At 41.5% G+C, this 1,153,433-nt stretch overlaps 11 protein-coding genes, 9 non-coding genes and 1 pseudogene across 39 annotated transcripts in view; 15 read left to right on the top strand and 6 right to left on the bottom strand.

The window, feature by feature from the left end:
- SMAD6 (SMAD family member 6) overlaps nucleotides 1–19,933 on the bottom strand; it is a 109,967-nt gene extending 90,034 nt beyond the window's left edge. Inside the window, exons 1-3 of the mRNA XM_043981352.1 lie at nucleotides 18,007–19,933; nucleotides 8,801–8,860; nucleotides 2,729–2,806 (exon numbers count right to left, since the gene is read on the bottom strand). Of these exons, the coding sequence (XP_043837287.1) occupies nucleotides 2,729–2,806; nucleotides 8,801–8,860; nucleotides 18,007–18,829 (961 nt within the window). The 5' untranslated portion in view covers nucleotides 18,830–19,933. The remainder of the gene's footprint in view (nucleotides 1–2,728; nucleotides 2,807–8,800; nucleotides 8,861–18,006) is intronic.
- A 223,760-nt stretch (nucleotides 19,934–243,693) lies between these two features.
- Nucleotides 243,694–281,241, top strand: LOC122738415 (annotated as a pseudogene).
- A 10,216-nt stretch (nucleotides 281,242–291,457) lies between these two features.
- LOC122744899 lies at nucleotides 291,458–291,564 on the bottom strand. The gene has a single exon (XR_006355234.1). It is a non-coding gene; the product is annotated as a U6 spliceosomal RNA (small nuclear RNA).
- A 37,623-nt stretch (nucleotides 291,565–329,187) lies between these two features.
- LCTL (lactase like) lies at nucleotides 329,188–353,744 on the top strand. Of its 2 annotated transcripts, XM_043982605.1 has the most exons (7): nucleotides 329,188–329,277; nucleotides 329,664–329,759; nucleotides 334,312–334,366; nucleotides 334,462–334,623; nucleotides 349,082–349,356; nucleotides 349,655–349,781; nucleotides 353,629–353,744. In XM_043982605.1, the coding sequence occupies exons 1-7, from the start codon at nucleotides 329,188–329,190 to the stop codon at nucleotides 353,742–353,744; spliced, it is 921 nt and encodes a 306-aa protein (XP_043838540.1). The 2 variants fall into 2 exon arrangements, with proteins under 2 accessions (XP_043838540.1, XP_043838541.1); XM_043982606.1 differs by lacking the exon at nucleotides 329,664–329,759.
- Nucleotides 351,100–380,485, bottom strand: ZWILCH (zwilch kinetochore protein). Of its 3 annotated transcripts, XM_043982601.1 has the most exons (19): nucleotides 380,302–380,485; nucleotides 378,282–378,321; nucleotides 376,987–377,082; nucleotides 373,265–373,383; nucleotides 372,322–372,521; nucleotides 371,236–371,315; nucleotides 370,732–370,887; nucleotides 369,765–369,836; nucleotides 367,484–367,577; nucleotides 366,885–366,934; nucleotides 365,769–365,874; nucleotides 365,008–365,087; nucleotides 364,650–364,806; nucleotides 364,008–364,036; nucleotides 360,387–360,523; nucleotides 358,769–358,864; nucleotides 358,579–358,691; nucleotides 354,858–354,972; nucleotides 351,100–353,840 (listed from the first exon to the last, which is right to left on the bottom strand). In XM_043982601.1, the coding sequence occupies exons 1-18, from the start codon at nucleotides 380,352–380,354 to the stop codon at nucleotides 354,884–354,886; spliced, it is 1,767 nt and encodes a 588-aa protein (XP_043838536.1). In that variant the 5' UTR covers nucleotides 380,355–380,485; the 3' UTR covers nucleotides 351,100–353,840; nucleotides 354,858–354,883. The 3 variants fall into 3 exon arrangements, with proteins under 3 accessions (XP_043838536.1, XP_043838537.1, XP_043838538.1); XM_043982602.1 differs by lacking the exon at nucleotides 378,282–378,321 and having other exon boundaries at nucleotides 380,302–380,452; XM_043982603.1 differs by lacking the exons at nucleotides 376,987–377,082; nucleotides 378,282–378,321 and having other exon boundaries at nucleotides 380,302–380,423.
- A 346-nt stretch (nucleotides 380,486–380,831) lies between these two features.
- On the top strand, nucleotides 380,832–386,855 carry RPL4 (ribosomal protein L4). Its single transcript, XM_043984699.1, has 10 exons — nucleotides 380,832–380,906; nucleotides 381,847–382,018; nucleotides 382,348–382,454; nucleotides 382,840–382,978; nucleotides 384,335–384,459; nucleotides 385,156–385,285; nucleotides 385,725–385,881; nucleotides 386,103–386,186; nucleotides 386,317–386,437; nucleotides 386,518–386,855. Exons 1-10 carry the CDS (start codon nucleotides 380,904–380,906, stop codon nucleotides 386,758–386,760), a joined length of 1,281 nt encoding a protein of 426 aa, XP_043840634.1. The 5' UTR covers nucleotides 380,832–380,903; the 3' UTR covers nucleotides 386,761–386,855.
- LOC122745056 lies at nucleotides 381,665–381,765 on the top strand. Its single transcript, XR_006355349.1, has one exon. It is a non-coding gene; the product is annotated as a small nucleolar RNA SNORD16 (small nucleolar RNA).
- Nucleotides 382,193–382,265, top strand: LOC122745053. The gene has a single exon (XR_006355346.1). It is a non-coding gene; the product is annotated as a small nucleolar RNA SNORD18 (small nucleolar RNA).
- On the top strand, nucleotides 382,676–382,775 carry LOC122745055. Its single transcript, XR_006355348.1, has one exon. It is a non-coding gene; the product is annotated as a small nucleolar RNA SNORD16 (small nucleolar RNA).
- On the top strand, nucleotides 385,000–385,070 carry LOC122745054. Its single transcript, XR_006355347.1, has one exon. It is a non-coding gene; the product is annotated as a small nucleolar RNA SNORD18 (small nucleolar RNA).
- LOC122745052 lies at nucleotides 385,931–386,002 on the top strand. Its single transcript, XR_006355345.1, has one exon. It is a non-coding gene; the product is annotated as a small nucleolar RNA SNORD18 (small nucleolar RNA).
- Nucleotides 386,856–387,967: 1,112 nt separating the features above from the next.
- On the top strand, nucleotides 387,968–394,161 carry SNAPC5 (small nuclear RNA activating complex polypeptide 5). Its single transcript, XM_043984700.1, has 3 exons — nucleotides 387,968–388,188; nucleotides 390,632–390,721; nucleotides 391,830–394,161. The coding sequence occupies exons 1-3, from the start codon at nucleotides 388,099–388,101 to the stop codon at nucleotides 391,944–391,946; spliced, it is 297 nt and encodes a 98-aa protein (XP_043840635.1). The 5' UTR covers nucleotides 387,968–388,098; the 3' UTR covers nucleotides 391,947–394,161.
- Nucleotides 394,162–395,929: 1,768 nt separating this feature from the next.
- On the bottom strand, nucleotides 395,930–496,626 carry MAP2K1 (mitogen-activated protein kinase kinase 1). The gene is made up of 11 exons (XM_043984913.1): nucleotides 495,976–496,626; nucleotides 453,532–453,742; nucleotides 452,635–452,781; nucleotides 443,750–443,827; nucleotides 443,123–443,174; nucleotides 407,893–408,017; nucleotides 403,817–404,018; nucleotides 402,556–402,620; nucleotides 398,943–399,004; nucleotides 398,040–398,085; nucleotides 395,930–396,957 (listed from the first exon to the last, which is right to left on the bottom strand). Exons 1-11 carry the CDS (start codon nucleotides 496,053–496,055, stop codon nucleotides 396,844–396,846), a joined length of 1,182 nt encoding a protein of 393 aa, XP_043840848.1. The 5' UTR covers nucleotides 496,056–496,626; the 3' UTR covers nucleotides 395,930–396,843.
- Nucleotides 496,627–527,622: 30,996 nt separating this feature from the next.
- On the top strand, nucleotides 527,623–539,522 carry TIPIN (TIMELESS interacting protein). Of its 6 annotated transcripts, none has more exons than XM_043980017.1 (8): nucleotides 527,623–527,728; nucleotides 529,024–529,161; nucleotides 529,506–529,590; nucleotides 529,791–529,866; nucleotides 531,489–531,611; nucleotides 532,296–532,359; nucleotides 536,224–536,430; nucleotides 538,911–539,521. In XM_043980017.1, exons 2-8 carry the CDS (start codon nucleotides 529,029–529,031, stop codon nucleotides 539,084–539,086), a joined length of 864 nt encoding a protein of 287 aa, XP_043835952.1. In that variant the 5' UTR covers nucleotides 527,623–527,728; nucleotides 529,024–529,028; the 3' UTR covers nucleotides 539,087–539,521. The 6 variants fall into 6 exon arrangements, with proteins under 6 accessions (XP_043835952.1, XP_043835949.1, XP_043835948.1 ...); XM_043980014.1 differs by having other exon boundaries at nucleotides 527,651–527,810; XM_043980013.1 differs by having other exon boundaries at nucleotides 527,651–527,810; nucleotides 529,027–529,161; nucleotides 538,911–539,520.
- Nucleotides 533,155–533,290, top strand: LOC122745111. The gene has a single exon (XR_006355400.1).
- Nucleotides 539,523–543,225: 3,703 nt separating the features above from the next.
- On the bottom strand, nucleotides 543,226–585,963 carry DIS3L (DIS3 like exosome 3'-5' exoribonuclease). 2 transcript variants are annotated; one of them, XM_043989344.1, is made up of 17 exons: nucleotides 585,452–585,963; nucleotides 583,033–583,186; nucleotides 573,434–573,562; nucleotides 570,835–570,970; nucleotides 566,064–566,240; nucleotides 565,092–565,170; nucleotides 564,274–564,453; nucleotides 563,551–563,720; nucleotides 557,306–557,467; nucleotides 556,041–556,288; nucleotides 555,285–555,377; nucleotides 552,253–552,786; nucleotides 550,065–550,219; nucleotides 549,781–549,959; nucleotides 544,728–544,873; nucleotides 543,649–543,823; nucleotides 543,226–543,561 (listed from the first exon to the last, which is right to left on the bottom strand). In XM_043989344.1, the coding sequence occupies exons 1-17, from the start codon at nucleotides 585,588–585,590 to the stop codon at nucleotides 543,250–543,252; spliced, it is 3,168 nt and encodes a 1,055-aa protein (XP_043845279.1). In that variant the 5' UTR covers nucleotides 585,591–585,963; the 3' UTR covers nucleotides 543,226–543,249. The 2 variants fall into 2 exon arrangements, with proteins under 2 accessions (XP_043845279.1, XP_043845280.1); XM_043989345.1 differs by lacking the exons at nucleotides 570,835–570,970; nucleotides 583,033–583,186; nucleotides 585,452–585,963.
- Nucleotides 585,964–639,270: 53,307 nt separating this feature from the next.
- Nucleotides 639,271–1,105,293, top strand: MEGF11 (multiple EGF like domains 11). 10 transcript variants are annotated; one of them, XM_043986260.1, is made up of 28 exons: nucleotides 639,345–639,394; nucleotides 639,569–639,696; nucleotides 708,712–708,880; nucleotides 794,694–794,817; nucleotides 801,075–801,176; nucleotides 807,168–807,268; nucleotides 865,826–865,918; nucleotides 1,009,815–1,010,061; nucleotides 1,014,025–1,014,145; nucleotides 1,022,319–1,022,455; nucleotides 1,025,852–1,026,064; nucleotides 1,035,134–1,035,308; nucleotides 1,064,301–1,064,421; nucleotides 1,066,607–1,066,770; nucleotides 1,067,185–1,067,287; nucleotides 1,074,832–1,074,978; nucleotides 1,076,086–1,076,220; nucleotides 1,080,861–1,080,989; nucleotides 1,082,020–1,082,148; nucleotides 1,083,602–1,083,730; nucleotides 1,085,171–1,085,299; nucleotides 1,086,562–1,086,795; nucleotides 1,089,474–1,089,589; nucleotides 1,092,873–1,092,939; nucleotides 1,093,863–1,093,964; nucleotides 1,097,426–1,097,482; nucleotides 1,103,533–1,103,739; nucleotides 1,104,453–1,105,293. In XM_043986260.1, the coding sequence occupies exons 4-28, from the start codon at nucleotides 794,702–794,704 to the stop codon at nucleotides 1,104,611–1,104,613; spliced, it is 3,435 nt and encodes a 1,144-aa protein (XP_043842195.1). In that variant the 5' UTR covers nucleotides 639,345–639,394; nucleotides 639,569–639,696; nucleotides 708,712–708,880; nucleotides 794,694–794,701; the 3' UTR covers nucleotides 1,104,614–1,105,293. The 10 variants fall into 10 exon arrangements, 8 of the variants coding, with proteins under 8 accessions (XP_043842194.1, XP_043842193.1, XP_043842197.1 ...); XM_043986259.1 differs by having other exon boundaries at nucleotides 639,271–639,692; XM_043986258.1 differs by having other exon boundaries at nucleotides 639,271–639,696.
- Nucleotides 767,555–767,785, top strand: LOC122742195 (NADH dehydrogenase [ubiquinone] 1 alpha subcomplex subunit 3-like). Its single transcript, XM_043986267.1, has one exon. It carries the CDS (start codon nucleotides 767,555–767,557, stop codon nucleotides 767,783–767,785), a length of 231 nt encoding a protein of 76 aa, XP_043842202.1.
- Nucleotides 985,745–985,851, top strand: LOC122744915. The gene has a single exon (XR_006355249.1). It is a non-coding gene; the product is annotated as a U6 spliceosomal RNA (small nuclear RNA).
- Nucleotides 1,105,294–1,115,929: 10,636 nt separating the features above from the next.
- On the bottom strand, nucleotides 1,115,930–1,135,351 carry RAB11A (RAB11A, member RAS oncogene family). Of its 2 annotated transcripts, none has more exons than XM_043985521.1 (5): nucleotides 1,135,225–1,135,351; nucleotides 1,126,273–1,126,468; nucleotides 1,125,846–1,126,039; nucleotides 1,123,910–1,123,990; nucleotides 1,115,930–1,117,727 (listed from the first exon to the last, which is right to left on the bottom strand). In XM_043985521.1, exons 1-5 carry the CDS (start codon nucleotides 1,135,298–1,135,300, stop codon nucleotides 1,117,588–1,117,590), a joined length of 687 nt encoding a protein of 228 aa, XP_043841456.1. In that variant the 5' UTR covers nucleotides 1,135,301–1,135,351; the 3' UTR covers nucleotides 1,115,930–1,117,587. The 2 variants fall into 2 exon arrangements, with proteins under 2 accessions (XP_043841456.1, XP_043841457.1); XM_043985522.1 differs by lacking the exon at nucleotides 1,135,225–1,135,351 and adding an exon at nucleotides 1,134,834–1,135,053.
- Nucleotides 1,135,352–1,135,444: 93 nt separating this feature from the next.
- On the top strand, nucleotides 1,135,445–1,135,516 carry TRNAQ-CUG. Its single transcript has one exon. It is a non-coding gene; the product is annotated as a tRNA-Gln (tRNA).
- Nucleotides 1,135,517–1,153,433: the final 17,917 nt, after the last annotated feature.

Here is a 1,153,433-nt window from a genome sequence, read left to right as displayed (position 1 = left end):
CAAGTCACTTAACATGTCTGCCTCAGTTTTCTCAACTGTCAAATGGGGATAATAGAGTTGTTTTAAGGATGAGATATTATTTGTAAAGTGGTTAGAACAGTGCTTGGTACACAGTGGGTACTAGATAAATGTTAGCTATTTATTATTATCAATATTATGATGATGATGATGATGACTGGTGAGGCAATTGGGGTTAAGTGACTTGCCCAGCTAGTAAGTGTCAAGTGTCTGAGGCCGGATTTGAACTCAGGTCCTCCTGACTCCAGGGCCAGTGCTCTATCCACTACCCCACCTAGCTGCCCCTATCATTATTATTATTAATTTCTCTTATCCCTGAGGACCATGAGTGGCACTGCCAGAAACTCAGTGCCACTTTAGAGATAGGGAAAATGCTACAACTACACTAAGCCAGCTCTAGATAGTTCCCTTTGTACATGTGCCATATACAATTAGCTACAGGCTTTGTGATGATGATGATGAGGCTGTCTGCACTTATGTGCAACATCTACGAGGCCCAAGTATCTGGCACTTGACACACTCTACTGAAGAGTAAGTGACACAACACAGCAATGAAATGCCCAACCCAAAGACAAACCTTACAAAGGTCGGACCCTTCCTAGAGTGACACTCCATGAGCCTCCAAGGATACCCACTATCCAAGAGCATGACCTACTTCTCCAAGAGTACTGGTCCCACTTCAGATCAACCAATCATGGGGTCAATGGTCCTTGTTGGCCCCATACGGGCCATTGGTGTAAGAAGGCATACACTCAGTGCCAACTTGTTAGCTATGGAACTTAATCTCTCTGGGCCTCAGCTGCCAGGTCAGTAAAAGGAGGAAGCTGGATTAGATGACCTCTAAGGTCCTGTTCAGGTCTAGAATTAAGATCCCAAAACCTTTCTAGCTCTTATAACAACCCAGAGACCATCTTGGATGTGTGTGTGTGTGTGTGTGTGTGTGTGTGTGTGTGTGAGAGAGAGAGAGAGAGAGAGAGAGAGAGAGAGAGAGAGAGAGAGAGAACCAATATCACAAAATCCTTAAAACAAAATTAAGCACAATTCCATTTCTTCTTCTTCTTCTTCTTCTTCTTCTTCTTCTTCTTCTTCTTCTTCTTCTTCTTCTTCTTCTTTTTTTGCAGGGCAGTGAGGGTTAAGTGACTTGCCCAGGGTCACATAGCTAGTAAGTGGCAAGTGTTTGAGGCTGGATTTGAACTCAGGTACTCCTGAATCCAGGGCCAGTGCTATATCCACTGCACCACCTAGCTGCCCCAATTCCATTTCATTTATATATATACATACATATATAGTTTGATTGGATAGAAATTAATATTCACAAATAAAAACTTAATTAAGCCAGAAGTGCCTTTCACCAGCCTTGCTGAAATGCCAAATGAATGAATGGCTTGCTTGTTTTATCATCTTGTGATTGTCCTGCCCATTTTCGAGGGGAAGGCGAATCCTCTTAAACTCCTGAGGGTCTTAGAAAACAAAAATTGACTTTGTTTTAAGATTTTTTTTTGGAGGACACCTCGCCTTTAAGAAGGTGGAGAATGAGAAGGGGAGGAAGTAGAGAATGAATGGACAGGGTAGAAGGAGATGGGGATCTCTTCCAAGGAAGCTACAGAATAAAGAAGTGTCCATAGGGTGAACATCATCTGCTGTCATGTCTCTAACTTGGACTTGCTACTACTCCAAGGCTTGCAATCTATCAGCTGGTTCATTGCCACTGAAAACAAAATCTCCACTGCAAGTCATTTTCCCAGTTCAACATGCTTCTCCCTTTTGCCCCATGCAAAGACCTCATCTACCATGAGGATCCTGCACCCACAGTTCAGCATTTCACCTCAAGCCCTAATGTTTTTTGACAAAGAAATTGTAAGGAAACATTCAATACCAATGTGATAGAATATAATCGGATTAACATGGCCAACTTGCCACTTCTAGGGCTTCTCACTCATGCCCTGCATCATTCCGATGCTTTCTCAACGCTCTCCACACACCAGCATCCATTTCCCAATACTTAAATTAGTAACACTGTGGTCTGCTACACTTGTCATTCCCTCTGTAGGGCCTGAGCCAGACCTGTTCCTTCTAGCTTTTGGCAGCCTGTTTGATGCACGTGAAACCTTCTACCACAGAGGGGGTCACTGGGGAATATAAGAAAAGCTTCTGTGTTCCTTTTCTTCTTCTAAGATGGTGGGTAAAAGGAACTAATAGCTAAAAGGAAGACGTAGGGTGTGTGTGTGTGTGTGTGTGTGTGTGTGGCAAGTGTTGGATTGGAATATATGCATAACCTAAAATATATACACCAATATAATTATGCACTCATGACTATATCCACTTATTACTGAAGGTCTAAATATGTAGCAATCTTAGGAGTCTCCACAGAAAGAAAGCTCACTTACACACACAACCCACAAGTTTTGTAAGGGACTAGATGGAAACTACTGGCTAAAAGAAGATTTTTCAGGTTTTTTCCTTATGGAATTATCTGTGGATTTCACTAATGTGGGCTCCCCCTCATCCCCAGAACCTGTAGCAATTAAGAGTTGGCTCTATTTAATTTCAACATTTGGCAATTCTCCCACTTGAGAAAAAGGTGTGTGTGTGTGGGGGGGGATATTGAGAGAAGAAAAGTGAGAATTTTTAAACCATCCAACCTAACACCACCTGTCCCCTCTTATATATTTTAACAGAAAAGTAATATCCAATGATGAAAATTCCCAACCTGAGAATTCACCAGGCGTGATGTTTGGGGAATTGGTGGTCTCTGCTTCAGTGTAAGACAACGTGGAATCAGATAAATCTGCAAGAGGAAAAGAAGAAAAAAATTAGTGGTTTATGTTTCTCTCTCGTGAGTACATGCTCTGTGTGTGTGTCTGTCTGTCTGTCTGTCTGTCTGTCTGTCTTCCCCTCCCTCCTTTCCCTCTGTCTCTCCCTCTCTCCTCAAAAAGGGCAGGGTGGCCCGAGTAGGTTCCTGACAACCCTTCAGCCCCATCCCACAATGGAGCCAGACAAAGCCAGCCTGCCCCCCAACTCTTCGGGGAAAATGCTGACGTTCTATTTATTTCACTGCCCTACAAGCTGAATAAGTTTCAATTGCTTTGACCACAGAAATAAATGAGGTTCAGGGGATCAAACAAGTAGAAACTTGGTGCTTACTTGAGTAAGGTTAAATTAAGCCCCTAAACAATTCATAGTTGCTATACTTAATTACAACCATTAAAATTCTTGAAGCTGTTTCTTCTTGTTTCCTTACTTCCTTCCTTCCTTCCTCCCCGCTGAGGCTGAGGCAACTTTGTTTTAACAAGTTAACAGTCATCCTTACTCTGTCCTGCTTACACCCCTCTAATTAAGCGCTCAAGTGTTTGCTCCCAGATTAACTTTTTTCCTTTTTTTTTCAATCAAACCGACCCACAGAGCAGATTTCAACCTCAGCCCTGTTGTTTTAACAAGTTCATATGCTGTTCATTCTTTTTCCCCCCTATCTGCAGCATAATTAGGATTGGAAGGGAAATTCTTTGCTTTGAGTGTCTGCTTCTTGGACAGTCTCTGTTTACTTAACAAATAGATTCATTTCAGGGTAAGCTCACTTGGAAAAATTTTCCTGGATCACATGGTGGCCTTTGCTACCAACAGGGGTGTTCCCCTCACCCAAGGCAGGGTACCAGGGCTTGCTGGAAAAGTCTTATCTGCAAGGACTTCCCTCAGGAATACTGTTGGCATAACTGCAGTCTTGTACACTCACTCATGGGTACCTTGTATCGCCAGATGGCTAACCTCACCCTCCTTGGAAAGACGATTTGGGTTTTAGGCCACATTGCCTAGTCTTGCAACAGAGTTGCCTAGGATAGGCATGAGCTAGTTGGAATTCCTTTGGTGTTCTTTGCATTTTTTCTTTTTACCAAATGCCCTGGGGGTGGGGGTGGAGGAATGGGGGGTGACCAAGAAGATGAAATATTAACCAATTTGTCCTCCCTCGGTCCCATTTGCCAGATGCGATGATGTTTAGTTATATGTTTTTATCTCTTCCTCCTCGTGGGATCACAGTGGCTCAGAAATAAACTAGCTCCCTTTGGTTTACAAAAAATAATAATAATGTGGTTTAAAAATAAAAAAAAAACCTTTTAAGATGTTTATCAAAAGACTAAAAACTTACTTGCTGTTAAAAACATCTTGACTTGTATGGGGCAGAAAATTAAAACTAGAGGACACAAAAGAAGATGCTAAGAAATACTGTTTTCTGAGAGCTGGAGGTAGAAGAGATCTCAGATCACGAGGTCCAGTTGTCTCATTTTACAGATGAGGAAACTGAGACCAAGATGAATAAAGTGACTCGCCCAAGGTCATGCTGCTTATAAAGGAGTAGAGCTAGCATATGAACCCTGGTCCTCCCAAACCAGTGTTCAACAGGATGTTGCCTTTGAGTACATGGGACCACACTGTAGGCTGAAGCCTAATTATAGTCATAGATTCAAGAATCACACATCATCTAACCCAACCCTGTCATTTTATAGATGATGAAAGTGAGACCCAGGGGAGATGACTTGCCCAAGGTCACACAGGAAGTGGCAGAACCAGACTTTGAACCTGGGTCCTACAATCCCAAATCCAGCATCCTTTCCCATGGCTTCACAGTGGCTTCTTAAGACCAGAGGGTTTTTCAATCCCCACCCCCAGGCAGCCAAGTGGGTGCAGTAGATAAGAGCATCAGCTATGGATTCAGGAGGAATTGAATTCAAATCCTGCATCAAGACACTTGACACTTACTACCTTTGAGCCCCTGGACAAGTCAGAACCCTGACTGAGAGAGAAAGAGAGAGAGAGAGAGAGAGAGAGAGAGAGAGAGAGAGAGAGAGAGAGAGAGAGAGACTCCCCTTCCCCAGCCCCCATGGTTACTCTTTCCAATGAGCCAACATCACAGAGGATACTACCACTCTTTCAGATTTTCTTATTTACTTATTTCTGAGTACACACGCAAAACACCATGATTACACCAGGGATCAATGATGGCAGTGTGTCATTTTTTAGAGGCATCATGTATCTGGTCATGAACTCATTACTCAATTGCCTTCATCACTATGGGATCTAGGACCCTTTCCCATAGGCTAACATCACCTTTTTTTCCCCCCCCAGGGCAATGAGGGTTAAGTGACTTGCCTAGGGTCACACAGCTAGTAAGTGTCAAGTGTCTGAGGTCACATTTGAACTCAGGTCCTTCTGCATTCAGGGCCGGTGCTTTATCCACTTCACCACCTAGCTGTCCCCTTTAGGCTGACACTATCAATGGGCATCCCACAAGGCTGTGGAAATACACTCCATGACTCTGGGTCATGTGGACCTGTTAAGGGTCAGAACTCTCAGAATGGCATCCTCTGACCGCCACATTTGTTTGCTTTGGTTTTTTTAAACTTACTAAAATGTGTACATACCATGGGAAAACAGGGGAAGAGGCTTTGAGTGTGGGGACAATATGTGACATAAGTCTTTATTTGTTTTTCCTCTGGGCACATCACAGGGCCCAGAGCTGGAAGGGACTTTAGAAATCTTTACCAACTTCTATAGTTTACAAGTAAGAAAACTGCAACTCAGAGGTCAAGTCACTTGCCAATAGGTTAGCAGAGGTAGGCTGTGAGCCCAGAGAAGGGCTCCAAATCCAGTATTCCCTCAATTATACTAGTCTTGTATTCTCCTATTAGTCACGGGAATCATTGTACTAAATAAGAAAGTAATTATTTTGAGTATGGGATGAGAGGAAGAAGGAAGACAGGGAGTCAGGAGACCTCGACTCCAGGCCTAGCTCTAGGGATAGGCTGTGGCCTGCTCTTGGGAGGGGTGGGGGGTGGGGAGTGGAAGAGGTCCATATTTGCTCATTCCTTCCATCAGGCCTGAGTCAGGCCAGATCCTTCCAGCTTTGGGGGCCTATTTGGTGCTCATGAGAGCCTCCACCACACAGGGTAGACATTAGGATATAAAAGATAAGTCTCTATGTTCCTTCCTCTGGTTCTGATACCAGAGTGAACGCTATGACCTTAGGCAAATTACTTTTCTTATCTGGCCCTCAATCTCTTCTTCTGTCAAATGAATAGGCTGGAAGGTTTCTAAGCACATTCCACAGTTGTATGTACCTTCATCTTTTTGGAAGGAACTCTGTTCTTTTTTTTTTTTTTTTTGGTAGGGCAATGGGGGTTAAGTGTCTTGCCCAGGGTCACACAGCTAGTAAGTGTCAAGTGTCTGAGGCCAGATTCAAACTTGGGTCCTCCTGAATCCAAGGCTGGCGCTTTATCCACTGTGCCACCTAGCTGCCCCATATGAGCTCTATTCTTTTTTTTTTTTTGGCGGGGCAATGGGGGTTTAGTGACTTGCCCAAGGTCACACAGCTAGTAAGCGTCAAGTGTCTGAGGCTGGATTTGAACTCAGATACTCCTGAATCCAGGGCTGATGCTTTATCCACTGCGTCACCTAGCTGCCCTGAGCTCTATTCTTACATTCACTTTAGGGCATTTACAACATCCTCTCCACTAGGCTATGTTCTGGAGAGGTCAAACTTCAACACATACCACTGAAACAGAAATGGGAAGGAGCCTTTAAGAGAAAGTACAATTTTCAGTTGTTCATTAGAATGTATGTCATCAGTGCTTTCCTTTTGACCAAATCTGACTTGATAAGCTCTGGTCCCTTAAGGGAAGCCCACTAAGCTGTTCTATTGGTATTCAGGAAAATGCAACAACTCACTTCAGCCACCAGGGCACCAATCTATCAATTCCTACACCAGAATACACAGTCCCCCTGATTCTGTCCCAGGGTTCTCTAGTCCACTGCTAATTGATGAGGTTCTTACTCCTATTAAATAAGAGACCAAAATCCATAATGCTTTATCTCATGAACCTACTGAACCTCCAACATTTTAATTTGCTGGACCTGAATCATGCCTCGTACTTCGTTGTGGTTTTTTGTTGTTTTAAAACAATATATAGTTATCCCTTCCACATCACAGCCAGCATGAGAAATTAAATGGGAATTTGGGGAGAGTTTTGTGAAAGTCACAGATGACACTCAAAGGCCAGCAGACAACACAGAAAGGAGTTTAGAAACTCAAAAATGCATAAAATATAGGAACAATGTTGTAAAATATCAAAATATTTTATCACTTAATACTATAATAATTCAGACTTCCTAGGAAGGGAGGGCCAAAAAATTTTTCAAGGCTTTTCTAGATTGGGAGGAAGAACCTCACCCCTAGCCCCTGCCACATGGAAGGGATAACTATGTTTTCTCTCTCTCATAACAAATGTGCCTATATAGTGCTATCTAGCAACATGTAGGTCTATTTATATGTACATTCATATAGTCTAAGCCAGTCATTTTATTTACCAATCAGCATTCTTTTCCAGATGTTCCAAAGCTGTTTCCGCTCAGGTGAAATTCTTGGCATAAATCAAAGGGAATAAACAACCTCTTTCAACAAAGATTTAATGCCCTACATATTTAGTCTAAATATGAACTCAGGAGCAGAAGTACAAGTACACAAGATGGGAAGAAAAGGCAGGACTAACCCTACCCCCCATGGATGGAAAAGCTGAAATACATTCATCTATGACAGGCCAATGTTTAAAGGTCATACAAAGGTTAATGATGAGCAAAGGAATTCCAGGCTGAGGGAACTATCCCACTTCAGAGGCTATAAGGTAGTGAGATACTTTAGTTGTTTTGTTTATTTTCCCCTCCAGGACTACTTCAAAAGTACAAAATCCAGTAGCCTGGCATTTGCTCCACGCTTTTGGGAAAGAGGGGGGCCATCTGCTTATAGTTAAAACTTTATTCACATGGGAATCAAGTTAGGGGGAGAGGAATACAGAGAAAGATAAAATTCAAACACTTAAAGGCAAGGAGACTCAACTGAGAGTTTCATATTTAAATAACAACAACAATAATCAATAATAATAACAATCATAATAATTAATAACAATAATAAGTGTCACTCCACTGTGAACCTCCCCCTTAGGACAGCTGTATTTGTTGTTCAGTTGTTTCAATTGTGTTTGTCTCTTTGTGACCCTGTAGACCTCTGTCCATGGGGTTTTCCTGGGAAAAATACTAGAGTGGTTGGCCATTTTCTTCTCCAGTGGATCACCGTTTTTTGACAAGGTAGTGATACACAGGCAAACAGAGGTTAAGTAACTTGCCCAGGGTCACAAAGATAGGAAGTTCCTGAGGCTGGATTTGAATTCAGGTCTTCCTCACTCCCTCAAGGCCAACACTCCATCCACTGTGCCACCTAGCTGTTCCAGAATAGGTCTATAGGTGCCTAAAGGCAGTATGGTGTATGCAGACCTTCATTTCCAATAAGGTCCTGTTGCCAATGATCCTTAGCTTCTGACCACCATCATCAGCTTACTAATGAATTCTGGGATTTCCAGGGGCAGCTTTGAGGTATGTCCACACTTCAAGTTGGGGGCAATGGATGGGCAAGAGGAGGGAGTTTTTACAAGTTTAAAGCATGTGGGAATTTCAGCAAGATCACCTTGTTAGTTAGGTGGTCTAGCAAACATGGTGAGGGGGCGAAGAGTAAATATGCCAAATATGACAACTCCTTAATATTAGAGTATCAAGGAAGGAGATGGGTAACACTGGACTAGTTCAGATACCTGGGTTCTAGTCCTGGCCCTACCTCCCTATTTGTGATTTGGCTGCTTCTCTGAATTTGCCCCACTCTTCAAGGTCAAAGGCGAAACCTCTAAGGAGAATCCTGAAACAAATATATACTTTCCATAACAATTCACAGAGAAAGTTGACTTACCCAGGGGCTTTCGCTCATCATGGGGAGGAGACAGCCGAGAGTAAGGGGGTGGTGGAGATTCTGGAAAACAAGACAGATCACTGTAAGGGCTGGGCATAGTGTAAGTCCAACCTCTTGGATTTCATGTTTCTCTGGCTTTAGGTAGGAAATACAAAAATAGTCCAGCGGAATGGGATGCTGCAGGCTGGTTTCTAGTTTTGCATGAACAATCAGACCCAGATCTACATGGGGTCAGCAACTTACTCTTTGACGCCAGGAAGTCCTTATTGTGCTTTGCTGTGTATACCATCAAAGTGAATTATTCTTTTGGCATAAGGTTATACATTACAACAAGAGATACAATAGAACCGTAAAGCCAACTATGATTGAATACTGTTGGGTAAAGTATTAAAAACAAAACAAAACTAGTCTTAACTGGCTTAGAGTGGTAAGAGCCTAAGACCAAGACTAAAGAGACCAGAGACCATAGTGCTAGCTCTTCCATTAACAAGAAATGCGACTTCATACAAGTTGAAATCCCTCTACTATTTTCCCATTTGGAAAACAAACACACACATACACACACCAGGGGTAAAGGGGAGAAGCAGAGCTAAATGATCTATGATTCTCTTCCTGCTCTAAAAAATTCTATCTCTTTATTTTCTATGGGGTTTTTTGTTGTTGTTGTTTCCATTCATTTGCTTAAAATACTCCCCTTTAAAAACATATACTTTGCCTTCAGAAGAATTCCTTGGGCTCTTGTTTTAAGGGAAGTAACAATTTGCTAAAGTAAGTAACAATTTGCATGAATGAAATGACCCTTCATTTGGGGTAAATGAAACTAAATGCCATCAACTCCCTAACTCAAACAAAACCTCAGTGGTAATAACCCAGTAATAACTATTATTAGCCCGAGTATCAGTAATGACCCAAGGGGTAATAAGTATTTTTCGTAATTATAATAGGCACAATTAGTAGCAGTAGTAGCAGTTGTTTTGCTCCCTACATTAAATGAAGTTTCCCCTCTTTATAACCTTGACTCTACCTGTTTCAAGAAAGCAGCAAGGAAGGTAGATCTATGGGTCCAGAAAATCATCCAGTGTGCAATGCCTGGTTTAAGTGAGGAAGAAACCAAGGCCCATAGAGATGAAGTGATTTGTCCACAGTCACACAAGAAATAAGTCATAGACCCTGGGATTTTAACTCAGGTCCCCTGATTCCAAATCTGGTGCAGGTTATCCCACTGCCTGCCTCTCTCAGGTAGTATACTAACAAGGAAAAACGCTAAGCAAGCCCCCTCCTGGTTAAGCATGGTGATTTATTCATTTACTCATTCCTTTAACAGACATTTATTGAGTGCCTATTCGAAATAATCAAGGTACCATACTGAAGGCTGGTAGGGCCTGGAGGAGGGATCCAAAATAGCGAAGATCTGGTGTCTCTGCCCACAAAGAGCTTGCAGCCCAGGAGCTCAGCACCAAGCCCACAGGGCCATACACGGAGCAGGAGCTCAACAAATGTTTGTGGCCGATGCTGACAAATGACAGGGCTGTTAGTGGACAAAGGCAAACAGGCAAAGCACCTAAAAAGGTTTTTCCCAAGTAGAGCACCTGGTTTTAAGGCCAGACAAGACATCAAAAAGAAGAGACTAAAAAGAGAGCCCTTGGGTCAGCTAGGTGGCGCAGTGGATGGAGCACTGACCCTGGAGTCAGGAGTACCTGAGTTCAAATCCCACCTCAGACACTTAACACTTACTAGCTGTGTGACCCTGGGCAAGTCACTTAACCCCAATTGCCTCACTAAAAAAAAGAAAAAAAGAGAGAGCCCTTAAGAGAAAAGGCTGAAGAACTGCTTCATCTATACTATAAGGTCAGGCATCAGGCCCTCCTCATCCAATACATTCAAGTTCTTCTGTTACGAAGTTTCATAGAAGACTGGGGACCAGTGAGGATTGAGAAACTGCCTGTAGGTAAAACAGCTGTACCTAGATAAGCAAGAAATACCAAATAGAAAGGGCAGAGCCACTGCAGTCAGATCCTGTAACTTCAGAATTTGTTCGTGTTTTTTGGCTATTAAAAAAAAACACAAAACCTCCTCATTGGATTAAAGCCATCCTATTTCACAGAATAGCAAAAAGGAGGCTGTGAACCTTCCTCTAGATGCCTATGGCACAGAATTGGAAATGGAAAACTTGGCAATAATGGATGTGGCCTAGAGTCAGAAGTCACTCCACAGCTACTTATAAAATCACACTTTCCTCCACTGCCCAAGGCTGAACATCCCTTCCACAGGCTTGAGAAATGGAACACCCGGGGCCAAGATGGACGCCTTCAGAATCTGCCCCCCCCCTCCCTTGCCTGGAGTTAAATCACCAGTGTTGTGACCACACCAGCTCCTGAGAGCTGGGCTCAGCCTGTGATATTAAAACCCAACTAAATGTGTGCCAGACAGTGGTTCTGATGTGGTAGTGGAGGGAGAGGGAGAAGGAGAGGAAGGAGAGGGAAGAAGGGAGGGAGGGAGGGAGAGAGAGAGAGAGAGAGAGAGAGTTAGTTATGTAACTTCAAGTGTGAATGGGTAACTGAGGCCTTTGCAATAAAACTCTAGAAGAAACTTCTGTCCCACATCTACCTTACCAAGATGGTGCTCAATGAACCATTTAATAAGTGCAGAGGTGGGGTAACCAGTAAGTTCTCTTAGGGGCACATAAAAAGGCAGGGAGTGGAACAGATTGTATTGCAGTGACCTAGACAAAAGCTTAGACTAATAAAGCCTAGAGAGGCCAGAAGACCTATTTCAACTCTTTCATTTTCAAGATCAGAAAAGTGAGGCCCAGAAAAACAATGTTACTTGTCTTGTCTATTAATCATTAAGCACCTACTATGTGCCATGAATTGGGGAGCAGGTGGTTAAAAAAAATAAAAGTAAAAAAAGCAAGACAGTTAGTGCCAGGGCCAGGGACCTCCATCTCCTGACTCCCAGTGAGGATTAAAAAAGAACCTTTCAGCCTCCTCAAGTCAGAATTATTCTTCCTTAACTGAACAAGAAAGAAAGGGAGAGATCCAGGTTTGTGCTAACACTGGACGCTAATTTTCACATCCTCTGAAGGGGTCACCAACAAGAGAATTTCGTCAAACCACACTCTCTCATGTCCTGGATACCTGATTTTCCATGATGACACTCAGATGGCTAAATAGTGACACAAGTTCAAGGAGTAAGGTTGGGTGGGTGAGGCATGGAGACTCTGAACTGCAGGGAGAGCCATTATTACAGTTCTAAAAAAGTCTGACTGTTGCAGCTAAGGCTGTGGGCTTATTTTATAGGAGAATAAAAATGCACAAGCTTTTAACCTTAAGGGGGAACTCCCAGAGTCCTCAGGGCCTCTCTAAATGCAAGCAGCAGTGTAATTAGGCAATCCTCCTGCATACTCAGACAGCTATCCATCTGCATAAAATCCAGGAATCTCTTCCAGCTACAGGGCTCTACAGGAATAAGTCGAGGCTACAGTCAGCTCGAAGGAAAGCATTCATCACAGATGTGACTTTTGTTAGCTCCCGGTGGAATTTTCGCCTTTCAGGATCTGGACCTCAAGTAAGCCAGGAGATAGTTAAACTCCTTCAACTTACTGGTGTGGTCTGTGTTTTCGGGACTTTCAGTCGTCTTCTGCCTTTCCACCCCTGCATCTTTCACAGGAAATGATCCATGCCCCCTAGCCCGGGGCTTTTCCACTCCCACCCCATCCTGGGGCCGGTTTTCAGTCCTCAGCTAGCGTACCTTCCCCCACCATCCCAGAGAAGCCAGTGCCTCCGCAACAAAGGAAGACAAGTTGGAAAAGAGACACTGCAGCTTTAAGAAAGGCAGGCGTTTAATTGCCTAGATTCCCCCGTCAGTCAGATAAACAGCTAGTCCGGCTGGCGCCAGCAATATGCAAACTGCATATTATCACCACTTCTTCACCTAAATAGCAGAGGGGACCTCCTTAGGAAAGGGGGGAAGGGGGGAAAAAAGGGCTTTTTAAGCACAACTTGAAATTGATCTCATTTCAAAGGGATAATGCCAGGCCAAATAAAAGAAAAAAAAACTTTTTAGTCTGTTTTAATTCCTATATTCTTTGCCTGGGAAACCTGTGTTTTTCTAGGCTGTCTTCTAAAGTCATTTAAAAGTTCTCTCTCTGTGTCTGTCTCTGTCTCTCTCTCCAGCGTAATTTAGATAATAGTCATTTACTGAATATAATTACAGAAAAAAAAAGTGGTGAAGCCAAGAGCCCGAGATTTATTCCAAAGTTAATGGATACTTTGAGTAGAAAGGAGTTTTAAACACAGGTTAGAACCGTGATTAAAGTATTCCTTCAAATTTCCGTCCACATAGGCACCAAGCAGAGAGCAAGCATTTCCCTGGGGACAGAGAAAACAGGCAGATCTAGAGGGATCCCATCCCTAGGTAGGAAGAGGCTAGCAATTCGGGGTGGGGAGTAGGGGTGGTGATCTAATATTGCTTTTCTTGGTGTTCAGTAGAGTTCCACCCTCTTGTGATCCCATCTGGGGTTTTCTTGGCAAAGATACTGGAGTGGTTTGCCGTTTCTTTCTCCAGCTCATTTTACAGATGAGGAAACTGAGGCAAAGAGGGTGAAGTGACTTGCCCAGGGTCAGTGTCACAGGCTAGTGTCACAGGCCGGATTTGAACTCAGGTGTTCCTGATTCCTCCAGGACCCTCGATAATCTTCTATCACTACCCAGACATAAGTGTTCAGAGAGGGTGTACCAGAAACATAGGCAAGTCTAGTAGTGTTGCCTTGATTCTCATTGTGCTTATAAGTGTGTTCAAATATGTACGAGTTTGCAACTATGGATGTATTCTGGTCTTTAATCTGTTGACCTATGTGTGTCATGGTCAAACATACATCTGTGTTATCTAGGGTTGTTATCAGTTGGGTGTTAACTGTTTCCTTGCTCTTGTATCTGCATGCATATTAATCTATGTTCTCAAGAGTGTACATATATATGTATGCATCTTTACAGTGTGGTGGTACCTGCTGATCTGGGTTACCCACCTGAACTCTTCATGCAAATGGATCTTTGTGGCATCTAGGTGACATTGGCTATGCATGCCACTCTGGGTGGGTCATCCTCTGAAACTGTATTTGTGCCTAGTATATGTTCCTGCGGTGTGTACACTTCCATGCATTAATATCTATTTAGAAAAAGCATACTGTGTATTGCTCTGTGTATCATTTTCTGACTGCCCACGCCAGACAGTACAAACCTCTCTACCTCCTCTTATCATTGTCCGACATGGGCAGAGGCCTCACCTCTGTGTCACTGCTTCTCGATCCTCCTGCAATGACATGAATAAGGAGGGCTTCCAAGTGCCAGCTAAGGGCCTGGTGCAGCTGTGGGACCTAGGCTGGCAGTACTTCGATAGGGTGGGAGATGGAGAAGTGGCTGGGAGGGGTGTCATCCATCTCTCCGCCTCCGGCCTCAAAACCATCAGTAAGGACAGGAAGCTAAACAGACCCAAGTCCTCCTCCATAAATTTCCATTCCTCTGTGTTACTGGGGGAGAGGTGGCTCTGGGTTATCTGTCCATCCCTCAAGGCCTTACTTTTTAAGTCATAAAGCACTAAATAAATGTGAATCTTCTCATCACCTGTGATCCAAACTATCTTGAAAACTGCTGGAATGAGGCCCAGGACCGACATGTTGGTTTAGGGGTGGCAGGATTTGGTAAGCACTCTAGTAGCCTATAACAGCACCTCCTACAGGCAAACAAGACTCCATGCCCATAAGATCCATTTCTAACACTTCATTCTCAGCCCTAAGGCCTCCTTTATCCTTTCCCCATCACTCCCCCCCCACCAAAACATCAAAATCAAACTATCTAAGATCTGGCCATATTTAGAAGAAGGGGAACTTGTATCTACAATTGCAATCATATTCCATACCAACCAGACTTTGTAATCTCTCAACATCGGAAGCCTATCAAGAGGCAGCTAGGTGGCCGGTGGGTAGAACAAGGGACTTGGGGTCAGGAAGACCAGAGTTCAAATTCAGTCTTAGACACTGGCTAGGTACGTGATTCTGGACTCTGGACTCTCTGCCTCAGTTTCTTCATCCATAAGATGGGGATACAAATAGCACCCACACTTCCCAGGATTGTTGGGAGGATCAAAGACTACCTGAAAAGTGCTTTGCAAACCTTAAAGTGCTACATAAATGCTAACTGTTGTTATTATCATTTATATGATTAGTATTATATCCTGAACACTCCAACTATCATACCTTTACAAGCTTCCAAGCTTCATTTGGAATACCTCCTCCTTGGAGGCCAGGCTACGTATTGCCTCCTTCTATACTATAGTCTTGAAAGTCTGTATTCCTCACTTTGTACTTATCACATACTGTCTCACTTTATTAAAATTTGTATTCATTTATGTCTTTCACATATATGCCTCTCCCAACTCTTCACTGTAAGGTCCTTGAAAATAGGAACTTTGGCTTATACCGCTTTAAATCACTCAAAGAACAGTGCCTTACACAAAGGAGGTGCTAAATGGATAGATTTTTAAAATTATTATTTGATATGAAGAAAGAGGAAAAGTCTGCTAAGGAGTCAGCCCTGGATGAGGGCAAATTCAGAGATTTCCTGTGCCCAAGTGATGAGAAAAGAACAAACTCCTAGAAGCCCATGTCAGTACTAAGGAGATGTGTGGCTCTGGGAAAGTCCCTTCCCTTCCCTCTCCTAGACCTCAGTTTCTTTTTATGTAAAAAGAAGTGGCTTAGACTAGATGGTGTCTAAGATTCTTACCGGCTGGAAAATTCTTTGCCTCTTCTAGAAAATTGTCAGGGACAGGACATTAACCATGGAGTCAAAGATGGGATCACCCCCTTCAAAGACTTGGAGGGGAAACAACGGGTGGAGATGGGGGAAAACCACACTTCCAGGGGAAGTTGTTGGTTCAAAGTGGGCTAGGGGCATCTGAATCCCACAATCAACAAAGAAACAACAAAGTATGTGTTTCGGAGAATCCAGAGGAGGGAAGCCTGGGGTGACTGTAGCCAGAGACAGTAAGAAAAGCAGCATTTAAAACTGGATGTTCAAAGCCACTCACCAGCTCTTACCCACATTTCCTTCTCCCACCCCCCCACCCCCACCCAGAAGAATCAATTCTCATACAGGCCAAAGCTGAGCTAACCACTTCCCACACTGCCTGTCAATGAAGTATATGAAGGTGCTGCAGAAACAGCCTTCCTCTCCCCTGAATCCACCAGTATTCCCCAAATGCTGAAATGAAACCTACATCCTGAAATAGAAGAAGGTTTAAAAAGCCAAAGCCCTCCCCCAAATGAATGAAGATGGGTCAGATCCCTGGACTGAGAAACAGGAGAACTGGATTCTGGTTTTAGATCTGTAACTCTGTGTATGTGACTCTAATCAAATCCTTTTAAGCTCTTGGGTCCCCAATTTCCTCATCAGTAATATGAAGTAATCAAACTAAATTATCTTAATCCATTGATTTTGAGAGCTGGAAAGGATCTTTAAAGATGAGGATGCAATGGCTGGGAGGGTTCCCATTTTCAGCAGTTCTAAACCAAAGACCATGAAAAAGGTTTGCCCAACTGACCACCACCAACTAGGGAAAAAAACCCTCAACTCTTAAAAATCCTGTGAATTAAGTTAGTCAATGAAGGGCAGGATGGAAAGTAGAAGAAGGGGAAAATGATAAGCACATAGTGAGGCTGGCTTTCTTTTCCGTTTCCTACCTCAGTCCTCACCATCTAACTCAGCTGTGGGCCAGTATGATCCAATTACTAGTTGAAGCACAAGACACAGGTTACCATTGCCAGTGATAGGAAAGCAGAGAAAAAGCTTGGGTTAAACCATCCCATCCTTTCTAGAAAGCCTTCCAGGAGATGAAGAAAAGGAAAGGGGACAGAGGGGAGTGTCACGGGAGGTTGGGAAGGAAAACAGAAGGAGTTAAAAGTTTAACAACAAAATACTCAGTTCCCCATCTCAGAGATAGATTCAGGTTCCCCAGTCAGGAACCATAGCCCAGAGGGTCTGAGGTGTGTGTGTGTGGGGGTGTGTGTGTGTAAATCTTTCATTTTAAAGCAAAAGTTTTGAAACTAAGGATACTGGGCCAAGGTGTGTATCACTCCATGTAAAGAGGCATACCGGGAGACTTCTTGAAAGTCTTTTGGATAATAGTAGAAGGAAGACTGTTACAGAATACAAAGGCACACTTAAGAAAGGGTAGGGTATCGTATGCATGGAGCACAGAGGGGATGCGTCCACAGAATGGCACCGAATAAGAGTGTAGACACAGGAAGGAACACTTATTCGGTGCCATCCCCGTGTGTAGTCACAGGAAGGGACAAATACACAGGAGGAGAAACAAATGCAGAACCATACCATAACCACTGTGGGCAGTTAGAAAGAGCAAAGTATTTGCCATAAAATCAGCGTTAAGAGACCTAGCTCCAAAGATTATTTTAATCCTGTATGACCTTGGGCAAATGATGTCTCTCAGCCTCAGTGTCCTTATCTGTAAAATGGGACGAATCCTCCCTGCTTCATAAAGTAGGCGTGAGGAAAGCATAGTTGAACTACATAAAAGTAAACTATTATTATTCGGGTTGATTCCCCGGTTTGGTCATTCATTATAGTCTACCCCTCTTAGCCTGTTTTTCCACTGCCTATTTCCACATTCACATTCACATTCATCATCCCTGTCAGCAAGATGAGGGTAGAAGAGAGAAAATTAAGATGACAAACAGCACCCTTTTCCTAAAGTGGGTTCATATTTCCCCGGTAGAAATTCTCCTGAAAAGTGAGGCTGAATACCTGGCCTAAAATGATTTTAAAGTGTATTTCGACTCAACTTGCTCTCTCAACTCCATAAAGATCAAGAACGGTCTCCTTCGCACCTCAATCTCAAGTATACTGGGCGCGGGTATGTATACGATGTATATACCGAGCCACACAGAGTACCCCACTTACAAGAGAACATCAATGAAAGCCCAACTGCATTAAAAGGATCCTCTCCCCCCCCCCCCCCCACGACGCTGCTGTTAACCAAATACACACCTGGTCACCGAAGGAAGAAAGATTCCCCCGGGGTTGCCCACGGGTTTTCCCAGTCCTTCTCCGAAGGCCCCCCCCCCAATCCAGATCCTGCCTCCAAACTCAGCCCCTGGATTACCCCAGATCATCCTCACCCCCAATTCCCCTCACCTGGCCCGCAGAGCCTGCTGAAGTGGTAAGGGTTGCAACACACTGTGGGGCTGTCGACGGCGCTGAAGCTATGGCAACCACACAGGGGCTTGAGCTCCACGGCGTGCTGCAGGTCGGGCCAGCGGAAGAGTCTGCCCAGGAGTAGCTGGGGCGGGGCGGGCTGGCCGCCCAGCCTGAGGTCTGTGCGCGGCACTAGGACGCAGCCGCCAGGCACCCCACCGCGGGACTCCACCGCCTCCAGCAGCGTGTCCAGAGCGCGTTCCTTCAGCCGCTTCAGCAGCGAATAGGTGACCGTCTTGAGCTCCTGCTCCAACAGCAGCAGCCGGGAACGGGCTTCCCGGCTCCTCCCGCCGCCAGCCCCGTGCTCCTGGGGCGCCCCGGCCAGAGGGTCGCCGGCGTCTCGGGGCGCGCCAACCACGTCCCGTTCGGAGAAGAGGCAGCAGGTCACGGTCTCGCAGTCGCTTTCCGGCAGCCAGCCAGGGCCTCCCGGCTCGGCCACCTCCAACGTGGAGCCCCCGGCCCCAGTGCCGGCCCCCGGCTCCGACATGGGCCTCAGGGGGCCCCCAGCGCGCCGGCGCCTCCCTGCGCCCTGGGCGCCTCGCTGCCCTGCTGCCTCCCGGGGCCGCCGCGAGGTTACCGGGCGGATTTCGGAGCGGCTGCAGCCTCCCCTTTCTCCTCCCCTCGGGGCCGGCTCAGCGCGGCTCCCGGAGCTCCCATCCTCGTCGCCGCCGCCGCCGCCGCCGCCGCCTCCTTCCTCCAGGTCGGGGACCACACGACTTCTCCAAAGTCGCCGCACCAGCCCCGAGCGTTTGGACCTGAACATACGATATCCTTTGGCGCCAGGGGTGGGGGGGGAGGAGGAGGTCTCCAGTTACTGGGGGTCCGTACCCTCAGCGCGGCGGTGACTGTACGGGTCGCAGTCCCACATGAAGCTCCGCCGCGCTGCGCCGTGCAAACTCTGCACAGCCTGTCGCCGATAGATCGCAACAGAGCTGCAACATGAGGGAGCTCTCCGGGGATGGGGTGACCAGGGGATAGGGTGACCAGGGGATGGGTGGGGAGGGGATAGTGGGGAGGGGGTGAGTGGGGAGGAAAACTTTGAGAGAAAGCAACAGCAAGTGGCCAAGGGGGTGGGGTGGGGTGGGGGGCGCTACATTGACCCCGGCTATAAAGTTGCTCCCGCGGTTAAGCACCGGCCCCCGAGGTTAAAGGGGGCTGCAGGAAATGCCCAGTGAAAAACACCGAGCATCGACCACCAATTCTTTAAAAGTTGTGTGAAGGGTCCAAAAGCAAAAAATGCACACACACACACACACACACACACACCCCGAAATATTTAAACCCTTTCTTTAAAAAGGCAAAACGCTTTTTAAAGCAAGAGATTTGCTAAATCCAAAAAGCAGATTGAGAGGAAGAATCACTCACCTCCCCCCTCCCTCAGAAAAAAAAAGGAAAAGAAATAAAGAAAAGTTAGAAGACAACGCACACAAACAAAACCCCAAACCCTGAATTTTTGTGCGGAAAAAGGCCAACTCCGTATCAGGTCCCAGACTTTGGATGCACTTGGAGGAGTTTCCCTTTAACGCTGGTTTCAACACATGAGTGGAAATTGTAAATATCCCAAAGAGCCGCTGGAAATCCTTAATTAAAAATGCAATCCACCGAGGCAGAGGTCGCTGCCCGTTCCGCGCTCCACACAGACGCTGCAAGAGCAGCAACCCAAAAAAAAAGTGACTCCACTTCGCCCCGTGGTCCCTCCGAGGTCTGGTTAAACAGCGCTCTGCGTTTCTTCCTTTTCGCTTTTCTCTGTCTCTCCCCCCTTCTCTCTCTCTCTTTTTTGTTCTTCTCAAACACACACTCAGGGCCCCCGGAGGAGAGCCTCGGAGTCATTGGCTGCCTCCCATCATATGCCAGTCTAGACACTTTGGCGGCTCTCTGCTGCGCCGCCGATTGTTGCGCAAACAAGGTTTCAAGTTTCTTAACTCTTAAAGGAGAACACGTCCCATTGCAAAGAACGAGGCACAAGAGGGGTTGGCTCCCGGGGCGGGCCCGAGCCCTCGCCCCCACCCCCTTCACCACCCCCACCCCCACCCCCTAACCATCGGCCTGACTGCGCTGGCTGTGCAAGCACTCTCGCACACTTGCACAGGCACAGATGGGTGCATACACTTTGGCAATGGGCACACAATTACACAAACAGTTGTTACACATGTAAACACACTCACTCACTTGCTGAAGCAACACACACAAACACACCCCAAATTGCCCTGACTCGGGATCCTCAATCCTAGGAAAGAGATTCCGGAAACTAAAGATGAGAATCATGCCGCCGGATCGCTCCACTTTCCCCCACTACCCCCTGACTCCTGATCACGGACAGATTTGAGAATCAGGGCTTTCAGCGTGAAGTTACTAGTCCCAAATCTGCAGATTAACCGACAAGTGTCCGCTCAGTAAGGAAGAAGGAGCAGGAGTTGGGGGTGTGGTAGGGCTCAGGTGGGATAGTCTGGGAAGCACCCGGAATTCAGGGCTGGTGGGAAGTGGGCGTGGAGGGGGGGGAGGCCGAAGCTTGAAGAGGGGCAAAAGCTGTGCTCACCTTTTTGGGATAAGCCCCCAGAGGCCTGAGCCCTGCGTCCTCTCCCAGTGGGGTGGAATGATGAAAAGTAAGCCTCTTCCCATTGCCCCCCCCCCCCCAGCAACCACAGCACCATGTGCTCCTGATTGAAGTTATGGTTTAGGGAGAGGGGAGAGAGGAGAGAGAGAGAGAGAGAGAGAGAGAATGAGAGTGTGTGTCGGGGGCGGGGGGGGGGGGGTACAGTCTTTCCTTCCCTACTCTAAGACCCTCACTCTCCTCTCTCGCATCCCCTGGACATCTCAGCGGCTAGGCCACCTCAGCTCCCCAGGGGCTGGCTGATCACCCCCGACCCCCGATCTTTATTAAAAGAATACTTCTCAGCCCGCTCCCCCACCCCAAACACACATCCCCGGAAAAAAAAAAATAAGGTGAAGAATTGGGGGAGGCGAGGACGGGCTTAGGGTTTTCTCCTCACTCTTCCCTTTTGCAATTTGCTTTTCTGTTTTTATTCACACACCCCCGACCCTGCCGCCCCAAGAAGGAGTTGGGTACTTTTGGGGATACTGTAGGACAGCGAAAATATCCGCAATAGAGTAAGCGTCCCCAGGGTTATTGAGAAGGTAACCCGCCGGACCGGCGCGGGAAGGGTTAAGTCCGCTCCTGCCCCTGGAGCCGGCGCGGCGGGGGCACCTCCCCGGGCGCATTCACTCGTCCTAGGGTGGCAAAAGTTCAAGCTTGTAAAGTCGGGATTGGTCCGGGGCGGAGAAAAAAAGGCCTGGTCCCCCCTCCCCCCCTCCCCTTTGCTCTGATTGGCTAGGCTGCAGAATGAGGGCCGCCTTTCTCCCCCTTCACATCCTCCCCACGGCTTTCCGGGTAGGAACCGGGCCGACACTGAATGAAAGAAATTCCGCTACTCTCATTGGCCCGGGGCTGAGCGCCATTCACGACCTAAGCGGGGGGGGGGGGGGGGGACCGCGGAGGGGCGTAGCCCATCAGTGCGTGTCTCTCCCTGTGTGCACGTGTGGATTGTTGTATTGTGTAGATTTGTCCCTACTGGGATGGTTGGGCTCCTGGACTTAGAGGAATGTGCCCCGGGGGGAGGGGAGAGTGTAGAGGAGGTATAAGTTACTCAACCTCATCTGCTTTTTAAGACAAGATAAGAAAGCTTCTGGCTTTGGGGCTCCGGCTCCACTTCATCTTTCTTGGACAACCTCAACATTGTTAGAGAGGCAGTGTCTGTGTTTTTTCGTTGGGTATTTCTGTGTGCAGGGACTGGAGAGGGCGAGGAATTGGAGTAGGGGGTATATTGCATACATGTGCATAATACCGTTAATATTATTTCTTTAATTTGCTTGGTTGCCTTATATGCCATGTTGTGTTTTTGAACTGAATACTTACGATGGGTGTATGTATAGATGTATGACTAAATGTTTATTGTGTAAGATATATGTGGCACCAAAGCATTTTGAAGAAGTCGAGGGGGTATGCCTGTGCATTACATTATAGTCCTTGACCTATTGTATGGTATATGGAGATCTCAAGGTTGCACACACTCTGATGGCCCAGAATTGAATTTAAATCATTTCATGGTTCAATCTCTGTTCATCCTCTATGATGCATGAATCATCTCTATTTTGACGTTCTGTAAACCTCCCAGAGCAGAAAGAAACCATGTCTCCAAGTACAAAATAAAAATTTTGAGCATTTGTCTGGATAGGGAGCAAGCAACAATATCTTTTTCATTATTCAAGTTATTCACAGAGAATTTGTAAGAAGGTATCCTAAATCAATCAACAAACATTTATTAAACTATTACTATGTGACAGGTACTGTTTAGCAGTCATTAAATCGGTCAGTAAAAGTTTATTAAGTGCCTACTATGTGCCAAACACTGGGTTAAATACTGGGAATATTTAAAAAAAGGCAACAGGCAGTCCTTGATCTCAGGGAACTCATAGTCTAATGACTACCCTGAAAAGCACTTGAAGATACTGACATCAGCACATGTCTAGAAGAGAATAACTAGGATGACAAGAGAATGAGATATAGTATAGGAGGAACTGTTAAGAAAACTGGGAGAAGAGAAGACTGAGAGGAGAGCCAATGAGGTAGGCCTCGGTTGTTTCAGAAGGCACAATTAGGACAATCACACATACTGACTGTGACCATGAGCATTCACTTCTTTCAGCCTCTTCAATTTCTCGGTATTGTAGGTGTCACAGACTAGTTGCTGCCTGCACAGATGGAGGAGTTCCCAACTAGTATTCCCTACACAGACAAAATCACAGCTCTTTTCCCAGTCCCCCCCAAAAACAATAGAATAGGCTGTGTTGTAAGGTAATGAATGAATTCCCCATCACAAAGAGATCATTCAGGAGAAAGGGGGTTAACTACCCTGTTAGTAATGTAGAAGAGATCCTTCTCCCATGTGGAAGAGTCACTTTCTAAGTCCCCTCACACTCTTCTGATTTTTTTTTTGCGGGGCAATGGGGGTTAAGTGACTTGCCCAGGGTCACACAGCTAGTAAGTGTCAAGTGTCTGAGGCCAGATTTGAACTCAGGTCCTCCTGAATTCAGGGCCAGTGCTTTATCCACTGTGCCACCTAGCTGTCCCTCTCTTCTGATTCTTTAAGTTCTGGGTTCGAAAGCCAAAGGACCCTGGGGTTCAAATCCCAGCCCTGCCCGATTTACTATCTCTGACTTTGGGCAAATCACTTCCCTTCTCTGGACCTCAGTTTCCTCATCTAAGATCCCTTCCAGCTCTAAATCTATAAGGTAAGAAGGCAAGGGGCAATTGGATGATTGTCTAGGATCTGTAGGATTTGCTGAGACTGCAAGGAATATTCTGGCCACTAGAGGGTGTCTAGAGCAGTCCACCAAGAGAGTAAAGTAATTTTCTGATGAGCAATATACAACAAAATTCGGTTTTCCCCATTGGATTTGGGGGATGGGGGCAGGAAAGCATGGGCAGGAATCTCTAGGAAAAAATCAATTGGGATATACCTTAGTGAACATGCTAGCTCAGGAAGTTCTAAAGTGAATTTCTAGAATAATTTATTTTTTCAGTAGCACTAAATACTTCCAGAGGAAAATGGTCATTTAGTTGGGGTGGTTGACAAGGAGAAGGGTATTGGTGAGCCACTGCTGGGGCTGGGAAGAAGAAAGAGGGCACTGGAGACCCAGTGTCCTAGATACCGTGCCCTTCCCACTATTGTCCAATTCCTTCCTATAACTTCACATCCCATTTAGCCATTGGAAAGCTGAGTTGATAGGGTTTCCAGAAACCCAATCAATGAGTTTTCATTCCCTTGGCTCTGTACAGAAACACATAAAAAGTGGGTGCTGCCCTCAAGGAGCTTACAGTTACTGGAATAAAAATAATCCAAGTTGATATTTATATAGGTTTTCAGATGAACAAAGAGCTTTACTTACACTATCTCATTTACTCACAATAACCCTGTGAATTAAATTTGAAAGAGGGAATGATTATTTGAGGGTTGTTTTTTTTAGCAGACGTGTAATTTTATCAGTCCACTGTTTGAAGCAGTAAATCAGGAACTATCATATCACCTTACATAGTTAGTTGCTTGGGGGTACTAAGAGTGACTTTTCTATGCTGATAATATGTGAGACAGGACATAAAGCCAAGTCTTCCTGACTTTGTCTGGCCTCTGTGTCCTACACTATACTGCCTTTCCTGAGGTAGATGCTCAGGAATATAGATGAGGAAATCGAGGCTTAGAGAGTCATTCCATCCTGTCTTCTCATCCATGTCTCCCCTTAAAAAACACCCACTCGATCCATCCATCTATTCTCTCTAGTTATCACCCCATATCACTCTCCTTTTTCTGGCTAAACTCCTTAGAAGGCTACCTAAAACCAATGCTTCTACTTCTTTCCTCTTATTTTTTTCTTAACTCTGCATTCTGGCTTCTGATCTCATCATTTAACTGAAACTGCTCCCCAAAGTTACCAATGACCTTCTCTCAACCTTCAATCCTTCTTGACCTCTTTTCAGCCTTTGATACTGTTGATTGATTACCCTCTTCTTTTTGATATTCCCTTCTCTCTATGTTCTTGTGACACTTCTCTCTCCTGGTTTTCCTCCTGCCTGTCTGATCCCTCCTTGGTCTCCTTTATCCAAGTCACACCCGTCAATGCTGGTTGTCCCCCATGGCTTTCTCCTAGGCCCCCTTTTTTCTCTATATACTATTTTACTTGGTTGTCTCATCATGAATTCAAGTCTCATCCTATGCAGATAATTCTCGGATTTATTTGTCTAGTCCTGATCACTCTCCTTACCTCCAATCTAGCATTTCCACCTGCCTGTTGGGCATTTCTACCTGGATATTCCATGGACATCTTTAAGCTCAAGATGTAAAAAACCAAATTTATTAGATTTTCCCCCAATCCCTTCTCTCTTCTTAATTTCCCTATTACTCTGGAGGATACCACCATCCTCTTGGTGACCCAGGCTCAAAACCTAGATGCCATCCTTGATTCCTCATTCCTTCACCCCCATATCCATAAGTTGCCTAGTCCTGACCATTCTACCTTTTTTTTTTTTTGCCTTGGCAATGGGGGTTAAGTGACTCTTGCCCAAGGTCACACAGCTAGTAAGTGTGAAGTGTCTTAGGCCGGATTTGAACTCAGGTCCTCCTGAATCCAGGGCCAGTGCTTTATCCACTGAGTCACCTAGCTGTCCCCTGACCATTCTACCTTCATAACATCGTGTATATTCTCCCTTTTCTCCTCTGACACTTCCACTGGTACAGGCCCTCATCACCTCATGCCTATTGCATAATACTATTGCAGTAGCCTTCTGGTTGGTCTTTCTGCTTCGTCTCTCTCCACCCTGGTCCATCCTCCACTTAGCTGTCAAACTGATCTTCCTAAAGCACATTCATCCCCCACCCCATTCAGTCAACTCCAGTTGCTTCCTATTGCTTCCAAAAGTAAGTATAAAATCCTCTCTTCGGCTTTTAAAGCCCTCCCAAACCTTGTCCTTCCCTACCTTTCTGATTTTCTTCTACCTTACATAGTCCATTTCCCAGCGCTGAGCATTTTCACTTGTTGTTCCCCATGTCTGGAATTCTCTCCCTCCTCATCTCTGTCTCCTGGTTTCCTTGACTTCCTTCAGATTTCAGCTAAAGGGTGGCAGCTAGGTGGTACAGTAAATAAAGTGCCAGCCCTGGATTCAGGAGGACCTGAGTTCAAATTCGGCCTCAGACACTTGACACTTACTAGCAGTATGACCCTGGGCGAGTCGCTTAACCCTCATTGCCCTGCCAAAAAAAGTTTCAGCTAAAGTTCAAACTTTTTTCATGAAGCCTTTCCTGATCCTTCTTCATGCTAATGCCTTTCTTCTGAGATTCTCCCCAGTTTAGCCGGTATGTATCTTGGATGTACATAGTTATTTGCTCTCCCCATTAGATTGTAAACTCCTTGAGAGCAGGGACTTTTGCCTTTCTCTGTATCCCCAGCATGTTGCACAGTGCCATATATAGAGTGTTTTTGTTTGTTGTTCATTCATTTCATGTCTCACTCTTCGTGACCCCATTCGGGTTTTTCTTGGCAAAGATACTGGAGTAGTTTGCCATTTCCTCATTTTACATATGAGGAAACTGAGGCAAACAGGGTTAAGTAACTTGCCCAGGGTCATATAGCTAGTAAGTGTCTGAGGTAGAATTTGAACTCAGGAAGGTGAGGCTTTCTGACTTGGCACCCAGCACTCTATTCAGCTGCCCTTGACATAATTCAGAGGTGAAGTAACTTGCCCGTCACCATGTAGTTGATAACAGACTGGATTTGAACCCAGGGCTTCCTGACAGGAAGACTATACGCTACAGACACGAGGGAGAGAGTGCGAAGAGATGGGGACAGTGTTAAACAAGGGCATTGGTTACAGGGACAGCTACTTTTCTGTCCTAAACATGTCCTTAATAAACACTTTGGAGAAAAAACAAGAAGTCTCCAATTCATTGAATGATATCAGGATCCTGCCTCCCCAAATCTGAATGAGCTGGTGTCCTTCAGTACTCCTCAGCCTCCTTTCTCAATCATCCATCCTCTTCCCAAGTACTGTGACATCCTAAACCAAATAGAATCACTGCTGTAATTGTTAAACTTGTCCCTTGAATAACAACAACAACAAATGCTTTGCAGACTTCAAAATACTCTCTATAGTTATGTCTGACTCTTCATGACCCCATTTGGGGTTTTCTTGGCAAAGATACTGTTTTGCCATTTCCGTCTTTAGCTCATTTCACAGATGAAGAAACTGAGAAAACCTGGTTTAAGTGACTTTCCCAAGGTCACTCAGATGGTATCTGAGGCTAGATTTGAACTCAGGAAGATGAGTCCTCCTGACTCCAGGACAGGCAGGTCTATCCACTTCAGCGCCTAATTGCCCTTAATGACTTCTTTGCACATGTTCAATACACAAATAAATCTGTGAACTCTCATTGGAAGTTCCCTGCAAAGATGTAGATTGCAACCCATCTATGCCTGCCCATCCTGGGTGACACTTGTTCATATCCTGCTACAGCAGATCCACCCAGTGTGCTGGAGGCCTCTCTCAATTTCTCCTGAGCAATTGAACACTGACTGTCACACCTTACCCATACTGTGTAAACAATTTCTCTTTTTCCCATGATAGAAATTATTATTATCCCATTATATTAATAGCCAATTATTAAATTGGGATCCAGGCTTTTCTCTATCTATTTCTTCATTAAGGTTCAGCTGTTGTGAAAGTCAGTCTCTGAAGGACATGACTGATTGATGAGATTGTCCTAACCCTCAAGGAATATACTCTTCAATCTTGGGCAGGACCCCACTCAACTAGAACACATAACTTCTGTTTAGGGCATAAACAGAATCTAGTCTGGGTGGGTTTTTAGCCTGAAGGAAGGAGCTCCAATCCATATACCTCTCCATTAAAGTTTCGGATGATCCAACTCATGAAGGAGAAAGTCAACCAGTGTGGTCTCTAGACCACTGGAGATAGATTCCACCATCCAGATTGTTGGAGGGGGTCAAGTCTCATGATCAAGCCACATTCCCAGCAGGAGGAGCTAAATATTTCTAGCCCACCTCCTCATTAAATGTCTACCAATCAGGGTTAATTTTCACTTGTCAGGGGCAGCTAGATGGCGTTGGATTCAGGAGGACCTGAGTTCAGATCCAGCCTCAGACACTTGACACTTAACTAGCTGTGTGACCCTGGGCAAGTCACTTAACTTTAATTGCCCTGCAAAAACAAAACAAAACAAAAAAACAATTTTCACTTGTCAGGGGCATTCCCTTTTAGAAAAGTATTTAAGGCTTTCAGGGTCTCCACTGGGGGTCTTTGGTTACCAGGAGAAACCACTGACCATCAATTTATTGATTGCCAGCTAGCCTAATTAATAAATTGATTATTAGTTACCCAGAAACTCTGTCTCTCAGGGTTTTTCATTTGTTTCACCCATCCTGTTTCTCCAATAACATCTTTTATTTGTGTTCTTCTTCAAAATTCTCTAGTGGTTGCATGTTGCAGCCTGATCACTCCCATTGTGTCCTTCTCCATTACCCTCCGTGGGATGCTCCTTTTTAAATTCTATGTTGTTTCATGCTTGGAAAACATATGACCGTACTAGCAGAAGAGAGGTATCAAATTTAAATAGAATGAGAGCCACTAAACATACATAAGAATCCCTCCAGGGCCCCATATTAACTTAGTTTTAAAATGTAATATCTATATTCTACTGTATTTTTGTTCATTTTGTGAAATATTTCCCAATTAAATTGAGGAAATGCCCATCAATTGCAGAATGGCTATATAAGCTATGGTATATGACTGATAGTAATGGATGTGCTAAAGAAATGAGAAGCAGGCAAATTTCAGAAAAACCTAGAAAGATTTACATGAACTGATGCAGAGTGAAGTAAGCAAAACCCAAGAGAACATTATAAACAGTAACAGCAATATTATACGATGATCAACTGTGAGTAATGTAGCTATTCTCATCAGTACAATGATCTAAGACCACCCCAAAAGACTCTTGATGAAAAATACATATCCACATCCAGAGAAAGAACTAGTAGAGTCTGAATGTAGATTGAAGCATACTATTTTTAGTTTATTGTTTATGTGTTAATGTGGTTTTTTCCCCTTTTGGTTTAGTTCATCTTTCACAACATGACTAATATAGAAGTATGTTTTACATTACTACACATATATAACCTATATCAAGTTGATTACCACCTTAGAAAAGGAGGAGGTAAAAAAGGGAGGAAGAAAATTTGGAACTCAAAATGTTAAAAATTGTCTGTATGTATAATTGGGGGGGGGGAAACAAAATATTATTTTAAAAAAAGAAATTTCTCCCAATTACATTTTACTCCCAATTACTGCACTTGGGAGTGTTGTGGGTCCAACATGAGCCTCTGACCAGGCCAAAATATTTGACACTTCTGATCTAGACCAGCCTTCTTGATTTACAGAAAAAGGATGTGAAACTCTAGGTAAAATATCTTGCCCAAGGTCAACAACTACCGAATTTCAAAGACCAGAGGCTATTCCCTAGAGGATTTATTACTTTCAACTCTGTCATTCTCATCCCCAGTGTGATTAGTGAATACCTTTTGTGGCCCACTGTGTCAGGTCATCTCAGCCATACTTCACCTCACCCATTCCTGGCCATCTTCTACCAGCCTAGTGCTTACCCTTCTCATATCCTTTCCAGATCTAGAGCCATAATCAAATCAATATTGTCCTAGCTACTGGAAAAAGTATGTCAATCTACTCTCTTAGGCTCTACTCTGCACCTCGGTAACTTTCCTTTTTTTTTGTTTTTGTTTTTTTAGTGAGGCAATTGGGGTTAAGTGACTTGCCCAGGGTCACACAGCAAATAAGTGTCAAGTGTCTGAGGCCGGATTTGAACTCAGGTACTCCTGACTCCAAGGCCGGTGCTCTATCCACTGCGCCATCTAGCTGCCCCCTCAGTAACATTCCTAATCAAAATACCTTCTCCCAGGACACCATTCCCCTAAATATTTTCTCCTCTTGTTAGAATGTAAGAGCTCTTTCAGTACAAGAAGGAAAGATTGATTCCATATGGCTCTTCTGCCAGTTGTGGAAAAGGTTGTCTGTCTCCAATGCCAATACCTTCTAAAGTCCTTTGTAACCTGGCCCCTTCCTACCAACCTTTCCATTCGTCTTCCCCTCACCTCCTTCTCCTTTCAGGTATTGTATAACCCCACTTTTGTTATATCTTAGAAAGGAGCAGCTATGTGATGCAGTAGATAGAGCACTGAGAGTCATGATTCCTGGATAAAGGAAGATCAGAGTTCAAATCCAGCCTCAGACACTTCCTAGCTGTGTGACCCTGGGCAAGTCAACTTAACCCCCTTTTGCCTCAGTTCTTCTACAAAATGGGGACACACTGGAGAAGGAAAAGGCAAACCACTCCAGTATCTTTGCCAAGAAAAACATTGCCATCTGTAGTGCCCCCCTCTCATTTTTAATTAACAGAACCCTATTTCCTCTCCCTTCCATCCCATTATGGGAGAAAAAGGAAAAGCAAATTTCTTGTGATAAATACACATGGTCAAGTAGAGTTGGACAGGGCTCAAGAACAGCAACCAAAGAAAGCAGGGATTGTTTCTTTCTTGCTATTTGTATCCTCAAGTCTAGCACAGGGCCTGGAACATAATAGGTGCTTAATAAATGTTTGTTGATTGACTGCTCCCCAGAGCTTAGCCAGGTCCTTGGCACAGGGTAATTACTTATTAAATGTTTCTTCATTCAATCATTTATTCACTCATTCACACTGGTGCTAATTAATAAAGGTAGAATTCTAACACAGTATCTCTGACTCCAAAGCTAATGCTCTTCCCATTGTCAGGGTTTGTGTCCTCTCTCCTAGACCATAAGCTCCACCAGCTCAGAGATCCCAAAGGCATGCTTTCCTCAAGACATACCTAACACATTGTTCTACTCACTCTTGTTGTTCAGTCATTTTCCAGTCTTGTCCAACATTTGACAAATGAGGAAACCTGGGCGAACAGAGTGAAGTGACTTGCTCAGGATCCCACAGCTAGTATCTAGGTCAGATGTGAACTCAGGTCCTCCTGACCCATCTCTCTTTGCCTTGGTTTACTCATCTGTAAAGTTAGGAGGCTGGAATTGATGACTTTCAAAGGTCTCTTCCACCACACACACCCACTCTCTCCACTATGCCCACTCTAGCTGCTTAATGATTGTTGAACTGAATCAAATTGAATTGGAATTGGAATAAATGTTCTTGGAGAATAAAAATAAATGCACATAATAATGGACTGCTTCTTTGTTGTTATCCCCATCTGTAAAATGGGAATAATAATACTTGACAGGGTTATTGTGAGCATCAAATGAAATACCGTTTATAAAGTGCTTGGCATATAGTAGGTGCATAATGAATGCTTATTCCCTACACTTCCCCCCCTTTTCCTTTTCTGTTAACCATTTTGTAATATCTCTCATGTGCATCTTATATGGTTACATCTGCAAGAGTTATTTCCAAAAGTCTATGATTCTTGCTTTCTTCTCAGTAGTTTTTTGAATAATGACAAAGCCAATTAAAGTTACATTCACAATGAATTAAATCTATAAAAAGGAATCTCAACATACAACACTGATCTCTCTCACAATTTACCAGTCCCTCCCTCCCTTATGTCTGTTTCCTCTACTTCACATAAATCTTCCCATAGCCCTAGCTTTTCCTATGTGTATCATAAAATTTTAGAGTTGGAAAAGGACCTTCAAGATCCAGTTTCACCTCCTAATTTTACATATGAGAAAGATGAGTCACAGAGAGGTGGAGTATTTGTCAAAGATCCAAACTTGCTGTAGTCTGTAGGGCCTCTCAATCTGGGGTCTGTGAATTTAAAAAAAAAGTAACTATATGTAAGTGTAATTTATTTCTTTTGTAATCCTTCATATTTTATTATATGCATTCAAAATCAAGGGGTCCATGTTGTTGTTTTTGAGTTGGTTCACTTGTGTCTAATTCTCCACAACTGCATTTGGGTTTGGATTTTTTTTTGCAAAGATACTGGAGTGATTTGCCATTTCCTCCTCCAGCTTATTTTACAGATGAAGAAACTGAGGCAAACAGGGTTAAGTGACTTGTTTAGAGTCACATGACTACTAAATGTCTGAGACTGAATTTTTTTTGGGGGGGTGGGGCAATGAAGGTTAAGTGACTTGCCCAGTGTCACATAGCTAATAAGTGTCAAGTGTCTGAGGTCGGACTTGAACTCAGGTCTTCCTGAATCCAGGGCCAGTGCTTTATCCACTGTTCCACCTAGCTGCCCCCTGAGGTTGGATTAGAATGCAGGAAGATTCATCTTCCTGATTCCAAGCCTGACACTCTATTCACTTTACCACCTAGCTGACCCCATGAACTTGGTTTTCAAAATATGTTGGTAACCTTGCTTCAATATTATTAGTTTCCTTTGTAATCCTATATATTTTATATATAGGATTTTATATAATCCTATATATATAAAATATAAATAAAAATAAAATCCTATATATAAAAAAAAATATATATTTTATATAATCTCATAGTCTGATGCAGACTATGAGATTAAGGACCCCTGCCCCAGATGAACAATATGTCTCCCCCTGCCTTACACCTAGTAGGTACTCAATAAAAGGCTGTAATCCATGTCGGGGAGAAGGGGAGATTGGCATCTAGGTGGGGCATTCAAAGCTAGTAGTGTTCTGTAGATTTGGAGAAAATCCATTTTCTGTGGGCAGCTCAGGGGACATGGCCAGCTTACTGTCAGTACTCGATCTGTGTCGAGTAATAATTATATCAGTAATGATCATGCAGAATACTCAGCTCCAGGTTCAGGCCTGGCACCTTCCAGGCGACTCAGTTTCTCAGGTTTCTTCTGCCCCAGACCCTGTTCCCTGGGTTGAGGAAGGTGAATGTCACCTGGGCTCCTCCACCTAATTGTCTGGTAAAGATAAATAAGGATCGCAGTACATGGCCCAAACTTCCTTAAAGATTCAAGCCATAGTTTAGCTGCATAATGAATTATACCTTGTTGCTAAGGGGATATAGAGTGCTCTGAGGGATGGCCTTGTCGTCCAGCAGCCAAATACTGCTGGTGCAATCGTCCAAATCCTTCAGCAAATTTAATTCATTTCAACAGTTGTTAGATAACTGCTGGATACAAGGATCTGTGCCTGGTGCTAAGGATTCAGAAAGGGAAAATGATCCAGTCCTTGTTCTCAAGGACATTATGGGGCATCTGAGGGGAGAGGGAATAGACATCTGGAATTAGTGGCCTGGGTGTAACACTTTATCTGTTTGTTCCACCGTGCTCCTGGCACTGTAATAACAGGAATGTTCCACACGGGTTAGTGGGTTGCCTTCCTTGAGCCTACAGAAAGTCACTTTGTCACTGGGTTCAAATATTGCTTCCAGTATTTACTCATTGCTATATAACCCATCTCTCTTTGCCTTGGTTTGCTCATCTGTAAAGTGGAGAGGCTGGATGACTTTCAAAGGTCTCTTCCACCTTTAAATCTTTGATCCTGTGATCCTGTACTAAGTTGAAATTCACATTAGCTAGATCCTGAATAAAGACTAGGGGATAAGGAAATTTTTATTTAGAACTATTTTTTTAACTACAGCTCTTCCCCTATCCTAGATCTGAACATTTTGCTCTCAATCTGAATAACAGCCTCGCTATCAGGGGGCACAAGTAACCAGTAGACTGGAGAGGCATAATTGACTTAATATAGTGAAAATGCAAGGAAAAAGATTTCTCAACTGATGTGAAGTTCTGCCTCCAATCAAATTCCAAAACCTCCTCCAGCCAGCCCTCCCAACTTTTCTATAAAGGGTGCTGGAGGGACAGTTCCCTAATCCTCAAATCCAAAACCACTCTTGTGGGGAGGGATTACAAATCTGGGACTCTGCCTCTGGGACTGTAGGCAAAGGAAACCAGGGGGCTAATGACCTCTGGATGATGACATGAGAAGAGGTCTCTTCATCTCATTAAGAGTCACAGTAGCTGTCTGTCTGGCCCACCCCAGACCCACTGGGTACTGCAGAAATCTCTGATTTTCCTATCAGGGCTAATCTCTTCAGAATCTAGTCCTAGCCCCAGGTACTTTCCATTGCTGGCACATAAAGTCTCAGACTCATCATCTCAGGCCAAGGAGAAAAAGCAATCCTGGACACTAGCAGCCAGATTTCATGACTTCCTTCAAAGTGGTGACTTCCTGTCTATTGTAGCACTATTGGGACAATCTTTCAATTTCAGTGGAAAGTTGAAAGTGATCTTCAGAAACATTTTGGGTACCCACCAATTGGGAAATTGCTGAAGAGAGTGCGGTAGATGAATGCAATGGAACAAGACATGATGAATATAATGGATTTGGAGAAACATAGAATAATTTTACAGATCTGTATATACATCCATGTATATATACATACACATATACATATACATATATATATACATATACATATAAATACACACATATTTGTGTCTAGTGGTAGCCATCTCTAGAGAGGGGAGGGGAGAACAAAAAGGAAAGAAAAGAGAAATTTACATGGTAACTTTATTATATATTTAAAAGGAATTGCAAGTTGTACATAATAGATCTGCAGTTTCATGTATAATCATCTTTTTTATTGTACTATTATGAAAATGCTTCTTTTATCCCATAAATTTAAAATAAAATAAATCAATCAAATTTAAAAGGAATGTTTCTGCCAGTCCTCTCTGTGTTCCCCAACTTAACATTACTAGGGGCTCTGAGGTAAATTATAATCTGAGAAAGATAGATGTTATGACATGGACTAAAGGTGTGGCATGAACATAAAGCATTATCTTGGGCACCCATTACATGTAGAAATAAGAATTATTCAAGGTATGAGCAAAGAGAGCCAAACAAAATGCTCCAGGGAACTTTGAGGAGAGAGGAAGAGAAATCACCAAGGGCAGAGTCAAGGAGAAGGTGGTACCTGTGCTGGGCCTTGTGGGATTAGAATTATTTTTGACACTATGAAGACATGAAAGGAGTATATTCCAGATTTGGGGGAATCACCTGATATGGAGAAGTAGGAGAATGCATGCATGCAAGATAAAGCAGAAGGATAGCTTGTAGGTAGTCTGTTCTGCAAACTGTATAAAGAAGAGTATTATGAAATAAGGCTGGAAAGATAGGTGGGGAGCCAGACTGTAGATGGATGAAAATGGGCAGAGAAGTTTATATTTATTTTGTCCTAGAAAAAATAGGAACCCGCTGAATATTTGAAAGCAAAGTGACATGGTCAGATTTTGGCTACTGTTTTGGAGATGACTTAAAAAAGAGACTGGGTCAAATATAAAATTCTCTGGTGTTCAAAACCCTTTTATAAACCTTACATTTCCAGTTTTCTTACAACTGACTCATCCCCACATACTTTTTAGTCCAGTGGCCTTCTTGTTGTTCCCCAATGACGTACTCCGTCTCCTGACTCAGTTGTCTTCTTACTCTGGAATTTCCCTCATGATGTGGATAAAGCTCTAGCCAAGAAGTAGTCAGACATGTAAGAGGAGAACCAGGAGAGAATAATGTCATGAAAACTTAGAAGAGAATGATCCTTTTGATTTTTTGGGAGGCAAGTGGGGTTAAGTGACTTGCCTAGAGTCACACAGCTAGTAAGTGTCTGAGGCAAGATTTGAACTCAGGTCCTCCTGATGCCAGGATCAATGCTCTATCCAGGATCCAGGTTCTCTATCCATTGAGCTACCTAACTACTCCTAGAAAAGAATGATCTTAAAGAGAAAAGCATGATTGACAGTGTCAAAGACCTCACTGTAGTGAGGTCAAGAAGGAAGAGGAATAAGAAAAAGACCATTAGAGTTGATAAATAATAAATCATTGATAATTTTGGAAAAATTAATTTCAGATGAACAAGGTCAGAAGCCAGATAGTAAAGAGTTAAGATGAGAATGAAAGTAAAGGAAGTGGAGGTACCTATTGCAGATTGCCTCCTCCAAGAGTTTATCACAAAAGGGAGGAGAAACAGGATGATAGCTAGAGGGGATGGATAGATCAACTGACCATTATGGGAGGATATCAGAGACATAGGCATGTTTAAGGAGACAGGGGTGTGATTATAGGAAGTAGGGAAGCAGCCAATAGATGGTTGTTGTTTGTCCTTCAAAGAGGACCATATCATGGGGGAAGTGATGTCATAACTTGCAGTGAATTGGATTTCAATAGATTAGGGAAAAATTGAAGATAAGTGAAAGAGTAAGGAGTGACCCGGAGGCAATCTGATGGAGAAGATGGGATGGGATGGAATAGGATCACTTTTGCATGTCAAATTCTTCTTGGCTAGAAGAAACACCACTTCATGTTTATTGTTGAGTCATTTCTTGTTTTGAGTTGTTTCAGTCATGTCTGACTCTTTGTGACCCCATTTGGGTGTTGTTGGGGTTTTTTGGCAGATACTGGAGTGGTTTGCCATTTCCTTCTCCAGCTCATTTTACAGAAGGGGAAACTGAAGCAAATAAAGTTTAGTGACTTGCTCAGGGTCACTTGGATAGTAAGTGTCTGAGGTCGGATTTGTACTCACGAAGATGAGTTTTCCTGACTCCAGTCCCAGCACTCTATACACTGTACCACCTGGCTGCCCTCTCTTCATGTTAGATAGGGTGTAAAGGAGGAGGAGATAATGGCAGAAGGCATCTGTATGACATGAAATAAGGAGGAGAGAAGAGGGAGCTCTCAGCAAATGCCCTCAATTTTTTCAGTGAAATATGAGGCAAGGTTCTCAGATGAGAGGGTGGGCCAAAGGGGAAGTTATGGGAGGACTGAGGAAGGATGGAAAAGTTTGGAAAAGTTTCTGTGGTGAGTGGACATAATGAGTCAAGTAGGGAAGTATAAAAAGATTGCCTTATAGCAAGGTGGTTCAGTAAATACTGCTCTTGTCCTAGAGTCAGGAAAATTTGAGTTCAGATCTGGCCTCAGATACTTCCTACCTGTATAACCCTAGAGAAGTCGCTTAGTCTTTGCCTCAGTTTCTTCATCTGTTGTGAGGCTCAAATGAGAAAATAATTGTAAAGCACTTAGCAACAGTGCTTGACACATGAATAGGAGCCAAGGCAAGGCTGCAGGGGGCAAGGACCTGGTTGAGAAGAAGACTACATGGTTGACCAAGGGAAGGGATCAAGATGAGGAGAGTATAGCCAGTGTGAAAGTGATGGCTTGGGAAAGGACTGTGGGGCAGGGAAGGATTGGAGGTCACACTGAAGACAAGCAAGGTTTGGGACAGCAAGGCTGAGGGAGAGGTGGGACAACAACAGACTGTGATCAGATAAAGGAATTTCAGAACTTGCGAACATGGGAAGTGGTGAATTTGTGGGTGATGGCAAAATCAAGGGTATGACCCTCTCTATAGAAAAATGGTTCATATAAAAAGAATAAGTCGAGGAACTGGGAGGTGTGGGTGTTTGAGAGAATGTCAGTATCTATGTTGAACTCCCCTAACATGAGAAGAGGAATTGGGAAAGAAAGATTGTAGTCCAGGTATGGAACTCATTGAGGAAATAAGGTGAGTATTCTGGAGGTCAGGAGATAACAGTTATTAGAATTTTAATTGGATGGTAAATATGGATGGAGTGAACCCCAAAGGAGGGAAAAGGTATTATTATTTAAATCAAAGACCCAAAAAGTATTTCTTTGCTAGAAGATTTTATCAAGTTTAAAGAGAGATCCCAATTCCTTGAAATGCTCTAAAACTATTAGAGAGCTTGTCTTGTTTGAAGGGACCAAACTAAGAATAGGCAAGTCTTTTTGATTGATCCAATAAAGAATGGTATCACTTTTTTCACTCTTGACCAGATTAAAAGCTGACTTTGACTAGTCAGGGATCTTGGGTCAGAGAGAATTCTAATTAGCAAGGGAAATTCTGCCCTTTGGACCTACCTCCAAGCAGAAATGCTTGTATATTAGTAAATTGTCTCTGACAGACTTTGGCTAAAACCCAAACTGTGGCTAAAATACAACGTTTTTCTTCCACACTAGAAATTTTATGTCCAGGATGAGTACCACAAAATGGTAGAGGAAAGGTATGGGAAGGAACTCATTCCAGTACAAAGTTTAATAAATTCCTCTCTTAACTAATTGTCTTACTAACTATGTGCTAAGATCTGTTACTTCTAGTCTGCTGAAAAATTGCCAGTGTGGTCAAAACTTAACACTCTAAAATTTGTGTTCTGAAGAAAAATCCCTTATCTTCTCACCCTACTTAAAGCACTAGTGAGAGGTGATAAAGGCTTGAATTAAGATCAGTGGCATAATGAGTACTAAGAAGAAGATAAATGCAAAAGATGGTATGGAGGGAGAAACAACAGAATTTAGCAAATGACCAAAACCTGATAAAAATCTTCTAGTAAAGAAATACTTTTTAAGTCTTTGATTCAACTAATAATAATAACCTGTCCCTCTTTTGAAGTTCACTCAATCCATATCTACCACCCAATTAAAATTCTGGTAACTGTTACCTACTGATCTCCAGGACACTCACCTTATTTCTTCAACGAGGTCAGTGCCTGGATCACAGTCTGCCTCTCCTCTCCAACTCCTACTCTCATACTAGGGGACTTTGTTCAACATACACACTGACATCCCCTCAAGGTAAAGAAGGGAGAAGGAAGAGTCAAGAATCAAGAATGACTCAGTCACTGTAGATATCTTTATATAGACATGTGGGAGGTGTGTGTTTTGTGTTACCCGTGTAGGTTATGTGTATCTACATGGGTTTATCTAAATGTGGGAGGCATGGAAAGATATCTTTAGAGTCTCCTCATCCTACCCTTCTTCAAGGGAAACTTTGATTCCTGCCAGGAGAGAAAGATTGGCTCCAAAAGCTGGCCACTTTGATCTCCTCTTGGAAGGGTACTGGGCTAGAATTATACCTATCTACTCCCACTAAATATTCTTAGTCTGGGGAAATAATTTTGGGGTTCAAGCTACACCTCTTCTCACTATTCCTTAATGGGGATGGTGTGCCCCCAAGCTATGTATCCAAGATTTGATTCTCTTCCCACCAAATTCCAGTTCTACTAAAACTAAGAGTAATGAAGAGCAAAAAAAAGAAACAAAAATTTATCCCAGTTAATAGCAAATAGAAATCAGAGAAGGCATACAGATGAGAATATATCAGACAATACAAAGATTCACACTGGGAGGAGATATCTCAGTTCAGGAGAGACACACAGACAGAGAGAGACAGAGACAGAGAGGAAACAGAGTCCCATATCTCACCTAAAAGGAAATTCCCTGAAGTCTCTAGAGTAGTAAGCTGGGGGTATGGATATGATAGATTGAAGTGCTTAGCTTTTTTATATGTTGGTTTCTTCCCAGAGTTCTTACATCCCTTCAGAGACTTTCCCCTAAAGATAATAATTATAAAGCATTTAGCACAGTGCCTGGCACATACTAAGTGCTATGTAAATGCTAGCTATTATTTTGGGGGTTTTTTGTTTGTTTGTTTTTGTTTTTTGTTTTTTGCAGGGCAATGGGGGTTAAGTGACTTGCCCAGGGTCACACAGCTAGTAAGTGTCAAGTGTCTGAGGCTGGATTTGAACTCAGGTCCTCCTGAATCCAAGGCCAGTGCTTTATCCACTGCGCCACCTAGCTGCCCCAAATGCTAGCTATTATTAACTATTTTTGTTATCATTAAGAGAATTTGGAATAGTCTCCATTCTTGAAGCTAGAAACCAGAACAGGATTTGCCTTCTTCCAAACTCTCAACGGCTCCACCACTCACAAAGGAACAGTGTTGAAAAATCAATCTCTACCAAGGAAAAGAGTCTGATGCAAATGGGCTTAGAGCCTCATATTACATTCATATAGGTAAAAATATGATAATAATGATGATACAATTGTGAGCAGCCTATTATAGTGGACGAAATAAGCCCTGACCCTCATCTTGCTTTAAATACTTACTATGTGTGACTCTGGGAGAATCTACTCTAAGAACTGCTCTGTACCTCAGTTTCCTCCTCTATAAAAATTATAAAGCCTATCTCACAGGATTGTTTCAAGGAACAAATTTGATAATAGATGTAAAGCATTTTGCAATCTCTAAAGTTATATAAACTCTGGTTATTACTAAAGATGTACATATGTATGACACACTGCTTTAAGGTCTGTAAAATACTTTGACATCATTATTTCATTTGAGCAGCACAAGAAGCCTATGAGAGAGGTACTATTCCTATTTTACAGGTGAGAAAACTGAGGCTTGGAGAAGTTAATATGGCATCATTAATAATTGTCAAAGTTGAAATTTACATTTGAATCATTCATCTCCTAGTCTATCTTCCTTCCACATCAGGGATCTCAAAATCTTTTTGATTGAGCATTCATATCTGTAAAAAGCAACAACTTGAGCATGCATCCCCAAAATATGCATATTTACTTATATAATTATCTTAAATATATATGTATATGTGTACTACTGTGCTAATAGCTATGTATGTTATAAAACTTACACAAAAATAGAAATAAAAAAGGATGAGATAAAGATTAAATTATATTTGATCTTAGAGTCAATAGGGAGTTACTGGATTTACTGAGTAGTAGATTCACTTTAGGAGAATTATTTCAGCAGGTAGATTGAAGAAACATGAGAAAAGTAAATGGATCAGGAGGCTATTGCAATGGTCTAGTTGAGCTGGAATTAGAGCCTGAACTGGGGGGGGGGGGTGCAATGTGAGTAGGAGGAAGGACACAGATTTGAGACATGGAGGTAGAAATGACAAGATTTAGCAACTGATTGGATATGCAGAATTAGGAAAAGGATGAAGCTAGGATGATGCCAAAGTTGCAACCCTGGGTCACTGGAAGGAAGGTGGTTCCCTCAAGATAAATAGGAAAGTTCAAAAAAGGGAGAAGTTTGGGGTGGGGGAGAGGGGAAAGGAATGTAATTGCAACTCATCTATACTTGCTTAATCTATACTTCTCACTCTATCCCACCATAAAATACCATATGCACCAGCTATTAACTTGAGTGTAGAGCAAATAAGAAATGACGAGCAAGATGATTTCAGAAAACCTTGGAAAGACTTACGTGAACTGATACAAAGTGAAGTGAGTAGAAACAGGAGAACATTGTACACAGCAACAGCAATACTGTATGATGAACAACTGTAAATAACAGCTATTCTCAGCAATACAATAATCCAAAACAGTCCCAAAGAACTCATGATGAAAAATGCTTTCTACCTCCAGACTGCATAGAGACCAAAGTACTCATTCTTTCCTTCCTTCCTTCCTTCCTTCCTTCCTTCCTTCCTTCCTTCCTTCCTTCCTTCCTTCCTTCCTTCCTTCCTTCCTTCCTTCCTTCCTTCCTCCCTCCTTCCCTGTCTCCCTACTTACTTTCTAACTTACTTTCTTTCTTTCATTCTTACGTTCTTTCTTTCTTTCGTTCATTCATTCATTCTTTCCTTCCTTCCTTCCTTCCTTCCTTCTTTCTTTCTTTCTTTCTTTCTTTCTTTCTTTCTTTCTTTCTTTCTTTCTTTCTTTCTTTCTTTCTTTCTTTCCTCCTTCCTTCCTTCCTTCCTTCCTTCCTTCCTTCCTTCCTTCCTTCCTTCCTTCCTTCCTTCCTTCCTTCCTTCCTTTCTTTCTTTCTTTCTTTCTTTCTTTCTTTCTTTCTTTCTTTCTTTCTTTCTTTTTTCTTTCTTTTTCTTCCTTCCTTCCTTTTTCTTTCCTTCCTTCTTCCTTCCTTTCCTTTCCTCTTTCTTTTTAGTTTGAGTTTTCTTCCACAAAATGACTAATATGAAAATGTTTTACATAACTGCTAATGTCAGATTGCATAGTATCTCAGGGAGGAGGGAGGGGAGGAAGAAAGGCATAGAATTTGGGACTCAAAACTATTTAAAAAAATAAAGAAACAACAAGTGATAAAAAGTGTTTTTACATGTGATTGGAGGGAAAACAATGTTATTTTTTAAAGTCTAGAGCCAGCCCATTGAGGGGTACCTGCTGCCAACACAAAGTGATCTATGGGAAAGAGGGAAGGGACTTAGGGTAGATTAAGGAGCAAGTAAATTTGTCCATTCAATTGCTGAAGGTGCCTGAGCCAGTTTAGTTTATAACTGCACTAAGGAGCCCATGCCTGGGACAGCCACAGAAATAAAAGGGGTAGAGTGAGGGATTATTAAAAAGTGTACAGTAGTTATGTAGAAGATAAGCTATTTGCTATGGAGGAGTGAAGGTGTGATGCAACCCTTTTTCTCACTTTCCAACTGGTTGATCATACAATCCTTAGAGTCATTCTGCAATCCTATAGTCCCCACAAAGGGAAACACTGCTCTATACTGTACTGTCTCTGGAGACCACAATGCCCTCAACAAAAAAGAGGGAAATTTGAAAAGAAAGATAACCGGTTCCATTTTAGACATGTTTTGTTTAAGATGTTGCACCAATGAGATATATTCAGGAGTTCCCTAACATACAGGAGTCAAGGAGCAATTAGAAATGCATATACAGCTATAGGAGGCATATTCGCTGAGTTTTATCCTGAGTCCTTGTTGCTCACTGATGAAGACTTTATTCTGACAGTGATTCCTGTCTCCCTATCGAAGTATAGAATTCTCTTAGCAATGTTAAACACTGGTTTCATGTATAAAACTGCTTGGCCTTGAGTACTTATTACTCAGTTGAAACCACAATAAGAATGATGTAGCTTGGAGATGATGCATAGCTAAATCATACACCTGAGCTATACGCTTGGGATCCAGTCTTTAGTAGGAGGCAGAAGAACCAGACTAAAAGTTTAGACAAAAGAGAGGTAATTTGGTGAGAATTTTCCATGGAAGAATCTAGGTTTATACAGCCACGGGGCCCCTCCAGGGAGCCATGTAAACCAAGATGGTAGCAGGTAAAAGGCTATAGAGGATCAGTGAGGCATCCCCAAGCCAAACCAGAAGCTGAAAGAATGAAATTTAGCCACAGTGGAATGTCATTAGTGGAGCCACAGAAGAATTTCTGGACCAGGTTCAGAGTTTTGTCTGTTACTAGTTCTGTGAGTTATGTGGACTGTGCATGTACTGGGGAGAAGGATCAATATCTTAACAAGTCAGAATTCTTTCTCCATCTGGTAAGGGAAAGGTAATTATGAAGGTGATGCTGTAGATGCTTCAGGTTTGGAACTGGAATGAAATGAGACAAACATAGGCCATCTAACAGTTAACCAAAGGAAGTTTATAGAGCCATATCAGCAAGGTAACAGCATTGGTTTAGATGGACGTGGATTTCTGGTCTCTGTGCTAGCTGTGCTGGTCCACCAGTCAGAAGCCTTTGGGAAGAACTCCTAACTTCTTTAGCACTAGTTTTTTTTTTTTTTTTACTTGGGCCCTCCTGGGAGTTTGTGTCAATGGTTCTCTGTGATTTGAACCTTGGTCTCTTCAGCCAATTAAATCTGAATGACAATTTCAATACCCTTTCAGGCATAACTAGACTAGCCTTCATGGGGTAGGACCTTATAATATTGTTCAAATGACACTGAGGTAGTAGTAGAAGTCTGGAAAATTATATAAGTTCCTGGGGAAATGGGGCTCACCAAGAGAGGATGATTGCTTAATTCTTAAGTAATTCCAAATTCTTCCCTTCTGAAGGGCTGGAGAACCCTATCAAGGTGGTAGTACTTCAAGTCTAGAGCATTATATAGGTTCTTCAGAGACCCTCAAAGGAATGGCTGGGAAATAGAGTGGAAACTTACCAAGTGTGGTCATCCTTGGTGCTTTCCCCTCATCCAGTCTCATGCAACAGGAGGGTAGCATGTGGATAGAGTATGAGAATTAGGATCAACAGGTCTGGTTCAAATCTAGCCATGAGCAATCATGGTATTAGCTTCAAGAAAAACAGAGAAATTTGGACAGGTTTAGAAGGGGAAAATACTCATTCATAATCTCTCTGAGCCTCAGTTTCCTCACCTATAATGGGGGTAATAATATCTATAAATTCTACCTTTAAGGGTTTTTATAAAAAGAGGAAAATACTTAATGTTGCTAGAAAGTAAAGTAATTAATCTTATGGTAAGCCTCAGTTCCCTGAGGAATTCATGTAGTACTGTAGACTTAAAATACTACCCTTGAGTTGAGTGTTCTTGACAAGGGAAAAGTACTTGCAGTTGCTAGAAAATTGATCCCAGTTGCATCACCACCACCATCATTGCTAACATTTATATAATTTTTTAATGTTTGCAAAGTACGACCCCGAGAGTTAGATGCTATTATTATCCCCATTTTACAGATGAAGAAACTGAGTCTCAAAGTGGTTAAGTGAATTGCCCAGAGTCACACCTATTCCTAAATAATCAATCATCAAGCATTTAAGGGCCAGCTACATGCCAGGCACAGACTGGTTATCAGGGTTGTAAATACAAAGAATGCAACATGGGCAAAGTGAATGTTTGCTCTTCTACTTCATGGGCTTGTTCTTTGCCTCCCTAGCTTTGGCTCCTGATTGATCTTCCTCTGAATCCAGGAGGCTTGGTCCTGGAATTCCCCAACTTGTCCAGGAAACCTTCCATCCCTGCACTGCTGCCAGCTCATTCCAGAAGCTCCTGGCTTGGCTCAAGGACTTCTTGTTACTCTAATGCTGCCTCCAATCACTGCCAAATCTAGAGCTATGTGGTTCCCTAGAGAGGCCCAGGAGATGTACTGGCTTTGCCTCTAGGGAGCCAAGTCCAAGCCTCTGCCTTTTACATTCTTTTTCTTCCCTCCTCCCCCAGCTCCCTTCCTGAGGCTAGGTCAATTCCCTGGAGGGGCCTCCGAGATGTATGGGCTTCCCTCCAAGGAATTGAATCAGCTCTCTGGGCATTTGTCGGTTCTCTCATGTTCAAGACCAAGTCCAAGGGCATAGCCCAGCCATGATTCAATCAATCAACTATAGTGAGATGTAAGTGGGCCAAAGAACCCAAAAGCATGAGTCCACACTTATTAATAAGATTTTTATCAATGCCAGAATAAAGGCCTCATCCCTATTAACCTTGTTAACAAGGAAGCTAACCTTGTCAAAGGAATCTCACTGGAGGGCTTTGCCATGATCTCCATTACCATAGCAAGGAAGGGGAGACCACAATGTAGGCTACTTTTTGCCCTAGAAGTTTAGGAGAAAAGGTTAAGAGAGAGATAGAAGGATAGCTTGAGAGCAGGGTCAAGAGAAAGTATTTTAGGATATGGGTGATTTAGCATGTTTAAAGGATGTGGGGGCAGCTAGGTGGTGCAGTGGATAAAGCACTGGCCCTGGATTCAGGAGGACCTGAGTTCAAATCCAGTCTCAGACACTTGACACTTACTAGTTGTGTGACCCTGGGCAAGTCACTTAACTCTCATTGCTCAACAAAAACAAAATCTGTTTTGGGGCAGCTAGGTGGCGTAGTGGATAGAGCACCGGCCCTGGGGTCAGGAGGACCTGAATTCAAATCCAGCCTCAGATACTTAACACTTACTAGCTGTGTGACCCTGGGAAAGTCACTTAACCCCAATTGCCTCATACACAAAAAAAGAAAAGAAAAAAAAGGACATGGGAGGGAGTCAGAGGGAGTGATTGAAGAAGGAAATTGGCATGATCAATGAAGCAAGGTCCAAGAGGAGATAGGAAGGGAAGAAATCAAGGCTACAAGTGGGAGGATTGGCTTTGGCAAAGCGTCTTCTCAGTGTCTCAACTGGGAAGAAAAGATTGTTGTTCATCTTTCGTTCTTGAAGAGGACCAATGACATCAGGAAGGTGATATCTTGACTTGCAAGGGAGTTGGTTTGGAGTGAGGCACAGCTGTGCAGTCATCAACCTTACTCTTTCTTCCAGAGTCCTTGGGGTCCAGTGGCAAGACATAAGTCAAGGGGATTGGCAATGGCCCCTGGGAATAAAAGAAGAGAAGATGGATAACGACCATAGAGAGATTTTGAAGTATGGAGCATAAGAGGTAAGGGGGTTGATTATGAAGCGGAAGAAGAGAGGGTCTCAATCTTCTCAACAAATTAGGAAGTAAAGTTATCTATTGAGAGGGGTTGAGAAAGAAGTGGACTTGGTGACTTAAGGTCAGAAGATTTTTCCCTAATACTGGAAAATCAACCAAGGATGAATAATATAATTCAGTGCATTAGTGGGGCATAGCTGAGGCTAAATAACACAGATTTCCAGTGGACCCAATCAGGATGATTTGTGACTTTCTCTAAGCAGCACAACCTAAGAATGGAGAAAGTAGCTAGTGGAGGGAGGTGTTTTCCATGTCAGAGTTAACAGTTGGGCAACAAAGAGGAAAGCCATTTAGATAAAACTGAGAAAGTCTCCTTTGATTGCTCTTTCTTTCCTCAGTAATCACATACACCTTTCCCTTAAGAAGGACACAAAGCTGGGGCAGCTAGGTGGCGCGGTGGATAAAGCACTGGCTCTGGATTCAGGAGGACCTGAGTTCAAATCCAGCCTCAAACACTTATCACTTACTAGCTGTGTGACCTTGGACAAGTCACTTAACTCTCAGAGTCCCTCCCCACCCCCCAAAAAAAAGAGACACAAAGGTGAATCCTAAGTAAAGGGAATAATTGTATTGGCAGAAATTGGTCCTTAGCCGGATGACTCAACATTGAATTTATACTAAGAGAATCTGGAGCACCAGCCCTGGATTCAGGAGGACCTGAGTTCAAATCCAGCCTCAGACACTTAACACTTACTAGCTGTGTGACCCTGGGCAAGTCACTTAATCCCAATTGCCTCACCAAAAAAAAAAAAAAAAAAGCATAGGATATATGAGGGAAGAGACTGTGTCATTTCCTAATCTTTTTTTTTGGGGGGGGGGAGGGCAGGGCAATGGGGGTTAAGTGACTTGCCCAGGATCACACAGCTAGTAAGTGTCAAGTGTCTGAGGCCAGATTTGAATTCAGGTCCTCCTGAATCCAGGGCCAGTGCTTTATCCACTGCGCCACCTAGCTGCCCGCTCACAGTTCATTTTCTGAACCTAATCTTGTCACCCATGTGACCTTACACAAGCGCTTAGCTTGTCTGGGCTTCAGTTTCCTCATCTGTAAAATGAAGTCGGACCAGGTGACCTTCTAGAATTCTCTCCCTGGTTCTATGTGTCTATGACTTCTCCTTTCTTTGCCGTTTTACTCTGGCCCCCTCTCCACAATCCTAACACACCTCCTTCTTCAACCCAAGTGTTCCCTTTCCTCTGTGCTCTTCCCTGCATTCCCAACCCTCTGCTCTCACTCCTTACAAACCTTACCCTCAACCCCTTCCCTTCTCTCATTGCTCACAAATCCTGCTCTCCACACCTTCTATAAAGTACAAGAGCATCTGAGGGGGAAATGACTCAAAGAAAAGACAGAGGTCTCCTCCTGCTGCTTTGGCAAACAAGCCACAACACTTCCCAGAGGGGCCTGGCATAAGCATGAAGCGTCTTCATCCTGGGACCCAGGGCAATGGCGTCATCAGAGAAGCTGCAGCCTGCTCTCCGCGTCCGCAGAGGAGGACCATGTCAAAACCCAGTTTGACTCAGTGGCATCCTCTCTTTTCTTCCTCTTCTTTTTCTTTGCCCAACAAGAGGCCATTGTTTCGCGCTCCCACAGAGGACAAGACAAAACAGAGGGCTCAATTGTCCTTGTCATAATGCGTATATAATTTATAATAATGTTGGTTATTAAAGGATTTTGAGTAATTATCTGACAGTGGTGCGTGATTTCACTGCATTTCTGCCTCACATAATGATCCAGAACTTCATAAGGCGGCTTTGAACTTGTTCTGAAGGCTCTCAGATATAATAAAGGGCAAATCTATTCTGAGGGAGGGGCCGTCCTTCAGGTCACACCAAATGAGACATTTCCTCCCACTCACCCAGCAGCTCAGCCTTCACCAAATATAATGGAATGCTAGAGATGGAGGAGAGGCCTTAAGAAATGCACATTTTACAAAAAAGAAAATCCAACATCCAGGAGGGTTGACATGCCTTCCCTGTAGTCAGACGACTAACTGTCAACAAGAGGAATTGTACATACTCTCAGAGTCGAGGCAGATTCCGTGTGACCTCCCCCAAATCCCTGCTTTGCCTACCCAGAACTGGCTATTGGAATATTAATTCTTCATCCTTCAGACTTTTCTTCATCAGTCATAATCATCCATGTTCCTTTATTCTGCTTGCCTAACTTCCTAAGTTTTCCACTCTCTCCATGTCCCTTCCCCATGTCCCCTACATTCACTGTGACACCTATAGAGAACAGATAGGCAGCCAGTTCAACAAATCTTCAGGCACAATGTTAACACTTAATAAATTCTTGTCCACTGATTATTGCTTTTAAGGCACCAGAGAAAGAAAACAAAACACACACATATACACACATACACAAATGACACAGTCTCTTCCCTCATATAGCCTATGCTTTTTTTTTTTTTTTGGTGAGGTAATTGGGGTTAAGTGACTTGCCCAGGGTCACACAGCTAGTAAGTGTCAGGTGTCTGAGGTCAGATTTGAACTCAGGTCTTCCTGAATCCAGGGCCAGTGCTTTATCCACTGCACCACCTAGCTGCCCCATAGCCTCTGCTTTTTTTTTTTTTTAATGTGGATACTGAGATTTTCTCTGGCTAAAATATACCACTAAAGCACTCAGACACTGCTGCTGGTAGATTGGCTTTATTGAGACAGGATTTGGGGCTGAGTAGGTAGAGAATGCTAACCTTGCTTTCTTAGTCAATGTTTTTTTGGCGCTCAAATCTATCTGAAGCTACGCCAGAGAGGATCTTTGGAGGGGATCAAACTGTCTAAAAGGTCTAAACCAGATAGTTATCTGAACAGAAGACTTTGAACTTCAGTGGAGCTATAGAAGTAGAAAAGACCTAATCTGCTTTGCCTTTGTTATCTGGATATGGCTATAACAACAACAATAATGTCATTTTGCTTTACTCATGTTATCTAATTTTATCCTCACAACGGCCCTATGAGGTAGGTGTTATTATGATTCACATTATACAGTTAAAGAAACTGAGGCTGAGAAAAGTTAAATGACTTACCCTGGGTCACATAACTAGTAAGTGTCAGAGGTCAGATTTGAATCCAGGTCTTCCTGACATCAATTTCAGCAGTCCATCCCTGTACTGCCTAGCTGCTTCTCAGCAGCTCTTGAGGAGAGGTAGTAATAGAAGCTGATTATTCTCTATTTGAGGGATACTGAGGCAGCTATTACTCAGCCTGATTACAGTAATAGAGATGTCTATTGTCTTCCCAGGGCACATATCCAAGACTTAACAAAGAACCTTCTAAGACTTATCAAAACAGATGACAACTCCTTGCTTCAACTAATTTACATGGGCACAAGTTATATTACCAGAAGGAAGCTAAAGTGGGTTACCCATGTCTTGGGTGAGAAATAAAAACCCTAGAGGCAAAGGTTATGTTTTCCTTACTATTGTCCATTGAAAGCAAAAGATGCAGAAAAGAAAAAGTGATTTGGGAAGTAACAGCTGGATAAGAAGATGGTATCTGAGAATGGGATGCAGACTTCTAGATTATGACTGGGATGACATAGGGCTGATAGGTTCCTGGCCAGAGACAGGGCACATTTATTAAGGGCTAAGAAGAATGTATTTGACAGGTGCCTTGCAAAACCAATAGAAAGGTTTTAAACTAAAAAGGTTGGGGGAGGAAAGGGGAAATGGAGAAGATTGTCCATGTATATTCCCCAATCTAGATACCATAGAGAAGAGGTATAATAAAGGAAGAAAAATAGTCATTCAGATACCCAGGAGTTAACAGGAAACAAAATCCTAGAAAGGAGCCAATAGTAAAAACAAACAAACAGACAAAGTCACTTGGACTCAAATGTTGACACATAAAAGCTTGAAGAACTGGAGGCTTTAACTGAAGAAGGCAAAGTTTACCTTATGGTTATCACTGAGACATCGTGGGATGAAGCCCATGACTGGCCCAAGGATGAGGCCAAGTCAACATTTGACTCCAGGTGGAGTCAGGGCTCCAAATCTAACACTCCTATTATATAATCAAAAAGAAAACCAACATATTTTAATAGCATTTATTTTATTTTTTTCAATTACATGTAAAGATAATTTTCAACATTCACTTTTGGAAGATTTTGTGTTCCAAATTTTTCTCCTCCCCCCACTTCCTGAAGCCATCAAACAATCTGATAATAGGTTATATATTCCATTCATGTTAAACATATTTCCACATTAGTTGTGTTGTGAGAGAAGAATCAGAACAAAAGGAAAAAAACCCACAAGAAGGAAGAAACAAACAACAACAACAAAAGTAAAAACAATATACTTCAATCTACATTTAGACCCCACAGTTCTTTTTCTGGATGTGGAGAGCACTTTCCATCATGAGTCTTTTGGCATTGTCTTGGATCATGGTATTGCTGAGAAGAGCTAAGTCTATCACAGTTGCTCATCACACAATGGTGTTGTTACCGTATACAATGTTCTCTTGGTTCTGCTCATTTCATTCAGCATCAATTCATGTCTTTCCAGAAGAAAATCATCATACTTCTCACCAATATCATCCTATGACTGGCCAAATATAATTCTTGATTGGTATACTTTATTCAAAAGAAACAGGATAAGTAAAGGGGTATGGGGTAGCATTATATGGGAAGAATGTATGTTTATATGATATAATCCAGGAACCAGAGGAGGGGAAACATAACAGAGTATTTGAGTGAATGGAGAGAGCAAGAGAAGTTAATTTATTATTAGATCATACTCCAGACCATCTAGGCCAAAAGAGGAACTAGATAAGGAGTTTGGGAAAATAGATCACAAGTGTGGCACAGAGGTATAATATAAGTATAATAAAGGACCTTGGTTATCTAAAACATCAAGAGTGTCTCTCTTTCTCTCTCTCTCTCTCTCTCTCTCTCCTCTCTCCTTCTTAACCTCTCTTCTTTCTCTCTTCCTTTTTCTCTCTTCCTCTCTCTCCTCTCCCTCTTCCTCTCTTTCCCTCTCAACCTCTCTTTCTCTCTCCCTTTCTTTTTTGTTTTTTTTTTGGTTTTTTTTTTTTTGGCAGGGCAATGAAGGTTAAATGACTTGCCAGGATCACACAACTAGCAAGTGTCAAGTATCTGAGGCTGGATTTGAACTCAGGTCCTCCTGAATCCAGGGCTTGTGCTTTATCCACTGTGCCACTTAGCTGCCCCGCCCCCTCCTTTTCAACCTCTCTCAAAAAACAGAGTAAGCTAATAACTTTTTTTTGTTTTGTTTTTTGTTTGTTTTTGTTTGTTTTTTGGTGGGGCAATGGGGGTTAAGTGACTTGCCCAGGGTCACACAGCTAGTAAGTGTTAAGTGTCTGAGGCTGGATTTGAACTCAGGTCCTCCTGAATCCAGGGCTGGTGCTTTATCCACTGTGCCACCCAGCTGCCCCCAGCTAATAACTTTTTGATTTACATTACTGAGATCTAATGGGGAAAGGAATCTCATCCTCTGGCAATCCCAAATTCGCTTTCCTTGGGAGCAGCAGAAAAATCTCAATCTCTGGGGTGGTACTATATTAGAGGAGGGGGAACAAGCATTTATTTAGCCCCCACTGTGTGCCAGGCACTGTGCTTGTCATTGTCCAGTAGTTTCAGTTGTGTCCAACTCTTCATGACCCTATTTTGGGTTTTCTTGGCAAAGATACTGGAGTAGTTGGCCATTTCCTTCTCCAACTCATTTTACAATTGAGGAAACTGAGGCAAACAGGATGAAGTGATCTGCCCAGGGTCATACAGCTAATAAGTGTCTGAGGCCAAATTTGAACTCATGAAGATGAATCTTCTTGACTCCAGGCCTGAAACTATCTATTGTGCCACCTAGCTGCCCCAGAGGCAATGTGCTTTACAATGATTATCTCATTTGATTCTTACAACATCCCTGAGAGATAGGTGCTATTATTATCCCTTTTTTACAGTTGAGGAAACTGAGGCAAGCAAAGGCTAAATGACTTGCCTAGGGTCACACAGCTAGTATGTGTCTGGGACTGTATTTGAAATCAAGTCTTCCTGACTCCAGTCCCAGTGCTCTATCCACTGTGCTACCTAGCTGCCACACTGCCTAGACATAAATGCATCCATGAGATTAGAGGAGTCTCATCAGAATATCAGGGGATTTCCTCTGTAGCAATCCACAATTTGTTTCTCTTCCGAGGAGTGTCCAAACCACAGGGTCATACTTTGAGTCTGGAAAAATTTTTTGGAGCCTTACAGGGAAATGTGGACACGTGAGAGACAAGAAAGTTGTATTGATTATGTTTTAATGTGAGTCCTTAATTTGTTTTCTGAATTTTCTGCGGAATGGAATAAATACTGTTCCGTATCCAAAATGCCATGTTACCTTGAATGCTTATACTGGAGGGTTTTTTTTTTTACCCTTTTACCCACATAGTTGATGACCCAGAAATGAGTTATATTTGGAGATTTCCCAAAGAGAACTCTGGGTGGAGGCAAAACAAGCCAAAGAGATAGGATTTTTTTGGAGGAGCCCCAAAGATGGAGTGGCTAAAATGTAGTGGAAATGTAGGTCATGGGAGTTTAGGAGGTTGATGAACTGGAAGGCCAATCTGTTCAAGGAAATACCAAAGCCTCCAATTATTAGGAGAGAGGTTGGGGTTAGAGCAGAGACTTTAATGCAGGTGCTATACTCTTTGAGGAAGGAGAGAGGTTGACCTAAAGGTTGGCAAATTCTGACAACAAAGATTTAAAGTGGGTATTATAGACAGATGAAGGGAATCTCAAAGGAAATGTGTGAGTGATGGCAACAAAAGGAGGGTCTGGAGGGAACATCAGGTTTGAAAGATTAGGTCAACTATTCTACCTGGCCCATGAAGCTGAGAAGCATTGTTGGTTTTGTTTCTTCTTGTTGTTTGGTTTTTGTGGTTGTTGTTTGTCCTTCATTTTCAAAGAGGACTGATGACATCACAGGTGATGTCTTATTTAAGAATTGGCCAGTGATGCAAATAGCCAGTTTTATTTTTCTTCCTTTAGTGCAAGATGATGGAAAAATATGAAAGGAAGGAATCTAAGTTGTAGGAAAGTTTCTTAAACATAGATCATGGGTTAAAAAAAACAATTGAAAAGAAGGCTGAGGGACTGGGAAGGCTTAGGTCTGAGCTGAATGAACTTGAGACAGGAGGAGTGGTACCAAGTGAAGTTTCCTCTTTCTTTCTTTCTTTCTTTCTTTCTTTCTTTCTTTCTTTCTTTCCTTCCTTCCTTCCTTCCTTCCTTCCTTCCTTCCTTCCTTCCTTCCTTCCTTCCTTCCTTCCTTCCTTCCTTCTTTCTTTCTTTCTTTCTTTCTTTCTTTCTTTCTTTCTTTCTTTCTTTCTTTCTTTCTTTCTTTCTTTCTTTCTTTTCTTTGGCTTCTGCAAAAGGCAGCTCCGAATCATAGGGATTTAGGGAAGGGAAGGTACAATCACTTTCATCCGTGTAATGATGTTGGTTCTGCCTTTGCTCTTTAACTCTTAGATCAGTAGTAGTGTTTCAATGCCTGCTCATCTACTTCAATGATTTGGGGAGTTCGAACTACTCCCTACTTAAATTTGTCTCCCTTGATAGAGTGAAATGCTCACCATTAGATTCACTTCATTGAGTGACCTAGTGTGCACCAAAGGGACCTTATTGAAACAAGAAGGTCCCATGTTAACGCAATAGCATGCATTGACTCATAGATTACTTTATCAAATTAGGTCTTCTGTCACCTCATCACCTCCAAAAGAGCAGGGTCCTTAAAGGATGTGGCACAGAACTGGTCAGTTTTGATAGGTAGGCAGCAGGATAGACCCAGGTTAGTGACCAAAGCTCAGAAAGAGCTAGGTTCAGTGAGACACTGCAGTGATAGAAAATAAGAAGTTGGGGCAGCTAGATGGCACAGTAGATAAAGCACAGGCCCTGGATTCAGGAGTACCTAAATTCAAATCCGGCCTCAGACACTTGATGCTTACTAGCTGTGTGACCCTGGGCAAGTCACTTAACCCCCTTAACCCCACTTAAAATGGGGAAAAAAAGAAAATAAGTCAAAGGGACCTGGTGGGAAATAAAGGACTGCTAGGACAGGGATAACAAAGGAAAGAGAGTGAGAGAGTCCAAAGACCAACATTGTCTACTTCCTGATTTTTCTTTTCTTTCTTTCTTTTTTTTTTTTTTTGGTGAGGCAGTTGGGGTTAAGTGACTTGCCCAGGTTCACATAGCTAGTAAGTGTCAAGTGTCTGAGGTCAGATTTGAACTCAGGTCCTCCTGACTCCAGGGCCAGTGCTCTATCCACTGTGCCACCTAGCTGCCCCATACTTCCTGATTTTTCAAGGCCACCACTTCCCAAAGGCTTCTGAAGTCACGCAACAGCTCAGAACCTGGCAGAGGATTGATTTGGTTAAAAAATAACGGAAGAATTTTATACTATCGTCAACTCTCAGTTATCTGCTGGAATGGAAGACAGCAATGGTGTAGTTAATCCCCCCAAAATGACTGATACATTCCAAAGCCAAATAAATATTGCTTTTGCAATATGTGATCTTCTTGGCAGCAGATTCCCCTTCCTGTTTATGTTTTGCTAAGGCTGATGATCACATGGGTTTGACTTTCCTGAGCACCCATTGAGTGGAAATGGGGGGGAAGAAGCTCACAAGCAAACTGGGTGGCAAGGAGCCAACCCAGCTCTAAAGAGTTTGCCAGAGAGAGCCAGAAAATGGTTAGTTTGAAAGCTAACTGTGTTCTTGCATCTGGATATCTTGCCATCTAAAAAAATATTCATGGAAGGGACTTTAGGGGCATCTAGTTCAGCCCCTTCACTTTACATGAAATAACCTAGGTTCAATTCCCAACTCTGATCCATGCTGGCTGTGTGACCCTGGGTCAGTTGTCTAACTTCTCAGTGTTTCCAGGTAATTCTCTAAGCACATTTACCACAGAACAGATTAAGATCTGCCCTGGTACACAGAATTCTGTCCCTAGAGTCCCCTTATAACAATAAAGTCACTGGTCTGACTAAAATCATCCTTATCCTCATTCATCATTTTTAGGGGGCAGAGGTGAGATTTGAACCCACGTCTTCTTGTTCACTCTTCTACATTACTGTTCTATGCAATTATTATTAATTCCACTTTATGATTGACAACAGTCAAGCCCAAAGAAGTGAACTGCTCAAGGTCACCCAGCTGATTAAGGTAGAACCAGGGCAAGACTCCAGGTGTCCTGATTTCCAGTCCACTGGTCTTATTGTCACATTATACTTGAACCCCATCAGTCCTTTCCCAGAATTCTTAGGTGACTTGTAGGCAAAGAAATTACTCTTCTCTTCCTGAATTAAAGATTCAGAGAAGCCATAAATAGACTACAGACTTATTTGAAACAGTCTTTTTCCTCATCCCACCCACATCAACTCACTTCCTCTCTTAGTTCTCAGCTCTACCACTTTGGGACCTCCCTGGACCTCTAAACCATCTGACCCCTCTGTGTCTCATGTACTCTATAAAATGGGTACAATTATAAAAAAATCCACAGATTTATAGACTGTTTGAGCTGGAAGAGTCCTTGGAGATCAATTAGTTCAGCCCCCTCAGTTGATAAACAAGAAAGCTGGGCAAATACCTCTCTGATTCTAAAGGTCACACAACAAGGTGGCCAGCAGAACCTCTCCCCCTTCCAGTTCTGCTCTGGACTGAGAATTAAGGAAGTTCTGTTCTGAGATCATGAGGAGACTGATATATTGTGGAAACTAACAAAAAAACATTCTTTGCAAATCTGTCAGTAGCTATCTCTTGAACTTCTGCTGTGTTCCCTCAACATGTGTTTGGTGCTATGCATGATAGCAAAATTTTGGAAGGGGTCCCTGGGCTGAGGGATTTGACTATCTAAGTGGGGGAGACAAGAGAAGGACATATGGAGCAACAATGAACAATCTCTGACAAAGGACTAAATTGTCTGGTACAGACTCAAGGATATCTTAAGTGTCTTTAGGATTTCAGAGATAAGGGAGATCAATGAGAGCTGGAGTCATCATCATACTGATGTAATGGAAAGAGCCCTGGGCTCAAGCCAGGAGTCTTCCTTACAGCTGTGTGACTGTGGGCAAGTCACTTCACCTTGATGATCCTCAGTTTGCTGGTTTATCAAATGAGGTTGAGGGCATGTGAACTATTACCTCAAAGGGCTAATGGGAGAAAAGTGCTTTATACGTCTTAACGTGTTAGAGAAATACAGTAAGAGCTGTTTATAATCATCCCCATAGAAGGCTTTCCCACCAATATGAGACTTAAGCTGGACCTGGAAGGAAGGATAGGATTTGTAGAGGTGGAGGGATAAAGGGACAAGTAGAGTGATAATGAGCAAAGATGGGATGATAGAGAAAGAAATGAGCACAGTCAAGGTGGGAGACAATAAGGAAATTGGCATGACTATAGAGGAAGCAATAATTCCCAATAGATAAACCAGAAGCTATATGGTCTTCATGGTCTTCAAAGTCTACCTTTGATACTAACTACCTGTGCAAGTTACTTAATGGCTCTTGGCCTCAATTTCCTTCCCTGTAAAATGAGGGGGTCTGAGGTCTCTTCCAGATGTGTGTGTGTGTGTGTGTGTGTGTGTGTGTGTGTGTGTGTGTGTGTGTGTGTGTGTGTGTAGAGAGAGAGAAAGGTTTTATTCCCAGTACATTGTTACAAAATCCCCAGAGGACCAATTTAAATCCATTTTGTTTGCCCCCAGTCTTTTCACTCCTCTATGTTCAGTTTCTTTTCCTTCACCTCAGAGGTGGCCTCCCTTCTTCCCCTTTTCATTTTCTGCTTCCCACTCCATCCCCCATTAAACTCCCTCAATTCCCTGTGACCCAGGGAGAAAATTTCTTCATAATTGCCAAAATATTCAGGCCTACTCAGTGCATATCTGTGGGCAGCAGAAGAAAAACAAGGGAGCCGAAGACTGCAGACAGCCTGGGGTGAAGAAGACGTCTCCCTGTCTCCATGTCTGCCCCCGCCGTTGCCTCAGTATCAGGCTCCGACTCCAGGGCCAATAACTCAGCCAGAAGTCGTTTAACCCCCACAGTTCATAGCTGGGGTTTGTAGTTCACCCAAGCAACCAACACAGCTCTAGAAGCGCTGGACCCTTTTCAAGGGCTGGTTAATTTGCCGGTCAAGTCCCAACCTAATATTAAATGTATTTGAAGAAGGGCTAGGGACAATGGTCTTGAAAAGGGGGTGAAGGGGGATGGGGTGCCCTGATTCAGTTCAGTACTGAGTTTTATAGAGAGGGAGGGGAGGGAGAGGAAGGAAGGAAGGAAGGAAGAAAGAAAGAAAGAACGAACGAAAGAAGAAGAGGGGGGGAAGAGAGAAGGACGAAGGAGAGAGAGAGGGAAGAAGGAAGAAAGGAAGGAAGAGAGGAAGAAAGGAAAAAAGAAAGAAACAAAGAAAGAAGAGGGATAGGGAAAGAGTGATGGGGAAAAGAGTAGGGAAGAGAAAAGGATGAAGGAGAGAAACAGGGAGGGAGGGAAGAAGGAAGAGAAAGAAAGGAAGGAAGAAAGAAAGAAAGAGAAAGGAAGGAAGAAAAAAAGTAAGAAAAAGAAAAGGGGCTGGGAAAGAGAGTGGAAAAAAGAAAAGGATGAGGGAGAGAGGAAAAGGGAAAGAAGGAGGGAGGTAAGAAGAGGGAGGATAAGTGGAAGAGGTAAGGAGAAAAAGAGGGGAAAGAGAGTGGAGGGAGAAAGAGGGGAAAGAGAAGGAAGAAGGGAAAAAGAGAGAGAAGGAGACTAGAATGTGTGTGTGCTGCTGCTGCTGCAACATTAATAGATAGAATGAGTTTAAATTCTACCACCCCACCCCTCCCCTCCCCAAGCGAGTTTAGAGTTTGACTCTTACTTCTGACGATCAAATTTTAAGCATAAATTCTGCCTCTGACAAATGACCTTCAGGCTGTAGGACCATAGACAAAATGCTCACTCTCAAATTCCTCATCTGTAAAATGGGGATGTAACAATTGCCCCATGGGGTCGTTGTGAAACTCAAATGAGCTAATGCCTGAAATGTGATTTCCGAACTTGAAATCACTGTATAAATGTCTGCTGCCATTTTTAGGGGGCTTATATACTGAGTAAACTTTACAGGTGAAAATCCACAATTAGAGCTGGAAGAGACCTTAGAGTTCATCTGGTTCAACCATCTCCATTTTACAAATAAAGAAAATGAGGCCCAGTGAGGTAAAATGACTTTCCCAAGTCAGTGGAAGTGGCAGAATCAAGATGTGGAATTGGTCAGATCTGTCTGACTCTTTCTTCCACCAGCAACTTGGGAGACACATCACTCACTTGCCAAAGGATTCCTTGCTTTAGCTAAGGATGTTTCTCCTCCCCAACCCCATCTGAGCCCCTCTAGAAATCCTTTAAGGAGCACAAGCTTCTTCTCTGCACTGGAAACATGATTCTGTTAATGAAAATATAATTTACCCCCAGTTTCCTCGAGGCACTTTTCTCTGCCTTCCCCTTAAGATCTTGGGTCACACTTAACGATGACAGTATAGTCTGGTTTTTGTTTGTTTGGTTGGTTTGGGGGTTTTTTAATTTGTTTTTGTTGGAGGGGGCACTGAGGGTTAGACGACTTGCCTAGGGTCACACAGCTAGTGTGAAGTGTCTGAGGCTGGATTTGAACTCAGGTCCTCCTGAATCCAGGGTCAATGCTTTATCCACTGTGCCACCCAGCTGCCTCCAGTATAGTCTGTTTTAATGCTGGTGTTGGAAAAAACGACAACAACAATAACAATGACAGCCAGCAAGGTTTGCAGGGCCATTTATAGCCTTTATTCCATTTCATCCCAAGCATCTGTCATCCCAAAATAATGAAGTACTGTCCATCTTTCATTGTGGGTGGCAGTTATGCTCCAGGACATAGGATTTTAGAGAAGTATATTTAAGAATTGGGTTTTTATACCATTGTGACATCTTGTTACATGCAGATTTAGATTTTTTGTGGGGTGGAACAATGAGGGTTAAGTGACTTGCCTAGGGTCACACAGCTAGTAAGTGTCAAGTGTCTGAGGCCAGATTTGAACTCAGGTCCTCCTGAACCCAGGGCCAGTGCTCTATCCACTGCACCACCTAGCTGCCCCAATTTAGATATTTAAGTTAGAAGGTGGGACTTCCTTGCAAAAGCATGAAAATATATTAACTTTGAAGAAAAATTAAGGAATCTCCATTTTTAGAGACTTTTCACACAAAAATCAAATCGTAGAGCTTAAGAGCTAGCTGAAAGGTCCCTTGGAGATCATTGGTTGAAAGGTTATAGATTTAGAGAAGGAAAGAACCTTGAAGCTCATCAAATTCAATCTCCTCACTTTCATGATGGAGAAACTGAGGTCCAAAGAGTTGAAGATTCCACAGCCAGTACCTAGCAGAGTTAGCATTTAAACCTATGTCTGCCAACTCCAAATTCAGCATTATTTCTTATCCATATGAGGAAACTGAAGCTAAGAAAAGTGAATGACCTGCTCAACATCTCAGAATTAACCAATGACAAAGCCAGGACTAGAACCAACATCTTCTGACTCCCCTTGCATCACCCTGCCCAGGATATCGAGCTGTAGTCCTATCCTGAAGCAGGGAGATGGAGTAAGCAACCCTCCAAGTCCCCTTTCAGATATATGACTCTTGGGAATATGTGGGCATAGCCCTATCCCAGGAGCCATGAGTTTGCAATAATAAAGGCCACTGGCTTCCACCTACCCCCAGCAGGAGAATTATGGGGAATTGCCTTCACAACCCACAGTTTCCTCATTGCATATGTGGTAGGAGTTGGAAAGAAATGTAATTGCTCTTTCCATACTTCTAGGAGACTGGCCCTAAAGCTGGGCATTGTTCAAAACTAGAGTGTGGCCTGATTCCTAGCTGATCCTGGGCTTCTTGGAGACTTCCCTGACACCCACAAGATCTCACTCCTTTGGTCTGCTGAGTCATCAAGATCAGCCCCGGAATTTGTTGGAACACTGAGCTATTTTTAGGGGCACTGAAGTTGGCAAAACACAAAGCCACCCAAGCAAAGCTTGTTGGTTTTGGGGGGTTTGTTGTTGTTCTTGTTGTTGCCCATTTGTGAATGAAAACAAAAAAAGATTTCTTTCTTTAGCTTCCTCACCTTCATGCCTCGCTAAAGATTTCAAGGTTCAAGGCTAATGCAATTGAATTCAATGATCGCCTACTATGTGTAAGATCCTGTAGAGAATTCAAAGCTAAATAAGATATGGTCCCTGCTCAAAAGAGGTTGGAGTCTGGTAAGGAAGATAAGATATGTATACAGACGTACATATCACATACATCAGTGCGGGTATAGATGGGAGCTCATCCAAAACAATCCCAGGCCCACACACTCCTATCAATTCTTCATCCAGCATCTACAGTGGGAGGTCTTGTAACATTCCATAGATGTCAATGGATGGAATACCTTGTGTTATCTCTGTTAGGCTTGAATTTAACTACACAGCAAGCCCATTTCCAACTCTTCATGATCCCATTTGGGGTTTTTTTGGCAAAGATACTAGACTGATTTGCCATTTCCTTCTCTAGTTCATTTTACAGATGAGGAAACTGAGGCAAACAAGGTTAAATGACTTGCCCAGGATCTTATAGCTAGTGTCTGAGGCTGGATTTGAACCCAAGAAGACAAATCTTCCTCACTCCAGGCCTGGGGCTCTATCTACTATGCTACTTAGCTGGCATGAGAAAGGCTGAATGAGCAAGATGAGAACAGATTGTGGAAAGCCTTGAATGCCATGTTAAGACTATAAAGTTTGAATTTTACCCAAGATAAATAGGGAACATGTGAGGGACCCTGAGCACAGGAGTGGCATGAACAGATCAGTGCATAAAAAAGTTTAGCAAACATATGAAAGATCAATTAAATCAGAGGGAACAGATCAGTGCATAAAAAAATTTAGCAAAGATATGAAAGATCAATTAAATCAGAGGCTATTAGCCTTTTTGAGTGTCATAGACATACCCTTTGGCTGGTGAAGTCTATGGATCCCTTTCCAGAAAAATGTTTCAGATACATAAAATAAGGTAAAATTACAAAGGAAACTAAAAGTTAGTAAAAATAAAGATGTTTTTTTTCATAGTGCTCTACACCTGTTTGGGTGGGGGGAAATTCTTTGATTAGATTGCCCAAAGCTGGGCAGTTTAAAAATAAATGACATAGTAGGGGCAGCTAGGTGGTGCAGTGGATAAAGCACTGGCCCTGGATTCAGGAGGACCTGAGTTCAAATCCAGCCTCAGCCACTTGACACTTACTAGCTGTGTGACCCTGGGTAAGTCCCTTGACCCTCATTGCCCTGCCAAAAAAAAAAAAAAGAAAAGAAAGAAAGAAATGGTCATTTGGGGCAGCTAGGTGGCACAGTGGATAGAGCACCAGCCCTGGAGTTAGGAGGACCTGAGTTCAAATCTGGATTCAGACACTTAATATTTACTAGCTGTGTGACCCTGGGCAAGTCACTTAACCCCAATTGACTCACCAAATAAATGACATAATCAAAGTCACAGTCCCCTGTCCCTCATTAGAATAGGCCCACTTCTCATTGTAATATTCATTCTTTTTATTGTTAACCAATTACAATTGATTGCCACCCTGGGGAACACCCACTCTTCCAAGGGCATATAAACAAACTGTGAACCCACCACCATGATTAGTCTCAATTACCATGATTGGCAATTGAGAGTGTCACTGGTCCATTTTATTAACAAAATGATTACTCAGAAACTATGTCTTGAAAACTTTTAAATGTCACAGAAAGGAGTGGGATGTAGGCAGGGGTGGGTTGGAGCCAGCTCAGACAGGCTAGTGAGACCTGATTATTACATTTTCTGTTTGAGTTTTTATATTTCATAAGTCAGCAATACTACAAATTAGATTCTGATTTATTGTTTTGTTGATTGTCACTCTAGATTTAAGAAAGTGATGGAGAAAATGATAGCAATACAAATTGAACTGAAAAGTGCGTCATGTACTTTTCTCCCCCAGAGAACAACTTATTAAACATTTACCAGGATGCCCCTGGACATAGGTAAGAAAGATTTCTTGACTGATTCAGTTTGAAAAGAGGGAAGAGACAAATATAGCATCCCATACCACTATAAATAAGATCAGAAGGGGCAATGTTTAAGAGTAAAAAATCATTAGCTTTGCTTTGGACACATCTAGTTTGAAGTACTTGCAGGGCATCCAGCTGAGATGCTGGTCTGGATCTTAGATAAAGGTCAGCTCTAGACATATCTTTGGAAGTAATATGCATAAAGATGATGACTAAAAACTTGGGAATTAATGGGGCTTCCAAGGGAGACAGAACTTTGAAGAACTCCTTGCTTAAGGAGTTGGGGAAGGGACAAAAAGCCAGAAAAGCCAGAAAAGACTAGTTAGGGAGATAGAACTAGAAGAATTCAGTATCTGGAAAACCAAGGGAGAAGAGAGTATCCAGGAGAAAGTGGCTGGTCAATAGTTTCAAATTACACAGAGAGTTTAGTGAGGATGAATCCAGAAAAAAAAAAAAAGCTAATGGATTTGACATCTCATAGGTCATTGGTGATCCTTGAAAGACCAATTTCAGTACAGTAGTGTGAATACAAGAGGCTGAGGAGAGAATGCATACAATTTTAAAAGAAAGGTTGGCAGTGAAAAAGAGAAGAGAAATGGGATAGTAGCTAGGTCAAGTAGAACGGTCAAGGGAAGGTTTTATTTAGGATTAAGAAAGTCAGAACATGTTTATAGACAGACAGAAAGGAATCAGAGGAGATGGAGAGATTATAGAGGCATGAGAGTAGAGGATGGATTTTTGGAGAAAGGTCCTTGGAGAGGCTAGTGGGAAGAAAGGGAACTAAAGATATTGGTAAGGGCAGCTAGGTGGCACAGTGAATAAAGCACTGGCCCTGGATTCAGGAGGACCTGAGTTCAAATCCAACCTCAGACACTTGACAATTACTGTGTGACCCTGGGCAAATCACTTAAGCCTCATTGCCCTGCAAAAAAAAAAAAATACTATTCAAGATATTGGTAAAGGGATTAAAGTCGTAGTCCCTCTTCCCTTGGGTTCCATTATGATTATTTTGCACATGACTCCAAAATCTACATATCCTCCCTAATGTCTCTCCTTACCAATCACCTAATGAACATATCCATCTGGGTGTCCCATAGACATCTCAAATTTACCATGTCCAAAAAAAAGTATAATATCCACATATACCCAAATCTACCCTAGATTTCCCATTTCTATGGAAAGCACTACCATCCTTCTAGCTATCCAGGTTGACAATCTTTCATCTTCTTTGATTCCCATATCTAATCATTTACCAAGTCTTAGAGACTCTACCTCCAGAACATGTCTCATACCCAACTTATTTCCACTCTCTGGACTTTCCTAGTTCAAGTCTTCATCACTTCTTATCCAGACTATTACAGCAGCCCCCTACTCACTCACTCACTCTCTCTCTCTCTCTCTCTCTCTCTCTCTGTCTTTGTCTCTCTCTGTCTCTGTGTCTCTGTCTTTGTCTCTCTTTCCCACTCTGTCTCCCCCTCCCCAGTCCAAGTACCACATAGTTGCCAAATCAATATATCTAAAATACATATTTGAAAATATAAAATCCTTAGTTTGGCATATAAGGTCTTCCCCAACCTGGCTCTGACTTGTTGTTGTTTAGTCGTTTCAGTCATGTTGGTCTCTCTGTGGCTCTAACTTACCTTTCCAATACTCTTTCATAATGTTTTCCATACTCTCTGTTCCAGGCAAACTGGCCTTTTATCTAATCCCCCCTTCATGAAATTCCACCTCAAGGTTTCTTTTCCCAGGTGGGCCTCAGGTCTGGAATCAGTGGTATGCTGCTAAGTATTAACAATCAGCTTTCTCTCTCTCTCTCTCTCTCTCTCTCTCTCTCTCTCTCTCTCTCTCTCTCTCTCTCTCTCTGTGTGGTGGTGGTGGTAAGAAAATATACTTATGACACACTTTTCAGCTTAATAGGCATTATTACTCCTTCATATTTATCCTTCATTTTCTTAAGTCTAGAAATCAACAAAATAATAAATCAAGCTCTGATTTGTAGCATTTGCTGTCTTCTGAGGCACAGATATTCACCCTGCAAATCTGGCAATCTGTCCCTAAAAGCCAGTCCATACTCCTTTCTGGAATGCTCTTAATCCTCAACTCTGCCTTTCCAAATCTTTACCTTCATTCAAGTCACTGCTTAGGAGTGACTTTCTATACCAGGCCTTTCCTGATTACTTCCCTTCCCTCTTCCCTCTTCTTATCCCACCCACCCCATATTATTTGGCTTAGACTTTGTATTGACTTATCTATACACTTGTTGTCTGTCCCCACCAGAATGCAAACTCCTTGAGAGTAGGATTATTTCATTTTTGTCTTTGTTTAACTTAGCACAGTGTCTTCTACATCACAGAAATTTAGTAAGTGGTTGTAAAATCAATGTATTGAATTTTTTTGATATAGAAGAGAAAGAGGAATGTCCACAGTTCTCTTCAATAAAGAAAAAACCCAGTAATTCAGATCCTTATATTCTTCTCCAGTGGTAATTAATAGTCCCTTGAGTTGGTGGCATTAATATCTATCTTTTTTTGGCTCTTATAATAACCCTGGTAAGGTAGGCATTACCCTTATTTTATTTGTAATAGGTATTTGGTTAGCCACAGAGCACTGTGGTTCAAGAGACTTGATAGGAGCCAGCTGCCTCAGGTATTGACTTGAACTCCCCAGCTGGCTGGCCTCTACCTCCTTTTACACTTGGGGATACAAGAAGCCAGAGAATTATGGGGAACGAAAGAGGCAGAAGTGAAGAAGCTGCCATCAGAGTGGAGAGTAAGTAGGCCACCAGCCATGGGGGCTGCTAATGCCAAGACAGGCTAGATAAAGCATATGGGATGCATGTCCAGCACATGGAGACAGAAGACAAGGGCCTTCATTTCCCTGCCTCTTTCCCTCTTTCTCATAACAGGTGAATGGACTGCCTTTGAACCATGTGCTTCCTGATGCTTAGGAGGTGTTTAAAAGTTTACTTTGTTTCTTAAGCTAGGCAATAGTATAAAGCTGTTGATGAACTCATTTGCTAAGTGTACAGTGCTTTTGGTTCAATGTATCTTTCAAAGGGCACTGGGGAAAGATAGGACAGGGAAGAGAGATTTAAAACCACTGTGTCATATCAGCAACATTGTGTGATGATCAATTGTGATAGAGTTGGCTCTTCTCGGTAGTGCAATGATCCAAAACAATTTCAAAGAACTCAAGATAGAAAATGTTCTCCATATCCAGAAAAAAGAACTGTGGATTCTAAATGCAGATTGAACCATAATGTTTCTACTTTGGGGTTGTTGTTTTTTCCTTCTTTTTTGAGGTTTTCCCCTTGTGCTCTGATTCTTCTTTCACAATATGACTAATGCATAAATATGTTTAATGTGATTGTACATATATGACCTATATCAGATTGCTTTCTGTCTTGGGGAGGGAGGGAGGGAAGGGAGAAAAATTTGGAACTAAAAGTCCTATGAAAACAAATGTTGAAAACTATCCTTACATGTAACTGGAAAATAATAAAATACTTTAAGAAAAAATAAAACTACCATACCTTTTCAGAGGGAGATTTCTGGCTGGGGACTCAGAGTCAAAGGAGAAAGTGATTGATTTATTATTCACACACACACACACACCTCCCTTAGGCAAAGAGAATATATATATTCACCATGGTTTCCCTGGGCATCAAAAATGAGTCAAGAACACTGAAGGAAGCCAACTGGCTGGATGAGTCAGGGATCTACCATTACCCACAGCCTGGTTTGAAAGGAAACCACTCCCACAGCGGCGGGGGGAGTAACTAGAAAGAAAGTTACACCCCAAGGGAGTAGTCCAGCCCAGAAAAAAAGTGGAGGAAGAGAGAATAAAGTGACTGACAGCTTTGCCTGTTCACCAGCCCAGCTGCAGTTATATATGGATGAGGAAACTGGCACTTTGAGTTTTGTGACTTGGCCAATGTAAAAACAGCAAGTTAGTTGAAGAGCTGGGAGTAGAAGCACAACTTCCAGCCTCTTCTTTCCACAAGGCATCCCAAAACAAGCCTCAGTTTTCTTTTCAGACATGAACTGATTGGAAAGATGTAGATTCTACTTCTGCCCCTTCTCCATATTACTTATGCCATCTTAGGAAAGTCACTTAATCTCTCTGCTTTTTCATCTGTGAAATGGAAGGAGGCTGGTGGTGGTGGATTAAATGATCTGTCCTAGTTTCATAGGACCTACATCTGGAAGGGAATTTAGAGATGATGTAGTTTAATTCCTTCCTTTTTATCCCCAAGGGCCTTTTCATCTTAAAATTCACACCAAATGATCTATGAAAGGGCAGTCCTCCACAAGCAGCTTCATTAACTGAATTCTACCTATTCACATTCTGCCTTCCCTACCTGACTTTCTACTCCACTACTAATCATATGCCCTTCCAGTCTATCTCTCAATCTTCTGTTTCCCTAATCCCTTCATCTAGAATTAGACCCTACGTGCAAACTCATTCTTTCCCCTACCTGCTGGGTTATTCTCATTATTAACCAGTTTAATTCTGTCTCTGCCTTTCAAACCCAATGTGGCCCATTCAGCCCTCCTCTAGCCCTTTTCACTCTGTCGTTTGGAACCCTTGTTCTATGGCGAGCAGAAGCCTTCATATGTTCTGCTTTTTCCCCAAAATATTCCTTCTACTTTATAATAACTAAAAGCTGGCATCCTTGGGCAAGACTATTAACACCCTGGACCTCAGTTTCCTCATCTGTAAAATGAAGGGACTGGACTAAATGACCGACTTTATAGTAGTTCTTTGATTATCTTGATTGAAATCAAGTCTCCATAGAAAACATGGTAAAAGCAGAAAAACTTGGAAAGACTTACATGAACTGATGCTCAGTGAAATGAGCAGAACCAGGAGAACATTGTACACAGTAACAGCAACATAGTGAGATAATCAGCTATGATTGACTTAGCTTTTCTCATAATACAATGGTCAAAGATAATTCCAAAAGATTCATGATGGAAAATGCTCTCTACATCCAGAAAAAGAACTATGGAGTTTGAATATAGATCAAAGCATACTATGTTCACTTTATTTTTTTAAAGTTTTTTCTTTTGTTCTATTTCTTCTTTCATAATATGATTAATATGGAAACATGTTTTACATGGTCACATATACATATATGTGTATATGTGCATACACACATATATGTATATGTATCAAATTTCTTACCATCTTAGAGAAGAAGAGGGGGAGGAAGGGAAGGAGAGAATTTGGAACTCAAAATTAATATTAAAATTGTCTTTATGTGGACATGTTAACTTAAAAATTTTATGTATAACTTTGAGAGAATTTGGATATGTTAATGAACTAATTCCAAAATGGCATGGATAAGAATTAATCTATCACACCCCCCCCCAAAATAACCTTTTAAAATGAGACCTTGGGGGCAGCTAGATGGCACAGTGGATAGAGCACCAGGCCTGGAGTCAGGAGTACCTGAGTTCAAATCTGACCTCAGACACTTAACACTAACTAGCTGTGTGACCCTGGGCAAGTCACTTAAGTCCAATTGCCCCGCAAAAAAAATAAAAAAAATAAAAAATAAAATGAGACCTCAAATTCCTGCCCCCCCCCAAGTACTCTTCCTTCTCCATAGGGTTCAGGTTGCCTGAGTGATATACTTGCCTCTCCCTCTCCCCCACACTCTTCCTCTTGCTGCCTGACTTCCATCACCATTCCAACCCTGTTCCCACTTCTCCTTTTGCTTTGTCTCTCTCTTTATGTGATTTTTGCCCCCATACCCTTTGTGCTTAATTAAAATATTATTGCCACCAAAACATTGTTTTTATATGTAACTGGAAAAAAATACTATTTTTTAAATGGAAAAAGAATACACGTAGTCTCTAATTACTTACTACCTTGATAAAACAGAAAAGAAGCATATACCTAAGATACCTAAGACATACCCCTTTGGATCCAAGGCTCAGGTAACTGACTCTTATGATGACTGAGATGCAATTGTATCTTTTCTTCTAGGGTGATTGACCCACTAGCATCCTTTGACATAAACCCCTTTTCTTCCATGGTCAAACCTTTGACTTTCCCAGATTAGGAATTATGCCTTCCTTTAGTGAGTTAAAATTTGCCGTAATAAAAGCTATTGCTTTAAGTGTTAATGAGTGGCCTGCCTAGTTCTTTGTGAAAGCCTCTAAATTCCTGAGGAAACTGAGACTGTATGGCATTCTAATAACTTCTGCATCATGGCACATGGGGGAGAGAAGGGATTTCTCTGACAGTGACATAGTGAAAATCACTGGATTAGGATTTGGGAGACCTGAGTTGTAGCCCAGGCCTTGATACTAAATGGCAATGAGACATTAGGCAAGTCATTTTCTCCCTCTTGATTTTGGATTCCTCATCCACAAGATGAAGGGTTTGGTGAAACTGAATGATATGTGACTGGCTTAACCCAAGGAAAAGAGATGAGAAAAATTCACCTTGGCAGGTGGGGGACTATGGGTATGGAACCATGTATATGCTGTCAGACTCCATCGAAGTGTTGTTTAGTTTGGCTAAAGTGCTTTTTTTCCTTATTTTTTTTTACAAGGGATGACTTCTAGCTAGAAGAGGGGAAGAGATATATTTGGAAACAGAGAGACTGTAAAGAACAAAAGCTATCACTAAAAAGCAAAAATGTTAAAGTAAAAACAAGATTAGGAGTTTGACCTTACTTATCTTCTTAGCTTTAAGAAACTGTGGTTCTCCCTTCCATACCCACTTAGCTAGGACATGGGTCTAAAGCAATTTGTCCTCAGTTTCCATGAAGTTCCTTAGAGTTCTAAGAAGGGAGACTACCATAAGAGGCAGCTTGTATTCATCAAAAGCCAACCAAAGTTAAAGTGGTACAGGCATTTATTTTTTAGTCCTGATAGTACTGATTTAGGTAACTGCCAGTGTGGAAACATCCCTCTTCTACTGCATATCTACAATTTAGGATCATAGATACGTGATAAGGGCAGCTAGGTGGTGAAGTGGATATAGTGCAGGGCCTGCAGTCAGGAAGATTTGTCTTCCTGAGTTCAAATCTGGCCTCAGACATTTACTAGCTATGTGACCCTGAGCAAGTCACTTACCCCTGTTTGCCACAGTTTCCCCATCTGTAAAATGAGCTGGAGAAAGAAAAGGCAAACCACTCCAGTATCTTGGCCAAGAAAACCCCAAATGAGGCCACAAAGAGCCACACTTGAGCAATATTGTTGCTCATTCATTCAATAGATAAACATTAAGTGCCTACTATGTGCCAGGTACTGTGCTAAGTGTTGGAGATACAGAAAGAGGGAAAAGATAGTCCCTGCTCTGAAGGCACTCATAATCTAGCATGGGAGACAACACGAAAGCCAATATGTACAAACAAGTTATGTACAGGATAATTAGGAAAAAATGAATGAAGGGAAGTCATTAAATTGAAAGCTATTAAAGGCCTCCTGTGGTGATTGGAACTTAAAGGAAGCCAGGGAAGTCATTCAGGAGAGTTGAGAAAGAATATGCTGGGCATGGGGCACAACTGAGGACTTCAGAGGCCATCTAAACCACCCCCTCATTTTGTAAATGAGGAAACTGAGGTCCAATGAGGTTAAGAAGTATACCCAGGGTCATACAAGGAGTGAGCTTCAGAAGCAGGTTTGAAACCTGGGTCCCCCAGTTCCAGACAGAGCCAGTGTTCTTTCCTTTGTAGTCTTAAAGTTAAATGGAAGAACTGAGATGCTAAAGGAGGCAGGACTGCCATGACTCGAGCATAGAACTTGAATGGGGCATTCCTGTTTAAGAGGCCTTTATGACCTGCTCCCCCACCATGTAGGCATACACGAACATTAGACTGACTCAAATGATGTTTAATGTTTAAGAATTCATTAAGTACCTACTATGTGCCAGGCACTATGTGGAGTTCTTTACAAATATTATCTCATTTGATCCTCAAAACAACCCTGGGAGATATGTGCTGTTATTTCCCCCATTTTACAGATGAGGAAAACAAAGGCAGAGAGATGTTAAATTATTTGCCCAGGATCACACAGCTAGTGAGTGTCTGGGGCTGGGTTTAAACTCAGGTCTTCCTGACTCCAAGTCTGGGGCTCAATCTGCTATGCCACCTACCTGCCCCATCGAATCAGATGGGATTCATCAGGAAAGATTTCTGTACTATAGAATGAGATTTATTCTTTAGTTTTTAATTATTGGTCTCCAAAGAAGGGGTTGACTACAACACAAACCCCTTGAGGTTCCAGACCATGTCTTATCTAATCCTTACATTGCCCCTTCCCCATCGCCATCCCCAACCTGTACATAGCAGGCAATTAGCATCATAGGACAGCTTTATAGCTACAAGGAACTTCAAAGGCTAATGCAGCTAATCCATTCTTGTCATTTTAGAGTTGAAGAAACAGGTGGAGTGAGGTTAAGGGACTTGCCCACAGTCACACAAGTAAGTGTCAGAAGGGAGAAACTGAACCAGCACTCCTGACTCCAGAGCCACTGATAAATTGTTTGTTGTACTGTGTCATAATACTTACACAAGGTTAACTGCTTTAATATTTTTCTTCTGTCCAACCCCGAGCTCCAGCCCAAATCTCTTGGGCTGTTATGGCATAGGAATGAGATGATATCGAGGAAGACAGACACTGTTTCAATAAGAGGGAGGATGCAGCTGAGCCCCGTCCACATGAGGATCCGCTCTCCAGAGATACCACCCATCATAAACACGCCGAGTTTTGTCCTCTTTATCAGCACTTACTCAGCCCGGACTGGAGACAGTCTGCCTCTCTAGGAGTCTCAGGGAAACAGATAAGCCAGCTCCAATGGTCCGAGGCCCCGGTTTCTGGCCTGACTGTCAGCCTGGGCCTTTTTTTTTCTTTTATCAGAGTGGTTCCCTAAATTGTTTTACTATCACCAAGGCTGGGGTTGGGAGCCCCCTCCCCTGGGGCAGGGTCAGAGGCAGCCAGGGAGGGATAGAGGAGAGGGAAGGCTTGGACTTTAGCGTTGAAGACCAGTTAAGATTGCTTGCCTACTCCTCCCTACCCTTACCTCCTCCCCACCCCCTCTGATGGTCTTCTGTGGGGGTGGGGAGCATAGAGGGAAGGGTAACATGAGAGGGGCCTGAGGGACTAAAGAAGAGGGGGAAAGGAAAGGGAGGAAGGAGAAGCTCAGAGAGATGTGTCTTATATTAGAAAGAACACTCGCTGAACTTTGAGTCACAGAACATGAATTCAAATCCAGACATGGCTGTGCAAAAGCCAGCTCGTGTGGCCTCAGAGCCCATTGTTAAATTTTCAGTGTGAGCATTATTTATACCTTGGAAATCAGCAAAATCTATAAGTGAGGACTTGGTTTATTGTTTTGTTGATATTCTAATTTTTAATTTTTTAAATTTTGTTGAGGCAATTGGGGTTAAGTGACTTGGCCAGGGTCACACAGCTAGTAAGTATTAAGTGTCTGAGGCTGGATTTGAACTCAAGTCCTCCTGAATCCAGGGCCAGTACTCTATCCACTGCGCCACCTAGCTGCCCCCCAAATGTGTATTCCCTTCCATCACTTTTTTTTTTCCCGCAGGGCAATGAGGGTTAAGTGACTTGCCCAGGGTCACACAGCTAGTTAAGTGTCAAGTGTCTGAGGCTGGATTTGAACTCAGGTCCTCCTGAATCCAAGGGCAGTGCTTTATCCACTGCACCATCTAGCTGCCCCGATATTCTAAACTTTAGAAAGTGAAGGAGAAAATGTTTGAAAAACAGATTAATATGAAAAGAGTGTCATGGATACTTTTCTCCCTGCAAAGAGCCAGTTGACTGAACAAGCTGTGGTGTATGATGGTGATGGAATGCTACTGTGCTATAAGAAAGGATGAGCTCGACAATCTTAGAAAAACATGGGTAGACTTGCACAAAATGATTTAGAGCAAAATGAGCAGAACCAAGGAAATATTGTATACAGTAACAACATTACTGGTGTGGTTTTTTTTCTTGCAACAAAGATTTATTTTATTTTTTCCAGTTACATGTAAGGGTAGTTTTCAACATTCATTTTCACAAGATTTAGAGTTCTAAATTTTTCTCTCTCCCTCCCTCCCTCCCTTTCCACCCCCCTCCACAAGACAGCAACCAGGTTATATATGTACAATCCACAAGTGCTCTTTTTATCAGTTCTTTCTATGGGGGTGGATAGTAAGTTTCATCATTAGTCCCTTGGGATTGTCTTAGATCATTGCATTACTGAGAGTAGTTAAGTCATTCACAATTGCTAATTGAATAATACTGCCACCACTAAACAACATTGCTGTTTTTTTGTTTGTTTGTTTTTTGCAGGCAATGGGGGTTAAATGACTTGCCCAGAGTCACACAGCTAGTAAGTGTCAAGTGTCTGAGGCTAGATTTGAACTCAGGTCCTCCTGAATCCAGGGCCGGTGCTTTAACCACTGCGCCATCTAGCTGCCTCAACATTGCTGTTTTAAGAATGACTTTGAGCAAATAAGTCATTTTGACTATTATAAATACCCCCAAAAGAAAAAGAAAAAAGAATGACTTTGAGCAGATGTCATTTTTACTATTATAAATACGCCAAAAAGAAAAAAAAATTACTTTGAGCAAATAAGTCATTTTGACTATTATAAATACCCAAATGAACCATAAAGGATATATGAAGAAAGGTGCTATCTGCATCCAGAGAAAGAAGTGATAGCTAGAAGTATGCCTAGAATGATTTTACATATGTACATATTTGTGTCTGATGGTAGCCATCTCTAGGGGGAGAAAAAAATTACATGATAACTTCATTAGATATTTAAGAGGAATAGCAAGTTTTACATATTAGATTTGCAGTTTCATCTGCAATCATATTTTTATTATACTGTCATAGAAATGCTTGTTTTATGCCATAAATTAAAGAGAAAAGAAATGTTTAAAAAAATTTAAAGAGCCAATTGTTAAACATTTACCAGGACATCCTTGAATCCAGTCAAGGCTCTGCTCCATACTACCTAAGTAACTTTGGGCATACCTGTGATGCTCTGTCACCTCCCTTATGCCTCCTGGCTTCCTTCAAGTTCAAACTCCAACTCCAACTTCTTCAGGAGGCCTCTCCCCGCACCCCCCCTACCCCCCACCCCCCCCCTCCACTGAAGGGCTTCCCTCTGAAGTTTATCTTCTATTTACTGAATATATCTTTCATGTATAATTTTTATATGTTGTCTCTCCCATTATAATGTGTACTCCTTAAGGGCAGGGACCTTGTCGTCATCTTTTTTTTATCCCCCCAAATTAGCACAGTGTTTGGCACATAGTAGTAGTTGTTGTTACTGGGTCATGTTGTTGGAAGGGATTTCAGATTTTTGTTCTTTGTTGTTCAGCCATTTTCAATTGTGTTTAACTCTTCCTGACCCCATGTGATGTTTTCTTGGCAGAAATACTAGAGGGGTTTGCCATTTCCTTCTCCGGCTCATTTTACAGATGAGGAAATTGAGACAAACAGGTTAAATGACTTGTCCAGGATCACACTAGTAAGTGTTTAAGGTCCCATTTGAACGGTCTTCCCAACTCCAGCCCAGCATTCTATCTACCTCACCAACAACCTGCCCAGGCACATAGTAAGCACTTAATAAATACTCATTGACTTCATTTCTCTGAACCTCAGTTGTTTCATTTGTAAATTGAAGAAAGCAGCCTCAATAGCACTGGGGGTCCTTTCCAGGTCTGGATCTGTGATCCTAGAATGAGGAGGGCAACAATGTCCTCAAATACTATCCATTGCTCCTGTAAGAGAGGAGGGAAGGAGGAAAGGAAAAATCATGGAATGAGAGGTCAGAACAGCAGGTAAAGGGGTTAGGGGAAGCAGGAAGTATAGGGTACTCAACAAGCCTCAACAGCTATAATTTACTTCTGTGCAACATTTTACATTTTTCAGAGGACTTTTTTTTTTTAATGAGGCAATTGGGGTTAAGTGACTTGCCCAGGATCACACAGCTAGTAAGTGTCAAATGTCTGAGGCCAGATTTGAACTCAGGTACTCCTGACTCCAGGGCCGGTGTTTTATCCACTGTGCCACCTAGCTGCACCACAATTGTCCTTTTTATAAAAGATATTAGAAGGAAAAAGTACACAAAGTATTTATAGACTTTTGAGGGGGGAATACCGGACCTGTGATTTTATTGATGAAGCAAAGTCAGGAAGGGCACATCTTTAGTTCTTACATAGTCTTTGAGAGAAGGTGGCCTGGGACCCTGGGAGGAGGATGCCCTTGCTCAGGGTCACACTGCTAGTCTGTGGAGTCTCCCTGCCTCCAAAGCCAGGTCTCTACCCACTAACCTAATGCCTTCCATTTATATAGTATACATATTTATAATTCTTTTCCCACCACCAAACACATTTTATTTATTTTTTTTTACAAAAGGCACAGTAACACCTCAATTTCAATGAAAGAAACTCAACAATTTACTCTTTAGTCTTCTCTTATGTTTCTTCTTCCTTTTTCAATAGCTGGTATTTCTATACTACTTTAACATTGGCAAAGGGGCAGCTAGATGGTGCAGTGGATAGAGCATTGGCCCTGGAGTCAGGAAGATCTAAGTTCAAATCTGACCTCAGACACTTAATAGTTGTGTGACCCTGGGCAAATCACATAATCCCAATTGTCTCAGACATCCAGGGCCATCTCCAGTCATTATGATGTATACCTTGCCACTGGACCCAGATGGCTCTGGAGGAGAGAGTGAGGTTGGTGGCTTCAAATAGCCCTCCCTCCCTTAAATCCAGTTCACTGCAAGTCATGACATCACCCAATGTCACTGACCTCTTCAGGAATGAAGGACAAACAACAACAACATTGGCAAAGCATTTCACACAATATCTCCTATGATCCTCACAACAAGACTAGGAGGTAGGTGCTATTATCATCCCCATTTTAAAAAATGAATATATATATTTAATAATAAATATTTTTATTTATAGTTTTGAGTTCCAAATTTTATCTCTCCTTCCCTCCCTCCCCTGTCCCCTCCCTGAGGCAGTAAGCAATCAGATATATCATCCCCACTTTACAGAAGAGAAAGCTGATCCCTGAGGCTCAGAGGTCAAGCAACTTGGCCAGAGTTGCACATTAAGTGTCCGTGGCAGGATTTGAACCCACATCTCCCTGAATCTAAACCCAGTGCTCTGTGTACAACTCCAACTGCCTCTTTGCCAGTTGTTCTTCTGTCTCTTAGGGAAGGTATTACTACTGCATACTGGCTGTTTACGTGCTACCCTCAACTGTTCATGTAGCCTCTTGGTGGCCCAGCCAGCTCTTGCTTGTAGAACAGGGGACGAGAAGTGATCTCACTGGCAGTTCTTTAGACTAATGAAGTCACCAGTTCAGTTCAACACATGTCTGGATATTATGCATGTACACCCATGCATATACGTATGCACCCTCAAGGACCCTACATTCCATTAGGAGACTATCACAATCTGGGGAGCTGGAGAGGAGGAGGGGAAAGGAGAGTCAGGGCCAAAACTGCTACGGAGGATGTGGAGGAGTCTAGAGTTAGTGGAGTTGGGAGCATCGAGATGGAAAGGAAAAATCTGGCCTTCGGTTCAAGTCCCAGGTCTGACACATATCTTTGCTCTATCACTTTAGCCATATCACTTCATGTACCTGTTCTCCCAGGCAAGTCTCTGGGATTAGAAACTGGAGATGAGATGATGCTGGAGGAAGCTGCTCACTGGGAACTCCCTATGCTGATGAAATCACAGGTCTGGAATACCTCTCTCCCCTCCTTCCTTCCTTCCTTCCTCCCCCCTCCTCTCGCCCCTCCCCATAGCATCTGATCCCAAAGCCCTCTTGTGATGCCCATCCAAGTAGGAGACACCAGTTTCCCAAGCTATGCCTGAGAGCTCTAATTCTGACAGGTCCTACCAGACTGTAAGAGCTTCCCAGGGCAGATGCCAGGCTGGCTCACGACCTGCCTAGAGAGGTACAGAAATGCTGACTGGCACTAGATGAAGAGTTTTCTGGCCACAGGGACCTACAACCCAGGGTGCTCTCCCCTCTGACCATCCTTCAAGGAATAACTTAACCTGCTTCATCCCAGAGGTCTTCCATGATAACTCCAGCCCATACTATCTCTTCCTCCTCCTCCTCCTCCTCCTCCTCCTCCTCCTCCTCCTCCTCCTCCTCCTCCTCCACGTAGAACCTAATAACTCCTGTCTACGCATTTAATTACTCTCTGTTCCAAGTAGGTTAGTTTTGTTGATTTTTTAAACTTCTTCTTTCCTTCTTTCCCCCTGCTCCCAACCCTACCCTCTTTACCACTTCGGGCTAAGGATTTGGCTACCTAGAGGCAATGTGGATTTAGAGGAAGAAGAGTTCAAGTTCTAACCTTATAGTCCTAACTGTGCAACCCAAGGGCAAGCCATATCACCTAGATCTCAGTTTCCTTATCTGGAAAATGGGGATGATGATACTTGCACCTCGAAGACTTGTGATAAATGAAATTCTTTTTGCTATATAAATGTTTATTGAATGACTAATATAGAATTGTTTTACATAATTATACATGTATAACCTATATTTGATTTCTTACCATCTCCAGGAGGAAGTAGGGAAGGAGGGAGGGCTAGAATTTGGAACTCAAAACTTTTTTTAAAATGTTAAAAAAAAAAAAAGGATAAAGCACCGGCCCTGGATTCAAGAGGACCTGAGTCCAAATCCATACTCAGACACTTGACACTTACTAGCTGTGTGACCTTGGGCAAGTCACTTAATCCTCATTGTCCTGCAAAAAGAAAAGAAAAAAAAGAAAATGTTAAAAAAAAGTTTTAGCAAGTAATTGGGGGGGGAGAAAGAAAAAATATTTTTAAAAAATGCTTATTGGGGGCAGCTAGGTGGCACAGTGGATAGAGCACGGGCCCTGGACTCAGGAGCACCTGAGTTCAAATCCGGCCTCAGACACTTAACACTTACTAACTATGTGACCCTGGACAAGTCACTTAACCCCAATTGCCTCACTAAAAAAAAAAAATGCTTATTGGCAATAACTGACCAGCCAGTCTTTCATAACCAGTGTCTTATAGCTTTCTTCCCCTACACTCAAAGGATTTCCTCCTTCTCTACCTCAACACAGCCAAGGGCCTTATATGCAGTTTGAGACTTCAATCAAGTAGCATAGTAGAATGTTGTTATGTCAGCCTTGGAATCAGGATGACCTGAGTTCAAATGTGACCTCAGACACTTACTAGCTGTCAGACCCTGGGCAAGTCATTTAGCCCTGTTTGCCTTGGTTTCCTCATCTGCAAAAAGATCTGGAGATGAAAATAGCAAACCACTCCAGTATCTTTGCCAAGAAAATCCAAATGGGGTCATAAAGTGACCAAATGGGGTGAGACACAGCTAAAAAGACTCAACAACACTTGGACTTGGAGTTGGGAAGACCTCAGTTGGAATATAACTTCAGACTCTTAACTATGTGACTCTGAGTAAGTCATTTAACCTCTGCCTCAGTTTCCTCATCTGTGAAGTGGGTATATTAATAGCACCTACCTCATAGAGTTGTCATAAGGATCAAATGAGATAAAATTTGTAGTGCATCACAAACCTTAAGGTGCAATATAAATGCTAACTATTAGCTATTGTTTTTTCAGGCAATGGCTGTGATCACTGGGTGTGTAGAGTGAGAGAAGGATTGAGTCTTTCCCTTGCCTCCAAGCAGTTTAGGCTTAAGAAAGCCTCAATTGGACCCTAGGGGACCATTTTCACCCGCAGCTATGACTGAGCTCTTAAACAGTATTAAACAAGGGGTGATTTGTAACCAGACCCTGCCTTTCCTTCCCAGGTCCTACATTCCTCTCCACCTGCTTCCTGACCAGTGGCCTTGGGGCTGGGAGCACCATATGAGATAGGCTTGCCAAGGTGTGCAAACAGCCAAAGTCCCCAAAAGATCTCCCGAAAGCACCATATGTGATTCCACCCCCAGCCATACTGAAGCAAAGTGCTCTTCTCCTATGATCTTACTACATTTAAAGGAGAACGTTCACCCCTCTCTCCAAGCAAATGCTACTTACTCAAAGGATCATAGAGCTTAGAGCTATAAGGGACCTTAGAGGTCATCTCTTTTGGAAGAAGAGACAATTGAGACCCTGGGAGGTAAAAACCACTTACCGAAGTTCACATAGATAATGAATGAGTAGCTTACCTAGGATTTGAACTCAGGGCATGTGACTCCAAACCTTGCATGCTCTCCATGGTGCCATGCTATCTCTGATTTGAAAGAGTGCTTGGCAAATCCCATCTCCCACACTTATCAGCTAAGGGACTCTAAATATACTCACTAACCTCCCCAAGCCTCTATTTCCTCATCCATAATAGCTATTTTTTTTTTTGGCGGGGCAATGAGGGCTAAGTGACTTGTCCAGGGTCACACAGCTAGGAAATGTAAGTATCTGAGGTCAGGTTTGAACTCAGGTCCTCCTGAATCCAGGGTCAGTGCTTTATCCACTGCACCACCTACCTGCCCCCCATAATAGCTATTTAATGGAGTGGTTTTGTCACTCACACAAGATAACATACGTCAAGCACTCACAAACTATAAAATGCCCTCAAAATGTCTGCATTATTGTTTTGTAAATAAATTTCAGCAGCAGCCTACCATGCAGATGAATTATATAGCACTTTGGGGTTTGCAAATTACTTCCCTCATAAGGTGCTTCTCATAGTACATCCCTCACATCCTACCCCTCTGTGATAATGAAAATAACTACCTTGGACGCTCACTCCTATGAGAATAACTACCTTGGACGCTTACTCCTTGGGCAAGTTATTTTACTTTTCTCTGCCTTAGTTTCTTCGCTTGTAAAATGAGGGAATTGAACTGGATGGACTCTGGCATTCCTTCCAGCTCTAGATCTGTGATTATTTCCATTTCTTGGAAAAGCTGAACTTTACTGAAATTCTATGATCCCTCTTGTCTTGACTAATGGGGCAGGAAGTCGCCCAGGCCAGCAAGCCAAGAGAAAGGGGTAGGCAGAGGAGGAGGGAGCCAGAGGCGGGTATATCCGCAAGCTTCAGCTGCCAAGGGTGCAAATGTGCTAAACAGACCTATTACTAGGGTGGGGTAACTGGAGCTTTGCCCCAGGATGGGGAATGTACAGGCCACCTGACAAATAACACCAGGGTAGAGCCTGGAGGTCCAGTGGGGTAGAGCTATGACCAAGTGTAACTGGTGCCTGAATAGTGAGAGGAGAAGATGAAACAGACTCCTTCTGGGAGATTAGCTTCATTTTCTCCTAGAATTACTTGAGGAAAAGCCAAGGATGGCAGAGACCTCAGCTCTCACCAGTCATGGGGTGAGGAGGGAGATATGACTAGGGCAACAGTCAGTGGGCAATCTTAAAGGAATGATTTCATAGCACCAGTGAGACAGGGCACCCAGGACAAGGCAGGGGAGGGAACCAAGGCTTCCTGTGAGTGTTTCTGTCTACACTGTCTCCCTTAAAGCTTTGTCTTCCACTCTGTTTAAACTTTTCCAGGGTGTTGGAGATAGGGAAGGGTTGAGATCATGGTGAGCTTGAAGCCAGGATGCATTTCGAAGGATACAAAAATCCCTAACTGCATAGGTACAGACCTCACTTTGGCTCAGCCTTGATTTCATGAGGAGCTGAATTTGCCTTTCTCTGCATTCTTCCTCTGCAAACCATTTCCATTTCTAGGGCTTCGATTTTCTCCTTTGGAAAATGAAAGGATTGAGGAACTGTGAGTTATCTATTTGCCACGTGTTTCTCTAAGCATGAGCCCACTTTCCCCGGACTCTCTATGTACTTGTGTGTGGTTTTGTTGTTGTTTTTTGTGAGGTAATTGGGGTTAAGTGACTTGCCCAGGGTCACACAGCTAGTAAGTGTTAAGTGTCTGAGGCTAGATTTGAACTCAGGTCCTCCTGACTCCAGGTGCTCTATCTACTGCGCCACCTAGCTGCCTTCTCTATGTACTTGTGAGAAAGTATGTCTCCAGTCTGGGGAAATATTTTGTACTAATTGTTCTTACTCTGCCTTTCTTAGTAAATAAAATTTATATTATATGTTATATAATATTATATATTAAATGATATAAACATAATCTACAGATTGCATTTCTATATCAATATATTATAACTAATGAATATAATATATTTGAATATAATATAATAAATTATATTATTAGAAATAATCCAATGTTAATAATATAACAAAATATTAATGTCATAAATATGGAATAAATTAAATACAACATGATAAACATGCTATAATAGGCAATCATGTATTATATAAATATGATATAGGTATATGGTAGAATAATAACTGCATTACATATTATATATCATATATCATATTATATATTCTTGGTATTATATAGTTATAATACTCACTACTAAGAGACTATTATATATAATATACCACTAACAAAATATAATACTAACTATATTTCTATAACATATATAAAATACTAATTGTTCTTACTATACCTCCCTAGTAAATAAAATAAAATTTATATGATATATGAATTATATAAATATAATTTGCATATTATTTATATAATATATAACATAGTATAATACAAGAAAGGGGTTGGACTAAATCATCCTATGGTTCCTTCTAGCAATTACATGATTTTTTGGTCCTCTTTTAGTCCCTATGTCCAAAAGGATCCGTTTGTTGCAAAGATTATCATTTCACATTTTAAGCTCTGTTTAAATGGGAAACACTCTAATGGTGCTCCTCTACTGAGGGGTGAGTGGGACGGACAACCTCCTTAGGCCTGGCCTTTGGTATTCGGGAGTCTTTGTTTCCACACACAGCGTGGTATGTCCACTGCCTTCCACTCCCACCCCACCAATCCCCCAAATGAGGATGCCTTGTTCATGTTGTTTGCCCTGGGTATGTTTTGTGTTGTTTACCCCAAATACAAAAATTCCCAATTACAGCTCTGTTTTTAAACGGAAATGATGGAGGAAATTTTAGGAATGAAGGACTGGAAGAGCAATGGTGGGCATAGGAAGAGTTTCTTTTTGTCTGGATTGACCACTGACTCAACTCCTCTAGGAAAAAAATAAATGGGCCCCAAGGAGTCAGACTAACAGTGGTCCTAATTTCATAGAATCATAGCCTTAGAGTTGGAAGGCATGTTGGGGACCATTGTCAAAAAACAAAAAAGAATACTTACATAGTACTATGTGTTTAGGCATCAGACTTCCAGAAAGTTTCATTTAATTGAATACCTTCTTCTATATCTAAGCTTTTCTAGCTTGGAGAGAGATATCCAAACTGGCATAGTCCACTGTGCCCTACAACACAACTCTGCCCTAAGACAATTTCAGTAGCATTTATAAGGATCTTTAACAAGGAAAAGCTATCTTAAAATATAACTTGGGTTAACATTCCAGAAAGAAACAACCACATCTCTCTTCCCTACTTCCTGGACCACCCTCCAGAAGAGATGGATGGGTTTTCTCCCACAGATCAATATCCAACTTGAATAGGAGGTGGTTTGAATACCTCCCTTTAAAATGGAATAGTTGAGGGGCAGCTAGGTGGCACAGTGGATAAAGCACCAGTCCTGGATTCAGGAGGACCTGAGTTCAAATCCAACCTCAGACACTTGACACTAGTTGTGTGATCTTGGGCAAGTCACTTAACCCTCATTGCCCTGTCCTCCCCGCCCCCCCCCCAAATGGAATAGGTGGCTACTAGTCTAATCTCTTCAGGGAAATTTACCCTCCTGGTCACCAAAGAAAAGACCATGTTATTTTTCAGACCAGAAGCAGTCTTTGTTAAATTTCTGATTATCACCCTCAATCCATTGTTGTTGTTGTAGTTATTGTCAGGAGGACCTGAGTTCAAATCTCACCTAAGACACTTACTAGTTGTGTGATTCTGGGCAAGTCACATAACCCCAATTGCCTTGAAAAAAAAAAAAACATCCAGGGCCATCTCCAGTCATCCTGATGTATATTTTGTGAGTGGACCCAGATGGCTCTGGAAGAGAGAGTGAGGTTGGTGAGCCTTCTCTCACTTAAATCCAATTCATTGCAAGTCATGACATCACACTTATGTCATGGTCCTCTTTGAGAAAAAAAAACAAAAATAACCAAAAAAACCCCAACAACAACACATAACCATGTATATATATAAGTATATATGTATATATTCACACACATATACATGTGTATATTCTTGTGTATGCTTATATACCTATGTGTGTATGTGTATATGCATACATATATATGTGTGTGTATGTGTGTGCATGTGCATATACATATATCCTCTACATCCTCTTTTTACAGGTGAAGAAATAGCTCTAAGGAAATTAAGGGACTTGCCCAAGGTGACACAGTCACTAAGTGTCAGAGGATAGATTTGAACCCAGACCCCCTAACTCCAGAGCCAGTGATCCTTCCATTGTACCATGCTGATTTGGTAGGATTGAGATCTACCAGAACCTACACAAACAAAACTACTTATTTTCCCCAAAGCACCAAAGACAAGTAAGGGATGTGAGCCCAGGGAGATGGTTTTCTCTAGACATGGAATCTGGGGCTAGCTCCACCTCAGATCCAGATTCCTACTTCTTTGTCCTTTCCATGCCAGCACATAATTGATCCCCTGTCTATTTGATGTGAAAACAAGAGTCCTTAAAACCCCCATCCCTTAAAACCCTACTCCCTCTCCCACTCCCCCCCCCATAGTCACATCTGGGTGGATGGGCTTTGATTTGGGAACATCTTGTCCCATTTTGGACCTGCTTACCCCTATCTCTCACAGTCACTGGTTTGTTTTGATTTTCATTCCCTGGTCAAAGTCTGCCCTGGCTTGACTCACCCCTTGTAGCTAAGGTTGGAACCAGCCAGGGTTAGTCATTCTGACTGCCAGTCGCCACTCACTGAGAACCTGCTGAGGTCACTTCCAAATGGCTGGGCTCACAATGACAACCCAGTCGGGCCAGGGAGCCCAGCAGGAAGCCCAGCAGAGATTCAAGACAGAGATAGTCACTTGCAAAAGTACATTTGAAGAATGTGCTCTATGTTCTGTCAACACAGTCTCTTCCTTGCTGAAGATTGCCTCTTTCTATTTTGAGTCTATTTTCAGATCAAAAATGACAACCCCCTGGCTGAGGGAACAACAGCCAATTCCTAGCCTCTGTAGGCATGGTATATGATCTTAGTTCAGAGAAATTAACTTTTTTTTTTTTAATAAGGACTCTTGTTTTCACATCAAATCCATTTCCAAACACATCTTCTTCCCTACCCCTAATGTAGAAAGCCATCCCTTGCAAGAAATAGCTTTTTAAAGAAATACAAAATAAGCAGTTCCCCCAAACTAACACGCCTGCATTTGATAATACATAAGCATATTTCATAGCCACAGTCCCCCAACATACACACATTTCAATAAAGGGAAGAGGATGCATAGAAATTAATTTTCAAAGCCTTCCCTTGGTTACCAGAGCCGTTAGAGAATCTTTTTAAGGAAGTTTTATTCCTTTCTTTGGTGAGGAAAGGGATGGGAGAGTTATGGATGAAAATTAGGTTGAAAGTCTCACATTCGGGGGCAGCTAGATGGCACAGTAGATAAAGCACAGGCCCTGGATTTAGGAGGACCTGAGTTCAAATCCAGCCTCAGACACTTGACAGTTACTAGCTGTATGACCCTGGGCAAGCCACTTGACCCTCATTGCCCTGCCCACCCCCAAAAATCTTACATTCTATGAACAAACCATGCAAACCCCCTACCCACTATTCACCTCCTTCATTCCTATTCATGTACTACTGAATGGAACAGAAAGAAATTTTGAAACCAAACTGACTGGGTCCACCACAGATTTACATGATCTATTTCCACTGGGTTCTCATTGTGTCAAGGCAAACATTCTCTCCCTACCTATTTGATTTGCTATCCCACTCTCCACAGTGGCTGTTCCAAAGTTCTCATTTCTCTTCAACCCTTTCCTAAAAGCTTCTTCCTTCCACTCTCTCAGCTGAGGATGTCACATCAAACTACACTAAAGAAAAAATTAAGACTACTTCCTTAGAGCTCCCTTGTCTCCCTTCCTCATCTCACATCATTTAGACAGCTTCTCAGGCTATCTCCTTCACTCTAGTGTCAGATGAACCGATGACCCTTCTTGTCAATGCTGACCCTTCTACATACAACCTTATTCCCAACCTCTCCTGACTTCTCCAGCAGATCGCCCCACACTATCATATCCACTATCTCATTTTAAATCTCTATCTACTGAATCCTTCCTTGATGCCTACAAACATTCCCATCTCTTGACAATCCTTACCAGCCCTTCACTTGATCCTACCATGCCCGCTAGCTGTCACTCTGTATCTCTCCTCCCCTTCAAGACTAAACTTCTTGAGAAAGCCATCTATACTCAGTGCCTCCACTTCCTCTCCTCTCACTCTCTTCAAAACCTTCACATAATCTGGTTTCTGACCTAATCATTTAACTGAAACTGCTCCCTCTGAAGATATTGCTGATTTCTTAACTGCCAAGTTTAATGGTGTATAGGGCTAAAATTCTAGCTAGTCTGTCTAAAATATCTAATGAGTGGTTGCCAATAAATTATAAGCTTTAGCAAGAGTTAGACTTTTAAGCATTTATTAAGGAAAATAAGAATTTGGTGAAGAGAGAGAGAAAGAGGCCTAGATTCAGCTATCTATCTCAGGAAGCCCGCATTTCTGCTCCACTCTCAATGAGAGTCCTGATGAAAGAGAGGCAGCCTCACCCCTTCTTCCTCCCACAAGCCTCCTGTGAAACTGGGAACATCCCATCCACACACTCACACACAGCTCCAAGCTAATTGGCTGGTAGCTTTGATAGACAGTACCCACGAGCAAACATCACTTCCTGATGCCAAGGAAAAGTCGCATGGCTTGCCCTCAGACTCCTTCACCTCATGGAGTATCTTTCCTACAGCAACTCTACAGCAGGTGGCGTCATTCCTATCATTACAATGGACTTATCAATTCGCATCCTTTCTTGATCCCTCTACAGTATTTAACACTGTTGATAACCTCCTGAATACCCTCTCCTTTCTAGAATTTATGATATTGCTCTCTCCTAGTTCTCCTCCTGACTTTCTGACTGCCCCTAAACCTCCTTTGTAGATTCTTCATCCATATGACCATCATTAATGATCAGTGTTCTAGTAGGCTCCATCCTGGGTTCTTCTCTTTTCCCTCTACACTATCTTGGGGATTTCATAAGTTCCCATAGATTTAAATATTATCTCTATACTGCTGATTGACAGATCCATATATCCAAATCCAATTTTTCTCCCAAGTTAGAGTCAAGAATCATCAACTGCCTCTTGGACGTCTTGAATTGTCTATCTTATAGACATCCCAAACTCAGCAAATCCAAAACAGAACTCATCTTTCCCCCACAAATATGTCTTTCTCCCCAATTTTCTTATTACTGTTAAGGGCACCAACCTGGCTTGAAAACTTGGTGTTGTTCTCAACTCTTCATCACATCAAATCTTGTCATTTCTACCTTCACAACCTCATATGTGATTTCCTTTTCTCCATTCAGATAGCCGCCACCCTAATCCAGGCCCTCATCACCTCTCACCTGGACTATTGTAATAGCCTTCTAACTGGTCTCCCTGCCTCATGGCTCTCCTTACTCCAATACATCCTCCACCCAGCTGCCTAGGGGATTTTTCTAAAACAGAGTCTGATCATGTCACCTCCCCATCCCCTGCTCAGTGAGTTCCAGTGACTCCTTATCCAGTCTAGTGATTGCTCAGTGACTTCCGATGACTTTAAGATCAAATATAAACCCTCTGTTTGGCAGTTTGACCTCTTCATAATCTATCTTCTTTTCTACTCTTTCTACTCTCCTTTACGTATTCCACAAATCACCTACAATGGGCTACTTGCAATTCCTCTAACGTGATACTCCATTTCTTGCCTTGGGCCCTTTGCACTGGCTCTCTCACATGCCCCTTCACCTCTGTCTCTTTGCTTTTCTGGCTTCATTCAAGACTCAGCTCAAGTGCCACCTGCCTTTCTCTACCCCAGTATATTCCATCTATTCTGTATCTATTTCTGCCCAGACTAATTATTTATCCATTATCTCCCCATTAGAACATAATCTCTTCGAGGTCAGGGACTATTTTTGCCTTTCTTTGTATCCTCAGAACTTAGCCCAGTGCCTGGAACAGAGCACTTTTAAAATGCTTGTTGGTCAACCAATACACATTAAAGTTCCATCCACCACAAAAAATCCATTTATATCATGATTTCATTTATACTCAGGGTTATAATTTCTCTCTCTCTCTTTATATATATATATATATATATGTATACACACATATGTGTTATATGATACCTCTCAATCAATCAACAAATAATAATTAAGTACTCCACTATGTAAAGAATACTAGTGTTTGATAGGAATGCCAAACAGTATAAAGCAGAGCCCCTCCTCTCAAGGAAACAGTCTCCTTGGGAAGACACACACACCCCATAACACAAATATCCAGTTTGAGATGTCTAACAGGTAGTTGGGGATATGAGACTAGCAATTAGGAGAAAGGTCAAGGCTAGACATGCAGATCTGAGAGTCATCTGCATAGAGATGATCATTGAGGAGCCAAGATGGCGGAGGAAAGGCAGTGAGCTCCCAAACTCATGACATGATCGCTCCAAAAAACATCCAAATAAGGTCATAGGAAAATGCCCAGAGCAGCAAAACTCACAGAAGAATGTGTTGAAATCATCTTCTAACCAAGAATGGCTTGGAAGGTCAAAAGGAGGGAGCTGCTGTGCTGATACAGGAGTTGAACCCAACCCCACAGTCACCCTGACACAGATCCAGTCTCAGGAAGTCCTCACCAGAGAAGGAGACCCCCAGAGCCTCTGAATCAGCTGAAGTACCAGTGTCATCTGGAACTAAGCTCACAGTCTGCTGAGTGGGCTGAGCCCTGGGCAGGGGAGAGACTACAGGGGTCTATGCGGGTGCTGAGGCAGAACTTGGATTTTACACCCCTGCTGAGAACCAGGAGGTAGGCTTGAGTAGCAGGGGCACAGGTGGGGGAGGGGCACAGGCTCATCAGAGCTAACAACCACAACACACAAAGCTGGTTGATTAGCAAGTTGGTCTGGGGTCATCTAGGACCAGGAAACAGGCCGGGCGAGTGAAGAACCTGATTTTCCTTAAATCATACCACCTGGGACTTCTTAAGCTTGGGATACTGCAGCCTGGAAACAGTGCCCCACTTTAAGGAGCTAAAAGTCTAGTAAAAGAAAGGGAAGATGAGCCGACAGAGAAAGGTGAGGACCGTAGAAAGTTTCTTCAGTAACAAGGAAGACCAAGGGGCACCCTCAGAGGAAGATGTCAACATCAGGGCCCCTATATCTAAAGCTTCCAAGAAAAATACAAATTGGTCTCAGGCCATAGAGGTGCTCAAAAAGGACTTTGAAGATAAAATTAGAGAGGTAGAGGAAAAAATGGAAAGAGAAATGAGGGTGATGCAGGAAAGACATGAGAAAAAAGTCAACAGCTTGAAAAGTCAAATGGAAAAGGAGGTACAAAAGCTCTTTGATGAAAATAATTGCCTAAGAATTAGGATTGAACAAATGGAAGCCACTGACTTTATGAGAAACCAAGACACAATAAAGCAAATCCAAATGAATAAAAAAAATAGAGGGCAATATGAAATATCTTCTGGGAAAAACTGCTGACCTGGAAAATAGGTCCAGGAGAGATCATTTGAAAATTATTGGTCTACCTGAAAACCATGATCAAGAAAAGAGCTTAGACACCATCTTCCAAGATATTCTCAGGGAAAATTGTGCTGAAATTCTAGAAGAAGAAGCTAAAATCGAAATTGAAAGAATCCACTGATCACCTCCAGAAAGAGATCCCCAAAAGAAAACTCATAGGAATATTATAGCCAAATTCCAGAGCTCTCAGGTCAAGGAGAAAATATTGCAAGCTGCCAAAAAGAAAGAATTCAAATATTGTGGAGCCCCAGTCAGGATAGCACAAGATCTAGCAGCTTCTACATTAAAGGACCAGAGGGCATGGAATATGATATTCCAAAGGGCAAAGGAAATGGGATTACAACCAAGAATCACTTACTCAGCAAAACTCAGCATTATCTTTCAGTGGAAAAAATGGGGCTTTAATGAAAAAAAGACTTTCAGATATTTGTGATGAAAAGACCTGAACTGAATGGCAAATTTGACTTTCAAATACAAGACCCTAGAGAACCATAAAAAAAATTGGAGCTGGGGGACATACCTGGGGTCGTACAGTGGGTGACTGTCTTGTATCTGAGGTCAGGTTTTAGCTGGGATCACCCTGGGTCCAGGGGTGATGATTTGTCCACTGTGTCACTTAGCTAGTTGATAACATCTTTAGGGTTAAGTTGAGGGGTGGAGGGAATTCACTGGGGGAAGGGGAAGGGCAGAAGTGAAATCCTACATGAAAGTAACAGGAAAAGGCTTATGGAGTGGGGAAAGAGATGGGAGAGGAGCAGGGCAGTAAATGAATTTTACACTCATCAGAAAAGGCTCAAAGATATTAAACTCATCAGAGCTGCCTCAAGGAGGGACTAACAGACACACCCAACTGGGTGGAGTAATCTATTTAATCTGGGCAGTAAATGAGCCTAATACTCATCAAAATTGGCTCAAAGACCTCAATCTCATTAGAATTGGCTCAAGGAGGGAATAATATACACACTCAATTGGGTGGAGTAATCTCTCTAACCCTGCAGGAAAATAGGAGGGGAAGGGGATAAAGAGAGAGGGGCAAAAGAAGGAAGGGCAGAGTGGGGGAGGGGACAGACAGAAGCAAATCCCTTTTGAAGAGTGATAGAATGAAAGAAGATGGATAATAGAATAAATATCATGGGGAAGGGAATAGGATGGAAGGGAAACAGTTAACAATAGTAAACATGCAAAAGAGAAAAGGGGGAAAAATTGTACAAAAAATATTTATAGCAACTCTTGGTGGAGGCTAAGAATTGAGAATCAGGGGAATGTCCATCAATTGAGGAATGATGGAAAAAGCTGTGTTATATGATTGTAGTGGAATGGACTTGTGTTACAGGAAATGACAAACAGGATGATCCCCGAAAAACCTTGAAAGACTAATGAACATCTATGTATAGTGAAGTGAGCAGAGCTGAGAGGATATTGTGCGTAGGGACAGCAGTATTGTTCAATGAGCAATTGTGAATGACTTAACTACTCTCAGCAGTGCAATGATCCAAGACAATCCCAAGGAACTAATGAGGAAGCTTACTATGCACCCCTATAGAAAGAACTGATAAAAAGAACACTTGTGGATTGTACATATATAACCTGGTTGCGATCTTGTGGAGGGGGGAAGAAAGGGAGAGAGGGAGAAAAATTTAGAACTCTAAATCTTATGAAAATGAATGTTGAAAACTACCCTTACATGTAAATGGAAAAGAAAATAAATGTTTGTTGAGATGGTCATTGAGACCATGGGAGCTGATGAAATCATCAAGTGATAGAGTATAGAGGGAGAAGAGAAGATGGTCTGAGACTGATCCTTGGGGGAACCAACATTTTTAATGGGTAGGATGTGAATAAAGACAACTTTCTTGGAAGGAGGATCTCTATGGCCTCATCTATATGGCTGAGGGTAGAGAACCCTCTTAGAACCCTTACAAACTATCACACTTGCATTTACAGTGACTATTCCCTCTACCTGGAATGGACCTGCTCTTCTTCTTCATTGCGTCTCTTATTTCCAAGTTCGGCTCAGACTATTCCACATCAAAAGTCAGCAAAATATGGCAGACTGGAAAAGGCAACAGGTGGGATTTGGATCTCAAGACATAGTTTGCCAATCTTGTTCCTACATGAATGGTGCCCTACCCCTCTCCAAATTACCTTGTGCTTATCTGGTATGTACTTGTATAAATTGTCCGCAACATAGACTATAAGCTTTTTAAAGGCAGAGACTGTTGCATTTTGTCTTTGTATCACCAGCACGTAAACATACTAAGCACTTAAATGCGTGTTGATGAATGGATCAATTTTATTTGGCTCTCCATACTCTTCATGATTCACAATACCAGTAAAAGAATACTGCAGGCCTGGGTGGTTCTTCCATTTCATGGCTCCCTACTGTGCAAATTTTTCTTTTTATGCCTCTGGCAATGACTCTTTCTCAACTGGATCAGGAGCAGATGGAATTCCTATTCTGGTCTCCCTCTATTTCTCAGTGCATGTCTCTGTCTTGTTCTGTTCTTTCCCTCTAGATAATTTCTCTGGACTTCCTAGTATCTTCTTCCTCAAGAGGATTTGAACCCAGGATTTCTGATCCCAAATGCAGCACATTTTCTGCTATAGCAAGTTGTCTCTCCCCTGAGATGAAGTTTTGACTGAGTAGGCCAGGTCATGGGATACTGAGGCTCAAATACGGGCCGTGTCTTTGTCTGGGCCTGACTAAGGTCAGTTCCCCTGGTAATTTATATTTGATATTGGAATGAAGAGGGACACTCATTCAACAGCTAATGCAGAGAAAATCACTTAGCCAGAGTTGGAGAAGGCTATTCAGAGAGGCCATGCATCAAGGACAACTTGAATAGATTCAGCTGACTGAAGTTCTCTGACTCTGAGTTGCCCATTGTGGTTTGCTAGCCAGTCATCAGGGTGCATGGGTAGGTAGGGTGCTGTTCTAGAAGATGTTTTCTACTCAAGTAACCAAAAAGTAAAGTCACTACTGTGAACATTCAGTTCCTTGAGTCAACGAAGTCTAATTTGCTTGGGGACACGGCTTCACACTGAAGACTATCAAAGTCATAAACAGCCTCAACATAGAATGTGGACTATCCATACCTGGGGGTAAACAGGAAGTGAGATAATTAGCCTATGAACTGGGTTCCTGTCTGCCAAATTAAACAATTCAGGCTCCCTAAATTTACTTAAGGACCAGAATCATCTCCTTTGTTGTTTTTTTCCTTCCCTGTGGCTCCAATTCACTGAATACTTGGCCCTTTTACCCCACTTGCCCCTCCCAGGGTGCTGTGTAGACACTACCCCAGCCTTGGAGAAGGGTGATGGCTCCAGCTGACCGGACTTTCTGGGTGGCTTCTTGAGCAGATGAAAGAGCAGAGCAGAAAATATTGAATCATCTCCTGCTCCATTCATGAAGTCAGCTCAGCCTTGGATGGAGGGCAGCACCAGCTGTAATGGCCATGACCCATCTCCCTCCTTTGCACCACACCTCCTCCTTTTCCCTCCCTGACCTTGGGAGGGGCAGATGGACAAGGCTTTGCTCTGGCCTAGATCATCAGGACAGACCCGGTCCAGCCCAGCCTCCTTCTCTCTGAGGGCTGGCGTGACTTGCCTAGGATTACAAGCAGCCCTCCTTGCGCTTCTGGGACAGCGTACAGCTCTGACCAAACACATCGGGATGAGTTCAGCGTAAATGAATCAGCAACATATGGAGTGCATTTCCCCTGAAATACACACGGGTTTTACAATTCAGGGGGAAAGTGCCTGGCAAACAAACAACTTTGGGGTATTGTTTCTTGTCGGTGTTCTACCCTCTATCCCCCTACCTCAATAATGGAGAAATAGTGTGAGCCGCTCAGGCACATGCTAAGCGCCATCACATTAACCTGTCCCCAGAAACAGACACTAGCTCCCTCACACTCGCTGATGTCTTTACATAACTCTAGCTCCTCTTAATGGAGTCCATCCATGGAGACAGAGGCAGAGAAGGGGGAGGAGGAAAGCAAAGGAAGGGAAGAGGAGGGCTGGAGGGGTAGCCTCCTCCCACCACACAAGTGACTTCCTCTTCTAGATGCACACATCTCTAAGTGAAAAGCTCAGGGTCCTTCTAAACGTCTAAAAGGAGACCCCAAGAGAAAACGCTAGACAGGATTACAATCTATTGCCCAGTGCAGTGGATAAAGCACTGACCCTGGATTCAGGAGTACCTGAGTTCAAATCCAGCCTCAGACATTGACACTTACTAGCTGTGTGACCCTGAGCAAGTCACTTAACTCCCATTACACCGCGCAAAAAAAAAAAAAAAAAGGATTGGCCTCACTATAAATTATGTTTTCTAGCCACAATTGGGTCTTCATTGCATCAACATGGTCCTTTTACTCCTTCCTAATTGCTTATTCACCACACTCCCTGTAGAAACTCATCCAAACCTTCTCCTGTCTCTTCAAATACTCAACCGTTCCTCTCCTTGTCTTTCTTCTGGCCTTCTTGATGTCTGCCTCTTAGAATTCCTTGCTTCCTTAATGACTCAGCTCAGATACCCACTCACAGATGAAGCCTTTTCTTCATCCCACAAATTCTAGTACTCTCCCTTCCTACCTTGTATTTATCCTGTGTACACACGCACACATATATACATATGTATACGCACACATATCCTTATACATGCACATGTTGTCTCCCCTGAGAGAATGTAAATTCCTTGAGAGCAGGGAGAGAGCAAGGAGTTTCATTTTTCTGTCTTCATCTGCCTGACTCAGGATTGTTTAACAAAGTTCAAGATCAGAACGAAATGAGCTACTTGTAGACCATTGAAGTACTTAAAAAAAAAAAAAAGCTTATTTAACAATAACATGAAAAGGATATGCAGCAAGGATGCATGACTAGTTTGGGGAGAGGCAGTCCCTCCCCCTTGTCTCCATACATAAATGCATCTGATCAGAAATGGACTTGGTGTCATCAAGACATGAGTTTGAATCCTGCCTCAGATATTTACTATAGGTGTGGCCTTAAAGTAAGTCACGTATACACCCTCTCTCAGCCTCAGTTTCTTCATCTGTAAAATGGGTAAAAAATGGCACCTACCTCATAGGGTTGTGGTAAGGCTCAAATATGTAAAACTCACTCAATAAATGCTAGTTACCACTATCATCATTAATCATTAGAAAGGAGTGCGCATTCTCATCTATCACATGTGAGGGGCACCAGTTCCTCAGGGGATGGCCTTTTTATGTCCTAGGCAACTAGGAAAGACATACCAATGGCTTTAAGTTTTAGTTCCCTGGACCAATCAAGTCTCAAGAACAGCTTCATAGTCTGGGATTTTGGGGAGGCAATTGAGGTTAAGTGACTTGCTTAGGGACACACAGCTAGTAAGTGTCTGAGGCTGGACTTGAACTCAGGTCGTCCTGACTCCAGGGCTGGTGCTCTATCCAATGTGCCACCTAGCTGCCCCAGCTTCCTAGTCTTTTAAGGAAAAAATTAGGGTAGCCTGTTTGGCAGATTCCAGAGTAGATGTTATTCTTGGCAGAGTAAGAATAACAGCCCCAGGGCCTGGCACATGCTAGGGACTTAATAAATATACTTATTGATAGATTAGGCAATTCCTGTCGTGTGCTTTCCTCCCTGTCACTTAATAATTTTATCAAAGTGAAATTAGGTTCCTCTATTCAATGGAAACCCAAGATTAAACATCAAGACAGTTCTGAGAGAGAGGGTGTTATGGTGGGGGGGGGGGGAGAAATCACAGAATTTCAGCATTAGAAGGGACCTCAGAAGGGGGCAGCTAGGTGGTGCAGTGGATAAAGCACTGGTCCTGGATTCAGGAGGACCTGAGTTCAAATTCAGCCTCAGATACTTGACACTTACTAGCTATGTGACCCTGGGCAAGTCACTTAACCCTCATTGCCCCACAAAAAAAAGGGACTTCAGAAATAAATCTAATCAATCTCCTACCTGTACAACACCTTTGGAAGACTATCCTTCATCCTTTGACCTACTTCTCCCACTCCTGAGGCATTCAAAGACAATAAAAAGAACTAAGGTCCCCTCTATAAATATCTAGCTAACATTTCTATTGTGTTTGCCATGTGCCAGGTTCTGTGCTAAGCACTTTACAATTATTACCTCATTTGATCCTCACAATAACCCTGGGAGGTAGGTGCTATTATTATCCTCATTTTACAGATGAGGAAACTGAGGCAAATAGTGGCTAAATGACTTTCCTAGGGCCACAGAAGTAGTAAGTGTCTGAGGCCAGATGGAACTCAGGTCTTCCTGACTCTAGGCCTGGCATTCAATCCAACATACCACCTAGCTGCCCTCTACCACAAAATATTAATAGCCTCACATCCTGTGATGACAAAGAACTAAAAACAAAGTGGGCAGCTAAGTGGCACATTGGATAGAGTGCCAGGCCTAGAGTTCAAATTGGCCTTCAGACAATTACTAGCTGTATGACCTTGGGCAAGTCACTTATCCGTGTTTGCCTTGGTTTCTTCATCTGTAAAGTAAGCTAGAGAAGGAAATGAGAAAACCACTCCAGTATCTTTTCCAAGAAAACCCCAAATGGGGTCATGAAGAGTCAGACATGACTGAAATTATTGAATAACAACAACAGAAACAAAGCAGGTACCCATCAATCGTGGGATGCCTGAATAAAGCATAGTAGCTGAATGTAATGGAACATTATTGTGCAGGAAGGACAAACATAAGGAATTCAGAGCAACATGGGAAGATTTATTTGAAACTATGCTGAGTGAAACAAGGAAATCCAGAAGATCAAAGTGCACAATGACTACCGAAGTGTAATGAACAGGTCAGTAAGAGAAAGCTAAATTCTGAGTAACAAAAACCCAATATATTGGTGCTGAAGAACAGTTAATGAAACACACCTTCCTCCTCTTGGCAAAGAAAGCAGCAGCTTCTATGGAGAATGCTATGCTCATTGTGGGCCAGTCGCTGTATCAGAGCCTTGGGTTTTCTTTTTCCTGGACTATTAATACTACAAAGGAGGCCTTAGTTGTCAGGTGGAGAGGAAGCTACTTCCAGAAATGACTGTAACATTTTAAAAAATTATCAATAAATATATTTTCAATATAAAATACATGTTTGATGACTGACCATTCAGCCTTCACTTGAAGATCACCAGTGATGGGGAGGTCACTACCTGATAAAGCATCCCCTTCCACTTTTGGATGGTTCTCATAGTTAGGGAGTTTTTCTTTTACTCAAAGCTGAAATCCACCCCATTCCTCCTAGTTCTGCCCTCTGGGGCTAAGAAAAACAATTCCTAATCCTTCTTCCACATGACTTCCATAAGAGGTAGCCAACAGGGCAACATGCAGCCTGAAGGGTGTGTGTGGAAGGAGGGAGGGAACTTGTCTGAGAGCCAGCAGGAATCTTGCCCAGAATGCTCTGGTAGTGTTGGAAGGGAAGCGGAGGATAACCTATAGGTTGACTGTATCTAGGAAAAATGGCTCAAATTTTTTTAAATGGCTCAAATCATGAATCTGGCACCACCTTACCTCTCTGCCTTGTCTCATTCTATTCCCCTTTCATATGTTCCTCGTTCAAGCCAAAGAAGACTCACTATATAGCCTAGACTTTCCTCTCCCTTCTTCTTTGCTCATGCTGTCCCTCTGCCTGGAAAGTACACCCTGCTTGGTAAATTCTTTTGTTGCTGTTGTAGTGGTTTGCCATTTCTTTCTCCAGCTCATTTTACAGATGAGGAAACTGAGGCAAACAGGATGAAGTGACTTGCCCAGGGTCACACAGCTGGTAAGTGTCTGAGGCCAGATTTGAACTCAGGAAGATGAGTCCTCCTGATTCCAGGTCCAACATTCTATTCACCTAGCTGCCCCTGGTAAAGTCTTACTTGTCCTTAAAAACCCACCTCCAATTGAGGAAAAATAAAATACTAAAAAAAAATGTTTTTTAAAGCAAGTATCTTTATCTCTTTAAAAAAAAAAAGCTTACTTCCTTCTAGAAGCTTTTCTTGATCCCACCATTGATCCCAGAGTATTCTACACACAGTAACACCGTTAATAAGTATTTGTTGGGTTGCATAGAGGATGGAGTGACTGCTTCAGTCACTTATTAGTTGTATGATCCTAAGCGAGTCACTGAACATCTCTCAGATTCAGTTTTCTTATCTGTAAATTGGGGATAATAATAGCATCTATTTCACAGGGTTGCAAGGATCAAATAAAACATATTAAATATATACATGTACGTGTATGTATATATATATATGTTGAATTGGATCTAATGAAATTGATCTGCATGTGTAATTTGTCAAAACTACAACTCTAAAGCACTATTTAAATGTGTTATCATTACTATTATTCATGTTAATAAGTACTTTGAAGTTACATTAATTTATAGTCCCACCTCACAGTGGAGTCCCTGACTTTTTTTTAAGTATTATTATCTAAGAGTACCAGAATCTTCTCCTCCGAATTATCCTTTCTGAGTCACCAAGAAGCTTCAGCTACTCAGTTCTCAAAGGCAGCAACCAAGGCCTGGGACATTTGTCATGATTTACCACATTTAATGATAGAGCAGCAGTCACAGAAGAGAATGTGTTGCCGCTAAATTATTCTGAGAGACCTGGGAACAATGGGAAAACAGATCTTGAGTAATGTTTGTCTCATGAGAGAAACACCCTGAATACAGGCTGAATCATGGCTTCAGTGGGCCTGGCCTAGGAAGAAACCTGACCAGGGAAATGAGGCCCCTCTTCAAAGCAAAGTGCTCACCTCCTTGAGGTCAATGACCACTGAAATGGTCCTTGAACGAAATAAATGGGAAGAAGCAAGGGAAAAGAATGCTAGATTTGGTATCAGAGGTCCTGGGTTCAAATTTTCAGTCCTTTCACTACTTAAGCAACCTTGGACAAATCACCTTACCTCTCTAGGCCTCGGTTTTCTTAATTGTAAAAATGAAGCAGTTGTGGGGCAGCTAGGTGGTGCAGTGGATAAAAGCACTGGCCCTGGATTCAGGAGAACCTGAGTTCAAATCTGGCCTCAGACACTTGACACTTACTAGCTATGTGACCCTGGGCAAGTCACTTAACCCCAATTGCCCCGCCAAAACAAACAAACAAACAAAATGAAGCAGTTGTACTGGATGGTCTCTGATGCCACTTGCATGCTGTGTATTGAACTAAATGAACTCTGGGGTCCTAGAAGCAACTTGGTAATGCAGTGGATAGAGAGCTAGGCCTGGAGTCAAGAAGACCTGACTCAGTCACTTACCAACCCTGTGACCCTAGCCAAGTCAATTAACCTCTGTCTGCCTTGGTTTCCTCAACTGTAAAATGGGGGTAACAACAGCATTAATAAGATAATATCTGTAAGACACAACACAATGCCTGGTGCATAGTAGGCACTTAATAAATGCTTGTTCCTTTTCTTCCTTTTCAGCTCTAAATCTATGATTTACTCCAGGCTTGCATATGTGATTGATACAAGCAAGCATAAAACGTTATTTCCTATTCTGTAGTAGAGAAGAGCAAACAGATGCCAGATTTCTGGATTATCTATGTCACAGCGCTGTTCCCTATTGCCCCAGATAACAAAAAGTTGACTATTATTTTATCCTCTGGCTTCTTATGGGTGTGAGGAGGGGGTATTCTGTGAAGTTAGTTAAGTGCCTTCTATAAATCTTGCTGCCGACCCCTGGATCTCAGGGATTCAGCATCTCTCTGCCCAGGAGCTCTGGGTTGATGCTGTGGAAGGTTGAATCATTCTTATGTCCTAATTATTGGAGCTGATCTCTCTGCTTGTTTTTTTTCCTCCCACTCCTTCCAATTCCTCTGCTTTTTGTTTCTTCAAGAATGGATCAGTGCCAGTGACCTCATTTCAAGGACCACAGCCTAGCGCTTCTTCCATCTGCCAAAACCAGTGACCCACAGGCAGCTCGGACCTCCTATTATCCAAGGCATCATGAGCACGGAGAGCGAATTCAGCATTGTGATTCCCCCTTCCATTGCATGTGAGATTGACCTGATGAAATCCAGCCCACACTATTCCCAGCTTACTTCCTGGGGCTGGAGCCATTCAAATGCCACACAGTTCCCAAGGGGAACACTAACTTTGGGAAGACAGAGACCAGCACTGGTATACTCCCATTGACCAACCCACTGAAATGCTGTAGAACCTTGTAAATTTGTTTCTAGAAAAGAGGATACAGTTTTTCCAATCTTATCTCCCACTACTCACTGATTCAATGCTTTCTTCAATTTTTCTCCCCTCCCCCATCCAGGTCAGTCTCATTTCTACTCCTAGGCCATTGTTCCTAGTGTGTGAGTATTCACACTAATATGTACACACACACACACACACACACACACAGAGGAATATTCTTCTTTCTTTGTTCTGCCTACCCAAATCCTATGCATCCTCCAAAGGGCTAAATGACATCTCCTTTTGAAAGCTGTTTCTAAAAAACTGTAACTAAGGTAGGGTGACTAGGACCCTGCCCCAATAGCACCAAATTTAGAGGGTGCTAAAAGCACTTGTAATTCTTTATCAGGAGCAATATCTGAGTTTAGCACCTAGTTAATAAGATGAATTAGTTAAAATAAGAAGTTATCTAATGGCTCAGTACCCCTCCCCATCACAGGTAAGATTTTTGACATCATAACTCTGCTTTTATACAAGGAAACCACCCCATCATCTGCCTAACATGGTATCCCAAGGCCTCCACTTATCAGGACCAGGGTCATAGTGGTGTAAGGATGCTTTTCTTGCTGCCTACCATAGGCCTGGTTTGTGCTAACCCAAACCCAAAAGTTGTTAAGTAGAATTTTAAGTTGTTTCAGATGCTACCACTAAATAGTTCGACACAAGCTTTGAATTTGGTAATCCCACCTCCATCCCCTTAGAGTCATCTGTAGATTCTGAATTTACCTCCCCCCCAAAAGTCATGAAATTATTAATTATTAAATTATTTCCCAGTCACATACAATCAAGCCATTTGACTTAAAATGATACAATTTCTTCACTTGAATCAACACTGTCTTCTATTTTCTTTATTTCATGTTGTGTTTCTTTGAAATTTCAAATAGACTGGAAGTTCCTTGAGCAGAGAGATAGTGTTCTATACCTGAGAAGCCAGTCATACAAGGCCTATATTACTCAATAAACAGGGACTGACTTAGGTTAAAGTGAGTTTAAACTGACTTGGGTTAGGATACACTGGTTTGAGTTGAGATGGATTGAATTGAATAGATTCAAGCCTATTCTTAGCTACCTGTGTATGGGAGCCTACCTCTCTATCTGCCAGTAAGGCCCTGCTCATTTTTTTGAACCTCACTTCCTGCCTGTACCCCCTGAGCCACTACTCTGAGTCCATGGGTGCTGACATTAGCCTGCTTGCTTATATTTTCATTTCCTGTCTGCTTGCTCCAGGATTTTTTGTAATCTCCTCAAGCAAGATCAAAAAAATTATTAAAACACTGCTCCCTGCCTGTCCTTTCCTATTGTCATGGCACATCAGATTCTTCATTTCTTTATTGACCCTTTGTCTTTGCCTACTCATGTAATTAAATTCAACAAACATTTATTAAACACCTACTGTATGCAAAGCACTGTCCTAGGTGCTGAGGGCAATACAAAGACAATGAACAAACCAATAGAAGTAATTCTTGGAAAAGTCTAATCAAGGGTTTTTGTAATCTATGAAAGGCAGCAGGAAATAATGGATAAAGGGCTGGCCTTGTTGGAACCTGGAAGATCTTGGTTCAAATCCCACCTCTCACCCAGACTAACTGAGCCTCTCCTCTCCATGCTTTCCACAACTCTCTAAAACTTTAAGTTGCAGAGAAGGTGGTGACCTGCACTGGTAGAAGGAGTTTCCTCACCTGGGAGTCCCTTATACTCAATGAAATCACAGGTCCAGTCCCTGTCCATACCCATATGAAATGTAAACAAGTGTGATACTATTTAGAATGGCATAAGAGCAAAAGAGAGATCCAGGAAAAGCATGGTAAAAAAAATTGAAGAAGAGATTGCTTTTGGCTGGAGGTATCATGGAAGACTTTATGAAGAAGATAGAGTTTAAGCTGAGCTCTAAAAAATGGGTAGGCAATAGTCCCACTACTAGGAGTTACGTCACTTTAGGCAACACAAGATTTCTAGATTTTGTTTGTGGATCAAGGTAACCTGTCTATAAACTTATTGCATTGTCTTAGAAATTTTGCTTAGACTCAGAGATGTTAACTGACTTTCACATGGTCACAGAGCTATTTCCTTTACTTCCTTCCTCCCCCCCCTTCCTTCCTTCCTTCCTTCCTTCCTTTCTTTCTTAGCAATCAGGGTTAAGTGACTTGGCCAGGGTCACACAGCTAGTATCTGAAGCCAGATTTAAACTCAGGTCTTCCTGACACCAAAAGTCCAAGGTCTCTCACTGCATCCAGGGCCATCTCTAGTTGTCCTGATATATATATATATATATATCTTGCCACTGGACCCAGATGACTCTGGAGTGAAGTTGCTGACTCTGCACAGCCCTTCCTCACCTAAATCCAATACATCACCTCCTGATGTCACAGTACTCTTTGAGAATGAAGGACAAAGAACAACAACAGCAGCATTATATAACATTGTTGTATATATGGACCCCATGGACTATAGCCTTCCAATACTGTTGATGGGGTTTTCTTGGCAAAGATCCTGGAGTGACTTGCCATTTCCTTCTCCAGTGGATTAGGGCATTCAGATGTTACGTGGCTTGCCCAGAGTCACACAGCTAGTGTCTGAAGCTAGATTTGAAACTCAGGTCTTCCTGACTCGATGTACATTGTATATATTATGTCTCCAACTCAAAGGGGGATATTTACTGGAGGTATGAGGGAAATCAATCTGTTCAAAAATATTTCCCACAGCACAATTCATAATAGAAAAAAAGACACCCACCACCACCACCACACACCCCCTACCCCACCATCATCCCTGCCATCCCAAAGACTGGAAAATGGTTGGATGTTATGATATTAAATGTAATGGAATTTTATTGCTCTGTAAAAAAAAAGGACAAATGTAATTTCAAAGAAATATGAGAAGACATACAAGCAGTGACTCGATGTGAAGAGAGCAATCAATTAAGCCTTTATTAAGTGTACTATATGCTAGGCATTAAGGATGCCTAGCTCATAAAAAGACAAAAGCAAAAAGTCCCTGCCCTTGTTGGGAAATTTCTCAGCCTGGATTCTTTGAGAGCCCAGGAATATTCTAGGCTAGCAGTAGGTCTGCATGACTGGAGGTCAAATAAAAGAAGTCAAACCAAAAAGGAGAAGAAATGTATTTGTTGTATATGAAAAAACTCCTCCTTATTAGCAACTTCAACTACCTGGGCTTACTTGTGCTTCAGAGCAGGGCTTCTTAAACTTTTTCCACTGGTGACTCTTTTTTGCCTGAGAAATTTTTCTGCAACCTCAGATATATAGGTATATAAAATAGGTATGCTTAACTTTTTACTGTTGCCAAATTTTTTGTGACCCCTACATTCAGTTACAAGACCCCATATGGGATTGCAACCCACAGTTTAAAAAGCTAGGTTTTAGAGGACAAAGTCCATCAGCAACATTCCATGGCCTTGGAATGGACCAATGGGATACAATTTGTCTCTATAGGAAAGTTGACCTGAAAAGTCCTTAGTTGCTTCTTGGGAACATTTGTGGGATCCTGGGAGGCTATAGAGTGCCACAGAAAGCAAGGGTTTGTGTATTCAGGCTTAGGCTGGAAGTAGTTGAATCAGGTTGTTTGGTATTGTTGTTTTTTATTCAATCTACAGGGGAAGGGGGTGGTGGAAAGGGAAAGAATTCAGTTATTTAGTTAGTCTGGGAATGGTGGGCAATTAGGTCAAAATGCACATTCTGATAACCATATTGGGTGTTTTCTCATCTACACCCTCAAGAAGCTTACATTCTAATGGGGGGAGACACATACATTTATAAGGATATACAAGATATATACAAAATAAATAGTAATTTTTTGGGAGTGGGAAACACAGTAACAGTCAATAAACATAAATTAAGCACCTACTATGTACCCCGTTCTGTGCTTAAGTACTGGGGATACAAAGAAAGATTAAAAGGAGGCAGCTAGGTGGCACAGTGGATGAAGCACCGACCTTGGATTCAGGGGGACCTGAGTTCAAATCCAGCCTCAGACATTTGACACTTAATAGCTGTATGACCCTGGGCAAATCACTTAACCCTCATTGCCCTGCCAAAAAAAAAAAAATTAAAAGGACAGTTCCTGCTTTCAAGAAACTGGCATTTAATAGAGAAGATAATACACAAATGACTACATACAAACAGGCTCTGTTACAGGATAAATTCGAAATATTGGACAGAGGGGAAGACCCTGGAATTAAGGGGGATCAGGATAGGCCTTCTGGAGAAGGTGGTATTACCTGTGCCAGGCTTTGAAGGAAAGTAGGGATTCTAAAAGTCAAAGATGAAGAAGGAATATATTCTTCCCTTTCCTACTTTCTTGATCTAAGTCCATTCCCCCTCATCTGGTCTCCATTCTTCATATTTATACCTGTCAGATTCCTACTCAGTCTACTAATTTAAAATATTTTTAAATTTAAATGGAGAGAAATTAGGTCACCAATGATTGAGGAAATGGTTAGACACATCATGATACAGGAATGTGATAGACTGACTCTACACCTAGTGCCCTTTGTTCTATAAGAAAAGACAAATTTATTTCTATATCACATCTCTCTATCCATCCCTAGTCTATCTATAGAACTCCAGTCCCACATCACCAACCACCTACTGAATATTTAAAAATGGATGTCCAGGAGATATTTCAAACCCATCATATCCAAAACAGAATCCATTCTCTTTCCCCCTCTCCTACAAAATCTCTTGCATCTACCCCATTTTCTCCATTTGAATTGCTACCACCCCAGTTCAGACCCTTATCACCTCTTGCCTCCTGCTTAAACTATTACAACAGACTTCTAATTGGTCTCTCTACTTCCAGATTCACCCCATCTCCAAATCATTCTCCATACTGATGCTAAAGTGATATTCCCATGTAACTCAATCCCAAAGCCCCTTGGTATGGGACTCTCTCCTCATTGGTGGAGATCAATGTTCTGTGCCTGCATGAAGGACAGAGTTGGCCAGAGCCAGAGAGAGTGATTTGATCTCTTCAAATTCTTAGGTTTCTTCAAGTTTCAAGTCTCTTTGGACTCTGCAATCATTTCAGGTTCTCCTGTCCTCCAACTTCAAGAAACAAGATGGATGATGCCAACCCCACTTTAGGTTGCTGAAGGGAGAATGATGACTCTGGGAAGAAACTGACATGAGAGGAGCTAGCAATCGTGTCCCTATCCTTAGCTTTCTATGCTACATATTTGGGATTTCCCATTGGGTGAGATCTGGGACTCTCTTTCTTGGTTAAACTGATTTACCTCACTCCCAAAGGGAGGGCCCCTTCACTCTGTACTGTCTGGTATAAATGTACACTTTCTCTGATTTCTGTTTTACTATGAACTTGAATAAATGAGTTTCTTTGCTACTTCCTGTTTCTTCATTGTGGAACTGGTATTTTATGGGAAGCGAGTCAAGTCTTAGATATAAAGCATGAGTCCTCCTTTCCCCATTAAGAAATAGCAATCAAAAGCTTAGCTTGAGCCTAAAAACTACATCCCCTAGACTAATGTTTATAGCAGCAGATAAAATACTTTCTGATAAAAGTATTTTATTTTTTTTCCAGTTACATGTAAAAATAGTTCTCAACATTTGTTTATACGAGATTTCCAATTTCAGATTTTTCTCCCTCCCTCCCCTCCCTGCCCCCTTCCCTAGACAGCAGGTAATCTGATATAGGTTATATATATACATAATAACATTAAACAGATTTCTGCATTAGTCATATTATAAGAAAAGAATCAGAGCAATGAGAAAAAACCTCAAAATAGAAAAACAACAGCACCAAAAGCAAAAGAAATAGTATGGTTCAATCAGCATCTCTACTCCACAGTTCTTTTTTTTTTCTTCTGGATTTGGAGATCCCCTTCCATCATGGGTCCCCTGGAACTCTTCTGTACCATTGCATTGGTGAGAAGAATCTAGTCCATCACAGTAGATCAACACACAGTGTTGATGATACTGTGTACAATGTTCTTCTGGTTCTGCTCATCTCACTCATCATCAGTTCATGCAAGTCCCTCCAGGTTTCTCTGAACTCCTCCTGCCCATTGTTTCTTACAGCACAATAGAATTCAATTACATTCATATACCACAACTTGTTCAGCCATTCCCCAATTGATGGGCAACCCTCAATTTCCAATTCCTTGCCACCACAAAAAGAGCAGCTATAAATATTTTTGTACATGTGGGTCCTTTTCCCTTTTTTATGATCTCTTTGGGGAAAAGACTGAAAAATGGTATTGCTGGGTCAAAGGGTATGCACAGCTTTATAGCCCTTTGGGCATAATTCCAGATTGCTCTCCAGAATGGTTGGATCAGTTCACAGCTCCACCAACAATGCATTAGTGTTCCAATTTTCCCACAGCTTCTCCAACATTCATTATTTTCCTTTTTTGTCATATTAGCCAATCTGATATGTATCAGGTGGTATCTCATAGTTGTTTTAATTTGCACAGATAGATAAAATTCTAATCCAGTACCCCCTCTCTCTGAGGAGAGCAGAATGATCAAGCTTTTGGCCCCAACCGCCTACTTTCCCTGCTAGTAGGAATTAAACTTTCATTTGGAGAAGGATGGGGGAGAGGGGAGAAGAGTCTAAAAATGTCTATCCTGCCTCCCTTTAAGCCACACAACAACCTGCTACAACATATCTATATCTATGTCTATGTCCATGTCTAAGTCTATGTCTATGCCTATATATGTATATGTGTGTATATGCCTATATATGTATATGTGTGTATATTATATATATATATATATATATATAATCATTCATACATACTTCTATCAGTTATTTCTCTGGATGTAGATATCTTCCTTCATAGGTCCTTTGTAGTTAATTTGGGTATTTATAATAATCAAAATACTTTACTCCCTTTCTCTAGCTCTGAGATCCAGCCACACTGGCCAACTTGACATTTTACTCATAGTACTGATATGGGCCTGGGGTACCTCAGAAGTTTTCTGGGGCAACTCAGAGAACTTTCTCCTTGAGAAGCTAAACTAAAGGACAGACATACCTAAGAAGCAAGGGAGATAAGCATCGCCCGCCTGGAACTGAGATAACTCCAGAAGTCAGGACACCACCCCTCATCCAGCTTCTCCCAACCCACCCCCAATAAGTGGCATTCCACTCTCAGGTGGTAGCCCCATCTACCCCCTATAAAATAGTGGTTCCTGGGGCAGTTAGGTGGCACAGTGGATAAAACACTAGCCCTGGATTCAGGAGAACCTGAGTTCAAATCCAGCCTCAGACACTTGACACTTACTAGCTGTGTGACCCTGGGCAAGTCACTTAATCCTCATTGCCAGCCCCCCCCCCAAAAAAAAATAGTGGTTCCTAATCTGGTTGGTGGAGGGAAAAGTTCTAAACTTTCCTCCCGGTCAGGTTCCCTAATACTGAATAAAACTGTTCCTTTATCTTTAATCAGCATGTGCCCAAGAGTGTAATTCTTTACAGAGGAATATCTAAGGACCCCCACCACCTATTTCCTGTCACAGTATCCTCCAACTGCAGTCTCCCTGTTTCTTCAGTGGCCATCCTCTGTGCTGGGAATGCACTCCCTCCCCACCTTCACCTCTTGTAATCTCTGGCTTCCTTCAAGATTCAGTTCATGCTCTTCCTTCTTCATGAAACCTTTCCTCCCCCCCCCCCAAAAAAAAATACCTGGACATAGATAAAGATATAGCTTTCTAGATGTATAGTATGTATACAGATATATATAGATCTATCTATCTATCTATCTCTCTATATATGTATCTATATACACACACATATATTCTGTATAGGCTCACATGTATATAAAGTGTTTTCCCATTAGGTTGTCAGGTCCTCGAAGGCAAGAACTATTTCACTTTTGTCACTGTCCTTACCCTAGTCTTTATCTTTGGGTTTAGCACAGTGCCTGACACAGTCCTTAAATAAAAGCTTGTGGATAATTTTAACATCCTACTTTTTTTTTTCTTTTTCTTTTTTTTGAAGGCAATTGGAGTTAAGTGACTTGCTCAGGGTCACACAGCTAGTAAGTATCTGAGGCCAGGTCTGAACTCAGCTCCTCCTGACTCCAGGGCTCTATCCACTGTACCACCTAGAGACCCCTTTTTCTTTCTTTCTTTCTTTCTTTCTTTCTTTCTTTCTTTCTTTCTTTCTTTCTTTCTTTTTTTTGAGGAGTGAATAATTTTAACATCCTTTGGGAAGTACAGCTATTTAACTATATAAATGAAAGTCTAAGGGGGGAACCCTTTAAATCTACAATATGACACCCCCAAGCCAAAAGCTCTTTGGAAGGTTGTTTGATTTTTGTCTTTGTAGCCCTAGACACAGTAGGACTTAAGAAATGTTTGTTGAATTGTTGAAAGTAGGAGCAGGGAGGGATCAAGGGTAGGGGATTAAGATGAAATAAGAATAAAATGGAGCCATTATCTTCAAAGAGTTTCTAATCTCCTAGTGGGACTGAGACGTGTACAAAAATTTTTCTAAGGTAGGTTCCATCATTCCTGGCAGATCTGGTCCAGTAGCTGCCCACACCTAGCTGCAGCTGGGACAAAGAATGCACTGAGGGTAGGGTCTCAGCCCCTGTGTAATCCAAGGCCAGCTTTTGGGAGGTGAGGGAAAGAGAAGCCCCAGAACAATTTTAATGTTAAGAAGGATTTTTTTTTTGAGGTCTTAATTACTCCACTTTCATAGATGTCCATTCCTCACTTTTGCCCTTGCTGGCGGGGTAGAAGACATGATAACATCTAGATGTAGGTTTTAAGTATGTTAACACTGTAGGGAAAGAACCCTGGGACATTCATGAGCTGGATGAGTGAATTGTTTTGAGGACTTTAAATAATGCTAATATTTACCAGGCCTGGATCTACTTCCCTTCAGGGTAGAATGAAGGCCTCAAAGTGGGTGCCGTTGTAAAAGATCTCATGATTTGGGGAGAATAAGAGAATTGGGAGAGGAAAAGGTCACCCAATGGGAGCAGATCTTCCGTGGCTGTGCCAGGAGGAAAGGATGGGCCATCCAAAGTCTTCCTAGCTTAACAGACTGGAGCTCGGCTTTCCTTACAGAATAGAGAGCAGATTGCTTCTGGAAATTCTATGGATTAATTCTTAGGATTTAAAATTGGGAAGACCTCAGGGATCAAATACCCCCCCCCCCCTTTGCAAAGAAGGAAACAAGCCTGAAGCAGCTGTGCTATTCATAGATTTAGAGCCAGAAAGGGACATTTGAAATCCTCATTCCTTTCCAGGCTGCACATTGGATTTTCTCTCCTCTTCTTCAGCATGAAGAAGCCTTACCCGGGCCCTGGAATCCACAACCTTCTACCCCTTTGACCTCTTTCTCTGATTGGATGACTCCTCTGAGAAACTCCAATTAAGACGGGGCACCTGCCATCTCTTTTTCCTTGATAGACTGTACAGGGAATTTCTTCTACTATGTCCAGGCCATATTTTTGTCTTCCCACCCACCCCCACCCCCTCCGCTTTTCAACTTCCTTTTATGTGCTATCTTTCCCCATTAAAATGTATGCTCCTTGAGGGCAGGGCCTATTGTTCTTTCCACTTGTATTTTTGTTGTCTGCCCTGTGTCTAATACCTGGTAAGTGCTTAACAAATGCTTGTTGACTGATTGACTGAAATGATGGGTTCCATCTCCCTCATTTTACAGGTGAAGAAACATAGTTCTAAGTCTGGTGCCCTTTCCATCACCTCACATGGCCTCTCCACTAAAGGAATAGCTTTGGGGCAGCTAGGTGTCACAATGGATAGAGCACTGGCCCTGGAGTCAGGAGGACCTGAGTTCAAATTCGGCCTAAGACACAACACTTACTAGCTGTGTGACCCTGGGAAAGTCACTTAACCCTCATTGTTCTGCTAAAAAAAAAAAAAAAAAAGGAATATCTTTGTGACCCACACTTTTCCACAGTATCTGAATTTATAAATTCTGATCTACTTCAAAACAGCCATTAAAGATACAGTTATGTTGGCCATTCATACTGGTTTTAAGGAGAGTGGTTTTCATGTGAAACAGAAAGATGGACTTGGAACCCCATAAAGAAACAGACCTTGTATTGCCCATGTTGTTGAATCATTTCAGTCGCATTAGACTCTAAGACCCTATTGTGCGGTTTTCTTAAGGAGGGTACTACCATTTCCTTCTCCATCTCATTTTACAGATGAGGCAAACAGGGTAAAGTGACTTGTCCAGAGACAAACTGTTTCTTTAAGTGTCTGACTCAGGATTTGAACTCAGGTCTTCTTTGACTCCAGGCCCAGCCCTCTATCCATTGCATCACCTAGCTGCTGCACAATTTGTCTAGCCATTCCCCAATAAAAGGACACCCCTTTGGTTTTCAATTTCTAGCTACCAACCCCCCCCTACTCCCACCCCACTATAGAAAATTTTTATACATAAATCCTTTTCCTCTTTCTTTGATTTCCTTAGGATGTAGGGATAGGCGGGTTATCGCTGGGTTAAAAGGTATGCAGAGTTTGGTAACTTCCTGGGAATAATTCCAACTGTTCTCTAGAATGTCTGGACTAATTCCTAGCTCCACTGACTATCCTAATTTAAAGTTTTATGTATCTCCATCTAACTTCTGGCCTCCTTGTGCCTTAGGAAAAATCGGTATATAGGAAATACTGAGGTAAAAGAAATAAATAGAATATATTACTGTGTCTGCTGGTAGAGGGACACATGGAGGGGAAGTTGGAGAAAGAGGAGACCTTTTGGGAAAACTTCCCTCTGTCCTTGAAAAAGTGAGAAAAACTGAAAGCCTGGGTCCACATCCTTGATTTCAAGATGCCTGCAAGGCCTGAAAACCCACCTTGATCACTCTGTACACTTTAGTCCTCTTTACTGTCTGCTTTTCAGGTAGCCCTTTCACCTTTTGCTCTAGTGATACCCATCCTTTCCAGCTCTGCTTGTCCTGGGAAGGGCTGGGGATGCTATCTCCTGATGGCAGCGGCAGCGGTGGCGGTGGTTGCTGCTGCTGCTGCTGCTGCTGCTGCTTACCCCTGCAATCCCAGCTCCATCCTTTCAGTCCTTCTAAATCTGTGTGTCCTTTTTAAGAACTCTCAGGCATGACTCAAGTTTGCCTTCTGGCTCAAATCCTGCTAAGGTCCCAAATCATTCTCAGCGCTGAGAGGGAATCCTTGACCCCCTGAACTATAAATCCTAGAATTCCAGGCAGTTCTCAAAGCTTTCTTATACCTGAATTACTGTTAAATCTCCAAGAGACTTTTCTGGCTCTTAGGCTCCTCCCCATCATTCAATCCATCCTTGACACAGGTTCTAGGGCCACAGGATCCTGAATCTAAAGCGCTGAGGGGTCACAAGGCCCTTCATCCAACCCCCTCATTTTATGGGTGAGGAAATGGTGGCCCAAGAGGCTAAATAACGTGCCCAAGGCTGCATAAACAGCATCAGAGGTTGTCTTGGATTTCACTCTGACCCCAGAGTCAATGTTCTTTTTGCTCTACACCAATTCCTCCTGAACCTAAGAGCTGGAAGAGACAGACACGTTCATAGTTTTATAAGATTTAGAGCTGAAAGGAACCATACCCATTGTCTAGTTCTCAGATGAAGAAACCAAAGCCCGGGAAAGTTATGTGACTTACCCAAGGTCACAAAGGAGATCCAAGATTTGAATTTTTAGATCCTCTGACATCAAAACCAATCCTATTTTCTCTATATAATACAACAAGATCACAGAATCATAGATTCTCAATGTCAGGAGGCAAACAGGATTAAGTGACTTGCCCAGAGACATACAGCTAGTATCTGAGGCTGGATTTGAACTCAGGTCTTCCCGACTTCAGGCCAGACACTCGATCCACTGTACCATCCAGAGGCTATATGTCTACCAGGTACCTGATGAAGAAGAAATACCCTTTAAAATAGTGTTGAAAAGTGATCATCCAGCCTCTGGCTGAAGACCTGGAGTGAGGGGAAGTCTTCTCCCTCCAGAGGAAAGTCATTCCATTCTTGGATAGCTGTTGGGAATTTCTTTATAATGAAACCTAAATCTGCTTCTGTGTAACTTCCCCCACTGAAGTCACAGTAACTACCCTCTGGGCCATGATGAAGAAGAATGAGGAAGAAGAAAAAGAAGAAAGAGAAGGAGAAGGAGGAGGAGAAGGAGAAGAATTTCAATGCATCTTCCACATGACAGCATCTTTGAAGCCATCCCTCCTGTCCCAAGTCTTCTCCAGGATGAACACTGCCAGGTGACTTCAATTCATCCTCTTAAAACATGGTCTCTAGTTCTCAAGTCACCCTCATCACCCTCTTCTGGATGCCCTCTAACTTGTCTCTATCCCTCCTAAAATGACAGAGCATAACAGGATTATTATCTCCATTTTTATGATACCACATCTCTCTTAATGCAACCCAAGAGAATGTTAGCTTTTTTCATTGACATGTCACAATGATGATTCATATTGACCTTGCAGTCCACTAAAACTCCCCTGTTTTTTCTCATTGTTATCTAACCACACCTCCCTGTCCTATAGTTGTGAAATTGACTTTTTGAACCAGAGAGTAGAACTTTACATTTGTCTCTGTTACATTTCTTTTCTTTTCTTTTCTTTTTTCTTTTTTCTTTTTTCTTTTTTTTTGTGGGGCAATGAGGGTTAAGTGACTTACCCAAGGTCACACAGTTAGTAAGTGTCAAGTGCCTGAGGTCGGATTTGAACTCAGGTCCTCCTGAATCCATGGCCAGTGCTTTATCCACTGCATCACCTAGCTTCCTCCCCCCTCCCCCCCCCCAGCCCCATTACATTTCTATTGGGTGCAATCCATTGTTCTGGCCTGTTGAGAACTTTTTGAATCTTGACTCTATCATTGACCCATTAAAGACTACTCTCTGGTTCTAGTCATTTAACCAGTATTTGCTACTTCTTCTGCCTTCATGACATCTTCAAACTTGAAAAGGATGTCATTTACGTCCTTTTAATTATAATGATTGAGGATATAGCCCTTGAAAGTTTACAAAGTGCCCCATCCATATTATGTTACTTGATTCTCCTAACAACCCTCTGAAATAAATTCTATTATTAATTCCCTTTCAGAAATAAGGAAACAGTCTGAGTGAGATTAAATGACTTGCCCAGGATCACATAGTTAATAGACATCTAAGGGAGAACTCAGTCATGTCTTCCTCACTCTAGGGCTTGCAGTCTTCAGACTATACCACTTAGCTACCTCCATTCAAGTCACTGAGGAAACTATTAATTGTGCAGTGCCAAGGACAAATCCCAAGACCACTCCTCTCCAATTTGACATTGACAAATTAAAGATACTCTTTGGCTCCAGTCATTTAACCAGTTGTGAACCCATCTATCTAACTGTACCATCATCTACCCATATCTGTCCAACTAGTCCACAATGGCCCTTTGAGATATGTCTAATATTTTGCTTCATGAAGCCTTTTACTATATCTATAGAATTCTTCCAATTTACTAGTTTCATTACCCTGCCCCAAAAAGGATCTATTCTTGATGAAGTTATACTTACATGTAACAGATTGCTTTCCTTTCTAAAGATTCACAAACTATGCCGTCTATATTTTCATTCAAATCATTGATAAGCATGTTGACTAGAACAGGGCCAAACACAGAACACTTGTGACTTTCCAATAGAATGTCAATGCATTAGTCACCATTATTTGTGTCCAATCATTCAACCAGTTATGAAGTCACTTAACTATATGAATATCGTGTCCACTTGTTTTCACTAAGGGTTCTCTGATAGACTTTGTCAAATGTCTCACAAAAATCCAGGGGAATTGTGTTTGCTACATTCCCTGATCTACTTCCCTAGTAACTTTGTCAACAAAGGAAATGAAATCAATCTGGCAGAACTTGTTCTTAGTGAACCCATTTTCATTAAAGATCATCCTTTCCTTTCTAAGTGTTCAATACCCCTCTTAATAATCGATTTTAGTATTTTGCCATAGATTAACATCAAGTTCATAAACCAATACTTAAACATTTTTACCTCCTTCCCCCCATTTTTAAAAAAATTGAGATAATATTCACCTCTCTCTAACCATAGGGCACCTCTTCCACTTTCCATGATTCCTCAGAAATCACTGGCAATATTTCAGCAATTATATGAACAAGTTCTTTTATTAGCCTGGAATGGAATTCATCTTGACCAGGTGACTTGATATTTGCTTGATGCCTCACTTGGGTATTGAATCTCTCTTTTTTTCTTTTTCGTTTTCTTTTTCTTTTTCCTTTTCTTTTCTTTCTTTCTTTTTTTTTTGGGGGGGGGGGCAGGGCAATGAGGGTTAAGTGACTTGCCCAGGGTCACACAGGTTGAATTTGAACTCAGGTCCTTCTGAATCCAGGGCCAGTGCTTTATCCACTGTGCCACCTTGTTGCCCCCTCAAATCTCTTTTAAGGGTATTTAGTGGTGGTGGTGTTACATTCCACCCTTCTCTGTGTGAGAACCATTGTTCTATATAATAGTATCATATAATAATATACTGCTAACCTTAATCATGTTTCTTCCTTACTCAAGGATTCTCAATGACTCCCCATTGTGTACAAGGCAAAATGAAAACTCCTTAGCCTGGCATTCTAGATCCTCCACAATGTGACCTCAATCCTTCTTTCCAACTCTACTGAACACTACTTTCCTACAGGAATTATCTCCTATAGTCACACTAACCTACTCATCTGCTAAACATGCCCTTCACTTTTCAACCTTTTGGCTTTGTTCATATGATTCTATCTAGAATGCCCTTCCCATAAGTTTTACTTGCTCCCAGAAGCCTTCCATGACTACTCAAACATTGCATGATCTCTCCTTCCAAACTCCTATAGCAGTTATTGCTTGAATTAGTCATGTGGCAATTATTCATGAGCTGCTACTCTCTTGTAACAGCTTTTCTAATGTCATCTTTGATTTAAAAGAAAAATAAACAGTGATTGCATTTTGTTTTGTTGTTTTTGTTTTTTTTATGTCAGGCACTGAAGATTCAAAGATTAAATAAAACAATGCCTACCTGCTAATGGAGGGGAAGAGAAAACAACTTAGATATTCACATTTAAGTAAATATAAAATTTATACAAAGAAATTTCTGAGAGGAGGGTACCAGTCTAATATGAAGGATAACTTGTTAACAATGGAAGAGAGGTTACAGAGGGCACAAGAGTAGGGTAAGGAAGAGTACAGTTGGAATACAGAATGGGTAGGACTGACATGGTTGGGAGCAGGGCTTGGTCATCAGGGAAAGAAGCTTTGACCTAGGCAGTTTACAATTCAGAAGCACAAGGTTTCTGAGCAGTCATTGGAAAGTGAATTGTCATGCCCTGTGCAAAAGCAATGTTAATGTTGATGTCATTATCAGTTCCTACAATGAGAGGTAGAGAAGACTTGTCAGCCTGCCTAGCAGTCAAGGGCAGGTCTTGATTTAGCTTCCCAAGAGTATGTCTTTTCTTGGACCTAAATTATAAAGTTCATGAGAACAGAGATGATGTCTTGGATTCATAGACTCTTAGTCCTCAAAAGCACCCTAGAGATGACCTTAATCTAACCCTTTCATTTTACAGATGAGAGGACTGAGACTTAGAGAATTGAAATGTTTGCCCAAGGTTATACAGTTAATAAATGTCAGATACTGACCTCTACTTCAGCTCTTCTGACTCCAATTCCATTGCCTTTTCCACTAGGCTCTACCATATTGTTTCCCTCTCTTTAATACTGGATTGTCTCATCATGCCTTGCACATAGCAGGCACTCAAATGCTTCAGATGGTTTATTTTGGTTTTGTCTCTTGTAGAAACTCTTCTTGGTCACCCTCTGACCTGCAGGGACTAGAACTTCATAGCATTCTCACTTCCTCCCGATACCCTCACTTTGATCATAGCTCTCTATTTGCTCAGGGCACTGAGCTATGGGGACCTATGCTCCTTGCCCTGCGGGAGCATACAGATTCTGTGATTTCTCCTTTGTTGAAGGTCTGACTCAGCTCCCTAGATCTCTGGATTTCTACTGACTATGGGGAAATACTTGGGCAGGGCAGGTCATTGGCAAAACTTTGAAATGAGTGAAATTTGTCTTTTGACACCTTAACTCCCACTCCCAGCCCCCTCTGTTTTTTCTGTCTTCAAAAATATTCCCTCCTTATCCTGTCCCAACCCACTCCCCTCCGAGGAGAGTCTTCTCCAGTGTCCTCATTCTGTCTCCTCTCCCTCATCCCATTCAAAATTACTCTCAGGAAATAATTTAAAACTCATTCACACTGAGATATCCATGACTAAGAATGGTTTTTTTAAGAATCCCTCCTAAGAGGGTTTGCATTATAACAGAAATCAACACTTGAAATTTGGTACAATTTCTCTCATCTAAGTAGGTGAGAGATGTTTTGTTTTGTTTTGTTTTGTGGTTGGTTGGTTTGTTGTTTTTTTGAGATGGGGTTCTGAAATTGAGGTATTATGAAGGTTGACTAGTGGTTTGGGTGGGAGAAACAGAATCTTCAGTTTTTCCTAGGCTGATGAGAGAGGTGGAACCTTTGTGTTTCTCAGGAAGTCTCTAGTGGCCGTCTGATGTTGAATGTTGAGTTGGTTGGGGGAACAGGGTGAAGTCTTGAGGGGGAAACTTGGCACAGGATTCCTGGATGGGACTGATTTTCCAATCCTTTCTTCTTTAAGGTTGGGTGGGAGCAGAGGCACAGGGAACAATCTGCTACTAATAAGGAAATCAATTAGCTGGTGTTTGTGTCACGAAATATTTCAATAAAGATTTTCCTCCTCCTCCCCCCCCAAAAAAAAAAATGTCCACAGCGGCCTGTCTGGTGCCAGAAAGTATTTCCAATGTCATACTCAGCTCTTGAAGCAAAGAAAGTAAATAGCGGTTCTGGCATCTGGAGTTGATTACCAGGAGGAATTTGTTTGAGTTGCTTGCCTCTGTTGTATCCATGTGCAACTACAATGTCAGAGCTTCTGCTCCTATTGGGGCCACACCCACACGGGGTTCGGGAGATGGGAGAGGAGGGGAGGGGCCACTGTCACAAACCTGGCTGTCTCTGCCTTTAGCTGCTTTTGAGAAGGCTGGTAGACAGGGAAAGAGATTAAGAGATTTAACCCCTACCTCTGCCCCCCTCCCCCCCCCAAATACTTAAAAGGCAGATACAGCCCTACTTCAAAAGAAATCAGGATACATTCATGGTGGAAAGGAGAAATACATTCATGGAAGGGGAAAAAAAGGGGGAGGGTATCAGAGATTTTGCCACTAAATAGCTTTATGACCTCGAGCCAGACACTGGACTTCTTCTCTCTGTTGAATGAGGAAAGTGGAGTAGATGAACTCCAAAGTCGATAACAGCTCTAGGATTCTCTGAAATATCCCAGTGCCAACAGTGGCTCTGGTTGGATGGGTTAGAGATGGTGGCAGCTTGGGACTCCAGCCCAGAGTCTCACTGGTCCCCATGTGGGGACTGGAGGCTAGGGGTAGGGAAACATTCTCCTGCGGGAGGATTTGCTCTCAGCCCCACCCACCCCTTAGCCCCCTAGCAGTCCTGGGGAAGCTGGTATTTCAAATATTTTACTAAAGCTCTCTAAACAGTTTAGAGCCACTCTAAGTGCTTTGGCTGCAAGCCGGGGCTGCTCTCTGCAACCGGCCAGGGCAGCCCTGGGTGGGAAGGGAGTCAGTCAGTTGTCTCGGTAACCATGGTGTTTTCATTTTCCCAGGAGGGCAGTGAGCTGCCTTGGGTAAAGGAAGACGGCAAGGCCTGGCCATGATTGTGTGTGTTTGTGTGTGCACGCGTGGGAGTGTATGCTGGGATGAGTGTGAGGGTGAGGTGTGCCCCTGGACATATATGGCTGAGAATCTAGGACTGTGTATGAAAATGTGAGATCAGGCTGGGAGGGTGGACATCATGGTGCAATAGAAAGAGCCAGCTGGAATCAGTCTGAAGACCTGACTTTGACCTGAGCTCTGCCACTTACTTCGTGTGCCTTTGGGCAAATCAATCTCTCTCTCTCTCTCTCTCTCTCTCTCTCTCTCTCTCTCTCTCTCTCTCTCTCTCTCTCTCTCTCTCTCTCTCTCTCTCTCTCTCTTTCTCTCTCTCTCTCTCTTTCTCTCTCTCTCTCTCTTTCTCTCTCTCCCTCCCTCCCCCACCCCCTCTGAGGGCTTCAGGGCGCTTGTCTGTTCAATGCAATTCAAGAAGCATTTTTCAAGCTCCTCTTTTGTGCTAGGCACTGAGCTAGGCATGTTATGGAAAATGAATCAATCAATTCAATCAATCAGCAAATCTGCTAAGCTCTTACTGTGTTCCAGGTCTGATGCTAGGTAGTGAGGGTGCAAATACAAAGAATAAAATAATCTCTAATCACACAAAGCTTATATTCTAATAGAGATGGTCTTTAAAGTCCCTTATCTCTGGAATCCTGTGGGGTTTGTTCCCCAGTGTTCACACCAGTGAGTCTGTGCATATGCCTCTTTGTACTCAGAAAGGTGGTGTTTTTTTAAAGTAGACATGGGGGTGGGGCAGCTAGGTGGCACAGTGGATAGAGCACTGGCCCTGGATTCAGGAGGACCTGAGTTCAAATCCGGCCTCAGACACTTTACACACTTAACTAGCTGTGTGACCCTGGGCAAGTCACTTAACTCCAATTGCCTCACCAAAATAAAAAATAAAAATTGAAAAGCATAAAAGTAGACATGGGGTGGGGGGAGGGGGTGGGGGGAGGGGGGAGGGGGAGGGGGAGGGGGAGGGGGAGGGGGAGGGGGAGGGGGGCAGCTAGGTGGTGCAGTGGATAAAGCACTGGCCCTGAATTCAGGAAGACCTGAATTCAAATCTGACCTCAGACACTTGACACTTACTAGCTGTGTGACTCTGAGCAAGTCACTTAATCTTCATTGCCCTGCCAAAAAACAATCAATCAATAAAGTAGACATAAGGGAGCAGGTGAAGAGGGCTTCCATACACATTATCTCAGAGTTAGAAAACACCTCAGGAGCCAATGGACCAGTCTAGGGAGCTTTTCTTATAACATCCTGTGAGGGCCAAATTTAATATATGGAGAGTTAATTGAGTGACTCACCATAATATTGGGGTCCCAGAAATAATGAGGGACCCCTAGGTCCAAAGCTCCCTCCCCTCCAAACTGCCTTTTTAGATATTTCTCCCAGGCCAATAAGAAAGGAGCCTAACAGTCTCTTTTCCATAAATGAATCAGGTTTTATTAATAGGAATGAAATAAACAGCAAAGGTGAAATTAATAAAATCAAAGACAAGGGAATAGGGAAAAAGAAATACGGATAATCCTCCTAACTCTAACCTAAGTCTATACAATCCCCAAACTCGCTTCCAGTTCAGCTAATTCAAAAGAGCAGGGCTCATATGTTAACTCACCACCTGGGATCTGTAGCTTCAATGGAAAACCAGCCTTGCAGCCAGGGCCCACAGGACTCATCCGCTCCTACTGCTCACACCACCAGAAAAGAAAGTCACTCCAGAAGAGACTGAGCTCCCCTCACCAAGCATTTAGTCTTCCTCCCCCAAAAGGGGAGGTCCTTCAAAACTGCCTGTGGAGAGTGGTTTCTCCTGCTGACATCAGCAGCACACGTCACTCAGGGCAGGCCAGGTGTGACTTATCCCAATCAGTCTGCCAAATTCCAATAATCTTACCACAATCCCCCCAAAATGGTCTGTGGTAATCCAGCCTCTCCCAAAAGACCTCCAGCAGGGATGAGGTAACTTACTTCTTCCTGAAACAGCCCATCCCACTTGTGGGTGGCCCTAAATTGTTAGAATGAGAGGCAGCATGACTATGGAGGAGATGGGGCTGGTCTTGAAGTCAGTAAGGGTTCAAATCCTGTTTCTATTCACAGACAAATCACTCTACCAATGAAATCACAGATCCCTTACCTCTCACTGCTGACACCCCCCCCCCCAGTTATTCCTAACTATTCCTTGTTCTTGTTGTTGTTGAGTAGTTTCAGTCATGTCCAACTCTTCATAACTCCATTTGGGGTTTTCTTGGCAAAGATACTGGACTGGTTTGCTATGTCCTTTTCCAGCTCATTTTACAGATGAGGAAACTGAGGCAAACAGGGTTAAGTGACTTGCCCAGAGGTCACACAGCTAGTAAGTGTCCAAGGCTGAATTTGAATTCATGAAGATGAATCTTCCCAATTCCAAGATCAGTGCTCTAGCCACTGTGCTACTTAGCTGCTCTCTGGGGCTAAACAGAACAGGTCCAATCCCTCTCCTATTCTGGTTGGAGTCAGGAAAAACCTGGGTTTGAATCCCTTAAGGGTAAATAAAAGTGATAACAAATAGGCAAGTTAATTTAATCTTTGAGTCTTAGTTTCCTCAACTGTTAAAAAGACATCAATCAGCAGGGTAGCTATGTGGCACAATGCATAGAGCACTGGCCCTTGAGTCAGGAGTACCTGAATTCAAATCCAGCCTCAGACACTTAACACTTACTAGCTGTGTGACCCTGGGCAAGTCACTTAACCCCAATTGCCTCACTTAAAAAAAAAAAGACATCAATCAGCCAATGTTTATTAAGAACCCACTATAGGGGCAGCTAGGTGGCGCAGTAGATAGAGCACTGGCCCTAGATTCAGGAGGATCTGAGTTCAAATCTGACCCCAGACACTTAACACTTACTAGCTGTGTGACCCTGGGCAAGTCACTTAACCCCAATTGTCCCACAAAAAAAAAGAAAAAAGAACCCACTATATCAGGTGCTGTACCACTAGGCCTTGGGAATGCAGAGATATAAATCCAATGGTCCTTGCCCTCAAGGAGTTTATACACATGTATCATAGGTTGGCTCTTAAATCCTAGTCCATAGGGATGCAGGGCAGTCTGGGTGGCAGGGATATATTTAGATAGCTGGCATCTGATTTACCTCATTTCTAGGGAAACTTCTATTTCTGCCATTGTAAAAAGTAGGAGAGGCAGCTAGTTGGCACAGTGGATAGAGCACTGGGCCTGGAGTCAGGAAGATTCATCTTCATGAGGTCAAATTTGACCTTAGATACTTACTAGCTGTGAGGCCTTGGGCAAGTCACTTGACTCTGCCTGAGTTCCTCATCTGTAAAATGAGCTGGAGAAGGAAATGGCAAACTACTCCAGCGTCTGCCAAGAAAACCTCAAATGGACTCATGAAGAGTCATATATGACTGAAATGACCCAACAACAACAAAAAGTGGAAGGGTCTTGGCTATCTTGTAGGGAACTCCCCCTTTTCAAAATTTCCTGGAACTTAAGGATTTACTGCTGTTGCTTTTTACTCTTTCTCTTCCCCTTCTCTTCCCCTTCTCTTCTCAAGCCCCTTGTGTCCTCTGATTGGCCGAAGGTCTATCAACCTTACAGGCAGAGTCAAGTCAAAGGCTAATCAAGGGAAGAACAGTGCAATAAGGTACACTTATAAAAATATTATGCATATATATGTGTGTATATATATGAATGCACATATTTTAATGCCAAAAATATCTTCAAGTAGGCATTTACTTGGCAATAGATTACAGTGACAGTTGTACTGGATACAGCTGGGTACAGTTTCCAACTTTGATTCATGTACATGCTTTGCCCAGGTTCTGCTCTCAAGATTATGGTGCAGCCAACTGAGATGACATAAGGAAAAGATTTTAGGATGCATTATCTACCCTACCCCATCTTCCATCTGAAATTTCCAGGATACACAGGCTTCTAGACCATCCCTGGCAGACCAAAATCAGCAGTGATCATCACAGTCCCTCAACTGTCTTTCTTTTTAAAAACATTTTGTTGAAATCTTTTATCTTGACTTTCACATCATTGGGGTTTGTGAGAAATTCTCCCTCCCCAACCAGATTGAAACCACCACCACCACCCCTTGCAACAAAATCATTTAAGTAAAACCACTAGGTAGTGATGGGATAGAATGATTTCATCTGACAATGAAAGAATCATAGAAAACATCATGAAGTGAGTGGTGTCCATAAGGGTGCAGTGGGACTTTAGAGAAGAGAGTGATCCATGTTGGCAGTAGCAGTCAGGGAAGACTCCACTAAGGAGGTGAGACTTAAGAGGGCCTTGAAGGACAGGAGGATATTCAGACGTGAGAGGTTTGGGTAGCTTGGAAAAAATGGTAGGAATGAACAGGTTAGAGTCTAAGGAGAGTGAGGAAGCAGATGAGTATTGAGAAATAATGGGAATGACAATGTTGATTTCGTTATCATTCTGGATCAGATATGTGGAGTCAGATTATCAAGGACCTAGAGAGTGGTGGGCTGAATTGCTAAAAGAGTCACTTTCTATCATGGCTACCCATGAAAACTTTCTAACTAGCTGGCTAGTCATCTATCTTTTCAAAGAAAAATCATTCCTCACTGGCCCCAAAAAGGAACTGAAAATATTCTCCTGCCCAGATGAACTCGGTTTGAATGATTGCTCTGCTAGCCTCTGCTAGAAAAGTGAAAGCTTTTGAATGGATATTAATCTAAACTAATGTCATATGATCAGAAGAGAGGACGTTGTGATGTCAATTTCTGTCTTTGTGTTATTGGACTTGAATCAGCTAAATTCTACTTTTAAAACTTGTACCTTACAGCTTTAATAAATGTTTGTTAATTCATTCAAAAGAATCCCTTTCTAGAAGTTGTAATAAAGCACTGAGTTTTTCAGGTGGATAAATCAATAAACAGATGCTTGCTGGGTTTCTGTTGCATTCTCTGAGATATAATACCAATAGTATTATAGTGGACATATTAAAAGGAAAATATTTGCTTCCATTTAATTTCATAGGATGAGAGTGTGTAGACACTGACTGGAGAAGATGGGAAAAAGATGAAAGCTATTCACAGGGAAGGTTTTGGATGATGAGAGAAAGAGAAGAAGCAGCAGCAAAAGCACTGACTGTCAGGGCACCTAAGCTAAGAATTGTAGAAATCATTCTTACTCTGGCTATGCTGGGCAAATGTGAAGGGCATGCAAGACTGGAGCTGAGATGCATACAAATCAGGCATGCAGATGTTTGAGTAAGCCCCCTGGAACTGGGAGAGAAAAGAGGGCATCCAGATGGGCTGAATTTATAACATAGGACTCAGGGAGACAGCCTTCAAAGTTTCCATTGCCACTCAGGCTATTGAGATTTCTCCTATTGGTGCCACGAGTTTTGTCCCTTTGTGAGATTTAAAATTGGATATTAGATCATAAATCTCCCCTACTTAACCTTTCCCTTAATTTATCTCCCAAACTAGTAAATGGAAGCAGCTTTTGGTTTTCTAGATAGACCTTTTTATTTATAGTTATGATAGTCACAAGGTGATGTTGATTAGAAGGATAGGAAAGTAGAAACACAATACAAATCGTCTTAAGTCTAAGCTTAGTCTATATTCCTTATAAAAACTCACCAAACCGAAAAAGGCCACCTTTGGAGAGAGAGTCTGTGCCCGCCGTCAGGAGTCCCGCCAAGCAGGCAAAAGGCCTCCTCTCGTTCTCTCCACCCTGGAAGTCAAAAAACCCGGCAGGCAGTCTGACATGCGCAGCAGGCGGCCTGTACCCGGCAGGCAGTCTGACATGCGCAGCAGGCGGACTGTTCATCTCCTCCCCAAAAGGGTGGTCCTTGAAAAACTGGCGTCTTTCAGTTATCCTAACCGACTGTTAAAAACTTTCATATTTTACCACACCTTGCAACCCTGACTTGAGTGTGAGATCCATTTCTGTTTCTTGTATGCTTTGTAACAAACAGGCTTTACATTCAAATGCGTATTAATAACTTATTGATTTCAGATGAAAAGAATACCACCACAACCCCCAGGGAAGAGCTAAAAATGAGTCAAAATCATAAGTTTTCACAGGGAGACTTGTGAGTTGGGACAAACACAAGCCATATCTGATATTAGGGGAAATTTTCTCAAGATCAAACCCGGGGAAAATGCGACTCCTCCCTTTTGTTAGACAGGTGATATGGAATTTGATGTCTCTTTGATCAAGATTTGGGTGATCCAAGTCATGTACCCCAAGATCCTCATTGTAATACAACCCACCCTCTCATTGTAATATCCATTCTTTCATTAATTGTTAAGCAATCAGAGTTGATAGCCATCCTCAAGAACCCTACTCTTTGAAGGGCATATAAACTGTGATCCCACCACCATGAGGGGTCTTTCATGTAAGAGAGAGGGTCAAATGACCATTCTTTTATTGATATACATGCTGGCCTTATTAATGAAATGAATAAATTACCCAGAAAAAAAATCAAACCCAGAACAATTGCCAAGAATAGATGGATCTACAGAGAGAACAAGGAGAAAGGGGATGCATGTTTATTTACTACCTAGTATGTGCCTGGTTGCTAAATATTTTTTTTAATTGATCAGACTTAATTATTCTCAGCAATACAATGCTCCAAGACAATACCAAAGGACTAATGATGAAGAATACTATCCACCTCCAAAGAAAGAACTGATATTGATTGAACACAGACTGAAGCATGCTATTTTCACTTTCATCTTTTTATTCAAGTTTTCTTATACAAAATGACTAATATGGTAATGTTTTACATCATTGCAGATGTATAACCAACCTATATCTGATTGCTTACTGCCCCAGGGAAGGGAAGGGGAGGGAGGGAAGGAGGTATAAAATTTGGAATTCAAAACTTTAAATAAAAATGTCTATTATTAAAGCTAAAATATTATTTTTTTAAAAAGAGTAACAGGTCTACTGTTTGGGGAGTAGGGGAGGTATACACATGCAAAACAATAACTTAACAAAGTAAAATGTGATAAGTATAAAAAGGAGAGAGATCAAGACAAAGTGCTTTAGGACAATATGAGGAGAGATACAAGAAAGGATCCTTGCTTTTGAGGAGCTTGTGACCTAGAAGGAGAAATGAGACAACAAAAATTAACAGTACAAGAAAGTATGCATTAAGTGCCCAGTGATTGGATGGTCCAGAGAGAGTAAGTAAGGTTCACAAGAACTCAGGAGAGGGAATTGGTACTTTAGACTTGGTTAGTAAGGGAAGGCTTTACAGAGAGAAGGGCTGCAATAGAGGGGTAGGATTTAACAAAGTAGAGAAAAGGTGGGGGGTGTATTTGAAGGGGAAGATCAACATAAATGAAAAATTGGGTGTGAATATTTAATTCTGATGGTAAGGGAGAATATAGTGAAAATTGATCCCAGACTGGGAAGTTTTCTTGTTATGTTGATCAAATATTAATATAAGGGTTAAAGCTAAGGATATAGACCCCCTCTGGAAATAACAAGTCATGTCCAACTTTTCATGATCCTATAATAATAATAAATTAATAATTATTAAATAATTATATTAAATAATAATAAATTAATAATAACAATAAAGTGATTTGCCTAAGTTAACACAACTAGTTTGTAAGAAACAGAAGTAGAATCCTGGTTTCCGATTTCAAGCTTAAGGCTGTTTCTGTTTCTCCACACAACTCTGAGCTGCTTTTAACAGTGACCTCTGGCTTTGGTAGCATCACCTTAAGACGATGAATTACTAAAAGAGTATCTTTCTCCTCTCTTCCAGGAAGTCTTCTGAGATTAATGTGGGAAAAGCTTCACTTTCTCAATTCTAATTAGATTCAAAAATTCCTATAACTATACTATTCTCTTCTTAATTGTTATTAAGAATTGATATACCTATTTCACAGGATTGTTGTGAGAAAAACCTCTTTTTGTAGACCATGAATTCAATTTATGTCAACAAGCACTTTATTAAATTCCTACTATGTAATGAGAGGCAACAGGGGTTAGTGGCAGAGAGTTGGTCTTGGATTCATAAAGACCCAGAGTCAAGTCCCATTCTGGACATGTGACCCTAGGTGAACCTTTAACTTCTTAGTGCTTTAAGCTAGAGGTGTCAAACAAGTAGCCTGCAGGCTGCATGAGGCTTCCAATTGGGAAATATTTAATAAAAATAAATAAAAGCACAATAAAACATATAATGTGACTTTGTGGTTTTCTGAGTCTGATGTACCCCTCACAGGGATTCTTCCTTTTATATGGTTTAGCAATCCATTTTTATTTGAGTTTGACCCCACTTCTCTAGGTAATTCTCTGAGACTATATGTTACAAAGAAATGCTGATCTGTATTAGTAGAGGGAATTTCCTCTTCCTAAGGTTTCCAGTGAGAGATAGAACACTGTGTAGAGCTCTGGACTTGGTATCAAGAAAATCTGAGTTCATATGTCCAAAGGGCTATAAAACTGTGCATACTGTTTGACCCAGCAATACCACTAATAGGTCTATATCCCAAAGAGATCATTAAAAAAGGGGAAAGAACCTTTATGTACAAAAATATTTATAACAGCTCTTTTTGTGGTGGCAAAGAATTGGAAATCAAGGGGATGTCCATCAATTGGGGAATAACTAAACAAGTTGTGCTATATAAATATTATTAAATACTATTGTGCTGTAAGAAATGATGAGCAGGCAGATTTCAGAAAAACCTGGAAAGATTTACATGAACTGATGCTGAGTGAAGTGAGCAGAACCAGGAGAACATTGTACACAGTAACAGCAACATTATGTGATGATCAGCTGTGATAGACTTAGCTCTTCTCAGCAATACAATGATCCAAGACAATGTCATAAGATTCATGATGGAAAATGCTCTACACACCCAGAAAAAGAGCTATGGAGTCTGAATGCAGATGGAAGCATACTATTTTCACTTTTTTGGTTCTTTTTTTGTTTCTTATTTCTTGTGGCTTCTCTCTTTTTTTCTGATTCTTCACTCACAACATGATTAATGTGGAAATATGTTCAATATGATTGTACTTTATAACCTATATAAGATTGCTTGCTATCTTGGGGAGGGGGAGGAAAGAAGGGAGACAAAACTGGAACTGTAAATCTTACAAAAATGAATGTTGAAAACTATTTGTACATGTAACTGGAAAAAAAAAAGTAAAATACAATTTAAAGAAAAAAAGAAGAAGAAGAAGAAGAAGAAGAAGACCCAAGTTAAAATTCTGCTTCAGACACTTACTAGCTGGGTGACCCTGGGCAAGATGCAACTTTTCTGCTCATCTAGAAAAGGAGGAGACTGGACTTGATGGCCTCTTAAGGTCCCTTCAAGTTCTAGATCTATGATCTTAATGAAATCAAGCACCCAGGCCCCACCTCTCTATCCTTATGTACAAATTGAGATACATGATGACACAGAGAATTGAAGGCAGACTTTGGAGTCACAAAGATCTAGGTTTGAAACTCGCTTCTGACACTTAACAGCTGTGTAATGATGAGCAAGTCACTTAACTCTTCAATGTTCCAGGCAGTGCTTTAAGATTTGAAACTTGGCTATGATGTTCCTATAAGTTTTCCTTCTGAGATCTCTTTCAGGTGGTGAACATTAATTTTTTTTCCTATTTCTACTTTACCCTCTTGTTCTAGAACTTCAGGGCAATTTTCCTTAATAATTTATTGTAATATATCCAGATTCGGAGATTGGTATCTCAGAATCACACTCTGTGCCATGCCTTCTCCCCATGAGAAGTCCAAGGATTTCTCTCTTGGTTTCCCTTCCTCAACCCCTAAATAAATTATTATCTTATTCTATTAGATTTGTGTGCAAGAGGGTGTAATTCTTTAAAGAGAAATTCTTAAGGACCCTGACCCCAACCCCAACCCCTATTCCTATCCCAACGCCCCCCCCCCATTTCCTCATAACATAACTAGAGCCCAATGTGAAGGGTATGGGAAATTTCCTCTTTCCTCTTGGCACACAAAACCTGGAGGTAGGAACCCCCCTTTTGGGGTTTCTTTTCTCCCTCTCCCACCTGACTCAACCTCCCGTTTGAGTCACAGAAAGGTAGAGATGGTCAGCTTTTGCATGAGACAGCAACGGGCAGCCTGGGTCTCTCTCCCTTGCCAAAAGCTCAGCCAGATGCGCGAACCCACTTGGACCCTCAGACTCCATGTTTCTGGTCTGTTCCATCTAGGCTCAAAGATTCAACCTCATGGCAGCTACCCACTGTGCCTATGTGATTCCTCCCACCCTCTGGACCTCACATCTCCTCACACTCTGGACCAGGCCTTCTCCACTTTTCCCCACTCCCCCCCTCCCCCACGCCATGATTTCTTCAACCCCACTCAGCATGAAGCAGTTTAAGAAGAAGAATCTTTGCCCTCTTCCTTATGTAGAGAGAAGTAGGGAATGTTATAGGACCAAGCACCCCAAAAGTTCTCTGGGGTACATCAAAGAACCTTCTCCTTGAGAAACTAAACCAAAGGACAGACACACCTAAAGAGATAAGTGGAACCAGATCTGGACTGAGCTAGCTCCTAGACCACCACCCTTCATTCCAATCTCCCTCACCCCTGGGGAGATAAGATTGGGTGTGGCTGCTGCCTTTGTGGCGGGAGGAGGAGAGAAATGGCTTGAGAGATACGCAGTCACCCCTCACCCAATTCCCCCAGCCACTACCAGTGGGGGATGGTCCTCACTCAATAAGGGAACTTTCCACAGTCACCCCCATAAGTCCTCTATAAATGTACCTGCCTTGTCTCCTGCTCAAGGAGATTGGTATCTCAGAGTCACGCTCTGTGCCATGCCTTCTCTCCATGAGAAGTCCAAGGATTTCTCTCTTGATTTCCCTTCCCCAGCCCCTAAATAAACTATTATCTTATTCTATTGGGAAAAAAAACATTATATCCAGATCCTCTTTTTGATCACAACTCCGAGGTAGTCTGGCAATTCTTATATTCTCTCCTCCATCTGTTCTCCAGATCAGTTGTTTTTATAATGAGATGTTTCAGATTCTCTTCAATTTTTTCTAGTTTTATTGTTTCTTGAGGTCTTATAACATCATTTGCTTCCTCTTCCCCAAATTCTAGTTTTCAAGGAGTTATGTTCTTAAGATTTTGGATCTTGGGGGTGGCTAGGTGGCGCAGTGGATAAAGCACTGGCCCTGAATTCAGGAGTACCTGAGTTCAAATCCGGCCTCAGACATTTGACACTTACTAGCTGTGTGACATTGGGCAAGTCACTTAACCCCCATTGCCCAACAAAAAACAAACAAACAAAAAAAGATTTTGGATCTCTTTTTTCCAATTGATTCACTTTTCATAATTTTTTCAGGTTGCTTTAATTTTTTTCCTAATTTTTCCTAGATCTCTCTTATTTGATTTTTTAAATTCCTTTTTAAATTCTTCCAAGAACTTTTTTTGGCCTTGTGACTGGTTCTTTTATATGTACTTCATTCCTCAATACATTGGTAGAGGGAATTTTCACATACCTAAATCATAGGTTCAGACAAAAATTACCCACCCACCCACCACCACCACAGATCCTGTTCTAAACTGTTTCACAATATATTGTGGAGAAAGATAGGAGATAGAGAGAGACTGTACCTGTGATTTCACTGATATAGGGAATTTCATGTTAAGGAAATTGCCTCTGCCAATGCAGGTGAGCATTTTCTGTGATTTATAGTCTTAATGAATTGTCTAAAGCACTTAAAGTTTAAAGTAACTTGTATAGGGTCACATAACCAATATGGATCGCCAGTAGAATTTGAACCCAGATTTTCTTGGCTTCCAGGCCACATCTCTTTGTTGATTGCTCCAAGTCACCTTTCCCATAAGAAGTAAGCATGGTAGTAGGGAATAAAGAGCTATGAGAAATCCTAAGAGGGAGAAATCACTTTCTCTGGGAGGGTGTCAAGAAAGAGTTCATAGAGTAAGTGGTCCATGAACTGGGCCTCAATGGGAGAGATGGAAGAAGAGAAAGCATCCATTCCAAGCATGGGAGACAGCATGACCAAAGACAGAGATATGACAGGGAAGGAAGAAAAGAGGGCAAAGAGTAGTAAAATCTGGCTGAATATAGTACATAGGAAGGGAAATAGAAGGAAGAAGGGTAGGTCAGAGCCAGATTTTGTGTGTTTGAGGAGTGTCAGCAATGCCAGGATTAAGAGCTCACAATTTATTCAGTGAGCAATGGGGAGCCACCAAAGAAATGATGAGCAATGCGTTAGGAATACTACTCAGGCAGGTCAGCAGTGTAAAGAATGAATTAGAGAGGGGATAGGTGGTAAAAAATGAAGACTAACTAGAAAGCTATTATAATAGTCTAAATGAGAAGAGATAAAGAACTGAACTAGGGGGTGGTTGCAATGGGAGAGGAGAAAAGGAGATGCATTCTAAAGATATTTTCCAGGAAAATGTAGAAAAGATTTCAGAAGGAATCTAGTCTGAACCCCTCTCATTTTATAGATGAAGAAACTGAGACCCAGGTATGTCACATGACTTGCCCAAGGTCGTGTACCAAGTACTAAGCATCAGGTTCAAAATTTTTACCTGAGCCCTCTGACTCCAGAGCCAGAGTTTGCCCCACTGTACTCTGGATTTACGAATTGACCAATTGATTGGGTATGCAGAGTGAGAGATGAGAAGAGTCAAAGATGACAGCTTTTTTACAAGATAGAGGTATCAAAAGAAGTAGAGAAGTTAGAAGTAGAGGTTTGGGGGCATTTTGAATCATGAGGTGAGGGCAATAAAGCTCTATATGTGTATTAGTTATAATTAATATGTTTGTGTAGCACTTAGGACTTCCTTTTCACATCCATTATTTCATTCAATTCTCTCCAACAATCCTGTGATCATAAATCAGAATTATTACATGAAAGTGCTTTGCAAACCTTGAAAGTGCTATATAAATGCCAGCTATAATTGTGTAACCAGGGGCTCAAAGCCAGTTTCTATAAGACTTTCCTCCTTGGTGGAGAGCTATTACTCAGTGCTGATCTCCTGGTTATAATTATTATTGTTATTATTATGTCCTTTGGCCTTAGGAGAAAATGGGGACACAGGGAGAGTAAGTGACTTGTCTAAGATCACTGAGCATGGAAACAATACTAGAAACCATGTCTACTAGTTCCTATTCAAGGACAATTGTACGTCTATTTCTCCTGTTCAAGTTGGCCAAGGAAAATGAAATACTTTAATAAGGGTTTTGAGAATCTACTACGTTGATTAGTTCCTTCTTCCATGCAAGTCATGATGTAATTAATGTCTTATCCTTGAATGGAATTGGGTCCTTCTAAGAGTTAATATTTATATAGTGTTTTTTAGTTTACCAACCATTTTAGATAGGGTTAGGGACTGGATCTGGGATTTCATTGGGTTGGGGAGCTTCCAAGTGAGAAACTCCTTCTACCAATGTATATGGGCACCATCTCTGCAACTTACATTCTTACAGAGAAGCCTTGAGCACGAAGGGGCCACCCAGTCAGTATGTGTCAGACAGGGGACCTATTTGAGCGTCATGCCATAGATATTATGATCATGGCCATTTAGCAGACAGGAAACCCAGACACAGAAACAAAATTACTTTCCCTAGTCATACAACTAGTAAGCATTACTTCAAGGATTCCCACCCAGTCAAGGTTATTGGATCCAAAATAATTGCTCCTATGATTCTGCCACACACACCAAACCACGGATGCCTGGAGTCCAAAGGGCAGCCAAATTAAATTCTGAGAGGCTCATCACCAGAGGGTGAGCCACTAGCTGAAGAATTTTTAGCCTCATCAACTCATTAAATTGTCTACTGAGTCCTTTAAAAAGTTATAATCTGCCTTGGTGAAGGGAGTGCCAGACACATCAAGAAATTCGGGACATTGTTCATTCAACTAATAGTAATTTACCACCTACACTGCACGTGAACAGTGTGCTAAATGCACTGGAGAATATAGATGTATCTGAGAAAAAGTGCCTACAGGGGGCAGCTAGGTGGCGCAGTGGATAAAGCCCAGGTCCTGTATTCAGGAGTATTTGAGTTCAAATCCGACCTCAGACGACACCATGTAACCTTAAGCACGTCACGTAACCCTCATTGCCCCACAACACAAAACAAAAAAAGTGCCTACTCTCAAGGTGTTTGACCATGTCTCTGCATAACTACAACACCAAGTAGGATGTGATAGGTAAGTACCTAGGAGGTGAATGGGGTCTTGGCTTTGAGGAGCCTAGATCGTGTGTGTGTTTAAATTCTACCTGAAGTTTTCCTAAAGATTCTGGTCTTGAACCACCAACCAAACCCCTCATCCCACACACCCACACACACTCCCAACACAGACAATCCTTCGGCCTCTTTTCTTCATGGGGAAAAGATCAGCTGTGTTTTATCATCTTTTAATCTGCAGCCTAGCACAGGGCCTTAGCAATGACTAGGTGCTGAATCGATGTTCCTTGACTGGAATTCTTCCTTCAAGAGCTCTTGTGATCAAGAGCTCACCCTCGATCTGCCGTTTCTGCCTCTAACCCGCTGTGAGCCGGTGGACTAGTCACTCCCCATCTCCGGGCTTCAGTTCCTCCTCAGTAAAAGGAAGGGGTTCAGCTGGACGATGTCTGAGGTCCTTTTCAGCTCTCACATTCTCTGAACCTGATTCATAGACCAGGAGGGAGAGCAAGGTCAGGGTGATGCCCAGCCTTATGCCTCCTCCTCCCGTCCCCCTCACCCCCAGGCAGAGAGAGTTCACGCTGCTTCCAGCCAAAGCCGGGACAAAGTAGCTCAAATCCACTCTCCTGGCAACGTTCTGTCCCCTATGGGGTTAAATATTAACCCTCGCCTTGGGAGACTGCAGCTCCCCTGGGCCGAGGATGGGACTGTGCCATCCCTGCCCGCCAGGGGCATTAAAGCTGGCTCCTTTCCCTTCCTCCTCCCAGCCCAGGCCGGCGGCTTCCCCCTTCTCTGGACTCTTTCCCTTCATCTCTCTGCCCCCACCCTCACCAATGCCACTCCCCAATCCCAGCTCTAACACAACTGGACAACCATGCCCAGGCGAAGGGGGCAGCGTCAGGTGGCAGGGTCCCGACCCCGCACCCCCTGGCCCGCTGGAGCGCCAGCGATGCCTTGCCCCTGGACGGGTGCCGGACGCTCCTCCCGCCCCGTGGCCCCCACCCCCGTCCCCAATCTTCCCCTCCACCCGCAGAAGTGTCGGCACTGAGCCCCCTCCCAGGCGCACCGGCCGGAGCCTGTTGGCTGACGCGGGAAGCCAGGCCAGACTGGGAGGCCAGGCCAGCGAGACAGCGCGGAGACTTTGCCGAGATAAGAGGCGCTCGGGCTCAGCCGGGGCCGGCCCCTCCTCTCCCCTCCGGCTGCAGCGCCGGCCCCCCAGCCCTGGCACTGGGTGGGTCAGTCACGTCCCAGGCCAACAAAGCAAAAGAAAACTTCCGGCAGGCGGGAGGGGAAAGGGTGCCCTAGAGAGGAGACGATTCACCAAGCAATCTGAGGCCGGAGACTTTCTTGCATCTAAACCCCAGCCCCACATCTCACTCCCCTAGAGGAGGGACCCACTCCTACTCTTGGACGTTAGGAAGGGAAGGCTTTGAAGATGGTGTAGGATCAGATTAGGGAAATTCCTCCGGTCCTCCAATTAGGGGGGAATTCACTCGACAGGGGCCTGAGATTGTGTCCTGAACCTGTGAGCCAGGCTCTGGAAGCTCCAAAGACTTGGGCCCTGTCTCAAATTGGCAGACTTCTGACCCCTCGTCTGATTTTAGGAAGCTTTCCAAATCCCACTGGCCAGGTAGCAACTGTAACTTTAGCATAAAGCCTGGTGAGTCCGGTAGTACAAGAATTGTAATCTCCACTTTGCAGATGCAACTGTTGCAAACTAAACGAGAGAGCTTGAACTCCGGTTCAGACCTCAGAGAGGTTACTTATTTGTCTGGCATAGTCAATGTTGCTGCTGGGACTTCGGCCTATACTGGCCATTTCCAATCCAGAGGCGGCCATTGATGGAGTAAAGTGGAAAAAAAGAGCAATAGGTTTGGACTCAGAGAATCTGGCCTCGAATTTCAACTCCACTCGTATGACCTTGAAGGAGTGGCTTTACCTCTCTCTGGTCTCAATCTCTTCCTTGGTAAAATAAGCAGTTTGTCCAGGAGGTGTGCTGGACTTGGGGGGAAGGGCTGGGTTTAAACCCCACTGGTTTGATGATCATGCTCATAGCCCTTAACCTTTCTAAGTTTCTTTATCTGTAAAATAGAGATAATAATGCCAGCAATGCCCTCCTCACAGTTTTGTTGCTAGGTTCAAAAGAAATCGGAAGGCACTTTGCAAACTTCCAACTACTTTATAAATGTCAATATTACTAAATGATCTCTAAGGTGCTTTCTAACTCTACATCCTATTATCCTAAAAATGCAGTTCCCTACTTTCCCATCCTCCTAAAGGATGATTCTGAAGTCAGCCCCTGTTCAAGAAACTTCAAGGGTTCCTATGGCCTATATGATCAAATACAGAGTCCTCATCTTGGCAGCATAATCTGGCTCCAGTATCCCTTTCCAGGAACATTGCACATTACTTCCCTCTACAAACTGTGCTCCAGCCAAACTGATCTGCTTGCTGGTTCCCAAACCAGGCACTTCTTCTCCCATCTCCAAACCTTTACCTATAATTCTCTCGCTCGTCATCTCTACCTCTTGGAAAACCCAACTTCTTTCAAGGCTTAGCTCATGGCCACCTCCTAATGAGAAGCTTATTCTGATCCCCCTAATTGTTAGTGTTTTCTTTCCTTCTCAATCGTGTGTGTGTGTGTGTGTGTGTGTGTGTGTGTGTGTGTGTGTGTGTGTGTGTGTGTGTGTATCTTCAATAACAGAGACTGGACCCATGATTTCATTCTTATATGGAATTCTAAAGTGAGGGAACTTCTACCAATGCAAGTCAATGACTCCTCTTACAGAGTAGCCTAGAGGACTCTAACTGACTCTGTTCTTAGAATCAAGAAGACTCATCTTCCTGAGTTCAAATCTGGCCTCAGACAAGTACTTACTAGCTATGTGGCAAGTCACTTAACCCTGTTTGCCTCAGTTTTCTCATCTGTAAAATGAGCCAGAGAAGGAAATGGCAAATCACTCCAGTATTTCTGCCAAGAAAACCCCAACTGGGGTCACAAAGAGTTGGCCGCAACTGAAAAATTACTAAACAATAACGAACTCTGTAAGTGACTTGCCCTGAATGATGCTGTCAGTGTTTGGCAGAATCAGGACTTAAAGCCAGGTCTTTCTAATTCCAAGGCCAACTCTCTACCAATCCACTATGCCAAGTTACTTCTTACCCCAAGCACATGGATTGTTTTGGTTAGGTTTGGTTTGGTCTTTGTAAGCAAAGTGTCTATCGAAATTCAATACACAAAGTAGTCACTTAAATCCGTGTTGTGTTGGTCCGGATTGGTATGAAAAAAGCCCTGTGAAGCTACCTAACCCCAGCTAGTTGGAGTATCAGTTCATTCTTCAACCTTCTCCTCCCTGGTCTCTAGTCAGTCAAAATTTAGAGATTAAGCATCTATCTATGAGTACTGCTGTCCGGTGTAAGGTTCACATGAGATGTCCCTGTTCTGGATAAATTAACACCCTAAATTGAATATGCTCTACAAAATTCTTGTTAAGAAAGAATCGGGGCAGTTAGGTGGCGCAGTGGATAAAGCACCAGGTACCTTGGATTCAGGAGGACCTGAGTTCAAATCCAGCCTCAGACACTTGACACTTACTAGCTGTGTGACCCTGGGCAAATCAGTTTACCCTCATTGCCCTGAAAAAAAAGAAAGAAAGAAAGAAAGAAAGAAAGAAAGAAAGAAAGAAAGAAAGAAAGAAAGAAAGAAAGAAAGAAGGAAGGAAGGAAGGAAGGAAGGAAGGAAGGAAGGAAGGAAGGAAGGAAGGAAGGAAGGAAGGAAAGAAAGAAAGAAAGAAGAAAGAAAGAAAGAAAGAAAGAAAGAAAGAAAGAAAGAAAGAAAGAAAGAAAGAAAGAAAGAAAGAATCAAAACTGCTATTTCTGTCTCATTCTCCCCCTTCCTGCCCTTGACCTTTAGATATCTACCTCTATAATTCCATCATTTATTCTTTCAGATGAATAAGCATTGGCTTCATCCAGAGATCTACTACTAGACTTATACCCCCAAAGCATCATTGATAAAAAGAAAGACTCCATATGCACCAAAATATAGCAGCACTTTTTGTGGTCTCAAAGTAAATGTTCATCAATTAGGGAGTGGCTAAATAAATTGTGATTCATGAATGTGATGGGATATACCTGGGTTATAAGAAATGGTGAATGTGATGAATTTAAAGAAGCCTGCAAAGATCTACATGAACTGATGCAGAGTGAAGTAAACAGAAGCAAAACACTATACACAATGTAAACAGAAAGAACAACCACAGAACAATCTAAAGTGAATTATTCAAAATGACAAAGATCAAGCATGGCTCCAAATAAGAGATAGAAAAAGACACCCTAACCCAGGGATTTATTAGAGCCAGCTCATACAAACTTGTAAGAGCTGATTGTTATATTTTCAGAGTGAGTATTTATACCTTGGAATTGATTTATTGTTTCATTGATTGTCTAGACTCAGGAAAATTATGGAGAAAATGTTAATAATAAAGATTAAATTTAAAAGTGTGTTGTGCTTTTGAAGGAGCTGGTTGTTAAATAATTACCAGTGCATTCCTGCCTCCACCCCATTCCTTTGTAAAGATGAGAGGTCTATGGGTGTGCTGCCTTGCACATGTTTTGGGTTTTTTTAGATTTTTTTGATGTATTGATCAATTTTACTGATTTCTTTCTCTTTTTTTCCTTCAAAATATTATTTGTCATATGAAATGACACTCTGGGAAGGGCAAGAGAGAAGGATAGAGGGAGAAATAACAGTAAAAATGATTTTTAAAATAAGAATCACCTTTCATGAGAAAACTTATATGAATTAAGAGTGAAGTAGAGCCAGGAAAATAATATACATAACTACAACAACTTCAGTGAAACAAGACAATTTAAACTAAAAGCTGTGGTTACAATGATCACAGTTGGACACCCCCCCCCAAGACATCTCTTTGCAAAAGTGAAAGAATATTGAGGGCAGCTAGGTGGCACAGTGGGTAAAGCACCAGCCCTGGATTCAGGAGGACCTGAGTTCAAATTTGGCCTCAGACACTTAACACTTACTAGTTGTGTGACCCTGGGCAAGTCACTTAACCCTCACTGCACCGGAAAAAAAAAGTGAAAGACTGTGGATGTGGAATACTACATATAGTGTTAGACTTGAGCAACTGTGTTGATTGATTTTACTGAAATGCTGGGGTGGGAGCTATTTTCTTTTTACCCTTTATCATAAGGCATAGTTCTCTGGGTTGAGCAAAGGAGAAAGATCGATTACAAAGTGAAGCCCTGAATGGGCTGGATCTCATCTGATCTTGGGAATTCAGGAAAATTGGTCCTAGTGAATAATAGCAGTTGGCCTGCCCAGAGCACTTTAAGGTTTGCAAAGCACTTTACACATGTTCCCTTATTTGAGCCTCACGACCCCAGAAGGCAAGTGCTATTACTAGCCCCATTTTACAAATAGGGAAACTGGGGTGGACAGTGGTTAAGGTGACTTGCCTAGAGTCATAAAACTAGTGCCTGAGTTAGAATGTGAACTCAGCTCTTCTTGATTCCAAGTTCAGTGCTCAATTTGCTGTGCCACCTAGCTGTTGGGATAGTACTTACATGGGAGAACACCTGGGATTTACAGCTACCATAGTTTTAAACAGGGCTGCTAGGTGGCACTGGCCCTGAAGTTGGGGTGAGTTCAAATCTCACTTCAGACACTTACTAGCTGTGTGACCCAGGGCAAGTTACTTAACCTCAATTGCCTTAAACATCCAGGGCCATCTGCAGTCATTCTGATATACAACTTGCCACTGGACCCAGATGGCTCTGGAGCAGAAAGTGAGGTTGATGACCTTGCACAGTCCTCCCTCACTTAAATCCAATTCAATGCAAGTTATGACATCATCCCTATGAATAAAGGACAAACAACAACGACAGTTTCAAAAAGAGAGACAGCATGAAGTCTTGGATAGTGAGTTAGCCTCGACATCAAGAAGACCTGGCTTCAAGTCCAATTCCTAACACATATTGACTGTGTGACCTTGGGTAAGTTATTTCAACTCTCAGCTCCTTCAGACAAATCTCTAAGACTAAAATGCACCCAATTATATTGGTAAAGGAAATTTATCACCAAGAACTCCCCATACCAGTGAAATCATAGGTCTGGTCCAAAAAGTAAATGGCAAAATATATAATAAACAACAATATATAATATTATAATGCATAACAATATAGTATATTAGCATAATATATTATATATACATAAATAATAAAATGAAATATAGAATAAGTATTGCCCTCTCCAGTTCCTCTTTTAAAATACAAATATCCTTGGGGGGGCGGGGTTCCTAATATATGAATTCTCTCACACTTCCAAGCAAACGAAGTTTTTAAACCCTTTGAACAGGATCATCAGTCAAAAAACATGAAACTCCCACTACATGGCAGGCACTGTGCTAAGCACTAGGGATACAAAGCAAGACAAAATAGAATACCTGCTCTCAGGGAGCTTACAGTATTCTGGAGGAGATGACATGTAAACAACTATGTACAAATAACATATGTGCAGGATATTAAGATAATCAATAGAGAGAGGGCACTAGAAGAAAGCTTTGACTAAGGATTTAAAAATGGGGAGGAAGGAAAAGAACAGATACATTTCATTTTGCCAATAGGGAGCTAGGTAGTGAGGTGGATAGAACACTGGACCTGGAGACAGGAAGGCCTGAGTTCAAATCTAGCTTCAGACATTTACTATCTGTGTGATGCTGGCCACTCCATTTAACCTCTGTCTGCCTCAGTTTCCTCAACTGTAAAAAGAGGATAATAATAGCACCACTTCCTAGGGTACCTCAAGTGGGGTAATATTTGTAAAAGCACCTAGTACAGTGCATGCACACAGTATGCGCTTAATAAATGTTTATTCCCTTTGCCCTAGCTGCTACACTATAGCCCCAAAATGAAAGGAAGTACTTAATACATGCTTTTTTATTCATTCATTCTTTGAACTACCAGACATCCCAAACCACAGAAATGTAAGTGAACAATGGCAGACAAAATGGTCTCTCTCTCTCTTTTTTCTAAAATGGTCTTTTCTTTACCTTCCTTCACTAATATGTCTACTGTTGCCACAAATGCTTGTTCATTTGCAGGATAGCCAATTCAATAAACATTTATTAAGTGCCTACTATATGCCAGGTTAAGTGCTGGGAATACTAAAAAGAAAGGCAGTATCTGCCCTTCAATCAGAGGAGAGAAGCAACTGAGAGTCAAGAAGGTATCGAGCATCAAAACTAGTCAGTTCTCATGGTATTTAGATTTCATGTGATCAGCTTTATCCTGGGGGAAGGCATGATGTTCCATGGAGTTGAAACCAAGCAGAGCTGATGATGGAAAATGGGGAGTTACCAGTATTTAGTATTGCATCATCCAAACCAGGCAACAAGGAACATGTCACACAACTGTGCTTTCTTTTAAAGCAGTCTATAACTCAGATGTTTTGACTGATTGAGAACATCTCTCTGTGTAGTTAGTCAAAATAATCAGTTGTAAATCTCATTCCAGTGAAATGTAAGTTCCTTTGGTTTTGTTTGTGTAGCTCCAGTCCCTTGAACATAGCTGCTTGATAAATGCTTGTTGGATCAGAGTGGATCGACCACAGACCTCATATATCTCTGTCACTGTTCTAAAGCTCCGACTACAGATTAGTCAGTCAAGAAGGCTTTATTACTTACCATTTACAGGGCACAGTGCTAAGCACTGGAGACACAAAGAAAGGCAAAGACAGGACTCCTTCCTGCCCACAAGGAGCTAACATTCTAAAATGGAGGAATTTGGAGGAAAAACAACCTCTGAATCAGACGGTGAAATTTAAATAAGTACTTCCTCACTAAACGTTTCATTCTGCTATAGAATAAGTGTAGTAAACTTGTAAAAGTGCCCTTCCTGGAGCAGCTAGGTGGCACAGTAGATAGAGCACCAGCCCTGGATTCAGGAGGACCTGAATTCAAATCCAGCCTCAGACACTTGACAGTTATTTGCTGTGTGACCCTGGGCAAGTCACTTAACCCCAATTGCCTCACACACAAACACACACACAAAAGTGCCCTTCCTCTACCATTCTGTCACGGTAGACCAAATACACAAAACCAAAATCAACTGCCTCCATCCTGCTTAGGTTAAATATACAAAGCCTTGCTGCATACAGCACTCAATAGCTTCACATGACCCCACAGATATGACTTTAATTATTTAATTATTAATATTATTCTAGTAAGGACCCAAATTTTCAGAATCCATATGAATGAGCCTATTTTAAATTATCCATTAGTCATTTGTGCATAAACTTACATAAACTAAGGAAATGGAAAAGTCATTGGGATTAATGCTGTTACTCAGTGGAATTTGCCCAAAGTCACACAGCTAGTCAGAATCTGAGGCTGTATTTGAAATGAGAAAAATGAGTCTTCCTGAATCCAGGTCTGGCACTCTATCCACTGCACCACCTAGCCGTCCATCATATTCATGGTTTTCCTCATATTGAACCAGCCCTACATTTCTGGTGTAAATCTAGCCTGATCTAGATATAGAATCTTTCTCATCCCTCTCCTAACAGAACCTTGAACTTTGTCACTAGGACTCTGGCCTCTGATAGGTGAACTTTGCCTTATATTGTCTGAAACTGAGCCTCACATTATTTCTGGGCCACTTCCAAACCATGTTACTGTGCATGTATTCCATTACCCCCACCTTATCAGCTCCCCTTTATGTGTTATATTCCCCCATTAGAATTGAATATAAGCTCCTTGAGGGCAGGGATTCTCCTCTTTGCTTGTATTTTATATTCCATTTAGTACAATACCTAGTACCTGATAAATGCTTATTAAATGGTTCCTTATTCACTCATTCAGATAAAATGGATAATTTTTATTTCATCAAATTAAACAGTTGTTACATATATGAAAGGAATTCAGTTTCATTGAGAAGGGAAACAGGTAACTGAAGAAAAATCTTAGCAGTCAATTTCTCTAATAAAGGTCTGATATCAAAATATATAAGGATTTGATTCAAATATATAAGAACAGGAGTCATTCCCCCAATAGTCAATCAATCAGTAAATATTTATTAAATGTCTACTATGTGCCAGGCATTGTGCTAAATGCTGGTGATTAAAAAAAATAGTGGCAGAGCCAAGATGGTGAAGGAAAGGCAAAAAAAAAAAAAAAAAGAAGCAAAAGATAGTCTCTACCCTCAGGGATTTTGAAATCTAATAGAGGAGACTATAGACAAACAAATACATAGGAACAATTATATACAGAAAAAATAGGAAATATTGAGAAGGAAAGGTACTAGAATTAAGAGGAGTTGGGAAAGGATTCCTGCAAAAATAAGTTTTCAGTTGAGATTTAAAGGAAGCCAGTAGGCAGAGATAAGAAGGAAGAGCACTCTAGGCATGGGGAACAAGAGAAATGCTCAGAGTGGAGTGATGGAGTATTTTGTTCTTGGAACAGCCAATATATCAGTGTCATTGGATCAAAGACTAAACAGGGGAATAAGGCTGAAAAAGACTGGAAAGGTAGGGGTGGATCTAGGTTATGAAGGGCTTTGGATGAGTAGACACAATTGTACCTATACTTTAGGAAAATCATCTTGGTGGCTGAGTGGAGGATGGATTGGCGTGGGGAGAAATTTGAGACAAGTAGACCAGCCAGCAAGCTGTTTCAATAGTCCATGGTGAGGGCCTGCATCAGGGTGGTGGCAGTGTCAGAGAGAAAGGGATGCATTTAAGAGGTGTTGCAAAGGTGAAATCGAAAAGCCTTGGCAATAGATTTGATGTGGAGAATGAGAGTTAGTGAAGAGTCCAGGATGACTTCTAGGTTGTGAGCCTAATTGACTAGGAGGATGGTAGTACTCTTGACAGTAAGAGGGAAGTTTGGAGGTAGGGAGGAGGGGAACGGGAGGGAAGAGGGTTTGGAAGGGAAGATGATGAGTTCAGTTTGGGACATGTTGAGTTTTCAATGTCTACTGAATATCCAGTTTGAGATATCTGAAAGGCATTTGGAGATGCGAGATTGAAGGTCAGCAGAGAGGAAAGGCAGATTTGAGAATTATCAGCATGAAGATATTAAATCCATGAGAGCTAGGGGGCAGCTAGGTGGTGCAGTGGATAGAGCATCAGCCCTGGAGTCAGGAGGACCTGAGTTCAAATCTGGCCTCAGACACTTAACACTAACAAGTTGTGTGACCCTGGGCAAGTCACTTAACCCCAATTGCCTCACCCCCAAAAAAAAATCTATGAGAGCTGAGACCACCAGGCCTCTAGAGGGGAAAGAGAAGGACAGAATGCTGTGGGATACCACTAGTGAGAAGGCATGATTTGGAGGAGGATCCAGCAAAGGATCAGAGAAGAAGTGGTCAGATAGGAAGGAGGAGAACCAGGAGAGAGGGGTGTCCCAGAAACCTAGAAAGAAGAGAATAGTAAGGAGGAAGAGGAGATTTCAGATATACTTACTGGAGATCAAAGGATCAAGTGAGGGTTTTTTTTTTTTTCTGGATGGAGGAAACATAGGCATATTTGTAGGTAATAGCAAATAAGCCAGTGGACAAATGTTCAAAAAAACATGAACAAGTAGTTTTCATAGAAAGAAATACAGGCTATCAATAGCAATTTTAAAACACACTCCCAGTCGCTAATAATAAAGAGAAATCATATTAAAACAACTCTGAAGTTCCATCTCATATCCATCAGATTGGGAAAGATGACCCCCCCAAAAAAGTCACATAATCAGCCTTTAATTAATCCAAGTTGATCAATGGATGGCTTACAAGAATTAAAGAGCAACTGTATTAGTACCTGACTTGGAATCAGCAATCTGAGATGTGAGTCCCCACTTTGACATCCTTCCCTAGCTATTGGGTGCTTGGACAAATCTCTTCACCTTTCTGAGCCTGTTTCTTCACATGTGGAATGGAATTACTTGGGCTACCTTGCTGTCAGAATTGTTATGAGGAAAGACTTTGGAACTTGCCCAAAGCTATAGAAATGGAAGCCATTCGGAGGAGGAGGAAGAGGAGGAAGAGGAGGAAGAGGAGGAAGAGGAGGAAGAGGAGGAGGAGCTAGCTGAGGCCTGCTAGTAGGAAAAAGCCAGCTTCCCTGTAACAGGGCCTGACAGTCCAAAATTGGTTAGCTGGGCTTCTTCTTTCTCCGGGCAGTGCTTAGGGCCCTCTTTGAACAGTCTTCCCCAGGAGACCCATGAACACACAGAGCCTGGAAACTGCAGGCCGGTTTGCTTGGTGACCCGGTCAGATGGCTGCTGGGTCTGTCCTCCTCCCTCCCCACCCCACCACCCAAGGGTGTGGTCATAGGCTCCAGACCATCAGCCGTACCCTCCCAGGCCCCAACATCCCCATTTTCCTGGGGCCCCTCCCCATGTTTCCCCAAACTGAGGCTGCATTGTGTGAAAGTGTAAGATGCCAAGGCCTCTGCCAAGCCAAATAAACGAAGGGCTGCACTTCTCCAGAGAGGCAGAGCAGCAGCAAAGATTAACCTAACAACCCCACCAGTCAGAATCCTAGAGGGTCACAGATGGGAGCCTTCTCCTGAGACCTTGCAGGGCAAATCCTTCATTCTGGAGAGGTAGAAACTGATGATCAGAGAGGGGAAGCAACTTACCCAAGGTCAGTCAGGTCACTTGTCTGAGGGCATCTTCCATGGCAGCAATGGGAATAATGCCAAATCTTCTGAGCTACTTTCTGAACTACTCAGCTCACAACAAATAGGAAAGAGAAACGTTTAGACTCAGACTCAGAAATCAATGAGGCCTTAAAGACTATCTAATCTGATCCCCTCATTTTTACAGATGGGGAAACTGAGGCCCAGAGAGAGAAGGAGACATTACTTTTATGACGAATGGTAGGACAGGGATTTGAACCTGGGTTTTCTGACACCAGATATGGCGATCGAAAGTCAATCACACCACACTTTCTCTCAGGGGACAGTCAGAGCCAACCCACAAAGCCCAGCTGACTGCCACAAAGCGGGTCAGAGATCACTAAAGCCCCAGAGGCACAGAGACAGACAGGGATGGGGTAACACTAAGATAATAAAGGCCTCAAAGTTGAACGGAGATAGTTAGAACTGTCAAAAGCCAGTCAGAGATAAAGAGACACAGAGATAGCCTTCTTGCTGCCCCTTTGAAGATTGCCTCATTTAAAGATACTACCCTGGGAGCAGAGAACCAGCATTGGCACTGTGGATCCATGCCCAGCTCTGATATCAGAAGCCACGCTCTTCTCTACAGTGTTCCTACTCTTCCTCCCACAATGGAAATCAAGTCCCTGGGGCAGCCTGCTCCTTGAGCCAAGCAACAGAAGCATTTTAAGGACATTAAAAGAACTTGATGTGGATGGGGAGGCCTCTGATTCCAGAATGCTCCTCGAAGACCTCACCTCCTACTTTACTGAGAATCAATAAATCCATCAGCATGCATTTATTGAGCATCTATTATGCACCAGGTACTACTCTAAGCACTGGAATGCAAAGAAAAAACCAAGGTATCTGATACAAGCTCTCTAGATCAAAGACCCCATATGGGGTTACATAACTGAATGCCGGTTGCAAATATTTGATGGGTGCGGGGGGGCAATGAAGGTTAAGTGGCTTGCCCAGGACCACACAGTTAGTAAGTGTCAAGTCTCTGAGGCCATATTTGAACTCAGCTCTTCCTGAATCCAGGGACGGTGCTTTATCCACTGCGCCACCCAGCTGCCCCCTAAATGTTTGATTTGTATACTTATTTTATATACCTATATATCCAGGGTCTCATAAAAATTTCTCGAACAAAAAGGGGTCATGAGTAGAAAATGTTTAAGAAGCCCTGGTCTAAATCATCTCTATTCCATACCTCAAAACCCCTCAACATCATCACCCATGCTCTCCTTTGCTCTTGTCTCTGAGGAAGAAACAGCTTTTCTTCTTGCCAAATCCCAGCCTTCTGCCTATGTCTCTGATTCCATCCCTTCCTGTCTCTTCACCATTTTGACCATTCTCTCTACCTCATCTTGAATCTCTACCTTTCTACAACATTTTCTCCTTTGCCTACAAACATGTCTGCATCACCCCCTCCTTAAAAACAAAACAACAACCAACCCTTACAGGACATTTCCCAGAAAACTGTCCTGACTTCTCCCTTTCATGGGCAAACTCCTAGAAAGAATCATCTATGGTTCCTTAAGTCCAGTATGTTCCCAGAGAAAGCACTATGGTACATTGGAGTCACAATCAGTTGATAATCACTTATTAAGTGCCTACTATATTCCAAGAACTGTGCTAAGTCCAATCTCCAACAAGTTCAATCTGTATGACCTTGGGCAAGTTGTTCCTCTTCGGTCCTTGATTCCTCATATGTAAAATGAGGAGTTGGACAAAATGACCTCTAAAGTCCCTTGTGGCTCTAAATCCATATTCTCTTGAAATCTGACTCCTGCCCCTACCATTCTACTAAAATTGATCTCTCAAGGTTACTAATAACCTCTTAACTGTTAAACCTAAGGGCCTAGCTCAAGTCCTTAGCCTGATTAACCTCTACTTAGCTTTTCTCACTGTCAACTGTCCCCTATTCTTGGATGTTGTTCAGTCATTCGGTCATGTCCAATTTTCCATGACCCCATGAACCATACTGTCCATGGGGTTTTCTTGGCAAAGATACTGGAGGGGGTTGCCATTTCCTTTTCCAATCACTCCTGAGATCTTTTTCTCCCCTGGTTTACTCATTTTTGATTTTGCTAGACCATCAGCATGTCCTGTCCCCAAACATGGATGTTTCCTAAGTTTCTCTCTTGGACCTATTTATTTTTTATCTTTTTGGTCCTCTGTCAGTGATTTCATCAGCTCCCATGGATTAAATTACCATTTCTATACAAATGATTCCTCTACAACCAGGTCTAATATCTTCTTAGGCTTCCAATTTCTCATCACCAAAATACCTTTTGGACAACATCACCTGGATGTTCCAATTCAACATGGCCATAATGAAATGGATTGTCTTCTTCTATGCCCTCTAAACCTACCTATATTTCAAATTTCCCCCTTTCATTTGATGTTACCATCATGTCAATCACGAAGATTAGCAACCTTAGAATCATCCTTGGTACCTCCCTCTTCCTCAAAATTATTTAATTTTTTTAAACTCTGAATATAAACATCAGATAAAATAAATAATTTCCATTTACAAAGTAGAACAGACAAAAATTGGATATGAAACTATGAATCTATTGTAGCTTGTTTTTCCTTATAGTTATTCCTATATAGTAATATAAATTCAACATGCAACTTTTAAAGTTGTTCTTGTTGTCTGTATTTTCTTATGGCCTTCCTTATAGTCTTTTCTTTTCAAAATGCTTTGGGGGGCAGCTAGGTGGTGTGGTGGATAAAGCATCGTCCCTGGATTCAGAAGGACCTGAGTTCAAATCTGACCTCAGATACTTGACACTTACTAGCTGTGTGACCTTGGGCAAGTCACTTAACCTTCATTTCCCCACCCCCAAAAAATGCTTCAGTGACCTTTTGGGGGGGGGGAGGCAACTTTATTACTAACCTGATTGTCTTGATTCTTCTTCCAAATGAAGAAGAAAAACAAAACCCTTGTAAACAAATATGCATAGTCAAGAAAAAATTCCTCTATTGTAGTTGTCTGAAAATGTATGTCTTGTTCTATACTTTGAGTATATCACCTCCTTGTCTGAAGCGTGTAGCATATTTCATCATTAGTTCTCCACAGTCCAGTCCTAGTCATGTACACAGGTATAGTCTCTGGAGTTTGCCCCAAACATCCATTGCTATGCATCCTGGGATTGCTTTACCTTGAAAGGTGGGTTACAGTCATATGGGTCCTTTTCTTTTTGCTTTTCTCTCCTCCTTTCCTCTTTTCCCCAATTCTCCTTTCCCCTCCCCCCTTCTCTTCTCCTCACCTTTCTTCTCCTGTTTTTTCATCTCTCCTCTTATCCCCTCTCCTCTTTTCTCTACCTCCTTTCCTCTCATCTCTCCTTCTCTTCTCCCCTCTCCTGTCCTATTCTTCATGAAATTCTCTAAGACTCTAAGTTGTGAGAATGGGTCAATCTGCTTTGATAGAAAGAATTTCCTCATGCTGGAATTCCCTATAGTAACAAAGTGGCAGATTCAGTCTCTATATACTTGGAATACTCTTCCAAGTACACTTGCATATATGCTTTGGTCCTGATGCTCCTTCCATGCATTCCCAATGCCCTTTCTTATCTTCTATCCTTAACAAAAATCTATCCACTGACTAAGACTGAGCTCAGATTCTTATTCCTACAAGAAACATACCCTAACTAATATAGTACCCTGGTTCATTGGCTTGCTGATTAAGCACTGGAATCAATAGACCAACAAGTAGATGATAAACACATGCCCTGTGTGGGTTGCAGTGGACATTAGCATTACAGTAACAGCTAATGTGTATATAGCACTTACGATGTGCTAGGTACTATACTAAGCTCTTTACAGTTGTTATTTAATTTGATCCTCACAACAACCCTGGGAGGTAGGTACTACTAATATCCCCATCTTGATGAGAAACTGAGGCAAATGGGTTCCATGACTTGCACAGGGTCACACAGCTTGTAAATATCTGAGGCTGGATCTGAACTCAGGTCTTCTTGATTCCAGGCCCAGTGGTCTATCCACTGCACCATGTATCTGTACAAAGAGTCACAATGTGCTTACATTTGAATGGGAGAAACAATTATATGTGGGTGTGTTTGTGTGTGTATGTGTATATGTACATGCATGCATACACATATGTGTGTGGTATGTGTGTACACACACATATAGTCATGGAACTAGCCTTAGAGTTAAATGACAGAGATAAAACTATACTTACCCTAAAGGAACTTCCATTCTAATGAAAGAATAGATCATAAATACATAGATATATGCTTATCTATGTATTTATGTCTGCATTCAACTATACATCAGTATAGTTGAATATAGACATTAGAGGGAACTACCTGACTGATTCCCAACTGACCCCAAAATTCAAGGTCCAAACTGGTTTCTGTTTGTTGCTGCGCTTGGAGCCTGCTGTGCCCACCACTCCTCACCAGTCTTCTCTATGGACTTTAAGTTGTTATGCAAAACAACTTATGTAACAGCTTCTCAAACCTGTGGCTCCCATGAGACTTCCTCCTGGTTGAAATATATTTAACCCTGCCCCACTCTGTCCCTCTTTGAGACTCTAGTACTTGGTGCTGCATGGTACCCCAAACTGCAATTCCCTTGCCTTGATTAAAAGACCCTAGTTTTTGCTGTTTTGGCAGTCTTCTTTATTTCAGCTTGACAATATATACACACATATATGTATGTATGTGTATTTATATATATCTATATGTATCATAAATATAAAGTGAATAAATACAAAAACATACAAAGTAGTTAAATACATGATAGTTTGGGAGGGATGGTACTAGCAGTTGGTAGAGATCAGGAAATGCTTCCTGCAGAAAATGGTGCTTGAACTGTATGCTAAAAGAAGATAGGGAATCTTTGAGGTAGATATAAGAAAGAGGGAATTCCAAACATGGGCACAGGCAAAGACTCAGAGAGTGGAGATGCAAGGTTCTGTGTAAGGAATGGAGATAGACACTTTGGCTAAATTACAGAGTGTGGGAGGAATAAAATCCAACAGGGCTGGAAAGAAAAGTCAGGGCCAGGTTGTATAAGGCTTCAAAAACTAAATAGAAGGATTTATATTTTAACCTAGAAATAATAAAATGAAAAATAGGAAAAAATAGGGAAAAAAATAATGGAAAGCCACTGCAGTTTGCTGAATAGGTAAATAGGGGAGTCACATGGTCAGATCTGCACTAACACAGCATATAAGAGATGGTAGAGATCTGAGCCAGAGAACCCCATTTAGGAGGCTGTTGCAATAATGGAGGCAACTATGGTGAGAAAGGAGGGAAGGGGTCAGATGTGAGAGCTGCTTAAGAGATAGAAACTGCAAGATTTATCAACATATTTTTTTAGCTCTATGGAGTTGGAGAGTGATGAGTTCTAGATAATGCTGAGATCATAAACCTAAGCAAATGGAAAGATGGTGGTGCCTTAGACAGAAACAAGAATGTCTGAAAGCAGGGAGGTTTTAAGAGTGCAGTTTTAGATATGCTGAATTTAAGATACCTCTGGGACATTCAGTTTGAAATGTCCAATGTGGTAACTGAAGTTCAGGGGAGAGACTGGGGCTATATACTTGTGAGACATCTGCAAAGAGATGATAGTTTTGATGGTGGAGTTATTTTTGGTTGTTTTTGTTTTTTAAGCAATTGGGGTTAAGTGACTTGCCCAGGATCACACAGCTAGTGTCTTAAGCTTGATTTGAACTCAGGTCCTCTTCAGTGATCTATCCACTGCACCACCTAGCTGCCTCCAAAGATGTGATAGTTAAACCCGTGAGGACTAGTGTATGTGTGTGTGTGTGTGTGTGTGTGTGTGTGAGAGAGAGAGAGAGAGAGAGAGAGAGAGAGAGAGAGAGAGAGAGAGAGAGAGAGAGAACAGAGATAGGAAGGAAGGAAGGAAAAGATGGGGGAAGAAAGGATGTCCTCAGACAGAACCTTGGGGAAAATCTACAGCTGGAATGCATGATATAAGCAATGAGCCATTAAAGGAGACTGAGAAGCAACAATCAAACATGTAGGAGAGGAAGCAGAAGAGAGTAGTGTCATGAAAAGCCACAGAGAAGAGAGCTGGATTGGATCTTAGAGGCCATCAAGTCCACCCCTTTTAGTTTTTTATTTTAAAAAAAGTTTTATTCCAAATCCTGAGTGTATTTCTGTATACTGACTCTCCATCCTATAGTGAATAGTCCAACCTCCTTATTTTATTTTATTTTTATAAATAATATTTTATCTTTTCCAATTACATATAAAAGTTATTTTTAACATTCATTTTATAAGATTTTTGAGTTCTGAATTTTTCTCCCCCCTCCCCAAGAAAGCAAGCAATCTGATATACAAACCCCTTCATTTTAAAGGAGAAACTGAGGCACAGAGAAGTTAGGGATTTGTTCTGTGTAACAGTCAGTAAATGTCTGAGGTGAGATTTGAACTTGTCTTTTTTTAAATTAAATTAATTTGGGGGGGGGTATATTTTAAGTTCCCAACTGTCTCCCTCCCTCTCCACCCCACACTAAAGAAGACCACCATTTGATACAGATATATACATATATGTGTATATGTGTATGTAAAATGCATACTAAGCATACTTCTATTTATCAGTTCTTTCTCTGGAGGGGGATACTATCTTCCTTTGTAATTGATTTGAGTATAATACTCAAAATAGTGTAATCATTCACAGCTGTTCTTGGAACATTGCTATTACTATATACTGTACAATGTTCTTTTGGTTCTGCTCATTTCTCTCTTCATTATTTCATGCAAGTCTTTCCAGGTTTTTCTAGAGTCTTCTTGACTCCAATTCCAGTATCCTAAAGCCTTTATTAGGGGTAGATAAGGTGGCACAGTGATTAACAAGACTGGAGTCAGGGAGGCTCATCTCCTTGAGTTCAAATTCAGCCTCAGATACTTATTGGCTGTATGACCCTGAGCAAGTCACTTAACCTTGTTTGCCCCATTTCCTCATCTGTAAAATGAGCTGGAGAAGAAAATGACAAGCCGCTCCAGTATCTTTGCCAAGAAAACCCTAAATGGGGTTAGGAAGAGTCATAAACTACTAAGCAAAATAAAGCCTTTATTATTTTGATTATTAAATCCCATAAGCTACCTTTCATTGTTATTCTTTCATTTTATTCTTTTGCTACTGAACTATAGCCCAGAGAAACCCAAGTTATATCTGTAAAATAAGGGGTTTGGCCTAGTCGATCTCTGACTTCTCTTCCAGTTCTGGTATTCTGTGTGATTCTATGATTGAAGCTAATCAAGCTCAGTCACAGTCCAAGTGAGGATGCACCAATGGATAATCAGTGGGAAGGTCTTAGAGGCATCAGATGCTTCAAGAGGCATTCAAATCTCAGCTCTGACATCTACTTCCTGTGTGACCTTGGCCAAGTGACTTAACCTCTGTGGATCTCAGTTTCCTCTTCTGTAAAACAAAGGGGCCTGACTAGACTGCCTCTTAAGGTCTAAATCTATTAATCTATGAACTGAATTGTTCACTCTATGGACCCCTAGTGGTAAGAGAAAGCAACTGCTGCTCCCCTGGGTGCCTGACTCCCAAGCAGCAAGTTAATGGTCCCTTAGGGAGTGGGGAGAAGCAAGCAGACAGGCGAGGAGAGAAGGTCGGAGAAGTCTGTCCCTGGCTCTGCCTGCACAGGGGTCTTGTCTAGGGGCCAGACTGGCCAAGACTTTCTCTAGGGGATTTGGAAAAAAAAAAAAGGGGGGGGGAAGGAGGAAGAAAAGAAAGAAAGAAAGCCTGGAAGGAAACTCCTGCAGACAAAAGAGGGAAGAGCTTATTGATCCCATGCAGGGCAGGCCAGACTGGGGCTTCCCGGGGAGTCAGTGGCGGCAGGTTGATTGGAGCCAGGGTGGATTATTATGATGCCTTTGACCTTTCTCACTGCGCCTTGCCTCGTGACTGTGCACCCAGGGCTCAGAGGGATGCAGTCTGTGCAGCCAGGCTGAGTGTCTGGGAAACTTGGGAGTCCCTAAGGCCAAATGTTCTCCAGACTAAGCTTTTGCTCCCAGTCAGTCTCACTGGGTTCCAGTAGCTGCTTCTAGTTACTTAGAAAGTGCAAAAGGAAGGAGAGATTCTGTATGGATGGGATTGGACCCTTAGGGGAGGGAGGGAACCCCCTCAGGTCCAGTTTTATCTGTGCTGCCTGGAGGACCATGCTGATCAAAACGGGCTTCTCAGATAGCCAGCCACTTATCTGGATTTTCTGATTAATAATGTTATATTAATGTATCAGCAGTCTGGATTTCTATAGTGCTTTACATCAGATTCAGTGTTATAGCTCTGACACTGACTAGCTTCTGGTCCTTTGGCAAATCGCTTAACTTTACTGAGCCCAAGCTTTCTTTTCTGTAAAATGCGGGTGCTTCTATTTGTACCGCCTATCTCATCTAATGGTAGTGAAGAACGGTCTTTAGATTCAACAAATATTTGTTAAACCCCTGTATTTATTAAGAGGACTCAGCTAACTGCTGAGAACATACAAATTTTAGATTGTCTTCATACAATTTACACTCTAATAGTGTTTTTGTAGTCCAATCCCTTTGTGTTATTGAAAATTTCTTAAATTTATTAAAATGTCTTTATTATAAAATTTTATTTATTATATTACAAATACAGTATTATAATTCTTTATATTATACAGTTCTGTTATTTTGATATATTATTATATTTTATAATATATAATAGAAATTATATTCTATATTATAATATTTATTGCAATTTAAAATTTTTTGCTTTGTACTTAAACACCAAATAAAATTACCTTTTCCACATACATAATAGAACAGAAAAAGATGATTATATATTAAATGGCAGGTCTCTATTTAGTACAGTTTGCTTTTTTTTTTTTCAGTACATAACTTCGGCCTATAGCTTTCAAAGTTATTCTGCCTGTCTGTTCTTCTTTCTAGCTTTCTGTTCTGTTTGGTAAAAAGATGCTTCAATGACTGCTTTCTTTCTTTTTTTCTCCCTTCCTTCCTTCTTGCTTTTCTTTCTTTCTTTCCTTCCTTCCTTCCTTCCTTCCTTCCTTTCTTTCTTTTCTTTACTTTATCTCTATTCCCCTTAACTTCCTATCCCACCCTCCATTGAAAAAAAAAGAAAGAAAAAAGAAAACAACAAATATGTAATGAAGGTAACAAGCATGCATAGTCAAGACCTGCCCCAAAGGGTATGTCTTATTCTGCATCTTAGGCCCATAACCTTTCTGTCAGGAGCCAAAGAGCCTGTGTCCTCTAGAATCATAGTGGTCATTGTAGTGATTGGAGTCTTTCAAAGTTATTTTTCTTTATAATGTTGTCATCGTAGAAATTGTTCTTCTAGTTTTGCTCACTCTGCAACAGTTCCCTAACCATGTTATAAGTACTGTCAGTCTCCAAATTGAATGTCTTTGCTGGTATCAACACCCGTGCCTGAAATGAATTCTCCCTTCTTTTCCCCCACCTTTTTTTTTGGGGGGGGGAGGGATGAATAAAGCCCTAGCTTTTTAGTCATGAAGATGTGAGTTCAATTCCTGCCTCAGACATTTACTAGCTATGTGATCCTGGTCAAACTGTTTCATTGGGCCTCAGTTTCCCCAACTGTAAAATGAGGGGGTTGGATTTGGGAGACTTTCAGGGTCCTTCTAGCTGCCCTAGGCAGGGCTTACAAAGTATACTGCCTGCATATTATTGTCCTCCAGAGACACTGAGTCTTTACTCTCACACTAAGGACCTGACGGCACAAGATAACTAACACCATGCCAAGGAAAGTGGAACCTTTGGGCATTAGAAACATGTGCCTGTATAAGAAGTTTTATTTAACAATGACCCTTATTGTGCCCTCATGGTGAGGTGGAGGTTTTCGGTCTCACCTACCCCTAGTCTTAGTTAGATCCGTCCTCCCCAAGCAAGGACATCGCCCCATTGCCTCCCCCTGCTCACAGCCCAGTCCTCCACTCCCACTGCTTCTTCAGACAGTTAAACTTTTCTTTCAGAAGAAAAAAGGGAGAGAGAGAAAGAGAGAGAGAAGTGCTCATCTCCAAAAACACCGAAAAAGAAGGGCGGAAAGGAAGCAGCACATATTCTTCTTGGTCCCTGGGGTCAGCAATGGGAACAATGACTCTTTGAGGAGGAATGACCCTCCAGATCCTGCCTTTAGCAATGGAAGGAACCATCTTGGCTGCAGTCCTTCAGGCTTCCTCCCAACGAGAGAGAACTCTGTGGTGAGGGCAGCTAGACCGATCTTGGAGCGTCTTCTGGACCAGTTCTGCTCCCTCACCTCTTCCTCTGACCTGGCCCTGGATGTTGGCCCCTCCCTCAGGGACCTGGACATCCAGATGTTTAATTCATGGTCATTCATTCAGCTTCAACAAGCCCTTCCTGAATGTCCTGTACTCAGCCAGACTGGGCTAGGCCATAGGAGAGAGACAAAGGACAAAGACAGGATCCTCCAAGGATCTAGTGCCAAAGAAGATTGGAAGGGGATTCAGGAGACACCTGGGTTCACCACTTGTCTCTCGCACTTAATAGCTATGCTAGAGGCAGCTAGGCAGCATTGGGACTGGAGTCAAGAAGACCTGAATTCACATCTGGCCTCAGACATTTACTAGCTGTGTGATCCTGGACAAGTCATTAAGCTCAACTTTCTCATCTGTAAAATTGGGGGTAAAAATAGTATCTATCCGTCCAGGATTGTTGTGAGGATTAAATGAGATAATAATTATAAAGCATTTAGCATAATGCCTGGCTATTTGCATAGTAAGTGCTACACAAATTTTATCCATTTATTATTATTATTATTATTATTATTAAGCTGGGCAAATCTTTCACCTTCCCAAATTTCAGTTTCTTCACCTGTAAAATGAGAATAAGAATACCTCATAGGTAATAAGACTGAGACAGTGGAGCACCCTGGAAAGAACACTGGGTCTCCTGTCAGAAGGTCCAAATGCCACCTCTGATGCTTATTACCTGGGTGACTTTGGACAAGCCACTTAAAGTCCCTGGCCTCAGCTTCCTCACCTGTAAAATAGGAGTAATACTGCTTTGCATACACACCTCGCCTGGCATGTGAGCCTATGTGGCACGCTCCAGAGTCAGAAGGCCAAGCTTTAAAGCCCACCTCCAATGTTTGTTATCTCTATGACCTCTTACCCTGCTCAGGACAGAGTTTCTCATTTGTTTAAAAAAAAAAAAAAAGAAAGGTTGACTAGCTGGATTTTCTGCTTTAGATCTATGAGGTTTAAATAGCATAATGTAAATAAAGTGCTTTGTAGACATCAAAGTGAGACAAATGTCAGCTGTGGTTGTTATTATTTGGACAATTAGGTAGTGAAGTGGGTAGAGCACCAGACTTACAGTCTGGAAGACCTGAGTTAAGATCCAGCCTCAGAAACTTATTAGCTGTGTGACCCTGGGCAAGTCACTTCACCCTGTTTACCTCTATTTCCTCATCTGTAAAATGAGCTGGAGAAGGAAATGGCAAACCACTTCAGTGTCTTTTTTTTTTTTTTTGCAGGGCAATGGGGGTTAAGTGACTTGCCCAGGGTCACACAGCTAGTAAGTGTCAAGTGTCTGAGGCCGGATCTGAACTCAGGAACTCCTGAATCCAGGGCTGGTGCTCTATCCACTGCTCCACCTAGCTGCCCTACCACTTCAGTGTCTTTGCCAAGAAAACCTCAAATTGGTTCATGAAGAGTCAAACATGACTGAACAACAACAGTAACAGCAACATGGATTATTATTCATTTGGGCAGATGTGAAACAATATGGCATGAAGGAATATCTATCATCCATCCATCCATCTATCTATCTATCATCAATTGGATGGAATCAGTCATTTCATTGGTACAAGGAATTCCCATGGAGGGAGCTGTTCTGCCTTTTAGAGTTTCAGAGACTTGCCCAGGGCACACAGAGGTTAAATGACTTTTCCAAGAAAGTCAATCTATCAAGCCAGTGTGTCAGAGGTAGGATGACTTCCTAATCCCTAGTTTGGCTGTATAGCTACTGGATCACAGTGCCTCTGACAGGAAGGGGGAAATGACATTTAAATACCTGTCTACTTCGTTCGTCTCTTTAATGATTCCCCTGAAGTAGTCTCAACATTTTCAGTAGGTTCTCCTATTTCGGTTGCTCCATGCTTTTTCACTACAGAGGAAAGGAGCTATGGGGCTATGAAGAGTCCCTCACTCCTTGTAAGGATGTTACATGGAGCGTTCCTTGAACATAACACTCTGTCTCCCCACAGCAGGCATTTTCACTGGCTGTCCCCCATCCCTAAAGTGCTCTTTCCTCATCTCTGGCTCCTGCAAGTCTCAGCTAAAGTTTCACCTTCTGCAAGAAGCCCTTGCCAGTTCTCCTTAGTCCTAGTGCCTTCTCTCTGAGATTATCTCGGATTTATCCTGTGCGTGTTTTATAGCTAGTTGATTGCATGTTATCTCCCTTATTGGATTGAGGGCCCCTTGAGGGCAGGGACTATTTTTTCCCCTTTCTTCGCATTCTCAGAGCTTAGTATATGATAGGCACTTAATGTTGTTGGTTTTTTTAACTAACTGAATCAATTCGCACTCTCCTGAATCACTGGGACTGTCTTCAAGAGGTGCTGGCCTGGGACAGAATGTTAAGGGCCTCTAGATACTGTTGCTTCCTACCCATTTTAGCTGGACTTGGGTGCTGCTAACTAGTTAACTAATTATTTGTTAATAATAATAATAGCTATTATTATTAACTAATTAATAGCGAATTATTATTTAACTTAATGGGTGTTAAGTTGTTGTTTAATCATTTCTAACTCTTCATCACCTCTTTTTGGATTTTCTTGGCAAAGATACTGGAGTGGTTTGCCATTTCCTTCTCCAGCTTATTTTATAAATGAGGAAACTGAGGCAAACACGGTGAAGTGACTTACTCAGGGTTATATAGCTAGAAAGTGGTGCTGAAACCAGGCCTGAGTTTTCTGATTCAAGGCCCAGCACTCTACCGATTGTACTACCTAGCAACTAAACACCATCTCGATTCAAAAGACATTTACTAAAAAAAAAAAAAAACAAGGCACTGGAGAGAGAAATATATACATACATACATATATATATATACACATATGCATATACCTATATACACACATACACGTGTGTACACACATATGTGTGTATACACATGTGTATGTGTGTATGCATGTGCATATATACTGTATATGCATGTGTGTGTGTGTATGTATAAATATAAAACATTGGTTCTGCCCTAAAGAATCTTACAATCTAATTGGGAGAAGGATAGCTACCCAAATACCTGATACAAAAGAGCATCATGAAATAATCACAAAGGCAAGAGACCTTCAGAATGGTATGAGGAATCTGGGGAGTAGAAGATCACTTTGGTGGCAAGAGGGGGATATTAGGGAAGTCTTCATGAAAAAAGTAAAGAAGCATCAGGATTGGGCCTTGAAAGAAGTATTAGTTTTCTTATCTATACAATGGGTATAACAATATTTACACTACATAATCACTCACTATCCCTGTATAAACCCAGTACTTTCTTGTCTTCATGCCTATGCTTACATTGTACCTTATGCCTGGAAGGCTCTCCCCTCCCCCGTCTGTCAAACTCCAACCCATTTTTTTTAATTATTATTTTTTTTGCAGGGCAATGAGGGTTAAGTGACTTGCCCAAGGTCACACAGCTAGTAAGTGTCAAGTGTCTGAGGCTGGATTTGAACTCAGTTCCTCCTGAATCCAGGGTCAGTGCTTTATCCACTGCACCACCTAGCTGCCCCCCAACCCATTATTTAAAAACTCAACTCATGGGGCAGCTAGGTGACATAGTTCTGGATTCTAGTCCTGGATTCAGGAGGACCTCAGTTCTAATCCAGCCTCAGACACTTGACACTTACTAGCTGTGTGACACGGGGCAAGTCACTTAACTCTCATTGCCCCTCAAACAAACAAAACCTTCAACTCTTATGTCAACACAACTCTCTCTAAAGAACCTTTCATGATCTCATATGGCATTCTGTTTTCACAGCTCTGATATATTTATGAATTATTTCGTATTAAATTTATTTGGGTAAGGGAGAGAAGGGAGGGGGGAGAAAAATTTGGAACCAAAAATCCTATGAAAACAAATGTTGAAAACTATCCTTATATGTAACTGGAAAATAATAAAATTCTTTAAAAAATGTATTTGGGTAAATGTAATAACCCCCAGCAAGAGTATAACTTGCTGCTTCTTATAATTCCTTGTTGGAAAAAAAAAAAAAGAAAGAAAAAAAAAATTGGGGCAGCTAGGTGGCACAGTGGATAGAGCACGGGCCCTGGACTCAGGAGGACCTGAGTTCAAATCCGGCCTCAGACACTTTACACTTACTAGCTGTGTGACCCTAGGCAAGTCACTTAACCCCAATTGCCTCACCAAAAAAAAAAAAAAAAAAGATAATTCCTTGTTGGTATCTTAGAAGGGGCACTGCATTTGAAGTCCAAGGATCTGGGTTCAGATTGCAACCCTTCTTCTTACTATCTATGTGAAAAAATTACTTTCCTTTTCTGGGCCTCAGTTTCCTTACTTGTAAAATGAGGTGGTGGGTCAAATGATTTCTCAGGTCTTTTCCAGGTCTGGCTTTGCATGATCCTATGAGATTCTTAGTGTCCTGCGTTTCCAATGAGTCGTTCAGTCAATAAATATTTATTAAGTGCCTACTTGTGTACCAGGTACTGTGCTCAATTCTGGGGATACAAAAAAGGTGAAGGACAGTCCCTGCCCTCAAGAAGCTTACATTCTAGTGGAGGAGACAACAAACAAATATATACCAACAAACCATATGCTGCTTTTCCAATGAGCCATAAGACAAGTGAGAGAAAGAGAAAAAGTTTCACACCAGAAAAATGCTGTTATCTCAGAAAGATGAGACAGGGAGGGAGTCTGGGTAAGAAAGGAGAATTGCAGAAAGGGACCTTAATGTTAAAAGAGAGTCTTGCAGGTGACTAAAAGTAGATATAGAAGAGAACTTTAAGGCTAGTAGTCTAGCTAGTCCAACTATGACAAAGGTTAAAGCTAGTTTGTACTGTGCTTGCTTAATTAGCTTATGCATATTAAGTGCCAACACTCCCAAGGGTCAAGTGGACACTGCCACTATTTTCAAACATGTGATGTATGTAACGGGAAGGGGGATGTGTTAAAGGGGAATACATAGAGATACTTAGGGAAGATTGTACATCTCGAGCCCTCAACCAATGAGGCAAAGAGGGGAGAGACCTTTGCATTAGGTTTATAGATAAAAAAAGTTTAGGGGGCAGCTAGGTGGCACAGTGGATAAAGCACTGGCCCTGGATTCAGGAGGACCTGAATTCAAATTCAGCCTCAGACACTTGACACTTACTAGCTGTGTGACCCTGGGCAAGTCACTTAACCCTCATTGCCCCACCAAAGAGAGAGAGAAAGAGAGAGAGAGAGAAGTTTGCTGTGGCAAAGTGCTCCACTTTTCTTTATAATGCATGCCTATTCTTGCAAGAATGGAACAAAAGCCTTTATATATTCACCAAAAGGGAAAAGTCCAGTATTTTTATTTCCGACACAAGGATTAGAGGCTTTTGGGAGGCAGCCACAAAAACCCAAGGTGGGAACACCAGGCCCAAACCCCACCCATCTCACTGTTCACACATCCTCCTACCTTACCTACTGTTCCCTAGTCATTATAGCTGACTACAAAATATCTGTGGAAGAGAGATTGGACTTCATTTTAACTGGTCCCAGAACATAAGATTAGTACCAATGGATGGAGATTGCACAGGTAGATTTTTTGACTCATTATAAGGAATAATTCTAACTGACATTTTGCAAATCAAATTACATATAACTTCTTTGAACTTCACTATGATCGTGTGGATGGGTGGGTATTATTATCCTCATTTTAGCAAGAGGACCTGTGATTTCACTAGTACAGGGAACTCCCATGTGAGGAAATTTCCTCTACCAAGGCAGGTACCCTCCTGTCTTAAAGAACTGCCTGGAGCACTAAAAGTTTAAGTGACTTACTCAGGGTCACTCAGTCAGTATTTGCCAGAGGCAAGTGTTGAACCCAGGTCTTCCTGGCTTCAAGGGCAACTCTCTATCCACTACTCCCTGCTACCTGTATTTTTACATCCCCATTTTATGTCAAAACTAAAGCTCAGCTAGTAAGTGACAGGCAGGATTTGAACCCAGGTCTTCCTGATTCCAAGTTCAGTACTTTAACTCTTAGCCCTTGCTACCTTTGAAAGGAAGATATTCCTGACCATCAAAATTGACCAGGGGCAGCTAGGTGGCACAGTGGGTAAAATACCAATCCTGGATTCAGGAGGCCCTGAATTCAAATCTGGCCTCAGACTCTTGACACTTAGTAGCTGTCTAACCCTGGGCAAGTCACTTAACCCTCATTGCACCATGAAAAAAAATGACCAGAATTGAAGGAACTGATTTTTTGGGAAGCAAGTTTTTTGACATTTGGAAGTGACAAAACAGAGGGTAGATGATGATCTGCCTCTGATTGAAGTAGGGACATACTGGGCCAGGGGCGGGGGGGGGGGGGGGGGGGGGCAGGGAATAGGACTAAATGACCTTTCACTACCTTTCCAACTGAGAATTTCTGATTCGGGAAGTTTCATGGAAACTCTGAGGGTCTGTGATTTTAACTCATGGGCAGAGAAAAAGGAGAACATCTGAAGTTTTCTTTGGGTCCTGCTCACCCGGATGCAGTTGCCCCGGGCCATTCATTGTAAAGGAAGGGTGCAAGGACATGGATAAACCAAAACCACAGATAAGCTGCAATTATCTCTGTTTGGCTGGAGAATTGGCTCTCGGAAGATCTGTGTAGCACTACTGCCTTCTTCTAGCTACCAACAGATACAGCTTGTCACACAAAGACCCTGGGACCTCATTTGGCTGGGGACTTCAAAGGAGGGAGGGAGGAAGGGAGGGAGGGAAAGGGAGAGAGAGAAAGAGAGAGAGAGAGAGAAGGTAGGAAGCCCGGACCAGGATGCAGAATTTGCTGTAGTAATCCCCAGAGGAACAAATCCTAGAGTGGGCAGTCCTTTCAGGACTGGCTCCTGAAGCCGCCCCCAGACAAGAGAGGAAAGGCAGGAATCCCCCTTAAAGGAAGAAATGGTCCTCCCTCCATCCACTTTGTGCCAAGGTTGGAGATGATGCAATCTTGGACTTGAGAGGAAGAGACCTGAGTAACTGGAAAAGCTAAAGAGCTGAAGTTGATGGTGGGGGACAAAGGGGTTCGGGGAGGTTGTAGTTAGAAGAATTTTTTAAAAACACACAAATAAATAACACACATACACATGCACCCCTCCAAAAGGAAAAGTCCAACGTCGGAATTTTAAACAGGAAGAGCTTGGCGTCAGTCTCGGGAGATGATAACAGAGGGCTCCGCTGAACACACAAACAACAAAAAAAACCATAACAGGGGCGGGCAAAAACATTCCTGCTGTAAAGCCACAAAACCACTGTGTGGCTGCTTACCCAGCCCTGACCCCTGCCTTCTCCTGCCTCAACCCCCCGCCCAGCTGCTATGGTGCTAGGGTTGCTCTGTCATGGGCACAGATCAGAGTCAGGGATGCTCAGGGGATCCTGGGAAAGAAGTCCAGCTCAGCTCCCTGGCCCTCCTTGGATACTCAACACCAAGCTCTCCCCCTCCATCCCACCTTTCCCCTAAACAAATGTCTTGTCACATGACTGGGGAGTATGTCAGAGAGAGAAGAGGACTTAGAGACCATGGAGTTCAACCTCCTCATTTGACAGAAGGAGGCCCAGAGAGAGAGAAGGCCTCAGCCCGGGTCAAACAGCTGGTGGTGGTAGGCCTGCTGACTCCCAACTCTGGGCTCTTTCCATGACATCAACCAGCTGAAAGGGAAGCAGCAGCTTAAGGCTAAAGGACACCAGATGAACTGTATGTTAATTATGTTCTTGCCCAGGCCCCTGCCCAACCCGGTGTCCCACTTGGTTAATACCCCCATGATACAAACCCTTTCCTTCCTAATTTCCTCTCTTATTGAAACTTAACTGCTTGAGATTCCAGTCCTCCAAGCCCTAACCCAAGCAAATCTGATAAACTAATTTGCGCTAAGGAGGTGAGTAAGTGTTTAGAAGTTAATGTGTGGGGCAGCTAGGTGGCGCAGTGGATAGAGCACCGGCCCTGGAGTCAGGAGTACCTGAGTTCAAATCCGGCCTCAGACACTTAACACTTACTAGCTGTGTGACCCTGGGCAAGTCACTTAACCCCAATTGCCTCACTTAAAAAAAAGAAAAAAAGAAGTTAATGTGTAACCCTGCTGAGAGAACTTGTTTACAAGGCTATGAGAGCCTTCTGGAGGCTTTAACTCAGAGGATTGACTTGACAATGGCAGTGTTCCCCAGTAGGCAATGCCAGGCTAGTATTCCTCAGAGGGTTCAGAGAAGTTAGATTTGGGGCTAAAAAGGACACGAGAGGTCATCTGGTAGAACCTCTTCATTTTTACAGATGAGGAAACAGAGGCCAAGTGAGACAAATGATTTGACCCGAGTAATAAGCGGCAGAGATAGATTTGGCTTGAGGTCTTCTGACTTCAAATACAGTACTCTTTCTGCTCTACCAGCATAAAATAAGAGAACTGCTGATATCTAAGAGTTGGTGGGAGGGGAAAAGGGATGGGAAGGTGGAGAGGACAAGGACACGGTGGTAAGAAGTGTGATAGATTGTATAACTGCCTCAACTCTGTATTATATGGGTATAAATCCTCCAAAAGGGGGGGAATGTAATATTATATATATATATATATATATAAAGTTTGAGTATGAGTTATATTGTGAAGAACTCTCATTGTTTAATTTGATCATTTATAATTCTATGCTAAGAATTAGTGAAAATCCAGCAGTTCAACAGCTAAAGAAGTGAGTCCAGAGACAACCAGAGTCCAGAGCAGAGTCCAGTTTTCCGGATGACATCCCACTACTCCAAGAAGACAAGATCTCAAAGACTTTGAATGAACAGTTTCATTTTGTTGTTTTTCTTTTTCCCTTCTGTTATTATATATACCATTTGTAATATGTATTCTCTGCAGAGGCCCTCCCTCTGCAGGCCAGTGTCAAAGCACTAGTTCATGAGGGACTGCCCTTCTGGACAAAATTTCCTCTTTCTTCTTTTCCTATATTATTATTTACATATTGTTTGGTAGCATAGGGTGTGTTTCATCAAGGAGCACCCTGTTCCTTGAAGAAACAAAGGGGGTAATGTGTCAATATAATGGAATGTGATAGATGAGATTTAGCAGATACTCAGGGGCCCACCTGGAGATTACTATATCGTAAGCACATCTGGCTGGTACTTAAGGGTACCTAAGAAGGCATGGTACTTAAGAAGCTAAAAACTTTGAACTTTACATCAAGACCACCTTTGGGTCCAGTGAACGAATGAATTTGAATGACACTAGCCAATCAGCTTGAAGAACCTCCCATTTTTGGGAGGGTAACATGAAGCAGGAAGCAGACACTGGGGAGAGTCTTCTTCCTCTTTTGGTGCAAGACATCAGAGTGGTGGCAGAGAACTTCGGAAGTGGAAGGTTTAGGAAGGCGAGGATTGCCAGGTTATAGGAAATCTGCTCTCAATCTTTCTCTTTCTTTTACTATCTTTCAATAAACCCTTTTAAAAACCTAAACTTGTTTATCAGTGATTTTAGTCAGTTTCCCCAAAAAACTGGGGGGACAGATTAGAATCCACATTTAGAATTTTAAATTACACAACAGATAGGGAAAACTGAAAATTAGAGAGAGACTTACCCAGGATCACACTGCTACTAAGTATCAGAATCAGAATTTAAACCTGGTTGTCTAGAGATTTCAGATCTAATATTCTTTCCATGACACCTCAACTGTCTTTCTCCACTAGAGTTAATAGGAAGAGTTGTTCCTGGCATGCAAGGAAAGAGGGCCCAGAGTATCCACTGGGGGACACCTGTCATTGATGTAGGGAATTACTGGCACTTATACAGTGTTGAAGAGGGAGACATGGGGGCCTGATGACAACTTCCTACCTGATTCACCTTCCATATGTCACTTCTACCTCCCAGTCTGTTTTCTGACTTCTGTGTAGTGGGCACGAGCCAAGAAGAGTTCAATAAGCCCCTTTCCCAGAGCAAAAGGGACAAAAGAAGACAGTGTCAAATGTTTGAGGGACTGAGCCTCATACAGAGCCAGGCCTCTGCTGAGATGGGAACTGGCACTGGACAGGGGAAAAGCTGGGTTGGAGGTAGTGGGGGAGAGATCACCATGGCAGGACACCATGGAGCCAAAGACTTAGAGGAGGCCAGAACCAAGGAGCAATGAGGCGTAGATTTGTTACAAGAAATTTGTTTTTCTTTTCTTTTCTTTTTCAGTAGGATAAGGAATAGGAGGGAGAAAAAGATTTCTCTTAAGTCGTTTTAAAAATAGAGGCATGGGGGGTTATTACAGATGTGAAATGTTGCATGCACTTTCAGATAATGTCACTGTATTATTAGTTTTATTTAACTTTGTTCCAAGAGACTTCTCATGAAGTGGGAGTAATCTGTAAATATTTATAATATAAAAACAAAACGCATCAATAAAACTTTTTTTAAGGAGGCACAGAGCCACAAGGTGGAGAAACAAGCTCAGACCTTGCTCCATGCTGGTATTATGAGGAGGTCTATGAACTCTATCTATAAGTGCCGGGAGGAAGATATAATCTCTAATAAGCCCAAGCAGCACAGTGTGGTACTCCAAGTTAGAAATATCACATAGGTCCCTGTAGGAAAACTACAAGAAGAATATTCTTGATTGTATATGGATTTAGGAATGAGTCCCTTTTATACTTTTGTCATGTAAATAAAACTTTTTTATGCTTAATGCTTAGTTCATTTGATTGCTTTCTGGGGATCTGAAGATCCTTTGTGTGGGGTCAAACAAATCAAATACTGGAGTTACCTGAGCTTCCCAGGGTAGAGGCATCAGCCAGAAAGATTATATAAGAAGCACACCCAAGTAAAGGCAGAGCTAAAATGACTGAGTAGCTGGACTAAGCTCACTGAGATTCTCCCCTCTCCCCCCCCCCCCCCGCCGGGAAAACACCCTCCCTGGAAAAAAAAAAGTACTCTAGAAAACTCACAAAGATTGAATCCAGATCAGGAATTCCAAGGGAAAAAAAAAACTACACTGACTTATTTTTCTAGCCAGGTCAGCATAGGGAGAGAGAGAATTGAGCATGATGTTCTGCCCAGTGGGATGCCTTAAGTTTCATTCCAAAGGAGAAAGAAGCCATGGACCAGGGCAAAGAGGGGTCCCAGATCCAATATGGAGGGACCTGACTTTTTGTATGTTGCAGAAATAGATACCCACTTTTAGCTCTGTTATTGACTATCCAGATCCAGGTCCTAGAATCAGGGCAGACGGAGGAGGGTATGTGCACTTACAGGTGGTGGTCCAAAATAAAGGAGTGGTCAAGGCTATGTGCCCAGCAAGAGATAAGCCTATAAGTAAACTGTAGGACTCAGACCCCAGGATCAGAGTAGGACCTCAGTTCCAGCATCTAGCTCGGTCTGAAGCCTACCGAGGAATAATCAGGGCAGAAATTTGAGTCTATCATTGAAAACCAGCAGAATTTTCCAGCTAACCAATAGTAGCTGAGCCCAATAGCAGTCCATTCAAATGCCAAATGGGACAAGCGCACAAGTCTATTGCTCACATGCAAGCCCAAGTCAGGAGCTGCAGAGCTCAGACTATGGTAAGGGTCACTGATCAGATATCTCTCTGGATCAAACAACTTTAGCAATACCGAAGGCTTGCAGGTCCTTAGACTGAAATGTACCTGAGATCCTGAAATCACACAACACTAAATACCCTAAGAAATTAGCTACAGGACTAGCCCAGCCAGATATTCCCTACAGAAGTTTGAAAAGCCTGGCCTTAACATAAAATTTGAAACCAGGAAGCAGGCTGGAAGTATAAGCAAACAAAAAAAGAATTACACCATAAAGAACTATTATCATGAGATGGACACTCAAGACACAAATCCAAAAGAAGAGAAAGACTACAAAACACATGCAGAGCCTTAGAGAAAACCATAGGTTGACCACAAATTCAACACAAATTCCTGAAAGAGATGAAATGATCAAAATGTTTTTTATAAATGAAATGAAAGTACTAGAGGAAAAATTGAAAAGAAAGGAGAGTTATAAAAGAAATAAGTGGAAAAGAAATGAACATCTTGACACAAGAGAAACAAAACCTTGCCCAAACAATAAACTCCCTGAAAATTAGAATGAACCAAATAGAAGCAAATGACTCAATGAGACATCAAGAAATATTTAAACAAAGTCAAAAGACTGAAAAAAATAAAAGAAAATATCAGGTATCTCATAGCAGAACAACTGACTTGAAAAACTGAGAAAATTTAAGAATCATCAGACTACCTGAAAGCCATGAACAAAAAAATCATATTTTAAGAAATCACTGGGGGCAGCTAGGTGGCGCAGTGGATAGAGCACTGGCCCTGGAGTCAGGAGTACCTGAGTTTAAATCCGTACTCAGACACTTAACACACACTGACTAGCTGTGTGACCCTGGGCAAGTCACTTAGCCCCAGTTGCCTCACTAAAAAAAAAAAAAGAAAGAAAGAAATCATTAACTGTAGCCTTCTTTGGGAGTGGGTTGAAGAAGGGGAGGAAAATAAAGTGAAAAGGGCATGGCAGAGAACAAAAGAAAACCTACAAAGAAGAAAAGAAAAACTGGGTAGATTGGTAAACAATGTGTAGTGTTTATTATATTGGTTTTCTTGAAATGGAAATCTATTACTTTATATTGAAACCTCTCATGTTCTGCTGTGTACATGGCAATGTATGTTTTTCTTTTCTTGTTATGTATCTAAGTTAAAAATGAATAAAAATTTTCCAAAAAAAGACTTAGGAACTCTGATCAGCTTATTGACCAACCAAAATTCCAAAGGACTAATGGTGAAACATGTAATTTATGTGCTGATAGAGAAATGAAAGACTCATAATATCAAATGAGACCTTTTTTTGGACATGGACAATGAGGATATTTGTTTTCTTTAACTATACATGTTTGTAGAAGGGATTTTGTTTTGGTTTTTTCCTCCTAAATGGGAATGGAAGAGAGAACAAAAAGAATGAAGAGTTTTGCTGACTGAAAAAAAGTAAAATACATAATTTTGAGGGGATCATCATGTTAAAAGGAATGCTCTGGGGGCAGCTAGGTGGCACAGTGGATAGAGCACTGGCCTTGGATTCAGGAGAACCTGAGTTCAAATCCAGCCTCAGACACTTAATACTTACTAGCTGTGTGACCCTGGGCAAGTCACTTAACCCCAATTGCCTCAACAAAATTAAAAAAAAAAAAAGAATGCTCTGACACCAGAATTATATGTAAATAAGAAGATTAGACTAAGACAATCACTAAGGTCCCTTCTAGCTCTGTTTCATAAAGAAAGAGAATGAAAAAAAAGTGCCAAAAAAAGACTAGAACTATTCAATGCAAACAGCCTTTGGTCTGCTTTTAGAGTCTCCTTGACTTTCAACACTCTACCTTTAACAATCAACTCTACAGAATTTTCTTCTTCTTTTGCTTTAGACTATAATTGGATAGTTACCTTTCTTTTTTTTTTTCTTTTTCTTTTATTCTTTTCTTTTTTTTTTCAGGGCAATGAGGGTTAAGTGACTTGCCCAGGGTCACACAGCTAGTAAGTGTCAAGTGTCTGAGGCTGGATTTGTACTCAGGTCCTCCTGAATCCAGGGCTGATGTTTTATCCACTGTGCCACCTAGCTGCCCCATTAGTTTTTCTTTGTATCATTTCTACTTACAAGTGAGACCAGTTTCTGCAACAAAATTTTGCTTTTTTTGGATGCTCATATACTGATATGTGTTTTGTTTTTAGACAGCTAGGAGGCACAGTGGATCAGCCCTGACCTTGTCATCAGGTAAACCTGAATTCAAGTCTGACAAGTCCCTAATCCCACAAATTCTGGAAGCTCTGAAAGAACCAGACTTTCCCTTCTAAAGAATGAAGGATTAGGGGCAGCTAGATGGCACAGTGGTTAAAGCACTGGCCCTGGATTCAGGAGTACCTGAGTTCAAATCCGGCCTCAGACACTTGACACTTACTAGCTGTGTGACCCTGGGCAAGTCACTTAACCCCCATTGCCTGCAAAAAAAAAAAAAAAATGAAGGATTAGGGGGCAGCTAGGTGGTGAAGTGGATAAAGCACTGGCCCTGGATTCAGGAGTACCTGAGTTCAAATATGGCCTCAGGCACTTGACCCCTACTAGTTGTGTGACCCTGGGCAAGTCACTTAACCCCCATTGCCCCGCAAAAAAAAAAAAAAGAATGAAGGATTAGTTTTCTTTTCTTTTCTTTATTATCATGTTATAGAACACCTTTGCTAGTAAACTAGGATATAATGTATAAGGAAAATGTAAAATAATGTGTTTCATTATATCAACATGTATTTGGAAGCATTTGGGAAAATGTTAATTTTCAGATTGTTTATGCCACATAACTTTGCCAAAAAGCACCCTCGTTGATATGAGGAGGATAGCAAATGTTTGACTGGGGCATAAGGAGAGTGGCCCAGTTAAATCCCAGATCAGATGTTATAATAATAAAAAGTGAAAACTTATTTTATTAGGTCAAGAAGGCAACGGCTTGATTGATTAAGAAAACAAGACAGCCATACTTCTGGAGGTTTTAAATAGTTGGATAAATTTTAGTATTTTGAATTCCAGTTCAAGAGTCATAGAACTGGGGTGGCTAGGTGGCACAGTAGATAGAGCACCGGCCCTGGAGTCAGGAGTACCTGAGTTCAAATCCGGCCTCAGACACTTAACACTTACTAGCTGTGTGACCCTGGGCAAGTCACTTAACCCCAATTGCCTCAATTAAAAAAAAATTTTTTTAAAGAGTCATAGAACCAAAAAGTGGAAGAAGAACCAGATTTTTGGAAGGGAGTCATGGGGGTGGAGGGTGGAAAAGGAGTATTCACTTCTCTTCTTGCCCCAACATCCATATCATCAGTACTAATAGACCAGGGGAAGACAATGCATCCAGGTAGAAGTAGAGATACATGCCTAAGAACAAATATAGACACTGAGAGCTAGTCACTTGAGTGACAAAGTGGCTTTAAGGGGTATGCCTACTCACAGCAGACAAGAATATCAAATATGGATTCAGGAAAGGAGCACATCTTGGGAGCCCAGCTCCCAGCCTACCCAGGAGAGATGCTGCACCTAAAGGGAGGTGTGTGAGAAATCTACAAAGAGAGAAAGGACAGCCTTGAAGTACCAAGAGTTGTGAGTTATCTTTCACCACACACTTTTTTGCCACACTTATACCTCTTTAATATTGCCTTTTACTTTGAGTTCATTTTATTATGGTCCAGGTTTTGGAGGTGATGTTTTGTATCGATTGTTCTTACTGTAACATCTTAGTAAATACCTTTCCTAAAAGTTATTTTGTATACCCGCTGATTGTTAATGGGAAACACACAAGTTGGGACTTGACCTACAGGATTACCTTTAAAATACCAGAGTAGTAGCCTTTCTCTGGACTCAGCCTGTGAAGGTAAGTACAATTTGGGTGAGTATCCAGGGAATAGGTGGCTAACCTGAATTTAGGCATAATCAGGTCTTTGGTATTCAGCTATAGATGTCATCTACTGGTATATTCTGCCTCTCTATTACTCATCTGACCTCCAGACATCCAAAAGGTTACTTTCCCCAAAGTCAGTTGAGAAATAAGGAACCAACTTCTTCAGTCTTCCAAAATAGAGAAGCAGTTTTGACATTTAAAAGAAACTGCCTAAGTTGAGCTCTGTTGTCTGGAAAGACCAAAGACCACAAGTTCCTCAATGTGTGAGATTTAACCTGGACTTAGATCGGGCATCTTTCATATGCCACCTCTGTAACTTTGGGCTAGTTAATTCTATGGAGGGATTGGATTAGATAGGGAATTCCAAATATTTTTTGGCATTCTTCTAATTTCCCATTTTCCTCTGATTTCAGTAATCCTTTCTTTTACCCATTCTGGAGGTTACAATGCATAAGCACATCTGAAATAAAGAGTTATTCATTAATTTCAAAAGTATTATTATTTATTTAATAATCCCTGTATCTCCTTGGCAAGTTTATCATATGCCTGGGGAGTATTGTTACTGCATGTTGAGGAGACTTGGGTGAAATCATTTGTAATGTCCTTTTCCATTCTCATTTGTATGATCCTGAATTGAGAAGGGGAAAGACAGAGGTATCAGGGCTTGATTCAGCTATAAGAAGTTATTGTTTATTATGGGAGATTTCCAAACTCTGTTTAAAGTGATTGGGACCCTGGAGAGGCACTGTGTTGTACTGAAAAGAAGAGGAGAGGAGAAGAGGAGAGGAGAGAAAGAGAGAGAAAGAAAGAGAGAAAGAGAGAGAAAGAAAGAAAGAGAGAGAGAGAGAAAGAAAAGAAAGAAAGAAAGAAAGAAAGAAAGAAAGAAAGAAAGAGAGAGAGAGAGAGAAAGAAAGAAAGAAAGAAAGAAAGAAAGAAAGAAAGAAAGAAAGAAAGAAAGAAAGAAAGAAAGAAAGAAAGAAAGAAAGAAAGAAAGAAAGAAAGAAAGAAAGAAAGAAAGAAAGAAAGAAAGAAAGAAGCGGACTTGGGGATCAAGAGGCCTAAACTCTACTTCCACCTCCCACACTGACTAGCTGTGTGACCTTGGGCAAGTTCCCCTCACTAGACCTCAATTTCCTTATCAGTCAGATGGTGGAGTTGAGTAAAAATGAAATCTCAACTCCCTTCCAATTCTAATAGCTTCTAGTTTTTTGATTCTACTGATAAACTGATTACTACTGCAAGCCTAAAGCTGTAGCAGAGCAAGAGAATACAAGATAGGGCTCCTGCTCTCAAAGAGCTCACATGTTAACTAGGGAGGCAAGATTCCTACACACATGGAACAATTAGAGAACCAATGTATTTGGCTACCGTCCCTAGCCTAGGGAAAGTCTTTCCAACCTCCAGCTGGAACTCTGGCACATCCCAGGCCTCCCGGGCCTACTTTGTCCCTCAAGCAGTACTGAAGGAAGACTGGAGGTAGCCAAGCATGGAATTCCTTCCCTGCCTGGGGTGGAGGGGAAGCTGCATCAGCCCAGTTTTACCTGGCATGTCCCATTCAAAGTGAGCAATTTGGGAATTTAAGAAAAGGCAGTAAATAGAATATGCAAGAAACAGGAAAAGCCATTATCCAGCCCATAATAGCCTTCCTACCTTTCTCTCTCATCGTTTTTCACAAACACATACACACACACTCACACCCCAGCCTCCATAGGAAGTATTTCCTTTGTAACCTTCTTTAAAACTACCTCCAACCCTCTCAGTTCTTCTCAAAGAACAACACAATGGAAAGAGTGGTACAATCTGTTTAGGCCCTGGAATCAAGCCCTACTTCCTACTTGTATGACTTTTGACAAGTCACATCACCTCTCTGGGGCTCAGTTTCCTCATTTGTAAAATGAGGGTACTAGACTTGAGGTTCCTTTCAGTTCTAAATCTATGATCCTATTATAAGACTCATTGATTCTAGCACTACTGGTCACCATCTAAGCTCTGTCATTCAACAGTAGTCCCTGCTCATGTTTGTATTGTTTGCTGTAGACTTTTCTTTTCAATATGATTTTATTGTTGTCTTTTGTTTTTACACCACCTTCATTTCAAAATATCCCTCCCCTTCCACTTCCCAATGAGCCATTTTGTGTGACAACAGCAAAATTAAAAAGAAAGAAGGAAAACAAGGCAATTCAGCAAAATGGACTAACACTCATCAACCAAGTCTGACAGTACATGTGATACTCCAAAACCACTATCCTTCTCCTCCAATGGTGAAGAAAGGAGGGAGGTCTATCTTCTTTTCCTTGGGGCCAACTTTAGTCATTATAACTACTTTTCAAAGCACATTCATTTTCATTATCTCGCTAGGTGCTCCTTACAGCATCAATTAAGTTAGGCAGGGCAGGTGTTAAGGGAGGAAAGTGATGGGAGAAATTAAAAACAGTATTGAATTTGGAATCAAAAGGCCTGGGTTCAAAGCCGAGCTCAGTTATGGTATGACTATAGGAAAGTCACTTAATTTCTCTGTTTTCCTCATCTGTAAAATGAAGGTAAATCATTAATACTTGTCCTACATACCTTACAGGGATATTTTAAGAAAAGATTTTTGTAAGCTATTTTATTGTTATTCAGTTATGTCTGACTCTTCATTACCCCATTTGGGGTCTTCTTGGCAAAGACATTGGAGTGGTTTGCCATTTCCTTCTCCAGCACATTTGACAGATGAAGAAACTGAGGCAAACAGGGTTAAGTGACTTACCCAGGGTTGCACAGCTAGGAAGTTTATCTGAGGCCAGATTTGAACCCAGGAAGATGAATCTTCCTGACTTCAGGCCTGGTGCTCTATCCACTGCACCACTTAGCTGCCTCTGTAAACTATGAAGTTCATTATAAAGTGCTACATAAATACATGCTTTCTATATACGTTTTCCGAAACTAAGTCCTAGATCGGTTGAGCGATTGGCTCCAAACTAATGATAGAGCTAGCTCCTGATGCCTAGTTCAGTGCTCTTTGCCCCCTCACAGTTTCTCAAGCACTTGGAAGGGAATTCCTAAATGAGCAGTTTCTGAGCCAACCCTCCCAACAACAGAAGTCGAGCCATCATTGGGGCTCTCTGGAAGATATTGTTGCTCTTTGGCAAATATTATTAAACTATAAAGAGGCATATAAGGGCAGCTAGGTGGCACAATAGATAAGCTGCCTGGTCTGGAGTCAGAAAGACCCATGTTCCTGAGTTCCAATCTGGCCTCAGACCTATTAGATGTCTGACCCTAGACAAGTTACTAAACTTCTTCCAACCTCATTTTCCTCTTCTGTAAAATGGGGGTGAGAAGAGCGTCTATCTTCTAGGGCTGTTATGAGGATAAAATGAGATAACATTTGTAAAGTGCTTTTCAAACCTTAAAGTACTTTATCAATGGGGCAGCTAGGTGGCACAGTGGATAGAGCACCAGCCTTGGATTCAGGAGGACCTGAGTTCAAATCCAGCTTCAGACCCTTGACACTTACTAGCTGTGTGACCCTGAGCAAGTCACTTAACCCCGATCGCCTCACCAAAAAACAAAAAACAAAAACAAAACCCCTATATCATTGTTATGACTCTTTTTGCTATACCACTTGTTTTTTTAGACTACATCTTCTGGGGCAGCTAGGTAGCTCAGTAGATAAAGTACTTGCCCTGGATTCAGGAGGACCTGAGTTCAAATCTGGCCTCAGATACTTGACACTTACTAACTGTGTGACCCTGAGCAAGTCACTTAACCCTCCTTGTCCCACAAAAATAAAAAAAATTCATCTTCCTATCTCACCCGGGCTGAAAGTCCAGAGGCTACTCCGGGACTGGATGCCACTGCTGATCAGCCTGGGAGCTTTCACCTGCTCCATTTCTGACCTGGACTGGTGTTCCCTTCTCCCAGGAGCTCACCATGTCAGAGATGGACTTAACGAGGACACCTGCTGCAGTTCAGAACTCCCAGGCTCCAGAGTTCCACCAGCCTTGACCACCCCAAGTAGTAAGGCTTACATGGCATATGCTAGGCCAATACACCACATTCAGTCCAACTCAATTCAATTTAACTCAACAATCATTTATTAAGGGTCTACTATGTGCTAGACCCTAGAGGTAAAAAGACCAAAATGAAAACAGTATCTGTCAACCATTTTCAACATCCTTGGAATTTTCCAGAATCACATCCCCCACCTCATCCTTAGACCCTTTTTGGCAAGAGCTACCTCCCTAAGCAATGCTAGAGATACTCGAGTAAGTGTCTGAGGCCAGATTGGAACTCAAAAAGATGAGTCTCCCTGACTCCAAGCCTCGTGCTGTATACAGCACAATCCAGCCGCCCCAGAGGTATAACTTGAATCCAGGTCTTCCTTATTTGTTGTTACTCAATTATAATCTAGGGATGTGAGATCAGTTCTATAGTCAGTAAATAGTAACAATAATAACAAAAACAACAACAATGACGATGATGATTTGATTCAATTCAATAAATACTTATTAAGTGCTTACCATGAGTCAAGCACTGTGCTAACATCTGGGGATACAATTCAATAAATATTTATTAAACACCTACTATGCGCCAGGCATCATGCTAGGTGCTAAAGATACCCAAAAAAAAAAAAAGGCAGTTCCAGGGGCAGCTAGATGGTGCAGTGGATAGAGCACTGGCCCTGGAGTCAGGAGTACCTGAGTTCAAATCCGGCCTCAGACACTTAACACTAGCTGTGTGACCCTGGGCAAGTCACTTAATCCCAATTGCCTCACTAAAAAACAAACAAACAAACAAACAAAAAAAGGCAGTTCCCCATCCTCAAGAAGCTTCTGATCTAATGGGGGAAGACAACGCCCAAAAATAAGCTGGAAGGGGGCGGGGTGCAGGAAGGGGACACCAAGGGGTACCAGGCATATGGACATTTTGTTCCATGGGATTGAAATTGAGCAGAGCTACAGATGGAGACTGGGGTGATGATGATGCTCTATATAATACTAGTATATGAGTTATTATTATAGTAAAAGTAATTCTTAAAACATAGAAATCATAGAATTATGAGAGTTTGAGCTAGACAGGAGTTTAACAAATATTCCTTCAAATGGACTGAAAAGAAGAATGGACTGGAGTCAGGAGAAAGACTGTCATTTGTAATCCTTCCTTTTGCAGAAGAAAATACTGAGTCTCATAAAAAGACTGAGGAGAGATTGTGTCCTACTGGAGGTCTCACCTAGGTCTCCTGACTGTAAGGCCAGCACCCCACTACTCCATATTGCTTCCCGTTGTCCCCAGTTCTTTTTTTGTTTGTTTGTTTTGGTATGAGGCAATTGGGGTTAAGTGACTTGCCCAGGGTCACACAACTGGTAAGTGTTAAGTGTCTGAGGTCGGATTTGAACTCAGGTCCTCCTGAATCCAGGGCTGGTGCTCTATCTACTGCACTACCTAGCTGCCCCTGTCCCCAGTTCTAATACAAATATCTACAGAAGAAAAACAGGGGTTTACAGGAATGAGCTTGGGAGCTCAGGAGAGCCAAGTGTTAAATTCTCAGTATAAGCATCTACACTTTGGAAATCCAGTACAAATCAAAGCTTGGCTTATTGTCCTGTTGAATATCTAGACTCTAAAAAGTGATGGATAAAATCTTAATAATGCAGATTCAACTTAGAAGTGTGCGTCATAGGTACTTTTTTTTCCCTAGCAAGTCAGTTGTTAAACATTTACCAGCACACTGCTAAGAGAGATAGTATATTATCTTGGTTATTAACAGTAATAATAAATTTAAATAGCACTTTAAGATTTACAAAGTACCTCATATATTTTATCTCATTTGATCCTCATAACAACCCTGTAATTAAGGTACGATCATTATTTCCCATTTTACAGATAAGGAAACTGAGACAGGGAGAAATCAAATGACTTTCTCAGAGTCACACAACTAGCAATTGTCTGAGGCTGGATCTAATCTCAGGGCTTCTAGATTCTGAACCCAGCACTCTTATCTATCCATTGCACCACCTAGCTGTTTTAGCCCGTTAGAATGAATTTGCTATTTACCAGCTTGGAGGAGGGCATGTTAGGGTGGAGGACAGACAAGTAAATTTAGATCAGCTGGCCCTGGCCAGAAAAGATAGGCCTGAGTAGGGTGGTGAACTGGACAGCCCCAGAGGACCAAAGGCAGCATGGCATTCTTATAGGGTGCAGAGTGCCTTGAGGTGCAAAGTGTCCTCAAACAAATAGTCCAATAGCACTGCAGAGGATACTTAAGGTCATTGTGCCTCCCAAAGCCAAGAATCCCAAGTCTTTCTGGCTTGGAAGCAGAAACTCACAGGATTTCAATCCCTATCTTACATTGGCCAAGAAATGGTTAATTTCCTTGCTGGGCAGTCTATATTCCCCCAATCCCCTCCCCAGGTTCCTCATTCCAGCTGCCCCACATCGATGCTGTAACATCCATTCTGTAATTAGAAGCATATTTCCATGACTTTGAGGTAAATTTTGCTAAACCAACCCAAAGCATCAAACTCCAGCATTCATGCCAGAAATACCCACCGTGTAATTTCTGCCCCATCAACAAAAGTCGTCTTTTGTCCTTCCCAAACCACACGAAAGAACAGTTGGGGTGGGGGGTGGACGTGGGAGGGGGGGGTGAATGCCAAAGTTCAGAGGGAGGCCTTGATTTATCAAGTGGGCAGGGCTGTGTGGCTCAGAATGAGTTTGCTGTGTAGGGGAGATGAGATCGGGTTCTTGAGGAAGGCAGGGCCAGGACCAGAATGAAGGACAAGTTCAGTTTGTTGGATGGCAGAGAACAGCTAGGGGTTTTGTTTTGTTTTGGGGTGTTTGGAGTTTTTTGCTCTCCCTTCTTTTTTTAACTCCACCTTTCCTAAAGTGAGCATCTCAAATCAATAAGCAACCCCTAAGCACCTACCAAAAGCAGGGCCTATATGGGATATCCTCAGGGAGCTTATGATATAATAGGAGAAATGAGATTCATTCCCAAAAAGTTAAAAAAAATAATTCAAGTCAGTCAAAATAAATTTCAAAAGAAGTAATATGGATAATAAATACTAGAGGAAGTAAGAAGAGAGAAATTCCTATGGGGCAGTGTGATATTATGGAGCCAGGAAACTAAAATTAGATCTAGGCGTTCTTCACCTGTGGATGGATTTCATCTGGGTGGCCCAGTGGAGAGAGTGCTAGACTTGAAGTCAGGAAAACCTGAGTTCAAATCCTCTATCAGGCACTAACTTTGTGACTGGTTGTTGTTATTCAGTCATGTCTGACTCTTCATGACCCCATTTGGGGTTTTCTGGGCAAAGATACTGGAGTGGTTTGCCATTTCCTTCATTTTAAAGGTGAGGAAACTGAGACAAACAAGATGAAATGACTTGCCTGGGGTCACACTGTTAATGGCTTGAGGCCATATTTGAGCACAGGTCTTCCTGACTCCAGGGCTAGCACCCTATCCACTGTGCTACCTCACTTCAATTTGTGACTGAGCAAGTTGTTTAACTGCCTGTATGCCTCAGTTTCCTTATCTGTAAAATTAGAATAATAATAGCACCTCCCTCTCAGATTTGCTTTAAGGATCAAAAGAGAATATATGTTATCTATAAATTTATATAATAATATTTGTATAAATAAATCATTTATAATAGCAAATTAGTATAGAATACTTTGTAAAATGCTATGTAAATGCTAGCAATTATTATTAGCTCTCTTTGAACTTGAATGGGGGGAAATTGCATCTTTTTTTTTTTAAGTGAGGCAATTGGGGTTAAGTGACTTGCCCAGGGTCACACAGCTAGTAAGTGTTAAGTGTCTGAGGCTGGATTTGAACTCAGTTACTCCTGACTCCAGGGCCAGTGCTCTATCCACTGCGCCACCTAGCCGCCCCGCATCTTTATTTTCACTAACTTCTAATTAATATTTAGCTTTTTTTTTAATTCTGAGGGATTTATATAGGCTTTACCAAGACTGCGCAAGGGATTTGTGAGTCAAAAACCAGTAAGAACCACTAGATTAGAAAATAGGCAAGTCATTTAAATCCTCTAAACCTCTGTTTTCTTATTTTTAAATTGGAGATAATAATTTTGTTGTTGTTCAGTCATTTTTCAGTCATGTCCAACTGTTTGTGACCCCATTTGGGGTTTTCTTGGCAAGGATGCTGGAGTGATTTGCCATTTCCTTCTGTAGCTGATTTTACAGATGAGGAAACTGAGGAAAACAAGGTTAAGTGAATTGCCCAGTGACACTGAGCTAGTCAGTGTCTGAGGCCAGATTTGAACTCAGGAAGATGAGTCTTCCTGACTTTGGCCCTGGGGTTCTATCCACTGTACCACCCAGCTGCTTCCCTGGGAATAATAATACATTATAAACATGGGGACAGCTAGGTGGCTCAGTGGATAAAGCACCAGCCCTGGATTCAGAGCACCTGAGTTCAAATCTGACTTCAGACACTCGACACTTCCTAGCTGTGTGACCTTGGGCAAGTCACGTAACCCTCATTGACTCCAGAGGTAGTAATGGCAGAAGGCACATTGGGGGACAATGAGTAGGCCCATTTGACTTGGGCGGGGGTGGTTCTTGGGAAGTGGGGAGTGGAGATGTGTCCAGAAAGATAGGTTAAGGCCAATAAGAAATCCTGAAGGAAAGAAGACGACAGCCTTGAATAGAAGGGTGAGCCGTGCCGGCCTACGGAACACTCCACCCACTAGCTTGCAGTCCTCATGGACAGCGAGGCCAAAGGAAGGTCCTGATGACCGAATCTCTCTGGGAGGCTGCCTGAGTGAGCTTCAGCAGCATGAGATGGAAACTATTGGACACAGTTGAACTACAGAGGGCACGGGAGGAGAAAGGGAGGCAGAGAGAGGCACACTTTGGGAGAATGAAGCTTTTCCTTTCCAGCACAGAGGATTGTTGCTGGTTTTGTTCTGGCGTTTTTTTCCCTTTAAAAAAATGAACTCCAACTCAAGATTTTTGGTTCTAACTCAACGTGGTGCCCTCAATAATTGTCTCTTTGTAGCCATGCAAGGAAATCTATTTTTTCTGTCCCTGGGGGTAGGGGTAGGGGCAGCTCAAATATAAAACCCCTCCCCAAACACTACTTGCCCTTTAACATCCCAAGCGGTCCCCATCACTTCCTGCAATCTTCTTCAATCACGACTTTCTCACACTGAACTGCCCCTCCCCTGAAGTCCTACAGCAGTCTGTAGTTAATATCATGATATTAGCAATATGACTCAATTAGCATTTAACCCATAGAACCTCAGGCCTTTTGCTTTCTTTTTATATAATTCACCATTCATGAAGCACCTACTACGTTCGAGGCACTGTATTGATCCCCGAGGAAACAAATAAAACCCAGACCTGGCTTTAGAGGGGCTTCCAATATGATGGGGAACACAGATAACTATGAGGGTAATTGGAGGAGGAGGAAGAGAGCCCTTTCAGTTGAGGATTGGAGATTCAAGGAAAGTCTCATGGAGTTGAGATGTGGGGAAGGGAACAAGCATTTAAAAACTCCTATGTGTCAGGCACTGTGCTGAGGCTTCACAACTGTTATCTCATTTGATCTTCACAACAACCCTGTGAGGTAGGTGCTCTCAATATCCCCATTTTACAGTTGGGGAAACTGAGGAAGACAGCGGTTAAATGACCTGCCTAGTGTCATACAGCTGCTAAGTATCTGAGGCTGGATTTGAGCTGTGTCTTAAAGGAAGAAGGGATATCTAAAGATATACATGGAAATTGGGAAAATCCATTTAAGGCATGAGAAAAGGTCGAGGGGCAGGATGTTAGAATGATGGCTAGGGAGTATTCCAATTTTCTATAAAAAAAACTACATTGAAAATTTTAAATGAAGGGCAGTGATACAACATAAAACTGGAATGGTAGCCTGGATATAGACTGTGGAAGTCTCTGAATTTTAGGATCTGATATTTATGATTTGCTGGGCAGTCAAGTCAGTCAGTCAATAAGCATTTATTAAGTTCTTACTATATGTCAGGTAAAACAGGTAGGTGGTGCAATGGATAGAGCAGAGGACCTGAAATCAAGAAGACCTGAATTAAAATCTGACCTCTGACACTAACTGGATGACCCTGGGCAAGTCACTTAACCTGCTTTGCCTCAGTTTCCTCTTCCGTAAAATGAACTGGAGGAGGAAATGGCAAACCATTCTAATATCTTTGCCAAGAAAACCCCAAAAAGGAGTCAATAAGAGTCAGACACAACTGAAATGTTGTTTTTGTTGCTCATCCTTCTTTCTCAAAGAGGACCAGTGACATCAGGAGGTCGATGTCTTGACTTTCAAGTGAATTGGATTTAAGTGAGGCAAAGCTTGTGCAAAGTCATCAACCTCTCTCTCTCTCTCTTCTCCAGAGACATTGGAGTCCAGTGGCAAGACATAGGTCAGGACTCACAGCTAAAATGACTGAACAACAACCACAAAATGTGTCAAGCATCGTATTAAGCACGGGGGACATAAAGGAAGGCCAAAAAAAAAAAAAAGGTTCCTGTCCTCAAAGAGCTCACATTCTAATGGGGAGAGATAACAGCCAAACAACTAAGTGCCAGCAAGATATATACAATGTAAATGAGAGGTTACCCCAAAAGGAAGGGACCAGGAAAGGCTGGGATTTGAACTGAGTCTAGAAGGAAGTCAGAGAAACTAGGAGAAGGTGGTGAGGAGAGAGAACGTTCCAAGCATGGGAGATAGCCAATGAAAAGGCAGAATCGGAGATAAATGAATGAGTGGATGGATGGATGGATGGATGGATGGATGGATGGATGGATGGATGGATGGATGGATGGATGGATGGATGGATGGATGGATGGATGGATGGATGGATGGATGGATGGATGGATGGATGGGTGGATGGGTGGATGGATGGATGAATGGATGGATGGATGGATGGATAGATGGATGGATGGATGGGTGGATGAATGGATGGATGGATGGATGGATAGATGGATGGATGGGTGGGTGGATGGATGGGTGGATGGATGGATGAAAGAAAAAACATTTATTAAGCATTTACTTTGTGCCAATCTGGAACTTACCTTCTAATGGGGGAAAAAACAGCAAATATATGGAAGTGATGGACAGAGAGAGGGATTTTGGTTTAGAAAGTTCCTGGGATGGTGAATGGAGTGGTACACCCATTCAAGTAGCATCAGTGGTGTTGATATGGTTATGACTCCAGAAGTGGAAAATGGGTGCAGGGGAGGGAGAAGAGAGGTTTCTGAGGAGATGAATGATATGATCATCACAGTGGATGTTGAAGACTTCTCAGGCATGAGAAATGAAGTGGAACAGGGACGGACTGGAGGCAGGGATGGATACCAATTCAAAAGCTATGGCAATCATATGGGTGAGAAAAGAAAAGGGCCTGAAATAGGGTGGAAGCGATGAAAAAGCAGTAGGGACCATGGAAGAAAAACTCAGCACTCTGTGCCTTAGCCAAAGACTGTCACAGACAATTTATTAATATACAAGCATTTCTGCTTGAAGAGAGGCCCCAAGTGGCAGTTTCCCCTGCTAATTGGAATTCTCTACCCCGAGCCAATGTCCAATTCCATTTCATAATAATCAGGAAACAAAAGACACGATCCCACAATGTGGTAAAACAAGAGAACATAGTTTAGGTTCAGATTTTGGGGTTTGCTTCAAAAGAACTATAGTAATGTCAGTGTCTGTCCACCCTTAGAGAAATATTATCCTGAAACCAGTTATTACTTACTCCCTCTTTTAATTCCCTTTTCAATCTAGTCAAAGGTATACAAAGAGATGCTTTTCTTAATTGGATAAAACAAGAAGACAGTCCCCATCTGGTTTGGTCTCCATAAACAAGTCCTCAACAAGACTAAATCTCTTCTTTCAAGGACCCAGTATCTCTCCCTAAAACTGATTAATCCTTTTATTAAAAATATAGAGAGAGCTAGGTGGTGCAGTGGATTAAGCACCAGCCCTGGACTCAGGAGTACCTGAGTTCAAATCTGGCCTCAGATACTTGATAGTTACTAGCTGTGTGACCCTGGGCAAGTCACTTAACCCCCATTGCTCCGCAAAAAAAAGAGAGAGAGAGAGAGGGGCAGCTAGGTGGCACAGTGGATAGAGCACTGGCCCTGGAGTCAGGAGTACCTGGGTTCAAATCTGGCCTCAGACACTTAACACTTACTAGCTGTATGACACGGGGCAAGTCACTTAACCTTCATTGCCCCACAAAAAAAAAATTTAACTTTCTTTAAAAGGGGCAGCTAGGTGGCACAGTGAATAGAGCACCAGCCCTGGATTCAGGGGGACCTGAGTTCAAATCTGACCTCAGACACTTTACACTTACTAGCTGTGTGACCCTAGGCAAGTCACTTTGCCTCACCAAAAAATAAAATTAAATTAAATATATATATGCAAGGTGGGCAGCTAGGTGGATCAGTGGCATGGAGTCAGGAAGACTCATCTTCCTGAGTTCAAATCCAGCCTCAGACACTTACTAGGCTGTGTGAATAGTGCAAGCATATTAAACAGATGGGTGCTTGTTTCTGAAGGAAACTTGGGGTCATGAAAGGGGCTTGTGAGTGAGTTATCATCATTCATTTATTCAACAGCCTCTTGCTGAGTGACTACTAAGTTCAAGGTGCAGACTACAGGAATCAAATAAAGATAATGAAGATATCAGATCATGGATATAGAGCTTGGAAAGGGTCTCTGAGGTCCAATCCCCTCATTTTACCAATAAGGAAAATGGAGCCTAGAAAAGTTAATTAAGTTGCCTAGGGTGACATAGGAAGCAAGTGAGATTTGAACCCAGGTCTTACGACTCTACAGTATTTCTATTGAGTCACATATGATGGTTGCCTTTCAAATTTGATTCTGTGATAACTAGGTTGCAGGTGAGTTTGCAACTACTCCAAATCAGCAAAACTAGATAAAGTAAATAATTTGTGTCTTTAAACACACAAACACACACACACACACACACACACATTGGGAATTCCCAGCCAGCTATATTAAGCTAGTCCCCAATAGATGTGACCCTCTGCAGAGCTTGGGTTTCAAATATTTGTACTGAGTTATGCCAGAGACTGAGTTAGACCTTGAACAGATCACTCATCATGCCTGGGTGAGCTTTGGGTAGACAAGAGTTTGACTGTAGGCCTAGATATCCCTATGGAAACCATGTGTTTAAAGGTTCATTTAAACCAGAATTCATTATTTGTAGATTTCAAGAGGATGCTAGAATCATTATCCAAATTGCTTCAACTTTCTTTCCTAGAGACAGATTAAAACTTTGTTTTGGCTCATGTCTTTCTCTGTTTCTCTTTGTCTCTTCCTCTTGGCATGTTTCTAGGGTACACGGTGCACTGTCGTGGAGTACGCTAGGAAAGGGGTGGGGGACATCACAGGGAAATTCCATCAATTACTGAAATTTATTTCTTCTCTTTGGGTTGCCTAGACCAGGGATGGTTCTGCCCTCTTGATCCTTTTCCCAATAGTGAGGGGGGTAGTAGGAGAACTAAATTTGGAAATGGAGAATGTAGGGTATAGCCCTAGATCTGCTTCTTGCCAACTATGAGCCTTTCACTTCATCTTCCAAATAAAGACGAATAATTCCTGCTCTGCCTTTCTCCCAGGATAGAAAATGCCTTAAATCACACCCATCAGATTGAAAAAGTTGGCCAAGAAGGAAAATGACAAATATTGCCTTGTAAATCAGATTTTGTGCAACGCTGGCTCCCAGTGTCTCCAAGAAGAGGCCACACCCTGCTAAAGCCATATTGGCTTAAACAAGGTTGAGGGTAACCATCAGGCCTCAAGCCCATCGGTGAGTTAGGGGGATGTCTATGCCAAGCATGTGAAGACTTCACTCCTGGCAGAATGGGTGAGCAAGAAATATTTGTTCCAATGGCCATGAAGGTGGCTGAAGTAGGCTCTGTGGAGCACTTGGAGCTTGGTCAGACATGCACTGCATCGTGCACCATTGCCAGTCATCTTGAGGGCTTTTTTTAGTCTTGACACTGAGCTTCGATGACTCTGGAAGAGAAAATGAGGTTGATAACTTTTCACAACTCTGCCTCACTTAAATCCAGTTCATGTGCAAGTCAAGATATCACTCTGTAATGTCATTGGTCCCCTTCAAAAATGAAGGACAAACAACAACAGGTTGCTGGTAAGAATAGAGAATTGAGAGAGATGTTGGAGGGGCTACAGGAAAGCAGACACATTAACATGTACTATTGATGGAGCTATGGATTGGTACTGGTATTCTGAAAGGCAATTTGTAACTATACCCCCAAAGTCACAAAACTGCAAATACCCTTTCACCCAGAAATATTACTCTTAGGCCTATACTCTGAAGAGATCACAAGGATCTATATGGACAAAAATATTTATAGCAGTTCTTTTTTATGGTGACAAAGAACTGGAAACTAAGGGAGCACCCATCAATTGGGAAATGGCTGAATGAATTATGGTACAGGAATGTGATAGAATACTACTATTCTATAAGAAATGATGAAGGGGATGTTTACAGGGAAACATGGGAAGACTTCTATGAGTGAGGCAGCTGGATGGTGCAGTGGATAGAGTGCTGAATCTGTAGTCAAGAAAATTTGAGTTCAAATCCAGCCTCAGATATTTCCTAGCTGTGTGACCCTAGGCAAATCACTTAACCCTGTTTGCCTCAGTTTCCTCTTCTGGAAGATGAGCTGGAGAAGGAAATGGCAAACCACTCTAGTATCTTTGCCAAGAAAACCCCAAATGGGGTCACAAAGAGTGGGACACGACTGAAATAATTGAACAATAAATCAGGGGAAAATGAGCAGAAACAGGGGAACAATCTATCCTTAGACATTGTAAAGACAAATGAATTTAATGACTTAAGATCTCTGATCAATGTAGTGACCAACCTTGCTTCCAGAGGTGATGAATCATGCTACCCATCTCCTCAGGGAGAGGTGCTGGGCTCATTATGAAGAACGAAGCATATAGTTTTTGGACCTAGACAATGTGGGATTTTGATTATTTTTTGTGGCTTGACTACAGATTAAAGACTTTGTAGTTTTTGTTTTTCTCAATTTGGGGTGGAAGAGATGGAAAAGAAAGAAAAAAATCAATGCTTGTTAATTGAAAAAAAATGTTCATTTAAAAAATGCCTCGGGGCAGCTAGGTGGTGCAGTGGATGGAGCACCAGCCCTGGAGTCAGGAGGACCTGGGTTCAGGTCCGGCCTCAGACACTTGGCACTTACTAGCTGTGTGACCCTGGGCGGGTCACTTAACCCCAATTGCCTGACCAAAAAACAAAACAAAAAAACCAAAAAAATGCCTCAAATGCTATAAGTAGTTACCAGTCATCCATCATGCTCATCTCTTATTGCCCGAAGCATCCATCCCCTTTCCTCTCTGCTAAACCATGTAGTTCTTCTCCATTAAGACTCTGGATCAAAACTTCTCTCTTACAGATTTTTCTCATTCCTGCCATCTTCTCCACTGTCATTCAGCCAATGGCTCCATCCCCTACCCAATTCCTATACTTTGTTCTTACTTCACTCTTGGTATTCATTTGGCTTTATTTCTAGACTTAAAGATCTATGATTTCATTATTTCTAGACTTAAAGATCTGTGATTTTATCAGGGTGGGTACTCTTTTCTCCATACAGATAGCAACTCTTCCATCCCTTAGTAGGTATATCATGAGTTGTTATAATCATCAAAAAAATTTTCATTAACTGTTGTCTAGGTTTCCAGTGATGCGCCTCTTTGAATTTAGCTAAACTGGTCCTTGGACAGCAAACATAAGAGTCCATCACCAGGCTCAGACTTAGGTAACCATTGGCATCTGTCATCTCCTCTGGACTCAAATAACTACCATTCATGCCAGTTCATGCCCTTATTATCTCTTACCTAGATTATTACAATGGCATACTAATTCTTCTCCCTTATCTCAATTTTATCCCAATTCCCTCCTGATCCATTTCTTTGTCTTCATAGCTACTAGTGATTTATCTAAACTCCAATGTCTCCCTATTGCCCTGAGGATTCAAATATAAGCTCCTCTATTTAGTTTTTAAAGCCCTTCACAACCTAGCCCAAACCTACATTTCAAACTTTATATCTCACTCCCTTTCTCACAGTCTATTGTCTAGCTAAACTGGCTTTCTTGTTGTTCCTCAATGTGACACTCCATCTCCCATCTCTACACCTTTGCACTGGCTGTTCCTCATGTCTGGAACGCACTCCCACCTCACCCCTGCCTCTTAGAAGCCCTTTTGTCTTTCAAAATTCTGCTCAAGGTACACTTTCTTTTTTGCTGTTGTTTTTTTTCAAGGGACACTTCTTTCTTTCTTTTTTCTTTCTCTTTTCTTTTTCTTTCTTTCTTTCTTTCTTTTTGTGAGGTAATTGGGGTTAAGTGACTTGCCCAGGGTCACTCAGCTAGTGTCAAGTGTCTGAGGCCGGATTTGAACTCAGGTCCTCCTAACTCCAGGGCCAGTGCCCTATCCACTTCGCCACCTAGCTACCCCTAAGGGACACTTTCTATGGGAAACTTCCTGATCTCTCCAGCTGCTAGTTCCCTCCTGCTCCCTGCCCCTCCCCCAAAAAACTTTTTATTTATTCTGTATATGCCTTGTATGTACATGTTACCTAGTAGAATAAATGTAAGTTCTTTTAGGGCAGGGAATGTTTCATTTTTATCTCTATATTCCTATCCCTTAGCAGAATGCCTGACACATTGTAGGCACTTAAATGTTTGTTGATTTATTTATTGATTGGCCCCAAGAATCTCTGGCTTCACACAGACCACATATCTCTGAGGCTTTTCAGTAACCATACTCTGTGGTCTTCTAATAGTAGGCACTTAAAACAAAAATCTATGCACTCCCTCACCCAGGGTTTCCACTAGGATCTTCTGAATTTGGCCCATTATCAGCAATCCCCTAGTGATATTTATTTTTTCACTTAAATCAACTTAGTTAGAAGGCACATGCAAAAAACCAAACAAACAAACAGAAGGCACATGCAGAATGGAAAAAGGAATGATTATGGGTGGCACCCCTTATGATGAACCCCCAGTTCCCTCACCCGCAGTCTGGGTCACAGCACAGTCAAAGGCTGGCATCACTAAGTGATTTCACTAAGTGAAGTTCCATTAACCTGCTTTGGTAGGTCTTTGTTTCACAGACTGCCTTTATCAGAGGTCTAGCCCTTGCCACCACCTCTTGTTGCTTCCTCTCAGACTGGTACTAGAGATCCTGATCTTTGCTCAAGCAATCTTCTCTTTGTTGTCATCCCAAAAAATCTTCTCAAGGAGTTCTCTGAAGTTCCCAGCTAGTCTCGGGACCTCAGAACGTAGCCTGGCAGAAATTGTCTCCACTCATTACCACCAGTTGGAATTGTTGCTGGGCTTCCCCCAACCAAAATGGCTGCCAACATCTCAGAAGCTTCTTCTTCGAATAGTTCATTGTTCTTTGGTTCTGGCTCCTCTACATGTCTGGGGTTCTCTGAGATAATAACTTCTCTTCCTCTCTGGTGTTCTACTGCCCCAATACCACTTTTTTTAAGTACTCCTGGTTCTATCTCTTTCTCTGTTTCTGCATCTCTGTCTGTCTGTCTCTTATCTCTCTTCTTTCTTTCTTCCCTCCCTCCATCTTCCCCTCTCTCTTTCTCTTCCTCTTTCTCAGTCTATTTCTGTCTGTCTCTTTCTCTTTGTCTATGTCTCTCTCTGTCCCTGTCCCTATGTGTTTGTGAGTGTGTGTGTGTGTGTGTGTGTGTGTGGCCTACATGTAACTTGGTATTTCTCAGGCTCACACTAACAAGTTGAGGAAAAGTGAGCAGAGTCTTTGGAGACTGACCACCACCTGTTTCAAACTGAGATAAGGAATAACAATTCTAGCCTTCTCTCTTATTAGAGCCTAGGACAGTACTATAAGTCAGTGAGACTCTTCTTTCTCGGAGGGAAAGTAGTTTTAGTGTATCTTCTCTACATTTTACTCTATTCTCAGATACCAGTTCTTTCTGAATCTATTAATTTGTAAGTAAATCTGTGATATGTTTTTTGAAAATGAGTACTTGTAAGGGGAGCCAGTAGTTTACCCACAGAGATGTGCCACATATTTATGTTCCCAAATTCCACCTGGATAGGAGCAATGTCAGATAATGAGGTGACTCCAAAATACATTTGCTTCCTTTGTATGTACCATTACAACTTCACATCCATGAGAGTCTCTTAAAACTGTGCTTCCTTTTTTTTCCTTATTGGAATTATTTCTGGTTTTATGTCATCAGAATTTTATTTTTGGAAGCACCCTATCCTTCTAAAGCCACTTCATCCCACAAAATTTTAGGTCATGACATTTTATCTTCCCTTTCTCTTAATTTTGAAACCTGTTCTCCCAAAGTCCATCCCTCAAGGCTTTTAAAATCATGGGATGTCCAATACAGATTTCTTTTTCAAAGATTTGATCTGATCTGGCTGCTCTCCCTATCTTTGCCCTTTTTGGGTACTATGTCATCTTTTTAATATTATACATCAAGCATTAAGGTGTTAGTACAAATGTGGTAGTTTTACTATCATTGACATTGAAAATAATCTGCTATAGAAATGATAACAGATTTGCTCTATTTTCCACCAATTTATTGTCTTCCTTCTAGTTTCATCTATAAACATTCTTGAAATGATATATCTTAGCTGGATCTTATGCCAAGCTTTCTGCAGACTTGTTTTTCCCCTCCATTCTTCTTCACTCTTTTATGAGGCAAAATTCCTCATAATCTTCTACCCTCCTCTTCTGAAATGTTTTGAAAATGAGTTATGTTCTAAACTGGTATTGCCCTTGGCTGTCATGTCTCACCACTTGACAAAGAGATCAAGTGTTTGCTTGGGGGAAAAGAATAAGCATTTATACACTGCTTACTACGTGCCAGACTCATAATATTATCTTTTTTAAAAAAAAATAATATTGTCTCATTCAATGTGACTGTTATCCCCACTTTACAGTTGAGGAAACTGAGGTGGACAGAGGTTAAGTGACTTGCCCAGGATCACACAGCTTGAAAGTGTCTGAGGCCAGATTTAAACTCAGATCTTCCTGATTCCAGACCCAGTGCTCTGTCCACTGTACCACCAGATGTTTCCACTTAGCTTAGTTTTATTTTCCCCCCAAACTTTTGGGAATTACTTTATACTGGTTAAATGTTTGTAGAAAATGGTGTAGATCCATACTGGTATTTTCTTCTTTGCTTATTTCCCATTTCCAACATCAAAATCTTATTTGAATAGATCAGGTTGGAGCTGTTGTGGTTATTTGTGAAATTTTCTTCTCATCTGGATCCATTCTTCTAGTTTGGCATTAACTTGGACTTTTGTTCTAATTGAATAATGGGAAGGCAAAGAAACAAGAACTTAATAAGCTCCTACTATGTGCCAAGTACTGTGCTAAGTGCTATAATAATAGCTAACATTTACATAGTGCTTACTATGCAGGGCAGAGAGATGGCCCATTGAATAGAGTGCCAAACCCTGGAGACAGAAGGACCTGAGTTCAAATCCAACTTCAGAAACTTCCTAGTTATGTGACCCTGGACAAGTCACTTAACCCTGTTTGCCTCAGTTTTCTCAACAGAAAAATGAGCCAGAGAAAGAATTGGCAAACCACTCCAGTATCTTTGCCAAGAAAACCCCAAATGGGGGCATGAAGAGTTGGACACAACTAATAAGCAACAACAACATGAGCTAGGCACTATACTAAGTGCTTTGAAAATATTATCTCAGGGGTGGCTAGGTGGCGCAGTGGATAAAGCACCAGCCCTGGAATCAGGAATACCTGAGTTCAAATCCACCCTCAGACACTTGACACTTACTAGCTGTGTGACCCTGGGCAAGTCACTTAACCCCCATTGCCCCGCAAATAAAAAAGAAAATATTATCTCATCTGATCCTCAAAATGGCTCTGGGAAGTAGGTATTATTATTATTATTATTATTCTCATTTTATACATGAGGAAATTGAGGCAAACAGATTAAATAACTTGCCCAGGGGCACATAGCTAGTGTCTGAAGCCTGATATAATAAAGAATAATAATAAATAACATTTTATAGCACTTACTATTTTCTAGATACTGTGCTAGGTACTTTACAAATATTACCACATCTGAGGCACTATTATCATTCTCATTTTACAGATGAGGAAACTGAGGCATGCCAATTAAGTGACTTGCCTAGGGTTACACAGACAGTGAGTATCTGAGGTCAGATTTGAATTCAAGTCTTTCTGACTCCAGGCCCAGCACTCTATTCACTGAGCCACCAACTGTCTCAATGATCTGATTGAATACAGAAGTTCATTCTTAAATGACTCCCCTGTTGCTATCCAGTTGTTTCCTGTTAAGATACAGGACAGTTAATTCCATTTTTTTTTGAGACATTATTTGGTGCTGACCATGCCCAATGCCTTCCATCTTTTCTTGAAATCATTCATGATATCCAGATGTGAGACTCTGGAGTCATCTATAAGTGCTTGGCCTCTTTCATTTCTTAAATTCGTGTCATATTTCCCCCAAAAGTTTTTCACTGTCCTTTACAGTAAAACCTCTGGGTATCACATTTTACCTTGATTTGGTTTGGAGGGGCTTGTCAATTTCATCACAGAATTTCTTAACTTCCTCATCCTCTGCAGTAGCTCTTGGCACACAAGCTATGATCCTCATCCTCATGGTCGTCAAGAGACGTAAGAACTTCTTACACTCCTCATGAGTCCTGCATGGCAAAATGACCAAGAGTCATGAGAAATGATGGATTTTGTTGCCTCTGGGTGCTCGATGAAATCAATGTCACCACCCTGTTTATTTACCTCTTTAAGGAGTATTTATGAACCATGCTCTTATTGAGCTACAACTTCCTCATATGTTTTGCCTTTATCCCAATATAGTCAATATAATACGATTCAGTTCCTACAAGAGTATGTAAACTCACCCAATCATTGATCAAGGATTCCACAAATATGCTAGCCATTAAATTAATATTTATAGAGAGCCTCCAAAGCCCTCCACAAAAACCAGACGTAGACGCCTCATTGCAAGTTGGAGAGGACCCTGGGTTCTTGAAATGTATGCCAAGAAATAGCAAGTTCTGGCAAGTCCTGCTAAGCATTGAGCACAGTCTTGGTGACAGATGGTGTGTCTGTTATTTGAGGACCAACTTAGCTAAAGTCAGAGAGTTTCTTTACCTGTCTGTTAGCTGCTAGGCAATGAATTCTTTGGCCACAACAAGACATGAAATGAAAATCATAAAAGGTCCCTTGATCCTGCACATGTTCTTGCAGTTTGGGTGGTAGAGTCCTGGGGAAATGGACAGAGAAGGCTAAGATTAACACACTTTTTCTGCCAGCTCTAATTCCCATGTGGTTTGAAAGAGCATGCCTTGGAGTCAGGAAGATCTGGGTTCAAGCCCTGCCTCTGCTATATACCTGCTGAGTGACCCTGGGCAAGTCACTTAACATCCCAATGGCCCTGGAAAACTCTTTAAGGCTAGATTTCACAAAAAATATCTGAACCTGGATAAAGCACTGGCCCTTGATTCAGGAGGACCTCAGTTCAAATCCCGCCTCAGACACTTGACACTTACTAGCCATGTGACCCTGAGCAAGTCACTTAACCCTCATTGCCCTGCAAAAAAAAAAAAAAGAATATCTCAACCTATGTTGGTAGAGAGACTGCCTCCTTTCAATGTTCTCTATCTTCATGAAATTGCAGATCCTTAAAAAAATTTTTTTTTTTAAATAACTTTCCCATGAACAGCCTTTCAGTCCCTGAAAACAATGGTCAAGTCTTCCCTTGAGGCTCCGTAAATTGTTTTTTCTCCAGGTTAACCGTTCTCAGTCCTCAGTGTGACTTGAGATTGAGATCACCCACCATCCTGGTTGTCTTCCCCTGAACGTTCCCCTTAGAACGTGGCACCTCAAACTGAGCATAAACATCCAGATGGGGTCTGAACAGCACAGAACGTAGTTGATTATTACCTCCCTTGATCCAGACATTCCATTGCTATTAATTCAGTTTAAGATTATGCTACATATTTTAGCAGTCGCACTCCACTCATCCAATTAAGCCTGTGGTGTGTTGAAACCCACACATCTTTTCCCCATAAACTATGACCAAGCCAGGCCTCAGCCATTCCAAATTTGTGTATAACTGATTTTCTTGAAAATAAATGCAGGGGTAGCTAGGTGGCGCAGTGGATAGAGCACTGGCCCTGGATTCGGGAGTACCTGAGTTCAAATCTGGCCTCAAACACTTAACACTTACTAGCTGTGTGACCCTGGGCAAGTCACTTAACCTCAATTGCCTCACTAAAAAAAAAAAAAGAAAAGAAAAGAAAAGAAATGCAGAGGGAGGGCAGCTAGGTGGCGCAGTAGATAAAGCACTGGCCTTGGATTCAGGAGGACCTGAGCTCAAATCTGACCTCAGACACTAGCTGTGTGACCCTGGTCAAGTCACTTAACCCTCATTATCCCGCAAAAAAAAAAAGAAAGAAAAAGAAAAGAGAGGAAAGGAGAGGAGGGGAGGGGAGGAAACAGAAAAGAAGGGAAGGGAAGAAAGAAGACAAGACAAGACAAGACAAGACAAGACAAGACAAGACAAGACAAGACAAGACAAGACAAGACAAGACAAGACAAGACAAGATGCTGGCTCTGGTGCATCTTTCCAACTTTCACGATCCCTTTGAATACTTGAAGTCAGAAAGAACTGAATTCAAATCTAGCCCCAAACACTTATTGGCTGTGTAGTCTTGGGCAAGTTATAATCTCAGTCTCAGTTTCCATAAAATTGTAAAATGGAGATGATAATAGCACCTACCTCACAGGGTCTTTGTGAGACTCAAATGAGATAATTGTTTGTAAGGTGCTTAGCACAGTACCTGGTACATAATGGGTACATAATAAATGCTTGCCTTCCCACCGTTCCCACTCCCACATTCTCTCATCCACTTTATTTAAATTCAGTCCAAGTCAAATCAAAAAACAATAAAAATCGCCAGCATTTATCTAGCCCTTTGCAAACACTTTACCTATTCATAGTAATCCTGTGAAGTAAGTACTGTTGTGATCTGCATTTTGTTGTTGTTCAGTAACTTTGGACTAGGGTTTTGCTATGTAGTAAGCTACTGAAGCCTGAAATTCAGTAAGTGTTCATGACTGGGTCTCCTCCATCAGATTGGGAGTTTCCTAAGGGGATGGACTTTTTTATTCTCTAAGAGACCTGGAATTGCTCCCTACTTCTTTATCCTGCCCTCTGCCCTCCCTGAGCACATGGCTCTGAAACGGTTGTCATTGTTGGTGTTGTTCAGTTGTGTCCAACTCTTCATGACCCCGTTTAGGGTTTTCTGGATCAATGGATCAAGAGGCAGGAGTCCTAGCTTCTTGTCTCAGTTTTGCCACTACTGAATAATGTGATTTTGGTTGAGTCACCTTTACCTTGCTGGACCTCGGTTTCCTTCTCTGTAAATTGGGGATAATAAAATCTGCATGACCTACTGGATACTGGAGTGGTTTGCTATTTGCTTCTCCAACTCATTTTACAAATAAGGAAACTGAGGCAAACAGGGTTAAGTGATTTGCCATGGGTCACACAACCTGTAAGTATCTGAAGCCAGATTTAAACTCATCAACTTATTGATTCTAAGCCCAGAGCTCTATCCACTGTGCCACCTAGCTGTCATAACAGAAGAGCTTAGGATCATATATTCAGAGCTGAACAAGAGTGTTATATAAATTCTAGCAATTATTATCATTAGGTAGCATAATGAATGGGGAGCTAAACCAGGATTTAGGAAGACCTGAGTTCAAATCTTTCCTCAGACACTTACCTGTGTCTGTGTGACCTTAAGCAAGTCAGCTGATTTAAGTCTTAGATTCCTTACCTGTAAATTGGGTAGTAAATAGATGGATGGATGGATGGATGGATAGATAGATGATAGATGACAGACACACATATATATATATACATACATATATTATATGTAATGTATATATACATGTATATATTATATATAATTTATATATATAAGTTTTGTCAATCTGCAAGTAGTATATAAATACTAGTTACTATTATCTGTAAAAAAAGAGACTGGGATAATAGTAACTAGCATTTTTTATATAGCACTTGCAGATTGACAAAACACACTTTAAGGTTTCAAAGTAGTTTACATATATGATGTCATCTGACTTCCCCCAAAACAACTCCTTGAGATAGGTGCTATTATTATCCCCATTTCATAGATGAGGAAACTGAGGCTAAGAGAGGGTAAGTGATTCTCCCAGGACCACATCATTAAGAAGTGTCTGGAGAACTGATTCAAACTCAGGTCTTCCTGACTGAGTCAGACATTCTATCCACTGTGAGCCATCCAGCTGCCTCAAAGAAGAGGTTTTCCCACGGTGATACAGGTGGAGCCTCCACTCAGTGGAGCCGAGATCTGAACACGGGCCCCACTGACTCCAAATGCAGATCAGGAGCCACTGTGCCATGTTGCTGCCGTCTGCCTGAACAGCTGGGCCCACTCTGGGGCAGGAGTGGGAGTAGCTGCTGCCCTGGAGGGTAATAGGAGGGTGGGGGCCCTTTATGAGCTGGCTGGCTGGAGCCTCTTCCCCTTGGGGACTTCTATCTCTGGCCAAACAAGCCTGCTGGCTAGATAAGAGTGCCAAGCTTTGAAGAGTGTCCTTCCTGCAGGAGGCTCCTATCTCTGGGAGCCCTGGCCAGGGTCTGCCTGTGCTTCCCTCTGACAGCAGTTCCCTCCACCTCCCCCTCCGGCTCCCTCCTCCACCTCCTCACCAAACAAGATTCCCAGTGACCCCAGTGACCGCAGATAAAACCCCAGAGCCTGAGTCCAGGAGAGCTTCTCCTTCCCAAGCCTCTGAGGTGGAAATCCCTGGTTGGCTGAGGGTTTGGAAGGAGCCCAAACCAGCCCTAGCACAGACCTCAGGCAGGAAGCAAGGTTAGGAGGTCTGGTCTAGCTTGTCTCCAGAGACTAAAACCCTTCCCCCTGGGTAGGCTGCAGATTCAAAGGGGACTAACCCAAAGGGATCTGCTTCCAGGTGAAAACAGGCTTTCAATAAATTATACAAACCAGCTTAGCAAAGTGGAAAAATCAATGGACCAGGAAGCAGGAGTCCTAGGTTCTTGTCTCAGTTTTGCCACTGCTGAATGATGTGGTTTTAGATGAGTCACTTTTACCTTGCTGGGCCTCAGTTTCCTCCTCCATATAATGACCTATACAATCACAGGATTGATGTCAGGATAGCACTTAAAAGGAATGTGAGTCGTTTTTATTATTTAATGTGTTTCTGTCTTCTATTGTCAGCTCTCAGAAAGTAAACAGGGCCTTGAATCAGACCTGTGGATGAGCTGATAACAAGAGCAGAGATCCAAAATCTAGGGCTGGAAGAAACCTTGCAGACCTTTCAGTCCAGTCCTCCTTATCTTATAAATGGGGAAACTGTGGGCCCCAGAGAGAATACCTTCCCAAAGTCACACAGACATTAAGTGTTAGTTAGAGGTGGGAAATTATATCGAAACAAACTTGCCTTAGTCTCTGCACACACCCCACAAGGCAGGCTGGGAGCCCCATTCCTCAGGTGGGCTCAGATGAGTTGATCTGTCCAGGTACAAGTCTGTCTGAATAATGATTACCGCCCCCAAACCCCTCTGTGTGGAGCAGAATATAGCATATCAATATTGTCAATACTTACATTCCAAAATTTAACTTCTTGAAATTTTCTTCTACCTTGACTAAGCAATCGTGCAATTCTTCTCTGATTATTATTGGTATTGGTACCAATAACAATAATCCCTTACTTTGTGAATAGCATGGTTCACTTTTCCCAAAACAATTTTATATCTATTATTTTCTTATGCTGGGAGATAGAGTAGAAAGTGTTCTTCGGTTCACAAGAAAAAAAAATTAGGCCTAGAAAAGTTAGGTGACTCACTCAAGGTCACACAGCTTGTTAGTAGCAGAGGTGGGCTTAGGACTCAGGCCCTCTCACTTCCAGCTCTGAGCTCTTTCCAGGAAACGACACACAACCCTAGCTCCTTTGTCTTTCTTAAACCTGGACAGCCTGGGTGGCAAGTCTGACCCACCTGGAAAAACAGGATGACTACCTCCCTTTCACTTCTCCCCTACCAAAAGCAAACAAACAAAACCCCCACCAATCTCCCAATCCTACTTCCATTCTGAACTAAAGGGAAGTTGGGGTGGCTTTCACTAGGCTTTAGCTACCCCTTCTCCAAGAGGAGCAAGACATTGGCCTGGTAGGGATGGGGGTGGAGAGGTGCTGGGTCTCTCAGATAACTCAGCTGTGTTTTACTCTGTCTGCTGCTCAGGCCCCAGCAAGGCTGGGGGCAGGAGGGTCGGATGTGATCCAGCCCTGGGCAGCAGACATACTGGCAGCACCCTCTTCCCCTATTCATGCAGTGAGGCGTCTCACGACTAGCCTCAGCAGATCAAGCCCAGGAGTTGGGGACCAGGGAGGGGGAAACCTCAGGGTTTTACTTATTACAGAGAGGAGGCCAAATCAACTCTGGAAAGAAAAGGGAGAGTCCCTCTGTTCTCCGCCCCAGACAGACCACATATGGAGTGGTCTCCAAATTCACGGTTCTGGGCCCCACATTTTAGGAAGGACATTGATTAGCTGGTGAGTGTCACACAGAGGAGGGAGACCAGAAGGGGGAAGGGCCTTAAGGCAATGTCATATAACAATCATGTGAAGGCATTAGCGATGTTTAGTCTGAAGAAGAAGAAAAGACTGGGGGAGGATATAATAGCTATCTTCAAGTGATTACTGGTTATCATATAGAAGAGGGATTAGATTGGGTCTGTGTGGGCTTAGAGGGGAGAACTAAGCCCAATAGGTGGTAGTTTCATGGAGGCAAATTTAATCTTGAGGTCAGGAAAAACTGCCCAACAAGAAGGGCCGTGCCAGGTGTAATGGGCTGCCTTGGGAGGTAGCAGGTTCTTTAAGTAGAAGTTGGGCCACTACTCATCAGGCATGGGTTTTTTGTTTGTTTGTTTCTTTTTTAGTGAGGCAATTGGGGTTAAGTGACTTGCCCAAGGTCACAAAGCTAGTAAGTGTTAAGTGTCTGAGGTCGGATTTGAACTCAGGTACTCCTGACTTCAGGGCTGGTGCTTTATCCACTGCACCACCTAGCTGCCCCATCAGGCATGTTTTAGTGGCGATACATCTTAGGTATGGGTGCTGAGGTCTCTTCCAACTTATAATTCGATAATTACTGAATTCTGTGAGCATTACAATGAATAGAATGTGCATCTGCCCTGAGCTGGACCTGACTCAGGCTGATTACCTGGTAGTTTATGTTCAACACTGGAACAAAATGGGGCATGCATTGGGTATTCACCAGTTAACAAAAGAAGATCCACTTAACCATAGTAGTGACTATCTCAAACATATATCAATAAGGAGGGGCAGCTAGGTGGTGCAGTGGATAGAGCACTGGCCCTGGAGTCAGGAGGATGTGTGTTCAAATCTGGCCTTAGAAACTTGACACTTACTTAGCTGTGTGACCCTGGACATGTCACTTAACTCTGATTTGCCTCAAACATCTGTGGCCATCTCCAGTTGTCCTGATGTATATCTCGCCACTGGATCCAGATCGCTCTGGACAAGAGAGTGAGGCTGGTGACTTGCACAACCCTCCCTCACTTACATCAAAGTACCTCCTTACATCATAATCCACTTTGAGAAAGAAGGACAAACAACAATATCAATAAGGACACAAACTGAGGATGTCTTGAGTAGATTCAGCCAAGCGAATCTCTCTTGCCCCAAACCCTGTGTAGCCCATCTGCCAAGCAGCTGAGCACACCTGGAGTTCCTCATGGCTATTTCTAACACAGGTGACTAAGAAGGAATATCAATAGCCTGAACTTTTAGTCCCTTAAGCCAACTTAGTTGAGAGGATGGTTTCAATACCTTTTGTTTTGGTTTGGTTTGGTTTGGTTTTGCGGGGCAATGAGGGTTAAGTGACTTGCCCAGGGTCACACAGCTAGTAAGTGTCAAGTATCTGAGATCAAATTTGAACACAGATCCTCTGGAATCCAGGGCCAGTGCTTTATCCACTGCGCCACCTAGCTGCCCCAGTTTCAATACCATTTATGAAAATATTAGCTTAACTTACATAGAAGTGAGAAGAATATGCTATTGATCCCACCACAGCATCTTAGTTTCCAAAACCTCCAATGGGTGAATGATGATGAAAGGCTGGGATTAGGTGCTCAAGTATCTATTTGAGTGTACCTGACCAACCCTTCTTCATCTCATTTGCTAAATCATCACTGATGTCGTGCCAGCTAGGAATCGCTGGCCCCCAAGGCTCTGTCTTTTTTTCCATTTGACTTTTTAAGTTCAATTTTACTCTATAGACAACTACAGACATAATAATACATAGTTTGAAATTAATATCCTTTGTCACTTTATACAAATCAAGATATAGTACATTAGAAAAATTATATTATACAATTGTTACATTAGATGAAAGGGTTGAGTTGTTGTTGGGTTGGGTGTTTGGGGTTTTTTTGTATGGTTTTTTTGCCATTTCTTCAGGGGAGTAACTTTTTATTACTTCTTTGATGAACTGCTCAAGTGCAGTGAAATAACTTTGGCACTGCCATGTGTCATTACGAGTTCCATCTGGAAAAATTACTAATCTTTTAGTAGGAGACAGGGATAATTCATAAAGCTGTTTCATCATTACTGTTGGAATTAACTCATACGCATAAAGATGAAGAGAGAAAAGCATCCTGCACTGAGAGAATTTTTTTCTGTAGGAGAGGAATTTATTTTTGGAGCACCACAAAGTAAGATATCACGTTGGAAAGAAAAAAAGAAAAGAAAGTTGTGGCCATAAGTTATGGCCACATATGGGATATTTAGAAACATATTCTCCACCATAATGGCTAAAATCCTATGTGAATTTTCATTCCCCAAAGGAATGGCCAAAAAGAAAAATTTTGCTTTATCAAGATCAGGCCTCTGAAGTCATTCAGCTTCAAAATCTAAGCAAAGTCCTTCTTCACTTACTTCCTCTTCCCTTTTTTTCCACGTCTATAATCAACAGGTAAAAGGCTGACTTTCAGGTTAACCATAAGCAAAGTATTTGGCAACCTATGACCAATACTGTCTGTTTCCATGCAAATAAATGATAGTTGAGAATATATATTTAGTCATTTCCAATGTAGCTCAGAAAAATAAGATTGAGAAACATTTCATCTTTGGTTCTGATGAAAATGTTTTCATGTGAAATATGTGAAAATATGTTATGCTGTTGTTCAGTTGTTTTTCAGTCATCTCTGATTCTTCTTGACCCCATTTGGGGTTTTCTTGGCAGAGATACTGGAGCAGTTTGCCATTTCTTTCTCTAGCTCATTTTACAGATGAGGAACTGAGGCAAACAGAGTTAAGTGACCTGCCCGGGGTCACACAGCTAGTAAGTGTCTGAGGCCAGATTTGAACTCAGGTGGGTGTAGTGACATGCGAGGGGTGGGGGGGTGGGGGAGTGTGATGGTAGCTATTCTGAAAAACAAAACAATATATCCTAGAATTCATATGAAACACCTACAATCAATACAAAGGTTAACAGAGGTAAGGTAATGCTTCTGCACAATTGGAAAGTCACTATGAAAGGTAAAAGAAAAATATGGCAGAGAGCCCAAGACCATGAAGCTAAGATATCTTTCAACAAGCTCTACATAATCCATGACTGTTCCATTGTAGCTCTCCTTGAACATATATGTGTGTGTATGTATATATCTATATATTTATCTATCTATATACATATATGTGTATGTGTATACATATACACATACATATCTTATCCATAGATATAGGATTATTTTTTGAACAAGTGGAATAGGTTTTGCTTTCTCCAACATGCTCCTCAGCCAATGAGGTGGCAAGACACATTAAGCCAAGAATTGTGCAACATCCCTGATTCTTCTGAAGCTCTTCATCCTCTTTAAGCTGGTTGGCTGTCACCTCCTCCAGAGCTCCTATGTCCTGTCCTAGGCCTTCTTCCTTCTCTCTCTACATTCTCTCTCTTGTTAATGTCCTCAACTCCCATAGGTTCAATTATTATCTCTACCCTGCTGACTCTTGTATCTATATATCCAACCCTTGTCTCTCTTATGCTCCAGTATAGATAGCATCAGAAACTACCTTCTGGACCTCTCCTCTTGGATTTTCTGTAGGCATATAAAATTGAACATGTTCAAAACAGAATTAAGTTTCCAAAGATGTCAATAGAAAGAACAACCACAAACATTTGAAAATGAATATTGCAAAATTACAAAATACATTTGGCTTCAGTGAAGAAATATGGGAAGACACGTCCTCCCATTCTCTTGCAAAAGGTGCATGTATGAGGGGAGAGTTGTGCAAGGATGTTGAACATTGTCAATATAATTTTTTAATGTGTGGGTTAGTTTTGCAGATTTTTATCCTCTTCCTTTTTAGTAAAAAAAAATTCTTTGTTATAAGGAATAGGTCTCTGGGAATGGGAAAAGAAGAGATAAATTTGTCAAAAATGTTTGTAGAATTCAATTGAATTGGGGCAGCTAGGTGGCGCAGTGGATAGAGCACCGGCCCTGGATTCAGAAGGACCTGAGTTCAAATCGGACCTCAGACACTTGGCACTTACTGGCTGTGTGACCCTGGGCAAGTCACTTAACCCCAATTGCTTCACCAAAAAAAAAAAAAAAAAGAATTCAATTGAATCGAAGCATTACCCATGTGACTTCATGTCTGTGTATATATGTCTAATCATATATGCCTCTGCAGTTCTTTATTTGGGTTACATACACACACACATGTTCCTACATTCATGTCTCTATTGTGTCTACATGGTTGGGATCCTCTGGTTTTACATGTTGATTTGTGCACTTGTATACCTGGGTATGCATGTGTTTCCAAATGAATGCCTAGGAGCATACGTGCCTTTATGTTAGAGTGTGTGTATCCATAGGTATACATACATATCTGTGTATCTACAGATGCAGAGTTGATCATGCATGTCTTTGCACTTGTGTGTCTGGGTGTATCTGTGGGTCTCAGCACATATCTGAGTGTGCATGACAGAGGCCTGTCCATTTTTAACCCAACTACAAACATTTGCGTGTATTCAAGCTCTAGCTTTGGAGGATAGTACTTTCACCATCCCCAGGAGAGCAACAGGGACTTCAGAGACCCAGGTGATGTTCTGGGGCTGGAGAGGGTGTCACCTAACAACCCCTCCCCTCCCCCCCCACGCCCTGCCAAGCTCCATCACACATTGACTGACTTTGAACTGGCACTGCCCCAGGGCCTGCAGTCCATGTTCTTCTCTACAGCTGTGTGACAGATGTGACCCACACTCAGTAGGAGAGACAGAGCACCAAGCATGGCATCGTCTGCTCCTAGAGAAAGAAAAGAGATAATTTTAGGCCTAGGAGGGTGACATAAAAGCATGAGTCAAAGGGTCAGATGGGTCCTTCCGGTTTCCTTTGCTGCAAAGATGAGAGTTTTGTTCTGCAGGGAAGCACTTCCTCCCACCCCCCACCCCCCAGAAAGGGCCATGGGATTAAGCATCCAAAGTCTCAGATCGCTGTTAGTCCCTACAATCCTGGGTATAGAGCAGTAAGAATACTTCAGTGTAGAGGCCTCCCAAGCCAGGATACTACAGTCCGGCCCCACCCCAGCATCTATACCACACCTCAAACTGTCCTTGGGTCATGATTAAGAAAAGTCTGTTTCCACTGTAGGGGAAAAAAAAAGAAGAAAATAGAAACTTTTCCTTTTCATAGCTGAGCCTAACTTCCCCAGCCTCATCCTTGCCCCTTCCTCCCCACAAGAAACCTTTGACTCCATCCAGGCCTTTCTTCCTGTCTCCAAGAGTCCTGCATACTCTTCTCTGCCACAAAGCTGCTATTGGTCTCTTAGCCTGGAATGTCCTCTCCTCTTCTTCCCCTCCCCCTTTCCTTTCCTCTCCCTTCCCTTTACCCTTTCCCTGGTCCCTTCCCCTCCCGCCCATTTCCCTTCTCCTCTCCTCCCTCTCCCCTTTCCTGATACCAGTGAAATTTCAGATCCAGTCCCCATCGCTACAGAATCCAGTATAATACATGGAACATTAAGCGCCTAATACATAACCCTATGATAGGTGCCAGAGCTAGACAAAAGGAAGAAATGCCGCCCTCAAAGAGTTTATAATCTAGGGGCGTGACTGAAGTTCTTTGATGCTTCATCAAAAGGTAAACCTTGGGTTGCCAAATGCCAGCAAGCAGGAGCCATAACAGGGCTAATGAAGCTGGCAAGCCTTTGAGGATGGGTCTGATAACAGACTGTGTGTCTATTGTCTCAGATCATTTTAGACAGCCTCGTCCCCAGGAGGCTGGCTGACAGATAAGGATTTTGTTTGGGGTCAGAACTCATAAAAAAGATCCACTGAGGTAGGAAAAGGATGGGATCTGCCTCCAGAGGAAGCCTCCCCCATGGATGAAATGCTGGATTCTTGCTAGAAAATTTGAAGTGATAGGGGCAGCTAGGTGGCACAGTGGATAAAGCACCGGCTCTGGATTCAAGAGGACCTGAGTTCAAATCCGACCTCAGACACTTGACACTTACTAGCTGTGTGACCCTGAACAAGTCATTTAAGCCTCATTGCCCTGTCCCCTCCCCCCCCCAAAAAAAAAGAAAAGAAAAGAAAATGTTAAGTGATAGAGAAGAGCTAAGGAAGTTCCCTGTCCAGGGTACAACTGGATGGCTCTCTAGTTTCATCAATGTACCTTAGGGTACCCACCCATTCATAGAGCCCATATATATTTTTTTTTTAGTGAGGCAATTGGGGTTAAGCGACTTGCCCAGGGTCACACAGCTAGTAAGTGTTAAGTGTCTGAGGCCGGATTTGAACTCAGGTATTCCTGAATCCAGGGCCAGTGCTCTATCCACTGTGCCATCTAGCTGCCCCAAGCCCTATTTTCTAAACAGGCCCATGAGCCTGCCTTGGTCATTCATCTATACTCATGCCACAAATCACTGAAAGATGGATATACTTCATCAGCCAGTTTCACCCTGAAAACTCCCAAAACACACAATTTATTCAAGGAATGTTATACACAGTAAGCGTTCCTGAGAGTCCAAGAAAATATTAGCATATAGGATCACAGGCTTTAGAGCTGAAAGGGAGATTAGAGATGAAAAGATTACATAGTCTAATTTTAGAGTTGAAAGAAGTGTCAAAGTGACTTGCCCAAGGTCACACAGATAGGAAGTAGCCAGGCCAGGATTTGAACCCCAGGTCTCTGATACCTGGATAGAGAACTTTAAAAAAAAAAAGTTTTCATTTTTAAAACTAGGAACTTAACAAATAATAAAAAATATGAATATTTTGATATACAAACAATAATAGAAGAAGGGATTGTATGAAACCATGAAATTCTATTACATAATTTGGGGATTTAAAAAATGCTTTTCAATTTAACATGGTAGCAACAAAAAGGGCCTACTTTTCTATTTCTACCACTGAACTTCCTCTGCTCTCTTGGGTGTATTTTTTTAATGTCCCAATGAAGCTTTTTCCTTTCTCCTTTTTTTCCCCCTTACATCACATTTCTTTCTACCACTTTTTTTCCATTACACCAAAATGTTTCCTGTGACAAGGCAATAATAATAGTAGCATTTATATCGTGTTTAAGGTTTGCAAAGTGCTTTACAAATATTATCTCATTTGATCCTCACAAAAACCCTGGGAGATAGGTACTATTATTATCCCCATTTTACAGGTGAGTAAACTAAGACAGACAATCTTTAAGTGACTTACCCAGAGTCAAACATCTAGTAAATATCTAAGGCTGGATTTGAAGTCAGGTCTTCCTTACTAAAAGTCCAGTGCTCCATCTAGATGCCAATGTAGTCCTAGAGAATTGTTGGAAGATTACTGGATAAATTGGGACTTAAAGAATGGGTAGGATTAGAACCACGAGTAGACACAATGGGAACAGAATATTAGGAAGATTTTCTGAGCTGATCCCTTCCTTTTATGGATGAGGAAACTGAGGCCTGAAAGGTCCAAACAGCTTCTGGGAAGCCTTAAGGATGAATCTGGGGGACAAATAGCATGCTGGAGGGAAAAGAGCAAAAGAACCACAGGATTACAGCGTGCCTGAATTAGAACCACACACACACACACACACACACACACACACACACACACACACACACACTATAGCTGGGATGTCATCTAACTTTGCTTGAAGATTTCTAACAAGCAAACCTCTTAAGGCCATTCTTGCCACTTTTGGAATGCTCCAGTTGTTAGGAAGTTGTCTCTTTAACCTAACTGAAAACTGGGAAATGGGGGTCTCCAGTCAGGAAGGAACCTTGGAATTTGAGGAGGGGTAGAGGAAGTGGGTCTGGGTCAGAGCTACCTAATGAATAATTCTTTCCCGCCCCCAAACATACATACATACACTTACACACACACACACACACACACACACACACACACACACTACATCCCCACCCCCCAGTTTTCTGCAGCAGAGCCAGGCCAGGAGGGTGTCCTGTGACTGGCTGATAAGACGCGTGGGAGTGGGACAGCAAGCTAGTCAGCTGCCGGTGGGCCCCAGGCCTAGGGGAAGGCAGCAGTTGGGCCACAGATAACTGCAGGGCCTCCCCAGACTCTGTGTCTGCAGGGCCCAGCCTGTCGGGAGATTAGACACTGGGAATGACTCCCATCTCCCCCATGGGCCCCCTCCTTTCCTCCCTCCTTCCCTCAGGCCCTGGGGCCAGCACCACCTGACGCTAAGACAGGATAAAGCGGCTCCTCTGGACTGGCTGCTCTGGCTGGAGCCTGGGCAGCTAGAGACACAACCATGGTTGAAACACAGCGAGCAGGCCACCCCCAGCTCCAGCTGCTTTGGGGCTAGGGATGAAATCCAACCTATCTGTTCAATCAGAGCCCCACACACACACACAGCCTCCATCTTCCTAGTTCAGAACCAAGTTCAGAACCTTGCTCAGAACCTCATTGTTTGCCATCTCAATGGGTGGAAGATGGGGAAGATTTTGGAACTCAAAAAAAAATTTTTAATGAATGTTAATACATACATATATACACGTATATATATATATGTATATATATGTGTGTCTGTATATATATACATATATACACATATATATATCTTCCAGATATGAGGCCAAAATATAATATATATATATATATATATAGTAACCTAGATCAAAATGCTTACTGTCTTAGGGGAATGGGAGGGAAGGGAAGGAGGGGAAAATTTGGAACTAAAAACTTTATTTAAAAAATGAATATTTAAAATTGTCTTTACATGTAATTGGAAAAAATAAAATACTATTTTAAAATGAGATAAGTATATATACATACATACATATATATGTTTTTTAAAAGAACCTTATCACCCCTCCTTGGGCTACTGAACTAGCCACCTAATTGGCCTCCCTGCCTCTGGCCTGTCCCCATTCCAAGCCATCCTCCACACAGCTGCATTATTTTCCTAAAGCAAGTCTGACCATGTCACACACACTCCCACTCAAACGCACACTCTCAATAAATTCCGGTAGTTGCTTATTATCTCTAGGATGAAACAGATTCTTCTGTTTGGCATTTACAGCCCTTCAAAACATCGGAGCTCTTTTCATGCAGCCTAAGATAATAACCTTTTTTAGCTTCCATGTCACACCACTGACTCATCGCAGCCCAGATTTTTTTCATGTGAATTATTGAGCGTCATCTCCCCCATCTCATACCTAAGGAGTTTTTAGGCCCAAATGGAGGACTTTACATTTATTGCTATTATATTTCATTTATGAGATTCAGCCTAGTTGGATAATCTGCTGAGATCATTTTAGATACTGATTCTGCTGCCAGGTAGACTAGTCAACCCTCTCAGGTACATGTCATCTATATTTATTGTGTATATATTGGGGCTGCTAGCTGGCTCTGTGGATGGAGTGTTGGGCCTGGAGTCAGGAAGACCTGAGTTTAAATCCAACTTCAGACATTTAGTAGCTATGTGACCTTGGGCAAGTCACTTAACTTCTGTTTGCCTTAATCCCATTAGAGAAGGAAATGACAAAGTGCTGCAGTATGGTCAATAAGGTACACGGGGCCATGAAGAGTTGGAAATGACTGAACAACATTTATCCTGTATTATGTTATAGTCCATAGCAGAATAGGGAATGTCTCATTTTTCATATTTGTATCCCAATCACCTAGCCTAGTGGATAGAATACAGTGGGAACTTAATCAATACTTATTGATTGACTTAAATTTGATCAGGAAGCCATTTATGCCTTCATCCATGTCACTGATACAAATGATGAACTGCAAACAGTCCAAGACAGTATTTGAGGACATTGTTAGGAATTTCCCTCTTTGTCGTTATCGTTCACTTGTTTCAGTCACAACATTTCAGTTCATGACCTCATTTGGGGTTTTCTTGGCAGAGATACTAGAGTGGTTTGCCATTTCCTTCTCTAGCTCATTTTCCAGATGAGGAAACTGAGGCAAACAAGGTTAAGTGACTTGCCCAGGGTCACACAGCCAGTAAGTGTCTGAGGCCAAATTTGAACTCAGGTTTTCCTGACTCTGGGTCCAGTCCTCTGTACTTTGCCACCTAGCTGCCCTCCCAAGTGGTCATCTACTCTATTAATAACTACTCTTTGATCATTCTCATCTACTCTATTAATAACTACTCTCTGGTCATTCAGGCCTATTCATTATTACAGAATATAGTTCAGGCCTTGTGACTCAAACTTATCGTAGTCACCTGGATTCTCTCTTATTATGCCTCTACTTATCAAAGGACAATAGATTTAGACCTGGCAGAGACTGTAGAGGCCGTGGACTCTAGTTGTTCTAGTCTTATTCTATCTTTTCATATCATACTGGAGAGGAGGGAAATGATATAAACTTGAGCTATCCTCCAGCCCTCCCCAATCTTTCTTAGTGTCTATAATGTCAAACCTGCTACCAGGGAGAAGCTGGTAACACCCTTTTACTCTACATTGTTTTCTGTTCTCTGAAATATTGGCTCTTTAAGCCTTACGTTCTTGATCTGATTCAGAACTGGAAAAGACCTTAGATATCATTGAATCATCAAATCGTAGAATTAGAATTAGAAAAAAAAGCAGTGGGTTCACTGAATCCAACCTCCTCATCAGATAGATGAAGAAAGTGAAGCCCAATGTGTGCCACATGTGCCAGTAAGTGGAGGATCCAGTATGTGAATCTAATTCTTCTAAGTCTAACATTCTTCCTAATACCCTATATATTGTCATTATCCACATCATTGTTGTATAGTATAATTTATTATTCATAAAGACTGTACACCCCTTCCTTCACCCTCATTCACCTCAATTCCTAGGCCACATTTCCATAGTCAGTGTTTTGGTTCATCTGTGGTATATCATAAAAACATAGAATGTTTGAGGCAAAGAACAAAAAACAAAAAACAACAACAGCCACAACAAAAACAAAAACACCAGGAATCAACTGGTCTAAACTCCTGCCCAGAGTTTGAACCCACTCTCTCTACAATTGGATAATTGGTGATCCAGCCTGAACATGAACACCTCCAGTGACAGAGGACTCACTACTTTAAAATAATAATAGGTAGCATTTATATAGCACTTTAAGGTTTACAAGGTATCTTACAAGTATTATTTCATTTGATTCCCATAACACTGCTGGCAGGTCTGTCTGTCCTAGTGTTATCCCCACTTTACAGATGAAGAAACTTGGGCTGAAGAGGTTAAATGACTTGCCCAGGGTTACACAGCTCGTTAAGCAACTGAGGCTGGATTTGAACTCAGGTCTTCCATTGTGCCACCTCTCTGCCTAGCATTCCCATCCCATTTTTGGACAGAACTAATTGTTGGGACTTTTTTCCCCTTGTATTTCATCTTTTTTATAGTTCTAAGGCTTCAACAAATTGGGTGGTCTTCCCAGTACTGAATATCACAACCTATCCATACCTTTTCACATGTGACTCTTTGATATGTCTTCCCATAAGTACCTAGTCATTCCTTGGATACCAATGGAGTACACATATAATGAATTTGTGATACCTTGCTCTATTACTCCATGACCACTTCACCTCCTTTTCTTCCAGATATGAGGCCAAAATTTCTAATACTGAAGTCTTCCTGTAACTCCCACCTATTGATTCTTCCTCTGTCCACTGAAGTCTAACACAACAAATCTACCCCTACTTTCCACAAATGTGAAAATCCACCACTAACCTACCCCACCCCTACTACTTCAATCTTCTGCAGGTCAAAGGGTGCCGTGCCAGTTCCTTCACACTGATCAATGGTATCATTTGGCCATAGTTTGGTGTCTTCTTTTTCACTGTCTCTCTTTCTGGGTTTGGAAGGAATTATATCGTGTCCCAATTAAAACAAAACAGAAGCCTACTTATTTCACAAATATAAGCAAAAATATAGCATATGAATATAAATGCACCATGCCCCACAGAGAATTTTAAAAGCTGCCAAAAATATTCCTCCAAGTCCCTGCCAAGGTTAACACTGGTGGACTTTTCCATGGAAAGCCTTGGGGAAATGAAGAAGGGGAGCTAGAGTGGGAGGAGGGTATGGTGTTTCCCTACTGCTCCCTCTCACACAAACCCAGCTGCCAATTAACAAAAGGTTCTTTTTCATTCCTTGTTCTCATCCCCCCACCCTCTCCAGCAAAAAAAGGTTAATGGCCCCAAGACTGGTTTCATCCCCAAGTCCATGACAGCAATTAACTGCACCTCATGTTTACAAGAAAGTTATGATTAAAAGGATTGTTTTAATATTAATAGAAGGGATAGCTTCATGAAATTGACATGGAAGGATGAGCTAGCAGTGTTGATCAAAAGGAAGTATACTAACTTGGGGTTAGAAGTCCTGGAATCCCCGAGGGGACAGCTGGGTGGTGCCGTGGATAAAGCACAAGCCCTGAATTCAAGAGGGCCTGAGTTCAAATCTGACCTCAGCCACTTGACATTAGCTGTGTGACCCTGGGCAAGTCACTTAACCTTCACTGCCCTGCAAAAAAAAAAAATAATAAAAAGTGCTTAATAAAAGAAGTCCTGAATTCAAAACTCAGGCTCTGTTGCTTTCTAAGTATGTGACCTTGAGCAGCATTATGATAAGAAGCTTGTTGGGTCTAGAGCCCAGTCAATGCCCAGTATATGTCTGGGATCTACCACATCCCCTTAAAATTTTATTTAATGTTTGTTGTTGTTGTTGTTGTTGTTTTTAGTGAGGCAATTGGGGTTAAGTGACTTGCCCAGGGTCACACAGCTAGTAAGTGTTAAGTGTCTGAGGCCACCAGATTTGAACTCAGGTACTCCTGACTCCAGGGCCAGTGCTCTATCCACTGCGCCATCTAGCTGCCCCTTAATGTTTTATTGATGTTCTTTTTTTAATAAAATCATTGTGGGGGGCAGCTAGGTGGCACAGTGGATAAAGCACCAGCTCTGGATTCAAGAGGACCTGAGTTCAAATATAGTCTCAGACACTTGACACTTACTAGCTGTATGACCCTGGGCAAATCACTTAACCCCAACTGCCTCACAAAAAAAAAAAAAAATCATTGTCACATCTCAATGACTCACCCCATTCCACCCCAAACCCAATAGAAACCTCCTTTGTTCCAAAGAAACATAGCTAAGCAAAACAAATCAACCCAAGGGCCCTGACTGAAAAATGTAAGCTTTACTCCATACTTCATTTATTAGTCCTCTGAAATCACTATTGGTCACTGTATTGATCAGTTTCCTTAAGCCTTTCAATGTTGCTTTTCTTTGGACAATTGTCATCATCTTTTAAATTGTTCTTCTGGCTCTGGCTTGCTTCACTCTGTATCAGTGTGTACAAGTCTTCCCTAGTTCCTCTGAATCCTTCATAGTCATCATTTCTTAGGACACACTAATAGGTCACTAATTTCACCTTTCACAATTTGTTTTGCCATTTCCTAATTGACATCTCCGAATTTTTTGCAACAACAAAAAAGTTAGCTACAAGTATGTAGGGGAGTTTTCCCTATCTTTGACCCCTAGGTGGTATATGCCTAATAGTAATACTGATGAATCAAAGTTCATCACATGTCTACCAAAAAATGGAAGGTGAATTAATAGGAATAGGATATTCCATGAGAAGAACCCTAAATTTAGAAGTCAGGGGACCTGGGGTCAATTTCTAGCTCTTCTACTTATTGATGTGGCAAATCAGCTCATCTCTATGAGCATCAGTTTCCTCATCTGTAAAATGGGCCTGATAGGGCTGTTTAGAGGAAAGTGGTTTGCAAATCTTAAAAGCCAATAGAAATGTGAGCTTTTGACTTATCCATAACAACAGCCAGGACATTTTCTGAGTCATCTCTCCCCCTGGTGGTCTGGAGGTGACATTGCAGGACCAGCACCCAAGAAAATGGGAGTCAATTTCATTTAATTATCTATCCATCAATATAGATATATCTATCTAAAGATCTCCATATACAGAGATCTGTAGATAGATATATAGACATATCTATGTATAGATAGATTTTTAATATATGGATATTTTGTATATCCATATATTAAATATTATATATCACATATATTATTTGTGTGTACTATATTAATTGATATATTAATATAATTATATATAATATGTGGTTATATATTATTATATATGTGTGTATGTAAAATCCAAGTCTATTAACTCTTTGGTTTGGGTAAATCTCAGTGAGGAAACTCCCTCTCCCAATACAATTCTGTAATTTATAACCTTAGAGAGATGCTTGGAGCACTAAGAATTGAACTGACTTTCTCAGGATCATCCAACAAGTATGGGTAAAAGACAGGATTTGAACCCAGGTCTTGCTAACTCGAAAAGCCAAGGCTCTATCCAATGTGCCACATCAATTCTCTAATTAAACACAGGCACTGAGGATCCCAGATGACAAATAAATGGGGGGGGGGGGAGTATTTCCTGGGTCAGTGGTCATGATCAGTATCATTCATTATGTCAACACATTGCCCCATTTGATCCTCATTAGAATCTTCTGAGACAGATGGTACAGATATAATTATCCTAATTTTTCAGGTGAGGAAATCGAGGCTCAGAAAGGTGAAGTAATTTCTCCAAAGTTCTATAGCTAGTGTCGGAAGCAAGACTTGAACACAGATTTTGGGGGGTTCCAAATCAACTGCCCTTTTCAACTGCAACTTCTTTGCTTCACTTTGAAGCTAACTCAAAACCTCTGAAGAAAACTGTATTCCTCAGAGAATTGGAGAATGCTGAGTTGGAAGGGATCTTTAGAGATCATACTATCACTGGCCTTGAACAAGAAGGGACCTTAAAAATCAGTTTGTACAAACCCCTCATTGTACACTTGAGGAAACTGAGGCACAGAGAGGATATTTAGTTTGCCCAGAGTTACACAGGGTGTGAGTAGTAGAGCCAGGAACACAACCCAGGTCCTCTAACTACAAATCCAGTCCTGTCTCCAAATGAAGTGAAGGTATTCAAACTTTTCTCTTCCTTCCAATCCAGCCATGAGGTAACTTTGGAGAGCTATGGTGACTCAGCCATGGTTGGGACTTGTGGAGGACAGTTAAAAGTCTTCTAGGTGACTTCAGAGAAAGAAGAACTGATGACTCAGGACTTGACTTAAGCCTGCATACAAAAGGGGAAATTCTCAAATTTCTTAAGATCTTTCCTTGGTAGCCAGAGTAAGGACAAGTACTTTGAGCTGGTCTTTAATTGCTGGCTTGGTTAGGAGTAGAGGTCAGAGGGCCCCATTTACAATCAACCAGTTGAATTTCAGGGCAGCTAGGTGGCACAGTGGATAAAACACAGGCCCTGGATTCAGGAGGACCCGAATTCAAATCAGGCCTCAGAGAATTGACACTAGCTGTGTGATCTTGGGCAAATCACTTAACCTTCATTGCCCCACACAAAAAAATTAATTAGTTAAAATTTTTTTTAAATAATAATTTCACTGGCCTAAAGAAAAGGTATTTACTGAGAAGGTAGAGTTGTTACAGAACATTTTCCTCCCCAAAAAGTCAGGAGCACACACTTCCCATGCAATCAATCAATCAATAGATATATATATTTATGAAGCACCTACTATATGCCAGGCACTGTGCTAAGTGCTGGGGATACAAAAAAGAAGCAAAGGACAGTCTCTGCCCTCCAGAAGCTTACAGTCTAATGGGTGAGACAACATGCAAGCAAGTCTATACAGAGCAAGCTATATACAGGATAAATAGGAAATAATTAAGAGGGAAGGCACTGGAATTAAGAGGTGTTGGACAAGGTTTCCTTTAGAACATGGGATTTGAGCAGGGACTTAAAGGAAGCCTGGGAGGTCAATAATCAGAGCCAACAAGGTGGAGCCCTCCAGGTGCAGCTGATAGCCACAGAGGATGCCCAGAGCAGAGAGATGGAATGTCTTGTTTGTGGAACAGGCAATGGGCCAGTGTCACTAGATCAAAGTGTATGTGTTGGGGAATAGGTGTAAGAAGACTGGAATGGTAGGAGAAGGTTAGATTATGAAGGACATTGAATGCCAAACAGAGGATTTTGTATTTCTTCTTGGAGGCAATAGAAAGATACTGGAGTAGGGGTAGCTAGGTGGAATAGTGGATAAAGCACCAGCCCTGGATTCAGGAGGACCTGAGTTCAAATTTGACCTCAGACACTTGACACTTACTAGCTGTGTGACCCTGGGCAAGTCACTTAACCCTCATTGCCCTGCAAAAAAACAAAACAAAACACCACAATCTAGAAAGATACTGGAGTTTACTGAGTGGGGGCGGGGCGGGGGGGGGGGGGAGGTGTGACGTGGTTGGACCTGAATTTTAGGACAATTGCTTTAGTGGATGAATGGAGGATGGGTTGATTGGATTAGGGAGAGACTCAAGGAAGGCAGACCCACCAGTGGGCTATTGCAGTCATCAAGGTGTGAGGTGATGAGTGATGGCAATGTCAGAGGGGAGAGATGTTCAGAAGGTTGAATAGATAGGCCTTTGCAACTGCTGAGATATGAGATGATGAGAGATAGTGAGGAATCCAGGATGACTCCTAGGTTTCTACCCTGAGGGATTGGGAAGATGGTGTTGCCCTCTACAGTAAGAGGGAAAGTGAACAGTTTGGGGTGGGGGGAAATGGTAGTCAAGCACAGATGTAGAGAATACACATGGTAAAGAATACCTCCTGATTCCTGACACAACAAAACCTTTTCTCCCTGCACGGAATCCTTATGAAGTTGAGGGGTCAAGTAGACTTGGTAGTAAATTACTGGCTTTGATGCTGAGAGAGGTTTTCTCCTTGAAGACAATGTCATCTCTGCTGAACAATCCTTGGCTGGGCTGGGCTGGGCTAGGCCTTGTTTGCCAGTGGGCCAAGCTAGGGCTGCTTTCCCACTGCAATTGGTAATCTCTCTCCCACGGACATTTGAATACCAAGAATCGGGAAGAAGCCTGTGGTCATCTTACAGCCTCTCGGGACCATGCTGTGCTCATAAAGTTGCTGCCATGCCCTGGCACATTCATCTCAAGGTTGTTGCTCAAGGTATTTCTCCACTGTTAACAGCTCCAGTGTCCTCTGCTGAGGCCAAGGGGAGAGACCTCTGCGGTGACCTTAGGATCTCCAGAAATCACACAGCTTCTGGGTCATTCTCCAATCAGAACATTCATTCGCTTAAGATCAGGAGAGAATAAACACAAAGAAATAAGAGCTTCCATGGGAGCCTAGGGAAGAACTGGGGCAGAGTGGGGGAGTTCAACTAGCTGCCTGTCCCTCTTCCCCTTGGCAGCTCAGAACCACTTCCAAGCACTCCTCAATCTAAGCTACTAAGGAAAGGAATTTGGAAATGGGTGATCAGTCCCTATTGTGTCCAGACCCACTTCCAGCTCAACCCTCCTGAGTCACCAGTTCTGGCTCTGAAGCCAATTAGAAGATTTTTCATCATCACGCATTCCTTAATGCCTGCGTCATCATGGATGGAAACTGGCTCCCCAAAGTTTGCATGTGGTTGGATTGAGAGCAAGGAGAGAATATCTGCTCTAACGGCTGGGTCCTCATCGGCCATGAGGCCATAGGCTATGAGCAGAGAACTGTGCTAGGAGCTCTGGGTACAAAGACAAACACAATTAATTCCAGCCATCAAAGAGCTTTTAGTCTAGTAAGGGAATATACTGTTGTGGTTCAGTCTTGTCCAAGTCTTCATGACCCCGTGGACCACACTAATCCATGGGATTTTCTTGGCAAAGATACTGCAGTAGTTTGCCATTTCCTTCTCCAATGGATGAAGGCAGAGGTTAAATGACTTGCCCAGGGTCACAGAGCTAGTAAGTGTCTGAGGCTGGATTTAAATTCAGGTCTTCCTGACTCCAGGTCCAAGGCTCTATCCACCCAGCAGGGAAATTCAAGGTAAAATGGGTTGAGGCACAAAAAGGGGGACTCAGAGGAAACATGGGTAGAAGAGAGAAACAGATTTGGAAGTCTTCATAGAAGTGCTCATGCTCATGGGTAGAATTTTTTTTTGGTTTTTTGTTTTTGTTTAGTGAGGCAATTGGGGTTAAGTGACTTGCCCAGGGTCACACAGCTAGTAAGTGTTAAGTGTCTGAGGGTAGATTTGAACTCAGGTACTCCTGACTCCAGGGCTGGTGCTCTATCCACTGCGCCATCTAGCTGCCCCCATGGGTAGAATTTTGAGAGGCAGAAGTACAGAGAAATAATTGTGTCAAATAGCATGAGCAAAATTTGAGGTGAGGGGAGCAGGAAAGACAGGCACTTCAGGGGAGAATGAGAATTACAGCTTGGCTGGAGTATAAGAGTATATGGAGGGGGAGCTAAGTGGCGCAGTGGATAGAGCACCAGCCCTGGAGTCAGGAGGACCTGAGTTCAAATCCAGCCTCAGATACCTAACACTTACTAGCTGTGTGACCCTGGGCAAGTCACTTAACCCCAATTGCCTCACCCAAAAAAAAAAAAAAAGGTTTACCTTGAAGATAGATTTTGAGCTTAGGAGACACATAGAATGGTGGAAATAGGACATAGAGAAGGGAAGCAAGTGGAGGGAATGGGGGTGGCTGAAAGGGGGAAAGACGATAAGTTCTTTCAGGGTACAACCTTCTGATCTAGTAAGCAGAAAAAAGAAAGTCTGTTCATTAGGCAACAACCTGCAAATGGGATTGTTGAAGACCCTGTCACCAGGCTGCATGCAGAAAGCAAAGGAAACCAAACTTAGCCAATTGGCTCTTTTTCCATCCTAGGACTGATAAAGGAAATACTTTTTCCTGGTTCGTCGTCTGCAATCCTGAATGCCCAGGCTAAATTGGAAACATCCTGCTTTCCAGTCCAAGTCCTGCTCTTACCCAAGCATAGATGCGTGGGGGGGGGGGGGGGGGCGGGGGAGCTCAGAGTGTCATCATCCCCATTTCACAGATAGTGGGGCTAAAACCCAGGGGGATTAAGAGTTAGCTGAGTTCCCACATTAAATCAAGGACAGAAGGAGTTGGGAACCCTAAACCCAGGGGCACCTACTCTCAATTCAAGGATTCCCATCTCTAAAAACTTTAGTCTTAACAAAAAACAAACAAACAAAAACATTGCAACTTCTCAGCCTAAAAATAATTGAATATTACTTAATTATTTAAATATTATTATAGCATCTCCATAGCACTATAACATTCACAAAGGGTTTCATGTTATTTCATTTGATCCACACAAGAACCCCATGAGAGGGGCAATTAGGTGGCACAGTGGATAGAGCACTGGCCCTGGATTCAGGAGGACCTGAGTTCAAATCCAGCCTCAGACACTTGACACACTTACTAGCTGTGTGACCCTGGGCAAGTCACTTAACCCCAATTGCCTCACCAAAAGAGAAAAAAAAGAGAGATAGGTGCTACTATTATCCCCATTTTACCCATGAGGAAACTGGGACTGAGTGAGGTTAAGTGACTCCTCCAGGGTCATGCTATTCGTGTAAGTGGTTGAGGCAAGATACATTTTGCTGACTATAAGTTCAATACTCAATACACTAAGGTCCTTTCAATTATTACCCAGCTCTCCTAGACCATGCTAGGGCTTTGGGGGGGGGGGAGGGGAGTAAACTTGCCAAGAACATCTCTTCCAATGACTTGATGAAATGGCAACGCCTTCCCCAGCATGGGAAAAGTAGTCATTGAAATCTTGATTCCATTGTTAATTGCTAATGTTTGACTTTGGGCAATTTACTTAGCTACCTGGGCCTCAGTTTCATCAATCCCAAAATGAAGGAATTGGACCAGATTATCCCTATGCTTCCAGCTCCAGATAGAGAAGGTGCACCCCAGTACAGCGTTAGTGGATAGGACCTGGAAACACTGATTTCATCGGTTTAGCCAACTCCCTGGTGAGGAAACTCCCTCCTCCGATATAAGTCTCTGCACTTTTTCTGCAACTTCGAGAGCTACCTAGAGCACCGAGAAGTTAAAGGACTGGCCCAAGGTCACACGCCAGTATGTATGGAGGCAAGACTTGAGCCCAAGGGAGTCTTCGAGGCATCCAGGCCACCTCTCTGTTGGGTCACACTGCCTCTCAAATCTCAGATACTTTGGAGAAAATCCGATTTCCAAAAATCTGATCCTCCTGTTCTGTTCCCTCTCCTCCCCCCGCCCCCCACTGGCCCCGCACCCCTCCAGACTCCTCCTCTCGCTCAGAGTAGGCGATCGCCTTAGGTGGGGGGTTATTTATAAATTCAAGCTGATTATGAATCACGGGAGGAACTGCTCACAGACTTGGAGACAAGAGTCTGCAACGGCTGGGACAAATAGGAAATGCCCTTCCCCCTTGGCTGGGCTTCCCCTCTGTTTGCCCCGCTCGGCTTTCCGCCCCTCGCCCGGGCTCGCCCTGCGCCCGCCTCCCTCGCTGGGTAAACAGAGCCGCGCAGTGACCGCCGCCGCCGCCGCCGCCGCCAGAGCCCCGGAGCCCCGGAGCCCCGGCGCTGGAAATGATAGCGCTTTCCTTAGGACTGGCGCTTCCTCCGCCCGGCGACAGTGGAAAGTTCAGACGCGGGCCTGGACAATTGGGCGGGGGAGGGGAACCAGACAAGTCAAAGGACAAATCGTTCTCAGTGCAAGCCGAGCCAAAGACATTTTTTAACATCTCTTCCCGCCCTCGCCGCCGCCGCCGCTGCCGCCGACCCCACCATCCGAGCGCCCCAAGGGCGCTGATGGGAAGGACCGCCCCCGTAGAATTCAAGCATTCCACAAGGACAGATTGAGCGTCTACTGGGTGCCTCTGAGGCCTGTGCTGGGTGGGAGACGGGGGAGACGCGGAGTTGGGAGAAGCCCGCCTGATAGATTGTCATGTTGTCGGTCCACGAGTAAATAAAGCACTTGCTACACTCCATCCCCAACTGCGCCTTTGCACTCGTGGCGATTTCCCATGCCTGGAATGCTTTGGTCCTCACCCCTGACTCCTAGCGACCCTAACTTCCTTCAAAAGTCCTCTCAACCCTACCACCTTCGGAGTCCTTGCACACACACACACACACAGAGTTATACATCATAGTATAATGTCTCCCTCATTAGACTGGGATCTCCTCAAGGGAAGTTCTAGATCTTGCTTTTAATCCTTAGTGTGACCTCGGACAAGTCAATTCCCCACTGTGTGAACCTCAGTTTTCTCTGGGCTGGACAATCTCTTCAATTCCCTTCCAGCTCTGATAGTCTGTGATTTTGACTTGCCCTACAATATCGATTCTGATTTATTTCAACAGGGCTCTTAACCAGGACTAATTCACACAGAAGAAAACACTTTCCCTTTAAGCTATCTGTCTCCATGATACCTCTTCCATTCCCTATTTAGGAACCTCAATTGTGGCACAGCTGCCCAGAAGCAGGCTTTGATATAGACAGAGCAGGACTTAGACTAGGAGGCATGGTCTTTCCAGTCTTAAAAGGCCCCTAGGGCTCTAAATTACCTCTCCCCCCGTTCCTGGGGCCTGAAATTCCATTTTTAGCAATTTACCATTAGTGATTCATTCCTTTGGGGCAAGTGTTTCTGCACAAGCTTTCAAAATGCAAAATTCCATTGCTGGGGCTAGACAGATTTGATCAGATAAGCGCTGTCTATCCCTTAAGGGGGAATAAAAAGACACAGAAAGGTGAGACTGGGGTGCCAGGTAATTTGCGATTTTGCTAAGATCCAGCACTTTCTGGTGGTGGAAAGAATGTCATTATTATCGTTGCTATTATTTTTTGTATTCAGAAGGCAGTTCAAGTGCAAGGCTTAGATTCAAAAGGCCAGCTATGCAACAGGTCACACTGAGCAAGTCACTTCTTCCTGTGTTTTAGTTTCCTCATCAATAAATTTAAATTGTGTTATGCTATCTAAAATTCCTTTTAGGAACTGTGGAGTCTGGATGTAGATGGAACCATGCTATTTCTATTGGGTTTTTGTTTTTGTTGTTGTTTTTCTTTTTTGAAGTTTTTCCTTTTTGCTCTAATTCTTCTTTCACAGCATGACTAATGCAGAAATATGTTTAATATGATTATACATATATAACCTATATCAGATTGCTTGCTCTCTTGGGGAGGGGAGAGGGAGGGGAGGGAGGGAGAAAATCTTGAAACTAGAAATCTTATAAAAACAAATGTTGAAAACTATTTCTAAATGTAACTGGAAAATAATAAAATATTTATATGGAAAAAATAAAGTTCTTTTTAGCTCTATCTTTTTTTTTTTTTAGTTTTGTGGATTTTTCAAACTGCTTTCCTGGCAATTGGTTTCCAATACTCATTTGGTGATATCTTTTGGGAGAAGTCTGGCCTAGGGACTGCTAGGCTAGAGCAAAGCTTCTTAAACTATGGGTGGAGACCCCATGGACTTGTGTAACTGAATGGGAGGGTCAAAAATTTGGCAGTAAATGTTTGATTTTCTATACCTATTTTCTATATCTATATACGTGGTATCACATAAAAATTTCTTGGACAAAAAGGGGTTGAGAATAGAAAAAGCTTCAGTAGCTCTGGACTAGAGCACTGACCCTGAAGTTAGGAGGACCTGAGTTCAAATCTAGCTTCAGACACTTACTAACTGTGGTACCCTGGGCAAGTCACTTAACCCCAATTGCCTCCAAAAAGAAAAATTTTGCCTAGGTCGCTAACCCTAGGGAAACTTATGGGGTTTCAGACTTTTGAGTTGGCCTCCCACAGCTCCCCCTGAAGAAATCATCCTCCCCAAAAAAGTTTCTAAAGATAATATAGAGGGGACAGGTAGGTGGCGCAGTGGATAGAGCACTGACCCTGGATTCAGGAGGACCTGAGTTCAAATCCAACCTCAGACACTTAACAATTACTAGCTGTGTGACCCTGGGCAAGTCACTTAACCCCCAATTGCCTCACTAAAAAAAAAAAAATATATATATATATATATATATATATATATATATATATATATATAGAAACAAGAATCTGAGGACACAGGTCTGAATCTCAGCTCCAAAACTAGCTGTGGGACCTTGCTCAAATTGCTTTGCCAATCTAGGGTTCAGTGTCCTTACCTCAAAAATGAGAGAGGGAGCCTAGAATACGTCTAAGATTCTTTCCAGCTCTAAATTTTTGACCCTGTGAATATGTAACTAACCACCTGTGATAACTTGGCCAAGCCTATGAATGGAAACAGACATACCCAGACATACTCATATAACACATGCAATCTGGGCAAACCTACACTTAGGAAACCATTGTAGGAACTGAAATTCATGATCTTGAGGGAATTTTAAAAATATTTTTCTACTTACCAAAGAGAAATGTCTATATCGTGTGGGAAGGGGCAGAGCTCAAAGGGCTTGCAGTAGCTTTCTCTAGCAACATGTGGATGTTTGACTGTTTGCTTGGGGGGGGCAGGGGTAGTACTCCACACCTCTCCCATCTTCAGAAAACAGTCTACAGAACCCTGAAAGAGAAACTGACTGCCCAGCAGATGAAAACCTGCTGTTCATGGTCTGCTGGGAGAGGACCAAAGAAGACTGCAGCAGGAGGGATTCAGGTTAGACATACAGCAGGACTTACATTAAGAGGTAACTAACAGGTTACCAACAGGTATCTAAGAGAGACTGAGGAGACTCCTTCACTAATTTTTTTTTAACTTAGGAGGCATTGATTCCTTTCTGTCTCTGTTCTTTTCTTCATTCATTTTCCCAGCCCTGAAAAGCTCCCATCCATACCTTCATCTCTGAATCCTCTCCATCTTTTAAGAGTTAGCTCAAATCCCACCTTGAAACCTGATGTATTGGGAAGAATGCTAGACTTGGAATCAAGAGATCTTGGTTTGGATTTGGCTTCAAACATAAGTACATCATTTACTCTCCGAAAGTCTCAGTTTCCTTATCTGTAAGATGGACATAATCAATTAATCGACAAGTATTCATTAAACTCCTACTATATGCTAGGCCCTGTGGACACTAAGATAAAAATGAAAGTCCCTGCCCACAGGAAGTTCACATAAGGCAAAAAGTGTTGGGGTTGGGGGGCAGGGAGTAGTACCCAATATGTATGTACATAAGCATATACAATATATATACAAAAAAATGCAAGGTGTTTTTAGGAGGGAGGGCACTGACTCCTACAGGGTTTGAGGAAAGGCTTCATATAGAAAAGTGAGCTGAGTTTTGAAAGAAATCAGTGATACTAAAAGGCAGAGGTAAGGAGGATGTGCATTCCTAGTATGGGGTGTGGAGGCAGTAAATGGAGTGTGATATGTGAAGAAAAGGGTAGCTAGATGGTGCTGCAGTAGATAGAGCACTTGGCCTAAAGTCAGAAAGATTCACCTTCCTGAGTTCAAATCTGGCCTCAGACACTTACTAGCTGTGTGACCCTGGGCAAGTCACTTAATCCTGTTTGCCTCAGTTTCCTCATTGGTAAAATGAACTGGAAAAGAAAATGACAAACCACTCCAGTATCTTTGCCCAGAAAACCCCAAATGGGGTCATGAATAGTCAGAAATGATGAAACAACAACAGCTCATTACAGTGTGGAGAAACAATAATAATAACACCAAGCATTTATTAAGCACCTACTATGTGCCAGGTATTGTGCTAAGCTGGGGATAACAAGGAAAAACAAAAGCCATCCCACCTCTCAAGGAACTCATAATCTAAATAGTAATAAAGCCAGTCAGCCTGAACTCATTGTGAGAAAGGGAATAATATATAACTATCATTGGAAAGGTAGGTTGGGAGCAGGCTGTGAAGGGCTTCAGAAGATAGAGGAATTTATTTTACAAAGAATAGGGAGCCATTAGAGTTTAACAAATGGGGAAAGGGCATGTTTGGACCAGAACTTTAGGAAAATCACTTGGTCATCTGAATGGAGGCTTGCTTAGAGAAGGGAGAGAAAAAGAAACCAACTGAGTCTATCGCAATAGTCCAAGATAAGGGTGATTTTCACATTTTCACTGTCCCCCATGCTTGGAATGCTCTTCCTCCTCACCTCCATATCTCAATTTTCCTGGTTTCAAGGCTCAGCTAAAGTCCCATTTTTAGCAAGAAGCCTTTCCCTCTTCCCCTTAATGCTAATGCCTTCCCTCTGAGATTACCTCCAAGTTATCCTGTCTATCTTGTCTGTCCATAGTTCTTTGTGTGTTGTCTTGACCATTAGATCATGTGATCCTTGAGGGCAGGAACTGTTTTAGACTTAATTTATATCCTTAGCACTTAGCACAGTGCCAGGAAAATAGTAAGCACTTAATAAATCCTAGTTGACTTGATTTAAACTGAATTGACAAATGCCTGAACAAGGCAGCATAGGGAGAGGGGCATGGATTTGAGAGATGCTTTGAGTAATGTACTGTTTGACAAACCCAAAGACTCCAGCTTCTGGGATAGGAACTCAGTATTTGACAAAAACTTCTGGGAAAACTGGAAGAGAGTATAGCAGAAACTAGGCATAGACCAACATCTTACATCTTATAATAAAATAAGGTCAAAATGGGTACATCATTTAGACATAAAAGGTTATACCATAGGTAAATTAGCAGAGGAAGGAATAGCTTACCTCTCAGATCTTTGGAAAGGAGAACAGTTTATGACCAAACAAGAGAAAGAGAATATTATGAAATGCAAAATGGACGATTTTGATAACATTAAATTTAAAAGGTTTTGTACAAACAGAAGCAATGCATCCAAAATTAGAAGGGAGACAGAAAGGTAAGAAACAATTTTTATAGCAATACTTCTGATAAGGGCCTCACTTCTAAAATATATCAGGAACTAAATCAAATTTATAAGAATCCAAGTCATTCCCTAATTGAGAAATGGTCAAAGGATATGAACAGGCAGTTTTCTGATGAAGAAATCAAAGCTATCTATTGCCATGTGAAAAAATGCTCTAAATCACTATTGATTAGAGAAATGCAAATTAAAACAACTCTGAGATACCACCTGACACCTATTAGATTGGCTAATATGACAAAAAAGGAAAATAATAAATGTTGGAGAAGCTGTGGAAAAATTGGAACACTAATGCATTGTTGGTGGAGCTGTGAACTGATCCAACCATTCTGGAGAGCAGTTTGGAACTATGCCAAAGGGCTACAAAGCTGTGCAAACCCTTTGACCCAACAATACCACTATTAGGTCTTTTCCCCAAAGAGATCATAAAAAAGGGAAAAGGACCCACATGTAGAAAAATATTTATAGCTGCTCTTTTTGTGGTGGTAATTGAGGGGTTGTCCATCAACTGGGGAATGACTAAACAAGTTGTGGCATATGAATGTAATGGAATACTATTGTGCTATAAGAAATGAGATGGCACAGTGGATAGAGCACCAACCCTGGATTCCAGAGGACCTGAGTTCAAATCTGGCCTCAGACACTTAACACTTACTAGCTTTGTGACCCTGGGCAAGTCACTTAACCCCAATTGCCTCACCAAAAAAAAGAAAGAAAGAAAGAAAAGAAATGATGTGGAGGCGGATTTCAGAGAAACCTGGAAGGACTTACATGAACTGATGCTGAGTGAGATGAGCAGAACCAGAACATTGTACACAGTATCAACAACATTGTGTGTTGATCAACTATGATAGACTGGATTCTTCTCAGCAATACAATGGTCCAAGATAGTTCCAAAGGACTCATGAAGGGAAATGCTCTCCAAATCCAGAAAAAAAAGAACTGTGGAATCTAGATGCAGATTGAACCATGCTATTTCTATTGTTTTTGTTGTTTTTCTTTTTTGAGGTTTTTCCTTTTTGCTCTGATTCTTCTCTCATTACATGACTAATGCAGAAATATGTTTAATGTGATTGTACATATATAACCTATATCAGATTACTTGCTGTCTTGGGGAGGGGTGTAGGAGGGGAGGGAGGGAGAAAAATTTGAAACTAGAAATCTTATAAAAACAAATGTTGAAAACTATGTCAGGGCAGCTAGGTGACGCAGTGGATAGAGCACCAGCCTTGGATTCAGGAGGACCTGAGTTCAAATCTGGCCTCAGACACTTTACACACTTACTAGCTGTGTGACCCTGGGCAAGTCACTTAACCCCAATTGCCTCACTAAAAAAAAAAGAAAAGAAAAAGAAAGAAAACTATGTCTACATGTAATGGAAAAATAATAAAATATTTTTATGAAAAAAAGAGATGTTTTGGTGGTAGATGGGACAAAATTTAGCAACTGAATAGATGTGTGGGTTAAGGAAAAGGCGAGTATGATGCTGATGCTGAGAATGTGGATAACTGGAAGAGTGGTAGTACTTTAACATAAACAGGAAATTTGAGAAGAATGAGTTCTGTTGTATATGTGTTGAGTTGTGATGAATATGGGGCATCTAGTTCAAAATGTCTGATTGTTGGCCATAGACGTAGTTGATTATAGTTGACTAGAAGTAAAACTTAGTCTGCATATATCGATCTGGGAATTATCTGTACAGAGATGATAACTAAGCCTATGGGAACTGATGAGGTAACCAAGTAAGAGAATATAGGAATAAAAAAAGGGAAGATGAGCCAGAATAGAGACTTAGGATACATACACTCATAATTAGGGGTCTTGAAATGGGTGATGAAGCAAAAAAGGAAATTGGAATGGAGCAGTCATACAGATGGGGCAGCTAGGTGACACAGTGGCTAGAGCACTGGACTTGGAATCAGGAAGACTCATCTTCATGACTCATCTTCAAATCTGGCCTCAGACATTGCCTAGCTGTGTGACCCTGGGCAAGTCACTTAACCCTGTTTGCCTCAGTTTCCTCATCTGTAAAATGAACTGGAGAAGGAAATGGCAAGTCACTCCAGTTTCATTGTCAAGAAAATTCCAAATTGGGTCACGGAGAGTAGGATACAAGTAAAGCAATTGAACAACAAAGTCAAACAAATAGGTAGAAAACCAAGAAACAAAACTGTCATGAAAACCCTGAAACTAGAAATTTGTTTCCATGACTACACATATTTTTAATGGGCTCTGCTTTCCTTGCCATTCAGTTATCTCAGTTGTCAAATAGGATAATTCTACTTGCACTACCTAATCAACACAGTTGCTATGAATATAAGTGATGTCTATCCAGCACCATGTAAAAGTTAATATATTCACTTTTTCTTCTTGTATTATTTTCTACATCCCTACTCAAATCCCTGGTAACATAATTGCCTTTTGGCCTTCTAGATTCAGTGGAGTGAATAGCAATTTCAGGTTCCATAATCACAGCTAATGTGGAAGATATTTGGAGCAAGTGAACTCTTCCTCCGAACTGAATCACATCCCATTGGTAGCTATTTACTGATTAAAAATCAGGCCCAGAGGCCCCATGGTGTTTCAGATCTATCCTTGCTTTTTGTTCATAAGACCATTAGGGTCCAATTCTTTATCATGGTGTAGTTCTTGAAGTCTATGCCAGAAGAGTATAAGTTGAAGTAGTTCTTACCAAACTGAAAAGGCTTACGGTCAATCTGTGTTAGACTATAGATGTGTCATCTGAAAACCAGTCCAGCTGAGTGAAGAGAAGCTTGTCCAATGCCTAGCACCATGCTTTGCTCATAGTAAGTACTCGATAAATATTTGTTGGTGGACTCCACTGTGATCTGACTCAGTGGACTGAGCATCCACCCCACTGGATGAAGCCAAGGGGCTTTCAAAGCACCAATGTCAAGTTAATTTCTGAGGTAGCTGGTCACTGCCAAGTACATGTTAGATAAGAAGGAAACTTCTTCCCTGGCTCTACAGCCACAGACACAAGTCAGACAGAAAGACACACACATCGGTCAAAAACACACATACCAGCCAGTCTGTGCTCTGGGCTGAGCCAGGTTTATTATACCTCTGTGACTCTCGGCTTTGCACCCCAGCTCATCAAAGCCAGAGAAACTCCTCCTCACTGCCAACCCAAACTTCACTGGTAGCATGAGCCACGTCCAAGAAAAAGATCTAGGGAGAGTTGGGGATTTTTTTCTGACTGCATTAGCAATTGTTGATTAATGCACGTCATCGGTTGTTGGAGTCAAAGGGGACTTTGTTTATAAATATCCAGGTAGCAGGATCCTGACCTGGGAAGGGAGCTGACCGTCAGTGTGAACCAACACAGAAGATGGAGTGAGAGGGAAATATTCCCTCTGAGGGTCAGCCAGGGACACGTTAACCACTTAGAGGGTCCCTAGGGAAACTTTTGTGCATGGGCCATGGCCCTGTTTGGTTTTTTCCATGTTGACCTCCCATGTTAGAAAGAAAATATTTTAATTATGTTAAGATTGATCTCAAAGAATACTTTTTGATCATTGTGATTCATAAACCTTTCAACAAGGGCTATGTCATGGAGTCAGTGAAGGACACCCTTAGTGGAGCTCATTATGGAGGACTTTGTGAAATGATTTAGGGATCCACTCTTTGGACCATAAGTTGTGGGTTTGGGGTTTTTTTCATTAAACATTTTATTTAAAAGTTAATATTGAGCATCAATCAACCAAGTAAACTTGCTTAGTAACTATTCCCAGTTTAGTTCGAATGTACAAAATATCATCATTTTCCAGTTGCTCCTTAGTCCTTTCCTTCTCATTCATTTTTCCTCTTATGTAGTAGTAGATAGTATGGTGGGCAGTTAGGTGGTGCAGTGGATAGAGCACCAGGACAGGGTTCAAACTCAGATCTTCCATACTTCGAATCTCATGTTCTATTCACTGCATCAATGAACTGGGTCCAATATTTGCCTGAGATGACCCAAAGAGTCAGAAGCATCTTTGTTCTTCTCCTGGTTCCCTAGGGGGGAGTGTGGAGAGCCAAGATGGAAAGGAAGAAGCACAAGGTGATCATACGAGAAGGTAGAACTATGAAGAAGCTAGGATCTTTAAGAAACATTGAAGATACATACAGAGTAAATGGATGGCAACTTTCTTCTCCAAGATTACTTTTCATCTATTCTATATTTAGTTCATATGTATGTATCTGTTTATATGTCCTTCATATGTGCCTGTTTGTATGCTGTCTTTCCCTATTTGAATGTATACTTTTTGGTTTTTTTGTGGTGCAATTGGGGTTAAGTGATATGCCCAGGGTCACACAGCTAGTAAGTGTTAAGTGTTAAGTGTTAAGTGTCTGAGGCCGGATTTGAACTCAGGTCCTCCTGAATCTAGGGCCCGTGTTCCATCCATTGTGCCACCTATCTGCCCCCTGAATGTAAGCTTCTTGAGAGGCGGGGTTGTTTTTGCCTTTCTTTGTATCCTAAGTGCTTAGCATAGTACCTAGCACAGGCCAATGCTTACTAAATGCTTGTTGAATGTTTGATTGAATGATTGATTGATTGATTGATTGGTTGATTGATTGAAACAGACCATAGAATGCTCACTGGAGAAAGCTATAAAGCAGAAAGAATTCAGGGGCACTGGTTCCCCAGGAAAGGGGGAATCTATTGAAGTGAAATTTGGAGGCTAGGATCCAAGAGAGTCACCTAGTCAGGGTTCAGGATGGTGTAAAAAGAGCAGGGCACCTCTGTTTGCACTTTTTACCTTTCTAGGGGCATATTCTACTTTGTGTTAGGGGCATTTCTCTATGCACCTTATCTCTTCCACTAGAATAAGAGTCCATGAGGGCAGGCCCATCCCTGACTCTCCTGTGAGCCTCACCCCCTCCTTTTCTCTAGTTAGTGGAACATTCACCCCTGCCTTCTTCAGAATTCCAATCAATAAACAAGTATTAAGTACCTACTATGTGCCAGACACCAGCTTGATGTGCACACATCTTCCTCTCCCTTATCCAATCCTGCCCTCAGGAAATGTTTGGATATCAATTACTTATTTTCATTTAAGTTTTATTATTTTTCAGTTAACAAGCCTTTTCTTTTCTTTCTCTCTCCAGACTTGCCCCATACACACCAATGAAAAGAAAAAGAAAAGTCTTGAGGCAATAAATATGCTAAGTCAAGCAAACAAAAAAATCCTACTTTTGTTCATAACCAAAAATGTATCTCATTCTGTACCCTGAGCCTATCACCCCTCTGTCAGGAGGTCGGAGTATATTCTGTTCCTTCCTCTGTCTTCTGTAACTATGGCATTGATCAGAGTTCCTGAGTCTTTCAAATTTGTTTTTTTAATGTTATGATTTAAATTGTTCTCCTGGATCTGCTCATTTTACTCTGCATCCATTCATTCAGGTCCTCTCGGTTTTCTCTGAAAGTGTTCTTTTCACTGTTTCTTATGCTGAAATAATATTTTATTTCACAAATATTTACATTCACATAGAATTTGTTTAACCATGTCATACTAGATGTGTATCCATTTGCTTTCCAGATTTTTGCTACTACAAAGAGAGCCACCATAAATATTTTTGTGCCTCTGGGTTCTTTCCTTCCTTCTTTGATCTTTTTTTGGGAATATAGGTCTTGTAATACTCAGTCACTTTTTATACTTTACACATTGGAAGAGATAGATACTGTGTTGCCTCTTTTCAGGGGATTTTCTGTATTTCATGTTTACAAATATGTCTTAGGTTGCCTCTCCCCACACTCCAAGTTCCAATAAGAAGAAATAGATTGTTGAGATATTGGGGGAATGGAGGGACCTGTATAAGGGCAGCTAGACGATTTAATAATGTCCTTTGAGTTTGGAATCAGAAAGATCTGCTTGAATCTTCTAACAGTTGAACCTTAAACGAATCTCTTAACCTTGATTCCCTCATCTGTAAAAAGGGAATACCTCACAGAGATATTGTAATCAATAATAATAGTTACAATTGGTATAGTTTGCAAAGCATTTTATGTTATCTTGTCCTGCAGAACTTATCTCTAGGGGGAGGCCTTGGGCTCGGCCCTCCCAGACCCCAGCAGCTACCGCTGCTCCTCCCTTGGCTCTCTCAGTGTCCCACCTAAGCCTCTAACTAGCAGTAGCAGCAGACAGGAGAGGAGAAATCCAGATTAGGAGGAGAATTACACACTTCAGACTGAGCAGAGGTCAGCAATGGAGAACTGTCAGATGCTGGAGGGAGGCAAATCCTGAAACTAGAAACTTTTTGAAAAGTTCATCAGCTTTGAGATGGAGGGACAAATTAGATAGATAGATAGATAGATAGATAGATAGATAGATAGATAGATAGATAGATAGATAGATAGATAGATAGATAGATAGATAGATAGATAGATAGATAGATAATAGAATTATTTAGTGCTTTGTGCTTAGCACGGGGACATACAAAGTTGATACAGTCTTTAACCTCAAAAAGCTTATTAATGGGAGAGACAATGTTGCAAAGTCCGGTTGGTTTTACTTTACTAACATTTCTTCCAAATGTCCTGTTTTCTTCCCTGATACTGCTACCACCCTGGAACAGACCCTTATCCCACATGCCTGGACTATTGCATTAGCCGTTTGATTGATTTTCTCGTCTGTCTCAAGTCTCTTCCCACTCCAATCCATTCTCCATTCAACTGTTAAATTAATCTTCCTAAAAATTAATCTGACCATGCCACCCCCTTATTCAATAAACCTCAGTGGCTCCCCATAACCTCCAGGATCAAATATAAAATTTGTATTTGTCATTCAAAGCCCTTCACAACCTGATGCCCTCCAACTTTCCAGTATTCTTGCCCCTGAATTTCTCCTGGCCCCCAATCTATGCACAATGTGATGTAGGGATTCCCAATCTGGGCAAGCTTTGCCTGGAATTCTCTCCCTCCTCATCGCTGCCTCCCGGCTTCCTTCAAGTCCCAGCTAAAATCCCACCTTCTGCAAGAAGCCTTTCCCAAACCCCCTTAATGCTAGTGCCTTCCCCCTGTTGATTATCTCCGATCTATTCTATGTTTATCTTGTTTGTATATAAATGCATGTTGTCTCCCCCATTATACTGTGAGCTCCTGGAGATTAGGGACTACCTTTTGTCTTTCTCTGTACCCCTAGTACTTGGGACAGTGTCTGGCACATACTAGGCTCCTAAATGCTCATTGACTGAATGACTGAAGATACACATATATAAGGGATTAATGGACAGGAAGGAGATTTTTCAGGAAAGGTCTGAAAAGTGACAAAACAGCGAATGGAACATACACTTTTCTGACACAATAGTAGTGATGATTTGATTACTGAGAAAGAACTCGAAGTTGAGCAGGAGGGTAGGGACAAAGAGATAGAATGTACCAGGCAGCAAATAGCCACAATAGAGACAGGAACACATGATTACATGGGATGGAGGGGAGGGGAGGATCATTGGAGATGGGGGGATGGTAGGACAGCCTAAACTTACTACATTTCCTTTGTTTTCTATAAGGTATAAGTTCTTTTCTCTTAGGAGAGTCACAGACACACAAGTCTGTCCCCTAATCTTTCTATAACCCTGGAAAGCTTGGGAAGGCCTGCAGAAGCAAGTTTTAGTTTTAAGCAATGGTTGGAATAGTTTCCTTTTATTTTTTTTATACAATGAAATATGTAGCCATAGAACACTGTTTGTTTGTTTTCTATGAATGTGTGGGGTTGAAACTGAGAAAGAAAATTCCAGATGTGGGGTGGGAGGTGGGGTGTAGCAAATCAGAGATTTTCCTATTGGTATTTTTGGAGCCACATGTCCTATGGGCCTAAAATCTAGGCCCTAGATCATGTCCTTTTTATTTAATTTATTTAATTTAATTTTTACAATTAACAAATTTATTCTTTGCTCCTTTCCACCTTTTCCCATCTCCCCCTCCCCCTTTGGTTTTGTTTTTTAAACCTGCACAGCCTTTGGGCTAAACATGAGACTGGGGAAAGTTTTTTTGAGCATGCACCAGAGAGACCTTGACAAGACCACTGGGCTGGTGGCTCAAGTATAGTGCCACCTGCTGGGCAACTCTTATATTATGCTTCTCCCTTGATGATTAATCAATAAAATTACACTTTGCTTTTCTGTAGGCTTAAGGAAGAGCCAGCAGATGGTACAGTGGATAGAGTGCTAGAAAGCCTCATCTTCCTGAGTTCAAATCCAAATGACCTCAGACACTTTACTAGCTGTATGACCCTGGGCAAGTCACTTAACCCTGTTTGTCTCTTTTTCCTGATCTGGAAAATGAGCTGGAGAAGGAAATGGAAAACCACTCCAGTATCTTTGCCAAGAAAACCCCAGATGAGTTAGTTCATAAAGAATAGGACATGACTGAAACAACTGAATTAAACAACCTGACAAATTAAACAATAGGACAAACTGAAACAACAGATTAAAGGAAAACAACACAAAAACCAATGTTAGCTACTTGTATACTCCATTAGCCTAAATGTCATGTGAGAGGCCCCACATAGGCATCTGTATCACATTTTGCTGGAGACAGAAAGCTTCTGTGCCATGGCATAAGAGCATAGATTATAGGGCTAGAACAAAACTTTGAGATTATCTAGTCCAACACCACTCACCCTCATTTGATAGATAAAGAAAACTTTAGAGATCCACAGCTAGATGGCACAGTAGACAGAGCTTTGGAGTAGAGTCAAGAAGAACTGAGGTAAAATCCAGCCTCAGATTTACTGGCTGTGTGACCTTGGGCAAGTCATTTGACCTCTGTCTCAGGTACCCCACAATCTAAAATGGGGATAATAATAGCACCTGACTCTGAGGGTTGTTGTGAAGATCAAATGAGATAATAATTGTAAAATACTTAACTTAGCACAGTGCCTGACTCATAGTAGGTGCTTAATAAATGTGGTTTCCTTCCTTCTTATATTAGAGCCTTCTTCAGGGGCCCTGAAATCATCTTCTAGGCAACTGGGAACCCTATTTATAGGCAAAGCTGGTTCCCATTAAAGGAGAAAACCTGTAGTCATGCATGACTAATTAACCAGGGAAAGAAAACTGAACTGGGAGTCAGGAGACCCAACTTTGCTTCTTGCTTCCATCATGGGTAACTTACTCAACATCTATTAACCTCAGTTCCCTTACGTACAAAACGTACCCAACTCGCTGGGTTACTGTCTGTATTCGATGAAATAACACAGGGTGTCCCAAAAGTCTGAGCCTGGTACTTACCTTAGCTTAAAGGAGCTGGGGGAGGCCTGGGCCAGCTCAACTTTGTAGTTGTAGTGCCAGTGCTTCAGTCCAGTGCTTGACACCTAGTAAGCTTTAATAGCTTAAAACTGTACTAAGATTTTTGGGACACCCCATAAGCACTTTCCAAACCTTGAAATGTTACATAAACATCAGCTATGATTAACTGGCCCCTGTATGTACAAACCCCACAATGTGGGCCTCATTGGTCCTGGGCTATAACCACTGGCCTAAACAGCCTCTTTCAGGGTGAGTCTCAAGGGGAGAAAGTGAACTGGCCACTTCACCAAGTCATGAGTGAGCATTTGTTTCCCTATGGGTTTTGGTTGGGGAGAACTGTGTGGTGAGAATGAATCAGAGAGCTAAAGTTCTCCCTAAACCAGCCCAAACAAGGGAGAGGAAGGAGCAGGGCCCAAAAGCCCAAGCCAGAAGGATACCCTTGGAATTATCACAACCTCACAAGAGATTCCTTAATAGTAGAGGACAGAGGAGGGAAGGGTTTCTCTCGTGCCACTGCCCAAACAGCGGCAATTGGTCTTTTTTCTTTTTTATTTATTTTCTTTTTAATTTATGGAATAAAACAAACATTTCTATAACAATATTTTTTTTTTTGGTGAGGCAATTGGGGTTAAGTGACTTGCCTAGGGTCACACAGCTAGTAAGTGTTAAGTGTCTGAGGCCGGATTTGAACTCAGGTACTCCTGACTTCAGGGCCGGTGCTCTATCCACTGTGTCACCTAGCTGCCCCTATAACAATATTTTAAATTGGTCTTTGCCTAATTCTCTTTTTCTGGCAGGTAGTGGGGTGATTTGGTAAGCAATTTCTCTTCTCAGCTCTGATGATTTGTTGTAAATGGTTGCTCTCCCTTTCACTCCCCACTCCCCCAGGAAATTACCATTATTCCAAAAGGTCCCTTACACTGGAGCCAGTGGGGTGTTTTGGTCTCATGCTCTCTCTTATGTGCCCCACCAAAGTATCCACAGTTGAGTTTTTCTCTAAATGACACCCCCACACCCCAATGCTTCTCACCCATCCACTCCCACCCCCATGCTGGTCTCAGGAGGGGGTCTCTAAGGAGACAAGGAAGGGAGACCAGAAATGAAGAATCCAATCCCTTTTCCACACAAGAGCAATTTATTCACATGTTTGAAAACAGCTAGTCTATCCCCCGTAGGTCTTGTCTTTTCTAGGCTAAGCATTGTCCCATTTCCTTTAACTGACTTCCTAAGTTCTCCAGGCCTCTTCCTCATCCTGGTCTCCCTCTTTAGAAATGTTCTCTAGCTTGTCCATGAGGACATGAAAGGGGAAGTGGGAGTTAGGCCTAAATATTGATGATGGAGATAACAACAACAATGACAATAATAATAGTAGCATTTGAATAGTATTTCAAAGTTTGCCAAACACTTTCCGTGTTATCTCACTTGGTTTTCCTAACAACCCTGAGAAATACTCCTGTTTCCAAAATGTGGAAACTAAGACAGAGGTTAAGTGAATTGTCCAGGGTCACAAGTGTCTGAGGCAGGATTTGAACTCAGGTCTTCCTGATTCTAAGCCCAACATGCCAGCTTGCCTGGTCCCTATCTCAATAACTTAGCCTGTCTATTGGGCCAAATTGAACTTTCTGAAAGCATCAAGCCCTAAATGGCAAGTGTTCTAGAGGTGAGTGTCCTTCTTGGCTATCAGTCACCCCAGATTGGATTTCCCAAACCCCTCCCTCTCCTCTCTGGGAAGAGATCTCTCCTTTTCTCCTCCTTTGGGTTCCAAAGGAAACTCTCTTTGTTTCTCAGAAATGTTACCTTATTGCCCAGAAGACAAATCTGCTCCTGGCTGGAGAAATACCCAGATGGTCCATAAAACAACTACCTTCCTTCTTTGCCTGCTCCAAAAGAAATACCTTCTACGCTTATTGCAGGAGGGAACCCAGAGTCAGTCCTTCTAGCTAATCCAGCTTCCTCCTTGAAAAACAGTCTCTGTCTCTCTCTGTCTCTGTCTCTGTGTGTGTCTGTCTCTTTGTCTCTGTCTCTCTGTCTCTGTTGCTCTCTCTGTGTCTGTCTCTCTCTGTGGCTCTGTCTCTGTGTCTCTGTCTCTCTGTGTCTCTGTCTCTGTCTCTGTCTCTGTCTCTCTGTCTCTCTCTCTCTCTCTCACACACACACACACACACACACACACACCTCAACTTTAGTTGGAGAGTGGAGGAGGATGAGCATAGTCTTGGAGCAGGCAGAAAGCTGGCTGTGGGAGAAAATATGAGGGAGTAGAAATGGAGGATTTTGGTGGAGTCAGAAATTGGTAAAGTGGGGAGGCTGGGAATGGAGGGTACTGGGGAGTGCTTTATGGAGGTGCAACAAGGGAGGTTGGGAGGAGTATGGGAGAACTGACAATGGGGGCAAGCTGAGGGTAAGACAAGAATGAGAGTTTGGGGAGAGCTAGGGACAGGAGGAGGTGCTGAGATGGAGGGGGAATTCAATGTAAGGATTTAGCTTGACTGTGGGGCCTTAGCAACCTTAGCAAACTCCGTCTCTAACCCTGTAATTAGAGAGGGAACAGTATTAATCCCAGGCTGTGCCCCAGGGGATGGGGGCGGAGACTGGGAACTGTGACCAGTAAACCTCCTATTGATGAGGCTGGATTCCAGGCATGCCTGGGTAAAAAAATGAAGGAGCCGAGCATTTCATTCCCATGCCCTGCCTTTAGTCTGGCACCCCCCACTTCGGACACTCTCTGTTGCCAGGCCCAGATTCCTTGGGGAGTTCTCAGTGGGGGTGGGGTAGCTGTGTGTGAGCACCGGCCACTCAGATCACTTCTCCAGGCATCCACTTGCCCAGCTCTTTCTGTATTTCTGCATCTTGTTGGGGGTCTTCCTATCAGCTGCCTTGAGAACTCTAGTCCTTCCTTAGGTCTAATTTTAATCCAATTGTTATAATACAAAGCAATTTCCACTTGCCTGGCCTTTGAGAGAAATTAAGAAGTTTTCATTCATTTCCACTTCTTTTTGCTCAGGAATTATTACTTGGTTGCTTATCCATCCTTTTCTTCCCCAAGTTAAATAGTTCCTTTGGCCCTTCCGCAAACTCAGCAGCCTTTTGAGGGAAGAGTTTAGTGACTCCTCATAGAATTACTTTTAGAGCTGGAAGGGATTGTAGCGAATCTAGTTCATCTGACTTATTTTACAGATAAGGAAACTGAGGAATCGTTGTTGCTGTTGTTTTAAGACTAGGTCACCAGACTGAGGTGGTGAAGTGGATAGAACAAAGGGCCTGGAGTCAGGAAGTAGTTGTTCAGTCTTTTCAGTCATGTCCAACTCTTCATGAGTTCTCCCTCTCATGAGTTTCCAACTCTTCATGATCCCTTGTTGGGGTTTTCTTGGCAAAGATATTGGAGTGGTTTGCCATTTCCTTCTCCAGCTGAAACTGAGGCAAACAGGGTAAAGTAACTTGCCCAGGGTCACACAACTAGTAAGTGTCTGAGGTTGGATTTGAACCCATGAGGATGAATCTTCCACTGTACCATCTAGCCACCCTATGAGTCAGGAAGACCTGAATTCAAATCTGACCTCAGACACTCACTAGCTGTGTGGCCAGGGGAGGCAAGTCACTTAGCCTTTGTCTTCCTCATTTACCTCAACTATAAAATGGGGATAATAACAGAACCTATCTTGCAGGAATTTTATGAGAATAAAATGAGATAATATTTGTAAAACACTTAGCACAGCACCTTGTTATTGTTGGTGTAGATGCTTACTCCTTTCTTTAATTACTAAGGCTGCAAATGCAGTGGCTACTCACTGGTTGGTCCCACTCTGATTATTATGGGGGCTTTAACCTGCTATGTTTTGGACCTGGGCCATCTCACTCCTCCCTAAGCAGCCTGGTGCCCTCTCTATCCCCAGCTGCAGGGGTGCAATGTATTGGTGTCAGATTAGTGCAGATGTCCATTCCACTTAGCCCACTGGAACTTGAGAGATCTGCCAGCATCAGCCTCCCCTGTCGCTGGGATGACAGGCTTGTTCCACTCCATCTCCGGAGATTCCGTTTTAGAGGTGTGGAGTGTCTTGCCAGAGGTGACCCAGGTAACCCTCAGGGCTGGCTGACTCTCGGGCTCAGTCGTTTTTGTTGGCTGTCTTTCTGAAGGTGAAGACTAAACCATCATTGACTGTCAGAGCTAGAAGAGATTTTTTAGAGCATTTCATCCAGGCCTTATATTTTACAAAAGAAGAAACAGAGGCACATAGGAGAGGTAAAGAGAGTTACCCATGATCACAGGGCCATGTCCCTAATTTCAGAATTGTTGCTGCTACACCTACTGCCTCTATCAGTCTCTTTGGGCTCAAACTCTCAGGGAACAGGAACCCACTTATCTTTACAGAGCTGGGTTGGGCTAGGTGGTCTCCACAATCCGGGGAACCCATGGCTGGATTCTAAGGCACTTGAACTTCTTTGGTGTTCTTGGCTTCCTCCAGAACAGCCCAGGGACATCTAGGTGGTGATGGGAAAGGGGAACAATGGAGAACAGGAATACCAATTTGCTAACAGTCAGTCCCAGGGGCCATTAAATCCATATCATTCAGCCTCCCTGCTAGGCCTAGGGAAGACTCCAACTCCATCTCCCCTTCCCCTCCCTTCTTTTCTGCTCCTCCCATTTCTTGTCTCCTCCTCCTCCTCCTCCTCCCTTCCACTCCCATTCTCCCTCCCCTCTCTCCTCATTTCCCTCCCCTCTCCCCCACTCCGGAGGGGGGGCTGGGGGAGTGTTGGGGGCAGGGTCACCTCCACAATTTGGAATGTTTCTCTTCTTCTCCCTCCCAGGGGCCTTCCCTTGATCCCCAGAGCTGGGGGAGCTTATCTCTAAATCAATTCCCCAAACTTCCAGGCATGCATCTTTGAAATCTGAGCCCCAGCAGCCTCTCTAGCCTGGCCCGGGCCTCAGACCCGCCAAACTAGGCCCTAATTGGTTGATTATAGCCAGAGCAGCATTTTTGTTTCAAGCTTGGGGAAGCCCCAAGGCTGTCGGAGGTCAGGAGGCCCTGTGGAGATTTCTTTCCTGGCAAGGGAAAAGAAACACGTTAGTTACCCCATGGAGACCTGAGCTGCCCCCACCTAAGCTGGGGCCTACTGGCAGAGGGTTCAGAGGCTCAGGCCCTACTAGGAAAGGGCCAATAGAACAAATGCTAGAATTACAGTAGTTCTTGTCCCACCCTGTTCCCCAAAAGTTACCTGAAATCAGGGTGCAGGCACCATCATCCTTGGGTACAATCTTAGGCTTGCCAATTCTAAGGTCTGTGGAATCACAACACACAGGGACAATGAAAAAACAGCCTCACAACTTAGGATAAATTGTGTGTGTCCTGCCCCCTCCCCACTTTTTTACCTGTTAAAATTCCGCTCTTTTATAAATGAAAACACCACTGGGGAAGTATACCCAGATCCCTAACACTTCAATGTGAATAATCCCCAGTTTTCTCTTCCTTTCAATTAGATTTTTTTTCAAAGAATAAGTATTTATTTTCTAACCCATAGGGGAAAAGCATCTTTCCCTTCAATTAAATATGTTTTATTAATACTTTTTTCTTCCTTTTTTCACATCGCTATCACTTCCCAATGACTCTGCCAACCCCCAGAGATCCCTCCCTTGTAACAAAGAACATAGTCAAGTAAAAAAAAAAAAATCAAGCTGTGAGCCACATCTAGAAGTGCAGGCCTTGTTCTGCACCCCACCTCCTTCCCCGCTTCACCATTTGTCCTCAGATGTGACTTTTGGTGAATTCATTGATCAGAATTCTGAAGTCTTTCAATAATGTTTTTCCTCCTCTGGGATACTTCCCAAATAATTCCAGTTTCTGGGTTGGATTCTCCCCTCAATCCCCACCCTTGGTAGACAACTATCCCAGCTTCAAGGTACTCTGTGGGTCTACACTGCTTATCTTCAGTAGTCAGCTACAGGACATCATTAGCTCAATGCAAAGTCTTTTGTTGATGTAATATAACTAATGGTGTGCTGGTAAATGTTTAAGAACCAGCTCTCTGGGGGGGGAAATATACCACAAAACACTCAAGTTTAATATGCATTTTTAGCATTTTCTCCATCACTTCCTTAAGTCTAGACCATCAACAAAAGAATAAATCAAACCCTGATTTGTAGTGTTTGCCAATTTCTGAGGTGTAAATTTTCACACTGAAAATTTAACAATTGTCCCCCATTCAAGTTGGCTCCAACTCACTCCTAATATGAAAGATTGGTAGCTATAAAATATTACCCCCATAAACCTGTATTCCACTACAGATACATACAGAGTAAGGGAGACGATTGCCGCATGTGTAAAATGAACGAATAAATGGATGAACAGATAGTAAGCATTTACTATGAGCCCGGCACTGCGCTAAACTTTGTTTTAAAAAACAAAAATCAAGACTGTCTCTGCCTTCAAGGAGATTATATTCCAGATGGGAAGACAACTCTTAAAAGAAACTGATGATGCATTTGGTCTGTAACATTACTGGGACATTGAATGGAGCCAGATGGCATAGACTGACATACCATTTCTAAGAGTAATGGTAAGATTGGTTAATTATGGTTCCTAAACTGGAAAGCCATAGTTGGAGAGGAAGGGAACAAGCAGAGGGCAAGATTAGGTAGCTGTCAAGAAGATGCCTGAGAACAGAATCAAACATAGCTAAGAGTCCTCCATTTCAATTGTGTCTAACTCTTCATGACCCCATTTGGGGTTTTCTTATCAAAGATTCTGGAGTGGTTTTTCATTTCCTTCTCTAGTTCATTTTACAGATGAGGAACTGAGGCAAACAGGGTTAGGCGACTTTCCCAGGGTCACACAGTTAGGAAGTGTCTGAGGCCAGATTTGAACTCAGGAAAATGAAGCTTCCTGACTTTAGACATGACACTCTATACACTATGACATATAGCTGCCCCATTAATTTAAATACTAGCCATATTAATTTTGTTTATAAAAAAGCTTTTTAATTTTATGTGTACTTATATGTATTTTTTTTTTTTTAGGCAATGGGGGTTAAGTGACTTGCCCAGGGTCACACAGCTAGTAAGTGTCAAGTGTCTGAGGCCGGATTTGAACTCAGGTACTCCTGAATCCAGGGCCGGTGCTTTAACCATTGCGCCATCTAGCTGCCCCCACTTATATGTATTTTTAAACTTTTTCTTTTCTTCATTTATTTTAGTTTCCTTAGCAGGAAGAGCACAAGAGATGAGGGACCCCTATAAAAATGAGGAGTATTAGACTAGCCAGAGGAATCAAACTCTATTGGAGGTCCATAAGGCCTGCCAGGACTCCTGAGAGCTGCCTAAACCAAAGGAAAATATAATTGGGAAATGTTTAACAAAATAAAGAAAAATACAATACAACACACCTAATGTTGATCTGTGGTTTTCTACGTCAACATGCAGAATATGCAGGAATCTTTTCTATTTAATTTGGCATTAGCAGACTAGAACATTTCTAAGGTCCCTTCCAGTACTAACATTCTGGGACTCTGGGACTCTTCCCTCTGCACAAGAGAAAGGAGCTCCAGAAAAATTGGAAGGGATAGGGTGAAAACTATCCCTGAAGGCAAGTGAAGTCTTCCAGGGGCTTGTGACTTTAAATTTCTTCAGGGGGGCAGCTAGGTGGTGCAGTGGATAAAGCACTGGTCTCAGATTCAGGAGGACCTGAGTTCAAATCCAGTCTCAGACACTTGACACTAGCTGTGTGACCCTGGGCAAGTCACTTAACCCTCATTGCCCAGCAAAAAAACAAAAACAAAAACAAAAAATTACTTCAGGAAAGGATTTCAGTGAGTGGGGGATCTATGCTCTTGGGGCTCCTGATACAGATCAGAAGAGCTGCTTTTTAAAAAAGAAAAAGTATTGCTTAAAAAGCAAGTCTGGGGGGCAGCTAGATGGCGCAGTGGTAAAGCACCGGACCTGGATTCAGGAGTACCTGAGTTCAAATTCCGCCTCAGACACTTGACACTTACTAGCTGTGTGACCCTGGGCAAGTCACTTAACCCTCCTTGCCCTGAAAAAAAAAAAAACACAAGTCTGTCCAAATTGTGACCATCAGACAGCCTCTCCAGAACCAGTCAGACCAGGTGGCCACTGGGCAAAGTGTTCCAGTTGGGGGAGAGGTGCTCTGGCCCATGTACATTAATAATGCTCTAATATTTATATAGCAGCTTTTTAGGGTACGCTTGTGGGTAGGGTATTAGACATGGGATCAGAAAGGTCTGGGTTCAAATCCTGCCTTTAACTTAATCTGAGCCTCAGTTTCTTCATCTATAAAATAGAGAAAATAATACCCCTACCTCTCAGAGTTGTTGAAAAACTCAGATGAGATCGTTTACATAAAGCACAAGTGTTTGCCAGTTATTATTATTAAAAAGCATTTTCACATCGATTCTCTAACTCCAAGTAGACCGCTGGTGTAAATATGTTTGATGCAAGCTGTTTAGACATATTGGGAGTTTCTACACTAAGATTCAGTCCAAGTAGCAGCCTCCGATTAGGTATGATTTCAGGGATGCCAGGAAAGCCCCCTTCTAAGACTAAAATTAAGGTCTTCCTTCATTTTAGTTCTCTGTCTGTGAAATTGTATCCAATTTATCCTGTATATATCTTGTTTGTCCATAGTTGTTTTCATATTGTCTCCCCATTATTAGTCTGTGGGCTCCTTAAGAGCCACATTGTTTTTTGCCTTTCTTTGTATTGTAGGTGCTTAGCACAATGCTTGGTGCATAGTCTGGTATATATAGATACATACATAAATACATATACATATATACACATACATATAAATATATATATATATGCCTGTTTATTTGACTTGACTAAGAAATGCTTTGATATCTTAAAAGGGTAGAGGGAAAACACCAAATCTTTAATTCCCCAATGGGAAAGCAAAATTAAAGTGCAACTGGTCCTAGAAGAGTCAAGCCATCAACAAGCATTTATTAAGTCCTTATGTATGCCAGGCATTGTGTTAAGCACTACAAAGAAAGGCAAGAATCAGTCCTCACTCTCAAGGAGCTTGCAGTCCAGTGGGGGACAACAACATGAAAACCACTATCAACAAAGGAGTTAATACCAGATAAATTGGAGATAACCAGCAGAAGGAAAGAATTAGCATGAACAGGGATTGGGGAAGCTTCTTCTAGAGGGTAGGATTGTAGCTGGGAATTGAAGGAAGTTAGGGAAGCCATGAGGTAGAAATGAGGAGGTAAGAAATTATAGGAGCAGCTAGGTGGCGCAGTGGATAGAGCACCGGCTCTAGATTCAGGAGGACCTGAGTTCAAATCTGGCCTCAGACACTTAACACTTACTAGCTGTGTGACCCTGGGCAAGTCACTTAACCCCAATTGCCTCACCAAAAAAAAAAAGAAAGAAAGAAATTATAGACATGGGGGACAGCCAGTGAAAATCCTCTGAGTTGGGAGAGGGAACACAGGTAAATGAAGTTTACGTTCAAGTATGGGCATCAGAGCCTTTTAAATCTCTAGGCTTTTGTGGTGGCCATGGTCCCTTCTTGTTAAAGCTCTTTTTCTTCAAGATACAGCTGAAGTGCTACTTCCTTACCTCTATGATGAGTTGCAACTCAAATCTGGGGTGGACTAGACTTGATGACAGCTAAAGCTTCTCCAGATATAAATCTTTAATTTCATCTATAGTCTATGAAACCTTTCCTTGATCCACCCAATTGAATATGATCTCTCCCTCCTTGGATTTTCCTAGGGCCCTTTGTCAATACTTGTCTTTTGTTCCTCACACATTTGCCCTTGTATCATATTTATTTGTATAGGAGAGTCACAAGGTCAGATCTGCATTTAAGGGAAATAACTTTGGCTGCAGCGTATAGGATGGACTGGAAATGGGAGAGACCTAAGGCAGGGAGACCAATTAGGAGGCTGTTGCAATAATCTAGGCAAGAGGTAATGAGGGCCTGAATTAAGCTGGTAGCATGTGAGCATAGAGAAGGGGTCAGATGTGAGAGAACTGAAGGGAAAACTAGCCAGATTTGGCAACCAATTGGATATGTGAGTGTGGGAGAGTGAGGTGGCCAAGATAATGGTGAGGTTATGAACATGCTGAGGTTATCTCAGGATACTAGAAGGACGGTTGTGCTTCTTTGACAGAGATAGGGAAGTTTGGGAAAGGGGTGGATTGCAGAGGAACAATAATGACTTCAGTTTTAGACATGTTGAGTTTCAGATGTCTTAGAGACATCCAGTCTGAGATGTTCAATAGGGTGCTGGTGATGGGAGCCAGAAGCCAAGGGGAAAGACAGTGCTTAGCACAATGTTTGGCACAAAGTAGGTGCTTAATAAATACTAGTTGACTGACTGACTAGATCAATAGATCTGGGAGTCATTTCAACATGCAATAAAAATAACATTACACTGCTCTTTGTCATAGGATCTTATATTTAGTAACAGAAAGGACCTTTGAGGTCATCCAGTCCAACGACTTATTTTGTTTCTCTGTTGTTTCAGTCAAGTCCAACTTTTCATGACCCCATTTGGGGTTTTCTTGGCAAAGATACTGTATTGGTTTGCCATTGCCTTCTCTAGCTCGTCTTCCAGATAAGGAAAGTGAAGCAAACAGGGTTAAGTGACTTGCCCAGGGTCACACAGCTAGGAAGTGTGTGAGGCTGGATTTGAACTCATGAAAATTCATCTTCCTGACTCAAAGCCCAGCACCTATCCACTGGGCCATCTAGCTGCCCTACCACTTATTTTATAATTGAGCTAACCAAGACTCAAGAGAAGTGTCTTGCCACACAGGAGTCAAGTGACAGAGCTAGGATTTGAACTGAGTTTTCTGACTGCCAGGCACAACTCCCAAAGATAATATAGAAGGCACAATGTCAGCTGATCTCCCCTTGATTCTTTAACGCTCTGAGACAGCACAATAAGATACCTATGACAAGTGTGAAATTGTTGACCCTCTCTCTAGCAGGGTCTTGGCTATGCCCCAAGAACTTCCTTCATTTGGGGAGGAGGTAGAAGGGATGATTTCAGGACAACTACTGAAACCAGCACTAAAAGAACCTGGGACAGGAATTGGAAGTACTCTCCAATGCTAATGCCTTACCCACTCAGAGAGCTTTCCATCTATTGACTCCATATATATCTTTACCTAGTCACTGACATGTTGTCCCTCCCATTACAACATGAGCTCATTGGAGGCAGGGACTGGTTTTTTTTTCTATATATTCCCAATAATTAGCACATAGTAAGAGTTTAGTAAATGTTCGCTGACTGACTGAGCTGTAGCCATGAATGCCAATCTCCTTCTGGTGGATGATTTTGGCCCTTTCCCTGTGTTTCGAGGTCTTCCACAAAGAAAGTAGGAGAAGAAGATGAATGCCCAGAACCTCAGTATGGAACCATCTGGGACTTAGGGTAGGAGGAAGGCAAGGGAGCATCAGCAAAGAAAGGTTTCCCCCTACTTGATTGACCCTCGGCCATTTTCCATCTAAAATAAATTTGCCCTCAGTTGCAGTGACTGATCTGAAATGTGTTTTCATTGAAAAAAAAGGGGCGGGGGGCGCAGGTAGGTGGCACAGTGGATAAAGCACTGGCCCTGGATTCAGGAGGACCTGAGTTCAAATCCAGTCTTAGACACTTGACACTTAGTAGTTGTGTGACCCTGGGCAAGTCACTTAACCCTCATTGCCCTGCAAAGAAAAAAAAGAAAAAGAAAAAAGTTGAAGCATTTTTGTATAAGCTGTACTTGAAATTTGTTAATAGTTCTGGCCCTTGCTCTACCCCACTTCCCACCAGGGTTGCATTCCCCACTGGGGAGTGCATGTCACAGTTTGGAAAATTCTGCCCCAGGCAATCAGTCCAAGGACCTGGGAAAGTTTGGCCCAGAGATGGAAACCTTAACATGGTAGCAGTCTTTGCACATGGAGAGTACTGTCACATACAAGAGGGGTTAGATTTGCTTTGCTTGGCCTTAGAGGCAGAATGTCATGGATTTGATTCCACAAACGTGTTAAGCACTTGTTGTATACAAAGCACCATGCTAGCCCATGATGATCCAAAGACAAATGAAAACCTAAACAATCTTTGAGAGAGAGGGAGGAAAGAACATCAATATTTCTTTTTTTAACAGTATTTGATCCAAATCCAAGAAAAAAAAAAAAGAACTGTGGAGTATAGATGCTGATTGAACCATACTATTTCTTTTGTTTTGGGTGCTGTTGTTTTTTTTTTCTATTTTGAGGTTTTGCATCACTGCCCTGATTTTTTCTCTTATAACAGGATTAATGCAGAAATAGGATTAATGTTATTATGGATATATATATGTGTGTGTATAGATATATATATATATATATGTATATGTATATAGATATATACACATAACCTATATCAGATTACCTGCTATCTAGGGGAGGGGGGAGGGAGGGGAGGGAGGGAGAAAAATCTGAAATTGTAAAGCTTGTATAAACAAAAGTTGAGAACTATCTTTACATGTAACGGAAAAAATAAAATACCTTATATGTAAAAAAAACAGTATTTGAATTTTTCTAATTACATGTAAAAACAATTTTTTAATATTTATTTTTTAATAAAATTGTGAATTCCAAATTTTTCCCTCCCTTCTCCCTAAAATGGTATGCAACTTGATAGAGGTTATATACGTGCAATCATGTAAAACATATTTCCATATTAGACAGGTTGTATTGGAGGAAAACAGAACAAAAGGAAAAAAGGACAAATAAAATAAAGGACATCAAGAATACCAATATTTCAATGGTTCTGTGATTCAGTGTGGATATTTCCTCCCTTAAATGAGCAATCCAGCTATGCCTGAAGCATACTGTGTGACTTTCGCTCATGTTCTCCCATAAGCTTCCCCCAACATTCTGAAGGCATTCCTCACATCTTCTTTACATTGTGCTGTGGTCAAAAATCTTAGTCAGGTTTTCCTAAATAACACCTTGCTTGTAGTGGGTTTCAGCCCTCTCACTTGGACCAAGTGGCTCTCTATTACTCTTTGGGTGATCCTCAGCTTCAGTTCTTTGAAGACCATAATGTTCCATGACTTATAGCCATAAAACGTCCCTGGAAGAATATTGTTGTGAAAAATTGACCCTCTGTTTTAGGGAGGAATTTGGGCTCATTAAAAGAACTTTGCAATTTCCCTAAGGCAATTCAGTCTACTTTGCTCTTCCTATTAAAGTCTGGACCCAACTAATTGTCTAGTTCCACTATAACAGGAGGCTATGACAGACAGACAGACAGGCAGGCAGGCAGAGATAAATATAGATAGATCATAGATGTAGATAGCTAAAGATAGAAATATAGAGATAGAGGTTTAGAGATAGATAAGTAAGTAGATAGAAAATCAGATAAATAGATGATAGATTGATAGACATATGATATATGAGATAGCTGATAGAAAGATAGATGTATAGAGACAGCTATTTAGAGAAATGGTAGATACATAGATGCATCATTGTTGTTTGTTGCTCATCCTTCATTCTCAAAGAAGACCAATGACATCAGGAGGGTAATGTCTTGACTTGCAAAGTGAATCAGATTTAAGTGGGGCAGAGCTGTGCAAAGTCATCAGCCTCACTCTCTCCTCCAGTCATCAGAGCCCAGTGGCAAGATCAAGATGACTGGTAATGGCCCTGGATTGATTGATTTGATGCTTTTGTTTTCAGGGGATGGCCCCAGATGCAGTGGGAAACCTTGAACTTTTTTAAGCTAAAGTCCTTCCCAGTTCTCAGTTTCTCTGAGGCAATGTCCATGCAGTGATTCTTTAATCACTGGCTAGGTAAGAACTGAGACAAAAGATGCCTAGTTTGCTTTCAGGAAAGAATCCATCTGGGAGGGGAAGACTTCAGAGTTTCTGGCCAGACCAGAAACAATTGCTATTTATGCTCACTCTGAGTCATCAAAACCTAAACAATGAGCAAATCTGATAGATACATAGATAGATAAATGGTCAAGTTCTATAGGTTGCCATCCAACTGAATATTATTATTTAGATAATATGCATTCTTCATCCACTTGTTTTTTTCCTGTGTAGTTAAAGCAAATTCTTTTGAGTGATCATGGATTCCCAGCAATGTCCTGGAATTTCATGCAATCAGCCTATCCCCTGAAAACAAAAGCATCTGGAGGACCTTATCATTTATAGGGAATCCATCTCCAATCTGGATTCTGCACACACACAAAGAAAACACAACACATGGCAAACTGAGGAGAGAGAGATCACTGTCAACTGGGGGGGAGGGGAAAGAGGGTATCTGGGAAGACTTCACAAAAGAGAAACTGAGTTTTGTTTTTGTTTTTTTAGTGAGGCAATTGGGGTTAAGTGACTTGCCCAGGGCCACGCAGCTAGTAAGTGTCAAGTGTCTGAGGCCAGACTTGAACTCAGGTCCTCCCGACTCCAAGGCCAGTGCTCTATCCACTGCACCACCTAGCTGCCCCAAAACTGAGTTTTGAAGGAAGACAAGTATTCTGAAAAGCAAAGATGAGAAAGGAATACATTCCAGGCATGGGGTATATGACTGAGCAAATGTATGGAAATAGGAGAGTGAGTATTGAGGTAAGAGAACAAATTATCTTTCAGTTTTGATGGAAGATAGAGTTTGTAAAGGTGAGTATAGAACAAGTAGAAAAATTGGGATGTTACTCAGAGAACCCCACAAAGTTTGAAGATGGCTTTCAGTCTGTGACAAAGCAGTTTGACCTTTCCTGGGCCAAATTGCAAATTATTCTTGTCAGCTGTTGTACTCCTGATGAGAAAAAAAAAAAAACAACAGATTTTGTACCTGGCTATACAAATGCGTGATGAACACTCACAGATTGGGCCGGGGTCCCTGGAACAAAAGCAGTTCCAGCTGTGGATCCAAAATGGGATTATCATGATAGGGTAGACTAGGCTAGCAGAGACCACATGATTATTTGCCTCATTGAGGGAATGAGAAGGGGGATTAAGAATCATGTCAATTATGAGAAAATAAGAGAGATTACCCAGGAATCTGACGAAAACCCAGCTTTATTCATGAGTTGCCTCGTGGACTCTCTGAAAAAATATACCAATCTAGCCTCAGAAAGGGATGTTGGAATCACTGTACTCGATATACATTTTATTAGTCTATCTGCTCCTGACATTAGGAGAAAACTCCAGATAGACTTGGGTCCCCAAACCCCACCTTCACAACTTCTCGATGCTGCTTTTAAGGTTTTTAATAACAGGGATATTGTGGTAGCTGAAGAGAGAGAAAAGAAGGATCATGCCCAATCCATAGAGCAAGCCTCACTAATAACAGCGGCCATAATGTCTGCTACCAGCCAGATCCTGGCAGCTGTGGTAAACTGGGACATTGGAGTGGGGGTTGTTCCTCAAAAGTGAGGCTACCTCCCCAACTCCTCGTACCCAGTGCAGTGCCCCAAGAGGTTGGCCAAGTGAAAACCCAGATCCCTACAATGCAGTCCCCTGTGGACTTGGAATTTCGGGGGCCGGGGACTGGACAGCCACCTGTTACTGACATCTCTGGCCAAAACCAGGGTCACACTGGATGTAGGAAGTAAGTCTATTGATTCCTTAATAGATATAGGGGCAATCTCTGTCTTGCTCTCTCATTCAGGTCCTGTTGTTCCATCAACACAGCAGGACGTTGCCTTTAATATGTATGCATGAGGATCACAAATTTTATCATCCATTCCTGGTTTTACCATCCTCACCCTGGCCCTTATTGGGGTGGGATGTCAAGACAAAGCAAGCTTCTCATATACCTGATTGGTAATTAATTGGTTTTGTTTCAAGTTTTTAAAATTCCTAATATTGTTTTAAGTTATTATGTTTCTAAATTTCCTTATAATGTATAAATTGGTGAACAATTGTATCAGCTATAGTGGAAAAGCAATTTCTCTTATATATCTGGATATCAAAGTTAAAAAAACAAACCTCTTATAATGGGAAATCTGAGTTTCCTTAATAGTTAAATCCATGAGGCTCTGATTATTAGAACTTCCCAGTTAAGACATTGGTGGGGGGGGGGGGGAGGCCAGCTAGGTGGCACAGTGGATAGAGCACCAGCCCTGGAATCAGGAGTACCTGAGTTCAAATCCGGCCTCAGACACTTGACACTTACTAGCTGTGTGACCCTGGGCAAGTCACTTAACCCCAATTGCCTCACTAAAATAAAAAAAAAATTATAAAAAAAAAAAAAGACATTATGGGACTGTTAATTGATCTGACTACCAGGTTTTTTGGCTTGTGTTTGGTCAATACTACATTACTCCTGAGCCAGTGAATAGCAGGAGGTGGACTGCCTTGGGAAAGTCTGGGAAAACAACTTTGGCAAGGGCTGAGGTAGAATTCTCCTGACTTATTTTTCCCAATAAGCACATCCCACCTAGCTGACTTTGAGCCTGACTCAATCAATACACCTGGCTGTCTGCAGAACTTCTTCCTGGAGTGCACATGAAGCTCCCTGAGAGCTTGGTCCCTCTTCTTCTATGGTAAATTCCTATAATCACGTCATTTGATCAGCATGAACACAATATCGGATTTTAGGTTGGTACTACAAATGAGTTACTATAGCGAGATGCAGATATAGAAATTCTAGTCATTTTATATTCAAAACTGAAGTGTATAAGAATCTGGCTTTTTCATCTGTCTGCTATTAGTTATGCATTTTAAAACTGAACCAGGGGGCAGCTAGGTGGTGCAGTGGATAAAGCACCGGCCCTGCAGTCAGGAGCACCTGAGTTCAAATCCGGCCTCAGACACTTAACACTTACTAGCTGTGTGACCCTAGGCAAGTCACTTAACACCAATTGCCTCACCAAAAAAACAAAACAAAAAAAAAACTGAACCGGAAACACCTTAAGTACAATTTATTTGACATGCACTCTTATCACCTTAAGTCTATTGATTTTTTTTTTTTAGTGAGGCAATTGGGGTTAAGTGACTTGCCCAGGGTCACACAGCTAGTTAAGTGTCAAGTGTCTGAGCCTGGATTTGAACTCGGGTCCTCCTGAATCCAAGTCCAGTGCTTTATCCATTGCGCCACCTAGCTGCCCCCCCCAAAGTCTATTGATTCTTAACTTCTTGTTAAAGTCTGTTCCATCCAGGCTCAAGGCTCCAATCTCATGGCAACTACAGCCAGTGCCTATACATCTCCTCCCACCTGCTGGACCTCACATCTCTTCTCATTCTCCAGACAGGCTCTTTCCTTCCCCACCCGCCCTGTGATTTCTCTGACTCCACTCAGCTTGAAGCAGTTTCAGAAGAACCCCTTTTCCTTACATAGAGAAGTAGGGAATGTTATGGGGTTAGGACATAGGTCTGAGGTAACTTTCCTTGAGAAGACAGACACACCCTGAAGCAAGAGAGATAAGCCCATTAGGCGCGGCTGCTGCACCAGGTGGACTGAGATGCCTCAAAAGATCAGAGCTGCCTCTTGCCCAACTTCTCCCAGCCACCACCAGTGGGGGACATTCCACCCTCAGGTGATCACCCCCAATAAGGGAACTTTCCATAATCAGATGATCAACCCATCTGTCCCTCCACCATCCGTCCTCTATAAAACCTATGGCCTTTCTACTCTTCAGAGATAAATATCTCAAAGAACCAAGTGTGTGACCCATCTCTCCATGAGAAAAATCCAAGGATGTCTCTCTTGGTTTCCTTTCTCTAGCACCTAAATAAAATATTATTTTACTCCAATTGGATTTGTGCACAAGAGGATGTAACTCTTTAAAGAGGAATACCTAAGGGGGCAGCTAGATGGCACAGTGGATAAAGCACTGGCCCTGGATTCAGGAGGACCTGAGTTCAAATCCAGCCTCAGACACTTGACACTTACTGTGTGACCCTGGGCAAGTCACTTAATACTCATTGCACCACCAAAAAAAAAAATGGAATACCTAAGGACCACCACGCCAATCATTTCCCCCATGAGTCTGGAAAGGTAGATAAGAGCTAGAATATGAGCAAAGGGCAGAAGTTGTAAAAAAAAAAAAAAAAGAAAGAAAGAAAGAAAGAAAAAATAGATTTAGATGTGGTATATGAATTTATCTTTCATTAGACCAATCCAAAAGTAGAATCAGCTGCCTCTGGAGGAAGTGAATGTCCAGTTGGTCATGTATGAATTAGGATTCTTCTTGTTTGTCTTTTGTTCTCAAAAAGGACCATGACATCAGGTGATGTCATGACTTGCACTAAATTGGATTTAAGTAAAGGAGGGCTATGCAAGCTCACCAACCTCATTCTCTCTTCCAGAACCATCTGGGTCCAGTGCTAAGATTTATATCAGGATGACTGGAGATGGCTCTGGATGTTTAAGGTAATTAGGGTTAAGTGACTTGCCCAGTAAGTGTCTGAGGTAAGATTTGAACTCAGGTCCTCCCAACTTCAGGGCCAGTGTTCTACCCACTGTGCCACCTAGCTGCCCTTTGGGTTAGGATAGACAGTTTTAGAGGTCCCTTCAGACATTTCTATGACAGTCCCTAGAGAATTCATCAAAACGTCCACAATTTCCTAACTGTGTAGTTGATGGACAGAAGTTGGGTTATAGGGGCAGCTAGGTGGCACAGTGGATAGAGTGCTGGACCTGGAGTCAGGAATACACATCTTCATGAGTTCAAATCTTGCCTCAGCCACTTACTAGCAATGTGACCCTGGGCAAGTCATTTAACCCTGTTTGCCTCAGTTTTCTTGACTAGAAAATGAGTTGGAGAAGGCAACGGCAAACCACTCCAGTATCTTTGCCAAGAAAATCCCAAATGTGGTCAACAAAGAGTCAGACACAACTGAAACGACTGAACAACAACAGGACTAGATAGCCTCTAACATCCTCTCCAGTTAGGGGAAAGACACTGAATTTGGAGTCAAAGGAACCAGGTTTGAATCCTGACTCTGCTGTTTACTACCTGTGTGGCCTTGAATGCCACTTTATTTCCCAGGCCTCATTTTTCTCATCTGTAAAATAAACAAGTTGAGTAAGATGATTTTGGGGGACCCTTCTATCTTTAAGTCTCTGATCCTAAACTGTGAAGTCTATGGTTCAATTCTCCATTCCGGGAACACTCAGAGACAGTGGAATTTCAGAAGGAACCCAACACAACCAACTCCCAGGTGTCTCTTCGAGCCTGTCCTTCATTTTACTGTTCCCAGTATTGGCCTCCTGCTCCCAACGTGGAGGTCCTCGCTCTGCTAGGATTCATTAACTGGCCCTCTCCCCACAAAGGACACAATCTTCTGCTCTGTGGAGGCCTGGCCCTTTTTATTAATTCCTGCTGAAAACACCCGCTGGCCTGAGGCCCAGCATGCACAATGCACCTGTCAAAAATGAACAGCTTTTTTATACCTGCTGCTTTCCATCCAGCAGCGTCTGAAATGAATCATCAGTGTTTGCTTTGCCCCGCCCTGGACCAGGTTTTGATTCTGCCTGACTAATTTTGGCCATTTTTATTTTTTATTAAGCCAGCACTAAGGCCCCAGTATAGCCTCTTTGAGTGAATAAGCTGCTTGGGCATCTGGACCCCTAATTAGCCATGGTTATGGGTAACGGCATGGCTAGGCCTCTGTTTCCTACTAAAAGCAGGTGGGATATTTCAAGGGAGCAGAGACTTCCAGGATCGGTGTCATAGTGCACAGGGGCCTAAGAGAAGGGGGCTGAGGTCAGGGGGAAAAGGTGGGGGGAGAGAATGCTTGCATCTGCTCTGAATTCATCCATCCAGGTGTGCCCAGAGATCTATCATCTACCTGGGGCCCTTTCTCCTTTTGCAGATGGCTTGGCATGTGGAAGAGACAGTTCAATGTTTCTCCTCTATGTCTGACAGTATAAAGGAAAGAGGTAGAGGCCTTCCTGGTTCTGTTTGGGCCAAATAATGAACACAGGTTAACTGTTCTAGGGCATAAAGTGCTGCTTTCCACTTTCCTACAAAGGACCACTAGACCAATCATCTCCCAAAGGCACATTCCCCATGAAACTAAAGAGAACCCAGCCTTGAATAAGAGATGTGCCTATCTTTTCAAAATGCTAGTACTGGAAGGATCCCCTTGAACATCCAAAGTGAGAAATTTAGTACTACAGCATACACAGCAGGAAATAAACTTGAAGAACCTAAGTGATAATGACCCAAACCATAAACAAATTCAAGAAGGGTTTAGATTAATTTCTGGTTGACAAGCCATACTGGATTATTGAAGGAAGCTTGAGACAGGTCCATAGCACTCAGGTTGATATCAGGGGACCAATCATGCCCTACCCTAAATTCATGCTGAATGGTGAGACCAGTGTTTTAACTTCTGGTTGGTAAAGAAACTACCCAGTCAAATGCTTTTCTGTAATCAAAAAACAATAACATAATTTGTATCTATGCATAAAATCAATCACTATTCCTTGAAAGATATAATAGAAATAACCCTGTTTAATACAATAGGTGAGGCATAAAACTTGAGTCCAAGTTGAAAAGAGTTCTTCTGTGGATGATGAGGTTATCGAGATGGTGAGATCCTCCACTTGTAAATGACATTGTGTGGATTCTATCAAATCCTAAAATATTGCAGAGTCTCCTGGAAGAGATTTTTAGCCATTTAAAACAGCTTGAATTGACTATGTACACAAGAAAGACCAAGTGGATGAAGATGTCTATTGCCAAAATCATGACATGTATTTAGATGGAAATCCTATAGAAGTTTCCATATATATATATATGTATGTATGTATGTATGTATGTATATATATATATATATATATATACATACACATATATGTGGGGGGGGCAGACATAGATGGACAATGACTTGGGAAAAATCTCCTGCACAAAAGAAGAGTGGGCTTGATTGATTACCTTTAGGAACCTGAAAAGCTCCTTTAATGACCCAAAGCTTTCCATAGAAACAGGCTGATCTCATTGATACCAACATTCTACTGGTGTTGCTAAATTGCATCAAGACATGGAATAGGAGAGTCTCTGAAGAATTAAAAATTAATTTCACATAGAGCATAATGGAGAGTTGCATGGTGGGTATAACATTGGTTGTAACATACAACCAATAAGAATCTTCTAAGAACAGGAGTAAAAGATGCCATTAAGTAAATATATTATTGAAAAAGAAGATGAGCTGGTCATATGACAAGAGCAAGAGATAACTGGTGAGCAACCAGAGTGGTTCACTAGTATCCTCTTGATGTACCAAAGGAAGATCCCTAGCACATTAGATGGACTCCTTGTAGTGAACCTGTTAGAGAACATGAACACAAGATGAATAGGCATGGGTGGGTTGGAAGAACTTCCAAAATGATGAAATCACATACCCATTTGTATGTTTATTTTAATTCATATTGATAGATTTTGGTTTTATATTACATTCATTTCTAAATATATCCCTACCCTGTGGGTCACTCTTTGTAGCAAAGAAGAAAAAGAGGGAAGATGTAAGTACTTAATTAGGAGATCCTTGATCAATTGATTTTCCCCACCCCAGTTGAAGAAATTACAGAATATATGGAACATATAATGGAGACAACAAGGTATTAAAGTCTCAGAAATGTTTCCCCTTTATTATCTCTTCTTGGAATTAAGAGGGCAGGGGCACCTAGATGGCACAGTGGATAAAGCGCTGGCCCTAGATTCAGGACCTGAGTTCAAATCCATCCTCAGACACTTGACACTTACTAGCTGTGTGACCCTGGGTAAGTCACTTAACCCTCACTGCCCCGCCAAAAAAAAAAAAAAAAAAGCAAAGTATGCTTCATAGGGGATCAGTCTAAGCAAGACTCGGTTCTGAGGGAGGGGTATAAGCCCAGGCAGTGAAGAAAAAAGGCAGCTGTAGAAGAAGAACTCAGCCCCTGATAGAGAACTGCTCTTCATTTCTTGGAGGAAATGAGATTTCTCTCTCCTTTCCCAGCCTACCCTCATCAGCCAGAGTGTCTTGTAGTGGAACCCAGTAGGAAACAGCATGACCTGTGGAACAGTATATTCAGGGTGACCAGTATGAGGATATTCTGAAAAAATCAAGGACAGTGAGGCCATGAGATATCAGAGGTATGAGTCACCTTGGCTGTAGGTATTACCTAAGCACGTACCTCTATCAGTATATAATGTGTGTGTGTGTGTGTGTGTGTGTGTGTGTGTTCGTGTTGTTTCCATTCTTCCCACTGACACTGTTTGTGGAGGTAGGAAGGTTGTAGCTACTATTCTTACAATGCATCTCAGTAAATGGTTTTCCTTTGAGCTAATTGTGTCCCTTGTCTGACAATTAAAGGCAAATGAATCAGTGGGTACTTATGGCTTTAGTTTTAGGAATGTGTTTAGCAGAGATAAGCACAGTACCTGGCACATAGTAGGCACATAATAAATGTTTATTGACCGACTGTGCCTTCGTAGTAATTTGAACATATGGTGGTGGCCCACAGAGGACTAACCTACCTGCAAGTTGAGAAGGAGCTAACTTGGAGGGTGTACTCTACAGTAACTTGGGCAGAGCCTCAAAAGATGAATTGGCTTTAGATAAGGAGTAGTGAAGGGGATGAAAGTTCAAACCCTAGGGATGGCGCAAGGGAAGGAATGTGCACAGCATGTTGTAGGGATCATGGGAAGATCAGTCTGGCTAAAACAAAGAGTTTGTATAAGGGACTAGCTTGAGATGGGTCTGGAAAAAGAAGCTGGTATGATTTTGTAAGGCCTTGAATGCCAGGCTAAGGAGTTTGGATTTTAGCCTTCAGAAAATGGGGAGCCATGGAAGGCTTTTGAGTAAGCAAAAAGATTTTCTATGGACAAATCTTTCCTCCCCCCCTCCTCCCCCCGCCCCAAAATGTAGATTCTTGTAAGCCTATCATTCTAAGCGTGGCTCTTCCTGACTTTATCGAGAAACATGGGAATCCATCTTGCCCATGGGATTTGTAGTTTTCTCTCTACTGCCTATAGTGCAGAGTTACTATCTATTTCATACAGAGATTACAAAATTTCCAAGAATGAGGGTACAACTATTTGTATTTAATTCTAACACTGAGGGGACTCCATAGTGGAATAGAGGGTTGGTCTTGGAGTCAGGAAGGCCACAGACACATACTAACTGTATGAACCTAAGCAAGTTACCTAAGCTCCTAATGTCCAGACAAATCTTTTAGACCATAATTCCCGAAAGAGTTGCAGACTTACATCAGTGCAAGGAGTGTCCCACATCAATAAAATCCCAGGTCTGGAACAAACACTAAAATTAGGCTGCACATAGTTTTACTCCATCTAATGATTCTGAACCTCAGAATCATTACAAACACCAACAGCCACTGTCCTAGAGGCCAGAAAAGACCCACCAAGAGGCAGGGTGGATGGAATTCCAGCGGCATGATGCGCTTGGAGGATAGAGCAGTTAGACAACATGGTCAGGTCAGTAAATGGTCTGAGGTGTGGAACAGAAAACCACACACACATACAGCTCTTTTGATGAGTCCCAACTAGTTCCCAGGTGTCTAATGCAAAGAGCACTGTATTCAGAGTCAGAGAGCTAGGATTCAAATGCTTTTTGTTGTTGAGTTGTTTCAGTCATGCCCGACTCTCTGTGACCCCATTTGGGGTTTTCTTGGCAAAAATACTAGAGTAGTTTTGCCATTCCCTCTTCCAGCTCACTTTACAGATGAGGAAACTGAGGCAAACAGGGTTAAGTGACTTGCCCAGGGTCACACAGCTAGTAAGTGTCTGAGGCCAGATTTGAACTCAGGAAAACTCATCTTCCTGACTTCAAGTATGGTGTTCTACCCAGTGCACCACCCAGCTGCCCCTATTCAAAAGCTAACTCTTTTAATTAGTCCCTGTGTGACCTGGACAAGTCATTTCCTATTTATGAGAGTCAGTTTCCTCATCTACAAACCAAAAAGGGTTGGGCTAAATTATCTTTAAGGTAACTTCCAGTTCTAAACACTCTAAACACTCTCCTGGGCACATCCTGTGTGGGAGGGGCCTCTGGCAGATGGCTTACAGACCCTTCCAGGGCCTGAATCAGGCAGAACCTAAACCTCTCCTCCCCACCCCTCCACCCCTCCATCACCATCACTGCCATGATCTTAGTCACATGCTTGTTTCTCATCCAAGGAACCAACAGCTTGAAGTCCAATCTCCTATAACCTTTATCAGAGCAAACTCAGTCACACCTGATAAACATTTTATGCCTCAAGGAGATGAGGAGGATGGAGGTTGGGAGAAGGGGGTTGGACAGAAAGAACAAACATAGCACAGTCAAGGATGGACTTACAACATGTGGAAAGAAGGCAAGAGAGCCCCCCACCAGCTGCCAGTGACCTCTCCCCTTTTTCTATATTATTTATAAATCCAATCTACAAAAGCTGAGCTATTTCTTTAGAAAAAAAAAAAAGAAATTCAGGGGCAACTAGGTGGCACAGTGGATAGAGCACCAGCCCTGGATTCAGGAGGACCTGAGTTCAAATCCGGCCTCAGACACTTAACAATTACTAGCTGTGTGACCCTAGGCAAGTCACTTAACCCCAATTGCCTCACCAAAAAAAAAAAAAAGAAAAGAAAGAAAAAGAAAAAGAAAAGAAAAAAGAAAGGTTATTCCTTTCTAGGGAAATGCGGAAACAGGTAACCCTCCTTTCCCTCCAGGCTCTCCTTCCCTTGTATAGGCATCATGGCATGTGAAACAGAATAGGCTGGAGACCTGGTTGCTAGTGATACCCCCACCCCAACCCACCCTCAGTATTGAGAAATCAGTGACATAATGATGAAAAGTTGAAACTCAGTAACCAATCATGACTTCAAAAGGCTGATGATGGGGGCCACTAGGTGGCATAGTGGATAAAGCATCAGCCCTGGATTCAGGAGAACCTGAGTTCAAATCAGGCCTCTGACACTTGACACTTTCTAGCTGTGTGACCCTGGACAAGTCACTTAGCCCTCATTGCCCTGAAAAAAAAAAAAAAAGGCTGATGATGAAACATGTCTCCCTACCTCTTGGCAGAGAGGCGACGAGCTGGAGGTACAGAATGAGTTGATACCATCTGCATCCAGAGAAAAAGCCGATAAATAGATATATGTATAGAATAATTTTACATGCAGACATACATACAAATATACATATGTATGTATATACACATTTGTGTCTATTGGTAGCCATCTTGGGGTGTAGAGGAAAGAAAAAAAGGGAGAAAAAAGAAATCTACATGATAACTGTTGTATATTTAGAGGGAAGAACAAGTTGTACACATAGATTTGCAGTTTCACATGTAACAATCTTGTTTGTTGTACTGTGTTATAGAAATGCCTCTTTAGTTCCATGAATTGAAAATTTTTTTAAAGAATGAGACTGGCATTTTCAGACATGGCCAGTGTTTTGATGTGTTTTGCATGACCATATTTATTTGTTCAGAGGGATGCCTTCTATATGATGGGGAGGGAGTAACTTCATGGGAGGCAATAGAAATTTTAAAAAGAGCATTATTAATGAAACATTAAAAAATACAGAAGACAGTGGATAAAGCACCGGCCCTGGATTTAGGAGTAACTGAGTTCAAATCCGGCCTCAGACACTTGACACTTACTAGCTGTGTGACCCTGGCCAAGTCACTTAACCCTCATTGCCCCGCCAAAAAAAAAAAATACACACACACACACACACAGAAGAAAACAAAAAAGTAGTCCAGATAGGGACAAAAACAAATGGCAATTTGTTACTACTTTGTTAAAGTGAACATAATTTTTTAGTCTTTTTCATGAATTTTTTCAATTAAAGAGTATTTCTTTTTTCCCCCTCTCACCTCCTTCCCCCCACCACTGAAAAATAAAAATGAAAACAAAACCCTTTTAACAAATATACCTAGTCAAGTAAAACAAATTCCTACAATGTCAATGTACAGAAATGTGTCTTGTTCTGCATATTTAATATAATGTTAAAAACTGTAACAGTTTTCACATACAAACAAAATAATGAAGAATAGATTTTTATCTGGTGCAACTTAGCTAAATTGTGGGCATTTTAGCTTACCACCAGATTTCCATTTCAGGGATTGATTGCATGCTGGGTGTTAGAAAGGAGGGGAGTGTTAGAAAGGGAATCAGCTTGGCCTGAATCACCAGGGCACCACCTGAGGTGGTTTAGCCTCTTGGGGAGAATCCTAAGTGCCTCTAGTCAGAGAAGGGAGTTGTGTTCATAAGGAAAGAGATCCCTGACCCTGAAGTGACTCACTTTGTGTCCCAACTCAGCTGTGGGTGATCTATTCAGATTCACATTATCCACTGGGAATGACCAGAGCCAAGGGTGGCCCAAATGATCAGATAGGAACAACCTTCAGTGGTTTCCAAAGTTGGACAAAGTGGCCCGGCTCAGATTCCGAGCCTTACAATGCAATGTATGACTTCTTCTGAAGCATTGAAAATGGACAATGAAAGAATTCTTTGCTGTGGTCTTGCCCTTCCCTTCACCCCTCCGAGTAATGCTGTGTGGAGGCCCAGTAAACACAGGGTGCAGTATTTCCCTAAATAAAGCAGAAGGAACAGAACAGATCAATGTCCCAGCCGCCGCCAGCAGATATGCAGTCAAGTTAAAAAAAAAAACAAAAAACCGCTCAAATATACAATAACTTAACTCTTTTTATTGACCCCAGAACCAGGAGAATCAATTCAGTTCCTGGGACAGTTCTGGTGGGGCTGGACAGGGTGGGCAGGAAAGCAGGGGAAATTTCTATCATTTCATAAAATACAGAACTCTGGTCTAGAAAGTGGGGGGGGGGGGTAGGAGAGGACACAGTCCCTATCCTTTGGGACTTCCCAGTCTGGTGAGGGACATATAGCCCTGTATGTGCTATAGCTGTGTTATGATCAAGATAGCTGTGATTAGTGGAAAGTGAGTTAGTTTTGGAGTTAGAGGACCTCTCTTGAAATCCCAGATTTGTACTTACCATCTGTGTGATCTTGACCAGGTCACTTAATTTCCCTGTGTCCTGCCTATGTGCACCACCACCCCAAGCTGGTTGTTAAACATTTATCATCATCCCACTGCAAGCAATAGAGATCTTAACCTTCTCCTCAGAAATGATTATCCTGTTTTGCAGATTAGATGCCTGAGGCTCTGAGAGGTTAAATAACATAAAAGGTATTTTAAAGAATCAAAAGGAAGTATGCAACAGTAAATAAAATGTAAGTTACTTGAGGCAAAGGACCATTTCACAGTTTTTTTGTCCCCAGTCCTCAGTATAATCAGTGTGTAATATATAGTAATCACTTTATAAGTGATTATTGAATTGAATTAAATTGATATTGGGCATTTTTTTTAAAAGAATAAAACTAAAGCTAGCAAGATTACTTGCTAGACTGGATTACTTTTTGGAGGTGGGAAGACAATCTTCTGTAGAGGACTTTACCAGCAGGGAGGAATGCGTCTTTGCTGAATTAGGAAGGGGCAGGGATGTGATTATGTCTATGGAGGGTTTACTAGGCTATGGAGCCTGAGATTTTATAAATTAATAGCACCTCAAAGCAGAAGTCAAGGTACTTTTCTTTTTCTCAAAAATCAACCCCAGGGGCTGATTTGACTAAGCATGTGTGGATTGGCTGTCCCTAGCTCAGCTGGCCTAGCCCCAGGTTGCTCCTGTGCAAAGGGTGCTAGCCAGCCCCAGAGGCACAAATGAGGTCCCTTTGGCCTAATCTGCCCCTTCCCCTGTGCCCGCCTTCCCCCCTCCCCACCACACACACACACACACACACACACACACACACACACACACACACACACACACACACACTGAGCCTAGGGTTCTTGGTAGGTGCCCTGCGCCAATTCTGTTTGGGGGTATGTGTGACTGCCAGCCTCACAGCAATTCTGTTCTTAAGGAGACTGGACCTAGAGGGAGGGGGAATGAGGCACCAAGCTCTCACTGGGGAAGAATGAAACAGTTTTTCCCCCATCCATCATCTGTAATTTTTTCAGATGACTGCATTCCTCCTCTCCGTCAGCAGTGAGTCTTTTTTTCATCCCACTTTCATATATGGTACAGTATGTCTCTGAGGGCTGACCTGTCTGGGGCTCCTGGGCTATATATTCTACATACACACAAGGTTACCCAAGAGAACAAGTCCCTGTTATACATGCTAATGAAGAGGCAGCGCAGGTAGCCCCATGTCTGGATGCAGTTTTAGTAGACAAACTTTTTTAAAAGGGATCTTTAAAAATTCTACATCTAAGGGGCAGCTAGGTGGTACAGTGGATAAAGCACTGGTCCTGGATTCAGGAGGACCTGAGTTCAAATCCGACCTCAGACACTTGGCACTTACTAGCTGTGTGACCCTGAGCAAGTCACTTAACCCCAATTGCCTCACCAAAAAAAGAAGAAAAAATTCTATATCTATCTCCAGCTCTGAAAGATATTATGAGCTTCCTACCCCATTCCCTTCATTCATTTCTACCTGGGAGACTTTTTTTGTGAAAAGACCCTCTCTCCAAAATGTGGCTATAAATTTAGGACCCACCCCCCTCCCCCACAAAGGGGATCTATATTTTAAAATCTATACTAGATGCCAATGGGAGCTGCCCTAGAATGCACAGACTTCTCTCCCTTCTTTGCAGAGAAAAATGGGATTGTGGGTGTGGAACATTACGTATACCATCTGACGGACTTGAGGTGTTGATTAGTTTTGCCAAACTACATTTTTCCCCTCTTTTTAATTTTTTTTTTTAATAAGACATGGCTCTCTGGAGAGGGGATGGTGAGGGATATATTTGGAAATGAAAGTGATGTGAAAGAAAAAGATAGCAATAAAAGATTTAAAAATCAAATAAAATGTATGCATGCTCTGCAAATCCTTAAAGAAAGAAATTGTAAAGGGATATGATGATGTCTCTCTTGGGAGGTAAGACCAAGAACCATCCTTCCATGGTGGAAATATCCCCACTTTTTCTATTTGGAAGATGAAAGAAAAGAATCATAGAATGTTAGGACCAGAAGGAACCTTAAAAAGTCATCTATGCTAGGGGCAGCTAGGTGGCGCAGCGGATAGCACATTGGCCCTGCAGTCAGGAGGATCTGAGTTCAAATCCAGATTCAAACACTTAACACTAGCTGTGTGACCCTGGACAGGTCACTTAACCCCAATTGCCTCACCCCCCAAAAAAGTCATCTTTTCCAACCCTCTTGCTTTATTGTTATAAAAACCAAGTCCCAAAGTGGGGAAGTGATTTGTTCAAGTTCTAAAGATAATTACTGGCTGAGATCTAAACTATCCTTTCTCCTCTCCCTGTTTCCCTCTCTCCCTTCCTTCCTTCCTTCTTTCTTTCTTCCTTCCTTCTTTCTTTCTTCCTTCCTTCTTTCTACTATTCTTTCTAATTTTTTTCACTGATAGCTTTTAAAGATATTACTTTCATTTCCAAATATACCCCTCCTTCTCTCCCTATCAAGAAAGTAATCCTTTGTTAACAGAGATGCCTATCTCTTACCTCAAAGTATTCGGCAAGCTAAAGAGGGAATTCCCAGATCAATCAGAGATGAGATGGGGGAAGTGGCTATGCCCAAATTGTCTTAATGCTCTTAATCTTTTATTCCTCAGGCCTGATATTAACTTCAACTTTCATTCATTAAGCCCCTAGAGAAGATGGCCCTGGACACATTCTGCTTGACAGAGGGAAGCTGACCTAAGATTTTAATATTGCCCTAGGGAGGGGCAGCTAGATGGCATAGTGGATAGAGCACCGTCCCAGGAGTCAGGAGTACCTGAGTTCAAATCCGGCCTCAGACACTTAACACTTACTAGCTGTGTGACCCTGGGCAAGTCACTTTGCAAAAAAAAAAATATATATATATATATTGCCCTAGGGAAGTGTTAGTGCCAAGAAGTAGGCCCCTAGGGGGGCAAAATGAAAAATGAACTTAATGATTGAGACCAGGAAAGCAAATCCTATGGAGGATGAGGGGGCCAGCTATTTGTCACATCATTTGAGGAAAGTTACAGCATGGAAGATTTCAGTTTGGCATAGAGAAGAACTTCCTGGCAATAAATGCTGTAATTACTAAAATCATTGCTACCAATTGCTAGCATTCCCTATAATCCATTCAGCCCCATTAGTCTGAGCTGGAAGACAAACAGTCTCATCAACCACACCAGAACTTGCCTGGTCCTTAGTATTCCCTGGGACACTCTCTATACTCTGCTCTCGCTCTCTCTCTCTCTCTCTCTCACACACACACACACACACACACACACACACACACACACACATCTCTTTCTATAGGATCAATCAATAAATAAACATTTATTAAGTGCCTACTATGTGCCAGAGCACCTAGGTGGCGCAGTGGATAGAGTACCAGGCCTGAAGTAAGGAAGGCTCATTTTCCTCATCTGTCAAATGAGCTGGAGAAGCGAACCGCTCCTGTATCTTTGCCAAGAAAATCCCAAATGGGATCATGAAGAGTCCGACACAACATCATGTGCCAGATACTTGCTAAGCACTGGGATTACAAAAAGGGACAAAAGACAGTCTCTGTCCTCAAGGAGTTTATAGTCTAATGGGGGAGATGACATGCAAACAAAGTAAGCTATATACAGGATAAATGGGCAATAATTTATGGGAAGACCCGAATGTACAAGTCCCTGTCACACACAGGATGGGCAAACCTTAGCAAACTAGTTAATCTCTAACATTATGTGTTGATCAACTGTGATAGACTGGATTCTTCTCACCAATACAATGGTACAAGAAAATTCCAGGGGACTCATGATGGAAAAGACTCTCCAAATCCAGGAAAAAAAAAAAAAGAACTGTGGAATATGGATGCTGATTGAACCCTACTATTTCTTTTGGTTTTGGTGCTATTGTTTTTTGAGGTTTTTCCTTATTGCTCTGATTCTTCTCTTATAGCATGACTGATGCAGAAATACATTTAATGTTGTTATGTATATGTATATATACGTATATATATACATATATATATATATTAATAACCTATATCGGATTTCCTGCTGTCTGGGGGAGGGGGAGAGGGAGGGGAGGGACGGAGGAAAATTTGAAATTGGAAATCTTATCTAAACAAATGCTGAAAGCTATCTCTACATGTGACTGGAAAATAATAAAATACTTTTATTTAAAAAAAAAAAAAGAAAAATGGCTGATCTGCATTGGTGAGGCATTGACTCACCAGGATCCCTAGACAATAAAATCATAGACAGGAACCAAATGAAATAAATCTCTATGTAACTAATATATAATCCAAGTGTAATATTCATACTGTCTCTTCTTTCACTCCTAACTCACTATATGAAATCATAATGGTAACTGAACAGTCAGGAACCCTGCATGTGACTGAGTGATACCCTTCTTGATACCCTGCCCTGCTCCCCCACAGCCCTTTAATCAACAATAAACAGGGGGCAGCTAGGTGGCACAGTGGATAAAGCATTGGCCCTGGATTCAGGAATACCTGAGTTCAAATCCGGCCTCAGACACTTGACACTTACTAGCTGTGTGACTCTGGGCAAGTCACTTAACCCCCACTGCCCTGCAAAAAAAATAAATAAATAAAATAAACAGGCATTTATTTCTTGATTTATTCACCCATTCTGAAATTAATAAACACCAAATAAAATGAGCATTTCTATATACAAAGTAGAAAAGGAGGACTATACACAAAACTTGCCTTTTCTTTTATGTATATAATAAATCCAACATGTAGCCTTCTCTCTTTTTTTTTTAAGAACTTTTTCAAATTCTATTTTATTTTCAGGTTTTCATTCCCTCCCTTCCACCTCCTTTCCCAATCCCCACTGAGGAAACATTAAAAACAAAACCTGTTACAGGGGCAGCTAGGTGGTGCAGTGGATAGAGCACTGGCCCTGGAGTCAGGAGTACCTGAGTTCAAATCCAGCCTCAGACACTTAACACTTACTAGCTGTGTGACCTTGGGCAAGTCACTCAACCCCAATTGCCTCACTTAAAAAAAAAAAAACCCTGTAATTGGGGAATATTTAATACAAAGTAAATAATACAATAAACAGAACCTATTACAAACATGAATAGTCAACCAAAACAAAAGTCCCGTATTTACCAACCCAGCTTTCCCTTCAAAATAGATGTGCCTCAATTGGCCCTCTAAGTCTATCACCTGAGCTATTGTGCAGAGGTGGACAGTGTGCTTTTGTCATGATCCCTACAAATTCTGATTAGTCACTGGATTAAGCAGTTCCTAAACCTTTCAAAATTGTTTGTCTTTGGGCAGCTAGGTGGAACAGTGGATAAAGCACTGGCCCTGGATTCAGGAGGACCTGAGTTCAAATCTTACCTCATATATTTGACACTAGCTGTGTGACCCTGGGCGAGTCACCTAACCCTCATTGCCCCGCCCCCCAAAAAATGTCTTTCCAATATTCCAGCATTTTTGGTGGACTTCCTTTTTTTTTAGTCATAAAAGTATTTTATTATTTTCCAGTTACATATAAAGATAGTTTTCAACATTTCTTTTTATAAGATTTTGAGTTCCAAATTTTTCTCCCTTCCTGAAGACAGCAAGCAATCTGATATAGGCTATATATGTACAATCACATTAAACATATTTCTGCATTAGTCATGCTGTGAAAGAAGAATCAGAACAAAAGGGGAAAACTTCAACAACAAAAAATCCAAAAACAAAAAAAGTAGTAACAGTATGGTTCAATCTCCATTCAGATTGCACAGTTATTTTTTCTGGATGTGGAGAACATTTTCCATCATGAATCCTTTGGAATCGTCTTGCTTAGAAGAACTAAGTCTATCACAGTAGATCATCATACAATGTTGCTGTTACTGTGTACAATGTTTATTCCTGGTTCTGCTCACTTCACTCAGCATCAGTCCACTTAAGTCTTTCCAGGTTTTTCTGAAATCTGCCTGCTCATCATTTCTTATAGCACAATAGTATTCTGTTACATTCATATACCACAACTTGTTCAGTCATTCCCCAATTGATAGGCCTTACCTTGATTTCCAATTCTTTGCTACCACAAAAAGAACTAGCATGCAACTTTCAAAACTTTGCTGCTTGTCTGTCTCCTAACCTTCTCTCTGTGCTTTTCTAACAATAACTTTTTTATTGGTTTCCTTTGTCTTTATATTGCCTAGTTATTTCCCTATGGCCCCTCATAATAAGTGTTTTAAAGGTCATGCTTTGGTGACCTTCTTTTCTTTCTCCTTTCTTTTTTGGAGGGGTCGCACTTTGTCTAGTCCCCTCTTTGTCCCCCCCTTCCTCCCCTGACTGAAAACAACAACCAAAAAAAAACAACAAGACCCTTATAACAAATATGTATATTCAAGCAGAATAAATTCTACATTGGTGTCATCTGAAAATGTCTTGAGTCCATTACCTCTCTCTTTCAGGTGGAGGGTAACATGCTTCACCATTAGTCCTTTGAGATGGTCATTGCATTGATCAAATCAGCAAGCTCTTTTTGTATGCTAGGGATTGGGCTAAGAATTAGTGATACAAAGAAACAGAAAACAGTCCTTGCCCTCAAGGGAGCTTATATTCTAATGATACATTCAACTATGTAGATAGGTACAAGATAACTTTAGCATGAAAAGTGCTAGCATAATGGGTGAAGGCAGGAAAGACCTCTTGCAGAAGGTGCCAAATGAGCTGCCTTGAAAGCAAGCAGGGGTTAAAAAGGGCAACTAGGTGGTGCAGTGGATAGAGTGCCAGGCTTAGAGTCAGGAAAGACTCATCTTCAAGAGTTCAAATCTGAGGGGCAGCTAGGTGGCACAGTGGATAGAGCACCAGCCCTGGATTCAGGAGGACGTGAGTTCAAATCCGGCCTCAGACACTTAACACTTACACTGGACAAGTCACTTAACCCCAATTGCCTCACCAAAAAAAAAAAAAAAAAAGAGTTCATATCTGGTCTCAGACACTTAGTAGCTATGTGACCCTGGGCAAGTCACCTAAACATGTTCGTTTCAGTTTCCCCATCTGTACAATGAACTGGAGAAGGAAATGGCAAAACATTCCAGTATCTTTGTCAGGAAAACCCCAAATGGGGTTGGATATGACTAAACAATAACAATACCCGCAAAAGGTTACAAGAAGCCAGAGGTGAGCAAGGAGAATATTCTAGGCAAAGGAGAAAACAAGTGAAATGAAATGGAGACAGGAGATGCAGTAAAGTATGTGAAAACCACAAGCCGACCAATATGGCGAAGCTATAGAGTACATGGAGGCAACAAGTGGCCTCCCCTCCTGTTTTCCCAATACCACTCTCTAATTTCACTGAGTAAGCAGAAGGGAGGATGGGGCAGACGGATAGAGGCCTTTGCTGAAGCTGGTTCCAAAGCTTTCCTGGCCTGCCTGGGTCCCCAGGTGCTGAGGTGCAGATGATGTAATCACACCTTGTGAATGCAACGTTTAGTCTGTAAGAAGTCGGGAATCTCTGCAATGTAGGCACTAGGCACCGAGCCCACTCCTCCCTCCATTCAGCTGCCAAGCCCATGCAGCCCCTGTAGTCCCCACCCTGAGAGATTTTAGTTCTCCTGGGTCCTAGGACAGCTCCCTTCCCTTCCCTGCCTTTCATTTAATACTTTGAAATTTACAAAGCATTTTTCTCACAATGATACCCTAGACAATAATAACCAAGAGTTATTGTGCACATTTTATAGATGAGGAAGTTGAAGCAAAGAGGGGTGAGGTGACTTATGTAGGTCATCTGACCCTGAGATCAATTCTGCTTCCTCAATACTACGCTATCGTAGCTCATGACTTTTGGTCAGGGAAAGAGGATGTAGAGAGATAGAAACGTATTATCTGAGAGACATCTACTTCCTAAAGAAGCCTATATTATGCTATATTCCAAAGCTGAGTAACAACAATAATTCTGAGTGTGTGGGGGTGGGGGTGTTGGGGAGGGGGGTCATGCTGTGGTTTGTCTCCATTGTATCACATGGCCCCCAACACCACATATCCACTTTTTCAAACCAGGTGGGATTTTCTCTTTCTCTGGCCCCTCCTGGGTCATCAGAGGCAGAGACTTGAAAATGCTGAAACCAATCCCAACGAGGTGCTTAGCCTTGGACAGAGGAAAAACAAAAGAAAACCAGGATTAAAGTAGTCCCTGCCTTCAGGTAGTTTACAATCTAATCAGGAGGACAATGTATTCCTAGCCATTCAGAAGCAGTGTGGTGTGGTGGATAGAGAACTGGACTGGGGCTGGGTTTGAATCCCAGTTCTGTTATGACCTATGTGGTCCTGAATGTCACTTCCTATCTCTGGGCCTCAGTTTCCTTCTTATAAAATGAGGGAATTAGATTAGATGATCTCTAAATCTTTCCAGCTCTGATCTTACAGAGTTTTTCATAAAATAAAAAAAACAAGACAATGTATGAATTAAGACAATAACAAAGACTGAACGCATGGCTACAGCCCATAGAGATGCTAGAAGCTAAAGGAAGGAATTCATCAAAGAAAAATGGTGTGGTTAGTGGAAAGAACACCGAAGATATAGGTTTAAGCCTCAGTTCTGATGTTTGGGAAAGGTAGGTGGTGCAGTAGATAGCTGGGTCTGGAGTCAGGAAGACTTTTTGAACTGAGTTCAAATCTAGCCTCAGACACTTACTAGCTATGTGACTCTTGGCAAATTACTTCACTCTGTTTGCCTCAGTTTCCTCCTCTGTAAAATGAGCCAGAAAAGAAAACAGCAAACCATTCCAGTATCTTTTCCAAGAAAACCCTAAATGGGATCATGAAGAGTCAGACATGACTGAAAATGATGCAATAGCAACAAATGGTAAGACAAGTATTAAAACCAATATGGTAGCAGGCAGTTATGATAGTGGTCTGTGGTAGCCAGAAACAGCTGTCATACCCCTGCCCTTCCCTGTATCTTGAGCATAGATCTGCACACAGGCATAAATAAAAAGTTTTCATTCTAGTAAAGGGTTAAGACAAATGAGGGGATGGGGGGGGGGAGGAGACAGCTAGGTGGCACAGTGGATAAAGCACCAGCCCTGGATTTAGGAGGACCTGAATTCAAATCTGACCTCAGACACTTGACACTTACTAGCTGTGTGACCCGAGGCAACTCGCCTCACTTAACCCTCATAGCCCCACCAAAAAAAAAAAAAAGTTAAGACAAAGCTACAGGGCAGCTAGATGGCACAGTGGATAGAGCACTGGCCCTGGAGTCAGGAGGACCTGAGTTCAAATCCGACCTCAGACACTTAACACTTACTAGCTGTGTGACCCTGGGCAAGTCACTTAACCCCAATTGACTCACTAAAAAAAACAAAAACAAAAACAAAAACAGACAAAGCTACAAAAGAGGTCCATAGTGGTAACATGGTATGAGAGTTGTCTCCAGAAAGTCCTTGATTAAAATGAAAAGCTATAGATTATCTCAGATACCAAGTCACTCAGCCCCACATGTTAGCATAGATTTGTTTGTTAGATTAGCTGTCACCTTGGAGAACAGGTAGCAGTAATATCTGGATAGATAAGGCTGGATAAAAGTACATGGCGAGGAGGTTAGTCCAGTGCTAGAGTATGAAAATCTGCCCCAGGGAGAATTGTTGTTAAGCCATTTCAGTCATGAACAACTCTTTGTGACCCCATTTGGGGCTTTTTGGCCAAGATCCTGGAGTGGTTTGCCATTTCCTTCTCTGGCTTATGTCACAGATGAAGAAACTGAGGCAAACAGAATTAAGTGCCCAGGATCTCATAGCTACTAAAACTCTGAGGCTGGGTTTGAACTCATGAAGGTGAGTCTTCCTGACTCAATGCCTGGAACTCTATCCACTATGCCACCTACCTGCCCCCTAGAGACAATAGGCCTGTCTTAAATGCCCACAGTGAGGGAAGTAGAAGAAACCTAGAGCCTTCCAGAGGACATTGAACACCTGGGTTCTGTGTCAGAAAAGGCAGCAAAGAAGAGAAATAGAAAGAAGATGATTAGGGATGAGGAGAAACAAGGAACCTCTGGGTCCAGAGAAAAAACCATCTAATTTAGAAATTTCCCTAAAGCTGATTCTTAGGGTCAAGGGGTCCTGAAGTCAGAAAGAATCAAGACAGACGAGTATGGGGGTGACATGATGTAAAGAACCTTGAACTTAGAATCCAAAGTTCTGAGTTCTCCGAGCTCTGCTCCTAGCCTCCAGCACTTTGGGCAAATTACTTCCAATTTCAGAGAATTAGGGACATGACAACATTGGCGATTAGGGAAGAGACCTAGGAGAACATCTAGTCTGGGCCACCTGTCTTCTAGAGGGAAAAACTAGGTCCCCCAGAAGTACTGACTCAGCCAGACTTCCTCAACCTCAATTTCTCCCCTGTAAAATAATATAGTTGGCCTAGATCAGGGTCTCCTAAACTGGGGTGATAAATGTGGTTTTTAAAAAAATATTTTTAAACTGTATTTCAATATAATTGATTTTCTTTGTAATCATCTTTATTTTGTTATGCCTTTAAAACATTACTCTGAGAAGGGGTCTGTAAGCTTCACCAGACTTTCAATGGGGTCAGTGACACAAAAAAGGTTAAGGACCTCTGGAAGAGATGAACTCCATAATTCTGTGTAAACCAGGTTACATTTCCCCCAATCTGTTTTGTTGGTCATTCCAGGGAGAAAAAAAAAAGAGATGCCCAACTCATTGATAGATGGCGCCCTCTGCTGGAGATGAAGCATCATGTCCCTGATGTTAGATTCAGTTCACAAACACCCCCCCACAAACAGGACAATATGGGCCATAAATTTATTTGAATGGCTTTCCTTAGTAAACAGGGCCTTGTAGATGCAGCCGGATTAAATGTCCTCTTGGCCCCACGGAAAATAGCGTCTAGCCAGAATGATGCCTTATCTCTGGGAGTTTATGTTTCGGGGAAATAAGCTAAGCACATTGCCTCCCCACTGAGAAGTGGGACAATGGCCCTGCCTGAGCAGTCCCTGATATTATATCTGCTGTCTGGGGGGAAGGAGAGCCTGCCACATAAACAATTCTTCAATAAACATTCCTCCCAAGGTCTGGGAGATACCAGGGCCCTGGGGGTGGAGGGCTCCTTCCGGAAACTTGGGCAGACAGCTGAAATTCTCATACACACATAGTGAGGTGCTAGATGGGTTGTCTGAAATGGAATTCTAGAACAAAAAAAGGGAAAGGGAAGACTTGAGGAAAAAAGGACCCCTTCTGAGGCTGCCACTTCTGAGGACACGATTTTCATTGTGTTATTCCCCTGCTTAAGAACCTACATTGGCTCCCTATTGGCTTCTAAATAAAATTATAGAGTCATAGTATATTATGTTAACATATAGTAGTAGTAGCATATTATAATCAGAGCATCTAGGTGGCACAGTGGAAAGAGTGCTGGGCCTCGAGTCAAGAAGACCTGAGTTCAAATCCAGCTTCAGACATTTAGTTGTATGAGCCTGGGCAAGTCACTTAACCCTGTTTACCTCAGCTTCTCATCTGTAAAATGAGTTGGAGAAGGAAGTGGCAAACCACTCCTGGATCTTTGCCAAGAAAACCCCAAATGGATGCTAATCTACTGTTGGTAGAGTTGTGAAAAGATCCAACCATTTTGGAGAGCAATTTGGAACTATGCCCAAAGGACTATAGCTGGGTTTATATCCCAGAGACATTCCCAAAAAGAGAAAAAGACCTATTTGTACAAAAATATTTATAGTAGCTTTTTTTGTGTAAGAATTGGAAATCAAAGGAATGCCCATCAATTGGGGAATGGCTAAACAAACTGTGGTACATTACGGTAATGGAATATTATTATGCTATAAGAAATGACAAGCAGGATGACTTCAGAAAGGTTTAGAAAAACAAGTATGAAATGATGTATTGTGAAGTGAGCAGAACCAAGAGAACATTGTGCACAGAGACAGCAATACTGTTTGATGAAGAACTGTGAATGACTTGACTATTCTCAATAATAAAATGATCCAAGACAATCCCAAAGAACTATTGATGAAACATATTACATACCTCCAAAGAAAGAACCAATATTGATGTAACAGACTGAAGCATGCTATTTTCCACTTTCTTTCATTTTTTTCTTTTAATCAAGTTTTCTTGTACAAAATTACAAATATGGTAATGTTTGACATAACCATACATGTATAACCCATATCTGATTGTTTGCTGCCTCAGGGAGGCGGGAGGGAAGGGAGGGAAAGAGGGATAAAAATTGGAACCCAAAACTATAAATAAAAATGTTTATTTAAAAAAAAAAAAAGAGGGGCAGCTAGGTGGCACAGTGGATAGAACATGGGCCCTGGAGTCAGGAGGACCTGAGTTCAAATCCAGCCTCAGACAATTGACACTTACTAGCTGTGTGACCCTGGGCAAGTCACTTAACCCCAATTGCCTCATCAAAAAAAAAAAAAAAAAGAAAGAAAGAAAAAAAAGAAAACCCCAAATGGAGTCACTAAGGGTCAGACGTGACTCAAATGACCAAATACCAACAAATGTTATCCTCATAGTATGAGCTCACAGGACTAAACTCTGCCTGTCATTCAAGGCCCTCCTGAATAATTGACCCCCAGTCTTACATTTTGCTATTCTCTGGTAATAACCATCTAACGCCATTCAGTCTGCTCTTCTTATTGTTTCCTTGGTACCCAATTCTCAATCCTATCTCCCCTGTTCCTCCTGTTCCACCCATGAATGTTCCCCAACTTAGAATGAGCATGTCTGAGCATAGTGGCTGTCTGCATATGCTTGTGTGTGTTTGTGTTTGTGTGTGTGTGTGTTTCTCCTGGCACTGGTGTGTCTGTGTGAACATAGGAATGCACATCTGACTTAGAAGAACGCTATTCAAGACAACTTTACTGTAACGGCAGTGGTTTGAACACCTCCCTTGGAGGAACACTGACTTCTGATGGGAGGAAGGTCATCACAGGACATTTTCAGGCCTACCTTTGAGTGCTTGTGAAATAGCCTAAGTCCAGGATCAGAGCCTGGATGACAGGCATTGTCCTTGCAGCTGGGGGGGATTTGGATCTGCTGAGTCAGAGCCCTTTAAGAGAAATGCCCTTATTTTCACAGGTGAGAACCTCAGCCCCTCACTGGGTCACGGAGAGTTTATCACCATGGGGTTTGGAACAACCTGAAAGAGGGGGAGGTGAGGGCACATTCTCCAGAAAGCAATGGGGCCTCTGTGGACAAGGCAGCCTTGGGCCTGAATCCCTGGATTGAAACCAGAGAGGCAACCCAAGACAGGGGGAAGAACCCTCAGTCTATACCAGAGGGTATGAGTTTAAATCCCATTTATCGCCACCTAGTGGCCCGCATCTGATACTTCACATCTATATGACCAAGAACACACTTCCCTTTACCTTTGTTTCTCAATTTCTCCAACTATAAAATGAAGGATGACATGGGTTCAACTCCCGACTCTGCCATTTAATAGTGTTGTGCTCTAGGGCAAGACATTTACATCTGTTTCTCAGTTTCTCCATCTATAAAACGAGGGTATGGACTAAATGATTTCCAAGATCCCTTCCCTTTCTAAATTCTGTGACCTTGCTGAGTCAAATGGCTCTGGCCACGATTCAGTCAGTCCCTTATGTTGAGTGCCTGTTGGGTGTAGATGCCTGTACTTGGTGCTGGGGAAAGATGTGGCGAGAAGAGACATAGTCCTGGTCCGCAGGAGTTTCTAGGTCCAACAGAGTAAAGAGTCCCCACCCTGAAAGTGGTCTCCATTTTATGGGGGAGACAGAGCATACACAAACAAAAACTCCTTTGTATGTTACTTTATAAGCATTCACGGGTGTAATTTCATATACTGCAAAAAGAATCCCCCTAGTATTTATCACCCAAACCGCACAATTCAGCCCCTGATTAGACACAAGCCTAAGACAGTCTGGTCAGACCAGGCCCCTTCCCCCAAGGGCAGGAAGGAGGGACAGAAATGGTAGAAATAGTAGGATGAATCCATAGGTATAACCACTGTGTGAGCACTGGATCAACCCCAGTATGAATCTTTAATTAGGTTACTTATGATTGGTAGATTTATTCTGGGGTGCTGGGGTCTGATTACCCTACATTGGTACATTTGTAAGAGGCTCAGTTTTGTTTCAGTAGTTTCTGAATATTCATAATGCCGTTTCAGGTTTCCTTAGCAAAGATACTGGAGTGGTTTGCCATTTCCTTCTCCATTTACTTTTACATAGAAGAAAACTGAGGCAAATAGGGTTAAGTGACTTGCCCAGGACCACACAGCTAGTAAGTATTTGAAGCTGAATTTGAAATCAGGTCTTGGGGCAGCTAGGTGGTACAGTAGATAAAGCACTGGCCCTGACCCGAGTTCAAATCAGGCTTCAAACACTTGACACTTACTAGCTGTATGACCCTGGGCAAGTCACTTAACCCTCATTGCCCTGCCCCCCCCCCCAAAAATAAAAATTAAAAATTAAAAATCAGGTCTTCCTGACTCCAGGCCCAGGGCGCTCTGTCCACAGTGCCACCTAGCTGCCCAAAAGACTCAGCACCCTTGCTTTATTCTTAGGTATAAAAATAGGTTGGGTTTTTTAAAGAGGCCAGCTAGTATAAGTGGATAGAGATCCAACAACCAAGAAAACCTTGCTTCAAGTCTGCTCACATACTGTCTCTGTGACCCTGGGCAAGTCACATAATCTTAGTGCTTTAGTCAACACTTTAAAATGATAAATGGCAGAGAAGGTGTCAAACTGCAATGTTAGAGGGAGTTCCCTCATCTGGGAGCTCCCTATTTCAATTAAACCAAAGGGCCCAGTCCCTCTCCATATCCCTATCAAAATATCATCAGTTCTATAACAGGAAACAACTAGCACAGGGTTCTCCCAAGCTGTGGCCTCCTCCCCTCCCTAGGATTCATAGAACATCTATTCCAACTCCTTTGCCTAAACTGGTGATTGACATCCCTAGTGACAATGAGACCCCTCTCTGGGAGCCTGGTGACCTATGGTCAGCCACATTGTTTCTAGTCCTTTGCTACCACAAAGAAGGATGCAATAACTTTTTTTGCACATATGAGTCCTTTCCTTTTGTCAAAACAATTTTATCTGATTAGCATCGAAACAACCAAAAAGAGTAAAGGATGTTTTCTCCTCTGCTCCCTAGGTCATTACAATTGACCCGAGTTCAGTTACTTTATTATAGCCATTATGGATCAAGTTCCCCTGGTTCTGCTTTCTCTGCTTTGAATAAGTTCATATAAGTCTTCCTATGTTTCTCTAAAGTACCTCACATTCATATTTTTATACTATAATAATATGCCATTACATTCAAATACCACACTTTGCTTGATTATTCCCCCAAACATGGGCAAATACTTTGTATTCAATTTTTTGTACTACCATAAAAACTGTTGCTATGATTATTCTGATATATATATATATACATATATATATATACATATATATATACATATATATATATACATATATATTGTAATGATTGGAATGACGCCACCTGCTGGAGACTTACTGTAGAAGAGTTCTGCCCATGAAGCGAAGGTCTTTGAGGGCAAGACCAGGAGTCAGGAAGTGACGCAGGCTAGTGGGAGGAGGAAGGAAGAGACTGGCACTCGCTCTCGCACTCTTTCCTCTGGACTCTGGTGGAGAAGGGAGCTAGAAATGTGCTCTCCCTTTTATAGATAGGAATCTAGGCCTTTCTCTCTCTCTTTACCAAATTCTTATTCTCCTTAATAAATGCTTAAAAGTCTAACTCTTGCTAAAGCTTATCATTTATTGGCGACCACTCATTAGATATTTTAGACAGTTTAGCTAGAATTTTAGCCCTTAACAGATGGCTGACCACGAAGAGGAAAGCTAACCCTCAGTCTTCTTCTGATCTTCTGGTTGGGTAAGAAATTTCCCCTCCCTCTCCCTTTAACTGCTAAGTACTGGTGTACTGGCTGTGTTTTCCTTTAAATTTTTTCGAATGGACCTTTTAAACTCCCTAATTATCCTATTTTTGATTTTAGTCTGTTTAACCAGACAAATGGGGGATAAGATCATGTTAATGCTTTGTTTTTGTGGATTTTCTATTTTTCTTTTTATTTTTGTTAAAAGAGCCAGCAACTTACTCACACAAGGAAATATCTCTCCCTCTCCCAACCATGCTTTTTTAGAGAAACCTGAAGAGATTCCTGCAGCTTTTCCCAGTTCTAACACTAATTGTTGCTTTAATTTTGCATGCCTGGAGGCAATGACCCACCCTCTAGAAGCTTTTAATCCCCTAGCACCTGGAGGCAAAGTGGGGGAAGAGGAATCCAGGCCTGAGTTCAAAATCAAGTCTGATTCAGATTGCTCTGGTCCCTCCCCTCCTCTCCAAACCCCACCCTCTACTCCTCCCATGGCCAAGCCCATTGCTTCCCCTGCCTGGGAAGTCCAGAGAACTGATGCGCATGCTCAACTTTCTCTAACTACATTTGCAGCTTCAGGCTCAGCTCTTCCCCAGCCTGGGTGTGCTTCTGAGACAACCTTAGAAAACCCTTTAAATTCCAGATATGCTTGTTTTGTTCATAATTTTGCTAACCTGCTTTTGTCTTTAATTAGTAATCTTATAAAGCATTTGTATGGTGAAAAGACTGACAGACAATATAGAGGGGTTAAAGAAGAAAAACTTAAGCTGAATAAGAATGACAATCATCAACATAGTTCAAGACTCTGCTTCTTTTGCCATGGAAGGGTATATATTGTACAGAAATGTAGAAGTAAGCAGCAAGGTATTGATATGAGTGTTGGGGATTTTAGATACCGGAATCAAAAGTGTTCTGAATTCACTCAGAGTAATAGTATTAGTTCAGAGGTTACATAGGATTTCTATGCTATTATATATACATTTTGAAATTAATGGTATGGGTTTATTTTCATAGAGATTTTCATTCTTTTGAGATTGTGTCTTATACTTAGTTTCTAAAACAAGGAGAATATTTGTAAAGCTTTTTATAGTCATATGATCAAGTTTATATTTTATAATACTCTTATTAATATTAAGTTCATATTCATTTAGATTTCCCTAGTTTGAATTTCATTGTCTTTTATTGTTCCATGTGTATTTTTTTCTATTTATTCATCTCTAATTTTGAAACATTGTAAGATGGTTTTGATTTCATAATACAATGTTAATTCTAGGAGTATTGTGCTGCCATATTCTGAGTTGTTTGTTTTTGTTATTTTTTCTCAACTGATTATTTGATCAAACTCTTTAAAGCATTTCCTTGGCAAATTGGTTGCCATGGCAAGTGTAAATTGATTCTAGAAGTATTATTTTTGATAAGCATATTTTAAAAAAAAAGAGGGGAACATTTGTAAAAGTTTTCTTTTTTCAAAAAAAAAGTTTTCTTTGAGATTCTGTTGTGCTTTAACTTGTATTTAAATATGTTCTGATTTTTCACAAAAGTAATTGTATACTAAGTAAAAAAAAGGGTATTATTTGAAATTGTTGCATAATTATATATTATATTTTGAGTCAAGATGTATTCACATTTTTGCAATCATTTATTATCCTCAATTTTAAATCCATATGAGACTTGGATTATGGGAACTTATCATTTAAGACATTAATTGCCTTTATTCTGAGTTATCAGATGCCAGTTGGCCAAGGTGCCATCCAATCACAAGAGGAATACATGCAAGAGCAGACACTGAACTGTCACATGAGGGGAGACATGCATGAAGTCAAGGTATGGCTGAGAGAACGGCTTTTGACAAATGTTGAGGTTGGATTCTCTTGGTTTAATATTTTATTTTATTTTTCCCCACAATATTGTACAGATGGCTGGAAGTATTGATCCCACCCATCTCACTTCTACACCTAGCTTCTATGCTCCCTCCTATATGCCTGATGCCATGGACATCTCAATCCCATGCATCTGATTAAGTCTGACTCAGTTTCCTCCAATATGTTCGGTGGCATGGACATGTATTCCATCCACCTATTTTAAGCCTGGCATACTGTATGGGCAGTACATATTGCTCAAGTGTGGGAATGCTCATATCCCATCATTTCTCTGTTCTTTTATGGTAACCCCCATAATTATCTCAGGTGTCATGATAAATATAGTGTTGAATTTGGCCTTGACACCTGTTACCAATTATATTAGATTTTTTAATTTCTCATAATGGCATGAGGATAATTAGGCAGATGATGCAAAAAGTGATGAAACACAGATAAAAAATTATTTTTTTAAAATTAATATCACAGCAATTGTCTTCTCAATTACTCTCCATAAGGGGGGACTATAATAATATTATAATTTTAAAGAATGTTTCAATTTTTGTTTTATTATATGTTTCATGTGTAACAACTAAGATTCTGAATTCCCTTAGACATATTTTTGAGAAATTTCATTGTTTGATTTGATTATTGACAAAGCTATTTTAAAGTTGTGTTAAGCTCAATTTTGTAGGAAATTTCCTGGCTGATTACCAGTATCCACACATCAACCCCTGAAAAGACTTCCATTCCACGACTACACCTAGAGGACATCTGAGAAAAGACTTTCAGAGACTTTAAATGAACAGTTTTGATTTGTTGTTTTTGTTGTTTTTTTTCTCTTTCTGTTATAATATACACCATCTGTAACATGTATTCTCTGCAGAGGCCCTCCCTTTGTAAGACTAATGTCAAAGCGTCGGTTCATGAGGACAAAAAAAAAAATCGCCCCTCTGGACAAAACTTTCCTCTCTTCCTTTTCTATATTGTTGTTCACATATTATTAGTTAGCAATAGTTATTATATTGTTTTTACTGTTCCATCAAGGAAACATTTTGTTTCTTGAGGAACAACAGGGGGGACTGTAATGATTGGAATGACGCCACCTGCTGGAGACTTACTGTAGAAGAGTTCTGCCCATGAAGCGAAGGTCTTTGAGGGCAAGACCAGGAGTCAGGAAGTGACGCAGGCTAGTGGGAGGAGGAAGGAAGAGACTGGCACTCGCTCTCGCACTCTTTCCTCTGGACTCTGGTGGAGAAGGGAGCTAGAAATGTGCTCTCCCTTTTATAGATAGGAATCTAGGCCTTTCTCTCTCTCTTTACCAAATTCTTATTCTCCTTAATAAATGCTTAAAAGTCTAACTCTTGCTAAAGCTTATCATTTATTGGCGACCACTCATTAGATATTTTAGACAGTTTAGCTAGAATTTTAGCCCTTAACTATATATATATATATATATATATATATATATATATATATATATATATATATATATATATATATATATATATATATATATATATATATATATATATAGGACCTTTCATTCTGCCTTTGACCTTAGGGGTATATGCTAAGGAATGAGATCACTGAGTCTAAGAATATGAACGGTTTAGGCACATTTCTTGCCTAGGTCCAAATTTCTTTCCAGGATCCTTAGACTAATTTGCCAGTGTCCGAAGTCATTTAACTTCTCTAAGGCTGTTTCCTTATCTATAAGGTGGGAATAATTTGTACTACCTACCTAATGAGGCTGCTGAAATGACCAAAATGAGATAATATATGTGAAAGTGCTTGGTAACCAGATCCCACTAAGACCTACTAAATCAAGTCAGACATATGATGATGTCCTACCCAGTGGGGGCACTGTCTTCAGATCACGTGTGGTGCTTTGCCTGCCACCAGCCCACATGGAAAAAAGCCAGGGAGCCTGCTTCTGGAAAGGAGTGATGATATATAATGGAAGGGTCTTGCTTCCTGATACCAAGCACCTGTAGATTTCTGGCCACTTTACAACATAAAAAAGAGGGATCCTTCATTTGGCTGCTGAGCTGAAACTGAGGATGCTTACAAAGCCAATAACCAAAAGATCTGACCTTTTCCTTCTTTGGTGGTCAGGAGGTGCCACTATGAGCCTTCTTAGGGTAGAAGAGGAGATTCAAGTCTTCTCACCTCAAGAAGCTAGGTAGCACAGTTCATAGAGCACTGGGAATCAAGAAGATGTGAGTTCAAATAGGAGTTCCAACACTTACTAGCTATGTGATTGCCATCCCCTATAAGGCAAATCTGGAATCAGGAAGATGTGAGTTCAAATCTGACAGATACTAGTTGTGTGGGACCCCCTCCCCAATCACTTAATTTCTATATGCCTCAGTTTCCTCAACTATAAAATGAGGATAATAGCACCCCCTACCTCACAGGATTGTTGTGAAGATCCAATAATCAGTGGCTGGCACATAGTAGGTGCTTGAAAAATGCTTATTCCTCCCTCTTCCCTGAAGTCAAGACTGAACCTGCTAGAGGGATAGTAGAAATGTTCTGCCTTCTTCTCTTCAGTCCATTGCTACTTAATACTCTCTAATCTTGCCCCACCAAGACTCAGCCTTAGATTACTTTTACCATCTATAGCGTTTACTCTTACTCATGCTGCCAGACAAAGCTGGAGAAGTCATGAAACTTTGCTGACTGGGTCCACTACAAATTTATGTGACATAATCTCAACTGGGTCCTCAATATGGCAAAGCAATCTTTTTGTCCTTCCCTGATTGACTCACTATCTTGCTTACTACTGCAGCTTTGCCAACCTTTTTATCTCACCTCAAACTTCTCACAGTTCCTCCTTCTCCCCCAACCTTTCAGCTGAGAACCTTGCCATATATTTCACTGAAAAAATTGAGGGCATTCACCAAGAGCTCCCTCTTCTCCCCTTCATCCTCATCTCCCATCACCCACATTTCTTCTACCACTATCTCCTCTTTCACCTCTGTCTCATATGAAGAGGGGAGACCTTCTCCTTGGCAACACAAACCTCTCTCTGTATTCATAAGTAATCCTATTCAATCCAGCAAGTCAGAAAATGTTTATTAAGTTCCTACTATATGCCTAGTACCATGTCAAATGCTTGGGATAGAAAAAGAGGCAAAAGGGGGCAGCTAGGTGGTGCAGTGGATAGAGCACCGGCCCTGGAGTCAGGAGTACCTGAGTTCAAATCCGGCCTCAGACACTTAACACTTACTAGCTGTGTGACCCTGGGCAAGTCACTTAACCCCAATTACCTCACCAAAAAAAAAAGAAGAAGAAAAGAAAAGATAATATAGAAACAAGAAGGGGACGGCTAGGTGGTGCAGTGGATAGAGCACCGGCCCTGGAGTCAGGAGTACCTGAGTTCAAATCCAGCCTCAGACACTTAACACTTACTAGCTGTGTGACCCTGGGCAAGTCACTTAACCCCAATTGACTCACTAAAAAAAAAAAAAAAGAAAAGAAAAGAAAAAGAGGCAAAATATAAGAAATGACAAGCAGGTGGATTTCAGAAAAACCTGTAAAGACTAACATCAACTGATACAAAATGAAGTGAGCAGAACCAGGAGTGTACACAATAACAGTAACATTGTATGATGATCAACTATGAATGACTTAGCTATTCTCAGCAATATAATCATCCAAGAAAATTCCAAAGGACTCATGATGAAAAATATCATTCACATCTAGAGAAAGAACTGTTGGAAGCTGAATGCAGATTGAAGCATACTATTTTCACTTTATTTTTTTCATGGTTTTTTTCTTTTGATCTGTTTCTTCTTTCACAACATGACTAATATGGAAATATGTTCTATGTGATTGAACATATAATAACCTATATCAAATTTCTTAGGGAGGAAGTGAAAGAGGAAGGCAGAAAAATTGGAACTCAAAATTTTTTTAATGAATGTTAAAATTTTTCTTTATATTTGGAAATAAATTTGAAAAATTGGAATTGAAAAAATCTTATTTTAAAAAGAAAGCAAAAGGGTGGAGACAACAAACAAATACTTACAAACAACCTAAATATGGGATAAATAGGAAATAATTAATAAAAGAAAGGCACTAGAATTAAGAGGAGCTGGGAAAGGCTTCCTGTAGAAGATGGGATTTTAGTTGACTTGAAGGAAGTCAGAGATACCAGGAGGTACAGATGAGGAGGGAGAATATTCCAGATGCAGAGGAAAAGTAAGGAAACGAATATTACTGGATTGAAAAATAAGTGGCAGGAATCAGGAAGTAAAGTGTAAGACTAAGTGGGGTGAAATAAGGTGTAAGAAGACTGGAAGTGAAGGGTTTAGGTTATGAAGGGCTTTAAATTCAAAATAGAGGATTTTTGTGTTTGATCCTAAAGGTGATAGGGAGCCAATTAAGTTTCTTGAGTAGTGGAGTGACATGATCAGACTGTGCTTCAGGAAAAGCACTTCAGTGACTGAATAGAGGATGGCTTGGAATGGGGAGAGACTTGAGGCAGGCAGACCCACCAGCAGGCTATTGAAGTAGTCCAGAAGTGAGGTAATGAGGGTTGGGAGGATTTAATAGTACCTTGGACAGTAATAAAGAATGCAGGAAGAAAAGAAAGAAAATTTTAAAATAGGGAATGCAGGAGTGAGAGGTGGCTACTTCCATACTGTCTCCTTTCATGCCTGTCTCCCCAATACTAAAAAATGCCCTTACATCCTATATCTCTCTTCCCTTTCATAGCTAAACTCTTTAGGAAGGTCATTGAAAAGGCAATAGGCTCCTCCACTTCTTTTCCTCTCAACTCTCTTCTTCACTTTCTGTAGCCTGGCTTCTGAATTCATCATTCACCTGAAACTGCTCTTTCCAAAGATACCAATGATCTTTTTTTTGTTTTGTTTTTTTGTTTTGTTTTGGTTTTTGATTTTTTGTTCTTTTTGCGGGGCAATGGGGGCCAAGTGACTTGCCCAGGGTCACACAGCCAGCAAGCGTCAAGTGTCCAAGGCCAGATTTGAACTCAGGTCCTCCTGAACCCAGGGCCGGTGCTTTATCCACTTCTCCACCCAGCTGCCCCCACCAATGATCTTTTAATTGCCAAATTGAATGGCTTTTTTTTTCCCCTGACTCTCATCCTTTTTGACCTCTCTACAGCCTTTGACAAGGTCAGTCACCCTCTTCTTTATCCCTGTATTCTCTCCTCTCCAGGTTTTCAGGATGCTACACTCTCCTGGTTTTCCTCTTACCTGTCTCCTTTGCTGGATTTTCATCCAGGTTATACCCATTAACTCTGAGTGTCCACCAAGGTATATACTGGTGTGTATATCTTGTTTGTACTGTAGGGGCCAGATTTATTATGAGAAGAATTAATTGGGTGGTTCACCATAATATTGGGGTTCAGAAAATAATGAGGCACCTCTAGGTCCAAAGTTTCCTCTCTTCCAAACTGCCTTTTTTAGTTATTTATCCCAGGCTAATAAGAAAGGAGATTAACAGCCTCTTTTCCACAAACAAATCAGGTTTTATTAATGGGAATAAAAGATATAACAAAGGTGAAGTTAATAAAGCCAGTGACGAGGAAATAGGGAAAGAGAAAAATGGATAAGCTCCCTGGCTCTAGAAAAGACTGATTCAATCCCCAAACTTGCTTCCAGCTCAGCTAATTTGAAGAGCTGGCCTCATTTTTATTAACTCACCACCTGGGGTTCATAGTTTCAGCTGTGCAGCCCCTCTCCAGTCCGCTCTCAGAAGTTCACCAACAGAAAAGGCCAGCTCCCAGCCTCAGCATTCTCTTTTCTACCTTTTTTTCTCCCTCCCCCAAAAGGGAGGTCCTTCAAGCTGGATGGCTGAGAGAGTAGTCCACCTGCTGACATTAGCAGTATACGTCACTCAGGGCAGGCCAGGTGTGGCCTGTATGTAATCATCCCAACTAGGTACTTAGTCAGTTTCTTAAACAATACTAAATCAGGTGGGACCCCTGGGTGTCTGCCAAATTCCATTATTTTATCACAGTACTTTATTTTTTTTTCGGTGGGGCAATGAGGGTTAAGTGACTTGCCCAGGGTCACACAGATAGTGTGTAAAGTGTCTGAGGCTGGTTTTGAACTCAGGTCCTCCTGAATCCAGGGCCAGTGCTTTATCCACTGCACCACCTAGCTGCCCCCCACAGTACATTCTTGTTTCTGTTTTGTCTCCCCAATTATATTGAGCTCCTACTGGTTTTTACCATTCTTTTGTACCCCCAGAGCTTAGCCAAGTACCTAGTACATAGTAGGTATTTAATAAATGCTTTATTAACTATCTCCTGATGCCAGAATTTGTTCTTTCCTGCTCTTAGAAGAAGGAATATCAGACTAGATTGTGATGTTGTGAGGCTGGGAGAGTGCTAGGGCATCCAGAGGTCTGAGAATTGGAATCAATGTGAGATTGTGAACAGTGGAACCTGAAAGCTTTGAGTGATTTGCCTAAATCAGAGATAAGTGGATCGAAGAAGCTGATCCATTGGTTGTTTTTATTCAGTCATTTTTCAGTTGTGTCCAACTCTTTGTGACCCCATCTGGGGTTTTCTTGACAAAGATACTGGAGTGGTTTGCCATTTCCTTCTTCTGCTTATTTGACAGATGAGGAAACTGAGGCAAATAGCATTAAGCAACTTGTCCATGGTCCCACAGCTGGTAAGTGTCTCAAGCCAGATTTGAACTCAGGAAGAAGAGTCTTCCTGACTCTGGGGCTACTAAGCCACCTAGCTACCTACTGGTTATGCCACATTAAAAAAAAAAATTAGCTTAATGGGGGCTAATGCTCTAGAAGAAACTACTGTTAAGTTTGAGCCTATTCTCCCCAGGAGGGGCAGCTAGGTGGCTCAGTGGATAGAGCACCAGCCCTGGATTGAGGAGGATCTGAGTTCAAATGCAGCCTCAGACACTTTATACACTTACTAACTATGTGACCCTGGGCAAGTCACTTAACCCCAATTACCTCACCCAAAAAAAAAAAAAAAGATAGTATAGGGGAAAATGTGCCCAAGGTATTGGGAGAAACAGTTTTTCCTTCTGTTCTCATTATATCTTCTCAGTAAATTATCTCTTTGCAAAAGCTGACTTTGGTTAATTAATTAAATGAAACTGCAGATGTTAATCAATGGTGATTAACATTGAGAAGAAAGCTCTGGAATGGGGGCTTGAGCCAATAGCACTAGACAAAAGCCTCCAACCCCTCCAAGGTACCCTTATTATCCTGAAAGAGAGCTGTAGCCTTGTTCTGGGGGACCTGACTCATCAGTGCCAATTGGGGTAGGGATAAGGACCCTCAGAGATTCTATGGGCTATATAAGAAAAGTCCAAATCCCACCTTTTCCCCTGGCCACTATAGGCAACAAGGATCTTGCCTTCCTCTGAACTCCTACCAACCTTAATATCTGTACTACTCACTTAGTGGGCTCTTAGAATAAATGACTTATTTCATTCATTCATTGGTTCATTCAATTAATATTTACAAAAACCTACTATGTGTGAGGCACTATAAAATACTCTTCTTTCCTTGAACACTGGATTTGGAGTTAGACCTGCCCTATCTCAAAACATTGTGTCACTCCCCTACTCAATAACCTGCACTAACTCTCTACTTCTCTATAGGATCAGGTTACAAAATCTGCCCCTTATCTGTATGACTTTGGGCAGATCACTTAATCTCTCTGAGTCTCAGTTTCTCTAAAATGAGAAAGTTGGACTTGATGGCCTCTGAGATTCCTTCTGGCTCTGAATCCAGGATCAGTGACCAATGACCTTTTCACGAGTATATTTCTTCATTCCTCAGGCCATTAGCCTGCAGAAAGCAAGATCTGTGCTGTGTACTTCTCCCTAACCAACCAGCCCCCTAACGCAAGGATACATACATACATATAACAGGTCTTCAAAAAGATTTGTTCTTTGTGTCTCCGGGAGGCCCCACGAGAGCAGCTGCTTCCACCCGAGGTCTTCCCCGCCTTCACCAAGTCGGCCCATCTGCACTAGATGGTCCTCCAGAACCTCTCCAGCTTTCTCATCAAGAGCAACAAGCAGACATACAGCACCGAGCCCAACGACCTCAAGGCCCGAAACTCTTTCCACTACAACGGGCTGATCCACCAGAAGACGGTGGGCATCGAGCCGGCTGCTGATGGCAAGGGCATCGTGGTGGTACTGAAGCTGTGGGAAGGTCAGAGGAAGCCTGCCACTTCCTATGTGAGGACCACCAGCAACAAAAATGCCCAGGACACACTCAACAGCGTCTGACACATCATCCGCAAGAATAAATACCAGAAAGATCTCTGCATGGCTGCTCTGTCCCAGGCCAGTGCCATCCTGCAGAGCCAGAAGCCAGTGGTGGTGAAGAAGTGAACCTACCTAAGAGCACTTAGGGTGCCAGGCCTGCCTTTGGCTAATAAAGTCAAACTGCCCAACCTGGGGAAAAAATTAAAAATAAAAATAAAGATTTGTTGAGTGATTAGCTGTTCTCATCAGCCTATAGGAATTTAACCCTTTCCTTGGATTTTTTTTTTTTTTTTAGTGAGGCAATTGGGGTTAAGTGACTTGCCCAGGGTCACACAGCTAGTAAGTGTTAAGTGTCTGAGGCCAGATTTGAACTCAGGTACTCCTGACTCCAGGGCCGGTGCTTTATCCACTGCGCCACCTAGCCGCCCCTTTCCTTGGATTTTAATGACCCAGCACAAGAGTGAAGATTTTTTTCCCCACTTTTTCCTTAGCTAGAAAGCAAATCCAGGTCCTGTCCTAACTTAATTCCTCAAGCCTATGTAGTATTTATGTTCTCCATCAGTGTTCATGTTTTCTTCTTTCTTTCATTGACCTCTCTGTCACAGAAGAATTTAGAATTAGACAATTAGGTCATGAGGGAAAAGATTATCAAATCTAATGTGGCTAGCTAGGGCAGCTAGGGGGAGCCGTGGATGGACAACTGGGTCTGGAGTCAGGAAGATCTGAGTTCAAATCCAGCCTCAGAAACTTACTAGCTGCATGATCCTGGGCAAGTCACTTGACCTCTGTTTGCTTCAGTTTCCTCATCTGTAATATAGGGATAATAATAGCACCTCCCTCCCAGGGTGGTTGTAAGTATCAAATGAGATCGTGGTAAAGTACTTGGCACAGTTCCTGTGTAAATGTTAGTTATTATTATTAAAAGTGTCAAATACATAAGGATAAAAGCTAAACCTGTCATTTCATTAGTATAGAGAGTTCCTGATGAGGAACCTGCCCTACAGTTGGCACCCTCTCTGCAATGCAGCATCTTAGAAAGTTGCTTACAACAGTCCTATAGAACTCAAAGGGATCCATCATGGGTACATATTGATTTAAAAAACCACAAGTTAATATTAGCCATGGGCAGCTGGGTGGCACAGTGGATAGAAAACGAGGCCTAGAGTCAGGAAGACCTGAGTTCAAATTTGGCCTTACCAGCTGTGTGATCCTGAGCAAGTGGCTTCAACCTGTCTGCCTCAGTTTTCTCATCTGTAAAATGAGCTAGAGAAGGAAATCAAAGCACTCCAGTATCTTTGCCAAGAAAACCCCACATGGGGTAATGATGAGTTGGACACAACTAAACAGCAACAACAAATGTTATCTTATGTTGTACTGTAATTTTATTTATCTCAATAAATATTTTTCAACTACATTTTTATCTAGTTTAAGCGTGTAGGGAGTTTTTCAGCCTGAGAGTTTGACCCCTCTAACTTAAAGCATTTAGAGGTTCAGTGACTTTCCATGGGTCACACAGTATGTGTGAGGGGCAGGGCTTAAACTCAGGTCCTCCTGGTTCTGAGGCCAGTTTATTACACCATGCTGCCTCTCACCAAATATGTTCAATGCTGCTGGATTTCTGAAAGTGCAGGGTCCTTTAAAATTGAAGAGAGGAAGAGGAGTACTAGTGGTGAGTAGATGGAGCACTGACCTAGGGTCAAGAGGACCTGAGTTCAAATCCATCCTCACTTGCTAGCTATATGACCCTGGCCAAGTCATTTAACCCCAATTGCCTCTAAAAAAAGAAAAGAAAAGAAGGAAGGGAAGGAAAGGGAAGGGAAAGAAAAGAAAAGAAAATTGGGGGTAGCAGAAAAATTTTCCAATACAGTCCTAGGCAGTGTGAGAGGATACCAAATTGAACTCAACTGAGATTAAGGCCTGGCTATTGGGTTTTTAAGAACTATGGTTCACATATCTGAAATAAGATCTGCCAAGAGTCCTGTGATATTAAGAAATAAGCAAGACAAAAAGCCAGGAGGTCAAGCCCTTAATTTGTCTATTTCTCCAAATGAACCCACATCCTCCAGAGGAATGCCATGGTTGGTACTACACCTGAGTTTCCGTTTTGGTGACCTTGGTTAGCTAAGAATCCTTTCTCAGCACAATCAGAGTAAATGGTATACCTGCTCTGGGAGGTCACAGGACCACTGTGATAAAAATCACAAATTTAGCTGAGAGGTAATCTAGTCCAACCCAGTCATTTTACAGAGTTGCAGAGTTGCAGAGCTCTGTGTTTTGTAGTGAGAAATGTATCCCTGGGGCAGCTAGGTGGTGCAATGGATAGAGCACTGGCCCTGGAGTCAGGAGGACCTGAGTTCAAATTTGGCCTCAGATACTTAACACTTACTAGCTGTGTGACCCTGGGCAAGTCACTTAACCCCAATTGCCTCACCAAAAAAAAAAAGAAGAAGAAGAAGAAGCCCTGATATAGTTCAACTCCTTCATTTTACACATGAGGAAACTGAGACCCATAGAGTGGGTCCCCCCCAAAGTAACTTTCCCAAGATCATACAGATAGTAAAAAGCCAAACCAGGATTTGCTTCTGAGTCCTCAGACTCTTAACTCTAGAGCACTCTTCCCTTCTACCATATTGTCTCTCACAAGGGAGGACAGGGTCCCAAGAAAAATGGGGAGTTTACCCACAGATTACCTACAATAAAATGTAGCTTCTCAGATTTTGCCTTCTCTGGAACCCTATAGTTTGGTGGGGTTTGGGGGTTTTGTTTTTTTTTTTTTTTTTTTGCTGTTGAATCCTTGATGGTCTAAGGGATAGCCCAGTGGTACAGTGGAGAGAAACACCAGGCCTGAAGTCAGAAAGACTCATCTACTTGAGCTCAAATCTAGCCTCAGACACTTAATAGCTGCCTGACCCTGGGCAAGTTAGTTAACTCTGTTTGCCTCAGTCTCTTCATCTGTAAAATGAGCTGGAGAAGGAAATGGCAAATCACTCCAGTATCTTTGCTGAGAAAACCCTAAATGGGATCACGAAGAGTCAATACAACTGAAACAACTGAACAAGAACAACAACTACAACTCTGATGGTCTGAGTACTGGGTTGTGAATGAGCAGACCAGAGTTAAGTTGCCATGTGAACCTCAGGCAATCCATAATCTAAGAATTTTCAAAGTAGAAGGGACCTTCAGAGGACATCTGGTCCAACCCCTAACTAAAATATGAATCCCCTCTGCCACATCCCAGACAAGATGTCTGTGTTGAGGCCTCCAGTGTCAGGAAACTCTCTGCTTCCTGAGGCAGTTCATTCTATTTTGGGAGAGCTCCAATTAGTAGGAAATTTTTCTTTATATTCAGCTGAAATATGTCATCTTGTACCCATTGGTCATGGTTCTGCCCTCTGGGACCGAGCAAGAATAAGTCTAATTCTACATGAAAACTCTTCAAGTGTTCGAAGACAACTATACTGTCCTCACCTCCCCCCACCCTCCATCTTCTCTTTTCTCAGCTAAGCAGACTTTTATAGAAGTCCAGTCACTAGGGCAAAGTGAAGAATTTATAATCAAAGGTCCCAACTTCAAATATACTTACTATGTGACTTTCTTTTTCTTTTTTTTTTTTTTTTTGGTGAGGCAATTGGAGTTCAGTGACTTGCCCAGGGTCACACAGCTAGTAAGTGTTAAGTGTCTGAGGTCAAATTTGAACTCAGGTCTTCATGACTCAAGGGCCTGTGCTCTATCCACTGCGCCATCTAGCTGCTAACTGTGTGACTTTGAGAGATATCAACAACTAACATTTATATAGTGCTGTTAAGTTTCAAACATTATCTTCACACATATTATCTCGTTTAAATTTCATAACAATGCTGTAAGGTAGGTATTGATGTGGGATGGGTTTAGGGTCAAATTGATCATGAGTCGTCCCAAAAGAATTACAAGACTCAGTGACTCAATTTCCCAAGTTTTATTGCAATCCCTTGTGGGTGACCACAGGGAGAGAATCAGAAAATGGAAAGGTATCTCTTGAACAGAGAAAAGAAAGTTATATTTATAGTATGGATAAATTGATTATCAGTCTCATAATAATCTCCACTTTAGAGAGGTACAGGGGAGGGCCTATCCTAATTTGAAGTTCCTGGGGGCTTGAGCCAACCCCCAAAGTGGGTATCTTTTACAAGGGGGTTGTGTTTTGGGGGTTTACATGTCATAAAGTGAATCTGGGGACAAATTTGGCCTTTTCTGCACATGTCACCTTTTCATTCCCATGCCTAGTTTCAAAATATTTTTATTTATCAGTTAGAATGTCTATACTCTATCTGTGTATCATTGTTATAGTTAAAGTCGCTATGACCTGCCTCTTTATGTTCTTGTTATGAGTGCTGATTAATGTGGGTAACAAGAACCTAGGCCCTGACTTGTAATAATGAAGACTCAAGTCTTTAGATATCTATTAACTGGGGTCTGAATTCCTCTTAGAGCTCAGATCTAAATTAGAGCATGGGTCTTAGGTTTTTCTGTTAACCCCTTTTTTGCCTCCTACATCAATTATTATTTGCATTAGGTTAAAATAAGCTAAGTGACTTGTCCAGGGTCACACAATTAGTGTTAGAGATGAAATTTGAACCTGTCTTCCTGAGTCTAAATCTAGCCCTCTATCTAGTAAAGCAAGTCACTTAATCTCTCTGGGCCTTATTACTAGGCACCTAGGTGATGCCCTAGTGCTTGGGGCCTGGAATCAGGAAGACCTAAGCTGGAATCTGTCCTCAAACACTTACTGTATGACCCTGGGCAAGTCACTTAATCTCTGACGGCCTCTGTTTCTTCCTCTGCAAAATGGGGATAATAAAAGTACCTACCTTCCAGGGCTGTTTTTGAGAATCAAATGAGATCATATTTGCAAAGCTCTTAGAACAGTGTCCGGCAGATAATCGGTGTTCTAGAAAGACTTATTTCCTTCCTTCCCTATAAAATAATGGACTTGGACTAGATGACCTCTAAGTTACCTTCCACATCTAAATTATGATGCCGTGTTCCTGGTCACCTCTCTCTGGATGATCCTGAAATGTGCTTTGTGTTGTTTGGAATGAATTACTATAGACTCTAGTTTGGGGTAAATATGTGATTAATTTATCAATATTATACCAGTAAAGGATTGACCACAGGTCTCCCTAACTTCTCACAGTCTCAGGTGGCACGGTAGAGAAAGCAGGGAGAGAGCTTTGGCATGCCAGTTAGCAAGAGTAGGAGAAAAGTCCCCAAGAGACCCTTGTTGTCTCAAGGAGACCCAATAGAGAGCATGAGAAAGCCCATGTGGTTTCAGAGAACCAAGAGACCCCTAGAAGACCCAGAAGACATAGAAGACCTTGCAAAGTGGTTTTTAAGAGTTTCTATCATCCTTTGATAGAGGCTGGTCACCATATAACAAAGAAATTTAATTGGTTAGTTAGCATCATTCCCTTCTATTGATTGACCTGGTCGACATTAAAATGAATGCCACAGATGACATGGGGGGGGGCGGGGAGGAATGCAAAAGATGCTCATTCAAGTTGCTCAAGGCAAAGTCCATTAGCTAGGTGTGGTTTAATGCCATCAGTCCTTCCCAGATCTAGACAAAAGAATCTATAGCCATTCCTTTTGTTTACTTGGGTTTGTCCCAGATGAGATCTGATGAAGATTTTCAAGGAGAGCTCAACTTTCTGGAGGGGGGAGGGGAGGGGAGTCTGAGAAAGTGATCTCTGGGTCCCCCAAGCATTTGATTATTAATAATTATTTTTTCGGGGCAGCTAGATTGCTCAGTGGATAGAGCACAGGCCCTGGAGTCAGGAGTACCTGAGTTCAAATTCAGCCTTAGACACTTAACACTCACTAGCTGTGTGACCCTGGGCAAATCACTTAACTCCAATTGCCTCACTAAAAAAAAAACAAAAAAAAACAAAAAATAATTATTTTCTCACAGGTTCCAGAAACTGAATGCAGTACTCCACATGTTATCTGATCGTGGCAGGGTCTAAAAGTGATCCCTCTTCCTCTTTCTTGACCTTGGTTTTGTTTTTCAGTTGTTCAGTCATGCCCAACTTTTTGTGACCCCATCTGGGGTTCTCCATTTCCTCCTCCAGCTCAATTTTTACAGATGAGGAAACTGAGGCAAACAAAGGTTAAGTGCCTTGCCCAGGCTAGTAAGTACCTGAGACAGGATTTGAACTCAGGTCTTCCTGACTCTAGGCCCAGGGCTCTATCCACTGAGCCACCTAGCTGCCTCCTTGACATTATCCTCTAATCAATGCAGTCTACGATTTCATTAACTTTTTTTATGACTAATCATGCTGCCAAATCATATTGAGCTTTTAAACTACCATAAACCCCTAGGTTCTCCCATGGGCCTGGGGTACCTCAGAAGTTTTCTGGGGAAAACCAAGGAACCTTCTCCTTGAGAAACTAAGACAAAGGATAGACACACCTAAAGAGATAAGCAGCATAGGATCTCAACTGAGACATCTCCAGGACCACCACCCTTCATTCTGGTCTCCCCCATCCCTATTAGATAACCCTATTAGGCATGGCTGCTGTCAAAGTGGCGGGAGGGGACAGAACAAGTGCCCCTCACCAGACTGCTTCCAACCCACCACCCAACAAGGGAACTTTCCACAGTCAGATGATTACCCCATCAGACCACCATGGTCCTCTATAAAAGTAACTGTCTCCTGCTTGAGGAGATAGGTATCTCAGAGAGCTATGCCTCTGTGCCATGCCTTCTCCTCATAAGTCCAAGGACTTCTCTTGGTTTCCTTTCCCTAGCACCTAAATAAAATATTATTTTATTATAATTGGATTTGTGTGCAAGAGGGTATAATTCTTTAAAGAGGAATTCCTAAGAACCCTTACCCCAAACCCCCACCAATTTCCCCCATAACAGGCCTCATCTTTATTCATAAAGAAAGTTGGATAAGACTATCTCCAAGGTCCCTTTCAGTTCTTACGGTCCTCTTTTATGGTCTTTACCTATCTCACACACATACACATTTTTATTTGTTTGTTTATTCATTCATTCTTTTGTTTGTTTATATGTGTAGTTGTATATATAATATATATCTACACATATGTAAAATATGTGAAATATATGTGTGTATTTCACATATATATAGATAGCATATATTTATTATAATTTATTATAAATGTATGTGTGAAATAACTACAGGGTTATCAATAGCATACAAACCAAGAGCTGAACATTCACTCACATGAAAAGGATACAAGGATACATGTTTTTCTGCCTAACTGTCCACTTTGAGTACCAGTCTTCGTCTGGTTCTAGGAAAAGAAGCCTCAGATAATAACCAAGAAACTGACACTATCCAGACTATAGACCAGCTTGGGGCGGCCCTACGTGGATGGAGAGGAGCTGCCCAGTTTTATGCTGGGGTAGATAAAGAAAGCTGGAGCATCTTACAGATGTACCAGGCTAGGCTTAGGGGATCTCAGACACGTCTAAATACCCAAATGGATGAACACAGAAGATGGTAGCACTCCTTTGCTACCAATAACTATTTTCATGGATTCATGAAATCATTCTGAAAGTTTCTGTCTTCCCCTCCTCCCTCTGGGATAAGAGGAATGGTCTAAATCGTCTACATCAGTAGGTTCTCAGCAAGAGAATTCCTGAATTGGACCATTCTGAGCCATATTCTGAGAATGAATTTGACATGAGTCCAAATTAGTAGGTGGTCAATTCCTGCCATGATATGTGGCAAAATTGAATGGGTCTTGAAATGTGATTTAATCTGTTCAGGGGAGAGATTTGCCATGGTGCTGAGTTCCAGGGGTTCTGAATCCTTTTTTTTTTTTTTTTTTAGTGAGGCAATTGGGGTTAAGTGACTCGCCCAGGGTCACACAGCTAGTAAATGTTAAGTGTCTGAGGCTGGATTTGAACTCAGGTCCTCCTGACTCCAGGGCCGGTGCTCTATCCACTGCGCCACCTAGCTGCCCTGTTCTGAATCCTTTTTGGCAAATGAATTCTAAAACTACCCTTGGACCTCGGACAATGCCTCTGCTCTTAGTGTGGCAGGGATAGAACAAGGATTATTATTATTTTTTTTTTTTTAGTGAGACAATTGGGGTTAAGTGACTTGCCCAGGGTCACACAGCTAGTGAGTGTTAAGCGTCTGAGGCCGGATTTGAACTCAGGTACTCCTGACTCCAGGGCCGGTGCTCTATCCACTGCACCACCTAGCTGCCCCGAACAAGGATTATTTTTTAAAATAAATTTTCTTTTTTATTGTGAAGTTAATTATTTGAACATTTTAATATATAAAGAACAGAAAAATCTATACATGAATTTCTATTATGTACAATTTAATACATGTGGGTATATAAAATTTAACACAACAAAACTGATCCATTGGTCCATATACGTCCTTCTGCTCTCTTCTGTATATTTCAAAGAATGTTTTCTTAACACTTTTTTTCTTCTTTTTTTTGTATCATTATCACTACTGACCAACTCTCTCCCCCACCAAATAGAAGCTTTCTCAGAGAAACAATCATTCACCCCATTCTACAGATGAAGAAGCTGAGACCTAGGGAAGTTAAATGACTGACCCACAGGCCTATAGGAAGTTAGTAGTAGAGCCCAGGGTAGAACTTATTTCCAGCTTCTTTCCTTTCTTTCATCACTGCTCTGGGCACGTGCCTCCCTGCAAGTGACCGGTAGCTCCCTCCTAATTTACTTGTCAAGACCCCAGATGAATTCCAGATGTTAGCAGACAGCAATTCCCTCTGCAAGCAGAAGAGGGGGGCCTGAGCAGGTCCCTGGACTTTCCCCTCACAGCTTGCCCCACTCCTGCCTGTGTAATAGGAGCCCAAAGGTCTCCTGCTGTCTCCACTCCAAAACCATCCTCACCCAAAGATTATTACCTTCCACCACCATGAGGCCACTTAGGGAGGGTTGTTTATATCTATTTTCACATGCATTGTTTCAAACCTAAGCTTGAGGTCCTAAAGGTTGGGAGAAATGACTAATTATGGAACCATTTCCTCCACCCTATCCCTGCCTCAAAGGCAAATGGGGAGCTAGAATTCATTTTCCTATAGGAAAGAACAGTGGCCAGAGCTCCCAGATCTTTCCTGCACACACACAATGTCCTGACTTTCTAGAGAGGGCACCCTGATCTCCTCAGTTCCATCAGAAAGGGACCCTGGAAACCAAAGGAGGATAAATTTTGATTCAGCTGCAGTTTTTCATGTTCTTCATCCATAGTGACACTGAGGGAGAAAGACTAATAGAGTATGGCATCCCTCAGGTTCAATGTGGTGATCAACGTGGGAATCAATTATTTAACTCATAGCCTAGGCCCCTATCTAATCAAGTCTCTATTGTCAGGTCATACAAAAAATACATAAATCTAATAGCAAAAGCATTTAATTAAGACATGAAGCAATGTCAATAACATAAGAGGACCAAGAAGTAAAATACTCTCTGTACCCCTGCAAAAATGGGTGCAATCTTCTACATTTCTGGAGAAATTCTAATGAAATGCCCTTTAATCCCCTTCATTTCCCAGCATGGTGGGAGGATGCAACCATCATGATACAGCCATGACTCCTGGGTTTCAGGACGTCACAGCTGTGTTATTCTAGGTACACTGTATTCTGTATCCCCCTCTAACCTGAGCCTCTTACTGTTTGCCTCTCCCACGTCTGCTTACACCAACCTTGTGGCTCCAAAAGCTCTACTTTTTAAACCTCCCACCTTGTATAGCACTACCCCTACTAGAGTTCTCATCTAACAATGTCACTGCACAGTGCCAGACGGATGCCTTTTGGGAAATGCAAATGTCCAGCAAATATCTTCTAATAGTCTTCATCCCCAAGCATTATGGAAAATTAAGGCCCAGGCACACATTCACTGCACTGGCATCATCCCAGTTCAATGGCCAAGCCTAGAAACACAGGCTGGAGAAAGGATATCCCAGCTAGACAGATCTCTTGGGTCAGATCTTAGCTAGAGAACCAAGAGTGACAGACATGCTTCCAATATGTTTCCAAACAGAATCTAAGCACCCCACTTTCAACCTCACGTATCATATCATGCTGTGTGTGGATCAGAGAATTGGGTGGCCTAATAAGCGGTTTCATCAGATTCGGAGCTACAATGGATTTCAGAGATCATCTTTTCCAGCCACCCCCATGCCACCACAAAGCGTTGGAGTGGAACTTGAGTGTAGGAATGGGATTTGGGGCTGTATTAATAGAAGTATTGTGTCCAGAATGAGGAAGGTGATAATCCTTCCATATTCTGCCTGGGTCTGATCACATATGGAATACTGAATCCAGTTCTGGGTACCACATTTAAAAAATATATATGGAATGCTTCATGAATTTGCATGTCATCCTGCTGTAGGAGCCATGCTAATCTTCTCTGTATCGTTCCAATCATAGTATATGTGCTGCTGAAGTGAGCACTGGGTACTAAATTTCTAAGGCATCATTGACAAAGTGGAATGAATCCAAAGAAGATAGTCAGGGGACTGACCATTAAGCCCTATGGGCAGAAGGCCAAAAGAATTAGGGATGTTTATTCTAGAAAAGAGAAGACTTAGCCTGGACATGGTAGCCTACAAATATTTGAAGAGTTATCACATGGGACAAGCCATAGACTTATTTGGCCCCAGGAGAGACAATTAGGCAGCAAAGACCAAAGTTATGGGGAAACAGATTTTGGCCCAGTAAAAGGAAAAATTTCCCAGCAGTCTCAGCCATCCTTCAGTGGAATAGACTGCTTTATGAGGTAGTAAATTCACTCATTGGTGGTACTCACAGAGAGTAGATGACCATCTGTGAGGGAAACTATAGATGAGATTCATGCTTCCGGCCAGGATTAGACTAGATGATATCTCAGTTCTCTTTCAACTCTATGACTCGATTCTTATGAAAGAACAGAAGTTTCAAAATGGTGTCCATTCTGTCTGGACTTTTAGCCAAGTTGGGGAAAGATGGAAGGTAGGGGAAAAGTCTGATAGTCCTAGAGTGGGTCTCTGCCCAATAATCAAGGTGTCCTAGGCAAGAAGGAGGGTGCTAAGGAAGTTTTTGTCCATTCATACTTTTAGTGGTGGTCTTAATATGGCTCCACCATATTAAGTGAAATAAGAAGAAAATGGAAAAATCAAAGAATCATATACCAGATTTTTTGAAAAAGCTAAAATATGACTATTAGGTCTATATCCCACAGAGATCATAAAAAAAGGAAAAGGGCCCACATGTACAAAAATATTTATAGCTGCTCTTTTTGTGGTGGCAAAGAATTGGAAATTGAGGGGATGCCCATCGATTGGGGAATGGCTGGCTGAACAAGTTATGGTGTGTATGTATATATATATATATATATATATATATATATATGGTATATTATTGTGCTATAAGAAATGATAAGCAGGCAAATTTCAGAAAAACCTGGGAAGACATACATGAACTGATGCCTAGTGAAATGAGCAGAATCAGGAGAACATTGTACATAGTATCAACAGCATTGTGTGATGATCAACTGTGATAGACTTAACTCTTCTCAGTAATACAATGATCAAGATAATTCCAAAGGACTCATGATGGAAAATGCTCTCCAAAACCAGGAAAAAAAAGAACTTTGGAAGCTGAATGCAGGTTGAACCATACTGTTTCTATTTTTTTTTGTTTTATTTTTTGAGGTTATTGTAAAGATCAACCAATCAACAAATAAACATTTGCTGTTCAATTGTTTCAGTTGTGTCTGACTCTTCATGACCTTATTTGGTTGGGGTTTTTTTTGGAAGATACTGGAGTGGTTTTCCATCTCCTTCTCCAGCTCATTTGACAAATGAGGAAACTGAGGCAAGAAGGTTGAAATGACTTACTGAGGGTCATGCCGCTAGTGTCTGAGGCTGGATTTGATCTCAGAAAGAGGAGTTTTCCTGATTCCAAGCCTATCACTCTACTGTACCACCTAGCTGACCCCATATAAATGGTAGAAATTATTATTATCTAGACAAACCCCTTCATTTTACAGATAAGGGAACTGAGGCCCTTTATACCTATTTACCTATAAACTGTCATCATCAGAGATAAGCTGAGTCTAGAGTCAGTGTTCATTCCATGAGGCAGGACAGAACCAAAGAAAGAAATCAAATAATCCAGATGCCAACCAGGGTTGTGTCTGGATCAGGAGGTCTTACTTGAACCCCTTTGGCAGTCTGGTGAAACCAATTCTCAGAAACCCTTCTCAAAATAAAGTTTTTAAACTCAAAAAATAAAATACACAGGATAACAAAGGCAACCAAATATATTAAAATATAATTATCACAATATTTTAAAATACAAGTTCATGGACCCCAGATTAAGAACCCCTGGTCAAGATTATAGCTAAGTGACATAATAGATAGAGCTCTGGACCTGGAATCAGGATGTCCTAAGCTAAAATCCAGTGTCAGATATCTCTTAGCAAAAGAGATATGATTATATCTCTTTAACAGATGAGGAATCTACAGACCAGAGAGGTGGAATGATTCTTCTGTAGCCATATAGTTAATTAGTGGCTGGAACAGGACAAGGACACACTAGCTGTGTGACCCTGGTCAAGTCACTTTGTTTCAGTTTTGTCATCTGTAAAAATGGGGATAATGATAGTATCTATCTCCCAGGGTATTGTGAGGATAAAATGAGATAATATTTGTAAAGTGCTTAGCAAACTTTAAAGCATTATATAAATAAATGCTAGCTATTATTAATGTAACCCCTGTCCCAAAGCCCATTGGCATGGAATTCTTTCCTTATTGGTAGAGATGAATGCCTTGACTTTCACGAGAGGTGAGAGCTGAGAGAGCCTCAGTTCTCAGCCAGTCCCCTTCAAGCACTGAGTGTTCTTTGAGACTCTTCAAGCATTGAGTTGCTTTGGGAATTTCTGCCTTCCATCTTCGAGCAGGAAGATGAACAAGGCCAACCCAACTTGAGTTTGCTGAAGGAAAGGAAACTGGGAAGATACAAGAGCCTGCAATCTCCATCATGTCCCTATAGCAAGCTGGCTACCCTAGAGACTGTGGGAAATTTCCCCTTAAGTGAGATCTAGATTGAGCTGAGTTATCCTGCTCCCAATAGGAGGGCTCCTTCACTCTGTGTTGCCTGTTAAAAATTCCCCTATGTATATCTTCTCTGATTTCTGTTCTGCTACAGTTTGGATAAATGGGTTTCTTTGCTCTTCACTATGTGTGTTCATTGTGGAATTAGAGTTAGTGGAGAAGGGGTCAAGCCTTGAATATAAAGCTTAGGGTCCCTCTTTCCTCAGTAATAATGAGACGTGATCAGAAGAGTGAGTGTGATCATATCCCCTAGACAAACAATATTTAATTTAATATTAACACTATTTAAGAGAGGTATAATTCTCGTCCAGTTGCCTCTCTCACTAAGAAGAGAGGAATGGCCTCTGACCCCAACTTCTTACTTCCCTTCTTGTGGGAATTAAAGCTTCTCTTGGAGAAGAGGCTAGAGATGTCTATTCTGCCTCCCTTTGAACCACACAACAGACAGACCTTGCTACAAATGGGCCTCTATATGTGAGGGGTCTCTTTCACCATACAAATGCTCTTATCTCTACATTTGGAGCCCACACTACACATCTGGGGCCCATAACTCACTACATTATTATTATAAAGGGATCTTCCAATAGGTAGTATATTGCATTGTGAGAACTTGAGGTACTGTGAGGTGGCTGATCTGGGGTGTCCCTATTTTAAGACTGCAGGGAAAAAGCAGAAAGGCACTACTTAGTCCCCTCCCCACAGCACATTCGGCAGCCACCTACTTTGCCCATACACAGGGCTAGTCCTGTTGTTGTTATTCTTTCTGTGTGGTCTCCACATGGAACAGGAGATATGAAGTTGATAACCATTGCAAAACATTTCTAGAATCACAATGTTAGAAGTGGGAGGGACCCTAGGGAATCAAGTTCATTTGTTTCAACTCAACTCAAAGCTAAAAAGGCTTTTGTCCCCAGTCGAGTACACACAAGTGGGATTTCAGTTAAACCTTTACCCCAGGCATGGGGGTGATGTGTACATTTTATTGACAATGTTCATGGGTTTATATGTTCATATGTGCTGATAGGCCATTGTCCTAAGAAGATATGCTTCTCCTTGGGATGTCTCAAATTACCCAAAATCAGAGCTATACTATCCCAATCCTCTGATTCTAAGTCTGGTTTGACACCACTATTCCACAACTGTACCTGCCCTCTCACCACCCAGCACCCCATACCCCCCAATCAGGAAAACCTAGGTCTGGAAAAGTCAGAAGCTTAAGGTAATTGGGGTGGAAGATCCATTAAAGAGACAAGAGAGGGGCAGCTAGGTGGCACAGTGGATAAAGCACCGGCCCTGGATTCAGAAGTACCTGAGTTCAAATCCAGCCTCAGACACTTGACACTTACTAGCTATGTGTCCCTGGGCAAGTCACTTAACCCCAATTGCCTCACCAAAAAAAAAAAAGAGAGACAAAAGAGCCTTCCTTCTTTCTTTCCTTCCTTCCTTCTTTCCTCTTCCTTACTTTCTATCTTTCTCTCTTCCTTCCTTCTTCCCTTTCTTTCTCTCTTTCTTCCTTCCTCCCTTCCTTTCTCTTTCTTTCTTCCTTCCTCCCTTCCTCTCTTCCTCCCTTCCTTTCTCTTTCTATCTTTCTTCCTTACTTTCTTTCTCCCTTCCTTTCTCTCTTTCTCTTTCTACTCCTTCCTTCTTTTCTCTCTCTTCCTCTCTTTATTTCTTTCTTTGCCTCTTTCTGTCTCTCTCTATCTCTCTTTCCTTTTTATCTTAAAATCCTTGCACTTCACAACACTGAATATCTGAATTACATAGTAAATTCTCCCTCTCCCCAGCCCCCAAGGAGAGCCAATATCAGCCTGGAGGCCCAGAGCTCTATTCCATCATTCCATCATTCTCACCAAGAAAAGCAAGGCCAAGCTAAGAAAAGCCCATTTCTTTTGGGGAGCCAGCCAGCCTGCAGCCCCACGAAAGCACTCGAGGCATGGGCTGCTGAAGAATCCAGCCCTGAGATTGGGGAGAAAATAAATTCAGTGCATGACACAGGAAATAATAATCAGATGATCTCAGCCTCAGAAACATTCCTGGGCCGGGGAAATGCCAGGTTGGAGAGTTCATGTGGAAAAGCCAGAGGCTTGTAAGCCTTCCAGCCATCAGTCATCACTTCCAGATACCACTAAATGCAGCTATTCAGGGGCTGCCACAGGATACCTCTAAATACAGCCATTCACTCCACACTGCGGGATATTGTATTGAAAAGCAAGGCAGGGCGGCCTTGGACCTGCCACCACTAAATATGCGCTGCAAAAACCTCCCCTAAGTGTGTTTTTCCTATTTGGAATAGGTCCTTTCATTGCCAGCAAGAATGCTGGTACCAGTGACCGGACAAGGCTAAGAGCGTTCCATGTATGTGTTGCCCTCTAGAGGTGTGTGCGTGTTTGTATGTGTTTGTATCTGTGTGTGTGTGTGTGTGTATGTGAGGAGAGTAGATAGACATACAGACATGCACAGGAGTATGTGTCTAATGTATTTTTATGGGGGGTGGGTGTTTTACGTGCATGCATGCATATATGTGGGATTATAGACTTTAGAGCTGCCAGAAGCTTTAAAAATCATCCGATGTAGGGGTTTTTAACCATCCCATGGGGGACTGTGCATAGATTTTTAGGGAGGGTCTATGAACTTGAATGGGAAATTTTTACATCGTTTCAATATAATTGATTTCCTTTGTAATCCTACACATTTTATTTTATGTTTTTTAAAATATTACTATGAGGGGGCAGCTAGGTGGCGCAGTGAATAAAGTACCAGCCCTGGATTCAGGAGTACCTGAGTTCAAATCCGGCCTCAGACACTTGACACTTACTAGCTGTGTGACCCTGAGCAAGTCACTTAACCCCTATTGCCCCGCAAAAAAAGAAAAAGAAAAAAAAGAAAAAATATATTACTGTGAGAAGGGGTCTATAGGCTGTGCCAGATTGCCAGAGGGACCATGGCACAAAAATGGATAAAACCCCTGATCTAGTCCAATTCACCCATTCAGCAACAGTCTGGCCACTGCCTGGTAGCAACTTTGCTCAATTAGTTAACAAGAAATTACTGAGCACTTATTATGTGCCAGATGTTATATAGAAAGACCAAAATATCATAGTCCTTGCTTTCAAAAGGCTTAAATTCTAGTCGGGTAGGCAAGATGTATAACATATGTAGTCCATATAACCTCTCAGGGTCCTTATCCCAACTTTTATTCCAACTGAAGAATAAGGACCCACAGAGCAAGATTGGCAACATCTTCCTTTTAGGGTCCTAGGGATACCTTTGAGTGTTTGGGAAGATCTCCCTCCTGCCACTGACCTGAGCTCCCATTTCAGTCTGTTCCCCCAATATCAATCACCAGTTACAGTTAGTACCTTGCTTATATCATTAATACCCATCAATGATTAGTATCTCAGGATCATTTAACCAATTAACATCAATTAGTTTTTACAAAAGGATATTGACTAAGAAGATATAGCAAGAACAGAAGTATAAAACCATTCCCTTTGGGTGCATACTCTCCTCTGTACCACCTTAGTCTCTAAGTATGGGCTTAAAGATAAAGTGATTGCCCTTCCAAATGTGGTATTGCTAAGCATTTATTATTTGTCATTTTTTTGGTGGGGCAGTTGGGGTCGGGGGGCAGGCCCAGAGTCATGCAGTTGGGGAGTGTCTATGTCTGAGACTGGATTTGGGCTTAGGTCCTCCTGGGCCCAGAGTGGGTGCTTCATCCACTGTGTCACCTAGCTGCCCCATGATGACATCTTTAAAATAAAATTAAGGGATGAGAGGATTGCACCGTGAGAAAAGGAAAGGGAGAGGTGGGATGGGGCAAAGTATCTCACATAAAAGAAGCAAGAAAAAGCTTAGCAAGTGAGGGGAAGATGGAGGAGGAGCAGGGGAGTGAATGAGGCTCACTGTCATCAGAATTTGCTCAAAGAGGGAATAACATACACACATAACATACATAGTAATATATCTTGCCCTGTGGGGAAGTGGAAGGGGAAGGGAATAAAGGAGGAGGGATGAAGGAAGGGAGGGCAAATTGGGGGAGGGGCAGTCAGAAACAAAACACTTTTGAGGAAGTATAATGTAAAAGAAGATAGAAAATAGAGTAAATATGGGGAATAAATAGGATGGATGGAAACACAGCAATAGTAACTGAGAAAAAAATTGGAAGCAGAGGCAAGAGCAATGTAAGACAAGGATGGTGGTGGTGGTGGTGGTACTTACTTTTCTGGGCTATTGCAAAGAAAATTCTTTGTCAAGTATAAGATACTATATAAATGGTAGCTATTATTGTTGTTGCAATAATCAACCCCTTTAAAGTATTATATAAATGTAATTTACTTTTTTAAAAAAAAAATGAGCAGGATGTTATCAGAAAAACCTGGAAAGACTTACATGAGCTGATACAAAGTGAAATGTACTGTATATAAAATAACAGCAATATCATAAGATGATCTGCTGTGAATGACAGTTATTTTCAGCAATGCAGTGATCCAAGACAACTCTGAAGGACTTATGAAAAATGCAATCTGGGGGCAGCTAGGTGGCACAGTGGATAGAGCCCTGGCCCTGGATTCAGGAGGACCTGAGTTCAAATTCAGCATCAGACACTTGACACTTACTAGCTGTGTGACCCTGGGCAAGTCACTTAACCCTCATTGCCTCACAAAAAAAAAAAAAAGAAAAGAAAGAAAATTAAAAAAAAAAGAAAAATGCAATCCATCTACAGAGAAAGAACTGATGGTACCTAAATACAGATAGAAGTATAGTTGTTGTTGTTGTTGCTGCTAGTTCCCTTTTCTAAAGTTTTTTTGTCTGCTATATTTTACACAAGTGCCCATGTATGACATATTGAATTGCTTGAGTTCTTAAGGGGAGAATAGGGAGGAAGGATAAGAATTTGGAACACAAAGTTTTTTAAATCAATGTTACAATTTGTTTTTGCATATAAGGTGGGGGAAATTCTAAATAAATCAATAAATTAAATAGCCAAATGTGGTATTGCTGATGAACAATTTAATAATAATGGTTAGCATTTACATAGAACTTTAAGTTTTGCGAAGTGCTACATATATATGTATATGTATATGTATATGTATATGTATTTACACATTTTGTTCTTTTTAATAGCCCTATGAGGTATATATGGTTATTATCCCCATTTTGTTGTTCATTGATGAGTCATTTGTTAAATCATGTCCAATTCTTCATGACCCCATTTAGGGTTTTCTTGGCAAAGATACTGGAGTGGTTGATCATTTCCTTCTCCAGTTCATTTAACAGATGAGGAAACTGAGGCAAGCAGGGTTAAGTGACTTGCCCATGGTCACACAGCTAGTAGGTATCTAAGGCAGGATTTGAACTCTGGTCTTCTTGACTCCAGTCCAGCATTCTTCACTACTGTTCAACCTAACTTCCTATTGTTCCTTCTTGACTGCTTTTGATGCACTTATGACAGGTCAAGAAGGTCACTTGAGATTTCACTTCCCTAGCAGCTGGTTCTTCCTGCCGATCATAGATCATAGAGTTACAGCTATTCCATTTCAATACTCCTTCACCTCGGGCATGAAAGGATAGGGACACAACAGGGATAGAAGCAACAGCAGGGCCATGTGCTCATGGCTTCGTGGAGATCCTGGAGGGGACATAGGAAGCTAGTAGCAGGGGCCACAGGTAGTCCTGTATTACCCTTCTTCCCACCTGGAGACATACAACAGTCCTTGCCTTTGAGCCCCACCAAGAAAGAAAGACTCAAGGTGCTCCCATCTCTTGTATGCATTCTCAGTTCTAGCCCAGCAGCTGATCAAAGAGTTATTTTCTTTACCATGTGGTAACTGAAGGAAACAGTCATGGAATACCCAGGCAAGCTCTGAAGTCCACATGCACATTGCATCAGGGGGGCATGCTGCCCATGATAATAATGGCTGGGATCTCTTTGATGAGTTCCCCTATTACACATAAGTATGTATATGCAAACTATGCTGAGGAGCAGAGAGGGGAGGTAGTTTGCCCAAGGATCTCTGGGGAGTAAGTACTGAAACCCCTGATTGGTACAGAAGTTTTGATCTGCATTGCCTCTGACCTGGGTCAATTTATTGATTCCCAGGCAAGCTGGTGGCCCTCCCTGATCCTGAGAGCTCACCATTTTGATGCCAGACTAAGGGCAGAATCCTGATCAGCTTAGCCTACTGCTTTTCAGAACTCCTGAATTCAAGCTTTGGGGATTACACAAGTCCCAGCCTTGGAAGTTTTTTCCAGAGCTTATGTTACAACCCCAGCCTTGGTAGTTCTTGCCAGAGTCTATGCTCCCCTGTCACAGCCCTGGAGAGCCCAGAGTCACTTACATACCATGATTAGGCATCTGAAAAAAGATGAATGGAAGAATTCTTAGGTTACAAGCAAAATACTTCAATATTTCAAGGATACACCATTTCACTTGAGTCAGTAGTTGTTTGTCCTTCATTCTTGAAGAGGACCATGACATCAGGAGGTGATGTCTTGACTTGCATTGAATTAGATTAAAGTGAGGGAGGGCTGTGCAAGGTCACCAACCTCACTCTCTCCACCAGAGCTATCTGGGTCCAATGGCAAGATATATTCCAGGCTGACTGGAGATGGCCCTGGATGTTTTAAGGCAATTGGAGTTAACTGACTTGCCCAGGATCACACAGCTAGTAAGTGTCTGAGGTGAGATTTGAACTCAGGTCCTCCTAACCTTACTATGTACACCGATCATTTACCAACACCTGGGTCAATTCACTTACAACTTGATAAAAATAACAAGTATTTACAAAGGGCTTTCAAAGTACCCAACTTGAAGCTTTTTGCTGTGATGGATACGGAGCTGCCCTTGAGAAGGACAAAGTTTCATTAGAAAGACCGTGGGTCAATGTGCATTTATTAAACACCTACTATATGCTAGTCACTGTAAGCTTTGAGGATATAAAAAGCAGTAAAAGACAGTCCTTGACTTGAAGCAGCTCCCCAAGGGGGGAGACAATAAGCAAATAAATATGTACCCAAAAGTTATATACAGGATAAATAGGAAATAATTAACAGAGAAGGCACTAAAATTATGAGGACCTGGCGAAGGCTTCCTGTAGAAGATAGAATTTTAACTGGGACCTAATAGAAGCCATGAAGTGGAGATGAGGAGGGAGATCATCCTAGACATGAGGCGGGGACAGTCAGAGGAAATGCCAGGAGCCAGAAGATGGGATGTCTTAATCATGGAACAGCCAGGAGGCCAGTGTCACTGGATCAAAGAGAACGTGTTGGGGAGTAAGAGACTTATATAAAGAGAATGGAAAGGTAAAGGGCTAAGCTATGAAGGGCTTTGAACGCCAAAAAGACCATTTTGTATTTGATCTTGGAGCTGATGGGAGCCACAGAAATTTATTGAGGGGAGGAGGTGACATTTGGACATGTGCTTTAGGAAAATTACTTTAGTGGCTGAATGGAGGATGGATTAGAGTGGGGAGACTTGAGGTAGGTAGACCCACTATTAGGCTATTGCATAATCTAGGTGTGAGGTGATGAGGGCCTACACTAGAGGGGTAGCTGTGCCAGAGGAGAGAAGGGAGTGTCCTGGCCAAGACTCTGGGAGAGTGTTTATGATACAGGCTAGTCAGAAAAGACCTTTCTGGGGCAGCTAGGTTGCACAGTGGATAGAGCACGGGCCCTGGAGTCAGGAGGACCTGAGTTCAAATCTGACCTCAGACACTTAACACTTACTGGGCAAGCCACTTAACCCCAATTGCCTCACTAAAAATAAATAAATAATTTTTTTTTTAAAAGAAAGAAAGAAAAGACCTTTCCCTGATGGAGGAGGAGGGATGTGTAGGTGAACTACTATACTTACTGATGAATCCATGGATGCAACCACTGAACACCAAAGGAATTTTGCTAACCTTTTCCTGAACGTTTATCTAGCTTGCTCATAAATGGCATTTTCAACAGTGTCTGGGGTTTGCTTGCCCTGACCTGGTACATTTTTTAAAGGGTTCTAGCTACAAGGTCCCAAAAGTTACTCAACCATGCATTCCCAGAGATATCAATGCTAGGTTTATTCCCCAAAGGGATCAGAGAAAGAGGAAAAGGATCCACAGGTACAAAACTATTTATAGCTGCTCTTTTTGTGATGGCAAAGAGCTAGAAACTAAGGGATAAAGCACCAGCCCTGGATTCAGGAGGACCTGAGTTCAAATACGACCTTGTACACTTGACACTTACTAGCTGTGTGACCCTGGGCAAGTCACTTAACCCCCATTGCCCCCCCCCAAAAAAAAAGACCATATTGGCTTTGACTTTTTGGAAGCACTACAGGTTTTAATCCCAGGTCTGTTCCCTTGTTAGTCTCTGAGGTCCAATACTGAGCTGAGACTCTACTAACAAGTCAGTCTAACATTGTCACTGTCTGTCTGTCTGTCTCTCTCTCTCTCTCTGTGTCTTTCTGCGTCTCTGTCTGTCTGTGTCTGTCTCTGTCTGTCTGTCTGTCTGTCTGTCTCTCCCCCTCTCTCCTGTCAGTGGTTAGTATACTGTTAGTAAACCACAGTTGTTACATAAACAGAGAGGAATTATGCTTCTATTCTCTGAAGTCCTAGATGACCCAGGAAGTCCACCAGAGCAGCAGCACTTTCTACAGGAAAAAAAAAAAAAGTCAACAAGTCAAGGTTATATGTATCTCTCTTGAGGGATGACACCAAGACCCCATTCCTGAATGAGCCTAACTTTATGGCTTGCTCACCTCTATGGGTGTGTATGTATATGTGTGCTATATACATACAAACACATATTTATATATACATATGTATATGTATGCATATGTGTATAATATATGTATGTATATGTATGTGTGATATCTCACACACACATATAAATGAGGAAATTCCAGGTCTGGTGCCTGAGTTCTCAAGCAGTGAGCTCCACATAAAAGAGCTATGCCCACAGGCCAGGCCAGGAATTCTCCTGGAGAAGGCCAAGTAGTTTAGTGAAAGGAGCATTCAGTGGAAGACCTGATTTGGAATTTGGATGCAACTGCCATGACCTCAGGAAAGTAGTTTAGCCTCTTTGGGTCTCATTTTCCTCATCTTTCAAATATGAGAGACCTTCCAGCTTGAAATCCTGTGGTCTAATATCCCAGGGAGAGCTGTGGAAATCGTGATCATCTGAGAAAGTTAACCAGCTAGGACAAGAGCCCAGGCATTAGAGTCTTGTGAGCTCTAATATAGACACTTTAGGGAATAGGCAAATACTCCAAGGATGCCGTAGCGGAAACAATTGTGACTGATTTTGTGACAGATACCATAGATTTATAACTGGAAGAGAAGCTGGAAGCCACCAGGCTTATCTCACTTATTTTATAGATATTTATTATACTATATAATTATATATAACAAAATATACTATATAATCTTATTTTATAGATAAGAAAACTGAAGCAAAGTGAGGTGAAATGATTTGTTCACTGCTAGTTTGTCTCTGAGGCAGGATTTGAGCCCAGGTCTTCCTGATTCCAAGTTCAGCACTCTATCCACTTGCTCATCTCTCTGGTGGTTTCCATATCTGACATCTCAGGCAACTTACAGCTCAGCCCAGCATACAACACTTCCTCAGAACACACATAGTCTAGGTCAGGGATTCTTAAACTTTTTTTTTTTAATCATGGACCCCTTTGGCAGCCAGGGGAAGTCTACATCAGAATAATGTTTTTAAGTATATAAAATAAAATGCACAGGACTATAATGGAAGCCCTAAAGTCTATCTGTAAATCCCTGAGATATCCCCAGATTAAGAACAACTGGTATAAGGAAAAAAAAGAATTGTGTATAGATGTATAGATACTGAATGAACCATACTACTTCTTTTGTTTTTGGTGCTGATGTTTATCTATTTTAAGGTTTGTCGTCATTGCTCTGATTTTTCTCTCATAACATGACTAATGCAGAAATATGTTTAATGTTATTATGTATATACATATATAAAACCTATATCAGATTGCCTGCTGTCTAGGGGAGGGGGGAGGAGGGGAGGGAGAGAGAAAAAATCTGAAATTGGAGAGCTTGTATAAACAAAAGTTGAGAAATATCTTTAAATGTAACGGGAAAAAAATACTTTATTAATTTAAAAAAAAAAAAGAACCACTGGTATAAAGGAACATAAATACAGGCACATAGGAAAAGCCATCCAGTTAGCCGAATCCCCAGAGATTCAGTGTTCTGTTTTAAAGAAGTTTCATCCAATTCTTTAGCTCTTCTTCCTGATAACACATAGATTTGCCTTAGCAATAGAAATGGGGCAGTTGTAAACATCAGCCCAGAAGTTCAGTCTTTGTCCATTTTTGTATTATCTCTATAGGAAGCTCAAAATGGGACAGGAGGAATCCTCAGGGATATTGACAATTTCCCCACCTTCCTGATAGTGTTAATTAACAACAGCTGAAGACAGTACAGTACTCACGCCACTGGGGTGACTGCTACAAAAACCTTAGGTATGAGAAGATTCTTTGTGCTGAGACTACAGATTCCTTCTTACAGACTAGATATTGTTTCTGTTTTCTGGGTTTGGGATTTTTTTGTTGGTGGTGGTAGTGGTGGGGTTTTTTGTTGTTGTTGTTGTTGTTGTTGTTGTTGTTGTTTTAGGCGATTGGGATTAAGTTATTTGCCCAGGGTCACACACAGCTAGTAAGTGTCTGAGGTTGGATTTGAACTAAGGTCCTCCTGATTCCAGGGTCAGTGCTCTACAGTACCTGGCTGCCCCAGTTTTCTGGGTTTTGATGCAACTTTCCTTTGATACATTGTAGCAGGGAAAAAGGAAAGGAATATGTATTTATATCCTTCCAGGCCCTATGCTAAGCAAATATTCTCTCATTTGATCCTCACAACTCCTATGAAGTAGGTACTGTTATTCCCATTTTATAGTTGAGGAAACTGAGAGAAACAGAGGTTAAGTGACTTGCCAGGGTCACAGAATTATTAAGTGCCTGAGTGTTTAATAGTGGAGTTTTAAGAAGGAAGTTATTGGAGAATATTCCCATATTTCTGGGTGGGGACTCAAACCAAAAGAAGGGTGACCCCTTCCCAAAAAGGGGGGAAAGGGAACTAGGTCCTTCAGGACACTGCCTCTCTGGCATGGGTCATACACATGCCAGAACAGCTAAGGATTGCTAACAATAAGGAAGTGGAATTCAGAGAAAAGAGCAATCTCGGGGGCAACTAGGTGGCACAGTAGATAAATCACCAGCCCTGGATTCAGGAGGACCTGAGTTCAAATCCAGCCTTAGACACTTGACACTTACTAGCTGTGTGACCCTGGGCAAGTCACCTAACCCTCATTGCCCTGCCAAAAGAAAAAAAGAAAAGAGAGGAGCAGCTAGGTGGTGCAGTGGATAGAGCACCGACCCTGGATTCAGGAGGACCTGAGTTCAAATCTGGCCTCAGACACTTAATACTTACTAGCTGTATGACCCTGGGCAAGTCACTTAACCCCAGTTGCCTTAAAAAAAAAAAAAGAAAGAAAAGAGAGATCTCAGAGGACTGGAGCATGGCAGAGAAGGCTTTGTGGAGGAGGTAGGTACATGTCTCGTGGCTTTGGGCCTCTGCTTACCTGTTTCCAGGGTACTGTGCTGAGAAGATTGTGCTATATCCAAGGGTCAGAGCTGAGAAGACATCCCCTGTCTGGGATCAGCCCCTAGAAAGGCTTCATGGAAGGAAAGATAGTGCCATTCACATTTATCCCTCAGTTCTGCTCTTCGGCTCCTACATTTCATTGAAAATAGAAAGAAGCAGTGTTTGAGGGAAAGGAAAAAACAGGAAAGAAAGGAAACCTGTGGGGGATTTAAGAGATAATCATTGGCTCCTTCCTCTGATTCCCCAGACAAGAAGACCCACTCTCCAGTCCCTCTGTAGCCCTTTGCTAAGCGTCTAACTCTAGAATGGGATGTGCTGACCCAGCAGAGTGGACAAAGAGATTGTAGTGGAGAGAAAGAAATCCTCCCAGGTAACAACAAGGGAAATATTGAATTTTAGAGCCTTAACTAAGAAACTTAGAAAATGTCCAATCTAACTCTGCTTTTTGACAGATGAGGAGACAAATGCCCAGAAAAATGAAGTGATTTACTTCCAAGGTCACACAGCTAGTTACACTCTACCTCCTTCTATCCTTTCCCTCTCACCCAGGAAGCATCCTGGAGTGGATCCTGTGGGACTAAAGGCAGCTTAAGAGTATGTTTGTTTTTGCAGAATCTCCTTCCAATTCACCAAAAGACTTATGGTGGAAAATGCTCTCCACATTCAGAAAAAGAACTATGGAGTCTGAAGGCAAACCGAAGCATAGTATTTTCACTTTTGTTGTTGTTTTTTGTTATTGTTCTTGTTTATTCTTTCTTGTGGTTTTTTTCCTTTTATTCTGATTAATGCAGAAATATGTTTAACGTGATAGTGATGTATAACCTATATCAAATTGCTTTCTGGCCTCAGGAGGGGGGAGGAAAGGGAGGGTGGGAGGAAAATTTGGAACCCCAAAATATCTTTTCATGTAATTGAGAAAAATTTAAAATAAAAACAAAAAAAAAAATCTCCTTCCAGTTCAGTTGCACAGTGGATAGAATATTGGACTTGGAGTCAGAAGATATGAGTTCAAATCTTGCCTCAAACATTTCTGCCTCATTTTCCTCATTTGTAAAATGAAAAGAATAATAGCATCTACTTCAAAGGGTTTTTGTGAAGATCAAATCTGATAACATGTAAAGCACATGGCAAACCTAAAAGAACTAACAAAAACTAGCTATTATTTCCAAATGTCATAGAGCCAGACCCTAAGGTCAATGAGGTTACTGGGAAATGGAGTGTGCCATAGGAAAGCAGAATCTGTTTTCTTGGTCTTTGCTGGCCAGGAAGAACCCGGCAATTGGTGAAGCTTAGGGAAAGAGACTCAAAGACGGGCTGTTCTTATCTGTAAATGGGGGTCTCTGCAGCATAGAGGCCTTTGCCTGCCCACTGGTGGCTGGGACCAGTTTCATAAATCATAGTGTCTTAGAGCAAAGTCTGGCAGGAGCCGCTCAATTGCAAGGCCCCCTGAGAACCAGTCTGGGGGCTTGTGGGAATGAACAAACCACTGCCACAGGCAGCGAATAAAATGAATGTGATGGGGGCTCATCTGTAGAACTCCCCCCATTCATCCCTGACTGCATCAGACTGGCCGTCCACCTCCAAGACAAACACTCTGCCAGCAAGGCTGGAAGGAGAGGTAAGATTCTTCAGGGATGACATAAACACCTATATTTTTATATTTCCTGACCACATAAGTATGGAGAACAGAGTTCCCTGGCAGGCCAGCCAGGCTCAGGGCAAGGCGATCTTCTTCAAAGGGCTCCTCATGCATACCTTCCTCAAGAGCTCACAGCTTACCTTCTCCCCCAAAGGGATAGAGAGGCCCGTGGCAGAGGCCCAGCAATCTGCCTGGTGATCAGTCTCTGTCCTGGACACTTGTTAGTGGAAGGACTGAGGAAAGAGAATATAGTATTTCTGCCCTCGGGGGCCCCCAGTTTGTTGGGTGAGCTATAGTTCATTCACTCAACAAGGACTTATTAGGCACCTATTATATCCCAGGCACAAAGACAAAAACTAAATTGTCCCGGCCCTTGAGGGCCGGACATGCTACTGGAGTAAAGCAACATGTACACAGATGAATAAATACAAAATATCTACAAAGTAAATGCCCATATTTAAGGAGCATTCAGTCTCTTGAGGGGAGACCATTGTCCAACCCTCACATCTTTGGTTTCTTTGTTCATTCATCTCAGCAAAATTTTAATGACCTTCTAGCATATGCAAGACATTGACTGTATTCCAAAATCTTTTGCCCTATAATTGCTCATAGGATCTTTGATTTGGGGCTGGAAAGACCCTCAGAGGCCAGGCCATCAAATCAAATTCTCATATTTTACAAATGAGGAAAATGAGTCTCAGAGATGTGATTTCCCTGGAGTTCCACAACTAGTTAAGTGTCAGAATTCAAACTCAGATCTTCCTGACTCCAGCTATTGCCTAGTAGCCATTATATCACCTAACTGTAAGAAACTACTCCATTCATATTTGAGCAGTTTGGTTGCTAAAGGGGGCAGAAAATTAACTTTTGAATAAAGAAAAGAAATTAAATCAAATTTTTAGTTGTTTTTGGTCATGCCTGACTCTTCATGACCCCATTTGGGGTTTTCTTGGCAGAGATATTAGAGTGGTTTGCTATTTCTTTCTCCATCTCATTTGATGGATGAGGAAACTGAGACAAACAGTGTTAAGTGACTTGCCCAAAGTCACACATCTAGTAAATATCTGAGGCTAGATTTGAACTGTTTTTCCTGACTCTGGGTCCAGCACTCTGTCCACCTGCCCTAAATCAATTTGTAAAGGATATAAGATGTTATCCTTTTGTTTATTAACAGGTTAGTAGCGGGGCAGCTAGATGGCGCAGTGGATAGGGCACCAGCCCTGGATTCAGGAGGACCTGAGTTCAAATCTGGCCTCAGACACTTAACACTTACTAGCTGTGTGACCCCAGGCAAGTCACTTAACCCCAATTGCCTCACTAAAAAAAAACAAACAGGTTAGTAGCAAAAAAGGGCAGAAAAGAAACTTTTGCATGAAAAAATGGTTAAAATCCAGTTTCTCCCTCCCCCCATCTCAGCTCTCTGCTGCCCTCTTTTTTTGGGGGAGGGGGCAGGGTGATGGGGGTTAAATGATTTGCCCAGCATCACACAGCTACTAAGTGTCAAGTGTCTGAGTCCAGATTTGAACTCAGGCCCTCCTGAATCCAAGGCCAGTGCTTTATCCACTGTGCCACCTAGCTGCCCCTGCCCTCTTTTTTTTTTCTTTTTCTTTCTTTTTGGCAGGGCAATGAAGGTTAAGTGACTTTCCCAGGGTCACACAGCTAGTAAGTGCCATGTGTCTGAGGCCAGATTTGAACTCACGTCTTCCAGGGCTAGTGCTTTATCTACTAAACCACCTAGCTGCCCCCCTCTGCTGACCTCTTTTCATTTGAGAAGGAAAAGCAAAGGGAGAGACATCTGGGGGCTGTTGTGCTCTTAAATATAAAGGATTACCCTGTATGGGGGCAGGAGAAGGGAGAGAAGGTGAGACATCAAGAATAAGAACACATATTTTCATAGCCCACTCAGGGGTTGCATGGCTCTATTAGTCCATTTAATAACAAGGAAATTGAATTTGAGAACAGACCTGGCTTATTCTTACGCTCACGCAGTTAAGCTTAGAAGCAGAGCTCAAACACAGGTCTCTCCACTATGGGTCCAGGGGGGCAGCTGGATGGCGCAGTGGATAGAGCACTGGCCCTGGATTCAGGAGTACCTGAGTTCAAATCCGGCCTCAGACACTTACCACTTACTAGCTGTGTGACCCTGGGCAAGTCACTTAACCCCAATTGCCTCACCAAAACAAACAAACAAACAAACACTATGGGTCCAGGGCTTTTCTTTGTGAGAATTGGAAATTCCTGTCCTAGAGCTGGGGGTCCCCTTAAGGGGAAGGATGCCTCTACCACGCTCTCCCCAGAAACCTCAGGCCCTGTGTTTCTCTGTGATGGTCCAGTATCTCTTCATATCAACCTTTGGTCTGTCTCTTTCAGTCACCCATAGTGACTCTATAGCAACATTTCCTACCCTGCTAATGTTCCTCTGATATTCTCCATCATGCCCTCAATGGATACCTTCTTCCTTCCCCCTCTCTCCTTTTCAGCTTCCTTTCTGGTGTTGTCTTCCTCTATTAGACTGTAAGCTCCTTGGGAGTGGGGACTGTTTCTTTTATAGATTTGTATTCCCAGAGCTTAGCACAGTGCTTGATACATTGTGAGTGCTTAACAAATGTTTATTGATGCGGGCAGCTAGGTGGCACAGTGGATAAAGCACTGGCCTTGGATTCAGGAATACCTGAGTTCAAATCTGTCCTCAGACACTTGACACTAGCTGTGTGGTCCTGGCTAAGTCACTTAATCCCCATTGGCCCACAAAAAAAAAAAAACACAAAAAAAACATAATTGGGAAACAAATGTTTATTGACTTGAGAAGGAGGGGAGAGGAGAAGGGGAATCAAGATAGTGAAGAGAATCCAGGAAGTTGCCTGAGCTCTCCCAAATTTCCCTCAGAAACAATATTAAAGTAAACCTCTAAATGGATTCTGGAGCTGCAGAACCTACAAAAAAATGGAGTGAAACAATCTTCCAGCTTAAGATAACCTAGAAAACCTTCAGGAAAGGTCTGTTTCACTTAGGTAAAAGGAGAATGCAACTCAACACAGAGGGTGTCTGAGCAAGCCGGCAGAAGGATCTTAGTCACAACACAGATCAACGGCTAAGGATCCTCAGTCCTAGCTCAGCAAGCTAGTGGCACAGTTATAAGGCCCCCACTTTCAACAAAGAAGGCAATCTGCTAGCAGATGTATCTGCTACACAACAGGTAAAACTAGGCTGGACCACCCCAGTTCAGTGAGCAAACTTCAAGCTGTTGAGGCCTCAGAGCAGAAAGCCAGTGATCAGGTCCCTGGCCCCCAGAAAAAGAAGCTTGAAACAGTGCACCCTGTACCCCAGGAGCAGAGCTCAACTTTAAAAGGCATGAATTAGGCTAAAATATGAATAAAAAACAGAAAAGAACCCTCACCATAGGAAGCTACTATGGCAACAGAGAAAAACAAAACACAAACTCAGAAGAGGACGACAATGTCAAAATGCCTACATGTGAAGCCTCAAAAGGGAAGAGGAATTGGTCTCAAGACCAAAAAGCCTTCTTGGAAGAGCTCAAAAAGGATTTTATAAATGAAATTAGAGAGGTAGAAGAAAAATTGGGAAAATAAATGAGAGTCATGCAAGAGAAACTCAATAGCTAAGAAAAAGAAAACTCCTTAAAAATGCAATTGGACAAATGGAAAATGAGGTGCAAAAGCTAACTGGGGAAGTTAATTCCTTAAGAATCAGAACTGGGCTGATGGAAGCTAATCACTCAATGAGACATCAGGAAGCAGTAAAGCAGAACCAAAAGAATGTAAAAGTAGAAGAAAGCATAAAATACCTCTTCAGAAAAATAACAGACCTGGAAAATAGATCCAGAAGGGATAATTTAAGAATTATTGGACTACCTGGGGGCCATGATAAAAAAAAGGGCCTGGACAGCATATTCCATGACATTATCAAGGAGAACTGCCCCAATGTCTTAGAACCACAGTAAAAAAAAAAAAATAGTTATTGAAAGAATCCACTTATCACCTTCTGAAAGAGACCCCAAAAGGAAAACTCCAATGAATATTGTAGTGAAATTCCATAATTATCAGGTGAAGGAGAAAATACTGCAAGCAGTTATGAAGAAATAATTTAAATATCAAGGAGCAACAATTAGGATTACACAGGACCCAGCAGATTCAACATTAAAGGATTGGAGGGCTTATAATATGATATTCCAAAGGACAAAGGAACTTGGATCACAACCATGAATGTACTACCCAGCAAAATTAAGCATTTCAGGGGAAAAGATGGGTATTCAATGAAATAGGGGACTTTAAAACTTTCCTGATGAAAAATCCAGAACTGAACAGAAAATTCAGTCTTCAAATACAAGACTCAAGAAAAGCATTAAAAGGTAAAAAGGGGCGGGGGGGGGTGTCAAAACGTGTAATTCAATAAGGTTAAAACGTTTACATCCCTACACAAGAAGATACTTGTAACTCTTTTTTTTAATAAATAAAAGTATTTTATTATTTTCCAGTTACATATAAGGATAGTTTTCAACATTTGTTTTCATAGGATTTTTTGTTTGTTTGTTTGTTTGTTTGTTTGTTTTTAGTGAGGCAATTGGGGTTAAGTGACTTGCCCAGGGTCACACAGCTAGTAAGTGTTAAGTGTCTGAGGCCGGATTTGAACTCAGGTACTCCTGACTCCAGGGCCGGTGCTTTATCCACTGCGCCACCTAGCCGCCCCTTCATAGAATTTTTAGTTCCAAATTTTTCTCCCACCCTCCCTTCTCTCTCTCCTCCCCAAGACGGAAAGCAGTCTGATATAGGTTATATATGTACAATCATATTAAACATATTTCTGCATTAGTCATCTTGTGAAAAAAAGAATCAGAGCACAAGGGAAAAACCTCAAAGAGCACAAGGGAAAAAATCCCAAAAAGTAGAAACAGTATGGTTCAATCTGCAGGATTATACATTAAGGATAGGCTGAGGGGCAGCTAGGTGGCGCAGTGGATAGAGCACCGGCCCTGGAGTCAGGAGTTCTTTTTTCTGGATGTTGAAAACATTTTTTATCATGAGTTCTTTGAAACTGTTTTGGATTATTGCACTGCTGAGAAGAGCCAAGTCTATCACCATTGTTCATCACACAATGTCCCTGCTTGTAACTCTTGAGGACTGTATCTCTATTAAGGCAGATGGAAGGAGTACACCAGAGAGTGCGGGTATAAGTTGTTTTGTTTTGTTTTGTTTTGTTTTGTTTTGTTTTGTTTTGTTTTGTTTTTTGGCAAGTAATGAGGGTTAAGTGACTTGCCCAGGGTCACACAGCTAGTAAGTGTCAAGTGTCTGAGGCCAGATTTGAACTCAGGTTCTCCTGAATCTAGAGCCAGTGCACCACCTAGCTGCCCCCGTATAAGTTGATTTTGATGTGATGATATTAAAAAAAAAACTTAAGGGATTATACTAGGAGAAGAGGAAAGGGGAAGCAAAATGGGGTAAAACACATCACATGAAAAGGAACAAAAGACCTATTACAATAGAAGGAAAGAAGGGAGGGGTGAGCATTGTTTCAACCTCACTCTCATTTGATTTGGCTCAAAGAGGGAATAACATACACATTCAGTTGGGTATAGAAATTTATCTGGGGCAGCTAGGTGGTGCAGTGGAGAGAGCACTGGCCCTGGATTCAGAAGGACCTGAGTTCAAATGCGGCCTCAGACACTTAACACTTACTAGCTGTGTGACCCTGGGCAAGTCACTTAACCCCAATTGCCTCACCAAAAAACAAAAAACAAAAACAAACAGAAATTTATCTTACCCCACAGGGAAATAAGAGGGGAAAGGGGAAAGAAAATGGTGAGGTGCTAATAGAAGGAAGGGCAAAACTAAGAGGTAAAAGGGGAAAGGAAAGGGAAGTGGAGCTGATAGAAGGATAGATTGAGGAAGGTGGTGGTCAGAAGAAAAAAACTAGTGAGAAGGGACAGGGGAGAGAGAAAAGCATAAACAAAGGGAAAAATAGGATGGAGGGAAATGCACAGTTAGTAATCATAACTGTGAATGTGAATGGGATGAACTCTCCCATAAAATGGAAGCAAATAGTAGAGTGCATTTAAAAACCAGAATCTTACAATATGTTGTTTACAAGAAACACATTTGAAGCAGAGAGATACACACAGAGTAAAGATAAAAATCTGGAGCAGAATATATTATGCTTTGACTGAAGTTAAAAAAAAACAAAACAGGAAGGGGCAGCTAGGTGGCACAGTGGATAAAGCACCAGCCCTAGATTCAGGAATACCTGAATTCAAATCTGGCCTCAGACACTTGACACTTACTAGCTGTGTGACCCTGGACAAGTCACTTAACCCCAATTGCCTCAACAAAAATAATAACAATAAAATAAAAGTTTAAAACTATCTTTACATGTAATTAGAAAAAATAAAATACTATTTAAAAAAAACACAAATGTTTATTGACTGAGTGACTGACATTTTTTTCATAGTCTACTTTTCTCCAAATCATCTAAAAATGGTTTAACTCTTTCAGCCCAAAAAAATGGAGGAAATGTGGTTTAGAAGAAAAAGGTCTAGACTTGAAGTCAAGAAAACTGGGTTCAAATTCTGGCTCTGACTTAATAATGGGGTAACAATGGGCAAGTGATTCCCTGAGCCCATTTCTTTATCTAAAAGGGGCTATGGGGGCAGTTAGGTTGTGCAATGGCTCTTGCATCAGGAGCATCTGAATTCAAGTCCAGCCTCAGACACTTACTAACTGTGTGACCCCAGGCAAGCCACTTAACCGCAATTGCCTCCAAAATAAAATAAAATTAAGCAATGAGTCATATTTTCACTGCCTATACCACAGGCTTGTTTAGGAAAATCATTTTGTAAACCTTAAAGCTCTATCAAAAAATGAGTCATTTTTTGGTTTTGGTTTTGGTTTTGTTTTTTTAGAGGAATCACCAACCCATTCTGAACCACAGGAATACACATCTACCCTCCCTCTCCCATTCCTGAGCATTCTCTGTGACTGGTCTTGTTGAGTTGTTTTTTGGGTTTGTTTGGTTTTTTTCAGCCATGTCTGACTCTTCATGACCCCATTTGGGGTTTTCTTTGCAAAGAAAATGGATTGGTTTGGGGGCAGCTAAGTGGCATAGTGGATAAAGCACTGGCCCTGGATTCAGGAGGACCTGAGTTCAAATCTGGAAATCCGGCCTCAGACACTTGATGCTTACTAGCTGTGTGACCCTAGGCAAGTCACTTAACCCTCATTTCCCCACAAAAATAAAAAATTTTTTTAAATGGATTGGTTTGGCATTTTCTTCTCCACCTCATTTTACAGATGAGGAACTGAGTCAAATAGGGTTAAGTGACTCACCAAGGGTCATACAACTAGTATCTGAGGTCAAATTTGAACTTGAAAGGAGGAGTTTTCCTGACTCCAGGTTCAGGCCTCAATCTAATGTTCCACCTAGTGGCCCATAACTGGTCTTAACTCAGAGCAAAGAGCACAGAATAGTAAAGCCCCAAGTTCCTTGGCTCCTGGATCTGATCACTAGTTGATTTTACTTTCTACAGTTGAACCTGTGTGGGAAGACTGGGCAGATCCTAATGATGGAGTGAGTGTTCCAGAAAGGCCCCACTTATGATGATGGTGGTGGTGGTAGTGATGGTAGTCATAATTATCATCCTTGTCAAATTATCTCACCAACTCTATGCATGAAATTCCCACATTAGTGTATACTCTGGTGAAGACAGTGCTTCTCAAACTAATTTGGCCAAAGAAAGTTCTGGAGCTTGAACTATATTGTTGGGAAACACAGAAGCTTGTCCAAAGAGAGCAGGATTATACATTAAGGATAGGCAGAGGGGCAGTTAGGTGGCGCAGTGGATAGAGCACCAGCCCTGGAGTCAGGAGTATCTGAGTTCAAATCCGGCCTCAGACACTTAACACTTACTAGCTGTGTGACCCTGGGCAAGTCACTTAACCCCAATTGCCTCACTAAAACAAAAAAAAAAGGATAGGCAGAAGTATTTTAGGAAGTTTAAGCCTATTTTCATATAAAGAAATGTTTCATGTAATAAGTATACTTGATACATATAAAGGATAAGATCTGACATTGCAATTTACCTCACTGTCTCTCTAATCTCTCTGAAAGTCAGTCTCCTTTTCAGTTCTGACATTCTATAATTCTGTTATAACCTTCATGACACAAAAGCCCCAGGAACCAAAGACTTTTAATTTCTCTCATTTTTTGCTCCAATCTGAAAGGTCTAAGAATTGCAGTATTTGACATGCCTTCAAGAGTACCTGTTAAGGGGCAGCTAGGTGGCACAGTGGATAGAGCACCAGCCCTAGAGTCAGGAGTACCTGAGTTCAAATCTGGCCTCAGACACTTGACACTTACTAGCTGTGTGACCCTGGGCAAGTCACTTAACCCCCATTGCCTGCAAAAAAAAAAAAAAAAAGAAATGCACATTAAAACAACTCTGAGGTACCACCTGACACCTATCAGATTGGCTAATATGACCAAAAAAAAGAAAATAATAAATGTTAGACAAACTGTGGAAAAATTGGAACACTAATGCATTGTTGGTGGAGCTGTGAATTGATCCAACAATTCTGGAGAGCAATTTGAAATTATGCCCAAAGGGCTATAAAGCTGTGCATACCCTTTGACCCAGCAATATCACTATTAGGTCTTTTTCCCAAAGAGATCATAAAAAAGGGAAAAGGACCTACATGTACAAAAATATTTATAGCTGTTCTTTTTGTGGTGACAAGGAATTGGAAATTGAGGGGTTGCCCATCAATTGGGGAATGGCTGAACAAATTGTGGTATGTGAATGTAATGGAATACTATTGTGCTGTAAAAATGATGAGCAGGGGGCAGCTAGGTGGCGCAGTGGATAGAGCACCGGCCCTGGAGTCAGGAGTACCTGAGTTCAAATTCGGCCTCAGACACTTAACACTTACTAGCTGTGTGACCCTGGGCAAGTCACTTAACCCCAATTGCCTCACTAAAAAAAAAAAAAATGATGAGCAGGCACATTTCAGAGAAACCTGGAAGGACTTGCATGAACTAATGCTGAGTTAGATGAGCAGAACCAGGAGAACATTGTATACAGTATCATCAACATTATGTGATGACTTGATTCTTCTTAGCAAAACAACAGTACAATGGGGCAGCTAGGTGATACAGTGGATAGAGTACTGGCCCTGGATTCAGGAGGACCTGAGTTCAAATCTGGCCTCAGACACTTTACACACTTACTAGCTGTGTGATCCTGGGCAAGTCACTTAACCCCAATTGCCTCACCAAAAAAAAAAAAAAAACAGTACAAGATAGTTCCAAAGGACTCATGATGGAAAATGCTCTTCAAATCCAGAAAAAAAGAAAAAAATAATAACTGTAGAATATGGATGTAGATTGAACCATACTATTTCTTTTGTTTTTGGTGCTGTTGTTTTTCTTTTTTGAAGTTTCTCCTTTTTGCTCTGATTCTTCTTTCACAGCATGACATGCAGAAATATGTATAATGAGATTGTTCATATATAACCAATATCAGATTACTTGCTGTCTTGGGAGGGGGGAAGGAGGGGAGGGAGGGAGAAAAATTTGAAACTAGAAATCTTATAAAAACAAATGTTGCAAACTATCTCTACATGTAACTGGAAAATAATAAAATACTTTTATAGAAAAAAAAGAAAAGAGTATTTGCTAGGGGCAGCTAGGTGGCACAGTGGGTAGAGCACTGGCCCTGGAGTCAGGAGGACCTGAGTCTAGCCTCAGACACTTGACACTTACTAGCTGTGTGACCCTGGGCAAGTCACTTAACCCCAATTGCCCTGCCCAAAAAAAAAAAAAGTACTTGCTAGTCCCCTTTACTGTATGAGTACCCAGGCTCAAAACATGAAGTTTTATTTTTAGCTAAAACTCATGTCTGAGACCATAGAAAGTAAAGACTACATTCCATCCCCCAGAAGCCTATGAAGTCTCCATGACTTACAGTATTGCCCTGGCTAAGTCACTGTAAAAGACAATGGGGACAGCTAGGTGGTACAGTGGATAGAGCACTGGTCCTGGATTCAGGAGGACCTGAGTTCACATCCGGCCTCAGACACTTGACACTTAACTAGCTGTGTGACCTTGGGCAAGTCACTTAACCCCAACTGCCTCACCAAAAAAGACAATGAAGGGTTGTTTGGTTTGGGTTTTTTACCCACATAACAGAGCTTCTTTCCCTGGTGCCTCTTTTTGTACCTGCTTGCTTATTTCTAACAATTCCCACCTGGTGCTCTCAGCTAGTACCACTGTTGTGGCTTACTGATTAACACTTTTTCCACCAGTTCTCTTTGGTCTTGACTCAGGCTGCTGACATCCATAATTTGATAGCCCCAGTTTCCTAAAACAGATGGTACTTATCTCCTGAGACAAATATACAGTTCCGATTAATTTCATTCTTCGATTCATATAAATCTTCCTTTGTTTCTCTGAATTCCTTATATTATAATTTGTTACTCATAATAATATTCCGTTATATTCACGAAAAAGTTTTTCCCCCTGTAATTTCACAATTGATGTGGAATCAACTTTCTTTCCAATTCATTATTACTATAAAGAGTATGACAATAATTTGTGGCTCTTGGCTCTCACTTTGCTTGCTGTTCTCAGTAATTCATTTCTCCTCCCACAGATAGCACTTTAACAGGGCCAGGCTCTGCAAACTTCTGGAAGGTATATCTGCTGCTGCTTTCTTGGGGGTATTAAATGTTTTATTCCAAGATCTCAAGGAAAGATTAAGCTGGGGATTTATAATCTTTTAGTGTTCCCAGAGTTGTCTGACCCAGGGAAAAGTCTAATTATTGTTTTTCTCATCTGAGTGCTACCAGTTCCTGACCTAGGTTTGAGTCTGAGCAACATGCCTGTAGGCTTGCCCTATTTGGAGTTCCAGTAGGCTACTACTGGACTCAGCCACTATTAGTCAACTAGAATGTTCTCCTGGTTCAGAGTAACAGAACTGTAGGTTTTCCTTTAATCTGTGATTCTTGTCCTGTTTATTCTTTTGTAGACTTCAGACCAGGCTAGAAGCTAGAACTAAGACCCCACTCTATTCCTAGGGTCTGAGCCACATAGTTGCTGCTTCCTTCTGAACTTGTTCATTACTTGATACACAGCCTAGGAATTCTAATTCATCCTTACCCTGGAATGTCAACCCTAAGTGCAAGTCCCCTCCTCAGTCTGCCCTGGCTCTATGATTCAGAACAGAGCTGACAGTTTTTGCTTTTTTTCTGCATCTTATACAAGATTAGGCCCTCGATATGCTGAATGTAGTACCTCTTCTTGCCCTGGTCAACAGCCTCTACTGACTGAAATATTCTGCCCTGCATGCTCCTAATCAGACCCTGTCTCCAATGTCCACAGACCTCTCTGTCTCCTTATGCTAATCTAGGCTCAAGTAATTACTCACTGTGGTTTTCTAAATTGGATTTCCTAATCAGGATTTAATGTGGCAGCTTTTCTAGATCTAGTTGGAGTAACTGATAGATAAGGAAAGAGCTCTCTGTACTTTTTCCTTCTACTCTGCAATCTTAGTTCTGCCACAGTTTGTTATAGCAGCGGAGAGAATTTCAAAGAGAAGGAAAAAGGCTGGGTATAAGGAGAGTCTTTTTGCTATAGCGTAGTTCTTTTAATATATTTGATTTTATTCTTTTTGCTTCTATAGTAATAAATAACTATATACAATTATATCACATTTGTACAATTGACTTCATTATTTTATGCTCACACAGTAGGTCCATTGAAACTTAGCAACCAAGAAAGAGGGTGGGGTCTCCCAGGAAATGGAGGATTGTCTAAGAGTCTAATAGAGACCACATCTGTAATGAAATCAGCATTCTCACTCAATAGAAGAACCAAGGGTTTTCCAGTTCTCCAAGAACTATAAAGAGCTTGATATGTCCTAGAAGTGACCCCTTGGTATTGGATAAAGGACCTAACCATGGAGGTGAGCTCAGGATTACTACTGCCTGCTTCTTAAAGCTGAACAGGATCAGGCAAGTAGCCAGCAACACCCCCTGGTGGCTAAATCAGAAAACAAGAAATTGTGCCAGACTCATTGAAGAAAGATGATTTGATCAATACTCCATAAGGTCCTCTTATACACAGGAATCTCTAGGGTCAGGCTAGGCATAGGATTGCTCCCTCCCTTCCACCATCATTCCCAGGGTTTTAACCTTCATGCTAGATTCCATTGCTGACTCAGGCTCATTCACCTAGCTCAGCATTCCCGTGGCAGCTGCAGACTGAATTAATAGATTGTTCGTTTTTGTTAGAGGCTTAAGTTGCCAGTTTGGCTTACTGACCAGAGGCTTCTGCTACAGGGGTTGTGGACACAGGTCACAGTACAGTATAGGCAGCAGGGTAGCCTGACTGCCTTTGTCATCGCCTGTTGCTCAGCAGGGGTCTTTGGATAAGGACATGTCCAGGTAAGCTGGCTAAGGGTGGACTCTCAGGAAGCTGAGTTTGCACCCAGCTTCCCTAGGGGATTCAGAGATGAGGTATGGATGAATTCCCCCCTGTTGTTCAGGATGGAAGACCCAGTTATGGGTGTGCTTGTTTGTTCAGGGTGCCCAGTAAGCACTAAGAGATTCAGCTTATGCTCTCTCTTGCATTGCTATAGCTTATATGTTGCTTTGGAAACACTCTTAAGCTTGTCCATGTTTGCTCCATTTTATTCTATCAGAGTAGAAGTGCCCCAAGTTTGGACACAGCTCCCTTCCACAGCTTATGAATTTCCCTGTGGTAAGACCTCTATCTGTATCACACTGGGAATTTCTTAAGAGCAGATCTTTTCTGAAGATCTGAAGATCTAAACAAAACTCAAAAACCTATCCCTGCTTTTTGTCATTATAAAGTGATTTCTGAGGAGGGAAAAACCTTCCTCATAAAGGAAAAAAAAATCACAGTTTGTTATAGCAGTTCCTTACCTCTCAGTTGTGAGAAAAAAGGTATGTTTCAATTATCCATTCTCTGCAATCATCATCATTTTCCATTTACTCAAAATTTGACATTTTTAGTGATCTTTTGATTTACCTTGTTATAATCATCGAATACAATGTTCTTTTGTTTCTGTTTATTTCATTCTGCAAAGTTCATACAAACCTTCCCATGTTTCTCTGAATTTCTTATATTTGTCATTTCTTACTACATAATAATATTCCATTATATTTATATGAATAAACTGTTTTTGCCACCATTTCCTAATTGATGGACAACCAACTTTGTTTCCAATTCTTTACCATTACGAAGAATGCTACAATAGTTTTATACATATATTGAAGCTTTGCTTTTATTTTTGGCTTCCTGGGGCTTTATGCCCAGTAGTGGGATTGCTGGGCCAGAGGGTAATGGCAATTTCATTTATTTTCTTGCATATATCTAAAAAACTATATTCTTAACAGTTGAACCAATTCACAGCTCCACCAAATTGTATGTTTTCCCATAGCCCCTCAACCATCTTTGTCAATGCGAGTTGAAACTTTAGTTGTAATTTGCAGTTTTTCTTGCTGTTAGTCATTTGAGGTATGTTATAAAATAGTCATTTGCAGTTCTTTGGAAATTCATTTGTTTATATCCTTGGACCACTAATTCTTTGGAGTGTTATTGTTATGCATCTCCTTTCATTTCCCATCTAGGATATCAGACATTTGTGAGTGACATTTGATCCAAATGCTTTTCTCACTTGACAATTTCTCTTCCATCTTCATGGATTTTATTCCTGCAAAAGATTTCTAATTGTATGTGATTTAAATTGTCCGTCTTGTCTTTTATGAGCTCCTCACTCCCTTGTTTGGGTAAGAAGTCTCTTCCAGCCAGCCATCCTTGTTAAAGTTATTTTCTCCCATTCTCCTCTATTTGTTCTATGATGTAACCTTTCCTATTCAAGTTAAACATCCATTTTGATCTAATTGTTGCATGTAGAGTAAGATATAGGTCTGAATCTAATTTCTGCTACACTGTTTCGTGGCTTTCTAAGAGAGTCCTTCACACAGCAACTTGTGTTCTTGAGTTTGTCAAATTATTGACTAAAGCAGTTAGGTGGCACAGTGAATTTAGAGCACCAGGCCTGGAATCGAGAAGACCTAAATTCAAATATGGTCTCAGACAGTTATTAACTGGGTGACCTTGAACAAGTCATTTAACCCTATTTGCCTCAGATTCCTCATCTGGAAAATGGGCTGAAGAAGGAAATGGCAAAACACTCCAATATCTCTGCCCAAAAAAAATTCCAAATGGGGTTGTGAAGAATTGAACAGGACTCAACAAAAACTACTTTTGATTGTTTCTCCTTCTTGCCTTTTTAGTCTTTCTTATGGCCTTTTTTTCCCTTCCAGTATCAAATTATTTGGATCATCCACATAACTTTTCTAAGGCACCTGTTTCAGTACTTATCACTATCAGGAATTTCTTTCTAACTAGAGTCACTCTCTCTGAAGCATCAACACCTGTCATCTTGGTCTGTCCTCAGAACAGCTACTCACACCTGTAACCTCTTCTCCTGTTAAATAAACACACTGCACTTTAGCCCTTCTTATTTAAGGAAGTAGCTAAGGGGAAATGGAATGAACATGAGATTTAAAAACAGAAGACCTGTGTCCAAATCTTGGCTCTGCCTTTTACTTATTAGCTGGGTGGCCTTTGCTATGTCACTTCATCTTTCTGAGCCTCGATTTCCTCATTTCTAAAGAGAAGAAGGAAGGAAGGAAGGAAGGAAGGAAGGAAGGAAGGAAGGAAGGAAGGAAGGAAGGAAGGAAGGAAGGAAGGAAGGAAGGAAGGAAGGAAGGAAGGAAGGAAGGAAGGAAGGAAGGAAGGAAGAAGGGAAGGAAGAAGGGAAGGAAGGAGATGAAGGAAGGAAGGAAGAAGGGAAGGAAGAAGGGAAGGAAGGAGATGAAGGAAGGAAGGAAGGAGATGAAGGAAGGAAGGAAGGGGAAGAAGGAAGGAAGGAAGAAGGGAAGGAAGGAAGGAAGAAGGGAAGGAAGGAGAGGAAGGAAGGAACGAAGGAAGGAACGAAGGGGAAGAAGGAAGGAAGGAAGGAAGGAAGGAAGGAAGGAAGGAAGGAAGGAAGGAAGGAAGGAAGGAAGGAAGGAAGGGAGGGAGGGAGGGAGGGAGGAAGGGAGGGAGGAAGGTCTTACTATATACCAGAAACTCTGCTAAGCTCTGAGGACAGAAATGCAAGCCAGAGTAAGGCAACATATACAGGGATATGATGGCTAAGGAGGAGTGTTTTGGACAGCGAAGCCAGAGAGAAAAGCGACATGATCAATGCGATCTTATGTCTCTGTTCTCTCTATGTAAACATGAGCTATTCTTATTGCTATCTCTCCATGCCTTCCCATAACTGTGAAGGCCAGAATTGGTTCTGGATTTGGAGCTGACAGCAGATTCTACTGTACCTTACTAGATACAAAGCAGAGTATGGCGCCTCTGTCGGTTTTTTCCAGATGTCTGGAGAAGGGCTGGCCAGTAGACACCACAAAGACAACAGCCTTCTTCAGCCTCTGCTACCAGCTACTGCTAGTTCCTGGGCTATTGGCAGACAGAGAGTTCCCTTGGGATGATGCTTCCTTTTATTATGGAACCTTCCCCCCTGGTAAGTCCCCTTGTCTCTTGTAACTCACTACACGTTCCATGCATGAAATTTGGTGGGGGACAGCAGTGGTGTCCTGGAATCAACTCTTACTGACTTAGGAGAGCTGACGATTAAATTGTACAGTGTGAGCTTTTATGCCTCGGAAACTGGCATACACAACAATTCAGGAATTGATTTATTGATGATTGTCTACACTTAAGAAAGTGATGCGGAAAATATTAATGATGCAGATTCAATGTCAAACATTGAGTGGTCTATCTCTGGGGTCAGCCGTCTCCAGAAATAAGTTGCTCCCCCATCCCTGCTTATGGTAGCAAAAGCAGCCCCCTTAGAAGGGAATGGGGCATGTGTCCAGTGAGAGGAATTAACAGGGGTTTGACCCTACCATCTTTAGAGAAGGTATGTCAGCTTAGAGGCTGTTGTTTGTAGGCTTTTCATGGGGTGTCGGAAGCTCTGCCTACCAGACGGAGGGGGCCTGGGACCAAGATGGGAAAGGCCCCAGCATCTGGGACACATTCACTCATCGCCAAAAGGGGAGGGTTTTCATGAACCAGACTGCTGACTCATCTTGTGAAAGCTACTACAAAATCCAAGTGAGTATAAGGTCTTGCTGACTCTCCTCAAAAAGAAAAGATAGAAGGGAGGGGTAGGGAAAACAGCATAGACTAATAGACAGAAAACTGGACTTTCAGTCAGATGATTTGGATTTGAATCTTGGCTTTGCCACTTTCTGGCTGTGTAACCTTGGGCGAATCACAGTTTCTCTGAGCCTCAGTTTCCTCATCCAGGGAGACCTGGAACCAATTCCAATAGCTGACACAGGCTGGTTGTGTGATCTCCTCCAAGCAAAGACACAAAAAACCCAAACCTGTGAGTGTAGGATACTCCTGGGAATTGAGAGGCATGAGTTCTAGTCTTGATTTTGTCTCTAAGCTTGGGCAGGTCACAATCTCCCAGGGTCAGTTTCCATATCTCTAACTGGAGGGGAAGAGATAATATCTAAGGTTCCTTCTATCTCTGACATTCCATGTTATAAACACCTCCTTTTTATAGGTGAAGAAACTGTAGGAATAAGGCTAAGGGACTGCTAAAGACCCCATATCTATCAATAGGAAGATTTGGAACCAAATCCCAAGACCTCTGAAACCTAACCCTTACATTTTCTACCACCCAAGGAATGTTTCTCTGGGTCTCTTTTTCTGTTGTACCTAATAGGTAACATTATAATGGCCTTCTCACTCCCCCACCTCAGTAGCTTTTCCTCTCCCCATTACAGGATGATATCAAATTACTGAAAGAGTTGAATGTTAGTCATTATCGGCTTTCTATATCCTGGCCTCGGTTGATACCCACAGGGGTCAAAGGTAAGTGGGTCAGAACATTCCCCAATGAAACTATCCCTCCATTATGCCACAGTCCCTGAAAAGACCAAAAGGTAACAAGGACATATAGTCAAAATGCTTGTTTAACATCCATCTTTATATGTTTATTCGGATGCAATAGAGGAGACTATTAGTGAAGTTCTGTGCTTTGGTTGACAAACAGCATCCAAATTTTACTTACCCCAAAATAATGATTTCTAAGTTCCACTTGGCTCTTTTGTGGCACAGGCCACATCCCATGTAAAAGCATCATTTACAAGAGGGAAGAAATTTTGTGAAGGAGTAGCTGTAACATTTTCAGGGAGATCAGCTTGTTTTGGAACTCAGTTGTCCATTATTGGGGTAGAGGGATGAGGAAAAGATAAGCTACTTTGTTTATCATCTGTAGTAAATGTTTAACAATTCATTCTGTCAAAGAAAATACTGGACTCTAAGTTTTACAAGGCACAGGTTTGCTAGAAACAATTTTATTTAATTCATTATTAACCTAACATCAAAGCATTTCTAACTTGGAGAGGGAGAGAGAGATGTCCAGCATAGCTTCTCCATGTCCAAAGACATGTTTATCTAACCCAAGATGATTTGAGGTAACATTTATGGGAATCTTGAATGAGGAAAAGATCATAATATGTTAAAACATAATTTTAGGTCAAATTCCAAAACCATAACAACTACTCAGTTCATACCTGGCCTTCCCCTTCAATGACTGAAAAGCGTTTCTTCCCAATGGTCCATATTTTTCCTTTCTGAATGGAGAGATGAGCTATAGCTTTTGAGAACAGAGGGAAAAAGGACTGCCCTTCGATGTTGTTGGTCCTTTGTTTTCCAAAGAGGACCAATGACATCATGGATGATGTCTTCTTGCCAGTGAATTAGATTTAAGTGAGGCAAAGTCATGCAGTCTTCAGTCTCTCTTCCTGAGTCACTGATGTCCAGCCTGGTGATGGTCCAGGGTACAGTGGCATCTTTGATGCCCGAACAAGTTCTAAGCAGCATTGACTGCTTCAGCTGCTTTTGTGACCACTGGGACAAATTGTTCTCAGCCACCCATTCCAGGAAGGAAAGTCTTCACATGTTTAGGGTAGACATTGCCCTAACTCAAGGACAGGTTTGAGGCCTGTCCTTTTAAATCACTTCGGGAGGGAAGACCATGATCTTTGTTAGACTATTAGTACTCTGGGTTAAAAGGTTGGTTCCCACCCTTAATTCATTCCCTTAGAAAAGCCTTTTGTCCTTACCCTAATACCATCACCTGTCAGGGTGGGCACTCTGCCCAAAGGAATGCAAATTTGTCTGCAGGAACCTCAGGTTTACCTGCAAGGTGTCTTTAAGGACCTGCTCCTTAAACCTAAATAAGTCTAGCCCTCATTGATTGGCCAATAATAAATCCTAGCCCAGGCCTTATTTTGCCATTATTTGGCTTCTTGATGGCTCTGAGTGGGCTTAAATAGCAATTATATCTCTTTTACCCAGAGACCCTGAGGTCTTCTTTCTACACACACACACACACACACACACACACACACACACCCCTTTTATCTATTTTCTTTAGACTAGGTGGAAGAGGCCTTTCTTTGCCCCCTTTTCAATCTAGCCTTGGGGCAGCTAGGCAGCTTAGTAGATAGGGCACTAGCCCCAGAATCAGAAAGACTGGAATCTAACTTCAGACACTTGACACTTACTAGCTGTGTGACCCTGGGCAAGTCACTTAACCCCAATTGCTCCGCCAAAAAAAAAAAAAAAAGTAGGTGGGGGGCAGCTAGGTGGTGCAGTGGATAAAGCACCAGCCCTGGATTCAGGAGTATCCGAGTTCAAATCTGGCTTCAGACACTTGACACTTACTAGCTGTGTGACCCTGGGCAAGTCACTTAACCCTCATTGCCCTTCAAAAAAAAAAAAAGGAAAAAAAAAAGTAGGTGGGAGAGGGTTTATATTTTATTCTAGAAGCAAGAGGAGGGAGCCACTAGAGATTTTTGGGTAGGGAACTGACCTTCTCAGACCTTACGCAGGAAGAAGACAGGAAGCAGACAGGAAGCTTTAGGTCCCCATCTCACCAATAACAAACTTCCTTTTCTCTTTCCAACAGCAGACTATGTGAACAGCAAGGGCATCAAGTTCTACAGTGATTTCATTAACAATCTTTTGGAAAATGACATCACACCTATTGTGACCCTCTACCACTGGGATCTTCCACAGGTCCAGGGGACAATAGGGGAGGGGGTGTAGAGTCAGGACCTAAATGGACATGGAGGCAAGAGAAATGTCTATTTCCTTCATGGATGGTGGGTTGAAAGAGATCCTTGCACTGATATTTGGTCCAGGAATCTTAGAAGATGAAAAAATGATACCTATGGTTATGTACATATGTGTATGCATCTTATTTGTGTGTGTGTGTGTGTGTGTACACAGGGTGTCTCAAAGTCTAAGGGCCTGTTATTATTTTATTATTTATTTTCTGTTATTAAAAGCTTAAAATGGTGCTAAGACTGTTGGGACATCCTGCATATAAATGTGTATGTTTGCTGAATGTGCCAGTGACATATATCAGATGTGGGCCCTTGAGCAAATGACTTCATCTTTCAACTTGTCAGCCTTTTCTCTAACACTATAAGTTAGAGTAAAGGTGTCCATCTGCATTTGGTAGAGGGAATTTCTACCTGAGTTCCCTACATGGATGAAATTATGCGTGCTGATTTAAAGTAAATATATGTGTGTGTTTATATGTGTATACACATAGTTGTGTAGTAGAGAGGTGATGCTGGTTTAAACAGCTTTGGACTTAAAGTCAACAAGTATTTTCTTAAGTGCCTACTATGTGTCAGAGACTGTGCTAACCTCTGGGGATACAAAGATAGGCCAAAAAACCCAGCCCCTTCCCTCAAGGAACTTACAATCTAACAGGGAGACAACAGGCAAACAACTATACACAAACAGGATATAGACAGAAAAAAACAGAGATATGACATGGGGTAAGAAGAGGTAACATCACAGGAGTTGGTATCTTTCAAACCATTTAAAACAAAATGGGATGAAGAATGGGCTTCTTTTTTTTTTCTCTTGGCATATTATAACACTGTCATGTTATAAACTTGCCATATGATCTTAAAGGAGGCCACTTAAATTTCTCTTCTTCATTTATAAATTGACATCATAGAATTCTTTAACCCAAAGAGACGTTTAGGAATGAACTAGATGAGTGTTCACAATCTTTTCAAATTTGAAGGCCATTTTTTTTTTTGTGAGGCAATTGGGGTTAAGTGACTTGCCCAGGGTCACACAGCTATGAAGGCCATTTTAATAATAATTTTTTTTTTAAATTAACCAGCCTTTATTTTCTCTCCTCCCTTTCTTCCCCACATTGGGGAAAAGGAAAATCCTTCTAACAAATGTGAATAGCTAAGCCACCAATTCCCATACTGACCATGTTCAATGTCCAAAAATGTATATGAAGACTCTATTTTAAATTTTTTTTTTTTGGTGGGGCAATGAGGGTTAAGTGACTTGCCCAGGGTCACACAGCTAGTGTCTAGTGTCTGAGGCCGAATTTGAACTCGGGTCCTCCTGAATCCAGAGCCAGTGCTTTATCCACTGTGCCACCTAGCTGCCCTGAAGACTCTATTTTAATGTCAAAATATGTCAATGACCTTTACATGAACTTGGCTGAAAAGTTCATCATCATATAACCACATTGGTGAAGAACCCCTCTGGATGTAGCTGGGTGGGTCCTTGAACAACAGACACTGTTCTTAGGCCTGACTTTAAAATTTTTCTGGCTGGGGCAGCTAGATGGCACAGTGGATAGAGCATCGGCTCTGGAGTCAGGAGGACCTGAGTTCAAATCCGGTCTCAGACACTTAACACTTACTGGCTGTGTGACCCTGGGCAAGTCACTTAACCCCAATTGCCTCACCAAAAAAAAAAAAATTTATGGCTTAGTAGATAGCATCATAGCTTGCATGCTACTGGCTTTATTAGCATTTGAGAACGGGGTGACCTCTACACCATAAAGAGGAACTGGAGTGAGACTTTGACACATTAATGGAGGACTAGTTCTTTATGGAAATAATAACCTCCAATTCTTTTCTCAGCTCAGTCCCCACTCCCTTTATCCATCACACATTCTGACTTTCTGGCTAATCTCCTTTCCTAATTGGTTTTATTCCTTTTGCATTTTTGTGCTACTTCTCTAGTTCCAAAGTACCTTTTTGCTTATACCACATACCTTCAGCAAGACTTCCCTTTAACAAGACTCCATAAGAGACTTTCCTTACAGCCATAAGGTTGGTTTTTTTATTTGGGGACAAGAGGATTTGCCACAGGATTAGAAAGGCCATCCACAGTGGCACAGTGGCTAGAGCATGGGGCCTGGGGTCAGAAAAATCTGATTTTAAATCTGGCTTCAGACATTTACCAGCTGTGTAACCCTGGGCAAGTCACTTAACCTCTGTCTGCCTCAGTCTCCTCGACTGTAAATTGGAAAAGATAACTGCATCTTCCTCCCAGGGTTGTTGTAAGGATCAAATGAGATAATAATTGTAAAGTGTTTAGCACAGTTCCTGGCACATAGTAGGCCTTAATACATGTTTCTTCCCTTCCCCTTCCTTTTCTTCCTCAACTGGCTCTCCCAAATGTCTTTCATGATGATGTCCTCAGAGATGTACTCCTCTCTCCCCTCCTATGCATCCAGATGCTTCAGGTCAAATTTGGAGGCTGGCAGAATGTAAGCATGGTCACCTACTTCAATGATTATGCCAATCTGTGCTTTGAAAAGTTTGGGGACCAGGTGAAGCATTGGATAACTTTCAGTGATCCTTGGGTAAGTCAAATTGCCTTCTGAGCTGTTGGGATTTTTTTACTTTTTAAAAATTGATATCTTTTGTTTTTATGTTGCTTAGATTTCCTCAAGTATCCCTCTGTCTCACCTTTCCAAGAGAATAATTCTCTAAGACAAAGAATATAACCCCACTTTTAATTTTAATTTTTTTTTTGCGGGGCAATGAGGATTAAGTGATCTGCCCAGGGTCATACAGCTAGTAAGTGTCAAGTGTCTTGAGTCCGGTTTTGAACTCAGGTCCTCCTGAATCCAAGGTACTTGGTGCTTTATCCACTGCACCACCTAGCTGCCCCCTACTTTTTTTTTTTTAGTGCTTATTTTCACAGCTGTTTCCCCACTAACTCAAGTCCCCCTCCTTCTTGTTTTAGTCAGTTGCAAAGGAAGGCTATGAGACAGGACGACATGCCCCTGGACTGAAACTCCGAGGTACTGGGGCATACACAGCAGCACACCATATCATTAAGGTAATGATAAAAGGCTGAAATCCTCCCTGGGCTGTTGACTAAGAGGCTGGCAGGCGGGCAGGCAGGCAGGCGAATCCTCAAAGCTGAAGCACATTCAAGCCTCTCAGGACTCCAAGTCCCTCTTATCTCATACCCTTACCCTTGTATATCACTATAACATGTTAAACAATGATCCACTGGTATCTGGATGCTCATTAAACAGGTATTTATTGAGTTGTCACTACATATTCACGGGGACAGGTGCCGGTGCCATAGGCAGAAATACAAAGATGTGTCTATGAAACTTGGCAGCTGCCCTCAGTAAGCTTCCAATCTAGTTGAGAAGACAATAGGTACTCGAATGAAACCCTTTACTAACAACAAGGTCACTGGTTAATGAATGCACACCTATTTTTTCTATAATAAGATATTTAGTATTTACATGATTAGATCAAAGTCAGTAGGACTGCTAAACAGTGAAGGGGGGTACCTAGCCCCCCAGCCACAAGTGGCCTTCTTCCCAAAATTTTTGAACTATTTTGTGTATATTTGTATTTCTTTATCTAATGTATATGTTCTCTATATTTATACTTGTTACCTTCACCCATTAAACTATAATCTCCTTGTGAGTAGGCATTGTTTCATACATTGTACTTGGATCTCTAGTGCCTGGAACATAGTAGGCACTTAACAAATGCTTTTTGACTGATTGGGTTGGATAGGAATTAGTGATGGATATTGGAAGTGGAGAATCTAGCTCTCCAAATTCCTAGCATAGTTGTCTTTCCATTGGCTATACAAACAGAGTAGTTTTTGCCTAGAGGTCCTTAGGAGACAAATCTCTGGGGATTCTAGCCAGGGTGGCCCTAGACAGAACTGATCCGAAAGTAAAGTTCATTTTTAGCATCTTGTATTTGCCCTTTTAGACCTTTCTGCCCCCTCATTCCAGGGCTTCATGCTACCTCCTTCCCCCCAACCCTGCCTTCCAGTCAAGGATTCATTACTATAGCACCTCAGTGCCTGCCCTTCGTGGTAATGTCCCATCATTCAGAACAGACAAATTTGTGTGGGAGGAAAAAATCCTGAGCCCCAGATAATCTGAACTAACCTATGCTTATATGAAAAATAGGTGTTAATTATTCAGTAAATATTGATGAAGTATCTGCTCTGTGCCAGCCACTGTGCTAAGTACTAGAGATACAAAAAGAAGCAAAATTTTCCTGTCCTCAAGGAGATTACAATCTAATGGAGCAGACAACATGCAAATCAATCTGTACAAAACAAACTATATATAAGATAAATAGGAGATATTTAACATATATTTAATTAACAGAAGGAAGGCACTAGAATTAAGAAAGGTTGGAGAAATCTTCCTGTAGAAGGTAGGATTTTAGTTGGCAATCTTTTAGGTAATGTATATACATTTGGGGGAGCTAGGTGGCACAGTGGATAGAGTACCGGGCCTGAAGTCAGGAAGACTCCTCTTCCTGAATTCAAATCTGGCCTCGGACACTTACTAGCTGTGGGACCCCAGAAAAGTCACTTCACCCTATTTGCCCCAGTTCCTCATCTGTGAAATGAGCTGGAGAAGGAAATGTCAAACCTCTTTGCCAAGAAAACCCCAAATGGAGTCACAAAGAGTCAGACACAACTGAAAAACAATAGTGACTGAAATGACTGGATGACAACAAAATATTAATTTTAATGGGTGCCTCTAGGGTCAAGGCCTTAATTTTTTTTCAAAAAGACTGTAATGGGGGGCATTGGGGACTATGATAGCTCAATAGAACAGATCCTTGGGGGCAAGGAAGCCTTTTGATAACCCTTAAAATTACATTGGCCTGGGGCAGCTAGGTGGCACAGTGGATGGAGCACTGGCCCTGGAGTCAGAAGGACCTGAGTTCAAATCCAGTCTCAGACACTTAACACTTACTAGCTGTGTAACCCTGGGCAAGTCACTTAACCCCAATTGCCTCACCAAAAACAAAACAAAACAAAACAAAACAAAATTACATTGGACCTATGAGTCTCTACAGACAGGGAAAAAAAATGCAAAGCATCACATATTCACAAAGAATAGTTCAGCCTTGCAACTGGGACAAGAATCAGACTATTTCTGGCATTATGGCCAGAGACCCATCTAATGACCAAGAGTTCCTACCATTCTGGCACTTCAAGTAGTAGTTGTGACCAAGTAGTCCAGTGGAACATAGAGATCTTCCTTTGTAGAATGGAATCTTGCTGGCTACCACATGGTGTTTCTATTCTTGCAAAGCCCATTTTTCTCCATGGCCAAACCCCATAGAGACCTCGTTACTTATGAGTGTCTAGCACTATGCTGAGTGGTCATAATAGACAATCAATAGACACTCATAGAGAAGCATTAAAGGAAGTGGATCCACCAGCATATTTTGTAATTGTCACTTTAAGGACTTTTCATTTATAAACTCAACTCTATTCAATGCTTATTAAGTGCCTACTGTGTATTATAAGTAATGGTAACCGCTAAGTGTTTAACAACTGACTCTTGGGGGGAGAATGTAGACAAGACACACATTTAACTTTAATCTGTATTACTCACATTTTCTTCATTACTTTAAGTCTAGACAGTCAACACAGTAATAAAGCAAGCCCTGTAGCATTTGCCAGTTTCTGAGTTATAAGCTTTCACACTGAAAATTTAACAATGGGCTCTCCTGGGGCAGTTCAAGCTGGCTCCAACAGACCCCAGAGTATAAGGAACACTATGTTGTTACTTATACATATAAGAGATGTAAAGATGAAAAAATGGTTTCGGCCCTGCCAATAAAGAGCTATTGTAGATGATACATCCTATGAACAAATATGGTAGAACGTGATGGGGCAAAGAAAGGTAAGATCCAGACAAAGTGCATAGTAAAATTTGAGACAGGGAGATGATTTTTTTGTAGGGAATGGCATCAGAGATGGGCCTCAAGAGAAAAGTATCTCAACACCCAGAGAAGATGGCCCACACAAATTAACTGGGGCAAAAGACAACGGTGTGTGAATGGGAATAATGTGAAATAATGCTGGAAAGAGAGGTTGGAGCCAGATTAGAGAGGGCTTTAAAAACCAGACTGAGTAGTTTGTATTTTAGCCACTAGGCAATAAACCAGAAGGCACTGACAGACATAGCAAAGGGAGAATCAGGAAACAATTAGCAGCAAAGGGGAAGAGATATCAAATCGTACCTTGAGGGAAGAGTCGAAGCCAGATTGTTTTTTTTTGTTTGTTTGCTTTCCTGTTTGGGAGTCTCTGACATGTTTATAGGAAGTAGGGAAAGATCCCATATAGTGGAAGAGGTGGAAGATGATAGAGAAGGAATGAGATTGGGAGAGAGAGAAATGAGCATTGGCCCTAGAGGAAATAGAAAGGGAGGGTGAGTGAAGGAACAAATGGAAGGGTTAGACAAATAGCCACTCACCTTATATTTTAGAAGCATAAATATTTCTCACGTCATCTACTTTTTGGAAAGATCTATCTATTCTAAGCTAATAGGTCAGCTTTTTTTTTTTTTAAGTGAGGCAATTGGGGTTAAGTGACTTGCCCAGGGTCACACAGCTAGTAAGTGTCAAGTGTCTGAGACCGGATTTGAACTCAGGTCCTCCTGACTCCAGGGCTGGTGCTCTATCCACTGTGCCATCTAGCTGCCCCTAGCTTTTTTTTTTACTATAATACTTACCTAGGAAAAATTCAGTAAACTTTATTATCCATTTATGGATTATTCCTTTTAAAATTATCTACAATGAACTCTTAATTCTGAGCTGACTTACCCCTTATCACTTGGCATTCTAGCACCCAGACTCTATATTCTCAGGCAATAAATATTCATTTAATTTTAGCCCAAGAGAAACATAGCCAGAAAGATAAATATACTGAAAATGCCCTGAAGCACTGCAAAGCCAAATATAGTCAGTTTTTGGGTTATCTGATGGCTTGGATTCCTATACTATGAGTTCTCTCCATTACTGTAGATGATTTGGAACCAAGAGTGGGGAGACTGAAAACTGTAGGCAGAAAAAGTAGGCATAGAGGCTGGATTAGAACAGCTAGCCTTTATATAACTCTTCAAGGTTTGCAACATTAATTCATTTTTTTCATTGCAACAACCCTGGGAATTAGGAGCTATTATTCTAATATAATATATGAGGAAACTGAGACAGACAGAGGTTAAGTGATTTGTTCCAGGTCATACAGCTAGTAAGTGTCTGAGGTCAGATTTGAACTCAGTTCTTCCTGACTCCAGTTCCGGGGCTCTATCTACTGTGTCACCTGGCTGCCTACTAGAACTTGGCCTTGAGCTATTAGAACTTGACCTTGAATGATGGGATGATCTAGATAAAAAAGCAAGAGGAAGATATTGAGGGTGAAGTAGTAGAAGGGGATTGAGAGAAAGAACAGTTATCTGTTTCAACTATTAAGTACCTACTAGTTAGGAAGCACTGTTCTTAGCGCTAGGGGACATAAAAAGATACTTAAGAAATGGTCCCTGCCCTCATGGTGCTTACAAACTAGCAAGAGGCATTGTACGAGTGTGTTCTTTTCTTTCTAGTCCCATGCAAAGGTCTGGCACTCTTACAACAAAACCTGGCGAAAAACACAGCAAGGTAAGCAGCAAACATTTAGAATCAGCAAATAGACTTGGAGCAAACAGGAATTTCTCTAGATGACACGTTCCTTTATTTTTCCCCTTCTCTGAAAGGGCTGGTGGGGATTTCACTAACTTGCAACTGGGGGGAACCTGTGGACATCACTAACCCAAAGGACATTGAGGCTGCTGAAAGATATATGCAGTTCTGTCTGGGCTGGTTTGCAAACCCCATTTATGCTGGAGACTACCCCCAAGCTATGAAGGACTACATTGGTAAGTAAACTAGACTCACCCTACCCCAGCTGGAGGGGCAGTGTGGTATATTGGAACATTTGGCTAAACTGAGAATCAGAAGATCTGGGTTCTAGTCACTTAATACTTTGCATTAGTTGCTTCTTCCATTCAGGTTCCTTCTAACTCTTTCATTCCATAATTCCAGTAGAATGGGCAGCTAGGTGGCACTGTTGATAGAGCACTGGGCTTGGAATCAGGAAGACACCTTCAGGAGTTCAAATCTGACCTTAGACACTTAACACTTACTAGCTGTGTGACCCTGGGCAAGTCACTTAACCCTAATTGCCTCACTTAAAAAAAAAAAAAGTAGATACAAGGTAACCTCAGACAGGAAGGCGCTAGCAGCCTGGATAAATCACTGAACCCTGTTTGCCTCAGTTTCCTCATCAGTAAAATGAATTAGAGAAGGAAATGACAAACCACTCTAGTATCTCTGCCAAGAAAACCCCAAATGGGGTCACAAAGAGTTAGAAATGACCTAACAACAACAACAAATAGAATAGTCATGAACCTACTGTTACAGTGTTCAAGTGAAAAGAATAAAAAGCTGGGGGAAATAGAAGGAAGTAAGATCAATGACAGTAAGTGGCCTAGATAAACCATAGACCAGATAATAAGCCAGCAAAGACTAGAGAATTAACTGTTTCTATCTTGGAAAACTACCTAAGAATATTGAGAAAATGAGCAATTCTGAGCTTGGAGAAAAGCTCACCAAATTACTTAGAGAGGAGTTTTTTTTTCTCCTATATTTTCTGTATTTTTTTCTTATCTCTTCCCGTCCCTCAAACAAACTCTTTTTCCTTTCTTCTGTTTTAAACTGCATAAAAACAAAAGGGAGGGGGTGGCTAGGTGGCGCCGTAGATAAAGCACCGGCCCTGGATTCAGGAGTACCTGAGTTCAAATTTGGCCTCAGACACTTGAAACTTACTAGCTGTGTGACCCTGGGCAAGACACTTAACCCCAATTGCCTCACCAAAAAAAAAAGGGAAGTAAAAATTTAACTTGGATGTGGGGGAAGCTTTGGTCTGTTTGCTTTTTTGAGACTGAGCCTTTCTATCTTGCCCAGGTTAAAAGTTACAGGACAGAGGCAGCTAGGTGGCACAGTGGATAGAGCACCGGCCCTGGAGTCAGGAGTACCTGAGTTCAAATCCAGCCTCAGACACTTAACACTTACTAGCTGTGTGACCCTGGGCAAGTCACTTAACCCCAATTGCCTCACCAAAAAAAAAAGGGAAGTAAAATTTTAACTTGGATGTGGGGGAAGCTTTGGTCTCTTTGCTTTTTTGAGACTGAGCCTTTCTATCTTGCCCAGGTTAAAAGTTACAGGACAGAGGCAGCTAGGTGGCACAGTGGATAGAGCACCGGCCCTGGAGTCAGGAGTACCTGGGTTCAAATCTGGCCTCAGACACTTAACACTTACTAGCTGTGTGACCCTGGGCAAGTCACTTAACCCCAATTGCCTCACTAAAAAAAAAAAAAAAAGTCTAAAAGTTACCAGGACTATTACTGGGCCTAAAGTATGAGCCTGAAGAATTCACCACCCAGAAAGACATCATAAAAAAGACATTAGATGTGGACAATGTTTACTTTTTCTTTCAGCCTCTCCAGACAGAGTTAACCTGTTCAAATCATGACAGTGTTTACAAGGCATTATCTTTCACATCTTCTTAAGACAAAGTCAGGATAAAGGGTTGGACCACACCAAGTACAACCAGAAGAAATCAGTGCTAGAAGCAATTTTACTGTTCAGTTGTTTCAGTTGTGTCCAACTCTCTGTGACCCCGTTTGGGATTTTCTTGGCAAAGATACTGGAATGGTTTGCCATTTCCTTCTTCACCTCATTTTACAGATGAGGAAACTGAGGCAAACAAAGTTGAGAGACTTACCTACGGTCACACAGCTAGAAAGTGTCTACAGGCTGCATTTGAACTAGCTGGAGCTAGGATTTGAAGCAGGTAGAAGCTGGATTTGAACTCAGATCTTGCTGACTCCCAGTCCTGACACTCTATTCATTGCACCACCTAACTGCCTCTAGAGAGAATAGTGTTTAAAAGCAATGGTATCAAACAAATAAAAACAGGAGCCACTAAACTGCACATGAGGATCTGTGAAGGCTGTATATTGACTTAAAAACCCACACATTACCTACATTTTATTGTATTTTTTAAATGTATTTTGTTAACTGTTTCAGAATAATCTGATTCAGAATAAAATTTCCCTTTGTTGCGCACAGGATGAATTTACCATTAAGGCAGGTAAAGAAATCATGAACTGTTCTGCTTTTGACAGAATCCCAGCAGATGTCTGGATGATTGAAGTTCCCATCACTACTCCATCATACTGCTATGTCAGGCTTGTAATCTTTTCCCCAAACCTCTCATCTATTTCGTCTTTGTGTCCTGGTGGTCTAGTATGCAATATCACTTCTGCTGCTGTCGTTGCTTAATCATTTAGTTATGTCTGACTCTTCGTGACCCCATTTGGGATTTTCTTGGCAAAGATACTGGAGTGGCTTTCCATTTCCTTCTCTAGCTCATGTCACAGATGAGGAAACTAAGGCAAACAAGGTTAAATGACTTGACCAGGGTCACATGGGCTAGTTAATGTCTGAAGGCAGATTTTAACTCAGGTCCTCCTGACTCCAGGACTGGAATTCTATTCACTGGACCATCTAGCTAACCCTAATGTCTCTTCTATTTCTGTCTTAATTGATTTTAACTTAAATGCTCTCTAACCATACTTTTCCCTTCTAGTTCCTGGATTTCCTTCAACAACTGTCCTTTTTTTTTTTTTTTTTTGGCAGGGCAATGAGTGTTAAGTGACTTGCCCAGGGTCACACAAGTAGTAAGTGTCAAGTGTCTCAGGTCAGATTTGAACTCAGGTCCTCCTGAATCCAGGGTTGGTGCTTTATCCACTGCACCACCTAGCTGCCCCCCAACTGTACTTTTTTAATGTACAATGCTACCCCCCAGCCCCTTATTTTCTTTCTTTTGATTAAGGTATACCCTTCTAGAGTCATAGTCCAGTCATGGATCCTATCTCATCAGTTCCCAATTATTTCTATAAAGTAAAATTTGCCTAGTTACATTAAGTCTTGTAGTTCAAGTTATGTTGGGGTTTTTTGCTTAAAATTTGAGCATTTGTGTACTGATATTTGGAGCTATGGCTCCTCTCTTAGATTTTATCTTGGTGAGCTTTTGTATATCCACTGCTATTCTTCGTGTGTGTGTGTGTGTGTGTGTGTGTGTGTGTGTGTGTTTTAGAGATTCTCCATGGTATTTAGTTTGGTAGACGTTTGTAGAAAGTTTTATACTTCCATCATTTTCAGTCTAAAGCCAATTTGATTGTATTTGCAAGGTACCATACAAATATATTCTCATCAACTCAATAGGTATACTCCATCTTTGGTCAGGAACTTGTAATTCCTACATTTTAAGCTATAATCCAGATGTCCAGATATTCAAATTCTATTTTCAGACACCATCTTAACTAGTTTACTTCCTGAATCTACTTTTCTCCATCCCTTGCCCTTGATAAGGAGCAGTATTTAAAGATACCACTTGGGGCAGCTAGGTGGCGCAGTGGATAGAGCACCGGCCCTGGAGTCAGGAGTACCTGAGTTCAAATCCGGCCTCAGACACTTAACACTTACTAGCTGTGTGACCCTGGGCAAGTCACTTAACCCCAATTGCCTCACTAAAAAAAAAAAAAAAAAATTTAAAGATACCACTTGTGCCCTGATGCTCTTCAGTTTCTGGCCTCAAACTTTATAACCTTTGGCGATGTTTTCTAATATACTTCTGATAGTATCATTTGTGCACAAGTAAATCATCAAAAATGAATAATCATTATCCATTTTTACACATGTTGGAAAGGACTGTGGTATGTCTTACTTAGATACATGTGGACAGAATGTAGACAGAGAGACAGAAACAGATATTATCAGGTCAATGAATAGTTCCCTCTATTCCTGAGCTATAATTTACCAACCACCATCATTCTGCCCTTTCTCTTCTGAGCCGTACTGGAAGAGTATCCTAACAATACCTCTAGATCTATGTTACCATTTTTGAACGATAAGCAGTTTTTTTCCTTCTCAGAGATTCCTACTGCCTCGTCTTCAGGAAGGGCCTTGGAATTTGTTCATCTTAGCTCCAAGTGAATGTAATATTTTTTTTTTCCTTCCCTCTCTATGCAACAATATTGCTCTCCCTCACCTCCTTACTCAGGTCAAGATTCCCCTCTGACTTTTCAAATCCTTTTGCTTTCCTTTTTTTTACCCCCAGGCACTGAAACCCTTATTCAGGTTTAAGGAAAGTGTAATTGAGCCTGATAACCTAGAATATTGTAAGAAGTTCTTAGAGTTTTGTCTTCCAGGAGGAAAGTCAGTCTGTCTTTTAAGGATAAGATGACAATCTCTTAGCCTTGGCAGAAAAATAAATAAATGAATGAATGAATGAATAGATAAATAGATAAATAAATAGATAGATAGATAGATAAATAAATAAATGCACTTGCATACTTAATGCAAATCACTGCAAAATTCCCTTCCATTCTTGCTTGAAATGAAATCCTCAGTGAAATCCTTGTCTTTCAAACTGCTTATGGGAACACAGTTCATTTCAGCACCTTGACTGACTCTTTAGAACTTGACAACCATATTAATTTCCTTTTTCCTTTTCTCGGTAAGCTCTTATCTTATTAATTTGCTTTACTTACTGTTTCTTCCTAAATTTACCTTACCTTACCTTACCAACTTCTTTCTTCTACTAGAGACTAGAGAAAAGAAAAGTTCTTGTCAAAGTCCTAGGCACCATCAAATGGTTCAACATTAGAAGCTGACATGAAATGACATTAAAAATGAAGCATTGTTGGGGCAGCTAGGTGGCACAGTGGATAAAGCACCAACCCTGGATTCAAGAGGACCTGAATTCAAATCCAGTCTCAGACGCTTGACACTTACTAGCTGTGTGACCCTGGGCAAGTCACTTAACCCCCATTCCCATTGCCCCGCAAAAAAAACCAAACCAAGCCAAAACAAAACAAAAATGAAGCATTGCCATCTGCTTTGCTGCTGCACCCCAAGCATCAAAGGACCTTTCCATTTCACTAGTATCTGAGACATTCCATAAGTGTAGTCTCCCCCATCTGAATACGAGTGCCTTGAGGGCAGGAACTGTCTTCCTTTTCTATTTGTATCCCCAGGATTTAGCATAATGCTTTGCAGATAGTAAATGCTTCAAATTCTTTTTTCCTCCCTCCCCTCTCCTTTTTCTTCCCTCTCCTCACTGGTATAACTACTATATTTATCTTCTAAAAAGAGTTTGGTAGAGTGTTTTTTGTTTTCTGAGATTAACATTTTTATTTGGTGTTCTGTTCATTTGAATATTTTGTATTTTTGTAGATAATCCTCTTTCTTTTTAATTCTGTTTGTTTATAACTGTATAGTATCTTCTCATAATTTAAAAAAGCTCTTCTGAGTTTGTCGTAATTTTTGTTGTGTTTGTTCATTTTCATTTTTATTTTCCTCTTTTCTTTTTAATCAAGTTGATTAAATGTTTATCAATTTTGTTAGTCTTTTCAAAAATCCAGCTTTTAGTATTATTTCTATAGTATTTTTGATTTCTAACTTATCTATATTTCATTTAATCTTCAAGCTTTTCTCTTCGATACTTATTTTGGGTTTATTAGTTGGCTAACGTTTGAAATTGTATATTCAGTTAGTTAATCCTCTTATTTACTATATTATTAAGTTGTTTTTAAAGGATATAATTCCCCTCCTCCCATTGCTTTACCTGCATCCCAGAAATTATTTATCTCATCATCTTTCACAGTTATTGTTTCTATTATTTCTTTGACTCACTCATTATTTATGATTTAATTATTGTCTCCATTTAAGTAGTCTGTATTTTGTTTGTGTTTCGTGGATTACTAGTTTTATCATGTTTTGGCCTATAAAAGATATGTTTAATATATCTGCTTTTTTACATGTATTTGCAATTTTTCTATTAACATATAGTCTATTTTTGTAAAAGTGTCATATTGTGCTGAAAAAATATGTATATCCTTTGTTGGTCGCATTCAGAAGGTACCATAAATCTTTTAACTTTAAATTCTCCAAGAATGTTCAGTTCTACATTTTTCCTTTTCTATTTCTGTGAGATTTGGCCAGCTCTAAAAGGAACATCAAAGTCACTGTTATTGTGCTATCATTCATGGTTCAGTTAATTTTCCTTTGAATTTAGATGCTAGGCTATTTGGAGTATTTGTGATTTCCTTATGTCTATTGAGATTATAAATTTGTATTTTTTTCCTAGTCTTATAGTGTGATTTTAACTCCTATTTTTTTTATATTCACAATGATGTGAGATGGGTTTAATTGATCAGATTGATTGTGAGTTGTTCCAAAAGAATTACAAGACTCAGTGACTCGGTTTCCCAAGTTTTATTGCAATACTGTGAGTGACCACAGGGAAAGCACCATGGAGGTGTCTCTGGAATAGGGAAAGGAAAGACAGTTATATTTATAATATGGATAAATGGATTATCAGTCTCATTATAATAATCTTCTCCTTAGGGAGGTACAGGGGAGGGCTTTTCCTAATTTGGAGTTCCTGGGGGCTTAAGACAACCCCCGAGGCAGGTACCTTTTCCATGGAGGTGTTTTGGGGGTTTACACATCATAAGTTGAATCTGGGGACAAATTTGGCCTTTTCTGCGCATATCACCTTTTGATTCCCATGTCTAGTTTCAAAATATTTTCATTTATCAGTTAGAATTTCTATACCCTGTCTGTGCATCATTGTTATAGTTAAGGTCTCTATGACCTGCCTCTTTATGTTCTTGTTATGGATGCTGATTAATTAATGTGGGTAACAAGAACCTAGGCCCTGACTGGTATTAATGAAGACCCAAGTCTTAAATTATTCATTAATCCCTTTCAAGAACTTGGGCCTGTAAATTATAGCTCCTCTTAAAGCTCAGATCTAAATTAGAGCTTGGGTCTTAGGTTTTTCTGTTAACCCCTTTTAGGTACTATTGATAGGTTATCTGTTTAACCTTTCTTTGCTTCCTACATCAACCTGATGCAAGGTAAAATTTTTTCCATCCTCTTGTTTTTACTCTATGTATCTTTGCTTTTTAGAAGTGCTTCTTATAAGCAACAGATCTATATCCACTCTGCCTCTCTCCCATTTAACTGGATTTAGTCCATTCATTTACATTTAAAGTTATTAATTCAGTTTATATTTTTTTCTTCGTGTCTCTAGTATTTTTTTTTTTTTTTGGTGAGGCAATTGGGGTTAAGTGACTTACCCAGGGTCACACAGCCAGTAAGTGTTAAGTGTCTGAAGCTGTATTTGAACTCAGGTCCTCCTGACTCCAGGGCCGGTGCTTTATCCACTGAGCTACCTAGCTGCCCCCATGTCTCTAGAATTTTAAAGTAATTTTTAAATATCTCCTTCCTCCTTTGAATCAAAACTGTCTTTATAATTAGTTTTGCTTAAACTATTTTGATGTTACTTTATTCACACAGGCCTACTTGTCTATCCTGTCCCCCGCTCTCCCCAAAGTTATTACTTTCTTTGATTTAATTACATTTCTTCCCTTCTTCCCTTATATCCTTAAGTGGGTACATCAAAATCCCCCCTCTAACTTCTCTCTCTCTCTCTCTCTCTCTTTTTTTTTTGGTGAGGCAATTGGGGTTAAGTGACTTGCCCAGGGTCACACAGCTAGTAAGTGTCAAGTGTCTGAGGCTGGATTTGAACTCAGGTCCTCCTGAATCCAGGGCTGGTGCTCTATCCACTGCGCCACCTAGCTGCCCCTCCCCCTCTAACTTCTAAGTTTATTTCTGTGCCTTTTCTTAATGAAAATAATATATTTACTTTGCTTTCTTCAAGTCTATACTTACTAAGCACCTGCTATGTGCCAGATGCTTCATTAACCCATTTTCTTCCTTTCTACTCTTCTAAATTTTTCTTTTGATTTGTTATCCATATCTCTTTTTATTCCTCCTATAATATCTTTGTTTTCCTCACGAACTTAAAATTTTTGAAGTATGGAGTTTTGAGTTCCCTCTTCCAATTACTTACCATGTTATTGCCTATGTATATTTTTCCCTCTTGTCCCTTTTTTCCTGTTGTGTCTCATTCTTAGTTACACTGTAACTTTTCCTCCATGGGAGTGCTTTTCAAGCAGGACCACTTTCCCATTGTATCCTCAATAAGTCTATGGATCCATACTAAAGGGAGGGGCAGCTAGGTAGCTCAGTGGATAAAGCACTGGCCCTGGATTCAGGAGGATCTGAATTCAAATCCAGCCTCAGACACTTGACACTTACTAGCTGTGTGACCCTGGGCAAGTGACTTAACCCTCATTGCCCCGCAGAAAAAAAAAAAAAAAGTAAAGGGATAGGTATTTGCTACAAGAGAATGGGAGGTGGCAGAAGGGAGGCACTGAAACTGGAAAAATGAGAGAAAGGTCTCAAGTCAATGGGAAAGTGGTCCCACTGAAAAGCACTCCCATGGAGGAAAAGGTATTGTCAGTGATGAGAAATAGGGACCTTACACTGGATTTATTTAAATCTGTGGAAGTTACATTGTACAAATCACCTTCTCTGAGTGTTATGCCTTCATGGACAATGTTCTGTCCCAGTAGAAAGGGAATATGAGCTCTTAGGCACCTAACCTTGGGGATAGGGAAAGGGAAAGGAAACTAAGGACCCAGAAATAAGGTGCCACAGCTAACGGGAAGGAAAACAGTCATGGGGAGAGCAGAGAGGGCTACCGGACCACATGATTTATATTATTTCCTGCATTGATGTCCAGATTTTTTTATTTATCTCATTCTGGTAGACCTTAAATTATCTATACACCTTGCCTTCATTAATGGTTTTGGTTTGTATACGAATTTTTTTAAAACTTTCTTGCCTCTTGCTACTTTTCTATCACATTTTCCTCTACTTTAGTATTTTTATATCCTAATTGTTGCTCTTTAATTTCTTTGGCAAAACTCACCACCAGGTATTCCAATTTTCTCCTAGTCTTACTACCAAGTTTTGTTTGTTTAACTGCATTTAGAGCTATAATGTCTGACATATTCATTCCTCATTTCTTCTTGTGGTTTTGTCTTTTGAATCATCCTTAAATTTCTTGTTGTTCCATGCTCCTTTAGGATTTCACAGGATCCAGTGTTTCAATAGACATTGATTAATTTTCTTCTTGTAATGTTTATTAAAATTTTTGTAATCTCCTTGAAGATTTAGTACTTATCTTTCTTTCTAGTTTAGGGATCCCCTCTGTTGATTTATTTGCTTGTGCTCTGGGTTTTGAGTTTTGAAAATTTTTTGGTATTTTAGCCCTTTTACTTTGTGTTCCCATATCACTCACTTTATGACTTGTGACATCCCTAAGGCTTGTGAGATTTAAAATTGGATATTAGATCATAAATCTCCCCTCTTTAACTTTTCCCTTAATTTATCTCCCAGACTAGTAAATGGAAGAAGCTTCTGGTTTTCTAGTTAGAGCTTTATTGTGTGGTAGTTACCAGGTGATGTTGATTAGAGGGATAGGAAAGTAGAAATACAAAACAAATAGTCTTAAGTCTAAGCTTAGTTTATATTCCGTATAAAACTCACCAAAAGCTCAAAGCCACCTTTGGGGAGAGAGAGAGACCAAGTCAAGCCGGGCCGAGTTGAACTCCAGTCAGCGTCTGTCTGTGCAGCGCAGCCAGGGGACCAGCAGAGCAGGAAAAAGATCCCACTTTCGTTCTCTCCTTGCCCTTTAAGCTCGCACCCTAGAAGTCGCGTGCTTAGCAGGCAGACTGGCGTGCGTAGCTCATGCCGTTGGTCTCCTCCCCGAAAGGGTGGTCCTTAAAAAAACTGGCATCTCTCCATTATCGCTAACCGACTGTTAAAAATTTTTTACCACAGGCTAAATGGAAAAGTTGGCTCCTCCTACTTTAGGGCACTTTGGTTTAATTGTCCTTGTTTTCAATCCTTAGTGGATCTGGACCTCTAGGCTTCTAGAACCAGCCCTTGCTATGCCTGTTTCCTTCTGATCCAGTGAAGCCACTCATGTTGGCCCTCTTCCCCATCCTTTCCAACTCTGGTTGGGGTGAATCAGCATCTGTCATTTTTTTTTAAAGGGTTGAAGGAAGGTGTTTCAGAGTCTCTGCAATATTGAGCTCCTGACCTAGGAACCACTTCTGGCAGGCGGTAACATATTCTGCCCATTTTCACATGTATAGGCAGAATTAGTGTCTTCTCCTTATTGTGAGTTGGGGAAACGAGCAGGGGATAAAGGGCCCTAGATACAACTCCATGGGTCAGTTTGTTCTGGTGGATCCTAGCTGGGAATGTGAAGGTTGGTTGGGGATGGGTACTAAGAGATTGCTTTAACAGGGTTCTCTAGTGTTAATAAGAATATTTTACCTTGTTGAAGTTTATTCTTTTTTGTTCTGTAGAGTCAGCTGTAATTGCTTTAGATCCAGCCCTTCGGGAGAGGGTAGGGTTGTGAGTTATTGGGGACTGGGAAAAGTATCTAGTTTTTCATCATGTTAGTCATGTGTCCTAGAAGTTTAGCTTTAACCTTTAAAATAAAAATTTACAATTCAGACTAGACTTAGTAAACTGGGCTTACTTTTTTCCTTTTGCATGATGTGAAGAAATGTTTTGCTAAGCAAATTATAATTATCTTTAGTACTAAACACATTCTAAAAATCTTGTTTATGATTTGAATGTAAAGCACCTTAGAAGCATCTATTTACATGTAAGGGATCCTTTGAATGTCACCTTTGTCCACAGGGAACCCACTCAAGGCTCTGGGCCTTCCTCTAGATTTCTATTACACTGGCGGTGGTATAATACAGTAGAAAGAACTCTGGCTCTGGAGTTGGAGGATGAGTTTATCAGCTGTGAGATTTAGAGCGCTACCAACCTTTTCAGAAAGATATTGCAGGGAAGCTCTGCCATGAGGAGAAAGCATGTGACTTGGAAAGCATGTTACTTTAGCGTCCAGAAGTGACCTTTTCTGGGGTTTCTCGGCGTCAGGAAGTTGTGTCTGCCGTCTGTGGGTAGCTGTCAATCGGTGTTACCAGCCAATTGGCTTGGAGGTGTGTGTGTGTGTGTGTGTGTGTGTGTGTGGACGGCCCTGTTTCCTGTTTCACAGGAGGTTCTGGGAGAAGCCGCTGAGGTGAGGACTTTTCGGTTCCTGACCTTGGCTTGGCGGGACGGATGCTGGGGTTGCTTAGATAGATGAAGTTTGATTTTTACCTCTCTCTCTCTCTCCTCACCAACTTCTGATGCACTTTAATAAATACTTAAAAGTCTAAACTCTTGCTAAACCTTCTAATTTAAGGCAATCACTCATTAGATTTTAGACATCATAGCTAGAATTTTAGGCCCTTACACAGCCTTCTGGTGTTTACTACCATTGTGTTCTTAACCTCTTGGGCCTATTTCCTCATTCATAAAACAAGGGGCATCTAGCTCTAGATGTGATCTTATGATACCGGTGAAACATATGGACTGTGAAGCAGTTATCCCTCACATGTCCAGTCTATCTCCTTTTCTATCTATGAGTAAAGCTATCCTTTATATGCTTCTCCTACATGATTCTTTGTTGGTAATAAGCCTCTCCCTATTCATGTCCACCATTCACCTCTTCACCCTTTAGGTGACTTTGAAGATTTTGGCTTTGCATGAACTGTGACCAGAAAATATCATTGGAAAAATATTGATTTTGAATGTTTTAGAGATGAGTTTTGGCTCATTAAAATCACTGTGAAATTTCCCAGAAGCAATCTAGCCCACTCTGCTTCAGTACATGTAGGTCTTTCTGATAGTATCCTGTACTTCATAACCTGTATATAGTATCTTAAACTTGACAAAGAATTTTCTTCATATTAGCCCAGAAAAGTAGGTATCATACGTTTTGCCATTATAATCATCATAACTTATTTCCCTCATCCTATTCCCTTCCAATGATATTTACTCTATTTTCTATCTTCTTTTAACTTATTCCTCCTCAAAAGTGTTTTACTTCTGACTGTCCCCCTCTCCTGCTCTGCACTCCCTTTTTTCACCCTTCCCTCCTTATCTTCTTCCCCTCCTACTTTCCTGTAGGGTTAAATAAATTACTCCTCTTAATTGGGTGTGAATGTTATTGCCTTTCTGAGCCCACTCTGGTAAGATTAAGGTCTTTGAGCTAATTCTGTGTTCTAAATTTTTCTTCCCTCCCTCCCTCCTCAACCCTCCCTATAAAATCAAGCAATTCGTTGTCATACTTGTGCAGTAATACAGAACATCTTCACCTTAATCAAGTGTTTTGCTTTTTTTCTGCTCTCTCCCCCAATCTGCCCGTCAATCCTTCCCCTCCCCCTGCCCCCCTTGTTTCCCTCCCCTCCCTCAGGGCAAAAATAAATCACTAAACCTACTTGAGTATGTATGTTTTTCCCTCATTGAGCCAATTCTGATATTAAGGTTCACTCACTCCCCCACTCCTTCCCCCTTCCCCTCCCCTCTATAAGCTTTTTTCTTGTTTCCTACCTCTCCCCAGACTCTCTCCCCTAGTCTATTCCTCCTACACCTTAACCCTATTGTTGTTGTTTTTTGGTGAGGCAACTGGGGTTAAGTGACTTGCCCAGGGTCACACAGCTAGTAAGTGTTAAGTGTCTGAGGCCAGATTTGAACTCAGGTCCTCCTGAATCCAGGGCCGGTGCTTTATCCACTGCGCCACCTAGCTGCCCCTTTAACCCAGTTTTTTAAATGTCATCATGGATTTAGCTAGGTGGCACAGTGGGCAAAGCACCAACCCTGGACCCAGGAGGCCCCAAGCCCAAATCCAGTCCCAGACATAAAACATCCCACCCTGTTTGCCTCACAAAGAACAAAACATAAATGCTTTACAGATATCATGGGATCACATTTAATTGGATCTCTTGCTAAGCTTTCAATAAACTTGTTTCCTTTCACTGATTCTCATTAGTACAGCTTATAATTGGCTATGCTAACTTTTCTAGGCTTAAAAAAATTTTTTTCATTAAATTGAATGTTAAAATTCAATCCCACTTTTATACCAATGTGAATAGACATATTCTAAGTTCAAGTTTTGCCTAGTTAAAATACTCACATTTGGTTAAGGAGTCATTCCTTACTGCCAGAAGAAATAACCATAGTGTGGAAATTCTAGTCTGTATGAAAGATGATCCCAGGTGAATGATAGATAGAACTGCTCTTTTCTATTTCAAACTTTTAAAGACTTCCCAGACAACTCTATGTTCTCAGTTGGGGCTGCCATTGACTGCCATCTGTTTTTTGCTTGGCAAGTTTAAGTGCTTATCAGCTGAGGGGCAATTTGTAGTATCTTTTTATAGGTCTCTGGGTTTTCCTTCAATCTGAATGGTGAGTCTGTGTCCATAATGGTTTTTTAAAATCCATCTCCCATTTTCCAGCCTGAACAGCATGTTTAGGTTAGGTTGAATCATCTCTATTATACATAAAATTTCATTTATATTATTTTATTTTGGTATTGATATTGATCTTTGTCCTAAAGTCAATGATGTCTACACAGAAATTATTCCCGCCCCCCCCATTTATTAGAATAAAATCAATTTTGGGGGGTGAGATTAACATTTCTTATGTACAGTACTTCCTAACTCTTTCTGAAGAAAGGTAGACATGAGGGTTTTATACAGTTTATAAAGCCTCTAGCTTTGTTTCTTCTTCCCCAAACCATGCCTTCCAACATTTTTTTTGCCAGTTTGCCTCTGCACTGAAACCATATGGTATTATGTATTTTCATTTTAAAGGTTTTGAACAGTTTTTGCAGAATTTCTTTACCTCCTCATTGACTGGATATACAATAAATAAGCAAATGTAAAATAAGAATTGTTTGATCATTATCTTTCTGGGCAACTTACTTTAATTCCATCTTAAAATCGTATTTAAAATAATACAAGGTATTGGGGCAGCTAGGTGGTGCAGTGGATAAAGCAGTAGCTTCAGATTCAGGAGGACCTGAGTTCAAATCCAGCCTCAGACACTTGACACTTACTAGCTGTGAGACCCAGGGCAAGTCACTTAACCCTCATTGCCCCGCAAAAAAAAAATAATAATAATAATAATACAAGGTATTAAGGTAAATCTCACAAATCACTATTTTAAAATGGACTTTCTTTAATTAGAAAGTTTTGGCAATTCAATTTGTAGGTAGATTTTAGAAGCATTACTCAAAGTGATGGTTTGCCAAATTGAAATTTTATTTCTGTGGTTTTAACATTGTTATTAAAGTTTTTTTCATAGATTCTTTAATCTTAAATCCCAGAATTCAGACATTACCTTTTAAATCAAATTTCTAAGTATTACTATCATGTACTGTTAAAGTTAAAACACTTATGGAAAATTACTTTTTGAAGTTACTTTTTTTTCTTTTTATGATAGGTAGAAAGAGTACAGAACAAGGCCTGGGGGTATCAAGATTACCAGTGTTCTCAATCCATGAAAAAAATGACATTAAAGGCACATTTGACTTCTTGGGATTAGGTCACTTTACTACTCGATACATCACAGAGAAGAATCATCCTTCCCGTCAAGGTCCAAGCTATCAAAATGACCGTGATATAGCAGAATTAGTTGACCCAAACTGGCCAGATTTAGGCTCTAACTGGCCACATTTGGTGCCATGGGGATTTAGGAGGATTCTCAACTTTGTTCAGGTACTTTATTATATTTTATATAATGTTAAAAAAGAACATTGTTCTAATAAAAATATACACAAAAATTGCATGTATCCCTCTTCCAAAACTCTTCTTGAAACATAAATATAGGTTTGTGGTATATATAAAGTTCTAATTAGAGTTAGGACATTGGTAGGTTCAACCAAGAGTACAGATTAAGTTACATGCTGCTATTATTTCTCTGACTGAAAAGCCAGCATTTTAGATGTCCTCTATGTACTTTTCCCATTTGACCCCTGACACCTTCCATAACTGGTTCAAACATGTTTCTTTTCAGACTCAATATGACAGTCCTCTCATATATGTGACAGAAAATGGTGTGTCTGAAAAACTGAGTCATATGCAGTTGTGTGATGAGTGGAGAATACAGTATCTCAAAGGATATATTAATGAAATGCTAAAAGGTGAGATTCAGTTGCAAACACTTAAATTTTGAATTTAAAAGATATTTTTGTTTTCATCTAGGTGTTTTGGTGACTCAAATTCATCATGAGTACTACATGATTATTGAAAGAATAACTGCTTATCCCCCACCCCGCCCAGAAAAAGAAAGAACAAATGTCCCCTAGAATATGATCAGAGAGGTACAGGGTCCAGAACATAAGTAATGATCCCATTGTACTCAGCCGTGATGAGATGACAAATGCAGTATTGTATACATTGGGGTGTCACATTTTAGGAAGGACACTGATAAACTGAAGAACAACCAGGATAGGAAAAAGCTTCAAGTTTACAATATATGAGTTATCAAGAGAAAAGACTGGGGACATTTATCCTGGAGAAGATGGGGAGAGGGAGGACAGTTTCATAACAGGGCATGATATTTGCTTTTACCTATTATGAGTGGATGTCATATGGAAGAAAGATTAGATTAGCTGTTTGGCCTAGAGGGCAGAACCAAGAGCTCAAAGTTGCAGAAAAGCAGATTTAGGTTAACTGTAATGAAAACACCTCTAGACAGTTAGAGGTATCCAAAAGTGCAGCTGTTCTGGCTCAGGAGGTCAGGGTTATCCCTCAACATTCTTCATTTTTCTAATGTTCTTCAAGAACATTCAGGATTTTATAGAGGTGATTCTCCAAAAGACAGAATCTCAAGAGTTCACAGGGAATTTAGAAGCCATCTTATCCATTCCATACCTGAATAACCCCCTTTGAGTGAAATATGGAATGAACTAGATACCTTCTGTGTGTGTAAGATTTGATAAGATTTCAGGAAATAAACATAGTTTTACACATATTTCCACTGAACTATATAGGCTGAAGTAAACATTAAATTATTTTTAATGGAAATTTGTTTTCAGCTATAAAAGACGGTGTTAATATAAAGGGATATACTTCCTGGTCTCTGCTTGATAAGTTTGAATGGGAAAATGGATACTCACACAGATATGGATTCTTTTATGTTGAATTTAACAACAGGAATAAACCTCGATATCCTAAGGCTTCAGTTCAATACTATAAAAAGATCATCACTGCAAATGGATTTCCTAATTCAACAGAGGTGAGACTATTGGATATTCTAACTCATAATAGGCACCTAGAGTTGATAGTAGCAGGTATTCTCTTCCCTTCTATGCCCTCACATTTATGCACATTTTAGTAGAGCTTTGATCCTATACCCCTCTCTATCACCAGTTCCCAAGTCTTCTTGACTCCTAATATTCTGTACATAAGGCCACAATGTTGAAAATGAATACCATTAAAAAATTAAAATACAAACAATGGCTATTCATGAATACAATGTTTATTGATATACTAATAACAGACAATTTAGCATTATATGAATGATTATGTGCTAAGCTAACATAAAAGATATGACTATTCTCTAAGACATTTCTAAAAATAAGCTACCTTGCTGTTTCTGAATCAAGATTGTCCAGTCTATAATACCAGATGGTTCCAAAACTTCTGGTGGGAAAGTTATGCTGAATTCTATTTTTAATGTTTTTAAAGTTTTTATTGGAGATGAGAAAACAGCAAGGAAAAGGGAAAATTAAAAATGTCACTCTGCTCTATGATAATGAAAAACACAGGAATAAAAAAATACAAAGAGGCCAGTCAATTTTCTTGTTTTTAGATTATAAGCAACTTAAGGGCAGGGGCGATGCTTAGTTTCAGCTTTGTATTCGTACCTAGCAAAATGTTATACAAAATAGGATAAAATACAACCTCCCATGTTTAACACTGAAATTAGGCTCCAGACTGTTTTTACATATTGGTTACTCATTACTTGCTGCCCCCTCCCAGGCTGTATGATTAGCCAAACTGAACTACATGCCATTCCTCACCTGTGACATTCCATCATGTACCTCTGTGCCTCTGGCATAAGCTGTTCCCCATGTCTGGAATGATGTGCTTCCTCACTTGCACATTTTAGAACACCTGGTTTCCTTTGTGGTCCTTCAGGAGGGCTCTCCTGACAGTTGTCAGCACCACCCCAATATTTTTTTATGTATCCTGTACTTACTTCTCTGTGAACATACTACACCTCCCCAGTAGAATTCAAATTCCATAAGGGCAGGGGCTGTCTCATTTTTGCTTTTGTATAACCTGAAGGCAAGGAACAGAACTTTAAAAATAGTCCACCCAGTGCCCTGCACAGGGAACACTCAGTAAGTTTTTGCTGACTGATTTAAACAGGTTAAAACTTTGACTAATAAGAAACCATTACTTATCAAGCTGATCTTATCAGGTGGAAAGATGGCATGGCATAGCCACAGAGACCTGTTCTACCACCAGCCAGATCCTTGCTGCAGGTAAGTATTTTATCCTTATCTTTGGTCTACCAACTGACACAATCCTACCCAGAATGAAATAATCATGTTTCTGAAGTCAGTTCCTAACATCTATTTAAAATAAAAAATTCTTACTTTACCAATAAGCAAATGCTAAATTGCTAATTACAAACATCTTAAATGAAAAAGAGAATTCTTTAATAACATAATTGTATAAGTCCAAAAGACAATGTTTCTCCTACACTACATTGCTCCTAATAAATCAAACCGATGCCTCGGATAGCCAATGCAAACTAACAAACTTCTAGTTTTTATTAGTTGGGTGTTTTTTTTCCCCCCAGGGAGTGGGTGGTATAAAAAAATGGCACAAGCTGAAAACTATAAAGGGGCACTTCATATATTGCACATCAGCATCTAATGCAATGGTAACTAAAAGGATTATAGCTAGATCTCTATCTAAACTTCCCAGTTAGGAGGTTTAGATAAAAACTCACCCAGAATCCATGTAAAAGAAGAAAAGTATAAGAAACCATAGATTACTCAAAGAAATAATATGTGTTACTACTTGGTTTGAATACTTTTAACTCAGCATAAGCACAAACTATAATGCTAGCCTGTCATTTTAAAAACCTGCTAAAAATTTCTATCAGATATGGAAAATACTGAATCATATTAAGGCACCTATTTGAAAAACAGGAGCTGATAAGATAAAAAACACAAAACGAGATAATATACTTTTGTTTTGGTTTGGTTTTTTAGTGGGGCAATGAGGGTTAAGTGACTTGCCCAGGGTCACACAGCTAGTAAGTGTCAAGCATCTGAGGTCAAATTTGAACTCAGGTCCTCCTAAATCCAGGGCCGGTGCTCTATCCACTATGCCACCTAGCTGCCCCACGATAATATACTTTTAATATCAAAAGGTAGTGTTAAATATTCCAATAATATAAATATAAACTAATACTAAACTCCCTATTAAACTGAAAATATACTCTAAAGGCATTTATTGTTCGATTACTGAAGATAGTATACTTAACATCTAATACTTAACATACCTCACATAATCTGCTTAACTATACTTCTGTTATTAACAATGCCACCTTCAAAAGGTTCTAAGTGCTTTCAAGGAATTTTCTTCTGGCAATTTTCCTTATTTCTTCCCAACTTTTATGTCTCTTTCTATCCAATGAAAGTAAGAGGAACAGAAGAATATCATTACTAATATTCAGAGGTTGATTCATAGACAAAAAATATGAGACCTTGCATGCTTTTAAGAAGCAAAGATATGTTTTAGGACACTTCTAAACTTAAAAGTAGTTTGCTTTCTATTTTCTACAAATCATTTTTTAAGAATGCTAATATACTTAATTTCCAACATTTATTATCTAGGTACCAGTTTATAGTAAATCTTAATAGTGGAAAATGTGAACTGATCTTTTTAAGGTTTTTCTATACTATTAACCTTTCAGTAGCTGAAACAATGATACACTAACTTATTTCCTGTTTTCCTACATTTCAGAGCCCCTGTTACATCACATGCAAATGGTCACAGAGATTGTGGTACCTACAGTCTGCACAGTCTGCATACTTTTAAGTGCAGTTCTACTGATGTTCCTTCTTCGGAGGCAAAGCTAATAAAAGGTTACTAACGAAATAGCTTCATTCCATAGAAAATTTAGAGTCTTCGTCTTCATTTGGTTTCAAAGGCCTGTAGAGTTTCCTTTTTGGTTACTGTGATGATAAAGAAATTATTTTTACATACACATAACTGACACCACTTCCAACATACAGTGTCATAAAAGCAATTTGGATTTTAGTCAACTTGGATCTATTTCATTAAAATGCTACAAATACTATTATTCAAACTGGAGAAAAAGCTAAAATTCATGTTGAAGAGATAAACCTTGAGGTAACAAAGTGATTACTAAATATCAGCCAATTTTGTTCACTGAAGTGCTTAAATTTCAGGTGAAGTTTGTTTCTTTCTCCAGTGAGAATTTTTGCCTCGTAAAACATACAATGGTAACAAAAAGTAAAAAATGGCTAAATTTTCTTTTAGGACATCATATCCAAACTACAAACCACATAATCTAGGACAAAAAGCCACCTTAGGGAAGACCAAAAATACCAAGTATTTTAGTTCCCATATGAAGCTACTGAGTGTTATTAACTATCTAAACTATAAATTCTTGAAAGTCTTAATTTTTACACAGTTTATTTTGGTTCATTTTCTTTCAGGTCAAACACTTTTCAGAAGTGGTACTTTGCACCTGGGTCCTACATTTATTCAATTTTTTTTAAGTCACTAATTTATATCCTGAAGTCATATAAATGTCCTACCATGTTTAGGCCCTTTGCAAAGCTTAAACTGTGAAGTCAAAATGTTTATTTTGTATCTGTAATTTAAATAGATTAAGGCAACTATAAAAGCAATTTGTCAAGGAAACTACAATAAATGAAAAGGCAATGAAAACTCTGTGTGTTTAGTAACAGGTTTGCCTTTGGAGAAGTTACTTCTTCTGGGCCTCAAGTTTTCTCATTTCTAGAAAAGGAGGTTGGATTGGATGACCTGTCAGGTTCCTTCCAGCTCCAAATGATAGAATCATGGGTATCCAGTATTAGGAGGGTATATGAAACACAACAATTATCTATTGCATTAAATCAGCACTACATTGCAAAGAACAACTAGGATGATGCTTGCGTGTAAACTTCAAAACATGCTGAAAGGAAAAAAGACAACATAAATACCTCTTACAAGATGATATCAACAAACTCTATGTGAAATGCACTCTGCTGCAGGCAACCATGTTAGTGTAATACATTTTTTCTTCCAGACTATTGTTGAATGCTGACTCAGACAGTTCTGCAACAAACATGAAATTTCAGTGTCTATAGAAGCACTCAAAAGAAAGCTAAGTTCTGCCCACTTTCAAGAGAAAAACTGCTCTCATTCCAGGGTAACATTCAAAGTTTGAATGACAAATGTATATACTACTTTAAATTTACAAACTAGATAAGATTAGGAGACTACTTGAATGAAAAAAGAAGCCATTTGAAATAGAATTCAATTTACTTAACGTAAAAAATACTTCTTTTAAATTAATTAACCCAGTACCATAATCTTTATGCTACATTTAAGAAGGCATTCTCTTCAATTTCAAAATTCACTAAGTATGATGTATTCAAAATTCAAATTCTCAGGCTTATATTTTTTCTTTAAGACAAATAACAAACAGTTCAATTAGCATTTAGATAGCTTCTAGCCAGGAATCTTTGATTTTCTATATTAAGCATTATTCCTTATTAAGCACTTACTGCTAATCTAATCAGTGCAAAGCACTACAATACAAAAGCAGGCCGTCATCATCCTGGTGATAACCAGGTTTTCTAAAGCTCTTTTAACTGTTCCACAAAGCACTTTACAAATATTATCTCATTTGATCCTCACAACAAGCCAGGGGTTAGATGCTATTCTTCCTCCCATTTTACAGACATGGAAACTGAGGCAGACAGATTAAGTGTCTTGCCCAGGGTCACAAACCTATTGAGTGTTTTAGTATGAATTGAATGCAGGCTTTCCAGTCCAATGCTCTATCCACTGCAGCATCCAGTTACCTAACTCCACATACTTTCTCTCATAACCTGTTACTATTCAAAATGTACTCCACTGAGTCTTTTTGTTTTGTTTTGTTTTGGTTTTTTGTTTGTTTTGGGTTTTTTGCAGGGTAATGGGGGTTAAGTGTCACACAGTTAGTATGTGTCAAATGTCTGAGGCCAGATTTGAACTCAAGTACTCCTGAATCCAGGGCCGGTGCTTTATCCACTGCGCCACCTAGCTACCCCCACTCCACCGAGTCTTATGGGTTTTGTTTCTTCTTTAAATTCTGATCTATTAAACACTATATTCCAGGCAGATCATTAGATTAGCTCAAAAAGCAGGAATATCCTGAATAGAAATGTAATATCCAATTATGGTAATATAGCAATAAATCCATTTCTGTATGAGCAGCTAGGTGGCCCAGTGGATAGAGCACTGGGCCTGAAGCCAGCAAGACTCATCTTCCCAAATTCAAATCTGGCCTCAGACACTTCCTAGCAGTGTGACCCAGTACAAGTCACTTAACCTCTATCTGCCTCAGTTTCCTCATCTGTCAAATGAGTTGGAGAAAGAAATAGCAAATCACTCTAGTATCTCTGCTGAGAAAACTTGGAGTCATAAAGAATATACATTAACCTATGCTTCTAGTAAGTTCCCAGTTCCTCTGCTCCAACTCAGCTCCTCATAAAGACAGATGGTAATACTTTTGATCTTGCCATCACATGTAAGTGCTCTATTTCCATGTTCATGAATGCTGAAATTCCTTTATCTGTTGATAATTTTTCATTGTTCTAACTTTGTTTTATGACCCATAAATTTGCTCTTCATCCTCACTATAAACAACCTTTAATCCCTCCATGCCTCACTTCTTTCGTAGGCCATCAACCTTGCACAGACTAGAGTTTCCTCCCTTTCCTATGGTAAACCAGTTCCACTCCAGACTGAGCCCATGTGTATCCTTATCCTATCATGCTTTACCAAGCCAAAACCTTGAGTTACTTCCTTCCATCATACCCTACTTTTCTTCTTATCTATGTGCTGCTAAAGAGATGGAGAAAAATCACAAAATCATTTGACTGGGTCCACATTTATGTAACAACCATCTCAACTGAGCCCTCACTATATCAAAGGACTCCTCTTTATAATTCCCTAATTAACTTACCAGCCCATTCACCACAGCAGTTTTTCCAAATGGTTTCATACCCCCTCAAACCTCCCAGGGCATGTCCTCTCAGCACCCTCTGAGAACAACCTTGCCTCATTCTTCACCAAAAAAGCTGATGACAAGAGCTCCCTCTTCTTCCTCCCAGCCCCTTCATCTCATATTACACAGATGGTTCCTGCTAGTATTTCCTCTTTTATTCTTGTCTCACATGAAGAGGTGTCCCTTCTCCTCACTAAAGCATGAACTGAGATGGATTCTGACCATTCCATGGCTGCCTAAATGTAGCCTTGATCTCATTCCATCTTGTTTTCTCCAGATTGTCCCCTCTATCATCCTAATGTTCAATCTCTCCTTACTGGCTGCTCCCCCCCCCCCCACCTTCCCTTTACTTGATTCACCAGCATCTCCAGTACTGTCATATATTTCTCCTCCATTTTGTGGCTAAACTTAAAAAAGTCATCTATACTCAGTGCCTCCAGTTCCTCTCTTCTAAAGCCTTTGCAATCTGGTTTCTGACTACATTCTTCAACTATAATTGCTTTCTCCAATGTTACCAAAGACCTTGTCATGGCCAGATCTAATTAATGGCCTTTTCTTGGTCCTTTGTCCAAGGCCACCTTCTTTTTGTCTTTCATGGATTCAGCTGTGTCACAAATTTGCTTGACAAGAAATTCTACTCAAAATCTCAGTCTCAGAAGATAGATCTAGGAGCAACCGGTGAACATTATAGGGAAGCAGATTTCAGCTTCATATAAATAAAAACTTCCCATCATGTAGAACTTGTCCGAAGTGGAATAAGTTGCCTCATGAAATAATAAGTTTTCAATCAATGGAAGTCTTCAAGCAGAGACTGGCTAACTATTCAGCAGGGATATTATAGATATTTATGCTTTACATATGGACTGAACTAGGTAACCTGGAAGTAGCTATAGCTCGTCATCACAGTGCAGAACATGGAATTATTAAATCTGGCCTCAAATCCTTGGTAGCTCTGTGAACCTGGCCAAGTCCTTTACCAACATGCCTCAGTTTGCTCATCTGTAAAACAAGAATAATAACAGCACCTACCTCTTAGGGCTACAATAAGATTTATAAGCGCTCTGCAAAACAAAGTGCTATAAAAAGGCTCCCTATAGCTATTGTTATTAGGACCTCCAAGGTACTTTTAAACTTTAAGATTCTGTGATGTTGGGGCAGCTAGGTGGCGCAGTGGGTAGAGCACTGGCCCTGGAGTCAGGAGGACCTGAGTTCAAATCCGACCTCAGACACTTAACACTTACTAGCTGTGTGACTCTGGGCAAGTCACTTAACCCCAATTGCCTCACACACACACACACACACACACACAAAAAAAAAAAATTAAAAAAAAAAAAAGATTCTGTGATGTTAAAATGATTATTTTCTTCTTCCTAGATCCAAAGATATCATTTGTCTGGGAATCTGAAATTTCTTCTTTTATTCTGGCTTTGAGTGTCACTATCAAGTTGCCCCAATACTTTTTGGATACTCTTCATTTTTTTGAGACAGCCTTGACCTTACCTTTAAGACTGAATGTTTAGAAACACACACTTGAAACAATTTTTAGTGGGCTATTTATACGGGCAATGGTATAGACTAGGTATTTTAAGATCATCTTTATGAGTATATATCTTATTTTCCATTCTATCTCAATAGCTTAATTAATATGGTTCCAAATTGTTCATTACCGTGTCTGCTAAAATTCAGATGGCTTATCGATGGAGTGTCACTCAGTTGCCAAACTGTTTTAACTTCCTTCTGTCCACTATTTATTTCCACTCTCCATTTTTTGGGAGTCTCACTAATGAAAGAAAAAATAAGAGAAAAATAAAAACCATGTTTTTATAAAGGAATTATTTCAAGATTATAAATGCTTACCTCTGATAGAAATTTTTTACGACAATTGGTCTGATTGGCAGCTGAAATGTATGTTTCTCATTAAGAGGGTTTTTCTTATAATATGTTATGCAGGACCTATAAAAATAAAAGTGAAAAGATTTTCTTTTTTTAAAGAGAGAAAATGGTCCATTCTAAGATAAAAATTTTAAGTCTAAGTTTTTTAAAATGGCAACTGAATTATAAAAGTTTAAAGGTGGGAAACCTATAATTTGGAAAAAAGATATCAACTGTTAAACAAACAATTATGCTTATACATGAACGGGGGGAGGGGGGTGGAATCAGTTACATCTAACTTTAAAGAGATACAAGATAAAAAATTAAGATGTTAGCAAAGAGAGAGAATTAGAGAAAACACAGAGGACTTATATGATCTAATGCAATGAAGTAAGCACGACCAAGAGAGCAATTTACACTATGACTACAATAATATAAAAGAAAATAACTGTCAAAGACTTAACAATTAGGGTTAACCACCCAGTGACCAAGAACTACAGGATAACAATGTTTCCCACTTCTCGGGGAAAAGGCAATATGTCTATTAATAAGTCTAGAGGGGTTAGCTAGGTGGCGTAGTGGATAAAGTACTGGCCTTGGATTCGGGAGGACCTGAGTTCAAATCTGACCTCAGACACTTGACACTCACTAGCTGTGTGACCCTGGGCAAGTCACTTAACCCCAACTGCCTCACCAAAAAAAAAAAACTCTAGAGATATCAAATGTCACATCTTCTTTTCTTTCTTTTTTTTTTTTGGACATTTTCAAATACGTTCAATATATGGAATTGTTTTGAGTAAATATCTGTTACAAGGGAGGGCTTTTTTGAGGCATGGGAGAATAGTTAGGAATTGAGTGGGGGAGTAATGATATAATCAATCATTGAAAAATAAATAGAAGAAAGCAAAATGAAGTTCCGAAGGACAACAATAATCAGAGAAGGGCTGTAGCTACTACAATAAACTTGAAATATTAAAAAAATTGCATAGTAGTCCCTTTTTTCTCTGTTCATCATTTAGGGACATGTTTGTTGATGTTTGTCAGATTCAAAATAATAAAAAAGAAACATTTTTAAGAAATGAAGATTTAAAGGAAAAGAAAAAAGCCTAGACCTATCTATCTTTATTTCCTATCTAATTTTGTAAGTACAGGAATCTTCGAAATATTTTCTTTTTCTTATTTGCAACTGAGAAAACAATCTACTTTCACTGAAACAATGGAGGATAGATCAAAACTTCTAAAAGGTTCTACCACTCTCAGTTTAAGGTATTATCCAGCTATGTGGAAGCAGGACATGCCTCCTACAAGAACTATTCTGTATAAGTTTTAGTCAAAACAAACACCACAATCTATCTTGCAATGTGAATGTTACAGATTCAGTAATAACAGCTGAAATGGTCAAATCACCATACAGAAATACCACAGTAATCAGTCTGACCAAAAGTTATGCCTCTGGTTGTCAGAGCCTTTCTATCACCACAAGTAGATATAGGCTGAATGGTATTAAAACACAACAACTTGCATTATTTCTGAAGACAACTAAAGTATTTAATCATATTCAATTATAGTGACAAAAAATTATCAGAAAATAATGATTACTTACTGTGCTAAAGTAAACAGGATTTCATGTGGAAGTTTAAGGTATACCATGCAACTGGTTACTACTTCTAGAACATGGTGGAGTTTTGTAATACGACGAACTTGTTCTAATGAATCAATGGATGGGGAAATAAAGTAATCCTGAAAGGATAAAAAGCAAAAGGGAAAAAATGGAATCTTTACAAAGGAGCTAAATGAAAGAGGCCTAAGTGTGGAAGACTAAGGGGAAAAAATAAGGAAAACATTATATATATTTATATATAATACACACACACATTAAACAATATGTTTGAATTCCAGCATTATTCTTAAACTACATATTTTAAATAGTCTAGTTCAAAGCTGCTTTTTTTTTGTTTTGCCAAAGCTTCTTAAATTTTGGGTCATGACTTCATGTGGGGTTGTGTAACAATGTGGGAGTCAAAAAATTTGGCAAAAGTAAAAGGTTATGTATACCTAGTTTATATACTACAAACCTGGGGTTGCATAAAAATTTCTTGGGTGAAAAAGGGGTCACAAGTGGAAAAAGTTTAAGAAGCCCTGATCATTATACATATTCAAAGCAACAAGGAAAAAAGGCTTCTCAATTAAGTGCCAAGAAATAACATACTGGTTCAAATATAGGCCACCACTTAAAACAGACCATTTGCTTAAACTGAGATCTCTATGAAAGAAAAAAAATACATATAGTCACTAAAAAATAAAAGATTATAGGTCATTACTTTTGTTGGAAATTAGAGGGGAGAAAAGTATTATCTTTAGATCTCTTACAACTACAAAACCTGCTGCTCTGGGCAGGTCAGAAAGTGGTTTATGGGTATCATCACATCATCAGGGGCAGAGTGTGTGTGTGTGCGCGCGTGCACGCGCACGCATGTGCATGCATGTATCTGTCTATATCTATAGAGTTACATTTCCAAATGGTTGTCCTATAGGCATCCTAAATTCAACATAACCAACAGAGAACTCATCTTTCTTCCAAAGCACACCCCTTCTGGGAAGGTCTCTATTTCTGCTATGGGAACCACACCACATTCTTCTAGTCACTTAGGTCCATGACCTCAAACTCATCCTTTATTCTAACTCTAACCTTCACCCCACACATTTAATTAGTTGCCAGATCCTGAGTCTATGTTCTCTCAACTCACAAGGCCCCCAACTCCTGCCTTGCCCTCTACAATTTATTCTCAACACTGCTGCCAATGGGATACTTCTAAAGCATAGGCAGAGCATGTCATGTCCCTTTTCTTTTCTTTTAATAAAGTATTTTTTTTTTCCCGTTACATGTAAAGATAGTTCTCAACTTTTGTTCACACGAGCTTTCCAATTTCAGATTTTTCTCCCTCCCTCCGCCTTCCCCTAGACAGCAGGTAATCTGATATAGGTTATATATATATACACATATATATAATAACATTAAAAATATTTCTGCATTAGTCATGTTATAAGAGAAAAATCAGAGCAATGAGGAAAAACCTCAAAATTGGAAAACATCAACATCAGCACCAAAAACAAAAGAAATAGTATGGTTCATTCAGCATCTATACTCCAGTTTGTTTTTTTCCCCCTGGATTTGGAGATCCTCTTCTATCATGAGTTCCCTGGAACTCTTCTGTACCATTGCAGTGGTGAGAAGAATATAGTCCATCACACTAGATCAACACACAATGTTGATGATACTGTGTACAATGTTCTTGTGGTTCTGCTCATCTCACTCATCATCAGCCCACGCAAGACCCTCCAGGTTTCTCTGTACTACTCCTGCTCATTGTTTCTTACAGCACAATAGTATTCCATTCCATTCATATACCATAACTTGTCTAGCCATTCCCCAATTGATGGGCATCCCCCTCAACTTCCAATTCCTTGCCACTACATAAAGAGCAGCTATAAATATTTTTGTACATGTGGGTCCTTTCCCCCCTTTCCATGATGTCATGTCCCTTTACAAAAAACTCTAGTGACCTCCTACTCTATCTGGCATTTAAAACTTTTTACAATTCACTTACTAGCTGTGTGACCCTGGGCAAGTCACTTAACCCCAATTGCCTCACTAAAAAAAAAAAAATTTTTTACAATTAAAATTTACAACTTTTTACAATTCAGTCTCTCTCCCCGAATTTATTACACATTATTATATTTCTTTTCACATTCTCTGTAGTATAGCCAAGTGAATTATTTTTGTCCCTCACATATTATTTTATCTTATCTCCAAACTTGTGCAGGTCTTTTCCCACATGCTTAGATTAATTTCATCATCTATATCTCTTAGAATGCCTACCTTCCTAAGAGCTTGGCTCAAGAGATACCTCCTTTCCAGTACTCCTCAGGTACTAGTACCTCCTCTTCGAAATTTCTATCTAGTTACTTATATTCTATACATGTTGATTTCCCCCATAGAATGTGTGCTTCTGGAAAGCAGGTATAGTTTCTTTTTTGTCTTTGAACCATCAGAGCCTGGCACAAAAATGCTTCTCAATTCACGCTGATCAAATGATTGTCCAAAGGACCATCACAATATTCAATATCCTTGGTTACTATTTTTTTCTTTATGGAAATTAAATCCAAAGTACAGAAAATTTACAAGTCTTCAATAAAGCCATTTACCCATTTTCATTCCATGCATTTCTAGTTAGGCCCATTTCAGAGCACACATATTAAATAAAACTAATAATCTAAAACTAAGCCCTCCAAGATTCCATGAGCTTCTATTGTACACAACAAAGGTGGCCTTCAAACTGTACACTTTCATAAAAGTTTAATGCATATGTGAAATTTAAATGAATTTTATTGTCAAGAATTTTACAAAATACCTTGCTTTACAATGTAAATAAACATACCTTAATTTAGCTTTTCTGTAAGTATAGATTATCCCACACAGTAAGCTTTCATTAACTAAAATCTGGACTAGAAAACTCAAAAACCTTTTCTGCATTGAACTTTTGAGACAAATCATGTCAAATAACTCAAACCAGAGATGTGTTCATGAAAGCAACTGCCAAATTACATCATAGTATACATTTGTTTTCATCTCTTACACTTTCTTTTTGTGTTTTTTTTTTTTGTTTGTTTTTTTGTAAGGCAACTGGGGTTAAGTGACTTGCCCAGGGTCACACAGCTAGTAAGTGTTAAGTGTCTGAGGTCGGATTTGAACTCAGGTACTCCTGACTCCAGGGCCAGTGCTCTATCCACTGCGCCACCTAGCTTCCCCTCTTACACTTTCTATAGCTACCATACCATATAAACTCATAATGACTAAAAGCAATGCAAGTTCCTAAAAAGCAAAACTTAAATCGTAAACATGTTAAAAATTCTGTTATTTTAAGTGTTATTTGGCCACATTCTAATTCTTTGAAAACCAGTAATATGTGTACAATGTAAATGGTACTAGTGGGACCAGATGGTTTTTAAAGTCTCTTGCAACTCTGATAGTCTGTGAATCTATGATTTTGTAACTTGATTCTCTAACATTCTGAATAAAGAGAATTTTCTGTATTGGATTTAAGGCAAATATGTAAACAATACAAAAGTGTACTATACAATATTATATACAAAACATATATTTAAAAAAATGCAAAATTATAAAAAGCTCAAAGCAAACTGGAGAATGTCAAAATAAACTCACCAAGTGGTTTAATGATGCAAGCTCCTGGCCTATTGGAAGAAAATGAAATATAAATGTAAGTGGAAAGCATATTTGCAACAGTAAAATCATGGCTCCTTTATCTTTCTACATAATCTATTTGTAAATGCTATAATTTTAATGTACTTTAAGGATTTTTTTTTTTCATAGTATTTATTATACCATCTTAGTGAATGTATTTTTGTTTTTGGTTTTTTTGCAGGGCAGTGAGGGTTAAGTGACTTGCCCACGGTCCCACAGCTAGTGTCAAATGTCTGAAGCTGGCTTTGAATTCAGGTCCTCCTGAATCCAGGGCAGGTGCTTTATCCACTGTGCCACCTAGCTGCCCCCAGTAAATGTATTTTTTAAAACAAAGATGCCTAAATCAAATAAAAAGGCAGAATTTTATACTAAATTAAACCACAATTATATAATGCTATTGTTTATCCTTGAAATTATCATAGTTTCCTGTTTAAAACAATAATTTCTAGAAGGTTTCAGGTTTTGGGTGTGTTCAATCAACTCACATTAAAATATCTTATAAGATAATGACAGATGTGAAAAGAAAAAAATGTAAGTATTTGGAGGTTAATAATTAGAGATGGTAATGGAGAAACTAAGAAAGATAACAAATAGCAGGCTTACCTATAAAAAAATTAATGTAATCTCTCTTTATTTTGTCCAAACCAACTTCCAAAAGCATTCGAATCGGAGTGGTACCAGTGAGTGGAACTATATCCATGGCTCCATGGTAAGACTGCTGAATGTGTTTACTTAGTAAACTGCTGCTCCCTCTGTGGAGCTAGAAATAAGACATCTCTTTTAGAAGGCTACCAACATGGATCTAAATAAGGTTTTGTCCTGAGTTTTAAAGGACTCTGCTTATGGTTTTTATATCCTCCCCTACAACTGGATCATATCTATTCACACACTGGAAAGCCTATCATTTAAAAACCATCGTTTTTAAAAACACGTATCTTAAACATATAAAATATATACATACCCATGGCTGTACATCCCCACGTCTTAAACACTGTAAGATCAATGTAAAGCATTTCACCAAATCTTGATATGAGGTGACACCTAGAAAACACAAGTTGTTCCAATATTCATTTTTATAGTATTTTTGCAGTTGTTATCTTTTTTTTTTAGTCATGTCATGTAAAAGAATATTCACTGTCAATGAAAAAGAGACACTAAATTGAGTAAAAGGTCTAATAAGTTGATGATAAAGTAGTCTATTCGCTGCTGTAAAATGGAAATATTATAATCTAACAAGGTGGTACAATAAAAACCACCCTGGATTTAGAGTTGGAGAACCTGGGTCAAAATCCTACTCTGCCACTTTTATTAGTAAACCTTTGTTGACCATGTGCAAGTCAAGTCACTGGATCAGTATAGCTCTCAGTTTCCTTCTCTATAAAACGAATAAACTAGACTAACTAGTTGCTAATTAGTTTTCCAACTCATAATCTAAGACCCTATACCTAACAATGTTAATTTATATAGTTAATTAAAAATTTCCCATGACAAAATGAAAAATTTTAGATTTACTTAAGAGTAATCCTATATATTTCAACTGCTAATGAACTGAGATAAGATATTCTTGGTAAGATTAGAACCACTTCCACACAAGATTTAATCAAAGTTTAAAATGGAGGGGAAAAACCTAAGGTGGACATAATGCTGATTTCAACAGATATTTTAAAATAAACCTAAGATACAACAGGTAAGATTTATTTTCTTAACAGAATAGATGCTTACTCATTCTCATTCTGCACCACAGCTGCTCAGCAAAATCCAGATCACCTCGTACTGTGAAAAGACACTTAATGGAATCGTCAACTGCAGCAACATCACATTTCAATACCTGAAAAAGAATGCTTTTATTTGCCATAAATGTAAAGATTTCTAGGTCATCAGAAACAAATTTTCAAGCACTGTTTCTATAAATTTGCACAACTTACTAATTAAGTTCAGGCAGACAAAAAAGTACACACACTCTCCCTCTCCCTCACAGCAAGGAAGTTTCTGAGGCTGGATTTGAACTGATTCCAAGTCCAGTGCTCTATCCACTGTGTTACCCTAGCAGTCACATTTAATGTACTAGAAGTATTTTTTAAAACACATTTTGATTCACATAAGAGTATTCAAGTGACTATATAAAATGTAACATTAGATGCTGAAAATAGTTCAAAAATTTACAAAGCACTCATCCAAATTTTCTTTAGTATACAAATACTGGTTAAAGTACACTTGCCATTTGTGTTCAATAAACATAGTGGTTAGCCAACACATCTAGCCTAAATAATATCAATAGCCTTGTGCAGTTTGCTGGTACTTTAGCATACCCATTTATCTTTATAAATATATTTTAGAGTGCTCGCTTCGGCAGCACATATACTAAAATTGGAACGATAAATATATTTTAGAACTATATCATGTAAATTTATTAGTTGCCTTCTGGAGGGAAAAACAGTAATAGAATAGGTTCTTTAGTTGTAAAATAACCAACTAATCTGACTCCTGGGGAGAACTTCAATAACAGGGTCAGTGAATAAGGGAAGAAAGACCAAGGGCTAACTTTCATTGGCCTTTCCATGGAATACCAGGACTATGGACTACTCCTCTAATTTTAACTTCATAAAAACTTTGTAAATTACTTGTTCTATTCGTTATTTTAAACTCCCATTTCCTAGTATTTAAGGGTAGTAACACACACACACACACACACACACACACACACACACACACACACACACACACAGTCACTAAAGACCAACAATGGAGCAGCTGCCATAATAGATACATTTGAGATGGCATAAAGTCGAAGACCAAGCACACCATGGAATGAGGAATTAGCTGTGGAGATTAACATACCTTGATTTTTTTTGTTGAATTATCAAATCCATTCAGCTTACTCTTTAAATCTAAAAATTAAAAAATGACATTAATGATTTTCTGTCCTATCCTTCCTTCCAAAGAAGGAAAATGTTATAAGCTTACCCCACCCAGATTAAAACAATATACTGAAGCTGCTACAACTGTACTCTGGAGCTAGAAGGGTCCCTAGAGACCATTTGATCCAAATCTTCCTCATTTTACAGGTGAGGAAGGTGTTACCCAGAGAGGTAAAGCATTAGCCTAGAGATCAAAGTGCTAGTAAGAAGCAAAGTCAAGATTTAAATCTAGGTCTTCTGACCAGAGTCAGTGTTTTCCCCCAACATATCTGTTTTGTAACATATAGTTTCTAAATATAATACAGCATTATCACTATGTAACCAAATCTAAGTATTAGGAACTTCTGAAACTACCTCTTTTTTACCTTTACCACACAATGCTGCAAAACAGAAGCTCTCTCTTTAACCATGACAAACTTTCTTTACTTTAAACATATAGGGTACTATCACAAAGGCCTGCTCAGACAAACTAAAATGATTTATGTTAAATACATGCAAGTGAGCTAGAAACACAAATACCATTGAGAAATTCCTGAACAAGGTCAACAGATGATTTAGCCTCCAAAGGCTCAGGCCATTCAGTAACACCAGTCTCCAATCCATCAGCCAAAGCCTATTAGCAGAAAATACATTGTTCATGCAATCAACAAATGTTAATAACATGCCCAACCAAGTGGAGGATTCAAAAAGAAAATAAGACTTATGCTTAACGTAAGACTATGTTCTATGATATAGTTAGAGAAAAGACCAATACAAATGAAACAATTTGAAAACAACGTGCTGGCTAATAACTATTATCTCGCCATATACAATTATCTCATATATATCATATCAAATTCCAGTTATTAGCTCATTGCTCTCTAGTGTTTCATTTGTCTTAGTTTAAATAGGTCACATTTCTTCTACAAGGTCCTATTCTGATGGTTCTTCATGGCATGGAGTAGATTCAGGGTTCCTGAAGACTATTCCAGTGGGAATTCAGCTCTGGTAGGCTCTACTCTACTGGAAAAACCTTTGTGTATAATCCCAGTCACAGATTGTGTCCAGCATAGTTTAAGCACAGAAAGTTCCATCACCAATAGGCTGGCCACTTAGTGATGAAACAAACAAAAAAGTGGTCCTCAGTCTTAGGTGGCTTCCTTCCACTTTTGCAGTAATGGCAGAGTGGTGGTAAAAGGAGTGAGAAGGTGCTAACAATTTCAAGTTTTATACAGTCAATCAACTTCAACTTGGTTGTTAGTACTCTAAACCTAGGATTCATGTCTAATGATCAACAAGTAGACATACTATTGGAGGGAGGGAGACGTATTAATGCTGATTGTCTTCTGATTTTATTTTTAGGGAAACTGAGAGTTGCAGCTAACTGACTAGCTTAAAGTTTCTTCTTGCTAAAGCAAATAGAAATTTTTAAAATTCAACTTTATTTTCAGATCTGCATTCTCTCCCTTCCACGTCTCCACAAAACCAGTTACAAACATGCAAAACAAATTCATGTACCAGGCATGTTAAAAAAAACAGTCTCAATCTTTGAGAATATCACCTCTAAATCAGGAAATGGGTACTGTTTCAACTTGAGTTTTCTGGAATTGTGGTTGGTCATCGTGTTGATTAGATTTCCCAAGTTTTTCGAAGTTGTTTGTCTTTACCATATGGCTATTATTGTACAAATTGTTCTGATTCTGCTCACCTCACTCTGTATCAGGTCATACAAGACTTTCCATGTTTAGATCCCCATTATCATTTCTTATAGTAAATAGTATTATATCACATATATATATTATACCTTGCTTAGCCCATTCCCAGTTGATAGGCCCCTCCCCACCCTCAGTTTTCAATTCTTTGCCACCACAAAAAGTTGCTATGAATATTTGTATAAATATGGGTCTTTTAAGGAACTGGTTTTATTGCACATGCAAAGGCAAACAAAAAATATAATTTCATTTGGTCAATGCACATTGTAGTAGTCATGATATTTATTAAAAAAACACCATCAATTCAACATATGATGTAAAGGATGATGAAGTAGAGAAATTCTAAGAACTTGTTAATATTGTCTAAATTAAATTAAAATATGATTTTATGCTTTGTGACTTCAATGCAAAGGTAGGGACAGATGAGGATAATGAGAAATATATTATAAAGCAAGGGTCAGAAATAAGTGATGAGAGGCAAAGACTTGAAAACTACAGTGACACCAAGCCCCTACATCAAAAACAATTTGAGAAAAGTTTTGAGAGAAGCTGCATATGGTGAGTACTGAATAATGTCACATACACACACAAAGTTGATTATATTTTAATAAACAGGAAATGATGTTTCTGAGTGGGAAGTCATTCCTGAATGATCTAGGTAGGGTCAAACCAATTAGACGTAAACCAAAAAAAGGAGACCCAAAGAGCCTTAGGGGAACACTTTACTTTCCAGGCAGGAAAAGATAATGACAAAAGGGAACACTGATTTAGAATATACACTCATTTGTAAAATTGTACAGAGCAGATGATCTTGAATACTATGTTCTATATAGCATATGAGTACTTTCATATTTTGACAATTTTAACTGCGTCCCATGTGAAATTTCAAACATTAGTAAGATAGAATTTTATTCCCAGAAGCAGTAAAATGAGAAGTAATTCTTTGCTGAGAGAATGTGTGTTTTAAATCACCCAATGAACTTAGGTGTGAAAATCTCAACTAGAGAAGAAAATAGCAAATTTCATATGATTTAAAGATATCATGTTAGTGATAATTTCATTGAAATATAAAATTTAAGGAAGACTGCAACTTCCAGATTGATACTCACAATTAGAAACTTCAGTTCTCTATGCAGATGGTACAAAGGGCTTCTAGGATCTCCAGGTTCCACTTTAATATTCTGAAAATTCCCCATAAGTTTTTAGTAATAAATCTTACACATCATTAAGTGTTATAATTAGTTACATTTTAAAGTCCTATGTATCCCCAAACCAAAAACCCAAAACAACCCTATAATTCCTCTGTAGTGTGCATGCCTGAGGCTGTTAAATATGAAAAAGGTAAAGGAGTAACTACAGCCAGAACACATTGCTCACCCAATACTCTTAATAGCCATGGATATTTCAAATATTTCTCAACCTCCCAAAATACTAATATGAACCCAAGTCATTATACTCTCTACCTCGATCTCTTGAAAGAATTAGGTTATACATTCTTATACTTACAATGAAGTACCTACATTAGTAGAGTAATCCTTTTTATATGCTCTCCTGTATTCTATCATTGAATTTCAAAGGGCTACAAGGTTAAGAGAAATAAAATCTAATAATATCAGGTTTTAATATTTAAAATCAATTACAAAATCCCAAACTATTTTTAAAAGTCTCTATTCCCACAAAAAATAAAATTAAATTAAAAAAAGAAGCTTCTATTCCTTTCTTCCTAACAGCCTGGCTCACTTAGTCCCAGATTAACATTTCTAAATTCCAGCACCCATTCTCCCCTTTAAGGAAGAGTAGAGAGGAAAAAAAGGAAAACGATCCTTTTTTCCTACTTTGAGTAACTTCAGAAACTCCCATCAATTCATGGAAGACTCTCAGGAAATGAAATGTTATGGTTAGGAGAATTAGATTTTATTGTTTTAAAAAAAATGCTATCTATTAAGTGATGGAAGGATCTCAGCAGCAAGACAAGCCTTTCTGCTCCTGCTATTTTGGGCATTGAGGCTGTTCCCTGTGACAAAGGAATTTTTTTGAGACCTGGATGGTAAAAGGGGGGAAAAAATTATTTCTTACCAATACTGAAGCAGAAGTGAGAGGTGGTGTTTGGAGAAGCATATCCACAGGACTCCATGAAATATCCAAACCAATAGTAGTGTGTGAAAAGGGAATTGTATCATCTAAGGGAGTGGATTTAAACAGCTCATACTGAGCAAAACCCTTAGTTGTTACCTGAAAAGAAAAATCTATATTAATCAGATAATCAAGAGTAAAGTTCACATAAATAAGAGACTGGTAACAGAAGATACTTAATTTTCTCCTTAAGGATATCAAAATCTGACACAATTCTAGAGGAAGATAACAACTTTACAACTATTCTATCTACAAGCCAAGAAACACATTTAAAATTTATTTTTCTCCTAGACTACAAGTCAACATTATGAAAACAGTGCCAATTAGAAATCTTAACAATAAAAGCTTCCACAGAAAGATAGGTCTGTATGCATACACACATAGCTCCTAGTTTTAAATAAAAACTTTCAAGTGACAGACAACAGTTACAGCAATTAAAACACATACACTAGATGACTTATGTCTTTTCAGGTGTGCACTTTTCAAATCTTCAAGATTTGCAGAAGAGTTTTTTTCAGGTGTGGGACCTGGGGGGTTGGGAGGAAAGAGGAGAAAAAAAACCTCATGTTAAAACCCCAGTTCATGTTTAGAACACTTAAAAAAAAAAAGACTAATATTTCAAGGTAATATGGACCCACAGCACTGGATTTAGAGTTATAGGACCATATGTTTAGAGTTGGAACAGAGCTTAGAAAGCCATCTAAGCTCCTCATTTTACAGAGAAGGAGACTAAGACAGAGAATATAATTATTAGAGACAGAATTAGAAAACTTGGGTTCAAATTGTGGCTCTGCTTTTTCTAAACTGGGTGATCCTATATATACACCAATCTCTCAGGGCTCCAGTTTACTAATATGTAAAATGAGGAGGCTGGAAAAGACAACCCCTCTAAAAGTCTAGGATTTAGTAATTTTTTTAAAAAAGTTGGAATTAGTATTTCAATGTCCACCAAGAATATGAAAGGAATTAAACCCTTCAAATTTTTTTGTAATTTATTTGCTATGAACAAGACATTTTTCAGAGAGGATTCATAGCTAGAAATGATATCTGAATGTATATTACCACTAATGATATTTATCACTGAGTGCTTACTGTGAGATTGTCATGAAAATTATAGTCAATATTCTCTCATCTTTCAAAGTTCTAAGAACAAAATAAACTTATTGTTAAACTTTTGAGGCTGTTCATGGCATGGTTAATATATGACCTTAAAAAGTTGCAGTTAATAATGCTTAAAACAGCTCTAGGGGCAGCTAGATGGTGCAATGGATAGAGCACTGGCCCTGGATTCAGGAGGACCTGAGTTCAAATCCAGCCTCAGACACTTGGCACTTACTAGCTGTGTGACCCTGGGCAAGTCACTTAACCCCAATTGCCTCACCAAAAAAAACCCCAAAACCCCAACAAAACCGCTCTAGATTTTTTTTTTTGGGGGGGGGGGCGGGTTATACTAATTCCATTTGTATGTTGTTCCCTCTAAATTGGTCTTTTTTTTTTTTATACAATTACTTCAAAACCCTTAAGATCTCTCACCTTTACATGTGACCACTTGTAAAACAATTCCTGCGATGCCTTTCTTTGTTCTAATAGGTTCAGCACCAAGCCAACAAGTACTTTCAGGATCTGAGCTATCACATTTTACCCATAAAGGAGGAAGAGGCTTAACTGGCCTTTTAATGTTCAAATGGGTCATATTTGGATTTTGTGTCATGGTGTAAAGTCCAATCAGCTGCCTGAAAAACAGAATTTCAAAGAATTTTAGGTACAGGCTGGGATTCAAGTTGAAAAATCATGATTCTGACAAATCTTGAGTTTCTTATGAATATGTGCTAGATCATAAAATGCTATCTTAAAGCTGTAGAAAATAACTTTTTCTGTGACAGTTTTTTTGTATCCCAGCACTTGGGAGTGCCAGGGAACTAATCAATGATTAGTATTTCTTAACTGATTCTTTTCTTTACAACAGCAATAAGAAACTGTGTTAGAGAACAAAAGTTTTAGGCAATTAAAAAGAATAAACCATGAAACTATTAAATTCTCCTAAAAAAGAAGAAGGGCAGGAAGCAAGTGCTGAAATGTACTTGAGAATATTCTTCTTTTTTCATGAAGAGGAACATTTGTCATATTTTCTTCCCATATTTCGGAAATTGGTTTACATTATTACTCCTAGAAAAGGAGAAGTACAGACATACTGTCCTAGATATTTTAAACCCCGCCAAACTGACAGTGGTAAAAATTAGGAACAAATTAATTAATTACTTTGAGCCTGTCTCCTTCTATCCCAGATGGTTATAACGTTTGTACTACTTAAATCACACATGGTTGTTATGAGAAAAACACTTTGAAAACTGCAAAGTTCTCTATCAATGTGAGTTATTATTCCTATGTCCTTTTACTCCTGAAATTATTTTTGAGATCAATACACATTTTTAAAAGTCTTTCTCCTTTAAAAAAAACTTTTAAAAAGGAAACTCACCTGGCTCTCTTAACAGGTAAAGCAAGTGGTCCAAAATTTTTATTCATGGGGAAGTCGGAAATCATTGATTCTTCAGACTGTGATTCTTCTGTACGTTCCATTTCCTTTTCTTTTGAACGCTTTAACAAATATTTTTAGCATTATAAGATTATGGATCATAACTAAAACAGCCTTAACTTTATTAAAAGTGTTAATAACTGAAGAAAACATTTGTCATGGATATCCAAAGACGGAAAAGAAGGCCACTACTTAACACCATAAAGCAAAACAGAATCCATTACCCACTTTCCTAGAATTCACCATTCAACTTTCATATGGCTACCACAGGGAATAGGAACACTTATATAGAGACTATATCCTTTCCTACCAGCAACAACCCTAATAAGAGGCTCTCTTCTTTTTCCACACATCACTTCTACTGCTATCACCCGAGACTTAAGGGCATCCCCTCTTTTGGCTCCAAGACAGCAGCTTTCCCCTCTTATCTGCACACTCTCAATCGCCCACTCTGCTTGCCATTTAGAGTAAAATTCATTTCTTTACTAGAGTATGAAAATTCCCAAAGTATAAACTATACCTATTTCATCTTCAGTCCATGTTTCTGTCAATGTCAATATTCATTCCATCAATAAAGACTATGATTCCCTATACCTTTTTCAACCACAGCAATGAGTAAAGTCTAAGTAGTTGTTATAGCCAAAATATTCATCACAACATGACCAATTTTCTCAAGATGAGCTAGCTGATCTGAACTGTGTTGGGCTGATTCTTGGATGATGAATGGATGGAGCCCAACATCTATTCATCAATGAAGGCATTAGAGTGGTAGGACATACCAGAGTGTAAAGTCTTTGAAGACCCAGGGTAATCTCTTTACCATGACAAAGAATCAAAACAGAACTTCAGTTCAAGATAGAGTTAAAATATACTCAAGTAAATTACAGGTACATAGCATAGTTACAAAATCTGGTCTTGCCAGGTTAATAAATCTTAAGAGCATTTCAGTTCTGAGTTTTTCCAAGCTCATGACCTTGAAAAGCTCAAAAGCTCTTCAACCTCAACCCTTTCTAGCCCAAACTGCCTGACTTCCCAAGAAGTTTGACTTTTCTTCATGGTAGCCCCTGTCATCAAGAATGTTACTCTTTCCTCAGGTAGACTTCCCATATCAATCTCAATGGGCATGGGAGTTTTCTAACATAAAGGAGCTATGCCTATGATGAAAGACCAGCAGTACCTGATAAAGATAATGAACATGATAATGGTAGGAAGAATCCTGGAATAGGAATCTGGAGATGTAAACTCTAGACCCAATGACACTCCTCTGGAGCTATGACTTAGGACAAGTCATTCTGCCCTGCTGACCTCTGGCCCATCTGAAAAATAAGGGAGGTAGTACATGGACTTCTAAAGTACCCTTCTTCTCACTACAGCTCCCTTACTGAGTTCTCATGGTTGGGTTTTCTCTCCTGAAGGATGGTCTAATGGATGGATAATAGGTAATGGATAGACTTGAAGGCAGAAGGCTCTGGGCTCAGATCTAGCCTGTGACCCTTGCTGGCCATGTGACCTTGAGGCAGGCACTCATTCTCACCTGCAAAAATTAGCGGACTGGACTGAATGCCCTCCAATGTCTCTTCCAGGTCAACATCTATGATCTTATGATCCCTAAGCTCAGGCTGAATTATACTCTAGGCAGTAACCAAGCGCTCCAAGAAGCATTCTTCCTGGTCCTTGGTCCTAGGTGTCTCCACAAACTCTCTTTCTCCTTTTGGATGCTAGTTAATCTATCCTTATGTAATCCTGACTGATTTTTGTTCTTCACATTTTTTTTAATCCCTCTTTCCTAGCCCTGGATTCAACCTCATCTTTCAACCTTTCAATTATTTTCTTCTTTACCCATATCCTGACTATCACAAATGGATACTTCTAAAATTCCCTCATTAACACAATAGGACCTAAGATAGCTCCTGTCTATAGCAAAAAAAGATACACACGTCCAATGTGCAGGGGAATATATCACAGGGCCTCCATGTTCCTGATGCCCTGAACCCGTAGGAGGATGCTAAGTGTTCCTAGGGAACAACCAGCTCCAACTGTATAATTGTTATTTCTTTGTACTCTGCAGAAAGGTTACCTAACATGAGGTCTAGTCCCAAACCATGTTAAGATTGGTATAGCTGTTACATTATCAGCTCCTATGGCACCCAAACAATTACAATGCTATTTTACATTTTTGAAGCATTTAATGCTTTTCAAGTGCTCATTTCAATACCAATTTGGGGGGGGGGGGGCAATGAGGGTTAAGTGACTTGCCCAGGGTCACACAGCTAATAAGTGTCAAGTGTCTGAGGCCGGATTTGAGCTCAGGTCCTCCTGAATATAGGGCTGGTGCTTTATCTACTGTGCCACCTAGCTGCCCCTCAATACCAATTTTCAAAGAAAATGTCTATTTGACTGCTTCCCCCCACCTAGAAATATCTCCAAATATATTATTTTGTCCCTATTACACTAAAATGAACTTACTCTAATAAAAATAAAGCAGCTTATACCTCATCTCATTTCTTATCAGGCTGCACTACTTTGGAATGTCTCTAAATTTTCCACCACGCCCCAGGAAGCACATTATTGGAAAAATTTCATCAACCTCCAAGATCAGATCAGCCTAGGAACTCCACCTTATCACCACCCTCAGTTTGTCTGATTGAAAGGTGGAGCCATGGAGGGAGTTCAGCTCAGAACAGTACATTTCTCATTTAGCTGAACTACTTTGGAAAGTCTCTGGCTTTCCCACTATGCTGCTCTTCCTGCCCAGGGTTCCTTCTTTGCTGCCCCTCCTTTTCAGCTTTCTTCTCCCATTAGATTGGAAGATCCTTGAGGGCAGGAACTGTTTTTCTTTTTTTCATATTTGTATCCTTAGCACTTAGCACTATGTCTGGTGCACAGTAAGTGCTTAATAAATCCTGACTGATCTAAAACTACGTCAGGCAAGACCAAGCAACTATTATAATAGGAAAAAAAGCTATCACAGTTGTAAAGCCGTGTATAATGATAATGATTTATAAATAGTATCCTCGCTCTTTTGATATTAATTCTCCATAACTAACCTACCCAACCCCCCTATGCTATTGCTGTAGACATATTAATCAATTACCTTATGGCACCATTTACCAGCTCTGGGTCTTCCCAGTCTAAAACACCCTGTCCTGGCCACCACCACTTCCCTATATGTTGTCTTTCTGAAACTAAAAATTCCTGAGTGGTAGGGACTGTCTCTTGTATTTTCATCCCCTAGTACTTAGCACAGTGTTTGGCACATCCTAAGTGCCTTTTTTTTTTGGGGGGGGGGCAGGGCAATGAGGATTAAGTGACTTGCCCAGGGTCACGCAGCTAGTGTCAAGTGTCTGAAGCTAGATTTGAACTCAGGTCCTCCTGAATCCAGGGCCAGTGCTTTATCCACTGCACCACCTAGCTGCCCCAACATCCTAAGTACTTAATAAATTAAATATAGTATAGAAATATCAAAGTGCCCTGGAAATTTATCTTGCTTTAAAAATAGTTAATACACAAAAATAAAAGGAAAACTTTAAGTAAATATTTATAAATAAGAATATAGAGCCACTATGCACTAAAGAAAAGATCTAAAATTTGTTGCACATTTGTGAACATTTCCAAAGTGACTATGTGATCATTAAGAATTAAACAAAAAACCCAGTCCCACTTACCACTTTCTCCATAATTAATCTCATCCCATATTTATTCCCAAAACTTTCCATAAGATTTGGCCGATTTTCAGTAATCAATTTCACTTGGACATCAGTCTGTCAAAAACAGGTGAAATTATACTCATATAAGTTGAGTAAATATACATTTCTCTAAGGAACTGTAAAGTCATATAGTAAAATTCCATTTTCACAAATTTTAACATAAATGCCAGTTCTCTGAAAGGAAAAGTAGAAAAGAAGACCTGAGTGAGGCTTACAAATATTTTATGGAAACTGAATGGTAAAGCAAGAATGATGAATTAGTTAGGAGTCAGAAAATCTGGATTCTGGTATTAGCTCTGCCATTAACTAGTTATGTGTGATTTTTAAACAAATCATTTCACCACTCCTGGCTTGTTTCCAAATCTATAAATGAGCAGATAAAACTAGATTGTCTCAATAGTATTTATAGATATTTGTGTTTGGTATGTTCTTTTTTCATTTTCTCCACATCGATATCAATGCTTTAAAAGCTTTGTAAAGTTCATTAATAACTCGCCCTCTACCTCATTTTGTATTTGCTATCTTTACCACAAAATTAATAGGCATTCTTTCAGTATTGCATAATTTAGGACTTTAACATATCTCTTATAGGGCTAATACATAATCTAGCTGATTCACTAACTGTATAATGTATGCATGTAGATATAGTTCATACAGACAAGTCTGAAAGCTCCCTGGAGACTAAGCCTATCTATTTTACACACTTTATTTTTTAACTTTCAGTAGCAAAGGACACAGCTCGACTTATTAAACCCCAACAGATTACTAAAGGGGCATAATGAGAGAAAAGGGATTGGCATATTTTACCATCTAATTAATGCTTTAAATATAAAATTATACAAAATAAATTGAACACTTGCATTTTAAAATATCTTTGATGGAATAATCTTAGTTTTTATCCAACCCATAAAAATAAGCATTTTACCCCACCAAAACTCTATAGATTTTTATATTCTAGGTTAGAGTATATTGTGTAATATAATGGAAGCTAGGAAGACCATAGTTTATCACCTAAGTTTCCTAGGTTAGTGACAATGGATCATGAATACACGATATGAAAATGATTTAATTAAAAATAAACTTCTCCTATACAGCTACATTAAATAAAAGCAAACAAATCCCTGGAGCTGATATGCAGTATTTCCTCTTGAGATGTACAAATGGTGGGTATTTATTAACTTATACATACAATGTTAATTAATTTTAGGTATGAAGGGGAATTGTTTAATAGTACAAAAAATAACTTTTTATACCTCATAGAAAAATGGCTCTTTCTTTTTTTCTTCAATTGCTCTGAAACAGAAGTATTAAGATGAAGTTAAATTTACTGTAAGAATAAAAATAATTGATATTACTATAAGGATTTAAGGTTTATAAAATGCTTTCCTTACAACTGGTAGGCAGCTATGTGGTGCTGTGGATAGAGAACACTGCCCAGAGTCAAGAAGAGCTGAGCAGAAATCTGGCCTTAGACACTTACTTATGACCCTGGGCAGGTCATTAAACCTCTGTGTCTGTCTCAGTTCCTTCAACTGTAATATGGGGGTAATAGTAATACCTACCTCCCAGAATTATTGTGAGGATCAAGTGAGATATTTGTAAATTGCCTAGAATGTGCCTGGTAGGAGAGGAGGTGCTTAATAAATGCTTGTTTCCTTCCTTCCATCCTATATGCCAAAGGGCTCAAAGGAAAAAGAAAAGGACCAATAATATTCATAGCAGTTCTTCTGTAATGGCAAAGAGCCAACAATTAAATGGGTGACTGGATATTGACTGAACAAAATATGGTATCTGAATGTAAAAGAACAGTGTTACTACCATAAGAAATTATAAAAGGGGAAGTTAAAGAAACGTAGTAAGACTTTTAAAGTAGAATGAAGAGATTAGAACCAGAACAATTTATACAATATTGTAAAGAGAAATCCTTCTGAAAGACTTAGGGACTCTAATCAATGCAATAAACAACCCTGGCTCTAGGGGTGATGAAGCATGCTCCTGCCAGGACAGAAGCAGTCTTGAAATACACAGGATTTATGTCTAGCATATAACTAACCAATTTGGGATTTTTTTTTGCTTGACTGTGTGTTTCTGTTAATAATATTTTTTTTCTTTTTCCCCAAGTGGGGGGAAGGGAGGGAAATGTTTGTTAATAAAAAATACATATTTTGAAAACAGCCAATACATTGTATATGTATTATCATTTCCTTTCTGTGGATGAAGAATCAGAGGTTTACATTACACAGCTAAGAGTCTGAACTGAACTTGGAAGTCTAATTTTTAGTTCAAGTCCAATGTTTTTTCTATTACTCCATATTATGTATCCAGTTATTTTAAGATATTCAAGATTTAGAAATACTTTTCATCTTTTTTCATCCCTAAGCAAAAGCACCAACACTAAGCGAAACAAGAAATAGAGGGTGCCACTGGCAGGCTTAACTTCAAGAAGGGAAAAGAAAAAAAAATATTAGATGGGCAAAACCCAAAAATAAAGCAACCCACATTCATCCCAGATGCCATTTTCTGTGATGCAGGAAAACTTTTATCAGTGAAGGGGGAGGGGAGTAGGAAGGAACAATCCAGAAGCTCGAAATCTTTCTGCTATGTAAACAGACTCCAGGCCAGTCGAAATGGGATGCACCATTAGAACCCCTTACTGAAAATAAGTTGCTCCCAAGTACAGACCGAATTGTAGTTCCGTGTCTTACAATAAAGAGAATTCTACTTTCAAACACCCAAGTACAGTTTGTTTCTAAAATTACCAAATAAAAAGGTTGCCACCCCCACCCTTCCACTCCCGAACCCGACGGCCTGTGGCGAGGCTAAGACAAAGCCGATGGAAAGGAGCAGGTGCGCAGCTGCTGCCTCCTAAGCCGCACTTAATCCTGGTAAACTCTTAGGGCTGCTGGATGCTTAAGGCCCCAACCCTTCGTCTACAGACCAGGGGCCCTCGAAGGGGGCTGACTCGGCCCAGGCTCGTCCCGCAAGGACAATAAGGGCGGCATTGGCGATGGCCTTCAGGAGGGGACCGGCCCCTGGACCCGTCCACCTTGCCGCATAGTCCAGGCCAAAGGCTTCGGACTAGGGAGACGAGCAGGGCAGAACAAATAACTGCCCTGCAGGAGGGGGTGGGGCAGACAGGCCTGAGGACTGAAGCCTGAAGCGGGGCCTGGCCGAACCGAGCTCAATGCCCGTTCTCATCGCCCCATCTGAGGCGGAGAGGTGTACAGAGCGAAAAGGCACACAAAAGCGACACGGGTTGGGGAGACAACTCACTTGATGAGAAGATCGTACAGGCCAGTGGCCGCCTGATTCACGTTGGGCAACATCTCGTCTCTAAACGATCCGAGCTCCGAGGCCACGTCTGCGCTCAAGTACGCGCCCAGCCGCTGACGTCACAGGATCATGACCCACTCCGCCCCTCCGGACTATATTTTGCCCCGAAGGGAACCCTTGCGTGTTTTACACTAATTTTTAAAATAATTTTCATGTCATTCAATGAGTTTTCTCATTTAAATAATATCTCCTTCTCGACTGAAAAAAAAATGCTAGAAACTTTGAGGAAGATTTTACGAATGACATCAGACCCCACCCCCTTTTGGTATCATTCCGCAAAAAAAAGAGTCCCTTACGTCTAACCTATATTGAAAACTTCAGGATCATTTTAATCGATTAGTTTCACCTAAATAGGAGCAAATTGCATGTTTAGAAAATAAATACCGGGTATAGAGCTGTTCCTCTCTTCTTCATTGGTTTTTCACTGGTGCAGTGCGCAGGAGGAGGGATACATATAATTGTAAGTCGGTGCTGAGCATTTCCTTTTCCTGTGGGAGCCATCGGGCGGAGAGGAGCGTGGCTCTTACTCTCCGGTGCCCGCCATGGTGAGTGAACCTTTTGCGAGGGGCAACCCCAGTCAGAGAACCTAGGGTGGGAAACCTGGGGCTCCGGACAGCGGAATCAAGATGAAAGGAAGGAGAGGGAGAAAAGCTAGAGCCCCTAAGAACGCCGCCTCTGGCTTGGGGTGGGTGGTGTGGCGGAAGGGCAGCCATTTTAGAGGCAACGTGTGTTTGTGGGAACGGGCAAAAAATTCGGAGGCCTGCCAGGGTGTGCATTCTGTGCGTTTAAACAGGATGAGGGCGCCGGGTAATTGGGCTGCCGATCTCCTGGGATTCAGAGCGGCCCAGATCCGGTAAAGCGCATTTAGTGGAGCCTAGGACCTCACGTGGGAATGAATTTAAGGAAAAGAGGTTGTTTTAGGCCTTACTCTGCCTTAGAAGTATCGATGCCACATGTTCTTGAATGTTCACGAGGCAGTAAGGCCTACGGTACAATTAACTGATTTCAGTAACTGTAGTGTAATCTGACAATGCATTTTGATATCTTGAAAGAAAACTGCGATGTAGGTGTAGTTACTATCCCTGAACTTAGAGGAACCAGATCCAAAGCAAGGCTAACCTCAGTTGAATGAATGAATCCCTAATGAGATCCAGAAGATGGAATCAAAATCTTAAGCTATTCGTGCTTGTGTGTTAAGACTGATTTGAAGGTTTTGTATGGGACTAGTTCCGTTTTAGTCTCTTCAGTGAAGTCTTTGCAACCATATAAAGTCTGTTAAAAGATGGCCTGGGAAGACTATCATTGCTATGATGTCGTAATTTGCGTCTTACCTAGCGTTCAGCGACAGTTGCCTGCTGTCAGTAAGCTGGCGCTTTCTGGGTGATGATTACTTGAAACTGAGCAATGTTCTTGGGATTCTTGGAGAAGGAAAATGGCTGCTCTTCTTCCTAATGTGGCTTAAAGTGCTTGTTCTTTCTTTCCCAGGCTTGTGTACGTCCCTTGATATCTGTGTACTCCGAAAAGGGGGAGGTATCTGGCAAAAATGTTACCTTGCCTGCTGTCTTTAAGGCTCCAATTCGTCCAGATATTGTAAATTTTGTTCATACCAACTTGAGAAAAAATAACCGGCAACCTTATGCTGTCAGTGAATTAGCAGGTATGGATGGGCATTTATATATATAGCTTGGGTTTTGATTTTAAAAACAAACCATGAGTTTGGAGAAGTATGGGCTTTAAAAGCCAAAAAAGGAACCACCTGTATTTTAATTAAATCGGTAATTTTGTGAGTTGTGCAAGGTGTGGCTCCGAAGGGAAACTCTTGAATGCTACACAGAAATGATGAGATTTCCACTTCATTGGTCCGTGTTTCTGAACCACATGATTTTTATGGAAGTTCTGATAGTGTGTGGTACATGTATTCAGCTGGGGTGGGTTTGCTATATTAACTCACTTGCCCTCTACTTAACCTGCTTTTTTATTTTTCAGGTCATCAGACCAGTGCTGAATCTTGGGGAACTGGCAGAGCTGTTGCTCGAATTCCTCGTGTTAGGGGTGGAGGCACTCACCGCTCTGGCCAGGGTGCTTTTGGAAATGTATCCTTTTCCTTCGTTTTTTGGATTCCCTAAACATAGTATGAAATTAAAGTTAGGAAAATTACTTCTAGAAATCCCTGTTTTGTGCTATTCCTTCTAGCAATCCCATGAGGCGGGGAAGTATTGCTAATGTGTGTATCCATAGAAGACATCTCTCCAGGTCTTTGCCCATAGTTAGTACTAAATCTTTAAGGGGTGGGGAGGGTGTGACAAAATTAGCTTGCTATGATGCTGTAATTTGCGCCTTACTCTGTTCTCAGTGACAGTTGCCTGCTGTCAGTAAGCTGGTACAGAGGGTTGCTGAAAATGTTTCTCTGAGCAAGACCTAAGTAAAAGTTTTTCAAATGTTTTTAAATGATAAATTGGATTCTTGACTGAAAAATAGATGTGTCGAGGAGGTCGCATGTTTGCTCCTACCAAGACTTGGCGCCGTTGGCATCGCAGAGTGAACACAACACAAAAACGTTATGCCATCTGCTCTGCCTTGGCAGCCTCGGCCCTGCCAGCACTGGTCATGTCAAAAGGTATGTTTAGTTAGAATGCTTTGCGTGAAGGACACTTAGCTGTTACAATACAGACCTCATTATTTTACTGGGGGTGTCTAAACATATACCTTTTTTATGAAATAAATATAATTTAAAAAACAAAATAACTACAGAATGCCACACTCAAGACCTTTAGAAACCCAATTACAGTGTGCTCCTTAAGGGAAATAAAAGGGGATAGCTGGGTGGTACAGTGGATAGAGAACTGGCCCTGGAGTCAGGAGGAGTTCAAGTCTGGCCCCAGATTTACTTACTGATGTATGACCACCCCGGGCAAGTCACAACCCCAATTGCCTTTTAAAAAAGGCCTTCCTAAGTAGCCCATGGCAGTTTGGTGTTCCTGCTGGAAAGCACCCTGGCAGATGTCTGGTCTGTATCAGCATCTTTTAACATGAATCAATTCCAAATGGGTGGTGTGGCCTGAATATTAAAAATCATTCCATAAAAAGAATGAGGAAGCAGAAACAGACCACACGGTTTAACTATGGCAGGGGAATGAATTAATTCTTCATCAATATATGCTTTAAGTGAAGTAGCTTCACAGATAGGTTTGGTGAAATAATGGAAATAAATTGGATTCCACTTTGTTTTTGTCACTAGCTAGCTTTGCCTGTGACTTTGAACATTGTCTGGGTTTGTTTCATCTTACTAAGTAATCTTGACTGCATTTATTGATTCTGTTAGTCTACCTTGGCCCATTTTCCCCTTTTAGTGTAGAGAACTCTGAAATTCTGCCTCAGATCCATGTTTTGGGAACCAGTAATACAGAAGGGAGAGGGAGGGGGAAAAGAAATAAAATAAGCATTTATATAGGGCCCACTATTTACCATGCAATTTACAAATATTTTGTTTGATCTCACAACCCTGCAAGGTAAGGTTATGCTGTTATTGTCCCCATTATACCTATAAAGAAAAGAAACTGAAGTAAACAGGTTAAGTGACTTCCTGGGATTACACAGCTAATAAGGGTCTGAGACCAGATTTCAGCTCTGGACTGCTTGATGCCTAGCTTTCTATTTATTTTGCCGCCAGCTGCCAATGTCTAATTTGATAGTTCTGAAACCTAACTGCTGTGTCTCTTGTGTCTGGCTTTATATGGTCAAGAAATTTTTTTATTTTTTAAGTGAGGCAATTGGGGTTAAGTGAGTTGCCCCAGGGTCACACAGCTAGTAAGTGTCAAGTGTCTGAGGCCGAATTTGAACTCAGGTCCTCCTGACTCCAGGGCCGGTGCTCTATCCCCTGCACTACCTAGCTGCCCCAAGAAAAATTTCTTGAACTTATTTTTCTATGGAATTGTCATGGACTAGTATAACTAAAATAATTTATTTTACTCAGGTCATCGAATTGAAGAAGTCCCAGAACTTCCCCTAGTGGTTGAAGATAAAGTTGAAGGGTATAAGAAGACCAAGGAAGCAGTTTTGCTGCTTAAGAAGCTGAAGGCATGGAATGACATCAAAAAGGTGAATTGATTATATTTTGTCTCACTAGACGTACAGAGGAGCAACACCTAAAATTTGGAAATGAGATTTTAATATTCAGATTTTGTTTAATCATCTCTTAGAGGCAGCTTGCTTAGTATAATGGAAAGAGCTAGATGTGGGAGTTAAGGGGAACTCCTTGCCCCTGAGACCTAATACATTTGTTGCCTTTGTAAGTCACTTGACCTCCCCTAAGCTTAAGCCTCTTATCTGTGGAGTGAATTGGGAAAGATTTCATATTAGGGGGTGGTTTTTTGAGCTGAACCTTGAAGGAAATAAAGGAGACCCTCTGATATAAAAATCAAGGGAGAAATTTACAGGTGTGAAGAGTGGCCTTTACAAAGCATGGAGAGAAGGGTATAGAGTGTTCATGTGTGAGGAAAAGCACCAAGGTCAATTTGGCTGGACCTCAGAGGGGAAGTAAATTGAAATTGCAAAGACAGATTTGACCATCAGGAGTCCAGTGGAGTTGCATGAGATTAAAACTTAGTCTAGTTTCTTGCCTCCAAATATGAGACAGCCTTGTAATGATGAGATTCCACTTCATGGTCCGTGTTTCTGAAACAATGTGATTTTGTGGAAGTTCTGATACTTGGTTGATGTAGTTATATTGGTGGGTTTTTTGGTTTTAGTTTGAGTTGCTGATTTTTTTTTTTCCCCTTTTTTTACCCCCTTAAGGTCTATGCTTCTCAGCGTATGCGAGCTGGTAAGGGTAAAATGAGAAACCGTCGTCGGATCCAGCGTCGTGGACCTTGTATCATCTATAATGAAGATAATGGTATTATCAAGGCCTTCAGAAACATTCCTGGTAATTTTTTCCCAATATACTATAAAAATTAATGGTTTCATTAGTGTGAGCACTCTACCTCTGATCTAGGGGCAACTTCTAGTAGGCATTCTTGTATTTAGCCACATTTGAAAGTTTTTCTGTCTGACTTGCTGGAATTTAAGGTCCACTAGCATGGCCTTTGAAGAGTTATGGTCACATTACAGTGGGACTTAGCTTCTTTCTCTGAACATGGAAAATGGCCATGTAAAGATGAGATTCTATTTCATGGTCTGTTTTTCTGAAATACATGATTCTGATAACTTGGTTGATGTACTATAATTAAATTGGACAAAACTTAGTTTGTGATGTATTCCAGTATAACAGTTTTTATTTAAATGCCTTTGTCTATGTGGCAAGAAAGTTAGGTGGGTTATTATATATGGTGAAACAGTTCTTCATACTTTGCTTTACCTTATAGGTATAACTTTACTTAATGTGAGTAAATTGAACCTTCTGAGACTTGCTCCTGGTGGGCATGTGGGGCGTTTCTGTATTTGGACTGAAAGTGCCTTCCGCAAGTTGGATGACCTGTATGGTACATGGCGCAGGCCTGCTATCCTGAAGAGTCACTACAAGTAAGTGTTCTCAAAATGGGACTGTTCAGTACTACTGAAATAAGAATATTAAAAATGATGAGATTCCACTTCATTGGTCCGTGTTTCTGAAGCCTGTGATTTTAGTGGAGGTTCTGATTCTGGTTTTTTAATGGTGAGATGTAGCTCAGATTTTTTTTTTATTTTCATTTTAAATCGCCCGTTGATTTTCACAAGAAACATCTGAATTTTCCCCCTTTCAGTCTTCCCATGCACAAGATGACCAACACAGACCTTACTAGGATTTTGAAAAGCCCAGAGATTCGGAGAGCCCTCCGTGCACCACGGTAAATTGTTACTGCTTTTCAATCATTGGCAGTTAAAACTTGACAGTAATTAGAGCTTTGCTTTTGTTTATTAGTGGTGAAAGGATATTCTGCCTCTGAAAGTATGTTAAATATGTTCACTGCTTTGCAGCAAAAAGATTCATAGACGAGTACTCAAGAAGAACCCACTGAAGAACTTGAGAATCATGGTGAAACTGAACCCATATGCCAAGACAATGCGCCGGAATACAATTCTCCGCCATGCTAAGAATGTGAGTGATACGAAGTTAGATACACATACTGGCTTTCTTTCAATTTTTGGTTGCCTTATTTTCTTTCCAATCCTTTACAGCGGAGAATCAGAGAAAATAAGAGAGCTGCCGCCCTAAAGAAGATTATGGAGGCCAAAAAAGAGGCAGAAGAGAAGAAGAAGCTTGTAGGTAAGAAGCAGCTTGCAGGAGCAAAGAAGGCTCCAGGGCAGAAGAAACCAGGAAAGAAGCTTCCAGCAGCAAAGAAACCTGGGGAAAAGAAGCCTGCAGCTGAAAAGAAATCTGCCACACAAAAAAAACCTGCAGCTGAGAAGACCCCTGCATAAACTCAGCATATCAATATCCATTGGGCCACAATCCATTATGTCAATATTGTGAATTTCTAAAGAATAAATACTAAAGTGGCTTTGGGAAAAAAAAACCTGGAAAATAATTAATTTTTTTTTAAAGATAGTCTTCACTTTTCACAAATAGAAGCGTCAAAGCTTGAATTAACCTGGTTGCTTTATAGGTGGTGTTATATGATTGGGCCTTGAATTAAAGGTATTTAACCACATCTTCAAACCAAGCCTGTACCTGTTATGTATAGGCCCTTAAAGTTTCGAGATGGTTCTAAACTGGGTAAAAGGAAGTGGAGAATTCCAGTTAGTCAATTGGAAATTAAGTACCCCCCATTCAGTATTCTCTTCAGTGGGGATGGGGCACCAACAATACCCCAAACTGTATAGGACTCCAAATACATGAGAGGTTAGGGAGGGAGGAGGGTGAGGACAGCCATCCTGGGCCTGGACTCCTCTTACTATTGCATTAAAATTTGGACATTTATCTGTGGCCCTAAGAAAGTCATTTGACCCTGTATGCCTCGGGTTTCCTCTTCTGTAAAAATGAACGGGAAAGAAATGGCAAACAATAGAATCTGCCCAAAAAGTCTCAAATGGGGACTTGAGTTAGGTTAAATCAGGGAGAGTGGGGGCAACCCGCTCCGGAGTTGCAGTATAATACCAGGTGGCCCACGGACGGGTGGCGTGGCGTGTCGAGGGGGAGCTGCAGCACCGCAGAAGAGGCCCCGACCACGGCCTGAAAGCCCATAAAAACGCTTCGGGCCTCGGTGCCACTAGGAGGCTCCCTCTGCAGAAAGGGGCCCGCGAGGGATCCCCCTCGCCAGCACGCCCAGCCTCCATGCGTTACCGAGAGTGAGGGCACAAAGGGCCTTCGAGCTTGTTGCTCGAATCACTGTCTTAAATTGCGCCCCTGTGGGTGGTTTTTTTGTGTTGTGGGCGCTATCCGCGCGGGGCGAGATGATGAAGCGGACCTACCGCTTCATGAATGCCAGGTAGTTCGTCCTCCAGCCCGGTCCCTGCTGCTGCCGCTTTAGTCCAAGCCCAAATCTCCCACGCTGCTGTGGGAGGGAAGGTAGGGAAAGTACGGCTCACTGGAATTCGAGAGGGGAAACAGCCAACCAATCCCTAGAAATAGCTTCCGGCGCCTACGATAAGAGGCCCCAGTGGGAGGGTGTCGAAAACCGGAAGTGATTCACTCGCCCTTTTCTAAGATGTCTGCTTGCCCGGCCTCTTCCGCATGGGGCCTCGTTGTCGTCAAACGGCTGCCTCCCCACGGGCGCGGCCTGAGAGAGGGAGGCGCGGCGAAGGCGACGAGCAGGCAAGATGCTGAGCCGGCTGCAGGAGCTCCGCAAGGAGGAGGAGACGCTGCTGCGGGTGAAGGCGGCGCTGCACGACCAGCTCAATCGGCTCAAAGTGAGTTCGCCATTGGCGACCCCGAGGCTCTGGGGGCCTAGCGCGGTGTAAAGGCGGAGCCCCTCGAGGGGCCGCCTCCTGGAGGGAGGGGAGGGAAACCGAGCAGAGGCGTGGCTGAGATCTAGGCCTGCGGAAGCGAGCAGCCACGCCCCTTCTGCCCAAAACCTACCTCCCTACGTGATCCTCCTTATCTTTCCTATCCTTCTATCCTTTCTTTCCTTTCTTCCTCTCTCCCTCCCTCTCTTCCTAACTTCCCTCCCCATCCATCCGTTCATTTCCCTTCAACAAGCATTTATTGAGTACATGCTAAGCTCCAGGCAGTGTCGAGACACGGGGATACAAAAACAAATAAAAATGGTACCTGCCCTCAAGTACATTGGGGGAGATGGGGAAAACAGGATGTACATGGATAAGCAAATATAAAATATGTAAAAAGTAAATACAGAAAATACAGAGTATTTTTCCGGAGGGGGGGCGGGGGGCGTATCAAGGAAGGCTCCTGTAGGAAGTCTCTTCATCTGTTTCAACCTTTTTTTCCTTTTCTTTTGGAATAAGACAGATCTCTAAACTAAGTGATACCTTGAGAAAACCTCAATACTTGCTATCAAGAAATAAATAATCGAGGCAGCTAGGTGGCGCAGTTGATAAAGCACCGACCCTGGGTTCAGGAGTACCTGAATTCAAATTCGGCCTCAGACACTTGATACTTACTGGCTGTGGGACCCTTGGCAAGTCATTTAACCCTCATTGCCCCGTCAAAAAATTTTTTTTAAAAATTTATAATCTAGTAGGGGATATAAGGAACACACAATTCCAATACTAGCTATAATGCAGTCCCTCAGGTGGTATTAAAGAATAGTTCAGAACTCAAAAGAGGGAGAAATTTCTCACTCTGCCAAATCATTGAAAGCTTCATGGAAGAGTAGGCATTTGAATCAAGTCTTGAAGGATGAATAGGATTTCAGCCGATAAGGGGATAAAAGCACCAAAGCAGGTAAGGTAGTGAATCACAGGATAAGCTAGTAGGCTAATTTGACTTTAGGATGTTTAAAGAATAGTAATGTGAGTTGTCTGGATTGGTCATTTGGGAGCAGATCTTATCATCTCAGAAAAGATCTCTGGGCTCATGGAAGACATCATTTGAAGGTTACTTCTTTTCTCACCTTGAATGCTTTTCTCATCCACTTTTCTAACCTCTCAAGTCACTTTCTTGATACCTGATCAATCTAGGCTAGAGATCTGTCTTATCTTTGAGATAAATATATATATATATATATAATCTGTGTAATTTGTTAGTTATCTTTTCCTGTATTCATGTCTCCTCTCTCTCTTCCTTGCTACATGGTTTCAGAGACTTGTGTATCATACTTCCATATACTCTACAGTGCCTATCACAGTAGCTGTTCAGTTAGTTGATGATGATGGTAATCATCAATGGGAGGTAGCTTGGGCTACTGGAAAGAATAAGCGGATGACGGTTTGAACTCTGACTTTGGTTCTTAGATCACTTAATCCCTTGGGACCTCAGTTTCCTAATCTGTAAAATGAGGCAGTTGTAGTAGATGATCACAAAAGATTCCTTCCAATTTTAAGACTTCTGCTCCTATGACATCTATCTCCCATGCTCTCCCCTGTACTCCCACCTACACCTTCGACACAAAAGCCATCCTTTCTTTGTGGTTCCTAGCCTCCTTGACGCCTGACTGTTCAGGCAAAATGTTAACTGGCTGGGAGGATGAGACCCGTCTCTGTTCCCCTTGGAGATGTTCAGGCTTCATAGTACTTGCCTTAAAGTGAACTCAACTGCATGAGGGTATAATGATTGGAATGACGCCACCTGCTGGAGACTTACTGTAGAAGAGTTCTGCCCATGAAGCGAAGGTCTTTGAGGGCAAGACCAGGAGTCAGGAAGTGACGCGGGCTAGTGGGAGGAGGAAGGAAGAGACTGGCGCTCAGTCTCGCGCTCTTTTTCCTGAGGGCGCTGGCGGAGAAGGGAGCTAGAAATGTGCTCTCCCTTTAATAGATAGGAATCTAGGCCTTTTTCTCTCTCTTTACCAAACTCTTATTCTCCTTAATAAATGCTTAAAAGTCTAACTCTTACTAAAGCTTATAATTTATTGGCGACCACTCATTAGATATTTTAGACAGACTAGCTAGAATTTTAACCCTTAACAAGGGGTATTTACTGGCTTTTCAGTTATGCTCAACAATTTGAATTGTGCAGGGGAAGCCCCATGGGAAGGGGGTCTTCCTTTGCCCTCTTCCCAGTAAGGACAATGCTCAGGAGCTCTGTTCTTCCCACCCACTGCTGGTAGCAGAGATCAATCACGGGACCCCATTTCATTTTCTCTCCCTTGGCATACAGTGTGACCTTTTGTTTTTTTCCTCTTCATTGTAAATAGTGAAGTAGAAGGCAAAATGACCCAATTGTCTCATGTTTTAGGTTGAAGAGCTGGCCCTTCAATCAATTATTAGCTCCAGAGAAAGGGAAGGGATGACCCATTCTTCACCTCTAACAGAAGAACCAGAAAATGTAAGCATAAACAAATGTGGGACTGTGGAAAACTGGAATTTAGAGTTATGGTATAATTTCCTGCCTTTTGGTAATACCAATCAGCATAAAATCACATTTCTGAGATTGAGGGACTTTAGAAAGTTATGATAAATTTCATTAATTACATAGATTAGTCTGTAATTTGCTTTTGCACAAACTCGATTTTCACCACTTTTTTTTTTTCCGGATTGCCTATTCCTCTCTGTTCATCTGTCATTTCACTTATTCTGATAATTCTAGGCATAATGTTGAGAAAGAATCTAATTTGTCATGTGTAAAAGCTGTTAATATTTTGGGAATGTTACATCCACATTGTAATAAACATGCTTGAAAGAGCTATCAGAATCATATAGCTTAAGAACCAGAGTTAATGCTATAGGAACTTTATTTCCCAGGCCATCCTTTGGATAGTAGTTCAGTTTAGCCTCAAGATAGGACAAAAATGAGTTTTGCTTCTTAATCTGGCCTTCTCTCATCAAAGGACCTGAGGTAATCATTCAGCAAGCATTTGTTAAGTGCTTGCTATGAACCAGGCCCTGGGACATTTTGCTGGAATCATCTGTTTCTTCTGTAATAAGAGATGAATGAATGACTTTCCCTAAGGGAATGCTAAATACATTTAATAAATTTCAGATCATTCAGAAATAAGGTTCAGTTAGCCTTAGTCTGACTCCTGTCACATAACCTACTGAAAGACTCATGTTTGTTGTTTTGTTTGTTTGTTTTTTTAGTTTTTAAAGTGAGGCAATTGGGGTTAAGTGACTTGCCCAGGATCACACAGCTAGTAAGTGTTAAGTGTCTGAGGCCAGATTTGAACTCAAGTACTCCTGACTCCAGGGCTGGTGCTCTATCCACTGCGACACCTAGCTGCCCCCAAGACTCATGTTTGTAATGCAATTAAGTAAAACGTCTAATCTGAAAGTATGTGAGGAAACATAAGGATATGACTGTATATTCTGTGAATCTGAGTCTTCAATGCCTTAAAGATGAGATGAGAAAAAAAAAGATTTAATTTTAGTTTTAAGACCTGGCTTCTTTTAAGTGTTGTTTTTAATATTAATATGTAATCTCTCTTTGGCCACATCAGATCTTGGTGCAGGTAGATAATGAAACTTCCATCAATCAAACTGAATTACAGCTGAGCACAAGAAATCATGCTCAAGAAGAGGAAGAGGAGGAGGAGGAGGAAGAATCTGATTCCTAAAGGAAAAAGGGAAAAATCAGGATTAATTATTTATCTAAGTTAATTTTAAGATTCAGCAACTTTCTCTATTCAAAGAAACCATTCCAGCACAGTCATTATGGACTTGCTAACAGGGAATGAAGAACTGTCAGAAAATGTGTTATTAAAATGACACCATAGCTCACTGAAGCTGTTGTGTTGAGTTAAAACAAAAACTGACCATAGGTAGGAAATTCAAGGCTATTTTAATCACTGAAAAAAAGGTCAAGTTCAAAGTCAAATTAGATACATATACATACTAGAGATAAAACTCCGTGTCACTATCTATTGAAATATTCATGTATTTGCAACCAGAAAAGTTTAAATGTAAGCCAGCCCTCACATTTTTCTAATGCATATTGACAAGACATGCTATTAACTCCCTTGTGCACAGAGCAAAGGTGTGTTATAGGGTCTAGAATCTAGTAGATAGAAAGGTGAAGAAGTATAATGGGATTTAGCTTCACATATAAAGAACATAAGCTGTTTAAATGCCACTCTGAGTAACAAAGAGCTCAGATATGCTGCTTGGTGTGGTTGTGAGATATCTTAATTTGAGTTAACATATTGTGGGAAAATGTGGTCAGAGTAAATTTTAGATAGAAATGCTGTCTACTAGATACCAAAGGAGAAGAGCCAAACCATGTTCTTTTAGAATCCATATTGTAATAATAAAACTGAAATCATTTAAAAAATCATTTTTGTATTTAAGGAAATGTGCCATATTTTTAAAAATGTCTTAGGAAATACTTGAGTAGATTTTGTTTTTGTTTTTTTACAATAAAGAGAAAATGGCTAAAGAAATAACATAAAAACTTCTCATCTGTGGTCAAAATTCATTTCTATGCTCTTTCCCTTCTCACAGGACTACAGTTAATTTAGTTCAGACTTGCACAAAATATAGCAGCCCCAAACACAAAGAAAAAACAACAGACGTTATTATGGAATGCTTTTTATGTATGCAATCTAAAAATCAAGTCTTCATTAAATTAGAAACTGTTATCTAGTAATCAGAAACTGAATCAAACACAAACATTTTTCTTTGAAAATAGTATCTAATGTTCACTTTAGAAAGTAATTTTTTATTCACTTTAGTCAGTGTGGTGTCAATTTCTAGGGGCAGCTAGGTGGCAAAGTGGATAGAGCACCAGCCCTGGAGTCAGGAGAACCTGAGTTCAAATCCAGCCTCAGATACTTGACACATACTAGCTGTGTGACCCTGGGCAAGTCACTTAACACCAATTGTCTCATCAGAAAAACCAAAAAATAATAATTCCTAGGACATAGAGAAGTTTTGAGTAAGTTCTAAGCTTGGTATATAAATGGAAACCAGGAAGACTGCAACACACAGCAACACTAATTATTCTTAGTTAAACTAAATTGTATTTCTCCTTTGGGGTATGACTAGAGAAAAGTGAAACACTAAAGTTAATCAGGGCTGAAACTCATCTTGACCAATGCTTCAGTGATAAGTGCCAGTGTACAGTAGCAGTGAGTAATCAAGGATTTATGATATAAATTATTCCAGTTATGAAACCTGAAAACTGACCAAAATATTTCAAGTCACCTCATGAGTTTAGATCGAGATGATACTATCATAGCAGTGTTATACCTACAGATGACTATTTTGCCTTTTCTAAAATAAAGCAAGGAATTTAAGTCATGGATGTTTGTCCTTTTTAATTGGATCACAAAAATCTCATTTAAGTTCTAGTGTCCAGTAGGTCAGGGATCAGCATACCAGAAGATGCTTCCCAGAATTTTTTTTCATGTGATAAAGCAAAAGTCCCCTTTGTCAAATATTTTTATTGGCTGTGCAGTCTTGTTCTTACAAAGAAGAAAATGAGGGAGGGAGTTTCAGGCAATGTCATTCAAGTTTACATGCAGTAAAAGCCCAAACAGCCATTTAAAGAAATGTTAAACCTTAAAAGGGAATAAATTGCTAGGAATGTAGAATTCATTTGGTGACTTAGTGTTGTAACAAAATTCTGCTTGCTCACCTGTGAATAGCATTAGCACAAAGCACAAATTATGTGCAACCTTTTAGTGCCATGAGCAAGATGTTTTGGAAACCAATTTCCACATTTTTATATGACTACAGTGCTATAGAAATCAGTCCTACTGATAGCAACAAATGAGGAAAGTTTTTTGTTAGTCATTTCAAAAATATCTACTTCCTTAACTAAGTTGGTAAGAAAGGTCGTCCTATATACTTAAACATGTATCTGACTATTCTGGAGCTATGGCTTCAGTATAATTAGAAAATAAGAAAGGGATACAACTCTCAACAGCCACCATACATAGGCAAACACTTGCATTCTATGGCCACTAATGACTCCCAGAAGATATAAGAATACTCCAGCTTAGAAAAATCTGTTATAGCCACTTAAGCACACTTAAGTGTTATATTGCAAAAAGAAAAAAAATACAAGATTATGAAGAGTTAAGATTCCCAAGACCCTTCAGATTTGTCAATTTTTTTTTCCAGACCATTACCCTTTACTCTTGAAAGATTGGGGGGGGGGGGCAGCTAGGTGGCACAGTGGATAAAGCCCTGGATTCAGGAAGACGAGTTCAAATCCGACCTTGGACACTTGACACTTACTGGCTGTGTGACCCTGGGCAAGTCACTTAACCCTCTCATTGCCCCACCAAAAAATAAAAAAGATACGGGTGGGCATCAGATTGGCTAGGATGACAAACAAGGAAAACAACAAATGCTGGAGGGGATATGGGAAAGCAAGTGTACTGATGCATTGTTGGTAGAGCTATCAACTAGTCCAATCAATTTGGACAATTTGGGACTATGCCCAAAAAGGTATTAAACTGAACATATCCTTTGACTCAATGATAACACTACTAAGTCTGTAACCAAATGTGATCAATGAAAGAGTAAATACAAGGACCCATATGTACAAAAATATACTAGCTCCTTTTTGTGGTAGCAAAGAATTGGAAGCTAAGAGAATGCCTATTAATTGGGGAATGTCTGAACAAGTTATGCTATATGATTGTGGTGGAATACTGTGCTTTTAAAAAAATGATAAAGGTGATGGTTTTGGGAAAAACTGGGAAGGCTTATATGAACTGATGAAAAGTGAAGTGTGCAGAAGAACCAGGAAAACGTATACTACAGTAACAATAAATGTAAAGATAATCAACTATGAAATCAATACAATTGATCAACTACAATTTCAAAGGCCTCATGATGAAACATTCTATCTACCTCTAAATAGGGTAGAGGGCATATTGAAGTACATTTTCTTCTCTCTTTTTTTGTACGTGGCTAATGTAGGAATTTGACTGTACATGTATAGATTTTGTTCTTTTCTTGTCTTTTCAATAGGTGGGGGAGGAAGGATTTGAACAGAAAACAATTGAATTAAAAAGAAAAATGGGTGGGAAGGGACAAATGGGGTTCTTTCACATTTCAAGAGGAAAGATGTTGGAAGATACTTATTTATAGATGAGAGTACATAGTAGGAGAGATTTTGAACATTGTTGCAATCATTTCTTTTTTTGTTTTTGGTGGGGCAATGAGGGTTAAGTGATTTGTCCAAGGTCACACAGCTAGAAAGTGTCAAGTGTTTGAGGCCGGATTTGAACTCAGGTCCTCCTGAATCTAGGGCTGGTGCTTTATACACTGTGCCACCTAGCTGCCCCTGCAATCATTTCTGATGTGGCTTCAGGAAGTATAAAATGACAGGAAGGCATCCAAAGGCACATTAACCAAAAGATAATCAAGCTGCAACCTTTTTCTTGGTCCAGTATTTCCTTCTTGCAACCCTTCCTATTTCCACGTACCTTCTCTCTTCCACTGCGCCACCTAGCTGCCCCTCCATGTACCTTCTCACATAAAAAGGCTCTGCTAAGTTTAAGAAATCAAAATGACCATTTTCCTGTAGAATGATAAAAACATCACCACCTGGGGTAATTTACACAGAAATAATACCACTTTTCAATTCTTCTTTAAAGTTGATGATATATTTATTAGAATAAGAGGTTAGATTTGTTAAACATTTGAAAATAAAATGGTTAAAAGGATCTCCATACAATTTTTAGGCACTATACACACAGTTGTCTTACAATATATTCTGTAATTGGATTAGGAGGAAGATAAATCTGATGAATTTTAATGACTTGATCCATTGGTGACATTCAAAAACCCCCCCACTATTTTAGAATGCCAGTCAAAAATTAAGAGACATACGCCACCCAAACAACTCTGAATATCCCACAGAGAATCTTTTAAAAATAAATATAGAAATATAGCCACAAGTCTCTAAGTCCTCATAGTAGACTGATGAAGGCCTGGCTATTATGGCAGTGTGGGGCTCTGACTGGATTTAGGTGAAAACAGCTGGATTCTACACAGAAAGCAAAAAATTACAACACCGTGACATCCACTTTCTAATGCTTGTTTTCATAGCAGCAAAAGCATGCTTTCCATGCACTGCTTGTGAAGGACATTGCTAGGCTCCTCCCTTCCACTTTCAGGAAGAGGGTAAAAAAAGCCCAGTGAGAATGAAGTACCACCAAGTGTCAAAAGACCCCCCCCCCCCAAAAAAAAATCACAAGGCCAGCCGGCTGAGGCTGAAAGAGCAGCGATGCAAAGAATATCCACTAACTCAACATCACACAATTTGGGGGGAGTCATTAATACAAACAAGAAGCCCCCCAATGCAAAGCCAATTCACCTAAGGGAGTAATCATAATTAAAACAAACACGAACAGAATTTGGCACATGCTATGTTCTTCATCCTTCTTCACAGGGTAAAATATACATCTGAACAGACAAGCATGAGAAATAGGACCTAAGGTAGTATCATTTTGCACAAGATCTGGGAGCCACCTTTCTTCAGCTTCCTAAATAAACACTTTAGACACCAGCAGCATGAGTTGGTGTGCTAGGCTGGTTAAGGCCAATGGTGGAGCAGAGCCAGCCTGCAAAATCAACTTCCTCGGCATCAGACCTCTTGATAAAAGCGTGAACCTATACATGAGAAAATGCGGAAAGGAAGCAACATTAGAACAACATTAAAAAATAAGATCGTGTGTGTGTGTGTGTGCGCGCGCACGCGCGCGCGTGTGTAGGGGGAGAGAGAGAGAGCGCATCTCTTTTTGAAATAGTAAAGACATGGAAATTAAGGTGGTGTCCATGAATTGAGGAATAGTTGAATAAACTATGGTATGTGAATGTAATGAACTATTTCTGTACCATAATAAATGATGAAAGAGGTAATTTCTGAGAAATCTGGAAAGACTTGTAGGAACTGATGCAGAGTAAAGTGAGTAGAGCCAAAACAATTTATACAGTAACAACATTGTAAAGACAAGCTCTGAAAGACTTATGAGCTTTGATCAATGTAATGAACTACCATGACTCCAAAGTACTAATAATAAAGCATGCTACCCACTTCCTGATAAAGAGGTGATAAGATTCAAGTTGTGTAGTAAGATACTCCTTTTTGGACATGGAAATGTGAGGATTTGTCTTGTTCAACTATGGATATTTGTTACAAATACTTTTTTTCTTTCCTTTTATTTAAAGAGAGGAGAAGGTGGGATGAAAAGGAGGTACAAGGAAAGGGCTATCTCTCCCAAATGAAAATAGAACAGAAGAAATTACAGATAAGCAAGACAACTTAGAAAGGTACATGCTGAATTGATTACAATGCATATAGAATAAAAATATATTTTTACTCAAGAAAAATAAGATTCAAAAGGAATGCAATGGTCAAGATGATAAACTGAGCTTCTTCAAGCTTAATGGGGTGTCCCAGCCACTGCTGCTGAAGGAAGATAGATGACTATGGCTATGAGTGGACTGGCTTTTTAGAAAAAGCTAGAGGCTTGTTTATGTACTACATAAAACTCCCCACCATCACCAGGAAGTAAATAAGACTATCTCTCGGGTCTCAGTTTCTTTTTCTTTCCATATTGCCTTTAAAGTTAATTTAATTTGGATTATACCTACATCCAAATACTGGGCAAGAGGCATACAATACAATTTGCCTATGCCACTTCCTTAGGGGTAGTGACTATTAGTGAGAAATGTAATAAGATTTTACTTACCATAAGTTGCTTCAAATCAGCTCTCTCTGCCGGGTTTTTTATTAGGCTTAAAAGAAGAGCAAATGAAAATTATTTCTCATTTAAAGTTAAAAAAATTTATTTAGAATACTGCTGTGATATGAGAAATGGTTGATTTAGAAAAACATGGAAAGACTTGGACCTATGAAGGAAGATGCTATCCACCCCCAGAAAAACAAATAGAAATATGCATAGTACAGCCTTCCATGTATGTGTATGTATATACATGTATGTTTATAGATGTATGTGTGTACATGCACACATGTATATATTCACACATATGTATACACACACGCACATAGACATACATATGTTTAATTTAACCCTTCTCTAGGTTGGGGGTAGGAGGTGGGGGAGGGAGAAAAAAAATCAAGTAAAAAGTATACAGCAGAGAACAAAAGAAAACTTGGAAGGAAGCAAAGATAAACTGGGTAGCTTTGAAAACAAGTAGTATTTATTATACAAGTTTTCTTTAAATGGAAATTTACTATTTTATATTGAATCCTCTCATGTTCTGTTGCGTGCATGGAAATGTTCTTTTTTGTTTTTGTTTTCTCATTTTGTATTTAAGTTTAAAATGAATAAAAAATTTACACCCCCAATTTTTTTACTAGTCTCTATAAAATTAACCCCTAAAAGATTAAATAATTAGACTTACTGTAATGTACAGTGTGATTAATTTATATAATAAGTCTTGGAACCCAAAATAAATAAAGGTTTTGGGGCCAAAAGTCCATGGGAGAATAACCAAAGATGTTAAGAGGGGAAAAGCCATGGTGGGTTACCACCAGAAGAGTCAAATCTGGAAATTCTACAGGAGTGTTGTCCAATATAAAAAGCAAAATTCTTTAGGATCCACTGCCTATGAATAAGAAGCCAACTTACCATTTATTCACAAAATCTTGAAATTCCAAACTAAAGACTCCACTGGGCAACTTTGGAGGAGGCTGGAAGACATGAAACAACATTAGACTTAACTCTCAAAGTGGTCACTGAATCCTCCCCATAGGTTGGTCCTTCCCAAATTCTCTTCCATCCCCCTGACTTGGGGCAGGCTCATCCCTGAGCAGGACAAAGGCAGGACAAAGAAGAGTTCATTCTCTCTGGTTCTTAAGCTATATTGTTGGTGTGATGATGGCCAACTCTATCCTGTTGGAATCAGGTACCCCACTCCCTATACTTGGTAGGAAGATGTTTAGCTATAGTATAGTATAGTATGGTATGGTATGGTGATTCTGACCTAATTTTCTAATCAGTGACAGAAGGGGAGGTAGAGCCTCTTGAATAGTTCTAACCTCATAAGGCAGAAAGTTTCCTAAAGAATGTGTGTCTACATGGGAAGGGGACAGTTAATATAAACAAAACTCAATTAAACATTAATATTATAAGGGGAATTATCTAGAAGAATGTTACCAAAACACTCTAGGAAAACAGTCTTTACAGGGAAAGAGCTCTCCCTGATCTTCATGAAGATTATCATGTTCAGACAAGATCTTTGCTCATTATGATTTTTAGGAAAAACCAAAATGACACAAGGACTTTACAATCTCTTCCAACATGAACAAACAGGACTAATTGGGGGAGGGGGGGGAATGAGGGTTAAGTGATTTGCCCAGGGTCACACAGCTAGTAAGTGTCAAGTGTCTGAGGTCAATCTGAACTCAGGTCGTCCTGAATCCAGGGCTGGTGCTTTATCCACTGCGCCACCTAGCTGCCCCAACCCCTAGAATCTTAGTATCAGAGATAACAATGTTAAGCCCTAGGGCATTTCAATCAAAGAAAAGAAGACTTTTCTTTTTCAAATTTCCTAAAATTATTCTAGTTACATCCAATCAAATCTCACAATCTGGCCCCAACCTGCTTCTCAGTGTTCTCTCTCAGAATTTCTGTGGCCAGACTGGTCCACACTGCTCTTTCCTATTCCCTAAGATCCTTTTTCTTCCCTTCTCTTCCACCTAATCCATTTGCTTCTGGGGCCATCTCCAGTAGTCTTGATGTATATTTTACCACTGAACCCAGATGGCTCTGGAGGAAAGAGACACAGCCCTCCCTCGCTTAAACCCAATTAAGTGCAAGTTATGACATCACCCTGATGTCACGGTCCTCTTCAGGAAAAAAAAGGACAAACAACAACCACCACCACCTAATCTATAATGTGACCATCCTTCAAAGGTCTAGCTCAAGTCCCACTTACTCCATGATGTCATCTTCTCCAATCACTCAAGTGCTCCCTCTCTCCTGTGAACCATTTATTTGCCACTTTCCATACATACTAAATAACTACAATAATTTCATTCTAAGGCCTCACTGTAGCAAGCAACTGACCTGGGTTGTCTAAGGTTATGCTCTCTGTAAGAGTTTGCAAGATGGAAAGGATTAGCACAGACCCGGAAACAGATTATGTATCTTCTGTTCAAGGACCAGTTTAAATGTGAATGCTTCATCACCAGAAGTTCTGTCAGCAGGTAATAATTTAATCTGGTCATGGCAACAAACAAAATGGACAAAAATGCAAAATATCTATAGTGTTGATAGAATGGTGGAAAAAAGGAAGCAGAGGTTGCTAAGAATCACTAAGTATAAACAGGAATCTGTTCATAACATGCAATCTTTGTGTACTGCTAATCAAAGAGTGTGGCACACTAGATAGAACTGGGAGCCAGGAAGACTTCAATCTGAATCTGGCCTCAGACTCTCTAAATCTATGATCCTAGGACAAAAAGTCAGCACCTGACTGTACAAATAGGACGATATCCACATTAACAATCTCATTACAAAAGAAGTCAGGTGACAGAAGATGCAGTTAAACAAGAGGAAAGTTTATAGGTTCTCTTTGGAAAAGTGACAAAAAGGATAGCGAGGTGGCACAGTGGATAAAGCACCAGCCCTGGATTCAGGAGGACCTGAGTTCAAATCCAATCAGGGAGGGGGGAGGAGGAGGAGGAGGAGGAGAAGGAGGAGGAAAAGGAGAAGGAGGAGAAGGAGAAGGAGAAGGAGAAGGAGAAGGAGAAGAAGAAAAAGAAGAAGAAGAATTGTAAGGCTCACAATGAACATAAGAAAAAATATCACCATGAAGATAATTGCAGTTTATAAATGACTGCCAAATGATTGACCATCAAAGGATAAAAAAGCACAGAAATGCTAGAGTATTTGATAAGATCATTGAAGCTGTGTGACCCTGGGCAAGTTACTTCACCCTCTTTGCCTCAGTTTCCTCATCTGTAAAATGAGCTGGGGAAGGAAATGGAGAACCATGCCAGTATGATTTCCAAGAAAAGCCCAAATGGGGTCACACAGAGTTGAACACAACTACAGCAGCATCTCCCTCTACTGCACAGACAAACATCAGTTCTAGCTCCTGGAGTTTGGTGATGGAATGGGATACTATCCAGTTGCCATCTCCACCAAAGAAAGCCCCATGGTTCAGCCAGAGGCAACTAAGTGGCACAATGGATAGAGTGCCAGGCCTGTAGTCAGAAAGACACGAGTTCAAATATGGCCTCAGACACGTGTGACCCTAAGCAAGTCACTTAACCTGGTTTGTCTCAGTTTCCTCATCTGTAAAATGAGCTGGAAAAGTAATGGCAAACCACTCCAGTATCCTTGCCAAGAAACCCCCAAATGGGGTCACAAAGAGTGGGACACAACTGAAACAACTAAACAACAAAAACTACTAAACACAAAGTTCAGCCCACAATGAAATATAGTGTCACTTCATTGAGAGCATGATTATTACCCAGGAAAGAGAAAGGAAAGACTTAAGCCGGTGAATAAATCCAGACTGAGGTTAGGGATAAAGCCCAGCTCAGAAAGGCAGGGATACAGAACAAAGATGAGTTATCATGAACTGTCTCTTCTGTCCAAGGGAGGAAAGAATGGCCAAAAGAAAGAAAGAAACCACGAATCAGTGATTCTAGATTCAAGGTCCCTTTCATCCAGGGTAGCCAGAATTTCTGCATAAAGTTTAAGTTCTTAGTTGCACATAAGACCTCCATAATCAGGCCCTATTCTAGTGACCCTCCCTGGAGGTTGGTAGCACAGTGCTGAGCACAACTGGGCTTTACTCTTGGCTCTGCTGTGTGGCCCAGAGAACCGCACTGGACTCTCTGAGTCCACTCCAGATGATCTACAGATCTTAAGACGCTATCGTTATTGGCTAGATGGGGTTTTTTTGTTTTTTTTTTTAGTGAAGCAATTGGGGTTAAGTGACTTGCCCAGGGTCACACAGCTAGTAAGTGTTAAGTGTCTGAGGCCAGATTTGAACTCAGGTACTCCTGACTCCAGGGCCAGTGCTCTATCCACTGCGCCACCTAGCTGCCCCTGGCTAGATGTTCTTGACAAAGAGTCTAATTAGTTCCGAAATCATTACTCACCAAGACTGCTGAGAACTTTGGTATGCTCCAGACATCTGAACAACTCACTATTTACCCAGCAGTTATCCTATCCTTTGCCCCCATTTCCCCAAATTCCAAGACTTGAGAAATCATGCTGTATTTACCTCATTGACTATGTAATCCAGCAACTCAAAAATTGCCATAGGTGGTCGGCTATCCATTCCATAAGCTGCAAATTTTAGAAAGAGAAAAATGGGTTTATTAGTGTGTAATAAATTTCCTTAGGTGATGTCCCCCTTGATAATAAAGAGAAAAGGAAAGACTAGAGAATAGAACATACTTGTCTCAAAAAATGATAATGTCAAGGCAAGAATGTGGGGGGAAAGGCCAGAGCAAGCAGGGGGCCTATGTAACAGCAGGAAAGACATCATGAGACAATAGCCCTCCCTAGTTCTCAAACAGACTACATTCTCATCAGATGTAGGGGATTATGACCACCTGTACTGCCAGGGTAGTAGAAACTAGCCTCAACTTTGACCTCTTTATGCCTATTCTCGTGATGAACCCCTTGTGGGGTTCATGAAGAGCTGCCCTCATGAAGACAGGGTTTATGTCAATCCCATCAGACTAGGAGATCTGAGAATAGCCCTGGGATTTGTTCCTGGTCTGGCAAAAAGTAAATGAAGAAGCTTCTCATGGGACAGAACTTTCCTTAATATCAGGTTCATTTGTGATCTATGAAAAATCTTCTAAGCTATGATGTAGAGGACTTCATACATATTCTCCCAGTTACCTATCCCACTGTCTTGATTTGCCACCTTATGAGACCTTTGGCGACTGTATCCTCTTACCACAGTCTGGCTCTCCCTGTCTTAACATATGCCCGGGAGGTGGGGCAGCCTAAGGACTAGAATTGGAGTCAATAAACTGGGGAAAAATCCTCATTCTGTTGCTTTACTACCTATGACCTTGGGAAAACTACATCTCTAGGCATCTGCTTCATCATCATACAACAACTCTATAAAGTAGTTACAGCAAGTATTATTATCCTCATTTTACTGATGAGGAAACTGAGGTGCAAAGAAATTAAGTGGCTTCCCAAGACGATACAGCTGGTACCTGTTCTCAGGCAGAATACCTGACACATTCTGTATTCTCTGCTTTGCCACAGTACCTCATGTTCTCAGAAATGACAGGACTGGAACACATGTCCTTCAGGGTGCCCCATAGCTCTATAATCCCATGATCCTTAGCCTGTCACTGCTGGCAGACTTGATGTGATAGGAATATAACATTTGCCTCTGCAGTGGCTCCAATGGCATCTAGCACATAATAAATATCAAGTATGTTTGCTGAGTTGTCTGAATGAAGCCAAAGTCAGAGATTCCCTAATTCTGAGCAGCTAGATCTTTTTGGGAAACTTACAGCTGAGAGGTCTCCCAGGAGTTCTTGGCCTTGGTGATGTCTCAGGAGCATCTCCCTCCATTGGACAGCCAAACATCAATTCTAGTTCTTTGGAATCAGGCGGTGGAATAGGATATCGTCCAATTGCCATCTCTACCAAAGAAAGCCCCATGCTCCAGATGTCTGATTGTACTGAGTAGTGAGTTCCCTGGAGTCTTTCTGGCTGTATTAGACAGAGGAGAGAAAGGAAACATCATTGTCATCATGAATAATGCTATTAAAAATTTTATGAAACATCTTAGGTCTAGTGAGGGAAGTGCTAAACCCAGGGACCAAAGACTGCTATTAAGAACTATCTATAGGAGGCAACTAGGTGGCACAGTGAATAAAGCACCAGCCCTGAATTCAGGAGGACCTGAGTTCAAATCCAGCCTCAGACACTTGACACTTACTAGCTGTGTGACCCTGGGCAAGTCACTTAACCCTCATTGCCTCGCCAAAAAAATAAAGAAAATTTTTTAAAAATAAAGAAAGAAAGAAAAAAAAGAACTATGTATGCTCATACTACCCCAATTCCCCTCTCTATAGATAGGTATTTGACCTTTGATTTTTGTTTTTAAAACTTACTGGTCCCAATTCAGGGAAGAGATCTCACTTAAACAAGAAAGACACACAAGCTTCTGTGACTAAGTAAAAGGCTACCTCTGTTATCAGGCTCAACTCAGTCCTTTCTCAGCTACTACCCATTGATGTATTCCTGCTTGGTTCCTCCTTTAATGACCTTCACCATTCTGACCTCTGGCTATCTTCTGAAACTGACACATTCTGCTCTCCTAGAACTGATTGGTCCCCCCACCTCTGACTCATTGTTCTTCCTAACTTCACCATTCTGTTTCCTCCAGTCTGGATCAGCTGAAAATCTCAGATCAGCTTTTGACATCAGCTACCTGCCAGGATATATACCTTGACAAGGACTTGCCCAGTCCTGGGCACCTGCCTTGTCCTTATAGCACCTCTTTTCCAGTGGCCACATCATTTTAGAAGGTGAGAGTTATGATGAAGAGAGTCATGCTGCCTGGTTTTTTAGGTGTGTTTGGGTCTCAGAAGGGAGAAAGAGGCATAAAATTCACTAGAAGGACAGAGTATTGCTATGGAAGGAAGACTAAACTGCATGACTCAGGCTCTAAAATCAACTCCTCCATGAACTTGCTGTGTGAACCTGGGCAAGTCACTTTTTAACATCTGGAATACTGGCTTCTCCTCCACTTAATCCACAGGACTACAGAAAGAGTGAAATAATAAACTGTACCCATCCCTCCCCACAGAGAGTGTCAGCTCCTTCAGAGCAAGTACTATTATTTCACTGTCTTTGCATCTTCAGCATTTGGAAGAGTACCAGGCACACAGTGGGTGCTTAATAAAATTACACTTTAAAAGAACACACCACCATTCGGCAGTGTGGCACAGAAGAAAATACTAAACTCAAGTCAGGACACAATTTCAAGCTATTCGTGAGTGATTAATATTTATCCAGTTGTTTAGATTTGTCTTGTGTGAAATGTTTTATAATTCTATTCATATAATTCCTGTGTCTGCCTTGGTAGGTAGACTCCCAGGTATTTTATGTTGTCTGCAGTTATTTTTAATGGAATTTCTCTTTCTATCTCTTTCTGCTTGGTAATATATAGAAATGATGATATTGATCGCTCACGCATAGCTTGAGCCAATAAAAATGATGATGCTGCCCAAATTAATTTACTTATTCAATGCCATACCAATCAAAATATGAAAGAATTACTTTATACGACTAGAGAAAAACATTTAATTCATCTGGAGGAATAAAAGGTCAAGATTATGAAGGGTATAATGAAAAAAATTGTGAAGGAAGGAGGCCTAGTAGTACCAGATCTCAAACTATAATAGAAAGTGGTAATCATTAAAATAATTAGGTACTAGACAAGAAACAGAGTCATCTATCTAGATTAGGTACACCATATACATAAGCAAATAAACACAACAGCATTAGTATCTGAAAAACCAAAAGTTCTGAGCTATTGAGGCAAGATCTCACTATTTGACAAAAATTGCTGGAAAAATTTAAATGACCTGACATCTATTTGATGGCTAAGATGACAGAAAAGGAAAATGATAAATGCTAGAGAGGATGAGGAAAAATCAGGATACAAATGCACTATGGGGGAGCTATGAACTAGTCCAATCCTTCTGGACAATTTGGAACTATGCCCAAAAGCATACCTACCTTTTGACACAGCAGTACTGTGATTAGATCTATGCCCCAAGCAGATCAAAGCAAAGGGAAAAGGATCCATGTACAAAAATATTTAAACTCTTTTTGTAGTGGCAAAGAACTGGAAACTGAGGGGAAAACCATCAATTGGGGAACTGATGAACAAATTATGGTATATGAATGTGATGGAAGTCTATTGTGTTGCAAGAAATGGGGGAGGGGGCAGCTTAGGTGGTGAAGTGAATAAAGCACTGGCCCTGGATTCAGGAGGACCTGAGTTCAAATCCAGACTCAAACACTTGACACGTACTAGCTGTGTGACCCTGGGCAAGTCACTTAACCCTCATTGCTCTTCTCCCCCACCCCCCACCCCCCACAAATGAGGGGAGTAGTTTCATTAAAACCTGGAAAGACGAGGCAGCTAGCTGGCACAGTGGATAGAGCACTGGCCCTGGAGTCAGAAGGACCTGAGTTCAAATCGGGCCTCAGACACTTAACACTTACTAGCTGTGTGACCCTGGGCAAGTCACTTAACCACAATTGCCTCACCAAAAACAAACAAACAAAAAACTGGGAAGACATATGACCTGATGCAAAGCCAAGTGAACAGAACCAGGAGGACAATATACACATTAAGAGTAATACTTAAAAGACAATCAACTATGAAAGACAATAACTCTGTTCAATGTAATAATCCATCACAATTCCAAAGGATTCATGAATTAAAATGCTCCACCTTCGGATGGAGCACTTTTGATGGATTCAGAGTACATAATGAAGTATAGTGTTTTTTTCCCTCCTTTATTTCTTTTGCTTTCCCCTCCCACCTCCTGAACATGGCTAATGGAGAAATGTTTTGCATGATTTTACATATATACTAGGGTAGGGAGAGGGAGAAAATTTGGAAATGAAAATAAAATTTTTAAAAATCTAATAAAAAATAGAATGGAAAAAATTTAATTGGCAAATGTTTACAAAAAACAAAAACATAATACAACATAAAAATGCCATGTTATATGGGATGGTTCTCTGAGAGGGGGGAGAGATACTGGGGGAAACTGTGAGGATGTAAAAACAGGCAAAATCAATAAAAACTAATTTTTTAAAAAAGAATCATTTAGGGGGAAATAAAAGGATTGCCTTTCTACTTAGTAAAGGCCTAGTGGAGATTGGATTCAGTCAGCATGGCTGCTGGATGCTTCCTCTTAGTGATGGTACAAAAGAGCAAGGGAATAGAGAGTAAAGGATAGGGTAGAATTTAGGAGTTGAAACTGGGAGGGAAGGAAAGCAATTATGATGCTCTGGCAAAACAAAGGGGTAGAAGAATAAGTTTGGGAGGAGTTATTAGTAAGGAAAGATTGAATTCACTCTGATTAAATCATTCTCATCCATTTGTAATGGATGTTTGTAGTGCTCCATTGTACATTACAATAGTTTATGTATTTCATGGATCCTAGGGCTAGAAAGGACCTTAGAAGTCACCTAATCAAACACCTGCCTTAAACACAGATTTCTGTACATGTGTTTTTTTCCTATTTTACTCTTTAAAGCATTTTCTGCAAGTATAGCGCAAAGTGTCCAAAGACAGCAATTGTGGAACCTCACTCTATGGTCTCTCTAGGAAGCGGCAATTATACTCCCCCCAAACAAACTGAGAACTTCCAAAATCAAGGACACTCTTCCAGAAAGTGGGAATTTCACCACAGGTTGGGACAATATCTTCTCTTTCACTCCTTCTCAAAGTACTTGGTACAGGGTTCTGATTTAGCTGGAGATGATCAGTTGCTATTCCTGACTTGAGAGCCCTGATGGACCAAAAGCCCTAAGCAAATTAACCAACTGTTCATACCGACATATAGGACCTCGTGCCCACGAAAGAGTTAGCCATGGAATCAATCAGCTGCCCACTGACGCCAAAGTCACAAAGCTTGATTTCTCCTCGTGAGTTCACCAAGATGTTTGATGGCTTGACATCTGTGGGAGGAAAAGACAAAAAGAAAAATTGGAAATATGATAGTGAACAAGTCAGACCATCCCAAGGTGACTACCACTGATCAAAGGAACTCCAGTCTGGGGGCGGCTAGGTGGCACAGTGGATAAAGCACCGGCCCTGGATTCAGGAGTACCTGAGTTCAAATCCGGCCTCAGACACTTGACACTTACTAGCTGTGTGACCCTGGGCAAGTCACTTAACCCCCATTGCCCCGCCAAAAAAAAAAAAAAAGGAACTCCAGTCTTCCAAGGACCTCAGTGACATTGCTGAAATTAATTATCAGGTACAAAAATGGATCCTCTGTGTTATCCTTCCCTGGTTAGTCTTTCAGCAGAAACATCTGAGAGATAAGAATCTTTTGTTTCTATAGTTCTTTTGAGAAGTGTTACTCAGAGATGGAAGACCTAAAGGAAGGAATCCATTAATTCTAGCAAAAAAAAGCCTACCAGCTTTGTTTTTAAAAGCATTACTGTTAATGAGATAAAGTTTCTGTTGTTTGTTGAAAAATATGAAGGAAAAAACTCAACCAGTCTACCTGACCTTTTCAGTAAGAGGCCTATTCTTCATTCTACTACTATTAGATACAATTTTCTATTGGAATGAACCTGTTTCCACTTTTCAAAGCCTTTTTCACATTTATTATGTCATATGGTCTTTATAATCCCATCTGAAGGAGGCAGACAAAGAGTTATCCTAATTCTCAGCTCAGACTTCCTTATGTCCCACCAAGCTACTGAGAGTCAAGGAGTGAGGTTAATGGTCCCAGGTGATTCTGTTCTACATAGGACCAGAGGGTAAGCTCCATATGCAAGGTGTCTCAAACATCTTGGTAAAATTTTAAGCTTTAATAGTTTAAATATCTTCTCTGTATGTGGCACCTATGATTGTACTACACCCCCCACATTCCCAACATCTATGTTTTGCTTCAACATTTAGGTTGTGAAGCATCATTTGGTTTTGTGATATTTAGACAGGTTTCTCTAGAGTAAAAAAGGAAAACAATGGCCCTGGTTGACAGAATACATGGAATCTATTTGGTAGAAACACAGACAAAGTGAATACATATGCACATTATTCAAGCCTGAGGAATCACAAGATTAAATCCCATTTCTAATGCATAATTGCCCCATCTTCTCCCTACAAATGAACCAGCTAACTTTACTAGAACGCAGATCAATTTGGGTGATGTAGAACAAGGCTTCTTAAACTTTTTCCATTCACGACCCCTTTTCTCCCGAGAAATTTTTACATGACCCCAGGTGCATAGGTATATAAAAATTAAGTATACATAACCTTTTACTGTTGCCAAATTTTTCACAACCCCCCCACATAAAGTTACTCAACCCCATGTGGGGTCATGACCCACAGTTTAAGAAGCTTTGATATAGAAGAAGTACAAAGACTGGGGAGGATCCTCCAGTTCTCAAGAAGCTGGTAATCTAGTTTGAAAGACAGGAGAATAACTTAAGTGTAAAATAATGGAAGTGGACTCTCAGGACAAAAGGTATTCAGAGAGGAGCTGGGTTGTATTAGTAGGAAAGGGTTTTTAGAGAGCAGGGTTCTTAACCTTTTCTGTGTCACGGACATCTTTGGTAGTGTGATGAAACCTATGGACAGATTCCCCCATGTTTGAAAGGCATAAGATAAAATGCATAGGCTTACACAGTGAGTGGGATATGGTGGCCCTGAGTCAGTTTAGACTCTGAAGCTTATTACCAGATCATTCTGTTCATGTTTCGTCCCACTGCTAATAACAGAATATTGTAGTAATCGTGTATCTTGCTTTGCTGAACTTAGTGTACACTGGTACCATCCATCCCTCCCTCCCTGCTTGCATTCCAAAGCCCCCAGTCCCTGTTATTGTTAGATCATTCTGTTCATATTCCATCCCACTGCTAAAACACACCTCTTACCCGGCCTTGTTCTGTGGCCAAGCAGGAGAGCTGTCCCCTGTTAGTGCAGACCCACCCTGATACTACCTCTCCCTTCTTGCATTCCTAAGACCTAGCTCCTCGTACCAGATCTCTCCCTTCTTCCCCCATGTCCCCTCCTTACACGGGTGGAGTGGTTTCACCCTTTCCCCCTCCCCTTCCCCCAGCTCTTGGACTAGCTGAGCATGCATCCACACCATGATCATGCGCTGAACACCCATGGGTGTTCTCACATGGGTGAGACAGGATTGGATGTTAGATTGTGAGCTCATCCTGTGCACGAGGGGACTGCCCCCTCAAAACTTCCATAAAAACCCAACTCACAAGCTCATCAGTGCGCTCTTCATCTCTTGCATGAGGTCACCCATTCTCATGAGCATGAAATAAATCTGTCTCTGCTTGACTTGGTAGTCTCCTTGATTTATTTGGGTAAACAGGCAATTGTCCCATACACAAAGTAAACCAGTTATAGTGAAATATAGTTATAAAAAGTTTTAAAACAAATTCATGAACTGAATTAACAAACCTCTGAAGTAGGGGTAGAATTTACATTTTATTGATGCCTTGTTTTTTATATATCACAGTCAATTCTGAGTATATACTGAGTATATACTTCTTAACCTTTGTGGTAAAAAGTTTTAACAGTCGGTTACCGATAATGGAGAGATGCCAGTTTTTTTAAGGACTACCCTTTCAGGGAGGAGACCAACGGCATGAGCTACGCACGCCAGTCTGCCTGCTAAGTACGCGACTTCCGGGGTGCGAGCTTAAAAGGCAAGGAAAGAATGGAAGTGGGATCTTTTTCCTGCTCTGCTGGTCTCCTGACTGTGCTGCACAGACAGACACACTGACTGGAGTTCAACTCGGCCCGGCTCGAGGTTATCAGCAACACGCGCTTGACTCGGTCTCTCTCTCTCTCTCCCCAAAGGTGGCCTTGGGCTTTTGGTGAGTTTTATACGCAATATAAACTAAGCTTACACTTAAGACTATTTGTTTTGTATTTCTACTTTCCTATCCCTCTAATCAACATCACCTGGTAACTACCACACAATAAAGCTCTAACTAGAAAACCAAAAGCTTCTTCCATTTACTAGTCTGGGAGATAAATTAAGGGAAAGGTTAAAGAGGGGAGATTTATGATCTAACATCCAATTTTAAATCTCACACCTTGGATGGCCTTTTCTTGAAACAAAGGGAAAAGAACCCCATTATGCAAAACCAATTTACCCACAGGGATGGTATCTAACAGCATAAGCAACATACTATTTCCAGCGTTCCCAGCCTCTATGACAACAGGAACAAAGTATATTCATTATATCTCCTCAGGGTCAAGACAGGTCATTATAATTCCACAGCACTCCCTGTGCAGTCCCTGATGCCAAGATTACATTCCATCAGGAATGATCATGGCATGATGGGGGACAATGGTGAGGCCATCTTAGAGTATATATATTAGACAACAGCAGGAGATAAGGTTGTACAGATAGGGTAAGAACAGATTATGGGGGGCCTTGCATGCCAGGCAGGATAGTTTAAACTTGAAACAGTAAGCAACTGGGAAGCCTAACAATAGATTATCTTCTAATGGTCTTTCTGTGGCCTTTTTTTCTGTCTACTCTTTCCCTTGGTGATTTCACTCTGGTATGTTTTAGTTACCTTTTATGGATGATAACAGACTCAAGTCTTTATCTTCAGTCCAGACCCTACTTTTGAGATCCTGCTGCATCTACAACTGCCTACAGGTCTGCTCGACCTACCAGAATCTCAAACTCACCATTTTAAAAAACTGAGCTCACTACTCCTTTTGGCTTCACTTAATCTACCATGTTTGAAATCCTGTATTTATCTTTCATTCTTTTTTTTTCTCTCTCTTACCTGTCACATTCAGTTACCCAAATCCTATTGATTCTACCTTTGAGACATCTCATATCTGTGTCTGTCTCTTTCTAAATACTGTGAGAGATACAAGGGTGCTGCCTTTCTCTTCAATCACCTGAGCTAAGGAAAGTAGTAGATGAAATAATCAGAAAATACTGTAAGTATGTAACCAAGTATTAAATTATATGATAAAACTATATAGTTCTCCCCTGTATATTACAAAATAAAAACCAGCATCTTTTATAGCAGCAGGGTAAAGGTCTCTCACAAGGAGGAAAATCAAATGGTAAAGGAAATTTCTAATGCAGCCACATCTCTCCCTATACCTTTTCTCTCTCTCTTTTTTTTTTTTTTGATGAGGCAATTGGGGTTAAGCGACTTGCCCAGGGTCCCACAACTAGTAAGTGTTAAGTGTCTGAGGCCGGATTTGAACTCAGAACCTCCTAAATCCAGGGCCGGTGCTTTATCCACTGTGCCATCTAGCTGCCCCTACCTTTTCTCTTAATAAATTAAAAGACTCACAGCTAACTATTAACTCTATAAGTATAGACTAAATAAATGTAAAGAGAGTAAATAAAATCGACTAAATAAAAGGTAGCTTGAGAGGCAGGGCACTAGCAGTTGAGGAGATCAGGTCAAGGTTCACATAGGCGGTATCTGAACTAAATACTGAAGGAAGAGAGGAATTTTCTGACACAAAGTTAAGAAGGGGCTGTATTCTAGGCATGGGGAAGGGCCAGCACAAAGGCAAGGAGATGGGAGATGGAGATGGCCAATTTATCTGGATTGCAGGGTATGGGATAAGGAATAATGGCCAATGAGCCTGGAAAGATAGACTGGGGCCAGATTATAATGAACTTTTTAAAAAGTTAAAACAAAGTAGTTTATATTTTATCCTTGAGTCAATGGGAACCACTGGAGTTAACTGGAGAATGACATGGTCAAATCTACACCTAAGGAAACATCATGCTGGCAATAATAGGAAGAATGGCTTGGGGGGCAGCTAGGTGATGCAGCAAATAAAGCACCGGCCCTGGATTCAGGAGGACCTGAGTTCAAATCTGGCCTATGACACTTGACACTTACTAGCTGTGTGACCCTGGGCAAGTCACTTAACCCTCAATGCCCCCCCCCCAATTTATTTTTAAAAAAAAAGGAAGGATGGCTTGAAGTGGGGCAGAATTTGAAACAGGAAGATCAATTAGGAAGCTGTTAGCAATAACTAGAACAGGGGTAATGAGGGCCTGGACTAATATGGTGGTTGTGTTGAATGCAAAGAAGACAGAAGAAGAAAGAGCAAGATGTAGCAACTGACTAAATATGTGGGGTAAGGGAGAATGAGATATCAAGGATGATACCAAGGTTACAAACTCAGGGGCCTAGCAAAATGGTGGTGCATTTGACAGAAATACAAGTTTTGAAGAGAGATGGATTAAAGGGGAAAGATGAGTTTTGTTTCAGCTCCATTGAGTTTGAGATGTCTCCAAGACATATAGTTTGAAAGTCACAAATGATGTGGTACTGAAGCTCAAGGAACAGACATGGGGCAGTATATATAAACACATAAGTCAGTGGCATAGAGATGATAATGGGAGTACTATTGGGTTACCAAAAGAAAAAGCATCAAGAGAGAAGACAAGAGGGCATAAGGACAAAGTTTTGGGAGTAACAGCCACAGTTAGGGATAGATGAGGAACATCTTCTAGATGATTATCCAGCAAATCAGTCCAATTGATAGAAGGAGAAGTAGCAGAAGGTAGAGTTATAAAAACCCAGAAAAGAGAGAGGTTCTGAGAGGGCATGGTTACTGGAGTCCAATGCAGAAGAGAGGCCAAAAAGGATGGAGCCTGAAAAAAAGACCATCACAGTTGGCAATTAAGAGATAATTGGGGGCAGCTAGGTATCACAGTGGATAGAGCACCGGCCCTGGATTCAGGAGTACCTGAGTTCAAATCCGACCTCAGACACTTGACATTACCTGTGTAACCGTGGGCAAGTCACTTAACCTCCATTGCCCCACAAAAACAAAAACAAAAACAAATAAAACAAAAAGAGATAATGGGGGGGGGGATAATTGGTAACTTTGGAGAGAGAACTTTCAGCTGAGTGATGAGGCCCTAAGTCAAACTGCAAGGTACTGAAGAATGAGTAAAAAAAGTGGAGGCAGTCAGTATAGACAGCTTTTCTAGAAGTTTACCTGATAAAGGAAGATGAGCTCCCAAACTGACAGCTTAAAGGAACAGAGGTATCTAGTAAAGGTTTTTGGGGTTTTTTTTAATTTTACATATAAGGTATTTTATTTTTTCCATTACATGTAAAGATAGTTCTCTCTAGTAAAGATTTTTAAGATGAGAAAGACCTGGGCATGTTAGAAGGCAACAGGGAAGAAACCAATATACAGACAGATGTTCAGGATTGGGGGGGTAGGGAGAGCAGTGACTAAAGTTGCAATCTGCTAGAGAAGAAAGAAGGGATGGAATTAAAGGCACTTGGGGGGCAGTTGGCAGTGGCAAGAGGAGCAACCTCCATGTCAGACATGGAGAGGAGAAAGAGTAGGAGAATGATGTCAAGGGGTTTAGAGAAGGGGAGAAGATGGAGATCATGTCAAATAGTCCTCGGTTTTCTCTGTAGAGAATTGAGGTTCTTGTTGTGGGGGTGAAGGTGTATTTGAGGAGCTTATAATATTCTGGGACGAAATAATATGTACACCTTTAAGTAAATACAAGATGATTTGAGACACTAGTAGAGAAGGGGAGAGGAAAGAATGTAACATAGGTAAAGTTTCCTATAGGAGAGCACCTTGGTTAAGATTTAAAGGAAGTGGGGGGCAGCTAGGTGGCACAGTGGATAGAGCAGTGGCCCTGGATTCAGGAGGACCTGAGTTCAACTCTGGCCTCAGACACTTGACACTTACTAGCTGTGTGACCCTGGGCAAGTCACTTAACCCCCATTGCCCCGCAAAAAACGAAACAAAAAAAAAAAAGATTTAAAGGAAGTGGAGCAGCTAAATGAAGCACTGGATAGAGCACCAGCCCTGGATTCAGGAGGACCTGGGTTCAGGTCCAGCCTCAGACACTTGACACTTACTAGCTATGTGACCCTGGGCGGGTTATTTAGTCCTCATTGCCCTACAAAAAAGAAAAAAGATTTAAAGGAAGCTAGGGATTCAAAGAAGGAAGTGAGGAAGGACTGCCTTGTGGATCTATACAAAAGTATGAAGGTAGCAGATGGGATGATGAGTTTGGGAAAGAACAAGATCTGTTCACTTAGGAAGTAGATTTTGTGAAATGAGAATGGAAAGAGTGAGAGAGTCTAGAGGGCTTTAAATGCTAAGTTGAGGAATTTGCAATTTACCCCAGAAACAAAAGGGAGCTACAGAAAATGTCTGAATGGGGGGAAAATGATATGATCAGACCTGTTTTAGGAAGACTATTTTGGCAGTTGTGTGAAGAATGGGTTGATAAGGACAAAAAATGGAGCTGGGAGATCCATTAAGAGGCTATTTCAATAGTCTAAGTGTGAGTGATGAGAGCAATGTGATCCAAAGTGGGGCTTCTTAAACTTTTTCCACTCATGACCCCTTTTTGCCCAAGAAATTTTATGGGACCCCGAGTATTACACATATAAAATAGGCATTTGTAACCTTTTACTGATGTCAAATTTTTCGCGACCCCCCACCTTCAGTTACTCAACCCCACAGTTTAAGGAGCTAGGATCTACAGTGGTGGTGGTCTGAGTACAGAGAAAAAGACAAATGCAAGCAAGATGTTGTGGAGGTAGAGTCCACAATATGTCCCTGCCCTAACTTTCCAACCTCATCTCCCACTACTTGGAAGCAAGTATCTTCACTCGAGCTAAACTGGTCTCTCTACTGAACATACCACATTCATTCTGAAGTATTACAAACTTTTGTTCATGTTTCTGGCCCTGCCTGCAAAACCCTCATTCCTCTCAACCTATGAAGACAGTACACAAACTTCCAAAGTCCACAGGCCTACTTCCCTGCCCTCTAAGTCTATAAAGTCAGAAGCCTTCCCTAACTTACTACTCCGAGGCTGTAGGAATCTTCCCTTTCTCAACATTCCTAAAGCACTTACATCTACATTATTGATTGGATCTTTATTACTGACTGGCACTGCCTAATGATATTTCTTACTGTTTCATGTATGGATATCTCATGTCCCCAACTGGATCATAAGCTCCTGAAAAATAGACATCTTAATCATTCTTTATTGTCAAAGCTCAACAAATACTTGTGAAGTGAAATTATTCCTTAAAGAAGCCACTGATCAGGGGTGGCTAGGTGGTGCAGTGGATAAAGCACCGGCCTTGGATTCAGGAGTACCTGAGTTCAAATCTGGCCTCAGACACTTGACACTTACTAGCTGTGTGACCCTGGGCAAGTCACTTAACCCCTATTACCCTGCAAAAACAAAAAACAAAACAAAAAAAAAGAAGCCACTGATCTGAGTCACCCACGTTTTTATCAGTGCACCAAACTGACCAGGATGCTATGATTCAACTGAATAGCTGCACTTTCTAGCAAATAAGAAAACATTCTAAGGCCATTACTGTCCATGCAGGAAAGAAAAAAGAAATCTGACAAGTTTCAGGCAGTTTTCCCTCTGGAAGTGTGATCCCTGTTAAAGAGGCAAGATGCCAAGAAGTCTTTTCAGACCTAAGCCAGTTCAGGCAGCTCCCTTGCATGTGTGCTCTCCCCTAGCCCCCACAAATACTGGGGAACTATTAGCCCAGTGTCATTATCAATGCCTTGCCACCTAAACAACATATCAAATATAAAAATGCAGGACTCAGGACCTGGGTGATCCTAAACTAATGGAACAGGGAGAGGAGGTGGTTTGTTTTAGAAGCTGAAGAAGATTCCTGCTGTGTTAGCTTTCAGTCACACCCACAAATCACAATTCCCCTGGTGTTACCTGTCCCTAAGCTCAACAATAACCACCAAAACTCACAATCCAATCCAACAAATAATACATATTCACTGATTTAAAGTCTCTCTGCCCAATTGCCAATAAAATATTAACTTCACATTAATGTCACTTAACTAACCAAACAGGCACGTCATCAGTATGCTAGGGGTATAAAAGATAAACCCCCTATCTTCAAGAAACACTTAGTTTCTTCCCAACTTTATACCAAAGTCAAACCTAAAAATTTAAAAGTAAGGTCTTAGAAGGAGTAGTCCCATTTTTGATTGACAAGTTGGTTTGGCTCCAATAAATTCAAGTCCCCAAAGTGACAGATTTCTTTTAGTAATTTCTCATTCTCTGTTAAGCAGCATCATTGCATTAGGATCTCCATCTCTCACCTAGCCTAGAACCCCAGGAATACAGTTTAGGGCCTAGAGAAGTCAGAGTGAGCAGGTTGTCAGAGAAGGAGGAATAGATAGCCACCAGGGGCCTCCCTCTGATAGTCTGTGTTTAGTTTTTTATCTTAAGTATCCTTCACCAGCTTTCTCCCTGTCATCTATCCAACTTAAGTGAAAAACAAATGACTGAACTAAATTCTCTTTATATGAGAGAAACAGGAAAACCAACACAGTCCCACCTCTACAATGAAAACCACCCCAGACTTATATTTCTGCCCACAGTATAACTGATGCTACTTTAAAGGGGCTCTCCTGGAGCTACTTAGGCATAGATCTTTTTCCTTCTCTCTTGAGTCAGGAAAGATGATTTCAGACAAAAAAAACTACCTCACCAAAGTAGGTGAAGCATTGAGACTGAGATAAGAGGGAGTTTCGGATCCACCCAAACTGAACAGGGCTCTAAAGCAGGAGGAATGTGAAATTTTAAAATAGGCCTTTACTTATTTTCCCATTTTACATTTGAGGAAACTGAGGCCCATCAAGGTGAGGAAACTTTCCCACAGTCACTTAACTAGTCAAAGAGCCAGGACTAGAACCTCACTGGGCCTCAGTTTCCTCAAGTGTAAAATGGGATTAATAATCACTGTTCTACATACCTTGCAGGGTTATTTTAAGGATCAAATCAAATGATGTATGTGAAAGTATTTTTTTTGGGGGGAAAAAAAACATAAGTCAACCCACCAAATAAATAAATAATCTGGTCCAGACAGATTTACAAATAAATTCCAACATAAAAACAATTTCCCATGCTCCATAAACTGTTTTGAGAAATAGAAAAAAGAAGGTAGTCTATTAGACTCTTTTTATGAGACAAATACTGCTCTCATACTCCAATAAAGTCTAAGGGGGCAGGGGGAGCGAACTAGAGACAAACAGCATTGGAAGAGTCATGGAATCAAATAGTTCCTAAGAAAACATATTTTCTAAAATATGGCAAGGCTGGACAGCATTATCTGTCAAATAGTGATGGCAATAAGCATGCTATTATATCATACTTTCCTAGGAGCAGAGATAATTAAGCATCTTGGATTAAATGAGTCACTTTTGAAGCTCACCCTCATTAGGATACAAGTGATGACAGGATCCTAGGTTAAATCAATGGTTGCTGGAATGGGAAAGGGTAAACAGCTCAGCCTGCTCCATTTGTGACTTCTAGTCAGTGATAAAATATGAGGCTGTGTAGTGCAGCAGAATTCAGGATATGGGTCAGGTTATGTTGGTTCTGTCACTAACTAGCTGTAAAACTATGGGCAAATCACTTCAAGGGAGGGCCTTGGTTTCCTCCCACCTAAATGAAGGATTAACAGAAAGACTGGAACAAGGATTAAACCGTGTGAGAAGGAGGAGTTGCTATTAGCACTAGTGAATGGAATAACAATACAAATGAGATTCTGGATTAAAGTTCCTGCCCAACAGGTAAGGAAACACTCATCTAATTCAGTATTATGTAGTATCAAATGATAATTGTATATTAATTCCTTCAGTTTCTAGAATGGAATGGGAAATTAAAATTCAAGTGGAGGACTGAAATTCAGTTCAGTCCCCAGGACTGTCTTAGCTAGGAAGTCGCTTTTTAGTTTAAAACTCTCAACTAATAACAAAGATAATAAAATAATTTTTTTTTACATATAAGGTATTTTATTTTTTCCGTTACATGTAAAGATAGTTCTCAACTTTTGTTTATACAAGCTTTACAATTTCAGATTTTTCTCCCTCCCTCCCTCCCCTAGACAGCAGGTAATCTGATATAGGTTATATCTATATATCTATATACATATACATATATATATATCTATACACACACATATATATGTTGGTATGTTGTCTCATTATTGTCATTCTCTTGGATAAAGTTATTGATTGTTTCTATGATTTCTTGTTTGGCCCATTCATTCTTTAGAATGAAATTATTTAGTTTCCAAATGATTTTCATTCTACTTTTCCCTAGCTCTTTCTTACATGTAATTTTTATTGCATCATGATCTGAGAAGGATGCATTTACTATTTCTGCCTTTCTACATTTGACTATGATGTTTTTGTGCCCTAATACATGGTCAATTTTTGAAAATGTGCCATGTACTGCTGAGAAAAAAGTATATTCCTTTCTATCCCCATTCAATTTTCTCCAGACATCTATCATGTCTAACTTTTCTAGTAATCTATTCACCTCTTTCACTTCTTTCTTATTTATTTTTTGGCTAGATTTATCTAATTCTGAGAGGGGGAGATTCAGATCCCCCACTACTATAGTATAAAATAAAGTTTTAAATCAAATGGGCTTGGAAGAGATATATAAAATCAATTCCTGCCCAGAAATAGTAATCCTTATTAGCCTGATGAATTCTGAATGTACCTACTAAGAGATTTTTGCCTTTGCTTCCTTTTACTTTCTATCTAGAGCAAAAAAGTGACTTCTGCCTATTAGTTACATGGGGATTATTATCCATATTCAATTAATCAATCTCTATTAAGCCCCGATTGCTATGCACTGTACTTAGTGCTGGATATGTATTCTCACTTGCCTCCCCTGGGAGAAAGAGAGAACTGACCATAGCAACCTTCAGACACTCTTCCCTCCCTCCTCTCTCCAACAAATTGAAGCTAACTTTAGGATTCACTTGAGGCCCAGTTCAGAGCTGTTCATCAGCTTTGTCCTGTTATCTTTTTCATCTTCTTCCAACTCCAGTCAGAAATATCACATTTATTTTCCAATCTCAACTGCATGGTGAGCAGATGGCATCATTAAACACTCAATTAACACTCCCTAGACCCTTTCTCCACACTTCTACCATCCCCCCAGTTAAAAAATGTAGACTGTATTAGCCCATCCAATCAGGAATGGACTTGGCATTATAGAACAGGTCAAAGTTTCTATCTAGAGTGACCTGTCTCCCCTTTCTATCCACTTTCTCTTCACTCTTTTTTGGGGGTTCCAATTCTTTTTCCAATTTCTCACTTGTCTCCTGATCAAATTTTGCTCTCAGGAAAGGTTTACACCCTAGAATGATGCAAATTGCTCTCCCAGGGGTATTTGTAGTTTGTGTTAGCTCAGATAAATAAAAGCCTTGTCTGACATTCAAGAAGTATCAGGAATCAGCTAGTGAGAAGTATTCTGCAAGTGACCCAGATAGAAAGTCATCTATTGTTCATAAAATCACATCAAATAAGTCATCACCTATAGGTGATGAAGCTAAACAATTCGAATCTATGTAACAACATGTTTCTATAGTTTTCTAACTTTCCCTACCACCTGTAACCCAGATTACAGGATTCAGGGAAATTTGAATAGGCTCCTTTGCCACAGCTCCTCTTCCAGAATAGGACTCAGTCACATCTTCAAAATCTTATTTCCCTCTTCCTTCTACTCCCCACATTGCTTCCACAACCATTAATTAATATCAAGGCACCAAAAAAAGATAATCGAATAGCTTCTTCCAAAATCAAATGAATGTAGATCAAAGTTCATATGATTCCTGAATGTTAATGAGACTCTTCCTAACATCTATTCCAAACTAGAAGGATTGACTCTTGCTCACACCAGAACCAGGGGCTGTATCTAGTTAACTACTTTAATGAGAAATTCAGGGCAAGATACCCTCACTCTGTTCTGGATAGGCTCAAAAGACTGTTAAACTCTCAATTCAACCTCTGAAATGATTACAGAGAACTACCTATCCTGAGAAACTGAGAAGGAAGTTGAAACAATGCTTAAAAGACCATCATTATATTCCATGAAAACTAAACATAAATATAATTATCCACATGAATGGAGGGGGAACTTGATGGCACAGATAATCTGAAAATTATATAAATCATTAGGTTTTGTCAGATCTTACCTTCATCATAGGAAGGGAAGACAACCAGGGAACAAGAGGATTAATTTACCCAACATCCCTTGAGTCCTTCTCAAAAGAAAGTGAACAGCTGAGAACAGCTGTTCAGGAGAAGGTCCCTGACTAGAGTTAAAAGATTGGAAGGGGAGAGAATCTAGTCCCTCTTCAGAGACCAGGACAGTTAATTCTGAGAGAAACTAGGAAACCTGGAGCCCTGAAGGCAAATGTTAGCTATAGAATAAGACAGAATGATGACAGAAGCCAAGGGTGTGTCTACACGGGAACCCATCCACTAATGACAAATGTGTTTTTTCTTACATTGAACCAAAGAATTCATCTTTGAATTGCAAGCTGAAGACTGTCTAACTAGAGAAACCTACACAGGCGGCATAGTGAGACTAACCTTGGGCAAATTTACCCATAGATCTATTCTTCCCCAGCATTTTTTCCCAATTCCATCAGCTAATAGAAAAAAGTGAGTTATTATTCCTTGAGCAGCGATCATTGATGAAAGCAGGTGTAAACAAGCCCCTTGAAAAATGGAATGCCAGTCTAGGATGTAGTATTTATTACAGATAATTCACAATGTAGTTAATCCAAACTTGAATATTCAAGAGCTGAAGTTAAAAATCACCCCAAACTCATGAATAGAAAAAGACTAGTGGTTAAATGATCTCTTCTCAGTAATGCCAGAAAATGTCAAATTTTCTGCTCTATTGGGGTGGGGGGGGGGAGGAAGCCAATCATTTTAACATCATGTAAAAAGAAATGGCCTTTGGAGAGCCAACTTTGAATTATGTATGGCCATAGGGAGATAATTACAGGGAAAAAATCATTAAAAATTCAGATGTTCCCAAACCCTTCAATTCTCATTCTACCCTCTTTTCCCACTAAATCTTTCCTTGGAAGTTCTGTAAAGTAGCAAAACAAATAGGTCTGAGTTTCTTCTCCATTTGCTTCTTTCTTTTCCCTTTTCCAACTCCACTGAACTACATCACACACACCTCCCTTCTTTCCTTCTTCCCTCTCTCTGACAAGAGCATGAAAACAGCCAAAAGGAAGAAAATAAGATGTTGTTGCTGGAAAGGATTTTAAAGATCATTCAGCTCCATGTCTTCACTCTACAGATTAAGAAACTAAAGATGAAGTGACCTGTTTGAGGACACACAGATAATGAATGGGAGACCTTAGACCAGAATCTGATCAGGTCTGAAACCTCACTCATTAATCCCTGGAAAATTCAGAATTAATTGTAAACCACAGAAACTGGGTTTGGTTTTAAGGTACTAAGGAATCTCCTTTAATAAACAAGAGGTCAAGGGGAAGGAATTTATTCTATCAAATCTGAACAATCATCAACTGTTATACTAGGATTCTACTGTACTAACAGTATTTCAAATATACTAATGTCAGTGCCATGCACGCAGGCATGCATTCTCATTCTCTCTCTCTCTCTCTCTCTCTCTCTCAAACACACTCTCACACACACACACACAAATCCTGTTCCAGCATGAAAAGATTTCTCTCTCCCATTTTAGAGAGTAACACTCCATTTTATTCATTTGACAACTCTTCCTTACAGCTCTAATGGTAGAAACAAATTGACAGCAGGAGCTAAAGGTTGTGTTTCCCCACCTCCTCCTGCTTAACAATTGGGTTCAAGGAGGGAGCATGCTTAGCAAGCATGTTAGAGTCTAACAAGAAAGCTATTTTTAGTCTGTAAAGATTGAAGATTTCACAGCAAGCTCAACAACCAAATTGTGAAACAAGTGTTTTTCTGATAGTCATTAGTTTTGAAAAGCTTTTATTTCCTGCTCTTTGGCTCCACCCTCCTACCCTGAAACAGTGACAATTAAACATATTAATTAACATTGTTAAGAACTGAGGGTTCAGCTTTTATTTGAGCCCATCTTTCCTAGAAACAAACACGACTATTATTCATTTTTAATTTAGCAAGATGTCACAGAAAAAACTGAAATGGAAACAGGTGCAATGCCAAGCTCACAAGAACAACTAAAAAGGCTGGATGGGAGGAGGCTGGGTTTGTAGATCTGCCTATTTCTGCCCTTCCAGACTGCAGAGGCACAGGAAAGCGCCTGGTCTGAACTGGACATGTATTCTACTGACTCTGCTGCTCAAGATTTGGGGCCCTTGAGCAAGTTGGTTAAGGGTCCTCATTTGTAAAATGAGGGAGCTGGACTAAATAATACCTGAGCTCCTTTTCAGATGGAATAGTCTATTAATCTATTATATGTCATCTGAAGATCTGGAGCTGGAAGGGAACTTTAGGAGTAATGCAGTTCGCCTCCTTCATTTAACAGAGAGGGAAATGGGAGACACAAAGAGGTACAATAGTAAACAGCAGGGCCAAGATGTGAAGTTAAGTCTTCTACATTCAAATTATCCTGGCACAGAGTGGACACTTTATAAATGTTTATTCCTTAACAGAAGTTCCATACAAGGGTGAAATCACTGCCTCAGTCCACAGTCTATCAGGATAAGACTTTACAAACCTAATGAATTATCAGGATATTTTGGATCAGGATCCAAAATAACTGGTTGCTGACTCTCATCCAGGAGGTTAATTATGCCTCCTAGCTTTGTGTCCTCAGGTTCCTCATCTATAAAATGGGCATAATAAGCATCTACAGGGTTGTTGTGAAGACCAATTAAGGTAATCATATGTAAAGCACTTTGCAAAATCTCAAAATGATACATTTTGTTTTTATTATCTGTAAATATGATAAGCATGGCATGTAATAAGCCCTTTAACATTTGTATCAGTGACTTGGATAAATATAGCACAGGGCTGAGAGAGACGCCCTAAGGCCTCAGAGCCATCCTGCCAAATTGACACTGAGCCATGTACTGAGTTCATTTATTCAACCAGTTTTATTGTTCAGTTATTTCAGTCATTTGACACTTTGTGACCCCATTTGGGTTTTTCTTGGCAAAGATACTTAAGTGGTTTGCCATTTTCTTCTCCAGCTCATTATGTAGATGAGGAAACTAAGGCAAACAAGGTTAAGTGACTTGCCCGGGGTCACACAACTAGTAAGTGTCTGAGGCTGGATTTGAACTCACAAAGATAAGTCTTTCTGACTCCAGGCCTGGCACTCTCCCTATTGTGCCACCTAGCTGCCCTTATTCAACCAGTACTATATTCATATAGTCCACATCTCTATATCTTTTACACAAAAATGTGAAAATTTATCAAATCTTTATATAACTCTAGGTAAACTATATCTATAGCATTCCTCTGATCTACCAGGTTAGTAATCTTTTCCAAAAAAGGAAATAAGGATGGTCTAGCACTGTCACTGAAATCTTTGTATTCACTGCTTTGCTTAATGTTCAATAACCATCTTTTTAATGGTTCTTTTTTAAATTATCTCAAGAATCAGAGCCAAGCTTACTGGTCTACAGAGTCTGTTCTTTTCCCCTTTTTCTGAAAATCAGGACATCTGCCCTTCTCTGTTGTGCAGTTTTCCATGATCTTTCAAATATCACACTGGCTGAGCAGTCACAGCTTGCCAGCTCTTTTAGAACCTCAAGATGTGGTTCATCTGCTCTAGGTGACTTAAATTAATGAGAAAAAGAAGCTTTCTTAAAACCTTAAAATCTCTTAAACCTTAAAATCCAGGACAGGATTTCTCTATATTCTCTCCCTTAGTAACCTTATTTACTCTTAGTAACTTCAACTATCACCTTTAAACTACCAAATCAAATTTCTATCTCCAGTCCCAACCTCCCTCCTAAGGAGGGTATGAAATTCAAGTTCCAGACCTGCATCTGTAATCACCTATCGTATATACAGTCAGCCCTTCTAAATCACAGGTGTCGGGGGTGTAGCACCCCAGGGATCTGGAAAATCCAAGTAAAAAATTTTGGCCCTCCCTTCATACAAGAGAAGAAGTCTGAATTATTGTGGTATGAAAAGATAAAATATGCTGATATTATATAACACTAGACATATATTTTGTGCATTTCTGTGGTAAAAAGTTTTAACAGTCGGTTAGATAATGGAGAGACGCCAGTTTTTTTTTTTTTAGGACCACCCTTTTGGGGAGGAGACCAACAGCATGAGCTACGCACACCAGTCCGCCTGCGATGCACGCCAGATTGCCTGCTGAGCACTTGACTTCCGGGGTGCGAGCTTAAAAGGCAAGGAGAGAACGGAAGTGGGGCCTTTTTTCCTGCTCCGCTGGTCTCCTGGCTGCGCTGCACAGACAGATGCGGACTGGAGTTTGACTTGGCCCGGCTCTCGGTTAACAGCACGCGCTTGACTCGGTCTCTCTCCCCAAAGGTGGCCTTCGGTTTTTGGTGAGTTTTATACAGAATATAGACTAAGCCTAGACTTAAGACGATTTGTATTGTATTTCTACTTTCCTATCCTTCTAATCAACATCACCTTGTGACTACCATACAATAAAAGCTCTATCTAGAAAACCAGAAGCTTCTTCCATTTACTAGTCTGGGAGATAAATTAAGTGAAAGGTTAAGTAGGGTAGATTTATGATCTAATATCCAATTTTAATCTCACATTTCTGAGTTCTAAACTTCTTCTGTGTCATCTGTAGCTGCTTTATTCCCAAGGCCCTCACCCTAATACAGGGTCTCAGTACCACCCACTCCCTTTAGAGCAAGTAATTCCCAAAGCAAAACTCTTATCCAGAAAGAGAGAGTAGGTGGGAAAGTTGAAGCCATTTAAAAACACACCTTTATGTATGCATGTATGTACACATACACATGCATTTATACATGTGTATATAGACAGAGAGAGGGAACACACACATGAAACATTAGATATTTAGGAATGGTGTTTAGTGTTTTGAATACATAAAGATTAACACTGGAGGAGGCAGCTAGATGGCACAGTGGATAAAGCATTGGCCCTGGATTCAGGAAGACCTGAGTTCAAATATGACTCCAGACACTTGACATGTACTAACTGTGTGACCCTAGACAAGTCACTTAACCCTCACTGCCCCACCCCAAAAAAAGGATTAACAGTGGAAAAATCCCCATGAATTGTTTTCCTAAAAAAATGGGGGGGGGGGGCAGCTAGGTGGCACAGTGGATAGAGCACTGGCCCTGAACTCAGGAGGACCTGAGTTCAAATCCAGCCTCAGACACTTAACACTTACTAGCTGTGTGACCCTGGGCAAGTCACTTAACCCCAACTGCCTCACCAAAAAAAAAAAAAAAAAAGATAGAATTCCTCATAAGGAAAAGGGCTAGAGAACAGGTAAGATGCAAACAGGTAACATATTTACAATGAAAGATAACAAGATTGGGATAAATTTCACTATGCTTCTAAAAATGATACCAGTCTTTCCCATATATTCTACATTTTACATGCACGAAATTATTTATCATCTCTTACCCACAAACACTCTGCATTTTCATGACTTTGTTTTAGCTCAGGCACCTATTCTTCCAATGCCCTTCCCTACCTTTTTACCTATTGAATTCTTACCCATCTTTTAAAGCTCACTTCCCTTCAATGAAGCCTTACTAAACTTGAATGCATAAAGATAGGAATTAGAAAAATAACAATATTAGTTTCCCATTACCTCTGCCTCCCCACAGACCTCACATTACAGTTAGTTTACATCCTTTTAAAGCAATAATGATTTTTTTAATACTAGTACGGGCCATTTATCTTGCCTAAGTCATAAGTTCCAAGAGGTCAAAGAACATCTCTTACTTAGCTGAACTTTGCATCTCATTTAGCCCAATGCACTGCAAAATTCATGTTATTGAATTTATTAAATATTTATTAAATTGTTCAATAAATACTTTAAAATGTGAATGGAATGGTTTTTATAAAAGAGTTCTTTCTGCAACACACATATATACATGTATGTATGGATGGATGTGTTTGTATATGCATGTATATCCAAATTACGTAATCTAGAGAAAAACAAAGAAATTCATCCCTCTGGGCCAAATCCTTAAATCCTTACAACTCAGACATGGAATCTACAGACATAATCCTGATTTTCCAAGGGGAATGAAAAAGGCATTAGAGAATTGTCAGTTAGTTAAGAACTAATTCAGTCTGTACAGGTCTTCTGTCTCTTGCTGATAATATTACTGCCTTATATTCAATACAACATTTATAGTACCACTGAAAAACGGTAATAAGTTACTTCATATACCCTAGAACTATACAAAAAGTCAGCTAGAAGTCAACAGGCCAAAGGAAGAGGGTCCTACCAGAAATGCTAGTAACAGTGCAGAAAAATAAGAAGGAAGCTGATCAGCGATAGACCAGAGATACATGGAACCTGCAAGATTCCACAGACAAGAGTGGAATGTTCTGACAAAAAAGTTCAGGGTGGCTGAAAATCCATGTTGTGAAGCTTGGAAGACATTGGGAATGGCAGGGCATGGCAATTCCCAGATCAAGGCACCCCAGGCCTAGAAGCAATACAGTACCTAGCATTCTGTTTTGAGATAAAATATAAAGCCACAAAAAACCAATGCTCTGATCCTCAAAGATTGGAGGGAACCAGCACTCTTGATGAAGAGATAACCCAGGAGGGGTAATGAGACCAAGCAAGGCTGACTGCCCCACTCAAAAGTACAGCAGGGAGTTGGCACAAAGCTCCAGTTCAGGAACTAAGACTGAAGATATGAATAAACAGAAGATGCCAACCACTATAAAGAATTACTACAGAACCAGAAAAATATCTAAAAATCTAACCCAGAAGAAAATAACTCTACAGCAACTGCAAAGAGAGACTCCAAGACAAAAAATTTTTCACAGGGACTACATGAATACCTAGAAGAAATAAAGGTGAATACAGAGGTTAGAATAGAAAGTGGCAAACTTTAATCAAGTAATAGAATCCCTGAAAATTAAGTGAACCAAAGAGACATCAATGACTATGTAACAAGAAATACTAGTGGAAAAAATAATCAAAAGATTTTTCTAAAAAGAAGAAAATGTAAGGAATTTGTTAGCAGAAACCACTAACTTGGAGTTGTTTTGTTTGACTATGTATATCTGTTACAAATTTTCTTTTTTTTTCACTTGGCAGGGGAGGAGAGAAAATAAATGCTGTTAATTTAAAACTATTGAACTTGTTCATTTAAAAAATGAAATTTAAGTTTTTTTAAAAATCACTGGAATTCCTGAAAACAATGATAAAAAATAAATGGTTTGGATACACTGTGTCTTATGTACATACACACAAACAAATGATGAAATAGCAAGCTTTTTTTTTTTGCTCCCCCTCACACTCCCCCAATGTGAGGGGAGGGGGGAAGCAAACACACATTTCTATACTGGCCATGTCCAAAAATATATGTCTCACTCTGAATCTTGAACCTAACACCCCTCTGTACTGTGGTGAAATGCGAACATTCTAATAGGAGAAGAAACACCTTTAATTTCTTCAAGGGAGTTATTTTTCTTTTTAAGGGGACTGAGTGATATGTTAGTTCTATTCTGAGGGTTTTAAGAAGGGAAAATTTTTTTAAAAGAGCAGAAAAAAGAATACAATATATTATAGAAAAGAAGGGAACTTGTTATCTTTAGTTCTTTGATTTTTTTTATTTTTCCCTTTTTAATCACCCCTTCAGAATTCATGCTATAAAGTTGAAGTTTTTGATTTCAGCTGTTCTCTCTCCAGTGCTTTCCCCTCTCATTCCTCTTGTTTCCCTATTGTCTGATCTATTTCTTTGTGTATGTGTCTGTGTGTCTATGTGTGAGTTTTTGTGTATATGTATATCTATATGTGTATGTTTTCAACACTCTTTGCCTGGTTCAGAAAAGAGTGAGGTGAGGGGGCAGCTAGATGGTGCAGTGGATAAAGCACTGGCCCTGGATTCAGGAGGACCTGAGTTCAAATCCGACCTCAGACACGTGACACTTACCAGCTGTGTGACCCTGGGCAAGTGGCTTAACCCTCATAGCCCCACAAAAAAAGGGAAAGAAAAGAGTGAGGTTCATCTGATTAAAAATAAGTTTTATCCCCTCACCCTTTCTTCTGCATTTGTATACTCCTTTTTCATTCCCTCACGGCCCCCAAAACATGCCAGTCTTTTCATAGCCAAGGTATAGCTAATATCCAAGTTGCTCCTGCAAGATCTGGATATCCTAAGAGATCAGTTGTGGCACTCTTTGTAGCTCCCTCCCCACACAGTGGAGGGATAGAGGGAAATTAATATTTATAGAGTCTTCTCCAATACCTTAAAAGCTCCATAAAACCCTGTAGAGTATTTTACACAGGATCACATATTTATAGCTGGAATGGACCTCATCCAATCCAACCCCTTCATTTTACAGACAGAAAATCTGAGGCTCAAAAAGGTTGTTTCTTTCCCAAGGCAATACAGGCAGTAAATGACAGAGTCAGTATTTTAACTTGGTTCCTATAACAATATTTTTTTCAGCTGCATAACACTGTCTCCAGCGCCCTCATTTCCGTACATAAGAATGACTTTGGTACTCCCTTTAGCTCAAGCAATTGACCCTATACCAAGTTTACCCACTTGCTGACAATCACTTCTTAAGCCTATGAAGGATTAATCTCTCATTTATTCTGACTAAAATAAAGAAAGTGAGAAAGATAATGGACAAATAAGCTCTAAAACAAAGAAGACAGGAGGAAGCTGACAGAGGTTTTTTCTTCTGCTCTATGAGGCAGAAGAAATACTGCCTAGCACTGAAGGGAGTTGAACAACTATTTGTTTTACAAGAGGAAAAGTGACCCCTTTTTAAAGGTTTTGTTTGGGGGTCCTGATTTCCAGCTACATCATTCTTTTGTGGGAACACAGTCATCACTCCTCCAAGATTAAGCACTTCTTTGCTCCAAGCATGATAAGATAAACATAAAATTGCCAAAGGACAAAGGAAAAGGTATTCATAGGGTCAATTAATTAGCTGTTGGCATTCTGGACAAGATGGAAACTCCAAGAGTATAGGACTTGAAGACCCAAAGGAAACATGAGGAACATATCTGTAGAGACTGGGTGAGCGGCAAATGAAAAAACACTAGACTAGATAAGTTATCTAATTAGCCAAGTGGTTGAGAAAGACAAAAAGAAAAAAGAAAACGATAAGAATAGCATTCAAGGCTATCTACAATCTGATCCCTATTTGTTATTTAAATTTATCTCCACATAAGTTTTCCCCACCATTACTCCAGTTTAAATGGAACAAATGAGCATTGCTGACTCCATACTCCAAGGACCAAGTTCTTCCCTCTCTCCCCTACACTTATCATTTATCTAAACACTACTTAACCTCCAAAGTCCAATTCAAGTTCCACCTGCCCCATGCCCATCCATCCAGGCCTTGCTAGACTCAGGCCACCCACAGTGAACTCTCCTGAATTGGAATGCCTGCCAATCTTAGCACTTCTTTTCATGCTTTTGCTGTCTATTCAAGTGTGCATCTATGTCTGCCCTATCTATATAAGAAGGCTGGAAAGGCTCTTGAGAGCATGGCTTGTGCCTTATGCTACATGTCTACAGTACCCAGCACCTTCTTCCAACAGCAGAAATTCAGAGTAAATGCTTCTTCTGTTCAATACTTTTCAATGACTCCCTACTATAGAAGATCAACTAAAGTACAAACTCCTTAACTTGGCATTCAAGGCCCTTTATGATCAATCAGGTGTACCACCCTACCTTTACAACCTTATCTCTTATCCCCTTTCATATGCCCTATGCTCCGATTAAAAAAAAAATCCCTTCTATGAGCCCTATTCTGTTTCAATGCCTTTGTTCATGCTACTTCCTGTATCTGGAATATACTCCCCTGCTTCTGCTTGTGAAATGATTGTCTATCTTTTAAATACCCCTTTCTCCATAAAGTCTTCCCCAACCCCCCCGAAGTTGGTAATGACCTTTACCTCCTTCCTCTTCCCCATTAGAATTCATTGTGCATGTGTGTTCTCTTTTTAGCAGAGTAATTGGAATGTTTCCTCTACCCAGTTAGACTATAAGCTCAATGAGGTGCAAGACCACATCCCACCTCAACTGATTTTTAGATGGATTCCATTTATTTCTAGTTCAGTACTGCAGACATCTTCCCCAAGAATATTCCCACCCTCTTCCATCTGCACAATTCTTTTTTAACATTTGTGAGAATCGACTGAGATGGCAATTCAATAAAGAAGAGGATCGTGTGTTTGTGAGGATTAGTAGTATAATCCCCATTTGATATAACTGAAGCCCAGAAACTGAGGCCTAGAGAGGTTAAGCCACTCCCCCCCCACCCCCCTACAAGATCACATAAGTTTGTGAGATGTCTGTGAAAGCTCTGATCCCTTCTTTTCTGCAATTAAATCTCTGTGCCACAATGCAGGACACTGAGAGGTGATGCAACAGCTTGAATTCTACTGCCTGGTGCAGCTATTGCTTAGCCACCATCACCTAATAATAATGCTTCCCACACTGCTCACAGGACAGCAGGCATACAACTTTGCTGTAAGCACCTCCCACCAAGGAGAAACTCTAAATGTGCTTCCAAAACTAAAAACCCACTCCTGCCACCCCAGTTTCTAATTAATTCAGCACTATTGAATCTCCTACTGGTACCTTCCATCTGACAGAAAAGCTCAGCACCATCTGGGCTCTGGGGTTGCCACTCTACCAATAACATAAGTATTTCCATTGTGTCCTGGTGGCAAGTGAAATGAAGGCCACATGTTGCATAATCACCAGGATGACAAAATTCCTTATCTGACAATTTCCACTTACATCTGAACTTTTCATAAGGAGAATATCAAATGGAGTACAATGAGATGACTGCCACCATTCCAAATTTCATTTAGAAATTAAGATTTATACTACACAAAAGGGCACAGTACACAGCTGGGCATCTAGGTGGGACAGTAGATAGAGTGATAGGCCTGAAGTTGAGGAACAAAGTTCAAATATGTCCCTTACTATGTGACCTTGGGTAAGTCACTTAGCCTCTGTTTGCCTCAGTTTCTTTTCTTTTTTTTGAAGTTTTCTTTTTTCCTCTTTTTAAAAACAGTACTTCCCCTCCCCTCCCTAATTACATGTAGAGATAGTTTTCAACATTCATTTTTGTAAGATTTTGAGTTCCAGAACAAGGTCACATGGTTTAGACCACTAATGTTCCCTCCCCTCTTTTCTCAGTGAGGGCAACAAGGACAGAGCTCTAATAGCACAAAGGGTCTGAAAAGGTTATTTCCCTAGCCTGATACAGATTAGGTAAAATGACAGAAGAAAGAAATTTTTCTTCCTAACCATATCCTTACTTCTAAATGTTATGGGCCCAGAGCACCCCAAAAGTTTTCTAGGGTACATCAAAGAACCTTCTCCTTAAGAAACTAAACCAGAGGACAGATACGCCCAGAGAGATAAGCAGAACCAGTTAGGACTGAGCTAGTTTCAGGACCCCCACCCTTCATTCTAGTCTCCCTCAACCCTGGGTCGATAAGATTAGGTGTGGCTGCTTCCTTTGTGTCTTGAGGAGATGGCTTGAGAGATCGGCAGTCACCCCTCACCCAACTCCTCCAGCCACCATCCATGGGGAATGGTCCTTCCTCACTAAGGGAACTTTCCACAGTCAGATGGTCACCCCCATCAGCCCTCTATAAAAGTACCTGCCAGTCTCCTGCTCGAGGAGATTGGTATCTCAGAGCCACATGCTTTGTGCCATGCCTTTCTCCCCATAAGAAGTCCAAGGATTTCTCTTGGTTTCCCTTCCCTTCCCCTTCCTCTAAATAAACTACCATCTTATTCTTTTTTTTGGGGGGGGGCAATGGGGGTTAAGTGACTTGCCCAGGGTCACACAACTAGTAAGTGTCAAGTGTCTGAGGCTGGCTTTGAACTCAGGTCCTTCTGAATCCAGGGTCAGTGCTCTATCCACTGTGCCACCTAGCTGACCCCCTACCATCATTCTAATTGCTTTTGTGTGCAAGAGGGTATAATTTTTTTTTTTTGGTGAGGCAATTGGGGTTAAGTGACTTGCCCAGGGTCACACAGCTAGTAAGTGTTAACTATCTGAGGCTGGATTTGAACTCAGGTCCTCTGAATCCAGGGCCAATGCTCTATCCACTGTGCCATCTAGCTGCCCCAAGGGTATAATTCTTTAAAGAGGAATTCCTAAGGACCCCAAACCCCTATCCCCTATCCCTTACCCCATTCCCCCCATGACATAAAGAAGAGAAGTTTATTTTACTCATCTTACTTAGAATTCCTTTTATCTTTCCAGACAAGGCAGCTTGGCTTTCCTACATTACTAGCAGGGTTCCCACGGAAAAGTCTTTAACAGCTTCAGTTACCTCATCTATAAAATGTCCATTTGCATTTCACAGAGCAGTAGTAAGATCAAATGAAAGAGCAAGTGTGAAAAAGTTTACATTTGCATGACTTCAATCAAGAAGACTTGGGATGGTGACATTAAAATAATCTTTAAAAATATGAAGAGTTTTTCACACAGAAGACAGCTTAGACTTGTTCTGCCCCTCACCAAAAAACAGAATTACAACCAAAGGGAGAACATTATAGAGAGCAAGACTTCCCCTTAAATTAACATAAAGAAAAACATCCTAATATGTGATGGAATGGAAACATCACTAGACATGGAGATTTGGGGTTGAATCCCAATTCTGACATTGTGTGACCATGGGCAAATCATTTCATTTTTCTAAGCCTCAATTTTTAAATTTGTAAAATGAAACTAATATCTACCCCCAACAGGGTGGTTTTTGTTGTTGTTACTGAAAAAAAAAAAACCAACACCTTGCAAACCTTAAAGTGCCACAGAAATTTGCATCGTAGAGTTATATAGCTATTAGGGGTGTCCAAAAATAAAATGGGCTGGGGGTGGGGGAGGCATGGGCAGAGTGTCTCAGCACTAGGAGCCTTTAAGCAGAGACTGAATGACCATTTGTAAAGATACCTGTATTGGGTGCCAATTCTATGGATCCTATTTTTAACTTACTAGGAAATTTCACTATTTAAGGAAAATGCCAGCGTACCACTCTTGCCACCTCACAGACCGGTTGTTTGATAGAAATACATTATCTCTTCTTAACTCTAAGACAGAGCACTGAGAGGGACCCACTTCTTTAATCATCTTCCAGAACTGACCTTTGGCCTTCTGGAGCAGTCATATGAAATATGCACTTATCACTAACTTTTCACAGTTCACCGTCAATGGGGCCAGAATTTCCAGCCAAGCACTAACTAGGAATGACTCCTCAGGCCCTTGGCAGATAGCCACTAGAGAGGTTAGATGATTTGCTAATCACTTTGCCTTTGAACCTCCCCATATTCCTGGGCAATATGGGATCCACAATGTGGACTGAGTCTATTACATGAAGGTTTGGTTTGTTGTTGTTGTTGTTGTTGTTGTTTTGTGAGGCAATTGGGGTTAAGTGACTTGCCCAGAGTCACAGAGCTAGTAAGTGTCACATGTCTGAGGCCGGATTTGAACTCAGGTCCTCCTGACTCCAGGGCCAGTGCTTTATCCACTGCACCACCTAGCTGCCCCTACATGAAGTTTTTTTGTTTGTTTTTTTTGTTTGTTTTTTGGTTTTTTTGGGGTTTTTTTGCAGGGCAATGGGGGTTAAGTGACTTGCCCAGGGTCACACAGCTAGTAAGTGTCAAGTGTCTGAGGCCGGATTTGAACTCAGGTACTCCTGAATCCAGGGCCAGAGCTTTATCCACTGCGCCACCTAGCTGCCCCCCCTACATGAAGTTTTTAAACACATAAATAAAGTCTGGGGAAGAAGAAAAGCTGTTCTGTTCTCCCCCCTCCTTATATCTCCACAAAAAGAAGAATTAGAAATAAAATGGGCCTTATTTGTAGCAAGGGAGTTTAGTTAGAAGTAATGAAGAAGGGCCTGGCAGAAAGGGAGATTAAACAAGGACAGGCTCTCTGCCCTCTATTTCCATACTGACTCAAGTTTCCAGGTAACTTATTCTTTTCTGCCTAGTACCAGACCCTCATTCCATTTTAACCATTCAAATAAAAGGCTTCCAATATCCAGACCCTTGAGTACATAACATACAGAGGCAACCAGAATTGGCAAGGCCAAGAGGCACCTCATGCTGAGGCGGACGTCTGTCCTCCAGCCGCTCCCATCCAAGAGAGACACAGACTACTCTCCCAAAGCTTTCCATGGCTGGGCTGAAGCCAAACCACTCATCAGAAGACATCTGTTCATTTATTCTTCGAGCTCCTGAAATTGCTCTTGATGCCAAGAAGTAACAAATTCATTGATGAGACCAGAGAAAAGTTCATGGAATGAGTGCGGTGGGGTTTAATCCAGCCTTAACACCCCAGAACATGGCTCAGCTGGGCAGGGGAGGGCTCCCCCTCTGCAAATGCTACTTCTGAGATTAGGCAGCAGGGTGGAATTGAACAGGGAGGTTGACAGGGGCCTTGGCTTTATTATATAAAATAGCCAGAATCGTGATAGAAATTCACAGCTTCACATACAATCTTATTTTTTTTTTATTTTTTTATTTTTTATTTTTTTAGTGAGGCAACTGGGGTTAAGTGACTTGCCCAGGGTCACACAGCTAGTAAGTGTTAAGTGTCTGAGGCCGGATTTGAACCCAGGTACTCCTGACTCCAGGGCCGGTGCTCTATCCACTGCGCCACCTAGCTGCCCCCAATCTTATTTTTTTATTCTTGTTTTATGCTGAAATGCTTGTGTTACATATTATTATTAAGTCGACAAATCACTTTCTAGGTGACATGAAGCTCAAGTATATATTATCAAGTGTTTCTGCAGCCTCTGGTTCTCCAAGACCTTTTCACTTTTGTACTAGAACATTCTATGAAGAACAGGTATTAATGATAAAATATCCTACAGCAAAAAAGTTCTTGAGAGCCAAAGGCTGCAGAAGCACTTGATAATTTCTGCTTGAGCTGCCTAACACTAAAAAGTTTCCTAACCATCTCTTCTAAACATTTTCTTGGTTTCCAGGGGAAGGTTTGTAATTGTGGTCAGAAGAGTATGAAAGCAGGTGGCATAGTACCTTGGGTTTGCCTTTTAGGGTAGACTTGCTCTTTTTGGGGGGGGGGGGATGAATAATTGAGTTTTCAGAAATGCTTCTGACAACATATTGGGAGACCCCCTGTTTTCTAGAGTTAAGGCCCAGAAAGCAAGCTGTGCCCTGAGCTTGGCAAAAACAACAATCCTTTATATCCACCCTCTGGATGATCTCGCCCTCTGGCAAAATCATAGAATTCACCAGGTGTCCTCTGAGCTTGGCCAAACTGGAAAAGTCTTGCAATGAATCAAACTTGTCACGTTCTTGTCACCCTTCAATGTAAGGGCTACAGCTAATGGCACTGCAACTAGCATAAGGACTAAGATTCCCTACAACGCCTGGGGCCTCTCTGCTAGGGGCGGGGCCACAGCAAGCCAGTCTACCCTCCTTGATTGCAAGCCATTTCCCTCACTTTGAAAATTAAACTTCTCTTTGATTCCTGACTCCCCTGTCTCTAGCCTGCTGTTTGGCTCCAGCCACTCACAGGTTAGAGGCTGGTTCCACCTGATTGACACATCTTAATAGCTCTGTTTGGGCCTGACAAACATGGATAAACCATATGCACAGTCTGTAAACCAGTCGTGGCAATCCGAATAGCCAAGCCTGAATCTGACAGAAACCACAGTTGATATTTGGTCAGAATTGCCATGGATGGGGGAAGAATATTTATATAATATTCCCCATACTTCTTTTTCTCCCTTTTCTCTGAAAGTACCATAGAGAGATAACTCTGTGCCTCAGTTTCCTTGGCTGAACTCAATGACAGCAAAGATTACTTCTAGCTCTATATTTATATCCTGTGACCCCCAGGACCCCCCCCATCTATTCAAACCATCTTCTTCCATGAGCTAGGATCTAACTTTTGAATGAAGAACTAAGGTTTGGCAGAAGCCACAAAACATAACAAGAACATTACACGAAAGCAAGAGACAATAGGTTTAGAAAACACATTTGTGTGGGGGTGGAGTGGATAAAGCACAGGCCCTGGATTCAGGAGGACTTAAGTTCAAATCTGGCCTCAGACACTTGACACTAGCTGTGTGACCATGGGCAAGTCATTTAACCCTCATTGCCCCACAAAAAAAGCAAAAACAAACAGAAAACACATTTGTGAGCTAGGTCTAACATGGCTGGCACACTTCAATTTAGCAGAAAATCCCAGGTATTCTATTAACTGAGACTGTAAGAGTCATCACAACTCAAAGATTCTGATTGTTAGGCAATGAGACACTTACTAGCTCATGAAATTTCTCCTTTATTGAAGTTATCAAAGATGCAGGGGGAGGCAACTGGAAAATTGGGGAAATAGCAGTCAACGCTATTTTCAATTCTTTTCCCATGTACAATGGACTGATTCCGTGGAACCAGAGAATTTCTGAGCTGAAAAGATCCTTTTGAAGTTATCTAGTACAATTTTTACCTAAATTAGGGACTCCATCTCCAACAAATGGTCATTTGGTAGCAACATAAAACTCTAGCAGTAGAAAATGCACTAAGTCCTGAGGCAGCTAGTCCACTTTTGTTCAGCTCCAACTGTCAGGAAGTTTTTCCTTATGTTAGCCTTTTTCCATGTGGAAGGCCTTCGGTCAGGCTGCTGCCCTTCTCATATACCATGGCAATATTCTCTTCTACACATCAGACAATAGTAGCTCCTTCAATCAGTCCTCATGTGACATCTCTCTAATCTTCCTGTCACTTGTGTCACCCTCCTCTGAAATCACTTTAGTATGTCAATGTCCTTCCTAAAATGTGGCTCCCATACTGAAGACTTTTAATACAATCATATGTCCTTGTGTTCAGTCAGTCAGAGCTGGGGTCAGATTTAGCAGTCTAACCTCATGGACAGAACCTGAGAGCTTCAAGCATTTGAAGATTTGCTATTACCTCCTTGGCTTTACACTATAAAGCATGGTCTTCAAAATGAGGGCCTCAGGGGGCAGCTAGGTGGCGCAGTGGGATAAAGCACCAGCCTTGGATTCAGGAGGGCCTGAGTTCAAATCTAGTCTCAGACACTTGACACTTATAAGCTGTGTGACCCTGGGCAAGTCAATTAACCCTCATTGCCCTGCAACAACAACAACAACAATAATAATAATAATTTCAAGGAAAACAACATTGAAACATAACAACGTGAGGGCTTCAATCACACCAAAGAGATCACTCAGAAGGAAGATGAGTCACATCCTCCCAGCCTCTAATCATGCACCAACTTCTCTCAACACAACTACACCACCGGCTTCGTCAGTCATTATAGCTTAATACTCATTCTGTCTGCAAGTCCTCTAGGTCTGTCCATCTCTAGTGTTGGCCCCTCAGGATGGTTACAAACCTAGACAGTTAAAAAGGCTAAACTGTCCATAGCCTACCCACCTCCATATCACCTCACGGCTGTCACAGGAGGCCCTCATGCAGGTAGGTGCTGTACTACTTGGCAGAGGCAAGTGAGTAACCCTCCTCCTCTTTATATGCTTCAGTGCAGAGGAGTGAATAGCATAGGATGAACAGGCATGGTTGGATTGGGTCTACACTGCAGATCACATTATATTAGTTTTTCCTCCAAATTTACCTGTCTCATTGGAAGGCTCCACCACCCTCCCAAGTTACCAGGTCCTTGATTTTCTCATCTTTGACTCCTCGAGTGAAACTGCTCTTCAAAGGTACCAATGCTCTCTTTTGTTTTTTGTGAGGCAATGGGGGTTAAGTGACTTGCCCAGGGTCACACAGCTAGTAAGTGTTAAGTGTCTGAGGCTGCATTTGAACTCAGGTCCTCCTGAATCCAGGGCCGGTGCTCTATCCACTGAGCAATCTAGCTGCCCCCACCAATGCTCTCTTAACTGCCAGATCTGATGGCTTTTTCTCAGTCTTCCTTCTCGATCTCTTTGCTACATTTGACACTGTTGATTGTTGTCTCCCTTCCTGGATACTTACTATTTGTGTGTGTGTGTGTGTGTGTGAGTGTGTGTGTGTGTGTGTGTGAGTGTGTGTGTGTGTGTGTGTGTGTGTGAGTGAGAGGCAATTCGGAGTAAGTGATTTGTCCAGGGTCACACAGCTATTAAGTGTCTGAGGTGGGATTTGAACTCAGGTCCTCTTGATGCCAGGGCCCATGAGCTATCCAATGAGCCCTCTAGCTGCCCCCACTTACTTTTTTTTTAAACATTCATTTTTTTAAATTTTGAGTTCCAAGTTCTCTACCCTCTAGAAGGTAAGCAATGTGATACTCATCATCCATGTGAAGTCATGCTAAACGTTTCCTTATTAGATGGAAACTTACTCTTTCCTCTCTGAGTTGCTAAAAACAACGTAAGTATGGGGCAGCTAGGTGGCACAGTGGATAGAGCACCGGCCCTGGAGTCAGGAGGACCTGAGTTCAAATCTGGCCTCAGACACTTAATACACACTTACTAGCTGTGTGACCCTGGGCAAGTCACTTAACCCCAATTGCCTCACTAAAAAACAAACAAAAACAATGTAAGTATGCCACCTATAAATATGTTCATATCTGTATACTTAAAAATATCAGAAAATAATTATAATCAATTTCTTAGTGACCCAGGGATCAGTCCTTTCTCCCCCCCCACTCCAGAAAGTTGAATTTCTCCTTGAGAAACATCATCAAATCTCTTCTGGGACAAACAAGTGAACAAAAGGAATGTAGACAGATTCTTTTGTCTAGACTAATGAGATTAAACCACACCTAGATAAAGGGATTTTGGTCAGGGGTCTTACATTCTCTCATGTCACTTCCAAATCATGTCAACCAATTAGATTTGTTTGCTGTGTGATGGACCTCCTATAGTGGAAAGGTATATGAACCAAGACCCAACTGTGAGGAGGGTTCTTTGGTCTGAGAGAGATGGCCATAGACCTTGTTTTACTATCCTGCCGGCCATATTAATAAATGATAACATTACCCAGATACCATGTCTCTCATTATTATTTTTTTTTTTGCAGGGCAATGAGGGTTAAGTGACTTGCCCAGGGTCACACAGCTAGTAAGTGTCAAGTGTCTGAGGCCGGACTTGAACTCAGGTACTCCTGAATCCAGGGCTGGTGCTTTACCACTGTGCCATCTAGCTGCCCCCTCTCATTATTTTTAATCATCACAAGGAGCAGCTAGGTGGCACAGTGGATAGAGCAATGGCTCTGGAGTCAGGAGAACCTGAGTTCAAATCTCAACCCAGATGCTTACTACTTGTGTGAATCTGGGCAAGTCACTTAACCCCAACTGCCTTAAAACATCTGGGGCCATCTCCAGTCATCCTGATGTATATCTTGCCACAGGACCCACATGGCTCTGGAGGAAAGAACGAGGTTGGTGACCTTGCACAGCCCTCTCTCACTTAAATCCAATTTGTGGCATGTCATGACATCACGCTGACGTCATGGTCCTCTTTCAGAATGGACAAACCAACAACCAATCATCACAAAAATTTGGGAACAGAATTTTCTATTCCATTTAAATATCTTCCAAACAAAGAGTTCCAATTCCATAAAAATTCAATACCTTCCAAACAGTTTGAAAAAACAACTGACTGACATCAGGAAAGAGGGAAATTTACTAGTTGAATTTCAACAAAGCCTTTGTATAACTGGTGAATGGAACTGAAAAATGAGTTATAATTTCTGAAACGTAGCCAATGAAACATTTCTTCGATTTGAAGCTAAATAACACTGTTAGGTATCTTTTTTATTTTCCATTTGAAGCCAAGTAACACTGTAAGGTATCTTTTTTAATGAGTCATTAAAACCAAGTATAAAAATAAACAATTTAAAACAGCCTTTGGATTTCTATATCACAAAGTATTAAATCAAGATTTTCAAAAATAATAAAGCATATTTAATCACACTGATCTCACTAAAATATGACATATTTTAGTGTGAAAAAGCTATTGTGCCATTAAAACTATTTTCAAAACATTATTTCATTTTTTCTGTGTCATGTACCTAGTTATTTGTAATTACTATATGTATATAATTTATAAATAATGAATATACAAATGTTAAGGCATCCATGCTAAAAATGTCGGCTAATGGGGAGGAAGGAGTGCAATCAAAAAAGTCTGGCAACTAGAGTCTGGATTCTGGAGAGCAGAACTAGGGCTAAGGGAACCATAGGGGTAGAAGAGTGGATTTCAATTAAATCTAAGACCATTCTAAAAACCAGAAGCTTCTTCACCCTGGAAAATCATTTGTGCCTTAGAATTTACATATCAGGAGCCTCTCCCTCTGATGAGATGGCTCCTCCCAGGCCCTCTATTTAAGGACTTTGCCCAGCCAGCTAGCCTCTTCATTTCTTACCACTGCAAAAATCGCAGCCAGACCTCCCCATTTTTCTAGCTACCCCGTAGAATGTAAGCTCCCTGAGGACAGTCACTGCCTTTTTTTTTTTTTTTGCTTATATTTGCATTCCTAGTGCGTAGCACAGTGCGCCTGGTGCACAGTAACTGCTTGTTGACTGATGAATGAATGAATAAATGAGTGAATGAAGGAAAGCAAAAGTATTTAAGTATTTCTTATGTGCAAATTATTGAGCTTGGGATAAAAAATGAAGAGTAAGACAATCTCTGCTCTCAAGGAGGCCACACTGTAATGGGGGAGATAACATATGTGGAAACTTTCTGCTGTGAATCGGGCAGTAAAGGTCCTCTGGTCCAGCAGTCATACTAATATAGATAAGTTAAAAAAAAAAAAATCAGAACCATTTCTGATGCTGCACCATTTGACAGAGCCAAGGCCTTTGGAATGGATTATTGCAATAGCTGAACTCCTTGCCTCAGTTTCTCTGTCAAGAGGAAGCTGGATGACCCTTTGTCAGGGAAAGTTGTACTGGGAAGTCAAGCTTTTCAAAGGGTTTGAGCTAAATGACTTCTTGAGTCCTTTTCGACACTAGGATTCCACAATCTTCCTTTCTGGAAAAGTGATACTATTACTTTAAACAAATGAGAAAGGGTTTGACAGGAGGGAAAAATGAAGCCCAGACTAATCAGATATAAGTAATATGGCATTAGAGCACTCAAAAGAGGACTGGAATTCCAGTCTCTCTTGCTTTACCCCCAGCCTCCATCTCAGAAAAATTGGTACTTTCATTTAATTAACATTCTGGGGGCGGCTAGGTGGCGCAGTGGATAAAGCACCGGCCCTGGATTCAGGAGTACCTGAGTTCAAATCCGGTCTCAGACACTTGACACTTACTAGCTGTGTGACCCTGGGCAAGTCACTTAACCCCCATTGCCCCGCCCCCCCCAAAACACTAATTAACATTCTGTCTTTTGCATGTGGAGATGCCACTAACCTAGCCCCACTGTCACACATTCTGTTAATCTTTCTTTTTCTTTCAATAGGAAAAATCTACCTGCCCTAAGACATACATGTTCTCTTTCTCCCTTGTCCCCATCATGACCAGTGGCATGCATTCACAAGACAACTGGCTGTAGGAGAGATACAATCTAGATCATGGAACAAAGCAAAACTAACTGGATGACACACGGATTGAACCTATAACTCTAGCCTACTTTATTAGCACAGTACTGGAATCTATTTCCCAAACAATATATTGTGACACAGGTATGTGGCAATATCCTGGGTTTCCTTACTGCCTTTGCACTAGAGAAAAAGGATGAGGGCAGTTAAGTGTTTGTTTTGGGTTTTTTTTGGTGAGGCAGCTGGGGTTAAGTGACTTGCCCAGGGTCACACAGCTAGTAAGTGTTAAGTGTCTGAAGCCGGATTTGACCTCAGGTCCTCCTGACTCCAGGGCCGATGCTCTATCCACTGCGCCACCTAGCTGCCCCCAGTTAAGTGTTTATAAATATGTAATACTGCTAGAAACAGAAGACTGGCTGAACAGAGGCAACCCCTGAGCCCACCCCAACCCCAGCTACTCCTTTATGTTGAAGAAAGTTCAATGACTAAAAAAGTTTACAATATATTTACTCTAATAAATTGTCCTAAGCAGTCAGAGAAAAAAAAGTTTCATTTTAAGACTAGATATTTTAAGACATTTTTTGGACTAGAAATCAAAACAATGTTGTTTTTTTTTAAAAAAAATAAGCCCTTACCTCTGTGCATTATTTTATGCTTCTCCCTCAGATATGTAAGACCCTTTATTACCTAGTAGAGAAGAAATACAGATATTTATGTTGAAAAGTCAAATAAGTACAAAAAAAATCTAAGTTCAATACCACTAATTCTAAATGGTCCAAGAGATGTTGTCCAGCAATATAATATTAAGCAAAAATGATAGATGAGAGAAGGAAAGAAGAAGAAGGAGGAGGTCTGAGGGTTTGCTGGGTGCGAGGTGTACGTTGACATCCAAGTGGAGATATCAAGCAGGCATCTAGAAATATCAGACTGGGGAGAAACTGAGGATGGAGATAGAGATTTGGGACTCGATATTCTCTATTGTCCTAAAAGTATGGTCAGACTAAAAAGAATTTCTGTAACATTTTCATAAAGAAAATTCACTTTTATTCTCAATACAAAAAGTTTAAAAAAGGGAAAGTCATATAGGAGTAGAGAATGAGAGACACAGAAAGACAGAAACTGAGACAGAGACAGACATTCATTATGGCAGCTACAAAGGTCGATGATAAGCCTTTCAAGAGTCTATTTTCTTCAACCAACCTCCTACTTTCTTGTCTTTATTAACTACTTTAAACAAAATGGCAAAGAAGACAAATACTTACAGCAATGCTAACTTTCCCCAAGATCTGCTCAGGAATTCTTCCAGCCTTCTTAAGGACCTGGTCCAAAGATCCTCCATCCTAAGAATAAAATGACAATGTTTAATGAATTTGTTTCAGACCTGCTGAAGGAAATGCAAAGCAAACATTCCTTTTAGATGAAGACAAATGTCCTTTTGTTCTCTTCAAGTGATCAGACAACAAACAAAACATACTAAGTGATAAATGGGTTACAGGTGCTATAGATTGAGAAATGTAGGAGACCATCTCTTTTATTATAAACTTACCATATAGTTAAGGACATAAGACATGTACACATGAAAAATTAGACAATACAAGCTTTAAACAGATTAAGAAAAGGCTCCATGAATCAGAAGACTACAAATGAGTAGCATGGATAACACATGTCTGCAGTATGTAAAAGGAAAGATTGCTTTGCTTTGAGCTAGAGTGGTCAGAGACAACCTTTCAGGAAAGGTGAGAGCTGATGATTCATCAGATAACCAATGATTCATCTTATCATGAGTTATCAACAAACTAATGATTAATTTCTATTCAAAGAAAGTATGAGCTACTACATTAATCTGATATCTAAAATGTTAATTGAAGAGAACAATCTGTATTCACATAAAATTCAGTTTCATGCCTGGAGGAGCTTATAGTCTTTCCGTGCAACAAAGAGGTCTTGAATTTAGAGAACCGCACCCCCCAAACCCCCTGTCAAAGTCCCTCCAGATAACAGGGAACTTTAAGCGGCTAGTCCCTAGTCAAGGAGCCAGATCAAAAGACTCAGCACACCTTCATCACACACCCAGTTGTTTAACCTAGGTACTTCCCCATGGAAAGAACAGGCACCAATCACCTTTCAGGGTTTTCACACACACACCAAGTGAGTGAGTAAGTACTGTTGTAGAAATAACTGGAGGACTTCAAAACTAAGCCAGTAGCCAGGCAGTGTCTGATGAGACAAGACAGATAGGTAGAACTTCAGGACCCAGGTCATAAGCAAGAGAGAGCATGGGAGAAGGATTTAACCCCACCTATGACACTATGAGAGGAAAAAAGAGTAACAGTAGCGAATTCCCAAGGGACAGACTCAGAAAACAAAAACAAAAAAAGTAAGGCTACAAAAAAAGGACAGGGTATCTATTTATATATCTCATATAAAAATAAATGAATAATATACCTTCTGTAATAAATGTTAAAGGAGATCAGAAGACAACATTGTCAGTAGAACTATCGGGGAAGACTTCCAGAGGAGATAGAACTTGAGTAGGATAATGAAGATTCGGATCTACAGAATGGAATTGCTATAGAGCCAATCCTGCCGGTCTGAAAACCAGACAGCTTTATTTATTTTTTTTTTTTTTGGCGGGGCAATGGGGGTTAAGTGACTTGCCCAGGGTCACACAGCTAATATCAAGTGTCTGAGGCTGGATTTGAACTCAGGTACTCCTGAATCCAGGGCCAGGGCTTTATCCACTGCGCCACCTAGCTGCCCCTCGCCTTATTTTTAAGTAGAGAAATTGTCAAGTAAATGTAAAAATCAACATTTTTTTGCTCATCATGTTTAAGGCTCTCTGTCGGGAATCATAAGACCACAACCAACAAACACCACTAAAATTCTATGATTTTTGAAAGATGCCCTAGTCTAATTCTAGGATAGTATACAGTCAATTTTTGATCCCCTGTGCTCATGGGGAGGAATAGCATTGTAGATAATCCCCAAACTACTTTCTTCAAGATCTGAAATGATGTTCTATCCCCTGCTACTATGTAAGAAATAATGGGCTTCTGTCAATGCCCAAAGGCCCCAACCAGAGGAGATTGATCTAGATTGATTGAATTAAGTGAGACTGAGAGTGATTGACTTTGCTGATTAACCCCCTTAAAGTTAATTAAATTGAGGGGCAGCTAGGTGGCGCAGTGGATAAATCACCAGCCCTGGATTCAGGAGGACCCGAGTTCAAATTCAGCCTCAGACACTTGACACTTACTAGCTGTGTGACCCTGGGCAAGTCACTTAACCCTCATTGCCCTGCAAAAAGCAAAAATATATATAAAATTAAATTGAAAACCACACCTGGCCTGCACTCAATAGAGTATTATTGTTCTCAGAAGCTAAGGATTTTGAACTCAGCCACGAGACCACCCTCAAGTCCTGTGAACCAATAGATTTGGGTGATGCTAACCAATCAGCTTGAAGCAGTGTGCAAGGATGGCCTCTTCCGGGGGCAGGGAGGCAGGAAGTGGGAAGTGCTGTTTCCTCTCGAAGTTCAGCCTCGCCTCGCCTCGCGGGGGAGGACTTGGGTGAAGAAGCAGGCCAGGTTGAACCCTTATCTCTCTTCTAGGATAGATAGGCTTTTCTTGGTTTTCTGACCCAGGTGTTCTCTTTTTTACTAATAAATGCTTAATGCCCCAAACTGGTGCTAACGCTTCAAATTCAGTAAGTACACCCTAGCTAGTTTTCTCCCACACTGGGGACAGGAAAAAAGCAACCACACATTAGATTTTACTCATCACACAGTACCCAAATAGTTTTACCTTCCTGATCAGGTTTTGCTAGGGAAGGAGGAGCAGTGCAAAAACACTAGGGCAGAGGTTAGAGGGTGAGGGAGGAGAGAAGCCAAATAAGGCAAAGGAGAGAAATTTAAACTGTACTTCTTCAGCCATGCAGAAGAATCTGAATACTTTAGTCCTACTGCTTATGTCTTCTTCTAGATTCACACTGAAGTCCTCTCTCAATCTATCAATTACCTGTTGTAGATTATTCACAGATAGAAGATATCTGCAGGTGTCTTGGTATATTTACATCCACTTTCTTTTTGTTCTTAATTTGCTAATTTTTTTTAATTACATGTAAAAAATTTTAACATTCATGTTTTTAAAATTCTGAGTTACAAATTCTCTCCCTCCCTCCTTCCCTTCACTCTTCTCTGAGAATGGAAACAATCTGATATAGATTATACATGTGCAGTCTTTATATCCACTTTCAATGAGATGTGACAGACTGCTGAACTATGTATGCTATGGCAAGCCAATCTGATCATTTTAACTATCTTCATAATCAACAGTCTGAGGTCATGTTCGATTTTATAGAGATCAACAGAAACTGTGAAACATGACCAATCGAGTTAGTCAGTCAGTTGTGCTCTTGTGTCCAATCATACTGAGGGCTTAACAGCAGCAAGTTACCACTCCATAAAGTGCAGTCACAAAAGGAAGCCATGATACAAAAACCCCAAGTAAACCCTAACACTGTTACTTGGTTTATACTTAAATATGAATAAAGGTTGGTCAGAGGCCCTAGGAATGTTACTTGTATCAATCAATTTGTAATCGCCTCAGAATAGGCACTTCCAAAAAAAATTAAAAAAAAAAAATAGGCACTTCCTCCCCAAATTCATATTACAGACAACTCGGCCATGCCATCTCTTTCATTCTCTGCAATATTTGTCCATGTCCCAAAACAGCGGAGGTCTTCCTCTAAGTCTTTTATTTGTTTGTTTTTGTTTTGTGGGGCATTGCGGGTTAAGTGACTTGCCCAGGGTCACAAAGCTAGTAAGTGTCAAGTGTCTAAGGCCACATTTGAACTCATGTATTCCTGAATCCAAGGGCCAGTGCTTTATCCACTTTGCCACCTAGCTGCCCTACCACTAGGTCTTTTAATATTTCTTGGATATCAGTGCAACACCATGGCTGCCAACGTATGACTGTCTTTTATGCTTATATGAATGCACAAGTCAAGAAATATTGCACTTTTAAAATAAAATAATTAAGCCACATTGAAATCTGATAGGATATGAAACATCCAATTTTGCTATCTTAATCCAACTTCTCAATGCCTCTTGTTCCTCACTGCAGTTTAGGAATGAATATGCTGCATTAAACTGATTGAAACTAGTAGCCTAAATAGAGATGGCCCAAATCATTCTTTAAGCTGTCACCTTGACAATGGAAGAAGTAAATTAAAAAACCATAAAACCCAGCAGCAGAGAGAAAGAAAAACTCCATTTGAAATAATCCTAAATATATAAAATATTTAGTAGTTTTATCTACCATGGCACATTCAGGAATTATAAAATACAACTATAAAATACTTTTTACAGAAATAAAAACAAACCTAAATAATTGTTGTTCAGTCCTTTTCAGTCACGTCTGAAACCCCATTTGGGGGTTGTCTTGGCAGATACTGTGAGTGGTTTGTCATTTCTTTCTCCAGATCATTTGACAGATGAGGAAACTGAGGCAAACAGGGTTAAGAGACTTAATCTTGTTAAGTGATGTTTTAGCTAATGAGTGTCTGGGTCCAGATTTAAACTTAGGAAGATGAGTCTTCCTGACTCCAAGCCCAGCACTCTATCCTCTGTGCCCCATAGGATATGCTGAGCCAATATATAAAACATACTAATAAATTAATTTATTTATTCAATGCCATAACAAAATAATAAGGCATAACTTTACAGAGCAAGAAAAATATAATAAATGTACATGGGGGAAGTAAATGTGAAGAATCTCAAGGGAAATAACAAAAAAAGTTGGAAGGAAAGGGGTTTGGTAGTACTAAATCTCAAACTATACTACAAATGGGTAATCATCAAAAACACTTTGCTATTGGTCAAAAATATTTTAAAAATTGATCAATGGAACAGATTAGCTATATAAGATATAGAAGTACAGACAGTAACACAGTGCCTGATAAACCTAACAACCTAGGTAAGGATTTACTATTAATCAAAAACTTCTGGGGAAAACCGGAGCCTGCCAGTCAGATAGAAATTAGGTTTAGGCCAACATCTCATACCATATACCACAACAAACTCCAAATGGATATGTGATGTGGGTATAAAAAGTCACATCATAAGCAAATAGAAAATCAGAAGAGATCTTTCACAGCTATGGATAGGGAAATATTCTTAGCCAAACAATTGATAGAAAACACAAGATAAAATGGACAATTTTGATTACAATAAATTGAAATGCTCCTACACAAATTGATACAGTTCAAATTAGAACAGAAAAAATTAACTGAAAAAAGATACTTGCAGCAAGATTCTCTGCTAAAGCTCTCATTTCCAAGATATATAGACAACTGAATCAAACATATAAGAACAAAAGCCATTCCCCAACAAATAAATGATCCAATGATATACAAACAGTTCTCTAAGAAATGTAAGCTATCAACAGCCATATAAAAATGCTCCAAATCATTGATAATAAAAACAGAAGGAAATTAAAACAACTCTGAAATCCCATCTCACATCTACTAGACTGACAAAGATGACCCCCCGCAACCCAAAAAATGACAAGGGACAGTGGGCCATTGTTGGTGAAGTTCTGAAATGTTCCATCTATTCTGGAAAGCAATTTAAAAGTATATCTCAAAAATCACTAAATCGTGTATACCTTGTGACCCAGTGACAATACTAATAGGTTTATACCCCAAAGATTGAAGACAAAAAGGAAAGTAGTCATATATACAGAAATATTTATAGCAGTACCTTTTAGTGTAGCAAGAAAGTGGAAAAAAATGGGGGGGAGAGTCTGAATAAATTATGGCATATAAATATAATAGGATATTATTGTGCCCCATCCTGGGCAGACTTCCATCTTCATTACCGATTTTTTTTTCCGGGGAAATGGGGGTTAAGTGACTTCCTCAGGGTCACATAGCTAGTAAGTGTCATGTGTCTGAGGCCGGATTTGAACTCAGGTCCTCCTGAATCCAGAGCCGGTGCTCTATCCACTGCGCCACCTAGCTGCCCCCCTTCATTACCAACTGACAAAAGTGTTGATGAATGCAAACTGCAGAATGAGAGATTTTTTAGATGTGACCAACTTGTAAAACTATTTTATTTCAACATACTTATTTAATATAATGAGTTTATTTCTTTTGGCATGAAAAATAGAAGGTAGTAGGGAAGCAAGTTATATTGGCATGTGTTATATAGAGAATAACAAAAAATAAAAAGTTTTTTGTTCTTTTGTTTTAATTAAAAAGATAGGGAACAGCTAGGTGGCACAGTGGATAAAGCACCAGCCCTGGATTCAGGAGTACCTGAGTTTAAATCCGGCCTCAGACACCTGACACTTATTAGCTGTGTGACCCTGGGCAAGTCACTTAATCTTCATTGCCCCGTTTCCCCCCCCCACCCCCCCAAAAAAAAGATAGCTTAGCATTCTTTTCTTTAACTCTTTTCTGGACTATAAATAGAAATAATGACAATGTCAAGAAAGGAAGTAAGCAAATATTTATTAAAATACCTTCTATGTGTTAGGCACTGTGCTAAGCATTTTACAAATATTATCTCATTTGATTCTCACCACAATCCAGGGAGATGGGTGCTATTATAATCCCCATTTTACAGTTAAAGGGATTTAAACTTGGGTCTTCCTTACTCCAGGTCCAGCACCCTATCCAATGGGACATCCAGCTGCCTCTAAAAGAAAAGGCTCAAAGTGAAGAGCTTACAATGTCATAATGAAGTAAAAAAAGATTTGTTGTATAAGTCACAATAAGAATCAAGAGCTGACTATATTAACCTTCCACCTTTCCAATTCTATACTACCGTTGCTAAGGGCCTTGCTGAGTAGAATAAAACTGCCTAAATTGTACTTATTTTTAGCAGCTAATTATAATCTAAGTTAATGGTGCCTTTGTGAAGGTTTTCTTTAGAAGAAGCAAATGCTTTATGAAAATATTAGTTCAAAAACTCTTACAATAGCACTATCTACTTCTCAGATGAGTCCCAGTTTCACCACCTGAGCAAGACTTTGTAGCACTAAAAGATTCCAAGTTCTAAACCAGGCTTTGTCTGTTCCTTCTTCCAAAAACTCATACTGGGAAGTGTTATTACAACTCCTTTCTGAGAAAAATCAATCAGCACTTAGACAGTAAGTTCTACATAAACTGAAGAGACACTAGGTGTTTTTCTGGGGTGCAAGGAGAACCAAGACACTTCAAAGGATGAAATGTTCTGAGTGGCAGTGGTCAAATTCCTAATTGAAGGCAAGGCTGAAACGAAGAAAGGAAGAGGACAATAGTATAAGCATTTTTTTTCTATCATCCAAAGTGTAACATGGTTCAAAGAACATTGGGCTAGACCTGGGTTCTAGTCCTACCACTTATGCAGAAGAACTGTGTGAGTTGGGACAAGAAACAACCTAAGCCTGTTTCAGACTGTGCTATACAAGCTTCTTGGTTTGAAGAATGATTACTTGGGCTATCAAGGTCACAAATAAGCTTCCCTCTTTCATTCTATTCTGCCCTTCTCATGCGCAAACACCTCCCAGATCCTCTTCTTAACTTCTGGATTCTACGGCCTCTCTGATCCCAGAGACCTGTTTGCTTCTAGTCTGTCCAAATATGACAGAGTTCAACTCGACCTCATTATTTGTATGGTTTTGGATCAGAATAAGCTGCTATTTAACCCTAACCCAACTCTGTTTGCCCCTCCTATGCTATTGCTATGGTATCCCAATCCTGGCCACTCATCACCCAGGACCAACCTCATCCACAGGCTAATGCATGAGGTGTCTTCTGTCTTGGGGCCTTTGATGCAGGACACCTTGTGTTTACTATACTAAAGAAACCAGATCCCCATAAAAACTGACTGACGTTGCTTTATCTCTTGCACATAATTGCTACTTCAGAGAGGTCTAAGAAGTGCCAAATAACAGAGAAAATGTCTAGCCTGGTATCTTGCTGGTCATGTGACCCCAAAATTCCCCTCACATTGCTCTTTAACTTATCACTATCCTTCCTAAAATGTGGCTGCTTCAATTAATACACCACATGTGGGCTGAACAAGGTGGAGTACAGCAGAACTATCAATCCCCTAGTTTTGGAACCAGTGACTCCTAGAAGCAGAATAACCAAGCCTACTTCTCTCAGTTTATACACGAGAGGACTCGAGGCCCAGAGATCTGGCTGACTCCAAATTCCTGGTCATTCCACACACCTTCCATCTTCCTGGCAGAGCCTAAAGGGAAGGGAGGCTGCTCTTGCCTTTCCTGTCATGATCATCACCTCCCTTCCCACTTCAGTTTCCAGGTCCTCATTTCCCATTCACACATTTGCATCCAAAGTTTACATGCCAGAATCGGAGATTTTGTTATCAACACAAAAGTAAATAAGGAAACAAAAGGACAAAAAATGATTCTCACTCCTTTCACCATCCCAAGGGGAGGCTAATGTCCAGCTGAAGAATAAAACAAAAATCATCATTTCATGATATTAAAATAGAAATGTGCTTACATGCTTCCCCATAAAGAATTGCTTTACTATGGGGTAGGGGGATGGGGACATTGGGGGGGGGGGGGAGGGGCAGACACAATTAGTGAATTAAGGGTTTATTTCCACAGAAAACTTCCTCTCTCCTGGATAAGCAAGAGGAAGTGTTCTGGATAACCTGTAGACACACAGAAAATGCTTCCAGAATCTACACTGCATATGGCATCAACAAAAGCTGACAGATGTCTAAAAGAATCCATACAGCACGTCTTGATCATAACTAAAAAAACAAAAAAACATGAAAACTATAAAACTGGCCAGATTGGATCTTTCCACATTCTAGTGTGATCAGAGACTTCTTCCCCCAGGTCAGTGCTAGTCCATGGAACTTCAGAAACATAAATAAGGAGGGAACAGAGACACTGTGCAAAATAGAAATGAGGTATTTAATGCTGATTCTCCCCTAAATAACAGAGTTACTTCCAGGGAGAGGATGAGAGCAAATGAGAGTACACTGATGAGAACTAATTCTTCCATCTCTTACCAATGGCCAGAATAATGACACATAGACAAGCAGCAGAGTCTAGAACCTACCTGGGCCAGTGATCTAGCTAAAATTGGCCTACTGGCCCCATTAGAGAAGCCAACCACTTACCATGTGCTCCATGCAGATACTGATCTCTCCATCACTGTAAAAAGCCCCATAAAACCCTACAATATATGGAGAGTTACACTCGTGAAGGACTTGCAGCTCCCGTATAATCTGGTTCCGAATTGCTGGCTTGATCTCCAGGTGAATTAGCTGTTAAAAACAACAATGACAACAACTTGGAATCACCTTCAGAACTGAAGCTTTAACAGGAAGAAAATTTAAGGACAAAAAAGTGGGGGGAAGGCAGGTTTTCATAAACATGTTCCACCCACCCAAAGCCCCAAATACTAAAGCACAGAAAGCCAAAGCAATAGCCACTAAGTGAAATGGGGTCTGCCTCTCACAGAAATTAGACTGCTAGCCCACAGAGGGAGAAAGAAAGGAAGCAGAGAACAGATCTAATTCAACTTACCAAAAAACCCCAACATTAAGCATATGTGCAGAACTACATCCTCAGCACTTGCTCATGGTGTTGTAGTTATACCAGAGCCATGACTAAAAATCCTGGCATCCCAACTCCTAATCTAATGTGTCTTCCATGACAATCTCTACCCCCACTATTGTTATCAAAGTTTCCAGGAAGATTGAAGAGGGATAGAATGACCCAGGATGTGAAGCCAGCCAGGTCTCTGGGTATAAGTCCCTGCAAGCACAAAAGCTAGTTAAGACATGCTCGCTGCTGGTATAGAGCTTAGAGAAAGGGAAAATGACACACAGAGATTATTGTGTATTTTCTATTATTGTTATGTAATAAAAGAAGAGCCAACGTGTTATGTGAAGCCCAGTCTGGGAGTTTGGGCGCAGGAGGGTCATTACCATAGGAGCAAGGAAGATTTCACAGGATGACAAGCTGAGTGAGCATCTTTAAGTGCCTCCGACTCAGGAAGGCACAAAGCTCACCTTTCTCGCCATGATTAGGCCAGAGGGTTTGTGTGAAACTTTGAACACCACACCACCATTCCCAGCTCCTAGTTCACTGATCTTCTCGAAGTCATCATCCTTCAGCTCGCCCACTTTCTGTTTCTGGGTGAGAAAAGCCTCCAGACGCTTGCGCTGCTGTTCATCAAGTTCTAATTCTTCCAGCTTCTTCTGCAGCGCCTCAAGGTTAGTCCTGTGCCAAAAGAGGAGACAGACAGATAGACACACAATGAGAACTCTCCCAGTGGAACAGCCCATTAGCCTTACTGGGAAATAACCTGAAATCAATAAGAGATCCCTTCTCTTAGGCAGAGGAGGGACAAAAGTATAGGAAAAGCGGCAGCTAGGTGGCGCAGTGGATAAAACACTGGCCCTGGAGTCAGGAGGACCTGAGTTCAAATCCAGTCTCAGACACCTGACACTAGCTGTATGACCCTGGGCAAGTCACTTAACCCTCACTGCCCCACCCAAAAACAAACAAACAAACAAAAGTATTGGAAAAAGAGACCTGGCCTCAGAGTCAGAAATTGAGGCTCTACTCTGGTCTCTGCTATTATGTGACCTTAGGTAAGTCACTTCAGCCCTAGGAGCCCTGTAAAACAAGGAAGTTGAATTAAAGGATCCTTAAGTTGCTATTCAACTCTAACATCTTAGGATTCTAGGAGTCATCAAGGCTGAGAGCAATGCCCGGGACCACAGCATCATTTTTGTATAAATAGCACTGGACAAAATGATAGATCCTTAATTCTTAGGAAAGTAAAAGCAATGTTGATTTTGCTACTTTCTACCCTGGCTACCTGTGTGGGGGGTAGCAAACTGTCAAACAAACTAATCAACCTGGGGCCTTTTGTCTAGGATATGTGTGATTATATGTGAGTGTTTGGTGGGTTAACCATACGCGCACTTTTGTTCCACTTTTTTCTAGACCCTACCCTCAAAAGAAGACTGTCAAAATGTTTTGAAAAACTCCTCAAACACAGATTGAACCTCTGTATCACAACTACCTATATGATAGCTACTTTGGAAACATCAACAGGGCCACCTGAAAAGTCTGATTTTACATTCAGCTGTTGAAAAAGATACAACTGGTAAATGGAAAAACTATTTTAAAAACACCAGCAACAGCCAGGTAAGAAAGAGATTATGTATCACTTGCAAACAAAGCAACCGTTCTTCTACAAAGTTAGAAACAGAACTCTCTCCCTGAGAGTTCTCTGTACTGATATACTGCAGACACACATAAATAATGACTCAGAGCAGATCATAATTATATATTATGATGTTGCCCCAACTCCCTAGTTGGCATGTCTGACAAGGAGGAATGAATTCTAATTTAATCATTTTTCTGACTGAGAACATTTGCAGAGATGAAGGAAGAGTGATTTTACCACTGTCAGGGAGAGAAAGTTAGGCCCGGGCTTTGTATGGGTCCCTCCTTACTATCCTCCACTCCTACCTTCATATTTTTCCCCTGTACAGCTGAGAAAGACTCACAAACTAAAAGCTATAGTGATAAGGAAACTTTAAAAATAATCTGGGGTGGGGGGTGGCTACAATGGAAAAAGCAATGGAATAGGAATTGGGGTACCTGGATTTTGCTCTGGTATTAAGTAGAACACCTTGAGCAAGTCAATTCTCTTCTTGGAACTGCCTCATCTGTCAAACTGCTGGGGGCTTATTAGGTCCATTCTAATTCTATGATTTCTAAGTCACTGTACCTTTCAAATCTATTTCTTCATCTATAAAATGGGGATAATATTCCCTCACTGAAGTATTATGAGGAGTAAATAAGAAAATGGATGGAAATCGCACTCTGAAAAAGTAGCACTGTATTAATGCAAAGGAACACCATTATCAATACCAAACAGATACAGAAGCTCTTGAATGATTATTATATTTGAAGACTGAAAAATCCAATCCAAAAAAGTTAATTTTCCAAAGAAAAAAACATAAACAAGATACTCCTTGAATAGGAAAATCTCTATCATAAAATGGACTGAGTCCCTTCTACTCAAGTAACCCCAATAGTTATCTGTCTCCAACTCTCCCTCTACCCTCCCTTCTTTGCCCCCAAAACCTGACAGATCAACTCTGCAGCTGTCCTCACACTCTCATTAGTTCTCAGGTTCCCAAACAGTACACTGTTCTAGTTGAAATGGGCAGATGGACACAAGTCAGAAAAGAGAAAATGTACAGTAACATCCTCCTATTTTCATTCGTTCTCTCCCCCTCACACACACTGCACGCCCACATATACCTCTTCTCTAGAGAACAGCTGTGACCAGTTCTATCATGTTCTCCACAACATAGATAAAATAGACCATTGTTAGCACGAATTATGCACGTGGCTGCCTTGCAGTAAACAGTTCACTGAGATACAAGAAAATTATATGCTTAAACTAAAGAGAATGGGGGAAAAACCCATGAGCTGTCATTTGTGCTCTGAAAACACCAACGACAAAATGAAACAAATGGAAAAAGGCGGATCCTATAAACACATCTCTCTTCTATCTCATCCACCTGCTAAGCCTAAATACTCCACATCATCTATAATCTTTTATTTACAGCTCAATGGACTAAGTAGGGAAGTAATATACAATCAAAGAATGTCAGCCCTGGAAGGTCTCTCTGTGATCTTCAAATACAGTTGGGACTTTCAGAACCCACTTCTACTGACTTTTAGTCCAGACCACTCTTTCTGCCATACCCCAAAGCCATCTCCAGTCAATCAATGGACCACACAGAGTTCTCAAAAGCTAGTCAAATAAATGGCTGAAGTAGAAATGGAAATGAATACCCAATATGTTAATAATTAATGGGACAAGCAAAACAATGGTTCCTTCCAGCCCCACTAACCACAAATGGGCTCTGGCTAGTTGCCAAATGCTGCCCAGTTGGTACAAATCCAAACCATCCTTTCCCTTTGGAAACATCAGCAGGGCCACCTGAAAAGTCTGATTTTACATTCAGCTGTTGAAAGAGATGCAACTAGTAAATGGAAAAACTACAATCTTTTTTTTTTTTTTTTGCAGGGCAATGAGGGTTAAGTGACGTGCCCAGGGTCACACAGCTAGTGTCATGTGTCTGAGGTCAGATATGAACTCAGGTCCTCCTGAATCCAGGGCCAATTCTCTATCCACTGCACCACCTAGCTGCCCTGAAAAACTAAAATCTTAATGGCTTGGAGGAAAAGATGGAGGGGTGCAGAGAAGTTCAAGAATATCAACACAGAGAAAAAAAAATAAGGATGGAAGAATCGTTAGAGCTCACCTAATCTAAACTCCTTATTTTATAAATCAGGAAACTGAGATTCTGACAAGCAAATGACTTGACCAATAGAACAGCCAGTTGCTTAATGGTAAATTCAGTACTGGTCCCCAGTCCAGTGCTAATTCCAGCAGTGAAGCTACAAAAGTAGGAGTCAAGGGGAAAGAGATAGTTCCAGCCAACCCCTTACCCAACTTCTCCCAACCTATCCCCAATAAGGGACATTCCACCCGCAGGTGATCACCCCCATCTACCATCTATAAAAGCCATGACCTTTCTCCTGTTCAAGGAGATAGGTGTTGCAGAGAATCATCTCTGAACTCTCTCCCCATGAGACTCCTCTCAGGTCTCCTTTCTCTAGTGCTTAAATAAAATATTATTTTATTCTATCAGATTTGTGTGCGAAAGGGTGCAATTCTTTAAAGAGGAATACCTAAGGATCGCCCCCCCACACACACACATACCACCCATTTTCCCCATGATAGTTATCCTTTCCAGGCATTGCGTTCCATCCTGAATGGCTCAGTTCCACAAATTCCAGAGAAAAAGCTTTAATCTTTATACTGATCATCAGTCCCAGAGGTAGGTTTGATAAGTGTTTTCAAGAACAGTGACAGTGATGCTTTTGTGAGCACCTACACACCTGTCAACTTGCAGGAGAAAAGTGGGCGGCCAGAGGCAAGATTTGCATGAGCAACCACTGTCAAAGAACCATGCAAAAAACAAAACAACAACAACAACAACAAAATAAACCACCTAGGTAGCAAAGTAGACTCAATTGTGAGAGAGAGTAGCAATGGTGGGGCAGCTAGGTAGTCTTCCTGGATTTAAGGTAAATTCCTTGAAGGCAAGGACTGTCTTTCTCCTTTCATTTGTATTCCCAGTATTTAGTACTAGTTACTTAGTAAACTCTTTTTATTTATTTGTTTGTTTGTTTGCAGGACAATGAGGGTTAAGTGACTTGTCCAGGGTCACACAGCTAGTAAGTGTCAAGTGTCTGAGACCCGATTTGAGCTCAGGTCCTCCTGAATTCAGAGCCAGTGCTTTATCCACTACGCCACCTAGCTGTCCCATAAACTCTTTTTTTTGTTTTGTTTTGTTTTGGCAGGGCAATGAGGGTTAAGTGACTTGCCCAGGGTCACACAGCTAGTAAGTGTCAAGTGTCTGAGGCCAAATTTGAACTCGGGTCCTCCTGACTCCAGGGCCAGTGCTCTATCCACTGCGCCACCTAGCTGCCCCCCCCCCAATAAACTCAATGTAAAAATACTTGCTGAACATTTATTCATTTATTTATTTATTTTTGTTTTTGTTTTTAGATATTTATTTATTTATTTTGCGGGGCAATGGGGGTTAAATGACTTGCCCAGGGTCACACAGCTAGTGAGTATCAAGTGTCTGAGGCCGGATTTGAACTCAGGTACTCCTGAATCCAGGGCCGGTGCTTTATCCACTGCGCCACCTAGCCGCCCCCCCCCCCCCCCCCCGGGACTATTTATAATCCCTTAGTCAAGTCACTTCTCACTGGGCCTCAGTTTCTGATCAAATGAAGAGGTAAGAGCAGATTATCATTCAGATTCCTTACATGGAAAAGCTATTTCTTGGATTTAAACAAGCATTCTCGAATCATGCAGAACTCTTCTGCTACATGTATTTACAAAGCAGCAGCCTCACTAAATAACATCAGAATTTTCTGAATGATTTGACTTAACTATAGCCACCCACCCCTATAAAAAAAAATTGCAAATGTTAGTCTCCTTGAAATGGAAAGAAGGGGAAGGATCATCATCATGTTATTGAGAAAGAGAGATGAAAAACCAGAAATGAAGGACAAAGGATGGCAACTCTTGCCTCTTGTAGGAAATGAGAAAGTGATATGGCCTTAAGTGTAGGCATAACAGTGGTTTGAAGCAAGCCAGGCCAGCTCTAACACCTCTACATATTTTGAGAGGAATTGAGAGGGTTAATGAATACACTGTCATACCTGCTAATATTTTACCCTAGCACCGTGTTGGTTGGAAGGGTTCCTTTTATTTCCCCCCCCCTTTTTTTTTTTTGGTGAGGCAATTGTGGTTAAGTGACTTGCCCAGGGTCACACAGCTATTAAGTGTTAGTGTTTAAGGCCGAATTTGAACTCAGGTCCTCCTGAATCTAGGGCTGGTACTCTATCTACTGCGTTCCCTAGCTGCCCCCGGAAGGGTTCCTTTTCTTTTTTTTTTTTTTTAGTGAGGCAATTGGGGTTAAGTGACTTGCCCAGGGTCACACAGCTAGTAAGTGTTAAGTGTCTGAGGCCGGATTTGAACTCAGGTACTCCTGACTCCAGGGCCAGTGCTCTATCCACTGCGCCACCTAGCTGCCCCAGGGTTCCTTTTCAATGAGAAAGCTAAATGAGAGCAACTTCTTGGAGAATTATCATTAATAATAATAATTTTGGGGGCAGCTAGATGGCGCAGTGGATAGAACACCGGCCCTGGAGTCAGGAGGACCTGAGTTCAAATCTGACCTCAGACACTTAACACTCACTACCTGTGTGACCCTGGGCAAGTCACTTAACCCCAACTGCCTCACTAAAAAACAAAACAAAACAAAAATAATAATAATAATAATAATAATTTTGTTGCTCAGTCATGTCCAAATCTTCATGACCCCATGGACCACAGCACACCACATCCTTTCCTCCACTATCTCCCGGAGTTTATCCAAGCTCATGTTCCTTCCATGATACTATCTATCCATCTCATCCTCTGCCATCCTATTTTCCTTTTGCCTTCAATCTTTCTCAATGTCAGAATCTTTTCAAATGAATCCTGTCTCCTCATTATGTGGCCAAAGTATTCAAGCTTCAATATTTGACCTCCCAGTGAAGAGCCTGAATTAATTTTTTAAAGTACTGACTGATTTGGCCTCCTTGATGTCCAACACTCTAAGAAGTCTTCTCTAGCACCACAATTCCAAAGCTAACACTTACATAGTGTTAAGGGTTAAAATTCTAGCTAGTCTGTCTAAAATATCTAATGAGTGGTCGCCAATAAATTATAAGCTTTAGCAAGAGTTAGACTTTTAAGCATTTATTAAGGAGAATAAGAATTTGGTAAAGAGAGAGAGAAAGGCCTAGATTCCTATCTATTAAAGGGAGAGCACATTTCTAGCTCCGCTCTCCACCAGAGTCCAAAGGAAAGAGCGCCAGAGTCAGCGCCAGTCTCTTCCTTCCTCCTCCCACTAGTCCGCGTCACTTCCTCCCACCAAAGAAAAGACTCCTGGTCTTGCCCTCAAAGACCTTCGCTTCATGGGCAGAACTCTTAGGACAGTCTTGCTTTATATATTTGTATCCCCAGGGTTTAAGGCTGGTAAGTGCCAAAGTGGGGCAGCTAGGTAGCTCAGTAGATAAAGTGCCAAACCTGAAGACAGAAAGACTCATCTTCCTAAGTTCAAATATGGCCTCAGACACTTACTAGTTGTGTGACCCTACACAAATCACTTTACCCTGTTTGCCTCAGTTTCTTCACAGGTAAAATGAACTTAAGAGGAAATGGCAGACCATTCCAATATGTCAACCAAGAAAACCCCAAATGGGATCACAAAGTGTTGTATATGACTGAAAAGGCCCAAATAACAGTCAGTGATTAATAAGTACTTTTTTGTTCATAAGGCTTCCTAACAAGGATGGGAGGGCTAAAAGATGATGCTACTGGATACCACTGGTTCAATAATCACATTTACTTAGATGGCTCACAAAGCTACATTTTCAACTCTATTTTCTCTCCTAGTTTTCAGTCCTGTGACACCAACTGTCTCCTAGACATCTCAACCTGTACTTCTCCTCAGCTTCTTGAACTCAATTTGTTCAAAATAAACTCAAGATCTTCACTTCTAATCTTCACCTGCTCCTCTTCTAAATTTTTCTACTTCTGTCAAAGACATCACCAGTCATTCAAATTCACAACCTGAGACTTATTCACAACCTTGGGACTCCCATATCCAATCAGTTACCATTACTTATCAATATGACCTTCAATGACACCTCTCCCATTTGTCTTTTAATAGTCTTCCAGCTTCTAATCTTTCCATTTTCCAATTTATTGTCAACACAGCAGGCAAGATAATATTTAAACTACAGTGGGTTGTACTTGATTCGAAATTCTCCAGTGACTCCCTTCTACCTCAAGGACAAACTATAAAACTCATCATCTTAGCATTTAAGCACTTTACAATCTGGTTCAAATTTCTCTTTCCAGACTTATTTCACCTTATTCCTTTAAATACACTCTGTCTAGCCTCCTTGCTGTTCCCTGAATGTGGTGTCATTTCTTTCTCCTTTCCCTAGTTCATTTTATATAGGTTGTCTGTTCTCATGTCTAAAATGCCCTCCTCACTTTTACTTCAAAGAATCCTTAGCTTCATTTAAGGCTCAACTCGGGTGCCACTACTTAAGGAAAGTTTTTCCTGATCCTTGTAATTGTTAATATATTCTCCCACCTCAAAAAAAAGGGGGAGTGAGAAATAGTAAAAGTATTTACTGTTTTATTTACTCAGTAGAATGAATGAAAAGGTATTTCTTTATTAAGCTCTTATTAATTGGCAGGCACTGTCCCAAACCCTAAAAAGATACAAATACAAAAGAAAGATAACCCTAGCCCTCAAGTAACATATACTATTGGGGAAAACATCAAAAATAGAGGAGTAATAACCAGAACCAGAAAGGGGCACTTTGGATACAGGGATGGTGAGTGGGGTCATAGGGGAGTAGACTGAAAGACCCCATCCTGGAAAAATAACAAAGTTGACTGGAGGTTCATGAATACCCTATATATAGTAGTGGTAGCTAGGGAACATGGTCTGAAAAGTCCGAGTTATGGTGAATGGAACTACAGGGCAGTTAATTGAGATGCCCTCTGAAGAGGCAACAGTTGTGATAATTCATTACTGTTCTGAAAGCAAGAGATGCGTGTATGCTGGTGGAGACAGGTGGTGCAGCCCAGCAGAAAATGGCAGGTGACAAAGCAGAAAAATGGATGCGATGAAGGTGAGATTACATGGTCCTTGGTAAGCTGCTGGAGGGCAGGGAAATGATTTCCCTCCCCCTTTACTGGGGATCACAAGCAAATAGGCCAAGCTTGCTGAATGAAAAATGAATGAATAATTGAATGAATGTAGGTCTTATCTGGAAGGGAAAGGAAAAATTAAAGGAGAAAGAGAGAATGTTAGGTAAACAAGTGACTCTTCAGTATATAAAAAGATGATTCATAAATGAAAAAAATCTATATTATTTAAAGTTAATTTACATCTAAATGTGCATTTTGATTTTGTATGTGGACTTCTAACATGTTTGATCAAATTTTAAAGGAGCATAACAGATTAGTCTGTTTTACATTCAGCCCATATTACAACTAACAAGGAGGAGGGGAAGAGCCAGCAAAATAAAATTATTATCCTTTTTTCTTGTCATTTTCTATTATATTCTCATATAAACACACACACATTTATATACACACATAAATATATATATATATCATATATACATACACATATATCAAAAGGAATTGTTAAATAGGGATTAGACAATCTCTAAGGTTCCTTCCAACTCTAAATTCTGAGTTTTGGAAAGGGTTAATTTTTTCCCCTTTGGCTATACCAATATACAGGCTATATCCTTGTCACATAATTATGCCTTATATTTAAACAGCATTTTATTTTTTTCCAAACCTTATTCTATCTTTGTCATTACCTTGTTGTGTGACCTTGGGCAAATCATTTAACTGCTCCAAGCCTCAGTTTCTTAGTAATTTTGTATGTAAGACAGTAGAGACATCATTAAACCCATGTTAGAAATGAGGCTAAGAGATTTAAAGGTTCCTACAGTTAACTGGAATCAAAATCCATGGTCGAGGGTCTTTCCCCTGCCTCAAGTTCAGCCATTTTTCAGTCATGTCCAATTCTTCATAACCCCGTTTGGGGTTTTCTTGGCAAAGATACTGGCATAGTTTGTCATTTCCTCCAATTCATTTTACAGATAAGGAACTGAGGCAAAAAAGGTTAAGTGACTTGCTCAAGGTCACACAGCTAGTATCTGAGGCCAGATTTGAACTCAGAAAGATGAATCTTCCTAATACCAAACCCAGGACTCTAGCCACTGTGCCAACTAGCTGCCTATGACTCATACTGTCAAAAAAAAGTGGGCAGCATTTCAATTGGGCCCAATTTTGAGCTAAACCCTATAATGAATAAAGAAGCCAAATGGGCATTTTAGCACACATATGAATTCATTTGAAAAAACTCAAGGTTACAGACCCTTTAATAAAAAAGGATTCTGGGCACTTTTTGGACACATGAGAGAATTCCTTCCTTTGGACAAAGTGTTGAGCAGTTAGTGATGTAGCCTGAAAATTTGCTTGGCTCAGCTATTCAACTCCACCAGAGGCAACTGAGAAACTTCTTTGTTTGATTCACTCTTTCAGTGCAAGTGGCAAAGATTTCCTATAAGAAGTCTTTGGCAGAACAATGTTCTTAAATCAGGTCTTTATTAACAGGCTGGGATATATAACTCATTTGGCAACACTGACCTTCATGTTTTTTGTTGTATTTTTGTTTTTTGGTGAGGCAATTGGGGTTAAGTGACTTGCCCAGGGTCACACAGCTAGTGTCAAGTGTCTGAGGCCACATTTGAACTCAGGTCCTCCTGACTCGAGGGCAGGTGCTCTATCCCCTGTGCCACCTAGCTGCCCCTGGCAACACTGATTTTCAAAAAGTAATTAGCTTCGTGTTATCGATACATTAATTCTACATATGCATATATATTCCAAATGATAAATTTTTCCAGTGATATGGAAGCCTACTAAATTATGTTTTATGTCCTCTTGTCAATTCACTGTACACAAATAATATTACATGCCTGAGAGCCTTTTATTTCTAAAGTTATACACTAGCTATTAAATTTGACTTAGGATAAAATACATAACACTTACCCAGAGGCACTGAAACACTGTGTAAGAGTTAAGAGAGGGGGGCGGCTAGGTGGCTCAGTGGATAGAGCACCGGCCCTGGAGTCAGGAGTACCTGAGTTCAAATCCGGCCTCAGACACTTGACACTTACTAGCTGTGTGACCCTGGGCAAGTCACTTAACCCCCATTGCCCCACAAAAAAAAAAAAAAAGAGTTAAGAGAGGTTTTCTGGTCTAGTAACTACTGGCCACTAACTTGCTGAGTCACCATGAGGCAAGTCACTGGTACTCAGGTTCCTCATCATTCTAAATGATCATAAACATTTACCTGCAGGGTGTTGTGAATATCTAATAAGAATATAGATAACAAAGAGCTTTAAAGGAATATAACCATAACGACAAGTGAGAAAGAAGCAGGCCTAGCATTACCAGATATCTAACTACATTACAAAGCCATATAATCATCACAACCCTGGTAATATCAGTTAAGAAATACAGGTTGACCAATGGAACCAATTAGGACCTCAACATACAGAAGCAAATGAAAACAGCAGGAAAGTTTTAGTAAACATAAAGACTCTGGTTCCTGCAGTAAGGACTCTCACTAGTTGACGAAAAACTGGCAGAAAATCTATACAAATTGGTACACTCAACTTATATCAAGGTAAACTTAAAATGGGTATACAGCTTAGACATTATAAGCAAATTAGAAAAGGAAAAGAGAAATTACCTTTCGGATCTATGGTTAGATGAAGAATTCTTGCCCAAACAAGGGATAGAGAGAACAACTGTGATATATAAAATTTTTAAGTTTTTACACAAACAAAATTAATGAAAATTAAACAGGAAATGTGTGACTGGGAAAAATCTTTACATCAAGTTTCTCTGATAAAGGTCTCATATGCAAGATATGGAAGGAATTAGTTAACATTTATAAGACTATCCTTAAAAAATAAATGATCAAAAGATATGAACAGAAGTTTCAAAGGAAGAAATGTGAACTATCAACAACCATAAGAAAAAATGCTCAGAATCACTAATAATTAGAGAAATACACATTTTTAAAGCAACTCTGAGGTTCTACCTCACACTCACCAGACTGGCAAAGGTAACAAAAGATGAAAATAACAAATGTTGAGGGGGCTGTAGGGAAATAGGCACACTAATGAATTGTTGGTGAACTGGCTATAAATTGGTCCAACTATTCTGCAAAGTTATTTGGAACTATCCCTCAAAAGTGACTAAACTGGGGCAGCTAGGTGGCGCAGTGGATAGAGCACTGGCCCTGGATTCAGGAGGACCTGAGTTCAAATCCAGTCTCAGATGATACTTACTAGCTGTGTGACCCTGGGCAAGTCACTTAACCCTCATTGCCCTGCAAAAATTTAAAAAAATAAAAATAAAAGTGACTAAACTGTGCATGAACCCTTTGGGGCCAGCAATACCACAGAGAGATCAAAGAAAAAGGAAAAGGACCTATATGAACAAAAACATTTAGAGCTAAATTATGGGAATATGAATGTAAAAGGATATTATTGCACCACAAAAACAGAAATGACAAAATGGACCATTTCAGAGGAAACTGGGAATAGCTCTATAAACTGATACAGAGTATTAAGCAGAACCAATAATACTGATGATGATAGCTAGCACTTATACAGTGATGTAAAGTTTGCAAAAAAAGTTTACCTCATTTGATATTCACAACCCTTTGAGGCTGGTGCTATTTTTATTCCCATTTTACAGATGAGGAAACTGAGGATAAAAGAGGTTAAACGATTTTCCCAGGGTCACACAGCTAGTAAGAACCTAAGGAAGGATTTGAACTCAGATCCTTCTGACTCTAAGTCTACCACTCTATATAGTGTGCCACCTAGCTGTCTATAGCAAGTAGGAAAACAATTTGTGCAATTACAATGAACTTGTGAGGGGAAAAAACCTTTGAAACCCCAGACTTTAGAACCCTGATCAACACAATGATAAATTATCATGCCAAAGGACTAAAGGTAAATGGTATCCAATTCCTGCCTTAGTAGCAATGAACTTAAAATGAGACATACATTTTTGGATATGGCCAGTGAGGGAATTTATTTTGCTAGGCTACACATGAGGATCTTAAAAAATTGTTCATGTGTAAGGGATGAGCTAATAAATGAATGAAGAAATTTAAAAGAAGTTAATGAAAATGAAAACATATAACAAACTCAAAACTTCATTCCAGATTTACCTTAAAAGTTATCATCAATATATGCAGAATATATGCAGATATTCTGCAAATATATGCAGAATCCCCCCCCCTTTTTAAACTTTGATTACTTTAGGTCAAAATAACAATAATATGCCAATATGGAAAGTCTTGAAATAGCTGAGGAAAAGATTTTGGGCAGAACATAGATGATCTTCACTTCTCCCCACCTACTTCCTTTTCTTCCAGAGGGGAACAGTTCTCATTTACTCAATGGTTGGCCACATCCTGTCTTACAAGCTACTTCCTAGGAGCAAGTAAGGGTGCTTTAGGAAGACCATTAACTCTTTCAGGTCCTCAACAAATATCTGAACATCTACAATAGGCAAGTGTGTTAAATTAGACAAAATAAATAAAACTGACCACAGGAAATGTCAAGCTATGTAAAAAACAGTGAAAGATGGGATCCTTGTCCTCAACATGTTTCCAGCCAATTTGGAGAGAGATAAAAAGCCCATCTACCAAAGATAAGAGAAGTGATATTGTGGTATAGAGTAAAGAACACTGGACCCAAGCAATCCTGAGACTTACTCTAACTCTGCCTGGGCTCTGGGTAACCATGAATAAGTCACATCAGGACTCTGGAAATTTTACTTCTTCATCTGTAGAATGAGGGGATTGGACTCAATAGTTTTACAACAATACAAGGCAGTACAGGACAAACACAAAGTGAACAGTACAACAGACAATGAATCAGTGAGCACGGGGTCTGGGCAGCTCCGGAAGGCCTCAAAGATGGCATACAATGTAGTCAGGACTTTTAAGGATGGACAAGATCTGGATGAAGAGAGAAGAGGAAAGCTATTCTGAAGAGGAAGAATGCCATGACCAAAATCAGAGATCTAGAAAAAGCACAAGCACAGTGACTGACCAATCTGGGAGAAGAGATACAAACAGAGTGCACTAGTGGATGAGAATGCTTTGAGAACTAAGTCTGAAAAAGGGGTTTGGAATAAGACTGTGAAGGGCTTCATATTCCAGACATATTCTTGTGTGCTACAAGTTTAGATGTTATCCTATAGGCAATAGAGAACCATTTAAAGTTCCCTATAAAGCCATTAACAGACTGTGGCCTGAAAAAAAGAAATACTCCTTTCACCTACCTTTCCCCAACCCCTCCGCTTCCTTCCAAAGTTAGATAGCTCCTGTAGAGCAGTAGTGTCAAACTCAAATAAGAAGGGGGAGGGAAGGGGAATAGTCACTAAACCATACACAAGGACCCCTGCAGGCTACAGGTAGGCTTAGAAAACTTAATATTAACATTATCTATGTTTTATTGTATGCTTATTTTGTTAAATATTTCCCAATTAGATTTTAATCTGCTGCTGCCCATCTGATATGACTTCCCCATCCCTCTGATCCACAGGAGGGGACCAAAGCTTCTTCAAATTCTACTCTTCCCCTGGCTATCTAGCAAAACACAAATTGCAGCTGAAATGATTTCAGGGTCCTCCATTCTGTGGGTTCCTGCTTCCCTTAGCTATAGAACCTGCTTCTTTTCTCTTCAGAGAGACAATTTATTCTTTATTTTTACTATACTGTACCATGGAAAGGAATGTGGCCTATAAATCACCTTCAGCTTTCAACACTTGGCTCACCCCCAAAGATACTTCCTCCCCTTTGGAATTTATAGTCACTTCCTCCTCAAAAGGTCAGAGGGTTTCTCATATTCTCAACATTCCAGTGAAGCAAGCAAGGAAGGCTCTAGGGTCTGTTACCCCCAACTCAGGGCAGTTGGAACAGAGGTCACTTTTAATTGGTAGCACAATAAAAACTGAAACCCAAGTAACCTAATCTACTTTTGGGTGCTCTTTCTACCTTTCTCTGGTCTATCTGTCAACTTGATATGACAAGCATATTACATTATTAAAGAATAGTTACTAAGCAATCTATTAAACTTGGCAACACTAAATCTTTAAATGGACAAAGCCTCTGCTCCACAGGGTCAAAGATTCTTTTATTTCTACAATCATTCTTTCAACAAATATTTAAAAGGGGCTAGGCATGGCGGGAATTTTTTTTTTCCCTGACCTGTCATTTCATGAATGTTGGAGCTTCCACTGAGTAACTTCCGCTACCATTTCAAGACCTGTACATTTTCTGCAGCCTCAGGTCTTAGAAAATTGCTTTGGGGGGGCAGCTAGGTGGCACTGTGGATAGAGCACCAGCCCTGGATTCAGGAGTACCTGAGTTCAAATCCGGCCTCGGACACTAGACACTTACTAGCTGTGTGACCCTGGGCAAGTCACTTAACCCCCACTGCCCTGCAAAACAAACAAACAAACAAACAACAACAAAAAAAAAAAAGAAGAAGAAAATTGCTTTGGGCACTGAAAGGTTAAATGACCAGTCTAAAGAAACACAAATAGTAGTTATTGGTAGAGCTGGGCCTCAAAGCCAGATTTTATTCCACCCCTTCCCCCCCAAATCTCCCTCTTCAAAGCTGTCTCCTTTTTCATAACAGAAATTTATTTTCTAATTTTTAAAGTTTTCTTTTATTGTGAACATCATCAATATTTAAATATACAAAGAATAGGAAAGAGGACTATTTAAGAAACTATGAACTTATATACAATTTGTTAAAGAAATATGTAGTAAATTTAACAAGATAGTAATAAAATTATTCTTTTGTCACTTCTTGGAATATTATTGCCCAGCGCTATTTCCAGGTATTTATCATGTGCCTCCTCCCCAGACAAAAAAGAAATTCCCACTGTGCTAGGTGCTATAGGGAATACGAAAAAGGATACTTATCCCCAAGAGTCTTATGATCTGAGGTAACAAGATCCATATATAAAAAGATAATAAAAGGTAGCCTATGTTAAATACCAAGTGAGTCATAAAAACAATATACAGACACAATAGGGAAAAAATGCTACAAGAGACAACACAAGTACCTTGCCTTCATAGAAGGGAAAGATTGTTAAAGCTGGGGAAAGTTTGATGATTTAGGAATTGCAGACTAAATTTACATTCCAAGACTGGAGCACAAGGAGTAGATGAGAACACGAATGGTACCCTGCAAGTCAAAACTGCCCATTTTCCCTCAAGAAACAATGTTTGAAAAATAGAATCAGAGTAAAGCTCTAGGGAGGGGGGAGGGGGGATGGGAGAAGGGAGGGAGAGAGAGAATTTGGAACTTAAAACTTTAAATAAAAATATTTTTTTTTAAAAAGTGATGCTCTAAGTGATCTCTTTCCTTATGCTGGTTATCTTTATTTCAAGGCTATAGGCGTCACCATCCTTGGAGATCAATGCTCCCTTTCCCAATCATACTACCCCATCCCTCATTCTCCAAACTTGATCTCTCTGACTCCACTACCTCCTGACTCTGATCCTGCTAGCCTCTTCTCTCAATGGAAAATTCTTCCCAGAACCTCCTTGTTGGTGAAGGGTCCAGACCACCCATCCCTCGATCCCTCCTTCCCCAGCCTTGGCCACTGTGGCCCCCTGTAGCCTTCCCTTCCTGAACCCCATAAGGTCACTCACTCCCCCCCCAATCATAACGGAAATCCCTTGAGGACAAGCACTGCCTTTCATTCTGCTCGTATTTGTATCCCTAGAGCTTAGTAAGGTGTCTGGCAACAGTAAGTACTTAATAAATGTTTGCTGACAGATTAATTACAATTTCTCCCTGTTCTGTTCTAGAAACTAATTTCAAGCTGTGCATTTTCATTTCCATAAATTCAGGATCTACTTCCTAGGGTTGTGAAGAAATCACTTTGTATACATTAAAACTATGTAAATATGAATCATCATCCTTAATGTTATATAATAAAGTCATACTCCAATGTCTTACTGTCACATTTGACCCAAAGTCACAGCTCTGCTAGCAAAGCCAAGCCCTGTCAAGTCTTATCTACTATGCTAGTGCTGTGAATACAATCCTAGCACACTGTTAGCTTTCTGAAAACCAGCCTAGCTAAGGACAGAGAAGCTAATCAATCACCAGCAGGCTAGTCACTTGATGGAGAATTCTTAAGCCATAGGAACCCATTTAAACAGAAGAAAAACAGGAAGTGACCTTCAGTCTTACATGGTCCCCACTCCTTCTCCAGTAATGGTGGCAAAGTCAGAGAAAATAGGGTTAAGAATCACAGTTTTTAGACCACCTATAAACAATAATTGAGTTACTGGGATTCTATTAAGGTGAAAACTTTGTCCAAAGACCAATGAATGAACAAAAGTTAGAAGAAATGAATCATATCATTCTTGACATTCTACACTACAAGAGAAATCAGAACAAAGACACTGTAATTAAATGGGAAAATGGTTCTGAAAAAGAAATCAAATATAACAAACTATGCAAAACCATACCCAAGTTCTCCTTAATAAGAAGCATAAGAAAGGTAGCAAGTTGGTTTTACTGTGCTTCTAAAGGCAACAAGAAACATTATTTCATGGGATGCTTGGTCATTTTATATTATAATGGTTGTGGTAAGCATTTGCAAAAAGACAATTATAAAAATAACTGCGCTAACATATGCTGCAGAGACTGACAAGATAGAGAATTCATGCCATCTGCAGATCTGACAACTAGATTATCTGTGTCTTCAAGTAATTGATAAGAGATTTGGACAGCACAGGTCCAAAGACAAAACCACTGAAAAACTCCGTAAGTTTCTCCAAATTAGATCATAGTCTGTGTTTTCAAAGAAAACATGGGGGGGAAACCATAACAAAACAAAAAACATGGGACTATACTTGAATGGTGAAAAAAATGTTGGAAAAATGTGGCTCAGGGTCAAGGAATAAGAGACACCAAAGACCAGTACAAAGTACAAATCAAAGAATTCCCTTTAAACGGGGATGTCCTCCAGATACAGATGACACTGTTGATAACAGATGATATAGAAGCCTTGTTATGGAGAGTTAATGGGTCTCCTGAACTTGTTTTTGAGTTGTCAGATTTTCCAGAAACACTGGACCCAGAGTAAGCAGAAGGCCCTGAATGTGACAAGGCCGTAGCCTCGGTCCCCTCTCCCCCAAGCTGACATAATTTCTTGTTTGCATCCCAAAGTGGACTCCCTGTGTGTCACTGGAAGTCAAGAGAGGTGCCAGGCAGTCTGTACTAGGCTTGTAGATAAGGAGCCCATCATATATCTTCATGGTCAAGCAGTTCCCAAGGGGAAAGAATGTGGCTTTCACAGTCACCTTGTTCCTCCCCTTAGGGTGGGGTTTAGTCCTTTCCCCACCTTTCCTGCACCTTTCCCCTCCCATGCCACGCCCTTTCTGGTAGAGATTCTGCTATCTCCTCCTTCCTTTGTCCTGCAATCATAAATATAGGGATTGTTAGGTGGCATCACTAACCCTGATTGCCTCAAACATCCCAGCTCCTCCTTGCCACTGGACCCAGATGGCTCTGGAGGAAAGTGAGGCTGGTGACTTTGCCCTCCCTCACTTAAAGCCAATTCGCTGCAAGTCATGACATAATTTCCCAATGAATAACAACTCTGATTTGGCTTTGGGTTCCACATGTATGTTCATTTCCCTTGTAATAAACCTAGTTTTCACATAAGTTTCGTGAAGTTGTGATTTCCTGACAGCCCCAAGATCTTCTAAAGGAAAGATTGAGAAAACTCTAGACACATGGTATACACAATCTCTGCTGTTTACAAAAGAGATGGCACTAAAGTGAACAAAGATGGGGAAAGAAGCTAACTGATAGCAAGAGTACACAAAAGTGGCTTAGGAAGGAGATAACATACTTTTTGAAGGCATATGAAGGACCAAAGTTTTTAAGATATCTGAAGAAGTGAAAATAGCAAAGCAGCAGAAAAAAAATCTCAAACTTCATTATTATGAAGGAAAAGGGCAATAGAGAAACCATCAATCAATCTGGTCAAATACTTATTCTCTCATCTATATAAAATTTTTAAGAGAATAATCTACACACATAGAAGGTATCCTTGATGAAGGTATGAGAAGCAGGCTTTTAAAAGCAGACAATACTCCAAAGGCTGAATACAAAAAAATAACAGCTCTTCCCACTGCTTGTTAAGCTTTCTTGGCCCTTCTTCCCTCATGTACCCCTTTGACAGTCTGATTAAGGGGGCAGCTAGGTGGCACAGTGGATAAAGCATAAGCCCTGGATTCAGGAGGACCTGAGTTCAAATCCGACCTCAGACATTTGACACTTACTAGCTGTGTGACCTTGGGCAAGTCACTTAACCCTCATTGCCCTGCAAAAAAGAAAAAAAAAGGAAAGAAAGTTTGGTTAAACCTATGGAAACCTTCTCAAAATAATGTTTTTAAATGCATAAAATACAAAGGATTGCAAAGGAAACCAATTATACCCAAATACACTCATCAAAATATTTTAAAAACAAGTTCATGGCTCCCTGATTAAGAAGCCCTGTTTTAGAGACACATGAATGGGTAAGATGGGCCCAGAATTAAATAGGAGGAAGAAAGTAGATTGGATTGATTGTCTTTGAAAACCCAACGTTCTTTTATTAACCCCAAGCTTCTCCCTGAACCTTAATGCCAATCTTCTTCCAATGTCATTACATAGCTGAGTCATATAACACTACAGTCTTCACAAAGTCAAAATTGAGGCTCATTTAAATTGAGGCAACAGAGAGGTTAAGCAAGTTGCAGCATGTTACACAAGGAATTATGAAGGAGAAGCAGAATAAATGATGTTATCAAAGCAGCATGTGAGCATAAATGAAGATGGACTAGTTAAACAGAAAGGACAGAAATAATGGATGTAGGTATGGCCTATGTGTCTCACTTGGTAGCCTGGTGAGGTCAAGAGAAGGAAAGGCAGGTGTAGCACAAGCTTATAGGAAGAGAGGATAAGAGTCTCTCAAGACAGACAAGCATGAATGGGTTGTGATCATCCCTGAAGGAACATACACATTGACAAGGTAACAGATACATTCTTTTTTTTGCAGGGCAATGAGGGTTAAGTGGCTTGCTCAGGGTCACACAGCTAGTAAGTGTCAAGTGTCTGAGGCTGGATTTGAACTCAGGTCCTCCTGAATCTGAAGCTACTGCTTTATCCACTGTGCCACCTAGCTGCCCCAACAGATACATTTTTATGAGTATTTTTAGTACATATTTCTTTGGGGATAAATAGGTCAGGCACAAAGGCCTTCTGGTATAATTTCTGGAATGAAGTGATCCTAACTTTCAAAGGATCTTAGCACTTCCTGACTATCAACCTAGCTCAATTCTAATTCTTCAGGTTTTACACAGAAAATCAGACTGATATGCCTATTTCTACTCTACATTTAGTCTGGAGAAAAGTGAAAAAACTTTTAAATTTAATCATTTAACTGGCCTTTAAAAAAAAAAAGTTAACATATGTGGAGGCAGCTAGGATAAAGCACTGGCCCTGAATTCAGGAGGACCTGAGTTCAAATCCGATTTCTGACACTTGACACTAGCTGTGTGACCCTGGGCAAAAATCACTTAACCCTCATGGTGGGGAGGGAAGATGGTTAACTGGCCTCTTCTTTCCCAAAATATTCCTACAATTCTCATGAGTGTCTCTTCTTGCTTTCCAAAAAACTAAATCTTGGGGCAGCTAGGTGGTGCAGTGGATAGAGCACCAGCCCTGGAGTCAGGAGGACCTGAGTTCAAATCCAGCCCCAGACCCTTGATACTTACTAGTTGTTTGACCCTAGGCAAGTCACTGAACCCCAATTGCCTCACCAAAAAAAACCCACAAAAAACAAAACAAAACCAAAAAAAGTATCCACAGCTTTGAAGATGGAGTAAATTACTAAAAAGGGATTGGCTGGGGCAGGGAGGAATGAAAGTAGAAGAAATAAAGATGAGGAAAAAGTTTAGGGATTCTCAGGTTAACAGAATATTTCAGTTGGAAGAGTCCTCAGAATGCACTTAATCCAGTCCCCCTCATTGGACAGTACAATGGAAAGAGGACTAGAATGGGAATCAAAGGACCTAGGTATGATTTTTATCTCTTCCACTTACTAGCCACAGTTCCTTGGGCAAATCACTTAAACATCATAGGATCATAAATCAGATCTGGAAGGAACCCCGGGGACAATGTTCTCATCTCACTGATGAGGAAACCTGAGGGTCTCAGAGGTTAGATGATCTGCCCAAGGTCCTACAGCCAACAAAGGAAAGAGGTGACATTAGAACCTGGCTGGGGAGAGAGGGAGAAGCAGCAGGGTCAAGGCATGGGCAAATGCAGGATCATTACCATGGTCCTCTCCCTGGCTCAGTAATCTTCAAGTCAGATTTGGGCCTGAATTTACCTAATCTGCCTGACTTCCTCTTGCCAGGGCTGGAGTAGAAAATTCAAAGTAATCCTAGGAATCCATCTGCCAAGATGCTTTTTAAATGTAGGTACTTTTTTTTTTTTTTGCAGGGCAATGAGGGTTAAGTGACTTGCCCATAGTCACACAGCTAGTACATGTCAAGTGTCTGAGGCTGGATTTGAACTCAGGTCCTCCTGAATCCTGGGCCAGCACTTTATCCACTGCGCCACCTAGCTGCCCCCAATATAGGTACCTAAAATACTTTTTTGTCGTTTTTAATTTAGGTACTTTTAAAAATGCCTGTGGCCCATCTGTCCTGGCCACCAGGGACCAAGATGGATATTTAACAAGCCCCTATGTGCTCTATAAAAGCAGTCTCTCAGTATTACATGTCTAACAAAGAAGCCACCGCTAATCATTCATCATAAATGACCTACCATTCATCAATCCTTATTTAAAGCTTCCTGTGTTTGAAGAATTCTATCAAAAGGAATTGTGGGGCATACAAAGAAAGAAGAAACCTTCATCAGGGCTTGTGCCCACCCTAGCATTGAGTGGGAAGGACAATGCTACTGAGGCACAATGTAACACAAAGAACACTGCCCTGGCTTCAGGAAATAGACTCTATTCTGTCTCCACCACCAGCAGGGGGCAAGTCACTTACTTCTCCAACAGTTCCATTTTCTTATCATGGATGATGATGGTGATAGCCAGCATTTACATAAAACTCTGAGGTTTGCAAATCATTTGATACATGTTATCCTTTGATCTTCACAACCCTGAGAAGCAGGCACTATTATTAGTCTGAAAAAGGGTATCACCTGACTGCCAAGGGGGCTCATGCCAGAAAAATCCACTGCTAGTAGTTTTGGGGTTTTGTTTGTTTGGGTTTTGTTTTTTTGTTTGTTTCTTGTGAGGCAGTGAGGGTTAAGTGACTTGCCCAGGGTCACACAGCTAGTACGTGTCAAGTGTTTGAGTCTGGATTTGAACTCAGGTCCTCCTGAATCCAGGGCCAGTGCTCTATCCACTGCACCACCTAGCTGCCCCACACTGCTAGTAGTTTTAAGGTTTGCAGAGAGCTTTACATGTGCTCTCATTTGATCCTCACAACAATTCCGTGAGGTAGGTGCTATGATTATTCTCATTTTACACAAGGGAAACTGAGGCTGAGAGGTTAAATGATTCCCCCAGGTCATGCAGCTAATAAACGTCTAAGGTAGGTTACAAACTCAGGTTTTTCTGTCTCTTCATTTAACACTCTCCCCACTGTACCACCCAGCTGCCTATACCATTGTCCTATCTATTTCATGAATTTTCAGTAAGGATCAAATAAGAATGGAGATGTAGAAACTCTTTTAAAAGTATAAAAATTTTACCATATTTGCAGTCTTTTCAATGACATCTGAGTCCCCTCTCCCTTTGAGACACTGAAAGGGAGAGGCAGAACTAAGCTTCAACCAGCCCCCCAATCCCCAACAGAGTGCTTTAAATGTGGATTAAGAATATTCACACTGATCCAACCATTCTGGAGAGCAATTTGGAACTATGCCCAAAGGACTATAAAGCTGTGCATACCCTCTGACCCAGCAATACCACTATTAGGTCTTTTCCCCAGGGAGATCATGGAAAAGGGAAGAGGACCCACATGTACAAAAATATTTATAGCTGCTCTTTTTGTGGTGGCAAGGAATTGGAAAATATGGGGATGCCCATCAGTTGGGGAATGGCTGAACAAGTTGTGGTATATGAATGTAATGGAATACTATTGTGCTGTAAGAAACAATGAGCAGGTGGATTTTAGAGAAACCTGGAAGGACTTGCATGAACTGATGCTGAGTGAGAGGAGCAGAACCAAGAGTACATTGTACACAGTATCAACAAACATTGTGTGTTGATAGACTTGATTGTACATATATAACCTATATCAGATTACTTGATGTCTTGGGGAGGGGGGAGGGAAGGGAGAGTGGGAGAAAAATTTGAAACTAGAAATCTTATAAAAACAAATGTTGATACTCTCTCTACATGTAACTGGAAAATAATAAAATACATTTATGATTTTTTTTAAAAAAAGAGTATTCATAACCTAAAGTAACTAACCCTGCTGTTACCACAAACATGCTCAGAAAAAAATTACATCTTTAGCACTTCATGGAGAAGAAACTTCCTCTATCTCGGGGTGTGAGCGAGGCAGAAGCTGCTACAGAGGAACTAAAGAGAATCTATATTGGGATCCACTATATGGCAGTTGTTTCCCAGGCCCGTTTGGAGCCTCCTGCTTAGCTGAAAATAATTCCTTTGCTTCCTGAGTGTCCTGAAAAAAATGCAAGCATGTCCGGCATCATCTCTAGTCTAAGTCTGACAGGATAAAGAACAGCTGAAGAGTCCAGTCTTTAGAAGTTGTTTGGAAGATGAAAAGTTTCCTTCCTTACCTGATAGTAAGCCACTGCACTCCTGAACCCTTTGGATAAGAGGATACTACTCTCTGAATTGAAATAAACTTTGAAACCTGCAGGAACTCTTTCAGCAGCAAACTAAATAAGCCCCTTCCAAAATAGTTTACTCACAAACTCAAGATCTGGTCTGTTAAATCCAAGAGACTTCAAGGGTCTGTAATTGCCATCAGTGTGGATGCTCCCTGTCAGGGGCCAAGTATAACTCCTCTCTAACTTTGTAGACAGTATTCAAAGTTTGTTGACCAATCATTTGGCCAACTTCAGAACTCACTGGGCCTCTCAGACCTCGGCTAGACTTGTTCTCACATTACGGACATATAGCTGCCCATCACTGGGTCCCTATTCAAAACCTTTGCAGATCATAGCCTCCCTAACAAAACAACACAGTACTTGTAAATCTAATTTGCTTCACTTTTATACCCCCCCCCCCCCCCCCCGCACCACATACACACACATGCTAAGTGCAGTCACTAATTTAAAAGCACATTTTCTCTGAAAGGCCTGTTTGGCCCCAAATTTGCCACAACCCAACATTTTTCCTCTTCCTAACTTTCCAGGAACAAGATCCCATCCGACAATACAATTCAGAAGGGTAGCCGGAACCTTGATAATTGCTTCCTTAGCATCCATCATATTTCTTCACAGGTTTTAGTTAGTCAAAATGAAAAGCCAGATGTTATTGTTCTAAGAGAATATTTCCCAGCCTTAAAATCATTCCCTTGGGCCCACCTTCAAGCACAAAGGACTGCTAAGGAAGACAGAAATTTACTATGATACCTTCCCATAGTGCAGTTAATGTTTCCTTAGGAGGAAACTGGGCACTTCAGCTCTCTAATTTCAGAGTTAGAAAGCTCCTTAAATTCTTTCTTAGTTACAGTATAGAATCACATTTATATTTCCTACAAATAGAATTCTTTCTCTTTTTTCCATGTCTTCCAAAAAAACAAAAATAAAAACAACCATACAGTTTTACATTTTTGTTTTTGGGCATCGGTGTAGATAATTTCAGATTTCTAATTCCATTTATTCCAGAATATACACTTACAAGATTCCTGATCACTTGAAAGCAAACATCCACACGATACCCTTTGCTGAATTCCCAGGAGCAAGTTCGAAAAAATGTGAATGCCAAATACAAAAAATGTAGTCCGGAGGAAAGTTTCAAATGAATATACTCTTTGTGTAACAAGATATATTAGCTTCATTTTCACCATCCAGCTTATAGCATATCCTGCTATATATGTCAGATCCAGGAAAAGCCTTTTCCTCCTCAATGATAAATTGTATCACAGATTTCTAAAAACCCAATTTGAATACCACTTGTGAAAAAATGGTTTTCTGTCTTTGTACCCAGTGCCTGGAACATACTAAAGGCTTACTAAACCCTCTTTGATTACCTGAGTTCAAGTGCCATGATGTGTATCAACTTTGCATCAACTACATAGAACATGCTTTTACTTGCATCCCTAGCATCTCTGCAATAGTCAAACTCTTACAAGTTAGAATAGTCCTCAGTGATCTAAGCCAACCCCTCTTCCCAACAACCTTGTCTCTGCTTAATAAATTCTAATACTTATACTATTTTATAGTTCATGAAAGTATTTCACTTACATTATCTCATTTAACCCTCACCCTCATAATCTGGTTTTTTTTTTGCTTTTGTTTTTGTTTTTTAGGCAATGGGGGTTAAGTGACTTGCCCAGGGTCACACAGCTAGTAAGTGTCAAGTGTCTGAGGCCGGATTTGAACTCAGGTACTCCTGAATCCAGGGCCGGCGCTTTAACCACTGGGCCATCTAGCTGCCCCCACCCTCATAATCTGGTAAAGTAGGCGGTCCAAACCTCTCATGTGAACTGCTTTGTAGTTATTTGAATACAAATATTTGTGCATATGTTGCTTTGTTCACCAAATACAAAACTATTTCTTATACACGATTGCATTTGATCCTCAATGCAGTCTTATAAAATAAGCAATCCAATCCTCTCCTGTGAACTTCTTCATATTTGTATTTATGCAGAAGATATGTGATGAAGAGCTAAGAGTTCAAATGGATGAGAAGCTGTAGGAACTCAGAGTGCTAGAAAACAGAACAAGAAATCCCTTCCCGATAAGCATCCTTTATGTTTCTATAGAAAACTCATCCTGTGGCCCCCCTGGACAAAAGGATTTCCATCCTTTTCAACATAAGATTACAGGATCGAGAGCACAGAGGCCATCTAGTCCAATACCCTCATCTTTTTTTTTTTTTAAAGTGAGGCAATTGGGGTTAAGTGACTTGCTCAGGGTCACACAGCTAGTGTTAAGTGTCTGAGGCCGGATTTGAACTCAGGTACTCCTGACTCCAGGGCCGGTGCTCTATCCACTGCGCCACCTAGCCGCCCCCAATACCCTCATCTTACAGATGAGAAATCTGAGGTCTAGGGAGGTCAAAAGACTTTTCCAAAGTCACACAGGTCCTAAGCACAGGAGAGAGGATTTGAACCCAGGCTCTCAGACTTCATCTTTCTCTTTGCTCTTGCACTAATTTGGTATAACACCACCCTCCAAAAAAAAAAAATTAAAAGCTAAATAAAGCTCATTATACCACATTCAAATTACACCACTGTAGAAATTTATGTCTTCCTAAGGAAATGAGTTACTTAGAAATCATGCAAAGAATCATAAATCATCAAAGTTGGAAGAGTGACAGTCACTTGGTCCAACCTTCCTAGCACCTGTCTTTACAGATGAAAAAAACCTAAACCTCAGGGTGGTTACATAACTTCCCATACATAACATCACCCAGCTGGCATAGCTAGCACTTAATCCTGGGTCTCTGGCTTCCAATCCAGTCCTCTAGAATTCTACCACCGATCCAGGGTCCACAACTTTAGGCAAACCCAAGGAACCTAGCAAGGCAGCCTGTGACTCTGATGTGCTTTATTCCCCTAGACATACCCAAGGGAGGACCATGTGACTCATTCCAGGATTCATTTAGGGGCAGAAAAAATAATTCTGATACATGAACAGTCACCAAGCTGAAGCTAGATTCAACTCTAAGGAATCATCTGCTGTTGGTTTCTGATATTTGGGGGGAGGAGGAGGGTGGGCAATGAGGGTTAAGTGACTTGCCCAAGGTCACACAGCTAGTAAGTATCAAGTGTCTGAGGCTGGATTTGCCCTGGTTTCTGATATTTTTTTTTTCCTACCATTCGCCTCCCTTCACCATACCCATTCCATCTCTTGGCTCCAGGCATTGTCATTTTCTCTGTCCCCCATGCTTGGAATGCTCTCCCTTCCTCATCTCCTCTCACTGGCTTCCCTAGTTTCCTTTTAGTCTCAACTAAAAGCCCACCTTGTAGAGGAAGTCTTTCCCAAACCCCTCTTAATTCTAGTGCCTTCCCTCTATTAACTATTTCCTAATTATCCCATACATAGCTTATTTGTACTTATTTGTTTCCTTTTTGTCTCCCCATTAGATTGTGAGCTCCTGGAGGGCAGGTTCTGTCTTTTGTCTCTTTTTGTATCCCCAGGTCTTAGCACAGTGACTGGCACGTGGCTAGCACTTCATTAATGTTTCATTACTGACTGCCTGAATATAGTTTGTAATTTTAAGTCTTCAGATTTTGATAGACTTATTGCTCATTGACTCTATTTTTTGTTTTGGTTTTGGTTTTTTGCAAGGCAGTGAGGGTTAAGTGATTTGCCTAGGGTCACACAGCTAGTGAAGTGTCAAGTGTCTGAGGCCAGATTTGAACTCAGGTCCTCCTGAATCCAGGGCCGGTGCTTTAATCACTACGCCACCTAGCTGCCCAGCTCATTGACTTTAAATATTTCCAAATAAAATGTTTCCAGGTCCTTATCTACGATGGAAATACCTGCACCAGGAGACAGTTGAGATTAGATTCCCAGAATAAGCAAAGGAAAAGAGCAAAAGTTTGAGAAACAAAGCTTCAGTAAAACAATGAAAGTGTTGCAATTTCTGCCTAAATCAACCTTTTACGTTCCAAGGCTCTTCCTTTCGTAAATGGAATTTACCCATAGTCCTACTGATCAAATTTAACTGGTACAGAAGGATGTCTCTAGGAATGTGAATCGTCCTTGTTCATAAGTGTTTGGAATGTTAAGAACACTCCCGGCTAGAAATAACCGAGATCATTTCCATTCTCCACTAAAATACTCCTCTCAGTCTCCAAGTAATGAAAGGAAAGTTGAACAGAAGGTCGAAACTTGGATAGGATTTAATTCTGGATTAGACCACTGAACCATAAAGTTACAAGATATTTACAGTTAACTTAGAATGACTTCAAAGTCTTAATTCTTTACCTGCTGAGAACATATGTGAAAGATTGTTTAATATGTTACCAGCAAGATGATGAGTGAGATGAGCAGAACCAGAAGAACATTGGACACAGTATCATCAACATTGAGTGTTGATCTACTGTGATGGACTATATTCTTCTCACCAATGCAATGGTACAGAAGAGTTCCAGGGAACTTGTGATGGAAGAGGATCTCCAAATCCAAGAAAAAAAAAAAAAAAGAACTGTGGAGTATAGATGCTGAATGAACCATACTGTTTCTTTTGTTTTTGGTGCTGTTGTTTTTTCTATTTTGAGGTTTTTCATCATTGCTCTGATTTTTCTCTTATAACATGACTAATGCAGAAATAGGATTAATGTTATTATGTGTATATATATATATATATAAAACCTATATCAGATTACCTGCTGTCTAGGGGAGGGGGGAGGGAGGGGAGGGAGGGAGAAAAATCTGAAATTGGAAAGCTTGCATAAACAAAAGTTGAGAACTATCTTTACATGTAACAGAAATAAATAAATAAATAAAAATGCAAAAAAAAAAAAAAACCTGTTACCAGCAAGACAATAAGCAAAGAATGCAAACAATTTTAACTATAAATGTTTCTCAGGAAGTGAGATTTTAGATTACTTCTTAAATATAACTTGTTAAATAGCAATTACTCAGGCTACAAATTAGTTTAGTTGTTCCCTTAAAATTCTCCTGATAAAGGTTTAACATGGAATAGATGGGAAATGGATGAAAGTTTCAAGCCTAATGCAACCATTTATTTTAACAAATTTATTGGTCTTCTATTAAAGATCTCAAAATTTTGTTAAAGGTTTTGAAGTGTTCTCACCAACAACTAAGCCTAAAACAGAAAACTCCAGAATCCTTTCAATTAAGAGCCTTTTGCTTTTATTTTGAACATCCTAGATTCTGTCAGTTTCTGAAATTAAAAACTTAAACAAAAAAAAAAATACTCCTGCTTACTAAACTTGAAACCTACTTGTGGTACAAGATTTTCTTTTCCCTGAAACTTTTTCTAAGACTATAGAATGAGGGAAAAAAGCTTGCAATTTTCTTCTTAAAAAGAATTTGGGGGCAGCTAGGTAGCACAGTGGATAAAGCACCGGCCCTGGATTCAGGAGTACCTGAGTTCAAATCCGACCTCAGACACTTACTAGCTGTGTGACCTTGGGCAAGTCACTTAACCCCCATTGCCCCGCAAAAAAAAAAAAAAAAAGAATTTGGGATCGGGGATTTCAAAACAAAACAAAACAAAACATGATAATTGGTCATTTTAGCAAATGTTTAAAATGAACAAATGTCCCCCAAATGAACAGAGCATTCTTGGGGCAGGGAAAAAGGTCCACATAAGGGTGGCAGTGCAAAGACACTGGTAGTTAACTTCCTTTTCCCCTCTAAGTGCTTGAAGAGACAGGGTCTAGTCCTAGAAAGTTCTAGGAGGAGCAATGCTAAAAAGAGGGACAATACCTTTTAAAAGGAATCATTCTGGCTTTCCCAAACTTTCTTTTAACTTTTACTTAACTCTTCCGTAATCAGAACTGAATTTATATTCAAGGATGCTCATTAAGGCAACACAAAGAAATGAGAATGAGAACAAGCATGTTTAACAGTTAGAAGCAGACCATAATTTAGAGAACACCTGTCATATTCAGACATTCATATGCTAATGATCAGTTGAGCAAACAACTTTGTGAGAACCTCCAAATGGCTCTCCTAGGCTCTCTGGCAGTCAAATGAAAACTCAGACCATGAGTAACAACCAAAGATGAAATCAAGTGGCATCATAAAACACAGTAGCATTACATTTATGTATCACTCAAAGACTTTCCTTCACAACAATCCTATGAGGGAGGTAGTGCAAGTGTCATCCAATCTTTTTTTTTTTTTTAAACAGGGCAATGAGGGTTAAGTGACTTGTCCAGGGTCACACAGCTAGTAAGTGTCAAGTGTCTGAGGCCAAATTTGAACTCGGGTCCTCCTGAATCCAGTGCCACCTAGCGGGCCCTACTACATAGTCTCTCAATGGCCTTCTTTATATTTTTGTTTTGGTTTTTATCCTTTTGTAACACCTCTGATTAAATTTAAAAAGTTGTTTCCTACCTCAATCACTTATCACTTAATGCTGAGCTGCATGTGATGTCATAGGGGCACTAAAGAAGTACAAGATGTGGCCCTTGTCTAAGATTAAATTAGGAAGACAAGAAATATGCCCATGAAACAATGGGTAGGCTCTGGCTAGGTGGAACCTAGCATTTCAGGCCATTATAACACAGTAAGTAAGGACATGGGAGGCAGGAGTAAATGTGGTAGGCACTGAAATCCTTAGGATAATGGTCTGATTTGGAGTGCTCATTTTATGTCAGGGAGCAATGGTGTAAAAAGGGAGTGGAGGGGGTGAGTACAGTGGAAGGAACACTGGCTTTGTAGTCAAGTAATCTGAGTTCATTTCTTTCTTTCTTTCTTTTTTTTAGTGAGGCAATTGGGTTTAAGTGACTTGCCCAGGGTCACACAGCTAGTTAAGTGTCAAGTGTCTAAAGCTGAATTTGAACTCCAGAGGTAGTGCTTTATCCACTGAACCACCTAGCTGCCCTGCCTTCTTAGTTTCTTACAACACAATAACAAAAAAGCAAATTCTGCTGGACCAACAAGTGCATGAAGAGAGAATAAGAATAAAGCTGAAAAGAGAGGTTGGTGCCAGGTTGTGAAGAGCTTTAAATGTCAAAAAGAATCTTTACTTTTATCCTAGTGGTAATAGGGAGCCACTGGTATTTCTTTTTTTTTTTTTGGTGAGGCAATTGGGGTCAAGTGACTTGCCCAGGGTCACACAGCTAGTAAGTGTCAAGTGTCTGAGGCCAGATTTGAACTCAGGTCTGCCTGACTCCAGGGCCGGTGCTCTATCCACTTCGCCACCTAGCTGCCCCAGGCCACTGCTATTTCTTGAGCAAAGGGGTGCCATTAACATCTATGCTTTAGGAAAATCACTTTGGCAGCTGTGTGGAAGATGGATTTGACTGGGGAGAAACTTGAGACAGGGAGATAAACTAGGCCACTGAAACAGACCAGGTGAGAGGTATAGAGGGCCTGAATTCAGGCAGTTGTTGTGTTGAGTGGGGAAAAGGAGAGGAATATTGTGGAGGAAGAATAAGGTTGAGATGGAAATGTAGAGGGAAACATTAAAGATGATATCCAAGCTGTGAATTTGGTGGTGGTACCAAGAAGGATGGTGGTGCACTCCACAGAAATGGTCAAGTTTGAAGGACAGATGGGTCTTCCTTTTTGCATATGTTGAATGTGAGAAGCCTAAAGGGGCACACCCAATTCAAAAAGTCCAGCAGGCAGCTAGCTGAACCTGGTGTTCAGAAAAAACATGTTAAATAATTATATAGATTGGGGAATCATCTGCATAGAGATGATGGACTGAGTAGATGAGCTCACCAAGGGAGAACAGAGAGGATGCCCCAAGGCAAAACCTAGGGGGATACCTGTACTCAGAAGAAGGGATTAGGATGATGAATCACCAAGTGTTCCTGAAGAGAAGCAAGAGATAGCAGCATCACAAAAGCCAAGGATGCCAGTAATAATTACTGACATTTATATAGTACGTTAAAATTTGTAATGTACTTTACACACATGATCTCATTTGAAACTCAGAGTAATCTTGTAAAGAAAGTACTATATAGTTAGTCACAGCTCCATTTTACAGATAAGGAAACTAAGACTCAAGAAAGATTAAGTATTTTACCCAAGGTCTTTTTAATCCCAAATCCAATATTCAATTTACAAAGCATGTCTTCATTCTCAAATAGGGAGCAATAATGCGAAGAAAGAGAACTATGAACCAATATCACTAATTTTCTTGATGCAAAATTATTCAATGAAAGACTGGCAAAATGGTTATAGAAATATAACCCAAAAATTAATTTTGACCAAACTGAATTTATACCATATATGCAAGGATAGCTCAAAATTAGGCAAACAATTAGAACAATTCACTTAAATCTCATAAATCTAAAACCAAGTTCCAGCATTATTTATTTAATGTTTTTTGTTTTTGTTTTTGCAGGGCAATGAGGGTTAAGTGACTTGCCCAAGGTCACACAGCTAGTTAAGTGTCAAATGTCTGAGGCTGGATTTGAACTCAGGTCCTCCTGAATCCAAGGCCAGTGCTTTATCCACTGTGCCACCTAGCTGCCCCTTCTAACATTATTTATAATTTAAAAAATGTGAAGCTTTCCCGGCAAAAATAAGGAGTAAAGCAAGGACATCCACTGTCACCATTATTATTTGAAATAGTACTAGAAATATTATCTAAAATAATTAAAACTAAAACAAATTAAGGGAATGTGCACTGGCAAAGAAGCAACAAAATTATTATATTACACTGACAGAGAACCAGAGATACAAGAACTGGGATTTGAACTCAAAGTCCATTTAGTTCAAGCCCTATATTTTACAAATTAGGGAACTGAGAGGCTCAGGAAGCTTAAGTGATCTGCCTATGATCACAAAAATAGTCATCATGAGAGGTGGAGTTTGATCGGTGTCTCTCTGTACCTCAGTCAGTGATCTGTACACTGTACCAAGCTGCTTCCCTTACTGATCAATAAGCAATTAATTGTGAGGAATTAACAACAAAAAGAAGTTTCAATGAAATAGCAGGATATAAAATGTGGTACAGGTGAAAGAGATTTTATGTCAAAGGCTTGGGTTCCAATCTTGCCTGTCAGTTACTACCTGTGTATGTGTCTATGGGCAAATGACTTTACCAATCTGAGCCCTAGTAGCCTTAAGGGAGATGGACCAGGTGAACTTTAAGGTCCCTTCCAGTTCTAAATCTGTATGATTCTATGTTCTTAAAATGTCTACAAAAATAAACAACTTTTCTCTGTTACTAATAAAAGATCAAAAGGAAATTAAAGAGAAACACTAAAATAAAAACAAAATGCTTTAAACATCTAAGCATTAACCTATAAGTTATATACAAATAAATCTACAAAACATTTTTCACAGAAATAAAGGAAGACCAGGGGCAGCTGGGTGGCACAGTGGATAAAGCGCCAGTCCTGGATTCAGGAGTGCCTGAGTTCAAATCCGGCCTCAGACCCTTGACACTTACTAGCTGTGTGACCCTGGGCAAGTCACTTAACCCTCATTGCCCTGCAAAAAAAAAAACAGAAGAAGATATAAAGGAAGACCCAAATAAATGGTGAAAGTTAATGTTAATAATCAAGTTGCCATGAGAACACATTGTAAAGTAGGCAAAATAAAATTCGTGTGTTGGAACAAGAAATTAAAAATATTTAAGGAAACAATGGAAAAATGGAACAATGAAAGTCTGAAATTACCATCTCAAAATACACTGTAAAGCAAAAATTACCAAAACTATCTTCTATGGAATATTTCTTTTAATTGGCCAAATGCCACAATAAATCCCAAATGGATGAATAAGCTATAGAGTATATGGTAAAGTTACACTATTAAAAAATTAGGAAAGAATGAAAGCTTCTTTGCTTACTATGCCTAGGGTTCAAATTTGTAACTAGCCACTACAAATCACAAAACTAAACAAACTTCTTCAATTGCATAAAAATAAAAGCTTTCACATAAATAAGATAAATACAACTAGCATAAGAAAAAAGATGAATCAGGAAACTATACTAAAAACCTCCAGTTAAAATCTGAAAAGCAAAATCTATAGACGACAGTCACAAATTGATAGGATTAAGACTCTTCCAACAAATCACTGATAAAAAAGAACAAAGAATTCTCAAAAGAATAAATTCTAGATAGCACTCAAAGTGTTTAAAATCTGTAACAGAAGGGGGCAGCTAAGTAGCGCAGTGGATAAAGCACAGGCCCTGGAGTCAGGAGGACCTGACTTCAAATTTGGCCTCAGACACCTGACTAGGCTGTGTGACCCTAGGCAAGTCACTCAACCTCCATTGCCCCACAAAAAAAACAAAAAACAAACAAACAAACAAAAATCTGTAACAGAAAAATACAATTTAAAACAATTCTGAAGTATTACCCTTAAGTGAAAAAGATGGAAAAAATAAATGATTGTAGGGATTCAGTACAACGAGAACAGTAATTTATGTCCTGGTGGAACTGTGAATTGCTCTTAAACATTTGGGAAAATAATGTAAATTATGCAAAAAAAGATACAAAACTCTTTATAACCACAGACCTGGTGATCCCACTATTGAGATTATACTACATGGTGGTTAATGAATATAAGTCCCCTGAAGAAAGAAATTTTGTTTTTTTTCTTTTTTATACTTGGCTTTTAGTACAGAGGGCCTTGCATGGACTAAGGCCTTGATAAATGTTTGTAGAATTAAAGATACATTTGTACAAAAATATTCACAGCAACCTATCTGCAATAGAAAAAAAGAAAGAAATAGAAACAGATTTTATTCACAACAACTGAGGAATGGGTGAATAAAAACTAGCATATAAACATGATAGAATGTTGTTGCACCATAAGAAATGGCAAATATAAAGAATTCAAAGATGTATGGGAAGAGCTAGGTAAGGTAATACAGAATGAGCAAGACAAAACTAAAATAATACATACACCACAACTATAGCTATATAAATGGCAACTTTACACAGTAACAAAACTCAAGATCAAAAACAGAAGGAAGGAATACTGACATTAAGTTATAAAGCATATACCCATTCCTTTTTTTTTTTAAGCAAGGCAATTGGGGTTAAGTGACACAGCTAGTATGTGTTAAGTGCTGAGGCCGGATTTGAACTCAGGTACTCCTGACTCCAGGGCCCATGCTCTATCCACTGCGCCACCTAGCTGCCCCAAGCATGACTTTTTAAAACAATAAATGTTAGTTTCTATCTTTTGTTTTTACATCACCCTATGGTCCCCCATCACTGAAAAAAAAGGACAGGAAGGTTTCTTCTCATGTCTCTTCTTTAGGGTTAAGACTGGTCATTATAATTTCACAGCATTCAATTATTATCATTTTCTTGCTTTTTCCATTTACATTGTTGTCATTGTGTATGCATCTTTTCTTCTAAGGAAAAGAAAACTTCTAAACATAAAGTTGGATCAGTTGAAATCACTGGGTTTTGGGGATATTGAACACTGAGGGGGATTTAATTGGCATTATTCTGGGGGGGAGGGAGTCTGAAAATGTTTCAAGAAAATACATGGAGGGCAGCTAGGTGGCACAGTGGATAAAGCACCGGCCCTGGATCCAGGAGGACCTGAATTCAAATTTGACCTCAGACACTTGACACTTACTAGCTGTGTGACCCTGGGCAAGTCACTTAACCCTCATTGCTCTGCAAAGAAAAAGAAAATGCATGAATACAAATTAAACATATTCACAATCAGTATTATGCCAATAATATCATTAATTTGAGATGATCATGAAACTTTAACCACTACAATGAAAATCTGAGAAAAGGCTACAAGAGCTAATAAAACCATAACAGATTCTCTTGGTTGTTTTTTCCTTTCTCTTTTTCCAGAGACTTTTAAACTTCAAGAAATGTATTTTCATCACAAATTTGCTGGGGCTACTACTTCCACCAGTCATTTGCAAACTCTACTAATTAAGTCATTCAGGGTGTTTCTGGGCCATGTTGAAATAGAAGTATTCCCTAGTATAGCAAGTCCTGGCCCAGAAAAGTTTCCAATGTTTCACATGCTGTCAGCACATTCAATTCAATTCAATTCAATTCAATTCAAGGACTGCACTAGGAATTGGAATAATATTACAGAAATAAAAACAAGAGTTTCTGCCAGAAGAGAATCTGCAATAATTGGGGAGGGAACAAGAATTTATATAGTACCTACTATGTGCCAGATACTGTGCTAATCCCTTTACAAAAACTCTCTCATTCAATCTTCACAATAATCCTGAAAGGTGACTTGTTATTTATCCCCATTTTAGAATGGAAAAACTGAGGCAAAGAGGTTAAGGAACTTGCCCGGCCATCAAGTCTCTGAGGCTAGATTTGAATTCAGATCTTCCAGATTCCAGGTCAAGCACTCTATTCACTGTACCACTGTACCACCAGCTGCCACAATGGAATAGATTTATATAATCCTTTAAGGTTTTATAAAGGAATTTTATGAAAATAACTCTGCAAGGTAGACAATGCAAGTATGAGAGTCTTCATTTTGCAAATAAAGAAACTAAGGCTCAATCAGGTTAAATGTCCTGCATATGGCCCCACAGCCAGTAAGTATCAAAGCTGGGACTCAAACCTCACTCTTTTCTTTTCTTTTTTTTTAAATGGTTTTTGTTTGGGTTTTTTTTTGTTTGTCTTTGTGGGGCAATGAGGCTTAAGTGACTTGCCTAGGGTCACACAGCTAGTAAGTGCCAAGTGTCTGAGGCTGGATTTGAATCCAAGGCCAGTGCTTTATCTACTGCACCATCTGGCTGCCCCCTCACTCTCTTTTTGCTAGACCAGATGCCTCTCTAATGGGGAGAAAGTAGGACAAAGGAAGACAAGATACTATACAAACTCATGGGAATACATATGATGCAAGTTAAAGTTCAGTGAGGGCTAAGGAGAGGTCTGGGCTAAGGACAGTACTATATAGAAACAAGAAGGGAAAATAGCACTTTTGGCTTGTGGGAGATGGGCAAAGGAAGGTTTCAGAAGAAGCCGCATCCAACTGAAGCCTTAAATGAGGAGAAGGATTTCAAGAGGCAAAAAATATGTAGAGAACAATTTCCAGGCCTAGAAACACCTTTCACAAAAATGCAAAAAGGGGAGAGATCAGAACAGTGTGTGAAGGAAGTCAGAGTGAGAGGAGGTGGTGAAAAATGGAAGAGGGGTTGGTTCTGAAAGAACTTCAATGTCAGGTTAAGGAGTTTTTACAATCTATGAGAAGCCACTAATGGTGTTATAACCAAATCCATCTATGTCCTGAAGACATTATCTTAGTAGCTAAGTAAGGAACAGATTAAAGAGGGAAAAGACTGAAAAGGAGAAGACCACATGAGAGGCTACTGTAGTCCAGGTTGAAAATTAATGAGTGCCAGGGCAGCTAGGTGGCGCAGTGGATAGAGCACCAGCCCTGAAGTCAAGAAGACCTGAGTTCAAATCCAGCCTCAGACACTTGACACTATCTGTGTGACCCTCGGCAAGTCACTTAACCCTCACTGCCCTGCCCAAAAAAAAAACCCCAAAAAACAAAAAAACAAAGACAAAAACAAAAAGAGAACAAGTGTATAAGAACAACAAAATTGGAAAGACCCCACAGTTCATTATATTGTATGTATATCATTTCAAACTTTTTATATATAAGTAAAAGATTTTTAAGCACCTGCATTGCAGAAATTTCCCAAGTTGCTATAAGGATGCCTAAAACCCAAGGGAGTTATGGTTGCTCACCCCAAAATTACATGAACTAGTAATAGTAAGATCACTATTTAACAACACAAAGTACTAGCTCCATAAAGAAACACTTAGAAACCATAGATGTCTATCTGTTCCTATGTAGCACTCTTGTTAAAGCAATCACGTATAACTAATGGTTGCCTACAAACCCATGGGAATCCAAGAGAGAGCTAACAGTCTAGCATAGTAGTTCTCAAAGTGTGATCCAAAGTTCCCTAAGGGTCCTTGGAACCCTTTTAGAGGGCCTTTGAGTTCAAAACCACTTTCATAATAATATTAAGTCAAATCTTCAAATACTTTAATCAAAATGACATCCCAACAGCTGTCTTCCATTAAGTCAACCCTTTAAAGAGAGTTAAAAAAATGTAAATCAATACTACTTTCACTAATTGTTTTAGTAAATATAGTTATTTTTCATGAAAATTCCATTTAAAGGGTTTATTATTAAAAATTTTAAATTTTTGTCAGTTTTAATTTGTAATATGGTAAATATCAAAATATACAGAAATGCTAGTGATCTTGTGGGTTTTTGTTTTTATTTTGTAACTTTGCTGAAGTTGTTTCAATTACTTTTTTTTTTTTAGTGAGGCAATTGGGGTTAAGTGACTTGCCCAGGGTCACACAGCTAGTAAGTGTTAAGTGTCTGAGGCTGGATTTGAACTCAGGTCCTCCTGAATCCAGGGCCGGTGCTCTATCCACTGCGCCACCTAGCTGCCCCCTCAATTACTTTTTTAGTTGACTCTTTAGGGTTCTCTTAAGTAAACCATTATATCATCTGCAAAAAGTGATAGTTTTATTTTCTCATTTGCCTATGTTTATTCCTTTCTTTTTCTCATCTTTTTGCTCTAGTTAGAGCATTTCTAGTACATTATTGAATAGGAAGGGTAATAATGGACATTCATGCTTCCCCTCAGATCTTATCAGAAAGATTTCTACCGTATCTCCATTAGATGCTTGCTTTTCCTTTTTTTTTTAATAAAAATGTTTATTAAATAGGAAAAACCCCCTACAAACAATAAAATCAATAGGTTCTTATAGTCATCAGATCTTTCAGTCAGTTCTGTAATCATAAAAATGTGGTCTACTGTGAAATGTTGCTTTTGAAAGCCTGACTGTTCTCCACTCATGCCCTCTTTGATTAAATTCTGTGCATGGGTGGCTTTTCCTCTTAATAATATTTTAAGGAAAGCTCCTTTTATTCCTGTTTTCTAGTGTTTTTAATAGGAATAGGTATTGTATTTTTTCAAAAGCTTTTTCTGTATTTACTGAAATAATCATGATTTTTTGGTTAATGTGATCAATTATATTCATAATTTTCCTACTGCTGAACTAGTCCTGCACTGTTGATATAAATCCAACCTGGTCATAGTGTATAATCTTCATGATATATTGCTATAATCTTCCTGCTAGATAAAAATTTTGCATCAACTGTTTCAATAGGGAAATCAATTTGTTTCCTTTCTATTTTGACTTCCGGGTTTAGGTATCAAAAGAATATCTGTGTCATAGAAGGAATTTTATTAGGATCACTTTACCTACTTTTTCAAATAGTTCATTTAGAGCAAAGCTTTTTTTAGTTTAGTTTTGATTTTTTTGTTTGTTTTTCGGGTTCTTTGGGTGGGGCAACAAGGGTTAAGTGACTGGCCCAGGGTCACACAACTAGTAAGTGTCAAGTGTCTGAGGCCAGATCTAAACTCAGGTCCTCCTGAATCCAGGGCCTATGCTTTATCCACTGCACCACCTAGCTGCCCCTTAGAGCAAAGCTGCTGCTTCTTTTTTTTTTTTTTTGCTCTCTAGTTTTTATTTTTTTATCATAAAAGTATTTTATTATTTTCTAGTTACATGTAGAGATAGTTTTCGACACTTGTTTTTATAAGATTTCTAGTTTCAAATTTTTCTCCTTCCCTCCCCCAAGCAGCAAGCAATCTGATATAGGTTATATATGTACAATCACATTAAACATATTTCTGCATTAGTCATGCTGTGAAAGAAGAATCAGAACAAAAGGGAAAAACCTCAAAAAAGAAAAAAAATAGAAATAGTATGGCTCAATCTGCATCTAAATGCCACAGTTCTTTTTTTTCTGGATTTGGAGAGCATTTTCCATCATGAGTCCTTTGGCACTATCTTGGACCATTGTATTGCTGAGAAGAGTCAAGTCTATCACAGGTGATCAACACACAATGTTGTTGATACTGTGCATCGGTTCATGGAAGTCCTTCCAGGTTTCTCTAAAATCCACCTGCTTATCATTTCTTACAGCACAGTAGTATTCCATTACATTCATATACCACAGCTTGTTCAGCCATTCCCCAATTGATGGACATTCCCTTAATTTCCAATTTCTTGCCACCACACAAAGAGCAGCTATAAATATTTTTGTACATGTGGGTCCTCTTCCCTTTTTTATGATCTCTTTGGGAAAAAGACCTAATAGTGTTATTGCTGGGTCAGAGGGTATGCACAGCTTTATAGTCCTTTGGGCATAGTTCCAAATGAGCAAAGCTTCTTAAACTGTGGTTCTCCACCCCACATGGAGTCACGTAACTGAATGAGGGCGTCACAAAAAATTTGGCAACAGTAAAAGGTTATGTATACCTATTTTATATACCTTATATCCTGTGGTCATGTAAAAATTTCATGGGTGGGGCAGCTAGGTGGCATAGTGGATAGAGCACCGGCCCTGGAGTCAGGAGGATCTGAGTTCAAATGTGACCTCAGACACTTGACACTTGCTAGCTGTGTGACCCTGGGCAAGTCACTTAACCCTCATTGCCCCGCCCAAAAGGAAAAAAAAAGCTAATGAGAAACTGGCAATTTGGTTTTCTTTTTAAAAATCAAATCAGCAGTCAGTGTATTTTATTGGGGTTTTTAAAATAGCTACTTTTATTTATTTTTTTTAACTTTCAATTTTGTTAATCTCTGATTTTTAGGGCTTCTATTTTGGTATTTAATTGGGGGTTTTAATTATGTCTTTCTAGGTTCTTTTTTAGTTGCATAACCAATCCACTGATATGCTCTCTTTTATTGTTGTAAGCATTTAGAAATATAAAATTTTCCCTAAGTACTGCTTTGGTTGCATCCCATAATTTTTGGTAAGTTTTCTCATTATGGTCATTATCTTTTAATGAAATTATGGACTGTTCCTATGACTTGTTCTTTGATCCCCCTATTTTACAGGATTAATTTTATCTGTTTCCAATTCATTTTTAATTTATGCTTCAAAGATCCTTTATTGAATGTAATTTTACTGCATTTAATACTTCTGCTTTTCTGCATTAATTTGAGAGGTTTTTATGTCCTAATGCATAATCAATTTTTTGAAGGTGCTATACAACAGAAAAGTAGGTATATTTCTTTCTATTCCCATTCAATATTCTCCAGAAATCTATTATATCTAACTTTCTAAAATCTGATTTATCTCCTTGACTTCTTTCTTGTTTATAATGTGGTTAAATTTATCTAGGTCTAAGAGGGATAAGTTGAGGTCATCTACTATTATAGTTTTACTATTTCCTCCTGTAACTCATTTAACTTTTAATTCTTTAAGAATTTAGATTCTGGGGGCAGGTAGGTGGTGCAGTGGATAAAGCACAGGCCCTGAATTCAGAAGGACCTGAGTTCAAATCTGGCCTCAGACACTTGATACTTATTAGTGTGTGACCCTGGTCAAGTCACTTAACACTCATTGCCCTGCCAAAAAAAAAAAATTAGATGCTATGCTGTTTGGTTCAGTAATGATATTAACTCATTGTCTTAACCTTTTAGTAACATGTAGTTTTCATATTTATCTCTTTTAATTGTCTATTTTTGCTTTTGCTTTGTCTAAGATCATGACTGTCACCCCTGTCTTTTTTACTTCAGCTGAAACTTAACAGATTCTGCTCCAGACCCTTATTTTAACTCTTTGTATCTTTTTGTTTCAGGTATGTTTCTTGTAAACAACATATTGCTGGATTCGAGTTTCTAATCCGTTCTGTTACTCTATTCTGTTTTATGAGTGAGTTCATCCCATTCACATTCAGTTATGATTTCTCACTATATTTCTATTCATGCTATTGTTTTATGCTTCTCTTTTTTACCTGTCCCTTTCTTTTTCCTTTTTTTTACTCTAGGCTATTTAAATCCCTTAATCTATCCTCCTTCTTGTCTGCCCTCCCCCACTCCAACTCCTTCTCTTAACTCCTTTCTTTCCCTCCTACTTCCCTTTTGGGTTTCAACTGCCTGTGTGTCTTGCCTCTTTGAACCAGTTCAGATGAGGATTCAAGAACTGCACATTTTCCTCATTCTCTCCTCCACTGTCTAATACAATAATAAATATCTATAGGTACAACCCACACAAACAAAAACCCTTTGAGATATTAAAATTTTTAAGAGTATTTAAAAAGTTTTAGAACTGCTAGACTAGCAGAAGTGAAAGCTGACAAGGGCATCACAATGAGATGGCCAGAGAAAAGTTTTGTTTCCCAGTCTTTCTATTGTTGTTGGTATGTCTCCATGGAAAGAAGTCCAAAGACCAAGCAATGTCAGAGCCCCTAGGACAAAAAGCACTGGGAAGTTATCCACCACACACTCTTATTTCACCTCTCTCTCCTCCCACCCTTCCCACATATCTTGGAGGTGGGGGGAGATCAAACAGCTACCAGGAAAGTTCCTTTTCTCTAACTAAAAATGAAGTATTACAAAACTTCATCTTTCTGAATATACTGATCTGGGTGACCAATTTTCATATCCTATTATGAGCTAATTTTTAAACATTCAGGATTAGGAGCAGCTACCTGGAAAAGCAGATATAGCACTGGGCCTGGAGTCAGGATGATCTAAGCTGGAGTTCTGCCTCAGACACACACTAGCTGTGTGACCTAGGGAAGTGACTTATGTTTTTGAATGACTTCACATGTTTAATCAATATCATTTTGCCTTCTCAAGGGGTGTGGGAGGGGGAGGGAGGGAATTTGGAACTCAAAATTTTTAAAATGAATGTTAAAATGTTACATATAATTGGGAAATAATTAAACAAAAAAATTTTAATTTAGGATCAATACTATTTTTTATGAAACTCAGATATTCAAGCTGTCCCCTCTGAGAATGAGAACTAAGGTTCATAGGATCAGATTTGTATAGCTCAAAGGGGCCTCAGATCACCCAAGTAGTAAGTAGGTGGTACATGGGAATCGAACCCACTTATTAACCCACTGCAAAAAGAAGTTTAAGTAGGATGGAGTCATCCCGGGACTAGGTGGGACCAAAGTCCCACTCCACTTTATTGTGGGCGTACCCCGTGTCCTACAGAGGGAACTTCTGGAAGCAAAGAAGGGGAGAGGGGCAGATCTAGATCTTTGAAACTAGTTCTTTTACCAGCCTGTGTCATTTCTTTTTAAAACCATGGCGTAGTCACCCATGGCAGGCCGACTAGGTGGGGAGGGTATCAGCCTCTAGGTTAGAGGCAGTACGAGACTAACTTGGTGGCCACCTCCGTCGGGAACGCGAACGCGAACGCGAGCGGGGTAAAGCCTCCTTGTCCTCCCCCTGCATGCATGCCCGGCCGGCCGTGCCTCTCTTCTCGTCCTCCCCTCGTGTGGCCCCAGTCCCGCACTCACTCGGCCGAGCTGGTCCCGTTAATCGTGGAGCCATCCGGGGTAGGGTTCAGCTGAATGGGCATCGGCTTCTTCTTGGGCATTTTGACCCCGAGGAAAGCACCTTCCTCACCCGCAGACTCTCCCTCTCGCAGTGGCCGCGGCTCCTTCTCAGCCCTGCGCCTTTACAAGTTCAAGGCCGGGACTGGGGGGGCTGGGAGGGGGCAGCGGCTTTGGGCTCTCGGCCGGGGCTCCTGGGTCGGGGAAGCTCCCCCCAGACCCGCGGCTGACCGGACACCGAGGAGTTAGGTGGAGGGGCGGTGATGGGGAGTTCCCTGGGGAGGGGTTCGGAGAGCCGGTGGCGGGGATTCCCCCACCCCACCCCCTCACACCCGCCCGGATTCGGTTCCGTCCGGCTCCGTAGTCGGAAGGGCTTCCCCGGAGCGGATTCCGCCGCGTCCGGCTCTGACGGGCACGGATTCCCCGGCGCTCGGGCAGGCTCGAGGGCAGTTAAGCTCCGCAACACAGGGAGCCCAGGTCCAGAGAGGATACCGGTCCCCCGCCTCTGGAGAAAGTGCGGTTTCTCGCGCTAGCCTCAGAGCCACACATCCGTCCGAGGGAGGGAGGGTGGGACAGACGAGGATGGGGGGCGGGGATGGGAGGGAAACCTTCGGGGGATGTTGTTTTCCCCCCTTCTAGGGCTGCCTTTTTTTTTTTTCCCTTCCCCCCAAGCACCGCCGCCGCCCCCTCCCATACTGATTTCGCTGACAGCCAATGAGAAGAGGCCATCTCAGGCAGATGACGCGGAAACGCGTCACGGATACGGTGCACGTGGGGCCGCTGCGAAATGGACCAGGGGCCGGAAATAGCGCCCTCTGGCGCTGGCGGTGTTCTCCACGGAGCCGCGGGGAAGGCTATCTTTTCTTTTTTGCTCTTAAAACCGTGGGCGTTGTGAACGGTTATCTATTTCTTCCTGAGACCTCGCGTTCCTGAACCGGGCTTGAGGTACCCCGTACTCCTAAAGTACCATTTTCTGGGACTATGGCACTGAGCCATGTTACTCTAACTCCTAAAAGGAGTAAAATAAGGTCTCTCGAGGAGAGGGAACGCTAGCCTGTGAGCCAAGGGACCTGAATTCCAATTCAGACCTTGCTACTATGTGACTTCAGGAATATCACTGAAACTTTCTGGTCCTCTGTTTCTCCATCAGCAAAATAAAGGTGTTGGACTAGATGACCTCTAAACCAGCTTGTCAGCTTCTAAATTTTTTAGTTAATTAAATCTTAATAATCCCCTTGGACTGAAAGGGACCTTGAAAAGATATCTCTTCCCCTTTAACATGCCCCTAATTCAGCAATGATACTTAATCCGTCAGGTACTGTCCTGTGCCCAAATAATATTAGCTCATATTTATATAGAGCTTTAGGATTTGCAAAGCACCATCCTCACCACAATGTAAGGGGGACGGTGCAATAATTATTTCCATTTTGCAGATCATAAGATTATGGCTTTAAACGTGGAAAGGACCTTAGAAAATACCTTATTTCAAACTCCTCATTTTACATAACCGAAAAATAAGGCCCAGAAAAATGAATTGGTTTACCAAGGTCACCCGCAGATCTAGGATCTGAACCCAGGTCCTCTTGATTTCAAATCCAGCATTCTTTCCAGTGCATCATGCCAGTGTGGGAACTGAGATTCAAAAACTTGGTTAGGATGACACAGTGTCTGCACCCAATTTCAAACCCAAGTTTCCTGATTCCCAAGTCCAGCACTCTCCACTAAACCACAGTGCTTCTCAACTCTATCTTGAATTGACTAGGTGTATAATTTTTCTCTTACATTTTAGACTTGATGAAGTGCTTTGGGGTTGCCAACAAATTCAAGAGGTGGCAGTATTAAATCATTGAAGAAGACTGGCATAAGCAGATTGCCCCAAATGAATCAAGGACTCATAGATTTTTGTTTTTGCAACAAACATTTATTTTATTTTTATTTTTTCCAGTTACATGTAAGGGTAGTTTTCAACATTCATTTGCATAAGATTTCCAAATTTTTCTCCCTCCCTCCCTCCCTTTCCTCCCCCCTCCATAAGACATCAACCAATCTGATATAGGTTATATATGTACAATCCACAAGTGTTCTTTTTATCAGTTCTTTCTATGGGGGTGGATAGTATGCTTCTCATTAGTCCCTTGGGATTGTCTTGGATCATTGTATTGCTGAGAGTAGTTAAGTCATTCACAATTGCTCATCGAACAATACTGCTGTCACTATGCACAATATCCTCCCAGTTCTGCTCACTTTGCTATATATCAGCTCATGAGTCTTTCCAGGTTTTTCTGGGATCATCCTGTTTGTCATTTCCTATAGCACAATACAATTCCACCACAATCATATACCATAGCTTCTTCCGTCATTCCTCAATTGATGGACGTTCTCTTGATTCCCAATTCTTAGACACCACAAAGAGTTGCTATAAATATTTTTTGTACAATTTTTCCCCCTTTTCTCTTTTTCATGATTACTATTGTTAACTGTTTCCCTCCATCCTATTCCCTTCCCCCTGATATTTACTCTATTATCTCTCTTCTTTCACCCTATCTGGACTCATAGATTTTTAAAGTAGAAAGGAATCAAAGAGATCATTTAGTCCAACTCCTTAATTCTATAGATGAGGAAACTGAAGTTTATGTATTGGCATAATACAAAGCAATAAAGGAGGGACATCCCTGAAAATGAGCTTGTTTTACAGTTTGTAAACTATGATAGAATTCTTTTTGAAATATAAAAAACTAATGTTGCTGAGCATTTTAATTTTTTTTAAAATAATAAACATTTTTAAAGTTTTGAGTTCCAAATTTTATCCCTCCCTACTCTTGCTCCTCCCCGAGGCTGTAAGCAGTCAGATATAGGTTATTCATATGCAATTATGTAAAACATATCGGACTGCACATCCACACTGTGTGCCTGTGGCTCTTCAAGGCCCTGATCTATGGTCATCTGCAACCTGTGGAAGCCTACTATGTAAAACATTACATATTAGTCATTTTGTATAAGAAAACCTGAATAAAAGAAAAACTTGAGAAAAGAAAAAAACTTGAATATAAGTGGAAAAATAGCATGCTTCAATTTGTGTTCAATCAATATCAGTTCTTCCTTTGGAGGTGGATAGTATGTTTCATCATTAAACCTTTGGGATTGTCTTGAATCATTATATTGCTGAGAATAGTTAAGTCATTCACAATTCTTTATCAAACAACATTGCTGTCATTCTCTTGGTTCTGCTCACTTCACCACACATCAGTTCATACAAGTCTTTCCAGGTCTTTCTGAAATTGTCCTGCTTGTTGATGTGGGATGGATTTTAGGGTCAAATTGATCATGAGGCGTCCCAAAAGAAATTGCAAGACTCAGTGACTCAGTTTCCCAAGTTTTATTGCAATACTGTGAGTGAACACAAGGAGGGCACCATGGAGGTGGCTCTCAATAGGGAAAGAAAAGACAGATATATTTATAGTATGGATAAATTGATTATCAGTCTCATTATAATAATTTCCAGATTAGGGAGGTACAAGGGAGGGTTTATCCTAATTTGGACTTCCTGGGGGCTTAAACCAACCCCCAGGTGGGTACCTTTTTCTGTGGAGGTGTGTTTTGGGGGTTTACATGTCATAAGGTGAATCTGGGGACAAATTTGTGCATGTTACCTTTTCATTCCCATGCCTAGTTTCAAAATATTTTCATTTATCAGTTAGAATTTCTATACCCTGTCTGTGTATCATTGTTATAGTTAAGGTCTCTATGATCTTCCTCTTTATGTTCTTGTTATGAGTGCTGATTAATGTGGATATCAAGAACCTAGGCCCTGACTTGTATTAATGAAGACTCAAGTTGTAAGTTATCCATTAACTGCAGTCTAAATCCCTCTGAGGGCTAAGGTCTAAATTAGAGCTTGGGTCTTAAGTTTTTCTGTTAACCCCTTTTTTGCCTCCTATATCATTTGTCATTTCTTATAACACGATAATATTCTGTCACCATCATATACCACAGCTTGTTTAGCCATTCCCCAGTAGATGGGCATTCATTTGATTTCCAATTTCTAGCCACTACAAAAAGGTTGCTGAGTATTTTAAAGGGAAAAAACTATATTTGTTATTGTCCATAATTTAGTAGAGAATTTTTGAACCAAGAAGTTTGTTTACTGAAAATGCAACTTTTGCCAGATAGAGGATTTAAATGTGTTAAGGGCTAAAATTCTAGCTAAACTGTCTAAACTATTTAATGAGTGGTCGCCAATAAATTATAAGCTTTAGCAAGAGTTAGACTTTTAAGCATTTATTAAGGAGAATAAGAATTTGGTAAAGAGAGAGAGAAAGGCCTAGACTCCTATCTATTAAAGGGAGAGCACATTTCTAGCTCCGCTCTCCACCAGCGTCCTCAGGAAAAAGCCCCAGACTGAGCGCCAGTCTCTTCCTTCCTCCTCCCACTAGTCCGCGTCACTTCCTGACTCCTGGTCTTGCCCTCAAAGACCTTCCCTTCATGGGCAGAACTCTTCTACAGTAAGTATACAGCAGGTGGCGTTATTCCAATCGTTACAGTCCCCCCTGTTGTTCCTCAAGAAACAAAATGTTTCCTTGACGGAACAGTAAAAAGAATATAATAACTATTGCTAACTAATAATATGTGAACAATATAGAAAAGGAAGAGAGGAAAGTTTTGTCCAGAGGGGTGATTTTTTGTCCTCATGAACCGACGCTTTGACATTGGTCTTGCAAAGGGAGGGCCTCTGCAGAGAATACATATTACAGATGGTGTATATTATAACAGAAAGAGAAAAAAACAACAAAAACAACAAATCAAAACTGTTCATTTAAAGTCTCTGAAAGTCTTTTCTCAGATGTCCTCTAGGTGTAGTCATGGAATGGAAGTCTTTTCAGGGGTTGATGTGTGGATGCTGGTAATCAGCCAGGAAAATTTCCTACAAAATTGAGCTTAACACAACTTTAAAATAGCTTTGTCAATAATCAAATCAAACAATGAAAGTTCTCAAAAACATGTCTAAGGGAATTCAGAATCTTAGTTGTTACACATGAAACATATAATAAAACAAAAATTGAACCATTCTTTAAAATTATAATATTACTATAGTCCCCCCTTATGGAGGGTATTTGAGAAGACAATTGCTGCGATATTAATTTTTAAAAATAATTTTTATCTTTGTTTCATCACTTTTTGCATCATCTGCCTAATTATCCTCATGCCATTATGAGAAATTAGAAAATCTAATATAATTGGTAACAGGTGTCAAGGCCAAATTCAACACTGTTATTTATCATGACACCTGAGATAATTATGGGGGTTACCATAAAAGAACAGAGAAATGATGGGATATGAGCATTCCCACACTTGAGCAATATGTACTGCCCATACAGTATGCCAGGCTTAAAATAGGTGGATGGAATATACGTCCATGCCACCGAACATATTGGAGGAAACTGAGTCAGACTTAATCAGATGCATGGGATTGAGATGGTCCATGGCATCAGGCATATAGGAGGGAGCATAGAAGCCAGGTGTAGAAGTGAGATGGGTGGGATCAATACTTCCAGCCATCTGTACAATATTGTGGGGAAAAATAAAATAAAATATTAAACCAAGAGAATCCAACCTCAACATTTGTCAAAAGCCGTTCCCTTGGCCATACCTTGACTTCATGCATGTCTCCCCTCATGTGACAGTTCAGTGTCTGCTCTTGCATGTATTCCTCTTGTGATTGGATGGCATCTTGGCCAACTGGCATCTGATAACTCAGAATAAAGGCAATTAATGTCTTAAATGATAAGTTCCCATAATCCAAGTCTCATATGGATTTAAAAATTGAGGATAATAAATGATTGCAAAAAATGTGAATACATCTTGACTCAGAATATAATATATAATTATGCAACAATTTCAAATAATACCTTTTTTTTACTTAGCATACAATTACTTTTTTGAAAAATCTGAACATATTTAAATACAAGTTAAAGCACAACACAATCTCAAAGACAACTTTTACAAATGTTCCCCTCTTTTTTTTTTTTTTGAATATGCTTATCAAAAATAATACTTCTAGAATCAATTTACACTTGCCATGGCAAACAATTTGCTAGGGAAATGCTTTAAAGAGTTTGATCAAATAATCAGTTGAGAAAAAATAACAAAAACAAACAACTCAGAATATGGGAGCACAATACTCCTAGAATTAACATTGTATTATGAAATCGAAACCATCTTGCAATGTTTCAAAATTAGAGATGAATAGAAAAAAATACACATGGAACAATAAAAGACAATGAAATTCAAACTAAGGAAATCTAAATGAGCATGAACTTAATATTAACGAGTATTACAAAATATAAACTTGATCGCATGACTATAAAAAGCTTTTACAAATATTCTCCTTGTTTTAAAAACTAAATATAAAACACAATCTCAAAAGCATGAAAATCTCTATGAAAATAAACCCATACCATTAATTTCAAAATGTATATGTGATAGCATAGAAATCCTATGTAACCTCTGAACTGATACTATTACTACTCTGAGTAAATTCAGAACACTTTTGATTCCGATATCTAAAATCCCCAACACTCATATCAATACCTTGCTGCTTACTTCTACATTTCTCTAATATATATACCCTTCCATGGCAAAAGAAGCAGAGTCTTGAACTATGTTGATGGTTGTCATTCTTATTCAGCTTAAGTTTTTCTTCTTTAACCCCTCTATATTGTCTGTCAGTCTTTTCACCATACAAATGCTTTATAAGATTACTAATTAAAGACAAAAGCAGGTTAGCAAAATTATGAACAAAACAGGCATATGTGGAATTTAAAGGGTTTTCTAAAGTTGTCTCAGAAGCACAGCCAGGCTGGGGAAGGGCTGAGCCTGAAACTGCAAATGTAGTTAGAGAAAGTTGCGCATGAGCATTAGATCTCTGGACTTCCCAGGCAGGAGAAGCAATGGGCTTGGCCATGGGAGGAGTAGAGGGTGGGGTCTGGAGAGGAGGGGAGGGACCAGCACAATTTGAATCAGACTTGATTTTGAACTCAGGCCTGGATTCCTCTTCCCCCACTTTGCCTCCAGGTGCTAGGGGATTAAAAGCTTCTAGAGGGTGGGTCATTGCCTCCAGGCATGCAAAATTAAAGCAACAATTACGGTTAGAACTGGGAAAAGCTGCGGGAATCTCTTCAGGTTTCTCTGAAAAAGCATGGTTGGGAGAGGGAGAGATATTTCCTTGTGTGAGTAAGTTGCTGGCTCTTTTAACAAAAATAAAAAGAAAAATAGAAAATCCAGAAAAACAAAGCATTAACATGATCTTATCTCCCATTTGTCTGGTTAAACAGACTAAAATCAAAAATAGGGTAATTAGGGAGTTTAAAAGGTCCATTCGAAAAAAAATTAAAGGGAAAACACCTGGCAATTCAGTAGTACTTCAGATTTAAAGGGTTAGGATAGGGGAAATTTCTTACCCAACCGAAAGATCAGAAGTGAGGTTCAGCTTTCCTCTTCGTGGTCAGCCATCTGTTAAGGGCTAAAATTCTAGCTAAACTGTCTAAACTATTTAATGAGTGGTCGCCAATAAATTATAAGCTTTAGCAAGAGTTAGACTTTTAAGCATTTATTAAGGAGAATAAGAATTTGGTAAAGAGAGAGAGAAAGGCCTAGACTCCTATCTATTAAAGGGAGAGCACATTTCTAGCTCCGCTCTCCACCAGCGTCCTCAGGAAAAAGCCCCAGACTGAGCGCCAGTCTCTTCCTTCCTCCTCCCACTAGTCCGCGTCACTTCCTGACTCCTGGTCTTGCCCTCAAAGACCTTCCCTTCATGGGCAGAACTCTTCTACAGTAAGTATACAGCAGGTGGCGTTATTCCAATCGTTACAAATGTTATATCATTTCCACATTTTGAATCCCACATTTCCTTCCCTTAACTAAGAAAGCATTCTAAATATTTTACAGTTATTTCCCCTATTACTCAATTAGCACCATGGAGCTAATTTCTTCAAATCAAAATATATTTAAAGGAAATGGATAAAGCATTATATAAACATAAATAAATATTACCCATCTTCTAGATTTTTTAAATGTTGAGTATGACAACAATAAATTTTTCAGTAATGGGTAAAATGTTAGCAAGCCAAATAGGTACATTTAAAGAGTTACACTACCCACAAAGAAGAGACATCTATTTCCTAAGTTCTCAATGCTTGACATTCCCATAGCAATGAAACCACTGAGTTATTTTGGGAGTCACTTTAATTACCAGTTATATTTCATTTAAGGGAAGAGTTGTCTCAATTTAGTGATGATGATGGGATTTCAAGGGTCTCTGCAGATGTAGTCGAGTTAGACAGGATGTCAAATCTAGAGTCTATTTTTGGAGAGAGTGGGGGTGGAGGTAAGGAATTTGTCCTGAAAGGGTCTGGCAAGAAAGAAGTAAAGTCATTCACTCTGTCCTTTTGTAGACACAGGTTCCAAAAAAAAAAGGCAAGATGTTCTTAGGACAAATCAGCTTCTCAAAGGCTGTAGAAGGATGTCAACTTCCAGAAACTCAGCATTCATTCCCAATACTGCACAAAGATGAAGCAGGTTTCTTTTGCTTAGGGAATTATAATCAATTCCTTCATTGTTATTTTCAAATTTTCTTTAACTTGGAATGGAAAACAGCTCTCTAATATTTTTCCTGTAAAGTGCGTTGAAAACTATTACAAATAGGAAAAAAGAAATGATTTAACTTTAAAATTAGAGTGACCACAGTGATCTGTTCCCTATGATAAGAGCTTGTGGAATTGAAGGAACAGACCCATTTTGCAACCTGTGCCTCATTCTTTTGAGTTTTTACTCTCTGCCTCAGAAGGCTTGTTCTTTAAGTTTTCCCAAGAGAAGACTGTTGCCTCTATATGCCTACTATGTACAAGGCATCTAATGTTGCTTTTAAACTTCAATGGACAGCACTTTAACTCTCCTCCTATGGATGTTTTGAACAGAGAGACAGGTGTCCCTTCAAATGATTTACCAAGCTCACATCTGTGTTTTACCATTTTGCATTTATACAGCTGCCAGATGACTTTGTCCTTGAATTAGAGAATTGACAGGCACCTTAGATATCTCCTAGTCCAGTTCCCTCAGGTTACAGAAGAAGGAACTGAGGCCCACAAAGGTGAAGTGACTTGCTGAAGATTACAGCAGCAGTTAGTAATAAGAGCTGGAACTGGAACATAGGTCTCTTTATCTCATCATCCAGGACTCCTCCCATCCTACCACACTGCTTCCAGTAAACTAACTTAATTGACAGGTATGTTTGGTTTAGTCAATTGGTAGGTGACTTTAACTGTGAAATTTTCAACTATAACTTGTATTTTTTTTACTAACATTTGAAGAGAATCTTAGAGTTTTGCATAAGTAATAGGAGTTATATAAAAGAAAGCACGAGGTATAATGCATAAATATATAAAATATACTATGTAATTAAAAAAACACATTTATATAACTTTTTAAGCTTTCCAAAGTACTTCATAAACAATATCTCATTTAACCTTCACAACACCCAGTTGTGAAGAACAGGTGGGTGTAAACAGAGGTAGGTATTATTTTTCCTATTTTACAGATTAGAAAACTGAAGATAAAAAGGTAAGTGACTTGTCGGAGGTCACACAACTGGTAAACATCAGGGGATAGATTAAAAAATATGTTTTGTTCTAGGTGTTGGGATTAAATGACAAAAACAAAACAAAATCAGCCCCTGACTTCAAGGAGCTTAAATTAAATTGGGGAGATAAAATATGTACACAAATAAGAACATATAAATTAATTTGAAGAAAAAGCCCTAACAACTGATGGAATTATTCAATATTTTATATAGAAAATGACACTGAAGGTTGGCTTTATGAGAGATGGAATGCTAATTTCTGGGAACAATAGGTCACTTAGACTGGAACTCAAGTGTGTAAAGGCAGTACTAGATCTCATTTGGTTTTTCAGACAACTTTGTGAATTAGGTAGTACAAGGACTATCTCCAAAGTAGTGGAAATATTATTCTCATTTGACAGATTAGAAAACTAAGGTTCACAGGGGTTAAATGTGTTGCTGAAAGTCAAAAAGTTAGTTTAATAGAAAGTGGAAAAGCAAGGATGCCAACCCAGGTCTGTTGACTCTAAATCTACGTGAAGTTGGTCTCCCTAATTCAAGTCTTTCTCTTAAGCAAAATGATTTTGCTTAAACCCAGATCTGAGCAAATTATTCCCCTACTCTCTCAATTCCAGTGGCTCCCAATTACCTCAGGATCAAATACACTTAAACCCTTTCATAATCTGGCCCCAGTCTATCTTTCATGCCTCACTGTACATCACCCCCACCCCTTATTACAGCCAAACTAGCCTTTTCTCTGTTCCTCACACATAACACTCCATCTCTCTCGCTTACCATCTGCATGATCTTTTTTTTTTTTTTAATAAGGCAATTGGGGTTAAGTGACTTGCCCAGGGTCACACAGCTAGCAAGTGTTAAGTGTCTGAGGCCGGATTTGAACTCAGGTACTCCTGAATTCAGGGCCGGTGCTCTATCCACTGTGCCATCTAGCTGCCCCCCATCTGCATGATCTTTCTGCTGTGCCTGGACTCCATTCTCTCTTCACCTTTGTCTCACAGAACTCATTACTTCCTGTGAGACTTAGCTCAAATGCCACCTTCTACATTCCGAAGTTTTTAACCTGGGGTCCTTAAACTGAAAAAAAAAATAACTGTATATTAGCATAATTTGTTTCCTTTGTAATCCTATATATTATATTTTATGCTTTAAAAAATATTATACTGAGAAGAGCTGGGTTTCATCAGACTGGTAAATTAATCTCTGACACAAAAAGGGTTAAGAACTCTTGTTGCACCAGGAGAACATTGTACAATGTTGATCAACAACATTGTGTGTTGATCAACTGTGATAGATTTTTTTTTTTTGCAGGGCAGTGGGGGTTAAGTGACTTGCTCAGGGTCACACAGCTAGTAAGTGTCGAGTGTCTGAGGCCTGATTTGAACTCAGGTCCTCCTGAATCCAGGGCCTGTGCTCTATTCACTGTGCCACCTAGCTGCCCCCAACTGTGATAGATTTGACTCAGCAACACAATTATCCAAGAAAGTTCCAAAGGACTCATGATGGAAAATGCTCTCCAAATCCAGAAAAAAAGAACTGTGGCATCTAGATGCAGATTGAACCATACTATTTCTATTTTTTTGTTGTTTTTGTTTTTTGAAGTTTTCCCCTTTTGTTCTGATTCTTCTTTCACAGCATGACTAATGCAGAAATATGTTTAATGTGATTATACATATATAACCTATATCAGATTGTTTGCTGTCTTGGGGAGAGGGGAGAAAGGGGAGGGAGAAAAATTTGAAACTAGAAATCTTATAAAAACAAATGTGTGTGGAAAACTATCTCTACATGGAACTAGAAAATAATAAAATTTTTATGATTAAAAATTTTAAAAAGAACTCCTGTCCTACATAAAGCCTTTCCTGATTCACTCAATTCATAGGGCCCTCCCTCTCCAACTACCTTATATTTAACTACTTTGTCTTTCTTTGCATTTATTCTCTTTATATTTATTCTGCAAATACTTACTTGTCCATGCTGTCTCCTCCATTAGAATGTAAGATCCTTGAAGAAGGGAATTGTTGGCTGGCTGGCTGGCTGGCTGGATGGATGGCTGGATGGATGGATGGATTCCTTGAAGTTATATCCCTAGAACCTAGCACAGGGCCTGGCACATAGTAGGTGCTGAATAAACACTTTACTGATTGATTCATCTTGCTGTATAGATCCCCAAAACATTAGCATTCTTGGTATTAATAATAATGATAGAATACCAGTGTTTTTCCTTGACCTGGTAGCTTTCTTTACCCTACTATCTCTTCAACCAGCCTTTGTCTTTTTTTTTTTTAGTGAAGCATTTGGGGTTAAGTGACTTGCCCAGGGTCACACAGCTAGTAAGTGTTAAGTGTCTGAGGCCGGATTTGAACTCAGGTCCTCCTGACTCCAGGGCCGGTGCTCTATCCACTGTGCCATCTAGCTGCCCCTAGACTAATTTCTAATAAGAATAGATCCTCTTAAAAAAAAAAAAAGAATAGATCCTCTTGAGAGGCTGAGAATTTATTTTTCACATTGTGAAGATATGGGTTTTTTTAAATAATAAAGGGGTTTCTTTTATTGAAATGCTAGTAAAGTCAGCAAAAATACCAGCAAAAAGCAACCGAACAAAATATGCTGCCTCTATAACGTACCCAATAACTGGGAATCCAGCTTTTGCTGTAAGACCCCTAGCAAAGGAAACCTAATCCTTCCTAAGGCAGTCCATCCCGATTCTAGACAGCTTTAGTTGTTAGGAAGTTTTTCCTTACATTGGTGAAGCCTAATCTGCCTCTTTGTAACTTCTACCCATTGTTCCAAAGTCAGTTTTCTGGGTTAAACAGAACAAGTCTCATTTCTCTTTAAACTGGTAGCCCTTCAACTTGAAAGTTATCATAGAGCACCAAGTCATTTCCATGCTAAACACCCCCAATTCCTTCAAATAATCCTCATGTCATGACCTCAAGGTCCTTCCTTATGTTGGTCTTCTTCCTCTGAGTACTATCCAGCTGATCGGTTTCCCTACACTGTGGAACCAAGAACTGAATATGATTCTCCAGATATGTTCTGATCAGGACAGAGTACAACAGGACTACTATCCCTCTAAGCTTGGGATCAACACCGTAGAACTTCAGAAAGCATCTAATCTGACCCTTTCATTTTATACATGAAGAAACTGAGGCCCACAGAGATTTAGTGACTTACTCAGTGTCACACAGAGATTAAAGACAGAGACAGGATTTGAAACCAGGTCCCATAATTCCAAATGTGGCACTCTTTCACCTTGGATGCTATGCCCCTCGTAATGCAATATTTTGGGCTGCCATAGTAAAATAATGAATCATATTTAATTTTGCAGTACACTAACACTCCCCTTTTAGACAAACTGTTCTCCAGTCATGTCTCCCCAGCTTATGTTCTTGAAGTTGATTTTGTTTATTTAAGTATAAAACTTTATATTTATTTCTAATAAATTTAATGTTATAAGATTTGGTCTCAAAATTCTAGCCTGGCAGATCTTTTGGGATCCTTACCCTATCAGCCAAGATAATTGTCTTCCTATCTTTGTGTAATCTGCAAATGTTATAAGCATTTGCCTTTATCTAAGTCAATGAAAAAAATGTTAAATAGTACCTAGCCAAGTATAGATCCCTGGGACACTCCACTTCCAAGTTGGCTGAGACACATTAATGACTACCATTTGGCATTAAGCTTAAATGACTTGGGGCAGCTAGGTGGCTCGGTGGATAGAGCACTGGCCCTGGATTCAGGAGGACATGAGTTCAAATCTGACCTCAGACACTTAACACTTACTAGCTGTGTGACCCTGGGCAAGTCACTTAACCCTAATTGCCTCACCGCCCCCCCCCAAAAAAAAGCTTAAATGACTTGCCCAGCCATACAACTGTATGCCACATAGTAGCAAATTCTGGATTTCTTCAAGCTTTCTTTTCTGAGAATATATCAGGTACCTCACCTAACCTACAGTGTTTTCTATACTTTGTTATTTAGTATTACTATCCACATATCCTATACAACACTTATAGTGACAGTGAGGAGGACACCAGAGTAAGAGTCACATACATAGGATCTATAACAATATTCTCTAACAACAAAGGCAACAAGCACACTTGGAAGACTAGAGAGCAAATTGATTTTGCTCTTATTTTGATAAAAAATTATTTTAGTTTTTATCAAAGTTTATATTTGGGGGATTTATTTAGAGATTTATTCCTAATTTACTTTTTTTTTTTTTAGTGAGGCAATTGGGGTTAAGTGACTTGCCCAGGGTCACACAGCTAGTAAGTGTTAAGTGTCTGAGGCCGGATTTGAACCCAGGTACTCCTGACTCCAGGGCCGGTTCTCCATCCACTGCGCCACCTAGCTGCCCCCTAATTTACTTTTATCATTATTTCTTATAAATATTGTTTATAATAAAATATTTTTAAAACCTTTGTTTCCTATATTCCTTAACTTGACAAATTTTCTTTCTAAACTCAGTGTGGTTGCTTTCTTTCTTTCTTTCTTTTTTTTTGCTGGTCAGTGGGTGTTAAGTGACTTGCCCAAGGTCACACAGCTAGTAAGTGTCAAGTGTCTGAGGCTGGATTTGAACGCAGATACTCCTGAATCCAGGGCTGGTGCTTTATCCACTGCGCCACCTAGCCACCCTGGTTGCTTTCTTTTTTTTTTTTTTAGTGAGGCAGTTGGGGTTAAGTGACTTGCCCAGGGTCACACAGCTAGTAAGTGTTAAGTGTCTGAAGCCGGATTTGAACTCAGGTACTCCTTACTCCAGGGCCAGTGCTCTATCCACTGTGCCACCTAGCTGCCCCCTGGTTGCTTTCTTTTTAAAAGATAGGTAAAGGTGACACAGTAGATAGAGGATCAGTCCTGGAGTCAGGAGGACCTGAGCTCAAATCCAAACTCAAACACTTAGCTTTGTGACCTTAGGCAAATCATTTAACCCTGATTGCCTCAAAAAAAAAGTTGGGTGAAAATATTTTTTCCACTCAAAAAAAAAAAAGTCTCACCTGCAAATTTTACAGTCTCTTGTTATCTTCTTTTTCTTTTCTTTTCTTTTCTTTCTTTCCTTTTTTTTTTTGAGGCAGTGAGGGTTAAGTGACTTGCCCAGGGTCACACAGCTAGTAAGTGTCAAATGTCTGAGACCATATTTGAACTTAGGTCCTCTTGAATCCAGGGCTGGTGCTTTATCCACTGAGCCACCTAGCTGCCCCTGTTATCTTCTAAGTGTTGTTTTTTTTTTTTAAAACTATATTTTCTCCCTAAAGCCAGGACTGAGAGAAAGAATAGGGAAAGAAGAAGAAGAATCATTTGAACATAGGGATCCTGGTCCACTGCCATCCATGTTAACTTTTACTCATATTTAATGTTCTGAAAATGCCACAGTGCTGGCATTTTCATATGAGAGATTGGTTGATTCTTGCTCTTATTTACTCATTTAAAGAAAAAGGGAAAGTTAATTGAAATCTAGTTGGTCCAAAATTTTCTTTTCCATAAAGTTTTTTCTAATTTTAAAAAAGTGGTTGGGGCAGCTAGGTGGCGCAGTGGATAAAGCACCGGCCCTGGATTCAGGAGTACCTGAGTTCAAATCCAGCCTCAGACACTTGACACTAGCTGTTTGACCCTGGGCAAGTCACTTAACCCTTGTAGCCTTGCAAAAACCAAAAAAAAACAAAAACAAAAACAAAAAGTGGTACTGAGAGAAAAAGACTATATAATGTAAGCCTTGGTGGCTACATTTTTTTTTTAATTAATAAAGTATTTTATTTTTTTTCTGTTACATGTGAAGATAGTTCTCAACTTTTGTTTATACAAGCTTTACAATTTCAGATTTTTCTCCCTTCCTCCCCTCCCCCCTCCCCTAGACAGCAGGCAATCTGATATAGGTTTTATATATATATATATATACATATATATATACATACATACATACACATAATAACATTAAACATATTTCTGCATTAGTCATGTTACAAGAGAAAAAATCAGAGCAATGATGAAAAACCTCAAAATAGAAAAAAACAATAGCATCAAAAACAAAAGAAATAGTATGGTTCATTCAGCATCTATACTCCACAGTTTTTGTTTTTTTTCTTGGATTTGGAGATCCTCTTCTATCACAAGTTCCCTGGAACTCTTCTGTACCATTGCATTGGTGAGAAGAATATAGTCCATCACAGTAGATCAACACTCAATGTTGATGATACTGTGTACAATGTTCTTCTGGTTCTGCTCATTTCACTCATCATCAGCTCACGCAAGACCCTCCAGGTTTCTCTGAACTCCTCCTGCTCATCATTTCTTACAGCACAATAGTATTCCATTGTATTCATATACCACAACTTGTCCAGCCATTCCCGAATTGATGGGCACCCCCTCAACTTCCAATTCCTTGCTACCATGTAAAGAGCAGCTATAAATATTTTTGTACATGTGGGTCCCTTTCCCCTTTCCATGATTTCTTTGGGAAAAAGACCCAAAAATGGTATTGCTGGGTCAAAGGGTATGCACAGCTTTATCGCCCTTTGGGCATAATTCCAAATTGCTCTCCAGAATGGTTGGATCAGTTCACAGCTCCACCAACATTGGTGGCTACATTTTTAAAAGAAAGGCAGGGAAAGGGAAATACTAGTTGAACTAGTACAACTAGTTGAAAAATGAAACTTACAATTTCAGTTTCCCATCTTTGTGATTCTACTGTTTGAAGAAGGTATAAAATATCAAAAACAAAAGCCAAGGGCCTGGGGTGGAGGGAGGGGATGGATTAAAGCTAGTAATGAAATTTAGAACAAAACAAAAATATTACCTAGTTCTTGGGCAGCTAGGTGGCACAGTGGATAAAGCACTGGCCCTGAATTCAGGAGGACCTGAGTTCAAATCCAGCCTCAGACACTTGACACTAGCTGTGTGACCCTGGGCAAGTCACTTAACCCTCATTGCCCTGCAAAAACAAACAAACAAACAAAAACAAAATATTACCTAGTTCTAGATCATTGCTTTCCCCTACCCCACCTCCAAGAACAATAACATGACAAAGAAATTAGGGCATTGATCAGGGGAGGTTCCTTTGAATACCCAAGACAACATCTGAGGGAGCATTGTTCAACTAAATAGAGTAAAATGCTAACTCTGAATTGTATTTCAACACATTGAAACTTTTATCTTGTTCAAGATTCCTATTGTTGACTTAAATTGTCCTTTTAAAGAGAGATGTCTAAGGACATGAGGGAAACTATGTAAATTTGGACATGTTTCAGAGCTAGATATGATTGGATTTAGGATAATGATAAATTAATTAAAATTGTTCCTGGTACACTTGGGCCTAAAATCTATATTATTTTTCTTTGACAGAGGTATAAAAAAAGAAAGCTATTCTTTTACTCTAGTCTCTAGCCTAGGATCATGCACTCTGAAACTTTAACAAAAGTGAATTGATATGAAAGCATGGTCATTTTCTAACATATTTTATACATCTTTCTATAATTAATATTTTGCTCTTCATGAAAAGTCTAAGGAATAGCTCCCTCCTGTGGTGAGATCTCTCTTTTCAAATATTTCTACCATTTAAAAAAATCTGTACACTAAGTAGAAAAATAACAACTTTTGAAACCATTAGCAAAGCAGTGTTTTAGGTGTGTGTTTTAAGCATGTGTTTTAGGCATGTGTTTTAAGTGTGTGTTTTAGCCATGTTTTAAGTATGTGTTTTAGGCATCTCTTAAAGCACAATTCTATACATTTATATTACACAACTTGTTTAGCCATTCCCCTCAATTTCCTATTCTTTGCCACCACAAAAAGAGCAGCTATAAATATTTTTGTACATGTGGGTCTAAATGTGGTAGTTCCACCTTCATTGATGGAGAAGCTGTGTGTTTTAGTCATGTGTTTTAAGTGTGTGTTTTAGGCGTGTGTTTTAGGCATGTGTTTTAGGCTATAAGAAATGATGAGCAGACAGATTTCAGAAAAACCTGGAAAGACTTAAGTGGACTGATGCTGAGTGAATAGAACCAAGAGAACATTGTATCAACAACATTATGTGTTGATCAACTGTAATAGACTGGATTCTTCTCAGCAATACAATGGTCCAAGATAATTGCAAAGGACTCATGATGGAAAATGCTCTCCACATCCAGAAAAAAGAACTGTGGAATCTAGATGCAGATTGAACCATACTGTCTCTACTTTTTTTGGTTTGGGGTTTGCTTTTGTTTTTTAAGGTTTTCCCCTTTTGTTCTGATTCTTCTTTCACAACATGATTAATGCAGAAATATGTTTAATTAATTAATTGATAATTACATTAAATGTATTGTAAGGTAATGTAATTAGTTACATTAATGTGATTGTATAACCCATAGCAGGTTGGGAGGGAGGGAGAAAAATTTGGAACTAGAAATCCTATTAAAAAAATTGTTTTAAGTAGTTTTTTAGTAGATTCTCTAGGAATCTCTATATACCATCAGTGATAGTTTTGTTTCCTCCTTGCCTATTCTAATTCCTTCAATTCCCTTATTGCTAAAGCTAAATTTTCTAGTACAATATTGAATGATAGAGGTGATAATGAATATCCCTGTTTCACCCTTGATCTTATTGTGAATGCCTCTAATTTATCCCCATTACATGTAATGCTTGCTGATGCTTATCATTTTAAGGAAAGCTCCATTTATTCCTATGCTCTCTAGTGAATAACCCTATTTTTAAAAAGAAATTGAATGTCATAAATGAGCTCCCGATGAAAAAATTGCCAGGACCAAAGGGATTCACAAGTCTACCAAATATTTAAGGATTAATTCCAATACTACATATACTATTTGAAAAAATAGGTAAAGAAGTTCTAGCAAATTCCTTCTATGGCATAAATATAGTTTTGATACCTAAACCAGGAAGAGCAAAAACAAAAAAAAACTATAGACCAACTTCCCTAATGAATATGGATGCAAAAATTTTAAATAAAATACTATGAAGGAGATTGTGAATATATATATCACAGAGACATATCACTGAGACAAAATGGGACTTATACCAGGTATCCAGAACTGGTTTAATATTAGGAAAACTATAAGGATAATTGACTATATCAATATTAAAACTAACAGATTATCTCAATAGAAAAATGTTTTGACAAAAAATAACACCCATTCCTATTTTAAACACTAGAAAGCATCTTTTTTTTTTTTTTTTAGTGAGGCAATTGGGGTTAAGTGACTTGCCCTGGGTCACACAGCTAGTGTTAGGTGTCTGAGGCCATATTTGAACTCAGGTACTCCTGACTCCAGGGCCGGTGCTCTATCCACTGCGCCACCTAGCTGCCCCTAGAAAGCATCTTAAAATGACAACTTGTGTCTATCTAAGAACAAGCATTATCTGTATTGGGGATAAACTAGAAGCCTTTTCTATGAGATCAGGGAGGAAGCAAGGATATCCATTATCACCGTTATTCAATATTGTACTAGAAATGCTAGCTATATCAATACAAGAAGAAAAAGAAATTAAAGAAATAACAATACACAATGAAGAAACAAAACTATTACTTTGTGCAAACGATATAATGGTATACTTAGAGAATCAATTAAAAAAACAATTGAAATAATGAAAAACTTTAGCAAAGTTGAAACCTACATAAATCATCAGAATTTCTATATCTTACCAACAAAACCAAGAAAGAAGAGATAAAAAGAGAAATTCCATTTAAAATACCTGCAAGGGGGGGGGCGGGGCAGCTACGTGGTGCAGTGGATAAAGCACCGGCCCTGGATTCCGGAGGACCTGAGTTCAAATCCGGCCTTAGACACTTGACACTTACTAGCTGTGTGACCCTGGGCAAGTCACTTAACCCTCATTGCCCCCCGCCAAAAAAAAAACAATAAAATACCTGCCAGGGGGCAGCTAGGTAGCACAGTGGATAAAGCACTGACCCTGGATTTAGGAGGACCTGAGTTCAAATCCAGCCTCAAACACTTGACTTTTATGAGCTGTGTGACCCTGGGCAAGTCATTTAAGTCCCAAACAACAACAACAACAACAACAAAACAGAAAAAAAAAAGTCTATCTGCCAAGAAAAACACTAGGAACTATATGAGCATCATTACAAAACATTTCACACAAATAAAGACATATCTAAACAACTAGAGAAATATTAATTGCTCATAGGTAGGCTGAGATGATATAATAAAAATGACAATTCTGCCTAAATTAATTGACCTATTCAATGCCATACCAATCAAACTACCAAACAATTACTTTATAGATCTAGAAAAAATAGTAACACAATTCATTTGGAAGAATAAAAGATCAAGAATATCAAGGAAAAAAATGGAAAAAAATGTGAAGAAAGGTAGCCTAGCAGCACCAAATTTCAAACTATATTATAAAGTGGTAATCATCAAAAACAATCTGGTGCTGGATAAGAAATAAAGTGGTGGATCATTGTGATAAACACAATACAGAATAATAAATGGCCATAGTAATTTTTTTTTTGGTGAGGCAATTAGGGTTAAGTGACTTGCCCAGGGTCACACAGCTAATAAGTGTCAAGTGTCTGAGTCTGGATTTGAACTCAGGTCCTCCTGAATGCAGGGCCAGTGCTTTATCACTGTGCCACCTAGCTGTCCCAATGACCATAGTAATTTAGTGTTTGATAAACCCAACAATCCAAGCTTTGGGGGCAAGAATTCAATATTTGACAAAAATTGCTGGGAAAATTGGAAAGCAGTTTGGCATAAAGTAAGTATAGACCAATATCTCATACCATATACCAAGGTAAGGTCAAAATGGGTACAGAATTTAGACATAAAGGGTGATATCATAAGCAAATGAAGGGAGATTGGAAAATTTTACCTGCCTCATTTATGAACAAGGGAAGAGTTTAGGATCAAACAAAAAATACAAAGGATCATAGGAAGTCTAATTTTGATGACATGAAATTTTAAAAGTTTTTGCAAAAACAAAAGCAATACAGGAAACATTAGAAGGAAAACAGGAAACTGGGAAAAAAACATTGTTACAGCAAGTTTCTCTGATAAAGGCCTCATTTTTCAAATATATAAGGAACTAAATAAAATCAATAAATATAAGAGCCACTCCCCAATTGAGAAATGATCAAGGGATATAAACAAGCAGTTTTTGGAAGAAGAAATTAAAACTCCTATAGTTATATGAAAAAATGCTCTAAATAACTATTGTTTGGGGGTTTTTTTGGTTTTTTTTTTTTGGTGAGGCAATTGGGGTTAAGTGACTTGCCCAGGGTCACACAGCTACTAAATGTCAAGTGTCTGAGGCCGGATTTGAACTCGGGTCCTCCTGAATCCAGGGCTGGTGCTCTATCCACTGTGCAACCTAGCTGCCCCTCTAAATAACTATTGATTAGAGAATGGCAAATTAAAACAATTCTGAGGCATCACTTCACACCTATCAGATTAACTAATATGACATCAGATGGAAATGAAAAATGCTAGAGGAGTTATGAGGAAACAAGGACACTAATGCACTGTTGGTGGAGTTATGAATTGGTCCAGCCATTCTGGTTAACAATTTGGAACTATGCCCAAAGAGATATAAAACCTTTGACCTAACAATGTTGCTACTAGGTCTGTATCCCAAAGAGATCAAAGGAAAAAGGAGAAGGACCTATACAAACAAAAATATTTATAATAACTCTTTTGGTGTTGGCAAAGAATTGGACATTGAGCGGATACCCATCGATTTGGGGAATGGATGAACAAGTTATGGTGTATGATTGTGATAGAATACTATTGTGCTATAAGAAATAATTAGGGAGAAGCAGCTAGGTGGTGCAGTGGATAAAGCACCAGCCCTGAATTCAGAGGACTTGAGTTCAAATCTAGCCTCAGACTCTTGATACTTACAGGCTGTTGTTCCCTCTTTCCCTACCTCCCCTCCCCCTCCCTGAGGTGGTAAGCAATCAGATATGAGTTATACATGTGCAATTATGTAAAACATTATCATATTAGTCATTTCATACAAGAAAACCTGAATAAAATAAAATAAATTAAAGGAAGTGAAAAATAGCATGCTTCAATCTGTGTTCATTCAATATAAGTTCTTTCTTTGGAGGTGAATAGTATGTTTCATCAATAATCCTTTGGGATTGTATTGCTGAGAATAGTTATCATTCAGAGTTCTTCATCAAACAATATTATTGTCTCTGTGCACAATATTCTCCTGGTTCTGCTCACTTCACAATACATCAATTCATACAAGTCTTTCCATGCCTTTCTGAAATTGTGTTGTTTGTCATTTCTTATAACACAATAATATTCCATCATCATCATTTACCACAGCTTGTTTATCCATTCCCCAACTGATATGCACTCCTTTGATTTCCAATTCTTAGCCACCACAAAAAGAGCTGCTATAAATATTTTTTGTACAAATAGGTTTTTTTCTCTTTTGGAAGGTGTCTTTGGGATAAAAACCTAGAAAACTTTGTCATCTTAAAAAGTTTCTCAAGAAGAAAAAAGGGGTTGTTATACTTGAAAAGGCTGTGGAACCCTCAACTACATTATCTTTAAGACTGCTTCTAGATTTAAAATTTAAGATCAATTATTGATTAAAATATTGTGATCAATTTTCCAACAATGGAGGCTAGCAAAAAAAGTGCTAGGCATTTATTTGATAAATTAAAAATAAATTATAAATTTATTTTATATCTTAGGGAATAACCTAGGCTGGTCTAGAATGAAATAAGATGGTTTGATAGGCTTCTAATGCCTAGGATTACTTTTTCTACAATACTATGAAATTGCTAGCTATTCAAATTTTTAATACTTTTGGAATTGCTCCAAAGTTATGATTCATAGTCATTTATTTACTGCTTTAATACAAAATTTCTAAAAAGAACTGACATAAGAAATTCATCAATGTAATGTATGAGGCTCATTGCTACAAACCTTAGAAAAATAGATATATGTCTCATATGTATCTCTAGAGAAATTGCTATGTATAATCAATTAATTCTAGTAACTCATATATGAAGGAAGAGAGTATAAGAAACTAGTCAATTACAATAACTCACTGGGCTATAGTTTGCTAGTCACTATATTCCCAAGGGCTCATGAATAATTGATTATCCAGTGATTGGATTTTTCAATTTCCTATTTTCAAGTTAGAGTTCAATATACTATACTTAAATGAATATGATATTTCAAACCATGAAGAAAATAATGAAAGCAACTGAGCTCTCTTATTATCTGGATCAACAATCTTTATTTTGCACCTTCAACACATCACAGTAGAGGACCTCACCTCATTCTTGAGGCCATCCTTCCAGAGTTCTTTCCTCTCCCCAGTTCTAAACTTCAAATCACCTTAATATCATCTACCATTTTCTATTCCTTAACCCTAGTCTCAGAGGAAGAGATTACCCTTCTTGCCAATACCAACTTCTCTTTTTCTTTCTTTCTTTTTTTTTTTTTAGTGCGGCAATTGAGGTTAAGTGACTTGCCCAGGGTCACACAGCTAGTAAGTGTTAAGTGTCTGAGGCCGGATTTGAACCCAGGTACTCCTGACTCCAGGGCCAGTGCTCTATCCACTGCACCACCTAGCTGCCCCCAATACCAACTTCTCTACCTACCTATGCCTTTCATCCCATATCCTTAGGAATTTGCCTTCTTTGATTATTCCTTTTCTCACCTTAATTTTCTTTTCTTTTTTTTTCTCACCTTAATTTTCAATCTTTCTTCATGCACTGACTCCTTCTGTACAAGTTAAAAGCATGCTTAGGTCTTCCTCATTTTAGGACAGCATACCGTATGGGAATGCCTCCCTTCCCCCCTCCCTCCAACTTGGTACTCAAAGGTTGTATGGGTTAATAGGGACAATTACTCCAAATTGAAAGTATTCTAAATGTATATGCTCCTAAAACTGTTGCTTATAAGCCCCCACCCACTGCATTCATCTTTTTTGTGTGTGTGTGAGGCAATTGGGGTTAAGTGACTTGCCCAGGGTCACACAGCCAGTGTCAAGTGTCTGAGGCTGGATTTTAACTCGGGTCCTCCTGAATCCAGGGCCAGTTCTCTATCCACTGCATCACCTAGTTGCCCCCATTCATCTTTAATAGTCAACCTGTTTAAACAATTTAATTTTTTTTTTTTTTAGTGAGGCAATGGGGGCTAAGTGACTTGCCCAGGGTCACACAGCTAGTAAGTGTCAAGTGTCTGAGGCCGGATTTGAACTCAGGTACTCCTGACTCCAGGGCCGGTGCTCTATCCACTGTGCCACCTAGCTGCCCCTGTTTAAACAATTTAAAGAAAAGTCATAGCACAAACAGTGGTAACAAAGCATTCCCACTATAAACCTGGATTATACTGTCCTACAAATACACATAGTGTTAGAGGGAAGAGTGGGCATGCATGTAGTATACATAAGTAGAGAGATAAATACCTAGGGAAAATATATATATGGTCAATTCACATCTCCAGAACAACAGGGCTATTATGTCTTTGGTGTCTTTTCTCATGGTATCCTTACATTGCTCCTCCCAGGTTTCTACTAGGCAGGTCAAGCATCTGGGTTCTTTGGGTCTATTTCTCTCTGCAGCTCAACTCAATTCCATAGTTGTGATGTGGGATGGAATCAGGGTCAAATTGATTGTGAGTCATCTCAAAAGAATTACAAGACTCAGTGACTCAGTTTCCCAAGTTTGATTGCAATACTGTGAGTGATCACAGGGAGAGAAGCAGAGAAGTGGAAAGGTATCTCTTGAATAGGGAAAGAAAAGACAGTTATATTTATAGAATGGATAAATTGATTATCAGTTTCATTATAATAATCTCCACCTTCGGGAGATATGGGGAAGGGCCTATCCTAATTCAGAGTTCCTGGGGTCCTAAGCCAACCCCGGAGGTGGGTACCTTTTTCTGTGGAGGTGTGTTTTTGTGGTTTACATGTCATAAGGTGAATCTGGGGACAAATTTGGCCTTTTCTGCACATGTCACGTTCTGATTCCCATGGTTAGTTTCAAAATATCTTCATTTATCATTTATTTCTAGCTTAAATTTCTATACACTGTCATTTTATCATTGTTATTGTTAAGGTCTCTATGGCCTTCCTCTTTTTGTTCTTGTTATGGGTGCTGATTAATGTGAGTAGCAAGAACCCAGGCCCTGACTTATTTCCCAAGTCTTAAGTTATCCATTAGCTGGGGTCTGAATCCCTTTTAGAGCTCATATCTGAATTAGAGCTTGGGTTTTAGGGTTTTCTGTTAACCCCTTTTTTGCCTCCCACATCAGTTGGGTCTGTTCTCTGCTGGACACAGCAACTTTTACTGGGAGAGTTGTTCTGCTACTAAATACCATTGCTTCTTCCTCACTCTTCTTCAACGGGCTCCCTAAAGAGTGTCTTTGTCTGCAGAGCTGGCTGGTTTTTGTTTTTGTTTTTAAAGACCACTCATCAATTCTATCTAATTGAAGGAGGGACTTAATTCAAAGAGGCAACAAAATGTAAACACTTCTTTATGCTTCCTTTACAAGCTATGAGGCTGTGAGTAATCACTCCCAGTTTATAATCATCAAAAAGTTCCCTGGTTACCTTTACATTGTGCAAATAAAAATATTTTAACACTTCATTGTCTCTTATAGTTGTTCCTTATGATATGGTGGGAAAATGGGGGTTGGGGTAGGGGTTCGGGGTTCTTGGGAATTCCTCTTTAAAGAATTACACCCTTTTGCATACAAAAGGTAGTTAGAATAAGGTGGTAGTTTATTTAGGAGCAAGGGAAGGGAAGGGGGAGGAGGGAAACCATGAAAGAAATCCTTAGACTTTCATGGGGAGATTGGCATAAAGCACATGGCTCAGAGGTACCAAATCTCCTCGAACAGGAGACTGGTAGGTACTTTAATTATAGAGGACTGATAGGGGTGGACCATCTGCCCGTGAAAAGTTCCTTTAGTGAGAGAGGATCATCCCCCACTGGTGGTAGCTGGGGGAATTGGGTGAGGAGTGGAGGACCATCCCCCACTGGTAGCGACTAGAGGAAATGGATGAGGGGTGGCTATGGATCCCTCTTCAGAACACAAAGGCCGCAGCCACACCCAAACTTATCTCTCCAGGGTAAGGGAGACCAGAATGAAGGGTAGGAATCCAAAGCTAGCTCAGTCTGATTTGGTTCAGTTTATCTCTCTAGGCGTTATCTGTCCTCTGGTTTAGTTTCGCAAGAAGATTCCTTGGTGTGCCCCAGAGAACTTCTGGGGTGCTCTAGGTCCTTACCAGCGTCTCCCACTGCTTCCCTGCTTCCATTAAGGGAATTTCCCATTGGGAAGGGCACAACATTAAGGCATGCCCCTTTTTCTATAAGCAGGTTATCTCAGATTAAAGAGAAATTGGGGAGCTACTCAGAGAACCCCACAAAGTTCATAGATGGCTTTAAGTCTGTGACACTGGAGTTTGACCTTTCCTGGACCGATTTGCAAATTATTCTTGCCAGCTGTTGTACTCCTGACGAGAAAAAACAGATTTGGGACCTGGCGGTACAAGTTGGGGATGAACACTCGCAGGTTGGAAATTGGGTTGGGGTCCCTGGATTTACAGCTGTCCCGGTCATAGAACCGAGATGGAACTATGATAACAGCTCATAGAAATCACATGGTCACCTGCCTAGTTGAGGGAATGAGAAGGGGGGTTAAGAAACAGGTCAATTATGGAAAGGTGAGGGAGATAACACAGGGGTCTGACGAAAAGCCTGCTGTCTTCATGAGCCGCTTAGCAGACTCTCTGAAGAAATATACCAACCTAGACCCCCAAAGAAATGTAGGAATAACTGTCCTCAATATTCATTTTATCAGCCAGTCTGCTCCTGACATTAGGAGAGAACTCCAGAAGTTAGACTGAGGTCCCCAGATCCCATCCTCACAACTCCTTGACATTGCTTTTAAGATTTTTAATAATAGGGACCTTGCAGTAACCAGAGAGAGAAAAGATGGATCATGCCCACTCCATAGACCAAGATTCTATAATAGCAGCAGCCATCACCACATCTGCTACCAGCAGAACTCCGGCTGGCCGAGATTCTGGCAGCTGCAGTAAACCGGGACACAGAAGTGGGGGACGCCACAGGAAGATGAGGCCTGCCCTCCTACCTCTTTGTCCCCAGGGCAGCACCCAAGAGATCGGCTTAGCAAAAATCCAGGGCTCTGCAGCTTGCTCTCCTGGTCAGCACCTTGTCAGGTCCATGGCCAAGCTGGACATAGGAGGCAAGTCTAGGAATGGTTTGGGGGCGACCTCTGTCTTACTCTCTGGTTCAGGTCCTAGCATGCAATGAAGGCATAAAATGGGGATGGGATAAAAAGGACCCTAAATGTAGACAGAAATTACCTATCACAGAATTAGACTTGATTTGATTACTTAACTCTGGTAAAGCAGGCCACACCCAGTCTTACAAAAAGGTCCCACTTGACTCCTGATCTGATAAAGTCCCTTTTTGTTTGTTTTTTTTTTTTGCTCTGGTCAGTTTTAATTTTTTTAAGTCTGTTCCATCTAGGCTCAAGGATTCATGGCAGATACCCATTGTGCCTAGGTGTTGCCTCTGGACTCTCTGGGCCCCTCACAGCTCCGCGCACTCCAGGCCTTCTCCACTTCTCTCCCCTCCCCCTCCCTTTCGCCGTGATTTCTTCGACCCCCAGTCAGCATGAAGCAGTTTCAGAAGAATCTTCGTCCCCTTTCCTTATATATAGAGAAGTGGGGAATGTCATGGGGTGCAGAGCACCCCGGAAGTTCTCTGGGGCACACCAAGGAATCTTCTCCTTGAGAAACTAAACCAGAGGACAGATAACGCTTAGAGAGATAAACTGAACCAAATCGGACTGAGCTAGCTACCCTTCATTCTGGTCTCCCTTACCCAGGGGAGATAAGTTTGGGTGTGGCTGCGGCCTTTGTGTTCTGAAGAGGGATCCATAGCCACTCCTCACCCAATTCCCCCAGCTACCACCAGTGGGGGATGGTCCTCCACTCCTCACTAAAGGAACTTTTCATGGGCAGATGGTCCACCCCTATCAGTCCTCTATAATTAAAGTACCTTCCAGTCTCCTGTTCAAGGAGATTTGGTACCTCTGAGCCATGTGCTTCATGCCAATCTCCCCATGAAAGTCTAAGGATTTCTTTCATGGTTTCTGTGAGGGAAAAATCTATCCTCTTCTCAACAATTCTCAGGAACTCAGCAGCGAGGTGACAAAGGCTCTATTTTCTTCTCATGAGAAGGAGGCACCCTAGTGTGCAGCTACTGGGTGCCCAGAAAGGGGGAATCGCAGGCCCTGTTTTATACCCTAGTCCCTAACTCGAATGGACCTTCCCCTTTTTCATCACTGGTCGGGGTTACAATCTATGCGCAAAAACTAGTTAATCAGAACGCAGTATTCCCACCCCTCTTCCTTATATGGACAGAACTCTGGAGAGGACCTAATTGAGACCAGGGCTCCTTGAACCATGTGACCTTGCTAACCTGAGGGGGAGGAGGGGATCTGAGACCTTTGTCCTACAAACAGGTCAGGGAAGTATGACTGACTGTTATATCCACATTGAGAGGAGACAATTACCCATTTCTCACAGTTTCCCTCCCCCCCCCTTCCCTTCCCTTGCTCCTAAATAAACTACCACCTTATTCTAACTACGTTTTGTGTGCAAGAGGGTGTAATTCTTTAAAGAGGAATTCCTAAGAACCCCAACCCCTACCCAACCCGTACCCCATTTCCCACCATTACATTTACATTCTGAAATCTCAAAGTGAGGTGGAGTGATTGTTTGGTTAGGGGGTCCCTTCACTTGAGCCTCCTATCTCCTGAAGCTTTCTTCCTGTATTTTTCTTCCCTTTCACAGCCAAACTCCTAGAAAAAGCTATCCATATTCATTGCCACCATTTTTTTCACCTCCCATTTACTTTCAGTCTCTCTTCTAACCTCATCCCTCAAATAAAACTAAAACTCATTCAAGCCTGTTTCCTTGTCTGTAAAGTCACAGTTTTTCTCATATCAAAAGAGATAATTTTATATCTGAGGTATATAATATATATATATATATCTGAGGTGTATACATATATATTATATATATAGCACTTTGTAAACCTTAAAGTGCTACAAAACCTTAGCTATTATTATTATTATTATTATGTATACATACACCTGTATTTCCAGTCTTATGTCACCAAATGCCTATTGGACATTTCCAACCAGATGTCCTATAGCCACCTCAAACTAAAAATGTTCAAAATAGAACTCACCTAAAAAAAGCAACTCCTCTTCCTAACTTCTCTATATCTGTCAAGGGACCACCATCCTTCCAGATGCCCATGTTCACAAACTCAGGGTCATTTTCTTTCCTTCCTTCCTTCCTTCCTTCCTTCCTTCCTTCCTTCCTTCCTTCCTTCCTTCCTTCCTTCCTTCCTTCCTTCCTTCCTTCCTTCCTTCCTTCCTTCTTTCTTTCTTTCTTTCTTTCTTTCTTTCTTTCTTTCTTTCTTTCTTTCTTTCTTTCTTTCTTTCTTTCTTTCTTTCTTTCTTTCTTTCTTTCCACAGAGTAATGAGGGTTAAGTGACTTGCCCAGGGTCACACAGCTAGTAAGTGTCAAGTGTTTGAGGCTGGATTTGAATTCAGGTCCTCCTGAATCCAGGGCCAGTGCTTTTTATCCACTGCCACCTAGCTGCCCCTCAGGGTCATTTTCAATTGCTCTGTCTCCCTCACCCCACATAACCAATTAATTACCAAGTCTCTTACATTTTACCTCAATACTTTTGTCAGCTCTCCAATAATACCACTGTAGGGGGTGGGAGGATGAGGGGTGTTGTGGTGATTCTTAGGTATTCCTCAATAAAGAATTACACTCTGGCCCTAGAGAAAGTGACCAAATGGGAAGTCAAAGACTTTCGCCCCTGAAAGTCTCTCCTCTTCTTTCCTTCCAAGCTCCTAAAGCTTGTCTGTTACTTCCTTGACCAAAAAACATCAGCATTTATCTCTAGGATAAATGCAAATTACTCTAGCCTTTCCATGATGATTATACATTTTTCCCCTTTCATACAATATATTCTGACCAAACTGTATTTCTTGCTGTTCTATACCAAAGATATTCTGTTCCCAGTGTCTAGAATGCACTCTCAATTCCACTTTGCCTTTCAGAATTCCTAGTTACTTTCAAAGCTTGGTGTAAACATCACCTCCTATAAACTTTTCTGACCATGCCCCAATTGTTAGCACCTTCCCATTGAAATTACCTTGTATTCATTTGTATATTTATAATTTTAAATGTTGTCTTCTCTCTACAACAGAACTTAAACTCCTGGTGAACTTTGTGAATACATATATTGATCTTCTTTTAATCAATAAGGTCCTCCTAAGTATGGGCTTATTATAAGTAAGGAGGACATTGGGTTTGTGAATGCTTTATGTCCATGGTCAGAAAATCAGCCTCCAGCTGTTTCTTATCACAAGCTTCTTATCAAGGTGATAAGGTCTGGGTTGTCAGTAAATCAGCTTACATTTATTATGTATTTGTGGCTTGGTGTATAGAGAGCTGGGCCTGGAGTCAGGAAGAACTGAGTTCAAAGGAGACTTCAGACATTAATAGCTGTGTGACCCTGGACAAGTCACTGCAGAAAAAAAAAGACAAACCACTCCAGTATCTTTGCCAAGAAAATCCCATGGACTATATGGTCTCCAGGATCTTGAAGTTAGACACAACTGAATAATAAGTGTCACAGAGGAGAGGTGGTGGTCTTTAGGTCTTCCTCAATAAAGAGTTACACTCTTGCACACAGTCCATTAGAATAAAAGTGGTTTTTTATTTGATCCTAGGAAAGTGACCAAGTGGGAGGTCAAAGACTTTCACCTCTCAGGGAAGAGGGCTTAGAAACATTCTCCTCCTCCTAGAACAGAGGCAAGCTTTTAGTAGCACTTTTTTGGGGGGGTGGGGTGGGACAATGAGAGTTAAGTGACTTGCCCAGGGTCACACATCTAGTGTCTGAGGCCATTTTTGAATTCAGGTCCACCTGAATCCAGGGACCGTGCTTTATCCACTTCTCCACCTAGCTGCCCCCAGAGGCAAGCTTTTATAGAGCATGGATGGGGTGTCCACTTGCAAACTGGTAAGTTCCCTTTTGGGGTGGGGTGGGGAAAGCTTGGATGCTTGTCATATTCCTGAGAGTAAGGGCATTTTTTTTTTTTAGTGAGGCAATTGGGGTTAAGTGACTTGCCCAGGGTCACACAGCTAGTGTTAAGTGTCTGAGGACGGATTCGTACTCAGGTCCTCCTGAATCCAGGGCCAGTACTCTATCCACTGCGCCACCTAGCTGCCCCAGGGCATTTTTTTGAAATGGTGGTCCTGACCTTTAGGGTTATTTCTGTGTCCTAGCTCTGGTCCAATTGACTTCCCTGCCCTCAAGAAGACCAGGAGCAAATGAAGGTATTTAAATAAATTGGCACATATCTTCCCTAAGGAGGGGAGGTACTGGGGGTTGGGGAGGGTAGTGAGCTGAGATGGGCCCGCAGGAGGTGGGCTTTGCCTCTGACACAAATTAGCGGTCTGTCCCTAAGTGCCCGCTCAATGCCCCAGACAACTTTTATGCCTGTGACTTCCCAGAAGTAGCCAATCTGCAGCCTGTTACAAAAGGAAAACGCAATGATTTACTGAAGGACTGAATTACGGGGGACCCCAATCCTAAAGTTCTTTTCTCAACTTTGCAATCCAAGGCCTGGCTTCCACTTCCTGCTAGATCCCTCACCAATTGTGTGACATCGACCACCCTCCTTTCCCCTCTGTGGGCCTCAGTTTTCCTATCTGCAAAATTAAGGGATTGGCCTCACATCCTAGATATTCGCTAAAGGCTTTTGCAGATATAAGTAGTCCTAAACCCATCTTTCACTTTTCCTAGTCTCAGGGCCAGCGGAAGTGAAGTCATTGAAAGGAGGGGGCTCTTCCGGGAGGACCTGGGCGAGGCTCCGCCCAATGGCCAAATGGCGCCAAATGGCAAAGCTAGGGGCGGGGCCGAAGTGGGAATCCCTGCTTCTCCGCGCCTGTGCGCGGCAAGCTCTCGCGAGAGGAAGTCAGGCGCGGGACGCGCGGTAGTCGGCTTTCTGTATCTGGTGGCGGTCTCGCTGATCCTCGGTGAGGGCTGAGCGGGCAGGCGATGGTGAGGGCTCCCGGAGCCGAGGCGACGGAGCTGCAGGGAACGAAGGGGCCCCCTGGGGTGAGGACCATGCAGCGGGCGCCCCCGAAGGAGTTGGGGGCGGCGAGGGTCGCGGCTGAGCACCTGCTTGTGGTTCCGCCGGGGCTGGGCCCGGCGCGGAGGCAGGGTCGGAGGTGGGAAACAAGGAGCTGGCTTCCCCCTTCCTCTGGCGGCGTGCGGGGTGACTCATTCTCCTTTCCTCGGTTTCCCTCGCAGTCCGGCGTCTATGGAGGAGTGGGTTGTCAATGGATATGCCCATCCTCCACCCAGAATCTGGGAGGGACCACCGCGAGCTTTTAGTCTTTCTGAAATAAAGACCCTACCATGCAATTCTTAGACCGATAACCCCCGTGGATGTCTCTTTTCTCGGGGGATATACTAGGAAGGCCTAAGGAGGGAAAGTAACGGGACCCATAGGAAGCACGATGAAGTGACTTCAAACCTTTCTCACAAAACTAGGGCCAGACCACCTGCCCTTCTCCGTTTTAATTTATCTACTTCTACCATTGTAAACTTTAAAGTGCTTCAGAAAGGGACAATCTTTATTTTGTGTAATTTTTCTGAAAGGCACTATAGAGTGAGTGGTTATAGAACTGGAAGTCAAGATATTCCTGACTCTGTGACCCTGGACAAGTCACATAACTTCAAAGTCACCACCTGCCATAATCCAGGGAGTTAAGCTACCAATAACTAATGAAATCACAGGTCTCATCCCTCTTATTGTCATCTTGTAAATGCATGCTTCCCTTGTTTATAAGGTAGTCCAAGGCAAGCACTGGCACCATGTATTCCCTTGTTTATAAGGTAGTCCAAGGCAAGCACTGGCACCATGTAGTAAATTGTCTTTGTTGAAACATTTTTTTAAATTTAATTTTTTCAATAAACAGCCCCCTCTTCTTTTCTCATCCCTTCTCCCCTGCAGAAAAAGAAAAGCAAAACCCTTATTACAAACATGTATAATCACAGTTGTTAATTTGTCATGTCCAAAAGAAAAAAATAGCAATGTGACTAACTCAGGGATACCTGGCAAATAAGTGTCAGAAGCTGAATTTGATCCCAGGTCTTCTGACATAACAAGTCTAGCATTTTATGCCACTTCTACATTTGAATCATAAAACATGGTTATCCTGATAAGGATTAGGGAGAAGATATGTACCAGATGAAAAATGGCTATTTAGGAGGAAGAGTTTTGATATTTTAAATTACCTTTACTTCTCTCATCCCCATTTCCTAGCAGGAATGATGGAACCAGAGGAGAACAATTTCTTGGACCTTCCTGATTATGAGGCGGTAGAAGATGAAGCTTTTCAACCTTTTCCACCTCCATCCTCTCCAGAAAGGGATGATGTTGGAGAAAATGAGCCCATCACAGGTTAGAAAGGAGTGGTTCCAAAAAATGCCTAAGTAATCATGTAAATAATGCTGTTATATCACTATCAACAATGCTTATTTGAGAATAAGCTATTTGGTGACATCCTCTCAAAACCAAAGTACAATTGGACTCCCAACAAAGCTAGAGAACACTTCAGTGGGATAAAGTGGATGTTCTCATTTTTAGGGAACGTATACCCAACTTCAACAGATAAGTACAGTGGATATGAGTGAAACTATCAACATATAAGTTCTTATTTTAAGATATTAACTTCTGTTAAATACTGCATTCTACATTATCTTTTAATGACAGAAATAATTTTAAATGGCCTTATCTTCATTCAGATACAAGGAAGGATCAGATGGGAGATTTGCCTGTGGTTACAAAGAAAACTGTAAAAAGGAATTTGCCAAAATTAGATGCTCAGAGGTATTTCCTACTTTCTTTGATTATTTTACACTTTGTGTTTATTAGAGTGATTTTGGATACATTGTTTCATTTTACTGATCAAATTTTAACTTGCTTGGTCTGAAAGAGAAATTTTCGATTCATTAAATAATTTTCCGTGTTTACCACGCAAATACTTTTTACCTTAGTGATATTCACAGCACATAATTATAATTTCACAGATTAATTTCAGAAAGAGGACTTCCAGCATTAAGACATGTGTTTGATAAAGTAAAATTCAAAGGTAAAGGCCATGAGGTAAGAAACAGCAATTTTGATATACTTGCCTTTATTATATTTTTATTATTGTTAACATCTTGAATCCAAATAGCATTATTTTCCTATTCAGTTTTGTCCAACTCTTCATGACCCCATGGACCATAGCATACCAGTTATTTTCCTGAGAAGCCCAGAGTACTTTACAGACTTTCTATGCCACTTTGATTCAGTTAGGAAGGTTATTATAATCTTTATTTTATAGATTGAGAGACAGGTTAAATTACTCAAGATTATATGGTGAGCCATTGCTAGAACTTTATTTCTTGACTTTTTGCTTTAAGGTTAGTCCTTGTTATAAAATATTAAATGGAAAACGAAATACTTTACAATGAAGTCTGCAAATTAATTATAACTGTTATTCATTGTTTTGTTTTTTTGTTTTTTTTTAGTGAGGCAATTGGGGTTAAGTGACTTGCCCAGGGTCACACAGCTAGTAAGTGTTAAGTGTCTGAGGCCAGACCGCGAACTTAGGTCCTGCTGACTCCAGGGCCAGTGCTCTATCCACTGCGCCACCTAGCTGCCCCACTGTTATTCATTGTTAATAAGCTAACATGATGGTGTTAGTTTTGTTCAGCAAGTCCTTTATGCCAATTCATATTCAAGCATGAAGAAACTAGTAAGGTTTGAGTAGGAAGAAGTCCTAATCCCTTAGCGAAAACACAGAATACGGATATTTAAAGGGCCTAGGAAGATGAATTAAGCCTTTGTATCATGGATCTTTTTGGCATGTTGGTGAAGCCTATTAATATCAATATCATTTTTTGTTTTTGTTTTTTAGTGAGGCAATTGGGGTTAAGTCACTTGCCCAGGGTCACACAGCTAGTAAGTGTTATGTGTCTGAGGCCGGATTTGAACTCAGGTACTCCTGACTCGCCGGTGCTCTATCCATTGCGCCACCTAACTGCCCCCAATATAATTTTTAAATGTATAAAATTAAATTACAGAGGAAGTCAAATACATTGGCATACTATTTTAAACATTTTTTAAAGTTCATGGATCCGACCCCCCTTCCCCCCCAAGTTAGGAGTCCCTTGATTAAACTGTAGCTAAAGCCCTTCTCAGAGTCTTTGCAGTAGATACAGTCTTGCCACGGTTTCTTGACTTTTCCTCTTAAGAATTTTGAATATGCCTTTTTTTAACCCTCAAAATCTTGTGTCTTGAATGCTTTCTGATTATTCTGACCATATGTAGTTATTGCCAAGGGTTTCATTGCCATAAACATTTATATAATTATACATACCTATATGGTTTTTATATCCACGTGTAACTGCTGTAGCAGAATAAATTTTATTTGTGGATTTTCCCTGGCCTATATAAAACTATATCCAAAATATTTTTTAAGCTAATAAATTCAAAGTTTTTTTTTGAAAATGCCTATTAGAATATCTATCTGAAATAATTATTTTTTCCTTACGTGAATTGATAGTCTGTGTTCTTTTAGATTTAGTAACTCCTTACTGACTAGTTTTAAAAGCGTCTCCATTATGAAAAATACTAAATGACACCAGTGTCTTTGGCAACACTCCTTATTCTGAAATCTGCTGATATAGTCAAATGTTTGGAAGAAACTTCTATTTAGCATTTTTATTTTCATATTCTAGCCTGAAGATTTGAAGACATTAATCAGACACATGGAGCATTGGGCACACAGGTTATTTCCTAAACTGCAATTTGAGGATTTTATTGGTAGAGTAGAACATTTGGGAAATAAGAAAGAAGTTCAGGTGAGTATTAACTATGATATAGGTATCCTTCTCAATTCCATATAGTAGAAGCATAGACTTAATGGAGGGAAGAAATGATATTTTATGAGTGCCTTTTAAAATTAAACGAAGTGATTTAAGAAGGTATCTGTAATTACTGTACTTGTGAACACTTAAGAACTATTTTAGGAACTTCAAGGATTCTTCCACAAAAACAAATTGTAATCCCTTCTTTGCCTTTAATGAATTTTTTGTGCTCAAAACTTCACCTAACTGATATTTAGTGCTCTGAGAAACCTTTCCAAAATTAATTAGGGCAACCCTCATATAATAGACTTTCTACATACTCTTCCTGGGTCCAGAGCTTGCACTCTACTGATATAACCTTCAAGAATTCCAGTATAATCTTCATACAAATATGAACTATCATAGTACTTTAGTGGAAGACTATAGAAACATTGTTTTGAAACTCTTTTTTTTAAGCACAGCAGACCTACTATTTTTATTCTGTATTTTGAATTGGCTAAGCCTAGTAGAGAAGAAAATAATCCATAATGTTAATATAGAATAATAGAAGAAATAAAATGTTACCCTCTGAAACTTAGAAGAAAATGAACTGTGTTCAACTTTAAGGAGTTACTGTTTTTTCCACTACACTTAAATTTTCGGTGATAGTGTAAAAATGTACTGCCTTCTTAATTTCAGACCTGTTTAAAACGAATTCGACTTGATCTTCCTATTATACATGAGGATTTTATTAGTAATGATGGTAAGTAATGATGATAGTTACAGTTCAGAGATAAATTTTTATACACTCATTTTATTTTTAGAACATGTTCTATAGGATTGAGGGTTTTTATTTTTTGAGCAAATAATGGATATTCGTCTTTAAAGCAAAAAATGACAATTTAACAAGTAAGGAGTCAAGTTAAAATATCCTAGTAAATTAAAATTGCTGTTAATTTCAGAATGTGGTGAACTAGCTCAATAAGGTGCTTATGGAAAATCTGTTGTGTCCTTCCTTGAGGAGTTGGTTGGAGTGCCATTTTGCAGAAGATATTAAAAGATCTTTAGAGACTTTAGTTGATGTACACACTGTAAGTTAACTCATGATTTAGTCAAGTTTAACAAGTGAGTAAAAGGATGTCAGGATAAGAAGTATTGATGTCCATATCCTAGTGACTGAATCTTAAAAAGGTACTTCTGGGAAGATCGAGTAGAAAGAGCTGATGATGAAATAGTTTGCCTTTTACGCAGTTTAGAGCCAAGCATAAGATCATGACGGGACTTGAGGACATCTAATTCAGCCCCTTATTTTATTTATTTATATATTTTTTGAGGCAATTGGGGTTAAGTGACTTGCCCAGGATCACACAGCTAGTAAGTGTCAAGTATCTGAGGCTGGATTTGAACTCAGGTACTGCTGACTCCAGGGCTGATGCTCTATCCACTGTGCCATCTAGCTGCCCCATCCCCTTATTTTAAAGGAGAAGAAATTGAAGCCCAGGAAGGCTAAATGACTTCCCCATGGTTATTCTGGTGGCAGAACCGCAACAAGATCAAAGTGACTGTACTTGGTATTGGTTACATTTGTTAGTCACTCAGTGTAACCACATAGTCAGTCACATATATCAACACGTGGTTCCTGCCGACAGGGTCTGTCTAGTTATCAGATTTCCTGTGCGATGGTTCCACACATCTCTCTCTTTTCAACATATTTGTATTGCTTCTAAGAAACAAGGTGGAAAAACACGAATTCCCCAAGGTCATTTGTAAGTTGATTTTAAGTGTCAGAATAATTAAACACAATACCAGAACTGAATTTCTTACCAAGATATGTGGCATACAGTGGAACTTCATTTGTGTAAGGGATGGAATAGTTAGTGAATTCCTAAAAGGAACGCTTAATAAAGAGAATCAGGACTCTGGAATTTAAGGATTTTTGCTCATTTTTAGTCTTTACCTTAACCTTTTTAGTCAGTGTAGCTATTTGACTTTAAAGTCTTTTAAAAATGCTTTTTTGGTTGGCAAATAATCTCAATTAGCATTCTTCCCTTAAAGAAAAGGCCTTTGATGCCTCATTTTACTGTGAAGATAACCTTGTGGGGTTTTTTTTGGTTTTTTTGTTTTTGTTTTTGTTTTTTTTGGTAAGGCAATTGGGGTTAAGTGATTTGCCCAGGGTCACACAGCTAGTAAGTGTCAAGTGTCTGAGGCCATATTTGAACTCAGGTCCTCCTGAATCCAGGGCCAGTGCTTTATCCACTGCACCACCTAGCTGCCCCATACCTTGTGTCTTTTTTTTAAATTATTTTCATTTTTAAATTACGCTTTAAAAAATTCATCTGTCCCACCTATTACTTCCTCCTCTTTGAGCAAACTCAAAAGCTCCTAAAACATAGCAGCATAGACTAGCAAAACAAATTATCACATTAGTCATATCTTAAAAGTTGTATCTGCATTTTAAGTTTATAACCTCTGTGTCAAGAGGTGTTGTGTTTCATCTGCTTTTGGATTCATGGTTTATCATAGCAATGATTCAAATTCTAAATTTCACGTTTGTTTTTCTCTATAATGTTATTATAAAAATGATTCCCCTAGTTCTGCTTATTTCACTCAGCTTGTTTGTTTCTTCTGAAACCTGTGCCTCATCATTCTTGGGGTTTTTTTTGTTGTTGTTGTTATTTGTTTTTTTGTGGGTCAGTGAGGGTTAAGTGACTTGCCCAGGGTCACACAGCTAGTAAGTGTCAAGTGTCTCAGGCTGGGTTTGAACTTGGGTCCTCCTGAATCCAGGGCTGGTGCTTTATCCTCTGTGCCACCTAGCTGCCCTCCTCATCATTCTTATGAGACAGAAATATACCCTTACATTTATATACGTACCCCAATTTGTCTAACCGTTAATAAGAGGATACTCCTTTAGATTCCAGTTTTTTGTTATTCTGAAAAGAGCTACTCCAAACATTCGTTAATATGTATCCTTTTCCTCTTTGAAGTATATATAGTCCTACTAATGGAGTACTGTTAAAAGAGTACATACAGGGGCGGCTAGGTGGCGCAGTGGATAGAGCACCGGCCCTGGAGTCAGGAGGACCTGAATTCAAATCTGGCCTCAGACACTCAACACTTACTAGCTGTGTGACCCTGGACAAGTCACTTAACCCCAATTGCCTCTCTAAAAAAACCCAAAAAAACAAAACAAAACAAAAAAAAAGAGAGTACATACAGGTTGGTAAATTTCTTGGCATAGTTCTAATTTTCTTTCCATAATGGCTGGACTAATTCCTAGCTCTAGCAAAATATTACCCATTTTCCTGTCACTTCTCCAACATTTTTCATTTTCTTCTCTTTTTTTTCTTTTCCAGTCTGAAAAGTGGGAAGTGGGAAACCCTCAGTTTCTTGAATTTGTATTTCTCTCATTCAGTTATTTAGAGCATTTTTTCATATGCTTGTTAATAACTTAGATTTTGTTTTTCCTTTGGAAAATATTGCTTGTTTATATCCTTAGACCATTTATCTGTTGGAGAATGAATGGCTCTTAAGTTTGAATCAGTTCCATATATATCTTGGATATTAGACCTTTATCAGAGAAACTTGCTGCAAAAGTTATTTCGCAGTTTCCCTTCTATTTTTTTTTTTTTTTAGTGAGGCAATTGGGGTTAAGTGACTTGACCAGGGTCACACAGCTAGTAAGTGTGTGTTAAGTGTCTGAGGCCGGATTTGAACTCAGGTATTCCTGACTCCAGGGCCGGTGCTCTATCCACTGCGCCACCTAGCTGCCCTCCCTTCTAATTTTTACTGCATTAGATTTGTTTCTGCAAAACCTTTAAAATTTTATATACTTAAAATTGACCATTTTATCTTGTGTGTTCTTCTCTGTCACTTGTTTACAGCTTATTTTGGTGTGTGATGTGAAATGTTGGTCTAAACCTAATTTCTGGCCTATTGCTGTCCAGTTTTCCCAGAAATTTTTGTTATATAGTGAGTCTTCCCAGTAAACTGATTGTCTGGTTTATCAAACACTATGCTGTTGTGTTTATTTTCTTCCATATGTTGTATCCCTAAGCTGTTATACTTACTGACATTTTCTTTTTAGATCAGTAATGAAACATTTTAATGATTACTACTTTGTATTGCAGTTTGAGATTTGGTACTTATTGTTTTTATTACCACCCTTGAGATTCTTGACCTGATTTTGTGTTCTTGAAAGCTGACAATTTGGCTTAGGAGAGGAAAAGAGGGCTGAAATCTCTGGCAGGCCACTTGGAGTTTCAAAGACTTTGAGTGATGGTCTAGTGATCAACTGTATGTCTTTATGACTGTTCTGAGAACTCACTTAACTTAATAAGTATCGTCTCATGGTAAATGAATTTTTTGGCTACAATAGCCCAACGTCATAGAGAGATTTTAATCTGAGTAAATGGAGAGAGTAGCTATGCCAATGAAATTACAGAACCTTCAAGTCTATATATAATCAGCAACCTGAAACTTGTTGGGAATGCATTCTATCCTGAACAGGAGAATTACTGTTTTTAGTCAACTTTTAAGCTAGCTTTCATTCAGGGACTCGTTTTGTTCTTAAATAAGTCATTAATACAATTAGGATACTTGTATTGATTTATTTTTGTTTTTAATTTAGGTGATAAGGCAGAAGGTAACGGACTAGATGCAAGTACCACAGACTTCGATTCCTTGTTTGCGAATCCAGTTGATAAAGAAATATTTTCTTCTCAGTCAAACATAAGTTTAACAGAGGAACAACAGCAAAGAATTGAGAAGAACAAACAACTAGCTTTGGAAAGGAGACAGGCAAAACTGTTAAATAGCAGTCAGTCCCAAGAAAATGGTAAATTATAAATTGTTATATGTGTTGCCACTAACATACCAAGGACACGTTAGAAATGCTTAACCTAAGTTCTTTCTGTGCCCCCAAAATAATAAATCTAAGAAAAGGTGATAAAGGTTCAGTTTTTTCTTTTTTTTTTTTAAAGTGAGGCAATTGGGGTTAAGTGACTTGCCCAGGGTCACACAGCTAGTAAGTGTTAAGTGTCTGAGGCCGGATTTGGACTCAGGTACTCCTGACTCCAGGGCCGGTGCTCTATCCACTTGCACCACCTAGCTGCCCCTGGTTCAGTTTTAAAAGACAGTAAAACTTTGACTTAGTTGGACTGCTTGGAAGCCTCACAATTTTAGTGCTGGAGAGAATGGATTTATGCCATTTATACACAAAAGCTGTTTAAAATTTTGGCCATTTTGGATGGAAATCTTTGAAAAATTTTGTTCATTCAACAAGCACTTATCAAGCACTTATGAACTAAGAGGTATACTAGATACTGAGGATCCAAAGATAAAAATGAAACAGCCTGAAAGATAAGATATTGTTCTCATAACAATTTTTATTTTTATTTTTTTTTATTTAGTGAGGCAATTGGAGTTAAGTGACTTGCCCAGGGTCACACAGCCAGTAAGTGTTAAGTGTCTGAGGCCGGATTTGAACTCAGGTCCTCCTGACTCCAGGGCTGGTGCTCTATCCACTGCACCATCTAGCTGCCCCTCATAACAATTTAGCTTTTTCAGGGCAGCTAGATGGTGCAGTGGATAGAGCACCAGCCCTGGAGTCAGGAGGACCTGAGTTCAAATCCGGCCTCAGACACTTAACACTTACTGGCTGTGTGACCCTGGGCAAGTCACTTAACTCCAATTGCCTCACTAAAAAATAAAAAAATTAAAAAACCAATTTAGCTTTTTCTTGGTGACTCAGGGCCAGCCCATGAATGAGAGTTATTGTACTGAATACTGCAGTGATGCCTTCAGACCTAGTGAAGGGCTGGAGAGCTCTTTGCCTTTCCTTTAGGGTCCCAGACTCCTGTGCTTTTTTTAAACTCTGGATTCTGATTTTAAGTTTATTGGGTTTTTTTGCCTTTGTTGGCACTTTTTTGCCCTTAATGTTGTCAGCTGTCAACATGCATATCCATAACTGTTTTCCAGCTTTCCTTTTCTCTGACTCAATAAGTGTGTTAGAATTTTGTATAAATTGACTATGAACGAAAAGCCTATGAAATTCTCACTCTTTAGTATAAATTTAATACTTTGAAAATCTTTTTTGACTACTTAGATGCCCTTTTTGGCTTCTTGTCTCTTTTTTTTTCCCCCTTCTAAGTGAAAAAGTATGATTTGGATGATAGATCTAGAGTTGGAAGAGGCTGTACAGGGATCCAGAATGATACCCAGGCTCAGATAAATACATTTATCTGAAGTCATATGTGTAGTAAAGTTGCAGAGCTGAGATTCAATCCCAGGTCTTCTGACTTTAAATTCAGAGCTCTTTCTGTGGTTCCATGGTTAATGTAAGCAGTGAAAATACCAATGTTATGGCAGTATGAGAAATAGAGGTTTTCCCTCGGACACTTGAACAGAACATGACTTTTCATTTGATAGAATCATGAAGTTACTCCAGGCTTTTTCAATTAATGATCAAGTTACATATCATTAAAATATTTGTTTACACTGGTTGAATATATTGAAAGCAATTTTTAGGGAGAGGAACTATATAGAATAGAGCCAATGTGTGGTGGCTTCTGTTTCCATCTGCCTTACTCTCCTAGCCTTGATCTATTCCAAAACAGCAAAGTGATGGGAGATAATTATTATAGCTTGGCAAATAGTTGAGCACATGAGTGAGTGTGCATGCACACATACCTTAAAATATTTCTAACAGAAAAGACTTTGTTCTACATATAACTACCTTTTAACTTATAATCAAATACATGTAACATTCAGTGCTATAATTGTCTAGTGATTCAAAATGAATTCCTTTATTCTGATTTTGAATATTGCTTCTGTTTTGTTTGTTTATTTTGGTGAGGCAATTGGAGTTAAGTGACTTGCCCAGGGTCACACAGCTAGTAAGTGTCAAGTGTCTGAGGCCGGATTTGAACTCAGGTCCTCCTGAATCCAGGGCTGGTGCTCTATCCACTGCACCACCTAGCTGCCCCTTGAATGTTGCATCTGAAAGGAATCTTAGAGTTCATTCAATTCAACACCCCTTACAGCTTTAATCTCCTCTTCAAGACTTCCATTGAATAGAAACTTGCTACTTCTTTCCACTTTTGGACAAATCCAAGAGTTTTGAGGTTAGGGTTTCTTCTACCCTCAGTCCTTAAAGAAAGATTGAAAAATCCAAAGATCCTTTTGGACTGTTTTGATGGAACTATGTTTACATTAATAAAATATTTTGTTCTTAGTGATAATTGTTAGATCTTGTATGTGTTTATAAAATGAGACAATCAGGTTAAAATAACAGTGGATGATGATGCTTTTTTCCAGATTTTTCAGTCATCGTGCCCAGGACACAGGCATCTGAAAAGGATAGTACAAATGAAGCTCAAGAAGAGAACTTACATGAATTAAATGAAGAAAATCTAGAAATCTCAGACAGTGCTGCCAGTACTTCAAATAGAGATGATGACTTACAAAACTCAGGAGTAGATGAAGCCATTTAAAATATGCAACAATGACTAGACAACACATCTTTGTGTTTAAGAGCACTTAAGTGCCAACTGTGGGTTGCCTCATTCAGAAATATGGATTAGCCTCAGTTAAGACTAAAAAATAGTCTTAAATAGATGCTTTTCCTCCAATTTAACAAGTGGAGATTTGTTGCATTTTTTTCCACAGTGGCTGAAAACATTTAAGTTGTTAACCTTATTAGAAGCTTTTGAAAAGATCTGCCCCACTTGTTTATATTTGTCCCATTTATTTATTTCTATTAGCCTAAATTGTCATAGCTGCCATAGTTGCTTCCACTTATCTTTTTATACAAACAGATCTTTTGACAATTAGGTAACTTCTGCTGCTAGTATACAATTTAAGGGTCCTATGTTTTAATAAAAAGTGCTTAATATTTTAAAATATAAAAATGATTGTACACTAATGTCTATTTTTTGGGGGGTAAAACAATAAAAGTTCTTTTACAGAAGAGAGCAACATTTTAGTGAATATAAAAATAATTCTTTACATTAGTTTGCATATATGGGTGATTTTTTTTTGGGGGGGATAATTAATGGGACTCTTAACATTCAAATGGCCACATAGAAATGTTATGTTGGCATTTATATGTATGCCACACAAATACATGAGACAACACTGCTTGGCATCCAAACTTCAGATTTGTCTTCAGTGAATTAATCTCAATGGTTTATCTGATAATTTGTACTTAAAATTCTTTGACCTACAGTGACCTTCATTTCTATTCTTGCTTCAGTCACTCATAAGCACTACCACATTTTCAGCTGAAACATGTATCTCCATAATTTATAATTCTCAAATTGTACTCCAGCTACAGTCTTATTAATTAGATCACTAATTTTTAAAACACTGTTGTGGTCTTCATTTATTTCCCTAAGCACCTGATCCCTTCTTCATTAGCCATTTCAGTCTTTTTGTTAACATCTCAGCCCCTAGGCCTTCTGTAGTAGCCATTTTGTTAACCTCTGATTCTGGGTAAATTCTGCTTCCTCAGCATTTCTTAGCCAAGAAACAAACCATTCTTGGTAATTTCTAATTCATGAGGGGAATAACCATTTCATTTTCACATATTGATATAATGGAGTATGTTCATCTGACAATTTCTCCCTTGAGGTCCCAGGTCATTCCATCTCAATATGCATTCTAATATAGGAAAAAGGATAGCACAAAACGGCCTATTGCTGAGCATAAGTGAGTAGTAGAAATAACACCTTAGGAATCAATCTCCTTCCTGTGACACCTCTAGTCATTCCTAGTTTTTACCTGGCTGTCCCCAAATTAGAGCCTGTGATTTTCATCGTTCTAGAAAGCTCCCCCATCAGTTCTATAGTTCATAGTCTTTAAAGTTGCTTGAGGCTGAAAAGTGACTTGCTCAGGGTGACCTAGTCAAGAGTTTTTACATTTAAGACTTGAACCCAGTTCTTCCAGATTCACTATCTTTCTCCACATTACCAACTAGTTGTCAGGTATTGGGTACATATGCAAAACTGGTTCTTTTGAAAGATATTTCAAGTCTCAGTATCATTCCCTAGGTTTTCCCTCCTTTCTCTTGGAGGGCACTTGGAGTGAAACTAAACCCTGGAATATCTGTGTTGTGTCTTTAGAGTGCTGGATTTGGAAACCAGACCTGGCTGAGGATGAATTCTAGTTCTATCATCCATTACCTACTTGATCTGGGCTAAGTGAAAAACCTCTGAATCTTAGTTCTTCATTGATAAAATGAGGGTCCTGTTTGTTTTTCAGTCACGTCCAAATCTTTGTGAGCCCATTTAGGGTTTTCTTGGCAAAGATACTGGAATGGTTTATCATTTCCTTCTCAGATAATTTTACAGATAAGGAAACTGAGGCAAACAGGGTTAAGTGACTCGTTCAGGGTCACATAGCTAGTAAGTGTCCAAAGTTTGTTTTTTTTTTTTTGCAGGGCAATAAGGGTTAAGTGACTTGCCCAGGGTCACACAGCTAGTTTGTGTCAAGTGTCTGAGGCTGGATTTGAACTCAGGGAGTCTTGAATCCAGGGCTGGTGCTTTATCCACTGCGCCACCTAGCTGCCCCAAACTTTTTTTTTTTGGTGAGGCAATTGGGGTTAAGTGACTTGTGCAGGGTCACACAGCTAGTGTCAAGTGTCTGAGGCCACATTTGAACTCAGGTCCTCTTGAATCCAGGGCCAGTGCTCTATCCACTGTACCATCTAGCTACCCCCAAAGTTAGTTTTGAACTCAAGTCTTCCTGATATCAGGCCTGGTGCTCTATCCACTGTGTCCACCCTCATAAAAATCCCTTCTAGGAAATTGAAGTACTTAATTTTGTGAATTTGCTAACTTTTAAATTCTGATTAAATATTTTATCTGGTTAAGGTATAAACTGAGTTCAAATGATTCCTATATGGGGGTTTGGTCCAATTAAGACACATTTAAATTCTAAAATATCCCCCACACTGATTAGTCTGTGAGTCAAGTTATAGATTAGTTATTTGTGAATATTCTTCCATAAACTCTTGACTGATTGCATTTAATGTTTTTCTGTGTCCTCTATAGTGTCTTCAACTTAGTATCTGCTGGAAGAACAAATGTGGCAGCAACCAGCTCACATGTAATACTTGATACTTAAATAATACTTATGAGCCCCCGTGTGTTATTCCATTCACAGATTCTGCTTTTTTGGGGGGTGGGGGGGGGAGGCAGGGCAATGAGGGTTAAGTGACTTGCCTAGGGTCACACAGCTATTGTCAAGTGTCTGAGGCTGCATTTGAACTCAGGTCCTTCTGAATCCAGTGACTGTGCTTTATCCAATGTGCCACCTAGCTGCCTCCCTGTTCATAGATTCTGACCCCAATTTGGCTAAAATATTAAGAACTAACCATTCTTGTACAAAAGATAAGATTTTATTCTTTCTGCTCTAAGAAGATATTTTTGGAAGAATTATAAAAATAATGAAAGAGATGGGTAGTGAGTCAGGACAAAGGAAATTGATACTGATAGGTTCTAAAAACTTGGTGAATAATTTGGCCTTTAGAGCTATCATTTTCTATGTGTTCATTATTTTTCATCCATTTCTACTCAGTGCAAATTCAGGTGACTAATAAAAATAACTAATTTGTATATGCAAAGAGTATTTGAGAGGTAGCTGGTGGTATAGTGGGAAAAAGTTAGCCTCTGAGTCAGGAAGACCTAAATTTCTGTTCTGATTCAGACTCATACTGACTGGAGGGTTCTTTACCTAGGGTCCATGAACTTGTTTAAACAATATAAATAGATATAGACCTAGGTGGATGGGTAGATAATTATTTCAATATAATTTATTTCCTTTGTAATCCCCTATGGGTTTTTTTTGGGGGGAGCAGGGCAGTGAGGGTTAAGTGATGTAACGATTGGAATGACGCCACCTGCTGGAGACTTACTGTAGAAGAGTTCCACCCATGAAGCGAAGGTCTTTGAGGGCAAGACCAGGAGTCTTTTCTTTGGCGTCAGGAAGTGACGCGAGCTAGTGGGAGGAGGAAGGAAGAGACTGGCGCTCGGTCTCACGCTCTGTCCTTTGGACTCTGGTGGAGAGCGGAGCTAGAAATGTGCTCTCCCTTTAATAGATAGGAATCTAGGCCTTTCTCTCTCTTTACCAAATTCTTATTCCCCTTAATAAATGCTTAAAAGTCTAACTCTTGCTAAAGCTTATAATTTATTGGCAACCACTCATTAGATATTTTAGACAGTTTAGCTAGAATTTTAGCCCTTAACAGAGACTTACTTGCCCAGGGTCACACAGCTAGTAAGTGTCAAGTGTCAAGTGTTAGAGACTGGACTTGAACTCAGGTCCTCCTGAATCTAGGGCCGGTGCTTTATTTACTGTGCCACCTAGTTGTTCCCTCCCCTATGTATTTTTACTTAAAAGCCTTTTTCTGAGAAGGAATTTATGGACTTTACCAGAATGCCACACGTGGTCTATGACAAAAAAGGTTAAGAAATCCTAATTTAAACTTTGTTTCTCAGACTACTCTATAAATAATAGAACACCTAAACTACAATATTTACCTAATCCTAACTAGAATAATCAATAATGCCATCTGTGTAAAATAATTATATATTCCAAGAAAAGCATAAAAAAATTTGTGAGGCAAAACTCCTTAGATGGAATAACAAAGTGTATTTTACATTCCATAATTAGATGACAAGTCCAGAAGAGCTAAGTCCCTTATTTCCTCTAGAAGTGTGTACAGGCTAGTCCCTTTTGTTTGGCAATATTCCTGATATTCTTCCTGAATGATTTTGACTTTGGCTTCTTCTTGGGCAAGCTGAGCTTCTTCAACAGACCTGGTTACTTCTTTCACTAGCTCATTTTTCATTAAAAGGGAATTCTGTTGAGAAAGTTCCGTCTCTGATATTTTGTATGGTTTGTTGCTGATGATTTCAAGCCTGATTGTGTCAGCATGACAACGAGATGCCTGCACAGATATCCTTACCTATCAAAAAAGAAGAAAAGGCCATGTTATATTATTGCCTTCTCTGCTCTTTTCATTAAACACCACCTGAAATGGAACTGAACTTACTGTTACATGATCAAATAAGCTAAATGTAACTGATTCTCCTCCTGCTGTGGTAGAAGTGATTTTGTTTTGAAATCGTTGAAGTGATCCAGGTTTCCATTCAGAACATCCATCCTGATAGCATGAGATCACTAAGCCATCTTTATTCTTCAGGTAGGCAGCACCTTTAATCCCAAACCTGGATTAGAGATGGAGAATACAAATTCGGAGGTGCCATATTGTAAGTAGGCAAGGCTTCAGATCAAGGAGCTTATCCGAATGCTATTAAACTCAAATTGAAATGGAGGCCACTAAGCCATATAGAAGGATCCCACTGAGCTGCATAATGACTTAGAAAATCATACATCAATATTATTTATATTCTGTTGTATTTTAATATTAATATTGAATCTTAACATTCAATACTAATTTCATTTTAATCTGGTTCAGGTCACACTTGGGAGCCACATGCAGTCCATGGGCTTCACTGGATGTGTCTGATCTAAAATCCTTTCTTTCTTTTTTTTTGGTGAGGCAGTTGGGGTTAAGTGACTTACCCAAGGTCACACAGCTAGTAAATGTTAAGTGTCTGAGGTCAGATTTGAACTCAGGTACTCCTGACTCCAGGGCCGGTGCTCTATCCACTGCGCCACCTAGCTGCCCCTAAAATCCTTTGTTTTAAAAGAGTACCTTTTGTGCATGGAATACACATGGAATAGTTTTTACCACTTCCCGTATGACCTTGGTAGGTGTGAAGGTAAATATTTAACTGGGGGGGGGGCGTGTAAATACACTACATTTTTTAGCTTAATTTGCATTATTAACATTTTCTCCCTCCACCCATTCACCCCCACTTTGCTTAGGCCTAGATAATTACAAAACAATAAATCAAACCCTGATTTGTAGTGTTTGCCAATTTCTGAGGTGTAAATGCTCATACTGAAAATTTTATCAGCTCTGGTAAGAGCTAATTCCAGCACACCCCCGGACTTTGGGCAAATCACAATGTCAGCCTGAAATAAATTTAGGAGTACTGAATACTGATCCTCTAGACTTTATTTTAAATAAAATTCTGTATTAATATTTTGGTGACTATAACTTACCTTGGTATAAATACGAGCACACCATTTGTTCTAATTGAATAAATGACACCATCTGCTATACAGCGCTCCTCAATTTCGGGGTCTTTGTCTTTGAAATACATACACTGGAAAAGTTCTGTAGACTGTTTTTGGGCATGCTGGGCTGCCTGTGAAAATAAGGACAATCCCCAAAGCAAGCTTTTAAAAACGAATCAGGAAAAAAAAAAAAAAACGAATCAGAGGGGCAGCTAGGTGGCTCAGTGGATAGAACACTGGCCCTGGATTCAGGAGGACCTGAGTTCAAATCCAGCCTCAGACATTTGACACTTGCTGTCTGTGTGACCCTGGGCAAGTCACTTGGCCCCAGTTGCCCCCCCCAAAGACATGAATCAGAAACACTAAACAATGAAAAGATGTTTCTCTAATTAATCCACATTAGTATTAGTACTGAACACCTAGAAAATACACTAAATATTAGTAAATAGTGCCTAATTAAACTAATTCAGTTATCATGATAATGCAAGTTAGTCTAAGGAGAAAAAAAATTGTTTTCTAAGATGGATCACTTTAACAAGTAGAGTAAATAGCTGACAAGTGTATAGTTTAATATGGTTATAAAGTTTATATGATCCTTACAAATACCTGCCATACACTGACAGAATTCAGTATCATTTAACCATTCAAATCCATAAAGTTCTTTACCTGAATTCTACAGTAGGCAGGCATATTACTTAAAAAGGAGGTTCAATCGATGTCTTGTGTACCAAATTCCAACCTAAACTTGAGGTTAATACTATCTTTCAACAAATCTCTACAGGCTAGCCCTGGTACTCAGATTGAATCTTTATTCTTCACTTGGTTTGTTAAATATGCTAAGTGAATGTTCCCATCTTACTTTATATAAAGAGCCACAATCACAAAACTAACATCAAATGAATTCTTCCATTTAGCTTAGCTGCTTCTGGAACATAATGGGGGGTGGCGGGAATAAAAACAAGAAAAAAACAAACGCAGAAGTTTTAAAACTTCCAGTCTACTTCTGCAAGTTGTTATTCCTTAAGACTTCTGAGGAAGGGGGTTAGGGGAGTTTGGCACCTGAACTACTAGGTTCCAGCTGTAATTACTCTTTCCTTTCCACAATGCATTATTCTCTCCCAGAAACAATGTCCAAACTTAGATGAAAGTTGTCATTTCTAGATAGATTTTATGCTAGACGTTAGGGGATTTCTGGGAAGGAAACAGTTTACTGTTTTTCGTCTTCCTTTACCAAGTTGTTACTGGATTTTACTGAACTCTTGTCCTTAGACGGGTGCCTCCTCCACAACCACCCCTCTTTTTCATTCTGCTGCCCCAAACCTTAGGGATCCCCAGGATGATCTTGTGTGTCAGAGCAGTTGGTAGATCTAACTTAGCCTCCCAGTCTATCTCTACAAACTTTTATAGTCCTGTCTTAGTTAACCAAGAAAGAGTCCCTTCATTTATAATAATGCTGCCTTGGAATTGGAAGCATATTCCACCCATACGATCGAAGGAGCCAGTTCTTGTCCAGGGAATTAAAAGAGGAAGCCCACTAAGTGGGATATAATATTGTGTTTATAGTAGTCAAGATTCTCCAGTACCAATCCAAGTGAGGGGGCTGGATGGAACTTTAGAAGTCATCTAATAAAATTTTTAAAAGTCTGCTTCAATCTGCACTCATACTCTTTTTTAAACTTTCTTTTTCTTGCCCTTTTTTTTGGGTCTGTTATCTTTTAAAACATGGCTAATATGGAAATATGTCTTGCATGAATGCACACATATAATTTTTTTTGAATTTTTTTTTTTTAGTGAGGCAATTAGGGTTAAGTGACTTGCCCAGGGTCACACAGCTAGTAAGTGTTAAGTGTCTGAGGCCAGATTTGAACTCAGGTACTCCTGACTCCAGGGCCGGTGCTCTATCCACTGCGACACCTAGCCGCCCCAGCACACATATAATTTTAATCAAATTGCTTGCCTTATCAAGGAGGGGTGAGAATTTGGAATTCATTTTTTTAAAAAAGGATATTAAAACTTGTTATTAGATGTAATTGGAAAAAAATAAAAAAATTTTCACTTTAAGAAAAAGTCATCTAGTCTAACTCCTTCTTTTTACAGATGAGGAAATTAAGGCCTAGAGTGGTTAAATGACTTGACTAAGGTCACAAAAGCAATAAATGTGAGAGGTGGTAGTTGAACTCAGGTCCTTTGACTCCAAAGCCAGTGATCTTTCCACTGGACCAAACTTAATTGATTTATTGCAGTATGGCCATTAGAAAACCAATCCTGGGTGCCCCAAAAGTCCTAGTTCAGTTTTAAGCTTTAATAACTTCAGAAGTATGAAAGTTACAAATTTATGAAAACCATGAATTGAAAGTTGGATAAATCTGAATTTCTTACATACTTAGTTTTGTGAATTTTTGGGAGTGGGGTGGGGCAATGAGGGTTAAGTGACTTGCCCAGGGTCACACAGCTATTAAGTGTTAAGTGTCTTTAGTCAGATTTGAATTCAGGTCTTCTTGAATCCAGGACTGGTGCCTTATCCACTGTGTGACCTAGCTGCCCCCTAGTTTTGTGAATTTTGAATAACAAATGTTTAATTTTAATTTTAACAAGCTGCAGCATCCTATCACTACACGTGGTATATTGCAACCATTTTTGGATGACATTTTTTCAGCTGGATCGGTAGAGGAAGTCCTTTTGCTTGGCTACCCCAGGACACCTCATCAACCACCTCAATTAGGCTTTTTTTTTGTGAGGTCACATCAAAACTGTCTGTTATGCATCAAAATGTTGTTCCTTTGGATGATCTTATAACTAGGATTATAAATGTAATCTTTTCAGGCACTGAGCAGTAATGTTCAGAGCAATATACAAGTATGATGGTGACTATGCTGAATTTTAATAAATAAAAACATTTTTTAAATTATGAGAACTAACTTTTCAAATGTGCTTTCTGGTAAGTTTGTAGCATTTCTACTTCTTCAGTTATTAATACCAAGTGTTTTACAGGTAGCATCTCATTATTCTCACAACTCTGGGAGGTAGGTATTATTATCATTTCCACTTTACAACTGAGGAAATCCAGACAGACAGAGGTTAAGTGACTTGCTGAGGGTCACACATCTAGATCTGCGGCTGCATATGAGCTCAGGCCTTCCTAACTTCAAGCCTAGCAGTCACTCCATTACCCCACTTAGTTGCCTTGCCTAATTTAATCCATAATACAACTGATTTATAAACACACATACACATTTATGTACATGTATACACATATATAGGGTGTCTGAAAAATCTTAGTACAGTTTTATACATACACACATGAACATATCAAACAGCTTAGCTGCAATAATATTCAGCAATAGCATATATATATTTTACCCTTAGTATATGTACTTTTATATATGTGCACACAGAAAACATTCACATTATACTTATACTGATAATATATTATGCATGTGTATACTTTACATATTCACATATGCACACATAATAATATCAATACAATTCCTAGGCTACTTTTGGACTAGACAGACTTTTGTGGGCAACTAGAGGACTTGACTAACCATTATTTAAAAAAAAATTTAATAAACATTTTTATTTAAAGTAAAAAAAAGGGGGGGGCAGCTAGGTGGCACAGTGGATAAGGCACCGGCCCTGGATTCAGGAGGACCTGAGTTCAAATCTGGCCTCAGACACTTGCTCGCTGTGTGACCCCTGGGCAAGTCACTTAACCCCCATTGCCCCCTTCCCCCCCAAATAAAGTAAAAAAAAAAAAGAATTAGGTGGGAAGAAGCAGTGTAGAACTAGCAGCAATGGGTCTAAATTTTGAAGAATGGATCAGTTGTTGTAAACAAAATAACATACATTATAGTAACATGACAAAAATGGGATGCTTTGGAAGGCAGTAAGTTCCCAATTACTAAAGGTCTTCCAAAAAAGCTAAATTATAACTTGTTTGGGTTTTTTTAATTTAATGCTGCATTTAAAAACCATAGAGAATTTCCATACATAAATCAAAACATACAAAAAAATAGAACTGTACATGAAATTATGAATTCTATCTCATACCATTTGCTCTAAGTATATAATTCTATACTTTCATTTTAAAAGTTCTGCTTATCATGCTATTTGATCTTCCCTTGAGTGAATCTGAAATTTTACAATGACCCCTTAAGACATTACTATTACATTATTACTAACTACACCTCCCATTAACTTTCCTTTCTTCCTCCCAAATTAAAAACACAAATGGGGGTGGACAGGGTGGAAAGTTATAACTATCAAAATTAATCCATACTATGGCCATATCTAAAAATGCTCCTTTTTCCATCTGGTGTCCATCCCTTCTGTCTGAAGAAGGGTAACATTTAACTAACCATTATTAACACTGTTGCCATGAGAAAATATATTCCGAGTTCTAAACTGGCTTACAGGTTGTATCATGATTTCTTTTAAGTCAGTACTGTTTGCGGTTCATCAAACCAAGGAAGCAGATATAAGGGAAATCCTTGGTCTTATCTCTACTGTAAACAGTGTCCCAAAGTAAAATCTTTCCAAGTCTCCATAGGCTATTGAATATACCCACTAGGGAACATTTGTGTATCTATTAAATTATTTCAAAGAACTTAGAAACATTTTAAAAATATGAATTCATTGTTATTAACATTTTAGTTTTAATTTGCTAAAGTGTAATGTTGTTAAATAAAAGCTCAAATACTTGTTAATTCTACTGTATAGTAAAGCTGAAGAGGAAGCATGGGGCAGTGAAAGAGCTAGACTTGGGTTCAAATCTTACCTCTGACACTAGCTGTGTGACTATGGACAAGTCACTAAACTTTTCTGAGCCTCAATTTTCTCTTCTGTCAAATGGAGGTAATAATAGCTCCAATTATCACAGAGGTGTCATGATGATCAAATGAGACAACATAGGAAAACTCTGCAAACCTCAAAGCACTATGCCGTTTTTGTTATCATTAATGTAATTGTGATGAACATAATCATTATTACTGCTAATGAAAGTAGTACAATGGACAGGGCATTTAAAATACATTCTTACTCTGTTCCTATTGTTGATATGTCGGCATAATTCCTCCAGGTCTTTGCTGCTGAACAAATTTTCCTTAATTTCTGTTTTATTATCTTTTGAAATTGCTGCCATCAACAGTCGGTGCACAACAATATCTGAATATCTTCTGATTGGAGACGTGAAATGGGTATATTTATCTAAAGCAAGCCCTTAAGATAAAAAAAAAAAAGGAGATTCAAATGATGAGAAAAGAACATTAAACAAATAGTTTTACAAACATACCCTGTAAGTGTGGGGGGATGTCAGTATCCTACCGTAATGGTGGAACTCATCCTCTGCATAAGAACCAGTTGAGAAGTACAACGCATTGGACATGGCCTGGGTAGCCATTGAACGCAGTATTCTGTTTACCAGTGGATCTCTTGGGTCATTGGCGTGATCAAGGGAATCAGCTAGAGTTTTATTAGATCTACCAAGCAAAAAAAAGAAAATGTATTAGGGACCAAATACTGGTCTGCAAATCAAAGCTTTGAGATGAAGACTTTACTTGTCTTTCTGATGGCTTTGATCTGATCACCATTTTGGGGGGGACAATGTTTAAAAACAATTCAAAAAATCTAATTTTTCTTTATGGTTAAAATAGAGAAACTGGACCAGATTCCAAATATGCCATCTGGGAAGGAGTCATGTGTTGATAGAGTGCTAAAGCTAATTTTTAATTTAACAAAGAATTACATGTATACTTTCTGGAACTAAATTTTTCAAAATAATGATCCCCCAAAGAACAATCTAAAATTAAATAGTTCAATTCTCTTTCTTATAACTAACCCAGAACTCTACGCATAGAAGTTAGCATGGCACATCAAGCAAAAGGAATACTCAAGGGGGCAGCTAGATGGCACAGTGGTAAAGCACCGGCCCTGGATTCAGGAGGACCTGAGTTCAAATTTGGCCTCAGACACTTGACACTTACTAGCTGTGTGATCCTGGGCAAGTCACTTAACCCTCATTGCCCTGCCAAAAAAAAAAAAAAAAGGAATACTCAACCAGAAATCAGGACACCTGTGTTCTGGATACAGTCCACTCATTAATTAGGGGTGTTATTAAGGGTATGTCATTAGAAACATCTGGATCTTTTTTTTTCTCATCTGTATAATTAGAGGTTGGCCTGGATGATCAGTAAAGCCCTTTTCAAGCTCTCAATTCTTTGCTTAGCATTCAATAAATACTTACTGACACGAATATTACAATTCTTAAGATAATTATTTATTAATAATTAAGATAATTAAGAGGTGATTACATATAGATAAAGAGAAACAGAGAAAAGAAAGAGACCCCAGAGTAAAGGAAAAATGGACAGACAAAAACCCCACAAATAAACAGAAGAGGGACTAGAGAAATTAATATTATTGAGGAGAAAGGTAAAATACCTAACTCATTTACTGAGAATGATTTATTATTGGCTGAGGGGGTTTAGGTTTTTAAGTTACTAATTTTAAAATACAACCCTCTAAATTTGTTTTTAAATGTGTAAACATCATGGGAATATTATAAAGCATGTTTCAATTGCTACCAGACAGAAGTATTCTTTTTGTTTTGTTTTTTGTTTTTAGTGAGGCAATTGGGGTTAAGTGACTTGCCCAGGGTCACACAGCCAGTAAGTGTTAAGTGTCTGAGGCTGGATTTGAACCCAAGTACTCCTGACTCCAGGGCCAGTGCTCTATCCACTGCGCCACCTAGCTGCCCCCAGAAGTATTCTTAAAGTCTTCTTTAAGTTCATTTTATTTTATTTTTATTTATTTATTTTTGGGGTGAGGCAATTGGGGTTAAGTGACTTGCCCAGGGTCACACAGCTAGTAAGTGTTAATTGTCTGAGGTCGGATTTGAACTCAGGTACTCCTGAATCCAGGGCTGGTGCTCTATCCACTGCGCCATCTAGCTGCCCCTAAGTTCATTTTAAAAGAAAAAGACTTTTTTATTTTTAAAGCAAAAAATGTAACATCTTACTTTACAGGGAAATTAAGTATCTTTGGCATCTGTACCATTTTATGATATTAGGTTTTGCAAGTTTGGGCAGAAGTAGGATCACGTCTTAGTACTTGCACTATAGAATGGATGAAATTAAGCCAATGGCTAGACACCTCTCATGCCCATCTTACAGAATGAAATGGGTGAATATTAGAATTAGGAAATGAGTTTTTATTTTAAGTCACCACCCATAAAATATTTCACTTTGCCATGAATTGAAGAGAGCCAGTAAGTTTTCCTTGGAGAAAGAAATGGCAAACCATTTCAGTATCTTTGCCAAGAAAATGGGTCACAAAGGGTTGGACACAACTGAAACGACTGAACCACAACAAAGTAGGTTTTCCAACTTTGCCCAAAGCTCTATTACAATCCCACAAGATGGGCACAAAACTCCTAAGGAGTAAAATACCGCCCCCCCCCCCCAAAAAAAAAAAAAAGAGAGAGAGAGAGGGAGAGAGAGAGAGAGAGGAATACCGTGTATCCATGGAAAAGCCTTTAGCTTTAGCACATTCCCGGAGCTCAGAAAAAAACTCCTGATGCGGAGGTGGGTGCTGTCGCAACAAAGCCTGATGAGGGAAGTTCTCCCAGATCTTTTTGGCTACCCAGTGATTGGCCAGGATCATACATTCAGCAACAGTCTCGTGGACTTCCAGGGGCTGCTTGGGGATGAGATCGCGAATGTTCTTTTTATCATCCAGCTGTATTCGGACCTCTACTCCTTCCAGTTCTAGGGCCCCCCAGCTGTCTCGTTTAGCCCGTACATGTCGGGCAATAGCAGTCAGCTTTCCAATTGCCCACACCAATTCATTCTGTTTGGCTTGTCTGCTTTTCTCATCCATTTCTCTGAATTCTGGAATATCATCTATAGCACTCAAGTTTCCATCTAGCAGGTCTTGTGCGGCTTCATAAAACAGTTTATATGCTGATTGAATGATGGTTCTACCATACCATACTTTTTTTATTTCGAAGGAATTTTTGTCCAATTCCCACATGACACTTACAGCATACCTGAAAAAAAATATCACAGTTTTTCAGAGCATCATCTTACCTTGAATTACAAGTTCTGCTTTTCAAAATTTAGAACAGATATCATTTCTATAGATTCTGGTCTAGTTTCTCATGCCATGATCTCTATACTTTAATAGCATATATTCCATCACTACTAGGTTTTTATTCCAACTTGCTACTTTCTTTTTTTTTTTTTTTTAGTGAGGCAATTGGGGTTAAGTGACTTGCCCAGGGTCACACAGCTAGTAAGTGTTAAGTGTCTGAGGCTGGATTTGAACTCAGGTACTCCTGAATCCAGGGCCAGTGCTCTATCCACTGCGCCACCTAGCTGCCCCTCCAACTTGCTACTTTCAACACAGAAGCTAGAATGTGAATGTTTAGATGATTAATGAGCATTCTCCTCTCCCTACTCCTAAAGATTGCTCTATTTTTTGGAAATTTTGTAGAGTATTAGATCAAGTGCAAGTAGTGAAAAAAAAAATCAACATGCCTCCATTATGATAGGCTAAATCTTTTTTTAATTTTTAATTAAAAAAAATTTTTTTTAGTGAGGCAATTGGGGTTAAGTGACTTGCCCAGGGTCACACAGCTAGTAAGTGTCAAGTGTCTGAGGCTGGATTTGAACCCAGGTACTCCTGACTCCAGGGCCGGTGCTCTATCCTCTGCGACACCTAGCTGCCCCAAATCACACAGCTTCTTCTTCTTTTTTTTTTTTTTTGCAGGGCAATGGGGGTTAAGTGACTTGCCCAGGGTCACACAGCTAGTAAGTGTCAAGTGTCTGAGGTCAGATTTGAACTCAGGTCCTCTTGAATCCTGGGCCGGTGCTTTATCCACTGCACCACCTAGCTGCCCCCTAAATCTTTTTTTTTTTTTTTAAATAGTATTTTATTTTTTTCCCAATTACATGTAAAGGCAGTTTTTAATATTTGCTTTTTTAAAATTTTGAGTTCCAAATTTTTTCCTTCCCTAAAACAGCAAGCAATTTCCATTTTGATTAGAATAGCTTCCAACTGAGATCAACCTGTTTGCATTGACTTCATCCATTGTAATGGAAAGCATTAGTAAGCAGATAGAATTATCCTAGCCCACAACATTTATGTCAGGGCCACATTTTTATATTAGTCATGTTGTGAAAGAAGAAATAGACCAACTGAAAACAAACTCCACAAAAAAAAAAAAAAGAAATTGAAAAATTGTATGCTTTGGTATGCATTCAGACTCCACTGGTTCTTTCTCTACATACAGATAGCATTTTCCATCATGAGTCCTTTCAGATTGTCTTAGATCACTGTATTTAGGTGAATTCCTTAAAAACAACTTAAACAAGGTCACCTAGACCAAGGCATGTACACTATTTTCTCTGTGCTATCATCTATCCTCTCCTCTGTTCTAACTTGGTAAGACCTGCTGGAGCTTGTGGCCTATAGGTATAGCCTTCAAGAATTCAGGGTTCCATCTGAGACACTGAGTAGGATGGATGTTAGTGCAACTGTACTACTAAAACAAAGTGTTTTTTTGTTTGTTTGTTTTCGGGGCAATGAGGGCTAAATGATTTGCCCAGAGTCACACAGCTAGTAAGTGTCAAATGTCTGAGGCTGGATTTGAACTCAGGTCTTCCTGGATCCAGGGCCAGTGCTTTATCCATTGCGCCACCTAGCTGCCCCCAAAACAAAGCAATTTTTAAATGAATGAAACAATATCAAACTTGGTTCCAATGTGGCTCTAACATATTTGAAATTTGTAATAACCATTGATTATCTCATATTTAACCTGGAGGTACAGCTGTAAGTGATTACAAATTCCAGCTTACAGTTTTCCGTCTTGATTAGAATAGCTTCCGACTGAGATCAACCTGTTTTCATTGACTTCATCCATTGTAAAGGAAAACAGAACTAAGTAGATAGAATCATCCTAGCCCACAGCATTTGTGATGGCCCAGTAGTTTTAAGGGAATGATAATTAGAAACACAGAGAAGGCCAAAAAAACAATAGTAGCAGTGCATTTTTAAAAGATACAGGTTTGGGTAGTTATGTGGTCTAGTGGATAAAGCATCAGCTCTGGATTCAGGAGGACCTGAGTTCAAATCCTGCCTCAGATACTTGATATTTACTAGCTGTGTGACTCTGGGCAAGTCACTTAACCCTCATTGCTCTGCCCCGCCCCTTCAAAAAAGATACAGGTTCATGGTTGTTATACAAAAAAAAGAAAAAAGACATTCATCGAGTCCTCCAAAGAAATGTGTATGCACACAGATATCCTTGGATATATATATATTCTTGGACTTAACTGGAAAACAAACAAGTCAGAGTTAAAAGCAATTGTGTACTAGAGGTAGAGATAAGTGGATATAAGTGGAAGAAAAGAATGGAAAAGAAAAGTGAACTGGACCAAGGACTAGTGGAGGGGAAGATAGGGCATAGGGTGCAAATGAAAAACAGAGCAGTGGAAAGTTGAAGAGAAGAAAAAGGGGAGTCTTCGTAGTCTGAAGAAACCTCACCGATCAACTCCTCCAAGTAGGGAACACAAATCAGCACTCAGGATGGAGGGAAGCATGTCATAGCGACGATCCGCTAGATAGTAAGTAGTTGCCCTGTAAATAACATATATATGCATAACATAGTACAGGAATACAAAATTATTTATTGCTTTAGGAAGTAGTCTGGTCTATAGTGGGCCAAAGGACCAAAATACAATTTACAATTCATCAAAGCCTGGCAGCTTTTTACACAAGGTGGCACACCCTTTAAGTGAGCTCATCTGTTATACCAAAGCGTACCATCTTGTGGGTGAGTGCTTTTAGAATCTGTATCTTTCACTTTGCATAAAGAAATGAGAAAATAGCTTTCTTTGCCGACCTGAATCTTATACTAATTCTGAATATCAGGAAAAGTTATAATGTAACAATCTGATATTTATGTAAAGCAATTCCATATTAATTCAGGGAATATTAAGCTAATTTTGATTTAGTACAAAAGAAGGCATGAAGAGGTTAACCCTATATAATAAGAGGTAGGTTATCAAGGATCCTATTTTCCTGAGGGAAAAAAGGGAAGTAGACTTCCAACTTCTTCCTCCAAGGATTTTTCTGGGCTGGGGAATCCAATACTCTTTCCCTCTTGCATATTCTTTATTTGTAAAGATCCAACTTTCATAGTTACCAGGGCCTAAAGATTAAAGTACAACCACCTACATTCAACAATAATGCTTACTTAACATGTGATTTAATTTCCTGAGCCACACCTAACAGTATTACCTGGTTCTAGCTTCTATATCAGTATAAGAATTTGCTGTCACAAAGTGAGTTACATCTGCAATATGAACCCCAAGTTCCAAGTTGCCATTAATTAAGGTTCTGACTGACAGAGCATCATCCACATCCTCACAGCCTTTAGGGTCAATGCTGAACACAAGATGGGTTCTCCTCAAGTCAATGCGTTCTCGTTCCTCCTCAGGATTCACTTTCCAGGGACTCTCTGGTGTGTTGACTGGCATTTCACACATCTGTATGAGGACAACTAAGTCAGCAACTGATGGGCTTCAGGCTTCAAGCATCATCTATCTGCTCTTTACCACATTACACATCACTCCAACTCTCCCTTAACACATCACTCCAGTTCTATACCTCTAAGGTTACCTCCTACAGCCATCTCCTCCCTTCCAACTGATCCTTTCGACACAGAAGTTAGAATGTGAATGTACAGATGGCTAACGGGTGTTCTCCTCCCCTCTTTACTGTTCTCCAAAGCTGCTATTTTTTTTCCAATTTTTTCCCAATTTTAGACCAAATCCAAGTAGTAAAAAAATTAACATGCCTCCATGATGATGGGCTAATATTCTTTAAAAGCCACGTAAAACAATGTCATTTAGCCCAAGACTAGTACACTATTTTCTCTCTGCTATCATCTATTTGGACTGTCAAATCCCAGCTAATTCTGCCAAGAGATGAAAAACATTCTAGTCTTGTCAAGCAGGGCTCATTGCATTCAAGTTAAGATCTACAGTTATATTAACACTGATTTCATAATGTAAAGTATTCTGAAATACTATAATATTAAAGCAAACTGTTTTGTTTCTTTAAGTCTGATTTTGTTATCCTTTCTTTGTCTGACTAGGAGACAAGAGATTTGAGATAATAAGCAGAAGAATCTCCTCCTATTTTTGGCTTTTGGAAGGGCTTGATTCATACACTTATAAGGTTGTATAGAGGGTGTGGCTCAGTCAGAAATTCAACCAGACATTACACTCCTACCACCAGCCCTACAAGGGAGCCATTTTTTAGCTACATGGAAAAATTTCAAAACTGATCACTATCAGGGACACAGACTATTGAATAAGAACTCTGTACTGGAAGCACAATGAAACTATTTCAAACATTAAACAAGGGGAAGTGTGGGTTTTCTCCTTTCATGGATCCAAGAGGTTTTGTTTGCAGAGTTTTGTTTTCATGGCAAAATAAAAAAAATTAAAAAGAAAACACCAGAAGCTATTAGAGAACACAGAATTACAGGAGGAACTAACCTGGGCTTCTGAAAAAGGAGCAACAGAAATACTGTTCTCTACCAGGATCGTTGCAATTTCCCCTTCAAGGTCTCCGATTCTTCCTAAAACTCGTACAAAATGTCCATTTGGATATACAGATGTTGACTCCCAAGAATCAATACGCACAACCACCCTGAAGTCCTTAAGTTACAGGAAAAAGTATAGACATTCTGGGATTAGAGGTTAAATCAGTCAATCAGAGACATTCCAACTTAAATAAATGTAAAAAGTAATCACAGCTGACATTTAAATGGTACTTGGAGGTTAGCAAATTGCTTCACATACATTGTATCATCATATGATTCTCAAAACAACCCAGCTAAGTATATACGGTAGGTATTAGTACCTTCACTTTACAGATGATGAAACTGAAGCTTTGCAAGGTTAAGTGACTAGTCTATTTGTCACACAGCTAGTGTCAGAAATAGGATTCAAACCCAGGTCTTTCTTGACTCCAAGTCCAGAGTTTTTTCTACTACAGGGTATGCTAGCACTTGAAGGAACAGGTGTGTCAACTGATAAGAACATTTTATTATAATTTTACTTTGAAATAAAAATGTTCATCTGTTCTCTGTTTTCTTTGCCTTAATGATTAAAAAAACCCACAAACACAAACAAATGCACTGCACCAACTAACACAACTTGTTCCTTTAAGGTATTCTCTTTTTGTTTTGCTGTTAGTTTTTTTTTTTTGGTGGGGCAATGAGGGTAAGTGACTTGCCCAGGGTGACAGTAAGAGTCAAGTGTGTGAGGCCGCATTTGAACTCAGGTCCTCCTGACTCCAGGGCCGGTGCTCTATCCACTGCGACACCTAGCTACCCCTCCCAACACTGTTTCTTGATGATTTCTGAAATGCCAGGTGGGGATGAGCCCATTATCCCAAATCTTAAGAGGTGAGGCATAACAACCTGTTGCAAATAGGCTGCCAAAAAATCATACCACTTATAATATGCCACAGATAATACTCTTCTAGTTATATGCTGAAAAACATTTTGAAGTGGTCCAATAAAATTCTGGAACAGGGATTCTAAACTTTGTGAGGATGAAGTGCTTTTTATTTCTTTCAAGATCCAAGAATGTTATTTTAGTGTAGTCACTTAATTGGGAAAGGGCTGCCATTGTTCACCACACATTTCCTTCTTTCCCAGAAAGAAGCAGGGGAGGGGTGTGGTGGGAGCAAGAGGACTTAGAGATGCACCAGGTAAGGGCACAAGTAGATGCTGACCTACTGACTGAAGACTTTGGGGATTTCATTTCTATATTTCAATGCCTGAGCTCAAGGATTTATTTCTTGATGTAGATATTCTCTCTAACTGAAAGAGCATAACCTATCTACAACCTTCTCATTCTGTGCAATTCCTGCCCATGTCCTCCCAAACATTTCTCCACAGAGGAGTCACACAACAAGTTGGAGATCTTCTGCAAGGATTTTTACCAATCTGTTAATGTAGCACTCATGTTATCTGCTTGTTATTTCTCATTTTTACCATGACTTGCCGACATTCTTTTGAAAAAATCACCCCTTTCCAGGACAATTATCTTTTACATCCTCTCCTGAACCCAATTTATTATTGGCAATATGCTGTTAGCCTACTTATATCTACCACTCACCTCTCTCTTGCCTTTTGGGTCACCCACAATTTTGATTCTTCAAAGATTATGGTGTCCCATGATTCATTGGAAGGGTACCGGTGTTTTTGCATCAGTGAACAGCTTGGGATCATTAAGAAAGTGGTATAATTTCCCAAATGCAATCTAGCCTGCTTTCTCTTCCATCTATTCAATTCTGAACCTAGCTCACTGTCCACAAACAGTGGATATATAAGATATATACAGAGGGCTAATTCAATGGCTTATCTACCTCACTGCATAGGGTTGAATTAGATGGTTTTAAAGTCCTTTCTGGCTCTAAATGCTATGATCTTAAGTCATCTTAAGGACAACAGGCATTTTTCATTCATTTGGTTTTCCTGGACAAACAGTCTGGCTGATTTTTTTTTGAATGGTCATGGATTGCATCAAGGATGCCCTGTATATTAGGGGACTCAAATATGATTGGTGCATGTCATCAATAAACTGAGAATCCAGAGAAATTTACTTTCTATAGGGATTCGTTCTCCATTTGTACTCTTCTCAGACCTCCACTTAAATTCAATTCACTGCAAGTCATGACATCATCCCAATTTCATGGTCCCCTTCCAGAACAAAGGACGAACACAACGACAACAACAACCACCACCTCTTCTAAAGGACAAAGGACACCCTCATGCCAATGGCAAATTGATTTTGAAAGAATACACCTCTGTGTTTTATGCCTTGCTTGACAAAGGATCACTTAACCAAGTTATCTTTGTAGTTGCATTTATCAAAGAAACTCACGTGATTTCAGCCTATTCGTGTTAGACAATATCACCATCACTAATAATTTTTATAACACTATGTGCCAGGCACTGTGCTAAGCCTTTAACATTATGTTCATCTTGACTGTCCTTTTTCTTTTTTAATGCTCAGAAGGATCTTGTGCTCTCTGTAACTTTCTATTGTGTGACTATGATGTCCCCCAAATTGCTGGCTTCTCATACTTTCCTCAGTGTGTGTGTGTATAATTCTCAAAGTTTTTTTGGTAATGATTTGCTGTTCGGTGGTTTCAGTCCTGCCTGACTCTTCATGGCCCCATTTGGGGTTTTCCTGGCAGAGGAGTGGTTTGCCATTTCCTTTTCCAGCTCATTTTTATAGATGAGGAAACTGAGGCAAACAGGAGTAAGTGACTTGCCCAGGGTCACACAGCTAGTGTGTCAAGTGTCTGAGGCCAGATTTAAACTCAGGAAGAGAAGTCTATCTAACTTCAGGCCTCATACTATCCACTGTGCCATCGAGCTGCTCCTTGGTAATGATGGTATCCATTATTTTTAAAAATCATTTGCTATCTTGTCTTTCAGAAGATCTTGAAAATCAATCTCTTAATGTTTTCAGAATCATATTTCTTCCAGCATATATTTACTGTGTGTGTATTTGGTCTGGTACAGCTGCTTTTCTTTTCTTTTTAAAAATTTTTTTCAGGGGCAGCTAGGTGGTGCAGTGGATAAAGCACTGACCCCGGATTCAGGAGAACCTGAGTTCAAATCCAACCTCAGACACTTGACACTTACTAGCTGTGTGACCTTGGGCAAGTCACTTAACCCTCATTGCCTCACAAAAACCAAAAACAAACAAAAAAAATTTTTTTCAGCTGCTTTTCTAATGTACCATTTCCATTTTCTCATAAAATACACAAGAGAATGAGTTATTTAAGAGTCCAGATATGATGATTCTACTGTCAACGATGAAAATAAACTGCTGAAGGAAACACTGGCACATTTATTCTCTCTTTTTTTCCTTCTCTTTGTTGTTCTGCTAGTTCAATAAGTAAGTGTTTTTGAGAAGATGAGGCTTAGTTAGGTCTCATGCTGAGCTTGTTGCAAACTCATTTTCCCTTCCACCATTCTTACCTGTTTTACAAGGTGCTATAGCTCATACCTTCCTCTATTCTACTACTATAATATTTTTCAAATGTATTTATATTCTAAATTAATGCTTGTCTTAACATCCTTGCTTGTTATGTCTTTCTTAGCAAAATAAAAATCTGCTGGCTGATATTTCTGGAAGCAGAAATTTTTTGGGTTTTGTTTTTGTGTCTCCAGAATGCAGCAACAGGGCCTTACACATAACAGGTGCTTACCGAATGCTCAATTCTCTTTTGGCCTTATAACTGAGAACACTGTTTTGCATTGGTTAAATTTCTTTGAAAAATTCAGAAAGTTGATAATTGGAATTTATGTCCTTTCTTTTATCCATTTCCCATTTTTCAGAGTCAATAGCTCATATGGATGTGTCAGATTGGAACTACTGTAATCTACAGTGTCATTTTCTAATTTTTATATCTTCTTCTAGTTTGGTACTGGTTTTAACCTTTACTCTAATTAATTCATCAACTGAACAAAATCCAGTTGATTCAGAACTGACTTCCAAATCAATAATCTGCCATGTTCTATCTATTAATATAAAATCAATTTAATTTTTTTGGTGTGGTTGGGTGCTCACCCTATCCAGCACCTTTTAACTCTTTTTTGAAGAAATTACTTATGATATATGGGTAGGAGGCTCTAAGTAGCCTACTACCTTTTGGTTTCTTTTACTACTTCTTCTTCTTTTTATTTTTAGTGAGGCAATTGGGGTTAAGTGACTTTCCCAGGGTCACACAGCTAGTAAATGTTAAGTGTCCGAGGCCGGATTTGAACTCAGGTACTCCTGACTCCAGGGCCAGTGCTCCATCCACTGCACTATCTAGCTGCCCCTTCTTTTACTTTTTAATCCTGAGCTATATTTTCTTTTTTTTTTTTTTTCAGGAGAATGAGGGTTAAATGACTTGCCCAGGGTCACATCACACAGCTAGTAAAGTGTCAAGTGTCTGAGACTGGATTTGAACCCAGGTCTTCCTAAATCTAAAGCTGGTGCTTTATCCACTGTGCCACCTAGCTGCCCCCTGAGCTATATTTTCTAAAATCATCCTCATGTCTGCTTCTGAAATGAAGTCACACAATGCTGATTTAGATCGGAGGGCCTTATAAAGGTCTCCATAGAATTTCTCTATTTCTTTGTTTTCTGTAATAGATTTTGGTGTATGAGATTTTGTGCTCAGCAACAGATTCTGGTGTAACTATCTTAACAGGTTTTTTATGTGGTCATGACTGTAACTGTTAATCCTGAGTACAATTGTTCTTGTTGCCTTTAGGTGATCAATAAGACCCCCCTGCCAAAACCATCATTTGTTTCTCCAGGGTTAACACTCTAAGTCTACCACTTAGCTTCAACTTTCTTATGTCTTTCAATTTCATTTTTATTGAGAATGTCAATTTTGATATGGTTCTGTTTCTCTTTAATAGAATGTCAGGTTGTTAATCATTAGAAAAGGGTTTCACATTTAGAATACCAATAAATTAAATTTTTAAAAGATGAATTAATTTTTATAAAGGGTCTAAAAACTTATTCTTAGTAACATCTATCTCCCTTCCCGCTATTATGTAACATATTGTTGTTCATCCTTCATTTAGACATCAGGAGGGCGATGTCTTGACTTGCAGGTGAATTGGATTTAAATGAGGCAGAGCTGTGCAAAGTCATCAGCCTCATTCTCTCTCTCCTCCAGAGTCTCTCTCCCCCTCTCTCTCTTTTTTTTTGCAGGGCAATGAGGGCTAAATGACTTGTCCAGGGTCACACAGTTAGAAAGTGTCAAGTGTCGGAGGCTGGATTTGAACTCAGGTTCTCCTGAATCCAGGGCTGGTGCTTTATCCACTGTGCCACCAAGATGCTCCCCTCTCCAGAGTCTCATTATGTAACAATGGTTACAGAGAAGGAAGGAGCCATTTTGAAGTTTTGTTTCATAGATTTTAACAGCTAGCAAATATTATATGAGCTAAGGTAGGCAAGGCTTGAAGTCTATGAGTCAAGTGAGGGATAATTTCTTTTTTTTCTTTTTTTCTTTTTTTAAGTGAGGCAATTGGGGTTAAGTGACTTGCCCAGGGTCACACAGCTAGTAAGTGTTAAGTGTCTGAGGCCGAATTTGAACCCAGGTACTCCTGACTCCAGGGCTGGTGCTCTATCCACTGCGTCACCTAGCTGCCCCGAGGGATAATTTCTAACTCTCTATTGGTGTCTTTTTTCCATTGCTACATTCTTCTCCAGGTAATTGATTCTGTGAAGTAACATTATATCAGATCATCATTACAGGGCATGAAAATTATTTCTCTATCATTTGCTGAAAGGAAGCTTGTTGGTGTTGTTGGCAAAGTGTACATACATACATATACACCTATGTATATAAATATGTATACACACATAACTTTGCCAACAACACTAAAGATTTTTATGTGTGTATGGGTACACATACATTAAACATACAGACTTAGTTTTGGAGTTCGACAGTTGGATAATATATGTTTTCTCTGGCTGTCCTACAGAGTTCTTTCTAGGACAGTTTCTTTCTGCCCTTCATTTATTAACTGAAGACTACTCAATAGCTTATTCTTCTATATTTAGAACTTCTTAAAAACAGCATTTCACAGCACCAGATATATGGTTTGGGGCCATCCATAATTTATTTCATCCTTTGCTAAAAGAAATACCTGTATCTACTGCTGCTGAGCAAACACAGCCAAATTCAGATAAAATAAATTTCTACTAGTTACCTGTAGAGCTTCTGCTTGCTGAGTACTGATTCTGATTTTGGGAATTCTGTAATCCCAAGGTGTAACTAGGATTTTCTGGGCATTTTTGCCCTGGGATTGAACCTCTTCTTTAGATGGAAAAGTCACCACATAATCCCGCCAGTTCTTCTGAAGGATTCCTACCACTCTGCCTTTGAAAAAGAAACAATATTGAGTTATGAGAGAGGTATACCGAGGGGCTAAGAGATAACTATGTACCATATGAACAAATGCCGATTAAATTAATGCTAAAATTACTTGTAAAGTGACATAGAAGGAAACAAGGGGCTAGCTCAGCATTCCACTACCTTTAAGTTGTTACAATCGAAGACAGAATCTCCTTTATCTTAGCATCCTGACAATTATCACATGAGATCATCAAGTACATCTAAAGAAGTGCAAAGATGCTCAAAGATGCTTTCCTATCATTCGATTTAGAAAATGGAGATCCCTGTATCTCATTCTTTTTGTCCTTCTTTTGCCACATCTGATGTGTACTTGGCATACAACTCTATGGCCTTCTCCCTTCTCTTTCGTCCCCTTATTTACCAATTTAAGAATTAATAAGTAAGTGGGGGAAGATAATAAATCTATGTGAAATTTAGGCAAAGGACGAATTACTATTAGAAAAGTTATTTTATCTCATGCATTTGAAAACAGAAACCCTCCAGAGGCTCACCGTCTGTCCTTCCTTCTTTCATTTACCTGTGGGCATGGGCTCGCTGGGAGACTCCCCTGGTGTTTTGTCATCGTTTTCATTCTCACATAAAGCAGCAGTCCTTCCTTTCCATTCATTTTTGGGGAGCAGTTCCACTACTACCACATCGCCATGAATTGAGCGGTTTCGAGCTTTTGTGCCATGAACAAGTATGTCACTAATCAAATCTGTTTTTAAGGAGGCAAAGATACACAGAGCTCTTCAATATCAGTAAGACATTTCAAGTGAAATAGTCCTGCACTCAGTAGCTTCCTACTTCTAAAAATGAAGACAACTCTGAGTTGTTCTGGAGATTATTAACTATCAACTAATATTTGTTTAGCACTATTTGATAAAGCATCAAATAATTTTAGAACTATTATCTCATTGTAATAATAATAATGATGATAACAATAACAATAGTAATAGGTAATAACATATCCCTTCAAGATAATACATTATTAGGGGCAGCTAGGTGGCGCAGTGGATAAAGCACTAGTCCTGGATCAGGAGTACCTGAGTTCAAATCCGGCCTCAGACACTTGACACTTACTAGCTGTGTGATCCTGGGCAAGTCACTTAACCCCAATTGCCTTACCCACCCCCCCCAAAAAAAAACAAACAAAAAACCCTGATCATCTCTTAACCTCGATAGCCTGGTCCATGAGAAAGTGGACCTGTCACAATTTCTATTTTATGCAGCCCATGACTGAGATGACAAATAAAAAGTGTAATATAAAAGAATAACAATCCTACTTTCATCACTGCGGAAGACCTTAGTAAAGAAGGGTAAAAATGTTCCTGAAAGGAACTGAATATACTGAACCTGAGTCTTTACTGCTGGCTCCCTGGAGTCGGACAAAAGCTTCTATTTGTGCTCTGTGTTTATTGACATTGAGAATTCCCTAAAATCAAAATGAACAGTCAGTGAGATGGCCTGGAGAGGGGTGGAAGAAAATTCAGCTTAGCTTTACGATGTTGAAAATGATGCAACAATAGCCCTTATATTACATTTTTATAAGGTGTGGGATCACAATTTCCAACAATGAGGATTTTTTTTTTTTCTCTTTGAGAGGAAAGGACACAGTGGAGCTGTTCCTCATAGTGGCATTCTTCCTGACTCAGCTGGCCTTCCCTATGTAGCATAAAGAGCCTTGCAAGGCGCCTGACCCCAAATATATCCCATGTGAATGTATATAAAACGCTACCATTTGTGAAACGTTCCTTTAGATTATGCAAAAAATGTAGATATCCCTGGGAGGTGTAACATAGTAATTTCTTAATCTATCAGTGAGATGGAATTTATCATATCCCTTTCTGATAGAAGAAACCCTGGTAGCAACAGCTTCTTGTGTACCTGTCATTGAGAGGGTTGAAAAAAGAAGGAGCCGAGGCCAGGATATACAAGACAAACTCTGCTTAGAACTGGCCCAGACTCCTAAACTAGATTAGGAATTTTTATTTCGTCCCCAGGGATAGAAGACATTTGCAAGGCCATTTCCAACCTCCTCTTCAACTGTAACCTGGCAATTAAAAAGCATCACTAATACTGTGGCTTTAGATGATTAGATTCTATAAGTAGAATGATGTCTGAGCCCACACAGCACCAACAAACTACTCAATAGTGACAGCTGTTCATTGGTTAGGCTGACTGCCTATTTATCCTGCTCTTTCAAAGGTCTCATAAGCAAGTAAAGAAGAAAACAATTGAGAGTTCTAACCACCATCACCACTCCCCCATTCAGAGAAGGGACATAGTAGCTTATTCCTGACAATGTCTTTTTGTCATTTTCCTCACCTGGATATATCTTCCAGACTTAATTCCAGCTTCTAATACTTCCAGAGGAAGATGCTCTGGGTATTCTTTCCCATTGTTCTCCTGGCTTTCAAGTTCTCTCTCACGACGAGCCTGAAGTATAGAATCACACAGCTCATGGGCAGCCTTTAAGTCGGGCCAAAAGTTGTCCAGATAATTCTGTGTAATAAAAGTTTAAAAACGACAGAGAAATTATTAATAAAAATCTCCATTTCAGTTCCATTTAAAAAACTCATTTTCTTGAACAACAGCGGCCGCAACACAGCATCGAGGAAATATTAGCCAATATTAGTTTTGTGTCTTTGCACCCCCAGAACCTAAAAGAAGATCTTACACATAATAAGTATTTAATGAATGTTTATTCAATGGACAAATGAATTTCCTAGTTAGTCTAGAAAGGCTTTGTAGAGTTAGTGAGGAGGTGATTCTAAGCAGAGGAAATAGAGGATCACATATTTTGAAATCTAAGGACTTCCATAGTCCTCAAGTACAACCCCTCACTTTACTGATAAGGAAATTGAGGTTTAAGAGAAGTGAAAGACCTGCTCAAGGTCATGCAGGTCAGCGGCTTCCACAAAGCCTTTTTAGATGAACTGGTGAGGCTCCATCGCATTTTATATTTGCATTCTTGATTACTCTGCATTTTCATACGTGTTTATATATGTGCATACAGTCTCCAAAGCTAGTAGTGTAAAGGCAGACAGTAGGAGACAAAGCACCCTGTTCCTGGAGATGGTCTTAAAAACGATCATCACATAGCTCGAGTCTGGCTGTGCAGGCCCAGGTGCCTTTATCTATTTGGCCATGTTTAGGGTCAGTGGAAAATGTTTGACTGAGCCATTAAAAGAGGCAGGGAGAGCCATATTGATCTTTAGTAGCCAGCATGAGATGACATGAAAAGTGGGAGACTGACTTCTGTCTCTGTCACTTGGGTTTACACATATCTGAGTAGGGCATAAGCTCCTTGGGGAATTCTCTTCCCTCAGTTAGTACTCTGCATACAGAGAAGTCAATTAATACTGTTAACCCAATCTAATTTCAAACTATTTTTAGAAGTAAGTGGCCTGGGGCAGCTAGGTAGCGTAGTGGATAAAGCACCAGTCCTGGATTCAGGAGGACCTGAGTTCAAAATCCAGCCTCAGACACTTGACACTTACTAGCTGTGTGACCCTGGGCAAGTCACTTAACCCTCACTGCTCTGAAAGAAAAAAGAAAAAAAAAAAAGAAGTGGGCAGGGAACCAGTAACCCCTAAGAGGCTACTGATGAATATTAGCATCACTTATCTCTGAATCTTCAGAGAGGTCCTGAGCACTGCTGATGTACTCACTATAACTATTTCTCCAAAAGACAAGTGGAAGCATCCAAGGAAGGCTAGTGAAGGTGATGATGCTGAGTTTGAGGTTATCAGCGTATACACCTTCACTCCAACCCTCAGAGTTTCATGCTTCCTCTATGGCTTTTTTGCACCATTCTTGGCGTGAATGTCACAGGTTACTGATCTCTGTTCTCAATAGCTATTTGGCTATATATCTCCTCTCCTTCCTGGCTAAACTCTTTGAGAAAGCTGTCTACCCTAAGTGCCTCTACTTCCTCTCCATTTGCTCACTGCTAAATTCTCTGTAATCTGCCTTGCACCATTCAACTGACACTATCAAAGTTAACAATGATCTCTTAATTGGTGAATCTAGCGGTCATTTCTCAATCCTCAGCCTTTTTTCACCTCTCCACAGTCTTTGACACTGAAGGCTGCCCTTTTCTCCTCTCTAGGTTTTCATGACATTATTCTCCCACGGTTCTCCTCCCTGTATGACCACTCCTCAATCTCCTTTGCTGGATCTTCCCCCAGGTCCCTCCTACTAACTATGACTAACCACTCTTCTCAAGTCTCTGTTCTAAGCATTCTTCTCTATACCATCTCAACTGGGGAATCTCATTAGCTTCCGTGGGTTTGCTCAATGAACCTCTATGCAGATGACCTGGTCCTAATTTCACTCGTAAGCTGTAGTCTGGGATTTCCAACTGCCTTTTGGATATTTCAAGATGGATGTTCCAATAGCATTTCCAATTCACTATGTCCAACACAAACTCATTATTTTTCTCCTAGAACCTTCTATATTTCCCATTATTGTCAGGGGCATCAGCATCCTCCCAGTCACTCAGGCTCAAAACCTCATTATCTTGATTCCTCACTCACACTCACTCTACATATTCAATCTTTTGTCTTACTCTTTGTACTTTCACAACATCTCTCACGTATGTCCCCTTCTCTCTGTTCCCACGGCTGCCACCTTGATATAGGCCCTCATGACCTCATACTTTGACTATTACAATTGCTTTCTGGTTGTCCTCCCTTCCTCAGGGCTCTCCCCACTCCAATCCATCTCCACGCAAATGCCAAAGTGATGTTGCATAAATACAGGTCTGACCACATAACTCCCCACCTACCTCCCATCCTACATGTACTCAGTCAACTCCAGTGGCTTCTGGTTATCTTCAGGATCAAATATAAAATCCTGTTTGGCCCCTTCCGACCTCTCCAGTGTTCGTACATTGACTCCCATCCTTCCACAGTAGGATCCTGCTCCCCTGCCCCGTGGCCAGACTCCATGCCTTTTCATTAGCTGTCCCTCATTACTGGAATGCTCTCCCTTCTCACCTACAGCTCTTAGCTTCTCCCGAGACTTGGCTCAAATGCTACCTTCTGCAGAAATCCTTTCCAGTTCCTGACTTCCTTAAATTGCCTTCAATTTACTCTATATATCTTGAATATACGTAGTTGTTTTCATGATAAGTGCCTGTCTGGAATAAGAATTCTTCAAGGGCTGGGACAGTGGCTTTGCTATTCTCTCTATCTCTAGAGCATAGCACGGTATTTGGCAGATAGTGAGGTCTTAATGAATAGTTACTTGACTCATAGACTGACCCACCAGTATATTTTTCTTTCTTTCTTTTTTTTGGAGGGGCAGTGAGGGTTAAGTGACTTGCCCAGGGTCACACAGCTAGTAAGTGTCAAGTGTCTGAGGCTGGATTTTGAACTCAGGTCCTCCTGAATCCAGAACTGGTGCTTTATCCACTGCACCACCTAGCTGCCCCAGTATGATTTTTTACAATGCCTTCAAAGAATCTATGTACATTTTTGTCTCTATCAAATTAATCTGTGATTTTGTCTCAATTTTCAGTCCTAGGTCTTTGGACTCCCGATATGGTCTCTCTATTCAAGTTCATGAGGAAGTCAAACCATATTATCCTTTTTTATTTATGCCAACATCTCTTCTAGCTATTTGGGAGTCTGATTCAGATTGCTTTCTTTTCCCCCAGACCCTCCCAGAAGTCATGACTTTTCTCTGTTCTTAGTCCTTGATTCTCAGGTGCATTAAACATGTTCACTTCTCAAACCTTCTTCCAACTTCTGTCATTAGCACCCAACCTCTTCTGAAGTTTTTTTCTTCATTCTTTTCTAAGTCCAAATCCCCCCTGAAAGAACTTATGAGCCACCTTACCTTGACCCCATATTACTTTTTTATTCCACTATCATTCAACTTTGTGAAGCCCTTGGTCACATGGTTTGTGTAGCTGTACAAAATTAAACTGCATTGTAACACTTGACTACAAAGAGAAGTGATTTTCACAGCGAGGAGAAAAACGTAATTTTAGTCAACTGTCCTCCGCAGAACAAGACATGATGCATTGCAGAAGAAAAAAGAGGTGACATCGCCATTAATATCTAGAGCCCCTGGAATTCTTTGCCATCCAAGAACATTGTTTTTTGGAGGGCAAGGAAATTCAATTGGCAAATTTTAGCAACAGAAACATAAGACAAGTAGGAGCCCTATAAAATCTACAATTAAAGGTTCAATAAGAATCTCTTAGAATTGACAAGGAGAAATGGGTGGTCTTGTTCAAGATTCTGCATCAAAAATGACAGCAACCAAATGTCATTTGGTTGAAGATCTTGACAAGAAAAAAAGATCAATAATTCATTAATGAATAGATTGTTTTTTATAACCTCCAAAGGTGAGATAGCAGCATGGTGTAAGGGCAGCCCAGGCGGATGGTCAATGACAATGTCTATCACAGCTCCATATGAAGGACTCAAACAAATGCTGCCACAGCTTCAATCCTATTATTTACTCCCACTAATCTCTCCTCTCATCCGAGTGTAATGAAGAGTGAAAAGCAGCTGAAAAAGACACCAAACAAGGCTAGCCTTCAACACTGGCGACTTGTTCAGCCAAATCTCTGGGTTCTCCTGGGTGGTGCTCATGTAGGGCATGGACAGTGACAGAGTGAGGTTGGCCTGGGCTGGGCTCTCAAGCTGGGGAAGATTCTGGGAGCTGTGTGGTCCAGGGAACCTTGCTCAGAACATCAGTGTCATTTTTTTTTTTTTTAGTGAGGCAATTGGGGTTAAGTGACTTGCCCAGGGTCACACAGCTACTAAGTGTTAAGTGTCTGAGCCGGATTTGAACTCAGGTCCTCCTGACTCCAGGGCCGGTGCTCTATCCACTGCGCCACCTAGCTGCCCCGCATCAGAGTCATATTGAACTAGGCTGAGGGTGATACAAAACCCTTCTTTCCTGCCCTGTCACTCATTGGCCAAAGATGCCTAGAGCCTTGTGGGTACTGCTTAAGGAGGATACTCTGTGCACCCATGTACACACACACACACACACACACACACACACACACACACACACACATGCACACACTCATACACACACATGTGCACACCCATGAAATAACAACTTGAAATACCTTGAATGAAATCACAAATACACCTTCAGTTTCACTTCCATACTGCTGAATTGCCTCTTCATCTTCTGTCACCATAACAACGGGCATCTTATCTTGGCAGTGGTGATAGTACCATACAGCTGCATTATAAATGCTCCTAGAAAAACAAACCATGTGTGCCACCCCCACCCCCAGCACACACATGTTAGGAAACATGGATTGTTGCTTAGAATGTCCTATTTTGTTCTGAATTGTTAGGTTCAGAGGCAATAACACCACATAGCACCATGTAGCAAGAAAACTGATTGATTTGCAGATAAGAGTCCAGGATTCCACTCTTGCCTCTGAAGCTAATGAGCCCCGTGTCTACAGGCAAATCACTTGTAATCACCTTATTTTTGGTTTGTTAACTCTTATTTAGGTTTCCAAAAAGTCATAAGCAGACTCATATATGACCACGGGAAATTCTTATGACCCCTGGGGCCTCAGTTTCTTCATTTGTAAAAGGAGGGACCTTAGATGGCCTCTGAGCTTCCTTCCAACTCCAAATCTGATTCAAATTCAAATTCCAAAAGTACTTATTAGGGTTTTAAAAAAATCTTCTGCAATACACACACACACACACATACAATATATACATATATACACACATGCATATGTATGTATATACACACTGATACTACTCAACACTGGAAAACACAAGGATGGGATGTGAAAATATAACAGAGAACTATCCACATGATTTGAAAGGCATATGGTTTTCACAATGCACTGAGGAGCTCATATGGCATTCAGAGGATATAGTTCATGTACGGTTATAAAGTAAATGCTCTTGTGCCCATGCCAGCAGCCCCTCAGATGGTCCTCTGTTGAGATGCCTGTGCAGTCACCCCTGGACTCTATTCTTCTTGGTTCTGGAGACAGAATCAGCTTTGGATTGGTGGAGGTTCAAGGTCAGGCATGACGATGTGTCGGACAGCTTCACTGAGCTACTGTGGAACTAAATTCCTATGGTACACTTGGAGACTATGGTAATACCTGAGAGATCCTTTCAAATGCTATACTCTACCCATTTGTTCACACCATGCTTGTGGAATATGCCCATTAGGGCAGTACCAATCAATTATCTGAGTGAGTGGAATCCTAGTGATAAGCCCTAGCCAAACAAGCAAGGGGAGGGCAAAGACTAGGTGGGTTTCCTCCATTATCTAAATTGATTATCTGAATGTTACAAGTATAGCAGCAAGAGCCTGTATATAGTAAGCATTGAGTATCACCAACAATTGAGTGTCTCCAGCCAATATACCACCCAACAGAGATGTTATGAGGAACTGGAGAGATCATGTAATTATAAACCTTAAGATTTTATAGAAATGTCAGCTATTATTATGATGCTTGGTTATTTTTCATTTCCTTTCCCTAAAAAAGGACTATGAGCCAAACTCCCTTTCCTACTCCATCCAATGGAACCTTTTTTCTCTCTCAATGTGACTGCTCTTCAATATATTTTATAATCTTGTTTTCTGGGTAGAGGGCTAAGCATGTGGTGAGTACCCAACCCACCCTCTAAGGACCAGTAGGCCAAGCTAAATTCGTATATGAAGCTGATGATATGAAGAAACCCAATTCAGCTTCAGTCACTAAACTTGTGCCAAACCGAGGGAGAGATCTGACTTCTGATTTATAGCAGTATAAATAATCACCATATTTTCACATTAATTGTGATGATGTAATTTGCTCACATGTTGATAAGATCAGAAGAAATGTTAGTCTTCCCTTCCATGCTACCTGGTATAATGGAAATTCTGAAGATGTGCATCAGAATTTTCTGGCCTCCAATATATAAACCTCAATTCTTATGACCTTCACCTTCGTTCTTGCTCTACCACCCAGAGATGGTGACAAACTCTTTCGGATTATGAAAACATTCAATTCTTTATTCAGCTCTAAATCAGAAGCCTAGTCTTAGAGCCAGGAAAACCTGGGTTCAAGTGCTAGCTCTGATATGGACTGGCTGTGTGACCCTGGGTAAATCACTTAATCTCTCAGGGCTTTTGTAAATTCTCTACAATTTTAAGTTGCAGAGCAGGTGCTGATATGCATTGGTAGAGAGAGTGTCTTCAATGAAATCATAGGTCCAGTTAAAAAAAAAATCAGAAGCCAGATCATAAGTTCATACCTTACACCCCATGATGGGGCACCAAATTTTGGTGAACCCTAACTGGTTGAATCTTCATGAACTTGAACTGAAAAATTCATCCCTTCGATAATAGTTTTCTATCATTCTACCTCTCCCACAACCTCACTCCTTCTAAACTTGTTTGTCCTAATGACAATTTTCATTCCTCTTCTTCCATGTTTTCCCAATCTGTTACCCTAGTTAGTTCTGACCTCACTTGTACACAAATGGTTAATGTTGGTTGAAATAGACCGTTGAAATAGTATTTAAAAAATCTTCATTTATTTAGGTTTCAGGCATTTCAGTACAAATTTCAGCTACAGAATAACTGCTGGTTCATTCTGTCATATTTTCTGGTAGAATCCTAACGTTAAATGGTTGTAAGGCTACAAATAATAATCACACCAAAAACCGATCATTCATACAGATTCAGTACCATACCTGGTCTGCCATTTTTCCATAGACTCTCCTCTTTCTCTTGGAAGATAGGAGTATTGCTGGAACTCGTTAGCAAAGAGAATACAATCATGGCGGGCATCCTTTAGGAGATTTCGAAGTTTGTTGTACTGTCTATGACATAAAGGAGACAAAATCTAATGAAGCAGGTGCTTTCCTAGTGTCATTTACATTTGCTGAAAATGAAATTAGAAAAAGGCACTTAAAAGAAAATGATCAATTATTTAATTTTAACTAAAAAAATTTTTGTGGGGCAATAAGGGTTAAGTGACTTGCCCAAGGTCACACAGCTAGTAAGTGTCAAGTGTCTGAGGCCGTATTTGAACTCAGGTCCTCCTGACTCCAAGGCCAGTGCTCTATCATCCACTGTGCCACCTAACTACCCCCTGACTAATTATTTTTAAATAAACAAATATTGACTTAGATTGGCATTTTTAGTAGTATGAGTGTGGCTATTGTTTTGCGGTGATATTTGCCCTTTTATCCCCAATAGTTTTTCTCTTTTCTAGCTTCTGAGACTTTTTTGGTCTATAGGTCATCTGTAAATTACGTTGCTCCATATAGACAGGTGCTACTTTTACTTAGCAGGTCTTCTGAATTGCTGTGGCTGAAGAATTCATCGCCCTGTAGCCAATAGGGTGATAGTTAGCCTGTGAGGAAATTGTGGGGATTAGCAAGTGGTTAATTGTGGGAAGTGAGTGAAACACATACTCCATGTTGTGACTCAGTTCTGGAGCTAGCCATTTCATTTCTACTAAATGATGGGTCTTGTCCAAATTCTGAGTTGTGAGAAAGGTTTATTCAATTGTGGGAACTGGAAGAAAACCTTTAGCTTGAATCTAGTTTTTTGTTTTCTTTGAACCTAGTCCTGTGGCTGGGAAACTGGAACACCCCCACCTGCTGCTGAAAGACCCTTAAGTAAAAGGAGCTAGCTTATGCTGACCCAGTCAGGTCCAAAGATTGATGCAAGGGGTTTTCTTACGATTGTACATCCCAAGCAAGCCATATGTCTTATCTGAAAACTGGCCCCATACTGATGAATGAGTTATTGTTTTCATGTTTCCTTGATTGTTTATAGATACTTGGGATTAGGATACTTCTTCTGAATTCAGGGAATTGGGCCGGTTTGCTCTGCCCCTCCCAACTTGGAAAGTCCCTAATCTTTTATCCGATTGGAAATCAGATTACTTAATGTATTGTTTCCTTTAAATTAACTGGCCTAATATGATTGTTTTTCATGTCTGTCTCCTCCTGTATTTGGGGTCCATCCCTAAGCCAAAGAGATCTGGTTCTGGTTCATTAGGCAATTGACATGCACTGCTTAATAAATCAACATGCCTGGAAGATCAAACCATTGTTCCCTCCGTCATTTCATCTTTCACCTGCCATAGTGGGCCTCTGACAGTCACACACTCTGTCACCAGGCCCATCCTTTTGCTCTTGGATCTGTTCATTTCATTTTTCAGGGAGCAGCTTTTTATTTTTTTAAACCAATGCCGACTGGTAACTGGTCTGCAACTTAGTCTTAGAGACTAAGGGTATAAGTCTTAGTGCCTGAGGTACTAAAGGGTTAAATAAATTGCTCCGGGTCACACAGCCGTCTCCCCTTGATCCCACCTATGGATCCCTGGCCCTAGGGTGAGCTTTTTCTCCAGAGCCCAGACAACAGGCAGTTAATTACGTTTTCCGGAACGCTGCCACAAGGTCATGAGATTTTCTTCCCCAAGGAGGGGGACCATGCCAATCAAACTTGAAAGTCAAGTCTGTAGCCGTGGATGGATGAGTTAAGTTCGTAAGAGAGAAGGTGCATTTCAGGAGGCAGGCGATACAGAAGAATGGGGACATTTATAGCTGTCTAAACAAAACTTATTATTTCTCTGAAAAAAGGTAAGTATTGTTCATAGTAAGGCAGATGTTAAATTAACATCTAAATTACACGAGGTAGGCCATTAGCATTTACTCCTGGTTCAGTATGAAAAACGCTTGGGTCACACACCCGTTCAACTGCCCCACAATGGGGAAGACAAAAAGCTTTTTCTGAAAGCAAAGATGAAGCACTTTGGCATCTCTCTTTCAGACAAATGCTGACCAAGCATCATCAGAAAACAATCTACTCAGTCAAAATGCATTGTTTAAGCTTTTACTATATGCCAAGCTAGGCACGAAGCATAGCACCCTGAGGCGAGGCGCGGGGTATACCAAGACAAAAATGAAAGCCTCTGCCCGCAAGAAACTGACATTCTGCGGGAGGAAAAAACATGTGCACACATAAGTGTGTGTATATGTAACATACATGTTATATATATTAGGATTTTTATATTACTGTGTATATTGTATGGTCACATATATTATGAAATATGTTATAAATACATATACACATATGGCAAATTCAGGGGTGGGGGAAACATTAGCAGGTCAGAAGGATTGGTTAAGACTACACCCAGGAGGTAGAACTTAAACTGGGTTTTGAAGGAAACAAGAGATTTGGAGGGGGCAGAGATAAAGAGGAAATGCCAACCTTTGCAAAGGCATGGAGAGGGGAGATGAGACATTTTGTATGAGCAGAGGCAAATAAGATGCTTTGGATAGAATGCAGAATATGTGAAGGGAAATAATGTTTAAGCACCCTAGAAACAGAGGTAGGAGCTGGTCTGCAAAGGGCTTTCAGTGACAAATCAAGGAAGTCCTATGTTTGCCACATGGCTTCACACTGTTTGCCTGGGTCTTTTAAACCTTTTAGTGCCTTAAACCTATACTGGTATCCTATGTCAGGGTTTTTAAAGGCCACGGCAGTGTGGCCAAGTTCTCACAAACCTGGCAAAGCTCCGAGGACAGGCCCAGTGATGCCACCTACTTAGCAAGGAGCTATGATCTGGACCGTGGCATGGGCACCCACAGCAACGGGATGATGGATCCAGAGGATATTTGAGGTCTGTACTACAAAGGAACAGTAACAACAACAAAAGGAACCTTCCATGTGATAGAGGAGAATGAGCTTTCCTCATAACAACCCGGTATGATCATACGCCCTTTTACATATTTGGAAACGGGAGTTTCAGGGAGCTTGACTGACTTACTTTGTAAGGACTCTTACAGGGCCCCCGACCTTGTCTTTTTGAACTGCCGCATTTTCCAGAAATACTGGACTCAGAGCATGCCAAGGCACTGAATGTGTCAAGGATGAAGCTCCCCGTGAGCTGACATCATTTGTTGTTGTACCCCAAGCCAGACTCCCCTGTGTGTCCTTGGGAGACAAGACAGGCACCGACTGTCTGTGCCAACATGGGATGATGTTTGTGCAGCTGGGATCTTTTCAGATAAGGGGGCCCTCCTATCTTCATAGTCTAGCAGTTCCCAAGGGAAAAGAATGAGGCTCTTGCCATCACCTTGCTCCTCCTCAGAGGGTGTGATCTTGCCTTTTCCCCACCTTTGCTGTGCTGTTTCCCCTCCCATGTCACTCCCCTTTCTGGTCTCCCCTCCTCCCTTTGTCCTGTTATCATAAAAGTATAAACTTCTGTAAAAACTCTGAACCCACTGCATTCCCATGCATGTTCATTTCTCTTGTAATAAACCTGGTTTTCACATAAGTCTCATGATGTGAGTGCCTGTTTACAGGCTCCAAGTCATCACCATCACCCAGTTAGTAAGTAGGAGACTAGGGAATGAAAACCTAGGCCTTCTGACTTCCAAGACAAGTGCTATTTCCACATCACCATACTATCCCCTTTTCTGTGGCTTCCTACTACAGTCAATCAGTGTTATGGTGGAAAGAACACTGGATTCTCAGTCAGAAAAATGAGTTCAACGATTGCCTCTGGGCTCTGCTGACACTGTTCCCCATGTCTTCTCTGTGGATTACTACCTGTTGCTGAATGCCCAATTCAGAAGCCTCCAAAGAAGTTTTCCCTAATGTTTTGCATGACTACACATGTATTATCTATATAAAATCCCTTCCCTTCTCAAGGAGAGGGGAGGGGATATAGGGAGAAAATTTGGAACTTGAAAAAAAATTCTTCCCCCCATGGGGCAATGAGGGTTAAGTGACTTGCTCAGGGTCACACGGCTAGTAAGTGTCAAGTGTCTGAGGCCCAACTTAAACTCAGGTCCTCCTGAATCCAGGGCCTGTGCTTTATCCACTGCACCACCTAGCTGTCCCCCAGAACTTGAAATTTAAAAAAAAAATGAATATTATAAATTTTTGTTTATGTGTAATTGAGAAAAAACTTAAATTAAAAAAGGCAAAACAAAAAAGGGAAGTTTTCCCTGCTTTCCCTTTTTTACCTTGGACTTTACTCAGTATACTTTGCTTATAGTTCTCTTATGCACTTACCACCTGTTATTGATATTTAGGTGCCATCCTTTTGGAGGGATGGACCCATGTCTTCTCTAAACTCTTCTTCTTGACCCCAAGAAATGAATGGGGCAGTGTAAGCAGAGACATGCTAAGGGGACAGTCAGTCAAGAAGTCAAAAGTAGAATTTAGGGTTCCTGACTTCTGGTTAAGTGTGCTTCATACAGACTGTGTCTAATTGATAGAACTTTGTTTGCCCTGAATTAAAAGTTTCCCCCAAAGTAGGTCAAATGACATGCATTTTTTACAAGCTTCACAAGAGTCACCCATTAAGAATAGGCTTTTTTTTTTTTTTGGTGAGGCAGTTGGGGTTAAGTGACTTGCCCAGGGTCACACAGCTAGTAAGTGTCAAGTGTCTGAGGCCGAATTTGAACTCAGGTACTTCTGAATCCAGGGCCAGTGCTTTATCCACTGCGCCACCTAGCTGCCCACCCATTAAGAATAAAAAATACATACTGATAGTCTTAGCTGTTCCAAATTTGAAGAAATATGAAAAGTTAACTTATAGTTGGAATCATAAAAGTTAAAATTTTTAAAGCCCATCTTCCCATTCAGTGTATCTTAAGTAAACTGATTTGTGTGTACAAATATATATAAGTATAATATATATTATAGGGGGTAGCCAGGTGGCGCAGTGGATAAAGCACCACCCTTTGATTCAGGAGGACCTGAGTTCAAATCTGGCCTCAGACACTTGATACTTACTAGCTGTGTGACCCTGGGCAAGTCACTTAACCCCAATTGCCCCACATAAAAAAAAGACTAATATATATATATATTATATATATGACCCATCATCTTTTCATATTCAATATGCTAATCTTTCTGATACTTAAGCAAAGTATTCTGAATAATAATATCAACCATATGGTTTACAATGAGTAAATGAAAAAGCTAAAGTTTGTTTAATAAGCCAAAGAGCCCTTGAAGCACGAGACTTTATAGATTCCAGTCTCTTGGCCTGAACTTGTACTATTTCTCCTAAGGTTCACTCTTCCCTGCCCTCCATTAATCCATATCTATTACCTCAATAGAGTTAAATAAAAAAGATCTGGCTCAAACTTCGCCTTCTCCAAGAAGCCCACCCTGATCATTCTTTGCCTCTGTATCCCTACAGCACCTGGAGGCTGTTGTATTGGTTTGTATTTGTTCCTAAATTGCTGTGTAATAGTCCTTTAATCCAACTCAATTCCACAAACATTTATTAAATGCTTACTATGTGCAAGGTGCTGGGGACACAAAGATTAAAACTAAAACTAGTCCCTGTCCTCAAGTAGCTTATATTCTACATGGAGAGAGACACCAGTGAAAGATAAGCTGGGGAAGAAGAGAACACTCAACAACTAAAGAAACCAGAAGAAGCTGCAGTGGGAGGTGGTTCCTCTGTCATGCCTAGAGGAAAGCTGAGGATGCTAAGAAGCAAAGGTGAGGGGGAAGGCATTGCTGATGGGAAGCAAGAGAGAGAATGCTCAGTATAGGAAACAACTTGCAAGTGACTTGGCAGGAATGTAGACTATACTATGTCTACACATGTCAGAATCGGTGAGGAAAGACTGGCTAGAGGCAGATGGTCAAAGTCCTCAAAAGCTGGGCTGAGGGGCTGGCATTTTACCCTCAAGGTACTGAGGAGTTACTGAAGATTTCTGAGCAGGGTAGGGACTTTGTCAGAGCTGCACTTTAAGATCATTTCTGAATCGGTACAGAGGAGGGGTGGAGAGGGGACAGGCTTCAAGGAGAGACAAATTAGGAGTCTGTTGCAGTAACTCACGCAAGGTGATAAAAACTAGGGTGGTGGCTGTGTAGGTGGCCACTCCAGCACGCCCTTTCCCAGCCTAAATTAATCACTTCCCAACTCACCCCAGAAGCTGACTCAGGCCTGGGATAGCACCTCCCTTAGCCTCCTCTTCTGTCTGACAGGAGGTCTTCCAGCCAAATCCCCCACTCTAGTAGCAGGAATTGTGACTGGTTTCAAGACCCTGTCCTGCTCCTGCCTGAGGGTAGCCCTGGGGTCCCGTCCTTCCCCTCCCCCCTTCTTCTAGTATGTCGGCTTTCCCCATTAGACTGTAACACCTTCGTGTGGAGGGACTATCCTTTTTCTTATTTGTATGCCCAGCACTTAGCACAGTGCCAAGCCTGGTTAGTCATTTTTCAGTCATGTCTGCATCTCTGTGACCCCATTTGGGGTATTCTTAGCAAAGATGCTGGAGTGGTTTGCCATTTTCTTCTCCAGCTCATTTTACAGATGACGAACTGAGGCAAACAGGATGAAGTGACTTGCCCAGGGTCACACAGCTAGTAAGTGTCTGAGGTTAGATGTGAATTCAGGGAAAGACTTATCTTCCTGGCTCCAAGACCAGTACTCTATTCACTGTGTCACCTAGCCCGCCATAGCTGGTGCTTAATAAATACTTATTGAATTGAAATGGACAGCAGGGAACAGATGTAATAGATATTGTGGAGGTAGAATTGCCAAGGCTGGATGGAAAGGGCTGGTGGTGAAAAAAAAGAAAGAGTATCATCATACTGAAGAGGGTGGTCAGGGATACAGTGTCGTTGAGGGGGGAGCCAGGTTTCCATAAGTGCAAGAAGATGGAAAACATGGGAAAGGAAGAGTCTCAAATGAAGGGAATTTTGTTAAAGATAGAACAGAGGTTCAAGGAAACACAATGACAAGGAATGGGCGGTCAGTATAGAAACTCTGAAGGGGTAGAGCCTAGGTGGATGAAAATGAGAAATTGTGGATTAGGAGGAAAGAAAGGAATTAACTCAACAATACAATCCAGCACAGTGCTAGCTGCTGGGGAGGACAAGCACAAAGAATGAGACAATTCCCATGGCCAATGAGCTTCTACTATGTTAATAAACACACACACACACACACACACACACACACAGTAGTTAATATAAGGCAACTTTGAGGAAGGGCACTACAGGTGGGGGGGGAAGGGGACAGGGAATGAGAAAGGTTTTAGTGCTTGATCTAAGTCTTAAAGGAAGAAAAGGATGTCATAAGGCTATGGATGAAGAGGGCCTGAATATACTTCAGGTGGGGAGCAGCCAGGTACTGCAGAGGCAAAAAGAGGGAATGTAGTGAGGGAGGAACAAGAGAGAAAACTAGGTTGGTTGGATCACAACATGTAGGAAGTGAGTGATGTCTAATCAGGCTGGGAAACAGGAGGATGAGGTTGTATAGAGCTTTTTTTTTTTTTTTTTTTGCGGGGCAATGGGGGTCAAGTGACTTGCCCAGGGTCACACAGCTAGTAAGTATCAAGTGTCTGAGGCTGGATTTGAACTCAGGTACTCCTGAATCCAGGGCCGGTGCTTTATCCACTGCACCACCCAGCTGCCCCTGTATAGAGCTTTAAAAGCTAAACAGAGGAGTGCATATTTTATCCTGGAGGCAGTAGACAGCCACTGGACTTAGCTGATGGAGAAGTCAGTAACCAAGTCACAGAGAAGAAGAGCTAAGAGTTTGTCAGCCACTGTTTTCCCAACTAGAATTTTAAGGTCACGTAAAGGCAAGGTCTATGCCTCCCTTCTTCTGTAATTTCCCCAAACACTCACTCAAAGAAGGTACAAACATGAGGTGCTCAATATGGACTACTAAATAACTACAATGTGATCATGGTGTATCTATAGGACTACTGCATAAATCCTAATTATTAGAGAATTCACAACAGTGTCAAGCATTGGAAAACCAAAATAGCTTTTCAACAGTCTGATCTGTTTAGAAACATTTTGGAGAAAACTATATTTAAAACCCATCTCTTTCCATTTGGAGGGTTTGGGTATTGCTTTGAAAATCCTTTAAAATGAAAATATTTTTTAAAAACAAAAGATTATCAAGCTCTGCACTGTGTCAGCAATCCAAATGATAACAACAAATTGATTTTAGTAGGAGAAATTGAAATATGACACCTGGAGCTGCATTTAAACTTGGAAATGTATAAACATTTCTATCTTAGAGTCAGAACAAAATCATCTTCAAACTCATTTAATAATATTCTATCTGAAAAACCTGCACACAATCTATTTAACGCACATTTTTATGAATAGGACACGTAATAACGGCAATTTATCATTTTAATATACAAATAAAAACAGTTTACACTCTTCACCGTCAAGTAATGAAGAAACTTCAATGTTTAATAAGAATAAATAACTCCTATATTTAAATGATTTTAGGTATTAGGTTGGATATATAACTCTAATATGTTATCTCTCAACAAAGGATGGTCTCTTAAGTTCAAACACAGAATCCTCTTAAAACATCAAATGAAGTAAAAAATATTGTTAAAGCATTTGTTTTAAAAGTCTGTCAATTGTTTTTTTATTTAGACATTTTTATTAGGGAAGAGTTTTCAGACTGTCTTCTGTCAGAAGGCCTTTGTTTAGTAAATACAATTATTGTGGATGGTAGCTACAGTAAGACTCCGAACAAAAGAGGAATTTATTTTAGGCTTCCTTCAATAAATTATTCGATCATATGATCTGTGGGCACTTGCAATAGAGAAGCACAGATTTTAATACTGAACTGTTTTTCGTTCAACAAATTGTTGCAAATTTCTGAAAGAACACAGATATATGTACATATATATGTATATACACAGACATAGGCAGAGTTCTGTATATATATACATGTACATACATATTTGGATTAAAGTGCTAAGGACAACAAAAAGAAATCACCAATCAGCTTCCTGCTGCAAGAATGCAGACCAGATAACATGAAGTACTCACTGCTTGTAATCTTAAAACACCAACCTACTGGGACATGAGCTATAGAGTCAAGGGATTGTGCTTCAGTCACATGCTAAAACAAAAACCATGAAATAAAGCTACTGTAAAAATGGCTTTCATAATTCCTTATTAGATAAGTAAATAACAAATGAGTTCCAAAATTACTTTAAAAAAATTATTATTCATTTTTTTGTTTTAGTTTTTAGGGGGAAGAGAAGTTGGAACACAACAAAATTACTTTTTTTTTTTTTAGTGAGGCAATTGGGGTTAAGTGACTTGCCCAGGGTCACACAGCTAGTAAGTGTTAAATGTCTGAGGCCGGATTTGAACTCAGGTACTCCTGACTCCAGGGCCGGTGCTCTATCCACTGCATCACCTAGCTGCCCCTACAAAATTACTTTTAAAGAAGAGATTTCTCCCTCTACCCCTTCCAGGACCTTTCATATTTAATAAGTTCAGATTAAAAGTAAATAATTATGCAAAACAGATATACCTTCGTCCTCTTTGATGCTGTACAGCTTGACAGGCTGTCTGCATGAAAATAATACCTTTCAGCTCCGGAAACTCAAGAATCTCAAGGTAATCTTGAACAACTTTCCAGTCAGGGATAACATAATGAGTCACATCACCGGACAAAAGTTTCCCATCTGGAACATAATTCAAAATTTAAGAGATGAGACAACACTTCCAAGGCTGCTTTATTACCACTGCCATGTCGCAGAGTCCCAGTGTACAAAATAACTTACAACCTTAACTACCCTGCATGGTTTTTAAAAGACAAGACAAATCTACTTTGGTAGAGGGCCAAAGACCAGGTAAACTTAGCAGCTTCATTTTTCTAAAGGTGGGATAAATAAAAACATAACATGGTTTATTATGGTGCCAGAGTTGCATTGGGGGAAGTTGATGGATTTTCTGGAAAATAAACAAACTTTTAGAATTACTTAGATTTTCTGGGTTAACCCATCACTGCCTAGTAACCCACATCTGAAGATTGAATGAAAAAAGACAATTTCCAGAGAATCATAAAATGCTATTATTAAAATTATTTTTTTAGTGAGGCAATTGGGGTTAAGTGACTTGCTCAGGGTCACACAGCTAGTAAGTGTTAAGTGTCTGAGACCGGATTTGAACTCAGGTACTCCAGGGCCAGTGCTCTATCCACTGTGCCACCTAGCTGCCCCTAAAAAATTTTTTTAAAACTATTTAATTTCAAGCCAGGAATTCTACCTTATGTTTCAGAGCTAATGTTGGCTGATCTATAATGATGGTGTTAATTGAATAAACTATTCAATAAAAGTAATGGGCAATGAATGATACAATTTCTGTCCACCCCACGGGTTTGTTTACTGAACTTTGCCGGTTAATGTTCCACTGAGCCCTTAAATTGAGGATTCCAAACAGCATTAAGTGGCTCATTAACTTCACCAACCACACCTTCCATTAGAGGAATTATGTATGTGGGGTCTATCACAATTTGCATGACCACGGGCCACGAACTTGACATCTCTGGGCCCCAGTTTAGATATAAGGAGGTCAGACTAGATGACATCTAAGGTTCTTTCAACTCTAAAACCTATAATTAAGTTCATTATTATGAACTTTAAGAGTAGTCTTAAAAGTCAACCAGAGAAGACACTGCAGAGTACACTAAAGACCCAAGTATTTTAGGAAAAACCAAGTCTTCTGTGAGTCTCTTGCCACTATAATGGTATGTATACATAAACAGCACGAGGAAGTGGGCCGTCAACTGGCCATCTGGGAACATGACTTTATGGTAAGTGGGAACGGATGAGCATCGAAGGGGCCATCTCTAGCGCTGCAATTGACTTTTCAATTAGAATCAACTCTTCTCGCTGACCTGGGAAAACCTGCCGCAATCAGAAATGATGGTTTAGTCTTTAAAAAAACAAGGGACTTTCTTCTATGGTTTCAAACCCTGCAGAATTACGATCAGCCATCAAAACTGCATATAAGTAAATGCACTCGATACAGATGGCTCCTAAGGAGGCTAACAATAGGGCCACTGCCTTTGATAGTATCACAGAGTCCTAGGATTTAAAGCAAGAATCTAAAATATATCTGGTCAAACCCATTCATCTTTATGGGTTCATTCATCTTTTTAAGATAAGGCATCTGTAACCCATTTGGAGGAAGTGACTTGAGATCAACCAACCAATCCACAAGCAGGGGGACAGGCGCTGGGATCAACCGGGACCGGGAAGAGCAGTGTCTGCTCTCAAGGAGATGACATTCTAATGAAGAAGACAACGTGTACCCAAAGAGAGAAACCGACAGACACAAGGAGAGAGAAGGAAGATGGGAAGTAACCCCAAGAGCAGAGGTCCTGGATCTTTTAGTGTCTCAGACTGATATTTCTAAATGCACAAAATCACCCCAAACCCCCAAAGAAACCCATTTACGATGAAATACAGGGGAGGCTTGTGGAGGGGAAGGACCCGGGCTCAGACTGAGATCACCGGCAGCCACCCCACCTTCCCCGCTACAGGGGGCACCAGAGTAGCAAGCAGAGACGTCCCGCTGCCTTCTCTCCCCGCCTCCAGAGGCCGCAGTGTTTATATTCCCCTCCTGAGAGGGGGGAGGGGGCTGTTTACATCTCCCGCTCAAGCCCGGGTCCGCCCGGCATCTAGTGGCCCCAGTTAGGAGGAGGCGGGGAGCGCAAGCACAGTGTTTACAACCTAGCCCTGGCCAGTCTTCCGCCCCAGTGCCATCCCGCTTCCCCGCTGCTACAAGGAAGCGCAGACACCGTATTTACGCTGCCGTTGGCTTCTCGCCTCGCCTCCGCCCTCCCTGCAGGGGGCGCTACAGCTGCGGGCAGGCCGGGAGCACTGCCAAGGTTTAAACCCCCTCCCCCTCCTCCTCCCCCGGCCAGCTCCCTCCCCGGCTCTGACCGTTACGACAGCGGGCGGGCTGCGGGCACAGCGGGCTGTTGCAGGGCACAGTGGGCCGCAGGTAGTGCTCCCTCACGATGCGCACTGTGCGGCCCTGGAAAGTCCTCAGGTGCAGCACCTTCTCCCGCTTCTGTAGCATGGCGGAGACGAGGCCGGGCAGCGGGAAGAGGCGAGGCCGCGGCTTGGGGCCCGCCCCCTTCCGTCCTCGGGAGGCCGGGCCCTGAGTGCCACAGGGCGCCTCCCGGGGGCCTGGGGCCGGAGCTGCAGCTCATGCAGAAGCCGCCGCTGAGGCCGCCCCGCCGCTTTTCGCGGGGCCAACGGCCGCCCCCGCCTCGATCTCTGGGCCACCGAGAGGGGCGTGGGAGGGGCCTGAAACCCCCTTCCTGCTGGGCCGGCAGAGCGGGCTCCTAGGTGGAGCTCGGTCACCGGCCGACCCCGAAGACTCCCCCGTGCCTCAGTTTACCCCCCCTCCAAGGGAGGGCAGGAAGAGAAGAATCTACCCATCCCTAAGAAGAGATTATAGAGACAAAGGAGGGGAGGAGAAAACACGTGAAAGGCTTCCGGTCCCTTGGAAACCACGTTACTATGTGTGTTAATTACAATAGCTTTTTACTTTCCACTCGTAGCCAGTCAACAAACATGTATTAGGCAACAATTATGTACCAGACACTGTGCCAAGCCCTGGGCATGCAAAGACAAAAACAATCCCTTCCCGAAGGGAGCTCACATTCTAATAGGGGAGACAACATAAAAGCTATGTACAAGCAGGAGCCATAGATAAAGATATGTGTGTGTGTGTATCCTGTCCTCCATATATACACATATATACCTATATATACACGCACATTTGTATGTATGTGTGTATATCTCACATATATATCTATACACATATATCTATATATCTCTCTCTATACAAACAAATATATGGAGATAATGAGGGAGATTATGAAAGGCTTCTTGCAGAAGGTGGTATTTTAGCTAAGACTTGGAAAGCAGCCAGGGGTGGGTGGGAGTTAAAGCTTGAGAGACAGCTTGTGAAAATGCTCCGAGTGGGGAGATGGAGTTTCTTGTGTCTAGTTTTTTGTAGCTATAATTTGCAACTAATATGATTAGGATAACCTTAGGACACTAAGGGAACACCTTACCTGACACCTCCCATCACCAGAAATCTAAACCGAGTTTTGTCACTAGGCAACTGGGAAAGACCCTTCCTGAACAAGTTGACTATTAAATAATCGTGTTTGGATGACTTCTCAATGGGCTTCTCAATATTGCCCTGATTGTGAAAGAGTGTGGATAGTACAGTAGTAGGTGTGCCTGTGCTCCTGTTGAATTGTGTACTTTGTTCTAGAGCAAGATGTTGTTAAGGGTCTCATGGGGGTGTTACTACTTAAGATTTGGAAGCTGCTAGGCCATACCCAGATACTCTATTACATAGGTGAGAGTTTTCCTTTAATTAAAAAAGGACCTTAAAGGTTTCTAGTTATCCAGAACAGTTTGGAACTTAGATGATGTACTTGGTAGTATTTCATCATCGGTAGATTTCATTCATTTATTTATTCAACAAACATTTATTAAATTTCTAATATATGCAGAATCTTTCAGGGCATGGAGTTGATAGAAATTTTAAATAAGCCAGTCTTTGGGTGGGTGTGAAGATCAAGTGAGATAACGTGCTACATAGCAAACTTTAAAGCACTATAGGAATGTTAGCTCTTGTTATTATTGTCCCTCTAATTTCTAGCTCCTGCCAAAGTAACTGCAACTTTATATTTATTCTGAATTCTGTTAATATTTAAATCTGTAGATAAAAAGGCAGACACATAGCTATACACACATTTTGTTTACCCCAATAGACATAAACAGGGATTATTTATTTATTTGTCTTTGTATCTGCAGCACCTAGTACAGTACATGGTACACAGTAGGTAGATGACAATTTCTTGTTGCTCGATTAACTAAATCAGTGGAGTTTCTTTGTATCTGAAATCACTAAATTAAGTCAACAAGCATTTTATTAAGCTGAGGATACAAAGAAAGGCAAAATTTAAAAAAAAACAAACCTAACAAAACAATTTGTAATATTACGTATAGTTTTATGCTTCATTATGTTTCATCATCCTTTTTTGGTGATAGAACATAAAAGTACACATATTAGTACAAAGTGTTTTGTTAGTGATTTCTGGTAAAGGGAAATTCCTTCATTGATTTTGTTAAATACTTACTAAGCATCTGTACATTCATTGCACCAATAGGCACAATGCGAAGTTATGTTGAAGAAAAACCATCCCTACTTCCTAAGAATTTGCAATCTAAAATGTAAAAAACCACATCTCTTTTTTCCTCCTCAAAGACTGCATGATGCTTTTTTTTCTTTTCTTTTTTTATGATGCTTTTCTTAAACTATCTTGTTGTCTCTGCTCCCTCTGTTTCAGACTGGTCCGTTTGTATAGTCAACATTTCATGCCCATATAACTGGTCAAAGCTGATCCACAGTGTCTTTTATTGTCCTTGCTTATAGTTACCTTCTTTTCAGTTCGCTCTCAAACAGCATTTTAGCACCTACTTCCAGTCTTGCTGTATATTAAATATAGTTTGCAGATTATGAATCTACTCAAGAAACCAATTTTGGATTCTATGATCGGTCTAAGTGTTGTAGTCCTATAGAGAATTGGGCATGATTGCCACTCTACACATTTTTAGTTTGGTCTGTAGCATGGCGCCATATCAGTACATGATCATGATCAGTTTACCTCCACAAAAGACATACTGGCCATCTTGATTTAGTTTTCAGTTTTTTACTTCACTGGGAGAGTATCGTTGGACAGCATGATGCCAGGATAGCAAAATTCAGTGACAGCTTTCCATTCCATATTGCTGATGAAAATAGTTGACTAGGAATAGGTTCTCCTGGTGCATGACTTCATTCTTCTTCAAGCTTAGCATCAGTGTGCTTATTCTGCAAAGGAATTGTTAATCGTTTGCATGCTTACTTGCATATGTGTTTCAAGAGTGCAGTCATCAGCAAACAACTTCTGAATTACTACTGATGAAGGGTGATACTGTGAGTGGTGACCAGATGTGCATTTTTACAAAGGGTAGGCAAAGAATTTGTTGGTTTCTGAGTGCCTTAGATTTATTTCCATCCAATTTATCATCTTCATGGGATAGGATGAGAACCTACTTCTAAACCAAACACCAGAATTGACAATCTTTAACTCACAATTCCATGTATATTTTTTTAATCAATACCAGATGGTAGAGCCTTCTAGCCCTCACTCAGTAATCCTTTGCATAGCTGAAGATCACAAGGGGAAGCTAGGTGGCACAGTGGATAAAGCATCAGCTTTATCCACTTTTATTCAGGAGCACCTGAGTTCAAATCCAGCCTCAGACACTTGACACTTGCTAGCTGTGTGACCCTGGGCAAGTCACTTAGCCCTCATTGCCCTGCTCCCCCTCCCCAAATAGCTGAAGATCACAGAACCATTCTTTTTTCTTTCTTTCTTTTTTTTTTTTAAAGCGGGGTAATGAGGGTTAAGTGACTTGCCCAGGGTCACACAGCTAGTAAGTGTCAAGTGTCTGGGGCAGGATTTGAACTCAGGTCCTCCTGAATCCAGGGCCGGTGCTTTATCTACTACAACACCTATCTGCCCCCACAGAACCATTCTTACTGGATCTCTTAGTATCCTCATTTAGCTCAGCCTTTGGCAATTCCACTATTCTACACTGATTCTAAGAAAAGAATCTGTAGGAGGGAAAGAGTTAGGCATCCAAGTATGGCAGCTTCTTCTAGGATGGAGATTCTTAACATTTTTTTGTGTCATGGACCCCATTGGTAGTCTAATGAGATCTATGGACCCCTTCCCAGAATAATGGTTTTAAATTCCTGAAATAAAATACAGAGAACTAGAAAGGAAACTATATTGAAATAGTTACCATTTTTTTCTTTTCTAATTCACAGATCCTATGTTAAGAACCCCTGTTTGGGAACCTGTTGGGCCAAATATCACTGATCCACATTTGGGAAAGCACTTTACTCAGGTAATGCCAATGAATGTTGAATATGAAGAAAAAATGCCTGATGGTGAAACTTAAGTGTTTGAATGAATTATTGAAAAAGCTCATAGAATTTTCCCCAAAACTTTCCAAAGATGATTGTATACCCAAGCCAAAGATATTTTGAACACTGCCAAATGTGTAGTGGCAGATAGTAAACAGAAGAAAGGAAGCATGAAAACAATATTTTTGTAAGAAGTCCAGCAGCTGGGCTTAGGGAACTTAGTACTGGGCTGGAAATTAGGAACTACAGAATTCAAGTACCCATTCTCAAACACATTCTATATAGCTAGCTGGGCCTCAGTGACTCTATCTAGTGTTTCAGAATTTAATGGGTGTTACAAGCAACTAATCAGGGATTAAGTGCCATGTAGATAGCTAAAATAACCATATTCTTCCAAAAATAAAGTTATTTTCATTTTTTTGTACCAGCTCAGTAGAAAATTCATTTAAAGAGAAAAAGTTGCTAAGACGACTCTATTGTATTATGGGTAATTTAATTTAATATACATTAAAGGCCGTTAATCCTTGATTTTCACTTTTTGTCACAGAAATAATAATTCCCTTTTGGCGTTCTGAAAGCACTATGAATCCCGATAATCCACTTTGCAGTGATTACTGTAAAATGTTCTACTTAAGAGGTTTTTTTGGGGGGGGGGTAAAAAAAGAATCATATTCTGCATGCAAATTGTGTATCTCAGCAGGGTTTTTTATTGTGCCGTTAACCTTTTTTTTTCTCCATAATGTAATTTCTTTCTACACCACTAAGGGATGCTATTTCATTGATTTTGAGGTCATGTTGCTAACTTCCCTTCCTGCCTCATGTGGAGAAGGTATTCAGGATTGCAGGTTATTCCTATCAAAATGCTTCCAGTTGTTTTTTATAGAAACCTTCCATATTTTAACAATGCCTTTTGAAAAGGAGCTCAGAAGTGTGACTGCTTCAAAATTAATTAGAACTAAACTTCATTCATTGAATTGACGGGCAATGGTGAGAGGGGCGGAGTCTCAAGCTCTTGAAACATGTTACTGTGCAGGGAAAATGCAGTTGTGTGATTAGCCATTGAAAATTATTTTCATTTATATTTTCTGAACTGGTGTTATTTGGAATTAAGTTTTCATTTGTCATTCTTATGACATGGTCACCATGCATAGTTAAATTTAATTTGATGACTACACTGCAAAGAATTTCTCAACTCATTTTAGTTTTTTGTTACCGAATATAGCTGTCTGAAAACCTGCATTCCATTTCGTATCTTATAACGACAGCTAATGCATTTAAAACCTTGTAATAGAAAGATAATGGAGAGATTAGAAATGGAAAAGATGAATATTACGTTTTAGTCCCTACATTCATGTATTTGTGACTTACAAAGAAATGCATGCTATAATGGAAAGAAGGGAAGGCTTCCTGGAAATGGTGGAGGGTTAAGACCCATAGAAACAGGAGGGGTATTTTCACAAATTAGTTCAATTTTAATCATCAAATAACGTCATTCATTTATATTTCTGTATCTCTGTATATAAGGAGAGAAGGAGCAAATATTGAAAGTTAAGACTCTGATACATATGTGAGATTCTACCACAATAGCTTCATGGCAAAGGAAACAGCCTGTACAATTCTTTATTTGATCTAAAATAAACATTTTGAACTTCATAAAATATGTTTAAGACAATCACATTTGTTGGAATATTTGAAATGTAGAGCAACAGAAATAATGTCCTTAAAGAAGAAATCAGAGTGCCAATCCATTCATCAGGAGACCATACAAGTGTAAAGTTGGAGGTAATGATGTCCATGTAGGCCAAATTAGCTTGGTTAGTCCAAGCTGATAGAAAATTTAAAACAAAACCTTACCTACACCAACCCACATTATGTTCATTTTAAGCAGAATTGATTTATTTTGTACCCAGAACATAGTCAGGAGGACATTGGAAAGACTCAAGCCCCCTGTTCTTTGTAGTAAAAGCAATATATACAGAAAAGAAGCCTTGTGGGATTCCCACATTTTGTTTCACTGTTCTGCTCCCACCAAGAATGAGTGATAACTGTCTCATTCAGAGATAGAAACCTTCTGCAGCCCAGTGTCAGATGATAGGAGTCCCTGACATTTCTTATGAGATTTGAATTTTAATTTTAAAATATCATCATTATAGACCTATCTCATTGTGAGAGGCGGGCTGCTGTGATCAAACCTGGGAGAATGTTAGCATAAACCACCAATTTTCGGTGAAGAATTGAAACAGGGTCAAAGGCATGATTAAGAAACTCTTTGTAACATTTTAAAAAGACTTTTCTTTCTGTATTTTCTATTAAATCTGACATTTTAAGAGATGCCATTAATAAATATCCTTTCTAGAATGTAAAAGAGCTCGGGGCTTGCATACTTTTTATTGAACCATAAGGTTTTATTCTATTTACTTTTTTAGCCTTCGAGGTCCCTTCTCTCCAGACCTGGAGAACTGAAAGCATTTTGATTCCTTTTCAAAATTTTAAATTATGCTCCTTAATCAGCTTGAGAGATCCCTGTTGGGAGAAGCAAATAACTTTCTCCTTTCAAAATCCCTTGTCTAGGGGGTAAGAAGGAAGCTACTTTTTTGAGCCCACAATTTATATTGTCCACTGAAGATTGTTATCATTTCAAATCTATGTGCAAATATTGGAAATATCCTAAAACCCATGGCTTAATGGATGCAAAATTTGCTGACTTTTACCAGACTGAACACAGTAGATTAGCATTCTTTTTTGGCTGCTCTCTCTTTGTGGATTTTTGCTCTTGGTTTGACTCCTTCCCTGATGGTGTCTCGTGAGAGACAATGCTTTAAAGAAGGGGGCCATCATCTTCTTTCCCCTCTGAGGCTGACACGTGGCCCAGTGAAAATGGGCTACAGTTGATCCTTTGCTTCTGCATTTCTTTTCTCTTTTAGATGAAGGGATCAGCAACCACAACCTTGAGAGGTTTGAAAGGTTAGGAGAGTGAGCTTCTGGAGCTCTAGGGGCAGCCTAGGGTTCAGCATCCCAGGAGTCTGGGTCCATGCCAGGTTTTGTAACAAAATCGTGCTAGTTCGGAGGCCCCTAAGAGCATGGAGTGACCTTTAGAAGTCATCTTTGGAATCTCACCCAACAAGAACTCAGCAACGCTACATTTGGAGCCACACTTGGTGGGAACAATGCTATTTAGGAACCGAGCAAATCTGAGCCAATTCTCCCCAGAGGCTTAGGGAGAAAAATATTTATACTTTTATTCTTGCTATATTTTTGAAGTAAATATCCCTTTCTAAAAGCTAATAGATATTCAGTCACTAAATAGAACTGTGGTATTAGTCACTGTTGGCAAACACTAGTGGAATACAAACAGTGAAGGGCTTGAGTCAATGGCAATGGATAAAAGATGCTCCTAACCTCTTGGGGGTACTTCTAGAACCCTGAGGAGATATAGCTAGCTTGGCTCTGGGATAATAAGAACAGAACGTACCTATTGTACCTGAGGCCTTATCTGGGATAAAATTAGGTCCTTTACATTTTTTTTTTGTGAAGCAATTGGGGTTAAGTGACTTGCCCAGAGTCACACAGCTAGTAAGTATTGTGTCTGAGGCTGGATTTGAACTCAGGTACTCCTGAATCCAGGGCCGGTCCACTGTGCCATATAGCTGCCCCAGGTCCTTTACATTTGCAGGAACCTTTAGGCAGATTCTCCACTCTAGACTTTCATTTTTGAATACCCCAATGTGAAGAATCCTAGAGAAATTGGCCAAAAAAGATAATTTCTCTTTGTGTATATACAGTTATTTTTTCAGTGTGTGTTTCCCTCACAAGTCAGTACCATTTGAGATATCATTTGCAAACTGAAATTTGTTGATTTGTTCAATGTTTAAATAGTGATATCTCCTGTTTTACTGAATTCTGTACACGTATTGATATTGAGACTAATAGAACTAGGGAAGTATGAATTTTGCATTACTAAAATGCTGGTGCTTAGTTGAGAAATGTTCATATTTTCCTTTTTGCATTTAAACAGATTAGATTTCTTTCTTTATTGTGAGATCCTTATGCCTTTGCAAGTCTTTAGGGCAAGGTTTGCCAACAAGCCTAGAAACCTCAGTTGATCAACATTTTTTGTTTAATCTCTTTTCTCAAAACTTTACCTATGTTGCTCATTTGACCTTGTGTATTATTTCCTCTGAGCTAAGTTGTCCTGTTTTGGGGTGAATTTCAAACTCTAGTAGAATTGTCCTCACCTTGAAAGAGATACATTGGAGAAAATTTTAAGTATTCTTTGAAATAGGGACCCATAGGAAATTTCCCTGGACCTCTAAGGGGATCACCTATGATACAGGGACCCCTGAAGAAATTTCTACATAGGGTTTCCTGTGTAGAAAGGGGCACTTAGAAATTTTTGTCCCAAGTTGGATGACCTTTTCCATTGAGGAAATCATGGAAGAGGTTTGAGGACATTTAGTTTCTCCCTCAAAAGTAAAGGGCCGGGGCGGCTAGGTGGCGCAGTGGATAGAGCACCGGCCCTGGAGTCAGGAGTACCTGAGTTCAAATCCGGCCTCAGACACTTAACACTTACTAGCTGTGTGACCCTGGGCAAGTCACTTAACCCCAATTGCCTCACTAAAAATAAATAAATAAATAAATAAATAAAGGTAAAGGGCTGGGGCAGCTAGGTGGTGCAGTGGATAGAGCACTGGCCTTGGAGTCAGGTGGACCTGAGTTCAAATCCAGCCTTGGACACTTAACACTCACTAGCTGTGTGACTTTGGGCAAGTCACTTAACCCCAATTGCCTCACCAAAAAAAAAAAAAAAGTAAAGGGCTGACTTCCAGGTGATGCCAGCTCCTAATTTTTTTCAGGGATATTCTGTGTAAGTAGCCTGGGAAGCTTCTTAAAGACTAGGTTTCCTTCTGAGACAGGAAGGTGATTTTCTTTGACGGTTATCTGCTTTATTGCCTTTGGGTTGGGGAAAGCATTTCAAGCACCAAGGTAGGAGGCCCATATTGGGTACTATGCAATCAGTAATCTTTGGTAAATTTTGCAAAGTATTGAATCTGCATAACTTTGTATTTGTGGACACTGGCAATTTTCACCCTCCCTAGTGATTTGCTGAGAACCACAAGTCTTTTAAACAGGGGAGAGTGGATAGGTACTGGCAAGTATACAGAGCACCCTTGATGTCTTCCCACTTGAGAGAATGTAAATAGCCTGCCTCTGAGAGCCTTGTGATGATGTGGAATGGTATTGCCTTGGAAGACTTTGGAGTATGTTTAGACCTTCTCCACCCGGTTGTGGTACAGTAACTATGAGGCTGGGAGAAATTTTTTCATTTGGGTATGTAGCCAGAACTGGGGGCACTAGCTAACAAGATCCTCAGCCCTTGTTTTGGTTGATTTTTCCATGTATTTCCTCTCTTTCTTTGACAGCTACGATGAAAACATTTGGTGAGAGAAAATTCTGTAAGAGAAGAAGCCTTGGGTCTTCTCCCCCTCTAAGATTAACATGTAGCCCTGTGAAAATGCGCCTTTTGTGTTTTCATTTTAGGGGAAGGAAACTAATGTGGAGGCTCCAACTTTGCAAGGGCCAAAAAGTCTGGAGAGTAAGCTTCTGGAAACCTAGGAACCAACTGGGGTTTAGGATTCCAGTAGTATATGTCCTTGGCCTGTTCCCACAAGTAGCTGAGAGTAGGATCCTTTCAGCATTGATTTCAAGTTTGATGAACTTGGTGGCACCTGTGCTATGTAGGAACTTATCTAGGTCTCATCCTGCTTTCTTCAGAGACTGGGATGAGATAGGGGAGAATGTTCCAACGAGGTGTTGGGGGAAAATGTTTGCGTGTTTGTTCTTGTTATGTTTTTGAAGCAAATATCTTTTGGTAAAAGCTTTAAATACCCCCCACAGTATTTTAGTGGAATCCTATACCTAGAACTGGAATTGGCTTTGGTAGTCATTACTTTAGCCCTTTATTCTGGTTATCTTGAATCGCCATATTTACTATTTATGGTCATGTATGTAGTCTGGGATTCCCTGAAAGCAAACCCAAGTTCAAAGCGTGCTTTGGGTTAGAACACAGTCAAAGTCACAGCATATAATCTTCTGCTGATGTTCTTGAGAATATACTACTTCAAAGCAAAAGGCATTTAATTAATCAACACAAAAAAGTAAATGACAAAGGAAACTCCCATACACATACAGGGAGATATATACTCTCAAAAAATAACTCATTCATAGGGAACATAAAGCCAAAGAACATGTATAACCAGGGTGACTTGTGCTTCTAGGGCAACATGCTTGATGTAACATCTCTCTGCCTCTAGTGCTACCGATTCTTTACCCACAGTCCCACTGATGTCATCTACTTGTCTAGTGATACCATCTGGTTACAGGTTCTTTCCCCACTGTTGATATTTTCTTCTGGTCTTTTCAAGGCATCCCCATGTATTTATGTCTCTGCTGAGCTGCTGTTTGCTACTGTGAATTTGCCCCCTTAAACTCTTTGAAGGTAGGGACTATTTCCCAGCATCTAACATAGTGTCTGGAACAAAGAAGGCATTTAACAAATACTTATCATTTAATAGATTACGTAAAAGGTAAGAAAAGTTATTAAGTAGAAGGTAGATATCCATTTTCTAAATATAATTAAATATTCAATAAGCCATATTAAAGCATATCTTGTCCCTTTCAGGATAAATTTAAAAAATTTTCCCACAGTTTTGGAAGCTACCCATAGTATACTTTTTTTTAGTGAGGCAGTTGGGGTTAAGTGACTTGCCCAGGGTCACACAGCTAGTAAGTGTTAAATGTCTGAGGCCAGATTTGAACTCAGGTACTCCTGCTCTATCCACTGCGCCACCTAGCTGCCCCCCATAGTATACATTTTAAAAGATTAGATTAATAAATAAAAATAGTTTCAGCTAAAAAAGGACTACTAAAATGAAAAAAAATTACTGATATCTTTTGTTTTTATATCATCCTCTCCACTGACAGTGAGACACTGCTTGTAATTAAGATTAAAGTGATTAAAAATAAAATAGAAAAGGTAAAAAAGCCAATTCAGCAAAACAAATCAATGTGTCACCAGAACCTTACAGCATATGCAATGTTCCATATCCATAGTCCCCTACCTGTGCAAAGAAGAGAGGAAAGTACTTTTTCTTATTCTTTCTTCAGCACTGAGCTTGTGCATTATAATTTTTTAAACTTTAAAACCTCCCTCTTCTGCTTTATTGACAAATAAATTGTTTAAAAATGTTCTCACAGTTCAATCATTACAAAGACTAAGACTTACATTAAAAAAGTAAAAACCAGATTCCCTACCTTTCTTCCCCCTCACCCCAACAAAGCAGTGTCCAACTCCAAAGGAGCCCCTTTAATGGAGTATCTGACGAAAGAGCCAGTACTGTCTGTCAGGCACTTAATGTTACAGGACTAAATATGGACTACAACATTCAGTTTCAAGTGAAAACAAGTTTGTGCATTATAATTACATTGCTTTCAGTTTCTTTTTGTTCTTTCCTCTTTTTTTATTTTGTTTTGTTCTTTCCATTTCAACTGCAGATTACAAACTTATGATGATAAGAATATTATTATATTCAGTAATATAGGTTTAAACCAATGACAAATAATGATTAAATGTCTACAGTGCTTTACAGTTTGTTAGTAGCAGCATGACAGAGGACAGAGTGCTGGATTTGAAGCCAACCTTATTTGGGTTCAAATTTTGCTTCTGAGATATATGGGCTCTGTGCCCTTAGGGAAAGTCTTTTGACCTCTCAGGCTAACACTGTAAGTTACTGGAAAGGTGCCAACCTGTACTGCTAAAGGGCATTTCCTTACCCATAAATTCTCTATGTCAATGAAATCACAGATTGAAATCCCTTTAAGGTTTATGAATTACATTTCAAACATTCTCTTGTTTGGCACACAAAACAATTCTGGTATTATTTTCATTTTACAGATGGGAAAACCGAATCTCAAAGAAATGTAGTGACTTGCCCATTGTCACAAAGTTACCAAGTGCCAGAGGTAGGATTCAAACTCAGATCTTTCTAAAATTCAAGTTCAGCATTCATCACTGAACTGTACATCTTCTAGTGTATAGCTAAGTAGTCCCTGATTTAGGAACAGCTGCCTTTACAGGCCATCCACTAGAAAGATGGCTGAGTCAGAGAATCATATCCTCTGAGGGATAATTGCCTCCTCCCCCCCCACCAAATTCAGAACTTTTAGTGAAGCCTCGTTACTTCACGGATGTTTTCTCTGATGTAGATGAGGAGCTTTAGTAAGATATTAGTGCCTAGGAGTATCTATAGCACTTCCCTCCCCTAATGCCAACAGGGAGGGGAGATAAGCTGCATAGAAACAGTGTTATAAAGGGCAATTGGGTATAGTTGAAATAACTTTATTACTCTATTCAGGTACATGATGGGTTACAAAGGCTTTTGTGAGCTGGACTGGGAACCTAAAATTCATAGTATTATTTCTTTTTTTTAAAATAAGTTTTGATACCTTTTGTTTTTACCATCTAATTATTTCCTGATATCCCATGATCTCCACCCCTCATTTATAAACTCTCCCTTCTAACAGAGAAAAACAATTAAGTAAAATCAAATGACAGTCAATATATGCAGCACTTTGCTTCCATATTCTTCTGCTTCTCTAACAAGAAGAAGGAGACAGGTTTCATCAGTCTGTGACTGAGATGAGTTATTACAGTTCATTAGAGCTTGACCATAAAATCATAGTATTATTCCTATGGAAATATGTAGTTCTAGATGATCATATGAAAATGAATTCATGGAACACAACTGTTCCATAACTTGATAATTCTATATCACACGACATGAGCCCTGCCCTCAAGGGTCTTACAATCTAATAGATGAAAAGTTAAATGATAAAGTCTTATACTCTGTCCAAGCAAGTAAAAGGACTTAGGGTTTATATATTCATCTCCATTCAGCTCCTTCCAAAGACTGTGTGGATAAAGTTCAGAATTTTGCCCAATAAAGTTTATGCTATTTCAGATGGGTTAGTCTGTGTCTGTGTGTGCCTACAGGTATGTACTTTATAAGTGCTAGATAATGAAAAACTTTGATTGTGTTTTCCTCATGCTAGTTTTGAGGATAAACGTCGTCAGTTAAAATTAGCCTCATAATCTTTTGTTTTGAATTTAGGACTTTTTTAAGGGCAGCTAGGTAGTACAGTGGATAGAGCACTGGGCTTGGAGTCAGGAAGACTTATCTTCATGAGTTTAAATGTGGCCTCGGACACTTACTAGCTGTGTGACCCTTGGCAAGTCACTTAACCCTGTTTGCCTTGGTTTCCTCATCTGTAAAATGATCTGGAGAAGGAAATGGCAAATCACTCTAATATCTTGGCTAAGGAAATCCCCAAATCGGGTCACAAAGAGTCAGACATGACTGAACAAGAAAGAACTTCTTTAGAATTCCTTGGTTTTGGTGAGGCTCTTGAACTTCTAATTTGAATTTTCAAGGAGGCCAAAAAAAAAGAGGTTGAGGGGCTTTCCTTGGGATTTAGGGATGGTGGCTAAGTCCCAGAACCTGATAGAGAGCCTTTTCCTGCACTCCACAGAGGAGATTGCCAAACATAAAGAGACAAGCTGAAAAGAATGTTGTTGTTTTCCCACTCTTAAATCAACAAATATTTATTGAGCATCTGCTATGTACAGATACTGTGCTAGATGCTGTGGGGGTACAAAGAAATATGATATAGATGCTTTGAGCTCTAAATCCTGTGACATGATCCCTACCCCTCTACGGCATGATCTCCACCCCCCTAGTTTAGGCTTATCCATATATCAAAAGAAAAGTTAAATGATATGATATTTAAATAGCAACATAAGACAACAGTGGGAGAAATGTCACAAGGTGGTAGATGAGAAATGACCAAATGATGCAGATGATAAATGTCTTATACCTTCAGAGAAGGGAGAGATCACTTTAGACTGAGATTTTCCAGGAAGATTTTACTGAGCAGTTGGGATGTGAGCTAGTTCTTAAAGGGAGGTAAAGATTTATATAAGCTGAGAAGATGAGGAAAGGCACAAGTGTTGATGAAGGAAAGCTTCAGGTGAGTTCTGAGTCCAGTAAAGTAAACTGATTTGGCTCGGTATAGGGGAGCAGTAGGTGATAAAGCTGGGAAGGTAAATTGGGATCAGATGATCATGGAGCCTGGAACACCAGTCCTTTGAAGTCCTTTGGACTTCATCTTATTGGCCAGTGAAGGTTTTTGAGTTAGATAATAAGATGATGAGAAGGAAGTCTTATCATGCCATTAAAACCAGTAGAAATGAAAAGGAAGAGATGGATGGGAGCTATATTTCAAAGGAAGAATTGGTGGGACTAGAAACATGATTCAATTTAGCAGCATTATATTGAGTGCCTACTGCATACTAAACCCAGGGGAGCTTTAAAGTATAGGTAAGACCCAGTTCTTGCCTATGTGGAACTCATATATAGTCTAATAGGAAGGTGTGATATATAAAAATAAAAATCATATAAGATAATAAATGATGGCTTAAAAGAGGCACAAAGTGTCGGGGCAGCTAGATGGCGCAGTGGATAGAGCACTGGCCCTGGAGTCAGGAGTACCTGAGTTCAAATCCAGCCTCAGACACTTAACACTTACTAGCTGTGTGACCCTGGGCAAGTCACTTAACCCCAATTGCCTCACTAAAAAAAAAAAAAAAAGAGGCACAAACATCTGAGACATCTGACATCTGAGAGGGAGAAAAGTCATCATTCAGTTGGAGTAGAGAATCATGGGAAGCTTAATAATAATAATAATAATAATAATAATAATAATAATAATAATAATAATAATAGTTGGTGTTTATAGTCTTCTTTAAGGTTCACAAGGTGCTTTCATCCATTATCTCATAAGATCCTCAGTACTTTGAGGTAGGTACTAGGATTATAAAAACCCATTTGACATATGAGGAAACTGAGGCTAAGAGGCTAAATGATTTGTCCAGGGTCACACTAAGACAGGCTTCAAGCTCAGGTCTTCCTTCAAGTCCAGCACACTCTCCACTATGCTACCTGGCTGCTTATGGGAGAAGATGGCATCTGAATTGGGTTTTGAAAGATAGATAGGGGTTCTGACAGACCAGGGTTGATATCTGCCTTTAGGCTCCATTACTGGAGCTTGCATTGGCCTCCCTGGTGTAGCCTCTCTCCCTGCATTTGCAGGTTTCTGGTCCAGCTTGTACTGGCTTACCTTCCATGAGCTGTCTCCCAGAGCCTGTAGACTTCAGACCTGTTTCCCAGAGCTCATGCTGGGTTTCCACACCTCTGCCAGCTTCTGGCAACTCTTTTGTGTAGTTCTGGCTTGGATGAAGGAGCTTATTTCTGTTTCCCTTCAGTTTTATTTATCATTTCTCTAGCTGGGATGATTTTTCAGATTTTTCCTGGGGTTGGGGGAGAGCTGGACTCCTCTAAGACTTTTCACATTGCCATTGTTTTAGGAAATCACCAACATAGACTAAAAGACATATCTAAAGAAGATGGAAGCAAGGCCAGGTAACAATTGGTGGATTTAAGAACATTGCATGATCCTGTAAGCATTAGGTACTGGGGGCCTAATGAGCCGAGGCTATCAGGGAAAGCCAAAGCTAACAAAAATGAGTTTTCTTTTTCAACTCTATTGGAAAAAAAGGAGGATAAAAAAAAAAAAAAGGATAGGACCTTTGCTTGAGGTGAATGGGATGATGATAAATGACAACAGAGAAGAGACATAGCTACTCAATTCTTATATGTTTTATCTGTAGAGGAGAATGACCTTTGTATGAGAAATGATAGAACAAAAAATGACCTACAGGAAGTAAGGAGATTTCCTAAAGCTAAAGCAAGGTGACAGTAAGAAAGCACCTGTTGGTCATTGATGAAGTTAAGTCACCTGGCCCAGATGAGTGACATCCTTGGGTGCTGTGCAAATTGGCAGATGTGACTACTGATTTAATCTCAATGATAGTTGAAAAATAGGAAGAACAGGAGAGGTACCATAAAATTGGAGAAGGGCAAATGTCATTCTGGTTTTCACAAAGCAGAAGAGAACAGTCTGTAAACTATAGGCCAATGAGCTTGATCATAGGTCAAAACCCCAGTGAAAATTCTAGTATGGATTGTTAAAGAGTTGGCTGGTGAGCATCTAGATAGAAAAAGTCGTGATTTGAAAGAGTCTTGTGACTTCCTCAATAACAGACAAGGCTGGACTAACCTCATTTCTTTGTTCCTTTCTTTTTTTTTTTTTGCTAGAGTTACCAAACAAGGAGATGAGAGGTATCCTGTGGCTATAGTTTACCTAGATTCTAGCAAAGCTTTTGATGAAGGATCTTTTACTATCCTTGCAGACATGGAAAGATATTGATTAGATGATAATGCAACTAGATGGGTTCAGAATTGGTCAAATGGCTGGACTGAAGGAGTAATTGTTAATGGCACCTTGTCGGCATGCTGGAGATCTCTATCATAGTATCCCAGGGATCTGTGCTTGGCCCTTTACTGCTTAACATTATCAGTGACTGGGATAAAGTCATAGGTGGCATGATCATCAAAAATTTCAGGTGACACAAAGCTGGGAGGGATAGCCAACACAACAGATGACAGAATGAATATCCAAAAGAGTTTTGAGAACATTGGCATTGTTAGGGAACAGTTGTTCTGAAAAAGGTCTGTGGATTTTAGTGAACTACAAACTTCATATAAGTCAAAAAGCCTGACTCAATATAAGGATGAATTAAGAGAGGTATACCTTCCTGGAATGGGGAGGTGATAATCCCATTATATTGTGCTATAGTACAGTAGGGGCAGATAGATGGTGCAGTAAAGAGAGGGCTGGGTCTGGAGTCAGCAAGACTCATCTTCCTGAGTTCAAATCTGACTCCAGACACTTATTAGCTGTGTGACCCTGAGCAAGTCACTTCACTCTGTTTACCTCAGTTTCACCATCTGGAAAATGAGAAGGAAATAGCAAACCCCTCCAGTATCTTTGCCAAGAAAACCCTAAAAGGAGTCATGAAGAATCAGACAGGACTTGAAAATGACTGAGCAACTCTGTTATAGTAAGCCAGGTCTGGATGAGGCCAGGCTGGTACTTTAGACTCAAGATTGGAATAAAATGAAGCACATGTGGAACATTTAACAGTTAGCAAAAGGAGATTGTTACTTAGGCATAAAATGGAAAGGATACTCAGGAAGAGTAGCTTCTTCATTCATTCAGGTCAACACCATTTCCATTTCCCTGCCTCTGAGTTGATAATAAGGGTCTGTCTGCCTGAGGGAGCAACTCAAGTTCTTCATGCCTGTGGCCTTTTTTTGTAGGAAGCTGTATGAGTGGTTGGAACCTTAGTTCATTAAGCCAATTAATACAGTTTTTGATGCCTTTTAAGGAAAAACTAGCCTAGCCTAGTCAGAGGTAGCTAGGAGGCACAACAGAGCCCAGAGTCAGGAAGACCTAAGTTCCAATTTGACCTCAGACACTTACTAGCTGTTTGACTCTGGGCAAGTCACTTAACTTCTGTTTGCCTAATTTTCCTTAATTGTAAAATAGGGTTAATAACATCATCCACCTCAAAGGGTTGTTGTAAGGCTCAGATCAGATAATTTTTTTGGGGGGTGAGGCAATTGGGGTTAAGTGACTTGCCCAGGGTCACACAGCTAGTAAGTGTCAAGTATCTGAGGCTGAATTTGAACTCAGGTCCTCCTGAATCCAGGGCCAATGCTTTATCCACTACGCCACCTAGCTGCCCCCTAGATAATATTTTTAAAGCACTTAGCACAGTGCCTGGGAAAGAGTAGGCACTATAAAAATACTTATCCCTTTTCCTTCCCCAATCCTGCACAGGGTAGGGGCTTAGGGCAAGCTAATCCTATCTAAGTGGCAGGGTCCTTGGCCAGATATTATTTGGAGTATTGTGTTCTCTTCTGGGTACCATGGTTTAAGGAAATCATTGATAAGCTGGAGGGCAACCAGAATGGTGACAGGACTCCCCCCCTCCCTGCCCCGAGGGTTTTATCAAGCAGAAATGGGAAGACCTCTTGTGATATGTGTTGGAGAATGTATTTCATTAATGTATGGGTTAGACTGTATGGCCGGGATCCCATCCACTTTTCAAATCCTATGATTGTGAAAGTGACATTTTGCAGAGCAGGTAGGGATGCTCGTGATTTTTATTAGGGAGAGGTACTTTTCTTTCTTTTTTTTTTCTTAATAGTGTCATGGGAGGATTATGAGCCCCAGTTACCCCAACAGTTCTCTGGGGGGTTCAAGGAACTTTTTCCTTGAAACCTCAGGGGTTTTCCTTTGAAATCAAGTAGGCCTCTCCTTGAACTCAATCAAGAACACACACATACAACCAATGGAGATAAGCGGCACAGATCAAACTGAGCATGCTCCAGGACCACCACCCTACATTCCAGTCCTCCTAAGCACCTGGATGAAGGAGCACCTAAGCACCAGGAGAAGACCACCTGGAACCGCCCATCAGCAGACTGCTTAAACCCATCCGGACAAAGTTGACACCCACCACCAGATCACTCATGAGGGATTCCTCCTACCAGCCCCTCACCCAATAAGAGACTCTTAGCCACCCCATCTAAACCCTATAAAATGGCGCTCCTCGAGCTAGTGAGGGAGGAAAGCGTTTTGTTCAGGCAAAACCTTCCTCTTGGCCGGTTTCTCTTGTACCCCAATAAACCTGTTCTTTTATTCCTAATTAGGTCTTGTACGAGAGTGTAACTCTTTACAGAGGAATCCTAAGGACCCACATGCTTTCTCCTATTGGTTTCTGCCCCATATCAATAGTATTTTTTTTCCAGTTATGTGTAAAAATAGTTTTCAACATTTGTTTTTATAAGATTTTGAGTTTTTCTCCCTTCCTCCCTTCCCTCCTTCTCCCCAAGACAGCAAGCAGTCTGATGTTATATATGTATAATTACATTAAACATATTTCCACATTAGTCATGTTGAGAAAGAAGAATCAGAACAAAAGGAAAAAACCTCAAGAAAGAAAAAGATTTTAAAAAGTGAAAATAGTATGGTCAATCTGCATTCAGATTCCACAGTTCTTTTTCTGGATGTGGAGAGCTTTTTCCATCATGAATCCTTTGGAATTGTCTTGGATCATTGTATTGCTGAGAAGAACTAAGTCTATCACAGCTGATCATCATACAACAGTGCTGTTTCTGTGTGCAATGTGGGAGAGGTACTTTTCATTTCACTAAATCTTTGAAATTACTGGGAGAAAGGGGCCCAAGAGAAGGGGAGGGTGAGGAGGGCTGATAATGAAGTTCCTGAGTACCACACCCAAGGATATGCTACTGTCAGTGACATAGTGACACAGTCCTCTCTCTGTCCCCAGGGAATCCCTGAAAATCACTTACCTAGGGGTAGGGGGCGGGGATCATGGAGAGTGATGGTAACTGTCTGGTAGATTTACTAGGTAAGGAATCTTGGTAAGTGACCTCTTGGAGGATAAAAGGAGAAAAAGATATGGATAAAGAAACAAGCAGATATCTGTAAAGCATTTATGTTTTGTTCTTTGTGGGGCAGACAGGGTGGGGTGTCTTATGTCTGGGGCCAGATTTGGGCTTGGGCCTCCTGGGTCCAGGGCTGGTGCATTGTCCACTGTGCCACCTAACTAACCCATGATGACATCTTTAAAATAGGGTTGAGGTGTAGGAAGAATAGACTGGGGGAGGGAGAAAAGGAGAGATGGTCTGGGGAGAGGTAGTTCACATGAAGGAAACAAGAAAAAAGCTTATGGAAGGGAGGAGAAGAGGGGGAAGGAATTGGGGAGCGAGTGAACCTTAATATCATCAGAATTGGCTCAAAGAAGGACTAACATACATACTCAAGTAGGTATAGTAATATATTTTTGCCCTGAGGGAGGGGAGGGAGATAAGGGGGGGAGGGGAAAGAGGGAAGGGCAGATTGGGGGAGAGAGCAGTAAAAAGCAAAACACTTTCGAGGCAGGTGAAGATGTTCTGCATTACTGTACAAGTATGACATAATGAATTACTTGATTTCATAGGGAGGGTTGAGGAGGGAGGGAGGAAGAACATTTAGAACACAGAATTAGCTCAAAAACCTTAATCTCATCAGAGTGGGCTCATGGAGGGAATAACATTCACACCCAGTTGGGAGGAGTAATCTATTTAACCCTACAAGAAAGTAGGAGGGGAAGAGGATAAGGAAGGAAGGGTGAAAAAAAGGGAGTGAGAGTGGGGGAGGGGCAGTTAGATGTAAAACACTTTTGAGGAGGAATAGGTTAAAAGAAGATAGAAAATAGAGTAAATATCATGGGAAGGGAATAGGATGGAGGGAAATAGTTATGATGATTGATTATAATGGCAAAACGTATGGTACCTACCTTGCTGGGCTATTATGAAGAAAATTCTCTGTCAAGTTTAAGGTACTATATACAGGTTATGATGAACAGGATGCTATCAGAAAAACCTGGAAAGACCTACATGAACTGAAGCAGAGTGAAGTGTACTGTATACAAAATAACAGCAATAGTGTAAGATGATCTGTTGGGAAGCATGTGGTTATTTTCAGCAAGGCAATGATCCAATATAACTCTGAAGGACTTATGAAAATGGCAACCCATCTACAGAGAAAGAACTGATAGTATCTGAAAACAGATGGAAACACATTTTTTTTCTCCTCTTTGACAATTCCTCAATCTGAAGTTTTGGGGTTTTTTGACTGTTTTCTCTCACAACCTAGCTAATGTGGGAATGTTTTCCATGACTCCTCATGTATTACTTAATTTGAAATGCTTGAATTCTAGTGGGTGGGGGGTGGGAATGGAGGAGGAAGAGAAGTTGGAACACAAAGTTTTAAAAAATGGATGTTAATTTGTTTTTACATATATTTTGGAAAATAAAATTCTATTAAAAAAACAAGCAGAGGAAAAACCCCAGACCTACCATGAGTTAGGATGCCATAATGGAAACCAAAGTGAGTCCTTCAGCTCAAACTTTACAAGAAACAAAATGTTCCTTTCTTAATTCATGTTTTTTAGCCCACTGGTGGCTCTGTGTCCTAGTCTCATCATGCATGTGTTAGGGAGCTGATGGTTTGGAAGGGACCTTGAACAGGTCACTCAATCATTTCTCCTATCTTTGGGTAGGATCATCAGATGGATGCAACCATACTATTAAATAATTGTAGAGAAGATTTCACTTTTTCCCTCATTCATTTTTGTGTCTACTGACCAACATGAGGAAGTTCTTCCTTCTGCCTGTCTTAAATTCCTCATAGTGAACCTTAAATCGGATGTAATGGGTGCAATACTCATCCTATCTCATTTTAAAAATTATTGGGATTCCTTATGAAAATTTCCAGATCGTGTTTGTATACATGGGATTGTCCCAATAGAGACAGTAATAGCATTGACATCCTTAGGTTACAGCTGAACACTAATTGCTGCTTGCCTTGAATTAGAATAGAGGGGAAAACAATGAAAATGGCATCCAAACCACAATGAATTGTTATTATTTAAAGGCAAAATCACAGAAGGAAGCCTGAGTTTATGTACAATCAAATTATATAAAAGAATGGTAGTAAACCAGCTCTAATTCCATCTTGTTGCTTTTTTTTTTGGTTCTCTCCAATTTCTCTCCTAGAACATCTGGTCTTTTGTCTTTATCCTTTGTGCTCCTTTCCCTCCTATTTGTATCTCTCTTCTCCCCCCAACATGCTTTTGCTGATACACATTCTGAAAAAAAATTTACCCAACTCATTTTGATAGAGAAAGCTGAGATCTGTGACTGGTACAACTGTTGGAATATATAAACATGACTTTTTCTCTAGTTGCCTCTGAGATGCCAGCCTTAGCAGCCTCATTTTTAAAACTATTTATATGCACAAAAGCCCATAATAGAGTTTTTATTGTGTGTGCCTGTGATTTTGGTGGATTTTTTTCAAGCAAGATTCTTATTATTGTTCAACACTGACTTCAGTCCTAAATGATAATGAAAACAGAAACATTCTTTTTATAAAGGATATGACTGCCTTCCATGTACTTTAATGTCTGTCTTTCCCTGCCTGAAGGGGATGGTTTAGTAGTTAAACCAGCAGCTTCCCTCTCCCTGGAAGTCTAAGTTCACATCCTTGCAGCATTGACTCAGTCCTTTATTCTTCTGCAGAGAAAAAATTTAATACCAGGCAGTTTAGTGTGTGGGTGTCTTTCAGATGAGACTTAAAACCAAAGGCTCTCTGTGGACATTTGAGATGCTGTGGTTCTTTTCCCTCTGTCCTTGGTCTGGATTTCTGGAATGTGGCCTAACCCCAGATGTCAGTTACTCAACCCCCTAAAAGAGACATTTATTTGGACCTTCCTTTCTTTCCCTACCCCCTCAGCTCCTGCTGTTTCTTTGCTTCAATAATGTGACCCACTGCTTTTACCCCTAGATTTCCAGTACATTAAAAATCAAGCAACAAAGCACGTTTTTTTTTCCAGTGAGTCAAAAAATCTACAAACAAAAACTTGTTATCTGCATTCCATTATTATAAATAACTCACCAATTCGTGTGCTCTATATATGTGATTTTTATTGCAATTAGAGGCTTGAGCTTCACAGTGGATATCAATGGCATTCTCCATGATTGTTCCCTTAAGCAAAACAGGGAATCACTACATCACGTGGGAGAGAACAGATTTCTTAAAGAGCTGACCTTGGGTTTTTGGTAAGATCTACTTTGTGGAGCCATAATTAGTTGGATAATAATAATCATCATCATAAAACCTTATATTTGTATAGCATTTTATAGTGTTCCAAAGTACTTTCCATATATATTATCTCAGTTGATCTCCACAATACCTCTGCAAGATAGGTTGGGTAGGTATTATAGCTACTTCACAAGGACTGTTATAAGAAAAGCACTTCATAAATTCTAAAGCACTATATAAACTTTATCAATCAATCAACAAGCGTTTATTAAGCACCTACTCTGTGCCAGGCACTGGGCTAGGAAATAAGGATACAAAGAAAAAACACTAACAGCCCTTCCCCTTAAGGCATTAGTGCTATGATTATTTTCTGGCTAAAGAAGGAAAGCTGAAAGGTTATTTCTAAAAAATTATTTTTATTTATTTCATTAAATATGTCCCAATTATATGTAAAAATGTTTAACAATCATTAAAACATTTTTAGTTCCAAATTCTCTATCTCCCTTCTGCCCCACCCTACTCCTTGAGAAATCTAGCAATTTTATATCGATTTTTCATGTGAAGTCATACAAAATGTATTTCCATATTAGCCATGTTGCAAAAGAAAACAATAAAAATAAAGAAAAATTTTTTTAAAGTATGCTTCAGTCTGTGTTCAGGGCTCATCATTTGTCTCTCTGTAGGTGAGTAGCATTTTTCATCCTGGTTCCTTTGGAATTGTCTTGGATCATTGTTATGATCAGAGTAGCTAAGTCTTTCACAGTTGATCATCCTGATAAAATTGCTGTTACTGTGTACAGTGTTCTTCTGGTTCTGCTCACTTCACTTTGTATGACTTCATGTAAATCTTCCCAAGTTTTTCTGAAACCATCCTGCTTGTTATTTTTTATAGCACAATAGTAGTACATCATGATTATAAACTACAACCTGTTCATCCATTCCTCAATTAATGGGCATCCCTTCAATTTCCAATTCTTTGTCACCACAAAAAGAGCTGCTATAAATTTTTTTATATAAATAAGTCCTTTCCCCTTTTCTTTGATCTCTTTGAGATACAGACCTAGTAGTGGTATTGCTGGGCATGGTTCCAAATTGCTCTCCAGAATGGTTGGATCAATTCACAACTCCATCGATAGTACATTAGTGTTCTTATTTTTCCACATCCCCTCCAGCAGTTGTCATTTTCCTTTTATGTCATGTTAACCAATCTGATAGTTGTGAGCTGATATCTCAGAATTGTGTTAATTTTCATTTTTCTAATTAATAGTGATTTAGAGAACTTTTTTCCCATAAAAATATTTTATTATTTTACAGTTACATGTAGAGAGTTTTCAACATTTGTTTTTATAAGATTTCTAGTTCCAAATTTTTCTCCTTCCCTTCTCTCCCCCCTCCCCAAGATAGCAAGTAATCTGATGTAGGTTATATATGTACAATCACATTAAACATATTTCTGCAATAGTCATTCTGTGAGGGGCAGCTAGGTGGCGCAGTGGATTCAGGAGGACCTGAGTTCAAATGCGGCTTCAGACACAACACTTGGTAGCTGTTTGACCCTGGGCAAGTCACTTAACCCTCATTGCCCTGAAAAGGAAAAAAAATAGTCATTCTGTGAAAGAAGAATCAGAGCAAAAAGGAAAAACTTCAAAAAAGAAAAACAACAACAAAAACAATAGAAATAGTATGGTTCAATCTGTATCTAGATTCCACAATTCTTTTTTTTTTCTTTTCTGGATTTGGAGATCATTTTTCATCATGAGTCCTTTGAAACTATCTTGGACCATTGTATTGCTGAGAAGAATCAAGTCTATCACAGATGATCAACACACAATGTTGTTGATACTCTGTACAATGTTCTCCTGGAGATTTTTTTTTTTGGGGGGGGGACTGGGCAATGAAGGTTAAATGACTTTCCCAGGGTCACACAGCTAGTAAGTGTCAAGTGTCTGAGGCTGGATTTGAACTCAGGTGCTCCTGAATCCAAGGTTGGTGCTTTATCCACTGTGGTACCTAGTTGCCCTAGAGAACTTTTTCATATGATTATTGGTAATTTTGATTTCTTCTTCTAAAAACTTTTTATCCTTTGACCATTTACCAACTGGGGAATGGTTCTTATTTTTACAAAATTGGCTTTGTTTCCTATATATTTGAGAAATGAAGTCTTTATTAGAGAAGCTTGCTGTAAAAATGTTTTCCTAGTTTCCTGTTTTCCTTCTAATTTTGGCTGTATTGCTTTTGTTTGTGCAAAAGCTTTTTAATTCCATCTAATCAAAGTTATCTCTTTTACTTCCCATAATCTTCTCTATCTCCAATTTGTTCATAAACTCTTTCCTTATCTAGAGATCTGACAGGTACATTTTTCCATATTTCCCTGATTTATTTATGATATCACTCTTTATATCTAAATAATTTATACTTTTTGACCTTTTCTTGGTGTATGCTGTGAGATGTTAGTCTATGCCTAATTTCTGCCAAATTCCTTTCCATTTTTCCTAGCAATTTTTTTCAGTGTTGAGTTCTTACCCTAAAATCTTGGATCTTTGGGTTTGTCAAACACTAGGTTACTATGGTCCTTTACTACTGTGTATTATATGCCTAATCTATCCCACTGATTCACTACTTTATTTTTTAGCCAGTACCAGATTGTTTTGATGATTACCATTTTGTAATATAGTTTGAAATCTGGTACAGCTGGACTGCCTTCCTTAACATTTAAAAAATTGATTCCCTTGATATTTTTGCCCTTTTGTTCTTCCAGATGAATTTTGTTACTCTTTTTCCACTTTATAAAAGAATTATTTGGTAGTTTGATTGGTATGGCACTGAATAAGTAAATTAACTTAGATAGAATTGTTGTTTTTATTCTATTGGCTGGGCCTACCAATGATCAATTCATATTTCTTCAGTTGTTTAGATCTGTCTTTATTTGTATGAAAAGAGGGCTTATCTCAAACTTTAGGTTTTTCTACACTGCTGTTTTCAGAGCTAGATCTGGGGTTTTTGAAGTTTTCAGTGCTTCCAAGGTTGTTTGATCTGGGGAGGGGTGTGGTCACTGATCTCTTGGTCTGTGCTCTGGTCCTTACCTTTCTGCTCTTAAGTTATGACCCAGAAGTGAGAATAGGCAATTGGGTTGCCAAACAGCATCTGGTCCTCCGTCCAATGCTAGCAAGGGGTCCCCTTCCCATCTCTGGCTGCTGTTTCTGGTGCCAACACCTGGTCCCACTGCTGGCATTTTGTCCATGTGGGCAGAGTCAGCCTCCATCCCTGTGCCAAAGATCTCTCTTTTGTGTAATTTAAGATTCTAAATGTAGATTCTAATCTGTTCCCCCAGTTTTGGGGGAAACTGACTAAAATCACTGATAAAACGAGTTTAGGTTTTTAAGTGTTTATTGAAAAATAGAAAGAGAAAGATTGAGAACAGAATTCCAACAGCCTGGCATTCCTATCTTTCCTCAAATTTCCTGTGAAGTCCTCTGCCGCCACCACCACCATCAAGTCAGGAACCCAAAAAGAGACCGAGCTCTCCATGCAGGCCCTCTTTCCTCCTTCCTGTCCCCTTCCAGAAAATAGGAGGCTCCTCAAGTTGATTGGCTGGTAGCCTTGATAGACAGCACCCATGAGCAAACATCACTTCCTGATGCCAAGGAAAAGCCACATGGCCTTGCCCTCTGAGGCATTTTCCTCATGGTGGAGCTTTCCTATAGTAAGCCTCCAGTAGGTGGCATCATTCCAATCATTACACTTTCCTATTCCTGTGTTGTCTTAGACTGAAAAAATGTGTCACTCTGAACTTTTGTTGGCTCTGACACTCAAGAACTTGATTTGAGGCACTATTTTGAGGTTGTTGGGAGAGCTCAGTTGAATGCTTTTCTACTCTAAAATCTTGGCCAGAAACTGAGAGCTTAACTCACCTACTCTGCGCCATACAGCAAATATGTCACAAAGTTGAGACCAGAATCTAGGTCTTCAATCTAACTCTCTTTACTGCTTCTGCATGGTAATGCTAAGTATGGGCACGTGGTAAGCCAGATGGATGTGTCACCAATGAATAATTGGTTTCTAGGTGGCCCAGTGGATAGAACACTGGCACTGAAGTTGGGAGGACCTGAGTTCAAATCTCACCTCAGATCCTTACTAGCTGTGTAACCCTGGGCAAGTTACCTAATTCAAATTGCCTTAAACATCTGGGGCCATCTCCAGTCATCCTGATATATATCTATATATCTATATATCTATATCTATATCTATATCTATATATATCTTGCCTCTGGACTCAGATGGCTCTGGAGGAGAGAGTGAGGGTAGTAACTCTGTGTGGCCCTCCCTCACTTAAATCAATTCATATGCAAGTCAGATATCACTCCAATGTCATGGTCCTTTTCAAGAACAAACAACAAATTGGTTACCTATCTTTCTCCTGAGGCAGTAGCCTAGTCACTAGAGCACTGGACTTGATTTGGGGAAGACTCATCTTCACAAATTCAAATCTGGCCTCAGACACTTACTAATTTGTGTGAGCCTGGGCAAGTCACCTTTTGCCTCAGTTCCTCATCTGTAAAATGAGCTAGAGAAAGAAATGGCAAACCACACCAGTGTCATTGCCAAGAAAATCCCAAATGGGGTCACAAAAAGTCAGACATAACTCAACAACAACGACGATGACAATGACAACAACAACAACAACAAACCTTCCTCCCAGCTCTGTACATTTATGTTCTTTTGTAGCTTTCTTTCACCCCTCCCCCCCATTCATTGCTTTCTACTTTTTTTTTCTTTTGTATTATGCTGTACCTAAAAAGTCTGCCAATCCACTTGGATTATGATGTTAGTGTTTTACTTTATTGAGTTGTGCAAACACCTGCAAGTACTTGTTTTTGCAGAAGCAGCTAAGGGTGGGTGTACTTATTATGCTGCTACAACATAAGTCATTTTAAAAACTCCAGACCAAGGAGGGGCATAAAAAAAGAACTCTGTTCACAGCTTTTGGAGGTGATTCTTGAAAACCCAGGGTACCAAAAGTATCACTCTTCCCAGAATTTTGTGTCTATGTATCCTGTGTTTTATAAAATATCCCTGATTTTCCCAGGTGTGAACCATATACAGCCTGTTCATTCAACATTGCAGGAGAGAATGGAGAGTGAAGTTGGACATCATCCTTCATATTCCCCAAAACTAAAGAGAATCCACTGAAACGAGATGGCAAGCTTTAAATTCTAAGAAAATCCAGCTGTGGCTGAATAGGAGAGGCAGTATGGTATAGTAGGCTGACCCTGGGATCAACAAGACCAGGAATTCAAGTCCTGCTTCTAACACATACAAACTGTGTGATCACAGGCAGACCCCTTATCTTCTCATGCCCCAGGCCAGTCTGTAAAAATCTAAGTTGCAGATGAATTTCCTGTGCAGATGCATGCATGAGGCTGTGTCCTCAGCCCCCCCAAAAGTTTATTATACCATTAAAAAAGCTCTTGTTTAAAATAACCAGAGGACTCTCCAAAGCATCTTTCCCCCAGACTACTATCAGAAAAACAGATCAGAAGTAAAGGAGCTTATTGATGAGTGGCATCAGCATATTAAATGTTACCCTAGTTGGCCTTAAAGACTTAATGCAGCTTTTAAAAATGGACAATTTATGCACTGGAAGACTCATGCTCAACATGTTATACTGTCTCACATTACATTATAAACAGAAACATAGCTATAATGTACATATAATAGGCAACAGCTGAGCTTAGTTATGACCTGATTTTCACCGATAAAGACAAATCTCATCATTCACTGGTAGCAATGTCAGTCATTTATCTTCTCCTGGACTCATGAGGATACAAGTCATGTATGCTACTCAGGCTCTCAGTTTGTGACAAGGGAAGTCGGCCAGGCAGTAATCATAAAAGTGACTAATTCATTGGCATTCAGAAATTCTGTTGGTTAAAATGCCATCAAAGTATGTGGTGGTTGGTTTGTTTTTCCCCCTTACTCTAAAAAAGTAGCTCAAGGTAGTAAAATATATTCTTCCATTTATATCACCTAGCAGCTGTAAAATGTGATATGACAGCAGGAAGTAGGACTTTGCTTGACAAATCCACATGTACTGATAATACTCATATATAGCCATGAACACTTTGTAGGAGCCTTGTTTTGGGTTCTAAGGAACTGTACAAACAAATAAAAATTATGATGGTTCTAGTTTTGACTTTAAGAAAAGTTTATGGCTTGTAAAGTGTGAAATTTCAAAATGATGCTATAGGTGAGACAGTACAACTCAGAATAAGATGATATGTGAGTCACTTCTATCCAACCAGGCTCTGATCTGAGTTCATCATCATGTGGATGTAGCCCCAGGTTTTTAATAGTTATGCAGTAAAGCAGAAGTCATGAGAGGTCTTATCAAGCTGGAAAGGCTTTGGGAATGAATCTGATGAGATGCTATGTCTGTCACATGAGGCTCACCAAGAGGTTGGCTGTAGGGTAATGATTAAAGACTGTCTAAGTTTCTGCGAATGTGTAGATGTGTGAGAGAAACATACATGTGAGTATATATATATATATATATATATATATATATATAGAGAGAGAGAGAGAGAGAGAGAGAGGGGGGGGGGGGAGTGGGGCGGTTTATGTCAGCGGAGAGAGTTTCCACATTGACAATATCCTTGAAGTTAAAGAAACTGAGTTGCCCATGTGCTTTGGAAAAATATCCTATTTTTTCCATCTCAACCATTTGATTACACCATTGCTACCTCTGGCCACTCTAGGAGGTAGTGAGTTCCCCATCAGTGGAGACCATCTGGCACACCAATGACTACTGTCAGGGCTATTTAAGCAGAAGGTCAATGGACTAGATGATTCTGGTGATTCCATTGGGCTCTGAGGTTCTCTGACTCATCACCCATGTCTTCTGCATTCTGTAACTCCTCTGTGCTAATGACCTTTGGCTGCAAAGATCAATTTAGAGATGGGTGGCACAGGTGGTGACTGAAAACAAGGAGCAGATTTAATGTGCCAAGAGACTTTCAGGAGGCCAGAAAGTGCGGAAGAGAATTGAGACAGCACCAGTGGAAAAGAATACCATGTCACAGGACACTGATCTCCTGCTGTTATAGAAATATATTGCTAAAAGGGTAGATATTTACTTTCAAAGCAGGAGATGTATCTTCCTTTATATTTTGTGCCAGTGCTGTGCACACTGATGATATTAGATACATGTTTAAAAACAGCAGCAATAATGATACTAATAACCATGGTGATGTAGTAATTATAGTTTGGTCATGCCAAGTGGGCTAGAGAAATTTAACCATTTCATGTGATTGAGGACAAGTGAAGAAATGTGACAATTAAGTATCCTGAGCTAGAACTTGCACTGAGGCTGACTTTGACTCCACTGCATTTTCCCTCAGAGCAAAGGAACATGAAAATGGAATCACAGAGCTGAGGAGATGGATGCAGGTCTTCCTGCATGTTCATCTTTGAACTACATATTTCTGACGGAACATTAAAAACAGAATTTCATGAGTGTTTCTGCCAATCAGGTCATTTTGTCTACCAAGTTTCTTTAAAGAGACAATAATGTTATCTTGATTTAATGTCCTTTCAGTGTTGTGTTTTGAGTAAGTTGTACCAAAGCTGCTTCCTTTTCATCTTTCCTATAATTAAGGACAGTGGGGGATATCCTTTGGTCTTATTCCCCCTTATTTTTAGGTATAGTGGTCTTGGCTTAAAACAAGACAGATTTAATTGCTATGAAGCTATTCATTTTTGAGTTTTAACTTTCCTACTAATTACACCATATAACTTGATGCTTTAGTTTGTTGTTCTTACCTTTTGAAAGATGACAGAGTTCAGAAATAGTCCTTGTCTAGAACTAGCAATGTCCCACCCTAGATAAGGGATGAAATAACTGTGGTTATGCATGATCCCTCAGAGGTTAGTTGTGAAAAAATAGAATGTAGAATTTTGTCATGGGGATCAGTGCTTGAAGTTCTTCCTCATGAATTAGCAATATCTCATGATGTCACCAAGGAATATATTAAGTATCACTCTTTTCCTCAATAAACTCCAATGGCTCCCTATTGTCTTTTAGGATAAAATGTAAACTCCTCATGGTATCATTTAAAGCCCATTTACAACCTGGCCCAAGCTATCTTTTCAGTTTCATTGCATATTACTACCTTTGCTGAACCCTCTGATCCAGCAAAACTGGTCTTCTCTCTATTCCTCACACACAGCACTTTTATTTCATATTTCCATTACTTTTCACTCCCTATACCTGGAAAGAAAGCATTTCCGTTTCACCTCTGCCTTATAAAATCCTTCATTTCCTTCAAGATGCAGTTCAAGCATCACCTTCTATTTGCAGTTATTCTTGAAACACTTGCTAGCGCTCTACTCCCTAAATACTTTGTATTTAATTACCTTGCATTTATTTTGCCTTTATTCTGTATGTACTTATATATGTCTAACCATAAGAACTGTTACTGGGCCTAAGTGGTTGGGGTATGGTGTGCCCTCTCTCTCTCTCTCTCTCTCTCTCTCTCTGCAGGGCAATAAGGGTTAAGTGACTTGCCCAGGGTCACACAGCTAGTCAAGTGTCTGAGGCTGGATTTGAACTCAGGTCCTCCTGAATCCAGGGCTGGTGCTTTATCCACTGTGCCACTTAGCTGCCCCCCTCTTTCTCTCTTAAAGGACCCATCTGCTCTGGACCTTTTCATATAGTCAGACAGCTCAGTCCTAGGGGAATCTGACCTATAGTGAAAGATGCTGGGTTCCTTTTTCTTTGGCTTCTTATACTCCCACCCCTCATGTCTAGGATCTCTTTAAAGGGGGAATTGCAAAAGAGCTCAATGTACAATATGAATCAGGTAAAAGATGCAAAAGAAAATGCTGAACACAAACACCACAAGTATATATTGACAGAATGGCTTCAAACGGGATTTAGGAGCTTAACTTAGAACTCTCCTGGTAAGTTGAGATGTAAAACCACATTAGAACATAAAGTAATTTGTGGGATTGCTGAATAGGCATTGTTACATTTCACCTTGGATCTCTATTGCCCCTTCAAAGTCCATATCTACCAGCCAGCCAGGGCTCCTCTTTTTAAAAAAATCTTAATAGTATTTTTTTTAGTTACATGTGAAGATAGTTCTCAACATATATTTTTATAAGATTTTGAGTTCCAAATTTTTCTCCTTCCCTTCTCTCCTCCCTCCCCAAGACAGCAATCTGATAGAGTTTATAGATGTACAACACATTAAACATATTTACACATTAGTCATGTTGTGAAAAAAAAAGAATTGGAACAAAAGGGAAAAACCTCAAAAAAGAAAAAAAAACAAAAAAGATTAAAGATAGTATGGTTCAATCTGCATTCAGATCCCACAGGTCTTTTTCGGGATGTGGAGAGCATTTTCCATCATGAGTCCTTTGGAATTGTCTTGGATCATTGTATTGCTGAGAAGAGCTAGGTCTATCACAGCTGATCATCACACAATGTTGCTGTTACTGTGGACAATATTCTCCTGGTTCTGCTCACTTCACTCAACATCAGTCCACTTAAGTCTTTCTACGTTTTTCTGAAATCTGCCTGTTCATCATTACTTATAGCACAATAGTATTCTATTACATTGTTCAGCCATTCCCCGACTGATGGGCATTTGGGTTCCTCTTTTGGTCCATGGTTGTCTTCTTCAATGAAGAAATTTCCTGTGCTTCCAGTTCCGCTCTACTTAATGGATACCGGGTTTCCAGAACTCTCAAACTTACAAGGGGACCTCCAAGCTTGTACACCTCCATCTTAAAGTCTTTATTCTTTACCTTATACTAGAAAAGAAACACAAAACAAGAAGAGGTCACCAGAAGCTCAACCCAACTCATGCTCACCTACTTGAGACCCCTTGCCATAGCTGCCACATAGAGGGAGCTGTCATATAGATGGGTGAGGGGGTGAGTGGAAAGTCCAGCCAGCCCTTGCCCTGACATATCCATTGAGAGGTTTGAAGGGTACTCACTTGCTCAGTAAAATAGAAGAGCAAGAGGTAAGTCATGTCCTTTTTAAGATTCACTGGGTCATTCACAGGCTCTTCTTCTTCTTTTTTTTAAAGTGAGGCAATTGGGGTTAAGTGACTTGCCCAGGGTCACACAGCTAGTAAGTGTTAAGTGTCTGAGGCCGGATTTGAACTCAGGTACTCCTGACTCCAAGGCCGGTGCTATATCCACTGTGCCACCTAGCTGCCCCTCACAGGCTCTTCTTGCTGTGGCCAATTAGGGGATGCTTGGCTGTCTTCAAAGTGCCCAAGCACTGAGCTTGGTCAGCCAGAATCAGGAGGGGAAGCTCTGAGAATGCTCTCAACAACCCACAATTATATGTATACCTATAGTGTCCCATATAGGATGCAAACTCCTTGAGAGGAAGGATTGTTTCATTCTTTGTATCCTAGTGCCTACAGTGTCAGGCACATAAAAAGTACTTCATAAGTGTTTGTTGATTGATTAGGAAGTGGGCAACTGTGGGGGTCCCTGAAGGTGGGTGGAAGAACACTGGGCTAGGAGTCAGAAAATTTAGGTTTTAATCCTGCCTCTGAGTTACTAGGCAAAGTGACTTATCCAAGGTCTAAGCCTTATCTGCCCTTGATGTCTCCCAGGGTCAATGTGAAAAGACTTCCTGAATGATAAAGTGCTATAAAAACGTAAGATATTATTGTGATCTTTATTATTGCTGTTACTATCTCTGTTCGGTAACTCACTTAATAATAGTAGTCGTTCTCTGAGAGGCACATTAATCAAATCTCCTTCTTGCGCTTCAGGTATCCAACTTACTTTTACCCCAACTGTGCATGTCTAAAGGGAAAGAGAAGATGAATGAATGGGATCCACTATCTCCACTATCCACTTCCTTCTCGCTCCTATCCTGACAGTACCAAATTTTGTTTCCACCTTTCAAAATGAAAGAGTGGGTAGCTAGAAAGGTAACCATAAATCATTGGAATATTTATAAGGCTTCTGCTTATTTGATAAACATTATTAAGCACCTACTGTATGCAAGACTATGTGCTAGGTGTCAGGGATACATATTTCCCTTGCTTAGAATGACCTTTCCACTTTATATCTATCTAAATCCTAGCTATTCTTCTAGGCCCAGTTTTCAGTTCTACTTCCTTCTTGCAGACTTTTCAGACAATTCCAGATAATAGTCATAGCATCATACATTGATCTGTCCGTTCTCTGAACTCATTTTGCATTTGCTGTCTGTACCACACAATTCAGCAGTCTATTATAAACTGTCTTATAATCTTGCTCTTTCTTTTAAGTCATCTTCCTAATTAGACTGTAAATTTCCCAGGGAGGGACTATGTATTATTCTTTTATATTCTCCCATAGTAGACAGCATGGTAATTAAGTATGCAGTAGGCATTTAAGAAATGCCTTATTGATTAGCATCGGTATTTATTACTACTAATATTCTTTGAGGCAGGGACCATGTTTTATATTTCTTTGTACTCCCATAGTGCCTGTCACTGGGCTAAGCTCATGGATGGTCAATAGATATTGAGTGAATGAATATCTTACATTTGTGTAACACTTTCACTTTCAAAACACTTAAAAATCCATTTTCTAATTCTATACTATAAGTGTAAGTAAGGTAACACCATCCTCCCTTTACATGTTGGGAAAATGAATCGCAGAGTGGCTAAATAACCTAAAATCATAGACTATTAGACTATTCAGTTGTTTCAATCATGTCCCATTCTTTGTGACCTGATTTGGGGTTTTCTTGGCAAAGATAACTGGAGTGGTTTGCCATTTCCTTCTCCAGCTCATTTTACAGATGAGGAAACAGAGGCAAACAGGGTTAAGTAATTTGCCCAGAGTCACACAGAGAGTTAAGTGTCTGAGGCTGAATTTGAACTTAGGAAAGTAAGTGTTCCTGACTTCAGGCCTGGCAGTCTATCCCATAGCTACTTTAAAAGTATCTTAAAAATCACCTAGTTTTATCTCTCCCATTTTACAGATGAGAAAACTGAGGTCAAGAGAAGTGAAATGACTTGACCAAGTCATATCTCTATTTGGGCTTACAACCCAGGTGTCTAGACTTCCAGTTTAGCCCCCCCTTCACCTTTCTATTGTGCTATGCTGCTTCTCTTATGCAAGGTATTTCAAGTCTAGAACCCCTGTATCATTTTATGTTAGTCCAGGGCTCTTTATTTTTATTTTGCAGGGCAATGGGGGTTAAGTGACTTGCCCAGGGTCACACAGCTAGTAAGTGTCAAGTGTCTGAGGCCAGACTTAAACTCAGGTCCTCCTGAATCCAGGGCCAGTTCTTTTTTTTTTTTTTTTTTTTTTTTGGTGAGGCAATTGGGGTTAAGTGACTTGCCCAGGGTCACACAGCTAGTGTTAAATGTCTGAGGCCGGATTCGAACTCAGGTATTCCTGAATCCAGGGCCAGTGCTCTATCCACTGTGCCATTTAGCTGCCCCTCCAGGGCCAGTTCTTTATTCAAGGCACCATCCAGCTGCCCCTGAGTCCAGGGCTTTTTCTGCCAGATATCACTACCTTTCTGACATTTCATGAATCAGCAAGTTCCCTCCTAATGCAAGTTTTATTTTTAAGCTTTTTTTTTTTTTGGCCTTTCAATGATCCTATTGATAGATATCTATTTCTTTTGACATGTTGGCTTTTGGTCCATAATCCTTACATGTACAAAGTGCCCAAAGTAATTGATTTGTATTGGATTGAAAGTCAATGGGAAATCTGCCTGGCTCAGGAATATGAAATAAGACTCTGAGAGGTGAAGAGTCAACTCTTAATCACCTAAACTGATGACAGAGTGGTCTGAGACTGAAGACAAAAATGTAAATGGTTCCTGCCCTCAAGGAGGTTAGAGTCTCTTGTAATGATGATACAAGATATCACACAGTAAGTGTCAGAGCCAAGACATGAACTCAGGGCTCTTTTCCTCTATAGTGGGAAATTTTTTCGCAATCTTGGTTTGGGATAGATGGCTGCTGAGTTTTCCTCCCACTCTAAAGTTCTGTCATTGTAAATCTGGGGAGAGCAGTTCAGAAGTAATACCTGCTGCTGGTGTCGGGACAACTGGAATTTATTCTCTTTTTGTCTTCATTGTACTGAGTGTGGGATGTTCACATCAGTCTGGGTCTGGAGTTGTGGCTGGTACTGCTCCAGAGAACAGACATATCATATGTCAAAATTGAGGCAATTAAGTGATAATGAAGCTGTGTTCTAGAATCAGCCTGCAGCTGCCTGATTATATTGAGACATTCCTTTCCTCTCCCCACCTAACTCTCATCTCAAAGGAGATTTGTCCAGATCAAGACATGTTACCTTCCAACTCTAAGATTCTGTGACAATGACAATGGGGCAAGGGAGCCAGAAGGATGCTAGATTTAAACAATTAACACTGATAATCTATAAAATGGGCAAATCAAACTTTGACTCAATTAAACATTGATTAAGTACCTACAGGGTGCCAACTGGCTTAGTTTTCATTTGACTCAGTCAAAGAAATAGGTCAGAAGAAGCCCGGATTTGGGGGTCTTCCTAATGTGGTTCAAATCCAAGTCTTTTAGCTTCATGTCACCCTGTTAAGTGGGGTTAACAGTTGCCTCCCTACACTGTTGTGTCACTGGGTTGTGAGGAAAGTGCTTTGTAAACCCTAAAGTGCCAGAGGAAAGGTGAATTGTTGGTCAGATTTAAACATCACCCAGAGGCATCTTGGTGTAGTGGGAAGAGAGCTGACATTGGAGTCAGGAGAAAACCTGTCGATTTTTTTTAATCCGATTTTTTTTTCCAATGAATAAAATTCATTATCTCTTTTCTACCTCCTTCTCTTCCATCTCATTGAAAGAAAAAAGAAAAACAATATCCTTGTAGCAAATGTCCATAGTCAAGCCAAACAAATTCCCTTATTAACCTTGTCCAAAATATGTCTCATTCTGCACCCCAAATCCATCACCCCTCTGTCTGCAGGTGGGTAGCCTGCTTCATCACCAGTTCTCTTACTCAAATCATGGTTATTGAGTTGATCAGAGTTATTAAGTTCTTCAAAGTTGTTTGTTTTTATAATACGGTCATTCTTGTATAATTTGTTCTTTTGGTTCTGCTCACTGCATTTTGTATCAGTTCATACAAGTCTATCCAGGTTTCTCTGAAATCCTTCCTTTCATCATTTTCTTACACAACAATAGTAGGAAGGAAGGATGGAAATAAGCATTTATTTAGGATGTAGCATGTGTCAGGAACTGTGCTAAGCTAGTTTTCTGTTACATTCATGTACCATCATTTTTTCAGCCATTCCCTAATTGGTAGGGACACCTTAACTTAGAAATTTGGGCTTAGAATCTGCCTCTACTGCTTACCAGCTGTGTGACTATGGACTCATTCCCTTTATTTCTGAGCCTTTCTAAAATGGGGATAATAATATCTGAAATACCTATCTCACAGAACTGTTGAGAGGTGGGGAAACAAGGGTTAATTGACTTGCCCAGGGTCACACAGCTAGTAAATGTCAAATGTCTGAGGTCGGATTTGAAATCGGGTTCTCCTGAATCCAGGGCCTGTGCTTTATCCACTGTGCCATCTAGCTGCCCCCAGGCCTTAATAGTTTTAAACTGCATCAAGACTTTTGGGACATCCTGTATAATGAATTCAAAATGTAACTCAAAGCTGTTCCGTTTGTTTGTGATTCTTTCTGAACTACCTTCTGTTCTTCTTATAAAGTGCTTTGCAAATCTTAAAGCCCTGTAAGAAGCTGAGTTCTTTTTCTATGACTGTGACCCCTTGCCTCCTGGAGAGAAGAGAGGTAAGGGGAGAGTTGAGGTGGGACAGGTCTTCTTCCTAACAATCCCAATTTGCTTTCCTGGGTCTCTACACATTCTTCCTTATAGCAGAAGAGGCAACCCTCCCAGGGTGAACAAATAGTTCCATTGGTGAGTTTTGTTCTTGATATCTCAGTATTCCCAATCTTTATGATTTCCTTCTCTTCATGGTTTGTACAACTTCAGGGACTCAAAGGACCACAGAACATTGGAGGTGGAAAAGACCACAAAAATCATGTGGTCCAGTTCCCTCATTTTACAGACAAGAAGGCATGTGGTCCAGTGGATGAGAGCCAACCTTGAAGCCAAGAAGACCCTGGTTCAAGTCCCACCCCTGACACCTACTGGCTGTGTGGCCCTGGGTAAATTAGCTGTTCATGCTTTAGGCTTTGTAAGACTATAAAGACAGAGAAAATGTCCACCACAGTGGTAGAAGGAATACCTGGGAGTTCCCTGTCTCTACTAATTAAATCACAGGTCCAGTACCTTGTCCTTAGGCCACAGAAGTGAAAAACCAAGGTTCAGAGTGTTGAAATGATTTGGTAAAGGTCACAGAGAGTTGATGTCAAAGCTAGGATTAGAATCCAGTACTCCTGTTCCCTGGTCTAGTGTTCCTTCTATTATCACCAGAGTGTCTCTCTCCATACCTCTAGTTCTCTTTCTTTTCCTCCACTTGAAAGCTAGTTTTGCCCTCAGTTTCCCCATGTGTAAAGTGAGGAGTGAATGATGTCTCAGGTTCTTTCTTTTCCTTCTTTCTTTCTTTCTTTTTTTTTTTAAGCTGTAGTAGTTACAGCTCTTTGAAAAGAGTTAATAATATTAGCCATTTATACCTGGTCAAATCTGTAAGTCACAGTTACTTGATTCTACCAGAGCTATTTACACTTTGTATTTGTTTGAATTTATTCTCTTTTAATTTATTTTATATATACTTATACATGCACTTATTTTCTTCTTCATTAGAATGCAAGACCCTTGTGAGTAGGAATTGTTTCATCCATTGTATTCGCATGTTCATGCCTGGCACAGTATCCGGAATGTACCAAGCATTTAATAAATACTTGATTGATTGAAGTTTTTTCTCTGATGAAATAAAGTGATTAGTCCATTGTTAGATAGATTACTGGCATCAGCACACATTCAGGAGGCGTGTGGGGTCAGGAGGTTCTTCTCAGCCTGTACCACACGCATGGCTGCCAATTTCACATAGAGATAAGGTTGGTTTTGTGCCTATTTGGAGGTTATCTTTCTCTAATTGGTCCTACTTCCCCCCTTGATTCTCTTTCATGACCCTCTCCTTGCCCACTCCTGCTGGCCTCTCATTATTTCCATTGCTTCTTTCCCAGGTGGGCACACCCTCTGTATATGCACAGAGACAAGGAGATCAATCCCTTTCCAGGGCTGAGGTAAATGCATGCCATTTGTAGAGATCTACCGTGGCTGACCGCAGATCCATTCCCAGACCTTGCAAACCCACTTCTGCAGGCCCTTTCTACTCGAAGTAGCTACTTAACTCATCTGGGTCATAGGATACCAAAACTTGTAAGGAAGATCAAAAGAAATCTTTCAGCCACAAAATCCTTAGGCTTGCTCTCTGACTCTCAGAACTGCAGGGATACAACATCATTCCTCATCCCCACCTCTCTCCATTTAACTTCTAATTCCTTATTTCTGCAAAGCCTTATTTCTCCTGTGTCCAGCCTAAGTTCTTTCAGGTTAATTTGTAAAGCTGACTTAAAGGAGTGTCTAGGATTTTTAACCTTCCTGTTCTGGTATTGAGCCAATCATTCAGAACAAAGGTAAGTGAAAGGAAGGAAGGAATGGATCTCTTACTCAGAGAAAAGGTAAATGAAAGTAATGATACTTTGTGTTTACAAAGAACCTTTCTGGAGGCTGGAAATCCCTAAGTGTTTAGCCAGAATTCCCTCATTAATTCACATCCCTAGCTCTCAGAGGGAGCCAGACAGGGAGCATTATTATTATCATCAATCACCTAACAATGAAGAAACTGAGGCAATGGAGGGAGGAAGGGAAGGCTGCTTAAGCTCTCTCAGATAGAACAGGCATCAAGCCAGGTACTGCCTTTGAATCAATGCCCTCCTTCTTGGGTGTATGTGTATGTATGTGGGGGGAGGGGATGGTGGGTATTGATGGAAGAAACATATATGATGTCAATTTCAGGCCTGTGGGAGCTGCATTCAAACACGCCTTAGCCAGGTACTTCACAACAGTCATTGGCTTTTCAGGTCCCTACGTCTAATATATTTTGATTTAATTTAGACATCGTGGATTAGTGGAAAGGAACGAGGTTTAAAAGAGGTCAGATCCATTACTCAGCATTATTAATGATGTTGTCGGCCATTGAAAATCTCAAAAACTAGAAAACTAATAAATTTTACACATTGAAAAATCACAGATAGATCAGGCAAATGTACAAATTCTTAAAAGTATTTAATATCTGTTAAGAGACAGAATGATAAATTCAATATTGAAAACCAATATCAGATTCACAATTACGAACCATTTATCATTACTGACTGCATGGACAGCACCCTATTGCGGGGAGCACAGAGTGATTCATAAGCTGAGACCCGGAACAATTCCATATGAAGCAAGGAATAAATCTGCTTTACATATAGAAAACTTATTTCCACTTCCTATCACTATTGCCAACAATAATCTTAGCATTTGGGAACAAATTATTATATATTAAACCCATGTGTGATGAGCTCAACTGATTCAAAAACTTCTCCAAAAAGCCTTTTAAATTAGTCCAAATTGCATTATTAACTAAAGTACCATTTCCTATGAAATGTGGCCATGCAGACAGCTAGATTAGGTATACAGGCTGGGCCTCAAAGGCTCCAGTTTGCTTTTTCTGTAGATTGTTTTGAGATGCAGTGATGATATTTCAAACTCAAGACCAAACATTACTAATCAAACCCTCATTTATTTATTATATTGTTTCTATTATATATTTTATGACATATACATGTCTAATAAATAATATGCAAATATATGTCATATTACATATAGCATTTATACTTTTGGTTTCAAAGCAAACTATGAGATGATATTCATGAGATGTTCTGTTGTCATAGATATGAGTGCCCAGGGATGCCCATCAATTGGGGAATGACTAAACAAGTTGTGGTATATGAATGTAATGGAATACTATTATGCTGTAAGAAATGATAAACTGATGGGTTTCAGAAAAACCTGGAAAGGCTTACATGAATTGATGCTGAGTGAAATGAGCAGAACCAAGATAATATTATATACAGTATCAACAACATTGTGTGATGAGCAACTGTGATAGACTTAGTTCTTCTCAGCAATACAATGATCCAAGATAATGCCAAAAGACTCATGGTGGAAAATGCTCTCTACATTCAGAAAAAGAGCAATGGAGTCTGAATGCAGATTGAAGCATTCTATTTTCTTGCTTTGTTGTTGTTGTTGTTTATTCATTCTTTTTTTCCCTTTTGTTCGGATTCTTCTCTTACAACATAACTAATATCGAAATATGTTTAACATGGCTGTAATGTATAACCTTTATCAGATTGCTTGTTGGCTTTGGGAGGGGAGGGTGAGAGAAAAATTTGGAACTCAAAAATTATCTTTATGTGTAATTGGAAAAAATTTTTTTTTAAATTAAATTTAAAATTAAAAAATGTTAAAAATATAGGAGCACCCAGAAATAAGGGAAAATTTGTTTCAATGTTTTAGAAGTATATTTAAATCCCACTCTCTTACCTTTCACGACAGAGTCCCAGGCTTAGTTTTTCTTTTACCTACTCATTCTATAATTAAAGCGTAGAATCTTGAGCTAAAAATGATTATAGGCAGAACTTTGATTCATTAATTTGCTAATTGTTCTTCTGCATTATAGATATATGAGTCTGTGCTCAGTCTTTAGACATTGTTAACCTATATGTTATGTGGTAGGTATATCATAGAAGGATGGCAGCCTAACAGATAGCTTGTTTGCTTTAATGTCAAGAAGACTGAGATTTAAATCATACTAGCTTCATGGCCATGGGTAAATCACTTAATATCTCACTGATCTGGGCAGCTTTTGAACTGTAAAAATTACAGGCAAGTTTCATATCTGCATGGATGGAGGGATTTTGAACCCTAAGAGTTCCCTCCCCTGATGAAATCATAGAGCCAGAATAGTTATGTCTACCTATCTATGCATAATGATGAAAACTAACATTCATATAGTGCCAGACACTGCTAAGTTCTTTTTCTTTTTTACAGGGCAATGAAGGTTATGTGATTTGCCCAGGGTCACATAGCTAGTGTCAAGTGTCTGAGGCCGAATTTGAACTCAGGTCCTTCTGAATCCAGGGCCAGTGCTTTATCCACTGCACCACCTAGTTAGTTACCCCCTGTGCTAAGTTCTTTACAATTATTATCTCCTGATTTTCACAACAATCCTGGGAGGTGGGTACTATTATTTTTCCCGTTTTATAGATAAGAAAACAGAAGTAAAGAGCTGTTTCAAGTGACTTGTCCAAAGTCACACAGCTAGTAAGTATCTGAGGTCACATTTGAACTCAGGCCTTCATGTCTCCAGGCCTAGTGTTCTATCCATTGTGCTACCTATACATGCATATATGTATGTAGTATGCATGTACATAAATATGTATGTATCTAAAGCTCTTCATAGAAACCTTGTATGGTTTAAAAACTTCACACATTTAATCTTTAATAACATAGGGTATAGGTATGATTGAAAAAATCTAACTAGTAAATATAAAAACATATTGAATTATCTTTGCACAGCTGATATGGTCTTCAGTTCTGTTTGCTCTAGGACACAGTTTACCCTTCTGCCTACCATAAAGAAACTTTCATTTGTAATAGAAGCTTAAAAAAAATGAACACATTGTATGTAACTATGTAATATAGTTGCCCTAAACCTTAAAAAAAAAAGGTGTTTTTAAATGTCATATATGGATATTTTATTATTGTCGATTTTTTTCTTTTTGGGTGGGGCAATGAGGGTTAAGTGACTTACCCAGGGTCACAGAGCTAGTATCAAGTGTTTGACGTCAGATTTGAACTCAGGTCCTCCTGAATCCTGGGCCAGTGCTCTATCCACTGCACCACCTAGCTGCCCATGTATGGATATTTTAAACCATACTTGGAAACCAGTTAACAAAGTTAAAAGTGTACTAGGGGTGCAGTTAGGTGGTGCAGTGAATAGAACACCGGCCCTGGAGTCAGGAGGACCTGAGTTCAAATCCAGCCGCAGATACTTGACACTTACTAGCTGTGTGACCTTGGGCAAGTCACTTAACCCCAATTGCCTCACCAAAAACCAAACCAAAACAAAAAAAATGAATTCACAAAATTTATAGGAGTAGCTAGATGGTGCAGTGTATAGAACACCGGCCCTGGATTCAGGAGGTCCTGAGTTCAAATTTTATCTCAGACACTTGACATTTACTAGCTGTATGACCTTGGACAAGTCACTTAACCCTCATTGCCCTGCAAAAAAAAAAAAGTGTACTAGGACCTCTCAAAGACCCTATGTGTATATCTAAAATTAGAGGGAGATCGTTGCATTATTTCCGCAATGCAGATAGGAAAACTGAAGTCCTCAAAGGACAAAAGAGTGAATCCCTAGTGTATCAGGACATCCAACTTCCTGCCTAAACTTGGGCACAGAGCTGGACTTTAACTTTTTAGCAATTCCAGCATAGAAGCATGCATACCCCCTCCTCCCCACACAGAGACACAATCATTCATTTATTTGTTCATACAACTGTAGACAGTTCACAGTTACCAGATGGGCAGCTCCATTCAGTAAGTGAAAATCTGGTGGCTTTACTGTGAAGCAGAGGATCTGTAGGGCATTCAGCAGATTGTCAGTATAGTTGTACAATGGAATTCTCTAAGAAAGAATCTTAGATCCCTCTGTGCAAAAAAGTTGAGATAGATTTTGTTCAAAGGTTCTTTTGTATTATGTTGAAGCTTTCTCTTTCAGATAATTTGCTAAGTCCCAGGCATGTAACCCTCCCTGAAATACTTGTCTTCAGGACCTCCCTTTGACCTCTGCAAAGTTTAATGATGGCCTCATTCTCCTAACTTGAACTTGTGCTCACATGTTGAGTCCCCCAAAAGCAGCTACTATGTTTCCCCTTAGTGTAGTAAAGGTAACCCCGAGTGGTTGTAGCTTCTAATACAATCACTCATGAGCCCCTATTTGGTGTGTTCCCCAATATATAACTCTGTACATCCCCTCCTCACTTAAATCCAATTCATTGTAAGTCATGACATCACCTCCAAGATATCACAGTCCTCTGAGAACAAAAGACAAACAACAACAACTTAACCAGCTGATATATTCTCATTATCAGTTAGTCAAGTAACGTCAATTAGTTTTTAGTGTTTACAATCAATCGATAAACATTTATTAAACACCTACTCTGTGCTAGGCACTATGTAAAGTGATGAAGATATATATATGTATATATATGTATATATATATATATATATATATATTTATTTTTTATATTTTTTTGTGGGACAATGAGGGTGAAGTGCCTTGCCCAGGGTCACACAGCTAGTAAGTGTCAAGTGTCTGAGGTCAGATTTGAACTCAGGTTCTCCTGAATCCAGGGCCAGCGCTTTATCCACTGTACCACCTAGCTGCCCCCCAATATATATATATATTTTTTAAAAATTATTTATTTATTTATTTTTAGTGAGGCAATTGGGGTTAAGTGATTTGCCCAGGGTCACATAGCTAGTAAGTGTTAAGTGTCTGAGGCCAGACTTGAACACAGGTACTCCTGACTCCAGGGCCGGTGCTCTATCCACTGTACCACCTGGCTGCCCCTCCCCCAATATATTTTTTTAAAAGGCCTGCCCTCAGGGAGTTTATAATCTAATGAGGGACAAAATGCAAACAAGTACAAAAAAGCAAGCTATGTAAAGGATATTATTATTTGGAGTTTTATGGAGTGACTGTGTCAGGAGTTCCCAATGTTTACTGCCTTTCCTCTGCCATCATGGCTCTGCTTATATAAAGGATAAATAGGAAATAATCAGGTTAGCCATGTGGCAGTGGATAGAGCCCTGGGCCTGGAGTCAGGAAGACTCATTTTCTTTTTTCTTTTTTTTACGGGGCAATGGGGGTTAAGTGACTTGCCCAGGGTTACACAGCTAGTAGATGTCAAGTGTCTGAGGCTGGATTTGAACTCAGGTACTGCTGAATCCAGGGCTAGTGCTTTATCCACTTCGCCACCTAGTTGCCCCCAAGGAAAACTCATCTTCTTGAGTTCAAATATGGCCTCAGACACTTACTGACTATGTAACCATGGGTGAGTCAACTTAACCCTGTTTGCCTCAGTTCTTCATCTGTAAAAAGAGCTGGAGAGTGGATAGAGCACCGGCCCTGGAGTCAGGAGTACCTGAGTTCAAATCCGGCCTCAGACACTTAACACTTACTAGCTGTGTGACCCTGGGCAAGTCACTTAACCCCAATTGCCTCACGGAAAAAAAAAAAAAAGAGCTGGAGAAGGAAATGTCAAACCACTCTAGTATCTGTCAGACACTCATGAAATGATTCAACAACAACAAAAGGAAATAATTAACATTCTGAGAAGATATAGCAAGGACTGAAGTTTAACAATATCTCCCCAAATCTAGTATGTCCTCACTTCACTATATACCGTTGTATCCCTGTGGAGAGTGAACTCAAATTTAGGGTGGTTGCTACAAAATTTAGTCCTGGTAGTCTTTTTCTGCCTTCTAGGAATCCCCACCAAGTTCACAGTGAGTATGATGTTGTCAATGGATAAATCACTCCCTTGCTCAGCTAGGCTGGCCTATGAACTGTTTAAGAGCCCTTTCTTTCAGAGAATTCCCATGAGTCTTGAAGAGAGGGTAGTTGATCTGCACCTAGATGTTGTGGGAAAAGTAAAAATTTGGAATCAGGAAATCAAGGAATGCTTCGTGGAGGAAGTGGCACCTAAACTGGACCTCTAAGGAAGATGAGAACTATAATAGGCAAATGTAAAGAAGAAAATGCAGCTAGGAGAGCACAGGATCATATTAAAGATTGTTTAGTATATTAGTCTAGTTTGACTAAAACATAACACAGTAAGGTTAATAGAGTGAAATAAATATGAAAAGGTAGGTCAGATAGAACAAGATTGTGAAGGATCTTAAATATGCAGCTAAGGAGTTAGTTTTTTTTTTTTTTTATTCTAGAATCAATAGAAGAAAATCTCCATTCACTGATGATCATCTTTCCCATCCCTAGCCCTATTCACCAACTTTATAACTTTCAGGAACAAAGTGCTTCTCCCCAATCATCATTCACCTATATGTGTTGTCTTCTCTACTAACATTTAGAACTCTTGAGAGAAGGGATGTCTTTGCTTTTGTGATTGTATCCCCAGCACTTAACACAGTGCACTTGGCCCATAGTAAGTGCTTACTAAATGCTTTTTCATTCATTTACTAATTCATACAGTAGGGAGCCATTAGGACTCCGTATTAACAAGGGATGATGTGGGCATGCCCGAGAATTAGAAAGAATTATTTTGGCTGTTATATGAAGAATAGTTTGGTGAGGGGAGAGACTAGAATCAGGGAGACCATTTAGGAAATTTACAATAGTCTGGGTGAGATGCCATGAAGACCTGAATGACAGTGGTGGTAAAGGACCATTTGTGTAAGAAATTGTGGAGGTAAAATTCAAAAGACGTAGTAAATGATTCAATGAGGGGAGGTGTCTGAAGGAGCTGACATTTTACTGAAGTCAAATATGACTGAGGTTTGGAGCCTTTGCAAGTTTTAAGATGGCAGTGTCATCAACAGAAACAGAATTGCATAGACTTGGGGAGAAGACTATGTATTCAATTTTGACCATATTGTATCTGGGGTATTTTCAAGGCATGCTGAAGGAGATGTCCCCCAGGTAGTTAGAGATGTGGTGGGACCAGAGCTCAGGGGAGTTATATAGATTTGGGAGTCATCAGCATGGAGGCAACAATGGAAGCCTTGGGAGTGGATGAGATGACCAAGTGATAGAATTTTAGAGTTAGATGAGCTGAAGGACAAGAACAGAACCTTGGGGGTACACCCACACTTAGTAGGTAGGAAATGGAGAATAAACTAGGAAAGGAGATCAAGATAGAGAACTTAGACAGATAAGAGAACCAGAGAAAAATGTTAGAGAAATTAAAAAAACAAACAAACACCAAGAAAGTATTTAAGAAGAAGGGGGCTGGTCAGGGGTGTCAAATGTTGCAGAAAGACAAGAGAGGATGAGTATTGAGAAAAAGTCACTGTATTTACCAAATAAGACATCGTTGGTGACCTTGGAGAGAGCAGCTTCCATAGACTGGATAGGTCATAAGCCAAAATGCAAAGGGCTAGGGAGTGAGTGGGTGTTGAGGAGGCAGAGACAATGAGTGTATGTTGCAGCTAACACAAGCAGCATATAATAAGGAGCAAGGCCCTATTGATTTCAGCAAGAAAGTGCTTCTCCTCTACCTAATGCCTTATTTATTTATTTTTTGCAGCATTAATTTGCATCTGGTTTGGTCCCCAAATCGCAAGAAATCAGAATCTGGCCAAGGTGCATCGGCAAGATGAGTTTATTTGATGGTGAATGCATTGCTCTCTTCCGTGAGTAAGCAGTTTACATCCTGCTGGGTTGCATCCCACTGTGGCATGAGGAATATTTCCAATGATTTAACTTTGGCCGATTGTCAAATTGCATTCTGATTGCTTATTAGCTGTAAGATATCAATAGTATATCTGTAACCTATGTAAAAACATACTCATATGGATATGTTTCGTTCATTCATTGATTTCCAATTCTTAAATTCTCCAAGGAACCTCATAAATGCACATGATACTCCTGAAAGGTGGATTTTGTGTCTGATTCTTTTTATTTTGGAGAAAGAGATGTACAAACTCATGTATTGTGCCTGGACAGCTCACCAGTAGTTATGGAATACAGGAGGTATAGTGCTACCGTTTCTTTTCTCCAGGGTCTGGGGCAAATTATGCTCCATGAATTGCTTCCAGATCTCATTGTTCCCGCTGAGAATACTAAGGGCTTAAAACGGGTGGTGCATCTCATAAGATCTGAATCAGTCCCTGTTTCATTTGAAAGCAGAAAAAAGAAGCCAAGAAACTCACCTTTTAGTTTAGGTGGATACAGGGAAGCTTGGTGCCTTTTAAAGTAACCAATAATTTCCTAGAAGATCTGTATTAATTTTTATAGCAAATATAAATAAATAAATAATGATGATGAAAAATCATGATATTGGCCTATAATTGGGACAAACCTGTGGAAATACGGAAAAGAGATTTACAGCATCAGTTTCTGAGAATGACTCAAACTCAGTTCTTGATCCAAAGCAATCAGCATTTCTCAGGTTCTTACACAAACAACATTCAACCAGTCTCATTAAATATTCAATACATATTCAATGTTATTAAATATTGAACACCATTTAATAAATACAGCCAAATTAATCAAGACTTTGATTGGTGATAGCAGGTTCATAAGGAGCCTGTCAAAATCATTTGATGTGGGTTTTGTTCTGGTAGTTTTCTTCTTTCTCCCTGTTTTTGAACATGTGTAGAGCTTGTGGTGTAGGGCTAGATTTAAGTGCTGGACTTGGAGTCAGAAAGACACATGATCAAATCTCACCTCTGACACTTACTAGCGTTGTGACCATGGACAAGTCACTTAACCTCCTAATTTACTAAATGCTTTCCATACCACAGCCCTGTGAGTTAGGAAGACCAGGTATTTCCCCTACTTTGCAAGGGAGGAAACTGAGCCCCAGAAGATCAGTTGGACAGCTATTTATTTATTGGGTACCTACTATGTGCCAGGCACTGTGCTAAGTGCTAACATGTCAAGTGACTTGCTGCGGACCACCCACATCTTTTTCACATAAACTGCTAAAATACTGTATCTTACCCCTCTTATATTTGTATAGCTAATGAAATATGATTGAAATGTTTTTGGATTATGAGTCTCTCAATCAATGTGTTAGCTCCCTAGCTTTGTGTCATATGTGGTCAAATTTGCTAAACTGTGCAATTAATTGAACAGCATTTAACAAGCACCTACCATGTGCCAGGAACTGTGTTCTCAGAATAAAGATAGTCTCAGAACTGTAGGAGCTTATATTCTATTGAGGGAAATAATACCTACACATATAAATAAACATAAAATGTACATAAATTAAATGCAAGGTAATTTGAAGGGTGGGGGCTAGAATCTCTTTTTGTTCTCTACTCTTTTACCCAAATCACTGATAAGGAGGTTAAATAGCATAAAGCCAAGCACAGATTTCATAGGCATTCCCCTAGACTTTACCTTCCATAGAAACATTGGGTCTCTTTGGATCCAGTCATTCAACCAGTTCCAAATCCACCTCAGAATACTATCATTTTCTAGTTCATATGCCTCTTTTCTTGTCCACAACAATAGCATAAGAAACTCTGAAAATGCTTCTCTTAAGTCTAGGTTAACTTTAACCACAGACCTGGACCTGAAGCCAGGAAGACTTGAGTTCAAGTTTTGCCTTTGACACATACTGGCCACATGTGGCTGGGTAAACAGCTTAACATGTTAATGTTCTAGACAACTCGCTAAGTCCATGAGTTTCAGAGACAGTGTCAACTTGAATTGGTAAAGAGATTTTCATTACTTGGAAGTTCCCAATTCCCATGAAATCACAGGTCCGGTCCTCCCTATCCCTATTTCCTTAACCAGTTTAGTAAATTTGTCCAAAATGTAAATGAGGATAGTCTGGCATGGCCTGTTCTTGATAAGCCAAGATGGCTTTTTGCAAACCCCACTTACTTCTCTAGACCATCACTAGCCATCACTTTAATAATACATTCTGTTATTTTGCCCGGAATACAGCAAGCTCACCAGCCAATTTAATTCAATTAAAACAAACCCACATTTATTAAACACCTACTATGCTTATGGTCTTGTTAGGTGATAGGGATACAAAGCTAAAAACAAAGAAACCCAATCACTGTTCTCTGGGGGATACAATATATAAACAAGTTAGTAAAAACAGAGCACTAATGATGCTTCAGGAATCATATCAGACATTTCTTTCAGTACCCTGGGTTGCAATTCATCTGGGCCTAGTGACTTGAACTCATCAAGGGCAGTTTAGATCTTTGCTTACAATCTCCCCATTTATTTGAATTTCCCTATTAGTCATTTTTGGTCTGTCTTTTCCAACAGATAAATTATTCTCCATGGAAGAAAAAGCAAGAGAATAAGAATTAATTATTTTCCCCTTCCTTCAGTCTTCCATGAACATTATTTCTGCCCACTCAAACTGGCTCTATCCCCTCTTTGATCTTTCTCTTTTCTCCAATATAATTTTAACCTCTCCTTTCTCCTATTTTCTTTTCTTTAGAATTTTTTTCATCAGTTTTAGCTCATTCTGAGTTTTAGCAATCCTGGCACTATTTTTATAGGGCTGTGCTATGCTTCTGTATACATCCTCTGTGACCTGCTCTTATTTCCCTTCTTCTTTACATGTCTTTTTAAAAATGCAAGTTTATGGGTTTCTGGTTCATCTACTTGGGTCTCTTTAGATGTCTCCTTTTCCTCCTCATTGGAATTCTCTTTGTGCCTTCAAAATTTCATTTTTGAGAGCTTACCATCCTTACTAATGGCTCCCTATTACCTCTAGGATCAAATGAAAACCTGCTCTTTGGCTTCTAAAGACCTTTAGAAGTTGGCCACTTCTTACCTTTCCAGTGTTCTTATGTCTTACTCTCCCCATCACCTACCCTGCCATCCAGTGATACTGGCCTCCTTGCTTCCTTGAACAAAACACTCCATCTCTTGACCGAGCATTTTCCCTGGCTGTCCTCCATGCCTGGAACTTTCTCACTCCTTATTTCTGGCTCCTACTTTTACTGGTTTCTGAAGTCTTAGCTCAAGTCCCATCTTCAGCAAGAAGCTTTTCCCAATCCCCTTTGATTTTCATGCCTTTCCCTTGGCTTATTGACACTTTATCTTGTATATATCTTGTTTGTACATAGTTGTTTGAAAATTGCCTCCCTGTTAGATTGTGAATTCCTTGAGAGCAGGAACTATTTTGTTTTTGCCTGTCTTTGTATCCCCAGTACTTAGTTCAGTGGCTGGCACATAGTAGGCATTTAATAAATACTAGCTTATTAGTTCCTAAGCTTTCTTCTCCTGTAGAACGGGATTCCAACCTAAAGTCCAATCTGTTCTTTCTCTAAACCCTTTAATATATTCCCATAAAATCTAGGGGGCATAATAGACTATGCCCAGTTTTCATCTAATTATTACAAATTTCATGATTGAAGAAGTTACTTTTTCCATCACTTCCCCCAGGTTCCCATTATTTCTACTTCAGCCACTAATTCCTTCTTATTGATGATTAAGGTCCTGAACTGAAGTTTCCCTCTTTATTTCCTCTACCTTTTAAGGGGGGCAGCTAGGTGATACAGTGGATAGAGTGCTGGCCCTGGAGTTAAGAGGACCTGAGTTCAAATCTCACCTCAAACACTTACTAGCTCTGTGACCTTGGGCAAGTCACTTAACCCCCAATTGCTCCAGCTGTCCTGATGTTTGACTTTGCACAGCTCTCCCTCACTTAAATCCAATTCAGTGCAAGTCATCACATCTTCCTGTTGTTATGGTCCTCTCTGAGAATGAAGGACAAACAACAACAACCTTTTAAGGGATGAAATTGTCATTAAGAAAAATGAGGAAACTAGTAGCTGCTCTGCCTTTGTCATAAAGAGCCCTACATCTCCACATAAATGAAATCCCTCATCATTACTATGTCACACACCACCCTGTCAGTTTCTGATCTACTTTCCAAAACTCATCATCTATTTCCTTTTTCTGTGCAGGTGGTCTATGGCCTACTCCAATGTCACGATTGCTTCTGTTACTTATTTCATTGATTTCCTCTTAAATGTTCTCTACCGTATTTCTACCCCTCTGGTACCAGGATTTCTTCACATGAATAATAACAATAATAGCTAACATATATATAGCTTCTATTATATGCCAGGGATTCTGCTAAATGCTTTATAAATACATGAGATCATCTTCTTTTTATAAATGTTAGTCTCCTTTGCCTCTTCTGTTCCGTTTGAATAAGCTATGGGTCCCATGCTACCGAATCTCAGCGATACTAATGAGGTCAAATTTGCTTCCTTGTATGAAGATGTCTATTTTGATTTGTTTGTTATTCATACTTTATGCTTTTGTGGGTAGACATTTGACTCCTTTCTTGGGTTTTGTGTTGCTACTGCTATTTGTTCTTCTTATGCTGTAATTATTTTCTATAGTAACTGTTTTGGTAAATAGGCATAGCTTTCTTCCTCCTCTTTCCTTTTCAAAGCTGGGGCTTTGGACTTTAAATACAGTGCTCTGTCTATTCTACCAGCCTGGTCTTTGAATTTCTAGTCTAGTATTCTTTCTACAATATCATCATCATGATATGGAAAATAATTCAGAATTCAAGGCCGGACACATTTCCTGGTCTTACTGGGATGAGAGGAGTTTGCAGGATGGAAAGAGCCCAGGGTACTGATTCATTTATTTGACTGAATTATCTATGAGATGGAACAGGATATTGTTTTATCATTTTGGAATTTTCACAATTAAACAGTCTTTTTTTTTTTAGTGAGGCAATTGGGGTTAAGTGACTTGCCCAGGGTCACACAGCTAGTAAGTGTTAAGTGTCTGAGGCCAGATTTGAACTCAGGTAGTCCTGACTCCAGGGCCGATGCTCTATCCACTGCACCATCTAGCTGCCCCACAATTAAACAGTCTTATTGGAAGGAACTAGTCCTGTTTAGAATTCTAGATTGTCCCAAGAGGAGAGGCGTCCAACTTTGGGCTGTAAGCAGCCCCAAATTCCTTAGTGTGGCCAGAATCAGATTAAAATAAAACTGGGAAATGTTTAACAGAATAAATAAAAATATAATACATTATAGATAATGTTAACTTATGGTTTTCTGAGTCAATATGCAGTCCATAGGGATTAGTTTCTATTTGAATTTGACACCACTGTCCGAGAGGATGAGGGCTTACCTTTGAGGTGAAAGAAGCCCACTTTCGCCCACTCTATGTGTACCATCTGGGGCTCTGTTTCCAACTTGGAAAGATGAAGGGCTTAGTAGTATGGGACAGATGGCAACCCTGGGTTTCACAAACTCTTAAAGGACAGTGAGGATTATAATGCATGACTTTTTCTTTCCCTATATTTCCCTTGCCTATACATTTATGGACACTGCTTTGGGGGTGGAAGGGTTGTAAGGGAGCCCTTCTCAAACACTACCCAGAGAGAGATTTTATGTGGATTCTTGGTGGACTTCAGAGGGCTTAATGTTTAGGCACAGAAGCTTGTTTCCAAAAGCCTCAGAATGAAGTGGAGGTTTTATTTGCAAATAATTCTGGATGCTAGTGTGGAAAGCCTTATTATTTCTACTTTGGTGCTTCAGGTATTTTATTTTTACTTGTTTGTTTGTTTTAGTCCAAGGAAAAAGGGAAATCGAACCAAGAAGACTGCATCATGCAGCTGTTCAGTACTATCCCTTCTTTCCTTGTCATTTCAGTTCTCTGGTAGGAGATAGGGAATTGAGAAGTCTGCCCAATTCTAGTTAAGCTCTAGTGGGAAGACCAGGCTAGATTCTTTGCTTCTAGGACAGACATTGAAATTAGGGGATTGAAGATGATCCCCAAGGCCCTTTCAAATCTTTATTTTTATTTTTTAAATAGGGAATGGGGAGGAGGGAGGAGGCAGAGAGACAGTGACAACGTTGGTGCAGAGGCAAAAGAAAGAAGGCTTAAGTTGAAGCCTGGGGTGGGGGGAGGGGAAGGAAATAACAGAGAAAAAGAGAGTTATAGATGAGGAAAAACAAGGCTTCTCTGTCCCCTGTCCCATTCTTGGACCTTCTAGCCTGGACACCAGTCTTCCTAGCGTGTTAATGATGTCCTGCCGTTTTCTCTTTTGTTTTCTGGTCCTTCTTTCTCTTCCTCTGCTCCCGATCTAGATTAAAGTCCCTTGTGTACTCTTCAGCTTGCTGCGGCTCAGGTGCGGGTCTTACGCGGGGCTCACTTAGGTTCTCCCTGCCTGCCTCCCTCCCTCCCTCCCTCCCTTTCCCACGTGCGGCCCGCCCCGCCCCTCGGCCGGACTAGCCAGCAACGTTGAGTAGACGCCGCTTGGACACCCGCAACTCCAAACCCGTAGAGGCGGAGAGAGAGTGGGAGGGAGGAAGGAAGAGAGATGGAGAAAAAGGGAGAGACCGAGGGAGAGGAGCAGAAATGAGAGACTGGGAGATAGAATAGAGAAGGTAGGTCAGAGGGAATCGAGAAGGGACATCAAAGGAGGAAGAAAGGAAGAAAAAGAGAGGAAAGGAGAGGGGGAGAGGGAGGAGGGGCAGCAGGGAGAGACAGAGGGACGAGGGGAGTGGTGGGGGCTTGTTCGGCAGCCGCGGCAACAGCTGCAGCCGCCGCCGCTCCTCCAGCCTCCGGCTCGCAGGGCCGGTTGCGGAGTCTCCGCTCCCGATAACCAGGCTTCGGAGCTCCCCTCATCTCGCGGCCGCTGCGCTTTGACTCCCGAGGAGACCCGGTCATCTCGGAGCCGCCAGGGTAGGTAAGTGATGGGGAGCGGGAAGAGGCGGATCGGGAATAAAGGGTCCCCGGGGCCGGGTCCCACACTAACTTTGCCCCGCACCCCTTCCCCTTACTCATGCCCTTGCCGCCTCTCTCGGGTTCAGCCTCGATCCAAGATGCGGCACTCGAGTTTTGCGGGGAGGGTTGGGGATTGTGACCAGAACCTGGGTGGTCCGGCAGGAGTCCGGGGGCGCCGAGGTGAGCCCACAAGGCTGGGCGCATGGCTGTGGGGAAGCCGGCTAGAGAACCCCCCCGGACTCGGGGCGTCCCTGCAGCCGCGTGCGGCTTCCCTCCACGTGGGGGAAAGGAGCAGAGGGAGAGAACCCTGGCAGCACCGCGGCCCCGTGGTCCCTCGTGGGCGGCACGGCTGCTGGGGTGTCTCCGGAGGCTGGGCGCGCGGCTGACTCGGGTCCGCAGGCGGTGTCGGGAGCCACCTCGCCTGGGGTGCCTGGAACACGGCACCGTACCCATTTCTGCTCCCGTGGGTCTTTCCCGTGGCTTCATTTCTGCAGGCGGGAAGAGGAAAAATGCTCCCCCTCCCGTCCCACCCCGTCTCCTTACTGCCGGCTTTCCTTCTCTCCTGCCATGACCCACACCCCGATTCCTAAACCCTTTCAGAGTGGGCACCCAGAGTGAACGGGTTAGCTCGGGGCGAAGCTTGGGCGCGGAACTGAGGCGTTAACTTCATCTATCCCTAACGAAAATGGCTTTCCGTGGCTGGGTTGAGAATCGACTCTGTCTGTACCCGGAGAGTGGATCCCGAGTTCCTAACTTTTCCCCTTTGTAGTGGGGTGTTACTTCGAGGAGAGGGTAAAAGGGCAATGACCTCTCTAAGTGTTCCAAAACAAAGTCGGTTTTCCAAATGTAGTTTGTTTATTGATTTTGCGATCATAACCCAGAAGGTGAGTCACTGGGTGATTAAAATACATTTATTTATTTATTATTATTATTTTTTGATCACAGCAACTCGTAAAGACCGCCTACTAAGGCACAGAGAGGGTGCGATCTTTGGTTGGCGGAAACTAGCTCCCCATACCCATGAGACCGCGGAGAGTTGAAGTATTGAAGTAATAATAATTTTGAACCCAGAATATTTCTAATGGGACAAACGCGGGTCTCTGTTTGAGATTCAGGCATCTGTGTGTGTTTGATAGCAAAGAGCTGGCAAGCAGGACTGTGGGCTCTTCCGTAGCCCTTGGCTGCCCTGGCTGCTTCCCCTTAACGGAGCATCTCAGCTCCGTGGCTGTGTCCGAAGCCATTCACGGTAACCCTCTGCAAACCTCTCCTGAGGCCCAAATGCCTCCCCCCGCCATCCCCTTCACGTTTCCTTTTCAAAAGACTAGTGTCGCTAAGTGGTTAAGCGTTGGCATCGCCCCAGGGGTGAGAAGAGGGAATAGTAGTCTCTCGGGTTGGGTGAGCTGGGTTTGTTTTGAATCTTGGTGATTCTTTTGGGGACACCCGAGACTAGAAAGGCAGTGACCGAGACTCGGAGGCCATTCTCTCCGACAGGGAATCTGTGACCTCTGGGAAGGAGAAGAGAGGTTACTGGAGGAGGTTGGGTGGGCAAAAAGGTGGGCTGGGAGTCTGCTTGCAGGTTGGGTGGGATTGGTTTGGGGAAAAGGCACAAAACTGTTTCCTTCGAGGAATGAATAAATCCTGGGGAGGGAAAGGGGCTGAAAGCCCAGGTCTTGGGAGCTCACTTCTGACTTCACTATAGAAGAGTTTCAACTCCAGCTTTCTTTGTCCTGGAGGAGGTCTCCCTGAATAGGAGGCAGGTGGGTTTCCATTCAGGTCTTCCCAGTCTAATCAAATTCAGGTTAATGAGGGTAACACCTGAGAGCTTTGTGGAGAGGTCATTCAGCTATACCCCCTTAGAACCTAGGATTGGATCCTAGGGACTGGACCTTGTCATATATGTCAGCCAACAAGTATTTGGGGAAATGCAGTCTGGATATATTCAACATTATGGATAAAACTAACAAATAGTGTCTCTTAAGTTAATATAAATTTAAAAATTTAAATGGAAATGGAGACATGTTAGTTAACTTGCGACTCCAATGGGGGCCTTTGGAAGGCTGGGCTGTGTGATTGCTAGAACTGCACTTGATTGCATGAAGGAGGCTTAGGGGTCTCAAGCAGTACTATTTCTTTGGCAAATGCTGCATTGGGAATCCAGAGATTGGCAGATAGACTTGAAATGAAAGGCCTTAGCTTTGAATCCTAGTTCTGCCACTTACTATCTGTGTGGCCTTAGCCAAGTCAGAACCTCTTTAATCCTCCTTTTACTTAATCTGTAATGGGAATTGCAGGGCAGCTAGGTGGCACGATGGATAGCATGCTGGAACTGGAGTCAGGAAGACTCATCTTTCCGAGTTCAAATATGGCCTCAGACACTAGCTATGTGACTCTGAGCAAGTCACTTAATCCTGTTGCCTCAATTTCCTCATCTGTAAAAAGAGCTAAAGAAGGAAATGGCAAACCATTCCAGCATCTTTGCCAAGAACCCCCCCCCCCCCCCAAATGGGGACACGACTGAAAAGACTGAACAACAACAAATGGGAATCATAAGGTGATACTGCCCTCACTGGCTTGTCCCTGGTGAGGGGATTTGTGACCTCTAAAGTACATAGAAGTGTTAACTATTTTGGTGATTCAAGAATCATTCTTGACCAAAACAAATACTAATTTAGCTTTTTTGAAATACCAGGGATAGGCTAGCATAATAGGGATTCCTATCATCTAGCCCTTGCCTTTTAGGAGTTTTTAGCTCTAAATCTTATGAATTAGAAGAGAGGGTAAGGACTACTTTATGTTGTAGTTAAGTGCCACCCTTAAGTGATATAGGACTTAAGAGGAGGGAGAAATGTTCTTTGGATTGGGAAGGCAGTGAAGGCTTGCTAGAAGAGATGGGACCTGAGCTAAGCTTTGAAGGAGAAAGGGGAGTTCAATGTGCAGAAATGTGAGACCATTCCAGGTAGTATGAATTACTTGACCTAAGATCCAGTGGTAGGAAAGCTGTAGATGTTTATCTTAAGGGACAAGGAGTAGATCATAATTTGGAATTGTAAGGAGAGAGCAAGGCACTTGGGTAGAAACTAGGACCACTTTAATATAGGGCTTGATCTTACAATCAGACAGCCCTTGGTTAGATTCTGAAGTAGGGTGGTCAGATAGTATGCATATTGGATTTTATTGATTAGGTGCCATTGATTCAGCGAGGACTACTTTTTGCTTTGCAACATTTTGACTACTTCCTTGTTATTCCTTAACAGCAAAACATTTATGGAGTACCTACTGTGTGAAGGGTCCTCTCTCTCTCTCTCTCTCTCTCTCTCTCTCTCACACACACACACACACACACACACACACACACACACACACACACACACACACACAGTGACCTGGATCATAGATCTAGGGCTGGAATCAATCACAGAGGCTACCTGGTTCAATTTTTTTTTTTTTAGTGAGGCAATTGGGGTTAAGTGACTTGCCCAGGGTCACACAGCTAGTAAGTGTTAAGTGTCTGAGGCCAGATTTGAACTCAGGTACTCCTGAATCCAGGGCCGGTGCTCTATTCACTGCGCCACCTAGCTGCCCCCATACCTGGTTCAATTTTGGCATGTTACAGATGATGACATTTAAGGTCAAGGATGTTTAAGGCACTTGCTCAAGGTCACACATGTAGTAAGAATCGAGGGTAGGAGTTGGAGCCAGGTCACTTGACTCCACAGTCATGGTGCTCTTTCCATAGTCCTAAACTGCCCCTCTTGGGTATAATTATTGCTGACATTTCTATAGCTTTTTAAGTCTTGCAAAGTACTTTATATACCATATCATCTCACTTGATCCTCACAGCAACTCTCTGAGATGGGTGCTCCTGGTATTATTATCTCCATTTTAGAGAAGAAGAAATAGGGGCTCAGAGAGGTTAAGTAATTTGCCCACAGTCACAAAGCTAGTCATCGTGAGAGGAAGGTTTTCAATCAGAATCCAATGCTTTTACCCCTACACAAAGATGCCACTGGTAATTCCAACCTCTTTATGCCTAGCTTTGATTAAAAGCTTGATGGTAAAAGCTGTTGGCTGAGATGAAGTTTGGGGAATATCTGTAGGTTTAAATGATCCAGTCTTCTTGTTGCTATGGATAAGGAAGAGAAAGTTGTATTTATGACCTTCCACCAGGGACTCTCAAATTGTTTGGCAAACAGTACCTCTGGCAGAGTAGAAAAGGAGCTGTGGTAACAGTAATAATGGTTTGATATTATACGCTTAAAGAAAGGTGCTGTGTAGTACCCGGCTCTCACAGCTGCATTTTGGAAGTCCATAGCTTCATTATTTTTTAGACCAGAAGTGAGATTTCTTTGGTGTAAGGAACTTCCAATGACAAAACACCCTTCAAGGTAGATCCTCACCTCCTCTGTGTCTTACGATTAGTTAAATGAATTGTCTGGGGTCACCCAGCCAGGTTGTGTTAGACTAAGGCTTGAAACCAAGTCTTTCTGACTTCTAGTCCACCCCCCCCCCCCACCAACCAATACCCAAACTGTTGCTCATGAGATTTTACAGGTGGGTAAACTGAATTCAAAATAGATTACACAACTCCAAAAATTGAATAGCAAGCAAAGGTAGGCACTTATGGGGGTCTCCTGGTTCTGATTCAAATTAATCCAACCCTTTCTCTTTCCTATCTGATAGATGAAAGGCTTGAAGGCACAGAGAAGGTAACTTTCTTTCTTGAGAGCCCTCAGCTCTTCATTAGCAGAGTCCAGAACTCCAGAACTACAATTATAATTTAGAGATGAGTCTCTCGGCCCCCCTCTCCCCAGGAGGTCATAGAATTAAAGGAATATTTTATCTTCATCAATAGAGGAAGAGAATACATTGCAACATAATTAGGGAATAAATAGGTGCCATTTGTTGGATGTAGATTTCATGCCCTGTGGCTCAGTGGGGGTTTATTATAGGAATATTATAATTGAAAAGGTGTCATCTACTGTGAAAGTGATTCATGAAACTTTCATAGGCTGGGTGGTCATTGTCCAAAAGGCATGTCTTTTTCATTAGAGGAAGAAACATAGCCAGAGAGATAGCTGCTTCTGCTCATGGGGTAGTCTATGCTTTATTTGATAGTTACTATGTGACAGCTCTCCTTAGAGAAGCAAGGAAAAATTATACAGAAATGAATGCATTGTAGTTGGATCAAGTCCATGCTATTCATTTAAAGGTTGTCTTGTTAACGATTTCAATTTGGGGGCTTTTAAGGATTTAAACATGTTATGAAATGCCATCTCACCTGTTTGTCTGATGAAAGTGATTTCTCAATAGGAGGAGAAACTAGAGTTTGTATCTCAACTTAGTTTAGTAAAATGTAACAACACAGTTTATCCCTGAAGTGTTAATTAGACCCCAAAGGAAGAAAACCATAAAAGAGTTGTTCTTCTAAATGTTGGCATTTTTCATTTGGATTCTATTTATTGATTATTTTACAGTTGAGAAGAAGCAAAAAAAAAAATCCATGTTTTTATAGCAAATAAAGCCTGCTGCAGTAATTATGCACATTCAACATAGATCTGTTCCTGAGAAGAAAGTTGAATTTCAATCTGACCCTAAAATATTTGAAAGAAACACAATCAAGTGACTTCAGGAAGATAAGACCTTCAGCTTGTAATTAGCTTGAGTTCTAGAGAAGATAGGTGATAATCACTCAATAAGCATTAAGTGACTACTAGATGCATTGTGCTAGCCAATGGGATACAAAACCAAAAATGAAATAGTCCATACCCTCAAGGAACTTATACTCTATACCAACAAAGATGTCAGAACTGACAAAGCCAAGTAAAGGATCAATCAACAAATATTTGACTTCTTACCATGAACCTAGTGCCATAAGGAAGCCAAGAGGGTATATTGGAAAAATAACTTGGATTTGAAGTCAAAGGACCTGAATTTGAAGCTTATTTACTATTGTGTGACCTGAGGTGAGTCACTTTATTTCTCTGGGTCTCAGTTTCTTCATGTGTAAAATGAAGAGATTAGACTGTGTGATCTCTAACATGTTATAGGTCTAGAGCCTATGATCACAGTGTGGCTTGCTGGGGGAGAAAGATTGCAGGGCCCTGGAAGACAGGAACTTAATCTTTGATATTTGTGATTTCTCTTGGTCATGATCAATGAAAAGAACTGAGACTCAGTGTGGTAATGTGGAAAGAGCCCTGACTTTGGAGTTACATGACCTGGGTTCAAATCCTGCTTATGGCATTCACTACCTGTGTGACATTGGTCAAGTCATTTAACTTCTCTGGGCCTCAGTATCCTCATTTATAGAGTGAGAGGGTTGTTATGAACTGATGCAGAGTATGTATGATCTCTAAGGGCCCTTCTAAGTTTAGATCTGTTATTCTACGGCTTTGGCATTCAAGTTTTGATTTGCTACGGCACGATTCTAGGCAATTCACTTTGTTGTTGTTCAGTCATGTTTGACTCTTTGTGACCCCATTTGGGGTTTTCTTGGCAGAGATACAGGAGTGGTTTGCCATTTCCTTCTCCAGCTCATTTTTACAGATGAAGAAACTAAGGAAAACAGGGTTAAGTGACCTTCCCAGAGTCACACAGCTAGTAAATGTCTAAGGTCAGATTTGAACCCAGGTCTTTCTGACTTTAAGTTCAGTACTTCATTGTTTTTGTTTTTGTGGGACAATGAGGATTAAATGACTTACCCAGGGTCACACAGCTAGTAAGTGTCTAGGGTCTGAGGTCAAATTTGAACTCAGGTCCTCCTGAATCCAGGGCTGGTGTTTTATCCACTGCACCACCTAGCTGCCCCCGAAGTTCAGTACTTTATCTACTGGAGACCATCCTTTTCCTTAATTTAATTTGCTCATTTGTAAAATGGGATTATTAGGTATGGATTGGATCATCTTTACTGCTTTGTTTATGTACATTATTATGTTGATTGATTTCAGTCAAAATTACCTAATGATTGTGAATATAGGTACAAGTACCAGGGAGTAAGTTTCTGGGAAAAGTTTAGAACAGCTGTTTCTCCCATCCCAAACTCCCTAGAAAGAAAGGGTCAGGTTCATTGGTTTCAATCAATTTAGGTATGCTCATGATTCTTAACTTTCTATTTTCATTCAGATCTCTTTCTCTCAAACCTCAGTTCCATATCTCAGACTGCCCAGTCACCATTTCTATTTGGATAACTAGCAACCACCCCAAATTAATTATCTCTTTTCCTTTCACATTTATGTCACTTAATCCTGTTTGCCTCAGTTTCCTCATCTGTGAAATGAACTGGAGAAGATGGCATTATCTGTCTTCTAGTCAGTTGTGCTCAAACTCTCTTCCTCTTTTCTCCTTATTCCTCCTTCCCCCGCAATCTAATTATTCACTAAGTTCTATTGGTCTTTCTTTCATAATGCCTTTAGCATGCTGCTCTTTCTATTTCCATTGCCACCATCCTAGTTTTGACTCCAGTGCCTCATAGCTGAAGCATTGCAATTGCTTTTGAATTAGTTTCCTTGTCTCCATTCTCTCCCCCTCCCATTTATCCTGCACATTGCTACTGGATAGTATTGATATTTTCAAATATCTGTGATTTATCCAGTACAGTGCTTGTCCAGATTTCTTACTAAATCCTCCAAAGAAGATTTGCCTAAGGGGATGGAAGTCCTTCTTATGTGTCTTAGAGGTGTCAGTGCCTTGCTGAAATGATCACTCACTTTCATCTCATGACTGGCTTACCTCTTCTAATCATACAGTCTTTTTTTTTTTTTTATGGGGCAATGGGGTTAAGTGACTTGCCCAGGGTCACACAGCCAGTAGCCAGTAAGTGTCAAGTGTCTGAGGCCGGATTTGAACTCAGGAACTCCTGAATCCAGGGCCGGTGCTTTATCCACTGCGCCACCTAGCCGCCCCTAATCATACAGTCTTAATGGTAGCTTTTACATGACTTCTTGTGCAAAACTTATCATTGGTAACACACTATAGACATCCTATTTAATGCCACTATGTCTTACCATTCAACGTGGGTTGTTTGGGATGTTTAATTATTTTTTTCTCTCCTAAATCAATGTTCTACAGATAATGAAACATACCTCTTTTTTTCTTTACAGAGAAGCAGTGACTATAAGAGCAGGACATTGAATTCGTTGTTATGTACATTTGTTTTTGCTGAACTCTTTATTACAAGGGGGAGTTCAATTACTGTGGTGTGTGTGTAGCACACACACAGAAATGATTGTAAAGTAAAAGCAAAAACCATCAAAAATATATTCCAAAAATTCTAAAAATAATCTAATAATCTAAAAATTCTAAAAATAAAATTGATATTCTTCTGAGGTCCTTTTTTCTTTTAACATCATTGTTACTTCCTGATGATTTCTTCCCACCCCCTCCCACCCAAAAAAGTCAGTTAAAACAGACATTGGCTATGCCTGGCAATGTATACCTCATTTTGTTCCTGTAGTCTATTGCCTCCCTGCTGAGAGGAAAATGTGCTTCACTATCAGTCCTCTTCAGCCATGATTAGTCACTGCATTGATTAGAATTCTCTTTCAGTGCTGTTTTCCTTTAAATTATTGTAGTCATTGTGTAAATTGTTCTCCTGCCTCTGCTTACTTTACTCTGCATCAATTAATACAAGTCTTCCCAAATTTCTCTGAATCCTTCATTTGTCATTTATTATGGTGTGGCAATAATTATATTAATTTACATATCATAGTTTATCAATGTTTGTCTTGTCAGGTCATTGTATTCTATGAGCTGAAGCTATATTACATACCTAGGATGATTTTTTCTTTTTTTTTTTTCACCAAGATGATAGTGATGCAACAGTAGTGGAAAATTTGAGATCACTGAAAGTGCTATGAGGTTTCCCAATTCCAACCCTGTCTGATTCTTCTGCTAAATTTTGGGTCTGATTCATTAGCTATATAATTTGATGGATTACTATGTCATAGTTTGGCTAGTATGCATTTTTCATCCACTGTGGTTTCCCAGTTTTTTGTTAGACCACTTTCCTATACATTATTGTAAATTTCCCTGAGAATACTTTTTTGTGTCCTGGGGCTCCTGCTGGTGGAAGGGTTTCCTGTTGATGGTGAGATTCTCCAAATGCTCCTTTTTTGCAGATGACATTGTACTAATTGCAACAAGCCTCAGAACGTTACCAGATTAATCTGTGTAAAACACTGATTTTATGTCTCTTGCTGGCTTACACTACATCATTGTCTCCAGCTCCATGTTATTTACAGGACAGGGTTCAAACTACATAGCTTAACATTCAGAAACCTGTAATCTGGGCCTAACCTGCCTTTCTCACTCAATTTCTCACTACTTTTTTTTTTTTAAGTGAGGCAATTGGGGTTAAGTGACTTGCCCAGGGTCACACAGCTAATAAGTGTTAAGTATCTGAGGCCAGATTTGAACTCGGGTACTCCTGACTCCAGGGCTGGTGCTTTATCCACTGTGCCACCTAGCTGCCCCCACTACTTTTGAACACAGAATTCTACTATAGCATTTTACACCTCATCCTCTCCCCAGGGCACCCCCTACTCTGGTAATACTAATATGTTTATAAAGATTCTCTGTTCCTGTTCCTAAAACTTTTAAAAATCTACCCTCAATCCTGGACCATGACTATCCTTTAAAAAATTATTATTTTTCCAACTAACAAGCATTTATTTTCCCTCTCTACCCCACTGGGAAAAAAGGGGGAAAATCCTCCTAACAAATAAAAGTCAAGTAAAACAAATATCTACACTGTCCATGTCCAAAAATATATGTCTCATTCTGCATATTTAGTCCATAATCTCTGATAGGAGAAAGATAGCATTCTAAATTATTGGTCCTCTCTTCTGGATCTGTTCATTCTGCATCAGTTCATGTAAGTCTTCCCAGGTTTCTCTGGAAATGTCCATTCCATCATTCATATACCATACTTCGTTTAGTAATTTCCCAATTAATTTTGTTATTTGTGGAACTATTGGGTTTTTTTGTTTTGTTTTTGTGGGGCAATGAGGGTTAAGTGACTTTCCCAGGGTCACACAGCTAGAAAGTGTCAAGTGTCTGAGGTTGAATTTGAACTCAGGTCCTTCTGAATCCAGGGCCGGTGCTTTACCTACCCACTGTGCCACCTAGCTGCCCTCTGGAGATATTGTTTTAAAGAGAATAACTTTCACTTGAGTTGGAATAAAGCTGTGGCTTGGCCAGAATGTTTTTAAAAATTAAATTAAAAATTTTTTCAATGTACAAAAATCTATTTTCTCTCCCTTCCACTGACTCTACCCTAAAAAGAAAGAGAAACAAAATCCCTGTAACAAATATACATAGTCAAACAGGGCAAATTCCTCCATTGTGCTTGTCTCAATCTGCTTCCTGACAGCAAAGATCATCAGGAGGTGGGTAGCATTTTTTTGGTGGGGCAATTGAGGTTAAATGACTTGCCCAGGGTCACACAGCTAGTAAGTGTCAAGGGTCTGAGGTCAGATTTGAACTCAGGTCCTTCTGAATCCAGGGTTGGTGCTCTATCCACTGCGCCACCTGGCTGCCCCTGGTGGATAGCATTTTCAATCATGAGTCATGATTGGAATTATGGTTACTGTTGATCAAGTGTTTGAGTTCTTTGTCTTTACATCATTGTTGTTAGCCTAGAAATTGTTCTTCTGGCTCTTCTCGGTTCACTCATGTAAGTCTTCCCAGGATCATCTGAAACTGTTTTTGCAGTACAATAGCGTTCTATTGCATTCACATACCATACTTTGTTCAGCCATTTCCCAGTTGATGGGTAATACCTTAGTTTCTAGTTCTTAAACATTATAAAGGAGCTTCTATCAATGTTTTTTTTTTTAATTTCTTTGGAGCTATAAATCTAGCAGTGATATCAATAACTTTGGGTGGGACGCATAGTTCTAAATTGCTTTCCAGAATGTCTGGACCAGTTCACAGCTTCACCAAGAGTACATTAAGGTACCTATGTTCCCATAACCTCTCCAGCATTTGCCTTTTCCTTTTTTTTTTTTTGGTTAATTTTGCCAATCTGATGGGCATAAGGTGTTCCTTGAGAATTGCTTTAATATGTATTTCTCTAATTTTTAGGGATTTACGCATTAGATTTCCTTTGAAAACTGCCTGGATAAAATTTTCTAAACTCCCATTCTTGTTTTCAAGGATGTCTGTGATTTGATCCTTCTTCTACTTATTCAACTCTGTCACCTACTAGGCCATAGCCTATTCTATAAAAGTAATTCAACAGGCCATCATTATCTACTGTGTCCAATGAACTGAGTTAAACACTGGAGTGGAATACAGAGATAAATAAAACTGTTTTGCTCTCACAGATCTTACAGTTTAGTAGAAGTGCTAATTAGATAGGTATCTCCATGCCCCCCTTCCCCTCCCCTCTCCTTTTTTCTCTCTCCTTCTCCTCACCCTCTTCTAATCCTCTTTTCTCTCTACCAATGCAGACTGGCATCTAGTCTAAGTTTTCCAACTTGTAGTACTGGGGCATTAAGAAGTTAAAGTGATTTGCCCATGACTGCCTTTCAAGTATATGTCTGATTCAGTACTTGAATTTGTGTTCTTGGCTTAGATACCAATCCTTTAACCACTACACCACCCTGCCCATTCTCCTTATTGGATCATAACTATTCCATTTTTCTTCCTTCCACCCTGCCACAAATAAACTTCTTTCACCTGATGACCCCTTCTCTTCTCTCTCTCATCTTTCCAAAACTTCCCATTGTTCAGGGTCCATCTTAAACCTCGCTCATTCCACGAAGCTTTCTCAGACTCTACTACCCTTCAGTTTTTTCTCTTCTGAACCTATGGCTCTGGCTGTATTACAGCATTTATACTGACATACTATCATTATTAATGATATATAACATATGTAATATATCATTATAATGGTATAGTGATAAATTATCTTCCACTGTTTTCTTTGATTTCATACACATTCATCTTATCCTAGTGGAATTATAAGCTCTTACAGGGCAGATACTAAATATTCTTTTGTATTCTGCTTACAGTCTACAGAAGCCTGAGAACATAATAGGTCTGATCCTTTTTGCTTCAGGTATGATAAAAACAAAGGGAGAGAATGAGGAATGCAAACCTGTGTCTCTTGACATCCTCTTGTTTTTACAGCTATTTGGGTAAATGCCTCATCCCCAACATGAGGTTGTAAGCTCTTTAAAAGTTAGGGACTTGGCATACTTCATCTTTATGTGCCTAGTGCCTTGAACCTCCTAAGTACTTACTAAATGATTGTTGAATTCAACTGGACTCATGCTGGTTACGACAAGTTCTAGAGTAATGATGGGATGACTGCAAGTTTCATAGGTTATAGAATCATAGATTTACAACTAGAAGGGACTTCTGAGGTCTCCCAGTCCAGACCCTCCAATGCCCCTTCTGTTTTACATATGAGTGAACAGGGATTTATAGAGGCTAAGTGACTTGAGCTAAGTCATTCCAGGCAATGAGTGCTTGAGCCTTGATTTGAACGTTAGGGAAAACTCTTTTTAGGGAAACTTCTGATTCTAAAACTGATTCCAAGATACAGGGTGGGAAGACCTATCTCTAGGAGTTCTTGATAATTATAGTGGCACCTACTTTCATCAGAGGGAAAAACAATCTTGGGAAAAAAAATACTCCCCTGGCCTCTTCTTTTTTTTTTTTTGGGCAAGGCAACTGGGGTTAAGTGACTTGCCCAGGGTCATACAGCTAATAAGTATTAAGTGTCTGAGGTCGGATTTGAACTCAGGTCCTCCTGACTCCAGGGCTGGTGCTCTCCACTGCGCCACCTAGCTGCCCCCTGGCTTCTTCTTCTAATGCCTTTCCTATGTCTGATTGGTTTTCCTAGTCCAGGTTAAAAAAACAAAAAACACCATAGGCAAACACAAACATTCTCAACTCCAAATCAACTAAACTTTTTATCTTGCATAGGAGGAGACAACAATCTACATATGAAAATAAAGTCAAGACAGAGCCTATGAATATTAATAAGGAGGGGTGGCTAGGTGGTACAGTGGATAAAGCAATGGCCCTGAATTCAGGAGTACCTGAGTTCAAATCCAGCCTCAGACACTTGACACTTACTAGCTGTGTGACCCTGGGCAAGTCATTTAACCCCCATTGCCCTGCAAAAAAAAAAAATTAATAAGGAAAGGGAGTCTGAGGTCCTAAAATATATTCCCAACCAACAATCTGGCATTTTGTCATTCCTATAGCCCCTTCAGTTAATCATGCCTGTTATTACAGTTTAAGGTTCAAGTCTTCCCAGAATGCCTTTTTTTTTTTTTGGTGAGGCAATTGGTTTTAAGTGACTTGCCCAGGATCACACAGCTAGTGTCAAGAACCCAGAGTGCCTTTCATTTGAACCTCCCAAAGTTACCAGGTATATAAATAAGTGCCTGCTAGGGCACCCCCTTTCCCTTGTCATTTGCTATCTCTGCCCTCTACCTCCCCACCCCAAAGCTATTTTAACTCTAATCTTGATATTTGGGGGGAAGGGAAGGTGGAACTCAACCAACATTATGTTTCCCTCTTTTGTTGTTGTTCAGTCATGTCTGACTCTTTACAGCCCCATTTGGGTTTTTCTTGGCAAAGATATTGGAGTGGTTTGTCATTTCCTTCCCCAGCTCATTTTACAGATGAAGAAACTGAGGCAAACAGGGTTAAGTGACTTGCCCAGGATCACACAGCTAGTCAGTATCTGAGGCCAGATTTTAATTCATGAAGATGGTTCTTCATCATTCCAGGTTCAGTGCTCTATCCACTGTACTATCTAGCTGTCCTTCCCTCCTTTACCCTCAGCTCAGTTCTGATCCCAGCAGTAATAATACCAGGTGAACATAGCCTTGGAGACTAAAACATGTTTGACTGTTTCCTAGGGCCTTTTGATCTTTCTGGAAAGGAAAGAAAATGTTTCCAATATTAATTCAGGAAGAAAATTTTGAGAGGTGGTGTGATATGGTAGAAAGAGCATCTGGAATCAGAAGACCTGGGTTCAAATTCTCTCTCTGGTTTTATTACCTGTGTGATTTTGGGCAGCTCATTTTTAACCTTATTAGGCTGCTTTTTCCTCCTCTATAAAATGCAGGTGTTGGACCAGATGCTGGCAATGCCCTCCCTTAGTTCTAAATCTATATTATTCTGTTTTTTTTTTAAATCTTATTTTTGCATCTTGCAGGGGAAGGGAGTGGGTTAAAAAGGTTGATGGGAGGTAGTTGTTGTTTGTTCTTCATTCTAAAAGAGAAGTGTGACATTGGGAGGTGTTGTCATAACTTGCAGATTTAAGTGAGGGAGGGCTGTGGAAGGTCACTAGCCTCACTCTCTCCTCCAGAGTCACCTAGTTTCAGTGGCAAGATACTCATCCAGAAAGACTGCTGGAATTGGAGTCAGAGAACCTGGGTTCAAATTCTACCTTTGCTACTTATTACCTGTACATCACATAACCTCTCTGGGCCTCAGAACTCAGATCTGTAAAATGAGGGGGTTGGACTAGATGATGCTTGAAGTCCCTTCTAGCTCTAAATCTAATCTAGGCATTGCAAATAGTCCACTCTCAGTTTCCCCAATCAACAGGATGACACAGAAAATCCAGAAATTATTTGCATTTGGCTTGTAATGAGATGTGTGATTTTTTTTCCCCCTCTTCATCTGATTTTCTAATTATATTTCACACGGACTAATATCAATATAATTCCACATTCCTTGAGGGTACACCAAATGATGCTGGTGGTTGGGGGAAGCAAGTCTTGGATTAAAAATTTCCTATGAGGGGGCAGCTAGATGGCGCAGTGGTTAAAGCGCTGGCCCTGGATTCAGGAGGACCTGAGTTCAAATCCAGCCTCAGACACTTGACACTTACTAGCTGTGTGACCCTGGGCAAGTCACTTAACCCCCATTGCCCCACCAAAAAAACAAAACAAAACAAAACAAAACAAAACAAAAAAAAAACCAAAACCAAAAAATTTCCTATGGATATCCAAGAAAGCGAATCAACAGGAATCCACAGAATTCTGTCCTTTCCCATGATCTTTCCCTTCTCACATGGGTCTAATCACATTTGCGATGCCCTGGCCAGAGAGGTTGAAATGGTTTGTCTCGAAACTGAGTGTTCCTATCGACTGCTATGATCCGGATCAGAGATTTAGGACTGCAAGAGTCCCAAGACATCTACTCTTTTAATTACTTTGTGTATCTTGGTGTGCCAGTTGTATCCTTCCCAGGAGAATGTAAGCCCTTGAGGGCAGGGGCTCTCTTTTTTTTAATCTTTATATCCTCAAAGTCTAAAATTGTAGTCTTTACATAACAGGCATTTAGAAAATGTTTGTTTTAACCTGAGTCTTCTCTTACCTCATTTTATAGAGGAGAAGACTAACTGAGGCCCAGACTTGGCTTGCCCAAAATAATATAGGTTTAGTAAAGAGCAGAATTGAGATTTGGATATACTAAATCTAGTGGGATGTCCCCCTTACCATACCACATTGCCTCTTATTTGAAGATCTTCATTGGTGGTTTTGATATACATGTATGTCCGGGGTGACACTGTACAGGATCAGGGACCATTAATGTTGGGAAGCTTCTGCAAGGTGATGTAATAACTGGAAAATGGTTGTGAAGGTTAATATTTTGAAAGTCTGCATTTGTTCTAGAAAGCAATTTGGAATTTTATCTTAAAAGACACAAAACTGTGCATACTTTTTGACCCAGTGACTTAAGTACTAGATATATACCCCTCGAGGAGGTCAAAGTTAGAAGGAAAGGTCCTATATAAATAAAAATATTTACAGCAGCATTTTTTTTTGTAGTAGCTAAAAATTGGAAGGAAAGTAAGGTATCCATTAATTGGGAAATGACTGGAAAAATTGTAGTATATGGATAAAATGGAATTTTCCCACTGTAAATTTTGAACTCTATGAAATGACAAATATGAAGAATTCAGAGAAACTTAAGACTTATATGAATTGATGCAGAATGAAGTCATTGGAACCAGAAGAACAATTTAACACAATCATCACAACAATTTAAAGGAAAATGACCTTGAAAGACTTCAGAACTCTGATCAATGTAGGGACCCGCTGATGTTATGGGGGAAATGGGGTACAGGGTTTGGGGCTGGGGTAGGGGTTCTTAGGAATTCCTCTTTAAAGAATTACACCCTCTTGCACACAAAAGCAGTTACAATAAGATGGTAGTTTATTTAGGGGCAAGGGAAGGGGGGGGGGAAGGGAAACCATGAAAGAAATCCTTGGACTTCTCATGGGGAAATAGATATGGAACAAAGCACGTGGCTCTGAGGTACCAATCTCCTTGATCAGGAGACCCGAAGGTACTTTTATAGGGGACTGATGGGGGTGCCTGTGGAAAGTTCCTTTAGTGAGGGAGGACCATCCCCTACTGGTGGTGATGTGGAATTGGGTGAGGGGTGGCTATGGATCTCTCTTCAGGACACAAAGGCCACAGCCACACCCAAATTTATCTCCCCAGGGGTAAGGGAAATCAGAATGAAGGGTGGAGATCCTGAAGTTAGCTCAGTCTGACCTGGTTCTGCTTATCTCTCTAGGCGTATCTGTCCTCTGGTTTAGTTTCTCAAGGAGAAGATTCCTTGGTGTGTCCCAGAGAACTTCTGGGGTGCTCTGCACCCTCAACACTGACTTCAAAGGACTGTTGGTGAAGCATACTTCCATCTCTTGGCAGAGAAATAAGTGGTGTACTATAGTTCACATTTCTTCGTCTTTTTTTTTTAATACTATTTTTTTTGGTGAGGCAATTGGGGTTAAGTGACTTGCCCAGGATCACACAGCTGGTACTTGTTAAGTGTCTGAGGTCGAATTTGAACTCAGGTCCTCCTGAATCCAGGGCCGGTGCTCTATCCACTGCGCCACCTGGCCGCCCCTAGTGGTGTACTATAGATATAGAATGAAATGTAGTTCGTCATATGTGACTGATATGTTGATTTATTTCTCTTCATGATACTTAATTACAGAGGAGGGCCTTATTGAGGGTAAAGGGGACAGTGGGAAATGATAATGATAAGAAAAAGAAAAGCAGATCAATAAAACATTTAAAAAGAAAAAAAAAGAGCAGTGGATTAGGAGACCTGGATTAATCTCTAAGGTTCCTGCTAGCTCTAAAATTTCATAAAGCTATGACCCCTACAACCCAGACCTTTTCTTAATTGCCCCTTTTACATCTCTTTCCCCTTTTTCTCCAGGGGCACACTCAAGCATATGAAAGAGTTCACCGGGCCATTGTCACATTTGCATATGAGTTTGCATATCACATGCATATCATTTGCATTGTCTATATGGATTGTGGTTTTTTTCTATTCTTCAGAAATTTTCAAGGTAAAATGTGGTTGCTTGCCTCTAGGTCGTGGTACCCGATTTTCTATTTTTTCTCTCTTCCTTTTCCTACTGTTTTCCCTGTACTTTCTGACTCAGACCACTTAAACCCAGATGTTATGGGGAGACACTCAAAATAAAGAGGGGATGGTGAAGCCTCCAGAAAGCTTTGCTCCTTTTGTCCTTGTAGGTTATGACTTAGAGAAGTCTCCTCCCACCAGCCAGACAAAGGAAACCTGGGGACAGTGAGACTTTGACATCTCTCTACCTGGCAGGTAGGAGAAGTCATGAGCCATATGGTATTTCTGATTCTGGACAATCTTTGTGTTAGAAAAGTTTTACCTGCTTCTAGGGGTGTTTGCTTCTGCCTAGGATCTAAGGTAAAAAATTAGAACTAGGAGTAAATTAATTAAACCTGTTAACATGTTGGGGGCAGCTAGGTGGTGCAGTGGATAAAGCACCAGCCCTGGATTCAGGAGGACCTGAGTTCAAATCCAGCCTCAGACACTTGACACTTACTAGCAGTGTGACCCTGGGCAAGTCACTTAACCCTCATTGCCCTGAAAAAAGCAAAACAAACCCCCCCCCAAAAAAAAAACCCAACAACAAAACTTGTCAACATATGTATCCCTCCAATGTTGGGGAGTAGGGAGTGGAGTAGGATGGAGGATGAGGAAAGGGATGACCTATATGAGGAGACTCTTTGGAGGTACTAGTGGGAGGTAGACAGCACTTGCCCATAAAAACAGCAGGACCCTGGGCATGCAAATGTAGTTGCTGGCAGACAGATCCCTCATCATGATTCCTGCTGTGGTGACTTCTTCATCTTTGGATGGCTTGGCCAGAGATTCTGTCCCGATCTTGCCCTCTGCTCTTTTGGGACCATCCAACTCAGTCTCCTGCTTCCCCTCTGGAGGCATCTCCAGGAACCCTGAGAAAGACAACTTTCTCGACTCCTGAGCTGCCCTGTGGAGTATTGCAGCCTCTGGGAGAAATAGCTTTCTGTGTGGTGTGATCTGAGGGAGCACAGGGAAATTATGCTAAAAGTTCTTGCCCACTCATGTAAATTCTATCATTGGAGACATTTCTTTCATAAAAATAGCCTGCAGTTATATAGCATTTTAAGTTCTGTAGAGTTAGTTAGAAGTATCTAACTTTATCCTCACAATAACCCCTTGAAGTAGGCGATGTTATTAGCCCTGTTTTACATATGAGTAAACTGAGGCAGGGGCAGCTAGGTGGCAAAGTGAAGCACCAGGCTGGAGTCACTGGGCAAGTCACTGAACCCTGTTTAACCCAGTTTCCCTGTCTGTAAAATGAGCTGGAGAAGGAAATAGCAAACCACTCCAGTATCTTTGCCATAAAAAAACAAAACACAACAAACCGCAACAACACACACACACACACACACACACACACAAAACCAAAATGGAGTCATGATGAGTCGAGTATGACTGAAATGACACAACAAAACCCAGGCAGACTAAAGTCACACGGGATCACACAGCTATTAAGTATCTGAAGCCAGATTTGAACTCAGGTACAGCATTTTGTGCAGTGCACCAAGTAGCTGCCATAGCTTCCTTTGGTTAAATCCTACACTCTACACTTGTCCTTTTAAAAACACAATTATGGGGTAGCTAGGTGGTGCAGTGGATAAAGCACCGGCCCTGAATTCCGGAAGGCCTGAGTTCAAATTTGGCCTCAGACACTTGACACTTACTAGTTGTGTGACCCTGGGCAAGTCACTTAACCCTTATTGCCCCCCCCCAAAAAAAAACACAAAGCAAAACAAAACAAAAAAAACCCCACACACAATTATTCCAGGAAGAGTAATGCTATTTCTACCACCTTGAGAGTAAATTGTGCATTAGATCACCTCTCAAAAGAGGCCCAGGTTTTAGAGTGACTAAACCTGTAGATGATTTTGGGTTACTTTATTCCTATAAAACTTCATTCCTGTAAGAAATAAAATTTTGTCGTGGAGGGTAGAGCGATGAAAATTATGATTACTGACTGTAATCATCTTCATTGTGATTGAGTCAGTTATATTGCTTCCCAATAGTGCACTGGGACTGGGATTACAAAAGAGTCTCCCTCTCTTGGTATGGATCATGGAATGGAGAGGGGAAAAGTAGACACCTTCATGAGTCTTGCTTACAGGTTCCATATAATGACTTTTTCCCCCCTATGTCATGATTAAATTCTGTAGATGTCATGGCAGGGGCTGAGAGAAATGGTGTTGAACCTAGCTTAAAATTAGGAAATTGAGTGTTGGCCAGTAGCTTTAATGGTATCATTTTGAGGGGATGCTTTTGACTTCTGCTTTACAAGTAGAAATAATGAAACAATCTAGAATGAGACCATCCATATGATCAAACGATCCAGGATGAGACTGTAGCCCAGCACCCCAAATTCAGGACCTAAATGGACCAGGTTTCATACGGAGGGCAACCCTCCCAAAATTGTTATCTCTTTGGCCTAGTATGCTGGAACTCAGCATTTTCTCTGGGAATATAGCCCAAGTACAGCCCTAGTCTAGGGCCTCCTCCTCAATGAGAGATTATTGGCTATACCACGCTGAAGGAGGGATTCCCTAATCCTCTTCCCAGAAGTCATCAGTGGCGACATGTCTGTATCCTACCAAGGAAGATACAATCAGACTAATCTCTAACATGGGACACTATCCCATGCAGGCTCATCAAACTGATTAAAGAATTCTTTCAACCAACCCTGTACCCTGGTGGAATAGGAACAATAATTTCCTTTGAGTGGAAAGTGGGGCAGGGCCAGGAAATGTATGTTCTGGTTAGAGGAAAAGTACCTTCTCAACTGGAGTTGTGGAAACAGTGATCAGAGAAGTGACCAGTCACTCAGGACTAGTTAATGTCGTTGCCCAGTGGAGGACTGAGAGGGTCATGACCTTCCAAACTGGACCCAGGCTCCAATGAGGTACCAACTTAAAAGTCCCAAAGCAAAACCACAGATGTCAGTCAAGACTTTCCCAGACTTTGGTATCACACCTTCCCATGTGTAGTAAGGATAGGAATGTCTAGGATAACAATGGCCACAGATGGGCCAGAAAATAAGAGGAGGTGCCCTGTGTTCTGTTCAATTGAATAAGCATTTATTAAGCCTCTATAAGCCAGGCATTCTGCGAGAAGACAGTGCCTGCCTTCAGGGAGCTTGTGTTCTGCTGGGGAGTCAATAACATGCACACATGGAAGGTAGTGCAGAGTCTGTACAGAGTGAATGCAAAGTAGTTTGGGGGGACAGGCTTGGGGAGATCAGGAAAAGCCTCTTGAGCTGAGTCTTGACAAGAGTGAAGGAGGGAGAAGAAGTATGTGAATGTGTGATGCCCAGGCTTTCCCAGGCTTAGGTAAGCTTCCTGACTTGTCTGTCTGTGAGGAGCTGCCCTGTAAGGTAGAGCTCTGTGTTACTAGAGGTCAGCTGACTCCCTGTCAGGGATGTTGTTGTCAGAGGGAGTCAAGCATTGGGTGGGGGCTTGCATGAGATGCTCTTGAATGTGTCTTCTGACTCTGGGATTCTGTATGAGGGAAGCCCAGTGCCACAAGATCATAGTGTCAGAGCCAGAAAGGACCATAGAAGCCATCTCATCCAACCCCCCTCATTTTCCAGATGAGGAAATTGGGGTCAAGAAAGATGAAATGATTTGTTCAAGGTCACAAGGCAGCAAGGAATGGAACTGGGATTCGAGATCAGATTTTTTTTTTTTTTTGGTGAGGCAACTGGGGTTAAGTGACTTGCCTAGGGTCGCACAGCTAGTAAGTGTTTAGTGTCTGAGGCCACATTTGAACTCAGGTCCTTCTGACTCCAGGGCCGGTGCTCTATCCACTGCGCCACCTAGCTGCCCCTGGGAACTGGGATTTGAACCCAGGTTTTCTAATTCCTGATTCAGGAAGGCTTTCTCCTATACTATATTGTTTCCTTAACATGCAGCACTGTGACCTGGTGGCTGGAAGGGCAGTGCAGAGGGTGCTTAGATTGCCACAGGGTGTCATCCTACAGGTGGGTGGCCAGGTGGTGCAGAGGCTTGGAGTAGGGAAAGCCCAAGTTCAAAGCCAGCCTTGGATACTTACTATCTGTGGGAATCTCAGCAAGTCATTTCACCCTATTTGCCTCAATTTCCTGATCTGTAAGGTAAGCTGGAGAAGGAAATGGTAAACCCCTCTAGTGTCTTTGCCCCAAATGGAGTCAACAACAAATGACTCAACAACAACTTCATCCCATGGGTAGTCTTGACTTGGCTTCTTTGTTAATTGGGGAGGACAGGAGTGGGGGGGTGGTGGAGTGAGGAGGAACCAACCTACACCCCTTAGCTGGTCAAGTAGTATCTTCTGAAAGTAGGGGTCTTATACTTTTTTTTTTTACACTGTAGATCATCTGGGTGATGTTTCCCTATCAGTGTTCCCTTAGGAATAAGGGGTTGGATGCCTGAGTTTAGAGAAGATGTTGATGGTGCCGAGAACCTTCTGCCATGCTAAATAGAGTTGGAAGGGGAGGACACAGCATGGTGCAGTGAAACAAACCCTAGACTTGGAGTCAGAAACAGCTTTGTCTTCGGGCTTTGTTCTTCCTGAAAAATGCTCACAGAGTCATAGATCTAGAGTTGGAATGGACCTCAAAGGCGATCTAGTTCAACTCCCCCATTATATATATATAAATATATAAATATATAAAAATATATATATATAAAATATATATATATATGGGAACTGAGTTGTAGGGAGGTCAAATGACTCATCCCTGGTCATGCAGGAAAGTTACAGAAATGGAATTGGACTAGATCCCCTCTGAGGCCTCTTCTAGCCTAAAATGTATGATCTGCTGATCTTTCCTGATCAGCACTTTCCAACTGAGAAAACCCTACCTCCTTTTCCGGGGAGACCGTATGTGTCTGCCTATGGGGGGGAAGTCCTGAATAATAAATAGTCCAATAAACCAAAAAAAAAAATTTTTTTTAAAGCTAGGTGGATATAAATTACAGCAGGAAGCTTTTTGGGTCGGTGTCTTCTGGACCATTAGAAGAATCATTAATTATGTATTAAGTGTTTGAAAGGAAAGACATCAGTAGCCTATAGGATGTATTTGCATAGTAATAGAGGATTGATTAGATGCAGTATCTATAGTGAGGGCTACTGGGAATAAGTTCCCAGGGCTTTACAGCGGTGGTAAATTACATCCACAAAATCTTGCTGGATAGTAAATAATGGCAGTCCGAATTGCTGAAGGAGTTCTCCCTGCCTGGGGATGAGTTATGGTGTCACCCTGCTGCCATCGCAGCTGGGGGAAGGAGGGAAGAGCCATCACTCTGGGCGGGGTAGGGGAGGGGAAAAAGGAGGGGGACAGGGGGTTGATCATTTCTCCAAGAGGTGTCTTGGTCTGGAAGTGTTTGTTCAAGGACACCAGCCCTTGAGCCCAGTTACTGGATTAGGATGGAAGTGTGGGGCTGCCTCTGTTTTAATATGCTCCAGAGGAGGGTTTGAAGCTACTTCCAAAATGTGAATTTTGCTAAAAGGCTTTTCTGTAGCTCCCTCTAGGGAGATAGCAGCTCAAACAAAAAGCAAATACAAGTTACTTCTCAAATCGCAAACTGTGTGTCCGCCAAATAATGAGGAGGATGGGAGGCAACGAAGAGAGCTGGCTTTCTCTTTGCAGATCTCAAATTAGCACAATATATATGTGGACTGTTACCTCTACTTATCATCGTCGTTAAGATTATTTTTTCACTTGAAAGCCCTAGAAGTCCATAGCAATGGTATTTTTACAGAAGAGACAGGGGCAGATGAAAAGTAAGGCAGTGAAGTGCATCCTGTTTTCTCTCCTTATCTTATTTTGTGTACAAAGCAGGTAGGAACAGGACCGCAATTAAGAAAACAAACAAGCAGAGAAACAGGAATCAAACCAACAAGGCTGTTTGGCAGCCTGATGCTGTCAAAGAGAGGCCTGACTTCCCTGAATTTGTGAGGGAATTTATGGAGGTTGAGTTGGGCATGGTGTGTCGAGAGGTAGTGTGCAGAAGAGGAAAGAACACAGCATTTAGAGTCAAAGGATCTGGGTTCAAATCCTGATGCCCCTCAAAATGCATGTGTGACCTTGGCTCAGTCATCTTACTTCTCTGGGCTTGTTTCCTTATCTGTAAAACAGGATGGGGGTAGACTTCCCACTCTAGACCTATGGTCATTTCCTCAAGACACATTTTGAGATCCTCTCTCTTATTCTAAAGGGGCTCAAGTATTTTTTGACTTAAGTAGTGTCTGGTTTTGTGGCCTAATCCGAAAGTACATCTCTAAGTCACTTTATTCTCCTGACTGATGCTTTTGAAGCCTCAATATCCTCAAACTTTGTTTTTATTGAGCAATTACTATGTGCAAGACACTTTGCTGAACACTGGGGAGACAAAGATATGACCCCGGACCTGTTCTCAAAGAGCTGAAAATATAATGGGAAAGTTGATACAAATAACTGATCCAAGGGAAAATAGGATAAGTATTATAGCAGCAGCAGCAGCAACAACAACTTACAGTTATTTAGTGCTTTCAAGTTCTCAAAGTTTTTTAATTAGTTTACCTCATTTGTTCCCAAAGGAAAGGTCTTAAGGCAAAATGTGATGAGGACTTTGAGAAGGGAGAAATCATTTTCGGGGTGGTGGGGGGAGAGTAAAGTTTCCTGGAGAAGGGGAACCTGAGTTGGTACTTGTAAAAAAGGGAACAAATGAACGAATGAATGAATAAATGAATGAATGAATGAAAAAGCATTATTAAGGGATTTCTCTGTGTTAGGCACTGCCAAGTTCTGCATCATACAAACACACACAGAAATAAGACATTTTTTATCATCAGGGAACTTACATTCTCAAAGAAGACGACCAAATATAAAGGGGTGGGGGTAGCCTAGGAAGGGTATTTTGGTCTGGGAAATTGGAGGGATGGTCAATGGAGCCAGAGGTAAATTGATTGACTCATCCTATCCAGAAATGGTAGTGTTGATTTGATTATTGTTGCTTACTGAAGTGTTCACAGACATGGAATGCTAAGAGAAACTCCATTTCAGACATGGGGGACAGCTTGGGCAATCATGGAGATATGAGTTCTGGGTGTGAATGGAGAAAGAGAGAGCCGTCCAGATGTATTCAGGCACGTTTATGTGTCTCCCTTAAGTTAACTCTAGTATTTTGCAGAATATTTGTTTTAATTGTTTTTACAATTCCAATCTTTTCAGATAAAATGTATCACTATTCAGTAGAACACCACCATACAGTAGAACAGAAAAAGATGATTGTATATTACTTTGCAAATCTCTACTATGTACAGCTTGCTTTTCTTTTTGTTAAGTATATAATAAATATGGATTAACTTTCCAAGCTGTCATGCTTGTCTGATTTCTTCTGGCCTTCCCTCTATTCCTTCTTGTACATTAAGACCCTATTGTATGCCAGGTCATGGAATTCTTTACAAATATTATCTCATCTCTTTGGTTCCTACCTGCCTGCACTCCTTTGGACTTTTCCATCATGCCCCAAGAACCCCTTCATCCTGCAAAATCACATCAGCCCTGGAATTCATACCTCCTCAGTATCCTCTGCCCATTCTTCCCTTCACCCCAGTCAATGGAGAGCTCCTCCCAAAACTTCCATTTAGGGAGGGTTCCCAGGCCAACCATCTCTTCATATTCCACTGGCTACACTCCTTTGGACTTCTCCATAACACCCCCATGAAGGGTACCTTTCTCCCTCCCCATTTCAGCTTCTTTTTGTGTATTGTCTTCCTCCTTTAGATTGTAAGCTTCTTATTTTACTGTTTTGTATTGTATCCCCAGCACTTAGTATAGTACCTGGTACATAGTAGGTACTTAATAAATGTTTATTGACTGACATTAAAAATGCTTCAGTGACTCTCTTTTCCTTCATTCTTTGGCAATCCTAACCCTTTTGTCCCTCTTTCTGAAGTTGAAAAGAAAAAAAAAAACTACCTCTGAGACAGATATACTTAGTCAAACAAAATATATTTCCACTCTCAATCTGTTCCATGAGTCCATCACCTTTCTGTCAGGAAATGGAACTTTCCTATTGGTTTTCTTGAGTCATGATTGGTCTTTGCATGGGCCAGAGTTCTTACTCTCCCTTAACTTTAAGCAGTGTAGATTATATACCTGCCTTGAGTCCTTTCAGACTGGTCAACAGGGAGATGGAGCACCATGGGAGGGGTGTGGTTGGAGCTGCCTGGAAGAAGGGTAGAAGGCATGTGAGTGATAAGTATTTCAGGCAGATTTGGAATGTTTTATTTCATGCTAGGCAGTGGGACATCCATCAGGTCACAGAAGACATTCAGGACACTACACTTGACCAGACAAAGCTGACTTTCCTCAAGCTTTTCAGGGTGTTCACTCATTTGGCAACCTTTAATTATCCATGCTGATGAGCTGATGGGGATGCTAAAGCCCATGGAAATCCAGACAGCTCCCAAACCTCATAGTAGCTGTTGCAGCCCTTTGATTAAATCTGCTTAAAAGGAGCCAAAATGGATTAGACTTCCAATTTACTCAACAAACATTGTCTGAGTCCCCTCTCTTCAGAGGCCTGTACTGGGTTCTATGGAATGCTTTAAAGGAAGAAGATACAATCTTTGTCCCTAGTCTGATTGGGATGATGTGGTCTCTATTTTTGGGGAGCCCCATATCTTATGGAAGATACAGGATTCTATGTGAAATGGACCAATGCATACCTACAATACAGGTCTGCAAAAGCACGTGCAAAATGGGCAAATGTGTAAAAATGTGCAAAAGAATTCCAGATTCTAGATTTCTAAGTCCCAGGAGGTCAGGAACTGAGCTTTATCTGGACCTCCTATCTCCCTTAGTTATTAGTCTAGGGCTTTTTGTTTAGTTGATTAATGTCCGACTCTTTGTAACCCCCAACCACATTTGGGGTTTTCTTGGCAAAGATATTTGAGTGGTTTCCCATTTCCTTCTCCAGCTCATTTTGCAGATGAGGAAAGTGAGGCAAAAAGAGTTAGGTGAATTTCCCAAGGTCCCACAGCTGGTAAGTGCCTGAGGTTGGATTTGAATTCAGGTCCTACTGATCCAGGCCTGACCTGTCTATCCATTGCACCACCTACCTGCCCAATGCTTTATGTTTAGTAGGTGTTTAATAAATATAAATTGTTGATTATACATCTGAAGGGGGCAAAAGTAGTCTAAGAGGAAAGGAAGGGAAGAAATATGACAGAGCTAAGCACATAGTGATACATGATAAACCTTTGTTAAAGTGAATTGATGATTTGTCGACTGGAGGCTCAGAGCCCAAATTGGTGCACCCCTTGCAACAACCCTGATCTTGGAGTTGTAACTATCCTCCTCTGCCTTCATGGCCGCTGACACCATGTAGAAGTTTTGCAGGTTGGCCATCCTGATGGGCTCTCCAGCATCTCCAGCTATTCATTTTCATATGGAGCAAATGGATTGGAGATAGATGGAGACTCTGAGAGCATCCCTGGTCTGTGAAACAAGGTAGTCCTTGAGGCTGAGCAGAGACACGAGCAATCGGGGATCTGTGCTGACCCCAGGGATGAATGGAGGAGCAGATGGCAAGTGCAGTTAAGTGTGGAGGTGGGAGTGGGGTGGGGTTGGAGAGTAAGTTGGTTCTGTGGAGATGGAGATTCAAGCTAGAAGGATGCAGCCACATGGAGTTGAGGGATCCAGCCATGACCAGGACCACCTGCCCCAAGCAGGAGGAAGTAGAGGTCAAGGACACTTTCAGAAAAAAGAGCAGGGATCAATGTGCATTTCTGGGGCAACCATCACAATCATCTCTCTCTACTCCCATGAGTCTAGCCGAAGATGAAATGGGTATTCCCAGGCCCTCAGACTCCTTTCCATCAGGCTGTTTCTCTGCTTCTTGACCTCAAAAGGCAGGTGTAAACTTTGAATGGGTCCATTTCTAGCCCAACTCCACCCAGTGTGCCCACAGTTGGTGCTATCCTTAGAAGGACATAGGGAATAATATGTTGGGTTGAACAGCAGTCTTCTGGAATATTGGCCCTGGAACAGCTTTTTTTGGTTTCTTGTGCCTGGCAGGTATCTGTTTACTCTTAGCTTCTAGTACTCTCAACTGATCATTTGTTTCAAACTCATTGGACCTCATGGTCCCTTGACCTCATTCTATGACTCTGATATCCTGCCTCTGAACTTTTTTTTTTTTTTGGGTGAGGCAGTTGGGGTTAAGTGACTTGCCCAGGGTCACACAGCTAGTAAGTTTTAAGTGTCTGAGGCCGGATTTGAACTCAGGTCCTCCTGAATCCACGGCCAGTGCTCTATCCACTGTGCCACCTAGCTGCCCCCGCCTGTGAACTTTTGCAAAGGTCTATGACTTTGATCCAGGAGTTTTGAGCTCTGGTTTTTGTGATGGACTAGAAGAGTCTGAAGAGGTTTAAGATACATTTGGGAGTAGGGAGGAACTGGGAGTTAGAGAAGAGAGCCTTTGGAGAGGTAGAAAGGAGGGGTTAGAAAGAGTTGGAAAGGCATGATAATATTCTGAAACATTCAGACACCATAATTTCTTCATTTATTTCTCATTTGATGGACACTTTTTAATTCAGCTAAGTGACTCAATGGATAGAGTGCTGGAACTGAAGGCAGGAAGACCTGAGTTTAAATCTCATCTTAAAGACTTACCAGTTGTGCGACCCTCAACAAGTCTCTTCACTTCTGTCTCCCTCAGTTTCCTCAACTGTAAAACAGGAATAATAACACCACTTACCTCAAAGGGTTTTTGTGAGGATCTGATGAGATAACATTTCTAAAGCACTTAACATAATGCCTGGCACATAGTAAGTGCTTAATGAATACATCTTCCCTTCCTCATTCCTCCCCCCTGGTGCCTACCACCTGACAGGTAACAAAGTCAAGATACAAAATTCTACATACATTTTTCAACATAGACAATTGGGGAACTTGTTTTGATCGACGATGCATGTTTGTTACAGGTCTTTTGTTTTGTTTCAGTGTGGGAAGGGTTTGGATGAAAGGGAAGATAATAGGGAGAGGGAGATAAAAGACATGCTTATTATTTGAAAAAATAAGATTAAATTTAAAAAAAGACTATAGAGAGCTGAGAAATTATGGGGAGAAACCTGATGATGAAATACTTGGGCAGTTTAGTTAATTTGAATACGAAGTTCTGTAGGAAAAAAGGAACCCAGGAACTCAAGTGACTCCATGACTGAACTGCTTTACTTCCAAGTCATTCTTGCTATCGCTAGGCACTTTACCCATGCCATTGTAGAATAATGGTAACTAATCTAGAGAACACCAGTAATCTTACTGTTGTCAAATCTGGTCTTTAAATGGCCATCAGTAATTATGTCTCCCTATAGACATGAAATCATTGTGTACCCTTCTCACAACTTTGTTCTCATAGTGCTTTCTTTCCCTGTTATTGGTATTATTTTGATTTAGTTACTTTCTGATTTTACATTCCTTGTAAGGTGCCCAAACTTTCAGAGTCCCAAGGTGAGGGGAGCATGGGGCAGGTATGGGCAATGAGTGTTAAAGGGCTGTCCAGTTGTTACCAGAGGGTTTGAGATGATGGGCATATGCTTGGCCCAGTGCCAGTATGCTTGACGGGCTCCCTGGATGGGGACTCTGTGCCCTTTTTAGTAATTTCCATCTTTAATTTCTAAGTTTTTTATGGACAGGGAGTAAATCAGGGTCCTTAGCCTACTGCTTCATGTAAAGGATTAATAAACTGGGGATTTATGAGGGAAGTAGCTGACGAAGAAAATGGAAAAGGAGAATAATTTGAGGGACTTTCTATGAGGGCATGAGGGGAGATCATTGGTTTTCCGAATGAATTTTGGCTTGTGGAGCCTGCTGGGGTCATAGACTCTCATGGGAATTTTAGTTATTTGGAAGGCAATTCTACCCCATGTCTTCCCCAGAACCCAGGCTGGAGTTAGCCAAGCCGAGCCAAGCAAGTTACTCTGATGTTCCCCCCAATTCCTGATAAACCAGACCTTTAGAATATGGATTGTAGAAATGAGAATGGAAGTTGAGTTATTGCAGCAATGGCTCTCCCACCCACCTTGCTGAGATTGCTGGGGCAGGGAGTAGATCTCTCTTGCAGAGAGGAGATACTTTTAGTCTTAGCTGGGGTTGGGGTCTCTTCTCTGATATCACAGTTTTTAGTGGTCTGACTCACCGCCTGAAGAATCTTCATCCTACAAACAGCATCCATCTGGCTCTGACCAGGTGGTCCAGGATGCATGCTGATAAAAACAGATTTGTCTCCACCTTACATAAAACAAAGTATGCAAATTGTGAATTTTTTTTCTCCTGTCATCTAAGACTTTATCTACTGAATAAAGCAGAAAAGGACAGGAAACAGAGGGGGAGATAGGCAGAGAGAATTATTAATAATTAGGCTATAATATTGCTTCCCAAAGGCCCCATGAAATAGTCACAGATGATATCATGAGCAGGAAAAATGCTACATGGAGGAGTAGTAGAAGGAGGTGTGAAGGAGGGGGAACTGAGTTCAACTCACCATTGAAGTTCATGGCACAGGAAACTGTTGGAGCATCTTCTCCTTTGGGTACTAGGGGTAGCTAGACCCAGAAAAGTGGGTTCAGGAAAGGCAACCCCACTCCTCCTGTATTCCTCTTACAGGCCATCAGTCCTATTCTGTTTTGAAGCTATTTTATGGTCTCTTTTAGGGGGGAAGAACTGGAGTCTGAGTTTGAATTTGAAGTCAAAGAAGGGGGCAAAATTGTGTTCTTATCCTGCCCCCTCTTGCCCTCCCCTCCATATATATCCTCAATTGGTCTGTTCACCAGATGCTTTGCAGAAAATTATGATTGTTTGTCCCAGAATCTGATGTCTTGACTCCAGTGTCAAGAGAAGTTGAAGTCAGTCATACGTTGCCTGCCTCTCCAACTCAGACTCCACAACAAACTGGGCGGTACCATTTATTCTATAAATAATTCATTGCAACTAGCATTTATTAAGGGCAGACTGTGTGCCTGGTACTGTGCTGATCACTGGGGAAATAAAGACAGAAACAAAAAGCATTTGCCTGCCTTTGAGAAGTCTGTTTTGGGGACAGCTAGGTGGCACAGTGGATAAAGCACTGGCCTTGGATTCAGGAGGACCTGAGTTCAAATCCAGCCTCAGACACTTGACACTTACTAGCTGTGTGACCCTGGGCAAGTCACTTAACTCTCATTGCCCTGCAAAAGAGAGAAAGAGAGAGAGAGAGAGAGAGAGAGAGAGAGAGAGAGAGGGAGGGAGAGGGAGGGAGGGAGGTAGAGGTCTATCCTACTGGGGGAAAAACATACATCTACAGTACAAAGGTACAAAGTAATTTTGGTGAGAGATGGAGAGTTGGGTACTGATAACCTTAGGGAACAGGAATGGCTTCCTGCAGGAAGTGGACTTGAGCCCCTGAGCTGTGAAGGGAGCCATGGGAGTCCAAGGGACAGAAATGCAGAGGGAAAGCATTCCCGGTATGGTGGAAAGACCAAATGCAGGAGCTGGAATGTCATGGAGGCCAGTCTGGCTTTACCAGTGCCTAAAGGGGACTATTGTGAAATTCGATTGGACAGAGAGCTATGGGAAGCAATAGAGAGCTGTTGAAGAGTTTTGAATAGAGAGGTGATATTGGTTAAGCAGCTTTTGTGAAGGATGAATTGGAAAAGGAGATGCTAGAGTGGGGATTTTTAACCTGGGGACCATGAACTTTGCAAATTTATTTTTTGAGTGTGTTTTAATTGGATTGGTTTACTTTGTAATCTTCTATTTTATTTTTTGCATTTGATAACATTATTCTGAGAAGGTCTCACCAGACTGCCAAAGGGTTCCATGAAACAAAAATGTTAAGGGCTCCTGCCCAAGAGGCAGGGAGACCAATTAGGAGGCTACTGAAGTAGTCTACCCTCAGCAAGGCTGGTGGGTGTATAAGTGGAGAAGAGATTGAGATGATAGAGGGAAATGGGTCAAGTGGCGTCTCCTAGGGCATTCATGGAGGTACAAACAGACCTCCTCCCAAATTGCTGCCTGCCCTGACTGAGGGACCTTGGAATTCCTGAGATAGCCACTTTCCCCGATGTCTGTCTTTCATGGTCATCATTTGGTTACCTGTGCACAAAGCAGAAGAGGGAGCGAGCACCTCAAGACTTGGATTTAGGATTTCCCAGGCAGCATATGTGCCCATTGCTGTGTCCAAGCAGTGGCCATGGATTCTGGGGTTGGCAGAGAAGGAGGTGTCTCCCCTTTCCCTATAGGAAGTTGCAGAGGGAGAATTCCACCCCAAAACAGAAGTCTTGGCCTGGGCAATGCAGTGGAAGAGGATGAGGTGGGAGTAGGACTCCAGGGTCCCAGATCTTCAATGGATAGGGGTCAGTCTGTTCTGGGGAGGGAGAAATGCTTCTATAAACCAGGTGCTACCCATAGAGACAGGATGCTTAGAGATCTGGGTGCTCTGAAAACAGAGGCAGGGCTGCTCTGTTGGGGAGGGTGTACCCTAAAAGATCCCCAGGGGAGTGACAGGGGCTTCTTCAGAAAGAAGCAATTGCTGCTTCTTTTTTTTTTTTAATCACTGTTTTTGCCTCAGGAGACAGGGAAGTCAGGCCCTGGGAATTCCACTCTGAGGATGAAGCACTTACTGGTCTGGGGAAGAATGGGGCCCTGCAGCTCCCCAAGTTCTGCTCAGAGAGGCCATAGTCTCCAGGGGACTGTCTGCTGCTCATCCCCTAGGGAAGGATGGCCACCCAGCCTGCCCCACCCTCTCAGTCCACCTCTTCCATCAGCTTGTTACCTGATTGCTTTGCTGTCTTCTGTTGGCCCATCTTTCCCACCTGTCCTGAGATGTCACAGTTGGTGGAAGACCATGGGATGTAAGACTCAGGCATCACAGTCACTATCACTGAGGGGAAGAGCAGAGTCCCTCCAGGATGCCCCTTCTTCACTTTAGCTTCTGGGAAAAGCCCGTTTTTGTCCTGTTCTGCTTGTGACTGAGCACTGCCAACTCTCCTATTTAATCAACTAGCATTTATAAAGCACCTACTATGTGCCAGGAAACAGTGGTATGAATGCTTCACAACAGAAGCTAATCGAACACTCATTTCTTCTTGGCTTTGGGATGTGCCTGGTGATGATTTGGAGGGGAAGGGGCAGTGTTTTAAATAGTTGATGCTCCCTGAACACACTCCAGCTAGGCTGTGGGGGCTTGGGCGGGTTGGGGGATGGGGAAGGGAAACTGGCCCAGAGGAAAGTGCCTGCTGTGGATGTGTGATTGAGAGTGGACTCTTGGCAGTATTGAAGGGCCCTCAGCACAGGAGCCAAGGGACCCATTAGTGGTGGGCAACAGCGATCTCTGTTCTCATTCAGCTTCCCTGACCTGGGCTTTCCTTACGGTGTTCCTCATTTGGGATCTATGAGTGAAAACAAAGAAGGACAATCTCTCCTTTAATCCAAGTGTCATGGATCCCTTGCAAGTGCCTGTGAGCTGTATTGGGGAATCAGAAAGTCTGGGCCTGATTACCCAAGTGGGCCGTGGAGTTTTTCTTGAGATGCAGTTTACTTCCTCCTTTTCCCCAAATTTCTAAGATAGTCTAGAAACTGTTCACTGAGCACCTACTATGAGCAGACTTATGAGGAGAGAGGGGGAGACACAGTCAAGAGATGCTTTGTGTAGTAGCCATAGCTGGAGATTGGGGCCTAGTTTTGAATCCTCTACTTTGCCCCTTACTACCTGTGTCATCACTGACAGGTCATTCTCTGGTCCCCAATTTCCTCCTCTGTAAAGTGAGATTAGATGACATTTAGCTTCTAAATCCTGGTTTGTTTGTTTGTTTGTATTTTGGGGTGGGGCAATGAGGGTTAAGTGACTTGCCCAAGGTCACTCAGCTAGTAAGTGTCAAGTGTCTGAGGTCGGATTTGAATTTAGGTCCTCCTGAATCCAGTGTTGGTGCTTTATCCACAGCGGCAACTAGCTGCCCTCTAAAATCCTGGGATTTTTAAAGAGAAGATAAAGTTTTTTCCCCTCAGGGAAAAGACCAATCTTAAGATAACTCCCCCTAACTGAGTGATTTGAGTTTTCTCAGCCCCCGAATATCTTCTCTGCTGTGTGATAGCAATTCCTTCCTTTGAGTTAAACATTACCCTAGGAGGCGGCTAGGTGGCGCAGTGGATAAAGCACCGGCCCTGGATTCAGGAGTACCTGAGTTTAAATCCGGCCTCAGACACTTGACACTTACTAGCTGTGTGACCCTGGGCAAGTCACTTAACCCCCATTGCCCCGCAAAAAACCCCCCCCCAAAACCCCCCAAAACCCATTACCCTAGCCCCATGGCCTCTCCAAATCCATCTAGTGCTTGGGGGAGGACTCCATGAATGGAATCACTAATATCTCAGAGTAAATAAGTCTTAATACAGTTTTAGCTATCAAAGCCTAAAGCTTCACTAAGGTATTTGGGACACACTGTCTAGCTCATTAAGGTTTGCAGAGTACCTTACCTGTGCTATCTCATTTGATCCTCACAGCAACTCTGGAAAGTAGGTACTATTGTCCCCCCCCACCCCCCATTTTAGAGATGAGGAAGGTGAGTCTGAGATTGTGTCTTGCTCAGGGTAATACAACTAAGAAGTATCTGAGCCAGGATTTGAATTCAGGTCTTTCTGACTCCAGATCCAGCACTCTATATCCACTGAACTTTTCAGCTTCCTCAGGTGAGTTTGATGGGAGGGAGAGAGACAGAGGGGAGGAGTGCTCAAGATAGGCCTTCTCTACTTCCCCATTTTCCTGAGGGGCTGGGCCGGCTCAGAAAGGCTTGCAGAGACCATCTGGTTAATGCCAGCCTTCTTGGGGCAGTGTGGAGGAGCAGAAGGTGAGGGGTGGAGAGAATCAGGGGCCTGGATAATTGGCCCTCTGGATTCCCAACCTTTGCACAGGATGAGACTACTTTCTAAGAGTCTTTCTCCAGTAGGAGTTCTCGCAAAGGTTACCATGGGCCCATGTGTGTGTTTTGCCATTCATTGTACAGTATGCCCCCAGGAAACCTACCCAGATAATAATTTTCCAAAGGGAGGAAAAGGAGGCTTGGCAAATGGGAAAACAGTCTTTTGACTTAACTGGCTGCCCCTTGCCACCTGTCTTCTTAGCATAGCCTGCAGCTCTCCTTGGCTGGAGTAAGGAAGTCAGCCAGCCAAATGAAGCTGGAGAAGCTAGGGGTGTGTGATGAGAAAAGACGAGAGAGGAGACAGAAAGAGAAAGAGTGGAGGGGGAGAGGGGGGAGAGAAAGGAGGTGGGGAGAGAAGGTGGGAGGAGAGATAGAGCTAAAGGGGAGAGAGGGGAGAGAGGGAGGGAGAGAGGGAGGGGGGGGAAGAGGGAGAGAGAGAGAGAGAGAGAGAGAGAGAGAAAGAGAGAGAATATGAGAATATGAGAATCATCCAGATTTGCCAGGTCCCCCCTGCTGAAGGATGGTAATTTAAAGAACATTTTAATTATCTAAACTGAGGAATAGAACCTGTGTTTGGGAGAAGGGTGGACGCACCACAGTGAGCACAGGACTGGCCTCCTCCCAGAAACCCATAAAAGCACTGTTGCTACCAAGCAGCCTCTGTCAATCATCCCGCTTCTGGGGAGAGATTTGCTTTTTATTGCAGCTCTTAAGTAAAGTGATGTGTGGACAGTGGGCAACAGCACCATGCGGGCTCCTCTCCACTGGGCAAGACTGGTTCTTTACTTACCTGCCATGACGGGAAATTGCTTCTGGACATTGACTTCTAATGAACACTGTGCAGTAGTTTCTCACACAAGAGTGTGCCCGGCCGGGCCGCTTACCTCAGCACCTACAGGCAGATAGATGGTGGGGTAGGAATCCCCTGGTCGGCCTCCCCTACCTCTGCCCCTTGACTCTTTGCTAATCCTGTCCCCCTCCCTTTCTCCTAGTCCAAAAGACCTACAGAGGTGCCAGACAAGGCTTTTACTAGGCATTTCCAGCCATGTTCTCCCAACATTTCTCTTACTTCTATCCAGCACTTGTACCACCTGAGTATAAGTGGTAAACCTCTTTCTTTTGGTGAATAGGACATATTGTGGTACACTATAGGAGGTAGTGTGGTGCAGTGGGAAAAACCCTGGACTTGGAGTTAGGAGGTTCAAATCCTGGATTTGCTACTTGTTACCTTGGACAAGTCACTTGACCACTCTGGGCCTCAGTTTCCCCATGTGCAAAATGAGATAGTTGCATTAGATGACCCTTAGTGCCCTTCTGGCCTTATCTATAATCCTATGACTTGATTGAAATTCAACAAGGCATCAGGATAGTGGAAGTGAGGAATCATGGTTAAGTAGAAAGAACAAGGAATTTGGAGTCAGAGGACTAGGGTTAAAAATCTCAGCTCTCACTGCTTACTATCTTTTCTTCTTGGGACCTCAGTTTCCACTTCTGCAAAATGAAGGGATTGGGTTAAATGACTTTCTTCTAGTCCTTCCCAGCTCTAAATCACTGACCCTGGGACCTATTAATGATGTTATTGTTGAGTCCAGCTTGGTAAAGAGCAGTGATATGTCTCCGGGAAGGTTCTTGTCTTGGTCCTGGGCATTTGGGAAGGGGCACTATACAGGCACTGACTTGGCTCATTATTGAGATTTCTGGGACTTTGAAAGACTGAGGATTGTAGAATTAACATATGTCCATATAATATATTATGAAATACTTTGAGGGGAAGGACAATTAAGTGTTTGTCTCTGTATCCTCACTATGTGCTAGTGTCTCCTATGGTGGCTCAAAAGCTTGGAGCCAGGAAGATGTACGTTCAGGTCCTGTCTCTGACACAACTGCCTGGGTCATTCTACGAAAAACACTTTACCTCCCTGTGAGCTGCAGAGAAGTTGTCAACCTGCCTTGATAGAGTTTTCTCATCCAGGAGGTCCTTAGAACAATGAAATCACAAGCTTAATCCCCATCCCTATTTTTGGTATAGAGGGATGGTGCATCTAACACAGAACTCTTTAATAATAAAATTGGCTAACAGTGTGACTTAAAGTTGGCAAAATGTCTTATATATGTATATACAAAATAGATGTATATATTAATAAAAAGTTTTATTAATTATATGTATAATATATGTAATTATATATAACAAAATATAATACAGGAATATATGTATGAATATTATATATACATGTATGTGTGTATACACACACACACACACACACATATATATATATAGAGAGATTGATCCTCATTCTCATTCAATCCTCATCCTGTGAATTAGATACTATTATTATTATACTATTACAGATAAGTTAACTGAGCCTAAAGGTCTTGGCCCAGGGTCACACAACTAGTCAGAGTCTGAGAAAGGGTTTGTACTCAGGTCTTCCTGACTCCAGGTCCAACACTAGAGTCACAATGCCACTTCTAATTTGTTATTAGAGACAGCTGCTTCTAAATTCACACACATTTGAATGAAGAAGTGAACATCTCTGGCTATTGGGTAATATTTGGGATCTTCACTCCAACTTTGCTCATTCCTTTCCTACAAATAGACAACAGCACAGGTTTTCTTCCAGATTTTTTTTCCTGGCTACTCACTCTTTTTACCTTCAGAGAGAATTGTAGGATCATAGACTTTTAGCTTAAGGATGATAGAGGATGAATTCAATCCTTCTCATTCTACAGATGAGAGAACTGAGAGCTAAGAGGTCAAGTGATTTGTTCAAGGTCACACAGTCTTTCCCCACTGAGACAGTGAAAAGCTGCCAGAGGAGAGAGAATTATCAGAGTGGTCATCTGCCTCCTCTCTTCCAGCGCTATTGTCCAGTAAACAGAACAGCAGCTGTCTTGGGTTCTGACCTCCACATACTACCTTATATAGACTATACATCTTTTTGGCTGTTCTACAAGGCCAGAGATGAATGACTCCTTAAAGTTTGAGATTGGCAGTGGGTGGTAGATGGAGGTGGGTGGGCTGGGAGGGGAGGCCAGCAAGTTGCAGTGGGGAGCTGGGGGGAATATGGCATCTGGATCTGAGCTCCAAGGAAGAGGCTTGGGCATGTAGCTTCTTTTTGGGGGGTAGGGAGAGGGGAGGGCAGGGTGGAGAGGGAAGGAAGTTCTGCTTGTCCTAAAAGCTCCCTAACAGAAATACTGAAGCAGAAACTGAGGTAACTGGTAGATCCTTTTATGTTTTAGTAATTATTCTGTCACCCACCTAAAATAATTTCATCTTGAAGTTTTGTTGGTATTGAAAACGGCTGTGGAGTAAGTGAAAGCAGCTTTAATTGGGATTCATAAATCCACTTTTTAACAAGTACAATTAGGAATACTTATTATAGACCAGCTTGAAGACACCAGGAAGGCGCATTTAGCATGGGCAGCTTTTATATGGCTTTATTTCATAGGGTTGGAGACAGTGTGATGCTTGAATCCAAATTAGGCCATAAGGAGTAAGTCTCCTGTTTAAAAGCTAAATTTTACCCGAGTGGTCAGTTCTTGGTGTTCCTGTTGATATAATTTCATTTTAATATTAACTCACACTTACAGCACTTTAAGGTTTACAAAATGCTTTCCCCACGACTACCCTCAGAGGTAGGTAGCTCAAGTATTTTATTGTGAATTTATGGATGAGTAAAATGAGACTCAGAGAAATTAAAAAAGATCACATAAGTATCAAAACCCTCATTCAAACCCATGTCTTAACTCCAAGTGTAGTATTCTTACGAGATTTTTTATTGAAAGTAAGTAAATACAGTCATTCCTTCCACATTGAAGGGATAGAGGTGTGACATCCCCCTTCTCTGAAATCTGGAAAATCCACATAAAATTTTTTGGCCCAAAGAAGAAGTCTGATTTTTTATTCTTTTTCTTTTATGTTTTGTTTTGTTTTGTTTTGTTTTTTTAGTGAGACAATTGGGGTTAAGTGACTTGCCCAGGGTCACACAGCTAGTAAGTGTTAAGTGTTTGAGGCCGGATTTTGAACTCAGGTACTCCTGACTCCAGGGCCTGTGCTCTATCTACTGAGCCACCTAGCTGCCCCTTATGGGGTGTTTACAGTACCTTATTGTAAAATTTGGGCTAAGTGTCTGGCCATAGGCTTTGTGTCATTCGCTGGCCTTCACATGTTGTCTGTGGCTTCCTTAAAACTCCCTCAAAATTCCCATTTCATTTTTTAGGCTCACCCACGATATGTTAAAATTCATGATGGGAAAAGTCGTGATGTGGAAGGGATAACTGCATGTAGGTCTTGGGTAATACTATTAAATAGCCTGATCTCCTGGAGGGATGTTCACTTCAAATGTTTATGAATTTAGAAGCAGCTGTCTCTAATAACAAATTAGAAGTGGCATTGTGACTCTAGTGTTGGACCTGGAGTCAGGAAAACCTGAGCATAAACCCTTTCTCAGACTCTGACTAGCTGTGTGACCCTGAGGCAAGTCCTTTAGGCTCAGTTACCTCATCTGTAATGGATGATTCCCAGAGAACATACAGAACATATGGGTGTGGGTGGCTCACAGGGAAGGAACATCAATCCATCAAGTGCTTGAATGCTTACTATATGCTGGTGGCTATGTGGAGGGCACAGCTGTACTAATAAAAATAATAACATACTTGCATATCTTTTAATTCAATTCAGGAAACATTGATTAATTGCCTATCATATACAAAGCAATGCTTTATACAAATCATTTCTCAAGATAAGATAGTGGGTCAGGTTCTTATAGATAAGGGAAACTGTGATTGAGAAGGGAGGTGATTTGTCCCCAGTCACAAGTCTGTTAATTAAATGATGAGGGCAAGCTCAGGTCTGCCAAGAACCACCCTGGGCCGGTGTCCAGGTTGCTGCCCAAGACCATATATGTGACAGGGTGCTGGCCTCAAGGGATCTCTATGTGCTAGTAGGTAGGAGAAAACTAATGAATGGGAAACAGAGACATGGAATTCTACATAAACTATGGACTATTAACTCTGAGTGTTAAAGAAATTCAGAGTTGGGAGCAGCTAGGTGGTGCAATGGCTAAAGCACTGGCCCTGGATTCAGGAGGACCTGAGTTCAGATTCATCCTCAGACACTTGACACTTACTAGCTGTGTAACCCTGGGCAAGTCACTTAACCCTCATTGCTCTTCAGGGGGAAAAAAAAAAGAAATTCAGAGACGGGAAAGATAAGCTTGAACTAGAGTAGTCAGAGAAGGCTTCATGAATAGATAGAATGTAGTAGCCAGTTCTCCCAGGATGAGTTGGATTACATAAGAGGGAGAACATGTCACCATAGCTCTTTGCAGCCACCACCACAGCTGGCATTCATATGGCGCTTTAAGGTTCCAAAGCACTTATATATAACTATCTCATCTGATCCTTACACCCTCACCTAGGAGGTGGGGGGCTATTATTATCAACTTCCATTTTACAGATGAGATATTGATGTTGAACATAGAAAATATGCCACCTCTCCCTCAAGAAAATGGCCTGAGGAAGATAATCACCCAATGAGTGAGCTGTTTGTTAATTGCCTACTATGTGACAGGCACTGCACTAAGTACTGGGGCGGGGGGGGGGGGAGGGGGACGAATGGCAGAGTGGGATAGTCCCTGTTTCTACTGGAGAAATACATCATGTTTACAGATAAGCAAATGCAGGACACAGACAGGATAACTACCAAGTGGTTCTGGGCAGGGTTAAATTGGGGGGTGGGGGTAGAAACAGGAAAGGCTTTTTGAAGGAGGTTGCAACTGAATTGAACCTTAAAGGGAAGTAGGGTTTACAAGAGGGCAGAGGTGAGGATGGAGGGTATTCCAGGCAAAGGGTAGAGGGTGGTGTGTGTGTGTGTGTGTGTGTGCACGCGCGTTTAGTGAGGCAATTGGGGTTAAGTGACTTGTCCAGGGTCACACAGCTAATAAGTGTTAAGTGTCTGAGGTCAGATTTGAACTCAGGTCCTCCTGACTCCAGGGCCGGTGCTCTATCCACTATGCCACCTAACTGCCCCTAGACAGTAAATTATTGATGGAGAACTGGAGTCCAGGAGAAAGAAGGGAGGGTGGATGTATCGATTTGAGAATCATAAGCATAGAGATGGTAGTTAAATCAATGGGAGCTGATGAGATCACCAAGAGGGTGTAGAAAGTGAAGAAGAATGAGCCCAGGACAGAACCCTGGGGTATTACCTATGAAAGGGAGTAGGAAATGGATATTTATCCTGTGAAGGACAAAAAAAAAAAAAGATCTGTAAGAAGAGACTAACAGAGCAGGGTCATAAAAATCCAGGGAGGAAAAAGTATCCAAAAGGAAGAAGTAGAGGTCAGTTGATCAATCAATAATCAATAAGAATTTACTAAGTACCTACTATGTGCCAAGCATTCTGTCAGGCACTGGGGAGACAAATACAATAAATGAAACAATCACTGCTTGGAAGCAACTCTCATTCTAACAGGCGAGACAACAAAGATGTCCTTGTATATATTCTATAAATACACACCGAGTAAATGTAAAGAGAATAAAAATAAATAAATATAAATACAAAGTGGTTGGAGATGAAGGGTACTATCAGTTGGAGGGTGAGGATCAGGAAAGGTTTCTGTTAGAAGCTGGTGCTTGAGCTGGTACTTGAAAGAAGAGAGGGACTCTGATGCAAAGGTGAGGAGGAAGTGGCATGTGGGATGGCCAATTCAAAGTCAGAGACTGGAGATGGAGGGTCCTGTGTTGGAGACCATTTAGGGGACTGTTGCAATAATCTAAGTAAGAGGTGATTAGGACCTGAACTAAAATGGCAACCTTGTGACTAGTGAAGAGAAGGGGTCAGCTTTGAGAGATATTGTGGAGATAGAAATGGCAGAATTTTCAAGTTGATTTGATATGTGAGGTAAGGAAGAATAAGGAGTCAGTAATAACATCAAAGTTACCAATAAGCTTGTAATACTAAAAGAATGATAGTACCTTGGGCAGAAACAGAAGAATTCTGGGGAAGTGATGAGTTCAGTTTTAGAAGCCAGATTGCTAAGGGTTGGTTAAGGAAAGAGTGAGATGAGAGGAGAGGAAGTCGAGGAATTAAGTGTAAGTAACTTTTTTCTTGTAGTTTGAGAAAGGGAAAAGAGTTATAGGATTGAGACTTTTAGTGATTGATAGGGTCAAGTAAAGGTTTTTCAAGGCTGGGGAAACTTGGGCATGTTTGAAGACAGGGGAGGAAGGAGGGGGAAGAGATTGTGATCTGTTAAAGAAATCAGAGGGTAGTCAAGGTCCTATGTTGACAGGTTGGTCTTGCCAAGGAAAAAGGCCACCTCATTGTCAGAGACTGGGGGAAAGGAAAAAACAGTGAGGAATCATGTCAAAGGGTTTTGAGATGAAAAGAAGGGGAGAAGAGGGAGCAGCTCATGTAATGGCCTCAATTGTCCTTAGTATAGGAAGAAGCAAGTTCCTTAGCTGAGAAGGAGGAGGCTGCATGAGGGATAGGTGTGTAAGGCTGGTAGAGAAAAGAAGTTAGCAAAGTTGCTGAGGGGTCAAAAAGAATAAAGTCTGAGAAAAGTCTGGTTTTTTAAGCAAAAAAGAGGTCACTGTGACCTTGAAGTGAGCAGTTTCAAGAGTCATGAGAATAGAAGCCATATTGCATATGGAGCCATATGGAGTGGTGCCTGGGAGATGAGAAAGTGGAGGCAACACATGTAGTCAGAATTTTTTTCTGTGTTTGTGTAAGGGAGAAGAGATAAAGGAAAATAGCATAAGGGGAAAGGACAATATCTTCATAGCAAAAAGTGCTCATTAACTATTATCATGCTGATCTGGAGTAGTCTATAAGACAAGTTCCATGGACAAAGGCTCTGAACTCGGGGCATTTAATGTCTACGACAGGAGAGATGTGTTGAGGATATATTAAAAAATTTTTTTTGCATTGAATTTTATTTTCTGTTCCAAATTCTCTCCTTCCCCTCCCCCACCCACTAAGAAGGCAAGAAAAATTAATTACAAATATATACAGAGATGCAAAACAAATGAATGCATTAGCCATGTGTTGAGGATATGGATAAATGAACAACAAAGTTTGAAAAAAATATAGAAATGGGTAAGATTGTTTATGCTGTGCAGGACACATGAACTAGTGTATTTTGAGAATGGAGAGCCTGGGAAATTCTTTGCTTGACCAGAACCAATAGAAGTTACTTTTTCAAATCTAGGAAGTCTTCATGGAAGGTTTTGGGGTGGTTGTTTTTTTGAGCTGCTTCCATGAATAAAGCAGCTTATGAAGACCATGTCCTAGAGCAGGAGTTGGTATCTGTATAGGTGGAGGACTTATCTATTCTGTTTTGTTTTTTTTGGTTGTTTTTTTTTTTTAGGCAATGGGGGTTAAGTGACTTGCCCACGGTCACACCGATAGCAAGTGTCAAGTTTCTGAGGCCGGATTTGAACTCAGGTTCTCCTGAATCCAGGGTTGGTGCTTAAACCACTGCACCATCTAGCTGCCCCGACTTATCTATTCTGAAGCAATCATAGTTATTTTGAAGGACGATATTGATGTATTAAACTTATGGTGGCTTTGCTGTATGGCAGAAGGAAATGGTCTTGGAGTTAGGACATCTGGGTCCATATTCAGGCTCATATGCTTATTAACTGTTTGACTCTGAGCCTCAGTTTCCTCATATGTAAAACAGGGAAAACAATACTTGAATTCACAGGGTTGTGGTGAAGCAAAGGCTTTATAGATATCAAAGCACTTCCAAAACATGAGGTGTTAGAATGACAGAAGCTGGTTGGGCTTTCAGAACTGGAGGTGGGCAGAGGGGAGAACTCTTTCTTCTTGCCTGGCTTAAAATCACAATTTGGAAATAGCTGCTCACAGTCTCCAAGGCCATAGTGGCATCTTTTGATTATTGCCTAGTGTCTGTTTTTTGTTTTTGTGGTTTTCGTTGGTGAAAGTTTTTCTCTAACAAGGTCTAAGGGGGTAAAATTCTAGCTATACAGTCTAAAATATCTAATGAGTGGTCGCCAATCAATTAGAAGCTTTAGCAAGAGTATTTAAGTATTTATTAAAGAGCATTAGGATCTAATGATCAGAAAGGTAAAAATCTAACTATTTTTAAGAGACCCCATCATCCGACCTGCGAGGTCAGGAACCAAAAGGACCCACCGCCTCCTGTGAAGTTGGGAACATCTCCCCCTCCCCCCCCCCAACAGCTCCAAGCTAATTGTCTGGGAGCTTTGATAGACAGCACCCACCTCAAGAGCAAACATCACTTCCTGATGCCAAGGACCTGACTGCATGACTTGCCCTCAGACACCTTCTCCTCATGGCAGAGCTTTCCTACAGTCACTATCCAGCAGGTGGCATCATTCCAATCGTTACAAAGGCATCAGGACCCCAATAGTATCTCAGCTAGGTTCAGTTTTAGCTCTGTTACTTTCTATCTGTGTGATCTTAGGCAAACAAGTTAGCCTTAGTTTCCTCCTGTGTAAAATAGAGGTGTTGCACTTTGGTTGTGACAACTTTCAATCTGTGGTCCTAGGATCTTTTCAAAGCTGCATTGCAGAGAGGAGGAGTAGGAATGATAGCAATGGGTGCTCTCTAAGCAAGTTGTCTCTGCCACTGATGAGACAGTGGAAAGAAAGCTGGATTTTGGAGTCAAAGTACCTGAGTTAGGATTCTGTCCCTGCCACTTATTACCTAAGTGACCTTGCTCAAGACACTTAACTTAGAGACTGAAAGCTAGGGGATGCAATGGATGGAGAGCTGAGTCTGGAGTCAGTAAGACCTGAGTTCAAATTCAGATTCAGACACTTCTTAGCTGTGTGACTGTGGGCAAGTCACTTAACTTTTCTTTGCCTCAGTTTCCTCAACTGTAAAATGGAGATAATAATAGCACCTACCTCCCATGGTTATTGTGAGGCTCAAATGAGGCAATATTTGCCTGGCACATAGTAGGTACTTAATACTTCCTATTTAATCTCCCTGGGCCTCAATTTACTCATTTGTATAGATGATCTCTCTAAATTTATAAACCTATGGTGATTTGTAAAATAGCATTGGATTGGGGCAGCTAGGTGGTGCAGTGGATAGAGCACCAGCCCTGGATTCAGGAGGACCTGAGTTCAAATCTGGCCTCAGATACTTTATACTTACTAGCTATGTGACCCCAGGCAAGTCACTTAATCCCAATTGCCTCACCAAAAAAAAAAAAACCCAACAAAAACCCCCCAAAACAGCATTACTGTTTTGCTGAGACATCGCCCAGGGCGGGGGTGGGGGGAGAAAAGGATGGATCATAGGTTTTGGGCTGGAAGGGACCTTAGAAATCCTTTAGTCCAACTCCCTCTTTTTTTCTGAAGAGGAAACTGAAGTCCAGGGTGGATAAGTGACTTCTGGGGTCACACAGGTGACACACAATGGAGCCAGGGTTGGAGTTCAGGTTTTCTGAACAGACACCTTGCTTTTTTTACTTTGTCAGCTTGCATGGTAACCCAGTGAGTTAGGGCAGGTGGCATCATATAACCTCATTCTGACCAATTTGGAAACAGAGCCCCAGAGAGAATAAGCAATTGGCTACAGGTCTCACAGTTACTTAGTGCTAGATGAGCTGGCTCTCCATCCCAAGCCTCCTGGACTCCCAGTTCAGGACTTTTCCCACTGTGCCCCATATCTACTCCTTGGAAGTTTCCCTTCCCGACCCATAATCTGTAACACTCTAGTCCCTGAGGCTCAGAGAGGTTCTTATTGTTTGAAAGAAGCCACCCTCTCATAGATCTGACCCGAAGCTGCTGTCTTCCTAGGACTTAGCAGGAGCCTCATTGTTGGAATGCTTTTAGGTTGCAATGGTCACATTTCACATCGATGCCTGGCTGGATTCATTGTAGCACTGAAAAGAGGCTTTTAGCTTAATTGAACCACGTGTCCTCAAATGGCAACTAATCAGTCAACTTTCATTTCATTCCTTTCATTTGTGGCTAATTATATTTTCCTTCAGGGATTAGGTGAATCAATGTAAATAATGGTCTTTCTCTCATACCTCTCCCCACTTCTCACCTTTTTATTTTAGGGAATCACAGATAGACAACTGCCAGTTGTAACATATCAGCTGTGAACAATAAGCGTCTCCCTCTTCAGATGTAAAAATCCCCTTGCCCCTGTAAAGGGTGTAAATAGCATTGTGCCATCCAGGTTCTGAGGATAATACCAGCAATACACACTAAGTGATGATAAGAGGGTGCTGATCAAGTGTCTGACTTCAAGGTACCTCATTTTCTTCTCATGAGCAGACTGAAAGACCAGCCCATGGTCAGTGATCCATTTGGGGGTTGTGTTCACATTCAGGTATCCATGTCTATCAAGAGACAGAGCTATTGCTTTAAACTTCCCCATTAAATCAAAAGAATTTTGAACTGTTAGACCTGGAAGGGACCTTGCTGGTCAGCCTCTCATTTTATAACAAAGGAAAATCCCTCTCCCTGGAAGTTTAGTGACTTGCCTATGATCATGAAGCTAGTTAGGGGTACCTCTGGACTTCTCTCTCATGGATGAAGTTTGGGGGCTCTGTGCCAGTTCCAATGATTTTTTTCTCCCTATTTCATAGATCTCCAGCTAACATAGATCAACAACTAACCCAAAGGAGTAGAAATGTAGTAGAGAGACTAATTGAATTGTCCCTCTCTGGTTTGATTGACTAGAATCCATTAATTAATTAATTATTATTATTATTTTGAAGGTCAGTGGGGGTTAAGTGACTTGCCCAGGGTCACACAGTAAGTATCGTGTCTGAGGCAAGATTTGAACTCAGGTCATCCTGAATCCAGGGCTGATGCTTTATCCACTGTACTATCTAGCTGCCCCCGATTGTCTAGAATTTAGAGGTGAGGGAGGGGAAGACTGTATAGAAGGCCTTTATTTCCATAAATTATGATAATTTCTTGTTTAAGCTGAAAGGGAAACTATCTTGGTGCTATGAAAATGGAAAAGGAGGTCAGGAACATTCCCAGTTTTATATTTCTAACTGGTGAGGTAGGGAACTGCTCATGCTACAGGCTTGGGGAAGGTGGGTCATGGAGGCTCTAAACTGTCTCTAGCAAAGCCCCACCTGATCCCCATTGAGCATCTTCTTTCTCTCATCATTTATCCCTCCTGAGCCAGACCCTGCTAGAGTGATCTATCAAACCTATATTAGAGCCACTTGTCTGATCAGGAGTCTTGGTCTGTGCTGGGTTCTCAATGGAACTAGGAACACAGATATTGGCTGTTGGACTCTTTCCTTTTCTTAAGGACATCTTGATATGAAGATTCATTTTCTAGGCTCATGGAATATAGAGCTTAAGGAACTAGTTCAACCCCAGTCATTTTGCAGATGAAGTGGAAACAGAGAAGGAAATGATTTGCCCATGGGCACATCAAATTGGTATTTGAACCTCAGTATTTGGACTCTAAATCCAGTGTTTCTTCTGCTATGCCATGTATACTTACCAAACTACCCTTGGACCCCTATTAAATTGCCTAGGCTGAGATGGGGGCAGCTAGGTGGCCCAGTGGACAGAGTGCTGGGTCTGGAGTCAGGAAGACTCATCTTCCTGAGTTCAAATCTAACCTCAGATACTTCCTAGTTGCGTGGCCCTGGGCAAGGCATTTAACCTTGTCTGCCTTAGTTTCCTCATTTGTAAAATGAGCTGGAGAAAGAAATGGCAAAAAACTCTGATATCTTTGCCAAGAAAACCCCAAATGGGGTCACATAGAGTTGGGTGTGACTGAAATAAGTGAGCAACAACAACAGGATGAGATGGCCAGCAATGTCTCTTCAGGGTAGATATTCTGTGTCCTTGGGGACAAAGTCGAGATTTCTTAACTTAGTAGTGGCACCAAGGACCTCAAATCCATTGATAGCCAGGAAGTTGAGAAGGTAGATAAGGGTGATCTTATAAGGAGAACACTGCAAGAAGATCTGATCCACTCATATGAGGCAAGTCATTTATCTATGAAATGAAGAAATCTAGGGTTAAGGAGAGAAAGAATTCCCTTAAACAAAGGAAGTGTCTCATAGCCTTTGATTGCTCATGTGTAAAATGAGAGGACTGGACTAGAGGGTCCTCTAAAGTATGGAAGACAGGGAAGTATAGTGGAAAGAGCATGGAAGTTAAAGGTGTAGGATCCAAGTTGGAATCCCAACTCTGTCATTTAATATCTATGTGACCTTGGGCAAATAACTTAACCTTTCTGAGCCTCAGTTTCTGCATCTGCAAAATGAGGGGGTTGGACTGGATGATGGTTAGGGTCCCTTTCAGTTCTAGATCTGGGATCCTGTGGACCTTTCTTGTGCTGTAACTGCATGATACTAGGGTGCTGATGCACATGGGAGCTTCATGGATGGGGATGGAACCTTTGCAAATACTAGGTGGATAGAAGAGGGCTGGGGGTGTATATTAACTTCCTGCCTTTAATTTCTGTATCAACTGAAACTCTTGGTTCTCAGATTTGGAAATCTGCATACTAGCAAGCTTCTAGGTTTCTGCATTTCAGGTGTATGTATTTTTTCCCTTGCCTGGGCTCCTCTTTTACTCTGAACTATACATGCATAATCAAATCTCAGATGGTTGAAGTGGAGAGCTGGGTCTCCCCTTGATCTGTGGGGGTTTATGTGCATAATTCCCTTTAATTCACGATAGGCAGAGGTTGAAGAGCCATGACTGGGAGTGATTTTCAAAGTCTCTCTTGGAGTTCAAAGACACATCTCTCCAAGCCTGGCCAGTAAATTAGAGGAGGAATTTGCCATGAATTTCCAATGTGGAACAAGTTTCCTGCTTCACTTTGCAGCCCCTACAGATGTGCAGAGCTGGGTTTTTGTGTGCTGCCAGACCCCCTTCCCACTTCTGAGAGGCTATCTGCCAAGCCAGTCCCTCTGCCAGCGCCAGCCCCGCCAGCCGCTGACCTTTGCTACTATGCATTTCCCCAGGCCTTTCTGTTTCCATTTTAATTTTGCTGTTGAACTCGCAGTTATTTCTTACTTGTACAGGAAGCGGAGGCCAATTGTGCACTCACTCCATCGCTGACAAAAGCCTTCATTATGAGTGTATATCTTCACACTTTATTTGCCTCCGTGGTAAATGTAATTTTCCCATCAGGACAATCAGTCATTTTCTGATGTGATCTGTGCCGCTCTCACAGAAATAAATTAATGCCTGTATTATTGTGACAGTCTATTTGCTGGAAAAAAAAAAGAAAATGTGTAAATTAAAGTGAAAGTGCTTTAAGTGGACAGGCATATAGGAGCTTCTAAACTCCAGCATCCAGTCTCTCCTTAATTTCCCTCAGCTTTCCTATTCTCTCACCTGCCTTCCTCATACAACTTCTATACAGTCCTACTCCCCCAACCCTCCGTGTTTTGCAAAAACACAGGAAGAAAGCTAAGCTAAATACACAAAAGAATGAGGAGAAATGCAGTTAGATGCCAGGGGCTAAAGCAGGAAGCAACAAACCAGAAATGAGCTGAAGGTGACAAAATCAGAGGAAAAATCAGAATGCAACAAGACAGTACAGGACCTATGTTATAGGTCTAATCAAAAAAGTATGAAAGAAAAAAATGAAAGGAAGGGAGGAAGGAAGGAAGGATAGCAGGAAAGAAGGAAGAGTTAGTTGGGTATATCTTTAAACCTTGGAAGGGAGAATTTTTGTCCTATCTACAATGATGCCCCATCTCTTGGTGCGTCTGTAGGAGACATTTCTCAGCTGAAGGGACTATGGAGCTGACTCAGTGTAACAATCCTTATGTGGATTTAGATCTGCATGTTTTCATTTAACTAATTTTAAAATTGAGAAGCAACATGGTGTAGTGGGTAGAGAGCTGAAAGACCTGAGTTCATTTGTGGTCTCTGAGACAAATTGGCTTTGTGCTCCTGAGCAAGGCACTTAATTTCTCAGTGCCCTTTAAGACTAAAGGTTGCAGGGTGGTTGCCGCTCTGCCTTGGTAGGGGTATCCTTATTGGAAATTCCCTATACAAATGAACTCAGTATGGCCAAAAAAGTTAACATGATAACCTTGCACCCCACCTTTTGTTCCTTCCTCCCTGTTGCCCTTTAATTCCTGCATGGTCTCTCTCTTCCCAAGAAAACTAGAGCTTTGGCCCTATCATTGCTACCTTGAATGCATTGAGAGATGATGATTGTGATCAGGTCTCCATTAGCTAGCAGGAGGGCTGGGTGATGCTTTTGTCTTTGAATTCTTTCTGGAGTAATTCTTTCCATCGTCGAGATCAGGAGGACCCCCAGACTGTGGGAAAGGAGAAAGAAGACTTCCTGAAAGATGAAGGAATTTAGGACAGAACCATCTGAATCCTTACCCAGTCCTATATTTCTTGCTATTGTCAGGACATTCTCTTGGACCTCACATTCTGATATCCTCTAGGAAAGAGGAAAAAAAACCAAGATGTTGTCAATATGGAGCTGCCATTAACCTTCTGAGAGTCTTGGGAAATGGTAGTGAATGGATAGATGTCTCAGGATTGCAAAAAGACAAATGTATCAATTTAAAAAAAAGAAGGGTAGAGTCTATAAGGATTGTATGTAGATGTAGATGGTATGCTTGTCAGATTTTCAGAGGACATGAAGCTGGGAAGGCTAGTTTAGACAATAGGTTGACAGTGCCATGATCCAAAAAACATATCAACTGACTAGAACAGTGGGGAAAAAATCTAGAAGAATGATGTTGAATAGGAGTTAAATGCAAAGTCCTACTCTTGGGTTTAAAAAATCAACTGCCCAAGGTCAGGTTAGCAAAGGAGTGACTAGAAAACAACCCTCATGGAAAGGATGTGGGCATTTTAGTGTATTTAGATTCAATATTAGTAGGATGAGATGGAAGCCCCCCCAAACTAATGGTAGTCTAGGCAGAGTGAAGAGGCTCTAGAAGGAGGAAAATGAGAGTTCTGCTGAACTTTGCTCTAAGCAGGTCACATTGAGAATATTGTGCTCAGGACCATTTTTACCATTTTAGGAATGACATTGATAAGTTGGAGAGCATTCATAGGACAGTGGCCAGGATCATGAGGAGAATGGCGACCATGCCAGATATGTTGCAAGAACTGGAAATATCCAGCCCAGAGAAGGAAAACTTAGAGGGGAGAGAGAACTGTTTCAAAGTAATTATCTGAAAGCCTGGCATGTGGCAGAAATTTTAGATTTGTTCTGCTTGGCACAAAGGGTTAGCTAGGAGGTAGAGGAGACATTCTGTTGGAGTCAGGAAGACCTGCATTCATACCCTGCCTTAGATGCTTCCTAGCTATGTGACCTTGAGCAAGTCACTTAATATGGGCTGCCTCAGTTTCCTAATCTGGAGACAATAATAGACAAAATGTCCTTACAATTAGAGAAGCCTATAAGTGGAATGGACTGCTTCACCAGATACTGGGTTTCCCCTCCCTGAAGACCTTCAGGTTGTGGATGTCATAGAGTGGATTATTGGTTATGGATGGGCTTGGATGGGTAGATGACCTCTCAGGTTCCTATCCGTTTTGTGATTGTGTGACAGATGCATCCCTGCCAATCCCTTTGGAATTCCCTCTACCTGCAGCTTGGCAGCATGGTCTGTATATGAAGCTTTTCTAGAGAATATACATAATGTGGAGAACACCTCCACAGGCTTAAGGGGAAAGATACCATGGAACTCTTTGACCCCATATCTAAACTGCTGTGACAAGGTCTTATCTGTCTCTTCTCCCTCGTTATCCAATACGCATAGGCTCCATATAAACAGTATTATAAGATTAGTCTCAAACACTGACAACTGCTTTGCTTTGCTTTTATGTGACAGATTTAGGCAACCCACTGTGGGAGAGAGGTGCATTCTTTTTTTAAATTAAATTTTCTTTTTTTATTATAATCCTAACAAATATCAACAAAAATAAACATTTCAATATACAATACAATGATTGTCTCTGAAACTGTGAACTTCTGTTTTGTAGTGTTGTTTTCTTTGTTATAATTATATATTCAATATAAAACAATAATAAAACTTCCCCTGTGTACTCTGTACACAGAATTTCTTTCTGTGACCATCTAGATAGAAACTGAGCTTCCTTTAAAGATTGGTTGGGAAGACAGAACATCCTACTTGTAGCAGAACTTCTTGGAATGTTAGGGAGAGAACAGGAGAGAGATTTGAATTCTTGTGATTGTGACTTCCTGGGATTGGTGAGATCTCTCATGAGACTCTTTAGTGCTTGCTTGTTCCTTCTGTGGGGTCCAGTAGGATCTGACTCCCCACAGGCCTGTTATTATAGCACAAAGAATTTTAACTGGAAGTCAGGAGACCCAGGGCATCATCTCACCCTTTTCTATTAGCTTGTTGTGTGACTTCTTCCCTCTGCATCTCTATTTCCTCATCTGTAAAATGTGAGGATTGGACTGTCCCTTGGCAAAACCTATAGACTCCTCCTCAGACTAAGTTGGAATCCCCCCAAATTAATAGAACCTTTTTAGTCTATCCATGAACCCCTTGAGTGTCTGTGGAGCCCAAGTTAACTCCTGGATGGGATGATTTTTTTTTTTTGCGGGGAAATGAGGGCTAAGTGACTTGCCCAGGGTCACACAGCTAGTAAGTGTCAAGTGTCTGAGGCTGGATTTGAACTCAGGTCCTCCTGAATCCAGGGCCAGTGCTTTATCCACTGTGCTACCTAGCTGCCCCTTGGGATGATTTTTAATGTTCCTTTTAACTCTAGAATTATAGAATGTCCAAATTAGACAGGATATCCACAGGTCTCTTTTAAGGCTGGATTTGGAGATATTCCTGAATATGAAAATTTCAAGAATCTTCTAGAAGTCCCATTGGATGATGTCCAATTCCATGTCATATTACACTGAACTTGAGAGTAATTAGACTTAGTTCCTTTTGTTCAAAGGGAACTCATCCCAGATACACTATGATTTTTATTCTTGCGAACTGGAATCTGGAACTCCCATATTAACAGATGATGTTAACCTGCAGGTATTCATGGATCACTGGAAAAAGTCAATAGCTCTAGAAAGGAGAAATGATGTACAACATGTTCATAATTATTTGAAACACTACATTTCTTTTACTTTTCTGTGAGATTTTAAGATATTGATACAGTATGAAATATACATAAGTATATACACATAGAAATATGTGTATGTGTATTCGTACATATAAATGGAGAGAGGAGAGAGGGAGAGACAGAGAGAGAGAATGAATGACAATCCTTCGTGTACAATATACTTGAGAAGTGATCATCTAACCTCTTCTTGAAGTCTTCCAATGACATGAAACTCACTATCCTTAAAGACAGTCTGTTCTAGATTTGAATAGATTTAAGTGTTAGGAATCTTTTTCTAATGGTTCTATACTGCTTTACAAGGTCAAGCAGAACAGGTCTCGTTACTCTTTGTTTTGTTTTGTTTCGATTTTTTTTGGGGGGTTAAGTGACTTGCCCAGGGTCACACAGTGTGGCCACCTTTATCTAGATGTAGTATGCGTAGGGCAGAGTTCAGCAGGGTTATCACCTCTTTAATTCTGAATGCTATACTTACATTAATGCAGCATAAGATCACATTAGTTGTTTTTTTTTTTTTTTTTTGGCTGCCATCTCAGGCTGCTGACTTACTGAGCTTAAGTACCCTGGAATACCTAGAATTTTCACATGAGCTATTTTCCAGTCAATTCCCTCTCCCCAATCTTGTACTTATACATTTGATTTTTTAAAAACCAAATTTAGGGCTTTACATTTATCCCTATAGTTTTATCTTGTTTGCTTCTGTTTTAATTTTTTGTTCTCTCATTTTTAAAAGTTTTTTTTTGGATCCTGATACTATTATTCCATTTATTAGCTCTTACTCCCAGCTTTCTATATTCAGAAATTGGATGAGCTATGCCCTTTTATACCTTCATCCATGTCATTGATGAAAATGTTGGACAAAACTGGGCCAAGGACCAAATGCTGTGATGTTTCACTAGAGACTTCCCTCCAGGTTGACATTGAGTCATTAATTATGGAGAGGCAGCATAAAACAGCAAAAAGCATGCTGGCTTATAAATCAGAAGACCTGGATTCAATTCTTGGCACTGTCCCTGCTACCTGTATGACCTTGGGCAAGTCATCTGATTTCTCTGGGTCTCTGTTTCTTCATCTGTAAAACAAAGGGATTGGCCTCTAAAGTCACTTCCAGCTCTAGAGACAAGATCTCTCTTTGAGTTCAGCTCATCAACCAGTTTCAAATCGATTTAACTCTTCTCATTTGGTCTGCAGTTTTCCATTTTCCTTAGAAGGATATCGTGAGGGATGTTATCAAATGTTACGATGGAAACCAGATATACGTTCCAGGTGAATCTCTTCATCTTCCTGCTTAGGATCTCTGACAAAATGGAAATGAGGATTAGTATGGAATGACTTATTCTTAATGAGTCAGTGCTGATGTAGGAATCACTACTTCCCTTTCTAGATGGTAAATATTATGAAAGCAGCAACTATGGCATAGTGCTCGGTACACAAAAGAGTCAGCACCATGGCCAGAGTACTCACAACACTCACTGTAGAATTAGCTCAGAGTAGCAAGTTGGGCCAGCACTTTGGAAAGGGAAAGACCCATACCAATTCACAGCTGAATTATATTGTACTCTTTACAATCACCCAGGGGTATCTTGTAATGAGGAGATTTAAAGATAATGAAGAGTAGTTCCCAGTTAGTTAATAGACTGGTTATTCTTGGGAAGCTCTGTGGAAGATTCAGTTGTATAGAGACAGTGACACAGATCTGTCTAGGCTTAAAGAGTTTGGGAATGGCATAGCTATGCTGTGGAGTCTCTGACATGGGTGTTTGTCTCCTAGTTCACCAATCCTTGGTAAAATGGTCTGGGGACCTGTGTATTTTGTTTATGTTTCTTCTCCCCTGGGCTGCATATGTTATGTGTCTATGTTTTCTACTTCACAGTAGCCAACAGAATTCTATTCCATTTGGGTTTGTGATAGAGCCTTCTTGAGATAGCCTAAGTGATACTTCAGATACAGCACTTGTATGTCACTCTGTCCCATCAGTCTTGCAGGGGGAAGGGTGTTGTAGAGCCTTAGACGTAGCAGAATGTTGTATGAAAGAATGAGTGAGTGAATGACTGGAGTCTTACAAAATATGCCTTTAATAATCCTGTCCTAGAATTTTACCTATAATCAATGTCAGGCATGGCAGACTATAGCTTGAAGTAATTACTTTTTTCTTAGTTATTGAAAATCAGCTTATTTGCTCATCTCCAGTCCCATAGTACCTCTCCCATTCACCTCAGTTCCACAAAGAAAATTCTATGATTCTAATCGACAGAGGTAGCTCATTACTTGTTTTGTTTATTTCTAGAATGAGGGAGGAGGGAACAGGGAAGGAAGAAAGACTAGGTGGTAAATTTGATTCTTAATTGAAGTCTGTGGTAGGCACGCTTCTGCCTCACTTGTTGAATCTAGGGTTTCTTTATGTTTTTCATTTTGTACTCCCCTGCTTCTCCCTTTACTGCTCCCATTAGACAGCTGTTTGGAATGCCATTGTGCTGGTTTCCCTTTTGGCCTTGTAGTAGATCTAAGTTGGAAGAGGTAAAGGGAGAGCCTAGGGGGTGGAAGAGTTTGGTATATCCCATTCACAGAGCCCACAGTTCTCCCTTGTTACCAAATAGCTAGTTGTAGTTTCATGGCTCTGCTCTTTGTGGGCCTCTTTGCAATCATCTGTAATCCTTCCAGCTTGGGAAACCCTAGCCTTATGCCCTACCCCTCAATGAGCTTGCAGAGGCTGAGTGGGGAGAGCCAGCTCGGAGTTCCCAGTGTGGGCTGAGGGGAGTCCCTGGCAGGGAGATTAGAAGTGAGAGTACTTTTGAGTTGGCTGCTGCCCCAGTGCCTCTGCCAGAAAAGTTCTCAGGGCTGGTATGATTGTGGGGAAAGAGGAACAGAGAGGTTTAGAGTTTGAGGAGGAGGGAATGCCAGATCTGGCTTATGATGATGTTATCTTCTTTGTCTAGCTGTGTGTGTGTGTGTGTGTGTGTGTGTGTGTGTGTGTGTGTGTGTGTGTGTGTGTGTATTGGGGAGGTAAAAGATGTGGGAAATACATCCTTGTGTAGTCTGAGGACCTTAAGTTAAGCAAGAGGTGAAAAGGGAAAGGAAGAAATAGAGAAAGGGAGGGAAACAGCCAATTTAATTCCTTGAGGAGCTCTGTTCCTGGCAGAGATTGGGGCTGACCCAAGCCTAGCAATTTGGTCATCTGCAGTTTCAGAGTGGAGGGACATCATAGGGGAGAAGTTTCCTTTCTCTTCTTTTCTGTGGTCCTGTCCAACCTTGGTGAGAATTGGGCTATCCTGAGGGCACAGTGAGGGATAGGGAACTAGGTTATCTCTTTCTAGCTTAGCTAGATTCTGTTACATAGGACTCTGTGCTCTTACTGAGCTGAGGAGGGAAGAGGGGAGGGGTGTGTGTGTGTGTGTGTGTGTGTGTGTGTGTGTGTGTATACATACCTTTGTAATTATTGGTCTGATAGTATTTGTGTATACTGTCTTCATGTTTCTGAATGAATTAATGAATACATGCCTGATTGTGTGTGCTTTCTGTAGCTTGATAGATGTAGGATTGTGTCTGTCTCCATGGAGGACTGTGTGCCTGTTTGTATTCATGGCTGGGTGACCATCACCTGTTCTTATGACTGTACTTGTGTGCCTTTGACTGCATCTGTGATTATGCAGGTGCCTATCTGTCTGAGTGCCCCCTTGCAGGATTATATGCAAAAGGAAGTAAAAACAGGAGTCCAGGGGCAGCTAGGTGGCACAGTGGATAGAGCCCTGGCCCTGGATTCAGGAGGACCCGAGTTCAAATTCAGCTTCAGACACTTGACACGAGCTGTGTGACCTTGGGCAAGTTACTTAATCCTCATTGCCTCACCAAAAACAAACAAGCTGCCTGCCCCCCCCCCCAAAAAAAAACCACCATAGGAGTTTATCTAGCTCTACTCCCTTCCCTGACTTGGTAAGTGCTGCCAGCCAATAGGAAGTATTTACAGGCTCTCATCCCCTCTCACCTGAACCACTATAAGAGCTTCCTAACTGGCCTCTCTACTTCTAGTCTCTCTCCTACTCCAATCCCTCTTACATACTGCCACCATATTCACCTTCCTAATTATTATAATTGCTAGGACTTTCTAAATTGCCTTGTATTTAACTATGTTGTATTTACTAGCGTTTTATTTATATATATATATATATATGCTCTATACATACATGCACATATATATATATGCTCTATACATACATGCATATATGTATGTGTGTATGTGCATATACGTGCATCTATCTATATGTACTTGTCCCCTCCATTAGAATGTAAGCTCACTGCAAGTAGAGGCATTGCTTCATTCTTGTAATTCTATCCCCAGCAGCTAGCATGTGCCTGGCACATAGTAGGTGCTTAATAATTTAATAAAAGCTGTAGTTACATTATGCGGAAAGAATACTATATTTGGAATCAGAGGACCTGCTTCAAATTCTGTGTTCAAGCTTATTTTTCTTGTCTTTTAAAAATGCTAATACCAGACAGTAAATATAAAAAGCACAGTATCTTTAAAGGATTGCTGATTGATTCTTTTAAAGCATTTTTCTGATAATGTCACTGGCTTACTTAGAAGGGTTCAATGCTTACTGAACGCCTTAGATTGACATTCTAAGCCATTCTATGGCATTCTCATAATTATAAGATCGTAGATTTAGAGTTGAAAACACCTTTGAATTATTATAATCCATCTTTAACTCTCAACTTTAGAGCTGAGAAAACTGAAGTTCAGTGACTATCCCAAGGTAACACAAGGAATCAGTGGCAGAGCTGGGATTCAAACCTAGGTCCTCCAATTGGAAATCCAGCATTCTTTCCACTGCACCCCATGATTCAGCTGTTGCCTTCTCTTCCAGACTTATTTCTCACCATTTCCCATCATGCTTAGTACAGTGCCTGGCATATAGTAAGCACTTAGTAAATGCTTATTGATCAGTTGATTGATTCACATACCTTATGCTCCAGCCAAACTAGATGACTTGGTTTTTTTCTTCTGCTTATGGTTTTTTAGCCCTGCTCATGCTATTCTCTCTGTCTCAAATACTCTGCCTGCTCCCATCTCTGCTTGTTGAAATTCTAGTCATAGTTCATGTTGCCAGTGATCTTAAATGCCTCCCCCCACCAAGGAATATTTCTTTAAGCACCCTCTTCCATCACTACCACTAATACCAAATGTGCTTCCTTCTTCCCTGAACCCTCCCTTCAAAAGCACTTTGTCCATCTCTTATTTTATTTTATTTTTTTTTGGTGGGGCAATGAGGCTTAAGTGACTTGCCCAGGGTCACACAGCTAGTAGGTGTCAAGTGTATGAGGCCGTATTTGAACTCATGTCCTCCTGCATCCAGGGCTGGTGCTTTATCCACTGCGACACCTAGCTGCCTCTGTCCATCTCTTACTTATGAAAATCTGCCTATTTTTGTTTCATTCCTTTGCGATATTGCAAGCTCGCTGAGGGCAGGGACTGTTTCTTATTTATCTTTATCCCCATGAGTGGTCAGCACAGGACCTTTGTTCAGAATAAAAACCAAATAAATATTTGGACTTGAGATTTTTTTTTTAATTCACCATTGGATTAAGCAGCATAACCTGACACATGAAAACCTGAAATTTGTGAAGGAATCAGCTGTTAGGTTAGATATAAAGTCTGGAATTCTTGGTTGAATTTTGTGATGACTGATGTGCCATATTACCGTTCTATTATGGTGGCATTAGACTCCGGGTCACAAAAGGCAGATGGGAAACTTTCTTGAGTTCACTTAGGGAAACCCTGCTTGACAGAATGGGAGAAAGGACCAATTGCTCTTCCCTGATTACTTGTTGGAGAGAGGTCGTCCTGGAGAAAAATGAGAACTGAATGATATCATATATGTGAAGCATCTCCAGTGGATTAGGAGGAGGATTCGAGAGGAAGGATAAGGTGTACCAGCGTTTGGGTGAGTCCATAGGCTATTTTTCCTTCTGTCCAAGGGGCTGGGTGACTAATTCATTAGGAAGGATGCTGTGGAGCCTGGAACTGAGTGAAGGGCAGAATCAGATGTGGGGACATATCCAGGAAATCAGGGTCAGTTCACCGTTGTTGCAGGGGGGCTGAAAGGGGGATGACACAACTCTCATTATGCACAAAAGTGTCCTTGACTCTGCTTATTCCTTACCTGTCACCTTGTAATCTGTGAGCTCTTCTCAGAGCCCTAAAAGAGGCCTAACTGTGTTTTGAGGAACCGGTGAGAAATATTCTTTTAATGGGAATTAAGTGGAAGGAAAAGATGGTATCATTTCTCCCCTGTAACCTCCTGAGGTGTTCTGGCTTTTATAGATGAAGAGGATGCTTTTGACACTTAACTTTAAGTTGTTTCTTCATTAGAAAGGATGGAAGGGCAGCTAGGTGGCGCAGTGGATAGAGCACTGGCCCTGGAGTCAGGAGGACCTGAGTTCAAATCCGGCCTCAGACATTTCACACTTACTAGCTGTGTGACCCTGGGAAAGTCACTTAACCCCCATTACCCTGCAAAAAAAAATTAAAAACAACAACAAAAAAGTAGTTCTTGACCTCAAGAAGCTTACAGTTTACTGAAACAACGTTGCACTGAGAAATACATAAGAAATATAAGCAAAGTAAATACAAAGTAATTTTAGCAGGAATGGGGGTAAAAGCTACCATTTGGGTGGTGATGGGGATGGAGAAAAGGCTCTTGTAAGAAGAATACAAACTAACCCTTGAATAGAACTACAGATTCCTAGAGAAAGAGATGAGGAAAGATTCCAGTCATGGGGGACAGCTTATGCAAAGGCACAGCAATAGGAAATGTAATGTCACGTATGGGGAATAGCAAGTATGGCAGTTTCCTGAAATATAGTGTCAGTACACAACTGGAACCAACTGAGCCATAAAGAAAATCTTATAATTGTTGCATGGGAAGGGATTTAAGGGCATCCATATTGTAGGAGGTAATAAAATGTATTAAAGCACTAAATTTAGAGTCAGAAGACTTGGACTAGTTCTTGGCCCTACTATATGTAACCTGTATGGTTACTTTGAACAACCTCGAACAAGTTGCCATCCCTTCTTTAGCTATCAAGTCAGTCAGTCAGTCAGTCAGTCAATAAGCATTAAATGCCTACTCTGTGTCCAGCACTGCGAAGTGCTGGGGATACGAGGCAAAGACAGTCCTTGCCTTCATGGAGCTCACATTATTAAGGGGAGACAAACATGAGAATAACTGGGCACATACGACATATATACAGAGTACATGGAAAATAATCTGAGAGAGGATGAGCTGGAGTGGGGTGGAAGCAGAGGAAGAGAAGCTTCTGGCAGAAGGTGGGATTTGGACTGTCTTTATTTTTTTGCGGGGCAATGAGGGTTAAGTGACTTGGCCAGGGTCACACAGCTAGTAAGTGTCAAGTGTCTGAGGCTGGATTTGAACTCAGGTCCCCCTGAATCTAGGCTTTATCCACTGTGCCACCTAGCAGCCCCCTGGACTGAGTCTTGAAGGAAGCCAGGAAGACTAAGAGGTGGTGGGGAGGAGGGAGAGTATTCCAGGCATGGAGGAGAGCCTCCTCACAGGTATGGAGATGGGAAATGGAGGGTTATGTCTGAGGAGCAGTGAGTTTGCCGGTGTGGCTGCATTGTAGAGTGTATGGAAGGACAATAAAGTGTGAGGAGACTGGAAGGAGACCGTATTATGGGGAGCTTTCAGGGCCAGAGGACTTGATATTTGATCCTAGAGTTAATAGGAACCCGTGGTGGTGGTGGGGTGAGTGTGAGTGTGAGTGTGAGTGACAGAGACAGAGAGAGAGATAGAGAGACAGACAGAGACAGAGACAGAGAGAGAAGGTTAGGGAAGGGGTGAGAGAGGGAAGGAGGAAGGGAGGGAGAAAGAGGGTTGGTAGCTAATTGGAGAATGGATTGGAGAGGGCTGTGGTTTCTACGTTTTCTTCCAGCTCCAAATCACAGTTGCTGATGACATCCAGTTGAACCTTGACTTGAACCTTGACTGCAGCTACAACTCCCCTAACAAATTGTCTTCACATCTCCCTTTGGACACTTCGAGTGACAGGGAACTCACTACCCCCCTAGAGGTAGCCTATTTTACTTTTGGACAGCTTTAATTGTTAGGAAGGTATTTCATTATATTGAGACATTGGTCTGAATTCTTCCCCTCTAATTACTTGTGAATTGCTTAGGATGTGAGACTGTGCTATCAAGAACCTAGACATAGAACATCATAAGCCTTCTGTTTTGGTTTGGGGATGGGGAAGAAGAGCATGATTTGGTACACTAGGATAGATCTGGATCCTGGATTTTTCCATTTTGCTCACAGAAGCAGACTTTTTGAGTCACGTGAACCAGTGACTTTATTTAACAAATGAAAAAACAAACACCCTGAGTCCAAGGGAAGTTAAATGACTTGCCCAAGGTCACTCAGCTAGTTAGCGGGGCAGCTAGGATCTGAACCCAGAGTCATAGCTCTAGCTGTTGAGAAGTTTTTCTTTCCATGGAGCCTAAATCCACCTCCCTGCAGATCTCACACATTGCTCATAGCTCTTTCCTTTGGGGCCAGACAGGATATCTTTAATTTCTTTGCCACATGACAGACCCTCAGATAGCCAGACCTTCTTGTTTCATGACAGATTCTCAGATATCCAGTCTTCCTAACTTTCATATAGTGTACTTGTGTTATCTGATTTAGTCTGAGGTCTCCATGCACCAATGGACCTGCAGAGAGAAAGAAGTTGGCCCTTGAGTCAGAGAGGCAGAGCTGCCATTGATTTGTACTTAGGCCATCGTATCACAGGACAGAGGAAGAGGTGAAGGAGACCTTAGATCATCCGCACCACCCCCTTCATTTTACAGAGGAGGTGATGGAGTGGCAGAAAGGTTAAGTGACTTTTGCTTTTAAGGATGCAGATCCCCAACTGGGAGTAATTTCCTTCTTGTTCCCAAACTCTGCCCTCACTCCCTTTCTAGCCCCAGGCACCAAATGAGAGAACAAAACTTGACTCCCACTCATTCATGAGAAACCAGAGTGATGGTGAAGGTGAGATTCAAAGTGACTTCCTGTGCTTCCTGCCAGCCATGCAGAATTTATTGTGCTCCATAAATATTATACAACATCCTGTGTCCGAGGCAGGGTGGCTGAATCAATGGACTGGAGATAGGTGCTTTTGGATCTCCAGAAAGGTCTCACTGCCAGCCTGGTATTGGTGGTGGTTGGGGTGGAGGGCAGAGTTAGAAGGGAAAGTGAAGAAGAGCAAGTAGGTAGAGAGAGAGTGAATTAGAGTCTGCTGGGGGTGGGGGGTGGCAGCTGCTCAGGAGAACAATAGTGGTGGTATTTGTGAGTCTCTCATGCCCCGTTTTGACCCTAACAACCTCTCCCTCCCCCCATTCTTTGTCAGCTTCGGGGAGGAATCTGAATCCTGGACTGCCAGGTGGCACCCTGCTCAGCAGTGCTTGTCACCAACCTGCCTTTGTTTTCTCTTTTTTTGCTTCCTGCTGCCTCCAGCGTTTCCACATGTGGTGTGCATGTGCTCACATCTGAGCCAGGCAGGATTTGTCCTCCCTAGGAGAAGCACACCGTAAGCACAAAAAAGCAGTCAACAAGCTTAACAAGCACTTACAGGGTACCAGGCACAGTGCAGAATAAGTTCTGGGAATAAGCTAGCAAAAAGACACACACTCCCTGCCTTCAGGGAACTTGCTTTCTAAAGGGCTAGACAACACAAAAGGAAGCTGAAAAGCAAAGGGGATTGCAAAGAGAAGAAAATACCACAGGGGTCTGAGGAGTGGCCTGGGGATCCTCCTTAAATGGAGGGTCTGGGAAGAGTTACCCACTCTCCAGTCAGAGGGAGGGGCCCCAGGGGCACCTTTGAGGTGGGAGTTCTGGAGCTGAAAGGATCTTCCAGGAAGAGGAGTTTCTGGGATATGTTGGAGAGCTCTAGAAGAGTGCAGCCTATTGGAAAATGACAACATAGCCCAGCAAGACAGCCCACCCTGAAAGAAACCAGAGAGCCAGCCTGGAAGAAGACACCGTATACGATGCTACCTCACGTTGGGATCTGGCTTTAGTTTGCAGAATATCTCCAAGACATCATTTCCCTTGACCCTCACACAACACCGCCTTGAGCTGAGTAGGGTTTCCAGCCCCAGTTCTAACACCACGACCCTAGTGGGAAAGCCACTTAATGCCCTAAGACAGGGTCTCGGTGATGAACTAGACCATAGCATCATAGTTTTAGAGCTGGTAGAGACCATGGGGTCCAGTCCAACCCCCTCTTCTTTTATTCCCCCCAACCCCCTCTTCTTGCAGATGAAGCTATTGAGGCCCAGAGAGGTTAAGCACATTGCCCAGAGTCACAGAGCTACTAAGTGGCTGAGCCTGGATCTCAATCCATGTAATCCTGACTTTTACTACATCTGTAAAATTTATTATTTGAAACGATCTCTCTCTTTCTCTCCATCTCCCACAGTTCTCTTTTTTTCCCATAAGGATCATGGATTGAGAGTTGAAAGGAACCTTAGTCCAACCCACTCATTTTACAGATAAGGAAACTGAGGTTTCTCTCTGGTTTTACTACATCACTATGCCTTGAGACTAGGAGTCCCTTGAATTGGAGGGACTAGGAGTCTCAGTCTAACTTCTTCTCTCCAAGCAGTTTCAGTGTTTTATTTCTTAGTAGTGACTACAATCTTTCTAGGAGCACCCCTTCCTCACAATATTCACTCAATTTGCTATGAACATATACTTAAGAGCATGGTCAGAAGTGGTCTGATGCTTCTCCCTGTGTGATCTTGGGTAAGTCATTTAACTTCATTGGCCCTGTTTCTTCCTCTGTAAAATGATGGAGGGGTTTGAAATAGATGGCCTCTGAAGACAGCATCATGGGAGAGTGGAAAGGATATTTATTGCCTCTGGAGTCTGAGGGCCTGGGTTCATATCCCACCTCTGATGTTCATTCCCTATGTGACCTTGGACAAATCACTCAGCCTCCTTGAGTCTTAGTTTCCTCATCTGTTAATGAAGGGCTAACATTAGGTGGCTTCTGAAATCTCTTCAAGCTCTAGACTTAGGGTTTTGTGACAAGATAACCTCTGAGGTCTCTTTCAGCATAAATTTATGATGATCCTATCATCCTTTAATAACCCTCGGTTCTTTTGTAACATGCTGTTCATCCACTAAAGGGTTGTTGTGAACAAAGGGCTTTATAAATCTTAAAATACTTTGTAAATGTGTTCTTTTTAGGCCACGGGGATATTCTGGGAATCTACTCAGGACCCTGGGTCCCAGAATCTTTCTGAGGTGTTAGCTTCAGCTGATTTCTTGGGAAGCCAGGATTTGCTCCTAATCTTCTCTGTAGCTGAATAGAACTTTGCCCCAACTTGGAAAAGTTATCATGTCCACTTAAGATAGGCAGGGATGATGGTTCTTTGTTGCTATTAAATGCTTCATTGTAAAGACACAAGGGTCCTGATGAATAGCAACTCGGAAGCTGGTTTCTGATTACAAATCTCTTTCCAAGTGCTTGTGGGAGTTGATGAAGGAAGAGAGGTTGAAGGGCTTCAGGGGCTATGGTAGTGGTGGCAGGAGATGTCCACATCCCTACAGGGAACTAGCGAGGTCTCTCGTACATAGTAGGCTCTTTAAAATTTTGGTTGAACTGAAATCGATGGAAAGAAAAGTCCCAAGTCTGCCTCAGTTAACAGGAAAAACAAATAAACAAACACACCTGGAAATACATTTTTAACTGCATAAATTTTCCAGGACATCAAATAAGTCCATTAATCAGAAAAGAATACTTGGCACCCTGGGAAATGCAGAGATAAGACCTGTAAAATTCATTATTTGAAACAATTTCTCTCTCTCCCCACCTCCTATGGTTCTATTTCTCATAAGGATCATGGATTGAGAGTTGAAAGGAACCTTAATCCAACCCACTCATTTTACAGATGAGGAAACTGAGGTTAAAAGTGGCTTCTCTTAAGTCTCAGAGAGATAGTAAATGGCAGAGTTGGGATTCAAATACTGATCATCTGGGTCCAATGCTAGTGTTCTTTCTGTGGTAAAGTCAGACTCTTGAGATGCTGAAGCCAAAATGTTATTGTTGTTGTTTTGAATTCAATGAGCTTAGAAGAAAGCTTTGTAATAAATAGTGCACCATTTATTTCCTATAACCTTTGTGAGGTAAGGAAAACAAATTCACATTTTTTCCTTTGTCATTTTCTTTGAAACTCTTCATTGCTTAATCCTCTCCTTCTTTTGCTTCTCCTTCAAACCCCAATTTTCATAGTTATATCAATCAACCCTCTTGTTAGACAAAACACAGCACACAACTCTTCCCTGCTCCAGAATCCTTGTGTGTATCAATGGTCTTCACTTTTGCTTATTCTTTTGACCTCATTTGCCTTTACTTTAACCTGAACCTTATAGCTTGATAATTATTGAAGTACAGGGCATTCTTTTGGTCTTTCCTTCTCTCTGAGAAACCAGGCTGGAGAGAGATGGGGACCATCTGGAAGGCAAATGCATGGCAGAGTCTTGGGCCTCTGAAGATGTTTGAGTATTGGGGGGCTGAGAAGGTTGGCAAGAGGCTTGGGGGCTGATGGAGAAGCTGAAAGTAGGCTCTAAGAGCTAAAGAGAAGGTTCTTAGGATAGCAATTGGGTTGGGAGAAGTTTGGTTCCTTTGGGCAGTGTTGGGTGCCTTTGTCCCTTTTGCAGCATTTTCTAGTCATCTTCCTTAGTCCATTTTCTGGACCTATTCCCTCCTCCCTCCCATGCCTTTTGTCTTCTCTTCTTCTCCCTCTTCAAGACTGATGGGTTTAACTAGTAATAATTATGAAAGATTCTGCATTAAGTGACCCTTTGTTCTTGGACACTAGGGTCAGGTTCCCCTCAAGCACAGGCAGATATATATCTCATGTCTACCACTTGTGTGCCATTTGTTTCTTCCTATGGAACTCATTGGGTATTGATTAAATACCAGCTGTTGGGGTCAGCACCTTCCCTACTTGGCTCCATTAGCTCTTGGGGTCTGTCTGCCAAAACTTAAATTTGGTACTGAGGAGGTAGTATGATTGCAGTGAGGACTGAGCCCAGGTTGGAATCTTTTTTTTTTTTTTTTTTTAGTGAGGCAATCGGGTTAAGTGACTTGCCCAGGGTCACACAGCTAGTAAGTGTTAAGTGTCTGAGGCCGGATTTGAACTCAGGTCCTCCTGACTCCAGGGCCAGTGCTCTATCCACTGTGCCACCTAGCTGCCCCCCAGGTTGGAATCTTAAGGCTTGAAGAAACATTGAAAACCATCCCATCCATCCCATTGCCTACAGCTAGGAAACACTAGAGGATATCTAACTCAGTCCCAAGATGAGAGTCTATATCTTTTAAGATGATTTAGAATTTTATTTACTCAAATTACATATAAAAACAAATTTTGACATCAATTTTTAAGAACTTTGAGTTCCAAATTCTCTTCCTCCCTCCCCCCCACTCCAAGAACTTGAGCAATTCAATATAAGCTATACATGAGTAGTCATGCAAAACATTTCCACGTTAGCCAGGTTGTAAAGGAAAACAGACAAAAACAAAACTTCAGATAAAGGAACTAACAAAAAATTATGCTTCAATCCGTATTCAGATACCATCAGTTCTTTCTCTGTAGATGGATCACATTTTTCATAAGTTCTTCAGAATTGTCTTGGATCATAGCATTGCTGAAAATAACCAAGTCCTTCAGAGCAGATCATCTTATGATAATACTATTATTTTGTATACAGTACATTTCACTTTGTATTAGCTCATATAGGTTTTTCTGATAGCATCCTGCTCATCTTTTTTTTTTTTATCCACTGTGCCACCTAGTTGCCCCCATCATTTTAAAATAGTAAACAACACTTATATAGTACTTTAAAGAGAGTTTTACTTACAATAAACCCATTAGGTTCATTATTGCAACAACAGTAATATATAAAATTTATATAGTACCTTATACCAGACAAAGAATTTTCTTCACAATAGCCCAGCGAAGTAAGTACTATATGCTTTATCATCATCATCATCATCATCATCATCATCAATCAAACCTATTCTTTAACCATTTGTCATCAATCCATCAATCAGTCATCATCTTCACCATCGTCATCATCATCTTACATTGTTCTTGCCTCTGCTTCAAAATTTTTTCACAGTTATTTTTGCTATTCTCTCCCCATGATATTTACTCTATTTTCTATCTTCTTTCACCCTATCCCTCCTCAAAAGTGTTTTGCTTCTGACTTCCCCCTCCCCCAATCTGTCCTACCTTCTTTCACCCCTCCCCCTTCTACTTTCCTGCAAGGTTATATAGATTACTCTACCCAATTGAGTGTATATATCAGAATTTGAGCCAATTCTGATGAGAGTAAGGCTCACTCATTCCCTTGCACCTCCCCCATCTTCTCCTCCACTCCATAAGATTTTTCTTGTTTCTTTTATGTGAGATACTTTACCCCATGCAACCTCTCCGTTTCTCTTTCTTCCAGTGCATTCCTCTCTCACCTCTTAATTTTAATTTTTTAAAGATATCATTGCTTCATATTCAACTCACACCTGTGCCCTCTGTCTAAATATACTCCATCCACCTGCCCTAAGAATGAGAAAGTTCTTATGAGTTACAAGTATCATCTTCTCATGTAGGAATGTAAACAGTTTAACCTTTTAATATCTCTTTTGATTTCTTTTTCCTATTTACCTTTTTATACTTCTCTAGGGTCTTGTATTTGAAATTCAAATTTTCTATTCAATTCAGGTCTTTTCATCATGAATGTCTGAAAGCCCTCTCTTTCATTGAATTCCCATTCCCCCCCCCCCTGGAGGATTATACTCAGTTTTGCTGGGTAGGTAATTCTTTTGCCCTCCAGAATATCATATTCCATGCCTTCCAATCCTTTAATGTAGAAGCTGCTAGATCTTGTGTTATTCTAACTGTGGCCCTGCTATACTTGAATTGTTTCTTTCTGGCTGCTTGCAATATTTTTTCCTTGATCTGGCAGTTCTGGAATTTGGCTATAATATTGCTGGAGGTTTTCATTCTGGGATCTCTTTCAGGAGGTGATTGGTGGATTCTTTCAATTTCTATTTTACCTTCTGCTTCTAGAATATCAGGGCAATTTTCCCTGACAGTTTCTTGAAAGATGATGTCTGAGCTCTTTTTTTGATCATGACTTTCAGGTAGTCCAATAATTTTCAAATGATCTCTCCTGGATCTATTTTCCAGCTCAGCTGTTTTTCCAAGGAGATATTTCACATTGCCCTCTATTTTTCATTCTTTTGGTTTTGCTTTATTGTGTCCTGATTTCTCATAAAGTCATTTAGCTTCCATTTGCTCAATTCTAATTCTAAAGAAATTATTTTTTTTTCAGGGAGTTCTTTATTTCCTTTTCCATTTGGCTTTTCAAATTGTTGACTTTTTTTCATGACCCCCCTTCATCACTCTCATTTTTCTTTACATTTTTTTCTTCTTCCTCTCTTACCTTATCTTCAAAGTTCTTTTTGAGTGCTTCCATGGCCTGAAACCAATTCATATTTTTCTTGGAAGCTTTGGATGTAGGAGCTTTGACTTTGTTATTTTCTTCTGAGGGCTGATTTTTATCTTCCCTGTCACCAAAGAAACTTTCTAGTGTCTGCATTTTTTTTCTGTCTGTTCATTTTTCTAGCCTATTTCTTGACTTTTAACTCCTTAAAATGAGGAACTGCTTCCAGGGCACACTGTTCCAAGCTTCAGGGAGTCCCAGATGGTTCAATTTAAGGAGAGGCATGTTCTACACTCCCCTGGCCTTTGCTCTGGTCTGTAAGTAGCCACAGGCCTGCTTGCTCTTTAAACTAGGCAACACAACAGAGTTCTACCTCAATCTCCCCCTGACCAACCACTCCACTCCATCACCAGTCTGTGAGCTGAGTTCCAGAAGTAACCACTGCCTCGGTTGATTCCAAGGTTCTGGAGGCCTGATTCTCCGGGGCTGTGTCTGGGTCTGTGTGGTGTGGCCCAGATCTGTACTCCACTCTCACCCCAGTACTACAGACCTTTCCTGCCAAACTTCCGAGCCATCTTTGGCTGGAAAATTATTTCACTCTGTCCTTTTGTGGGTTCTGCTGCTCCAGGAGGAATTGACTTGTGGCATTATTTGAAGGGATTTGGGGGAGAGCTCTGAGGAGACTGTTCTCCCAAGTCTATAGCTTTTTTTTTTTTAATTAATTTTTTTATTTTTATTTTTTTGGTGAGGCAATTGGGGTTAAGTGACTTGCCCAGGGTCAAGCAGCTAGTAAGTATTAAGTGTCTGAAGTCAGATTTGAACTCAGGTATCCCTGAATCCAGGGCCGGTGCTTTATCTACTGCGCCACCTAGCTGCCCTAAGTCTATAGCTTTTTAAAGACCTTAAATAAAGGTTTGATTTACTTTCAATCTAAATCACCCACTTCAAATCTTATAACTTCCTTCTAAGACATGACACATAGTCATTGATATATGGGACCTTATAGAATTTTAGATCTGGAAGGGACTTTTTATCCACCCTCACTCCCTCATGCTACACTTTCAGCTCATTACTTCTTGTTTAGGCTTTTTTGGTGGTGAAGAAGAATGGTCTGCCACATGAGAGTCCTTCACACTTTTGAAGAATACAGCTGTGCAGAACTCTGAATTCGAATCCTGACTCTTCACCAGCATTCCACTGGGGGCCTTGAGAACAACAGACTAAAAAAAGTGTTCAGAATCTGTAATCAAAAGGTAAGATCACTTAAGATTAAGCAAATTGAGCATACTGGGAAATGACAATACCATTTTAATAAAGGGAAATTGTGCCTGATCTGTTAAAACACATAGGCATGTTATAACCAATGTATATAATTCAGACTTTAAAAACATGTTTGATAAAGAGTGTTAGTGTGTTTGGCACATAGTAGACAACTGATGTTTGCTGAGTAAATGAATGAAGAAGGCTATATCTTGAAGGTTGGTTTTTTTAAAAAATTGAGATTTCATGTGATTGGGCAGTATTTTTAAGTGTGAGAAAAAAAGATTAGGGATAAATGAGCACTTTTGGATATGAAATACTGTAAACAAGGGGTTACTACCAGAGATTATTGCTTGGACCAGGCTTACTATTTTTTAAGTGATCTGAAAGAGAGAGTAGTAAGATATCTAGGTTTGCAGATAGCATCAAGAATATTGGAAAACAAAACCAAGAGGAATAAACTGCAATAAGAGAGCTCATGAGGTTGTGAGTGGGCAGAAAAGTAGGAGAGCATCTTTGATCCAGGAAAATGTAAAGCATTCAGGGAAAAGTAATCTAAACTATGTCTATGGGAAGGAAGACATTGAATTATTCCTTATGATCCTAGAAAGGGAACAAAGGCTCATTATAGCCTCAGATCATGGCCTCATATATTGCCAGGGAAGCAGAAAGATGGACAAAATGCTCATGAGACATCATCAGGGAAGGGAATGGAAAGAGAGCAGAGAATGCCATTCTGCCCTTGTTAGAGCCAGGCTTGGTGTGTTTGTACTTGGAACATTCTAATAACAACATAAGGGGAACAGTAGAGGGGGCCGTAGCAGGGCAGTTGAAATGACTGAGGGGCTGCCCCATGAAAGACTTTAAAAATGAGGCCTCTTCAGTTTGGAAAAATGAAGTCTAAGAGAGGGTGTGATCAAAGTCTCTGAAATGATAAATGGTGTGAATTGGCTGAATAGGGTTGTTCACCATATCTGAAAGTACTAGAACTACAGGGGCTCCCTTGAAGCTTCTGAGATAAATTTAGGACAAATAGAAAGAAATCCTTTATTTTTTTAAAGGAGATAGTAAATTGATGGAATGTGTTAACTCGAGGGAATGGCATAGGCTAAAAAAGAGCCTCAAGGAGGCTTTAGATCTATTCACAGATATTAAATCCACAACATGGCAGTTAGAAAATATTTGGGTTTAAGAAATATCTGGGATGCCTGGGAATGTCTTTGATACTTTGAGGTTGATGCTGACAATGGATTTGGGGTGGGGAGGGAACTATATTTTCCCATTAACAATCCTTTGGTTCCCTTATCAGCCACAGGGCCTGGATATGCTTTCTTCTTAGCTGCTAGATGTGGGAAGGCTCTCAGTCTACTTCTCCAAGCCGCCTTTCCTCACTAAAATTTTTTTTTTTTGGTGAGGCAATTGGGGTTAAGTGACTTGCCCAGGGTTACACAGCTAGTAAGTGTTAAGTGTCTGAGGCCGAATTTGAACTCAGGTCCTCCTGAATCCAGGGCCGGTGCTCTAACCACTGTACCACCTAGCTGCCCCCTCACTAAAAATTTAAAAAGAAAAGGAAAGAAAATGCCCATCCTATCTTTCCAAACCTGTCTCAAGACTTCCCTTCAGTACAAAAGTAACTTCAGTTCACTGAGATGCCCTCACTGATCCACGACTCACTTTGCTCACTGATAATTTATGCGTTTGGCTTTTTGTCAACGTGGCATTCTTGATGTCTTCCTTAAGTTTGTGGGTCTCAGCTTCTCATCAGAACTAGACCTCCCAAGGCTGTGCCTCTCCCATCACATTAGATGCAGCCCAAGGGAAGAGACTGCATTACTACCACTCGGACAGGGTTCTCCCTGGGGAGTTTGTGAGCACTCAATTAGCGATGTTGACTGACTGACTCTCCCTGTGTCCTTTCATCACAGCATGAAAGAAGAAAGAGGTACATTTTCAAAGCCAGCCCTTGTGGGGGTGAAGCAAGTTATGTGTGTCATTTAATCTCTTCCACAAGCAACACTATCTAGCTTTTGGGTCTTTCAGTGGATCAGGAAGCAGAGAACAAAAAACAAACAAATGTACGGATGTCTTTTTAGGACAGATAATTATTAATGGGCCCTGGCTCGGGTCATGCTTTGACTGAATAGAATAGCATCATGGACGAGTTTGTTCTTTTTTTTTTTTTAAATGCACCAGCAGAGGGGCTCTCGGCTCTTTGTAGTGACATGCTCTCCTGCTCCTGCACAAGGAAAGAAGTCAGAATTGTGCTTACTCAGCGAAATGGAAAATTGGTTTCTTAAAAGGGAGCCTCTTGCCCTTCTGGGGGGAGGGGGGTAGGCTCCCTCCCTGAGGGAGGCTGTTCAGAGTCTTGTGCACCTAGGTGGGCCAAGAGGGAAGCCCCAGGGTTCCCAAGGCATCTGGGATCCTGCTGACAAATTTTCCTTCCCTCTAATTCCCCATCAAAACTTGTGTGTCCCTTTCTTTGAAATTATCTTTCATTTATACTGTATATATGGGTATATCTATATATCTCTATCTATATATCTTATATGTACCTAGTTATTTGAATGTTTTTTCCTCCATTTGAATGTGAGCTTTTTAAGGATAAAGACTTTTGTATCCCCGGTGCTTTAGTGCAGTGCCTGATATATATAGTAAGTGTGTGCTGTAATTATAGTAAATATATATAGTAATAAATGCTTGTTGACTGATGCCCTGTTTGCTCAAGTCCCTGGCTTTATGCTCTGCTCAATGATAGTCTGTATATGTGTGTGTGTGTATGTATTTTTTTTCTTTTATGCATAGACCTGTGAATTTATTGGTGTAGGGAATTCTTAGGAGTGTTCTTTGTGCAGTACAGATCAGCACATACTTTACATGCAGATTTATCAATTTAAAAGTTGCCTGAAGCACTTTCTAGTTAAGTGACTGACCCAGGGTCACCTAGCCAATAAATATTAGAGAGAATTTGAGCCCAGGACTCTGTGTTTACTAGGTTTAGTTCTCGATCCTCTATACCACGCCTTTCAATATTAGGCCAGATATATAATATTTCATACTAAAAATAATATTTCATACTTTAAAAAATATGGTCCCATCCTTTATTTCACTTGAGGCTCAAGGTATCCCTTTGAGGTAAGTAAAGCAGGCATTATTTCCATTTTGTAGATGAGATGATTGTGGATCAGAGAGGGAAAAAAAGACTTTTTAAGAGAACCAGCACTAGAAAGCTGGTTTCTTAACTCCCAGCCCAGTTCCTTGCCCACTAGGTATTGCTGAAATGGGTTGCACAGATAAATTAACGTATACATAAGTGTTAACTAGGTAATATGTTATGGCTCCCTTTCCCCAACATTGCATTGGGTAAAAATGTCCATGTTTCTAGAAGGTCTTTGGGCATGGTTCTGGTGGGGATTGTAGGCACTGTGGCAGGGGCATTTATGATCAGGTGGGCTTTCTGGCATCCCTTCAGGTCTCCTGTGAGGAAGAAGACTTGTTCTAGCTGTTTTCCTTACCTCCATCCTTGTGGCTGGAGAGTGGGGTAGAACATACCTTACTCATATTATAAATAGATACAGGGAAACAGAATCACAGAAAGTTGTCCCTGATATTGGAAGAACCCTCTTCTCTTCCTTCTCCACATGATTCCCTAGGTGATATCCTCAGCTCCCTGATGCTAAATGATCCTAAGACTAAATGATCGTTTTTCAGCAGATGACTCCTCCTGTCGGTGCAGATTTAATCTTTCTCCTGAAATCTCGTATCATCACACATATCGCCTGCTGCATATTCTCTATTTATTGCAAACTCAAAATGTCTGAAATAGAACTCATACTTCCCATCAACCCATCCTTCCTCTAACCTTTCCCATTTTGGTTGATGATCCAGGTGTGTAACCTTGGAATCATCTTGACTGGACTCCTCCACTCAGCCTCTACATCCAATCAGTTGCCAAATCTTGTTGTGCTTCCTTCCATAACATGCCTCCCACCCTTTTCCCTATTCAGGTAGCCTCTCCTCTCCTCTCCTCCAGAGTCTCATCACCTCTCACTTGCACTATTCCAATCACCTCCTCCTTGGTCCCCTTGTCTGTGGGCTCTCTTCTTTCTAGTTTATCTTCTACATAGGTGTCAAGTTGATAAGCCATTATATTTGACCATTTCACTTCCCTACTCAAAAAAAGCACCAGAGGTTTCTTATTGCCTGTGGGATAAAAGACAAAATCCTGCACCCTTCATCAGCTGGGAATTCTTTCCAGTATTATTTCCCATTAGTCCCCTTCATGCCCTCTCCTCAGCCTCATCAGTTTGGCCTGCCAGCTATTCTCCAAATGTGACACTGTTTCTCCACTGCTGTGCCTTTGCCCAAATAGTCCTCCGTGTCCAGAATGCCTTCCCTCTCTACCTTTAGCTTCCTTCAAAGTCCATCTTGGGGGGCCAGCTCCTAGGAGAGGTCTTTTCTGTGCTCCCATTCTTTCCTTTTAAAAATTAGTTTCTGTATTCTTTGTATTTACTTAAGTGTATACTGTTGTATCCCCCTGGTAGAGTGGAAGCTCTTCCAGGTCAAGAACTACTGCATTCTTGTCTTTGTATCTTACCACAGTGCTTTGAAATACAGTAAGCACTTCATAAAAGCTTACTGAATTGAAATGCTGTAGGGAATACAATATTGGACTAGGCATTGAGAAAACTTGAGTTCAAATCATGCCTCAGAAATTTACTAGCTATGTGACCCTGGGCAAGTCACTTAACCTGTCTTGGTCTCAATTTCCTCATCTACAAAATGCAGATAACAAGAGTTAGCCTATCTTACAAGGTTGCTGTGAGGATCAAATGCCAGTCAGTTGATAAGTATTAAGTGCCTACTATGTGCCAGGTGCTGTGCTAAGTATGTACGAAAGGCAAAATACAGCTGCACTCACCAGGCTGTATTCGTCAAGTTTTTCCTGCCATGACTCAGAAACCTTCATCCTGGAAGTTCACTTCAGCCCCAGAATTTACATTAAGGAAGGCCCCTGGAGCCACTCCCTCTGATTGGATGGCTCTTCCCAGAACCTCCATTCAAGGAAGGTGTGCAGGTCAGCCACCTCTTCATCTCTTAAGGGGCTGTGGGACTCTTTATCATGCCTCTGCCCCTGCTGTCTTTTCCCCTTTCTCCCTCTTTTTATGAGGGTCTCTAGCTCCCTTTAGGGGACAGTGGCTTTTCCCTTCCCATCCCCAACTCACCACCATACAAAGAGGGAATCTTTTGTGCCAGTTACTCTGGGCATAGTTTGTGTTGCTTGCCTTAGGCCCAAACAACAAAAAAGTGGAAGAGATGAGACCAGAAGCCAGGTCATCTGATTTCTAGTTCAGTGTTCTTTCCATCTCCTCTCGTTGGTCTACAGAGCAGCATTGTGGATAGATCCAGGGAATTAAGGTTAGAAAGACCTGGGTTCAAATACTGCCACAGACACTTGCCAGCTGTGTGACCCTGAGCAAATCACATGAACACTCTGAACCTCAGTTCCTTCATTTGTAAACTGATTTTTGAGGTTCCTTCCATCTCTAAATCTATGACTTTTTCCTGGGAAAGGCCACCTCACATATTCCCTTGACTTCAAGAAGGGATGAATCCTGCCTAATGAAAGATGATTAAGGTCACACTTATTCTTTTTTTTCTTTTCTTTGTGGGGCAGTGGGGGTTAAGTGACTTGCCCAGGGTCACACAGCTAGTAAGTGTCAAGTGTCTGAGGCCGGATTTGAACTCAGGTACTCCTGAATCCAGGGCCGGTGCTTTATCTACTGCGTCACCTAGCTGCCCCCAAGGTCACACTTATTCTTAAAGATCTCAGGGCAAAAAAAAAAAAAGTCTTGAGTGAGGAGATTCATAAAATTTAAGAATTAGAAGGGATCTCTGAGATCATTTAGTCCAACCCATACCTGACCAAGTATGTTACCTATCTCTGCCAACTTTGTCATCTGCAGATCTAGGAAATGGGCAGACTCACTTCCATCTAAGGCATCATTGATAATGTTAAACAGTATAGGGCTAAGTAAAGATCTCCAGGACACTATTTTGGAAACTTCCTTCCAAATTGACATTAAATTCACCAGTCCTACTGCCTGCATCTTATTGCCCCCATCTTACCCCCCCCCTCCAACCCCCAGAATAGTACAAAAACCTTGTAACCTTGTTACAATATAATAATGCAAATAAAAAAACCCACACAAACCTAGTAAAATGAAGTTGAATTAGGAGTAATTGGGGCGGGGCAGCTAGGTGGCGCAGTGGATAAAGCACCGGCCCTGGATTCAGGAGTACCTGAGTTCAAATCCGGCCTCAGACACTTGACACTTACTAGCTGTGTGACCCTGGGCAAATCACTTAAGCCCCATTGCCCCGCAAAACAACAACAACAACAACAAAACCAAAACAAACCAAAACAAAAAAAAGAGTAATTGGGGCAGCTAGGCAGCACAGTGGATAAGGCACTGGCCCTGGATTCAGGAGGACCCAAGTTCAAATTTGGCCTTAGACACTTGACACTTACTAGCTGTGTGACCCTGGGCAAGTCACTTAACCCTCATTGCCCTGCAAGAAAAGAGTAATTGTAATGACATTTTGTCCCTAAAGAAAGAATGAGGAAACACTTTCCTTTTGGTAGACAGGTGTTTTGGGAGGGAGTGTTGATTTGTATGGACTACTTCCTTAGCTGCTAGATGCCTTCTTTGGGTCTGTTTGGTTTAACTGTTTTTCTTTCTTTGAAGGGAGGACTTGGAGGAGTGGGTTATGTCTGGAATTGAATGAACTAAAAAAAAAGTTATCAAGAAAACTTCCAAAATCTAGGAAAACCATATTTATGGTATTTCCCCAACCTATCAGTCAGTTATAAAAACAAATGTAGTTGGATATAACTGTTTTTCCATGAATCCATTCAGGTCCTTTGTGATTACTGCTGCTTCTAGATATTCACTAATGTTTCCTTTCATACATACTCTAGAGTTTTTCTAGAAGTCAAATTCAAATTCACTAATCAGCTTGTATATTCTATTCTCTTAACTTTTTGTTTTAAACCAGGTCAAGCATTTACTTTTTTCCAATCCTGAGGCTTTCCCTCCTTTCCCCACCCCCTTTTCTAATTTTCTCCAAGACCTTTCAAAGCTCATAGACTGTTTCTTAGCAAACACATCTCTCAATGCTTCCAGTACCTTGATCTATAGTTCATTTAGGTTCAGTGACATGAACTCACCAAGGGCAGCTAAGTGCTCTTTTGCTACCCTTCCCTACTTATCTTGGTTATCACCTCCCTATTAGCAATTTTTTGTTGTTTTTTTCAGTCCAAAGATCATTTTCTGTAGCAGAGAAAGCAGAAGAAAATGAGATTTGAGCAGTTCTATCTTCCCTCCATAGTCATCAGTTATCATCCCACGCCCAGCAGTTGTCCTATCTTTTCTTTGATCTTCTCTTTCTCCAATACAGTTAGAAAACACCACAGACTCTTTTTGCTGTCCTTAGCATTCTTCACCTGTCAGCTATTTCTGACTTTTAGCACTCCTGACATCCTTACATAATACTTGTAAAGCTCTTAACACAGTGTCTGTCACATAGTAGGCATTTGATTCTTCCTTCCCTCCTTCCCTTCCCCTCTCCATCTTTCTCTCCCTCCCTCCTCCATCCCCACTCCGTCCCCACTCCATCCCTCCTTCAGCTAGCTTATAACTCCAGAACTAAAGGGATTAATCAGCCTCAGTCACCCCAGAAGCAGGGACAGCAGGTCTGTGCCACTATGCCCAGCTCCTGGTTTCTTTCAACTTAGTTAGAATATAAGCTCCTAGAAAGCAGAGATAGTTTCATTTTGTCTTTGTACCCCCAGCACCCAGGACAGGGCCCAGCCCAGTAGGCACTTAAGTACTTGTTAACTAATTGGCCTTTCTTCCAGCCCCTTTGTCCTTTTCATTTCTCTGGGTCCTTTGCTTTCTTTTCCAGGGCCTCCGATGGACTCTTCTGTTTCCAACCTTTGATAATCTTGACCATCTCCTTGATTCTTACTGCTTTGCCCCTGGATTTAAGCTTTATCCCCTCCACAATGAAGCAATTTTTTTTTAAAGTGTCCGCTTTTCAAATAATTCTAACTTGCATTTGTGCAATTTAGCTTCCCTCTTTTATTTTCTTCCTTTTTACTCCTTCCCCACCCCCACCCCTACCCCCTTTTTTTGATAACCAATTTACTCCAAATGGCAGTGGGCCAGCCTGGCTCAGAATAATCAGAGATTGTAAAGCAGAGGCAGGAGGCAAAGTCAGCTGACTTGGAACCATCTAAAAGGCAGCTCTCCATGGCTCCTCAGCCCCCTTGGGAAAGGACAAAAAAACAAAATCATATATACGGCCAACCCCAGATTGTCTAAATGCGGATTATCCATGCTGTGGGTTATCTGTGACTATTTAAAACCGACTGTGAGGCTGGCTCCCAGTAGAAGGAAGAGAACAGGTTGCCTTGTATGGGGAAAAAAAGGATTCCAGGCCTTTTGGTGAAGAGGAAGATCAGGAAACTTGTCATTTAGGTGAGATTTTGATGCTGGCTTGGTGAAACAAGATATCTTGATTCCTTCTGGGAAAAAGAGAAGGGGGTGTGTAGTTGCCTAAAGGACAGGCTCAGAGATTTAGGGTGAGGGTAGGGTTCCTTTACTCACAGTCAGCAAGTGGGTAAACCCCCTTTATCCTTGGCTATGACATTTCAGATTTGATTATCTGTTAATCAGAATTTCTTACTCTCAGAAGACAGAGTCTGGACTCAGATCTTTTCTAAAGGGAAAACAGGAGTGAAATAAGCAGTGAAATAAGGGAGTGAAATAAACCTTATACTTTTGTAGGTAGAGGAGGAAGAATTAGAATAGAATACTGAGCTGGAAGGGAATTTAGAAGTTGAGTGATCCACCCTCCCCTCCCCCCCATTTAAAAATTATTGCTCTTTATCATCATCAACAATAACAAAAAACGTTACCTAAATTTCCCAATATATCCCTTTCCCTTCCTCTTCTAGGGAGCTATTCCTTATAATAAAGAATAAAAAAGTAAAAGCAACAGGTCAGAAAAACTAGCCAACATTTTTTAAAAAGCTTGATGTTACATGCAGAGTTTCACACCCATAGGCCCCCATCTCTACAAGAAGAGCAGTTGCTTTCTTACCTCTCTTCTTTGGGGTCAAACTTGATTATTGTAATTTTATGTTTCCTTATTATTGTTCTTTCCATTTATATCATTGTCATGATGTGTTGTCATAGTGTATATATTGTTTCTTGGTTCTTCATACTTCACTTTGCATCAGTTCATTTAAGTCTTCCCATGTTTCTATGTATTCCTGATACTGAGAATCAGAGGAATAGAGAGACAGGGGCAGGTAATTGACACAATGAATAATTTACTGAATGTAGAGTAAAGACCTGAATTCAAATCCTGACTCGGACACTTAACATTTGACTCTTTAGCTTTTCTCAGGCTTTGTTTTCTCATCTGTTAAAATGGGATAATAATAGCACTTACTTTCTAGGGTTGTTGTAAGGATCAAATAAGATAATTTGAATAAAATGCTTTGCAAATCTTAATGTGCTTATAAGTGCTAGCTTTTATTGTTATACTCATAATTTCTTACAGCATAGTAATATTCCAGTACATTTATATACCATATCTTGTTTATACATCCCCTAATTGATGAGCATCTATTTTGTTTCCAATTCATTGCTACGACAACAACAAAAAAAATGATGCTATCAATATTTTTGCCCCCGCATTTTTTAATAGGAAATTGAGGGTCAAAACAGAGGAAGTGACTGGACCAATGTCATGAAGCTTAGTAAGTGGCAAAGCTTGGACTTGAGCCCAGGAGATGCCCAGGAGTTGAAGGGGAGAGTTCTTTTAACTCCTTTGCTCTTTTCAGTACACTGCCTTTGGGTGAGAGGGACAGACAGATCGAGCAGCTGATGAGGGTATTCAGGCTTGCCATTAGATCAGGGATGTTTCTAGAGGTGAAAAATGAGCTCTTTATCTCTCTCTGTTCCCCCTTCAGGCTGGAGAGTTCCTTTCAACCCCTGTTTTAGTCCTTTACCTGCTCTCATTCAATGTCTTTGTTTGAAGTATGAATAATATCAGCATGGCAGGCTTAAATAAACATTTACCTGAGTATGGTCAAGGTCCAGTCAAGTGTACCTTGAGAGTGAGGTCTAGGGTCAAGGCCAGAGTTATGTGGCTTGACCCTGTTGTCAGTGTATTGCCTTGACTGGGAACTGTTTATTCCCTGCTCTGACACTCATACTCAGTTAACTATTTTTACTATTCAACTTAAGCAACCAGTTAAGGCCCACTCGATTCAATAAATATTTATTAGATGCCCATTATATATAGGTCACTATGAGAGGTGCTTGGGATAGAAAGAAAAAAAATAGACTGAGTCTCTGCCTGGTTGAGAGAATACAATGTCTACACAAGTAAATGCAAAGAACATTAAATGTAGCTCAAAGTATTCCACTCCAGGAAGCCCTTCTTAGGGTAAGAGGGAAATAAAGGCATCTAGATGTGAGCCAGAATAGAATTGTATATTCAGATCTGGAAGAGACCTCAGAGTTCATGCAGTCTAACCCACTTATTTTATGGCTGAGAGGTCATGGGACTTTCCTGTAGTCCCATGATTGGTTAGTGCGACTCTAATGCAGGTCTTCTGACTATACCTTGTCCCGCAAATTTGCTCAGTGTTCACGGTTTTTTTCCTTGTTATTGCTGACTTGTACCTTTTCCTCCTGCCTCTAATGTCCTGTTCCCCTAGTTTCTGAAGATTTCCTACTATTTCAATGTTCTTTTGACCACCCACCTTGCTCTTTCCCTTCACCTCCTGGGCACCTCCCAATTCTTGGCTGCTCATCTTGAATCTCCTGCATGCTCTGCTCTTTGGTACCTCTGATTCATGGCTGCCTCAATCATCATTCTTCATGTGTGTCCTCCTCTTGGCTCTTTTTCTGGTCCCACAGAATTACAGAGGTGGAATACCTTGTAGAAGTTGTCCTGTTCTGTTTCTGCTTGGGATCACCTTCTACATCCTCCCTGAGGAGTGATCATCCAGCTTTTTAAGGCCTCCAGCATGAGGAGAGCCACTCTTCCTGAGGTTGTCTATTCATTGCAGTTTTGGAGAGTTCTCATTGTGGAGGGAATTTTTCTTTACAGAGAACTGAAATCTCCCTCCTCTCCAGCTTCTGCTTATTGTTCCTAACTCTGCTTTCTGAATCCAAACAGAATAAGCCTTATCCTTCTTCCACACGAGAGCCCTTCAGATATTGGAAGTCAGTTTTCCTCTTGTCTTCTCCAGACTGAACATTCCCATTTCATTTAAATGATCCTTGCCTCATACAATCTGGATAGGCAGTAGCTTGTCAGGATCCTGTGTGCATTCCTGGCTAGGACCCCCCCCCCCCTCCGCCCCCTTGCTCTTCTGTTTCTTTAACTCTGACTCAATGGGCAGGTTTGTCATAATGGATAAGATTTAAGCTAACCAGGAGATGCAGCTTGTTTTCACTGCTGATTGTCTGCTCTTTCATGTCCTCAGCATGGACAAGTGTATCTGCCCTGGTTGTCACTTTGGTGTAAAGCCAGATCCTCCTTCTCCAGGCTTCTTCCCACTCTTGTGGCACTACCAGTATTTCAGGTACAAGCCCAGGGAGGAAATGATTGAATCTAAACAAAACTGTTGAAATTGCAAGAGGAAAAAAAATCATGGAAGCAAATGTGTTGCTTATTTATAGCTATGTAAAGCTTGCTTTAAAAGAAAGACTTCTAAGGACTTGGGCTAGATATGAAAAATTGCTAAGAATGCTAATATACATTAATATTTACAAAGCACCTTCCCCACAACAGCCCTGTGAGACAGGGAATGGGAAATAGCATTCCATCCATCTTACAGATGAGAAAACTGAGATGTTAGAAAGGTGAGGTGAATATGTATAGTTACACATGAATGTATAAAGTCCAACTAATCATTATCAGAGGTGGGATTTGAATGCATGTCTCCTGATTCCAAATGAATCAATCAAGCTATCAATAAGTATTTATTAAACACCTGTTCTGTGCTAGATGATAGGGACACACAGACAAAAATGTAATAATCTTTGCTCTCAAAGAGCTGTTGGTGGAGACAGTAGGTACCTGTAAAAGTATAGATGGAATGAATAACAGAATGAATATGAGGTAGTTTGAGGAGGGAGGGCACCTGCATCTGGGGGTGAAGGGGTTGAGGAAAGGTTTCATGTAGAAGATGGTGCTTGAGAGGAATCCTGAAGGAAATAAGGGGTTTGATGAAGCAGAGCTGAGGAGGGAGTGTGTTCTAGGCATGGGAGATTGCAATGAAAAGACACTTAGAGGGGAAATGGAGTGCCCTGTGGGAGGAGCAGTAAGAAGGCCACTTTAACTGGACCATAAAGTATGGCAAGGAGAATAGTATATAATCAGACTGGATAGGTAGGTTATGGCCAAGTTGAGAAGGATTTTAAAAGACAAATAGAGGAGTTTTTATTTTATCCCACAGGCAATAGGGAGGCATTAAAGTTTATTGAGTAGAGGAGTGACACGGTCAGACCTGTGCATAAGGAAAGTCACTTTGGCAGCTGTTCAGCACCTCTTACTGTATGCCTCATTTCCTGGAATAGATTCCAGTGCAGGAATGTGAAGTGACTTGCCCCGTAGGACTCTTTCCATCCAGTTCAACAAAAGCATCTGACTACCGTCATGGAGAACCAGACTAGGATCTTGGTGTCCTACAGGAGTGTCCCTGCTGGGAGGAAGGAAGGTGGTTGAGATTCATTTATTCATTAAACAACTCTGTGTTCAGGTTGGGGGTGGGCAGGGAGATTAAAAAGTTTAGATAAAATATCATTTCCCTTAACTCCCTTTGGAGTTGACCTCCACAATCCCTTATAAGCCTTCAAGTTCTATAAATGTTTGCTGTTGAGATGAGTAAGATTCACCTTGAAAAGCTGAGAATTTTTCCAAGAGGTTGACTGGGGGGAAAAATAGCCAGGTAGCATTAGGTTGCACATTCTACATGTGGAAAGTCACTGAGTAACTTGCAGATTTGACAGCAGATTGTCAGTCGGGAGGTTTGAACCACCCTGTTTCTCTTTGAGTAGAGTTTCAGACTGACAATGTTGCTCACCTGACATTCATTGATATTCAGAGCCCCCTATCCCCCCACCCCACCATCTTTTCCACTCATTCTCCATTTCAGCTCATGGAACACTTTAACTTTGGGACTCCCTCCCCCCCCCTCCCTTCTCTGTGAATAATACACTAGCTGCCCAGGGGAGCTGACTCTTGCACCAGTTTGCAAGCCTGTTTAAAAAATCCCAGTTCTATAAACCTCTTTGAAAGGAATGACAGGTCTTACTCCAGGATAATCATTTATAGATCAGGTGATGATTTCCTTCTGTGTCTTAATGACACTTGTATTCTCAGGAGAGCCCAGCCAGCCTTGTCAGATACTGCTGATGCACCCTCTTATGTGTGTGTGTGTCTCCGGGATCAAACAGGAGCCTGGCCAGCCTTGTCAGATACTGCTGATGCTCCCTCTCTGAGCCTGCCTGCCCTGGTCAATCAAATTCAGCCTTTTCATTTGCATTCTCTCTCACCTTTGGTGCCCACACTGGAGTTAGACTCAAAAAGTTCCTTCCTCAGAAACATTTCTGGCTCTAGGGACCATGAAATTTTAGGAGTCTTTATGGGGAACAGGCCTCTTGAGGTCCAAGGTACTTCCAAAGTAATTTCTTATTCTTGTGTCGTTAAAAGATGTATTTCCTCTAATCTCTCAATCTTCCCACTGGGTATCTTCAAAGGACTACTTTACAAAGGAGAGATTGGAGGGAGATGTTACATGAAAGCAGGGCAATGTTTTGTTGGCTTTTGTTGGGTTCTCTGGCATTGGGAGCATAGAGCTTTTTGCAAAGAAATCTCAGATGGGAGGGACTCTACCATCTTCTAGTGAAACCCCTATTTGTTTTTCTTTTTTTAATTTTTAAATTTTTACTTAAAGTTCTGAGCTCCAAATTCTGTCTTTCCCTCCTTCTGCTCCCCCCATCCCGCCCCAAGATGGTAAGCTATCAGATATAGGTTATACATGTACAGTTATGCAAAACATTTCCTTATTAGTCATATTGTACAAGAGTACTCAAATAAAAGAAAAAAAATGAAAGAAATAGCATGCTGCCGTCTGTATTCAATCAATATCAGTTCTTTCTCTGGAGGCAGATAATATGCTTCATCATTAGTCCTTTGGGATTGTCTTGGATCATTGTATTGCTGAGAATAGCTATATCATTCACAGTTCTTCATTGAACAATACTGCTGTTACTGTATACAATGTTTTGTTCATTTCACTATGCATCAGTTCATGTAAGTCTTTCCAGGTTTTTCTGAAATCATCCTGCTTGTCATTTCTTATAGCACAATAATATTCCATTACAACCATATACCACAGCTTGTCAAACCCCTATTTGAACAATAATTCTTGCTATAACATCTCTGATTAGTCTAAGTCAAAAAAACTTCCAACAATGGAAACCTCAGCTTTTGGATGATTCTTAATTTTTAGAGATTCCTGCCCCGCTCCCCACTTCATTATGTTATTTCTAAATCTGCCTCTCTTTCAAACTTTTGCTTCTGGCTGTTTTGTTCTGTGGCCAAACAGAACAGCTTCATGTTTATTGATTTAGAACTAGGAAGGTCATCAAACCAGCTCCCTTAATTTTATAGGATATTGAGGCTTAGAGAGGTTAAGTGACTTGTCCAAGGTCACACAAATAGGAAGTGTCAGAGCTGGAGCTTAAACCTACCTCTTCTAATCCCTCTGCTACATGAAGGCCTTTGGCTACTTTGAGAGTTTTCATATTCCTCCCATTTCCACTCCCAATCTTTCCTTCCTTAGGATGAACATTCACAGTTCCTTTGACTCATCTTGCTATGGATAACACAGTTTCTTTTTGGAGTTTAGGCAAAGGAGTCTGGACAGGTTCTCAAAAGGAGAATTTTTTGGAGGGAATTCTGAGTTTTAAGAAAGCTGGTCAGTATTATTAATCCTCAAGCAATTCTTTGAACTTCTTGAACACCTTTTTATATGTCAGATGCTGGGGTAGGTGCTGAGAATACAGAGACAAAAATGAGGCAATCCTGTCTTCAGGGAGCTTACATTTTGTTTGGGAAGGCAACATTTACACATATAAATATCTCTTGTTATATTGGTGTGGGGAGAGGCAAGAGCAGATGAGAGAGGGGAATCAAGAGGCCTCAGAGGTGGCTTTTGTCCTGAACTTTGAAAGAACTTGGGCATTCCAAGAGGTGGTGGTGCATTCCAGGTAAGCAAGACAATTTGTGCAAAAACGTGGAGATGGAATCTGAAATGTGAGGAAAAAACAAGGAATCCAATTGAGGTTTGCCTTACTGTACATAAAGTGGAGCAGTGTATAATAGCCCAGAATGGTAGGTTAGAGCCAGGTTGTAGAGGATTTTAGATGTCACATAGAGTAGTTTGTATTTAATTCTTAAGGTAATAGGGAACCAATGGAGTTTATTAACCAAGGGAATGATACGGTTAGACCTGTGCTTTAGAAAAATCAATTTGGCAGTTACATGGAGGAGGAATTGGATGGGGGAGAGATCAGAGGCTGCACACAGTTAGGAAGCCTTTGCAGTAGTCCAGGTGAGAGGTGATGAGGGCCTGTGGGTGAATGGGTAGTGGGCATGTAAGTAGAGAGGATAAAGGTATGAAAGATTTAGTTAAATTAGAATCAATAAGTCTTGATAACTGATTGGATTTATGGGATGAATGAGAATGAATCCCTGAGGATAACATGGAGGGTTCAAAACTTCATGACTTGAAGGTTAGTGGAACCCTTGTTGGAAATAGGGAAATTCAGTTGAAGGATGTGGGTTTTTTTTGTTTTGTTTTAGAAGATGATGAGCTTTATTTTGGACATGTTGAATGTGAGATGCCTATAGATAATCAGTTTGATATGCCCAGTAGGCAGTTGGGTATTTGGTACCAGAGATAAAGAAAGAGTTGAGAGCTAGAGATATGAATCTGGGAGTCATCTAGATAGAAATGAAAATTTAATTAATGGGAGCTGATGAGGTCACTGGGGGGGTGGGGAGAGGGAGGGAGAGAGGGAGAGAGAAAGTAAGTAGACAAGAGAAGAAGGTCCAAGGGAGAGCCATGGGAGACATTTGAAGTTAGAGGCCATGATATGGATGGGGACCCAGCAAAGATGACTGAGAATTGATCAGACAGATAGAAGGAGAACCAAGAGAGCAGTGTCAAAAAAGAACCTCAGAGAGGAGGATTATCCAGGAGAAGAAAATGGTCAACAGTATCAAATGCAGAAGATGGAATGAAGATTGGGAGAAGGCCATCTGATGTGTCAACACATTATTGTTGGCTTTGGAGAGGGAAGTTTGAGAGATGAGGTCAAAACCCAGATTTCAAGGGGTTGAAAAGTGAACAAGAGGAAAAGAATTGGAGGTATAGAAGGCAGACAGTTCTTTCACAGAGTTTGGGTATGAGATGGAAGAGAAATATAGGATAAAAGCTTAAGGGGACGAATCAAGTGAAGGCTATTTATTTATTCTTAAAGATGAGGGATTCTTGAATACATTTATAGGCAGCAGAGAAGGAACCAAAATCAAAGGAGAAATTGAAGATTATAGAAAAGGTATGATTTTTGAGGGGTAGGCTTGGGATAAACTGCTGGAGGAGACAGGAGAAGATGGGATTGAGATTTTTGGATTGGGCAAGGAGAAGTGCCACCTCTTCTTTAGAGACTGGAATAATGGAAGATAATGTCCTGGAAGACTTGGAGATGTAGAAAAGGGGAGGAGAGCAAATGGTCTCTTTTCTCAGTAAATTATGAATAGAGGCCGTCTGCCCAAGAATGCAAAGGGAAGAGGTGTTATGGGAGGTTTAAGATTTGGAACAGCTGCTGTGGGGAGTGTGATAAAGAATCAGTCAGGGAGGAAAAAAAGGATTTTTTTTTGGTGAGGCAATTGGGGTTAAGTGACTTGCCTAGGGTCACACAGCTAGTAAGTGTTAAGTGTCTGAGGCCAGATCTGAACTCAGGTCCTCCTGACTTCAGGGCCAGTGCTCTATCCCCGGTGCCACGTAGCTGCCCCAAGGGATTTCTTTTTTGCATTGTGGGTCCAACTGAGATTAGAACATGAGTTTGCAGTGGGCCCAGTCCTCTTGGCTGCATGACTTCCTCCAGGTTGGTTCAGTAGCATGTGGGTAGTAGAGGAGGCAGATTATGGTACTACTCTAGTTAGACTTTGGTAGGGTGTGGGCCAAGTAAGGGGGCAGGGGATTAGAGAATTGAAGACTGTAATGCTGAATTGCTTAACTCCAGGATCAAGGTTGGGAAAGGAGGAAAATAAAGCCAGAGCAGAGGCAGCAAAAGACTATGGAGAATAGTAATGGGTCAAGAGCTCTGGGCTTTCAGTTACTGGTGTTAATGAGAGGAAAGAGAAGCATGAATAATCAAGAAACCAATTTGAGGCTTTGGAGTAATATCATTTTCAGGCATTGCCGACTATTCCCTTCTTCAATTATTCCTTCTGTTATTAGCCGAAGAGCAGATCAGGAACAGTGTGAGGTAGTGGAAAGAAGATGGTATTTGGAATCAGAGATCCTGGGTTCAAATTCTGTCTTGATTACTGGCTAAACACCTGACATGTACCAGGGTAAATCATTTTACCTCCTTGACCAGTTTTCTAAACTATAAAATTAAGGGGCTACACCAGATGATCTCTAAGATTCTAGCTCTAAATCTATGATTCTAATGGAGGTAGGCACCCTGGATAATACACTTGTGGATAATTGAGTCACTTGTATTTCCTAGTAGACCCAGTGTACATGTTGGTGGCAGCTTGAGACAGAGGACAGGGAGGAGGGGTAAGCCACATCAGGCTGTCTCTATCTCTCTTGTGTATTTAAATGGAGAGTCAGAAAATGTGTCGGAGTGAGATCGTAATTAAATTGTGGACATAGTGCCAGGCAACTTAACTAGAGCCCCCTCATGCTACATGCTCCCGAATTTAATTTTCCAAATAAACTCAGTGTGGCATTGATGCCCAGGGAGGATCAATAGAATGGAAATTGCTTGCAGTTTCCCCTAAAGTGTTGCAATGGATTACTGCTCTCACATTTCCCCTCCGCAGTCCTTTTTCTGCCAGAGTGGGCCCGGCATTCATTCTAGGCACATACGATTTAAGGAAATGGGGGAAAAAAATGGAAACTACAAACTGTGCTCCCGAGTATACTCTTGCCTGTGATGTGTAAGCTTTCAGAGGATTTCTAGATCATAAGTCATTGTGGGGAAAGTGGTTACGGTGAAGAAACATATCACCTAGGCCTTGCTAGGGTGGGGATTGTGGAGGAAGTTTGGAGATTCAAAGGTTTTGAGAAAGGGTTAGACCCATTCTAACAAGATTGGGGAAGTTGAAGTTAAACCTTGAAATTCAAATGGAAGAGTCCAGTCCTTGGTTCCTGCTTTGCCAGGGAGGAGCCTCTTGTTGATATCTCTAATCTGTAATCCTCAAGTAACCTTCTAGTTCTCTTGTGTTCCTTTAATACCTTTGGGAGCTATAGGTGCTGAAGGGGTACTGTGGTCACAGATAACTCTTGAAAACGCATGGCCATAGGGATAGAGAGTAATGTTGTTGCACAATAATTCCTTAACCTCATTGTGTGTGTGTGTGTGTGTGTGTGTGTGAGAGAGAGAGAGAGAGAGAGAGAGAGAGAGACAGAAACAGAGACAGAGACAGACAGACAATCAGGATGAAGTCACTTGCCCAGGGTCACACAACTAGTAAGTGTCTGAAATTCAAGTTCTTTTGACTCCCCACTGCACTATCTAGCTGCCCCTTCTAGTAGTTTTGACTGTTACAAATTCAGTTCAACAAATTTTTACTTCTACTTGTGTGGAAAACTGTGCTAGATAAGATAGAGACTTTAGATAAAACATGTTCCCTGTCCTTTCAAAGCTTATAGTCTATCAGGGACATATGCCACATGTAAAATACAAAACAATACAGTTAGGTGGAGGAGTGTGGAAATGGGGGAGCATAGCATACAGCTATCTTTGGTCCATCCTGATTATTGTGAACAATGAATTCATGGAGATGGTTGCGTTATTCAAATTTGCACTGCATATTTCCATTGGGCTGGAACCAGTCACCGTATTTCATATAATTATAACTTCAAATAGTATGAATTAATATACATGGGACCACTTCGGGTGAATTAATTATTTGCAGTAAAAGGAACCTGGCTGAGTGTTGGTTAGTTTTGCTGAACTGCTTTTTTTCTTCTCTTTTAAAATTTTTTTATTACATGGAATGAATCCCTGATTAAGGGAGACAGGGGAAGGCTATATTTGGAAATACAAGTGATGTAAAAAAATAAAAATAAAACACAAATTCAGAAGAGAAATATAAGCAAAGTGGTGAGTGAGGTCCTGGGAAAATCAGAGATTTCATGGAAGAGGCAAAATATGATTTGAAATTTAAATGATGGGGGCAGCTAGGTGGCTCAGTAGATAGAGCACTGGCCCTCGATTCAGGAGGGCCTGAGTTCAAATCTGGCCTCAGACACTTAATACTTACTAACTGTGTGACCCTGGGCAAGTCACTTAACCCCAATTGCCTCACCAAAAAAAAAAAAAAAAAGAAGAAGAAAAGAAAAGAAATTTAAATGATGGATTTCAATAGATCAAGGGATGGAGGAGACATCCCAGTCCTAGGGAGCAGAGTGAGCCGAAGCATGGAGGTAAGAAAGCAAGGGGCAAGTAATGGAAATGATGAATATACTTGATTGGTTGGCTAGAACAAGCTAGAGTATAGGCAGCTTGGTGGCATACTGGATAGAGCACTGGGTCTACAGTCAGTAAGATTTGAATTTAAATCCAGCCCTGAGCAAGTTACCTAACTTTTCTTTGCTTCAGTTTCCTCAACTGTAGAATGATACAAATAACACCTACATCACAGGTTTATTGGGTGGATCAGATGAAATAATATTTGTAAAGTGCTCAGCACAGTGCCTGGAACATAGTAGGCACTTATACTCTCATACCCACTGTCCTTTATTTTCAAAGAGGACCAGTGACATCATGGGGTGATGTCTTGAATTGTGTGAATTGCATTTAAGTGAAGCCGACTTGCATAAAAGTCCTCACCTTCACTCTTTATTTCAGAGTCGTAGAAGTTCAGTGGCGACCTCTAGAAAGAGGTTAGGACCAAAGACAGAAACTGATAATTGAAAAAAAAAAGAATAAAAAAGAATGGAGGCTCTTTCCTAGCCCGAGCAATCATAGATGGGGTTTTGAGGGTTGGGATAGGCTTGGCAACCACCTGCAGTTGGAGTCCAGGGGAGATGGAAGCCTGGAGCTGAAGCTTCTGTGGACTTGTTCTGCGATGATCTTCTCTCAGAGAGGCCCCTTTACCCATCATTGAAATCCCAATTTATATGCTCCTTTCTCCTTCGAGCCTACCCCAACTACCTACCTAGACATCACACACCACTTTCATGGACAAGAGAAATGGAGCTTGTGAGAGAAATGTATTATTTCATATTCTATTTATGTATGTGAACTAGCCCCTTGAAAACAGAATCCATGAGGACAGATGTCATTGTCTCCCAAATCCTGACAGATGGAACTAAGGATGCTTCATGGTATTGACAGACTGACCATGTTTGGAGACTTCCAGGGAGAAAAAGTTCCTGGAAATTAATTAGTGGCCAGGGACATTGGCTACCCCAAGGCTGCAGGAACTGAAGTTTTCTTTTTTTAATAGAAAAGAGTATCTGCTTGTCTGTTGATTGATTTTTCCTTCTAAATTCCTTTCTTTTAAAATTTGAGTGTTTGGAATCTCTTGATGCATCCTAATGAATTCCAGTCCTTAGTCATTTGTTCTTCTTGGCTCCAGATGATTTTTCTTGAATCTCTCTGTCCTGGTTTTCAGACCTCTGGTGTTTTATCACTGAACCACAAACCCTACTTATCTTTGGGTCACTTTCTCCTGGTCCTCACATAATATTGCATTTACCCTTTTGTCAGACAGGCCCAGAACAAAGACCCATTTAAAGGCATATGGGCAGAAGAGAAGAAAGTTTGGGGGGTAATGGTTGAGAAAGCCCTAGTTCACCATAGGGGTGTTAGGGGAAGGTAATGATGAGCAGAGCTCATCATTGGAGAAAGACTTGGAAAATTCTAGAGATAAGTATATTGAAGATATTGCTTTGCTGATTTGCTATAGAGATCTTGTAGGCTAGGAGGCTAGTTTTCCATTTAATTCAGACTAAATGCCCCCAAGGGGTCAAGTTTGTGAAGTTAGGGAAAGAAAAGATGTTCTATACAATGGAAAGAAGCATTTGTCTAAATCACTGGTCTCTAGTCTTTTTTGATTGTGCACCCCAATCAAAAAATTTTTTTAAAGACCTGATTTAACCAGATAATTGCTCTTTCTCTTTTTGTTGCTCATGTATACTGCAGAGTCCCACATTTACCCAACTGAGAGAACCCCATACCTGGATAGATGCAGAAAGAAAAGGTGTTTTCTGAATCTGGGGCACCAATAGGCAGGAAAGGTATATGTGTTGAGTTTGGGTTCTTGTGTTATTTACAATGCCTCGTGGAGGTGAATTGAAAAACAAAAACACAGCTGTTGCTAATTTAAAATGTAGCATCCCCCCAAACTGGAGGAGAGGAGTTATTGAATATGTGACACAGGAGAAGAAAGATTACTGTGCATATTAAGTAGGGGAAAGAGTGATTGCTGAATACATGATGTAAAAGGAGATAGTGAACACAAAATTAAATACAAAAATTCAGTGGAAAATAATTATTGTCCATACATTATAGGCTTGACATATGGTAAGTTTTCTACTTCTAAAAGCTTTGTGTAATTTCTGAACGACCCATTTAGCTGTCGGTTTCTCCTACCCCACTGAACACTGACTCTTCTACATTGTTAGAGATGCTTAAATTTTTCTCTTAGCTTTTAACCCTTTGTAGGAACTGTTCAGAAACATCCATGCAAATCCTTTCTGGAAAGGCAAGGTCCCTAGATGAATCCCTGGGCTATTTTGAGATTTCTGTGCTTTTAATAGTGGCAAACAAACAAACAAAAAATCCATCCCAAGCTTTAGGACTCATGTTTTCTCTCTCAAATTCTACTGTCTTCTAAAGTTCATAGGTGTAATGATTGGAATGATGCCACCTACTGGAGACTTGCTGTGGGAAAGCTCCACCATGAGGAAAATGCCTCAGAGGCATTGTGGCTTTTCCTTGGCGTCAGGAAATGACGCGTTTGCTCATGGGTGCTGTCTATCAAGGCTACCAGCCAATCAACTTGAGGAGCCTCCTATTTTTCTGGGAGGAGACAGGAAGGAGGAGAGGGAGCCTGCATGGAGAGCTCTTGCGTTTTTGGGTTCCTGACTTGGTGGTGGTGGCGGCAGAAGACTTCACAGGAAATTTGAGGAAAGATATGAATGCCAGGCTGTTGGAATTCTGTTCTCAATCTTTTTCTTTCTATTTTCCAATAAACCCTTAAAAACCTAAACTCGTTTTATCAGTGATTTTAGTCAGTTTCCCCCCAAACTGGGGGAACAGATTAGAATCCACATTTAGAATCTTAAATTACACATAGGAAAGGATCTGAGATAAAGATCTGGAATGGACCTCAGCAGCAATCTATCTAGTTCAACCCCTTCATTTTACAGATTACAAAACCAGGACTACCCCGTCCCCCCTTCAGGTTGTGACTTATCCAAGGCTATCAAACTATTAAGTGTCAGAAGCGGGATTTGAACACAGGTCTTCTGACTCTATAGCCAGTTTGCTTCCCACTCTGTCCTGCATTCCAGGGTCTAATGAGCCTGAGCAATGTAAACTAGAGTAAGGCAGCATCCATGCAGAGAGGAAGAGAAGGGACTAGAAGGTGGTGGATTATTTTTGAATCTTTCATCATCAGCCCGATTTGTCTAAGAGATCTCCCTGGCTGACTTCTTTCCTGAGCCAAAGAATTGCTTATAAGTGGGGTTGCAGGATGTCTTTTTTCCCTTTAGGGGCAGCAGAATCCTGAGGCTCTATCCATGGGGCAGAAGAGACCCCAGATATTCTGTTTCTTTCTCCCAGCCTCTACTTATAGAACTCCCTAGATCTAGGTTGTAACTCTAACCCTTTCCCCATCTTTCACTTCCACCGAGGCCCAGAGAGAAAGATACTTGTCCAGGGTCAGACAGCTGGTCAATGGTAGAGTCAAGATTAGAATATCGGTCTCTGAGCTTTGCTCACTGTTGCTTTTCTGCCTCTCCATTATGGGTTCCTCTCCTGGTTTATTCTCTGCTTACATGCTCCATCTACCTCTCTGGGGAACATCCTACCAACTGCCCCCTTCTATCTCCAGTCCCATCTCTTTGGGCTTTTCTTGCTCACTGAGAATCTTGTAAATCAAGAATGCCCATTCCCTCTCTTACGGCAACAAATTAAATGGGATTTGATGATGATTTTCTCCTTTAGGGCCAGACAGGTTCTTGTCCTTGATTTCCCGGTTATTACTGTATAATTTAGACCAAACCAGAATGAGGTACCCAGAATAGACAACAGAGCTCTGGCCGGTTGGCTTGTCACTAAGTGACATGAGGAGAGTTGCTGATGATTCTGTGTCTCTGGTAGCTTGGTGTCAGGGAGAGGGAACATGTCCTGAAGGCCTTTGAGGAAGTCCAAGTCCGGGGTGTTGATTTTTGTATTTTAATGAATAACCTTGGAGGAGGGGTAGCAGGCTTCACCGAGAGGAGGGAGGAAGGAAGCGTTGGCTGATGATTGAAAGGAAGATTGAAGACTACTCATCCTGACTGGGCCACATCGCAGGTTTTGACAGCAAATTGACTTAAGGTTCTCTCTTTGGGAAGCAAGAACATTAAGGCAAGCATGAGGACTTCTTCCCTGTTACATGAGGCTGGAGAACAAATCAAGTTGGAGCCCTTTCCTTGCTTTTAATTTCTTTCTTTCTTTTTTTTTTTTGGTGAGTCAATTGGGGTTAAGTGACTTGCCCAGGGTCACACAGCTAGTAAATATAAAGGGTCTGAGGCCAGATTTGAACTCAGGTCCTCCTGAATCCAGGGCCAGTACTCTATCCACTGCACCACCTAGCTGCCCCCTTGCTTTTAATTTCTATTGAATGCTCTTTGTTTTTTTTTTTTTTTATATCACCCATACTAGATATACTAGTTCCCTCCCCTTCCTCATACCATACACAATAGGTTCTGCCTTATTACAAAGAAAAGCAGTTAAGAAAAACCACGTGATACAATGATGCAATTTTATAGCCTAAGCAATATTGCACACCCATCAAGAACCTCCTCCCCCATGACTGAGAGGAAGGAAGTATATTACATAGGCTCATAGATCCAGAGCGAGAAGGGATCTTGGAGGCTGCTTAGTACAGCTCCCTTATTTTCCAGATGAGGAAACTGAGGCTAAGGGAGAATAAGTTGTCACTTGCCTATGCTCACACTCCCTGTGTGTGCAGGGCATCATAGGCAGGATTTGAACCCACATCTTCGGATTTCAGAGTCAGCGCTATTTAATTACCCAAGATTGGTCATTAGAAATCCCCAGTTTGGCTTTCTTTTTGGTAGTCTATTCATTGACGTTGTAGGTCTTTGGGATGTTATTCTCTCAATTTTGCTTTCGTTATTCTGCATCATTTCATACATAGCTTTCTCTATGTTTCTGATTTCCTCATTCTTTCTTATGGCACAATATTCCATTGTATTCATATGTCACAGTTTGTTCAGTTCCTCAATGAATGAGTAGTCATTTTTGTTTTCACTTTTCTTCCTCTACCTCTCCTTATTAAAAATTTATTTTTTGCTTGTATGTGTGCTTTGTATTTTTTTTTAAATGGTGGTGACACAGGGATCATTTTTCTGAACCCCCTAGAGTTGCTGCTATGGGAAAGCCTAATTGGATGAGCACTTTGGGTGCTTTGGGGATCTAGATCTCCTACCTGACTGACCTCACCCTTGACTGGTATGGCAGTGAAGACTCGGGGAGTATTTTATTGGTCAATTTTTTTTTCAGGGCAATGAGGGTTAGGTGACTTGCCCAGGGTCACACAGCTAGTAAGTGTCAAGTGTCTGATACCAGATTTGAACTCAGGTTGTCCTGAGTCCAGGGCAGGTGCTTTATCTATTGAGCCATCTGGCTGCCTTTATTGATCAGTTTTTATGGAATTGAGACCTAGAAAAGGGGTGGGGGCTGAGGTGGGCATTGAATAAGGAGAACCCCTGAATTACTAGGAAAAAGAGAGGTCCTTAGCAGAGGATTGATGTGATGGAAATGGTGTGTGCATTGCGATGCTGCTGCTGTTTTGTGTGTCCATGAATGTGCAACAAGGGGCGCACACATACATGTGATTCTGTGTCCCTCGTATATCAGTGATAGCACATGATTAGGCAATAATGCCCAGGGTGCTGCTTTATCCACTGGTGAAGCTGGAGGGTGGCTTTGGAGGGGGTTTCATACAGGTCTGGATAGGCAGAAGGTAGAGATAGATAATAGTTAGCTGTGGCTGCCCACCTTTGAAAATGAGAACGCAGCTTTTGAAAGGGATGTATCTTGTTTCTTCCAATAGATTGTACATTTTTACAGGGTTGCTGATGACTCCATACCTTATATATGCTATTAGCATGGAATTTTACATGGGGTGAGTTCCCTCTAATCCTTACCGACTTAGTAGGAAAGGGGGCAAGGAGAGCTGGAGAGGGAATGGGGACACACTGGGATTTATTGGTTCCTTCTCACTCTTTGATTCTTTACTGTTATAAAAGCTGCCTCTCCCCTCCCCCTTTTATGAGTGTGAAAATCAAAGCTCAAATAGTTTCTTTTCCCACCCTGACTCCAGCCCTTGGTTCTGCAGGAAGGCAAAAGGCCCATGTTACTTTTGCCTCTTCATCTTTCACTTTGCCAGCCATGGAAAGTAATGATATATTAAGGCACATTAGGTTTTCCATCCTGCAGGCCTTAAAAGCTAGAGTTTTTACAAATGAACAAGGGTAGGAGTGTAAAGACAAGAATGGGGCTTTGCTCTTGGTGCTGGAGGCACCAGGAATTAATACACACTTTGAGATGGTGGGGATATTGAATTCATTCCTTAAATCAATCTTTAACCAAGAAGAATGAGGGAAATTTTTTTTGGACAATTAGCTAGTAATGACAACCTTACAAAAATAGCTATTGATGAAGGGCAGGTGGTGAGGGACAGGGTGGGTGAAGGGGAAATCAGTGGAAAATTTAAAGGAGCATAAATCAGTGGGCCCAGATGATGTGTTTCCTGGGGCTGGAAAAGACTGGCTGACAAAATTGTTGACCCACTTATAGTGATAGATGGCCATGGTGTAGTGGTAGGGGTGCTCTTGAGTTGATGGTGTGTTTGATTTCCGAGACTAGAGATATAACTAGAATGAGGCAACCGAGGCTTTGTCCCAGGATGCTGTCATGGAGGGGGAGGGCTGAGCTTCTTCTTGGGATAGGGAGGAGTAAATTTGTCTGTGGCCACCATTGTCCCCATGCTTTACCTGGTGCTGGTGGCCAGCTTACTCCCCAGCTGCCATGTTCAGTGTCATGTTGCCATGATGTCTTTTCTCCTAAGATTTGCCAGCCCCCAACCTCTAACTGATGGCCTGGTGGTCTCCCCTCTTGCCATAACTATGCCTTTGGTTGGACTGTCCCCTGTACTCTGTCTGTGCCTGTCCCTCCCAAATATTTTTACTCCAGGTGAAAAATATCTTAGTTCTTGCCTTGCTTCAGACTTACCTTCTTGGGGGACAGCTTGAAAGAAGCTTCAGCAAGCAGGAGGGGATTTGGGCAGTCATTCTTTTTACCCTAGAGCTTTGTACCCTTTGAGAGGTAGAGAGCATCATTCAAACTGAACTCTTTATCAGGGGAAGTGGACAAAGCTGCAGAGCCTGTCATCCTGTAAGGTGGGAGATACTCCTTCTAAGTTCCTTTTGGCTCTCCTGACAACCATCTGCCTTGTGCCCAGAGCACTGAGACCTCTTAATAATGATCTATCTTATGTAGGATCTAGGTAGGATTGGGCGGGGGGGAGCATGAGACAGGGGAGGGAGCTGCTAGGGGATAGATATGTAAGCACTTGTACGCTGTCTGGAGCAGGGGAAGGTTTGCAGAGTAAGCTCTCCAAGGTCATAAGCCAGGCTTGCTCTGTGCTCTAGACAGGCTCAGCCTCTACTCCCTTTGCTCTCTGCCCTATGACTATACTGCAAACCCCAGGTATTCTCTAGAAACATGGAATGTTAGCAATGGAAGGGAAGTGAAAAGTTATCCAGTCCATGCCTCCTCTTCCTTTATCTGAATGTTAAAGAAATTAAGGCCCACAGAGATCAAGTGATTTGCTCATCTTCATTCAGCATGCTAATGGCCGATCCATTATGAATGAATGAATGAATGAATGAACTGCTTATTCTGTGCAAGGCGCTGTGCTAAGCACTGGAGATGGGATGTTCTTAGCACATCTTCTCTGTCATCTAATCGTTGCCATTTGCCAGGCAAACACTTTTGCAAGATTCAGAGATGCTGGAGCTTTTAAAGACACAACTTATCCCCAAAGGCAGAGGGACTCTGGAGAATATACAAGAGTTAATTGTCTCAGGTGCCTTTTTTTTTTTTCTCCAGGACTGGCCCCCTTTCCATATTTCCATCATTCAATCCCTTCCTTTTATCCCTCCTCCCTTCCCTCCATTGTGGCCACCTTATTATTACCCAAATTACTGTTGTTGCTGGGTGTGGGGACTGTTCCATCTTTAATGTAGAAAGAGGGACAAAAAAGATCTGCACTTAAATTAAGATGACAACTTAGGTTTCCTTCTGGGTTTTTTCTGGCCAACCATCTCTTAGTAAATTACATCTGACATCCAGAAATAAACTCTTGCCCAGATTTATGCTTTGTGGGGACACATAGAAGGCTGCTCACCAGATGATAAAGGCAAAGAGAGCTTCGAAAGGGACCCACTAATTTGGAAAAAAAAAAAACAACTTTTGTGCCTTTTGCCCCCATGGTCCCATTCTCTCTAACACTCCTTGCTGTGCTCTGTTCTGAGACAAGCCTGTTTATCTAGTGGGTATGATGACACCGAGCATTATTAGCAAAGCTGTGCCCCTTGGCCCCAAACGAGGTTGGAGTGGCGCTCCACTCCTCGAGGCTCCTTTCTTCTCATGACTTAACCAGAAAAAGGAGGGGGAGAGGGGCAGCTTTAGATAAAGAACCAAGGACATGGCATCTTTGAAAGTTTTCCCAAAGGAGATGTCAATGTTAGCTGAGATTGCCAGAATTTACTTTAGCTATTACTATGGATGAATAATTATGTGCAATTCAGCCAGTGCTGTGAGTTCACGGCAGGTTAATTGGGAATAATGGGTTTCATTCCAAACAGTGAGGAATGATATTTCAAAAAAAAAAAAAAAAAAAGGCAGTCCTATGCTGAATGAGTAGGAAGGGTGTCCTTGCTTTGCATACCCAGTGCCTGCTGTGCTCTACTATGAAGCAGGACTCCAGGTCTGGACATAGTATTTGTTCCCCCTCTTCCAGAGAGCATGGGGGGGGGGCTCCTGAGGCACCGGAGATCTTGGGAATCATTTTCACTTTTCCCCACACCTTTCTGCCATCAGGCTGTGGTGATGGACATTGACCCATCTGCTGCTGAGGAAGGCAAGAAGGTTGGTGGCCATTTTTCTGACCATCTGAACTGGCTGAGGACCTTCACTCTTCTCAGTCTCTAGTCAGAGAGTTTAGAGGGGAAGGCTACTTGCTACTAGTTCTCCCTAGGGAAAGAGCCATCTAGGGCGGATCTATTGCCAGGGTAACTTTCACATATGCCTCACTGTTTTCTTCCTTAGAGACACAAACAAGCATAAGTGAGTAGTTATTCTCTTGTGTTGGTTGGTGCCCTGCTGGTTTGCAGAGGTATTGAGTGTGGCTTTACAGGAAGAGATTGACCAAGATCATGGATTTGGGGAAGGGACCTAAAAGTCCCCCTAGTACAACCCCCTTATTGACCAATGAGGAAACCGAAAGTCCAGAGAAGTTAGGTAACTTCATAGGGCAAAACTAGATTTTGAAACTAGGTCTTCTGATTCCAAATCGAGCATTCCAGCTGAGATGGGATCTGTTCATCTATTCATCACACATTAATGAATGCCTCCTATGTGCAAAGCACTCCATTGTGTGTGTTTGTTTTTTGGGGGTGGGAAAGATCACTAATGCCATAAACCCTGCTCCAGAAAAAACTTGCAGTCTAATAATAGGGAAGGACAAATCCAGAAATAATGACGAGAGCTGCAAGCAAGAGTGAGATAAGCACAAAGGGGAGGTCCAAGAGAAAGGCTATGAGAGATGGAAGTAATATTTCATATGGGGGAATGAGGGTCATGAAGGAGCGGACCCCTTATTTGGGCCCCCAAGGAATGAACTTAGGTAGATGGAGGCAGAGGAAGGGCTGGTCAAGCCAGGCTTAAGGTGTGATGTGAGTAAAGACAAGAAGACAAGAAAAGGCAGAATGGGAATGGGAGACAGTAGCTCATTTTGTCCAAGGCATAGAGTATGTGTAGGAGAGTGATATGAGAAGGCTGGAATAATCACAGGATCTTAGATTAAGAACTGGAAAACACCTTGGAGGTCATCTGGTTCAATCTCTTCCTTTTGCAAATGAGCAGGAGTCTAAAAGACTTCCCTGAGGTGCACAGGTGGTTAGTAGCACAGTGCATTGATTGTTCCAAATCCAGTGCTCTAGATTTTATGGGGCTTTGAATGCCAGGATTGGGAACTTATACTTTAAAAAAATTAAAAAAATTTTTTTTTGCAGGGCAATGAAGGTTAAGTGACTTGCCCAGGGTCACACAGCTAGTGTCAAGTGTCTGAGGTCACATTTGAACTCAGGTCCTTCTGAATCCAGGGCCAGTGCTTTGTCCGCTGTGCCACCTAGCTGCCCCCTTATGACATGTTGAATTTATTATATATACTTTGTTGTCGCTGTTGTTGTTATTTTTTGCAGGGCAATGAGGGTTAAATGACTTGCCAAGGGTCACACAGCTAGTAAGTGTCAAGTGTCTGAGGCCAGATTTGAACTCAGGTCCTCCTGAATCCAGGGCCAGTGCTTTATCCACTGTGCCCCAGGAATTTATACTTTAGGTAGTAGAGAGACACTGAATTTTTTTGAGCAGAAAGGATGAGAATGACAAGATCATAGTGGTACAGTAGGATGTCTATTCGGACAGAAACTCTATTCAGCCTGGGGATATGAAGAAGGGAGGATACATTAATTGAAATCTAGTGTCTAGGGGCAGCTAGGTGGCACAGTGGATAGAGCACCGGCCCTGGAGTCAGGAGTACCTGAGTTCAAATCCAGCCTCAGACACTTAAAACTTACTAGCTGTGTGACCCTGGGAAAGTCACTTAACCCCAATTGCCTCACTTAAAAAAAAAAAAAAGAAATCTAGTGTCTAGATCACAGGAAGTAGCAGTCCCATTGCACTGGATGTTGGTCTGAGAATATGTTGAGTATTTTGCTGAGGTCTGGCATTACATGATATGACTAATTTTTTTTATACAAACTAGAAAACTAAGGAAAGAATAATAAATGATTTCAAATGTTTGAAGAGCTATGGATAAAATAGACAATCATCTGGAAGAGTAGCTAAATTCCAGATGGCAAATCTAGGACTAATGTCTGGAAGCAAAAAGAGGACAGATTTTGGGCACAACATGAGGAAGAACTTCCTGACAATTAGAGCTGTCCAACAATGGAATGAGAGCTTGCAGAAGCAGCATGGCATAGAAAAAATGAGTATTGGACTTGGAATGATAAAGCCTATTATATAAGAGAAAGAATATTGGAAACCAGAAGGATCTGTGTTCGAATTCTGATTCTACCACTCACTGCCTGATAACTAAAGACAAGTCACTTCAATTTTTTGGACTCCAGCTTCCTTATCTGTACAAGAAAGGAGTTGGACTTAATCTAACAAAGTCCTTTTCAGCTCTAAATCTGTGTTCCTGTAGCTTAAGTTTGAATCATACCTTTGCTACTTACTATCTATGTAGCCTTGAGCAAGTTACTTGGCCTCAATTTCAACATGTATAAAATAAGGAAATTGGAATAGATGATATCTCAGGTCCCTTCCAGGTTCAAATCCTATTAAAAACATTTTGTAAAGGGTAAAGCCCTCAAGAAATGTGAGCTGCTATGAATAAGAGGCAGTGTGGTGTAATGGAGAGAGTCAGAACTGTCTGGTTCTAACTTTTGTTTGAACTTTAATGTGGCTGTAGAGGGAGTAGTTCTGTCCTCCTTCCTTCAGGAGCTTTGAGCCAAAGATGAGGGAAAGGATTAGGGAACAAAAGGGCGATTCAGGCAGAGATTAGGGACTTTAAGAAAGAGATGGAAGAAGACAGGAAAACAGAAGAGAGAGAAATAGCAATCCTGATGCCTTTTCAATTCATTATCCTTCTCCATATAATTTGATGAGTGCCACTTCCTTTCTAAAGAATTATAAATGGCCATGTATTTATTGTAATTTTGCTATCATTTTATTTAATTTTGTTCTCTTTAGTTCTGAATTCTCCCCCTCCCATCCACCCATCAAGAAGTCAAGACTTATGATATCCTTTATACATTCTAAGTCTGATACATGTGTATTGGAGCTAGATGAGATTTTAGAGTCCTTTCCCACCCATTCTTTTTGCTGACCTATATTGAGCTCCATCAAGGTGAATCGATTTGTTCCAAGGTCACACATTAGCAAGTTGTGGAGCTAAGGATTTGGGACCCAGATCTGCTGACCTCCAAATCTAGTGCCTTTTTCAAAGACATAGAAAGTAAAAATTTTCATGATTTTAGAAAAGATGCAGGTTTTTTTTGTGTGTGCGTGAATCTAAATTAAATTAACTCCCATTCCTTGAGAATAAGACCATGGTTTTGCCTTTCTTTGTATCCCCAGGTGCCTGGAACATAACAGATGCTTTAATAAATGCCTGTTGACTGATTGGAATCCATGGTCTGTGTGAATGTGAATATCCTGTCTTATCCTGTCCAAGTGTTTGAAAATCATCTCTGTGTGCATGCATGCATTTGTGGATCAAAGTAGCATTGAGAGGTCAGATGGACTATCCCAGTTTGTGAAGCTGGACCAGTGTATAGACTCACCTGATTATACAGTGAGTCTGAGGCAAGAGGATAGGCCTTCCATGAAGACTGGAAATGCTGGGCTTATTCTGTTGAGCCTACGCTCCTCTCTGTCTTCTATCCCTCTGTTGTTAGTGGCATACACCTGCATGGACACAACAGTTATTGGCTGCTTTTTGCCTTCCAGGCTCTGCCAAGTCTGGCTAATTATATAGCTTCTGCATAAGGTCATGTAGGCATCTGTAAAGAATTTAGTTCCCAGTGTTTCAAAGGCATCAGCATCAACATCTAAATTCTCCAATCTGGGAGTAATCCATGGTCCTAAGGTCATAACCCAAGTGCTGCCACCTCTCAGTGTTGACCCTTGTAGGGTTTCTGGAATTCTTCCCCACTTTTTGGTTCACTCTGAGAATCCCTTCTCCTTATGCAGATGCAACCACTGTAATCACTGGAGAAAAGCTAGGGTAGACCATATTTTACAAGAAATGATATAAGGCAGAAGTAAAAAAGAAAACAAGGTTATGTAGGGATATGGTAGACACAAAGGCATATGGTTAAGTTGTACAGGGTTAGCCCTATACCATTTCAGAAATGTTATTTTTGCCTTTCCTATTTTGCTTTATTCAAGGCCAGTTTCAGAGCTACTTGTGGGCCACTCTGGCCAGCAGATTGGCTGTGAATAGTTTGGGATTTGGAGTAAGGGAAACTTGGTATAAATTGGGTCTCTGTGTGACTATATGTAGTCAGGTCTATTGTTGTTCAATTGTTTCAGATTCTTTGTGACCCCATTTGGGGTTTTCTTGGTAAAGATTCTGAAGTATTTTGCCACTTCCTTCTCCAGCTTGTTTTACAGATGAGGAAACTGAGACAAACAGGGTTTAAGTGACTTGCCCAGGGTCACACAGCCAGTAAGTATCTGAGGACAAACTTGAACTCAGGAAATGTAGTCTTCCTGACTCCAGACTCAGAACTCTATCCACTGAACCACTTCTTTGCCCCATTTACCACATTTATAAAATAAAGGGCTTGGTGGGGCAGCTAGATGGTGCAGTGGATAGAGCACTGGCCCTGGATTCAGGAGTACCTGAGTTCAAATCCGGCCTCAGACACTTAACACTTACTAGCTGTGTGACCCTAGGCAAGTCGCTTAACCCCAATTGCCTCACCCAAAGAAAAAAAAATAAAGGGCTTGGACTGGATAGTATCTAAGGTCCATTGCAACTCTTAATTTGTATCTAAGTCACTCAGTGAGTGAACAGTCAACAATCATTTCTTGAGTGCTAAGGATAAGCCAGGCACTGTGCTTAGATGCTCAGGATACAAAGAAAAAAGTGAAACCATCCCTATTCACAAGGAGTTGGCATTCTATCTAGGGATACAACATGTATATGAGTGTATAGAAAACATCCACAAAATAAATACAAGGTCATTTTTGGCAGGAGGCACTAGCAGCTGGGAGAAAGGGGCAGGTCATGTAAGGGGTGATGTGTGAGCTGAGCTTTGAAAGAAACAAAGGATTTCAAGAGGTGGAGTGGAAGGCATGCATTCCAGGTCTGGGGGGTCAGCCAGCACAAAGAGAGATGGGTGATGAAGTATCAGCTATGAGGAGCAGCAAGAAGACCAGTTTAACTGGATCATGGAGTATATAAATGGAAGTAATTTAGACTAAGCTTCGAAAGACAGGTTGGAGCCAGGTTGTGAAGAGTTTTGAATGCCAAATAGAGGACTCTATAATTGATCCTAGATATAATAGGGAGCTAGTGGAGTTTATTGAGTAGTGGAGTGGCATGGCCAGATCTATGCTTTAACAAGATGACTTTGGAAACTGTGTGGAGGGTGGGTTGGACTGGGGAGAGATTGAAGGTAGGAGACCAACTAAAAGGCTGTTTGCAGTAGTTAGAGAAGTAATGAATGCCTGAACTAGGGTGGCAGTGGGAATAGAGAAGGGGATGGGTGTAAGAGATGTTGTGGAGGCTCAAAACAGCAAGACTGGGCACCTGGTGGGAAATGTGGAATGAATGAGAGTGAAGGATGATATCAAGATTTTCAGTCTGGGTAACCAAAAAGATGGTGGTTTCCTCAACAGAAATAGGAAAGTTTGCAAGAAGAGTAGGTTTGGGGGTGGGACAGTTGATAGTGAGTTCTGTGAGCTTAGTAGAAAGACTAGGGTTGGATGTATGAATGAGTGAATGAAAAAAAGCATTAATTAAGCACTTACTTTGTACCAAGCATTATACCAAGTACTGGCTATATGAATAAAAAAGGAACAGAACATGTCCTCAAGAAATTTACATTCCCATAAGGGGAAAACAACACAAGTAGAGAGCCAGGTGGCCAGGGAAGGGTATTTTGGTCTGGAAAATCTTAGGTATGGTGAGTGGAATAGTAGACAAGTCAGTTGACCTAGAGGAACTAGATCTAGTTGATCTCGTGTTGATTTGATTACAGTTTTCAGTAAGAAGTGGCAAGGGGAGAGCGTGTGGTAATGGGGTAGAAAATGACCAAGGTGAAGATGAGGGAGAACACGTGGTCCCTAGGATTTCAGAGTTTTTGCTGTTTATGGATCTGGGAGTCCTTTTGTGTAGATATCCTAATTGAAACCTTGGGAACCAATGAGGTCACTAAACAGACCCAGAAGTGAAGGACTGAGTTGCAGGACTGAGCCTGGTTGCGAAATATGACATGAATGATCTAGCAAAGTAGATAGAATGGATGATGATTTCATCAGGCTATAAGATGTATAGAAGGTCACAAAAATGACCACTTTTTTTCCCTCAACAAAATGTGAGGAGATTCTCTGTTGAGAGACTAGGAAGGTAAAACAATTTTTTAGTGTTCTCATTTTCACTTCCAAAGTAGTGTGTGAGTTCAAAGGGCACTTCAGCCTATGATGGAGGGCAAGAATCTAGCACCACATTCAAGTCAATTTAATCACTCATAAGGAGGTCAGCTTTAAAGATCAGCTTTGTACAGGCCTAACACTGTAAAGGGTAAGGCATTATAATCATGTTGTCATCATTGTCATCAGTCATTTTTTCAGTTGTGTCTGACTCTTCATGACCCCATTTGGGGTTTTCTTGGCAAAGATATAGGAGTGGTTTGCCGTTTCATTTTCCAGCTCACTTGACAGATGAGGAAACTGAGGCAAACAGGGTGAAGTGACTTGCCCAGGGTCACTCAGTAAGTATCTGAGGCCAGGAAGATGAGCATTCCCAACTCCAGGCCTGGCGCTCTAGGCACTATGGCACCACCAAGTTGCCATATTATAACCATCCTCTACTGTAAAGTCTGGAAACTCCAGATGGCCCAGGTCTAGTGTTGTTCCTATGGAATTAACATTGTTTCCTCTAAGGTGTTTCTTACTGGTGGAGTTATACCTTCATTTAACCTAGATCAGAGTAGTACTTAAGGGTGACCATATCCAGAGGAAGTCAGCCTTCTGGCCATGCCATGGAGTTTCACCCAGAGAAGTATCAGGTCTGGCCACCAAGGTATTAGTAGAGGTTATCCGCTTCTAGCCCCTTTAAAAAAAGAAGCTCACCATATTAACTTTATCCAGAAAGGCTAAGAATAATTAAGATTATGCCTTTATAACACCCCATTCTCTTCCCTCACTTAGCTAAAAGCTTAGTTCAGGGAGAAGAACATCATTTGAACTATTGCAGTAGCCTCTTAATTGGTCCCCCTGCTTCTAATCTCTTCCCTCTTTTTTTCTCTTGAAATTTTTATTTGCCTCCCCCATCTGAACAAAAATAAATATGCAAGTATAGCAAAGCCAGTTCCCATACTGACCCCAAATGCATGTCTCATTCTGGATTTTAAGTCCATCACCTCTCAGGCAGGAGGTGGGTGTTGTGATTCATCTCAGATCCTCTGGACTCATGGTTTATTATTGCTTTAACCACAGTTCTAAAGTCTTTCAAAGTTCCTTCATTTCTTTTTGAAGAACAGTATACCTCATCTAAGTAATAATTAAAAAAGACATTTTTATTGATATCTTTCATTTTTTTCAATTGCCTACATTTCCTAATGTATTCTTTCACCTCCTAGAGAGTCATCATTTATAACATAAAATGAAAAAAGAGAAGAGAAAGTGTTCAGGAAAATAAACACACCAACCAAGTCTGTATTGTATATCGTATTCCACGCTCATAGTCTCCCACCTCTGCAAAGAAGAGAGAGAGGTGCATTCTCATATTTTTCTTTTCTGAGGGGAGGCCAATCTTAGTCCTCATAATATCTCTGCACTAAATTTTAGTTGTTTTGTAATTTTCAGTTAATCCTCTATCTCAGCTTTAATTTCACTTTACATTTGCATCATAGCCTTAGCAATTACAAGGAGATTTCAGGAAGCACCTTATCTTACTTGATCTTCAAGATAACTGGGATGATGGGGCAGGTTCTATTCCCATTTTACGGAAGAAGAAATTAAGTAACTCATTCAAGCTGGCAGAGGTCAAGCTAGAACCAGGATCTAGTGACTTCAAAGATGCCAGTGGTCCTGCTCTTATCCCTTGCTGAAAAAGAAAGGAAGTACATGCTGCCCTTGGACTGAAGACTAGCAAGCTCCCCCTTCCCTCCCTAGTTCCTCTGTAGCATCAGAACTAGAGGTCTCAAGAAGCTATTGACTCTTTGCACAGAACCCTAGGGGTGATAGGGAGAGGGAAATAGCTAAGTGGGAGGATGATCACATCCAAGCTGCCTCCTTCTTGGTTGTTATTTCATATTCTTGACTGTGTTCTCCAGTTTTCCTGGAAACAAGGCAGTGGGTGGTAAAGAAGAGTATTTGGGCCTGGAGGGGGCAACTGAAAGGAAAATGTAGGACTGCTTGTCCCCCTCCCCCAACACATACTTCTCCCCCAAATGTTTAAATTCTTAGAATTAAAACTGGCTGAGCTCTTCCTAAATATGACACATATGCTTTTCCTGCATGAAGGAAGGAGGATTTATTAGGAAGAAATCAGTGTGTTGATCTTCTCCCTGTTCCACTAGCCAGGCTGCCACTGATTGATGTCCCCCATGACACGCAGCCAGGCACCAGCTCCTTTCTCTAGGCTCCACCCACTGCTCATAACTCAAGAGGATAGTTATAAATCTAGGGAGCCAGCAGAACCATCCGCTAATAGTCTGCAGACACCTGGTTTTCCTGGCATAACCCCTCTCAGATATCTCCATCTTTGGAAGATCTGTGATCTAAGTGGAAATTTCACTGGACAGAGTCAAAAGATCTGGGTTCCAGGCCTGATTTTGCCCCTGACTTGATGGGTTATGTTGGGTAATTATCCTATCCCCATGGGCCTCAGTTGTCTCATCTCTACAGTGGGATGATATTTGCTGTGATATGTTACCTGACAAGAACATTGGGTGGATAAAATAAGAGACTAAATGTAGATGCGCACTGAAAAAAAAGTAATAATATATAAATCTCTTTTCATCCTTTGTTCAAGTTCTCAAACAAGTCTGTGATTGTCATCAATTTGAATATTTCCTTCAGCATACAGGTACCAACCACGCATGCTCTCCTATCCTGTGGGACTCTCGTCCAGGTCTCATAAAATGACCGGTGGCTTTCCCCTTTAAAGTGCTTGTTACTCCACAGATGGCCAACTCTTTAGCAGCTTATCTTGAGTTGAATGAGAGTGGCTGAGGAAGGTTGTGAACTTATGAGAACCCTCTCTGCCACAGCCAGAAGTCAAGTCAACAAGCAGTTATTAAGCACTTACCAAGTACCAGGTACTATACTAAGCCCTGGAGATACCAATGCAAATAAAAAGAAAGACAGTCCTTGCCTTCAAGGAGCTTACATTCCAACTGGGGAAGACAACACAAAACAAAACAGAAAAGCAAGGGAGGGAAAGAAGAGTTGTGTGGGGAGGCAGAATCTGTTCTTAGAATGGACTCTGAATGTCATGTTAAGGTCCGAATTTATAAGTAATTGATTAAGCCCCCATCATGTATATAAGATAAAAAACAACAATATTCACCCTGCCCTTCTAGGTCTTGTAATCTAATAAATGCAACAGCCCCATGTGTGACCTCATCCCAGGGTCAGCCTAAAGAAACTTAGGCTGAGTCATCAGTAACAGTAAGTCAACTGGGTCTCTAAACCTGTCTGATCCCATGACTGTATGATCAGACTGTTTAAAGGAGAAGTCATCTCTCCACCTAAGGTTGTACTTTGTAGGTAGTCATTCACTTACTCTGCCAACATTTAAGGCTGTTGGTGCCTGATGATCAATAACTGCCTCATTTGGCACCACCACTGCCTGAGAGCCAAACTGCTGGGAAAGAGAACAGCACTGGACTCCTACATCCCATCTGATGTAGCAGGAGAAGGGGGGGGGGGTCCTATTTTGGGAAAGTTTATAGGTATGGTCTTCAATAGCTGTGCTACCCTGGACAAGTCACCCCACTTTTCTATTCAGTCCAACAAGCATTTATTATCCTCCTGTTATGTGCCAGCTACTATGCTAGACAAAGGGATACAAATGAACCAGTTTCTGCCCTCAAGGAGCTTACACTTCCCTGGAAGGGGATGCAACATATGTATAGATAAATAAATACAAAGTGTATGCAAAATAATACAAAGTAACTTGAAAAGGGAAAGGGGGAATGGAGAAAGGTCTTCTGTAGGAAGTGATGCCTGACTTGTGATTTGAAAGAAGCTGGGGATTCCAAGAGGAGGAGGACATGTCCAGCAAAGATGGGGGCAGTGGTAACAATGTGAGTGAGAGGATATCGAGTACCAGGAGTGGCCAGCTGGCCAAGAGATGAGATCGAGGAGGTTGGGGAGGGGAGCCATAGGAAATAAGACCAGAAAGTAGATTGCAATCGATCAGTAAACATTTATGGGGTGTCCTCTATGTGCGATGCAGCAGATAGAGAACTGGGCTTGGAGTCAGGAAAACCCGAGTTCAAATTTGGCCTCAGATACTTACACATATAACATGCATGTGGTTGTATATAACAACAGATATCAGTCCACATGAGAGTATAAATTATAATAGTAATTTATAATAGGCAGTCATATATACACATAGATTATATGCACACATAGATTATATAATCACACCTATAGCTATATATGTATATGTAACACAACAAGCATGAGTATGCATGCATAGGTATTACACGTGTGATAACATATAGAGTAAATATGAGTGTTTATAAATTATAATGGCAATATACAGCAGGGAATAATATACAAATGGGTACATAGTACATAAACAATGTACACACATGACATACACATGTAATACACCACACATCAATAATAAGAGTATTAAAAATTATAATAGGAAATCATGTATATGCACATATATACCTGTAGATGTGTTTATGTAATGTAACACACACATACATTACATACATACATTGCAGATTCCAGAGATTCATTTTTTTTTCTAATTTTTTTTTTTTAGTGAGGCAGTTGGGGTTGTGACTTGCCCAGGGTCACACAGCTAGTAAGTGTTAAGTGTCTGAGGCCGGATTTGAACTCAGGTACTCCTGACTCCATGGCCGGTGCTTTATCCACTGCACCACCTAGCTGCCCCCAGAGATTCATTTTTGATAAATACATGGCCAGAAAAAAAGACAAAATATTTAAAACATCACTTTTTAAAGCCTGCCTCATTTTCATTCCTAAGTAGGATGGTTTGAGACAGATGCAACTGCTAAGTCCAAGTCCATGTGCAACACAACATAGACTAGTAAATATAAAAGTATTTATAAATTGTCATAATAAATTGTAACAGGAAATCATGTATAAATATAGATATATAACATATATCCATAGATATGCATATATACAGCACACATACATGAACACACACACAACATGTAACACAACATATCAGTAAATATGAATGTGTCTAAATTATAATAGGAAATCATGGATACATATAGATATTTAACATATCCATAGATATATGTATATACAATACAACATATACGCATACACATGTACACATGTAATACAACAATATCAGGAAATATAAGATTATTTCTAAATTATAACAGTAATTCATAATAGTAAATGACCAAGTATCTAAACTTTTCTGATATTGTGATTATACAAGCATATTTTTACATAGTTACAATCAGGAATACAATCTTATTCTTAGTTCTTTTTCCACTTAGTAATACTTCATAGAACTTTACCAGTTTGCATGTATTGCTCATTCTTTGGGTGCTCTGTGTGTGTATTTATTGATCTACAAAATAGATATAAGGTGAATCAGATTATTGAGGGAGAGCTGTCAATGACAGACTGAGAATTTTGTATTTTATCCTCATGACAATAGAGCATCATTCAAGAATTTTGAGTAGGGTGAGTGGTGATCTGGTCAACATGAGCCTCAACTTCTCACTCCGTAAAATGGGAATTCTAAGGTCTATATGGCCAATGTCACAGGGCTATGATGAGAAAAGCACTTCAGGGTTTTCAGAGTGCTATGTAAATGTGAGTGGTGATTATTATTTGGGTGAAGTATGTTGTTTTAAGCAGTTTATTTAAATGGTTTGAATGGTTGTCTGCATTTTGAGCTAAATTGCCACAGCTCTCTATCCAAGGTATCTGAAAAAAATGAGAAGAGAAATGTTTGTGTATGACTTGGACTTAGTTGCATCTGTATCAAACCATCCTACTTATGAATGAAAACGAGGCAGTCTTTAAAAAGTGACGTTTTAAATATTTAGTCTTTTTTCCCTGACCATATATTTATCAAAAATGAATCTCTGGAATCTGCAACAGCGTGCATTTTCAGTCCATTTGCAAGTAGTTCATGCAAGCGAGTATTTCATCAGACAAAATGGGAAATGCTCTGTCTCGACCAGAGAACAAAACATCTCTCAGGGACAACAGCGGGAGTCACATCAGCGGATTAATTTAAAATAAAATTCTATTCCTGAGTTCCCATTACCACCTTGGAGCCTGGTATATACATACAACTTTACACCCCCTTCCATTTAAAGCAAAAAAAAAAAAAAAAAGGCAACAAAACTTTAACCTTCCCTTTAGAAATCCATCCGAAAGGTCAGAGCTGTGCTCCTGCAGATTTCCCAGGCTCAGCTGGGAACTGATTAAAGCCTCCAGGCCCAGCTTGTCAGTGTTGTCAGAGACAACTATATAAACTCTTTGTTATTCACTTTGCTGTATATTATAAATATATTTATCTTCCTCTCTCAGGCATCGACAGGACAGGTGCTAGAGGAGCAGAGAAACCCCAGCATTAAGCACTATAACAATGGCCTTACTTATTCACTGTGGGCTGGAAGATCTCCGAATGAGAGGCAGGAAATTTTCCCCAGAGGTCAGTGTGTAGTTGGCAGGGACTGTTGTAATTAGCACTCCGCTCCCTGCCACCATCCCACCATATAAATGTATGTCACTGCCCAACTACTAATTCAGTTCAATTGAACAAACCTTTATTAAGCATCTTCCATGTGCCGGGCACTGTCCTAGGTCCTAGGGATACAGACAAAAACAAGACCAGTCTGCTTTCAAGGAACTTGAGGAAGGGATGTAAGATATATGCAGCTGAGGAAAGGCAAAATCTACGTCAAACAATGCAAAATTATTATAATATGAAGAGAGCATGCTATATCAGCTGGGGTAGGTGGGGGGAAGATTAGGAAAGGGCTCCTATAAGAAGTGGTATCTGCTTTCCTGGAAGAGAAGTTAGGGACACCATGAGACAGATGTGATGCTTTGAAGCTCTTGGTTTTCCTTTGTCAGTTTTTGGCCAAGAAAGAGAAAGGTGGAGGGGGTGTGAAATGCAGTGGCTTGAAGAGCTCACTATCAGGATGAATACTTTACAGAAAAAATGTGCAAGAAGATGAATTGGTCAGGACACACCTGATCAATAGATTTCCCTCTGCACCAGCCCAGTTGATGAAATCACATGACAAAGACAATGAAATATTAATGGGTTAAAGTAAAGACACAACATAGATATACTTTGTCACCTCTTTATGAGGTTTGCAGTCTTCCTTGATAGAATTAGAAGAGCAGCTAGCTGTTAGCTGGCACAAGATAGGCCATACCTCTGGTGACCTTTAAAAAGCTAGCTTGCCAACTCTAGACAAGTGAATTGAAGCAGGAAGCCATTTCAAGGAATATGACCCATGGCCCTCCAGAGGAGTTCCTGCTGTGGAGGAAGAATGCAGCTCTTGAAAGAGCATTTTGCCTCAGAGATACTCAGCAGGGAGCAGGCCCAATGAATCAAGGAGCCAGTTATTGTAGATAGCTCTGAAGAGAGTCACCCCTGGCAGCAGAGAAGAGAGTCAGCTATAGATTGGAAAGATAATTAGTCCTTGAAATCAGGAGTTGAGCTGTGGAGAGAAACAGGCCCAGGAAGCTGCCAGATGAGTGACCTGCTCACCAGAGATTCCATTTCCAGTGGGGTGCAGTATGAGGACACCATAAGAAGAGAAAGGATATAAGGACCACTCTGCAGAGCCAGGGCTGTGAGATGAATTGGCCAAGTGTGTTCCCTACCTGTGTCCCTTATTACTAGTGTACTTGATGTGCCCATTCTTGTCACTGACTCTGTGTGTATTTGTGGAAGTATATGCTTCAGGTTTATGAGGGGGATGTTTTGAAGTTACTATTCTTACTATACCATCTCTATAAATACCCTTGCTTTAAAGCTCATTATGACTTCAAGTTGACTATAAAAGATAAACACACTAGTGGAGGCTTGGAAATTATAGTTTTTACAGACTCTGAATATTGTGAACCCAAGGATAGTTGCCTACTAGGGACCCAACATGCAACCTGTAAGTGCTGAATTAGTAGGGTAGCCCCTGGGAGGTACTACATACAAAACCATAAAATAAATAAACATGTTATCATATGTTATTCAACTGTATGTTGATACACAAACATTTTCTGTGGATCTCTATCTTGTGCACACATATAGTGCTACTTCAGCTTTTTTAGAATCTTGGGCGGGGGACATAATAACTTATTAAGCTTCTTTTCCCTGTTTCCCTTTAACCTTTGCAGCAGGTTAATCCTCTTCTCTAGGTTCTACTTTGTTCCAGACTGTGGCCCTGTCTTTTCCCTGGACAGGGATAAAATGGTGTAGTGGAAAAAGGACTTGGAGTTAGGCCTGGGTTCAGTAAGTATGCCTCCCATACTTATTAGCAAGTCCCATAACCACTCTAAGCCTCAGTTTTAACATCTTTAAAATAGATAATAACATCTTTAATATCTATCCTAGAGGGTTGTTGTGAAGACCAAATGAAGTAATCTATATAAATACTTTGCAGACCTTAAAGACCAATTCTCTTTCCCTCCTTCTTCTATTCTTCCTCCTCTTCCTCCTGTTCCTCTTCCCTACCCCCTTTGTTTATCAGGTAGGGCCACTAGAAGGAACCCTGTAGAAATGGCTTTGTTCACTTTAGTTGTTTGTCAGTCATGTCTGACTTTTCATGAACCCATTTGGGGTTTTCTTGGCAAAGATACTAGAGTGGTTTGCCATTTCCTTCCCCAGCTCATTTCACAGATGATGAAACTGAGGCAAACAGGGCAAAGTGACTTGCCCAGGGTCACACAACTATTAAGTGTCTACTGAGCCATCTAGCTGCCCCATTGAAATGGCTTACCAGCACACAATCCAGTTAGTCTTGATGTTGACCTTAGTATTGCTGTTCTTAACTAGGTTCTTGCTTTGTTCTCTTGTGAGATGTCCCACTCAGCCTCTCAGACTTCCTGCCAGTGTCTTACTGTATCTCACTGATGTTACTGTTAGGTCTCTCTCACACCAAATTCTTAGTGCAGCACTGAATGTCATTTCTATAACCAGTTGGATAGAAACTATGGGTTTTTGATTCATTTTAGGCTTTTAGTTAGGGATATTTATGTCCTTTTCCCCTTAGACTGATTTTTCATCTTGTCTCTGATGTCTATCCCTGTACTTCCATTTATTCAATAACCAGCTTATAGTCCTTGCCCAACATTATAGGTCTGTCTGGACTTGGGGTCTCCACTTTTCCCCATATGCCTTGTCCTGCTACCTCCAGAACACAGGAAATGAAATGCTGCATTGTAAACAAAATTTCCAGATAAAATGCATATGTGGCAACAGTGCTTTCTGTTTAATTATAAAAGGTTTTAGAAAATATAGCTACTTTGGATGGAAATATTTAAAAACCATAGCTGTGTTGCCCTGCCATCTTTAATATCCTTATGGACAGAGGGTAATACTTACAGTATTGCCCTGTGCTGTAACAACTTCATGTTCCCCTTGCTTTTGGAAACTGTCTCTAGCTTGGCTCCCCATCTCTATGAGGAGGTGCCTTAGTTCCAGGCAAGGCCTGGGGTCTGGTGCTCACAGGGTTGTCACCTGGGCTCTAGCTTGAATGAAGTAGTTGAATCTTAACAGCCCAGAGAAGGCTTGAGTTTCCAGTTATAATCAATAGCAAGTATTAATTTAATCAGAAGAGGAAAAAAATCAACCAGGAAGGCTATATTTCCCCAAGGAAAAATAACTGGCAGGGGCAGTTGAGTGGCAGTCTTCATTCTCTATAAAATAGGAATTCAATTCTCTTCCCTCTCACTCATTCCTGTTTCCCCATCTCCACGCTGGCTCATTGCCTGATCACTTTGGCTTAATATCGGTAGTAGACAGCAAAACACAGTGCTGCCCCCCTGCCCTGCCTGAATTAATTCTGTGAGGATGGCTTGGAACAGGACATGGCTTTGATGAAGAAAGTCATAGCCAGTGGAACCCTGTGCTATTGTCTCCATATTTCTTTCTTTCTTTTTTTTCCTTTCCGGGAATAAGGCAGTACATTTTACTGATAGCCAGTCATTGACTGACAGTCTCTTCACTCACCAGTCTCTGTTCATTGACACAGCTAAGGGGCTGGTTAAGATGAGGGAATAAAGAGTATATGTGAGCGTTTGGGATCTCGCTCGCTTTGCTTGCATATAGGACAAGAATTATGCTAATATTTTCCCATACATGCAGATGAGAGTGGGGTAGGATCATCCATCCTGTTCCTCTGATGACAGAAATGGTGGTATCAGTCTTAGGGATTACAAGTAGAACCTTTTTAAGGATCATGGATGCTACTGAGTAGCAAGTAGGGCTGTGTTGGAGCTAGCTCAGACAGCTCTCACACTGTTACAACTGTTACAATTTCAGAATGAGCATTTACACCTCAGAAATCAGCAAATTCTACAAATCAGATCTTGATTAATTGTTTTGTTGATTTTCTAGTCTTAAGAAAGTGATGGAGAAAATGTTAATGCAGATTAAGTATAAAAGTATATTGTGGGGGCAGCTAGGCGGTGCAATGGATAGAGCACCAGCCCTGGAGTCAGGAAGACCTGAGTTCAAATCCAGCCTCAGACACATAACACTTACTAGCTGTGTGACCCTGGGCAAGTCACTTAATCCTAATTGCCTCACCAAAAAAAAAAAAAAGAAAGAAAGAAAGAAAGAAAAGAGGTATTTTGTGCATACATTTCCCACCCAGAGATCTGGCTGTTAAATATTTACCAGCATATCACTGATAGCAGGTAATAGTCTCTGACTGGTGACATCACTTGCAGGAATTTAGAGAAATTTGGAGAACCACCACTCCTCCATTCCCACCCCATACTGTCTGAGCTGAATAAGGTACAGTCTTCTTTCCAATCTGAGAAATGGACTGTGATCTTTGGAGGTCTTTGGCAATGGAGGAGTGACACAGAGTGCATTGCAAGATGCAAGTAGGATTCTGTTTTCTGAGAGGAGGTGTGATACAATAGTATCTGGTCTGAGTCACAAATCATATCTCCAGATCACCAAGCTCTGCCACTTTCTAGTTGAGTGGCTTTGGATCAATTATTTGATCTCCAAACTCTGGTTTTCTCATTGGTGAAATGTAGGTAATTTCTGCAATACCTATCCCACAGGGTTGTTGTAAGGATCAAATAAGTCAATGTATTTTGTAATCTTAGTAAGCTCTTGTTAGGTAAGATTCATTCTTGAGGGATGGGCTGTGGGGGGTGGGTGGGAAATATTCTGTTGGTCATAAGTACTGGACAGTGTTATGTTCATTCTCAACCAGAGAGGACAGCACCACGGTTGAAAGTTGCCTGTTTTGGGCGACTTATTCAATAGCATTTCAGGGGCCTATCTCTGTGTTTGTGGGTATTATAAATAAGTTCTCTAGATCCATCTGTGATTGTTTGGAGGACAATGAAACAAAGGCAGCAGTTTTGATTCCTGGGTTTTGTTGTGTTCTAGGACACAGCCAACCAGCCTCCACTTAGCTCTGCTAGCCACTTGAGCATATATAAATTTCATAAGATTTAGAGCTGAACCTGACAGATGCATACTATGGGTCATAAGATGAGGGAGGAGGTGGGGGATGCCTAGGAGTGTGAATGAATCAATTCAGTTTATCCCTACTAATGAAAAAAAAAAACCCTCACCAACTTAAAGTATCTCCCTTACTGATGGCGGGTCAGGCACATCATCTTTATATATATAAGGGGCGACATGTTATCATCGCAGATCAATTCCTCTTTCAGATTCATTGCCCTCCTATAAGAGTGAAAATCACTGTGTAATGAATAGATTGCCAAGCCCCAGCCAATGGCCCATTTATTTCAAGCAATATTTGAAACCATAAAATTCCATTACAACAATGAATTTGCAAGGAAGGAAAAGCCCCTTCAATTATGTTATAATGCGCTTTGACCTGTGCTGTTATTTGGGAACTCTTCATCCATTGTCCCAGTTGCTTATTGTCTGAATGCAAACTGGGAGCAAATGCCATATTGGGATACTTTCCCCATTACTTCCCTTATTCTTCAATCTCCCTCTATAAAAACAACAAACCAGATGAGGAAATCTCTCACTATCTTTATGGTGTGTTGTTATTCTGAAGTCATCTTGGTTCTAGACCTAGGTTCTTGCCTCTGAACCGTCTATGGGCATTTACCCCTGCTATGGTAATCAGGAAATCAATAAAGAGAAATAGAGAGGTCCATACTATACCCTAGGTCTGGTCCTCCCTGATGTTTAATTCCTGAAACATGTTTTGTGAATCCAGTATGGTAAATCCCTAGGACCATAAGAAACCTGACTGTGTCTCGGACTGAAAAAAGGTCCTGTTTTTCCTTTGGTTTTCTCCAGAGGGGATCTTATGGACTTTTAAGGAAGCTGATGGTACCTTGTATCACAGGTTGTGAGGACAAGTGTCTGCTGTCATCAAGGGGAGTTGTCTGGGGGAGTGTTGGGAGGGGGGATCCATAGAATGGAGGAAGCACTCCTGATAGTAGCACAGACTTTCAAAGATGCCCCTGTCTCAACCTTGTAGCTGCTTCCAGAAACAAGACACCTCCATTGACTTACTTCTTGCCCAAGAAAGAGAAATAGGATAACAGTAAATTAAAATTAATAACTGCATCTTTACGACCTGGAGTCAGAGGCAGCTTAACGTCTGAGATTCCTATGAAGTCCCTGGATTATTTATGGCACAGCTGTTGACAGCAGCTTCAGTGGGAATTTTGAGCCTGTTTGACCCTTTTTCTTTTCTTCCCTCCTTCCCCTTCCAAAGAACCACTGTTTGCTGATTAACTTCTCTGCCCCTTGGCTCTTTGGGGGCAGAGTCTGTTAGTGACTGATTTTGGAAGAGATGACTTAGAACAACAGCCAGGCTTCCATTGCAGAGCAAGACAGAAAGGAGGAGGGGGAGGGGGAGGGGGAGGAGTGGGAAAGCAGAGCAGCAACAGTTCAGGTGTTAACCTGCTGATGTGGAAAATTGCTCTGACAGTTATGATGTTGTTTCTTGCAGTGAGGGTTACACTATCATTTACTCTAGACCACGCCTGCAAACTCTCAATGCCTGCCTCGGAAAAACCACTTGCAGGCTGCTACCTTCCCTAGCAGGGAAGTTGGGGAGGCGGTAATCTCTTGAACTGTTCCTGAAGTCAGGGCTGTAGAGAGAGCCAGCTGGAGTCACGGGCTTAGCTTCATGTCTAGCCCACCTCCTTGAGCTCCACTGAGCTTCAGGGTTTAGGAAGCTGTGTCACTGTTATGATATGATATCTCATACATCCGTATTATAACACATGGCAGCTGGGCCATGCTATCTAAACTTCTCCATCTGGGGGTCCTGTGCAGGGCTTGTAGTAGCATTGATGGCAAGAGAAGGCAGAGGCCCCTCTGCTCAGGAGATGGTTCAGAGCACTTGGCCTGAGGTTGTGCTGACATTTTCCTATATCACCCAGTTAATTGCAGATGGATTCCTTCATAAGGTAATGGGGTTTATATATCACCAGGAGCACTTTCAATTAGTTAATTGATCCATTAGCCAACAAATATTTACCAGGCTCATTCTATGAACACTAGAACCTTAAAGCACTACAGAAATGTGAACTGTGAATCCTGTTCTGAGGGCTAATTTGACAAAAAATTTATTAAGTTTCTCTTATGTGCAGGGGACTGTGTGAGGAGTTTTATATACAGAAACAAAATAAAACAGGACTTGACAGTCTAGTAGGGGAGGTGATATGCACACAAATCACCATAACACAACACTCTTGGGCATGGTTCCTGTCCTCAAAAGAGCTTCATTCACATCTAGTTGGGCTGGGAAAACAAATCAGTTAGCAAACATTTATTGGTCACCTGCTTAGTTCCAAGTATGATACTAGCCACTGGGGGTACAAAGACAAAAAAGAAACAGAACCTGTCCTCAAAGACTTTATATTCTGTTGGCAAATTGGTGGTACAGTGGGTAGAGCACTGGCCCCTGGGTCAGGAATATCTGCCTGAATTCAAATCTAGCCTCAGAAATTTATAATCCGTGTGACCCTGGGCAAGTCACTTAATCTCTGTCTACTTGACTTTCCTCAGCTGTAAAATGGGGGTAATAATAGCACCTACCTTCCAGGGCTTTTGTGAGGATCAAATGAGAGAATATTTGCAAAATGATTATATGTCCATCATATAGTAGTTACTTAATAAAATCTTGTTCCCTTCCTTCTGTTGAGGAAGACAACATATACATAAATAAGCAGGCACAACATAAATACCTGCTAAGTTTGATTTGATTTTTTTTTTTTGCAGGGCAGTGGGGGTAAGTGACTTGCCCAGGGTCACACAGCTAGTAAGTGTCAAGTGTTTGAGGCTGGATTTGAACTCAGGTACTCCTGAATCCAGGGTCGGTGCTTTTATCCACTGTACCACCTAGCCGCCCCGCCCTGATTTGTTTTTTTTGGTGGGAGGGCACTAACAGTTGGAGGGATGAGGAAAGTCTTTGTGTAAGGACTGTTGCATCAGGAGAGCTTGTGTGTGTGTGTGTGTGTGTGTGTGTGTGTGTGTGTGTGTGGGGCAATGAAGTTTAAATGACTTACCCAGGGTCACACAGCTAGTAAGTGTCAAGTGTCTGAGGTCAGATTTGAACTCAGGTCCTCCTGATTCCAGGGCTGGTGCTTTATCCATTGTACCACCTAGCTGCCCCCATTGAGCCACCTGCCCCCATCAGGAGAACTTTGAAAGGAAGCAGGAACTTCCTTCCAAGAGGCACAGGTGTGGTGGTGGCAGTGAATCCTAGGCATGAGGGACAAAAAAGTGCAAAAGTATGGAGATGAGAGCTAGAATGTTGCATCATGGATGAAAGAAGAGGGGATCATGGAAGGGACTGGGTTCTGAGTGCCCAGATGTGTGGTCTGAGGGTAGCACTAGTAGAATGCCTAGTGTGAGCACCCATGTGGAGTGTGAGTGCTCTGGAAATTCACAAATGGGAGGTGAGTAAAAACTAGAGGGGAGCCAGGGAGGAGATGGGATAGAAACTGGACCTTGAAGGGAAAGGAATAAACATTTATTAAGTGCCAGGCACTGTGCCCAGTGCTTTTTACAAATATTCCCTTATTTGAACCTCACAACAACCCTGGGAGGTAGATGCTATTATTAACCCCATTTTGCAGTTGAGAAAACTGAGGCGGACAGAGGTTAAGTGACTTGCCCAGGGTCACACAGCTGGTAAGTATCTGAGACCAAATTTGAACTCAGGTTTTCCTGAATCCAGTCTTAGTGCTGTATCCACTATGCCACCTAGCTGCCCATGGATAAAGGATTCATAGGGTTTAGTTAAGCTGATACAATTGGGTAAGGAAGATGATCTTAGCAAAGGCACAGAGGTGAGAATGGAGATGAGAATGTTGGTAGTACAGCAGGGGACTGAAAAGGAGTAGAATGGATGGTTAAGTGGGCGAGAATAGCAGTGGCCCAAACTCTTGGGACTTTGTGCCTTGGGATGGTCCTGACTAGCCAAGACAGGGCCTTCTGTCTTGTCCTTTTCTCTGAGTGTTTGTTCCAATAGGTAGTTCCACCAATTGAGGAGGAGAGCCCATCTCTTATTTCAGTCTGGCATCATTGACAGGTAGCTCAGGATGACAGTAGCAGTAGCCCGGACCCCACAGTGCAGAATCATTTGATGACACATTTTCGAAGCATCGTCTGCCAAAGTTGCATTGTGCAAAAATGAGGCAGTGATGGGAGGACAATAGAGTAATATGATAATGACGGGCCATTCATATCTGCCTGGCATCCTCGCTGCCTGGAAAGATAGGATTTATGGAAACTGGTGGTTCTCTAAATATAGACTTAAAACACAGGAAATGCAAACTCACTGAGACCTATTATAATTTCCCCATTGGTGAGGAAGGCTACTGGCTTGAAAGAGAATCCAGGATTGGGCAGGTGTGATGAAGACGCTTCTTACTAGGGCAAAGATCCCTAAGCACTTGGGCCCTGGAGCATGCATTAATTTTCACAAGGCTCTGGAGAGTGAGAGGATCTTTATTATGATGGAAAGAACCTTGGAGGTAGAGTGAGGTTCTGTGTAGGGGGCTCAGAGAGTCGGGAATTCTGGGTTCTAGTCTCATTTCCAGCCCTGATTTGCTGTGCAGCCTTTGGACAAATTACTTCACCCTCTGTGCCTTGGATTTCCCATAGCTAAAAGGGGAGACTAACTGGGGTCCTAGAATCATAATTTTAGAGCCACAATGCACCCTAGCAGCCACCTAGTCCAAATTTCTCCTTTTACTGTTAAACTGAGGACCAAAGACACTAAGTGACCCTTGCCCAAGGTCATACAGATAAAAGTAGCAGAACTAGGATTTGAATCTAGTTCCTTTGACTTCAAGGCTATTGGACCTTCTTGCATTAGCCTATACAGTTACTGGGGTCATTGGAGGAAAAGGTACTACTTTAATCCAGAATTATTGATCATCATTTTGCCAATGAGAAAATGAGGTCAGAACTTGTTTCACTATTACCATGTTCCCTTCTCTGCCAATCAGACAAAGACTAGAGAGGGAGTTGCTTGGTTCCCAAGCAGCATTGCTGATGGAGAGGGATCTAAGAGCAGAAGGGTGAAATGCACCAACCCTTTGTGGAGAAATCCTCAAGGCAGCTGGTTCTCAGGACCAAGGGGCTGCTGGAAAGGGTGTGGAGCGGGGTGGGGGGTGGTGTCACACTAGAGTGTTTGCTAAGAACTTCCTGTGCCCTTCTCTCCACTGGGCAATTGAGCTCTTCAATGCGGGTGATTACCGGTGGGCTAGATGCCAATCACCTGCATTGATGAGGAGCTTGGCTGCTTGCATCTGGGCAGAAATGAAGGTAGTGCTGAGAGCTGGCATCTGGCTCTCGACTTCCTTCTTCTCCGGAACCTTCCCTGGGCCACCTGCAATGAGGGCTGAGAATTCGAGTTAGTTTACCTCCTGGTCCCAGTGTCAGGAAAGGGAAAGTAGGGGTGGGTCTCATGGAGTGCCCCATTGTACACGCTGCCCATGGGCTATCAAAGTTCTGTTGGAGCTATATTCTCTCTTCTGGCTCAGGAGTCTGTGGAGTTGCCTGGGAGGGAAGAATCGGGTGTCTTAGGACACCATATCTCTATAACTGGTCGTGTAAAGAAGAACTGAGGGTTGTTTGTGTTTTTCTTCATGACTCCATTTGGGGATTTCTTGGCAAAGATGCTGGAGGGGTTTGCTATTTTCTTCCCTGGCTCTTTGGACAGATGAGGGAGCTGAGGCAAACAGGGTTAAGTAACTTGCACGGGATCACACAACTAGTCAGTGTTTGAAGCCAAATTTGAACTCAGATCTTCCCAACTCCAGTCCCAGCACTTTCCCCACTGTGCTACTTAGCTGCCCAAGAACTAAGGGAGCAAAGAAGAACTGAGAAAATGATGGCTTCTGGGGCTGCTCAGGGACTAGGCAGCTGCTGTTTCTGCTGCTTCACTCTTGAGTCATGCCCTGAACTAATGATAGCAGTACCCCTGAAGGGTCTGGTAGGAATGAGGCCCTGTTACATGAAGGGAGCCATCTCACAAAACAGTAGCAGCAAGGAGGAGTTGCTGATTTTGGGAGAAGACTATTTCTTCTCTTTTCCTCTTTCAGGGATTATCTTGTGTAGTTTCCCCACTGCAGGGGGATTGTTTTCAGTCAATCTAAAGGCATTTGTTGAATGCTTGCTATACTCCAGACACTGTGCTGAGTGCTGGGTATAAAAAAATGGCAAGAACATGGTCCCTGCCCACAGAGTGCTTACAGTCTAATGAGGGAGACACAGAGGAGAATGACTAGGTACATTCAAAATATATCCTGAGTAGATGGAAGGGTAATCTGAGAGGGGAAGGCAGAAGTAGTGGAGAGGCAGGGGAAGGCTTCTTGCAGAAGGTGGCATGAATCTTGAGGAAAGCCAGGTTCCTTCCAAGGTTCTTAGAGTCTGAGGCTTTTACAATGACACTGTCTTTCTAGAGCAGGGGAAAGACACATCCCTTGTCATGACCCTGATCAGGAGTGTGTGTCTTAGCACTGCATCATTCCCTTGCAGTGAGCACTGCATTCTGAGGGATGTTTCCTGCTGATTCAGGCATTTCTTTGTCCTGCCCTCCACACACAGCTCATCCTTTTGGATTTTCAAACTGGGCAACAAAAGCATCAATACTATTTGGAAGCATTTCCAGTATGTTTTTGAGTCTGGAAGGAAATCCCCCCCTACACTGCCCCCCCGCCCCTCACCCCCAGTCTTCTTCCTTTGCGTTCTTCCTTTTCTTTTCCCAAAGTAGAAAGATCACTGTCCTAGAAGTCTGGAGGCCTGCGTTCAAATCTCAGCTCTGTCTTTTAACTAGCTGAATGACCCTGGGCAACATAGCTAGCTTCTTTGGACTCCTCTTTCCTCATATGTTCAAAGAAAAGGTTGGCCTGGGTGACTTCAGGGGTCCTTTCCAGAGGGACGACAGGAAGGACACTCAGTAATGAGAATGTAACGGAATTTTCCTTGGGACATGAGCTGTTGGTTATTGTGAGATCTCACTTGTTAGAGGGTAGGTGAGTAAGAACAGCCCTCAAGGGCTGGAGAGAGTGCTGCAGAGAGGGGTGAGAGCAAGGCCTTGGTGAGCTTAGGATAAGTGGAGAGGCCCAACACCTCCCAGGCAGTGACCCATCTCCTACCACTGTGGTATGTCCTTTTCTCTTCTGGGTCATTTGACTGAGAAGAATAATCTCCCAAGGATGGTGGTGTATGTGGGGGGAAAGGCCAGTCAGCCTAACTTTCCAACCTCACACACTGGGTCAGAGATGGAAGGGAATGAGCAGATGTCTGTGGAAGAGGCAGAAGCCAGCAACCATTGCTGGACACTATGCAGGCCAAAGAACTACCTTTCCTTCTAACATTAGATGCTTGTAAGTCTGTCATGGGCTCAGGGCCCACACCTTCTTGGTCTTCCCTCCATGGACCTCACCTGGTGGACAAGTGATGCTCCTGTACCTTCCCCGATGGCTGCTAAATCCTTGTCACTGAACAAGAGCCCTGAATTGCAGACATTCTGGCTCCTGGAAGAATATTAATTATTCCCGGAAGATATCTTTATCCTGGGCATTTTCTTTCCCTCCTTCCCTCGCTCCTTTCCATAATTAACATTACATGTCATTAACAGTCAGATAACTTTGCATGATCAAAGACTGCAGAATTTGTAGTAGGATTCAGAGGAATAGCACATCATTCATTCATTATGTTATTGATCCTTCTGGTCTGGCTTGTCCTAATTATTCCTGATATCAACTGGACCTTTCTGTCCCCTCAGGGCTGGCTTTGAACTTTTTGTGTTGGCCCGGATTCTCCAGGCATCCCTTAATTCTGACCCTGTGGGATTTGGCAGGGTGTTGGTTTTCAAAGGTGTTTGAGGGAAGGCTGGCTCCCCTTGGAACCACATGAAAGCAAGGAGAGGTTTGGGGCCTTGGTGATATTCTTCTCCTGAAGAGACCACAACTCTAGAAGCAATATGCCTAGAACTGGGCGAAGGAGATGTAACATTTTGCATTAATTAGTCAGATTCTGATAATTGACTTCTTAGGGGCTCTGGCTGAATTTTTTCTCGAGGACCATCGGGTACCCGGCTTGTCCCAGGGTTGGGGCCACTTGCTGCTTCCGAAGCACTTATCACCTTGTGCCGTCCTGATGAGGGTCTGCAGGAGCAGGCAAAACCCCCAGCAGGCTTGCCAGCCAATCGCTGGGTGTCCAGTGAGGCTCTTGAAAACTGCCAAGTGAAATGGTATTTATATCAGTGATATAATTGCAAAATGATACTTGTCTCTTAATTGGCTGTATTTATGAGCAGAGAAAGCTGCCTTCTTTTTGCTGTTGCTGAATCTTGCAATTAACCTTTGTAATTGCATGACAAGAGTGTTTTATATTCAATCTGTAGTCCCAACATGGGGTGGCACTGGATTGCCTAGTGCAAATCAGGGGCCTGGTTATTCAGCCTTCCCTACTGGGAAATACAGTGGGGTTCTTTGGGTGAGGGCAAGAGGAAGAGACCTTTGGCCAAGGACACGCTTGTGGCTGAGAATTTTCCTGTCTATTGAGACCTTTCAAATGGCTGCAGACAAAATCATCCCCGCTCTGAAGCTTCGAATCAGCCTGGGAATAAGAATCAGGGTAATCACAGAATCTGAGCGATTTGTAAGTGTCATCAGCAATCTGGTCTAACCCCTTTATTTTATAGAGGAGGAAACTGAGATCCACAGAGGTCAAATGAATCGTCCAAAGTGACTTAGGTAGTCACAGAACCAGGACTAGAAACAGGATCTTCTGACTGGAGTCTGGTGCTTTTCTCACTTCATGAAGCTTGGGGTCATTCCTTCAGTCGATGTGGGTGGAGAGGACTAGAGAAAAAGATATGGAGCTGAAGGAAAGGCTGGCCCAAGAGAAGAGATTGTTCTCCCTCTTTAAGTAACTAATGATTTTAACATTCAATTTTTAAAATTTCAGGTTCCAAATTCTCTCCCCACCTCCAGCCTTTGATACCCATTATACATGTGAAGTCATGCAAAATGTACTTCCATATTAGCTATGTTGCCAAAAAAGGAAGAAAAAGAAACTGAAAAAAATATGCTTCAGTCTGCACTTGTTTTATCAGTTCTAAGAGGTTAGAAGGAAGCTGGAGGAGAAGGAAGGAGGCTGAAGTTATGCCTGAAGATAAGTGACTTCTTGTTCATTTGTTTCAGTTGTGTCCAACTCTTTGTGACCCCATTTGGGGTTTTCTTGGCAAAAATTCTGGAGCGGTTTGTCATTTCTTTCCTCAGCTCATTTTATGGATGAGGAAACTGAGGCAAATAGGGTTAAATGACTTGCTCAGGGTCACACAACTAGGAAGTGTCTGAGGCTGGATTTGAACTCATGAAGATGAGTCTTTCTGACTCCAGGCTCAGAGCTTTATCTACTGTGCCTCCTAATTGCCCTTGAAGTAATATTTTACTTACCCTTATATAAATACTTGAAGTGCTGTTTATAAAGTAATGGCAAACCTAGATTCTCATTTGATGCTCATAACAGTCCTATGAGTTAGGAAGAACTGGCCCAGGCATTATCATTCCCATTTTACAGATGAAGAAACTAATGATCCATCCTAAAAAGGGAAAGAGATTTGCTGTAGGCCACATGCTTAGTTTTCGGCAAGATTGGAGTTAGAATCAGTCAGTCAACAATGAGTTATTGAAAAAATCTATGATGTTCAAGGCCAAATACTAGGTACTACTATGCAGGAGGTAGAAGACCTGCCCTGAAGGAGGCTTAGAGTCTGGTCCATGCTAGTATGAACATGCAGAGGTAATTAACAGTACAAGATGAGAACTATAGTCTCTTGACTTGTCCAGCATATTATCTACTCTTGCCTCTGATGGGCTCCCATGGAGAAGAAGGCAGGAACTAGATCCAATGAGTGGAAATGGTGTCAGAGATGGAACCAGATCTTGGCTTGGTGCTTTCAGCCTGTGGGACCTTAGGCAAATCACTTTAGAGATTCTGTGAGTCTCTAAAATAAAGGGTTTGGGCCAGATGACCATGAAAGTCCCTTCCATCTCATAATCTATGATCCTATGATTCCTTCTCACTCTCAGTCTGATCTTATATTTCCAAGGTTTTCTCCATCTCGACTGAGGGTAGAACAAGAGGAAATACATCAGCACGGACAGGATCAGGACATAGCATTTCAGCGTCTAGTGCTTTTTTCTATCATATTGTTCCATGGACAGCAATTTGGGGGATTTTGGCTGCTACCGGGGTTAAAATTGTTGGGGGCAGCGGTGGGAAGGAAAAGACAGAAAAGAACTTATGGTTCTTAGGGTGCTTATTGACTCTTCTCTGGCCTCAGCAGTCAGTAGGACTCCAGAGGGGACATGGGGCATACAGACAAGACTACTATACAAACCTGTCACTGGGAAGCTGTGGGGGGAGGGACAGGGTAGCCTCACCCTGACAAACTTAGCCCTTCTCCAACAGTCCTTTTATTCCCTCCCTCTCATTGGAAGAGCTCAAGTGTCAAAAGGATTCAATTTTGAGCCTTGCCATGGCTAATTATTAATGCCAAAGCTGTTCCCAGACCCTTATTATGTCACGTCACCCGGAAGATTTATGGCCACTTGTGAAAGTGGCTTTGAAATGAGACAAAACTCAATATTGAATTTTTTTTCTTCTCCTTTTTACTTCAGGGTTTCAGGGCATATGACATCAGCCCCCTCTCATATTAGCATAATTCTAATGAGCTATGGAGCGCTTAGCTTATTAAAGTGGTTTTCATTGCAGCTGTTAGAGAGTTTTCATTATGCTGGGTGATTGAGGGGGTGAGGATTGGGTGGAGGAAGGGGGGATAAGGAGGTGACGACACATCTGGAAGTGAATTCTCAGGTCTTAGGCCCTGGATTTGTTCTGGGCATGAAATTTCTCTGAGATAGTGTGTGTTATGGCATCAGTTTACCCATCTAAGTGGTGGAAGCCCCTAGGATTTCTTCCTTCCTTCCTTCCTTCCTTCCTCTCTCTCTCTGTCTCTCTTTCTTTCATTTAATTCCTCTCGCAATGAAACAACACTCTTCATAGATGTCTTGTCCCATTCACGGTGGATGCAGCTTAGAATATTACCACCAGGAGCATCATTACATGGTGGCAGGGGAAGGGTTAGCAAGTGTCGAGCTGTCTCAGATACTTTGCTAAAACTACTGACCAAATCAGCCCATAACACAGCTTTGGATTTAACAGAGAATGAGAGGATCATAAAATCTTAGAGCTGGAAGGGACCTTTGTGGTGAGGTAGTCATTTTACAGATCAGAAGACCGAGGCCCAGGGAGATAGAGTTACATGCTTAAGGTCACACAGCTGATTAATGCCCGAGTGGTTTGTGGCAGTTCAGTTGATAACATTTCTGTTTATTAGAGGGTTTTGAATTGTTTTCTTCTCCCTGAGGTTGTGTAGAAGATAATCCTGATGGCTTCATTTTTCAGTTATGGCTTTGCCTGGCTTCTTAGAAACTGGAAAAAAAAAATGAGCCTGTGTGTGAGGAAGGGAGAGGCTGGTTTGATTGGGCCTGAGAGTGTGAGAAAGGGAGTCATACATAATGAGGTTGGAGAGATAGACTGGGACCAGGTTATGAAGAGTTTTAAAAGCTCCAAAGAGGACTTTACAGGGAGGCACTGGAGTTTATAGAGGAAAGGAGTCACATGGTCGGACTTGTTTTTAACAAAAATCACTCCAGCAGCTCTGTGGAAGAGTCTGGCATGGGGAGACCTTCAAGGCAAGGAGATCAATTATAATAGAGGCTATTGTCATAGTTTAGATGAGAGGTAATGAGTATATACGGGAGAGAGGTTGCAGAGGTTGACACGGCAACATTGACCAATTGATTTGCACTGTGGGGTGAGAGAGTGAGGAGGTGAGCATTATGCTGAAGTTACAAACCAAGGAGATTAGAAGAACAAGTGGTGGTGTTTTCAACAGAAATAGGGAAGTTTGGAAGAGGGGAGAGTTTTGAGGAGAAGATGATGGGTTATCTTTTGGGCATGTTTAATTTGAAATGTCTCTAGGGAAAATCCCAGTTGTCCCTGTGGTGATAGGGAAAGCAGCCAACATGGCGGGCAGACTAGGCTGGTTCCTGAAGGAGGCTTGGGCCAAGGAGCCAGTGCTGACAGTGTCCTTTGCCATTAGCATCATGGCTCTGCTCTTAACTCCCTATACCAAGTACACAGGCATGATCAATCAAGCTACACCTTACAACTACCCTGTTCCTGTTCAAGATGATGGCAACATGCCTGACATCCCCAGTCACCCTCAGGATCCTCAGTGGTTGAAAAATCTGTGATTCTTCCATCTGTTTTTCCCTTTCTCCCCAAATAAATGCCCTTGTCTCATCCCCCCCAAATGTCTCTAGGATACCCAATTTACATCGTCTAGGAGAGAGTGGTGATTCAGGACTAAAGCTCAGGGAAGACATTGGGGTTGTATATATAGATCTGGAAATCATCTGCATAGAGATAATTAAACCTATGGGAGTTGATGAGGTCCATGAGAGGAGAACATAGAAAAGACAAAGTCCGGGACAGAGACTTGGGAAACACCCCCAGTTAGGGGGCTTGATAAACCAACAAAAGAGACAGGGTATGAACTTCGTATATATTTGTTTGCATGTTGGCTTCCCCATTAGACTATACGTTCTTGAGGTCAGGGACTGTCTTTAGTCTCTTTTTGTAACCCCAGAACTTAGCACAATGCCTGGCACATTTAAGACACATAATGAGTGTTTATTGATAGATGTATTCATAAGACCAATCAGACGAGTAGGAGAAGTAGAAGGGAATATAATTATCCCTTCCATATTGTGACTTTCCCCATCACAGAGGTTTAGATATATCTCGGGTCAGCATAAGAATTAAATAGGAATTTTTTTTGGAGTTTTGTGGAAGCCATAGATGACACAGAAAAATTTTAGAAACTCAGAAATGCATAAAATATATGTATAGTATTATAAGATATCAACATATTTTATCTTTTAATACTTTAAACACCCCATAAAAGAAAAAGAAAAAAACCCAGACTTCTCTGGTACAAAGGAAAGGCCAAACAATTTTATGTGGATTTTCCAGATGGGGGTGGGGGTGGGGCACCATGCCCTTAACCCCCATGATGTGGAAGGGATTTTTTTAGTGTTGTGAAAACCCAGAGAAAAGAGAGCTGCTAGGAGAAGGTGGCAGCCAATCATGTCACATTTAGCAGACTGGCCAAGAAGGATGAGGCCTGAGAAAATGATATCATTAAATCTCCCAGTAAAGAGAATGCTGTTAACTTTGGAGAGCAATAAGCTAGCTCTTGGAGGGCAGGGATTGTCTTTTGTATTTATATCTCTAGTACTTTGCACAGTTCTTGCTATATAATAAGTACTTAATAAATGCTTATTCATTCATTCACAGAGGATCATGTATATGAGTATGTAATCCTATATAATATGGAGAACATAGTATGAATTGATTTAAGTGCTAAGGGGACAAAGAATAAAGACATTTCATCTAAAGTTTAATAGGGGAGGAAGTGAACTACCAAAAGAGGTTAGTCATTTCCATCACAAAGAGTCCTGGAGGTGGGGGAAGGGAGAGAAGGTGACAGTGGAAGTTAGGTTCCAAAATTCTTAGGTACCATAGGAGTGAGATCTAGTAATAACCTGTTTTCTAGGCATTTTCCCCAACCATTTCCTCAGCCCTGATCTTTCTTATAGCCCAGTGACAGGAATAAAAGTTGCTAGTGTAAATCTTTGGATGAACATGAGAATTATTTACCCTTCTGGTTCCCATGAGAACTTGGTACACACTCAGTAACCAGAATGGGCATGTATCAGAATTGGGCTTGAGACATGATTATTCTTAGGACCTTATTTTTTAGAAGACGGGAGAGGAAGAACAGTCCCCAAGTTTTAGAGAGAGTGCTAAAGAGAGGGGTCACCAAGGCTTGGGTGAGCTTAGTGGAGGTCCAACACCTCTCAGGCAGAGGCATCTAAAGATATTGATTTTTGTTGTGATCCATTGCCAACCACTGTAGCATGTCTTTTCCCCTTCTGGATCATTTGGCTGAGAAGAATAATCTCTCAAGAATGGGGAGGAAGGACAATGAGCCCAACTTCAACCTCACACACTACGCCAGAGATGGAAGGAAATTAGCAAATGCACATGAAAGAGATTATGAACCAGAAGGCAGTGTTGGATCCTTCTTGTTGTTGTTCAGTAATTTCAGTCATGTCTGACTCTTTGTCACCCCATTTAGGGTTTTCTTGGCAAAGATACTGGAGTGGTTTACCATTTCCTTCTCCAGCTTGTTTGACAGATGAGGAAACTGAGGCAAACAGGGTTAAGTGACTTGCCCAGGGTCACACAATTTATAAGTGTCTGAGGCCAGATTTGAGCTCAGGTCTTCCTAACTCTAGGCCCCAATCTATCCACTGTGCTCCAGCTTCCCTATGGGCTGTATAGGTGGAAGGTAACTTCAGAGGGAAGGCACTAGCAGCTACAGGGACCAGGAAAGATCTGCAGAAGGTAGAATATGAGCCAGGTCTTAAAGGAAAACAGAAAACTAGGATTTGGAGGTGAAGAGGGAGAATATCCCAGGCATGGAGACATCTAGCACAAAGCCAGGAAGACAGGAGGAGATGAGGTATCAGTAGGCCAGTGTAACTCGTTCCTAGAGTGTGTGAAGGGGGCAGCTAGGTGGTGCAGTGGATAAAGCACTAGCCCTGGATTCAGGAGAGCCTGAGTTCAAATCTGGCCTCAGACACTTGACACATACTAGCTCTGTGACCCTGGGCAAGTCACTTAACTATCATTGCCCTGCAAAGAAAGAAAAAAAGAAAGAAAGAAAGAATGAACAATAATTCCCAACATATCAGGGCAGCTAGGTGGCATAATGGATAGAGCACTGGCCCTGGAGTCAGGAGGACCTGAGTTCAAATCCAGCCTCAGACACTTGACACTTACTAGCTGTGTGACCCAGGGCAAGTCACTTAATCCCAATTGCCTCACCAAAAAACCAAAACCCAAACCAACAAACAAAAAAGAGTGTGTGAAGGAAAGTAAAATATAAGAAGACTAGAAAGGTAGGAAAGGGCTGGATTAAATACCAAACAAAGGATTTGATATTTGGTCTTTTAAGTAATAGGGATTCACTGGAGTTTGTTGTGGGGTGGTGGTAACATGGTTGGAGTTTTGTTTTAGGAGTATCTCTTTGGCAGCTGAGCAGAGGATAGTTTGGTTTAGGGAGGGATTTGAGGCAGAGAGACTAATTGGAAGGCTATTGAAATATCAAGGCCTGAACCATGGTGGCATCTTGAGTGAACAGAAGAAGATGTAGAGGAGAGATAGTGTGAAGAAAGAAATGACAGGATTGGGCAATAGATTCCATGTGTGTGGTAAGGTCAAATGAGTGGATGATGACACAAAGGTTGAAGGTCTGAGTGCATGGTGGTGTCCTCTACAGTAATAGGGAAGTGTGGAAAAGGGAAAGGAAAGATAATTAGTTCTTGTTCATGTTGAGTGTGAGAAGCCTAGAGGACATCCAATCTGAGATGCTTAAAAGGCAGTTGGTGCTGAGGAACTGTAGCTCAGGAGAGGAGTAGGGATTGCAGATTCATTCTCTCCCTCCCCTCCCCTCTTTTCTTTTTTTTTTTAGTGAGGCAATGGGGGTTAAGTGACTTGCGTAGGGTCACACAGCTAGTGAGTGTTAAGTGTCTGAGGTCAGATTTGAACTCAGGTCCTCCTGACTCCAGGGCTGGTGCTCTATCTACTGTGCCACCTAGCTGCCCCCCCTCCTTTCTTCTCTTCTCTTCTCCCCTCTCCTCATCTCCCTTCTTTTTCTTGTCCTCCCTTCTTTTTCTCCTCCCTCCTCCTCCTCCCTCTCCATGGGAGCAGATAAAATCATCAGGGGAGAATAGAGAACAAAAGAGGAGAGAGTCCAGTTCAGGACTTTAGGGGGATATCCACTGGTTAGCAGGCAATGACCTAGATGAAGCACCAGTAAAGGAGACTGAGAAGGAGCAGTCAGACATATAGGAGAAGAACCAAGAGAGCAATATCATGAAAACCCAGAGGAGAGTATTTGTGAGGAATACCATTCCATAATGATGTCTTATATTTAATACTTTATATTTCCCCCATTTCTCTTCCCCCCCCCCATTTCTCTTAATGAAGAAGGTGAAGCCCAGAGAGGGGAAGTGACTCATCTGAAGTCACACAGCCTGAGCTGGGATCAGGACTCAGGTCTCCTGCCTCTGACTCTGTTCTTTTACCACTCTATAATCCTGCCTCTATTTGTAAAATCAACATTGCTGTCGCCCTCAGAAGGGAACCAGCAGGAGTTTTTTGTGAGCTCAGCAAGTCGCTTTCCTTCTCTCTCTCTCTCTCTCTCTCTCTCTCTCTCTCTCTCTCTCTCTCTCTCTCTCTCTCTCCCCCCCCCCCTCCCTCCCTCTACCCCCCTCCCTCCCCCCTTGGCTCACAGAGTCTGCTTGGCTCCCCATTCAGGCTGGGTGCCGCTCATTACTTCTCTTCTAAATGTAAAGCACTCTGACACATTCCTACACACTGGATCCAGTTGTTTGGCTTTAGAGATTGCTCTACGATGGGTGAAATTGGTTTGAAATAAATGTCCAAACAACCTCTCCCCTCCTCCCCGAGATCTTATCCTTCCCTCAGCTTTGTAGAGTGATCCAGAGGGCAGCTTAAGTGTGCTAGTATAGAGATTTTTTTACAGGCAAGGATGCTGCCCTGATAGAGCAGGTGGGTGCTGATAGCCCTTCTGGCAATGTGGGGGCAAGATGTAGAGGCCACTAGCCCTTCCCCCAAGACCTAGAGGGTTTCATCATCCCAGTCCCGCTGACAGCCTCCTGAGTGAAGCAGGTGCCTCCCTTGTGAAGGAAGCCCTCCCCCTGCCCCTCGCACCCCCCCCCAGCTCCCAAACACACCCAATGCCCAAAGGCTGAAGAGGTCCCAGGGGAGACACCATGGAAATCATATTGTTTGAGTTAGTCTCAGGGGCTGATTCAACCCCAGATATTTACTGAGTGTTTCTCAAAGTCTTCATCAGATATTGCATTTATATATAACACTCGTGCAACAACAATAACAATAAATTATATAGCACTTACTCTGTGCCAGGCACTGAGCTAAGCACTTTACAGTGATCTCATTTGACCCTCATAACAACCGGGGAGGTAGATGCTATTGTGATCCCTATTTTACAGATAAGGAAATCTAGGCAAACAGTGGCTAAGTGACTTTCCTGGGGTCACATAGCTTGTAAGTATCTGAGGATGGATTTGAATTCAGGTCTTTCTGATCCAGAATGGGTGCTCTATCTGCCCACTAGACCACATAAATCTATGTCTCCTACTTACCTTTTCAGCCTTATTTCATATTAGTCCCTTTCACACTAATCAAACTGGCTGGCTTGGTCTTCCCAGACAATTGGTCTCTTGTCCCTCCTCCCAACCTAGAACGTACTCTCTTCTCATTAGGCCAATTGACATAGACTAAGGGTGCATCTTGAACATCCCCGTGTTTCCCTCTAAGACCTGCTAAGGATCCAGAGGTCTCCAAATGCCTGAGCTAGCATTGTTCCGTCGAGGCCTCAGGAAAAGCTGCTCTAACACGTTAAGCTTTTTAATTTAGCGCGCGCTGCTCAGATGTGCCCCCAGACAAAACAGAATTGATTTATAATTCTCTTAATGGAAGCAAAGGCTTTGATTTCTCTTGAAATAGACTGTTACCTCTGCCACCTTCTCTGAGCCCACCGCTCGACATTTTTTTCTTTCCCATCCTAATCTAAAAATATGATGTTTTATTTCAATCTCCTAGCCTAATCTACTAAATGCCAGACATTTCTTTTTTAGACCTCTAATTTATAGCATGTTTGTTCAGTTTGGCTTTATTAATTAATTTTCTTCCCAGGACTCAATGACAGAGTCTTTGTGTAATGTTCTCTTACTGTAAGCCAGGTGCTTTTATCCTTAATGAACAATTTCCTGGAAAATACTGAAATAAACAATGATTAAATCGGGTCAGAAGCACAACGGATCTGGGAGTTGCATTGGGTTTGGCAGATTTAGCCCCAGCGAGGTCAGGGCCAGGTGTTTATTCCCTCCCCTTTGTGGCTGCCTTTTCAAAGAAGCCTTTCTTTGCAGTGGGGGGCAGATAAGAACTCTAGAAATGGCATATTTCCCTCCTCCTAGAAATCCGTCCTACTACAAACTCGATCCCAACTCCAGGGAAAGTTTCTGGGAACAGCCTTACTCAGGAACTGAGGCAAACTGGCATTTGGCTTCAGGCTCTTTCCTTAATCTAACTCCAGGGAGGCAGAGGTGTCCTAGAAGGACACCTTTTTTTTCTATCTTCTTTCACCTCCTCTTTGGGCCACTAGCCTTCCCTTTGCCCCAGATACCCAGTGGTGTCCCTCCAGAATATTTTTGATGTGAAAGGCAAAGCTTAACCCTAAAAATGAATAAGAGTGAAAATTTTTTTTTCACCCCAACCCTCATTCATTCTCAGCTCAAATCTCAACCCATGTGATATGGTAGAAAAAACACTGACTTTGAGGTCAGAGGACCTTGGTTCAAATCTCACTTCTGATAATAACTACTCCGGTGACTTTGGGCAAGTCACTTAACTTCCTTAGGCCTCAATTTTCTCATCTGTAGAATTGGAGGGCTAGACTAGATGGATCCAGTCAGCTCTGGATCTAGGATCTTAAGATCCTAATTGTCTTGGAACATAGTATGGCTGAGAATAGTTAAGATAGTCACTGTTGATCAACCTTACAATATAGCTCTTACTGTGCACATTGTTCTCCTTATTCTGCTCACTTCACTTTGCATCAGTTCATGTAAGTCTTTCCAGGTTTTTCTGAAAATCTCCTGTTCATTATTTCTTATAGTACAATAATATACCATAACAATTATATACCACAACTTGTTCAGCCATTCCCCAATTGATGAGCATCCCTTTGATTGCCAGTTCTTTGTCACCATGAAAAGAGCTGCTATAAATATTTTTGTATAAGTAAATCCTTTTCCCTTCAGTCTTTTTGGGATTTAGTCCTAGTAGCGGTATTGCTGGGTCAAAGGTTATGCACAGGTTTATAGCCCTTTGAGAGTAATTCCAAATTATTCTCCAGAATGGTTCGCATTGCACTACAGAATGGCAGTTCACAAATCCACCAACAAAGCATCAATGTCCCAATTTTCCCACATTCCCCTGCAGCTTTTGTCTTTTTCCCTTTCTGTTATTTTAATGATCTGTAGGATGTGAAGTGATGCCTCAGAGCTGTTTTAATTTGAAGGGTGGGGATTGAGGCAGTTGTGTGAGCATATTCATCTCTGTGTATCTGAACCACCTCCAGAAACTCTTTATGTTACTTAACCATAAGACTATATTGCATTCTAGGGGTCACACTGTAGACTACTTGTACATCCAGAGTTAATGTACAAACTGACTCTAGAGGCATGGGTTTAGATTCTGTGAGGCTCTGGCATCCAGGAAAAGTAGGAAGCTAGAAACCACTTGGGAAGCTAGGTGGTACAATGGATAGAACACTGGACCTGGAGTCAGGAAGACATGAGTTCAAATTCAGACTCAGACACTGACTAGCTGTGTGATCCTGGGCAAGTCACTTAACCCTGTTTGCCTCAGTTTCCGTGTATGTAAAAATGAGCTGGAGAATGAAATGGCAAACTACTATCGTATCTTTACCAAGAAAACCCCAAATGGGGACACAAAGTGTCATACATGATTGAAATGGCTGAATGACAGCAACAATATGATCCTAAGCTGTGTATTCTTCCTTCCCTGGAAAGCTGACCTTCTAGGTAGGTTCTTAGAAGGTTACTCTTAGATATGCTCTACCTATGTTTAATATTAATTAAGAACCCAAAGGAGGTACTACACTAGTTTGGGCACTTCTGGAATAAGACAGGAACAGATAATGAATACACTGCATCCTTACCTCGATTTGTCAATATTCTTCCTAAAATATTGTATTCAGAAATGAATAGTATGATCAGATAAGAGAACAGTGGGACCAGTACTCCTAGACTTGTAGCCATTTTGCCTCTTTTTTCGTGGCCAGAGATGGCATTAGCTATTTTTGGGGCTGCTTTGTTGTACTCTTGTTTCATCTTCATCTTGAATCCTACTAAAACCCCAGATCTTTCTCAGGCTGACTGTTGTCCAACTCCATCTTACAAAGTTTTTTTTTTTTTTTTAAATCAGTGGTATGATATGACCTTTTTTCCTAAGTAAATTTAACAGTGCTCAGTTTTGACCCATTGTTCCAGGTTAATGAGATCTTTTTAGGTCATAACTCTTATCCCATAGATTGGTCACTTTATATTCTGTGCACACTTAATAAGTATGATCCATGCCTTCCTTCATCTAAGGCACTTATAAAAATGTTGATAATCATAGAGCCAAGTGTAAATCCCTCAAGCATTCTATTGAGAGACTGTTTTTTTTTTTTTTTAAGATACCATTAAGCCCTTAATGGCTACTCTTGGGGTCTACTCATTCAGCCAGCTCTGACTCTACCTTACTACTATCATCTAGCTTGTATCTCTCCATCTAGTCAATAACGCTAACCTGAGGAGCTTTTGTAAAAAGCCTTAGTCAAAATTTAGAGACAAACTCTCCTTACGGCAATTCCTCAGTTTACCATTCTGGTACCTTGTCAAACAAGGAAAGGAAGTTAGTATGTCATGATTTTTTTTGTAGATAAGCACCTATTTATTTATTTGTACATTAATTAAAAAAATTTTGAGTTCTTAATTCTCTCCCTCTCTCTAGCACTTTTCCCACCCATTGAAAAGAAAAGCAGTCATGCAAAACATTTCCATATTAGTCATGTTGCAAAAAAAAAACCCACAACAGCACAAGGAAAATAAAGTGGAAAAATATTTCATTGTGCACACAGAGTTTATTATTTCTCCATAAAGTATTCTTGAAAAAGAGGTGCCTCCTCTTTTACATCATGGCTTTTCTCTCCAGAGGTTCATAAGTCATAGACTTTCAAATTTTTCTCAGGGATCAGTCAAGGTCACTGGCCTATGGCTTGCAGATGCCACTTTCTTCTTTTTCTGACAACAGGAAGGGCATTTACGTTTCTTCAGTCTTCTCATCTTCCTAGTCTTTCAAAGATCACTCAAACTGGTCCCCTCCAAATAAAATCCTTTCTTGTAACAAATCTAGTCAAACAAAACAAACCCAGCATTGCTATATGTCTTCTCTTACTGTTGTCATATCTTTTGTCTCTACCAACCATTTTGCCTGATCTTTCCAGTTCAGATATTCTTGGCAGAGAAGATAGAAGCAGAATGAGAGTTGAGTAGTTTTGCCCTCTTACTAGCATCCCTTATCATCATGCCAGTCCATAGTCCTCTTCCTCTTTTTATCTTTCTCTTTCCCCCAACATAGGTAATAATAGCTTTTGTTGTCATTAGGATTTATCATTAGCCTCCACTCATTCTGGGCTTCAGTGATCAAAAGGCTATTTTTACAGACCTGAGCTATGCTTTCGTATTTATTATCTACCCTGGCTTTCATCTTCTCTACTTATGTTTTTAAAATCTCCCCCTTTCCTTTCTTGTTGGAAAAGTTTCTGTCCAGCCATTTGTTAGAGGTTCTTGAGCTTACTTCTGCAAATTTTAGGCTGTAGGACTTTCCCCTTACCTCCCAAATCTAGGGAGCATGTCAGAATGCCTTGCTTTCCTTTTTTGTTCTCTGTCACAAATTGAGTTAGTATGATCCCTTCCTCAACAGCGTCCTTATTGGTCAAGAAGCAGGTCCAGCATAGCAAGTAACTTCCCCTGTCACTTCTTCCACCTTTTGAAGGATGGAAATATCATTAATTATCATAAATTACCACGAACAGAGGGCAGATGGGGACAAAGATGTCAGTTTTCCTCTTTGTCCCCACAGAGCATGTTATTCAAGTTCCTACCCACACTGGTCAAGTCAAGGGTCATATAAGAGAAATAATATCCAACACTGATTTCACATGATCTTCCTGCAGGTCTCTCTGAGGATGGGGAGGGGTGGAGATAACAGAATTTGGAACAACCTCTGTCAAAGAAGAAAGACACATCTGGGAGGCCAGGGTAGTGTATCTTGGGCAAACCCCACCGAGGATAGAAGACAGAATATATCATTAGAAAAGAGCTTTAGTCGTTTTATTTCACAGTACTTAATTCATTTTTTTATATTATGTAGAACTGACAAATGTTTCATTCCCTGTCTGTGTATATATGTTATACATCATTGTCTTTCAGGTGACATAATATCTTTAATTAAAGTATCAATACGATTTATAATGGCAATTTTTCTTCGTGTTTTCTTGAAGGTTAACACGCGAAGTTCTGAGAATCAGCATGTGGTGCTAGGCGGGCCATCTCTGGCTGAGGGGCTCAAGTCCTTGCCACTTAGACAAAGAGTCTAGGTTCTCCCCAAAATGACTGGGGTTGGTGGTTTAAGACACAAAGGATACTGTGATGCTAACCTAAAACAAAACAATCCAGCCTATGAAGAAACATTCAAAGAAATGCCCAGAGAATTTCATCAGGAGGAGTGAGGGGGAGGTAATAGGGAAAGGAAGAGAGGGTAAGAAGGTATTCAGGGAGTGGGGCTGAAAGGAAAAGGTAAAAGGGGACAAGAGGGGGAAAGAAGAGGTTGAGGAAGGGAAAGATAACAGTGCTTTTCCCTCTCAGATCACCTTCCAGCTAATCTGTATGTATCTTGTAGGTACCTAGTTATTTCAGTGTCATCTTCCCCATTAGAATGTGCATTCCCCGAGCACAGAGACTGCTTTTGTATTTTTTTGTATACTCAGAACTTTGCACAGTGCCTGATATAGAATAAAGCCTCTAAATGTTTGTTGATTGACAGAAGAAACCTAGGAATATATCCAGTGTAATCATTTTATAGATTTAAAGAAAACCTCAATACAAAACCTTAAGCTACTTGTTCAAGGTCATACAACTTGTATGTAGCCTAAAAGAAGTATAAGGAGGGCAAGAGTAGGAGAGGGAAAGAGACTGAGGGAAGTAGTCACCCATGGCCATTCAGCCTCCTTGAAGAAGCTGCAAAGCCAAGGTAGTAGACAGAAGGGCAGCTAGGGTGCAGTGGATAGAGTAGGGCCAGGAGTCAGGAAGACCTGAGTTCAAATATGGCCTCAGACACTTACTAGCTATGTGTCCCTGGACAAGTCACTTAACCCTGTTTGCCTTGATTTCCTCATCTGTAAAATGAACTGCAGAAGGAAATGACAAACCATTCCAGTATCTTTGCCAAGAAAACCACAAATGGGGTTGCAAAGAGTGGGACATGACTGAAATTACTCAATGACAACAGACAGAAGGAACACGGGGGAATGCTTCAGTGTCCTAGGGAGGAAGGAGAAGGAAGAAGAAAGCCCTATATAGCTTTAGAGCTCAGGAAGCGGAGCCAACTGAAAGGACAGCCAGCTCTGAAAGGAAAGCAAGCTAACTGAGAAGGAAGCTTCCAGGTTGGCCCAGTGTGGGGACCAGGGTTTGGCAGGGGAGGAGGGGATTCTACATATCAGTGCCTAAAGAGGTCTCTGATGTCCTGCTCTGCTGCTTGGGGCCAAGCTGTGCTCACCAGGTTGCCTGAGGCACCCTGGAGCCCAGGGGAAAAGATTTCTCAGCTTTGCAGTAAACCTTTTCCCAGGTTGCACTCACTTCTCTCAAGCTGAAAAAGAGATGAGAAATAAGCATGTTTCCAAATGGCTCCTGACCTCCTGTCACTGAACACATTTACTTAAATAGAGGTGAGATTTAGGGGTCTCCAATACCTCTGGCTGTGGATTGGCTAGTTCGTAGTTGGTGACTGTTTAATAAAAGTCCTATTTGAGGCTAATTAGGGATATATATTTTGCATGACTGCACATGTATAATCTCTATCAAAGGGTTCACTTCCTCAAGGAGGGGAAAGGGGAAGAGAGGGAGAGAATTTAGAACTCAAAAATTATAAAAAATGAATGTTAAGGGGCGGCTAGGTGATATAGTGGATAGAGCACCGGCCCTGGAATCAGGAGGACCTGAATTCAAATCTGACCTCAGACACTTGACACTTACTAGCTGTGTGACCCTGGGCAAATCACTTGACCCCAATTGCCTCACCAAAAAAAAAAAAAATGAATGTTAAAAATGTTTTTATGTGTAATTGAGAAAAAAGAAAACTATTCTAAAAACAAAAAAATGTACAAAATGAAAGTGCTATTTGAGTGAGGAAGTAATTTGATATACATATGTACAAGTATATGTATAGATGCGCTTGGATACACTCATCCATGTATACATACATGCCTAACTAGGAATCAATTATTTCAATATATAGATTTTTTTTCTAGGCTACTTCCTTCTCACCCTCCATTCTACTGACTACTTTTGGACTCTTATTTTCTTTTCATTAATGGTACCTCACCCCTGTTGAGCATAGAAACTCAAACCCTTACAGAATGCTGATTTGGGGGGTGCAGATGAGAAGGGAAGATTTTGGAACCTGGTTTTAAGGCCCTAACCAGGGAGTCCCTTGAGCTGGGAATAATATTTTCCTTCCTTCCTTCCTTCCTTCCTTCCTTCCTTCCTTCCTTCCTTCCTTCCTTCCTTCCTTCCTTCCTTCCTTCCTTCCTTCCTTCCTTCCTTCCTTCCTTCCTTCCTTCCTTCCTTCCTTCCTTCCTTCCTTCCTTCCTTCCTTCCCCCCCCTCTCCCTTTCTCCCTTTCTCTTTTAAGGTCGTATTTGAACTCAGGTCCTCCTGAATCCAGGGCTGGTGCTTTATCCACTGCTCTACCTAGCTGTTCCCAAGAACAGTATTTTCAATGGGAAAGGTCACTGGCTTCCAACAGGGGCTTGTAAAATGATGAAGGAGGAAAGGAATACTTACCTGAGTGAGGAAGCATGGCAAAGGGGTCTGTGAAGGGGTTTTAAGAAAAACTTTGATCCATTTATTACATTATAATTGGTTTCCTTTATAATCCATGTATTTTATTTTTATTTTTTATAAGTATTTTTTTTTTCGGGGCAAAGAGGGTTAAGTGACTTGCCCAGGGCCACACAGCTAGTAAGTGTCAAGTGTCTTAGGTCGGATTTGAACTCAGGACCTTCTGAATCCTGGGCTGGTGCTTTATCCACTGCGCCACCTAGCTGCCCCCTTTTTATAAGTATTTTAAACAAATGTTATATTTTATAAATATTTTAGAAATATAAGTATTTCTATTTATATGTTTTGCACCTGAGTTTGAATTCCATCTCTGGCACTTACTAACTGTGTGACCCTGACAAGTCACCTTCTTTGGGTCTCAATTTTCTCATCTGTAAGGCAGAAAGGAAATAAGTACTTATAAAGGATTTCTTCTGTTCCAGCTTGTTGTTGTTGTTGCAATCATTTCAGTCATGTCCGACTCTTCATGATCTTATCTGGGGTTTTCTAAGCAAAGGTCCTTGCACTTCAAGGCAAATGTCCTAACCTCTGTATCTGGGGTTCTCCTACTTTTTTGTGTCACGGACCCCTTTGGTGATCTGTTGACACCAAAAGACTCCTCCAAATATTTCTATAAATTGAAAACATCGACAGATTTCCTTCTGCATCTCAGGGCTAAGCATTTGGCTGGTTGCTTCTTGGGCAAATTTAATTTTTATGTGGGCAGAAAGCAGGGTGAGCTCTTGGCACGTGCTGACCTCATTCAGCCGATCTCACAGAAGACCCGACAGAGAGGATAGCCAGCATTTAGGCATACCTCACTTTCCAGGGAGAGAGGCTCAAAATGGGAGGCTGCTTCTCTTTGCCCACTGGAAATCACTGATATATTGCTGTGAGCCAGGTGACTCTGTTGCTCCTGTTTTACACAAATGGCTGCTGGATTTAGGGCTCCTCAGCTTCCTTCTCTGATTTCCCCTATCCCTCGCTATAGTTGGAGAATCAATAGAATGTTAGAGTTGAAAAAGCCCTTCGACCTCATTTAGTTAAAACCTCCATTTTACAAATGAGGACATTTTTCAAGCGTTTTCTTTCCAGGAACCCATACCTGAACTGACTGTCAAGGCTCATGCTTCCTATTCTCCACCCCGCCTGGCTACTCTCCTTCCTCTCTCCATCAGCCTTTCAATTCCCCCAAAGCCTGAATTTGCCACTGCATTTTAAAAAAAGATTGTAGGCTTGCCATGTAATCATGCAGGTTGGAAAGTGCTAGTTTCAACTTGGCGAGAATTTCCTATTGCCAGAGATGAGTTACTCAGATTGTTTAGTTCAGTTCAGCCGATGTTTATTAAGCATCTCTTCTGTTCAGAGAACTGTGCCAGCCACTGGGGGAATATATAAACATCACTAAGGCACAGTCTCTGTAGCCAGAGTGTTTAGAATAGGCAGCTAGGTGGCACAGTGGATAGAGAGTTGGGTCTGGAGTCAGCAAGACTGAAGTTCAGAACTGACCTCAGACACTAGCTCTGTGACTCTAGGGCAATCACTTAATCACTTAACCTCTATTTGCCTCAGTTTCCTTATCTAAAAAATGGGCATGATAATACCACCTACCTCCTCCGGTGGTTGTGAGGATCATATGAGATCATAATTGCAAGGCGCTTACTACAGTACTTGGCACATAAATTTTAGCTATCACTATTAATTATTGTCTGTTGTTAAGCATTAATATTTTTCCTATGTGGCTATGACTAAAATAGAGAAAGTGAAGGGGCAACAGAGAGCGAGCTGGAGTAAGAAACTGGAAGACAGGACCTGTGTTTTTCTCCCCTGAAGAATTCAATAGTTCCGAGTAAATGCAATTTTTGTTTAAATGAAGGATGAACATCAAGCTTTTGTATACTTACACCTCTCTTCTTGAGAATCTTCTTAAGATTCGTTATTCAACTTTCCTGCCTTAGTAAGTACAGTATAGTGAATATGTTGGCATCTTTCTGAGATTCCTGGGAGTCTTGCCAGCCCTCAGGGTTATCATTCTGAACACTACTAGAAAGGAAACTCTTTTTTAAGACAGGAACTATCTCATTTCTGTACTTGGGTTCCTAGTGCCTAGCACATGGTAGACACTTTAAAAATGTATGTTGATCGGTTGATTAGTTCTCATTGTCCAGGATTGGATGTGTAGTTGTCAAAGATATATAAGAATCCTGGACTGAATATATACTCTGCTCAGAAGAGGTCCTGGAAGATGGGCTTTCTGAATAGAATCATAAATACTTCTGTGGGGCTCTGATCTCATCAATATGAGGTTTATCTTCATTAGTGCAGGTTGCAAGCCATCCTTGCTTTCCTTTCTTGTGCGTTTAGTGTCTAGATCCCCATAGATCCTCCACAACAAATACGTTCATATTGGATGCTTTTCTGTGTTTCATGGGTACCAGTGCAGGATCTGAGGTATCCATATATTCTTTCTCATTCTCTATATCATGTGATGGGCCCACTTCTTTTCTCTTCATATTTTTACTTGATATCTTTTTGGCCACTTTCTCATACATAGCCCATCATGCAGGAAAATCTGCTGCAGCCTATCTATACTTGTTCTACATCTCTCCTTTAACCTTTGGTCTATTGTCAACTTGATTCTTTGGACATCACATTATCCCAACTATGCAGAAAGTACAACATAATTTCGAAACACAATCCAATTTACAGACTCATTCTGGACCCAACTTATTGACCAATGTCTGTTCAAAATATATGTACCGATTCGCTAACTCAATGATCTGACCTGGTCACAGTCTGGATAGTGAATATTTGTCATCCATTTAGTTTTTCATATTGGATTATTTGAATCATATCTTTTAAATAATCATATATTCGGGGCAGCTAGATGGCACAGTGGATAGAGCACCGGCCCTGGAATCAGGAGTACCTGAGTTCAAATCCGGCCTCAGACACTTAACACTTACTAGCTGTGTGACCCTGGGCAAGTCACTTAACCCCAATTGCCTTACTAAAAAAAACAAAACCAAAAACCAAAAACAACCAAAAAAAAATCATATATTCCATGAGAAAGTGTTTTTTTCCTGGATCTTCACTATGACTTCCAGAATATCATGATCCTTTAAGATCACATCAGCTCTGAAACTTAGATAGCTTCAGTATCCCCTATCCCAGTTGCCCTGCTCCCATCTCTGATGAGAGAATGTGGAGGTATAGATCTCTTCCTAGATCCTCCATCCACTCTGAGCCCCTGCCTTTTAGCTTCCTTTTATGTATTGTATTCCCCTATTAGATTATAAGATCCTTGAGGGGATGGACTGATTTTTGCCTTTCTTTGTATTTCCAGAATTTAGCACAGTGCGTGGCACACAGTGGGTACTTAATAAGTGTCCATTCACTGACTGACTGGTGAATGTTCTGGGGTTCAATACAATCAGTACCACATAATCCACAAACATGATGGGGGCAGCTAGGTGGCGCAGTGGATAAAGCACCGACCCTGTATTCAGGAGGACCTGAGTTCAAATCTGGCCTCAAACACTTGACACTTACTAGCTGTGTGACCCTGGGCAAGTCACTTAACCCTCATTGCCCTGCCAAAAAAAAAAAAAAAAAAGGACAAACAAATCCACAAACATGAGCCTCCAAAGATCATCTATAGGAAATCTCTTATTCTCTTTCCCCCCAAATCCTTCCCTCTCCTTAAATTTCCTACTATTGTCAGGGGTACCACCATCCTCTCAGGTATCCAAGCTCACAACTTGGATGTCATCTACAACTTCTCACTCTCTCTCTCCCCTCCCACTTTTATTGTTCGTTCACTTCAGTCCTGTCCAACTCTTTGTGACCCCATTTGGGGTTTTCTTGGCAAGGACACTGGAGTGGTTTGTCATTTCCTTCTCCATCTCATTTTACAGATGAGGAAACTAAAGGGTTAAGTGACTTGCCCAGGGTCACACAGCTCATAAGCATTTGAAGCCAGATTTGAACTTGGGAAGATGAGTCTTCCTGACTCTATGCCCAGCACTCTATCCTTTATTTTTCTCCCATCCTCATATCTAATCTGTTGTTGAATCATTCTATTTCTCCCTTCTCGACATTTTTCATAATTTTTTTTTCTCCTCTGACATCCTGCTGTAGGCCCTCAACACCTCACATTTGGACTGTCACAATAGCCTTATGATTGTTCTTCCTATCCCAAGTGTCTCCTCACTTCAGTTCATCATTCATTCAGCTGTAAAGTGATCTTTCTGACCACATCATCTCCCACCCCCAGTAAACTTCAGTGGTTCCCTATTATCTCCAGGTTCAAATATCAAATCTTCTTTTTGTCTTTTAAAGCCCTTCATAAACTGGCCCTTCCTGCTTTTCTAATCTTTTTACAAGTTCCTCTCATCCATGTACTCCACAGTCCAGGGACACTGACATTGTTTTCCTTGCACAAGATTCTATCTCCTGACTCTGGGCATTTTCACGGCTTGTCCTCCATGCCTGGAACCTATCCCTCCTTTTCTCTGTCCCCTGGTTTCCCTGGCCTCTTTAAAGTCCCATCTTGTACAAGAAGTCTTCCCCAGTCCCCCTTAAAGCTAATGTCTGCCCCTGACATCATGTCTAGTTTTTCTGGTATATATCTTATTTGTATACAGTTGTTTTCAAGCTGTTTCTCCCATTAGATTGTAAGCTTCTTGAGGGTAGGAATTGTCTCTTGTCTCTTTTTGTATTCCCAGTGTTTAACACAGTGCCTGGCACGTAGTAGATGTTTAGTAAATATTTATTGACCAATTGAATGATTGTTTTTGCTTTTCTGTCTCCTTCTCTTACAACTGTGCCTGATGCATAATAGGTGCTTAATTAATGCTTGTTGACTTGACTTCCCATTTAAACCTTGCTCAGGCCATCCTTCATGGCAGTAGTGAACAATGTTTTATACCTTGTTTGATGATGATAACCAGAGGGCCATTAACAGAATTATCTCTGCAGTAGCATTTATCAAGGAATTTTGTGTCATCTTAATGAACGCCTGAGAGATTCCTTGTGGGAGGAGAGCTTTTTTAGGTTGTGTTTTGCTCTATCAAGCATTTTTGAAAAATCAACAAACAATAATCACAAACACAGGCCCCTTTATACCCTGGAAGCCCAGGCTAGTAAGTTCTGCTGGACTTGGAGGCAGTAAGACCTAGGTTCAGATCCTGGCCCTGATGGCTCAATAATAGGTGACCCTGGAAAGTCTCTGCACTTCCCTGAACCTCAGTTTTCTCCTTTGTCGAATGAATGTAATAATTACCTGGAGCACATGCCTCCCGGGCCTGGTGTTAGACTTAAATGAGGTGATGCATATAGGCAAGCTATAAAGTCCCATCCAAATGCCAGTTGTTAGGATGATGGTGACTGTAAAGATGTGACAGGTTATAACAGGTCATAAATAAATCCACATGTTTGGAAGCTCTCTCTCAGAGGCCTAGAGGGGACAGACATTTCTTCACGTGACCCTTTATGGTGCCCTACAGACCCATTCTTGGCCTCCTAGGCCTCTCAACTCTTGCTTTTAGGCTACATCATAAAGCCTCATGTGGGTATGGGTTGGGCCTGAGCCACCTTCCCAGTTGTTGTGGAGCAGTTAACTGCAGCTTATGGGTTTGCACTGATCTCTGAAGGAACATCCTTTCAGGCAGGAGGCCAAATTTAACTTGGGTTCCCCCTTTGAAACCCGAAACCTCGGATCCCTTTAGCACCACAGTGGACTATTTGGGATCTTGTCCTTTTCCCCTACTCCCTAGTGAAATGATGAGAAGCACCCAGATGAATGAATGAATGAATGAATGAATGAATGAATGAATGGGAAAAACTTTTAAGTGCCCACTCTGTTCTAGGCACTGTGCTAGTCCTGGGCATGGAAATACAAAAATGAGGCAGCCCATGTCCTCACATAACACACAGGAGGAAGCAGCACAGAAGGGGGACTGGTGGCCTATTTTTTTTTTTTTGGTGGCCTATATTTTTATTGAAAAATGTTTGGTTTCCATAAAATCCTTTAAAAAAAATGGCCATTCCTCTTAATCTCTTTATTTAAATAGCATCAGCTCTCCATCATGAAGAATGACCAGGAGTGTTTCAAAGTGTGGAATGAATAATTGGAAAGTGACAGCAGGCTGTACAACTTCATTTTTTAAAAGTGTAATTGATTTTTTTTTGGGTTACGTTTTAAGTTCCAACCTGTCTCCCTCCCTCCCCACCACTCACTGAAGACACACACACACACACACACACACACACACACACATATTTATATGTGAATATGTATGTATGTATATATACATGCATATGTGTATGTGTGTATATATATGTATATATGTATATGTGTATATATATGTATATGTATACATGTATATATATGTATGTGTGTATATATATATATACTGTGTATGTGTGTATATATATATATACTGTATATATATATATATACAGTATATATATATATATACTGTGCATGTGTCTGTTGATCAACTGTCTCTCTGGAGGTGCCAAGCATCTTCCCATCAGCCCTTTGTAGTTGATCACAACTTCATTTTAAAGTGGGTTATGTAATAGAATGGCAAATAGGAGTTTGCCTGTTTTCTCCCTCCTGTCCCTATATAAAGAGGCAGTATATGCTAATTTCCAACTCACAACTGGAGACCGACTGAGTTGTGGAGTTGGCCAAGTCAGCAGAGTGCCCTGATTTGCAAAGAAATAGAAAGAGATAATGGAAGTCTGTGGAACAGAACAGCCTGAGGACAGAGATAAGTTTTGTCCAGGTGCCTGTGGGAGAGGGCTATGGAGTGACAGTTGTTCCAGAGTAGGAGGAGACAGGGAGAACCAAATCACAGAGTTCCAGAGCTTCCACCAGAAGGGCCCATCACCACAGTCCTTCGGGGTTTGTAGGAAAGGCAGCCTGGTAGGATAGAGGGTCAGCCTTAGAGTCAAGAAGACTTGTTTTCAAGTCCCAGCTCTGACATACACTGACTATGTGACTCTGGACAAGATACTGAAACTCCTTGTGCCCAAGGTGACTCTCCAAGACTTTGAGTTGCAGAAGATTATCAATTACAGATGATTTCTAGATCTGCTTTGGTGCAGGGAATTTGTTGCTCAGTCATGCCTGACTCTTTGTGACCCCATTTGGGGTTTTCTTGGCAGAGATACTGGAGTGGTTTGCTGTTTCCTTCTCCAGCTCATTTTACAGATGAGGAAACCGAGGCAAACAAGGTTGAGTGACTTGCCCAGGGTCACCCAGCCAGCAAGTGTCCGAGGCCAGATTTGAACTCAGGAAGCTGAGTCTTCCTGACTCTAGGCTCACCACTGTATCCAATGTGCCATCTGGCTGCCCTAAGTGGAGAATTTACATACTGGGAATTCTCCACATTGTCATAATCCTACATCAAGGTGGGGGAGGGATCCTTAAAGTTTTCAGACAGTTTTATTTATATTATTTCATCCACGTTTCCACAACGGCCTTGGGAAGTATGCACTACAAAGTATCATTATCACCATTTTATAGATACCGAGTTTTGGAAAGGTTCAGTGAATTGCTTATGGTCACACAGCTAGCAAGCATCAAAGGTGATATGTGAACTGCTGTTCCTGTATACCACACTGCTTCTGAGTGCTGGTTAAGTCTTGCTGTGCCCTTAGGAGGTGTAAACTTGTGACATACTCTCTCTCTCACTCACTCTAGTGCCTGTTCTCTTACTAACTACTTTTTCTAGGTGTCTATCAGGTTTCTTAGCCGTGGCAGTGGAGTACCTATTTAACTCTATTTAATGGGGCTCCCAGGTTTCTACTGCATTATATTAACTCTCCTAAGCCGTGGCATCCTGAGGAAACAGAGAGCAGAATGTATCGGGCTGCTTTAGTCCAGACCAGGACAAGGGCATGATTCCAGTTCAATCTGATTTATCCAGTGAGGCACCAACCTGGCAAGGGGGAATCACTGCTGACTATGGGAATTTCGACTGCACAAATATACTCACCCTTACATTCACAAACACATACACACACACAGAGGTAGTTATGCCTTTGGAAGATTAAGAGACCCTTGGTTTGTTTTGTTTTTAAATTAAAGTTTGAGATTAGAAAAATGTTTACGGGGCAGCTAGGTGGCACAGTGGATAAAGTACCAGCCCTGGATTCAGGAGGACCTGAGTTCAAAGCCAGCCTCAGACACTTGACACTTACTAGCTGTGTGACCCTGGGCAAGTCATTTAACCCCCATTGCCTCACCAAAAAAAGGAAAAAAAAAAAAGAAAAATGTTTACTACAAATTCAGACCCAATTGGGATCATGATAATGCATTGGGATCCATGAAGGCAAAAATACCTTTAATCCCAGGCATCAGGCATGGCCAGAGTAAGCCAAAAAGTGGGCAGTGGTTCTTCCTTTTCCTTCCAGCTAATCAGTAACAAGAGTACTGGCTTTCTGGTCACCAGACAGTGGCAGCTTTGGGATGGGGAAGGGAAGTATGTCATGGATGGATAAGGGAAAAAAAAACCACATACTTTTCTTTCTTTCTGCTTGAATTAAGGATAAGTCTGGAACTTGCCCAAGTAGGTACTATCTATTTTTGATTCAGAAAAAAATACTGTTAGGACTGAATGTATATCTTCTCTATATAGAAGATATCTATCTATCTATCTATCTATCTATCTATCTATCTATCTATCTAATCTATCTATCTATCTATCTATCTATCTATCTATCTATCTATCTACTGCCCCCATATCCCTCCCTGATGCCACTAGAAATGTTAGGCGTTTGCTTTATCAGCCCTTGATCAGAGCTTTCTTCTACTATTCTGTGAGACTAAAAACACTTTTTTCATGGAAAACTTGCTAAGGGTATCAGTCCTGCTCCCCTTCCTCTTCCCACCCCATACCATCCTCAGTTGTATCCTGAACTATCTATTGATTGTGGCTTAATGATACACTATTTAAGGGTGAGGGCTGGGGAACTCTGGAGTGAAAATGCCCCCAAATCTGAGTGAGGCTACACTGATCTGTGGATACAGGATGTTGTGGGTATTCAAAGCATTTTACATCAATAAGTTGGCATTGCTGTTATTCAGGGTTAGTCAGGATGCATGATATCCCCTGGAGGCTGTTGGACAGGCCACAAGAGGCCAGGACTAGGAGTCCAGATAGAAATGAGGACAGATATTCAAGCGTGAATCAGGCCAGTGGATGGGTTCTCACCTGGATACATACTGAACATAGGGCTTCATCTCAGCCTAAACAGCCATGTGGTTGGGGAATGGTTACTAAGGAGCTGGACCAGGTTCAGCTTCTAAGAGGTCTGCAGGCAGGGCCAGGCAACAAATGGGTTCCCAGTAGATGGGCAAGGTTTCAGCACGGAGTAACTAGGTGGACAGATGGGTATGTTTACCCAAGCGGCACACTTTGGCCTTGATCACTGATTCTAGGACAGAGACTTGTCTTCAGAGTGTCTGGGTTCTGATCCTGGCTCTGATACTTAACTTCCTTTGTGACCTTGGGCAAGTCACCTTGAGCTTTGTTTATGTATTAAATGAAGAAGTTGGATTACGTGATTTCTGGAAGCCCTTCCCACTCTAAAACCTGTGCTCTTTACCTTCGATTGCTGTGCCCTAATTAGTTTGATGCCTTTCCAACTTGGTTATAAACTCCTTGAGGGTAAGGATTGTCTCTTACACTTCTAACAGCTCTGGACTGAAGACACTAAAGCTAAATAAATATATGTTGGTGGGCAGCTTGAGTGGTCTGCTGACCAAGGCAGGTCTATAGAACCTCTCTCCCCAAGAGATCAAAGAAAGAAGAAAAGACCTATATGGAAAACAATAATTATAGTATGGTATACTTACATTTATGGGATGATATATAGGATGGTATGTTTATAGTATAGTACAGAACAGAAAACTAGGAGGGTGATCATAAATTGGGGAATGGAAGAACAAACTGTGGTATGAGAATTTGATGTAACACTGCTTTTGTTGTTTTTGAATCGTTTCAGTCATAATCTGACTCTTCAGAACCCCTTTTGGGTTTGTTTTTGTTTTTGGCAAAGATATTGGAGTGGTTTGCCATTTCCTTCTCCAGCTCATTTTACAGATGAGGAACTGACGGTTGTTAAGTGACTTGCCCAGGGTCACACAGCTAGGAGGTGTCAGAGACCAGATTTGCTTTCAGGAAGATGAGTCTTCCTGATTCAAGGCCCATCACTCTAACCACTGCTCCACCTAGTCACCCCTGATGAAACACTATTGTGAGATTTAAAAAGAAATTATGAAGAAGACAGTTTCATAGAAACCTGAAAATCCTTGCATGATGATGGATCAAAGTGAACAGGACTAGGGGAAAAATAATCACAAAAGAGAACAGAAGGAAGTCTAGAAAGAAGCACAGACAATCAGGACAATTTTGAAAACTACAGGTTAAGCTATTTATATATTTAAAAAGAAAATCAAATTGTACATACTAGAGTTCTGCAGTTTCATATACAATCCTCTTCCCTGACCCCATTCTATGTATATGGTAATGCTGATTTTATTTAGTGTTTGTTTAGTTTGGAATAAAAAGAAATACATTATTAAAAACTTTTAAACAGAAGACCTACAGCACATTAGGTAGACCCTTTAAGATATCCATGAAACAACATGGACGAGAATTTCACTTTGTTATGGGCTGGGCAAGACTTAAGTTGATCCCAGGGTAGTTTAAATCTGATAATAGAATGAAATGAAACATTTGTAGGTCATTCAGCAGTGAACAAAAGGAGGTTTACTGAGCCATAGCAGAGAAAGGCTATTCAGTGAGGACATCATATTGATTCAGCTGAGCACAGCTGTGTATACAGAAGAAATAAAAAGAGAACAAACACAAAGTCGTTAAATACAAGGTAGTTTGGGGAGGGAAGGCCCTAGCAGCTAGAGGGTAATCCAGAAAGGTTTCAGGTAGAGGGAGAGACTTGAGCTAAAGCAGAGATGTCAAACAGCCAGCAGGCTGCAAGTGGTCTACAACACTTTTGAGTGCAGCCTGAACCTGATTAAAATGTAATCAGGAGATATTTAACAAAATTAAATAAAACGACAATAAAACAGGGGCAGCTAAGGTGGCACAGGCCCTGGATTCAGGAGGACCTGAGTTCAAATCCGGCCTCAGACACTTGACCCTAGCTGTGTGACCCTGGGCAAGTCACTTAAGCCTCATTGCCACAAAAAATACAATAAAACATAGATAATGCTAATCTGTGGTTTTCTACGTAAACATAGACCAGCAGAGATTTTTATTACAACTTAGTGACTCCCTTTTCTCTGTCTTAAAGGAAGAGAGTGATTCTATGAAGTGGAGGTCTGTTGTTCTTCAGTAGTTTTTTAGTCCTGTCTGACTCTTTGTGACCCCACTTGGGATTTTCTTGGAAAAGATAATGGAGGGGGTTTGCCTTTTTCCTTCTTCAGCTCATTTTACAGATGAGGAAACTGAGGCCAACAGGGTTAAGTGACTTGCCCAGGGTCACACAGCTCGTAAGTGTTTGAAGCTAGATTTGAATTCAGGAAGATGAGTCTTCCTAGCTCCAGACCCTGCACTATATCCACTGTGCCACCTAGCTATAAATCAGGCAGATCTAACTAATAACCCTAACTTATCAAGAGTAATCTTTTCCCCACAAACATCCTGTTCTGCCTTCCAGCTTCTAACCACTAAACAGCTAGCCTAGGAAATAAAAGGATCTGGTGTTATTTACACTCCACCTCCCCCCCACCCTACCCCTTACCTCTGAACGTAGGGACATTTTCTTATTTAATTATTAATGTTCTAAATCAAATGGCACTGAAAACGTTAACCTCTGTCACTCCAAATGGAGTTGGCCTAATAACCACTGTGGAGGGGATTGATTTTCCCTCGGTCATCTAACAAGCATATGTCTCCAGGATCTCTTCTCCCCTAGATGGTCCTGTGTAAGCCCCATTAAAGTTAATGGGCACGAGTTGCCCCTGAATGGTCATAGAGAAGGGGCAGCTCTGGCTCTTGCTATTATTTACTCGGAGTCAAGCAGTTGACCAGGTCTTGATGAAGTCTCTAAGGCAGAAATACTATTTTTTAAATGAATTATTGAAAGTGCATCTTTGTTCCCCATTCCTGGACAGGGGTCCTGTGAACAGATGCTTCCTGCTCTATCAGAGCAGATTTTCTAAATCTGCCCATGTGACATTGAGAAAAATCACTTGCTGGATTGATCTCTGGCCTCTATGTCTTTCCAGTGACTGTTCCACATGCCTGAAATGCTCTTCCTCCTTGACTCTGCCTCTTAGAATCTCTGGCTTTCTTGAAGACTTAAGTCACACCCCCATCCCCCTTCTGCAGTAGGCTTCTCCTTGTTTTCCTAATTGTTTGTGTCTTCCCTTCCAAGGCTGCCTTGTATCTGCTCTGTATACCCAGCTAGGCAGCTAGGCGGCATAGTGGATAGAGCTCTGGTCCTAGAGTCCAGGACCCTGAGTTCAAATCTGGCCTTCCATGCTTACTGTGTGATCCTGGGGCAAATCATTTAACTTCTGTCTGCCTCAGTTTCCTGAACTGTAAAGTGGGGATAATAATAAAACCTGCATCTCAGGGTTATTGTGAGGCTCAAATGAGAAAATATTTGTAAATCTCTCAGCATAGTGTCTGACACACAATAAATGTGCTTAATAAATGTTTATTCTCTTCCCTCTATGTCTCTTGTGTCCTGATTGTATTTTGTCTCTCCCATTAGAATATAAACTCCTTGAGGGTAAAGACTTTTTCCCTTCCTTTTTCTTTGTAACCCCAGCTAGGGTAAGAACTTATACATTTATTGATTGGTCGATTAGGTTGAGTTTCAGCCTGTTTATATGTAAAATCCTCTACAGTTTGCTCTGTAAGTATGCCTTCTCACCTCTCCATAAGCACAGGGGATGGGGAGAATTTAGAATCAGTGCCTTGGCTCTCAGTCTTGATCTCCATGTAACTTCAGCTGACAAAAGCCTTGAGTCCTTTTCCTGTCCTTTAGCTGTCCTTTACTGTGTGCCTTTCGACAAGGTGAGTGTCTCTGTCCCAGCAGAGTCTGACCTTCCTCCTGAGCCTGTTCTGAGGGTGCCTTGATTTCCTTTTTCATGGCAGCCTCTGGGCCCACCCTGTTGATACCGACCAGCCTTCCCTGGGCTTGATTTATAGGTGGAGGGAACCTTTGGTTTGCTCTTTCATTGGCTTTATTGCTTTGCAGAAACACTAGAAACTCCCTCTTCTTTTTTTTCTTTTTGTCTGGTTAGGTTCATTTCTGCCAAATGATGTCTCAATTCTAGGCATATAGGGAGAACCGTATGAATTTGGAAACTGGTCTAACTTATAATCTGTGATAACCCAGAGAGGATCTGTGATGGTTTTCCTTTGTATTTATCTGTGATGAAAGTACTTGCTAAGGGAATAAGGGACCAAACTTTTAAATTAGCTCTTATTTGTATACAGCTGGTGAATGTCTGGCTTCCTCTAGCTATTGCTGTCTAATCATTAAGGGTGGTGTAGGAGGTGTTTCTTCAAATATGTTGGCCTATGAACCTACAAAATGAAGTGGTTTGGGATGTTTGTGGGTTTGTCTAGTTCCACCTGTGATTCTAAAGCCTGGGAAGCTGGTCCTGGATTCAGGAAGACCTGAGTTCAAATCCAACCTCAAGACACTTGACATTTACTAGCTGTGTGAACCTGGGCAAGTCACTTAACCCTCATTGCCCCACAAAACCCCACAAAACCCCAAACCAAACCAAAACAGAAACTCAAAGACGACTACTAGGAGAAGTATAACAGGTGTGCAGACAAGCAGAGTTCAGGAGCCTAGAGCGTAGGTTTCACATAGTGGTCTAGAATGGAAGCTCTCAGGGACTGTGTCATTTTGGTCTTTGTCTCCCCCAGTATCTGGCTTGTAGTTGGCCCTTAGAAGATGCTTTTCCAATAGAATTGATTAATAGGTGTTTGGTAAATGTTTGTGGAATGAGTAAATGAATGAGTGACTCTGAGTTAGCAAATTGTTACTATGATAGACAAAATGTCTGCGGCTGTTGGAAAAATTTGTAGATCAAGTGTAAAATATTGAATGTTCATTACTCCATGATGATAGGAAACTTAATCTGCTTAGCAAATCTGTTTACTGTTTGATGTTGGGAATATGAAGTGCTAAGCAGATGTTCTGGGAAGCAGTTTGATGAATAACCCCTCTTCTTTTGTTCCCCTTCATAGGACCCAAGATGCTACTCTCCCTCCTAGCAGAGTCGATGGTGAAAATGTTCTTTCTCTCCTTCCTTCTGCAAACCGCACTCTCGCTGAACCCTGATGATCCCAACGTTTGCAGTCACTGGGAGAGGTAATGGCCAAGCTCCCCAGACATGTTGTTTGGCTTCTGAGGGTGCCCTGCTCCCCTTTTGGGGTGAATCAAGAATCCACACATGTCTATTGAATAATCATTTTTGTGGGAAAGCTGTGGGGGGGAATACAAGAGAAGTATAAGGGTTGGCTCCTGCTCTTGAAAAACTTACAGTTAAGTTAGGGAATCAAGGAATATCTGTTAGAAAAGGGTACAAGTCAGATTAAAATGAAATCTTTAACAGTGCAATTCACATGATAGGCATGGGGAGTAGAATAAGATCAGGGTAGAGAATAAGAGTTGGGGATTATTAAGGAAGGATTCGTGGAAGAAGTGAGACTTGAACTGGCTTTTGAAGATTTAACTCTCACTACCCCCCTTCTGCAGTAGGCTTCTCCTTGCTTTCCTAATTGCTAGTATTTTTCCTTCCCAGGGAATGTATACCCAGCTAGGCAGCAAGGTGGCATAGTGGATAGAGCACTGGTCCCAGAGTCCAGAACCCTGAGTTCAAATCTGGATTTCCATAATTACTGTGTGACCCTGGGGCAAATCACTTAGCCTCTGTCTGCCTCAGTTTCCTGAATTGTAAAGTGGGGATAATAATAGTACCTACCTCCCAGGGTTATTGTGGGACTCAAATGAAATAATATTTGTAAAGCTTTTGAAGAACAGATAGGCTTGGGAAGGGCAGAGAAAAGTGGCTTATGGGAAGAACAAAGAGCATACCTGCCTGAGTGGAAGATGGAGGCTTGTTCCAAGAAAGGTTATACTAATAGTCCAAACATATGGCCCTCTGAAGTTGATTGTTATTATTTTCTTACTCTCCTCATTATTACTAATAATAACACTTTATCATGTTCCTTTAAGGTTTACAAAGTGCTTTTCTGTGAAGGAAGTAGCACAAGAATTATTAGCCCCATTTTATAGATGAGGAATTGAGAAGCTAAAAAACCTGTTCATGGTTGGTAAATAAGTTCAGACTTGACCCCAGGTTTTCTGGGCCAAGGTCAATGCTCCTTCCAATACACCATGCTGAGATATACACATGGGTGCCTGGTGACATCTGTGCAATTGTTACTCCATACACTGCTGTGACTTTAGTCTTTAGATTTTGACAGAACTGACTTTTGTCCCCCAAATCATGGTTTTATTAATGGAACCAATAAGTATGAGGTGTTGTTGGTCTTCATTGGGGGTGGTGGTGGCAGGTAATGACAACAAATATTTATATAGTGCTTTAGAGTTTGCAAAGCACTTTAATCTCATTTCAACCAATCCAGCCACAAGCATTTTATTTATTTATTTATTCATTTTAGAGGCAATGGGGGTTAAGTGACTTGCCCAGGGTCACACAGCTATTAAGTGTTAAGTGTCTGAGGCCGGATTTGAACTCAGGTCTTCCCGAATCCAGGGCCGGTGCTTTATCCACTGCGCTACCTAGCTGTCCCCCACAAGCATTTATTAAGCACCTACTGTGTGCCAGATACACCTTAGATGTTTTTGGAGAGGCCAACAGGATTAAGTGACTTGCCCAGGGTCACACAGCTAAGTAAGTGTCTGAGGCTAGATTTGAACTCAGATCCTCTTCACTCAAGGGTCAGTGCTCTCTCCACTGCACCACCTACCTACAACCATGTCAGGCAGGGCAAGCATTATTATGTTTCTCTTATGAATAAGGATACTGAGGCTCAATTGTGTGATTTGTCAGTGGCCATACAGCTGGTAAATGTTAGAGATAGCATTTGAACCCAAGTTTTCCTGACTCCCAAGTCCAGACCTCTATGCACCATACCATGCTGCACCAAAAAAAGAGAACAGATGGGATTTCTGTAACTGTTTTATTGCTTGGGATGATTGTCATGATTTGTCAAACATTTCTTATGTGCTAATAGACCTGAATATTTGTCACAGCAAGAATCTATAAAGGTTTTTGCCTGTTCTAGGCAGCACCTTTATAGGTAGTTGATGGTGAAATAGAAAAGAAAGATAGACAGAGACACAGAAACCTAGAGACAGACAGAGACATGGACAGAGAGACAGAGAAACAAACAGAGGGTCAGAAAGACAAAGACAGACTTGGGGGCCCTTGATACCAGATAACTGAATATTCACTTCTCTCTGTAGAGTACTGTCCAAATTCTAGGGAAGGCAAATTTCCTATCCTCAGAGGACTTATTAACACTTGAGTGAACTTCTATTAAACCACATGAAAATATAAACTGGTATTTTTTTTCTTCTTTGGGAGATGGGGCTTATTATAAGGGACCTTGAGCCACAGAACCCCTTTTCTGAGGTCATCTGGGTATAAAATGAGGTCTCTTTCCAAAGGTCAGGGAATCAAGAGACCTCATTCTGCCTCTTCCAAACAATATGAACTATGGCAAGCCTCCCTTTCCTTATCCATAAAATGAGTAGTTCAGACTCAATTATCTCAAAAGTTCCTTCCAGGGGGGCAGCTAGGTGGTGCAGTGGATAGAGCACTGGCCCTGGAGTCAGGAGTAGCTGAATTCAAATCCAGCCTCAGACACTTAACACTTACTAGCTGTGTGACCTTGGGCAAGTCACTTAACCCCAACTGCCTCACTTAAAAAAAAAAAAGTTCCTTCCAGTTCCAACATCTGATGATGACTTTCCCACTTGCCCCAAATGACAGAAGCTCTGCTCCTAGACACTTGGTATTGAGCAGTCAGCTCCACTTTGGTTGCATGTAGAATGTGGCTGTGGCCAGTTGACCTGGAGACTTCATGATTCTGATGAGAAGATGCCCGGAAGCAAACACCTATCACTGTGCCTGACATATTATTGTTCATTTATTTCAGTCATGTCCAACTCTTCATTGGGGCTTTCTTGGCAAAGATACTGGAGCAGTTTGCCATTTCCTTCTCCAGCTCATTTTACACATGAGGAAACTGAAGCAAAGAGGGTTAAGTGACTTGCCCAGGGTCATACAGATAGCAAGTGCCTGAGGCAAGATTTAATCTCAGGAAGAGGAGTCTTCCTAACTCCAGGGCTGGCACTCTATCCACTGTGCCACCTAGGCACTTAATAAATGTTTATTCACTGACTGAAGAGACTTCCTTGTATATTGAAATTAGGCAGAAGGTAATAGTGGATAGTGTCAAGCCTTGGAGTCAGGAAGACCTACATTTCTGTTGTTTTTGTATTTTTGGTGAGGCAATCGGGGTTAAGTGACTTGCCCAGGGTCACACCGCTAGTAAGTGTTAAGTGTCTGAGGCTGGATTTGAACTCAGGTCTTCCTGACTCCAGGGCCGGTGCTCTATCCACTGTGCCACCTAGCTGCCCCAAAACCTACATTTCTGACATAAAGTAGATCTATATGCCCAAAGTATGAGTCACTTATCTTATCAGCACCCCCCAAAACTTCCTAAATTATAAGATACAGGGAATGGCTGATTTGTATCAGTGAAGGGATTTTCTAAACCAGGAGTTCTCTTCACTGCAGATCTCTCCTCTTCCCTCCTCCCCCTCTCTGTCTCACCCCTTGACAAAAATGTTGCTTATATCCTAAGGATATTTAGGGGAAATTACATTATAAACTGTAATGTGCTATAGACATGTGGGCTGCTATTATTAGTAATAGTAATAAATCAAGGAGAAACCCAAATTAAATCTCCAAATTGATGAGCTGTGCTGACTAGGACAATGGATGTTGGTAAGGCAAATAAATAAAGTGAAAATGAGGGCCCTGGTGGAGGAATCGTGCTATACAAGGGGAGCAGAGTTTTGTTGCTGTCACCGTCTCACTGGCACAGTGAGCCTCAGGAAGAATGCAGCCCCCAGGAAGCCCCCAGCCCATTGGGGAGAGGGAGGGCAGGCAGGCTGAGCTATCCGGGGGACCTCCTGAACTCTTGAGACTTGGCAAAGAAGCCGTTGCTCAAGAGGGACAATGCCTGGCCTGTCCCTTCAGGTCCTCTGGCCTTAGTAGTGTGATGGCCCTCAGGCCCCGAGGAATGTTGGGGGAGGAGTAAGAGCTAGTGCTGCCTTGGCTCCCATCCTCACCAGCCTGCACTTGCTTAGACAGAGGCTGATCATCTACTTTATGGACTCATTCAGGTCTTCTTTCTTTTCTCTTTTGCCCCCTGCCCTTCTTCCAAAGTAAACTCAAATATGTATCTCATCGCTGTTGTTGAATCATGAAGGGAATAAGTGCTCTTTTCCCTCTGAGACAGAGAACACCTTCCACTGCAGTAGATACTTGAACCAAGCCTTTGTAGTTACCAAATCTTTGATGCAGAACAAAGGCAGCATGGCATGGGTTGGGGGAAAGAACACCAAATTGGGTATCAGAAGACCTGGGTTCAAATCCTGGCCCGCTAATTGTGTGATTTGACCATGCACAAGAGTCTTTAGTTCTCTACCTGCAGTTTTTTTCACTGTGAGCTTTTTGAGAGCAGAGACTAGTTTTTGCCTTTTTAAAAATCCCAGTTCTTAGCATAGTGACATGGGATGTGCTTAAAAGCGTTTGTTGACTGACTCTAAAATGAGGGAAATGGATTAGACGGTCTCTAAATTCCCTTTAGCTTTATGTCATAGAAAACCAGGATGGCAGCACAGCCCAGACTAGGTCTCGAGTGCAATGTTATTTCAAGCCTAAATTGGTCATCAGTCTAGGGGAGGACTTTGGTTCAGGGAAGAGAAGGCTGAACCTCTTGGTACAAATCAGGTTTGAGGTTTCTCTGTTGGACTTGGTTATCCAGGCTCCCCCATCTTGGCTCTGCCTCTGCCTCTGTGACTGATAGAGAGGTAACCCAAGTTTTTATGTGTACACCCCCATTCCACTCCCACTATACACAAAGTAGAAGGAGGTCTGGGTTTTGGATTTAAGAGTTCTGGGTGTTGGGGCAGCTAGGTGGTGCAGTGGATAAAGCACCTGCCCTGGATTCAGGAGGACCTGAGTTCAAATCTGACCTCAGACACTTGACACTTACTAGCTGTGTGACCCTGCACAAGTCACATTGCCCCCCCCCCAAAAAAAAGAATTCTGGGTGCTTATCTTGACTTTTCTTTCTAATACTTTGGTGACCTTGGACAAGATGTTTCTCCCCCCAACAAGGCTCAGTTTACTGATCTGTAAAATGAAGGAGTTGGATGAGAAAATCTCTGCAGTTCCTTCCAGCTCAAAATTTGATCCTATGAACTGTGTGAAGAGCCTAACACTATCGGTCCTGGGACCCCACTCGAGTTCCTAATGTTTCCAGTTGCAGTCTGTTCTTGGCTCAGCTCCATTGCCATTACGTGAAGATTAAATCTGTGTAATTTAAAAAATACACACCCTAGCCCCTAGAGACCCCTTAGGAAGAATTCCCCAGTTGGATTAGTGTTCCAGACGGGAGCCTCGGTAATTATGCCCCTCCATCATAAAACACAGTGTAAAGACCTCCCTGGGCTGGTAAAGCCTGGCTCTGTTAAATTAATCTGGACCCTCATTAGCATTTTGATATACAAGCAACATTAGCTACCCAGCCACAGAGTTGAGATGGAGTCCATACCCACAACCTTAGGATGATTCTCCTTCCTGAACCGTCTCTCCTCCTCCTCATCCCTCTTGAGACAGTCATGCTTCCCTCGGCTTTTGGGGCTCAAGGGGCATGAAGTTGTGAGGTTAGGGGAAGAGCCCCCTAGGCAGCTGTTTGTAGAGAGTTGGAATTAATTCATGAGCCTTCTCTCTCCTTTTAGAATGCAAACTCCTGGAGGGCAGCACTATATGTGTAATGTTTTGTATCTCCCACAGGACCTAGCACAAGGCCTTCCTCACACAAAGTATATATACTTGCAAATAAAAAGCCCTAATGTATGACTTCTGTGACTCATTCAGGAGCAGAAGCTCATCTAAAATTTGCATATAGTATTTGCACATAGTAGGTGCTTAATAATTTTTTAAACTGAAGTAATTGAAAATTAATTAATAAATGAATGAATCAGTGAACTAATTTGTTATTTCAGGAAATGAGCCAGGTCAGTATCTCTGAGAGGGAGATGGAGCATATGTTCTTGGAGTAATCTGGACGGGGAATATCTGGTTTTAGGGCTCCCCTTTCCCTGAGTCTGGGGAATACATGTTTGTATGAGCAAGGAAGGATGGTAGTCTTGGCCTTGGCCCATTCTGTGATGTTGGTGAGGCCTCTCAGTTATGCACCTGGTTAGCTCGAGGAGGGTTTGCCAGTACTAAAAACTACCAAAGCCCCCGGGTGATAATGCATCTCCATCTCTCTCTCTTTCTCTCTTCTGTCCCTTAGCTATGCTGTGACAGTTCAGGAATCCTATGCCCACCCTTTCGACCAGATCTACTATACAAGATGTACAGACATTCTCAACTGGTTTAAGTGTACGAGGCATCGGTGAGTACCATCCTCAGATGAAGAATTCTTCATAAACTACTGGGCCTTCATAAGCATCTGGACCTTGGACCTGACCTTGACCTTTAACATGTCACATCACAGAAAAAGGGGTGGGGAGGAGAGAGGGGGAGGGAGGGAAATCAGGACCCGTAGGTGGAGAGCATAGTGTCAGGGAAGAATTCAGGCCTTGGGCAGGGGTGAGATAATGAGGGCAGGCTGTGACCTTGTTATGGGACTTTGGGCAGGTCCTTCACCTCTGGGCTTTCTTCCCCTGTAAAATGAGGAACAATAATCATTTCCTTTCCTCCTGTCTTACAAAAGCTGTGCTAAATTTCATATGAGATAAAAAACAAAGATGTAGAAGCACTCTGAAAACTCTAAAAGGATTTTGCAGTTATCAATTAGTGGTATTCTCTATGGGGACAAGCATGAGGCTTGAAATCCCTAGCCAGGGGAAGTCAAGTTGGGAATTAGTTTCCCAGAGATTTAGGCAACTGCATCAAACTACAACCCCTTCCTGAGTCTCTTTCCAGGATGAACGAAGGCAATACTGGGAACATAGGAAGTGAAAGGCATTGTGGTTAAGTCATTAGAGATCTGACTTCTGTGGTGGGTAATTAATACATGGAACAATAATACCTTGTTCTCTCAGAGAGGCAATAATGAAATGCCTTCCACGGCCTCACTTGACAAAGGATATTGAGGAATGGATGGCGGGGACCTTCCCTTAACCTCAGTAGTAAGAAGGATGGCAGATTTTAACAATCCCACACCTGAAGATGAAATTGCCCACAGAGAATCTGATGGTATTTCAGGGCAATCTACTGGACTCTCTTGGACATTCTGAACCACCACAGGGAACAGGGAGAGTGAATCCTCAGACAGTTGCAGGACTAGAGATCTACCTGGTGACCAGGAAATTATATATTGAGTTTACAAGGAAAATCATGACCTCACAGTTTAATGGGAGACTCTGGCATGAGGAGAAAGGAATGTTTCACGGAAAGAGGGCCAATGGTAGAGATCACTTCATAGTCAGAAAGACTTGGGTTCCTGATGCCTACTGGCTGTGTGACCCTGGACAAGTCATTTAAAATTTCAGTGTTCTAGGCCAGTGCTGTCAAACTCAAATAGAAACAGATCCCTACTGGCCACATATTGGCTTAGAAAATTACAAACTAAAATTATCTATGTTGCACTGTATTTTTATTTATTTTGTTAAATGTTTCTCAGTTACATTTATTTTTTAAATAACAGTAAACATTTTGGGTTCTAAATTCTATCCCTCCTTCACTCCCTCCCCTCCCACCTCCCTGAGGAATTAAGCAATCAGATATAGATTATACTTGTGCATCAATTATATTTTAATTTGGTTGAGGCCACACCGTGGAGGCTTATGGGTCCTTGCTGCCTGCCTCTAGTGAGTCTGCCCCCTTTGCTCTAGGCAAAGCTCAGACTAAACATTGCAGAGAAGATACTGAATTTCATTGGGGAGAGGAAGTTGTACCCTTTCCCTAATATAGTAAATAGCATGATATGGTGGGGAAAAGACAACAAGCCCAGACTGAAAACATGATACTTGGGTTTCTAGTCCCAACCCTTGTGCTAACTTGCGTGACCCTGGACAAGTCACTTCTCTTTGGGCGTCAGCCTCCACATTTGTGAAATGAGAGGGCTAGAGGAGATGACCTCTGAATTCCCTTCCAATCTCTGATGGGCTATGGTTGTGTGTTCTTTGCCAGCTGCAAACATGGATAGAGTGGCTGGCCTGCTCTTTATTTCAGAAATAATCAGGTCCTGGTCCTAGAGCTGAAGCTGGCAGAGATCTCACTGCCTCGTCTCTGCGACAAGGAATGTGTGGCACTGCTCTATCCATTGCTCTGATACCAGGGCTACCCATTCATCACCTCTGGCACCCAGCAAGGGAGCGGCTGCTTATTAAAATAGGCTATGTTCCTGGAAAATGAATTATTTTGCAGGATTATTGAGTTGCCTTGCAGCTTTCCTGATGACCCAGAGCATGCACACTGACAGCGATGTCATCAATTTGCTTAAATGCAGACGGTCGTGTTTTAATATGGCATCCTTCACCCAAGAGTCGGCAGAGAACCAAACTTGCAGCCCCCTCCACTTCGAGTTGGGAGGCAAAGGAAACTCCCAGTCTACCTTCTTTTTTTTTGTTGTTATTTTTTTTTTTTTTGCAGGGCAGTGAGGGTTAAGTGACTTGCCTAGGGTCACACAGCTAGTAATTGTCAAGTGTCTGAGGCTGGATTTGAACTCAGGTCCTCCTGAATCCAAGGCCATTGCTGTATCAACTGCACCACCTAGCTGCCCCTCGCCCCCCAGTCTACCTCCTAAAGGAAAAGGGAAAGCTCTCCTGAGGCCTTGGACTCTCCTTCAGGAGAAGTCCTCATAATAGCAACCTTGTGAAATAGATGCTATTGTCATCATCCCCATGATGAAGCTGAGGCAGAGAGCTTCAGGGACTTTCCCAGGGTCACACATCTGGTGTCTGAGACAGGATTCAGACTAAAGTTTTCCTGATTCCAAGTGCATCACTCTCCGTTCTGCCACAAGCTGAGTAAAGGCCTTTTAGTCAGAGCCTGGAATCTTCCTGTGAAGGTGGCTGAGACATAACTTGTTTGGAGGCAAGGGAATAGACCAGATGACCTCTAGAGTATGCTTTCAATTATAAGACTCCCCCTGCCAGTCAGGTGCTTATGTAGCTTCCCCAAAGACCCCTGGGAACTCTCCGCCTGTACTAGGAAGCCAGACTTGGCTTTCAAACCAGGGCACCTCCTCTTATGGGTTTTTGATAAAGTAGAATGACCTTATCTTATGACATCCCCAAATATCACAGATTTCCTAGGGGACACAAATGCTGTCATTTGTCATAAAGGGAAAAGTTTTTAAATGGAGGGGAGATGATTCAGCTTTTATGGGGAGGGCCAAGGAGTGAGGACCTCAGCTATGACTGTTTAGCCAAGTATGGCCACTGGCCAATAATGGTGTCTAGCCTCCTCAGCTAAATTGGTAATATTATCATCTCCTGACCCATGGGCATGGTCAAGTGGGGTTTGCTGAGCTGATAATTTCATGGACAGACTGTGAGCTCGGCAGGATAATCTTACCAAGAGAACAGACCCCTGGGAAGAAGAAGGTGCAGAGAATCAGAAGTTACCTCCTTGAACTCCTACCAGATCATGGATCCCACTATCCCTGGCAAGGTGTCTTCCAGCCTTTACTTGAATACTTCTCCAGCTTGAGAGAACTTGTTAACCACCAGCAAAATGGTCCATTCCGTTTGGGGCTAATTATGAGATTTTTTAAGTTGAAATCTGCCCTCCCTGTAACTTCCACCCATTGATTCTAGTTCTGCCACCCAGGGCCAAATAGGACAAGTAAATTTACCTTCTGTTGTGATATCCTTTTAAGTACTTGAAGCCTCCTCTCATCTCTACCCCTTTTCTCTCTGTCCAGTGATCTCTTCTCTACATTAAGCATCTCTAGTTCCTTCCACTGATCCCTTAAGGCATGATTTTGGGTTCTTCTACCAACCTTGTCAACCTCTGTGCTTGTTCCAGTTTGTCAATGTCCCTTCGAAAATGTGGTTCCTAGAACTGGACATAACATTCTAGATGTGGTCTGATGAGGGAAGAGTCAGAGTAACAGTAGCAGTTGCAGTAGGGATAACAATAACTAGCTAACATTTTTGTAGAACCCGAAATTTTGCAAAGCTGAGGGTGTGCTTTACATGTTTTTTCATTTGACCCTTACAACAACCCTGTGAGGTAGTTATCCCCATCTTATAGATAAGGAAACTGAGGTTCAGAGCATTTAAGTGTATTGTCCATGGTCATATAACTCATAAATGTCGGTGGGATTTGAACCCAAGTCTGTCTTTCTTTCTTTCTTTCTTTTTTTTTAGTGAGGCAATTGGGGTTAAGTGACTTGCCCAGGGTCACACAGCTAGTAAGTGTTAAGTGTCGGAGGCCGGATTTGAACTCAGGTACTCCTGACTCCAGGGCTGGTCCTCTATCCACTGTGCCACCTAGCTGCCCCTGAACCCAAGTCTTTCTTGACTTCAAATCTAGTATATTCTTTATTGTTACTCCAAGTTGCCTCCTACATACAGCAGAACTATCACTTTGGTCACCATAAACATTACAGGTAACTAATTTACTGCAGTCTAAGATGCTATTAGCTTTTTTGGCTGCTGTATTATACTAGTGACTCATATTAAACCTGCAATCCATTCAAGTCCTTAGGTCTTTTTCATGGCTACTTTTGAGCCACATCTCTCACATCCACACTCATGCAGTAGATTTTGTTTTTGTTCTAAGTCTTTGCATTTATCTTGATTGTTCACTGGTATGATCTACCCAAATCATTTTGGATTTTGCTTCTATCATTCAGTATAAAATTTTCTAAAAATCAGTGATCACATTCATTCAACAAGCAAATCTTGTCAGGATGAATGAATAAAATTCACTAATAAAAACATTGACCAGAACTGTGCCAGAAATGGAGGCTTTTGGTGAACTTGAACTCCAATGGAGATGTTACTGTTATGTTGGGATGTCCATCACTGGTCACCTCTTCTGAGCAACATGAAGTTGAGGTTATTTGTAAAGTGCCAGGTTTTAGGCCCTCGAACCCATCATCATTGTATAGGTCCCTTGTTGCATAGTCTCTATATCTGGGACCCAGGGTTGCATAGGACCTCACTGCATACTCATGTGTAGACTCAACACTCTTTGTATCCAACCTATCAACCCCTGTATGGATTATTTCATATGTATCTTTGGTGGCAAATATTTAATCCTAGGTTGACTTCCTGTTGCACATTTCTGAACTATAGTAGTCAGAAACTGTGATCTTTGGGAAAGTAAGTTAAGTAAGTTAATATGTAGCATCATGTCCTCTTTGTTTCTGTCTTCCTGCCAAGACCCAATGGGAATGACTTTGGGATTGTCTGCTGTTGTGTATTATGCATGTTACTGCTCCCCTTGGTGAGAGTGGATAATCAAGGATTGATGAAAACACTAACTTGCTTACTATGTGATCTCAGACAAGTTTTTCCCCAACCTTCCTATTCCCACACCCCCACCTTGGTATCTGCTGTGAAGTGAAAGAGTTGGACAAAGGGATCTCTAGGTCCCTTCTGGTTCTGAAAGGCAGGGACAGTGTTAATCAAAGAGAGAGACTATAGCCCTTAGCTTTTCTTGGCAGAAAAAAAAAAATGTATCAATTCTGAGTGGCTCTTATGGGAGAGAACATGTTTCTTTGGATGCTTTTCCTCCCTTCCCTCAGGGTAGAAACACCAGAGGGACAACAGGACAATAGGAATGATGAAATGAGTTAATCTAATCATCTGTCCATCCCAGGCTTGCCATTGACAAGGGGCACTGAGGAGACAATGACCAGATAGGGAGTGGAAGGAATGCTAGACTTGGAATTGGAAGACCTGCTTTTAAGTTTCAGCTAGGCCACTTACTATCTCTGGTCCCTGGGGCAATTCACTTCACTTGTCTGGGCTTCAGTTTTGTCTTTTGTCAAGTGATGGGGTTGGCCTAGATGATCTCTAAGAGCCTTTCCAGCACTAAATCCTATTATCTCACCTTTCTAAGGCCCCTTCCAGCTCTATGCTCTGGTTCCCTGCTCAGCCTTGTTACCTCAAGGCTAGAGATAGCCTCCAAATTACCCAAGATCTCTTCTCCAGGACTGCAAGAACATGCTTAAGAATCACTCTGGTCTGTGAGGGAAAGTTGGCAGGCATTAGCTGATGCTGCGTCTCTAATACACTCAATATTGCTAGTGTCAAGATTTCCCTATTGATTTTGTTTTATTGTGTTCCTTCACATCAGAAGCCTCCATGCATTTTAAAGTAATTATTGAATGGCATCCTCGCTATAGCTTAACACAAATATAATTCTAACAGGAGTGATTGATTTTCAATATTTTCAAGTGGCTTTCTATCTTGTGATTTAGAATAAGTTATAAGACTGCGTATCGAAGAGGCCTCAGGACCATGTACCGACGGAGATCCCAGTGCTGCCCAGGATACTACGAGAGTGGAGACGTCTGCATCCGTACGTAGGGGAAGATTGCTCTTTGCCTGATTAGAGGGGTGGGGGAGGAGTCGATCTGTCATGCAAGAAGACCCAGGGTAATTGGATGAATTGCAGGGCTTATCCATGATTGAAGTCAGCAGCCACCTACATAATATCATGTACCTATGTGTAATGCATCTGCCCATGAGCGAGAGTAGATTCTGTCTGTTACTGAACCTGAGATTTTCCCCTTTGGAGTCATTTCTTAGGGATCTATTGGAGACAAATTAATTTTACATGGACTAAGGCATTGTATTATCTGGGAGGATGTGATATGTAGGGAACACATTAATATGGCTTAGTTTATCAGATTAATAACCCAATATCTGCTGTGAACACAGTAAAGAACATAACTACAGGACAGATTGGGGGAAAAAACCAACAACAGTTAAGCTTTGATGGCAGGGGGAGGGGGCAAGTGAATAGATGGAAAATGTGCAGGTGTGGAGTGTGGGGAGCTGCAGGTCTCCAATGCTGGGTTCATGGCAAAAGGGGTCACGTGCCACAGACAAACATTGTTGACGTCACCATTTCCCTTTGGGTTAGCTCTAGGGTCACATGATTCATAGCCAAACAGGACCAGAGAAGTCACCCAGTCTGGTGACACTCAGAGAAGTTACGTGATTTGCCCCAGGTTCCCCCAGGAAATGGTGGCACTGTGATTTGAACCTATTTCCTGATTCTATTCTTTCTGCTAGGCCACAGTTTTTCACATCCTATTCTGGAGTCTGGTTTTCTAGTACATGTATGTCTCTTTCCTGAGAATAGCCTTGAGTGGTGAAGATAGCACTGGACAAATAGGCAAGAAACCCAGAGGAGAGCCTCAGGTCCATTTCCAAAAAGATCTTGGGACCAAAACGAGGGGGTTTGGGAAAGATGATTTCCAAGGTGTCCCTGCCTGTTTTACCATTTCGTTATTCAAGAAAGTCCTAGTCTTTCCTCCCCACCCCCAGCTTGCTCCTGGAAAGTCCCTATTTTCGAAGAGATCCTGGCCTTGAGATGCAGTTTAATGTCACAGTCTTCTCAGTATTGGGGTTAGAACAACCAGGCTCATGAATGAAAGAAGTCCCCCCTTCTCCCCACCAAAGCTCCTCCTGCCTCTTAATCTGGAGCAAGACTTTGCCTGTTAACATTCTCACTGCCATTCAAATAGGTGGAGCAGACACCAGAGAGACTCCAGATTGGGTGAGTGTAGGCGTGTTGATGTTTGGGAACAAAATGACAATTTTCCCCACTGTTGTTAAATCTCCCCTAATGCTGGAGAAACTCAATCCTAATTGCATTATGGGGATGAATGAAAAAAACCACTAGAACAAATGGGTTGGATAGGGTTAGTTTTGCAGCAAAAAAAAAAAATGCAAAAAATTACAGAGCAGTGGAGAGCTGAGCCAGCAGAGAGGATGTGTCTCCTATTTCTGTGCGTAATGGAGGCAAGAGCAGACATTCCTGGCTCTACTAGATGTGGGTTGGGTGGGGAATGGGGCCCAGGCAGCTCAGGTTCTGGTAGGGCCCCCCTCCCCACTTTGCTTTTTCCCTTTTCCTTTCCCCCCTCAGGCATATAGTGATTCAGGTTGGATGTATTATATTAGATTCATAGAGCCAGAGGCAAGATGGATGGGAATACTTTCCCCCACAAGAGTGCAGAGTTATGGCCCTTGGAAAATTATAAGAGGTAACTCAGATGTCAGCAAGGGGGACTTAAGAAAGGAATGCCAAACACCTCTGATCATTTTCCTTAGGTAATGTTGATTAAACCCTTTAAAGCCAGACAACTCTGCAGATGTGCTAAGTATCCCTGCCTCATAATATCAGGCTTGCGTATTGGGGAGGCCAGTTCAGACCTCTCAATGTACAACATTTATAGTGTCTGGTGTTGCTACTGTGTGCAGAACTGGCTGACCCAAGCTGCTTAGCTGAGGAAAGCCAGCTACAAGACTGTTTTTGGGAGAAGGAGGGCTTCTTGTTTTTTGTTTGTTTGGTTGGTTTAGGAGATTGAACACATGAACCTATTTTGAAAGTCAGGCCAACAAGCGAATCATTTTTATTAAGTGCTCCCTGTGTGCCAAGCTCTATGCTAAGCTCTGAGAATACAAATAAAAACAGACAGACAGACAGACCCTGCCCTCAGGGAGCTTAAGTTTTTGTGGGGGAAGACAACACATAGAAAGGAGCTGAAAAGGTGGCGGGGGTGGGAAGGGAAGAGATGAAGGTGCCAGGCATGTTCTCTGCCTAACTCAGGCAGTGTGCCATAATGGATGGCGGGCTGGCCCTGGTGGGGAGTGAAGGGAAAGTTAGAAGCAAAGGATTGGGAGTAGGGGGCATCATAAGATACATGGTTGTATCTATTTAAAAGGTGCTAATGTCAAGGCAAGTAGAAGTCGAGGGTGATAGGAGTTTGGGGTAGAAATGAGTCAAGTCAACGAGTATTTCTTGAACTTCTTCTGTGAACTCAGCTCCGTGTTAGTTACCACAGGGAAAACTAGAGATGAATGAGACTTGGTGCTCACCCCCAAGGTGCTTCCTACCTCATCAGAGAAGACAAGCAGATAAATATAGAACAATTTGATGACAAATGCACACTTGTATGTAATGTAGCAAACACAGCAAACATTTCTCAGTTGTCTCTAATGTGGAAGGCACTGGTAGGTACTAGGGGCCCAAAGGAAGAAAAGAAATATTCCCTGTCTTTAAGGAGTTTTCTGTCTTCTTTAGAACAGAAATACCATGGGAGAGTTAACCCCATAGTTGTAGATTTCATCTACTTTAGAGCCAGAAAGGATTTTAGAGATAATGAAGTCCAATCCTCTCATTTTACATCTGGGTATACTGAGGTCCAGAGACATTCAATGTCTTGTTTGGGTCATATAGATAGGTAGTCAGTGGCAGAGCTAGGATTCAAACTCACGTCTTCTGATTCTGGCAAGGAGATGAGAAGCTTTGAAAATGGGTAAAGAGAAGGTGACAAAGACAAACTCTGCTGATGCAGAATTTTTCTGAGGACCAATTCCATCCTAGGGCTTGGCTCAGTGCCTCCTCCTCCTCCTCCTTTTGTGGGGCAATGAGGGTTAAGTGCCTTGCCCAGGGTCACACAGCTACTAAGTATCAAGTGTCTGAGGCTGGATTTGAACTCAGGTACTCCTGAATCCAGGGCTGGTGCTTTATCCACTGCACCACCTAGCTGCCTCCCAGACACTTTTTAAAGACTAAAATACAGTAAAGCTGCATAACTGTACAGAAGTAGAGCATTGTGTTTGGGAGAAGGAAGTGATTTTTGGGTTTTCTTTTAGATTTTGCACATGAACCCATTTGGAAAGTCAAGCCAACAAACAAGTCAAGTCAAGAGCTAGATGGAACCCCAGAGATGATGTAGTTCAACCCTCTCATTTTACAGATGAGGAAACTAAGACCCAAGGAAGCCTTAGCTTGCCCAAGGTCATCCTTGGGCAGATTAATCACTTCCAGTGGGATATGAACGAAGGTCCTTTGACTCTAGGGCTAATACTCTTTTCACCTTACTGTGCTGGCTCATCTTGTGAAGGGAGTTCTCACACTAGGATTTTCCACATTGATGGAATGACTGGTCCAGACCCAAAATAAACAGAAATAAATTTGGCCTCTGTCTTTGGGATAACACACAAAAAGGCCAAAGTCAGTTACAAAGGGGCAGGAGAAAATGGGAGTAGCTTTGGGTGGGTTTTGCTAACTGAGCTTTTTGCTCTCCTGCTCACCCTTACCTTGAGTATCAGAACACATCTATGAGCTGACTCTGCCATGGAAGGAAAAAGGTGGCAATTTTTAAATTGCAAGCTGTACTCCGTAATTAAATCTCTCCTACCCAGCTCCAGAAGGCTGCCAGAGCCTGTGAGTGAAAGTCGTTGCTGTTGTCAAAAGCAATTGAGTAGTTATGTAATGTCCAGCTCCCAGGTGCTCCCTGGTCAGGGCATGCCATGGGAGGAGACTGACTTTGGCTTTCCCTGCTCTTTGTTTACTTGAATCCTGACCATCTTTCAAAGCCAACTCATGTGTTGCCGCCTCTGATCACCTTAGCCCTCAATCAATCAAGAAATCGATCAACAAGGTGTTTTTTTTTTTTTTTTGTCAAGCACTTAGTATGTAACAGACACTAGGAACCTAAAATTGAAAACTAAAAGTGAAGCAGTCCTGCCCTCAAGGAGCTTACATTCCCTCATTCTCCCAGCTAAAATGGAACTTATTGTTTCTACCCCTTATTGGGCACTGATCATATACTACCCTTTATCATATTTTTAATCTCATCTTTCCAGATGAAATATTAACTCCTTGAGGGGAGGATCATTTTTTATGTTTGTACTTTTGTGACTACTTTTTTGTCATCGTCGTTGTTATTTCAATCATATTTGACCCGTTGGGATCCCTTTTTGGGTTTTTTTTGGCAAAGAACCACTGGAGTGATTTGCCCTTTCCTTCTCCAGCTCATTTTATAGATGAGGAAACTGAAGCAAACAGGTTTATGGGACTTGTCCAGGTGTCTAGCACGGTTAGTAAGTGACTGAGGCCAAATTTGAACTCAGGTCTCCAGGCCCAGTGTTCTATCCAGCTGCCCTGTCTATTACTACTACTATTTGTGGTTAACTTTAGTTTTCAAAAAACTTTATATTTGCTATTGCGTTTGACCTTTATACTTACCTTGTTATATAGGCAGTGCAGGTATTATTACCTCTATTTTAATGATGAAAAAATGAGCCCAGAGAGGTTAAATGATTTGCTGAAGGTCACATAGCTAGTAGTGGGGCAGCTAAGGAACTCTGTGGATAGAGTGCTGTGTCTAAAGTCAGGAAGTCTCATCTTCTTGAGTTCAAATCTGGCCAGAGACACTTACTAGCTGTGTGACCCTGAGCAAGTCACTTCACCCTGTTGACTTCAGTTTCCTCATCTGTAAAATGAGCTGGAGAAGGAAATGGCAAACCCCTCTGGTATCTTTGCCAGGAAAACCCCAAATGGGGTTACAGTGAATCAGGAAAGACTGAACAACAACAACAACAACAACAACACACTGATGTGACAGATCCATTTTCTGTGTGACACACCGTAAATGCTTAATAAAATGCGTATTGACTGATCGTTTCTTCTCTTTTGTACTGCCTCATGTCTTTGGTGCCTAATACAAGAGTGGGCATGCAGTAGGTGCACAATAAAGACTAGTTGACTGAACATCCTGCTCCTGCTCCTGAAACCCCTCTTGATGCTCACCTTCACCTCTTCACTCTCCCACCCCCAGGCATCATCACAGTGACAGAGTTCAGATGCTGCAGCATTGAAAGCCTGACCTGTGCCCTTATGCCAATCCCTAACTTCTACCCAGGGCTTCTTGCCATGCTGTAGAATAGGTCAAGTCCTGTATTTGGAGCCAGAAAATCTTAGCTCTGCCTCTTAGTGCCTCTGAACTCTTGGGCAAGTCTCTTCACCATTTTAAAATGAAGTCTTCATTTGCAAAATGAAGAACTTGGCCTCGATTATCTCTACCCCATTTCCACCTCTCAGTCTTTAGATTCCTATGGTCCATTTTGCCATCTTCCTCACCTTGTTGAACTTCTGGCCTTACTTTTTAACCCTATCATGACCCTGAGAGGTAACAGTAAATCAATGCATGTCGATCTGCTAGGGGATGGGATGAGAGGCTTGCTTAACTAGATGATATAGAGAGCTTTTCCATACAGTGGCCTTCTGGAGACAATGCACCTGCCCTTAATGCACCAGCAGGCCATTCCTTGCTTGGAGCTTCTGAATGAGCTTGCTTGTGTCCCCCTATGTGAAGAGAGAGGGGAAGAGGGAGCCATTCCACCTCCCTTGAACGGAGATCTTAGGAGGAGACTCCATTCAGGCAGGAGCAGTTTATTTTTTTCCCAAGGCAGAATAAGCCATAGTCAGGAAGATAATGAAAAGGAAGTTTAGGATCAAAAACACGTGGATGAAAGGTTTCTGTGCAAGCCACTGCTTGATGCTTTATTCCTTCCTCCTGACCTTTGTCGACATTCAGAAGCCCTGCAATTAATGAGCATCGCTGTAGGTTGGGCAGCTCTTAGCTGAAGTCTTCCCTAATGGCTCTTTCTTTGATTAAACAGTGATTTTCACCCACAAAATAACTGTTCAGGTTCTCTCTCTTCCCTCCCCACATGTTTGCTCCCTTATCGGAGCATTTGATTGTTTTCAAAGGTCTCTCAGTGTTTTATGGTAGAGAAAACCTTGGTCTAGGAATAAGGAGACCCGAGGTCCAGTCTTGAACTCTGCCAGCAAGGGGGATAATGTCAGCTCCCTACTTTAGAGGTGAAGAAGATGAGCCCGGAGAGATCAGATGATCTGTTGAAGGCCACATAGCTAGTAAGTGACAGATCCAGGACTGGGAGGGTAGGGATTGTGGCACTTTTGTATTTGTTTTTCTACCAACTAGCAAGGTACAGGGCACAATATGCTTGTGCTTGGTTAATCAGTGTGGCAAGGTCTTCCTGTGACATTAACACTAGGGGGACTAGGAACAGGAAAGGGATCAGAAGGCATTGTCAAGGACCACAGTGTCTTTGACCTTGACTTTGCAACAAAATTGTTCTGATATAGTCCTTTTGTGTGATTAAGATTGTAGGCAGTTTAGAGAATATCCTGGTGCATAGTACACATGTCCCAGGGACATACTCATTGGGAAATTGTCATGGGTAATAAGACTCCTGGAATTCACATTGCTCTGCCACAGTGGGGTCTTACTAGAGTCTCTTCACTGAAGGTTACATGACAGTTTGTTAGGGATGCTGAAGAAAGTTATTGAAGGTATTCTTGACCCTGTACATGGGAGAAAGAGAGGAGGGGTGGAATAAGCATTTATTAAATGCCTACTTTGTACCAGACACTGTGCTAAGTGTTTTATAGAAAATTATCTCATTATGTCCACATTTTACAATTGAGTAAACTGAGACAGAGGTTAAGTGACTCGACCAGGGTCATGCAACCAGGAAGTATCTTAAGCAGGATCTGAGCTCAAGTCTTCTTGACCCTAGGCCCAGAGCTCTATCTACTGTACCATCTAGCTGCTTTGCATAGTAGGTGATTAATAAATAGTTGTTCAATTAGATATCCCACTTACAAATGAAGTTGGGGGGAGCAGAGAGAAGCAGATGCCCTCATTAGATCTCTTGGTCCCCATTGTTATCTCCCAGTTCAAATGCTTCTGATTCTCTGATTCTATTAACAGTAATCTTAGGCATATCATGTACATCTCTCTGGATGCTACTTTTCTAATAAGGACAATAGCAACTGCCCTGCATGTTTTACAGGGTGGTTTTGATACTGTCTATGCGAAGATACTTAGAAAACTAAAGCATCACGTGTGTACAAGGTGGTGGCCTTGTTGTCATTCTGGTCCTTTCAGGAGCCACATTCCAGTGTAGTTCTCATTCCAGGCCAGGTCCTCTTGCTATCCCACGTGATCTGCTTGGCTCCCAAGTAATGGGCCAGTCCTAAGGCTGCATTGAGTGCTGGGAACCTTTCCCAGAGGCGGCTAAACACATTCCCAGGAGTCTCTGATGGGCAGATCAAAGTATCCAGGAGCTCAGTCTCTGATGTTTCCTTCTTCCCTTGGAAGGAACCGACATGTCAAGTTCTTCCAGGTTATATATTTTTTCACATTTTTCTTTTTAAAAATTTGTACAAACATTTTCAAATTAGAGTTTTGAATGTATTTTATTGTCTCCTTTGTTTTTACATTGCCTGAATTTCCCTCTGTATTCCTCCCCTCTGCTATCCCCTCGCCCTCTTCCATGAGACCTATCCCTTGACAACAAGGATTTTTTTTTTTAAGAAAAAGAGGTGGAAGAGGGAGGAAAAGTTCAATAAAAGTGAATGACACATTGAACATTCTTGATGTTACATGCAGTGTTCCACACCTTTGGGCTCACCAACTTTGCAAAGGTGTAGGGGTTGGGTCTGTGGAAATAGAGGTGATATCTTCACATACCTCTCTTCCTTTGGGCCAGGCTTATCTTTTATCATTTCAGTTTTGCATGTTTTGTGGTGGTACTTTTTACCATTTACATAGTTATAGTCATTGCATATATTTTTTTTGCTCTGCTTATCTTATTTTGCATCAGTTTGTCTTTCCATGATTCTCCATATTCAGCATGCTAATAATTTATTACAACACAGCAATACTCTATTACATTCATGTGCTACAGTTTACTTGGTATCAGTGGGGATCTACTTTGTTTCTAAACCTTTGCTGCCATACAAAATAAATATTCTAGTGTATTATGAAGCCTTTCTTTTTGTCAGTGACTTTCCTGGGATATATGCCTGGCAGTGAATCTCTGGGTCAAAAGGTCTAGCCATTTTAGCCACTTTATTTGTAAAATTCCATATTGATTTCCAGAATGGTTGGCTCCACCAACAATGCCTGTCTTTCCACAATCTCTGTAATATTGATTATTCCTATCTTTTGTCATCTTTGCTAATTTGCTGGATGTAAAGTCAAGCCTTGCAGGTGTTTTGATTTGCAGTTCTCTTATTATTAGTGATTTGGAGCATTCTTTCATATTGCCAGTCTTTTACAATTCTTCCTTTTGAGACCTGTTCATATCCTTTGCCCAAATACCTATTTCTTTCAAGGTTATTCATGGGACCATAGAATTTCTTTTTTTTTTAACTTCACAAGGTATTATTTATTTGTATTTCTTGTGCTTAGCACAGATGAAATGCTTAATAAATGATTTTCTTTTTTTAAAAAAATTCACAAACTAGGAAATCATGAACAAACAAGAACATTTCTGTATACGTAGAAGACCAGAAGAGGACTGTATGTGAAATCATGATTTTATTTTACAATAGGTACCATTGAATTTCAAGGTAAGAGGGCTGGGAGAGGTCATTTAGTCCAACCCTTTATTTTATAGGTAAGGAAGCTGAGGCCCAGAAAGTTTAATTCCTGAGACCATGCTCCATTGCCACTTGGAGAAACATCTCACCCTTCTTATAACCCCCATCTGAGAAGCAGACTGAGTTATTTCTATGAGCTCAGGAGTTACTCACTTGAGGTTTTTAAATGAAGAGGCAGAAGACAGAGAATTCCAAGCCCCTCTGCAGGAGTCTATGTGTGGGGACATGTTTATGCATATGTCTTACCCAATAGTGTTCTCTGAAAGGTTGCCTTCCTTCGTTCTCTCTTTTTGTTTTCATTTCTTTGATTTAATTTACTTCTCCATTTCTTCAATTAGCTGATAATGCCAAGTTGTCACCAAGTCAAATTTTGGTTCTGCAGCATGGTGTGGTGGAGAGAGTGCTTGTCTTGGAGTCAGGAAATCCCAAGTTCAGACCCTAGTTCTAACACTTACTAGTTCTGTGACTGTGGGCAAGCCATTTAACTTTTCCATTTCCTCACCTGTAAAATTGGGAGACTATGATAGTACCTGTCTTGGAAGGGTGCTGTGAGGCTCAAAGCAGAGAATATGTGGAAAATGCTTTGCAAACGTTAAAGCCTTTATAAATGTTGTTGTCATTGTAACCACCACCACCATCATCCATATTTTTGCAGGGACAGAATGAGACCATTGACCTCTTTTCCAGGAGGGTCCCAAACAGGACCATATGTCACCTCAAGAGCCAAAACCATCAGATATACTTCTCTTTCTTTCCTGGGCAGAGTGGGGATAGGGTAGACTGTGGGGAAGCCACTGATCCTTGTTTGGAAGCTCAGATGCAACCATTGGGGTTCTGGAAAACTCCTGGAACCTGAGGTCAGCCTGACCAGAGCCTATAAACTTCACCTACTCTGGGCAGCTGAGCCTGGTAGCCCCAATCTTTCTAGCAGGGACAGCTCCCTCTCAGGGACGATCCCTGAAAATAAACTGAGGAGGCCAGAGAGTAAATCAGCTCCAGTGTGATTTACAGGACAGTATGTTTGCCCAGCTAAGCTTTTTGGCAAAGTTAAATGCACAGGCTACGGGGAAAAAAATACCCCTTTCAAACAGCCCCAGGGTTCAAACGTCCTTCACTCCTCTATAAAGGATTCTCAAAATTATGTGGACTAGATTGGTATCTTCTTTACATGAAGCCATTTCAATGCCTCCTAGCTGCTTTTAAAATAAAGTCCCTGGACAGCTCTTTTGTTGTTCTGTCCAGCAAGCACATGGTAATTGAAGATTTCCCTTTAAAAGTGTGTCAGGGGGAAAGAGCCTCTAATTTACTAAGTGGAGGAACCTTTGTTAGGGAGACTGATTCTTTGTTCCATCTGTCCCTTTTAATCTTGTTTTTGCACAATAGAATCACATAAAGCATTGCATGAGGAGTTGGTTCCAAGTAGGAAGCATGGAGCCAGTTGAGCCCCCCTGGGGACTAAGCACACAGTGGGGTGGAGAGTCTTGATTCTTCCTTTTATTCCTCCCCCTTTTCCTTTTTCTTCTTCCTATTCCTTCTTCTTCCTCCTTTTCCTTCTTCTTCCCTATCTTCCTATCTTCCCTTCTCTCCTTCATTGTTCATTTTCTTTAATTCTGCGATATGGCGCCAAGAAGATTGTGAGCTTTGTTCTTAGGCTTAGCAGTTTAATCCTCATTTTTGTTCCCACCAACAATATCATCTTTGTTTTTTTCTTAATACTATTTTATTTTTTCCAATTTACATGTAAAGATAGTTTTCAACATTCATTTTTGTAAGATTTTGAGTTCCAAATTTTTCTCCCTTCCTCCTTTCCCTCCCTCCTCCCCAAGACAGGAAGCAATCTGATATAGGTCATATAGTACAATCATGTTAGACATATTTCCATATTAGTCATGTTGTGAAGAAAGAATCAGAATAAAAGGGAAAAACCATGAGAAAGAAGAAACAAAAAACCCCAACAAAAACGTGAAACTAATATGCTTCAATCTGCATTCAGACTCTATAGTTCTTTTTCTGGATGTGGAAAGCATTTTCCATCATGAGTCTTTTGCAATTGTCTTGGATCATTGTATTGCTGAGAAGAGCTAAGTCTATCAGAGTTGATCATTGCACAACGTTTCTGTTACTATGTACAATGTTCTGATTCTGCTTATTTTACTCAGCATCAGTTCATGTCAGTCTTTCCAGGTTTTTCTGAAATTGATCTGCTCATTTCTTATAGCACAACAGTATTCTATTCTATTCATATACCATAACATATTCAGCCATTCCCCAGTTGATGGTTATCCCCTCCTTTGCCAGTCATCTTTGTTTTTTGTTTTTTTTTTAGTGAGGCATTTGGGGTTAAGTGACTTGCCCAGGGTCACACAGCTAGTAAGTGTTAAGTGTCTGAGGCCAGATTTGAACTCAGGTCATTCTGAATCCAGGGCCGATGCTTTATCCACTGCGCCACCTAGCCACCCCTATCTTTGTTTTTTTAGCTGCCTCTCTGCATAGGCCAAATTCCAGAGCAGGCCTTACAGTCCATACAATTTTGTGGTATCAGTATAGCCCAGGTCATTAGATTCTGTTAAGTATCAGTTAGTGACTGATAGGAAAGTCCTCTTGGATAGGACTTGGTATTCTGGAAGGCAACAACAACCAGTCAACAAGCATTTATTAAGGGACTACTATGTGCCAAGCACGGTGCTAAGTGGAAATACTCATAATTTTTTGTTTGGGGATCTCTATAAAATCTGACCCTTTCTGTAGGCATATTCTGCTACTTAGCATCAATCATTAGGGCTTAAGTTATGGCTCTGAGACATTGAGAACTGGATAGTCTTGGGATGTGGGCTTGGAGGAGCCTTGGATCATAGAATTACAGAACTGAAAGGCATCTCATCAGCCTCTAGTCAGATTCCATATCCAAAAAAGAGTCCTTACTACAATACATACCTGTTATCATCAAGTCTTTGCTTCAGTGAGAAGGAACCTACTACCTTCCCAAAGCAGCCCGTTTTACTTTTAGATTTTTAGTTCAATCAAACAAATAATGTTTGAGCACCTACTATATTCAGAGCCCTGTGCTAGACTCTGATAGAGGATACAAAGAGGAATAAGACATAGTGTTTGCTGTCAAGGAGCTTGTAGTCTAGCTGGGATGATAGCATGTACATGAATGGCTGAATAAATAAGCATACATTAAGTGCTTACTGCGTACTGGGCACTGTGCTAACTGTTGGGGATACAAAGACAAAAATTAAAACAGTTCCTGTCCGGGGCAGCTAGGTGGCACAGTGGATAGAGCACCAGCCCTGGATTCAGGAGGACCTGAGTTCAAATCTGACCTCAGACACTTAACACTTACTAGCTGTGTGACCCTGGGCAAGTCACTTAATCCCAATTGCCTCACAAAAAACCTCAAAAACAAAACAGTTCCTGTCCTCTAATATTACCATTACCAAAAAGAGAGTGTGAATCAATTACCCTATGATTCCACTCACCATTCTTGAGGCTTTCTGGACCAAGACATTTCTCTCTTATCAATACTCCTTTATATGTACTGTTTCTCCACTATAATATAAGCTCATACAGTACATTTCACAGTACATTTTTGGTAATGGTAATATTAATTTGATTACTATTCCTAAAACTATTGGTGAACATTCATAATATAAAGTAGAATTTGATAAATACACAAGGGAGGTTTTTTTATTTTTAAAAAATATTTTAAGATAGGATTTTACAAAACATGAGAGTTCAAAAGAGAGAGAGAATAGACTTTTTGTGATTGATAAGGGATTAATAGTGAAAGGTGGTAATGTGAGTGAAGGCTAGAGAGGTTGGTTGAAGTTGGAGAGTCTTGAATTCTAGGCTAAGGAGTTTGGACTTTCTTTGGCAAGTAATGGGGAGCCATTGTAGGTTGTAGGTTGATGTGGTTGGTGTATGCATTAGGAAAAGTAATCTGACTGGTATTTGGGATAGATTAGAGGGAGTAAATACTGGGGGTAGGGCTAATGACTATGAGGACATTACAACAGTCTGGGCAAGGGATAATTTGGCCTTGGACTCAGATGCTAACTGTAGGAATGGAAATAAGAGAAGCAAAAAGCGATGGGAATCACTAGTTTATTGGAAGTTGGAGGCAAATGAAAGAAAGGAAGAAATAAACAGAGACCAAGGCACACAGCTTTTGAACCTAGGTTTTGAGAATGGTGGCCCTATTAATCTCAGGGATTGGCATCTTCTGTTAGCAAAACCAGGCTCTCTGATCACCATCCCATTTGCATATGTTTGTGTAATAAGAGAGAAGGCAGTAATAATAATTAAGGACAAAGTCAGTCTTTAGGTCTGCAAAGGGGTTGTGGGTGAGCTATAAAGAGCAACTCTCATCTATGGAGGACAGAAGAGGAAGGCTATAATTTCAGGAGGGAATTGGAATTGAGTAATTCCTAATATATCACGAATAAAAGGGAATGAAGCCAATAGCAGACCCTGATTTGTATGGGGAGGAATAAAGTCAGTTTTAAAAGGCAAAAGGCAGGCAATAGAATATGTAGTCTCTCTCAAGATTGCTTCTAAGCCTAGAATTTTAGAGTTGGCCTGAGCAGCGTGATGGGGCAGTCCTGCCTGACAGTGGCAGGATGAGCAAGACCACCTTTGTAAGGTCTTGCACAGGCATAATTCTAGAGAGTGGCCAGGTTCCAAAAAAGAATATATTTAGGTAGAATGCAAAACTGCTCTGAGTTCTCCATGTTTGACACAATAGAGCTTTAATATGTGTACTCCTGACATGTGTACAAACCTATGGGCTGTGAAACAGAGACATCTCAGCCACAGTTCTTAATTACTTGCTAAGGAAAAGAGACAAGCTTTAAGCACTTTGAGGTTGCCTGCAAACAGTGGTTTATTTCTGACACCGTTGGGGTGGGGGCTGGTGGAGAGAGAAGACAGGGAGGAGGAAGCCATATGGTCCAGTGGTGAAACATCTGTCTCTCTAGGAGGAACAACTCTGCATCTCTCTGCCATCTGGGTGAATTACGACACTTGCCATTTCCATGCATATGTTGCGGCAACACACCAACATAGCAGTCAAGTGGGCTTATGATGAAAAGGGATGTAATGGTCCCTGTTCCAGGCACTGGCCCACAAGCTATACCATCCGTCCTCAGGAAGCCTGACTCAGCGAGCCCATCTTACTGAATATTCATGCCCTGGCTGGGGGCCTGACTCTGAGGTTATATGGATTCAGACCTCTCCTGTTATGTGTACATGCTATTGCCCATGCAGGTGGATCATTCTACTCTTATGGAAAAAATTGTCATGTCAGTCCTTTCAATTCCAGGATAGCCAGCCCCCTTCCTTCTCCCTATTCACTCTATCAGTTCCAGAGAAGCCTAGTACACCAGTACTTTCTGCTTTGAGGTTGGTTGTTGGTTTTCTTTGTTCTCTGATCTACATTGGGCAAGAAGTGCAGCTGTCACTCATTTCGTCCATAGGTCCCATGCATGGGAGAGTTAGATGCTCTTTTGATCAGGAAGTATACATTCCGTCTTCCAAAGTGACACCTTCCATTTCTAGCTGTTTCTTTTCTGCTACATTAACCTGGGCAGCATTTCCTGCCATATGAGATTGTAAGCTGCATGGGTGCAGGAAACGTGTCCCATTTATTTGTCTTTGTATCTAATCTCCCAAATTGCCTTGTGCAGTGGTACACTCAATATGCATGATAGATACACAAGAAAGGAAGAGATGAATGAATGATTTGAATGAATGACATACATCCCGGATAATCATACTTCTTTGATTCTTAGCAAGTTCCAGATAGCACAAATGCAGGCTGGACCTAGCACAGAAGCAGAATGATTGCAGAGATACTTCACAGATTTTAAGTAGGTCATGATTTATTGTTGTGGGGACCACTGTCATGGATTGAAGATTGTGACCTTTTTAACCCTTGGTTCATGGTTTTCACGAATAGCTAAAATTTTAGGTTCAGTGCATTTATTGTCATCTATGTTCCTGCCCGTGCTTGGTAGCAGAGAGGGTAGAGAGGAAGACTGTAAGACAAGCAATTGGGGATGGGGGTGGGTGGAGGACATGAGGGAGAGTTCTCTCACTCTGCAGCCAACGTGCTGACGAGCTTCTCAGGACTTAGCTGGGTTGCTTCCCTGATGAGAGACATACATGAGAGACAGCTTAGGGTCACCTCCCTGCTGTGATGAGATATTAGAGTGTACTTAAGTGGAGGAATGCTAATGATAATAACATTTCGCTGGCACTTTAATGTTCACAAAGCACATTCCTCACGACAGCCTTATAGGTAGGTAGTGTAATATCTTCATTTTACAGACAAAGAAACTAAGGCTCAGGAAGGTTACTTATGCCCAAGGGCACACAGCTATAAGTATCAGAACTAAGATTTGAACCATGTCTTCTGTTCCCAAGCTCATCACTCCTTTCACTCTAGATATTGCTACTTTGCCACAATCATATTCCCTAGGAGGGAAGCAAATTAATTAGAGTCTTTAGCACAACTTAGTTTATCAGCAAAGCTAAGGGACATGGAGTGGGCAGCTTTTGTAAAGGAAATTATCCATCTGGTAAGCTATAGAATCTTAGTGTTAGAAGAGACCTCAGAAGCTATCTTGTGTAACCTCTAGACCGATTCATGAATCCTCTTTAATGATAACTAATGATAGCCTACTTTTGTAGAGAGTCTCCAGATTTGCAAATGCTATACATACAAATGTGTGTGGCTTCTTTGACCCTCACAACAGCTTATTATCCATATTTTACAGATGAGGAAACTGAGGCCAGAAGAGGTTTAATGCCTTGCCTAAGGTCACACAAGCTGGTAAAGGTCAACCAATCAATAAATAAACACTTATTAGGTCTTATTATGTGCCAGACACTGCAGTAGTCTCTGGGGATATAAAGAAGGAACTGAAACCATTCTTGCCCCCTAGGAGCTTACATTCTAATCTCAGACAAAGGGCTGTTCAGCTTTTGCTGGAATACTTCCAGTGACTGGAAGCTTGTTACCCAACAACATGTGGTTCATTCCATTCTCTCTAATTATTAAAAAGTCCTTTATATTGAGTTGAAACCTCCATTGGTGGACTACTGGGGGATCCCAAAGTATCAAGGAGAAATATGAGGGCACTGGATCTTGGCTGAGTGTGAGGGGTGGGAGCCTGGAAAGGAGACGTGTCAAAATAGGGTAGGCCTAGAGAACCCTAAAACAAATCTCACCCAGTTTTGATGGCAACCTATACTACCTTACTGCCTCATAACCCCAAAGTATTTGGTGCACATCAACACACTCAGGACTTTGCAAATGGTAGATTATAGTCTACCTATGTCAGATGGATCTCTTAGTTGGTTACTGGTATCACAATGAGTACCCCTTCTCTAGTGGTCAAAGGGGTTTCTCAGTATGAAAGAGTTTGACCCTTCATTATTGCCTTACTCCTTTTGCCCTGGCTGTCTGCAGTGAGCACACAGATGGTAGCCTCCAATTAGCAATGTGTACTGTCTGTGCCCCCTAACTCTAGGGGGGTGATTGATTATATAACTCTAGAGGGAATAAAAAATAGCCTTAGAGATTCAGAAAAGATTGAGACCCTTGCCCTAGTTCTTGAGAAGCCTAAGAAGCAAATTAGTTGATTTCCTTGTCTCCAACACCCCAAAGATAGCTCATTTAGTGTAAAGAAACTTGGCCTCAGCAGCTGTCAGAGGGCTGCAGGTAATGTCAAACGTGGTTATTTGGAGCTCATCACAGCCTGGTTGGGTAGTCTTGGAGCGTTAACCAGCATGGATCAATAAGGCTGAGGAGTACACAGCGTGAGGCCGAATACCCTGGAAATTAAGTTTTAATCACTTCTTTCCCATTCCTTCCTTCTCTCCCCCGTCTAGTACCTCAATTTGAATGAATTTACTTATTCTCTGGTTGGATTCCTGTTGAGTATGCCTCTTGTTCTTGCTTGATGAGAAGAGAAGATGTAAGAAAGCAGACAGTCTCATCAAGATGACCTTTAGAGAGGCACAGAGAGGGAGCAGACAGCCCCACATAGACTCTCCTTCCTTTTTTTCCCCCAGTCATTTTCATCCAGTTGTGACCCTCATCCTGCTCCTCCCTTGTCTTTTGCCACACAGTGGCTCTGTACCATGAGGAGGGATGAAGGGGTGGGGGTCAGGGGGTGAGTGCACTCAAACAGTCCCTTATTGAGTAAGAAAGAACAGCCACAAGTTTCTAGAAATCATCTCATCTGGGCTTCAGTTTTGCACGTTGGTAGGAGGGGGACATCCACGGGGTATCAGACAGTAAGGGGAGGCCATTCAACATTTAGTAAGTTCTTATATTTGCAGAACACTGTGCTCAGGATACAAGACAGAAACAAAACCCCACAACAGTGCCAGCCCTTATGTTCTGCTGCGGTGGGGATGGGGGTTGGGTAGGAAGGCAGGTAATAGTATTCAAGCAGGTAATTAAATACATAAGTATAGAAGAAACTAATGGCAGACAGCCTAAAATAGTTGGATAGAGGATCCAGCCTTGGAGTCAGGAAGACCTGGGTTCCAAGGTGAGTTGATCAGTTATAACAACATTTATTAAGCAACTGTTGTGTTCCAGGAATTATACTAGGTACTATTAATACAAAAACAAAAAGGGAGACAGCACTTGACATGATAGGGGGAGAACCAGCATGCACACAGAAAAGTAAGTACCACGTATATTAAAAATATAATAGAAGTCTAGAATGGTGGGTAGGGGTGGAATAGGAAAACCTGGGTCTATGTCAATCAACTCAGCCAAGCATTTATTGAATACCTACTATAAGTGTTATGCTAGATACAGGGATAGAAAAACAAAAGTGAGACAATTCCTGCCCCTCCAGGAGTTTACATTCTACTGGGGAGTAAACAACATATACATAGATAAGTATATATAAAATACAGGGGCCAGCTGGGTGTGCAGTGATAGAGTGCCAGCCTGGAGTTAGGAGAACCTGAGGTTCAAATCTGTCCATAGATGCTAACTGTGTGACCCTAAGCAAGTCACCTAATCCTATTTGCCTTAGTTTCCTCATCTGTAAAATGAGCTGGAGAAGGAACTGGAAACCCACTTCCAGTATTCTTGCCAAGAAATCCCCAAATGGGGTCTACAACGATTGGAAACAACTGAAAACGACCGGAGCAATGACAACATACAAATATATGCAGAGAAAATATCTTTTATTTAATACTTTTGACACTTACTAATTGTGTGAATATACACAGTGATTTATCCTTCAGTGTTGTCCCAGACATTCGCTGAGATTAGAATAGGTTAGAGATGACTTGCATTGGTGGAAGCAGTGCCACATTGGAAGTTCCCCACATTGATGAAATAATAGGTGTGGATAGAAAAAAGTGAAAAAAGTGTGTATATATACATACACACATAATTCAAAATAATAATAATAATAATAACAACAACAATAATGATAACAATAATGATAATATCCCTGGTGTGAAAGGATGTGTTTATAGTGTAGTAGTGACCAATAGGTATAATTAGAAATTGAATTTTAAAGACTAGCAGGATTGGAAAAAGACAGGGAATACATGTGAAGGATGATATAACCTCCAAGGTGGAGGGGACTTCAGGGGTCTTTTAATGTCACTCATGCATACTGAGGAATCCATTTCTAAACAAGATACTCCAAAGTGATCTTCAGCCTTTTTTTTTTTTTTTTTTTTTTGTGAGGCAATTGGGTTTAAATGACTTGCCCAGGGGTCACACAGCTAGGTAAGTGCTAAGTGTCTGAGCGGATTTGAACTCAGTTCCTCCGAGTCCAGGGGCTGGTGCTCTATCCACTGCACCACCTAGCTGCCCCAGTCTCAACCTCTTTTGAAGAAGTTTGGTGTTAAGCAGCTCACTTACTTGCCAGATAGTGCATTTCCTGTCAGGAACCTCTTATAGTTAGGAAGGCTCTTTTTCACTTATATTGAACTGAAATCTGCCGCAGCAACTTCTCCGCTCATCCTATTCTCTTCCTTTTCCTTACCATGCCTAGTTCTTTCAAGCTGGTCATCATATAGCATATTTTCTTTAACATTCTGGTCCCACTCTTTCATTCAAAAAAAATGCTTATTGAGTGATACTACATATATAAAAACATGGTAACTTCCTGAGGATGCACACAGATGGGTCAGATTTGGTTCCTTTCCTCAGATACCTGAGGTCTGGTGCAGAAATATAAAATGCATGAATTTACAAAATATCATTTAAGTGCTTAAAAGGAGTATGAACAAAGTGCTTTTTGCACTCACTGAAATGAAGAATTACTTTCTGCCTTCTGATGAAGGAAAACTTCATGGAAAAGGTGCCATGGAGCTAGGCTTTTTAAGGATGAATGGAAAATTAACATAGATAAAGACTAAGGCACTCCCCGGTATACGGAAATGGTGAACCAAGCCAGAGAGACAAGAAAGCACAGATGTGTTGGAACCATAGCTTATTGGAGGATAGAGTTCAGTCAATCAATTATTGGTATTAAGTGTCTTCTCTGTATAAAGAACTGTCCTAGGTGCCAGGAAAGATTAAAAAGGAAATGAAGGATGATAGCATGAGGTAAGGCCAGAGATTTGAGATGTTACTAGATTGTGGAGGGCCTTATATGCCAGGCAAATAAATTTAGACATTATTCACAAGGTAGTGGGAAGCTATTGAATATGTTCTGAGCGGAGTGTGACCTAGCAACATAGAGCAGGTGTGTACAGTGGGGAATGAGAAGGGAATGAGATGGGAAATAGTGAGAAGGTTGGCCTGCCTGGGGTACAGGCTTTGGAAGATGCTTGGAGGGAATCTGTTGGGAACCCCAGTGATGCAGATTTGGGAGCTTTAGTAAATTCACGCAGCAAATAGTTATTCAGCATCCACTGTGTATAAAACACTGTATCTAAGGATAGTTAGATTTTGACTTTCAATAATAGGATACTAAGGCTTATTTCTGGTGGAGGTGGGAAACCTGACTCCTTCCCTTTTTCAAAGAGGGGAGGGAATATCAGTGGCCTGAACCCCTATATGTCTCTGCCCTATGGACTCACCTTTTGGAACAGTATGAACTGCTTTGGGGAAGGGTATCTCAGTTTGACTTCAGGCCTGGTGTAGATCCTTTTTTTTCCAAAAAAACCCCAAAACCAAAAAACCCTCAGAGCCTTCTTCCAATTTGATTCAGGGCTTGGATAAAGCCTGATTTATGTTGTCACATGGGTATGAGAACAGTCACACAGGCATGCCTGTCTTCCACTCCGCTGCTGTCTCCTAGAGATTTGTTGGACTCCATGGCAACACACGATCAGTCATATTTGGCCTGATATTGTTTCATGTTTCTTTGCTAAATTATTTTGTTAAATAGCACATCACACACATCATCTGTCCCCAGGTACTTGAGAATAGGGGAGTACAGGAAAGGACATTATTTGTTTGTTTTAAAGTCTGAGCTGCTCATCAGTTCTCATGTAAATTTCTCCACCCTGGGGAGTGGGGGTGGGGAAAACTTTTCCTATTTACAGAGTTTGCTTGTGGGTAATTTGGATTCTAAAGCTCCAAGAGGTTCATTTGAAGCTACTAGGTCACCTCATAGTTGCTCATAAAACAGAAATGTGGTAGCCTGTTACTTAAGGCCTAACTTAAGCTTCAGCACCATCCACTCTTGCTTGGGGTTCATCTAATTGCAGTAAGTTGCAGGAGGAACAGCAAAAGTTCTAGCCTCCCCCTGTCTAGGGTTACCAGCCCATTCCAAAAGAAGTGGTATTTTTATAGAGAACTCCACCCCTCCCTCTTCTGTGGTTGGGGGATTTTGTTGTGTTGGAGCTTCTGGGCTCACATCCCAGCTCCATCACTTAATAGCTGTGTGATCATGGAGACATCACAACTTCCCTGGCGTTGATTTTTTTAATTCATAAAATGAGAAGTTTGGATCAGATGACCTGATTTAAATCTGTGATATAACTGTAGGGGTTAGAAAAAGACCTGGCAGAACCAGAAGAACATTATACACAGTATCATCAACATTATGTGTTGATCAACTGTGATAGACTGGATTCTTCTCACCAATACAATGGTACAAAAAAATTCCAGGGGATTCATGATGGAAAAGGCTCTCCAAATCCAGAAAAAAAAAAGAACTGTGGAATATGGATGCTGATTGAACCATACTATTTTTTTTTTGTTTTTGGTGCTGTTGTTTTTCTATTTTGAGGTTTTTCCTTATTGCTCTGATTCTTCTCTTATAGCATGACTGATGCAGAAATATGTTTAATGTTGTTATGTATATGTATATATGTGTGTGTATATATACACACATATACATACACATACACATATATATATTCATATATACACATATACATACATACATATATAAAACCTATATCGGATACCTGCTGTCTGGGGGAGGGACGGAAAGGAGGGAGAAAAATTTGAAATTGGAAATCTTATGTAAACAAATGCTAAAAGCTATCTTTACATGTAACTGGAAAATAATAAAATACTTTTATCAAATAAACAAAAAAAAGAAAAAGAAAAGGACCTGGGTCTGGCAGTCTCACGGGGAAAAAACTTATGGAACAGGTGGCATAGTGAATAGACCAGACCTGGAGTCAGGAAAACTCATCTTCATTAGTTCAAATCCAGCCTCAGACACTTATTAGCTGTGTGACCCTGGGCAAGTCACATAATCTTGTTTGCCTCAGTTTCTTCATCTGTCAAATGAGCTGAAGAAGGAAATGGCAAACCACTCCAGTATCTTTGCTAAGAAAACTCTAAATGGGGTTGTGAAGAGTTAGATATGACTGAAAATTGCTAAACAACAACAGCAATAGAACCAGTTACTAAAGAGACTGATGAAAGAACAATCACCTGCAGAAGTAGCTAGCGATGGGTGAGGGAGCTGGATCAATGAAAAAGAAGGAGCCAGAGTCTCTAACAGGCTATGGTGACATAGTGAGGAAGTAAGATGGAAACATTATGGCAAAGAACTGACATGAAGGATTAAGTCTTAATTAAATATTAGCCCACCTTTCCAGAGTTTTATCTAGGGGAGTAAGGTGTATCATAGTAACAAGTGCCTGGGAGTAGATAATGTAGAAAAAAGGCCCACTTAACTGTGTTGGCTTTGATGTATTTTCTGACCTTATTGTATAAATGAAACTCTTTTGAAGCCTTGTGAACCTATGTGCTTGTGTGATGACAGATGGCCACCTTGGGGTGTGCGGAGTACCACACACTAGAATTCCCAGCTTCTACTTAGGTGGGACATCAGGTCAAATGGTTGAGAACTCTTAAGAATGAGGACTAAGGGCTTTCATGTCAGAAAGACATTCGGACACAGGAGTTACATAGTTCCTCAGTCAACATTTACTGAGCACTTTCAAGAGCCATGCACTATATTTAGTGCTATAAGAGATATAAAGAAACTATATATAAAATATAAATAAATATATATTTATGTATAAAATATATAAAGAAACATGGTCTTGGTGCTCATTTATAATCTAGTTTAGGAGACAAGTAATACACAATTGGAAAGATAGTTAACAATACAAAGCACTATTTGGGAAATAGCAAATGAATACAAACATGAAATCCTTGTATAGAAGTTCAGAGAAGGAAGAAATCCCTATAGGGTAATGTGGTCAGTAATGGCTTTATCAAGGATATAGGACTTGAGCTGGTCTTAAGGAAATAGAGTTGGATAGACAAGAGAAGGGGACCATTCAGGTGGAAAGAACATAATACAGGGAGTTGGTCCATGTGACCTTATCCTGAGAAACTTTAGCTTCCTCTCAGACACCATCCTAGGTGTCCTTAACTCTCACCTTTATATACCAAATGGGAACTAAACTCTCTCTACCATTTTTCATCCAAACAATGGCATTGGTTCTGTTATTTCTGGGTCATAGGCACTCTGTTTTAATTATGATGGGTCTAGCTCTCACATCCACTACTGACACTGGGATCCAAAGAGTCTTGGTCATTGAATATAGATAAAGGAAGAAAAAGGGGAGGAAAGGGAGGAAGAAGAAAGGAAAGGGGGAAAGAAGGGGACAGATGAAAGAAGAGAAAGCAAAAGGAGAGAGAAGAGAAAAAAGGACAGAAGGGGGAGAAGAATAGAAGGAAGAAAAGGAGAAAGGGTGAAAAGATGAAAAATGAAAGGAAGAAGACATGAAAGAAGAAAGGACAGGAAAAGAGAAAGGAAAAATAGAGAAAAGGGGAGGTCAAAAGGTTGAAGAAGAAGAAGGAAAGGGGATGTGAAAGAAGGCAGGAGAGAGGGGAGGAAACGGAAAAGGGTAGAAGAAAAAGAAGGAAGGAAGGACTTTTGCTAGATTCAGATGATGAAAATTAGAATAAGAGAAAATGAGGGTCTTGTTTGAAACAAATCAATACTCTTCTCAATGTGATATAGGAATAAAAGTCATCTAGGGAAATCTATGTAATCATGTTTTATTAGGCCTCACAATGCAGTGCTGAGAGTAGGACTGGAGAACTCTTAACAGTCTGTTTCCTCTGCTTTTGCTCCCCTGGTCTTCTGCCAGCATGCAGAGAAAGAGAGGCAGGAAGGTTCCTTCGGACCATTTTTGGGTTCCAGACTGTGATAGAATGTTTTCCATGGGTGAAGACCATAAGATCAACCAAACCTCAGCAAGACTGATGGAGAATCAACATGGTATAATGGAGAGAAGTGTTGGACTTAGTGTTCAGGAAGGCTTGTGTTCAAATCATGCCTCAGACACTTAATAGCTGGATGACTCTGGGCAGGTTACTTAACCTTTCTGTCCTTAATTTCCTCATCTATAAAATGGATGAGTTAGACCTGATTACCTCTAAAAATATCTTTCAGTTCCCGAATCTATTATCCTAGGTGAAGTTTGTCTTTATATCCCTATTGGTGCCTTTACCAACCCTGTATTCCTCAGGGCCTTGATTGAGTAAGACTTCAGTGTCTTACTCAGTTTGCCCTTCTGAGAGTACACAACTTTAGGCTTTTTACATTTATTTTGATATTTACCTGTTTGACGTCCCAATCCCTTGGGGCCCTAAATCTAGAGCTGGGAAAATGTTTTAAAGGCTGTCAGTATGGTAGTAATGGTGGGTAAATATGTCATTCCTACCAATGTGCACATCCATAATATGACGGGGGCCTCCTGGAAACAGTACTTTACTTGGAAGGTACCGAGGCTGTCTGGTCTGGTGGTAGAAATATTCTGAAGGAAGCAGAGCACCCTTAACCATATTCCATACCATACCATAACCATACCATATTCCTGGCAACCTGCTCTTCCTTAGGTGTGAAGCAGTCATCAAGCCTGGAGTGAGATAAGAGAATTGGAGGAAGGCATGTGTATAAGTTGTGTTCAGTTTGGGTCCCCGGGTTCGAGATAACAAGCATAACTGCTCCTCAGAGCTCCCAAAGCAGACACAGAGGGCATGTTCCTCAAACCGGCCTGAGTCAGTGGGAGAAGGGAATGATTTCTTGAAATGACTGTCTTGGGATAAGGAGAAGATAGATTCTTGTGCTTGAAAAGCTCAGGTGCTGAAAGGAAAGATGACCAGGGCAGTGCTTCCCTGGTAACTGAGCCCAACACAGGACAACCTGCCTTCTGGGGTCAGTGCTTCACGTGTCTAAACTTCTGTTGTCCTGGTCTGGACCACACAGTTGCTGCACCCACCTCTTCAGTGGCTTCCCTCACTACAGAATCTCCAACTTGAAAGGGATTTCCCAGGCCACTGAGGCCAGGCTTTAGTAGAAAACAGAATATTTATCAAGTACTTACTGTGTGTCTGGAATCCTACTAAGTGCTGGGGAAACAAAGGCAAGCAAAAAAGACAGTCCCTGCCCTTAAGAAGCTTATATTAAAATAGGAACGGATAAAAGCAGAGCTGGAAAGAGAAGGGGTGAGGAAGGGAGAAGAGGTGGAGAAATATGTAGAGTACAGAGGGGAGCCAGCAGGGAAGTGACTGTGGCCTGGGTGCCTCATGAAATGATGATCTGGGCTAGGAGCATACTCAACAGGAGATGGGGCCTCAGGGCAGGGATATCTCCACTGGGGGAAGGTGCTGCTAATGCAATGGACAAGTTGAGAGTTAGACTTCCCTTTTCTATACAACATCCCCAGCAAGGGGCTATTCAGAATAGCCTTTGCCTGAAGACCTCCAATGAAAGGGAAACACCTGTGCCCTCCCCTCCTCACCCCAGGTAGCTCAGTCTACTCCTGGATAGCATTCTAAATTCAATCCCAAATCTACTTATCTGTAACTTTCCCCTCCTGTTCCTGTTTCTGCCCTCTGGAGCCTAGCCTAACAAAATTTAGCTTGGTTTCCATACACCAGCCTTCAGATATTTGAAGGCAGCTATTATGTCTTCTCTTCCCTAGGAGAATCATCTTCAATTTCTTCAAATGATCTATCAAGGACACTTTCCCCAGACTCCTAACCAACCAATGAACCAACCAACCAACCAACCAATCAATTGGCCAATCAATTATCAAGCATTTATTAATCATCTACTTTATATCAGACACTATGCTACATGCTGGAGACGTGAAGCTTTACATAATGAAACAGTCCTTGCTCTGGAGGAAGTTATATATGGATTAGCCTCCTTGGGAAGCACTCTTCCTTGTTAATTTTCTTTGCCTAGACCTTTGATTTCATTGGTGAAGAGAGCAAGCAGTGAGGACGTTTCATCAACCAAATGCAGATGAACACATGCTTTGCACTTTAGGGTTACATTAAGATATTGAGAGGTTGAATGACTTGCTCAGGGTTACCTAGCCAGTAGCTATTGAAGGTGGGACTTGAACATAGGTTTTGTCTTCCAACTGACTCCAAGGCTAGTTCTCTCTTGACTTTACTAAATTATCTTTCAGTGCCATATCCTCAAAATGTGATCTGACTCGGAGTACAGCAGGACTGCCACTTTCTTCATTATGAACACTGTACCTCCCTTCTTAATGCAACCTAAGATCCCATTACCTTTTTTTGGCTGCCATATTGATTCTACCTTTACAGCACATCTTTACATTTGCCTTCCTTATTCCACTAACACTGCCATACTTGTGACTCAGGCTCTTGTCCCCTCTCACCTGGACCATTACAACAGCTTCCTAATTGGGCTTCCTCCTTTGAGTCTCTCCCCTTTCCATTCCATCCTCCATACAACTATCAAAATCATTTTCTAAAGCCTCAAGTATGACCAGATCACTCCCCTGTTTGGAAATCTTCAATGCCTCCTATTGCTTCTAGGATGAAATACAAATTTCTCAACTTGGTATTTAAAGCCCTTTGCTATCTGGCTCCAGGCTATCTTTGCAGGCTTATTCCAAATTATTCTCATTAATGTACTCCTATTTATTGTTCCCTGAAGTTTATATTCCATTTCTTTCTCTATACCTTTCTTTCAGCTAAAAAACTTGATATCTTTTGTTTTTAAATCACCTACAAAGCCTTAATCATCTCCTCCCCACTTTGAGAACCATTTCTTATAATAAATAAAAAATAAAGAAAAAAAACTTCAGCAAAACTGATTAACAAATAGAAAAAGAAAGGGCAGCTAGGTGGCGCAGTGGATAAAGCACTGGCCTTGGATTCAGGAGGACCTGAGTTCAAATCCAGCCTCAGACACTTGACACTTGACTAGCTGTGTGACCCTGGGCAAGTCACTTAACCCTCATTGCCCTACAAAAACAAAGGAAAAAAAAAACAAATAGAAAAAGAAGCATGATGTCATGTGCAATATTCCATATCTGAGGTCTCCCATCTCTACAAAGAAGCAGGCAGAAGCACTCTCTCGTATTTATTCTTTGGGGCCAAACTTGGCATTGTTATTTCATATTCATTTTCAGCTTTGTTGTTATTGCTCTTTCCACTTACATTGTTTTAGTCATTGTGTATGTTGCTTTCCTGGTTCTGCTTACTTCACTTGGCATTAGTTGATATAAGTTGTTCCATGATGCTCTTTAGGTATCTGATTCATCATTTATTGTAGCATAGTAATATTCTATTTCATTAATTAACCACAGTTTGTTTAGCCATTCCCCAGTGGCTGGGCATCTACTTTGGTTGTAGTTCTTTGCCACCTCAAAAAGTGTTACTATAAGGGGACAGCTAGGTGGTGCAGTGGATAAAGCACTGGCCCTGGATTCATGAGTACCCAAGTACAAATCCAGCCTCAGACACTTGACACTTATTAGCTGTGTGACCCTGGCTAAGTCACTTAACCCCCATTGCCCCACAAAAACCAACAAAACAAAACAAACAAACAACAACAAAAAATACAATGGATGGCTTCCTGGGTAGGGAAGGAGTTGTGATATATTTGGAAATAAAGGTAATATAAAAAAAGACAAGAAAAAGTGTTATCATAAGTATTTGGACATATATGAAGCCTTTTTTTGTTGTTGTTATTGACATTGAGATCAGTAGCAATGGAATCTCTGAGTCAAAGGGTATGAACACTAGCCACTTTGCATAATTACAAATTAATTTCTAGGATGATTAGACCATTTCACAGTTCATTGTTTTGCCAACAATGCATTAATGTACCTGCCTTTCTACAACCTCCCTAACATTGTCCATTCCCATCATTTGTCATCTTTGCCAACTTGTTGGGTGTGAAAGCTTGGGGTTGTTTTGATTTGCCTTTCTCTTATTAATAGTGATTTGAATTATTCTTTCATATGTATTTTAATAATTTGCAAGTCTTTTTTCATATTTTTATTCCTCCCTTTTCACATTTATTATTTATTTATTTCCTACATTAATTAAAATTTTTTTGGAGCTCCAAATTCTCTCCCTCTCTCCTGACCCTTCCCCACCCATTGAGAAGGCAAGCAATGTGATATCAATTATACATGTGAAATCATGCAAAACACATTTCCATATTTGCCATGTTGCAAAAGGACAAGCAAAAAAAAATAAAGCAAATGAAAAAAAATTATGCTTCAATCTGCACTCAGACTTCATCAGTTCTTTCTCTGGAGGTAGATAGCATTTTTTGCAAGTTTTCTTTTGTGAACTGTTTTTCATATTTATTGCCAACTTATCCATCTTATCCATTGCAGAATTGCTTTTGGTTATATATGTGTATGTGTGTATGTCTTTGATATTAGACCCTTATCAGAGATATTTGGTATACTTAAAAAAAAAAAACCAGTTAACCATATCTTTTCTTATCCTTGCTCACACAAAAGCTTTTCAGTTCCAATTTCATGTAATTCCTCCTGTAGTCTATGGAATGCACTTCCTCTTCACCTTTCTTTCTTAGAAACCCTAGCTGCCTTCAAGGTTTATCTCATGATACCTTCAAGATGTGGCCTTTTCTGATCCCCTTAGTTATTAAAGCTCTCCTCTTCTTCCTCAAATCGTCACGTTTTGTTGTTCAGTCATGTCAGTAGTGTTTGACTCTTCGTGACCCCATTTCAGGTTTTCTTGGCAAAGATACTAGAGTAGTTTACCATTTCCTTCTCCAGCTCATTTTACAGATGAGGAAACTGAGGCAAAGAGGGTCAAGTGACTCGCCCAGGGTCACAAGCCAGTAAGTGTCTGAGGCCAAATTTGAACTTGGTTCTTTCTGACTACAGGCTTGGTGCCCTCTAACTGCCCCATAAATTTTATATAGTCATATATATATATGTATATAAATGTTTGTGTGTTACACCCCCCCCCACACACACAATTTGTTTATATGTTATATCCTCCAGTAGAATATAAGTTCCTTGAAATAAGGAACTACTTTTTTTTGATAGACAACTGGGGGTTAAGTGACTTGCCCAGGGTCATACAGCTAGTAAGTGTCAAGTGTCTGAGGCCAGATTTGAACTTAGGTCCTCCTGAATCCAGGGCCAGTGCTCGATCCACTGTGCCACCTAGCTGCCCCAAGGAACTACTTTTTACAAATTTTGTCTTTATGTACCTGGCACTATGCCCTGTCCCTTACATGTATTTGGCATTGATTAAATGCTTGTTGGATTGGATTAGATATCAGTTTTAACTCATATTGAATTTTCAGTTCATTGAGATCCCTAGATCTTTTTCACATTAACTATTATCCAGTCACACATCTCTCATACTGTACTTTTAAAGTTGAATTTTTGAACCTAAGTATGGTACTTTATATTTCTCTCTAGTAAATTCTATACTATTAGATCAGCCTATCATTTTAGCCTGTCACAAACCGTTTTCCCCCTCGATTCTATCATACAACTTATTAACTATTCCTCTCAGTGTCCTGTCATCTGCAAATTTGATAGGCATACCATATATGCCATCCTCCAAATTCCTAATATTTCTCTGGGGCACTCCAGTAGAGACTCCATTCCAAATTGACATTGATTCATTAATGACTGCTTCTCCAGTCCAGTCAATCAGCCAGGTCTGAACTCATCTGAGTATATTATAATCTAGCCTACATCTCTATTTTGTTCATTCAATTTAGTTCAACAAAGATTTATCCACAAAGATAGGATGAGAGACTGTCAAATGCTTGCTGAAATCCAGGTACACTGTATCTATGGAATGTCCTTGATCTTTATTAGTCTGGCATGACTTTTTTTTAATGACCTTTTCTTGATGAAGCCACACTAACTCCTGGGGATCACTTTTTAAATTCTCCCATAGTCTCTTTAATCATATTTTATAGAATTTTCTCAGGAATTTTAGTTAAGCTATAGAGCTATAGTTTATAGATTTTCTTCTTCTTTTTTTGAAAACTTGTAAAACATTGGCCCATCTTTAGTCCTATGAAATCTCCCATTTTCCATGGTTTATTTATTTATTTTTGGTGGCTTAGCAATTATATTTACTGATTCTTTCAATATCTTGGGACATTATTCCCCCAGTGTTGGTGACTTGAACTTGTTCAGGACAAGTAGGAGTTTTCTTTTCTTTTCTTTCTTTTTTTTTTTTTTTGGTGGGGCAATGAGGGTTAAGTGACTTGCCCAGGGTCACACAGCTAGTATGTGTCAAGTGTCTGAGGCCAGATTTGAACTCAAGTCCTCCTGAATCCAGGGCTAGTGCTTTTCTCCACTGTGCCACCTAGCTGTCCCCTATTCATTTCCTTTTAAATTCTAATTTGGTTGTTGACTTTCCCGATTAGCCATATCAATCTCTCTAGACAACTTTGCTTTTTCTGTTGCATTGGAGTAGTCCACGCATGCATTATTAGAATTTCATTTTTGAGAATTTCTCATCTCCCTTGGGCTAAATTCCTTATAGAATTTTAGAATTTATGGGATTTAGTATTTTTAGAAATTATGGAATTTAGAATTTATGGGAGTCTACATAACCTTTCCATGAATTCTCTGAAATCCACTTGCTCCAGATCCAGGAGATGATTAAGATTATGTCTGACCTTCTCCTCCTCCTCTACCACATCTTCTAACATTGGAGTAGTCACTTCCTTCCAAGATTACCTTAATTCCTACCATAGCAACTAGTGGTTTTCTTGATCAGAAGCAGGTCTCAAATAGTAATTCCTTTTGTTACTTCTTCCACTTATTGAAGAATAAAATTCTCATTAAGGCTAGTCAAGGAATGACGCATCTATCTGCTTTTGGCAAAGATCGAGCTTCAGCAGATGTCTGGAAATTTGCAGTTCCCAATCTTATGTATTTCTGTGCCAGGTTTATTATCTATTTCCCAGTATCCTCAGCTATATCCTTATGTCTAGGTGGTCTTTCTTATTTCTTCCTGATATCATGGGAGTACCAGTGGGATATACTGGTAGTCCCCCTGTCAGCCCTCATACTTGTCACTTAACTAGTTTTTCTTCTCCTCCTATCACACTATTTCTGTTCGTGTCCTTTATTCTTATTCTCCAGAGTTTCTTATTGGTTATATGTTGCAACTGGCTCATGCACCATGATCCTCTATTGCCCTTGATGTGATGCTTATTTTTAATTCTTTAGAGATATGTATTTTAAAATACAACTGTATTCCATGTTTCTTTTCCATATAACAACCCCAATATTATGTTAGTATTTTTAAAACAGCCCTTTGCTTTCATGGGTAACTTGGGGTTAGTAAAGAAGCTTTGCAGTTTCCTGAAGACAAACCAATTAATTCTCTTACTCCTGTTCTACTTTGGGCCCAATGCATTGTCCTTCTGTACTGTCTTTCCTTTATATATGTTGATGGACAAGTTCCACAGGGTATCTGTTCACATGAATGTTGAAATTCCGGTAACAGAACTTCTTCATTCACCTGGTCTTTCCCGTGTGTATGGACAGATTGAACTCCTTTGAGTGATTATAGATCTCTTCTTGGAATCTCTGTAATGTTCTGGGCCTTGATGCAATAATTACAATGTCATGCGGGAACAATATTTGGAGGACTTCACCATCCCCAGAGAAGGACTTTCCAACCTAGATTCTGCACTGTATCTCTCCTGCACTGCAGTGGCAGATGCCTTTGACAAGGATGCATCTCCTTGTTTTATACCTCTTCTGATATTTAATATCAGAGTTTCTTTGAAGAGGATTATTTCTATTATTATATCTTCCAATGAATTTTGAATAATTTTGATGTATTGATGAGAGACACTGTTGTAAAAGAGCCTGGAAGGTATTCTACTAAGTCTACTTAAGCTTTTTTTTTTTTTTTTTGGTAATTTACCATAAGTACAATGGAATCTTATATTTTTTCCATCATTTAGCATAAGGATGTGGTCCAATGTTGAATAGCATTTGCTATGAAAGTCTCCTAATAGTGTCATTAAGGATGCTTTTGATTTGTTTAGATGACCTTTGTAAAGGTTTTGTATAGATGGAAGAGTAGGCTTAAGGATGAATAGGTTTTTTTCTAGTTAACTATTTATTTTCTCTTCCAACTTTCCCTCTCCCAGTTGGAAACAAGAAAGAACAAAACCCTTGTAACATATGTATAATTCTTCAAAATAAATTCCTACATAAGCCATACTAAAAAAAAACACATGCCTCTTTCTACATTCCTTACCTCTCTGTCAGGAGATGAGTAGCATTCTTCATCATTAGTCCCTCAGGAATAAGTTGTCATTGCAATGATCAGAGTTCTTACATCTTTCAAAGATGTTGGTCTTTATGATGCTATTATTGCATACATGATTCTTCTGGTTCTTCTTACTTCACCCTGAACCAGTTCACACAAATCTTCTCAAGTTTCCCCCAAAACTTCCCTCTTCATTATTTCATATGGCACAATACCATTCCATTACATTCAAATGACATGCTTTGTTCAGCTACTGCCCAAATGATAGACACCCCTTTAATTTACATTTCTTTGTTACTACAAAAAAAGCTGTTATAAATATTTTTGTATATATGAGAACTTTCCCTCTTTTTTGATCTCTTTGGATCATAGATCTTGTTAGTGGTATTGTAAAGTCAAAAAAGTATGCACCAGTTAATAACTTTTGGGGCATTGTTTAAAATGCTTTTCAGAATGACTGGACCAGTTCATAGCTTCACCAAGAGTGCATTAATGTGCTCATTTTCCCATACAGCAGTAATTACTAATGTTTTCTCAATCGTATTTTTTTCAGTATTAAGATCTAAAATGCTTTCTATCCCATTGTCACCTTCTCATCCAGATGCCTTGTACAGCAATCTCTGAAGATCCTCACAAATGTGTTGCCTCCTTTATGGCTTTTCTCTCTCTATGCTCTCTCTCTCTAATAAGACAGTTCAGTTCATTTACCTTCTATTTAATGCCATTTCTACCTCCTCTGTGAGTTTATCTGAGACATTGAAATGTGGTGGTTCCACTGATGGAGAAAACTATTTTGTTATAATGGTGTTTGCAAATCTTTTCCATTTTTCTTCCACTTGTAACTCACCTTCCATTTTCATCCTTGAGTACTCTTGCAATGATTTTGTTTAGTTGAGTATCTTACCCGGCTTTCTTTAAACTGGTTTTCTCTATTGCTTCTCTCTGCTATATGAGACTACACTGATCCTAATCACCATTCTTCATAAGATTTTACAAGCAAGTTTATATTTAAACCTGGCATAACCTTTGGTAGATACTTCTCTCCTTTTGGCAAATAAGTCAGATTTTTTTTATAAATAATTTTCTGGGCTCTTTTGGTCTCATTATTGGGACACTTAATTTAAGTTGGATAAATTTATGGATAAAATGATTATAATTAATGTTTATGTAATTTCTGTTGCCCATGTCATTAAAATTTTTCAATTAGCTGTTTAAATTCAGTTCAGAATTAAATTGTCACAAATGCCCACTACATCTTCATTACTTATTCTTGTTTCTTATTCTGACTGTAGTTCTGACAAGTTGATGATTCTATTGTACACAGATAGGTGAGAGCAATAGACCTTTTCTAGTCTCTTAAAATATAATCAGTTTTGTTCTTTATGGTGTTGTTTTTTTTGGTGCTCACCATATGCAACATTTCAACTCTTGATTTGAAGAAAGTGTTCATGCTGTGGAATCACAAGGCTTTTGTGTGATCTGTGTCTTTGATCTCTCTCATTCCTTCTTCCTAAACCATGCTTGCCCATATATTTTTTCCCATCCTCCACTTTTCCCACCCTTGCATTGAAGGTACCATGTTTCAGGGTGTTTGTTGATTTAACTGGAAGAGCCATATCAAGTTCTTTGTAGAATTTCTCTACTACTTCATCCTCAGCAACTGATGTGAATGCATAAACTGTAATTATTTTCATGAGGATCTTTGTTGCAAAGACTTACCAGGCTACAATATTCAATGACCAAATATTCCAACGACCAAATGATGTTTCTTTGTTGTCTTTGGGTAAACAATGAAACTCACTCCACCAGCTTTTTAAAGGAATAAATCTCTGTGGGTCTTTCTTCCACTTAACTTCAACTTCCTTCTTTATCCTGGTCTCATTTATTTTAAAATTGTTATGATTTGGCTTCTTCAGCAGTATAGCTTCTTTGATCACTGGAAAAGGAACTCAAATTTAAGGTACCAAGAGTCAAATTATAGTGTACAGAGATGATCTAAAACTGTGTAAATATTAGCACCCTCTGCCCTCTTTCCCATTATTCTTCCACCATCACTTCAGGAGCCAGAGAGGGCCACACAGAACTGAAGACCATTTAACATTTTTATTTGTTTCATAGGTTGTAATGGCCAAGAAAATTCATTGCCAGGTGGCCAACCATCTAGCGGTAGGCTTCTCAGTAGTTAGCTAAGCTGACCCTCATAGAAGATTCAGTCTATTGCCAGGACCATATTCCAAACCTTTCAGGATGGTAGAACCTCCAGGTCTTACACTCCACTACCATTGCCTTGGAGAATGCAGAGCCACAACCTTTTTGCCTCATTAAGGCATCAGTGTAGGTCTTTGTGGAGTTGCTATCTATGAGATCGAATTGTCTTTTTGTGCTTGCAGCTCAAATTTAATTACATGTGTAGTGAGGGAAATTGGTCAGGACACATTCTGATCAATTTATTCCTTCCTACTCCTCATCTGCCACATGTATAAACACATGAGGCTTGGGTTTTATCGCTTGTCCTCTTCTTGGATATTGTCTCTTGTGAATTACTGATCTTCTCTATGGATTTTCTCTTTTTTTTGGTGAATCTCCTATTCTCTGTGGTATCTGGCTTGGTAAATATATGTGGGCAGTGTACTTTTTTTGGCTTCCTTTTTCAATTTAGAACAATCAATCAAATTCACTACACTCCAGGCAATTTTTAAAAACCAGTTCTCATTAGGTGCATCCCATCCCTGATCAAGATTCCACCTTTTCTTTATTTCAGCTGTTCAGAAATCCAAAACTTTTTGTGAGATGCTCTGTCTCCAAATGAGCCTTTCTCTTTAAGAAATTCCTACTTTCAACTGCAGTGGTGACAAAAATGTCTTTTTGTACCCCTGTGGTCTTCAATTCCTTGCCCAGGACCTCACAATTCAGAGAAATGTTTTTTAGGTTCCTTTTGGAGGTATCATTTCCACCCTCCCTGATCTTATCATGTATCACTAGAAATGGATAGGATAAGTCTCAAGAGGCTCTTCTACATATCCAGAATTGAATGGAAGAATACATCTCTATTTATAGGGTCATAGATCATAGCATCTTAGATTTTATGATTTGATAAGATCTTGGAAGGAAACCAAGGCTCAGGGAGGATAGGTGACTTGTCCAAGGTCCCATAGGTAGTAAGTAGCAGAACCAGCACTCAAACCCCCCATGTCTTTTGACTCCAAATGGAGAATTTTTTCCAATGTGACACAATGACTTCCCATTGTACATATCAGGTCAACAAAGGGCTCCCTTGGGACCCCTAATCAGGACTCACCAACCATTACTACTAGTCTCTTCTTTCATTAACCATTCTTGGATGATTCCCTCTCTGACAGCACTGTGGGTCACATATTTCTTAGACTACAGAAAGCCTCTTCTTCCTCAGCATAAAATGGTTTACCTTTTTTTGGATTCCTAAAACATTTATTGTCTATACCCCTCATTTGTCACTTAGCATATACTTAACTGCATTTTAAACTGCCTTTTATTGTAATATTTTAATGTTATATTGCCTGATGTTGTCATATTTGCTATAGTTCCTCCCCAACTATATGTTAAGCTCCCTGGGGTAAGGCATTATTTATTAGTCCTATTTATCACCCATATTTCTTACATGGGAAGAGATGGCTAGTTATGGGATAGTAGAAAGAATATTAGATTTGGAATCAAGAGACTTGGGTTTGAAACTCAGCTCCAACACATCTTTAAAAAATTTTAAATATTTTATCTCCTACAATTACACGTAAAAACAATTAACATTCTTTTTTAATTTTTAAAAATTAAAAAAATTTAATTTAATTTTTTTAATTGAAAAAAAATTTAACATTAGTTTTAAAAAATTTCAATGTTCCAAAGTTTTTGAGTTCTCTCCTCCCCCCACCCTTCGGATTGAGTAGGCAAGCAATTTGATAGAGATTATACACATGCCACCATGCAAAATATATTTCCATATGTTATGTCACAAATCATCTTTTTGATACTTTACTGCCCTCCATTTACTTAGAACCCAGTTACACTAGCCTATTTACTATTCTTTGAATGAAACCTTCTATCTCCTATCTCCATTTCTTTGTCCTGTCTGTCTCCCATGACTAGTATGCTCTGCCCCATTACCTCTACTTTTTGCTCTGGCTTCCTTCTAGACTCAATTCAAATTCCAGTCTTCTTTAGGAGGTCTTTCCCAGTTGCCCTAGCTGTGAGTGCCTTTCTCTCTCAAATCACTTTCCATCCATTAAACATACATTTTATATATAGCTAGTTACTTACATGCTTTTCTCCTCTTTAGAATATAAGCTCCTTGAAAGCAGGGACTGCTCTTTTGCCTATCGTTGTATCCTTAGCTCTTTGCACCCCTCTGCCTCGCTGAAATCCACTTCATGTGCAAGCAGAGGCATCACCCTTCCCATCGTGATATCATTGGTCCTCTTGGAAAACAACAAATAACAACAGCACTTTATACGTTGCCTCACTTAGAGCACACTCTTATTAGGTTCTTTCTGACTGACTGTGATGTGACCATAAGCATGTCACTGAGGCCTTCTGAGTCTCATCTGTAAAATGTAGCAAATCTGGACAACCCCTTGGCAGACACATAGTAGAGATAAATTTTAGGTATGAGCTGGACCGAATGGTCATCGAGGCCCCTTCTAACTTTGAGATTCTATGAATCCTTCCGTTTTTGATGTCACAGAATTGTTGTGAAGATAGCTCACAGCACTATATAGATGAATTTCTTGATTATTACTAGCAAAAGGTCCATGGCTACTTGGGTCAAGTGGCCTGAGTATAGGTTGCATTCCCAGATGTTTAAGATCCTGTCCTCCCTCCCCCCTTCCCCCAAGGGCTAATTATTTTAATGATCTTATTAGACTTTCATTGACGATGTGACTTAGAGGATAGACTTATTTCTTGCTTCTTTTTGCTTTTCCAGCTGGGGTCCCCTCTTTACCTGTCAATGTATTAGTATCTCCTGCCCCTTTCCCCTATCCTGTCATTCTAAATGCTAAGTAGTTCACTCATCCCTCCTTCATCATGATGCCTCCCTTAGGATTTGTTTTCACACCTGATATTACCTCTGCCTAGAGTTTCAAACTCAGCACAGCCTTACTGCCCAGTTTTCAATTATCATTCCTTATGAGCAGGACACATTAGTGAGAGTTGGCTCTGACAGAAGAAATAGGAGTCTTGAGCTTCATAGAATCCCAGAAGGACAGGACAGGACTTAAGTCTTCCTTCTCAGCAGGATTACTCCCACATTTTCACCACAATCACAAATGGTGCTTCTCCTATTCCTAGGGAAGGAGTGACATTTACTACCACTGGGAAAGTCATGTCATCTCTCTGACCTCAGTTTCCTCATCTGTAAAATGAGGATGGTAATACTTAGACCATCCCCTTCCCAGGATCATTGGGAGACAAGGGCTGACTCCTACGCCTGGAATGCATGCTCCTCAATTTCTGCCTCTTTGAGGTCCTCATTTCCTTCAAGGCTTACCTCAAGCCCTATCTTCCTGATTTTCCCTAGGTGCTAGTGCCTTCCTCTCTCTACTCCCACAATTATAATATCTATTCTGAATCTTTTCTATATAATAGACCTATACAGGTACATATTGTCTCCCCTGGTTGGACTGTAAGCTTTTAGAGGACAGGACATGTTTTACTTTTCTCTTTTTACCTTTAGCATATAACAGTGCCAGACACACATAGTAAGCACTTACATGATTATTGATTAGATAATGATGATGATGATAGCTGAAGTATAATGCTTTTGTGTTTAGAAGTGCTTTGCCTATATTATTTCCCGTGAACCTCACAAAAATTCTTTGAGGTGTGTGCTACAGGTATAATTAGCCTTAATTTACTTATTTTTTCCTCTACTTTTTTTCCTTTGGAGGCAATTAGGGTTAAGTGACTTGCCCAGAATCACACAGCCTGTAAGTGTCTGAGGCTGCATTTGAACTCAGGTTTTTCTGACTCCAGGCCCAATGCTTTATCCACTGTGCCACCTAGCTGCCCCCATTAGCTTCAATTTACAGGTAAGAAAACTGTGGCTCAATTAACAAGAACAAAGTACCAAGTGCTCTGTTAAGTGCCCAGGATACAAAGAAAGACAAAAGACAGTCCCTGCTGCCAAGGAGCCCACAATCCACTTGGGGGAAACTCAAAGAGATCCAGTGACTTGGTTTATTTATGGGTCCACCCAAAGAGTAAGTGTCAGAGGATCTGAATCCAGCTGTATTCTGACTCCAAGTCTAGGGCCTATTCCATGATAGTAATCCAGAGATAAAGGAAGTGGGAGAAGAGCAGGGAACAGGACAAGGAAAAACCAGGTGGTTGCCCTTGAAGGACCAGAGGTGCTTCCAGCATCCTTAGCACCAGCCTTGGTGCTAGGAAGCCTGGGTTCTACTCCTCACTCTACTATTAACTCCCTGATATGATCCTAAAGAAGTCATTTTCCCTTGCTTGACTGCAGTTTCCTCCTCTCTAAGGATGGGGAAAGGGGGGTCTGGCCTCATTGACCTCCAAAGTCTTTGCAAGCTCTAAAGCGCTGTAATCCTGGAGTTCTATGATATTTCTTGATTCTTGGAATGGCCATAGGTCAGCTGCTAATTAACCACATGTGGCTCATGGTTAATGTATTTTGACAGCCAGCAGTGCTTGATCTAGCAGGAGCTCAGCAAATAATGTACTTGGAAGACAAATGGGGGTAGGGGGATAATTTAATGAAGGAAGAAAAAACCCCAATAACAAGCAAATGCTTGGGACCTGGCAGGGAAAGCCTCTCACAGCACCTGCCGTAGGAACCAAGGGTTCTGTTCAGAAGGAAGAAAAGTGGCTCCAATATACATTTTTTCCATTCATAAAAGGACAGGACACTCAGCAGGAAAGAAGAAAGCCGGGCGAGCATTTGGCCAGTCTGGGGGATTTCCATCAATCAGCCCAAAGCCCTTTCCCCCTGTCCTCTGTGGGAGAAAAGCATTGTTGAAAAACGACCTCCCAGCTGCTTCTCCTGTAAGCATCTTGTTCCAGCACCGGACAACTTTTAACTTCGCATTATTTTTATTAAAACCCTAAATCAGCAGCATTAAGTGGCTCCTGATTTAGCTTCTCAATATGGGTCGAGATTTAAAATCAGCAGGACAATTGGCACAGCATCGTGGGAAGACATGGCAGTGACAACTTTCATAACACCAGGGCCCCCTTTGGAGATCTGCGATCTGGGACAGTTCCATTACCAGGGTCAGAAATGGGGCTTTTAAAAAAAATGATTTTAAGAGGGAATCATCTCACAAAGAGAGCATCTCTCAGGTCAGGGACTAAGGCTTCTTTACCTTGAGTCTGTGAACTTAAAAAAAATTTTTTTTGATGACTCTTTCTTATAATTGTATGAATTCATTGTATAAATTTCATTAAAATAGAAACATATTTATTTTGTGTATTTAGATCAATCACATTTCAAGAAGGGGGTCTGAATGCTTCACTAGACTATCCACGGTAATAGGACAGGTGACAGAATGCTGGGTGTGGTGGTTTTTAATCTTACCTTGGTTTCTTACTTCTGTTATGATTGGTACGGCAAGTTTCTTCACCCCTCTACTCCTCAATTTCCTATGTGTAAAACGAGGGCAGGGGCAAACTAGATGGTGGTCTAAGGTCCCCGTCAGCTCTTTCTCTATGATTTGTATGCTACCTGAGAGCCGTCTCATTCACCTTCCCTTTAATTTTACAGAGGGGAAATCTGAGGCCCAGAGAAGTTCAGCATCTTGCCCAGGTTATACAGTGGATCTCTTACAGTTTTAATCTTTATCCAGCAAGAGCAAAAGAGATTCATGATACTTTGTGTCCTGGTGTTTTTCATTTACCATATGTTGAGAAGTGCCAGGGCGGGCTTATTGGCCCTTACACAGATCTACACTGGTCCCATAGGACTGTATTAGGTTGTAGGGTGGAGGTGGAGGAAACATTTGTGAGGCCATCTGATTTATCTCTCTTCCTCTTGTGCAGAAGCCTTCCTAAACAGCCCCAGATTTATGAGAACCCATCCTGTTTTTAAGGAGCCCCTAGAGGAATAAATTCTTCAGCCTTGTAACTCACCTTTTTCAGTTTCTTATTTCCATCTTGACTACAGGGAAAATTCTAGTTTGCTGTGTGCCCACCTGGCCAGGGAGGGGAGCTCACTCCAATCCATTGGACAGAGCTGCCTTTGTGATTGATGAGCTTCTGTAGGGTTTTAGTCATCATGGGAACGGAGGTGGGAGAGGTGCGAGGAAAGGAGATGCCCACTAAGTCTCTGAAGTGGTGCCTTTTTCTTGGTGTAACCAGAGTCAGAGTTGTGATTGTCTGTGGTGGGGGCTGAAGAGGTTGTTGGCTGGGGGTAGTGGTCCCTAAAGAGCAAGGAGGATGAGTTTCCTTGGCTTCTTTCCCAGTTTTGGAACTGAGAGCTCATTCATTCATTCATCCATCTAGCCATGATTTATTAAAACTCATATTCTGTGCAAAGCACTAGGTTAGGCACTGGGGAGATACAAAGATAAGTATGATTTTTCCCATGGGGAGAATGTGACCAAGAGACAGATGGCATAGGTAATGCAAGTCCAAGATGGGGCATGGGGATGGTGAGAGGAAGGAACATTGCTAATATTGCTATATGCTTGCTCCATGCTGAGCCACACTCCCTTTGGGCAGACAGATCATAGAGATCGATATACTTCATGCTGTGGCCTCTGGCCCATCAACCCTTGTAACATCCAAGCAGATAGACAGATGGTGATGAACACTGTCCTTATCATTTGGGAATCCATCATGAGTGTCAATGAGGAGATGCCACCTTGTTTTGGAATAAGCCAGTAGCAAGGCATAATTAAAAAAAAAAAAGGAAAACAAGAGACTAATTTTTAAATCAGGGCACCAAAAAAAACCCCTCAGCAAGCCTCATGCTTTGCTTTCCTTGTAGGTGGTGAAGATCAATTTCCCAAAGAAAAATCAATCAGTGGGAATGTGTCTTTCTGGAGAAAGCCCAGCATCTGTCAAAGAGGGGAAAAAAAACATGCAGAAAAAGATTTTCTTGGGTCATGTGCTGAGGGTTTGCTGACTCAGGCCTTCTGTTTTAACATCATTAACAAGTTGAAAAGCTGTTGCTCCTTGCAGAAGGGCAGGATTGGTGGTTTTGAACCTCACAGCCGGGAAAATTCCTTTATAAGAGAATGCTTTGTGTGCTGAGAATTGGTCCAAAAGCAGATTTTGTTCTGCAAAATTGAATTAAGGGAATTGACTAGAGGGCTGTGCCTTGGCCTTTATTGGCACATGGAGGAGGGAAGGATTGTTTTCACCTGGAACATGATCAGGAGCACAGGAATGGAAAATTCAGCCATTTCAAATTGATAAACAATTGTTCCTATTGGGGAACGTCATCAGAGAGACAGACGAGTGTCACCAGGTGTTACTAATGGAGTGGCAAGGTAGAGACAAGTATCTGAGGGAAATTCATTGTTTGAACACATGCATGAGACAGAGGGCTTTCCGATGATTAATGAAGAGGAGGGCTCCTGGCTTCTGTGGAGAGGTATGGATGGCAGGCAGAAATCTTGTTGCTCGCAGAATTATATTACCACAGCTCAGGTCTTACTAGCTGATTGGGTCACCAGGGAGTTTCCAAAGAATGTTTAATTTCTCCTCCCTGCTGGTGATTGAGTAAGCATTCATCAAGCACTTACTATGTGCAAGCACCATACTAGGTGCTGGATATACCAAGAAGAAGAAAACTAAAAATAGCCCTGTCCTCGATAAGCTTACATTCTACTGGGGGGATATATTATATGGAGCAGAGCAGTAGAATATAATTTGGGGGAAGGGGGAGGTATTATCAGCTGGGGCACCAGCTAAGAGGTGGAGGTGAGGAGAGAGGATAGTTGAGGCATGAGTGGCCCCCTCTGCAAAGGCAGAGAGATTCAGAGGTAGAAGGTTGAATTGAGGGAAAAAGCAAAGAGGCCAGTTTGGCCAGAACAGCGAGTGGGTGAAGGAGATGAATTTGGAATAGGTCCAAAAGGTGAGCTTAGAGTCAAGGTTGAGAAGGGCTCTAGGGAGCCACTAGAGATTCTTGACCAGGGGAATAACATGGGCAGGGCTGTGCTCTTGGGCAGAAGATCATTGTGATAACAGTGAAGCATGGAGAAGTTATAGGTTTGTTGTGAGTCTGCAATAATTCTGCCAATATACAAAGATTAATGAACTCTGTAGGGCTCTATTTTTCTAGGATTGAGATGTTATAAAGAATAGCACAATGTACCACACTTGGTTCTATCTTTATAGCATCGTGAAATACTTTTAGAGTCGAGTTTGATTGTCATCCTTCTGTGTCAGTTCCACTGAGGGAGCTTCATGGAGTCTTCCTTCCTCCCCCTGTACCCCTTTCCCCATTCTGCTTCATTAGCCTGGGAATGGCAAGAAGCCTAGACTTGCATTTTTCTGAGAGGAGGAGGATGCATAGAGCTGGGGTAACAGAAATTCCAAACCAGGCAGTTGGATCCCCCCTCCCTTCACTTTTTTGGTTCAACCCAAGGTATTTTTTGTTTTTAAGCTCCATTGAATGGGAGCCAAATCCAGGAGCACCCAGCTGGCACTGCCCAGCCTGTTTCTTGGCCCTGAGAAGAAGAGGAAGAATGAGAACAGAATTAAGCAGCCACAGAGTCTCCAAGGCAATTAGATAAAAAATGATAATGCAGTGAAGTTGACTGGTCTTGCTGGTGATGTTGAGGCTCGAGTACCTCTCCAGAGACATCCTGGTCTGGGAGCCTCCCGAGTTCTACTACCAACCTATCAACTCCTATAACAAGCATCCCATGTCCTTCCAGCTTATCATAGAAGTTCCCCCATTTTGTTCTTGTCTATTTTGTGTCTTAGACCAAATGTAATTTGCCAGCAATGAGAAACAAACTCTAGTTGTCCAGAGAAGGCCAGCTCCACCATTTACAACTAGGTGAAGGTTTTTCTGTAGCTACTCCTGCAGTGTCAGGGGACAGACAGGTGCTGGCAATTAGAAGGAAGCATTGATAAAATATCCGGCGAATTGTCTCTGAACTCCTTTCGTTCACTCCCCTAGATTCCCACCTCCACTCCCTCAACTTCCCGAGTGACCTTGAACATGGCCAAAATCCACTCATGCTAAGCAGTTGCCTTGGAGTTTGTATGTTGGCAGACTTTGATGTAGGTCATTTTATTTCCAGGCTGAATCAAACAACAAAACTGATCTTATACTCATCGCCGGGAATGCTAAATGGTAAACCGATCGATGAACATGGCTTGGTACAGAAAGATGTGGCCAGATCCTATCGGCCTCCCCACAGACCACCCACTTCACCGGCAGATATTAAGGACCCCTAGTTTTTCTGCATGCCACCAAGCTAGGCTGGGGTATCAGACAGGTCCAGCCAAGGTGCCATAGCATGATCTTTGTTTTTCTTAACCTTTCTAGGTAAGTAAATTTTTATAGTTCCATTAACTAGTAAGATCATTTGCAAACCACTTGGGCAAAATATATTGCTCTGAATACCTTGGGGACTTCTGGCTTGACTTGAGAGGAAAGCTGAGAGAATTAGAATTAATTCCAAACTCTCCTGGTGAGAGGATACCTGACCATGTGCCCTTAGGTGGGGGGAGGTGACTGGTGTGGCTTCAACAATTCGATTTCAGAGCAGACCCTGAGTCGGAAATGGAGCCTGCTGTCTTCACTCCTATCCCATTCTGGCCCAATCCTGCTGTGCTTATGCAGACTCCCCTTCTGGGACCTCACTCCCTTGCCTTGCATCTGAGCTCCAGAGCACATTTGTCCCCATGCCAAATTGCATGTGCCTGCATTTGTAGAAAGGATTTTCCTGCAGCTTGGCTGATTCAAAGTCAGCCCAAAAGGCAGTAGGCTTCCTCACCAGTGTCTTCCTCCATAGCCTGGGCATTTGGGAGGGGCCAGGGATGGCATTGGGCTTAAGCTTTTGGCAGCCACGCCAGTCTTTCTTAAATGAGTTCAACTCTCCTCCTATAAAGTCCCAGGAGAAATGGGGCAGATCAAGTCTGCTGAGTTAGCACAAGTGACTGTGCTTTTGGAGGTGATACCTAAATCAGCTTCACTCACTCCGGGGGGAACTGCATAGAATCCCTGCAGGCGGTCCTAAGGTACTGGAAGCCTTGGAAAAGCAGGACAAGGATCTTTGCTGATTTTCACGGAGCTCCTCTTGACCTTGGATTTTCCCTAAGTTATCAGGCGAAATTTATTGAATGTGAGGAGCAGTATGGTATAAGAAATACACAAGGATAGGGGTCCCAGGATGACAGATTGGGAGACTGAAGATGCCTTGGGGTGCTCATGCTTGGGCACTGACCTTTGGTCTACCACTAGGTTCATTTAACTTCTCTGATTTTCTCATCTGTGAAGTACCTATTTTATCTACTTCAAAGAGAGATTTGTATATATTTGGGTATTACACTTCCGCATACGTGTCGTCTGTCCTCCGAGAACATAATTTTCTTTGGGACAACGGACTGTAATGTATCCCAGCGCCTAGTGCAGTAGGTGCTCAGTAGGTAAAGTAAAGCACTTGTTGAATGAATGAGGTAACTGTGATTTTTTTAATGAAAAGCATTACATGAAGCACTGTAAAAATAAAAGCTGTTAGTATGGTACAAAAGTAATACTGTCAGACCCCACAAAGGAAGTGATGAGGCATCGTCTCCACGATCAGAGGAGCTCACAAATGAATGGTGAGGCAGGATATATACATGTATAAAGGCAGCTAGGTGACCAAGTAGAGTGCAGGCCTTGAGTCAGGAAGATTCATCTTCGTGCGTTTAAATCCAGCCTCAGACACTTACTAACTGTGTGACCCTGGGCAAGTCACTTAACCCCGCTTGCTGCAGTTTCCTTATCTGGAAAATGAGCTGGAGAAGGAAATGACAAACCACTCCTATATCTTTGCCAAGAGAACCTCAGATGAGGTCATGAAGAGTCAGACATCACAAAAATGACCAAACCACAATAACAACAAATTTTGTCAGGAAGATTTGAGTTCAAATCTACCCTCAGACCACTTACTAGCTGTGTGACCCTGGCACAAGACCCTGCTTTGCCCCAGTTCCTCATCTGTAAATGGAGAAAACGTGGGGAAGGAAATGGGCAAACCACTCCAGTATCTTGCCAAGAAAACCCCATGGACAAAGTCCCCCAGGGTTATGTAGAGGTTGGGCACAAGCTGAGCAACGAAAAGGCAGGCTAGGGTGGGACTTGGAAGTGCTGTGATAAGGAGTATATACTTGGCCTTCAGCTTCATTGCTTTTAAATGTTTCCTCTCCCTCTCACCCCCAGTTTGTGATGACTGGCTTGCTGGGATGCACTCAAGGGAAAGGCAGCTGGCCACATATGGATATCACAGCCAAGGAGACCACCACACTGTCCCCACTGCTTGTCCCTAGGTCTCCCTCTCAGAGACACATTCCCAGGCCTCTTTGGATCATGGCTCTGACTCGTGATGGAAATCATGTATTCAATATTAGGGACTAAATAAGGTCCAAATTCCAACAAACTCTCAGTCATTCAGGGGGCTTGGCACATTGTCATGTTTTTTTTGGTGAAGACAATGAGGTTCAAGTTGACTTGCCCAGGGTCACACACCTAGTAAGTGTCAAGTGTCTGAGGCAGGATACATTGTCATTTTTAAGCACGAGACCTTTTTTCTTCTCCTTGTGGTTACTAGATGTAGGGGCATTCTCTTGTCCTGGGGCATTCCAAGTCCACAAACACTTAAACTAACTGCCAGGCACTATCCTCTAACAGGCCAGTGTGGGCGGGGGTGGGAGACCAGCAAGATAACATGCTGGACCTTTTAGAATATGTTTTTCCATGAAAAACAAAAAACAAAACCACTGCCACCCTTTATAGACAGATGTAGCTTACTTTGATGGCTGAAAGGTCCTCAAGCAGTTTTTCTCTGATGACCAGTCACAGCTCACAGACACAGGCCTATCTGGGATCTCAAGTACTAAACATTATAAAGTTTCTAATAATAATTTAGAGTGTATCCTTCCAAAAGTGCCCAGTCCAGGGAAAGTCTCCTAGGAGCAAACTCTCCAGTGGAGGTGGAACAAGGTCAGCTGGGGTCTGTAGTGCGGACAGTTTAGGAAGCTGGGTTAGCCTCTAGGATTCCTGTAGAATGGTGGGGTGTTTGATAAATGCTTATTAATTAATTGATTGATTGATTGGTTCCATCTTGCCTTAAGCCCTGAGCAGAAAGCTCCCCTGGGCCGTAAACGGTGGATTGGAATGAGAGCTTAGGCAGCTAGGTGGAGCAGTGGATAGAGCCCTGGGCCTAGAGTCAGGATGAGTCAGAATTCAAAATTCAGACTCAGACACTTGCTAGCTGTGTGACCTTGGGCAAGTTACTTAACCTCTGTTTTGCCTTGGTTTTCTTAACTGTAAAAAAGGGGGTTGTTGTGAGGCCTCAAATGAGATCCTTTACGAATATTGTAAAGCATTTGGCCCAGTCCTGGCACATAGTAAGTGTTACACGAATAATTAGTTAGCAGTGGTAGTAATAGGATTAATAGAGTCAAAAAAAGTCCAGCAAGAGGCTTGTGACTAGTCCAGATGGCAAAGGCACAGCTGCTGAGACAGTTGTGGAGCTTTTTAACAACAAGGCCTTTTTTTCTCCTTTTTTTGCTGTTTCCTTCTGCCAACGACATTGTTCATAGAGTGGTCAGCAGCCACTGCCCAGGGCCATCTGGCACTTTTGTAGCCATGCCCTTATCTGATGCCTTAAGGTCAGCGGTCAGTGGGATAATCTTTTTTTTCCCCTAGGTCTTTTAAAACATTGATATCTTTTGTTTTGACCTCCCCTTTATTTTGAATATATCCCCATCTCCTTCATGTCCTCAGAGAACCATCCCTTGTAACAAAGAATTTTTTTTTAAAGAAAAAAAGAACAGTTTAAGAAAATCAACTGAGTATGAGAAGATAGGCAATATTTCACACCCTGGTCCCTCACCTTTGGAGAGAAGGAGGGGTGGGCAGTGTGTCTCCTCACCGTATTTTCAGTGAGTTGATATTAAAGGCCATGTACTAATACAGGACAGCTAGGTGGTGTGGTGGATAGAGTGCCTTTCTTGGAATCAGGAAGACCTGAATTCAAATCCGGCTTCAGACACAGTAGACGTATGAGTCCCGTCAAGTTATTTAACCCTGTTTGCTTCAGTTTCTTCATCTGTAAAATGAGCTGGAAAAGGAAATGGCAAATCACTTGATTATCTTCAACAACAAAAAAGCAACTAATGGACTCAGAGGTCAGCCATGCTGGACACTCTGCAAAGGGCCTTATTACTGAGGAGTCCTATTGTAAGGACTGGTGATAAAAGGGCCTATCAGTGGTAGTCACATTTCGTGAGGGGGTGAGAGGGAGGACAAATGGTAAACATTGAGTAGACCCAGGAAAACTTGAAGTTGTTGTGTTGTCTTTGGACATAGCATAGTCATAGAAAAATAATCAGTCAGTGAACAGGCATGTAATAAGTCCCTCCCATGTACCAGGCACTGTGCTAAGTGCTAGGGGATATCAAGAAAAGAAAAAAACGAAAAATCAGCCCCTTCCCCCAAGGAGCTTATAGTCTAAGGGGGAGACAACTATGTGCAAATAGCTCGGTTAAATTGTTGATAATCTCAGAGGGAAGGCCCTAGCATGAAGAGGCCTTAAGAAAAACTTCTTGCATAAGAAGGTGGGATTTTAGGTAGGACTTGAAAGCAGCCGGGGAGGCTAGGAGATGGAGCTGAGGAGGGAGAACGTTCCAGGCAAGGGGGATGGCTAGCAAAAATGCCCAGAATTCAGAGATAGAATGTCTTGTTTTAGGAGTAGCAAGGAGGCCGCTGTCACTGGATTGCAGAATGTGTGGACCAGAGTAAAGTATTAAGAAACTGGAGGGGTGGGAGAGGGCCAGCTTATGAAGGACTTTAAAAGCCAAAGAGAAGCTTTTCTGTTTGATCCTGCAGGTAATAGGAAGCAACCGGAGCTTATTGAATGGGGGAGGGGAGGAGAGCATGGGATGACACACTCAGATCTCTGCTTTACAGCAGAGTGGACTCTTAGAGCAAGGAGAATAACCCTAAGGCTATTGCAGTGGGCCAAGCATGAGGCAATGAGGGCTTGGACCAGGGTGGTGGCCCTGTCAGAGGAGGGAAGAGGGAATGCATGAGAGATGTTACAGAGTTGGAGGATTTGGCAATCCAATGGATAGGAGAGGGTGTGTGTGTGTGTGTGTGTGTGAGAGAGAGAGAGAGAGAGAGAGAGAGAGAGAGAGAGAGAGAGAGAGAGAGAGAGAGAGAGAGAGAGAGAAGGGGGGAGGGAGAGAGGGAAAGAGAGAGGGGAAGAGAGAGGGGGAAGAGAGAGAGAGAGGGAGGGGGAGAGGGAGAGGGAGGGAGACAGAGAGGGAGGAGGAAGAGTGGAAGTGGGTGAGCCTGGGGGACTGAGAGGATGGTGATGCTCTTTTCAGTAAAAGGAAATATGGGCACGGGAGGGGAAGATAATGAGTTCAGTTTTGTAATTGAGATTAGGATGGCTATGGGACATCCAGCACAAATTGTCGAATAGTCAGTTGGAGATTCAAGACTAGAGGTTGATGAAGAGGTTAGGGCTGGATAACTAGATCTATTAGCATAGAGATGGTCATTGAATCCATGGGAGCTGATGAGGTCACCAGTTGAAAGGGCATAGAAAGAGAAAAGAGGAAAGCCAAGGACAGAACCTTGCGGTGGGAGGGGGGATACCAAAGGTTAATCAATGCTCGTGGATGGAGATCTGGCAAAGGACACCGAGGAGTGGTTGGACAGGTAAGAGGAGAACCAGGAGAGGGGAGTGTGACAGAACCCTAGGGAGAAGAGAACATGAAGAAGAGGGCCGTCCATAGTGCCAGAAGCTAGGTGTTGTTATCTAGTCCAATCTCTGGCCAATTTTAGATGTGGAAACTGAGGTCCCAGGACAGGGAGTGAGGATTTGCAAATATCAGCTTTCTTGGGGATAAATATTGACAGAATCAATTCGGCCAAAGGAGGTCATCCTGGGGCATTCTGATTTCACATTTTTCTTTTTTTTTCTTTTATTTATTGAAACCACTCAGTTATTTCCATGAGCTCAGCCTCTGTTAAGCCTAGGATCAATACATCTGTAAAACTTGGTAGAACATCTGAGATGCAAGGAAACAGCGTCTCCATTAAAAATTAGGAAATTCCAGGAGTTGGTCAAAGTTCTGCAGATTTAAAGCAGGAAGGGATCTTGTGGGCCTTCTAATCCCCTCATTTTTGGACAAGGAAAGGGGCCTCACAGGGTCTCACAGGTAGTGTCAGTCAGAATTTGAATTCAGGCCCTCTGACACAGAGTTCAGTGCCTTTTCCATAAAATGAAACGGCTTAATTCACAATGTTCCTCAGTGGGTGATGATTATTCAGGCATCTGCAGTAGCATTGCTCAGAGTTGGCCGCTGCTAAGTTTGGGCAAGGTCAACACCTCGCCCCTCCACCTTCCCCGCCTGCCCCACCTCGGTTAGTAGGAACACTGAAGAATTGGTGAGCCTCAGACACTGCCCAGACAATTGGGAAACTCAGACCATCAGGAAAATAACAGCAAAGGCGTCTATATCAGATGCTGTTTAACTGCTCAATTATTGCCTTTGGATAAAATACACATTCCTGAATCTGGCATTCGAGGCCCTCCACAATCTGGCTTCATTTTTCCTTTCCAACTTTCTTTCATATTATTGACTTTTACTCGTTCAGCATCCCATCATGACTGGACTACTAGGTGCTCTCCAGAATTGCCCCAATCTCTTCTCCCCTGTATAGACCACCCTCTACACCTAGAATGTCATGGATACCTTCCCATTTCTGCCTATTGGAACCCTTCTCTTACTTCTAGGTCCATCTTAGCTACTACCTCTTCCTGAAAACCTTCTGTAATATATCCTCCTCACCCCTCATTATTCCCTCCCACCCCCTCGGCCATGCATGTAGGCACCCAGTTAAAAGTAATTTCTCCTTTCTTAAATTTTCCTGGAATACTTTGTTGGTTTCTTTTTGCTCCTATCACATTTTTCCTCATATAATATGGATCTGGGTATGTGCTACCTCCTTCTTAGTAGAGGGTAAGCTCATTGAGGGCCGGAATATGCTTCTTTGCCTTGCACTGATAGATGCTTCATGAATGATTGTGGAATTGAATTATTTTATTTTATCTTATTTTTTCGGTGAGGCAATTGGGGTTAATTGACTTGCCCAGGGTCACACAGCTAATAAGTGTCAAGTGTCTGAGGCCGGATTTGAACTCAGGTCCTCCTGAACCCAGGGCCAGTGCTCTATTCACTGTGCCACCTACCTGCCCTGGAATTGAATTCTTAATACTTCACTTGTGAGTGCCACAAAAGCTCACCTTGTTTTTAGACTTGAACACTATTTGCACAGCTTTACGTAACCATGGGTGAAAATCTGTGGATGAGTAACTTAACTTTTCTGGGCCTCTGTTTCCTTATTATAAAATGAGAAGTTTGGACCAGATGATTTCTGAGATCTCTTCTAGCTCCATATCTGTGTTCTTATCACTCTATGAACTTAGGCTCATAGAATTTTCAGAGCTGAGATGACTTTAGGGATTGCCCAGTCCAACTCCTTTATTTTATAGGGCGGTAGTAACCTGAGGTAAATTAGTTTGCCCAAGGTAACACAGCTAGGAAGTGGTAAAGCTAGAACTCAAATCCAGCGTGCTTTCTTTGGACCTGGTTCAAGGATGCCATATTGGATTCAATGTTCAGGTGATGCTCCCAGTGTTTTCCCCTTGGAACAAAAAGTACATTTCTAGCTTCCAAATGAATTGGTGCGATAGCTACATCCTGATGGGATGGCTCTGGGTCTTTCTTACAAGCTCCCAGTTCTTCAAAAAACACTGGGAAATCTGTCTTCGGCTATCCTAGTGGCAGGAATTTGCAGGCTGCTCATTCATTCCCAGGAAGTGAAAAACTATTCTTTTTCAGAGTCTTTTGTTCCATCATCTCCTTACAGGAAACCATGACAGACAACAAGGGGGAAGGTCAAGCCTTGGCATCCCACTCTATCAACAATTCTGAAAAAGGTTGGATGCTTGGGGGAGGGGAAAAAAGAGAGAGCAAGGCAATCAATCAGCCAGTAAGTATTATTAAGTGCCTACTATGTGCCAGGCATTGTGTTAGGTCAGATACAGAACAGAAAGTGAAGCAGTCTTTACTCTCAAGGAAGTTATATTTTTGTTAAACTACAATAGAACCCAGGGCTGCTGTCTCTCAGTGCAGTAGTCTTTCTATCATCTCATAGTACTATATCTATACATATATCTATATATCTATATCTATATATAAAGATAACATACATATACACACATACAATACACACAGTACACACATACGTGTGTGTGTGTATATATATATATATATATATATATATGAGAGAAAAGATAAAGTCCTTTGGCATTTGATCAAATTTCTTTACAATCTGGCCCCTCCTTCCCTTTTCTAGGGTTTTTACACGCTGGCCTACTTGCTGTCCCCCCAAAATGACAGTTCCTCTCCTATCTCCGTGCCTTTGCATTGGCTCTTCCCCATGCCTGGAATGCACATCCTCCTCCTTCTACTTCTTAGAATCCCTGGCTCCCTTCAAGACTTAGAGTGAATACCAGGAAGGCAAGAGGTCTTTCTTTCCTGCTCTCCCAGAGCCTGCTTTTCTAAAGTTACCTCCCATCTATTTTGTTTTTTTCCCTCTTTTTTTTTTTGGTGGGACAATGAAGGTTAAGGGATTTGCCCAGGGTCACACAGCTAGTAAGTGTTAAGTGTCTGAGACCGGATTTGAACTCAGGTCCTCCTAAATCCAGGGTCGGTACTTTATCCACTGGGCCATCTAGCTGCCCCCACCTCCCATCTATTCTGTTTTGGTTTTTTTTTAGGGTTTATTTATTTATTTATTTTTTTTTTTAGTGAGGCAATTGGGGTTAAGTGACTTGCCCAGGGTCACACAGCTAGTTAAGTATTAAGTGTCTGAGGCCGGATTTGAACTCAGGTACTCCTGACTCCAGGACCAGTGCTCTATCCACTGTGCCATCTAGCTGCCCCTCCCATCTATTCTGTATGGATCTTGCATAAACCTGTTTATTTACGGATTGTTTCCCCTTTTCGATGTAAGCTCTTCTAATGCAGGGATTATTTTAGCCTTTCTTTGTATGCTTAGCATTTAGCACAATGCTCAGCTCAATAATAAAGACTTAATAAATGCTTGTGGACTGACTGACTGACCCTATTACATTTTTTAAGTAGCAGTGAAAGGACTATATGATTAAGTGACAAAACGTGGGTTCTAGCTCATGAGAAGTCTAGGAGTTCAGAGGAGGAAAAGAACAGGTGGGGAGGAGGAAAGGAGAGATCACTAGATTCAGCACCTCCTGACTTGTTCCCTAGTACTGGAGGATTAAGAGCTGGGGTGGGCAGTGGGAGATATGACTGGCTGGGGGAAGAGGTCCTAGGCTTCCCTCTTGCCACCAGCTTCTCTGAAATCAGGTGACCCATTGCTGAGTGCTAATAGGAGTCCTTAGCTGGAGCCTGGTGAAGTCCCCATCAGCTTCAAAGTCCAGCCCTCCAGGAGAGCTGTTAGGAGGATTGCATCATTCTGTACTCTCCCCTCCCTTCTTCCCTCCTCCCTGTGCCCCCCACCCCTTACTCTGTACAAAAAGGTAAACAAATACTCAGAAGCAAATAGGCCACTCTGAGCCTCCAGTGTTTGCTATCAATATTTCATCCCCCTCACAACAACACCTATAAAATATGAATGAATTGCAGTTTTGACGAATGCATATCCTGGACAGACTACAAGGAGGGCGAGGATGGAGAGGGGAAAGCCTGTGGCCTGGAGGCCGGCAAGCAGAGTCCGGGGTTTGCTGAGCCATTGGCCGGGCCTTAACAGTCAGCAGTTGTTGAATGAAGGAATAGGACAAAGGAATGGCCCCGTGTAATCACTTTGGATGCCCCGAATAGACTGTTAAACAGGGCACTGCTGAGCTCATGGCTGGAACAAGGAAAGAGGCAGCCCTAGGGCCTGATGGAAGTCTCTGAAGGCCCTTGCCTGCCTCTCTGCCTTCTGGGCCTAGTGAGAGGGGGAGACAGAAGGAAGGGAGCTGGTTCAGATCCCCAGAGTCAGATGGGAGCAGGAAGGGAAGAGAGACTGCTTGTGGGTGACAGATTGTGCAATTCATCTTCTCCCTCAGAACTCAGAAGAGGAATGCTCAGATTCCCCTTTCTGGGTCTCTGTTCTTTTATGGAAGTGCATATTACCATTTAAGGGGGAACCTCTCCTGTAGCACATCCGCACTGTTTATCAGATTAGCTAGTTGGAGCTGCAGTGTGGGACTCCTGAGAGCCCCTCTCCATCAAAACCTTCCATGCTCTCTGAACCCAGGCACCATGGGGATATCAGGGGCTGGTTTGGAGCACTTGTTTTTGTGTCTTGAAATATCAGACATTTTCTAGGACTCCTACTCCTTTGTCCTAGGATGTCTAGTGGCTGACTGTCCTGAGTTCTCATTCATATTCTCATTCTCATTCTCATTTATTCCCATTCTCTCTCTCTCTCTCTCTCTCTCTCTCTCTCTCTCTCTCTGTGTCTCTGTCTGTCACTCTCTCCCTCCCCCTTCCTTCCTCCATCTCCCTTTCTCCCTGTCTTTAACTCCTTCGACAATCCCTTTCTTTCCCTTCCTCCCTCTTTCCATCCCTCTCCCCTCCCTCTCTCTCCCCTTCTCTCCCTCTTTCTCTCCCCCCTCTTCCCCTCTTTCCCTTCCTTGTTTTCCCTCTCCCTCCCCCTCTCTCCTCATCCCTCTTTCCCTTTTACCTCTCTCTCCCTATCTCTCCCTCATTCCCTCTGTCTTTCCCTTCCTCCTTCTCCCTCTCCCTCTCTCTCCCTTCCTCCTTCTCCCTTTCCCCTTCTCCCCTCCACTCTCTCTCCCTCCCCCCCCAACTAAATTGTTGTTTTGTTTTGTTTTGCGGGGCAATGAGAGTTATGTGACTTGCTCAGGGTCACACAGCTAGTGCCAAGCATCATTGGCTGGATTTGAACTCAGGTCCTCCTGAATCCAGGGTCACTGTTTTATCCACTGTTCCACCTAGCTGCCCCTCCCCCAGCTAAACTAGATTTTCATCTCCCACCTCCTTAGTGGGATCTATCTTTAATTCACTTACAGTTGTTTCTCCAAACTACCAAAATTACATATCTTGCCCTCTTCTGTCTTAAAAAAAATTAATTCACTAAATTTACTTATACATCTATTTGTAATCTGTCCATCCCACTATCTCCCCACTTGAATGACAAAGACAAAATCGAGAAAAAAAAATAAAAATCCACATCTTAATTAGTCATAGTCCAGCAAAATAAATCTCCACATTGATGACGCCTAGAAATGTTTGTCTCTGCTTTTTAAATTCATCACCTTTCTGCCAGGAGGTCACTTTGCTTTCTTTTTTCCTTCTGAACTAAACTCCAGAATCGCCAAATACCGGCTCGACATCTTCACCTAGATCCCCCATAGAAATCTCAAAGTAAACATAACCAAAATGGAATTTAGTAACATAAACTACTTATCTTCCTAATGGCTTAATATCTGTTGAAGAAACCATTGTTCTTCAAATCATTTAGGTGTGCAGTCTCCACATGGTCCTCAAGTTTTCACTGTTCCTCCTTGACTATAGCCAATTGATTGAAGTCTTGTCATTTATCTCTCCATAATATTTCTCACATTCTTCTCTTTCTTTTCACTCACTTGGTCACCATTTGAGTCCAGGCCCTCATTACCTTTCTCCTGGCCCGTTGCTGAAGCATTCTAATTGGTTTCCTTGCCTCTGGTCTGTCCCCTCTCCAACCCATCTTCCACACAACTATTCCTAAAATACAGGTTTTACATCATCTTTCTACTCAAGAAGTATCAGTGGTTCCCTACTGCCTCAGTGACAGAATATGTAATAAGCACTTTTTTTTGTTATTGTTTTTGCTTTTCTTCTTCCAGATTATCCTTCACTTCTATCTATTTGCTTACCAGTCTGTTATTCTCTTTTGCTTCTTTCATAAGGCTTGCCATTGCATATTCTAGTTTTTTTATTCTGTCCATTATTTTTGCTGTGAACCACTCAAGAATAGTGTGTTGCCATTCCCTATTCATCTCAAATTCCACAAGGTCCTCTGTCTCATCAAGTGTTGGATCATTTTCCTTTGTTTTGCAGTATTTATTGATAGATGCCCGAACTCATTTCTTAGATCTCGAGGGCCATATTCCCTTCTGTTATTAATATTTTTCCTATTTATGTTCAAGGTTTTTAAGTTTTCTTCTTCTTGAAATCTTTGGTAATGTCTGTTATTTTATTTCTTCTTATTTCCCCTATTAGTCACTCTGTGACTACCTCCTCTCTGATTGTGGTTTTCTTGGGGGCTGGCTCTCAAAGCATTTTGGCCCCCCACATTGAGCAATTTATGGTTCTCTGGCCTAGATCTCTACCCCAGTTGACTTTTAGGTGGTCAGAACTGACTCCAATTGGATGCTGTGCTTTTCACCCTCAGGCTTGATAGAGTGCTGTACATACAGAGTCCTGTCCCACTTTCTCTGTTACTTAGTTCTTTGCCTGGGTACAAGCATTTTGGATATTTTCAGTGATGGTATTACAGGGTTGTGACTCCTGGCAGGCTTTTGCTCCTAAAGCTACATGTTCTGTCATGGTCAGGGCAAATTTCTTCAGCCTGGAATGGGGGGGGGTCTCTCTAGTATTAGAAAGAGGGAGATGGGATTGGTATGTGAGGGTAGGATTAGTTATAAGCCTTTGTTGTGTTCTTGGGTCTGCTAGTGTGGCCTCATTGCCAGCAGCATGGCAGGTGGGCTTGGAGTACTGAGTGAGCTCAGAGTCAGTGGGCATCAATTCACCTAGTTGTGGGTTTTTTAAACCTTCTTTTGGATTCTGGGTGTCCTAGACCATGGAAACAGTTGATGTTGCTTTATCTTTAGTGAATAATTTCTGTTTTGGAGAGGTTTGAAAGGTCATGAGGATTGGAGAAAATACCTAGTCTATCATCTTGTTACTTTTGTGACCCAGAAACTCTCTCTAGGATAGAACACAGACTATTTGGGTTGGCATTTAAGGCCCTTAACAAACTGGCTCCAATTGAGTAACAGGGGGCAGCTAGGTGGTACAGTGGATAAAACACCAGCCCTGGTTTCAGGAGGACCTGACTTCAAATTTGACCTCAGACACTTGCTAGCTGTGTGACTCTGGGCAAGTCACTTAGCCCTCATTGCCTCAACAAAACAAAACAAGCAAACATATTGAGTAACAGCCACAAAAATCTACTTGATGGTGCCTATACATGATATTATATCTGTTGGGGTATATGGGGTGTTCAGGGAGGACCAGAACCTCTAGTGTGAAGGCTACTGAGCCCTTTTCATGGCTGCTCATGCACCTCTGATATCTACCTGTCACCTAACTCTTACCTGGGGCTCCAAGAAGCAGTAGCATGTTCTGTGGCCACATCCTGATAAGACCGTCTTAGCTTGGCTGAAGGTAACCAACAAGCCTCAAACATGTTGGTGAATTAGGGGGATGTCTACCCCAGGCATGTGAAAACTTGCCCCCAGTAGCATTGGTCAGAGGAGAACATTTTTTTCCAATGGCCATGAAGGTAGCTGAAGCAGGCAGAGGTTAGAGCTTGGTCAGGCATTGAGGATGCCAAGATTGTCTTCTGTGCCATGGGTCATCATCAGTCATCCCGACTTTTGTCTTGCCACTGGACTTTTATGATCTTGGAAGATAGAGTGAGGCAGAACTCAGCTTCACTTAAATCCAATTCAAGTGCAAGTCAAGATGTTACCCTGTGATGTCGTTGGTCCTCTTTGAAAGGACAAACAACAATTCTATCTACCACCCCTATACCTTTGCATACGATCTCTTTTTTCTCTCTAGTACCTAGCATAGTGCCTGGCAAACAGCACTTAATAAATGCTTGCTTTATTGAACTGAATTAGTGCCTCCTTTTTAATGAAGTCCCTACTTTGTTTCACAAGAGCCTCGCCTCTTTGGCTTTAGATATTTTGCTCCCTTTACCATATCCCTTACTCCATCCCCTGCCCCAAATAAATTTACCTATTCTATATCTCACCCACTCAGACATGGGCTTTTGCTCTCTGTGCTTTCTAGGATATCAGCTCTCTAATCTGATAAATAATATGTGCTGGTGAGCTCAACAGAAGACGTTTGTTCTTTTCTGGCAATATATACTTCCATGAAAACCTTCTGTATACAATGTTCTTATCATCAAAACCATTACTGATTCAAAAGTGGATATTCTGGGCCTGGTAGTGAGGGAGGACAGCTCCAAAGCAGTCCAGGGCCAGAAAGGGGGAGATGTATTTGAGAGCTCAAAGGGACCTTGCAGTACTCGCTCAAATAATGCCATGTTGTGTGGGGCATCATTTCTATAGCCTGAAGGGGAGTCACTCAAAGAGATGGCATCCTCAAACTTTTCAGGCAGAGGAAGATGAATTCAGATAGCTAGCCGAGAAATTGACAGGAGTTGATAGGGGCAACCAGTTTCCTGAGAGCTTAAAGGAGTTTTCAGGGTAGGGTGGGGTAAAAAAATTGAGGATGAATATGTTCAGTAAGCCTGCACAATATAGATGAGCTATGGATAAGTGAGATGGAGGGGGAAGGGTAGTTTTAATCCAGGAAGCAAATGGCGACCCCTGAGCATCCAATGATGGTATCAGTTCAGGAGTGGGATGATCTCCACCCCTCGGACTGTGGCAAATAATCCTTCCCAGAGCTGGAACAGTGTGAGAAGCCTTCAGTGGGCCCTACCTCCCATCCTTAGGAGCCCATAGTGACTGACTGCATGATAAGAAATTGTGAGACTCTCTCTAATTATAATTATCATCATGAATGTCTCTCTTAATTACTGCATTTTAATTAGTGGGTGCCTTTTCCTCACCATTTGTGTGCTTTGTGGAATCACTGACATTTGAGAGCCCCAAAATAGGGATGTTTGGGGAAGAGAAATGGGGTGGGGGAGGGAATGACATCTGTTCATTTAATGCAGGGTGAGAATTGAGAAGCCTTACCAGGAGTCCAAGAGAAAAGATAAAATGGGAGGTGGCAGGTTATTTCCTTGGCTGATAGGGGTATGGGACGGTAGACAAGAATACAGAAGTGAGGAGTAGGGGAGGAAATAGAGGGTGTCCATGTATAAAATAATTTGAAATATATGTATTAAGCATATCTGTGTGTATATATGGTATGCACATATGTATGGGATGTAGTCACCTGTGTATGTACGTATATTCTTGCAAAGCTACTTGGGTCAGATTTGAAATCTGTTCTTGCAGGTTTCATTCTAGGGCATTAATTAAATAACTCAGGTCAGGTGTTGTCACCTCCTCAGGCTGGCCCCCTCCTCTGCAGCCTCTGGAGTATTTATGGACACCAGGATCACCACGGAGCAGTTTAAGGTTCCTTGACCAGCAGAGAGTTGGTTTTTTATTGTGCTTTTTTCCCTCTCACAGCCTTGTGCACTGAAGAATGCGTCCATGGCCGATGTGTCTCCCCTGACACCTGTCACTGCGAGCCTGGCTGGGGAGGCACCGACTGCTCCAGTGGTGAGTACATCCATACCCTTGTGGGTCAGAGGGTGGGTAAGTTGGTAAGTCTGCCCCTTGAGGACTCTGTTGCTGGGAGGGAGGGGGCAGAGTTTCCTCAGTGAACCTCTGAAATATGGAGCCCAGTAGGACAGAATAAAGGATGATAGCTGAAAGGAACCTCAGGAGCTAAAGATACACACCAGGGAAGGTGTGATTGAGTGTTCTTGTATTTGGGGACCTTCCTGGGAGTGTTATCTGCAGCTTGGTGGTGGTTGAGTGTTTGTGGGTATTTAGGGGAGGTGCAAAAGTGAGTACATACCATAAGGGATTGTGGGTACTGATGGAAGGATGGGTACTTGGGGGAGGAAAAGCCAAGATTCAGATTGACCCGCTCTCAGGAAGCTTCTCTAAGCATGGGCTATATTCTAGTTTTTGGTTTTTTCCCTCCTGGGCTGTGGCTCATCTTGAGCATCTGTATTTATTTCTCTGCTGTTCTGCTGTGAGTATCTCCTTCTCGATGTGACTTCTGTGAAGATAGATGTCCAAGCTCTCACCAGAAGTCTTGGGTGTACTTGCCAGCCTCTTTCCAAAGGCTGTGATTCAAAGTCCTTCCTAGTTATGTGCTGTGTGGACATCCTGCTGGCTACACAGAGAGTTTTGGATATTTGAGTCAGGTGATAATTTTGGAATGGAAAATTCAGGGTCAGCTGAATCAGGAGAAATGAAGGTGGGGTGGACAGGTTCTCTGGTATATTGGCAGCTTTACTGGTTCCACCATCATCTGTTTCTTCTGGGGCTTTGATCTCTGGCCCCGCTTTGAGTCTCTCCCCCTCCATGCCCCACACAGCTGCCAAATTGAGATTCCTCAAGCATAGGGATGTCTGTGTCACTCTCCTCTTCAAAAGCTCAAATATTACCTCTGAGATATATTACAAATTCCTCATTTGGCATTTAAGACCCTTCAAAATCTGGCTCCAGCCCGGCTTCCCAGACTTATTACGTGCTATTCCCCTTTGTGCATTCTGTATTCCAGCCAAACCAGTGTAATCTCCCATTTCCCATCTCCGTGCGTTTGTGAGGTCTGTCTCCTTTACTCTCACTTCTTAGAATTCCTGACTTGTTTGATAGCTCAGCTCAAGCATGACCTCCTATGTGAGGTCACTATAGATCTCCTCCTTAGTGACCAGTCTCCCTGTCCCAGTCCCACTCCCCAGTGACTTCATATTTACATATCAAGCCTTTTGTTGTTACTTCTATCTACATGCTGTTTCCCATAAGAGAGTGGGAGATTAAATTGGTTTTTGCTTTTGGTTTTCAAGTGCAAAGTCCAGTATCTGGCACGTGTTGTTGAATCATTTCAGTTTGTCTGACTCTTTGTGACCCCATTTGGGGTTTTCTTGGCAAAGATACTGGAGTGGTTTGCCATTTCCTTCTCCAGCCCATTTTATAAATGGGGAAGCTGAGGCAAGCAAGGTTAATTAAGTGAGTTGTCCAGGGTCACACAACTAGTAAGTGCCTGAGGTCAGATTTGAACTCCAGGCCTGGCATTCTATCTACTGCACCGTCCAGCTGCCCCCTCTGGCACATAGTAGGTGCTTAATGCATACTTACTGATTGTCACCATGCACAGTCTGATTTCTATACCAGGAGCAATTGAACTGGTGCTAATTTTTAGGGTGGGAATAGGCATGTAAATAACCTTTGAAAGTTTGGAGATGTTTGGGGTTTTTTTAGACCATGTATTTCTAACCTGGGGATTTGTGAACTTTGCATATATGTATATGTATATATATATGTATATCTATCTATCTACACACACACATATGTGTGTGTATATGTATATTATATATATATATATTATGATAACTATTTCACTATAATTGACTTTCTTTGTGTTTTATTTTATGCATCTTAAAATGTGATTCTGGGGCAGCTAGGTAGCACAGTGGATAAAGAACCAGCCCTGGATTCAGGAGTACCTGAGTTCAAATCCGGCCTCAGACACTTGACACTTACTAGCTGTGTGACCCTGGGCAAGTCACTTAACCCCCATTGCCCTGCAAAAAAAAAAAAAGTGATTCTGAGGAATCCAAAGGCTTTAACAAGCTGCCAAAGGGGGTCCACGACACAGAAAAGGTTAAGAACCCCATATTTTAGCCTATGATTTCATCGGTATAGGGAACCCTAGTGAGGAAAGTTCTCTACCAAGGCAGACTCAAACTCAGTCTTAGAGAATTGCCTGGGGGCACTCAGAGGTTGTGACTTGTCCAGGGTCACACAGCCAGTACATATTGGTCATTCAACAAACAGTTATTAAGTGCCTACTGTGTGCTAAGTATTGAGCTAAGTGCTAGGGAAGAGATGGGTCCTGAACCCAGGTCTTCCTGATTCTAAGTCTGGTTCTCCAATGGCTATGCTTCTGTTGGAGGTTTTACAGGAACCAACATGGGGGAAATGTTAGCCCTCCTGGTCCTAAACTTCTAGCCCACCCGATGATGAAGAACAGAGGACAAAATGTCAGTTTATGTTGGATAAAGGAGACAGAGGGACTATTATTAAATTGTACTAATCTCACAAGTGGAGATAAAAAGGAAAAAAAAAGTTTTTCTCTATATTGGAGATCTAGCTTTTTAAAATAATTAGAGATATTAAAGCCTTGACAATGATTGAGATAGAAGCATTATTCATAACTTTTATTTCCGCACTGGGCAGTGATCCAGTATATTTCATTTATGAGTTTTCAGCTGTAAGGAGAACGTGAGCCAATTCCTAAATTAAATATGCCCTGTTAACTTTTATAAATGATACCCCAGGATTAGCTTAGAAGCTTAAGCTTTCGTTGTATTAAGATAATTGTCGCATTCCATGTGTCCCGTATCTATTTGACTCCTTTCCCAGAGTGCTTTGCAGGCTGTGCCCTGTGTCCTTGGGGCCCAGAAACATGTTCTTGCAGCTGAGTGATTTCCAAAGTACTGGGGTGAGGATGACGGAGTCATCCTTGCCCTGACTTTCCATCTGCTCCCTGCCCCCCGCCCCCCCCCCCCGGCCATTTTCCTTATTTCTAGGGAACTAATAATAATGATGATAGCACTAATAGCTTGCATTTATATAAGTACTTTAGGATTTACAAAACACTGTATAAATATTATCTCATTTGGTTCTCCCAGCAATCCTCAGAGGAGGGTGCTATTATTGATTGTCATCATTTTACTTATGGGAAGCTGAGGAAGGCAGATGTTTAAGTGACTTGCCCAGAGTCAAACAGCAAGTAAGGATTTGGACTCGGGTCTTTCTGACTCCACGTCCAGTACTTTACACCACACCATCTAGCTGTATTTTCCACTGCTTAAAGTAAAGGGTCTGGGGGCAGTTAGGTGGCACAGTGGATAGAGCACTGGCCCTGGAGTCAGGAGTACCTGAGTTCAAATCTGGCCTGACACTTAACACTTACTAGCTGTGTGACCCTGGGCAAGTCACTTAACCCCAATTGCCTCACTAAAAAAAACAAAACAACACCAAATAAAGTAAAGGGTCTGATTTGAACTCTGGTCCTCCTGAATCCAGGACCAGTGCTTTATCCACTGCATCACCTAGCTGCCCCTGAGCTATCTCTTTTAATGTCAGTGTGTGTTTCCTTACCTGAAGCCCAAACATGCCTCCTACTTCTGGCTTCTGTTGCTGAGTAGATAGAAAAAGCACCAGCCCTTCCTCTATTTGGTGGCCTGCTAGCTCTTTGCAAAGCTGATTCCCAGGCTCCAGGACTTGGACTTTGCCTCTCATGGAAGTTACAAAGAAATTCTGTTTTCTTCCCATAGTCTCAGTTTGCTTGTTGAAGTGTCTACGCTGTTCCTATGGCCTCTTTGTCTCCTGGCTTGTCAGTACTAGGTCTCAGCGCTGACTGAAATGCCTCTTCTTGGATCATCTCTGCTGCTTCCCATTCTGTTTGGTGCTGCTCTGGCCCAGTAACTGTTGGAAGGAAGGATCAAGGGAAGAAAGGGGGAGGGGAGAGGGAGGGAGGGAGGAAGGAAGGAAGGAACAAGGGAAGAAAAGAATGAGGGAGGGAGGAAAGGAAGAAAAGAAGGAAGAAGGTTTTCAACATTTGTTTTCATAAGAATTTTAGTCCTAAATTTTTCTCCCTCCCTCCCTCCCTTCCCTCCCCGCTCCCGAAGACAGCAAGCAATCTAATATAGGTTATATATGTACAATCACATTAAACATATTTCTGCCTTAGTCATACTGTGAAAGATGAATCAGAACAAAAGGGAAAAACCTCCAAAAACAAAAACAAAAGTAATAATAGTATGGAAAGAAGGAAGAAAGAAGAGAAGGAAGGAAGGCTGGAGGTAAGGAGGGAAGAAAGGTAGGAGGAAAAAAGGAAAGAAGGGAAGGAAGGATGAGGGAAGGATAGAAGGAAGGAAGGAGAAAGGAAAGGAAGGAAGGAGGAGGGAAGGAAAGAGGGAGGAAGGGAAAGAAGCAAGGAGGGAAAGAAGGAAAAAAGGAAGAAGGAAAGATTTAACAAGTATCTTCTATGTGTCAGGCACTGGGCTAAACACTTTACAACATCCTCTTATTTGATCTTCACAGTGACCCTGAGAAGTAGGAGCTGTTATGATTCCTATTTTACAGTTGAGGAAACTGAGGCAGACAGATTAAATGACTTATCCACAGTCACCCAGCTAGTGTCTGATGCAAGATTTAAACTCAGGCATTCCTGACTCCAGGTCCAGTGCTCCATCCATGAGGCCCCCTAGTTGTCTTGGGTATCCTGTTATTCTTTAATCCTTCCCAGCTACCTGATTCCCTATAGCTCTGGTATTCATGGAATCCAGTCCTCAATTCCTGGTGACCTTATCTTCCTTTTTGACTCAGGGATATGTAGTTGATAGAGTAGCCTTAGAAATTGATGTGTGCTGTCTACTGCGTTAGACACTAAATGAATTGGCTGTGTTGTTTTATAGACTTTTGTGCTAATTACTTAATTGGTGCCAAACTCTTCTGGCCTCCTCAAATGCTCAGGGGCAGATTCATACACTTATAAACTCGTAGCATGTTACAGCTGAAAGGAACCTTAGAGACATCTAGTCCAAGCTCCTCACGGGCTTCCAAAAACTGGATGGGCATGTTCCCAGGAGGCCAGTCCGCTGAGCTGAGCTTACAGGGCTTAAGTCACTGTTGCTTTACTGGGAAAGTGATAACAGGGTAGGATCCCCTTCCTAGATGCATTCTGGGCACTGGTCCAGTTATTAGGAGTATATAGATTTCAGATTCAAATTAGGAATCCAACAACAGAGTTTTTATTTATTTTTATTTTATTTTAAAAATATTATTTAAAGTTTTGAGTTCCAAATTCTATCCCTCCCTCCTTCCTTCCTTCCTCCCTGTGGCAGTAAGCAATCAAATATATTTTATACATGTGCAATTATGTAAAATATTTCCATATTAGTCACTCTAAGAAAGATTTTTAAGCACCTTCTAGGAGTAAGGCACTCTACTTGGTGCCTGGGAGGAAGACAGAAAAAAAAATCCCTGCCCTCAGGGGGCTTACATTTTGTTGGGATGCGCTAGTTCAGCAAACAGGTAGCGAACCTAGTGGATTTGGCCAAAGGGACAGAACTACGGCCATAGTAATAGCTGACATTAATATAGTATGAGCTCACTGGAGGCGGAACGGCTTCATTTGTGTTGAGCAGACATTTATTAAACAAAAGCTTGCTGCCCCTGTCACGACGTTCCATTTCCTATGCTTCCCTATGCCTGGAATGCTCTCCCTGCTCACCCCACCCCTGCAAATCTTGGAGTCCCTGCAAAATCCAACTCAAAAGTTTGGCACCAATTAAACTACCTGAGACCTTTCCTGATCTCCCAAGCTAATAATAGTGCTCCTTCATCCCTACTCACCTGACATTACTTTGTGTGTTACCATGTAGATATTTAAATATTTAACTTTACTTGTCTGTTTGTTTACCAGGACCGAAAATAAAGCCTGTCGTAAGGCAGGGTAATTTCATTTTTGTCCTTGTATCCCCAATGCCTGCACCTAGCCAGTGCTTATGATGAATGCTTGTTGATTGATTCCTTGAAACTCAGCTATGAGCCATCTGGGCAGAAGTCATTCCACTTGTGTGTGCCTCTGTTCCCTCATTTAATCTAAACCCTAACAGAGGGTTTAGATTCATGGCTGTCTACACTGCCTTACCCATACCCACCTGCCTTTAGAGGAGGGAGGGGGGGGACCTCCGGAGGCCTGTGCCTTGGATGTGACTCATGGCCCCCACTCCTCAAATCCTCCTGGGCTGAGAGTTCCCGGAGGAAGGCCACAAGTCTGCCCAGGCTGAGGACTTCCGCTCTGCGGGCACTGGAGAGGCAGGAGGTGCTGAGCTCCTGGGGAAGCCCAGAAACTCTCTGCTGCTCTGAATGCAGGGGTTGAATTGCCTGCTGTCAAGGCTAAGCAACTCCAGATGAATCACTCCAAAGCAATTACAAAGGTTCTTCCCCCGGCCCACTCTCTCCTCTTCCCTCTCCAGACCCAGAGCTCAGCTTAAGGCTGGGCACCATCCCTGGGAGAACTGCCTTCTGTGTGCATCTGCTCCTGCCCTTGGGCCTCCCAGAATGGGGGCTCTGAAGTCTTCTCACACTGGGGTCTGTTTACCATAATGGGAACCAGAGCAGAACCTGAACAGGGCAGAAAATGTTTTCTTTCTCTTCCTGTCTGTCTTTTCCTCTCTCTCTCTTTCCTTCATTCTTTCCTTTCTTCCTTCTTTCATTCTTCTTTCCTTCTTCTCCTTTCCTTTTCTTCCTTTTTCTTCCTTTATTTATTTATTTTTGAAATCTGGGCAAATAGAATTATTAGTATTTTTATTCAATACCCAACCCCCATCCCAAACCCTTCCTCCCTTTTCATTCCCTTTCACTTTGCTACTTTCCTTATCTCTCTTCCCATCTCACTCCATCTCTGCCTTTCCTCCTTTTCTGTCTTTCCTAATTGGCTCTGATCTCTCTGTGCGTCCACTCTCTCTTTCCCACCTTATCTCGATGTCACTGCCTTCCGTTCTGTCCTTCTCTCTGCGTGTCACTGCTCTGTACCTATCATGCTGTCTCTCCTACTTGTGCCTGTCCCTTTTTCTGTGTCCCTATCTCTCCCATTATGTCTCTGTGTTCCCGTCTCTCTTTCACCCTGAGCCCTTCATCTTGTCCTTGTCCTTGGGCCCTTGTCCTTTCTCTGTCTTTGTCTTTTGTGTGGCCTGACAGAAAGAACACTGTCTCAGAGGAGCTCTTTTCAAAGCCTACCTCTGATGCTTACCACCTGGTGACTTTGGGCCTAATCCTCCCTTTGTCTTAGTTTTCCTCAACTGTAAATAAATGGGATAAACTAAATGAGCCTCTGAGGTTCCTTCTAGCTGAGAGAGAGAGAGAGAGGAGAGAAGAGAGAGAGAGAGAGAGAGAGAGAGATGAGAGAGAGAGCCCGCCAGCCAGCCAGCAGCCAGCCAGATCTCAGGGTACGCTAATTTCTAATAGTGGTGAGATATTCATACTTGGCAGTGGTGAACATTGAGGAATAGTTTTGGTTTGGAAAGTTCCAGGGATGGTGATTGAATACCTGGGGCAATACATGGATACACTTTTTTTTTAGTAGCAATGGCAGTTTGATTTGATGAAGCCTCCAAATGTGTGTGTGTGTGTGGGGGGGATGTGTGACAAAAGAGGCAACAAGGATGTTGTTGAGAACATGGTATGAGAATACAGTAAAGTGATCAAGTGGAGCCACCCATCAGTCATTACTAGAAGGGCCCTGGATCAAGTGCTCAGGGTTAAGCATTCCAGGTAAGGGCCTCTGGTCTGGGAGCAGAGGATGAATGGATTGAAAAGATGACAGGGAAGTGACCCTGTGCAAGTCACTTAACCCTGTTTGCCTCAGTTTCTTCATCTATCACTTGAGCTACAGAAGGAAATGGCAGACTACTCTAGTATCTTTGCCAAGAAAACCCCAAATGGTGTCATGAAGAGTTGGAGATGTCTGAAATGACTGAACAACAGCAACAGCAAAAGGGCCTTCTGTTTATTCCTTAGGTCTGTATTCCTTCTCTTTAACATTTCTTGTCCTAGTTTTTCTATAGGAAGAGACTGACACTTCCTCTGTCCCTGGGGCTGGACAGGCCAGACTCAGGAGACTAGGTCACAGGCAAGAGTGTTAGGCTCTTAGGCCGCTGCTACTTTCTCCCTAGCCAGTGAGGGTCAGATTTCTCCCCCTTGAATATGTATACTCCCTTGCTTTCAGAGACAGTTTTAGCTCTGATTGGAGGCAGCTTAAGTGGTGTAGTAGATAGAGTATTTGACTTGGATGTAGGAAGACCTGAGTTCAAATTCTACCTCAGACACTTAGCTGTGGGACCCAGGTAAGTCACTTAACTTCCCTCTTGTTGCTCCAAGAATCTGTAGCATGCACAGCAGATGCACTCAGTGACCATCTTGGCATATGGGCTAAACCAGGTTGGGGGTATCAGACAGGCCTTAAGCCTGTCCAAGAGTTAGGGATATTTCTACCCAAGCATGGGAATGGGTGATGAGAAACAATCTGTTTCATGGCCATGAAAGTGCTGAAACAGGAGCCTATGGAGCACTTAGACCTTGGTCAGGCACTGAAAACGCCAAGGTCATCTGCTTGCATCCTGGGCTATTGGCACTTGTCTGACCTTTGCCCTGCCACTGGACTTCATTGTCTCAGGGAAAGAGAGTGAGGCTGAGGATGAAGTGGCAACTCTGCCCACTTAAATCCAATTCATTTGCAAGTCAAGACATCATCTATGATGTCTTTGGTCCTTTCTGAAAAACAAAGGACCAGGGACAACAACAATACAAAACAGAGATAAATATAGGTTGTTGTGAAGATCCATTGAGATGGTGCATATAAAAGTGCTTTGTGGATAAACCCTAAACCACTATGTAAACGCTAGTCATCATCTCACCTCAACATGACTTTTTATTATTACTGATTTATGGAATGGAATGAGTAAGAATGGCCAGGAGTGGGGACTGTGCGAGCGGATGCAGTTCTCTACCACGGATCTTCTCCTTTGCAAGTTTGGTGGGAGTTGGACCTGCCGGAGCCTTCTTGTGACTGTGAAAACCAGTAACTAAGCATCCTGGTATGTGTGGTGATGGGAGCGGGCAGTGAGGCGGGGGGAGGCGTGGGGAAGGAGGCCAGGAGAGGGGACTTCTGTCCTACTCAACATTGGCCATCTGTTCTCTGAAGATAAAAATTAATAAATAAGTGAAATGAACACAGCATTAAAAATTGACTGTGATAAAAGCCAGCATGGAGCGAGCAGGTGCAAGTTGGAGTCATTGTACCCAGCTGCAGCCGGCATCCATACCTCTTCCTCTTTCACTGGCACCGGGCCCACAGAGGACCCCGCGCCCCCCATCAGTCAGTCGCCCACACCCCCTCCTGGGAAGTGCCTTAGTGGGATGCTTTCCTTCCCTAGGAAGGAAAACAAGCTGCTTCCTGCTTTCCTTCCTCTCCACACCTACTGAGCCTTGAAGTAACAGCTTGTGTAGGGTGGGAAAGGAGGCACTAGGTTGTAGTGGTAAGAGCAGGTGAACTTTGAATCAAAGGAATCTGGGTTCAAATTCTGCTGCTGCTACTACTGGCAGTGGGACTTTGGGCTTTGAACCTCTTTGGGTTCAGTCCCTGAGCCATAAAATGAGAGACTGGGGTTTTGTGGCCTTTGAGTCGTTTTTGGCTGAGTCTTACTCTTTGTGAGCCCTTTTGCGGTTTTCTTGGCAAGGATACTGGAGCGGTTGCCATTTCCTTCTCCAGCTCATTTGACAGATGAGGAAACTGAGGCAAACAGGGTGAAGTCACTTGCCCAGGTCACCCAATTAGTAAGTATCTGAGGCCAGATTCGAATTCAGGAAGAGATATCTTCCTGACTCCAGACCCAAACTCCCTATCCACTACCCCACCTAACTGCCACTTAGACTGGGCTAGAAGCCCTCTAATCCACCTTTCCAGCTCTAACTCTGTGGTCATAGAAAATGGAATACTGCTGTCTGCCTGAGATCTCCTGAAAAAGCAAGCCCCTGGCAAGATAGCACGGGAAGATCGAGAAATCTTTTGTTCCCTGGGGCCCTGAAGTTACTGAAGCATTTTCCCATCCTCCTAGGTGGCCTTAGGTATTAGTAGTGATTTTTCTGTCTTCTGTTGTCCATTTCCTTATTCATTTATGAATGCTAGTCTCTCAGATGGAAGGGAGGGGTGGGAAGATGGGAAAAGAATGGTCATTCATTCACATAGCAAAACATGCATCGAGCATCTATGTACATAAATGTCCTTGTTAAGGGCTTGTTGTTGTTTGTCCTTCATTCTCAAAGAGGACCATGACATCGGGGTGATGTCATGACTTGTAGTGAATTGGATTTAAGTGAGAGAGGCCTGCGCAAAGTCACAAACCTCACTCTCTCCTCCAGAGCCATCTGGGTCCAGTGGCAAGATATACATCAGGATGACTGGAGATGGCCCTGGATATTTGAGGCAATTGGGGTTAAGTGACTTGCCCAGGGTCACATAGCTAGTAAGTGTCAAGTGTCTGAGGCCATATTGAACACAGGTTCTCCTGACTCCAGGGTCAGCGCTCTATTTACTGAGCCATCTAGCTGCCCACATGCTGAGGACTATGAGAGAGACAAAGGCAGTCAGTCCTTTGCCTTCCAGTTTCTAGTCTAACAAGAGGCATAAGATACACAGAATCGGGGCAGCTAGATGGCGCAGTGGTAAAGCGCTGGCCCTGGATTCAGGAGTACCTGGATTCAAATCCGGCCTCAGACACTTGACACTGTGAGATTTAAAATTGGATATTAGATCATAAATCTCCCCTACTTAACCTTTCCCCGTAATTTATCTCCCAGACTAGTAAATGGAAGAAGCTTTTGGTTTTCTAGATAGACCTTTTATTGTTATGGTAGTCACAAGGTGATGTTGATTAGAAGGATAGGAAAGTAGAAACACAATACAAATCGTCTTAAGTCTAAGCTTAGTCTATATTCCTTATAAAACTCACCAAAACCGAAGGCCACCTTTGGAGAGAGAGAGAGAGACCGTCTGTGCAGCGCAGTCAGGAGACCAGCAGAGCAGGAAAAGCCCACTTCCGTTCTCTCCTTGTCTTTTAAGCTCGCACCCCGGAAGTCGAGTGCGTAGCAGGCAGTCTGACGTGCGCAGCAGGCGGACTGGACTTACTAGCTGTGCAACCCTGGGCAAGTCACTTTAACCCTCGTTGCCCTGCCAAAAAAAAAAAAGATACACAGAATCTAGGCAGCAGAATCACAGGATTCAAAGCTTGAGGGACCTTAGAGATCATCTAGGCCAGGGTTCTTGACATTTTTAGTATCATGGACCCCTTTGGCAGTCTGGTGATGCCTATGACGCCTTTTCAGATAACGCTTTTAAAATGAATAAAATATAGCACATAGGATCACAAAGGAAACCTGTTTAATAAAATGTAATTATCAAAACTTTTTTAAACAAGTTCACAGACCCTAGGTTAAGATGCAAAGCCAACCCTATCCTTTTACAGATGAGAAAATGGAGGTCCAGAGAGCAAAGCGAATTGGACCAATAGCACATAGGAAGCAGCAGAGCTGGCATTTGAACCCAGTTTTTCCAACTGCAAATTAAATTCTCATTGCCTTGTATCCTGAAAAGGGCCATATGAATACTAGGGGTGAGGAGTGTTTGAAGGTCAGAGAAGAGAAAGCTCATTTCTGGCTGTGGATAAATAAGGAGCACTTCACAAAAGAAGTGATAGGGACTTGAAGCCTCATTCACTAGTGGAGATGTGAGGGAAGGACATTCCAAGTGGAAGAATAGAGACTCACAGGTGGAACTGGGGGCAGGGAGTCACACCATTCTTGGAAGCACAAGACACTTGAGAGGTAGGCTGGTGGGGAATTCATCCCCTTCCTGCCTCCTTCCTCTCAAGTTTCTTGTGACTGGCTTAAGCTTTTGGGTGGAAGAGTGAAGCACTTGTTATTATGCTTTGGGAGGAGGAGTGTTGGGCTTCTCTATTCTCCTGTGTCACACCAGGCCTGAACATTCAAGAATGTAGCGCCATCTGTCCAAAGGGGGATGGGACTTTAGAGACTATCGAATTCACCTCGGAGTAAACTGAGGCCCAGGAAGGGTACTGACTTGTCCAAGGACACACAGATGGTATCAGAGGTGGGCACGTAGCAGGACCATCTTGATTGAAGTCAGGGGAGGCACTGAGAGGAGAGAAAGATGGGTTTGTGGGGATGGGGAGATATTGCCGCTGGTGAATGCGACTTAGAATGCTGAAGATGGCTTGGCATAGCTTGGCTGTATTTGCTACTGTGGAAGAAGGGCAATTGAGCTGTGGGTTGAAAAGGCAGTAGCTGCTGCAAATAATCCTGAAGAGGGCACCAGTCTCTACCCATCACCCATAAAGTTGCTTATAGCTCAGCTGTAAAGCTTAAGCCTCTTTGATTTCCCATAATGAACTTTATTAAAAAGCTGACTGTGCAGACAGAAGGGCAATCCTGAGAGCCAGGTCACAGCTCTAGGAGGTAGAGCTCTGTGGAGTTGGCTTGATGACTTTCCTAAATGTTCATGTTATGTAGTGCATGTCTCGGGCTGGGGGGGCGGGGGAGACTTATACACTGGGCTGTGCTTTAAACTGGTTGGGGATTTGAAGGTACATTGTAGACCAGTGGAGGATGCTCTTTCATTTGGTCCTTATATCCCTAATAATACCATCTGAATTCTTCCTTATGCCTCTTGTCATCCCTGGCCCCTGGGCCACAGGATCCTGGATGTCCTAAGTTATGAGACCGTGACAGTGTCTTGCCTTCCCAACTTTCCCCTTTCCCTGGTCCTTCCAGCAAATGACTCACTTGACCTTTGGTTGTGTAATTAGGTCAGAACAAACTATATAATGGCATTGAAGCATGCCCTTGGTAGGAGAGTTTTTGCCATTTCCACCTTACCACCACTTTCTTGAGGATATATAAGCAGAAGAAAGCTCAGAGGAAGCCTTTCCTATTGGCATCTCTCGCTGGGGCGCAGACATAGCTTACATCGTGTTCACGACAGTTCCAGCAACACCAGGACCTTGGGGCTCTCTCCATGGACGCGGAAGTTCACTCCCTAATGAGGAAAGCCAATGGCGGTAGTAGGTTGGATAATAAGCCTCAAATTGAATAATTAATGAAGTTATAAAAATACATCTGCTCTACGGTCAGGGTAATTCAGCCCAATTAGAAGCAATTATTTCGCAGAGTTATGACACTGCCTTTTTTTTGCAAACCACTCTGGCAACAACATAGGATTCCCAGGTTCTGCTGCCCGAGAGAGGGAGGTAATTTTGCCGAGATGGGACGACTGTATGACTGCCTTTCTCAACAAGGGGTTTTCAGGGGGAGATTGGAGAGAATTCAATTGAACCAGCCTTTATTAAGCACCTACTGTGTGGCAGGTACAGGGCTAGAAGCTGAGCATACAAAGTCTGAAGAGTCCCTGCCTTCAAAGAGCTTATATTCTGAGTCTCTTTCCTGGTCTTAGTTTTGATCAGAGACTCTGCCTGACGCCATTTTTGTCTTATACATTGTCTCTCCTAATAAGAGTGTAAAACAGAGAGTATCCCTAGTACTTAGTACAATGCTTGGCACATAGTAAGAATTTGATAATTTTTTTTTTTTCGTTCAGCTCATTTCATTCATTAGTTCTTTTCCCCCCTTTTATTTATTTTTGCGGGGGGGCAGGGCAATGAGGTTTAAGTGACTTTCCCAAGGTCACACAGCTAGTAAGTGTCAAGTTTCTGAGGTCAGATTTGAACTCAGGTCCTCCTGAATCCAGGGCCAGTGCTTTATCCACTGCGCCACCTAGCTTCCCCCTCATTCATACGTTCTTGCCCGTGAATCTTGGATATTTACTTATATAACTTAGAGAGATCTGGTTCTAGCCCTGACTTGGTATCCAACTTTCTCTGTGACCTGGGACAATTTCCTTACCCTCTCTAGGTCTCAGTTTCCTTCTCTGGTAAAATGCAGGGATTGGGTGGGGTCTCTCCCAGTTCTAATATTCCATAATTCAACATATGAAAAGATGTGGTATTCTGTTTTCTTTTACCAATGAAGTCACTCAATCCATATACCTATAAGAAACCGTAAATTCAGGGTGGTGGTACATGTATAAGCCACTTTATGCAATAAGTTCTTGAAAAATTGTTGAGTAAATAAATTCTTATATTAAACTCATTAGGGGAGTTCAAGGATCCCATTTAATAGGCTCTGCAGTATCCCGGGAATTGATGTAATCAGTACAATGCCATATGATTTGGGAATATGTACAGGGCTTTCAACATCCTCACACTTCTTGCCAAAACAAAACCCCATCTTTTTAACACTAGTGTTTTCCCAGCGATGCTATATGACTGTGAACTAGGAAATACCATAATCTCTGAGGAATCAGAATTAAAGGTCAACAAAAGGCAACGGAGAGGCATATGGTAAACACACATAATCCCATTGCCAAAGATGAATTGTGAACAAAATAAATGGTATAAAAGCTATTAAAAATATGTATGCTCAGAAAAAGAGGTGAGCTGGTCATGGAGCTGGAGTGAAAGATAGCAGATGTTCAATCTGCATGCAGTATTGGTACCCACATAATATCAAAGATATCAACAAGATGAGAGGGCATGGATGAGTTGTGAACATATACCACTTGAGAGAGTGTCATCATGAATGAGATCAGAGATCTTTTGAGAGGTTGCAGTAGAAGGAATCAGAGCGTTGTACATTTAGAGCTGTAAGTGACCTTGGAGTTTGTAGAGTCCACCATTTTGCAGATGATGAACTGAGGTCAAGTGAGATTAGGTGAATTGTCCACTTAGTAAGTGTCTGAAGTGGCATTTGGATCCAGGGCTTCCTGCCTTCAGGTCTAACATCTCTAGCTGCTATCCTATGCCATTCCATACAGCCAAGGGTCCTGTTGTAAAAGGATTTCTTTCCTTCTGCAGCAGGATCCTCCCCTTCTGACTGACCTTGTTGGAAAACTTGTATTTTTGTCCATGAGAAGAAGTTTTAAAATAAAACTGTCCTGTGCAGCCACAATAGACATTTTAGTACCTTCCTAGAACCATGGTCTCATCAGTGTGACTATCCCTGCACTGATACACATCGCAAGCCAATCACACTTCCTCATCCTATGGGATTTTTTGTGTCCTTCAATAAATTCTTCCTGAAGGCTATACTTACTAAGCTTGAGCCTCCTTCTGTATGTTTTAATACAGAGGGTTCCCAAAGTCTTGGTGTAGTATTAAACTAGTGAAGCTTTGGGGAGCCCTATATTTTATGAGTACTAGTGCAACACTCAGGCTGTGCATTTTCCATCTTTCACTCTTGCTACGTGACTGGTCCACCTTCTTTTATAGTCGGTCAGCAACCATTTATTAAGGGCTACCTATGGGCCAAGTATTGTGCTGAGTGCTGGAGATACAAAGAAAGACAAAAATAGCCTCTCAATTCAAGCTTACATTCTAATGGGTAACAACATGTAAATAGGATATTTACAAGATATCTATATCCATATCTATATCTATATCTATATCTATATCTATATCTATATCTATATCTATATCTATATCTATATCTATATCTATATCTATATCTATATCTATATCTATATCTATATCTATATCTATATGGAAGAGATAGAAGGAACTCTTAGAGGGGAAGTTATTAGCATGATGGGGGGGACTAGAAAAGATTTCCTGAAAAAGGTTGAATTTGAGCTAAGTCCTGAAAGAAGCTAGGGAAATTAAGAGAAAGAAATGAGGCTGGAAATTATTCCAGGTACGTGGAAATGACATTGTAAAGACACAGAAATTGTAGATGAGGTATCTTTCGTTTGTTTGTTTTTTATGGGCAATGAGGGTTAAGTGACTTGCCCAGGGTCACACACCTAGTAAGTGTCAAATGTCTGAGACTGGATTTGAACTCAGGTCTTCCTGAATCCAAGGCCAGTGCTTTATCCACTGCGCCACCTAGCCGCCCTCAATGAGGTATCATTTTTGAAGGACTTATGATAATTCTTGTAAGTTACATGGTACTGTCTACTTTTACCCCTCAGAAATCTTAACATTGCCTTTTGGGTCATCTGAAATTCTTCTGAGATCATAGCATTCCATGATTTGCTGTCAAAAAGCATCACCGTGGGGCAGCGAGGAGGCGCAGTAGATAAAGCACTGGCCCTGGATTCAAGAGGACCTGAGTTCAAATCTGGCCTCAGACACTTGACACTTACTATCTGTGTGACCCTGGACAAGTCACTTAACCCTCATTGCCCCAGAAAAAAAGCATCACCAGGAGAATATTAATGTTAAAGAGATGAGTTTTAGCAGCAAGAGGCTCCTCGAGACCATTGAAAGAGCAGCATAGTTTTCTAAATGCAGTCCAGTACATTGTTCTCATATTTGGTTCTGGGCCTGGCTCATTATATGTCCATAGTGTGATAAACTGCATGTCATAATCTGGACAAAATGCATGCGTCATTCACCTGTATGAATAATCAGACCATTCTCTTCTGAGTGGCCCTGCATATCTTGGAGAAGGTTCTGAGTCTTGAAGCCATCAATGTACCAGCATCCCCAAGGATGTACTGGAATACATCCAGGATCCAGGAATACTGGAAGGACCTCACCTATAGGGAATCTGTCTTACATTTGGGATTTTCTATAGAATATCTTCTGTGACAGTAGTAAAAAAATTTTGTTAAACTTATTATGCCTTGATTGATATTGATAAGTCAAGTATCATAGAATGCAATGGTTGCCATCAATCATGAAATCTTAACATGTGCATGGCAGCATCTTGAGAGCCTTCAAGGCTGTTTTGCCTTAGAAAGTCACACACCTTTTGGGGGGCATTAAGCATTTATTAAAGCATATTAAGTATTAGTGAAGAGTGCACACATGGCTCTGAAAGATAGGAAAGCCTAACTAGGAAATAGAAGGGAGAGAAAAGAAAAAATGGAGAACCCTAGTGGGCTGCGTCTGCTCTCACCAAGTTCCTGGTCACAGTTCTAAGGCACAGGCCAAAGGTGAGAGTCACATACTTTAATAAGTTTCTCTTGCAATGATTTGGCTTAGTTCCATATCACAGCAAGCTTTCTAAAAGTTTCTTTTCTTCTCTACAGTTTTTGATGTTCTGTGGGACAATACTTCTTGTAATCTTCTGCCATCTTCCTCTATAATGTTGTGTAAATGAGCTGGTATTCTGAAATGATTTTGCTCTTGACATTCATGTTTCTTCTAGCTGATGTGGTTTCTAGGGTCTTTTGGCCTCCACATTGTACTTATTCTTTAACATTGATTAGACTTCTCTAAGAAAAGACACTCATTCAGTGTTTTTGTCTTCTGTCTTTATCATTTTCAGAGTATTGAGTAGATATGTAAGGCAGAAGCTGTCATAAATATACATCATATTTTTCACCTGTATCCAAATTCCCCTCTAAATAATTTAAAAATAATATCTGAAAATGAATTCCAGAGTGTCAGACTCCACAAAAGTACAAGGTGAAACAATTTTCCAGAAAAAGATAACTTAGAAAGTTGGCAGGAAAGGTCTGTTGCACCAGGATGTGAGTAGAGCACAGCCCAGGCAAGCCAGCAATGGGCCTTAGGGGCAACTGAATCATCATCAGCAGCCTCTAGAGTTATCAGGCCACAGATGGGAACTGGGTAGGACAATTGGTCAGATGGAGATTGCAGGGGTCCCTTTGCTGGCACTTGGCACATTTCTCTTTTGCCTTACCCATTTGTGGATCTGAGTTGCAGTTCTGGGTCATAGTTCCAGGGTAAGGTAGAATATAAGTACCCTAGAGCTTGTGGCTGAAGGGGAGCAGGGATCCTCGTCACGGGCACTCACCTATTAGAGCACAGGCCAGGAGAGCAGTGACCACACCTTTCCTTATAGCATTACCCATCTTAAAAGAACTGAAACTTTACAGACCCCTAGAACTAGCTCTGAAAACAGCAGAACAACAATCCTGAACTTTTGCACAGTGCCTCCTCCACCTGGAGAGCAGATCTAAACTTTAAAATAAAATTAAAAATCAAGAAATAAGCTGGAAAATGAGTAAACAACAACAACCAAAGAACCTGGCCATAGAAAGTTACTGTGGTGACAGGAAAGGTCAAAACACAAACCTAGAAGACAACAGCAAAGTTAAAATTGCTACATCCAAAACCTCAAAGAAAAATGTGAATTGGTTTCAGGCCCAAAAATAATTCCAAGAAGCATTCAAAAATGATTTTAAAAATCAAATAAGATAGAGTAAAAATTGTGAAAAGAAATGACAGTGAGACAAGAAAATAATTTTTAAAAACCCAGCTTGGTAAAGCAGGCATTAAAATACTAAAGAAAATATACCTTAATAATGCCTTTGGGGCAGCTAAGTGACACAGTGGATAGAGCATTGGCCCTGAAGTCAGGAGGACCTGAGTTCACATGCAGCCTCAGACACTTACTATCTTTATGACCCTGGGAAAGTCACTTACCCATGATTGCCTCCCCCCCCTCCCCCAGAATACCTTAAAAAACAAAATAGATCAAATGGTAAAAGAGGCACAAAAATTCACTGAAGAGTCCTCATTAAAAAGACATGACCTAGGGGGGCAGCTAGGTGGCACAGTGGATAGAGCACTGGCCCTGGAGTCAGGAGTACCTGAGTTCAAATCCAGCCTCAGACACTTAACACTTACTAGCTGTGTGACCCTGGGCAAATCACTTAACCCCAATTGCCTCACTAAAAAATAAAAAACCAGAAAAAAAAAAAAAAAAGACATGACCTGGGGGCAGCTAGATGGTACAGTGGATAAAGCACCAGCCCTGGATTCAGGAGGACCTGAGTTCAAATCTGGCCTCAGATGCGTGACACTTACTAGCTGTGTGACCCTGGGCAAGTCACTTAATCCTCATTGCCCTGCAAAAAAAAAAAAAAAGAAAGAAAGAAAAAGAAAAAAAGAAATGCTCTCATAAAAACCTGAAAAGACTTATGTGAACTAATGGAAAATGAAATGAGCAGAGCCAGGAGAACGTTGTACACAGTAACAGCAATACTATATGATGAAAAAAAATACTATATGATGATCAACCATGAATAACTCAGCAATACAATGATAAAAGACAATTCTGAAGGAATTATGATGAAAAAATGCTATCTATAGCTAGAGAGAGAACTGACAGTATGAATGCAGATCAAAACATTTTTTCAGACTTTATTATTTTTCTTGTTTGTTTTTTGGTCTGCTTTCTTTCATAAGATGACTAATATGGAAATGTGTTTTGCATGACTGCACATGTATAACTTATATCAAATTGCCTTCTCAATAAAGGGGAAGGAGAGGAAGGGAGGGAGAGAACTTGGAATTCAAAATTTTGAAAAATGAATGTTTAAGATTGTTTTTAGATGTAATTGGGAAAAAGAAAACATTAAATTAAAAAGTTTGATGTTAATTTTGATTCTTGTTTAAAACACTCAGTGATCTTCTAGCCCACAAACAACTGATTTGAAATGACTCTATCATTGGTAATGCTATTTCTATCTAAGATACAGCCAATTTAATTTTCAAAAAGTTTCTTCAGTGTTCACCTTGTCCATTGCCTTCTGACTTTCTTCTAAAAGAATGGATTCATGGTCTGCAAGCATGAGTTTCCTAAATAGTCAAGTGTTCTGCGTTTTAATTTTTTCCATTTCTTAATACCAAACTAATACTCATGCCAAATTGTCCAGTTTGGTTTTGCCCACTTCTCCAGTTCACTGATCCACTTTGAAGTCATCAAGGATGAATGGATTTGTTACCTCGTTTTAGGGCATCTGTAAATCACTTTGCAAACCTTAAAGTACAATATAAATACTAGTTATGATTTTCTTTTCAAATTCTTCATAGATTTTCATCTAACTCACCAACAGATATCAGTACATAGAATGCAATTATGTTACGATTCTCTCCTTCCTTACAATGATCATGGTACTGCTAGACAAGATAGCCACATATCCCATGAAATAATATTTCTTAACAATGTTGTCAACTCCTTTCTTCACCTCTTCTAGAAGAATGTTTGAGACTTGATTTAGCTGACACCTCTTCATAGGTCTCCTGGTTTCATTTAAAGTGAGAACATCATTACAGATGTGGTTCAGTTCCTATGGTAGAGTATTAATTTGTTGAGCATTGGACATACATTGCATATTTAGAATACCAAATGTTAAATTACTACTTTTAGATGATTAAAAAAATCCAAGCCCTGTGATTCTTAGCACCTTCTGATTCTTTTTCTCTTGCTTTGTCACCACCAATGTAGGTCTGGCGTGGGTTGCCACGGTCCAACGAATTATCCCTCAGTGATCAATGTACTAGTGATCAGTCTCTACATACTTAGTTAGGCTGGTACTCAGATAGCAACCATAGCCTGTAATCAGTCCCAGCAACAATAATATAATTGAATTCAGGACACCTGCTTTTTATGAGTGTCTACTGTGTGCTGTACTCAGTATTGGAGGAAATAGAGAAGTCCAAAATATGGTTCATGTTCTTGATAAGCTTGCTAAATATAGTTGTCTGAGTGGGCTGGCCTTGGAGACAAGGAGGCCTGGGTTCAAGTTTCACATCCCGGCTGTGTGACCTTGGGCAAGTCACTTAATTTCTCAGTGGCTTGGGCACTAAGTTAGGTTGGTAGAGGAAGGTAGAAGGAAGTTCAGTACTCAGAGCTGCAGAGCTCCTTGCAGTGATGAAATAATAAATCCAGGTTTTTAAAAAGTCATCATCAGTTCATCTGTGAATGACTTGGTTATTCTCAGCAATACAGTCATCCAAGACAATTCCAAAGGGCTCATGATGAAAAATGCTGTCCACTTTCAGAGAAAGAACCGATAGAGTCTGAGTGCAGAGCAAAGCATACTATTTTTTACCTTCCTTATTTTTTTTCATGTTTTTTCCCTTTTGGTCTATCGTCTTTCACAACATGACTCATATGGAGATATGTTTTTCATGACTGCACATCTATTACTTATATCAAATGGCTTCCCATCTCAGGGAGGGGGCAGGTGAGGGAAGGAGGGAGAAAAAACTGGAAATCAAAATTGAAAAAAACGATTGTTAAAAATTATCTTTACACATAATTGGGGAAAAATAAAATATTTTAAAGTCATCATCATTAACAACAGACCATTCTTGAGCACTTACTATGTATAAAAATACCATGAAGAGTCTCAACAAAGTATGAGATTGAGTCACCATCCTGTAGTCAGGAGGGCTAATGCCACTTTCTTTAGAACAGACAGATTCCCTTCAGCAGTCTGAGTTGGAGAGTCAGAACTGAAAGCTTATCGATTCCAGTGGTTCTTAAAGTGTGGTCTGAGAATCCCTGGTGGGAGGGAGGGGGAGTCCTCAGGGGCTCTTCAAGGTCACAACCCTTTTTTATAATCACTCTAAGATGTTATCTGCTTCTCAAAACATTCCACCCTTTCCCAACTACATATCTATGTGAGGTTGTGTCTCCAAACAAGTAGGTCTCAGTTTGTACCCTGAATCCCTCCATCCATTGACTCTCAAGAGGTGTAGAGTGTGTTGTTTTTACACTGTTGTCATTACTGTATAAACTCTGCTCCTGCTTCCGCTCATTTCACTCTGCATCGTCATGTCACTGCGGGCAAGTAACTTGTTCTCCGTGCATTTAATGTCCTATAATGTAAAGTCTGAGGATTGGACGAGGAAGAATTTCTTAAACTTTCTCGTGTCGTTGACCCTTTGGGCAGCCTATTGAAGTCTGTGGAGCTTTTCTCATGATAAGGTTTTTTAATGTGTAATAGGACAGAAGAACATAATTATACTGATATGTAGTTATTTAAAAAGAAAAAAATAAATTAATAGACCTCAGGTTAGTAATCCCTACTTGAGACATTCCCCACCAGCTCTGCCCCCCCAGGGTAGGGGAAGGGAACAAAGGAGTAGACTCCTGACAAATTTTGCTTTGATTTCCTCTTCTTTCTCTTCTCCCCCTGTTAGTCTGGGTCCGGAATAAGAGCTCAAACTCACTTGGTCTGGCTCTTTTAACCTTCTGAATAACAAGAGAGTGGTGATTTTAGCACTCTTATCTTACCCTACTCTAGCAAGGAAGGAAAGTGCAGTGGGAAAAGCTATGGGTTCAAATCAGTGGCATGGTGTGATTGATCAGAGGAACAGACACACTTCCCGAGTTTAAATCTGACCTCAGACACTTACTAGCTGTGTGACCCTGGGCAAGTCACTTAGCCCTGTTTGCTTCAGTTTCCTCATCTGTCAAGTGAACTGGAGAAGGAAATGGCAAACCCATCTAGTATCTTTGCCAAAAAAAACCCCAAGTGAGATCATGAAGAGTCAGACACAACTGAAAATGACTGAACAAACAACAACAACATCTTGGGATCAATGGAGCCTGATGAGGTTCCTACGTTGTAGTGGGAGATGTAGGCTGCTCAGAATTAGGGTGGTTATCTGACCATAACTCGGGTTAGGGGAAAGATCAATTCCTTTTGGCAGGGAGATCACAGAGTCATAGATTTAAAGCTGGAAGGGACCTCAGGGACCAACTAGTCCACGCTCTTCATTTTACAGATGGGGACTCCAATGTCTAGGGAAGTTAAATAACTTGCTCAAGATCACCCAGATAGTAAGCCCCAGATCTCTGGGTCCAAATCCTGTGTTCTTTTCACTGTTCCATTCAGGCCAACCCCATTGAGGACTAACAGTTTTTAAATATTCCCAGATGACTCTGCCCAAGAGATAAGATAAATGGGCTGAGTAGTATGTGTAATTAATGAGTGGGGGCTTAATGGAGCCAGGCTCTTGGCTAGAACCCACAAAGACATCCTATCCCTTGCTTCTAAAGAACAGGTAGGGGCAGCTAGGTGGCGCAGTGGTTAAAGCACCAGCCCTGGATTCAGGAGGACCTGAGTTCAAATCCGGCCTCAGACACTTGACACTTACTAGCTGTGAGACCCTGGGCAAGTCACTTAACCCCAACTGCCTCACCAAAAAACAAAACAAAACAAAAAATGGGTAGGCTGGGGAAGAGGCTAACCCCAGGCAATTTCCCTCTTCCTGTTTTGTTGCTCTTGTTCAAAAGAAGAGGGAGCTCTCTGGAAGTGCTTCTAACATGATTATCAGATACTGTTCCCTAGAGTGATGAAAGGTTACAGCACAAAGGGATGGGGGCATCGTGTTATAAAATGAAGGGGTTCTGCTCAGAGCACAGGCTTCAAATTTACTTTTACCATCTTCCAATAAATTTCCCAGGCTGGTCTCCTCATTTATCATCTAGTATTAGTTTTCCAGCCTGGTGGAGTTGGGTCACTGTAGGAAGAATCTGTGATAGACCAGCCTTTGACGAACTCTATTGCTTCCTCCTGCTCCAAGACAAACCCCTAAATCCAGACCCTGTGCTCTTCCCTTCTAGTAAATCTAAATAGTTTAAAATAACTCCTCCCGACCTTGAGACTAGTTCCAACTTTCTGCCATACATCAGCCTCAGGCGAATTATTATTAAGGTTTCTCGGCTCCTACTGAAAAGTCACCACCTTAAATCAAAGGGCTGGCAAAGAAAAGGAAGGGAAAGGATGGAAAAGAAAGGGGAACCTGGAGACATCAGTGGAGACAGCATGGGGTACTGGAAGGAGGCTGAGTTTGGGAGTCAGAAGATCTGGTATCAAGTCCTGGCTTGGCTTTGTGACCAGCTATTTGGTCATTCAACCTCTCTGTTCCTCAGTATCTTGATCTGTCAAACATCTGCCCCACCTACTTCAGAAAGTGGTTGTGTATGATTCCAGAGGACTTATGATGAAACATGCTACCTTCCTCCAGATAGAAAGGTGATGGTCTCAGAATGCAGATGGAGGCATATGGAGTTTGTTTTGTTTTGGTTTTTTGGACATGACTAATGTAGGAATTTGTTTACTTGACTAAACATGTTTGTTATGGGTTTTGTGTTTCTTGCTTTCTCAGTGCGGAAAGAAGGGAGGTAGAAGAGGGAGGGCTCAGAGCTGAAAAGGAAACAAAATCGAATTTTTAAAAAGTGGTTATCACATGAGACAATAGGTGGGAAAGAATGTTGCTAAAACCTGAAGGGTAGAAGGAATGCTGGACTTGAACCTCAGTTCTGCTACTTGTAACTTGTGTGATCCTGGGGAAGCCATGTCACCTCTCTTGGTCTCAGATTACTCACTTATAAAATGAAGGGGTCTGAAAGATAGCCATGAAATAGAAAGATGGATGTGAAGAATACAGCATGAGAAGATTTATGTGAGTGGATGGAAAGTGAATTAAGCACAGCTAGGAAATATACATGATGATTATAACAATACAAATGGAAAAGTCAACAACTAAATCCCTGTAGTGTGCTTAACTATAATCGCCAACCTAGAAAGAGGGGACAGTGCATCCATACATCTCTCTACATGCACCCCACCCCTGCCCCCACCACTGACTTTGCAGAGGTGGGGGACTTTCAGTGTGGACTGCTGCACATACCATCATTCTTGGTAGATGTGTTGGTTAGTTTTCCTGAATGGCTTTGCTTTTCTCTCTCTTTTATTCTTTGTTACAAGGGATGGCCCTCTGGGAAGGAGAGCTGGAGAGGAGGAGGGATATATTTAGAAGCAAAGGTGATCTGAAAAGATATCAATCTTTAAAAAAAGAGAGAGAGAGAAGGTTGGATTGGATTCAACAACAATTCAACGAACATTGATTAGTGTTTTCTATGTACAAAACAATATGGTAAACTCTGAGGCTATAAAGACAAATAAAAATTTAAAAATCCTTGCCCTCAGGACCTTATATTCTGTTAGGGGATGAACATTTAAACAGATAAGTAATTACAATATAATTTTAAGGGGGAAAGAACACTGACTAGTAGGGAGGTCAGGAATGTTTTCCCATAGAAGTTGGTACCAGGGTCAACCTAGAAATCAAGGGTTCATTGATGGAGTGAGTACTTTCCAGACCTTTACCTTTGCAAAGGTATTGAAATGGGAAATGGAATTTTGAGCTCAGAGAGCCAGCAAGTAGGTCAGTTGAGCTGGAGCATAGAGTACTTAAAGGGGAATGATGGGAAATAAATCTGAAAAATGAGAACTATTCAAACAATGACAATAGAAAGAAAAACAACTTTGAAAGACTTATGAATTTTGATCAAAGCAATGACCAGTTACAGTTTTAGGGAACTGAAGATGAAGCAGTCTATTTACTTCTTGCTAGAGATGTGATGGAGTCAGGGAGCAGAATCAGACATAAATTTTTGGATACAACCAGTGTAGGAATCTGTATTGCTTATTTGTTACAACAGCTTTCTTTTTCTTTTTTCCAGTGGAAGAGAAGGGTGGGAGGGAAAAGAGGAATAGGGATAGGGTAGAAAAAAAGAGAGAAAAGAAAAGCAAGAAATAGGATCATGAGACATGTAGAGAACAGAAGACTAGAAAGAAGCACAGAAAAACTGGACAGCTTTGAAAGCTACAAGTTGTATTTATATACTTAAAAAGAAAAGCAATCTGTACATAATAGAAATATGCAATTTCACATATAATCCTTTCTATTCTACTTACATGGAAATACACATTTTATTTGGTGGTTAAGTTCAGAATAAAAATAAAAATTTAAGAGAAAGGAAGTAGGAAAACAGTTTACAAAGTTAGACTGGGGTTTGTCTAAGAAGGGTTTGGAATGCCAGTAAGTGGAGTTTGTCTTTCCTCTTAGGTGATCTCATAGTCCCTTCCAGGTCTCTATCTTATGTTTTACAAAGATAAGGAGTTAATATTAAAGTTGCCTTACCTAAGGATGAGTTTAATTCCCAAGGCTCTTCTAAAATTCTCTTTTTTGTCTCAGTTGAAAGTTCACTGGGCAAGACCTTTAGCTAAATCTGGCTTTGGTTTGCTACCCAGCATATTAATAAAACTCAGGCCACTGTTGGTATTGATATGGTTCATCAAAGCAAAACTTGTTTTACCTGCATATCTAGAGATACTTAATAGTGGCCTTGCAGTTGGATTTCATTCATTCATTCACTCAGAGGTTGTTCATTGACTGCCTAGCACAGTGATTGGTGCCAGAGTGCTTAATGAATAGTTGCTGGTTGGCTGCTTACTGGGTACAGGGGAGAATTGAGGAAACAAGTAGAACAAAGCTAGTCCCCGCTCCCCCCCCCAGAAGCCTTATTAGATGTCAGCTTTATTATACCTCACTTTGCTTTATGAACTCTCTGGGCCAACCAAGCCAGCTTTCTTGTCTGTCCTCTCACGCAGCACTCCATCCCTTGCCTCCATGTCTTTGCAGAGGCCCTTCATACCTCTGGTGTGCTCCCTTCTCACCGTTGTCTCTTAGAATCCCTACTTTCCTCTGACATTTCGGCATAAGTGCCACCTTTTCTACTTTCTGAGGCCCTTCCTAACCCAACCCCACTTAAGTAGAGCATCAGGTCAAGTCAGCAAGCATTTATTTAAGACCTGTTATGGGCCAGGCACTGTGCTAAGGTTAGGGATACAAATACTGGCAAAAAGAAAGATGGTCCTTACCATCTAGGAGCTTAAAGCTACACAGGCAAGACAACAGTAAAGGGGACCTGAAAAGCAGTGGTAAAGTGGGAGAAGTGAGGTGAAGGATGGTTAGTCTGGGCCCCTCCCTCTTCCCAGGAAGAGCTGACCAATGGGAGAAGGGGTCATAAGTATCTACTTTACATATTCTTATATATGTACATATTGTTCCTGCCCCCAGATTCTGTCCAAGATGTTCGTCTTGTCTTTGTAGCCCCAGTGCCTGGCACATAGTAGGTGGTTAATAAATGTGGTCCTTTTTTTTTTTGACTGATTGACCTAATAGGGGGTATTAAGCATATGCACATTACTTAATTTGTTATTGATGCATTAAGTACAAACAAAAATGTTATGGTAATTTAAAGGAGAAAAATCCTTTAGGAATCAGAGAAGGCTTCATGGAAGAGATAGCTCTGGTAGGTCTGCCATGCAAGTTGATTCACTTGGAAAAATGTTAAGATTTCTAAAAGGCAGCATGGCTGCTGCTGACGTTAATTTATTATGCCTTGACAATGGAGAATGGTCCAGAGCCTGCCTGAATGTCCAAGCCAAATGTGTGTGTCTGTATTATGTATATGAGTTAATTACCAAAGTGCCTGGTGTTCTTTGTTGGAGTCTGAGGCCTGCAAATCCTCCATATTGCTCCATCAGCAAAGCCGACCCAGCAGAGGGAGGAACGTGGAGTTGAAATCCACTTCATTTTAATAATTGACAATGGGATGAGTTGTGTGGATTTGTAGGTATTTGATTTCCTTTGACAGCCACCAGGGGAAAATCGCTGAGGCTTCTGTGTACCTTTCAGCATCTTCATGTAGATCAGACTGCAGGGCATCCCTCTTGAATAGAACCCATGAGCTCAGGTTGATAGAGATCATAGAAAAAAAATGACAGGTCACTAATGCAGCCTTATTCCCCCTTTCAGGGAAAAAGCAAGCAATATACTTATTTCTGCTATCAAAATTAGTGGCTATCCTTTGTAATTCAATACAGTTTGCTTACTGAATGCAGATGAGTGGGGTGGGTTAGAGTCTGCATTCAGTCTCAGCTCCGAACTCTTTTGGACATCAATAAGACCAGCATATCCAAAGTACAAAGCAACTCTGGCCTTCCATAGCAGCTGGCAAGAGAGGGTTATTTTCCATGCATCTGAAGCTAAAAGCTAATTTGCTAATGAGAGGCCCATATTTCATAGCTTTCGCTTTAGAAGGGGAGTGTTGTACAATAAGGGATCGTGACACCTCCAGGCAAAAGAATGATAAACAAGATTTATTCTTTGCTTAATGGAAATCCAACAATGCAACAAGCTCTTCATTTCCCAACTGCCTACTGCTAAAGCATTCTCCCCCTCCAGTGTCAGTTGAGGTATTTGTACCCAATGAGAGAACATTTGGAGAGCTAAAGTGTCATGATAAACCCCACAGGTAAAATTCAGGTCCAACTGGCATTTGAGGCTTCCAAAGGCCAGGTGAGTTTTAGAAATGTGTAGCCTTGACTCTTGTTTGAAGCATATGTGCCAAGCCTCAAGTGGTTGCCATGGCTTCCATCCAACAAAAATCACTTTAGAAAATGCAAAGTCTCCATGGACCTTCCTCCCTCCCTCCCTCCCTTCCTCCCTCCCTCTCTCCCTTTCTCCCTTTCTTCCTCCCTCCCTCCCTTCCTTCCTTCCTTCCTCCCTTCCCTCCTTCCCCCCTTCCTTTCTTCCTCCCTTCCCTCCTTCCCTCCTCCCTCCCTCCCTCCCTCCCTCCCTCCCTCCCTTCCTCCCTCCCTCCCTCCCTTCCTTCCTTCCTTCCTTCCTTCCTTCCTTCCTTCCTTCCTTCCTTCCTTCCTTCCTTCCTTCCTTCCTTCCTTCCTTCCTTCCTTCCTTCCTTCCTTCCTTCCTTCCTTCCTTCCTTCCTTCCTTCCTTCCTTCCTTCCTTCCTTCCTTCCTTCCTTCCTTCCTTCCTTCCTTCCTTCTGTTTTGCTTTCATCGCCCACAGAGGCAGCCTTCTGACCAACCAACACTCATACATCCATGCCGGCTCTCATAAGCCATTCTCTTTAGGAGAGCCAAAATGTTCTGATTTTTCACCTCTGGCCTTTCAGGAAAATTCCCTGCATCATTAGGGTGATTATCCCTGGGTTGGAGAAATGGAAACACTAAAGGACAGAGAGAATACAAATTGTGATACAATGAGGCTATCTCTTGTCTGACCCTTTGATCATCATCATCCGTCAATCAAATATTTACTAAATACCTACTATGTGCCAGGCATTGCACCATACAATGGTGATACAAAAATAAATTGTTCCTGCCCTCTAGGACCTTACATTTTATTGACATGCACATATATAGGTAGAAACAAAATAGATACAAGGTGATAAGGGGGGGGGCGCATTAGAAGAGCTTCATGTAGAAGGTGGGATTTGACCTGAATCTTGAAGGAAACTGGGTGGGGTACAGACTAGGCAATGGGCCCTAGGGTATGGGGGACAGCAAGGGCAAAGGGGCCAAGATGGGAAATGGAGTGTGATGTATGAGGAATATTAAGGACAGATCGACTAGAAGTGCAAAGGGAGCAGTATGTGGTAAGTCCAGATCCATAGACTGGCCATCCTCAACATCCTGATATATGTGAGAAAAATAAAATATTAACATTTAAAAAATAAAAGTGACTGATATGTAGTAGAGTCTAGGATCATGGAGTTAGAGCTGCAAGGGGCTTTAGAGGTCATCTAGTCCTAGTGATTTAAATTTTGAAAATTGCTTTATGTCCATGAGCTCATTTGTGTCTGCAAGGTTTGGAAGGTTATGATGTCCATCTGACAGATGAGGAAATCATGATTTTGAGACATCACGTGATTTACCCACAGCTAATACGGGGCAGAGGCAGGATTTGAACCAAGATAGTTCTACCCTCAGCAATGCATATGCTTTGGCTTGTATTTCTATTGAGGGGGGCGGTTTGCCTATATTCATCTAGTCTAAAAAGCCTTGTTAACTGCTCCATAGGGGATTAAAGCCATGGCTCTCCGGTTTATTGAGCTACATTCACAGATGGAGCTGAGTTTCTCTTCCTTCCCATTGACCCCAACACCTCCCTCTGAAAACACGCTTCGTGGACGTCATTTGTGGTCCCTTCACAGATGTGGGCAGATGTGGGAAAGGGATCGGAGGAGACAAACTGGTATCGGACCTGTCAGGTCAGTTGCTGTGATCTGCAGCATCCGATTGTGAACTAACACTCATGATTTAGATGATGGATTTCCCCAAGATTTAGGGAAAAGGGCAAAGGAAAGAATGAGTCTGGAGCCACAGAGCAATAAATAATGCTGGACCAGAGAGCCAGGTCACACTTGCATGACACTTTAATGTCTTTACCGACATTATCTTATGTGAGCCTCTCAACGGGCCTGTGAGATAGGGACTATGAAAATTGTCATTCCCATTGCACAGGTGTGGAAACTGAGGCTTTGATTACGTGGTCTTGCCCATGGTCACACCACTAATAAGCATCCACTATCGTGGATCCCAGGTCTCTCCAAAGACCATAGGGTCAAATGCTTGAGGAAATCTTAATGTCATCTAGTCAGTCCAATCCCCTCATTTCCTCAGATGAGGAAACTGAATCCCAGAGAGGTGAGGTAATTTGCCCAAGGTCCCATAGATGAGTAGAAGAATCCATGTCCTCAGACATGGAAACTCACCGTCTTTACAGCCCTGTACCAGCTGAGACTGGTACGGGACTGTTCCCGCCACAGTCACACAGGTAGAAAGAGATAGCCTGGCCCCCTGAAACTGGGATACTTCCACAGACCTTGACTGGAACAGATAGCAGAACTAATGTCTCTTTATCATGCAAACAGTTTAGTGAACTGAGAAAAAGCCTCCTGACTATAAACCAGCAGTAATGACCTGACAGGCAAAGGGAGCCTAGAGAAGTGTTAGCGTCATAGAGACATTAATCTGTTCCCGGCTGCTGCTGCTGCCCCTGCTGCCGCTGCTGGAAAGAGATTTGTTAGAGGGGTTATGGAGGCTATAAAAGCCTATTTTACAACGGTCATCAGTACCAGGGCCTCAATGAGTGCAAGGGAGAAGGGACCTTGCACGGGGGCCAAGGTGTCACAGATGGTACTGAGCAAGGGGCTCCTGACACAAGGGCAAAGGCTCTGCTGACAGACTTTGTTGGGTTGGGGTGACCCCGGGCCAAGGCAGATCTTCCAGAGGATTGATTATTTATGGAGTTGCTAGGCAGGCAACAACTTATGTGCCAGCTCTTTTCCATTCTAGCCCAACCATATTCTCTGGCTGCCTGACTGTTTGGTTACTCTATTACTCCTTGAAGGCAGGGACTGGGTCTTGTTTTATCTTTGTTTCCCCCAGATATAGCATAGGATCTTACACAGAGTAGGTACTGGAGTTGTAACTAGGGTAGGGCAATCCGTGCTTGGCTTCAGGTTGCTAAAATTGACCAGGACCTTAAAGACCTTGCTGTCTTTCAAGAAGTAGAAACCATTGATCTTAGCACACCAAGTTAGGAAGAAAACAGTAGTTAAAAAAGGAAGCTACCAAATGGTGGGTTTCCTCCCTCCTCCCACTCCCTTACCACTATACTTTAGGTGAATTCCTCCCCATACCTTTCATTGTTCTACTCTACTTCTCCCGCTCCCCAGCCCCCAGTAGCCTCTTTATTCTCTAGGATTCTCACTGTGAGAACCAATGACTTGTGGAGGTGGGTCTCTTTTTCCCTGCCACAGGATGATCCCAAGGTCTCTTGTGTCCTCAGGTTTGAAATCTCTTCTCCACAACCAAATCTGTCTTTTAAAAAAGGTGGTTGGAGGCTGCCTTTTGTGCTGCTTTCCCCAGGCACCATAGTCACTCATTATGGCTATCATATGTGGTTAATAAGTGTTCGTTGAGTTGAATGAGGATGGTCCTTTGGACTCAGGCCATCTTGCAAGAAAATGATAGAAAGTTGACCACTGGCAGAAGTGGAAGAATGGGCAGGGAGAGGAAACAACTGATGGGGTCCAGCAAGGCTGTGAATGGTCATTTGCTATGGGAGCAAACAGTTGGGGGGGGGGCGGAGACTGGAGGCCGGGAGGCCTAAAAGGAGGCAGTTGCAGTTGTCTGAGTATGGAGGACATGAAGTGGTTCATCTCAGGTGATCTGGTAGTTCCCTTCATCACTTTTCTCCCTATAACCTGGTTACCAACCTTTGGGAGAGACAGGCAGGAGCTCCTGTTGGGAGCCTCTGCTCCCCTGAGCATCCACACATGTCTGGTCTCAGGGCCTTGGCTGGCTGCTCCAGAACACAGACCTAAGAGAGGATCTGAATGATGGTGATGTGGCACACAAATTTAGCCTAGGGTTCTGTTCTGGTCCTCTGTGACTGAACTCACTCCGTTGTGCCTTGGACACATATGCTCAGCAGCCGATGTTACATTGTAGTAAGTCTGTGGGATCATTCAATATGGGACTGAGCCCCAGAATTACCTACTACCAGACCCTGCTGGCTCAGCATTAGCCTGAGCTCTCCTTCTCCCTGTCTAGAAGCTCTGTTATTCTCCAAGAATGGTTCTCAGTATAGCTCTTCATCAGCTTGTTCAGAACCTGTCAGGAGCCTTGCTCTGTAGCTTCTCTCTCTATTTTAGCAGAAATTCTGTTCTATAGTCTCTCAGGAGGTTCCAGTAGAGATTCTGGTTCCAGACCAGTAGAGATAGCTGAGTATCATTCCTTTAGGTTACATTCTTGTCTAAGATGCCCCTGAAAAGTGGGCATGGTTACAGAAGAAATAAACATGAAATTGCACCCTTGATAAGGCAGGGCTGACCAGTGACTTGAGTGGGATTATCCACGATGCAGTTTGGCTTAAATGCAGATGGATGGTGGACCCAATGGCCTCTCTAAGCATCCCTCCCAATCTCATAATTCTTGGGTGCCTCTGCAGGGGTGAAGAGAGGACCATATGGTCATTAACCTAAGCATCTGTGTCTCCATCATTCTCCTCTTTCAAATATCCTCACTCCTCTCCCCATCCCCAACTTCTGGAGCTACAGTGAGGTCTCCAGGTTGATGATATCAATGCCCCATTTGGAGAAAGAGGAGGACCCCTCCCCATAGCCTCCTCAACTCTATGAGTTTAGCTGCAGTGAAAAGTCAGAGGGAAATCTCTGTGTTTGCCAAGTAGAAAAGGCAAAAGAAATCAATAGGGTAAAAAAAAAATCTCATTTTCAAGCTTTTAAGCAGGTATTGCAATCAATAAAAGGAAGGAGCAATGGAAGGCGATTAAGCCTCACTCAGCACGGTTCTCTGGTATCTGGGGAAATATCTGCTGAGAAGAAGACCCTGTTGGGTTCCTCCAATTCAGAGACTCCTTGGCTCTGGATGGGATACTTAGAAGTAGTATTGTCAGGGGAAGAAAGGAAGAGCACCTTTATCTGAATTTATGCTGCAAGATACATGAGTGATGTGAATGTCATTTTGCCACTTACTGAATGATCTTGGCCAGCTCAGTGTCACTTTTCTTTTACTTCCCTTCCTCATCTGTAATGAGAGGGGGTGGATTAGATGACCTCTAAGGTCCTTTCCTGGTCTAAAATCTCTGTTCCTCTGAGTTAACTCATCATTTACAATCAATGGGTCACCCTTGTTTTTCCCAGATCTGAAATTCATTGATCCTGGGATTTTAAGAGCCTATATTGGCAGTGTAGCCAACAAGGTTCTAGGGAGCTAAGAAGTCTTTAAGTCTATACCAAAGCCTTAGTGGCTTGTGTGTGCAGAGCTTTGTACAGGACACCTGGAGGGAGTGACAGTAATGTTGAGGAAGGAGACAGTTCCCGCCTACCCTGGAGATACTCTCTGATCTGATGAGGAGGAAATAGAATCTACCCACATTAAATGATCTAATGACACAAACCATTTAGTAAGTGTAGGTATCATTTCAAAAGGCCCAAGAGACATTCTTTAGCTTCAGTGGAATTCTCTTATGCCGAGTCCCAACTGAAACAAGTAGATATCCATTAGGGCTTGAAAATCTTTTTGTAATATAGAGATTTTGGTTGCCCTGCAATTTTTCTGATTGAGTTTTAATCTCTATAGTGTAAGTCGAATCCATAAGTGTTAGAGAGAATGTAAGATAAGTAATTAATTAAAGACCTGTGAAATTAATCAAGGGAGACTTCCTGGAGAAGTCTTGAAGTTTTCATCACACATTATGCAATGAAATGAAATGGAAAAGTGTTTGTTGAGCATTTATTTTATGTTCTAGAGCAGCTAGGTGGCACCATAGTGCATAGAGCACCAGGCCTGGAGTCAGGAAAACTCATCTTCCTGAGTTCAAATCCAACCTCAGACACTAGTTGTGTGACCCTGAGCCAAATCACTTCACCCTGTTTGCCTCAGTTTCCTCATATGTAAAACGAGCTGGAGAAGGAAATGATAAACCACTCCAGCATTTTTGCCAAGAAAACCCCAAATGGGGTCATGAAGAGTTGGACACAACTGAAAATGACTGAACAACAACATGTGTGCTAAGTCCTAGGGATACAAAGAGAAAATTGAAATAACCCCTAATCTCATGGAACTCACATTCTAATTTGGGTAGACAGCACATAAAAGAAGGTTTGTAGTTATGTTTAGCTCATAACATATGGAAAGACCAGGTAGTATGTGGGCAGGGAATGGAACAGGGCAGATGTCAGGGTGCCAACTTGGGGATTTAATGTCAGGGCAGATGGTTGGAACCCTAATCAGAAGATGGTGGGGGTGAGTGTTAGAGTGGGGCTCCAGGATATCTCCAGCAGAGGTTGGGATTTGTGGGAGGGAGTGTTGGTGGTGTCAGCATCCAGTTAGCAGTGTCCTGAGCCTGGTGAGAACTTGGCAGTGGGTCAGTGAGGGGTGTTTAGGGAAGGGGAAAGGCCACAGCTGTGTTCGGTGGAGGCAGGTCTTGCTGATCTCTCTCCCTACTGCCCATTGATAGTTTGGAGTCAGAGACTTGGAGGGAGGAGCTCCCCTGCTCCTCACTGTGGTGGCCAGTGGAGATGGCTGGTCCTGGGTCACTTGTCAGTGCCAAGGACTTAGAAATCTGAGTCATAGGATTTAGAGCTGAAGGGGCCTTAGTGATCATTGAACCCAACCCCTCACCCCCATTTGACAGATAGGAAAACTGAGACAGCATGAAAAAAGATTTGCCAGAGGTCACTCAGGGAGTAAGTCAGGTTTGAGCAGAGCTAGGATGTGCACACATCCTTTGGTTCCAACTCCAGTCCTCTTTCTTATATACAATATCACCTTCTCTCCTTGGTTTGGCTTCTCTGTTTTCCTCCACATTACCCAAACAGAAGCAGAGAGATAGAGGAGAGACAGCTTAGCACATCTGGCACAGGGTTCAATCAGTACTAGTTGGAATGATGATTGATGCTCTGATGTGGTGGAGGAAGACTCTAGTCCCCAGGAGGGACTGCAGACTGCAGCTCCCACTGACCTGAGCCAGTGACTTGAAATCTTTTGTCTGAGCTGTATCATTCTCCCCATAGGTCCCTCCAGAAGGACTTGGCCCATGTCATGTGGCCCTTTGGCCACGTGTGTGTGTGTGTGTGTGTGTATGTATGGTCAGGGGAGAGAATTCAGCCTTGATAATCACTCTCTTTTTGCACTACCTGGGAGTGGTTTGAAGTTTATCAATAATTCTCATTTCTGGAATGCTTTCTGGTTGACAAAACACTTCCTTCACAGCAACTCTCCAAAGTAAGTAGTTCAAATTGTTTCATTTTCCCCCCCATCTCCCTGAGGAAAATGAAGCTCAGTCAAGTTAAGTGACTCACCTGCCTTTGCAAGTGCAGGGTCAGAGTCAGGGTCTGCCTTCCACCACAAAAAGCATCTTGAATCATCAAACGTTGTTCCTCGGTCCTTCCTTGAGTTTTGTGTTCTCTGTGGGCAGCCCCTGAACCCCTGCATGTTAGTGAGAAGGCTCCCTGGAGGTCAGGCAGGCCAACCCATGCCCTGTCCAGAATCTTCTTGACAACATTGCCATCAGGCTTTCGCTTGAAGACCTCCAGGGAGAGGGAGCCCACCACAGGGAATTCAGGCCTTCCAGCCTTCCTGACTCCACATCCACCATGACACCTGGCTACCTCATTGTTTTCCTGGTGCCAGCCCTGCCTTCGATGCCCTGTGCCTGCCGCTCTTCTGGTCCTGCGGCCTGCCTCATTCCTTTGCTTTGTGTGGTTGCTTGCTTGGTTTTTGTCACAATACACATTTCTGGAAATTTGCTGGAAGGCCTGAATGGAAGGATGAACCAACATTCTGTGTCAAATTCTGTGCAGGCTCCCTTTTCTGAGGGTGAATTTACCAACACAAGCAAGATATGTGTTTCTAGGGGTTATTGTGTGGATATGTGGCTGTCAGTGTCTGACTCGATGTCTCTGTTCATGTGTGTGTTACTGACTGATGCCATCAAGTCTTCTCAGTTTCTCACTCTGTGGTTCATGTTTTCCTGCCTGTTTCTATCTCTGTGCCTTTTGTTTCTGTCTCTGAGTTTTTTTGGTTCTCTCTTCTTTCTTCCCTTCTCTTCTTTCCCCGTCTCTCCCTCTCTCTCCTTTCTCTCCCCATCTCCCTCTCCTATGTTCTTTCCCCCTGTCTTCCCCCCTCCCTCTTTCCCTCTCCTTCTCTTCTTCTTTCTCTCTCTGTCTTTCCCCCCTCTTTGTCTCTCCCTTTTTGTCTCCCTCCCTCCCTCCTTTCCTCTATCTCTCTCTGTCACTTTTTCCTCTTCTAAGGCATCCTGTATCTGAACAGGCTGCCTGCCCTTCCTGAGAGCCCTGGATAGGGAGTTGTGCTTGTTTTTTAAATGAGCATATCGGTTTTAGTTACCAGCTTGTTTGTTTTACCATAATTAGGTAAATAAATCAGCACATTAGCTCCCTAGATTAGAGCTGGTCTGCTTCTAGAAAGGGTTGCTTTGAAACACCCTGTGGGCTGTAGGAGAATAGCTATCCGGCACCTAAAAGGCTGGTGTCACAGCTGGAAGCTTTGGAGCAGAGGAAATGGAAGGTGTGGGAGTTTATTTTTCCCTGATTTAATTTTTCAAGTGCTTACAAAAAACGCAGCTCACCCATTGCAGGTTGATTCATTAAGATGGAGTAGACCAGGGCAGGGGCACAGGAGCCTTTTTTTGCTGAGCCGGACGCACAGAAGCCAGCGGAGCTGGGAACCAAAGCTGGTACTTTGCGGATAATGTCAGGTAGGCCCTCCGAGCTGCAGGTGGAGATCATTAGGCATCTCCTCTGCCCAGGCTGCCAGATACAAGTGTGGCCATGCAACAACCCCATGTCCTTGTTGGCTCAGAATCATTAAAACCTAATTAGCAAAATGGGGAAGTTCTAGAGGTGCAACTTTGCTCAGTGCTAAGGACTACAGTGATGCAGGCTTCAGAAAGAAACTTGGCTTAGAGGAATGGTAAGAGAGATGGAGCTTCTGAGGGGTCTGTGGCCTTCTGGGGGCAGCAAATGACCTTAGGTTGATTGGAATTGTTGGCCTTGGAGTTAAGATCAAGGAAGACCTTCTAGACAATGATGGTTGTGAATGACCAAAATTAGTGGCTAAAGAAGGCCACAAAATCTTCTTCTCTAGAAATCTAGGTTAGGTTCAGGGGCTGGAAGGAGGAAGGTATGACCTCTCGAAATCCTTCTTTTCACAGGGAGAATGTGGAGAGAGGGATTGCTTTGGGTCGGATTGAGCATGAAGAGATACTTTTCACCTTTCTCTGTGTCCATAAACTGTAACTAAGGTTGAGATAACTGCTTTGTCCTAGGGTGCCGAAATTTAAAAGGGGTTGACACTTGTGTTCCTTCTGCAGTGTAGAAACAACTAATGATAGCAACTAGATAGCAAGAATAATTAGTTCAAATAGAAAACTACCAGATGGCATACTTCCTCCCCTTCTGTAGCTTCCTGGTATTCTGGATGTCTCAGCCAATGGAAGCTTGTGTCCTGTGGGTCGGGGTCTCTCTCTCTCTCTCTCTCTCTCTCTCTCTCTCTCTCTCTCTCTCTCTCTCTCTCTCTCTCTCCCCCCCCCCCCACCCCCACCTCACATGCACACAGCATACATGGTGGTCCCTCCTTCCTCAACTGTATTATCTCTAAAATCAAAATTGCTTGTTAGAATTATGTTTCTCTCTCTCTGGTTCAATATGAAGAGAAAATAAAAACCAAATGGGAGGGATTGAATGGAGTTTTTTTGGAGGGGGGTGGGAAGGGAAGAGGTGAGTGAATGGATTGAAAAGAATAGAGCTTCTACAGAGAATGTCATCTTAGGCTTTCATGTCCATCTCTTCTTCCTGACTTCCCTCTCTCAATCTCTCTGGACATCTCTCTACATCAGTCCCTACCATCTTACATTTGCTCCACAAAGTGTCATCAAAGTCTCTCTTCCCCACACCCCATTCCCAACCAGGTCCCCATCTCTCAAAATGCTGCCCCAGCTCCCAGCTTGTCTCAGCCCAAGAAGGCCTTAAGGATTTATGAGCCTAAGGGCTGGGGAGGGGGAGAAGAAAGACAGCTTCCTGAAGAAATGCATTTAGTGCCACATTTCAAACTTCCAGGTTTGATTGAAATGGTAGTTAAAACATTTTAAGGCTCTTAGGTAAAGTTGAATTTGCCTCCTGCGCCGACCTATATTCTATGATATTATCAGTTTATTGCGGTGGCCTTGTTATATTGCCTAGAGACGGCACTTTATCGAGCCCTGTCAGCCCATCTAACGGGGACGTGGTTCGGATTTCCATCAGGAGAACCACTATGTGAGGAGAAGCAAATCACAGCTCCTGGAAGATGCTCTAGCTCGAGCGCGCGTGCGCGCGTGCGCGCACACACACACACACACACAAACACACGCACGCACACACACATGCACACATACACACATGCACACACACACATACATGCACACGCACAAGTTGAGGGGGACAGGGCAGGGGGCGGGCAAAAAGAATAATGGTGAATTTTAATTAAGTTTCCATGCTCTGGCTTTCTATCATGGGAATGCTGATCTAAAAGAATTCTTGCTTTGTGCAAAAGCAAAAGTATTTGTTTCTAGTGTCATTTTTATATTCCTTTGTGTGGCAATTAATACTTAGCTCCTGGGAAATAAAGCTGCCACCCAATGTGGTCTTTATGGCCCCATATTAAAATACCTATCTGTGATAATAAACTATTGTAATAAAGTAATAAAGTATTGGGAAGACCCTGTTGAATGGGGGTTTAGTTCTGTTATTAATTCTACTATAAGGAGATGGGCTTTAACAAGTCTATTTATCTCCGTCCATTTCCTTTTTTATGTTGATGTGTCAATGAGCTGGGAAAAAATGGAGTTAGAGAATTATTATGATTTGGGTATGGGAGAGGGGGAGCAATCAATCCCCCTCTTATTCTTTCCCTAAAAAGGTATTTCCAATTAGTGCATTAAGTGCCATGATTATGGTGAGTTTGTAAGTTGGTCATAATCTGCCTCTATCACCTCTGGCTGTGGTTGTGTCCTTGATGCAAAAGGGAAAGGTAACGAGAACGCATTGGCAGTCCCTTGTGAGAACCTGCCTATATCTGGCTCTAATGGTGTTTAACTCGTAGACCTCATTTGAGTTTACAAGTGATTACAAGCTATCCTGTGGGACTCGCTTCTGGATGAATTTTCAAATAAGTTGCAAAACAGTGACGGATTAACTTGTTGTGCCGTCAAAATCAATTACTGCACAGGACAACCCAGTTCTCCGGGCCCCTTCCCTCTTAGTCCCTTAGCCCAGTTTCCCCAGCCTCAAGATGGAGGGCAGATGGAAAGCTGGGAATCTGCCCATCTCAGCCTGCTGTCCATCAGTGACCCCCCCCCCCCATACACACACACAACTGCCAATGATCTGACAGAGGTTTTCATCCTGGAGGAGCATGGAGAAATGGCAAGGAGCAGAGAGCTAGCCAGCCGCTTCTTCCCACCCCATGGAATGATGTTCTCTTTAGTGCAAACTAGGAGAGATTGATTGTTGTTGCAGCTTTAAGTAAGATAAACATCTGAAAGGCCCGGGGATCTTTATTTTGTGCATCAGATGGGAGATGCAATTTATAAATATTCCCTTAATATTTCTGAACCAGATTGGCCAGTAATTTATAGCCTGTGACATCTGAGGACTGAATTACTTTTTTGAGGGAAAAAGAACTCCATTTGATGGTGTTCCCCCACCCTTCCTCCAGGTACAGGAAGGACAGAGTGGGGGACTCACACAGTAGCTTTCAGTATGGGCTTCTGTCTAGAATGTGGCCCCTGAGGACAAGGCCTCGAGCCCCAATCTTTTCCCGAAAGAAAGGAAACAGATGACATCTTTAGGTGCACGTATCTCACTTTGCTCCACTTTCCTTCCCACAGAGCAGCCCATATATCTTCCTTCAGCATGGCTGCTTTTTATTCCCCTCCCACCCAAGTCAGCAAAGCCCAATGCTACTTTGCAACCCTCAATCAGTCAATTAAATCAACCAGCATTTATCAAGTGCCTGCTATGTGTCAAGGCACTATGCTAGGCACTGAGGTCATAAAATACAAAATTGAGACTGCCTGGATAGTGCCTCTTCACAGGTAAGCACAGAGAAGATCCTGCAGAATAAGTACCTGGTGTTGAGGGCAGGGGGAGGGGGAGTACTAACGCCCTTCAGATGCTATCCCATGGCTGCCAGCAGCTCAGGCAAGGAAATGATCCGTCCCAGTTTGATGCTCCTGATGTAGCCATTTCTGGGACTACCTGATCTACAGTGGCTTAAAACTTCTGATTGTTGCTTCCTGCAATACCTGTTTTCTACCAGAATTCCCATTCTACTTGACCGACCCATGGGCTAAGGAAGAATGGAAACTCCTTGAGGGCAGACATTATTTCATTTTTTTGTCTTTGAATCTCCAGTACCTGGAACATACCAGAGTGAGCCCAATAACTGCTTATAGATTGATTGAGTAGAGACGAGGCTTTGATATTAACCAACCCATTTAGAACCCAGCTAGGCATAGGCTCAACTCAGTGCTTTAGAGCATCTGTCCCCTGTTCCTTTCCTACCTAAGGAAGTCATTGACCCCTCTCTGTACTTCAGTCTCTCCTACACACACACACACACACACACACACACACACACACACACACACACACACACACACACACACACACAGAGTTATCTGAGATATATAGTATATCTAAAATAGATATATGTACTTTACAGTACAATAAAGTATATTTTCACAGGTATATGTATCTGGGATATTTATTGTAGACACATACTATAATATAATAGTAATATATATTTTACTATAGTATGTTATAGTAATATATAGTACATTGTAGTATATATTTTACTATGGCAGTATTTAGTATATTGTATGTCATATTTATCTATTTCAGAAGTCTAGAGTATATCTGTATCTATGGGACAGATATCCAGCATATATTGTATAGTTCTATATGGTATATATCCCATATTTATAAAAATAAAATTATCGGGTATAATATACACATATAGGATGAGATATATACATATATGTATGCACACATATATGATAGATCTAAATAATTTCTTCCTATGACCTACATTTGTTAGATCTAATAGTATACTGTACTCTGGTATTCTACTGGAGACATGATGGACAGAAACAATCTCTGTCCTATGTAATCTTGCTCTCCTGACTCCAGGTTTCCATACTTCATCTCTCCCTTCAGAGTAAGTTCTGATGATCAAATCAATGAGCCTAATCCTTACTTGGGTGCCCCTCCCTCATCCCAGGCATTCTGCTTGGGTTCCTTAGGGAGGTAGCTAAATTGGCAAGAGTTTGGAGGCCCATCAGTGACTGTGGAAAATCTGGAGAGAGACCATAACTCAACCAAATTGACCTATCCCTGTCTTGTTGGTTTACTCTGTTCTACTCAAGACTGGCCCCCAAACTTCTCCTTTAATAAGTTAAGCAGGAAATTGTCCTTGTGGTGTTGACATTATGACCCCAGCCTGTTTTTCTGGCTTTATTCCATATTACTCTCTATTCTTAATTCACTGTGGTCTATTTGCTGTTCTCTGAATTTTTCATTGTTTCTTGCCTCTGTCCTTAGAAGTCACTCCCTCCTCACCAATTACTTCCTGCTGACGAAACTTGATGCCATTTCCTCCAAGAAGTCTTTCTGGGTCTCCTGGATTATTAGTACTCTCTGTCTCTTTGTCTCTCTGTGCCTGTCTTTCTGTCTCTCTGTCTCTGTCTCTGTCTCAATTGTATTATATTTACTAACCTGTTTAAATGTATCCTCCTAATAGAATGGAAACCCCTTGAGGTTGAGGTCTCATTTTCATTTAGTTTTTGTATTTCTAACATCTAGCATAGTGCCATGCACACAGTAGGCATCTAATAAATACTGTTGAATGAATGAATGAGAAGTATATTGTAGGTGGGGAGAATTTCAGGATGAACATTTACTGGACTTTCTTATTCATTCATTATGTGGATCACATTGATTGTTTTGCCTTTGTGTCCTTAGTCCCCATCAAAGGACCTTGCAGATAGAGTAAACTGTAGGTACTTAATACATGCCTGTTGCATTGGATTGCATTCTAAGAGAAGAAAGAACATTGTAACCAGATTGGTCAGTCAATAGGAATGTAGTAAGTGCCTGCTATGGGCTGAATACTGCTTTGGTGCAGCTTAGTGCCTTACCTACATAGGTCATAAGAGGACTTTTTTTCTCACCCCAAACATGTAGATGGAGGGAATTGGAGTTTCCTCAATAGGGTGCAGGGGAAATGTCCTCTCTTTACAACACCAATCTGGTAGCTCAGCCCACTGTTGGGATTTTATAACCAGTAATTATATCCCACAAGGTACCTGGTGTTTTCCTTGGTCCTTGCATCCTGAAGCACACTTTCAGGGCAAGCCATTTAGTGGGGAAATGCCGTCGAGACCTGAATGTTACCAAACATGATGAATAGCACTGAGTTTATTTTCAAAACGCCTCTTACTTTGAAACGAGAAAGGAATCCACAGAGCGTGGAAACTCAAGAGCCCTTTTCCTTCTTCCCTCATCTACTCTAATGCAAATAAAGGCAGCCCCAGTAAGTCAACCTGCTGCAATTATTCTGTAGATCACGTCCTAAAAATCTCCTTGAACATGACATTTACTAAGAAAAACACCGGCAAATTAAATGTTTGATTAACATTACATCTTTTAGAGTTTAAAATGGGCGGGTATAATTGAAAGCTGCATTAGCTTGAACTTTAGGGGAACGGCATCATTGGCCTGTGAATCTTTCCTGTTTTATTGAATATTTTTGTATCTGCAGTGATGATGAGTATTTACACCGTACTTTTCATGAAATAACCCCATCATTAGTCTAAAGATTCTTGGGGAAGAGAAGTTGGTGCAGTGTGAGCACTTGTTCTGTCTAAAGGTGAAGAGCTGTTTATTTTCCTATTTTGTCGAATCTGAGCTCAGCAAAATGTCTTAATCATGTTTTCTTGGACTTTCAGGGGTTGGTTCCTTCTTTCTCTGTATTTCCATCTCCAGTGTGAGTGTAGTACTCAGCCCATAGCAGGTACTTACTACATGTGATTGTCCAGTTGCTCTGATCTGTTCACTCTGAAGCCATGCCCACTTTCACAAAGATAACAGTATTCTTTACCAATTTTGGAGAGCATGTACATCTTTTTCTTTAGTCCCCAGGTTTTTGCTATCTCCCATGTTAGTAGAGACAGTGTGATAGAGTGGATAGAGAACTGGCCTCAGACTGAGGAAGCTCTTCAGTCAACTAGCATTTATTAAGTGCCTGGGGGGGTGGCAGGAACGAAGATTTATTAAGTGCCTATCATACTAAGTGACCCATTGGATAGAGTGCCAAGCCTGGAGTCAAGAAGACCTGAATTCAAATCTGGCCTCAGACACTTGACACTTACTATCTGTGTGACCCTGGGCAAGTCACTTAACCCTGTTTGCCTTGGTTTCCTCATCTGTCAAATGAGCTGGAGTAGCAAAGGCCCAACCATTCCAGTATCTTTGACAAGAAAACCCCAAATGGGGTCACAAAGAGTCAGATATGACTGAAATGACTGAATAGCGATTATAAGCCAGGCACTTTGCTAAATGCTTTACAAGTATTTTCTTATTTGATCCTCACAACACTCCTGTGACTTAGATGCTATCATGATCCCCACTTTACAGATGAGGAAATTAAGGTAGACAAAGGTTAAGTGACTTGCCCAGGGTCATATAGCTAATAAGTCTCAGAGGCTGGTTTTTAATTCAGGTCTTCCTAATTCCAGGCCCACGAACTCCCTTCACTGTACCACCTAGTTGCCTACTATAGGCTAGGCAATGAAGTAAATGCTGGGAATACAAAAAGTACTCTTCGCTTGTAAGGATCTCACAGTCTATTGGGAGAAGACCGCATACAAACAATGACATAAAAACAAGAAAAATGGGTTAAGTTGTAGGTGGTCTTAAAGGGAAACTGCTAAGGTTAAGAAGGACTGGGGGGGAGCTAGGTGGCACAGTGGATAGAGCACCGGCCCTGGATTCAGGAGGACCTGAGTTCAAATCCAACCTCAGACACTTGACATTTACTAGCTGTGTGACCCTGGGCAAGTCACTTAACCCCAATTGCCTTACCCCCCAAAAAAAAAGAAGAAGAAGAAGAAGGACTGGGAAAGGCTTCTTGCAGAAGATGGGCATTTAGCTGGGACTTGAAAGAAGTCAGAGAAGCTAGGAGATGGAGGTGAGGGAGGAGAGAGTCCCTCAATTAAAATTCTTTCAGGTTTTGCCTCTGACAAGCATTTAGCTGTGGAACTCTAGGCAATTCCCTCAAGTTTCCAATGTTCTTGGCAACTCTTTGTAAGTTTCAGAGAAGGTGCAGACCTATACTGGTGAAATGAATTTCCTCAGCAGGAGTTTCCTATATCAATTAATCATAAGTCTGGAGAAAAAAAAAAGATCCTTAGAAACCACAGTACTTTCTAAAGCTTCATGATGTTTTAAATTTTTATTTTTATTTTTCAAGTACAAGTATTTAAAAAAATGAATCTGTTCCCCCTGACTACCTGCCTCCCCCAGCTGGGCAAATTTAAAAACAACCCCCCCCCAATTCTTCAATGCATATCCACATAGTCCAGTAAAAGAAACTCCCACATTAGCCACGTCCAGAAATGTAGTTCATCACTTCTCTGTCAGAAGATTTCATCTTCCTTCTTTTGATTTATTGTTTCATTGATCAGAGTTCTAAAGTCTTTTAAAGTTGTTTTTCCATCTTTTGTGTGTGTGTGTGTGTGTGGTGCAGTGAGGGTTAAGTGACTTGCCCAGGGTCACACAGCTAGTAAGTATCAAGTGTCTGAGGCCAGATTTGAACTCAGGTTCTCCTGGATCCAGGGCCAGTGCTCTATCTACCTCACCACCTAGCTGCCCCCTGAAGTTGTTTTTCTTTACAGTGTTATCCCTGTATAAATTATTGTTTCTTCTCACTTCACTCTATTATCAGTTCATAAAATTTTCTAGTTTTCTCTGAAATTATCCTTTTTATCATTTCTTAGACTATGCTAATATTCCGTTACAGTCAAATACCACGATTCTTCTAGCTATTCCGCAATAGGACAGTCCATTAGTTTCCAGTTTGGGGCTACCGTGAAAACAGCTGCTATAAATATTTTTGTACATGTAGACATTTTTTCTCTCATTTTTTTAGTCTTTGGAGGGAATAAACCTAGTAGTGGTATAGCTAGGTAAAGAATTTACATAGTTTGGTAAGTTTCTGAGAATAGTTCCAAATTGCTTTCCAAAATGGCTGGACCAATTCACAGCTCCACTAAATGTGTTCTAGTGTACCTGTTTTCCCAAAGCCCCCCAACAGTTGTCATTTTACTCTTTTGTTATTTTTGTCAGTCTGATAGGTGTGAGTTAGAGTTCAAAGTTGAAGTATTCTGATGGTGGTGCCGGTGGTGATTTTTTGTTTTCCTAGCCTGTCACCAAGTAGGCACTTAATGTTTATTGATTGATTTACTATATGGGTGGTAATAGCTAATATTTATATAGAAATTTAAAGTTTGCAAAAAGACTTTGACACATTTTAACCTCACAAATACCCTTTGATGAAGGTGTTATAATTATCCTATTTTACTGATGAGAAAACAGAGGCCCAGAGGTTGAGTTACTTTTCTAGGTAGCTAGTAAATGACTGAGACAGGTTTTGAGGTCTTCCTGACTTTGTGTTCACTATTGCAGCTCTTTCAAGCATGGTTTGGGGTGGGCTTGGGGGGTATTATTTCTTTTTTGTTCAGAACTTAGGCATAATTTGCATTATGTAGTTGACGTCTTCCTGAAAAGTTTTGCATAAATTGAAACTTGGGAAATCAAGTCATATATTAAGACACAGTTGATATATATTTTAAATTTTTTATGATTTTATTTCATTTATTCATCCATTAATTTATTTAACTTATTATTTTTATTTAACAATTTTTCTATTAAAAAGAAAGGGTCCACTGGAGTGGGGATGGAGGGATAGATCTAGAAATAACTGACATAAAAAAAGTTATTCAAAAAAACTTATCTTAAAATAATAAGTTTAAAAAGGAAACAAGATAGAACACCAGCCTTTGATTCAGGAGGATCTGAGTTCAAATCCGATCTCAGACACTTGACACTTACTAGCTGTGTAACCCTGGGCAAGTCACTTAACCCTCTTTGCCCCACAAAAAAAAAATGATACAAGAGAATGATACAAACCCAAATGCTTTGTAAATAATAGTCATGTAAATGCTTGGACTAGAAATGCTAAATTGATGCTTACCTGAGTTGGTGCAGATTATAAATGCTCTAGGAGTTCAGAACAAGGAAAAAACAATGAGCAGTTTCCTTGTTTGTGGGACAATGAGGGTTAAGTGACTTGCCCAGGGTCACACAGCTAGTAAGTGTCAGATGTCTGAGCCTGGATTTGAACTCAGGGCCTCCTGACTCCAGGGCCAGTGCTCTATCCACTGCACCACCTAGCTGTCCCCTCAAGAAAAGTTTCATGGAAGAAGTGGGATGTTGGGGGAGTCTGCAGCAGTCCAGTATGCAGAGAAGATTAGGAAATTTATTCCACACTGAAAAAATCATAACCCCCCCATCCCCACCCTTACATATACATACAGACACACATAAGAGATTGAAGGATGCCATGTTTGTGAGATGCACACATTTACTTTATAGGCAAATTTTTATTTAAAAAACAAACAAAAAACCAAACCCAAGTTGACCCTTTCTCCCCCAATCCCATCCAATCTTGCTTAGAGTCACTTTCCCAACTTTGACATCCAATCTGTTTTTTAGAGGAAAATAACAAAGGCATTGCAGGTTGCTCGTCATATTAGTGTCATAATTTATTATTGATTCTCATTCTCTTTTGGAGGAAAGACAGTGGCCAAGAACAGCAGAAAAGTTATTCAGTTCAGCTTTGAATGGAAAACAATGAAGAATTATGGGCCTGTTGCAGCGAGGAAGTTTAAACAATTACTTTGCTTTGATGAGGAAGGGTAAAGTCTCTCTTTGGGAAGGAGGCATTAACGCAAAAGTGAGGATGATGAATGCCCTCTCTGGCCTGTATAAATCTCACCTGTGCTCTTTTGTTGCCATCACATGATGCATGTATGAGATAAATTCTCCAAATCTATTTTTGTGTTATTGCCAGCAGCCCCTCGATAGAGTAAATAAGAGTTATAGCAGCCATAATGGCATCACTTATGACGGAGTAAAAAAAAAAGCAAACATGTCCACACAGTCCTTATAAATCTATTATAAATAGCAAAACCTTCAGCAGAAGTTCCACCAGGCTGCTTTCTTGAGGGTACTTGGGCAACAGAGAGGACCCTGTGTTGGAATCAAGGGCAACTTTCCAGCTGCAGGAATTTGGAGGTAGGGAAGCAAAGGGGGTAGTTGCTTCTTGGTATATTTAGAATGTTGGGGTTGTAAGAGTTTCAAAGGCCAAACATTCCAGCTTTGAGGGCATTGGATGCCATGCCTAAGGGCCCTGTTGGCCAGTGGTTTCTAGGCTAGGCTCTGCATGGAGCTGGAGCAATGATGTCCTCAGAACCTTCCTCTGTGCTAGACCCACACACATGTGGAACAACTGCTTCAGTGGAGGAGAGAGGGAGGAAAAGCAGCTTCTGGGGGATGAGGGAGAAGAGGAAGAAGAAGAAGTTGGGTGTTTTCTATACCTGGATATCCATTAGAAATCAGAGGGGAAGGAGGGAGGAGGGCCTTAGGAAGAGGGGAATTCATTCAGTTTCATTCAAGTATTTATTAAGCACCTACTATGTGTCAAGAGTTGGGGATCCAAAGATGAAAACAAAACGGTCCCTGCCTTATGTAAACAATTGTCAACCACCAAACAGTATACTTTAAGGAGAACTAAAAGCTCCCCAAATATTTTTCCTTGGGCTACCAAGAGTAAGGTATTATTTCCAAAATGGCCCCCTTTAACGTGTGTATTATCTAAGATAGGGGAACATGTGAGCCCCTTAACACATCAGCATAGAATATTGGTAGCCTACATGTATGTTCAGTTTTCAGGCTTACAAAGCAAAACACTTTCTTCACATAGGTAATACAAGTGTTATTATTGCCATTTCATAGATATCATGTTATAGATGTCAAAGGTTCGTAACCTGGGGTTTGCGAAATTGGGTTTTTAAAATATATATTTTTTGATAAGTATGTTTCAATACAATTGCTTGCCTTTGTAATCCTATGTATTTTAAAAATACATTTAAAACCTTATTCTAGGGGACAGCTAGGTGGCGCAGTGGATAAAGCACTGACCCTGGATTCAGGAGGACCTGAGTTTAAATCTGACCTCAGACACTTGACACTAGCTGTGTGACCCTGGGCAAGTCACTTAACTCTTATTGCCTTGCAAAAAAACAAAACAAAACAAAACAAAATAAAACCAACAATAACAACAACAACAAAACCACCTTGTTCTTAGAGGGTATCAATAGGCTTCATAAGATTATCAGAAGGGTCCCTGGTACAAAAATGGTTATGAACTTCTAGTCTAGAGCTAGAAGGGACCACAAAAGCTTTCTGATCCTATCCCTTCATTTCACAGATAAGGGAACTGAGGCCCAAAGAAGTTAAATAAGTTGCCTAAATAAGGTTACATAGATCATAAGTATCATAGGTGGGATTTGATCCAAGGTGTGCTGACTGTGCAGTAGTTGAAGGTGCGGCAGCTAGGTGTCTCAGTGGATACAGTACTGGGCCTGGAGTCAGAAAGACTCATATTCATGAGTTCAAATATGGCCTCAGACACTCACTAGCTGTGTGACCCTGGACAAGTCACCTGACCCTATTTGTCTCAGTTCCTCATCTGTAAAATGAGCTGGAGAAGGAAATGGCAAGCCACTCCAGTATCTTTGCCAAGAAAACCCCAAATGGGGTCACAAAGAGTCAGATGTGACAGAAACAACCGAACAAGTGCTGACTGCAGAGTGTTAGTAACTTCTATGCCTCAGTCACTTGTCCACCTTCATACAATGAGTGTCAGCTGGGACTTGAACCCAGGCTTTCTGAGTTTCCAAATCTAGGCCTTTTCCTCCTACATTTTGTACTCCGCTAATGTATTGCATTCATTCTATGTCTTTCTAATAAGCCTTAAAGATTCTAAGGGATGGAGGAAAGTATCAACCTTTCAACGGGAGTGGGAGCTGAGAGGACACTCACATCCGGGGGGGGGGGGACTGGCACTTTAGGAGAGGGCACAAGATGCCAGGCAGGATGTACAGGTGCAGGAAGCTGGAGGAAGGCACAGGAAGAAGAGGGGGCGAGTGAAAGGCATTGATTCCAAACTTCACCCACTTCACAATTTTGCCTGTGGCTAGCCCTGCCAACCACACCTGGCCGCCTGCAGGAGCCTCCTGTGGAGAGGCTGTGGATGTGTTGGGCTTTCAGCTTGCCCCTCTATGTCCTTTCCCTGTCAATCTATAGTTACAGATCAGTCTGTGAGGAGCTATGGCAAAGAAAGGGCAAAGAAACTTTGGAACTCCTGCCCCGGGGGCTGAGGCATTTGGAGGTGAATGGAATGAATACAAACTTACCTGCCCCGCTGTGTTTAACCATCCAGGACCTGACCATGCTTCATATGCCATCCACCCAGGCCATCTTTCCATCTGCCCAGCATGCCCCCTACCCCAACCTTATCACATGCATACTGATTGGGCAATAAGTCAATAAGCACTTAATAAGGGCTTACTATGTGCTAGGCACTGTGCCAAGTGCTGAACATCAAATCAGCAATGTTGCTTTCTGGAAAGGCATCCTCAATTGGCTTCCATGTAGATCAACTTCTCATACTGAGATTCCCCAGACCCAAACTCTTGTTCCTGGATACCACTTCCTTATATTTATAATCTCCCTCTACTAAAACCTAGGCTTTTTTGAGGGGAGGAACCATTTAACTTTTTCTATCTGTATCGCTAGCATTTAGCACATAAGTGAACCTTTATTAAGTACTTCCACAAACATTCACTCAATCGCTGAGGCAGGGGGTTCCCATTTTAGTTCTTCTCAAGTCTTTAGAGTACCTAGCACTACGGCTGGCAAGAAATGTATGTAAATTAGATCCCGTGGGAGCTGCAAGGGTTTAGTTTTTACTGTAAATGAAATCTAAGATCTCCTATATAGGATCTTATCTATGAAGCATTGTCCTCTTTCCTGGACCAACTCTCTGCCTCCTTCCTTAGGTAGAGACCAGAGTAGTCAGAGGCAGCAATGAGTACCTTGGACAGAAGCTTAAAACAAACACTAAATCCCTGGACTCCTTAATAAGCATCGTGATAACAAATCTGATATGACTGACTCAGTCTATTGTAATACCCTACTATGACTTCCCTAGCTTCAAAGGAGAAGTGACTTTGGGTAAGTCATTTCTCTCTGGGCTTCAGAATCCTCATCGGAAAAACAGAATTGTTAGGCTAGTTGCTCTCCAAGGTCCTTTCAGCTCATGGTACCATGGTATAGGATGAAGCACAGGACCGGGATTCATGTTCTAACTCAGACATTTACTATCTGTGGGAACTGAGGCACATCTTCACTTCTCTCTGCTTCAATTTCCTCATCCTGTAAAACAAAGGGATTGGTCTTGGTAGTCTCTAAGATTCCTTTTGGATTTAAGTCTTTGAGCCCATAATGTTTACTTTAACTTGATTCCCCACATTTTCTTGAGCACTATGAGGCACATAGTGTGCCTTTCTTTTTACCAGGCTGAAAAATCATCATCAGAAAAATCTCATCAGAGATCACTCTGGTCCCTCCCCCCCCCCCCCCCCGCCCCGCCCCAGTACCCCTGACACCATCCCTCCCCAACCTCCAGCCAAGAGAGCCCTGGTAACACATCAGGGATTCAGAAAGCCTTTCCCCAGATACCAGCTTTTCATAATAGACTCCTTTCTCTGCTCCTTTCTACCTTTCGGATTAACTTTTCTCCAGTTCATAGATTGCCCCCAAACCATTCAGTCAAGCTGTTTGAAAAGGCAAGAAGAAAGGAACATGACAGCGGGGAGGAAGCCAAAGGAGGTAGAGAGAGTGGGTCCAGGTGAGCTTAGGGCACATCCATGAATGTGAAGAAGTGGCCCTTAAAGGACACCAGCTGGATGCCTTCTATGCCAGAAGGAGTTCTTTGTCACATCAGGTCAGATTGATGGGCCAGTGCAGCTATCCTCAGGCTAAAGCTCCACTGATGGAGGTGGAAGTTTTGTCTGATTTAGGATGTGCACTGCCTGGGGCTGATAATTCCAGCCCATCGGGGAGGTGGAGTTAATCCTTCCCACAGACCTTGGCAGGAGGGCTGGGAATTATTTGGTTGTCTGCTTTTATTGACCAGGGAGCTGAAAGACAGATAAGTTAACTCTCTCTCCCCAAAGTAGCCAGCTGATAAAGTGTAAACTTTAGGATTCCTGCCACATTGCCAAGCTCTCAGCACAACTTGGGACAGAAACTGGAATGGGCATCCAACAATAACGATACCCAAAGGTAAATTTCATTATTTTTAAAGACTGCAGGCTCCTGGAACTAAGGATAATTGTGGAAGCACCTCCTCTAGAGATCAGAAAGAAGAGAGGTTTGTCTGTCTGAGATTATTGTAATGTAGTCCTGCCAACAGTCAGGAGGATGGAGGAGATGACTTTTTGAGGGTCATTGAAACTGAACACTTCATAGACATCACCACCTCCTATATCTTTACAAGGTGGTGGAGTGTAATAAATAATACATTAGCCTTAGAATCAGAAAGGTCAGAGTTCAAGTCTATCTTCTGACCCATATTTCATTAGCATATGTCACCTAATCTCTCATGACCCCCAGACAACTCTTTAAGACTCTAAGTTATAGAGGAGTTGTGATCTCCATTGGTGGATGGGGTTTTCACATTGATAGGCAACCCCTATCTGGAGAAAATCATCATAGAACTAGGCAAAAATTGGCAGAAAGTTCCAAGGGAGCTTAGTGGCCATTTAGTCTATCTCATATCCCCCACAGAATCCTCACTGTAAAACATCTGACAAATGATCATCTGGCTACCACATCCTAAGGAAATTCATTCTCATTTTGGGGTGATTGTATTCATTAAGATTTTCTTTGCCTTTTGGTAATTTCCAAATATCTCCTCATACTGCACTTGGGGGACAAATGGGTCAGAGAGAATCATATATTTCATACTGTAAGGGTCCTTTGAGGGCTTATTTAACAGATGAGGAAACTGAGGCACAGAGAGTTTAAGTAATTTTTCCTGTCTTACAGATAAGTGTCTGAGGTGAAATTTGAACTAACATCTTCCTGATTCCAAGCCAGTGACCTATATATCATGGTATGTTACCTTTCAAGGTGGAATAGGTTACAGGAAGGAAAACTGAGGCCCAGAGAGGCTGGGTAATTTATTCAGGACCATACAGTGTATTGCAGGAAGAACTAAGACTAAAACCATAGCACCCAGACTCCCTAAAATGTACCCCAGCATCCCCCTCTGCTCAGCCCTCTGGCCATGTGATGCAGCCCAGCTGCCCGAGGTTCCCAATCCATAAAATCAGAGATCTTGGCTGGAGAAGGAGCCTTCTGTTGTGGCTCTGTCGTTCTTTCTAAGTACAGCCCACACCCCTTGGCCATAGTGGGACAGGAGTGTTGGGAGCTGATCATGCTATGTGTGTAATCATGAAAAGGAGGTGGATTTATTTGCCTGACTTACTGGTTGGCTCCCCTCTCCAGGCAGGGGGCTGCTGCACTCTGGGAAACTGGCACGCAGCATGACTCATTTGCCCTTGCGTGTTCCTCCACACAGTAGCATCCCTCTCCGTGATGCTGGCATCTATTTCGGAGATATCTGGGTGGGTTCCCTGACGCTGTCACTCTCCCAGCTGCCCAGAGTGTGGCTGTGAGCAATCAGGTTCACTACTCACCTCAGACCCAAGACATGTTGAATTTCCTTGTTCTCCTGCCCAGTGAGCTGGGAAAAGAGAAGAATGTCAGGCTGACATGGGATTCTGGTTGAAGATGCAGAAGCCACCCAGGGCCAAACTGTGAAGGAGCCCGGTGACTGGAAAGAACAGGAATGGGCAAAGCTGAGGCGGGGCAGGGGGGGGGGGGGAGGGAGCTTTCATTCCTGGCTACAGGGCGAAAGAGTTGTGTGACCTTGAGCAAGTCACTTCACCTGGCTGGGCCTCAGTTTCTTCATTTGCCAAATAAGGAAAATGGCCTAAATGATCTCTCTAGAGACTGTCTAACCCTGAGGTTCGAGGATTCTGTGGTCACTACCCTGCTCTAGGAAGCTGGAAATGCTGTTTTCTCTGCTTCTTTGACATAACAATATCATGAAGCAATCAATCAGCAAACATTTAATAAGTGCCCACTACATGCCCTGGGGATACAAAGATAGGCAAAAAACATCCCTGTCATTTAGGTGCTTACATTCTAAGAGGAAAGACAACACATAAATAGAGAGATGAATTCCCAATATATACATAGTGGAAGGATGGCAATCTGGGAGCTGCATTAGCAGCTGAGAGGGCTGGGAAAGGCCTCCTGCGGAAGGTGGGATTTCAGCCAAGTCTGGGGAACCTTAAATTGGCAGTAGGAATGGGGGATAGCCTGTGTGAAGGCACAAAGGTGGGCCAAAGTTGGCGTCAGGAAGATCTGAGTTCAAATCTTGCCTCAAGTGTTTACTAGTTGTGTGAGGTAAGTGAGTCACTTAACCTCTCTGTTTCAATTTCCTCTTCTCTAAAATGGGGATAATAATAGCACCCTAATTTACAGAGTTGTTGAGTTCATCCAACCATGGTATAAAAGCAACAAAGGCAATGCTCTCTAATCTAGCATTTCCTCTTATTTTCTCTGCCTCGGTCTGTTTTGCCCATCATCTCTCTGTGTCTATCTCTGTCCCTCCTTCTTCCTTTACCTTTCTTCTCCTTCCTCCTTATCTCATCAGGCCCTTGGGCATTCCTTCTAACTCTGTACTTGTGTCTGTCTGTCTGTCTTGTCCTTGGCACCAGAAATTGCTGAATTGAATTCTCTGTTCGGCACTCTCTTTCTACATTCTTCTTACCAAATTCTCTAAGTCCTTCTCCCTTTCCTTTCTCTCTTCTCTTCCCTTCCTCCTGTTTCTACTCCCATCTCCTTCTCTAGCCCTCACACGTTTCTCAATGGATGCTGCCACAGAGAAGCTGACCTGTAGATAGATCCTTTCCTTGGGACAAGCTTATTCCTTCCATAAGTGAGCAGGCCAGTGCTTCTCTGCAAGGCTACTTTAATTGTTGGGTTTGTTATTATTTAAAATGAAGCTGCTTGCTTGGCAGCTCTTCTCCAAGTGAACCCTTGGCGTCTGTTCTAATCATTTTTCCTCCTACCTACCCTTAATCCATTGTTCTGAGTTCTGAGGCTAGGAACCCTTGATGTCCCTCTACTTTTCTCTGTTCCTCTCCTAATGTGTCAAGAGCAACTCAGGAGATGTAACTGAACTAGACCATTGCCTAAGAGGCAGCTTGGTCAAGTGGAAGGTGTGCTGGATTTGGGGTCAGAGAACTTGGGACCAGAGAACCAGAATTACCTGTGTGACCTTGGGCAAGTCACTATACCTCTGGGCCACGGTTCCTCATTTGTAACGTGAGTTGGACTAGATGTATTCTAAGGTCCTTCCCAGCTTTAGATCTGGGATCCTGGTGATGGTTGCAGCACAAGAGGTGGTTGTAACAGTCTATTACTGGGGGATCAGAGAGTCAGCAGTCACATGAGAGTTTAGAGATAATTTAATCCAATCCCATTTTTCACAAGGAAACTAAGAATAAAAGAGGGGGAAATGGTGCATTTAGACATTTTACATTAAGAAAGTTACACCCTGACAACCCCACCTTCCTTCTTTCCTTCCCCTCTCCCTTGTTGTAATCCTGCTGATTCAGTGTTGACAGAATCTCTGAGTGTGTTCTTTAGGTAGGTTAATATTGTGGCGTCATCCCCACGGCAGAAAAGTCTTTCCTATTGCCAAGGATTTCTTTCTGCCACCATTAAGGCAAATGGAGATTCTTGCACATAATGGGTGCTCAATTTTTAAAAAATGTTCTTTTTGATAATTTGCTAATTGATCAGAGGCTGGTGGTATGGGGTCATGAATCTAAATTCCCTAAGAGGAGTGCCTTAGAGAGGGACAGATCCCCAGTTATGATCCACATATAAATAATAAGAGGCAGCTAGGTGGTTCAGTGGATAGAACCACAGCTAGATCCGTAGTCAGGAAGACCTGAGTTCCAATCTTAACTCATACACTTAGCTGTGTGACCCTGGGTAAGTCACTTGATCTCTCTATGCCTCAGTTTATTTATATGTAAAAAGGGAGATCATAATAGCACCTACCTCCCAGGATTGTTGGGAGGATAAAATGAGATAATGTTTGTAGATAATCTTTGGAGAACTTGGAAACACTTTATAAATGCTAGCTCTAAACCAGCTATTATATAGCACTTTAAGGTTAATGAAGCACTTATATATTATTTTTATAAGATACATACATGTACTTACATATATGTGTGTATATGTGTTTTAATATTATATATGTGTGGGTATATGTATGTATTTGTTGTTTTTCAGTTCAATCATGTCCAATTCTTTGTGACCCCATGGACAGTTTTGTTGTCAAAGACACTGAAGTGGTTTGCCATTTCCTTCTCCAGTTCATTTGACAGATGAGAAAACTGAGGCAAACAGGATTAAGTGAGTTGCCCAGGGTCACACAGCTAGTAAGTATCTGAGATTGGATTTGAATTCTGGTCTTTTTTACTTCAGGCTCAGAGCTCTACCCACTGAGCCACCTACCTGCCTCATAGACCATTATTCTTACTTGATTCTCAAAGAGGACCAATGACATCATGAGGATGATGTCTTAACTTTTGCATGAATTGGATTTATGTGAGGCAGAGTTGTGCAAGGTTGTTAGCCTCACTCTCTCCTCTAGAAATCACCGGAGTCCAGAGGTTAAGTCACTTGCCTAGGGTCACACAGCCAGTAAGTGTTGGAGGCCAGATTTGAAGTCGAACCTTCCTGACTCTAGGCCCAGTTTTCAATCCCCTGAGCTGGTGGTGTGTGTGTGTGTGTGTGTGTGTGTGTGTGTGTGTGTGTGTGTGTGTGTTGGTGGCAGGGGGTGAGATGGCCACTGTAGAGGTCTCAGACCTGACCCCCCATCCCTAGCTTTGCCTTTCATGGGGCTGTCCTCTGACACCATGTTGCCAGTCAGCCTGGCTTGGGTAGGGAGAAGAACAGATGGTAGGAGAGAATCAACAGAACACAGATGATTGTTCTCATTCCTAAAAATCTCCAGGACACAAAGCCAGGGACAGCCAGGGAATGTGGCCACAACAGGCTTAGAATAGCAGTAGGCTTTAGAGCAGCATTTGTTTGTTTTCTTTGGTGGTCAGGCCTACCCTTACTTATTTCCTTAAGGGCCTAGAACAATGCAACATACATTGAAGAAGCTTAACAAGTGCTTCTTGAATGAATGGATGAGAATGAATGAATGTTCTAGGAGGAGAATTCTTTGTCAAAACTTTAGAGTTAGTAGTGATTGAGGGAACAAAGGAAGCCCCCAGACCTGAGTGCAGTACTGTACCCCACAGCCTGGCATACAGAAAGAGCACTGTATTTGAAGACAGAGGATCCGGGTTTGAATCTCTTCTCTTCCATCTAAATATGGCATTTAGAGCTGAAAGGGACTTTTGAGACCATTTACTACAATTCCCTCCTTTTACAGCTGTGGAAATTATAGAGGCCCAGCATGCCTAAGGGGACACAAGGCATCAGCAGCAAGGCTGGGGTTCAATGTCTCCAAGTCCAGGGTTCTTTTCATTTTAATACCACACTGTTTCTATGACAGAACAAATCACTTTCCCTCCCTAGGACTCAGTTTTCTCATTTGTAAAATGAGAAGGATTAAAAAATAAATAAATAATAAAAATTTTTTTGAAATGAGAAGGATTAAATTAAATGCTCTGTTTAGCAAAGACTTATGATGCTGCTATGGGCCAGTAGTGGAGAAGATTGTAGGGGGAGGTGGGTTTTGGAGTTTTTATTTTTTAGGGGAGGGATGCCAGGATCTATAATTTAACTGATATAGAGAATCATCTGTGTAGAAACTCCCCCACCTATGGACAATTCCACTATAGCTAGTGGTTCAATAGATAGAGTGCTGGGCTTGTAGTTAGGAAGACCCGAGTTCAAATCCAGCCTCAAAAACTTCCTAGCTGTGTAACCCTGGGCAAGTCGCTTAACTTCAGTTTGCCACTAGAGAAGAGAGTGGCAAACCCACACCAGTTTCTTTGCAAGAAAACGCTATGGATAGAGATCCATGGGATGACAAAGAGTCAGATGTGACTGAAATGACTGAACAACAACAACAGAATTGTAATAGAATTCCTAGAGGCACTGAGAGATTCACTGCCTTGTCCATGGCTGCCTAGCCCATGTATGTCAGAGCTAGGTCCCAAGCGTGTTTGAAGCCAAGGCCAGCCTTCTATCCTGCACACCAGGCCCCCTCTCATGGAGATATTACAGCTGTCCAAGCCTCAGCTGAGGCCCAGATGCATCTTCCTCATAAAACCAAATAGACCTGTGAGTACACCTGTTTAGGTCTGGCGTATTTTTTAACGTTTTCTTTTTTACCAAGCCTGGTCTATTATCCCTGATTATTGTTGGATTTTTCAAAAATTTTCTCTTTGAGGTTTGGTTGTTGTTTTTTTTTTTTTTTTTTTGGTCTTCCCATCCCATTAATTCTAGCCCCGGTCTCTGGGAGGCTGTAAGACACCTGTACCGCAACAGCATGTGGGTCCTGGGCACTTTGAGCCTCTATTATTTCCTAGGTTATAACAGCAAGCCAAGGATTCTCACCAGGGGGATGGGAATTCATTTTCTGCAATCTTCCCATAACAGAAAGCCTGCATTTGAGGTTACCAAAGCGAGGTTTTAAATTGCTGTCTTACTTGGGACTTGGGGATGCTGTGGGAGGGGAGATGCAGGCGGCAGAGACGGGGGAGGGAGAGTGACAAAGGAGGCCTGGTGTGTTCATAACTCTAATTTACTGTTGGCAATTAGCTTCCTCAAACTGCTAACCTTTCAACCTTCTTCTCACCGTCACTGGGGGAACTATTGACATTCAGAATCTGCAAGCCAAGTGCCGCAGTCAGAGAGGGAATGTTTTTTTAATGGGGACTTGTGCCTGGGTGGCAGCAGTGTTGGAGAGGGCCTGTTCTATTTGCATACTTTTCAGTTTATAGATCAACCTGCATTTTAAGAGGTTTGGTTGAGTCCCTTTCCCAGAGAAAAAAACAACTGGTGCTTGGTTAGAGAGTCTGCCACGTGTGGTTTTTCAGTGTGCTTCCTTTTCATCTTCATCTCTTCCAAAAAGGAGAGAATTAGGGGTAGGGAGGTTGGGGAGGTGAGAGGCAGAAGAGGAAGGATCTATATGTAGAGCAGGTTCTCCACATCACATAGGGAGAGAAAGCCACAGCAAGGCCCAAGGATCACTTCCCACATCTTTCTATTAGCAGTAATCCCTTAAACATTGGTAGGTGTCAGAGACCTTCCAAAGGTCATCATGTCAACCACCTTCTCTCTCTCTCTGTCTCTCTTTCTCTCTCTCTCTCTCTCTGTCTCTGTCTCTGTCTCTCTCTGTCTCTCTGTCTCTCTCTCTCTCTCACACACACACACACACACACACCTGTTGTTAAGATGACCCACTTCTGGAGGGGCAGCTAGGTGGTGCAGTGTAAAGCACTGGCCCTGGATTCAGGAGTACCTGAGTTTAAATCCAGCCTTATATACTTGACACTTACTGTGTGACCCTGGGCAAGTCACTTAACCCCAGTTGCCTCACACACACAAAAAAAAGATGGCCCACTTCTCTAGTCTGAAAATGTGTTAGTCTCTTCTGTCCCTCAAAGGAAAAATTCCCCAACCTCTCATCTGTTTATTCCTCCCCCCAACTTCTCCATCCTTTCCCAATCTCCTTTGGCAGTCAAGATATAAGAGCAAGAAATAGAGATTTATAAGGAAAAACTTCCTAACAATTGTGGATATCCCAAAGCAGAGTGGACTATCTTTGAAAGTAGTGGCTTATGGACTTTGTATATTTGTGGGAGAATGCTCCCTAAGTTCTTTTAGTAAATGTTTTGTAATTATTGATCTTGCTACATAATTTGAATAAATGCCTTAGTTGAGGAACAAAAAGCAAGAAAGAAAATAGTGGCTTTCCCCAGATTCCTCCCTCCTGCACCTGCTGTTGCCAAGGAAGGTCTTTAGGCAAAGGCTGAATGACCACCTGTTAGTTATATGGCAGAAAAGATTCTTGTTAAGGTATTGGTTGGATTTAATGGTTGTTGAGATCTCTTCCATTTCTTGAATTCTATGATATCAGTAATTGATCATTTATGGCTGATTAGATTATCTACTATGCGTAGGGGATTGCAGTAGGCTCTGGAGATAAAGGGAAGTATAAGATGTAGTTGTTTCCCATGAGAAACCTATAACCTAGTTGGGGAGGCAGGACACAAGCATGAGAACAAAACAAGACAAGGTCATGTGCGCTTATAGTGCATCATCATATGCTGGTACAAGTAGTTAATGTTCCAGGAATTCAAAGAAAGCAGAAGATTTCAAGGGCCGGGGAAAGCAGAAGAGGCTTCCTGGAGGTTCTAAGACTCGACCTGGCCATGAATAAAAATAATACCAACTCAGACATATTTGTTGTTTTGCCTTGAGGGTTACAAAGTGAATTCCCCACAAGAACCCTTGGAGGGAGGTATTATACTATACTCGATTTCACACATAGGGCCACTCAGAGGAGGAGAACCAAAGGCTAGAAAGCACAGCTTTTCGTTGTGCCCTCCAAGGAATTTAGGCAAGTGGAGATGGCATTCCAGCAAAGGGTAATGATTGGGAGCAAGTATTCACCATGTTTGAATGAGAGTCTGGCCGGAGCAGAGGATTCTGGTAGAAGGAGAAAGGGGGTAGGAGATGGAAAAGGCAGTCAGGGGAAGATTGTCTCCAGCCTTGATTCTCAGGCTAAGAAGTGTGGGCTTTGTCCTGCAGATGATGTGGAGTTCTTAAGTGTCTTTGAGCAGGGGAAGAAATGTTTTTGGAAACTACCCTGGCAGTGATGTTAGACAGAAGTCAGAAGAGACCAAAGGCAGGAAAATATGAGATTATTGCCATAGTCCTGACATAAAATGATGAGGTTCTAGACTAGGGTTGTATCAGTGAGAATGGAAAAGAAGAGACAAATCTGAGAGATGGGAATGCATGGGGAGAAAGACTGAAAAGACCTGAGGAGACCCCAGAAGAGACAGCCTTCCTTCACACTATTGCTCCAAGAGACAGGCTCAGTGAGAGCAGGGCCAAGGTGGAGATCAGTCTTAAACCTGGTCCATCTCCAAGATGTTCTGAGCTCAGCTCAAACCCTTCTTTTCCTGTGGAATGAGCTGTCTTAATTTGGCCCCTGGGGGAAGGGGAGAGAAAGAAAAAGGAGAAAAAAAATGGGGGTTAGATCATTCTGAATCAGTCTCTGTTTGTTTTTCTTGCTTGGGCCCTTGGAAGAGTGATTTCGATATTTTTCTTTCAGTCTTAAAACACAAACCTCCCCAAAGTCATTAAATTGGGAAGCGATGCCAGACATTAGACAGCCACTGAGTTGAAACCCATTTGGTTGAAAGATAGAGTCAGAGAAGCTTCCCTCCCCATTTTATTAGGTGAGTAGCAGGGAAGTTCCCAAGGACCCTAGCCAACACATCTGTCCAAGTCTGTGGCCACAGATGGCTACCCCAAACACACATTCATTTGTCAGAGCTGGGGCTTCAGTGTTAGAAGAAAGGGAACGGGGAAAGAGAATGGAACCCAGATGTATTCAGCACCTACTGTGTGCTGCAGGGAAGGGGGAAAGAGAATGGAACCCAGATGTATTCAGCACCTACTGTGTGCTGCAGGGAAGGGGGAAAGAGAATGGAACCCAGATGTATTCAGCACCTACTGTGTGCTGCAGGGAAGGGGGAAAGAGAATGGAACCAGAATGTATTAAGCACCTACTATGTGCCATAGGGAAGGGGGAAAGAGAATGGAACCAGAATGTATTAAGCACCTACTGTGTGCTGCAGGGAAAGGGGAAAAGGAATGGAACCAGAATGTATTAAACATCTACTGTGTGCCCCAGGGAGGGAGGAAAGAGAATGGAACCAGAATGTATTAAGCACCTACCGTATGCTGCCCATTGTGCTAAGCCCTTTTCAGATATCTCATTAGGAAGTTCAAGAAGTGGAATTGATAGGCTTTGGTTGGATCAGGACAAAGTTAGATCTGTTAGAAGTTACATGGAGCATGATTTTGACTCAGGAAAGGAGGATCTCCATTCTCTCCCTTTGCTTGTCCAGCTTTTACAGAGAACCAGGCATAATCTTAGCCTTGGCTGGGATCTCAGGGGTCATCCAGTCTAGTCCCCTTTTCGGTAAAGGGATCACTTTGACATCATCCCTGGCAAATGGCTTCTGCCCTCTTTTGTACTCTCTGCCTCTCTTTGCTAATGTGGTGGGTGGTGTCTGTCTGCTTCTGGACTTGTGCATTCACATGGATGTATTTGTGTGGGCTCTATTTCCTCCTCTATAATAGGAATTCCCAAGGGCAATAGACTGTGTGATTAGTCTCTTTCCTTCTTGTGCATCCCTCCAGAATACCCAGTTCAGAGCTGGGCACATAGTGGGCCTTCGGTACATGTTACTAAATGTCTATCCAATTGGAGAAAGCCAGTTTCCCAGTTTGACAGCCCATGTGAATGGGTTGAGTGTTACTTAGGTTTTGGGGGCTTGGGGGCTTGTTTTGTTTGGGTTTTGGGGGGTAACAAGTCTCTGAGTTTTAGTCATCTGAGTTGCATTAAGCAGCTGATAAAGACCTTTCAAATTTGGTTTCCATTGTGTCAATATCCAGAGGGCATATTTATATTAACTGTACAAACACTGTAGGTGGCCATGTGCTGAAGAGTTAAATGTCATGAGTGTATTTGTCCCCAATCTGCCCAGACACATGTCCCTCAGAAGTCCTTGCCAGAAGAGCAGATTGGGCCAACTCTGTGCCCATTGCCCAGAGGACACCTCCAGATTTCCAGCTGGCTCTGGGAGTCCTAGGCACATTTGTATCTGGGCACATGAGAAATGCTGGTCTAGGTTAGTCCCATAGTCCCCCCTCTCCCACCCCAGCCTGGGATTCTCTCTGCCTAAAGATACTTTGGAGGGGACTATGGTTGTCTTCTCTGACATTAAGCTCAGAGAGTTAGAGACATTCTCCCTAACACTCCAAGAATACCATCACAGTGGATCATTTGTTTTTCCAATTGTTCCTAACCATTTTTGGTCCTATTTTCCTTTTTCTTAGCCTCTACTACCTTATTAGTTACATGTGTTTAGTCTTTACTGTGTAAAGTAGTTTCTGCACTGATTGGTGCTACAACTAAAGACAGTGCTATGACAACAGAATGAGTATGGGACCAAGAGTCAGGATACCTGGGTTCTAATCCTAGAACTAAATAGCTGCGTGATCTCGGGCAAGTTATTGTCTCATGATGGAAGTGAACTAGCCAGAGATGTCAAACTTGGGGAGTACAAATAGAACCAGATTAAAATTTAATTGGGGGGCAGCTAGATGGCACAGTGGATAGAGCACCAGCCCTGGAGTCAGGAGTACCTGAGTTCAAATCTGGCCTCAGATGCTTAACACTTAACTAGCTGTGTGACCCTGGGCAAGTCACTTAACCCCAATTGCCTCACTAAAAAAAAAAATTAATTGGGAAATGTTTAACAAAATAAATAAGAATACAGTACAACATAGATAATGTTAACTTGTGGTTTTCTGAGTCAATATGTGGCTCACAAGTATTGACTTCTAGTTGAATTTGATACCACTGGACTAGACAATGTTCAAAGCTCCTTCCCATTTTCATGAAATATTCAGCTGATTAGTCAATGTTTATTAGGCTACCATATCCCTACCCTATGGCTTTTAGAGGGATACAGGAGATAGTATAAGGCATGGTCTGTGCCCTGAAGGAACTTAAAATTTAATTGGGAAAACTTGATTAACAGAAGTAGAATAATAATAATAATAATAATAATTGTCATTTATATAGTACTCTCAAGTGTGCAAAGTACCTTACACAGATTCTCTCATTTGACCTTCACCATAACCCTGAGAGGTAGGCATTTCAGGTAATATTATGCCCACTTTATAGATTACAAACCTGAGGCTCAGAATGCCTCATTTATGTTTGAGGAAGAATTCCTAACTCCCAGTCCTTCAGTGTATCCATTACACTATAATGTTCTTCAAGTAGCTAGAAAATGCAGTCTAATATAATTAAGTGCAAAATTGTGTAGTTTAGACTCCAAGGCAGCCTATAACTTTGCTCAGTCACCTGTTTGAGGTGCTTATACCTCTTCCCCTCATTCAGTATCTCCTCATGTTTAACTTACAGTCAGTAATGCTCTCCCTTAGTAATTTCTCCCTCCTTTCTCTTGTCTCCCCTTTCAGGATGTATGAGGATAAAAAATTAACTGACGGGGCAGCTAGGTGGCGCAGTGGATAGAGCACCAGCCCTGGAGTCAGGAGTACCTGAGTTCAAATCGGGCCTCAGACACTTAACACTTACTAGCTGTGTGACCCTGGACAAGTCACTTAACCCCAATTGCCTCACTAAAAATTAAAAAAAAAAAAAAAGAAGAATTAACTGACTAGAAGACCTGAGTCACTTGACTCAGGGTAGGCCAGGGACATAATTATCCTCAGAACATCCTGTCAACTTCTCACTTCTGGTTCCCAAGGCTAAGTGGGAGGGAAATATTCATCTCCCTCTTCCTACCTTTGTTTTCCCTTTACCATCCTTGGAGGACCATAGATTTGTACTTAGAAGGGGACTTAGAGACCACCACCACCTATTTTCCATATAGGGAAACAGGCCCAGAGAGAATAAATGACTTGCCAAAGATCACACAGGGAGTAAGAATTTGAATGCAGGTCATCTGACTGTTCCTAGATTCAGAATGCTTTCCACTCTACCATATATCTCTTGATGTTAGAGGCTGTGTATCACAGTTGGCTGGAGAACTTGACACATAGTAAGAATCCAATGAATATTTTTTTCAATGAATGAATTCTTTTAATGAATGAATTCAATTTTGTTTGAATGAATGAATTCCTTCAGAGTTGCATAGATACATGCCTGGGCAAACCCGAAGATGTCCCATCCAACCTCCCAGCCCTACAGTCTAGACATGCCCTCTTCCTTATCCCTTTCCAACTTCCCTTCCCCTTCTCCCCCACTCCCACCCATGCCTCCACCCCCAACCCCAGGCTTTTAGAACTGAGTACCTCAACTGGGAGGGGAGGGGAAGAGCAGGGAATGCTACCTACAGAGCCTAGTGCACATTCATTGTGAGATTTATTTCCTGTTGTATCCAATTTGCATTAATGCAGCTCATTAAAAGATAATTATTATGTGAGGAAGAGGCCACGGGATCCATCAGTGAAACATCTGGAATTATTTTGGAAATTTGATGAAGAGCCAGTCTGAAGTTCAGACCTTCCTGAAGCCATGGTGCCTGATGTCAAAATCAGGCCCTTATTTTGGCAGTGGCACCCAAGCTTCAGGGTCCCATCAAGAGGTGGCCTTGGCCTCCTGGTTGTAGTAGTGGGGAAGATTTGAGGAAGGATGATCTACCAGGTTGATCCGAGGAGGGATGATGTAGTATAGACCAAGAAGCACCCCTTATGTTGAAATGACTAAAAAAAAAATCAATTCAATTCAGTAGACATATATTAAGCACCTACTATGTGCCAGGCACTATGCTAAGTGCTGGGGATACAAAAAGAGAAAAAAGATAGTCTCTGCCCTCAAGGGGATTACAATGGAGGAAAATGGAGAGGTAGATGGAAAAATAAGCATTTAGTAAATGCCTGCTATTTGCTGGGCATTCTGCTAAATGCTTTACAATTATTATCTCCTTTGATAGTTCCATTGGACTACTGATGCCATTTATAATAAAAATGATGGTGGTAATATCTAAGTGCTTTTTACAAATATTAACTCATTAGATCTTCACAGCATTTCTGCACGGCAGGTGCCATTATTCCCTGTTTTACAGATGAGGAAACAGGCAGACAGCGATGAAGGGACTTGCCTAGGGTCACACAGATAAACAATGTCTGAAGATGGATGTGAAGTCAGGTCTTCCTATCCACTGTACCATATAGCTGCCTCTCAAAAAGAGGAAGGGAAGGGAATAAACATGTACTCAGCATTACCATGTGCTAGGTACTATGCTAAGCACTTGAAAAATATTGGATGTCGATGGATCCCATAAAGAGATCAAAGTCTGTTCTTGGTCTGGTTAGATGAGATATAAGTGAGAACTCTGGGATACTCAGAAAAATGTTCAGAAAGTGCTTTCTTGCCCAACCCTACTGCCAAGCCACCCACCCATCTATCTTTATTTTCTTCAATGGATTAATCAAACCTTTGGTTCCAGAGCCATAACTATCTCCCCAGGACTTCTGTTTTTAAAATTAAATTAAATCGACTTAGAGCTTGAAGGCATCTTAGAGATCATCAGATCCACTCTCCCTCATTTTACAAATATGGAAACTGAGGCTAAGAGAGAATAAGTTTTTTGCCCAGAATCACACAGCTAGAGGAACCTACACTTAAATTTGCAATCAGATACAGTCGTCTCTGTGACCACAGTCAGGAAAGGTGGTTTGGGTGATTAATAGAAAATTTTAAAGACAGCTCATTAGCAACATTTAGAAAATAATCCTTATTAGTCATTTAATGGCAGCTTCATCTAGAGGGCGAGAGGAAGAGAAGAACTCAGACTAGAAAGAGGAGAGGGATGATTAGCAAAAGGACTGATTAATGCCGGAAGGTGGCAACTTCTTCATCAGTCTGACCTTTCAGAATGCGTATTTAGAAGCCCTTGGTTAGTCTTTCATTCTGGCTGAGGATGAAGCTTGGCTCAAGTAGTTTAGGGTAAGGATCTCTGGATTTGGAGTTGAAGGACCCTGGGACAAATCCTGGCCAGGCTACCCACTCCCTGTGTGACCTTGGGTGAGTCCTTTCAATTTTCTTGGTCTTGGTTTCCCTCTCTGTAAAATGAAGTGGCCTGATTGAGATACCTCCTAGTTTGGAGCCTAATAAATTTAAGGGTCAGGCTTAAACCTAACCTCTCCACATCCCACATCGCTAACCTACTGGGGAAAACAGATTTGTGTGTCTTCTGAGCCAGACTCTGCTGGGTGCAAAGCTCCCGTAGAGACAGATGCTGCCTTTCATTGGCTCTTCTCCCATCATTCACTGAGATGCTTGGAATGATTGTAATCATAGATTACATTTATAGAGCCTTGCAATTTTTAAAGGACTTGCACATACAATATCTCATTTAATCCTCACAGCAATCCTTCACCTGTTCCCTGATGCTTGAAATGCCTTAACTGGAGGACCGACCTTTTATTCTCCTCTAATGAAAGATCAGGCTTAAAAAGCAAATTGCAGTGGGTAAATGGACTTACATTCACATTAAGGTATAAGTGATTGATATCAGAGTTTTCCCAAGCAAGGTTTGGGAAAGGGAATAGCTGAGGGTAGAGCTGTTCCTTTAGACTTGTCACTTGATCTCCTGCCTGCAGGTCTTTGCCTAGGCTGTTCGCCATGCCTGGAATGCAGTCCTCTTCTATCTCTTATGGGAAGTACTCTTCTGATCCCCTTAGTTGTTAGCATTCTCTTTCATTTCTTCAAATTATATATATATGTATGCACACATATGTATATAATATCCATATAGATATATACACACATACATGTTTATATGGTATAACCCTCAGGAAAATATAAAGTTTCTGGAGATGGAAACTTTTTCATTTTGTCTTTATATGCTCAGCATATAAAGTCCCTTGCCTTGCACATTGTAAGTATTTAATAAATTTTTTCAGGGCGGGACCAAAGAGAAGCAGTGGATAGACCATTAGGCCTGGAGTCAGGAAGACCTGTGTTCAAATGTGGCCTCAGACACTTCTTAGCTGTGTGACCCCAGGCAAATCACTTAACACTCTTTGCCTCAGTTTCTTCATCTGTAAAATGAGTTGGAGAAGCAAGTGGCAAACCACTCCAGTATCTCTAACAAGAAAACCCCATGGACGGTATGGTCCCACAGGGTCACAAAGAATCATACATGACTGAACCATGATGGCAAACTCCTTGAAGGTAGTGACTGCCTTATTGTCTTTTCTTTGCATTTCTAGTGCCTGGGGATAATCAGAACAGAATCCCCTTTGGTCGTTCATCCTTTCCCTCTTGCTGGGTACAGCCCTGGCCAGTTCTATCTCTTTGATTTTGCCTTTTGGACCTAAAATTTCTTTCCTGTGGCTGTAGAGGGTACAGGGGTACCTTCACAGTCTGACACGGGTCAGAGAATACTGTAAACTCAGAATATCCAAGAATTCTTGTTCTTTGAGCTGGAAGGGCCCTTAGGGATCATTTAGCCTGGATTCTCCCTTGAGGGATGTGAGGTGTTGTTTTTTCTATTTCACAGATGACACAAACTCTTTGTGGTCAAATCTGGGGTCAAAAGCCATTAGCAATGGGTGGGCCAGGTGGTGGGGGTGGTTCTCCAGGCTCTGTTTTTGACACGAGTCATTGCTGGGGTCTATGGGCAATGCACGGGCTGGAAGGTTTCTGGGTTTCCATACTTTTGTTAATCCTTTTACTGTGAATTCTTGTACACAAAGCTTTGGCCTGGGACTCGAGATCTAGCTTCCACTCCTCCCTCTGCCATGAAGCTAGCTTTGTAGGAATCTCGTTGGTGTGGCTCAAGGGAGAGAGTGCTGGACTTGGAATCAGGAAGACCTGGGTTCATGCTCCACTTCTGACACCTTCAGTCCCTTAACCTCTCAAAATCCTAGGCAACTCTCTAAGACTATTGAGATTCCAAGAAGATAGTCTACTCTGGTTACAGAAAGTGTACCTACCTCACAGGGAACTCTTGACACCAAGGGTTCTTAACTGAGGGTCAAAAATTCTGTGTATGGATTTCAGAGGGTCTCTGAAATCGGATGGGGAAAAAACTTTATTTTTCATTAACCTCATTGAAATTGAACATCTCCTTTAATTATTTTAAAACATCATTCTGAGAAGTCCATAGGCTCCCTCAGCCTGCTAATGGCATCCATGATTTTAAAAAGGTAAGAACCTTTGTCCTTTACTAGTGGGGGTGGGGAATGGGGTAACAAAATCTTCTTATCTCACAGAAACTCAGCATCAAATAAGATTGTGTGTGTAAAGGGTTCTTCAGACTTTTAAATGGTTCTAACAGTGCCGGTTATTATCCATTCAATTAATCCATTAGCAAGCATTTATCAAAGGCTTGCTATGTGTAAGATATCCAGCTGAGCTTTGGTGATCTCACACCTCCTTTTCTTCAGTTGAAAGATGAAGAAGGGGCCACAAGCATTTTTCCTGTCCTCATATTTGATGATTCTTTGTTTCTGAGTCATTACTGAGTGTCTGCTGTTTGTCTGACTCTGTGCTGGGCACTGTGGGGCTCATACAGACCACTTCAAACCCCACTGATCTTCCTCCAGGGGAAACTCTGGCAGGACATATAGACATGTATCCTGCCTGCGCTGCACAGGATGACCCTTAGTCCATCTATCATCATTGTTCCTTTTTCGGATGCTTTTATGTGTGTTTAACATCTTATTGGCATAAAATTTTATGTACCCTTTTGCATAAAGACATTAAGGTGACTTTGGGACAGGTAATGGGTTAATTATAGTAATCTGAGTATGTGCTGAATAAATGCTTGCTGATTAATTGATTAATTGAAGACACGGACCTTGACCTAGAGGGATGTGTCATCACATAGTAGAGGCAAGTGCTTTGTGCTATGTAAAATGCTGGCTAAGAGACAGCTAGATAACTAAGTGATATAGTGGGAAAAATGGGGTATGGGTTGGTGGGAGTTGGGGTTCTTGGGAACTGCAGATTAGGTAAAGCAGATGGGGTCGGCTGAATGGAAAAAACAGGAGAAATGGGAACATATTGGAGTTCCCCCCGATTGTAAATGGGGTAGAGCAGGTTAGAAGGAGACTGATATCCACTCCCCGTGTGGCACAGGGAATTGGTTCTGAGATCAGCCGGTGGGCAAGGAGAGGTCTCAGTCATAGAGTGATATGACTGTGGTTGGCCCATAGGTACGGAAGCAGGCGGAGAAGGAGTGGAACGAGAAACAGGTAGGGAATGAGTTTGAGGAGGAGGGGAGGCTGAGGTCTCAGAGTAGGTGCCCGAAGGGTTAGCGAATTGCTTGGGCTTTTGGTGATTCTCAACCGGCAAGGGGACCTCATCCTTTCCCTTTGACTTCTGGCTCAAACTCATAAAAGCCGATATGTATGGAATTTCTGTCCATCTCCCTTCACGCTTGCAAAACTTGTCCAATTGCAAGATGGTATTATAATTAAGGGTGCCGTGTACAGGCCAATTTCCTTCACTTCCTAGAGGATAATGTGGCCATAAATTGTTACAAAAATGTATCATACATCTCTTTCTCAGGTTTTTAAGTTCCAGTCTAGTCCAATCTCTTAGAATGCACCCCAGAGGTGAATTTTTCGGAACACTCCCTTTCTGTCCCATAACTACTGTCTAAGGAGAATAGTCTGAACCAAGAGCAGAGAGCTGGTAAGGGATAGACACATAAGCATAAATGTTCTTACCCAGAAACGTGTAGTCTGAGAGTCCGAGCGTGGTTCGGACATCTAGGAGTCCCAGGCTGCTCTCTGCTGTCGTGCAGACGCCGACCGTCTCTACCTCTCTGTGACTCAAACGGGAGGTTGAGTCCGGTGGGAGAGGGAGAAGAGAAACCCAGAAGGTAGGGTCTTACCTCCAGGTTCTGTGCCAAGCGTGGTCCAGACGTCTGTTTGAGCTTTCAGCGAGGGAGGGAGACTCAGGCTGCCCTCCACTGTCGCGTGCGAAAGCTGACCCTCTCTCTACCTCTCTGTGACTCAAACGGGAGGTTGAGTCAGGCGGGAGAGGGAGAAAGGAAACCCAGAAGGGAGGTTCCCACCCCCCAGTTTTGTGTGCTAAGAGGAAAGAGGAAAATCCCACGTCCCTACAACGTTCGGGCGCCAGATGATATAGTGGGAAAAATGGGGTACGGGTTGGGGTTGGGGTTCTTGGGAATTCCTCTTTAAAGAATTACACCCTCTTGCACACAAAACTTAGTTAGAACAAGGTGATAGTTTATTTAGGAGCAAGGGAAGGGTGGGGGGAGGGAAACCATGAAAGAAATCCTTAGACTTTTCATGGGGAGATTTGGCACAAAGCACATGGCTCAGAGGTACCAAATCTCCTCGAACAGGAGACCGGAAGGTACTTTTATAGATGACTGATGGGGGTGGACCATCTGCCTGTGGAAAGTTCCTTTAGTGAGAGAGGACCATCCCCCACTGGTGGTAGCTGGGGAATTGGGTGAGCAGTGGAGGACCATCCCCCACTGGTAGTGACTAAAGGAATTGGGTGAGGGGTGGCTACGGATCCCTCTTCAGAACACAAAGGCCGAAGCCACACCCAAACTTATCTCTCCAGAGTAAGGGAGACCAGAATGAAGGGTAGGAATCCGAAGCTAGCTCAGTCCGGTTTGGTTCAGCTTATCTCTCTAGGCGTTATCTGTTCTCTGGTTTAGTTTCTCAAGGAGAAGATTCCTCGGTGTGCCCCAGAGAAATTCTGGGGTGCTCTGCGCCCCATGACATAAGTAATTAAAGCACTGGACCTGGAGTTGGGAAGACAAGTTCAAATTTGGCTTCTGACACTCACTAGCTGTGTGACCCTGGGCAAGTCACTTGACCACTGCCTGCCTCAATTTCTTCAATGCTAAAATGGGCATCATAATAGCACCAACCTCCCAGGGGTGTCATGAGGCTAAAATGAGATATCTGTAAAGTGTTTTGCAAATCATAAAACACCACATAATTGCTAACTATTACATCTAAATGGCAACACAATCAGATGCTGGTTGCAAACTATAGATACTGTGCGGGAGTTCTGTGAAGGGGAGGGGGGGCTATAGGCTGGGGTAATCAGGGAAGGCTTTGTGGAGGAGGTGATGCTTGAACTTGATGTTGAAGGATGGGCTGGATCTATGTGCAAATAAAAATCACCTCCACATCCCAGAATCCACCAAAGAGAGACCAGCACGGTGGTGGCTGCTGATGTTCTTCCTGCACATTAGGTTAACAGACTGGGAAATGTCATTACCAAATTGTCATTTTAAGAAATAAACTTGGAGATAAGTATGCCTGCAGCGGCTTTCCTTGGGAATTGGGCTTTAGCTAACTCTCCCTCTGGACGTTGAAAGACTGATTGGGAAAAGCCTCGCAGAAAAAGTGGGACTCAAGGTGGACCCTGAAATGGGGAGAGGATTTGTTTAGGCAAAGAAGTAAGGGGGCATTAGAAGTGAGGGGAAAGAGATAATCAAAGACGTGGAGTCAGGAATAAGTGTGGGAGGCCAGCCTGACTGGAATGGAGGACCAGGGTTCAGTAGTAACGGGTAGAAGATTGGATAGGCAGCCACCTCTAGATATGGAAAGCCTGCTAAGTGCAGATGAGTAATGCTTCTACCTGGGTGTGAGCTTCATGGTGTGTAGTGGGAGTTCTGCCTATCCCCTGGCTGTTTCTCTAATCCCAAAATGACAGTGTTATGTCCTAGACGTTATGGCTCATATGAGGAAATAAGCTTGTTTGCCAGAAGACCTTTCTACAAATGGATCAGCCCCATCCCTCAGAACATTAAGGACCATTCAAAACCAATGAAAATATCAGCATGTCTTGTGAATATTAGGTGCTCAATAAATATTTTTTAAGATAGTACTTCTGGCAAGGGGTCTATTAGTAGCAAAGTAAATGGGAAATTGCCTACACCTGTGATCAGCATCAAAATCAATGAATCCATTGGAAGATGCTTATGAGGTGCCCATGCTTTGAAAACTTGGCTTTGATGAGTCCAGAAAATCAGAGATAGAAGCAGCAGGAGACCTGGCTTCTGCTTAGGCAGAGTTTTGTTTATCTTAAAGGAGAGCCAAAGAATCCAATGGGTTGAGTGTTCTGAAGAGGAGCTATGAGGTGTGTCTGCAAATAGGCAGTCACATAGACACAGCCACTACCATCAGGAGCCTGGCACAAGGGACAATTAGCTATTCGGTATATTTTTCCCTGAATGGAGATCAAGCTCCGGGTCAGATTCCTCAGACAGAGCTCAGGGACTTAATTAGGCATGTAATGCTCATTAGTAGTAATGAATGTTGCCTGCTTTAGTCCTTGAGTAGCTATGCAGGAAAGGTGGCCTCCATGGTGAGGACTGGGGGTCTGGGGTTAGGTGGTCATTTCTCCAGGCACCTAGCCTTTCAACTATCACAGAGCCAAAAGCATGTACATGTGTGTGTGCACATGCAAGTGTGTGTGTGTGTGTGTGTGTGTGTGTCTGTGTGTGTGTGTGTGTGTGTGTGTGTGTGAGAGAGAGAGAGAGAGAGAGAGAGAGAGAGAGAGAGAGAGAGAGAGAGAGAGAGAGAGAGGGAGGGAGGGAGAGGGAGGGAGGTGGGATAACTAGAAATGGAGAACTGTACTTGTCAAAAGCAATGGATTGCTGAGAATTCCCATGATGCTTGGCAGAATTATGATCTCGCTTAGCAATGAGATAACATTGAACAGTAGAGAAGATACAAGTGAAAAATGTCACCAAGAATAGAGAAGGGAATTCTGCTGGCTCCACAGTGGAAGTAACTGGGGCTAGGGAGATAGTGAAGAATATTTGATTAAAGAATAAAGCCCTATAAACAGGAAGAAGTCCACAGAAGTAAGAGTTACAGCTGAAATGAAAAGAAGAGGGAAGGAAGAGATGGCTTAATTAGACACTAGAAAACCAGGGAGAATTAAAGTTGGGGGAAATGATCCAGAAAGGGGAAGCTCTTGGAGCTTTGCTGTGTGCTACCGCAAAAGTTGCTTGATGTCTGTGCTTCTCTAGAGAACCTGACAAGAAGACCAGCTATGCCAATGCTTGTTCCCTACCTTTCTCCTGGCTGAGTGTGCCTGACCATGGGACAAAGGGAAAGAAAAATAGGAGTGGAGGGAAGTGATGTTCATTTGCATATTCATTCAGTTCATCAGCTGGTGTTCATGAAGTGTTGACTGTATTCCCCACACTGTGCTAGAGATACAAAGACAAAAATGACACATACACTGCCCACAAGGGCTTACATTCTATTAGGAGAGACAGTATATATATATTCAGAATGTAGGGACAGGAGCTGAGATTCCACTGGTATGGGGAGCCCCCTCTAACAACACAGGTCTAACAATACTACTTCTAGCCTTAGAGAGTTGTTGTTCATCCTTCCTTCTCGAAGAGGACTAATGACATCAGGAGGGCGATGTCTGGACTTGCAAGTAAATTGAATTTAAATGAGGCAGGGCTGTGCCAAGTTTATCAGCCTCCATCTCCTCCTGACATAGGTCTTGCCACAGGACTCCTAGAGCTATCTTGAGCCCTGCGAAGATGAGTGACTTGCCCAGAGTCACACAGAAAACATGTTGAAGAGATGGGTCTTGATCCCAGATTCTCTTGGTGCCAAGACTGACTCTCTGTCCACTACATTATGCTGCTTCTCAGAGGCAGAATCTATATTACCAAAAATAATTCACCAAATAGTTGTTGAGGTTCCCCCATGAGATATTCTTTCAGTAAGTACTTCAAGAATCCATGATTTCATCAATGTGAGTAATGCTTCTCCTGATACTGATTGAAACCTTTCTATACTTTAGTCTACACAGTCTTCATGAGTTTCTGTGGCCAAAACCACTCCTTTCCTGGTGGCCTGCCTCCTGGTAAAGAGTCTCTCTGTACCTAAACATATCCTCAGACAAAAGATACACAATGCATCATCAGGAACAACTTGGTAGCACCTTTTAGAGCTTACACTTTGTTGGCATTGACTTTAAGAGCTCAGAGTCACCTCTAATGATAAACCATTTTAATATGATTTTGGGTAAAGAACTTTAAGATAATATTGGGAGGAGGGAAGTTCTATAAACCAGAAATCACTAAATCAATGAGCAAGCATTTATTAAGCACCTACTATGTTCCAAACATCAAGCTGGAGATTTGGAATGCAAAAACACAACAGTTCCTGCGCTCAAAGACCTTACATTCCATATTAGTGCAAGGTCCTATTATTATTATCACTATGTGCAAATATCTTTTTTTGAGTAAGAATTGCACAGGTTGAGAAGGCATAGATGGGTTGAGATGTGCACCAGGGAAGGATTTATCACATTGAACAGATCGTGGAACCACTGAAGTAATGAAGCATTATGCACAACTCCATTAGCTGATGATTTAATGAATTTTCACATTAACGTGCTTTTATCCCTTCCTTCAATCCCATCCAAAGTCCTCTACTTCTGGGCATTCGGGGACTTTTAAGGTACCGATGAGGAACTCTAGCCCATCTCACCTGTAGGAATCGAGGAGAGACCAAAGAAACAGAAGAAGTGGAGATACTCAGGTTCATAGGGTCCTCTTCTTTCCATGCTCACATTGCCTTCCGTCTACTCCACATGCAACTCTTTCTATACACGTCTCCTCCGTCAGAATGGAAGCTTCTTGGGAGCAGGGTCTATTCTTGCTTTTTCTTTGCATTTCTTTGCCAGGGCAAAATCAAGTCACTTTTTCTGAGGAATCCTCCTTCCCCTTGGATGGAGGAGGCAGAGAAAGATCAGAGGTTTCCAAGCATAGAACTAGGGACTGCAAACCAGGGGTTCTGAACCCATTCCCAATCCTCAGCTCAGTGCTCTCAGCCCTGAGATGCTGAAGCCAGGTCCATTGAAGGGGAAAGAAAAGATTAAAAGCCAATCTTTTGAGAATATCTCACTCTTTTAACTTTTTTTCCCTTTTAACTTTTTGAAGTATTTTTCTTATTGACTCTCTCATTTGATGTCTACAATGCCTCTGTGAAGTTGGTCTGTCATGAATTATCCCCCCTTTTTATAGATGAAGAAGCTGAGGCACAAAAAGGTGAAGTTATCTTCTGAAAGACACATGGCCAGTCATTGCCTGATCAAGAACCAGGGCTGAGGTCTCATAACATTCAGTGTCAACCACACTGGCACATTTGAAGCAAGAGATAGCAGTACCACTGAGGGGGGGAGGTAATGAGGAAGTCTATTGGCCCTGAGAGCACTTACAGCACATGCCTTGTACACCACAGGCATCTAATAAATGTCCATTTAATGGAATTGAAATCAAGGATGAGGAAGCAATTGACTTTCAAGGCTTGTGAACAGGTCATCGCAGCCTCAAAGTTCAGGGCTCCATCTGGGTCACAGAATGTTTGAACTCTTCAGGACTGCCTTTCCTGGGGCAGCTAGGTGGCACAGTGGATAGAGCACCGGCCTTGGAGTCAGGAATACCTGAGTTCAAATCTGGCCTCAGACACTTAACACTTACTAGCTGTGTGACCCTGGGCAAGTCACTTAACCCCAATTGCCTCACTAAAAAAAAAAAAAGACAAGGACTGCCTTTCCTCCCCAGCCTCTCCTTTCTGTCCTTCCTTTTCACAAAACCCAAGGAAGGCTACCCCAAGGACTAACCATAGCCAGGGGGCTCTGAGCAAGGTAGTACAGCAGGGAGAGATTCAGAGGTGAGTCAGAAAAGGCAAATCCATGTGATGTGTGGTCATTTCAGGGAAAACAAGGCCTTTTGAACAGAACCTCTTTGGGACTGGGAAACTAGAAAGGAGGGGCTATCTTGCTCTTAAGGCAGTATAGTATACTGGATAGAATACTAGATGTAGAATTATGAAGGCCTGAGTTCAAATCCCACCTCAGTCACTTATAACAGGAAGAAAATTCAGAGGTCATTCAATTTGACCCCTTTGTTTTACAGAGAAGAAAACAGACCTAGACGGGTTAACTAACTTGCCCAAGATCGCCAAGCTAGTATCTGATTCCACATCCTCTGGCCCCAAATCCTGTACTCTTTCCATTATACTACTAGCTTGGGTATGACTCTAAGTTGAGTCACAAGAGTGAGAAGGGGCCTAACTTTTTAAATTTTTATTTAATTTTTTTTAGTGAGGTAATTGGGGTTAAGTGACTTGCCCAGGGTCACACAGCTAATAAGTGTTAAGTGTCTGAGGCCGGATTTGAACTCAGGTACTCCTGACTCCAGGGCCAGTGCTCTATCCACTTCACCACCTAGCTGCCACGCCTATCTTTTTTTATAGTCTTTTTTCACAAAAGTATTTTATTATTTTCCAGTTACATGTAGAGATATTTTTCAACATTTGTTTTTATAAGATTTCTAGTTTCAAATTTTTCTCCCTCCCCAAGAGAGCAAGCAATCTGATATAGGTTATATATGTACAATCACATTAAACATATTTCTGCATTAGTCATGCTGTGAAAGAAGAATCAGAGCAAAAGGGAAAAACCTCAAAAAATAAAAACAAAAGAATAGAAATAGCATGGTTCAATCTGCATCTAGATTCCATAATTCTTTTTTTCCATAATGAGTCCTTTGGACCATTGTATTGCTGAGAAGAGTCAAGTGTATCACAGTTGATCATCACCCATTGTTGTTGATACTGTGAATGTTCTCCTGGTTCTGCTCATCTCCCTCAGCATCAGTTCATGTAAGTCAAAAGGGGCCTATCTTTAAGGGATCCCAGCAAGATTCCCTTTTAAATTTCCAATAACCTGTGCTTTCCTTTTCGCACAGAAGCCTCCTCTCCACCTCCTTGCCTCCCCACCAACCTGAGTCTTCAAGGTCTACACACACACACCCCACAAAGATTTCATCTTATAGTAGCCATCCCTCACATTTCTAGAGGGCTTGAAAATTTACATGGCACTTTGCTCCTTACAACCATGTGGTTCAGTGGAAAGAAGCAGGATTTGATATCAGCGGAGTTGGTTCAAATCATGGGTCAGCCATTTACCACATTGTGACCTTTGAGATTCCAATATAGTAGAGCTTTACTTGGGACCCATAAACTCATTTTTAATTGATAACTATATCAATACAATTGGTTTCTTTGTAATCCTGTGTTTTTATGCACTTAAAAACATTATCCTGACAAGAGATCCATGGAATTCATCAGACTGCCCAAAGAATTGGGCAGAACTGCCCTACAAAGAGGATTAAGAATCATCAGTGCGGGGCAGCTAGGTGGCGCAGTGGATAGAGCACCGGCCCTGGAGTCAGGAGTACCTGAGTTCAAATCCGGCCTCAGACACTTAACACTTACTGGCTGTGTGACCCTGGGCAAGTCACTTAACCCCAATTGCCTCACTTTAAAAAAAAAAAAAGAATCATCAGTGCTCTACACCTGTAATCTTTTCATTAGGCCTTTGATGCTGCCCACCCCTCCTCCTGGTTGCTAGTGTCTCCACTGCCAAATTTACCTTGTTATTTATTCTGTGTATGTATTTGTAGGTACATATACATATATATATATATATATATATATATATATATATATATGGATTTGAACTCAGGTCTTCTGACTTCAAATCCTGCCTCTTTCCATAATACCACATTCCATAGGATTGCTGGGAGTAAAGTGGCATGTAAAGTTTCAAGCCCTTTAGAAACATAAGTAGTTAAGATCAAATCCATGTTGGGGTGTGTGTGTGTGTGTGTGTGTGTTTGTGTGTTTGTCTGTGTAGACCTAAAGGCTCAGATTGATGGGGAAATTAAGAGACTGAGAGGAAGCTATGGTAGGGAAAGCACAGGTTATTGGAAGCTTAGAAGGGAATCTTGTTGGGATTCCCTAAAGATCGGGCTCCCTCTCAGTGCTGCTCCAATGCAGAGTCCTCCCGGATCCTCATCTCTCTTAACTGGAATCCTGTCCATTCCCCTCAAGCCATGCCATGAGTACTTTCCCTTGCCCCTCTCTAAGCAGTCTTATCTTCTCCTAATGCTGTTCTGGATCAATCACAGATGCCCAGGTCTCAATCTACAACTTAAGCCCAGCAGGTTATTCATAGAAAACAACCCAACTGTGCAAACTCCAAACAAGCCAAGCCATGCCCCTGGATTCATGAGCCATCAGGGACAACTTAAGTGCTGGTGCTTCCAGAACTCTGTGTGTGTGTGTGTGTGTGTGTGTGTGTGTGTGTGTGTATAGCGCATGTTCCTATTCGATCCCCCCATCCCACCCTGTTTCTGGGCACCTGCCCAAATTTTACATCTCAGAGCTAGAAGGGAGAGTTCAATTTGGCGCTAATACAAACTCCACAGTCATTGAAGTGCCATCTTCATTTAGTTAACGTACTTTCTGGGCAATCCTGGCTCACGCTCATCTCTATTATACAGTGATGAGGCTAGCTTCATGGTCGGCGGTAATCCTGGGTTAGGCATAAAAATCACCTCTTGCAGATGCTTCCACCCCACAGACCATTAGCAACATAGGCAGGACGTTGAATTCTAGGCAGGGGTCAGTGATGACGCCCCCTCCTTGCCAAAGCCAACTAGCCCTTGGTCCGGAAGATTCAGGATAGTCTGTTTGTTTGCTTGGTGTGGCACTGAGGTCTCAGTTCAGCCAAGCAAAGAAAGGCACCAACCCAAACTCTCAGCATCTAACAGTCAGGCAATTTAAACTTTGCAATTCATGGATCAGCCTGGTAGAAGGGATCTGATCATTCTCCCACCTCAGTCAATCAGTCAGCAAATATCATCCATCTATCTATCTATCTATCGATCTATCGATCGATCCATCGATCCATCGATCGATCTGTCTATCTATCCATCTATCCATCCATCCATCCATCCATCTATCTATCCATCATCTATCTATCTATCTTTCCATCCATCCAAGCACTAATTTATTTATTTATCCATTCATTCATTCATTCATTCATTCATTCATTCATTCATTCATTCATTCATTTCCAGCAAATATTTATCAAGCACCAGTTATGGGCCCAGTCCTCTTGAAAGAGAGGATTTTTGGAGAAATCTAATACACATTTTAGCCCTCAGATAGCAGTTACAGAGGCACAACTAACCTACACAAAGCAGTTAAAGAATGGAATGGGATATAATCAGAGAAGGGAGAAGTCTTTGTGGGCTCTGGATTTCCTAGATTTAGAACCAGAAGGACCTCCCGAAGCCATCAGTGTGATGGAGTGGAAGGAACACTGGACTTGGGGTCAAGAGGCGCCCTGGATTCCAAATCCATCTCTAACTCTTCCTACATGTGTGAACCTGTGAAGGAATCTCTGAGAGCTTCCAAAATGAGAATACTATTCGTATCTACCTCACTGGGTTACAGGCTCAAAGGAAATGATATACGTAAAGAAAGTGCTTTGTAAATCTCAAAGTGCAATATAAATGTTAAGTATTTTTATTACCCAGTCCAACCTTCTCATAATCTTACAAGACTTGAGGTAATAAATAGGCCTTGACCTGGACCCTGGAGAACATGGGCAGAGAGTAGTAGGGCAGCTACTCAAAGTGGGGAGAATATGTTACCGACCTGGGCTAGGGTCCGTTTGGGGAGGAAGGTAATGGGAAGTAAGGTTGGCTAGGGAGAGTAGGACCACATTATGAAGGGTATTGGCTATTAGAAGGGAGCAGCATAGGTTTGCTGTATTGGGCGGTAGAGAGCCCCTGTCCCAGAAAAGGAGCCTGGGGACACAGTGATGTATTACGTGAGCCAACACATGTGCAAATTGAGATGTACTTTGGAGTGGGATCTGGGTCTAAAGCCTTAGAAACATGAACTTCGTGAGGGCAGGGGCTGTTTTTGCCCTTCTTTGTACCTCTATCTTTTTTTTTTTTTAACATATAAGGTATTTTATTTTTCTTTCGTTACATGTAAAGATAGTTCTCAACTTTTGTTTATACAAGCTTTACAATTTCAGATTTTTCTCCCTCCCTCCCCTCCCTCCCCCCTCCCCTAGACAGCAGGTAATCTGATGTAGGTTATATCTATATATCTATATACATATAGATATAGATATATCTATACACACACATATATACACATAATAACATTAATCCTATTTCTGCTTTAGTCCTGTTATAAGAGAAAAAATCAGAGCAATGATGAAAAACCTCAAAAATAGAAAAAAAAACCAACAGCACCAAAAACAAAAGAAATAGTATGGTTCAATCAGCATCTATACTCCACAGTTCTTTTTTTTTTTCCTTGGATTTGGAGATCCTCTTCTATCATGAGTTCCCTGGAACTCTTCTGTACCATTGCATTGGTGAGAAGAATATAGTCCATCACAGTAGATCAACACTCAATGTTGATGATACTGTGTACAATGTTCTTTTGGCTCTGCTCATCTCACTCATCATCAGCTCATGCAAGACCCTCCAGGTTTCTCTGAACTCTTCCTGCTCATCATTTCTTACAGCACAATAGTATTCCATTGTATTCATATACCACAACTTGTCCAGCCATTCCCCAATTGATGGGCACCCCCTCAACTTCCAATTCCTTGCTACCACGTAAAGAACAGCTATAAATATTTTTGTACATGTGGGTCCCTTTCCCCTTTCCATGATTTCTTTGGGAAAAAGACCTAAAAGTGGTATTGCTGGGTCAAAGGGTATGCACAGCTTTATTGCCCTTTGGGCATAATTCCAAATTGCTCTCCAGAATGGTTGGATCAGTTCACAGCTCCACCAACAATGAATTAGTGTTCCAATTTTCCCACAGCTTCTCCAACATTTATTATTTTCCTTTTTTGTCATTTTAGCCAATCTGATAGGTGTCAGGTGTACCTCTATCTTTTAGCATAATGCCTAGAACATAGTAGGTGCTTTTTTAAAAAAAGCTTGTTGAGGGGCAGCTAGGTGGTGCAGTGGATAGAGCACCGGCCCTGGATTCAGGAGTACCTGAGTTCAAATCCGTCCTTAGACACTTAACACTTACTAGCTGTGTGACCCTGGGCAAGTCACTTAACCCCAATTGCCTCATTAAAAAAACAAAAAAAACAAAAAACAGGAAAAAAGCTTGTTGAATTGCAATCTGCAGGATGTTCCAAGGCCTCAGTCTTTCCTGACACCACCTCCCCGAACGCTGAACCTGTCTGGCTGCTGTCTCTTCTTCTTACTCCTATGCTTTCTGACCTCCCTGAGGGTGATGGACCATTCAGAGTTTGCCCCCACCCACCAGATCCCATGGGATCACAGCCCAGGGGATATGGGGTGGCAGCAGAAGAAGAGAGAAGAAATACATCTTCCTGTTCTAGGCCTGGAGCCTGGGTTCAGTTTGCTTAGCAGCCTGATTTGAATTTCCCCCTCTGTGGTTTCTTTGAGGATCTTGGCTCTTGGGCCTAGCATCTTTCTTTAATGCAGAAAAAAAATGGAGGAAGATTTTTCCTTGGCAGATGAGCTTCTGAAAGAAAAAGGGAACTTAAGCTGAATTCTGGTTTCTTCCTGGTTTGTCTTTGGTTCTTATCTTTTTACTTAACTGTCATTTGACTGACTTCTCAATAGGAAGACAGCCTCCTGACTCTGGGGTTCAAAGGTCCCTTCTGAACTTTGACCTCATTGCCTCCTTAGATACAGTGCTGCATTATGATTGATGAGCTGATGGACTGCTGACCTTGGTGTCAGGAACACCTGGATTCCTCTATAGCTTCTGGGACCACAGGAAGTCAGTTAATCTCTGTGATCACGAGTTTCATCTGTTAAATGGTGATCACAAAACTTGTAGGACCTACATCCTAGGGTTCCTGTGAGGCTCAGGTGAAGTCATCTTTTTTTTTTTTTTTTTGTGAGGCAATTGGGTTTAAGTGACTTGCCCAGGGTCACACAGCTAGTAAGTGTCAAGTGTCTGAGGCTGGATTTGAACTCAGGTCCTCCTGAATCCAGGGCTGGTGCTCTATCCAATGTGCCACCCAGCTGCCCCATGCCACCTAGCTGCCCCAGGTGAAGTCATCTTAATGTAAAACATTTTGCAGACTTAAAAGCTTCTTATAATTATCAGTAATTATTATACAGTATAGCCCCTACCCTACTTTGGCCCAGCTATCTTTGTTCAACGTCTGTTTCATATATATCTCCAGTCTCCTCTTACCCCTGGACCTGATGCCAGCTCTAGTCCCTACTGGACCATCCATCCATCACCACCCCTCACCCTACGTGCATCTCTGTTCCCAACTTCATGTTTTTCCCATGGGTCCCAACTCCAGGTGTGTTGCCACCAGTGTCTGTTTTATTCATGACCACAGTGATGGTCCCAGTTTAAATCCATAGAAGCTGGTGTGCCGTTCTAGTCCCAGATAAGGAAATGAACCAGCTGTGTGAACAGTAGGTCCTCCAGGACTATAACTCACCTGTATCGGGATGTGGAAGCCATGCTGTCCATTCAGTCAGTCTCTCTTCCATGTATACACACACACACACACACACACACACACACACACACACACACACACACACACACGAATGCAGAGCCCACTTAGATTTGTGTGAACTCTGTAGTTGGCCAGTACAGAGAAGCCTTTTCCAAAGGAAGGCTGTGAGTCTTTGGAAAGCATCTGCCGTTCAACGCCAGACCAGCCTGGACTGATTCATAAAGTGCCTCACAAAACCTAACAAATACCGACTTGTGTTTCCCAACATAGCATCTTGGCTGGCTTCCTCACACCCATCAATCTGCCTTTTAACTGAGCCTGCATGTGGCTAAGACACATGGTGAAATTCATCAGCCCCAACTCAAGCCCCCCAGTGGGACTCCTCTGATCTAGGTCACCTGAAACTTCACCTTCAGTGACCCTCAGTGGCACCACCTTGGCTCTTCCTAGTGGTGCCCAGTGCCAGGTCTTGGTGTTGAGCCAAGCTGGCAGGTTACAGGCATTCTGTCACTTGGGGCTGTTCCCAGATGGGGAACAAACTGCCCCTTCCCTTCCCTTCCCTTCCCTGCCCTTCCCTGCCCTTCCCTGCCCTTCCCTGCCCTTCCCTTCCCTGCCCTGCCCTGCCCTGCCCTGCCCTGTCCTGCCCTGGCACCTGCCCTGAAGACATTAGAGGAGAAGGCTGGCTGCACTTTTCTCTAAGATGCCTGTGACTTTAGATCATATAATTGTAGCCCATGGAAGCTCTATGGATCTTTATCCTAATTTTCACTGCCACCGGCAGGTTCCAGGGACCAGGGATGATTCTCTAATGCTGTTGGCTTCCCATCGTGTGCTCTCTCCCCTCAAGATGATCAGTTGAGAATCAATTTAGGAAGTCGGCCTTAAGAAGCTTTCAGAAAGGGGCCATAAAAAGGGGCATGGGGCTGCTAGGTGGTGCAGTGGATAGAGCTCTGGCCCTGGATACAGGAGGACCTGAGTTCAAATCCGGCCTTGACACTTACTAGCTATGTGACCCTGGGCAAGTCACTTAACCCCAGTTGCCTCACCAAAAAAACAACAACAAATAAACAGAAAAAGGGGTATAAGCCCCCCCCCAAAGCCTGTGACATACTGTCCCTTAAACATATAGAGTCTGGGAAAGTAGGCTCAGGATTGGAGAGCAAGTGTGGCAAAGAGGGTAACTCATGGCTTCTGGTTGCTGGAAGTCCTTTCCTCCCATCTGTGCAATGCTCAAGAATTTCCCCTTAAGAGTGGTGAATCCATGGCCATCTGTCTTTGGCTCTCAATGAAGACACTGCCACCAACTGATCACAGGACCCCTCTTGGTGTCCCATCTGATGAGAAGATGGGAGTGGCTGCCCAAAATCAAATAGAAGGTGGGAAGGGGGACACTAAACCTTTTGGAAATATCCCTCTGGGCAGCATATTGACTTAGTTTTTAAATGTAAGACTATCTATGTTTTATTGTTTTTTTATTTATTTTGTTAAACATTTCCCAATTAGGTAGTGCAGTGAATAGAGTGCCAGGCCTGGAGTCTAGAAGATTCCTCTTCTTGAGTTCAAATCTGGCCCCAGACACTTACTAGCTGTGTGACCCCAGGCAAGCCACTTCACCCTGTTTGTTTCAGTTACCTCATCTGCAAAGTGAGCTGGAAAGGAAAATGGCAAACCAACCCAGTATCTTTGCCAAGAAAACCCCAAACGGGGCCATGAAGAGTCAGACATAACTGAAGCAACTGAACAACATTTTAATCCAGTTCTGGCCAAACTTGGGAGCATTGTGGGCTTTGTGTGCCTGTTGTCCTGAGTGTCTGACGCCTCTAGTTGATAGGACTTTCTTCAGAAACCGTATGTGAAAAAACTGAAAACTGACTCCCTGTGTTCTACCTTTCTGGGATGAATGTGTTCACTTCCAGTCTGGCTGTTGGCAGGCACCACTGTACCATATTGTCTTCATGGCTCTTTTACCTATGTATGTCTTGTCTCCACAAGTATGTTACAGGCTTCTGGAGAGCAGGGATAATTTCTCCTTTGTTTTCTCCATAGCACCTAGGGCAGGGCTGGTAGGTGATAATTGTCATGTACTTACAGTTGAAAAGAGAACTGACTCTTATCCAGGCTGATGCCTGAAGGAGGAACATCTGTAATGGAACTGAAGTCCATGTGGGTCCCCTACCCAGTTTCTGAGACTGTGTGATGAGTAAATATAATGAGGAATTCAAGTACAAGAGAAATCCTGACATCTGCAGAGTTAAGGAAGCCAGAACAAGCTTAATCTAGGGTCTCCACTGCATTCAGTTTGATCTATATGATGCAAAATATAACTGATATTCAAATATCTTTGGAGCATAGGATCCATAATACTTTCCAAATATGTATGGATCACAGGGCATTGGAGGTAATATGGTGTAGTAGAAAGAGTCGACTTATCCATGGAGTCAGAGGACCTGGGCTCAAATCTCAACTTTGTCATTTGCTACCTGTGTGGTCTCGAACAAGGCATTTCTCTGGATTTTAGACTCATCATCTAGAAAATTAGGGGGTTGGCACTAAATAGCATCTAAGATCCCTTCCAGCCCCAATCAGTGATTCTGTGAGACCTAGTAAGGCCTACAGATCATTTCTGCCACACTCTAGGAAAGGTATCATCATCTAGCGGATATTGTGTTGGTCTTGGACTCAGGAGTACATAGGTTCAAATCCTGCCAGCTCTGTGAGTTGGGATGAGTCAATTGACTTTCTCAGGCCTCAGTTTTGTCAATTGTAAAACGAGAGGATTAGACTTGACGGCATATAATGTCCCTTCTAGTTCTAAATCTATAATCCCTCCTTTTAAAGCTGAAAAAAAAAAAACCCAATCAAATACCAGAGGGACAGAGAAGTCGAATGATTTTTTAAAGATGGCCATGGGGCTCCTGAAGGCCTGGCTCATTGAAATGCACAAATATTCTCCAAATGGCATTTTAACTCTAAACCTGCTTACAAGGAGAAACTGGTTAGAAAAGATGAGGGTGAGTACAAGCTGGTGAGCAAGGGACCTAGTCCTTCCCCCCCACCCCCATCAAATGTGGAACAGGATAGAAGAGAAAGTGCCTAGATAATACTTCGATTCATTCATTCATTCAGTAAACATTTATTAAGCACCTACTATGTACCAGGCACTCTGGATATCCAGAACTGACTTTTTGGGATAGAACTCTCATCATCAGTGTGCCCTTTATAGCATTGTCAGGAAGATATCATCAGTGGATCCTTGGGATCCAGTTTGGGACCAGAGTAGCCCAGGGATCTGGGCTGATCTCTCTCAGGAGCCACTTCATTCCCTTCACTCAGTGCAGCCAAAGTCCCCAGGTGGGCAACAGGACAGAGGGTAGTCAGGTACCCATGATAGCAGGGAAGGAGTAAGTCAAGTTGGCCTGAGACAAACATTAATCTCCCGAAAAGAGAAACCTATTACAAATGAAATATTCATAGTAGCTTATTGAATCAGGTTTTATTGGAATGAAAATACACTTGCCAGATGTATTTATTTCCCTGGATGCTTTCGGTCTCCTTCCTTTCTGAGTGATTCGATTTGGGGGCCAGGGAAATTTTTTTCTCCCAAGTAAATAAAACTTACCTCAGCAAAATAAGGAAGTTTACAGTAAGATTTGTGTTTAGCAAGGTCAGGATAAGATGTCTAGTAGCCTGAAGACAATTAAGAGTCAGAATTCCAACATGTAGAGTATAGTGAAAAGCCATACTGGACTCAGGGGCAGGAGAGGCACAGGTTCAAATCCAACCTCTGACACAATGTACATCATTCCTCTGAGTCTCTGTTTCCTTATCTGCGAAACGGGAATAATGATGCCTAGACTCTCTCCTGATGGGTTTGCTTTGAGGCTCAGGCTGAGAAATATATAAAGTATCTTACAAACCTTAGAGGACCATATATCAATGTCAGTTATTAGGGTGGGGTGGGGGAGTGTAGGAGATGGGACTCATGCATGCACATGTGAATCCTGACGTTTTCTCAGCGTTTGTCACAGAATCACTGAACTTCAGACACCTCATACCAGAAAGAAATCTTCATGACACATTCAAACAAGTGGTCATTGAGCCTCTGCTTGAAGATCTTCATTGAGGGGTCCTCACTCTCTCCTGGGGCAGTCCATATAGTATTTTCGAATAGCTTTAATTGCCTTTTATAGTTTTGGATCTCTTTTCTTTTTTGGAGGCAATGGGGGTTAAGTGACTTGTCCAAGATCACACAGCTAATAAGTGTCTGAGGCTGGATTTGAACTCAGGTCCTCCTTACTCCAGGCCTGGTGCTCTACCCATTGTGCCACCTAGCTGCCCCCCAATTGACTCTTGCTTGTCATTCTTGCTGCTGGAGCCAAACAGAACAAATTTAATCTATCTTCCACATGATAGCCCCTCATATACCCGAAGATCCCCATTGTATCCCCAAAGTCTCCTCCAGGATAAACATGCCCAATTTCTTCAAGCAATCTTCCCATGATGTAGACCCTTCACCATATTAGTTGCCCTCCTTTCTAAATGCTCTCCAATTTACCAGTGTCCTTAAACTATGGTGCCTAGAACAGAATGCAGCAATCCTGTTGGGGCAGAGTCGACAGATACTGTCACCTTATTATTCCTCTTGATGCAGCCTGAGATTGTGTTAACTTTTTTGGCTGCCACATCACCCCAACAGTGAGCCTGCAGTCCATTAAATCCCATAATTCTTTTTCAGACAAACTGTTCATAATGACATCCTGTACTTAGGAGAATGTTGACTTTTTGGAGCCAAGTGTAATTATTTTACATTTATTCTGGTTGAAATTTATCTTAGTAGGGGGGCAGCTAGGTGGTGCAGTAGATAAAACACCGGCCCTGGATTCAGGAAGACCTGAGTTCAAATCGGGCCTCAGACACTTGACACTTACTAGCTGTGTGACCCTAGGCAAGTCACTTAATCCTCATTGCCACCCCCCCCAAAATTATCTTATTAGATCCAGCCCAGTTCTCTAGCTTATCAAGATTTTGACTTATCCAGAGTGTTAGTAATTCCTTCCTCCCACCTTTGTGTCATCTTGACAGAAATGTCCAATAGCAACCTAGGGCCAAATATAGACAACTTAGGGCACTCCATTGGAAACCTCCTGCTAAGTTAACTTTGAAACATTAATGGCTGATCTTTGAGTCCAGCCATTCAACCAGTTCTGGATTTATCTATTTTCATAACCACATAGTCCACAACTCTCCATCTTTTCCATGAATGAGATACTTTAACAAATACTTTGCTGAAATCCAGGTAAATTCTGTCTATAACATTTGTCCTTTGGCCAAATGTCATTTGGAAATGAGAGATTTCTCACTGGCATTGTATCTCGTTGGCATATTGACTGTGTTGGCTGGTCCTTTACCTGATGAGACCAAGTCCCCCAGGACTTTTTAAAAATAGGTTTCCCTCCTGGAGTGAGATGCTTCTCTCAGACTGGCTAACTGCCTCATTCAATCTGTCTTTTTCTATCTGTTTCATGTCATCATTTCTGTGGTTTTTACTTCTCTAGTTCTATCACTATCTCTCCCTGACTCTCTTTCTCTGAGATCCCTCCCTATCTATTTTCTCTTCTCTTTCTTTTGCTTTCTGTCTCTCTGCCCCTCTAGGTCTTTGTCTTCCTAACCACACATCCATAGTTGTTCTTCTGTACAAATCTTAGTCCTTGCCAAGGAATTACACGTGACTAAAACCAACCACCTGTTTGGCTCTCTCAACTCCTGGGCTTCCTGCCAGTCCCCTTGCATACCCAGAATGTGTGCCGACATGGTCACAGGCAGGCAGATTGAGGTCTCTCCAGGGAGAATGACATTATCATCCTCACAGCTCCCCTCTCCCCAGGGAAAACTCATGTGGCCCTCTTGGTGGGCAATCACCAGGCATTAGTGCTCACTAATTCATGCAGAGGTGGGCAGGCAGAAAATACCAATGAAGGCACCCCATGGCTAATATCACACTAACAGCCTCAGGCCCCCTAGGTACCTCCTGTTGGCTGTAGATCTGCATGAAAGGAAGAGCCAAGAGCTGGGGAGGATGTGGCTATAGACACAGACTATTCCATTCCTTCTGGGAGTAGTCAGTTGACAGAGATTCTTAAGATTTAACAGGACAGTGACCACCCAGATGGTCATACATTTGAGCCACCAACAAAAGCACCCATCTAGTGACCTGCCCTTAGGAAAACAGTGTGGTTATCCAGATCAAGAAAGGTAAGCTCTAGTCTACACTCTATCTCTGATGACTATGTAATCCTGGGTCAGGCTCTGCCTTTGTCTGGGTCTTCATCTATAAAATGGGGGTGAGTTTTGTGGTTCCTATCTCTGGGGGAGATAGGAATATGAGATGCTTCATCTCTTTAGGAGGAGGTAGCAATGCCCACTACTTCCTGCCCTAGCTCCCTAACCTAGAGTTGAGAGATCTAAGCCCTGGGTGGTTTCTGAAGTCTCCCACCCAAATTCTGAAATTCCATAATCCTGATTTTAAGCTTAGTGTGTCTTTGTATGTGGGGGAATGGTGGCTGTGGGGAAGTGGGTTGGGGAAATCAAGGAAGGCTTCCCATGGGACAGCATTTTAATTGACAGAGATGGGAAAATAGTTGTTTCTTTTAGAATAGACTGTTAGAATTTAAAGAGACTATCTCCCCTAATAATGCCCCTTGGAATTTCCAATCAAGATATAGAATCACTTTTGTCTAACTTCCAGCCCTCCCAATGTTGGATATGTCTGTATCATCTTAACCCATCTGGCACATAATTTTCACCTGCCCCATTTACAGACTTCCCCATTTTTTGTGAGAGCAGAGTTTCTGTCCTTTCTCACCTACTGGCCCCTTCTGCTTCCTCCCTCTGGGTGTTCCCACCTCAAATCTTGATGATGATGTCCTGATGGAATTTAAACCTGGGAGAGGTGAGTGTACCTAGCACCTCTCCATTTCTGCTGGGCATCCTTGGGGATCCTCCTCAAAAGCTGCAGGATACTCTCTGCCCCTTCTCCTCCTTTCACAGATCCCTTTTCCCCATACTTCCCTTCATTTTCTCAAACTTAATTTTCTCCCATTTCAACACATCATCAGGAGAAGTTTTAAAGTTTTTCTCTTCCTGAAATTGACCTCTGAGTCTCCTTGGGAGTGACCACTGAATCAGTCATTCTGTAAACACTGGCTCACTATTGAGACTCACATTGAGGACAAACCCCCGAGTGTCTCTTTCCCTGGAACTAGTCCCTCTCAGCTCTAAATCTTATGATCTACTCTTTTGACCCAGCCAAGTGGCACAGTGGATAGAGCACTGGGCCTGAAGTGAGGAAGACTCATCTTCCTGAGTTCCAATCTGGCCTCAGACACTTCCTAGCTGTGTGACACTGGACAAGTCACTTCAACCTGCTTACCTCAATTCCCTCTGTAAAATGATCTGGAGAAGGAAATGGCAAAGCACTCTAGGATCTTCACCAAGAAAACCCCAAATGGGGTCATGAAGAGTTGGACACAGCCAAAACAACTGCACAGCAAAAATAACTCATGGACAATACAGCTTTTGCTTGCTGGGATTGGTCATAATGGCTGTAACTAGCAATTTTGATACCCAGGACAAGTAGTACAAATTGAGCATTCTCAATCTGATTGACCTACATCTATTAGGTCCTAGAAGGATGCCCTTGTTGTAATGTGAAATGGAAGGAGAAGAGAGTAGAATTCATCTAGAGAATCTCAACTGGGATGTGACTGCTAGTGGGGAGAAAGTCTGGTCTTTTAATAGCTTCCCTTTTAAAATCATCATTCTTTTTTTTATTTAAAATTTATTTTATTTTTTTCCAGTTACATGTAAAAGCAGTTTTTAACATTTGGTTTTTTCTGATAAAAGTATTTTATTATTTTCCAGTTACATGTAGAGATAGTTTACAACATTTGTTTATATAAGATTTCCAATTTCCAATTTTTCTCCCTCCCTCCCCTCCCTCTCCCCTTCTCCCCTTCCCCTAGACAGCAGGTAATCTGATATAGGTGTGATGTGATATATCTATATATCTATATATAGATATATATAGATATATTGATATATATAATAACATTAAACACCTTTCTTTCTTTCTTTCTTTCTTTCTTTCTTTCTTTTTTTTTTTTTGGTGAGGCAGTTGGGGTTAAGTGACTTACCCAAGGTCACATAGGTAGTAAGTGTTAAGTGTCTGAGGCCAGATTTGAACTCAGGTACTCCTGACTCCAGGGCCAGTGCTCTATCCACTGCACCACCTAGCTGTCCCAAACATATTTCTGCATTAGTCATGTTATAAGAGAAGTATCAGAGCAAAAAAGAAAAACCTCAAAAAAGAAAAACAACAGCACCAAAACCAAAAGAAATAGTATGGTTCAATCAGCATCCATATTCCACAGTTCTTTTTTTTCCCCTGGATTTGGAGAGCCTTTTCCATCATGAGTCCTTTGGAACTTTCTTGTACCATTATATTGGTGAGAAGAATCTAATCTATCACAGTTGATCAACGAATAATGTTGAAGATACTGTGTATAATGTTCTTCTGGTTCTGCTCATCTCACTCATCATCAGTTCATGCAAGTCCTTCCAGGTTTCTCTGAACTCCTCCTGCTCATTGTTTCCTTCAGCACAATAGAATTCCATTACATTCATATTACCACAACTTGTTCAGCCATTCCCCAATTGATGGGCAACCCCTCAGTTTCCAATTCCTTGCCACCACAAAAAGAGCAGCTATAAATATTTTTGTATATGTGGATCCTTTTCCCTTTTTAATGATCTCTTTGGGGAAAAGACCCAAAAGTGGTATTGCTGGGTCAAAGGGTATGCACAGCTTTATCGCCCTTTGGGCATAATTCCAAATTGCTCTCCAGAATGGTTGGGTCAGTTCACAGCTCTGCCAACAATGCATTAGTGTTCCAATTTTCCCACAGCTTCTCCAACATTTATTATTTTCCTTTTTTGTCATATTAGCCAATCTGATAGGTGTCAGGTGGTACCTCAGAGTTTTTTTAATTTGCATCTCTCTAATCAATAGTGATTTAGAGCATAAAATCATCATTCTTGCTAAGCAGTTGCTAAACTATGTTTCTAAGCAGGTAAAGAAAGATGTGCTGTCAGCAGCTTTACCCTAGGGTAAAGGCCCAGTCACCTACCCCTAGTTAAAGCTCTTATTATACCAGTGTTTCTGGGACTTATCACTGAATCTCTCTCATTTATGGGGACTGTTGACTCCTTCTCCTTTTTCTGGAGACCGAAAAGAGTTTCTGTCTCTGCAGAACTGTCAAGTGCCCCTCTTCCCAGAGACCACCTACCAAGTCATAGGAGCAGGTGAAATTTGTCAAACATCTTTGCTGTTTGTAGACTTGGAGTAGTGGGAACACTGGCGGCAAAGCATAGCATTCTGCTGCATCGAGGAGGGTTTCCAGGAAGAGAGAAGCTGTGGGCAACCACTCCTGGTCTCAGTTAGCCCATGTGTAAAGTGAAGGAGTTAGACTGCACAAGATGATCTCCAAGCTCCTTTCTTTCTCTGAGTCAGGCGATATCAATAATAATTCACATTTACATAATAATTGAGGCTTATTTAACACCCTCCTAATTGACAGCTCTGTGAAGTAGGATGAGTATTGCCATCTTACAGGTGAAGATACTGAGGTTCACAGAGTTAGAGTGACTTGCCCAAGGACACACAACTAGTAAATACCAGGGCAAGGACATGAAGTCAGGACATCCTGATTTAGGGTGGTGTCATGGGGGAAAAAAAGCACCACATGTAGAGTTAGAGGACCTGGATTTCAATGACATCTCTGCTAATTACTGCTTGTGTAAACTTGGGGAAGTCTCTGTTCCTGTGTAAAATAAGGGGTTTGGACTAGATAACCTCTGACATCTCTTCCAATTCTAAATCTACATTCCTAAATCTCAGAGACCAGTGCTTTTTATGCCCACCTGCCTCAGCCTTCTAGGAAAAGGAGGGGTAGAGAGGTTTGGCTAATAATGTCAAGGGCTCTTCTAGGGGAGAGAGAATAACAAGAGAGTCGAGCTTGCCTCGGTGTCTTGTTGGTGTCACGGGAGTCCAGGCACTCAGCAAAAACGGACTACATCTTTCCACGTCCCTGGCCAGCTCTCTCCCTCTCGTTCAGGAGGGTGGTTCTGTTGTTCTAATGATTGAGGCCCCTCCCTTCCCCATCCCCCTCCTGCTTGTGATGATGTAATTGATCACACACTGGCTGTGCTACCCCAGCACTGCTCTTAGCTTAACTCTCACTTAAGGAGGGGGGGGGGGGGATGGAAATCACTGTGGAACATCCCTGTAATTAGGAGCTTCAGCTCACCCTGAGTCACCTGGGGACTGGAGAACAAGAGGGAACCCTACCAGAATCCATCCCTTTGGAGGCCTGGGGGAAGGATGGAGGGACCATCCACAGCCCAAGCTGTGTTGCTTTCAGAACAGTTTACCCAGGTCTGTTTGTACCTTCTTCTCTGGTCACCCAGGGTGTGATAATTAAACTGGAGCCAAGAAGGCTTTGAATTCATGCTGCAATGTGATGAAACCTATTTAAATCCACACACCTAAAAAAGGGAGGTTTGAATTTGTCGCTTTAAAGGTTCTGGTCTGGTCAAACGTCGGGTTGTAACTGGAAGCTTTGGAAGAGAAGGCAGTTTGTGAAAACTTCAGGTTATTCAGGAGGGAGCCGCCATATTGGCATTTCAAGAAAAACCTTGCCGACAGCTTTTTGCCAAAAAAGCATCTAGGATAAATAACCACCTGGCTAACAAAATAGGAAGGTAGTTGGAAAATTGGTAGTTATCATTCAGAAGGCAACCCCAGGCCAGAATGCAGTGGAAAGAACGGTGGCTCTGGTCTGAATTTGGAGAGGTCACCCAAACAAACAGTAAGGTGCCAAGGCAAGGCTTTGGATTCTAGGGCTTGGAAGCCAATCCCCAGACTCAGCATGCCGCAGTGGGAAAAGCATGACATTGGCTGACCATCAGAGCTATAACTAGCCTTTTTGTGCCCAGGACAAGAAGCACTATTAGCCTCAGAGAAGCAGCACAAAATGGGCCCTGGGAGAGCTGCCCTGTAGGAATGGGAGTGAAGGCAGAACCAAGTGGGACCTGGCTGTAGAGCTAGAGTTCACCTTCGGGGCAACTCCTCGATACTACAGGTTCAAATCCCAACTGTGAGATCTTGGACAGGGCTTTTAATCTTACTGGGCCTCAGTTTCATCAACTATGAAATGAAAGGGCTGGAATAGAAGGCTCCTGAGGTCCCTTTCCAGCCCTCCCACACCTATGAGTTCATGATTTTGGTTACTTATCCAAAGCATAGTCCTGCCATCTATTGGTCACTTACCCTAATTGTAGGGAAATTAGCTAATCTGCTATAGTCAAGTGATGGTGAGTGACCCCTCCCCCTAAAGCCACGTAAACCAGAGCTGTTGCACCCAACCGGATTAAAACACTTGGGAGGGGGCAGCTAGGTGGCGCAGTGGATAAGGCACCGGTCCTGGATTCAGGAGGACCTGAGTTCAAATTTGACCTCAGACACTTGATACTTACTAGCTGTGTGACCCTGGGCAAGTCAGTCACTTAACCCTCATTGCCCTGCAACAAACAAAAACAACTGGGAAATATTTTTTAAAATAGGCAAAAATATAATCAACCATAATAAGTAAGTTAATATGTGGCTCATGGGTATCCTTATGGCCTCATTAGTGGCCTTGTTTTTATTTGAGTTTGACAGCACTGTTGTAAACCACACTTTAAAAGAGAAAATCCAGTGTCTTAGGCAGTTTCCATTCTATTCCTTGAATCATAGTCTCCCTTAATCTCACTTTAACATATCAAGTAAATGCGGTGGAGAATAAGCTATAAACTTCAAAGGGAAACCTAATATGGCCGAAGAGAAGAACACTGTTAATGGTTATTTACTTGGATGCAATGCTTTCAGCTGAGAGCAATCTCTGCCTCCTGATGTGTCACATCATATTTGGCCTTAGCAAAATTCTCCTATTCTCTCTTGCGTCATCGTTGTCTCTTCTCCCTCCCCCATTAGATTATAAACTCCTCGAGAACAGGTTCTGTATCATTTCTTTGTTTTCCTAGCAACAGTGCTTTAAACACCTAGGAAGGATCCTTGAGTTCTTCAATGTGGGGAGCACCTGGTGTGGAAAATCCCTTCACTAGCACAGAGAGTAACTCATATGTGACTTAGCAGGTAAGCCCTAGAGCGTCATCTGGAGGACCTGGGAGGTTAAGTGATTCATACAAGACGACAAGGACATAAGAAGTGTGCAAGGCGGAATTTGAATCTGGGTCTTTCTGACGCCAAGCCCGGCACACATAGTGAATTCAGACCTGGAGAGTAAGGAGAAGGAGTGAGTTTTATCTCCCACCTCAGCTCTGATGGGCCCTTCACAGCATGTCCCTTAGTTAGAAGGGCATATCAGGGACAATACATATTTTAATACAGTTGACTGTGCCAACCAAGGGGAAGACAGTATCATGGATGATCCCCAAACAGTGGGTTATCATAAAGCAATTTCTGTTTGCCTTTGGAACTCATTATTTGAGTTTTTTAAACTACAGATTTACTTTCCTAATGATGTTTGTCTTCAGTTGATAAAATAGTTTGTACACTTTGAGCTGCCACTGACTGATGGTTAGGGAAGGCGGCTTTAAAAACGTGTGGTGGATAATTCTCTGGATGAATTCGGATAACTGAGAAGGAACCTGGCTGTTCACTGATTTATATTCATGCCCTGAAGCAATTGGTCTCTTCTGCCTGGGGGCTTTGGGAAAGGACAAAGCTGATGTCTATCTCCTTTTACTAAGGAGGGAAAAGCTGGAGGGGAGAAGAGGGCAGCAAAGGGGCTCGGGGAGTAAAGCAAGATTTGTCTTGTTCGGTTTATGAGCTGATCAATCACTATATTAAAAAGTAACAACTCCATAGCCTGACCTTGTAGGCTGTCAGCGTCGTGACTCATGCTCCCCAGCTAGCTTAGGTTTAACTCAGGAGTGAGACAGACTATTGATGGGATGCTGCTCATTAATGAACGAAGAAGATAAGAACCAGAGAGCTTCAGGAGCAGGTCTGATCCACTCTCCTCTGGACAGAGCTTTTAGTGCAGGGAAGAGAGCAGGAGTCTCACTACCTGTCTCACCGAGCTCTGGGAAAATCTGAGGATGGAGAATAGAATAACAGCCGCAAAGTCAAGAGTCGTCTATGGGTCACGCTAAACAAATGACTCGGTTAGGTGGAAGGAGCCAAGGGAAAAAACAGAGACAAGCCGCCACAAGAGGCACGCGATCCTTAGTCAATGTCTCAATCTCCTTCATCCCTCCCAATGGAATTTGGTTCCATTGTCGACCCGTTCCCCAGGCTTGCCTAGATGGAGGCCCCTCTCCTTTTCCCAAAGACATTCAAGGCAGCCAGGCCTAATGGGCAGCCCTGATTTCTGCTGCACAGGTATGGTGGTTTAAAAAATTACCACCACCGTTGCTATTGCTACCACCACTGTCATCAGCCACTGGTATTACCACCACTGTCACTGCCACTACCCCATAGGGAAACCACCGGTGATGCTGGCAGCTTGGCTTTGGGAAGGAGAATGGGACACACCTGTTATCATGCTTCAAGTTGAGGGGGAGGACTAGACCTGAGGGAGCCATCTCAGCATTAATATTAATAATAATAGTCTACATTTATATGGCACTTTAAAGTTTGCAAATGGGCAAGGGAACTGGGCACACCTGTTATATCCATCAAGTCGAAGGGAAGAACAATGCCTGGGGGAGCCATCTTTGTATTAATAACATAATAATAATAAACCACATTTCTATCATGCTTTTAGGTTTGCAGAGGGAAGGAAAACTGGGCATATCTGCTACTATCTGGGCAGCTAGGTGGTGTAGCACCAGACTTGTTAGTCTGGAAGACTTGAATCCTCAGACCCCTGCTAGCTATATGATCCTGGCTATGTGGGTAAGTCACTTAATCTCTGTTTGCCTCAGTTTCCTCATCTATCAAATAGGAATAATAATAGTATCTATCTCACAGGGTTCTTGTAAGGATCAAATGAGATGATATATGCCTTAAAGCATGATATGAATGTTAGCTATGATGATTATATAGCAAATCAAAGGGGAAGAGCCATCTTAGCATTAACATTATTATTGTTATTGTTATTATCAATAGTTCACATTTTCATAGAGCTTTTCATTTAAGTGGCACAACTTTTAATATTCCCATTTTATAGATCTAGAAACTGAGGCTCGGAGAGATTAAAGTGACTTGAGGAAAGTTACACAACTAATTAGGACCTAGACTCCAGGTTTCTTAATTTTTTTTAAGTCCTGGGTCTTCTCACTACACCACACAGCCTCCCAATGTGGTAGTCTGGCTGGAGTCAGAGGACCTGTGTTCAAATCCCTCTTGTGATGCTTATTACCCTTCTCAACTTCCCCTTCTGTAAAATGAGGATCCCCTTCAGCTCTAAATCTATAATACACCCCCCTAGACCATTCATATCCACAAACAAAAGAATTGACCTTTTAGGGGCCTTATGGATCTGAGGCAGAGTCTCCCCTTTCCTGACTGCCCTTCTCTGGTAGGACCAGCCCCCTTTTTGCATATGACTCCTTTTAGGAGCTAATAGGATCAGAATCCATGGCCTGGGTGGGGGGGAGGGATAGATGAAGGGATAGACAGACAGATGGGAAGAAGTGTGGACAGTGGTCCAGGTGGCTGCTTCTTCCCCGCCCCCATCCTCACCTTTGCTGGGGAAGGTTGCCAGCATCCTTGCCCAATCTAGGACTCATCTGGTGGCACAGGGAGCCAAGCTGACAGCCAAGCCTGTCCCACTTGTGTTTTCTTATTTGCTCCCAACAGGAAATCAATGATGTCAGAAACAGTGGGATAACTCCCTGGCCCCGATCAATGTGCCCTGATTAATTCGGTCATGGCCACTGGGCAAATTTGCTGCATCATAATTAGAATTATTAATTAAAAATAGGAAATCGATGGACACAAATTAAGTAAGAGAAGAGTCCGTTTGACATTGGCTGGGGGGGGCAGGGAACTCCTGGGCTAACCTCCCCATCTCCCCCATCCCAAGCTTCAAGCCTGGGAGTCATTCTGTGACCTTTGGAGCCTCCTCAAGCAGTCCAAGCCCAGCATCTGGGGCAGCATGACCCAGAGCTGGTAGAGGAAGGGAAAAGGAAGGGAAGGGAAGGGAATAAGCATTTAGAGAGCACCCACTTGGCACTATGCCAAGGGACTTTACAAATATCTCATTTGAGTCTCACAACAACCCTGCAAGGTAGGTGCTATCATTATCCCCATTTTACATTTGCAAACTGGGATAAATGTGACAGCTAGGAGGCACAGTGGATAGAGCACTGGGCCTAAAGTCAGGTAGTTCTGAATTCAAATCCTGCCTCAGAGACTTAAGCCATGTGACCCTGGGCAACTCACTTTACCCTGTTTGTCTCAGTTTCCTCATCTGTAAAATGAACTGGAGAAGGAAATAACAAACCACTTCAGTATCTTTGCCCCAAAAAAACCCAAATGGGGTCACAAAGAGTTGGACATAACTGAAAATGTCTGGATAAAACTGAAGCAAACAAGATTAAGTGATTTGCCTAGGGTCACACAGCTAGTAAATGTCTGAGGCTGGATTTGAACTCAGATCTTCATGATTCCAGACCCAGCACTCTATTCACTCTTCCACTGGGTGTCTATAGGCAGTTCTAGGGTTTTTTCTTGGCCATCTTTTTAGGATCATCTTCCTTTACTCCCTTCTCCCCACTCCTCCAAGTCATGGTTTAGATGTCCCTGTAAATGCTTATTCGTCACTGGTTACGATACCTTGCTCTGGGAATCTGGGGGTGGTTGGGGTGTGGGGAGCAGTTATAGCATCTGAGTTAAAAAATCAATTCAATTCATTAAGCCCCGTATGCCAGACCCCATCACATCCCCATCTTTCTCACTCTCATACCTTCCTTTTCTTCCATCTTCCCTCAGCACAGTAACCCAATTCCCATGGTTCCTTAAAGAGCCTGTCCCCTGGGGACCCTCACTGTTCTTGGCTCTGCCATGAGACCCACACATCTGTAGGGATGACCCTCCCTGTTTACCTCCCAGGGAGGGCTGGTAAAGGATCAACCCTTCCTCTGCTTCTGATTTATAGCCTTTGTACATAGTTTTTTTTAAAAAGTTAGCTTGAAGTGTTCTCCAACCAACTTAATTACCAAGGGCCTCCTCCTGAAAATCATTCTATCTAGTTGAATATTAATCTGCAATTCAAAGAGCCCCTAGGCACAAATTGCAAGATATTGTACATGCAAGTAATTAAGACCATAAGTAGGCACACTCCACAGAACCAGGAATTTCCTCTTGGAACAGTAGAGGAAAAGAAGGCAGACTGTTAATGAACTCCAGGGAAGTTTTCAGTAATAGGACCAATACCATTATTCCTCAAGTGCCTGTCACCCATGGTTTTATGGGGTTCCAGGGCAGGAGAACAGTGCTAGGTAGTATTCTTGAGCTCCAGGTCAGGCATCTGGAACCTTTGCTGTGCTGTGGACTCCTTTGACATTCACATAGGTAAAGCCCAGGGCTGTCACAGAATAATGCTTTAAAATTAACAAAACAAAATTTGGAGGACTACAAAGGAAACAAATTATATTTTTTAAAAAACAGTTACCAAAATATGAAAAAAAAAGCCAAGAAGTTTACAAACTCTGGGTTGAGAACTGCTGTTCTAGATACTTCCCAATGGACTTCCCTTCCTCTTGTTATAAAGAATGAAGCCTCAGATGGCAGCTAGGAAAGGGCCACAAACTAAATCATGTGCTCTCTTTTATATACAGAAACTCCAGTCCCCACCCACTAGAGATAGGGGGATCAATTCAGTGGGCATTTAGTAAGTGCCTACTGTGTACATAGAACTCTGATAGGTACTAAAGGAGTCACAGAGTTTGGGTAGGATGGGATCCCTGCCCTCGTTTAGCCCTTAGTCTGGTAGAGAGTTGACATAAAAGCAGATGGCTATTCTTTTTTAAAATTTTTAAAAAACTTTTTATTTATTTTGTGGGGCAATGAGGGTTAAGTGACTTGCCCAAGGTCACACAGATAGTAACTGTCAAGTGTCTGAGGCTCGATTTGAACTCAGGTACTCCTGAATCCAGGGCCAGTGCTTTGTCCACTGTACCACCTACCTGCCCCCAGATAGCTATTCTTTAAGAATCTTTACTTTTCTCAGTGTGGCTATCCCTTCCAATAATATAGACCAGAACCTCAAATGATTGATTGATTAAAGGGTCTTCAGGCGTTTACGCTGCCAAAACATTCAGCATGGTGTGGCAGGTCTGGTTGCAGTCCCACCTTTAGCTTTGCTCATTCTTGATTGCTATAAATACAACCCTTCACCGAACCCATACTTGAATCCTTTCTAGTCAGAACTAGCATTCCATTTGGCAAGTCTTCAAAAACCCAGGGTTCCCACTTTGCCACCATGAGACGTGGGATGGGAGTAAGTTGAGGACATGGATAACTAACGCACAACTACTCATGGGGCATGCATTCATGAAATCAAAACGTGGTGAAATTCAGCGGGGAAAGATTCTTGACAACTTGAGGGTATAGGGAGAGGGAGAGAATAAGGAAGGCTCTGTGGAGGAGTTTATGTGTGAGATGTCTTTTTTAAATTTCTGCATTAGTCATGTTGTGAAAGAAGAATCGGAACAAAGGGGGAAGACCTCAAAAAAAGAAAAACAAAACCAAAAAAAAGTAGAAACAGTATCATTCAACCTGCATCCAGATTCCACAGTTCTTTTTTCTGCATGTGGGGAACATTTTCCATCGTGAGTCCTTGGAATTGTCTTGAATCATTGTATTGCTGAGAAGAGTTAAGTCTAGTGTGAGCCATCCTTTAAAGAATAAATAGGAATTCAGTAAGCTAATAGGAGAACAGCAGGGCATTCTGGGCATAGACAAAAACACAGAGCTAGGCATGCAAAGAGTAAGTTAGAAGCAGAGATGAATCCAGTTTAGGTAAAGTACAGTGTGTGTGTGTGTGTATGCACATATATGTATGTATATGTATATACACATATATGTGTGTATATACATATGTATGTAGATGAGTTGTATGTCATACGTAAGGAAAAACATTGACTTTGAAGACAACATGGGTTTGAATCCCTTACAAACTGTGATTGTGTGTGGTTAAGTGAACCCCTCTGTGCCTCATTTTCCTCATCTGTAAAATGGAGTTGTGATAGATGATCTTCACTATTCCTTATAACTCTAAATCCTATGATCCTTTGCTATGGTTAACCCCTCCACCTGTGTCCTTGATCTCATCCCCTCCCATATCCTTGAGGAGTTTCTGGTTACTCTATTATTTTCAGTCTCTCCCTAGTTATTGGCTTTATCCTTCTGACTTATGAACATTCCCAGGCTTCCCTTGTCTTTAAATAAAACAACAATACAACTTCATTTGACTCTACCATCCATACAAGCTTCGTTCCTCTCTCTCTCCTACCTTTCATTGCTAAACTATTCACTTTGTCTACTTTCTTTCTCACCCCCTTGAAACACGGAACTCAATCCACCACTCCCCTGAAGTTGCTCTTTCAAAGGTCACCAATGGCCTCTTAATTTTTGACTACTCCTCCTTCTGAATACTTTCTCCTCCCTGGGCTTCCCTGTTACTGTTTTTTCCTGAGTCTCCTTCTGGTCTAGGGTACTCCTCAGACCCCTTCATTTGTTAATTAATCATCATTTAATTCCCCTTAGTGTAGATATATCTACATGAAGCTCTGTTCTCTTTATCTACTCTTTCTTTTTGAACTGGTCTCACCTTTGGGTTCAATCCATGCCTTTATTCAGATGTCTCTAAAATCTCCAACTCCATTAATTTCTCCTCTGGGCTCTAATTTACCTGTCTTCATCTTCCGGATGATTTCTGGATATCTCTAAGAAGATTTCTTTCTGACGCCTCAAACTCAACATGTCAAAAGCCAAATTTATCATCCTTCACCCCAAAGTAGCCCCTTTTCCATATTTTCTGGTCTTCTTTGATGACACCAACTACTCTTCTCCCAGTCACTTAATCTTAGTTTTATCTCTGCCTTTTCCCTCTCTCTCAGCTCTCCCATCTCTAATTAGTTACTAAGTCCCATCTGCTCTAGTTCAGGCCTTCATTACCTCTTGTCCTCACTATTGTTATAGCCTCCTAACTGGTGTCCCTGACTCCAACCCATCCTTTACACAACTGCAAAAATTATCTCCCTAATGCCTTAATCTGACCCTGTCTATTCACCTCTAAAAACTTCCAGTGACTCTCTAATAGCTTGTAAAACATAAAGTCCTTAGGTTAGCATTTAAATTTTAGGGAGCCAAGTGGCATAGTCCATAGAGCATAGGACTTGGAGTTAAGAAGACCTGAATTCAAATCCTTTCTCAGACATTTAGTATTTATGTGACCCTAGGCAAGTCACTTAACTTCTCCTAGGTCCACTTTGTTGTTCTATCGTTTTTCACTACAGTGATTTGCCATTTCCTTCTCTAGCTCATTCTACAGATGAGGAATGAGGCAAAGATTAAGTGACTTGTTTAGGGTAACACAGCTTGTAAATGTTTGAGGCTGAATTTGAACTCATGAGTCTTCATGACTCTAGTCCCAGTAGCCTATCTACTGCACCATCTAGATCCAGTTTACTCATCTGTAAAATGAAGATAATAATACTTACTTCACCCAGTTATTGTGAGGATCAAATGACATAACATATCTAAAGTGCTTTTAAAACCTTAAAGTGTTAAATGCTAACTACAGGCAGTTCTTGCTTTATGTAAATTTGCATTATGCAAATTTGACTGTAGGCAAAAGAAATCCACATTCCAAAAACAACCTATGTTAACTTTACTGTATAGTTCTGTGTGTTCATTTCCCCCCTGCCTCCTTCTCTCCCTCTCCCTCCCTCTCCCTCCCTTTCAGATTGGCACTCTGTGGCCTCCTATCTCTCCCTAATCCCACCACCAACTTAAAAAAGACCCTCTAAGTTAAATCAGAACAGACAGTAGGAGAGATTGTCACCACTACTGCCACCAGATCAGGGCCTGGCTTGACACCTCTGCTCCCAAGAGAGGAGATCTTTGCCCCGCTCTGCCCAGTCACCTGCATGTCTGGTCCTTGTGTCTGTCTTCCATCTGTCCATGGCCCCGTACTGTATGTCTATCCTGGCCATGTGTGTTCTGTGTTCTTCCTCTTGCTCTTGTTTCTGTCCTTGAGCCATGTGCTGGCCCCCTCCCTCCACAGGTGTGCAGCCCTCTTCTGACTCTGTTCCCCATGTCATGAACAAATTTGCATTACATAAAAATCACTTTACTTAGAGGTCTGCAGAATAGTCAACTTAATTAAAGCAATAACTGTGTTATTATTATTAATGATTAGTATTCATCATTATCATCAAACCTCCATACCCCTACTCCCCACAAGCATCTGTAGCCGATCTAACTTTCCAGCCTTATTTTATATTACATTCCATTTTATATGACTTTCCTTTCTACACTCTACTTTCCCCCACAACCAGATGACTTGCTGACCCATGATCTCAATTTGCCATCACCCACTTTTCTACCATCCCCATCCCTGGAAGACACATGCTCCTCATTTCTGCTTGAAGAAATCCTTTTCCATCAAAGCTTAATTTAGATGTTCTCCATGAAATCTGATCCTCATTCCTCCTCCCCCATGAAAGGCTGCTTCATTCAGATTTTCTTACATTTTGTCTTCATTTCTCTTTTCCTCCCATCACACTCTTATCTCCAGTTACACTTAACTGTATGCAATAGAATGTAAGCTGCTTGAGGGTAGAGACTACATTGTTTTGCTTCTTTGTACATATGCCCCCACAGCCTTATAACATGGTAGCACTTAACTGATGTCTTAAATAGGTGAAATGCCCTGGCGAATGTGCTGAGAAGAGAGGTCAGGACTAGAGATAGGGATGTGGGAGTTTTCTGCTTGGAAGTCATAGGTTAAATCATGGAAGTGATTGAGATGATCAGGTGAGAGAATACAAAGAGAAGGGGAAGCATTTATTTACTGCCATCAACTCCAACTTGTCATCTCTTACTCTAATATCCGTTCCCTAAGCCCAGTAGAAACACCCCTAATGCATACCTACGATCCTTGGTCAATGGAAACCAGTGAGGCTTAAAAACTTTTTACTGAACAAAGGGTAAAGGCAGAGGTGAACAGCCACGTTTTTTTTTTTTTGTTTTGTTTTTTTTGGGTTTTTTTTGCTGGGCAATGGGGGTTAAGTGACTTGCCCGGGGTCACACAGCTAGTAAGTGTCAAGTGTCTGAGGCCAGGTTTTGAACTCAAGTACTCCTGAATCCAAGGCCAATGCTTTTATCCACTGTGCCACCTAGCTGCCCCTGAACAGCCACGTTTAGTGCTAAAGCCCTACCTCTGTGTCTTACTTTGACATGGAGGTGGCACAGTTCTAAAAAGTTAGACCAAGGGAACATCTACTCTCACAGGCTTTGCTGCATGAGAAATGTTTCCACCAGAGTTGTAACTAGGGCATGGCTACCTAGGCTTTGTTCCAGGCTGCTAAATTTATTGGGTGCTGACACCCTCAAGATAGCTGAGCTTAGCAGCTAGATTGCAAAAATAATTAGTAACAATCAGAAGCTACCATATATTGGTTGGGATCAGTTCCAACCCCCAAATCCCATGGCAGGCTCTTCAGCAATAGCTTCCTCAGTGTTCCAGAGGTCTCTGTTTCCCCTTCCTCTCAACCTAGAGTACTCTTTCTCCTGCATGGACTTGGTGTATGTAGTACTTGCCCTACCTAGACACAAAAATTCCAGCTTATGTAGGATCTGAGAGATGAGGAATCCTCAGTTTGGTCACAGAGTAATGAACTTTTTTGCCATAATATCTCTAGAAGACCCCACACCAACCCCACTCAACTTCTGATAGGGAGGAATCGGGTGCTTTTGGCTGCCTCTTCTTGCCTTCAGTCACAGTTACACAATGGATCACTAGTTAAGCATCTAAAGTTCAAAAGATTACACTGGGCACTTTAATACACTATCATCCATTCTCAAAATAGTCTCTGAAAGCAGTTTCCTTTATTCTTCAGTAAGCTAAAAGGGAGCCAGAATCCTTGTGAAGGGACTCAAAACCAAGCAAATTCAGGATAGATTGAAGGAATTTGGGATGTTTTGCCAGTAGAAAAGAAGAGATAGAGGGTTGAATGCAAGCCCTGTCTGTACCAGGTCCCAACTATGTGACCCTGAGCAAGTCACTTAACTTCTCAATGCCACCAGGAAATTCTCTAAGACTATAAATTGTAGAGAAGTAACAGTATGCAGAAGTCAGGCAGTTCTCCAAGAGAGCTTCTCAAACCCCAAAAAGCTCAGGTTCAGTTCAAGTTAAAGAGACAGAAGACAGCGAGAAGTGGTTTGTAGTTAGTATTCTCTCCCTTCTTGAGTAATTGACCCTGATGGTGTGGCTAGGTGGTACAGTGGATAGAGTGCCAGACCCGGAGTCAGGAGGACCCAAATTAAAATCCAGATTCAGACACTTACTAGCTTTGTGACCCTGGGCAAGTCACTTAACCTCTGTTTGCTTCAGATTCCTCATCTGTACAATAGGGTTAATACTAGAACCTACTTCCCAGGGCTGTGAGGATTAAATGAGATAATAATTGTAAAGCCCTTAGCACAGTGCCCTGGATATAGTAAAGTGCTATATACATGTTAACTATTATGATTATAACTATCTGTTTGCTTGTTGGATCCTTTTAGTAGAAAATAATCTTATTGAGGGCAGCTAGCTGGCAAAGTAGATAGGGTGATGGAGCTTATGTCAGGAAGACTCATCTTTCTGAGTTTAAATGTAGCCTCAGACACTTACTAGCTGTGTATGACATTGGGTAAGCCACTTAACCCTGTTTGCCTCAGTTTCCTTATCTCCAAAATGACCTGGAGAAGGAAATGGCAAACCACTCCAGAATCTTTGCCAAGAAAACCCCAAATGGGGTCACAGAGTCAGGCATGACTGAAAAATGACTGAGCAACAGTAACAAAAAGCTTCTTAAAGACAGGGGCTACATTTCTTTTTGCTTGGCATTCCCAGGACCTAACACGATGCTGTGCACATAATAGGAACTTAATAAATGTTTATTGGATTGGTTTGGAATTGGGGTGGGGGTTGGCCCCCTAGGACAGAACTAGAAGCAATTGGTTTAAATTACAGGGAGGCAGAATTCATCTCAGTAAAAGGATGAACTTTACATTTAGAGTTGCTCCTAGACAGAATGCCTCCTTGGTGGGCATCATGTTCCCAGACACTGGATATAGTCAGAGGATTGAATGACCAACTATTCATTGAGGTTAATGGGGCTTCAGGGGAGCCCCATGGGACTCTGTTAGGGAAGGGTTCATGGAAGCAGTTTGATATAATAAATAAGCCACTACACAGAATCAGAAAGATCTAAGTTCAAATCCCACTTCAGATACTTACTAGTTGCATGACTGAATAAGTCCCTTAACCTGTCTCAGCCCTGGTTTCTTCATCTGTTAAATGGGGATGATAATTGTGAGCCTCAAAGAGTTGTGAGAATCAAGAGATGTACTGTATGTAAAGTGCTTTGTGGATCTTAAAGGGCCAGCTATTTTATTATTCTTTGGGTGGTAGTTAGGCATGATGACATCTCCGGTTCCTCCAGCTCTGTACTCCATGATTCTAGACTGGAAGTCTGAATCTGCTGATGGTTTTTTCTTCATTAGCCTAGTAGGGAAAATGATTTCATCCACTGGAGCAGAGCCAGCCCCACACCCATAACTATCTACAAGGTGTGATGTAAGGAGCCCTTGGCCCAAAATATCTATTCTACCTTTGGAGCCATTTCTCTGGACAAAAGCATTAGGGAATGGTGAGAAACAATCCCAGGCAGGAAGAGCTGGCATTTTTAGCCAATCTTCCCCTCAAGTTCTCTCAGAGATTATCCTTACTCCTCTTTGGTATCCCAGAGCCATTGAAGCAATGGTCATCTTCTCTGTACCACTATCACCTGGTTTTACTTGTCCTCCGGAGTGGTTTCTTTATGCAAACTCCTGTTAATATGAGGTAGTAGGGACATAGAAAGACTAATAGATTAGAAATCAGGTGATCTGGGTTCGAATTCCCCCTTCCATTAACAATATTTTTATAATCTTGGACAGCCCACTTCCTTTCTCTGTGTCCGTTTCCTCCAGATGAAGGCTATGGATAAAATGATCTCTAAGTACTCTTCTGCCTCAGAGATGTCCTTTGTTATTTTGTTATCTGAGATGGATAACACATTAGACCATTCTCACTCAGCAGCAATTTAGCCTGGATTAGCAAATTAGTTTGCTATCACCTAGCTGGATTTAGGGGGAATTCAGCCCAGGATGGGTAGTTTCTGTTGGGATTGGGGGTTTAAAGAGGGAAAGAGTGGAGAACTGGAAGGGCATGTCAGGATGACACACCATAATGGGACTTTGGGGGAGTCAAAGGTCAGTATGGGGACACTGAGTGGCAAGCACTAATAAGGGGAAGAGAAGATCAACTTTGCTTCCTGCACAGTCTTGCTCAGGGCTCACCCTAGGATGAATGTTTGACAATTATCCGGCTCATTGCCCAATGCTAATTGCAAATAGACTCTTGTGGTAATAGAAGGGCACCATTTCAGATAATCCAAAATAGCTGAAAATAATAAAAAACCTACCTTATTTGTTTTTGGAATTCATTATCTCATTTTGTTGTGTTCATAGTTTTCTCTTGCTTATTTCACTGGGCTCAGGCTAAGGTTTTCATTTTTCTTAGCTCACACTGGTAGCATGGAAGAGGGGGGCACTGTTATATGATGTAAGCTGAGTGGAATAGAACTTCTTACTATAAACCATAGTCGCATAGTCTACTCCCTCAACAAGAAGGAAGAGATAGCTGTCAAGGGAGGTGGAGAAGGCCTTGGTGAACAGGTGTGTGTTTATTTATCAAGCTTTCTAACCCTGCCCCTCAGGGACTTATCCTGATCCTATTGAAAATTTAGCCCTAGTTCTGTCAAGAGGCTGCAGCTGTAGGACCCAGGTCTAACTCAGTCTTCGATATTGCTCCTCCTCTAGCCTCTCAGGCCAGGAGGAAAGAATGACCTGAAGGAGGGTGAGCTATTCAGCAATCTGTGCTTATTTGCAAGGCTGGGTCCAATCTGGTCTCATCCAAAAAGCATTAAGCATTAAGAACTTACTATGTGTAAGGTAGTGTGCTAGGGTAATATGGGACCATAGATAGAGACCTGGAGAGGATTTTCTAGCTCAGGGGTTCTTAACCTGGGGATTATGATAGGTTGCAAACTTGAATGAGAAAAAATGCTTCTTTACTACTAATGCCTAATTGAAATTTAATGTTTTCTTCAATGATTTAAAAATACTCTGGGGCAGGGGCAGCTAGGTGGCCCAGTGGATAGAACACCGGCCCTGGAGTCAGGAGTACCTGAGTTCAAATCCACCCGCAGACACTTAACACTTACTAGCTGTGTGACCCTGGGCAAGTCACTTAATCCCAATTGCCTCACTTAAAAAAATACTCTGGGTCAGCTAGAGCACTGGCCTTGGATTCAGGAGGACCTGAATTCAAATCTGGCATCAGACACTTGACACTTACTGGCTGTGTGACCCTGGACAAGTCACTTAACCCTCATTGCCCCACCCCAAAACCCCTAAACAACAACATTATTCTGAGAAAAATATCCATAGGCTTTCCCAGAATACCATGGGATTTCATGATAAGGAAAAGGTTAAGAATCCCTACTCTTAAGTTATCTGGTCCAACTCTCATTATAAAGATAATGAAACTGGGCCTTAGAAAAGTAAAATGACTTGACCAAGGTCAGACCCAGATCCTAGACACCAAAAGCCCAGGCTTTTTCCACTGTATCATGATACTTTTTCACATTAGTCAACAGTCAGAAGCTCCTGTTCATGGGGGAAATCTGCAGGGACTTCTGTTATGTGCCATGCTGCTGCTGCTGCTGCTGCTGCTGCTGCTGCTGCTAATGATGATGCAGGGTGTTCCAAAAGTCTTAGTTTAGTTTTGTGGGTTTTTTTCTGGGGCAATGAGGCTTAAGTGACTTGCCCAGGGTCACACAGCTAGTAAGTGTCAAGTGTCTGAGGCTGGATTTGAACTCAGGTCCTCCTGAATCCAGGGCTGGTTCTTTATCTACTGGGCCACTTTAGATGCCCCCTTAGTGTAGTTTTAAGCTCATAACTAATGATTGCATTTTTTGCAAAACCTTTTTTTAAGGTTTGTAAAGTGCTTTGCATATATATTATCTCATTTGATTTTCACAAAAACCCTGAGGGAACTGCTACTATTAGTGTTCCCATTTTTATTTGGCATTTAAGGCCTTTCAACATTCAGTTTGGGGATCAGACAGATTTGACATCATTCTCCTTAAGGCACTCTCCATTTAAGCCAGATTGGGACTGACCATGCCTTTTGGATGTTGACTTCCATTTTTTGGGAATCTTTATCTCCCTCCAAGGTTCATTTTAAGTGCCAGCTTCTACATGAATCCCTTGTCAATCTCTTCCCCAACCCACCCTTCAAATTACTTTGTAGTTAGCTTAATGTGAATTTGTTGTTTCCCATCCCCACCGCCATTAGAAAGTAAGTTCATGGAGGACAGGGACTGTTTGCTATTGTTGTTTTCATATTTGTATCTCCAGTGCCTAGCATATGATAGGGACTTGATAAGTACTTGTTGAGATTGCTTGTTGTCTTGGGGAAGGGAGAGGATAAGGAAGGAGGGAGAAAAATTTGGAATTCAAAATCTTACAAAAGGGAATGTTGAAAACTATCTTTATATTCAATTGGGAAAAATAAAATACTATTAAGTAAAAAAAGAAAATGAAGGATAAAAAATAAATATAATTCGGCTAAAAAAATAGATACTTGTTGAATTTAATGTTGTAGCTGAAGAAATGAATTCAGAGAGGTTAATTAACTTTTCTAGGGTCACTCAGCTAGTATCTGAAGCAGGATTGAAATGAATGAATGAATGAACATATGAATGAATGAATGAATGAATGAAAAAATGTATTATCCACTTAATATGTGCCAGTCACTCTGCTACATGCCAAGGATAAAGCAATACAGTTCCTGTCCTCAGTGAGTGTATATTCTAATAGAGAAAGGTGACACTTGTAGGAGAGTGGTGGTCATGGAAGAATGTTTTGGTCTGGGAAGTCCCAGGGATGGTGAATGGAGTCATAAGGCCAATGACTGACATTTCCATTCCATAAATGGTAGCACTGATTTGATTACTGTTCTTAGAGCAAGTGAATAGGGAGGGGGGAAAGGAGAGGGATGCTGCTGGTTGATAGGAAGATGGCAGGAATCTATCGTGCTGAGTGTGGAAGCACCTAGATAGGATGAAATCTGAAAAGTCATGAGCCCAGAGTGCCTGGTAGGAGTTGTCATGCCAAGTTGGAGGTTGGAATACAACAGCATGAAGGATCCCAAGTCTTCCTCACTCTAAGCTGGGTGGTTTACCTACTTACTATACCACACAGAGGCCCCAAACTATCCAAAGTGAAATGGTAGGCAGTTTCAGGCTTTCTCCCTCCCCATCCCAAAGCTCCCTCTCTTTGCTCACGAAGCTCTAGCATTGCTCATGAAGGGGTCTTTGAATTGGCTATTTTATGTCATTAGGGTACTTTATTCCCAGGATACATGCTCGAACAAGAACAGAGTGACAACAGTGATTAATTTTCCTGACAGAATTGGCAATCGGAGAGGAAGCCAGGCAGGAGCCAAAGAGCAGTGGTACAAGGCTAAGATTCAGATCTCAGAGCCATTGCAGCCTCTCTAAGAGAGTATTTCCCTAGGGTCTGTCTCTCCACTGGACCCAGACCTCATCAAAAATTAATAATACTTGCTCATAGGCACAACCACACATAAGTAGGAAAGCCTATTCATTCTCTTGACTGACCCCTTCAATCAGTATAAAAATGAATATTTACTTAGCCTCTCCCTACCTTTGGTAGAGAACAATGTAGCAGTAGGTTTCAAGATCACTGAGGGGGCAAGTGGGCCTTTAAATAGTCCCTCCATGCTCAGAGAACTCAGTGAGGAAGAAGGGATGTGGAGCAAGCTTTTTCCAACAAAGATTAAAATGTTAGAAAACCTGTGTAGAGGGATTGTTCTACTTTACTTTTTTTTTGTTTTTTTTTGTTTGTTTTTAATTTTTTTGTGGGGCAATGAGAGTTAAGTGACTTGCCCAAGGTCCTACAGCTGGTACGTGTTAAGTGTCTAAGACTGGATTTGAATTCAGGTCCTCCTGAATCCAGGACCGGTGCTTTTCTCAACTGTGCCACCTAGCTGCCCCCCTACTTTACTTTTTAAAGCACCATCTCATTTTATCCCTTCGACGTCCATGGGATGGTCAGAATTATTGTCCCCATTTTACAGATGGGGAAACTGAGTCAGCAAAGCTTCAGCCACTTACCTGAGTGTGATATAGTCGAAAGATCATTGGATTTGGAGTCAAGAGAAACAGGGTTAGTATTTCAGCTCTCCTAATTGCTACTTGTGTGACTGTGGGCAAGTCAATAAACCTCTATGTGCTTAAGTTTATTCATCTGCAAAATCTAGTTGGAACCAGATGATCTCTGTGGTCATTTCCAGTTCTAAGTCCTATGAGCGTACTGGCTCTCCTGCTGATTCAGTAGTTAGAACTAGAACCCAAGGACTTTAACTTTTAGCAACAGGTTCTTTTCATTAGCCCATGTTGTACTTACCATCCTCAACCCTGGAAGCTCAATTGAAATTTCTTTTTGGAATCATAGAAGTACTTAAGATCCAGTGGCAACCCCAGCCATCTATTCTTAGAGATGCTTTTCTGCCCATATCTACACTGATCTGAGTGGCATAGCTTGGCTCTTCATTTACCCATAAGGAGGCCAAATGAATAATATCTTCTAAAGTGGGGCCACTAAGTGGCACAGTGGATAAAGCACTGGCCCTGGAATCAGGAGGACACGAGTTCAAATTTGACCCCAGATACTTACTAGCTGTGTGACTAACTGGGCAAGTTACTTAACCCCAACTGCATTAAAACATCGGGGGCCATCTCCAGTCATCCTGATGTATATTTTTCCGCTGGACCCAGCTGGCTCTGGGGGAGAGAGTGAGGTTGGTGAATTTGCATAGCCCTGTCTCACTTAAATTCAATTCACTGCAAGTCATGACATCACCTCCCAATGTCATGATCCTCTTGGATAATAAAGGACAAACAACAACAACAACATTTTCTAAAGTGATAGCTTTTAAATTTGCATAACCTGGGTTAGTTTTGTGTTTTGTTTTGTATTTTTGAAAGATTGTGTGATGTGGTGGATAAGAGAACTGGCTTCAGAATCAGGAAGACCTAGCTTCATATTCTGCCCCTGACACATACTGGCAGCTTGACCCTGGGCATCCTTCTGAGACTACAAGTTGCACATCTGTATTAGAGGAATAGAGAGCATTTCATCCTTGGGAATTCCCTTTAAAAATGAAACCATGGGGGCAGCTAGGTGGCGCAGTGGATAAAGCACTGGCCCTGGATACAGGAGGACCTGAGTTCAAATCCGACCTCAGACACTTGACACTTACTAGCTGTGTGACTCTGGGCAAGTCACTTAACCCCCATAGCCTAAAAAAAAGAAAAGAAAAGAAAAATGAAACCATAAGTTCATTTTAAAAAGAAAGAAATATATATTAGAAGAGACCCCAGAGGTGAAATGTCTGCTAATTTCTTTTCTAATATTCCCACCAAATGGTCATCTATGCCATGAACTCCAAAGGCAAACTACTTTACTTTGGGACATCTCTGGTTATTAGGAAACTTCTCCTTACATTGAGCTGAAATCTTCAACTTGGAATCCATTATTTTCCCTAGTTCTTCTGTGTGGCAGCCCTTCTAGTACTTGAAGACCACTATTATTTCTCCTTAAATATCTTCTTTCCTCCAGTCGAAATATTTCTGATTTCTTCGGCTTATCTCTTTAGGTTATGTTCCCTAGTTAGTCCTCTCATCATCCTGATCACCCTTCTGTAAACATGGGTCAATTTCTCAACCAGCTACTTAAAATGTGGTGTCCAGAATTGAACACAGCATTCCAGATGGAATCTCACCAGGGAAGAGTGGAGCAGGGCCATCATCTTCCTCATTCTAGAAGCCATACCTTTCTCCACACAGCCTAATATCATGTTAACTTTTTGGCTGCCATCTCATCCTTACAACTCATATTAATCTTCCAGTATAATAAAACTCCCAGAACTTTATTTTACATATATTGCTGTTTAGCCACAAGTTTCCTCCTTGTATTTGTGAAGTTGGTTACTTGCCTCTACATCTAGGACTTCTCACTTATCCAATTTAAATTTAATCTTATCAGATTTGTCCCATTGGTGTAGCCTGTTGAGGTCTTTTGGGATCTTTAATATCATCTAACCTGTTAGCTACCCCTCCTGGCTTTGTGTCATCTGAAATTTGGATAAGTATCACCATTGTCCAAGTTATTGACAGTAGTACAGGACCAAGAACAAATCTCTGAGGTGCTCTACTCTAGTATCCTCCTTCTAAGCTGGCATTGACCCAATGATGGCTACTCCTTGAGTTATTATCATTCAATACCTTCTGTATACACTTTAACTTTACTATCATCTAACCTGCCTTTCCATATTGGCCATAAGGAGAGTATGAGATTGTTCAATGCTTTGCTGAAATTCAGCCATACTGTATCTCCAGCATTCCTTTGACCTATCAAACTAGTAACCCTATGCACAGATGGCTAGTTTGCTATTCCTTTTCTTGATGAAACCAATCTGGGTCTTGGTGATTACTGCTTCCCTTTCTAAATGCTCATAAAACATCCATCTAACACTTGGAATTTTGCTGGAAATTTAAGTTGAGCTTATTGTGCTCTGGTTTAAAGACTTTATTCTTCTTTATTTCTCAGATTGGGACAACATATGTTTTTCTCCAGGCCTGAAGTACTTCTTCCACTGGGCATACTTTAAAAAACATTTTCAAAGATCATTTAAAATGGTATCTCAACAGCAGTATCTGCCAGCCCTTTCAGTACTTTGGTCCTAGCCTCTCTAAATTTCACATTCTTCACACCACTCCTTCCCTCCCACCACCAGAAAAGTGGCTTTGGGGCATCATATTTTTGATGACTTCCAGCATATGAAAGAACTTCTAAGGCATGTTACTATTTTAATGAGTTAAATGGGCTGTCTGAAATACAGTGTGTCTGCTGGGTTGGGGGTTACCTTATTGGGACCCACACATACCCCAAACATGATTATTGTGGGGTTTTGTTCGCTTTAGGTGAGTGCTTGCTCCCCCACACTTTTATTGCTTCAATTTAGGTTTTTAACTCCTTTTGTGTCATGGAACCTTTTGGCAGTCTGGTGGACATGGGCTTCATGGATCCCCCTTTTCAGAACAGTTTGAAATGCATAAAAGACATAGGCTTACAAAGGAAACCAATTATATTGAAATATATCTACCAAAATAAGGGTTTTTTGTTGTTTTTTGTGTGTTTGTTTTGTGGGGCAATAAGGATTAAATGATTTGCCCAGGGTCACACAGCCAGCAAGTGTCAAGTGTCAAGTGTCTGAGGTCAGATTTGAACTCAGGTCCTCCTGAATCCAGGGCTGGTGCTTTATCCACTGTACCACCCAGCTGCCCCCAAATAGTTTTTGTTTGTTTTTTAAAGAACAAACAAAAGAATGAGTTCCCAGACCTTTGGATAAGAACTCTCCGAAGGAACTTCCCCTATTCCAGCCTCTGGACCTGTGAAAGGAGCTGTCTTGGTGCTGAAATCCATGCTCTGCAAAGGAAAACAGCAGAGCTTGGGCCACACAACTGCTACATTCCATGCCTCCAGGTCTACCATAGCTGACATTCTAGGATTTCTGCCTGTTGTAGTGTGTATCAATCATGGAAACACTTCTGGCCAAGGTGACTGAGACCTCTTTTCTTACTTTCTACCCAAGCAGTGGTCAAATCCCCATCTCTACCTCCCATTATTGTGGCTCCTTGCAGAGGAAGGTTATTGAAGGTCATTGAAATCTCAAAATCAAATACTGATAATAATAATATATCAATACTTTGTGATTATAGACTCCTTTACTATGCTTTTTTCATTGCCATCATTCCATCCCCACAAAGTGGGACAGAACAGGGGATTATGCCCTTTAAAAATAAAAATGGGGGGCAGCTAGGTGGCACAGTAGATAAAGTACTGGCCCTGGATTCAGGAGGACCTGAGTTCAAATGTGGCCTCAAACACTTGACACTTACTAGCTGTATGACCCTGGGAAGTCACTTAACCCTCATTGCTCCACAAACAAACCAAAAAAACAGAAATGTTAGATGAGAATCTTTTCTTCACTTGCACCCACATACATTTACAGATACTACCATTCTTGTGCATAGGTGGACCCAAGAAGGCAGGAATGAGTCCATGTCTTTTGTCATAGCCCTCATGTTACAAAGAAAAAAGCTGAGTCACAGGAAAGGTAACTAACAGAAACCATAAGGAGCCCACCACCTTGAGGAGTCTTCTTAGGAGAAATGGGAAAAAATTCCAATAATCTGTTTGTGTCTCTTAAGATACCCTGACTCCGCAGGACATCAGTGGACATGGCACAAGGGACAGTGACCAATGGGACCCAGTAATCCCCAATTTAATTCCCCAAACATTTACTAAGTGTACTAAGCGCTGGAGAAAATATACAAAGGTTAAGTAAAACACAGTTCCTGCCATTGTGGAATCTTACATTCCAAGATAGGGACAGGGCATACCAGCAAATAACAATGCTACAAATAACACTTGAGTGCCTAAGGAGAAGACAGGCCAAGTAACATGAAGTTTACAGGGTTGGGGGTGGATGGGGAGATCATTTCTGACTGAGAAAGAGCAGCTCAAGGAATGCTTTAAAGAGAAGATGGCCTGTTCGTTTCACTTTAAAGGTGGATATTATTTTCAGCTCATGTTAATGGGGAGGGTGGGAATCAGGAAGGCACAAGACCTGTAATAGCCTAATTTGGCTGGAGCATAGGAGGGGGCAGCAGGAGGAGATGAGGCTGGAAAGGTCAGAAGGATCCAGATTGTTTTTAAAGGAAAGAGATACCACCATGCCAGGGGACTGGTCATTTTTCCACACAGCATGTTTTGGTTGCCTCATTACCGCCATCCCCAGTAATCAGCAATAGCCACGAAACTCTTGGCCTCTCCATAGACTGAGCAGCTGGTTAATTATGCATTGCTAACAGCTAATTACTAACTAGCCTAGACCTTTTCAGCTGTCTCGCCAATTGTAGGAATGGTCAGTTAGGGCCAGTACAATAGGCAAGGCAGCACTTTGGTTTCTTTGAGGGAGGAGAGATCATTATCTTTGCTGAGTTTCCTGAAGAAATAGAATAACTATAGTCATGTGCTTTTAAAGCCCCACCTAAAATATGCTTTAGTAGGTGCTTTCTTCACTGTCCTCTTGGTGGGCAGTACAAATGTCTTCACAGTACAGATGAGGAAACTGAGGCTCAGAAAATCAACTCAAACTGCCCATGGTCACAGAGCTAGTGAGGGCCAGGGCTGAGATTAGTAACCAGATCTCTCCTGATTCCAGATTCTCCGCTCTTCTCCTTTGACACATTATGTCTCCAACCCCTCAACTGATAAGTCTTCCTTCCTCACTAGGCTCCCAAGTGCAGCTGGCATCCCATATCCTTCCCACCTCTGTCCCTTTGGACTGCTTGGAGTGAGTGGCAGATGCTCTATGTTAAGACTCATATCCTTCCTCACATCTGAAGCTCAGGGACTTCTCTCATACCCGAAGTCCACAGCAAACATCTGTAGCACACAGACCTCTAGAGAACCTTAAAGAACATTGAGTCTAAACTTTCCATTATACAGGTGAGGAAATGGAGACCCAGAAAAGGGAAATAACTTGTTTTTAAAAAATATATTTTTATTTCATTAAACATTTCCAAATTGCAGGTCAAAAAAATGTAACATTCATTCTCCAAAATTTTGAATTCCAAAGTCTCTTCCTCTCTCTTGGCCCTTCCTCACCCATCGAGAAGGCAAGTAATATGATATGGATTATATATGTGAAGTCATGCAAAACATATTTCCCTATTAGCCATGTTGCAAAAGAAAACACACACAAAACAAGAAAAATAAAGTTTTAAAAGTATGCTTCAGGGGTAGCTAGGTGGTACAGTGGATAGAGCACCAGCCCTGGATTCAGGAGGACCTGAGTTCAAATCCAGCCTCAGACACTTTACACACTTACTAGCTGTGTGAATCTGGGCAAGTCACTTAACCCTCATTGCCCTGGAAAAAAAAAAAAAAAGGAAGACCACTTCATCTCTCTGGGCTTCGGTTTATATAAAATGAAGGGACTGGACTCATTAGATGAACTCTGAAGTCCCTCTCAGCTCCACCATTCTATGAGTCTGCTCCCACCCATAAGTATGAGGAGATGAAGAGTTGTTGGCCATCCCCCTGGCTCTTCCTTAAATCCTGGAAATCTGTGGGCTGTGCCTAGAGCCCTGGCCTGGCCTTATTATAGCAACAGTCACCCTAGCCTCAGGCCAGGCCATGGCAATGGCTCAGCCTCTCCTCCAGAGCTCAGCCTCATTTGTTACAACCTTGTCCTCAGCCCCCTCAGATGATCAGGACCTCCCGAGTACCTGCTGGAGAAGCAGGCCTCCTGTACTGTTTTAATAAGGTATCTCTCTTTCTGAAGCCTGAGTGATGACAGGTAGCCAGCTAGAACTAACTACGCTGTTAAGTTTGCCTTGAAATCTTTCAAGAGCTCCCCAGTTAGAGACAGCTTGAGCTATGAGCTCATTAGGCATCAGAAGCCTGTCCAACGCTCCAACATTGCAGGCAGAAAACCTGTAATAGATCTACTTTTGCATCAAGTTGAGAAAAACTGTGCTTTTTCAGTCCCTAACAGAGTGCTTCCGACTTGTTTTCAACCCCATTCTGCTCCTTTATTCAATTAGCTTACAATTAAATCAGGCTGTGGGACTCTCTTCACCCGCCAGCATGACCACTCCCTGACCTAGTGTTTGCTGATGTTGTCAGTCCGAGTTTAAAGACACTTTAATGCAGCCACCAGCTTTCACTCCTGCTCCCCACAGATCGACCTCCTCTCCTTCTGAAGGGGAGATTTTAAGAAAAGAAAACACATTTAGGCACACTTGGGACTCCCTTTGGGTTAAACATCCAATTCCTTCTCTGCCCTATTTGATCCCTTCTGTCGCTCTTGTGTTATCATTCCCAATTATTCCTCCCTTCCCTTCTTCCCACCTTCTGCTGCTCCTCCTAGGAAGGAGGAGATGCATCCATAAAGATGAAAGAGAGAATTTTCTGGCTGGAGAAGGCTGCCAAATTTTCCTTCTTTTCAAAGGTAGGAAAAGATGCAGCCTAATGGTCAAAGGCCCCATGTTTCTGTCCTAAGGCAGGTGTATACTTGGTACCAAAGAAACTTGGCATGCATTTTGGGGCCCCCAAGAGCTGGCACTCACCACTGGGGAAGGATCTGCAACTCACGTCCTGCTCATGGCCTGAGAATCCTTCCCTTGTGCGAAAGAGAGCTCCAAGTGCATTCTTGAGAAAGCTTGTCCTGGCCCTGGCCATTTGGCCTGGCCCCTTCTTTTGTGATTTGGGAATCTCTGATTACTCACCTCTCTGACTTTTGTTTAGGGGGAGGGGTTAGCTGACTCTGGCTCACCACAAAATATTATTTTAAAAATTTTCGAGTAGTTAATTTTCACCCCAATTATATGTAAAAACAATTTTGGCATCCTTTAAAAAAAGTTTTCAGTTCCAAATTCTATCCTTCCCTCCCTTTCCTCCCCACTTCCTGAGATGATAAACAATCTGATATAGATTATACATGTGTAATCACATAAAACATTTCCATATTAATCATTTTGCACCACAAATTTTTCAAATGGGTCAAGCTTTTCTACCTTTCCTTGCAGGTATCCAATGCTCACACACTCTCCTAGGCTGCCTGGTACCATACCCTATCAAAGGGACAGCTGGGTGGTGTGGTGGATAATGCACAGGCCTTGGATTCAGGAGGACCTGAGTTCAAATCCTGCATCAGACACTTGACACTTACTAGCTGTGTGACCCTGGGCAAGTCACTTAACCTTCATTGCTCCCCAAAAAATACCCTATCAAGGCAGATGGCATCTCCATTCTGTGCTTCTTGTCCCCCTTTGTTGACTTTGTGGGTACCATACCTTTATGGACCTGCTCTCTGCCAGGTGATCATGGGTACGAATGGGTGGATTAATCAGAGAAACTCAAATTCAAGATCATTTCTCTCTAAGTCAGATCCACTTCCCTGTGTCAGTGATAACACTATTCTCTCAGTCACCCTAACCTTGGTGACTCTTTCTAAATCCTTTAAACTCTCATATCTAGTCATCAAATCCCAATTCAATTCAAATGAATTCAATACACATTTATTAAATGCCTATGCCTACTATGGATAAATCACTGTGTAAAGCTCTGGGGATATGAAAAAAAAAATGGAAAATAGTTCCTTACCTCAGAGAAGTTACATGGGAGCTTAATTTAGGTATTGTCATTTTAATTAGATTGACTCAACCTACCCATGAATAACTAGAATTTCCCCAGTTATTTAGATATCTCTTTATTTCTATGGAGTCGTCCATGGTCTTCTATCTCTCTTTTCCTTTTCATTCCTATTGCTACTTCTCCAGTTTAATTCTTGACGACTTCATACCTGAACTATTTCAATAGTTTAACTGGTGTCCTTGCCTTAAACTTCTTCCTAGACTCTACCTACTACCCTCAGATTAACTCAATAGTTCTGGGATCAGTGATTTCATTGGTTTTGAGATTACCTACATCAATTTATGTTTCTACGTAATGTGGCATAGATTGCGTACTGACCTTGGAGCCAGGAAGAAATGGTTTGTAATCTCACCTCAGACATCTGCTACCTGCATGAATCTGGACAAATCACTCAACCTTTTCTGATCATCCATTTCTACACCCTGAAATGAGGATTAGAATAGCACCTACCTCGTGCTCACTTCAGCAGCATTGCTCACTTCGGCAGCAGATATACTAAAATTGGAACAATACAGAGAAAATTAGCGTGGCCCCTGTGCAAGGATGACACGCAAATTCATGAAGTGTTCAAAGAAAAAAAAAATGGGGCAGCTAGGTGGTGCAGTGGATAAAGCACCAGCCCTGGATTCAGAAGGACCTGAGTTCAAATCTGGTCTCAGACACTTGATACTTACTAGCTGTGTGACCCTGGGCAAGTCACTTAACCCTCATTGCCCCTCAAAGAAAGAAAGAAAGAAAGAAAGAAAGAAAGAATAGCACCTATCTCACAGGGTTGTTGTGAGATAATGTAAACCTTGAAGTGCTTTATACATATGAGGTATTGTTTTTATTATTCATGAGTCTCTGTATCTCAAAAGAAAAAAATCAGCTGCTGAAAAAAATACTCCTAACTGAAGTCAGATCTTTGATTAATGGACATATGGTCTCTTTTGAAGCTCTTCCAACTTGGTTAAGACCAGCTAGCGTGGTCTTTGAGACTTTGTACTAGTCTTTGTACTAGTCTGAGCTTTGAGAACCCAAGGGTTACCTCCACCTCCCAATGACTAGGGCTTCAGTGGAAAACTGCCAGATTCATCTTCCTAAAAATACTACTTTGCACAGGACTTTTCCTGCTCAAAACCTTCAGTGATTCCTGTGCTTGAAGGATCATTTGTCTCAAAGGAACCTTAGGAGATTAGACGAGATAACCTCCGAAGTCCCTTTCAGAGGTGATTTAGGCCAACTTCTTCATTTTAAAGGTTAGAAAAATGAGACCTAGAAGTGTGAAAGGATTTGCCCAAGGTCAGACGTGTAGTAAATGGAAGGGACAAAATTTGGGCCTAGGTTCTATATGTGGTGCTATTTTTGCTTTTGTGGACCTGGAAGCCATGGGATGCTATATTGGGGTGGGGGAGGCATCATGGGAGATGCTGTAGTTTTAATAGTCCTTTTCCCCCCTCCCTCAATTTGGACAGAAGGAAAATAGACAACTAGTTAACTCTAGGGTTCCAGAGGAAGGTGGGCAGAGTCCTCAGCAGCAGGCCAGCAAGCAGAGAGAGTCACTTGAGCCAGACCTACATCATCATGGGGAATGTTTGAGCAAAAGACTCCATTCCTTTTTTTTTTTTAATCATGGAGTCATGAGGGAGCTGGGGCTCTGTAGTTTTCTCTTTTGTAAACTTCTAATTATTAGACTTGTCCAGTTCCTTTTAAATGTAGATACTCTTTCCTGTGTGAATAAATCCAGACATGTGGTTTGAATTATGTGACAGCAGGGTTAAGAAGGGAAAAAAGGAATGGATAGCAGAATCAGTTAATTAATCAACAAGCATTTATTAAGAATCTACTATGTTCCAGTTACTGTCTGAGGTAATACAGGGATACAAAGAGAAAAATGTAAGACTCCCTGCCCTCAAGTGGCTTATATCCTATCAGGGGAGACAGCTGGTATATAAATCAGTATAAATAAAGGTAAAATTTGGAGTTGGGCTACCAGGTTGTCCAAAGCAGGGCAAAGCAGCTCAGGTCAGAAATAGAGCAGGTCATGGTTCCTGTGCTGATCAGTAGTGGGATTTGGCCTGTCAGTGGCTATTGTACTTCCATCCTGAGCAAGAGAGGAAAAAATAGGGCCTCCCCTCCCTCAAAAAAAAAAAAAAAGGAATATTGAAAGGAAAAAGTCTTAGGGCTAGGTCTTCTGGACAAGTTCCAAGGCAGGTACTGGGATTCCCAGGAAGATAGTTCAGCAAAGCTCCAAACTCCTTAGGCTCATGTTCAAGACCCTCCATGATCCTCAGTATAGTACAAATAGCACTGAAATAAAATTAGAGGGTTCTAGTCTGTAAGGTGTAAATCCTTTGAGCTCCATGTATCTCAGTTTCCTCATCCATAAAATGATCTCTGAGATCCCTTCTAGGACTAAGGAATCTACTTCAATCTGAACCCAGTCTTTCTTTCAATTGATCAAATTAATCAATACCCATTTATCAAGCATCTACTATGTGCTAGGCATGGCCTACCATGTGTCAGGCACTGTGTAAACACTGGAGATACAAAAAGAGACGAAAGGCAGTTCTTTCCCTCAAGGAGCTTACAATCTAATGGGAGCGATAACATGTAAACAAATGAGAGCAAGCTATATACAGGAAAAATAGGAAGTAATTAACAGAGGGAAGACCCTAGAATTAAGAGGGTTTGGGAAAGGCTTCCAGTAAAAGAAGGAATTTGGGGATCTTTCCAACCCCCATGCCCAAGTTGTTGTTTAGTCATTTTTCAGTCATGTTTGACTCTTTGTGACCCCATTTGGGGTTTTCTTGGCAAACATACTGGAGTGACTTGCCAGTTCCTCGTCTGACTCATTTGACCGATGAGGAAACTGAGGCAAACAGGGTTAAGTCACTAGCCCAGGGTCACATAGATAAGTGTCATAGTAAGTGTCTGAAGCCAGATTTGAACTCAAGAAGATGAGTCTTCCTGACTCTAGGCCCAGGACACTATCTACTGTGCCACCTCCCTGCCCAAACCCTCTGCTTTAACCAATCTTGTTTTTTTTTTTTCCTCCAAAAATACTGTTTATTCCAAACTTCGTGTTTTTGCTTAACAGTGTTTGCCCTACTTCCTTTGTACTAGTCTAAGTCTTTTTTCTAGACCGTTTTTATGGGTCTGGCTCAAGTCCCTTCTCAACAAAACCTTCCATGACCACTTTGCATGTTATGTCCATACCTCATCTGCTCTATGCCATTGTGTTGTTGGACTTTTTTCATGTATGTGGCCTGTCTCACCAAGTAGACAATAAATCTTCAAAGAGTAGGAACCAGACATTCTCCTGCTTTGTATGCTCAGCAGATCTAGTCCATTGACCAAATATCTACAGCAGGCATGCCTCATATTTGTTGATGAGAGATAGCAATGTGTTGTGGAAATAATAAAGTCAGAGGAAACAGTGGTGGTCAAATTCTGGTCCTGCTCCTATTTGACTTTGGGCAAGTTCTTGAATATCTCTGGATCTCATTTTCCTCATCTGTAAAATGAGTGGGTTGGACTAGATGAACTCTAAGTGCCTTTCAGGCTCTAAATCCTAGGAAATCTATGAACTATTTCCTAGTAATGCATTTGATTTCTAATAATTTATTCATCCTGGGAAATAGCGGGCAGCTGTCTCCAGAAGGGCCTTAAAAAGTGGACTAATGGCACTGAGGCTTGGGAGTATGGAGGTCCCAGTGGCTTTGTCCTACTCAGGCAGTAGGAAGCAAACGACTCGGTTCCCCCAAAGTAAATAGAACTGGTTAGAATGTCTTTGATGCTTTGGGCTTCTAAGAGATCAAAAGATGTTTGGAGGCAAAGAACCATAGCTATCTTGGTTAATGAAGCAACTTTTGCTGCTCTGGGCTATTGGGTCAGGTCATCTGAAATCCTAAGGGTCATTAATCCTTTCCTCTTTCTTCTTGCGTTGGCTTCCCTTCTACCTCCTCTCCCCCCAAGTGATTGAGACATAGCAGGGATTGGGCAAAGCAAACAGAGCCTCAACTGAGCTGTTCTTGCCCAAATTAAATTTTAACCACAAGGAGGGGAGGAAGCAGGGGGGAAGAGGGAGGGAAGGGGGGGAGAGACAGAGAGAGGTAGGAGTGAGAGAAGGAGAAGGAGGGGGAGAGGGAGAGGGAGAGAGAGGGGGGGGAGAGGGAGAGAGGGAAAGAGAGGGAGAGAGGGAAAGAGAGAGAGAGAGATGGACAGGAAGGAAGAAAAAGAGAAGAAATTAAGGAGGAGAGAAGGAAAGGAGGAGGAAGGGAAGGATAGATGGGAATGAGAGTAAGAAGAAGGAAGAAAGTAGGGGGAAGGAGAGATGGAAAGAAGGAGGGGGGAAATGAGGGAAAGGAGGGAAGGAGAGATGGGAAGGAGAGAAAGAAGGAAGAAAGTAAGGGAAAGAAGAGAAGAAAAGGAGCAAGGAGGGATGGAAAGGAGGAAGAGAAGGAAGAGCAAGAGAAAGGAGATAATGAAGGGAAGGGATAGAAAGAAAGGGAGGGAGGAAGGAAGAAAAGGAAGAAGGAAAAGGGAGGAAGAAGGAAGAGAAGGGCAGGAAGGAAAAGAAGAGAGGTGATAAGAAATACTCACTGCCCAGAGTTTGCCAAATATATTCAGCAAAGCAACAACTAACTGCGTGCTGTCTCCCCTCTTCTCTCCCCCTCCAACTGATCTTGGCATATTAAGCACCAGCAGTTGCTGATGAGTAAGACAGGCTTCAGGAGTAATCGCCTGGCACGGAGAGACGTAAATAACAATAAGGTGAACTATATTTAGTGAGCCCTCCGCCCCACTCCTCCCTCAGAAAGGGGGGCAGTAATTTATTACCTCCTGCTTTGTGTACATGTGTCAGCACAATTTCTGAATCACCTTGTCCCTGACACTCACTCACCAGCTTTGGCTGGTGAGTTCTTGTGCTTGGCTGTGACTGGACTCAAGAGGATGTGGCTGTTTTGTCAATCCCTGGGGGTGGGGGAGGAAGGTGATGTGTGTGATCCTGGAGTTCCCAGGGACCTCCATACATCTTCTGATATTCCCTTGACTCCCAGTAGAATAGTATGTAGCTTATTTTGGCTGGTGAGCAACGGTGGACTGAGTTGTGCCTGTGTTCTTTCACCTACCCAGTTCTCTCTCAAAGTCTGCATATTTGTACATTAGCTCGATCAGTGAGGTAGGCATCAACATTGATATTGTTCCCATAATTGTATAATGACTGCATAGGTTCTTGTGCTAACCATTGGCCAAAGCAGGGGCAGACAAAACCCTTTAGGGACGTGCTCATGCTTGCCTTTGCGTTCGTGCTCTTTTGCTCGCGCTCTCTCTCTCTTTCTCTCTCTGTCTCTCTGTCTCTCTCTCTCCCTTGATTCTATAACCCACCCCAGCACCAAGAGCATATACACCATGCATGAAGTATGCATAATTCCCATAGCATACACACAAAACACACACACACACACACACACACACACACACACACACCATACATATTGCACAGAGTACCCACCCACACAGCAGAATTCTGGGGTTTTGAAGCTGGAAGGTACTTACAGCTCTGCTCCACAAGGAGGCAGTGTGGTTCAAAACCTACTTCACCATGTGACCGGGCAAGTAATAGAGCCTCACTTTCCTCATCTTTAAAATGGGGATGATAATACTGACAGTACCTGCCTCACAGAGTTGTTAAAAGAAAAGTGCCCGGGGGCAGCTAGGTGGCGCAGTGGATAGAGCACCAGCCCTGGATTCAGGAGGACCTGAGTTCAAATTTGACCTCAGACACTTAACACTTTCTAGCTGTGTGACCCTGGGCAAGTCACTTAATCCCAATTGCCTCAAAAAAAAAAAAAAAAAGAAAAGAAAAAGAAAAGTGCTCCATCAACCTTAAAACACTCACAGTTCAGACATGAGCTAATTATATCCTACGTGTCTGTGGTGCTGAAAATATCCCCTGCGTATTTCTAATGAATAACTTTCAGCAAAATGTTCCTAGGTTTAAAGCCCTCACTAATGGGAAGCTCTTCTTTCTATCTGACCTCGGTACCTGTTGTGACAATGTCTACCTTCTTCCTCTTGCTTCTCCCTCAGCAGCTATGACACATAGTTAGTTGGTTATAGGATCTTAGACGCTTACATTCTGCTTAGAGCTGGAAGAGGGCTTGGAGGTCATCCGGTCCAGCCACCTTATTCCAGAAGTGACAAAATGATGGGTCTGAGAGGCCCTCCCCTTCTTAAGTCCCAGCAGATACATAAAGATCATTAATAATAAATCAGTTTCCAATTTTCCAGGCAGTGTGAGGGTCAAGCTTAACCTCTCATTGAGAGCATCCACTGACAGTGTAAACTCACTCTTGGAACTAGCATCCAGAGGTGACTGAAAGAGAGCCAATCTCTCTGCCCTGGAGGAGCTGATGTTCTGGGGACCAAATGATTTGATTCATTTTCATTCTCATTCTCTCTCTCTCTCTCTTAAACACACACACACACAGAGGAACAGCAGAAGAGGACTTCAGCAAAAAGTCTTTTTGTCAGATATTAAAGAACCACAAACATATGCTTACACAGGTAGACCCCACCTTAATCACAATCCAAATGAGAGACGGCATGGTACCTTGCTTTGGGCAAGTCACTCTTAGGGCCTTGGTTTCCCCCACTATAAAAGGGAGACAAAAAGCCCTGCCTTGGCCCACTTGTGGTATTGCTGTAAAGCTCAAATGGGAGAGGACTTTGGAGGGGGAGGAATCTATTAAAATGAGTGGAGGTATTATTTTAACAAGAAAACCACAGTATTACATTTTCTATATCATTTGATTTTTAGTTTTATATTTCTTTAAAAATATTCAGAGGGGGGCAGCTAGGTGGCGCAGTGGATAGAGCACCAGCCCTGGAGTCAGGAGTACCTGAGTTCAAATCCGGCCTCAGACACTTAACACTTACAAGCTGTGTGACCCTGGGCAAGTCACTTAACCCCAATTGCCTCACTAAAAAAAAAAAAAGAAAGAAAGAAAAAAAATTCAGAGGGGGCAGCTAGGTGGCAGTGGATAGAGCACACTGGCACTGGAATCAGAAAGAACTTGAGTTCAAATATGGCCTCAAACACATACTAGTTGTGAGACCCTGGGCAAGTCACTTGACCCTGATGGCCTCCAGAAAAAAAAATGTAATTCTGGAATGGTTATACAAGTGGCAGCATGGTGCATAGAAGGAACCCTGGAGGAGGAGCTGGAAGGCCCTGGGTTCTAATTCTGCCTTTGTCACTTAGGACCTATGTGTCCTAGTTCAAGTTGCTTGATTTCTCTCAGCCTTAGCTCCTAATCTGTAAAATGAGGGGTTTGGATGAGTGATCTCCAGGGTCCTTTCGGACTCACAAATCAGTGATCCTCCTAGGTGGCGTTGTTATTAATTTAATATATGCATTTCATTATCTAGGTAGAACTGGGTAGAAATCCAGATCATGTAGATCTGCTCCCATCCTGGACATGTTTTGTTTCCCTCCCTGGGCTCGCCCCCCTCACCCCGCCAAGCAGAGCTTGATCATGTGGTTCCACTTCGCAGTAGCTTCCTCTGGAGAAATAGAAAATCAGAGAATTTTAGAATTGGGAAGAGACCCGCAGAGTCCACTTGTTTGAACCCTTTGTTTTATAGAAGGGGAAACAGTTCCTGAGAGGGGAAATAAGTTAACTTCCTTCTGAAGCTGAGTGATGACTCAGAGGAATGCTCCCAACCTACCCCATCCTCTTCTCCATCTGGGAAAAGAGCCGTGGAGTTGAGCACAGGGCAGGAAAAGGGCATCCACTTCCTATTTCCAGCAACAGGCGGAGGAGGCTAGGCTGACTGTAGACAGCTGGAGGTTCTCACATGGGAGCAGAATGACTCTCACTCCATCTGTCCTCAGCACCAAGCCTGCATTTCTCAGCTCACCCTTATTCCCTAGTAGCTTTGGGATTGCTCTGGTATGATTTCCTGTGTGGGTGTTCCATCTCCCCAGTTAGACTTGGAGTTCCCTGAGAATGGGGATTTAGACTTCTGTTTTCATGATGTTGACCATCATTTATTCCATTCTCTAATTCGGTTTCACAAATTGGGTACCTATTATTGGCTACTTCCATAGTTACTGAGGGGTGTGTGTGTGTGTGTGTGTGTGTGTGTGTGTGTGTGTGTGTGTCCAGAATATACCATGCCATTTCTCTCACTGTTTTTAATAACAATCATAAATTGTTATAATTTGTTGTTCCGTCATTTTTCAATCGTGTCCAACTCTTCATGACCCCTTTTGGGGTTTTCTTGGCAAAGATATTGGAGTGGTTTGGCATTTTCTTCTCCAGCTCATTTTACAGATGAGGAAACTGAGGCAAATAGTATTAAGTGATTTGCCCAGGGTCACACAGCTAATAAGTGTCTAAGGCCAGATTTGAACTCAGGAAGAGTTCCTTACTCCAGCACACTATCCACTGCACCTCCTAGCTGCCCAAGTTATATATAATAATAATTTGCTTTTCTTCACTGTCCTTAGAATCCCTAGCTTCTATCAAGGCTCAGCTTCCCTACAGACTCAGGCTGGCACACTTTCCCAATCCCCCAACTGTTAGTAGCTCCCTCCTCAAATTCTCATATATTTACTAATCCGTATAAGTATCATGTCTCCCAATAGAATGAAGAGACTGTTTTTGGCTTTCTTTATATCCCCAGTACTAAGCCCAGTGCTTGGCAAACAGTGAGCTCTTAATAAATGCTTAATGATCAATTGATGTAATCTCCCTGAGGCCAGGAACTGGTTTGGTTTTTTTAAATACCCTGAACCTATCCCAATGTCTTGCACAGTGCAGGAACTTAAAAACACTTGTTGATTGAATTAATTAATTTCTATAAGACTTGAGGGTTTGCTGAACACATTCCCAGAAAAGGGAAAAAAACCTCTGGGGAGACACTGCCAGTGCCTTCCATTTCCTCTGTTCAAAAATTTATATAGCACTTGATGGTTTGAAAAATGTACTGTACACTATTCGATTTCACATGTAGACTTCTGGACTTTCCCATCATGTCTCAGGAATCTCTTCATCCTGCAAGATCACATCAGCCCTGGAATTCACCCTACATTAGTAACCCCTGCCCCTGGGATCCCATTTCCTCTCTGATTGGAGGTCAGAGACCTCTCTTCAAGGACACCAAGGTCCAGACCTCTCTTCATTTCCCACCTAACTGCACTCTTTTCAATTTATCCATCTTGCCCCTATGCTGAGCAACTTCTCTCCTCCACCCCCCCCCAACTGCTTCTTTTTATATGTTGTCTCTCTCCCACCCCCACATTAGATTGTAAACTCCTTGAGGACAGGGATTGCCTTTTGTCTTTCTGTGTATCCCTAGTGCTTTACACAAAGCCAAGCACACAGCTGGGGCTTAATAATTGTATATTGAGTGACTAACTGATTTAAGATCTACAACAACCTTCTGAGCTATTATCCTTCCCCATTTTATGAATGAGGAAACTGAGTCTCAGGAGTTTTTTATTTTTATTTTTTTAATTAGCAAGTCTAATTTTCTCCCTGTCATCTCTCTCTCCCTTTGCCTAACTGAAAAAGAAAACATAGCAAACCTTGTAACAAATATGCATAGTCAAACAAAACAAAGTCCTGCGTTGGCCATGTCCAAAAAATATCAGGCTCGGATGAGTAAGTGGTAAGTGCTAGATCCAGGTCTCACCTGACTTTGAGACTCTTTCCACTCAGCCTCGATGAGGGTCCTCAAAAACTTACAGTCCAGCTGGAGAGAGAGGGACATAATAATTGATGTAATACAAATTAGAATGTGCTAAATGGGTGAGAGAGGTATCAGTGCTAAGCACAATGCCTGGCATATAGGAGGTGTTTAATGAATGCTAGTTAACTGATTACAAAGGGCCATGTGAGATCCGAACAGAAAGATCACTTCCGGTTTAGGGATGAGGAAAAGCTTCGTGATGGAGAGGATGCTTAAGTTGAGCTTTGAAGGATAGGGAGGACTTAACCAGCAGAGGTGAGTGACCACACACGGCTGGGTACATAGGAAGTGCTCAAAAATGTTTTTTTTTTTAAAAAAAAATAATAAATGAAAGGGAACGGGGTTGAATCACCACAAGAAATAATTGGAGGGGGGTAGCTAGGTGGTGCAGTGGATAAAGCACCATCCCTGTCTTCAGGAGGACCTGAGTTCAAATCTGGCCTCATATACTTGACACTTACTAGCTATGTGACCCTGAGCAAGTCACTTAATCCTCATTGCCCTGCACAAAAAAAAAAAAAGATAATTCAGGGAGAACCTATGGGAAAACTTTCTGACTCTGAAGAAGGACACCTATGAGTGATCAAACAAGGGGAAATTGGAATTATTTATCCTTGAAAACAGAAGAGAATGAGATTGGTTCTTCCACAAACTGGTGATCTTGAGCAAAGATGTTTTCCTTCTCTGGGACTCACTTTCTTCATCTGTAAAATGAAGGGTTTGGACTTAATTATCTATAAGGTCTCTTCAGGGTCTAATCTTCTCAAGAAGCCACTTTGGTGTATCAGAAGGAGTGCTGGGCAGGACAATGATTGACCTAATTACCACAATAATGTACAGGAAGACAACTTTGCAAGACTCCTGAACTCTGATTGGTGCCAGCACCAAGCTTACCTTCAGAAGGCTGGTGATGGAGCATCCCTTCTGCCCCTTTGAGATGATCGACTGCAGGTGCAGGAGAAAGGCGTCTTCAGACTGGGCCAGATTGCACTGATTCATTTCATTTGATTCTACTTACTTGTTCTAAGGGAATTATCCATCCCTTTATAATAGAAATATGTCTATTTTAGAGAGTGAGTTTGTGGGTAGTGATCCAAAAAAGGAAGAACAAAAGAAAAGAGCATTAATGAAACACTTTTTAAAATGCAAGGAAGAAAGTTCAGAAGAAGATGCAGACAAGAAGGGCAGTTTATTATAACTGGTCTAAATTTAATATACATTTAAAATTACATGACAGAAGTTTATAGTTTAATATACATTTTTGTTCCTTGTAATTGAATTGTTTATTGACTATTTGTATATTGTAATGTTCATGCTTCTTAAATTCAAAGAAAAAGATAAACAAACCCTGGACTTGGAGGGAGAAGACCTGGGTTTGAATCCTAATACAATCACTCAGTAGTTATTGGCCCACGGACAAGTGACTTAATTTCTCTGAGCCTCAGTTTCCTCTTCTGTAAAAGAGGTATGATCACATTTGTACCACCAGTCTCACAGGGGAGAACCACCTTTTGTAAACCTTGATAGCAGTCTCAGTTATCTATCTATGCCCTAGAATGGCTCAATTCTGCCAGTTGAGACTCTTATGGCAGAGTAGTAGGTCAGGAGTCAGGAAGACCAAAGTTTGAATTCTTCCTTGAATACTTATTAGCTATGTGACCCTTAGGGCATTTAACCTTTGCATCTTAGTTTCTGCATCAATAAAATGTTGATAATAACACCTTCTTCATAAGGATGTTATAGGGATCAAATGAGATAATATATGTAAAGTGCTCTGTACTTTTAAACTATTACTATTATTGGTGGTTACTAAATAATAGTGATTAATCATTAGTAATTAATAAAGATTAATTATTAAAGTGATATTATTATTAATGGTTGTGCCCTGGACCACCTGTGAGGAGATTCTGCCAGTGTCCCATGGGTCAGTGTCTCATCTTCACACACTACTTCTTAAGCCCAGTTTAATGGTGACCTCTTACAATGAGGGTTCTGCTCTGGTGATTTGGGGATGGAAAGTGATTGTGTCCATTTGGTCTGGATAGGAGTACACACAGGTAGGCAGGTAATGAAGAGAACCCGACTGCCCCAGCAGGTCTGTGGTGTCTTTGTGAGATGTCTTTGAAAGGATCTTCCAAAGTAGTAATCTCTTTGTGTATAGACATGATTTATGAGGCTTTCTCTGCAAATTGTGGAGATAAATGGTCTTCTGGACTGGGAAGCTTCAAAGGCAGCAATGCCAGCAGATTGGATGATGCTGGGCAACCTGTGAGCTGCTCCCTCATTAAAAGCTGCCTGTGTGTGTGTGTGTATGTATGTATGTTGGGGGGAGGAAGATGTTGCAAGGGCTTGAAGGAGATGGTTAAGTTTGAGTTTTAAGGAGAGAGATGGCCTGAATGGGTCCAGGTGCCCTTTTGGCTACCATGGACAGCACCCTCTCAGTCCAGAAATCATTCTTGCCAGACCCATTCCTTGCTGTCCCATCCTGAAGGAAAGATGAAAGCCATAGGGCTCTCCAGCTTGTGCTGCTCTTGGCTACAATGTGATTCTTCTGCAAAAGGTGAAAAGTTATCTGGAGGAGGGGGGATGGTGAGATCGGATCTAGTGGCCATTACTTAGGGGAATTTTGCAGAGGTGCTTCACGGACAAAAATCTAGGCTGCCTCCACCTTCTAGATGGAGGGAAGCAGGGCACAGTGACAATGTGGATAGGGCATTGGACTTGAGGCCATAAGACCTAGGTGTGAATCCTTCCTCAGAGACTTACTGGTGATCCTGAGTAAGTCATTTAGCTTTCCTGTGCATCAGTTTCCTCATCTGTAAAAGGAGGGGGCCTCTAAAGTTCTTCCTGGCTCTAAATCTATGCTTACCCTTCCGGGGACAAAGGACAAACATGTCCTAGGCATCAGCATTCTAATTCAACACCTTCGCTTTGGGCCTTGGTTTTCTCATCTGTAAAATGAGGAGGTTGGGCCAGATGATTTCTGGTGCCTTTGTATCCTCCTATAGTTTGTTTTGTTGTTGTTGTTTTTTGGCAGAACAATAAGGATTAAGTGACTTCCCCAGGGTCACATAACTAGTAATTGTCAAGTGTCTGAGGCCAGATTTGAACTCAGGTCCTCCTGAATCCAGGGCTGGTGCTTTATCCACTGCACCACCTAGCTGCCTCCTTCCTCCTATACTTTCTGTCTGTTCCCCTTTCCTCTTTCTTTTCCTGGTTCTATTCCCCACCCCCATTGTACCATACCCCTGTGTGTGTAGGTCCCTATGCTATGTCCTATTTGTGAGGAGTTAGTTAATGATGCCTTAGGTTGTGGAGAACCTTGTACCCAGGGACTTTGAATAGTGAAATGCAAAATCCTTGAAGGCAGGGACTGTTCCAGTTTGTCTTTATGTCCCCAGCTTCTACCACAGTGCTTTGCATTTATGCAAATACATGGACATGTTTGCCATCTCCTTAATATGGGCACTCCTAATGCTGCAGGTCCATACAGTTCTCATCCCATTCATCGCTTCTCATCCTGTTCATTTCTCATCCACATGCTCCCACAAAGTCTGTAAGTCTATATATGGTAGATAGGCAGGCAGGACAGTTATGACTCTCTCTGCCTTACAAGTGAAGAAACTGGGGCCAAGAGAAGGGATTTGATTTGCTCAAGCTCACCCTGCTGGTAGGTGGCAGAGCCAATCAATGAGCATTTATTACATAGTCTGTATTAGTGCCTGGATTTGAACCCAGCCAGATTTTCTTACTTCAAGCCTCATGTTCTGAACCATAATGTAGAGTGCAAAGGTATGGCCATTGACAGAGGGAAAGAAAGAAAAACACACACACACACACACACACACACACACACACAAATAACAACAAAAAAACCCCTGCCAGACCCTCTATTGTCTAAGAGAAATACAGAGTGCAGTGAAATAGACTGAGCCAGTAGTTTGTGTAATAAATAGATCTCTAAGAGCTAATGATACATCACTATAATTCTGTGCTTTCAGCATCTTCTCAGCTTAGGGGCCATGCCAGGTGATTGGAGTTTTAGTCAATGGCACCTTCTTGCATTAATATTTAATTTGTGCAATCTAAATAAAAGTAAGAGATCAACTTGAGTAGTAACTGGGTGAGCTGTGAGGCAGCAGGGTGGATGGGATTGGAAGAAATGGTCATGGCTCTGTGGTTTTCTATATGAAGGGTCATGGGGGTACTCTCCACCTCTGCAATACTCAATTTCCTCATCTGTAAAATGGGTATCCCCATTTTACACCCCCATCTGTCTGGGCAGTTGTGAGAGGAGATGTTTTTATAAAGACAATTGTGAATTGTAAACTGTTCACATTCATACACCTGGTCATATACTCCTCAGGATTTAGAGAAAATAAAGAATGGAAAGGCAATGGAAATGTGATCAAAAGAGGTCTGGACTGTGGGTCAGGAAGGATGGAGTTCAGATCCCACTTCTGATAGTTATTGCTTTGTGACCACATGTGCAAGTCATCCTGTGCTTCAACCAACTCCTCTAAGACTTAAATAAGGTATTGATATCAAGGAAACCACAGTAGTTCCTATTTTTCTTGTTACAAAGGACAAATATATTGATTTCTACAATGACTTATATTAGCTAGGTAACTTTTGGCCACAAGGTGGAGCAGTGGATAGAGTACTGAACTGGCATCAGGAAGGTCTGAATGTGAATCCTGCCTCAGACACTTACTAGCTGTGTGACCCAGGGCAAGTCACTTAACTACTGTCTGCCTCAGTTTCCTCACCTGTAGAATGGAGATGATAATAATAGCCCCTGCTTCCTAGGGTTGGTATGAGGGTCAAATGAGACAGCATATATAAAGAGCTTTGCAAACCTTAGAGTAAGATATTATTTTATCATTATCTTCTCCCCTCAAGACTCAACCCATTTTGCAAAAGGGGAGAAATTGGCTTTGGAGAGAGGTGGAGACCTAAGCTGGGTGACCAGGCAGGCCTCTTTGGGCTGTGGATCCTTGCACTGGCCTAAAGCAAAGGGGCTCAACCAGAGAGAACTTGCTTCTGCCTTTAGTGGGTAAAGTCACTTGACAAATGGCCTCACTTACTTGGAAGTCATTTTATTTATCCACTAAAATGGTTTGGAGCGAGTGTTGTTCCATCTCTGTCTCTGTACTGGCTGGTTTGCTAAATTTGGGTGAGATCTATTGACCCAGAGCAAGACTCATCAGCTCGCCTGGACCGATTCTTCAAGGAGAGGGAGGGAGGGAGAGAGGGCTGGTGACACATGGGGGAGAAGGGGAGATAAGGATGTTATTGTTGTAGGTGATTAAGGCCCTTGCTTTCCACCTGCCTGGGAGACCCTGGGCAGGGAAGGAGGAGGGGATGCTGATTTTGCTCATCCTAGGAGGGGAGGTAGTCACTAGGGGGTTATTCCTGAAGGCTAAGAATCAACAACCAGGGTATGGAACTTCTAGTCCCAGTTCTTTCTTTCCCCTGACTCTCCCCTTCTGCCCTTTAGTTGTCCCATCTGTGAAATGGGGAGAATAATTCCAGGCCTCCTCTCTTCTCTTGAGCCCTAGCACTCCTTTCTTCTCTGTCAGGGACACTGAGAGGATAAATGAGGAAATATGATTGGGTCTCATGAAGGGAAACCCCATGGAAGTCCAGGAGTGATGCTTATTAGCTTTCTAGCTATGGGAAGCCATCGGTCAGATAGTAAGAAAAATGCTTCTTGATGCTGATTGCTGGTGTTATGCGTGAGAAAGGACATACAAGTTGCTTGAGGATAGAGACTGTGTCTGATTCATTTTTGCATTCTTCCCAGGGCCTAGCACAGTGCCTCTCACCTAGAAGGCATTCAGTAAATCCAATGAGACAAGAAATATAAAGCCTTTTGCAAACCTTAGCGATCTATAAATGGGGTTTTCCCCAGTCCTGTCTGATTCTTCATGGCCCCACTTGGGGTTTTCTTGACAGAGATACTGGAGTTCTTTGCCATTTCCTTCTTGAGCTCATTTTGCAGGTGAGGAAACTGAGGCAAACAGAGTTAAGTGACTTGCCCAAGGTTACACAGCCAGTAAGTATCTGAGGCTGAATTTGAACTCAGGCAGATGAGTCTTCCTGACTCTGGGCCTAGCATTCTATCCACTGTGCCATCTAGCTGCCCCATATAAATGGTAGCTATTGTTAAATGGTTGATGAATGAATAAATGAAATAAAACATATTCAGGTATTAATAAATCCCTGCCTACAGTGACTCTCTGGTTAAAACAGGATGACGTAGTAGAAACATGCTTCATTTCAAATTGAGAATGTGAATTTGAATCCTCGCTTTGTTACTTGCTTCCTCTGTGTCAAAAAATGTGGAGCTAACAGGGAACTTACAGATTATCTAGTAATAGGGTCATAGATTTAGAGTCAGGAGAGTCAACCAGGAATGTGACATAGATAACTTTAAAAACGGATTCAGCATCAGAGAGGCAGCTAAATGGCCCAGTGGTTAGATCACTGGACCTGGAGTCAGGAAGACCCAAGTTCAAATTTGGCCTTAAGCACTTACTAGCTGTGTGACCCTGGGCAAGTCACTTAACCCTGGTTTCCTCAGTTATCTGTAAAATGAGCTGGAGAAGGAAATAGCAAACCACTCCGGTATCTCTGGCAAGGAAACCCCCAAATGGGGTCATAAAGAGTCATACATGGCTGAAACAACTGAACAACAACAGTAAACCCAGCATACTTCTTGGGTACTCCTGTCATCATCCAGTCATTGCTCAGAGAATGGAATTTCATTTTAATGTCAGCCAGAGTGAAACATAAATAGGAAGAAAAGGCTCTGTGAGACAAAAAAAAAGTCCTGTAATATATCTCAAAGCCAAATGGCAATAATTTGGATATTATCAGCAAAAATGCTTTGTAAGGTATGACAGGTTCTAAAGATGCAAGGTTATTGCTGTATTGGTATAATTGTGCTAACGGTTATTGCTATTAGCCCCAACAATGTGGATAATTTGGACAGCATTTTACTGTCTTTTATCCACTATCATCAGAGAATGAGCCGTTATCATTGAATGTTCCAGATAACTGAAGCATGTCCCATCAAGCACCAGCTTTTATCTTTTTCATTTTAGCCACTTGGGGATGAAACTCTTTCTAAAAATGTGTGACACACTTCTCTGCTTTCCTAAACCAAGAATGCTGATGCTAGAGTTGAAAATATTCTCGTTGGCCCAGGAGTTATCATCATGGGCATCATTTATCGTACTGTATATAACATAGTGATACCCTCTGCCCTGACATTAGGTCATCCTAGACTGTGGTATATTTTGGATCTCTTTGTCTTATTTATGTTGTTTTCGTTAGGTTGCCTCATTCTTCAATGTCAAGTTGTTGGCTCTCCCTTCTCATTGTTATAAGCATGCCTGGCCTAATCAGCCATCCCGATCTTTGGTCTTTGGTGTGCTAAGACATCAGATAAACCAATAGTTTGAAATAGAATGAATATAAGGGTATATAGGTGGCAAGCTCTTCTGTGAATAAGGCCTGAACTTCAGTACATGAGTTTTGGGGAATTCATTTTTGGCTGCCCTGAGGTCTCTCTTTTTTTTTTTTTTTTTTGGTTGCCCAGAGTTGTTTTTGGTTTTGTTTTTTTTGTGGGTTTTTTGCTGGTGTTCTGGATAGGGGAGATTGCAGGATATGTAACCTCTAGATAAGTGAGACATCATGGTACACTGTTTGCCCAGTCAAGGACCTGGGTGCAAATGCTGACTGTTATTTACTACCTGTGTGAATTTGGGCAAATGACTTAACTTCTCTGAACCTCAGTTTACTCTTTTGTAAAAATGAAGGCAGCGGGGCATCTAGGTGGCGCAGTGGATAGAGCACTGGCCCTGGATTCAGGAGGACCTGAGTTCAAAGCCAGCCTCAGACACCTAACACTTAACTAGCTGTGTGACCCTGGGCAAGTCACTTAACCCCAACTGCCTCACCAAAAAAAAAAAAAAAATGAAGGCAGCTAGATGGCTCAGTGGATAGATCGTCAAGCATGAAGTCTCATCTTCTTGAGTTCAAATCCAGTCTCAGGCACTTACTGTGCCTTAGCTGTGTGACTCTGGGCAAGTCACTTACTCGTACCTGCCTCAGTTTCCTCATCTGTAAAATGAGCTGGAGAAGGAAATGGAAAACGACTTCAGTATCTGCCAAGAAAATCCCGAATGGATCACAAAGAGTTGGACATGACTTAAAAGACTGAACAAAAACAAAAATGAAAGTGTCAAGACTAGGGGCAGCTAAGTGGCGCAGTGGATAAAGCACTGGCCCTGGAGTCAGGAGGACCTGAGTTCAAATCCAGCATCAGACATTTGACACTGACTAGCTGTGTGACCCTGGGCAAGTCACTTAACCTCCATTGCCCTGCAAAAAAAAAAAAAGTCTAGATCAGGAGTTCATAACCTTTCTTGTACTGTGGATCCCTTTTGCAATATCATAAAGCCTATGAACCTGTTCTTAAAATAATGTTCTTAGATACATAAAAGAAAACACAAAGGAAAGTAATTATATTTTTAAAAAAACAAGTTCACAACTGATCTAACCATTCTGGAGAATAATTTGGAACCATGCCCAAAAGACCCTTTGACCCAACAATACCACTACTAGGTCTATATCCCAAAGAGATCATAAAAGGGGAAAGGACTTACATGAACAAAAATACTTATAGCCATTCTTTTTGTGGTGGCAAAGAATTAGAAATCAAGGGGATGCCCAACAATTGGGAAATGGCTAAGCAAGTTGTGGTATATGAATGTAATAGAATACTATTATGTTGTAAGAAATGATAAGTGGCTTGGGGAGGAGGGAGGGAAAGGAGGGCAGGAGAAAAAAAATTGGAACTAAAAATCCTGTGAAAACAAATGTTGAAAATTATCCTCCTATGTAACTGGAAAGTAATAAAACACTTAAAAGAAAGAAATGATAAGCAGATGGATTTCAGAAAAACCTAGAAAGGTTGGCATGAACTGATGCTGAGTGAAATGAGCAGAACCAAGAGAACATTGTACATGGAATCAACAACATTGTGTGATGATCAACTGTGATAGACTTAACTCTTCTCAGCAATACAATGATCCAAGACAGTACCAAAAGACCTATGGTGGAAAATGCTCTCCACATTCAGAAAAGGAACTATGGAGTCTGAATTCAGATTGAAGCATACTATTTTCACTTTTGTTGTTGCTTTTTTGTTATTGTCTTGTTTATTCTTTCTTGCATTTTTTCCTTTTGTTCTGATTCTTCTCTTACAACATGACTAATGTGGAAATACGTTTAATGTGATTGTAATGTATAACCTATATCAAATTGCTTGCTGGCCTCGGGAAAGGGGAGGGAAAGGAAGGTTGGAGGAAAATTTGGAACTCAAAAAATATCTTTACATATAATTGTGAAAAAAATTAAAATTTTTAATTTTTTAATTTTAATTTTTTTAGTGAGGCAATTGGGGTTAAGTGACTTGTTGAGGGTCACACAGTAGTGTTAAGTGTCTGAGGCCCCTAAATTAATGTTTTTTAAAAAACAACAAAACAAGTTCACAGATTCTAGGTTAAGAATCTTTGGACTAAGGGACAGCTAGGTGGTACGGTGGATAGAGCACCAGCCCTGGATTCAGGACGACCTGAGTTCAAATCAGGGAGAGGTGGGGCCATGATAGTTCCTTTAAAGCAAGAATTATTAACTACTTTTGTGTCACAAACCCCTTTGGCATTCTGATGAAGATTGTTGATTCCTTCTCAGAATAGCACTTTTAAAAACGCATAAAGTAAAATATATAGGATCACAAAGAAAAGTCACTCTATTGAAATACAATGACCAAAATATTTTTAAAACCCAAGTTCATGGATCCTAGTTTAAGAATCCTACCCTGCCTGAAAGTATTTGAAGGACTTGTTTGGCATTGACCAGACAGCAGAACTAAAAAGAGCCAACATAAGCTGCAGAGAGAAGCACCACCTTACATTGAGAGGCATAGAATAAAGTGTAGGGCTAGGAGGCAAGAAGACCCGAGTTCATGCTCTGCTTCTAACAGTTAATAGCTGGATATCTGTGGACAAGTCATCAGACCTCTCTGTACTCCCCAGGCAACAAAGACTATAGTTTACATGAGAGATGCTCATCTACACTGGTGGAGGGAGTTTTCCCACTGGGATACTGAAAAAAGCATAGGTCTGGAATGGAAATAGAGCTGCCTTAATGTAGAATGTGCTGCCTCAGGAGGTAGTGAATGTACAAGTCACTTTCTTTCTCTGGTCCCTGGTTTCTTTATCTGTAAAGTGAGCTGTGTGGAAGTAGGTAATCTCTACACTTTCTTGGTTTGCCCTTAATAGTTTGTCTGAGAATTGGGGGCAGCTAGGTTGGCTCAGCGGATAAAGCACCAGCCCTGGATTTAGGAGGACCTGAGCTCAAATCCGACCTCAGACACTTGAGACTTACTAGCTGTGTGACCCTGGGCAAGTCACTTAACCCTCATTGACCCCCCCCCCAAAAAATAGTTTGCCTGAGAGTCCAGTAGTTCTCTACTTCTGGAAGTTTTCAAGTAGGGGCTTGGTGCCACCTTAGGTGGCAGAGTAAATAGAGTGCTGGATCTTTCATCAGGAAGACCTGAGTTCAAATCCAGCCTTGGAGGTTTACTAGCTTTGGGACCCTAGGCAAACCTCAGTTTCCTCATCTGTAAAATGGGCATAATGATGGCACTTCCCTCCCAGAGTTGTAGTAAGGTTAAGGTGGGAGACAATATTTGTGAAGTGCCATATAAATGCTAGATATTGATATTATTAGGGAATCCCTGCTCTGCTATGGGTTGGACTAAGTGACTCATCAGGTCCCCTCCAGCTCTGAAATACAGTGATTTTAGACTTTTTTATGAATAGCAGGGAGCCTGGGGAAGTGGAGTGGAAGGTAGAGGGAGAGCTCTGGTGGATGAATGTGAGCAGAAAGGTGGTGGGCTTGACCTTAACAGGGAGACAGCTGATCAACTTGGGGCCTTGACCAGGAGCTCAGGAGACTTGGCAAGGTGGGATCTCCAAGGGGACACATGTCAATGTGTAGTGGAAAGAGCATCAGCCCTGATTCCATAAGACTTGGGCTCCACAATAATCAAAGCAACAATAATGGACGTTTAGATAGTGTCTTCAGGTTTGCAAAGCTCCTTCTACCTTGTCTCATTTGAATTTCACAACCACCCTGTAAGCCAGGGAGCTGGCTCATTGGATAGAATACTTGACCTGGAGTCAGGGAGGTTCAAATGAGGCCTCAGACACCTATTGGCTGCGAGACCCTGGACAAGTCACTTAACCTCTCTGCCTCGGTTTCCCCAACTGTAAAATGGGGGGATAATAATAGCACCTCCCTCCCAGAGTTGTTGGGGGGATAGAAAGAGATGACATTTATCAATCATTTTGCCAGCCTTAAAGCACTCTATAAATGCCAGCAGTGGCGGCGGCGGTGGTAATGGTGATGATGATGACATCAGTTGCTATCCAAGGACACTGAAACTTAGAAAGGTTTAGTGATTCGCCCCTAATTGTACAGACAGTGTTCCTGTGACGTTAAGCCCCTTAACCTCAGTTTCCCCATGTGTGAAATGAGGAGGTTGGGCTAGATGATCACTAAGGTCTCTTTAGGCTCTAACATCCCACATCTGGCCAACGCATCAAGGATGATTAGAAAGGGTCCCGAGCTCTCTTAAACATCCTATTTCCTTTTCCATGCCCCTCCCCTTCCAGTATCTCTGAAACCAGGAGAGCAGATGGTTCTTTCTGAAAGAGTTGTCTGCTCTTCTTTGTTAAATTGTGTACCCAATATGAAAGCAATTTGAAAAGTTAAAAAACAGTTTGCAAATGTGAAGTACAGCACTTGTGTTGGAAATCTATCTCTTGGGGCCCAGGAAATGTTTCTCTGCTTTTCTCTATATGGTATATACAAGGTACAGAAGGGGCAGTGAGAATCTAGGCTGGAGGGTGTTATTAGGAAATTCTGGCTAGCCTAATTTCCCTACTTGACTCAGCTCTAATCATTTCCTGCTTCACCTCCTTTCAGCCCCACACTGGCCAGTCACCTTTAAGTCTTGATGTTTGCCAGAGTTTTACCCCACTACTACAGTCTCTTCTTTCTAACTGCCTGTACTATTGCAATCGATTCCACACTCCCACTTCTCCCCACTCCACTCCATTTCACACCCCAGCAGGATCTATCCTCGGAATGCTTAGATCTGGTTGTTTTCCCTCTGTTCAAAGCCCTCTGGTAATTCCCAACCTCTCACTCAGGGTCTTGCACAATCTGGCCTCACACTACATTTCCAGCTTGATCTCTGAGTACTTGCCTCCCCAAACACTCTGCCAGGGGCTCTTCATCTTTGTGTGGCCTGGACCCCTTGGGCAGGCAAGCTGGTGAAGCCTGTGGGCCCCTCCTCTGAATAATACTTTAAAATGCATAAGATAAAATACACAGGATCACAAAGGAAACCAAAGATTAGTGAAAATAAAGATGCAATTTTTTTGCCCATCCAAGTTTCACAGATCCTCTGAAATCAGATTAAGAACTCCTGCTCTAGGGGCAGCTAGGTGGCGCAGTGGATAGAGCACTGGCCCTGGAGTCAGGAGTACCTGAGTTCAAATCCGGCCTCAGACACTTAACACTTACTAGCTGTGTGACCCTGGGCAAGTCACTTAACCCCAATTGCCTCACTTTAAAAAAAAAAAAGAACTCCTGCTCTAGCTGAATGATAATACTGTATTCATTATCTCTCTCTCCTCGATGCTTTTGCTCCAGGTATTGGAATGCCCTCCACCTTTATCCACTGAGTGCCTGCTCATCCTTTAAAGCCCACCATATAATTGGGCGGAAATACAATATCATTAAAAAATAAATCCCAGGGGCAGCTAGGTGGCGCAGTGGATAGAGCGCCGGCCCTGGAGTCAGGAGTACCTGAGTTCAAATCCAGCCTCAGACACTTAACACTTACTAGCTGTGTGACCCTGGGCAAGTCACTTAACCCCAATTGCCTCACTAAAAAAAATATATATAAAAAAAAAATAAATCCCACCATGAATGTCAACTCCTTTAAGGAGTCTTCCCTGATAGTGAGTTAATAATAACCTTTTCCCCCCTTGACCCTCACTTTTCTCTTTAGGCTCTGTCAATTTGTGTATTTAATTTTGCATTGTGGTTGTTTGTGGATATGACATATTGCCCTATTTGATCATAAATCTCAAAAAGCAAGGGATCTTGTCTCTTCCAGACTTGTATCACTCTCTCTCCCCCCACCCCCAGCTCCCAGCCCAATGCCTTGCACACAGTAGGAATATAATTAATGTTTACTGGGCTGAATCAAGCTGATGAAGGAGTTTCTCAAAGTGCAGGGGGATCTCAGCATCAGAGGTTGTCACCAGACAAGTTGTTCACCCCCATTAGGGGGCACTAGAATTTGAATTGCAACAGTGCTGCTTGGAAATGATTTTGGAGGTGCATTGGATTACATGCAAAGGTTTCAAGCATGTTCTGGTGGGGTTTTTTTTGAGAGGCATGGTAGCATGAGGGAGGTGACAATCCTGCTGGGCTGTGTCCTGGTTAGACAAAGCTCTGGAATCTTGTGTTCAGTTCTGAGGGTCACGTTTTAGGAAGGACTTTCACAATTGGGAGCATATCCAGTGGAAGTAAGATGATCCTTCTAAGATCTGCAGACTATAAAAAAGGAAGGAAGGAAGATAGAGACAAAGAAAGAAACAGGTTCATAGAAAGAAAGAGACTGAAATTTCAAGACACAGGAGCATAGATAAAGACAAATGAGAAAACTGAGTCCCAAGGAGGTTGAATGACTTGCTCAAAGTCATAGGAAGAATTCTGAATTTGGAATCAGAGAACATTATTTCATACTGTGAGAAAATTATTCATATAGGGCTTTTAGAACTTCCAGGGCCCCCCCTGCTGAGAGAGCTTGGCTGACCTTTTTTATTAAGGTCAGCCCAGCATCAGGAAATTACCTCACAAAGCCTTGTTCCTGCCAGAAGATCTAAACTCTGACCTCATCACGTTCTATTCATGGATGGCCTTCAAGTCATGTCAATCAATGGACTTGAATGCTACCAGCCAATTAGCTTGGAGCAGTGTGTAGGGACTGCCTGTCTTCCGACCTGCAGGGAGCTTCTGCTCTCAGAGGCGCCGGAACTTCCTTTTGGGGGCCTGAGACTCGTAGGGGAAGGGGGCTTTTTCTCTTCTCTCTCCTGTAGATCCTAACTAGGCTTTCCTATCTTTCAGAGGCATGTGTTCTCTCTTTACTAATATCTAATATACTTTAATAAATGCTTAATGCTCAAAACGTGCTAAAGCTTCTAATTTATAAGTAAACCCTAGCTAATTTTCCCTACACTTGGGACAGAAATAGACCACCACACATTTAATTTTACATGTCACATTACCCAGACTCTACTATTTAAAGTGTGACCATGGGTAAGGTGGTTTTTACCCTTTTAAGGGGATTGGAGTAGATGATCTATAAAGTCTCTTCTAGATCTAAATCTATGATGCCGTGACCACTGAAGTCTCTTCTCACTCTAGACTTATGACTCAATGCCCCAATGAGATGGGGAGAAGTAGAGAAACACATATATAGAGAAAGAGAGGCAGGAGACAGAAAAAGATTAAGCCTGAGAGACAAGCAGAGACACAGACCAAGACTGAGGGAGAGAAGCAAAGACAGAGAGGAATGATCCAATATATTCTCAAGACAGGGCCTCACTCAGGGTCCCATAACTCTCTGTTTCTGTTTCAGGCTGTGACAGTGACCATTGGGGTCCCCACTGTAGCAATCGCTGCCAGTGTCAGAATGGTGCCCTGTGCAATCCCATCACAGGGGCCTGCGTGTGTGCTGACGGTTACCGGGGCTGGCGCTGCGAGGACTTCTGTGAACCAGGGACCCATGGCAAGGGTTGTCAGCTTCCCTGTCAGTGTCACAATGGTGCCACCTGTGACCCTCGGAGTGGAGAGTGCCACTGTGCACCGGGCTACACTGGCGTTTAGTAAGTGCTGCAGAGCTGGGGGATGAATTACTTTTAAAAAAAAAAGTCTTTGGGGGCAGCTAGGTGGCACAGTGGATAGAGCGCCGACCCTGCATTCAGAAGAACCTGAGTTCAAATCTGGCTTCAGACACTAGCTGTGTGACCTTGGGCAAGTCACTTAACCCTCATTGCCCTGCAAAAAAAACAAACAAAAAAAAGTCCTAAGCTCCTATTGCATGCAAGCTCCTGTGATAAGTCCTGGACATACAAAGAGAAAAGCAAAAACTGTACCCGCCCCCTGCCCTGCAAAGAGTTCATGATCTAATTGGGAAATATAACACATATAGGAGAGCTCAACTACAGATCCTGTGGAAAGACCCTAAGGGTGCAGGTTCAGGGAGGATGGCAAAGCCCAGAGTCTTTAGGAGGCAAGACCAAGCCATGCATTTCTTCCATGCCTCAAGCATCCTTCCACTCTGGGGTCTGAACAAATGTGGGCAGGGCCGCAGGCCTGTTTGCAGATGCGCCTCGGCTCTAGATTATGATGCCATTGGTCTGCTTCAAAACCGGAGGACAAACAACAGCAAACTACACAGTTGCTCAGCATAGAGCTTACATGATTGTTTTGCAGAGTCTGAATGCACAGGAATCCCCTCGAATCTTCCCAGCCTTGGATACCCTCTTCCTATTCCAAACCCTGGTTGACCTGTCCCTCTTTCTGGGTTGGGCATCTTTGAGTTTGTCTATAGCCAGTGATGCAGAGTCACTGTTCAGACTGCCTTGGATAGGCCCAGTCATATGGGGATTGGGGATGTCTGTGTCCTCCTGTTCCAGGATGCTGACCAATCCAATTCAACCCAACTTACATTTATTAAGTGCCTACCGTGTGCGAGGTATCATGCGGTGTCCTAGGTATACAAACACAAAATTAAAAACAACCCTTACCCTAAAGAAGTTATTATTTTATGGGAGATGGATATAACATAAATAGATAGGCATGTCCATGATAATTTGAGGCAGAAGGGGAGATCAGGAAAGGCTTCCTGAAGTAGACAACACATGAATTGAGCCTGCAAGGAAACTAGGTATTCTGACTTGATGCTGGACTCCTCTTTGACCTTGACCTCAAGTCTCAACTGGGGGAGGGAGGGAGGGAGGGATGGTCAATGATGGCTGACAAGGATTAAGAGTCCTGGAGAGGGCAGCTCTAGTGAGGCAGACACTCTCAGCCTCTCCCTTCCTGAGTTATTTGAAGTTCAGTGGCAGGACAAAAGTCAAGATGATTGGTGGTCCCCCAGGATGTGCTGTTTTCAGAGAAAGAAAGCCAAGATATCAACAGCCATATGAAAGAAAAAATGCTCCAAATCATTAATAATTAGAAATTCAGGGGCAGCTAGGTGGCCCAGTGGATAGAGTACCAACCCTGGATTCAGGAGGACCTGAGTTCAAATCCGACCTCAGACACTTAACACTTACTAGCTGTGTGACCCTGGGCAAGTCCCTTAACCCTCATTGCCCTGCAAAACAAAACAAAAAAACAAAACAAACAAGAGTCCTGGAGAGATGTTTTATGAGCAAACATGGGGGATAACAGGGGTTTTGCTTGTCTCAGTTGTCCTTTTCCCACTTCCAAACAAGTCTCCGAGAGGCCTCTACAGAGCCTATGTCAGCTGTGGACGCCTAGTACCAAGAATTAGGTCTGTTCACTTTGGGATCCCTACAGAGGAAATCAGAGCTCCTGGTCATCCTGCTTGGGCTTCCCAGTGACCACTGCTGCTCTAGGTCGATCCTTTCCCATACATACCACAGTGTTCCCAACAGGCCCCTTCTCCCTGCTGAGGCCATTGGAAAGGGAGATGCCAAGAAAGGCATTCGTTTTGTTTTGTTTTGTTTTGTTTTGTTTTGTTTTGGCGGGGCTATGGGGGTTAAGTGACTTGCCCAGGGTCACACAGCTAGTAAGTGTCAAGTGTCTGAGGCCGGATTTGAACTCAGGTCCTCCTGAATCCAGGGCCGGTGCTCTATCCACTGCGCCACCTAGCTGCCCCAAGAAAGGCATTCTTTAACTTTCAGCCACCACCCTCCTCAGGATAAGTTAACTGCAAGGACTCAGTGACCAAGGACCGAGAGCAAAGCCAGACTGCATTTAAATCTTGATTCATGAAACACCTCTTAAGAGGCTGAGATGCCAAGAGAGGCAATGTAGTACAGGAGAAAGAACTCTGGACTCCAGTCCTGAGCCTGTCATAATTCCAGACGTGTCACATTCCTCTCCTTTAAGCAGTCTGTTTTCTAGGCACACAAGCCCATTGGCTGTTGCGAGGCATTCCAGTCTCCCCCCTACCCCACCTGGGATGCCTCCCTTCTTCCCTTCTTCTTTCAAGGCTTAAGTCAGGTGCCACCTTGGATGCTAAAGCCTTTCCTGATTCCTCTGGTTCTCTCTCTCTCCCACCTCAAATTAGGTTGTATTTCTTTATCTATGTAAACATAGTATTGTACCCAAACCCCAGCGGGAGAATGTAGGGTCATTAAAAATAGGAATTATTATTTTTTATTCTATTTGTATTCCTGGGTCTGGTGTTGTACCAACCATTCCCAGACTATGCTACTTGCATCCTCCTCATCCTCCTCTTCCCCCTCCCGCCAAAACTTTGGGCTCTAATCATGTGCTTTTGCCTTGTCTTCCTTGGAACCTGACTTCTACATCAGCCCACTTCCTAGAAGTTCCCCAGTGAAGTGGCCACTTCCCATACCTGGCTGAGCATTTGGCAGGGTCTAGCATGCTGGGGCCTGGGTCTTTCTTAACTTAAGGGTTCTTCTCTGTTATAAGCCTGGGAGGTAAGCAGGGCCAATGTTATTTATTATCCCCATTTGGCAGATTTGGAAACAGTTCCAAACCATGATTCCTCAGCCCTCCTGCCCAACACGTCTAGCTCTAGTTTATGCATTGTATCCCCGCCCCCTGTCATTATAATATAAGCTCTTTCTAACATGGAAATATGTTTTGCGTGACTGCATGTGTATAACCTATATCAAGTTACTTTCCTTTTCAATGTGGGGAGAGGAGGGAGAGAGTTTAGAACTCAAAAAAATTTTAATGAATGTTAAAAATTGTTTTTACATGTAATTGGGAAATAAATAAAATATAAAAAAATTTTAAAGTTTCCCCCCAAAATGTAAGTGCTTTGAAAACAGAATTCTCTGCTTCCTTATATTTGTACCCTCCAGTACTTAGCTTAGTGCCTATCACATAGTAAGCACTTAATACTTTTATCATTCATTCATAGTAGGACCTTAATAAATGTTTGGCAAATTAAATTCACTATGTGTCCATAGGCAAATAAATTAATCTTCCTGGTCCTCACTTTATAAATCTCCCAGATGGGGATAATCATGCTGGCTCTGCTTACCCCACAGGTCTATAACAGAGCAGGCATAGTATATGAAGACAGAGCCAAGCCCTGGCATCCTAAATTCCTCAAAGTGTCTAGGGAAGTGCAGTGACAGGCACTTAGCCAGGGAACTTCTAGAAAACATGCTACATGGGCCCCCGAGGGACAGGCATCCTTGGCCAACATTCTATCCCCCTGGCTGTCTGTGCCACTTGTTGTTATGAGTAGCAATCATGTACCTCCTCTTCAGCCACCCACACTTAGTGTTAGCCCAGATGCCTACATTTACCTGTTTGCAGTAGCAGATTTCCCCTACCTCCCCCAGCCCACAGAGCCTCTATTTCAGGACTGTGGGCCCCCCTGCTTCCTTCCCTCCAAGTATTTTAAGAGGATCAAGAGGTTATCTCCATTTTACAGAGTGAGTAACTGAGGCTGGGAGGATTGCCCAAGATGGCACAGTGAACAGAGCTAAGTAGTGTGGGGCATCCCTGCCTACTCATTCTGCCTCTGCATACGTCCCACCCCCTGATGCTGAGTACAGGAGTGGGTCTGGCTTTCTCTTCACCCACAAGTAACAAAGCTGTTTTCTTTTTAGCTGCGAGGAGCAATGCCCACCTGGGAGTCATGGGGCACACTGTGACCTGCGCTGCCCCTGCCAGAATGGGGGTACTTGCCATCACATCACTGGGGAGTGTACTTGCCCCCCTGGCTGGACGGTAAGTGGAATCTCAACTCTGGTGGGCCTGGGTTAGGGTAGAGGGGACAAGAGAAATAGACAGAGATAGGGAGAGACTTGGGTTTGGAGAATTTTCAATTGCTCTCTCCCCTCTTATTCAGATCACAAGGTCCTATGGAGCACTAAATGGGAAGCAAGGGTGTGAAAGAGTTAGATTCCTACTTTGGGGTCCATTCCCTCTGTGGGACACAGTCACTGTGAGCTCTGTATTGAACTTAAAATAATGATGAGGTCAGCAGTGGGAAGGTCTGGATAACAAATCCACAATCGCAAAAATCTCATTTTTAATGCTTGCATGATGATCTTTTCAGTTTCAAGCAACTCCTTCTACCTAGCAGAACTGCCTTAAAATAAATACAGGCAAAGAAAACAAATGAACACATTTGTGATGTGCCACATTCCACACCTGTAGTCCACCACCTTTCTATTAAGAGGCACAAAGTGTGCTGCACCATTAGTCTCCTTTTTTAGCAAGTTTTTGCCTCTTTCCCAGGGCCTCCTAAACTTTCACTGGGGTTGCTCAGAAGCAGCCCCCAGGAAGGACTGACTTCCCTGCACCCCACCACCCTCCATTCCTATTTTTGCTTTCATGGGAGACCTCCACTCACCTACCTCGTCAGTACTACCCCTTTCCTGGGACACTAAGTGATACACTGAGGCCATTTCCCTCTGGGGCCTCAGACCTCTCTGGTGAGGCATCAGGGTGCTGCAAGAAGTGAAGGGACAACAGCAGCTAGCTGAGCGGAAGCAGGATGTTTTGGAGATTGTGACTACAGAGGGGGACAGTTTGGGGAGGAGGGAATTGATTAAGGGAGAGGCTGGGACTTGGGATGGGAGGGGGGTTGCTGAGATAACTTCATGCCCCACGTGTCCCAGTCCAGCCACCTGAGAACCCTGGGGGAAAATCTTCTTGGAAAACCATCTCTTTGCAAGAGCTTGGCCCCCGAGGCCAAGCTAAGTAAGTGAACTTGAGCCAAGCAAGCAGATGGACAAACCAAAATGAGATGGGGGAAGGACGGGAGAGGGGTCAGGGACAGAGACCGAGACCAAGGGAGACAAAGCTCCTTGTGAACACTGAGTTTAAGTTTCCAGGCTGTTCTCCAGCATTAATGAAACCAGTGCTGAATCGTCAGAGAAAGAGAATGGGGAAAGAGAAAGCCAGAACACACAGGAAAGTGTGGGATGGAGAGAGAACAGGCTTGGAGGGTGGTTTTTCCCCCACCCCCTTGACACATCAAGGGATTTATTCCAGACGATAGAAGCTTGTGTCGATGAGGAGTCTTTGGATTTGAGGACTTTATGTTTTTAATTTTATTGTAGACAATTGGATTTCTATTTTTGACACGGCATTTTACTTGCAGATTTGTATGAATTATTAATACCCCACACAGGCATGAACAGTCACAAAATAATGAAGCTGTAGCCGAGTGATGGGCTTCTCCCAAGGAAAGGGGGAAGGTTGGGGAAAGGTGGGGAACAGCAGAGAAGGCCCACCCCACCCTCCTGCTGCTCCCCAGGCTCTTAGTGGTTCCCATTGCTCACTTCCTTCATCTCTCCCTCTCTTCCCCCCCCCCACCTCCACCCCCTGGGCAGGGAGTCCAGGGACTCGAGCTCTCTGCTTTGGAAATGGGCCAACAGGACAACAGGACAAGTCACACTTGGGCATGCTCCCATTGGTCTTGGGATAGTTTCCTATATCCTAGAGTGATGGAGTTTGGGCAAATCCCGGGCTCTCTTTTTTCTTCCTTTTTTGAAGAGCTGAGGCTTCGCAAAGAAGTAGAAAGGAAAGAGAAAGGAGACAGTGAGGAAGTGAGAAGCTATCTCGTAGCCCAGTCATCAAAACCCAAGCCCAAATGAATGGAGGTCCCTAGCCACCCAAGTCAGACCATCAGCTCCCCAAACAGAGCACCCCACCTTCCACCCTTTCCTGAGTACTGAGCTGCAATATAGTCACTGCAAAGGAAGAGGGACAAAGAGGAAAGCAGTGCCAGTCCCTGGGACAGCCCAGCCTGACAAGGGAAAGAGCACATATACTTCTAAAACAACATACAGATTAGGAGCATAAACGAAAATATGTAAGTGGAGAAGAGCATAGAGTAGATAGTCAAAGGGGTCAATTAAGGATGGTTTTCTCAAAGGAATGAATTTCAAACCAGGGTTTGAAAGTGGTAGAATGAAGGCAGGAATGCTGAGCTGGGTGATTGCCCTTCTGGTGAACGAGTGAGTGAATGAATGAGTGAATGAGTTAACAAATGAATAAAAACATTTCTTTAGCACTTACGTGTCAGGCTTTGTGCAGGGGACTGAAAATGCAGATAGAAAAAGCCAAACAGCCCTTACTCTCAAGGCTACATGGCCTTGCTGGGTTGTCCTTGCTCATTAGATTTGGGGGGGGGGCAATAAGGGTTAAGTGACTTGCCCAGGGTCACATAGCTAGTACGTGTCAAGTGTTTGAGGCCAGATTTGAACTTAGGTCCTCCTGAATCCAGGGTCGGTGCTTTATCCACTTCGCCACCTAGCTGCCCCCTACCCATTAGATTCTAATGGGCAAAGACAACACAAAATGTATAAAGCAGTGGCAGCCAGAGAGGGTCTTTTTACCAACATCATTTTCTTTAAACACAGGTCTGACTTAGGTCATTCCCATGTTCACTAAAATCCGGGGACTCCTATTGCCTCAAGGATAAAATGTATATGCTCTCTTTAGCTTTTAAAATCCTTTGTCCCCTGGCCCCAAGCTGTCTTTTAAGCCTTACTAGACATTGTTCTGCCCTACCCGTGCTCTGGATCTGGCCAAACTGGGTTTGTTTCTGTACCTTTGGAACAGTCATCTCCCATGCCCAGAATGCACTCCTTCCTCACCTCCTTAATAGAGTGCCTCTCTTCTGCAGTACAAAGACACCTTCTGTGTGAAATCTGTCCTGATTCCCTCCCACCTGTTAGTGCCCTCCTGCTCAAAATTACCTTTTATTTCACTTCTTTGTGTTTATCTTTATATATTCATTTTATATTTAAACACGCACTGTCATCTCCACCATTAGAATGGAAACTCCTTGAGAGCAGAGCTTGTTTCATTTTTTTGTATTTATGTTTCTAGCATGTAAAACAGTGTCTAGTACATGGTAGGCCCTTAATCAAGGCAACTAGGTGATGAAGTGGATAGAGTGCCAGGTCTGGGGTCAGGAAGATCTGAGGCATTTACTAGCTGTATGGCCCTGGGCAAGTCACTTAACCATGTTTGCCTCGGTTTCCTCATCTGTAAAATGAGCTGGAGAAGGAAAAGCAAGCCATTCCAGTATCTTTGCCAAGAAAACTCCAAATGGGGTCACAAAGAGTTGGACATGACTGAATAATAACAAGGTACTTAATAAAAGCTTATTGATTGGAGTCAACTAGGTGGCACAGTGGATAAAGCACTGGCCGTGGATTCAGGAGGACCTGAGTTCAAATCTGACCTCAGACACTTGACACTTATTAGCTGTGTGACCCTGGGCAAGTCACTTAACCCTCATTGCCCTACCAAAAAAAAAAAGTTTATTGATTGAGGATAGTCAGTGATAATAAGTGCCATGGCCATATTGATTGACACATCCTTTCTAGCAATGGTAGTTATAGGCTTGATTGTTTTCCCCAGAGCTAGAGGTAGAAAACTAGGTGGGGCATGGGGAGAGAAGGCAGAAGTAGCACTTTCTTTTTCATCTCTTTTTCTTTTCTTTTTCGTCTCTTTTTCTTTTCTTTTTTTTTGGAGGCAATCGGGGTTAAGTGACTTGGCCAGAGTCACACAACTAATAAGAGTCTGAGGCTGGTTTTGAAAGGTGGTGCTTTCAAAGCTGCAGGAGTGAGCATGGATGAGCTCCAGGCCAGGGAGGTCAAGCTGATTAATTAGCTGCAGCAGAGGGATGAGGCAGGGTAGTCATAAGAATTGGTGGAAGACATCAGAGAGGAGACCAGCTGGGTCTTTTTTTTTTTTTTTTTTGGCGGGGCAATGAGGGTTAAGTAATTTGCCCAGGGTCACACAGCTAGTAAGTGTCAAGTGTCTGAGGCCAGATTTGAACTCGGGTCCTCCTGAATCCAGGGTCTATGCTTTATCCACTGTGCCACCTAGCTGCCCCGACCAGTTGGGTCTTGAAGGACAAGCAGAAGGGTTTGGAGTTTGAGTGACAGGACATATCAGTGGAATAAACCTGATCAATGGTAAGTGTCCGTATTTAGGAGATGCCCCCCCCCCAATCCCCAAAGGCTGAGTCCTAAGGCCGGCTCCTCTCCCACTTAGCTTCTCCTCTTCACTGCCTGCTTCTCCTTGAATGACAATGCCATTCTTTCCAGTAGAATTTATTCTGAAGCACTTTACCCTCACGTGGCTGTGCTGGGGCCTCTCCTGATACCCTAAGCTGAATATCAAGGTGCAGGGCTATGGGACTACAAACTCTCCCAATGTCCCTGTGACACAGACCTACAGAGAAGGACAGGAACTTTGAGGGGCCCAGCCCCAGTCACTTAAAGCACATGTACCCTGTGCTGGAGGCTGATTCGATGAACAAGAGATGTTTGGTTTCCCAAGGGTAAGTTGGAAGAAGCCATTCATTTCTTGGATCAATTCTCAGGATCCCAGGAGAATCAGCCTAGAAAGGAACATTGCTTGTCAACTACTCATAATTCTCAAGATTCTTTTCTCTAGAATTTTGAAGAGAAAAATGACTTTTACCAACAGATATGGATGGATGGGCATTCAGGTGGGGATGGAAGTGCTGGTTATGCCTGTGTGAGACTGCCTTCAGGGTCAAGTCATTCATCCCCCAGCTGAGAACCCACTCACAGGAACACTAAGGATGGCTTAGACAGTGGTCTAAGTATTCAGCTATCCTATATGAGGGCCAAGGCCTCCAAGTTTGAGAAGGAGGAGGAGGAGTGAATGAATGAATGAGTTTATTATGTGCTAAGCACTGTTGTAAGTGCTAGAGATACAAGTAGAAAAATAAAGATAGCCCCTGCTTTCAAAGGGTTCATACTCTAATTGGGGGAGACAACACATAAAAGAAAGTTCGGCTGCAGGTCAGACAGAAAATTCTTTAAGTCTTAAGGGTTCAGGGATAGGGCAGATGACAAGGCCCAGAGGGGACCCAAGGTTACATAGGTAGTTGAGATGATGGAGAATCAAGGCAGATGATAAGACCTGGTGGTGTTCCTTCTCATTAGAAGGAAGGGGAGCAGTCAAGCTCCTAAGTTGGGTGGAAGGAGAAGGTGAGAAGAGAGGGCACCATTCATGGCCGTGGCTCAGCTGTCCCAGATGGACTCTGAGGAAGGCAGTCTGCCCTCCACCCACCCCTGTTATGCCCAGTGTGGCATCTTAGAGTGGCAGGTGGTATGTAGGCTCTGCTCTTGACACAAGCCGATCCCTCCTCACGCCCCCCCCCCAATCAGAGGAAGAAAAGTTAGGGGATGTTAGTGAGCTAATTCTACAGCAGAGAGTATTGTTGCCTTATGGAAAGAGCTCTACAGGTAGACCTAGAGTAAGAGGTTTGGGGTTCAAGTCCTAGTTAGTCTCATAATCCTAGACAAATTACTTTGCCTCCCTGAGCCTCAGTATCTTCTTCTGGAAAATGGGTCCCCCAAGGTGAGGGAGAGCTGGATTAGATCTGTGGTGTCACACTCAAATAGAAAAGATTCCCTGCTGGCCGCATATCAATTTAGAAAACTGCAAATGAAAATGATCTGTGTTGTGTTATATTTCTACTTATTTCCCAGCTATGTTGTAATCTAGTTTGGGAGTACTGGGGAGTGTTGTGGGTGGTGTGTTTGATACCTCTGGATTGGAGAATCTCTAAAGTCCCTTCCAGCTCTAAATCACACAGGCATCTCCGTGCCTTGGTTTCCCCATGCGTAAAACTGGGGAAAATAATCTCTGTCCTTCTTGTTCTCCCAGAGAATAAAATAAACTTATATCCTACTGCTTTCCACATGGTTTTAGAAAAAATCAGCTATATAGGGGGCAGCTAGGTGGCACAGTGGATAAAGCACTGGCCCTGGATTCAGGAGGACCCAGTTCAAATCCGGTCTCAGACACTTGACACTTACTAGCTGTGTGACCCTGGGCAAGTCACTTAACCCCCATAGCCCTGCAAAAAAAATTAAAAATCAGCTATACAGTTACATAATGGGTGTGGTGGGGCAGGACAAGATTTTGTAATAATCACTGGTATTTATATCACACTTCCAGGTTTGCAAAGCACATTGCATACATTGTTTTATTTGATCCTCATAACCACCATGGGAGATCAGTGCTATTCTAATCCCCATTTTACTGATGAAGACATTGAGACTGGAAAGCTAAATGGCTTTCCTGTGGTTACACAGGTGACAGCTAGTAAATGTCGGAGGCCAGATTCAAACTCGTCTTCCTGATTCCAAACCCAGTGCTCTACCCACCAAGCTGTATAAGTGCAGTTCATAAGAAAAATATCTGGTGGTTTTAGCAGACTATAAGATCCACATAAGTCAATAGTGTGCCCTAACAATCCAAAAATGCTAATTTACTCTGTTGTTCAGTTGTTTCAGTCATGTCTGACTCTTTGTGACCCTATTTGGGGTTTTCTTGGCAAAAATACTGGAGGGGTTTGCCAGTCCTTCTCCAGCTCTCTTGACAGATGAGGAAACTGAGGCAAACAGGGTGGGGTGACTTGGCCAGGGTCACACAGCTAGTCAGTGTCTGAGGCCAGATTTGAACTCAGAAAGATGAGTCTTCCTGACTCCATACCCAGCATGCTATGCACACTGCACCACCTAGCTGGCCCTCATTTGCTCCTAGCCTGCAGTGTCCAGAACGGGGAAGAAGGTGGCAGTCTCTCTTTCCCTAATCAGATCACATCTAGAATGTTATGTTCAGACACAGGCCACGTTTCATGAGCACACCGATAAATTGGAAGGTGACCAGGGTAATGAGGGAACAAGAGGACATGTCATACATGATCCATTGAAGGAATTGGGAACGAGAAGACATAGGGGGAGCATCATGGCTGTCTTCCAAGTATTCAAAGGGCCATTGTGTTGAAGAGGGAGTGGTCCTTTCCAGTTAGAGCCTGTGATTCTGGGCCCAGTGGGGCAGCTCTCCTGACTGGTGTGTGCTCCACACCTTTATTCCCCCTCTTGCCCCTTCCTGCAAGGCCTTCTTCCTATCTTCCCTGCACTGAACCACATGCTTCTCTGATTCCTCAAGCTCACAGTGATCGATCCCATCCCAAGCTAGCTCCTCCTAAAGCACTTAGAACATGGACCACAAAGTCCGGAATGGGATAATAGACCATTTGCCTCATCCTCTGGTGACTAAATGTTTTCTCTTTCCTCATGCTCAAAGGTCTTCAGAGACAAGATTCCACATCTTTACCTTCCCTTGTCTGCACCTCTCTTGGCACTGAGTATAGGGCTAGGCACATCAAAGGCACTTTTATAATGATTACAGTAAAAATCAAGGCCGATGGTTCCAGATCCCACTACCAAGAGTTCTTCAACCAATGAGTGGGACCCTGGGGTCTATTGGCCTGAAGCAGTAGCCTAAGCCAGATCTGTACATAAGGGTAGATTTGAATGGGGGTGGGGGTTGTTAATAGTTTCTACAAATCTACACTAAAGCCACTCCTCAAAGGGAAAAAATGCATAAAACAGAGTAACAAAAAGTAAGTGGGCCACACTAAACATACTAGCTGGTGGAAAAATAAAGGCTGTCATGCTGGGTCCTTCCAGCACCAGCCAGGCCTACTCTTTTGTTAGCTTAGAGTCCGCATGGATAATAAGAACTTTGATGGTCATCTCTAGTGTGGGTTCTTAACCTGAGGTCTGTAATTTTTAAAAAATATTTCGATAACTATATTTCAATAGAATTTGTTTCCTTTATAATTCAACATATTTTATTTTATACATTTAAGAACAAGGGCTCCATAGTGTCCCTGGATTGTCAGAGGGCTCCATGATACAAAAATGGTTAAGTGCCCTTCACTTAACTGGAGGGCTGAGCTCCACCACTGGCCTCAGGGCCCATCTGTACCATCTATGTGCTGAATCCAAGCGACTTTTTGTTTTCAACATAATGCCTCCTGGAGTGGTCCAGCCTTGCCTTGGTCAGCACAGGTCAGACAGAACCTTTCTCTCCTCTCTTTCAGGGAGTGGTGTGTGCCCAGCCTTGCCCACCAGGGACGTTTGGCATCAACTGCAGCCAGAGCTGCCCGTGTCACCATGGAGGGCAATGTGACCATGTGACGGGACTGTGTCAGTGTGCGGCTGGATACATGGGGGATAGGTAAGGAGTCATCTGCATGGCCTCTCAACACCAGCTGTTCTCATTCTTGATATTTCCATCATTCATTAATAGCTCTGCAAATAAGGATCATGGTTTTTGCCAGCCTGCCCCTTCTGTGCTTCTCAAAGGCATGGGGTAAGTATACCTCCCAAACAGACTCCCCTTTAGCCTAAAGGGGTCCCCAAAGCCAACATCTTTACTCAAGATTTATAGTGACTCTCCCTCAGGGAAAGCAAGAGAGTAAACTATCCAAACTCAATTATACGAGTTAATGGAAATGAGCCCCAAAGAGCTGGTAATCTACAAATCCTATCTGTTCAGCTTTAGAAATCAATCACTTGGTTCATATATCTGTAACATAGCAGAGAGGCAGTGAAGCATAGTGGGTAGTGCTGGCCTCAGAGTCAGGAAAATCTGGGTCCAAGGAAGGTCTGCCTCCGATGTGCTCCAGCCATGTGACCATGGACGAATCACAGGCTCTTAGGGCCTGAGTCAGTCCCTGAGATTAAGCTGAGATGAGTTGTGAATGGCTACTGGAGGGTCTCCATAATGTGGATTCCTTGCAACAATAAAATCAGAGGTCTAGACCAGAACAAAACAAAAACAATGGCAACCTCTCCCAGCAAAGCAGGAATCCTCAGATAGGACTTGGGTTTCTTTGTTTATTTTTTTAATTCCTCCCTGACTCAGAGCCACAGTGCAGGCAGCCGTGATTCTGGTCCCCAGAGTTATATCTTCTCCTTCCCTTCAGACTGTGTATATTTCTGATGTCATACAGCTGGCGATCTTAAGGCCTTCCTGGGGCGGAAGGTGGGGAGTTGTTCTGTGGCCGGGCCTGAGGAGGATCTTCATCGGAAATGCACACTGCAGAGACACCCAAACTGAACGAGAGGTCAAGCTCACCCCCAGGGTTGAGAATCAGAAAGGGACCAAGCTGAGGGCCTGTCCAACTCCCAAAGCTACAAAGCCATGTTGATGTTGTTCGGTTTTCCCCCCAGATGAGCTCCCTCCTACTTTACTTCATGCTCGGCCCAGTATTTATAGTGATGGCAGCCAGAGCCTCCATATTTCCCATTTTTTTATCTTGCCCTTCCTTACAGCCGAAGGACACCTAGGAAGAGTGTCATTTCTTTCAGAATCTATGCAATTCCTTGCATCTGGCCTTCTGAAATTCCTAGCATCGTTTTGTACTTGAATTAGTGCTTGATATGGAATTCAGAGACCTAGGTTCATATTCCAGCTCTGTTACTCTCTTATCCGTATGCCCTTGGACAAATCACTTACCTTCTATAAAAATGAGTGGTTTGGATGAGCTGGGCTCTGAAGTCTTCCAGCTCTGTAACCTAGGAATTTAATTAGGTCCTTGGGGGAGCTCAGAGCCAAGATGCCTCTCGGAGGGCATGAGCCACTAGACCCAGGGCAGGACAGGAAACAGAGAAGACAGAGATATAAAGCACAGGAATCTGAGAGAGCACGGAGATTTTTTTTCCAGTCTGTTAATAGGATAAAGGACCCAGCCTTGCTTTCCACTGGTTGGGCCCAGTGTCACTGTTCCAAGGCCTAGTATCTGTGTTTCCTAACCCCAACAAATATCAGCTCTTGCGTTTTTTCCCCAATCCACCAACCAAGGGGCAAAGCATCCAGGGAAGGAGTGGATAGAGAGGGAGAAAGGCCAAAGTCAGTCTGACTTTCAGAAGTCAGAGGCTGGCTCCCATCTTCATGCTCCAGTGACGGATTCCAGGGGGAAGGGCCCGCAGCAAACCTACGTACCCTCTGGAAAACCCCATGGATCGATCTGCTCAAGCAGAAAATGGGAAGGCCTGGTGATATTTGGCTTGTGCGTCTACACGGGCCACCTCGTGTTTAATATTTTGTGAAATTGCCTCCATCCATTTTGCCGGTGACAGCCACATTAACCCAACCCAAATCATCGCCCAGCATATTAAAGTTCAGCGGGTGTAATAACGCGGCCTCCCCAGATAGGCAGGAACAAATGTAAATTAAACAAGAAACATAACTAGGGCTTTGCAGCTCATTTTGTGATTTAATTGAGCAATGTATCTGGTTGTTAATGGCATTATTGGACACATTAGATTGATATGTTGCAAAGGAAGGATGTTTAAGTAGAGAACTAATTCCTGCTGTGATTATCCTTATGTTCCAGAGGCCCCGTTATTAGCATGCTTTGTGTAAAATTCATTAGCAGGAGCTGCTTGATCTCTAAATAAATAAGTTGTTTAAATTGTTAGCAGGAAAAAAAGGCTAATTATGCAAATGGATTAGGTCGTCAATATTTCATTTCCAGATGCTTTTCTTCATGCTATACAGCGCTTCATCATCCCTATAAATATAGCAAGAGGTAAAATGCCCTGCTGAGGAGGCAAGAGCCTCCAGGATCACTGGCCTCTCCTGCTGGTGAGAAAGGAGTATGGCAAGAGAGTGCTGGACTTGGAAGCCAGAGAGACCTGAGTTCAAATTCCTCCTTCAAAACTTACAAGCTTGGGGCAGCTAGGTGGCGCACCTAGATAAAGCACCAGCTCTGGATTCAGGAGGACCTGAGTTCAAATCCGGCCTGAGACACTTGACACTTACTAGCTATGTGATCCTGGGCAAGTCACTTAACCCTTACTGCCCCACAAAACAAACAAACAAAACTTACAAGCTGTGTGACTGTGGGCAAACTGACAGACCTGAGTTTCTGAAAAATGGGAATAACAGTGCCTGACTCACACACTTGTCAAGAGGATCATGTGAACTCATCTTTGTCAAACATCTTGGAAATCAGGAGAACTCTGTAGATGTAAGCTGCCATTGTTATTGTTGGTGGAGGAGATCAGAGGCAGTGGTGGGCTCTCCCCAGGTGTGTCTTTCTCCAGTATATGAGCCTCATGAGGGCAAGGCCAAGAGAGAAGATGACGCCAGCCCCAAAGCCAAGTGACCCCTGAGGACAACCATGCTGGGGGGGGGATGTTTGAATTTGGCTTTGAAATTGGGTGGAGATGTTAAAACATAAGCTGGCATACAGAAACAGGGAGGACATTCCAGGCTAGTAAAGACTCAACTCAGTGTAGCCCCACAAGGCCACGTTGAGTCCTTACCAGCCTGGAATGTCTCACCCTTTTCTATATGCAAGACCCTGGATGATTGAGAGAGTGCTAAGCTTGGAGTCACCTGGGTTTCAGTGCAGCCTCAGATTCACACTGTCTTGATCTTGCCCAAATCATTTAATTTCTCTAGGCCTCAGTTTTCTCATTTGTAAAATGAGGGGGTTAGACTTGGCCTCTGAGGTCCTTCCGGGTCTGAATTTGTGATCCTTTGATGCTATAATTCATAGCAAGGCTTGGCAACTGGTGACATCTTAGGGAAGTCTCAGTGGCTATGTGTGTTCCTTTGCAGATGCCAAGAGGAATGCCCCATCGGTACCTTTGGCTTCCAGTGCTCCCAGCGCTGTGACTGCCACAATGGGGCCCAGTGCTTGCCGGCCACTGGTGCCTGTGTGTGTGACCCAGGCTACAAAGGACCCCGATGCCAGGAGCGGCTGTGCCCTGAGGGGCTGCACGGCCCACAGTGCACCAAGCCTTGTCCTTGTAATGCCACCAACACAATCAGGTAGGTGTTCCCAAGGACCGATGAGTCGAGGGGTCTCGGGGCAAGGTGAAGGGGTGGTGGGAGGCCTAAGAGCACTGGGTTTGCTCCATAGGGTCAGAAGAAGGGATGTAGACCCACTCCCAGGAAACCAGGCCCTGGGGCAGGTCTAACAATCCGGATGCCCTTGATCCTTGTCCAGTTGGAAGGGACTGAGATAGCAGAAGTCCAGATCTAGGAAATGACAGGTCTGAACAAAGGGAGACAAATTGGAAAGATTCCTGGTCTTTCAGGCACATGACCTAGGTTTGAGCCCCAGCTCTGACGCTTATTAACATCATGACCGTGGGCCGTGTGTTTCCCTCTCTGGGCTGCCATTCAGTTAAAGAATGAAAAAGGTGGAAGAGATGATGTTAAAGTTTTCTTCCGCCTCTCACTTTGTGTGATTGAGGTTACCCCTCAGGAGAGCACTGGGAACTCCTCCCCACCCCACCCCCAAAAGAATGTCGATGAAAGTCATGGAATCTCCTTCTGCTACAGCTCTTTAAAAGCAGGAATGGCACCCCCCTACCCACCTCCACCCCCGTGTATTCAGCCTGAGGTGTGAGCCGTCCTGTCCACAGGCAATCACTGACCCAGATGTCAGAGGACCTGGGTTCTGATTCTAACTACCTGCGAGACCTTGGACAAGTCACTTAACTTCCTGTGGCTTTAGCTTCCCTATCTGCAAAATGAAGGGGGTGGACTAGAGGACCCCTGAAATCCCTTCCAGCATTAGACATGTGACCATGCACATATTAATAGTGTTCAGGAAAATGCCATCGGATGAGTCTATGGCTCTATGAAGCAGGGCAGCCAGGGGCTGGTGGACTGCAGGCCTTGAATGATCCTTTGATTGATCCTATCAGGGAGAGTTTCTTAAACTCTTTCCACTTGCAACCCCTTTTAGTCCAGGAAATTTTTATGTGACCCTGGGTATATAGGTATATAAAATAGGTATATACAACTTCTTGCTATTGCCACATTTTTCATAACCCTCAGATTTGGTTACGTGACCCCATATGCAGTTGCAACCCACAGTTGAAGAAGCAAAGCTATCAGGCATAAGTGGCTAAGTGGCACAGTGGATAGAGGGTGGGCCCTGGAGTCAGGAAGACCTGAGTTCAAATCTGGCCTCAGACACTTACTAGCTGTGTGACTCTGGGCAAGCTACTTATCCCTATTTGTCTCAGTTTCCTCATCTGTCAATTGAGCTGGAGAAAGAAATGACAAACCACTCCAGTGTCTTTGCCAAGAAAACCCCAAATGAGGGGCAGCTAGGTGGTGCAGTGGATAAAGCACCAGCCCTAGATTCAGGAGGACCTGAGTTCAAATCCAGACAGTGACACTTGACACTTACTAGCTGTGTGACCCTGGGCAAGTCCCTTAACCCTCACTGCCCTGCAAAACAAACAAACAAAAACCAAGAAAATCCCAAATGGCATTGGACTTGACTAATTCACTAAACAACAATAATAAGCTATAAACTTGGATTGTACACACACACACACACACACACACACACACACACACACACACACACACACATTCCCATTGTCCTGCTTTCATTTACCTTGGGAACCTGAGTTTTGGTGGGTGACTTGCCCACATAGGTTTTGGGTATTGAGGTTCTTCATCTTTAAATGTTATAAAATGGCAGGATTTTACTGATCACCTGACCATCTCATCTCTGCTTCAACATTTCCAGGGATAGGGAGCTCATTACCTCACAATATAGTCCATTAAGTCCATTGCTGGTCAGGTCTGAGTGTTAAAATGGCCTGCTTTGTACTGAGTCAAAATCTAGCTCCTTGAAACTTTCATCCATTGATCTGAGTTCTGCCCCCTGGCAAGGACCATGTCTTAGTGACTGTAGTATCATCCCCTGTGGCTGGCCCAATACATTCTGTATAGCGGGCACTCAATAAATACAGTCAAATGAATGAACTCCGAGGAATTCTATCTCTTCTTCTCTGACTTCCAGCCCTTCTTTTATGAAGAGACAGCTCCCGTGTCTCTTCTAAGCCTGTTCCTTTTAAAGGCTCAAATGTCCTATTTCCTTCAGCAGTTCCTCAAGATCGCCTCTCAGATCCTTCACCCTTCAGTCTGTTTCCCTCTTAAAATATGCTCCTAACTGGGCACAGTTGTCCTGATGTGCCCTGCTCAGCAGCTTCCTGGACTCAGTACTTCAGTCAGGGCAAGCTAAGCGTGTTATTGGAGCAGCCGCATCAAGCTTTGGCTCTTGCTAAGTCCACAAATGGTCTCACTGTCTTAGAAAGCTTCCCTTCTGTGTTCTGCTAATGCAGCCAGGGTCTCTGGCATCATTGACCCAGAAGACGAGTCAGAGAATTTTCCCACTCACAGATACCCCGACCTCCAACCTGAGCAGAACCTGGCTTCCAGCCCTAAGTAGCCCAGAGCTCACGTAAATAGGGGGGTTGGAGGAGGGCAGGACAGAAATATGAGTGACAGATGAGGGATCATTCAAGACAGAGGGACAGGGATTACTCCCTATAATCAATCAATCAGTAAGCATAAGAGGTCATCTAGGTATCCCAGTGGATAGCACTGGGCCTGGAGTTAGGAAGACCTGAGTTCGAATCCAACATCAGACACTAGCTGTGTTACCCTGGGCAAGTCACTTAACCGTGTTTGCCCCAGTTTCCTCATTTGTAAAATGAGCTGGAGAAGGAAATGGCAAATTGCTTGCCAAGAAAACCCCAAAGAGGGTCATGAAGAGTTGGTCACAACCAAAACAACTGAACAAGAAGCATAAAAGAGCTTCATTCTATAACGGCACTCAACATGTATACATATAAATATGTATATATGGAAAATAGAGACAAAATAAAATAGAAAAAAAAAAAAAAGCAGAGAGATCAGGAACGTCTTCATGTAATACATGGTACTAAGTAATTCACTCTCCAGTGTCCATGATGTCCTATCCATCCCTCAGATGGGTTTTCTATACAAAGGATGAGGAGACAAGAAACAACAGGGGTTTTCCATAGTCTCACTTCCAAGAGCTTTGAAGTTGGACTTTTCCTTCCCTCAGACTCAGAGGCTTTTGGGACTGCCTCCTGGTCATCTCTTCTTCCTCCTATCTCTCTTCCTGCTTCATTCACTTATTCATTACACAAAAGGGGATCAAGTCCCTACAATGTGCAGGGCATATCTCTCTCTCTCTCTCTCTCTCTCTCTCTCTCTCTCTCTCTCTCTCTCTCTCTCTCTCTCTCTCTCTCCCCCTCTCCCTCTCCCTCTCCCTCTCCCTCTCCCTCTCCCTCTCCCTCTCCCTCCCTCTCTCTCCCTCTCTCTCCCTCTCTCTCCCTCTCTTTCCCTCTCTCCATCTCTCTTTCCCTCTCTCCATCTCTCTCTCTCCCTCTCTCTCTTCATCTCTTCATGTCTCTCTCTGTCTCCATGTCTCTCTCTCTCTGACTTCTGTCCATTGATAAACATATTTCTCACTCAGTGTCTTCTCAAGGCAGTTGCAGAAAGAAGAGATGGCAGCAGAGGCAAGACCTCTTTTTTTTCTCCTCCCTATTTCTCACCACAGCTACTATCCTCCCCTCCCCTCTCCCCGACCTCCCAGACTTCATTCAATGCATTCAGGGGCTGTCAGTCCTGAGACAGATGGAAGAAGAATGACAGGCAATAACTGACTCAGGAGCTGTCCACACTCCAGGGATTTTGTCTTTGCTGATGACTTGTGAAGACAAGAGCCTCCTTGGCCCCCCAATGGCTCTCCCCTCCTTCCCCCAACTCACATTGCTTCTTTTGATTTATTTATTACTTGATTGCCCTCAAATCAACATAAAGCCATTGGTGACCTTCAAGGGGCTTTGCAAGTAATGGCTACTTAGTCAATATTTGTTGATTTGATTTGATTTTTACCAACGCTGCTCTCAAGCCCTCTGAGAGCCCAAGGAATCTCTGATTGCAGGAACTGAGTAGGACTGGGGAAGATTGAGGCAAAGGCCACAGAGTGGCCATGAAGCTCAGTCGGATGAGCTCCAGATTGCCTGACCTCCAGGGCCTCTGCTGAGTCAGCCTGCGTCTTCGGTCATTCAGCATGCTCACTGAGCACCTGCTCAGTGCAGAGGTGCTGTGCTAAGTACAGTAGGTATCACAGAAATGAGCAAGAAGACAGGGTCCTTTCCCTCAAGGACTTTAGATTCTACAAGTGGAGCCAAGGCATGTGCAGTGCAAGGCTGCATGCGTTAAGTGATTAGTGCAGGCAGTCCTCAGATCCCCAAGGGATCCATGGATAGATCTGTGTCCATAAACTTGGATGAAAAAGAATCTACATCTTTACTTCAATATAATCATTTTCATTGCTCATCCTAAGTGTTTTTTTAAATTTTATGCATTTAAAACATTATTCTGAATTACTAATCAAGTGTTTCACTTCTCCAATTTGTATAACTTTTCCGAAGGAAATACTCAAAGGACTCCCTTTATATCCCTAAATTTTTTATGCATTCTTTTAAAATAATTTTTACAATAAACACAAAATAATGTCAGCTAATTGTAACTAAGTAAATAAACAATATGAAAAACAAAAATCTCAAATAAAACTCTAAACTCCAAAATTTAAAAAAAAACCACAAAAACCATTATTCTGAAAAGGTTCCATAGATGTTTCCAGATTGCCAGAATGACCCATGATACTCATAAAAAATTTAAAAACCCCTTTCCAGGGGCAGCTAGGTGGCACAGTAGATAGAGCACCAGCACTGGAGTCAAGAGGACCTGAGTTCAAATCCAGCCTCAGACACTTAACCCTTAATAGCTGTGTGACTCTGGGCAAGTCACTTAACCCCAATTGCCTCACCCCCCCCAAAAAAGAACCCCTTTCCAATGAGTCGTCTAGGCAATAATTGCTACAGATCAGAGTAAGAGGACACCAGTGAGGATTGGAGTGATCAATGAAGACTTCTTGGAGGAGAAAGCTGTGGATCTAGACCTTGAAGAGGAGAGGTAGGATTCCAGTAAGCAGAGAGAACAGGGGAATGTCATTTCAGGCACTATGCCTCCCACTATGATTTATTGGCTGGGTATCTGAGGGGTGTCTGGGTATCTTCCTGGAGAAAGGGACACACCATTTACCTCACCACCACCACCCCCTTATAGGGCAGATTGAGTGCAGGGCTGTGGCTCATTGAGGGATAAAAAGAAACATTGCTCCTGTTGATATAGAACATGTGTTCTCTACTGTAAATATCCCAACCAAGCCCCCAAATTAAATAGCTACTGTTATCCTGTTGATTATTGCACAACCTTGCCCTGCATAATTTATCATTTCCGTAAGGATTGCTCTATGCATTATTTAGCTGGATGGACTCCTTCCTCCCTCCCTCCCCACGCCCCCTTGCTAATCTTAGCTCATCTAATATTGATGATTATTTATTTGACTTAATGTCTTTAACACATGCTGAGTTTCAGAACCAAGTGGTATGTTAGCAACCTTTTCTGAAAAGGCAGGAAGCCCCTGGAGATTCCAAGAGACCACCTAGCCCGGGTATCTGCCAATATCTACATGAATAACTCCTCCAAACCTGTACTTTGCAAGAGACCATTCTGTAGGCTAAGAGTTCATCACACTCTCTCTCTGCCTCCTGCCAGGTGTGTCCCAACAGGACATTGTCTTTCTTATTTTCAAAGATTCTTCTCCCTCCTCTGGGTGCCCATTTCCAAGTTTCAATCTCCCCCCAGCAGTCAGGAAGTTCTCCATAACTTGCTGAAATTGTATTGCTGTTCTCTTTTCTTCTTTTGCTCTGTCCTCACAGAAGACAGAGAACAGCTCAGAACCTCTCTGTGTGACTATGTGCTTTTAGGGGTATGGGTCAACCCTTCTCTCCACTTTGGGAGTTTACCCCCCTACAGAGCCTTCTCCTTCAATTCAGGGGGGAAAAAGATGTCAACAGCTATCAGTCTGAACATACTGGTAGGTGGGGGTACCTCTGGAAGTCCTCATCAACCCAGGGATTGTTCCTTCTTTGGCACCTTTGGCCAGCACACTAAGTAGAAATGCCTTGACCAAATGGTATCTTTTTTCTATAGTTATAAAAAATGTCCTCTCCAAAGATTTCCCTTCTCTCTGCTTCACTATTTCTACCTGTGCAATGAATTGGTTATATCATTCCTCTTAGGCATAATGGAAAGAAAGGGCCCTGGTGCCCTTGAGAAATAGGGGATTGCTGCTTGATTCCAGAGATGAAGGCAGCTTTGAAGATACAGAAAACCTCAATCTCCTTTCTGCCCCACCATGGGTCTTGAGTCCCTAGAGGGGAATTCATATGGTCTGGGAGTAGCTTGTCATTCAGGGATCAGCTGAAAAAACTTAGGGTATTTATTGGTGTAAGGGCTAATATAGAAAAGGTTGTTGGCTCATGCTGCTTGGCCCCAGAGACTAGAAATAAGCAGACTGTAGTGAGGCAGATTTGGGCTTAATATAAGGAAAGATTTTCAAATAACCAGAACTATCCAAAAGGGAAATGGACTGCCTCTAAAGAGAGTAGACAGCTTCAAGTAGAGATTGTTTGGCCACATATCAGAGATAGTGTAGACTGTGTCTTCTGTTCTGGTAGATTTGGGATTCAACAGTCACTGAGATTTCTCCCAAACATGAGATTCTGTTATTGCCCAGGAAGGGGACAGAAACATCCCAACTCCAATAGCTCTGGTCTCCCCACACAGAATTCTATCCTCACTCAGCTCTCTGGGAGAACTTGGTTTGTGATCACCCATCTCAGAGAGAAATCACCAACACAATTCCAAGTTATTTCATGCCCCTCGTAAACTTACTATGCTGTATGCAAAGGCGCCATCCTGCTTAATAAAAGAAAACAACCTTGAGAGGAGAGACCTGCCTTCTGAATGTGCCCCCTGCAATTGAATTGTCATAGAAGGATTCCAGCAGCCCAGATCATATATTACCTTTGAAAGATTGGATTAAGCCAACAGATGCAGCATTGATAAAAATCTCATAGCATGTGCTATCGAGGAGAGACTGCACAAAACCACCCTTAAAATATTCCTGTAATGTTTAGCTTTCAGTTCCTATTAGTCTGTGATTAATCGATGTCTGGGGAAAATGGAAAAAAACAGGAGGCAAAAAAAGGAACCCAACTAAACAGCAAGGATTGTAAGCTTTGCTTGAGATTTCCCAGGCAGAGACGTGGGCCTATGACCCAGGGGAATCTCTCCTGCCGTCTGCCAGCCAGGGAACTGGCATTTGTCTCTGCTTGGGATCTCTAGTCACCTTTTGATGAGAACATCCAGATTCAATTGGCCATGATTAAGACCTGAAGGAACTTGTCTGTATAGAAAGTCTGGAAGATCCCAGAGCTAGGATCTCAGACATATAGCTTGACCCCTCCCCACCATCCCTATTCTACACACACACACACACACACACACACACACATTCACTCCATTCCAAAGCCTGTCTCCAAGCAGGAACAAACAGATCACCTTCACGCTGATAAGAATTTCTCCTGTTCTTTTCCAGAGACCCACCACCTCTTCCATTGTTAGCAAGTCCTATTATCTTACTTATTATCTTGATCCCTCATGATTCCCTGTAAGCTCATTTCCTCTTTGGAGGAAGAAATGGAGAACAGTTTGATCAATGGTGTCAGGCTCAAATAGAAGCCAGGGCCACTGAACTGTCCATAAAAATCCCTGTGGGCCACAGGTTGACTTAGACAACTTTAAATTAATATCATCTGTGTTGCATTGTATCTCTCTGTATTTTGTTGAACATTTCCCAGTGATATCTTAATCTGTTCCAGGCCCTCAGGGGCGTTGTGGCTGCCATGCTTCCAGCAATCCATGCGTGTGTTTGGCATCTCTGGGGTAGATCAGAATAGGCTAACACTCATTCTTCCCACCAGAGGTCATTTCTAGGTCCATGATTCTAAGTCTGAGGACCATCCAGGGGGACAGAGAACCTGTCTAAACCCCTAAAATTCATTTCCTTTTCCAATCCTCTTTCCCACCCCTTGTAGGTCAAGGCATCTCCCCTGGTGGTGGATGGCCCCCTCATCTTGAAGGGAAGGAATTGAAGCTCCAAGCCTCTGTTTTTAGTTTTTCTGATCAATTAGAGACACTGAGGTGGAGTGGAAAGAACCAACTTTAAGTTTGGGCCCCAGGAGACCTCAGGCAGAGGGGTGCACCTTCAGGAAGCATTGACTGAGCCCCTCTCTGCACAAGGCACAATGCTAGACATTGGGGAAACCACAATCCCTGTCCTCAATCTAATTGGGGTTATAAGACACGTATATAAATAAAAAAAGGAACCTTAGTGCCACAGGAGAGATATAAATGGTTATGGCATTTGATGTTCTTGACTACTGCTTACATGATAGAAGCATTCCATCTTTCTTTTTTTCACAGTAGATGGGAGAAGTAGGAGGATGAAGAAATAAATACTTAATTTTTTTAAGTATATCTTTTTTTTCTTTTATTTTTTTGTGGGGCAATGGGGGTTAAGTGACTTGCCCAGGGTCACACAGCTAGTAAGTGTCAAGTGTCTGAGGCCAGATTTGAACTCAGGTCCTCCTGAATCCAGGGCTGGTGCTTTATCCACTGCGCCAACTAGCTGCCCCTAAAAAGTATTTCTTAAAGTTAGAGTAGTCCTGAGGAGAGTGAAATAATTTCCACTTGGAGTGGGGAGGGGAAGAGAGAAATCAAGAAGGCTCAATAAAGGAGGTGGAGTTTGAGGCACCTAAAGGGAGGGGTGGAATTTTGAAAGCTGGAGATCCAGGGGCATTTCAGGCAGAAGCAAAGGCATGGGGCAGAAACCTAGAGATAGGAAAGGACGGGACGTATTCAAGAAATGGCAAATAGTACTGCAAAACTAGAGAACAAAATCTGTGTCAAGGTGCTAGTAGGAGGTGAGACTGGAATGGTTCTGCCTGGCTCTGGGCAGAGTCCCACATTAGTATAAATTTGGGGCCTTCCTTCCCCTTATGCTGTGGGTGGGCCTGGGTTATGGTTATCTATTCTTCATCCCTGACCAGCATCTCTTTTTGTCTGTCTCTCTCTGCCCAGCTGTCACCCTGTGTCAGGAGCTTGCACATGCCACGCAGGTTGGGCCAGCCCACACTGTAATGAGTCCTGTCCTGCTGGCTCCTACGGCGAGGGCTGTCGGCTAGTGTGTGCCTGTCAGAATGGGGCTGACTGTCACAGCATCACAGGGAGTTGCACCTGTGCCCCCGGCTTCATGGTAAGAGGAATGACCTCTGAGTCCCCACTCTGAGCAGGAGACTCTGGGGGAGAGGGAGAAAGACCTCTCAATTCCCTGCCCACAAATACTCCAATAAGTAGAGAATGAGGTGATGCACAACCTTGGGGCTCAGGCCAATTGGTTGTAAAGAATCCAGGCATTTGGAACAAGCCTCCACAGGGGGCGTCTAGGAGGTCGGCCGTGGCCTTGGAGCCCCTATCAGAGACAATACTTCTGACAGGTGAGAACTTAGGGGTGACGAGATGTCTTCTGTGAGCCCTCCACTCTATATTTGAAAATCAAGAGGCTTGAAGTGTGTGGGAGAGAAAGGATGAGCAGTGGCATCAGAGGGCCTGTGTAGTCAGGGGGCTCATCACCCTGCTTTCTTTGCCAGGTTTCCTTGAGTAAGGGGCATGATCTTTGCCCCCTCAGTGTTCTCCACCCCCATTTAGAGAAGTGTCAACAGAGGGTGGCCAGCCTGGTGGCAGGATTCTTAGCCAGGCCCTCCATAATGGTGTGGGCCTCTCCTGCTAAGAACATTTTCATCCAGGTGATACTGAGTGGGTGAGCAAGAAGATTCCCCTTGAAGGGGATGTGCAGTGTACTGGAGAGCCTTGAACTTGAGTGAGGAGACACGGCAGTTCTGCCACTGTGTAGCTGTGTGACCTTGAGCCACTGACTCTGCCTCTCTGGTACCCAGTTTCCTCATCTGTAAAATGAGAAACGTTAGATTGCATGATCTCCAAGGTCCATTTTTTCTCTAGCCTTGTAGGAAAAAGAAGCCATTTGTTTGTGAGACAGTGACTGAAGGGAGATTCAAAGCATTTTGCCTTGTAATGGTGAAGGAGTTTTAGGAAATGATATATATATATATATATATATGCTTTTATTTCTATTTTTACTTATATATCTATATTTATATATGTATATGTGTGTATGTATATTTATATAATCTGTTTCGTATATATAATATATAGAGAAATAATGTCTCGAGGCATTTTTAGCACCAGCCAGTGGAGTGGGAAGTCCTGGCCATCTGCCAGGGGAGCCATGGGGGAGGGGGGAGGAGGGAGGAGATGAGGAGGCAAAGAAGCAAAGTAGCAAAGTGCAGGGCCTGTAATCAATACATCCTTTAATGCCAAAGCTACCTGTGGTCCCCACTTGCCCGAGCATAGCAATGTTCCAGGGTCAGGAGAGAGACTCCAAGGAAATAGGCCCCATCAGGATCTGAAATGAAGAAAGCTGGGAGCCGAGTGACTTATTTTCTGTTCGTTGACTGACTGTTTCCTCCCCTCACCTCAGACTTCAGGGAACTTCACCATTCCATCTGAGTCATCTCGCTGTCGAGATTGCCAGAGGATCTGGGCTAAGACAGATTGCAGTCTCGGCTACTCTGATGAAAGCTGGCCAGCTCCTATCCATCTCCTTCCTTCCAGCCCCATTCAGCCTCATTATACCTGAACGAGCTCGTCTGGGGTCTTCAGCTGGTAGTGTCTAACCTAACAGATCGGGGTGATTATGGGACAATGGATTGGCCTCACCAGGTGTCCCTCAGCCTGTTGTCAGCTAGGCTCAGAAGCAAGGGAGGTCTTGAAGGGACTGGAGGAGGCGTCACTGAAAGAGATTTCACCTGTTAGGCGGGGAGTCTCCAGTCTGCTCTAACATTTGGTCAGCTCTGGCCAGGGAGGAGACTAGACAATCACTGGGATGGCCTCAGGTGAGACCATCATGGCTCAGGCAGGAAAATAGCTCATAATCTATGGCAATGGACAGGGTGTTTAGCGGAAAGATAATTGGACTGGAAATCAGGACACCTGAGTTCTTAGCTCAGCCCTAACACTAATTGGCTTTGTGACCTTGAGACAAGTCCTCTGGGCTTTTGGTGTGGTTTTTTTTTCAGACGGAACAGGATAATAATACTTGTCCTGCCCCTTTCTCAGGGTTCTGACCATCAGTAGATAATGATTTGTTTTAAGCTTCCTTATTGTCTTCTTTCCCCTTTAATTCCATACACTCCCTTTGAGCCCAACTTTGTAACAAAGAAAGACATTTAATCAAAACCAACTGACACAGTAACTTTTCTGGTAGCATCCAAAGCCCCGCACCTCTGTACTGAGAAGGGGGAAAAGTGTGTCTCCTTTTCAACTGAATCAGTCATTATATTTCATGTGGGATCATGAGAACTTTGAAAAGTTCCAAGCACTGAGTGTGCATGATAGCCCATAAAGAGGGGGTAGGTGCTAAGAGCTCAGAAATGGTGCTAAGTTGGCTTTTCCACACACAAACACAGAGGAAAGGGAGCAGCCTAGGACACCAATATCAGACTCGTATTCCCCATCCAGAAATCTGTTCTTGTCAAGCCTCTGTTGAGAATCCTTCAGTGCTTTCCTAATGAGAAAAGCTCCCACACCTTGGTTTGACAGTTGAGGCCAGTCTTTCCAGTCTCGTCTCTTAAAACTCTCCTTCAGGAACTCCACGTTCTAGTCACACTGGACCCTTTGCTGTCCCCTGCACACATGCCGACTGCCACAATTCTGTGCCTCCTCTCTCCCTCCTGTCTGTCCTTTAAAACTGAACACAAATACCACCTTCTCCAGGGAGCCTTCCCTGATCCTTTCAATCAGTATTAATTTCCCCCCTGACCCCCAGACCTCACCCAACCCTAGCAGCTCTTTTATGCACTTTTAGAATATTGACATACTAATTTTAAGTGTCAGTGGTTTGTTTTCCCACCTCAATAGACTGTAAGCTTCTTTAATTATTTTTTTTTTTAGTGAGGCATTTGGGGTTCAGTGACTTGCCCAGGGTCACACAGCTAGTAAGTGTTAAGTGTCTGAGGTCAGATTTGAACTCAGGTACTCCTGACTCCAGGGCCGGCGCTCTATCCACTGCGCCACCTAGCTGCCCTAGACTGTAAGCTTCTTGAGGGCAAATGGTCCTCTCTCCCCCTGCACCTAGCTCAGTGCTCTGAATGCATTAGGTGCTTTAAAAGTGTATGTGGGAAAAAAGTAAACATGTATGTGGAATAACTGCTGTGTGAGGGAGGCTGGGAGGTACAATGGAAAGGAGTCCTGGACTCTGCGGAGCAGAGAGCCGGGTTCCAGAAACAGTTCCACCATTGATTTGTCATTTGGCCTGGAGCAAGTCTCTGCCCCTTTTTCCACCTCCGTTTGCTCATTAGAAACATGAGCAGAAAATGGGAACTGATAGGCCTAACTCTCAGGAGCATTATAAGGATCAGATAAGATACTAGAAATATAAACTAATGTTCTACCTTGTTGACAGCTAGGTTGGTAGAGTGGACAGAAGACAGGGCTTGGAGTCAAGAAGACTTGAATTCATATGTTGAATTCAAGTCACTTATTTGACTGTGTGACCTTTTGCAAGTCACTTAACTTTTCTTTCCCTTAGTTTCTTTATTTGTAAAATGAAAGGGTTAGACTCACTGGCCTCTAAAGCACCTAGAGACAGCCTAGGTGGTACAGTGGATAGTGTGTTGGACCTGGAGTCAGGAAGATTTGAGTTTGACTCAAGCCTCAAACACCTACTAGCTGTGTGATCCTGGGCAAGTCACTTAACCTAAGTATTTCAATTTCCTCAACTTTAAAATAGGGATGATAATAATAGTACCTACCTCTCAGAGCTCCTATGAGGATCAAATGAGATAAAATTTGTAAAGTGCTTAGCACAGTGCCTGGTATATAGGAGATGCTTAATAAATAATTCCCTCCTCCCTCCCTTCCTTCTTCCCTTTCCTTTTCCTCTCTTGCTTCCTTTTCCCTCCCTTTCTCCCTTTTTTCTTCCCTGTCTCCCTCTCTCCCTTCCTTCCTTCTTCCCTCTTTCTCTTCCTCTGTCCCTTTCTTCCTTCTTTCTCCCCTTCTTCCCTCCCTCCCTCTCTCCCCTGCCTCTTTCCTCTCTTTCTTTCTCTCTCCCTTTCTTCCTTCTCCCCTTCTTCCCTCCCTCCCTTTCTCCTTTCCTTCCTTCTTCCCTCTCTCTCTTCCTCTCTCCCTTTCTTCCTTCTTTCATGCTTCTCTCCCTCCCTCCCTTCCATCCTTCCTTGTAGCAATAAATCTATGCTTCTGTAATCAATTGACAAGCAAGCCCAGGGCACTGAAAAAAAAGCAGCTGCCCTGATTCACAATGCTCCAGGGTCAGGGTAGAGCCAGAGTGAACAGTAATGTATTGACTGTGCAGCTTCTGTTTCCTAAGAAAGAATACAAGATGGGAGAGCAGGGAAAAGAGGAAGCTTGTGTGTCTGTTTTATTGGGACAGGGAGTGTGTAAAGTGCAGTGGGCCAGCCTGGGTCAGGGGACCTGGATTCAAGTTCTGGCTGTGCTCCAAACTCATTGTGTGACACTGGACAAATAACTTCACTTCTCCAGGCCTCAGTTTTGCCATCTTTAAAATAGAGGTTGTGGTTCTTCCTCATCTGCTGCAGAAGGCTGCAAGAGATCCCATGAGATGAGAGGCATTGATGAGGATGAGGATAAATAATGATAATAACTAACATTTATATAGCACTGCGTTCCAAGCACTGTATTAAGTGCTCTACAGTTATCGACTTACTTGATCCTCACAACAACCCTTGAGAAGTAGGTGCTATTATTCCCATTTTACAGATGAAAAAATTAAAGCAAATAGAAGTTAAATGACTTGTCCAGGCTCACACAGCTAGGAAGTGTCTGAGGTTAGATTTGAAATCAGGTCCTCTCATTTCAGGCCCAGAGCTTGGTGCACTATGAATCCACCTACCTGCCTCAGCAAATGTGTTTCAAGAAGTTAAATGCTTTACAGATATGAAAGACTGTTGTTATTAAGAGTGACAGGTAAAGACAGGAATTTTAAGCCCTAGAGGAAGGGGGCTGGGGTGTATTAACATTTTGTACATGTCCTACCACAACATTACACTCACAGAAGTGTTTAATAAAGATCACACCATGTTGCCTGGCATTCAATGCCCTCTACAGCTTGATGGCATTCTACAATCTCAACCTTATTTCTTTTTTTTTAAGTGAGGCAATTGGGGTTAAGTGACTTGCCCAGGGTCACACAGCTAGTAAGTGTTAAGTATCTGAGGCCGGATTTGAATTCAGGTCCTCCTGACTCCAGGGCCGGTGCTCTATCCACTGCGCCACCTAGCTGCCCCCTCAACCTTATTTCTTATTGTCAGAAGAACTAAAAATTCAGAATGAGCTGAGGCTGGAGAGAAACAACAAAGACACCAGAAAGGGCTTTTAAAAATCATGTTGGGGAAAAAAGAGAATAAAAAAAGTTAAGACGCTGATGACAGTATTGTTCAGAGTCGTTTCAGTTGTGTACAACTCTCTGTGACCCCATTTTGGGGTTTTCTTGGCAGAGACACTGGAGTAAACCACTAACTGACGGTATACAGGCAAATAATAAGGGATGATAGAAAGACAAAACTTCTCAAATCTTATTTTGCCTCTGTCTCACTCTGCAAACAAGAGGAATCTTGTGACTGAAAAGAACAGCAAAAATTGCAAGGTCAGCTAGGTGACACAGTGGATATTGCACTGGTCCTGGAGTCGAGAAGATCTGAATTAAAATCTGGCCTCAGACGCTTACTAGCTGTGTGACCCTGGACAAGTCATCTAACTTTATCTGCCTCAGTTTCCTCATATGTCAAATGAACTGGAGAAGGAAGGGCAAACCACTCCAGTATGTTTGCCAAGAAAACCCCATATGGGGTCACAGAGTCAGACACAACTGAAAATAACTGAACAATAACAATGATAAACAAGCCACCCTTGACAAGCTCAAGGCACCTGACCCAAGTGAACTGAATCCTCACATACTGAAAGGGTTCAACTGCTGTCAATGATCTTTGAAAGATGAAAAATGGGAAAGTTACATTGGGCTTAAAGAAGGGCAAATACTCCAGTTTTCCAAAAGCGAATGAGAATGAAGTCTTCAGACTATATATATAGGTCAGTGAGCTTGGCTTGGATTCTTGACAAAAATTTTAGAATTTATTATTCATACATTGTAAATATTTAGAAAAGGAAGCCATGATGATTACCAAAAAGCAACATGACTTTTTCAAGGCCAAGTCATTTTTTTCCTCACGTCCTTTTTTGATTGGATTACCAGACTAATAAATCAGATAAATGCCATACACTTAATTTGTACAGATTTAAGCAAAGTTTTTTGCTATAGTCTGCCCTGCTGTCTTTGTGGACAAGAGGGTCTAAAGCAGTGGTGTCAAATCCAAATAGTACATGGAGCCACTAATTTCATACATAAGGATCCCTGCAGGCTTAGTATTGACTGTAATATTGACTTCATTTTTAAAAGTTACGTTATCGATGTTTTATTATGTATTTTTATTTTGTTAAATATTTCCATTACGTTTTATAATTGGGGATTCACTAAGGGGTATTATAGAATGTGGCCTAGGGTCACTTATTTGGACACTCTGCTCCTACAGGATATGTCAGTTAGATGGATTTGAAGTTTGTTAAAATGATTGGACCAGAGTAACTCACTAATGGTTCATTATATACTTGAGGAACGCAGTGTCTAGTTCAGTTCCTCAGAAATCTTGCCCTTGGCCCTTAGTTGTTCAATATTTTTTATCACTGACCTAGATAAACGTATCAATAGCATGCTGATACATTTATCAATGAGCCAAAGCTAAGAAGGATATCTAACATGTTGGATGGTAAAGCCAGGATCAAAACATATCTTGACATATGATATTATTATGTTTTTGTTGTTGTCATCATTGTTGAATCAAACCACCATAGAGTGGCTTGCTATTTCCCTCTCTAGTTCATTTTACAGATGAGAAACTGAGGTATACAGGGTTAAGTGACTTGCCCAGGGCACACAGTTACTAAGTGTCTGGGATTTAAACTCTGGTCTTCCTGACCTCCAGGCCCAGCTCTCTATCCACTGTGCCACCTAGCTCCCTGAGGTTATTGTATTAAATCTAATAAGATGAAATGCTTTAGATAAATGTATTGTTCTATACATTACTTTAAAAAAACATTACAAGTCCATGTTGGAGTTGCATAGAAAATATCATGTGAAAAAATGAGGGTTTTCATTCATTGAGCTTGATACAAGTCAACAGTGAAAACAAAATGGTCAAAAAAGCTCATACAATCTCATGCTGCCTTAAAAGAAAGAGAGCTCTAGAACATGGAAGGTGATATAGCATCATGCCTTGCCTTGTTAGACCACATCTAGAGTATTGGGTTCAGTCCTGATTGTGACATTTTAGAACACTGACAAACTGAAGAGCATCTAGAGGATAGTGGGAAGTGTGGAGACCATGGCATAGGAACAATTGAATACTTAGCATGAAAAGAGAAGATTTAGGGCAGAATGTGATAGTTGGCAGCAAACATTTAAAGGATGCTCTGAGGGCATAAGAGGGACTTGTGGTGCTTGGTCCTTTGGACAAAATTATAAGCAGTGAATTCAGGTGAGGGGGGGGGAGAGGGAGAAAGAGGGAAAGAGAAGAGAAGAGGAGAGGAGAGGAGAGGAGAGGAGAGGAGGGGGAGGGGAGGGGAGATGGAGAGGGAGAGAGAGGGAGAGAGGGAAGGAAGGAGAGAGAAAGAGAGAGAGGCTGATTGATTGATTGATTGGATATAAGGGAAAACTTCTTAATGCTTTCTAAGAAAATAGTGGGTTTTCCCTCCCATTTTGGGGGGATATCACAGAGAAGTTTCTTGATCGAGGAGTGGGTTTTAATAGGTGGCCTCTGAAATACCTGCCAACTCTTCAGTTCCATGATTCACATTCATACTCATGACATACTTGATGCTCCAGCCAAACTGGACTATATTCTCAGTTCCTGAAAAACATCTGTACCCTCTTACCTCTGTGCTTTCGTTCATGCCATTTCCTATCCCTAGAATATTCCTTTCTCCTTTTCCTCTGAGATTCCTAATTATCCTCTAACAGTCCAATTCAAATGTTATTTCATTTAGGAAGCCTTTTGTATTATGTTATACACCTCTATGAGACTGAAAGCTCTAAGAGGGCAGTGGCCTTGTCTTATCTAAGCCCCCCCCCCCAAGTATCTCTATCAGTTCCTTAAGGCAGTGCTCCTCACATATAAGTGCTTACATCCAAATTAATAAACAGTTTTCACTCATGGTGACAGAGACAAATGGAAGTAGGGGGAAGAGATCATAGCAGGAAAATCCACATACACACAGAATAATGAAAGAACAAGAAGTAAGCTTAGGGTGCCCTGTTGAAACTGGCTTCTTCTTACAGATCTCCCTTTTCATCCACCCCAAACAGATGGGGCTTCTTTAATTCAGAGCTGAGCCATTGGGCAGGATGTCAGGATTACTCATCCTCAGGAGTTGCCAGCACAGAGCCTGACTTTGGGGTACAGAGAGTCCCCTGTCTTTGAGGAGAACAGAGTTCCTGCTTGCCTAGGACACCTGGGGGGATGGGAATGGAGGAATGCAATGCTGCTTCCTAAAGAGTCCATGGATCAGAGAAATCTGAGAGGTAGGAGAGGAAAAAAGGAAAGGATATTGGAGAAGTTAGGAAACTTTGTTTTCAACCTGCCAACATTGGGGCAAGGAAATGTATACTTTTTAATTAAATATTTTATTAAAAACTTAATGTTGAACACTGATAAAACAAATTAAACTTGCTTAGTAATTAGGGAAATGGGTACATTTTGTAAATTAGAAATAGAGTCACCTTGCCTCTCTGGACCTCAGTTTTATAATTTTAAAGATGAGGAATGTGAGTTAGAGAATCTACAAAATCTCTTCCAACTTTTAACATTCTTTAATCCTGAGTGGTCCAAGGAGTTTATAGCTGTGTAGCTTGTAAACCTTTGTGGTTTGGGAAGACTTGCCAGAGTTTTCATTCTTCTGGCATGGCCTTCTTAGATTTAGAGTTTAGTTAAAAGCAATCTAGTCCGACCTCACCTTCAGTTTACAATTGAAAAAACCGAGGCCTAGAGAAAGGTTAAGTGGCTTGCCTGGGATCACACACTAATAAACATCCGAGGCATCCAGCATCCTATCTACCGTACCACACTGCCTTTTTGAGAAACTAGACCTACCATAAGTAGACATTGGATTAGGACTTTCAGTGGAAGATACAGTTGTAATGAGCTTTCATGTCAGGAATTTTCATTGTTTCAGCACTCTGGACAGTTCTTCTGACATAGGCAACACAAACTGACCTGCTGCCTCTACCTTGTTCCTCTGCACTCTAATACTGAGGCAGACTTTGTCAAGTTGGTCTGTTAGTGGAGCCAAAACCTGGAGGAGGTAGAGCAAATCAGAACAAAGTCCCCCTACTCCTTAGCTATGGCCTTCTTCCCATGCTGTCCTACGTACCAGGTGCAGAGGCTCTTCAGACAGTGATGCCATAGCTTTGACAATTTTCTGGTTGTTCCTACAAAAACAAGTAACCTACAGAAGAAAGATTTAGTTCAGGGAGCTCCATCCCAGTGGAGCTAAAGGAGAGACTCTCTGGATTGGGGGGATTGAGTGGAGCTAGGCTAAGGAACCAGGCCCCTCTCTGAAAGGTGAAAGAATGGGATTCCCAGAGAGAAGCAACAACCCATGAACAGAGCCTGGTAGGGGCTGGCCCCAGGAGAAAGGAAACAGGCTATTTCTAGTCACTGGGGATGGAATCTTTATGAAGGAAAAAAAAGAAGTCCCCTCAAATCCTCAGCTGTCCTCACTGTCAAATGAACAAGCAGCCACAATGTGATTCAGTAACTCACACATCACTGTTTCCAAGTTCTTGTGGGGCAAACTGTCAGATGTTATTTGCTGGCTTCATGTTTTACGCTGAGCGCTTCGCTGGCCTGGTCATACTCTTTTCTGACCAGCCATTTTGGGTAACTAGAAGTCCTTTCTAACCCTCCATTTCTGTGAAAAGAGAGGGAGGCTAAGGGAAGGAAGAGACATAGATAAAGTTAAGTTTCCTCTGCATGATCAACAGGCAGCAGCAAAGGCATCTGGGGACATGTTAGCTGCAACAACCACCAGGCAGAATGTGAACTTTCTTTAGCAGAAATAGGGAGAGAAAACCAATGTGTCCACACCCATTTTTCTTCCCATTCTGGCCAACTTTCCAGTTATTTAATGAAGGCTAGGCTCTGCAGCTGATGAATTCACCCTCTCGATTCCAGAACTAATTATGGCTGCTTCTATGCCTATCCTAGACATCATCCATCTTGGCAAAGACTGTCTTTATTTCCCAGAACCTCTTCTCTCCTCTCATCCCACTGCATGTACAAGTGCCCAATCCTGAGTGCAGGAGGTGGGGTGGGAGTGGCAGGGAGATAAGGGTCAGCAGAGCCATTCCTCAACTTCAAATGCTCTGTCAGCTCTTACACTTGTAAGGGGGAAGGGGAGGAGGGCAAGGAGAGGGAAAGAGGGAATGATTCCCCCCGCCCTCAACTGGGCTTAAAGGCTATATTTCACCCCTAGATGACAGAGTTTCTATTACCTTAAAGGGCTCATCTATTTATGCTGCAATTTTTTGAAACCCTGTCCACTGTTATTGAACCCTACATGCTGGTGAAGGGAGCCAGTGCTTCATCACCCAAATGAACAAATTCATTTAGACATTTTTCTTCCTTCCTTGATGCCACTGGTAGACTTGAGCTACTAGGTCTAAGGGAAGAAGAAAGGGGTCTGGGAGAAGTGGATTAGGGACTGACATGAAAATACCTTTCTGGGGAGCAATAATTAAATTTTTCTACATGGTTCCCCAAATCCTTGAGAAACATTTCTTTCTTGCTCCTTTCCTCTCATTCTGGCTACAGTGCCCATCTTTAGCATATCATCTGGTACATAGTAAGTAGGTGCTTAATAAAGATGGATTGATATGGATTGATACAGTGACTTATTTGCCTCAGTTTGACAACTGAGCTCTAGCCAGAATTGAGGTGATAGCCAATTCCTGATTAGCCATATGAATTATGTATATATGGGTGTGTGTGTATATGTGTGTGTATGTGCGGCTATGTGTTTGTATATGTATGTTTGTGTGTATATACTTGCATCCCTAATTTTATTTTTCTTGTAAAAGCACCATAAAAGAAAGCCTTAAAGAAGAAGCCTTAAAGATCAGGTAGCCCAGGATATCCCAAACTTTGTTCTATAAAACTGTGAACAGTGGCTCCATGAGGAAAAGCAGAAATGTGTGATATTTGCCCCCTCTAAAATATCAATAGTGGGTAGAGAACTAGACTCAAGTGTCAGGGAGACCTGGGTTCAAGTGCTACCTCTGGCACATATTGACTGGGTCAACTTGGGCAAGTCACTCAATCTCTCAGTACTCCTCACCATTCTCCAAGACTATCTTTTATAGATCATATGCCAATCCACATTGGTAGAGAGAACTTGCTTTACCAGAGAAATATAGGTCTGACCCAATATACATAGATATGATATACATATACATGTACATATATTAATGCACATTACATATATAATTATATATAAAAATATTTAGGAAGGCAACAATCATTCAGCATAAAAATGGACTTAATTTCCCCTACTGTGACCCAAAATTTCCTTGATATCCCTTAATCTTAGGTGTCCCATACCTACAGACCAACATTTAGGTTTCCCCTCAGCATACCCTGAGACCCAAAATGTTCCACAATCAAGTTAGTTTGAGAAACATTGCTTTTACAAAACTAGAAAACAGATGGGAGAAGTGATTTGCCCATGGTCACAAAACTAGATCATGGAAAAGTATATTGGTCTTTCCCAAACACCACATCCCCCCCTCCCAGCCCCACTCTCCTGCTGGATGTTCCTCAACCAACACCTACCATTGACTGAAGGGGAAATCACCACGAGATTTCCAAACAAACAAACAAAAACTATATTTAACCCACCGAGCCACTAAATTTGGCTTCATTTCGCTAAAGGCTGAATCTGGTCTTCCTCACTGGGTTATTGTGGTTTGTGGGACTTCATTGGAGGAAACCACTGATTGCACTTTTTTTTTAGTGAGGCAATTGGGGTTAAATGACTTGCCCAGGGTCACACAGCTAGTAAGTGTCAAGGGTCTGAGGCCGGATGTGAACTCAGGTACTCCTGACTCCAGGGCTGGTGCTCTATCCACTGCACCACCTAGCTGCCCCCTGATTGCACTTTTAAAAAATTGCTCATCTCTCTCTCCCTGACCTCTACTCTGAGGTGTTCTTATAAGTGACTTTAATTACCAGAAACTAGAACTGGTCTTCCCCTGCCACCCACTCCTGTGAAGACAGGAACATGGAAGGATTATGAAAGGAAAAAGTCTAAGATGAAGGAAGTTTGGTAAAGAAAGAACTGTGGCTCTGGAGGACCCAAGGGAAGTAGAAGGACAAAGCCAGATAGGGACTACATACTCCAGTATTCACAGAGAAACCCAGATACCTTTGGAACACACATACGTTTAGAACTACAAAGGATTTTATGTGCTACTGAGTGTAACCCCTTCATTTTACAGATGAAGAAACTGAGGCTGAAAGAGATTAAGTGATTTACCCAGGGTCACAAAGCTAGTTAATATCTGAATCAAAATTTGGACTCAGATCTTCTTGAATCCAAGTCCAGTACTGATGCTGCCTCTCAACTCCATATTCTTTCCTCCTTTGAGGTCTACACTGTCCATATATAGCAAATGAAAATATATGTAAAGTGCTTTGTATGTCAGCTTTCATTATGCTTATATATCAACCAATCCAGATACTGGTGCTAGTTACCTACTAAGCTCAAGGTCATTGTCTCTCTTTTCTCTTGAAGTTCAGTACCTAGCTTATGGTCTTCCTCTCAGCTGGAAACCCTACCTACAATGCACCTTCCATAGAGTTGCCAAATTGATTTTTTAAATTAAATTTTATTTTATTTTCAGACTTGAATTTTCCACTTTCCTCCCTCCTGTCACATCAATTCAGAAAGCAAGAAAAATAAAATCCCTGTCATAAACACATATAGTTAAGAAGATCAAATTCCTTCATTGGCCAAGCCCAAAAAAGTGTCCCAATCTTCACTCTGAGTTCATCACCTCTCAATCAGGAATGGTAGGCATGTTTCATCTCTTCCAGAATTGTGGAGTCAATATGTTGATCAGAATTCCTAAGTCTTTCAAAGATTTGCCATTATTGTAGAAATTGTTCTCCTAGTTCTGTTCACTTTACTTTATATCATTCCATACAAATGTTTCCAGATTTTTCTGACACCATCCCCTTTATTAATTTTTTATATTTTATATTTTTAAATTTACTTATTTAATATTTCCCAATTACATATAAAAACTTAACATTAATTTTTTTTAATTTAAGTTTTAAATTTTCTTCCTCCCCTCCCAACCCCTTGAGAAGGCAAGCAATATATAGACTATACATGTGAAGCAAAACATTTCCATATTAGCCACGTTGCAAAAGAAAACATATGTAAACACCTCAAAAACCAACAAAAATAAAGTTTTAAAAGTATTCTTCAATCAGCACTCAGAGTTCATCAGTTCTTTCTCTGGATCATGAATCCTTTGGAATTGCCTGGGATTATTGTCTTGATCAGAATAGCTAAGTATTTCATAGTTGATTGATGTTTTGATAGTACTATTATGATATTACTGTAAAATATTCTCCTGTTTTTGTTCACTTCATTTTGCATCAGTTCATATAAGTCATACCAGGTTTGTTTTTTTCTGAAACCATCCTGCTTGTCACTTCCTTTAGCACAATAGTATTCCAACACAATCATATGCCATAACTTGTTCAGCCATTCTCCAATTGATAAGCATCCCCTCAATTACCAATTCTGTGCCACCACAAAAGAGCTATTGTAACTGTTTTTGTTCAGATACATCCTTTCTCCTTTCCTTTTTTTAAAAAAATATTTTTCTCCCAATTACATGTAAAATAATTTTAATATTCAAGGGTTTTTTTTGTTTTGAGTTCCAAATTCTATCTTTCCCTCTCTTTTTCCCTTCCCTGAGACTGTAAGCAATTTGACATAGGTTATACATGTGCAATCATGTAAAACATATTTCCATATTAGTCATATTATGAAAGAAGATCTGAGCCAAAAAAAATGAAAGAAGTGAAAAATATTGTGTATGCTTTAATATATATTCATATACCAATAGTTCTTTCTCTGGAGGCAGATAGCATTTGTTTTCATGAATCCTTTGGGATTGTCTTGAATCATTGTATTGCTGAGAATAGCTAAGTCATTCACAATTGTTCATCATACGATACTGCTGTTATATGTACAATGTTCTCCTGGCTCTGCTCACTTCACTTTGTGTGAGTCCATGTAAGACTCTCCAGGTTTTTCTGAAATCATCTTGCTTGTCATTTTTTATAGCACAATAATATTTTATTACAATCATACACCACAACTTGTTCAGCTATTCCCCAATTGATGAACATCCCCTCAATCCCCTCAATCTCCAATTCTTGGCCACCACAAAAAGAGCTGCTATAAATATTTTTGTGCAAATAAATCCTTTCCCCTTTAAAAAAATCTCTTTGGGATATAGACCTAATAGTGGTAAGGGTATGCTGTTTTATAGTCCTTTGGACATAATTCTAAATTGTTCTCTAGAATAGTTGGATCACTTCATAATTCAATCAACAATCCCAGTTTTTCCACTTCCCCTCCAACATTTGTCATTTTCCTTTTCTGTCATGTTAGCCAATCTGATAGGTGAAAGGTGGTATCTCAGAGTTGTTTTAATTTGCATTTCCTTAATCAATAGTGAATTAGAGATTTTTTTAAATTAATAAAGTATTTTTTCCCATTACATATAAAAATAGTTCTCAACTTTTGTTTATACAAGCTTCCCAATTTCAGATTTTTCTCCCTCCCTCCCCTCCCTCCCCCCTCCCCTAGACAGCCGGTAATCTGATATAGGTTTTATATATATATATATGTATATATATATATATATATACACATAATAACATTAATCATATTTCTGCATTAGTCATGTCATAAGAGAAAAATCAGAGCAATGATGAAAAACCTCAAAATAGAAAAACAACAGCACCAAAAACAAAAGAAATAGTATGGTTCATTCAGCATCTATACTCCACAGTTCTTTTTATTTTTTCCTGGATTTGGAGATCCTTTTCTAGAGTTAGAGATTTTTATGTGACTTTTGATAGTTTTGATTTCATCTTCTGAAAATCGTTCATATGCTTTAACCATTTATCAATTGAGGAATGGTTCATATTTTTATAAATTTGGCTCAGTTCCCTATATATTTGAGAAATGAGGTCTTTATCAGAGAAACTTTCTGTGATTCCCCCCCTCCCAGCTTTCTGTTTTCCTTCTAATTTGGGTGGCATTGGTTTTGTTTGTGCAAAAACTTTCCTCTCCCTGACTTGTTTGGTCATAAACCCTTCATTAATTCTTACAGCACAGTAGTATTCAATCACATTAAATTACTGCAACTTTCATTTCCCATTTGATGGGCACCCTCTCAATTTCCAAATCTTTGCAATCACAAAAAGAAATGCTTTAAATTTTTGTACATATGGGTTCTTTTCTTCTTTAGGGTACAGACCTAGTATTGGTGTTGCTGGGTCAAAATGTAGGTGCAGTTTAATAACTTTTTTGAGCATAGTTCTAAACTGCTTTCTAGATTGGCTTAATCAAATCACAACTCCACCAATCATGTACTAGAGTACTTATGCCAAATTGATTTTCCAAAAATACTTATCTGATCATGCCACTTTCCTTCTCTAGGATAAAGCACAAACTCCTCTATTTGACATTTTAAGCTCTTCACAATTTGACTCCAACCTGTGTTTCCCATCTTAGTTAACACTGCTCTCCTCCAGCATTCATCATCACAGCCAAACTGGCTTCCTTGTTGTTTGCCTTATATTGTTGTGTGTTCCAAAGGTATCTGGGTTTCTGTGAATACTGGAGTATGTAGTTCTCCCCATTCCAAGTCCCTCTCTGGCTTTGTCCTTCCATTTCCCTTGGGTCCTCCAGAACCACAGTTCTTTCATTACCAAACTTCCTTCATCTTAGACTTTTTCCTCTCATAATCCTTCCATGTTCCTGTCTTCACAGGAGTGGGTGGCAGGGGAAGACCAGTTCTAGTTTCTGGTAATTAAAGACACTAATAAGAACATCTGAGAGTAGAGGTCAGGGAGAGAGAGAGATGAGCAATTTTTAAAAAGTGCAATCAGTGGTTTCCTCCAACGAAGTCCCACAAACCACAAGAACCCAGTGAGGAAGACCAGATTCAGCCTTTAGTGAAATGAAGCCAAAGTTTAGTTCTTCACTTGATGGGTTAAATATAGTTTTTGTTTGTTTGTTTGGAAATCCCATGGTGATTTCCCCTTCAGCCAATGGTAGGTGTTGGTTGAGGAACATCCAGCAGGAGAGTGGGGCTGGGAGGGGGGGGATGTGGTGTTTGGGAAAGACCAATATACTTTTCCATGATCTAGTTTTGTGACCATGGGCAAATCACTTCTCCTATCTGTCAGGCTCCAGATGCAAGAAGGAAAAGATGAAGAGTTGAATAATAGAGGTAGGGCAGAAGAACAGGAGAAGTGTTGGATAGATGGGGTTATGTTAGAGACAAGCTCCAGAAGTGGCTTATAGCTCAGGGAGGGTGGAATTCAATCTCTTTTGCCCTCTGATAAATTGAACATACATCCTTTTGGGGTCAGATTATTGTCTCCTTGGAGACAGATCACAGTTTCCCAGGAGTTCTAGCCCTACTTTGGAGATGACTATCTTAGGTCACCCTCAAAAAGCTGGGGAGCAAGCTTCAATATGCACAAGTGGAAGGAATTGTTTTCACTGTAAGTTCTATACACCAATGAAATCATAAATCTGGTTAAGAAAAAAATTAAGTAATGGGAAAGATGGGTGCTCAGAATTTTGGTTGTTGGGTGTGGGGCAGGGGATGGAAATTGTGGAAGGAAGCTCATGAGCTGAGCCTTAAAGAAGCAAAGAAGAGAATCTAAGAGGAGGCAGTGCATTCCAGGCATGGGAGGACAGCTTGATCAGAGGTATGAAGAAGGTAGATGGAATGGCATGTAGAGGAGTAGCCAGTAAGCCAGCCTGGCTGAAACATAGAGGGAATGAAGAGGAATATGTTACAATAAACCTGGAAAGAGAGATTGGGGGCAGATTGCAAAGGGTAATAATAGCTGACAGGTAGGATTAACAAAGTGCTTTATGTGGGTAATCTCCTTTGATCCTCACAACAGCTATGGTGGGGCAGGTATTCTGATCCCCATTTTATAACCCATCAGGCCCCAGAGGAAGAATCTGCCTCTCTCCAAGGAACCCACTTTTTATGCCTAAGCACCAAGCCATGTCCCTGCCCCCACCCCTTTCTCTCTCACTAGTAATGAAGCCTCCTCATTCCCTACCCGGCCTCCTTCCTCCTGTGTTATCTTTAGCACCAATAAGCCCATCTGCAGGGAGTAATTAGTAACACCCGCAGGGGAAAGGATTCCTGCCAGAGGACATGATTATGTCTAGAAAACTAAAGATGTTGCAGGGAAAGGTCATGAATAAATTACTCAGGTTAGGGGCAGAGAAGAAAAACTAATAAAAAAAAAAGCTCAAAGTTTCATCTCCCTGTTAATAGGCATAAGAGATACAAGTTAATTCCATGAGACCAGAATTAAAGAAATTAAGATAGGATTCCCCCAAGTATCATATATGCCCCGAGAGAAGGTGGGGATGGGGACTGTCACTAGCGAATGAATGTTCGATACATTGGGCAGGAAGGTAATGATTCTGATCTGTCATGGGTAGGACATGAGCTCTGAACGTGTTTCCTCATCTGTAAAATGGGATAAGGGAGCAAGAATCAAATAAGATGGTGTATGTAAGGCACTTTGAAAGCCTTAAAGGTGGACCTATCTTTAGTCTTAAAGGCTATATATAAATGGCTACATAAAAAGCTGGCTATTATATCTCTAAAAATTTTTTGTAGTTCTGGATCTTCTTATCCTAAGTGGTGTTTCCAGGAGTGGGGATCCACACTCTTCCATCTGCCTGGTGTGGGCGATTTGCAAAACCCTTGGCCAGGGTTAAACCCTGAAATCCATGATGAGGGGATGGTGCAGAAGCTAGATTGTCCCCTTCCCCAAGATGCTGACTTCATTTACACTGGCCTGTAAACACTGAGTCCATCTGCTGTCGATCTTTCACCAGCACACAAATCTGGGGACAGGTGCCAAGCTACATAGGGGTGGACGCTTGTTAGATCACTTAGTCTTTTGTACTGCCCTGGGGAGAGGTACCAGGATCCCAGAGTTGTGAGGGTAAATGATGTTCCCTCCTTGCTTGTCTGCCTTGGATTTGAAGGTTGTGGGCATTCTTCTCGCTGTGTGGATTCCATACTGCATTCTGCAGGGCCATTGGATCAGGGCCCAGGAAAGGGAGCCACCCACAGGCCTCAAGCCCTATCAATCACCCAGACATCATGCTCTGTCATGAGACCACAGCATGGTGCATGTTCTCTGAGGCTTCTGGAGTCTTAAGCAGCCTATTCCAGAGCCCTTAGTAAGGAGGGTGACATGTCCCTCTCTAGAATCTCTGCTGGAGTAGAAGATCCTTCAGGATCCTAAGAAAACCAACTTAAAAAAAAATGCTGAGGTCTCTATAAGGCTGCCAGTCTATTGATCCCTAAGCTGCCTGCAATTTTTCTGATGGAGAATCCTATTGGCTTTATATCCTCAGCCTTATTTACCTTTGGTTTGTAATTGTTTTTTAATGATTCTGTGATCAATAAGTGATTGTTTTTATCTCAGTGTTTAATGTTGCTTCTCTTCTCAAAACCAACCTTGGCTTTTGGGGGCTACACAGTATTGGGGTATGACTGAGGGCCAAAAGCCAGAACTAGGTTAAATTTAGCTATGGGTCCCATTGTATACTTGTTCCTCCCTCCATCCTTCCCTGCTTTTCTCTCTCTTTCATTCTACCCCTTCTTCCCTCCCTACCACTTTCTCCCTTCCTCTTCTTCTTCCCTTTTTCATTCCCTTTTCTCTCTCAATTTATCTCTCCCCCTTTCTCCCTTTCCTTTCTTTCTTTCACTATCCCTTTCTCTGTTCCTCCTTCATTCTTTCTCTTTCTCCCTCCCCTTCTCTCTCTCCCCTCCCTTCCCTCCATTCCTTCTCCTCCTCTCTTTCTCTCTCCCCACCCTCCTTCCTTCTCTCTCTCTCTCTCTCTCTCTCTCACACACACACACACACACACACACACACACACACACACACTATCATTATCCCACATTATCATCACTGCCAACCCCCCACCCTACAAAAAAGGTTTTCAACAGGTCAGTGGGAAAGGTGTCTATTCTGTTGCTGCCATAGTTGGACACAGGTTACACAGACTCATGGTGCTGGACATAGGTCTAAGCTCAGATGAAATAATCATCACTTTTGTCCCCCCCCCCACTCCCTGCCCCAGGAAGAGCACCCCACAGAGGACATACTCCTTCCACAGATAATGCAAACACTCTGTCCATGCAACGTCTATCATGTGCATAGCAGCATTTACAGTTTACTCCCACATACCACACTCTGAATACATAAGCAACATATGTCATAGAGTAGAAGAGTTTTAGCCCTGGAAGAGACTTTCTTGTATTCTCTTGTACACAAAGAGGTGAGTGTGGTGTGGTGGAAAGAGTACTACATTTAAAGCCAGAAGACCTGAGTTCAAATCCTGGTTCTGACCCCCTACTAGCACTGCTGCTACAGATCTCTGAGGAGTTTCACTCTCCTTATCCATCTAATAATGCAAATAGGACTTGGGCTTTCTACTTCACAAAGGAATTTTGAGGAGTGTTTTGTAAGCCTTAAAGTGCTAGCAAAACTCTAGAATGTTATTAAGGATTGACTCTGAGCTCAGGACTGCATGGCCAAGATTCAGGGGATGAGTGTAGATGCCGTAAGTGTACACCTTTCAAGTCCAGCATGTTGGTGTCATGTCCACTCCATACCTTCTCCACGCAGCATGGCCAGCTCTCATATATGTACACACATAACACAGCCCATTCTGCAGGTGCACTCATTCCATTAATAATGCATGCATGGACACAGGGCACAACCTTCCCAGCAGCTTCAGAGGCAGTATTCAAAGTGAACTTTATTGGTACTTTAAAAGGGGAGGGGGGAATAATGAAACCAAAAGATGACTGATTGGGGCCATATGCGTACCGTCAATCTTGGAAGAGCAGTCTCATAAATTCAGTCCCAGTTTGTGCCGGGAAACAACATTCTGTGCTCACAGGAAAGGCAGTTAAGAAGGCTCTGGGAAAGATGCTATATCATTCTTTGTGTCAAGATCAACTTTGGTCCTTTGGAGGATGGGGTCTGGGCCGGGGGCGGGGGCGGGCAGGGCGGGGAGGGGTACAGGGAGGGGAAGAGGGGAGGATGCAGAGAGAGGTCTGGTACCAAGTTAGGGAAGGAGACATTGGTTAACAAAAGAGGTATAACAATCTTCCCAATTTCAAAAGAGATTGCTCCTGTGATTTTCTTGGATGGATGGGGATTTATATGCTGCCATACCTCCCCCTACCTTTATTAGATAAAGTCAGGGGTAAAGATGATCAGGGTTAAATGACAGACCTGGAATGATAGCATTGTCCACAGGGGGAGAGGTGCCATGGTGGACAAGTGTGGTCCAAAACTGAATCCAAGAGGGTAATAACCAAAATTCCCTGGGGTCAAGTCAGAATTCACCAGGGCAAACAAAGACCAAGGGCTAAGCAAGAGTCACAAAACAGAAATCAATATGACTGTCCATTGCTGGGAGGCCAGGTAACATGGACCAGGTCAGGAAGATACCATAGAGGAAGCCAGAGAATGATATTAGTACCATGCTAGCCCTTACTCCCAGCTTAATCAGCCTCATCATTACTGCTGTAACCTGCCACATATGATGGTATCCAATGGGTATCATGGGATTGAGGTCTGGGATGGACCATAGAAATCATCTGGTCCAACCCCTTCATTTTACCAATGAGGTAACTAGGACCCAGCTCAGTCACAGGTGCTCTCAGGGACTAACGTACTGAAGCTCCTGGACTGACTGTTCCTTTTGGATAGTGACGGATGAGAGTGGACAGCTTGAGCAGCCCAAGAAATATAGCCCCCAAGTCCTCCACAAAAAAGTAAGCACCCTGAGGACAAGGATGGTTTTGTTGTTCTGATGTTTTATCTCACCACCTGGTATGACGATTTGCACTTAGTAGGCACTTAATAATTGCCTATTGGATAGGATAGAGGACTAGTGGCCACAAAAGCTAATGTTGTTGTTCAGTCATTTCAGTTGTGTCCAACTCTTCATGACCCCATTTGGGGTTTTCGTGGAGTAGTTTGCCATTTCCTTCTCCAGCTCATTACACAGGCAAGGAAACTGAGGCAAGCAGTGTTAAGTGACTTACCCAGGATCACACAGCTAGTAGGTGTCTTAGGCTGGATTTGAACTCAGATCTTCCAGGTCTAGCACTCAATCCTTGTCTGTCAGTGACTAAGGCCTCTCAGTTCTAACCTTCCATCATATTCCAGGATGGAAAAGTCTCACTCTCCTTACACCCTCATCAGCTGCCTGGTCAGCACCAGGGACAGAGAAAAGAAGCTATGGGGATTCCATTCCTCTCTCCTTTACTGGCCCTCCAATCCTCATGGTTTATTCAGAGGTTTTCCCCCAAACACTGCATCTGCTGGCAGCTCAGCCCTGCTTCATCAGCAACACTATAATTAGGTCCAGGGAGATTTGGTTGTATTGGGGGAGCTGCCAATGCCCAGTGGTCAGAAATTTATTCCCCACCCCCCTACTACTGAGTGGGCCCCATGTAATTCTCTTCCCCTAGAAAAGCTTAACTGAGATCTGCAAATCATTTTGGGACCTTATCCCCTAGTCCCTTAGGGATGAAGAAGGCAGGGATGGCTGTAGGGATAAGTAGGACCAGTTACTAAAGGAGATTGCAAAGTCATCTTCTCTAGCATTTTCAAGACCAAAAAAATTGGATTTCCAGGGAACACAGGCTCACAAGCATTTGTCTGGAATGAGGCAGGGTCTAGAGGCAGGACTGAGGAATAAGTAACTCTTTAAGGATCTGAAGGGTTCAAATATTTGAGTGAGGAGGCTGTCTGGCCTCACACATGTATTGATCAATAATAATAGCATGCATTTGTTTATCATGATAGAGCTCCCAAAGAGCTTTCTGGACATACATTATCCATGGTGGGGAGAGAAGGGAATAAGATTTTATATAGCTGCTTCTAGGTGCCAGGTACTGTGCTAAGTGCTTTACAAATATTATCTCATTTGATCCTCACAATAACTCTGCAATGTAACTGTTATTTACAGCTGAGGAAACTGAGGCAGATAGAAGTTAACTCACTTGCCCAGGGTCACACATTTAGAAAATGTCTGAGGCTGGATTTGAACTTGGGTCTTCTTGACTACTCTATCCACTGAGCAGTAGGAAAAGAATGCTGAATTTGGAGTCAGAAGATTTGAGGTCAAATCCTGGCTCCGCCACTTCCTGTCTGACCATGAGGGCAAGTAGCTTACTCTCTCTGGGCCTCAGTTTCTCCTTTTATAAAATGGGTATAATAATAGCCTCTTCCTCATAGGGTTGTTGTGAGAGTCAAATTACATTTACTACCTGTATGACCTTGGGCTAGTCACTTCTCAAAATCCTCATTTTTCTCATCTGTAAAATAAGGGAGATGGACCAAATAGCCTTTGAGCTGCATTCCAGTCAACTCTAATTTATGATCCCTTGCTCTCATTTGATCGTTATAACAATCATTTGAAGCAGATAGAGGCAGTATTATTAACTGTATTTCACAAATGAACAAAATTGAGGCGTGGGTTTAGGAGAGCAAGAGGGACTGATGCAGAAGAGAGAATAGTGAAAGCCTGAGGAGTTAATGTAACTCAAGAAGAAACTCAAGAGTTCCAATTTTCTCTCTGAAACATATACCCACCGAGTACCATTTCCCTCTTAGCAGAAGAAAGAAAGGGGAACAAACTTGCCCCTAATTCCTTATTAGGGACTGTTTTGGTAAATTATTCTTTCAGTTATCCCCACTCCCAGTCAACCCAAAACTCCTTCCTCTCTCCCCCTCTCAGCCAATAGGTAAGATAAACCTATTAGATTTAGATTAGATAAACCTGTGGCTTAGAAATTAATCCGGGGCAGCTAGGCGGTGCATTGGATGAAGTGCTGGCCCTGGATTCAGGAGTACCTGAGTTCAAATCTGGCCTCAGACACTTGACACTTCCTAGCTGTGTGACCCTGGGCAAGTCACTTAACCCTCACTGCCCCACAAAAAAAAAAGAAAGAAATTAATCCAAAAGCATTTATTAAGCACCTACTGAGGACACTAAGACAAAATGCTTAGTACAGGAGCTGTAACATAGCGGATTTTTAATAAGTACTAGGTGACTGAAAACCAGTCTCCTACTTTCAAACAGCTTGTGCTCCATCCAGTCCTGATATACCCTCAGCCATTTCAGATCCCTCCATTCTGACCAAAACCATTTGAAGTGGGGAATGCTGAAGGCCATTTGAGGTAGAGGATGATGAAGTCAAGGAATGTACCTAGAAGAGGCTAGACATATCACAATGGGCATCCCACCCCTGCCTCCTGAGCCTCCCAGGAAATCAGGTTATAATGAATGGCCAAGGGCATCCTTGGTGGGTGAGGCAAGAGTACAAGGGTCAGCCATGAAGGAAGGAGCACACTGAAGCTGGGAGTGTATCAGTCCAAGGAGGAGGAGGAGGTGGGGGTCGGGGTGGAAGGCAGGAGTGAAGAAAAAATTTTTTTTTGTGAGGCAATTGGGGTTAAGTGACTTGCCCAGGGTCACACAGCTAGTAAGTGTTAAATGTCTGAGGCTGGATTTGAACTCAGGTCCTCCTGAATCCAGGGCCGGTGCTCTATCCACTGCGCCATCTAGCTGCCCTGAGTGAAGAAAATCTTACTGGTGGTAGAAGGAAGAGTTAAAAGAGGGAGGTGTGGTTGCCAGCACCCCCACCCATCCAGGTGAACTGTGGGCTCACTGTCTATACATCAACCTCAGGTTTTACTATTAAAATCATTGATACATAGAAATGTGAAGGTATAAGGGGCCTTCAAGATCAACTAATCCAATAGCCCTTGTTCTACAGGTAAGCAGACTGAGGCCCAGACACATGAAGGGCCTTGTCTATGGTCACACAGTTAAATGGGAAGTGGAAAGTTCATTCAACACCAGCTGGCAGCTTTGTTTCCTTCCTTTTCCTCTACCTCAGGCCTCCCAGAATCGATGCTCTGCTCCAGCTTCCTCATCCTTAAGTCACAGAGGGGACCTGGGAGACCATCTAATCCAACCTCCTTAATCTATGAGATGAGGAAGCTGAGGTGGAGAGAGAACAAGAGACTTGTCCAAGGTCATCATGGTAATAATGAGCATTAGATCTGATTCAAGCCCAGTCATTATGGGACCCATCTATGTCTCAAGTCATAGCACCCAAGGCAACAGCCCCGAGTGATTATATTCTAGGGACCATTTTGCCAAGCAAGGCTAAATCAGGAAGACTACTTATCCATGCAGCCTTGGGCAAGTTACTACCCCACCCTGGATCTCAATTGTCCCATCTGTAAAGTGAGGGAGTTAAGTAGATGATCCTCTGACAAGGGGCATGAGCAGCTTTCTTTCTGCTTCTGGAAGACCTAGGACTAAAACACCCGCTTGCTTTAGTCTCTCTCAAAAAAGAAAGAAAAAAATAGACCCACTCCCTGTCACTCTTCTGCACCCGAACACACTCATTAACCTCCGGCACATCATAAGGAAAACGAATAATCAACAGAAGATGCGCAGCTGTTGATTAATTTTCCTAAATAGGGGAGTGTTCTAAAGCAGCATATTGCTAGGGAGAAAATTCAATAAACAACATTTGAAATGAATTTAATAGAACATAGGATTCATTACCCAATGGGGTCAAAACACTGCGCTTGCCACTCTCTGTGGTTAGGCAGGCAGGATGGAAGAGATGAGATCTGCCTCTCCTTAGCAGAACCTGGGCTCTTCTAGGAGCTGCTCTTTCAAATCAGGTTCAAGATGTTAATAGCTGATGCCCAAATCTATAATTAATGTGCCTTTGGAGCTAGAGGTAAGAGTTCATAGTCATTCCCCATTCACAGAATTATGAAGTAGAGTATGCTTGGCAGGCATTGTTCAGAGAGCCGTTGCCTGCCAGGAAACTGGATGTGGGGGCAGAAAGAAGGGACAAGTGTGGCCTTCCGCTATCTCCTCTACTTCCCCCACCAAAAAAAACCCAAAACAAAACATTTTTTAGGCCTGAGCTAGGAGGCTTTCCTAGTGGGATGTAAGTATCTGAATGGATGTGCTGCAGAGAAGGGGCCATTTCCCCAAGGGTTGGGGTGCCGAGAACAGCCAGGCAGGAGGAACAAATGGGTGTTATTCCAAAGTCTGTTTAAATTTTGGGTTTTGAAGAGAAGCACTGTGGGGTAAGAGGAAGAGGACTTAGCTTGAGCCTCATCTATAAAATGGGTGTAATAATTGCATCTACCTCAGTTTCTTCATCTACAAAATGGGGAGAATAAGAGCACTTATTTGTAGGCCTATTATAAGGGTCAAATATTATTACCTGTGTGACATTCAGCAAGTCATTTACATTCCCTGGGCCTCAGTTTCATCATCTACTGGAACTAGAGCCATCATTTTGTGAAATCGAAGAAGACCATGCATTTAAAATGCTTTCAAAGCTTAATTGTTGTTGTTCTTGCTGTTGCTGTTGTTCAGTTGTTTTTCAGTCATGTCCATCTCTTTGTGACCCCCATTTGGGGTTTTCTTGGTAAAGACACTGGAGGGGTTTACCATTTCCTTTTCCAGTTCATTTTACAGATGAGGAAACTGAGGCAAACAGGGTTAAGTGACTTGCCCAGGGTCACACAGCTAGTATGTGTCTGAGGCCAGATTTGAACTCATGAAGATGAATCTTCTTGACTCTAGGTCCGGCACTCTATCCACTGGGCCACCTAGCTACTTTCCCATAAATTGACAATGTAAGAAGGGTGTATCTCCTTTCACAAGAAGGACTGGGTCCCCTTCTTCCTACCAGGGAGCCCCAGTAAAGTGGGGGAAAATGAGATGCCTGAGGGCAAGGCCTCAAGAGATTTCCCCTTCATTGGGATGTGGACCTTTCAAAACAGCTTGAGGAAAGAAAAGTACAGAGTTCCTCTTACCCATCCTGTAGCAACCCATGACCTCAGAGAAGAAGGGCTAAACTAAGACATACACCCACCCATCCATCATCACCTAGTCTCAGAGTGGCAAAGCTGGGACTACACCCTAGATCCTTTGGATTGCAAGTTTATTCCTCTCCTTAAAAAGCCAAGGTACTTCTCTATGAATAATCCATGTCCTATCCACTCATGTTGACCAGTTCTTCGGAAATATTATCAATGTTCATAGTGAATCCTGAGCTAGAAGGGACTTCAGAGATGATCCTATTCAATGCCTCGGTTTCTTCAACTGTAAAATAAGGGGGTTGGACTCTAGCTTCTAAGATCCCTTAAAACTTTAAAATTGTGAGCCTATGATCACTTCTTCTCACAGAAGAGGAAACTGATTTGCCCTAGGTCAAGCAAGTAACACCAAGCTGTACAAAAATATTCACAGAGGCCTAGCCGTACCAGATCTAAAACTATATTATAAAGCATCAATAATAAAAAAATATTTGGTTCTGGCTAAGAAATAAAGTGGTGGTGGATCAGTGGAATAGGTTAGGCACACAAGGCACAGCAGTAAATTATTAAAATAATCTACTGTTTGGTAAACCCAAAGACTCTAGCTTCTGAGATAAGAACTCACTATTTGACAAAAACTGCTGGGAAAACTAGAAAATAATATGGCAGAAACTAGGCATAGACCAACATCTCACACCGTATACCAAGATAAGATCAAAATGGGTACATGATTAAGATACAAAGGGTGATACCATGAGCAAATTAGGAGAGCAAGGAATAGTTTATCTGTCAGATATATGGAGAAGGAAAGAATTTGTGACCAGACAAGAACTAGAGAACATTATTAATTGCAAAATTAAAAAGGTATTGAACAAACAAAACCAATGTAACCAAGATTGGAAGGAAAGCAGAAAGCTGGGAAACAATTTTTACAACCGGGGTTTCTGATAAAGGCCTCATTTATCAAATATATAGAGAATTGAGTCAAATTTATAAGAATACAAGTCATTCCCCAATTGATAAATGGTCAAAGGATATGAACAGGCAGTTTTCAGATGAAATTAGAGCTATTTGAAGATCGCAGCCCATCTGCAGAGAAAGAACTGATAGTATCTGAAAACACATGGAAACACATTTAAAATTTTTTTTTCTTTTCCTCTTTGACAATTCCTTAATCTGAAGTTTTGGTTTGGAACACAAAGTTTTTTAAAAATTGATGTTAAAATTTTGTTTTTACATATATTTTGGAAAATAAAATTCTATTCAATTATTTTTAAAAAAAGAAATTAGAGCTATTTACAGTCATGAAAAAAAATGCCCTAAATCACTATTGATTAGAGAAATGCAAATTAAAACAACTCACACCTATCAGAATGGCCAATATAACAAAAAAGGAAAATGTTGGATGTTGGAGATGTGAGAAAACTGGGACACTGACTCACTATTGGTGGAGTTGTGAACTGATCCAACCATTCTGGAGAGCAATTTGGAATTATGCCTAAAGGGAAATCAAACTGTGCATACCCTTTGATCCAGCAATACCACTGGTAAGTTTATATCCCAAAAAGGTCATAATAAAGGGCAAAGGACCTACATGTACAAAAATATTTATAGCAGCTCTTTCTGTGGTGGCAAAGAAGTAGAAACAAATGAACAAATTGTATGCAAATGTAATGGAATACTATTGTGCTAAAATGATCAGGCAAATTTCAGAAAGACTTCAGTGGACTGATGCTGAGTGAAGTGAGCAGAACCAGGAGAACATTGTACACAGTAAAAGGAACATTGTATAATGATTATGATTGATTTAACTTTTCTCAGCAATACAATGATCCGAGACAACTCCAAAAGACTCATGATGGAAAATGCAGTCCACATCCAGAGAAAGAACTATAGAGTCTGAATGCAGATCGAAGCATACTATTTTCACTTTTTGGGGTTTTTTTGTTTTGTTTTGTTTTCCTTCTCATGGCTTTTCCGTTTAGTTCTGTTTCTTATTTCACAACATGACTAATGTGGAAATATGTTTACATGGTTGCACGTGTATAACGGATATCAGATTGCTTGCTGTCTTGGGGAGGAGAGAGGGGTGCTTGTTGGTGGATATGAATATATTTGGCACAATCTCCTACAGCTGCTTGGCCTCTGTGACTCCCTCAGAGCTCCAGGGTGAGCCAGCCTTGGTACCCAGAGCTGGAAAATGTTGATGAGCCTTGAAGATAAATGTCCCTACCAGTCGGTAAAACAAACCTTTAAAGAAAAAAACTAGAAATGGTAAAGGGCATTTGCATCAGAGCAGAGGCCCTAGGTGCCCTGGATATGTTTTTATGGGTTATTTATAACCCTGGGAAAATAAGGATTTCCTGGGTAATGGGGAGGTGACAGACTGGCTGGAGGCCAAGCTGCAGCAGGCCAATTGATGGTGGGAAGAAGGGGGCATAGAGGAGAGGGGATGCCCTAAATGGGACCTAGTACTCATTAATGCAGCACAATGCAGGCAGAATACAGTGGGAATGTCACCTCCCTCATTCTGAATGCTCTAATGAACTAACATTTGTTTCCTGAGGTTCCTCTCCCACAGTCAAGATGACAGGGCCAAGCCCATTCCGTAAGGCCAGCAGGGCACCTTTTCCCCTAAGCCCTTGTCTTAGGTGTCTTGGAAGAGCTGCAGAGCTGTCAAATGGGCATCCTGGTTCTCAGGCACCATGCCCAGCAGGGGAGCAGTGTGAGAAGAGGGGACCTGACCCCTGCCCTTGGCTCTCATTCCACAGGGTGAAGTCTGCGCTATGCCCTGTGCGTCCGGGACATACGGCCCCAACTGCTCATCTGTCTGCAACTGCAAAAATGAGGGTACCTGTTCCCCCATAGATGGCACCTGTACCTGTAAGGAAGGTAATGTGCTCTCCCCACCCTTGCCTGCCTCACAAGCCCTTCCAGGCTAGCCTTAGGCTGCCTTTATCTATCTCTCTGGTAGTCATGAAGCATGATATAGTGGCAAAAGCCCTGAGTTTGGGATCAGAGGACCTGGGTTCACATCCTGGCAAATGGATAGAGCACCAGGCTTGGAGTCAGGAAAACCTGAATTCAAACCTGGCCTCAGACACTCACTAGCTGTGTGACCCTGGGCAAGTCACTTAACCTCAGTTTCCTTATCTGTAAACTAGGATGAAAATAGCACCTAACCTCCCAGGGTTGTTATGAGGATCAAAAAAGATAATATTTGGGGGCAGCTAGGTGGCGAAGTGGATGGAGCACCGGCCCTGGAGTCAGGAGTACCTGAGTTCAAATCTGGCCTCAGACACTCACTAGCTGTGTGAACCTGGGCAAGTCACTTAACCCCAATTGCCTCACTTAAAAAAAAAAAGATACTATTTGTAAAGCGCTTAGCACAGTGCCTGGCACATAGTAGGTACTATATAAATGTTAGTTTATTATTATTATTAATTATTATCATTATCATTATTATCCCAGCTCTTCCATTTATTATCTGCATGACCTTGAACAAGTTAAGCCCCTTCTTCATGCTGCGAATTACTTGTTTTATCATCTAAAGTTCATTAGTCCCAAGACTAAATCCTATGAAACCTCTGAGTGATTCCACATCACCCCTACCCTCCTGCCCCTCCGTGCCATGCCAAGGAGCCTTCAGAATTACAGTTACAAGCAAGCAATTGTCCCTACCAATGAATACTCTCACCCCACTCTCTAGGTCTGCTTAGAAGATGATCTGGGGTGGGATACAAGAGGCCCCTTTTCATGTGATCTCTTTAATATATAAATAACTCTACTCCCCATGGCACATTTATTTTGTGTCATCATCATGCTTCCCAAGTACATTTTATTTATTTATTTTTTGTTTGTTTGTTTTGTTTTGGTTTTTTTAGTGAGGCAATTGGGGTCAAGTGACTTGCCCAGGGTCACACAGCTAGTAAGTGTTAAGTGTCTGAGGCCGGATTTGAACCCAGGTACTCCTGACTCCATGGTCGGTGCTCTATCCACTACGCCACCCAGCTGCCCCCCAAGTACATTTTAAAGTCTCCAGGGAACATATAGTGACACTCAGAGGGAACAGTTTTCAAATCCTGCCTCAGACCCACAAATGCCTAAGCCCAACTCTGTCCTCTATGTCAGTTAGAACTCTCATCTCCAAAGTCATTTCACCTTGAGCCTCAGTTTCTTTCTCTGTAAAATTAAGGGTACCCCTAAGATCCCTGCCAGCTCTAAATCTTAGCCCCTATAATCTGGTTGGGCACCCTCAGCAGGCAGGGATGAATAAATTGCCCAGGACCAGCCCTACCGCTGATGTACCACGTGACCTCCAGCGAATCTCTCTGGACATCTGTTTCCTCATCCATCGAAGATAAATAATTGTTTCCTGCCTACCACACAAGGATGACCTGAAGATCTAAAACACCGTAGAAATAAAAATGCGCTCAAACAGTTCAGAGTGCCCTGGTAGCCTTTTCAAAGCCATATTCCAAATACTAGCATCCAAGGACATCATCCGATGCTAGCATTCCTCCCCACTGTCACCCCCACTGATATAAGCACCGTAGGGTGGGCAGTGCACGTTACATACACAGTCTCATTGGATCTTCACAATCACCCTGTGGTGCAGGTGCTGTTCATACTCCCATTTTACAGTTGTTGTCAGGCTCCCAAGGATGAATCTGAACCCAGGTCTTCCTAGCTCCATGTCCTACATTCTTTCCTTACTCGATGTTGCTTGGGCTCTGCAAGGGAAGGTTTGGAAGGCTTTGTGATGGGAGCCCCAGAGTGGGAAGCATCCATCCCAAGGCAGGAGGCCTCTCTAGCCTCAATTCTGTCTATGACAGTGGAGTGTAAAATGACACCTTCTACGGAACCAGAAAGACTTCAGGTATGGTCTCACTGGTGAATTGTGTGATAAGTTCAGAGATCCATCACCAAGGATTGGCTCCTAGGCCAAGTGAATTTTTGAGGAAGGCAATCACATGATAATAGATTTATAATTATACAATGGGGGGGGCAGTTCAGGGTACAGATGTGCCCTTGGCCTGCCAAGGTTTGATGACTAACTCAGTTTCCCTCCTTTCAGGGTGGCAAGGGATCGACTGCTCCCTCCCCTGCCCTAGGGGCACCTGGGGCCTGAACTGCAATGAGACGTGCACCTGCTCCAATGGGGCAGCCTGTAGCCCTATGGATGGTACCTGTTCCTGTTCACCTGGCTGGCTAGGGGATACCTGTGAGAAGCCCTGCCCGGTGAGTGGCCTGCAATAGAGTGGGCTGGGAGTAGAAGTATCTTGATTTCAAAGGCAAGGGAGTCCCTGGCCGGGGGAGGGGGGGGGTGCGGTTCTCGAGCTGAAGAGTGAGCTCCTTGAGAGCAGGGACCATTTCTTATTTACCTTTGTGTCTCCTCTAGTAACCTTATTGCAGAGTCATGCACATTTGCCATATGGGTCACCCCTGAGTATAGGGAACACCCCTACCATGGGACTTCTTTGAAAGAAGAGGAGTATGATGATGGTGCCAATTATAGCCAGTACTCAGATCTTACACAGGCCAGATTCAGGGGGAAGGTATGAGCCACAGACAGGCTGGTATGGAGGCTGGATGAATGAATGTTGAACGAATGCTAGCATTCACTTGATCTCGGTTTTCCCTGGTCTTTCTCAGGATGGAACCTACGGGCTGAACTGTAGCGAGCGCTGTGACTGCAGTCATGCGGATGGCTGCAACCCCATCACAGGCCACTGCTGCTGCCTGGCCGGCTGGACTGGTAATTCCCCTGCCCCTCCCCCAAGGGCTGGAGCTCACTGCTTGAGGTTTTATGGGCTTACTTCTGTCTATAATAACCTCGACCTTTCTGGAATTTGACTGTCCTCCAGGGTGGGTTCAAATCCCACGCCATGTGATATAAAGCAAGTCATTTACCCACTGTGGACCCTGCCCCAAAGGTTGCCCCAGCTCTGTGAGAAAGGCAGGGATTTCTCCTTACCTCCTTACCTTTTTTCAGTGTTTACCTTTCTGAGTCCAAAAATGGGGTTCTGGGTGCCAGAAGGGCCTTCCTGGGGCTGTTTTGGGGCAACCTCCTAACTGGGTCAAGTGGCAGGTGTAGACTTTGGCTACAGAGTCTCACGAGCAGGGCCATGCACAAGAGACTTCATCTTTCTAAGCCTCAGTTTCCTCATCTGGAAAAGAAGGAGGAATAAAGATACTGGCACTGCCCACCTCCCAGGGTAGTGAGGAAAGTGCTTTGTAAATAGTATTCTTTACCGTTGTGCTTATTGGATGGAAAGAGTGAGTCTGAAGAGGAAGAAGGAGCACAGTTTGATAAAAGGTAAGAATATCTAGGTTGGCATTAGGTCCTGGCATTAGGCACCTGTGGGTTAGATAAGTTTAGAACTGGAAAGGACCCTAACAGTCATTTAGTCCAACTGCCTCATTTTACAGAAAAAAAAAAAACAAGGCCCAAAGAAGCCTCTACCCCAGCCCCAACTTGGCCAAGGTCACAATGATAGTAAGCAGTATTTTAATCCAGGTCAGGCCCAGGGTTCTTTCCACTGTAGTCCAAGGTCCCTTCCTTCTCTAAGATTCTAAATGTCCTGACGCTAGCTGCCCTATTACTGGGTTTACTAACCAACCCTGTAGTGCTTCCTTTCTCCCACCTTCACTCCTCCAAGCTATTACAATTTTCAAGAGACAAGAGCTATTCTGAAGTGTGGGGAATGGGGATAGGAGAGTCCTTCAAGATTGTCAGATTGGGGATTTTTCTTCCCTGCTCTGCTATGGACTGTGGGATCAGGGAGAACAGAACAGAACAGATGCCCAACATTGCATACACAGTCCCTTTCCATCCCAGTAACTCCATCTTCCTCCTCCAAATGCTGTCTGCTGGTTACACATGTGTGCCAATTCCTCCCCTCCTGAAGGGTCTCTTCTTCCCTTCGGCTGTGCTACTCACTCTTCCATGGCTCTGCTTTACAGGGAGAAGAGGTTAAAGGGAAGGTCACCTATTTCCCAATAGAACCCAATTCCCAACTTATCAGCCACAGTGGGTGCCCCCCCTTTAAGAGAATAAGAAACTGTCATTTATAACTCAGACCCCTCATCCCTTCTCCTATCTGGATCAGAGAACATCAGTACTTAAAAGGGCTCTGGGGAGGGGGTGAAGCTAGGTGGTGCAGTGGATAGAGAACTGGCTCTGGATTCAGGAGGACCTGGGTTCAAATCCGACCTCAGACACATGACACTTACTAGCTGCGTGACCCTGGGCAAGTCATTAACCTTCATTGCCTTGCAAAAAAGGGGGGGGGGCTCTGGGGTAGTAGAAAGCACTGGATTTGGTATCAGGAGTCTTAGCTGTGTGACCTTGTTAAAAAAAAAAAAGACTGTCGTTGTTTGTACTTCGTTCTTTTTTTTTTTTTTTTAAGTGAGGCAATTGGGGTTAAGTGACTTGCCCAGGGTCACACAGCTAGTAAGTGTCAAGTGTCTGAGGTCGGATTTGAACTCAGGTACTCCTGACTCCAGGGCCAGTGCTCTATCCACTGCACCACCTAGCTGCCCCCTGTACTTCGTTCTTGAAGAGGACCATGACATCAGGGTGATTTCATGACTTGCAGTGAATTGGATTTAAGTGAGAGAGAGCTGTGCAAGGTCACTAACCTCATTCTCTTCTCCAGAGTCATCCCTAGATGTGTAAGGCAAATAGGGTTAAGTGACTTGCCTAGGGTCACACAGCTAGTAAGTGTCTGAGGTGAAATTTGAACTCAAGTCCTCTTGACTCCAGGGCTGGTGCCCTATTCACTATGCCACCTAGCTGCCCATTAAAATCAAGATGGTCATACCTATAATACCAACATCAAAGGGTGGAAAAGATCAAATAAGGATATCTGTGAAGGGCTTTGTAAACTTTAAATGTGATATCATAATTGCCCACAAGATGGCGTGTCTGCAGAGCATTTTGTAAATCTTAACGGGCTTTAGGATACTAACTCATAGAGAACATTTTATGGTTTATAAAGTCTTTTAGATATATCAGATCAATTGAGCCTTCTAGCCACCATATTAATAGCTTCATTTTACAGATGAGGAAAACTGGGGCTCGGGGAGGTCAAGAGAGTTGCTGAAAAAGCCACAGAGTAAATAGTATCTGAAACAGAATTTGAAACCAGGTCTCCCAGACACTTGAGGACCATACTCTGTCCACAACTTGGCCTCTTATAAATGGGCAGCTAGGTGGCACTACAGTGCACAAGAGCCCTGGGCCTGGAGTGAGGAAGATCTAAACTCAAATGTGGCCCCAGACACTTACCAACTTGGGTAACTCTGGCTATGTCACTTAACCCCTGCTGGCCTCATCTGTAAAATGTGGATAATAATAGCACCTACTTCACAGGGTTGTTATGAGGATCAAATGAGATAATATTATAAAGCACTTAGAACAGTGCCTGGCACATAGCAAATACTATGCTTGTTATTATTATTACTATTATCATTCATTATTTTTAAAATTTTAATAAGCATTTTTATTTAAAGTTTTGAGTTTCAAATTCTATTTGTTATTGTTATTATTGTTGTTGTTGTTGTTGTTATAGTGTCAAGTATTGGAAACTGAAGTCAGGAAAGGAGGAGTGAGCTTGCTCAAGGTCTTTCAGAGGTAGTGAGTGGATGAAGTGAGATTCAAACCCAGGTTTCTTCCCCGACTTGGACAGATATGATCTCTGCCCTCCCCTCAAGTGATAGGCATATGGAGACTAGGGGGGAAAAAAAAGCATGCTATCCAGGTTCCCATGGAGCCAGTGCAACCTGCCCTGTGACCCTCCAGCCATCTTATCTCACAGCCCTGACTCCTGCTTCTCAGATGAATAATTCAGGACTCTGGTTACTCTGAAATCTCACATTTGCTACAGCTGGGAAGTTTCAGGGCAGCTTGGGGGTGTGCCATAGTTGCTCTGGCCCTTGGCCTTCTGTCCCTCAAGTCAGTTTTTTTCTACAAAATTAGACATAACAACCAATAGACCTCCCTCCCACATGTATCTCTGGGGCCAACTGGAAATTGACTTAAATTTTTCATTGACTTAATTTCGAGCAAGCTGATAAGATTTTAATGACGTCCGATACTTAAAAATTCTTTCTTTGACAGGCAACCTTTCAGCAAGGCCCCCACTGCTGCAAAGCTAATTTGCCCAAATGTGAATTATGAAGTCATATCAAAGACCCTATTGCTGTCCTGACTTTCATTACAATGGTTACAAGGCCATGGGAAATTCCAGGAAGGACAGAGGTCAGAAAAAGGAGCTAAGTCCAAGGTCAACCAAGCTTCTGACATCAGGCATTTCCTCTTCTCCCCCATAAGTCAACCGCCCCACCCCCACCACTTCACACCAAAGGAAGTCAGTTTCTAAACTGGAAAGAGATTCAGAATTTATGCAGTTAGTCCCCCCCCCCGTTCATTTCACAAGAAACTGAGCCCCAGAAAGAGCAAGCAAGCCAAAATCTCAGGTGGCTTTGCCTAGGTCAGCATGAGAAGGAATATGCAGGGAAGCATCCTCGAGAAATAATTAATCAGTGAGCCAACTTTTAAAAATCCTTATTAAGCTCTTTCTGTGTACTCAGTCCTGCTGAGGCATGGTACAGGATAAAAAGAAAGCTAAGCTGCAGCCCCTGCCCTTAGTGAACTTAGAGTCTAACTTCAGAGATAAAACTGTGTGAAAGTGAAAACAAACAACAACAAAAAAAAACAATCCCTAAGTACTAAAATATATGGTATTGACTATACAGGCGTACCTCATTTTATTGCACTTCATCGTGCTTCTCAGATGCTATAGTTTTTACAAATTCCATCAAGCAAGTCTGTCGCTGCCATTTTTCCAATAGCATGTGCTCACATTGAGTCTCTGTGTCATATCTTGGTAATTCTTTCAATATCTCAAGCTTTTTCATTATTATTACTATTTTATCTGTTCTGGCGATGTGTGATTAGTGATCTTTGCTGTAACTCTTGGAATTGTTGTGGGGCGCCACAAACTGTGCCCATTTAACACAGGGAACGTAATAAATGTTGTGTCTTCTGACTGTTCCACCGACCAGCTGTTCCCCATTTCTCTCGCTCTCTCTTCTTGGGCCTTCCTATTCCCTGAGACACAACAATATTGAAATTAGGCCAATTAATAATAACCCTACAGTGGCCTCTGAGTGTTCAAGTGAAAAGAAGAGTCAATCAACATGGCGAACTTCATTGTTGTCTTATTTTAAGATATTGCCAGGGACACCCCAGCCTTCCCTATCCCTTCCCCAGCCAACCACCACCCTATCAGTGTGGAGACAAGACCCTCCACCTGCAAAGAGATTATGACTCGCTGAAGGCTCAGATGATGGTTAGCATTTTTTAGCAATGAAGTCTTTTTAATGAAGGCATGTACATTGCTTTTTTTTAGATATGATACTATTGCCCACTTAGTAGACTTCAGTATAGTGTAAACATGACTTTTATATGCACAAGGGAACAAAAAAATTCATGTGGCTTGTTTTATTGTGATATTTGCTTTATTGTAGTAGTCTGGAACCAAACCCACACTATCTCTGAGGTATGCCTGTAAATCCAAAAGGAGTTTAGAGAAGAAAGGGGTGAATGTGGTCTGTAATGGCCAGAGGAAACTCCTTGGAAAGGTGGTCCTTGTCCTGTCCCTCCCTCCTCCCCTCATCCCCCATCTCCCTTTTTGGCCAGAGTTGTTATTCCTTTAGTACAGGGAGCTCTGGGTGAGGAATTTGCTTTCCCCAAGCAGATAGGAACTTTCTCTGCAATTTAGTCTTCAGAGAATTGCCTGGAACACATTTAGTGCCTAAAATCACACAGCAAGTAGTGGTGGAGGCAGAATTTGAACCCAGTCCTTTCTGGTTCTAAGGTCAGCTTTCTAACCACTATGCCCTCCTTCCTCTCAAAAGGATGAATAGTATTTGGAGTAAATAAAGTGAGGGACTTCTGTTTGTGGGCCTTGAAGGAAAAGAGAGCTGTTCTGGGGTCAGGATGTACTCAGTTGGTCAGCCTCACAAATCCTGAAACTGTGGCCTTCCATGTCCTAGCTTGGCAGGGATGATCTCCAGGTATGATGCTGGACCTTCTCAGTGATCTCTGAGTGGACAGGGCAGATGTCCAAACAACTGGCCTAAATGCAGTGTGGGCAAGGGTGTGCTGGAGCCAGCTTTCAGCATGATATATGTATAACCCATATATGATTGTTTGCCACCTCAGGAAGAGGGGGAGGAAGGGAAAGAGGGATAAAAATTGGAAGCCCAAACCATAAAAATGTTTATTATTATTAAAAAAAGATTACAAGTCTTTCCCCAATTGATAAATGGTCAGAAGATATAAATGGGCAGTTTTCAGATTTTAAAAAAAGCTATATATAGTCATATGAAAAAATTATTTAAATCACTATTGATTAGAGAAATGAAAATTAAAATAATTTTGAGATGCCACCTCACACCTATTAGATTGGTTTATATGACAGAAAAGGAAAATGACAAATATTAGAGGGAATGTGGGAAAACTGGCTAATTCACTGTTGGTTGAGTTGTGAAATGTTCCAGCCATTCTGGAGAGCAATTTGGAACTATGCCCAAAATGTTATAAAACTATGCATACCCTTTGGCTTAGCAATACTGCTACTAGGTCTGTATCTCAAAAAGACAATCAATAAATCAATAAATAAAAAGGAAAAGGAGTTATATACACAAAATAAATAAATGAAAGAATTTTCAGTGTGACCATCTGCACCTCAGAAATTGGTAGTTCCTACAAATCAGGGTTTGATTTATAGATTTATTACCTAAAGTTTTGTTGTGGTTTTATGTGTGTGTGTATTGTTTTTTTTGGTGAAGCAATTGGGGTTAAGTGACTTGCCCAGGGTCACACAGCTAGTAAGTGTCAAGTGTCTTGAGGCCAGATTTGAACTCAGGTCCTCCTGACTCCAGGGCCGGTGCTCTATCCACTGCGCCACCTTGCTGCCCCAAAGGGTTGCTGGGTGATAGAGTGTCAGACCTGGAGTCAGGAAGACATGAGTTCAAATGTGGCCTCAGACACTTACTAGCTGTGTGACCCTGGGCAAGTCAGTTAACCCTGTTTGCCTCAGTTTCCTCATTTGTAAAATGAGCTGAAGAAGGAAATGGCAAAGCACTCCAGTATCTTTGCCAAGAAAACCCCAAAGAGGGTCATGAAGAGGCTGAAATGACTAGACAACAAGGACCTTTAAAAGTGTTCATTCAGATTAAACTTAAATCATTTAAATAAATTAAACTTGAAAGTTTAATTTCCCCTCTTCCTCCCAGATCTCAGTTGTTAAACATTTCCCAGGATAGCCCTGTATTGCTCTATAAACATTGTCTGAGCTCACCAGAAGGGCAGTAGAAAGCTCAGGGATTAAAGTCATCAAGCTGAAGACCTGGTAATAATTAAAATAATTATAATGTTTTTGAGTGGTTTCAGTCATGTCTGACTCTTCATGATCCCAGTTGGGATTTTCTTGGCAAAGCCATTGGACTGGTTTGCCATTTCCTTCTCCAGTTCATTTGACAGATGAGGAAACTGAGGCAAACTGAGTTAAAAGACTTTTCCAGGGTCACTCAGCTAGTAAGCGTTTGGTACTGGATTTGAACTTGGTCCTCCTGAGTGCAAGGTCAATGCTCTTTCCACTGCACCACCTAGCTGCCCCATAATTGTACTAAATGGCATTTGCATAGTACTTTAAGGCTTACAAAGTGCATTACATCCATTATCTTAACTTAAGTCTCACGTCACCCCTAGTGGGGCTGTTTTACTGTTGGCCCAATAGCTCAAGAACTTTTGAGTCAAACAGGTAGCATAACAACAAGGACCTGGTTTCCCCTTCCTTTCCTAGCTGACCTAGATGCTCTGTTTAATCCCCAGACTTACAGAGCCTCAGGAATGGAATAGCAAGTGCCCATAGGTTTGATCAGACCCTCATCCTGGCCTCTGCTTCCATTCCAACTTCCTTCTCACCCAAGCTCACTCAGACTTTGACCCACTCCAACTTTCCTCACCCCTATTATGACAAAGGAATAATGGACAGAGTACTAGGCCCGGGTCAGGTCTTGGCTCTTTGTCTGGTCCTGAACAAGTCATTTAAGCACTCTGGGCCTCAGTTTCCTCAACCATAAAGTGGGGAGAGTAAACACCAGCAGCCTTCCAGGTCTAAAATCTGGTGATTTTTCTGTTGCTCTTACTTCCCGATAAATCTTCCTGTGCTCACCACTGTACTCCCCCACTATGACAAGATCATTGGTTTCCTCCTCATCTCCCAGGTGTCCGCTGTGATAGCACGTGTCCCCCGGGTCACTGGGGCCCCAACTGTTCCATCTCCTGCAGCTGCGAGAATGGTGGCTCCTGTTCCCCAGAAGATGGGACTTGCGAGTGTGCTCCTGGCTATAGGGGGCCCCTGTGCCAAAGAAGTAAGAATGGCCCCTCCCTCTGCTTCTCAAGTCTCCCTGCCCCCTAGGCTGAGGGGACTAAGTTTTAAATTACTTTAAATTTTTTCATTTCTTTTTCTTTTAATTAACAAACATCTATTTTATCTCCCTCCCAATCCCTGGTAACAAATTTTCGGTCAAGCAAACCAAATGCCCACATTGGTGGGTGCCCTAAAATGCAAGTCTCATTGTGCAACTTGAATCCCTCCCCTTTCTTGATGTGGGCCATCACTTTATCTGTTAATAATAGCTGGTCATTACACTGTTGGAGGTTCTTGGGTCTTTCAAAGCCATTTATTTGTCTTTATAGTGTTGTTATTGTATAAATTCTAATCCTGGTTCTTCTCACTTTATTCTGCCTCTGTTCATATCAGTCTTCCTAGATTCCCCTGACTGTCCTTTCTGTCATTTCTTATGACACAGTAATATTCTGTCACATTAACAGACCATGATGTGTCCAGCCTTTCCCCAACTGATGGGCCGCCTCAGTTTCCAGGTCTTTGCCACGACCTACTACAGAATAATTTTATAGATAGACTCCTTTACTTTTCCAGTGTGTCCCTGAAGCTGGTGCCCAGAAAGCATACTCTCTTCACAGAGGCTCAAAGGGTCATTCTGAAGAGCCTCAGTCCCAATTTGGGCTCCATTCATTGGGCTTTCCTGGAAATTTCATTGGTTTCTCCTCCTCTTCTCCCTCCCTGTTGTCCCTCCTAGGAATTTCAAAAGAGGCCACTCTAAGGTCACTAATGAAAGGGGAGTAAATAATAAGCCCTCTCTGTAAAAAGTGACCCTGTTTACCTAAGCTCCAGATGGGAGGTGGGAGATCAGGGTCTCCCCTGACAAGGACGTCCTGTACTTCAACTCCCTTGGGTTTTCTTTTGTTTATCACCATGGTCATGGCAGTGGGGATGTGAAGCTTGGGGAGAAAAGGAAAAACAGAGGGCACCAGAGGTTTAACACAGTTTGTGGCACTTAGTAGGTGCTGCAGAAATGCTTTGTTGACTTGACTGAATGCAGAGTCCTTTGGGAGCATCAAGTGAGTCTTTGATCCCCTTCCCCACTAACTGTGGTCTCTTGGTCACCATCTAGTCTGTCCTGCTGGCTTCTACGGTCACAGCTGCAACCAGCCCTGCCCACTGTGTGTGCACAGCAATGGACCCTGCCACCATGTCACTGGCCACTGTGACTGTCTCCCTGGATTCTCTGGTTCCCTCTGCAATCAAGGTACCAAACTTGTGGGGAGGAAAGGCAGTGGGGAGAGGGCCTGGGAAGAACCGGGAAGGGTCTGAGGTTTGGCTAGAGCTTCAGAGTACTGGATGCAGGTCTTTATTTTGTACATGACCCCAGGGAGTGCTTTAGAGGCATCACAGAAGAAGCTTGGATTTGAGGTCACTAGATCATAGAGAGAAGAGAGTTGGAAGGGACCTTTGAAGTCATTTAATCCAGTCCCCTCATTTGGGGGCAGCTAGATGGCACAGTGGATAAAGCACTAGCTCTGGATTCATGAGGACCTGAGTTCAAATCCAACCTCAGACACTTGACACTTACTAGCTGTGTGACCCTGGGCAAGTCACTTAACCCTCATTGTCCCACCACCCCCAAAATCAAGATACTACAATCCCCTCATTTTTTTTCTTTTTTTTTTTTAGTGAGGCAATTGGGGTTAAGTGACTTGCCCAGGGTCACACAGCTAGTAAGTGTTAAGTGTCTGAGGCCGGATTTGAACCCAGGTACTCCTGACTCCAGGGCCAGTGCTCTATCCACTGTGCCACCTAGCTGCCCCAATCCCCTCATTTTGTAGGTGAGGAAATTAAATCAGCCTCAGGCCCCTCGTTTTACCCTTGAAATTCACATTCTGTATATTGAACCTACCACAAATAAGTGGGTTTGGACTTCACTAGATGAGCATTAAGCTCCCTTCCAGCTCTGAATCCCATGACCCCTTTCTCTCTCAGAACCTCGAGTTACCCTTTCCTCAAGTGATCTATGGACTGGAGGTTTGCCATTTCAAAGTTTCCAATGCAAGGAGCCCTTTCTATTCACGCAAAAATTCCTAAATACTTGGTTCCTTAAAACTTATCAACAAAATTGAGAATGTTGAGACAGCAAAACATAGGCAAGCAGTCCCTAACAACTGAGTATTAACTGAGTATCGTATCATTAGAAAATATTTATTAAGTACCTTCTGTGTGGAGGGGTGGTGGGGAAGGATGAAGTTCAGTCACCGACCTCAAAGAACATATACTTAAATTGGTGAGACTGCACACAAACACATGAAAAGCTAAATAACAAACCAGAACACATGATGTTGGGCAAGTCACTTCCTTCCTCATCTACAAAATAAGGGGTAGGGATGGACTAGGTCATCTCTAAGGTTCCTTCTGGCCTGAAATCCTGTTGCAGGTCATCTAATTCCATTTTCTACCCACTGAGAAACATTTTCCACTACATCTCAGGCAGATACAAGAAGTCACTGAGAAGTCAAGGAAGTCAGTGTCACTGAGAAGTGACAGGAAGCTCATTACCTGTTGGGTCAGCCTACTCTATTCTTGGATAGAGAGCCACGAGCTGATTCATTCATTCAAAGTGTGTGGTCTCTTAACATGCATGAGTGAAAAGTTCACCTCTCTGTGCTTCAGGGGTCTTGTGAAGGATGAGCCCCCTGGGGAACCACCATATCACGATTTCATGAGCCCCAGCCTTCCTAGGATGACTTAATCATAAGCTGACATTCAGAAGCTTAGTTATTAAACATCAGAGACTTGGCAGTCGATACAGATAGGCTGGGTCTAAATTAGGTCCTAAACAGCCCGAGGAGTGTCTCTTGGATCATGCTCTGTCTGATTTATCGCCCCTCGCTCTAATGAGTATTTTCTACATATAGATTTAATAGAGTTTACTATTAATGGCAACTGCCCTGGTTAAGTCTCAAACCTTGTAAAAAATTGAACTGACACTTTTTAATGACCTGCTTTCCAGGGGGTTACAAATTACAGCCAGTGCTTAGGCAAAATCATTCAACATAGATTAAAGATAACTAAATATTTTCTTCCTCCTCCAAAGCACCTCCCTTCCCCCAACTTCCTCTTTACTCAAGCAGTCTACCAATTAATGTATTGGACCGATTGTAGTACAGAGTCTTTGAACACGTCTCTCTCATGTTAGGAAGATTTCAGAGCATGGAGCAGAACTAATTGTTTTATTAAGAAAGTGGAATGTTGAATTGGGGAAGAGGACACTTCTAATCTTTGTAGTCCCTGGAGTAGCAGGCACTATGGGTTTCTGAAATCCATCTCCAAATGCAATAGAGGGAGGAAAAAGGCAAGGCAGGGGGGAGGGGGAGCAGATTGGGCCAGGCCATGTAGCCATGGCTCAATTTTGTAGGAAATGAAGAGGCGAAAGTAGAGTAATAAACATGAGCTGCATCCAAGCTTTGGTCCGCTGTCAGGCCCCAAGGCAGGCGCTGAGACTTTTGTGAGGAGGGAGTACTGACCACAGAATTCTGGGGTCTTAAAGTTGAAAGGGATCCGGAGATCATGTACTCTCACTTGCCTCTGCTGCAGAAATCTCCTGATTCCTATCTCTAATCACTCACTCCTTTTGGAGACACATTCATTTTGCCTGGTTGAGGAATCCTCTTTCTTAGGTTTAGCTGATGAATACAAACCCATCCCCACATGTTGCAGCCAATATTCTCTAAGTTGGGAGCAGGGTCCTGAAATGGGGGAATGGGTACATTTAGAGGTAGCTGTGGAGAACCTCAGGCATACGGCCAAACAGGAGGGGAAGTAGAAGGACTTCCTCTGGACAAGCATTTACTGAACCAATTATGTGGTTCCACTTTAAAAGGAAAGCGTGCCTAGGCCAGGGACTCAGCAAATTAGTGCAGTTTGCTTCAGTCTGGGCTCCATGGTTTGCTTCTGTTGAGAGAAAGCAAGGTGTAGGTGGAAAGGATTGATGGGGCAAGAGACCTGGGTTCTTCTCCCAGATCTGCCATTCACTGGCAGCATGTCCTTGACTAAGCTACTTGACCTCTCTGGGCCTCATCTATGAAATGGAAGAATTGGTCTAGAAAGATCCTTCCAGCTTAAAAATCCTGTGATTCTGTACATCTCTGAAGAGAAGGCAGTGATGTGACTGGGCAATAGATAGGACCGTGCTGACATCTAACCTCTGTTGCCCTCCCGGGGGAGGTCAGGCTGGGGTTTTGTTTCTTTCTAGCAGTACCCACAGTCAGAGGGACTCCATCTGCCCCGAGGCTGGAAGCCAGGTTTCCTGAGCTATGTGTGTAAAGGCCAGAGCAGATCAATGAATCACCAGGGACATGATAGGCAGCCCCAAGGGGCGGTAGAAAGGAAGGGAGGAGAGAGGGAGGTTACTGAAATAGGAAGCGGGTATGGAAAATTACTAACTCTAAGGCAGGACGCAGCTGGGATGGTGGGAAAGTTGCCTCCTCAATCTGAAGCTGAATAGTGGCCAGTGTGTTCAAAAACTCTGGATTCGTTCTTCCCCACTAGGCACTGGGAATCCAATCAGTAACTAAACATCTATTAAGTGCCTTCTATGTGCCAAGCACTATGCTAAGCAATGGGGATAAAAAAAGAGACAAAAAACAGTCTGTGCCAGGGCAGCTAGGTGGTGCAGTGGATAAAGCACTGGCCTTGGATTCAGGAGTACCTGAGTTCAAATTCAGCCTCAGACACTTGACACTTACTAGCTGTGTGACGCTGGGCAAGTCACTTAACCCCCATAGCCCTATAAAAAAAAACAAACCAGTCTGTGCCCTGAAGGAGCTAACAATCTAATCCAGTGAGGGTTGGGGTAGGGAGGAGGTTGGGAGCCAGAGACAGGTCTCCCTATAGATTTGTCTGTCTTTCTGTGATTGTACCTTCTGCTCAGCCCAATCCCTGCTGCCCCATCCTTGTGCCAGCCAATGATAGATATTCATCAGATTTAGAACTGGAAGGACCTTTCAGATCATCTAGTCAGACCCTCTCATTTTATTCATGAAGAAACTAAGGTGAAAGGGACTTGTCCCATGTGACTTCAAGGTTATATAGGGATTAAGTGGATGGGTCAGGACTTGACTCAGGTCTTCCAATTCCAAGTCTTGAGCTGGCTCTATTATACTAAGTCCCCTCCTCCCATCTTTGGGTAGGCAGAGACAAGGTAGACAGGGCTAGCAATTCAAGGGACATTCATTAGCTTAACCCTGAGCCCTCCACATTTGATTTATCCTGGGCAAAGAACACCCAGATTCCTCACTCTCTTACCCTCACCTACACAATTTGTTGACTGTGTGTCAAAAATTTACCTATTTATCTTATACCTATTTTCCATATATTTATTTAGATAAATGGTTATTTCCCTGATAGATCCTAAGTTCTTTGAAGGCAGAGACTGTTTCATTCTTGCTTTCGTATCACCAACACAGTGTCTGAAATGTAGTAGGTGCTTAATAAATGCTCATTCATTGATTAATTGATTGATTGCTTATGATGAATTTACCAGTGGTGATTTCTATGGCTGTGAAGAATAGTGATGGCTGGGTGCGACAGTATTGCTGATACTGATGAACACGGCAGTGAAAGAGATGGTGATGATGGGGAGGGAGGTGGCTGTGATGGTGGTGAGGAAAAATGTTTCTTTGCTCCCAACAAGATCCTCGAGAAGGGACAGGGTGTGTGTGTGTGTGTGTGTGTGTGTGTGTGTGTGTGTGTGTGTGTGTGTGTGTGTGTGTGTGTGTGAGGGAGGAAGGAAAGGTTGTGTTTATGTTTTGGTCATCATGGGAGGCTGGATCTGTGGAGGCTTTGGAGCCTTGGCTGGGAGTAGAGGCCAGTCATAGATTCTGTGTGCCTCTGCAGTGTGTGCCGGAGGAAGATTTGGGAAGGACTGTGCTCAGCATTGTTCGTGTTCCAACAACGGAACTTGCAGTCCCATCGATGGCTCCTGCCAGTGCTTCCCCGGCTGGATTGGCAAGGACTGCACACAAGGTAAGCATGCCTGTGTTCTGTTCCCCATTTAGCAATGAGATATTGGGACCCACCCAATAAGCCTCAATCCGTTGCCCCTCCACCCCCAAAGGTCTACCTTCCCACCATGGCCCCAAATGTCCATTTGGAGACATTCGTTTTGCCTGGTGGAGGAATCCTCTTTTGTAGGTTTATCTAATGAATACAAACCCATCACCGCCTGTTGCATCCAGTATCCCTTGAGTTTGGAGCTGGAAACAGGGTCCTGGTAGCAGGACATACAGACAAACCAGAGGGGAAGTGGAAGGGCTTCCTCTGGGATGAGGGGTTTCTCCATCAGAATGACCCTTCTGTTATTAGAATCACAGAATATGGAACAGGGAGGGACCTAGTACATCATCTTATCTATCCCACTTCATTTTACAAATGAGAAAAGTGAGGCCAATGATGTGTACAAGGTCACAAGGAGAGTGAACCAGGATTTGAACCCAGATCTCCTATATGAAAAGCCTCCCCTCCCCACCCCCAGCTAGGCCATTGTTAGAACAGAAGGGCTAGGCTCCATCTTCAAGAAGACCCACTCTGATGGGGAGACAAAGTCCTTGCATGAAGGAAGCTCCCTAACAGGACGGGGGTGAGGGGGAAGTCGGTGCTTAAACATACAGAAGAGCACATACTCTCTTTATAGAACATCCCAGGAAGGGGAGTGTGTTTGTACAGAGGCAGAGTGCCCAATGACTTCATAAGCAATCAAGAGATAAGGAACAGAGTACATGCAAAATGGGATGGCATTCATCTTGGAAGCTTTCTGGGAGGAGAGTTTTCAAGCTAGGATTTAAAAGAGATGACTTGTGGCTTGGCAGAAGGGCGAGGGGAGGGTATTCTGGGTACAGATTAGTTTCCCTGTTTTGGGATTGGGCATGCTATGGAAGAAGTGAAGATGTGAGAATATGGAGGCTAGTCCATTATGTCCTTGTGTCTGATGAGATCTCCCCCACCCTCACGCTCTTTCTTACATTCTCATCTTCTCCCTCCCGTACCTTTTCCACAGCCTGCCCACCAGGATTCTGGGGCCCTGCCTGTTTCCACACCTGCAACTGTCACAATGGGGCCGGATGCAGTGCTGATGATGGAGCCTGTCGATGTGCCCCAGGCTGGACAGGGCTCTTTTGCACACAGCGTAAGCCCTGGCCTCCCTCTTGGAATCACATGCTGCACTCTGCTGGACAGAGCAGGGTGTCTCCCTGCACCAGCTGGGAGGGTGGAGAGAACAAGAAGCCTGAGAGAATGGAGAAAGATGGGGCAGGGAGAAGGAGAACTCAGCTGGGTTTGGGAGGGCCCAGGTAGGGGAAGCACTTTCAGGGAGGAGAGTTAGCCCTTGCCATCCTGAGTCCCCAAAGTCACTCCAAGGTCATTGGCTTCCCTCCTCCCCCTTCCCTTCCATAGCTCACTAAGTCCCTGCAGATTCATTCATCTGCTCTGGCTTTTCCAGCAATAGCTCAGGAAATCCATCTCCCCACACCAGAACACTGGGTGCTGATGGAGAGAAACAAAAATCCAGCCTGATCTCCCATGGGAGGGAGATAGAAGCTAGAGCCCAACATGATGCTAGCTATTGCAGCGTAACTGGCAAGATGGGTTTCTAGCCAGAGTTCTTCACTCAAAAGCACACAGACAGGTGTAGATGGAGAACAGTGAAGCTGGGGCAACTATAACATGTCAGAGCCGGAGGGACCTTAGAGACAGTCTAGTCCAGCCCCCTTATTTCACACCAAGGAAACTGAGGCCCAGAACCCAGACAAGACTCAGCTAAGGGAACCAACTCAAGTCAGCCCTTTTTCTCTTCCCCTCCCCACCACATCCCTACTAGGAAAGGCTTAGATTACTAGCCATGTGACTGGGAGCAAGTTATAGAGAAGGTCAGAGATTGAGATCTGCAGGGACTTTCATCTAGTTCAAGCCTCTCATTTCACAGATGGCCCACATTTCACCTGGGGCCCAGAGAGGTAAGGCACTTGCTAAGGGCACATAGGCAGTAAGCAATTTAAACTGACTTCCTCGGATTCAAAATCCAGTGTTTTTCTTCCCTTGGTCCCCTCATTCCTATGACATGTGTGAAAGGGCTCTGTAATCTGTGCTATAATAATAGAAGTCAGTATTATTCCTATTGATGGAATCAGTAGGAGATCTGACAGATTTCTCTATACCCTGTGTTAAGGCTAAAATTCTAGCTAGTCTGTCTAAAATATCTAATGAGTGGTCGCCAATAAATTATAAGCTTTAGCAAGAGTTAGACTTTTAAGCATTTATTAAGGAGAATAAGAATTTGGTAAAGAGAGAGAAAGGCCTAGATTCCTATCTATTAAAGGGAGAGCACATTTCTAGCTCCCTTCTCCGCCAGCGTCCCCCGGAAAGAGAGCGAGACCGAGCGCCCGTCTCTTCCTTCCTCCTCCCACTAGTCCGCGTCACTTCCTGAAGCCTGGTCTTGCCCTCAAAGACCTTTGCTTCATGGGCAGAACTCTTCTACAGTAAGTATCCAGCAGGTGGCGTCATTCCAATCGTTACACCTGACCCCTGGGAGAGGCAGTACCAAGGCTAGGGGTAACTGTTGGGGTTGGGTGGTGTTTTCCCAGGCTGCCCCACGGCATTTTATGGGAAGGACTGTGGGCGTGTGTGCCAGTGCCAGAATGGCGCCGACTGCGACCACATCAGTGGCAAGTGCTCCTGCCGGACTGGCTTTACCGGGCGGCACTGTGAACAGAGTAAGCTGTCTGAGCCCTTGGGAACCATCCTGGAGGAGGGAGGGCTGGGCCCCTCAGGTCCCCACCCTGTCTGGGCTTTGCTCCATTTCTGATGCACTCCCCACCCATCACCACCCTGCTGCAAGTAGTGATCTGGGTCCTTAATTGATCTCTTCCCATGGTTGTTGAACCCCAGGATCTGTAGAACCATGCTTCAACCAGGCCCTTCCAAGAATAGGGAGATGTTGAGTTGTATCCTGGCCTTGAGTTCCCTGCCCCACCCCCCTCCCCTGGAGCTTGTCATCTGAGCTCAATGTCCCCTCCCTCCTATCAGTCCTCAGGATTAGGGCCTATTTCTGGGCCCGCCACTGCAAGGTAGATGAGATATAGGCATCCGCCAACAGGTGTTCTTATCATTCAGGTAGAGGTCAATAGTTGGAGGCTCTTATACATTCCCCTTCACCTCCTCTTTCTTCAGAGTATTCCAACTCTTAACAGGATAATCTGCTTTGTGAGGAGGGGAAGCAGAGCTCTGTGTCCGTCCACACTGATAGGTGGAGGAGGGTCATCGGCTGAAATTGCTGCACACATGGGGTCCAGAAAATTACATGCTTTCTGTATACAATATCCCAATGCCCTTTGCTGGTATAGCTATGAGGCAGAATCTGGCTGGCATTCCGGTGCTATTGAAGGGATGGGGTGGAGAAAACTGAGTACTACAAGACTTTGCCTAGGGTGGTGGACCTGCAAAGTTCAGGGCATGCCTTCCCAGGCCAGTTTCCTCAGCTTGGAACCTGATAGCAGAACCAGGTTTGAACAGATAAGCATCTTAGTCACCAAGAATCTTAATTCGGTCCAACATTGTTATACAAAGTAGATGGGCATCACATTACAGAGGCAGGATAACTGTGCCCCTAGGACAGTATCATTCTCACCACCAGCCCCAAACTGTCCACTTTACAAGCCCCTCAGAGCTTTACTTCTTTATCTGTTAGCTTCACAGATGAAGGCCCACTTAATGGCATGCTTGGACTCCTTCCCTGGGGATCATAAGGTAGAATCCAGTCCAGAGGAGAGAGAGAGAGATGTGATTAACTGTAGAAAGACTCATGAAGAATTTGCGATTGAGGCATCTCTGAGGTCAGAGGATCAGAGATCTGGAGCTGAAATGGATCTCTAAGGTCCCCTGGTCCAACCCCCTGCCCCCTACATTTTACAAATAAGGAAACCGAGGCCCAGAGAGTCACTTAACTTGCCCCAAATCACACAGGTTATAAGTGAGATCCGAAGCTGTGTCCTCCCTAACTAGTGCTTTGCCCACTGTACCACACTGCCCTGATCTTGCATCCCCAGTCCCCAACTTCTGTCCTTGCCAGGCTCTGCTCCTCTGAATGTGCCAGGGTGGAGGTGGGGGGGGGCAGGAGGGGTGTATCTGTCTTATCAATTCTGTCTGTGCTGTAGAGTGTTCCCCAGGAACCTTTGGCTATGGGTGTCAGCAGCTGTGTGAGTGTATGAACAATGCCACCTGTGACCATGTCACTGGTACCTGCTATTGCAGCCAGGGCTTCAAAGGCATCAGGTGTGACCAAGGTAAACCAGATTACATGCTCCCAACAACATAAGGCATGGAGAGGGAGGGCAGGGAACAGGTGCTAGATTGCTGGAAGACTGTCGTCGTTTGGGTGGGAGGACAGAGAGAAGATCCCAGAAATGATAGGAAGTGGGGAAGGGAAGAGAGGTCTTGGATTTGGTTGGGGTGGGGGGTGGGGTTGTCCAAGACAAAAGGTGGGTCAAGGAGTGTCACAGCTAACAGTGTTGAGAAACTTCTAACTTGAAATGACTGAGAGTCCACCATCCCTGATTCTGTTACAAGACTTTATTAGTATTCAGTTAGGTGATAAGAGGCAGTCACATTAGTGCCATATGGGAGCAAATAGGCGGCAATACACAAGGAGACCCACAGAGAAAACAGTATCACATAACCTTATCCCTTGATCCTCTAGGGCAAATTATACACCAGAGTCATACTTTGGGGGCTGAACTGAACTCTTCTTTACACTCTACTCTCCATGCTAACAAAAGGGAGTTGAAGAATTTCTGTTTGGGTTGGGGGATATAAGGATCTTTTTTTTAATTGCCTGATTTACCTTCCCCGTCCTGTTTGGGTAACCATCAGCAGGAGTCTCAGAAGCTAATCTGGGATGAAATATTTGCCACAGAAAAGCCAGAGTGAATAATCCACAAACAAATAAAAAAGAGCTGACTGTATTCTTTCCAAGGCTGTGATGAATAACTCTTTACCTTTCTTAATTCTTTTAATTCTTTTTTTTTTTGTTTGTTTTTTTGATGGGGCAATGAGGGTTAAGTGACTTGCCCAGGGTCACACAGCTAGTGTCAAGTGTCTGAGGCTGGATTTGAACTCAGGTCCTCCTGAATCCAGGGCTGGAGCTCTATCCACCGCGCCACCTAGCTGCCCCAATTCTTTTCATTCTTAATACTTTTCAAATGACTTTCACGTATGACTCATTTGATCCTCAAAATACCCCAGAGATGTAGGAAGGATAAGTGGTATCAATCCCCTTTTTTTACAGATAAGGAAACTGAGGTCTAGGGAAATAAAATGACCCATCTAGGGTCGTTTGAGGCATAGCCAAGATAGGATTCCTTATCTCTTGCCTCCAGATACAGAATTTGGCTAATGATGTTAAAAAGGGGGAGGGGGGGTGATTTTAATGATTAAATGATAGGTGGTGTGAAAAAGAAAAATCAGGTTTGGGAAGCCAGAGAGAGGGCCAGGGCAGCAATCTTCCCCCGAAGGCTTATGCTTCATCTCCACACACCTTGTTCCCCAGCTGCCCTCATGATGGAAGAGCTGAATCCCTACACCAAGATCAGCCCAGCACTGGGCTCAGAGAGGCACTCAGTGGGCGCTGTCATCGGCATCGTCCTGCTACTCCTAGTCATCGTAGCACTTTTGAGCCTGTTTGCTTGGCACCGGCGGAAACAGAAAGAGAAAGGCAATGACATGCCCCGAGTCTCCTACACACCGGCCATGAGAATGACCAGCACTGATTACTCCCTGTCAGGTAAGGAATACCTGGGGCTGGTGCCTCTGTTGGCAATGGACCCTCTGCCAGATAGAGGCAGGACCTTCCCAAGACCCTCCACACTCCACACAACCCGACAGAGGGTGCCCAGCTGTGAAACTTCACTTGGCAGAGTCCTCCCAAGAGGGTATGTTTTTCAAGGGTGAGAGAGACTCTTGGGCTCCCAGGATCAGGTTTTGAAATAAGGAGGGAGTTGGCTTCAGAAGGCACTGGTCTCTCCAAGGCTCTGAAGAGATACTGGATAAAAGGACTGGAGGGTGATTCAGGCAGTTGCAATTCTGTTATCCTTTTCCTCCTGAGAACTACAATCTTGTGATTATGCTCCTGAAGGAGGAAGGGTTGAGACAGACATTCCAATGGGGGAGGGGAGAGGAGGAGGAGAAGAGTATTGGAGTCTGTAGCCTTGAAAGTCAGTAAGGGGCTGTTCTGAATTCTCCTTCCCTTCTCACTGCCCCCAAACAACTCACAGTGCCCTACTACCCATAATCCTCTCCTTATGACCCAATCCCAGGCTCCATCATTATCAAAATTCTAGTTCTCTAGCCTTTTGTGGAAAGCTCGCCAATCAGCACTCCCAGAGGCTAGCCCACAACAAAACACCCTTGCTGTTCTCATACAGCTCTGAAAAAGATAAACAGGACAGTGTCCCCAGCACTTCCCCATCATACACTTTTTTGGGTGGTCTTTGGTACATTCATGTCTTTGGTGGGTCTCAGCATTATCTGAAAGGTATTTGAAGTGCCCAGAATAAATGCTCCTCTGAATGGTGAGCATATTATTAAAAGGGGGGGGGGGAATTCACTTGAGAGGAAACTGAGCTTAATACTGATTATGGGGAGAGATGACCTCATTCTGGGTCACCACCTCCATGGAGTCAGCTACTTCCCATTATCTGTATTTTCCCAATCACCTTTGTGCTTTTATCTTCATTGCTGGGGGTGGGGTGAAGAGACCGAACAGGGAATAGGAAGGGGAGTTTGAGAGAGTAGGACACATTTGGCCAGGAAAGTGTAGAATCCTCTCAAGTACAATTAGGAGACTAGAAAAAGATCTGGGTGACTAAGGTGGGAGAGATGGATAGTTGGCCAGCCCTGACTTCTTTCAAAGATCACCCAAGCTTGAAAAAAAAAGAAAAAAAGGCTGGCTGATGTCATTTTTTTTTCTTTGATTCATTTAATATAGAAATTGTCCCAACCTGCTTCTACCCTTTTCTCATTTTCCCCAGACTGTTATCTCTGCCTTCTTCCCCTTGTGTCTCTATTCTGTCCCTCGTGTTGCTCCAAATCCTATCTTGACTCTCTTCCCTTGGTATATCCACAGGTCTCACCTATCCCTCCTCCTCTATTATCACCTCCAACCCTGTCTCCTCCCCTCCTTACTTCTGCAGTCTTTGTCCCTGTCCCTCTTCTTTCATTATATCCATAGCCTCTCCAACACTCTTTCCCCTGCTTCCACACCCCACTCCTTTTTAATTCTGAATTCCCTTAAGCAAACCTCCACGAGGTGTCAGCAGAGCCAAGAACACACTTCAGCATTTTCGACTCTAGGACACCACAGACCTGTCACTACTTCACACTCAAGCTGTATAAATCAGGACTTGTTTCCCCAAAATGCCCAGGAACTCCCTGTGGACTTCTCTGTCAGAGCTGCTTTCAAATAGCTACCCTGCAGCAGTTATCATGAGAATCCCCCAGAAAGTTCCTGGCCGACCTCCCTTCTCTCTATAACCAAGTTATTGGTGAATACTGGTGCCTTCAGGTATCAGCTAGAGCAGGATATGAAGGCAAATGGGTTGGGGGGAGAGGTTTATGATCTGACATTGTACACTTAGAGGCAAGATGGCATGGTGGGCAAAGGGCTGGTTTTGCACTCAGGCAAACCTGGGATTGAGTCCTCTCCCTGAAATATTAGTAGTGTTGACCACAGGCAAATCACGTAAGGCCTCAGGGTCACCAGATAATCCTGGAAAATATATAGATACGTGGCTGATCCATAACAGGGTCTTTAAATGGAGTGCTTCTACTGGAAGTTCCTCATGCTGATGAAATTCCAGACCTAGAAAAAAACCAAACCCAAGTGGTAGCTTTTTTTGTGCTGCTGCTGCTGCTCCTGTTCCTTTAGATAACCAAGGGCTGTCTTCTTTCTGAAGGGGTGTGATGGTTTCTCCCACTTCCCACCAGAAGCAGGGGGTGAGGAATTCTCAAAACATGAGAACACTTGTGATGGGCAGAGAAGGGTTTGTGCCTATCTCTGTCCCCTCTTCCTCCTGGGGACAAAGGTCCCCCCACCCCACCCCCAGATATGTGTAACTGGCTATTAGTGCCACATTCTCTTTGGTTTGGGGTGAAGGGGCTTGGTTCTGAAGCAGCCTCCTGAGCTCTGTTGAGATTAGAACATGCCAGCTTATTATAATCATTCCTTCACAGCACCAGGCTCCAAGAAGGGTATTTTGGTATCTTCTGCCACTGTGGACAGTCCAGTTCGTGTGTCCAAAGGAGGCATTCTGGGAGGGAGAGGGAGAGTCTGAAGAAATGTCGGGGGGCTGTCTGACTTTACGAGGCACTCTTGGGTCCTCCCCAAGCCATGTTTTGGTGCTGTGGGGTATCCCTGGGCCAGGGGGATGGGGGTGTTTGTGTGACACCTTGTTCTCTTCCCAGATGTGTCTCAAAGTAGCAGCCATGGTCAGTGCTTTTCCAACCCCAGCTACCACGCTCTGGCATGTGGGGTACCTTCCGAAACAGTCAGTAATTTGGACAGGAACAGCTCCACTAAGGTACCTGTCATCAGATTTCCACTCACCCTGAAATTTCCCCAGTCCAGCTCCTCTTTTCTTTTAGAAAATTCCTTTTTGGCTTAAGGAGATCCACCCCAGAGTTGCTCATCTCTTTTGGGCTACATGTAGGCAAAAAGTATAGGCAACATGTAAGCATCTACATGAAACCATGTGTCACAGGTTAGATAGCTGGTGTGCTTGGTTGGTTGGAGCACCATGATAATGAATTCCAAATAAGCAGGGTTCAAACTTTGTTCCCCAACCCCAGTTTGTGTTGCCAAAAGGATAGGGTAAGAGTGTGAATGGCTCAGTGCAAATCCATCCCCACTACTAGAAACAAAGCAAAGTTTATCTTCTAATGGAATGCCTTGTTTGTACACAAAGGATAATAACTGGCTTAATGATATGTAATCTGCAATGGTCACATAATCCTTCATAATTGCATTCTCCTCTATATTTTTCAAAATGCTTTCAAATCCATTATCACTTTAGATCCTCACAGCAAGAGGAGGATTCTTATCTACATTTTACAGATGAGGAAACTGAGATTTAGGGAGGAAGAATAGGGTCTAAGGTCACATAGCCTATTAGTGGCCAAGCCAAGAACCCAGGTCTTTTTACTCATAGCATCACGTTCTTTCCATTAAACCATGCTATTTCTGCAAATCTCTGAGGCTTCTCCAGGTCTCGGACTGCCACAACATGCAGAAGTAACTAGCACATGTTGTAACTTCACGCTAGCATTGACAGGATCCTAGTCCAAATGACCAATTCCACAAAGCTCCCAATGGAACCAGCCACCTCTCCATTGGTCACTCCGATGACAGAGAATGGTGTTGTACTTCTGCCTACATCCAAGGCTGCCATCTGACCTTGGCCGGCCTAAACCAGTCCTATGGGAGGAGAGTTTACCAATCATCTCATCTTTCTCTACCTGGCTCTTCATCCCCCAGGCAGATATGAATACCATGATGTGTCAGCTAGAAATGATTTCCTCTGTACACACACCCTTACCCAATCACACACATGCACACCTACCTTCTGTACACACCCACAGAGATGTCACATCTCTTGCATGTATGTCTCTCAACATGATGCCCTTACATATGCATATATGCTTGTATGCATATTGCCTTTTTCCACATACACACGTTTATACATACCTCTTACAGGTATGTACCTCTTACACCTTCCCTCCCCCAAGATACACACCTTCACAATATACTTTTTGGGGACATACAAAAATATCCTTTCCTGGTAACAATCCCTCGCATTTATATAGTACTGGATCGGTAAATGAAGCTGGTGCTTCTTTCATCACAGTAGAATGTCCTAACACCCCCAGAAATAAACATGACAGATATTATTTAGCTCCATTTACAGAAGAGGAAACTCAGGCTACCAGATCAAAATGAAAAAAGAAAAAAAAAAAAGACTGGACCATAATACAGCCCGGCACTAAGACTACTGACATGCCATCCCAAATCGTTTGGATAACAGTGTAACCTACATACTAACTCTACTTCAGAGTGGTTGCAGATCTATTCTAAGGCCCCCTCTGTCTCTAAATCCTGTGTTCCTATGATCCCTCCTCATACGTAGCTGGCTTCTGTAAGAACATGGATAGCAGGACAGACAGAGGACTGTTTCTGGAGCCAGAGGTCCTGGGTTTAAACCTTAGCTCTAATATATGCTAGTCACGTCACCTTGGGCAAGGCACTTCCTCTTTTAGTGCCTTAGTTTCCTTATCTGTAAAATGAAGGTCTTGGACTAGATGATTTCCCAAAGCCTTTCTAGCTCTATACCACATAATCACATGGCAAAATGAAGGTCAAATCGGTAAAAGATCAGCCAGGTGGCAACCCTAGAGGCAAACAATGTGAAGGAAATGAAATGGCTTCTAATGCCCTTGCCAGCTCAAAGGCTAAACTGCTTGGAGAAGATGGGGTCGTGGCTAGACCTTTGAAAATGGGAGAGTTCAAAGTATCTATGACTTAACTACAAGCAGGCAGGCAGGACTCACACCCAGGTCTCTTCCTCTTCCAACATGTTTCCTTTTTTCTAACTGCACACATGCATGTACACACCTATACACATGTGCCTACATACAAGCGCAATAGGAAGTCAAAATAGAAACCATTTAGGGTAAAGTCCCGCACCTGTATGCCATCTTCTTATCTTTTCTAAGGTGATCCTTCCATGGGAAAAGAGATTAATATGTTCCAGACACTCAGGCCCACAGTGTCTATGGTGCCACTCCACCTATACCTCAATTGTAGAAGGTTGAGTTCCTACCTCCAAGCCACTTATGGAGGCTCCATTTTCTCACTTGTCAAGTGAGAATGCTTGTGTCTGCAAAATGTTTTGAAATTCTCAAAAACAGGATGTACAAGAGGCAGTATGTTGTAATGGCTAGAGAACTGGGAATCAGGAAGAACTGGGCTCTAATCCCACTTCAGATCTTACCAGCTGTGTGACCCTAGACAGGTCACATAAGTTCTCTAAGCCTGCCCCCCCCCCCCAGTTGTTGAGAAGGCCCAATGAGATAATGGCTGAACACCAGGTGTCAGCTTTAAAGTGCTAACTATATGAAGGCAATCTGTTATCATCAGGATCATCTGAAAGGGAAGCTCCTGGGCATCAGAATAACTCACATAGCACTGCAGCCTCTGCCAATCACTCATTCCCATTAGTCCCTTCTCTGCTTTTATTCCCAGTGTGGCCTTTCAGACCTTCCCTCATCTTTGAGGGCAGCCCAGGCTCTGTGGTAGCTGAAAGCAGAGGCTTCATCATAGCCAAGTAGAGCAGAGAAGGGGATAATGGCAAGTATGGGATTGAGACTTTCCTCCTAGGAGACATAGAATTAAACTAGACAGAAGTGTATGTCCCTAATCTGTCCCCCTAGTCATTTCTCAGTAGAAGATGCACAGACTGTGTCAGAGTGACTCATCACCAACAGCCCACTCAGACTCCCTAGAATACATCTAAATATGTTATCTTTGAACACACTTCCTCAGTAGCACTTGGGAGTGTAACAGGCAAGCACAATTACACCTGGCTCTCTTTATGCCCCCAGACCCCCTGCCGGAATTCCCCCACTCTCGACACCAGCAGCAGATGCTGTTTCATATCTTCAAACGTGGAGTAACCTGGGTGGGCAGAGCCAATTTCATTGGGGTTTGGGGTTGGAGGGAAAGGGCTAACAAGGGACTTGGTCTCCTTGAGGGGAGGGGTGGGGGTCTGGGTGACTCGTCGTTAACCCCGTCTCCTGCTTTCCAAACAGCTCAGTAACAAATCCCTTGACAGAGATACGTCGGGGTGGACACCTTACAGCTATGTGAACGTGCTAGGTCAGTAACCAAGCCCAGCATCAGCCTTTCCCCTAGGGCCCAGCCTCGGCTTCCGGTCCTACCCCCTCGCCCCTGAAAAGGTCTTGGAGTCTAATCCTCTTTCTCCCAGAACTCCCCTCACTGGACGCTTATATAGGCAGAACTTTGGGCTGCTTCTGTCTTCTTTGTCCAAAGGGAGATGACACAGATCAGGCATTTGGCCCAGCATGGTACCTTTTTGGGAAGGACATGTTGCTGAGAGCCTGAGGTAAGAGAGGGTGTAGAGGGGAGCAGTGAGAACAGTGAAGCTCTGCCAATGAAAGGCAAAATGTTGTACGCTTTAGTTCAGAGAGGAAGAGGGCCCATGACCCCTCCCTCACAGAAACAACCAGGCACGAGTGGGCAGGGTGGGGACATCTACAAGGTTTTCCCTGAATCATAGTGCGGGTCCTGGGTTGGGAAGCTCTGTGGAGGTGGTCAGGAAGCCGTGTCTCCACGTGGCTAGATCCTACTGGGTAGGAGCACTGTTTCCTGGTAAAGGGGGAGCTGGGACAGAGGTAAGGATTCCCTCATGGTCTGCAAGAGGAGGGGTGCCATCTTCATAATGCCCCGTCTCTTGCCCGTGATAAAATACCACCATCACCACCACCCTGCTCCCACCCTCCCAGGGTGGCCACCTTGTCTTTGCTTACCCCAAACTACCTCCCCTTAAAGCCCCAAAGTTTACCGCCCACCACCCCCTCCCCATAGTGACGGCCAGAGAAGGGTACAAGGCCACCTCAGTGTCTGCTATTCAGGCCCACTTTAAAGTGTTTCTTTTAGAATTCAAACACAGCATCTCCCCTTGCCCAGCCTCAAACTCCTAACCCTCTCCCTAACCCCGTGTGCCTCATACCCTAGGAGCTCTGGGAATAATGGCTCCTCCCTGTCATTCCTCTCACTAGACTCCCATTTCCAGATCAGTGCCCTGGAGGCCAGGTATCCATCCGAGGACTTCTACATTGAACTTAGACACCTTGGCCGCCCTGCTGAGCCTAACACACCAGGTCAGATCCCATTCCACTTCCCTACCTTTATCTCATTCCACCAAGTCCCACGACCTAGCTCTCTCTTCCCACACATCCCTTGCTGAGTACCATACCATAGACCAGGCAGTTCCGGAGCAAATGTGCCCCATGCCTTCACCCCCTATTCTGGTTCCTCTATGCAACTCACTAAACTAATCTGGATACTCATAGTAAAGTCTTGGGGTGATGACGGGGAGAGGATACTAACAATCAACTCTGTTACCCATCAATACAGCATCTAAGGCAAATGTCTAATCCCAGGATGCCTTCCTTGTCACTGCCCGGCATGCTTGAGTCCTGTTCCCCCTGCCCCTCCCATCCATTCTAAGAATCTGAAGAGTTCACAAGATACAAAATTCACATGAATATTAAGATGAATTCAAAGTAACAAGGACAATAAAACACATAATTCTCAAAGCCAAAGAAGGGCTTTGGGGTTTGTGTCTTTTTGCTGTCCATTCACATGGATAGTTGAGAGTTGGTAGCCAATCTATGGCTCTCGGGCTCCTGAAGGAATGCCCCAGACCCAGTGGAGATGCCACCTGGGATACCTTCTTTTCCTTCCCACCACCAGGCAAAGCATTTCTAGTTTCTGACAGTGGGTGCTCTCATCACCATGCCTGTCACCTTAAGGCCATGGGGAGACTGGTTCAAAGGAGAGAGTAGGACTAAGATCTTACTGGCTTTATGTTCATCATCATCAAAACTATCATGAATATTCATTAAGCATACAGGAATTATGTGCTCCAGAACTAGTGAGCTGGGAAAGGAAGAAGAGGAATAGTTAATATTCCCTAGAATAAGAGAAGCGGGGAGAGGCTGGGAAACTAGTAATGAATGTCAGGTAATGCTAAAGAAGAAACAGAGAACACCCACGTGAACACACTCTCTGCAAAGATGTTCCATGGGTCTTGGAGTCTTGACTGAACTGGATGTGTTCCTTGTATAGCTGCTGTGAATCCAGATGAGAGAAGTCTGGGCTCTAGGTTTCAGGTTCTGGAGCACCAAGTCCTAGAGCCTCCGATGGTTGTTTCTGGGTTTGAGGATCTAGAGGATGTAGCTCACACCAAATACAGACAACTTGGTTCCATTATCACCTCAGAGGAATGGGGGGTTCTGATGCTATTCCTCTGAGTAAGATTCTCAGAAGACAGGTGTGTATAGCCACTCTGGCCACCCATGGGTAAACATACCCAGAATAACAGCTAATGCATGTGTACATACATACACACACACACACCCCACTTTAAGATTTACAAAGCACTTTACATAAGTTAAGGAATTTGATCACAACAACCCTGTGAGTTAGGTAATAAAGGACTGGTCTCAAGCCCCTATCCCCATCGCTCAATCTCAAAGTACCCAGGATTTGCCTCAATGCAAACCCACCCAGCTTGAAGAGAGATCAGTTCTGGCTTCCTTTTGTAGGGGATTCTAAGAAACAACACAAACCCAGGTAATGTCCTGGTAATCGAGGCCTGTAGCCAAAATTCCCAGTACATTTTCACTTTTGTCTTATGGTCAGGACAGCTTAAGGAGCGACTTCATAGCATCTACCTGTATATACTCTGTGTTGCGGTAGAAGAAAACCTGGAGCTGCCAAGACATCCAAGTTCTGGGCCCAAACAGCTTATTATATGACAAGTCTCTCACTTTCTGGGACTCAGTGTTCTCTGCAAAATGGCAAAATTCATCCCTGACACAAGCAGTAACATTGGGTGAACCACACTCAACTCAGGAAAAGCCTCAGTCCCGGTTCTCATAGACCCACAGCAGATTTACACATTAGCTGAGATGAAATTGTTCCTCAAAGCCAGTTTGCAGTCCTTATTTCCCAGCAGTTGGCGAATGAGAAACACCTCCAGGCAACCCTTGTTCCCCTCCTCTCCACCATCAGCACCTTGGAATGGGGTGGAGAAAGCAGTCTCTTCCCTGTCCACTGAGAAGCACGAGGTTATTCCAAGACTGAATTACCCACCTGCAGAAAGCAAGAGCCTAAGAAGTTCAGTTTCTAGGCTGTGAGTGGACAAAGACTCAAAGGGAGGTCCTGGATAGGTTTTCAGAAATCTAGAGTTGGTTATGTGGTACAGTGCCCACTAGCGATGTTGGGAAATAACCAGGGTTACTCTCTGTGGCTAGGCCTCAAGGAATAATGCCACCAGAGGCTTCCTTGTCCCAAGGGGCCTCTCAGATTTGAGAAGCTTGGGACCCCAGAAATACATAACAGTAAATCTAGGAGTGGAGAGTTAGAAAGGATTAGTTTGAAAACCAAGGGAAGAGCAGGAAGAGCCACACTGGGGTAATGGTGAGGAAAGACAGCCACCTCTCAAATGTCCTTCTTTGCTTTCCCAACTGCATGGTTGGGCTTGTCTGAAACGGGGCTGAATGGTGTTAAGGGGAAGGGATTAAGCTGGTTGGAAGCATCATTTTCATCTGTCCAGGCTTTTTCCCATGGACAAAGCCACTAGGTATACAGAGCTTGTCCACATAAGAGAACTAAGTTATAAAGAGGAGAGCACTGAGTGTTGAGTGATAAAACTGTTTAATCTGCTCAGCACAGGTAGGAGTGGAGACAGGAGGATTTAGAGCAAAACATATTAAGTATTTATATTTGGTTTTCATAGTTAAAGACCTAAAACATTCTGACCTTGATTCTGAGCCATGGTACCTAATTACAGCAGCCAGGAAGCCATTGAGAAAGTATTTGCAATGACTCTTTGGAGCCAAATACTGCATCAGGCCATGGGAGTTGAAGGCCATCCTGTGATGAAGGACTATTATTCTATCTCACCCTCAAATCAAGCTCAAGGCCTGAAGCCTGTAGGTGTTAGTCACATCTGCTTAAGAGCAGAGTAGCCCATTCAGAGTTCAAACTACAAGCATAAATCACTCTTACAGTTAAAAAGCATTGCTTTCTTCCATAACCAACTCTCAATTACCCATTAGTGGAGAATCCAGAGTGGATAAATGAGAGTAGACCATGGAAAGGAGATGTCCACATATCTATTAGAACTTACTTTTAGATGATTCAGCAATTCAGGCTCTGTAATCAGCAGAATTTGGGGCAGTTAGAGCCCAAGTGGGTATCTGGCCCTGTGCATGCATGCATGAAAAGCTATCTGTCTGCTTTCATACCAAATCTAGATGATTTTGGCTTATCCATGCCTTCTCCTTCCTCCCCTCCTCATTAGCATGGCTAATTGAGAGCTGGCTCTATCTACTTCTTTTCATGGCTGAAGTCATTAATTTTAGGAGCTGGAAATTTTCTCCCTTGAAACAGTGCTATCAGAGATATCTCTCCTCATGGGGGGGGGGGCACGGGGGAAGAGTGGTGATAGTCTCTCAGGTAAGAGAGAAAGTAAAGCTATCTGCCACATACTGCTCTCATACTGGTCACTTACCATTTCTTTCTTTTCCCATTGTATGTTATTTTTCTACAGGTGCTTGTGGGATGGATAGACGTCAAAACACATATATTATGGAGAAAGGCTTCAAAGGTAGAGTATCTGATGCCTAAGCAAAGAACTTAGCTGGATTAACACTACAGACCAGACATGGCCAGAAGTTCCTCAAACCTCAGCGAATCAGCACATCTAAAAAAATAATCCACAATACCCTGGTTCTGGGTAGTTCTGCCCGGGGGCAGCAATTGTAATAATTCATTTTTTTATTTTGGTTATATGTGCATAGCAAACTCTTGTGGGTTATTTTTATAGGTACCAACCAAATGACTCCAAAAAATGTAGAACACTATTATATCTAACCAATTACTGTGAGCTAAATCAATGAAAAAATTTTGAAATAAAGTCAATATATCTGTCCCTGAGGCTTCCTGTCTTGAGCTGGCAAGAAGAACTACCTTCTACCTATCAAGGTATGAGAAATGAAAATTATAAATCCTTAATGTCCAATGGGGCATAATCCTCTCTTCCCCTCCATGAACAAGGAAACTTTTTTCCAGTAACTAAAAAAATACTAATTACTCACAAGAAAAGGACCAAAGATGCGAGCTGCCGCCGCACCCTGAGCTTAAACCAGACAACCCCTGAACGACACCCGCCAACAGGCATTTATTTAGGTCCTACTACGTGGCACGCAGGCAGGCACTGGGCTGGGTAAGGAAATGACCCCTACTTGTCAAAGTCCTGTAAAAGTCCCCAGACACTAGGGCATTGAGGAACAGCCAGAGCAGATGTAAAGTTAAGAACCTTTTCCTACCTTGTCCTCTTCGTGACAATCTGTTTTCTTAGCTATAACATGAAGGTGATGTTATACTACCTATCTCAGGGGAGGGGGGAAGGGGTTGTAAGGCTCAAATGAGATAATGCAAGTAAAGTGCTTTGTTCACTACAAAGTGCTATGTGAATGGGACTAACCTTGACAAAAATCTCTAATTATTCCTTAAGGATGTAGTATCAAAAAGACCCCTATCATATCATGCCTTAGACATTTACTAGCTATGTGACCTTGGGCAAATCACTTGATCTCTCTCTGCCTAAGTTTCCTCTTCTATGAAATAAGGGGCTGGACTAGACCTTTACAGGCCCTATGGTCTCTCGTAACTCTACAGGTATGATCCATAGACAGTACACTTTCAGCAGGAGTTGGGCTGTAACAAGTACTTTGTCTCAGGGCACTGAAATTTAGAGAGAGCTACCAGCACTTCTGCACCTTTAACAGCTGTAGAAACAACTGAGCATAGCACCTAGTTTGCAAAAATAATTAGTTAAAATAGGAAGCTACCAGCTGGCAGAACTACTTCCCCTTAGCAGAGTTCCTCCTAGGCCCATCCCTGCCTGGACACCACAGAAGCAAACTTGGAGTGTCCTCAGAGCTCCATCCATGGGCTCCCTCTTCCTTCCTCCACTGAATTTGTCCTGAATAAGTTGATTTAAGGGTACATTTAGTACTCCTTGCTCCAGGCATCAAAACTGCTGGTTACAACTCTAGTGTAAGATTTGGGCTGATGCAATATTAGCATAAATTAGAGCTCTGCATCCCATAAAGGCCTGGAAATTATGAGGTCAATCCCATAATATGCTGTTTCTATAAGAGCATTTGCTTGCCTATTTCATTCTCATGCTTTCTGAATGAAGCCATTCAAATAGGATACATGTCCATGGGCGGCATTGCAACAGGTGATGCTAAAAATAGGCTGGACCATTCATGGAAGGAGGCTGAGACAAGTCCAGACATACTGTTAAATGGATATAAAACTTTTTGTGCTCTTATCAAAGCTCCCCAAACTTCACCCTATAGAACGTTTGAGAATAGATAACTGCTAATAAGCCATACTCAAAAAACCCCAAACTTCAACATAAACAGAGCTGAGAAAAGCAGTGCTTCTGCCTAAAAGACAGATGGCTTCAGTTCATTCCTTTTTTCATGGGGTGATAATTAAAGGTGAAAAGACCTCAAAATTACTATGTATGTAATAATCCTAAGTGCTAATGTTTTTTAACATGATGATAATACATTCTAGCAGCTAGAGAATTTGGTACCATTTATCATGGATATATATTCAGTCTTTAAGAGGAGAGACAAAAGTAGCTTTATAAAAGATGTAGAAACTAGGGTTCGAGAATGACATAAGAGCAGGAATGCTCTAGGGAAAAAAAAGGGGTGGGGTAGAAGCAGGAGTAAAGAAAAGAGGATTACAGAATCCAGGACCTTATAGAACTCAGAGATGTGAGATGAACAGTGAACCAAAACCCAAGAACAGACTAATCACAGACCCTGGGGAAAAAAAAAACACCAAGTAATAATCTTTTTTTTTTTAATTTTTTTTTTATTTTAGTGAGGCAATTGGGGTTAAGTGACTTGCCCAGGGTCACACAGCTAGTAAGTGTTAAGTGTCTGAGGCCGGATTTGAACTCAAGTCCTCCTGACTCCAGGGCCGGTGCTCTATCCACTGCGCCACCTAGCTGCCCCGTAATAATCCTTTTTAACCAAAGTTTTCGGGGACATTTCCCCTCAAAAAACGCCAACATTGTCTATCTTGGAAAGTTTCTACTGTCCCATCTAAATATCCCCACAGCATCACAGTCCATCTGTTACCCTCTCTTACTACTCCCAACTCTCATATTTCTTAAGTATTTCAAGCTACCAAGATAGCTACGGGAATTCCATCTCAACTTCTGAATTTATGCTCCAAACACTCAAGATTCCTTCTTTATTCCCCACCAGTGACTTTACTACATTCTATTGTTACACTGGCCATTGGCTTTCATTTCCTTCAACATGTTACAGCTGAAATCCTTGACTCTGCTTTTCTATTTTCTCTTATCTTTGTTTTATTCCAACATCTCACTTCCCCTCTTTTTGACATAAATTTTCATCATTTTCTTCATGCAAAGCTCTTCTCATTTTGTCCAGGGACCCACTTCTCCCCTAAGTTCTACCACCATGTCACTCACCCCATCCTATTCAAATCTTCCCCCAAAATATGCATCAGGTATAAAACCCCAGGGCTCTTAAGTCTCATCAATTCCAGGGCCTGCCCAATTTCTTCTTCTGCTCCTTAAGATTTTCTCCCTTCCCCTCATCAGAAATGGATGCCATATCATCAAGCTAGAACAGCAGTAGTTTGGAAGTAGAGATAAGCATTTTGGTCCCCAGCTCTACAACTTACCTCTCTGATCCCTTGTTTCCCCAAATCTCAAATTGGGAGGGGTACCCAAGCCTCACCTATCCCAAGTGTTTGGATAGATTATAAGCCTCCTTAATAAGCAGGCACTACTAAACACAAAGGATCACAATTCATTTTTCACCTCAGCACAGGGATAGGCTGTCCTGCAGCACTGTGCTTCAGTTCCTCTCTACCTTTTTCCTGGCAAAATGCCTTGAGGTGGGGACTTAGGGAGACTGGAGGAAGTATTTTTAAATAGCTGTTTATTTAATCAGGTAGATGGGCAGAAGGGTGACTCAGCAGGGGAAAACAGGAAGCTTCCTACTTAATTTTTGCCCAGCCTCCTCCCCAGGCCTCATACAGCTCTAGACTCACAGTGGGAGGTTCCTGAGTGGTCTGGTATTCCTCTCAGTCCTCACACTTTTCTGATGCCTTGTTTCTACAGAAGGGGTGGGGCCAGAGGGGGCATAGGGGGATAAGAAGGATGCAGGCTCAAGAGGTTGGTTAACTGCTACAGCTGTCTTTTTGCTTCTTAGACCTAGGAAATCAAATTTCTAGCATAATGAATAACAGTGACTAACTTGTCCATGAACAGACCTATCCCAGGGTGGCTGGAATATTTACTCTAGTATCCCAAGGCTAATTATTCACACTTTGGATCACTGAAGCCACTTCATGTCCCCTTCTTCCTCAAACTTAAAAAACAAAAATCAAGCAAACAAAACCCTGTATCTCTTCTCATAGGAGGAAATGAATCAATTTTGTTTTGCACTGGGGAGGTGAGGTGAGGCTCAATCGCTCATTCGTTAGGCAAGAATTTCAAGGCTGACCCATCGTCATAGATCATGACTCACATGGGTTTGTCTCATTAATCTTTTACATTTTCCTAGGACAAGTAAGAACGCAAAAAGGGGACAGCTGGCTTCCCTCCTTAAGTCTTAGCCAAAGCACAAGGCTTTCTATTTTGTTTTTTGATCCCTGATTCGAGAGGAGGAAGAGAGGAGATTTTGTGCAAGAAACAAATTTGTCTGAAAACTCATATCTACCTATGCCACTCTTGGATCCCTGAAATTTTGGGATATACATAGCTGAAAAACACCCCAAAAGATAAAATAAACCTCTCTTGGTGTCTGCTATTGGAAGTAAGCCAAGTCAATGAAGTAAATAGCAATGTGCCACATATCTGTGGTTTCAGCTGAATTGTGGACTGACCAGTTCCTCTCTAAGCCAAATTTACCTGTCATCAGAGGTACCTGGACTAGAGCTGACAGAAGTAGGAGAGAGAAGACCTAATTTGTAAATCCCATAGGAAGTCTTAAATAGAGTATTTCTAAGTGGGGGAGGGAAGGCCAGGCCAGCTCTGGTGAGTAGGATCATCTTACTCAGACTACTACAGTTTGAGCTACTAGCCATTCACAATGTGGCCTGCCCCCTCCAGCCCAAGGAGAGAAAAAGCCTTTAATAAGTCCAAGGAACAGGCTGTTCACACACACACACACACACACACACACACACACACACACACACACACTCACACACTCACACTCACACTCACACTCACTCATATGCCCATAAGGGGTTCCCTAGGCACTTATGACTAAAGATCAGCTCAGTCCCAATACTGCCTCCAGACACTCTCCACTATATGTACCCCTGAGAGAGATAAAGTTATGTGCACAGCGACACTGGGCAGTGACACAAAAGCTGTAGGATCACAGAAGCTTACAAATAGCAGGAAACTTAAGTATTGTCTAGCCCAAGGGTTCGCAATGAATTTTGTGTCATTAACTCCCTTGGCCAGTCTGATGAAGCCTAATGTTTTTAAATGTCTAAAATAAAATATGTAGGATTAAAAAGGAAACCAATTAAAATGAAACCATTATCCAACGGGGGAAAAAAAAAGTTCACGGACCCCATTTTATAGCTTGGGAAACTGAAGCCACAAGACTTAGCCAAGTGATTTGCTTAAGACCACACAGGTAGGTAAACAGTTGGAGGTAGGATTCAAAGCCCCATGTGGATCACAGTCTAGTGCTAGCTCCTTTATTTTCATGGAGCCAACAGCCCCACCACTGCCGGCCCCCTCCACTTCCCCAATCCACACAGACAAGAGCACCACTCCCAGAAATGTGAAAAAGCTGAAAATCCCTCTTCCCTCTGCAATGGAGTTTAGTTAGGACACAAACAAGGACACAGCATGGGGCAGAATGGAAGCAGCACTGTCTCTGGAGTCAGAATTTGGCTTCAAATTCCGCCTCTGAAATTTACTACCTGTGTCACTGCAGGCAAGTCTCTTACCTGCTTTGGGCCTCAGTTTCCTCATCTAGAAAAGGAAGAGCTGGACTAGATGACCTATAAGATCCTTTCCAGTGTTAAATCTATGATCCTACGCTTTTTCTTTTTTTTTTTTTTGCGTAGGGCAATGAGGGTTAAGTGACTTGCCCAGGGTCACATAGCTAGTAAGTGTTGTGTCTGAGGCCTGATTTGAACTCAGGTCTTCCTGAATCCAAGGCCAGTGCTCTATCCACTGAGCCACCTAGCTTCCTGGTTTTTCTTCTCAAGTATCAAAAAGGCATTACAAGGCCACCTAGCTTTGACGTTATTTGTAGATACTTAAAATGGCACCAGACTGTCCTCTAGGGCATAGGGGGAAGAGTGGGCTTAAACCCAATGCATAAACCTGCCCTAGCTGTGACTTAAGAACAGTGATCTTGCTTAATGTAGTTTTCCACAAACATTTTAAAATGTGTTCCCTGACAAGCCCATTTTCATCTCCTATGCGATCATCTCCTATCACTTTCTAAGATGACAGGTTGGATTTCTGAGCTTCCAGTTTTCTGTATGTTTTCCTGCTCGTGTTACTTTTAGTGATAATACAAGTCTTTAGCTATCCTAAGAGAACTCCTTCTTGTTCCGCAGATTACACAAAAGAATCTGTAAGCAGCTCCAGTACGTGCTCTCTCAACAGCAGTGAAAACCCCTATGCCACCATCAAGGACCCGCCCCTCCTCACCTGCAAGCCCACGGAGAGCAGCTACGTAGAAATGAAGTCACCTGCTCACAGGGATTCTCCATACACAGACATGCCATCCTTGTCGACATCTAATAAAAATATATATGAAGTTGGTAGGTGTCTAAAATAACTCTGCATAAACTGAAGTAGAGATAAAGTCCCCCTAACCACCCCCCTCTTCTGGAGGGGAGGGAATAAACAAACTGATTACTGCTTTTAAGTATTCCAGGTTAAACTGTACCTCCCAGGACGGCCACTTCTCTCCTGGGCCAAATTTCCATACCAATACTCCGCTTAAAAAAAAAAAACTGATTAAGATGCAACATAATAAGTATGTATAGTTGGGGAAATATTGTTCCCCCAGCAATTTATGGAAGTTTTCATCTCAAATTTATTATTAATCCTACTGACCAGATGTTTTACCCTTTAAATCTGAATAAGGATTTGTAAGTGATCCATAGAGTCATGTGAAAATTTCACCTTCACCTGAACAATTAATGAATCAATCCCTAGTTTCATTCCTAATGACCTCAGGCTGTGGTTCCACCAGCCTTGGAAGACTGCCTGGAAAAAGCCAGTCTTTGGGTTGTGATTAGAGCTGAGCATTCTTACAGTACACTTTAGACTGAGTACCAACACAGTAACAAAGTCTCATTTCAAATCCCAATACTTGGTTTACAGAATAGCTAACATGACTGCCTTTTGACATGAATTTGGAAACCTCCATTTCCCTCCCCTAGCCTGTGTTAAAATAATCCTGCCTCTTCCCCCAAGAGGCAATCAAAGCTAATCTGTTCTCTGAACTAATTTTTCACTATATCCTTAGAACCCACAGTCAGTGTGGTCCAAGAAGGCCGCGGTCATACCGCCAGCTATATCCAGAATCCATACGACCTACCTAAGAACAGCCATATTCCTGGTCATTATGACCTCCTCCCAGTAAGACAGAGCCCTGCCCATGGACCCTCTCAGGACAAACAATCTTAAAAAGGGATAAACAAGCTTTCGATGTGCTGTGCTGGACACACTCTCTGATTCACTGAAAGAAGACAATCCTTTGACTTGAAATAATGATAAACAAGGAACACTGGTATGCACCAACTCCTGCTGCATGATGTTAAGATTGCTTTTTACACTCTCCACCTAGGACTAATGAACAATTTCCAAAAAGACTGGAACAACTGTCCAATGAAGCTCTTTCTATGGTCCACCCCCAAAATAACACTCAATTTCTGGACTGTGTTGTAACAACACTTTACAAGATGAGTCAACAACAGCTGCAATGACAAGTTGAGACACGAGTGGAAAGCCAGTGGAACATTTTGGGGTTAAAAAGAAAATAAATCCTGGAGAGAAGGCAAAAAGAGAAGTGGGGGTGGTAGAGGAAAAGGGAGCATGGGAAAGGGGAAATACTTTAAAAGCAACCAATCGATATGGAATCTGTATATTGGAGCAATGTCATTACTATACCCATTTCTTTGTATGTTGTTTTTCTTTGTAGTAAGTTGTTTTATGTTCTTCTTTAGTACAGAGGTAGAGAGAGATGCCTCGTGCCATTATATTATCAGTGCTACAAATAGCTATGACTATATTCTGGTTTCATCAAATCCCAATGGCTCCAAGTGGTAGCCTGGTTTTCTCAAGAATTATGTGTCAACCTAAGTGAAAATCTTTTAATAGTTTAACAGTTTAATTTTCTCCTTTTTTGGTTTAAAGATGGTTATACAGTTGTGATTTTACTAGAAATACAAACATTTCCAGAGCAGCAGCTTTTTTCTGTGTCTAGAGTAATGGCTCCAGGCTAGTTTTGCTAACTGCCACCAGACACGAAATCTTGGCAGTGTTAGTCACAGGTTCATTAAGATCTCCTTTGATCTGGGACTATCTTCGTATAACACCTCAGTTATTCCATCTAAAAACTAGCTTTCAGATGAAGTTTTATATGGCCATGTGGAACAGAATGAAAGGCACCTACAAAAGAGCTATGAAGTCTGCCTAATTGTTTTTTAAAAGGTGATAATCCTTGACATATAAACTAAGAATACTTGCTTTCAAGCAATTCTTTGTAAATTTTGAACTTGATGTAGTACTGAGTCTAAATGTGTAAAGTTAATTAGGCAGATGTGGAATTAGCAAGTTAATTGTTTGAAATGTTTGGGAATTTTTTTTAATAGAACCAAATAGAACGATCAAAGGAAGAATGAACTTTGATCAGTTGTTACAGCATAAACATAACCATGGTAAAAAGTTAGCTTCAGAAACTAGGAAGAAAATTTTCTACTTTAGAACCAATTGTTCCAAGGCAATGACGACCAAAATTATTGTTTCAATGGGCTAGTGGTCTAAGTCTCAGTGTTCAGGTGTGTAGGTTCTAATTGCTACTACTAATGGCATGATAGGACTTTAGTAGATAAGCTGAAGCTCTATCAAGTAAGTCAGAGACAAAGCCAACACTTCAATCCTTACAATAACACATTCACAAGAACTTCAAATCAATGGCAAGCTGAAAAAAAAACAAACCATGCCACAACTGTACCTCGTCATTCTCAATCCATTCAGCAAGGAGTACTTCCATGGAGTCCACAATGGAGTAATGAAATGACTAGTGAAGACAGAAATGTTTCTATATGGAAGTAAGAGTTTCAAAGCCCTTAATGCAAATGATAATCTGCTGTATAAAAAATTAATAGTTAAAGCATTAACCAGAGAAAGAAAAAAACTTTTCCATACATAGGCTTAAGTGGAAGCAGATTTTTCCCATTATGGGATGATACATAATATTTACATGAATGCTGCATGTATGCATGGGAGCAAAATGGGTGATCAGCAATAGCAACTTTATGTTCCAGAAAAGCCTTATAAAATATAATTCAACATTTATTTTGTAGGTCCAGGTAACTTTTACATAAATAAATGTACATATATATATAAATATAAAAAAAGATTTACCTCAATTTCAGGGCAGCCAATATTCAATTATCTTTATGCCGAAGATCAACAAAACACGGATGAGTGAAAAGATAGGTATGGCAAAACTTAGTCACCATTACAAAATCTTTTTTAACCTCTGTAGTTATGCTGGTTTGCAGCAAGCAAAAGGCTTCAAAATGTCAAATACCATCCCTTCTCCCTTTCCCTCGTCACTGTTCAAAAGCCAGAATCCAGGCACCAGGGAGGAAAAGAAAAGGTAAAGAAGCACCATTAACCTGAAGTAAATAACTTCCCAAAGATAATTGAGAGTTGACTGCAAAAAGACATTTCAACCATATAGAGCTATTGTTAGGTAATTCTGTCTAGCATTGGCACAAACAGGTTCGGCTGCCAGCTTAAACAGGTACATGCTGTTTCTGTATATTTAACTGGAAAACTGGAGAGAACCATTCAATTGTTCCAGAAACTGAATCTTCAAGCAAATGAAGTAATGTGAATAGAGTTCAAAACACACACACACACACACACACACACACACACACACACACACACACACACTATGACAGCATTAAGTCAGAAACTAGACTATGAAATGGCAATACTTTTTTAAAAACGGGACAGATTTGTAATATATTTGTTCACTGTGCAAAGGTACTGTACCTTGTACAAAATAAAATGAATTTCTCTCAACCCGTGTTTCTCAAATTACTTTGCTTTCATTTATAGATCATAAGAATTCCTAAGTACCATTGTAAACTGATTGTATTTCTAGATTCTACTTTATAGGGGTAAAGACAGGACTAATCCATACCCTATGTAATAATGTCATCATAGGCCAACGTATGTTTTTTTTTTAAGTGAGGCAACTGGGGTTAAGTGACTTGCCCAGGGTCACACAGCTACTAAGTGTTAAGTGTCTGAGGCCCCATAGGCCAACGTATCTTAAAAATGAAAAAGGAGGGGCAACTAGGTGGTGCAGTGAATAGAGCACCAGCCCTGGAGTCAGGACTACCTGAGTTCAAATCCGGCCTCAGACACTTAACACTTACTAGCTGTGTGACCCTGGGCAAGTCACTTAACCCCAGTTGCCTCACTTAAAAAAAAAAAAGAAAGAAAAAAAAATGAAAAAGGAATGTCTAAAGAATGCAAAAGTCCTTTTCCTTAAGAAGGTGAAAAAAGGGTTCAGCACATTTTCATCATTCTTGAGAAATCTTGTATGCACATCAATATCACACACAAGGGCCTTACTAGTCTCACTGCATTCATAAGGATGAACAAACAAAGATAACCATTGCGGCTTGTCTAGAGCTGAAAAAAAAAAAAGACAAAGGTATTTCGATGGAATGGAATAAAAGGAAATGTTAGGACCACTTCATTTACATAAATAAATGTAATAAATAGATTTTCCTCTGGCAAAAGTTAAGAAGTAACATAGCCAGTTAGGGATATAGCTGCTTTACTACCTTTTAAAACAAAATTCTAATTAGTAAAGAAGCTACAGGAATAGTTCTGTAATAAAAATGCAGGTACTCAATCAGAGCTTACTGAATTCAGTCAAGTGATACAAATTTTAAGATTTATCCCTCATACTTCCAAAGCTTTTGTATGTAATCCGATTAAAAATTGTGCTAAAGTCCTTTGACTTCAGTTTGCAAGACTTAAATGCTATTTAAAAAGTAATTCCAGTTTAATACAGTGTCTAAGTAAAAGAGAAAAAGGTAATTTATACCATTGCTAAAAGATTAATATTCTTCAGAAACAAAGGGTAACTTGAGAGATCTTGCTAATAGATAATTCCCAATAGCAAGCATTTAATATTTGAGTGAAAGACAAATGTAATGAAGATTTATGGCACAAAAAAGTATTTACCAAGAATTTCAGTGCATAAGCTCATTACAAAGACAAGATGGTGAACACTGCCAAATACACTAATTGTTGGGGACCACTGCCTATAATACTCTTAAGCCAGAAGGCTAGATGAGCATCAATTACATTAGTTGGTGACCTATCTGACCAAGCCAAAATTATTTAAGACAAAAGAAAACTACTACTACATTGTAGGGAAGAAATAAGCCCTTTTATGTGGCAACAACCACACTAATTAAAACTGTACAGTGATATTCAATTAGCCTATCATCCAGTCTCTAAAGCTCTAAACTCATAGTATTAAGTGACCATCCTTTGTTGAGAGGAATCAAATCATACTGCAGCACATCCTGCCCTCAATGTTTTTATACAGGCAAAAATCACATGAAAGGCAGTCTTGTAGGAGAAACAGTTCATTTGATAAAGATTTTTTGTGTACATGCTACATGCAGTGTAGAACCCCACCAACTTCAAGGACAAATACATCACATCTCCTGCTCTTATAAAACTGCCAAGTTGTCAGTGAATGACAAGCAGGGACCCTAACAGCCTTCTATATCAATTGACAAGCACATATTATATGCTAGATCTATGTCTACTTTGTGTTTTTGTGTCATTTCTGCTTTTGGAAGATAGAGACCATAAGATGCATTCTTTTGGGAAGGTTCTAGCATGAGTGTTAGCAACCTTTAAAAAGCACGTTCAAGGTAGCTAATGCTTCCCTCTTAGCATGTGTTTGGGGGGAGGGGAGAAGGAAGAATATGTTGACTGCAGGTCACTAAAGAAGGGAGGAATGTTAGTTATAGTCCATTGACTCATTGGAGAAATATGAGAAAAGGGAAATTGGTTGCACTGAGGTAAAGATGAGTTCTCAGGGTCAAATTCAATACTGAGAAGGGAAGTACTCAAGTCACCAAGTTTCAATGCTGACCTCACTGGTGACTAGCCACAGTATCAAATTTAGCACATATATCAAGTACAGCTGACCCTTTGCTTGGTACATTATAGGGGTAGAGGAAAGTTTGAAGTGAATAAGCATTGTTTAGCTATGTGCCAGGCACTGTGCTAAGCACTTTACAATTATCTCATGTAATCCTCACAACAACCTTGAAAGATAGGTGGTGTTGTTATCCCCATGTTTTAGAAACTGAGGCAAACAGAGGTTGCCCAGAATCTCACAGCTAGTGTCTGAAACTGGGCTTGAAGTCAGGACTTTGTGACCCTGGGCCGGTGTTCTGTGAATCATGCCTTAGGTATTAAAGACCAAGTCTCCACATAAGATTACTGATGCAAGTATCATTGATACCTTTAACTAGTCTGGATATTATCTAAATATCCAAACAATGATGCAATAGATGTGAAATACATACATTTCTACACATCTTAATATCAGTTGTTGATTGTATCTCCTGGGCAACCCGTTCCTTTGGTCCTAGATTTCAAAAGCAAGAATGTAATAGGTGCTAAGAATATGAATATTCTTATCTTTAAAAATCCTTGCATAGATTTATTCTTGCTTTTTAGGAACACATGCCAACAATTTTAAAAATCAGAGTGCAGAGAACAAACATTTTCCAATTTAGTTTCCATAGCTGCCAATTCCATAGTAGTGTAACACACATGGTTCTTAGACACTTCTTATTGCAATTAACAATCTTGCTATAAATGCAATGAAATATTCTTCCTTAAAGGGAGTTAGAAGAGAAAGGAAGCATTTTAATAAAACAAAAGCATCTTGTAACTAGCACCTGAGCATCTAAAAATGTTCATTTTTAAAATTGGTACCCCTAGTCCCACACTTACTATGCAATGCAGGGCCTATATCCCTATATCCTTAATTGTTAGGATAAAAATATTCCGTGGCTGCAGCCAAATCACTCAAGAGAAAATGTAATCTGACAAACCTCAATCTGGGTTGGAATATAACTTGGTTTGTAAAGATAGAAACCATCCACTGAATCACAGTCAATCAAAAATGAATTGAGGGGACAGCTAGGTGGCACAGTGGATAAAGCACCGGCCCTGGAGTCAGGAGGACCTGAGTTCAAATCCGGCCTCAGACACTTGACACTTACTAGCTGTGTGACCCTGGGCAAGTCACACCCCCCATTGCCCCGCAAAAAAAAAGAACTGAAAGGCCTTCAAGCCTGGTCCCTTTGTTTTACAGATAAAAATAAGAATATACTTACTTATATTACTCTTTCACCTTCACAGAATGTCTTCCTTGCAACAACCCTGCTGCCTTCTTCTTGGTTCTCTTTTTTTTTCTTTTTTTTAGTGAGGCAATTGGGGTTGTGTTACTACCTCCATTTTACAAATAAGGAAACTGAGGTATGGTGGGGGGGTCAAGTGGCTTGTTCAGAGTCAGACAGCTAGTAAAGGGTCTGAGGTAGGATTAGAACTCAAGTATTCTGGGGGCAGCTAGGTGTTAGGGTGGATAAAGCATCAGCTCTGGACTCAGGAGAACCTGACTTCAAATCCGGCCTCAGACACTTGACACTTACTAGCTGTGTGACCCTGGGCAAGTCACACCCCCCATTGCCCCGCAAAAAAAAAGAACTGAAAGGCCTTCAAGCCTGGTCCCTTTGTTTTACAGATAAAAATAAGAATATACTTACTTATATTACTCTTTCACCTTCACAGAATGTCTTCCTTGCAACAACCCTGCTGCCTTCTTCTTGGTTCTCTTTTTTTTTCTTTTTTTTAGTGAGGCAATTGGGGTTGTGTTACTACCTCCATTTTACAAATAAGGAAACTGAGGTATGGTGGGGGGGTCAAGTGGCTTGTTCAGAGTCAGACAGCTAGTAAAGGGTCTGAGGTAGGATTAGAACTCAAGTATTCTGGGGGCAGCTAGGCGTTAGGGTGGATAAAGCATCAGCTCTGGACTCAGGAGAACCTGACTTCAAATCCGACCTCAGACACTTGACACTTACTAGCTGTGTGACCCTGGGCAAGTCACTTAACCCTCATTGCCCTAAAAAACAAAAACAAAAATCCAAGTATTCCTGCAGTTTCTCTACTGTGCTACCTAGCTAGCTCTATTCTCCCTCCCTGTGTAGTAACATCCAAAAAACTCTGTCCTGGGCTTTTTTCGTTATGTGCTCCCTTGTTGATCTCATCAGCTCACATCAATTACATGCACAAAGTTCTAAACGTGTATATATAAGGGGCAGCTAGGTGGCGCAGTGGATAGAGCACCGGCCCTGGAGTCAGGAGTACCTGAGTTCAAATCCAGCCTCAGACACTTAACACTTACTAGCTGTGTGACCCTGGGCAAGTCACTTAACCCCTACTGCCTCACTAAAAATAAAAATAAAATGTATATATAAAACTTCATCTTTCTCTGGAACTCCAGGCCAAAGAAGAATTCATATACCCTTTCCTTCCTTTCCTCCTCCAAACTTCTACATTTCTCTTGGGGGTTAGGGAGGGGGAGTAATCATATTATTCAGTCACCCAGGTTTACATCATTGGAGTCAACTTCAACTTTTTCTTGATTTTCATTCCTCATATGGCTCCCCTTTTCTGTACTCACAGAGCCTTTATCCTACTTCAGGACTCTATAACTTACCTGTTCTATTGTAAAAACTTGCTACTTTGTCTTCCTGACTCCAAACCCTTACTCCATATTCCATAGTTGCCAAATTGGTTTTTTTGGATGGGAAGGGGCATGGCAGGGAGAGGCAATCAGGGTTAAGTGATTTGCCCAGGGTCACAGCTAGTTAGTCTGAGGTTAAATTTGAACTCGGGTCCTCCTGATTCCAAGGCTCTATCCACTGCACCACCTAGCCAACCCCAAATTAATTTTATTAAAACACAGTTTAGATGTCACATTTCTTGTGCTGCCTTTCTCTCCCCTCCAAAACCAACACCAACTAAACTTCAATAGCTCCCTATCACTTCAAGAATAAAGCCTTCTCTAAGTCCAGATCATACCTTCCTTTCCTGTTTTATTTCATATTGTTTCCATGGACATAGTCTCCATCCTGGTCAAACTGGCCTAACTATTCACCACACATAACAATCCATTTGCCACCCCTTTTCTTTCACACACATGGCCTCCAATACACTCCCTATGAGTAATTACAGGCTTCTTTCAAAGCACAGCTCAAGTGCCATTTTCCTATATGATGAGCCCTTTCCTAAAATATAAGCATTCTCTCCTTGAAATTATTTTGAATTCACACAGAAACACACATCCCACCTTTATGGAGTTTACAATCTACCAGGTGAACTTTTTGTTTTTGTAGCCCTAGTCCTATGAACAGTGTATTTAATATCACTAAATGCTTACTGTTTACTGAACTGAATCGAACCTTGTGAAGGAGGTGATCAGATCATTATCTACTACATTTTACAGATAAAACTAAGGCTCCAAAGAAATGAAGTACAACTTCAAAACAAGGCCTTCCAACTCTTCATTATGGCCCTATTTCCATTTTAAAGAAATGAGGTCATAACTTACACAAATTGACAAACTGACACTGAGTGAAGTGAGCAGAACCAGATCATACACAGTAACAGCAACACTGTATGATGATCAACTATGACTGACTTAGCTCTTCTCAGCAATCCAGTGATCCAAGACAATTCCAAAAGACTCATGATGGAAAATGCCCTCCACATACAGAAATAGAACTATGGAGTCTGAATGCAAATCCAAGCAGACTATTTTCACTTTTTTTTTTTTTTTTGCTTTGGGGGAGTTTTGGGGTGCCTTTTCCCTTTTGTTCTGTTTCTTCTTTCAGAACATGATTAATGTGGAAATGTGATTTTTTTCACATGATTACACATGTATAACCCATATAAAATTGCCTGCCACCTTGAGAAGGGGGGGAAATTTGGAACTCAAAATGTTATAAAAAATGAATGTTGAAAATTATCTTTACAAAGTAATTGGGAAAAAAATAAATTCTATTAAAACAAGAGTCCTTAGATTTTTTTAAGCTTAGCATGATTTCTAAAATCTTCCTATAACAAAATTTTCTAATGAAACTTCAACTGATCCACAGTCTCACCAGTAAGATTATCCTTGGCTCCCTGTGCAAGTGGCAATCCACCCATTCTTTCTCATCTTGTGTGTGACTTTTGTCCCTCTTCTCCAATTAGGCCTTTGTGAGGGATACACAGAGCCTTTGTCTCCCAAACATATGTATTTCCCTGGATCATATATATCTCTTATGCTTTTAGCTGATTGTAGGCCGTTACTGGATACACAGCCCACTTACATTCATCACTTATTTCTATTGTGCTCTTTGGGTTACCTGCAATTTTGACTGCCAAGATGGCAGTGTTCCACCGTTCACAGAATCACTAGGAGAAAACTGTTATTAAAAATGTTTGTTCCATGGAACACCCCTGGGATCATGGAATGCACTATGGGATGTCCTAGATGCCTTCCAAAAAGTACTTTACCTTCTAAGCAATCTGAGCCCAGTAAAATGTCGAATTGTAGTGGCTGTTTATACACACACACACACACACACACTCTTTCTCTCAATGGTCTGCCCATATGAAGACATCTGGGACAAAAGGCATTTTTCATCCATTTGGATTTTTGTTATCTTGAGTATAGTCATGATCCTCTCTCCCCTCCTCCCCCTCTCCTTCTTTTAATAATTTAAACAATCCAAAAAAATGTGAGACAGGAACACGTAATTCAGACTTGTTAAAAATCTTCCAATTTAACTATCTCGGGAAAGCAAAGACCCTAATTTATAACTCTTTGTTGGCCCAACAGTCAACAGCAACCTAAAAAAGTCAATTCTAGCTTATACCAGTAGTAATAAAAAATAAATACAACCATCTGATATTTTACTTCTATCTCTAGTTGCTACTATATTAGGGCCATCAACTTTTCAGAAGTGAACTGTCACAATGAAGAACTCTGTTATTCTAATACACCGGGGAGTTTTAACTCTACTCAAAAAAAGTAGATGAAGAGACATCCGTGCTTACAGGCAAAAACCCAAACAAACAAAAAAACTCTCTGTGTTAGAAGCAGCCATCCAATATGTTGGAAGATTGAGAAAGGCGGGGTGAGTGAAGAAGACTCCTAAGCTTATGTAGCTACAAAGTTTAGGAATCTGTATTAGATAAAATCTTCAGAAGACTTTTAATCCTTTTATCATACTATTTATCAAGTCATTATCTGTGTAGTTTGTTTTTGTTCAAGTAGACACCAATAATGACTTTCAACTTCTTCACCCCACTCCCAACCTCATCCAACCATATATGAACTTAACAAATTAGGAAATGACAGGACTGAGCTGAAGCAGGAAGAAGTTCCTGGGTTCCCACCTAGTCCTCAAATTCTCTGAGTCACAATGACTAATCCTAGAGATGATCAAATTGCCTTAACTGCCAACTCACCTTACTCTTTAAAAAAATCCTATACAGTAAATTGATTAACTTTAGTTAAAAAGAGACCAACAATTTAAAAAGCTGCTTACATTTATGCTACTGTACATATAAGTTACTGTGGATAGAAATTTAAAGTTATTTTATCCAAAAACCAAAACAAACAAACAAAACCCAAAGCCATGTCTCAGGTCAGCCAAGAGTCTTGCTTCTATCAAGCTTACTAAACTAAGCCCACATTTTGGGGGGATAAATCCTTTAATAAGATCTCTAACATAGTTTGGCATTTTCTTCCCATTTTTTGAAAAGCTAACTCAGATGACGTTAAAATATACCTATCTTACAGAGGAGCAGGTGAAAGGCAAAATCAAGTCTACTGCAATGACGTAGAAATTTAAACCAAGTTACCATTGCTTGTTTCTTATGAGACTGTAATAAGTAAACCATCCAAGATGGAAGTGTCAGAATAGCATCAGACAGCATTACTATTCAAAAACCACTGCATGATCCTGAGCCATAAATGTTCATTCAGTAACCTAGTATTTCTTACTTGAGCCTAAATGAATATGTTGAATCAATTAACAGTTATTAAGTACCTACTATGTGCTAGGCACTGTGCTAAGCACTGGGCTACTGGTTCAGAACTAAGTCAGAAATAAGCATAACGCTTTCTCAAAAAACCCCAAAGTGATTAGCCCCCAACTAGATTTCAGCCATTAAAAAAAAAACTTTGCCCAGCTTGGGGGGAAAAAAAGAGAAAGAAAGAAAAGACAATTTCATAAATCTAGCATGCTAGCTGCTTTCTACTTTGTTACTCAAGAAACTGTTGAAAATTTACTCAATTTTGGGTAAAGTAAGGTAAGAAATGAAATTTTCATGGATCTGGGAACATTATTGTGTATATAATAACTACAAAGGACTTTCCCTAAAACCATCAGAAATGTGATAATCACTGTCAAGAAAATCTATCTAATACTTATTTTCAAGAACTGAGTACACATAATTCTGGTTTCATCTATCACTACCTTATAACTCCACACTTAATATTCTAATACAGGGCCCTGCATGCTTAATAGTTAGGATATAGTATTCTATGGGCACAACCAAATCACTCAAAAGAAAAATATAATCTGACAACATAGGGAATAATAGTCCCCCTGTAACTGTTTATTAGAATATGAATATATTTTAAATCAATATCTAAAAAAAATCAAGTTACAGTACATGCATAAAATACAAAGTAACAATTTACAAACAGATCAATAGCATCTTAAGAACCAATACACTAAAAGAATAAAATGGCTACAAAAGGAAACCAAAGTTACTGACTACAGCAATGCCTTCCGTGTGCCCCACACTTCATGAGCACCGCAAAAGACAAAAGATTGGCCATGAAATATATTAAACTGTGTAAGCCCACATGTTTCAGGCTGACAATGCCTGAATAACCTTTGGGAATCTCCTATCACCCATAATAGCTTCACTGCAGTTGACACAGCTTTTTAAATTACTTTAGATTAAGCGCTTATTGTTCTCAAACAGGGAAAAAAACAACAAAGTGTTAGTGTAGGCTTTAGATATTAGTCATACAACTGCTTTTGAAAAATGTAGTGGAAACGAAACATTTCAGAACTGTATAGCTCCTAAGTATGTTCTACTTAAACTCAGGATATTCTTGTTGTTTGTGTACTAAACATATGCCTTCAACTGGATACCACATTAACAGAACCTGACCTTTGGCCATAACCTTGAGACAGTGGAACCAAAGACAGTTTAACTGTGAAGCTTTGTGACATGCTGAAAAATTCAAGCAAGTAAAACAGCATTTTAAAAATAATCAAGCCATATCTGGTAGTGGATTTATTGGAATTAAAATGAGGCCACATTTTACTTATTGGGGGTGAAGGAAAAAACCCACACACTTCAAAAATTTGGTATTTCTAGCATTGTACAGGTTATTTATTGCCTAAGCAATAAAATGCTGCATGATCTGCCACTATGAAATGAAATTATTTAGACAGCTCCAGCTGCCTGGTCTTGCTGCAGAGGAGGCACCTCAAATGGAATTCCATCAGTTTCCATGCTCATCACTTAACATGATGACCTACCCTTCTCTCTTTCCCTCGCCCAATCACATAGCTACCTAAACTGCAAAAAAATGATAGTCTCTTGAATTTTGCCAAGCAAATCCTTGAGTCAAGAAAAGTTAGGTGTGGGTTTTTTCCTCCTTGCCCATAAACTGATTTAAAAAAAAAAGAAAAACTATTACATCACACAGACCTATTAAGGCATTTTAGAAATTTGTCTTTCCAAATGATGGATATTTCTGAAACTCTTAAAATTTTTCTATTTATATTATAGCACAACTCCTAGATTTGGAGAGACTACACTTGAAGGAAGAATACATTCTTTACAAATTGTTCTGTGGCAAAATGTTTAAATGACTATTAAAGTATTCTTTGATTTGATCAGGACTGAAAGGTCTAAGCTTCAAGCACTTGAGTTTGAGTATTTACCACCAATAGACCACCCTGATGTGAAATGAGCAATAATTAAGGAATTCAAACAGCCGTTTTATTAAACTAAGGCTAGTGAGGGCTTCGCATGAAAAGAAGCTGCAGTCATTTGGGACAAGTAGGTGATTTTATAAATTTGAAAAAAAAAAAAGAAGGACTTAAGACATAAAGAAATTCAGAAGTAGTAATGAAACACAAAAAAAGTGACCACAAGAATTACAAATATATTTAAATCTCGGACCTGGGGAATGGACTATACACAGCCTTCTAGGGGAGAAGCGCAGAGCCTTATATGTTCTGACAACACTGCACCTTTGGCTTATTTTCAGTGGTTGGTGGGACATGGATAGGAACCACATTGTTGCTTGGAGACATGTCATTTTCACGTCTGTCTGACATTTGCTTCTGAGAAACAATGCGATATATCTCTGCATAAAAAGAAGAAACATTTAGAATTCTGTATTAATAAAACCCATCAGTAGCTACTTTCGCACAGGTTTGTGTTAGGGCTAGCTTTCTATTCCAATGGCCAAACAATCATTTTTCCCTCTTCAAGTAGCCAATGTTTTATTACAGTTTCCTTTAGGGCATGAAAAAAAATCACTTTGCTCTTTATTTCAGAAAAAGAAATCACAAGAGATTAATGAAATACCTAGTAGTTTAAAGAACAACTGATAAACTGAAAGCTTAGACCACAAATGTCACCACAAGGAAATTCAAAAACCTTGGCCAACAAAAAAAAAGTCTAAGAATGTCACTGCTTTAGTAAAGGAGATGTATAAACTTTCCATATTAAACTCACCATAGATCTGTTTGGACCAAATGATGTAACTGAATTTCACAAATATGCTGTGAATTTTAAGGCAATCTGACATAGCAGAAAACATTTAAGTGTTTAGCACCTGAGCCCACTGGATGACTTAGAAAGTGATAAATTTGATTTGATTGATTTTTTTGTGGGGCAATGAGGGTTAAGTGACTTGCCCAGGGTCACACAGTTAGTAAGTGTCAAGTGTCTGAGGCCAAATTTGAATTCAGGTCTTTCTGAATCCAAGGCCAGTGCTTTATCCACTGCGCCACCTAGCTGCCCCGAAAGAGATATTTAAAAAAAAAACTTAGCAAACTATATACAAGCTTTATAAAAACCAATACTGTGGGAGGCAGGGTGGAGGAATAGTAGTTAGAAAACAGAACTCAGCACTGAGGAAGACCTGAGGTCGAGTCAGGCTACAGTGGAATGGCAAGCCATTTAACCTCAGTGATGCAGGCAATTCTCCAAGAGGATATATTGTTGAGCAGAGGACAAATGGCACTGGCAGAGGGGGCTTTCTTACCAGGTCACTACCCTGACAAAAACACAGGTCTGGGCAAAAAATTTAGATAAAGTTATCCCAAAACTTAACTACTTGGCAAGTAAATGACTGCAAAAAACTAGAGAGCATCTGTATACTTTAAAATAATTTTCTCTTTGTAAAAGCTAAAAAAAAATTTTAATAGGGATGCTGAAGCAAATAATTAATCCACTTTTTCAAGGGTAAAGAGAACAACCAAGGAGTCCAACAACTTTGGAACCAAAGTAGCAGCTTACTCCTAAAACAATTTATTAGTCATTCTTTTTTTTCCCCATCACAAAGCGGATTTCTTTCCCCTAAGCCCAAACTTCTTTGGCTCATTAATTTTGTAAAGCAGTGAAGAAAACTTTAGGGGGCACAAGTCACAGAATCACAGATTTAGAGCTAGATTTTTAGCCACCTCCACACCATCATTTCATAGAGGGAACAACTGAAACCATAGGAGCTAAATTACTTTCCCAGTGTCAGTGGCAGAGTCTAGGATTAATAAATGAGAAAGCAAAGAAAATCGTAATTTTAATATCTCAAATAAACATATCTAACATACAGAAACACGGAAAAAAGATACAGACTTGTGAAAGCAAGTGAAGATAAATAATAAAAGGATGTGATTACATTTAGATTTTAAATGCCACACAAGGTAGGAAAGTTGAACAGCCTTTTATAGTATTATCCAACCCCCTGATAGTCTTCTCTGTAGCTGGATCACAGCTGTATTTGTTTCAAGTTACTATTCTTCTCCAACAGTTCCCCCCGCCCATGCCCAAGAATAAAAGAATTACCAATGAAAAACAAAAAGAGGAGTTTTACTAAGGAACTGAAATGGAGAGAATTTTTTTCAAAATTAGAAATGACACAAAAAGGTTGCTTAATCCACTTAAGACATACCCAGTAATCAGAGGTTAAGAAAGGAAAAACTTTGATAAGAGGAGGGAAAAAGAAAACAGATATCTCCCAGTTGTTCTTTGATTAGAGAAAGAATATCTTAAAAAACTAGGAACTCAGGGAACTAGGTAAAATGAGTTTTCCTTTCTTAAGGGCAATGAATTATATATTAAACTTTAGAACTAAATGGATTACATACAACTCAAACTAGTTAGAGAGGCAGCCTTGCTGTAGTGGGAAAAGCCCTAACCTTGACAATCAGAAGAGGTGAATGAATTTAAAATATAACCAACTTACAATTAAATACAAAAACATAATATATGCACATTTCTACTTTGTGATAAATGGAAATAATAAGTACATACCTTCAGAAGGATTTTGAGGAAGTGAAAAGGTGGTTATGAAGAACAGGAATATAAGCATAGTTTCTGATACTTTCCCCTAACTCAAGTAAGCATCATTTTTTTAAAGTCAAAACAGAAAGTTTGCCACCATGGGGGGGGGGGGGGAATCTCTAAACTTGACCACTGTCAAAGGCTGTGTTGAGTGCTCACTTTAGTCCTTCCACCATAGGGGAAATTCCTACAGAATTTAATTTTGTAGATATAAAGGGTATCTTGCTACTTTTCTATGGGTAAAAAGTACTACTGTATTGGCTTAATTGCTTTTTCCTTCAAAGAAATGACACAGATAAAAATATTCCAAATGATTGAAACTGAAAGATAAAATATATTGGCTCCAAGGTTTAAACTTCTCTAGAGTTTAGTGCCGCAAATCGGTATTAGGGTAACTTGGCACCCTGTGAAAGGTTTATCCCATTTCTGTCTGCAGGATATAGGGCTCATACTATTACTATTAAGTTGCTCACTTTTACAAGCATCAAGTTCAATCTAAAGGGCAATATGGAAACAGCCTTTCTACAAAATAGAACCCGTTATTTTTGTAGTACATGTAATCAGCCTGAACCCCACCCACCTAAAAAAAATGAGCAGTTTTGCTTAAGTTGCTATGGATTAATAAAATAAGGAACATTAAGCTAAAAAGTATAACTGAAAAATGGTATGGGTTGACATCCACCACAGCAATCATGAAGTCAGGCATCAAATGAAAGTCTTTAAATAATTCAATATCATAATGTCAGACAGATTCTAATCTGCCAGTGTCTCCCCCCAAAACATGCACTTCTAGGGCAAAGTGTATATCTCAGCTGGTTATGTGTTAAACAAGCAGCATAATGTGGAATGGAGAAAGCAGTGGACTTAGGATACAGCTGAGTCTGAATCCTGGCTCATACTAACTGGCTATTTGAGCGCTGAGCCTATTTTTTTCATCAGTAAATCCTGATAATGAAACTTCTACTACACCCTTCAGCATGGTAAGGAAAGGTCTTTGTAAATCTTAAAGGGCTGTTATGAATATAAACTACGATAACATTTTAAGTAGCCACTAGATGTCAATAATTCCTTCTAGAAATCCTGCAGGCATAACCAAAATACTCTCTTTTCAGGCCCCTGAAAAAACTTGAGAATTTAGGTAGCAGTAAAATAACTTTTATTCACCTTTGAGTTCAAATGCTTCCCTAAGAGAAGTGTGCCTTGATGCTAACAAGTTTCCTATCTCTGCCAATGAGGTTTTATAAATAAAAATAGCAACTGATTTGGGGAATAATAATGTTGATAAACTTTCTAATATATCATTTGGATTTCCCAAACCTAATTCCTCCCCAATCATCATACTAGAAAAAACTTGCAAGTGTTCTTTGTATATAGCTTTAACTCTTGTGTAATAGCTTCTTTCTTATGAAGCAAAGCATCTAATTGATTCACTAGTCAGAAGAAAAAAATCTAGTACCTACTGGAACAGTTTAACTTCACTGGCATGAAAAGTCATTTTTAACTAGGAAAAGACACAAACAGGCACATTGCTTATCTTCAATCCTGTGTGGGCCATAGAAGAAAGTTAACAAGATTTATATGGAGAGGGCCCAAGGTTGGGAACAAAATTTATGAGGGGTGAGCAAACTGGAGCCCTCAAGCCAAATCCAGACCACTGCCTGTTTTGGTATGGCCCAAGAGTCATTTTTTAAAAAAAGAGAAAAGTTCTACATAGATGAAAAGCATGAAGCTGTAGTATGTAAAGCTTTGATGTAAATGAAATTCAAAACAATGACCAGGTATCTTATTAACAGAGTAACAAAAAATTGTGACCTAAAGCAGCCTAAATTTAATTGTGATGCAAAATGCTATCCACATTAATGGCTGGTCTCCTAAGTGAGGTTTTGCATTCCTGTTCCTTGATGACCTTATTTATTTATAGAAAAAAAACACAATGTCACAGATAGAAGATACTTTCAAAATTCTCTAATTTCACCTCCTTTTATACCCACATCTTAGAGTTTCAATGATTTACATAAAGTTAGTGGTAGAACTGGGACTAGAATACAGGCTGACTAGCTTTTTGTTTTGTTGTGTTTTTTGTTTTTGGGTTTTTTTTTGCGGGGCAATGGGGGGTTAAGTGACTTGCCCAGGGTCACACAGCTAGTAAATTGCTGACTAGCTTTTAATCCAAGTTCTACTACTATTTTTCCCTTCTAACATCTCATGTATGTGCTGACACTGCCACCACCCCAGCAGAGGCTCCACTCACACCAGAACTACTGCACTAGCCTGCTGGCTGGTCTCCCTTTCTCAAGTTTCTGCTCACTCCAGTTCACCCTCCACTAAGTTTCCAAAGGGATCTCCCTAAAGTTCAAATCTGACCAGGTCAACCCTTTATTATTTAGTCAACTCCAATGGCTCTATATCACCTCCTGAATAAATATAAAATCCTGATTATTGTTCCAAAGCCTCCTCCCTCTGGCCCCTTGTACAATTCCAGTCTGCTTAGTGCCCACTCACCTCAATGTCCTCTGTGTGACCCACTAACCAGACTGGCCTCCTTGCCCAACTCTGGGCATGTTACTGGCTCTCTCCTGTGCCTGCAATTCTCTCCCTCCTCTTCTCTGCTTCCCAGCTTCCTTCAAGTCCTAGCAAAGATCCCACTTCCTACAAAAAGACTAAAATCTCTTTCAAATGCCAGTATCTTCCCTCTGTTGCTTATCTCCAATTTGTTCTGCATTTTTCTTGTTCATGCACAGTTTGCATGTTGTCTCCTCCATTAGACTGTAACTCCTTGAGAGCAGGGACTCTTTTTTTTTTGGGGGGGGGGCCAGGGAAGAGGTGCTTTTCTTTGAATCTCTGGCACTTGGCACAGTGCCTGGCACATAGCAGGTGTCTAATAGATGATTACTGACAGTTTCCTTCCCATCACATACTCTCTCATGTAACACAGATGGTTATGAAAAGTGTAGGATTTGTAGTCATGCTGTAGAGTTAATCACTTCTTGGTTGAACCATATAGGTCCATAAAAAAGGACAATTCATAGAACAAGTCTAAAAAAGATGTTTCACCTAAAAGCCATTTCAGAAAATCCCCTGACCTCATTCTCCTTAGTCTTTTTTCTTTTTGAAACAGAATGCGACAATTTGCAAATTATCCATATTGAATTAGTTTCTTTACAGAGTTACTTTTCCCAACCTTCTCTATTTCACTATAGTACTACAGTGGTACAAAAGATAGCAAGTTTTTAAATGCCCATATCATAGAGTAGTTTGGGGATCTGTGGCCAGTGGGGAATCAACCTATTGGCATATTTAAACTCCAATGAAATTTTAGCCAACAAGTAAATAAGTTACAAAATGTTAAGTCTTACATCCCTGAGGCTGCCTTGATCTGCATATCCACATTTCAAAACAGCCTAGAGCTTAAACTCTGATCCTGATCCACTACCATTCCACCCCTTTCTGGATGCTAATATGTCTGCCTGATTTTACCTAGCATGAAACATCTTGCTTTTACATGCTGAGAGAACAGTGTTGAAGATTTTTCTCATTTTAACTTAAAGAAATGAAAATCAAAGATCTACTAAAATATTTAAGAGCTAAACAGATCCATTGCTTCAAAGAGGCATCATTTCTTTTCTTTGTCTGGACACTGGTTATTTACCTAGCAAAAATGCATTCAAGGAGAACTCTGTGCTTGCTAGCAGAGAGAAGAGAATAGGAAAAAGAGGAAGTGAACAAACTGTTTCTAAAATACTATTTTGACTAGAGGTCAGGTAGTTTTAGATAGCAAAATTCAATGAGAAAGAACTGTGACTAATTCTGTGTTCTGTACTGTTACTACAACAATGAGAGTTTTCAAATTATATTCACTGTGCAGTACCCTCAGATGGGCATGATATTTATTTTCAATTTCCAGATTCATTTATTTAAACACAACATGTTACCCAATCTTCAATTCCAACTGGCATAAATTCCAAATACAAGCCTTACCTGTCAGGATTGTCTGGAAAGCAGCTTCTACGTTTGTAGAGTCTAAAGCAGATGTCTCAATAAATGACAAGCCATTCTTTTCTGAGGAAATACAAACAGATCAAAAAGCCCTCTAAAGTCACACATTATCAGCCAGATTAAGTCTTAATACAAACAATGAAATGGTTTTTAACCAAAACACACCCCTAATAGTGGAAGCAACAGAATTTTCTGGTTCATACTAGCCCAATTTCTTGGGCAGTCTCATCATTATGCTACATTTTACTAGATTCATCTATTCTTTCCTTCCTCCCTCCCCCAAACCAAAGAATTCATACACAACCTTGTTGAAAATAATACATCCAGGGGGTCAGCTAGGTGGCACAGTGGATTAAGTACTGGCCTTGGATTCAGGAGTACCAGAGTTCAAATCTGACCTTAGACACTTGACACTAACTAGCTGTGTGACCCTGGGCAAGTCACTTAACCCCCATTGCCCATCAAAAAAAAAGAAAGAAAATAATACATCCAAAGCATTATTAAACATAGGAATACTATTCAACCCCAAACACAGTTATGTATATACATGCATCAATTTTGGTCCTTTCACTTCCTTCTTTCCCCCATCAAACTGTAACCACATTAAAACGGCACAATGACTTTTACATAGCAGGTATCTAATAAATGTTTTTGAGTTGAGCAATAAATTACACATTCCATTTGTGCATAAACAAGCCTTTTCTTATCCAATCCACTAAAAAGTTACAGAAAATTTCATTTGATACACTCAGTAAGAAGTTAAGCGATTATCACAAAAAGCAACATGCTACAATAGAAAGAATACTAGGCTCAGAGTCAGGAGACTTGGTGTTCAAGCCCTTGTTTTCTGCCACTAACTCATTCTGTGATGAGCAAGGCAGACCAATTTTATATCTGTTTTCTCATCTGTAAAATGAGGGTGTTGCATTTGGTTGTCCACGAGGTGTTTAAGGGAGAAGAACTTAGAAATTAAAGATGGACAAAACACTAAAATCCTAAATGCAAGGGGACCCTAGTATCCTAACAATGACTCACTGGTAAAAAGTGCTTAGACTCTTACTACTCACACTGGGCAACACCCACAAGGATTTGATACACTTTTAGGTGTATAAGAACTTTAAAAAGATGAACCAAACACAGAACATTTTTCAATAGAGAAGAGAACAGCTGAAGTTGTGGCTACCAGGAAAAACCAAGAGCTACATTCAAATTTTTACCTATGGAAAACACAGGCAACACTTCCCTAAAGAGAAGGGACACAGCTGTCACTTCTGATTGGCTTTTCCTTGGCCACACCTTTTGGAGCAGGGACTGTATAGTCTAGGTGGATAGGCTGAAGGACATTACAATTATACCAAGGCATATACCAAGGTGTCATCAAGGAGAGTGAGACATTGCTGCAGCAGTGTATATAGTAAGTACAGGGGTGATGGTATTAAGTCTTTATAGAAATCAGCACAATAAGCTACGCTACCGAGCTAATGCAAGAAAACTGGAACCCCACATCCCAGGTCATCATCACAAATTTGCATATAATTCATGCACACACACACACACACACACACACACACACACACACACACACACACACACACACACACACACACACACACACACACCTATTTCACTATTAGGGGGATGAAAAATAAATCCATAAAATATCATTTTTAAATCAAGTACTCAGGGACAGCTAGGTGGCGCAGTGGATAGAGCACCGGCCCTGGAATCAGGAGTACCTGAGTTCCAATCCAGCCTCAGACACTTAACACTAGCTGTGTGACCCTGGGCAAGTCACTTAACCCCAATTGCCTCACTAAAAAAAAATTAATTCATTAAAATCAAGTACTCTTCCCAACAGCACAAAACAAAGAATCCCCTTACAATAGAGTCTTATCATACAAGTTAGGTCACTCATTACCTGCAAAGGCTCTTGCTTCATCTGTAGGGACAGCTCTGAGATGACGTAAATCACTCTTGTTGCCCACAAGCATGATAACAATGTTACTATCTGCATGATCTCTCAGTTCTTTCAGCCATCGTTCTACATTTTCATATGTAAGATGTTTAGCAATATCATAAACCAGCAAGGCACCTACTGCTCCACGATAATAACTGAAAAACAGAAAAATTTTCTATTAAAAGACAAACTATAAAGTGAAAGGCAGATGGGGTCCAATCATAATAAAAACAGATTCTTACAACTAAATTTCAAAACCTTTATGTGACAGTTGAGTTCTTCCATGGATAAAGTTTTTGACATTTGCATAATTCATAATGCCACTTTCACCCCAAACTAATTCAATTGCTGCAAACTGCTTCATAGAACTTGGATCTCCTTGACTTACGCTGATGTTATAGCTCGATATCGTTCTTGCCCAGCTGTGTCCCATATTTGTGCCTTTATTGTTTTCCCATCAACTTGAATACTTCTTGTTGCAAACTCCACACCAATGGTACTCTTGCTTTCCAGATTAAATTCATTTCGAGTGAAACGAGACAGAAGATTACTCTTTCCTACACCAGAGTCTCCAATGAGGACAACTGAAAAGACAAAAAAAAAAAGGCAATGCTAGATAATTAAGAGGGAAACAGTACTACACTTTGCTTCTAAGGAAGTAAAATTTAGCTGAAGTAACACTAAACAAGAGACACTGAGGCTAATTGTTTGATTTCCCCCAAAAGAAATCAGTAGACTATGTACTCAACTCCTGCTACCGCACTGGTAAGATTAATTTCTTCTTTTTTTTAACCAGTGTCTTCCCAAATATTATTACATAAAAATGTAATTAGTTCATGCATCACTAAGATACCTTCTCTCTACATACAATTTAAACTCTAAGTCTACTGAACTGACAACAGCCAATGTATTAGCCACTATGAAAATTAATACCAACATTACTAGAAGTAGTAATTACTAGATTACTTAGATGTTGGTAACTTGAAGATAAAACTGGGTAGTCCACCAAATACACAATTAGAAGTGACTAAAGTATCTGACAAACAGTAAGACAACAAAGGATTAGGAATAGTACGTGCAGAATGCCCCACTCAATTTCACTCAAGTCTAGGTGTATTGTCTCTCAGGACTAACCCCTGGATAGATGAAAGGTATTTTGCCTTTCAGTGCCAAAGTAAGATACCAGTTTTTTAAAAATCTCACTATCCAGAGCACAGAAAATAAAATGGCCCTTTAATACTTTTATTTATCAGACTTGCCAGGGCCAGGAAAGATTATTAAAGACCCTAAAGGGAGACCCTTAGGATACTGCCTAATATATCTTGCTATGAGTCAAGGCAAGCAAAGCTAAGGGGGGCTTATGATTTCACGTATAACTTCTTAATATTTAAAGAGTAGGTTTTGTTCCCAAGAATTTACAATCCCATGACAAAGACCCCTTTTATATTCCTCACAGCTCAGCTAAATGCTTATAAGGCACACAGCAAGAAACTTTGATGATATTGCAGATTCTAAAGTACTGATGTGGGTACTCCCTTATAACAGAGACCACTTCTTTATAGCTTGAGAGTCTGCAAGTTACTGAGGCTGAAAATTCATTACTATGCTGCCAACAGGCTTCTCCAAGCTTAGCTAGGCTGATCTTTGTCTAACAAGATAAACTATTTTATCAGGAAAATTTATTGATAAATAAAAGGTGATTATTTTTAAACCAAAAGAACAAAATTCACATATATGATTATGCATTTACTATTTCAAAAGTGAGAAATGGGAGTTTAAAAGAATTTTCCTTTTAAAGAGTAAGATCAGTTTGAGAATTTACTTTAATGTAGCTTGATTATATTAACTGCCCAGGTCAGGTCTTACCTTTGTAAACAATAGAATACCTTTGTAAACAATAGAATGGGTTGAAGCATTTTTTGCAAAGAAAAGGGGGAAAGTTTTATTATCTTAAGACAGCAAACATTCCTACTATTAAATAGTAGTTTCCAACCTTCTAAACTAGTGGTTCTATAAACTAGGTATAGAAAAATAAACGAAAAAAAGTTGACAGTAACAAACAAGGGAGCGCCTTATAATAGGGATAGGGGATACTGGGAGTGGGGGGTGGGGAGGGGAGGGGAGTGTTGGAAGAGCTCACTGTACTCTGGCCAGAGAGCAAAGACAGTCCATTATGCATTCCTTTCTTGCCACAAGATCGGATACAAGCTGGCCTCTGGACAGTCTTGGAGGGAGTTACTTTATCAAAAGCATATCTTTCTGGCTTCCGCTGTCAGCTGATTCAGCAAGAAATCCTCCAGGACTGCAATGACTACATGCAGCACAAAGTATAGTTGTTTTTAATTGTTCACATAGTCAATCCATAGGTGTCTTAAGAGATTATGACAAAGGATATATGTTAAATGTTAAGTGGGATCACACAGCTAGAAGGGGCCTTAGAGGCCAACCCCTTCATTTACAGTTGAGGAAACTGAGACCCAGGGGAACTGTTAAGTGACTTGCCCAGGATCACAAAGATAGTAAAGATCCAGCTATCTTCCAGACAAGTCCAGGAATCTATGAGTATGCAAGCTACCAATCCATCATTATGCCTATGATAAAAGTAGGTCAAGTTCAATTTTCTGCTATCTTAAGTAGAACAGTTAAGGAAATCTTCACTTCTTTTCTCACTACCTGGCAGAAGCATAAATACCTAACATGAGGGTAGAGCAGGAAGAGTAAGGGAAAAGCCCATGTTTTATTACTCTTGTCTTTCACAAGCCACTCTGATGTGCCAGCCCTTTGAGAATTAGTCATTTAGTTCAAAGACACACCATACCCATTAGCAAGGTATCCAGAGTAAACGTCGTCTTAAGAGAGCCAACAAAAGAGAGAGCCATGATAATATGCACTATATGTAAAATCTAAGAAACCAATCCCACAAAAAAAAATATACAATAGCTTTAAGTAGGTGGTTTTTAAAAAATCAGTTTAGCATTCTGATTTTTTTTTTAAAAAGGCCAAATAGATCTGTTTGTTAAGAATGCTTAAAGTTATTTGATTACTTCATTCCCATTTTCAGGTTGATTGATATTGATCTAGTTTTACATCCTAAAATCTTTATGTAGTTACGTCAAAGAATAGATCAATGCTAAAATAAATAATTTTAGTTGCAAACTAAAATTGTTGACATTTTTTTCAGATAAAATTGCTAACAGTGATGATATTCTATGAAATTAATTTTAGAACTTTTAATTGTTAAGATGCTTACCTAAAAACAAGTATACTAAATACATAATTTATGGCTAAATATGCTACCACAAATTCACTGACTAAATTAAATCACAAGTTAGATAGTCACATTAGCAAATTTAACTTTTTACACTCAAATCTACCCATAATATAAAACACTATGGAATATGGCAGCTATCTCCAGTTGGAAATGTATAAGAATACTAATGTTGAGCCCTACTTTGAGAGAATAAAAGTTCTAAACGACATCTAGAAGATAATAGTTTCATTGGCACAGTGTTGCAAAGAACATAAGTGGAAGACTGGTTCAAAATTTAACATGGAAATATTTTCCACTGATTTGCTAATACTACTGCATATTTCATTTCAGATTTTATTAAAGGGCTCAGTCTATTGGAAGACTGATGCAAAATTCATGAAAAATCATCCTTAGACCAAAAAATAAGAATTTTACTTAAGCTCATCAAAAGAGCAACGAAACAAACTTGTATATTTAATGAGATAAATAAGAAATTTGTATTTTAATGAGATTTAATCATAAAGCATTCTATAAAGGCAGTTATTAAGTTTAAAAGGTCTAAATTGACAGTGAACTCACTGATTTGACAGGAAGAAACTAAGTTATTTTTCCACCCAGACACTTAAATTTACCTAATTTCTTACCAGAGAAAACATTTTATTTCATGAAAAATGACAGTAAGTATTTTTTATCTTTAAAATGTTAAAGCCAGAACTATACAAGGTTAATATTCAGACCATTTACTTCTTGGAAAAGGCTCTCAAGTGCCTATCCTCTATTTTCTATTGTAAAACATTTCAAGTTAAAAAAAAAAGGCAATTCGTTTGAGTGTTGTAAGCCACATGAATTATACTGTTGTAGATAAAATTTTTAACACCTTTAGTAATTCAAAAATCTAACAGACCCAGAACCACCACCACCTTAGCTAAATAAAGCTAGTGAATTATCAACATCAATTCCTAAGTAATACTTAACTTTGTAAAATGCATTAAATATCAGAGACATTACAAGAACCATATAAACACCAACATCATATTATTTAATAATAGCTAACATCTTTATAGCACTTACTATGTGCCAGGCACTGTGCTAAGCTTTTTACAATTATTATCTTATTTGATCCTCACAACAACCCAGGCTTAGTAGATGCTATTAGCTCCATTTACAGATGAGGAAACTGAAGCAACTAGAGGTTAAAGTGACTTGCCCAGGGTCACAAAGGTAGTAAGCATCAATCTATTTTAGCTCTACTATGCCACCTACTTTTTTTTTTCTTCTTCTTTTTTTTCAAGTGAGGCAATTGGGGTTAAGTGACTTAACCAAGGTCACAAATCTAGTAAGTGTTAAGTGTCTGAGGCCGGATTTGAACTCAGGTACTCCTGACTCCAGGGCCAGTGCTCTATCCACTTCACCACCTAGCTGCCCCTGCCACCTACTTTTAAATAGTCCTTAAATAATAAATCCAACCATATTATTTTACTGATAAGTTTTCTACAGACTCTAATTGTTGGGCTATTTGACAACAAATATCCAAAGAATAGCTCTTAAGAAGTCTCCATATCACTAGTATTTCTAAAAAGACATTTGCACACATATACAAGTATTCCAGCATCAAAACATATTTTTAAAGAGAAAAGTTCATGCTTGTCTAAAGTCTTCATAAATTTTTTCAGATTCAGCACTGCATATTACTAAATTTAAAGTTGAAAAAGGATAAACTAAGACACAAGGCAAAGTTCCTGCAATCAGTTTCTACTGACAATCATCTGAAAGTTAATTACTAGTGAGAGAAAAGGAGAAGTAAATTTGCTGGTTCATCTATTTCTAATCAATGGAATATCCACCCAGAAACATTTCCAGAAAAATGTAACTGATTGACCTAGTGTCTAAAATGAGACATAACTTCGTGGAGAGCAAAGAAAGTGATCTTCTTTTCAAGAAATAAACAAGCGTTTTTAAGGGCCTACGATGTGACAGACACTATGCTAGTGCAGCCCAAGCCTGCTATCTCTTCATTTCCCACCATGCTGCACTTCTCTGGACTTCATCTTTGCCCCACCCCTTTTCAGCTTACTTTTGTGTAGTTCTCCCCCATTAGATAGTAGCTCCTTAAGGGAAGATATTGTCGTTATTAGCACCTGTCACATAGTAGGTGCTTAATAAAAGTTTACTGATTGGCTGCCTGGCAATGAAGAGATAAATGCAAAAGTGTAAAATGACATCCTTATGATTTTACACTTTACTACAGTGAGGAAAAGAAACAGAAGTTCACAGATAAATAAATACAGGATATATACTAAATAACGGGGTGGGGATGGCATGTAATAATCAGGAAAATCAGAGATCTCCTAAATGAGGTTGCACCTGAGCTTAAAGGGGAACCTTAAAAGAAGCTCAGGGTACCAGGAATCATTGAAAGAAAAGAGAGCATTCCAAGTATAGATATGTATCACCCACTGACCCCCAACCCCTACCCCCAACACAGGCACAAAGGCAAGAAATAGTATATGAGAGGGAGGGTAAATATTCATTTTGGCAGAATCACTAAGTGCCTAAGGGAGACCGATGTGTAATCAGTCTAGAAAGATAGGCTGGAGCCAAACTGTGAAGGTCTTTAAATGTCAAAGCAGTTTGTATTTAATCCTAAAGGTAATGTGGAGCCACTGAAGTTTCTTGAGCTAGGAGCAACATGTTCAGATGTCTACTTTTTTTCCTTTTGTTATCTACCCCAGTGCCTAGTACATATCAGGCACTCAAATACTAGTTGAACATTTAATCACACAAAAGAACATCAAGGTCAAACCCACTAAGGCATCAACACAAGTCATTTCCTCAGCTTGACTCTGCCCTCCAGTTCTACAAACCCCTTTGCAACAACCCTCCCCATTCACAATCTCCAGAGATGTGGATTCCCTGCAGGCAGAAGTCGCCTTTCCCCTCGGAGCCTCCAACAGTACTTTTTATTGCACCTCCACACTCAAACGAAGTAATTCATAAGCAGTTTTCCAAGGTGGGAGTGGACAAAGCATCCCCTAAAAACTTTGTGACTTACCTCTCAATATTCTCCTTTAGACATCTACATCCTAATGTAATATTAAAACTAATTTCAAAGACCCTCCTCCTCTAAACCATTTAATCAGCTGGAAAAGAGCTACCTTCTACCTAGAGATGGCCACACCTCAAGGGGGTGATGTCATTCATACTAGGACACAAGACAGCCTCTGTTCTTCCTCACTTTAAAATGGCAATTCTGCAGTTCCAAGATTTGCTAAATAATCCCCAAAGCTAAATGCACTGCAGCAACCTAAAATTTGAATACAAGTAGAAATGCTTTTCTCAGCAGGAATTTTTAAATTCCCTTCCTTAAATAACATCTGAACTTCTGTTTGTTTTATAGAAGTTTAAAACTAGCAAATTAATGTATAAAATGTAAAAAAGTATTGTAAATATATGAGTACTTAAATATCCTGATGCCTATAATAAAGCTTTATAAGTCTAAAAGTTTAGGTTAAAAAAATAAACCAGAACTAATGAGGCCACACTTAGACGGTTTAAGTCCCAAACTCTTTTGCTTAACTTTAAATAACTTTAAAAAATGAAATAAGTTCATTGTTTTGGAGTTGATATCAAAATCAAAAAAGTAAAAACATAAGCTTCCCTTCCTAATCTTTGTGACCAACATTTGTGTTCCAAAACCTAAAGAAGGCAGATATTGTTCTGAAAGCAGGAAAGATTAGCAGTTTTTCAGCTGGAAAAAGAAGGGGCTTAGAAGATTAAAATCGGGGCAGCTAGGTGGCACAGTGGATAGAGCACCGGCCCTGGAGTCAGGAATACCTGAGTTCAAATCTGGCCTCAGACACTTAACACTTACTAGCTGTGTGACCCTAGGCAAGTCACTTAATCCCACTTGCCTCACTAAAAAAAAAAAAAAAAGATTTAAATAAAGTTTTGTCTTATTTTCTGTAAAGTCTTACTACAAAGCACTCATCCTAAATTTAAGTACCTACTGCTGTTTCACTTTACATAAATTAAAATCTCCCCTTAAAGAACTAATCTTAAAGTCTCATGAGGCTCATTTTAAATACTTTTTCAATGAACTGTCTTCGGAAAACACATATCCCAGTCTCCATTTGAGGTTCCAAAAATTCACCATTTGCAGTAGCACTATAAACACATTCTTTAAAGTATGGGAAAAAATATGCAAACAAGATCTCCAAAACCTTAAGATAGACTATTTACTGGGAAAGGACTCCCTAGCAAAAAGAGGAAATGAATTCAATAGCAGATAACTACTGGATGATTTGCAAAGAGTAATGTTTCCTGCAGCATTAAGCATCAAGTCTAAGCACCAATGGCAAAGCTAGAAATAGTCAATGTGCCCCAACACCCTTTTAAAACTCCACCCTCAACAGTAAAGCTTTAATATCAATGGTTTCTCCTTCCCAGGTAAAAATCTCGGTTCAGCACCTTACTGCTGGCTGCCCTCCTAATTCAAGTGCAGAACTTACAACCAACAGAGGATATAAAATCATTCCTCAGACAAACTCTACAATCTCTCACGCTGAAAGCAGTACCCTTCATCTTTGTTTATGAAGAACTCTAAGGATTCTATTTCTAGACAAAACCACATTCCGTATTTTGCCTATGAGAACGAAGCACTTGTCCGCCGTAAAAAGAGATGTCATATGTGGTCAAATGCGTACACACCTTTTTTTCTTTTTAAGGGAATACCTGAGGGACTTACTAGGACCCTCCCTTTATCAGCCTCTGAACATGGCAAGGTCGGGTCCTCCCTATGTTGCAGCAGGAAACAACCAGACTATAACGATAAAACAGGCCTATGTTTGTGCTGCACACAATCTTTCCGGCTAAGTAACTGGGCCTTCAGGTCTGGCAAGGTGAACAACCCCCACCCATCCGCAACCCCTTCCCACAAGCAGAGTCAGAGGGCCACCCTCCCCACCCCTCCCCTCCCCTCCCCTGCCCGGCCCGGCCCTGCCGGAGGAAAGGGAGCGGTCAAGGAGCAAAGGGGATAGGCATGAAGTCATGCAAGCCTCCTGGGTCACTGCGACGTGCGTGGTTTGGTTTGGTTAGGTTTGCTTTGCTTTGCTTTTGGGGAGAAGGGGGAGGGGGTTAAAAGGGAGGGTAGCGTGATTCCTTTTGCCTCCAAGTCCGCAAGCACTTATTAGGCACCTACTATGTACCAGGCACTGCGATAAATAAGCACTGGGGACACGAAACACTGCTCTCCTTAAAACCCCCGCCAACCCCAGTATCCTATTTTAACTGGGGGTGGGGGAGGAAGAAATGGACACAAGCTAGGCCGGAGTGAGCAGAGAAAGGTGCCCTCGGTTTCCAGGTGTAGTGGGCGGAGTCGACTGCAGAGAGGAAGGAGCAGAGGGAAGGGAGCTGGATTAAGAGAGGACAGAGCTAGGCCCGAGGAGAGGAACCGAGGCCCAACCCGAGAGGAGGATGGGGCGGGGATGGGGTGGGGGGGGGACGAGGGGTCGCAGCAAGATGGGGAGCTGGGCGCCAAGGTGGGAGGAGGACGAGGCGGCCCGGGGGCCCAGGACTAGGGGGCCGCCTAGGAGGAAGCGGGTGGGACTAACCCGGCCCGGGCGCCGGTCCTGGTCTCGGCCTCGGCCCCGGGGGGAGCCGGCCGGCCGGAGTGGGGAGGGGCGGCGAGGCCGCAGCCTCACCTTTAAAGAGATAGTCGTACTCGTCGTCTCGGGTGCCCATGGCGCGTCACGGGGGGTAGAGGGGCCGGAGCGGCAGTCGGGCGGGGGAGGGGGCGTCACTTCAGCGGGAGCTGGAGCCGGAGCCGCCGCAGAGACTCAGGAGGCGGACGAGGGTAACGCGCCCCTCCCTGTCGCTGCGCCACTTCCGCCGGCTCGGCCCGCCCACTCTCCCTCCTGGCAAGTACTTCCGGGGAGCTGGGCTCCACCCTCCGCGATCTCGGACTCTCACTCGTTCTCGGCCCCCCACACAGAAAACTTCTACCCCGCACTGGCCTGGACCCGCCCGCCCGCGCGCCCGTCTGTTCCATCCCTAGTCTAACCCGGGCGAACGCGAGCTCGAGCGTTAGCGTACCGGGCCAGGAGGAGGGATGGTCCCACCATCTCAAAAGCACCGAAGTGAAACTGAGGCAGGCCACTCCTGCAAGCATCCGAACCCGCCCAGCTCGTTCTTCGGACAGCCCAGAACGCTAGGGTTCCGGGAGACCTCGCTTGGGAAGGGCGGGGTTGGGTCTCTTAGTGGGGGCGGGGCTAGCTAACGATAAGGGAGCCTTGAGCGCTTGTTGAGGTATGGCGGTTCCATGGTGTAATGGTTAGCACTCTGGACTCTGAATCCAGCGATCCGAGTTCAAATCTCGGTGGAACCTGCAAGGTAACATTTTTTCCAAGGCCCTTCTGGTCTCATATCAGCTTTCTTCTCTGTCTCTACCCCACCGTAACCTTCATTCATTCACTAATGACTAATTATGTTCTAGTCCAGCACTTAGTAGGTGCTGTGTTAGGTGCAGAACTATATGGAAACTAAAATGTTCTCAAGGACTTTATATATATGTATGTATATACACACACACACACATATATATATATATATATATATATATATATATATATATATATATATGACTATATTTTTAAATGTGTTGTGATTAGGAACCTGATAAACATCCATATGAGCATTTCTATATGCAAAGAAAAACAGAAAAAAAAAGGGTTGTACATGAAACCACGATTTAAGGAATAAATTCAGCCTTACTGCTAAACCTGTCCCAATTATGATTCCCTCTGAGTCTCCTGTTCTCCTTGAATTTTTAATACTTCTTTGACCCTCATCATTTTCCCCTCTTTTTTGGCATCACTATCACTTCCCCATCCGACGCCCTCACCTTTGCTAATAATATTCCCCCCACCAAAAATAAAAACAAAACGTCCTGTGTAACAAATAAGCACAAATAATAAATCCACACATTGGCCACGTGGGAAAATGAATGATCTCCTTCTGCACCTCTAGTCCATCACCTCTGTGAAGTGGGAAACATTTCATCATGGTCCTCGTGATTGGTCATGCCATTGAAAGGAGTTCTTAAGCATTTCAAAGCTGTCTTTTAATTGTTCTGATTCTGAAAGAGCTTACATTCTACTAGTGGGAAACAACATGAACACAGATAAATACAAAATATACTATATAAACAGATAAAATATACAAAGTAAATTCAAAATTTCACCATGGGAGAGGGCATGAGCTGGCATTGGAGATGGCATTTGAGTCCAGAAGACTAGAGATTCTCTGAGTTTATCCTTTAGGCAACAGGAGCAATGAAGCTCCTTCTTGTGGGAAGTGACAAAGTCAGTCCTGTGCTTTAGAAAGATTAATTGGAAAGTTCCTAGATCATGGATTAGAAAAAAAGGCTGGAAGTAGTGGGACCAAATCAAGATTAATTCATTAATTAATCCAGGGGAGAGGTGATGAGGACCTGAACTAAGGTGGTGGTCCTGTGAGTACAAGGGGGCAGACACAAGATATAAGAAGAGATACAAGAGATAAGGAGTAAAAAATCAAATATGGAGAGGTGAGTGACAGTCAAGAGTGGAAACGAACTCTTTCCATTCCATGTCTTGGTTGTCCCTAGAATCTGCCTTTTACTTTCCTGACTTCCTTTAAGACCCAGCTCAACTCTTTCTCCTCGGATCGGGTGGCAGTCTTTGATCATGGCAAAAATCAAGGCCAGGAATCTTCCCAGGAATAAGGACAGATGATTTAAAGGTGGAACTTTCCAGTTGAGAGTCGCTAAGGTCACTGGAGGAGCTGCATCCACGCTGAGATCCGAATTGTCCGAAAATCTATTGCCCGAGTCCTGACTGTCATCAACCAGACACAGAAAGAGAACCTCAGGAAGTTCTATAAGGGCAAGAAATGCAAGCCCTGGACCTTCGGCCCAAGAAGACCTGTGCCATGCGCTGCAGGCTTAATAAGCAGGAGGAAAGCCTGAAGACCAAAAAACAGCAGAGGAAGGAACACCTGTGCCCTCTTCGGAAATTTGCTGTTAAGGCATAATTTGTGGAAGTGCTAAATAAAAAGACAAATTGTTATTTAAAAAGAAAAGACAGCTGAAATCTTAACTGCCAGGAGGACTTTCTCAGTTGTCACTTCCTTTGATATTATCTTCTACCAATTCTGTATGTGGCAGGTATATGTGTATCTAGATATAGAGACACACACATATGTGTATATAAAACTATATCTATGTATGTATACATAGTTATATATACACAAGTATTTTTAATGTTACATAATATATTATGCTACATATATGTAACACACATATAAGAATGTATAGTGTTATCTCTGTGTTGCCTATATGTGTGGATGGATGGATATTTACATGTTGCCTCCCCCTTTAGAACGTGAGTTCCTCCAAAGCAGGGACAGTATTTTGTCTTTTCTTTGTATTTCCAGCACTTTGCACAGTGCCTGGCACATACTGAGTGGCTAAGACATGTTTGTTGACTGACTGACTTTGAAGTTTCGAATATGTGTGATTAGAAGGATGGTGGTTCTATATACAGAATTAAGGAAGTTTGGAAGAGAGGACATTTTGAGAGGAAAGATAAGAAATTCTGCTTTCAAATAAAAGCTGGAATTGATATGGCCCTTTAAGATTTGCAAAGCACTTTGATTTGTTACCTCATTTGATCCTCACTGCAACCATAGGAGATAGGTACCATCCTAATCCACATCTTATGAATACAGGTTAAGTGACTTGCACAGGATCAGTTAGTAAGTTTTTAAAGTAATATTCAAACTCAGATCTTCCCAGCTTCAAGTGTAGTGGTACTCTACGCATTGCACCAACTCAAATTGCTTTACAGAATGCCTGAAACGATTCACTGCTCAGCAAAAGTGCATTAGTGTACCTTTTCTACAACAGTTGTAATATTCCATTTTATAAGCTTCACAGACTTGGTAGGTAGAATCTCAGTTGTTTTCATTTGAATTTCTAATTATTTTTTTTGTTTGTTTTTGTTTTTGTTTGTTTGTTTTTGCTGGGTAATTGAGGTCAAGTGACTTGCCCAGGGTCACACAGCTAGTAAGTATTAAGTGTGTGAGGCCAGATTTGAACCCAGGTCCTCCTGAATCCAGGGCCAGTGCTCTATCCTCTGCGCCACCTAGCTGCCCCTGAATTTCTAATTATTAATGATTTGGAGCATTTTTTTCTTTCATATGGCTGTTGATATCTTGGCTTTCTTTCTCTGAAAACAGCATATCCTGGGGGACCACCAATCATCTTGACTTTTGTCCTGCCACTGAACTTCAAATAACTCAGGAAGGGAGAGGCTGAGAGTCTCTGCCTCACTAGAATCCAATTCATACACAAGTCAAGATACCACCCTCGTGAATAAAGTACACACTCAATTGGATGGAGTAATCTCTCTAACCCTGCAGGAAAATAAGAGGGGAAGGGGATAAAGAGAGAGGGGCAAAAGAAGGAAGGGCAGAGTGGGGGAGGGGACAGACAGAAGCAAATCCCTTTTGAAGAGTGATAGGATGAAAGAAGATGGATAATAGAATAAATATCATAGGGAAGGGAATAGGATGGAAGGGAAACAGTTAACAATAGTAATCATGAAAAAGAGAAAAGGGTGGAAAATTGTACAAAAAATATTTATAGCAACTCTTTGCTATAAAGGCTAAGAGTTGAGAATCAAGGGAATGTCCATCAATTGAGGAATGATGGAGGAAGCTGTGCTATATGATTGTGGTGGAATGGTCTTGTGCTATAGGAAATGACACAGGATGATCCCAGAAAAACCTGGAAAGACTAATGAACGTTGATGTATAGTGAAGTGAGCAGAGCTGGGAGGACATTGTGCATAGTGACAGCAGTATTGTTCAATGAGCAATTGTGAATGACTTAACTACTCTCAGCAATGCAATGATCCAAGACAATCCCAAGGCACTAATGAGGAAGCTTACTATCCACCCCCATAGAAAGAACTGATAAAAAGGACACTTGTGGATTGTACATATATAACCTGGTTGCGATCTTGTGGAGGGGGGGAGGAAAGGGAGGGAGGGAGGGAGGGAGGGAGAAAAAGTTGGAACTCTAAATCTTATGAGGGGCAGCTAGGTGGTGCAGTGGATAGAGCACTGGCCCTGGATTCAGGAGGACCTGAGTTCAAATCTGGCCTCAGACACTTAACACTTACTAGCTGTGTGACCCTGGGCAAGTCACTTAACCCCAATTCCTCACCAAAAAAAAAAAAAATCTTATGAAAATGAATGTTGAAAACTACCCTAACATGTAACTGGAAAAAATAAAATAAATGTTTATTCCTTAAAAAAAAAAACAAGATATCACCCTCGTGATGTCATTAGTCTTCTTTTAAAAACAAAGGACAAACAACAGCAACAATATCTTCATGAACTAGCTAGCTCCTTTGTGCCTTGGCCATGTTAAGTTTAAGAGCCTTGTAGGAGATCTAGTTGGAAATGAACAATGTGTAGCTGGATATATAGATCTGAGAGTCATAGACATAAAGAACCCGCAGATGAGGTCATCAAGAAAGAATGTATAGAGAGAAGAGAGCCTAAAATGAAGCCCTTAGATACATTAACACCTAAGGGTGGAACATGGATGAGTCAGCAAAGAAGACAAATAACTTCCACTCAGTGATCACATCATAGAATCATAGATTTTGAAGAAGAATAGAACCTCCAAAACCATCTACTCTAACCCTCTCATTTTACATAGGAAGAAACTGTGGCTCAGGAATATTATACGAGTTGCTCAGGGACGCACAAGCAAGACTCCTCCCCCAAAGCTTGCATTTATAAGACTCTCCATATCACCTTTTTAAAATCATGGCAACCCACCCCCACCCCTGCCCCCAAACTTACTCAAATATTCTCTCTTGGCTTCCAGAGGATCATGTGGGCTCTCTGAGAGGAAAGGGGCCAGCTTCTGGCCAGGCACTGATAGTCTGCTACTTGCCTATACAATATCTAATGAGAGGGGCCACTCCAGGTAGAAACATCCACATGGATTCTAGCTGGTGGCACGGCTGTCTGCTATCCATCGCATGACAAGATGTGATCTAGGAGAGGGGTGGAGAAGGATGGGCCTTCTCTACCCAGATAGAATGGTGACTTCTTCCCCTACCAATGTGGAGCAAAAGGCTTGTCCCAGAGTACAGGATTCTGAGACTAGGAGCTGTTTGAGGGGAAGGGGCAAGAGCTACTTAGTGCTTGTGGCTGGGGCCACCACTGCAAACTCAGCTAGACGGTGACAGCAATGGCTACTGGATCTTTGCAGTAGCATAAGTGGAGGCATGGAGCACTGCATGGCTAGCAAGACAGGATTAACTGTACTTCAAGCTACTTTGACACCCCCAGCAACAGGTAAAATTGAAGGGCTGCTTATCCCAATTTCCTAACATTTCCCCAACTTAATCCAATTACTGACTGAGCAGAGCTTGTTAATTAACAAATTCACAACATCTTTCCTGATTCTCCCATATACCACCTGGGAGGGGAGTTAATTGGGCAGTTTTACTGTTTTGCTATGCAGCGGTAGGGTGCCTCCCCACTTTGTAGTGTTTCAAGCCTTTCTGATAACACATATGAACATACTTATTTACTCTCTTGAGGATGGCTCACTCATTCTAAACTCCCCTCAACTTGGCAATCCAGGTTCACATACAAGACCACCACCACATAATTCTTTTCATGCTTTATTAGGGTCTTGGGGTATCCTTGTTGAGGGGAAAATACACTCCTACTCACCACTTAAGCTTTTCAGCCCCATTTGGTACATTTCTATTTACACACACAGCACTCACATTGATGACATGTTTAGATCTTAAACATAACCATCTATTTGGCAATATAACAAAATAAATAAAAATAACACCACAGGTTTTCACATATTAAATCCAATGTATGACTAATAAATACATCCCAATCCATACATAAACCTGGGTCATATTCTCTCAACAATTCATTCAGTATTTGTGGGGGATGGTAGATGTACACTTACAGGGAACTAACAAAGAAAACATTAGTGAGAAAAACTCACAACTCTGGAACTCTAAATTTAAGTTTCCTCTTTCTGTCTCGGGAAAAAATTCTTTGATGAACATAACTTCCGTGTGGAACAGATGTTTGTGCTACTAAGCCGAGTTAATTCATACTGTGCTTAACTAATCAATTCACAGTATAACTTTTCTGATTCCCCTGTTCATCTCAACCAACTTCTTCTTCTTCTTCTTTTTTTAATATTATATGGTTTCTTTCTTTTTCTTTCTTTCTTTTTGTGTGTGTGAGGCAATTGGGATTAAGTGACTTGCCCAGGGTCACACAGCTAGTAATTGTTAAGTGTCTGAGGCCAGATTTGAACTCAGGTCCTCCCAAATCCAAGACTGGTGCTTTATTCACTGCACCACCTAGCTGTCCTCAACCAACTTCTTAATAGCAACTTTAATATCCATCACTTCTGGCTTCAAGCTTAGTCAATGCAATTCTTAAATCTGTCCTTTCACTTCTTATATTTCTAGGTTCAGGCTCTGGGTCCTCTTTGTAAATAATCTATTAGCTGTATGACCCTGGGTAAGTCACTTAACCCCAATTGCCTTAAACATCTGAGGCCATCTCCAGTCATCCTGATATATATCCTGCCACTGGACCCAGATGGCTCTGTAGGAGAGAGTGAGGTTGGTGACGTTGCACAGCCCTCCCTCACTTAAATCCAATTCACTGCAAGTCATGACACCACCCCAATGTCATGGTCCTCTTCAAGAACAAAGGACAAAAAACAACCACCTTAGCTTATGATTAGTAACCATATTCTCATCTTCTGTCTATTATCAGGTAAATTACTTTTGTAATCACAGAAGAGTTCTAGTATGTTTCTTCCTAACAGTTTTCAAATTCTCTAGTACTTCATATTACAAGTTACTGAAGCCTATTTATTATAGTCTCCATTTGTTCCAATGTTTGACAGCATGTTACATTCCGAAGAGCACCTGCCATCTCAGAACTCTGAGTCAGAATGCTCAGGACTCAGAAGAGATCTACGGTCACTCCTTTAAGCAATCATTTATATTACTGCGTCTTAATAAATCGTTTGGCCATTAAAAAAGACACACAACAAATTAATTATTTAAATCTATTTTAAAAGTTGGTTATTAAAGAACAGGAGATTTCCCGGATGTAAGCTGGAAGGTAGAAAGCAGAAATGAGAGATTTCCTATTACTGTAATATTCAGACAGATCTATATCTATTTTGAACTCCAAGCTAACAATCAGGAATAAGGAACTATGCAAATTTCGGGAATTGGGAAAGGGGATTAATATAAGAGTGTCCTCTAGTGAGCAGTAGAAATACTGCAGGCTTTAGGAAAGTTACCACATGAATATTGACTACCTCCTGAGGAAATTGCTTCGCTGGTAGCTAGCTCGATGGCAGATCTACAAGATCAAATTATGTACTGTGCTCCAGAGCAGGCTAATTAATTAATTAATTAATTAGAGTAAGAGTCTGTATGCTAAAATTCTATAGATTATAAAGCTGGGAACGAACCAGGTATTGTTTATTATCATTTATACATCTCCCCAACACCACTGACAGTCATGTGGCTATGTTACAGTATGCATGCAGCTAGGCAACTGGATTGAAAGTCAGAAGACCTAAGTTTGAATCCCAACTCTAGAGCTTGCTAGGCTGGTTATTTTGGCCAATTCTCTGAGCCTCAGGCTCTTCATGTGTAAAATAAGGATAGTTGCAATTGCATTACCTACCCAACCAAACCAGAAAAACTCATTGTAAGAAAGCAGTAATGGACTATGTTTTATTATCTTAGACAACCAGGTGGTCCAATGGATAGAGCACTAAACACAGAGTCAGAAAGATTTTAGTTCAAATCTTGCCTCAAATGTTTGCTGTCTAGTTGACTGTCTCTGGGCAATTTATTTAACCTCTCTTGGCCTGTCTTCAGCTGGGTGTTACAGTGGATAGAGTGCTGGGCTTGGAATCAGGCAGACTCATCTTCCTGAGTTCAAATTTGGCCTCAGACACTTACTATGTGACCCTGGACAAGTCACTTAACCCTGTTTGCTTCAGTTCCCTCCTCTGTAAAATGAGCTGGAGAAGGACATGACAAACCACTCCAGCATCTTTGCCAACAAAACCCCAACTGGGGTGACAAAGAGTCAGACACAACTGAAACAACTCAACAACAACAAAGTATAGATAATAATACCACCTACCTCAGAGGGTTGCTGTGAGGATCAAATGATAAAACATATGTAAAGTGCATTGTCAACCTTACCGTGCTATAGAAATGTTAGCATAAGCTAATGTTATTATCTAATGATTTGTCGTCTCTCATCTATGTCTCCTTCTCTCCTCTGACACTGCCACCATTCCATTGCAGGCCTTTATCACCATATAGCTGAACTATTATAATAGCCGGATAGTGGGTCTCCCTGCCTCAAGTCTCTTCCTGATCCAGTCCATCCTTTATTCCTTTTTCTGCATCTTTTTTTGGTGGGGCAGTGTGGGTTAAGTGACTTGCCCAGGGTCACACAGCTAATAAATGTCAAGTGTCTGATTTCGGATTTGAACTCAGGTCCTTCTGAATCCAGGGCCGGTGCTTTATCCACTGTGCCACCTAGCTGCCCCCATCCTTTATTCCACAGCCAAAATAATTTTCCTAATGATCATGTCACCTCCCTATTTAGTAAACTCCCTATCACCTCTAGGATCAAATATAAAACTCAATTGACATTCAAAGCCCTTCATAGCCTGGCTCCCTCCCTAACTTACTCTGTGTGATTCAGCAACACCGCCCCCCCTTTTGCTCCTCTAACAAAACTCTCCATCTCCCGACTTGGGGCATTTTCTGGCTGTTCCCCATGCCTAGAATTCGCTTCCTTCTCATCTCTCCCTCCTGACTTCCTTGGCTTCCCTCAGCTCTCAGCCAAAACTGTCCCTTTCTTCTAGAAGCTTTTCTTGATCCCCCTTAAAATTAGTGCCTTCCCTCTATTGATTCATTCCAATGTGACCTGCACATCTTGTTTATATGTTCTTTGTCCCATTAGACTGTGAGTTCCTGGAGAGTAGGCACTGTCTTTTGCCTTTCTTCATACCTCCACAATTATCACAATGCCTGACATATACTAAGGACTTAATAAGTCCTTATTGATGGATTGAGTGATCAAGAAGCAGCCCGGCTATGGTGTCTGTGCAGGTAACTAACTGGACTTCGAGTCAGAAGGCCTGAATCTGAGTCCCTTCTCTTCCATTTAGTAGCCCTGTTATTTTAGCCAATTATCTGAGCCTTGAGTTCCTTGTGTATAAAATAAGAATAATAAAAGCTGCATTACCTACCCAACCAAAATGGAAGGATTATGGAGAGGCTCATAACCAGAGTTTCTCATCCTGCTTGACTATCAGATGGTGGATTTTTCTTCCATAACAATGAATGAAATATGGAGGGGCCCCAAAAGCTGTGATTTGTGTCAATGAAAACAGTAAGATCATAGCTCTTTTAAAGCAAAGGTTTTAAACTTGTAGCATGTGGCCCATGACAGAACCAGATTAAAATGCAATTGGGGGGCAGCTAGGTGGCACGGTAGATAGAACACCAGCCCTGGATTCAGGAGGACCTGAGTTCAAATCCAGCCTCAGACACTTAACACTTACTAGCTGTGTGACCACGGGCAAGTCACTTAACCCCAATTACCTCATCAAAAAAAAAATGCAATTGGGAAATATTTTCCGAAATAAATGAAAATACAGTAAAATGCAGATAACATTACATTTTGAAACTGTCAATATGGATCACTGGCCCTAGTTTCTCTTCAAATTTGACACCATTATTCTAAAGTGTTCAATTAGTAGAATATAAATTTCTCAAGGGCAGGGATTGTTTTTCATTTTTGACTTTGTAACCTCATGATCTATTAGAGTACCTCACAATCCTCAAATATTCCAACAGATCTATGATCTCATCAGCATATATGCAGATCACTACCTACCCATGCCTGCCAGGTGGTATGAATGTTGTCCATGCCATCTCATAAGTTTTCCACAGGGAGTCCATAAAACGTGCAGGGAACATTCCTTACAATGTCCTCTTGACAGTGAAAGAATAAAAGAAAACATAGGCTGTTTATTAGTAACACCTCACTATTACCATGTGACCATCCCATCTTTTAAAAATTATTATTTTTAAAATATTTTAGTAATATTATAAATAATATTTCATAATATATTAAATATTTAACAATCATATTTAATAATATTCTAATTGCATGTAAAGTCAAATGTTAACATTGATTTTTAAAATGTTTGCGTAAATTTTCTTCCTCCCTGAGTTTCCCCTTCCCTAAGAGGATAAGCAATTTGATATAGGTTATATATGTGCAATCAGGTAAAACATTTCATGTTAGTCATGTAGTGAAAGAAGAAACAAACAAAAGAAAAAAACCGCAAAAATATAGAAAGTGAAAATAGTCTGCTTCAATCTGCATTCAGACTCCATAGGTTCTTTCTCTGGATATGGATAGCATTTTTCATCATGAGACCTTTGGAATTGTCTTGGATCACTGTATTACTAAGAATAGTTGTCATTCATGATTGTTCATCATACAACTGTATATAATGTTCTCCTGGTTCTTTTCACATCATCAACCCATCTTGTTGTTTGTTGTTGTTGTTTTGCTCATATGTTCCATAGACAACTTCTTTTATTCCACTTCTCCTTTAGAATTTCATGTTTGTAATATGCAACATGCTTACAATTATCATACGTGTCATCTTTCCCCTCTGGGTAATACTCATTTTCAGTTCTTTGGAGAATGTAGCATTCCTTAACATGTAGTCATAAAATAACACTGATAGAATATTGTAATATTATTTAATATTAAAAAGATAATTCTTTTTTTGCAGGAAGAAGTTTTGGGTCATTAAAAGAACTTTGAGGTTTCCCAAAGGCAATCCAACCTGCTCTCTTTCTACTATTTAATTCTGGCCCCAACTCATCAATTTGCAGCATATAACCAAGGTCTATCTGTCTGTCTGTCTATCTATATAGCTATCTATTCTATCAACTTATCTTCCTCAACTTTACCATGAATGCAATTCCCCGTCTTTTCACAATTACCACTTGACCAGTGTTGTTATACAACTCTTTCTGAATAACTCAAGTTGAATAACATTACAGAGGGCAACAGAGAGGGTATAAACAGGCTATAACATAAAACCAATGTGGAACTATGAAGAAGAACAGGAGTAAAGGATATTATCAAAGAATTATCTGACAGAGAAGATGGGCAGGTCATGTGGCAAAAGCAATGGATCACAAGTACATAGAGACAGATATACTGATGGTCAGGCTCTACAGGCTGTCCCTCTAAGTCCATGTCATATCATGGAAAAGAGGCATTTTTCATCCACTTAGTTTTTCCTCCATAGAAGATTAAACCAATTTTTTAGCAGTTAGTTATTAATCATATTCTATATTACGGCAAGGCTTGATGAAACCATTCAGAATTATTACTGAATACATAAAATATCAGGAAATCCATTTGCCAAGACAAACACAGGAAGCATATGAATATAACCATAAAACATTCCTTACAGAAGCTTAGCAGGAGACTGGCCAATGAGCCCAATTCCTAAAAGTGTGTGCAAAGTGCTACTGATAAGATTATCCTGAGGAATCTGCTTTTGGGAGAACTGTGATAACATGTAATAGAAAATGCCTTAGTGAGACTTTGGAGTATGCATAGACATTTTATTCAAGGTTCCGGTCTGCTAAGAATGTGGAAATAAGCCCTTCTTCCACATGGGGAATTGCATCAGTCCCTCTGCCCAAATTATTGGGTCAGAGATCTTCCATACAGAAGACTTAAAAATGATAAAATATATTGATTGCTCATGCTTGGACTGTGACAATATAATAAAAATGGTGGCACTATCTAAATTAATGTACATACAGTGCTACAGTAATGTAACTACCAAGGGGCTATTTTATAGAACTAGATAAAATTCATCTGGAGGACCAAAAAGTTAAGAATTTTAAGGGAAGTAATGAAAAAAAAAAAGTAGGAAGGAAGGAGGCCTGGTAGTACCAGATCTCAAACTGCACTACAAAACAACAACAAAAATAGCAAAACAATTGTTAATCAGTAAAGAGAATAAGCACATAGCCCCAGAAGTAATCAAATTTAATAACACTATTCACAACAAAGAATATGGCTACAATACTATAAAAGAAAACAACTTTGAAAGTCAAGCTCTCTGATCATTGTGATGACCAATCTCTCTCACAGAAGACTGATATCGTAGCCTACTTTCTATCTCTTAGCGAGACATGATAGATTGTAGAAGCAGAAAAAGACATCCATTCTCCGATCCCAACACAACCAAAGTGTGCATTTGCTTTGCTTAGTTATGTTTGTTACAAAGGAGGGCTTTTATTTTGGTAGGAAGGGGCAAAAAGTTGCACAGAAGAAGGGGAGTGGTAATTTTTAAAAAACAAAGACAAAAGAAAGTGTCAATGGAAAATTTTAAAAGAAGCAGAAGAATACAGAAGGAAGTTCAAAAGAGGACCTGGAAAAGCAGGGTGGAGTAGTACTACCATGTCAGATTTTATATACACACACACACACACACACACACACACACACACACACACACACATACACATATATATGTGTGTGATGTACATGTATATGTATGTACATATACATATACATTCATGCACATACTATATACACATATATCACATAATTTTATGTATTCTAAAACATGCTATATCTAATAAAAATGCACAATTTCATATGTAACCCTCTTTTTCTCTTTTCTGTATATGAAAATTTTCATATTTACTGATGTTTGTCAAGTTTCTTTTTTTGTTTTAACAAAAAGGAACGGGGTAGCTAGATGGCGCAGTGGTTAAAGCACCGGCCCTGGATTCAGGAGTACCTGAGTTCAAATCCGACCTCAGACACTTGACACTTACTAGCTGTGTGACCCTGGTCAAGTCACTTAACCCCCATTGCCTGCCCCCCCCACCCCAAAAAAAGGAATGGATGGAAGAAGTAGGCACTCCCCTTTCACAGTCTTGGATTAAAAGGGAAATAAGCTTCCTAAGGTCATCAGGCAGGTTTTATAGTAGCTGTTATTCTCAGCAATTCTTCATCTCCCCCCATCCCCACTTTTACTCCACTTCCCCCAGTTGCTGTCTCTGCTCTAGGCTCAAAAATACTCCTTATGGTTCAGCGTCTTTTGGCTGGCACTGGTTGTGGTATCTGTGTCTTTCCATCTGGTTCCTGTTCACCCCTACAGCTTCCCTCTATCTCTTTTCTTGAAACTCCAAACCAAAAGGTCAAAGAAAAGAAGCCCAGAGGTGAAAAGAGAATGTTATAATATATAGACAGTTGCCCTCTACCCTACTAAGTGGTTTCCTGCCCCTGAGGTTCTAGGGACAGAGCTGCAAGTGTTTCTCTCTCTGTCCTAGAAAAAGTGGAGGCAATCTCATTACTGACATCGTGTCTTAACAATTTTGCTCTGTCTCCCTCTATGAAAGATTTCCTTAGCCTTGGGATCTCCAAGAAGTTTCAATTCAGCATTTATTATGTGTGACAGGCTAGAGACACAAAAACAAAACCAAGTGTCTGTCCTTGGGGAACTTCTACTGAGGGCTCTAGGAGGGGCTGGGGGAAACAAATTATGTATAGAAAATTAAATATAAATAAATGGATCAATGTATTCATTAGCCAAAGAATAGGGGTGCCAGGAAGTACAGTGGAAAGATAGGTAGATGGGGACATAGGAGAGATGGGACTGACATAGATGGGTATGAGGGAATGGGGAATTGTGATCAGGGAAGGGGGCATCAGCCCAGACAGTCTATAACATACAATCACAGGGGTTCTGTCTGGGCAGAGAGTTTCTGAATGGAGCCACAGAATAGTAGATTATGATGTTGTTCACATTAGTAATGGTGACATTGGTTTAATTATCAATCCCTGAGCAAGAGGTAAAAAGTTGGTAGTACCCAAACACAGGCAGGACAAATGATGAGTTCCTGATCCTGCTTGACAATCAAGGCAATGGTTGATGAGTTCTGTGCCTTGATTTTCATTCTCTAATCTTTAGTCAGGTCAGCTGTGTCCTAGGGATTATGGCTCATTTTGATGCTGAAAAATTGTCTTCATGATGAGGGAGTTAGGGGAAAAGGAAGATGGAGATTCTTTGGTCTGGACTCGGGACCCTATGAAGAGGGAGGTGTGCAGAGCAGAGTATTTGGTCCTGCCCAAAGGTCAAGGCAGGGACTGTTGAAGTCTTGGATCCTGGCTGGTTACAGAACGGAATAAAGTTATAGAAATGGGTAAGGTTAAAGAGATTTTTTTTGTGTGTGTGAGGCAATTGGGGTTAAGTGACTTGCCCAGGGTCACACAGCTAGTAAGTGTTAAGTGTCTGAGGCCAGATTTGAACTTAGGTACTCCTGACTCCAGGGCCGGTGCTCTATCCATTGCACCACCTAGCTGCCCCTAGAGATTTTTTAAAAGGCAGGCCAGGATACTTTATACATAGGTAAACTGAACTATTATTGCTATTTGTAGATATTCCTAGTCAAGTGGATTTTTAGTCCAGAGGTGTCAAACACATGGCCCCCAGTGTCCAAACCACATTAAAATGTAATTGGAAAATATTTAACACAATAAATAAAAATACAACAGAGCATTAGCGTTGTTGTCCAGTCATGTTCAAATCTTCATGACTCCATTTGAGATTTTCTTGGCAAAGATACTGGAGTGGTTTGTGATTTCCCTCTCCAGCTCATTTTACAGATGAGGAAACTGAAGCAAACAGTGACTTGCCTAGGGTCACATAGCTAGTAAGTGTCTGAGGCCAAATTTGAACTCAGGTTTTCCTGATTCCAGGCCTGGTATTCTATCCATTGCATCACCTAGCTGCCCCAATAGAACATAGATAATAATATGTGGTTTTCTAAGTTGATTCGAAAACCATAATGGGTATAGTGGCTCTCATTTCTATTTGAGTTTGACACCACTGTTCTAGACCATAGATGCCACCAGTGTCCAAGACCTGTGAGGTAAGATGCAATGAGAATGATATCTCAGGGAATCATATAGGATCATTGGGAAATCTAGCCCCAGATTTGGCCTACAGAACTAAACAAACTCAACTTTCTTGCATCAAAGAAGGAAACAACATCCTGTTGTTATTTGAGTCTCGAGAGAGCAGGGACCAAAACCAAACCCTGTAATGTACGTCTGGTAGAGAGGAGAAATGTTTCCCGGGGGAGGAACCACAATCAATACTTTTCAGTTCCCTAACAAGAAGGGAATCATTATGGTTCTGTAAAGACAATTCTCTGAACTTTCCAGTCAAGCCTATAAAATATACAGGAGGTGATGTTCCAAGCACCAAAGTGTTCCATTATCTTGGAGAAAACTACCCAGGAGAAAATCTGGGTATGAAATTGATGCCTTAATTCAAGATAATAGAGAGAATTCATCTTTTCCAACAACATTAAAAGGTTACAATGAGAGTTTAGCTCCTTACAGACTGAAAATACATGGCTCAGAACAGTGAGACAAAGTTACAGGTAAGGCAGCTAGGTTGTACAGTGGATAGAGCGCCAGGCCTGAAGTAAGGAAGAAACTCATATGCCTGAGTTCAAATCTGGCCTCAGACACTTACTAGCTATATGAACCTGGACAAGTCACTTAACCCCATTTGTCTTGGTTTCGTCATTTATAAAATGAGCTAAAGAAGGAAATGGCAAACCACTCCTGTATCTTTGCCAAGAAAACCCCAAAATGGGGTCACAAAGAGTTGGACACAACTGAACAACAACAACATGAGCCAGGTACTTACCATCCTAAGTACTTTTTACAAATGTCTCATTTGAGGCAAGCAGTATTTTTATCCTCATTTTACACTTGAGGAAACTGGGACAAACAGAGGTTAAGTGACCTGCCCAGGGTCATATAGCTAGTAAGTATATGAAGTCATATTTGAATTCAGGTCCTCCTGATTCCAAGGCCAGCACTGTACTACACTACCAGCTGCCTCTAAAAAGAAAAAGGGGGAAAAAAGATACCAATTATATGAAACATAACAAACTAAACAAACTAAAAATCCTTGGTTAAGGTTGTGAATCTTAAAAAAAAAAAAAACCTTGAATTAGCTAAATAATCTATTTCAGTTCTCTATGTTGTAAAAATATTATCTAAACATTCAAAGTGCTTGACCTCCAGGCTTGAAAATTAGAATTATCTCTGATGCTTCCCTCTCCCTGGCTTCTCTAGCTTTGAACAGAAAAATGATTGGCTCTTGGCCAGGGATGGATTATAACCAATAAGAGCTGGTTATGATTTCTCTATATGGAATCTTGCAAATCTAATCCGAAGGGCTTTAAACTAAAAAGGAAGAGGGAGGGGAAAAAACAACTATGGCAGATGCCACAGAAAGTACCTACAATGTATAAAGAATAGCCATAGAGACACCCAGAAATTTATAGGAAACAAAATCCAAGAAAGGAGACGTCAATAAAACCTATGGTCTCAGATGAATATCCACAAATGCACAAATTATGAGTAAGTACAAACATGAATACAAGAAGGCAAATTTGATCTCAAAGATCTTACCGAATGTTGGGAGTCTATGCCCATGCCTGAAATATGAACCTGGATGTTTATACCTTACTCATAAAGAACAGGATTGATAAACGGATGGGGGAAGGGTGAGTAGCTTGCATGACATATTGGGTTTTTTGGTTTGTTTGTTTTGTTTGTTTTGCGGGGCAATGAGGGTTAAGTGACTTGCCCAGGGTCACACAGCTAGTAAATGTGAAGTGTCTGAGGTCATATTTGAACTCAGGTCCTCCTGAATCCAAGGCTGGTGCTTTATCCACTGCGCCACCTAGCTGCCCCCGCTTGCATGACATATTAAGAACAAATATTCACGTGAAGAAAGACGGTGCCCATCAATTGGGCCTGGACTGGAATGCCTGGAACAAATTATGTTATATGCATGTAATGGAACATCATTTTACCATAAGGAATTATGAAGGGGATGTTTTCAAAGAAACCCAGGAAGACAATGATATCGTGAAGACAAATAACTTTAAAAGACTTGGGAGCCCTGATGAACACAAGGACCAATCACAATTCCACATGATTCATGATAAAACATGTTACCCACCTCCAAATGGAGAAGTGATGGATTCACTGTGCAAATTGTAGCATTTTTTCAAGGGCATGGCTAACATGGGAATTTATTTTCCTTGTCTATTAAACAGTTTCTATTTTTTCTTGCATTATCAATGAGGGGTGGAGAGAATGAGGAGGGAGAGTATTTGGAATTGAAAATAAAATAGTGGGGAGCTACGTGGCACAGTCGATAGAGCATCAGCCCTTGGATTCAGGAGGACCTGAGTTCAAATGAGACCTCAAACACTTGACACTTACTAGCTATGTGACCCTGTTAACCCTCATTGCCTCACAAAAAAATAAAATAAACTTGAATTAAAAAGAAATAAATCCAGGGAACAGAGTGAGCAAGCATGCTGGAGAACATTTTGGAGAGGAATTTTAGTCCATTCTATGGGGAAAATCAGGCCAGCATAAACTGGATGCTCTTAAGATTTACATTCTTGAGGACAAAAAGAGAAATAATTCCAGTGAGATGGAAAAATAGGAGTAGTTTAAATAGACCAATGTAGAAGCAAAAGAAACTGACTAATCTACTTGGATTTTTTTCAGACATTTGTAAGAGGAAAGGATCGGGGAAAAAAAAAAACCTTAAATGAACTGATGCAAAATCTAAGTAGAAGCAGGAAAGCAATATATACCACATGGCAACAATAATGTAAAAAGAAAGAACAAAAAATAATCAAAACTGAATGCTCCATAAATATAGCAATCAAGTTTGGTCCCAAAAAAGAGATGACAATGAACCTTCTTCCCTGTGGTAGGAGAAAAAAAATCTACCAGTGTTCCCATCAGATAGGCAGGGGTGCGTCTTTTTCTTAAAAAGTACATATTGGGGGGCAGCTAGATGGCGCAGTGGATAGAGCACTGGCCCTGGAGTCAGGAGTACCTGAGTTCAAATCCGACCTCAGACACTTAACACTTGCTAGCTGTGTGACCCTGGGCAAGTCACTTAACCCCAATTGCCTCACTAAAAAAAAAAAAAGTACATATTGAAAACTATCTCTGAATGTAGCTAGAAAATAATAAAATAT

Source organism: Dromiciops gliroides, chromosome 2, assembly GCF_019393635.1.
Source record: "Dromiciops gliroides isolate mDroGli1 chromosome 2, mDroGli1.pri, whole genome shotgun sequence".
In the NCBI taxonomy this organism is placed as follows: Eukaryota; Metazoa; Chordata; class Mammalia; order Microbiotheria; family Microbiotheriidae; genus Dromiciops; species Dromiciops gliroides.
This window is presented reverse-complemented; position numbering and strand designations above follow the sequence as displayed.

Coding starts and splice junctions, on each gene's coding strand:
- RAB11A (XM_043985521.1), bottom strand. CDS start 1,135,300: ATGCTTGCAGGAGTGGCCTGCCTCAGTTTCACTTCGGTGCTTTTGAGA. Junction 1,126,469..1,135,224: donor CCATCCCTCCTCCTGGCCCG/GTACGCTAACGC, acceptor TTGTCTTTTCAG/TTGTCCTCATTGGAGACTCT. Junction 1,117,728..1,123,909: donor TTTCCAGACAATCCTGACAG/GTAAGGCTTGTA, acceptor CTTTTTATGCAG/AGATATATCGCATTGTTTCT.
- RPL4 (XM_043984699.1), top strand. Junction 382,019..382,347: donor TGCTGTCAGTGAATTAGCAG/GTATGGATGGGC, acceptor TTTATTTTTCAG/GTCATCAGACCAGTGCTGAA. Junction 385,286..385,724: donor GGCCTTCAGAAACATTCCTG/GTAATTTTTTCC, acceptor TTTACCTTATAG/GTATAACTTTACTTAATGTG.
- LCTL (XM_043982605.1), top strand. CDS start 329,188: ATGGTCACCTACTTCAATGATTATGCCAATCTGTGCTTTGAAAAGTTT. Junction 329,760..334,311: donor CAGCACACCATATCATTAAG/GTAATGATAAAA, acceptor TTTTCTTTCTAG/TCCCATGCAAAGGTCTGGCA. Junction 334,367..334,461: donor CTGGCGAAAAACACAGCAAG/GTAAGCAGCAAA, acceptor CTTCTCTGAAAG/GGCTGGTGGGGATTTCACTA.
- ZWILCH (XM_043982601.1), bottom strand. CDS start 380,354: ATGTTGCCCAACGTGAATCAGGCGGCCACTGGCCTGTACGATCTTCTC. Junction 365,088..365,768: donor GTGGTGCAGAATGAGAATGA/GTAAGCATCTAT, acceptor TGTGTTTTCTAG/GTGTCACCTCATATCAAGAT. Junction 358,692..358,768: donor GTAAAAAATTTCTATCAGAG/GTAAGCATTTAT, acceptor TTCTTTCATTAG/TGAGACTCCCAAAAAATGGA.
- DIS3L (XM_043989344.1), bottom strand. CDS start 585,590: ATGCTACAGAAGCGGGAGAAGGTGCTGCACCTGAGGACTTTCCAGGGC. Junction 563,721..564,273: donor CAGCGAGCCCATGCCCACAG/GTAAATGAAAGA, acceptor TCTTTTTCAAAG/GCAGAGTGGTAGGAATCCTT. Junction 543,562..543,648: donor GCTTATTTGATCATGTAACA/GTAAGTTCAGTT, acceptor CTTTTTTGATAG/GTAAGGATATCTGTGCAGGC.
- TIPIN (XM_043980017.1), top strand. CDS start 529,029: ATGATGGAACCAGAGGAGAACAATTTCTTGGACCTTCCTGATTATGAG. Junction 529,591..529,790: donor CCAAAATTAGATGCTCAGAG/GTATTTCCTACT, acceptor ATAATTTCACAG/ATTAATTTCAGAAAGAGGAC. Junction 529,867..531,488: donor TCAAAGGTAAAGGCCATGAG/GTAAGAAACAGC, acceptor TTCATATTCTAG/CCTGAAGATTTGAAGACATT.
- SNAPC5 (XM_043984700.1), top strand. CDS start 388,099: ATGCTGAGCCGGCTGCAGGAGCTCCGCAAGGAGGAGGAGACGCTGCTG. Junction 388,189..390,631: donor ACCAGCTCAATCGGCTCAAA/GTGAGTTCGCCA, acceptor CTCATGTTTTAG/GTTGAAGAGCTGGCCCTTCA. Junction 390,722..391,829: donor TAACAGAAGAACCAGAAAAT/GTAAGCATAAAC, acceptor TGGCCACATCAG/ATCTTGGTGCAGGTAGATAA.
- MEGF11 (XM_043986259.1), top strand. CDS start 794,702: ATGCTACTCTCCCTCCTAGCAGAGTCGATGGTGAAAATGTTCTTTCTC. Junction 1,066,771..1,067,184: donor CCTGTGAGAAGCCCTGCCCG/GTGAGTGGCCTG, acceptor GGTCTTTCTCAG/GATGGAACCTACGGGCTGAA. Junction 1,103,740..1,104,452: donor TAAAAATATATATGAAGTTG/GTAGGTGTCTAA, acceptor CTATATCCTTAG/AACCCACAGTCAGTGTGGTC.
- LOC122742195 (XM_043986267.1), top strand. CDS start 767,555: ATGGCGGGCAGACTAGGCTGGTTCCTGAAGGAGGCTTGGGCCAAGGAG.
- MAP2K1 (XM_043984913.1), bottom strand. CDS start 496,055: ATGCCCAAGAAGAAGCCGATGCCCATTCAGCTGAACCCTACCCCGGAT. Junction 443,828..452,634: donor GTATCTGCATGGAGCACATG/GTAAGTGGTTGG, acceptor TTTTATTCTTAG/GATGGAGGATCTTTGGACCA. Junction 396,958..398,039: donor CTGATTTGAAGCAACTTATG/GTAAGTAAAATC, acceptor TCTCATGTATAG/GTTCACGCTTTTATCAAGAG.